This window comes from Ambystoma mexicanum, chromosome 7q (assembly GCF_040938575.1).
Source record: "Ambystoma mexicanum isolate Mex_15411 chromosome 7q, UKY_AmexF1_1, whole genome shotgun sequence".
Taxonomy (NCBI): Eukaryota; Metazoa; Chordata; class Amphibia; order Caudata; family Ambystomatidae; genus Ambystoma; species Ambystoma mexicanum.
Window position 1 is genome coordinate 67,663,967 of NC_090941.1, and position 1,153,433 is coordinate 68,817,399.

The window sequence follows — 1,153,433 nt, forward strand, 5'->3', positions numbered from 1 at the left end:
CACCATCATTCACGGGAAGCATGAAAATCTACACAAACTTGAAAGCACCATCATAGGAAACACAGATCCATTTTGTTATCGCTGTGGACATGAATATCCTCATGAAGGCACCTGCCCTGCCATGGGTCAAATTTGTTCTGCCTGCGGGGAAGAAAATCATTACAAGGCTGTGTGCTTCATCTATCGCAGCAAAGTGCGAGGAAGTGGAAGAAATAGACGCTCCACACCAGAAAGAGAATTGAGGCGTATGAGTCCCAATCGTGAGTCACACTACCATAATGACGCAACACGCCGCTGACAACGAGAAGAACCGTCAGATAGAAGACAATCAAAGACCACACATGAATGGCGTGACAACAAATCTTCATCCTCCGGACGGAGAAGACGTCCCCGGAGATATGTCAGGTGTCTGGTAGAACAATCACATTCTGACAGCATCTCTAGCACCTCCTCAGAGGACAAACCCAAGAAGGAACCAAATCCACGTAGAGGAGAACCACGGACAAAAGGCTATCTATATGCACTTGGAAACCCCACGGCAAAAGAAAATAGCCCTACTCTCATCATCAATGTCAACCAAGTGGCTGCCGAATTTCTGGTGGACACAGGAGCCACAGTAAACGTGGTGAGTGAGGAAGTGTACAACAACATGCCAAATGCCCCACGTTTGCAACCAGCTAGAGCACTCATTTTTCCATATGGCTCCAAGACACCACTACCATGTAAAGGTTTCTTCACGGCATCATGTCGATACAAAGATCACGTGAAGGAAATACCCATGCATGTTCTTGAAGCTGCCACTGACAGTGGATGCATTCTCAGCTACAAATCTGCGGTCGACATGGGTCTAATTCATGTTCTATATAGACTCATGATGCACAAGCACCTGGACCCCACCGCCAACATTGACAAGATTTTCCCTGCACTGTTCAGAGGACTCGGAAAATTGAAGGACAGACAAATTGAACTACATATAGACAACAACATTCCTCCGGTAGCGCAACACTACCGCGGCATTCTCATCAATATACAAAAACAAGTGGAAACCGAATTAATGAAACTCTTAGAAGCAGACATAATTGAACCTGCTGAAGGCCCCACTCCTTGGGTATCCCCCATTGTACCAGTCCCGAAAAGAGACTCCGCTGACATTCGCATTTGCGTGGACATGCGAAGACCTAATGAAGCAATTTTGAGAGAACGTCACCAATCTCCTAGGATAACGGACATGGTGCATCTACTCAATGGAGCCACAGTGTTTTCAAAACTGGACCTCAATAAGGGGTACCATCAACTAGAACTTCACAAAAGGTCCAGATACATCACCACTTTTGCTACTCACCTGGGCCTCTACAGATACAAGCGGCTCAGTTTTGGAGTTTCTTCAGCGGCAGAAATATTTCAGTCAGAAATTCATAACATAATAAAACACGTACCAAATTGCTTAAACTATAGTGATGATATCCTAGCATTTGGACAAAATCAAGAACAGCACGATGACACCCTTATGCGTGTGTGCATGGCACTGGAGGAAGCACACCTCACCTTGAACAAGGACAAATGTGAATTTAGAAAACCAACCCTGCGATTCTTCGGCCACATCTTCTCCAAAAATGGAATGACACCGGATCCTGAGAAGGTCAGAGCACTCACAAACACGACAACACCGACCTCCGCCACCGATCTGCGATCGTTTCTAGGTCTAGCAAGCTATTGCACGAGATACATTAAGGACTTTGCATCCGTCAGTGCACCCTTGAGAGCCCTCACCAAACTTAACGCCGATTTCCGATGGACGGATGAATGCCAACAGGCGTTCCAAATCATCAAGGATCGCATCGCTGATGCCAAAAATATGGCATACTTTGACCCACAGAAGCACACCGAATTAATAGTGGATGCTAGTCCAGTTGGCCTAGGAGCCATTCTGACTCAACTTGATCACAAAGACGGCCAGGCCATACACATAGTATCCTATGCCAGTCGCAGCCTCTCAAAAACTGAACAAGCATATTCACAAGCGGAGAGGGAAGGTTTGGCGGTCGTGTGGGCATGCGAGCACTTTCATCTTTTCCTGTATGGGAAACCTTTCACTATAGTCACCGACCACCAGGCACTATTATTCATCTATGGAAATGCTCAGGCCAAGATGCCTCCCAGAATAGCTCGATGGGCCTTAAGGCTACAAGACTATCAATTCAACATCATTCATCGACCAGGAAAAGAACAAAATCCTGCGGACTTCCTTTCGCGTCATCCCAGTCAAGATTGCAACTCCGATCCATCCATTGCAGATCAATACATCATGTATGTGGTCCAAGAAAGTACACCACAAGGTTTGGACATGGAACAAATAGCCAGAGAAACCAACTCGGACCCTGCAATGCAGGTCATTATGAGATGTCTTGAGACAGGGCACTGGAAACAGGCAAAGCAACTCAAAGAAGGTGCAGAAGAAGAAACCAAGCAAGACATCACCTGTCTGCTCACAGTAAAGGAAGAGCTTGCGGAAACAGAAGGACTCTTACTAAAAGGGACAAAACTAGTGATTCCTCGGTCATTAAGAAAAAGGGTCCTTGAGCTTGCACATGAAGGACACCGGGGAATAATGTCCACAAAAAGGATGTTGCGACAAAGGGTATGGTTCCCCCAAATGGACACACAAGTGGAAGAACTGCTCAAAAACTGTCCCACGTGTGTGGTTCTTAACCCTCAAACTAGACCTGAACCGCTCAGAATGACTGAATTGCCAAACGGAACCTGGGAAGAAATTGCCATCGATCACTATGGTCCTCTGGAAGGGGGTGAATATGTCTTTGTGGCCATCAATGAATATTCGAGATTCCCAGATGCACAAATTGTACCGTCAACAGCAGCATATCACACCATCCCTGCATTGGACAGAATGTTTGCCATATATGGAATTCCAAAAGTAGTGAAATCAGATAATGGAACCCCATTCACCGGACAAGATTTCAAAACCTTCGCAGAATACATGGGTTTCCACCACAGGAAAGTAACACCGTTGTGGCCTCAAGCGAACGGCACAGTTGAACGATTCATGGGAAGTATTAAACGCACCACGCAGATAGCTCGCCTGACTGGAGAACCACTGGAAAAATTACTGTGCAAGTTAATGAGAGACTACCGCAATACCCCACACAATACCACTGGCAAGTCACTGTCAGAAGTCATGTTTGGTAGAAATGTGCGAACTAGACTACCGCACATAGAACTGGAGGAAGAACGGTACAAAGGAGACGCTGAAATGAGACAACAAGACGCGTCCCAGAAAATGAATATGAAAACCACAGCGGATAAGAAAAGGAGGGCCGAGGAGAATAGTTTGGAGCCGGGAGACATCGTCGTTGCGAGACAGCCACAACATCACAAAAACATGGCATTGTTCAATGAAGAGCCCCTCACCATCACACAGAGGAAAGGCTCTCTCATCACGGCTGAGGGAACAACGCACACGGTGACAAGAAACAGCTCTCACTTCAAGAAAATGCCAGGGATCATACCCCTAATCGAACATTACATGCCAAGGGACACTCTGGTGCGGGATGCACCCTATGAAGGAGACCAAGAAGATTCCGACAGTGATGAGCCCCGTTGGCTACCTCAGGAATCGAGCGAAAGAAATAACTGGAGACCTCAGAGATCTCGACGTCGACCACCGCGTCTCATTGAGGAGATGCCCTGATAACGAACTTAATGTTTAGTATCGGGGGGGTGTGATGTCGTCACATGACTCCCTAGTCACGTGGGAAGGAACACGGGGCAGCATGAAGGGGAGGGACGGGATATGACGTGGGGTAAGCACTTCTGGGTATCGTGTGGAAAATAAAGGATGTGTTGAATGAAGGCTCCGCGTCTGTGTCTTATTTCAGAGTGTGACGCCTTGCACATCTCGACACTTATTATTTTAGCATATATTCTTGACCAGGAATTGCTCCCCTCTTGTGCTGGCCAAAGGCCAATGCCGAATGGCCAGAGCAATACCTCTCATCAACGTTTTGGCAGTGACGACGAGGGGACCTCAAGGAGGCACACAGATAACAGGGCCGTGTCCCGCCATCCCCTCCTGGGTAAGGGGCTGCGGGCGGAGCGTGCAAAATGGGCTCCAAGCCTGCAAAAAGAAAAGAGGCGTGATGCCCAGGAAGACGAGCAGCAAGCCTGGGAAAAAGTAAACAAAGCAAACGGGTGGGGGACGACAGGAAGCGACGGCAGTATAAGGAGCCGCGCCTGGCAAACAACAGCATCCGTTGCTTGCAGGGAAGATGCAACAAGAAGAGACCTGGATTGTTTTGGTTGCCTGGGTTTGCACCATTGCGCGCCAAAGGTAACGCTTTAGTGTGGCATATCCCTGTCCACAGTGGAGTAACTTTGCTGAAAATATTGGGGGGGGGACATTATATCGGATTAAAAGGTGCCCCATTCAAATTAATGGGGACAAAAAGGTGTGCCATGAAAGTTGGGGGGGACAAACACTCCTGTCCCCACCTAAAATTACGCCCATGCCTGTCCACATCAAGGAAAGGGTATTGCAGAAGGAGTTCATCTAAATGTTTACCTTGCTTGAGCTGGAACAGGCAGGCCTCGACATGCAAATATCGGAGAAAGAGAGGGAGAAAAAAAGAGAGACCGGTTTAAAAAGGAGGAGTCAATTCATAATTGGCTGGCTGGATTCAGGATGCTGGCATCAAATATGGTAGCGAAATATCTGGATGATGCAAGTGCTTTATGGGCACATGAACAGTACGCTTACGTGATATATGGGCGAGACCCCTGGTTATGATATGATAGGCTATTTATAACGCCCTTAATACCAAGAAGTTTCTAAGCGTGGACCCGGGGATCGAACCTATGTTGCTCAGTGAGGTCTTGCTTCCAAGGCGAGCATGTTGCCGCCGAGCTATCCTCCTGAGACGGCAGGTTGAAATATGACAGGGGTTTCAGGCTTAAAATAGAAATTTGGCGAGCAACGGCATGGGACAAAGTGGATGTCACAGGTTTCATTGAAAAGATGTTGGCGGCAAAGGAAGTGGGGAGCAGAGCACAAGGGGAGAAGCCTTACTACAGAAAGGAAAAGTGGTCTTATGGGGATAGGAAGAGGTTGTGCTTTCGCGGGCGCTCTTCCTGCAACAACAGGTCCAGCTATCAGCATGGAGAGCAAGCCACGTGCTTGAAGTTTGAGCAGGGCTTCTGTCCCTTTGGTAAATCGTGTAAATTTAGGCTGCATGCTCCAAATGTAGGGGAGGGCATAGCACAGGATCCTGTGACGGGGGGAGGGGGGGAGAACTCTAGCACAAAATAAAAGGAGACACCGAAGCAGAGTTGACCTGACTTCACCTTTACTTAACAGTGCACGGCCTTCACCAATAATACTGACCAAATTATTTCCACTATTAAATTCTTACCACAACAGTTCTGACACAAAAGTTATTTGGGAAGGGTGTCGAGGGGGATTTAAATTCCCTACTCAGGCCCAATGGGCGACAAGGCGCCGAGAACCTGAAATCTGCATTAAAACTGCCAGAAGTGGTCAAACAAAAACTTGCCAAAGTACTCAGTTTGTGGAGGGTAGCAGGCCATTTCCCCACCCCTCCATTTAAAAATGTCTAAGTTTCACCTTTGGGACTGGTGCCTAAAAAGAGAAGTGGCAATTTTGCATGGTCCATCACCTATCCTTCCCGGAGGGGAAATCAATAAATGATGGCATTGCAGAAGGGTGTCCGGTCAAAGTTTCGACTCAAAAGGGTCGAAAGACAAAATGGTCGAGTCAATTCGACCGAAAACAAAAGGATCGGCATTTTTTTTTTAAATGTATATATTTTTTTTTGCTTTAGTATAGGTAAAAAAAAGGTGTTTTTACACCAAAAACAGGGGTTTGGGGGGAGACCCCCAACAAAAAAAACGAAACAAAACAATTTGCCCTTTTTTTCGGTCGAATTGACTCAACCCTTTTGTCATTCGACCCTTTTGATTCAAAACTTTGACCTATAACCTTGCAGAAGAAAGTTGCAGAGTGTCCTACGCATCCTTTGATGATGCAGTGGAACCAGTGAGGGCCACTGGCAAAGGGGCATTGATGGTGAAGACCGACATAGAATCAGCCTTCATGCTCTTACCAATTGACATAGGAAGCTACAACGTATTGGGCTTCAAGTTCAAAGGACAGTTCTACCATGATAGATGCCTGCACCCATGGATTGATCAATTTCTTGGGCATACTTTGAAAAATTTTGCAATTTCATGGGACGCTAACTGAAATAGAGGACCAGGACAGGAAGGTGATGCACTACCTGTTCATCAGGAGCAAAGGTACACAGGAATGTAGTACATTAATGGGGCAGTATGGAACTAGCAAAGGAATTGGGGGTACTTTTGGCTGGAAGGGAAGACAGTTCGCCCCCTCTCTAGATTAACATTCTTAGGTAAAGAGATCAATTCTGAGGAGGGTAAGACTAGGCTACCAAAAGATAAGGTGGACAACCTCAAAGAAACAATCAAAGGATTGCTGGGCAGGAACAAAGCAACTCTAAGGGAGCAGCAGTCATTGGCTGGGAAGCTACATTTTGCTGGCTGGGTCATACCAACGGGCAGGTTATTCGCTAGAAGTATTTTACTCAAGACAGTGGGGTTGCAACATGTGTCTCAACACGTACGCCTGGGAGCAGAGGTAAAGGAGGACTTGAAGATGTGGCACATGTTTCTGGACAGATTTAACAGGGTACTTCTTTGGAGAGAGCAATGGGCAAGTAGCACGGACAGAAGGCTCCACACTGATGTATCAGGCTCAAACAGCTTTGGTTCAATACTGGGGAATGAATGGTGTGCACAGGCATGGCTGTCCCCATGGCACAAGGAGGGCATGACACGAGATATCACGCTCCTTGACCGGTTTCCAATCATAGTGGCTTCCGACTATGGGAGACCTCAATGGACAACAAGAGGGTGATTCTTTGGTCAGATAATCTGGCTTTTGTGCAGATATCAAACCAGGGTACATCAAGCAACAGGAGGGTACTACAGCTGCTCAGGGAACTGGCAACAAGCCAGCTCAGGGCAAACACAGATGTAGGGGCAAGACACATACTTGGGATAAGGAACATAGCCGCTGACTCTCTCTCGTTTACAGTTTGAGACATTTCAGGAAGAAAAACCAGACGCAAGCTACAAGATGACTCCTTTCAAGAGCCATTGGTGGGGCATGATTGGGAAAATAAATGTAAGCACACTCATCAGTGCTGCCCTTGAACCAGGCACGCAAAGGAGATCCAAAGCATGTTCAGAGAGATTTATGACATTCAAGGAAGGGTTTCTTACAGGGCACCAAGGAGGATCTCCAGTGCACGCCTTCATCGGGTGGGATTGGCAATCGCAGAAGACCAGAACATGGGTTGCATCCCATCTGACAGCAATATCGCATGATCATAAGCTCTGGGGGATGGCGGGCCCTACAAAGAAGCATTATGTCAGGATGGCAATGAAAGGCTGGGCCAAACACACAGAGAGGAAGGATGACCCTAGGCACCCGACATGTTGAAGCTTCACACTTTAATAGCAGGACTAGCAAGGACATGCACAGACCTTTTAGGCTGCCTTGTTCAGGGCAGCCTTCTCCTTGGTCTTTTTTGGGGCCTTCAGGATCAGGGAGCTGGTTTCCGGACAACAAGGAAGGTGGTGGGAGGGTTTTTTTTAAGGTGGGAGGATGTCACAGCGACGGAGGAGTGGGCCAGTTACATCTAAGAAGGTCCAAAACAGATCAGACCGGGCAAGGAAGAGTAATCACCCTCCACTGCATAAAGGGAAGCCCATGCTGTCCCGTGTCATGCCTAGTGACATATCTAAACATAAGACCCCCAGGAAGGGTAGGAGCACCACTCTTTCTACACAATGACGGGGCAGCCCTGAGCAGGTTCCAGTTCAAAAGCGTGATGAACCTGGCGCTTAAAAGGCATAGGAGCAACAGAAGGGGTCTTTGGAACACAATCCTTCAGAATTGGAGCAGCCACCGCAACTGCAGGGGTGGGAATGACGCCGGAGGTGATTAAAGGGATAGGGGCAATGGAGGTCTAACTGTTTTAAAAGATACATAAAGCTGGAAAAAATGTGACGCTAATTCATGCCCATATCCCTCTCCCCCCACCAAACAGCAGCCAAAAGGAGCAGAAGGACAGTTTGGGTGGTGGGTCTCTCATTTGTGACGAGGGCTAAGGCAAGGTGGACTCCCACAAGGAAACAAATGACAAGACATTTCAAGATCGAGTGGTATGGGATGCCAGGGATGAGATGGGGGTAGCTGGAGGAGCAAGTACAGAAGCTACTGGCAAGACACCCCAAACCCAACATATTACTGATTCACCTGGGGGGAAACGATCTCACAGGTTTGGGCAGAGGAGTGCTGATGAGGGAGATGATGGGCACCCTGCAAAAATTGGGGGCCTGTTTGGAGGAGACAGAAATCATGTGGTCGGAGATCATACCAAGAAACATGGACGGGAGCAGATTCCCAATCAACAGTAGAGAAGTCGAGGAGAAAGTTGAATGGAGCAGTGGCCAGGTTCTGCAGAGGTAGGAGGTTCACCCAGATCAGACACGGCCTGATCAACCTGAGGTCACCAGAGTACTACGAAGGAGACGTGTGCACCTATCGAAAGTTGGTATGGATGTTTTCTTTCTGAACTACTGCAACTATGAGGCCGCAGCATGGGGGAGCCACAGATGGGCGTGGACCTATCAGTGGCATGAAGGTGTATAAGCGACCAGTGGCACTGTAAGAATTAGTAATAAGCTTGGAAAATTGGGAGGCTTTTTCGCTCCTCCCTAGATCAGTGCCCCACTGAAGCCTAGCGGCATGGGCCCTGGAGGTATCTAAGAAGGCTCATCTTCCCCAGTCAGAAACTGCACTCCTGCAGCCCAGGATCACCTGCAGGGGCAGGTGGAGCACAGACACCGGTGGTTTGGGGAGGTTTGGCCTAGAATGGAGTTGGTTGGAAACTTGGGGGAAGCAAGACAGAGATGAGGCAGTCGGCTGGTCGCCGCACCAGGAGAACAATTCCGCAGTTAGTGTTTTTTGCTGTGAGGACAATCATGCAGTGTTTGAAATAGATGAGTGATGTGTTTTGTTATAATAAACCTGCTGCCTTTATACGTCAACAAAGAAACAACTGTCTACATCAGTTTTGCAATACATGGAGGAGTACAAGGGTACCAAATGGCAGTGACGAGGCAACCTCAAGAAGGCACACAAATAACATGGCCCTGTCCCGCCGTTCCCTTCTGGGTAGGGGGATGTGGGCAGAAGTCTGCGAAATCAGGTTCCAAGCCCACGAAAGGAAAAGGGTGTGATGCCTGGGAAAACAGGCAGCAAGTCTGGGAAAAAGAAAACAAAGGAAGCGGGTGGGGGACGACAGGAAGCGCTGGCGGTATAAGGAGTCTGTGCCTCGCAAACAGCATCAGTTGGTTGCAGGGAAGTTGCAACAAGGAGAGACCTGTATTGTTTTTACTCCCACCCACCCTACATAGGAAATACTACAGCGTGGAAAGTACAGATGGGGTGCATCACTGTTGCAGTCGCCGGACGGTGGGCGGTGTGTAAGCAACCAGTGGCACTGTGAGAACTACTAATGAGCTTCGAAAATTGGGAGGCTTTTTTGCTCCTCCTGGGACCAGGGCTCCTCTGAAGCCTAGCGGCGAGGGCGCTGGAGGTACCTAGGAGTGCTCAGCTTCCCCCGTCAGAAACAGCACTGCTACAGCCCAGAATCACCTGCAGGGGCAGGTGGAGCATGGACAAGGGTGGTTTGGGGGTCTTTGGCCTAGAGTGTAGTTGGTTGGAAACTTGGGGGAAGCAAGATAGAGATGAGGCAGTCGTCTAGTCACCGCACCAGGAGAACAATCATGCATTGTTTGAAATAGATGAGTGATGTGTTTTGTTGTAATAAACCTGTGGCCTTTTACGCCAACAAAGAAACTGTCTGCATTCGTTTTGAGATACATGCAGGAGTACGGGGGTACCAAATGGATATAGGAATTCTGTTTATAGTGTAATATGTGGAGAAGTGCCCAGGTTATCAGAATAAGACAAAGGATGTAATTTGTAATGAAGCATTTCAGCCTGATTTATGGTCCGGATCTGAAGACAAAGGCTATTTGTCTGCATGGACAATTGTGACAAGATAAAAGTATATAAATGCAGGGTGAAGAGAGACACTGTGCACCTGCACACAACCTCTTCTACCTCATCTCACTAATGCTTTATCGTAGGTATTCAAAGAGGAGAGAAAAGGCAGGTAAGGCGCAATAGGAATAGACTTACTACCTCGTATGAAAATAAGAGCGTGCAGGGAGTGTACAGACACCGTGATGTGTAGGTGTGATCTTTTATCGCCATTTGCTCTTTTCTCCCGCATGATACTGGTGCTGCTAGTTGCTCTCTTATCTCCCACATTCCACCTGCCCACAGCACAGACAGCTGAGAGTGTTGTAGGGTGAATGGCCATGAAAGCAACACGCACTGGCAGAGTGCTAACGTTGAGAAAGCTCCAACAGAGAGAGGAGAGTGCACACACACAGTGAGCCAGGCACTGGCTGACAGATGACAGTCTCTATGGTCCCCATGGGCAAACTGGCTAATAAGCTCTGCAGACCATCAAAGCTTCTAGAAGGACTCCCCCTCCATTCTTGAAGTCTGCAAGACTGAACATCTTCACCTGCCCTTATTCCTTCGCCCATCAAGCCAGAGACAGTCTCAAAAATGACAAAGCAATACATTCATGTGGTATTGGTATATAACTAAAGTACCTACTATGACACTTCAGCATCGTTTTAAGTGCAATTCTAAATCCATTCTAAAGTGCATGTACGCCATTGTCTATGGTCACGGGCAGTGTTTCCGGAAGACTTTGACAATTTTCTAACAGACCTTGCACATGGAGAGCTGCATCTGCATGCAAAGTCTGTGCCTTTTCATCCTTGCAGAGGTGAAGTAATAACGCTCCATTAGACTGTTGACAGGTTTTGCCGGTGGAATGGAGAATGTGAGGGGTAACACATTTCTGCCTCTTACCTCTCCGCCTGCAAAAACGTCTGTTTCACACCTGCATGAGATTTTCACGCTGCCACAAAACAAATGGCATCCCATGAAATCTGCCTGCAATTAGAAACGGCTAAAATCAGCCGGGTTCCATAGTGTTACATGTGTATCTGTAACCCTCCGATACACCGCCGTGAGCCCCCTCCCGGCAACACACTCACACAGAGAGATGTTTCCAGTTCGGGCTCCCTGGTTGCACTGACGCGGCCTGGATACCCCGTTTATTTACAGGCACACAGCGGAGTGCTATCATGCTGAGAACCTGGTGTCTGCAGAAGCTGCTGAACCCCCGACAATCCACCCAAAATGTGGCACTCTGAGCTGACATATATATAACTGCTCAGTTTACCTCACTTTCAGAGGAAAGGGGGAAGGGACAAAGAAACAAACACCAGGCTGGAAGCTATCAACTCGCTGGTTCTTCACCTGTAGTTAAAACATAAACATGCAATACACCTCATTACTCATGGGTTACTATACTAACCTTAAACTCTATATCCTTCACCAACATAGTTTAAAAACCATACCTGGTACTTCTCTTCAGAATGCCCAGAGAAGTGATAAGCAGACAAGACTTCCTTACTTGTGGACCAGAATCTTATAGATCATTCAGCCTTCTCAGTAGGTCCATGAATGTAATTTTTAACTTTGTAGTTAGTCTGCTCAACCCTAAGATTCTTGAACAAGGTCTTCAAATAAGTTTAAGGAAGTTCTTTTAAGTTCTTGTATTTGTTTTTAATATTTTCTTTGTAGAGTGTCTTTTACTCAGGAATTATTTTTTAACTTGCGATGGAATCTTCAGGTAGAAAGCCAGCACACGTGCTAAAATCCAAAACTGCGGATAAAACGCAAACGCGCTGACAATCCAAATCGCGGGAAAAAACACACGCGCTTTTCTCCAAGTCGCAGGAAATATGTACACGCGCTGACAATCCAATTCGTGGGTAAAACGCACTCGCGCTAAAGTCCAAGACGCGATAAAAAATTACACGCGCTTTTCTCCAAGTCGCGGGAAATACGCACACGCGCTGACAATCCAATTCGCGGGTAAAACGCACTCGTGCTAAAGTCCAAGACGCGATAAAAAATTACACGCGCTAAAGTCCAACCCACAAATAAATACGCATACGCGCAAAAAACCAAATCGCAGGAAAAAGCACACGCGCCTTATTTTATCACGCAGAAAAAAAAACCCTTGCGGAAATTAACAGTAAACGCGAGTCCAAAGTTCACGCTCGCGCTTCACTCTCAGGCACAGAAACACACGCGCGGGCTCAAAGTAACGGGAAAAAACTCACGCGCTAGTTTGAATTGACACGTAGCGATAAAAACAAACGTATGCGCTTCAATCTTTTTAGATACAGATTTGCGATTTCAATCCCTTAAATAAATATAACCTTTTTACAAAGTTCAACAAAACTGGAAAGTCACTTATCTTGTGATTGAGACTTGAAAACTTCTTTTCTCAGAAAATTGGAAGTTTCTGACTCCTGTCCTGTGTCTCCACCAAACTCCATACACGACTCCTGTTATACTTTCAGATTTTCCGCTCAACTGCTAGAAACTTGTCACCCTTGACCAAGTTAAGCAGGAGCTACAAGGCACACGACCTCTCAGCTGGGCAAGGACGATGAAAGGCAGTTTAGAATGTTCATTGTCCTCCCTATAAACAATCTCTAGCCAATTAGAATTTAGACTGAGAACCTCCATCTTGGCTTGGGGCAATTTCCATAGACTGCAATGAAGGTTAAGGGCAAAATTGGCTGTTTAAAAATATAACCCATAATAACTTCCTAAAACCTTTCTATACTAAATATGTGTCTCCCCTGACCCAATGTAAATGAGTATATGATACTGTATGTAAAGAATATGTCACTCCAACCTGACAGTACCTGACAAGTGCAACGTCACTCCGCTGTGTACTAAACCCTTAAAGGGGCAGCACCCCACTCCTCCTTTTTCATGAGGACAACAAACAAAATAACGTTGTTCTTAACTACCACATACCAACCACTGCAAAACCCACCCTCAAGAAAAGACCCCTTTAATGACAGCCACCCAGCCCCCAATGTTACTGGAGCCTCCTGGCCTTCTCCTCCAAGCACACAACTCCAACACATAGTCCTCGAGGTGGACAGGTTTCCTGCGCCCTGTCCTCAGGGGGTACCTCCTACTCACCTCCCGGATCAGGGATCCCTCGGCAGTGGTCTCCCTGGCTGGAGAGCAGGGGAAAGGGGCCACACCCCTGCCCTCATCTGGAACCTCCATCATGTCCCAACTCTGGGTCACCTCCACCTGAGGCTCCCCCAGTCTTTTAAAGAAACTGACATTCCGGGTGACAGATGCCTTGTCTTCCGAGGCCATTACCTTGGGCCCTTTTACTGCCACCACGTCCATCGGCTCCGGCTCATAAGTCAGTGACAACTTCCCTTGGGGGTGCCGGTTCCTTCCAAGCACCTCATCCCTGGGAATCAACTGCTGAGGCTGGAGTCCCCTCCGAAGGTTCTCCTGTTCCATCCTTAACCTCCGGTGTCGTTCCACCTGTTGGTCATCGATCACAGCCGGCTCCTTTTCCCCCACATCGGGCAGCAGCCCTCTCGGGCACCATCTGAACAGGGCTTCTGCCGGCACAACCCCTGTAGGTGTGTGAGGCTCTGTACACTCGCAGGAACTGATATAATTCCCTCTACGGATGCTGGCCTTGTCCTTGTGCGATGCGGAACACCTTATTCAGAGTCCTCATTATTGTCTCAGCCTCACCGTTCACCCTGGGCCACAGTGGGGTGACCTTCCTGTGGTGGATCCCATAGCCCTCCATCAGCCTGGCAAAGCTCTTGCCTTGAAATGGCACTCCGTTGTCCAAACATAGTACTCTGGGGAGCCCATGAGCGGCAAAGATCTTCTCCATCACCACCACCACGTTTTAAAACAGCGACAGAGTCAATGAACTCTATTTCTATTTCTATGTGTTTATAACGCGCCGGCAGCCCGCAGGCATCAGGGCGCGGAGAACATCCTGAAAGGAAAATAGCATATTAGGGAAGTAAGACAAGGTTAGTTCGTAACAGAAGCTAGACAGTCATGAGAAAGCCAAGTAGACCCTGGCAGGTCAGGGAACTATTGAAAAAGATGTGTTTTCAAACATTTCCTAAACTTGCTATAGTTTTCTTCTCTACACGTCAGGGTACCTGGACCACTCCTCCACCACAACCAGGAAGTGGGTGGCACGGGTTGTGGAGCCAAAGTCCGCATGGACCACCTCCCACGGTGTCGAGCCGCGAGGCAGGGTTTCAATTGCAGACTCTCTTTGGGCTGGGGTCGCTGCCTGACACCATACGAATGACGGGACAAATTCCTCCACGCGCCTCTCAAGCTCGGGAAACCAGACCTTCTGGTGCAACCGTGCCTTTGTTTTGGCCACGCCTTGATGTCCCTGGTGGGCCAGCTCGATGACCCGATGTATTTTCACCTGAGGGACCACAATCCTGTCTCCCCTCAGCAGAAGACCAGCCTCAGAGAACGTCAGCTCGTCTCACACATTCCACAACTGCTCGAGGGTAACTTTGGCCTCCTTTGTCCGTAGGACGAGAGTGTCTAGCACCGCCTTTCACGATCCTTGCTGGATCGCCAACTTCAGGATGAGGAAGCACTCATACTGGGCCGCCGCCAGTTCCAGGTCTTCCAGCTGCACTGCGTTGGGAGTCGCTGCCTCCACCACCAACTGCACCTGGGCATCCACCCCCTCAGCACAGGTGTCTTCTCGATCATTGGGGATCTCTCTGGGGTGACGAGATAAGTAATCAGCTGCATTGTTGCTCCCAGGCCGGTAGACAAGCAAGACCCCATACTCCAGAAGCGCTAACATCCATCGCTCAATCCTCAGAGGGGGCTTTGAGGATGAGCCCACCAAGATGGGCAGCAGGGGCTTGTGGCCAGTAACCACCGTCACAGGCCACCCCAGGATGTATAGCCTGAAGTGCCGACAGCTCCACAGGACCACGAGGGCCTCCCGCTCGATCTGGGAGTATCATTGTTCAGTCTCCGAGTTCGCGTCCACTTGGGTCAGGACCGCCCCCAGGCCAAACGGGCTGGCGTCCATCACAATCTCAGACTGTAATGGCGGGTCGAAGAAGGCCATGGTGTCCTCAGCAGTGAGGGCACTTTTGATTTCTTCAAATGCTGCCTGTTCCAGCGGCCCCCACTGCCACGTGGTGTCCTTCGTGAGGGCTCGCAATGGCTCCGACCGAGAGGCCAAGTTCTTGATAAAGCGGCCACAGTGTGTGACCATACCAAAAAGCTCTGCACCTCTGACACATTCTCTGGCAGTCGTGCTTCCATGATGTCCTTAACCTTTCGGGGGTCAGGTGACACGCCACCCTCTTTGAACACAAACCCAAAGAATTCAATAGTTATTTTGAGAAATTCACACTTGTCACGGTGCAGGGTCAGGCCCAGTGACTGGAGCCGCTTGAACGTCTTGGCCAGCTTATGTAGATGTTCTGTTTCAGACTTGGCAAAGACTAAAATGTCATCACTTATGTTAAGGACGCCATCCAGGTCCGCAAGGGCGTCCTGTATGATGTTTTTAAATACTTCTGCTGCCGAGGACACCCCAAAACTCAGTCTTTTATAACGTACAACCCCCGATGGGTGGTAAATGTAGTGATGTATCTTGAATCGGGGTGCAGCACCACTGGGTGGTGACCGGCTCTTAAGTCCCGTTTGGAGAAGAAGCGGGCACCTTGCAGCTCAGTGATGATGTCACCGATGGTAGGCGTCAAATGTCGCTCCCGCTTGATGGCCTTGTTGGGGAGCCGCATGTCAACGCAGATTCTCACGAGTCCCGCTGCTTTGGCTTCCTGGCAATGATGATGGGGACACCCATGGGGCTGGGCCTTCAACCTGCTGGATGATGTCAAGGCTGACCAGATTGTCCAGCTCCTTATCAACCAATTCCCACAAGTGGAAGGGCACACGTCGATGTTTCAAAGCAATGGGTTGCACCGTATCATCAATGTGCAGTCTCACAGGGTCCCCTGCCATGCGCCCAATCCCATCAAACAAGTGGGAATACCTGTCTAGTAACATTTGAATGTCCTCAACATACACAGACTATGCAAAGCTGACAATCCGCAGGGCCTCTGCGGCTACACAGCTCATCAGGGTATTGCTGCTCACAGTTGTAACGTAGAAACAAGCTCTTATGCATGAGTCCCCATACCCTACATCAGCCACAAAGGCTCCATCAAGCTGAATGGGTTGCAACCCTCCAAAAGTGAATATGAGCGCCTTGGGGGTGGCCATTGGCAGGGGGGATTCCATGGCATCATAATGTTCTCTCACCATTACGTTTACTGAGGCCCCAGTGTCAACCAGCACCGGGACAGATGACTCATTCACAGTGACTAGACACCTCGGTTGCCGCCTATTCTTCGAGCGCAGGACCCCCATGCTAGACACAAAGAAAATGTTCTCCTTCTCATCTTCTTCAAGTCATGCGCCCTCTACTTCCTGTTCCGTGTGGGCAACATTGGGCGGGCGTGACTGATGAAAATAGCCAGACCAAACTGGACTTCTCGGCACCACCACAGGCACAGGAGCCTGACACATGCGAGCATAGTGATTGGCCACAATACCGGGCACAAGCTTTCCCTGGAGACGGGCACTCCGCAGGGTGGGGCAGGTCGTACCTGCACTTTAGGTCTGAGTCTCCCGACCTTCCACCCCAATCACAGAAGTTTCCCCCTGGCTTTCTGGCACCTCTGCCACCCATGCCACAGCCAACAGCACACACCTCTTCTGCTCTGCTTGAACGCACCCCGGCCTCCATCCTGGATGCCCTCACTTCAGAGACTTCTTGGCATCGTCCCAGCTCAAGGATGCATGGTAAGGTGATGCCTGGCTCCCGCAGTACCCGTCGGCGCAGATTGCCAGATGCACACCCCTGGATTAGCTGCTCTCTGACCATTGTGTCAGGGTTGTCCCGGGCGCATGTCACTTACAGCTGGCACAGTCAGCCATAGAAGTTGTCCAGGGTCCTTCTGACGGGTAGACCTCATCACAAAGCGCTCATAGACCACATTTGCCAGCGGCAGGAAGTAATTGTGAAGAGCTGCCTTAGCTGCATCATATGAGGTGTCTGCCGGTTGAAGAGCTTCAAAAGCCTTGTGCACCACAGGCCCAGCAGAGTATAAAAGGGTTGCCAGCTTACTGTCATCATTTGATTCCATAGTGGCTCGAAAGTACATGTCCAGCCGATGTATCCACCTTTTCCATCGGGGCCCCAGGTTGGACGGGCACCCGAGATGTCAAACTCAGGAATTGGTTGCAGCGCCCCTGGTGGTCTCATCGGGGCCATCACCTGGGGCACAGGGGCCGGAGGTCCAAGCACAGGCTCTCCCTGGTCAGCCTGATCATTCATGGCTATGAGCGCACAGGCACCCCACCTAAATTACAGATGGTGCCGCAACTCACACTCGTCGAAACAGGACAAGGAACAAGTTACTTACCTGTAACTGTTGTTCTCCAGCATGGGTCTGGCATGGATTCACATGTTCATGAATATTTCCCCGTCGTCAGGCTGGGAATCCTCGGTAAAGAAAAAATCAGTTTCAGTTTCGCTTCTGAACTGTCTTTCTACTAATAACCAATCACTGGTCTCTGGGTCATACTGCCCCCAGCCAATGACTGCCCTCTACCTAAGCCCCTCCTCTGGCAGCCATCTTCAGATTTGGTAGCACGTAAAGTGGCAGTAGGACCATGAGAAGAGCCGCAGAGGGGATGGAGGGAGCGTTTGCATGTGAATCCATGCCAGACCCAGGCTGAGAACAACAGTTTCAGGTAAGTAACTTGTTCCTTCTCCAGCATGGGGTCTGGCATGGATTCACATGCTAATGAATACAAGAATACATAGCAGTACACACATGCACAACCACGGGAGGTGGCAAGGCTCAACATTAAGCATTTCAACAACTCAACATTAAGCATCTCTTACCTCCTCACCAGGCTCACCTTCAAGCGAACAGGTTGCGCAGCACTGCCCGGCCGACTCTGGACTCCTCCCTGGAATCCCGGTCGATGCAGTAGAATCTCGTGAAGGTGTGCGTCGACCTCCACATAGCAGCCCTGCAGATGTCCAGCAGGGGCACACCAGACAGGAACGCCATAGTAGCAGCGATCGCTCTGGTCGAATAGGCTCTCGGACAGTCGGGCAACGGTCGGTTTGCCAACCAGTGACAGTGCATGATGTAGCCGGAGAGCCATCTGGAAATGGAAGTCTTCAAGAGGGCCCTTCCCTTGGTTCACAGGGCCAAAGTTTACAAACAGCTGTGATGTCTTCCGAAAACTCTTTGTGTGGTCCACGTAGAACTTCAGCGCTCTAGCCACATCCAGCGAGTGCGAAGTCCTCCCAGCCGGCGACGAAGGCGAGGGGAAGAGAACAGGTAATACCAAGGGCTCATTGAGATGGAAGTCCAACGGCACCTTGGGCATGAAGGAGGGGTGCGTCCTCAGCACTACCCTCGTCTCGTGGAATGTCAGATATGGCGGTTTGCAGGAGAGGGCTTGGATCTCTCCCACTCGTTGTGCAGAGGGGATGGCCACAAGAAACGCTGTCTTCCACGACAGGACCTTCAATGGTGCCGAATCCAGAGGCTCGAATGGCGGCCCCATGAGCTTGGTCAGCACCACGTTGAGCTCCCACTCCAGGGCCGGAGCCTTCACTGGCGGAAACGAGCGGGACAGTCCTTTCATTAACTCATTCACCAGGCGATGAGACCACAGAGATGACCGGCCCGGAGTTCTGGTGTAGCGGGAGATAGCCGCCAGATGGATCTTGATGGAGGCATGCACCAGCCCCGCTTTGGCCAGCGATAGCAAGTACGGCAGCACTTGAGGGGTCATAATCCGCAGAGGGTTAATCTTCTGTGCACCGCACCAGACAGAGAACCTCTTCCATTTGTGTCCATAGCACTTGAGAGTCGCGGAGGCCCTGGCCTTTGCAAGCACCTCCTTGCAGTCCACCAGGATATCGTACCCTCCGAACTCTAGTGCTGCAGGAGCCACGCCTGCAGGTTCAGCATTCCTGGGTCGTGGTGGAGGATGGCATCTCCTTCCCTGGTGAGAAGATCTGCATCCGTCAGTAGTTTGACCAGGGGGGATGCTGACATGGCCAGAAGGTCCGGGAACCAGATCTTCCTCGGCCACACCGGTGCGACGAGGATCATCCTGCACCGGGACTGTCTGAGTTGACTGATGAGTCACAGCAGCAATGGCAACGGAGGGAAGGCATACAGGAACAGGCCGTCCCATGGGAATGAGAAGGCATCGCCCATGCTCCCGGCTGGGGAAACCTGCTGGCGAACCTCTGGCACTTTGAGTTTGCCGCAGTTGCGAACAGGTCTATCTGGGGATTGCCCCATCGTTGAAATAGCAAATCCACTTGTTCCTGCCAGAGTTCCCACTTGTGGCATGAGCGTAGCTCCCTGCTGAGCGAGTCTGCAACAGTGTTTTTTATTCCTGCCAGGTGGAAGGGTACCAGGAACATCCCCTGGGCAAGGGCCCAGTGCCACAGATCCTGCGCTTCCTTGGAATGGGCTGGTGTTCTGGTGCCACTTGCGTCCGGATGTAGAACATCATGGTGGTGTTGTCGGTGAAGACCCTCACCACCTTACCCTTGAGGGACGGGAGGAACGACCTCAGGGCCAAGAACACGGCTCGGAGCTCCAGGACGTTGATGTGTAGTGACCTCTCCTCCGGGAGCCAAAGGCCTCTTGCGTGGAGATCTCTGGTGTACGCTCCCCATCCTTCCAGGGAGGTGTCCGTCGTCACCGTCTCCTGGTGTGTCGGGGTCTGGAAGTCCATACCCACCGTTAGATGCGCGCGGTTGCCCCACCACCGGATTGCTTGACGGAACGTCTCGTTGAGGGAGATCTTGTCTTCGAAACTGCCTGCTGCTTGCATCCAACGGGCGTCGAGGAACTCCTGCAGTGGTCGCATCCGGAACCTGCAAAGGCGCACGAGGTAGATGCATAATGACATCATGCCGAGTAGGGACTTAATGGACCCCACCCTGGCTATGTCCATGGTCAACAGCCGTTGTACCTTGCCCAGGATGGCCTTCCTCCTTTCCTCCGACGGCGAAGCCAATCGCGCCACTGTGTCGAGTCTGGCTCCCAGGAACAGGGTGTCTTGCGACGGTACCAAGTGGGATTTCACGAAGTTGATCGAGAATCCTAGATCTGTGAGCAGTTGGACGGTCTTTGCTGTGTGATCGACAGCAAGTTCTCTTGACTTTGCTCGGATGAGCCAATCGACAGGTAGGGGTAAACGTGGATCCCCTGCAGGCGCAGCTGCGCCACCACCGGTGCCAGGCACTTGGTGAAGACCCTGGGCACCGACTTCAATCCGAAGGGAAGGGCCTTGAACTGATAGTGTCGTCCTTGGACCACGAATCGTAGGAACTTTTGATGTCCTTTGAGTATGGGGATGTGGAAGTAGGCATCCTCCAAGTCCAGCAACGACAGGAAGTTGCCATCTTCTAGCTGTCCCAGGACGTGTAGAAGGGTGACCATCTGGAATTTCTGGGACTTGATGTATTTGTTTAGACGACGAAGGTCCAGGATGGGCCGCCAACCGCCGGTCTTCTGTCAGACGAGGAAGTACCGCGAGTACACTCTGGAGTGTCATGACCACTGCGAGGGGGGCACAAGTTGTGCCACAAGCAGGCTCCCACCAGGACTCTGAGGGCCTTAAAACCACTGCAAAAGGGCTCCTGGAGGCAGTCCGGTCGCCTTTGGCACCAGGCTCATATGTAGGAAGGAAGGGCTGTTCAAACTAGGTCCCATTTAAGCACCCACACAGTCTAGTTCTAAGAACCAAGCCATGCGGTCTAGTGTTTTGGGTGTGGCAGGCCTGGAACTACTTTCCCTGGGCTATAAAAACCACACCCTAACTGTAGAACATGCTTCGTGTTATTCTGCAACCCGCAGCGTGACACTCACCGTGTCCAGCTCCTGGTCTTCAGCATCTTCCTGTAATCCTGCAAGAACAAGATTATTCTGTCTTACCTAAGAAAACACCATTCTGCACTCAGCATCTCAACTGGGCTGCAAACTGTGGAAACCGAGAGAAGAAGAAACATCACTCACCTGTGAGGACTAGCTTAAGGACTTCCGGCGAACCACTACCACAGCTGCTGTTCGAACATTGCGACCTGCAAAAACAAGAAAGGGAAAAACAATATTCATACGCGCGCTTCCAAAAAATCGAATTCCATCAGTCTTACCTGAATTCCATCGCGCTGCTCCACCCCTCCAATCCGGAGCACCACAGCAACATCTGCAAAGGAAAAGAGACATATTCTGGTTCGCTTTCAATATTAAAATAACCGCACAGCACTGTACTTGCCTTAACGGATTCGGGGGCCTGTTTTTCATCGTGCTTTCATCCACTCGCAGCAGCACAGCGGCCTGTGAGGAAAAGAGGAAGAAGAAAACACAGGTTAGCTTTAAAAGACAATAAAGGCACTGCGCTTCATGCTTTCTGTTACCTAAAAAACGTGCCTCTCCATCCGGCACGCCAGCATCAAGACCTTTGAACCTGAAAAGAAGGAGATAAAGACATTAACAAATTCCCACCATAAACAGAACAAAGACTTACAATTAACAAACCTACCTGCCTACCAGCAGATTTGGGGTCACAGCAGGCCTGGGCCCAAGGAAGGCGTACTGCACCAGTGAAGCAACTCGGGCAGCTCGTCAACAAACGTCAAGCCCCCCTGCACAAGAAACGCAGGCCGGATAGCTCACCCTACAAATAACTAAGGTGAGGAAAGAACCCAGTGTCAGACTTCGTCCTTGGAAGCTCTGGCAGAAGTGGAAACATTAGAACGCTTGTAGGAATCGTTTCAGCGTTCTAGTGTTCCCCTAACATGGCCGCCATGGCTTTATAGTGAGACCACACCCCTTGGAACAGCGCGTTGTATCGACAATTTGACATCCCGACGCTCCTGTGCCCTGCACTGTTAGTTTTCTTCCTCGTTTGAATTCCCCTGTTCCAGCCTCCGAATTCTATTTTCTATCTCTCTCTCCTTAGTTATGATGTTTGTTCCAGCTTCCTCTCTCTATCGGGGTAGGTACCTCCGTGCACTTGTGGACTCTGCGCCGGTGGTTTGGCTCGTTCGTCCCGCAGGTGAGCCAACTATCGTTTGTTTCCTTGTTCTCGGACGTTGTGATCTTTTCTGTTCTTCCGGTCCGGGGATTTGGACCAAGGACACTGCTGGTGAGTTCCTCCTTATTTTTCTTGCCCCTGTCGCTCTCCATGTGGTTTTGCCACACCCTCTTTGCTTAACCTCCTACTCTATTCTCTATTACTTCTGTACTATTTCTGATTATTTATTATAGGGTTGCTGTCTTCTTACCTGTCTCTCACTTACCTCCGTCCTGTGCTGCTGCCTTCCCTATTCAGTAGTGTTAGTTCTTCCTTCGACTTGGAACCTTCCCTTCTTTAAAACTGGGCACTCTCTCTTCTCCCCCGATTCTTCATTTTGCCCAAACTCCACGTAGTCTGCTGAGAGCCTTCACTGCGCTGTCTTCTTTTGAAGTCAATCGTGTTCCATTGCATGATTGTATCAGGACTGGATACTACATCTCCCAGAAGCCACTGCTCACCGATATACCAACCAGTGTGGCCTTATACTTCTCTACTTGTGATCTACCAACCAAGAACAACTCTTCTGCGAGCCTAGGCTTTTTTGTGCCATTGGCTTTTTCCCTGGTTTGGGGGTTTAGCTCTTCGGGGAACACCGAGGACAGGTTCTCAATCCTGCCAAGCTGGCCTCTGAGGGAGCCAGACCTTATTTGCACCACAAGAAGGAAAAGAAACCCAAAGAAAGAAAGCTCCAGGATCCTAAGAAGACCTACTCCAGGAGAACTCCCAAACACAGATATAGCTCCACGGAATCCTCAGGTGAGGAGAAGATTCGGGAGGGTAGGCATCACCTTGGCCAATCTGGCAGAATACAATGCCACAAGAACCCTATGGCATCCTTGGAGCAATATCAGGAACTTGTAGCTGCTATGCAGAACCTAACTGCGGAAGTACAGACCCTCCATAATGAAAACGCTGTACTTCACCAACAAGTAGCAGCCTGTGATGGGTACCGAGGAGATCTGCCTCCTATGACATTGTCCATTAACAAGTATGATGGTAATCCAGGAGGTTTGAAGGATTTCATACACGCTTGCCAGATACATTTCGCCTTTCGAAACTATACCTTTGAGACAGCAAGATCCAAGGTGGGGTTTCTGATCACCAACCTTACGGGAAATGCTCTAGCATGGGCAACGCCTATGGTAACAATGACCCAGTACTTGATGATTACGATCTATTTCGTGGGAAGCTCAGAGTGCCGTTCGAACGGCCTGAGGTGATTTACACCGCCTTTGAGGCAATGCTCGATGCACGTCAGGGAACTTCAGATGTACACTCCTACGTCTCCCGCTTTCAGCGATTGGCCGCCAAGGCTGCATGGCCAGATACAGCTCAACAGACGATATTCAGATGAGGATTACATGAGGAGAATTGCTCGTCCTACATCATTCCAAGAGCTGGTTACATTGTCTCTACAGATTGAATAGACTGGGAGAACGCCGACAAGAAAAGAGCAGAACCCGCTCCTACCCTCCTCCAAATCCTTTTCCGTATCCAGTCAAGGAGAATATCAGCACTGAAGAGCCAATGCAGATTGGGACCACTAGAGGACCTCTAACACCTGAAGAACGCAGGAGACGTAAGCAAGCAGGTCTCTGCATGTATTGCAGATCTTCCAAACATCTCCTCTGGAACTGTCCCGAGGTTCCTCCTAGGAGGAAGGGAAACGCCAGCCCCCTGATCTTATGCAAGGGAGATCTCGGGGGAGCAATCTGCAACCCTTGCAGCAACATCAGACTAATAGCCGATGTTGAAGATAATCGTTTGATGGTATTCCTTGTCCACTTTTGGATCTTGGAGACTGAGACCAAGGAAGTCCTGGCCATGTTGGACTGCGGAGCTGCAGGTAACTTTTTTGATGTGGACTAGGCCAGGACAAATAAGGTGCCCATACGGAAGAAACAGAGACCAATTCCGGTAGAAGGAGTAGACGGCACCCCATTGTCTTCAGCACCTATCGTCCAAGAGACTGAACCCTTGAGGTTGTGCATGGAGGGAAAAGAAGAATTCCTGTCCCTGGACATTATCAGAGCCGCGCTCTTTCCGCTGGTGTTAGGAATCCCTTGGTTGCATAAGCATTATCCCCAGATTGATTGGGCAGCCAACCGTTTGTGTTTCAACTCCTTGTATTGCGAAAGGAATTGTGTGGAATCCCTGAGTGTCAAGGCGGAAACTAAGATGGAAGAGTTAAGGTCTACCCGGACTCTGGCGTCAATTCCTTTACAGCAGGGGTGCACAACTGATTTTGACAGAGGGCCGAAAGTACCTTACATGAGGGCTATAGTGGGCCGAAAAGTAAATGTGGGCGGGGCGGTAGGCGGGGCGTGGCAGGAGGCTATTTAAACCCCCAATTTGTACTAAACACATGGAAAAATAATTTTTTTGAGGGGTAACTATTTTTATTTGCATTTCAAACTTACATTTTGTACTACACATTTTCCATTGTTGTAATTTATTTCTATTTAGTTATTGTATCTCGCCTGTTTAATTAACTTTTATATTTTTATTGACCCTAGATACACTATGCCCCATGGCCCCCTCACCCCCAACCAAACATTATGCCCCATGGCCCCCTCACCCCCAACCAAACACTATGCCCCATGGCCCCCTCACCCCCAACCAAACATTATGCCCCATGGCCCCCTCACCCCAACCAAACACTATGCCCCATGGCCCCCTCACCCCAACCAAACACTATGCCCCATCGCCCCCTCACCCCCAACCAAACACTATGCCCGATGGCCCCCCCAACCAACCACTATGCCCCATGGCCCTCACCCCCAACCAAACATTATGCCCCATGGCCCCCTCACCCCCAACCAAACACTATGCCCCATGGCCCCCTCACCCCCAACCAAACCCCCCAACTCAGCACACACACAAACATGCACCAATACAGACCCGAACCCCCACCGCCCAACTCAGCACACACACAAACATGCACCCATACAGACCCGAACCCCCCACCCCAGCACACAAACATGCACCCATACAGACCCGAACCCCCACCCCCCAACTCAGCACACACACAAACATGCACCCATACAGACCCGAACCCCCCACCCCCCAGATCAGCACACACACAAACATGCACCCATACAGACCCAAACCCCCACCCCCCAAATCAGCACACAAAAAACATTCAAATCAAAACATTCATACACAACCGACACACATCCGACACCCCCCACCCCCGCATCTCAACATACAGACAAAATACATTCAAATACAAATATTCACACACCCCCCACATCTCAACATACACACAAAATACATTCAAATACATTCATACACATCCGACACACCCCCCCGCCTCTAAACATACACACAAAATACATTCAAACACAAACATTCATACACATCCGAAACACACCCCCATCCCTGCATCTCAACATACACACAAAATACATTCAAACACAAACATTCATACACATCCGACACACCCTCCCACCCCCGCATCTCAACATACACACAAAATACATTCAAACACAAACATTCATACACATCCGACACACCCCCCCACCCCCGCATCTCAACATACACACAAAATACATTCAAACACAAACATTCATACACATCTGACACAACCCCCCACCCCTGCATCTCAACATACACACAAAATACATTCAAACACAAACATTCATACACATCCGACACACCCCTCCACCCCCGCATCTCAGCTTACACACAAAATACATTCAAATACAAACATTCATACACATCCGACACACCCCCCCACCCCCGCATCTCAACATACACACAGAAACATAAAGCAAAACAAACCCGACATACAAACACAAATAGACCACTTACCGGAGACGTGCTGGAAGGCAGGCAGGTAAGCGGCAGGTAAGCTGGAATCGCACTACGACTGGCGTGGTCCAAGGCTGAAATGCCTTCCGGCATCAAGCCTTATGGACCATGCCAGCCGTAGTGCTGGCCCTCCATTGGTGCAGCACACATGCATTACGTGGCTCGTAGGAGCAACGTGATGCGTGTGTGTGCTGAGCCAATGAGGGCCAGTGTTTTCACTGGGCCGGAAGACAACAAAGACTTTCCTAATGGAGGGTGGCCGCGGGCCGCCCTCCATTAGGAAAGTCTTTGTGCCTCGCGGGCCGGTCAAAAGGGCATGGCGGGCCGCAACTGGCCCGCGGGCCGTAAGTTGTGCACCCATGCTTTACACTATCATGAGTACGCTGAGGTATTTGAAGACACTTTACCTAGAGAACTCCTGCCACACCGGTTAGAAGACTGCGCCATAGACTTAGTTCCTGAATCTACAGTACTGTTTGGGCGCATTTTTGTCATGCTGAGAACCTGGTATCTGCAGAAGCTGCTGAACCCCCGACAATCCACCAAAAATGTGGCACTCTGAGCTAATATATATATAACTGCTCAGTTTACCTCACTTTCAGGGGAAAGGGGGAAGGGACAAAGAAACAAACACCAGGCTGGAAGCTATCAACTCGCTGGTTCTTCACCTGTAGTTAAAACATAAACATGCAATACACCTCATTACTCATGGGTACTATACTAACCTTAAACTCTATATCCTTTACCAAAATAGTCAAAAAAACCATACCTGGTACTTCTCTTCAGTATGCCCAGAGAAGTGATAAGCAGACAAGACTTCCTTACTTGTGGACCGGAATCTTATAGATCATTCATCCTTCTCAGTAGGTCCATGAATGTAATTTATAACTTTGTAGTTCGTCTGCTCCACCCTAAGATTCTTGAACAAGGTCTAAAGTTCTTCAAATAAGTTTAAGGAAGTTCTTTTAAGTTCTTGTATTGGTTTTTATATTTTCTTTGTAGAGTGTCTTTTACTCAGGAACGAATTTTAAACTTGCGATGAAATCTTCACATGGAAAGCCAGCACACGTGCTAAAATCCAAACCGCGGGTAAAACGCAAACGTGCTGAAAATCCAAGCCGCGGGAATAAACTCACGCGCTTTACTCCAAGTCGCGGGAAAGAGGCACACGCGCTGAAAATCCAAACCGCGGAAAAAACACACGCGCTTTTCTCCTAGTCACGAGAAATTCGCACACGCGCTGACAATCCAAATCGCGGAAAAAAAAAACACATGCGCTTTTCTCCTAGTCGCGGGAAATACGCACACGCGCTGACAATCCAATTCGCGGATAAAACGCACACGCGCTAAAGTCCAAGACGCAATAAAAAATTACACGCGCTAAAGTCCAACCCACGAATAAATACGCATACGCGCTAAAAACCAAATCGCGGGAAAAAGCACACACGCTTTTATTTTATCACGTAGAAAAAACCCTCGCGTATATGAACAGTTAACGCGAGTCCAAAGTTCACGCTCGCGCTTCACTCTCACGCGCAGAGACACACGCACAGGCTCAAAGAAACGGGAAAAAACTCACACGCTAGTTTGAATTGACACGTAGAGATAAAAAACAAACGTACGCGCTTCAATTTTTTAGATACAGATTTGAGATTTCAATCCCTTAAAATAAATATAACCTTTTTACAAAGTTCAACAAAAATGGAAAGTCACTTATCTTATCTCAAAAAATTGGAAGTTTCTAACTCCTGTCCTGTGTCTTCACCAAACTCCATACACGACTCCTGTTATACTTTCAGATTTTCCGCTCAACTGCTAGAAACTTGTCACCCTTGAACAAGTTAAGCAGTAGCTGCAAGGCACACGACCTCTCAGCTGGGCTAGGGCGATGAAAGGCAGTTTAGAATGTTCATTGTCCTCCCTATAAACAATCTCCAGCCAATTAGAATTTAGACTGAGAACCTCCATCTTGGCTTGGGGCATTTTCCATAGACTGCAATGAAGGTTAAGGGCAAAATTGGCTGTTTAAAAATATAACCCAGAATAACTTCCCAGAACCTTTCTATACTAAATATGTGTCTCCCCTGACCCAATGTAAATGAGTATATGATACTGTATGTAAAGAATATGTCACTCCAGCCTGACAGTACCTGACAATGTATCCTTTGTCATTTCCAGAGAAGAAGGTACTGAAGGAGTATTTGGAAGCAAATTTGCAGAACGGCCTTATTAGAGAGTCTAAATCTTCCTGCGGAGCTTCACTCTTTTTTATCCCCAAGAAGGACTCGTCGGATCTCAGACCATTCATCGACTATTGTGGGCTCAACAGAGTCACCATAAGGGATAGATATCCGATGCCGCTCATTCGGGATGTCCTCGAAGCAGTTCAAGGAGCAAGGTACTTCACTAAATTAGACCTTCGAGGTGCATATCATTTGTTACGTATAAGAGAAAGAGACGAATGGAAAACCGCCTTCAGAACACCCCTGGGCTTATTCGAATACAGAGTAATGCCATTCGGTCTGGTAAATGCACCTGTGGTTTTTCAGAGGTTTATAGATGAGATCTTTGCTGACATGTTATTCTTATCAGTGGTCGTTTATTTGGATGACATTCTTATTTTCACTCGCACTCTGAATGAACACTGCATACAAGTGAAGGAGGTGCTACGTTGGTTACTAGAGAACCATTTCCTGGTGAAGCCGGAGAAGTGCCAATTTGAAGCAACCTCTGTATCCTATTTGGGTTATATCCTAAACCAAGAAGGCATCCTAATGGATCCCATGAAGGTCAAGGCTGTGAAGGAGTGGAAAGAACCTCAGAATGTGAAGGAAGTGCAAAGATTCTTAGGTTTGGCAAACTTCTACAGTTGATTTATACCAATTTTTTCTCGACTAGTGTTGCCAATCACTGCCCTACTCAAGAAGGGTGTTAAGTTTGCCTTTAGTCAGGAGGCCAGAGACGCCATCCAACTGTTAAAGGACTTGTTCACCACAGCACCAGTTCTAATCCAACCAGACCAGAGCAAGCAATTCATCCTCGAGACAGATGCTTCGGAAGGGGCATTGGGGGCAGTACTTTTGCAAAAGGCTGAGGACAACCTGGAACACCTGGTGGCTTACTATTCAAGGACATTATCATCGAGTGAACGTAACTACTCAGTCATCGAGAAGGAGTTGCTCACAATCAAGCAAGCCTGTCAGGAATAGTGCCATTTACTTCAGGGAGCCAATCACCAGTTCATAATCAGAACTGACCACAGAAATTTGCGAGCCCTGCAGCAGATGGAATGCACTAACTCCCGTCATGCACAATGGGCCTATTTCTTTTCACAGTATGACTTCCTCATAACTTACATACCTGGCACCCAGAATCAGGTAGCGGATGCCTTGTCACGCAGTCTAGGGAATGATCCAGGATGAACTCAAGGTACGGAACATATCTTCCCTCCTGATAAGATCCTCTCGGCAATCACTCCATTAGAACAAGAAATCCAACAACAGTATCAAATGGCACCAAGTATGCAAGGCGATTAGTCATTATGCAGAAAGGAAGATGGTCTATATTACTACGGAGAGGCCTTGTCTTTACCGACAGAATCCCTCCGGAACCGAGCCATATCCTGGTGTCATGATACACCTTAGCAGGACATCCAGGAATGAAGAAGACACAAGAGTTGGTTACTCGTCGGTTTTGGTGGTCGTCCCTACCACAGGATGTCAAGAAGTAAGTCAGTTCTTGTCCAACCTGTGCCACCAGCAAGACATCTACTAGCAGGCCGTTGGGCCTCTTACAACAGCCTCCGCTACCCGTTCGCCCCTGGGAGCATATCTCCACAGACTTTATAGTGGACCTACCGGAATCCCAGGGTAGGACCACTTTAATGGTGACGATTGACTCATTTAGTAAGATGGCTCACTTCTCCGCCCTAGCTCGACTTCCTTCAGCTCCAGGAAGTGCGGAAGTGTTCTTATGTGACATAGTCCGATTACATGGGTTTCCCAGAACAATAATCTCGGACCGAGGCACTCAGTTTACCTCAAAATTCTGGTCATCTTTGTGCCAACAATTAGGCATCCACCGGGCTCTGTACTCTCGTTATCACCCTCAAAGTAACGGGCAGACAGAGAGACAATGTCTGGCGCAATATCTAAGATGTTTCTGCAGTTCGGAACAGGAGAAGTGGGCTTCCTTCCTTACTCAGGCGGAATTCGCCTATAACAACAGTATATATACACCTCTCTCCGCATGAGTCCTTTCTTCTGCACCTACGGGTACCACCCTCCGCATCTTCCCTGGACTGGGATTGCAGCCACCAGCTCTCCTACCATCGACGGAATCCTTACAGACATTCAGAGGGTGCATGCCACGGCCATCAAGTCATTGGAAGCCAGTCAACAAGAATATAAGAGATGGGCAGATCGCAAGAGAAGGCCTAACCCGGATTGGAAGCCGGGTACACTGGTTTGGTTATCTACCAGGTTTCTGCCCAAATGGGTGCATACGGCCAAGTTCACTCCTCGCTACATCGGACCCTTTCCAGTTCTCAAGCAGATCAACCCAGTGGCCTTTCAAATACGATTACCTAAGAGCTTACATCAGGTTCATCCAGTGTTTCACACCACATTGCTTAAGGAATATACAGAGGACCCTTTTCACAGAAGGATCCAGAAAATAAGGCCAACAGTCGCCGATAGCCCGATGTGTATGAGGTTTCACGCTTGGTAGACTCTCGATACCGAAGGGGGCGATTGCAGTACTTGGTGCATTGGAAGGGCTACTCAGCGGAGGAGAGAACCTGGGAACCCCGGAGTCATATCCATGCACCCAGACTCATAAGACGGTTTCATCAGCTTTATCCAGGCAAAGCTGGGGGTACCCCAAAGGGAAGGAAGCTCTGGCATTTTTCTGGGTAAAGAAGACGGACTCCCTCTTGTGAGAGCAGTTCCGCTCCTTGGGGAAGTCAAAGGGAGGGCGGATGGACATGTCCAGAAGATCCGGGTACCACATGCTCTTGGCCCAATCCGGAGCCATCAGGATAATTGATTTCCCAAACTTCCTCAACCTCCTGATGACATGAGGAATGGCGGGGACTGGTGGGAACAAGTCCCCCACAGCTTCTCTCCGAGGAATTCCCTTGAGCAGAACAGGTCGCTTTTCCTGTTGTCACTGGACACGAACAGATCCATTTGAGGGGTTCACCAAAGAGCGACCATCTCTAGAAGGACTTCCTGAGCTAACTCCCACTGGTGGGGGATTGTGTTCTGCCTACTCAGAGTGTATGCCACTGTGTTCTCTTCCCCTGCAAGGTGAACAGCTGATAGAGAAATTCTGTTCACCAGTGCCCAAACCCAGAGCTACATTGCCTCCCTGCACAGTGGTAGTGATGCTACACCACCTCTTTTGTTGAGGTAATACATAGCCACTGTGTTGTCTGTCATTATCGGAATGTTCTTCCACTGTTTGGAAGGCGAAAAGCCCATCAGTGCTTGTCTGATTGCCCTCCGCTTTAAATGGTTTGTGTGTAGTTGGATTGAGATGGGACCAAAGAGCGCTCATTGTAGGAAGAATCTGTACCAAGTGTCATCTCAGGCGAGGTTTGCCAAAAAGATTCCTCTATCATCGCATTCTCCAATCAGGCTCACTACAGGAGATTCTGTGCAACCTTGCTCGGGACCTGAATAAGTTCTGTCATCCTGCCTGATAATTGTGAACATTGTGATCTGAGGACCCACTGAAGGTACCTCATCTTTAGGCGGGCAGTTGGCACCAGAAAAATGCAGGATGCTATGAGACCACGCAACCTCAGAAAATCAAAAGCCGATAGCTGGTTCTGAAATTTCGTCACCATCTGCTAGATCTGTTGAGCCCTCAACTCGGATGGCAAAGCCTTTCCTCAGGAAGAATCCAGGACTGCTCCAATGAATTGCAGCTTTTGGGAAGGTTTAGGGTGAAGGCTAGTCAGTGTGTGGAGAGAGTGGAAGGTGCTGTTTAGATGTTCCAAAGCCTGTTTGTGAGAACAAGCTCTTATCAGCCATCGTCTAGGTAGGAAAAGATGTGAATCCCTCCCCTCCTTAGATTTAGTCCACCAATTCCATCAACTTTGTGAAAACCCTTGGGGCGGAGGTCAGCCCAAAAGTCAGTACATGAAACTGAAAGTGATTACTGCCAATGTTATGTTATGTTACTTTGCATTTATATAGCGCCTTATGTACCATTGGTATGGTCTCAAGGTACTGGTAGGTTGAACGCCCTCGGGAACCGAAGTTCAAGTCAGTAGAGAGAATAGAGAGAGTCAAAGGTGCGTGTGAGCACCGGATATGTGTGCAGCTGGTGTGGTATTTGTGTGATAGCTGCTTCTTAGCGCTAGGTGTGGTGGTTGAGATATCAAGAGTATGTGTTCGTTCTGGCAGGTTTAATCCAGACAGATTCTGGCTGCATTTGGCCTGAGGAGAATGCCTAGGCTGGAGGGTGCATAACTAGCAGTGTTTAGTTAGAGTGATGGGGAGTATGAGGCAGATGATGGTATGAGAAAAGCTATACCGAATGGTGTCATAGTATCGCTGTGTTCTAGTTCAGTGGTGGTGTAAAGAAGAGAGTAAGCATGGAGATGTGATATGGTGGTTTACCTTAGGTGTTTGAGATCGGGACCACTCCAATAGTTCCATGTACTCATCTGTTCCATGTACACCGACTGTTCCATGCATTACGACCAATTTAAGCACTCAAAACTGTTCTTTTCCGTGCTCTTTCAAAAGTTTGATGCACTCCAAACCATTCCATGTACGTCGTGCAATTTTATGCACTCCAGTCCGTTCCATGCACTCCAATCCGTCCATTCACTCCAGTCCTTCCACTTCACCCAGTCCATCTGTTCCACTCACATACTTCACCTGTTCCGACCCCATACTTACTCCGTTCCAACCACATTTTTCACTTGATCGGTCCACTTCACCGGTTCCATCCACATACTTCAGTCGTTCTATTCAATATATTTGACTCATTTTGTCCACATACTTCATCCGTTCCCTCCTCATACTTTACCCGTCTCATCTCTATACATCAACTGTTCTTCCAGATCCATCCTCCATTCCTACCATCCACTTCACCCGTTTCTTCCACTTATTATACCCATTCCTTCCAACCACTTCATCCGTTCCTTCCGACCACTTCACCCGTTTGCTCCACGCTCGACACCCGCTCCGCACTCTACATCCGCTGCTCACTCTACACCCGCTCCGCACCCGCACCATACTCTACATACGCTCAACACCCAACATTGGCTCAACACTACCGCACTCTACTTCCGCTCAACATCCTACATCTGCTCAACACTCTACATCTGCTCAACACCATCATGCCCTACATCCGCTCCACACTCTAATCTGCTCAGTACCCTGCACTCTATTATCCACTCACATAACCTACATCTGAACCTCACTCTTATCTGTTCCACGATCTCACCCGCTCCATGCCCTCAACCATTTTGCGCACTTATCCGCTTTATGCACTCATCGTCTCCGCACACTCATTCACTCCGCGCATTCGTCCGCTCCACGCACTCGCCCGCTCTACACACTCATCTGTTCTATGGTCTCCTCCGCTCTGCGCACCCATCCGCCCTGCGCATTCATCTAATTCATCCAGTCTACGCACTCATCCGCTCTACGCACTCATCTGCTCTGTGCACCCATCCATTCTGCGCACCCATCTGCTCAACGTGCTTCATCCACTCCACCGACTTCATCTGCTTCACTCCTTCGTTCATTCATCCTGCATTATCGGTTCATCCCATGTCACTTGTCGTACGCCCTCGATCCATTCCATGCTCTCCATCTGTCCCATGCACTGCACCCGTCTCATGTACTTGAATAGTCTATTCTGTCCTTTCGATTTATACCATGCACTTATAAAATCCATGCCATCTGTCTGTGTACTCATCAGTCTCGTATATTCATCTTTCCATCCTCGTCACTTTATTCATTTTGTTCCTTTCGACCATTGCAATCATTACATCCATTTCATTAATTTCAAGTGCATTACTGTATTTGTACAGTTTATTCATTTTATCCACTTCACTGCCTTGATCTACTTTACTTATTCTATTCTGTTTGTCTTTTAGTTTACATTAGAGGTTATTAGTTGTCAATTTCTCGCTTGGATCTTGATGATGTATTGTTATTTGTCTTATTGTTATTTAAGATCTAGTAGTTTGGGTTAGTTGAATTGTTGTTAACCACTTTATTCCTTACGGCCACATTGATCCTCTTGTCCATTGCATTTATTTGTCCATTTCCATAATTTCAGCCACTTTACTGCTCCCGTTCAATGCATTCTTTTTATCTACTTCGCAGGTTTGCTCCTTTTTACTAGTTCTATTTTGTTTGTCCTTTTTAGCTAATCAATATTAGTTTTCGATTTGTCGCTTGAATCATGATGTTGCATTTCTATTTATGATCCGGTATTTGGTAGAGTCATTGAGATGCTGTTATCCAGTTTGAGTTCGAGTTCGGTTTTAGCGGAAGAGCCAGGTTTTCAGTAACTTGCGGAAAGACATGACGTCTTCAGTGAGTCGGATGTGGGGTGGGAGTGCGTTCCACAGCGTGGGTGCCAAGGCTGAGAATGATGATCCGTCTAACCTGACTGAGTTTTTTTTAGGTATGACTAGGAGGCCAGCTGAGCTTGATCTTAGAGTATGTGGAGGGTGATGGGATTTTAGTTTGTCTTGCAGATATTGAGGTCCGGTTATATGCAGTGCTCGGTGAGAAATGCATAAGATTTTGAAGGTGACCCTTCGGCCAACTGGAAGCCAGTGCAGAGTTTTGAGGGCTCTGGAGATGTGGTCTCTCGGGCCGAGCGCTAGTAGCAGTTTGGCTGCAGAGTTTTGTGCTCTTTGTAGTTTAGTCATTTGGTAAGCGTGGACTCCGAGGTAGAGGGGGTTAGCGTAGTCCAGTCTTGATATAACAATTGATTGGACCGTGGAGAGTCTGTTGGGAAAGGAGAGGTATGGAAAGATGCACCTAAGAGTTTTAAGGTGGTAGTGGCAGGACTTTCAGACGTTGTTGACTTGGCGCGAGAGTGTTAGGTCAGAGTCTAGTGTGCATCCAAGGTTTTTTTTACTGAATTAGAGGGAGTCAGTGAGTTGCCCATGGCAGATGGCCTGGGTAGTGGGTGTGGAAGAAGTTCGGAGTTGCCACATATCATGATTTCGGTTTTGGAGGGGTTTAGCAAGAGCTGGTTTGTGGTCATCCAGAGCTCTATGTCGAGGAGGCAGGAAGCGAGGTCAGGTTGGCAGTTGTGTTTTGAGTTCAAGAGTTTTAGAATTAGTTGAGTGTCATCAGCGTAATTGTAATGCAGGATGTTGTGTGAACGAATTATTTGTGGGAGGGTGGCCATGTAGAGATTGAACAGGAGGGCTGATAGGCATGCTCCTTGTGGAACTCCCGTGTCGACTGCAAATCTTTCCCCACATTATGTAGTAAGTAAGCATGGCCCTTCGGTCAAGGTCTTCAGCTGTGTCCACTGGCCTCTCTGCATGAATTAGACTAAATGGCCAGTGTTTCCTTTAATAGTAAATAACCGTGTCCCACTGGTCATGTCCTTCAGCCTTGGCCACCATCCCTTTGCCCCCATTAGGGTAAACTTCTGTGGGGCCCACTGGCGTCCTGCGACATTCCACCAATAAGGTAAAAAACACAAAAAACAAAAAAAACATGACTGACCAGGGCAAAGAGGCTTTACTAGTTATTATTCATGGCCTAATGGCCAACCCGCAACAATTAGGGTTAAGGATCACCTGCTACTGGTCAGTGTTTTGCATGTTCTTTGTTTCCACCTTTTTTCATTCCCTTGAGGATTGGAATATTTAGCAAGTCCCATTGCTCGCTGGACCATTCTCAAGAATAGTTCTTGTGGCAGTGCTTTTGACTAAAACAGAAAGACAAAAATTTTCATCCAATTTAAATAACTGCCCAATCCCACATTCAACTGTACACATGAGCACCCTTCATTTTTGGTCTCCCTACATCTTCTTTAAAGTTACTGTCCCAGCCTCCCTCAATGCTATTTTACACTTGTTTCTTCCAGTGGCACACTTAAATAACGACGATAATGTTGCAAATTACGCAATTGGTAAAACAGTGAGATTTCTTCGGAAAGATAAAAACCATCAAATTGAAGAAAGGCTCTCTAGCCCTCCACAATGTGGAAAGCTCAGCATTAGTCCTTTGTCACCCTCCCCACACTTACTTTGATGTGAAACCACCAGTTTCCCTCTCTTCCAAATATAATTCAGAGGTTTTTTTTCCCCGTTCAACAGTTATAGTACAGAAACCGATCATATTGGGCAAAACATTATTGTGGAATGTGCCTGGGGCATAACTTTGAACGGTCCGACCGCTTTCGTGTGGCAGAAATGATATGTTACTCACCACAGTGACTAACGTACCCTTTAGTCCCCTTTCCTCCATACTGCATGGGCGTCCCTTCCAAGGGACGGGAGACGGAACCGTTCACCAGAAAAATCCTTCTTTTAGAGGCGCGCGGGGCTGCGGCTCTGGGAGCATGCGCTGCCTCTGGCACCACACCTCAGTCCCCATTGACGTGTCGACAATAGATTTAACATTGCCTAATGACACCAGTATTATTAGGGGGGAGGATGGTGGGACGTAGTGAGTAACTTCTAATTACTCTTACGTCCTGTCCCCTTTCCTCAATATTGCATGGGTGATTACAACTGAATGTAGCCCCAGGGTGGAGAAGAGACCCCCCCTTAAGCAAACAGGTTCCTAAGAACAGCCTGTTCGAAAGCAGCATCAGTTCTAGAGCCGGCATCCAAACAGTAATGATTGCAGAAAGCCGAGGCAGTGGCCGCCCTGCTTATGACATGCCAAGGGACATGGCGCTGGAATGCAATGGCCGTAACCTTGGCCCTGACTGCGCGGGCGTGCATGTTGGTCGGAAGCGGCTTGTGCCGGCCCTCGTATGCTTCCTTGATGGCTGAGACCATCCAGCGGATATGGAGGCCTTGGAGCCATTATAGCCTGGTCTTGAGCCTCCGAAAGTGACAAACGGGGCGTTCGATTTGTGGAAGCCCTTGGTCCTGTCCAAGTAACATTTCAGGGCACACCCGACATCCAGGCAGTGCAGCACCCTCTGTGCTACGTCCTTGGGATCGATAAAGAACGTAGGAAGGACTATTTCCTCGTTCAAGTGAAAAGCAGACAGCACCTTGGGCAGAAATGCCGGGTGTGTCCGCAGGACTACTTTGTCCCTGTGAAAGCTGGTATATGGTTCCGAGGTGACCAGCGCCTCTATTTCGCTGACTCTACGAGCCGAGGTGAGGCTGACTAGCAAGGCCGTCTTGATGGTGACTAGCCTGATGTCCGTGGACGCCACTGGCTCAAACGGTTTGTGCGCCAGGGCACCCAAGACTATATTGAGGTCCCACACTGGGTGTGGCCTCTTGACGGGCGGGTAGAGCCTTGCGAGCCCCGTCAAATGTTTGACAATACGATTGGAGGAGAAGATCCCCCTCCTCTGAGTTCCTGTGCAGCCCCTATGCCTGCGAGGGATGTACGGCAGGTGTCCACCTGCACACCAGAGTGGGTGAGGTGCGCCGAGAAGGAGATGCCTTGCTCCTTGCGCCCTGTATGATTTCCAGATTAGCCTGTGAGAGGCTGAGGTGCCGCAGCATTACCTGCTCAGGTACCACGCTGTGAGGGCTAGTTTCTGTTGTGCGGGGTGGATGATCCTGCCCCCCTGTTGCACCAGATGTGCTCCAAGAGGCTGAGCAACTCCGAAAACCATGGCCTGGCTCGCCACCCAGGAGCTATTAGAATGATGTTGGCAATGGCAAACCTCCGGTAATTTCTGCACTTAGGATGTACAGGCACATGAAAGTAGGCATCCTGAAGGTCGAGTGACACCAGCCAGTCCTGGAGCTGAAGGGCCTGGAGAATCTCCAAAAAAAGTGACCAACTTGAATCTGTCCGTCCTGAGGAACTTGTTCCAGCATCTCAGGTTCAAGATGGGTCACAGTCCTCAGTCTTTCTTGGCAACCAGAAATGAGGTGGAACACCAACCCTGGTATTGCTCCACTACAGGTACCCTTTCCACAGCACCTTTCTCCAGCATGGAGAGAATCGCCTGCAGAAGGAGCGGGTCTGATTCCCGAAGGTATTGCTTGCTCGGGGCACAAGCACACTTGAGCTGCCTGCAGCACCTAAGCATCCGAAGTAGCGCATTGCCATTCTTTGAGAAGAGGAGTTAATCTGCCTCCCACCTGCGTCTTGTGAGTGAAGCACTCAAAGTGGTCTTGGAGGAGTGATCGGGGGTAATGAGGAGGTGACTGCCTGATCTGTTCTTCCTCCACAGCCTCTAGTGCCATGTGAAAATCTCCTTTGCCCTCTCTGGGCAAACTGGCCTCTACTACTCCAACCAAAGGAGGAGTAGAAGCGAAAAGAACGCCTTCTGTTCCCCTGGTAAGGTGGATGATGTTTATTTTATTTATTTATTTTATTACATTTGTTACTCGCCCAGACCCTTGGGTATCACGGCGAGGTTGCAGACAGCTTGATATAAGGATAAATTACATAGCATTACAAAGTCAAATGATAGTTGACAAATCATATACAGACAAAGTCAAACATTGATACATTACAAATTAACACATTGGCCTATGATGGCAGGTAGGTCCTGTACTAGAGCAGATGAGGGTATGTGTTAATGGCAGTAGTATATATGCAGAATAGTGTATATTTGTATTTAGGAGAAAAAAAGCAAGACTAGTTCTGTTAATGGTCTTGATTGAACAGCCAGGTTTTCAATTTTTTTTATAAGCCTGCGAGTGTTACTACTTGCTTAATAAATATCGGCAGGGTATTTCACTGTTTGGGCGCTAGATATTGAAAGCTGGCGCCTCCTGCTCTGGTCTTTTTAATATGGGGGATGGCAAGTAATGAGAGATCGTAAGGATCTAGTGCTCACCTTTTTAGTTATTACATGGTTTAGGTATATGGGTACGTTTTCATGTAGGCATTTGAAGGTGGTACATAAAGTTTTTGATAAAATTCTATCTGAGTGAGAGCCAGTGGTGTTCTCTTCTAGTTTAGAAAATGTGAATGTGCTTGGATTTTTTTATTCCCAGTGCTGCCCTGAGGGCTTTAATTTGATTTAATTGCAATTTGTTAAGATTAGTAGCCGAGGTACCAAGAAATTGTATTTTACAGTAATCAAGTCTTGATAAAATGAGAGGCCTTGCTAGCGTGATGCAATTGGCCGGGGTCAGGAATTGGCGACTGAGTGAAATGAGCTTGGAAGTGTAAGATGTGGACGAGGAGAGAGGGTTGATGTGTTTGGTCAGGGATAGGTTGGAGTCCAAATACATCCCTAGTGTTTTTACATGCTTAAGAACTGGGATGATAGATCCATCTATGTTAATAGTGGCGTATTCTGGCTGGAGGGCGTTGATTTTGGCTTCCGATCCCACAATAAGGATTTGTCTTTTCATCATTAAGACAAAAACTATTTAGGGCCATCCAGTTTTGGATTATGGAATAGATTTGATTTATAGTGATGGTGTCTTGTGTGTAATTCCCTGAGAGTGTGATGAGGATCTAGGTGTCATCTGCAAAAGTTGTATAGATGACACCCAAATCATCCAGTGCTGAGAAGAGTAGTTTCATGTAGGCATTGTAGAGGGTGGGGGAATAGACAGGACCCTTGTGGTACACCAATGGGGAATGGTATTGGATCTGCAGCTTCTTTGCTGATGGAACTCTAGAAGTGCGTTCGGCCAGGAATGATTTGATCCAATTAGTGGCATCCTTGGAGAAGTTAAAGTCTTTGGCTAGGGTCGAGCACAGTTTATTATGGTTGACTAGGTTGAAGGCTGCAGCTAGGTCTAGTAGGAGTAAGATACAGAGTTTTCCTGAATCTCTGATGGAATCCATTTGGATCTTAAGGTCCAGAAGGGCTGTTTCGTTGCTGTGGTTAGGGCGGAAGCCAGATTGTCTGGTGCCCAAGAGATGGTTCTGTTCCAAATGTGTTTGCACTTGGTTGTATGCTATGTTATCTAGGATTTTTAATAAGAATAGGACCGTTGTTATAGGTCTGTAGTTAGTAGGCACAGCGGGGTCAATGTTGTTTTTTTAGTCGGGGGTAACCCAGGCTTCTTTGATACTTGCTGGCACTAGGTTTTTGTCAAAGAAAGAATTTACAAATTTTGTTATGATAGGTGTTAGTGCGTGGGCACAGGATTTTTATGTTGAGGTATGGGCTGCACCCACGCATATTGCAGCCACCTTAGAAGCTTCAGGCTTCTTTTAGCGTTCATCAGCCTTTGCCCCAAAAAGATCTGATCCATCAAAGACAGGTCCAAAAGTCTCAGCTGGACATTGGGAGCAAATTCAGATTTGCACAGCCATGCAAATCTTATGACTGCACTCACTACAATAGAGCGACCAACGCAGTCAAATGCATCCAGACCTGATTGGAGAGACTGACATGCAGCCTCCTTACCATCATTGATGTTGATGAAGTCATCTCTCATTTCCCCCTCAGGAATATTTTCAGCTGCTTGGGAAACTACATCCCAAAAAGTGAATGTGTATTTGGCTAATGCGCAAGGCACATTAATGGCTTTGAACGCAATACTGCAAAACAAAAGGAGGCGATGACTTAAGGTTTAGAATTGATCTTAAGCTCTGGCATTGCTCTGGGCAACCCTCAGGACCATCGTTCTTCACCTGCCAAGCGATTACAAAAGAGGAAAGACCATATGCAAAACTATGATTGGTCCCACCCCAAAAGGGGCAGCACAGCTCGAACTGTTTGGTCATATCACTTCTGCACAAGATCTCACACACCCCCAGACATGTTTTGGCCCAATCTCCTCCTCACTGATGATGCCGACGCCCAATGATCCCGAAAAAGGTCTGGCGATGCTGGTGGTCTCATGCAGAAGGGATGTGACCAAGCAGTTTGGGCAGGGCTGCCCCATTCGGGGTGGGACCAAGCCTGATTTACATATGGTTTTTCCACTTTCTGTAATGGCTTGGCAGGCAAAGAACAAGGTTACTTTCTGTAATGGCCTGGAGGGTACCCAGAGTAATTGCCACAGGTTTAAGATTAATACTAAACCTTCCAGCCATCACCTTTTGTTTTGCTTTGAACACCAAACTCCCAGCAGAAAACACAATTCTTCCTAGCTTGTCAAATTTTCGGTCATCCCTATCAGGTGGGATGGATGGGTAAGCAGCTGCTTAGATGTGGAAGTAGCTGCTTATACCACCAAGCTCTCAGGAGTAGGGTGTCTGAATAGAAAATTTGGAATAGCTGATGGTTTGTATTTTCTTACCAACTACATGTTTACAGCAGGAGAGGTATCAGACTTCTGCCAAATCTCAAAATAGTATTTCTTAGTGCTGAATGGAAAGGTAGTACAAGTTCCCTGGGAGGAGCCTTTCCCAGAACACCCGTTAGATGGTCCTGAGCAATATCCATTGCAGGACGCCCCCAATCCAAATATTCTGTTACCTTGTTCATTACTGTCCTGTACGCAGCACTTGGATATACAGCTGAGTCTGGTGAAGCAAATTCTTCTTCTGGAGAAGTGTCCAAACCACTTGGCAAGTAGCCAAGTCCTCTATTCGAGATTCCTCAGAAATGAGTTCCTCAGGGACATTATTGGGCGTGCCAAAATGTTGGCACCCAAAGGGTACGTCTTCATCCTCTTCCGCAAAAATCAATCGAAATGATTTAAAGAAATTGGTATTAAACCTGAAGATGGATCGGAGGATGCCGATGGCTACATCGAAGACATAGACGTTGAATTCCTTCGACAGTGAATATGTTGAAGCAAGTTTGGAGTGTTTTATAGGCCTTTGAAGCGACTTAGCCTTTAAACTTCTATCTTTGGTGGATTTCTTCCTCGAGTCAGTAGCGGATGGGGATTTTGACACACGACCAACCTAGGGCAAGTCTAAACTTAACTCTTCTTCAAGGCTTTGCTAGTCATGGACTGGCAGGAACCACAATCATTGACTATGTTCTTTACCAAGAGAGCACAGGCATATTCTGAGCCGATCTGTGATCAACATCTTCGAGTCACAGTCCGCACCCCTCTTAAAACCTGTCTTCAGAGTAGACATACTCGAAGAAAACATACTAGACAGTAAGAAAAAAATCACTGGGGCAAGTCTAACCATTCTGAAGTATGCTGTGCATGCGGAAAAACAAACAGAACTGAAGCAACATGCGCAGTCAGTGCTATTTATACCAATGTTGACATTGCATCGGAGTGTGGGGATGAAGTCACCGACGGACATCAACCCGACTATGCCCTCTGCAGTCAAAACGTTTCCGAACTGCAAGCAGGATATTGGTATGTTAAAGATGAGGAATCCGCAAGAGGACACAATCCATCAGAAGCATGCTTTTCAGGTAACATAAATGACTGACAGCCTATGAAAGCCAAGTGATCTCTGTGTTTTGCAGGCAAAGCCACTGGTCAGCCTCCATATTTCCAGTGTGTCATTTTGTTACTATTTTTTTTTGTGCTGTATTGACAGACTTAATTCAGTGCATATGCATTCTAAAGGTAAAACAGCCTGGATATACAGACTTAAAATAATTCCAGGATAATAAAGAGAAGTACCCCACTGTTGGAGGTGAAATGCATAGAATGATTAGCAGAATGATTTAAGATTGGATTGGCAGCCTTAACTGTATGCAGACAGGATCAGAAAAATAAAAGGTCAGTACAAATTGACCCAGTCAGGGACAAAAGGACAACTTTGTAAACTTTACATAAAGGACACAAATTGTGAAGGATTGTTGTGCTCAAAGAACAGAATGGGTGGGGGGGACTTGTGGAAGGTGAATCAATGTTTGTTGGAAGTGAAAAGCCGCAAAGACAAAAAGCCTTTGTGCAAGGCCCATAGTGCACTGCAGAGAGACATTGTATAGAGTGATCTATGGCACAAAACCGAAGAAAGTGAGGATGTACATATATGTGTGAGACAGTCCTACTCCAGAGAGAAATGTAAGAGGTAGTAAGAAAAGAAGAAACTTGTCAGATATAAAACTGTTCCATGTTTGTTAGGTTACTTCAACGGTCATAATGGTATAAACAGGCTTCCACATAAGGCTTGTACCAGGCCTTTTTATGCATTCAAATATTGTAAAATATTTGCTGCTTCATGCTGCAAATGAGAACCTAGCTACAAGCTGGATGGGGAAGCCCACCTGCCACCAAGACCTGCTGCTAAGACCATCACAACTCTCTGCCACAACCACCTACTGCCGCTACAGTGTGTTGGACTACCTGCCCAGGGTGTCATGATGCATGTCCCCAGTCTTCAGGGCCAAACCAGCCTTTCCAAGTTGCAGGCTTCCATTGGGGCCTTAAAGACCACAAAACGTTATCAGAGGCTCTCCTGGAGCCAGTCCTGGCACCTTTGGCACCAGGCACATACTATTTGACCACATTGAATGAGGTTCCAGTGAACATGGAGGCACACATAGCCCAGTCCTGAAGAACTGAGCTATGCAGTCTAGTTTCTAGGGTGTAGCTGGGTCTGGAACTACTTTACCTGGGCTATATAAACCACACCCAAAGAGCAGAACACGCTTCGCGTTATTCTGCACTCCTGCAGCATAACGCTCACCATGCCAGCTCTGCTCCTGCTTACCTGGACTTCAGCCACACCCTGTTACCTTCATCGGGAACCACGGACCATCAGCACCTGTCGAAAGAAGAACAACATTAGTTAAGTTCTTACCTGAGAGAAGTAGTCTTTCCAATTCCATCCGAACGGCTCCCTCTCCCGCCACGCCCGAGGACCACCGCACCTTAAGAAAGGAGACAAGAAGGGAGAAAGAAACCGTACACGGAGGCATCAGTCATCTCAGGATTCCATCGAAGCGGTCCACGCGGTCGCTGCTCCGGAGCATCACTGCACCTGCAGAGGAAGGAAAAAGACACCAGGTTAGCCGCGCAATAGAAAAATACCCATTTTAAACTACATCTCGACGCCGCGCTAACACCCACCTGCATAAATACTGCGCAGCGCCGCATTTAGGAGTCCATTGCTTAACCTGGCATCTCCAAGACCGCTCCTGCAAAAAAAGAAATAAGGACAATAGTGAAACTTTGGCAACAAGAAGAAACACATTAAGCAAAAAGAGTCATCAAGAACCAATTGGTACCAAGACTTACTTACAGAGTCACAGCTGGTCTGGATTCCACTTACAGGCTGTTGGATGAGTGAAGGAACTAGATCCAGTGAAAGTGCCTAAGAACATGAAAGCGTCCCTGCATTCAGATGCAGGACGGAGAGCCCATCGTTAAAATACCTAAGGTGAGACATAAGCACAGAGGGAAGCGGTTGGGGGGAGGTGGGAGTCTTGCCCACCCTACGCAGCAAGTTAACTTCTCCGTTCATCATTTTAGGATAAGCGCCCAAGCGTGAGTGAAGCAGTGGGACAGGAAGAGGCGCGCACAGACGTTCATCGCTCCAGCCCTGTGGAGACTAGGTGAGCGTAACACTGGGTTGCACCTCTTTGCAAGCTGCACCATGTGAAGATAAGCAAACCTCTGCCGCTGCTCATGCTAACTCGCTCTCGCTCATTCCTTGCTTCATCCGTTTGCCTCCAAATGCTATGCCCCTCAAAGGTTCCCAGATTATGCCACATTCGCTATATCACTCTTCCCCTCACCAAAACCCACATTGTCACAAGCTTTGATAACCCCACAGCCGCATAGCTCCGAGCCTCCCCACGCCCTGTTTGCAAACTCTGATCTGTGCCTCAGCTGGCCTTGGATGCCTGTTGCCCCAAATGTGGGACCTGCCCACCAACAGCCACAGCCCCGCCGATTAATCGCGCAGCCAAAACGCAACTACACTGACAGTTGTACCCCTCCCCTAACGTGCCCATTACCACAAGCGCTCTTCATGTCCTGCTGCCCTCATTACCCACTCGCTCCTCTTTGTTGCCGACCCCAACGGCGAAACATAATCAAGGAAAACACCAGCCACCCTCCATCTGAAACCCTGAGCATGCACAAAGACCAGACAACCCCTACCTCGGAGACACAAGGCCTGTCCCCTCCACTTTGAGACCCAAGCAATAAAGAATGCTAGCGCACACAACATCAGCAGCTTACTCCTTCACCTTCTATCCTTGAGTCAGTCCAGCTTCTCAACTCAAAAAACACCTGCACCTTTTACTTACCTTAATGAGTAAGCCCTTGCCCTACTAACACATGCTGCCAACCCCACCCACCATAGTGCACTCGACTCAGTGCACCCCCCAGGCAAACATAGCCCAACCACCCCACTGCCCCTAACCTAGGCCTGCAACACCATGCAACCCACAAGGCTCACTTACGTAACCAACGCTCCCAATACCAGACACACTACTAAGCCATGCTGGACTGGATAGCAGACCTTAACTGGCAAGTGGACATCACCGCCATTTCCCCATGCCCATGGTCTGACCACCATACTGGGACCTTCACCTTCTCCACCCCCTACACACTCTCTACTACTACACAAGCCCACTCATCCCTCCATGCTACCGTGGCACGTAGTTCCCGCAAACGCAATAAAGAGAACATTGCCCCGCAGCTCCTTCTGCTCACTCAGCTCACAGCCCCACTCCCTGAAACCTCCTCCACCTTTACAGTGATCCCCGTGCACTATCTGACCGATTTCTTAAGACAATGACAATGGCTGTGGACACAGTGGCCCGCTCACATTGTGAAAGCCAAAACTCGCCGGCCACATTAACTCTTGGTTCAACATTTACCTGCAAGAACTCAGAACAAAAATAAAAGCCTAGCTGCAGCCAATTGGAAAAAATCCCCTAGTAGCCGCAACACAGTTTTAAAACCATCTCTCAGCAATACAGTCGATCATTGTTGCAAAATCCACCACCTACAACCTTAGAATTGCAAACGCCAAATCTAACACTAAAGAACTTTTTAGCATGCTCAGGGAGATAGAATCACCAACTGGCCCGCTATCTAGTCTCATCAAAGAAAGAATGATATGCAAATATCCAAAAGGCCATGCGGAACAAAATTCAATTCCTACAAAAGAAAATCTCTGATAAACAAGCTCTGCTGAAAACCCCACCAATGAACACCAAGCTCCCTACTTCCACATCCATTCCTGACCGCTTCCAGACAGTGTCAGAATCTGAGGTTGCTGACATCATCAAGAGCTTAAAATCTTCAAGCTGCAAAGGTGATATCTGCCCAGCCAGCGTCATCAAGGATTGCGCTGAACCACTCATCCCGTTCCTCACTTGTTTCATCAATACCTCCTTTGCTGCCAACACAGTCGCACCCAGCTTGAAGTATGCCCGGGGCCTCCCACTCATGAAGAAACCCACACTAGACCCCTCCGCACTCAACTACCAGCTCATCACAACAGTCCCCCCCTAAATATCCTCGATAGGGCAGCATACATCCAAATGCAGCGCTTCCTCAAGGACAACCACATCCTAGGCATACGCCAATCAGGATTCCGACCAGGCCATGGAGCAGAATCGCGCTCCTAGATCTTAAAAATCAATTAAACGCATTTGGAGACCAGGGGAAGGCAGCGTTCCTCCTGCTACTTGATCTCTCAGCTGCATTTGACTTGGTCGACCAAATACGTTGCCAACACTTAATGTCAGCTGCCCACTTCTCTCAAAAGGCTGCTATGTGAGTTGCCTCCTTTCTTGCAGAGAGGACATGTAGAGTTTTCTCCAAAACAGCTTGTTCCCCCACCCACACCCATCCTATGTGGAGTGCCCCAAGGCTCCTGTGTCTCCCCTACCACCTACAATATATTCACTAAACCCCTCTTTGACCTCCTAGACTCCTTCCGCATCTCCTACACCAATTATGCTGATGACATCCATATTATCCTACCCCTATCCAGAAACCACGATGCAGACTATCGCCATCAATGCCATCTACTCCACAATCCAAGTCTGGATGGTTACCAATGGTCTCTGTCTAAATGTTGAGAATACAGAAATTCTGATGGTAGGGCCACCCCCTGTAATTAAGAAACAGAACCAATCTTACGCTACCTTGAGCATTGACATCCTCCAGATCCCAGTATCCACCACAGTAAAGGCATTGGGTGTCTATCTTGATGCTACACTCTTAATGACCCACCAGGTGAATGCCATAGTATCCTCCACAGCTTACCCCACCAAGCTATTCAAAGCTGCCAGGCCCTTCCTATCCCCGAAAAACGCCCTCACCATAGCCAGAGCTCCCTTTCGGGTCCAAGATTGACTATTGCAATGCTCCATTTGCAGGAACCTCAGCCCATCTGCAAATTGCTGGTGATCAAAAACAATGCCATTCGTGCCACACTCAATATCCCGAAACAGGATCACATCTCTAAAGCCAGACGTGATGCCCACTGGCTGCCAGTCCGTGAAAGAATCATCTTCAAAACACCCATCACTCACAAACTCCAACTCTGCCCCCTTACCTCTCAGAGAAATGTACTAAATCCCAGTGCTATAAGCCCGTAAGACAGGCCTACACTCACTCACTCTACCGAGGTTCCACCAAATACAAGGGGGCAGCCGGAGCTTCCCATCCCAACCGTGGCAACCAGACATTGGAACACTCTACCAGCTTCCTTAAAAGCTGTACCATCCTACATGGTATTCAGAAACGACTTAAAAATGTGGCTTTTCAGCCAAAATCGACCCTTACTCTTATGTGTACGTAACAGGTTTGTAACAGAACCTCGATTCCCGAGGGTTTTTGTGTGCTTTATGAATGTAAAAATAAAGTAAATATGGCACGATTAATTTTTCTGTGCATATCATTTATGCACTAGTTGAGAGCACAGGGGAGTGCAAAGGTCAGGTCACTTGACAGAAACCAATAATATCTTGATTTTTATCTGCCTGGATGAAAGTGCATGCAGTAGAGAAGCTTTCGAAAGGCAGGACATTTGCTCCTGAGACTTTCAGAAAGAAACCGCTCACAATGAGATAAGGAATAGTTTCTTTCTGATTAACGTCTGCTGTGTTTTGTGTCTGAAGATGCATGGAAAGGAACATTATGTATGCATATTTATTTTCCAAGCAGGTTAGGGTCCCATCAGTAATAAGATGGAAAACCTAGTACCATTAGGAAGGATCTTTTGTAACTGCCTGCCTTCCTTTTTTCATCTATGCATGGTTGCATTATACAAAGGTATTTTTTCAGAGATCCTGCGTTGTGTGCGTTTGTCATCAAAGTGCATTTATGTGGCGTGTTTGTTCATATTAATGTGTAGGAAAAGCTTTTTTAAACCTCTATTTAAAGAGTGTGTTTGACATTACAACAGCAACAGCCACAACAGCAGACTGTGTATTTTTGCTTAGAATTTCAGTGAACATTATACAGAAGAGAAAACACATTGATTATTGCATCCAATATGGGGGGAATACAAGAGTAACAATCAAGCATTGTGTGAACATCTTCAGAATCTTGTTACGGCAGGCGAATCGTCAGTGTCTTTTGTATTTGTCTGGACAGACCCGAGTAAGCTGTGATACTGCTATGTCCTTTGGTTGACAGTTCGTGTGACTGCTTTTAGCCACTGGAGGACCGTTGGACTGACAAGGCGAAGCCACAACAGTAAAATACAGCGGACTGCTATTAACATGCATAAACTTGTCAGCTTACAAAAACCCCCTTGTATATGTTCGAATTGGTGAAACAATAAGCTGGGGTAGGGTCTAGCTTAGCGTTTAATATAGCTGAAATAGTATCACAAACTCCGGCCCAATACTCTTCCAACTTCGGGCATCTCCAAAGCATATGTATATAATTTGCTTCACTCCTGTGACACCTTCCGAATGAGGAGGGATGAGCATGTGAGAAGCGGTGCAGGGTGTAATGGAACCGGTGTAATACTTTAAATTGTATTAGCTGAAATCTCGAGTTAAAAGCGACTTTAGTTTTGTTGGCATATGGACTCTCATCCTTCATCAGTGATGTGTTCCCCTAAATCCCTTGACCAGGACTCTTTAAACTTAATCAGGGGCTTACAACCTTGGTTTTGCAATACATCATACAATCTGACTACCGTCCCTCCTGTGGAGGTACCCCTCATGATGGTGTCTAATAGTGGTTCATCTGGAGGTTGTATCAGGAATGTGTTCCTTGGTTTCTACGTTATTTCGCCGTGGTATTTTTCATCGTGGGTTTTTTCATCGACGTTTTTTTTACGAAAAACTTTTGTTTTTTTGGGGGGGGTTACTCCCCCAAGCCCTCCCTTTTTTTTTAATCCCTTACACCCACAACCATATATTTAATTTTTTAACCCCCCCCAAAAATAAAAAAACAATGAGGTTTTTTTTTTAAATAAAAACGGCGATGAAAAAACACGCGATGAAAAATACAGCGGTGAACTGCGTGTATACCGTGTTCCATGTGCGTTTAGTTGCCCGGCAGAGCCCGGCGTATTGTAACCATCGTACAGACTGCCTGCACAAGGGCTTAATTAAGTCTCGACATTCCATGAAGGAATCCATGCTGTACACATCACTGATCACCTCGTACCCATCCCTAGCCCAATGGCATGCATCAACCTGGCTTACAGTAGGAAATTATGGGAAAAAATTTGAGAGGCAGGCCTCTATGATACAGTCTGGGGTTATTTAATATCTTCCATATTTTATCCCATGCTAGGGCTGTTACAGTTACTGGGTTAATATCCGGTCTTTCCTTGTTGTATGGTGGTAATACTAGCGAGCGCACACCACGGGTGCCTGCAGCGGGTCTTTCTATTTTTAAGTGAGGGTGGTGTATGTCCTCGTCAAACCAGTAGGCTATGTAGTGCGCTTGTGCCGCTACCCAGTAGCGCTCAATGTTTGGTGCGGCTAGGCCCCCTCTATCATATGGTGTGGCCAGTCTATCGCATTTGAGCGGTACCGCACCGGCGTGCCACGTGAAGCCGTTCATTGCCTTTTCTAGTATCTCAAAAAACACAGTTCCAGGCCATAACGGTATGTCGAGGAAGTAATACAGCAGCTTAGGGAGAACTAGCATTTTGAGAAACAAGACTAGACATGCAATGGTAATTGGGAGTTTCGCCCAGGTGTGTAGTTTAGTGTGCCACTGAGGTAGGTTTCACCAAAGTTTTGAGCATATAGGGTGGCCCTCTGCCGTGTAACAGTTATTCCCAAGTATTTTATCTCTAGCGGTGACCAAGTAAAACCCATTTGCATCAGTCTATGGGAATAATTCCGACTTTGTGCAGTTGACTCGTAATCTGGACATAGTTCCGAACCTATGGACAGTGTGCATTATTGGTGCCATGTGCCTGGCAGGGTCGCGTATGAATAACACATCATCGGTGTACAGTGAGAATTTCTGGCTCCCCTGTGAGTCTGATGCCCCTTTGCATGTGTTTACTATGGATAGCATCTGCCAAAGGCTCCATTACTATGGCAAACAGCAGCGGCAACAGCATGCAGCCCTGCCTAGTTCCGCCGCATATATTTATCGAGGGTGATAGGGTACCATTCACATTTACTTTGGCTATGGGTTGTGCATAGCCAAAGTTGTATTTTGTTAGTACCGCCCACATGAACTACCAAGACACAGAGTCAAAGGCCTTTTGGAAATCGAGGGCAGCGGCTACTGCGTGTGCCCCCGGTTCTATTTGCGCTAGGATATTGAAGAGGCGTCTTAGGTTTAGTGCCGTGGAGCGGCCGGGGACAAATCCTGATTGATCTGGATAGATGTGTTTCATGTAGGAGGCCAAGCGCAGGACCAACACCATGGTAAAGATTTTAATATCCGAATTAATGAGAGAGAGGGGCCGGTAGGAGCCGCATTGCTCAGGGGGTTTTCCGGGCTTAAGCAAGATTGTAATCACTGCCTCTCATAGCGAGGGGAGGGAGAGGGTACTCCGATTGAGCAGGCCTCCTACCATACCACCATTATCTCTGAAATAAGGCAGGACTTGAAATGTTTATAAAATTCCAACATCAGGCTGTCTGGACCAGGGGCTTTGCCAGTTGGAAGCGCTTCGACGGCACAAGAGCTCTCTTCCGGGGATCATGGGGCTATCTGCGGTTGCCTTGGTGTCTTCGGAGAGTGCTGTCAGCAGCGGGCCATCTAGGTATTCATTTATTTCTTGAGGGGTCACTGTATCGGAGATGGCATATAGCACTTAATAGAAGGTGTGAAATTCCTGGCTCACCCCGCAGTGGTGTGGACCATCGTTGCAATGTATTCTGTATGGTTGGGACATGCTGGCTGCCCCAGAGTCTGTCGGATAACCCTGGCGAAGCAGCCCGTCAGGCCATTCACTCTCACCATATTTCCTTGCCAGGTTAGGGCTGTCCAGGAATTTCAGTTCCCTGTCCGCATGCATCTGGAACTGATCTAGTTCCGCTTTTATATTCCCTAGGATTTGGCTACCATGGCTCGTCTCTTGTGTCTGCTCTAACCTGCGTAGGTGGGTCTCACTCAGTTGTAGATCTTTGTATACATTTAAGTTTCCCATTTTCGGTTGCGAGGGGCACCCCTCATATATATGCCTTAAAGGCCTCCCAGAGGGTTGCCCGTGTGTCCACTGTGCCCCTGTTTAGACTGAAGTACTCGTCAATACACCTTGTCATGATTGTGGCTTAAACGTCCACCCCCTCCTCACATTGGGAGCTTCTAATAGTGCTAGCTGTATTGTTACTGGGGAATGATCAGAATTTCTGGATAGTACATCAGCACCGTTCGAGTAATTGACCAGTGTGTCAGATATTTGCCACATGTATATTCGGGAGTGTGAGTCATGCACCGTTGATAAATATGAATATTGCCATGACCCTGGATTCAGTGTCCTCCAAGCATCTAGCAGGCCCATCTCTTAAAGGCCCTCCTGTAGCACCTGAGCAGCTTTGGTCGGTTGCTGGGGTCTGGTACTGGATCTATCCAGGTTGTGGTCCATTATTGTATTTTGTAGCACTTAGCTCTGGTGCCCAGGAGGAGTGCCTGGACCGGATCGTCAGGAGTATGTTCCTCTGGGATGATGTGGCCCTTGGAATAAGATGCAAGCCCAGTCCACTCCTTCCCCACTGTTTGCACTGAAAGGCTATTGCCCAGCATACAATGCGGTTGGGAGTGGATTGGTTGGAAACCCCCTGTGTCGTTGGGTAATTTGATGAACTCCCCGGGAGATCCTATGGACAACAAGGAGGGCATTTTAGTATCTATTCTCTATCTTCCTCCCCCACCTCCATCCTGCCCCCCTCTCCAAGAGTAGCTGGCTGAGCGGCAAGGACACGGCTCACCTTTGTTCTGAAGGCGAACACTTCCAGGTATCAAAACGGCATCCGGTCCAGTTCCGTCACTGGAGAGTGGCCCAGACCAGCTGCAGCGCACTGGATGAGTTCTGCAGGTACGCCCTTGTTACAATGTCTTATGGTTCAGGAATCAGGTAAGTCTTTGCATGCACTGGCACGGGCTCTTGTTCTGCTGCAATGTCTCTTGTTGTGCTGCAATTCCGCTAGTTGTTCTGCAGCAGGCAGGTCTACGAATAGAGGCCAGCAACACACACGTTGTGTTCCACTATGTTCTTTTCAGCCTTTTGTTACTTTTCCTTCAGGACCGCATGTTATGCCAGCTGTAGCTGCTAGAGGCTCTGCGGCGTGCTGATTTCAGGTAAGCGGAGGCTGGAGGGGTGGTTGTGAGTGCACGAGGGAACGAGCACACAAAATGTTTACTCTCTTTTCCTTTTTTTTCCCTTCCAAACACAGCGAATAGAAGCAGTCCGGTTTCTCGGGTGAGTGAGGCTGCGGAGAACGAGAACGCTACGCTGAACAAGGAGGTCCGGGTAAGTGGTATGATCGGCGAAGACTCCGGATAGCTGGGAAGCTGCATAGAGGCCGATTCAGGTATGCAGAACATGCAGAGGAGTTGGAAGGCTGGAGGCTCTTCACACGTGGAGTCTGAGACACAGCAATTCTTACACCACTGGATATGAGCAGCAAGAAAATGCTAAGCGCTGTGTGTTCCAGGGTGGGGCTTTTATAGCCCTGGGCTGCACCCTTCCACTATACCACCAATGATGCTGAAGTATGGGCAACTCAGGGGCCATCTTGATTTCATGTGGAGTCCTGGCGGGGGCATTCAGAGTTCGCAAACAGGTGCCACCGCTAGCCAGCAACCCTATTTGGCCATTGATTACTAAGGCTACCAGACCTATCCCTGTGTTTATGTGATGGTGTACTAGGGGGTCATGACAGCACCCCCCTCCAAAGCCCCACCCAAGGAAGGCTATCCCTGGTCCTGGTCGGGCTGGGTAGTTGCAGTGGTAACAAGGTAAGAGGCGTGGTGCATGGATATTCCCAGCTGGTTCCCAAGTCCTGTCCAGTATGATATACCCTTTCCAGACAACAATGAAATAAGAGTTTTCTCTGCACAATCTTGGAGTCTAAGATATCTCTAACCTCATACTCCGCTTCTCTATGCTTGTCTGCAAAGTGTTTGTGAGCTGCCTTTATGTCCTGAAGGGTTTTAGTGGCCATCACCAGGGTTTCTTTAATACTGGTGTGCAGAGAAGTTATTGCTGGCATTTCTAAAGGTGCGGGTGGATCAAAGGCGGTGATTTGTGGATCCCTTCCATATAAGAAAAAGAACGGTAAAAACCCAGTGAAACTGTGAACGGAATTGTTATAAGCATATTCTGCTGCCCACAGGAGGTCAAACCAATGTTTGTCTGCTTGAATGAATATGCAACGCAAGTATTGTTCAAGTGTTTGATTGGTCCTCCTGGTCTGGCTGTCGGTCTGTGGGTGATAACTGGTGGTTAATCGAATGTCAATTTGAGGGTTAGTGCAGCAACTCTTCCAGAATTCTGAAACAAGCTGGCCTCCTCGATCGGATACTACCGCCGATGGGAAACCGTGTAACTTGACTGTTCTTTATGAATACTTGTACCAACATTCCTGCATTTGGAAGCCCTTTCAGAGCTATGAAGTGCGCCATTTTGGTCAGAAGAGCAACTACCACGAGGATACTATTCTAACCAATGCAGGGGGGGAAAGTCGGATGAAGTCCAACAATATTTTATGCCAGGGAGCTGCTGGTATGGATAACGGGATCAATAAGCCTTGGGGCTTGCTTTTGGACGTCTTGTTTTTGCACAGGTGTCACAAGTCTTAATGTATTGTAAAGTGTCCTTTCGCTATGTGGGCCACCAGAAATGTTGTCGCATCTTGGCCAAGGTCTTTGTGATCCTGGGATGGCCTGCCATGAGTGTATCACGGAAAGCATGGAGTATCTTGTTTTGCTTGACGAGATCTGCTAGGTATAAGCGTGTCCGGTAATATGGAAGCCCATTATATTCTGTCAGTAAGGGGTCCTAAGACCCCTTGGTCAGGTTTCATGACTTTTCTGATTTCGTCCTGTAGCGACTCTTCAAAAGACAGGTTATTTGTCACAGTCCCTAACAACTTGTCTTTGGGTATTCTTGCAATCGGCGTGGGGACTGCATACACATCTTCACCTTCCGCATCCCAAACAATTCGACAGAGCATCAGCTTTCCCATTCTGCACTCCAGGACGGTATGTTACGGTGAAGTCATATTCAGTGAAAAACTGCACCCATCTTAGTTGGCAAGGTGATTGCGCTTTGGCTGTTCACAGATACTGCAAGTTACGATGGTCGTTAAGTATGGTAATAGTGTGACGCGCTCCAAGTAGGTGGTGGCGCCATTCCTTAAAGACGGCTTTGATGGCAAGTAATTCCTTCTCCGTCATGGCATAATTTAACTCAGCTGGTGTGAACTTCTTGGACCAGAATGCTAATGCTACAGGATGTAACTGATTGGTCTCACGGTTCCGTTGGGACAGTACCGCACCCATTGCAACACTAGATGCGTCGGGCTCCACCACGTACGAAAGATCAGGGTCCGGATGTCTGAGAATCGTTGCAGTTATAAACTGGTGCTTGAGCTGAGTGAAGGCTTGTTCAGCTTTGATGGTCAAGTACATTTCTTGGATTTGCAGAGCAATGAAGTGATGGGATGGGCTATGTATGAGAAATCAGAGAGGATTCGCCTGTAGAAGTTGGCGAACCCCAGAAACCTTTGGACTGCCTTTACAGAGGTGGGTGAAGGTCATTGGAGTATCGCTTCTACCTTGCGGTTGTCGATTTGGATCCCTTGAAGCGTCAGGATAAACCCTAGGAACTCCACTTCAATTACATGAAAGGCACATTTTTGTTGTAGCTTTTCCAAGACCACTCTGATATGTTGTATATGTTCTTCCGGTTTTGTGGAATAGATCAGGATGTCATCTATGTACACCATTGCACAAACATCTAACAGTTCTCTCAGAACTTTGTTCATAAAGAATTGGAAGGCTGTCGGCACGTTGCAGAAGGCAAAGGGCATAGCAGTGTATTCGAATAGTCCAAACTTTGGATGGAAGGCCGTCTTCGATTCATCGCCTCCTTTAACGCGTACCAAGTGGTATGCCCCCCTAAGATAGAGCTTGCTATAGATCTTGGATCCTTTTACTTGATCCAGTAGCACCGGAATCAGGGGTAAAGGGTACCAGTTCTTGATGTTTATCTTGTTGAGCCCTCAATCTATGCAGGGCTTAAGGTCCCCTACTTAGCGCCGAAGAAGAGAGCTGAGGCGGCGGGGGACTTAGAGGGTCGAATAAATCCGTTAGCCAAGTACTGATTGAGATAATTACGTAGGTGCTGGTTCTCTTTCTGTAAGCGCATATATGTGACTGCATGGTACCTGGGAACCCAGGATCAAATTGATTTTATAGTCATAGGGCCGATGTGGCGGTAGAGTATTGGGCTGTTCCTTCTGAAAAACATCTTGATAGATCTCGTATTCTGAGGGCAGCTGTCCTATGATACCAATCGTTCGTCTGCGGTCATTGCCCAGTGTTTGTGAGTGGAGCAGTACTGGATGTGGGTGAATAGAAGGTCCGCAGACAAAGGTCAATGTATGTGTTCTCCAGTCAATGGCTGGGTTGTGGCACTATAAACAAAGGCATGCCTAGTATAGCCATTGTGACGCAACAGCACCACTTAACCTGTACACTGGCCCCGATGATGGGTGTGTTCCGTCCACTGAGACCAGGTTGTCAACGTTTTCCCTATGTTGCATGGGAACACCTATACAAGGGGCTACTGTGAGGTCCATGTAACTTCCTACAGCCCCCCAGTCCCTATATGCCTCTAAAGTATGCATCCGATGCGGCTGTTCAGGGGTGAGGAGGATTACCGGTGTCGTGAGATGTGAGACCGTTGATGCCTTCTCCTTTCTCGACAAGCCGATCTTTACTCTTGCCGAGCTATGAAGTTTTCCGAAGGGCTACTTACATCCCCATTCCGGTGTCAATTGCTACTAAGGGTTTCCTAGGTAGTTTACTTGGGCAATCTTTCAAGAAATGTTCTGCCTTGCCAAAGTATAGACAGAGTTGTTGTTGTCTTCACCCCTCTCTTTCTTCCCTGTTCAGAGGTCCTCCGACACAACCCAGTTGCATAGGTTTCGGCAGAGCCTCGTAGGACGGGACGTGGCTTCTCGTGGACGTACATATAAGGGGCACCCTTCAGCACAAGACTGACCGGACCTTCTTTCCTGCAACTGATGGTCTAGCTCCACCACTAGGTCTGTGCATTCCAAGCAGCGCTCGGGCGGATTAACCACTTGCGCCAGCACATCTTTGAGTTCCCCATGGAGGCCTTGGTAAAACAAGGTAGTCTGTTTCTCTTCTGGCCAGTTTGTTTCAGCTACTAGCCCATTAAAGGTGGTGATGTATACTAATAGATCCCGAGATCCTTGTCGAAGGGTCAGTAGTTCCCCATCCAAGGCGTGGTCCTGCGTTCGGCGCCCAAAGAGCTTGCCTAGTTCCTGCTGAAAACCAGCGAAATTGTACAGAATGGGGTCATCCCGATTGATTAGCAGCACTGAACAGCCGGCCTGCGTGCACCCCAAGGTACGACAAAACAAAGGCAACCTTGGTCTGATCGGTCCGAAACACCCCTGGTCGGCCCAGGAAATGGAGAAAGCACTGGTTCATTAATAAAGCATGGTTATGGGTGAAAGGATCGAATAGAAAGGATAGAAATGCAATAGTTTCGAGTCTAAACGACAGAGGAAAAAACAAGGTAGATTTTTTTTAACATGTTTTTATTGATTTTCACATATCAACTCATAACAAACAGAAATCCCCCAACGCCTCCCTCCCTCCCCTTCGGGCAGGCATAGTTCTCTTTCATGGCTACATTATGCATGGAAGATGTCTGTACTTTAATATTGTGTGGGCACCATTGTTCAATAAAGTCTGATGGGAGATACTCTACAACACCTCCCCACTCGTCCTCAAACCTGTCTCTCGTTCCTTGGATTGTGTGTGTGACTTTTTCCATCGCCAATTGTGCCCATATTTTTTGTAGCCACGTAAATGTCAGAGGGGTGTCTTTCTTTTTCCAACTTTGTGCTATTGTAGACCATGCCGCTATAAGTAGTCCCATGAAGGATCTCCATTGCGCTTTTTTGTACTTCCTCGCCCTTTCATCCCTCATTCCGCACATCCACACCCCATCTCCCAGTTGACCCACATCCCGAAACATTTTCCCCATTTCTCCCTTCACCTCCTCCCAAAACGACACAATCTCTTTACAGGTCCACCAAATATGCTTCCACGTTCCCTCTTCTCCACATTGCCTCCAGCATCTGTTTGACGTGTTTGGGAACATTGAGTGTAGCCTCTCCCGGGTGTAATGCCATTGCGTAACAACTTTGATCCACATTTCTCTTGTCTGGGCTGATCTAGTCATCTTGGGGATCAGCGACCATAATCCACCCATTGATCTCTTGTAGGTTCCTCCCCCAAAGTTCTACTCCATTAAACCATGTAAGCCCACTTAACCTCGAGTGTTTATGAAGGAGTATAAAGTCGACACCCAGTTCTTTGCACCTGTGTTGGTTATAACGTAGTTCTCAAACGGAGTGAGGACTCTAGTGGCTGCCCTAGTAATTTCTGGTGTTTTTAGCCAATGCTTAAGTTTCTCAGATCTATATTTGTCTCGTTTGGAGAGTGCATCATGAGGGAGGCACAATTTGAGAGGTCTAATTTTGTCATCGATGAACATTTCTCCAATTTTTGTTATTCCTGCCTCCTCCCATTTTTCATATGCCCTCTGCTCCATACCCAGTGGGAATTGCGGGTTTCGCCATAAGGGGGTGAATGGGCCTAGGGTGGTTGTCATTATACCTCTCTGTGTCTGACTGTCGCACACTTCCATTGTTCTCAGTATTTCACTAATCCCTATGTTGGGATGTCTATTTTGTTTCTGCTTCCAGAGAAGCTCCACCAGTGGGGTTCTTGCAACCACCCTGTCTTGCTTAGCCCAAATATGTTGCGGGTTATCGCCCAACCATTCCCGGAGCACTTTTAGCTGCGCTGCTTGGAAGTATCTCTGAAAGTGGGGTAGTGCCAATCAGCCTTCCCAGGTCGGAGCGGTTAGGATCGCTCTGGCTATTCTAGGGGTTTTCCCTTTCCAGATATAGGAAGAGATCGCTTTCGCTAATGACTTGAAAAAGGTTCTGGAGACACCCACCGGAATAGCCTGAAAGAGGTAGAGAAGTTTAGGGAGAATGGTCATCTTAATCAATTGAATTCTGCCCCACCAGGAAATCCTCAACGGATTCCACCTTTCCAGATCTCTACGAATACTTGCAAGGATGTGCGGATAGTTCTTCCCATATAGTTGCCCCACCTTACTAGTTAGAGTAATTCCCAGATATTTGATGCCGTCCCCTGCAATTCTAATTCCCATTGTTTTTGCTTCCCTCTCTATTTGGTCCCGGTTCCCCGCCAGTATTAAGATATCTGACTTGCTCCTATTCATTTTTAGACCCGAGATGGCCCCAAATTTCTCCAGTGCGCCCACTACCCCTGCCAGAGATCTGTCCGGGTCTTCCAATGCAATTTACATATCATCTGCGTACGCCATCGCCTTGTGTTGCAGCCCTGCCATGTCAATCCCTTTAATGTGCGTGGATTCTCTAATCTTCATAAGTAGGGGTTCTAGAAAGATTGCATACAGGAGTGGGGAAAGCGGGCAGCCTTGTTTTGTCCCTCTTGTTATTATTACCTTTTCTGTTACTTCCCTGTTAACGGGCACTCTGCTACTCGGGGAGTTGTAGCCCGCTTTAATTCTCTCTATAAATTGCTCCCCGAGCCCCATGTATTCCAAAGTTCTAAACAGCATGGACCATTCAACCCGGTCAAAGGCTTTCTCAGCGTCTACTGCAGGCAAAATCGCCAGGGTATGCGTTATGCCCATTTTCTCCACCAAGTGGATGATCCTCCTAATGTTGTCATGGGTTTGTCTACCCGGGATAAATCCTGATTGATCTAAGTTCATTAATTTTGGAAGTAGCGGGGAAATTCTTGCCGCCAAGATCTTGGTATAAATTTTGGCGTCTATATTTATGAGGGAGATTGGTCTAAAAGATGCGAGGAGAGCCGGGTCTTTCCCTGGTTTGTGAAAAACTAGAACCTTCACTTCATTCATTGTGGGTGTAATGTTTCCGCTGTCTTTAAATGAATTTAGAAGCTTAGTTAGAGCCGGGGCCAGTATGTCCACATATTTTTTGTAAAAAGAGGCCGTGAAGCCATCTGGGCCCGGGCTTTATTTGTCGGGAGATGTTTTATTGCCTTTCTAAATTCCTCCTCTCTTGTTGGATCTTCCAGGGCAAGTTTGTCCTCTTCTGAAATTTGTGTGAAGTGAAGGGTTCTAAGATATCTGTCCTGAGCCTCCTCATCCGGGTGGTCTGTGGAGTATAAATGTTGGTAGTATTTCCTAAACTCCTCCCCTATATCCTGCGTACTAGTCAGCTGCCCCCCTGTCCCATCTCTGATATTCTTAATCGTATCTTTCTGTTTCGCTCAGAGTTGCCTCGCCAGTAGCCTGTCTGCCTTATTTGCTTTTAGGTAGTATCTTTGTCTTAGAAATATTAGGTTTTGTTCTGCTGCTTTCGTGCGAAGCATCTATAATTGGCCCTGTGTGTGTTTTAGCTGTTTCTTTAGTACTCCAGTGGGGGGGCCGATATTTTCTCCTGTAGGTCTGTTATAGTCTTTTCTAGTTCTTTTTCCCACATATGCCTCTGCTTATCCTTCGTAACCTTCAGCGCCATCATCTTCACCCAGATTACAGCCTTAAAAGCCTCCCATACTGTACTCATGGATACCTCCCCTGTGTCATTTTGTGTAAAATACTCAAAGATCATTTCCCTTACCGATTCTCCCAAGACCGGGTCCTGTATTATATCCCCTGGTAGCCTCCACCTCCAAAGCCCATTTGTTCCGCACAGGGATGTTTAGCTCTAGCCACAGGTGGGCATGGTTGGACAAGGCGATAGTCCCCAGTTCCAACCCTTATATCCTGCCCAGTAACCCCACCGATGCCCAGAAGTAATCTATCCTTGACAGGGAATTGTGGACATGTGAAAAATACGTGTAACCCCTCTGTTCTCCCATCCTCTCCCTCCACACATCATTCAGGGCCATTTGGTCCATCTGTTTTAGGCGTTTAGAGGGTGCCCCTTAACCATGTATACCCCCCTGTGCTTCTGTCAAGTTGCGGGTTCCATGCCATGTTAAGGTATCCCCCCAGGAGCACCTCCCCCTTTGCGAAGGCTTCCAGTTTTCCCAGAGCGTCTCTAAGAAAGCCATCTTGGCCCACATTTGGCGCATAAACTGATGCCAGAGTTGAGCGTTGGCCCTCTATCACCACATTTGCGAACACAAACCTTCCTTCTTTGTCTGTGGTTACTTCCTCCAGCGCGGCGTCCCGTCCTTCTCTTATCGCTACCAACACCCCCGCTCTTTTTTCTGTTGCATTTGCTTGGGCTCAGATTTTATATCCCCTTATGCATGTTTTGTGTCTGTCCTGCATTTTGATATGGGTTTCCTGAAGTAGGAGAAGATCCGCTCTATCCCTTTTAAGAAATGTCTCCAATTTCGTCCTCTTTGTGGGGTGATTCATGCCCCTGATGTTAAAAGTTACAATGCATATTTTCCCCATCTTAAAGAGTACATGGTGCCTGACATTGATTCCCTCCTCTTTGCCGCTGCAAATTTTTTCCTGCCCCCCACATCCCGACCCATCCCTTTGAACTCATCCCCCCAACTAATACCCATGAACAAAACAACTTGCTCCCGAGTTGGGCAAGGGTTCCTACTGATGCTAGAGCGTTGCGCCCTGAGCTCCCTGCCCTGCTTGTACTCGGGGATATTTTCGTAGGGAATCCTAAACCCCACATTACCTTCCAATCTTACCGGATTCCACGTCGGCTTGGCCCGCCCAGGCCGCCAGGTTTGCCGCATCTGTAGCAATTCTTACTCCTTCACCCACCCCCAGTGGGGGCCTTGCCCGTGTCGCCTCCAGTTTGTACTGCCCTCCTCTTTGCTTTATGTTTCAAGGCTGCTTCCTGTGGCCTTCCATTCCCACAGTTGGCCTTTTCTTTTTTATCGTTTCCCAGCCCATAGGTTTCCTCGACAGTTCTCCTCTAGGTTTTGCTTGGTCAAATTCCACTTCGTCCTCCTGGATTCCCAGAATATTGAGGCCTTCCTCCCATGTGGTCACTCTTCTCGGTTTCCCTTCCCACGTGAAGGTCAGCCCAAAAGGGAAGGTCCATTTGTATCGCCACCAGAGCCTTAACCAGTGGGGCCATCGCTCCTCTTTTTTGCAAAGTCACCAGGGATAGATCTTGGTATAACTGTGTCTTGTCCGTTCATTCTAATATGGCCCATTTCTCTGGCCCTTCTCAAGATCTCCTCTTTCTGTGGATACGATGAAAGAGCCACCAGTACATCCCGTGGTCTCTCTCCCGGTGCTCCTGATCTCTTCGGACCGACCCTATGGACCCGGTCAATCCCGGTCATGTCCGTCTCAGGTGCTTCTAAGATGTCCCTGAACACTTCCTTCACTGCGGTCTTAAGATCTTTATCCAGGACCGTCTCTGCCATGTTTTAGTGCCTATATTGGAGCGTCTGGAGCGGTTCTCCAAGTCCTCACATTGAATTTCCAGATTATGGGTAAGGGTCACCAATCGTTCCTGCATTTCACTGACCTGCTGCGTTTCTTCTTCGATGCCCTGTACCGCCCTCTCCAGGATATCTGCTCTCGCCTCTATTTTTGCCAGATCTGTTCTAAGATCTTGCACCGCCTATTTCATGTCATTTTTCATTGTTATACTGCTCCTGTACTGTAGTCATGAACCTCTCCTGCAGGTCCTGGAACCAAGCATGCATATCTTCTCTGGAGGGAGCTAGCTTTTGGTGTGTCTGTGTCATTCCCTCCTCCAGTTGGTCCTCATGGGGCTTCCCCTTTGGTTGAGTGTTGTGGTCGGATGACCACATCTGTAGGATGTTTGCGTCTTGCTTTTGTGCCTGTGGAGTCTGTTGGGAGGCGTTGCTTTTCCCTTTGGCCCTTGACATGGTCTCAATGAGTTCCTGGGCTCTTGAGTTATGCGGGTGGTCACTGCTCCTGGTCAATGCTATATGTAGATTTCCTTCCTCTGCTGGTGCCTTTTCAGATACTACTGATCTGCGTGTTCAGGAGGGCTTCCGCCTCCTGAGTCCTAGCTTGGGTCGTCTCCCGCTGGTGGTCTCCTTAAATGGCACACTTCCCTGAGTCTAATCGTGCTGGGGTCTCCCCCTCTCCACAACCCCCCACCTTCAATGTCCAGGGGGTGCCGATCCGGGAAACCAAACACCCGCTCAGCTCTCCTCTGTGCTCCTCAGCACTCCCCCCTCATATCTCCTCTCAAGTCGGCACCATCAACGGTCTCTTAAGAAGGCAGGGGTGCGGGGGCGTGCAGGGTCACGGGCACCCACGCACCGTTGCAATCCACCCCCGTGTCCCACCACCTCTATCCCCCTGTGTATGTTGCTGCGCTGGGAGTCTCCTCGTTGTGGGAGGTGGAGGGGGGACCCCTCCGATGCCTGCAGCTCACTTCCTCTCCGCGGCCCGATCCGCCGCAGCCGCTCCTGACGGTATCAGGGAGGATTGATTCTCCCCGTCCTCTGGCCCCGCTCCTCCTCTTCCTCGATGCCCCCGCCGCGGATCGCGCACCACCTTGGAAGGGAGGGGGCTGTCCGTCCCGGCACCTCCGAGCCAGCTCCAGGAGTTCCTTCGGCCTCGCTGCTCGGCTACGTGGGTGACGGCGGGCTTTCAAGCTTCTTCCCGTTGGGGGATGGGCCGTCCCGCACCTCGTGTCCGCTCGATATATGCAGCGTATTGTGAGCGCGATTGTCTCTCCGGGAGCCCAGGAAGATTGCGGGAAGCGACCAGATCACTTTCCTCGGCCAAATTGCTGCTTTACAAAGCTTTCTCTGGCGGCCCAGGAGGAGCGCGGTTTAAACGCGACCCACTTCGCCGGCGGCCATCTTGGAATCTCACAAGGTAGATTTTAAAAAATATATATTTTTTGGGGGGTTCCCTTTTTTCGGTCCTTTTGACTCGACTCTATTGTATTCGATCCTTTTGTTTTCGATTCTTTGACTGGACACCATACGTCATATTTCTGTAGGTCCCCCAAGAACCATTCGGGGGTGCTAAGGAAACAGTAACAGGGGTAGTGATTTGGATCTGGGCAGGTGCTGCTGCAGCGCCGTCTGGTGGGCCGGGTAAGGGAACCCCAACCTGCTTGTGCCCTATTCAGGCGTTTAGATAACTCCTCAGTTCTTTCCTGATTCACTACCAGCTCTTTCCTCATGGCATTAGTTTCGGAACAGGCTGCATTGTACCTCTGCCCACAATTCATCTAATAACGCGGCTAACTGATCAACTTCCGACTCTGTGGCACTCTGCCAAGGTGTATACATCGGTTTATCGTTTTGTAATGCTTACCTCTGATGTCCTGCAGGAGTGCATGGTCCGGATCGTCAGGAGTATGTTCCTCTGGGATGATGTAGCGCTTGGAATAAGATGCAAGCCCAGCCCACTCCTCCTCCACTGTTAGCAGTGAAAGGCTATAGCCCAGCAAACAATGCGGTTGGGAGTGGATTGGTTGGAAACTCCCTGTATCGTTAGGTAGTTTGATGAACTCCCCGGGAGATCCTATGGACAACAAAGAGGGCATGTTAGTACCTATTCTCTACCTTCCCCCCCACCTCTCTCCTCTTCCCCCCCCCCCCCCAAGGGTACCTGGCTGAGCGGCAAGGACCCGGCTCACCTTTGTTCTGAAGGCGAACACTTCAGGGGATCAAAACGGTATCTGGTCCAGTTCCGTCACTGGAGAGTGACCCAGACCAGCTGCAGCGCACTGGATGAGTCCTGCAGGTAAATCCTTGTTACAATGTCTTATGGTTCAGGAATCAGGCAAGTCTTTGCATGCACTGGCACGGTCTCTTGTTGTGCTGCAATGTCTCTTGTACTGCAGCATGCAGGTCTTAGAATAATGGTAGTGACACGCACGTTGTGTTCCACTACGTTCTTTTCAGCCTTTTGTTACTTTCCCTGCAGGACTGCGTGTAGCTGCTAGAGGTTCCCCAGCATTCTCGTTTCAGATAAGCAGAGGCTGGAGGAGGGTTGAGAGCGCAAGGAAACGAGCGCTCAAAATGCATACCGTCTTTTCCTTTGTTTTTTCCTTTCAGGCTCAGCGAATGGCAGTGGTCCGGTTTCTCGGGTGAGTGAGGCTGCAGAGAACGAGAATGCTACACTGAACAAGGAGGTCCGGGTAAGTGTTGCGATTGCTGGGAAACTGCGCAGGAGCCGGTTCAGGTATGCAGAGCACACGGAGGAGTTTGAATGCTGGAGGCTCCTCACACGTGGAGCTAGAGACACAGCAAACGTTACACCACTGGATATGATCAGAGAGAAAGCGCTAAGCGATGGGTGTGGCCCAGGGTGGGGCTTTTATAGCCTTGGGCTGCAACCGTCCACTAGACTACCAATGATGCTCTAGTATGGGCAACTCAGGGACCATCTTGGTTTTCATGTGGAGTCCCGACATGATAGCCATCTGGGCCGGGGCAATCAGAGCTCAAAAACAGGTGCCACCACCAGCCAGCAACCTTTTTTGTCCATTGATTACTAAGGATACCAAACCTATCCCTGTATTTATGTGATGGTGTACTAGGGGTCATGACAATTATGTATTAAAATGCCCCCCCCATCCCACAGAGGAGAGGGACCAAGGGATATTGTGCCAGCAGGTCAAGCATCTCTATACAGAAATAATCGGGGTCATCAATGTTGGGACTGTATGTGTTTAGCAATAACCTCTCTTGGTTTCGTATCTTCCCATGTATCCACACATACCGCACCGCTGGGTTCAGATGGGCTCTTATATCTGTATAGTGAGCGGATTTGTGAATAAGGGTCATTACCCCCCTCTGCATTGGGTCGAATACGTGGTGTAATAACGTTGCGGGCCCAGGTCTTGGCGAAGGCCTCGCAGCACTGTGCCAATGCACAAGTCTCCTGTAGGAACTGGATCTGTATTTTAAGCCGTTAGCTGCAGGCACCGCCGCTTAATCGGGTTTCCCAACCCCTGAACATTCCAGCACGCAAAGTGTACAGGGTCAGCTCCCATTGGAACAGATCATGCTGTGCCTACTAGATGCCATTGTGTTACTCATGAAGTACCTTTGTATGTCATTCATATGTTATCGCAGTTGCCATCGATACCTACGAACATGTCAAACACATTTTGTACAACTTTACCAACTCCCCTCCGCCCAGCCCCACCCCTCTCCCAATCAGAGGGATGAAACCCCCATTGTAAACACCCAAACTACATTTGCAACACTGCATGGGGTGGGGGGGATGTGTGCCGACTGCTTCCGCCCTGGTGCAGCTTGCTTGGATGTTTTACAATTTCAAATATTACTCTTCTTATACAGCAGCCTGGGTAGTAGATGAGCTTCAGTATGTATAGGGGAGACCGCGTATCTTCACCCAGGTCTCAGCCACTTGTTCCAGTGTTTCTATTTAGGGTTTGCTGGCAGAGACTTAGAGAGGTTGTAGCGGACCGTGTTGGTCACCCTGGTAAGTGTTCACCCACAAAGCGCATGGCCTCCCTAAGGCAAGGTAAAAAAAAAATACACCTTACTGTTGTGTTCAATGCGCAGCTTGGCGGAAAAGAGCATGGTGTATTTTACGTTGTGTTCTCGGAGCCTCTTTTTGGTCACCATGAAGGATTTGCGATCTTGCTTTGCTGACGCCAAACACTGGCTACAGGTGGATTCTGTTAGAGCCAAGTAGTAGCTTTCCTTTAGCCCTTACGGCACGAAGCAACATGTCTCTATCACAGTAATTTAGCCCACAGGCAATTATCGGGTGTGGAGGGCCCCCAGGTTTGGACTTCAGAACCAATGTGCGCTGGGCTCGTTCGATGGCGAAGTGCGTTGACATCTTCCGATTGTCTAGTTTTTTCAGTGTTCGTGTTACGCTTCTGACCATCGCGTGCTGCACCTTTACGGAATTCCACGCATGCTGCACCTTTACAGAATTCCACGGTAAGGCGGCAGAGTCCGTTATGGCACCGTTATAAATTGCCATGGAGACTAGGAAGCCCTTGCACGCGTGTTCATCAGCTGACGAGGTTCAGCCGTGCATCACGTCTCCTTATGTGGTAAGCCGTGCCTCCAACCTGTTTAAATCACAGCGGCAGCAGCGTTCTGGTTGCTGTTAATTGCATTGTTACAGCTCCCGGCTCGATTCACAGCCACTTCCTTCTTCGGATTACTCTCCGTACCTGATTGATTAGCCGGTTACCAGACCTCCTTTTTTCCTTACACGGATTGCCACAAACTCCTCCGAAAAACGACTACTCAAGTTTCTGGAGGGATTGTATGTTTTCCCTGCTATTGTTGTTGCGCAAGCCCTCTACTCAGCGCATACCTTCCTTTTTCCCTCTCCAAACGGGCGGAGTTCAGAAACCCGTTCCACACCGGCTCTCCCATCTGCTAGGCAGACCTGGGGACTGCGCTGTCCTGCCTGTAAGCGGGCGAAGGTCGAACTGTTCGAACGCATTGGAACAGCAGACGCTCATTTGTCAACACACCTGTCCCGCATTGAGTCTTCGTGCTTTCGCACGTTATGTTATTATTTGTGTCAGCTACTGCCTTGCATTTGTCAACGTCAGGTATTCGTTACCTCTGCTACATACTGCCAACGACTTTATTTGCACGCTGTATGATCACTTCATATCATCCTTGGACCCTGCACGCATAAGAACTTGGCTACAATCCTTCAATACAGGGCAGAACATTATTCGGATTGGTTCCTCTAAGTGCATGTGAACGCTCTGCAGTTTATGCACCAACCCGGATCTAGTTCGGCCCTCTTGCCGATCGGGTTTAGCCTCCTATACTAAAATTACTGTTTATTATTGTTTGTTCTGCCTTTCTGGATTGGATCCTCTACGCTGGTTTATCAGGTTAGTCTAGTTGATACTGAAAGCTGTGACGTTATAGCTTCTTATTGTGTCCACCCATGAGTATTAACAACTGACAGCCCCTGTTTATTTCCACGTACATTAGGCTTCTACATAGGTGGTTAAGTGCATAATTAACTTTTTGCAGCATTGGGTTAGCACTCCCCGCTCTTTTGTACGATAGACAGTTCTGACTATTCTTAATCAAATAACAGAACAGTACATCGTAAAGAAGAGCCCCTCACTAGAGGAAGCCTGATACCTAGAAATCAGGGGATCCGGGGTTCTGGAACCACTACTGCTTCTCGTCTCTCACTACCACTCCTGGACGGACCATACAGCCTGTCAGCGTGGTAACAGTTTGTTCCACGTATTCTTCCATTGGTCCTTGCACGTTATCTTCAGAATTAATGGAATACCCAAGGTAGTTGCGGCGAGACCTGAACACCAGGTCCTCGTTCTTCTTGCCAATGATCTGGACTTGTTTTGAGAGCGCTGTGATGTCTGCTCTGAGTGCAGTCACTTCATCTATAGTTGGCCCACCCTATTCTCAACTTCGGTAATGCGCGTCAGTTTTGTCCATCCAGGCTTTAATGGAGCAGATTGTGCTGCTCATGTCATCCAACTTAGAGTGCAGTGTGATGAATCCCTATTGCATATACTCCATCATGCGCTGGGGTTTGCTGGGTCCTTAGTGATCGGAACATTCACCGGGTGGTTCACTCATGCCCTCCACTCTTAGCGAAAATGTTGATGGAGCTTTGTTGTTTCCCAGCTCCCTTCGTTATTGCGTTGTATTGCTAGTGACTGTGACAAGTATTGGAAGAGGATCCATACAGCCAGTGTGCTGCGCCCAGCCCAGTGATGACCCGTAGCAGTATAGGGGGAGATTCCTATGCAGTGATGTTAAGTTGTTTGCTGAGCTATGTAGTCGCTTCTTTCTCCTCTTGCCAGTGCAGTGCTGACCGTACACAGGGGGAGTGCAATGTCTCTCCTTTGCTGTATAAACCTCTGCTCCCGTCAGTCGATGGGATGGGGTCACCTCAACCCACACAAGGCGCTGCAGGTCCAGTTGCTGCTACCGTGGCCAATTGGGATATGATCAATGCACCCAATATTACAGCTCCTTCCGACAGTGCACTCCTGAGTTGAGGGGACAGATGCCAGGATACTGGGTGGGGACCTTGTGTAGCGCTGGGGCTCTGCCCATAGGCTCCCCAAATGCTGTTTTTCCTCCACAAAAGTATGCAAAGGTGCCATTTTAATCCTCCTATCTTGCCGGGGGTCAGTCCCTCAGGGTTTCAGTCACATATGGGGTCTCCTTAGCAAGATTGTGTGTCTAGCAGGTGGAATCCACCGGCACTGCGTCACCACGATGATCAGTCCGGTGGCTCAGGGGAGCCCAAGTATAACGTCTGTATGCTGGTCAATGGGACTCTCCAGCTGTGTAACCCCGGTCTAATCAGGTGCCACCCCTAAGTCGTGGCACAGAGGCTATTCAGTTACAGTGACTGGGGGTATGGAGGCTCTCTCCAGTTCAGCCTCCTGGTATGTTTCTGGCCGATCAGCACCAGTGGAGACTCACAGGACCGTTATTTATAGGTGAGGAGGGTCAGGCAGCGCACAGCACAACAAATCAAGGGTATCGGGCGAGGCTCCCTGCGATATATAGTCTTGGGGATTACAGGAGCTGTTTTCCCCATCCGGGCCGGACCCTCGCAGCTCAGATCAAACGCTTCCACAATCGAGGGACACTGACCTTATTGTTCCGTGGCAGACGGTTCCCACTTGTTGGAGCGTCGAGGTGGGGGAGCCAGCAGGTCTCGCCACTGCTGAGTTGGTATTATCGCGGTGGCCCCCCCCCCCCCCCCCCCCCCCGAGAGCTGGGATTGTCGCCTTCATGTGATCGGGGGACCAGCCATCCCAGTGCCAGGCAAGGAGATCCGCCACCAAAGTGGGGGGCAGTGTCTGGGTAGAAGCAGGCTGCCCCAATGCTGCGCCACCTGGGACGAAGAATGCTGCAGCCCAGCCCACCGGCGTTGCGGTCCGGGCCGCCGCAGGCAGCCAAGTCACCAGTAGTAGGAATTCTGCAGGGAAAGCTTCTATCGGGAAAACTGTCGTGCCGCATCACTAGGCAGGATTTCTGGGCACACCGCAGGAATCCCTTGTTGAAGTTAGGGTACTTCGTCGATCTGGCCGTTGTAGGCATCAACTGTAAATTGGGCGCGGAGAGCCCTAAACACAGGCCCACGCCTTCCGAACGTCACCGTAGCTTCAGGAGAATGTTGTGCAGAGCGGCACTTCATACATGCCACAGTTGTTCCGCCAGCAATAGCTCACTTTATCGGTGTATCTGCAGCCTGGAAAGTGTGATCCGAAGCCTAGCTGTTACGCAGAGTATCAGAGCTTTTTTTTCAGGCCGCCATCTCTGTCGCACACAACAGCACACCCCAGGAAAAGGTTTCCTACAAATGTAATCCATTGTGGCCCATTACAATTATGGCTGTGCAGTAAAAAATGGTGGTTATTCCATTACCGTTGCATTACTGCACTGCTGTAGTATAAGTTTGGCGATGAGGTGGAGGATCTTCTCGCCACAAAAGGCTGGAGGAAAATCTGCTGCCTCACCGCCAAAAAACGCAAAAATATGCAGAATTACAGCTGGTGGTCATTCTGCTGAAATACTGATGGAGTCTTATGGACTCCAAAAAATGGAGACTAACCCTGCCTACACACTGTGGTAGGCAGGTGCGAGTACATGACCATCTAATAGTAGTATCTGGCAAATACCGAATACATAGCACATTATTATCACAGCAATACACTAACTCTCATTACACTGCTCTGCTTCACCGTCACACACTTCGACGTTTGATCGTGAGGCTTGAAAAAAGCTAGGTCAAATTTCACAACAGGATGTGTTCTGGGCGGGGAGGGACATGAAGTGGGTGGGAATGCCATGACACATCAATTGGTACAAGATGCACAGAGGGGAATGCTCACTTTAAGTATGTGATATTTTCAGCAAGTGCAATAACCCCTCTTGCGAAAGCCTGGGTACACATTTCAATTTGCAATTAAAGCAGCAAGTATGGACTTTCTGCCGCTCTCAAAGACTCCCGTTCGAGCCTGCCCTCTGCACTTTTCCTCCCCGGCCGTGAACATGTGGAAAGCAAATAAAAGGTAGAATGTGGTGGTGCCAAAGATCACGAAGAAGCCAGTCAGAGAACGCATAATGCCTGGGCTCGCTTAAACAACGTCAAGGTGAATCCTTTCTAGGGGCTACACTCTTAGAGGAAACAGCAAAGATGAACATTTACAAGGTTGCATGTCTCAGACCAAGATTTTCGGAGTACATTTAGAAAAAAGCCTCCTGTAAACCTCCCTCTTCCCCCCTATTTTCTTGTGAATCTATTGTTTTGCAAAGCTTTGAATTGTAATAAAGTTGCACTCTGAAAAGCGTACACTAGGTAAAGAGGGAACACACTTGGATGGTGGACAACAAGCTGCTGCAATCCTCTAAACAGGAGGACCAACTAAGACATTACCTAATTTTCTGGAGATTGAGCTAATAGCCCAAACGCGGACTATAGTGATATTTTAGAAAACGATGAAAACCAAGATGTGCCAATAAAACTAAAAAAAAAAAAAAAAAGACATGTGGACATGTTGATGAATTGCTGTAAGGTAAACACCATGTGGGCGGACACTTTCAATGTCATTAAGAATTTAAATAAGAAAAGAAATTCAGATTCACCAACCTTTTCTACAAGTGAATCTCAATAGTATCATGTTTCTGCTTTTTGAAGAAATTGAGCTATTGCTGTTCAAAGGGTTTTTATGCATCTGAATGTGAGAAAAGGTTTTCCACGTAAGCAAGCACAGAACCATGGATAGTTGCAGTTAACACGAAGAATGAGGACAAGCTCTTTAAATGAGTGGAAAATACCTGGAATTCTATGGCGTGTGTGAAAGTGTCAATATAGGCAATTCAGTAGTAAAATCATCTAGCAGTGGTATTAGCTACATTTGTATTTAGTTTTACTCTCTTCCCTTTCAATGTTAATGGAAACATTTTTAAACAAGATCATTTCGAGTTTCTGTGGGTTTTCTGTTTACTCTCTTCCCTTTCAATGTTAATTGAAACATTTTTAAACAAGATCATTTCGAGGTTCTGTGGGTTTTCTGTTTACTCTCTACCCTTTCAATGTTAATTGAAACATTTTTAAACAAGATCATTTCGAGTTTCTGTGGGTTTTTTGTTTACTCTCTTCCCTTTTAATGTTAATTGAAACATTTTAAACAAGATCATTTCGAGTTTGTGGGTTTTGTTAAATGTTCAAAAAAAAAGAAAAAAAAAACAAAAAAAAGAAAAGACATGCAGGGCCAAATATCCAGGTTGTATGAATCTAAATTACTTTGGCTTGGTTTTTCATTTGTCGTGCAGGGAATTACAAAGAAATATAGCATGAAATAAATTACCTCGACCAGACCCTCCCCTAACACACAAAAGTTTGTAATACTGTTAAGTGCTAAATCCGATTTTTGCTCACAAGTATATTTTAAATCTAAAAAAACACAGTAGCTGTAATTCTGGAAGGACGTTTAAGGGCCGTGGAACAAGCTATGTACTGTAAACAAATGTGAACAGACCCAGAAAATATTTAAGGATACAGACGTTCAATATATGCCAGTTCAATACTTTATATCTGCCCAATAGGAGACTAGCAGCATAGTGGGTGGTGATAACTAAGTCAGGGAGGAGAATGGGCAAGAGTCATACTAAGCTAGGAAAGAGGTTATGGCAACACCTATTTGATTAGTATACAGTGCTGGGGGCACCAACCGCACGACACAGGCATCATAGTTAACCCCCCATCCCCCTGCCTCCAGCCGCAGCTGGACTGCTGCAAATGGGATTGGATCACAGTGATCTCTGAATTTCTAAATTGAAGAGCTACAAGACAAGGTGTCAGGATGCTCCTGTTAGGGAACCATGTGGGTGTGATCTGATTAGGTAATCTAGAAGTCTAACACAACAGTCATTTGTTATATTTACTGTTGAAACTATTTCTAATCACCAGGTTAACTAGCTCACTCCGTGACACAATATTTTAGAATACCAACCACTCTTAAGATGCTAAGAATTCAAATAAAAAAGTGAACTCAGTAAAATGGTCAGTTTGGCATATAATTTGGAATTAACCAAGTATCATGTCACTTCTATGCAAATAAAAACAAAAACCTGCATCATGGAAAGGCAGCAAAGGGCTTCACGACAACCATCAAATGATTCCTTTGATTAGGGTGAGTGCTTAATGACTTAGACCAAGCCAAGATCACATTTTATACCAGCAAACGGATCAAAAACACCTGAAGACTGGTTGATGTTTCACCATGTAAAACAATGTTTATTTTTTAAATATGAAAATCAAATCTACACATTAAAAAATGTACATACAGATGCATTACAGGTGTTCAGGATCAAATCGGCATTGCATAAATAAAATCAGCAGTACATTTGGTAAGTGGGTAAAGCTTATCTACAGATCACAGTGGTTTTATTGTACACCGATTCAAGTCTTTGAACATAACTTGTACACAAGATGTAGGAACGTTGATCGACATTATAAGAAGTCAGTCATAAGTATACAAAAGGTATTGTAAGCAGTCACAGTAAAATGGTTATGTAGTACTGAATAATTTTGCAGCAGTAATTTACACAAACACACTGCTATTATAAAGCAGCCAGGGAAGCCTTAAAGTGCAAAACCTGGATTGTGCTGTACATAGTACAGTATAAAAAATGTATCATGCTACAGTCCTATCAAGCTAAACAATAGTCCTATAGCATTTGGAAGCACTTTATCCCATCTCTTGGCAGGCACAATAAAACAAACCCTCATACAACCACTGTTAGGGTGTACAAAATCCCCATGTTTCATATTTGAGCACACTTCTATACAGACAAACAATTTCAACCAGCGATAATAATTTTGTTCTATGACTCGACATAACATTTTGTTCAAGGCAACACAGATGGAACGAATATTTGCCATCATCTTGTCATTACAAACATACAGCATCTGATTGCAAAGATTTGATCACACGATACACATTTATAACTTGTTATATAGATCTTGCTATCAGAGTTCTTGCTGTTAACTGGTGCTGTAATTAACAAGTGTTACTGTTCTCCAATGTATAGATCCTCAATTTACCGGCTTCAGAAGACTTAAAAGCAACTTTGATCACAAATCTCAGCAGCAAGTGCTTGATTAACAAGGCAAGGGACATACTAATTACCGAAAAGAGCATGAATAATACCCAAAACGGCAAATAAAAGAACTCTGGAAAAGTGGTTATTACAATACAGATTTGCAGGCAGAGGCCATCATCTTAAATACTGGCTGCGTTTCAGGCAACTCGCAGGTTCTGTGTGCTTAAGGCCCTGCACATTTTCAGCGCTATTAGTTCTTGAAATACTGTTTTGTACTAATGCAAGTGAAAAACCTAGTAATGCCTCTATTTGTGGAAATTTAGTATATTTGTTTTAGTTGTTATTCTGAATGTCATGTACAATTACTGTAAAAATGAACAATTATGATACTACGCATACTGTTGACCTGCAGTTAATTTCCATTTAGTTAACTGAATTTAAATAAACAAGCTGTTTTATTGCCCTTGCCACAGGTATGAGAAATCCCCCTGTATAAATAAAGTGTTTGCACAGCATGGTCAAATCAAGCATGATGGGGCAGAGGTTCTGTGTACATTTGATAAAACAAAAAGAAAATAATCCTAAAACACATCTATATATCGACCATGAAGTTTAAGTTATCGTTCAAGAAACATAATATAAAAATAAAAATGCATACCGCCAGGGTATGTGTACAGGAAAACTTACTTAACTTACAGATCTAAATTCTACTGGTTATTTTAAAATAATTACATAAATTCAAAGCAAAAACATTAAAAAAAAAAATAGAATCGCAGAATGTTCTGTTCGACAGTCGTGCTGAAGCTGCCCGATAAGGGGGGGACACAGAATAATGTATGTATTCTATGTGAATACTTACAGTATTCATATGTTTCACATGTACACTGCATTCACAGTGTTAGTTAATTATCAATTTTGCAACTGCAGCCTTCATGCCCAGCACAAGTTGCTTGTTTAAATCGTACTAAAGATCAACTCCACAGAGGCCTAGGCAGCATGAGAACTGGCAAGGTCTATTCAAACTAATGAGGGTAACCTGGGCAGTGGGCACAGAATCACACGCTGGTGCAGCACTATGTTCAACAATCTATGGAGTTCCCCCACAGATTTCACTAAGAATAGTCGCTTTGTGTCAAAAAAATGCTTGTGCACAAAGCATTAAAAAGACTGAGCATGAAAGTAAATACTTTTGTGATCATTCAAACAAATGTAGTGGTTAGCATTACACGTTTTGTAAAACATGAAAATGGTTCTCTAGAGTGTGTATGTACATGAGTTTCTACTTTGTTCCCTGGTTTCAGGTAATTGATGGGTGCACACAATTTCATTTTTAGTGCTTGGATGTCTAGGTGAAACTAGCATGAGAAAAGTCCTGGACATCAAGGCCACAAAAAACTAGGCAGCACCAAGCATTTTGAAGAAGTAGGACAAAATTCAATTGCAGTCTTCTTTTCAAATAGAGGCTCCTGGGACTGTGGTGCAGGATTACTAATGGCGCCCAAACTGGAAACCATTGTTAGAAAATGTAACTTTTTTCACAAAACACAGGATAGTGTATAGTTGCCCTACTTTAATATTAATGTTTGGTCACTTTCTTAGTCCCTGCTCCGCTGGAGGATTTGGTACTATGATCAATTCAAAACATAGTTTTCTCAATCTACCCTCCAACTGACAGAGCTCGACACAGGTCCTTTGCATTTTGCCAAGAAGTGCATATTGATCTAGATGAATGTTAAGAAAAAAAAACTTGGCAACTGAAAACAGAATGAGAGGTATAAGGCCACAGCACACCCACCCTAAGAGCACCTACTTTAAGACAGGGGGCTAATTTCCATTAGACAATCACAGATTGGCTTTTCCTGAAAGCAGGCTCATGGCTACATAGTCACAGAGGGCTCAGGTCACATCCAAATTGTGCAGGGTTTGCACAATACAAGCAGAAGGGGCAGGAAAGAAACGAAAACCTAACAACTTCAACTCAAAGTGGCAAACTAATCAATTAGGAGTTACTCTGAAGAAAATTAACTTCCCGTTTCCAGGAAAAATAGCACCCACATGAGAGGTGAAGCACTAATTATAACATGTTTTCTTCGTTTCAAAGGGACCACTGGAAATTACCAACATGCATTTTATTTTCAGGCAGAATCGCACCAGTGCTCGTTTCTTTTAACATACCTTCTAAGAAGTCAAGATGCTAAGCCAAGAGTTTTACAAAATCTGATCAAGCCATCTGATGGTTAATTGACAATGAGGCACAGTGAAGTATGTCTTCTAGATTCCATGACAACGTTGAGACACTGAGTGTGACACAGTACACTGAAAAATGAAATTGCAGAGGTCAGACTGCAAGGGGTTGCAGTGCTCAGCTGAAGGATTTAGACTTTCGAACAGTATGCTTTTCAAAACTTGATGGGGGAGCCTTAATAGCAGGGGTCAACCTCACCATTTGCAATGTTTTCTGCAAGAGAAGCATCCGTAGACATTAGCGTCTAAACATACACCGCCACCTTTTTCCTTTTCTGATTTTCAAGCTCTTGTGTTAGGACAAACCACAATCACTGCACTTTGCATCGTGATTTAGTTGAGGACAAACTGCAGATTTCATACACAAATCCAAGTGAAACTCTTGCTACCGTTTCATGCTGAATGGAAACACAAAACTCTGAATTGGAACCGCTAATTGGCAAACCATGCAGCTTTAGATATTGAGGTGCCAATTGCAGTCTTCCACTGTTGCATGTCAACTGGACAACAATTTCTGCCAACGCATGAATGTGACAGGACCAGACAAACCAAAAAATCCATCTTAGCCATCTTAAATTGGCAACCACTCACTGGCAATTTTAGGCTTTTGTTGAATTCCCAGGGAGGGATTCTGCACGTCCTTCTGGTCAACCCCCAAGTTTACAACTTTAAGATGTCAATGTATAAAATATATGATGAAAAACTAAGGTTGCCCACGTAGGAGATGAGGATCAATGCTCCTTTGGACTCTGAATTACTGCACTGCGCTTATTCTCTCTGTTCACCCACTTGAGGGGGGACTTTGCAATGGAGGGCTCCCAGTACAAGTTATTTTTAGATAGTGCCGGTTTTAAGTTTTGAGGATTCAAATTAAAGTTTGATGGACAGGAGCTAAAAGTAGCACCTAGGGGAAGGAAGAGTGAGTAACACAGCTAGCGGAATCAGAGAGCAATCTTAAGACAACTAAGTTGAAGACTATGGTAAACATATTGGTCCTTAGCACAATTAAATTACTCTTACGATGCCAGGTCTAGATAAAGGTCTGAATTGTTGAGACAACCCCAGGGAACCTAGACCTAAATGGACCCTGTTGCATGCAAGCCTAGCTAAAGAGATGGCATTAGTTATATGCTTAAACCTCTACTGCTTTTACTGTACTTTGTAAAGAAAGGAGCCACAAGACACCATTGGAAATACTTTTTTCCAAGGTTAGTGCAAAGCCATGATCGGCAACTGGCATATGTATTTAAACTCATCAACGCTTTTGTGTAATCGTGTTTATTTGTGTAGCGTGGAACCAAATGCATACTTCTGATATGCAAACACCTCAGGTGTCCACAGACGTTTAAACCATGTGAATGCTTGGGAAAGAAATTAGCCACTCCAAATAGGCAAACCATGTGTCTGTGCTGGGAACATCGCACACCACCATTCTGAACTCACACATTTTAATGCAATGCTTCAAGTCCACTTCAATTGGAGGATCCTGCATATAGTGTTCTCGCGGCTGGCCTATTTAGAGTGGTTCATTTCTTTCTCAACCATTCAAGTAGTTTAAACGTTTGTGGACAACGGAGGTATCTAGGATATTCAGTGATGTTACCTTGGGAAGCCAAGCACAACAGTTTTTGCAAATCTGAAGTATGCATTAATTTCCACGCTACACAAATAAACAAGATTACACTAAAGCGTTAATGAGTTGAAATACATATGCCAGTTGACTATCATGGCAGGTCAATCGGTATTCAGCTCCGTCAGAGCTTGTTTTGAATCATTCTTTAATAGGTCCGATCTTTTAATTTACTGGAAAAAGAGAAATGCATGCCACCAGAAATCTCATCAAAGACTGGTTGACACAACAATGGTGCAGTACTTCACTCTTTGCTCTGAATAATGCCACTTTGCTCCACTTCCTGTGACTCGTTTGATGCCCCCATCTTTCATAAAGAGATTGCTTAACAAGAATAGCTTGACAACACAGCAGCACGCCTAAACATAAAGGTAAAGTAACATTATGTATTTTACAAACAATTATGCATGTATATAATAACTGGTATCACTACATTAACGAACCAGAGAGAACATGAAATGAGATGGGGGCTCCCTTTAGCTTAAATATTATGGCAGTGAATGTATTGAAAGCAGTAGTTACTATATGGTGTAACCAAGAAAGATAAGAGGAAATAAACAGATTGCCATAAGCAGATTTAACAGAAAACTGAAGGCACATATGCACAAAGGCAAACCGTGTTTGGAGGAGGCGATGGAAAGGAATTGCCACAAAACTGATGTTTGGAAGACCTAATGAATTCTGCTAGCAGATAGAAACGGGCCCACATGCACCCAAATATGGTTTTGAATTTTTTTTTTTTTTTTCGGGGTGCAATATATAGAAGACACCAAGTAATTCCAGTACACGTCACCAGGCTATTTTCATTACAAATGTTTGGGAACCGGTCTACCTTGCTTGTGGAGAAGTGCCAGAAAGAAACTTGGGAAGGGGCTGCAAGGAAGTTTTAAAAGGATGGCACACTTCCTAGTACGGAAGATATCGAGATCTGTACTTGGACAGTTTAAAGTAGCAAATGTCTGAAACTATAGCCTCAGAGAGTGAGAATACACAGCCTGTTTAAGTTGGATGTGAAGCATGACTTGTGTGCTTAAGAGATGCAGGACCATCCTTTATTTGAAAAGCTTTCCGATTCATCATATGCTACGATTTACACAGGACTTGCTTGTGTAGTAGCAGACAATGTGGTCTATTTCTATGAAACCTGTATTGCAAAAAGTAAACAAGGGAACATAAAACAGTGCTTTTGAGAGTGCCATACACAGAGGATCTAACAGCAGCCATCTGACAGTTCTATATGGAAAGCATTTACAATGCATCGAAAAATTATAGCTACAAGAAATAAACAGTGGAATGCAAAGCACTGTCACGGCTAGAGAGACACGTGCGTCCGACCTCTTGGAGAAATTAAAGTGTACCAAATATTTTGCTGGTTTGAGGCAGACGGCAGTAACCCATTTGTTTGACAATCCAATTGCCATGATCAGACAGGTAGGAGGAAGAGTTTTCAGAGTTAAGACAATTTCCATGCAAGCACAGATTTAGTAGAAAATGCATGTAACTATGTTCCTAATTAATCAATGTCAGGGCTCCATATGAGGTTTTCAGGTGGCAGTGTTGCATGCTACTTTAGGCATGGCAGAGGACATTTCAGGGAGTACCAAGGTTTTCATTATTAAATTGGATATTTGTAGACAAAAATACATTTTAATAACAGATATTTTTATTGCAATACTATTCAATAATTACACTAAATTGAGATTGTTTAATCTGCTGGACCCTCTTCAGATAAGACAACACAACAGTAGATCTCAGTCATGTGACATGCAGTAACTACTGACTTAAGCCCATTTTGTTTCATATACAGTTTCTCATCATAGTGGAAGGTCCAGCTTAGTCCCTTTAGCAGTCCATTTCCAAACACAAACTAATTCAAAATGAATGAACATCGGATTAAAAATGAAGTCCCGAGGTACGACAATTCCGTAAAACATTAGCTCATCTTTGTCTCAGATTATATTTTTAAGATCTTCAGAGCACTGAAGGAATTTTTTTGTCTCAAAATGTCCATGCGTGAATGGAAACCATAGTACATGCTTCGGCTTATAACAGGCTTTTAGGGTTTCTTCGTTTACTATTAGATTTTTTGATCAAATAGTTTTACACTGAAATGGAAATGTAACTGAGTGCAATTCGACCTTTACTAATATGCCTGCACTGCATAAGGAAATGTGATCACACACACACACACTTTTGATAGTACATTTGCTAAACCAAAAGGATGAAACAAAAATATGGTTGCTGGTGTATGTACTGTATTTTAAGGTGCCCAAAAGAACAAGCAGACCCTTTGCAAGAAACGTGCACTGTCTCACCTAAGCTAGATGTATACTAAAAGCTGCAATTTTGCTGCAGCCTCCCCGCCCCCCAACATGGAGGAGTAAACGGTGGCTAAATTCTTATCACTTGACAGTTCTAGATTTTAAATTTAACAGCTAGCTTTATTTCCGTTAACAACTCACACAAAGCTTTTATGATGGGCCAATGGAGTAAGATCCTTAAGTCTTAACATTCATGTGATTGGCCCAAATGCCTGCATTGAAATGCGGTTCATACAAATCTTTTAAAAACATTTGGTTACAAAATCCCTCCCCAACAGCGAGCTCTTCTATTAAAAGAGTGTGGCAAGTCCCCCGTTCTTACAATCCTATATATTCCATTTCCCATTCTCTCCTGAGCAAATGGATGGATGCATCTTAGACGGTTTTTTAAGCAATTTCATAATTGATTACAAAATGCATTTAGTAATGCAGTTTTGCTTAATTTCGTACATTTTATTTTGTAAGAAGCTTATCCCTGCTCAGAACACTATCTCAACTGACAGGAACCAATATCCTTGGGAAAACATTGTATAGACTGCCCCGCCATGGCAGAGAGATGCATTCAAATATTAGGCAATGTGCACACTGCAGACCTAGCGGTTTAAATGCCTAACCTGTCAATTTCATCTTTTCAAATTAACGTACATTCAATTTAAAAGGTTACTTTAGAGCCAGCCTTCAAAGTCTCGACTAAGCAAACGGACAAGTGTTGTAATTCTACAGGCCAGAGTAGGCAGAGATCAAACCTACCCACAACTCTGAAATGAGTGTTTACAGTATTTTCCACTGCAATAAAGTATTGGAACAGGCGCAGCTATGGAGCCGCATTCCATGCACATACAGTGCAGCCTCCACTCTGCACAATCACATTGGGCAAACACTTATTTGGGTTCAATCTGGTACATAGAGTATATCAGTATGAGTGGAGTCAAAGAATAGCCATTTATATTACGTTTCACCACAATATAAAAATCCAAACCTGCCCAACAAATTAAAGGTAAATAAGGCCTCCGATATTTCTCTATGTGCTCTTCCTTTCCTAAAGCCAATAATGGGCTTCCCAATAAGACCGGCCAGTGTGCTTTTGTGATCATTTGCCCAATAGACTTTGGTGTATTACTGCGGCAGTTTTGTGGGCGTTTTCATTCTAATGGCACAAATTGTAGCAAAGATATCGTAGAAGGTATTTAGTAGTGTAAGAGGAAAAAAAGGTTAACAAAAGCAGAAGTTGAGGTGCTGTGGTGAGCGATACAAGCAGAGATGTTTCAAGCACTCAAATAGAAGAGAGATCAGATTAATAAGGAGAACCTGTGCATCACAATCAGTGGGATGTACACAGTAATGAATACCAAAACTGTACAATGCAGACCTCTGGTCAAGGCAACTAACAATTGAGCTATAGAGAGGAAGCCAGTAGAGTTGTGTGTCAGCGTAAAGAATGCAGTTCCATTGCAAAGTCTTTTTCAAGTTGTCATTCAATCCGGTTGGTGAAAGTGGGAGGAGGCGGTTCTTCATATAACATCGTTAAGAGTTGGCCCACCCTACCCTTTGCCTCTTTTACTCTTGTTTTCAGATAAAACTCCAGTAAGACATCAACAAAAAATATGTGATGCGAATGCAAGAAATTAAAAATAAAGCTTTTTGCCTTTTTTTAATCAAGAAAAATGCACTGATTCAGGGAAACAAAGGCCATAATTATGACATTCCAATATTGCTTGTCATTTAGCTGTGTGTTAAGTACCACAGCTGCAAATCTAAAACTTGCATTTACTGTTTAACCTTTAACTTACACGTGAACATGATGAAAATCTACTTATTCTTTGAATGCTATTCCTCAAATAAACTACTTAAACCGTATTTAAAAAATAAAAACCATAAACTCTGCAAAATACAAACATTTACATCTCTGCACACATCTTGTGCATTAGTTTAATTATTTTCTTTATATACATATATACTAACTTGTGCTTAAAATGACACAACTTTAGCATAAACTTATACAGTTAGGTGTACCTGGAGGGAATTATAAAAAAAAAAGAACCTCAAAATGGCAGCAAACTAAAACCTCGTCTAGTCAGATTGTTGTTTGTATTGTGCTTGACGCAAAATTTGTAAAACAAAGTTTTTGCAAGGGTGTAACTGTCGTAATAGGCCAAATAGACCTTCATTATTGAATCAAACTCAGAAACATTAGTGGGGAAAAGCTGGCATTTTAGTTATAAAACACTTTTGTTCCAAAGGCAACCGGAAAGACAAACAGTTGTGGCTACAGCTAAGAAACCATTTCTCATACAACTTGATAACAGTACTGTAGAAGAGCAGTTGACAGCCGAGTACCACATTGCTCAGTGTTCAGACTTCGCTACAAATACCGAAGTGCAAAAGCACCTAGCTACCTGTCCATTTTAACATAAATAGGCAATTGAACATTTATGACTGGAGTTACACATTTCCACGCAATCCTGGAAACCGATGATTCTGGAAAATCTTCTGTTGTTGGCATGCGCATTAACACCATGCCAAACATCTCCTTTTCTGATGGAAAAAAATAAATGAAAATAGGTTACCTACAATGCTGATCATCAAGAGTTCAAAGAACAGATATTTAAACAGACTTGGACACATTACATGGCACAAGCAAACTGGTTACACTTCATGCAAGCGTTAGGTACTTCGGGGCAATCCCACAATTGAGGGATTTATTGACCTAGAAGACGAGTCTTTTGAACGGGTATGGCAACAGTAGCTGTGTGTTCCAATTGCACGTTTTCCCAAAGTGTTACACCACCAAGCACTCGCATTTCATCAGTATATTTATTGAAGAAACCAGTATTTTGATACTCCATTTGCCACAATTCCATCTGTTAAGAACATCTTTCTTGTACTAACTTGAATTGTACGTTCAAAAGAAATGGATTAGACACTATTAAACATTTAATTAGTAGATACCGTATTGAGCATTGTCAGGAATATGTCTAAGTGGATATTAGACTGTTTCCTAGCTGGTCACATTGGGTCTCGCAGGTGCTTTAAAGACATGACATGGACCCAGTAGGTACACTGGTTCTCCGATGTACCAAGCACTTTGTCAACTGAGCATCACCACAGATCAAGACCAGGGCAACAAAAAAAGATCCAAGGCTTTGCCCTGAAATCCAACAGACATGGCCTCAAGCCATGATGCCCAGTCAGCACTGAAGGTATGTTTGTGGATTTGAAAAAAAAAAAATGAACAAAAATTTAGCAAGGCAAGACATCTAAATTCTGTTAATAAGCCAACTTCTGCCTGAAAAACAGAAAGGAATAAGTTACTTACCTGTAACTCCTGTTCTCCATCATTGGTATCCTTCATTCACATGCTGTTTGAATATCCCCCATCATCAAGCTTGGTATAGTAAAGTAGTTTGTTTAAATTTCAAAAGCTGTCACTTCAGTGCTCTATTAGAGTCATTTTGGGTCATATTGCACCCAGCCAATTGACAGGTCTCCCTTAGCTCCACCCCCGAAAGACCATCTTTGGATTTTGACAAGTGCATGTGAAAGTGGCAATATGAGCCAAGAACCACCATAAGAGGAGTAGGTCAGGAGGGACGCACTGAATCTATGAAAGATACCAGTGCTGGATACAGGAGTTATAGTTAAGTAACTTTATGAAAGATCCAATGCTGGAGAAGGAATAGGTTGATTCCTGTAACTCCTGTTCTCCAGCATTGATATCTTTCATAGATTCACATGCTGTTTGAATAAAGCATTACATAAATAAATATAACAATGGGTGGAGGTAAGCTCACCTGAAGGAAACATTAACCTCAGAAAATACACTCATCTCAATGAAAAAAGTTGCATAGCACGGCCTGGCCAACACTGGACTCTCTCTGTGGAATCCCTGTCGACACAGTAAAACCTGGTGAAGGTATGTACAGATCTCCAAGTGGCAACCCTGCAAATATCCAGCAGGGAATAACATGAGAAAAAAGCTGTCGTAGCGGTCACAGCTCTGGTGGAATGGGCTCTAGGCCTGCCTGGAAGAGGCCTGCTAGCTAGCTGACAGAAGGAAATGCAGGAGAACAGCCAACGATCAATGAAGGCTTTGGAATGATCATTGCCCATGCCGGCCTGACAAAAAGCCACAAACAGTTGTGAAGACTTGCAAAGACATTTTGTATGGATTACGTAGAACTTTAGGGCTTGTACAACGTCTAGGAAGTGCAGGGAGCATTTTGCAGGCGAGCACGGAGAGCCAAAGAAAAGAGGTAGCACCACAGGCACGTTAAGGTGGAATGCCGATGGAAACATGGGTATAAAGATAGAGTTAGTGCGGAACACAGATTTGGATTTGTGGAAAGTCAAATAGGGTGACCTGCACGAGGGAGTCTGGATTTCCCCCCACATGTCTTGCAGAGGTAAAGGCAACCAACAGAGCAGCCTTCCAGGACAAAAACGTCAGAGAGGCCTTGTGTAAAGGCTCGAAAGGAGGTCCTATGTGCTTGGAGAGGATTACGCTCAACACCCACGCTGGAGCAGATGCTCAGACAGGAGGGAATGAGCGGAGAAGACATTGCAGGAATTTTTAGATTAGCCTGTGATACCATAGAGAAGGCGTCCCGAAGGAACTTGTGAACCTGGAGTTGGAAGCTAAGTGAACCTTGATGGAAGATTGAGCCAGACCGGCTTGCACCAAGGACAACAGGTAAGGCAGGACGTCTGGAGCCTGTACACAGAAGGGGGTCGAGCCCCCATCCAAAACATCAAGTGGAGAAACGCTTCCACTTGCTTTTATAGCAGGAAACTGTAGGAAGCACTGGCTTATGACAGAATGCCCAGAGAGAGGCAACAGTACAATGCTAAAGTAGGAGCCAGACCATCAGATTGAGGGAGGCCGGGTCATGGTACATCGCTGCTCCTTTGTCTCTGGACACAAGATTGACAAGCAGAGGATGGGAGGTGCCGCTGACCAGGTGAGAAGCTCAAAAGAAACAGTATTGCCTCGGCCAAGCTGGGCCCACCAATATCAGTTTGCACTGATGCTGTCTAAACAAGTCGATTACTCAGGGAACAAGAGGGATCAAAGGGAATGTGTACAGGAATATGCCTTCCCACAGGAATGTGAAGGTGTCTCGCTGGCTCCCTACGTGGTGGAATCTGCTGGTGAGGGCCACACACTTTGTATTTGCCCTGGATGCAAAGAGATAGACATCTGGTGTTCCCCACCTGCTGAAGGTGTGGCAGACTTGATCATCCAGAAGCTCCCACGCGCGGCAGGATTTCCTGGGTGATTCTGCCACCATGTTTGGGAACATCGGCAGATGTAATGGGATGAAGAGATTGTTGCCCAAAGCCCACGTCCATAGGGCCTGAGCTTCACCAGACAAGACTGAGGATTGCACGCCACCTTTGTTTCAAATGTAAAACATACGTGAATACACAGACCACATGGGCCCTGAAGCTGCAGTAGAAAAGACTTCAAAACCCAAAACACAGCATGTAGCTCTACGACGTTGTGCAAGGGTTTCTCCTCTTGTAACCAGAGACCCCTGGTATGGAGGTTGCATGTGTGGGCTCTACAGCCCTCCAGAGACGTGTGTAGTGACTGTGACCTGTTGATTGGGCAGATGAAAGGGTGCTTCCTGGGTGAGACTGGAGGGAAGCATCCACCAGTGAAGAGTATTGTGAAAAAAGTGGGTCCAGAAATAAAACGGTCCTCCCATGCGCTGTAGACCTTTTAACATCCAGCAATGAGTAACTTCTGGAGCAGTCGTATTCAAAGCCTACAGTGCTGTATGAAGGGGATGCAGGAGGACAATTTATAGCAGGGGCTTCAATATGCGGACAGGTGCTGTTTTCTTCCATGAGAGTAGAAGAGTTTTTGCTAGCATGGTTTTTACCTGGTCCTCCGAAGGGAAAGCAGTGCAGGACAGCATGAGCCCCTAAGAACAGAGCTTGTTGCGAGTGGGTCAAGCAGAACTTTGCGAAGTTGGAGTTCCCCAGTGACATCAAGTAATGGATTGTGTGTTCTGTATGCCAATGAAAGAGGCAGCCCAAACTAGCCAATCATCGTGGTTGGGTTAGGCGTGCAGCCCCAAACAACGTAGATGAGCAACTACCAGAGCAAGACACTTTGTGAATACTCTTGGGGCAGAGCGTAGGCTGAAGTGACTTCCGGTGCCAGAGATGGATTAGGACGTGGAAGTATCAGTCTTCCAGGTCTAAGGTCGATAGGAAATGATCTTACTGCAGCTGCGTGAGACTATGCTTGAGGGTGACACTCTTGAAGGTTTGAGCACAGAGGAACGTGAGAATGCGCAGATCTAGAATAGACCTCCAACCCCCCCTGATTTCTTCCATACGAGAAAGTATCTTGAGTACACTCCATGACCTTGTTGCTGGTGGGGTACATGCTTGATCACCCCATTGGAGGTAAGAGACTGAACTTCTTGCAGGAGTAACAGTAAGTGCTTCTCGACCTTGGTCAAGAGAAGAACGGAGGGGGGCAGCTAATGAATTCCAGCATGTGGCATGTTGACTCAGTAATAACACCCATCTTTCCGTGATGATGGAATGCCACTGGCCGACAAACCTGGAGAGTCGCCCTCCCACTACGGTGTGTATTGGAGGGGCGATGTCAGAGCCTGGTCAAGTCGGTTTTGAGGATTGGCCCCAGTCATGTGAGGAGCTGAAACTAGGCAGATTTCCTTTGCAGCCCTGCGATTTACCATTGTAGCCTTCCGAGGCAGGGTAGGTGCTAGACCGGCAGGACTGGCCTGTAATATAGAGATGCCCTTGAGAGACATGACTTTCCAGAATGATAGGACTAGCACCATTGTTGCAGTGTGCCCCGGGAGATTTGCAGTGTCTGTGTCCGCCTTGATGGCTTGAAGCGAGTCATCAACCTTCTTGCCAAAAAGATCTTCCCCGCAGAGGGTATGTTCACCACCTCCGGATGCCAGCCTTGACAGCGAAAGAACAACTCTATTTGCCGGAAGCCAGTGTCTACAATGGCCACTGAAACTGGCATGATCAGAGACAGCTTTCCCTTCCGCGAAGGAGGGCAAAGGCTTCATCCTTTTTGTCATCCAGAAGGAAATCCAAGATGGAGCCCATCGTGGACCATAGTTCCCTGTCGTATCTGGACAGGATAGCCATCACATTAGCCACCCTGATAGTAGTGGCAGCCGTGGTGACGATGCATTTCCCAAAGGAGTCTAGTTGTGTCCCCTACTTGTCAGGTGGCAATAAACACTGCAAAAAAGGATTTCCGCGTTTTCATGCTGCAGCCAACACCACACAGAACGTGTCCTTCGACATTTAGGTGCCGATTCCAGAGCGTTGTACTTTACTTGGCAGGGCAGAAGACTGATTCCTCATAATAAGCATGCCATCTTACCAGAGGCCATCAAGGACAAGTATGGCCACCACAGAATTCCTGATTTGTTTCCATTGCTGGTACAAGAAGAGAAGCGTTCCTTCTTTTGCTCCTCTGGAATGATATAAAAAAAAAACTTGACAGCTCTAGAAAGAAAGACAATTTCGATCCTCTGGCTAGTCGGCCTCTGGAACGACATTATCAAACTCAGAGGGGTTAGTGTGCGTAGACACATCACTGTGCAAGACGTCATCCTCAGATTCAGTATCCATGAGGATAGCAGGCAGAGGAAGAGTAGGGGTGTGTGTGTGCCTGTGAGGGGCACCCAGCTGGTGGTGGGGGAGAAGGCAACAGGCCATTTGGAAGCTCTTGAGGTGGAAGCACAGAAGGGGCCGAAGCCAGTGCTGTAATTCCGAATCAAGTTTGAAGTGTGAACATAATGCTCAAGGAGATGTTGAGGGCTCCAGTAAGCAGGAGCCAAACTTGGAGATGGTCCAGCAGAACAGAGAGCACCATAGGTGGGGGACATCAACGTGGGTATAGTCATCACCGGAGTAGACACTTCCCAGCTCAAGCTCTGCCACACTAGCAGGTTGCCGCTGTACTCTAGTCAAAGTATAGTATAGTAGGACCAGAAACATATGGAGCCAGCGTAAATGGAGGATGGGTACGCGTAGGCCTTGGTAATGCAAAAAATCCAAAGTAGAATCTACATTCAAGGCGACACATCCTGGAGCCGACGACATGGAAGCATGCACTTTTGCCGTAGACTAGGTCTAGTGGTGAAAGACACTGATGGAGTACGGTGCACCAAAGCAGTCATTGACAAGGTTATTGATGGTACAGATGGTTCGGACTGTGCGAGTCGTCGACAGGGGGCGTAGACTAAGACATCGTTGGCCGGCCAAACGTGGACAAGTGCATCTTAGTAGGTGAAGGAAGAGTCTCAGCAGAACACGCCAACAGGCATTTCGCAGGTGATGGGATAGTAGACGTCGATGGCATGGTCGAGGCGGCAGTATGAGGTAGGGTTGAATGACCTATGTTTGCCTTTTTGCTATGCAAAGTATCATTGTGGGAACTTTATCTCTTGGAAAAAGATGTGTTCAAGTGGCCTGCTCTGCCCGAGAGAAGAAAGGCTACGGACAGTGGCCGGATCAGAGGCTCCAGCACCATCGTCTAACCACGTCACTAACTTTAGGTGACTGTATTCGACAGTCCTGCTGGAAAACAACTAACAGATGGAACATTCTCTGAATTCCTGGTCAGGATAAAGGAGTCGACACAGAGATGCTCCACATATATGTTTTTGTTATGGCAGGTAGCCCAGGCCCTTAACTAGAGGACATCAAAACATTATCTCAGGAGGAGCTGGAATGCAGGAACAAAACCACCAGCGGGCAGAGAAGTTCCTGGCATTGTAAACAGTCAATACATTAATGGAAAAAATGAAGAAATAGTTGAAAAATCATCAAAAAAATAATTTGAGAGATTATTTGAGGACTCCCAACACTGAATGTGTGGTAAACCATCTGAAGTTGGCCTCTGCGGGTGGAGCTAAATGATTTGGCTGTGGGCAATAGGACACATTACTCTAATAGAGCACTAAAGTGACAGCAGTTTTTTAAACTGCTTTACTATGTAGAGGATTCCCAGCCTGACGACTGGGAATATTCTATGAAAGGTCCAATGCTGGAGGACGTCTGGAGCGGCACATTCAATTAGCTTGCTAAACACCTATCGGATGATTGCATGCGATCCAAAGGGACACTACAGGTAAAAATCAGTTTGTGATCATTTATTTAGGACATGAGACACTTGTCCAATCACTGGCTTTGCTGTTTTGTTAACCTTCTGTAACAAAAACCAATAGAAATTAACATTGGAGGTTTGGGGGGGAAACTGTATTCAAAGGGTTATTGCTGGTAGCAGTGTCAAAAAACTGTTTATGAACCCCTAAAAACTGACTTGCATAAAGAAGCCAAGTTTGTATTTGGGGACAGAACATGTGACCATGCAACACAGATTGTGGCCTATTTGCACTGGCTTGGTTTGTAAGCCCTTGTTATGTTTAAACTCATCAGCATGGCACTAAAGGCTATACATTTAAATCACCCTGCATATCTGGCCACACAACTATAGTTCTCCCAGTGTGGTAGAGTCTCTTGTAGTGAGAGAAATGTGCTCTGTGTGATTCTAAAAAACGGAGTCTTACAGACAAGCATTTTCTTGCTCAACACCCAATTTTGGAATAGATCCTTAGATTGGCTATTTGCTTGACTTTATTTTGAATATGAAAAACGTCAATATTTTTTGATCTTTTGTTTGCTAGCATGGGGAGGCTTTTAAGTTATTGTTCTTTCCAAACAGTAATTCATGGAGGCGTTTCTTGCCCCAGAACAATTGTAATTAGTTTTATTGTGATTTTTAAGTACTGCTTATGTCACCTGCAAATAAAGTACATGGCTCAAAATGTTATTTGAATAAAATAAATCAGGGTTGTCGAATCCACTAACTCAGATTTACATGTTGTACTAAAGACCTAAGAAACTAGTGAAAGATTGGCCTTCACAATGTACGAGATAAAAACTTGCCAAATATGTTTGAGGCTAATTATGCCCTATTTCTATGGGCAGCCGACGCTGCAAGTCTCATTGCAGGTTTTACCAGATGAACGATCAATATAAAAGCGGTCACCATGGACAAGAACCCTCTTGGTCAAGAAGGTCAAAGTAGTACTAGTAAATCAGCGGTTGAGAACATGGTCCAGGAGTGGCAATACTTTTTGGTAACTAGAACTTCTCTGATAAATTAGAGCTTTTCAGTTTAACAGAAATTCCAGAGAATGTAGGGGTCAAAATCATGTCTGGTGTGTAAAGAATATGCTCAGTAATAGGCCTTGATCAGCCAGTCATCTGAAAGTATGAAATGACATGCAAACCTGATGGTTGGGATGGAACAAGTTACTTACCTGTAACTGTTGTTCTCCAGCATGGGTCTGGCATGGATTCACATGCTCATGAATATTCCCCGTCGTCAGGCTGGGAATCCTCGGTAAAGAAAAAACCAGTATCAGTTTCGTTTCTGATCTGTCTTTCGTAGTAGTAACCAATCACAATGACTGCCCTCTACCTAAGCACCGCCTCTGGCAGCCATCTTCAGATTTGGAAGCACGTGAAGTGGCAGTATGACCAAGTGAAGAGCCGCAGAGGGGTAGGCGGGAGGGTTCGCATGTGAATCCATGCCAGACCCATGCTGGAGAACAACAGTTACAGGTAAGTAACTTGTTCCTTCTCCAGCATGGGGTCTGGCATGGATTCACATGCTCATGAATAAAGAATACATAGCAGTACACACATGCACAACCACAGGAGGTGGCAAAGGCTCAACATTAAGCATTACATCAAACTCAGCATTAAGCATCTTACCTCCTCACCAGGCTCACCTCAGGCGAACAGGTTGCGCAGCACTGCTTGGCCGACCCTGGACTCCTCCCTGGAATCCCGATCGACGCAGTAGAGTTTCGTGAAGGTGTGCGTCGACCTCCACATAGCAGCCCTACATATGTCCAGCAGGGGCACACCAGAAAGGAACGCCGTGGTAGCTGCGATCGCTCTTATGGAATGGGCTCTCGGACGGCCAGGCAGCGGTCGGTTTGCCAACAGATTACAGTACATGATACAGCCGGAGAGCCATCTGGAAATGGAAGCCTTCGAGAGAGCCTTCCCCTGATTGACAGTTCCAAAGTTCACAAAGAGTTGTGACGTCTTCCGAAAACACTTCGTGCGGTCCACGTAGAACTTCAGCGCTCTAGCCACATCCAGCGAGTGCAAAGTCCTCTCAGCCGGCGACGAAGGCGACGGGAAGAACACAGGCAACAGCAAGGGTTCGTTGAGATGGAAGTCCGACGGTACCTTGGGCATGAAGGAGGGGTGCGTCCTGAGCACTACCCTCGTGTCGTGAAAAGTCAAGTACGGGGCCTTGCAGGAAAGGGCCTGGATCTCTCCCACCCGTCGTGCGGAGGTGATGGCCACAAGAAACGCTGTTTTCCACGACAGAAACTTCAACGGGGCCGAGTGCAGAGGCTCGAACGGAGGTCCCATGAGCTTGGTCAGCACTACGTTGGGCTCCCACGCCGGGGCCGGAGCCTTCACCGGCGGGAACGATCTGAACAGTCCCTTCATGAACTCTTTCACCAGACGATGAGACCACAAGGACGTCCGCCCCGTGGTTCTGGTGTATTGGGAGATCGCAGCAAGATGAATCTTGATGGCCGCGTGTGCCAGTCCAGCTTTGGCCAGCGTCAGCAGGTACGGCAGTACCTGGGGAGCCGTAATCCGTAGAGGGTTAATCTTCTGTGCGTGGCACCAGACAGAGAACCTCTTCCATTTGTGTCCGTAGCATTTAAGAGTCGAGGACGCCCTGGCCTTTGCAAGAACCTCTCTGCAGTCGGCCGGTATGTCGTATCCTCCAAACTCTAGCGCTGCAGGAGCCAGGCCTGCAAGTTCAGCGATTTCGGGTCGTGGTGGAGGATGGCGCTTCCTTCCCTGGAGAGTAGATCCGCGTCCACCGGCAGCTTGATTGGCGGGGACGTTGACAAGTCCAGAAGGTCCGGGAACCATATCTGCCTCGGCCACGCAGGTGCGACGAGGATCATCCTGCACCGTGACCTCTTGAGCTGGTTGACGAGCCGGATTAGCAGTGGCAAAGGAGGGAACGCGTAGAGGAACAGGCCCTCCCAGGGGAACGAGAAAGCATCGCCCATGCTCCTCGCCTGGGGAAACCTGCTGGCGAACCTCCGGCACCTGGAGTTCGTCGCCGTCGCGAACAGGTCGATCTGGGGTGTGCCCCACCGTCGGAAGAGGCGATCCACTAGATCCTGCCATAGTTCCCACTCGTGGCACGAGCGCAGCTCCCTGCTGAGTGAGTCGGCGATGGTGTTTTTTATCCCTGCCAGATGAAACGGCACCAGAAACATCCTTTGGGCGACGGCCCAATGCCACAGGTCCTGCGCCTCCTTGGACAGTGCTGGGGACCTGGTTCCGCCCTGTTTCCTGATGTACAACATGGTGGTGGTGTTGTCGGTGAAGATCCTCAACACCTTGCCCTTGAGGGACGGAAGGAAGGACCTGAGGGCCCAGAACACTGCACAGAGCTCCAGGACGTTGATATGGAGGGACTTCTCCGTCGGGAGCCAAAGGCCTCTCGCGTGTAGATTTTCGGTGTGCGCTCCCCACCCTTCCAGGGAGGCATCCGTGGTCACTGTCTCCTGGTGGTCTGGGGTCTGGAAGTCCATGCCCGCCGTCAGATGCGCGCGGGTGCCCCACCACCGGACCGCGCGGCGGAAACTCTCGTCGAGTGTGATCCTCTCCTCGAAGCCGCCCGTCGTTTGGATCCAGCGCGCGTCCAGGAACTCCTGTAACGGGCGCATCCGGAGCCTGCACATGGGAATGAGGTAGATGCAAGAAGACATCATTCCGAGGAGGGACTTGATGGACCTCACCTTGGCCGCGTCGGAAGCCAACATCTGCTGTACCTTGCCCAGGATGGACCTGGTCCTTTCCTCCGACGGGGACGCCAGAAGGGACACTGTCGAGCTTCGCTCCCAGAAACAGTGCGTTTTGCGCGGGTACCAGGTGGGACTTGGCGTAGTTCACGGAGAATCCCAGGTCCGTGAGAAGTTGGACGGTCCTTGCCGTGTGCTCCACGGCGAGCTCCCGCGTCTTGGCCCGGATGAGACAGTCGTCCAGGTAGGGGTAGACGTGGATCCCCTCGCGGCGCAGCTGCGCCGCCACCGGTGCAAGGCACTTGGTGAATACCCTGGGTGCCGACCGTAGTCTGAAGGGGAGGGCTTTGAACTGGTAGTGACGCCCTTGGACCACAAACCTGAGGAATTTTCGGTGCCCCTTTAGGATGGGAATATGGAAGTAGGCATCCTCCAAATCCAACGACGACAGGAAGTCTCCTTCCTCCAGCTGACCCAGGACGTGCTGGAGGGTGACCATCCGGAACTTCTGCGCCTTGATGAATTTGTTCAGACGTCGCAGGTCTAGGATGGGGCGCCATCCTCCCGTCTTCTTCTTCACGAGGAAGTATCTCGAGTAAACTCGGGAGCCCCGAAGCCTCTTTGGGACGAGTTCGATGGCGCCCTTCCTGAGCATCGCCCTTACCTCCAGGAGAAGCTGAGGGACGTGAAGCTCTTTTCTGGCCACGGGGGGGACGCGCGGGCACCTTCTTTGAAACTCGAGCGCATGGCCCTGGGCTAAGGCGTCCAGCACCCAACGGTCGGTGGAGATGGACTCCCACACGCTGACGAAACTCGCCAGCCGGCCTCCCACCGGGGTGCATCGGCGGGGGCCCGACCCCACGGTCGGTTCAATCCTGTTTCGACGAGGCTTTGCCGCCTTGACCTCCTTGGCGACGACGGCGGGGTCCGCCAGACTTGCCTCGTCCTCTGTAGGCCTCCTGAGAAGACGAGCGGGCCGCTTGACGGTAGGTGGAGAAACCGCCGCCGGAACCTTTGGAGGCGCCCTTGCCTCTGCTGCTCCGAAAGGGCGTCCCTCGTTGCTGCAGAACCCCAAGGGCCCGGGCCGTCTCAGTGTCCGCTTTAATGGCCTGAAGGGAATCGTCCACTGTTTTCCCAAACAGGTTGTTCCCATCGAACGGCATGTCCAGGACTCTGGTCTGTACGTCTTGACGGAGGTCCGTAGCCTTGAGCCATCCACGCCGCCTGAGGCACACGCCGTTGCCCAACTGGCGAAACCCAGTGTCGGCGATATCCGTCGCAATAGTGATGGCATGGTCCGACGCCACCTCACCTTCCTGTAGGATCTCCAGGGCATCATGCCCTCTTGTCGTCCGGTAGGAAGTCCAGCAGGGGAGCCAGTTTGTACCATAGCTCCCTGTCGTAGCGGGCCACGATAGCCAAGGCGTTGGCCGCTTTAATTGTCGTCGCTGCAGACGAGATGACCCTGCGTCCCATAGTGTCCAATTTCTTTCCCTCGCCGTCCGGTGGGGAAGGCGATGTGGAGGCCGCACCCCCCCCGCTTTCTTCCTGGCCGCCGCGGAGACGACGGAGTCCGGGGTAGGCTGCGCCCGGAGGCACAGGGGGGCCGCGTCCGGGACCCGGTACTTCTTCTCGTACCGGTCTCTTCTAGCTGGCGTAGTGGAAGGGTTCTTGAGGAGGGCGAGGCCCTCATCCCAAATGTCGTCCAGTAGAGGCACCGCGAGGACCGTCTTCCTCTTGGCCTCGCGCCGTTGATAAAGGAATCCTTCCTTTTTCTTCTCCTCAGGGCAGAGTTGGAAAAGCTCGGATGCCCTGGCGATCATGGAGTGGAACGAACCAATCTCGTCGGGCGGAGAAGCCCTGGTGGGAGGTGACGACGGTAGATCCTCGTCGTATACCTCGTCGTCCGTACCCGTCGCTGCCGTGTCAGTCCCCGTATCATCCCCTCGGGTGGACGGGGAGGAGGGCTGGACGGTGCGCGACGGCTGAAAAGGAGGTGGAGGGTGAATCCTTCTTTTCTTGGGCGGGGGAACGCCAGAAGGTCCCGGTTCAGGATCCCCCGATGGGAGAGGTTCCTCTGTCGGCAACGGTAGTCTCGTCCTTATCTCTGAGCATAAGGACTGTATAGCCACCAAAATGGCCGCCGAGTTGTCTTGCGGCGCTGGCAGAGGGGAATCCGACGGGCGATCAGGGGCCCCGTCGGCACCCTCGACGATGTCGTCGTCACCCGCCTCGGGATCCATCCCGACGGGCCGGTCTTCTTCCACGCCAAGGCTGTGGCTTAAGACCTCGATCAGCTCTTCCTCCGAGGTTGAAGCCGAATCTACGACGACGCCCTGCCCCCGCTTTTTCTTCCCCGCCGGGGATTTCACAGGGGTCCTATCGATGGGCACAAAAGAGGACTCTTTCCGAGGTGGCAGGGAGACTATGAGCCCCGAGGTCGCCACCACTGGTGTAGCCTCCATAGGCTGAGCCAGGGTCGCCGCGACAGTATCGATAGAGGGCTTGGCCGGATGGATTAAGGCCTTCACCACCTTAGGTGCGCTCACCGCCTTATCCTTGAGGGGGGGGGGGGACACTGCCTCGCTCCCCCTCCGATGGGGCCTTCGAGCTCGACCGGGGCCTCTCCAGGAGCTTCGCCGGGTGTTCGCCCTTCCTCTTACCCGACCCAGAGCGTTGGCTCGTAGTTGAAGGTGCCGGGGAGGGTGCGCCCTGCCTGGCGCCCTTAGAGCCCGACCGTTCGGCGCTCCCGGTGCCAGCGGACTCGCGGTGCTTGGCCTTGTGTTGGACCCCCATCACCGGGCGTCCTCAAAGGTCTTAGAAGACCGCTCGGATTTCTTCCTCTTCTTCTCGCCTGACGGGCTCTTCCCTTCCAGCCAGTTGGCGAGACGTTGAAGGCGGTCCTTCATGGTCCGCTCCGACATATTGCCGCAAAACGCACAGTCCTTCTCCACGTGCGTCTTGTCCTCATGTAAGTAGTAGAGACAAAAGGAGTGTTCGTCCTCCTTAAAGACGTTCTGCAGCTGGCATCCAGGGCAGACCCTGAACAGCTTTCCGGGCGTCGAGCTTCCCTTCTCCTGGGCCATGTCCGGGCCTGAGAAGCTTCTGGAGTCCTCCAAAGCGTAGCTCAACGAAATCGTCAACCTTGAGGGGCGCAGACGAATCCGACACGGGTCGTTGATCGGATGGAGAGTCGGTGGAGCTTGAGGCTCTTTTGAGCAAAAAACGTGAAAAAATAGCACTAACGCTCGAGAGCAATAGCACGAGGATCCCAACACATGAACGTGCGGTAAAAATCTGAAGATGGCTGCCAGAGGCGGTGCTTAGGTAGAGGGCAGTCATTGGCTGTGGTCAGTATGACGCAGAGACCAGCGATTGGTTACTACTACGAAAGACAGATCAGAAACGAAACTGATACTGGTTTTTTCTTTACCGAGGATTCCCAGCCTGACGACGGGGAATATTCATGAGCATGTGAATCCATGCCAGACCCCATGCTGGAGAAGTGCTTCTACGCAAATAAGACTGAAAAAAAGAACTTGCATGGATAGTTAACAGTATGAAACGGGGACCTTCTTTATTTGAAAACATGCAACTTATTGGTCAGCATAACACAGACAATACCCTTCCTGGATAATAGATTAGACATGGCAATGTTAAATCAGGATTGGACTTTACAAGTCAGGACATTCAGTAAACACCTACACTCGAGTTAACTTTTCAATGGTGAAGATCCTACATTAGCTATTTTAAAGGATAGGGTCACTCACGTTTGAAATGTGACCAATCGTACATGTTGCATTGCTTACATTTCTAAAAAAGTATATCTGAGAACCGCATCGATCCACTTCCACCATCTGGCAAAACCCACTGTCGGTGATGTACGTGGTCACTGTGATGGTGTGGTCCGACGCCACCTCGCCTTTCTGTAGGATTTCAATGGCCTTCGCCCTCTTGTCATCTGGAAGGAAATCCATGAGGGGAGCGATCTTGAACCACAGTTCCCGGTCGTAGAGCGCCACGATTGCGAGGGCGTCGGCCGCTTTGATGGTCGTTGCCACCGACTAGATGACTCGTCATCCCATGATGTCCAGCTTCTTCCCCTCACCATCCGGTGGAGAAGGGAAGTTGATGTCGCCCCTGCCGATTCATTCTTGGCCACCACGGAGACCACTGAGCCCAGGGATGGCTGAGCTCTGAGGCACATTGGGCGGAATCTGGGACCCGGTACTTCTCATACCGGTCCCTCTTCGCAGGCGTCCCAGATGTCATCCAGTAACAGGACTGAGAGGACTGTCTTCCTCTTGGCCTCCCGTCGTTGGTAGAGGAACCACTCCTTCTGCTCTTTGGGACAAAGCTGGAAAAGCTCCAATGCCCTGGCGATCATGGCGTGAAAGGAGCCAATTTCGTCGGGAGGGGAGGCCCGGGCAGGGAGGTGATGGGAGATCCGTCCCGTCACCACCGTCGTCGTCCGTTCCCGTCGTCGCCGTTCCAGTCTCATCCCTCGGTGGAGGGAAAGGAGGTGAAGGCTGGAAAGGAGGGGGGATGGTGGGTTCGCCTCTGCTTGTTTGGTGGGCTCCCTGACGGTGCAGGTGCAGCTGGATCGTCGGCTGGGGGTAAGAGCAATCTTGTCCTTATCTCCGTGCACAGGGTCTGGATAGCCATCAAGAACACTCCTGAGTTGTCCTGTGGCATAGGCATTGGTTGCGACAGGAGCGACAGCTGGGGCGTGGGATCCTCCATCTCCTCCACGGCCCGCGGTTCCTCGTCGGCTCCACCGTTGCTCTCTACGTCCACCTCGTCGGGATCCCTCCCCTAGGACCAGACTTCCTCAAACTTCATGTCCAGGATCTTTTTGACGGAGGTGGTATCTGTGTCTGCAATGGCTACCGTGCCCCCCCTCTTTCTTGTCATGGGGTTTCACGGGGGGTCTTCGATAGGTTGGAAAGAGGATTCCCTCAGGGGTGGCAGGGAAACTCTAGGCCCAGAAGCTGATTCCACTGGGGTAGCCTCCACAGGCTTCGCCAGGGACGCCACAACTCCTTTGCTTGAAGGCTTCGCCGGGTGAATCAGGGCCTTCACGACCTTAGCTGCGTCTGAGGCCTTCACCTTAGGGGGGGGGTCACCGCCTCGCCCCCCCCCCCTTGGCTTTCTCTGTCGGGATGGACCACGGCTTCTCCCGAAGCATACCTGGGTTCTTCGACTTCCTTTTCCCTGAGTCAGAGCGTTGGCTCGCAGTTGATGGCATAGGGGACATCGCGCCCTGCCTGGCAGCCAAGGAGCCCGAACCATCGGCGCTCCCGGTGCCCGCGGACTTGCGGTGCTTTGCCTTTCGTTGACTAATTGACTTGTAGTGGATAGATACTTGGTCCCGTGCGCTATTCACCCGGCCTGAATTATTATAATTAGCAAATGTAAAGCATCCAGCTGCGGGAGTCACACAACCTGAGAATCCTCCACAAAAGATTCATCCTATAATGACAATGGTTTTTTGTATGTTGCAAAGCTATCACCGCGCTTGGAACTAATAGTCCACATCCATAGTATTCTGTTTGGTAATGATTAAAGTCCACACATTGGAATCAAAATGTTGTTTTCTTTATATTCTTGTCGTGCAGAACAACAATGGTATAGCCGACACGATGCTGATGTGAGGCTACTCTAGGGATTGAACCTTACTCAATGGGACACTGGGATTTAACCCTTAAAACACACCTGACTGTAACAGAAGAGATGTTGTGCCATGACTGAAATAATGAGCAGAAGTTGAGATATTGAAGATTAAGACACAGGATAAGGCCTTGAGAACGACCGCAGAGGTCGAAACACGTGTCGGCTATACCATTGTTGTTCTGCACGACAAGAATATAAAGAAAACAACATTTTGATTCCAATGTGTGGACTTTAATTGTTACCAAACAGAATACTATGGATGTGGACTATTAGTTCCAAGCGCGGTGATAGCTTTGCAACATACAAAAAACCATTGCCTTTTGTTGGGCCCCTGTCGCCGGAGCGCCCTCAAAGGTCTTAGAAGACCGCTCGGACTTCTTCTCACCTGCTGCTGGGCTCTTCCCCTCCAGCCAGTTGGTGAGTCGAACGCGACGATCCTTCATTGTCCGGTCGGACATGTTCTTACAAAACGCACAGTCCTTCTCCACGTGCAATTTGTCGTCATGAAGGCAGTAGAGGCACCGGGAGTGCTCATCCTCCTTGAAGACATTCTGTAATCCGCATCCAGGGCAGCTCCTGAACAGCTTGGATCCAACAGGCGTCGTCTTTCCTTTGTCCTGGGCCATGACCACGCAGGGTAGGCCTCAAAGATCGTCCAGAATTCTCCAAGAAGTGAAAACTGGACGAAAACTTGCCCTTGAGGGGCGTAGAAAAACTCCAAAATGGGTCTCCATTGATTGGAAGTAGAATCGGTGGAGCTTGAGGCTCGATTGACCGAAAATATAAGAGTAAACTCTTTTAAAAAACACAAAACGCAGTAAAGCTCGAGAGCTACAGCACAAGGACTCCCAACACTTGAATGTGTGGTAAAAATCTGAAGGAGGCTGCCAGAGGAGGGACTTAGGTAGAGGGCAGTATGACCCAGAGACCAGCGATTGGTTATTAGCAGAAAGACAGTTCAGAAACAAAACTGAAACTGATTTTCGTCTTTACCGAGGATTCCCAGGCTGACGACAGGGAATATTCATGTGCATGTGAATCCCTGCCAGACCCCATGCTGGAGAATAGAGGGTACTTTTTTTTTTTTTTAGAGTGGACGGCGGGCGGGCGTATGGAGGAAAGGGGACTACAGACTAGGAGTAAGATAGTCAATACGGTGAGTAACTTAGTTATACTCCTACATCACGTCCCCTTTCCTCCATACTTGTGGGAGATTCCCAAGCACACCCAGAGGTAGTACGAGTGGATGGAAAATCCCTTCACTGAAACAAGTTTTTGAGGACAGCCTGGCCAAATTGGGCATCAGCCCTGGAGCTCAGTTCCAAGCAGTAATGCTTGCAGAAAGCCGATGGTGCGGCCTATGTAGCCACCATGGCGATGGACGCCATGGATCATATAGGCCTCTCAAATACACGAGGCAATCCAGCGGGAAATGGATTCTTCAAAGCCGGTTTCCCTTTAGGGTCACCAAAACAAAGTTGTGAGGAGCTTCTGAGTTCACTCGTTCTATCGAGGTAAAACTTCAGGGCTCGCCTGACGTCCAAATTATGTAGAACTCTCTCGGCATCAGATGCCGGATTCGGGAAGAAGCCTGGTAAGGAGATAGATTGGTTCAAATGAAAGTCAGTAACCACCTTAGGAAGGAAGGAAGGAAGGAAGGAAGGAAGGAAGGAAGGAAGGAAGGAAGGAAGGAAGGAAGGAAGGAAGGAAGGAAGGAAGGAAGGAAGGAAGGAAGGAAGGAAGGAAGGAAGGAAGGAAGGAAGGAAGGAAGGAAGGAAGGATGGAAGGATGGATGGAAGGAAGGATGAGTGCAAAGCACAATTTTACCCTTATGGAAAGTAAGGAATGGATGTTCCAAAGAAAGCACTTGGAGTTTGCTTACTCGCCTTGCGGATGTTATTGCAATCAGAAAGGCAACCTTCCAAGAAAGGTTGCTAAGATCAGTAGTAGCCATGGGCTCAAACGGCTTATGGCATAAAGCAGTGAGGACCACATTTAAATCCCACTTGGAATGAGGAGTGCATACCAGGGGGAAGAGATGAAGGAGTCCCGCAAAATGCCTTTTGATGACTGGATTAGTCAATGAAAAGAACAGCTGTCTTTGGACAGGTAGGCCGCAATGGCGGATAAATAAGTCCTGCAAGACACAACATGAATGCCAGAAGCTGCCAGGTGAGACACAAAGGATAGCACAGTGTTGACCGTAGCATATCTGGGATCGAGCTGTTTAGCTAAGCACCAGTGGCAAAAACTGAGCCATTTGCTCCTATATTGGGCCCTCATAGAAGGCTTCCTGGCCGCTTGGATAATGCGCATATTGTCGTTGGACAGATTGAACTGCGCTAATGATCTGTACTCAGGCACCAGGCCACATAGCTGAATGATTGAGGGGCGTGATGCCACAGCTGATGATCGCTCTGGTGAAGAAGGTCGGGCCTCAGCGGCAATCTGATCGGGGGAAGAATCGACAGATGCTGTAGTACCAAAAACCAGAATGTGGCTCGCCATCAAGGAGCTATGAACAGGAGAGTGCAGTTCGATGCCGTCCGGAGAGCTAGCTGAGTGTGCCTAATTTTCAGACGTGCAAGAGGCAGCGCTAGCTAGGCCATGAGACCGAGAAGTCTTTGGAACCACCAGGCCGTCATGTGCGAGGACTGGAGGAAGAGGGGACACGTGGTCGATAGGTCTCCAATACTGTCCACCGTTAGGAACACCTTGGTACTGACTGCATTTCAACAGAAACCCAGGAAGATCAGGTCTTGAGAGACCGTCGTGGACGATTTCTTCCAATTCACTGACAAACCAACATGGAAGAGGAACTGAAGGAGAGACTGAAGAGTGGGCAAGGTCTGCGCAGGAGCCAATCGTCCAAGTATGGATATACATTAACCCCCTGCAGTCTGAGGAAAGCTGCGATGACCGACATCTTCGTAAAGACAGGAGGTGCCGAGCTGAGACCAAAAGGGAGTACACGAAACTGGAAGTGTTCTGCTCCCACAGAGAACCGCACATTTGCTATGCAGGCTCCAAATCAGAATGTGCATGTATGCATCCTGACGGTCTACCACGCTGAGACAGTCGCACTTCTGGAGAGAGGACTTTATCTGGCAAGGCGTGATCATCTTGAATTTCTCTTGGCAAAGAGAAAGATTGAACTGGGAAAGATAGAGGATAGTGCGCAGGCCAACCTGGTTGGGTTTGAGCAGTGTGACAGACAGTAGTAGCCCTCCCCTTGCTCCCTGAGGGGAACAAGCTCCACCACTCTGAGATCTAGAAGTTTCTGTACCTCGGCTCGGAGGGAGTGCAACCCAGTCTGCTGGAAGGGAGGTTGGAGCGTGGGGTAGGGGCAAGCGGCAGCCCGCTCGTACCATTGACAAAATCCATCAGTCTCCAGTGATGGTCCACTACACCTCCAGATGAGATGAAATTCGTCCTCCCACCGGAGTCTTGTGCGACCGGCAAAAAATATAATTTGCATGATTTGTCGGTAGGGAGAGTACCTGTCCCTGGAGTGGAGGCTGAAGGCCGAGAGAAAAACCGGCCACCTTGCCGCTGCTGCTTATGGCGGGGCCCGCCAGCCGGAGCCTCAGATCGGCTTGCAAAGCGATCCTGAAAACCCCTGAATCCAGAGAAGGACCAAGTTTGGGACCCTGATTTCTGTGTATAATGAGCCAGGACCGATAAAGACTTGGCTGTTTGTGTGCTCGCCTTAGTCTTCGTGAGTTCCTAATCTGTGGACGAATTGAATAATTCCTTAAGATCAAAAGGAAGATCCAGCACCTTGTCCTGCACTTCCTTTGAAAACTTCGTAGCATGGCGCCACGCTTGGTGGGAGATGTCAACCCTGACCATAAGGCCTCGAGCCATCTACGTGGTGTGCAGCAGCCTCCAGTAGATCCTGTGCCAACACTCTGGCGTACGACAAACCGGCTTTGAAGTCCTTGAGCCTATCCGCAGGAATTAATTCCTGGAAATCTGCTAACTCCCTCCACAGCTTGACATTGGCGGCCGCCAGGATAAACTTGGTGTTAGCCTGACGAAGTTGGAGCGCTGAATTGGAAAATATTTTCTTGCCAATGGCGTCAAGAAGTTTGTCCTCCTTGGAGAAGATTTAGGCCGCTGCAGTGGAGGATGTAGAGGCTGGCTTGGACTGGAGGGTGGCTGCTGCCACCACTGTCAACGAAGGGAGCGGACAAGCCGACAAAGATGTCTCCTCCGAGGTATGGCGCTTGTATAGAGCGTCAATCCTCTTGTTGAGATGCTGCCCGGAATGAGGTTTTCCCCAGACCTTGCGGGCATCAGCCAAGACATCCTTCTGGAGGAACAGGCTGGTGCGCTCCTGAGGCGATAGAGTAAAGGCTCCAGAAAGCACCTCCTCCTGCAGAGCGGGTGCCTCGGTACCGGAATGTCAAGAAGGGCCATCATGTCCAGCACCCGTTCATGAAATGTTCTAATAGAGCAGGGCTGCTCATCGCCTGGTCCTCATCAAGTGAAGCAGGAGCAGAGGACTGATCCGTTGCACGTGGCGCTTCAGGCCCTAAAGTGTTGTTTGGCAGAGCACCAGACATCTTTTCTATCGGGGAAAGCGGAGGCAGAGGAGGGCCTGCGTAGGATTTGCCGAAGCAGGAGGTGGTACAGGAGGTCTAGGATCGATTTCTCTAAATAGATCCTTAAAGTATGCCTTCATGGGATCAGAATGCAGGGGCATCTGAAATTTCCCAAAAAACGCATCCTCGGACGAAGGTCTAGGTGCTAGAGTGGGCAGATGCCCCATGAACGCAATGAGGATGGTTGCCAGGAAGGACCCCCACCAATTGGTCCACATAGATCAGGGGTGCAGAACCAGGAGGGAGCGAGACTGTATGAGGCAGCTGTGCCTGAACATGCCAATCAATTGAAGGGCGGAACGGGTTCTTGTTATCCACATGGCGTGGAAAAGCCTGCTCTGCCCCAAAAGAAGTCCCCCCCAGCACAAGCCGTAGTGAACGTTGGCAAGAGAGGTAGTCAAAATTGCTGCTGTGGTCCGCTGAGGTTGGTCTGCCATTTTGTCGACACCTGAGGTGAACTGTGTCACAGGAGAAAGTGAGGCAAAGGTCTCCCTCAGGGGAGTCAGGGGCCTTATGTGACATTTTAGCCTTGAAGCAAGGACTCTTGGCAGAGCCAGTACTGGCAGATCTAGGGGGGGTGGACACCTTAGGGACTGCCCCAGAATTAACCTGCAGTGGAGGAACCTCTGCAGAGCTGGTACTCGAAGGCCTGTGGTACGTGTCTGCCTTCTTTGCCCCCTCAACAGAACTGGTACCACTACGCCCCAGAGCATGGGAAGGTTGAGGGATATACCTCACCGCCAGGTTCCTCAAAGAGGATCCCTCAATTCTGACGGTATTGGATTTAGACCCAAGGAGGGGAACCTTGGGATGGAACCTTGTAGGTTTAGCTCCCTCAAGAGGGTTCCATGTAATAATGTCCCCGCAAAAATATCGCCATGCAAAAAAATGGCCGTTTTTTGTGGGGACATTATTACATGGAACATGCGGGGGACACCCCCGCAACCCCCACTGCCCCTGTCCCCATATATATGGCCACCCAAATAATATTGCCACAACTTTTTCCCGGCGATATTATTTACGGCGACCATATATATGGGGATAATATTACCCGATACCCTCAAGAGGGGCCTCGAGCTGAGACTCGGTGTGGAAAGTTCCAAAAACTGAGACCTCAGGGCGAACCCCGGTACCCAGAGTCACAGAAGAACTGGGCTCAACTTTAGCCCTCAAAAGGAGGAACCTCGGAAGAATGTTCAGTTTTGGGCCCCTCGGAGGAAACTCCAGTGCGCCCGTTAGGCCCCTTGCAGGCCACCTCAGGGATACCCCTGGTAGAAGAGCTACTTGAGCCCTTCCTGGTCTTCCCCAGGAAGAAGTACCCTGGCCGGGGCACCCTAAAAAGGAAAGAATTTCCCGGGCGTTTCTTTTCTCGCCTATGAAGAGCTGCAAATGTGGTGGAGGAATGCTTTGAAACACCTCCTACCCCCGGATAAGATGACGCAGGAGTTCCGGGACGGAGAGGGAGTCTCAATAAAAGCAGGAGTCCCAACGGTGTTCTGGGCCTAGACACTCCAGGCAAAGAGTGGGGATACGCCCTTGCGAAACGGCATTCACAGGATACGAATCCCAGATGCTCCGGCATGGACGGAGGACAAGATGACCATGGAACCGGAGCAGGAAGGAAGGAGAAAGGGAATAAAAAGAAACATTTCACGGAGATGCTATTGCGTCCAGCCCCGACCGTGCGGAGAAAAGGACTGAAAGGCGATGTCGCGAGGAGCTCAGGAGGGTGGGGTAAAAATAAAAGGACTAGAAATTAAATTTATGCTTTTTGACAAAAGTGCTCCGGTCCCGTCCCGGAGGACAGAATGTCCCACAAGTATGGAGGAAAGGGGACAGGGCATAGGCGTATTACTGACACTGTCTGGTATCAAGTTAGTAAGAAAAGCATGCAAAAGCTAGGAATGTTAATACATAAGTTAAGGGAGAGTTTCGGAGTCCACAGGCTCCTGGAGTAATATGTAGTGATCGTAGCACGATCAAAATTGTAGACTCACTCCCATTACTAACCAGTACCAAATACTGAAGGAACAAACCATTTAGAATTCCAAGTACCAACGGAAACCCAAGACACTGGATGGTGGTAATTTTGCTCACGGATCTGAGCATAGAAAGGGTTCTTTCTAGCATCAAAGCCACAGACTACCGTAGCATTGGACTGTTCTGATGCCGGACACAGAGGAATTGACTAATTTCTTATGGATATGTTCCTTTATATGATACAATTCAGAGGAAAATGTGACAAATTGAAAACTACAAAAAAACCTATAACCAGAGCAATTGTCACATGCTCCATAACATATGGGGACGGAGGATGGGCTGCAGCCAGGCCTGTTCTTTTAACACACATTTCTAGAATTATTGGAGCTATAGAGTCAAGACACTAAAGATATAAGACATGTACTTAGAAATCCTTAACAATACAAGGCAATACATACTGCAGCCTTACGGGGGAAAATGCAGGTTGACCGGTTTAATTGAAAAGATTTGCACTGGGGCAGCTGGACCTACATGAGAAAGACAGAGGAGCTAGGCACATGGCAGGCTTGCATTTGGCATGATCACAGAGCTTTTGCATCAGAGTCCGACTTCAAGGTTTAAAAATCTAGGGCATACCTCAAATAATGTGGCTGTTTAATTCTTAGAAATTTTTAAATGTTTCTAAATCTTTTGGAGGTACTGGAGGACCCTTGTTCCAGTCATCTTCAGGATAAGCTTCAAAGTTTGATGTATCACCTTCGTGGGATACCTTCGGCTTTATAGGAGGCTATTGAAAAGTAAACATAAAATAGATTATATCTCTGTGACATTTTATTATACTTTTCAATTGTTGCTTTTCAATAGTCAATGAAAAATATTACTAAGGCAGCAGCTGGTGTGAGTACTACAAGGAGATCCAAGTCCCTTTAGTAATTATAACTTAAATAAGAACCTTTAAAATTTAGGAGAAAGACAGACATGCAAGAAAAAAGGAACATTCATTGCATACAATATCAAATCTACTGTCAGTTAACACTGGGCATCAAAGGGCAGAGGCTGCTTTGTATTACTAATCGTGAACTGAAGCTACAGCATGGCTTAAACTGGAGAGCATCATTAGGACAAACATACAAGTCCAAATAAAGTAGTCCTGTTATTGTCCATATGCGTATATGTGCACATTCCATTCCTAATTCGCAGGGGCAGGTGACACTCAAAGGGTTACATTTAAAACAGACAACAAAATAAAACACATGCCAGGAGTCTACATGTTTTTCTCTTATGCACTACATATGCTGATGGAAACTTTACAGAAAAGAAATGAGTTTGTATCCTGATTAAAATATACCTCAGTCGCACAGTTCAATAGTCTTGGAAAGACAACCCCACCATTGGGCTCTGCCCCAATACCGTCATTACTGCGCAAGGGCATCCATCATATTTTTTCACATTTTAGTGGTAATAACAAGTACTCAATACTTTAATATTTAAAATGATATCTTGCTGCCTTCTTGCCTCTGCAATTGGTTAATCAATTTCAGGGGGTGAGCTCCTATAAAGGCTTTATTTCTATGGTGCTAGCGTCTGATAATTATGTGGTGTGTGCGCTATAAAAGCATATACATTCTCAGGTCATGTACTGGATCAGAGCTATATGCAAAATATTTTGTTCAGTTTCCAATGAAGTGGGATAGCTTAATGGAGGTTTAAGTGACAATTAAGTTGCCTTACCTCCAGGCTAATTTGGGCAGCCTTGCTGATAAGGAGCATCATACTCTGGGGGCCAGGAGATTGCAGTGAACGAGAGTCTGACTGAGGAAAACGAGTACACATTAAGGGTGCCCTCTTACGCCTTCACTTTCCGCACAGACAATGGGAACTGTGCTCAGCATCCTCTTGCACATCGGCCGTAACACTACAAGACATACATTACTCACTGTAATCACATTTCTGATGATTGTATCTGCTTAGATTCACATGCTGTGCATATAGTCCGACATCTAGTGGTAATAGCGGAGTATTGTATTTTTTTTGAAGATCGAAAAGTGAGGTCAACATGGGCTTGACTAACATTATCCCAAACGTGACGTGTAGTGTACCCAAAATTCTTCACGTGTCTAGGTCCCACTGCTTATTTTTCTTCTGCCGTGAAGCAGCCTTACAGAGTATGAGCGGGTACAGAAGAAAGAAGATGTAAGATGTCTATTTTCCATCTACTCCAAGAGGGGTGGAAGGATGGCTCATGTGAATCTAAGCAGATACAATCATCAGAAATACGATTACGGTGAGTAATGTCTGTTTCTGATGCTTGTGAATCTGCTTAGATTCACATGCTGGGCATAGACTAGCAAGCATTACCAGGAGATGGTGGTCGTAGGTGTGAAGGAACAGTAGCAAAGAGATGTCTTAGCACTGCTTGTCCCACCTGAGAATCTGACTTAGGAGTGTGTGTCTAAGTACTAGTGTTGTGTAAAGGTGTGTACAGGACTCCAGGTTGCTGCTTTGCAAATGGAATCTAGAGGAACATTTGCAATGAATGCTATGGTAGCCCCCTATCCCAGATTAGAGTGAGCTCTAGGCGTAAAGGGTAGGTCTCTCTTGGCAAGAGTAACAGTGTGATGCAATTAACAATCCATTTGGAAATAGCCGATTTAGAGACGGGGCCCCCTTCTCTACCAGCTGCCACAGAGACAAAGAATTGGTTTGTCTTTCTCAGTGGCTTCGTTTTGTCAAGGTAGTACATGACTGCCCTCCTCACATCTAGCTTATGTAAGAGTCTTTCTGCCAAGTTAGTGGAATTTTTTTAAAGAAAGTTGGATGTTCGATTGATTGGTTCACATGGAACTTCGAGATGAATTTAGGCGCAAAACGTGGGTGTGTGCGCAAAACCACCTTGTTTTTGTGAATAGTATAAATGGGTCCTGAACAGAAAGGTCCTTCAGTTCACTAACTCTTCTTAGGTGATGGCCACCAAAAAGGCAGTCTTATAGGTGAGGGCCTTAAGGCTGGCCTTGTAGATGGTTTGCAAAAGGAGGACCTATTTATCTTTTGAGTAAAACATTCAAGTCCCATCCAGGATGTGGGTGAAGTCTCTTTACCCCTTCCATGAATGCCTTAATGACAGGAATCTTCCACCACGAAACCTTGCTCTGGGATGTGGTGTACGCAGAGAGCGACCAGGTGGACCTTTAGGGAATTGAAAACAAGTCCTGAATCTAATAGGTGGGTTAGATAAAGGACAATATGTTTAGGGGAGCAGTCAATCGGGTTGACGTTGTTAGCATTGCACCAGACAACAAAGCGTTTCCACTTATTGGAGTAACAATATCCGGTGTCGAGTTTTCATGCTTCCCCGAGTATGTCCATACATCTCTGAGTGAGTTGGAGTTGTTCAAACTCTATGACTTCAGGCATCAGGCTACCAAGTTGAGTGTTTGGGGCAATGGATGTAGCGTTTCCCCCTGGTCCTGCAACAGCATGCTGTCCGGGCATGGCAGTTTCCTGGGGGGGCTGCAACTGACATTTCCATGAGATGAGAACCATGGCTGTTGAGGCCACATTGGTGCATCTTGTGCACTATCTTGTTGAGAAGGGCAATCGGGATGCGGGGGTGTGGGGGGAGCGAGGGGAGCGGCGTAGGAAAATCTCCTAGACCATGTTATCCAGAGACCTTGTTCTTTGGAGCATTTCTGTGGGTACCCGGGGGTACAATCTGGGCATTGAGATGTTCTCCAGAGTCGCGAACAAGTTGATGTCTGGAAAACCCCATTGCAAAGACATTGAGCAGAATGTGCTCTTGCAAGCGCCACTCATACTCTACGGGTAGATCGAAGTCTCTGCTGAGCACGTCTGCCAGCAGATTGTGTTCTCCTGGAACATGTGATAGGAGGAACATATCGTGTTTGAGTGCCCACTTCCAGATGTTCTGGGACAGTTTGGAAAGCCCTAGAGAGTGAGTGCCCCCCTGCTTGTTCAGGTTGCACATGGCTGTGGTACTGTCTGTAAAGACGAGAACTGTCTTCCCCTGTAGATGTGCTTGGAAGGCTTTCAGGGCTTTGAACAGTGAAAGTGGTTCCAACAGATTGAGTTATTGGAAGCTATTGATGGGGGGCAACATGCCATGCAATATTTGTTGAAGGAGGTGAGCTCCAGACCAGAGAGGCGTCCTTGGTGAGAGTGTCCTCTACTATGGGGGTTGTTAAAGGTTTTTCCCTACATAAGTTTTTCCTTTGACCACCACTGCAGAGACTGTATGAGGGCTCTCGAGACAACCAACAGATCGCCCCACTGGCCGCTGGCCTGACACAATTGGCTCGAAAGCCACTCCTGCATGGGGTGCATGCTCAGACGAGCATGTGGAACTAGGAAGAGCATGACACCATCATTCCTAGCAGTCGCATGGCTTTGTGTTCAGTTACCCGGTGACTGGCTACATGATGAGGGTCTGGAACAGCATGTTTTGAGCCCTCTCGTTGGAGGGGAAGACAAGCCTGTCCTTATGTCTGAATGAGGACCCCCAGACATGGTTCGACTTGACTGGGAACCAGACTTGACCTCTTCTTGTTGATAGAGAACTCTAGATTGAAAAGGAGATCCACTGTCTGAGTATTCGCCAGACAAGTTCCGTACGAGTCCCCGGTTATAAGCCAGTCGTCGAGGTAAGGATACATGGGGATGGACTGCCTGTGCAGGTGAGCCGCCGCTACTGCTAGTATCTTTGTAAACATCCTAGCGGCTGAGGCAATGCCGAACGGGAAAATCTTGAACTGATAGTGTGTGTCCTCCACCTTGAACCGGAGGTACTTTCTGTGCACTGGCAACATTGAAATATGAAAGTATGTACCTTTCATGTCCAAACAGTCCATGTAATCCCCCTGCCGCAGCAGTGGGATTACTTCCTGAAGAGTCATCATCCTAAACTTCTGAGCTTTGATATATTTATTTGCAGGACGCAGATCTAAAACAGGGCGTATGGCTAGATCCTTTTTGGGTACAAGTTCATATATTGAATAAATAGCCTTGTTTACCTGGAGATGAGGGACAACTTTGACGGTGTCCTTTTCCAGCAGGACCTGGACCTCGTCCCAAGGGATGCACAGATGGTCTGGTGACAGTCGATTGCTTCCGGGTGGATGGTAGCGGGGCAGCTGGAGGAACTCAATGCAGTACCCGTGGGCAACGGTCTTGAGTACCCACTGATCTGATGTGATCCCCTCCCACGCGTGGGTAAAAGATGTTAGACACTCCCCGCCAAGTCATTTGGAGGCTGGGGAGCCTCTAGAAGCAGAGTTCCTGCTCCTGCCTTACACACACTTACACACACACACACACACACACTCTTTGTAAAGCACCGGGGGAACCCTGTCCGGAAGCTCATTTGGATCACACCCAAGCCATATTGTCCTTGAGAAGAACGGGAGAAGGTCTGCCCATGAAAGGGCCGGCAGGTGTTGAAACTGCCTCGCTGGACAAAGGCCATGGTCGAGATCTGATTTACGTTTTTTTAAGGTCACATGCTCTTTCTTGGCGGTTTCCATAGTCTCATCAATCGCTTTGCCGAAAAGGTTAGATTCTTCCAATGGCAACTGATCATGGAAGCCTTGGTAACCAGTCTAAAACCTGAATTCTTCAGACAGGCATGGCATTTGAGAAGGGTCCCCTGGGGGAGGGTATGCCCTGTGGTCTCGGCAGAATCCAATGTATTCTTAAGCATATTCTGGGCGACTTGCCGGCCTTCCACGACCGCGCCCAAAAATGGTGGGTGCACACGGGTTCTGGGACATCTTGGAAGCCCTCCTGGACAAGGCCCCACTGAATGTCACTGTAGCTTGCCAGGAGTTTGGTATTATTGGCTATCCTTGTGGAAAATGTGGCAAAGGTGGAGACACACTTGCAGAGGACGTTCAATTTCTTGCAGTCCTCGTCATGAGGGGATTCTGACAAGGACAGTGGTACCCCCACCCTTTTCCGTTTAGTAGTGACGACCAAGGAGTACGGGACGGCATGGCCCTTGATGTACAGCAGGTCTGAAGGAGCTGGGCGGAACATTTTCTTCATATGGGGATTAACCACACAAGTGCGATGGTGTGAGGAATAAGGGGCCAGACTCTTCTTGACTGAGTTCAACAAAGGGATAGCTTGGCTGACCAGAGTCTTTTCCCTAAGGATACTTTCCAAGAAGTCCAAGTTGGGGACGTCTTCTTGTGTGGTAATCTTAAAGTGATCTGTAACAGAAACAGAATGTTAGATTTACTATTGTTGTTCCCCAGGTGTCTGCGAAGAAAGGGGAGTGCCCACACACAGTTTGGAATCTTAAAGTGATCCGCAGCTCTTTTAAGAAGGTTATTAAACAGCATCTGGTTGTCCATAGGCGAATCCCTGGTTTGGGAGGCAGGGGGAGCGTCCAGAAAAATGTTCACTGGGTCAGGGTAATGTGGCGGGGAGGAGGATGGATTTCTATGAAGGCCAGTTTCCCTGGTCATCAGAGGGGTTCCAGTTTGCGTCCTGATAAGTAGGGTCTTGGCCATCCGGCCTGGGGTCCGGGACATAGAAAACATACTGATTAGGGTCATCCGGGTCATCCAGAAAAACATCCACCTGGGATTCCTGATGAGATTCCACCAGGTAAGAGAATTGAGCACCTGGGGAGTGGAGCCTCTGCGACTTATTAGGGACAGGGGTCAACATCCTTATGTCTCTTTAAAATGGTCTCAAACTGGCCTGAGAAATTAATGAACTCTGCCATTTTAGTCATACACGCCTCAAACTTGCCCCAGGTCCATTCAGATGGGTCGGAGGGTTCTGGAGGGGGCAAAACGCTGTTCAGAGTGGCTGGGTGCTGGTGCAGGGGTGTAGAAAGAGAAGAGGCCACATAATAGCCCTCAGGCAATTTGGCGAACTAGCTTTTGAACATTTCTCACTAAAGCTTCGGGTGTATTTGACAAGTGGGCCTGTCTCTGAGCATCTTTAAACACTACTGCATTTTTCGGCGCAATGTCTTTTGCCGGTGCTGCATCTTTCGACGCCACCTTGACGAAGGACCTAGATTTAGTGGACCTGTCCACTACAGAGGAGTTAATGCCATGGAGGCAGGTGCTCAGAGGGTATCTAACTGCGAAGTTCTGAAGGCCCGCTGAAGACTTTGACGGGCCTGCAGGTACAGAAGCTTTCCTCGATGGCTCTGCCAAGGGAAGTGTAGAGGTTGTGTGCATTAGAGCAGGCGGTGGGTGCATGTGTGTCCCTGTTGCGTGGATGTGACTTACCCATCGCACTGCATGCTTGTCGGGGTCAGAGACAGACATGTGGGAGCGCAAGGGCTCCACACTGCCTCAGAATTCGAGCTGTGGCTGCCGACAGATTCCTCGTCTGAGGCGACGGTGGGGGAAGTGACTCTGCATAGCATAGGCCGCCCAACCTTTTGTACGCCTGGGGTCAGGGTCTTGGGTTGAAAGAGCTTACAGGTTTTATAGTTATGCTCGTCGTGATCTCAGGGGAGACACTGATTGCATCGGTGATCGGTGTCCTTCCAGGGGAATTTGCCGTTGCAAGACGGACAGAATTTAAAAAGGCGTCCTCTCCATAGCAGAGGGAAACGGCAGCCAGACCACAGGAAAGGAGAGAGAAAGGGTGAAGAAAAAGCTTTCTCTAGAGAAGTCAGTACAAACAGGGCTCCACTCGCCAAACTAAAGTCTGGGCCGGAGGGCTGTATGCACAGGATGCGATTCTAAGCAGATTCACTAGCATCAGAAATGGAGCATCCAATGCCAACTTTAGTTCCAGTTTTTTCCCCACCTACCTTGCTCGTCAGGAAGCATCTCTTTGCTCTTGACTCCCCGTTATGTCACCTATGAGGACTTCAGCACATTCTGGTGTTGCATTTACCTGCTTCAGGACTACCAATAAAAAAACTTCCTTTGGCCTTAAAAGGGTCAAACATTCTGAGCTGCCTGTGACTAGCTGAACTGCTCATCCACTTTGGTTGTTTTGTTAAACATGGATTAGGCTTAGTATGTTAATAGGACAAACGGTGGAAGGAATAATATAAGATTGAAAATGTTGATTTGAACGGCATGGACTGAGTAAGGATTTAAGGAAAACAGCATACAGGGTAAAGGTTTCCCCCGCAAAATAACTTGATTCAAGAAACGGGTCATTTAAATTACCTTAAGTTTTCGTACAGGAACATCATCCCAATCTATAGATCTGAACCACCGATGTCGCTTCACATCATCTGCACCATTCTAAAAAACAATAACAAAAATGCTGATTGATACACAGATTTATACCTCAAAATGTTTTAATGCATTTGATCAAATATAAATAATGTAAAACAAATCATAAATGAAAATGAACAATGCTACATATTTAGTCATACATTTATCTCATTCCATTGAATCTCAAAATGTTGCATACACCTTTGAAGTAGGCAGACTTGTCCACTGACTGGAAGGTCTAATGTAGATACAAAAAACCCCAAACCATTCAGCAAAAAAATGAAAGAAAAAAAAACAACCCCCCGCCCCCCCAACCCATAAATATATTTTTATGTATACAGGAATTCACTATTTTCATAGCAGAAAATGGTTGTTCGGTCTTTGGATCCACTGTGACCTATTGTGTGTGGATTTGCTTGATGTCCACATGGCTTACCCTTAAGAGAAGCTACACTTAAGCTCCCAACTGGAATAAAGCTACGCTCAAGCTCCCAATTGGGATAAACAATTAAACAGTCAGATGATCGTAGATCAGGTAGGGAGTTAATAGGCAGACCTCAAGCCTGAACTATGAACTAAGCACCAGGAAGGGCAGGGTTTGAAATTAAGGTTTGTTGATCAGGAGCTAAATGCAGCACATGGGTATCTGGCATCACCCAGCAAGCAGAAGCTAGCTCAGGGGATGGTGCGTTAGTACATAGCGTGGCACAAATTTAATTTTCACATGTGAGGCAAAGTATTGCCCTTTGTTTTTCATGACCTACAGTAATCTGTTGGCCCTGGGGAACTGTAGGGTCTGGTGACATTTTCCGGTCCAATCGGATCGGCCACATGCAGAGATAAATAGAGTAAGGAGCAGCGGTGCAGTTGGTAGCCATAACCGCAGCTTAGAGGGTAACCTCAGGGTGCACCTGGTACCAGTCTGAAGACACGGGATGAGAAATCCCTCTGACAGTCTTAGAGTTCTGAATCACTACCTCGGTCAACGCTCCGGGACAAGGCTATACTGAGCCCACAGCCTGGAGGCCAGTATTAGCCCCATGAGAGTGAACTTCAGTCACTGGTGTGGTACCTATTTATTTATTTATTTAATTTAAATATTTATATTGCGCCGGTAACTCGCGAGCCTCGGGGCGCAGAAACAAGGACACGAAAACAGACAGACTGTGATTAGACAGAGCGGACGGGACAATCACATAGATTTAAACTGACTGAGGTTTGGGCAGTGAGGCAGTTTATTTGAAGATGTGGGTTTTTACCCGTTTGCGAAAGCGCAGATAGTTGGTTTCACTTCTAAGGTGATCTGGTAGGTTGTTCCAAAGGTTGGCTGCAAGGGTCGGAAAGGCTGTGCCTAAGCCACTTTTGAGTTTGTGTGGTGCCGTTGCGATTTTACCAAGTTGGGATGATCTCAGTGTTCTATTAGGAACGTATGGTTTGATCCTTGTTTTTAAGTAGGTTGGTGCCTTTCCGTAGATACATCTGAACGATTGTTAAGGTCTTGAAATGCACCCGGTCTTCGATTTTCAGCCAATGAAGCTCCCTTCTGGAGTTGCTGATATGCTCTGTTCTAGTTTTGAGCTTGACAATTCTTACTGCGTTGTTCTGTACAATTTTGTAGCTTTGTAGGCATTGCTTGGAGGCACCCAGGACTAAGGCGTTGCCATAGTCGAGTCGCAACAAGATGGTGGCTCTTGCTATGGTCGCGCAGTTTTCCTCAGATATGAAGGGTCTGATGGCTTTTATTAGACGGAGGTGGTAAGCACAGTTTATTTTGATGAACTGTACTTGGGTGTCTGCCCCCAAGGATGCTTCCAGCAGCATACCAAGGGTTTTAACCTTGCTTAGGACCGGTATCGGGGTATCTTTAATGTGGAAGGATGTGTAGGATGAGGATAGCTCACCTAGCCTCTGCAGACCTTCGAGGAATCCTCCAGCATCTAGGGGCACGCAAAAACCTGTTCCAAAACCTAGAGATGGAAAACCTGTTGAAAAACGAACACCTAGAGATGGAAATTCATTCCACTGAAATTCAGCAGCAGATAAAGTTTAAAATCTAAGAACACTACACATTAAAAAAGAAAAAAAATATTCCTATAGGCACCAGATAACACTGTCAATGTTGCAATGTTATGTCATTTGGTTATGTTATGTTATTTGGAAATGTATATAGCGTTCTATACATCAATGGTATGACCTCAAAGCGCTGGTAGGTTGACTGCCCTCGGGGACCGTAGTCCACGTCAGTTGAGATGGTAGGGTGTTGTATGATGTAGGGTGCTTGGTGCACCAGTTGTGTGCAACTGATGTAATTGCCCGATGGTAGCTGAATCCCAGCATTAGGTGTGGTGGTATTGATATCAGTTGAGTGTGTGCAGTCTGGCGGGTGGACACCAAGACTGGGTTCTGGCTGTGTTAGGCCTGTAGGACGCTTATGTGTGCCACTAGGCTGGTTTGCCATGGGATATAGCTGCGTTTTATTAGAATGATGAGGTGTTCATGGGGTAATGTTTGTATGTGAGCAGCTAGGCCAAAATTGATTGAGGGGGTGTACCTGCACTCTAACTGTGTGATGATGTAGAGTAGAGAGTAAGAACAGTGATATGGGAGGTGAGTGTTTGGGTGGAGTTATGATCCAATGAGATCGATATTCCGTATTTCAGGCATGCAGTTGCTTAATAGCGAATTAATAAGCGTATTCAGTGAGGACATTGTTCGGGATCTCATTGAGCATTAGTCATCGGGTTGCTAGGGTTCAATCGCTTCAGATGGTTAGGATTGATATTACGGAAAGAGACGTTTTTAGAGCTTTGCAGAACGTCGAATATGAGGGGGAAGCGAGTTCCACGGAGTTGGGGCAAAGGATGAGAAGGCGGATCCTCCGATCCTGACAGAGTTGGAGGTTGGAATCACTAGAAGGAGGGCAGTGCTTGATCTTGCGGTGCGGGATAGGAGGTATGGTTTTATCTTTTCTTGTAGGTATAATGGGCTGGTCTTGTGCACTGCTCGGTGAGTGATGCATATGGTCTTGAAGGTGGCCCGTCGCCCGACTGGGAGCCAGTGGAGGGTTCGGAGAGCTGGTGAGATGTGGTCTCTTTGGTCCAGGGCAGGGAGGAGTTAAGCAGCAGCGTTTTGGGCTCTTTGGAGTTTGTTGAGTTGGCATGCTGGGGGGCTCCTAGGTATAGGGAGTTGGCATATTGCATGTGCCCGATTGTGCTTTGTTAGCCATATCTCACATTCAGCCGGATTGTGCTTAGTTAGCCATATCTCAAACTTAACCTGAATGTGCTTAATTAGCCATATCTCACATTTAGCCCGATATGTTTAGCCATACCTCAAACTTAGCCCGATTGTGTTTAATTAGTATATCCTGCATTCAGCCTGACTGTGTTTAGTTAGCCATATCTTGCACTTAGCCTGATTGTGCTTAGTTCTATCTCGCAGTTAGCCTGATTGTGTTTAGTTAGCCATATCTTGCACTACGCCCGATTGTGCTTAGTTAGCCATATCTCGCATTTAGGCCGATTGCTTTCCAAACCACAAGTTTAAGTGTTACGGCACTTACTGTTGTTTCCCCATTTTAGGCCACACCTTGCACTGGGGCCTGCATCTGTAACCATACAATCTCCATCCCTTTTCTTTCTGCACTTACCAGACTCACCCCGTTTGTCGCCTTAAACCAGAACTTGCCACCTGTTGGCTACACCTTCACTGTTTGTTGCTTGTTATTTATTATCTACTATTTATCAGTTTTCCTTTTCTCTGCACTTTCCACTGCTCCCCCCCTCCTTTGCATTTCTCCCCCTTTTTCCCCCTCTCCCATGCACTTGCACATTCTCAATGTCACTGGGCCACTAGTAAGATCGTTGTTTTGTTGCTCCCTTGTACCCCTCCCTTGCCTTGTCGTGCTCTGAATGTGTAAGAGCGCAATATAAATCAAAAAATGACTTCAATTCTGTCAGCTAGCCATATCTCACACTTGAGCAGATTGTGTGAGCTAATCATATCTTGCACATGGGCAAATTGCATTATTCAATCATATCCCACACTTAGGCAAATTGTGTTTTAGCCCTACTTGATTTTAGATCAGCTGTGTTAGCCATATTTTACTTCGAGGCAAAAGACAGGAAACCAACTTTCAACAATTATAGAAAGGTAGGAATCCCTACAGGGAACCTCAACAACTGCAAGTAGGACAGCACCCAGAATCAGACTAGTTGGATAAAACCACCCCACAGGGAGAAACCAGGACCCCAACTGAGTCCTACCCATCATCTACCAGTTCTCAGCGCAACTACCCAAACCCATCTCATCAAGTCCGCACCCAGCATCAGACCACCGCCAACCAAATCGGGAAACCACCACTGAAAGAAACCCAAAACTAACAAGGTGGACAACCACAAGGCAGACAGAAATACAGAATAAACATAGGAGGGACTACACCCCTATACCCCAAATGACGGGAAGCCCCTCAAAACTGCAAGACAGTAACCAAATAATCCTAGATGACGAGAAGCCACTCGCAACCGTGAGGCAGTAACCAAATAAACCCAGATCATGGGAAGCCACTCGCAACCATGAGGCAGTAAGCAAATAACCCCAGATCACAGGAAGCCACTCACAACCGTGAGGCAACCAGAAAAATACCAGAAGACCCGACCATGTCACGTCAGAAAATCAGCCGACATGAGAGAAAACAACAAGAAAGGATATCCAAACGAATCACAACAGACCCCTAACCTGACAAATTCCAGATCATCATCAGAACACACAGCCACGACCATCAGAGGAATAAGTCACCCGGAAAACCAGACTAAAATATCTCTACCTTACACCGTACCTCGCAACAACTGGATCAGCAGAACAGATGCTCGTACACGACAGCATGATGAAGGGACCCCATAGGAAAAAGGCAGAATCAACTGAAAGGATGAGAAGCTGCACCCTCATTCCATAAATCACCAAAGCCCAGGAGAACCGCCAATGCCAACCTGAATTGGAAGTGGAGCCTGAAATGGCCATGAACCCAATTAAAAAACTAACTGACCTAAAGGTGAAACCAGAATAACTGAACACTCAAAAACTCAAAGACAACAAGGAGAACCACCAACAAAACCACTCAAAGATGCAAACCAGAACAAATCAATTGACTACAAAGAGAAAACTACATTGCAATATAATCAACATCAGATCTATGTCCAAACACGGAACCGAGATCTACAACCTACTCTACGACGGGGGAGTTGACATCCTATTCATCACAGAAACTTATCTAGCTAAGAACTACAAAGTCATACTATACAGCTGCCCAACGGATAACTTCAAATGCAAACACGTGAACAGGAAAGGAAAAAAGGTGGAGGACTTGCTGTAGCATACAAAGAACACCTACAATTCAAAACAGCAGAGCCATTTAAACATCCAGAACTGTGGATCAATCATCCACCACCTTACTACGGGTCCACAGTCAATCCTTACATTCATACTCTTCTACAGGCCTCTAACATACGCTGCCGCCTTCACAGAAGCAGTCACCAATCTAGCCATCAAACATGATCATTTTCAGGGACTTCAACATATGGTTCGAAAAAGAACACCAACTCGCAGAAAACCTTAATCAAACAACTCAAGACCATGAACCTTTGACAGATAGTGAAAGGAGCGATACACCCGAGAAGCAATCTTCGCTAAAAAAAAAAAAAGCAAAACAGATCACAACAGCGGTGCCCAGCCAAATATGGAGTTACTACCTCTTCATCCCTTTTGTCATCCAAATACCATCAAACCCATCCAAAAATCTGGAAAAGAAACTGGAAAACGATCAAGAACAGAAACCTAGAAGAACTAGAAACGGCAAAGCCAACGGCCATATCATTGGATGTGACAGACAGAAAAGCAAACCTGTTCCAGAAATGGATTTCAGAAACAATAGATGCCATCTGCCCAGAAAAACGCCTCATCCCCTCAAGAAGGCATTGGCTAGATGGTTCATTCAACCCCCCACCTAAAAACAATGAAAATAACTGCAAACTAGAACATGATTGGAGCAAAAACTATGACTAGGGCAAAAGCGTAAAATACAGACTACAAATTCAATCATACAAATCCGAAATTAGAAAAAGCTAAAAAGAAGCACAATGACGAACGGAAAAGCCACCAACACCTAAAGAGTTATTCAACATCGCAAATGAGTTGAGAAACCCACACGGATGCAATTACTCACCAGTACCCTCCCCACTCCAAGAACAAAATCTCCAATATCCATGAGTCGTACAAAGCAGACCAATCGACCAAACAATGCACCAGCCACCACCATGACCACAAAACTGAATGGGCTGCTTCCAACAGATGTCAAGAGACAAACTACTTAGCCTGGTTAAAAAGAGTAACAAGGCAGGTTCCCAAATAGATCCCTGTCCTCCAGACATCTATAAATCTATACCTGCACAGGACATACCATTCGGAATATTACCTAAACCTCTTCAATCAATCACTTACAACAGGTAGAATTACCAAGAGAATTCAAAACGGCCTACATCAACCTCTGCTCAAAGACAAAACGGGCGATGTGGAAGACCTCTCAAACATCCCATACCCGGCAAAACGATTAGAAATCTACATCTATGAACAACTACTAGAGCAGCCTAGTTTCTTGGAATAGGGTAACCGTCTGGACAAACCAGACCAATCAAGGTAGCATTCGTGGCGGTCAAGACTAGGTGTCAGGAGGGGTGAGGGTGATCAACAGCCCACAATGCGCACATACACACACAGCAAGGACACTACACATTACTCTCAGTCAGGTGTATATCAAAAATACATATACATTTATTAAAGGCCTTTTAAATCAAACGCAAGCAGAGATCAGCAGCAATACTTAAACCCATACAACAACACTACTATAAAACATATATACAGTTTTTTTTATTGTTTATATAACAAAACCTTTACAAAAAAATGTTTCTTAATATAAAGCAAAATAAAAATACATATCTTAAATCAATCTATTTCAATTCATATAGTTCTAAAATCACATTATAAAACCAAAACATTTCAACAATTTAAAAAGAAAAGGAAAGGACATTTATATTCTTTTCCAAGCATCATCTCAACCTTGTCTCAGACCCAAGCTAATATTCTTACACTAGACAAAGAGATTACCATTACATAGAACACAACCATATTCTAGTCTGCAGTACTTAAACTTCTGTATTCTAATCACATCACATTACACCTTGGCCATGGCGATAACGCTTAGCTATTTAAGATTAAAATTCATTAGTGTTAGATTATAAGCATGAGATAACAAAAAGGATAGTTCATCATCGATTTCACTTGTGTTCTAAAATCCATAATTACTGAAGGTCAGGCCTTGTGATAGCAGTTCTCCTCCCCAATGTTACGGCGATTAAATCGCATCCATGTCCCCTTTCGTTTTACTGATCAAAGCTTCATCAATGATGACCAAGAGTTGGATTAACCTTAACAGAAGCCCTTGGCTAGTCCCCCACTTACATCACTGCCACAAGGACTGTTTCCGTGTGGTGGAATCTGTATACAAAAATGAGCCAAATATCACCACCCGCTGTAAAGCAAAAAATGGGCAGGTCATTGTCAGATGTTTAAGAGTTTCCAGCTCACTAGGTTGGGTACAGAAACGACATCTCCCAGTTACAATATCAGCCTCTTTGTCACCCCAATATTGGAGTCTTTCATTGGTCATCAGCTGGTTCAGTTTGAAACGTAGGTAGACCTTTCTGACTACACTGCACGGAAAAATCTGTAGATAACATGCGCGTACACCCAATTTTCTGCTAAATCTTGCATACTCGTAAAAGGGCTTGCTGTTACCCATTTTATTCAGCATGAAACACCAATAAAAGGTTTGGAATTACCTTTTACAGGCTGGTATACCAAGCACTAGTTTGTCTTTTGCAATCATAGTATCATCCAAAAAACCTTTCCATTTTGGATTTAAATCTCATGATGGAGGGCAAACGCCCCTCTTTTAGTAGCTCAGCCAAATCTACATATATATATATATATATATACTGTTTGGGTGGCATCAACATTTTAACATAGCCATTCATCAAACGCCAATGCCATTTAACCGACAACTGCAGGATACCTAATTTGTGACAGATCACAATATTGGGGATAGACATCTACCCCAAGGACCTTTTTCCACATTATGCCCTGTACAAAATCCAGAAACCCCTCCATATCAAATGTGCAGATGTCTAGAGCGTACACGATGATGAGTTCTACCTTTAATATGTAAACTGTATACAAGGCAGCAGTGAGAATTTACTATAGCGTTGGTGTATTTTCTTCATTTGAGATGTCAGGTGTTTCACGTTTGTGTTAATAAACTCCTTCCACATGGCCGCAGAGTAATTAGATGCAAGCTGGTATCCCAAGTATCTTACTGATTGCACCTTAGGTATTACAACCTCATTAAGTGACCATGTGAATCTAGATGTTTATCTCTTACCATCTGCGAATACGATAATGAAGGACTTCGCTGGATTGACCTGAAGATAAGGGCATAACGCTGGAATGATAAAAGTTTCGCCTGCAGGCCAAAGGGTGTGCGACCCATGAACAGCAGATCATCTGCAAAACCCAACCAATTTATTGCCAACCGGCCCATCTTAACCGGAAATATTACTGCATCGCACCAGGCTGTCTCCAGGTCCGCTAAGTAAAGATTAAAAAGAATAGTGGCCAGGTTACATCCCTGCTTGAGACCTATTTCAGTTGGTATCGAGTCGGTCATGGCCCCCTCCTTTGTCAACCTAATCCTATAATTTGTATTTTCATGGAGAAGAGCAATCATGGCCAATAAATAACTCAGAATGCCCAAAGCCATCATCTTCTCCCATAGGACCGAACGTGTGACCGTATCAAATGCGGATGTAAGACCCAATGCAGCCATTTAGGTTGGACCAGTGCGTGAAGTTTTGGTTTGTTCCTACACATGGGCCATAATGCTTCTATTTAACGGACATCCCATATATTTGCGAAAGCCCATTTTGATCGTGGTAGCACATCAAGTAGAACAATATAATGCTGAAGTGCCTCGAGTAGCAGATAGGTAAAGATTTTAGTAGATGCATCCATCAGGGCAATGGACCTGAAATTATTCGGGTCATCCCAACTCCCTTTTTTATAAATAGAGATGATGATGGCAGCACACCAAGACCAAGGGGGGGACGGGACTCCTGTTTGATAAATACTGTCATACTTAGTTTGTAATATCTTGCCCCACAGGACCGGGTCAGCTTTTATCAAACATGGTGTGATCCCATCCGGTCCAGGCGCTCGAGAGCTCTTAATAATCCGTATAGCCCTGATGATGTCATCTACCGACCACAGAGAGTTTCTCAGCATCAGAGTTCGGAAGTCACGAACAGGGGCACTAGCAAATCTAATTGAAAGCGCGTATTTCTTCTCTATAAAAGTGAACCAGGTAGTTGCCGCAACCACGGCTTCCTTCATGGGCTCACCTGGTCCAGCCATGGCTCTCAACATGGACCACACCTGTCTGATATCATTATTTAATAGATGGTGGAACATCCTCTGATTGTCACCCAACATCAGTTTGTATTTCAACATCTTTGTCCTATTACGATACCGTTGGTTAATTTTTTGTTTCAGTTGTTTATAGATATATCAATCAAGTTTCTCTGAGCCCAAAGCTCGTAATTCTTTCCTTTTTGCTTTGTGTAAATTCACCACTGAAAGGTTGTAGCATTGGCGATGACTAGGCACTACCTTTCAAACTTTCTGTAATTGGGAGAACTGCTTTACGTGTGCCTGGATCCTCGTGTTGTTTTGGCGTTCAGCCTATAAACAACCTACTCCTAATCGATCGGGGAAAGTGATCAGAGGGTCGTCCCTTAGACGGGACACCATCCTGTGACATAGTTTGAAATCCCAGCCTTATCTCTCGATCAGGTACAACTAAGTTTAGTGCAGGGTTACAAGTAAAACGCCTTATGCACTCATTCAGGGTTAGATTCAAAGCTAGATGGTCACCCAGAGCAAGATCACATGTAAGCATCCTATCGATGTTACACAGGAGTGCAGGAGAGACAAGGAAATAATCAATCTGTGAGCGATAAGGCCCACGTGACCAGGTATGAGCAAACAACCCCGTGTTCGAAGGAACTAATTGAATGTCCCATGCAGGAAGTAGTCTACCCATCTCTTCACACTAAATCTTGAGGTCGCACCTACATGGTAGGAGGACTCAATTCATCAACCACCTCTGTACAGGTTGCATTAAAATCTCCCCCCAAAATCACCTTGATGCCAGGGTCGTGAGAAAAGGCATCCTCAAGGATTTCATCTAGTTGGTTGGATACTTCAAGCTATGATGTGACCGCTTTATTCCAATAAAGACATAACCAGGATCTCCCTCATGGAGTTGCCAAAGAAACTTGTACGAACTGCTAAAACTGAATACTCTGCTAGAACTAATACTGAGGGGATTCTGCTGGCTTTGTCTATCAATACGGCTAGACGACCCGATGGGCGCCCCAGTTCTCCATTCATTGCAGGCTGAACATATGTTTGATAACCATCAACCTCAAATTGCCCCAGATGCATAGTTTCTTGAATTAAAATAATCTCCGGGTGAGACTCCTCGTCGCGGTGTGTGGTCCATAATCTAAAATTATTCCGACCATGTACGTTCCACGACAGAGTCACCCCCGGTCCCTTACTCTAATATTCTTCAGCAGGATTAGGTACCTGAGCCTGGGAACCCCTTGGACCAGCGAAAGCTGCGGCAAAGGTCATAAATTGCCTAAATAGCTCCTCACTGAGTGGAGCAGGATCATTACCCAGTGCCCGCCCTGTGGGTGTAAAAGTCCAAAGTGGAGGTTGCTCTACAAAAGTGTTTGCTTGTTCCTCTGTACAAAATATGAATGGGATCAATCCAATCAATTCAAAGTCCCATCTTTGGGACCAAATCAGTTTCATAATGATATGCGAGTGATACCCACATATCATCCTAGTATGGTTATTAGAGGATAGGCAGACCCAATCGATGTCATCGGATCTAATAGTTCTCAGGGGTGGTATGGCCTGAAAGGCCTTTAGTATGGCCGATCAATTTAAGCTTGTGTTCCCATTAGAAGGTGCCTTACATTCCCATCCCATAATCGATGGCATCTCTGAGGTCAAGATTGGACCTTACTCCGTGGTACCAATCGTACTATGAACCTCTGGCTCAACTGTACAGCCATCTACGCTCAGCACATTTGCCAGAATCTTTGGGGAGAGCGTTGGTGGAACATCTATGCTCTCTCCACCCACAGTTCCTGTAGGAATAGTGCAGTATTCTACATTCCCTGCACTGTGAGATGGTACTAGCTACGTTTTACCCCTCGTCAGATTAGCAGAATTGGCACCGCCCCCTCCTTTGATTGTGATAGAGGCTTTTTTTATATGCAAGGCGGGATAGAAGTTCAAAAGATCTGATTGTTTATGTTTACCTAGACCTGCAGACACAATCTTTTTGGGCCCCACAGATGCGGTGTCACAGACCCCTGAGAGTTTGACCATTCCTAAGATTTTTCTTTTTTGCATTCCCCTTGAAATCTATCGTGGTTGCCTTATGCAGTCCATCTAGGTTCAGTAACACCTTGGATTCTGGATCTAGTTGTTGTAGATCAATGTCCTCGTCCTAATTTGGTGAATATACCGGGGTTTTGATAGAAAGGGTGGGTTTGTCATTATGTTTTAAAAAATCATTCCTACCCTTTTTCGCAGCCGCACTAAGATTCTTCACTTGATGGTACTTTCTTTTTTGGGCCCTTGCAGCCAATTGTCTTTGTTTTCTACTAAGGACAACATTGGGGCATAACTCAGGTTCAATGACAGGCAACTCCGCAACAGGGTGCCCATTGTGGACCAGTAGGTCGACATCCAGGTCTATTAGATTTGTGAGGTCAGATGGGCTGTCAGTGGGGTCATTACATGGCTGTTGGCCCTCCTGGCCCAAGTCCAAGTGACAGCTAGTACCCAGTGCTACATACACATCATTTTCATCAGCAGGAACAGGTCTAAGTTATTTTATTATCTGCTGTACAGCCGCAGCATTGCCCTTCACTGCCTGCATGACTTCTGAGGGAGCACAGTCACACTTACTCTCCCCCCTTCGAATTATTCACTGCAGCCAGAGCAGCAAAAGACCTAATTTCCTCACCTACCATCCTTGGATCAGCTAGAGTTTGCATTGCCAGGTCTGCTTTGTTTACGGTTTGTTTCTTTTTGTCCGCCGTCAAAGTAGCCACGGCATTGCATGCAAACAGAAACCTTCCTTCTTACTTATTTCAGATAACACATCAAGAAGTGCACCCTTCAAGACAGCAAGTTCACAATGGGTCTGCTCATGGCCCTTATCCAGCACATTCAGGAGTCCAGTCATCACCGGCAACTCCAGAGATTCTAGATCCGAAATCTGGTGTTCAATCGGCTTACCCAGTTCAAATGGCCGTACCTCAGGGTTTTGGGAGGATGCAAACATCGCTAAAGCATGATCAGACAAAGATAGTGCTCCCATCTGAACCGGATTGGATATCACATCAGATGGTGAGCTAGATTTTATATTGCCATAAGTCATTATTAGAATAGTCCACCTTGTAATTTCCCATAACACCACACCTCTCCTCTCCTCTCCGGAAATGTTATCCTTCATTTTTACTAAACATGTGGACATTCTCCATTCCATACCTGCTTTGTGTCACCGGGGTAGAGGGACCCAGAGAAAACCTCATACGTTTCCCCAACTCTGCCTCTATCACCTGAGCAATCATGGACACATCAGTAAACTTAGGTCTCATTGGCACAATTCCCATATGACTTAATAGCCTCCCTAGGTCGACTGGTAGTTCAATTGCAGTCGGGAGACAAGGGCCTGTCATATCGTCACTCTTATTCATTTCAGTAAGCTTGTAGGTTTTAATTGGGACAGGGACTTCAATCGACCCCTCCATGTCTTGATCTTTCAATGAACTAGTCATGGACACTTTCTGGGGCCTCACAAACCGGCGGGACTTCCGAAAACATAAAATGAGGCCCATCCTCACACATAGGAGACCCGCTCTGAGGAGAGCCACCTGCGAGCGTGAGCATAATGATACACAACCAGAGGCATCAGAGTGAAGCGATGCTAGTCCTCTATGGCACTCCGTCCGTGACTCAAGGATTTTCCGGCCAAAGCGGAGGCCGTTCAGCATTGTGCAGTTAATCTCTCAGTATCAAAACCTGAACCAGTAGAATTCAAACTTACCTATTGGTGGCAAGAGCTCTTTTAGTTAGTAAGTTAGATTTCTATGAGCGGCAGCCCTGCCCCTGCCCAGTCAAACAGTCTAACAGTCGGTGCACTTACAAATGCACCCGGTTAATATCTGAGAGAGAGGCTTGACTGTGGATGTATTAGTTAGATCGTCCAATCACAGAGCCTAATAGAAAAAATAAAAAAGAAAGCCCTGTTCAAATGGACACCTTGACTGGGTAACAACCACAGCCCACCCAGCCCTTGATAACACCACAACTCACCACAAGCAAATCACAAACTCGGAACAAACCCACATATTTACTTTAAGTAAAGTCCTTGCAATGCGTTGGTTTCGGGAGTATGGGTTTCGCAAACCTCGCGCTTCCTCTTGCCGACAGGCTTGCGAGGGGCGAACAAGGTCCAACAAAGTCTCCAGCAAAGTCCTCAATGGAATCAGGCAAAGTCCTCAATAGGCGAAGGAAACAGTAGAAGCGGGGTGGCACAGTTGGTGCACTTACAAATGCACTGTTGATGCTTGTATCTGCTTAGATTCACATGCTGTGCATAGGCCGACATCTAGTGGAAGCTGCGGAGTATTACAGTTTGTTTTTCGAAACTCGAAAATGGGCATCGATACAGGGCGTGCCAGTAATACTATTCCTAGTGTGACGTCCACTGTACCCAAGATCCCTCACGCGTCTAGGATCCTCAGATTGTATTTTTTCTGACATGAGGTAGCATGAGTAGCGCGAGTACAGATAATCCAAGCAGATAGAAAGGTAAGACTACAAGCAACCATGCGCCTTCTCTCAGAGGGGTGGAAGGGTGGGTCGCATGTGAATCTAAGCAGATACAAGCATCAGAAATACGATTACGGTGAGTAATGTATCCCTTCTGAGGCTTGTGGAATCTGCTTAGATCACATGCTGTGCATAGATTAGCGAGCAGTACCTGAAGGCGGTGGGATGTGAGAAGGGTCATGAGCAAATAAGTGTCTTAGAACCGCTTGTCCCACTTGTGTATCTGCCTTGGAATGGGTGTCAATGCAGTAATGCTGAGTAAAAGTGTGAATAGAGCTCCAAGTAGCTGCTTTGCAAATGGTGTCAAGGGGTACATTTGCAATGAAAGCCAGAGTGGCCCCAATGCCTCTAGTAGAGTGGGCTCTTGGCGTGAAAGGAAGAGTTCTTTCAGAGAGTGAGTAACACAGCTGGATACAGTTAATAATCCACTTCGAGATGGCACCTTTATAGACGCGATCCCCCTCTCTGCCTGTAGCTACGGAGACAAACAGTTCGATCCGTTTTCTTTAGCGGTCTGGTTTTGTTTACATAGTAGAGGACCGCCCTACGCACATCTAGGGTGTGTAGTTTCACCTCACCCGAGCTTTGAGCGTCCTGGAAGAAAGCCAGAAGCTCGATGGACTGGTTTACGTGGAATTTAGATATAAACTTAGGTGAGAACCTAGGATGTGTGCGTAAAACGAGTTTATCTTTATGGACAGTAAAGAAGCGATCCTGCACTGAATTTCACTGACCCTTCTTATAGAAGTAATAGCTACTAAGAAGGCCGTTTTATAAGTCAGGTGTTTGAGACTGCTTTTATGCATGGGCTCGAAAGGGGGCCCCATGAGCTTAGATAGCACCACATTAAGGTCCCACCCTGGTGGTGGGTTCGAAATAGGAGGGTGACGACTCTTTACTCCTTCCATGAAGGCTTTAACTACTGGTACTTTCCACCACAAGACCTTGTTATGGGAAGTGGTGTATGCCGACAGGGCTGCCAGGTGTACTTTCAGTGAGTTAAAAACCAATCCTGCATCTAGCATGTGGAGCATGCATGTAACAATAGTGGAAGGAGTGCAATCAACTGGGTTGATTTGTCTACTCTGGCACCAGATAACAAATCTCTTCCACTTGTCAAAGTAACAGTGCCTTGTGTTTGGTTTCCTAGATTCCTTTAGGATGTCCATACACCTCTGTGGTAAATTGAGATGTCCAAACTATGACCTCAGGAGTCATGCTGCCAGGTTCATTGAGTTGGGTTGCTGATGCACTGTTTGACCTTGGTGCTGGGACAGTAGGTTGTACCAGGCTGGAAGTTTGATGGGCTCGCACACCGCCATCCTGCGTAGGTGTGGGAGCCACGGCTGTCTTGCCCACATGGGAGCAACTAGGACGAGCGTCATCGACTCTCTGTTCATCTTGTTTACCACCTTCCTGATGAGGAGTTGGTGGAAAAGCGTACGCAAACATCCCTGACCAGTTCATCCACAGGGCGTTCCCCTGGGAGTCTGGTTGGAGGAACCTGGATGCAAATCCTGGGCATTGTCTGTTTTCGCTTGTGGCGAATAAGTCTATAGTGGGGAAACCCCACTGACAGAAGATATCTTCTACGACCTCTCTGTGTAGAACCCATTCGTGTTCCTCTGGGAGGGAGTCTCTGCTCAGAGCATCCGCTAGGGAATTGAGCTCCCCTGAAACATGTGATGACAGGAAGATGTTCCGTCTGAGTGCCCATATCCAGATTTTCTGGGCAAGCTTGGACAGATTTGGCAAACGAGTCCCTCCTTGCTTGTTCAGGTAGAACATGGCTGTTGTGCTGTCCGTCCGGATTTGCACTGACAGGTTTAGTAGGTGGGGCTCGAACGTTTGAAGCGCTCTGAATACTGCCAGAAGCTCTAGCAGGTTGATGTGGTTCTTGGCCACTGAGGAAGACCAGAGACCCTGAGCTGTGTGGTGGAGATGGTGAGCTCCCCACCCCGTCAGACATGCATCGGTAGTGACTACTGCCTGTACTTCGGGATCGTAAAAGGGTTTTCCCTGTGCAAGATTCTCTCTTGTCCACCAGTGAAGGCTTTGTACTAGTGTTGGCGAAACGACCACTAGATCGTCCCACTGACCACTTGCCTGAGACCACTGTTTCGCCAACCATTCCTGCATGGGACGCATGCGCAGGCGCGCGTGGGGGACCACGTAAATACATGACACCATCATGCCCAGTAAACGCATTGCTTTGCGGAATTTGCAGTAGTATATTCCGAATTCTTTCCTCTGAAGGAAAGGTCAACCCCTCTTGAGTATCTAGGATTGCTCCTAGGAACTGTTTGGAGGTGCTTGGCACCAGGCTTGACTTTTTCTCGTTGATTGAGAAGCCTAATTCGTGGAGGAGGTTGATAGTCCTTTGAATGTTTGTCCTGCAAATTACTGGGGTTTCGCCCGTTATGAGCCAGTTGTCCAGATAAGGGTACACCGGGATTGCCTCCCTGCGTAGATGTGCAGCCGCCACCGCCAGTACCTTGGTGAATACCCTTGGTGCCGAAGCTATCCCGAAGGGCAGTACCTTGAATTGGTAGTGCCGACTGTCCACCTTGAAGCGTAAGTACCTTCTGTGTGCTGGGAACATGGAAATATGAAAATAGGCATCTTTCATATCCAAGGTTGCCATGTAATCCCCCTTTTTTAGGAGGGGGATTACCTCTTGTAGCGTAGTCATACAAAACTTTTGGGGCTTGACATACTTGTTGGCAGGCCGCAAGTCCAATACTGGGCGCATTGTCAAATCTTTTTTTGGCACAAGGAAGTAAGTTGAATAAATACCCTTGTTTATCTGGTGTCCCGGGACGAGTTCTATCGCGTCCTTTGCTAGCAGAATGGCGATCTCCTCGAGGAGAATCTTCTGATGTTCTAAAGAGTGTACTCTTTGTCGTGGAGGATGGTTCCGGGGACGCTGCAGTAGTTCTATACAGTACCCTGCGGATACTGATGACAGCACCCATCTGTCTGATGTGATCCCTTCCCAAGCCTGGGTGAAGTTGGAAATGCGTCCCCCTACTGGGGTTGCGTGAGAAGGGACCCTGAACTGAGCGTCACTGCTTTGGTGGAGGCGTGCCGCCTCCTTTGCTGGGGCTGCCTCTGCCTTTACCACGTCCTCTCCTATTACCCTTGCCGTAACCCTGGGTAGACTGTTGGCTGTTGTTCCACTGTGTACCCTGCCCCTGGGAATAGTTAGATCCTCTCTGGGAATTTTGGCTGTGTGGGCGACGAAAATTACTATTAGCTCTCTGGTTAGGGGGTTTATTGGTTAACTGGCCAAGGGACTTGAGTGTCTTGTATTCGTCCTTGGCATTCTTCAGTGCGTCCTCGACCGCCTTACCAAACAACAGATCGGCTTGCACCGGTTTGTCCAACAAGGAGCCTGGGTTTCTGCCTTAAAACCAGACTGCCGTAACCACGCATGTCTCTTGATAACAGTACCTTCTGCTATCAATCTGCCTGCGTTGTCCGCGGCGTCAAAGGTTGCTTTTAAAATGCAACCAGACACAGCTCTACCCTCTGCGGAAATCCGAGCTAACTGGCCCTTTAAGGGTTCTGGTGCAGAGACTATGAGTGCCGTGACTTCTTCCCACTGATGGCAGTTGTAGCTGGCCAACAGGGTGGTGGAGTTTGCAATCCTTGCCTGATAGGCGGACGTTGAGGCTACTTTCCTGCCGAAACCATATCGTTTTTTGCTCTCCTTGACTGGAGGAGCTTCGGACGATGACAAGGGTGTTCCAGCCCTCTTACGAGTGTTAGTGACAACTAGGGAGTCTGGCTTCAGATGTCCTCTTATATAGAGAGGGTCAGACTGGGCTGCCCTGAAAAGTTTTTCAACTCTGGGATTGACTGCACTGGTGCGGTTCGGGTTCACCAGGGACAGGTCTATTCTTCGCTGAATAGACTTGAGGATAGGGATGGTCTGGGCAACAGGCCTCCTTTCTCCTACTAACTCCTCGGCGAAGTCCCTCTCCTCCTGGACACCGTGGGTGTCAATATGGAAATGTTCTGCTGCACGTGCGAGAACCTCGTTCAGGAGGGGTTGGTTATCGACAGGGGAGTCGGTAACCGGGGCTTCCTTTTCTACCGGGGAATCTACTCTAAGTTTCAGGGTCTTCCTCTTCTTGGTCCTCATCGTTCCCATAGTAGCCTGTCCCGGTTTGCTCTTCTACCATGCCAAAATCTTGGTCCTCACCAAAGGAAGTCTCTCCTTGATATAGTGAGTATGGTCGTGAATATGGTTGTACCTCGAAGGGGTCTGTAGACCTCATCGGTGTCTCAAACCGGGGCTTCTTACTCGGGGGGATAGGATCATTAGAGCCTGAGGGTGTAGCCCCTTGTGGATCATATGAAAGGAAATGGTCTGGATTTTTATCGTAAAAGTCTGCCAAAGAAGACATCCTTGACATGACCCTATCTATGTCATCACTGGACCATTTTTTGGAACTGGGAATGACTCTCTCAGAAAGTTTTGGAGATTTATCTTGAGTAGATTTGCTCTTTGAAATATCAGCAGACCTGGTCTTGTCTGCCTGTTTGGGAGGAGTGGAGTGTTTCACAGGTGTGGAAGAGTGCAGAGGCTGCTTCTTCTGCTGTTTTCCCCCCATCCCCGTGAGTGGAAAAGTGTTTTCCCTGTCCCTTTGTGGCTCCGGAGGTTTTCGACACCTGGCGTCGAGGATCGGGGGTAGAGTCCCTGTCCTTCGAACGTGGGGCCGCGCTGATCTCGTCTGCGGGCTCCGACTCCTGGAGTGCGGCCTGGGGGTGGAAGTGGTCTTCGTCTTCCGACGATCGAACTTCCGTTAGCCTAGGGAGCGAGGCACTCTTGGTAAGAGTGGATGATTGTGATTGCCTTGAGTCATGCTGCGATCTCAAACGCCCAGAGGACACCGATTCGGACCGTTCTGTTTGTGCCTCTTTCCGAGCACTCGACGTCATCGAGTCTCGGTTGGACTTAGTGTGTTTAGTGTGGGTGGTGTGTGAAGCGCCTTTGTCGCCGGGGGTCTTCCCCATAGCCGCCCTGTCGGACGACCTTCCGAGGTCGGGGACCTGCGCTCTGCTGTCTTTCGACGCCGTAATGCCCTCGCTGTCCGAAAGCACGGCGTTGCTGCCATCGCTGAAGGCGTCCTCCGCTGCCATGGCCGCCTGCCTGGCATGGTGGGCCCAATGCTTCGTCAAACGGTCCTTAAGTGTCTTAGGTTTAAACCTACTACACGCTCTGCAGTTCGCTTCGGGGTGGTCCCTCGGCAAACAGAGATTGCACGTGGCATGCCTGTCGACCCAAGGGTATTTGCGATTGCACTTGGGGCAGAATTGAAAAGGGGTACCCTCCATACGCACCTTGAGGCAGCGGGCTGTTAAGTGTAGGAAATGTATAAGGTGTACCTATATACCAAGAGTGTAGAGTATGTCCAACCCCCCACTCTCCCTACTTGCAGGGCCGAGGCCAGAGGCCTTCCAAGGCCCGGGCCGAGGCCAGAGGCCTTCCAAGGCCCAAATCCGTCGTGCAGCAGCTGACGGTCGATTCCTTCTCCAGCCGGCGTCGAGTGTCGAAGTTCGACGTTGGGAAGGGGAATGATGTCAATTAATATTTTAGCAATAGTATGGCTAAGGCCAGGGGACTCCGCAAAATGCTTCCGACAAGTATGGCGGAAAAAAACAATCTGAGGATCCTAGACGCATGAGGGATCATGGGTACAGTGGACGTCACTAGGGATAGTATTACTGGCACGCCCTGTGTCGACGCCCATTTTCGAGTTTCGAAAAACAAACTGTAATACTCCGCAGCTTCCACTAGATGTCGGCCTATGCACAGCATGTGATCTAAGCAGATTCCACAAGTCTCAGAAATACAGTTACAATTGGCCTAAAGGAATGGCACAGAGTAAGGGTCCACAACCCTTACTGTCCACAAAGGAAAGGGGCATACAGTGCAAATATACTTTAGGCAGTCCTTCACTTATCAAATCCTAAGAGGCAGTCCAGTCCCTATGAAACGTGGAGCCTAACACTCAAAAATACTTTCAGTGAAGACACACGCGATCGTGCGGTAGACCTAAAAACAGGGTCTCTTGCAGGGGCTGTAGCTACTCAGGAAGGTGGGTGGGGCAGTGAGGAATAAGTCCCCACTATTCGAGCAGGGTCTCCCCAAGAGGGCAGAACAGGATCCAAGAGTTGGGAATAGGACGGTAGTACAGGCTACCTCGATAAAGGTGAGTGGCCCTGAGGTGACACTTGTGCATAACAATTGATGGATGTGCCAGATGCCACTTGTAAGGGTTGCAAGTACTCATCGACCCAAGGCGCACTCCGGACCAAACTTCTGCAGTCGAGTCCACTTCGGTTGCGGGTTCAAATGCTGCAATTGTGCGGCTCTGCGGCTTTCAGCGGCTGAGTTCCAGGGATGATTCAGTGGTGGGACAGTGACAATTTCTCCTCTCCTGATGAAGGGATCAACTCGACTTCACTGCAGCATGTCTCGGGGCAATGGGGGGGCACAGCAGCAGCGCACCCTCAAAGTTCGTCACCACAGCTAGGCGACACAGTGACCGTGTGCACTCTGGTTCAGGTGTACTCTTCTAATTCCAGACCTAGGGCACCAAGTGTATGAAACTTGGCAGCAGAGTGCGCCTTGGACCCAGCGCTTATGATCTCCAAAGTCTCAAGTGTCCACTTCAGATGGCAACCGTTCCAGAGCAACAGTCCTGCGCACGCTGATCAGTTCACTGATTGGTCCAGGAACACTTCTGAGAAGGCTCGCATGCAGGTTAAGGTGGAGGTGCCGTGAATAGTTGGTCCCACTATTGAAATTGGTCAAAGCGCCTTTGCAGACCTTTTAAGTTCGAGGCAGAGGGGTCCTGCAGGACAACAGCGGCCTCAGGGTGCCAAATCTTCCAGCCGGTCACCAGCGGTTCCTCGATTCTGCTTCTTGGTTTCAGGATGCTTGGATCCAAGCTTCCCAGGTTCAGTGAGAACTCAAGAGATCGACCTCGTATGCGTGTTTGGAGGATTCGATTATCCAGAATCTCCTTTGCACCAAAACAAAGAGGATCCAATGGGAGATCTGCTCACATACAGGAATACCAAACGTGGACCAATCATGGACCATGGTGGTCCCAGCCCTTCCTAGCACACCAGACTCTCTGGCACCCAGGATGTGCATTGGAATTAGACAGTCCAGCCCACATCCTGGAGGCGCACCACACAAGGCATGCAGAAGCCAAGAGAAAGCTTGGCGTTTCGCTGGAGAATGCATGACCAAATAAGGGCTGCCCCGGGTCTGCTCAAACTTAGTTGTGTTTTTCTCCCGTTTTTAAAATTACATTGTGTAAGCCGTTCGGTGGCTTGCCTCCTAGCAAAGCACTCATCTAGCGAACCCATCTACCACTTTCTAAGCGTCTGTTGTCTTGTTCAATTATCAACTTGTCTCGTCTCCCTGCACCCTGCCCATGGCTGGGTGCACCCTGACACAGCCCTTTCCATGCTCCACTCTGCTATATGTTCTTGCCCCTGTCACGAGAATCCGCTTGTAGCCCAAAGCCAAGTGCAAGTCTTGGTACAACTCAGACATCGTCAACTTTAAACGCAAGTGCAGGGTGGCTGAGAGGAAATGGCATTATTCCGGTACATCCTCTGACAAACTGGCCTGCCGCCTGCTCCAAGGGCAATACCGGCTCTCTGTCCGCACCAAGAAGAGAGCCCACATCCAAGCCTGCGTCTCCGCGGTATATAACAACTCGGCCAAACTCCATAAAATCTGCAAAGAGCTGGCCAATCCTGCCACACTCTCTACCTCTGTCCCCCTCCCAGGCCCTCTGCACGGCCCTGGCTTCTCACTTAATCTCTAAAACTCAGGACATCCTGTCCTCCCTCTCTCTCTTCCTCTCCCTCTACTCCCTGCTCTTCCCCTGGCCCTTCTTCGGCCACCTCTCCTCCCTCCTCCTCTGCATTTCCACTGTCACCAGACGCGGTTTCTAGACAAGTCCGATCTATGAAAGTAGTCTAAACAGTTTCACCCCTGTTCCTCCAAAACCATCAAGAACCACATTGACACCCTGGCTCCTGCTTTGGCCGATTTCTGCAACCACTCATTTGCCACTGGAGTCTTCCCCTCCCCCTGAAGCACTCCCTTGTGCACCCTCTTAAGAAACCCTCTGCCGACCGTTCCTGTCCGGCTAACAATCATCAATCTCCATCACTCCTTTCCTAGGCAAACTACTAGAAAAGCTTGCCATCTCCCAGCTTAATCTTCACTCTGAATCTGTTGGTTGTCTCCATGACCATCGGTCTGGCTTCAGAGCTGCCAGAAGCACTGAAACTGCTCGCCTGAACATCCATGAAGATCTGCTCTCCAACCTCGATTCCAACATCCCCTGTGTGCGTATCTTACTTGATCTTGACAAAGGCAGAAGAGAGGTCAACCAGGCCATCCTGCTCAACCGTCTCCTTGATAACCTGGGTATCACTAATCAAGCCCTGGCTTTGCGGACCTCCTTCCCCTCCGATCAACCCTCCCAGGTCCAACTTGGGTCCTTCTCTCTATCTCTACCTGTGGGGTTCCCTAGGGGTCTAACCTCTCTCCCTGGCTGTTCAACCAATACCTGGCACTTCTTGCCCACCCCATTGCCGTTCTCTGCCCCAACTTTCAGTGCTATGCGGATGAGGCTCAGCTCACTTTCAGGCTCCCTTCAGTCACCTCTTCTTCTCTCATCTCTGTCTGCCATCCAGGAGTGGTGTGCCACCTATGATCTCTGCCTTAATGCCAGTAAGACTGAGATTCTCCTCATTGGCACACTTGCTCCCTCCTTTCCTGTCACTCTCTGGCCGGCCTCTCTTGGCACTCTTCCTGCTCCCACCTGTGAGGCCAAAACCTCGGGGTCATCTTCGACTCCAAACTTTCCTTCTCTCCTCACATCCCTGACGTCTCTAAGTGGTGACACCACCAGCTGCACCTCCTCAGGAGGTATTCTCCTTTCCTCTCCTTCCCCCAGAAGCTCATAGTCTCCAGAGCTCTGGTTCTCTCTAGGCTGGACTACTGCAATAGTCTCTTTCTAAATCTGCCTGCTTCTACTCTCCGCTCTCTGCAACTCATCCAAAACAGGACTACAAGACTTGTCCTTGGCCTCAAGCCCAGGGATTCTCTCTCTTCAGGTCTGAAATCTCTGCACTGGCTGCAGTTGCGGCAAGGATTACGCTCAAAACCCTCTGCATTGTCTACAAGGCCTTCTGGAGCCTGGGACCTCAATATCTTCAACTCTGTTACGCTCACCTGACTCCCACGGAGGCACTGGCCTGGTTCGCGCTGCTGTGACCTCTTCTAAGGTGATGTGCAGGGTTCGGAAGACAGACTGGACCGGGCCCCCAAATCTGGCTTGTCTGGCTCGCAGAAGTATCCTTCTGTAGGCGAAAATAGGGGATTAACTGTCTGCGGGGTAATGCAATCGGCCTCCCACTTTCCCCTCTCACCCTCCTTGAAACCCTTCTGTGATTTCCCGTAGCGTCTCACCTTAGGGTCTGGAAGGACGAGCTCTCCATCCTGCTTCTGATGCAGGGGCGCGTTGGTATCCAGTTACTTCACTGGATTTTCAGATTGGTGAGGACCAAACTTGCTTGGCTTCCAGGTAAGTTTTTTGATAAGAGGTTCACCTTGTGTCCATGCATTAATGTACTAATGCTAGTGTCTTTTTCCCCATAGGGGCCGGGGTACGGAATGCCGGGGAACAGGCACCGACCCGAGATGAGAGGTGAAATACTTGTAGAAATCAGGTAAGTCTTTAATGAGCGTTTTTTTTGTAATGTCTTTTCATTCGCTCATTAACGCTGATGTCTCTTTTTCCCCTTAGGGGCCGGGGTCCGGAAATGCCAAGATGCGGCGCGGACCCGAAATGAAGAGGGAATGAATCAACAGGTAAGTCTTAACATGGAGATTTAGCTTTCCTTATTCCCTTCTCTCTCTCTCTCACCTTTTGTTCTGGTGTTTTTCTCCCTAGGCGCTGGGGCGTGACTGCGAATCCGGATGATCGCTGCTGAACATGGAGGCCCCCAGTAAAGGTGAGTGGAATGCGGCGCTGCAGCGATCGACGCGATGAGCTTTTAAATAAAAGTCTTCCTTTTCAGGATTGTCGGCGAGATGTCTCCGGGATGCGGATTTAGCAGGTAAGGACTTTTCCTTCTTCTGTTCTCTTCCTTTGCAGGTGATCCAAGATGCTGGCAGGTATGGCAGAAGTCAGGATGCAGGAGCAGACACGGTGAGCGTCCAGCTGCTAGATGCAGAACAACGCGAAGCACGTGTGGCTGTTCGGGTGGGGTTTAAATAGCCTTGGAAGAAGTTCCAGGTATGTATCCTTCCTCCAATCAGGTATGTATCCTTCCCCGACCACGCCCGGATGGTAAAGTAGTTCCTTTCAGGCCTCAAGGAGGCCGGGATCCTGCAGCATGGTCGATCAGGTAAGTTCACCCAAGCATTCCCATAATGAGCCTGGCGCCTATGGCGCCAGGACTGATGTCTTTTATGAGTCTGGCGCCATAGGCGCCAGGGCACTGTCCAAAGGGCCCCTATATGGGGTTGCTGGGTCCTTCCTTGGGGACTGGATGTCCGCTTTCGGGGATGCCGGGCTTGAACCGGCTCCCCGGGAGCAGGCATCATGACAAACTCTCTCTTCCTAAATATCTTCCATCTTAAGCTTTTCGCTCATCCGCCTCCAACTCCCTCAGGGTTAGTCGCTTCTCCAAGCAGCAAGTTGGTGGTAGATCTCCTCCTTCTGGTTGGGCCTCCCTCTGGAACAGCCTCCCTGCCTCTCTGAAACTTGAGAAGAGCCATCTCCGGTTCCGAAAGCACCTGAAGACCTTCCTCTTTGCTTCCGCTTTCTCTCCTCCTCTCCCCTGCTGATCTCCTGGCTGAATCTGAAACTGCACTGGTTACCTGGCAACCTTACGATCTCGGGCCGAGGTCCCCTCCCTGCCAGTTGCACAACCGCACTGTCCCCCCTGGCAACCCTTGCACTCGGGGACTGTCTATCCCTACAGCCCCTACTAGCACTTGCCACCTGATATCTGCAACTACCCTTGCACTTGCCATCCTTTCATTTAATGTCTTTATTTATTTTACTGTTATCCTATGTACTGCACAGCCCCCTCCCCTTTCCCCATGCACTCCCCCCCCCCTGCACTTGAGCGATCTCAATGTCACCTGGCGTAGTAGGATCGTTGTCTCCGTCTCCCTTCTGTTTCCACTCCCTTGCCTCGTCGCGCCTTGAAACACTTTTGTATAGGCGCGTTAATAAATCCCACATGGTATCATATCATAGATCTGCATTTTCTTGCCCACATTTTGTAGACCACAATGGCTTGTGAAAAGATAACTCACTTGGGAGCTGTTGCAGTTGGCGTGATTATTTTGTGACCAACGACGAGGGCCTCAAATATCTAGCTTTGATGTTATTCTGCACACATAATACACATGGGTAATATCGCATCATTGGAGTAAATTCAAAATGTGTCCAGGTTTCTTTTATAGTGTCTCCTGCCTGTAAACTGCTATGGCTGAAAAAAAATACTTTACACTTAGTCGGGGAGAAACAAAAGATGGAACATAATCTGATGTGCAAAGTCAGGGGTGAACAATGTTTAAATGCCCAGTGGCAGAAATTGCATTGTTCTGGTGTACTTCCCACTGTAAAACCTTCAAGTTAGCCTTCAACAGACCACGGTGACCAAGTCAGTTCCCCATGAATAATGCCTGTAAAGTTCAGGTTGAGGTTGAGGGGAGAAGACAAGCATGCACCCACACAAGGGACGAGATCGGTCCCGTTTGGCAGCCTTAACTATTCACACTTGAAACATTACAGTAGGTCTGATGGTCAAAACAACTGATCCATACCAGAGCAAGCAGAATCAGAGTACATTAGACTTACGATTTTGTGAAAGGATTTTGAAAACAAGCAGAGGAGGGAAACAGAATGTCTCAGTCAAATAATATCTACTAGCTACAATAGATGGTGGCAAATGCATCAGGTGAACGGATGACAATTGTCATTGTCTGCAAGAAGACATGGTCAAATCAGCAACATCATGTGCCCAAAATAGAGGGCTGAACTACATTGTGCAAAGACCATCATGCAACTGGAACAAAAAAGTATTTGTTTTTAGCAATCCGGAGTGTGGAGTTACAACTAGGACCATTTGATTGGAGAATGGCCATTCTCAAATCCCCACTTCGAGAAGGCATTACTGCAGAGATACACACCTGCTCACATTTGCTTAAAAAACATGACAATTGAGTTCCCTTTGAGAACAAACATCGGCCTGACCTTTGTCAGGAGCAGGTATGGTTCAGCACCAAGAAGATGACTTTCAGCTGTAGGATTTTGATGTGGAGCTGCAGCTGCCTTTCTGCTTGAGTCCACAGTTTATAAAATGTAAAGGTATGCAGTGGGGCAACTGGTATGTACCCAAGTGAATCAGCCCCCAAGATAATTCTGGATCAGAGGACAGAAAGGAACAAACCTTCATTAGAAGGTTAGTATCACCTACCCAAAACTTTAGATACTTGAGAATATCTTGGGCTCCCTAAATCCTAGTCGATCGGCGAGTTGGTGCTCTGCTGGGTGTGTTGAGGGAACCCTTTGCACTAAAGGGTGCAACTACATGTGGCACACTGGGTCTGTCCTTCAGAAGCAAATGTAGACACGGTGCCATCAATCCAAGCACACCCTGTACCCACCAGGTCAAGAACATTTGTTGGATGCCTAAACAGTGGACAGCCTGACAATGTGCATATAGTATCTACTGCGGATTGAATGCCTGAGTCACAGATGTATCTGAATAGCCCTATAAAGGAGCATTTCAGCAAGCAGAGACTAGTGGTTTGGAGGAAAATAGAAAGCACCAGCATGAAAGGGGAACTTTGGTCACCTGTGATAACTTCCTCAAAGTTCATTTGCTCAAGGAAGGGCATGAGGACCCCCCCCCCCCCGTTCTCCTGGTGACAGGTTCAAACTACTCCCATTATCTTTGTAAACACTTGAGAAGTCAAGCAGTAAGAGCAGGGCAGAACATTTAGACTGTAAGGGGGAGCTGTTGTCCATACACTCCAAAACCATTCTCCAGGGTGACACGCACCATTATGTGATGGCTTCCATTCTTGAGGTCCATTGCAGACTGCAAATCTCTCATAAGGCTAGATTTACATATGCCATCACAATGTTTACCTCTAAAATAATTTGTGGAAAGGGCAAAAAACCAAAGACTCATCTGGAACCTCGCACTTTCTTGTTCACAGCAACTGAGAGAAGTTACCCCAGTAAGACTACCAGAGGTGGAAAGGGTTTCACGGATCCCATCTCCTCCAGGAGACTACTGCATCAGTTAGATGGAAACCATCTGAGAGGAGGATGATCTAGAATGGAAAAAAGCATGTGGAAGTTCCTGGTTATCTTGGCCTGGTTCTCCTCTTTTCTGCAGGACCGTATGCAGACTGTCCCTCTCGGGTTTCCATACCCTGTTTATGCAAATCTTATGTGGGATGCCGCAGGGCTCCTCTTTATCACCTTTGCTTTTTAATTTAGACCTGCGCCCTATTGACAATTTAATTGAATCGTTTGGTGTAGTTCATTTTTTTGTTTGTTTTTTTTAATTCAATTTTTATTGGTTTTTAGAAACAGCAAAGAGCACTTGCAGGTAATAACAATGGGGCAAATGCCTGCATCAACCTCTGTGAAATGACCATAATTCTCTGCTGTATTCACCCTCCCTCCCCCCTAACCCCATTTTCTTGGGGCACAGGATTCGCATATCAGTAGTTAACCTCTTGGGGCAGCGTCAACCGGGCATATCAACAAACAAAATTATTAAACTCTCCCTGGAGAAGTACAATGAGTCTTTGTAAAACTGGTTTCGGGCCGGGTGGAGAGACTATATTACACTGCTGCATCATCTTCCGTGTTAGCGAACACCTCCATGAATTGTAGCCAGTCAGCCTCTAGCTGCGCGCTGGAGCCGTGTATTGCTGCTGTCAGCCTATCCATAAAGTAGATGTCTTTGGCCACTATTATCCATTCTCTCCTTGTGGGAAGAGCGGCTCTCTTCCAAGTCCTGGCCCGTACAGCTCTGGCTGCCAGCAGTAAGGAGTGTGTCAGATCCAGGAGTTTCTCCCAGTGCTCGTCCCTTTGCTGTAGTACAAATAATAGTGGGAGTGGTTCTAACGGGTAGACCCCCTCTCCCGCCTCCTTGAGCCAACTGAGCACCTCTGACCAATAGGCTTGAACCTCCGTACAAGACCACCACATGTGCCAATAGTTGGCACTTTCCCCGCAACCGTGCCAACATATTGGGGCGACATCTGGGAACATCCTGGAGAGGGTGATTGAGTCATACTGCCATCTATGAAGGAATTTGATGGCATGAGTCTTTTACTGGCACGAGATGGAGGTCTTGAATGCCCTGCTGCAAAGTTTCCCCCAGAGCCCATCCTCGATGGTACAGCCAAGGTCTCTTTCCCATTTCCCCCTAAGGCTTTTAACCGTTCCCTCGCGGGGGATTAGGAGTGCTCCATACAGGAGGGAGATGAGGCCTTTCATTTCCGTGTGGGAGTCTAGAATTTTCTCGACCGGGGTGCGTATTCTTTGTATGCAAAGCTTTAGCTTAGGCTTCATTAAGATTTCCTTAAGGCGAAGGTATAGGAGTGGGGAGAGCCTGCCTATTCCCAAGGCCTCCTCAAGCTCCTAGATGCTTATGAAGGTGTCTTCCCTTACCAGTTGGCCGACCCTGCAAAGGCCAGCATCGAACCAGGCCTGGTAGTGTTTGTGGCCTGGGATCTCCTCTAACACTGGTGTAGACCAGATGTGGCTCATGGGCGAGGGCCATGTCGTGACCTATTTCCCTTCCGCGCTAATGCTTTCCACATTGTCCCCAATATTGGGTGGTCCCTAATTCTTTTGGGGAGCTTATTCAATGGGACCCATAGCCATTCCCCTACGGTGACTGGCTGCAGGTAGGAGTTTTCAATATACACCCATTGCTTGTTACGGTCCTCTCTAAGATGCGGGACCAGGGCCCTGAGTTGGGCAGCTCTATGGTACACTCTCAGGTCCGGCAACGCTACCCCCCCCCCCTCTATCTTTGGGGAGGGTGAGGGTCTCGTATCCTATTCTGTGTCTCTGACCCTGCCATATGAACTTCATTATAAGCCTCTTGGCCTTTCTGAGATACATTTCTGGAGCCTCCAAGGGGAACATCTGGAAAACATACAGTACTCTGGGGAGCAGGTTCATTTTTATGGCATTTATTCTACCCATCCAGGAGATTAGCCCCTTCCCCCAGCCCTCCATATCCCTAAATAGTTTATCAAACAGCGGGGGGTAGTTGGCCAGGCTCAGGTCCTCCTCGGGGCACACTATATTGATCCCCAGGTATTTTATCCCCTCTGTACATATTTGGAGTCGCAATGGAGTGAATACGGCAACGTTTCTGTCTGCATCGGGTGCGAAGGGGGAGATCATCAACTTGCCAATATTCACCTTAAATCCTGAAAAACGACGAAACCGTTCAATCTCCTGGAGAGCGGCTGGGACTGACCTTGCTGGCTCCCGGAGATGAAGCAAGATATCCACGTAAAGGCCTAGTTTGAAGGTACGTTCACCCACCTCAATTCCCTGGACCCTTGGAGAGCCTCTGATGTATTCTGCTAATATTTCCATTGTCATGGCGAAGAGGAGCGGGGAAAGAGGACAGCCCTGCCTCGTCCCTCTTTGGAGGCGAAAAACCTGTGACAGGCGCGCCATTGACTATGATTCTAGCCGTTGGTGACGCATATAAGGCCTTGATAGCTTGTTTAATCCCGGTTCCAAACCCCAGCTTCTCGAGAACCCCCTGCAGGAACCCCCAGTCTACTCGATCGAACACGTTTTCGGCGTCGATTGACACCAGGACAGGGTTTCCACCCTTCGGTGCTGCCTCCCTCATCAGGTGCAGAGTCTTACGCAATGTGTCCGCCCATTGCCTTCCCTGTATAAAGCCCACCTGGTCGGAGTGAATTAGCCTCGGCATATGGCTGTCCAGCCTCGTGGCTATGATCCTGGTGAATAACTTTGCATCCACATTTAGGAGTGAGATTGGTCTATAGGAGCGGCAGTCCGCCGGGTCCTTCCTCTCCTTCGGGATTACTGCGATTAGAGCTTTGCCAAAGGATGCGGGTGCTTTACCTGTCTCCATTATGTTTGAGAACAGACCCGCTAGGAACCCTGCCAGGTGACCGGAGAAGGTCTTATAAAAACCTGCCGTGAATCCATCCTCCCCCGGGGCCCTGCCCCTCTTCAGGCCCGCTATAGCTCTTAGTACCTCCTCCTCTGTTATCGGAGCATCTAGGGTAGAAGCTTCCAAGGAACCCAGGGCCGGGAGGGTGACCCCAATGAGATATTCGTCACAAGCTTCCTTCTCTGTCTCCCCTTCTCTACTGTACAGGGTCTCGTAAAAAGACGCAAATTTTTCCGCTATCCCTTCCGGGTCGGATTCGTCCCCGTCTTCCCCGCTCTTTAATCTTGCCACCCATCTATCCACCCTCTGGCCTCAGAGTTTTGCTGCCAACATGGCATCCGCCTTGTCCCCTTTATCATAGTATTATTAGCATAAATGCTGGAGTCCCGGTACGATTTTGCCCATCTCCATTTCCCGTAGTTCTAGTCTCTTCTCCCTCGCGATGTCCAGGTCCCCTCTCTCTCCGTCTCCATCTTCCCCTCTGACCTTTCTTGAGTAATTATCTCGGATCTTAACCTGTGGGTCAGCAGAGTCCTGACTCTCTTTTTTGGCGGCCCCTTCACTAATCAGCCTACCCCTCCAGGTTGCCTTTGCCGCCTCCCACACAATTTCCTGGTTCACTTCCCCCGTGTCATTTATCTCAAAGAATTCTCTGATTGCCGTTGTCATTTCTTCCTTGAAGACCGCGTCTTTCAGCAAGAAATCATTGCATTTCCATAGGGATTCCCTGGGTTTTAGGCCTGCTATACTAACGTCCGACCAGACCATATCCTGGGCAGACCAGCTAATCGGCCGAATCTCACAGGCCTCTATTCTGCTCATGTGCTGGTTCCCCGTGAAGAGGTAATCTATTCTGGTCCTAATACCATGAACCGCGGAGTAAAAGGTGTATCCTCTTTGCCTCGGGTGCAGTTCCCTCCATATATCCACCAGCCCTTGCTCCCACATTAGTTCCCGCAGTTCCCCATGAGGTGTCCCCCCGCAGCTATTCGGTGGGGCTGTCTTCCCACTATGGTCTAACTCTCGGTCCGCCCACATATTAAAGTCCCCACCCAGGAGCAAAAGACCATCTGCTTTAGCCATCACCTCCCCCAGGGCCTCCCGGACAAATTCCCTTTGACCCACGTTGGGGCAATAAATCGCTGCTAGGGTTACTCTGGTGTTATGTAGGGTGCCGGACACTACCAAGGCCCTCCCCTCCTCCATCCCCCATGTGGATACTTCAGTTAGCTTCTGATTTCTATGAAGCAAGATCCCGACTCTTCCTCTCTTTGTGGCCGGATGCCCAGAAGGTCTGACCCATGTGCGATCCTGGGATGGCCCTCTCCTCCCCCCTCACCGCTCTGGTCTCTTGCACAAACAAAATATCCACTCTCCCATTCCTCATTTCCCTTCCCAGAAGGGAAGGCTTGTAGGGGAGTTGAGCCCCTTAACATTGAGGGAGCCCATCCTGAGCGACTCAACCCGGCCCCTTACTTCATTGTCTGCCATTGCCTATCCTTGTTGGGTGCTTTGTTTTCCTGGTCTTGTGGGAGCTGCCCTGTTTCCTTTCAAGGCTAGCTAGGTCCCATGCCCCAAGATCCTTACCCCCCCCCCCCCCAATTCCCTCTCCTCGTCCCCCCCCCCCGTTCAAGACGCCTGCCAACAGCAAAGCCACCAGAGTGAGAACATGTTCCTGCACCGCAGTTCTCTTGATGAAATTCGTGTCCCCGGCCGGGGTTACTGACGAGCTGATCTTGATCTTTGAGAAAATTCAGCCTTATTCACCTAGTTGCCTTCGGCTACGGAAGTCGGGGTGTTTGGTTTTCTGTATTTTCTCCTACCCTTTGTCTTCTTATTTGTGGACCAGGGGCCCACCGGTTCTCTCCTGACGTCACCTGATGCTTGGGTGACTGACCCATTTTCCTCCCCGGGGCGTCTCCCATGAGCACGTGCAGCACTTGCGAGGCCTCCTTGCCACTGGTCACTCTGTAATCCACCCCAGTCCTTTCGAAGGATAGGGCGAAAGGGAAGGACCATCTGTATCTTTTATCTTGGCTTGTAAGCCACTGGGTGAGCGGACGACATTCTCTTCTATGGGTGAGCGTAAGTGTAGAAAGGTCCTGGTAGATCCGAATAGTGTCTCCTTCAAAGATAAAGCTCCTCAGCCTCTTCGCCTTCTCCAGGACTTCCATTTTCTCTCTGTAGTGGAGGAACCGCACTATGATAGACCTGGGTCGTCCTCCTGCGCCTCCACCACCCCGATGCGCTCTTTCCAGTTGGACCTCCTTGCCTCCCTCCAGCGTGAAGAGCTGATTTATCAGGCCCTGGACCTTCCTCCCCACATCCGGCGCGGTCTCTCCTCTCTCCTGTGACACACCCATGATACGCAAGTTGTTTCGGCGCTCTCGGTTTTCTAAATCGTCCATCTTCAGGGTCATGTCCTCCTCTTATTTCTAGGTCTGTTAGCCTCGCCTCATATTTCATGTCAAGCAGGTCCGTCTGGAGGTGGTTGTTTTCCATCCCTTCCATCTTCTCCTCCAAGGTGTCCACCCTTCCCTTAAGATCCACTATTGAAGCTTGTATATCTGTTCTAATAGCCCTGATCTCGTTGAGGATGTCCTTGAGATCATCCTTTGTGAGTGCCGCTGGGGGGGGTTAGGGGGGGGCTCACTGCCCGTGGGCATGGTTTCCCCGGAGGCCTCGCTCGTGGCTGACTGGGGCCGGTGGTAGCGCTGGAGGGAGGAGATCGCCCCGGATACTGGTGTGGACCCCAGGGTCTGGGTCTTCTGGCACACCCGAGGGTGGTGCCCCTTTTAGGGTTTCCCATATGGAGGTCCTAGCGTGACGGACCGCGGTCCAAATCTTGTCCCGTTCCCGGTGTGCTGTGGTCTTGGGTAGTGTGCCTTGTATTGATTGGCAGCTCTATGTGGGGGGGGGGGCGTGCTGTGGGCCCAGGTCTGTTGTGTGTTCGAGTGGGGCCTCCGGGATGAGAACCGGAGGTGGGACAGCAGGACTCGGGAGGCTCCGGTCTCTCCATCTCCTTCTCCGGCCAGGCAGCGCGCCTGGCTGCGGCAAGGGGCAGGCTGCGTGGGGGGCGGCCAGTATGCCCCAGATCCAGTCTATTTCCCCCCCCCACACTCTCCTCACCCCGTCACTCACAGTTGCTGTGTTGGGCCCAGACCGACGGCCCTCATGGCCTTGGGTGCCTCCCTGGTGCTCGAGGGGCTGGAGCCTTGACTTGGGCGCTTCCTTCCGCGTCGGCAGCAGTGCATGGGTCTCTAGATGGGCCTCTGAGTTCTGGAGATGAATCGGGAGGAGCCCTGGAGCTCCCGGGAGAGAGGCTCTTCTTAGCGTGCTGCTGGGCATTCTCTTACTCGTCTCGATGTGTCAACTTAGGGCGGGGGCCCGGGCAGCGTTCTCCTGAGCTTGCGGTACCGGCACTGCTCTCCATCTCACCGGGGCCGCGTGTTAGGGGCCTTCAGTCTGTGCCTCCTTCGGTGCTGCATGGGGCAACTCCTTGAGCTGGGTGCTCCCTCTCATCGGAGCGGCAGTGTGCGGGTCTCTGTGGGCCTCTGTGCTCCGGGGGTAGGCCGGGAGGGGCCCAGGGCCCTCCAAGAGAAAGGCTCCCCTTGGCGTGCTGGGAAGTCCTCTTTACACCTCATCGACCCCCATGTGTCGGTGGGGGGCAGGGGGCCCAGGCAGCTTTCTTCCGACCCCGTGGTTCTCTGCCTTGGCGGGGGAAGCTTATGGGGGGCCGTCACTCCGTGCCCCCTATGGTGCCGCTCCTCTTCTGACACCCGTCCATCAAGCACCGGTCACCAGCACAGGAAGGGGTGGGGGGGGGGACGCGCAGCTCTATTGGTCCTCTCCGCAGTGCCGTCAGACCAGCTGCCTGCCGCGTCGGCTGCCTCCGGCGTCTCCGGCCCACAGCAGGCCCCCGTAGGTGGGGTGCGCTCTATGGACCTTCCCCGGGGTTACTACTCCGAGTCCTATCGCAGTAGGTCCCTGCCGCGGGACCCCCGACACCCACTTAAAATGGGGCCTGCCGTACAAAGTGTAGATCTCCTCTTTCTAGGCTCTGTACTCGAGGCCGGGGACTAGCCGAGTCCACTAGGCCCTGCGGTGCTATCAGGAGCGCGAGACTTACGCGTCCTGCATGTTCCGCGCCCCCTGGTGGTCCTTGGTGTAAGTTTTTATACCTATGCAGACAATACAAAATTCAATACTGCGGCATCAGACCCACCTAAGCTCAAATCCTGTTTTGCAGAGACCGAAGGTTGGATGTCTGAAAACTGATTAAAACTTAACAGCAATAAAACAGATTGTGGTAGCCAGCTCCGAACACAGTTGCACTCCCTTTGGCACCTTGATTTCAGGTCCGACTCACTGGGCAAGGGGTTAAACTACTCCCCTTAGGCTCTAGAGAGGGGCAGTTTTTAAGTCAGGCTTTCATAAATTGAGACTGCTCAGGAAAGTGCTCCCTTTTGTGCCCTTTCAGCTTCAGGCATCGGTAGTCACAGCTTCCACCATGGGCACCTTAGACTATTGTAATGTTATCTATTTGGGCCAACCCGATTTTCTGGTCCATCATCTTCAGGTTCTCCAAAATGCTGCTGTGCACTTGGCACTTAATGCCCCATTCCGGTCCTCAACCTCGCAATTGCTAGCCAAACTCCACTTTCTACCTGTCAAGAGTCAGATTAAGTTTAAGACACTATTACTCACTGTGCTTTTTTTCCATATAGGACCATCTTTCCTTCTAAACTGACCCCCTATCGCCCTGTGCGTTCCTTACTATCTGCCTCTGCTAATTTGCTGAAAGTCAGTTGTTTCTGTAAAGCCCAAGCAGGAGGACCCTCTTTTTCGCTCCTTTTTGATACAGTTCTATGGAACTCTTCCAGGTCCTTTAAGAGAGATTCCAGATCATCTTCGGTTTCGCAGAGTGCTCAAGACCATTTTGTTTTGAGCTCTGCTGGAGCAGTTTCTCGTTTTTTGCTTATTCTTTACTTGTTTGCCTAGCGCCCAGATGCCTTATGAACGTGGTTTTTGCCCTCTATAAATCTCATTACATTACAAGGTGGCATGGTCCAAACAATATAAAACACGAGCCTAAGGTTTTCTCGTTACGCACTCTAAAAATATTAGAGAAAGAGATGCTAGAGTCCTCTGACAGAAGTGGCAATTTCAAACCATCAACAGGAAGTGAAATATTTTTTGGAGTAGCCGCTTTAGCTGTGGCGCTTGCAGTTTTTGTTTTTAGTGCTGTTCCATTGGCAGTTACCTACAACTCACCTGTCCTGCAAGCGCAGAAATGGCGTGCTGACTGCCATTCCATGGGGCTGCTGCAGAGGCTGAATTGCCATAACTGGTACAGGGCGTGCAAGACAAGGGGCTGAGCTGGAGCCAAGGGCTGGACCGCAGCGGGAGCTTGGGACCGACACAGAGGAAGCATGATTACATCCCTGAGGATGGCACCCATCTGTGGTGATTTCAGGAGTGTGAGGGACCTCTCAAATAACCTATCCTCGCAAGCCGGAGGTGCGCCTATTGGAGTAGGGGCTGAGGGCATAGGGACCGGAGCTTGAGTGTGTGGTGTCATGGGCAGGCCCTGTCTCGCCAAACTGGGTGATGCGTACCTTCCCTGTGAGGTGGATTGATAGGACGTGGACCAGGTAACGGGCATTGTCCAATCTTATCTGGATGCGCGCTCCCATGCCTGATCTCCATGTTGGACGGGGGTGGGGTGAGCCGCCATTTTGTCTGGCCCGGTGGCCATTTTGTTTTGCTCCGCGCCACGTGCCCGAGGCATCTACACGCTCAAGAACGAAGGTTGGGACTTTCCCTTAACTGCAGGTCGAGACCTGGAAGGCGGAGTGCCCTCAGCCACGGTGCTGCTAGTGCTGCCTACAGGCACCCCCTCGGACATGGATCTGGTACTACGGCAAAGCCTTTTGGGACTGGGCCCGGTAACAGCTTTGCGGCCTCTCAGCGGTAGGAAAGCTAGGATCTTGCGACCCCGAGGCCCGCGGGCCAGTAGCTGGAGTAGCCTCAGTCTTCTTGCTGGTTATAGGACCTGGGTGGTCCTTCCCGCTTGGGTGCTTGCCGGTGGAGGAGTCGCCCTTACGGGGTGCAGAGGAAAACAGAGCACCTACACCTTGGGCCTGGTCTATATTTTCACATATGCTTTGGGGTCCTTTGGAGGTGACCTTTCGAAAGAGCTCTCTCTACTTGGCCAACCGATTCTTCAGAGCGTGCGGCGTCAGGGTGTCGCACATGGTACAGTCGTCCCAGCCGTGGTCTGGGCCAAGGCACCGGAGGCAGTGCGTGGGGGTCGGACATAGAGAGGGGACTCTCGAAGGCCGACACCTGCTGAAACCTGCCGTTGTCATGTGCTGGGGAGGAGCGTGGCACCAGAGGACAGAGCAGTAACTGCCAATTAGAAGAGAAAAAAGGAAAAAGAATAATTTCTTCCTGAGAAGATTGCTTGGAATTACGAGGCCGGAGGCCTAACCAAGGAGCGCTGTTGAAAGCGGTCCTTCTCGTTGATGCAGAAAAGAGGTTGTGCCCCCACGCGCATCTAAATTTAAAGGGAAAGAGGATTTTTTTCTGGTGAAAAAGGTTCCGTTTCCCTGAGGGACACCCATACAGTATGGAGGAAAGGGACGGGACGTAGGAGTATCGCTTTTCCAAAGATGTTCCCGGCACTATTGAGGAGCGATATGTGAAGATAATTCCATCTGCTCTATTTTTTTTAATAAACTGGAACTATTGTGGCATTTTTGCCACGATTTTGGGACAACCCCTGTTGGATTACAGCACTAACAACCTTAAACAAAATTGGTACCCAGATCATTTCATCCCTATAGGAGTCGGCTGGTTTGAAATCAGGACCTGCAGCTTTCCCAGCCTTTTGCAAACCAAGTGCCACTCCCACCTCTTCTAATGAGACAGACATTTCCCCATCGTAAACCGGCAGTTCAGAATAGCAGTTTTGAAGTTTCCCCCCCTGGGTCTTTCTGAACTCTCATACAGTTGAGAAAAGTGGGCCCACCAAACATCCTTGGGCATATAGCACAGTTGGAGCTGTTCCCACCTCCAGCTCTTTTGCTGTAACCAACTACCAAAAAAGAACGTTGTCCCCTCCTCCAGAGCTTTTTGCAGGGCGCCCCACTACCCAGTGGTATACTCTGTTTCCTAGTGATTAATTTCTTGTATTCAACTCTAAGGAACCGCAGCTTGAGCTTAACCAAAACTGCCACAGTTTTTGCGCATGCAGTCAGTGCTCTCTTTGCCTTGGTGCAATCCTCATACCAACCATTTGCCACCAGGGCCTCTTTATCTTTCCTATTGAATATGTTAAAAGAGGAATTAAATGCTTGCCCAACACCTAAAACTCTGAAATTATCTTAAGATCTGTCATGACATTGCTACAGAGGTTTTCTAAATTGGTCAAAATTGCTGAATAGACTTCTGGTAGAACATTCCGTTCAGCAATGTTGACCCATTTGATAGATTTATGAGCATGACCCTCTACAACAATTGCTTTATTCATACCAAGCGTTTTCCCTCGAAGTGTGGGCAACCTCTGCCTTAGAATGTCAACTATAAGGGGATAGTGATCACTCTCGTCTTTCTATAACCACAACATTTTGCATTTTGTCTCACCTATATCCTGAGATAAAAACATCATCAATGTGAGAGGACCAATTGCAACCTTTAAATGTAATTTTTGCAGGCCGATCTTTGGCGAGCCTGCCATAGCATACCCTCAAATTGAGATTAAATAAAATACAAGTCGATTCTACAGCCACTATGTGTGGTTTTTTTTGGGAAATTCAGCAGATAAACCAGGGACGTCCCAGGCGAGATCTTGATTGTCCCAGAGGTCTTCAGTTGGTTTTAGGAGTTCTATCTGGAGATTCAAATCTCCTGCCAGCAGGATTAATTGATTTCTCAGAATCTTTGGGTTTTTCAAATGTATTAACTCTTGCAGGTTTGACAAAGTAGTCGTTCCTGATGCCCCAGTTGGCCTGTTATAAAGATTGAACAATAAAACTTGGTTGGCCGTATTACTCGACACAGTTAACAAGTGTAGATCTGGAGACTGTGTCTCAAATCGTCCACACGCCAACCCGGGTTGACATCAATCCAGGTCTGAAGACCGCTCCTGGGTCTTCCCTATGTGCCTTTCATGGCTTGAATGGAATACATTCTATAGCCCTGGAACTTAGCAGGTTTCAATGCCCAAGTCTCTTGGAAGAGTATTACCTGGTGCATTGTAATGAAAGAGCACCACTCAGGACCAACTATTTATCATCTTCGACACGCTATGATCCATGAGTTGACTCTCCAGTCAACCTACCAAATCCAGATCAGGAGATGGAACATGGACACTGCTCTCTTTACATCTACTAACAAGTCCCACCCCTGCATCACCCTGGGTTCTTATTTGAGCCAATCCCTTCCTTGTTTGGTTGATCTGCCCAACACTGGTCTAAAACATTGCTTGGATCCAACAACAACCATTAAGTGGAAGTGCTTGAAAATCGATACTCAGAATTCCTTCAACCAGATTCCAAGATCTCAAAGAAACCAGTATAAAATTAACACCAGAGTTCGGTTGTGAGCCCCTGGTGTATTTAACAATGTCATCTCTGATTATCGATAAACATCCCTTAGTGGACCTAAAACTATATAAACATTTGTTTTTAAGGGACTCTTGATTTTCAGATGCTCCAGGGGATATGCGGGGGAGACACTGGTCATGAAAACAAAAGGGCCCCGATTGTAATCTACATCATTACCGTAGTTGAAATTCCTGACAGGGGGATTTCTTTTACCTAGCGCGAGCAGGTTTGAATCTGAAAGTGAAAACGAGTACTAGGGACTTGCTTTCTGCTTGGTCACCAAACACCTACGGGAACTATTATTTGGAAAGCTCTGGTGGCCAGTATCGTAATACCTCGGGCGGCTTTGCTCAATCCCACGCAGTGACTGGGTTTATTGGCCTTGGCTGGAAGGTTTGCCTGGGGGCCATTCCTCTCCACCAAGCCATTCATGGGGACGGGAACAACAGGCCCTCCCGCCCTGTCCTTGAATTCAGCCACTTTGGTTCCTTCCTTTTTTGATCCACTAGACCTACATACCATGCTTGTATCGTCACATGGCCACACAGGTTCTCTTGCACTCGTTCCATTAATCAAACCCAAGGATTCAACCTTTTCTTTAATATCATTCATCCCCTACACAATTATTGTCAACAGTCCTTCAATATTGTTATTTGCTACTGAATTCGGTATTGCAGATGTAATTAGCTCACCCACAGTACTCACTCTATACTCATCTGATGTTACAACCAAAGAGTATATAGTGGTTTCAGTTTGAACCTCAACATCACAGGTACATTTACTTGTGACCTTGGGCTCATTGTTAGACACAACGCCCCCCTCCGTTTCACTCTTTTGGCATGGAACTTCCTAGATTTCCCTTTTTTTGAGTCAGCTCTCCTATGTGGTTCCCTCGGACCCCATACCATAGGCAATTCGGTACTTAACAGCTTTGTTGCTAACACTGCGAAACTATTTGAAAGTGGGATCAGCACACCGTCAAATATACAATAGAAGTCTATCAGGCACTCCTTCTCTCCAGCCACCTCTACTGGCGATATCTAAATCAAAGCGGGGCAAATACTAGGCGGTGGGGAGATACCAACAGAAACCCCTTTGTGGTTGTCATAAATCTGCACTACATTCACAGTGACACAATTTGCTTTGTTGGCCCCTGCACCTTTAATTGGGAAGGCATCATTCTTTCCCCCCTTTTGTCCTGGTCTTAAACTAACTTCGAAAGGTGCCAAGGGGTCAACTTTCTTTTTTGGGCACATAGAGTTCCTTCCATTACCAGAAGTTTGAACCTGAGATTCACACAGACCTATGGTGTCCTCAACAACACTATTCTCAGCACAATTGGAACGTTTTGCTTTAAGCCTTGCAATTGGGCCTTGTGCACCAACTTTACCCTCTATTTCATGGCCTTTAGTTTTAGGATTGCAAGTGGACGAAGGCCAGTAGTATATTTACAGCTGCAATTAAGCCATTAACTCTCAGACTCCTTAGAACTAATACTGCCATCAAAAAGTATTAAGTTACTGCTTCACAAAGCTAGCTAAAAGATCACAGGAGGATCCCAGTGTGCTGGGAGGGGCCGGTAGTGGGTGGGAATTGCCATAGAGATTAACATGGCCATGAGAAGTCAATGGGTTGGATGAATAACCAAAACAACCACATGCTTCTAGTCCCTTCTCATATGTCATTTCCCTCCTACCTGTACTTCAATGCAATCGTTTCTGCTACAGACAAAACCAAATAAGGGAACGTGCATTTTCAACATGCACACATTTTGGATTATAGGGCACCCAAACTCCGAGTGTAAGCTCCTTCACACTGTTAATGTGAAAAACAAACATACATACATCTACACAAATCATGCTCACTTGCACAACAGCAAGTTCAGTGTGTTAGGAGATTGCAGCTAAGAACTGTGCTCCCAATGATTGAATGCAAAGTTAGTTTAAATTAACTATTACCTTGCGACAGTTAAAGGGTTAGCTGTGCATTTCTACAGTGTAACGTGAAATATGAACATGCAAATGTACATCCGCTAATGCATCTTAAATTAGAACAGTCTCATATTGAATGTATACCATTAAAAGAGTGATTTTTCCCCCCATATCATTTAAAGCCACGGGTACACGTTCACCAAATTTGGTGAGCAACTGATTGTAACCGTTCAGATATAGCAAGCTAGAGTTGGTAGGAATTTGTGTAATTGTTCGAAAGGTTTAAGTTACTTACCTGTAACATTGTTCTCCAGCATTGGTCTGGCATGGATTCACATGCTCATGAATATACCGTCATCAGGCTGGAAATCCTCGGTAAAAAAAATAAATTAAAAAAACAGTTTCACTTTAAAGCTGTATTTCTCCTCTAAACCAATCACCACCTCCTCCTCCTCCTCCTCAGTCATATTGCCCCCATCCAATGACAGTCCTCTCCCTAAACCCTGCTTCTGGCAGCCATCTTCAGATTTGGTAAGCACGTAAAGTGGCAGTATAATCAAGAAGAGCCGCATAGGGGCCTGAGGGAGGGTTCACGTGTGAATCCATGCCAGACCCATGCTAGAGAAATTACAAGTTACTCACTGTACTGACTAACGTAGTCCCCTTTCCTCCATAACATCAGGGATGTGGGCAAACTCTGCATACTACTGCTGTTGGATCTGTCCGCAGCCTTTGACCTGGTGGACCATGAAAAACTCTGCGTCACATTAGCTAAGGACTTCTGCTTTTCCAATGACGCCATCCTGTGGGTGAAGTCCTTTATAGCAGAATGTACATCCAGAGTAAGCATTGGCAAAGAAGCAGCCAACCCAATACCAGTCCCCATCAGTGTTTCCCAAGGGTCCTGCCTCTCCCCCACCCTATGTAACACCTACACCAAGCTCCTCTTCTCAGCACTGGATGCTATGGGTACCAACTTTGCAGATGACACCCAGATACTCATCCCCATCGCTGGGGATTATGACCAAGACACCAAAGCGATCAATAAAATGTACTCTTTAATCCAAAACTGAATGGCACTGAACAGTCTCTACCTTAATGAGAAAACTGAAATTCTCATTGTGGGGTCCCAAAACAATATCCACACACTCCACCCGGACTATTCAGCCATCAATATTGATGGCTCCATGATCCCTGTGTCAAAACATTAAAACTCTAGGAGTTTACCTGGACGCTAATCTCACCATGACTAGACAAATTAGCGCCCTATCTACCTCCACATCCTATACTTCTAAACTGATTTCCTTAAGTCGTCACTTCCTGTCACCCTCAAACTGTATCATACTTGCACGAGCCCTAATTCTTTCTAAATTGGGCTAGTGCAATGTAGCTGTAGTAGGCACCTCCAGTACCAATTTAGCGAAACTCCAGCTAATGCAAAATAAAGCATTACGAGCTGCCTTGGGAATCAAGAAATCAGATCTCATCACCAACATCAGGAAAGACACACTGGCTACCCATTAAAGCAAGAATTACATTCAAGGCACTGTGCATCACTCACAAATGCCTCTCCAGTAAGGCTCCCACTTACCTAAACAAGGTTATTGGCAAAAAGAAATCCACGCGTATTCTCAGATCCAACACCAAATCACTCCTTGCTGTCCCCCGATACAAATGCTCCAGAGCAGGAGGGAGTAGTTTCCCTGTCATGGCTACCAAACTTTGGAATGAGCTCCCCACCAATATGAAAAATGAAGCCTCCTTCCTCAGTTTGAAGAAAATCCTAAATACTAAACCCTAGCCCTCCCCACTCCACCCCTAGCTGTTTAGGTCCATAGGGAGCCCCGAGAGTGGATACAAAACCTTGAAAATGTCAATTTTTGTAAGTATACATGTACCGTTCTATACCTGTATAATTCATTGTACCAGTTTTTGCCTTATGTAATTTAACTCTATTGTAACAATAACAATATATCTGTAAAAACGCTGCGATACCCCAAGGTCTGGGCATTCAACAAATTAAATAAAAAATGATTAAAAAATACTGTATGGGCGTCCCTCCCGGGGAGACGGAACCGGACTCCGCCCACCAGCGCCGCCACTCAGTCGCCTTTGATGAGTCGACAATATTTATCATTGCCTAATGACAACAGTATTATTAGGGGGGAGGCTGGTGGGACGTATGGAGGAAAGGGTACAAGGACTAAGAGTATGGTAGTCACTACATTGAGTAACTTTTAATTACTCTTACGTCCAGGCCCCTTTCCTTCATACTGTATGGGCGATTACAACTGAATGTAGCCTCAGGGTGGAGAGGAGACCCTCCTTAAGCAAACAAGTTCCTTAGAACCGCCTGTCCGAAGGCCGCGCCTGACTTGGAGCCAGCGCCAAACAGTAATCCTTACAGAAAGCTGAAGGGGTGGCCCAGGTAGCTGCCCTGCTTATGACCTGCCATGGACTGCGATGGCAGTTGCCTTGGCCCTGACGGGATGGGTGTGCATGTTGTCTGGTAGCCCTTGGGTCCTACCCAGACAGAATCTCAGAGCGCGTCTGACATCCAGACAGTGCCAGACTCTCTGAGCCTCGTCCTTGGGGTCAGCAAAGAATGTAGGTAGGACTATTTCCTCGTTCAGATGGAACTCGGAGGGTAACTTAGGTAGGAACTCTGGGTGAGTCTGCAGCACCACCTTATCCCTGTGGGAAGTGGTATAGGGTTCTGAAGCCACCAGGGCCTGGATCTCGCTGACTCTGCAAGCGGAGGTGAGTCCTCCTAGCAGAGCTGTCTTGATGGTGACCAGCCTGATGTCCGCAGATGCCATTGGGTCTAAGGGTTTGTGCGCCAAGGCGCTCAACACCACACTGAGGTCCCAAACAGGGTGTGGCTTCTTGATGGGTGGGTAAAGCCTGGACAAACCCGCCAGATGTTTCTTGATTATCGGGTTGGAAGAGAAGAACTCCGACAAATTTCTGTAGGCCCCTATGGCTGCGAGATGGGTGCGTCATGTGTCCACCTGTACGCCCAAGTAGGCAAGGTGTGCAGAGAAAAAGAGCACATTTTCCAGTGTGCACGTCAGGGTGGCTGCTAGATGGGTGCGACATGTGTCCACCTGTATGCCCGAGTAGGCAAGGTGTGCAGAGAAAGAGCGCACATTGTCCAGTGTGCACGTCAGGGGGTTGATCTCCTTAGAATCTGCTGCATGTACTCCTGTATTGGCTCCTAGTGGCCTTGCTCCTAGCACTCTGGATGCTCTCCAGATTAGCCTGAGATGGGTTTAGGTGCTTGAGGGTGATCTGCCCAGGAACCACGCTGCGAGGGCGAGGAGCGGGGTGGAGAACCCTGCTCCCCTGCTGGGACAGGAGAGGTGCTGGGCTCAGCAGAAGGTGAATGGGTGGTTGGTCCAAGAGGCTGAGCAATTCGGAGAACCACGGTCTCACCGGCCACCAAGGCACTATCACTATGATGCTGAGGTGACAAGCCTCTTATCTTGCCTAGTACCCTGGTGATCAGGGGTGTGGGCGGAAAAGCATAGGCTGTCATGCCCTCCCATTGAATCAGCATGGTGTTGCTCAGGGAGCCGGGGCATAGTCCCTGCCAAGACGCGAACTGATGGCACTTCCTGTTCTTCCAGGAGCTAAATAGATCCACCTGAGGATAGCCCCATGTGTTGAAAACCACCTGCAGCACTTGGTCGTTCAATTGCCTCTCGTAATTGTCCGTTCCCAGCCTGCTGAGTCTGTCCGCTTCCAAGTTGGCCTCCCCGGGAGGTGGACGGCCCGAGGTAGATGCTTTCCAGGGCCCATTCCCACATGCAGACAGCTAGGTTGCACAGTGGAGGGGACCTGGTACCCCTCCTTCCCCCCTGCTTGTTGAGTGGTCAGTCTGGATCAGGACAGTCCTGCCCTCGATGAGCAGAAGGAAGGCCCTGTGGACTAGCCAAATGGCTCTGAGCTCCAGCCAGTTGATATGCGACTCTTGCCGGGTCCTGACTCCATGGACGCTGTGGCTGTCCAGAGTAGCTCCCCAGCCCTCTAGGGAGGAGTCCGTAGTAATGGTAACCTGTGGAGCCGGCTGCCAGAATGGCTTGCCCGTCTGCAGATTGCAATCCTTGGACCACCACGTGCGGTCTGAGTGGAAAGAAGGCGGTATGCTGAGCAGCTCCGCTTGAGAGCCCTTCTACGGATTCCATGAGTATGCGAAGTGCAGCTGCACTCTCCTCATCCAGAGCCTCATGTGTGGCACGACCAAGAGCATAGCTGCCATGATACCCAGTAGGTGCTGGTACCACCAAGCAGAAGTCACTGGTCTGGTAAGGAAGTGCGTAGAGCCCGTCTTGATGGCCGTAACCTTGTCCTCCGAGGGGAAAAACTTTCTCGGACCCGATATCCCAGATGAGGCCCAGGAAGGTGAGAGAATGCGTGGGCTGAAGCTGAGCGTTCTTGAGGTTGATGGTAAACCCCAGGTCGTGGAGTGTACTCAAACACGGAGGAAGTGTGGACAACCCCCTCTGGGGATCTTGCCCTGACGAGCCACTCGTCCACGTATGGGTAAACATGGTGGTCCTGGGCCCTGAGGAGGGCTGCCACAGCATTCATGAGTCTGGTAAACACCCTAGGGGCTGAGTTGAGGCCAAAGGGTAGCACCTTGTACTGGAAATGATAGCCCATGATCCTGAAGCGTAGGAAGGAGCAATGGGGTTGCAAATCGGGACGTGTAGGTAGGTGTCCTTCAGATCCAGGGAGCACATCCAATCTCCCTTGTCTAGTGTCTCTGCAATGAGTGCTGGCGTAACCATCTTGAATTTTTGAAGAGGGAGGGAGAGGTTGTGAGGTCCAATGCAACTCTCAGGCCAGCCTGGTTCTTCTTTTGTATGGCGAAAATACTGGAATAGAAGCCTAATCCTCTCTGGGAGGCTGGTACTTCCACTGCCTGGCTCACGACGAGCGACTCGATCTCCGCCAGCAGAGTAGCCATCCCAATCTGTGGGAGCGGAGGGGAGGAAGGAGGAGAGAGAGGTATAGGTAGGCAGAAACCCGTAGATACTACAGAGAGGATACAAAGGTCTGAAAAGTTCTGGATCCAGAAATGCACGTGAGAGGCTAGCCTGCCCCCACTGGAGACACGTGGACCCAGAAGAATGCAACATGCCTTTTTGCTCTCTGAGGCTGCTGCTGAGGGGGACTGGAAGAAGCCCTTGCCCCCACCCCCACTTTTTCTTGCTTGTGCCGGTGCTGACTCAGCAAGCAGTCAGGTTGTCTCGACATCTGTTCCTGGAATCCCCGGAACCTGCCAAACGCCCGCCCCTTATCGGAGTGTTGATGCGACTGGGCGTATGCCTTTGGCATGGCTTTCGTAAGAATAGATAAAGACTTTGCGGTTTGCAAGCTATTCTTCTTAGCCAATTCCTCGTCAGTGGTAGAGTGGAAGAGGTCACTACCCTCGAAAGGAAGGTCCAATATGCGATCCTGGACTTCGGGGCTGAACTTGTAGCCCGTAGCCAGGCCGTCCTTCTCATGTTCGTGGCAATGCAGATGGCCCGGCAAGAGGTGTCAATGTGGGCCACTGTGAACTCCATGATGTCTTGCGCTACCAACTTGGCTTCTCCTAGACCCGCCTTAAAGCGTGCCTGGCTCTGTGCCCAGAGTTCCGTAAGGAAACCCGATATTTCCCGCTACAACTTCTGGTTAGCCGCTGCAAGCATGGCATCCGCATTGGCTTGACACAGGTACAGAGGCGTTGGGAGTACAGCTTTTTCGCATACACCTCCAAGATCTTCTCCTCCTTGCCTAGCAGTGCAGAGATCGAGGTGGCCGAGGACGTAGAGGGACCCGGCAGCGATCATGGATGAGTGCGGCTGGGGGTGCGTTGATAGCAAGAGTGTATTCCCCTCCATCTGTCTATACTTGGCATTGAGGCGCCGATTGTCAGGCTGGGCCGAGTGTGGCTTGAGCCAACCCTTTTTGGCCAGAGTGATGACATCCTTCTGCATCGGGACACCCATCTTGGTAGGTGGTCTTAGGGAGAGGTCCTCTGCCAAGACCCCCCCCCTCCTCGGGCTGCTCTACCTTGGGATGAGGAAGGCCCAAATATTCTGCCAAACCTGTAAACCGGTCATGAAAGGTCTTTGCTGAAGACGGCATGTCAGAGTCATCCCCCTCGTCTCTATCCGCCTGGGTTTCCGGCTCGTCCGCCGCGGGAGGAGGGGTGCTGGGCACTGTGGGCTGCGGTGTGGAGATTGGAGCCGGAGGCTGGCTCGGAACCGGCTGCACTAGGGGCAGATTCGAAGAAGCCGACAGCAGGGGCTGCGATGGGGCCTGTGGTGCTGGAGCCATGGGAGGAATGACTATAGGCACCGGTGGAGTGACCGGAGGAAGCAAGTCCCTGACTGCATCCTTTAGGATGGCCCCCATTTGGGGGGGGGTTCGCATCAGCCCCAAAAACCTTTCAAAGAACCTACCCTCTGAGGCAGAAGAGGCGGTAGGGGATACTGACGGAGTGGCTGGGGACTGCAGTATACTCAGTCTGGGTTGCAGTGGGAACCTGCCCTGCGCTACTGGTGGGTACACTGTAGGCCACATACCTGGTTGACACCAGTCCCACCTTGAAACTCGTTCACCCGCCTGCTCTGTGTTCCTAGGAGTGGCATCGGATGAGCGGCCATGTTGTCTGGCGCGGCGGACATTTTGTCGAGATGCGTACCACATGCCAGAGTCGTAGTGCATAGCCCTCCGGACACAGCCTCGCCCAAGATTCTTGGTGTTGGAACCCGAGGCTTATCCTGCACCTCAGGTCTAGGCTTGGAAGACGTACCACCCTCAGCATTGTTGCCGGTAGTGCTGTGTCCAGGCGCCCCCTCGGACATGGCGCCGGTACTAGGGCGTAGCCCCTCTGGTGTAGACCCAGTAGAAGAACCTTGCGGTCCCTCAGCACTGACACCGGTAGGGTCTAAAGACCCCTCGACCGCAAGGCCGGTAGCTGGGTTAGCCTGCGTGTGCTGGTAACAGAACCGGAGAGGTCCTCCCGCTTGGGCATTTCCTCAGGAAGGAGTCGCCCTTACGAGGTGCACTGGAAAATAACGGCCCTCCCTTGGGACTCCATCTGTGCTGGATCTCTGCTGGACAAACTTCTTCAAGTCCTTTGGAGGCGACGCTTCGAAGAGCTCCCTCCACCTAGCTAGCCTGTTCTTCAGTGCGCATGGAGTCAGAGTTGCACGCGGTGCAACCTTCCCAGCCGTGGTCAGGGCCAAGGCAGCTGAGACAAAGAGCGTGGGGTCAGACGTGGGAAAGAGTCCCTTGCAGGCTGGACACCTGCTGAAACCCATTGAAGTCGACAAGCGCAGGGGGGGGTTGTTGGGGTGGTGTAAGTGTGACGCCGGAGGACCAAGAACCTAGATGACAAATCAAGACAAAAAGAGAAGAATCCGGGGAAGAGTGCGTGGAATTACATGGCAAGGTCAAACCCAGGTGGGCTGGTGAAATCGTCCCGTTCCCGTTGATGCAGAAAAGGGGACTGGGGAGTGGCGCTGGTGGGCAGGCTCAGGGTAGCGCATGCTCTCAGGGCCGTGCCCCCGCACACCTCTAAATTTGAAGGGGAAGAAGGTTTTTCTGGTGAAAAGGGTTCAGTCTTCCGTCCCTAGGAAGGGACACCCATACAGTATGGAGGAAAGGGGATGGGACTAAGAGTACAATAGTTACAGGTAAGTAACTTAAACCTTCTCCAGCAATCATTCTTGCATGAATTGACATGCTCATGAATAACAAATAGACAGCTGAACAACATTACACAACCACGGGAGTTGGCAAGGCTGAACAGAAGCAATTAACTCTTACCTCTGGAACACATTCGCCTCAAGCGGACAGGTTGTGTAGCACTGCTTGGCCGACTCTGGAATCCCTGTCGGCACAGTAGAACTTCATGAAGGTGTGCCTGGACCTCCACATAGTAGTCACGCAGTGGTCTAGGAGGGGCACACCAAACAGGAATGGTGTTGTCCCAATGACCGCATTGCATGATGCAGCCGGAGAGCCATCTTGAAATGCAAGCCTTGGACAAGGATTTCCCATGGTTCACAAGACCAAAGTTCAAACAATTGTGAAGTCGAAAACTCTTCATGAGTGTCACTTAGAACTTCAAGGCATAAGCAAAGTCCAGCGAATGCAAGGCCCTCTCCGCCAATGACAGAAGGTTTCGGGAAGAAAACAGGCAACACCAAAGGCTTGTATAGGTGGAATTCTGATGGAACCTTCGGCATGAAAGAGGCATGCGTACGCAGTACCACCCTCGAGTTGTGGAAAGTCAGGTACGGTTGCTTTCAGGATAGGGCCTGGGTCTCGCCTACACGTCTGGCAGAGGTGATGGCCACAAGGAAAGCGTTCTTCCATGAGAGAAAATTTAGTGGGGCCTGATGCATAGACTCGAAGGGGAGGTCCGAACCACATTGAGTTCCCACGCCAGAGCAGGAGCCTTCACAGGTGGGAAGGATCAGAAAAGGCCTTTGGGAAACTCCTTGACGAGTCTGTGGGAACACAGCGAAGAACTCCCCAGGGAGCTGGTGTAGTGGGAGATGGCTCCCAGATGTACCTTGATGGATGAGTGAGCCTGTATAGCTTTTGCCAAGGACAGCAAGTATTGAAGCATGGGTGGAGCCATGACCCTCAGAGGGGTAATCTTCTGCGACCGGCACCACGTAGAAAAATGCTTCCGCTTATGGCCGTAGCACTTGGCAAGGACATGCCTGCACTCCGCTGGCAACTCATAACCTCCTAACTCTAAGACCGCAGGAGCCAAGCCTTTGGATTCAACGATCCTGGGTCGTGATGAAGGATCGTCCTTCCCTCTCTGGTGAGCAGAGCCAGAACCACCAGCAACTTGAATGGAGGCGATGGTGATAGGCTTAGGTCTGGATACCAAATCTGCCGGGGCCACGCCAGGTCAATGATTATCATCTTGCATTGACACTCAGTGTGTTGATGACTCGAAGCAGGAGAGAGAGCGCGTGCAGAAACAGCCCTTTCCACATGAAGAACGTGTCCCCCAAGGTCTTTGGCTGGTGGAATCTGTTTGCAAACTTCTGCCATTTGGAGTTCGCCCCCGTGGTGAACAGATTGATCGGGGGGTCTGCCCCATTCGACGAACAGGCGGTCTACCTGATCCTGATGAAGCTCTCACTCATGGCAGGAGCGCAGTTCCCTGCTGTGGGAGTCTGCAATGGTGTTCTTGACACCTGCCAGATGGAGACGGACGAGGAACATCCCCTGTCCGACGGCCCAGTGCTACAAGTCCTGAGCTTCCCAGGAGAGCACTGGTAATAGAGTGCCCCCCTGCTTTCTAATTTAGAACATGGTGGTGGTGTCTGAAGATCACCACCACCTTGCCTTTCGGAGACAGCAGGAACAACAGTCATTGCACCTTTCCTTGAATGCCTGCTAGCCTCTCCTCCGAGGGTGACACCAGGCAAGACACACTGTTAAGTCTGGTGACAAGGAACAGCGCATTCTGCGATGGCGTTAAGCAGGACTTTGGATAGTTGACAGAGAATCCCAGATCTGTCAACAGTCGGATGGTCGCCTTCGCGTGTTCGTCGCCCAGCTCCCGCGAGCGGTACGTATCAGCCAATCATCCAGGCACAGGTATACACGTGTATGCCCTGCAGACGTAGATGGGCCGCCACTGGTGCCAGGCATTTTGTGAACACTCTTGGGGCCGACTTCATGCCGAAATGTGGGGCCGAAGTAGGGCCTTCAACTTGTAGTGCAGGCCCTGCACCACGAAATAGACATTTGTGATGTTTTTGGGAATGGGGACGTGGAAATAAGCGTCCTCCAGGTCCAATGATGTAAAGAAATCCTCTTTTTCCAGTTGGCCGAGCATGTGCTGCAACGCGACCCTCCTGAATTTCTGGGACTTTTATTTGTTCAGATGTTGTAGGTCCAGGAGGGGTCTCCAGCCACCCGTCTTCTTTCTGACTAGAAAGTTTCTGGAATAGACTGGAGACCCGGAGCTGTTGGGGAACTAGCTCTATCACTCCCTTTCGTAGCATGGCTCTTCCAGAAGTTGAGGGATGTGCTGCTCCTGACGGGGAACTGGTGGAATACAAGGACACCTGCGTGGAACTCCAAGGTGTGCCCCTGGGCAACAGCGTCCAGCACCCATCTGTCTGTGGTGACCTTCCTCCACTTGCTGACGAACCTCGTCAGCCGGCCTCGTACCGGGGTGCACGAGTGTGGGCCAGATGTCTTGGCCAGTTCAGGCGGTGATGCTGTCCTCTGCTACTGTAGGCCTAGGAGTGGCATCTGTAGGCTTCTTGCATTGTGGACCGGGAAGGCTGTCTAAGACGGGAAGAAACCTTTTGATGACCTGCTCGAATTTCCCCTGGAGGAGTGAAAAGAAGACTAGCAGTGCTGCTGGAGAGTGCCGAGGGAACGGGTCATCTCTGTATCCATCTTGATGGCCTGGAGGGACTCGTTGACGGCCTTCCCAAATAGATTTTCCCCATCGAAGGGCATCTCCAGTACCTTCGCTTGGACGTCCTGATGGATGTTAGTGGCCTTCATCCATCCCTGCCAACGAAGGCAGACACCGTTCCCCATCTGCCAGAACCATGTGTCGGTGACGTCCACTGCTACCAAGATTGCATGGTCCAATGACACTTCCCCCTCCTGGAGAGGGCGAGGGCTTCCATCTTCTCATCGTCGGGGAGAAACTCCAGGATCGGTCCTAGCTTGTACCACAATTCCCTGTCATACCTGGCTAGGATTGCCAGTGCGTTGGCTGCCGCCTTGTAAATAACCTTCTTGCCCATGATGTCCATCCTTTTCCCCCCTCTCGCTGTCCAGAGGGACAGACGACGATGAGGACGTGTTAGCCGACCATTTCCTTGCAGCTGCCGACACTACCGAGTACGGCGATAGTTGCGACCTCAGGCATTTGGGTGCAGAGTCCGGCACCCTATGCTTCTTCTCCAGCCTATCCCGCTTAGCTGGGGCCATACAAGGGTTTTTCATGAGGGCCAAGCCCTCCTCCCAAATATCATCTAGAAAAGGCAAGGCCATGATGGTCTTCCTTTTGGCCTCTTGCCTTTGGTACAAGAAGCCCTCCTCCTTCGTTTCCTCGGGTACCAGATGAAATAGCAGGGAGACTCTGAGCTGCGGGAGCCACCCTCGTAGGATCAATGTCGGTAGCTGTCTTTGCTAGTAGTAGCTGGCAACAAATTTGCAGCCAAGTACTGTCTGTGCCGGTTGAGCCTACTTGGGCTGTGCAGCCTTCTCTGTCCTTTGTTTATCGGATTTCTCGCGTAGCTTAGCCTGGGTGGACAACTTCCTTTTCGAAGGTTGATGCTCATCGCGACCTATCCAACTTGGAACCTGCATCAGCGGCGAACCCGGTGGACTCAGACTTGCAGATCTTGGTCTTATCTTGGACCTCTTGGATGGGGCACCATCAAAGGACTTATAAAGCCGCTCCTCTGACCGACTGGTCCTGGACGAGGCATGACCCTGCTCGGAGCATGGGTCCGAGACCTTGTTGGAGTTAAGTCATGCTGCCAGCCTACTATGACAGTTTTCGTTGTCGTTTTAGAGAAATCTAGGCATGGTGTCATTAGTCCTTCTGTTATGTATGTATGCAACTATGAAAATAACACTTTTTTACTGCCACCCTATGTTAGAACAGCGCCCAGATGCCTTCGGGTTAGGTGCGCTATATAAATTGCAAAACAAAATAAATATCTTGCACTCTTCCACCTTATGGTCCGGGTGTAGGCAGTAGAGGCATTGTAGGTGCTTTTCTTCAACAAACACATTTGGTAGCCCGCATTTGGTGCAGGGCCTGAAGAGGGACCTTCCCTCCTCCTCCTCCTCCTCCTCCTCCGTCATGGTTGGAGGGCGCGAAGTAGGCCCAAGATGGCCTTCTAGAATATTGAATGACTCTTTGCCCTTGAGGGGCGCAGATGAGGAAAAGAGCGCACAGGCTCTTTGGAACCAAAATTGAACTTTTCTCATCGAAGAAAACTTACCAATAGCTTGGAGAGCAACTCGAGGACTCCCAACATTGAAGCGTGCAGTAAAAATCTGAAGTTGGTTGCCAGAGGTGGCGCTCAGGGAGAGGACGGTCATTGCATGTGGGCAGTATTACCCAGAGATCAGTGACTGGTTTAGAGAAGAAATACAGTTTTAAAGTGAAACTATCTTTTACTGAGGATTCCCAGTCTGACGGGGAATATTCATGAGCATGTGAATCCATGCCAGACCCGATGCTGGAGAAGTTAGAACAAGTAAAAAATAAAATCCCCCTTTTCCACTTTCTTATAATGGCTAATTGGATGTACAGATCGAAAGGCTGAAAGATGGATTGATACGCCCAAGAAAGACCGGTTAAACAGGGTGGAAAATGTGCACTCATCAGTAGCCATTGGCTCAGAAAATCAGACTCTTGGCGATTAAGAAATGGTCGACTATGAATATAAAGAATTGAGGTGGCGAGTGACTTATGGCTGGCCACTTAATAGACGACTTAAGTACAAACATATGAAATAAGGCACGTGCATCCGACCCTAAGAAATGTAGGCTGCCCTAAAACTGTCAAAAGCTTAAGGTTCATAGGCTCACAGTAAGCACAGACTGCTTCAATTATAAAACAAATGGATTAATAATACAAGTAGACACCCGGGATATTCCAGTTAGCTTAATTACCTAATGAGTTGCACTGTTTTGTCGGTCCGGCAGTATGTATGTGTAAAGTGTAATGTGATACAAGACCAGCTTCCTAGCATTGTCTCTGCACAAAGAAATACATGTGCCTTCAAATGACTGAACATTAGAACTTCACTAGTGTTTTAGCAGGGGGCGAAAATTTAAGTTGGAGCTACTAGCCAGTCACAGAAAAGTCACTCACCACCTCAATTCTATACATAGACACAGCATAAAACATTTCTTACTAGCCAAGAGTCAAATATCAATAGCCAAGGGTTAGTTGCATAATGCACATTTTGCACCCTAGTATGTATATTTGTAAAGTAAAATGCGAGATACAAACATGACGGCACAAGTGATACATACATTACTCACCGTAATCATATTTCTGCTGCTTGTATCTGCTTAGATTCACATGATGTGCATCTAGTCAGACATCTAGTGGTAATCGCAGAATATTGCATCTCGTTTTCGAAGTTCGAAAAGGGACATCGACCTGGGCGTGTCTGTAAAACTATCCCTACTGTGACGTGTAGTGTACTAATGAGCACTCACGCATCTAGATCCCCTAGATTGTTTTTTGTTTTGTCATGAGGGAGCCTGAAGAGAATGCATGAATAAGTACAGAAGGAAAGGAAAGGTGTAAGAAGTCCATGTTCCTTCAACTCCAAATGGGGAGGAAGGATGGGCCCATGTGAATCTAAGCAGATACAAGCACCAGAAATAAGATTAGGGTGAATAATGTATGTCTGATGTTTGTGAATCTGCTTCGAATCACATGCTGTGCATAGATTAGCGAGCAGTAGCAGGGGCTGTTGGAAGGAAACAGTGTCAAAAAGCAGCAAAAAGATGTCTTAACACTGCCTGACCCACCTGAGAATGTGCATCTAAGCAGTAACGTTGTGTAAAGGTGTAAACAGAATTCCAGGTTATAGCATCTAGACTATATTTGCAATGAAGGCTATAGTAGCTCCTGTGCCTCGAGTAGAACAAGCTCTAGGCGTAAAAGATAAAAAAGATAGGTTACACACCGTAGTGATTAACGTACTCTTAGTCCATAATCCCTTTTCCTCCATACTGTATGGGCGTCCCACCGAGACGGAACCTTTACCACCAGAAAAAATCTTCCCCTTTAAATTTAGAGACGTGCTGGGGTTCGGCCCTGGGAGCATGCGCTCCCCTGACTCCGCCCACCGGCACCACTCCTCAGTCCCCATAGATGCGTCGACAATATTAACATTGCCTAATGACACTAGTTTTATTCGGGGGGAGGACGGTGGGACATATGGAGGAAAGGGGACTAAGAGTACCTTAGTCACTACGGTGAGTAACTTATAATTACTCTTACGTCCTGTCCCCTTTCCTCCATACTGTATGGGCAATTACAACTGAATGTAGCCCCAGGGTGGAGAGGTGACCCTCCTTAAGAACACTATACTGCCTGCCCGAATGCTGCGTCTGACATGGATCCGGCATTCAAACAGTAGTGCTTACAAAAGAAAGGCAGAGAGAGTGGCCCAAGTGGCCGCCCGGCTAATTTTATTTATTTATGGCATTTATTATATGCCCAAATCCAGAGGTATCACGGCATAGGTTACAGTAAGCTTAAATATCTGGTTACAGAGAAGAACAATACAATACATAATATGCAATATATACAGGGGAGAGCTAGTATCCTGATAATACTTTGGCTTTACAGAGTATTCCAGTTTATACATTTTTAGGACTCAGGTACAGCGAATCGGTGAGATTGTGTAATGGGAACATGACGGGATGCGAGATGAGTCTCTGGAATGTGACCGCTGTGGCCTTAGCTCTGATAGCAGGGGCATGTATGATTGACGGAAGCGGCTTGTGCTGTCCCTCATAGGCTTCCTTAATGGCTGCCACCATCCTTCTTGCTATGGAGGCCCTGGAAGACTGATATCTGGGCGTTATCCCTGCATATTATCCCCACCAAAAATATTGCCGTACATATGGTCGTTTGTCTCGCCACAGGCAATATTTTTGGGGGGATAATTTGTGGGAGCGGGGCTTGCGGGGGTGTCCCCCGCACATTTAAAAGTAATGCGGGGGTGTCCCCCGCAGGGTCCATGGCTCAATATCACCGCAAAAATATGGCGATATTTTTGTTTCGCAATATTTTTGCGGGGATAATAACACATGGAACCATCTGGGCCTTGACACACCGAATGTGATAAATAGAGGCTCAGATTTGGGGAAGCTCTTGGTCCTGTCCAGATAGAACTTTAGCGCTCTCCTAACATCTAAACTGTGCAGAACCCTCTGAGCATCGTCCTTGGGGTCTGCATTGAAAGTAGGGCGTACCATCTCTTTTAGGTGGAACGCCAAGACTTACGTTCTGAGGACCACCTTGTCCCTGTGAAAGGTACTGTATGGCTTTGAAGCCACTAGAGCTTGGATCTCGACACGACATGCAGACGTAAGACCCACCAAACGGGCTGTCTTCATGGTGACCAGCCTGATGTCTGCGGACACCATAGGCTCAAATGGTTTATGCGCCAAGGTGCCCAACACTATATTGAGGTCCCACACAGGGTGTGGCTTCTTGATGGGCGGGTAGAGCCTGTTGAGTCCCGTCAAATGTCTTAACCACTAGATTGGCAGACAAGAAAACCTCCTCCTGCGAATTCCGATAGGCTCCGATGGCCGCCAGATAGGTGCGGCATGTGTATCTGCACCCCAGAGTGTGCTGGGTGTTCAGAGAAAGATAACACATCAAGTGAGAGGATTTACTTCTTTGGACTCAGCCCAGTGGCAAAACCTAGTCCACTTGCTTTTGTACTAGCTCCTAATGGCATTGCTCCTGGCACCCTGAATGATGTCTAGATTCACCTGCGAGAGGCCATGATGCTTCAGTGTGACCTGCTCAGGAACCACGCTGCAAGGGCTAACTTCTGCAGGCCGGGGTGTTTGACTGTGCCCCCCCCTGCTGTGACAGTAGATGCGCTGGGCCTAGCGGGTGGTGCATCAGAGGTTGGTCCGACAGGGCGGAGTAGCTCAGAGAACCATGGCCTCGTCGGCCACCACAGAATTATCAGAATGATGCGGAGGGTCCAGGACTCTCTTTTCTTGCATATAACCCTGTGTACCAGTGGAGTGGGAGGGAAGGCATAGGAATTCATGCAGTTCCACTGAATCTGTAACGCATCGCCCAGTGAGCCTAGACCTTGTCCCTGCCAGCATGCAAACTGAGGGCACTTCCTGTTGAACCAGGTGGCAAAGAGGTCCACCTGAGAATGACCCCATCTGTTGAAAATCTGCTGAAGGATCTGGTCGTTCAACTGCCATTCGTAATTGTCCGCCCCCAGCCTGCTGAGCCTGTCCGCCTCCGGGGTCGACTCCGCCGCCAGGCCCATTCCCAGATGCTGACCGCAAAGGTCCATAGGGGGGGGGACCTGGTGCCACCTTGCTTGTTGAGGTAATACATGCTGGTGGAGTTGTCCGTCTGAATGAGTATCACCTTGCCGCTGATGAGCGGTAGGAATGCCTTGAGAGCCAGCCAGATGGCCTTCATCTCTAGCCTATTGATATGTGCTTCCTGTTCCTGCCGGGACCAAGCTCAGTGGATGCTGTGGTTGTCCAGGGTAGCTCCCCAGCTCTCCAGGGACAAATCTGTGGTGATGGTAACCTACGGTACTGGTTGACGAAAGGGCCTGCCTATCCTCAGACTGCAGTCCAAGTTCCACCAGACTAGGTCCTGGTGTACGAAGGGAGGAATACTGACTAGTTCCGAGTGCGAGCCCCGCTCCCCCATTCCATGAGGCTGCGAAGTGCAGCTGTAATTTCCTCATCTTGAGTCTTGTGTAAGGTACTGCCAAAAGACAATCCGCCATGATACCAAGAAGGTGCTAGCACCACCATGCTGAAGTCACCTCTCTGCTGAGAAAGTAACCTGTGGCCCTCTTGATGGCTGCAATTTTGTCTTCCAATGGAAAAGCTCTCTCGGATCTCGTATCCCAGACGAGGCCGAGGAACGTTAGACTCTACATCAGCTCCAGTTGAGACTTCTTGAGATTGATGGAGAATCCCAAGTGGTGTAACGTGTTCATGAGGGCGGAGGAGCTATGCTGGACCGCCTCCCGAGAACTTGCCCTGACGAGCCAGTCATCTAGGTATGGGTAGACCTGGTGACCTTTGGCCCCGAGCAGGGCTTCTACTGCATTCATACACCTGGTAAAGACCCTCTGAGCTGAATTGAGGACAAAGGGTAGCACCTTGTATTGGAAATGGAAGCCTATGATCCAGAACTGAAGGAAGGACTCTGATGGGGCTGCCAAATCAGGAGGTGTATGTAAGCGTCCTTCAGATCCAGGAAGCACATCCAGTCTCTGCAATAAGGGCTGGGGTAACCATCTTGAACTTTTGAAGTGGGAGGGAAGGTTCAGGGTGGAAAGGTCCAACGCAACTCTCAGACCCGCCTGGTTCTTCTTGTGTATGGCGAAAATCTTGGAATTGAAGCCAATACCCCTCTGAGAGGCTGGGACTTCTTCCACTGCCTGGCTCTCTACGAACGATCGCATTTCCGCTGTCCCAATCTGTGGGAGGGGAGGAGAAGGAGGCGGTACAGAGTGGACACTACTGATAGGCTCCAGGTGTCTGCGAACCTCACACGCCAATTGTGTGCGTGGAAAGCAAGCCTGCCCCTCTCTCCCCAACCCCCCCACTGTACACATGTGGACCTGGAGAGGAGTGTCATGCCTTCTTTCCCTCTGATGTGGAGGAGGGGGAGGGGCACTGAAAGATGCCCTTATTCCCAACCTTGTGCCGTTTGCAGCGGTTTTGGGGCTTGGAGATCGGTCAGGCTGCCTGGACCATCGTTCTTGGACGCCCGGAAACCCGCTGAAGGCCCGACCCCTGTTGGAGCGCTGGTGCGTTTGCCTGTAGGTTTTGGGGTGTAAATTTTGCAAGGATGGATAAAGACTTTGCAGTCCAGGAAGTGTTCCTATCCAATTTCTCATCGGTGGCGGAATGGAAGAGGGTGCTGCCCTCAAATGAAAGGTCCAATATGCTTTCCTGGATGTCTGGGTTGAACTTTGTGGCCCAGAGCCAGGCCTTTCTTCTCATGTCCTTGGCGATGCAGATGGCCCGGCCTGAGGTGTCAATATGTGCCACTGTGGGCTCCATGATATCTTGAGCCACCATCTTCACTTCTGCCAGCCCCGCCTTAAAACGTGCCTGACCGTGCACCGGAAGTTACGGAAGTAAGTCTATTTCCCGCCAAAACCTCTGGTCAATGGCTGCAAGCATGGCATCTGCATTAGACTGGCGAAGGTGCAGAAAGGCATTGGAGTAGACCTTCCCCATATGCCACCAAGATAGTCGCCTCCTTGCCTAGCAGAGTCGAGGACAAGGTGGCCGATGACAAGTGAGGCTTCGAGTATATGGAAGCCACTGCAATCACAAAGGAGTGTGGTAGAGGGTGTGCCGACAACAAGAGTGTATCCCCTCCAACTGCCTGTACTTGGCATCGAGGAACTTCTCAAAAAACCTGTCCTCGCAAGCTGGTGGGGTGGTAGGTGATATTGACGGAGTAGCGTCTGACAGCTGGGGACTCTGCATACTCTGCCTAGCCAGTTGTAGGTGGTATCTGCCCTGCAATGAAGAAGGATAAGCTGTAGGCCACGTACCTGGTTGACACCCGTCCCACCTGGACACTATCTCCTACCTGCTCCCCAAAAGGGGTCAGTGTCTGACTAGCAGCCATCTTGTTGAGCTGCATGCCATGTGCCTGCGTCGTGGTGCCTGGCTCGCTGGGACCGGCCTCCTCCTGGACTCTTGGCAGTGGAGCGTGAGACCTATCCTGCACCTCAGGACCAGACCTGGCAGGTGTAGAGCCCTCGGCTGATAAAACGGTAGTGCTGTGTACAGGTGCCCCCTCAGACATTTGTCCGGTACTAGGGTGTAGCCCCTCAAGTGGACACCCGATAAAAGAACCTTGCGGCCCCTCTGTGCCGTCTCGGAAAGGATCTAATGACCCCCTTGGCCTGGCGGTCGGTAGCTGGATAAGCCTCAGTTCCAGCGCTGGTGTGAGGACCACAACAGTCCCTTCCACTCAGATGTTTCCTAGGGAAGGAATCGCCTTTGCCGGGTGCGACGGAAAAGAGGCCCTGCCTTGGACCTTGATCTGTGTTTGATGAAGTCCTTCAAGTCCTCTGGAGGAGACTTCTCAAAGAGCTCCCTCCACCTTGCCAACCTGTTCTTCAGAGCTCGAGGTGTGAGCACGTCGCATGCGCTACAGCCTTCCCAGCTGTGGTCGGGTCAAGGCAGCGGTGACAGAGCATGGGGGGGGGGGGGGGTCAGATGTAGGGAAGAGCCCTTCGCAGGCTGGACACCTGCTGAAGCCCAAGGACTTCGACATGCGGAGGAGGGTGAAGCCAAAGGACCAAATACATGTTTAAAGATTTGAAGAAAAAGACAAAAAGACGTATCTGGGGAAGAGCGAGTGGAATTACAAGGCCGAAGCCAAACCCGGGAGCACTAGTGAAAGCGGTCTGTTCCCGTCGACAGGGAAAAGAGGACTGAGGAGTGGCGCCAGTGGGCAGAGTCAAGGGAGTCAATGCGCCCAGGGCCGCACCCCCACGCGCCTCTTAATTTAAAAGGCGAAGAAGATTTTTTTTTCTGGTGAAAAAGTTTCAGTTTCCCGTCCCTAGGAGGGATGCCCATACAGTATGGAGGAAAGAGGACGGGACGTAAGAGTTCTCTTTTTGAAGGAGAGTAGCACATCTGGATACATTTAACAATCCATTATGAGTTTGCAGACTTGGAGATAGGATCCCTTTCTCTACTAGTGGCAATGGAGACAAAGAATTGATATAGCTTCGGAAGTAGTTTTAATTTATTGAGGTAGTACATCACTGCTTTCCTAACCTCCAATGTATGGAGACTTCTTTCAACCGAATAAATTGGGGTTTGAAAGAAAGAAGATACATTTAGGTGCAAAGCATGGATGTGGGCGCAAAACCACTTTATCCTTATGAATAGTAACAAATGGATCTTGAACAGAGAGCTTGCAGTTCACTTTTGCCGCTAATGAAAGTAATAGCCACTAGAAAAGTAGTCGTATAGGTGAGAACCCTAAGACTAGCTTTGTGCATTGGTTTAAAAAGAGTCCATACATTTAGTAAGGGCAACATTTAAGTCGCAGCATGCGGGAGTTGGATTAGAAACAGGTGGGTGAAGTCTTTTTACCCCTTGCATAAAAGCTTTGATTACAGAGACTTTCCACCAGCAAACCTTGCTCTGAGAAGTGGTATAAGCAGAGGGCAGCAAGGTGGACCTTTAGTGAGTTAAAAACCGGTTTGCACAAATAGACCCAAAAAAAGCCTAATGCACCATTCATGTGCATTCGACCTGGTTGAAAAGACTGAATCCCAAAATTTGGAACAAGGGGAGCAGGGGTTGCAGGGGTGTCCTCCCCTCTCCTAGTTCGGGCTTATGGGCTTTGAGGGATGCAAGGGTATTCCCGCATAGATTACATGTGTGGCAGGGACACAAAAGAAAAAATATCTAGTTACAAAAGGCGGACAAGTGGTCTTCACAATTTTGTAATTCGATCTTTTGGTACTCGATTTTTTTAACGTACATCTTGAGTATAAGAGGTGTGTTAGGTAAAGAACTATGTTTGAGCGAACAGTCAATTGGGTTGATATTATGAGTACCACACCAAAGGACAAAGTGTTTCCATTTATTGAACTAAGTGTGTTTTTTTGGTTTACTTGCCTCTTTAAGAAAGCCCGTACATCTTTTAGGCAGTTGAAGATGTCAGAACTATGACCTTGGGAGCCATGCTGCTAAGTTGAGAGATTGCGGGCATGGGTGCAGTGTTGTCCCTTGATCTTGGGATAGCATGCTGTAGGGGCAAGTCGGTGTCACTAGAGGGAAAAGTGACATTTTCATGTGATCAGAGAACTATAGCCGACTAGCCCACATTGGTGCTATTAGGAAAAGTGCAACTGTTTCTGGTGCATCTTTCAAATTATCCTGTTGAGGAGAGGAGGGGGGTAAGGAGGCGGGGAAGCATAAGCAAATCTCCCTGATCATTTGATCCACAGATCATTCCCCTTTGAAATTTTTTGGGATACTTGTTTCTGCTGAGCACGTCTGCAACACGATTGTGTTCCCCTGGAACATGTTGTGACAGGAGGAATATGTGTTTGAGTGCCGACTTCCAAATGCTTTGTGCCAGTTTGGACAGCCCTGGAGAGTGTGTTCCTCCCTGGTTGTTTATGTAAAACATGCATTTGGTGCTGTTAGCACTAGAATGGTCTTCCCCTGCAATTGTTCGAAAATCTTTAGGGCTTTGAACACTGCTAGAAGCAGTAACAGGTTTATATGGTTACTTTCCACTGATTGCGTATACATGCTGTGCGCTGTATGGTGGAGAAGGTGAGCTCCCCACCCTGACAGGGATATGCCTGTGGTGAGAGTGGCCTCTTCTGCGGGGATGGTGAGCCACTTTCCTTTCACAAGGTTTGCCCTTGTCCATCACTGCAGTGATAGTATGAGGGGTTTCGAGACAACCACTAGATCGTCCCACTGACCGCTTGCTTGACACAATTGGCTGGAGAGTCACTCTTGCATAGGACGCATGCGCAGATGGGCATTTGGTACCAGAAAAATGGAGGAAGCAATCAGTCCCATGGCTTTCCGTTTGCTTATATGACGACCGGCTACATATTGATGGATTTGGAACAACATGTTTGGGACCTTCTCATTGGAAAGGAAGACGAGGCCGTCTTCTGTCCGAATTAGAGCTTGCAGAAATAGGTTTACTTGGATGGGGCCAAGGCTTTATTATTTTCTCGTTGATAGAGAACCCCAGTTGGAAGAGTAGGTCTACAGTCTTGAGTGTTCTCTAGACCCCACCTGATGTGTCTCCTGCTATTAGCCAGTCGTCTAGTTAAGGCTACACCGGAACAGACTGTCTGCGTAAGTGAGCGGCTGCCACTGTCAGAACCTTGGTAAAAACCCTTGACGCTGAGGCAATGCTGAAGGGGAGGACTTTGAATTGCTAGTGAGTGCCCCCTATTTTGTACCTGTGGAATTTTCTGTGAACTGGCAACATTGAAATATGAAAGTATGCATCTTTCATATCCATGGTTGCCATGTAATCCCTGTGCTTCAGCAGTGGAATTACTTCCTGCAGAGTTGCCATCCTGAACCTTAGAGGATTGACATACTTGTTTGCTGGATGTAGATCTGATACAGGGCGTATGGTCAGATCCTTTTGAGTACAAGGAAGTATATTGAATTGATAACCTTGTGTAACTTGACATCAGGAACAAATTCCATCTCTCCCTTTTGCAGCAGGGCTTCCACTTCTGCTCTAAGAAGAAGGAGATGGCCCGTCTTGTTTTTGGTGGGTGGTACCGCAGTCTCTGAAGAAACTCTATACAGTATCCCTTGTTCACTGTCTTAAGCACACACTTGCCTGAAGTAATCCTCTAGCATGCATGGGTGAAGCATGTGCCGACCTCCTACTAGCGATGCATGGGAGGGGTCCCAGACCGGAGAGTCCTTTGTTGGCAGAGGTAGTGGGAGCCTCAAACAGCTGCATTCCTACCCCATCCTTTGCCACAGTGAAAAGCTTGTTGAGAGGTTTGATCGGCGCTTGGCGACCCTTGAGTGTAGTACCAGGGTGAAACTCCTGTGGTGTAGGAGGCATGTGTGTGTCTGGAAAAGGACTCCCCTCGAAAGGACCAATGGGTGTTAAACCCACGTTGCAGGTACAGCTCGTTGGATATTTGTTTTGAAGGCGTTATTTTGTGCTCTTTTTTCACCGTCTCGAGGGCTTTGTCGACTGCTTTCCCAAACAATCAGACTCCTCTATTGGTTTGTGAAACAAAGTGACCTCCTTAGTCTTCATGGTAAGTTCCTTTAAGCTTTATTAGCATCTTCTTAAGTTACATTAGCTTGGCTTCTCAGGAACAGTTAAATAGGACAGATGGAACAGACACTGGCACTCATCACCAGGCAGGTGTTCACCAAATGCCTGGGCTTGGAACCCTCACCACAAACATTCTCTCGTCCACACCATAACATTCCAAATTACATCACCAGCTCATGCACATACTAACAAGCACATCACATCCTGGGTTTGAACCCGGAGTTCCGTAACCATGCGTGGCGCTTCGGAAGAGTTTCTTCAGCTAAGAACTGGCCAGCGGTCTCAGCGGAGTCCAACGTGTTCTTTAATATATTTTTATTGACCTGCTGGCCCTTGTGAACAACAGTGAGCAGCTTCAACCTGGCTGGCTGATCAACACTTTCCAGGCCTTCTTGTTCAAGACCATACTGAACGTCACTAAAGCCGGCAAGCAAAGTAGTGTTGTTTGCAATACGGGTAGTATATAGGCTGCTGAAGTTGTGATCTTTTTTCCTAAGGCATACCATTTCTTACATTCCTTGTCGGGAGGCGCTTCAGATTAAGACAAAGGAACTCCCATAAACTTCCTGGTTCTAATAACAGAGAATCAGGAACAGAGTGTCCACGAATGTACAGGGGATCCGAGGGAGCAGGCCTGAAATAGTTTTTAACCTGCTGGTTAACTGCTCGTGTTAGGGAAGGTTTGAGCAAAGAGGGTGCAATCAGAAGTTAAGCAGAGGAATGAATTGACACGCTGGAGTTCTCTTTAAGGATATCCTCCATAAAGTCCGGGTCAGGCACCGCCTCCTGAGTGTGCATTCTGCTGCTTTTTTCAGATTATTAAACAGCGGCTGGTTATAAATAGCGGAGGCGTCTCGAGGCTGCACACCAGGTGTAGCGTCTGCAGAAATGTTGTCTGGCTCTGCCTCATGAGTAGGGATTGTAGGCCAAATGTCTGGCACTGCCTGATGAGTGGGGGTTGTCAGACCAAGGCCCCTGGTCATCGGTGTCATCAAGCCAGTGTCTGGGTCCTGGGCAGTAGGATCCTGGGCGTTGTCTCCCCGGTCTGAGACATAATATAAATCCTCATCTTGATCATTGAAAAAAATATACCCTGAAGTATCAGTATGTTTAGGTACAGGAGAGGAAGTTTGAAAAACAGGGGACTGAAGTCTAGGTGACAAATGGCCTAGGGTCCTGATGTAAGGGAAGATATCTTTTAGGAAATCTGTATGAGAAAGAAACAATCCCGGACACCTTCTCCATGGTCTCCTCAAATCTTTCCATTTTCCAAGTTCCTGTATTTGGAGTTTCAGGAAGTGGAAAAACGACCTCCTCTTGAACAAGACTTTTGTGACCCTGCAAGGACTGAGTTAAAGTGGAAGAGGCTTGGACATACCCTCGAGATAAAACTGGAAGGGAAGCCTTGATGCCAGTATGAGGAGAATCAGGTTGCTTAAGGGTTTAGACAATTTCTCCCTTAATTTAGAGCGAGTTTTAGACATCGATGTAACTGAAACAGCGGCCTAAGATTTAGGAGGAGAAACATATTTAGCCTTGATGTGAATGTCTGTGCCACTGTTGCCAGTGGGCGGAACCCCTGTAGTAGTGCATTCGGCATGCCTAGTGGGGCTGGGGACAGGCATGCAGGATTCCGAAGACTCCACTACAATGTATTTGGCATCCGAACTGGAGCCATGGCTTCTGGACTCGTCCTCATCTGATGCGACAACGCCAGTGAACGAAAGGGATTCGGCCTGCATGACGTAGGCTGGCCATCGCTTAGTGCGCTGTTCATTAAGCTTTTTGGGCTTAAAGAGACAACAGGCTTTGCAACGCCATTCGTCATGGTCACAAGGCAAACCGTTGTTACACTCTTTAGGAGTGTCCTGCGAAGGGAACTTCCTGTTACACGAAGGGCAGAATTCAAAAGGCGTTCTCTCCATTATCAAATACAAAGAAAGGAGCAGCCAGACATGGGAAAGTATAGGGAAGGACAAGAAAAGGAATTCTCTAATGAAGGACCTCCCTCTTTCCCTACCGTCAAAGGCCAAAGCTTGATGATGAAGGCCACAGCCAGTCGGACAGAGCTGGTTTTCAGGCAGTTGAAGTAAACAGTTGAAAGGATGCCAAAAGTACATCAAAAGCTGGACAGAGTTGGAATAATACACTAGCAATATATCCATAGCAGGCTACGAGCTCTGCATTATGCGATCGGCCAGTATGGTGGAAAAACTCAATCTAGGGGGGAACTTGACGCGTGAGGGCTCATGGGTACACTACACAACCCAGTAGGGATAGTGTTACAGACACACTCAGGTCGAGGTCCCTTTTCGAACTTCGAAAACAAGATACATTACTTTGCAATTACCACTAAATGTCAGACTATATGCACAGCATGGGATTCTAAGAGATTCACAAGCATCAGAAACTATTTTACCCTTGTGTCTTTCTTTGCATGTGTTTACGCAATTTGTATCTTGGGCAAGAGCAAAGGTTTTCAGAGTGAACATTAATAGACCATTTTAGGCAAGGATGTGTATAGAGAAACACAAAGGCAGATAACCACAGACATCCAAAGACTGGGGGATACTCACCCACAGACACACATTTATGGAGCAATAGATGTAGAGGCACCCACAGATGGAAATGTAGACACCCAGAAACAGTCACCCAAAGATAGACTTGTGTATAAACTAAGAAATATGCAACATAAGATGGACAACATTTTCCCATCCATGTCAAGTTTACCTTCCAGCTGTGTGCGGTGCATACATTTAGGATATTTGTGAGGAAACGTTGTTTTCGCAGCTTTCCACTCCCCAACCTTTTGCTATTGTTTGATTCCTGTGCTGATTTTTGGATGGAAGTAAATCCCTTTTGCTTGCTTCCCTTGCTTAGCTCATCTATTTTGGCGGCACAGGTCAGTCAGTCCCTAAAGCTACCACTGCACGGAAATTGTCAGAGAGGTTCCTTGTTTTTTTTTTTTTTAAGCACACACATAACCTTACAGTAAAGGGCGCCAGGGGTACTTTCTATACCTTTTTATTAACATTTCTGTTACTTTCATAAAGTGACCAAGATGAGCTGGTGGCAGCATATGTTTTTTTATTTTGTTTTTCACTGTTTGTGCACATTTATATTTTACTACATAATGCCCAAAATAAAATAACTGTGCCATGCATTCTTCACCTTGTTCTTTGATCTTCCCGCTCTTTCAGATTAGGGGGAATGTCAAATGGAAAGCCTTTTCAAGGCAAAGCCTCTATCCTCCAGGCTACAGCAACAGTGAGCATGTGGTCGGAGGTGGGTGCGGGGACTGTCTGGTATCAATCCACACACTGGCTGTGCAGATGTGGGGCAAGAGGCAATCCATGACTTGGTAGCCTTTGCCAGTATGAATGGTGCAGACCCTTTCCATTGGTGGGCTGCGTTATACCCTGTCTCAACTTGCTTCTCTTACGTTTATCCTTTTCTTTAGATCATCATTTGGAGCCAAGACACTCAGAAGTGCTGAAGCCCGCTGAAGACCAGAGGACTAAAACTGAAGACTTCGAGCCTTGCCTTCAGCCAAGTCTCGGTAAACCCCTGTCTCACTGGATCAATCTCTTGAAGTCCCTTGTCAGTGCTTCGATATGTGGGCTGGTGGTACCACCAGCCCAGACTCATGCATGCCATTTGTGTCTCTGGAGCATTTGGGAGTGTGCCAGAACCAACCTGTGGGCAGACTAGCAACATGCAGTGCATCTGCTACGCATCAGTCGCCTACCGAGTTCTGGCTCAGAAATTTGAAGGACTACAGCTTGTGATGTAAGAACTGTCCTCTTGCAGCTGCTGCTCTCCATTACAAAATGGTGACTTCTTGGAGCAGTTTCTTTGTGTTCCCCTCTTGGGTCACTTGCTACTGTTTGAGCACTGTGTTCTTCTCTGTTGCACGCTTCCACTGTGTCCTGGGACTCTTCTGTCATGCGACTTCTAGTGGTCTCATTCTGTGTGGGCCTGGGATGTCCAGCTGTAAGACACCAGGGACTGTCTCGTAGGAGTTGAAACCGCTGCCAACTGGACTGAATTCCAACAGCGAAAAAGACAACTGCACCCATTGGTCCTGGACTCTTGCAACAGAACCTAAGATTGAAGTAAGTGGGCTCAGTGAATCTAGGAACTTTAGGGGTGGTTTCTAGAGGAAGCCGAGGAAGAGGAGTGACCCTGAATAGTTAACACCTCCGTCTCCCTCCAGCGGGTCATGGATTTGCACCTGTACAACCCTACCTCTCCCTTGCCTTGTCATTATCAGTGGAGTTCTGTCCAAAGCAACCTCAGAACCCTCCTTCCCAGGGCTTTCCCAATGGTGGTGGGATTGGGAGGAGACTCTAATCTTTTTCAACTTAACCTTGCCCTTAGATCACTGGAACAGTTTACTCACCTGTTGGCTTTGCCACTACTTGTTCTGTCACTTCAAAGGCTGCCAACTCCCTACAGAATTGACCTTCGCGGGGCTTGTGGCTTGTAAAGGCACTAAACCTACCTGCCTTTGCAGTAAACGACTTTATAAATGTAAAGGGCATCATTTTATTAAGGCAGGGTAATTTTGTTTCCATTGATCTTAGTGTTCATACATTTCTATTGTTTTTGAACTAATCACCTGTTTAACTTAGCTTTGCTACACACAGTTTTCCAAGTTTCATAACTGAAAAATGTCCAACTGCAAGTGAGGTCTAGTGAGATATCCCATTGTGAATGTAGATGGGTGTCTAGCAGTAATTCAGTAGTGCTACCTGCCTGTTATGTTCATTGCTTAAGAGTGTGTTCAGGCCTAATAATGTAGTTTTTATATTTACTGTCTAGTTTGATATATTTGAGTGCTCTGTATCTCATTGTACGATTACACCACCCCCATATCTCCTGATGTTTAAGCCTTATGGATTGAGTTTTGCTACACAAACATGCCTTTTCCCAATTTGCCTACAGAGAGGTGCTATAAGAGTGGGGTTGTCTTCAGCCTCTTCCAGATTTTCTGTAGACACTCAGTCAGAGGCCCCTTGACTTTGCTGGAGGAAGGCTGGGAAACCCCCTTTACTTCACAGAACTTAAATGTTGTGGATATGTCTTGGGCCTAAGGGAGATGGTAACTGAGTTGATTGAAAAGATCAATGACCAACTACAGGTTTGTTAACACTGGTATGATCAAAAAGCCTTGCATGTTCATTTTCCTTGGCCAGGAGGTTTTGATAATGGATCCTACAAAGCCTAGAGTCATACAGAATAAACTGTCAAGCCCTTACAGAGTTGTTAATCGATTTGGTCAGTCATAACTTTATTTTGCCGTTCAGCCACAAAAAAGAAATCATTTTTTGATGTTTTATATCTCTTGTAAAATACTATCAGACAAAAAACATTTCATTGTGATTACATTGGATTAAGTTATGTTAAGTACATTGACCCTATGGAGCAAATACATCTCAAGGGTGCTAGGTTCATTGCAAAGGCTTTGCAGCATAAGTCGGAAACAAAATGAGAGATGCATTGATACATTATTTGCTATGAGCAACTAGACCAAAGGTCATCAACCGGCCTAGTTTTCCCCACTGGGACAGAATTTGCTCCCAAGGGCACTCGCTGCTGTGCCATATTTTCTATGGGGTGAGGACTAAATTCTATTGCACTGTTTGCAAGGATTTGAAATCTGTCAAAACTCAGGATGCAATTGCCCATGTCTGGGTCCCCAAAATCAATTCTGACAGAGTCAAGGCCATTCCCCCTGATGGTGAATCCTGGTGCAACTTCTAATTTGTTCCCAGATTGTAAATAAACATCCCTCACTGTCCGAATCCAGGGTAGGCATTTATTTAAAAGTGCAACCCGGGATACATGATGGTTTGGGGACAGTTTGTCTACCAGGTGTAAAAATATGGACCCCCTTGTCCACACTTTAAAAGGCTGCTAGATTGGACGATGGGGATGACCGGTTCATGACCCAACCAGGGTGCTGCTTTTTCACATGTAGATTTAATCCTAGGTGCTCTACCTGCTATCAAGTTAAAGGCACGCTTTGGTTCAAATGGGGTGCATTGTTGTGTGCTCTTGCTGGGATCAAAACCGTTTCACTCCCTTATGGGCAGTGTCTCTTGGGCAGCTTGGGCACATGCGATGTTGGTCCATGCTGGTTTCACACGACTACGTTCTCCCCCTGTTATTGATTACTCTGAAGTTAGTGAAGCAGGTTTCAGATGAAGTCCATCCAGATGTCACCAAATTATTTGGGTCATTTTTTCAACTTTCTTGGCTGTGCAGTGGGTCCACCTTGGCCGCTCCTTTCCTAGCTGCCTCAATCAAGGATAATATGAAATTCTTTATTAACCGAAGTTCAGATACAAGAATGCTACATTGGAACTCAGACTCTGGGCTCCCCTCGCCAGACTGTGTGGAAGTTCTTTACCGTTTGCTCGCAGGGGGGAGGTGGGCTGGATAATCTTCTATCCGACCAGACATCCCTAGTTACCAGTGGGCATAACCTAGGTCCACTCTGCCACATTGGCCCTGTTTTTACGTCTGGCGGTATTCTCATGTGGGCCAGGGATTTGCCCAACATTTTGCCCAATGGGACAAAAAGGCTTAACAATGGTGTCCGCTTTGGATTGCGTTATACATTATGGCCCCCTCTCCCCACCACTTAGCATGAAAATGTCAAGGCTTGTCGAGAGAAAGTGATGCTCCAGCTGTCGCTGGGTGGGGGGGCAGAATTACAGTGGCTATAGGAGGAGTAATCTTGGGGGGATGGGAGCGGAAATTAGCAGAAATGTGAATTTTGTGGTTTTTAGCTTCCTACTGTGACCATATTTGAATGTAGACCAGACAAAATTGAGGGCGAGGTACTGTGAGACGCCCTCCCGCCCCACGGGTCGTGATTGATCAGGGCTAGTCAGTTTTTGTCCAGTCATCAAGGGGCTGATCCCCCAAAAACATACTCGTAGCTCTTCCCTTCATTGGTTGGCCTTGTGGGCTTATTTTCAGTGAGGGTATTGATGTTCATTACAGTGTCCCCCCCCCTCACCACCACCAGGGGTCCAGGATGATGTGGGTGTTGAATTGATTGAATGAGCACAAAATCTGGTGAATTTCACTAATTGGAGAATGGGCTTCCCTCAGGGGTCTTACATAGTTAGATGTACTGGTCTCAGCAGTGCTTAGTGTGGTCATTGAGGCAACAGTTGTGATTCTCATCTAAACACGCAGCATTTTTCTTTTAGACGTAGGTGCAGGCACAGGTGCAGTTATTGCTGACGTGGCGGAGGTTGTCATGGCGGGTTAAGCTGACAAGAGTAGGCAGCGGTTAGTTGGTTAGTGAAGTGAGCAAAATTTGTAGGATGCTCTTATGGGGATGGGTTTGAGATTATGAACCGCCGCGACAGACCATCTCCACTTGGGTGCCTCAGGCACGTCTACAGCTTTGATGATCTCTAATACTCTCACCTGGTCTGCTGCTGGCCTGGATAATCCCCCCACCCTCAGTCTCTAGGTTCCTCATGCGGGACCTCTGTGCCTCTTCCGGTGCTTTAATGTGTTGAGCAGGCAGTTAAATACCAGCGGTTTCCTACCTCTGCGATGCCGAGAAAATTCTTCAATGCTGTGTTTTTCTGGCCAGAGTCCCTTGCTAATGCGTGAACTCCCCGTGGGTGCATATTCCTGCACCTTTTCACCCCTCCAGGAGGTTACTGCTGCTTAGATTCATTTCTGGAGGGAGCGGGCCGCCAAAGGCAGCAGGAGCATCAGCAGGCAGACAGGGACTCCGTACGAACTCCCACGCCCTTCCCCCCCACGGGTTTCGATTTGGTTATGGGAATGATTTAGTGGCCCCGGGACGCGCACCAGAGAGGCTCAAAGTGATCCATGTAAACAGGTTGAATGCTTTCATCCCCAGGGTTGAAATGGGAGTCCTGCTCCTAGTCTCCGATCGGTGAGAAGAGTCTGAGCTGCTGCCCGGTATGTCCCAAAGCAGCCCTTCCAATGGCTCCGATATGGGTGTCATGTTGTACCCTCAACTGTGTCGGAAGAAATAAGAGGTTCAATCTTCGCTTGGACAGTTTGCCTCTTTGTTTTCACTTTCTCCACGGTTGACACCTTGGTATCAACATGACATTGAACTGGAGATGATGTTCCTTCCAAGACTAGGAGCAACCGCAGTAGGGCAGTCTCATTTTTTGTTCTTGGTTGTTAGAAAGAGCTAGTCGATTACTGTTTCAGATGGTGCTTAAGCGAAGGTATGCTAAATCGCCCTGCCCGTTTTCCATAACTCACTTTCCAGTTCCATAGCATAGAAAGCCGTAAGAATATCTTCAACGTTGATTTGAAAGTGGCTCAAAACAATGGATGTTGAGAGTTTACTGCTTGAACTTGGAACATTGTGCCCTGTGTTTCTCAATTTTTCAGATGGTACTTTGTCTGTTCGGTATCCCATTGTTTTGACGACAGTAGTTACTTTGTGGTACTTCACAAAGTAATTACATCGAAAAGATATAGGTATTTGTGGGTATGGGGTAAAAAGCAGGTGGGGAGTTTGCGGTAGATAGGTATGGGGGGGATCCCCTAATATATATATTTGATGAAAAGTAATTACTTTGTGGTAAATTACCAGAAAGTAATTACCGTCGGCGAAGTGAGATGGAACTGTCTGTTCTATGTGTGGGCAATTTCTTCTATGCTTTTTGTTGAGTCAATGTCGATTTCATTTGCATATTGCCTTGATTGAAAATGTATCCCTATCATTTTCACTCCTTCAGCAAGATGGGTTTCATTTTGTGCCAAATGTTTAATATATTAACACCTGCAGAGTCTAAATTCAATTCCCTCTATACGGTCACTTGGATTACCAGTTTCCCTTTCAAGTGACCACTGCTCATCTGAAAACATGTAGATTCTGCCTCTCTACTATTGTCTCCAATTGCCACATGCTTCATTTGCGATTGGACCACCTTTTTTGGTTGTAAATTCAGCTTGAAGCACTATTAAGCATACAACCTTAGAGATGCCTCAATTGATGCAGAAATTCCATGTTCATCCATTACAATACCAGTGTAAATGTTTTCTCCACATTTTCACAAGTGCCTGTAAAGCATAACATTTTTTGGTGGCTCTTTAGCATCTACCGTAGGCACCAGTTTTGTCTTCTGAAACAATGTTTGGCTCTTGCGATTGTCAAGAGGATGGTTTCCTCTGTCCAGGCATTATATGCATGTATGTTTTGAGACAGCTCTCTCACCAGTAGGTGCGCCCCAGAAAATATTACTTTTGGCTTGGCTCTCCATCAGACTCACAGAAAAGCCACTCCAACTCAGCAAAATTTGTTCGAGGATCTCCTTCACAGAATGAGTTCACATGGCAAAATATCCAAAGGCTCCCCTTCAAAGGAAACAAGTCCTCTGTAAAATTAAAATGGTACACCCTACAGAAAAAGCTGCGCTCTCCCAAATCGTAATAGTTGTTGAACACAGAAATCTTGCTCTCTTTCTTTTACACTTTGCTAGCCAGTGCCAATCTTTGGAGACAATGTTTTATTGGAACAACATATCAATTTCCAGGATGACGGGGGAATGGGGGGTGAAATAAAATAAATAAATGGGACAAGGAAATCAACTGCCAATAACACTGAGAAAACTGCAGAACATGGGTTTCCAGGAGAAGAAAACTGAATAAAATGTAAATCAAAATCTTCTTAAGTAGACAGTAGCAATCACAAAAATAGCTTGCACAAAATCTTTTTTTCAATAAAAAAGATAGACAAGGAAAACAAAATTAAATGATAAAAATGTATTTGTCAAAAACAATTAAAATAACAGTTTAAAGCAGAAGAAAACGGCATTTAGTTTTAAATGAGATGAAAAATAAATTAACCGAAAGCAGAAAAAATGCCAAAGACTAACAATGTTCTGAAATATGTACCAAGTCAAAAAAAAAGACATTAAGTCAGCAGCTTGCTGACTGGACACTGGCTCAAACCATGCCCGGATTATTATTTTTTTTTTGTGCAACTTTCTTTATTGGCATTTTGTATAGCAACAGGAACAATCAACCAAGCAACCATCCCAACCCTCCTTTGCCCCCCCGGCACACACATGAGGGCTATACACAAGAACCAGAAGCAATCTGGGCAACACGGTTGGCGCACACCCAGCAGTTCGCTCAGTCCAGCCTCCCAGCCGATGACGTCCCGCAGTGCAGAATGCCCAATCCCAGAATGCAGTCCTAAGGAGTCGGCTCGGATCGCCCCCCTGGGCTCGGCCAGGCAGAAGAACCCAACCCGTCCAAAGATCCATGACAATTCCACCCCGGTTGGCCAAGGAGGTATGTCGTATATGCATCCCACATCCGACTTTCACCCCCACACTTCCCCCTCAGCACCTCCCATCTTGTTTCCATGTCATTGCAGTATAATACGTCTTTTGACCAGTGGGCAACAGTCGGGCTTCGGTTACTTCTCCACCCCACGACCACACGGCGGTTTGCCAAAATCAAAATGAGTTACCAGTTTCCTAATTCCTTTGGGTATCTGTTCCGTGTATCCAAGTAATGCCATCACAGGATCCGGCCCTAGCTGTTGTCCAACAATATCCCCAATCACCTCAAACACCTGCCGCCAGAAATGCACCAATTCCCCACAATCCCAGGACACATGGAGAAACCCTGCGATCTCTTGACCAAAACGGAGACAAGCCCCTGACCTCTGGGGGAAATAATCTTTTAACTGGGCTGGAGAATAGTAGCACTGGTGCAAAAACTTAAAATGGATCAGTTTGAAGTTCGAATTAACAGCCCCCTCGCTGGTCACTTCACAGCAGTACCTCCATGTATTCGTCTGTATTTCCCTTCCCAGCAACCTGTCCCATAGCTCCCTGGAAGACCTCCTCATAACTGGCCTTGTCCTCAGTCAACCCGTACAAATCTGAGAGAACCTGCCGTCCAATATCTCCCGCCCTACCCCCCACCACCTTACTAAGCAGTTCAGCCACTGCGGGCGGCCTCGGAAAGGAAGGAATCAGTCGCTGCAGTGGCACCCTCAACCGGTAGTACAGAAATACATCTAACGCTGACAGATCTCCCCTGTCCCTCAACTGATCTATAGAGATGAATTCCCCATTCAGAAACAGGTCTCCCAACCGAGCGACACCCAACCGCTTCATAGTAGCCACATAACGCGTCTCGCTAGTCAGAGGAACACCTGGAATATATATCAGTGGAATATCCGGCGAGTAGAGTACATCCCCCCTCAGACGCACGCCCCAAGTAGGACCAGGCCCAATAGGTAAGCTCCACCAGATTACGTGGACACCTCGCACGGCTGGGGGCCCTCAGGATAACCGACCGTAACACCGCCAGTGATGCCATCGACCTCTCTATGTCTACATGCCTATGCTCCGCCGCCATCTCATACCAGTACCTAAGGTAGCTGGCCTGCGCCACAATGTAATATAACTTGAAATCAGGAAGTGCAAGACCCCCCCCTCCTGAACTGGCGCAGTGAGTTGCCCCCAAGAGACACGAGCCCTCTTACCCGCCAAAAAGAAATGTGATATCGCAGAGCGAAGATCCCGGAAGTATTTCTGAGAGATCTTTATAGGCACATTCAGAAACACACATAGAAATTTAGGAAGGATAGACATCTTAACTACCGAAATCCTGCCGTACAGGTTAAGAGGGAGTGAGGCCCAACCGGCCATTGACTTTTTGACCGATTCTAAATCCTCCACGTAGTTTGCCGTGTACACCACCTCCTCCCTGGCTACCGTAACCCCCAAATATCGAGTACTCTGTAAATCCCACCAGAATCCCCAAATATCTCGAAACTGAGAAGCCCCGTTCGTCAACGGGAAGTTAACAGATTTGCTAGCATTTATTTTAAGCCCTGATAGGTCACCAAACCGCTGGAGGTCGATCATAATCGGGTCCAGGTTGAGCTCAGGATGACGGAGGAACAGGACAATATCATCCGCATATAACAAAATTATGACTTTATGGGTGTGTAAATGGACTCCCCTGTGGAGATGAAACTCCCTAACCCACTCAGACCAAGGCTCTATCGCTAAGGCAAAGAGCAGGGGAGATAGCGGGCAGCCCTGACGAGTCCCCCTCGCAAGCGGTAGTGCCCTGCTAGTCTGCCGTTTACCCTCACCCTAGCCACTGGGTCAGTGTATAGAAGTGATACCAAGGAAACAAAGAAGTTGCCCAAGCCCATCCTGCGTAACACAGTGAATAAAAACTCCCATTCCACCGAATCAAATGCCTTGGTGGCATCCAATAGAACCACCACCGCTGGATCATCCTCCGGCAGCGCCGCCATCAAGCCAAACATCCTCCGCAACCCAAACGAGGTTGAACGACCCGGAATAAACCCTGCCTGGTCAGCCCTCACCATGGTTGACATTAATGGCGCTAAACGCGTCGCCACAACTTTCGCTAAGATCTTATTATCTAGATTAATAAGTGAGATCGGGCGATATGACGAACAATGACTTTCCGGCTTCAGCAGTATCACCACCACAGCTTCTCTAAGGGAGTCAGGTAATCGGCCACGGGACACCACCTCCTGATATACCCGCAACAGATAGGGCGCCAACTCAGCTGTAAAGCCGTCGGGACCCGGGACTTCCTCCCCCTGGAAAAGAGTTAATGGCATCCAGCACCTCCGCCTGCGAAACCAGCCTATTCAACCATTCCCTCTGCTCTTCCAAGCACCAGTACAGCCCCACGCTGTCAAGAAAGGCGTCCATCTCCGTCTGTGCCACCGTCAGCTGGGACGAGCACAACTGGCCATAATATTCCTGGAATTCATGAACAATCCCCCTGTCTTCGTAGTGGACACCTCCCCTCTCATCCGTGATCATCGTCACCCTAGTTTCCCGGCCCCCCCAGCCGAAGGGCTCTCGCAAGGGGCCGCCCGAGAGCTTGCCCCTCTCCATACTGCCGAGGAGCCACCCTGTCCCACATATACTTAACCTCCCGCTGAGCTAAGGCATGGAACTCCTGCAACTTCTGTTTGATTTTCCCCTGCTGTGCCGCCGATGGGACAGATGCCCCCTCCTGCAAAACTTGCAGCTCTTCCTCCGTGTCCGCCAGATCCCTACGCAACCTCTTCAGAATCCCCAGCTCTTTAGCTATACACTCCCCCCGGATCACACATTTAAATCCCCCCCACAAGGTACCAGCAGAGGCCACCGACCCATCATTAGTCTCAAAATATATATCAATAGCCTTTGCCAACTCCTCCCGAAATACCTCATCTGTAAGTGCCTCACTTTTAAACCTCCAGGGCGGCCTCGCTTCGTCCCTTCCATTCAGACGGATAGATAACAGAACAGGAGCGTGATCCGATAAGGTACGAGCCAGGATTCCCACCCCCACAGACCGACCAATAACTGCACGAGACACCAGGAAATAGTCCAGCCGAGCCGCTGAGCCATGCGGGGAGGAATATTGCGTAAATTGACACGACCCAGGATGTCTCACCCTCCAGACGTCTTCAATATCCCACACTGGGAACATGCCCCGGATTCTAGAGGAGGCTTTACTACAAGGACGCACCGCAGCACCCACCCTATCCAGTCTGGCATCCAAGTCCGAGTTAAAATCACCAGCCCAGATGATCTCCCCATCCGGGAGCGTCCCAAACTGTCTTTCTACCCAGTTAAGTGACTCCACCGTGTCCTGATTGGGGCCATAATAGCATATGAGCGTAGACAACTTCCCCTGAATGACCCCCTCCACCACCAAAACCCTGCCTTCTTGATCCTTCAAAGTCTTGACTAGGCGAAAGCCCACCGAACTGTGCACCAAGATGCACACTCCCCTAGAGTAGAAAGAGTAAGACGAAAAATACTTATGACATCCCCAGCTCTTACCAAACTTAGATTCCGTGGCCGCAGTTAAATGGGTTTCTTGAAGAAATGCCACCCCCACCTTATGACGTTCCAAATAGCGCAAAACTTTCCACTTAGGCCAGCTGTTAAGGCCCCTGACATTCCAGGTCAAATAATTTACTGTCGCCATTTAAGAGCCAATAAACGCCTAAGCGCCCACTCCTGCCCAGCTTCACAAGTATCCAAGCACTCCGTGTGTGCCTCTAGAATCCCCTCTAGCACCCTCCCCCCATCCTACCGACAACCCCACAACCCGTCGGTGAAATCCCCCCTCTAACCCCTCTACAACCCGCAACCCAAACCCCCCCTCCGTGCCGAAGACCCCAACATTCCAGCACCCCGCCCCCTTCAAATTGAACACACACAGCTTTTGCACAAGGAGCAACTAGGAGGCCAACCCTCCTCTCACCCCTCCAAGATAGTTGTCTCCATACACAGAAGTAGCCCCAATTACCACAAACAACTGCTGCCACAGGAGATCCTTCTCTGCCTGAACTGATTCAATCACCATCAACCCGTGGTCTAGGTGACCGCGGTAACATGTCGAGAAAAGAGGATGCCTCCTCCGGGGTTTGAAAGAACATAGACTTGCCCTCATATACCACACATAACTTGGCCGGGAACAGCATTGCATATTTCAAGCCCTTTTCCCTCAGCCTCTTCTTGACGTCCAAAAATGTTTTCCTGGCCGCCTGTACCCTGTCTAAAAAGTCCGGGAATAATTTGATGACATCCCCTTTATAGGACAAGGCACCCTTTTCCCTGGCCTTCCTGAGTGCTGTGTCTCTATCCTGGTAATTCAGTAACCGGACAATCAATGGGCAGGGCTCCTGGGACCGGCTTCCGTCCACTTGGTATTCTGTGCGCCCTCTCAACCACACAAATCGGGGAGAAGCCCTCAGAGCCCAATGTTTCTCGAAGTATGTCCTCCACCAGCAACTCCATATTCCCCTGGTTCTCCGACTCCGACAAGCCAACGATTTGAATATTGTTTCGGCGAGACCTCAACTCTAAATCCTCTTGCTTCTCTCTGAGTTCTTTTAAGGCTTTCCTAAACTCAGACATTTCTCCCGAGACTGATGCCGCTTTTCATTCATTGTTCCGCAGTCTGTGGGCCGAGCGGGCACCTCAAAGCTCAACTTAGACTGATGTTTGCACCCCTTTCCGGACTTAGACATGGCCAGCACAATGAGATGGTCCCCGGACAAGATGTCAGTTGTGAATACCAAGGATAACAGTGCCCCCTCGCCCGCGTCCCCCTATCCCCCAAGGAAGACAGGGTCGGGCCCCATGCTGGTCACCAGGGCGAAGGACACCCGGTGCAAGTATCAAAAGAAAATCCCCTCCCAAAGGCCGCTCTGCCCCCAAATCCAGGGGGTGCCGGATTTGTGTACACCAAGGGGCGGATACCTCACTGAGGAACAACCACCAAGAGTCTTTGAAAAATCAGGGGCAACCAAACCCCGAATGCCCAGGGTAGAACAGCGCCACCTAGCTGCAGCCCCCACCGTCCACGCCACCAATCACCATCTCAGGGGTTCAGCGCCAGGCGCACGAACAGCCAGGGGACCAAAGCGCCTCCCGGCCTGAGCCGCCAATGCCCCCTGCCAGGCAGCAGGGCCGGAAGCTCCTAGCAGGCAGCTACAGAGCAGGTCCCAAGGAGAGCATTGCAGGGCTTTCACTCCCTCCGCCCGCCCCAACGTCTACACAGGCGCCGGAGAGCCCACTGGTCCACTTCTCAGGCCACGAAGCACCGTGAGGCCCGAATCAGTCCCCACCCCCAGGGCCGGTACGCCACAGCATCCACCCCGGGAACACTCAAAACACCAAAGGTCTCTGCCGCTCAGTCCGCCGAGCAGGACGGACCGCCAGCTCCCACTGCGCCTTCCTGGCGTGCCGGCCCGCAGTCTTCAATTCCGGCTTCTCTCGCACCGACCCCCAACTAAGGGCAGGGGCCTTCACCGCTCCCAGCCCGTCTGCCTGCAAATCTCGCCAGCTTGTCACTCCCCAGCGGCAGCGGCACTCCTCTGCTGATCTCGGCGAGCCCAGCCGATCCACAGGGGAACACTGGGGGGACGCGGCTCCCCTGCACTCGGCACCTCCTCTCCAGTGCCTCGTTACTCCAGCAGTTCGATCGGCACTCCCGCCAGGGCTCCTCACCTCCACAGTACAGCCGCTCTCCTCCACCTCATCCAACGATTACGGGCCGCCGAACACCCCATTCTTCAGGCGGAGCGCCACACACCGCCGGGTCCCTGCAGCTTTACTGGCCTGGCGCCGGAGACGGGGTCGGAGTACCACCCCTCCCCCTCCTCGCCTCTGCAGTCCGCACTACCCCCGCCACCTTTTCCAACCAAGGGTGTTCTCCTCGACCCAAAGCACAATCAGGCAGAGAGCAGCACAAAGGGCTTCCTCCTTGCAGCACGGAGACCGCCGGATAAAAGACAGGATTTACGGGATGTGAGAGAGCTTCACGGGCTTGCGGCCATCTTGGTCGGGCTCACGAGACCCCCCCCGCCCCCCCGGATTTCTTTTTTTTATTCAAAGAATATTTAAACCAAAAGTAAAACAAACAAAATAAAGTATTTAACTACAAAAATGAAGTGAAGTTTTCCATCTAGATGAGAATGTTGGGTAAGGATGGTTTTGGAATGAGGCACACAGACTAGAGAGGTCTGCCTCTCAGCCATACAGGCAAGAGAATGGCCCAGGCAGGAAATGATGGTAATAGTGCATCGCTTGTCACCCCACGCGTGTGCCAGAAATTAAAGTTATTCACTGTAGTGATTAGAGTACTCATCGTCCTTAGTTCCCTTTCCTCGTCCTTGTGACTGAATCTCAGCATGGGGATGGTACCGGAACCTTTGGCAGTGAAAAATTGAGCCAACGCTTTAAATTTAGTCCAGCGCGTTGGGACACCCCTCAAGGCCCTTCCACCACCGCCTCACCTCAGTCCCCTTTTTAACACATCTGACGCTTTAATACCTGGCTATACTGAATACCTATGCCCCTAGCATACAAGCGGGGGAAGGTGGGTGGGACGTATGGAGGAAAGGGACTAAGGACTATGAGTAATCTAGTCACTACAACGAGTAACATTATTTACTCATATATCCTGTACCCCTTCCTCCATCCTTGTGGGTGATTCCACCGAAGACAATAGGGTGGAGCTGCGCAACCTGCCTCATATCTAGGACGAAGCAAAAAGTTTCTTCAGAACTGCCTGACTGAACTCTGCATCTCACCTGGAGCTGGTATCCAGGGAATAGTGCTTACAGAATGCTGACAGAATGGCCAAAGTAACCGCCCTATTGATGACATCCCAGGAAGCATGTCTCTGAAATGCGACGGCCGTGGCCTTAGCCCTGACATCATGGGCATGAATCCCCTCAAGAACCGACTTGCCCATGGTTGTATATGCTCTGAAATGGCCTGGACCATCCACCGGGCAATAGAAACTATGGAAGCCTGAGTGCCGTAATATGTGCCTCCAATCACGACGCAAAAAGCTTCAGACTTTCTGTAAGATTTTGTCAGAAAAAGCTAGAACTATAGCACTCTCTTGACGTCCAAGGTATGCAAAGCCCTTTCACAATCCGACTGCAGGTTCTGGAAGAACACCCGATTCAAATGGAATGGAGTGACCACCTTGGGCCAAAAAAATAAGGACGAGTGTGCAAGAGGATCTTGTCACTGAAACGTAGGGAAAGGCTGGCATGATGAGAGAGCCTGCAACTCGCTGAGCCTACGGCCATAAGTGAGCGCCACCAGCAACATCGTCTTCAGTGTCACCAGCCTAATGTCCACCAAGGCCATCAGCTGAAAGGGTTTGCGCTGCAAGGCCGCAAGTACCTTGATGTCCCAGACCGGGTGAGGCCTGTGCACCAGGGGAAATCGCCTGTAAAACCTCTTGAGGTGAGCCTTAACCACTGCCTTAGCAGCTGAAAAAACAGGCTCTGGGAATTTTTGTAGGCCCCAGTGGCCACCAGACAGGTGTAACATGTATCAACCTGGATGCTAGAATGAGCTAGAAGTGCGGGAAATGCCAGCATGTCATCCAGGGAACAGGTAAGAAGTCAAGCCCCTTGTGACAAGCCCAGTGGCAAAATCCTGTCCACTTGCTCTTGTACTGGGCCGGAGTAGACAGCCTCCTCTATCATGTCCATGGTGGGGTCTCAGCTGGTCAGGAACCGGCCGCTAGGGCCAGCCTGATCGTGTCCAGGGGCTCCACCGTCCCACCCTGCTGCATCAGGAAGTCCCTGCTAGGGGAACGGAAGGTGGACTGGTCCCTCAGAGCACAACTGCAGAAGATCCGAGAACCAAGCCCTCGAATGGCCAGTGCGGGCGATCAGGATGAGGTTCCCGCCCTCGGACATCCGCAACTTGCAGAGGGTCTTCTGGAGCAAAAAAGGAGGAGGAAACGCATAGCACCTGCGGCCGTGCCAGCAAAGCTGGAACGCATCCCCCCATTAACCCTCTGACCCCAGCTCGACCAAGGGGCAAACCGCGGGCACTTGGAATTCAGAGGAGATGCGAATAAGTCCAGATCCAGAAACCCCCATCTCTGGAACAGGGGCAACAAGGAGGTTATGTGTAACTCCCACTCATAGGTGTTGCACTCCAAGTGGCTGAGCTGGAAGGTGGACAGAGGAAATCAAATCCCTTCCCAGATCGACACCGACTCCATGCACAGGACAGGGTGAATGGGTGCAACCCTGCTTGTTCAGGTAAAACATTGTCGTGAAATTGCAGGTCCTGACCAGGACCGCTGTCTCTGTATCCCTGATGAGGGGCAGAAAAGCCTTGAGAGCCAGGCCCACGGCTTTGAGTTCGAGCAGATTGATATGCAGGATGGTCTCTGCCCTGGACCATGCCCTATGAATGGAGAAGCCCTCCAGAGTGGTCCTCTCAGCCCGAAAAAAAGGTGAGGAATCCGTTATCACGACCAGAGTTTTCTCCAGCCGGGTAAAGGGGGATCCCACTGCCACATTGCCATCCATCGGCCACCAGTGAAGGTCGTGGACGAGGAACAGGGGTATTGGGATCTTGTCTGACAGACGTCTCCAGGCCCCAGTTAGCTGCTAGGTTTAGCTGGAGGCATCTCATCTTGAGGCGGGCGTGCTGAACCATGAGCATGTAAGAAGCCATCAGCCCGAGGTGGTCGAGTTGGCCAGAAAGTGCCCTATTGCCTTGCAGAGGGAAAGGAAACTCTCAGGCGAGGGGAACACCGCTGCACCGCCGTGTCCCAGAGCACTCCAAGGAAAACCAGATCCTGGGCGGGAGTCAGCTGTGACTTCCGTCTGTACAGTGAAAAACCAAGCTGGTGAATAACGTCTGCCAGCTATTGACAGGAGTGCACCCCCCACCCCTCGGCCATCTGGCCCGACCAGCCAGTCGTCCACATACAGGTACAGCTATAGGCCCTTCAGGCGGTGGAGACCAGCCACCGCATTCATCTGCTTCGTGAAGACACAAGGGGCCAATCTGAGGCCGAAAGGCAACACCTTGTACTGGAAGTGGTACGACAATCGTGGACCGCAGAAATTTCCAATGCAGCTGGTAGATGGGGACATAAAGATACTCATCCTTGAGGTCTAGGGAACACATCCAGTCCCCTGCGCACAGACTCTGCTATTTGCACGGGAGTAATCATCTTGAAGTGTTCGAGTGGTAAAGACAGGTTGAGAAATGACAGGTCAAGGAATACCCTCAGGCCAGCCTGGTATTGCAAAAGTCCTGGAGTAGAAGCCGGGGCCTCTGTCTGCATCTCCAAAAGAGAAAGGATCTCCCCTAAAAGGGCCGGGGACCCTATCTGACAGAGGAGTAGAGGATGGTAGATAAAAAGGAAGAGGAAGACTGAAGCCAGTGGGGACTACAGATAGGATTGAGGGGCTCTTAAATTAACACTTCCAGCTGTCCTGGAAGAGAGCCGGCCGGCTCCCTCCAGGGGAGCTGTGTTCCCTGACCGTTACGTCACTGCTTCTTGGCGTCTGAGGCGGGAGCAGAGGAGGGGTAGCGGAGGACAAAATGGCACACAGTTCTCCGCTGCTTCCTTCTGTGGTCACTGGACATCCCTGTCATGCCTCTGTGCACTGCAGTCCCGAAACCCACCCGGTCCTGCCCAGACACTGAGGGAAAGGACATCTGCCCTAGTCAGGATGGCCAAAGACTTGGTGGTCTGTGCAGAGGTCTTCTTATTTGTCAACTCTGTCATCGGTGGACGAATGAAAAAGGTCTGAGCCATCAAAGGGAAGATCTAGGATCCGCTCTTGCACATCAGAGGAAAATCGAGTGGCATGCATCCATGCCATCCATCTCATCTCGATGCCCAAGAACAACCCTCTGCTGGCCGTGTCGATGTGGGATACCGGGTAATCTCCCGCCATCTGCCAGGCCGGCCTTAAAGGAGGCCTGCCTCCTCCTGGGGGGAGTTCAAGCAGAAACTCCCCAAACTCTCACCACAGCTTCTGGTTCGCTGCGGCCAGGATGGCATCATCTTGCTGCAAATGCAGCCCTGAGATGACGTAGCAACGTTTGCCAAAAGACCTTGGACAGAGAACTGGAGGAGGCTCCTGCAGAGGAGGACCAAGAAAACTATGGTTTAGAATGCAACAAGGCTGTATGCCACCACTGAAGAGAGGCTGGGGGCGGGTGGCCAGGAGAACAGACTCCCCACCCGCCAGCCTGAACCTGCTGTCCAGTTTCTTGTTCATCTGGGTGTTGGCCCTGGACTTCTCCCAGACCATTCTCGCCACCTACAGGACATCCTTCTGGAGCGGAAATGTCCGAGCAGCTTGTGGTGCGCTTGGCCAAAACCTCGGCCATCACTCCCGACCCCTGGGGGGGCCTCCTCTGGCTGAGGGAATACCACCCCCTACCCCCAGGACTCTGCAATGCCTGAAGGCAGTCTCGAAAGGCCATTACAGATGCCAAAAGGTTTGTCGTCCTAGGTGTTGGGGTCGTCATCATCGCCCCCCCCCCCTTTCCAGGTAGAGGGGATTCTGGGTCCTGGAACACAGTAAGTAGCTAGCAGGGTCGCCCTTGATCCAGAGATGGATGTGGATCCACTGGTTGCTGCGGGAGAGGCACTGGTGTTACAGGCGGAGGAGGAGGATTCTGAATAACAGGTAGGGCCTGGACCGGAGTGGTAACAGGCAATGGCAGAGGAACCGGCGGAGGGCCCAGAGGTGGAGGCCTAGGAGGTGTAACCTGTGGGATCACTTCCTTTACTATATCCTTGAGGAGCCCTGTCACTGCAGAGACCAACTGCCTGTACCATAAAGTCCACCGCCGCTTGGAATGGAACCTTCATGCGTGGCCCACTAGATAGACAAGGGACCGGGAAGGCCCTGATCCAAATCCAAGATGGCCGCCGGTCTAGCAGGCTCCGTCGTGTGCTTATCTGCCATCTTGGGGTCTTGCGCCACACCCTGGGCGGGAGGGTGCGAAGGCCCTGTGCACATTGGCCCTTGAACCTGAAACAGAAGCATCAACCTCAGGAGATAGCTCTGGTAGGCCTTGAGCTCTCGTCCTGGTGGTCAAATCACCCTGTTTTAGGACCTTAGAGGTGACTTCAGTAGGCTGTGCACCCGTAGCAACAGAGCTGGTAGCTGTGCTGGCTCGTGCCAAGGACTTACTCTTGGAGTAAGAACACAATGACCCTTTGCCCTCTGGGTCCGACAAGGACGGACTTGATCGTTCCTCCGTGGACCACCCGGTAGAGCTCCTCAACTTGGGAGCCAGTAGCCTTATCAGCCTCAGGTCTGCCAATGGATTGCCCAGAAAAGCCCCCTGGCCCATGGGCTTCGGAGCAGGTAGCCTTAGCAGCCTCAGGTCTGCCAGAACCAGAAACCAAAATACCCTTTGCTGTGGAAGACCGCAGGAAGCAGTCTCCACGTTGAGGAGCTGCATTAAACAAAGAGTCTACCTTGTCTTGACGTGGGGTCCTGGAGACAAACTCTTTCAGATGACCTGGAGGAGAAGCGTGGAAGATCTCCCTCCATCGTGACAACTGATTCTTCAATGTCCAGTCACTGAGAGCGCTGCAAGCCACGCCCGCATCTTAGTGATGGTCTGGCCCCAGGCACTCGAGGCGGAGCGCATGGGGGACCAAGGTCCGGAATGAGCTTTCACAGCACACACATCTCGCGAATCCTCCTGCAGCCAACAAGCGCTGTGGAAAGCGAGGCACCGAAGGGAGGTGAAGAAGATTGAAAAATAAAACAAAACAGGGAGCAAGCGGAAAGTTAAGAAGTCTCTGCGCCTAGCTGCCAGGTCTGACACCGTCCATGCAGAAAAAGGGACTGAGGTGAGGCGCTGGAGGGCAGGGCCTTGAGGGGCATTTCCATGCCCAGGGTCGTGCCCCTGCATGCTCGACTAAATTTAAAGGGGAAGCTCGATTTTTCACTGCCAAAGGTTGCAGTACTGTTCCCATGTTGGGGGACGCCCAGAATGATGGAGGAAAGGAGACTGACCGTATGAATACTCAGCGTTACCATTGAGTTTTATTCGAGCCGAGTCAAACCATTAAATACAGCCCTTGCTAATCTTCATCTCTCCATCACCATCACCCTGGACATCCTTGCCCCTGCCATTAGGATCCGCATTAAGCCTACCCACCAAGCGCAACACCTGGCATGACTCCGACCTAGCCTCTCTGAAACGCAAGTGCAGAGTTGCTGAGCGGAAGTGGCTGGCTTCAGGCACATCCTCTGACAGACTGGGCTGCCGCCTGCTCCAAAGGCAATACAGACTCTCCATCCGCTCGACGGAGAGGGCCCATATCCAAGGCCACATCTCTGAGGCCATTATGAAGACAAGCTAACTGTTTAAAATCTGCAAGGAACTCTCCAATTCTACTTCAGTCTCCACTTCTCCCCTGCCATCACTAACACTCTGCACTTCCCTGGCCTCCCACTTCTTAACCAAAACTCAGGACACCCCGTCTTCACTCTCCTCTACACCCCTCTACTGCCCCTACCCAACTCTCAGGCCTCCCTTGGCCCCTCTCCCCCTTCCCTCCTACTCACCACTTTCTTGCCCATGGCACCGGATGAGGTCTCTAGACAAGTCCTCTCTATGAAAGTCTCCTCTAAACAGTGCTGCCCTGCTACTCTAGAACCATCAAGGACAACATTGCCTCCCTTGTTCCAGCCTTGGCCGATTTCTGTAATCAGTCCTTTGCCACTGGCTCTTTTCCGCTACCCTTCAAGCACGCCCTTGTAAATCCTCTCCTCAAAAAGCCCCCTGCCGACTCCACCTGCCTGGCTAACTACCACCCTATCTCCATGCCCCCCTTCCTGGGCATACTCTTGGAGAGGTGGTCATCTCCCAACTGATCCAACACACTGAATCTGTTCGTTGTCTCCATGACCACCGGTCTGGCTTCAGATCAGCCAGAGGCATGGAAATTGCTCTCCTGAACACCCGTGAAGACTTGCTCTCAAATCTCAACTCTCAAATCTCAACTCCAACTATCTATCTGTTGGTATCCTTCTGGATATTTCCTCTGCCTTCGATACAGTCAATCATGCCACCCTTACAAATCTGCTCCGTGAAACCCTTGGCATCAGAGGCCTGGCACTGGACTGGTTGACCTCCTTCCTCTCCGACCGACCTTCCCAGGTTCAACTGGGCCCTTTTCTCTCCCCTATCACACACTCCACCTGCGGTACCCCTCAAGGCTCCATCCTCTTGCCATGGCTCTTCAACATCTACCTTCCCTCTATGGCCCACCTGATCTCCTTCTCTCCTTACTTCCAGTGTTCTGCAGACGACACACAGCTTTCCTTCAAGCTTCACTCTACTACCTCCTCTCTCATCCCAGACAGTTGGACTGGTGTGCTGCCAACAATCTCTGCCGTATTGCCAGTAAGACCGACATCCTTCTCATTGGGACACCAGCTCCCTCCTACACTCTGGGTGCCCTCTATGGGTCCCCTCCCCTCACTTTCTTGCGAGGCAAAAAAAACCTTGACATCATCTTTCACGCCTCTCTCTGGCCTTCTATCCTCACATTGCTGACCTTGCCAAGAAAGCCCACTATCAGCTGCACCTCCGCAGAGGCATTCTCCCTTTCCTCACCTTCCCCCAGAAACTCAATGTCTCCAGAGCTCTTTTCCTCTCTAGGCTGGACTACTGCAACAGCCTCTTCCTCAATCCTCCCTTCGCCCACTTCAACTAATCCAGAATACGACTGCAAGACTTATTCTTGGCCTCAAGCCCAGGGACCGTATCTCTCCAGCGCTAAAAATCTCTCCACTGGTTCCCGGTTGCTGCTAGGATCAAGTTCAAGACCCTCTGCATCATCCACAAGGCTATATGGGGCCTGGGACGCAGCTACATCCAACTCACTCTCCCTAAGTACCTCCCTGCTAGAGCCCTTCGGTCTTCTAGATCCAACTCTCCGCAGATCAGACGCTTCTCCAAGCAGAGAGTGGGGTGGTAGGCCTCTTTCCTCCACAGGAGCTTCCCTCTGGAATGGTCTCCCTGCCCCTCTCAAGCTTGATCCAGATCTCCTGCTCCGGAAGCTCCTCAAGACCCTCCTTTTCTCTTCTTCCTTCCCTCTTCCCCCTCCCACTCCCCTGCCAACGCCCCTGTCTGCCGCATGGACTGGCTGCCTGGTTTATTTAAATTTATATAGCACGCAAACAGCCCTTGGTCATTGAGACGCTGTTACATGTGATGAGCTTAGTTACATCGTAGCATCCTTTGGAGTCAATAGTCATTGGTTATGTTACATACATTAAACATTGTAGGTATCAATATATGTTACAGGCAGGTAATCAACAATATTGTGTGGATGAGGCACATGGAGCATTAGATGTAGAGTAGCATATTGACCGATTTGCAGAAGGTCAAGTGTGAGTTTTCAGCTCTTAGGGATGGTGGAAGGGCATTCCAATGCCGGGCTGCTAAGTAGGGGAAACTGGCTCTTCCTGCTCTGGCTCGCTTGATTTTCGGCACTGTGAGCCTGTTAGAGTAGGGAGTTCTGGTCGGTCTGGTTGACTTTTTGGTACAAGTATGAAAGGGCAGTTTGGTGGACACATTTGTGGGTTAAGGCGAGGGTCTTGAAGAGGACCCGTTCCTTAATGGGTAGCCAGTGAGCCTTTTTTCCAGCTGCAGATCTGTGTTCCCTTTTGGGAATGCCTAGGGCTGTACGCAGGGTGCCATTTTGTATAGTCTGTAGCTTCTCTAGGTTCTTTACTGATGTGCCCATGAAGAGGGCATTGCAGTAGTCGAGTCTTGATCCCGTTATTGCGTTAGCAATGGTCAGGCAATTGTCCTTGGATAGAAAAGGTCTGGCTGCATTTAGGAGATTGGCGTGGTATGCTGCAGCAGAAGCGATGGCATTGATTTTTCTTGTCATGGAGAGATTCGAGTCCAGGTAGACTCCTAGCGTTTTGACCAAATCGGGAGACTGGGATTTTGATATGATCAATGGTAAAGTGACTGAATTCAGTACTGAGGTTCTTTAGGGTTTCAGTGGACCCAATCATGAGAAGCTCGGTTTTGTCACTGTTGAGACATGGGCCGTTCAGGACCATCCAAGTTTGTATGGTGGTGTAAATGGCAATGCAGGCTCTAGCGTCAGATTCGTAGTCGCCCGTTAGTGGGAGGAGGACTGGAGTATCGTCTGCATAGTTTGTGTAGGAGATACCTAGTGCGTTCAGGATGTAGAAGAGGGGCATTGTAAAAATGTTGGAGAGTGGGTGATAAGCAGGACCCTTGCGGCACGCCGCATGTGATGATGGTAGGGGAAGCTGAGGCTAAGTCGTAGAGGACTTGCATGGTTCTACCTTCTAAGAGGGATGTGACCCAGGCAATGGCCTTGGGTGAGAAGTTAGCTGTAGAGGTAAGGTGGTGGCATAGTACATTGTGGTTGACATCAAATGCCGCTGAGAGGTCTAGGAGTAAGAGTAAGGCGTGTTTACCCGAGTCTCTTGCATCATCCATTTGATTTTTTAAATCAAGTAGGGCTGTTTTGGTGCCGTGGCCCGGGCGGAAGCCAGATAGGCGCAATCCGAGGAGTTTGTTCTCCTCTATGAATTGTTACAGTTGTATGCAGGCAGTTTTATCTAGTATTTTTAGCAAGCATGGGACGGTTGCAATGGGCCTGTAGTTGTTGGGTGACATGGGGTCTAGGTAGTTTTTTTTTTTTTTTTTAAGGAGAGGACGGACTCAGGCTTTAAGGCAGGAGGGTACCTTACCGGTGGAGAAAGAAGCATTAACAAAGGCTGTTAGTAAGGGGGCGAGGGTGCTGGCACATTCTTTGATAATGGTGGCTGGGCAGATGTCCCCCTTGCAGTTGGAGAGTTTGATGGATTTAATGATATTGATAATATCCTGCTCCTGAATTTCCTTGGAGAAAGTTGGTTGAATCTGGTTTGTGGGGGTATGGGGAGAGGGGAGTTAGGCAAGGTTTGTTGGGCTGTTTAATTTTGGTTTGTAGAGTTGGTTTAGGATGGCAGTTTGGCCCTCGTCGCACCAGGTCTTGTCTTTAGTTATATTCTGGGGGGTGGGGAGGGTTGGAGTCTCAAGGTCCCTAAAGATGGAGAACATTTCTTTAGTGTCCGATTTTGCAGCCGAGATCCTAAATTTGAATGAGGTGGCTTTGGCTCTTGCGATCGCTTTTTTGTATTCTCTAGAACGTTTTTGGAACTCTGACTTGGCGGAGTCTGATTGGTTTATTTTCCATACGGACAGGGCAGCACGCTTCTAGGATCAAAGTTCTAGGAGGTCTGAGGTGAACAAAGCGTTGGTATGACTGGTGGGTTTGGCTTTCTAGGGTTTGAGAGGGGCAATGGTATCAACTGCTAGTTTAATAGCGTTGTTGTATGAGAGTGCGAGAGTCTCAGGAGAAGAGGGGTCTGAAGGCAGGGACTAGTAGGTGATGTAGTATTCTTGACGCAAACTCCTGGAGATTGTTGGCGGAAGTGATGGTGTGGGCTGGTGTGTATTCCTCAAGCGAGTGATGTCGAATTGGATGATGTGGTGGTCAGACCAGGGGATCCATGAGTTTCCGATAATGGAGAGAGTGCAATTGTGCTGGGCTATCCAATCTAATGTGCGACCTTGTGTATGAGTGGGGTTAGAGATGGTGTTGCTGAATCCTAGAGTAGTTAGGGCAGTGTTGAGAGACTTGGCAGCAGGATCTTTGGGGTCGTTGAGGCCAAGGTTTAGGTCTCCTTTGAGAATGGCTTTGGTAGATTTGATTTTCTGAGGTTGTCCGATAGGAGGTGGGAAGTCACCTATGGGCCCTGAGGGGCCGTAAACGAGGTGTAGGGCAACGGTGCAATTGTAGGAGAGGTCGAGTATGATGTGGAGGCAGTCACTATTGTTTTCTATGGTTTTGTCAGTTTTCCTAATGGACAGTGTGTCTTTAGCTTTGAGGGCGACGCCCCCTCCTTTGGTGGGGTGGTCTTGTCGATGTGTACCCCGTAGGTCGAGCAAGGGAAAGGGCTGGACCGGAAGAGTCATGTAGCCAGGTTTCTGTTATCATAAGGTCTAAGCTGCGGGTGGGAACGAGGTCATGAATATACAGTGCATGTGCGTTGATCGAGCGGGCATTGATGAGGGTGCATCTGAGGGGAGTGTTTTGGGCTGGGCTAGACTGGATATTTCTGGCCGCTGTTACTGGCTTGGTTGTAGGCCTGTTACAGTCTGTGGGTATGACATGGGCGAAGGTGGGGGTTGAGGGGGGCTCTCGTGTAGTATTGCTAAGTTGGTGGGTAGTTGCCTTGTGTAGGGCCGTGGCCATGGTGGCAGTAGTGGTGCTGACATATGTATTAGGCAGGCTATTGCTAACAGTGGGGGTGGCATGGCACATCAGTAGCACTTGTATCAAGCAGGGCAACATCATTACTATCAGTGGGCATGGTTTGGTACATCAGTGGCACTAGTATCAAGCAGGGCAGCATCATTGCCATCAGTGGGCATGGTATGGTATGGTATGGTACATCAGTAGCCCTAGTATCAAGCAGGGCAGCATCATTGCCATCAGTGTGCAAGGCATGGTAAGGTACATCAGTGGCATTAGTATTAAGCAGGGCAACATCATTGCTATCAGGCAGAGCAGCATCATTGCCATCAGTGGGCAAGGCATGGTATGGTACATCAGTGGGCAAGGCATGGTATGGTACATCAGTGGCCCTAGTATCACACAGGGCATGGTATTGCACGGCACATCAGATATAGCAAGCATTATCATAGTATGACTTACGGTTGTAGGCATGAGCGTAGCATGGATAGGAGCAACTTTAGCCTTTAAATTTTTCAGGGTGGTCACCACCTGTACAGTTTTGCTAGCGTAGGTGTTTGGGGGTAGTGCTGACATTGGCAATGGGTGGGGTTGTGTCTCTGAGCTGTCTCCTTAGTGGTGCAGCAAGCACCCGACTTTGTTCGTGGGGATTTCCCCTTGCAGCACAGTGTTTGTTCAGATACACGTATACGAATGGTCTGTTATGCTGATTGCAGATGGGCTCAGTGTTGCGTGGGATAGTCAGGTATGTGTAGGGGGAGGCCTGTTGAGCTACTCCCGGCTTGCAGCAGTGCAACGTTTTGCTGCCTTGGTGTGGAGCGAGAAGTAGGCAGGTGCGGAAAATCTGCAGATCAGGTGGGTGTTTCGGTGGGAGAGGTTGGCTACGCAGGCGGGGTGAGGAAAAGTGAGGGTGCGTGCACAGAGGGGCGCATGGCTTACAGTTGGGGACGGGCGTTCTGGGGGTATGGTAACGGCAGTCAGAGGCAGGGATTGCAGGGCAGAGGCATGGTGCGGAGCATCTTGGTCGGATGGAGGTTGGGGGTAAAGCTTGTGTGGCTTACCTGCCTGAAGGGTGTTGGGCGACAACAGCGAGCAGCTAGAGCGTGCAGGGCCTTTTCTGCTAGCTTTCTCTGCGTGGCTTCGACTGCCGACAGTCTCCCACTCCATATAAAGCAGGAGGGGAGGAGCAGGCATGGTGTGGCTCCCTCAAAAAAATATGATCAGCTCAAATTCAGGTTTGAAAGTGTATAACCCTTTCAAGCATCAGATCCAAATGGTTTGAACCATTTAGATGGACTTGAGTCACATTCCAGAATAATACCAGCTATGTAATTTAAATACCAAATAGGAAGTTAATACTCACATGAACGTTCCCGATAAGACTCTACTCTGGGAAGGGTGGCCTATTAGGTGGCTGGAAATGCAAGCGAGAACACACAGTGTAGCACCCACATTTTCCAGCCACCCGAGGCCTTTCTCTGGGTGGCACCACCTTAATTGTGGGGAGTCAACATGGAGCCTCCCAACCCCTCTGAGACATTCTGCATCCTTTCCTACCTCCCTCCTTCCCCACTTACCTTCTGGATCAGAGCTTCGTGCTCCGGTGCTTGCTCCCGTCCTCGGCACACACCATGGACATAGGAAAGGGACTAGGTTGCTTTACCATTTAGATTGGTGGGGGCTATCTTGGATTTGGTTTTCCTTTTCTCTCTTCCACCTCACCCTCTACCCGTTGCATCCCTCAGGGCTCTGTATCCTATCACCATGGCTCTTCAACATCTACTTGGGCCCTCTGGCCCACTTGATCTCAATCTTCTCCTCTCATTTCCAGTGTTATGCTGACGACACACAGTTCTCATTCAAGCTGCCATCCTCTACCTCCTCGGCCTCTCTCATATTCAGGAATGGTGCTCTGCCAATGATCTCTGCCCTAATACCAGTAAGGCGGAGATCCTTCTCATTGGGACGCCTTCTCCTTGTCTCTCTCCCCACCCCCCCCTCTCTCTCCCTCCCCTCTCCCCCCCTTTCTCTCTTCACCATGGCTCTTCAACATCTACTTGGGCCCTCTGGCCCACTTGATCTCAATCTTCTCCTCTCATTTCCAGTGTTATGCTGACGACACACAGTTCTCATTCAAGCTGCCATCCTCTACCTCCTCGGCCTCTCTCATATTCAGGAATGGTGCTCTGCCAATGATCTCTGCCCTAATACCAGTAAGGCGGAGATCCTTCTCATTGGGACGCCTTCTCCTTGTCTCTCTCCCCACCCCCCCCTCTCTCTCCCTCCCCTCTCCCCCCCTTTCTCTCTTCCTCCCTCCCTCCCTCCTCCAGATCAAGGCCTCCACAGAGGGCAACACGCATAGTAATGCGATAGGATAAATAAACGTGCCATACATGATTTTGGGGACAAATTTACCTTTGTAATATTTTAAACTTGGTTTCAGTGTCTATCTACCATAACGACAGTCTACCCTCTACAGTTGATTTATCAGTGGCAGGGTTTGCACCTTCAACCACTCTTTTAGGCTTGTCTGGCCAGGTCTTGCGTTCATGAAAAACCCCAGATATATTAGAGATTCAACTCTATCCATTGGTTCTTGACCAACATACCACCTAAAGGGGATGCTTTTTTGAACCCTTGATCACTGCATCATTTTGGTTTTTGTAGGGTTCAACTGTACGGTATGTTTGTTCCTATAACCCAAAAAAGCAAGACTTTCCTTTTCTCCTCTACCTTCCCTCTCCCTTGCTTCGTTCCCTATGCTGCTGTGACTGGAGTCTGGTCCCTTCAGAGTCACACAGGAGCCAGACCACCCACCTGCCAGTCCACCAGCATCACATGCACTCGGGCTCCCTTCCACAGACTAGCCCTAACTTGGTCCACCCTCTCCCCTGCACTCATCCTTTCCTTACACCCCCCCATCCCCTGGCACTTGCCGTCTTGGCCCCCCCAGCCCTCGCCCAACCCCCCCTCCCTTTGGGCACCCCACTCTTGCACTCCTCGGCCACCCCCTCCCCCCACCCTGCACTTACCACCTTGTCTTGCACATGCATAGTAGGATTGTCACAAGGCCAACATAACCATTTTTGTTGTACTTTCTTTCCTATGTTTCCCCAACACCGCAACTTGTATTGTGGTGCTTGGAAACACTTGTGTATAGGCCCCATACAAATGTCCAGTAAATAAATGGAAGCTGGGCTTGCGCAATACGCACTGAGCTAGGTTGTTCCATGAGAACAAAAAACAATCTGCACTCCAGGGTGCGAATAGCAATCACCCCATTTTCGGGGGGTGTGGAGGGTACATGGCTGGTAACAACCCACATTCCTCTGCCTTGGCTAGGGCTGGCAGGCCATTACAGGCCATGTACCTGACGCCGGATGAAAGTCATATACTCAATATGCAAGAACTAGAATAAATGTAGGCATTCCATATAGATACAGCATATGCTGGTCTTTGCAGATGTGCAATAACATACTATATAACCTCAAATTTAAGATCTTTCAAATTCTCTGACGTGCCCGCAGGTACAATATTCAAAAGCCGTTAGTTTAGATCTTAAGTTCGATAGATCAGGTCCCAAATAAGCAGAAAAAAGAACAAACCTATACAATCATGGTAGACATTCACAATAGTTTCTTTTCCAGCAATTCCAGAAAGAAGGTAAAACATGATAATCTGTCTACTAGACGTGAAAAAAGTAAATTTGAATGCAAACTAATGCTCTATGCGGCAGCAAGGTGTTTTTCTTGATGCTAAGCTGACAAACCCAGTTAGCAGTTGGTTGAATGAAGTGACCCTTACCAAGAAGGCAGGTCAAAACAATGCAGTATTTACATTACCTATATGGAGAACAGTGAACCTTTCGGATACCTTTTCAACATCACGTTAAGAGGACTAAGGTTATTTTTAAGCATGTTAACAAAATATTTTTCATACAAACTGTAGAATGTATTTAAATTCTAGAACATCACACCAACCTTCATATTTCCTAATCGCCTTGTTCGGTCAACAACAAGAAGCTTCTTAATAAGGTCTCTGCAAAATAAAAACAAAAATGTGATTTTCGTCAATTGCTACCAACAACAATCAGAATAACTACAGAATAAGTAGATGATAGTACTTTAAGAGATGTGCACAATCCGTAATCACAACTTGATCTATGAAGTTGCACTTTAGCTTATGGGTGGCTGCTCATTGGGGCTGAGGAAGCAAGAGTTTAACATTTGTTTCCTTTAATGAAATTGAGAAGAGACTCGCAATACAGATCATTTTGCTGTGTACTGTCGGTACAAGTGACGGGTATGTACCAGGAGGGAGGACAGAACTATATGGCGGGTGCTCAATCGAGATAAAGAAACCAGATTTTTAAAAGAAATGCCTTTCAACTTTGGAGCATATAAGCAAATAACATTGCATACAACAAACGTAACCTACCTTATTCTCATGCCAGCTGTCGCAACACTGTTAAGCAGAATCCTGTGCAGTTCCCTCAGGGACCACTACCCAGGATTAGGACTACAGGTGAGAGCAATAAATACCCTTTGGTATCAGTCTGTACCACAGAGATTTAGTTGGTAGCTGTGGCTAAGCAGTCAGACTTATCTCAAGAGGGAGATGAGGAGTATTCAGGGTTTACACAATAGGTATTGTGATACCTATTGTGTAAACCCTGAATACTGAGTACTATGGAAAAAGGAAACACTGACCAAAGCTTTGTATCAAAAAGAGAATATATATTTATTTTATATACATCTAGTTCAACGCATGAATCACAGTTGATAAAGTAAGTTAAATTTAGTCAAGGAAAAGTATATACAACTCCCTATTCAATTGTAGACAAGTTTGCAGCAGAGTGAAAACTGAGCAAAACGGCACAGTGAAAACCAACTACAAATGGCACTCTATCAATTTAACGAAAGGGAGGGAAAGCACAAGTTAAACTGAAATATCTTCAGACACCCCCTAGCAACACTTACCTGAGGTTTTGTGAACAAGTAATGCACAGTAACACTTTAGCAGAAAGATAAGTGAATGAAAACTGAGCAAAATGGCACTACACAAGTTAAAACAGTAGGAAGGAAGAGGGCTTTAGAAGATTCAGGGGCATCGACACATTTCTCATTGAAAATCAATCTAGTGAGAGCAGATCTAACAAGTCAGCCAGAGTCAATAGGCCTGAGCCAGAGTCAGTGGTACAGGACCAAGATCTTCGGAGCAAAAATGTTCTTGTAGCTGCAGTCAAGTCTTTGGTAAACGAATATTGAAAAGGTTCATGCGAGGGGAAAGACAATGAGCGGCCAAGCCAAGAAGTAGATAAAGGATTTAAAACACCTCTAGGGCTACCACGGGGAAAGTGAGGCCTGGCGGAACAATGTACCTTAAACGTGAAGACGTGGCTCCTGCGGTGGCGGTTGTTCCTGGTAGTTCCTGCAGTTCGAGGGGTCCAGCAGAGGAAGAGAGGCTCTCGTCGTGGAGGAAGGTCCAAGTCACTGCACTACCCAGGGATGAAACCAGCCGTGGTGCTGCCAAACAAAGTTTAAAAGGTACGCTCCTTTTAATCGCGGTCCGGGTTGATAGCTGCCTGGCTATCCTGTCTCCAAGTGCTGGGCACTGTCGATTCGATCAAGGCAGGTCCGGGGAAGCGATGGGTGAACTGGTTGGTGCCACCAGCGCAAGGGAAGAAGGCTCTTTCGATGAAGATCTCCTCTCGTCGTGTGGAAGAAAAGTGGTGAGACGATCCTGCAGGGCTTCACCGGTGGTGTAGATGCGGAAGATGTCTGTGGCTTCTCTCCCCTTCGGTTCCGTAGTTCCAGTGGCAACGTCTTGCTCTTCCAGTCCTCGGGACCCTGCTTTTATGCAGAAAGAGACCCATTCATACAGCCTAGATGTCACTTACACAGTGGAGTGGTCTTCTTGTTGGGAGACCCTCCAGCCTATCAGGTTAGAGTGCAACCTGAGTTGCTGCGGCAATTCTGTCCAGGGGTTCTACTCCCCCTCCCAAACAGAACCACCCCAGACTCCGAGGCGCCGAAAGGAGGGCTTCTTGGCAGAAGCCAGCCAAAAGAGCGAACAAAGGATCCCCGACCTGGGTTCGGAGTTTAAAGTAAGACACGAGAAAGAAGTTACATTAAAGTTCTGGCAAATAAAACCTACTGGAGTAAAGTTAATAATAAAATAAACCGGCGGTATGTTAGAGGCTGTCAGTAAAAGGGTTAGCCTCGAACAATGGGAAGATCCCTTAGGAAAATATTTGCGGTTGAATATTTATGGTAGTAACCACTGCCACCAGCCAGAAACTTTAGAGAGTGGGACTTTAAGGTACCCCCTCGAAAATGAACCTAAGGGAAAAACTATTAACCCTTTCCAGTACCTCCATTGTAAGATGGGTTGTACTGGTTAAGTTCATAGGATTTGACTAGTAAAGTCAATGGGGACTTTACATGCCCTGGGAGACAGTAGTCAGTCCCAGGGTATGGAGTCTATGTTTGGGGGTCGCTACGACTCCCCTGTGTCACTGCACGGAGGGTGCTGTGTAACACGTGGATAAAGATGCTTCCTATGGGTGAGAGAAAACCCCATAGGCATTAAACACAAAAATAGCCTAGAACACACATAGCAAAAATGCCTAAGAGTGGGAAAAAGAGTCTCACTCTTAGCAGGTAAAAAGAAACAAACCCTTCAAATCCAGCAAAGCTGCTGGGGGACTCTATGTAAGGGAAATTACCCATAGAATGAGAATTCTCCCTAACAAACACCACACAAATAACCTTTTCTAATCTCGAAGATTATGTCCAAATACACAAATATTGGAACATGCAAATGGCACTTACTGACAAATATTTACATAAGCAAACAAGATTAAAATTGGCCCAAATCTGTGCTATAACTCATTTGCTCCCATTATCAAGTTTAAGATCCCTGAAAGATGTATGCGTCCAACTCTACCAATCATCACACAACTCCTCCCCAATTCTCAAGCATATGCACCATACCAAATCAGTACCACTCAGGCCCCACAACTCCATATACGCCCCAACCAGACAGCCTTTACATTAAACCTAACAGTATCCCATTTAACAAGAGCACGAGGATAACACCATAAACATACTAGCTAGAGAAGAGCAAGCTTGCAGTTAACCTATCTGCCAAAATCCTTCCTATAATATAGCCTTATAGAGTGAGTGAAGGGTTATCATGGGATAATGACCCGCCACCACGTTATTGCGGAGGGTCAAGTGTTGGGAGAAGGGTCATTATCCAAATCAATAATGCCCCCCCCCCCAAACCGCCCAATGTCTATGCGGCTATAGACACATGATGGAAATGACAATATATGTTTTTGGAGCTTTCGTGGTGAAGTTAAAAATGGTAAATGTGGCTTTATTTTGTAGTAGTTGTTAAGCATTTTGATTGAAACTTGGTTCAACTGGAAATGGTTAAACATAAGCAGGCAATTGCATGTAAAAAAAGTAAATGGTTTCCCTAAAAGAAAGCAAAAGCATTTGTCAATCCATCATAGGTCTATGATGTGTTAAATAGCATATTGCAGCCAAAAAAGGCCCTCCAAGAGATTGTTTTCTGTTGAACCAAAACCATGCCTGGAAATTGCATTGTCTTTTCATGTCTGCTTCTGAAGGCAGAGTAGTCAGAATTCAGTCAATACAAGTAGTTATTGACTGCGATGTAAACATTCTGATTGGCTGAGAGTAGGTCAATAACGATTTCAATGAGATGATGAAGATCATGAATACACACCTATTTCAAACAGACTGCACAAGGCACCGATCCAATGATACTGTTTATACAACCCAGCATCCATCATGCTGCAAAAGGCACACTGATCAGCATGTTGAAGATATACCATTCAAGCAGGAATTGGTGCAACTGTGCACAGCTTTCACTCAATTTCTCACACATTGTAACTAACCAGCTTGCAAGATGGACGATCAATATCCACTCGAAACTCTGGCAGCTCACACTTTACTCAAACCCGTTTTCCTAAAAATAAGCTCAAACCAGACCCTACCCACACCTACATTTTTCCGTACACAAAGCAACATTTTGCAGACCTGCAACAGGCTAAACTCACATGAGAAGACCCCTTTACCCATAAAAGCAGAAAACACCCAAATTACAAAACTTCACATCTTCGTAATCTCACATGCCCTGAAACACAGTTCATATAGTACCCCAAATGCCCTGAAAACCTCTGTGCATTTCGGGAGTAGTCCTGCACCCCCCCCACGCCCCCAAATGATCACCCTTTGAACATTCTGGGAACTGATGGAAGACCCCCGACTACCAGAACCCTCAATACACCACACCCCCAAAGTGCTTTCCCGAGCGGGATATAACCTTCCACACCAACTTCTACCAAGTAAAGCCATGACGCCAAAACTCAACAGGGATGTACTTCTGAACCCTAAACACTCGCCATACACACAACACTTTACACGCAATTGCAGAAAAAGGTGCCCGCACACAAAGCACACACACACAATGGAAGTAGTCAAACAACTATACACAAGGAATGATGCGAGTGTGAAAGCCACAAATCGGGGCACCCACACATGAGAAGACTACTCCTATAAGACTACTACCAAACCACATTCACTATTCTCTTTAATACTCAACGTACACTTGAGATCACCACTTAATAGAGCCAGCTGTAATACCATCTTGTCAGACACACAAACTTCGTCTTACAAATGGTGGAAAGGCTCTGATGCTCTAAATAGCCAAATGATTTGCCAAAACGCCATTGTCCCACTAGTATGCAAAGCATAGAGATGGGCGAAATTGTATTAGCCAATTTGATCATTTATAATCAAATCGAATGGTACATTTGACCGAATTAGGCCAGTAACATTCCATCGATTATAAAAAATACTGAACATGTGAAGCGATGGTCGGAGTGTCCTCCGCACCCCACGTTTGGTATTTTTGGGGGGAAAATGAAAAAAAGAAAAAAAAGGGACCAAGCGGCGTCGGATCTGACCCGAATTAGAGGGACAGATCTGCCTCTGCAGGGGTAGGGAAGCAGAGGTAAGCAAGCAAGTAGGGGAGGGAGGTGGGGTGGTGTAAGGGACGTTTGGGTTTGTTTGGCAGGCTTAACCAGAGAACAGAAACCCACCCAAACCCACATCGTAATTCACAACATGCAATCATATATCCACTGCTCCCAACCAATATGTCATTTGTTCATATCCCTCCAAATCTACAGCACAGCTGTGTTAACAGTGTAGGATGTATGCTCAGCATAGCAACTTGTACATACTCATGGCATATCCCCACATGTGTAAGGGACATGAGCCACCTTCACTGGCCAACTTCGTTTATGAAATAAAGCTAGAGCGCATGCAGAACATGGCTCTGCCCCTTCAGAATCTGCCCTCTGGCTTTATCCACCGGTCTGCTGTGATTAGTTTAGACACTCCTAGAACCCAAAAGGCTGTGCAGATGCTACATCAGGAAATGATCGGGGCTCAGGTATGCCCAGTTTCCCAGCCCACGGGGGAGCTGCACCGCCTGAGAACTAGGAAGAAGATCGTGCCAGGATCTAGCTGCACTACGTAGAATGGAAATATCTGTTGAACTGGTGGTATGTATCACATGAATAGGTAAGCGGAATAGTACAGTGCTCGAATAGTGTGGTAAAGCTATGGCTATCAAGGCCAGGGAATAACCAGGTTACTCACCGTAGTGACCACCTTACTCCTAGTTCATAGTCCCCTTTCCTCCATACTTATGGGACATTCCTCCGTCCTGTGGGACGGGACCGGAGCACTTTGTAAAAGCATTCAAAATGTTGCAAACATTTTGGTCCTTCCTCTCTTTCTACACGGGGCCCGGCATGCGGCCTTAGCCCCGCCCATCTCAGCTCCGTCCCACGCATCGCCCATCAGTCCTTTTCTATCGCCAGGTCAGAGACCTTTTAGCAATAACTGAGGAACCTTATTAGAGGGGACAGAGGGCGGGCATATGGAGGAAAGGGGACTATGGACTAGGAGTAAGGTGGTCACTACAGTGAGTAACCTGGTTATACTCCTACGTCCCATCTCCTTTCCTCCATACTTGTGGGAGATTCCCAAGCACTTCTTACAGGAACTATGGGTGGATGGAAAACCCCTTACTGTAACAGGTTCTTCAGCACAGCCTGACCAAACCGAGCATCAGATCTGGAGCTCAGGTCTAGACAATAATGCTTACAAAAAGCCGATTGGGAAGCCCAAGTAGCTGCCTTTGTGATGGTCTCCCAGGGGACATATTTTTGAAAGGCAACTGCGGTTGCCTTGCTCCGGACCAGGTGTGTATGAATACCTTTAGGAGGCAGCAGTCCTTGGACGGTGTAAGACTCCGTAATGCAGGCAGCGATCCATCTGGAGATAGGCGCCTTAGAGGCCTGCTTACATTGTGGATTACCAAAGGTCACCAACAGTTTTAGAAGAGCTCCTAAATTCGGATATTCTGTCCAGACAGAACTTAAGAGCCCTTCTAACATCCAGGCAACGCAGAACCCTTTGCGCCTCTGAAGCGGGGTTCGGAAAAAAGACCGGCAGGGAGATTGACTGGTTCAGATGGAAATCAGAGACCACCTTCGGCAGGAATGCAGGGTTTGTCCGTAGGACCACCTTATCCTTGTGAAAAACCAAGAAGGGTTGCTCCACCGACAAAGCCTGGAGCTCACACATGCGCCTTGCTGAAGTAACGGCAACCAAAAAGAACACCTTCCACGACACGTGCTTGAGGTCCACTGTGGCCATTGGTTCGAAAGGTTTATGGCACAACGCTGTCAGGAACAGATTTAGATCCCACGAAGGGTGCGGACTACGAATCGGAGGATAAAGGCGTGACAAGCCTGCAAAATGTCTCTTAACCACTGGATTAGACAGAGTAAGAGCATTGGTCCATAGATAGGTAGGCGGAAACCGCCAAAGGATAAGTTCTGCATGACAGAACGTGAATTCCCGACTCTGCTAGGTGGGATACAAAGGACAGTACCGTGTCAATTGTAGCCGCCCATGGGTCCAGCCATTTGCTTCTGTACTGGAACCTAGTCAAGGGTTTCCTGGCTGCCTGAATAATACGCATGTAATCCGCAGACAGGCTAAGATGTTCTAAGGACCTGAACTCAGGCACCATGCTGCCAAGCTGAGCCATTGTGGGGAGGGGTGCCACAGCTGTTGCTCCCCCTGGTGAAGAAGATCGGGGCTCACAGGTAACCTGATCGGCGGATACACCGACAGGTGTTGAAGTTCTGAGAACCAAAACCTGGCCGGCCACCACGGGGCTATGTGTAGAAGGGAACAGTTCACCGTGTTCTTCAGTTTGCAAATCGTCCAATGAACCAGAGGCGGGAAAGCATAAGCCTTCATGTCCCATGAAATCTCAAGAGCATCCCCAGCGAGGAGGCTCCCACACTGTTTTTGGAGGCATACAGAGGAAGTTTCTCATTTGCCACCGTAGCGAAGAGGTCCACTTCCAGAGTGCCCCAGCGCAGGAAAATCCATGAGAGTATCTCTGCCTTTAATTCTCACTCGTAGCTGACCATTGTTTGCCGCTGAGGGCATCTGCTGGGACATTCAGCTGGCCCGGAATGTGTACTGCAAGTAGCCAGACACCATGACGAACCACCCACTCACAAATCTGGATGGACAGGTCAACGAGAGGGGGAAGACTTGGTGCCCCCTTGCTTGTTGATGTAATACATCGACACCACATTGTCCGTGCGGATACAGACCACTTTGTTGGCAATGATCGGTCTGAACGCCTTGAGCGCTAGGAAAATCGCCTGAAGCTCCAGATTTATGTGGAGGAGCTTGTCCTGAGGCGACCAATGATACGAGACCTGAAGAAGATCCAACGTCGCAGAAGGGAGTAGTCCGTCGTGACCGTCACAATAGGGTCTGGGTCCTGAAAACCCGCCCCCACCGACAGATTGCTGAGAGAAGATCACCACTCCAGGTCCGCTCTCATTGAAGCCGGAATCGTTATCAACTCGGAGTCCGGATCCACAGCCTGATGCCAAGAACTGAAGAGCCTTCTGAGTCCGCCTCATCTTGAGATGAGCAAGAGGAAGAGCCAATACGCACGAGGCCATGAGGCCCAGAAGCCTCTGGAACCACCAGGCCGACATGCTCTCTGACTGTGCAAGCATCTGACACGTGACCAACAGATCCGCCATTCTGTCCTCGGTCAGGTACACTTCGCAGTCGATCGGGTTCCAGCGAAAACCCAGGAAAATCAAGTCCTGAGAGACTGTCATGGAAGATTTCCGTCAGTTCACCGACGGCCCGAGGTGGAACAGGAGCTGGAGGAGAGACTGACGATTGCAGGCGGCTTTCAACGGGCAAGTGCTGCGTAAAAGCCAGTCATCCAAATACGGATACACATGGACACCCTGCAGACGAAGATAGGCCGCGATCACCGACATCATCTTCGTGAAGACGCGCGGCGCTGAGCTGAGGCCAAAAGGAAGCACTCGAAACTGGAAGTGCTCCTCTCCCACAGAGAAACAGATCTCCTGTGTGGATTCCAGATCAGAATATGCATGTACGCATCCTGAAGGTCCACCACGCTGAGCCAATCGCCCATCTGCAAGGAGGACCGTATCTGGCCGGGCGTGATAATCTTGAATTTCTCTTGGGGTAGGAAAAGATTGAACTGGAAAGGTCTAGGATGGTGCGCAGGCCAGCATGGTTGGGTTTGGGCACCGTAAACAGCCAGGAGTAGAAGCCCTCCCCTCGTTCCCCGAGAGGAACGGGGTTCCACCGCTCTGAGGTCCAGAAGCTCCTGCACCTCGGCATTCAGGGAGGGCGATCCCGACAGCTGGAAAGGAGGATTGAAGGGTGGGGTAGGGGTAAGCGGAAGTCCACGCGAGCGACTGACGAGACCCATCTGCCTTCGGTGATGGTCTGCCACGCCTCCCAATGAGACGCAATGCGTCCTCCCACCGGGGTCTCGTGCGAGCACAGAGAACCCTCATTTTGTAGGTTTTTCAGTGGTATTGCCACCTGAACCCGTGGAGGAGGCTGAGGAGCGGGAGAAAAAACAAGACCGTTGTTGCCTCCGGTGGTTATTCCCCGGTCAAGGACACCCCTGAAACCAGAGGAGGGCTGACTTTGTGACAGCGGTCTCTGAGTTTTAAAGGTTTTTTACCAGGACTGACAAGGACTTTGCTGTCTGCGTGCTATCCTTTGTCTTAGTCAGCTCTACATTCGTGGTATAATGAAACAGCTCCTTACCGTCAAACGGAAGGTCTAACACCTTGTCCTGCACCTCCTTCAAAAACTTGGTGGCATGTAGCCACGCCTGTCATGAGGTATCAACCCCCAGCATAAGGCCCCGAGCCGAGGTGTCTACGTGGTGAGCTGCAGCCTCCAGGAGATCCTGGGCCAAGACCCTGGCGTCGTATAAGCCCGTCTTAAAATCCTCCAGCTTTTCGACCGGAATGAACTCCTCAAACTCAGACAGACCTTGCATATTAGCCACCGCTAACACTAGTTCGGCATTGGCCTGCCGGAGCTGCATGGCCGAGTTATTGAAAAACTTACTCCCAAGGGATTCGAGAAGCTTGTCCTCCTTTCCCAGAACCTGAGTAGCCGTCATAGAAGAGGATGCTGCAGGCCTGGACTGTAAGGTAGCCGCAGTCACCACCGGGAGGAGGGGGGCGGACAAGATGACAAAGCCACCTCTTCCAAAGAATGCAGCCTGTATCGCACGTCAATTTTCTTATTGACGAAAAGGCCAGAGTGTGGCTGTTCTCGAACCCTACGGACCTCGGCCAGAACGTCCTTCTGCAAGAAAAGGTTGGTACGCTCCAAAGGAGACAGGGTGGATGCCCCAGAAAGCATGCCCTCCTGCGGAGCGGGTGCCTCGGGCACCAGAACATCCAAGAAGCACATCATGTCCAGTACCCGGTCATGAAAAGCTAATAGAGCGGGGCAGATCCTCGTTGTCCCGGTCGCCCTGCGCGTCATCTGACAGTTCAGGATCCAGCTGAGCCGGGACAAAGAGGGCAAAGGTGGAAGAGTCTGGGAAGGCACCGTAGGCAAGGGAGGTGCTGGCGGGACCACCGGAGGAACGGGTGGAGCCGGAGGCGCGGGCGGACATATCTCCCTAAAAAGCCCTTTGAAATATTCCCTCATGGGATCGGTACGCATGAGCGTCTGAAATTTGCTGAAAAAGGCGTCCTCCGGAGACGGTTTTGGAGCTGCCGGAGGAGGCCTCTCATGAGGAGGATCATTGCAGGGACGCAGAGGGGATAATTGTCACACAGGCCCATCCCCCGAAGTGTCCACAAAAATCAAGGGTGCCAAACCCACAGGCAACGAGACATTGTGCGGAAGGGGCATCCGAGCGTTCCAGTCATAAACTGGACGAAACGGATGCGCACAAGGAATTTTATGTTCACCCGCAGAACCAACTCCTACACCTGAGGCCGATGGCATAATTGTAGGGGAAGCGCCCAAAATGGCCGCCGTGGTCTTGGCGGGAACGGCCACCATTTTGCCATCACCTGAGGGGAACTGCGGCATGTGTGGAAGTGAGGCAGGGGTCTCCGTCGGTGGGTCAGTGGTCTTAATTTTAGCTTTTACATAAGGAACCCTGGCCGAGCCGGTACTGTGAGGCCTGGAATGTTTGTGACATACCAATAGCCAAACTAGCCTTCACAGGTAGGACCTCGGCACTGCCGGTATAGGAGGAACTTTCACTCCTTGCCCCCTCAACAGTTCTGGCATCGGCACAAGAGCGGGAACGGTGAGAAACAACTTTCACCGATAAAGGCCTTGTCGGGCCTCTCAGAAATGTTGGTTTCTTTAGCCTCGAGGGACCTCGGACCCAGGTCCAGTAACAGCCTTACTAGCGCGGGCCTCGAACATATGTTCGGTAACATCAATCCCAACCAAGGCCTCGGGGCTCACCTCAGTACTTTTGAGGGAAGACGATAAAGAGGCAGCAGAGCAAGCTCCGGTACCCCACGACTCAGAACTGGGTCTACAAGCAGCCCCTACAGGAGGGGCCTCGGAGCGTACTCCTTTATCCACAGCCCCCTTACAGAGACCCTCGGAGAAAAAGCCAGTACAATTATTAGACCCAGAAGGCACCTTGGGGCAATCCCCGGTGATCGAGCTGTCGACACTCCTCCCGGCCCGGGAAGAGCCCGGAAAGGTGTCTCCCAGCCGGGGTGCTCTGAAAAGCAAAGAACTTACCGGGTGATTCTTCTTTTCGTCGATAAAAGATTGAAAATGTGAAGGAGGAGTTTGTCGAAACACCTCCCAAAGCTCCAAACGACGTTGAAGTGCCCGGACTGAAAGGGAATCGCAATAAAAACATGAGTCCCAACAGTGGTCCAGACTCAAACACTCTAAACAAAGAGGATGGGGATACGCCCTCGCGAAGCGTCAGTGACACGAACAATCTGGAAAGTCTAGTTTGAACGACAGACAGACTAGTACACGATCGCTAGCAAGAGCCAGAGAGGAGGAAAAAAAGGGAAGAAAATCTTCTGCGGATGCAAGTGCGTCAAGTCCCGAACGAGCAGAGAAAAGGACAGATGGGCGGGGCTACGGCCGCATGCCGGGCCCCACGTAGGAAGAGAGGAGGACTAAAATGTTTGCAAAATTTTGGATGCTTTTACAAAGTGCTCCGGTCCCATCCGACAGGATGGAGGAATGTCCCATAAGTATGGAGGAAAGGGGACGGGACGTAGGAGTATGAGACGTTAGGCAGTGTATTGCTAATATAATCAACTAAATATATCCTACCGTCATACCGACTTTTCCGTATGAGGCTCATTGAGTAAGATGCTATAAAAAAACATGAGGTTTCTGTGTTTGAGGACCACATTTTTGGGAATGGGATACTCTGCCAGTTTCCCTGCTCATTTCTGCAATTCTGTATGAACATAAACATCGCAGGTACGCTTGGTGCGAGGTTTTCTTTTTTGATTATTTGGTGATAGGCTTCAGGATTTGTCAATTTGTGCCGTGACAGTAACAGAAGTGGCAGAAGGATCCCTCTCAAACCCGTGTGTACACAAAGAAGAGGGAAGAAGCTCAATTGAAACCTGTAAAGGGGATTTGAATCGGAGCTGTCCGTGAATGGTTACCATTTCTCCTTGGGATTTGCAATAGCCAGAATCATACAAGTTAAAGAGGCACTGGTAGATACAGAGGGTAACAGAATTAAAGGGGGTCGGGGGAATTAATTAGGGAATGGGCTAAGAATAAAAAAGAAAATCCTGACAAAACATAGGGATAAACATTTTACAAAATAGGGAAAGTTGTAGGATGGGTGCTGAGGGCGGAGTCACTGGGGGAAAAGAAGAGGGCAGCAGCCAATAGTACAGCCCGGGAAAATTAAACATGGTCCTATCTTAGGAAGGCAGACCAAAATAAGAGTCTAGAATAAACAATAAAAACATACTTCAAAATGTGTACAAACAAATCTGACAAGCACACTGCAGACGATCAGGGCACAAATTAGTCTTTCCTATATATAAATTACTGAACTTAGCCCTGTAAAGTAGTGTGATGAATCCTTGGATGTTGTCACTTCTCCCCGAGGGGAGCCCCTTCACTTGAGGCCAGGGATGTGAGGCCGCTATCTGATAGTCTCCCTGGGGGTGGTACTAAGCATGAGGATCTCATTGAGTGAGACTTCCCCTCTGGGAATAGGGACAAACATATACAGGAGACGCGGTATAGCCATTCTCACCCAGCACCCTACACACCGCCCCATCTTCTAAACCCCGGTCATATTCTAATACAGCCCATGTATTTCTCTAGGACCAGTGACTTGACTTCCACTGAGACGAAGAAGAACACGTGTTACCCAAGGGAGAAGTACTGGAACAAGGAGGAAGCATATAGGAGTAGTGAGTGAAAGACCAAAAACATTGAAGGACTCAGGACATGACATGATAGTTTATTTATATAGTGCCTATACACAATGTTTTTCAAAGCGCTTCAAGGCAAGGGAGGGACCAAGGGAAAATACAATGACATTCTTAAAGGCCATGAACAGTAAGGATGTGAAATTAACTATCATACTCGGCCTGACGACATTTCAGATAGTGCAAGAGCTAAGATAAGGAAGGGAGGGAGTGGGAGAGTGGGAAGGAAATGGAAACAGACCGGCGACTACCATACTAGGCCTAACAACATTTCTGGTAGAGCCGGAGAAAACAAAGAGGGCGAGGGGTGCAGAAAGGGAGGATAGGAACAAAACAAGCGACTATCGTACTAAGCCTGACGACATGGAGGGGAAGGGTGGGGGGGGAGGAAAAACAATTAAGGGGAGGGGGGAGGAGACAGACGAGGTTGTTATCATACCAGGCCCAGGGACAATTCTGATAGATTAAGTGCACAGAAGAAAGTAAGGGGAGGAGATAGGAAAAGGGAGAGGAGGAGACAACAGAGTAAGCAGTCAAAAAGAGCGGAGAAGCAAGAGGGAAGAGCGAATAAAATTGCAGAAGTCAGTGGTAAAACACAATGTTGCAAGCCTGTATACAAGATGAAGATGGGAACAGCATGATTCAAGGCCACCATGAGAAAGGGTGACGCACCGTGAATCAATGAAGTCCATAACTGTCAAGTCTAGCATTGGCCACAAGACTGATGGTGAAATCAGAATGAATCAGGGCAGACTCCCGCAGAAGTAGGCTGGAGGGAGCAGGGTAGAAGAATGCCAATTGTCAATCAACAAATATAAAAACAAAGAAAGGACTCCATCAGCCAACTGGCAGGAGAGACGGCCCAGCCCGGGAAGTTCAAGATCTGAACAGCAAAGAAGCCCTGTGTAGACAGTTCCACAGGCCAGGAGGCTCGAGGGGAGGAACCCTTGTCCCAGAGGAGTGGGGCCACTCGGAGGAAGAGTTGTGACCAGAAAGGCAGCAGCATGACCTGGAGTGGGTGGACCAGTGATCCAAGGAAAAATGCAGTGGCCACCATTCAGACCCTGCCGCAGAGCTGTGCAGAACTGCTGTCAGCAGAGAAGAGCAGCACAAAAGAAGACCCACTGGTCAGCAGAGATCCAGTGAACAACTCCCAAGAAGCAGATACCGGGAGAAGTACGTAAGGATGGGGGCCAGGTGAGAGTGTCAAAGTTAAGAGTAGGGAAGAACGTTGTAGGCATAATCTTCCCCGGCACAGTACTCGGTCGCAGACCACACTTGAAGATAAGAGTAAGAATGAGTATCAAGAATTGTATTCTTTGACACAGTGGTTGGTCGTAAGCTACTTACAAAACAAGTAGTGAAACAAAGCACATGCAAGATTGTTTTCTTCATGGTAGTTCCTGGCAGGGAAGTGAACCAGATCTACCAACAGTAAGCCAACAAGAAGTACGGGCCTGAAACCCACAAGGAAAGGTTACAAACCCTTTTTCATGTCGTCGTACTTGGCAGGGGAGCCCACCAAGCACCACTAAAGGAAAAAAGGGAAACCAAGGTCAGGGACCCTACCGTTTGCTAAAGGAAGGCCAGGGGAAGGTCGTCATTCAGCCTGGTGACGTGCTCTGCAAAAGAGAGCCAAAGAAAGGTCAGGGGATTTCCTATGCTGTTGTGAACTGTGGCTTAGAGTTGAAAGGAGACATGGGCAAGGGAGGCAATCCCTCTGGTATTGTGAACAGGGAAATAAAAGGAGACTGGAGTAATTCTCTTGGCCAACCTTTCTGCAAGAAGGAGCAAACCAAGAACCCAGGGGAAGAAAGTCACCCCCCTTGTGTGTGAAGTGCTGAACTTTGTAACAGAGTGTTAAAGAATCTACATCCTTTTATTTGTGAAGTACTGTAACCAGGGGAAGGGAAACATTCCCCCTAGTGGAGAACTTTGTCAGTAGTGCATCGCCCCATCCAGGAGGAGGGAGCCATACTAAGAACTATGGTACCAGTGAGGGATAGCGGGAGGGACATTTTGACACAGGACGGTGGACTCCAAGTTAACAGCGATCCTGACAGTTTCACTAGCATTTTGGTTGAGGCAGGGAAACTCCTCATAGGTAGGGTTTCCTCTTATTTTCAATACAAATAAAAGTTTATAACAATCAATAAGCCACCTATGTATCAGTCTCCTAATCCTACACAATTACAGTAGCTGGAAAAATAGAACTAACTAAAGGGGTTGGGTGAAAATATCTCTGTTACACAAACATGTGATTAAATAAAGCTTTCATTTAAGAGACACCCTAGAAGACAAAAGGGAAAATGAAAAAACCACAGGAATGGGAATTGTTTCTTAAGTAGCTTGCAAAGGGATCACTGAGTTGGGGAAAATAGAGTACTAGTGGCTTTGGAGGACAAATGCAAGAATGTGAAAAAAATGTGAACTCACAAAAAGAAAGTGACAGGACAAATGTGCAAGGACTACTCCACTGGCTTCAATAACAGAATGATACACGCAGAGCCGGTTAAAGACTAATACAGGCATGATGGCGATCTCATTTATTCTAGGCCTCAAAATTCACACTAGCTACTGGCTAGGGATATTTGACTGTTTGCAAGTAAGATTTCAAGTTCTCTGTGCATGTGGAGGATTGAGGGGGGAAGTCACCTTTCAGGCTTCAGTAGTAGGCTGTAACCTGAAATGTTTATCCCCCTTGATACATAGGGAAGCATGAGGCTGCGTCACGCCGGTACAAGCGATAACACAAGCACAATCCCAAAGCTTCCAGCGAATGAAGCACCAGAATGCAGCAAGAGTGAGCACACAAGCCTCCAATTGGCAAGCACCACAGAGCAAGTACACCTAAGCCCTTTGTGGTAGGTCAGAAGGAGGAGGTGGACAAAGAGGTGGCATTTCTACCTGAAATTGTGTTCAAATAAAAAACAAAAAGGCCCATCTATCTCTACAAAACAGGGACTTTCCCTACCTAACAGAATCCAACTAGGGTGCTCGTCGTCGTTGAGGTCGTCCAAACCAAAATAGTTTGTCCTGTCCAAAAACTACCCTACTGCTAATTATAAACAAACAAAAAGGAGTCCCAGGAGGATAACTTCCTTCTCCTGGACAGGCATTCTCTGCCTATATAGTCTATCTTGAGATAGTTCCTTGTAAATAATCAGTTCCTTTAATTCCTCATTGAAAGTCTTCCACCTTCTCTCAGGTATCCCCTTGTCTTGATTTATTTACAGATCCCTCGTTTCCCTATTCGAAGGTCCTAGCCTCTATTCCTTTGGGTTTCTTTTGCCTCAACTGAGACCGGCGTCCCCCAATCCCTTGTAGTACTTTGCCTTCCAAACACTTAGTGGATCCACCATATAGGTTTGTTCTTCGTTGCTATTGTCTTGGTCATCCCAACCACTGAGACAATTACCAGTTTTTTTACTTTCTTTAGTGTGTGTCTTTACTAGTTTTGTAATCACTGGGACCAGTGTGAGGAGTCCCTCTGTATACTCTGCTGCTTTCACAACGATTGGGACGAGTAGGAGTCCCTTAATATTCAATATGTGTTCTGCGGCTTACACAGTTACTGGGACGACTATGATGGATTTCTCTGCATTTGTTGGTTACACTCTTCACAGCTTTTACTGTTACTGAGACAAGTATGATGAGTCTCTCGGTGTTCCCAACTATTGTTACAGTTACTGGGACGAGTATGATGAATTTCTCAGTATTCTTGATACTCTGCTGTTCAGCGCCTGTCCGTGGCCCCTCCTGGGTCTTCCATCATTCCAGTTACCTCTAGCTTGTTCAGGTTAGTGTCATTGGTTCTTCCAAGGGGAGTGGGGGGGGGGGGGGGGGGGAGTCGAGATCAGGCAGTCTCAATAAGGGCTTCCAGCGTCTTGCTCCTTCTCTGCTTCGGTCTCCGCAGAGTAGTTTGCTGGATGGTTTTGGCATCGTTGTTGGACCGCGCGGTCCACCTCCTTAGGGTCACGCAACCACCTGGCAATGAGACACTGAGACACACACAGAGACTGAGACACACAGAGAGACAGAGACAGAGACACACAGAGAGACAGAGACAGACACACACAGAGAGACAGAGACAGACACACAGAGAGACAGAGACACACAGAGAGACAGAGACACACAGAGAGACAGAGACACACAGAGACAGAGACAGAGACACACAGAGACAGAGACAGAGACACACACACACACACACACACACACACACACACCCACCCCGCTTAAGTTCATCTTCGTTCTCTATGTCCTCTCCACTGAGGACCTGCTGGAATGCCTGGCTCCCCTCTCCCCCCCCATAGATTCAAACTTCCCAGGTTTCACATGCTCGGTGTACACGACTCCCTAAAGCATGTCGTCCTTTGGCGTTTATGCATCTTAGAGGGGTCCTTCCCAGCAGAGGGTCCTTGTCCACTTTCTCTGGAGTCTCCTTTCTTACGCCATAGTTCCCACTCTTCACAGTATTCCCTATTTGCCAAAGAGGAGCGATCAGCACTACTACTCCACTCTTCTTCTAGTCAGTGGATTTGTATTGGCCTTGAATATCGGAAGTGGTATTACAATAGCACACAGTGGTCTGTTCAGGTTGTGTCTTCTGAAGCAGTGATGGTATGAGGGGGGGGTTCATAGAAAGGTGGGGCAGGGAGTTCCTTCACAGAACGGGAGTCCTTATCCCCAAGACGGGAGTCTCTCCCTGTGAGGTACAGTTGACTGCCAACCCTAGGGGGAATGTTGTGTAGCGGGCTCAGTTCCAAAGACTCACAGGGAAGGGCTCCCCTCTGGGGAGAAGTGACGAGATCCTGTGAACACCTTCCTACAACAAAGCAGGAGCGATTAACAGCATGGAAACTGTAAAATTACAAGGCCCACTGAAAAAGTTAGGAGTGGGTGCGGACTGTGCTGGTAGCTTGTCCACAATTCATGCTCATGGACACTTGTGAATTTGAGGAATGTTTGTATGCAATTGCCTAATGAGAGATGAACCAGAGAAATGTAATAAGGAACATGTGATTCATATCAGCCCATGAAGCGGTATAGCACTGAATCAGCAGAGTGATTCTCACAGAGGTACACCAGTGTTTAGTACAAGAGAGTGGCTGACCTAATGAGGATATGATGCAGAGTTCATTCAGTCTAGAGATGCCTTTATAAAGCAAATTGCCATAGTCTGTCCACAGATGTTTGTTTGGGGCAAGATGAAATTATAAACAAACACATGAGCACGTGCTTTTGAGCAGTGGTTGTTGCCCAATTGTGGAAGCTCAGTTCAAAAGCATTTGCGTGGGGTGGCATACAAAGCCCCTTACAGAACCTGCTTCGGTGGCAATTCATTGTGTTTGCCAGGAATGGAAGAAAAAAAAGAATTTAAATCAATGTCACTTTGATTACAGAATGACGAGCAGTAACAGCAATGGAGGGGGGGGGGCAGAGAGTGTTTGTTCACATAGGTGGCAGGGGCCAGTGGCTACAAGAGGAACTGAATGATCCAATGATCCAGAGGAAGGGGAAGGGGGGGGGAGGTTGTGGCGGGCCCCCAACCCACAGGGTGATGAAATGGTTTTGAAGAAACACAGCCTGTCTCTATTGTAGCAGGAGGGACATTGAAAGTTTGAGTGCTGGAACAGGCTTGAACTCCAAGCGAATGGAAAAGCAGTTTGTTTCTCCCTCAGCCCCTCCTTTTCCAAATATGAAGGCTAACCCCTTTCATGTACAGAACAAACTGAAAAACAATCAATTGGACCAATTTCAGATAATCATGGGTTTTCATTAAGTCCAATGTCACCAATAAATTGGTTAGGGCATGACGTTGTACAAAGTACGATGTACTATGTTCTGCACTGTGGACAGAATGTCCTCAGATATCGCAAATAAGCATGAGAGTGGAGTGATGGGCATGATGCCAACAGAGCAGAAAGAGAGAAGTTAATTAATTATCATTATTTTTATAACAGGCTTAATACCGGGGACCTGTTTCTAAGCGCAAGACCGTGATTCGAACTTGTGTTGCCATGAGTTGTCTTACTTCCAAGATAAAACACGTTGCCACCGAGATATCCTCCCGAGTTGTGATCGTTGCATGTAAATTAAGTAGGTTTAAATTGTGACATGGCCAGTGCAAATTCAGGTTAATACCACAAAACCATTGCCTAGAAAACGAATACAACTGAAAACCTGAAACAGATGAATGAATTTCAATAGTGGTGAATTAATTGTTCGAACAAGCAATGCCTGTGCAGACTACAAGCCTAAGCAATACACCCATCCTACCCATAACGAATCCTGGACGTGATATCTATAGCTCTGTCCAATATTTAAGAGCAGTAAATGTCCCTTTGCCACAATTTCCTGTATTCCCTAATCCGGCAACTATATGGCCATGTACACTGCCCACAGCCACCTATTTTACTGTTCTTGATTTGTGTTCACCTTTCTTTTCCAAACCATTATACCTAGACAATTCATAACTTTTGCTTTGGTTCTATGTCATATCATCAACGTTTTTTCCGACGGGTGTTTAAGAAAACATTTTGTTGAAAAAAAGTCATCAAAATTTCATTTGGGGGGAGGGGGGTTGGGGGAGAAATCCTCCCAACCACAACCCCACCTATGGTTTTCTGTCCCTGACCCACCCAGCCCTTTATCTGCCCTTTCCCATCCCACCCCAAACATTTCAATGAGTTTTCTCGGCAAAGTGTTTTCTTAAAAACATCCGTCGGAAAAACGACTGTCGATGAAACAACGTCGTACATTTGCTTTGATCTATTCCAGCACCAATTTACATGAATGTATGTACCACAGGGATACATATAAAGCTTAACCCTCTTTTCACAAGATCTGAAGAAGAATTTAGATAGTATTACATTCTTAAGAGGTTCGACATTGGTACAATACGTAGACTACATGTTGGTTGCATCATTTTACGAAGTGTGCAAACAATACACAAGTGTTATTAACTGCCTTAGCTAAGGAAGACCACAAAGCTTCCAAACAAAAGTCATAACGGTGTAAGAAAATGCATTGTCTAGGACATCATTTATCAGAACAAAGCTGAAATGTAACCGTCAAGAATCAAAGCAGTCCTAAAATTGCCGTAACCAGCAACGACTATTCAAATTTGTATTTTTTTTGTAGGTGTTACAAACCAGTGCAATCAGTGGATATTAGGCTATGAAGAGATGGACAAACCATTACAGGAAATTACACATTCAAACACTCCTTAACCCTTTGTCTGGATGAACGAAGAAGAAAATGCATTTTCAGAAAAAGCAGGCACTGGCAAGTTCACCTGTCCTTGTGTTGCTACATTACAAAAAGTCATTAATTATATTTTGAAATAAAAAAAAGTTTACACACACGCAACGTTACCACAAATATGGGAACAAGCATCACCTGATATCAAACTATAGCACATCTAGTTCCCTAAGCAGCAGGGCTGCCACCATGCCGCCGGTAAGTAGCCGCAACTGCTATTACAGTGCAGAGCTCTGAAAATATGTTCGCATCGGCCCTTGGAGCAGCACAGCACATCTTATCGTGTTGTTACTCAAAACCAAAACCCAACTTTCATCCACATCAAGACTCCCAAAACATGGATAGTGTGGAATTCGGGAAACATTACCATGACACAATAGCATGTGCTAATTCCAGCCCAGATTTTGCCTTACCCAGCAGACAGTGAAGAGCAAGATTATGATCTAACAAAAACAGAACTAACAAAACCAAAGCAAGAATTACAGGAAATCCCATTACAAAATCCACCTCCCGTTTCCGCTCCTTCCAGCTCCTAGCTCCCCTGCACTGGAACTCCCTACCTCTCAATCTGTCCTATTCCTACTTTCTCCTCCTTTCGCAGCTCCCTTAAATCTCCCCTTCTGCACCCCCGCCTTGAAACTCCCTCCCCTTCTTGCTCCCCCTCCCTTCTTTCTGCTTCCCTTGATTTCCTCCCTCCACTCCCTAACCACCCCACTCTCACCCTTTCCCCTCTCCTCCCCACCTCTCGTTCTCCCTCACATTCCCACTGCTCTACTCTCCTCCCCATTCCCTTCAGTTTAATAGCTCTTCTTACTGGTTTGTTGATTGATTCATAACTGTAATTTGCTTCTACCGTCATATTGTTTTATGTACCAAGTTGTTCAATTGTGCAGCGCTTTGGTGTAAAGCGATATATAAACAAATAAATACAAATACAAAACCCAGACGAGGAGCTTTATGTAGATGGTGATTGTGTGGTAAATGAGGGAATTGAAATATTCTCATGGAGCATGTACCACATTTGCAGTAACAGAATGTGGTCAGTTGCCAGAGATGCATAGTTACATTAACGTTGGCATGTTCCGTATCAAAGAACAAGTGAGGAAATAGGTTAAAAGATTCCCGTTTTGCATTTGAGACAGCACTTGGTTATGGAAGTCCATGGAAAGTAACGGGCTCCCATGTAGCAGCAGGGACGCAAAGAAGAATGCCCTTTCTAAGTGACCTTTTAGAAATCAATGTTACAGAAAGAAATCACAAATCATAAAATGAGCAGCACATCAAACCCCTAGAGAGATCAGCCGAGGGAATGCACTCGCAGATAAAACTACAAGCAAGACTGCCCTCTCCCTTGAGACTTTGTCAGACAAAATTATCCCACAAAGGCAAGTGTGGCCTGAAAACTGACCATATTATACATTTGAACAGTTAGCAGAAATACAGAAGCAATCCAAATATAGAAAACAATATGTGGAGCAGAACAGGATGTTCAATTCAAGTGAGGTTTGGCGGTCACTGGAAAGACATTTATTGGATCCCAGAGCACTCTAATATTTTGCACAAATGCTGCATGGCGTGGCACACTTAGTTGGAAGGGGGAAATGGCTACACAGAATAGGAAGGAATGGTATGCTCCAGGTTTTTCACCATCAGAACAATTAGTCCACCAGTGTTCGATTCGCCAACCACAAAACACAGGAAAATGAGCAAATGTCGAGCAGGGAGAACTCCCGGCACAATGGGAACCGTTTACACAAATCCATTGTGATTTTATCGGTAGGCAGGAAGTGGCAGGCCTGGAGTTTGTGTTAGTCATTGTTGACATACTTTTGAAATGGATTACAGCACATATGACCCATAAGGCAACTCAAGCTGTGCTGAAGGTGTTGATATGAGATCGCCAAGGAAGCAAGGCGACGCCGAGCAACAGATTTGATCCCAGGGTCCGTGCTTAGAAACCTCTGGGTATTAAGCACGTTATAAATAACCAATTATAAAAACGATAATGTACTTTCTTCAAGGGGGAAATTGATGCAGGAGCTGTGCAAAGTACCAAGTAAACAGCAGAACCTACATTGCCTTTATTCACCTACAATCAGTGGGGTTGGTGGAAAGACATACAAGAAGTGCTGCATCACTCCTTTCAGCCAGGCCAGTGGGGCTTCATAAAGAAGCGCCGGAAACGGTGGTCTAGAGGCAAGGTGGTCTGGACCACATGAAATCTTACCAACTACTGAGAACGCAATAAGCTACATGTAGGTCCCACTGTGGACCCATGTCAGTCAATCCAAATGAGTGATGACCCTGATCGATGCAACAGCCACTGATCTGATATTCGTGCTAGATAGTGGTTTACCTTCTTTTTAGTTATTTACTGTGCTAGGACTCAGGTGGAAGAACATTTATAGAAACTTTTTATGCCAGAGAAATTAGCAATGCAGACTGTAAACAAAACAAAAAAAAGCGTGCAAGAAATACCCAAAGTGGAAATTAAGAATTGGACATGGGGGAATAGACAATCCATTGTAGTTTGGCAGGGATGTAATTGCTGGACTACCCGTTACTTCAGATTTATTACCGGTGTGAGCGCAGCAAAAGATAGCTGCACTCCATGTGTAGAGCTTACCGGAGTGGGCACCACATGACTGGGCTATTTAAAGGGGAAGCGTCCATGAGGAGCAGTTAAAAGAGCTACAGAAGAACTCACAACGGGATCACAAGAGACTAATGTAGATGCAACCTTAGGGGAACTGCATTTTATAAAAACTTAAGCAGCATAATACAAAATGTGCTCAATCTCATTTCCAACATCACAGATGCAGGTCAGAAGACTGAGTGGGACATAGCATGCAGAGATGTGCAAGATTAGCTAATTGATCCGCGATGACATCAACCACCAGTCCTGGCCAAGAACTCTGAAATAAGGTTCAGGCGTATCAGCAATGTTTTGACAATAGAGGCACACGTGGAAGTTTACACATTTTCACTGTGACACTGAAGCAGCAGAATTTTCTTTCAGTGCTCTTTGGCCAGTGTGAGGAACAAGGGCCCCAACATGCTGGTTGACTCAATATCTTGGCAAGCTGTAAATTGGACTGTGTTGTCCACAAAGACAAGTGGCAGGCACACATTTTGGGAGATGTGCACCTTTACGTATCGAGCACACCCAAAATAAAACGCAACTAGTGGATTAGCATAAGTAAGGAATGGATTCTGTGAGCAAGAACTCAAAACATAAGTCCAAAGTATGGAAAAAGTAAAGACTGGCAAAATATTAACTTTTGGGGCAGTCTGCAGGGAGGGCACAGACAAGGGACTTATGCTGAATGGTAAAACGTTTTGTTTGAATCATGGCTGCATGTACCTCAGAAATAAACTCGAATTTGAAGTAACGATTTCGTTGATTACCAACTAAGTCATGAGGTGTACTAGCCTGCAGTGATGAACTTTGTAATTCATTTACAGTTTAAAGCGGCCTTTGGCTGGCCTGCCATGATGCCCCATCGATAAGAGAACTTATATTATTACAGGGTAAAAAAACAATCTGATGTGAAGAAGAATTTGAACATAACAGAAGCCGCATTTAATCCAGAGAAAGTTGTCTTCGTAACAACTCCCCTTACAATCACTCCAGGAGTTGAAATTGGAATTTCTGGAAGAGGATCCAGAGTGTCAGGATTTTCATCTGACCAGGAGTTACTTATGACCCAGGAGCTATTAAAGTCCAGTTTCATGAATGAAAGAGGCCGGGACTTGCTCCCCCCACCCCCAAACTCTGCCATGCGCCCAAAGATACACATGTTGAACACCTCTTTCTATTGCAGTCTGTTTCTGGTGAATCCTGTCTCTTGATAATTTGCTCTATGTGTCTTCACTTTTTATATTATTTAATTGCTTTCTATTTTATTTCTTTAACATTTCTTTTCGCATAGTTCTTCCATCTTGCTGCTTCTTCTCATTTAGTCTTTGCCTATCTTTACTGCTACATTAGTAGTCTGCCACTACATCTGTTACTGCATTACCCTGTTACTTAGGCTTTACTGCCACAACTTTTTTTTAATCTCTGGTGCTACCTCTTTTTCTGTGATGTGACCTTGCTTACTCCGACAACTGCGGTCATCAGAACAAGGCACCAGATTTTGTACAACTAACTTCAAATGTCTGCTGGAAGTTTACTCGTGCACCTTAATGCAAATTCGCAGCTACATAGTTAATATCAGATAGGCATATTTGTATTGCACCATTTGGCTTGGAGAGCCAAAAGTCGCTCCCGTACAGCTTGTTCACAAGCTAAGTCCCTTCTTCTAGGCCCATTCAGGAGCTAAACAGCTCTCTGCAATTTTGAATCCTGCCGATATGTGTTGGGATATGTTATGTAACCAAATAGCTTAAATTAGCCAACACTGGCTATTACTATTTTGGTTATTCTTTTCTCTTGGTCAATCTTCTTTGTTACTGCCATCTGAAATATTGCAAGGACTCTTCACATTCAGAATGAGCAAATGTTACCATTAATAGTGAACAGCATAAATAAAGTGATCCTAAATACTTCAATGAACAATCCGAAGCTGTGTAAGATGAAATTCAGAGTTATGTTCATTGATTATCTTTAAAGAAATTGCTCCTGTGATTGAATATGTGCATGTAACACACGTACACAGTCTCATTTGGATAGCTAGCAATAGGGGTACAATAAAACCCAGACGGGGGTAATAAACATGAGGTTTGGAGAAATAAAATGATTTGGTAGATTCTGTAAAACTGGTCTTCAGGAACGAGCAACTGACACAGGAGGTCTTGAGAAGCTCTGGCCAAAATGGTCAGGTCCCCAATAGTAGGACAGTTCATACCCCTACTTGGGCTTTGCGAGCCCCCCCATGGAACTGTCCCAAATAAAAATGTTCTATCTGGAGCGAATCTTATAGCCCTTGGGAAAAGATCTCATGGGAACTTATTTGACCTAAAGCATAAGTAAAAAGCAATGCAATCCTATACTCCTTTTTAACCCCAACCGCTTACTAAGGTGGAAATGATGCACAACTGTATCCATTATTGAATAATTATAAGTTACTCAGCGTAGCGACTAATGTACTCCTAGCCCATAGTCCCCTTTCCTCCATAATGTATGGGCGTCCCTCGCTAGGGATGGGAGACAGAACCTTTTTCACCAGAAAAACAAATCATCTTCCCCTTTAAATTTAGAGGCACGGACCTGGGAGCATGCGCTCCCCTGACTTCGCCTACCAGCGTCACTCCTCAGTCCCCATTGACGCATCAACAATATTACCATTGCCTAATAACACAAGTTGTATTTGGGGGGAGGATGGTGGGATGTATGGAGGAAACAGACTATTAACTAGGAGTATGTTAGTCACTATGGTGAGTAACTTCTAATTACTCCTACGTCGCAACCCCTTTCCTCCATACTGTATGGGCGATTACAACTGAATGTAGCCTGAGGGTGGGGAGGTGACCCTCCTTAAGAAAACAAGTTCCTTAATACTGCCTGTCGGAAAGTCGGCAGCCAGACAGTAGTGCTTGCCGAAGGAGTGGCCCAAGTGGCCGCCCTGCTGAGGACCTGCCAGGGAACGTGCCTCTGGAATGAGACTGCCGTGGCCTTGGCTCCGATAGCGTGGGCATGCATATTTGCCGGAAGTGGCTTGTGCTATCTCTCAAAGGCCTCCTTAATGGCCGAAACCATCTACCTTGCTATGGAAGCCTTAGAAGCCTGATATCCTGGCTTTGACCCCTCGAATAAAGAGAGCCTCAGATTTGGTAAAGCTCTTGGTTCTATTCAGGAAGAAATTTAGAGCGCCCCCAACATCCAGACAGTGCAAGACCCTCTAAGCATTGTCCTTCGGGTCAGTGAAAAAAGTGGGAAGCACCATCTCCTCATTTAGGTGGAACAAAGACTACTTTAGGCAAGAACGCGGGATGCGTTCTAAGGACCACCTTGTCCCTATGAAAGGTAGTGTAAGGCTTGGAAGCCACAAGAGCTTGGATCTCGCTGACCCGGCGTGCAGATATAAGACCCACCAAGAGGCCCGTCTTAATGGTGACCACCCTGATGTCCGCAACAGCATCGGCTCAAAGGGTTTATGCGCTAAGGCGCCCAACACCATATTGAGGTCCCACATGAGGTGTGGCTTCTTGATAGGTGCGTAGAGCCTGGTGAGGTCCACCAAATGTCTTAACCACCGGGTTGGAGAAACAGAGAATGTCCTCCTCTGAATTCTGGTAGGCTCCGATGCCCGCCAGATAGGTGCGGCAGGTGTCTATTTGCAGCCCTGAGTGGGCGAGGTGTGCCGAGAAGGATAGCACGTCGTCCAATGCGCAAGTAAGAGGATCGACATCCTGAGACTCAGCCCAGTGGCAAAACCTAGACCACTTGCTTTTGTACTGGCTCCTAGTAGCATCGCTCCTAGCACCCTGTATGATGTTTAGGTTAGCCTGTGAAAGACGCATATGCTTCAATGTGACCTGTTCAGGAACCACACTACGAGGGCTAACTTCTGCAGGGCAGGGTGGATGAAAGGGCCCCCTTGCTGCGATAGTAGATTAGCTGGGCCCAATGGAAGGTGAATCGGCGGCTAGTCCGACAGGCTGAGCAGCTCCGAGAACCATGGTCTCGCCGGCCACCAGAGAGCTATCAGAATGATACTGAGGTGCCGGGACTCTCTTATTTGCAGATTACACTGTGTACCAGGGGGAGTGGGAAGAAATGCATATGCGTTCATGCTGTTCCAATGTAACTGTAACGCATCACCCAGGGAGCCTATGCCCCGTCAGGACGCAAACTGAGGGCACTTTCTGTTGTACCAGGTGGAGAAGAGATCCACCTCGGGGTGGCCCCATCTGCTGAAGATCCCCTGAAGGACCAGATTGTGCAATTGCCATTCATAATTCTCTGCACCCAATCTGCTGAGCCTATCTGCCTCCACGTTGGACTCCCGCATTAAGTGGATTGCCCTCAAGTGAATGTTGTTCTCCAGAGCCACTCCCAAATGCGGACTGCCAGGCTGCATAGGGGAGGGGACCTGGTACCACCCTGCTTGTTGATGTAATACATGCTGGTGGAGTTGTCCGTTTGAATGAGAATCATCTTGCCACTGATAAGCGGCAGGAAGGCTTTGAGAGCGAGCCAGATCGCCTTCAGCTCCAGCCAATTGATATGGCCTTCCTGTTCCTGAAGAGACCAAACTGCATGGACTCAATGGTTGTCCAGGGTAGCATCCCAGCCCTCCAAGGAAGAATCTGTGCTGATGGTAAGCTGTGGTGCTGATTAACAGAAGGGTCTGTCTATCCTCAAGTTGCAGTCCGTGCTCCACCAGACAAGGTCCTGGTAGAGAAAAGGAGGAATGCAGACTAGTTCTTCCTGGGAACCCCCGCTCCCGACTCCATGAGGTTGCTAAGTGCAGCTGGAATCTTCTCATTTTGAGCCTTGTGTATGGCACTGCCAGTAGACATGCCGCCATGATACCCAAGAGGTGCTGGTACCACCATGCTGAGGTCACCGCTCTGTTGAGAAAATGATCTGTGGCCCTCTTGATGGCTGTGATCTTGTCATCCGAGGGAAAAACTCTCTCTGAGCTTGCATCCCAGATGAGGCCCAGAACGGTAGACTCTGCGTATGCTCCAGCTGTGACTTCTTGAGATTGATGGAGAATCCCAATTTGTGTAGCGTATTCATGAGGGCTGAGGAGGTGTGATGGACCGCATCCGGGGATCTCGCCCCGACGAGCCAGTCATCTAGGTATGGATAGGCACAGTGACCTTGGGACCCGAGAAGGGATGCCACTGCATTCATAAGCCTGGTAAAGACTGTGGGGGCTGAATTGAGGCCAAAGGGCAGAACCATGTATTGGAAATGGAAGCTCATGATACTGAACCTCAGGAAGGACAGATGAGGCTGCTAAATCGGGACGTGTAGGTATGTGTCCTTCAGATCGCAGGAGCACATCCAGTCTCCCTTGCACAGTGTCTCTGCAATAAGCGCTGGGTAACCATCTTGAACTTTTAAAGAGGGAGGAAAAGGTTCAGGGTGGAAAGGTCCAACAACTCTCAGGCCAGCCTGGTTCTTGTGTATGGTGAAAATCGTGGAGTAGAAGCTCATACCCTGCTGGGAGGCTGGGACTTCTTCCACTGCCTGGCTCTTTACGAGTGAGTTGTCGTCCCAATCTGTGGGAGTGGAGGGGAGGAGGGAGGAAAGTGAACTGGTAGGCGGTACCCCGTGGACACGGATAGGATCCAGGGGTCCATGAACCTTGCACGCCAAGATGGTGTGATGGGCAAGCCTGCCTGACTCTGGAAAACCCTATAAAAACTGAGTTGTGTGTTCAGGACACATTTTTGGGACAGAGATACACTACGCCAGTTTCTTTCCCCAATTATGTACAGCTCCATGGAAATAAATCCTGCAGCCCACCACCAAATAATCCAGTAGGGAAACCAGGTAGAAAAGGTAGAAGCAATACTTGTCACAGCAATAGCAAAAAGGGAGGATAGCTTTTACCCAAAAAGGTTATGCAACAGTACTTGCCCAAACTTTCCACCAACCCTAAAATTAAGTCCCATGGAGTTGTACCTAAAGAACTAGAATAGAATTCACCAATTCATCTGGCTGACATAGCTACCGCCAAAAATATGTTCTTCCATGTAAGGAAATGGATGACATAGGCTCAAATGTTTTATGAGCCAAGTCATTCAAAACCATGTTAAACTCCTGAAGGGATAACGCAGTCTAACCATAGTAATCATATGAAGCAACCCTTCACAGCATCTCTTGATAACAGATGGAGAAAACGTCTCTGAATTGCAATAAGATGCGAGGGTGGCGAAGTTCTACTGGACTCCATTTTCACCTTGCACTGTGCCAGATGAGCCATGAAAGGGTTATAGGCGATCTAAATAGATCTTCAAATGGTTTAAGATGGTTCGCAACACCATTTGGAGTGATATTGGGCGCTAGCGCAAGGTCATCTACCTGCCTGCAGAACAGTCATATTTGCTTCCGAAAGTACCAGGTAACCCATGGTTAAGCGCTCCGCTACCATTCGTTCAAGCCCCAAACATCTAACCTGCACTTGTGTAAGCCTCATGTGACTGCAATAGGAACTGCTATGACACAGGAAGCCAGCAGACCTAGAAGTGTCTGAAATCTCCAGGCCGTCATGTCTTTCCCCGCAACATAGAATTTTTGTGTCTTGTATTCTTAGCTGTGTAATGAAACCCTCGCAACCCTTATCAAAGATCCTCCAGTTATTGACAGATGCTATGGCCTCCTGAGGGGAGACCCCCCCCCACCCCACCCGCCCAAAAATAAGTATTTGTCAAGATAGAGATACATGGAAACATCTTTCAGACAAAGATGAAAGGGCACTGCCATCATCAATTTCATGAACACTGGATTTAGTCCAGAACCCTGTGGTAAAAATGCTGCTCCACTAGGGAGAAACTGAGGAACCTCCAATGTGGTTTGCAAATTGTGACAAGTATGTACATGTGCAGAAATGGGTTGGGAAACCAGCCTAGTAACCCCGTCCCAAGAAGATTACCCAAGAGCTCAATCTTCAGGGCATTTATTTTATTTGCACCCTTTAGTGGATATAATCCAATGCTTTGGCTTCTACAATTTCACAGGTAAGACCCATGTTCTAATAGATCTGATCAGTCCGGCAACTGACCACTAAAGTTAGAGAATGCCTGATTTAAATCAAAGACTCGCTGGACAGAAACTTTTTAACCCACATAAAACTGAGATTAGGATAGTATATTCACGCATCAAGTAACATTAATGAATTATTTTATTGTCTCACGTTTGGATTATAACAGTATTTAATTGTGCCTCATAACTCCTTAATCTCAAGATTTCAGAGGATTCAGAATGCAGCAGGTAGAACCTTATTCAAATTAAGGAAACAACCTTATCACCCCAGCCTAGAGTGCTCTAAATTGGACCCTAATAGACAGATTATCTTTAGGAGCATGTGCCTGTTTCCATAAGTATACTATACCCCAATATCTCGCCCTTTGTCAAATAAACGTGAACTCTATATCCGAAATCGACAGCAGAGATCTAACACGGAAATTGATAACCATCCCTTGATATTGGAAACGCGAGGTGGTTGGTCTTTTACGGTACAGGCAGCCAGACAATGGAAAACACTTCCATTAACTTTATGCAGGAACACTAATTTCTTGACATTTCGGAAACATCTGAGAATTTCCCTTTTCAACCTCGACTAAACTATCTGTTTCAGTACAGATTTTCAATCGCACCCACAGTGGTAAGATACCTTCGGATGACCGGATCGCTTTATTAAAACCCCTGTAAAAAAATAATAAAAGACTATTTGTATTAAGGTCTTCAGTACTGCGTGTGTCCCCACCTAATGAGTAGGATACACCTCTAAACATTTGGAGAATACATCGGGGGAAGAGGGTGGGGGGGAGGATTGGATAAGCATGCTCTACCTATCGGGAATCAGGACCTGTTCTATAGTGTGACACAAACGTAACTTCCATCTAAGATGCAAACTTAAACGTTTTGCCCTTATATGACACGTTATGATTTAAATATCTTCTAATGAGCATTTGTACACATTCACAAACATGCAAAGTTAATATCAGTTTGGCATGTTTGTATGGCACCTTTTTTGCCAGCTGAGCCAAATGTAGCTCTTGGGAGGTGCTGCCGTCAAGCCAACCAGGCTCTCCTAGCCTATAACCATAAGCTAAATCGCTTCCAGCTATTTCGAACCATGCATCGACTGTAACCAGCACACACTCAAGGTGAGCCACTTCGGCATCCGTATAAAAGAGCACGGAAGCAGTGCGAGTTCCATGGGGCACTATGTGCACCTTATGGAACGTTGGTTGTCACATCTACTGTGGCGCTGGCATATCAAGCAACTTCGAATTCATCCTGTACACAATTTCTCCTTACGAAAGTGTGGTACGCCAAGCAGCAATCGCGCAAAATACACTTTTCATATTTTGCCAACAACTAAACGTTCTTCAGAAGAAAGTCACTGTTCATAATGCAAGAGAACATCCTGCCTTTCTTTGCCCATGAATTATTGTCCGGTCAGTCCCTTGCTCTTGCAACACTGGCAGTTGCTGGAGTGTTACAGTCTGACTGACGCATCATTTTCTCTGCCAAGGTCTCAATGAAAAGGGAGGCACCAGTTCAGCTATCTGAAGAAATTACCTCATGTTTTTTTTTATTTTTTATTTTATTTTTTTATTTTACATTTTTAAAGCGCTCACACAGCTGTTTATTTAGTTGCGTAATTGTTTTTTTGTGTGTCTTAGTTGCGTATTTATAACGCGCTTAAACACCCAGAGGGTGAGCGCGGACCGGGGATCGAACCTGTGTTGCTTAGTGTCCTCTTGCTTCCAAGGCACGCACGTTGCCACTGAGCTATGCTCCTGGGATATGTTTGCTTTCATCACTTTATATCTAGTACAAACTGCACATGCAGATTTTAGTCCACCCTTTTAATTTCTCACGCAAATTCCATCCACGAAAAACTCAGTTGGGTTTTATAATAGGGCTTCCTGTAACCTGCTCTAAATCTAAGAAAACAAGTGGTTACAATACAGAGATGTTCTTCACCACCGGTGGTCCATGGCAAAAAGAAATGTGGGATTCAATAACGGGCAATGTGCAACAGTAATGCTCACAGAATTCAGAAGGACTAATAGTTCATATTTGGGTACTTGGGATGTAGTTACATGTTGCGTTTTCGCTTTTTTTTTTTTTATTTAAAGACAGGGCAGTCACGGCATGTGGCACTGCTAATTTAAAAGGCATCCCTAATACTATATTCCGCTACTCCAGTTACCGGGTTACATGAGATGGCAAATCCAAGGCATTGCTGCACCAAATGATGGAGCATGCCACACACATCACTAAATAATACAATAGGAAGACAGGCAGCAAAGGTAGAGGTGGGCGCAAATCACAGAAATCTCTGGATTCTTATGTACTTTGAGACTAAGAACATCATACAGAACAATCAAAGATACGTTTAGTGTGTTACATTAACCATAAACTTCCCAATGGTGCATCCTGGGGGCTTGGCTTTACAAGACCATCAGAGCTCACTGTAATGCTGCTCAGCCACCCACACAAGGAACACTTTTTTCATTACACCTGATAGTACATGTACCAAGCCGTGGCTGTGTCGCGGGCTGTAAATAACTCCTCTTAGAACAGCATTTAAGTGCTTGCCAAGCAATCATTTGTTGGTGCAACATTCCCGAAGATGGCTGCAGTTCCAATGGCACTGCCACATTGATTGCGGTTAAGCGCCGTCCAAGGCTCATGAAGTCCACAAACCAAAAGTAAAATGCCAGCAACTTTCACATTAGTGTCCATGTGTGTGAATGTGCAGACATATTCCCCGGCCCTCACACCATTGTGTTTTCCTTTGGGATCTGAAACTAAGGGTTGGGCCACAAGCCCAAAAGCCAGAATATTGAATGCTTTCTTTAAATATGACCAAGATGTCACGGTTTATTACAGGCCACACGCCAGCCAGGGAACTCCTTCCCTTACAATGGATGTGGCGCACAATAAAACGCTTTTTATTTTTAATACACTACGGATTCTTTTAAGTAGGCCTCCAACCCGTCTCGCACCCAACCTCCACAAACACCTCGTGCCACAATGGACTAGGAACCAGGCCAGTGTGTATCAATAAGATATTTATTAATTTATTATTCAATGTAAAGGAGTATAATCAAAATACAGCAGTCACCAAAGTTGTGGCAACACAAAATGCAATTATCTCTAAAAAACCACCAGATTAAGATATACTATTAGTTAATTCAGTTTTTTTTTTAAATGGCAGAAAAGAAAAAGAACAATTTACCAAAAAGTGATAGCACCAAAAGTTAAACACCCCCCCTGAAAAAATAGAAACATGTGTTTTCAATGGTCCAATACTACTGCTATGGGACAGGACAAAAGGTTACTTCGGGCTGCTTACACTAAAGGACAAATCAGGCTTCAAAACAGACTAGCTAGCACACTTGGGAAATTCGATTTGAACACACGCAGCACATGAGAAAGAAAATAAAAAAAATAAGAGAAAGCAATTCAGAATCCGTGATCAGGGTATAGTAGAGTAAGAGATATAAACTAGGAAAAAACAGTTTTCAAAGGTTAAAAGACATTTTTAGAAAACTGAAAAGACAAATTACACTAATTTTGCTGGGGCTGTGAAGTGACAGGCAAGCTCTGAGCAATGAAAAATGAAGGAAATGCAATTTGAAATCCGCGCTCAGAATAGGAGAGAGGAAGGGGAGTACTCTAGGAAAAACACTTTTTAAAAGGATGAAGATAAATTTTTAGAAAAACAAAAAGGCAAATCACCTTAATTTTACTGGTGCTTGAAACTGACACACGCTTCCAACAATGAAAAAGGCACATAGGAAAATCGTTTTTTAGTTAAAATGACAGGGGCAGCGAACAGGTAGGCTTTGGGCAAAGGGATTACTCACAATGGGAACAACGGTTTGGGTTTAATAGGACAGATGCAAATAGGAATGACACTGGCAAATTAAAATCGCTTAGCAGGGCATAATCTAGACACAGGGACAAAGTCGGTTTTCAGCTCACAATGGGAATAATTCTTTTGAGGCAACACTTTAATGACTACATACATTAAACAAAAACACTAGACAAGGATGGTTGGTTTCGAATTTCAACAATCCCAATCCGTGAAATTCAATGGGGTAATTAATTGATTTACTTACACATTACAGTCAAATGAGGGTTTTTTCAAAGGAGATTTGCTAACCTACAGAGGCAAACAAGAGATTCTTTTATGGAAGATAACTGAACGACACGGGCAATTGGGGTTTTCAATGGGAAATATTGGATGCACTGTTACAAAAATGAAGGGCCTATGCAATTTAGGGCTGGGTTTGTGCTACTTACATAGCAAGCCTTTGTTTAAGATTTAGTCTCTCTCTCTCTCTCTCCCCCCCCCCCCCCAGTCAGTCAGGATTGGATTGGATTAGCGATTTTGGAGCACCATATGTCCTTTTCCCCTTTATTACCATCCTTTGTTCTCATTACAACTTTTTGGCAAAATCGAGTTATGCATCCTAACTTCATAATTGTACTAGCCACTGCCATATGAAACCTATTCGGTTTGAGATGACCATGGGTCATTAGATGAGCCGATCGCCAAATTCGTACCAAGCAGCATAGCCATGTGCCACATTTTTGTCGTTTTTGATAAAATGTACAACAGTTATGAATATTTAAGTGATCAAGCATATTCCCAATTTCACTTTCCTTCTTTTCACCAACTATCACAATTGTCACATGTTTAGATCAGCCAGAAACCTAATCTAACTGGCCATTAGAGTTCCCAGAGTCCCAAGTAAATGCAATGTATATCCCCAAAACCGCCTGGAAATTACATGAACAATGGCATAAAATTGAAATCAATCCTCAGTCTGAAGGCGCCCAAAATACATAAAACGGAAACAGTCTTATCATAATGATGAGTGTTTCTGTCAGCAAATGGAATGGCTGCTTCCTCTCCCACAGCCATCTGTCTCCCTGGGCTCAGCCTGTGACTAGAGTTTTTTTTTTTATAAGTCTCTTTGAAGTGGTGTGGGCTCTTTTGAAGTGGGTGCAAGGAACAAGTTACTTACCTGTAACTGTTGTTCTCCAGCATGGGTCTGACATGGATTCACATGCTCCTGAATATTCCCCGTCGACAGGCTGGGAATCCTTGGTAAAGAGAAAATCAGTTTCAGTTTAGTTTCTGAACTGTCTTTCTTCTAATAACCAATCACTGTTCTCTGGGTCATACTGCCCCCAGCCAATGACTGCCCTCTACTTAAGCCCCTCCTCTGGCAGCCATCTTCAGATTTGGTAGCACGTAAAGTGGCAATAGGACCAAGTGAAGAGCCGCAGAGGGGTAGGAGGGAGGGTTTGCATGTGAATCCATGCCAGACCCATGCTGGAGAACAACAGTTACAGGTAAGTAACTTGTTCCTTCTCCAGCATGGTGTCTTGCATGGATTCACATGCTCATGAATACAAGAATACATAGCAGTACACACATGCACAACCACGGGAGGTGGCAAGGCTCAACATTAAGCATTTCATCACTCAACATTAAGCATCTCTTACCTCCTCACCAGGCCCACCTTCAGGCGAACAGGTCGCGCAGCACTGCTTGGCCAACTCTGGACTCCTCCCTGGAATCCCGGTTGATGCAGTAGAATCTCGTGAAGGTGTGCGTTGACCTCCACGTAGCAGCCCTGCAGATGTCCAGCAGGGGCACGCCAGATAGGAACGCTGCGGTAGCAGCGATCGCTCTGGTCGAATGGGCTCTCTGACAGCCGGGCAACGGTCGGGTTGCCAACCGGTTACAGTGCATGATGCAGCTGGAGAGCCATCTGGAAATGGAAGCCTTCGAGAGGCTTTCACAGGTCCAAAGATCACAACAGCTGTGATGTCTTCCGGAAACTCTTTGTGCGGTCCATGTAGAACTTCAGCGCTCTAGCTATAACCAGCGAGTGCAAAGTCCTCTCGGCCGGCGAAGAAGGTGACGGGAAGAAAACAGGCAACACCAAGGGCTCGTTGAGGTGGAAGTCCGACGGCACCTTGGGCATGAAGGAGGGGTGCGTCCTCAGCACCACCCTCGTCTCGTGGAAAGTCAGGTACGGGGGCTTACAAGAGGGCCTGGATCTCCCACTCGTCGTGCGGAGGTGATGGCCACAAGAACCAAGAGCTTTACCAAATAGGAACTTCAACGGAGCCGAATGCAGAGGCTCGAATGGCGGCCCCATGAGCCTGTTCAGCACCACGTTGAGCTCCCACGCCGGGGCCGCAGCCTTCACCGGCGGGAAGGATCGGAACTGTCCCTTCATGATCTCCTTCACAAACGATGGGACCACAGGGATGAGCGCCTGGAGTTCTGGTGTAGCGGGAGATAGCCGCCAGATGGATCTTGAAGGAGGCAAGGGCCAGTCCGCCTAGGCCAGCAATAACAAGTACGGCAGCACTTGAGGGGCTGTAATCCACAGAAGGTTAATCTTCTGTGCACGGCACCAGACAGAGAACCTCTTCCATTAATGTCCGTAGCACTTGAGAGTTGAAGACGCCCTTGCCTTTGCAAACACCTCCTTGCAGTCCGCCGGGATATCATACCCTCCAAGTTCTAGTGCTGCAGGAGCCAGGCCTGCAAGTTCAGCGACCCTGGGTCGTGGTGGAGGATGGCGCCTCCTTGTCTGGAGAGGAGATCCTCGTCCGTCGGCAGTTTGACTGGGGGGGACGCTGTCATGTCCAGAAGGTCCGGGAACCATATCTGTCTCGGCCACGCTGGTGCGACGAGGATCCTCCTGTACCGGGACCGTCTGAGTCGGTTGATCAGTCGCAGCAGCAACGGCGGGAACGCATAGAGGAACAGGCCGTCCCAGGGGAATGAGAAAGCATCGCCCATGCTCCCCGTCTGGGGAAATCTGCTGGCGAACCTCCGGCACTTGGCGTTCGTCGCCGTCGCAAATAAGTCGATCTGGGGATTGCCCCATCATTGGAATAGCAGATCCACTTGATCCTGCCGCAGTTCCCACTTGTGGCACGAGCGTAGCTCCCTACTGAGTGAGTCAGCGATGGTGTTCTTTATTCCTGCCAGGTGGAAGGGTACCAGAAACATCCCTTGGGCGACGGCCCAATGCCACAGATCCTGGGCCTCCTTGGATAGGGCTGGGGAACTGGTGACTCCCTGCTTCCGGATGCAGAACACTGTGGTGGTGTTGTCAGTGAAGATCCTCACCACCTTGCCCTTGAGGGATGAAGGAACGACCTGAGGGCCCAGAACGCGGCTCGGAGCTCCAGGACGTTGATGTGTAGTGACTTCTCCTGCAGGAGCCAAAGGCCTCTTGCGTGGAGATCTCCGGTGTGCGCTCCCCATCCCTCCAGGGAGGCATCTGTCGTCACCTTCTCTTGGTGTGCGGGGGTCTGGAAGTCCATCCCTGCCGCGAGATGCGCGTGGGTGCACAACCACCGGATTGCTTGGCGGAAGGTCTCGTTGAGCGAGATCCTGTCTTCGAAGCTGCCTGCCGCTTGCATCCAACGGGCGTCGAGAAACTCTTGCAGTGGACGCATCCGCAGCCTGCACATGCGCACTAGGTCGATGCACAAGGACATCATGCCGAGAAGGGACTTGATGGACCTCACCCTTGCCACGTCCATTGCCGACAGTCGTTGCACTTTGCCCAGGATGGACTTCGTCCTTTCCTCCGACAGAGGCCAATTGCACCACTGTGTCGAGCCTGGCTCCCAGAAACAGTGCGACGTGACAGGACCAAGTGGGATTTCGCGTAGTAGATTGAAAATCCCAGATCTGCGAGCAGCTGGACGGTCTTCGCTGTGTGTCCGACGGCGAGTTCTCTTGTCCTTGCTCAAATGAGCCAATCATCCAGGTAGGGGTAGACGTGGATCCCCTGCAGGCGCAGCCGTGCCGCTGCTGGTGCTAGGCACTTGAATACCCTGGGCTCCGACTTCAACCCAAAGGGGAGGGCCTTGAACTGGTAGTGCCGTCCTTGGACTACGAATCTGAGGAACTTTCGATGTCTTTTTAGAATGGGGATGTGGAAGTAAGCATCCTCCAAGTCGAGCGACGATAGGAAGTCACCCTCCTCCAGCTGTCCCAGCGTGTGCTGGAGAGTGACCATCTGGAACTTTTGGGACTTGATGTACTTGTTTAAGCGCCGAATGCCCAGGATAGGTCACCAGCCGCCGGTCTTCTTCCTTACGAAGAAGTATCGCGAGTACACTCCAGAGCCCCAGAGCCTCTTTGGGACAAGCTCGATGGCTCCTATTTTTTAGCATCACCCTTACTTCCAGCAGCAGTTGAGGGACGTTTTCCTCCCTGGCCACGGGAAGAATGTGAGGGCACTTGTGCCCGCGGGCCAGGGTATCCAGCACCCATCGGTCGGTGGAGATGGACTCCCACATGTTGACGAACTTCGCCAGCCGGCCTCCCACCGGGGTGCTCAATTGGGGGCCTGACGCCATGGCCGGTTCAGTCCTGCTTGGTAGTGGCCTTGCCACCTTGGCCTCCTTGATGAGGACAAGATCCTCCTGACTTGCCGGGTCCTCTGTAGGCCTCCTGCAAAGAGGAGCGGGCCGCCTGGCTGTACGTCGAGGAGCCGCCGCCGAATCCTTTGGAGGCACCTTGCTTGCCTCCGTAGTTCCGAAAGGGCGGCCATCGTTGTTGCTAAACTCCCAAGGCCCGCGCCCTTTCCGTGTCAGCCTTGATGGCCTGAAGTGACTCATCCACTGTCTTGCCAAACAGGTTGTTTCCATCGAAAGACATGTCCAAAACTCTGGTTTGCACGTCCTGGTGGAAATCGGTTGCCTTGAGCCAACCACGCCGGCGGAGGCAAACACCGTTGCCCATCTGGCGGAAGCCGGTGTCAGCAATGTCTGTGGCCAACGTTATGGCGTGGTCCGACACCACCTCACCTTCCTGCAGTATCTCCAGGGCCTAAGCCCTCTTGTCGTCCGGGAGGAAGTCCAGCGGAGCGATCTTAAACCACAGCTTCCTGTCGTAGCAGGCCACAATCGCAAGGGCGTTGGCCGTTTTAATCGTCGTCCCATGGCATCAAATTTCTTTCACTCGTCGTCCGGCGGGGAGGTCGAAGTTGAAGCCGTCGCCCCGCCGCTTTTTTCTTGGCTGCCGCCGAAACAACCGAATCTGGGTTCGGCTGCGCCCTAAGGCACATGGGGGTGGAATCCGGGACCCGGTACTTCTTCTCGTACCAGTCTCTCTTGGCAGGGGTCGTGGACGAGTTCTTCAGGAGCTCCAGCCCCTCGTCCCAGATGAAGTCAAGCAACGGGACTCAGAGGACCGTCTTCCTCTTGGCCTCACGCCGTTGATAGAGGAAACCTTCCTTCTTCTGTTCCACTGGGCAGAGTTGAAAGAGCTCGGATGCCCTGGCGATCATGGCGTGGAAGGAGCCAATTTCATCGGGCGGGGAAGCCCAGAGGGGGGTGGGGATGGAAGGCCCATCCAGTCGTCACCACCGTTGTCATCTGTCCCCGTCATAGCCGTCTCTGTTCCCGTGTCATTCCTTGGATCTGGGAAAGGGGATGAAGGCCTTGAGGGCTGCGTAGGCTGGAAGGGCGGTGGGGGAAGAGTTCTCCTCCGCTTGCTTGGAGGGCTTCCTGACAGTCCAGGCTCCGCTGGGTCGTCCGTTGGAGGTAAGGGCAACCTTGTCCTTATCTCTGTGCACAAGGCCTGGATAGCCATCAAGATTGCTCCTGAGCTGTCCTGTGGCCCAGGCACCCGCTGCGACGGTTGGGGAGTGGAGTCACTGTTGCTTTCTTCGTCTGCCTCGTCGGGATCCCTCCCGTGGGACCGGACTTCCTCGGACCTCTTGTACAGGATCTTCACGACCTCAGCCAGCTTCTCTTCAGAGGCTGTATCCGTGTCAGTGATGGCCACCGGCCCCCCCCTCTTTTTCCACAGGGGTCTTATCGATGGGCTGAAAAGAGGATTCCCAACGCGGTAGCAGGGAAACTCTGGGCCCCGAGGTCGCCTCCACGGGGGTAGCCTCCACAGGCTTTGCCAGGGCCACCACGACTCCCTCGATAGAGGCCTTAGCCGGGTGAATCAAAGCCTTGACGACTTTGGACACGCTTGAGGCCTTCACCTTGGGGGGAGGGTCGCCGCCTCGCTCCCCCTCGGCTGTCTATGTCGGGATCGAGCGGGGCTTCTCCCAAAGCTTACCCGGGTTCTCCGACTTCCCTCCCACCCACCCCCCCCCGAGCCAGAGCGTTGGCTCGTGGTTGATAGCATTGGTGAAAGTGTGCCCTGCCTGGCAGCCGAGGAGCCCGACCGTTCGGCGCTCCCGGTGCCTGTGGACTCGCGGTGCTTTGCCTTTTGTTGGGCCCCTGTCGCTGGGGCGCCCTCAAAAGGTCTTAGAAGACCGCTCGGACCTCTTCTCACCTGCTGCTGGGCTCTTCCCCTTCAGCCAGTTGGTGAGGCGGATCCGCGGATACTTCATGGTCCGTTCCGACATGTTCTTGCACATGTTCTCGTACTTTTGTCTTTGTGAAGGCAGTAGAGGCATCTAGAATGCTCGTCCTCCTTGAAGACATTCTGCAATCTGCATCAAGGGCAGTTCCTAAACAGCTTGGATCCGGGTGTTGTGCTCCCTTTTTCCTGGGACATGTCCACGCGGGGTAGGCCTCCAAGAATCTTCTGGAATCCTGAAAGAAGCGGGACTCGACAAAAACTTCGCCCTTGTGGGGCGTAGAAAATTCCGAAATGGGTCCCGTCCCTGTTGATCGGAAGTAGGAACGGTGGAGCTTGAGGCTCGATTGACTGAATAAATTAGGTTTAACTCTTAGAAAAATCGCAAAACGCAGTAAAAGCTCGAGAGCTATAGCACGAGGACTCCCAGCACTTGAACGGGTGGTAAAAATCTGAAGATGGCTGCCAGATGAGGGGCTTAGGTAGAGGGCAGTCATTGGCTGGGGGCAGTATGACCCGAGACCAGAGATTGGTTATTAGGAGAAAGACAGTTCAGAAACGAAACTGATTTTTTCTTTACCGAGGATTCCCAGCCTGACGACGGGGAATATTCATGAGCATGTGAATCCATGCCAGACCCCATGCTGGAGAACAAGGGTTCACACCTTTTTTGTCATGCTTCAGCTAGGGATGATTCTTCCTTTAAGTCCCTTGCTTTAACTGCCTTCAGGTACAGCCATTATGGGGAACAGTGGGTTTTCAACACCTGCAGAAGCAGATTCTATTGCAGGGCATCATTAGATGGGAGGTGAGCCATCCAGCTGGAGTGGGGCTTTACCATTGTGAAGTTTCTGCATCCAGCCAGAACAGGTTTTTCCTTAAGTAAGTGTCTCTCCAACGGTCACTGGTGTTCTGTGGGTGAAAGATAATCTACATTTGCTTTGGTCATCCCACACATCAGGCTTTGCTTTCCTGACATTTTCCTGTGAGCAGCGATATCTTTTTCCATTGTGGCTTTTTAAAGCTGTTTATTTGCAAACACCTGTGCAGGCCGTTTTTGCTTTTAATGTATAAAAATCCGGCTTTCCATGTCACAAGATTCTTTGATTGCTCCGTCTTGGGTGAATTACATTGCTCATGGCCCATTGATAAAGACAGGTAGGCCCCTTTCCCCATGGTCCTTTAATTTTACATGACAAAAACAAAAAAGCCAGGCCGTTTTTGTTGCAGTGTTTAAATGCTGCTGTTTAGGTGAAAGGGACTTCTGTTTGGGGCCTTAAATGCAACCCACAAACTGACCTATCCTGGGAGCCTGTGTTATCCGGTAACACCTAGGGGTTGAAGGGAAGTAACATTTCTATAAGCTGAGCGAAACAGCTGTATTGTTTTGCTCCATGTATTTACATGTGCATTTGTAATCTTACTCAAAAGGGCTTGAACGCTACCAACACTATTACAAGACCCTAATCTTTCAAAAAAAAAATGTATACAATCTATGAACATTTCATTAACACAATTAGTACAACATTTATATAAAAATCTCAATTTTAAGACCGAATAGTATAATCAGTGCACATTACACAATTAATCATGTGGATTTAATATGACAATTGGTAATATATACATTGCACATTGTCCAGTTATCCAATCATACCTTTCACAAATCTCACTTCCTCTCATCCTAGTCTCCAGCGGCCATTAATCATCATAATAAAGTGTCCTCTACTTAACAGTCTGGTGTCTTGTGAGATGAAGTATGAGACTTTTTTTATTCCTTTGATAATGAGTCCCTGAAGTGTTCTTGATACATAACTCGTCTATTTAACTTCTGGGTACAATACATTCAACATCAAAATGTTTCAATGGCCTTTCGAGTTGGTAGTAATCACTTCTCCCTTTTTTTGTCAGGACTTACCACTCGTACATCCATCACCCAGCAATGACTCTAGAATCATCTGCTTTTGTCCACCTTGAAACAGTAGATGCACAGGGCACCTACACATTAATTAAATGGTGGGTATTGAATGGCGGGTAACCTATCTCCTCACAACTGTCAGATCACTTCTCCGGGAAGCCAGGAATACAAGAAAAAGATGTAGGTTTGTTTCTATGGCGGCCATGCTGGGTGAGAATTTGCAATAAAAAAATAAAAAACAGATTGCACACTTTCATGACAGGTTATGTCATACAAATACATTGCTTTCAGGCCCCTCGGTGATAAACCCAGAGGGATAATGGCAATAGTCACACTTTGTCTTATAACTTGGGCCTCAGGAAATTACTGTCCAGTGAAGCCTGTGTGGGGCATGATTATTGCTATAGTAATGTCCCAGGCTCAGAGGACCATAAGAAATGCTGGACTATAAAAAGAGAGGGCAGATAAAAGACATTGGGAAACGCCATTTTGTGCTCTAGGGGAACAGTGGTACTAGAAATTCAAAAAATTACTAAAAACTCAGTCTTGGGGTAACTTTTATGCCATCAAAACATTAGACATGAGAAAATTGCTCTGAAAAGTCTGGTAAAAACTGTGTAGAACTGGTCTGAACTGGTCAGAAGGATGCATCGTGAAACCTAAAAAGGCTGCACTCATGACCTCGGCTGCATTCATTAAGTCGGTAAAACTTGGCGATTCGTTATGTTGCAGAAGTACACAAACCTCCTGGCCACATTTCACAGGTATATCTTGTGTGGTCGACACCAGAGCAAGGATGTAAAAAAGCTGCAAAAGTTGATTTTCCCGAATACTAGTCTACCCTCACTACAAGCACCAAGTATTGTTTTAAAGTGCTGATTACTGAAACTATACAAAGTGTGAGAAATAGTAACATGTAGCATAAGAAATTACAGTGTTATTAATATGGATGCCTGCACTAATTGAGCAATTCTCAAATGTACAGGTGGGTAAACTCCCTCACCTGTCAGATCCACGCCAAACAAATGTCCCAACCCACAATCAAAGGATATAATCTGTAATCTAAAGTGGTCTCACAAAATTGGTGTTGCGGAGCATCTGGTTAAAATTCATGAATGTTATGCTTAAATTAAACATTTTGCACACTTCTCATATCCATTAAAAACGTATGTTCAATGTCCAATGTATTACAATAATGTTTTTAAATGAAGAAATCCGCTTTATTTATTTATTTCTTCATTTATAATCCGCTGAATACCAGCAAGTGGTTTCTAAACGTGGGATCGGGATTCGAACTTGTATTGTGCTGCCTTGTCCTTCTTACAAGACAGACATGTTGCCCCCCAAAGTATCCTTCCTCCCCAAAACTTTGTGAATTGTGCCCTAGAGGGACCAAATGAAACAGCTCAAATAAATTATCTAGGAATGACAGCAGGTTTGAATGTCCACATTGTGGATTTGCCTTAACTTACTTCAATTTAAGGCAGAGACTTTGGAATAAAATAGAACAGCGTAGAACAGCGTAGAACAGCTAGTGTTCAGCAATTGATTGTAGTTTCTCTGTTACCAGATGTGTAGGAACTAACTTGCACATCAATGTTGCACAACTAAAGGCATGGCTACTGGAACCATGATTACAGGAAGCAAAGTCAATTGGGACACATTAGGCAAGGTAACCGAAAGAGTAGACTGGAGCCTTGTGGCATCATTCGGTGCTAAACCGGAAAACAAAAGCAGCTTCTGGTCCAAGCATAATCTGTTTATTTGTGTAGATAGAAATAAGTAAAACATGCTTGAGACGAATATCTATCACTAACCAGGTTATAGAACACATGTAAACAGGGAATTGCTACAGGCCTGCCTAACCTACACACGTACACTTTGATGCCTAGAAAATAAATGTATAATAGGAATACTGCTGTGATGTACGAAATGTAAGCACCAAGTAAGCTGGATGGGAGCTGTGGATGTTTGTACACATGTGGTATCAGGTTTGGGATTTGGAATTTTATGGTGGAGGAGCATTCAGTAGAATGACCGGTGCTGGCGAATGGATGTTTATGGATGGCCGCGGTTTAACTGTGGGGTGCATTATTAAGAAATAACTTAGACCCTCCTGCCCATGCCTCCTGCCATCTTAAATCAGCAACCAGCTCAAAAACTGCTCCACCAGGGACCCACTGCAAGGGCTGCTGATGACTGCAGTCAATGTGGTACAGCTAGAGGTATCTTCACATGGCCATGGTGTCTGTAAGAGCCATGCTGCGGGGGTTCTCTCCCTGTGTGAGCAGCTGTTTGGAAACATTTGCCAATCATCCTGATTGCCATGGTGAAGCAAGCGGTTTGAGTGTGGATGCGGAGTGGTGAATCTGGAAGACGAGCTTGTAGGAGTGCTGTTTTACCCACAGCCATCATTCACAGTGCCCAGCACATCTAGTGAGGCCAGGTGCCAACAATCTACTTTCCACTGGGATCTCCATACAGCAGGGCATCTGAAAGAGCGGAGTGCACGGAAAGTCCTTGACTGAATTGATTCTTGGAACACAGGGTACAATCTCTAAAGCCTTGCCCTGCAGCAACATTGGCTGAAGGAGGTGTTCCTTAAAATGTCATCCTACTGGAAACCATACCACAATTAAGTAGTTACCATGCTATGAAGTTCTTAATACATTAAAAAAAAACACTGTTTTCCTCTTCTCACTGATGAACAATTGAGACTGGGAGCTGTGTTTTTTACTGCGGGCTGGACTGCATGGTTAAGATAAATTAAATCTCGCACCGAGTAGTGATGTGGAATTTCCTGAAGATAAGTTATGCCAATCATGATCTGTTTGGCTGCTTAAAGTCTGCGTATATGTAAAAACATGTACTGGAGCCTAACGCGTCTGATTGCAGGATGATAAAGCTGGGGAAATGTTAAAACAAAACATGCTACTTGAGCATTACACATTCTTCGGGACCACAAGGATGTAATGAAACTTGCCAACGTCGTGGCTAACATGAGGACATTGTTAGCCAAGTGCAATTTCACATGAGTTGAAGGTGTGAATTAAACATAAGATAATGAAGAGTTGAACAAGAAAATCCAGGAAGAGACTATGGTTGACAAGAAATCCGATGTTGAAGGAGGCACCGAATATCGCTAGCGGTATGAGCTCACAACACAAGGTCTTAATTTATATCAACACTTAGGGCAAAGGTGTGCATCAATGTGGTAGAAAACTCTGGGACAGGAAAAATCCACTGGGGTGGGCGGGGGGGGGGGGGGGGGGGGGGGGATGAAGTGGTTCAGATTGAGCCCTGTAGTATGGCAGCTAAGGGCAAATTCGTATATTACCGTTAGGGGTATCCCGTCACATTGCAACATCACAAGAGTTTACAGCAATAAAAGGGGCATGCAGGCCATGGAATAAGAGGGGACATTTGTATGAGAGTCAAGTGCCAAGTTTGAGCAGGAGAGCAATAAACTGATTACTAATGTGGGGTAGGAGGGGGGTTAAAGCAGTGTAGTCAGGTAATTGTCAAATCTGGACTGGAAAAGGGAGGAGTGTAGTGCGCCCATGGTAGACATGATGGCTGTTGGAAAGACTAAGGGCATTAGTGGATTCTGGTTCACCCTATACTATGGGCTCTAATGAAATGTTCAAAGATTAGCACAGCTGCAAATTAGGTGACATCAAGCCACTGGACAACGAGCTCATGACCTATGTTGTGAACCCTAGTGAAATGAACTAAGTTACTCATCGTAGTGACTAACATTCTCCTAGTCCCCTTTCCTCCATACTGCATGGGACTGCATGGGGCGGGAGACGGAACCTTTTTCACCAGAAAAAACCTTCTTCCCCTTTAAATCTAGAGTCACGCGGGGGTGCGGCCCTGGGAGCATGCGCTGCCCTGACTCTGCTCTCCGGCGCCAGACCTCAGTCCCCATAGACACGTCAACAGATTAACATTGCCCGACACCAGTTTTATTAGGGGGGAGGATGGTGGGACGTATGGAGGAAAGAGGCCTAAGAGTACGTTAGTCACTATGGTGAGTAACTTATAATTACTCTTACGTCCCGTCCCCTTTCCTCCATACTGCATGGGAGATGACAACTGAGTGTAGCCCCAGGGTGGAGAGGAGACCATCCTTAAGCAAACAGGCTTCTAAGAACCACCTGTCCGAAGGCTGTGTCTGATCTAGAGTCGGCATCCAAACAGTAGTGCTTGCAGAAAGCCGAAGGGGTGGCCCATGTGGCCACCCTGCTTATGACCTGCCAGGGGATATGTTGCTGGAAAGCGATGGCCGTTGCCTTGACTGTGACCGCCTGGGTGTGCATGTTGGCCGGCAGTGGCTTATGCTGTCCCTCGTAAGCTTATTTGATGGGCAAGACCATCCAACTGGCTATGGAGGCCTTGTAGGCCTGATACCCGGTCTTGATCTGCCGAAGGTGACAAAAAGAGTTTGACATGCGGAAGCCCTGCAACTACGCAATCACGTTACTCTACATTTCATACTTGTATATATCAATTTCGACACTACGACGGACACATTTTCCGCCCTCTATCTTGCTGTCTCCCCTTTAGCATCTCTTTATTTATTTTTCTCCTTCTCCTTATAACACAGGGTCCTGCTACCCACTGCCCTTATGAAGGCGGTCATTTTCTTCTGTTTTGAAGAGAAATCTCTATCTGTCTACAACCGCCGAAACGCATTGCTGTTAAGAGGGGGAATGAAGGTCCTTCATAGACTACTTCATCTAATTTGGACCTCGGACCACTGAAAGCCCACCCCCGAAGGAACACCTTTTGAGGTTCCTCCTGATCTCCCCCGTTTGCATTGGCAGACCCAACCCCAGATTAGAACAATTCCAATTCTGGGTTTTCATCTCAACTTGAAACAAGGATGTATTTTCCGTTTATACAAAATGTTTTTTTTTCTTTTTCTGTCTCTTGCTTTGTTGTGAGGTAACAACCTAGTCAGAAATACTTAATTGGTTTAAAAAAATAAGCTTTGTTTCTGACCTATGGATAAACTGAGCATGCAAATAACATATACATTCTTTCCTGTTCAGCTTTGTTCCTCCTCCCCCATTTTTTCTTTGATTTCAGGCATTTCATATTTACTTTCAAGAATGTGTAATTGTTGATACCTTTGTTAATTTAACACGCCCCTCTATGTTGGGCTTCACTGTGTGTAAATTCCTTGTTCATTTCCACGTTTTTTTCAATTATAACTTGTTAAATGATATTTATTTATTCCTCTGTTTTTTTTTATAAGATGCTATTCTCAATATCTTTTTGTTTTTTTTGAAAACTTGGGGCTGACAAGGTGTCTTTGTTCTATATAACTGAATGTAGTAGTCATAACCCTTGTGGTTAAACAGGATTGAACCAGGTAATTGCTTTAAATAATTTAAACCTAATAGGGCCAATCCATTATGCACCAGTACCCCCCCTTTTTTGTTGATATTAGTTATTCTTGCCCCAGACTGTTGCGTCTATGTTGAGGTCCCACACAGGGTGCAGCCTCTTGATGGGCGGGTAGAGCCTGGCGAGACACGTCAACTGTTTGACAATTGGGTTGGAAGAGGAAAAGATCTCCTCAGAGTTTCTGTAAGCTCCAAAGGCTGCCAGGTAGGTGCAGCAAGTGTCTACCTGCCCGCCTGAATGGGCAAGATGCACCGAGAAGGAGAGCTTGTCGTCCAGAGTACATGCCAGGGGGTTGAATCCCTTAGAGTCTGCCCAGTGGCAGAACCTGGTCCACTTGCTCTTATACTGGGCCCTGGTAGATTTGCTCATGGTGCCCTGTATGATCTCTTGATTAGCCTGTGAGAGGCTGAGATGTCCTAACGTGACCTGTTTAGGAACCACGCTGAGAGGGCTAGTTTCTCTAGCGCGTGGTGGATGACTCTGCCCCCCCCTGTTGCACCAGAAGATGTGCTGGGCCCGTCAGAAGGCAAATGGGAGGCCTCTCAGAGAGGCTGAGCAGTTCCGAGAACCATGGCCTGGCTGACAATCATGGAACTATTAGAATGATGCTGAGGTGGGGAGACTCCTTGATCTTGCATATCACCCTGTTAATCAGCGATTTGGGTGTAAAGGCGTATGCTGTCATTCCGTCCCACCGGATCTGGAATGCATCGCCAAGGGAGCCCGGGCCCTGACCCTGCTAGGAGGCGAACAGTTGGCACTTCTTGTTGCTCAATGAGGCAAAGAGGTCCACCTGAGGTGTCCCCAATTTTAAAAGATCTCCTGCAGTACTAGGTCGTTCAACTGCCACTCGTAGTTGTCCGCTCCCAGTCTGCTGAGCCTGTCTGCCTCCAGGTTGGATTCCCCATGCAGGTGGATGGCCGTGAGGTAGATTTTATTCTCCAGGGCCCATTCCCACATGTTGACTGCCAGCCTGCACAGTGGGGGGGGGGGGGGGGGGGGAGATCTGGTACCTCCTTGCTTGTTGACATAGAACATGCTGGTTGAGTTAGTTGTCTGAATGAGGAAGACCTTGCCGTCGATAACCAGAAGGAAGCCTCCGAGCGCCAGCCAGATGGCCTTCAGTTCCAGCTAATTGATGTGGTACTCCTGCCGGGTCCAGGTGCCATGGACGCAGTGGTTGTCCAGGGTGCCCCCCTAACCCTCGAGAGAAGAGCCCATGGTGATGATGACCTGTGGGGTAGGTTGCTGGAAAGGCTTGCCCGTCCGCAGGTTGCAGTCCCTGGACCACTATGTGAGGTCCGGGTGAAGCGACAGAGGAACGTTGATCATCTCTGAATGAGAGCCCTGTTCCTGGTTCCAAGATGCTGCAACGTGCAGCTGTATTCTCCTTATCCCGAGGCCCATGTGGAGGACGGCCAAGAGGAGTGCTGCCATGAGACCCAGAAGGTGTTGGTACCACCAGGCCGAGGTCACTTCTATGCTGAGGAAGTGCACCGAGACCCTCTTGATGGCTGTGATCTTGTCCTTCGAAGGAAAGACTTTCTCGGAGCACGTGTCCCAAATGAGACCCAAGAAGGTCAGTCTCTGCGTAGGCTGCAGCTGCGACTTCTTGAGGTGGAGTGAAAAACCCAGCTTGTGAAGTGTGGTGTACAGCTTCAGGAGATGTCGCCCTGATGAGCCAGTTGTCGAGGTACGGGTAGATGTAGTTGCCCTGCGCCCTGAGGAGGGCCACCACTGTATTCATCAGCCTGGTAAAGACCCTAGGGGCCGAGTTAAGGTCGAAAGGAAGCACCTTGTATTGCAAATGGTAGCCCATTATCCTGAATCGTAGAAAAGAATGATGACGCTGCCATATCAGGACGTGTAGGTACGCGTCCTTCAGATCCAGGGAGCACATCCAGTCTCCTTTGCACAATGTCTCCGCTATCAAAGCTGGCATAACCATCTCGAATTTTTGTAGAGGAAGGGAGAGGTTGAGTGTGGAAAGGTGCCGCACAACTCTCAGGGCCGCCTGGTTCTTTTTCTGAATGGTGAAAATCCTGGAGTAAAAGCCCAAGCCTCAAGGGGAGGCTGGGATTTCCTCCATTGCCTGGCTCTCGCCAAGCGACTGGATCTCTGCCAAAAGAGTTGCTGTCTCAACCTGTGGGAGTGGAGGGGAAGAGGGAGGAGAGGCTGTGATAGGGAGGCGTTACCCCATGGATACTACCGAGAGGATCTAGGGGTCTGCGAAATTCTGGCGCCAGAATTGTGCATGGAGGGAAAGCTTGCCCCCTACTGGAGACACGTGGGCACGGAGGGGCGTGTCATGCCTTCTTTCCCTCTGAGGCTGTTGCGGAGGAGGGGGAACTGGAAAAAGCCCTTACTCCCACCTCCATTTTTGTTGTTTGTGCCGATGTTGGGTCAGCGAATGGTTAGGCTGCCTGGACCGCTACTCTTGGAAGCTGCGGAACCCTCCGTACGTACGCCCCTCCTCAGAGCACTGCTGTGACTGGGTGTACGGTTTGGGCTTGGTCTTTGTAAGGATGGATAAAGAGTTGGCCGTTTGTGAGCCGTTTCTTTTTATCAAGCTCCTCGTCCGTTGTGGAGTGGAAGAGGTCACCCCCTTCGAACGGAAGGTCTAAGATGCGTTCCTGGACATCCGGATTGAATTTCGTAGCACGGAGCCAGGCCGTTCTTCTCATGTCCTGAGCCACCATCTTGGCCTCTGCGAATCCCGCCTTGAATCGGGATTGGCTCTGCGCCGGAAGCTCTGGGAGGAAATCCACAATTTCCTGCCAGAGCCTCTGGTTAACGGCTGCCAGCATGGCAACCGCGTTGGCTTGACAAAGGTGCAAGGACGTGTTGGAATGCAGCTTCTTCCCGTACGCCTCCAAGACCTTCACCTCCTTGCCTAGCAGTGCCAAAGAGGAGGAGGCTGAGGATGACTGAAGCTCGGAGTATAGTGATGCTGCAGCGATCACAGAGGAGTGTGGCTGAGGATGGGCTGATAGCAAGAGTGTATCCCCCTCCATCTGTCTGTACTTGGTGTCCAGGCGTTTATTCACTGGCTGGACCGAGTGAGGCTTGAGCCAACCCTTCTTGGTCAAGGCAACAACGTCCTTCTCCATCAGGATCCCCGTTCTGGTAACGGGACGTAGCATGAGGACTTCTGGGAGGACACTCTGCTGGTTGCTCGACCTCGGGTTGAGGAAGGCCCAAGTACTCTGCCAGCCCTGCCAGACGTTTGTGGAAGGCCTTGGCTGAAAATGATGTGCCAGGGTTGTCCTCATCTGTGTCCACCTGTGGGTCTGGAGGGCCCAGCACTGAAAGGGGGGGTGGTGGTGGTGGTGCAAGGAGCTGCAGGGACCGGAGCCTGCAGCGGAGGCAGGTACGGAACCACCTGCACAATCGGTTGGGGGGGTGGAATGGGCTGCTGAGGCTGAACAGGGTCCTGCGGTGCCAGAGCCATTGGAGGGAGCAAGTCCCTGATGTCGTCCCTGAGGATGACCCCCATCTGTGGAGATTTCATGATCCTGAGGACCTTTTCAAAGAACCTGTGTCCACCCGAGGGTCCGGTTGGTCTGGTAACGGGGAGAGGGGTGGGGGGAGGGGTTTCTGGGAGCCGAGTGCTGAGGTGTGGATACCGGAGCCGAAGGCTGCAGCGGAGGATGGTACGAAAAGCCTGCACAATCAGTTGGGGGGCAGAGCGGGCTGCTGGGGCTGAACAGGGGCACTTGTACTGGGGCCTGCGGCACCGGGGGCATTGGCGGGAGCATGTCCCCGATGGCGTCCCCGAGGATGACCCATCCGAGGAGATTTCATGAGCCCGAGGAACCTTTCAAAGAACCTGTCCTCACAGGCCGGATTGGTGATAGGCGATAGGATATATTGGCACGCTCACCTGGTCTCTGCAGGGATGTTGGGGCACGGTTGCAGCCCTCCATGGAAGTGGATCACCCTTGTCTGGTTTCTTCCCCTGCACATATCCTGTGGGCTGCGACAATTGGTGACACTGCTCCTGCGTGGATATGAGAGATTGTGAGAATGCTACTATGTGACTGTGGTCTCTCTCGAACCCTTCTTCCCAAAGTGTGGTGAGCATGCGCCGACCCATATAGGCTCACCTGTTGATTAATGATGATGAGCTCTCCGTCCTGCTTCTCACTGCAGGGGCGCTTATTGATGGACCGAGTTCCTTCACTGGCCCATTGTACGTGGCAGCCTAGACCAGCTGTGGCTAAGCCACTCCTGATGGTAAGTGTCTTATGGCTTTAAAATATTGTGATGTTAGTGCCTGATTATTGTCTGTGTCTTTTAATGACGTCTCTCTTCTGCTTTCTTCCAACAGGTGAAATTGCGGCCCTGCGGTAGTTGCGGTGCATGAAGCGAGGCCAAAATGGAAGAGAAAGGAACCCACAATGCTCCAACAGCAGGTGAGTGTTGGTTTATGGTTGAGCGTAAAGATTTGTCAAAAGCGCGACCTTAAACGTAATGTCTTTGTAATTTTTAACCTGGTCTTTAGCTTTTTCTCTTGCAGGTGCCGTCTTCGGATGAACTGCTCGCCGTGCCGTGATGGGGTTGAAGTGCTGCTTTCCGGAGGTCTGGAGATGGATGATGAATGCCAGAGTCAGCGATGATGCGTTCCGACGAGAACAGGTCCCAAGGTAAGTGCCGAGGCTGGTAGCTGGAATGAAAAGGTAAGATGCGCTCAGGCGTTACGCTGCCATTGGTGCAGAATAATGCGAACCACTTGCATGAAGGCTGGGCGGCCTTATATAGTCTCGTTCTGGCCACACCCATTAGCCTTGGCTTACCAGCCCCACCCTGCCACTCCTAAAGGATGAGGCACGTGCAATCCAGCTCCCCAGAGCAGCCACGCCCGAATAAATGCATGTGGAAGTTCCTGCAGGTGAAATAAAGTACTTTTGCACCAAATAAAGTGTGTCAGCTTACATTTGTTCATGAGCCTGGTGCCAAAGGCGCCAGGACCGAGTCCAGCTGGGCCTTTTATGCATTATTGTCCCAAAGGGACAATTACAAGTTGTGTTACTCCTTACCCTCGTCCCCCGATGGTGCGGGGTCTGTGTTTTCTGTCCAGTGGCCATGACAGATATTGACGGGGTAGCAGGCGGCCACTGGAGCCGTTGCATGCCCTGCCCATACGGACGCAGCGGGAACCTGCCTTGCACGAAGCAAGGGTAAGCTGTAGGCCACATACCTGGTTGACACCAGTCCCACCTTGACACACGTTCCTGTGCCTTCATTGAAGCGGCATAGGCCAGATGTCTGGAATGTCTGGCACGGTGGCCATCTTGTCGAGCTGCCCTCCACGTGCCTGCGGCGTGTTGCTCGGCTCACTGGGCCCCGCCTCATCCAGGACTCCGAGTGTGGATCATGGGGCCTACCCTGTTCCTCAGGCCGAGGTCCGGTAGGCATTTTTCCCTCAGCGGATCTGCCGGTAGAACTGCGTATAAGTACCCCATCAGACATATTGCTGGTATTAGGGCGTAGCCCCTCTGATGAAGACCCAGTAAAAGAACCTTTCAGCCCCTCAGCACTGCCACCGGGAGGATCCTAGGCCTGCCGGCCGGTAGCTGATGTAGCCTCGGTATTTGTGCTGGTACCAGGACCTGAGCGGCCCCTCCTGCACACGCGAGTCCTTGGGAAGGAGTCTCCCCTGCGGGGTGTGCTGGAAAAGAGTGGCCCTACCTTGGGCTTGGATCAATGATAAACAAAGTCCTTTGGAGGCGTTCTGTGGAAGAGCTCCCTCCACCTGGCTAGTCTGTTCTTCAGAGACCTCGAGGAGAGTGCGTCTCACGCGGTACAAGTTTTCCAGCCGTGGTCTGGGCCAAGGCAATGTAGACAGAGGGTGTAGGGGTCTTTAGTCGGAAAGAGCCCGTCGCAGGATGGGCACCTGCTGAACCCTGTAGAAGGAGGAGAGCTCCGGGGAGGAGTCTGACGCCTGAGGACCGAGTACCTGAATGATAAAAAGACAAAAAAGACAGAAGAGAAGAAGTATCCAGCGTGGAATTACATGGGCGAAGCCAAACCCAGGAGCGCTGGTGAATTCGGCCCGTTCCCGTCGATGCAGAAAAGGGGACTGGGGTGTGGCGCCAGAGGGTGTCTCAGGGCAGCACATGCTCCCAGGGCCGCATCCCCACGCGCCTCTAAATTTAAAGGGTAAGAAGGTTTTTTTTCTGGTGAAAAAGGTTGTCTTCCGTCCCTTGGAAGAGACGCCCGTGCAGTATGGCGGAAAGGGGACGGGACTTAAGAGTATGAGGGGTAACATGCCTTGTCATCTTCCCGACGAATCCCAGTGAGTGATCCCTTTGGTACTACACATGACTGCATATGTTTTGGTTTTAGATATCTCTCGGATATGGAACGTCTAGACGCTAAGCACAGCAATGCCCAGTTCCATTCCCACATAGGATGACAACAATATTTTTCTTAATCTTGGTGAGTGGTTGTTTCATCTCCTTATATGTTCCAGTTGAGGGCTTGGCAATCCTTGAATTTTTTATTAAATGTGGTTTGTTATTTAAATGTTTATGTAGGTTTTGGTTTGCTTTTAGGGTATGATACACTTTGGTCCTGATGAAGGCGTTTATAGCCATCTGATCTGCCGAAACGTTTGTTATATGTTTATACGATTGTATAATTAAGTTTGCATTGCATACAATGTTTAGTTATTGCCTGAGCCATACGTTGACCCTGGGTAAAGTGGCCCTTCTAGATAAGGAGTAGCTGGCCTTTGTTATTTAGTATAGGGATGGCCTAAGGACCGCATATGTGATTGTTCCATCACAGATTTGTTCTCGATTTATGCATTCTTATGCAGACTAGGTGTAGATGGTCTCAGTTATTTTAGGAATATTCTTTTGTGGGTGCTATTGTTTTGGAGTTTTGTCTTTGTATTTGTCTGTTTGGTATTGTTGTCTGTGCTACAAGTGAATTAATCCTATTTGATACATTTTTTGAATTATTTTTGATTTCGTGAAATTTTTGAATAAATAATTTCAGTTCAGATTTATATGGTTTTCACTAATACATCAGAGACTGCATAAAAAGTCACATGTTATGTCAGTGATCTCTTAGGATTGCCATATCATAACCCCACGGGGTATGCAGTTATTAAACAATGCTCTAGATTTTTGGACATTACAAATCATTCCTGGTGGGATCAAGGGTTCTTGTTTTTGCAAGTTATCCCCAGTTCCCACTGGAGTCGGGTTATGCCCTTCGCTCTGACAAAACCCAACAGTGGTCACAAGTCATCTCTCCAGATTACACCACTCAGTGAAATTACCTTTCAGGGAATTAATTCTTATGTACAAGTCGTAAAGTAGAAAAGTAATGAACAGAAAGACTATGGCTAAATGCATATAGACTTGCTCAGTAATATACATTTTTTTATTTTAAACAGTCCGATAGCTTCTTGCCCTCAAAAATCCAAAGCAGTGGAATTTTTGTATTTTTGAAAAGGATATTTCAAACACAAATGGACTACAATGCAAGCTGGAATAAAAAGCTGGAATAAAAAAAAGTGGGAGTTGAATGTTTGAGAGTGAATGAAAAATAAATCGTTCACAAAGCCCATCATTCCCTGATATATCCTCATGACACTTTAAATGGATCAAGCGGCCATCAACTTTTCCAAAATGCAAAAATCCCACAAAAATAAAAATACAGAATGAATAAACTTACTTTACGTAAAGATCCAAGTGCCTGGGAAAATCTATTTTGCCAGCAAGTATTTTCTGATAAATTCCAAAGGGGTTGTCATCAAAAAAGGGAGGAAACCTGTAAATGCAAAAGGGAGCCATTATGATTGAGAAACCTTTTTCAGTAGAATAGAACTCCTGCATTTTTGTGAACTATGTACTCTAATTATCTTTAACTTTACAATAAACATCTCACAATAAAAACAATCATGTGACACGGTTCTTTAACAGACAACACAGTCGAAGAAAAGCAGATCTGAGAGTATGGTTCAAAGAATCTTGATTTAAAAAAATTAATCTTGCGATCATCTTGCCCAATTCCTTCAACCATCGATTAAATTTGACTAACCAGACAAAACTCTGGGCTAGTCTTTATAGAAACTGAAAATTGATGAGGGGAGCCCTATGGACTAAGGCTTCTGGAGTTATTGAATGCGAGTAATGTACCAGTAAACATTTGAAATAGATTTAAATCTTATAGGCGTATTTCGAGTAGAACCTACTGCTCTATAAACCGTGCTTGACTGCCAAGTGGCGAAGGATAATAAAGTGAAATGGACTACAACAGCTGAAGATTGTGCGACTATCAAAAGTACTGCGATTTCTCCTGTACATAAACCAAATCTATGCAGCTTGGTTGAGATCTCAGCCAAGCCATCTGGGTGATCGATTTAAAGTGAGAACTTCAGGATCATTACTCTTCTTCGTTCCCTTTATCTTTAACGGTCTTAAAATGAGACGATATTAGGAGTCAACATATACTGCTGCATGCACACGCATTTAAACTGATAATTTTCATTAGGTGTCTAAAAAGAAGAGCCCACTTTTTTATATTCATAGGTCATTGACACAATTATGTTCCCGCCACCACTGTTGAGTAGGTTTACATCTGAGCCTGGGTTCATCATTATTGCTTCCAATTGACCCAACAACGCTTAAAGTTTAAACAAAGGAAATCCTGCATGCCATGTTCATTGTGCCAATCATCAGACTGGTACCAAAGTCCTTCACCAGAAGCACAAATTGGGCATTGGGTAATAAAGAATGTATGCTCTGTCGTATCTCGCTTTTATGCACCATGGAATTTGAAAAACATGACCTGGAAATATCAATCCAGTGAGTGTCTGTCCATTTTGTCTGTGAATATGGCACAAGTGTAACTCCTAACACTTCTGTAAGAGAAAGGCAGGGGACTGCTGCCGACTGTCAATTTCCTTGCTGTGTGCCGGAAAGAAGACATTAATCTCAGACATGCACTGCAAGGATACAGCAGTCAAAGCACTTTGGTACATCTACCCACAACGCCATTGACAATTCCTAGGGTCTGGGCCTCCAACCACTAATTTTAGGAGGTCGGGAGAGGGAATTGTTCCACTGTTTTGGGTATAGCAGTCACCTTTGTTCGTGTTCAGGGGCAGGCAGGGGCGGTAACAGCCAGTCAACTGTAGCCTTTGCTCACGCATGGGGAGTTAAGACACCTTTTCACCATGAACGTGGGTGGCTATCAACACCCTGAACACCACCAGTGGTTTAGTGTGGGGGCCAACAGGTTTTATTAAAGGGAAATCGCAGACAGTTATCGCGCATGCCCAATTCATTACCCAAATAAAAAACATGTTGGGCGCCAAATGAAATAGTTAAGGTAGTAAGTCCCTTTACTATTTCTAAAGCTGGGGCCTGGAGCGACAATGAGGAAGAGACTGCACAAAGGGTGGCGAAGTAAGCAGAGGATAAGCAGGGTCAGGTGCATTCAGGGTTGGGGACTGTGAGGGCAGGGAAGTGCAGCTCTGGGGACAATGGCCGAGGGGGAAATAGGGGAGAGGCGCTGGTGGCCAGGAAAGACGCAGGAGGTTACTGCAGAATTGCACTCATATACTGGGCCACCAGATGCTTAGCACACAGGGGAAGAGTCCTGGCCAAGTGTCCATCACACATTGCTCACTTTTCCTTTCCAAATACCTTGATATTTAGAATGCAATAGAAAAATAAGATGGTAGGATTGCGTGAATGGAATGTGAAGATTAGTTTCAGTAATCAGTTCATAGATCGGTATTTTTCCATGCCACTCCATTAGATTTCAAATAAGGTATTGCAGAAACATATTTCATAGCCAAGGTGTATTGGCTGTAGGACTTCAGAATTGCAACTTTTTCACTACATGCTTCCACAATTAGTTGCTTTGTGTTTTGTTATTATTTTGTTATAAATGACTATTTGAAGTGCGGCAGTGTGATCATTGACAAGAATTTTAATTTTTCATCCCTTGAGATTTCACCCTGTCAGATATTGTAATTAGAGATAATGATGGCTCTTATTAGGACCTGAGATCTACAGACAGAACAGCTTGTTCTCAAACCAGATGGCCTTTTGAGGCAGCAAGCAAATGCAGAACCTATTACAACAGTTCCGGCCTAGTTTCTTTTTTTCCCAAAAACCACTGACTCAGCATGCCTTTCTATCATTAATCTGTGACAAAATACATGCCCTGCCGAACCCCAAGATAACACAGGAAAGCCTGTTGAAATTTGTTTGTAAAGGACAATGCTCTCGCACCTTTCCCCTGCTACATTTGTATGACAGCTTTTCATTTGAAAGGGGGAAACAAAAGGAAATTGTGGCCGAGGATTGTTTGCTCCATAAAGCCCATGTTCTTGACCAGTCATTTTAAAAAGCTACAAAGTTTGTTTGTTTATTTTATTCATATAGTGTACCTGACCCAGAGGTATCTGTGCGCTTAAGGTGAAGATAACGGTTACAAGATACAGTTATATATACAGAGTAGTAAATACAAACAATATACATTTTACGCATACATAATGCAGGAAATTGATTTATCACCACAAGGGATAGTGGTAATACGAGGTGTCAGGTGGAAGGACAGGTGTCTGGTGTGAGGTGGGTATAGGTACTCTTTATTCAGTAACCATATGACGACGTGACTTCTGAATTTTTCGAATTGTGGGTTAATTTTAATGTCCTGTGGAAGTGTATTCCATAGTTGGGCGGCTAGAACCGGGAAACTGGTTCCGCCAGCTCTTTTTAGATTGAACCTGGGCACCACTAGGCAAGAAGTGTTAGTGGATCTTGTGGTTCTAGTTGACTATTTCAGGGTAAATTTATCGTGATATATGGTGGGGCTTGGTGGTTCAGAGCTTTGTAGGTGAGGCAGATGGTTTTTAGGTCAATTGTTTCGTGAATGGAGAGCCATTTGCAGGACTTTCTAGTTGCCGATATGTGCTGTCTTCTCGGTATATTTAATGCAGCTCTGAGCGCATTATTTTGCATTACCAGTAGTTTGTGGATTATAGATTTGTTGGCTCCTATGTATAGGCCGTTGCAGTAGTCCAATTTGGACTGAATAAGTGTTCTTGCCAGTATGAGGCAGCTATTGGAGGACAGTAGGGGTCTGCAGGCTCTGATCAGCTTACCCGTGTAGGAGGTGGTAGAAGCAGTCATGTTGATTTGTTTGGTGAGACTGGTATTGGCATCAAGGTAGAACCCAAGAGTTTTTACATTTTTGGCTATGTGCATATTTTTACCATCGATGATGATGCTGCTGCTGTAGTTGGGACTCAATTTCACCAGGTTATTGGGTGATCCCACAAGGAGTAGCTCAGTCTTATCATTCAGGCAACAGCCATGGGTGGCCATTCATGCCTCAATGATGATGTAAACTTTGTTAATCCGACAAACGTCTTGGTCATATGAGCCTGATAATGTTAGGAGTATCTGGGTGTCATCTGCATAATTTGTGTAGGTGACACCCAGACAGTCCAGTTTATCAAATAGGGGCTTTGTAAAGCTATTGCACAAAGTGGGCGATACACAAGAGTCTTGTGGAACGCCGCAAGTGATGGGGATCGGATCGGCTGCATCGGTGGGTGAGAAGACACGCATGGTTCTATTTGTGAGGAATGTTTGAATCCATGTGACAGCAGAGTTGGAGAAATGTGCTGCCGATGAGGTGGTTGCATAAGATTATGGTCAACCAGATCAAAGGCTGCTGATAAGTCTAAGAGAAGTAGGATGGCAGTTCTATCTTTGTCTTTTATTTCGTCTATTTGGCTTTTAAGAACTAACAAGGGCAGTTTCCATTCCATGTTGGGGCCTTAAGCCAGATTGACGGGTTCCTAGTAGTTGGATTTCTCCAAGTAGTCTTGAATTTGTAGGTATGAAACTCTAAGATTTTCAGTAAAAAGGGGACTGTAGTCATGGGTCTATAATTAGTGGGGATAGACAGATCTAATGTTTGTTTTCTTGAGTAATGGGAGAACCCAGGATTGTTGCAGATTACTTGGGACTGAGATACTGGCGAATTATGAGTTTATTTGTTTGGTAATAAATGGGGATAAATCTCTGGATGCATCTTTTATGATTTGAGCAGGGCAGCTGTCACCTTGGTAGTTAAATGGTTTCAGTGATGCTATGATTTTTTTGTACCTCAGGATTGGTAACAGTTGAATTTGAAGCCTGAGTTGAAGTGTGCAGTCGATGGCAAGGTGGGGCTGGAGGGGTTGCATGAGGCGAGTTGGGTTTGTTTGTCAGCTATTTCAGTTTGGAGTCCTGTGATTTTGTTAGCGAGAGCATTTTGAATGCTAGTGCACCAAGGTTTGTCCTTGGTGCAGGTATCTGGAGGTGGATTAGGGTTTTCTAATTCCTTTAGTTTAGGATATTGAATAATTCTTTGGTGCTGGAACTTGCCCAGTTTATTCTGAGGTTGAACATTTCTTTTTTGGTGCAGATTATCTCGCTTTTGTAGGTGGCTGTGATAGTTAAGTTGACTTTACTTTCTGTAGAAGGGGTCGATTTCCACAGTGTCAAGTTTTCTTTTATCTGAGCGTAATGTTTTGAGTTCAGGAGTGAACCATGAGTTCAGATGTGCTTGGGGTTTGCCTTTACGCAGTTTGAGCGGGGCAATGGTGTCTATGGCTTTGGTCATGCAATCGTAGGTGTTGACCAATAGATTCAGGTCATGTGTGGCAGGTATAGCATTAAGCATATAAGCATTAAGCATACGTTCTTAACTTTTAATGTATTTGGGAGTTTAACAAAGTACTAAACAGGCTGTCTCACATCCAATTCAGAGTGCTAATGCTGGTAGTGTTAGCAGTCACTTGCAATGGCCACATGGCAACGGATAGTGAAGCAGGACCAGTGCAGCAGGCACAGCTCTACTTCTCCTTCAATGGGCTTGGAACCACTAAAGTTTGGCCAGCAGGTATCTGACCAAATAAGTACCTTTCGAGGGCGTTAAGAGTTCTGTTTTGTTGCAGGTTACATTATGCCTAGACAGCATAACTGCAGGCTAAGAAAAAACTCGTAACATAGCTCTCCAAGCAGGTTTTACCTTCTGTTATACATGGGGACAAATCTTCATATGGTGGACTAGGAGCTTTGGGGCAGCGCGGCTTCAACCACCGGTGGACGCGAGAGAACACATTTTGATCCAGACAGTGTCTGCTTTTGGAATACAGGCTCAGCCCGCACTTGCCGGTCAGCAAGAAGACATCTGCATAGTGCCTATCAGAGCAACTCTTACTCTGCATCTCTTTAGGGCACTGATGCAACATTGGTCCTATAACAGACAATTATTGACACTGGGGGTCATTACGACCCAGGCGCTAATTGCGCCAACATTACCACCATGGTGTAAACTATGTTTACACCATGGTGGATGGCGGATTTACCGCCCCATTCCAAGGTGAGTGGGGCGGTAAATCCCCATTTCCCATTTTCCCTTCCCCATTCCCATTTTTGACCCATAGGCCATAATGGGAGTGGGGAAAGCGCTAATTACGCCACAGTAAATTACGATGGCGTAATTAGCATCATGGCAGGTTAGCGCCATGGATTTTAACGGCTGCTAAAAGCAGCCGTTAAAATCAGAATCAGGCGTTAAGGGTTAACGACGGCGTTAACCCTTAACGCCTGGGTCGTAATGAGGCCCACTGAGCTAATCTTGGAACTAGAGAAGTAGGCCCAATGTGCAGAGGTTGCACTGACCATAAAATGACTAAACAGTGCTGTATTTCACACTGGTGCAATTTCAGATGTGTACCAAAGGAGGCTACAACACAATTCATGTTTTTCCACCAACCCCATGATAGCACAAATCTGGTTATTGCGCTGCTAATTGTTGCTGCAGCACCAAGATCAAATGTCACTGGTTTTAGCTGTGATGCAATGCCATTTGAATCAGTGTTAGCACTGGAACTCCAGCTCAAATAATGTCGTTGCTCCAGTCCTCATTCTTGCGTGATTTATCTCATGACAATTGTGACATGTGATAGATCGTCAACGTCCAAGATATTTCGTCATATGGCATGAAATGTCGGACTGTGTATGTTGATCATCACTTCTAGCTCACCCATCTCGTCACAGTACTTACTATTGAAGGGCCACTGCCTTCCAAACAGTTTACTAAAAATGCCACCGTATTCACACAGGGAATAAGAACCTGCATCCCATCCTTGTCCTCTGGCAGTATTTTGACTCTTCTGCATGACAAGCAGGCAGATTAACCCAGGAGGGAGACGAGCTAGCAAACTGTGGACTGATGAGCTGGCTGTCCACCATAGTGCTGTCACAGAGCGTTTCAATTGAAGATACAGAATGCACGCACCATACACTTATCTGCCAAAATGAATTACAATGTACTCAGGACCCGGAAATACTGCAAACACCACCATTAGTAGTTCAAGAACCACCCCCATTTAGGATGCCCAATCCGTAAATAGCGCTGAGGGTGCCCCCAAATGATCACCAATAATGTTGCAAGAATGTGTGTTGGCTGGACCACATGACTATGTTGCAAACAGCTCCAATTTACATGCTAAGAGCATCCGCGCCCTGTGTAGACCGGGGCAAATATCGGGACTGCTAGAGCAACCTCTGCTTTGCAACTTGACTTGGTTATGGCACACCAGATCAACCAGCGCAAAGTAGCTGTGACAGGTGCGTTTCATTTTGCCGTGCTGTGAGGAATCTGATGGCATCACTCCTTTCTCTGAGCTATCCTCTCCTCATGTGGCCAAGGGACAGCAGCCGCTACCTGATCCTGACCGTGGGGCTGGCTATTTGAAGAAGGATCACATGGGGAGGCGACCCTCGGGGGTATGTGGGGGCGGCGGCTTAGTGGACGGGGCGACATGACATCAGGAGAGGCACAATATACCCCCTTTCCCTTTTACGGATATTCCCTCCATCCCTCATACCCCAATGGCATACTGTTATCATCCCCTTAAACAACCTGACAAACTTACTGATATTTTTTCTTTATTGATTTTCTGATATTGACGAAATGCTAACTGAATGAGGAAGTGGCAAGGAGCAATGATTACTGGAAGAAGCCGATTGGCCAGACATGGTTTAAAACCATTCCGGGAAAAGAAGCATGGAGTTAGTCTTCTTACCAACCTGTGGTAAGACCAGCCGAGGAGAGAGTACGGCAGCTGGCGATGCAGGTCGGAGCAATCTGAAGGAGGCGCTCTTGCCAAGTCGTGGGAGACTGTAGAACACCACAAAGAGAAGCTCACAGGTCGAAGCACTGCAACCAAGATGTTGAGAAGAGAAGAAGCTGCTAAGGGGAGCCAGAGGCGTGGGGACGCCAGTGAGCGAGAATAGCACCCATCAGACCCGACGACAAGCTGCAGACTAATACGAGAGAGGCGAAAGACCCCTAGGTCACTGCTGAGAGCCGGTGAGCCCGCTGAGAGGGACGGGGCCGCTGGGGCACTTTTGAGGGTGTACCGCTTATAGAAAGAAACACAATATACAAGTGGGGGGACCTGAGCAAGAGTACAGGGCCCCTGGGACATTGGACTATAACCTAAAAAGTCCACAGAAAAGGATTTGGAACCCATAGTCGTGTCATAAAATACACGTGAGGAAAACAGTGTGGAAGTCATGGAAAGGGGTCTGGGAAATAGTGTGGTCTAAAAGACAAATGAAATACATTTTGAAAAAAAAATCCTGGCAGGAGAGTATACCAGGCAAAGCCAAGTGGGTGAAGTGAACTACAGTGAATGTGAAAAGGAACTTGGCAGGAGTGTATACCAAGTGGTGTTGTGTGAGACAGTGAATACCAAGGAAGATTCATGCCTTTAGGATTTTTGGATTACATTGAATGTGAGAAGGACTTTAGAGGTACTTTTAGAGTGTGAGGGCTGGGATAGGATTCCCGACACAGGACATTTTTGCTTTGGACATCTTGACACAACAGGCCCTTAGTCTTTGTTTGTGGTAGGGCAATACCTCTTAAATTAGGGACAGTGAGGCATTTTCGGTCCTCTGTGTCCGTGTCTCATTCCTGGTTCATCACAGTGCATACACAGGTTTCTAAGAAGGTACCTTGACTTGTGTAATGTTGCCGAACAGTTCTTGTAAATGCTCAAAGCATTTGTAATTTTAAGGGAGTGCAACCTTTTCTCTCTTCCTGATCTGAGGTTAGAGTAAAAGGTGGCAAGCTCCCGGTTGACATGAAACTTAGCACTGACTTTCAACAGGAAATATGGGTGGGTTACAGATAACCATATCTAGAAGGAAAATTATACAAATTGAAAAGGAGTGTGGTAGGCCCTCTGCTGAGAACGAACATGGGTCAAATACCCTGCTGTATGGAATTTCTTCCACTCAGGAGCATCTAGATATGCACAGCTTCACCTCTCTGGGGAGGCCCAACAAGGCCGAAAACAAGTGTATGGGGTTGCTGATGTTTGGATGTGAATTTCCTAGCATTTTAAAGCTGGTCTGCCCATGTGGGTAGGACAAAGAATGACATGTAAATTAGTATTTCTCCTCTGTGAAGGGTGCAGTGAGCTAAAACATGGAGGAAGTGTTTATGTAGGTGCTCTTCAAGTCATTTGCCCATCCCTGGTTGGATAGAGGCTACTGCCTGTTGGGTACCAATCGGAAGGGTTAGTATTCCACTCATTTGTTCAAGCATTGTAGGTACAAGACAGGACATAACTTCCCTGAATGTTTCTTCACAAGGAATAGTAGGGTATACCTCTTCTGACTCAAGAGTTGGTAAATTTTGTTGTAACATTCTTTTCGAGCATCACCTTTGTTCCTATTGTTGGGGCTTCATTTGTTTGCAAGACCGTGCCAAATATGGGTTGCAAAGTTAAATGTTTTTATTATAACAACAAAAATTGCCCTCCTTGATGACACGTGTTTCGGCTTTTCTTAAAGCCTTTTTTCAAATCAGGGCCTCTTAACTGATTATTCAATGCAATCTGTTGCCAAACATATGATGTTGGTGATAACCAACAAACAGTTCAATAGAACATATTTCAAACAAAACATCACAAAATCAAAAGGTCGCCATTGATGCATATGTAGTTGGGAATATCAGATTTGAATATTTGTATCAACAATGATTGTAAATTAAAAATAACAAAAAATGTAAACCAAAATAAAATTGAAAAGAAACCAATCCAGATACAAACTGGGTTGGTGATGGGGAGGATATATAGGAAAAGAGAGGGAGAGAAAAGGTAAATTTAGTCCAACTTGTTTTGTATTTATATTGCCAAAATGGCACAAGCGTCTTTATTTTTCAAAGAGGGAATCAAGGGGTTAGTTAAATTTTACCTTAAAGTATTGTATGCCCTTATATCTTAACTCGTTTCTGTTCAGCAGTGTCTGGGTTCAATCCCTTCAAAATATAATATTCATCACTTTAAATGGGCATTTTCATTAGAATCTGCTAAGGCACTGTGCACTACAACGGTAGGTCTTATTCCCTCAGCGTATTTAGTTGCCTTTAGTTTACTTAACAGCGAGCACAACTACCTGATGAAAATAAAGCCAACCTCAGCACCATCACAGCCTTATACAAAAAAGAAATCATCCTAGCTAAACACGAAACCTACAATGCTAGAATTGCCCAAGCCAACTCTAGCATGAAAGAACTCCTCAAAGAGCTAGAAGCCCCCATCCCTGTACAAACAGCTGCATCAAAGACAAACTCTGGTCCTCCAACATACAGCAAGCTCTAGCCAACAAAGTCACAACCCTACAAACAAAGATTGCCAGGAAAAAAGCCACACTCTCCGGCAACAAGCCCACTAGCATCAACCTAGAGCAGCCAAGTAACTACCAATCGCCCCAGATTTAAGTTCTCCAAAGGCACCATAAAAGAAACAGAAAATTCTATACTATCACTTAAACCCACCAATTGTCAAGGCGACCTATGCCCCGCTCAACTTCTAAAGGATGCAGCCAAGGACCTGGCCACCTTTATCACGAAACTTATCAACTCTTCTTTCTCCACCAATACCATCCCATCCAACCTCAAAGAATCATGGTTTTTTCCTCTATTAAAGAAACAGTCCCTAGACCGGCTAATACCCACAAACTACTGCCCGATTACTACAGTGCCTTTTCTCTTAAAGATCTCAGACAAAATGGCATACTCCCAGATTCAAAAATATCTGGAAACTAACTCTCTACTAGGAACTAGGCAATCAGGCTTTCGGCCCCAACGCGGGACAGAGACAGCCCTAATAGGCCTCAAGGCACAGATAGATGAACTCAGGGATAACGGAAAATCAGCCCTCCTTTTACTCCTGGATTTATCAGCTGCCTTCAACATGTTCGACCACATGGTCCTATGTAACCACCTGGACTCGGAAGCTCACTTCTCCACAGAAGCCATAGCATGGCTACAATCGTTCTTAAATAACAGGACTATGAGAGTTTTCTCACCTATGGCAGCAGCCATCCCCATCACATGTGGAGTGCCCCAGGGATCTTGCGTCTCACCCACCCTCTACAATATCTTTACCAAGCCCCTTTTCGATGATCTGGACCTTCTGGGTGTCACCTACACAACTATGCAGATGACACACAGATTCTCCTACCGCTTACCGGGGATTACGACAAGGATTTGGCCTTGGTGAACAGGATAGATCTCATCATCCAGGCATGGATGGCCACCCACCGTCTATGCCTGAATGATGACAAAACAGAGATCATCATCCTGGGCACTCCCTCGACCCTCGAAAAACTCAGCCCCGAATTCTCAGCCTTCAACATAGACAATAACATTATTACTGTCGCCAAGGAGGTTAAATCTCTGGGTTTCTATTTGGATTCCACGCTCTCCTTCAACAAGCAGGTCAGTGCCTTGGCCTCGTCCACGGCATATACATGCAAGTTAATTAGAGCAGGCAAAGCCTTCCTGTCACACGACAGTTGCATTACCCTAGCCAGAGCTCTCATCTTATCCAGGCTTGACTACTGCAACGCTCTATACATAGGAGCCAACAAACAAACTATCAAAAAAATCCAACTCCTACAAAATAACGTGCAGAGAGCAGCCCTAGGAATCCACAAGGTAGAACATAACTCTAATACTAGAAGAACCAACAACTGGCTCTCCACACACGATAAAATAAAACTAAAAGTTGCCTCCCTCAGCCACAAATGCTTGAATAATGCAGCACCCCGCTACCTATCTGACAGACTCACTCGGAAGCCTGTCACAAGAATCACCAAACTTGCCAATACCAGCTAACTCTGGGTCCCCAGATACAAACTTGCCAAAATCGGAGGCAGCAGCTTCCAGGTCAAGGCAGCCCTCCTCTGGAACTCGCTACCATCCCCTCTAAGAATCGATCAAACCTATCAAAAGTTCCGCCAGTTGGCTCAAAGATGCTGACATCTGGGCCTGTCCCTCTGAAGACCCAACGATCCCAAACGATCGCGAAACCAACTGACTTCTGCACACAGTCACCCACCAGACATCTTGCCGAATATGCACGGCACCTCTCCCCACAACACATGGACCAACCTACCCTGTGAAACTATGCATGCACACACCTCCTGCTTTCAATGCGCCTGCCTGTGTATATCTTAATTTCAACGTGCCTGCATGTAACCAATTGGCACCTGTACCTAAATGTATTTTACATGTTGTAACCAAGCTGTGAGTATCCTTATGCCTTGCACCTGAATACCCTTGGGTCTGGAGCGCAATACAAGTAATAAACAAACTTAAATGTGCGCTCGTATACAAGTTCGATTTGTTGCCCGAGAATTAGTTTGCGCATTCAGTATTTACTCATCAATGATGCCGCAATGTTGTGCAAAGACACTGTATAGCTTATTGGTTCAAAAGAGACACTTCATTTAAAGTTCACCGTTTCCTGCCGATTTACTTAATTACGTTGCGCAGGATCAGGCTGTAAAATAGGTCCTGAAATAGATGCTGTATAAAGTATTCAGATGCTACGTGACGATTGTTAAATCTAGTCTCCGCGGTAGAAAGAGCTATACTTTGCAGAGTCTCTTACCTGTCATCTAGGTCGTTCCGCGTTCAATCGCGCACTTCCATTCCTCGAGGGGGCGCCGAATGGCATCCTCCCGCACTATATTGTTGAGGTTTGGTTGTCATGACACTAGACTCACCAGAGTCCTTTTTCTGTAGCTATTAATCCTAGTAACACTCTCAGGTACGGCGGCCATGTTTTGGGACCAAGATCGCCCCACTATCAATGTATTGTTATTCATACAGCCCATTCTCAGTTGCGGCGGCCATGTTTTAGGACTGCGATCGCCACATTATCAAAGTATTGTTATTCATTCAGCCCATAGTTATAAAGAAGGATAGGAATTTCTTTCCGAAGTGGAACAAAAACCATTTTCCTTTTAGTCACACTTAGTAGGAATATTTTTCTAAATTTAACATCAATGTTATCCCAGGTTCATTTAAAAATTAAGTCGATCTTAAAGGATAATCAAACCAAAACAAATCATGTTTTAATTGTATAATGGAATGGCAAAATGATCAAACTAATTTTTTTATTTTAAAATTCACTTAAAAGGGTCACGCTGTTCACTTAGCGTTTATTTTTAAAGGCCAAATTTTGGTCAAGGCGTGTTTTAGACGTACTTGAAAAAAATAGTGCTTGCGAGTTCTAGCCCAAACAGGGCATTGTTGGTATTACATTAAGAAGGGAATTGCTAGTACCTTGCCCATTACAAAGTAGGTTAGCTGATTCTTCGTGCAGAGGCTAAATACAATTGTGTTGCTAATAAGAGCATTCTACACGTTCTAGCCCAATAAGGACAGAATTTGCATTAAAATTGGTGAAGGGAATGTTGATACCATGCATATTACAAAGTGGGTTAACTGAAGCTTAGTACAGAGACTCGGTAGCAAAGTGTTGCAAATATGAGCATTCTACACCAGACTCGGTGCACAGTACGTCATGACTTGGATTGAGTGGTGGAGCAAAACGATCAATTTGGCTATGTCAAAGATAACAACAATTATAGGAAGGACACCATCTCCTTATCCGTGTTCAGGCCCAGGACAGTTGTGTTCAATTTACAAATTATTCTGGCCTCAGCTTGGCGTAGTTTTTTCTCCTTGTTCCCCCCTCTTTTGCCTAACAAGATTCTTTTCAGGGCCATAAATATAATGTCCGCCAATGGCAGACAAGGGGTAGTCTTGGATCCTGGCTCCCAATCTTAGCCAGGTGTTCACGTACACGTGTCCTCAGTTCTCTTATGGTGCTGCCTATATACACCAAGTTGCAAACACAAATAATACCGTATACAACATACTTTGTTTTACAGTTAATTGGCTGTACAATTTTTAACTCCTTGTTATTAGTGTCTCTAAATACATTTGTTTTTTATGCGCATACTTGCGCATTGTGCACTCCCCACATTTTCTAAACCCATTGAAGGGAGATTGTAGCCAACGTGTTGGATGTTCTGTATCCAAGTCTGGTAGCATCGAAGGGCTCAGTTTGTTCTTTAATGATTCTGCCCGTCTGAAGATGATCCTTGGTTTGAGGTCTATATGATTTACGATATTCTCATCCAGTTTAAGAAGGTGCCAGTCCTTGGAAAGAATTCTATTCAAGGTTTTGTGGTCACTGCTAAATTTCGTAATGAACCCTACTTTTAACTGTTCAGTTGATTTGGCACTTGGTACTAGAGTCTGTTCCTGTGTGAGTGCTAGGCTTTTATTCAAGGCTCGTTTCACACAATTCTCCGAATATCCTCTAGCTAAGAATCTTGTTTTTAATAGTGAGCATTCTTTTTCAAACAAGTCCGTTGCTTGACAGTTCCTTCTTGCCTGAATTAACTCTCCAGAAGGTATGTTTAGAATAGTTGGTCTATGGTTCCAAGTTCGTTTTGTTCTACATTCATTGTTAAGTCTAAGAAATTGATTGTTTTCTCATCACAATTACCAGTGAATTGTATTCCTAGCTGGTTGTCATTAATCTGGTTCGTAAATTTACTGAATTCCAAGTTAGTACCTCTCCATATAATCAAAACGTCATCAATATATCTCATCCATTTAAAGAGTTCCTTTTGATATCCCCTGTCTTGATATATCATCATATCTTCAAAAAGACCCATGAAAATATTTGCTAAAGCTGGGCCGTATTTGGTGCCCATTGCTACGCCTTGTCTATAATAACAGTTGTTAAAGTTGAAGATATTACAATCAAGTTAATTCCAACATTTCCTTGACCATTTGTATCTGATGATACATCGATGCAGAGTCCTCTTTGAAAGTATGGTCTATAGTTTTGATTGCCCAAGTGTGTTCAATTGATGTATAGAGTGCCTTTACATCAAGGCTTACTAAAAGATAGTTGTTTTTCCAATCTATAGTTTTCAATTTAAGGATTACATGAGTAGTATCTTTTAGGTAAGCTTTCAGTTTAGCCCGCTGGTGTAAAGGGCGCTGCTGTTTTTGGCTGTTTGCGGCTGAACTAGGCGGGACTGGCTGGTAAGCGCTAGCAAAATCAACAAGTAGCCGTCCTTCCGTAGGAACCCAGACCTACACCTACCCTAATTGACGGCAGAGCAGGGAGCAGAGCTCGGGTGCAGTCTACAGCAGTCCACTGCAGACTCGGAGCAGGACCCACATGGAACCCGAGGTGCGCCCCATGAAGAAATCTGGAAGGACTCTAAGCACGCCAATGGCGCACTCAGTGAATTTCGCTATAGAACCTATTGCAGCTGCGGAGATAGGAGCAGAAGCAACAAGCCAGCACACACCACGGAATCCTATTGCTCAAAACCGCATCGAAACCAGCATGGGACGGGCGGAGGAACCCACAGCAACAGCTCAACCAGAGCTACCTGGAAAGGGGGTACGAGCACCCGATCATCCTGTCGAAACTTCTTCTGATGGAGGCGGACTAGACCCGAGCCACAAGGGGCTAGATCCCGCAAGAAAAGAGTCGCCGGGTTCCTGACCGGTACCCAGGAATGGAGTTCTCCACGCAGTTAAGGCAAGCGACCCGGGCGTAGGAGCGGTCGGAAGACAGGACCGTCCCGTGGTAAATCAGAACACCACAGGCGGGGCGGGGACAAACAGACCAACAACTGAAGAGGGAAGACCGTCTCTCCACAACGACGCCCCAATAGCCGCCGAGGAACAGGGGACACATCCTGAAAAGATCAGTGAAACAAACTTACAGTCACCGGTATCTCCCCACCGTGCAAACTCAGCAGGTGAAAACGAAGGGACAAAAAGAAATCGGTCTAGCCCACAGAGACCCGGAGAGGTACTGCCGGAAGGAGAAACGATGGAATTACCAAATCCAGTCTTGAAAGTACAGAGCATAGACCAGCCCCGAAGGGGACTAACAACATCTGCACAATGTCATGTCCCGGCCACAAACTTAGAGGCCTCCGGGACACCCGCACATCATGAGACGCGCGCACCCAAAACGCAGCCTCATACCATGATGACAAATAAAGATTTGAAACACAAAACACCAACCAACTGCGCAATTTTACTCGCGGAGACAGAAGAAATCTCCGTCGTAGAACCAGCCAGTAACGGAGGAAACCCTGCAAGAAATACTGAGAAAAATCAGCCCAAACCAGTCTGAATAGGTACAAAGATAACATCTAAGAAGACATATACAAAAAAAACCATCAAAGAAAGGATATAAAAAAAAAACAAATAGCAAAAAAAGGGCCGACTCTTGTGGTGCACGACTCTAAATCCAGCTCGAATGAATACGAGGTGGTCAAAGTCATCAAAAGAAGGAGAAAGCAAAAAGACGACCTACCAATCCCTCTGCTATCACGTCCTTTAAAGGCTTTCTTCACAAAACAATATAAAAGAAAACTAACCTCAGAACTGGAAGTCTCTGACGCCGAAATGTTGGAAATAGTGATCGAGCAATCCAAAGGTAGCAACCAGAAAATCACAGAGTCAATTTGGATGCAAAAACACCCTTTGGCCAGAAATCCCGATGGCTGTAACGTAAGTGAGGATAAAGCAAACAACAACCCTAAACCATCGAGCGCACATACGTTATCTCATCCAACGCAGGACAAATCACTGGTGGTAGCACAAGCCAACAACAACAGTTCTCCACCGAAAAGTCCCACAAACGACAAAGCCACAAACTCTGCTACAGGTCACAAAGAAAACAGATACGCATGGACCAAACCGCAGCTTTCTACAGTCTTACCAAAGACGCCGCCAGTATCGGCTATAGTAGCCGAGGACTTTCCACTTTGCCCGGATGTAACCAAGCAAAGACCTTCCAAGAGTACTAAACTTGTCGATCGAGATCACAATATCTCCATAGAACTTGTAAACCAGGACTCTCTGATCGCACAAAAAAGGTCTGACAACATTCCTCTCACGCCTAAGAACCGTCGCTTGAGCGACATTGCAGCAGGACTACAGAAGGCGTCCACGAATGATAAACCTGACAAGATCACAATCATGTCAGCAATGTCAGTGGTCCTAGTCCCCTTCTGCAAATTATACGAGGTGATAAAAGACATAAAAGATAAAACAGCAATCCTGACTAACATGATCTGAAAGATCTCTCATGTAGAGAGCTATATAACGGCAATCGAAGACCAGGAAAATCGTTCAAACCAACTAAGGAACAAAAGAATTGAAGACTTGGAAACAAAGTTGGCCAATATGGAAGGTCGCTCCGTCGCCAAACCAATGATTCAGGACGGGACAACAAGGACACAGCCGGTCTGTGAGCGACCGGCGACAAAAAACTCCACATCATGCCCAAACCCAAGGACGGAGAAACTTCAACTAAATGCACGCCTCAATACAATCGCGGAAGCGGGAAGATTAGGAGAGGAACAAACCCGGTCCAGCGATAATACCACAGAACAGCCAGCACTGTATAAGGAAACTCAGGCAGAAGACCAAATTATAATGACTTCTCCACGAACTATAGAAGACTTCATGCTAGACAAAGCATTAATGAACCTGTCCCAACACTCAAACACCTCAAGCTGCATAGAGGTGGACAGTCCCTCACGGAGCCAAATGGAAACGCCATTAAAGAGGGGAGAGCCCTCAAAAAAACCACAAGTAATCCATCAAGGCGAAAGTAATAGTAAAAAACGCAAAGAACAGTCAATAACGAAAACGCCTACAGAAACAAGGCTGGACCCAAGGAGAGCACAAGAAAAACAAAAAACGAAATGGAGAAGCAGGACGGATTGCCAAACCCATCACACAAAAAGAGAGACACACTTGTTTAAATTGGAGCAACAAGAAGAGGGAAGAAACGACCTGATCCTAAACCGCTCAATGATAATTCACCTCATGAAGAAAACAAAATCTCTAAGAAACATCAGAACAGAATACATACATCGAGTTGAACCCTACCATAAAGGAAAGTTAGCTAAAGCATACCTACCCGTGAAACCCAAAGCAGTGGACAAAATAGACGTCCTTGCTTTCAGAGAAATCGAGCAGATGGGCTTCAAATTAACGGAACGCACAGTACCAGACAAAGAGGAGGAGAGAAACAGACAGGCAACGAGCCGTGAGGAAGAAATAAAACCTATAAATGTGCCAAAGGAAAGACAAAACTTATTTGTGATCAGGAGTAGGGAAGACTCACCCTGGGGAGAGCCCAATAAAACAGCTAAAGAGGAGCACCTGGTACACAAACAAAGAGCCGCTCCCGGAAAGGCAGAAAAGGGATCAAGAAATAAGAAAGCGGCAGATCCAGAGGAGGACCACCACTCAAGATACACATGGTCTGGGCTATTCAAACTTGAACAATTGGATGCACAAAAGGATCGAGCACCGCTAAACCACCCAAAGATACTACAGATAATGAAAAGCTCTAAATGGTTAAGTCATTTAACAACGACCGAGCTCAAATTAGTTGAACCATATCACAGTAACGAAAGACCGAAAGCGTACATTCACATCGAAGCAGACTTTTGGAAAAAAGTAAACCAGAATGCCTACCAAGAACTGAAACAGATGGGCCTCCTGCTAACAGAACTAAAGAACCAAGAAAGGAAAACCGACGTAACTCACCCAGCCCCATCCATAAGAAAGAAATCTGACGTGAACCCCAATGACCAAACAAAAGAACACAGTCATAGACGGAATGACCTTTACTCCTGCTTTACAGAGGACTCACCGGCGAACCGTGATGAGAACAAAGGCACAGAACTAAACGCAGCAGCACGCAAACCACAAGGTCCGTGGAATTGGCTGCGCTCAACTTTAAACGCAAAAAACAACAAATAACGACTAGGGCTACCCCTCTCAAACCCCCACGGTGCAACGGACGAAGAGGAATGGCCCACAAATGAGGTCTATAGCCTGGGCTCATGGAACACCCGGGGGTATGCACATCTCACCCAACGGAGCGACGTAAACCTGGGCAGCTTTGATATACTGTGCCTCCAGGAGACATGGCTGATGACCAAACCTACCATAGACGGCTTCTCCGTACAAACTTCTCCAGCGGTGAAAGGTCTCCTGGGGAGACCATCAGCAGGCCCATTGACAGCGGTTAAAATAGGCCGAGGCTTCGAAGAACCGAAGAAATGGAAGGAAGCATACGAAATGCTGGTGTGTTTGCCCACCTGGTCCAGACAAAACAACAAAAAAGACGGAGAGAGCGCTAAAAAGTTAGCTATCATTAACTGCTACTGGAACCCCCAACGCACGTCAACGGAAATGTTTTGCTCAAACATGGGAAGCACGATCGACCACCTTTACGAGGCGTTCAATGACATTGACATCATCTGTGGCGATCTTAACGCCAGTTGTAGCGAGCATAATAACTGAACTTTCCTAATTTCAGATCATACTAGGAAACGAGGGAAAGCGTGGCAAGATTTAATAGATTAAAGAGGCATCCAAAACATCGCGACCCTGTTCCCAAACCAAACCAACATTCCGACATGGGAACGTGGAGAGTCAACCGCTACAATCGACCATATATGCATCTCGTCTGGTCTGATCGATTCCATAACGGGGTTCAGAGTAAAAAAAAAACAACAGTGACCATAACTTGATCACATGCCCGTGGAAGGGTTGGAAAAAATCAAAACCGACGTACCCTTGAACCAGAATCCAGTAACAAGAGCTCTCGACTACGGCTCACGGAAAACGATATCGGGAATTTCGGGCTCGCATGGGACAACAAATTGAGGTCTAACAAAAACGAAAACCGAAAAGAAAGACCGGATTACACCCCCTTCCTGGAGCTTTACAAAAAACCACGGGGCAAAGCCCATCAATCCGCCCAACCACGCCACGCTTTCAACAGAGAAGTGATTAAACAAAGAAAACTGAGTCGCTGCCTGCAAAGGAGAGCAAAAAAATCAAACTATCACAGATGGAGCTTTGGCATCGGGAGAAAAAAAGATACTCGAACTGGCTAAAACACAAAGCACTCCAATACCAGCTCGACGCCGAGGAGATGATGAAGTCTGGCATCAAAAAAGTCGAGTGCATTTTAGTCGTTGCTGAACAAGTCGACCCTCCCCCAAACCAAGCCTTTGTGTAACGCGGTTACGGAAGAGCAATGGATAACCTACATAACCGCGGAATTTGAAGAAGCCGAAAAACCTACATCGCTCAGGCCAGGAACCTCAAATACATAGTGGGTAAATGTAACAAACCGGGAAGACATAGAATCGAAAATCATGAAGTTGAAGTCTTCAAGAGCACCCGGCCCTGACGGTCTAACTAACGCAATACTCAAACAATTTCCTACTGAGTGGTCAAAGGTGTTAAGCAAAATCTTTGAAGAATGTGAATACACAAAGGAAATTCCGAAATCGTGGCTAAAAGATGTAATAGTTCCAGTCTATAAAAAGGGATGTCGCGAAGATCCGGCGAACTACAGGCCTATCGCCTTACTAGATATCATCGGAAATCAATACGCATCTCTCCTGTTGGACAACTTCAGAGCGTGGGGAAAAAAAGGCCATATTCAGAGACAAACTGCAAACAGGTTTCCAAAAAAATTGATCCACGGCGGTTAACATAATGATTATCAACATCCTAACTGCCAAGGTAAAGGAAGGATCTCCAAAGATCTATCTAGCCTTCATCGATTTATCGAAGGCCTTTGATAAAATAGACTGAAACCTACTGTAGGCCAAACTTCAAAGCTGGAATTGCCCCCCACCAGTTCTGGAGCCGATAAAAGCACTCCACGTGGACAACAAAGTAAGAGTCAAACTCAGTCAAGAAGGAACGTTGTCGGAAGAAATCAAGTTCACACGTGGGGTAAAGCAGGGCTGCCCCCTAGCACCAACTTTCTTCATCTCGTTCATAAGTGACTTTCAACACTCCGAATCTGAAATCAGGTGCTTTCTGCCAAAACTAGGCAGCACAACCATACCTAGACTGCTATACGCTGACGATATTATCTTGATTGACCAGACCAAAATTGGTCTCCAGCGGAAACTTAACAACCTGGCGCAATACATCACCAAAAATCACCTGGTCATCAACAAAAACAAAACAAAATTTTTGATTATTGAGAAAGCCCAAAACACAAAATCGAAGCACCTAGTCTGGTTCCTGGAGAACGAAAAATCGGAAACAGTGAAATCAATCAGATACCTGTGAGTCGACCTGGACAGCTCAAATACATCCGTAGCTATGCAGCGTACACTATGGGACAAAGCCAAAATGCTAACATCGCAAACGCGCCTGGTCGACAAAAAGTTTGGCAAATTCTCCCTGACTCCCGCAATAAACTTTTACAAGGGGAAAGTCATCCCCACACTAATTTACGGAATGGAAGTTTCACTCTCAATACCAACTAACATCTGGACAAAACTAGAAGGTCAAATTTGGAAGTCAGTTCTGGGAGTCCCGAAATCAACCGCAATGGCAGCAATCAGAAGGGAGCTGGGTTTGGTATCACTTGAATTTATGGTAGACCAAGCAGCTATGAACTTTTTCAGAAAATCTATCGAGGAGGAGCCCCTGCCAGCATTCTCTATTATCAAAGAGGAGATGGATAATCCAACTGTGTAGCCCTCGAAAAATGGAAGGCTAAAAGAAGAGCGAAATTGCAAGAAATAGAATGCTCATAAAAAGAGCTTCAAGAAAACCCTGACAGAATAAAGGAAAAAACTTATCAGGATGGACTGGATACGAACCCTAGAACTCGCAACAAGTAACAAACTCCTTAGTCATCTCCCGCCGACCTTTAACAAAGTAAAATCTCCAATCAAGTACTGCAAAGGTTTCCCGGACAATAGAAAAAGAAATCTGCTCCTGAAAGCGGGACTAAACCTATTACAACCCAAGAAATACTTACGATCAGATCCGCTTTAAACGTGAAAAACTGCCGTCTATGCAAAAAGCCAGCAACAAAAGAAACACTAAAGCACTTAATACTTAACTATGAAAACAAAACAGAACAACCTACCTACTACCACTGGCCGGAAATCCATGGATGTTTGAAGAAAATGAGCTATGGAATAGACTGATAGCAGGGGAATCCACCAGATGGTCAATAGCTATGGTAAATATAATTGAGGCAACCTTTAAACAGTTGGGAAACAGCTCCCCTATCCCATTGTGGAACCTAACGATGCACAGGCGACGGCGACAGCTGGGGAGCCGGGACGGACTTAGCCCTCATGGGTCTTCAAATCTTGACAGCTCCCTCCATATGGGAGGCAAGAAGTTTCAGCAGAACACAGAAGGAACGTCTGTAAGAAAGTGAAGAAGGCTGGAAACTTTCGATAACATTTTTTTTCAGGTCCATCTGAACAAAATAAATCGAAATAAAATAAAAAAAAAAGAAAAAAGGCTTTAGGAAAAGCCGAAACACGTGTCAACAAGGAGGGCAATTTTTGTTATAATAATAAAAACATTGTTAACTTTGCAACCCATATTTGGCGCAGTCTTTTTTCCTTACCATTATCAGTGGTTTTTTAGGCTTTTAATTTGAAGCACATCATAGAAAATTGCGACTCCTTGAGTAAAAATCTTTTCTAGAACAACAAAACAAAAGTTCATAAAAAAATATGTCGCCTTGTTAGACCTGACCTTTGAAGCCAACAACCCTTAAGCATTCATTTGTTTGTAATACCTTGGAGAGAGGAGTGATAATAAACTGTCCCCAGCAGGGTCAGTCTGAGACTGCATAACCACACATGACTTCCTTTACCAAACAGTCAGAGTTATCCAGCCAGGACACGCTGAAAGGTGTGGTCACTGCTGCCAAACTGACAAAGCAAACCAATGGCAAGCATGAAAAGATGATGTTGGATGTTCCAATACAATCCCACAAGTCGAGTACCATAGTAGTTACAATATTTCCCATGATTTTGCATTAATACTTGAAACTAATATTTTAGTATAAATGTGATGGTAACAATTCGATAAACGGCACTGGTGGGGGCCATGTTGCTGAGAGGCTCTGTGCAATGTCGACTTATTTTTGAAGATTGTGGTAAGTTAAGACATGATACGAGCACACCGTTAAATATCACTAAGTCACATTACTTCTGCAGTTCACCTAAAGGGGCACAGGAAATCGCTTACCCAATAAAGATGACTGCTGCCTTTGCTCCATGCCTGCTTGAGTAATTGAGACAAAGCGAACCACTGGCATCCATGAGAAAAGTAGGCAGGTTAATTGGAGTTTTTAATAACTGTCAGTAGTGCTCGAGATAATATTTGGAAATGAGTGCATTATACTCCCTAGTTTTTAAAGTTGAGTAAAATTATTTTGTTTATCTTAGCCACCCCGGGTGGAACAGGTATGCCCAGACATGGGTCCCGTGCCTGCTGGGCCTAGAGACCCTATCTACTCCTTACTGATGAGGCCCAACGAGTCAAAAACATGTCTGGGGATGCTTGTGGTCTCGTGCAGAAAGGATGCGACCAAGCAGTTCGGGCCAGACTGCCCCCTTTGGGGTAGGACCAAGCCTGATTTGCATATGGTCTTTCCCCTTTCTGTAATGGCTTTGCAGGCTTAGAACAATGGTCTGGAGGATTGCCCAGAGCAATGCCAGATGCTAAAATTAATTCTAAACCTTCCAGCCATCACCACTTGGTTTATTTGTGTAGAGACTTGACCATCTACAGTACAAGAGATGCTATTTAGGGGCTAAGTTCTGCTGTCTAAAGCTTAAGCCTGTAAATTACAGTATATGCAAATTGAGCGATGTTAATGCTTTCTTAGGAGTAACAAGGGGAGGGACATATGCAATTTAGGAGGGTATGCCCATTGTAAAGAGCAGTGTGGTCTCCAAAAACACTGTCATGAGGACTATTAGAAAATGGCAGAATAAGCACTGCATGGGTGCGTTGTTAGCTTTCAACTACGTGTTCGAATTCAAGCCAAGAAAGGACAATAAACATCAGTTTTAACATGCAGGGACTTTAAAGATTTTGTACAGAAATTAGCCCCAAGGACAGAGAAAAGGTAAAGCCATTTTCGTAATATATTTTTAGGACTCCTTGGTAGCGCAATGGATGACAAAAAGGGCATATAATGGCAGCATCACGGCATGATCGTCACAGCAACTGTGCCCAAGCTTTGTACTGAAGAGCATTGCGGTCATCTATTGGACACATATGGACATTATGCTGCAACATTCCACAACTTTCCCCCTTTGATGCCATAATGAAAGTGCTCTTTTTAGCAAATGAACATTTTCCAGATACATGCCCACTTTTTGTTTTAAGACAATAGAGCTATACATTTCAGTTTTGCGTAGTGGACTTCTACTTTTTATAAAAAATACATAAGCAAAATAATTTTGTATATCACATATAGAATATAAAATGCATACAATACACAACAGCCCATTCAACAAACATCCTATAAATTACTAAAACTATCATTGCTCAATTACCATATATCTAAACTTGTAAGAATATCTTCACCACTAATGATCACTTGCTGAATATAATAAAAAATCTTTCCCAGAAATGTTACTAACGCTAAAATAAGCTAAACTTGAGAGCATGTCAGTCTATTCCAAACATCTGAAGCAACAACTGCGGTAGGCAAATGCACAAAGGGCCCTGAAAAGGTTATATGATAAACCACAGTTGAAAAACTTTTCATAACCACATGTTGCAGCAAGGTCTGATTTACAGTCTGCCCTTCGTAATTCTTTGGGAATTCCTATGGGAACCAATTATTTCCAAAATCGGTAGGCAGCTTAATCTGAATCTAGATACAATGTACGAAGCTTCTGTGAAGGGAACTTTCTCGAATATAGTCTAATGTCCTTCATTGGAGTATAAAAAAGCTTGTTTTTGCAATGTATCTTGATTCCATTTAGATCTTCCATATCTTTCATCACGTCCCACACATTTAATTTTCTTTTTCATTATTGCTTGGGAACCCGTAACCACGATATCTGTCCCTTCCATGAAATGGCTACAATGCTTCCTATAATTCCCTTGAAATAAATTACCCCCACCATCCAACATTTCTCCCAAATAAGCCCCCATACAAGGTTTTTCCATATTATCCACCTTCCTATATGCAAACAGACCTCTCTACAGGTATTGGGCCCACCAAGACAGAAGACCCAGGTCAAAACGTATGACACTGATAGGTATGAGTCTAGGCAGCCCCAGTACCTCTTTCAATACCCTGCCCTCCAAAATGTCTAAATATTTCCTATTAGTAAAATGTATCCGCTCAACTCCTTGCAACACCATCACAGTTACTTTAAGATGGTAGAACTCCATCAGGGGGATCAGGGAAAACTCACAGTCTGGTTTTATAACCTTCATCCAAGTTATACAGGATCGACCCTTCGCGTCTCTATAGTTGCTTTTGGACTTTCAATAAATTAGTGACAGAAAACAAAAAAAAGAAATACTTGAAGGTCTTCACTCCAGCCACCCGAATATCATTCAGGACCACTTACAGTATTTCCTTTGTTTTTCTTACTGGTCGTTGCTACAAAGGACTTAGCAGGGTTTATCTCAAATAAGATGCCATTCTGTTCATCGAACGCTGCAGCCCTGCCAGAGTAAAGTCTAATATTATCACGTTATCTGAATAGGCAAAGCAATGTTTTCTTAAACCTGCACATCTAGGTGTAAACCACCCCAGCTATTACTAACTTCCCACAGATCCACCACAGAGATTAAACAATCTGTGAGCTATGACACACCCTTGCCTAACTCTTTTCCAAAGGAATGCGCTTGGAGAGATCCCCTTCGGTATTTAACCATACCATAGCCCCATTCTTGGAGTTTAACTCAAACATCTGCAGTAGCCCTGAATCAATCCTCCACAACCTCAATTTCTTCCATAACCTTCCCAAGTCCACGTTATCAAATGTGGAGGAAAGGTCCAGTTCCGCTACATAGTGTTCTCCCCGTACATACACCAGCTCGTGACATGCATGAGGTAAGCATCATACCAGCAAGTGTAGTCCCGATACCTTTCCTGAACCTAGTTTGTAAAGGTTTAAACAGATTTGTTGACTTGGCCCACCTCGTTAAATCCTTGATCATCAAGGTTTCCAGAACTTTAGAGGATGCACCTAATAATGAGATGGGCTGGTAACTGGCAGGGGGCCCCTTCATGTCCTTTTTAAAAACTAGAACCAGGATAGACAAATGTCAAGAATCCAGGCATTTGCTTGTTTCGATTATCTGATTGAACAATCTATAAAGCATGTCTGCGCATAGTTCCTTTCTATTTTATCTTAAGACAATTAGACATATCACCTGGACCACAGGGCCTCGAGTCATTAAGGCTGTCCATCATCTCAAATTTCATATCCGTCCAAGGTATGTCAGACAAGTTGTCAGTATGCGTTATTAACCTAGAACTACCAGCCTACCCCATAAATTTCGCTGTGAAGTTATCGACCCATACTGCCTCTAGAACACAGGAGGCCTGGCATTCTATTTGTAATTTGTTCTTCCGTTTCAAATGCCGTCATATCCGTCGGGCATCCTTTTTATTAGATTCCCAAACAAATGTTGGTTCTCCTTTACAAATGTCTGCAACTTGAAATCTTTTACCCATAATTTGTATTTATGTCTGCAAGATTGAATAGCTTGAGCCTGAGCCTTCCATTTGATCACCCTTGCCGTAATCAATTTTCCAATATCCGACCGCATAGTTGGATTCTTTTGGGAGATGGCCCTATTAAAATGGGTTTATTAACAAAGACCTGTTGCTCACAACAGTTAATTGATGAGCTATGTTTCTTCATCAATGTCAAAGTTTGACTAAACTCATCAGAAGCAGTACATCAAACCCTCTCATTTTCAAATGACCCCGCCAATTCTCAATATAATTATTGGCCTCCCCATATTTTTGCTAAATTGGAGTAATCTGTTTTTAGAGGAATTTACTACCAGGTATGTACACCTGGTTTTCTCTGTAACCCCACCCTTCGCAAAAATGGTTAAAGAACTCTCCAACATGTCATGGTCACAATCCCCCAGTAGCACCTCAAACGATTTAATAATTTCCAATTTGATATTTGCTACATAGTTCTCTTTTTTAATTTTTATTATTTGCATTTTGGTTTACAAAATATAAACCTTTACAAAAAAATAACAGACTTCATTTTTTTTTTTACAGAACAGTGAAATTCAAGAATCATTAACAGTTTTAAAAAGAAAAGGGAAACCCTATTCTTAACACAAAAATAAGTTTCCCATTTTACAATTTTTGCAATAAAATAAGAAAATTAATTCGCTGTAGTCAAGTTACAAATTTCGACCAGGAATTTCACGATGGCTAATTTCAATGTGTTAAGTTTACCATACAACATATTCCACCATAAATCTTCAATATCTACTCTAGAAGCATTGTGAACAAATTTACCAAATATTGTAAGTCTTTGAGTTGCCAATGCCTGACAATGTAATAGCAGATGCTTCAATGTTTCAGAAGACTCTTTGCTATGGCAAAAGCGACAGGTAATTGTTTGGTACCTGAACGATTTCTAAAATTTCCCCTGTTAACAGAACATTAAAGCGAAATCGCATGTATGCAGCTCTCCTTTTAGGATCAGGGAATTTAACTAAGTATGATTCCGGCATACCCATTTTTTTTCCGTCATAAATAATCTGCTTATAGATCCTGGAGGACTTGACCCGTTCCATTGATTGCATCCAATCCAGGGATTGAAGTTTTTCCTTAACTCTCAGAGGGTTAATAATCAAGGTCTCCAATGTTAAACACACTGAGTCAAGATAATTCAAAACAGTCTGTTTGTAGGTTCACCAACCACTTTGAAGTCGAAGAACCAGTTCTTAATCTACAGCCAATCCGTGCATATAAAGTATTTTCATTGGCAAGTAGTAAATTCCGATAAAGGTTTAGTCTCTTTAAGTTAATTTTATTGTCAAGTGATAAAATACCCAACTCGAAACGGATAGCTGACATTGGGACTCCCTTGGGTAGACAATACAAAATTTTCCACCAGATTTTGGCTTCCAATTTGGCAGCTAATGTATGTGTCGGAAATGGTAAGATCTCAAAACCATATATCAATTTGGGTAAGACTTTAAGATTATAAAACTTAATTACCGGGGCCACTGCATACTTACAATATTTAATGGCAACCTTTTGCATTTGATAAATAAGTTTATCCACTTTATCAAGGTAGTAATTCCAATACATATGGACAGAGGCGCCACAGAAAATAGGGAAACCCAGATAAAGTGAAAGAACCTTTAGTAATGGATATCCCTCTACCTTCCATTTAACCACGGGGAGCTTTTTCCGATTAGTCAGTGATACTACAACTGATTTTTTCTCGTTAATAGACAGGCCATTCTCATCCACATATGTTGAGAAAGCCAGCAATTTCCGCTGGAGACACACCGGAGTAGAATCAATCAGAAGTATGTCATCTGCATAAGCTGTCCAAGAAAGTTTCCCACCCTCGATCCTAGGAGCAACAAGCGAGGCAGCCGTTATGAGCCCATCCACATCTCTTATATATAAATTAAAGAGAGTGGGTCCAAACAAGCAGCCCTGTCGCAAATCATTGCTAGTTTGTATAGGCCCTGACAGATCCCCTGAGAGATTTAGTCGGATTTGGATTAAGGAGTCTTTGTGTAAATTAACGAGAATAGTTAAGAGTCCAGAAGGAATACCTATTAAAGCTAACTTGGACCACAATCTTGATCGATCCACCTTATCAAATGCAAGAGAAAGGTCAATTGATGCTAAATATATGGGGGTGGCGGCTTTCTTACATGCCTTTTCTAAGAAAAGAGTAAAAATTAGGCCCCCTATCTCCGTGACCATACCTTTTCTGAAGCCAAATTGTTGCATGCAGAGTATCCCATTTTCTAGCATCCATTCCTCGATTTTCTGGAGTACAATTCCTGCAAATACTTTTGAGTCCGCATCCATAATAGATATCGGTCGATAATTACTCTCTTGCACACACAGAGTTTGTTGCATAGCCTGTGTTTTTTCCAACGAGTTTATTAAGGTCTAAAAAGGTTGGGCAGATGGATCCCTTAATGCAATTATCATCGCTGTGTTGTCTTTCTCCACCATATAAATCTTGTGGCATTTCAGGCAGTTTTTTTTGCTCGTTTGATAGACCTAATTGCATTAAACTTTATATCCTGTTGTTGATTGGACTTTTGGATTGCTCTAATTTGTCTATTGGTTTCATTTTTTTTTGCCCTTACCATAGGATCATATATAAGTGCATGTTGCGGTCTTGTCATTCCGATTTTTTTTGGGTTTTATGGAGCTGTCAATTAGACATTTTACGTATTCATTGAAAAAAGAGAGACTAGTATTTGTCTTGTGGAAAGCGCCGTGCAGTCGTATTCATAGAGAAAGGTGGCATTAAGTTTTTCTATGTTACCATCGTGCCATCTAATCCTATTTCCACTGCCTGACACTATCATTGAAGTTGGAAAGGAATCCTGGATACGTTTAGTGAAGTTCCAAAGCAATTTGGCCACCAATGTTCTATGATCACTTGTGTAGGAATCACCCACACAGAAATCAACACAAGAGGCGGCGAGGCGCTCTGACAAAAACATATGATCTATTGCTGATTTTTGTCTGCCATTCGACCATGTATGCTCATTTACTGAGGTTTCAAAAACAGGGTTCATATGAATGAGTCCCCAGGAAAGAAAGAGTTTTGACCAAATGTGCCCCTGCATACTTTTACGTGTGGTGGAAAAAGGAGCACCGTCAATCGGTCCCGAAAGACCCATAGATCTAATTGAAATAGAGCCCATCCTCTTAAACATTCCCACGCCATGTTTAATCTCCGAATTAAGGTCACCCAATATTATAATTTCAAGGCCTCTATATTTGAGCAGCATGTTCAGAAAGCAAGTATTAATTGATGGCAAAAACTTTTCCATTGCGTTCTTAAGTGTATTGTAATAAATATTCATTACCAGGATAAGAGTCAAACAATTCAGATTCCTATATTCCAATATAGGCACCAAGATACCACTTACAAAATTTAGAGATTCCAGTGTACGCGTTCCACAGGCTATTTTCACTGCTGTTAGTAGGCCTCCAGAGGATCTACCTTGGAGCCCTGTTGTTGCATATTGATATCGACATTCAAAACCATCCAAATGAAGCGGAGCACTCAACCAAGTTTCTTGGATGCAGATTACATCCATAGATTTAAATTTAGTACATACTTCATTTGGGGTCATTAATGTTAAATAGCCCTTAGAGTTCCATGAAAGAATTTTCCAACTCTGCGTAAAATCAGAAACTCTAAAGTTTCTTTTGCAAGGTCTGGATTTGGGAAATTGATTCTCGCAGGGATAACGCTAGCCATCTCCAATCTTGGTCATCACCCCCTCTTGCCGAGATGTAAACATCCCTATTCATACGCTTCTCCTCCTGTCTTGGTGGCACAGTGGGTTTCTGATCCTTCAAGACCCTATCTTTATCCCAGCCATAACTGAAGACAAGGATATCATACCCCATTTTATTAAAATACTCCGTCTCCTGGGTTATAAAGTCAAAGACGTTTTGGGACCTTGGGACTATTCTCACGTAATCCATCCGTGAAGGGTGGATAAAGTCAATCAAGCTGATATCGGCAGATGAAATTAATCTCAATTTTGGGATTTCATTAAACAGTGAGAACACACAGGCCATATTTAGAGACGGCGGACCACCGATGTCACAGATTGTATAACAAGATGCTTGGATAGTCGGGAAGTGCCGGTTGACGCCAAGTCATATTACGCAGATCACTGTCTTTAATGTGAATTGGAGGGACTAGTTGTTGATTCAAGCCAGCCTCCCCGTCATGATAGGGAATTGTTTGACCATTTCTAGGGTTAGAAGGTTGTTCCAATGGGTTCTCCCAGTCCCTTTGTGAGTTTTTCCCCATACTTGATTGGGTTATCTGAGTATGGTATTTCAGAGACTGCTCGTCTTGTATGTTAATAATGGGGGGACCTCCTCATGGTCCAGATGGAAATTACTAGTTCCCTTATCTTGACTATCCATTTGTTCCTGAGTTCTAAGCTTGGATGCATCTGGTAACAGATCCAATAGAATGTTCTTAATGATTGTTGGTAAGTCACTATTATCTTTCTTCAGTGCTTCTACAGATTGTTGTGAAGCAGTTTTTAACCCCAATGAAACTAGCTCTGCGGCCTCCTCCTTTTTTATGTTAGCTGAGTTTGTTTCTGAATCTGGAGCCTTGACCGGCAGAAGCCAAGAGACCACATCCCTTGTCACTAGGGGTTCCAGATTACCAACCCTCGGTTGTGAGGTAAAGCCCAACCGGTTAGATTCCAAGGATGTCGTTGGGACTTCCTCTTCCTGACTTAAAATCTCCTGTGGTAGAATTTGGATTGAAGTACTTTTTTCGAGGACTGTATAGAAGTTAGATAGTTAAGCTGTTTTACTTCTTTATTGTCCTCCTCCTTCAAAATTGATATCCCAAATTTATTTTCAAGTCCAGAGATTATATTTCCACCAATTATACTCTCCCCCCCACCCTTGTTCGATCTTTATATTTTTTTCTTTTTTTAGTTTATTATTTTTTTTTTATTGACCAAGACGGGACTAGGAGATTTTAAGTCAGGGCTAACATTTTGCACCTGCAGGGCCATTCGACTCTTCATTAAGCTGTATCAGGTCGGACAATGCCACCTCACTTGTCACGACTGTACTTTTAGTTTTTATTTGAGCCTTGTCCAGGAATTGGTTCTTTTTTTGCTGCCTTTTCTTTGCCCTTATAGCCAACCGTTTTTGGCGTCTTGAAAGCGAGTAGCCCTCACAATCTTGGATTAATACGTCATCTGTATTTTGAGAGCCCACAAGCGAGCTGTTTCCGTCTTTTGATTTTTCCAGAAAATCTGTTAAGACCGATGGGCTATCTGGACAGTCAGACGGGGACTGTAGAGCCACCACACTTTTTTCACCCTCGCCACCAGTTATTTTTGGGGGAGAGGACTGGAGCAATCGGGAGACACCCTGTTCTACTTTATTCATTTTTTGATATAGTTCTTTCATTGCTCTAAGGATTTGTTTTTCCCCTTCGTTACATGTTTCCAAGCTGTTATTTACAGAAGCGAAGTCAGTCATTGTTGATTTAGTTGCTGTTACTGCTAGGCAGTAACTTGATCGATAATTTAAGGCAACACATGTTTGGGAACTTTGGGTTTTAGCCGTCCCATGGCAGGGTAACATAGAATGCCCCACTCCTGGTATATCATTACCAATTTTGCCCATTAAGAAACCTTCCACCCGATTAAGTTTTGCTTGTGAATCTAATACAACTCGTTTCAGATCTCTGATTTCCCAGTGAGTCAACTCATGTCCCTTATCCAGGAGATTCAGTATCCTAGAAATTACTGGCAAAGATTCCTCAAAGTGATCTTCGCCCCTCACAGTTGGAGAACTGGTTAGAGAACCCCTGGGAGGGGGAGAATGATTACTAGGCTCAGAGCTCAAATTTTCGTTTTGCCCCATTGAACCAATTCCACCCTCTTTTATAGGCAGAGCGATGTTTTCCTCCAAAGGCCATTTTGCCCCCCCTCCTCAGCAAAAATTGATGCTGAGGGAAGGGGGAATTTCACATTCGAGGAAAACATTCTATGAGGGCCCATTGTCTGAATTCACGGAAAGTTGTTATAGAGATGGACCTTGTCAACACCATTTCGTGCAGCATTTACAGGGGTGGAAGGTCCTCTCGATAGCATTACACATTTACTTAGTTCCAATTTCACAGTTTGTGACATCATTGACACATCCAGTTTTGTATCCTCTGACTCCCTAAAAAGGTCCACAGACTGGTGGTCGGGCAAAGTCTCTCGAATACTCAAGAAACGTGTCTGAGTAGGAGCTTGGGAGTCAAACGATAAACCCACTGGAGTAAATGTATCATACTCATCTTCTGAGTCGTTACCCCTGTCCCTTGCATGTACCTGTGCAATCAAGTGAGATAGTTCCACATCCTGTACAATGTTTGTTATTTTCTGATTATTTGCTGACACATTCCCCAAAAGGTCACTAACTGTATCCACCTCCCGTCCCACATCCAAAATACTCTTCCTTTGTTCATCTGTCTTACATCCTATCACACTGTCTGTCTTACTATCAACTATGTCATTTCCATTATTCAATACAGGAAGGTCATAGCCCTCGTTTGATGAATCAACATTAGGGGTTTTGTGACTGGGGTCGGGAGACAAATTTTCCCATTTCTTAGGATTGTAGCCATAGTGGAAGGGGGGAGAAAACAAGGACACCCTTCCCATAGACCAACACCTCACCTCCACAACAACCTCCCCGGACCCACAATTCAGGGTTAGGTAATCGCTATAGTGTAGAAAGGACTGGGAGAAGAACTCGGGAGGAGGATTTCTATTTTTCAAAGGGTGGAAAGTACCGACAGGGGTCAGTATTTACTATAATTACACAAGCTGTTTTGGCCTCACTCCGTACCTCGCCGTCCCTCAGTCACCAAACACAAAACAAGTCATGAGACCGGGCTTCAATCACCCCAAAAAAGTAAACCTCTGCCCTCAACACACATGGATAATTGCTGTCAGCCCTTTCACGATAGCATTAGAGCTCAAATCCCCAAAGAAGACACCATCCTGGTCAGTAACTTAATTGAGGAGGAGTTACTTACACTATACACTAAATTACCAGCGAGCTCCAGAAACAATGGACAATATCCACATATGTGAAGTAAAGTTGTAGACGCTTTTGTATGTCCCGCGCCCCGCGCACCGTGAACAGTAAACCGTACTTTTTGTACTTTCCACGGTGCCCGGGCACAAGTCTATTTATAGAAACAAAGCAGGGCGTCCTAGTTCAACACAGGGGCGGGACCCAGGAAGGAGACCTTAAAGAACAGAGGGAAAAGGAGAGAGAGAAAAAAAAAACGGCGTTCAGTTAATGCCGTTGATGCACCACGTTAAACACACTCTTGAGGTACGCTGTGCACCGCGTTCGCGCTACACGCTTACACTGTAATCAATCCAACTTTGGAAAAAGTCACCTTCTTTGTGTTGCACACAAGCAGGAAGTCAGGCAACACCAGGGTTGCATCTAAGGACGTCCTCCAGGCGTCATTTCTGCAGCAGCACGCCTTCAGGCAAGGAATAATCCGCAGCCACAGTTAGGAGCAGGGGCAGCACAGCAGGCCAGTAAACAGTACTTTTCGTACTTTCCACGGTGCGCATAGTTATCATCTATTGTTGAACGTGAGGAGTGGCCATGCCACACGGGTAGTGGGTGTGAACCGGGAGACAAGGCATTCAATTGAGAAAAGCCCCATCTCACCAAAAAGCATGCCCATATGAGCCCCTGCTTACTATTTTTGCACTGTAAGACATTTCCAGTGGGACATTGAGCTCCCCTCCGCTAATTCTTCAAACGAAGGTGCGAGATTAGGGCATATCCATTTACAGTCACCTCCTAAAATAATCAGACCCACATCATCCAAATTTGAGTGAAACTACGTCATTAAGACAGTCTCAATTTCGTTTAACACAATCTATTTCGGCCCTAACCGGGTTGAAGTAGATATTAATGGTAAGTATTGTCAAGTCTTTCCCCATGTACTACATCAGTGAAGGTGGCGATTAGTACGGCTTCTGCTGTTTCAAAACCATTGAAAGCGTGTCCCTGCTTACTTTTAATAGCCATCAGAATCTCTCCAAATGGGTGCCCTTTGCTGCCTTTCTTTGCCTTTTTTGTTATAGTACTAAACCCATCCATTATAGTAGTTAAGGCAGCCCTCATACCCGCTTTACGGAAGCAGCTATGCCCCAGAGAGTTCCAGCTTAAAACTTTACAGTCTTCATTTTATTTTAATCCAGTCTCTCCTCTTTGGACATGGTGGGTGTGGAAGCCAACCAAGCCATTTCCTGGATCCTTATCAAGGTGGTTCTCCTCCGTCCATCTTGAGTCACTAGGCATTTTACGTTCTGTTTATTCTGTTTTCCACCGTTCGCCCACTATATCCTACATCAAATCATTCTTCTGAGCATAGTAACATAACCTCTTATCAGTCATTCCTCCTGATTAGCATAAACCAATTTCTCAATCAACTTTTGAGTACAGATGGTCTGCGTACTTCCCCCACCATTCTTTTATCATATGAATGAACAAACAATGTCTGAAGAGGCCACAGCTCTCAGCTCTGTGATGGTAGAGAAAAGCTGCAGAACTCTAGCTCTATTTAAGGGGATATCCCTCTCCTCATCAAATAATGATTACAAAAATCTGTGGTGAAGATGATTCTGGGGTTTGTGCATTTATTCCATGTTTAGGCGGTACACGTTTAACCTGTTGCCTTTCCCACCATTGATTTTTCACATTTCTCAGTGGCGCCAGACTAACAAGTCCTTCGCTCTGTGGTATCATGTTAGCAGTGCTCTTATTATTTACCACCTCAGAAGCCTTACAGGCACAGTTAACAGGCATATTTGTATTCTCCACAATAGCCTCACACATGGCCACCAACTCAACCCTATCAGTATTCAAAGTCACCCCACCGATTTTCCTAGTGTCACTAGGCCCCTCCCTTTTCCCCTTCTTTGTTATCAGTTTTTTTTCTCCAGCTAGTGCATTCACTGGGTCCACTTGGGAAGAGATGCAGTTCAAATTGTGCCTGCTGCTGTCTGCTTCAATCCAGCCACCTGTCCCCGATTTTGACGGGTTCTGGGAATCATCGATTATAATTACATTCAGATTTGCCCCTTTAACTTACCTGGTCTTCAATTCAATTTCTCTTTTTGCAGATGCATTAAAAATGTTTCTCAGAAATGTATGAGATTCCCTGGTCTGCTTTTGCGCAAGGCCTTTGCAGTTTTTAGACTTTTTCATTGCATCCCCTTCCTTCAGACTTATGGCACAGACCAGCTTCTCTCCACCCTCCTACGCCAACACACGTGTGCTGCCCTCACTATTCACTGCATTCAAAGACTTCTCCATGTGTTGGATCGTGTGTGCCCTGCTTGACTGGCGTTCTGCCCTTGTCACTAGGGCCAGTATACTCCCCTCTCAATAAATGATCTTTTAGCTCCTTGAGAATAGTGGAGTTTGTTCTTACTTCTGCCACTAAAGTATATACAGTATCATACAAACGTATAAAAGACTGCAGTACCAGATTAAGAGCCAGCATTGGGCTCTCTCCACTTCTTAGGACCTCTTTGTTTCCTGTCGTCCAGCAATAAACTGGCGAGCGCAGGCAGTTACCATTACCACCAGTCTTCTCCCTCGTCACATTACTAGTCGAGGGGACGTTTGGCTCGTCTGGTACATAACTTACATCAGACTCTTCCCTATTCAAATAGTGAAACATTCTCGGGGAGGCACTGAACCTGGCATTCAAGGTGGGCGAGGCCTGTAGGGCCAATATTTCTTCTCCTAGGTTAATGCATATGTCTTTGAAAGATCACTCTTCTTTCTTCATCCTGAAGAACTGGGCCCAATATTTCAATCCCTTCTACATAATCTGCAGATGAGCCAGTCATAGATCAGTCAGCTATATGATGGCCTGACTTTACAGCCTCGCTATATATTCTCGTCTAGGCCGGGGGGAAATAGCGGTGATCTTACCTTGTTCAACCCGTTCTTGGATTAATAAATTACTTTCCATTTCTTCATCTAATTGGCGTCTGCTCTGCGCTGCTCAGATTTTAGCGCTTTATTTTCCTCTGTCTCATTTAGACTGCGCTGGGGCCCTATCTAAATAGGCAAGGAACGTAACTATTACACACTAGTGACTAGAGACGAGCCCACCACTAAGTCTACTAAATAGTTGTACAATGCCACACAAAGCGCCAGCTACCTCATCTCACCGCTGCTGAAAGAAAACCTCCTGCTCATTAACACTGTGCCTGATTTCTGAAGAGCAGCTCTTATGAGGCAGCTGGGCAACCCTGCCTCTCGGACTCACAGTCTCTTGGCAATCAGCATCCAGCGCATCTCTACTACAGCAGGGTATCAAAAGGAACTCAATGGATGCTCATCGGCTCCACTCTCCGGTCCCCATACTGTCGTTGGCACTGAAGCTGGAGAGGAAAGGATCTTTCAACATATCTCGTACTGTCAAGCCGCACCTCCTCATCCGACACTCAAAGCTAGTGGGGCCATCTCTGACACTTCGGTTTAATAGCTGGACACTTCAATAACATACATGAGAAAGGTCAAGTATAATTGATGGACAGTAAACAAGTTTAATTAGAACAGTAGTTCTGTGAAAACATTTTTTTTATGGATTTGTGTCAAACAGTTAACCAAAAATGCAGAAAGATAGGATTTGGAAGCTTGGGCTCCACACTCTGTGTGCAAATGGGAAGGGAACACTGGCAGGATCTTAAAGATAGTTGGGTGAACCAGGGGAGCGGGTGCATTGCTGCCCACATCCTTTGGCTGAGTACACATAAAAAGAGGTCCTTAGTCGTGTAATGTACAGTAACCACATTGATACAAGAATTAACTCTGATGTGAAGGGTATTCCTTCAGGAGGAACAATGGGTCAACTAGAACGATGTTCATCTGCAGGGCAGGTCTTTAGTCATAATATTCCTTTGGGGAGCATTGTGGGTTTTGGACATACTCTAGTGTAGGCGGATCAGAACAAATAGAACAACGAAAAAACTGGTGGAGAGGATGCATGAAACTACATAAAAACAAAGTTGCTTGGCAGCTATTTGCTGATATTTTCTTTTCTTTTCTTTTTTTATTTATTCAATTAGCAAACTGGCTGCTGACGGTCTACAGCGTATGTGTTTAATTGAAGTGCAGCACGCATGCTATATCACGGGGTGTCCCTATAAGAAACTTCTTGTCCAAAATTCAGTAATAAGTCAAGCAGCTATCCTCATTTCCTTTTGGAGGGTGAGGGACAGTCATGCAGACATATATGGTCATTGCTGCTGCCTGCCTTAGAGTAAGGGCTGCAGAGACCAAAGCCGGATACAGATGATTAAATCAATCAGCTATTTATGTAGCGCGCTTTCACCCAAGGCATCCTGGTGCTTAAAACAACTGGTAACAAGACAGATGTAAGAAATCGGGGGTAACCGTGTGAGGCAGAATTTATCCGAAAAGGAACGTTTTCAAATTTTGTTTGAAAGATATGAAATCATCGATTGTCCTCAACCTTTTCGGCAATTAATTCCAAAGCCTAGGCTCTGCAACTGAGAAAGCACAGCCTCTCAATCATTCTTTCTTATATTTAGGTATCTTTAGCAAAACTGCATTTGAGGATCTCACAGAGCGAGCCGGGAGATATCTGTTCAGTTTTTCTTGGATGGCTAAGCATCCCTTCTCGCTAAGCATCCCTTCCCACATAAGGCATGGTGCATAATACACAGTGCCTTAAATTTTACCCGAGCTTCAATCAGAAGCCAGTGAAGAGATTATCTGGCTTTAGCTACTCCTGTGCCAACAGGTATATGTGTAACCACACCCACTGCAGCATTTTGTAGCCCTTGGAGGAGCTGGGGGAAAGAAGGTTGCACCAAGTAGATGGCGTTACGGTAGTCCAGGCTCCCATTTACACAAGATGCCACAATTTGAGCATGAAATTTGTCAGGAATAAAGGGGAGAACTTTTTGTAGTTGTTTGAGCTTAACAAAGCCTGCATCATATACAGTGTTAACCTGCGCCTCCATGGACAGGGATTCAGATAGCTTAAATCCCCAAGTTACGCACCACTTTAGCCGGTTTAGGTTGTGGGCTGAGTGATTCTGGCCAGAGAGCATACTTCCATCTGTCAGCTGCCCCTGGAGGGCCTGAAATTAGGATCTCTGTCTTCCCACCAGTTAGTTTGAGCCAATTTGACTCCATCCAGACCCGGACAGCTTCCAAACAGTTTTTTAGCCTGTCCCTTACCTCATCCTGCTTTGTATCGCGTCTAAACAGGATCTGTGTATCGTCTGCATACGAAAAGACCCTGAAGCCAAACAAGTGAATGAGGATCAACAGAGGGCAACTATAAAGATTAAAATGTAAGGGGGAGAGAGCCGATCCCTGCGGAACTCTGCATGAGATCGCTATCGAATTAGAATAAGGGTAAAGGGACACTATTTGAGAATGTGAGGTCAGAAAGGCGCGAAAACAGTCCAGTGCCGCACCCGAAAACCCTTCCTCCTTTAGCCTTGCCAGTAATATACCATGTTCAATGGTGTTGAAGGCGGCCGACAGGTCCAACAAAATGAGGCCTGTCGTGCCGCCCTCGTCCCCGATCATGAGCATGATAAATGAAAGGGTATCTGGAACACTGCAGGAATCCACAACAGAGAGAAACCAAAGGATCAAGCTAGAGAAATGTGGCAGTCCACATGTGGTTGGGTGGACTGGAAATGTATGAAAAGAAGCACCCTTCAGCATGGAAACAGGCTATTCAATACACTTCCAAATTTCCCATTAAAACAGTCTACATATGTACTTCGTCGAACAATGGAAAGAGCTTTTGGATCAAGTATGACGAAAGGACAATGTAAATCAGAATTGGATCTCACCACAAATCTGCCTGTATCTTGCCAAGACAGAGTGTGACATGCTGCCATGTCAGTGTCTGCGGTCAACAAACTTTTCAAATAAGAGGTGAATGGTAATCAGTGAGCACAGTCTGATCACGAGCATTCACTTCATCACTGCAATGCAGGAGCAACATGGATTGGTATTCGACAAGGCCCAATGCGTGGTACGAAAGGTGACCAGCAAGTTGGGACACCATAGTGTTCCTGTCCTACATGAACTGCAACCACTGGACTACAAATGCACCTTCCATTAACAAGAACAGTGCTTTCAGCCACTACACAGTTCCACTGTTAAGAGCTGTGGCAGTTCTTCACTAGGACCATCACCACCTTATCCAATGGGTTCTCTCTCACACAGCACCTTGTCTGAACAACCGGGAAACACAAATTACCTCAAAACTTGCAAGGACCCGAAACATTGGTAGCATCGCCAGAAACATTGAAAAATGTCCAAACGTTAGTTTGGCCACCAGAAAACAATCCAAATACAGCCATATGCAGCCATAGCTTTAACTTTGGGTCAATTACCTAATAGTGTTGGCATCAACATCAGGAACAACATTCTGAACAGCCAATCCTAAGCCAGAGGAACTAACAGGCAGGTCTGGTACCCGTAGGACATGATCAATTTGGACATTGCCTGTGATTTTAACCAGTAAGGTTGCTATCCTGAACTCTGAAAATACTTCAAACAATTATACTTCCCTGTAACATGCACATCATTTTACTTACCTTAATAGACGATAACATAGTACTACAGGAAAATATATATGTCATAATTCTCTTACTTAATGCTATAAGAGAGACAGTATCTTGAAACTACCCTTCTCCATTCCCAAGGGCTGCCTTTCCTTGACTGCTCAACCACCACTACCACTAGCGGTGAGCCAGCTAAAGCTGAAGGGCAATCCTGCTATTTAAGCTGTGGGTCACAGCCTCTTAAACCCCTAAACACAGGGAAGAGAACCACCATAATCAGCACTACAGATAAGGGCTGTATTGGCCAATTTTACTCCCTAAAAATAGGCAATTACTCTCCAAAAAGAAAAATGGGGAGTAAAAATACCTCCAACAACAAATGGGAAATCCCCCCCACCCCCACTCTGAAGAGGTACAAATGTATCTTTGTGCATGAATAACTAGATGCAAAGAAATGTTTTACAAAAACATATCCGTTTTATAGTTAAAATATACTTTCTCGCTTAAAAATAGGGAGTAAAATACTCCCAGTTTAAATTCTTATCTGGAGCACTGATCATAATTGTGTTCCCCCACAAAAGCTAGCACAAGCAGATCGGTTCCATGTGATAATTCTGCATTTAAAAGCCGCACCCCAAAAAAATATTTTGGCCAATTTTGTGTAGGGTTTCACCCCCAACTCTGTGGGATGCTGACCCCGGGCCGCCCCCATTCCCTGCATCGCTGGTGGGATTACTTCTAATTTGGGGTGTCGGGGCCCCCCTCGTTCCCTGTTGCACCCCTGCGGCCGCCGTTCCCCACCTTAACAGTCCCCGTCAACCCCCTCTGCACTTAGCCGAACACAGCCAAAAATATTCACACAAACCTCCCCTGCCCACTTCCTTTCCCCATCACAAACTACCCAACACACACTACTTAACCTTTGTGGCCTGCTGCTTCCATCTGGGCTTGCAGCTCCTGTGTACAAACTCCTAACAATTCACTTTAGATAGACCACTCTGAGCGGCCTTTCTAAAGTGATTCATTATTTCACCCAATGCCGCTGAATCCTAGTAAACAGCACTTCTGTAGATATGCTAGATGTGAATGAAAACATGTTGACCACCATGAAAGTGACAGACCCAAGTTAGGTCGTTTTTCAGAGTGTAGAGTTTTGAACAGATAAATGAACGTCAATGCCATAGCACTTTGTACACTATGGCTAGCCTCTCTTCTGCAGGAATGATGAACAACAACGTGGGTCTTAATAGATTTGTTAAAGAGAATGAGGTCTTCATGTCCAACATTGGTATGAAACCATATTTGAAGGCTCCTAGGTTTTAGTTATGGGAAAGAAGTCAGCAAGGAGATTTGACTGGCTGCGGAATTGAAAATATCTAGTGACTCAGTCATTAGCCACAGAATGACAAAGTGTTCCTTCCCTTGATGACATTCTAGATATTTTTCTCTGTTACCAAGCAGATAAAATGAGCGTCAATATATGCTCAGCTTCATCAGATTGGCTACCAACGTAGACCAGGGAGAGTAGCGAGGTCGCCATATGGGCATAACATCTTGTAGAGTTTGCAATACGTTCAGTCACATGGAAACTGAAAAACACAGATTATGACAGCGAGCTCAAAACTGACTATCTTGGATGTTGGCATATTAGATGTGAAAGGTGTACAGTTTCTTAAGATGGTGCAGGATTAAGAAGGGGCACACAGGTCTCAATGATTTGAGCAGTTTGCGACTTCTGGAGATAACATCTTAATGCTTTTGAATACAGAAAACAAGTACACTAATGTGAAAGAAAGACCTGACACTGTCAGGAGGGGATGGGGACACCTCTCAGACTGGGGCAAGGAGGCCTGTCATGGGGTTGCCCAGAGCCAGGCCTGCCCCAGAGGAGGAGTTTAGGAGTTTGCAGGCCCCCATGCTCTGTTCCTTTTACCAGTGCCTGCATTACTGAACTAATAAATGATCACCTGTTCTTGTCCCATTCCTGAGTGAACATTGCTGGACAATGTTTTCATGTTTGCGGAGGACCTGGTGGTGGAGAATGGAGCAAGCAGCCCGACCGAAAGAGAACCGGCATAGAATTGCAAGACTCCAGAGCAATTCACACATCAGACCGGCAGAGCAAAATATGGGACAGAAACTGTAGTTGTACCTTCAGCCGGACCGCAAGGCGGCACATGTATGAAACTGACAATCCCAATGCTCTGGGTAACCCTGACACGAACCATGGAATAAACTACACTTAACATGCCACCATTATACAATGCCAGAGGAAATATGAACTGTTAAGATTAACTACATTTTGAGCTGACAGCATTTCCAAATGCTCGCAGACCCGCACACAAGAAAAGGGTGGGGCTTTAACCCAGTTATATGCGCTTGCCTACCTGTAACCAAACCCCGTGTAGAATGACGCTAGTGGTTGATCCAGAGAACCAGCTGAATGGGAGAACTTATGGAGGGGTAAGGAGGATAAAAAGAAACGGATAACAGGAAGGTGTGGATTGTTTGGGTGAGGCCAAGGGAGGAGAAGTGGGCAAAAGGGAGGACCATCAAAATACCAAGTGGAGGAAGCGGCGGTGCAGATGAGCATGGAGAAGGATTGCTAAAAGAGTGCAAGATGAGGTTTTGGTTGGTAGGAGAACTTGGTACTTGACTGAGTGAGTTTGAGGTGAGAGAGACTATCCAAAGGGGAGTAGGAGGTGAAAGAGTGAATGGGATGGTCGCTGGGAAAGTGAAACAAACGTGACTGCAGGAAACGTTGTCGGTGAAGTTTAGTGTAGTCATGTGGTGACGGAAAAGCAGTAGTGTGGCAAGGGGAGAGCTTTAGAAGAGTGCAGAGAGGAAAGTAGAAGTATGAGAGAACATTAGATGGACAGAGCGAAAGTGGAACAGAGACAAGGGAGGCGGGAGGAAAGAGTGTGAGGAAGGATAGAACTTCAGGGCACATAGTACAAGAATGTGCCAGGAAAAAACCAAATGAGAACTCGAAGGCATATCTTCTTGTACCAGTGTATTAAGGGCCCTAGTATAGAATTCACCTAGATTGTTCACTGAGGGAGACCGATAGAAATGGTGTTTTCCCTTAGGCCATCACTACCAGTCCGTCAGTAGCTAGGCATTGAGGCGTACAGTTTATTTTAAAGTGAAGCATATTTGAATTAAAATATTTGTGTCTGTGGAGGACCACCATGATACATTACAAAAGCTGCAGAGAAGAATCATTAACTAAAATGACACTTTTTTGCTTCCATATCGAAATCCAATCAGAATTGAAGGTAATATTTTACATACAATTTAAGTATAAATTATAATACTACAAATTAGCTTCTAAGAGTCACAACATAGAATAGATTGGCAGAGGAAGGCTAACTTCTGCCATACACTTTCTAATTTGGAAAACAAAAGCAGCATCAATTCCTAAAGACTAGTAAGTAACTAACTGAAACCTCGTACTGACAATTCAAGATTGCTTTTGAAGGTCCTTGCTCTAGAAGGCGTATGCCCTTAGTGGCAAGCTTTAAATGCCTCTCTAAGGTAGTTTTCCAAACATTAGTCAAAGTGGGCCTCATTTTTATACCAGTTTTAGCATTTGGCCACTTTAGTTGTTCCAAAGTAGGCTTGTCGAAAAAATGGTGGTGTTACAATTTCATGCAAACATTACTATTGGGACATTCTTCGGTAACAACAGACAGGGCTTTGCCCACTTCACACCTCTTGTTCAAAGATATTCACCAGGTAACTGAAGTGCAGATCTACTTGTGCTGTTGCATCAGCTGCATGAGAGAGGACCATGGCATCCGAGGAGTTAAGTGAAGTAGATTGTATCAACCAGTCCTCCTAGTTTTGCGCTGCAGAATCAAAGCGTTGTGCCCCAGGAGTCAATCAGGTCACTAATCATACGTTCAATACTGAACTTCTGGGATGTTTAGGGGCGGAATGTGGCATCCAAATCAATTAGTTTGTGGGCAACACCCAACTATATCTTAAGGTTTAGTTAGAGGAGGTCTATATGGAAAAGCCATCTGTGCAGGTGTGCAAGCACAAACTTTTTGATTTTTACTCCCAGTTCCATCTGAAAAACTTTAGTCAGCGTTCACCATTAATACACTAATATACACATTATTTACACGTTATTTAAGAAATAAACTAGTCTCCAAAGCCCTAAGAATAATATCAAACATTAAAAAAAGCATTCTTCATAAAATTCAAAGCATCAGAGTAATAGACATGCTCTCATTAACAGCCTCGTGGATAAAGTATGCAAAATCATAATTCAACAGAATATCACTGCAAATCAGAATCACATTTAATGCCTCAACTCTACTCCTGAATCCCAGGCTAATACATTTAGTTCGAAATGCCTATTCATTAGAAACATGTGTTTAGTACAGGACAACATAAAACGAGTTAGATCAACAATCTCCACCTTAACCCCTCTCCCCCCCAACTTCACAGTCGCATAGTCTATCTCCTTCAGACCACTTCTGGCACCAAGGACTGTTACGTGTCCCCAGAACAAGCAAACTTAAACCAGAGATTAGTTTCTTCAAACTCGCAGATCACATTATTGTTAAATGCACTTCTGTTGCTAGAGGGTCTTTTATTGAGACCCACATTCCTAGGGAATACGTTATCTGCTAGTGCAGTCCTCCAGTATGCTACTGTGTCTTTCAAAATATGATGTTTTCTCGCTCTCTCAGAAACCAAACTCTGTTAAATCAGGACTCACTTTATAAATGCCCGATGCAACACTGTTCTCTGCTGAACACGTCTACTGGCCTCCCAGCAGGTGCCATGTGGTTTGGAAACATGGCAGCAACAGAGTAACATGTACATTAATGAAACAACCTGCGGGAATCCAAATTATTCCAAGAGCCCTGGTTTGCCCTTAACAGTGGAAACCCATGAGTGAAATTATAGATTACTGTCTATTCCCAAGGCCTGGTCGCAGTTTGGTGAAATATGAATATAAAAGCTAAATCTGGCTTAACAGAACAGCCAATGAGGACAAACTATTATACCTTACCAAAACCATCTGCTGGCATCTTATTATCAACTGGTTTGCCGTGGCTCCTACAGTTGTCACAGCTTTTGTAGATCACTGTCTGGGGCGGAGGTTCACCCACAACAGGGTGTTTTTGTCCGAGTGCTTAGGGCTCACTTCGTTCACTGCCTGGAAATGCTTGACACCTTCCTAGAGGAGCAAGGCATACCCCGAACGCCTAAAGCGGTAGTTTGTGCTTCAAAGGAAGTGGTCTGGACGACAGAGAAGACACACCAAGGGGATCATATCTGGAGTTTCTTTGAACAGGAAGACATTAGAATTGGTGGATTATAAGAGTGCTAAGGAGAGAATCTGTCCTCAGAGGAAGGGATCTACCATCTCAGAAATGTCAACTCCTTTCTGTGCCCGCTCCCCTCTCCCTGCAGAAAAGGCATGCTTGTAGCTGATATTAGAAGGACAACACTCTTGTTAGCACAACTGAGACTAGCCCCTGACAGAAAACTTAAAATAAACCAATCCGTTGTGCCAAAATTACTCACAGCAGGCGAGACCCTCCTCATCTCCCCTCTTAGCTGACTCCCCTTTGGACTGAAGGATTTCACTGAACTCTTATTGGGGTATCAGTATTTCCAAAGACCCTGCCATTGGAGTGAAGACAGATTTCCAAGGAGCAAGACCTTTCCTTCCCAGTAGCCTCCGAGGGACATTTGGAATGACCCAATGCTGAACAGAACTCTTCACACTGGAAGTGGCAGTGTAATATTGCAACCCCCCTAGCTACGAAGGACAGGAGGAATTCCTAGCTTTCTTCTTCCTAGACCCTGCATAGGGTCCCAAGGCAACACAGATTCACAAGTAGGAGCCTCTTTAAACTGCTTTAGAGTAGATTTGCCTGCTCTAAAGTCTTATGAGCCACTACATGACCCAACATAGCTGCCTTTAACACTATGCTCACAAACTACTTAGGACCACCGACGCAACCATCAACTGCCTGTTATCCAGTTTGTTTGAAGCAATTTAATTGCATTGTTAAACCAAGCCAAGACAGCTGGCCACAATTGAATCACAGTGTCGAGACGCATTTGAGTCGTCAAACCGCAGTGATCAGTACACCTACTGTTTCCAAGCTTTGTTCAAGTTTCAAACTAATTGCTGCTTGTTGAAGTGCACTGTGTCTGCCTACTGATACCGACCCAACCAAAGGAAAAGCGCCCAGAAACCAGACCCGACCCTGTCGAGGCCCAAGATGATTTAAAAGGTGTACAGAGTGGTTCTGTCCTCTTGACCTGGTTTGAAAGCTCCGAACATTAGGACACCAATCCTTACCTTTTTAAAATACCTATGCTTAAAGCTGAACAGTGCTGCAAACACAATTACCTACACATCTTCATACCCATAGTGCCCCCTTCAATTAAAAGTCTGCATATTCTGTTTATTTTATTACAAGGGTGGTTAGAGTTTTTTTTTTTTTAGTTGATCTGTCCTTTTAGTGTGATTAAAGTCTTGTATTGTTAGAGAACCGTGATGGACATTTATTTTGGTACCATAGTACTATGGTTTGGCACGCTGTCTTGCTGGCTCACATCCTCTTGAAGCGGATAGCCTACCCTTAGCCTGTGCTACCTTAAGGAGGTGAATGAGTTGTACCATTTGTTGTGCCCGTTTCACCTTTATGACAAATGACTGCTGGTTTAGAAATATTGTGAGGAACTGAGAAGGAGTTTTGGAACCAATACTTATCCCTGTACTCCAGCAGAGCAGTAGTACATTTGCCACAAACTACTGCAAGGGTCTACAACATGTGGCTCTCCAGATGTTATCCGCTACAACACCCTTGACCCCTCACCATTGACTATGCGGGCTGTGTTTAATTGGAGTTGAAGTGCAAAATATCTGGAAAGTCAAATGGTTGCAGCCATTTGGGGAGATACCAATCATTGGTTGAATCTTGGGGTGTCAAATTCAAAGTACACAGCCTCTGGGGGAGCATATATTTATGTCTAATCTTAGATTTTCATGTAGCTTTCACACTGATGCGGACATGGGATTTAACGGCCTGCCAGCCCGAGCTTTCAGCTCAGGCTGTGGGACGATAAATACCATGTCCGCCCTACCCCCGGGACATGAAAGCTATTCACACCCCAGGATTTCCCAGGGTGCAAATAGTTTTTTTTTTCTTTCCTTCTGACGCGATATGTTCTCTGCCAAGCACATCTCCTGTCGGAAGAAAAACACATGTCAAAAATGGGTGCCAGCATTAACATAGAAAAGGAACAGGACCCTAGCAGTTTTTATATTTAAAATATTTTTATTTAAAAAAAATGTTATGCAATCGCGTGGAAAGCTATTTCCTGGGATGCAAATAGTTTCTTTTTTTCCTTCCGACGGGAGAGGAGCTCGACGCAAGCCCATCTCCCATCGGAATGGAGAAAAAAAAAATGACAAAAAATGTCCGCCCACCAAAAAAATTGATTCGTGATGACGGCAGCCATGGGAAAAGGGCTTCCAAAGTGCCACAGTCATCCGAAAAAAATGGAGGCGGCCATCTTTTTACATTTTTTGTTTCAATTGCAGCAGGCGTTGAAGGCACAATTGTGCCGAAGAAAGGCGGATTGTGAGTGGTCAATCTGCCTTTCCGAGGTGCGAATTCTAGATAAGTATGGTATTTGCCCTACCCTTATGTCCACTGTTTGAACCTTGAGGTTTCTTTGAGATAGAACATGATCTTTCTGGAAGCATATTGCTGTAAAGCACAACAAACTATTCGTCTGAGGTGTGCAAAACCTTCTTGCCAATAGATTGCTCATTTGTAAGTGTTTGCAGTCACTGTATAATGAGGGCAATGCTGTTCTCTTGAATGTGCCAACATTTACTTTTCACCACTGAAGTCTGCCATCCATTTGATGAACAATCTAGTCACACAGGAGAGAACATGGGTTCCACTGTCCCTATTTTGTCTAGCCTGCATTCGCTCCCCTTTGAAGTGAGTATTCAATTTAGGAAGGGTTGTTGAATGTACAATGACATCAAGCTAACTCATCTTGAGTACATGGCATCCAAGTTGTGGGGTTATTCGGGTTACAAAGTAAAACAATTGCACGCTAGCAGGGTCGTGCAAATTCAGTCTTATTTTCTCCTTTCCCATTGAAAATTCTAAGACCTTTTGTGTCCTTGTATCAACCCCTTCCCTCCCACTGCCCTACTTATGTGTTTTAAACAAAGAATTTCATTTATTTGCCACCAACTGTGATATTCTACGGTAAAGCAATGCAAGTGATGACTTAACAAGACAACTACACCAAAAAGTATCTAGGTTTCCTACAACCATTTTTACACTCTATGGGTGTGCAAGCTCTAAAATATGACCAGGACAAGACAAGAAAATAAGATTGTTTCACAAGAAGGCTTGGAACCGAAATCATTTTGTGAATAGAAACAAGCTGTTTACAAATCCTGACTGGCAACGTAAACCGGTATTGCGGTATGCCAAATGTTGTACCACATGGCACCCATCACCAAATCAAGATAAGAAGGTAGATAATGGGCAGCATTAGCTATCCATTAAACACTCACACGCAACGATGCAAACGCAATGTAAGCTTCTGTCACACACCAGTGAAACTGTATAGCCAGCAGCAAAGGAGGCTTACTAAAGGACAGCAGACAAAATACTAACAAACACTTAACATACCTAACCAATACAGGACTTTAATTTCCCCATGTCCCCAGGCAAGTAGATTTAAGTGTGATATTTTAACTGTCTGATCGATATTCCACATTTACCAGAACCATGAGTTAGTTTGTAATCTCTGAATGTCTTAAGTCTAGGTTCATTACAAGGGTATGCCCCAGGGACAGCAACGCAACATCTTCAGGTCTTTCAGAAAGATGGCCACATTTCAATAAACCATTAGCATGTCCTGGGCAGAGAATGTGTTGCTCATATCTTTTGCATTGTGCTTAATAGAGACAATAATGCACATCACTGAAGCTTGGAAAAATATTAAAATGTCCTTTAAAACCGGAGTGGAGGAAGAGCCAATACCTCATGAAATCCAAAATGAAATTCAACATCTTTATTGCAGAGTACCGTCAGTGGAGGATATACTTCCATCCAATACCTGGGGTGGAGATATGAGTATGCAGTGTACTTACCCGGACAGCATCTCGAAGATCAGGATGCCGAGAGCCCACCAGTCGACTGCTCTTCCATGGCCTTTGCTCTGTATTACCTCTGGTGCAAGGTACTCTGGTGTCCCACAGAGCGTCCACGTCCTGAGAGAAACAGAAACCAGGAGCAAGTCAATGCTGGACTCAAGCAGGGTGAAAAAAATCGAATGCACAACAGATCAAAGACTACTGCACAGCAGGAAGCTTGTGGCTGAAATATCAAGCATTTGATCCTCTCGTTTTCCACACTTAGACCTTTACCATCTTAGCCAAAGTACTATAGGCTTCGTCAGCAGAGAACTTTACATCAAGGATGTTATTATAAATAAATGGCTAGTGAGTGACCAAATTGTGTCAGCAGATCTGAATGAAAGAAGCACATTAAAGCAAGGATAGAAAGCGTTTGGTTTCTGAAGCCGGCCTGGAAAGAGCAGAACGCTGGTTAATGTATTAACAGCCATACCTCATCAAAGACGACTCACAAAAAGTTCATATGCACATAACAAATGTTGAAGCATGCCCAATCTCAGTGTTAAACGCAAAACATATTTAATGCTTTCCTAACAAAACATATGGTTTACTATAAAATTACAAATTAACATGATTTCTCTTATTTTAATTCCCTTTTGCTTTTCAAGTTTTCTATAGCAGTAGGTTGCAGTAAACACTACAAAGCACAATTGCCAATACCATCTACTAGCCTTGAGAAAAAACAGTGGGGAGACTTGCACGATTGAAAATTAATGAAATCAATGTAGGTTTATTTCAATTGCATAAAAGACCATTGCTCGAATAGCAAATGAAACCACAACAAACCCATCCGTTCGGACATAAAATCTTAATGTACTGTGCCAAATCCAGCGACGACGTAACCAATTTCCCGGAAATAGTCTCCCCTCATGTGGCCAGGGTAGGGCAGAAACTACTTGCCTCCAACCCTTGGGGTAGCTATCTGCGGGAGGATCACCTAGGGATTGGGGGACCACTCTCAGGCGAGTAAGGGATACTTGCTGGATAAGCCATGGTATTTCCCCCTTTCCCTAAAGAGTAATGATTACAATAAATAATAATCTGTCACCTTCCCACCTTTGTATGGTACATACAAATATGAATAATATTCACCTCCATGCCCATTTCCATAGAAACAATGGGACAAGGAAGAGGGATGGAATAAGGACGATCTACAAACCAACGCTGCGGTCTAGCCATTGGAAAATGTTAACCAATGCCGGTAAGATTAAAAACAACACATCTGAACTGAATACGAGAAAGAGAGGCAGAGTCAGAGGCCGTTTGCAACTGGTTCTGATGCTGGTTGAGACACCAAAAATAAGCACATTGTAAGAAGCAGCACAGAGGCTGATCCGAACAGTGTGCAGGGAGACCAAACCTAAAGAAGCTCCTCTTGATGACCGTGGGCAGCTGGAGCAGCCTGGAGCGAAGGAAGGGAAAGCAAAAATGGACTGGCTGACGGGACGCACGCCAAGTCAGCAGACCAAGAGAAGCAGAAGAAGAGATGCGAGGACCTCCAAAGCCGGCTGGTAAACCCAGGGAGAACGAATGGGTTACCGGGGCGCATGAAGGCAAATGTCGCATCGCATTAATAATGCAGAAGAGTCCAATTGAAAATATTAAAGAAACTGACATGGATGAGAGCATTGTTAAGAAAGGGGCAGCGAGTCACTGGTGGGGCGCTGTGGCGCAGCAATTGAGATGGCGGCTCGTTTCTAGAGCTCCAGCACAAGGTGCCTTCCTCGGCTACACAACGCCTTCTGCAGACCTGCAAGGCAACCACAACTGCCCACCGAAACCAGGCATCCTTGTTCATGCTCGGGCCGCACCGCAGCCCTAAACGGAGACTGACAGAGCGAATAGCAGGAGGCTGCATCCCCCGCAGTGAAGAGAGCTGTGAGCGGGCCACACACATTGCTACGCGATCTCGTGGCTTTAGTACCACAGCGGGCCAGAGTACACCACATAGAGAAGACAAGTCGGTGAGGGGAAAGAGGTGTGCTCCCCCGCAACCCCCTCCCAGTCCGCAAACAGAACACATACACACAGTGTGGGGGGGGGGCTTGGGCAAAGGTAAGTCCTGGCAAGACACCACAAGCGGCTAGGAGCTGGATGCTGTGTACGCGCCCCATCTCTCACAACTGGGACATCATGGGTGGAAACCTGGTGGGGCCCAGCCCCCGACACCCAAACTACCCTTGGCTGGACTGGTTGGTCCAGGCTTAAACTATTGCTGCGCTCCTCCCCACACCGCGCCAGTATCTGCCACCCACAATCCTGCCTGGGGGAGACCTCACAGCAATCCAAGGGACAGCGTTGACACCAACAGCAGACGCGGAGGAACTGGGTTGCCTATTATCAGACAGACCACGAGTGCCCTGGGAGGGTACCCCAGCCTACATACCGCAAACAGAGCGGATTATGATGCGGGCCAGTGTCCACAGAGGGGAGACTACATAGGAGGTAAACCCTCCCTATACGCACAGCGCGGGGGGGCTGGGAAGCAGCGAGTAGCGGCAGGTCGGCTCGCCTGGACGCCGTGTACCTGCCCCACACCTCACAACTGGGCCATCATCTGTGGAAACCTGGTGGGGCCCGGCTCTGGACACCTGATCCACCCTTATGTGGACAGGCTGGTCCAGGTACAAACCATTGCTGCGCTCCTCCCTACAGCACGCCAGAATCTGCCACCCACAATCCTGCCTGGGGGAACCCCCACAGCGTTGACACTAACTGTAGACGCCTACTACCAGACGGACCACGAGTGCCATGGGAGGGTACCCCAGCCTGCAAACTGACATTCGGGCACACTCCCATATGACTGTCTGTTCATGCGCACATGCTTCTACTCCTTTCAACTCCTGGTGGTACATCGGGAACCCTAAATACTAACGAAGTGTGCACTGCGCTGAGGGAACGCTCACCCACCAGCGGGGGTCCGCGGTTCACCTCCGGAGGATGAAAAAAGCGCTCCATGAATCATTATACTAGGACTACACCTAACAAACCAGCAAAACGTAGAGACAGCAGTCACCATGGAGCAAGAATCCTCTCCTGTCGAACCCACTGAAACTCAACGCATGATGGTATGCATGCAGGAAATGTTTGCTAAAGTACACAGTAAACTCAACAACATGACCAGCACCATCGATTCCATTAAGTCGCACATAGAAAAGACGGATCAATGCCTGGACGAAGCTGAAACAAGGGTGGGCACAGTGGAGGATGAGGTGTCCAGTCTCCAAGCTGAACTAACTACACTCCCCAACCGGGTACTACAGGTAGAGAAGTAAAACTACGACCTAGAGTCAAGATCCCGCCAAAATAATATCTGCGTTATAGGGATCCCATAGAGTACCTCCGAATTCTCCTTGGTGCAATGGATCACCGACACCATTCTGCCGTTCTTGGCCAATCCCGCACTGTCACCGCAATTCGTTATCGAACGAGCCCACAGAACCCTGGCGCCCAAGCCTAAACCAGGCGCACCCCCACACCCAATCATTGCTCGTATTCTCAACTACCGGGACCGCAATGTAATCCTACGGGTGGCCCACGAACAAGGTGTCCTCATGTTGGGATCAAACGGGATGCACATATATCCTGATTTTTCAGTGGCTGTGCAGCAGGAAAAATCCTTTTTGGTCCTTAAAAAAAAGGACACTGTGAGGCACACTTGAAATATGCCATGTTATACCCTGCTAAGCTCTGTGTCGAATGGAATGAGCAGACCTACTTTTTCACGTTACCCGGAGAGGCTATGAAGTTCCTGGACGGGATCCTACCGACACCCTGACCCTATGGGTGATGGCCAGAAAATGTACTTGTACTGTGCCCCAATACTGTGGACACCTACATACCTTATGGGAACTCCCCAAGTTGATCACCTAGAGTCCCGTGATCACTGTTTTGTTACCATCCAACTTCCTGAAGGCAGAGGCTTCTCTCTACCACAGCAATACAACCCACGGCAGAATGATACCTCTATGGATGAATGTTGACTTGAAAGAAGGTTGTGAACATATATACTTTTTTCTGTGTGTTGAAGTCCGGGAAGATCCGGGGTTCCTTAGCGCGCCAGTCCGCCATGCAAGGTTGCACTCAAAGTTTGGGATTTTGGTATTTTTTCTTTTTGTTGGGTTTGTTATTAGAAGGGTTTCATCTCCCAAGTTTGGTGGGAAACGTGGGCTGGACTGGAAGTTAAAGGGGTAAAACCACACATGGCAAGCATTGGGCCAATGTCTGGCGTTGTGGTGGGCTCTGCGGAAGGGTTGGGGATGTGGGCGGGTGGAGTTGCGGGTGGGGATGGGTCATTGTTGTTGGCTCTGGGATGGGGATGAGATTTGCCTTAGCTGGATCATACAGGGCGTCAGGAATCTAATCAAGAGACGAAAGATAGCTCTATATGCAGACAAACACAAGGCCAAAATGTTACATCTACAAGAGACGCATGCACTTTCCGCGATCTGTGAGGGATTTGCTAGACAGTGGGGGGTAACTGATTCTCCTTGTCATAGAGTTATGACCCTAATACATAAGTTCCTCCCATTCCAGCAGAGGCATGTGGATATTGATCCTTTGGGTAGGTACGTCAAGGTGTGTGGAGCTCTGGCAGGATGAGAGATTTTACTATTGAATATTTATGGTACCAACATTGACGACCCTCAATTTTATATGGAAGTCATTGATAAATTGGTTCAGTACCCTCTGGTCCCCATAATGTGGGAAGAAGACTTCAATACGATCCTCTATGTCCTGCTAGATAGGTCCCCATCCTCTCAGAAGACCCTAATGCGAGCAGCCATCATAATAAGTAGGGGAATGCGTTCCTGCAGCCTGGTCGACACTTATAAGGCAACTCATGGCAACGATCAATCCTACTCCTTTTAAACATCGGTCCATGACTCGTCCTCCCGCATCGATATGTGGCTAATCTCTAATGTGCTGATGGCAGGGGTCAAGGAGACCCAGATGCTTCCCAGAACAGACTACGATCATTCCCATATCTGCCTCTACCTGACACTAACCGTGCTCCCTAGACCCCAAAACAACTGGCGCTTTAAATCACTGGTGTTGCTGGATGTGGCGTTTGCATCTGCTATAGATGACCACGTAAAACTGTTCTTTGAGATCAATGTGCGCTGCGTGGCACAAGTCAGCTCACTGTGGGAAACCTTCAAAGTTTACATACGAGGGATTGCAGTGTCTACCAAGTTTAACGTCCTCAAAACAAGAAAGCGAGACATTGAGAAAAGCGAGAACAGACTAAAGGAACTTGAGAGAGGCCTGACAATAGCCCCCCTGCCTCCCTCCGCCAGATTCACACAAGTTAAAGAGACACTAGATACCTTCAGAGCGCAAGCTGAACGAGAAGTGAAGTTCTTCGATATCCCTATGGCAGCACGTAGGTACGGGAAGGGGGGTAGGCCAGGTAAACTGCTTGCTCGTATATCTTGCCAGGAAAGCGGTAATGGGTGTATCCCAGTGATTACGGACACTTCAGGTAACCGTGTACACACTGTGGCAGCTGTCAATAACGTGTTCGCGGAGTTCTACAAGGATCTTTATGCTAATGCCGATACACACACACGTCAGATGACATGGACAGGTTCTTAGACAGATTACCACTTAGTCAACTCTCCCATGACGCTAGAACCTTTCTAGATCAACCAATCACTCCCACTGATATCATTAAGCTATTGAACACTTACCATCTGGGAAAGCCCCTGACACTGATGGCCTCACGGCTGAATTTTACAAACGATACATGGCCCACCTAGGCCCACATTTACTTCTACTATGGCAGGAATCCCTTAAGTCACTGACGCTACCTGCCACTATGCGCAAAGCTGTCATCACAATTCTGCTTAAACCCAATAAGCCAGCTGAACAGTGCAGCTGCTATACACCCCTTTCTCTAATCAACACAGATTAAATTATTCGCAAAGATTATGGCCACACGCTGATGCCGTTCATGTCACACATCATTCACCCGGACCAGTCTGGGTTCATCCTGGGAGATCCACGGCATTGAATCTACGGCGCCTCTTTAATATATCAGCACAAATAGACCCGAAAATTCAGGCGGTAGCGGGCGCTTTAGACGTCCAAAAGGCATTTGATTCGGTATCCTGGAGGTTCATGTACGCCGTGTTAATGAAATGTGGGTTCGGTCCGGAGTTCCTTGCTTCTCTAAGTCTTCTGTACACGTCCCCCGTCGCCAGAGTCAACACTAACGGGACACTGTCTGCATCCTTTACAATAGAGAGGGGCACCCGACAGGGCTGCGCGCTATCACCACCCATATTTGCGATTATCATCTGACCTTTTCATAGATCTAATACGCCATAAGCAAACACTGGGGCATCAGGATGACAGAGGAACCTGAAATTATTTCTTTATATGCAGACGACACTTCTATATATAAAGGGACCCCTCCATTCATCTAGCACCCATTATGTCTGATGTCTCAGACTTCGGGGAGATATCAGGCCTTAGAGATAACTGTAGTAAATTGGAACTCTTCCTGCTCACAGACACCACCGTCCCACCTCCTGACCTACAGGGATTCACATGGGCTCCCTCGAGCATACGCTTCTTGGGGATCGCCATTACCAGACACTTCCCTGAACTATACAAGCGCAACTATGCTGTCTACACGATACAGCTGCGGGACAAACTCAGAAGATGGGCCAATCTCCCCATTACGATTGCAGGCAAAATGGCGCTCCTTAAAATGACTGTGCGCACTAAACTGCTATATTTATTCCTCAATATACTGATGTGGCCAGGGTGGACATTCTTCCATGAATTAGAAACAGATATATGTAAATATGTGTGGCACTCTGGGGCAGTGCCTCTGAAATTCAGTACACCAACACAACCGTACGACAAGGGAGGGTTTGCTGCTCCAGACTTTAGCTTGTACTGGATAGCTGCACAGGTGCAATTTGCTACCGTCTGGTACTCTGAGAAACCCCCTCCCACTCACACATGCAAAGAGAAACACTCAGCGGGTGACAAGGACCTGTGCTCACTTATTTTGCCTACTCAATTCGCGGATAGCTGTGGATTCGACCCCGCTAGCATCACTGCCCTTGCATGGCACAAAATATGGAAAATAGTTGGCATACCCGCCCCATACCATAGAAACCTCCTCTTGTGGGATTGTGTTCCCTGTTTGCCACAAATGGACTTGGGTTCACGCAAAGTCTGGCCGCGGCACTGATTCCATACACTAGGGACCCTATACTCAGAAGGCAATTTTATCCAGCCTAGCGACACTCCAATGCTCGCACACCACACATCACAATGGTTACAATTTGCAGGCTTACGCAAAGCATGTAAAAAGGAGGTGGGTGGAATTCCCAGTGGAGCCTGTAGACGATACACTACTACAACACACCCTGACGGCGAATGGCAATCGTGATCTGGTGTCATCTCTATATCGGACTATTCAAAACTGCACCATAGTATAATGCCCGCTCCAAATGGGCCGCTGACCTGCAGATTGACATTACGGACGATATCTGGTCAAACATGTGCGCACAGACACATAGTCTCGTATAATTCTAAATTTCACTTGATACAACTGAGAATGTTACACAGGTCGCACTACACACCAGCCAGACTATGCCTGTTCTCAAAGGAAGGGACTGGGGTGTGCTCTTGGTGCAATTTCCTTGATGCCAAATACTTTCACATGTTGTGGGATTGCCCAAAATTACAACCATTCTGGGGTGAAGTATGTACTGTTATGTCAGAAATGGTGGGCCAAGAGATTCACCCCATTACACTGTCACACTTGTTCTACATATTTGACACTCCCTTGGGCAGTATGAGTAGATTTAAAAAACTTTGCCTTCTTGCGAAACGATTTATATTACTAAAATGGACAAGTGTGAATGTCCCCAACAAGTACCACTGGTTGAGAGACGTAGTATGGGCTAACGACGGAGGAACACTGGGCGCAAATGCAGCCGACAGACATTTGTCCAAGAAACATTTGGGGGCCACTTGCGGTATTACTCCTACGAGTGTCACCTATTGACGATACAATCCCAGACCCCTGAATGAGTTACTTTATGTACCCAGCTGTTGATAAGGCTTGTTAAATGCCCAGCCTGGATCGTATGAGTCTTCTCCCCCGCCGCCACCCCTGTAATTGTCTCCCCAGATCAATGTTCTCTGAAGCATCCCACTTATGTCCCCACTGACTACAATGCCAAATACACTGTACTGTGGCATGAAAAAAGGCTCAGTGACCAAATATTGGAAAAACATTGTCAAATGGATGAAAGAAAGAGTAAATGGAGAAAGGAAAAGTCCTGGCAGGATAGTGCACCTGGCAAACAGTCTGGGAGTCACACCCAGGAAAAAAGTGAGACGAGAAGTGAAGAAATATCCTGACAGGAGGGTATACCAGGAGTGGGAATAGAAGTGAACAAACAAAAATTAAAAACGGAAGAATGAATCCCCTTTCTGGACCAATTAGAAAGCCGCAAATACCCAGGCAAAAGAGTACCAGGAACATAAAAAGGATCAATCAATGGAAAAGGGAAGACCTATACCCTCTTGAAGCTTATGGGTGTGTAAGAAGCTGAACATTTAAAGGAAATTGTGTGTTTAAAGGAAGTTCAAGGTAAGACTCATCCGCCTTGAAACAGTGAAGTGACATTCCGGGAGTACAAGTTGAACTGTAATGAAGTGACTTTTTAAACTACCAGAAGAAATCTAGGAAAAGGGAGACTCCTTTCCTGGTGGAACTTTATTCCCTTCTTTTCCGCACTTTAAAACATATTTTGGAACTCTGAAAGAGAAGCTACAAGTGTATAGCGGATGTAAATCCCTTTGTGTACATTATATTGAGTTTAGGGTTTTCGGTCACAGAAGACTCTTGTTTAACATCCTGAAACAGGTTCTTAGTGTTGTCAAGGCAGTGAAACCCCTCTCAGAATTAGGGATATAAGATTTCCCCCAACCCAAAGATTTTTGATGAATAAAAGTCTATAGCCAACACCTAATATGCCACAGTGTCAGGGTCTTACTCTTGATCCCTTACAGTACATTGCTCAAATCCTACAAATACACATGAAACAGTTGAATAAAATGATCAAAACGTAAAATATTGTGCACATAAATAGATAAAATCTCCTTTCCACATCCAAAATCTCCTATCCACGTACAGAACCCCACCTAATGTAAGTCAGCAAAAGAAACCTTTCCTGATACACAATGCCAATTTGATAAAGGAATCCAAAGCCCAAGGTATAACTGTTTTACCGCATTTATTTATTGGACATTTGTACGGCGCCCATACAAAAGTGTTCCCAGCATAAGGCAATAAAGCCGTGCAGGTTTGCATCAAAACCCCCTATGTTGAAGCAGGCCTTAATAGTCTATGCAATTCTTATATAGCACCATACACCCATGGGCCTCAAGGCGCTCTCTGACGAGGAGGAACATACGACTGGGAGAAGACAATGCCCCAAAAACCCCTGGAAATTAATACAAAAGGGGCACATATAAGACCCAATTTCCTTCTCTAACCACTTTCAGGGAAAAGAGAAAAAATTAAGCACACTCAATTAATAGGTTTGTTGGTGGAGAACACTATTCCACATATGACAGCAACGGTAACATGTGGGGATTAGCACCGGCCTCTGTATTGTAAACTTTGTTCAAGGTTACCATGGGCTGGATTCCTACACATTTTGAAAAGCAAAAGATACCTCCTATGGCCAAATTGATCCTAATGGCTTGCTTCTCAATGTGTGGTCTGCCATGGAAATGCGCAGAGAAGCGTACTCCCCAATAATCAAAACCTTTCACCAAACATTTTGGATAGCCTTTATGCCTTACCAATCGCCATGACCGATGAACTTTCTACTGGTCATAAAGCCAGTACAAGCTTCACAGAGTGTATTGTTAAGTCTTCGGTGTGTCTGCGTTTTACCCATCATCTGCGTAAGCCAATAGGGGCAATCTCATTCTGCCCATCGACAAACATCTGGGCGCGTTTACTCCAAACCAGACTGTAGGGCATGTACATATATGGGTGCTAGTATACCGTCATAAACCTCTATGTGTCTTAAAAGGATCTGTACAATACTCATCCATGTCATGTCTTTCAACACATTTGGTTATTGGTGTGTAATATCAACATTAGCTTTAACAGTCCTTCCGGAATGCTGTTCCCAGTCTACCATGTCAAAAGGCATGAGAAAATCCCTGAAGGCTAGATAAACAGTATCTTCCTTATTTGTGGTATAGTTCACAATATACAATTCAATGACTAATTTACCATATCCAGGGCTTCCGTGAACCAGAGTTGGGCAGTGGGGTAAGTCAGACATAGGCGTCGGACAAGAAGACATGGTTACACAAGTTTTATTAGAGAAAAGAAAAAAAGTCAACTAACCCTATAACTAGGATGATGGGTTCCCTAACTCTAAAGGAAATAACAAAATGGAGATCATCAGGAGGTCTCAGAAAAAAATTCTGTCCACTATCCAAACCTGTTCTAAAGTATGTGCTATCCCTACCGTTGTTAACCTAAATAACAACCCTCTGCCTATGTAAGTTGGTTCCCACTAAACTTGGCTTCAGGTGACTGACCCCTACCAACTTGTGTTTTTAGTTTTCCTGCTCTCAGGCCCCGGTGGAGGGATGGGGTGGGGGGGGAGGGCGTCGGAGGAGGATGCAGATGAGGGGGCGTGTGGGGGTTGTTGGGGGGGGGAATGAGTTCCAATATGGGTCCTTTAAGTCTCTCTTTTTGCTAAAGTATGCGGTTCGGGACCCATAAGTTTTTCTATCAAATCACAAAGTTGATATCTTATTTAGTTTTGCAAACTTCCCCACGGTTGTCTTTTAGATCCACCTTGGCTATCTGGACCTCCGAGCTATCTGCGTACCCTTGTGGCTACTGTGAGAAATCTGAGGGCGTTCTCACATTTTACACGCTTAAGACCCCCCCCCCCCCCACACCTTTTCATGTAACCAAGAGAAGGGTAAGACTTCTCGATTCTGACGCCGGGAGTGCAGTTGCAAAGGGGTACTTCTGGGTGGAGGGTCTTTGAAGAATGGAAGTGGGATGCCCGAAGATGAGATCTGGTATCCCCTTTTCCTAATCCCAATCTATCCTATTTCCCCTCTACGGTCATATGACATCATGCATGTCCATCCCTACCCCAAAGTTTTCTGTCAAACACTCACACTTGGCAGAAAGCAAGAGAAATTAAGACCCCTTTTTCTAACTATAACCCAGACTTATCCTCTCATCTGTCATATCAAACTACTGTGAGAACCAATGTTTCCTTCCTGGTTAAACTCATTTACTGAGGGTACTAGAGTGAAAGCACCAATGCCAATTTCCTATCCTAAAAACACCCCTATACCAGAGACATGGTATCACCCCCTTTCTAGACAGTGACCTACCCAACCCCCCAGCCTTCATAGAATGTATTAAGACACACACACACTCCCTCCCCACCCCCCAGTATCACTCAAGTACTGTGACAAAGAAGAGGAAATCAAGAGGAGTAAAGATTTTCTATGAGAAATATCACTATGGTACTGGGACGAAGAAGATGCAGATAGAGGCACATCAAAATCTTCATAGGCCATGTCCCACTAACAAGGCCAGACAAGGTCAGGCAATTGAAATCAACCATACCCACCTGCAGCGTATCAAGTCTTCAGGAGAGTATAAAAGGAACACTAGCAATCAGCAAACAATGCGAGTTGGGAGGAGAGCTGAGGAGCCATGGCTGCCCAGGACCAGCTGGAAGAACAGGGATGGCGAGGTTCCGTCAGGAAGCATCTTGGAGAAGCGTGGTGAAAGACCCCCGTTTCCAGCAAAGAAGAGAAGTCCAAAGAAGGGAGCCTAGAAGCGTGCTAATCCCTTGTTACTGAAATACAAAGACATTAACCCAAGAACAAAGAAAACACCACCGGTGAGTGAAGCGCAGCGAGAGGCCAGTGTGTATTGAAGTAAGCAGGCAAGGTACAACGCTGCTGTCCGAACGGTTATGACTCGAGACATGTCGGGTGAAATTGACAAATGGAATTACAATGATACATAGTTGCAGAGTGATTGCTTTTATGATTATGCGTTCTTGAATGACTGTGTAAAGAAAGGAAGTGTTTAAGAGAGCTGTGCATGGACATGAAAACTGAGCAAAATAGAGATCCTAAAAAGGGGGAGATGTGCGAGAAATGAATTGGGAGAAACATCTTCCAAACTGGTAGAAAAGTGATGACAACAAACAAAGGGCCCGATTCATGGAACATTTTCCTATGGGATTGCGCCATTATAAAACACTTCCATGAATCAGGCCAATAGTGTGTTTGAAAAGCATTGGGGTGGCCAACAAGTGGGAGATTGATCCAGGTTGGACGGAGAAACCCCAGTATAAGGAAAAGAGAACTTTATTAAGGATAAGGAATTTGGTTGCGCGACCTGTAATGGTTGGACTGTGTGGTCTGACAACTGCACCATGACTGGAGGAGCCCAATTCAAAGCAAGGATCTAAGTGGCTTCTGGGTTCACAGAAAGGAAACCCGGAGAAGCCTAAATAACTTACCAGGAAAAAGAGCATTGAACTTCTTTTGCCAAGTGAACATTGTGCAAAGTGAACTTTTCTTTGCCAAGTGGAACTTTATAGTCCTGAGTGCCTTTAACTTGGGGAAAGAAGCTGCAGAAAGGCTCCATTGTCACATTAACTTTACTTTGGACACTACTGAGTTGGCCAAATCCCATTCACCCTATTATTCTGTAGAAGTGAGGAAAAGCATAGGTTTTGACACAGACAGTATTTTGTTTTGGACTGACAGACTCAGACTTTAGTTTTCTTTCTGTTGGGGAACATTCCCATCTTAGAGTTGGGGCAAGTTTTAAGTGTTACATCACCCTGACCATTAAAAATAAAGGTTTTCAAACTGTCACTTGTTGGTGTCGTCTCTTGATACCATGTCCATTTCACAGTACTCTGTGTCTCAGACCCTGGAGGACTATTCAACCTTGAGTCGCTCACTTCTTCAGTTCCTTTCATCAATTCGTGGGGCATTGTCTTTGTCAGCCCATCGTGGCCTTTTCACTTTCTCTCCTAGACATCGAGTGTGGTGATGGTCCCCCGGGTCAGGCAGTTCCCAATATGCCAGTGGATTAATGCACAGCCTGCATGGAGCGGAACAGTACACTTATCTGTTTTGAGTTGTGCAAACAAACTGAAAAATGGTCCAAAGTTGCCTCAAGTCACCACTGCATCATTCAACAGAAACAAGGCGCCTCAACCAGGAATAGATCTGCTTTAAAAGGAGTTGATGGGTGGGAGAAGGCTAAATCCCCCCTCCCCCATCATTGTCTTTAAGGCTGATTGAAAGACTGCCTGTTCTGCCAAAGTCGATGTTGTGTTGTGCGAGTGCTGTAGGCCAGCAATCCAGGCAGCAGTACACGTAAGGTTGCCATCTGCAATGGTGCGACAGCCTCTGCTTTTTAATTTTATTAATACAATGATGCAGTGAGTTTGTTCATGAATGGGCGGTCTGGCAATCAGCGGCCCCTTTTTTATTTTTTTATTTTTTATTTTCTTGTTTTAATTGAAATTCAATGTTTACAAGAACACTCCTCCATAAAAGAAAAGAGTAAGGAGAGAGAAAAAGAAAGATGTTCCTCTTTAAAAGAAGGAAAGTTTCCCTTCATCCTCAGTCCTAGTTGTTTAGGGTAATCGGACACAAGGTCTTGAATTCTCCTTCTTTCCCTTTTCCTCTGTTTCTAAATCTTTTCAACCCTACATTTAGAAAAAATGTTGAAACTGCGATTACCCAGGAAGTCTTTTCTCCACTCATTAAGCGGCACCACCACTCATCTTCATCATAAATCCCCAGCCCAGACATGATGTGTCTGAGATAAGTTAAACGTAGCTCGTGCGTCCTTTGACAAGCTAGTAGCAAGTGTCTAATTGTTTCTATTACACCTGTGGACTTGCAAAACTGACACTGATTTGAAGTTTATTCGCCCCTTATTGCAAGGATCTGGTTTGTTTTTAATAGGTTTAATCGTATCCGTAGAAATACTTGTTTTAGCCCCATGTCCGGAAATTTCGCCAGGTACTTTGCTGTTTGGTTTAAGCTTGGTGCTTGTCGGCAAAGTTCTTGTCAGTTTGTTTTGGCTGCCGTTTCCAGTGTGTTAATGCAGTCAAGCTCAGACAGTTTTTCTTTTGTGCATCCAATAGTTTCCAGTAGCTGGTAATTCTCCAAGGCCCATTTGGTCATCATTTTAGTATTTTCTCCCTCCATTTCTTTCTTCAAGATTTTAAAAATTGAAGGGCTTGAGGGGTCAATAACTTTCCTGTATAACATGACGGCATTACAGGCTACCGTAGCAGTCAGTGATTGTAGACTTAGCTCTCTCCGGATTGACGCTATCAGAGTTCATTGTGGTAATGACAAGACTTTCTGCCAAAAAAGACCCTCCAATTTTGGACACAGGACGTCTGGCAAGTAAGGCATGGCTTCTGCTCAATAAGTTATGCTTGGCACAACTTTAGATTTATAGAAGTTCAGAACTGGAATAAGTGAAAATCAACCGTATTTTCTATTCACTGCTTTAGTCTGTGTAATCAAGGCTTTAGTTTTGTCATACAGAGCTTCTTGCATTGGGAGCTCCCTAGGATTAGTACTCAATATGACTCCCAAGTATTTGAAGCTCTTTACTCTTTCCAGGCCGACTCAGTCTGTGAACCACTTCAGACGCTCAGTATTTTTTGATGTTCTCTCGAAAGACATTGGGCCTCATTATAACTCAGGCGTGCGGAAATAACGATGGCGGTAAACCCGCCGCCACCGTTGTTTCCGGACCGCCTGATCCCGACTCCTGCAGGCGTGAGGTGATGTTCCCGCCAGGTCTGACGTAGCGGGTTTAACACCGCCCGCCTGCAGGCGGACGAGGAAACACCGGCAGAATTACGAGATGCTGCCGGTGTTTCCATGATCCCAATTCCCATCGAGTCCCATAGGGCTCAATGGGAATGGGGATTAACACCATTCCGCCTCCGTGATTCCCGGAAAACCGGGGTTGTAATGCCCCGGTAATTCCGGGAATCACGGAGGCGGAATGGTAAAACGAGTTTGGCGGTAACCAGGCGGTTTTACTGCCGCGGTTACCGCCGGACTCGTAATGAGGCCCATTATCTTTGTTTTCGTTTTGTTCAGCTCTAGATTGTTTCCCTTAATCAAGACTGATAAGTTGTTCAGTTTTCTCTGGAGCCCCAGAGGCGTCTGATCCATTATGATGATATCGTCTGCGTAGAGTAACCTTGATACTTTCTCATCGCCCAAGGTCGGGGGGATGGGGGAAGCTAACCTTTTGGTTGCTGATCTTAAATCTGCGATATAGGAATTATACAGGGTGGAGGACGAGGGGGCAACCTTGTTTTACACAACCCCTTGCCGTGTTAATCCGATTTGACAGAAGTCCCGCTCTGCTCAATCTGACCTGCACTGATGTTCCTGTGCACAGGGCCTTTTTATTGGTTCGAATACCAACCCTGTGCATTTCCAAGCAACCACTTTACGCCATAATGTTTCCCTGTTGACCTGATCAAAAGCTTGGACCAGGTCAACAAAGGCCATAAAGACTCACGGTTTTCCCTCGATGACCTTGGCCTTTAGGGCACTCAATAAGAGGATGTTTGCCGATGTGCCCGTGGCCTTAACAAAGCCAGTCTGGAAAGGGTCGTTAATTTCAGCCTCTTCCATTCATTCCTGGAATTTATCCAGAGCGAATGAGGCAAAGAGTTTCCTGATTGTGTTGAGGAGCGCGATAGGATGGTAGTGTTTCGGATTGTCCTTGGCACCCTTCTTAGAAATTGGCACTATATTTGCCCTTTTCCAAGATGTTGGAATGGATCTTGAGTGAACACAATTCTGGAAATCGTTGCTGATGAAAGAGGCCCACACGTAAGGGTGCTTTTTCAGGTCAAAGTTGGTGACCCCATCGGGGCCAGAAGCTCTGGAGCGATTCAGCTTCTTGATCTTTGTTAGGATTAAATCAGTATCGCATGGGATAACCCAGGCGTTGTCAGAATGCACTTCAGGGACATCGTCTTTTCCCTCCAGTTTTTTTATATAGGGTGAAGTGGTCAATCCACTTCCAATTCTCCCACGTTGTTTTGCAGGGTATCATTAGCACTCTTTACTGAAGATTTTATCAAGGACCAGAAGGCGCTTTGTTTTTCTGCCACATACTGCACGCAGCATGGCTTCTGAATCCTATTGTACATACCGATTCTGTGGTTTCTGGCCCAATTTTTGTATTCCTTTTCCGATTTCTTAGCTTTGGCCTTTATTTCAATTGAGTAGCTGTTCTTAGCAAGCCTCTTCATTTGTCATACGAGCCTCCTTTTGGACACAAGTTGTTGATTGTACTTGTGGGTTGTCGGCTTTGAGGTGAGTTTGTTCATTTATTTAGGCCTCTGAAAAGCCATCAGAAGTGGGTGGTAGTCTATCTCTTGGATACCCTCAGACCGGTCTTGCAGGCTGCAACTTTGGTATTGACTTGTTAGTTGGTTTATCGCCTCTTCTGTCCGCTTGAGGCGTGTATCACTGTTGCAGTTTTCAAGTAAGGGTTTAGGTGCTTTCCAAGTTGTTGTCAACATATTGTGGTCACTATTTTTCGTTCTTAGGACTTTGAAGTGACCTTGAAACGTAGATATGATCAATAGAGCAACTCTGTCCCTCCCTTTCACATCTAGGGTTTAGTTCTGTCTATGATCCAGTGCAAGTTTTAGCTCTCTCTCTCTCCCTCTCTCTCTCTCTCTCTCTCTCTCCCTCTCTCTCTCTCTCTCTCTCTCTCTCTCTCTCTCTCTCTCTTTCTCTCTTTCTCTCTGAAAAAAGATGAAGATCTTATTAAGTTGCTCTTCGGGTCTCCAATACCTGGACATGTCGAGTTTAAGTCTCCACTAATTAGGATGTGCTTCACTTGATGAAGGTCGTTAACATCATCTATAAGCTTTTCCATTGATCAGAAGAACTTGTTGCTTGTTGCACTGGGGTTCCAGTACGTATTTACAAACAACAATTTATCCTTTAGCTCTACCTTGCTCTTTGTTTGTTCGTTGCCAGATGACCAGTGAGGCGTGTATACATTTTGTAGATAATAAAGATGATATCAAGTGGAAGACACTACTGGAACGAAAGGCCGTTACCAGACCTGACATCGGGCGTCCTTTGGGGCCTTTATAAGCCACCGAAAAGGTTTTCTTTGTAGCCAAGTTTCTTGGAGTATTAGCACATCGGAAGCACCCCAGGTTCACATCACTTTGCCTAGTCAGTTGTCCAAACCCTCTGGTGTTCCAGGAGGCTAAAATCAGTTGGTCGTTTGGCGCTCCATTCTTTGCCCGAGTGGTCTTCTTGGTAGATTTTTTTGTAATGGCTAGTTAGCAGCGTTCACTGCCAAGACCGAAGAAATCAGGACCATTTTGTTCAGTCCTCTTTGTCGTTAACGGTACCTTCAATCTTAGTTCTTTGCCCGTTGTTGTCTTCCCGAATGTCATGATCAAAGGTTATTTTCAAAGTGGGTATCGGGCCTTTAGGAAAGCGCTCAGGATCTCTCGAGCCTATGGATTCTTCCCTGTCAGTAGAGGAGGAAGAGTGTCTTGTTTTGCTTCTACATGGGAGTGTAGTTCTATTCCTGGTTTTCAATGGACTCCTTTGCATTACTCGAAGAATGAGTATCCTTTATATTTTGGTTGCGACTAGTATATTTCTCTTCATATGATGTTTTTCGTGAGTGGTTCTCCTCTCGTTGCTTTATTATCGTCTTTTTCTCTACTGATCTCGATCTCTGCCTAGGACTTCTAGATGTCTCTTTCCTCCCTTTCTTACGTGGGTGGCTTCGGTACATCTGTTTGTATACATTTCTCATAGGTCGTACCCCAAAATTAATAGGTTCTCAGTTGTCTCCCTTAGCATGTGTTTTACTGCCGATGAATCGATATGAAGGTAGGAGCTGTCGTTACGCCAATTTTGACCAGGTTCTAAGATTTTTAAATCTTCCGATTTGAGGTGTCTCAAGCTTAGGATACGATTCACTAATTTCATGATTGTCCTCCTGTTTAAAATGAGGCTGTCACTCGAGTCTAGTACATGTTCTAGTTTGAAGGTTCTCTCGGAAGAGATTTTCTTGGGTTTCTGTGTAGGAGGTCGTCTCATCAGGCTAGGATCTCGACTGAGTTCTCCAGGGTGAGACCAGTCTATCTTTAGATCTGGTCCTCGCTCTTTTACACCTTTCCTCGTTTCTGGTTGTCCATTTATTTCTTTGTGATGATGTGTTGTATTTTTTTAATTCTTGCTTTCAGACCTTTGTTTATCTTTTGCTGGGGCCATCTCGCTCTTTGATCGTCGATTTTAATAAGGGATTTTTTGTCATTAGTCCTCCATTTGTTGATCATTGTCCTTTTTCATTTGTCTTCCATCGTTAAGAACACTGGGGCCAAAGATTCTAATGTGAATTTTTTCTTTGTTTGTTCGTATGGTAGATCATTGTCTTGATAAGTGCCGGCTTTCCTTTTCTGGCATCCCAAGTTGGCGAGTTCTGATTCAGAGTCTTCGACTGTGTAGAGGCTCATGTTAATCAAAATCGATGGAATGTTCGTGTTCTTCATCTGCTTGAATTGGTCGGTACACCCTTTCTTTGTCCATTTGTTTTGATGTTGATACTTGATCTTTGCTCAGGGTAGGACTTTTCACTGTCTTGTTTTGAATTTTAAGCAGCACCCCCCTTCTCTCTCTTTTTCCGTGGGATCTCCTCAGTGGATTTTTGGAGCTAGTATCTTTAGTAATTGCTTTTCTTGACTCGTCGTCAGTACTCATGGGAGCTTTCGGAGGGAAAATTGCGAACGTAGCCATTTGTACGTCGCCCCTTTCTGACGGTGTTCTTTTCCCCAACATCTTTAATTAAAAGTGGTTTGTTTCTGATGTTTGTCTGTGGATGCAAGCCTATACAGCCATTGCCTTTAGATCCCCTTGTGAAGGCCTTGTTTGTTAAGTTGTTTAAGTTAGTATTACTGGAGCTTTTGATCCTTAGGCCAGAGTCTGGGCTTTCATTCGTGGCTTGGTTGTTTCCTGCAGAATTTCCCAGTGTCAGGTCAACAGTTGGCCCATCCTGCAGGCTTACTACTATGGCCTTCTTTTGTTCCCGTTCACTTGTCTGTGTACCGACAGAAAGTGTCGGTTTAGACTTCTGGTCACGGTTTATTGGATTAGGATCTTTCTGATTGGGATCTTGAGCGTATGTGCACAGTAATAAGGTGTCCGTTGCTTGGTCCCTTTTGCTTACAGATTCTTTTGCTTTGGCCATTATGTGTCCCTCCAAGTATGAGAGCTTAGTGTACATTAAAGCTGTAATGCTGATATGATCTTTTAGGGTTCATTGAGAGCTTCATAAAGCTTACAGAAGGGAGCCAATGCTATTGTAACGGACAACAAGTCGGGTTTTTTCCTGGAGAGTCCTTAGGCTTTTGTTGTGAAATTTCACTCAGACGCCTATTGTGCGGTGGTGTAGTAAAGAGCGTTTCACGCTGCAGCGTTGATTCTGAATGCGTTGAATTCTGAGCAGCCACTGGTCTACTCTCCTGTGGCCTTTTTTCAGAGTCTGTCCCCTGGGCTTCGCAGTTTTGTTTTGCGTGGTAATTCCTTTTGGAGAATTCGAATGATGAGGCCGTCTGATGTAGTCATGTTCCCCCTCCGATTCTTGCATCCGGGGGTTCTCTTTGCTTGTTATTTCGCGACTGTCTGAAGAGACTGGAGAAGCCGTAGATGTTGCTTTTTCCCTACTCAAAATTAAGGTCAGATGGTTTAATGGGCTCCACCTGCTCGTTAGAAGACCCAAATAGAACTGGATTCACGCTCCAGCTGGTTAATGCTGGTTTGCCAAAATGGCATCTTACAGATGGGGAGCCGTTTGTCAGTGTTATTTGGCGCTCTTACCCTTGGCATCGGATTCTATCCCAACAGTTTTGATGGATTTGTTACAGATTCATTCATCGAATCATCCACTCCTTCCAAGATTTCGGCGTCCGATAATTCACTGGGGATCGTGCATTGAACACAACCTTTTTTCTTTAAAAAGTTCACCAGAGTATTGAGAGGTAAGAGCTGGGGCCGCGACGTTGATTGATCCGTTTGTTTATTCGGCTCAAATTATTTCTCACCACTTTTTTTTGGCTCGTGGTTTTGTGGATTTGGTCCTTACCCCTGGGCCGCCTTTACTCTCTTTGTAATGGTTATTTCCCACATTTTAAAGCTCGTTGTCTACAGGTGGATTTGTTGAATTAAGTGAAATTTTAGAATTAACGTCTTCCCAAACTAATGGATGATTGATTCAATAGAAGGGCTATTGTTGGCCTCTCTTGGGCGATCTTCGACCGGTTATCAAGCTCAGCTATGAAAGGTTGTATGCCTGTGATATCCATGTCCACCTCCCCTTCCTCCTCACCTGTCTCTTCTGATGAGATCTCGTGTTTGTGTACCTTCTTCCTTGGCTTCTTCTTTCTTGTGAAGATGTACGGTCTTCCGCGGTAAGAAGCCACACTGATACCCTGTTATACAGGGAAGCAGAGGACCTCTCTCCCGCAAGGACCAGATGGAGAGGAAAAAAGCAGCCGCTTAAAAAAACCTCTCAGAGATCAGATGCTGTAGCGGGTGTATGGTTGAACCGGATAGTCCTGGGGTTGGATGGAAAGGTGGCCCGGATCTTCGTAGACTGGAAGTTCGAACAGTGAGGATCCAGTGGCTCCGTAGCGAAAGGCAGTCCTCGGTTGAGCAGAACGCCGCAAATCCATAAAGGCAGGGATAACAGAAAAGCAGACTGTAAACAAAGACAGAAAGACAGAAATAATGGAGCAAGGTTGCGGGCAGAAAACAGGAGCGGAGAGGAGGAGAAAAAAAAACAACAAACTGGAAGGCGAGGAAGAAAAAACACTGAGGAAAAAACTGGAGGAAACGAGGGAAGGAACAAGTTACTTACCTGTAGCTGTTGTTCTCCAGCATGGGTCTGGCATGGATTCACATGCTCATGAATATTCCCCGTCGTCAGGCTGGGAATCCTCGGTAAAGAAAAAATCAGTATCAGTTTCGTTTCTGATCTGTCTTTCTTAGTAGTAACCAATCACTGATCTCTGGGTCATACTGCCCCCAGCCAATGACTGCCCTCTCCCTAAGCCCCGCCTCTGGCAGCCATCCTCAGATTTGGTAGCACGCCAAGTGGCAGTATGACCAAGTGAAGAGCCGCAGAGGGGTAGGTGGGAGGGTTCGCATGTGAATCCATGCCAGACCCATGCTGGAGAACAACAGCTACAGGTAAGTAACTTGTTCCTTCTCCAGCATGGGGTCTGGCATGGATTCACATGCTCATGAATAAAAGAATACATAGCAGTATACACATGCACAACCACGGGAGGTGGCAACAGGCTCAACATTAAGCAATATAACAACTCAACATTAAGCATCTCTTACCTCCTCACCAGGCTCACCATAAGCGAACATGTTGTGCAGCACTGCTTGGCCGACCCTGGACTCCCCCCTGGAGTCCCGATCAACGCAGTAGAATCTTGTGAAGGTGTGTGTCGACCTCCACGTAGTAGCCCTGCAGATGTCCAGCAGGGGCACACCAGACAGGAATGCCGTGGTAGTAGGGATCGCTCTGGTCGAATGGGCTCTCGGATGGCCGGGCAGCAGTCAGTTTGCCAACCGGTGACAATGCATGATGCAGCCGGAGAGCCATCTGGAAATGGAAGTCTTCGAGAGAGCCTTCCCTTGATTCACAGACCCAAAGTTCACAAATAGCTGTGACTTCTTCCGAAAACTCTTCGTGCGGTCCACGTAGAACTTCAGCGCTCTAGCTACATCCAGCAAGTGCAAAGTCCTCTCAGCCGGCGTCGAAGGCGACGGGAAGAAAACTGGCAACACCAAGGGCTCGTTGAGGTGGAAGTCAGACGGCACCTTGGGCATGAAGGAGGGGTGCGTCCTAAGCACTACCCTTGTGTCATGAAAAGTCAAGTATGGAGGCTTGCAAGATAGGGCCTGAATCTCTCCTACTCGTCGTGCAGAGGTGATGGCCACGAGGAACGCTGTCTTCCAGGACAGGAACTTCAAGGGCGCCGAATGCATAGGCTCGAATGGGGCTCCTATGAGCCTGTCAGCACCACATTAAGTTCCCACGCCGGGGCAGGAGCCTTCACCGGCGGGAATGAACGGAATAGTCCCTTCATAAATTCCTTTACTAGGCGATGAGACCACAAGGACGCCCGTCCCGTCGTCCTGGTATATCGGGAGATGGCAGCCAGATGTATTTTTATGGAGGCGTGGGCCAGTCCAGCTTTGGCCACCGACAGTAAGTACGGCAGCACTTGAGGGGCCGTAATCCGCAGAGGGTTAATCTTCTGTGCACGGCACCAGACAGAGAACCTCTTCCATTTATGACCACAACACTTGAGAGTTGAGGACGCCCTGGCCTTTGCAAGAACCTCTCTGCAATCAGCCGGGATATTGTACCCTCCAAACTCTAGCACTGCAGAAGCCAGGCCTGCAAGTTCAGCGACTGTGGGTCGTGGTGTAGAATGGCGCCTCCTTCTCTGGAGAGAAGATCCGCTTCTGCCGGCAGCCTGACTGGCGGGGACGTTGACAAGTCCAGAAGGTCTGGGAACCAGACCTGCCTCGGCCACGCCGGTGCGACGAGGATCATCCTGCACCTGGACTTCTTAAGCTGGCTGATGAGGCGGAGCATCAACGGCAATGGAGGGAACGCGTATAGAAACAGGCCATCCCAAGGGAACGAGAAAGCATCGCCCATGCTCCTCGGCTGTGGGAACCTGCTGGCGAACCTCTGGCACTTGGAGTTCGCCGCCGTCGCGAACAGGTCGATCTGGGGTTTGCCCCATCGTTGGAAGAGTCGATCCACTTGATCCTGGCGCAGTTCCCACTCGTGGCACGAGCGCAGCTCCCTGCTGAGTGAGTCGGCGATGGTGTTTTGTATTCCTGCCAGGTGGAAGGGAACCAGAAACATCCCCTGGGCGACAGCCCAGTGCCACAGATCCGGGGCCTCCTTGGATAGGGCTGGGGATCTGGTGCCTCCCTGCTTCCGTATGTAGAACATTGTGGTGGTGTTGTCGGTGAAGATCCTCACCACTTTGTCCTTGAGGGACGGGAGGAACGACTTGAGCGCCCAGAACACTGCACGAGCTCCAAGATGTTGATGTGAAGAGACCTCTCCTCCGGGAGCCAAAGGCCTCTTGCATGGAGATCTCCGGTGTGGGCCCCCCCAACCCTCCAGAGAGGCGTCCGTAGTCACCGTCTCCTGAAACGCCAGGGTTTGAAAGTCCGTGCCCGTCGTGAGGTGAGCCCGGGTGCCCCACCATAGGATCGTCCGACGGAACTCCTCGTCGAGGGGGATCCTGTCCTCGAAGCAGCCCCCTGCCTGAAACCAGCAGACATCGAGGTACTCCTGTAGCAGACGCATCCGAAGTCTGCAAAGGGGTACAAGGTAGATGCATGAGGACATCATCCCGAGAAGGGACTTGATGGACCTCACCCAGGCCACGTCCGTGGCCAACAGTCGCTGTACCTTGCCCAGGATGGTTTTGGTCCTCTCCTCTGAAGGGGAGGCCAATTGCTCCACTGTATTGAGCTTCGTCCCCAAAAACAGTGCTACTTGCGACGGAACCAGGTGGGATTTGGGGTAGTTGATGGAGAACCCCAGCTCTGTGAGCAACCGGACGGTCCTCGCCCTATGATCGACGGCGAGTTCCCTTGACCTTGCCCATATTAGCCAGTCGTCCAGGTAGGGGTAGACGTGGACCCCTGCAAGCGCAGCCGCGCCGCCACTGGTGCCAGGCACTTTGTGAAAACCCTGGGTGCCGACTTTAATCCGAACGGTAGGGCTCTGAATTGGTAGTGGCGTCCTTGAATCACGAACCCGAGGAACTTCCTGTGCCTTTTTAGAATGGGAATGTGGAAGTAAGCATCCTCCAGGTCCAGCGACGATAGGAAGTCCCCTTCCTCCAGCTGTCCCAGTACGTGCTGGAGGGTGACCATCCTGAATTTCTGCACCTTGATGTATTTGTTTAACCGACGCAGGTCTAGGATGGGGCGCCAACCGCCGGTCTTCTTCCTGACGAGGAAGTACCTTGAGTATACTCCAGAGCCCCGGAGCCTCCTGTGGACAAGCTCAATGGCACCTTTCTTGAGCATCGCCTTTACCTCCAACAGCAGTTGAGGGACGTGATTCTCCTTCCTGGCCACAGGAGGAATGCGAGGGCACTTCTTTAGGAATTCCAGCGAGTGCACGTTGGCCAGGGTGTCCAACACCCAACGATCGGTGGAGATGGACTCCCACACCCTGATGAACTTTGTCAGTCGGCCTCCCACTGGGGTGCTTCGGTGGGGGTCCGACCACCCGGCCGGGTCAGTCTTGCCTGGAAGCGGCCTTGCCTCCTTGGCGACGACGGCGGGAATCCTCTTGCTTGCTGCGACCTCTGTAGGCCTCCTGGGAAGAGGAGCGGGCCGCCTGGCGGTAGGTGGAGGAGCCGCCGCTGGATCCTTTGGAGGCACTGTGTCTGCCTCCAGAGCTCCGAAAGGGCCGTCGCTGCTGAAGCACCCCAAGGGCCCGGCCTGTCTCCGAGTCGGTCTTGATGGCCTGTAGAGACTCATCCACCGTCTTACCAAAGAGGTTGTTGCCGTCGAACGGCATGTCCAACACTCTGGCCTGGACGTCCTGGCGAAAGTGTCACCTTGAGCCATCCTCGTCGTCGGAGGCAAACGCCGTTGCCCAGTTGGCGAAATCCGGTATCAGCAATGTCCGTTGCCACCGTAATGGCGTGATCCGACGCCACCTCGCCCTTCTGCAGAATTTCTAGGGCCTCCGCCCTTTTGTCATCAGGCAGGAAATCTAGCAGGGGAGCTATCCTGAACCAGAGCTCCCTGTCGTAGCGGGCCATGATCGCTAAGGCTTTGGCCGCCTTAATCGTCGTCGCCGCCGAGATGACTCGTCGTCCATAGAGTCCAACTTCTTACCCTCGCTGTGTCATTGCTGCCGTCGTCGTCCTTCCCCGTATCCTCTCCAGGCAAGGGGGATGAGGGATCCACCGGCCTCGCGGGCACGAAGGGCGGAGAGGGGTGGACTCTCCTCCGCTTGTTTGGAGGGTTTCCCGGTTCTGTATCCTCCGTCGGGGTCCGTGGTAATCTCGTCCTCATCTCGGTACATAAGGATTGGATTGCCAACAAAATGGCCACCGAGCTATCCCGGGGCTCGGGCAATGGCTGCGACGGACGGGATGGCCGCTCCACTGGGCCCTGTTCATCGTCCTCGTCGCTATCTTCGATCACGTCAGCAGGGACCGTCCCCTGGGATCGAACCTTCTCGAACCTCTCGTTGAGGTTTATGAACCTCTCGTTGAGGCCTATGGACCTTTCTTTGAGGCCGCTCTCGGTCTCCACCAGTTCCTCCTCAGAGGCTGATTCTGAGTCTGTAACGGCCACCGCCCCCCCCCCCCTTTTTCAGCCGAGGGCTTCACGGGGGTCTTAGCGGTGGGCTGGAAAGAGGATTCCCTCCGCAGGGATACTCTGGGCCCAGAGGCCGTTTCCATTGGCGTAGTCTCAGCCGGCTCTGCCAGGGTCGCAGAGACCACTTAGGTAGAGGCCTTAGCCGCGTGGATCAAGGCCCTCACCACCTTAGGTGCGTCCTGGGCCTTGGGAGGGTCAACGCCTCGCTCCTCCTTCGAGATCGACTGGGTCTGCTCCAGCGGCCTACCTGGGTTCTCGGACTTCCTCTTCCCCGAACCAGAGCGCTGGCTCGTGGTCGAACGTGCCGGGGAAGTAGTGCCCTGCTTGGCAACCGAAGAGCCTGAACTTTCGGCGCTCCCGGAGCCCGCGGACTTGCGGTGCTTGGCCTTCTGTTGGGCCCCCGTCGCCAGGGCGCCCTCAAAGGACTTAGAAGCCCGCTCAGACTTCTTCGCCTTCTCACTTGCTGTGTCCTTCTCCAGCCAGGTGGCGAGGCGGGAATGATGATCTTGTTTGGTCCGTTCCGAAAGGTTCTTGCACAACGCACAGTCCTTCTCCACGTGCGTCTTGTCCCCATGGAGGCAGTAGAGACATCGCGAATGCTCGTCCTCCTTGAAAACGTTATATAATCCGAATCCAGGGCAGTTCCTGAACAGCGTGGATCCGGGCGTCGAGCTCCCTTTGTCCTGGGCCATGTCCGTTGAGGTAGGCCGCAGATCTTCCGGAATCCTCCAAGAAGTGTAAACTCGACGAAAACCTCACCTTTGAGGGGCGTAGAAGAATTCCGAAACGGGTCCCCGTTATCGGAAGTAGAAACGGTGGAGCTTGAGGCTCAATTAAACCAAAAAAATGAGAAAATATCCTGAAAAAACGTGAAAACGCAGTAAAAAAACTTGAGCTAAACACAAGGACTCCCAACACTTGAGCGTGCGGTAAAAATCTGAGGATGGCTGCCAGAGGCGGGGCTTAGGGAGAGGGCAGTCATTGGCTGGGGGCAGTATGACCCAGAGATCAGTGATTGGTTACTACTAAGAAAGACAGATCAGAAACGAAACTGATACTGATTTTTTCTTTACCGAGGATTCCCAGCCTGATGACGGGTAATATTCATGAGCATGTGAATCCATGCCAGACCCCATGCTGGAGAAGCAGGTAAACGGGAAACTCAGGAACCAGGGGGGAAAAAAGGAAGGAAGAGAGAGAAGGCAAACTATTGAGCGGGTCAATAACAGGACAAGCAAGAAAAAACACAGCAGCGGAGCAAAGGCAAAAGTTGCAACGCACCGAGTCAGAAAAGAGGGCGGGTTAAATATGGATACGGAGAAGGCAGAAAACAAAAAGACTAGAACGCTAACCAGGAAGTGAGAAGGGCAAAACGGAACTACTCAATGGCGCTGCCAGCACCAAGCGTTCCACAGCCGCCAGTGGCGTCTGCGAGTCGGCGGCATGACACCGGTGTTGCAGAAAAATCATTTTCCGATGGCTGGAGAGATGAAGCCGTTTGGTCTTTTTGAGGGCTGATCAAGTCGTCTCTCTCAATTGACGGGTGTATTTCAATTTGTATTGAAACCCGGGTGTTTGCATCACCCAAGAGGTCTCTTCTAGATTTGGGGATCGCAAGAGGCGTGTCAACCTTTTCCCCCATTGAATCATTGCAGTTTGTAGTCGCTTTGTTTTCTGTTGAGGTCATAGTCGTGCCTATTTGATGCAATTCAGAAGAAAGAGGTGGCATCTTCTGGTTGCAAGTTCCAATGTTCATTGCTGACACACTCGACTCCTCCGGGACTTTGTTTTGTCAAGCGGTCGCAATGGTATGATTTAAGTGTAAATTAAGGTGGGCGGCTGGCGGGGCCTGTGTCGCGGGGTTGATTTCACCCCCCGTTACAAGTGTCAAAGATGGTTTAATCAGCCCATTTGGCAGCGGTGGGGCTGGGAGCGATTTCTTGTGGTCCCAACTTGTGTTGCGCATAAGGGGAGGTAGGCGGACGTTTCCACCCAATTTTACTGTCCTCGCACTATACAATTGTACAGAGTTAGGTGAAGAGTGTGCTGGACAGGAATTTATGCAACCCCTCCTACCTGCTCCGAAATCGGCCTCTGCTTTTTTTCCTCCACCGCCGCCCCCGGACGACACGTAGAGTTTGTCCGTATCCAAGCGATGCAGTCCCTCACAAACTTCTCAAATAGTGTCCGTCGCCCTCGGCCATATTCCTTGCCTCCGCTGCCACAGGCTGCCTGAGACTGCAGTCTACTCAGCAGTCTAGTGTACTCCCTTTCATAAATCTAGTGCACTTATGTGCCTGGGCTGAAATTGTCTGACACCTCCAGTAGAAGCCGTGTAGTGGCAGCTGGGCAGGTTTTAAGGTCACATGTGCATTTACACAAAGTTCCAAAAGACAGGAGTGGTTTTTTACTAGTCTGCACCTCTGATTCAAAACAGAATTGTCGACTTTGTGACATGTTAAACTAAATGGTAGTGTGCAGGGTCACAAATAACCAGCCATTGGGTAAACATTTTAAGCTGCAAGCTACCAGCCAGACAAAGTCACTTGCCATCTCAATTCTACACATACATACAAAAACCTAGTGGAGAGTGCATATTTGGCACCCTGATATAGCTACTGTAATTTGATAATCTGATATCCTACTAGTGTCCGTTTGGTGAGCAGTGTTCAGCTACGACAGGGATGTGCATTTGCTGTTTGTCCTGTGTGTCTCCACAACAGCAATGTGGGACAATGGCCAGGAAGCTGCCTTTTGATCGTCCTGGAAGAAGGGAAACCACTACCTTGGAACACTCCCCACGAGATCTGTTCGGAATCAGTGATTCAAAGACTCACTGAAATACAAAAAACATTCCCACAACAGGGTACTGATGACTGGAGTTCTTTAAAGCCAGCTGACATTGGACGCGAGGGGAGCTGGAGTGGAGAGGTTGCCTGAGAGGGGTTCCGCCATCTTGGTTTGTGCTACGAATCTCTACAACTGTCTGTCCTCCCCATTTCCTGCAAACAAAGCACTTTGGGCTATGTCACAATGCAAAGGACACTTATTGCAACAGCTTGGACTGGACCCCTTTACAGCATCTCCTGTGACATTTAAACCATCTCCTTAGTTGATTCTGGAAAAATGATCCACTGGACCTCTGTTGGAAATACAGCCTATTCTTAGGTCCACTGACATAAAGGTGAAGACAGACGGCTCCTAGGCAGAGACAAGCACTGCTGTATACACATCCCGAGGGCACATGTGTAGTGACACTGCTATGGACAAGACCTCTGTGAATGATATGGTGCTACCCAAGAACCTGCAAGTGGGCTCTAAAATCCTTCCTGGATGGAAGACAGGAAAATGACTCCCATTGCCCCGGAGACCTTGGATGGTGTCTCTCAGAAACCACAGAGCCAATGAAGCAAGCCCTGGCTAACCCTGCATCTCTGAACCACCTTGACACCAGTTGGAGTACCTTCGATGTTGACTAGCTGCACAGGAACCGTAGTCCACCTCAACATTGAAGTTCAACCATCTCTGAATCTCTGCTTTCTCTGCATCTGAGACCTGCAGTCTTCTACGATACCCAACTAGACACCGCCATCTGGCTATTAGCTTCTTTGAGCCACAGGCCATTGCCATGACAGATGCCGTATTGAGCCAGCTGAACCCACCCCATCACTACAAGCCAGTCTCCACCTCTTCGCACCAGAGTCCTGTAAACCTTCCAGCATTTAAGACCAGACGTTGCCTGCCATCCCCAGCATCGATCCGCAAGCTGTAGCCCAACTACACTGCATTGTCTGACCCAGAGCCACTGCTCCCCGACTCAACTCTGGGCTTGGGTCGAAAGTGCCCCAACAGTTTGATGCCGAAAAGCCTGTCTCAACGCTGTTCAGCCCCAAAGACAAGAACATAAGGTATTTGAGGTATGCCTGTCCCCCGGGTCTGCCTTAAACAGTGTCTTTAAAGTCCGCCGATTTACCTTTTAACATTTCCTTGAACCGTCTCATTAGTGCTGAAATCTCTTGGTTGAAAAATGATGCCACAAACCCAGAGTGCCCTTTATTCCAAAGTCTCCATTCCGTGTGTTCCCTTTACAAGGGTGGGTCTTTAATGTTTTTAAGTAGTTATGTGCACAATTAATTTGAGTAAAAGTTGCCTTTTTTTATATAGCACCTTGGTTACACTTTTTATTTTGGTATCACTGCACTGTTGTGTTACAACTGTATCGCCTCACAACCCTCCAGAAGAGTTTGGCCTGCACTACCAAAAGAGGTGAAGGAGGTATACTCGTTCGGCTGTGCCCGTTTCACCTTTATGATTGGCGTCACTGTTCGGTTAGCAGTAGTGTGGGGCTGAGTAGGCAGTTTAGCCACTACACATTCCTGTAGTCCAGCGAAGCAGCCATTTCATCACAATGCTGGGCTTCGATCTGTGAACTCCAAACCATTGTTTGGTCTTTTGGCACAGAGTGCCCTCTTTGGATGCCAGGGTAGTACTCGGCACATTCTTTGCATGCCTTGTTGCTTTACCTTTTGGACCACTACGACCGGGATCTGTCCGGAACTGGGAGGTACGACTGAGAGTGTATGTAATCCAGAAGGGGCCAGTGACAAACTGTTTGTGGAGTGGCTTGTCCCCAAGTTAGAAGTCTTGTCTTGCTGCTCCTCTTCCCTTACTGAATCGATTTTCAGAAATGAGTTACCTCTGAACCTGCGCTGGATAAGTCTTTGCTTTCCCCGCCCCCTTGGCATATGATGCGCAGCATTGCTGTCAGCAAAGGGTTTGGGGTTTTAAGGACAGTGATTACACTCCTAATGGGCGTCAGTCCAGGAGAATGTGTAGGTGCACTTCGGGCAAAACGTTAGAAAGGGGGCCATCGACCTGGGGTTTGAAACCTCAAAACTAAGAATGCAATAAACTCTCATTTGACTTGTCCATATGTTGAATTAGACAATGCATCGGTTTCCGTGCCAAAGTCATACGCTGAATGGTGGGCGAGTTATCTGCGTGACCGAACCAATGGCAGGAAAAAAAGAAAAAAAAAACCCGAGGGAAATAGCGGGTGAACTAGAACACCAGACTTCTCTGTGGGTAAACCACTTAAACCTCAAGTCAAACCACCAGATGGCAGACTATGCATTGCATATGAACAAAAAATGTTCAAACTCCAGAAACGCGCCTGCCCATCAAAATACAAACGCACTTTGAATACCAGTTTTTTTTTTATCGCCACGACCTACATCAAGAGCCCGATTTTGAGGTGCCCGGGTCGCTCTACCTTTCCATGTTCTCTTCACAAAGCCTTATGACAGCAAAGCAATACAAACAAAATGCGCCCCCACCCACTTTGAACTCCTGGACGATCCAGAAGGCTCCACCACAGCATTATGCAGACAAACTCGAGTTCTAGACTAATAGTTTTAGAAGCCGATTAAAACTTGTAATACATTCAGCTCAGGATGTTTGCTAACAGATTAGCGCCTGCTAGGAGTCGCCAGCCAATCCGGTAGTGTGGAATGCGGGCTGTGTTCACCCGTGAAAGTCCACACTGCACCATACCTGCCTACATTTAAAAATCAAAAAATCCTGAGAGGTATGCCCCGCCCATAGCCACAAAAGACTCTGCCCAATTCCATAAGATTCCACCCACACGCATAAGACTGCCAACATGTCAAAAAAGAAAACTCAGTTGTATCTGCCATTAGAAACAAGTTTGCAGTTCGTACTTCACAGTGCACTGCAATACATGTGATGTTTAGTAGAACACCCATTTCGATAATAATCCACGCACCACACAGCTGCCTCCGATAAAGAAGTTTAATAATTATAATTTTGCATTTATATAGCGCCACAAACCCTCAGGTATCTGAGCGCTGCTTACACGGTGTGGTGCTCATTTATCGACCTCCGAAGGATGAAAGGCTGAGTTTGCCTCTGCCGGGATTGGAACCTGCGTCGGCAGGCTCTGCGGATCTCAAAGCAAGCCTCTACTCGCTGTGCTGTCTGAGCAGCTATTTACCTATTTTGCACTAAATTAATTCCTCCAGTCCCTTAAACTGAATTGATTGTTTGATCGGCTATGTGCACAAAACTGCACCAAACGAAACCAGGACTGTGATTTCAAAAATGCATTTACAATTTTTACAGTGCCACACACCATTGCATTCGGCGACGGTCTTCCAGCCTCTAAGTTGTATCTGGGACTGGGACTTGTACCACTACATTGCTTTGAGTAATTATGTTAGAACGCTTTGCAACAGGAAAAAATGCCTCTATATGCTCCAAAGTCATACCAATGACGCCTGTGCACTACACAAAACACCGAAATAGATAATGTCTGTTTCCTCTATGTTAGAAGAAAGGTTATTTAGTTTAGTTTATTCATTTATATATATTTCTTCGAAGTTTCTGTATATTTGATGTTCTATTATAGCCACAAGGTGGCGATATCTTCTTTCTTCTTACTTTACTTTAGAAAGCATGTTTGACGATCAGACCATCACAGACCTGAGTAAAGGATTGAAAACCAGGAGACTCCACTTTCTTCCCCGGAGACTCGGAGAAGAGCGCAAAACCCAGTCGCCCCAGACTTAACCCAGAGGTTAGGCAGGTATGCACTACAAGCTGGTGCCACCTCCCAGCCTCCCTCTCTCAACCCAAACGTCCCGCCAGGACCTCGGCCCAGCCAAACACCCTAAAGACATTAGCTATTGTGATCTACTCCTGGCATTACGTCTCCCTTGAAGCTCCTGAGCTAGGCCATAGAAATGGTTAAGGTACTGTGTGGCCTGCGCACCCACAATCATTCCTATGGATACCATGACACATTTCCACCAGCGAAGCAAAAAGTGCATAATTGGCACCGGAATCAGCTTCCACCTGTTCATTATGGTACCGCCGCCACTGACATTTTGCACTTTTTTGCTGTTTCGCGCAGACTGTGGCGTTTGGCTCCCTTGTTGGTTGTTCGTGCAGCACGATGAGAAACTTTGCACACGTCTTTTTTTTACACATGCTAGTTTCGTGCAGCAACACAAGAAACGTTGCACACTATTACAATTCGTTATAGGATCGTGCAGCGACACGAGAAACTTCATGCAGGTATTTTTTTGATCCGTGCTATTCTTATGCAGCAACACGAGAAACTTTGTGCGGTTCTTTTCTGATCGGAGGTAGTTTTGTGCAGTGGCACGTGAAGCTCAGTGTGGTTTTCCCTGATCACTACTCAACTTGCACAAACTTTGCACTGGCTCCTTTTTTGATGCATACTAGTTGTGCATGGCTGCACAAGAAACGTTGCACTTTTTTTTCGAACCGCAAACAAAACGCTGTGCCGCTCTTTTTGGTCCATGTTAGGTTCGCACAGCACGAGAAACTTTGTGCGGCTCGTTTCGATACGCAGGGGGGTTTCGGAACGGTGCTTTAGGGCAAACCGACAGAATTCGGTGGTGGAAAGGAATGTAACAATTTCGCCCATCCGTAGTTACTTTTACCCAAATTGGAAGTCCTTGCAGTTCTAGATGTCAAGCATAGGAAGTGCCAACGATAAAAAGCCATGGCGCAGCAGACCATAGTGGGTGTTCATGGTCCTTAACCCGTCCTAAAGACCCACCTTTTAATCAGTCCTGTTAACTTGGGCCGCAGGTTAACACCCAGTACTGGCCACCTGTGCCATATTTTATTGCCTAGTTAATTTCAATTCAGTTTATTACAAGCAAGGCTTGTGTTCCAAAAGGACACTTCTGTGTCTGTCTAGGACACCGCAAGCAGTGGGACTACAGAAGAGAAATCAATGTTCTACAAGAGATGGACCTTCCCATCAGAAGTCCTCTGAAGGGCTTGCTGGGAAGGCACCCCATGAAGGTATTGTTGCTGAAACATTTGTCATACGAGAGAAATATTTCCATGTTAAAAAAAAAAAAAATGGGAAAATAATTTAATTTGCTTTATTTAAAGTTTTGAATACATTTGTGAAAAGGGATATCAGTAGCAAACCTATTCACCCAAAACAAAAATGCCCTGTAATCAAAAATAGTGCAGAATTTAAAAAGACTTGTGGGGGCACATTTTGGTACAAAAAGTAGCCAATTGGTCTGCTTTGTAAGGGAGTGGGCACGAATAACATCACTTTGCTTGGGGCGGTATATATCCTTGCACTGGGCCTGGTTCCGTCTAGACTTCCGAACATGCCCTTTCCACAGTGTATAGGGTAATGTCCCTAAACATTACATGCCAGGTATTTCATACATACCAACGTTAGGGAACACAAGTGGGAGAGCTTGAGACAAATGGGGAGAACTGCATTCATTGAGTGATTTACGTTGACGTTTCAGTAGGCGAAAAGAAAAGAAGCATTTCTGGCCACAGAATGTCTCCTCAAATTTCTCCCCTAATTAGGGAGGATCGATGTGTATAGATTATCTAAAAAGGAGTTATGCAATTGTGTGCAGTGATGCCAGTGGAGGTTATGAATTAAAATACGAACCTGGGGAAGGGCATTGGCCAATCAGATGGCTGGAACAGCCAGCAAGAATATACATTCTCTGCCCGCTGTTCCAGACACGAGGACCTTCCCCATGTTTTTCTTTTTTATGTGGGGAAGTAACAAGAAGTCTCTCCCTGTTGCCTCACCCCTCAAGCCCCAAAACCAACTGTGCGGGACCAGCGCTTTGAGCCCCGGTCCCTGCGCTCCTACCAATCACAGCCACCATAGAAATGGAAAAGGGATTTGGTGGGGGGCATCTTTTTTTTCTCTCCATCCCTCAGGAGACCGGCTGCGCAAGCAGAGAATCTCCAGAGGGTAAAACACAATTGCACCCCATATGAACCGCGGGGTACAAGTGGCTTCCACAGTGCTTAAAGTGGGCCGGGGCTATGCCCCGGCAGTCTCCAAAAAGTGGGACTGAGCCAGGGCCCTGCAGGGGCCCCCCATCCCACACAACATTGGCGGGATGCATTATCCCGCCGCGGCCGCAGCCGCGACGGGAGATGCGCCCGCCAGTTTAATTTCAGGCGAGCTGACAGAAGTGCCAGCCAGGCACAGCGTCGCTGAGGCTGGCTGGCACTTCTGTCAGTCACTGTAACTTCCCTGATGACCCCTCATCTGGAAAAAATGAGCAGAAAAAAATTGAGCTTCCCCTTTAAATTTAGCATAGCGTGCAGGGGTGTGGCATCAGCCGTGGGAATGGCTGGCTGAGGCGCCGCCCCCTGTCACCTCACCTCAGTCCCCTTTAAACACATTGGACGCTTAGATACCTGGCTACACCCATTAGCCATTGGCATACTAGCGGGAGAAGGTGGGTGGGACGTATGGCGGAAAGTGAACCATGTATTACGAGTACTCTTGTCACGACAGTGAGTAACTTGAATTACTCATATGTCCCCTCCACTTTCCTCCAACCTTGTGGGTGATTACACCGAACAAGAACAGGGAGGAGATAACCTGCATCATATCTAGGATTAAGTAAAAAAGGTTCTTCAGAACTCATCTGAGGGTCATCAGGGAAATTACAGTTCCTTTGTTTGCCCTCGCCAGGTCACTGACCCTCAGTGAACCTGCGGGCTCCATGATCTAATATGCAGATTAGATCACAGAGCCCGCGGGTTTGCAGAGGGTGAAAGGCGCCTCGGGCTCAGTGATCTATCTGCTCTGAGCAGAGATCACGGAGCCCGAGGCGCCTTTCTCCATCGGCAAAGCTTTATAAAAGATGCCTTGAATTGTATACGTTTCAAGCCATCTTTTATAAACGTAGAAATATTTCTATGTTTATAAAAGACCGCTTGAAACGTGCACAATTCAAGGCATCTTTTATAAAGCTTTGTCGATGGACAAAGCCACCTCGGGTTTTGTCCGTCCTCAACGCTTTATAAAAGATGCCTTGAATTGTTTACGTTTCAAGTCGTCTTTTATAAACATAGAAATATGTTATAAATCTCTATGCTTCTAAAAGGTGGCTTGAAAAGTGCACAAACCATAGTAAGGTAAGCACACAAGTGTGCGTAAATTACTATGGTTTGTGCACTTTTCAAGCCACCTTTTTATAAACATAGAAATACGTGACATTGGTAGGTTTATAAAGCTTGAAAGGTACAAAAACCATAGTAGTACGCATACAAATATATAAATGCTCACATACCTTTATATATTTGTATGCGCACCTTACAATGACTTGTGCACGTTGTAGGCCACGCCCACAGTGGAAGCCACGCCCCCAAACGAGCCCCCCCCTCAATTTCTTACCCCACTTAAAGCACTGGGCTTCCACCCCCATGGCAGAGGTGCCGACATGGCCGGTAACACACCACAGTCCGAGCAGATTCCCGGCCATGTCCGCCCTCCCCCCGCCTAGAGGGTAAAAGACAAACTGCACTAAATTGGAAATGGAACTGCAGTCTAGGTTATCCCTCGAAAAAAAAACGTCCTAAAATGCACGTTGTGTATTACAAGTAAAATAAAAACGTACACCCAAGATATACAGCAGCGCTGAACAAATAAGTAAAAGCATGAGCTGAGAATAATTCAGATTACAGGCAGATGAAAGTTACATTTCTTAAACTACAACTTTCTTGCCTCGTCTGTGATTGATACACAACCCATCCAATTTCGTAGATGTCTTTTCTGGTAATGTTCAAAAGCTAAAATAAAAGCCTTTTGGCATTACACAGAAACGATGAAAAACTATAAAGACAAGAGCCAGGCTCAGCATCTCGCAGTTGTCTGCCAAAGGAAGGAATGATGCTGCCATCTACTGGCGATTGAGCAGATTCCTTTAAACTCGAGAAGTAATTTTCATCACTGCAAAACTGCAATGCACTCTATAAGTGTAAAACGATCTGCAATTTTTAAAGCTTCAATACCACAGGGCATATTCAAAACGACATTGCACACACAGCCAAGTAGAATGTGCCCTTATAACTCAAACGTCACACCGCAACCCTACACAATAGCATAAACTCATTGCAAAGTAAACAAAAGCTGTTTATATCAACTTTAATTAACTTAAAAGTTGTGTACACACCGCAAACTAAACATTAAAAAATCGAAATCACTTTAATTATAATGTTTAATTCAATTGCCTATAGCACATTCCGAGTGCACCACGTTTATTTTTCGTGACTCTTTCCCTGTGTGCTCCTGTGCGTTTTTACTCAATTTTTATTTTCATCATGCACTAAAAAATAATGTGTTCAATGTGTGTGGGTTAGGGGTTGAGGCGATGGGGTAAGGCTTAGAGGGAGAGACGCCTCCATTAAAAAAAAACAATTATTCGGTCAAAATCAAATTGAGGAAAAGAAGAAATCGTGCACAAAGAAAGTGCAAATGAAGAAACCAAAGTGGAGAAATAAATACAACCAAGAGTAACTAGAGCAAATAAAAATCCTATTCCCAGTCATTAAAATACTGAAAATTAACAAGTTACTTACCAACTGTAACATTCTTTCGACTGGATGTTCCTCCCACGTATTCCGCATCTTTAATATTCGCATCATCAGCTTTGTTGCTTCAGAAAACAATTTTCCACACCAGAGGGCGCTGTGCTCGATGTCGTGGCACTGATGTCCCTCGAGGGCTGCCATAGTGCGTCAACGTCCTCCATGGTATAAATAGCTGGAGCAGCGCCCGTTGGCTTCAGTTGATTTTTTCGATGTCCTCAAATGAGTAGTTGAGTTGGCGCACCCCAGACCACAAGCTCTCAAGGAACTGAGAGTGTAAATCACGTAAATTGTACAGCGGGGTAGGCTGGGAGGGTCGATGAGGAATATACGTGGGAGGAACATCCAGTCTAAAGAACGTTACAGTTGGTAAGTAACTTTTCTTCAAATGGATTGTGTCCTCCCACATATTCCTCCTCTTTGAGACTCCCAAAGAAGTAAACATTTGGAGGAGGGAAGTATCAATTAACCCTAATCAAGGACCGTATGAAGAACGGCCTTAGCAAACAGCCCTCCTAGGGATGACATGGAATCTAAATAGTGTTAGTATGCATAGATGACCGGTTGGCCGCTGCACAGATGTCTTGCACCGGGACACCCCTTCGAAGAGCTGTCAAAGTTGTCATACCCCTAGTGGAGTGAGCTCTTAGCCCCTCTGGGGGTTTTTTACCTGCCAGTTTGTAATATTCACCAATTACCAGAATTATCCATTGGGATAAGGTTTGTTTCGTTACTGCCATGCCCAATTTCTGGCCGGTATAACAAATGAAGTTGGTCACTTTTGTCGAAATTTTGCAAGTCTAGATATATAAAAGCTGAGAGCCCTTTTTGTGTCCAGCCTGTGAAGCCTTTCTTCCTCCTTACCTGCATGAGTGGGAGAATAGAAAGATGGCAATGAGATTTTTTAAGACAAATGAAAGTCAGACTATCCTTGAGTAGGAATGAAGGTTTGACTAAGTGTAACTTTATCTTTATGGAAAATAGTGTGAGGGGGCTTAAAAGAGAACCTGCAACTCACTCACCCTGTGGGCTGATGTAATAGACACTAGTAGGACTGTTTTAAATGTGAAAAGTCTTAGAGGATAAGAATGCAAAGGTTCGAAAGTAATGTATGCAAGGAATTTTAATACTAAATTTAAATCCCACAAAGGGACATGGAATGGGACTGCGGGGTACACAGGACTGTTAGACGCTGGGCATTTTGGAATTTTGTTACCATCTGCAGAATGTGTTGAGCTCTCACCTCGGAAAGCGAGGCTTTCCCCGAGGAAGTATCCAAGACCGCTGCGATGAACTGGAGTCTTTGGAATGGCATCATATGGGACTTCCTTCAGAAACTGGGCTTCTCTCTTAATTACAGGAAGTGGCAGGTGATCCTCAGATGTTCATGGGCCTGTTCGGGTGAACGAGGCCTGATTAACCAATAGTCCAGGTAGGGGTAGACGTGAAATCCCCTCTTCTGAGACTTGCTGCCACTACCGCCATCAGGTTGGTGAAAACCCTTGGGGCGGAGGTCAGCCCTGAATGGCAGAACTCAAAATTGAAAATGAGAATTGCCAATCGCGAACCTCAGGTACTTTATGTGCTTGAGATGGATTGGCACATGAAATTAAGCATCCTGAAGGTCCAATGATACCAACCAGTCTTGGAGTTGGAGAGCCTGAAGGATCTGAGAAAGGGTTACCATCCTGAACTTGTCCTTCCTGAGGAACTTGTTCAAATTTCTTAAGTCCAAGATGGGTCCCAATCCTCCGTCCTTTTTGAGAATTAGGAAATAAGGGGAATACCAACCTTTGTTCCTCTCTGCTACAGGTACATGTTTTATTACACCTTTCTCTAGCACGGTTAACATTTCCTGCACAAGGAACGGATCCTGAAATTTGACAGAGTTGGCTCCCGGTGGATGATCCAGAGGTTTTTTCTGAAAAAGAAGGCAGTAACCATGGGCTACCGTTTCCAGTGCCCAAACATCTGAAGTAATGCCCTGCCATTTCTTCACATGCTGAGAGATCCTTCCTCCCACCGGGGTCTTGTGGGTCAAGACCTCAGAGTGGCTTAGAGGCTGCTGCAGAAGCGGCTGAGGGTACAGTTGCCGCTGCTGGGGCTGATCAAGCGCCCTTTCCTCGGCCACCATGGGGGAATCTTTTTTGTCCTCTTTGATTAGCCTGTCCTCTTCCCCTTCCAAATGAGGAATACAAACGAAAAGGACGACCACCTCCAGGAAGAGGAGCCCGAGTTGGAGTGTTGCTGAAGTTGACGTATGGAGGCGCGAGGTCTGCAGCTTTTCTGCACTCTCATCTGCCTTGCTGCCAAATAACCTAAAGCCATCCAAGAGCATATTGAGTAGCTTGGCCTGCACAACCAGTGCAAATACAGACTTCCTCAGCCACGCAAACATGCCTAGCACTGCGCTAGACGCCATGGACCTGCTGATGCCGTCAGCAGCCTCCAGTCCTGACTGGAAACTCTCCCACATTGCCTCCTTTCCATCCTTCACAATAGCCAGGAAGCCGTCACATTCGTCGCCTTCCGGAATGTGCTGAGCCACCATGCTAAAAGTCCCACAGGCTGTAAATAAACCTCAAAAGACTACACGCAACATTGGTAGATTTTAAAGCCATACTGTTAGATGAATAAAATCTTGCAAGCCCAGGCATCAATTTTCTTGTCATCCCTATCCGGGGAATAGAGGGATATGCAGAGTGTCTGGTGGATGTAGCTACCTGGTCCACTAAGCTTTCAGGTGTAGGGTGCTTAGTTAAATAGTCCGGATCAGTGGATGAAGGTCTATACTTTGAAAAAAATGTAGATTTACTCTCGGTCCAGATTCTGTGGTTTCCCAGTTGGACATAACCTTCCTTTGAAGGGCTGTATGGAAAGGTAGCACTGGATCTCTCTAAGGGCCCTGGCTCAGAATATCAGCCATGTCATCTTGTTCGTAGGTAGGAGAGTTCCTGCTCAAGCCCATGAACTCCACAACCCTATTCATAACATTCCTGTATGCTGAATCAGCATGATCTGTTGGATCAGGTTGGTTAAACTCCAAATTCTGGTCAAGTGCCAATGCCACTAGCTGTCTGTAAACGGTCAAAAAGGTCAGACCTCTTCGATTCTGGGTCGACCAGCTCCTCCGGCACATCTTTTGTCCCATATGTCACCCCAAATGGGAAAGAATCTTCCTCAGAGGATAGCTCCTCCTCATAAATAGAAGTCATAGACTTGGAAAAAGTCTTTCCTTGGTAAATGGGTATAAACTTTATCCGTGGGTTGAGACACTGAATGTGGTTTTGGTAATGGCGTGGATGACGCAACAGGAATCGACGCCGTCTTCGACAGGGGTGTCACTGTTGTCGACGCTGGCTTCGACAAAGTCGAAGGAGCCTTAGGCAACAGAGTCGTCGATAAAGGTGTCGACGAAACCTTCAAGACTATTGTCGACGAGGGCCTCGACACTGGTGTCGAAGGAGGTTTGGAACCGGACGCCATTTTATCCGGCATAGCCCTCGATTTATGCACTGATAGGCTTGTCGACTTTATCTTTTTGTGAGGTACCGGAGAAGGTTGTCTGGCAGGTACCCTCGACGATTTTTCGCTGGATTTAGAGCGTTTAGTAGTCTCTGACCTTCCTCTGTCATCCAAAGGATGAGATGGGGTATGGTCTTCACACAGCGATTTCGAGGAGGTCATGGCCGCATTCTCGAAGATTTGCATCATTGAGGCTCTGAAATCCTCTCATTTTCTTGGGGAATCATGTTTAACTGGACAAGTCATCACCCTTGTAGAGTCACGAGAAGACGGAGGCCGGTTCCGTCTTTTCCTCCCCTTCTTTGAAGGCGAAGATTTCTGCGACCAACTCCTATCAGGACTTCTTCGACTTACACCCGGTCGAATCCCTAGACTCTCCGGAGTATTTATTCCTCTTCGAAGAATCCTTCAAAGTTTCCCTCTCCATTGCCAATTTACCTCGTCATTCCTGGAGAGCTTTTTCCTGTCATGGCCTGACAGGACCCGCAGTCATCCGTCCAATGGTCGGGACCCAGGCACAACAAGCAGACGCGATGGGGGATCAGTGATGGACACTTTCTTCCCGCAATCTTGGCATTTTTTAAAGCTAGTTTTTGGGGTCCACAGATTTGAAGATGACATCTTTAACAAAGACTGAAGCACCATTCACACACACAAAGCGAAAGCTATTGTAAAAACCGAACAGAAGCCAACGGGCGTGACTCGAGCTATTTATATTATGTATGATGTGGACGCACTACAGCAACCCTCGAGGGACATCGACGCCACAACATCGAGCACAGCGCCCTGTGGTGTGGAATTTTCTCTTCCCAAAGCGGCAAAGCTGATGATACGAATATCAAAGATGAGGAATACGTGGGAGGACACAATCCATTCGAAAATGTTTTTATCAGTTTTAATTTTATGAAAATTCTCTCAACAAACAGCAATGCTAGTCAATGCCCACAGGGCAAACCACACATTTGGAAACCAAACATTACTTTGGATGCTGACCACGTTGAAACAAAGAAAAACCGTCAACATCCTTAAGTCATAACTGTTGGTAACATTGATAAGTCACAACTTTTGGCTTTTCAATGGTACTATGTTATTTTATTTAAATATAAATATCATACACTGCAACGTAATCACTTCTTGGGACTCCCAATGTTATCGGATAACCTGTAGAATTAAACCAAAATTTTCAAATTGCATGCACATATGGCAGAAACCCACTGCTCCAAATTCACACTGGGAGAGGGGGACATTCACTTGGACGTGGTTACATAAATGTCAGCTTTCTGTGCAATCTTTCTCATAATACCAATACTTGTTTTTGAAAACAAAGTGCTTCAATAGGTCATCATAAAATATCAACAGAAATGCAACGCTTGGTTTGAAGAGAAAGCATTTATACACTGGCTGATAAACGGCAACGCCATCATTGAAGTATTCTGTAGGATGTAAATCTTATTTTGTAATACAGGACATTTAATATTTAAAAAATAACACTTCATCTAGAGGAACTGAATGTGAGTATTTCATGTATTGAGACTGTCGCATACAGGTCAACTCTACGTGCGTATACACGTTCTCAACATTCATGTACCCAGCCCTACAGATAAAGGGTGTGATCAGCCACTTTTACTTCCTAAAAATAGCCAAATACTTTCAAAAAATAAAAAATATGGAGTAAGAGTACACTGAACAAAAAAATTGCTTTCACCCACAAAGCTGCATAGATATGCATGGACCAGTAGTGCACATACTACCACAGGAAGAATCAATTATTATTACTGCCTGATGGAAAGAAGTAAACCTGTATCTTCTTACATGCACCGATAACTAGGCGCAAAGAAATTATGAAAACATTTCTGTTTTACAATTTAAACATTTTTACCCACCTATATTTTACCATTGGAAATTGGACTTCCATTATTACTCCCTAAAAAAGGTCTACTCCCAACTTTAAAAAATAAAAAATAGGGAGCGAAATATTCCCACTTCTAAATCATATCTAGAGCACTGCGTGTACCTGTTTGGGTTGACTTCCAATGCATAAAGTAAGGAGACCACCCTTGGTTTTCTTTTATTTAAATACATTTGAGCTTTAACAATACACACATCCCGTTTTGTGTTGCAGAATTATAGTGTAGGAGTATATAGCAAGGATTATTAAATTGGGGATTGCGACTTTGTGAAAAGTTCAACATGTTAAACCAATATCAAAACATAACACACTTGCAATTTGTATGTAACCAGTGTCTGCAAAAAATTTACATTTAGAACAGCAATGTACAAATCAGCTATACTAGCTCCTATGACTTCAATGTACGAAACCCAGCAACTGTGAAACAATTTGGCTCTTGAACAGTTAAAAAATATTGATTTGTAAATAAATTAAAGCTACTCAGCGTAGTGTCTAGAGTAATCAGTCAATAGTCCCCTTTCCTCCATCATTGTGGGGTTTGCCCAACATGGGGAAGGCACCAGAACCTTTGGCAGAAAAAAATTGAGCTTCCCCTTTAAATTTAGCATAGCGTGCAGGGGTGTGGCATCAGCCGTGGGAATGGCTGGCCGAGGCCCCGCCCCCTGTCACCTCACCTCAGTCCCCTTTAAACACATTGGACGCTTAGATACCTGGCTACACCCATTAGCCATTGGCATACTAGCGGGAGAAGGTGGGTGGGACGTATGGCAGAAAGTGAACTATGTACTACGAGTACCCTTGTCACGACAGTGAGTAACTTGAATTACTCATGTGTCCCGTCCACTTTCCTCCAACCTTGTGGGTGATTCCACCGAACAAGAAGACAGGGAGGAGATAACCTGCATCATATCTAGGATTAAGTAAAAAAGGTTCTTCAGAACCACCTGACCAAACTCGGCATCGCGCCTGGAGCTAGTGTCCAGTGAGTAGTGCTTACAGAAGGCCGACGGAGTGGACCAAGTAGCCGCCTTGCTGATGACATCCCAAGAAGCAGGTCTCTGAAACGTGCCGTGCGTGGCCGTGGCTTTGATCACATGGGCATGAATCCCCTCAGGAACAGGTCTGCCCATGGTCGTGTAGGCCTCCGAAATGGCCTGAATCATCCATCGGGCGATGGAAGCCTTACAGCTGGGGGGGACCCCCAAAAGTCACAAACAATGCCTCAGACTTTCTGAAGGATTCCGTCCAAGAGCTAAAACTTGAGGACCCTCTTGAGGTCCAAGAAACGCAGGGCCCTCTCTGCCTCCGACTGTGGGTTCGGGAAGAACACTGGAAGGCAGATCGCCTGATTCAGACGAAATGGAGAGACCACCTTGGGCAGGATGTTTTGGGTGAGTGCGCAAGATGACGTTGTTGTGAAACATGGTAAAGGGCTCCTACGAGGGCAATGCCTGCAGCTTACTAACCCTGCACGCAGAGAGAGCCACCAGTAAAACCGTCTTTAGTGTCACCAAGCGGATGTCCACAGAGGCATCAGCTTAAAAGACTTGCGCTGCAAAGCTGCAAGACCCACCTTTGGGGCACCAGAGCGGGTGTGCCTTATACACCTCCGACAACCCTTTCAGGTGGGCCTTAACCACTGGGTTGGCTGCAGAAAACACATTCTCAAGGGAATTCTTGTAAGCCGCAATGGCTGCCAAATGAGTGCGGTAAGCATCCACCTGATCTCCAGAACGAGCCAGGTGTGCTTAAAAAGCCAGTACGTCATACAGAGGACAGGTGGCAGGGTCCAGACCCTAAAAACAAGCCCAATGGCAGAACCTAGTCCATTTACTCTTATACTAGGCCCAAGTTGAGGGCCTCCTGAATGATTTTCAATTTGTCATCCGAAAATTGTGCATGTTGAAGCACTAGCTGGTCAGGAACCCGGCTGCCAGTGCCTGCTTGGCCGGGTCCAGATGTGCCACCACCCTGCTGCGTCAGGAATCCCCTGCTGGAGTTCGGAAGGTGGACAGGATTCTGGGAGCACAACTGCAGCAGAACCGAAAACCAGGCCAGTGGGGGCTAATCAGGATGAGGCTGCAACCACCGAAGCCTGAAACTTGCAGAGGGTCCGTTGCAGCAGAGGGGAGGGCAGGAACGCACAACACTTACGGCTGTGCCAACAGATCTGGAAGGCATCTCCCAGAGACTCCTGACCCCGTCCTTCCCCATGAAACAAACAGGGGGCACTTGGAATTCAGAGGGGATACAAACAAATCCAGCCCACGGTTGTTCGGTTAAAACATAGAATTGTCCATCCTGACCAGAACAGACCTGATGAGGGGCAAAACACCTTGAGGGCCAGAACAACTGCCCTGAGCTTGAGCAGAATGATATGCAGGGGGGCATCCTTCCTGGACCATGTGCCATAAATCTCGTAGCCCTCTAGAGTAGCCCCCTAGCCTGAAAGGGAGGAGTCAGTCACAACAAGGGTAGGCTCCGGTCGGGTGAAGAGGGCTCCCACTGAAAAATTGCCATCCAGCATCCACCAACGCAGATCGGGCAGTAGGAATGGTGGTATGGGGATCCTGTCCGACTGAGACCCCGTCTTCTGATCCCAATCGCCCACCAGGTGGAGCTTGAGGCACCTCATCTTCAGACAACCGTGCTGTACAATGAGCACACAGGAGGCCATCAGGCCCAGAATATGCTGGAATCACCATGCTGAGCTTGTCCAGCTGGCCAGAAAGTGCCCCACCACCTTGCAGAGGGACAGGAGCATTTTGGGCATAGGCAATACCCGCTGAACCGTAGTGTCCCAACGCACCCCTAGGAAGATCAGATCCTGAGATGGGCACAGTTGTGACTTCCTCCGGTTGAGGGAGAACCCCAGCTAATGAAGGATATCTGCCAATCTCTGGCAGGAGTGCAACACCCCCTTGGGTGACCCCGCCCTCACCAGCCAAAATACAGGTGATGGCCCTCCAAGTGGAGAGGGCCTGCCACTGCGTTCATCAACTTCGTGAAGACAAGAGCGGCTGAGTTCAGGCTGAAAGACAACCCCTTGTACTGAAAGTAGTACAACAATCGTGAACTGCAGAAACTTCTGATGTGGTTGGTAGATGGGTACATACAGTTATGCATCTTTGAGGTCCAGAGAACACATCCAGTCCCCTGCACGCAGATTCTGCTATGTGCACGCAAGTAATCATCTTGAAGCATTCCAGCGGTAAAGACAGATTTAGAAAAGGACAGGTCCAGGACAACCCTCAGGCCAGCCCGATTGTTCTTGGGTGCCGCAAAAATCCTGGAATAGTTCCCAGAGCCCCTGTCTGAAAGAGGAACCGGTTCTATTGCCTGCATTTCCAAAACCAAAAGGACCTCCTGTAAAAGAGCCAGGGTTCCGATCTGACGAAGCAGAGCAGAGGATGGTATAGGCAAATGAAGAGAAAGACTGAAGCCAGTGGAGACTACAGATAGGATCCAAGGGTTGTTGAAAAGACGCTTCCATGTGTCCTGGAAAAGAGCCAAATGGGCCGCCACAGGTGGGCTGTGTTCCCTGACCTGGACGTCACTGCTTCTTGGCATCAAAAGTGGGGGCAGAGGAGAGAAAAGTGGAAAAACCTGTGCAAAGTCCTCTGCTGCTTCCTCCTGTTGTCGCTGGGTGACCTGTAAGGCCTCTGTGTACTACAATCCCAAAACCCCTTGAAGCCGGAGAAAGCGCAGGGTCCTGCCCTGGCACTGAGGGAAGGATTTCTGTCCAGGTTTTGTCAGGATGGCCAGGGACTTGGTGGTTTGAGTGGAGGAGTTTCCCTTTTTCAACTCGTCGGTTGACGAATGAAAAGGTCTATGCCCTCGAGGGGCAGCTTCAGGTTCCGCTCTAGCATGTCAGATTAAAACTTAGTGGCATGCATCCACGCCGTACTGCTCATCTCGACACCAAGGAATGGCTGTGTCGAAGTGGGAGACCGAAGACTCCATGAGGTCCTGGACAATGGCCAGGGCATCTGCCAGACTGGCCTTGGGGGCTTTTGTCCGAATGGAGGTCGGGCAAAAATTCCCTGAGCTCCCGCCACAGAGGGCTTCTGCGTTGCCTTGCCACAGATGCAGTACTGATATGTAATAAGAGTGCTCTCCCACCCACCCCCTTCCCCCAAGGACTGTAGGACCTTGACCTCCTTGGAAATAAACTTGAGGTGGCTCCTGTGGAGGACAGCAACAAAGGTGATGGTTTAGAATATAATTAGGCCGCAGCAACCACTGAAGAATGTGGCTGTGGGTGGGTGGCCAGGAGGATTGGCTGCCGATCCATCAGCCTGCAGCTGCTGTCCAACTTCTTGCTGTTCATCTGGTCATTGGCGCTGGGCTTCTCCCAGACCTTAAGTGCCACCTGCAGGACATCCTTCTGGAGAGGAATGCCCCATCGGATCATGGTCCGCTTTGCCAAGACCTCTGCTAGCACTCCTGACTCCTGGGGTGCTTCCTTGGGCAGAGGGACCCCCAAGAACTGTGCCAAACCCTGAAGGCGATCATGAAAGGCCTTAACCGATGTCGAGGTTCATCATCCTTGGCGTTGTCGTCATCCCGATCCCCTTTTCCATAGACCATAAGGGAATCTGGGCCCTGGGACACAGGTGCCACCGCTCCCCACCCCAGTCGGGCGCCAAACACAAGTCCAACAGCTGTTGAGGGGGAGACGGTGGTACAGGAGGAGGTGAAGTGGTCTGAACAACCGGTAGGGCCGAGGAAGGGACCGGCACTGGAATGAGCAGTGCTGGAGGAATGGGAGAACTACCCAGAGGAGCGGGCCAGGGCAGCGTCACCTACAGGATGACCTCCTTCACGAGCCCCTTCATCAGAGGGGCACGCATCAGGAAGAGGAAGGGCTCGAGGAAGAGGAAGTGCTCGAAGAAGTGGTCCTCGCAAGCCGCCAGGTCCCTAGGGGCCCAGCCCTCCAAAGGTGCTGATCTCTGATTCTGGTCAAAACGCTGAGGCGCTGGGGCATGTGGCCTTAAGGCTGTGATGGTTAGATGTATCCCTGGGGTTGAAAAAGAGGACGAACTTGATAGCCTTTCCCTGTACAGCCCCATAGGGGATCTGGGGCAGCCAGTCGCCAGGGCGGGCTCAGTTCTGAAGAGCCCCCAGCTTGGAAGCCGGTAGCCTTCAAGGTCTCGGGCCTTCCAGAACCTGAATCCGAGGAACACCGATCTGTAGAAACCCCGGGGAAGGTGTCGCCGTGCTCAACAGAAGGCCTACCTTGTCTTGACGAGAGTTCCTAGAGACGAAGTCCTTAAGGTGGGGCGGAGAAGTCTGGAAGATCTCCCTCCACCGTGACAACAGATTCTTCAATGCCCTGTGACCGAGCGGTGGTCAGGCCCCAAACACTCAAGACAGAGTGCATGGGGGTCGAAGGCCGAGAACCAGCGGTCGTATGAGGCACATCTCGTGAATCCTCCAGCGGCCGACATGCGCCGGGAGACGCAAGGCACCGAAGGGAAGTTAAATAAGATTGAAAAAACAATAGGGGGAGCAAGCGGAAAGCCAAAAATAAGTCTCAGTGCTGGCTGCCAGGTCCAACACTATCTGTGTGGAAAAAGGGACTAGGGTGAGTTGCCAGAGGGCAGGGCCTCGGCAGGGCGTTCACATGCCGAAGACACATCCCCCTGCACGCTATACTAAATTTAAAGGGGAAGCTCAATTTTTCGTTGCCAAAGTTTCCGGTACCGCTCCCATGTTGGGGGAAGCCCACAAGAATGGAAGAAAGGGGACAGGACGTATGAGTAAAATAATGATCAATAGTGCAAAGGTTCCAGGATACTGCAAAAACCTCAAACCTACAATTGATTTGTGATCCTTATCAGTATCTCCCCACACGCAAACCTACCGTCCCAAATTACCACTTCCTGGAGTGACCCCATTGGTTCCTCTTCCCGGCTTTCCTCTCCATTTGCCAAGCATATATTAATTGATAATTTTGTGCAAAACTGATGCTTTTTAAAGTTCATCCTTGAGAGAAAGCAGCTAAACAACTGACCAAAGCAAACGATCTAGAAAATTAAGCTGCAAAACTAGTTTGAGGTTAATTGCCTCAACAAAATACTTTCCTCCTGGAGTTCTCAAAAGAACACTATAAGTGCTGCTACAGCATCCTGTTCCCATTTAATTTCCAATTTGACAACACATGGTTTTGGAGCACATTTTTAGGTTTGCCTAGCAAGTCTTTTCTCTCTTGCAGACCTAATACACAGCAATCCCACTACAATTCTAGGGTGAATCAGAAGCATATATTCCATTTGATTGTTCCGGTGCATGCCTCCAGTGAGGGCGGATCAAGGGCATTGGGTGAGAGTGGTTCCTTGAAATGTACTGATGGCTGGTAAGCAAAACCTACAACCTGGTGCCTGCAGAGCCTGAAAGGATTGGGCCTGAGGGAGTGGGCAGGAGATTCCACTTGTCGCTCAAAGCTAGATCGCACCACCAGCTAAAACCGCTTGGTCTGCTAGACTTATGAGAAGGATGTGTTCCCCCGTATGGGAGCACATGCAAACTCAGACATGCTTTTGACTCATTTGGCCACAAAGGTGTTGCTAGATTTGTATTTTTTTTATTTTTTTATTTTTTTTATTTTAATGATTTTTATTGTTTAAATATTGAGTTTGATACAGATATCAACACGTTACAGACTTGAATAAAACAGGAACCATAAAGAAATTAACATGGTAAATGATTCTGGTCACTTGTAATAGTATTTCTATATAGCTAAATCATTTGTTAAAATCACTTACAAATATAATATGAACTATAGTAGATATAAACCGCATTAATATAACAAGTAGTATAAAATTAATAGTAGCACTAGTCTGCAAAGAGTGACATATGTAGTGAATATAGAGATTATGGGGGGAGACGTACAGGGAGATAGACAAGAGACATAAGAATCAGGAGGGTAGAGGATAGGGGAGAATGGGTATATTGGATTATTTCATCAAAATAAACTAATCATTTCAAACATTGTTAAGTTCTAGCATTTCAATATGAGTATGGAAATATGGATAATGATGCAAATAAGAGGGTGTAGATTCATGTACCATGAGCAGTAGCATTAAAACAGTTAAGATACCTAGTGAAATAATACCATTTAGCATTATATTTAGGAATTGTGTTATGATTATTGGCCATGCACATTTCCAGTTTATGAGTGATACAGATAGTATTCCACCAGATCTTGGTAGAAAGCAAACTAGAGTCTTTCCAGTTAGCAGTGATGCATTTTAAAGCTATACAGATGAATAGATCATATATTTTAGCAGAGTCAGATGGGACATAAGTTGTAATGGCTATACTTCCTAAAAATATGTTAAAGGAAAAGGGCACATCAACACAGAAGATACACTTAAGAAGCTTCCAAATTTCCTGCCAAAACTTAACAATATATGAACATTCAAAAAACATATGCATATACGTGGCTGGAGATATGCCACATGACCAACATTTTGCATTATAATTCGGAGACTTAGCCAATTTGGACGGAGTAATGAAAGCTCTATGCATGAAGAAATAATAGTGTTGTGAAATATTTGCTGATACCGATATTTGTTTGATTTTAGAAAACAGACAAAGCCAAATTTCATCTTTAAACATGTAGCCCAAATCAAGTTCCAATTTCAGACGTATAGGGCAAATCTTAAAAGTTGAGGTGAGCATATTGTATATTTTGGAGGCTCAAACTTCACCAACTGTGGTAAGGTGCATTAGTCTAAGAGCATCTGGAGTAAGAATTTAATTGGAAAATTGGGCAAGTGCATCAAGGCAGGAATTAAGTCGTTATAAAATTGAAAGTCCTTCTTAGGAATGTTAAATGTGATAGAGAGTTGCTGGAAGGAGAGGATATACGGGTCATCTATAATGTGTTGGATGAATCTGATACCTTTTTGAATCCATGTTTTGCGGTTGAGGATCTTATTATTAATTACTATGTTCTTATTATGCCATAATAGTGGGGAAAGATGCTTATTGGGGGTTATAGTATGAGGAAAAAGAAAAGTTTGTAGAGCTGAGATTGAAGCTTTAATAGGGTCTAAAATCTTTTTAGACAAATGTTTAAATATGTATATATAGTCAGTGATGTCGTGTGGTAGTACTACTTGTTTTTCTAATGTACACCAGGTCGGGATATCAGCGGATATGTGATCCATGAACCATTGACGAGATTGTTTTATAAGAAATGCAGAGTGATATGACTTAAAGTCAGGGAATCTAACTCCCCCCATATCATAGGGGGCTTTCAGTTTCGTCAGAGCAATTCTTTTACTTTTTCCTTTTCCCCAAAGAAAAGGAAGTAGTATAGAGTAAATGGATTTGAAAAAGGAAAGGGCTAATGGGACGGAGAGAAGTTGCAAATAGTATAGAATTATGGGTGTATTTTTATTTATAACGCACCGAAAAACCCACAGGCATCAGGGCGCACAAAGACACGGAGGACAACAAAAAGGACAGGACAGGTAAGACACAAAATCAATCATTAGAGTTGGCAGCACTCAGAAACCAGCTAAATGTGTATTAAAGTGAAAGACGACGCTGGTGAAAGAAGACACTATTTCTTGGCTAGACCAAACGCACAACTATCAACAAACATAGGTCACATGTAACAAGTGTACCACTTTTCCTAGTAGACACACATGTATGTAAATAAAAAAAAAGGTCATAGCTATTGGCTTTGCTGCTGCTTGTTACAGACAGTGCTCTCTTCATCAAATGGAGCTAGAATGTCTGGCAGAGATCATTCAATTTTCTTTTCTGAAGCTGGACGAAATGGCCAGATGCTGCATCTGATCTCACCAATGCATCACTTGTGCTAATAAACAGGATTGCTGTTGATTGTATCCGCGGACAACTTGTTAATATATATCATGATAACAGGACTATGATGAAGTAGCCAATGAGAACAGTCCAATAAGTATTAGTATTTGTGTCTTGAAACTAACAAATCTCACATTATAATGGGATTTTAAAACGTTGCCCCTTAAATTTGAAAAATTTGGCAGTTGACTTTGGGGAAGTTAGTCAACGTGCTAGCCTGGCAAGAGTAGGTTAGTCATGATAAGAGCCAGAGATATTACATCAGTTTTAAACCAGAAGATTGCAAAAGCTTAGTGCAGAAAGATGGTCTCGTTTAAAGCAAAAAAAGATGTCCCTAAACTAGTTATAGACAGCCCTGAGAGGTGACACCAGAACTATTTTAAGCCCTTGGTGAAAGGAACGTGGCCGGGCAGGGAGGAACAATGTACTCTAAGGATGCAATTAAAATCAGCCTCGGAGGAGAGGAGTACATTTCACTGGAACATAAAATGCGAGTTGAGAGGGAGAAAAAACATCAACAAGGCTGCCTACAATCCTAACTGTCGGCCTTGGTGCATAGGGGTTCAATGCCTACAGTTTAAAATGAGTAGGGTCACCACACTGATTAGAAAGGGTACAGTAGGGGCGTTTTAGGATCTCAGGTTTCAGTTATATGAACTATTTATACGTTCAAAAGCACGCAAGTGGGTAAAGCACGAACATCTTAGTCGAAAGGCACATGTGCTGCAAGCTCAAAAATACAGTTTTGCAGCTTAACATGTCAACATTCAGTCAGCACCTTACTGCAGCACTATAGGCTGAGGTTCTGCCACACAGATTGTTAAAGCTGCAAGGCAAACGTCATTTGCCAAATCATACAAAGATTTTTTCTTTCGGTCGCCAAGATTAGAGTAGCAAGAGCACCACGTAATTGCAAACGAGACAAGAAGGTACAAACGCCCGAGGCATATCACAATGACTGCTGATTTGGCATGTTCTTTACAAAGTCAAAAATCCATAACAATAAAAACAAAAACACGAAGGCCACTCATTACAGCAGCTATATTTTTCTGCTTTATGGGATACTGGCAGCTAAAACCGTATTCACTTATTTCAATAGGAATTCCCAATACCTGTTAGTACACCAGTGCTCTAGTTCCATAAAAAAGACCACACAGGCGAGTATTAAGCGACCATCTTTAATCCTACTTGCATCAAAACAAAAAGTAACCCACTAAAAATGCTAGGAACACCTGGAGCTTACTTAGCATAGGACATCAGGTAACTAGTCTCTTAGTCTTACCCTATAATGCCACATCTTTTTCTTTCCGCCTACTCTTTCTTTATAGTGAATCCACAGAAAACCAATCACTAGTCTCAAGGCAACAGCAAAGTCACAGGAAACCACAAATCCATCTTTAGCCAACACTCTGCAACGGCATGAAACATCAAGACCAAACAAGGGGACCTGGATCCTCGCAAGCAAAGCAGAACATGAAGATGTGGGGCTCGAACTCCTCAGGGGAATGTCTTCTCCGAGCCTTCAAGCACACAATCTGCATGGGTGGGACATTTTCCAAATCATACTTATGCACAATAGGATATCCTTAAACGATAATGCACATCTGCTCAGCCAGGAAGGGATAATTTGTGCGATTTAGCTTCATCCAATAAAACTTAACACACAAGCGCAAAGGAACAACATTACACATCAATTCTTATATAAATACACGAAAAAATTCAGACAGACAAAAAGGAAGAGTTAAAACAGAATATCTTACAAAATTCACCATTACAATCACAACTAAAACCGGTATTTTACAAAATTAATTATTGTAATCGCAAGATGCTCTTTAGGATCTACAAGGAGAGTCCACCACAACTGTTCATAAGTTAAGACAGTGCTTTTTTTCAAAGTAAGATTCAAGCATCAAATTGCGAAGGTCAGAAAGTGTGGTGCATTCAAGGATTACGTGATTCAAAGTTTCGTTCGACTTCATACAGTACCTGCAAGATTGATCTGCATTAGTTAGTTTACTACACATCCCCAAGACATCTGTAGTCAAAAAGAGATTTAATTTCAAATTCTACCCAGAACATCCTTGATTTCTTTGCAGGATGTCGAATAAGACATTTCTGTATTGTGTTGAGTGGTTTAATATCAAATGCAAAATGTTCAAAAATTGTATACGTTTCTAACCGGGATCTATTCAGGATCCAATTGTTTTCATACATTTTCTTTTTGACCTTAAAAGGAGTATATTCGAGGTCAGACATAGATAAATCATTAGTCGCAAGTGTAGTCATGGACCCCTTAATCCATTGAGTAAAATGAATCCAATCACCTTGAGTAACAGATGCGTTTACTTGTTTAAACAGGGTACCAACGTGATAAATAAGATGCTTCATAACAGCTGTAATTTATGCCAAGAGATCATGGCCTCCAATGAAACCAGGCCCAAAATATATTGAATAGAGGCCAAAGGAACACCTGATGGAAGGGAAAGGACACGCTTCCAAACAGTTGCTTCCACTTTGGTCCATAGTAGGCCCTCTTCTCTTACCTCAGCTCCATAAATCAATCTTGAGACAAAAATGTGATTATACATCTTAATCACTAGAGCAAGAGAGAATCAACCATATTTATTATCAAATACTCCAAGTTGGGTAGCGGAGGAGACAGCTTTTAGCTTAATTGCCTAATTTGCCAGGACCAGTGATCTCTTGGATTTGAAAATGACACCAAGATATTTAAATTCAGATACTTACTCCATTTTTTGACCATCTATAAACCAGCCAAAGTTTCTTCTACCGGACAACGGCTTGCGCCAATTCATAATGAGGACCATGGATTTAAGAACATTAATATGCAAACCGAGATCTTCAAAGTATTGACCAAGCACTGTCAAAGAAGTTTGCAATCCCACTTCGGTATAATCCAGCAGAACAACATTGTCTGGTAAATATGGTACTCAATTTGATGGACCCCAGCTTCGTTGGATTTGTAACAATAGTAGCCAAGGTTGCTCCTATTCCTAGAATATACAAGTTAATTAGGAACAGCGCTAACACGCAGCCCTGCCCGAAAGACCACATGCTGCATAAATCCATTTCGTATAGTTGCCCCTTTGATCTAATTTGACCTTCAAACGAATATCTTTGTGTAGGTGTTCCAAAATACTGACCAGATATTCAGGGCAACCCTATTCCCAACATCTTCCATAAGCGTAAGCGATCTACGCAGTCAAATGTCTTTGTGATGTCTAAAAAGGCAATATACAGACTATGCTTTGATTGAAGCCCTTGTTTAGTTAGTAGGCAAATAAGACATAGCACCCACCACATTGCACAACACCACATGATGTCCACATACTGAATCTCGCACCCAAGCTCATCAAACGGTACATCTGAACTGAAGCTGCCAACAGCACATGACAGCTCCATTGCTTTTTTTCTCCCGCTCCTCCAGCTAACCCCCACCCACCTCCTATTTTCACAGAACCGCCAGAGCGGTGAGAGACTACGCATGTGGCACCTGTGCACGGTATACAAACCATTAACATATTGTGTATGTTGAGTCGGGTGTGCTTAAAGCTAATGTCTCTCTAATTACCCTGTGATTACATCCCTATAGTGTGGAGGAACAGTGACAGGACAGAACAACATTTAAGACTTGTACACATCTCGTAACCCACAAGGCAGGCCCAATTGCACAGGAATCATTAAACAAGAGGCAACACATGGTGGCTAGATGTTAGCACCGCAAAATAGGCTCAAGTTTACTAAGCTTCAGCCAATCTGCATCCATCTTCCATTGTGAGAGCAATCTATAGGTTCACTCCCCAAAAAGCAACAACTATCAAAATAATGTCCACGTTATTACAATGACTTTATTGCTTGATAATTATCATACAAAATATTTTTCTTACCTGTCGACCAATTTCTTAGCAAATCCGAAGTCTGTAAGCTTGATGTGTCCTTCGTTGTCCAGTAATATATTTTCTGGCTTTAAGTCCCTGTAAACAATTTCTTTGGAGTGTAGATATTCTATCGCACAAATAATCTCCACAGAGTAAAACAGTCCAGTGCTGTTATTAAAGCGTCCCATGTTACGCAAGTAACTAAAAAGTTCTCCTCCAGGTACATATTCCATTAACATGTATAAAAAACGTTCATCATGATGGGTCCAAAACCTATTAAAAAAGAAGAAATCAGAAGTTCAATTAGTTAAGCAAGTACTAGACTTTCAAAATGCAGTTTCTTGAGGTCAGTGGTGAAATGATTTTCTTGTAAAAACGAAAGCATAAACATACTAAACTGGTTGTGCACACTGAAAATATCAATGACTATTGTCCTGTGTTTATAAGGGGCTTTGGCCATGATGTTTTCAGAGGCCAAAAAGACAAACTTCACTCAAAGCAAACCCATCATGTTAGAACTTGCGAATTCCTGCTATGAATGGTCAGTACCGATTGGTATAGAATTCAGATGCATAAGCTTGGAATCAATTTGAGGGGTGTGCCGATTTCTCCAGACAGGCATTCCATCTATATGTAGCCCGTTTCCAGGCCCCAACCCAAATCAAGGAGCATCCTATCCTGGCCTAGGTCAGTGACAGTTTCCATGGAAACCACAACACCCCACCACACTGGGTAGGGGAGGGGCCATGCACCTGCTGAATAAAATTGCTGTTAACAGGATATGGGCCACACCCTGAGTTCTTTGATTACTAAGGGACACAGACACCAGATTGAATGTTATACGGTTCCCAATGGAGACCCCTCTTTATTTAATTAAAAAAACACTCAATACCTGTTCACACTTTTCCCTAGGAGTACCCTTACGTGAGACCCAAATGACTGGGGACCTGCTACATCAGGCCACCCTTTCTTGGAGCGGTCTCGGGACCCCAAGTCTGTAAGTCTGGCACAACAGACCACCTGCTTAAACTCAAGGATCTGTGAGTGGTCCCATCTAGGAGACCTCAGGCAGGCCGCCTCGCTATTCCACTACCTGGCGCTATATATATATATATATATATATATATATATATATATATATATATATATATACACATATACACAAATATATTAATTCCTACCGCTACTTAACCTTACTTAGGATTCTCTCTAAGACTTACCCCCATCTATACTTCCCCCTACTTAACACTTGCCCTACATAACAGTAATTGAATAGATACATATAACTACACATATATCTATAGATTGACTTACAACATAAAACACTCGCAATGGAGCAGTCTGCCACCCTCACAGTATCGCAATGTCCGTCTTTGGAGGCACTGGCTCTGAGCTGGTAGTGATGGTGGCTGCAGGCAATGTTGGATAGTGAGCTGGCTGCAGGCAATGCAGAAGGGTGATGATGTGCTGACTTGGGTCTTCTCCTGGATGATTGATAATGGGGTCGTGGGCCCTCTTTCTTTAGGGTGGACCCACCCACCACATGGGGCCACCCGTACTCGCCACACAGCCCGCGCTCGCCTCACAGTCCTGGGCGGTCCCCTGTGCGAGTGGGGTTCCGCCCATGCTCACCGTGCAGCCCTTTCTTATCTTCAGGGTGGCCCTGTTGGCTGGGGGCCCACCCGACATCACCACTGCACCATCAGCACTTAATAAATCTTCGGGTGGTCTAGTTTGCCTGGGGGTTGCCCCCATCACCACGTGGCCTGCACTACCATCTTGGTTTTGAGTGGTGGCCCTGTTGTCATGTGGACACTGCAACTCTCCCTGACACGCTCCGCATGCCCATTTTGGATTGGGTGGCATCCCCATGGCAGCAAGGTTGCCACCCCTTCGCTCGTGGCCTTCTTTGTTAGTTGGGCTGCCCCATATGCAATAAGCCACCTGATGCAGGTGGAGGACCACTGCCTTCACTTGGGCTACCTGGGGCTTCCTTCACCCGGGCCACTTAATGGAGCAACCCGGGACTTCTTCCTCCTTCTCCTCTTCACACGAGACATTGTTATTCACTGCTCCACCCTGCTGGGTTGAGCGGGCTTCTCTGCTCCCTCGCTTCACCTCCATGGCTGCGCCTGGTTACGCAGTCTGGGAGGACTTCAATGAGGGGCCCGCCTCGCTGGCCCGATGCAGGACATAAGAGGCAGACCAGGTAGTCTTGTCTGGGCCACCCCCTCACACGCGGCCTGGGCTGTTCTTAGTTGGCCCAGGAAGCACCCATCAGGTAAGTCTCCTCTCCTTTCCATCTCTCCAGCTGTCTTTAACTTTTTTTTTTTTTAATTTTTTTTTAATCCTTTGGGATTATTTTCTCGTCTGCCCAGCCCATTCCTCGGCAGCGCAATGCAATCCCTTTGTTTTCTCTTTTCACTCTGAACATTCCATCCAGCCCCATGATGGGCTGGATGGTTTCTTTCAAAACGCACACACATAAAACCCACACTAGACTTTAAATAAAAATACTGTATTACCCTGGTATCTGTCGTTATTTCTAAGTGTTCCCTCATGTAACAAGCATGTAGCCACACTAACCTGCGGGGCCACATGCTACATACAGCCCTGCCTTCCACCACTCGAGACATGACAATGAAAATCAAGGCTATACTAACGGCAATCCAGGAAGACCCAAGTCTAAAAAAAGAATTTGCATACAACTCCTTTTCAAGCACACATCACTTTGAATAGCCGCAGGTTGCCCGATACAACAAAGTAGATTGTTACTGGCGAATGCGGCTATGTGCGTAGACTGTAATTTGGTGTGACCGACAATGAACTGTTATGTCTATTGATGGTGAAAAATATGTATAGCTTTGAAGTAGAGTAAGTAACTGCTAAGCTATGGTCACAGCAAACGATGGTCCGGAATGCAGAATGGAATGAGGATCATCATTAGGCAATAGCCATGTTTTCACTTCTTGAAGGCATACAATTATAGTCTGTTCTGTCGCCCGTCACTTGGGGGCAAGTACAATCCTGGCAGAAATATTGTCCGGTGAAAAACAGACTGAACACGCATTGCCTTTTTCCACTTGTTACCAGCCATTCACAGACATTAAGACAAGCTGGAAAAGAACTGGACGTTTCGGATGACACTCAGAGCCTAACATATCAAATACAATTAATGCATGCCTTGCATTTTGTTCGACTACTTACTTACTCGCAAGACTGCAAAGATGGGTCACACTTTGCCAAAAGTTCATTATGAAGGAGGGCGATCACTCGCCAGAGATAAACAGGACTGATTAACACTTTAGGTAAGCCCCTCTGTCAGGCACTGCCTGGCCAAAAAAACTGCTGGGATGTTTTAAGAACATATAACCTCAAAACACTGGTGCCACCATGCGCTGCCACTTGCAGGACCTCAATGCTGTGTGGGATTTCCTCTACCCTTAGCTGAGGGTCCCAGCACTGGTCAAAGGGGACACCCCATTATACATTGCCTTGAGAAAGCGCACTGCAGAGTTAAACACGTGTTGGCATGTCCCACACCAAATACATGTTTTGCTGAATTATAAAGATAGAGGCATTTGAGATCTGCATCTTTCCACTTCAAATGCTATGAGAATAAACCTTGCCACTCTGAGTTTGACATATTTCAGCAATAGTGATATCACACACACACACGCCAACGCATTCAACTTTACAAAGGTTTGTTCAGTACACTACACAGACGAGAATCATCACAAGCTGCTATCGCAAAAGTCACGTTCGCTTGCCCCCCACCACTACTCTTGCAGCTTTGCAAAACATCATTGATAATAACACAAAAGGTGCTTTAGAGTTTTGCCATAGAGGCCAAAAGGACCTCTATTTGGGCGTCCTGTGGCCCTTCAGAATTGGATTTTCATTAGAAAAACTAAGAAAGCTGCCTTTCACATGCACTTATCAACTGTGTCTATTTTGTACTTTAAAATGTGTATTAATCAAAAATATAAAATCTTCTGAGAAAACGTGTTATCGAATATATATTTTTGAAAGTGTGTCTGTGTTTGTCCACTATCGAAATTAAGGGGCAATGATCTAGAGTGCTCCAAAGGGGGGTCTCACAGGGGCAACCTTTTATGGGGAATCTAATTGTGTGGTTGGCAGTTGCTAAAGTAGCACCCCTGGTGGATAAACCTACAACGGATGCCCGTTTGGCTAAACAAACGACCATAACAAAAGCCAAATATGTGTTTGAACTACCATAAGCCAAGCTAAACATGTGCCAACGATTAGTACACGAAATCAGGGGGGGGAAATAAGACAAGAAAATCTAGGCAATTAGTCTTAATTGCACTCAAGAAGTACACACCCCCAGTGAGAAAAACCTGCAATTCAATCATGCCACCCAAGAGACCAGTGCTCCGAATAACATTTTGAGGTAGGGGTATTTTAATCTCCATTTTTAAACTGTGAGTACATGTAATGTCAAAGGAGTATTAATGAGTTGTTCACCTTTGCAAGAGAGTAAAAAGTATGGGACATTCGGAAGATACAAAAACTATGAAAATCATTATAATGTGGCGGAGGACCACGTTGTGGCAGAAAAATGTTTCCCCCTCACAATTAACAAATGAAGCGTGGAGCACAAGCAGCCCTTGACGAATGAAACGCCGGAGCATTAACACACTGAGCTTACCCTGCACGCAAAGAATAGAAACTGTTTTAGTATTGTTTACCACATTGACTCAACGCTAAGGTTGAACGGATGTTTAAACTTGTCATAGCGCATATATATCTGCCACTGACAAGGTTTTGAGGTGTGAGTATTTACACACTGTTTTTATAATTAGAGTATACATTAAATTGTGAGAGTAAAATTGATTTGCCTCCGCAAGTGTGTAAAAAGTATGCAAAAGACAAACAAAACTCGACTAAAGTTGAAAATGATAAACCACATACAAAGCAGTTGTCTAGCACCCATATCTGGCTTCAAGCAATATTTGTGGAAAACGTTCTCCTGTATAATAAGGTGCATAAACTGTGATAGGTCCGAATAAGGAGACGGAGAAGCAGGCGTGATATTCAAAAGGTTTATTTCCTCTTCTGATAAAAAAATACCTAATCTTCGCCCAACTCTGTGATACTAAGCACTTAAGCACTTCTCCATACAAATGACAGCAACAGGGGGGGGGGGGGGGCTCGTCTGTTCAGAAATCCTATTCTAAACTATTTTCTATTCCTACCGTTTAAAATAGAATAAATTTAACACCACCAAGACATAATGTTGGCCCTTGCCCAAGGGAAGGGATGGCTGCTCGCTTCCACCCACCTTTGCGTCCCTTTAGCATAGCCCCTTGTCCATGTTCACGGTACAAAAACAGTTTGTGTACAGCTGGAGTGCCGCCCCAGAGTTCCAGCTGGGTTTCTCGGGTTCTCCATGAAAACTGTGCACCTCACAGTACTTTTCTCTTCAGGGAGACTTTTGTATTTCCCCTTCGAGCAGTCTGGGGTTTCAGTCTTTTCCTCTCCAACTCTGGGGCTCACTCTTGCTCATTTCCCACTTTGGGCTCCTTTTACCCCACACCAGGATTCTCTCCGCCCCACTCTGGGGTTTATCGGCTCACAAGCGGTACTCCCTGTGAGGAGTATGTAGGCCAAATGCCTCTCGTCTCTCCATTGAACGCTTACTCGACTCTGCAGCGGTGAGAGTCTCCTTCCGATACATGCTCACTCAGTGCAGGAGCTTGTGGGTGCTTCCTACTCCAGGTTCTGCCTTGGCCTGCTGAGACACTGTTCGAGCTTGAGCTTCCACAGCCCACGGCTCCAATATCACGCATGTCGGCTTGGTTTGTACTCTTAGTGCAGCCCTCTGGGAGAGACGCGTCTGGAATTTTACCCCTCTGAGCATCTCACATCTCAGTGTGCACTGCAGCATAAGTACATTCTGCGTATTGCATGGATACTCCTTCCCAATTGGTTCCTCACTTGACGTGACTTCAGGAGGCTGGCTTATCAGTCATTCTGCGGTTTTCCCCAAAGAGGATGAAATTAAGTTTGGGTCAGAAGCCGAGCCAGCCATTGTGAAGGGGTTTTCAAGCATCCTAATTGCTGCATACCCCATAGAGGGATCCTGCTTACCCATTCCCCTATGGACTGTTAAGCATAGCAGGCACCTACCTGCCCACTCCCAAAGAGGGTGGCGCACTCTTGGGGAGAGGTGATAAAGTCCTTGGATTTGTCACAGAACACACCACATAGATCTGTGTTGATGATAATCAAAGGAACTCCTAAAAATACTTTTGTACTCGGTACATATGCATTCACTGAAAAAAGCATAATTTGTTTGTCACAGAGGATAATTACCAATTGTAACTGGTTTCCATCTTAGAACTGATACGATCCTAAAGTGCTGGGAAAACACATGCATGTGTAACTGTTCTCTCCTTGAGCAACCAAAAGAATTTGAACAGAAACAAACCCTTCCTTATCTCGCTGAGTGCCATTTCTGAAAGGCTCGGTGCACACAGCTCAAAATAAATGTCTGTATACCTTAGCTTTAAGTTGCCCAACAATAATTTGGGGTCACTTCACTGAAGGTTCCACAAGTCTTGAGGTAAATAAATGGTTTGGTTGGGACATGTTCGAACTGTATGTATAGTTCTTTTTATAGAAGTTTTTTTATAGAAGTTTTTTTTGGTTTGCTTTCCAGCTCCTTCCTTTTTGAACTGTGCATTTGCTTGCCTTAAGGAAGAAGAGTTTGTTGTAGAATCTAGTACACCTTGAGTTACAAAATGATTAGCTGCATTTGTTTTTTTAGTTTAGGCAGCTTTATGGTATTGTGGAAAAACACTGGGAAACTAATTGTTTAGAAGTTGGCAGGTGTTGAGAAGATATTGGCTGATAAACTCAAGTTTCAGAGCTTATGTACACAGCAATAAGTGAAGAAGTCGTTCAAATAGGACTCGTTTTGTGAATAAGCTACTGGTTGAGAACTGCCTCATGACACGTGTATATATAAGGTATGCACATATAGCAATGGGAGAGGCAGTAGTTCAAATAAATAGCTTTAAACTTGCACTTCATTAATCTGTGGCAATTTAAACTGTGGTCATGGTTGGTTTGATGTATTAATCATGTTTTTGAACTTTAAAGCAATTGTTTGTTGTAGTCCTTTTGTCTTTGATAATGTATAGTGATTCTACGTGGCTGTATAAGAATCTTTTTTAAAAATATGCAGGGACTGATTTTAATATTTGTATGATGTGTATCGGTATTAAATACTTCAAATAAATATGCCATATGAACTGAAACACCAGTGATATTTTCAATACAGTAGAACTATACACGAGTTGGTTTAAACTAGAAGATTATGAAACAAGCGTTTATCAGTCAACTCATGAATATTTAAAATAATTCTCCCAAAGGTTTACTCATCTACAAAGAGATGGTGTCCGTAGATACTTCATTTATCCCTGCTCTTCATGACAATTTAGAGAACCATGGTGTTTTGAATAATTTTTAGGAACATCCAAGAAATAGACATTACAAGATGGCTGGAATTAAAAAAATTCCAGGACATGCGCATGATCAGGGCTAAAAAGGCAGAATGAACGCTTCTCCAACCGTTCAACATTTCACCTTTTTAATCCTGGCACTTAAGCACAAAAGAGAAGATACCTCTCTCTCTCTATGCACCATGATCTCGCCTGAAATAGGATTATTTCCTTGACCTCAATAGTTTGCTTTTCTTTTATTTAACCAGAAGCCAAATTTCATCTACCCCTCCTCCTTTTTTTAACCAGTCAACATGCTGGCTGCGTAGAATTGAAATAAGTCAACAGCAGGATTCGAATTCTACTCCTGCACATCCACGTGTCATTTCTTGTTTAAATGCAGCATCCAATCCACTAGAAATTCCTGCTGTGGTTTCCATTGATTACTTGAAATTGGCCTGTAATGTTTATATTAGTGCACACTTGGTTATACATTAATGTATTTATTCTATAGTTGGTCTAAAGATAACCAATCCATTTGCAAAAGAACAAAAAAAGAAGCAAGGGATTTGTTCCTATAATTCATATTTTTTAATGAACATTTACAACACAATAGCCTAGTAATTAAATTAGAGATTTATTCAACAAAATAATGCCTTTTTTAAATCAATCTTTCAGTTTTGAAAATCGGTTGTTCAATCAAATCAATATTGTTCTTAAGAGTCTCAGCTCCATCAATTTCATTTTTAGAATGTGATGAAATCCTATATTTCTTTTACATCCAGTTTTAAAAGTTTCATATTTAGATGATCACACATTTCTATTGCTATCAAATTAACCAAAGTTCTTGATTATTGTAATCAAATATCCAATTAGGTTAACAAGATGCTAAAATCTTGTAAATATTTCAAAGTACTTTTTGAGTTTAAAAACAAAATATCCTGTTAGATTAATGAAATGCTCAAATCTTGTAAAATATCCTTGGTTCTATTTTTAACTTTTGCCTTCCCCCATTGTCTCCAATAATTATATGGTATATTGAGTGGTTTGTTTCTTACATTTGCATACTGTTTTAAATCTTTATTTTCTCAATCATCTTAAGTATTAAATCCTCAACACATGTTCTGCCATTTCTAAGGCTCTTCAGGAGCAATAACGTTATTAAGGCATGTACGTTTCTTAAACAACACTTGATTCACCTGAATGTTAAATTCTTTTGTAGTGAATTGTCCCAATATCAACATTTTATTTTGGAGTTTCAATTCTGAAGTGGTTCAGTGTCAGTTTGCTCACATGAGAACACCAACTATGAACCATCCACAGTAAACCTGGGAAATGTCTTGCTGTACATACTGTGGACTATTTTGTATCTGAAGAGGCCATTTACAACAACCTTGCATGTACCAATGAGGAGTTTTCTGCAGGCCTCCAGATAAGGGTCGTAACAGGCCTTTTTACGGATGAGAATCTTGTAAATATGACAGCTCTCTTATTTTCCGGCGTACTTTTACGCAGATGTTTAGAGCAGAGGGCAGTGAAAATGTCAGGTTACTTGACAAACACCGGAATGCTTAGTTTTATTTTTATCAACATAAATGTCATTTAAAAGCCATGGAGAAAAGCCCCTGAAACAGAATTTATTTCTCTGAAGCATTTTAAAAAAAAGAAACTGCACACCATGATAAAAAGCAATTGTTTCTTTGCCTTCAGTTTCTGCTGTGTTGTGTGTAGATGGTCAAGGAGCAAACAGAAGCACTGTGCATATTTATTTTCATAGCAATTTAGGATTGTATAAATTAGATGGAACACTAATGTCCAATTGAGAATTAATCTTTTGTAACAAATTAAGCTTTTTTTGCCCAGTGAAAGAAAACCAGTATTGCACAATTGTATTTTTTAGAGTTCCCGGCCTGTGTGCATAATCATGCAGGGGCAGATCATTTTTACACTTACAATTTAATTTACACTCCAATTATTAAACAGTGTTACAATTATGAGCATGCACGGTCTAGTTTACATCCATTTAACCTTGCAGTAAATGGAGTATATTACTATTAATGGTCAGGGGGAGCAGAGTCTTTGCTCAAGGGTGAGTGATTGTCATTACACCAATCACAGGTGTTATAGCCTCTCAAATCTTCAAGACTACAATTAAAAACCCAAAACCTGACTCTCCAGGAAGTGCAATCGGTGTTCAAAAACAAACAAATGAATCTTGCATTTGTAATTGAAATGGAACCTCAGTAAAACATTTCCCTGTGATTATCCAGATAGGTGTTTAACTTTATATTGCGTTTCATACATGGTTCGACCAACATCTAGGCACTGTGATCATTATACCTCAGTCAATACTCAGTTTACCGACCTCTGAAGGACGTTAGCCATTAAGATAGCTCAGCTGGTTGAGCGCTTGTTGCTGTGATCTGTGCGTGATCTTTAGGTTGCAGGTTCGAATCCCGTCAAGGCCAACTCAGCCTTTCACCCTTTGGAGGTCAATCAAGGAGTACCAACTTCCGCTGGGTGATTGTGATAAATATGTTTTATGTACAGTGCTTTGCCAAAAGCACTATATAAATAACAATTTGATCATGAGATTAAGTATAGAATTTAGCATGGAGTCCTTTTCTCTCTGTACTGTTCCATCCTAACATTGGCACACCATTAGGTAGTAATAGCTCCAGGAAATTAGGACTTTCATTCAACACCAAAAGACAATTCTGCTATTGAACTTCAAAACACACAATACAATTCATGTTTGCTTTACTATGTAATTGGCTAGGTTTTTCTATTTTCAACCTTTAAATATATACAGGAAAGATCAAATGGCCAGACCTTCGAGAAATAATGAAAGGTGTAATCAGTCACAGTGCAGAAAGCTGCTGCATGGTAATGATTTCCAGACAGTTTCTGCACACGTCGGCTGGATGTTGCATGCATTTTTACTCTGTGCGCTAACTGTTACACTTTATTTGTCTTTAATGATCACATCCACATTTGCTTATATTTGATTCAGCTCTGGTTTATTCTGTATTTTCCAATTGTTTACATAGTCCATATTGTATTGATTTGTCATACAATTGGTAATTTCATTTGTCCGTGTTGTATTTTTGGTCATACCATTTTTGTTATTCAATTTTTGTTATTCAATTTTTTATTACTTTTAAACACTAGTAGTATCTTGGTATATCCTTATTGAGCAAGACTTCAATATGCATCTCTCAACATGCGTTTCCCCACAGGTGTTCCCATGGTTCATCAGGAGAGAGTCTGTTATATAAGGTAGTGGACATCAACAAACAAGATAGAAAAGAAAAAGATAACAAGAGAAAAGAAGGCTACATATATGTTGTGAAAAGCTCTCTTCTCTAAAGATGCTTAAATCATCGAATCACCAGTTGTTTAAAAGGTACTCACCCACAGTTATGGTTTCTTTAAAGATCGAAAGTAGGGGGAGGTTTTTCTTATTGAGTACAATTTGGTCTTCTGTAGTCAATCACCTATAGAGTGAATATGAGTTCATGTAAGTGTTCTGTTTAGTACAACTGCTAATTTCCCCATATAATTTGAAGGGGAACTTGTTGTGTCCTTCACAACCATATGCTGCTTTCTAGATGTGCTTCTGGATCAGGAAAACGTTCATATTAGTTGTGTTTACAACAGAAGAGGATCTCCCAAAGTTACATTTGGCTCCTTCTAGTTTAAATGCTAAAAAGCAAAAGAGGTGCTGCTTTACCTCAATTGGAAATGCCCTCTCTTAAAGAAAAGAAAAAAAAATGTTTACCTTGTATTTCTAGCAGAAATGGGAAGATACGATGGTCTTCTATCACATTGCCTAACATGCGTTGTGATCTCCTTGCTGTTTCACTTCTGCTTTTATGTGTCGGCGGAGTGACGTCACTGCATACGTCAACGTGGTGACGTTTTTGAAACATTTGGAAGCGTAATGCAGCCATTTTGTAATTGCTGCATTTGTTTGGGATTTTTTTTTACCCCCATTACTCCTGGAAGGTGTTATGATTTAAAGTATAGATATGTTTTGGCCGCATTTCAAGTTTAGTTTCATTCTGATATGGTGTTTCTTATTAATGAGCCTATATTGAATCGATTGAGGGCATAACTTGGCCTCATTCCATTTCCATAAAGAGACATGCTGCGTCCATTTTAAATTCCCTTAATAAATCTTACATTTAGCACTTTCGGTGTTATTGTGTGGGCCAATTTGAAAAAGGAAAGAAAGAAAAGAGGACCTTTAAGAAATTGAATAGACAATAGGTTTCTTAATCATGACCCAAAGTTGTGCTTTGAAAAAAAGCAGATCAACTAAGTAAAGAATTGGAAAACACAGACTAAACCAGAGCTGCATCAAATATAAGCAAATGTTTATGTGATCATTTAAGACAAATCAAGTGTAACAGTTAACGCACAGTCTAAATGCACAACTCCTAAGCAAACACAAGTATCAAATATTGTTACGGTCGCAATACAAGTGCTAGACGTGCTGATAACAGTGGAACTATAACACATGGACTCGCCTGAGGGAGGTAATAAGCTGAGCGTGACTGGAAATTACATATACAAATGCATTTTTACTCTCTTGCAAAGGAGAAAAGTCATGTTTACTCTCTTGAAATCACATTTACTCTCCAAGTTTAAAAAAAGGGAGTAAAATACTCCCACCTCAACGGCCTATCTGGAGCACTGGTTGCATGTGTTTTTATCTGTAGGCCACCTGACCCACAGACACCTGAGGTCAAGTATACAGAAAAAGGACAAAAATAACTTGTGTCCAGTTGGATGAATCTAAACTATATCCACCAATTTAATTTCTTTTAAGGGTCATTTAAGTACCTCACTACAAGTCTGGACACCTTAGCCCACACCAAATACACTGAATGAAATTGTAAACACATATAGGTCATCAATAATAATGATTTATCGAGGAATCTTAGAGTGAATCATGTCCATGAATACAAGTAAGCATAATATTGGTAAAAATGTGCTTTACTTTGGATTGTTTGTATATAAATAATAAATGTAAACAACAAACCTTGTGACAAATATTTTCTAATGCATGAAATGAAAAAAAGAACATATCTGAAACTAAAACATATCGGGCAACAATCCAACCACTGAGATGAAGTTTGGACGAAAAGGGCATTTCATTTTATGAATGGTGAAGTCTTTCCCAGCACTATCAACCAGTTTCGACAAAGTCCTAACATTGTGGAAGTGTGTATCCTTCAGGACCATGATTCATGCCTGATCCCTTCATATTTATTTATCCTTCGAGCTCTATTGCAAAGGAGCCATTCCAATTCTCCAGTGTAATACCACAATCACCAATCGCTGGAACATGGCTTTTATCATGCAGTTTTACAGGCTCCTTTTTTTCAGTGGCTCTTGAGGAGTGTCAATATTAATGCCGAATTTGGGGCTAAAAACACTTTTGTACAGGCGCGTTATAAAGGACATATATCACTATCCATCAATCCTAGGACGTTTTGCCAAAGAGGAGTTGCAACATTAACAATGGCAACCTTAACTACGCAATATGCTTTACCCTTACCTTGAGCCCAATGATAGATAATGCAATCATGTAGAAAATCACAGTTGTGTTATAAATATTCATGTTATCTAATCATGAATTGTTATCAGTCTCTGGCCATGGATGTCCCCAACACTGCAGTTGATATCCCACATGTTTTGCAATCCAATTTTAGATCTTACTACTGTTTACTCGTGTCAAACTTGGTGGCGCTTAACGTATGAAGATCTAAGTCAAAGTGTAGTCCCACATAACTCAGCCCAATCATTGGCCAAATCAATTTTACTTTGATTTTCAGGTAGCACATATAGAGGCATATTGAATATACATGTGTAAGGTTCCATGAGGTGAAAGGATGGCCAATGTCATAAAAGCACAAATGTGAACAATGCAGCAATTCACTGATACTTTCATTTTGAGAGATTACTTCTACAGCATCCAAACTTGCTGAAAGCACTAAAAGAGGAAGCCGATAAACCTTTCATAATGGGTATTAAGCAATTACACTAAAACATTCCGCCAATTTAGCTGTTATTTACTTTTGTCACTATCCAACCTTGCTTTCATGAACCTCAAACAGCGCCTTACAAATATCCAATAAATAAAATAAGGAGGAGCCTAAAAGGTGTCATTCATAACAGCCACAAAGCAATAACATGTAAAAGTTATGAATTTGGCACCTTTAAATTTGGGTCGTTCAAGTTTTGTGTACTAATCAGCTTGAACAATGCCTAACACAAGTTCTTCATAACCGTTAAGAATCAATTATTAGAAATGGGTTTTATTATTCTTTGATCTTTAGGTGAAAGCATGAGGGAAGGTTACGAGAGGAGTATGGGTATCTTCCCATTACTTTAAAGACAGTGCAGAGTCAAATGGAGATGGTTAAGTGTCACAGAGGGACGATGAAAAAGACAAACAAAGTTGAAGGGGGTGTGGTAAATAGCAATAAAATGCTGCCAATTGAGCGTGGAGCTTGGCATGGAGTGGGACAACCGATGTTCTCCAGGAAAAAGGAATTTAAGGGGGTGTTATCACATAGCACCAGTTACAGAATACCGCTTTAGGCCTACCAGTCAGATATTGACATGACTCCTACACCAGCCGCCATCGCCTACACATCCCAGCCTAGAATAATCTGCCTAAAAGTATCAATCAACAAGTTCAAAATCCATGCTTTTAAGGTTTTTAAAAGCTGAAAGTATCCAGGTACGGTTAAGGGAACGCTGCCCGTCACTTTAAATTGGAATGAGGAGAGAGCTGGTGCAGACCGCAAACTGTCTCTTATCTAGCATGCATGCCTTCAAGTATTAGGCTTTGCCCCAGGAATTAACATTCTCAGGGACCAGATGGAGAAGCTGGGCTCCATTTGCAGGGTGGAGTTCTTGTGAATGGTGCAGGAGATTGAGCAGGAGCCCTCATGCAGGAAAAGAGGCTCCAGCACAGCCTTCTGGGTTATGCTTCATAACAGCGTCACAAGGCTGCTCAGAAATAGTACAATTTCCTGTGCTAACCACCAAATGATTACAACACAAGGAGTCTGGATATACGTTTTGCCCAACCAAGATCACAATGCTGCACTTTAATGAACGCCTCCAACCGCATCACTGACCACATTCCCGATTACTTTCTTCCTTACGACTGTAAAAAAATATCTCGGAACTTACTGTGTTCCAAAGATCAGACAGCTGTACTGCATTGAATACCTTGCCCTGCATGCAGGGTTCCTTTTCTTTCCTTCCCATGTAAAAGACCACCTCTCAATATACTGCTTGACCACAATCATAAGGTTGTGCCATAATGAACCCATGCATCGCCCTCTGTTGATTGCCCCTCTTTCCTCCTGATGGAACATTGGAGCTCACAATACACGCTTTGCAAAGGATCACAATGATACGTTGAGATGAATATCTTCCTGAACAGTTTTCTTTCCTCCACATGCAACACAAGAGTTTAGCATCTGTGGCGTTGGCAAGTGTCACAATGCTGCACTGCAATGAATTCCTGCACCTCTAATTGCAGAAGGTTTCCCCTTCATCCCTAAGAATACAGGCTTTGTGAATATGATTTGCACAAGAGCAGAAGGCACTACTTGTTATAGTGATAAACAACCCACCCCTCCAATCTGATTGTAAAGCAGGTTATACTATTTTTTAAATGCAATAACACATGTCACTTTTAAAAGTCGGCTGTAAATCCAGTGAACTGTTCAGTCTAACTCAATATTGTTATATTTTAAGTTTTATAAAGCGTAGAGGTGGGAGTACAGTCCTGGTAGAGGAAAGGAAAAAAATAGGTTTTTAAGTGTTTGCAGAAGGCTGAGTATTAAGGATAGGGAGAAAGCTGAAGCAGGAGACGGACCCATAAGCATGTATCCAGAAGGGCAAAACAGCAACCCCTGGTACAACAAAGCCGGCAGAAATGGAAAAACAGAAAAGACAGGAATGAGATGACCTAAGATTATGAGGCAGAGAGTACTTAGTGGTGCAGCAAGCAGCAGATCAACAAGCCATGCTCAAGGTTGTGGTGGCAGCTGTGATCTAAGCAAAGAGTTTTAGACAGGACTCTAGAGCGCACAGGATATACAGTATAAGGAAAGAAGTATAAGGAAAGAAGTATAAGGAAAGAAGTATAAGGAAAGAAGTATAAGGAAAGAAGGGGAGTGACAGAACATGTTTGGGAGAGTTAATAATGCAGGCTGCTGCGTTCTCAATCACTTGTAGACTGTTGAGACATAGGACAGTAGTCCAAAATGAGGGCCATTGATTTGTCCCAACAGGATAGGATGAGGGCAGTAACAGCATAAATATTAGTGGAGGGAGTGCAAAAGGGAATAAAATGGCCAACAAAGTGGATTGACTCAAGAGGATTCAAGTTTAAAACAGATTTTATTTTACGGCATACACTCTTCGTGTATGAGCCATTGACCAGCAGGTCCAGAAGTATTGCTGCAGTTTTTGACCCCGATTTGTCATCTAATCAGTTGGTTATTAAGAACTTGAGTTCTCAAAAAAAAAACACTTTTTACAGTTAGATGTATTGTCCCGCAACATTGTTGGTTTGGGTAACAAACTGGAAAAGGGTGACATTACCTGCCGTTTAATAATGTTTAATGCATTAACTGATGTGTTTAGAAGAATTTAGGCAACTAGAAGACCTACATCTAGATGGTTATTTGGCTGCGTTCCAGCCAGACCGAACCATCGGGGTAGAAATTTAGGCAGTCTTAATTCTGGCATTTTTAGACCACCTGGCTTCCTGCACCCGCCTGGCAGAAACGCAAGATATTCTCTTGGTTAAACTAGAATGTAGCCCCGATATCAGTTTTTATTTCATTGATTGTTAAACTTCACCATCGTCCCAAAAATATGGTTCCTTTTATAACTCTTTGAACTAAACACTAAACCGGTAAATTTCCTTTGGAATGCTGCTACCACCACAGATATCCTGTGGAGATTTTAATGCAAAATAAGTGTGTGAAACCCTATTGGGAGACCTTGAAGCAGACGCTGCATGTGGCATTCCTGATCCCCTTCTTAAAGACTAGCACAATGACAATGATTCTATGAAATTCTCAGGTCTGTCACGTCAGATTCACTAATGGAAGATCAAAATCCAATTTGACAGGAAACCATACTTTTTTGGGTACATTTGGAAAATCTACAATTGGTTATTGATTTTTCGCTTGCTGAATGGAATAGTATTAAGATGCCAGGAGACATATTGAATACCCTTTATTCAAGGTAAAAGACATACAGCAGCAGCCCCAGCCATGGCACCCCTTCTCGGCTCCTTCCTGTTCCAGCGTTGTCCAGCTCTATACAACAAACATTGTCCCAAAACGTTCTGGCTTCCATTTGAACTCTAAGATTGTTCCAATATGTAGCTTTGGAATTCACTATACCAAGTCAACTATATGCAATATGTAGCTTCAATTTTCTGCAATGCGAAAAACTATATACAAACACCACTAACAAATAGCATACAAGGGTTGGCAGAGGCAAAAGAATGTATGGTGATGGTGACCATGAAATACTTCAATGTTGATCCCTCAAGCAAGAGGTGTGAGGAGTCGTCTTTCCATCTTTACACCATTTCATCCTGAAGACAGTGCCTGAAATGGGAATGTATGATCAGTAGGAACACATTGGCGGCTGTTGGATTAGAAAAAAAAACACCTGTCAAGAACGTTCCTCTAGAAGGAGTGTACTGTGGTAGCAGGCAGTCCCCAGACTAGTAAATAAATAATGAAAACACTATGAGAGGTGGAGGAGGATGGGGGCCTTTTCTCTCCAGGCACGTCCTTTGCAAGGAGGGTTTTAAAAAAAAAAAATGTTTATTATTTTTCGAACACAACACAAAACAACTCGTAACTTCACCCTTTCCTCCCCCCTCCCTGTTCACTTAAGGAGGCAAAATGGGAAGTTGGCATTCATGGCGTTTTAGAAATGATGATTCAGAGAATGTTGAAAATTCTAATCTTGTGTGGGCACCATTGGAGCATGTAGTCAGATTGAAGATACTGCAAAATGTCCCCCCACCTCTCGTGGAAATCATCTTGGGAGCCCTGTATTTTGCTCGTCATCCATTCTAATGCGATAAAGTTCCATACCTTCTGGAGCCATTGGAGCTGTGTGGGTGGCTCCCTCTTCTTCCAGCATTGAGCAATTGTCAACCATGCCGCAATAATGAGGTCCATCAGCCCCTTCCATTGGCGCTTGGTGTGCGATCGTCCCGTCTGGTCCCACAGTCCTGCCAACCACACGCTCTCCCCTAGTTCCTCCGCTCCCTGGACCATTCTCCCAGTTTGTGCTTTTATGTCCGTCCAGAAGACTAAAAGTGCTGGACACTGCCACCAGATATGCATCCAATCTCCCCGATGTTGACAACATCTCCAACATAACCCAGAGTTCGGGTAGATTGTCTGCAACTTTGCCGGGGTGAGATGCCACTGCAGGAGGACTTTTTGCCACATTTCCTGCAGCTGAATAGATCGTGTGAGTCTCGGCAGCTCTTGCCAAACTTCTTGCCACTAGGATCTTGGGATCGTTCTCCCAAGTGATTGTTCCCACCTTTTCATGTAGGCCCAGTAGACACCCTCCCCTTGTTCATTCAGGAGGGAGTATAGGTTCGAAATCAGCTTGGTGGTTCCTGAATCGGTTGTCAGAAACTTCTTGAATTTTGCCAGTGGCCTTGTCCCTGCTTCCTTGTACTGAGGTGTAGACAACCAATGCACCAGCTGTGCGTACTGGAAAGTTTCTTTTAAGGGAATGCCAAATTCGCGTGAACACTCCTCAAATGACCTTATTTCTTGGCCTTCAAACATGTCCTTGATCTTAGAGAAACCCGCCTGTTCCTAGGCGGCAAATGCATTGGGAGTTTGACCTGGGGGAAAGTCCGGGTTTCCCAACAGCGGAGTGAATGGAGATGGGATTGTGGTGATGTTTCCTCTCCTAACCGCTGAGTCCCAGGCCTCCAGGCCTGCCCGCATGACTGCACTGATTTTGGTGTTTGGATGCCCAAGGCTCTTTGTTCCACAAGAGTTTGGCAAGCGGGGCACCCGCGACCTCTTGCCTGGCCCAGATTTGTTGTGGGGAGCTAGCCACCCATTCCTTCATGACCCTCAACTGTGAAGCTTCATGATGTCTTAGAGAATGCGGAAGTGCCATCCCCCGCTCCCATGTGTGAGCTCTGTCATCGTAGTCATGGCAACTCTGGGTTTTTTCCGTTGCCAGACGTATGCAAACACCATCCTGTTAAGGGCTCTGAAAAAGGAGATCAGTAGCGTCAGCGGAAATGCTTGAAAGTAGTAGAGGACTTTCGGTCATATGGTCATCTTAACCACGGAGATCCTCCCCCACCGCGACGTGTTAAACGGGTTCCATTTTTCCAACAAACGTTGAAGAGTAAGCAGGGCCAGAAAATTTGCCGAATTTAGTTTGGATGTTGATGGGGTCAATTTGATACCCAAGTAGGGGATACAGGCCTGTGCTATCTACAGTCCCAAAGTCTGAGATAGTGTGGAGACTATCCCCGGATCCGCCGAGAGATTTAAAATTTCTGATTTGTTCTCGTTTATCTTGAGCCCCGAGACGTTCCCAAACTCCTCAAGTCCTGGATGGGATTGACCTGGTTCAGTGAGGGCTATCAGCATGTCATCCGCAAAGGCCATGGCCTTATGTTCTCTGTCGCCCATTGGGATCCCTCAGATGAGCTGGTGTGTCCGTAATTTTAACAAAAATGGCTCCAGGAAGAGGGCATAAAGAAGGGGCGACCGAAGACAGCCTTGCTTTGTGCCTCTGGAAAGTGCAACTCTAGATGTGAGGGATCCATTCAGGGAAATTCGTATCGTGGGGCTCCTGTAGTTAGCCATCACCATTTGCATATACCTCTTCCCAAACCCCATGCGTTCCATCGTGAGGAAGAGCTGCGACCACTCCACCCTATCGAACGCTTTTTCGGCGTCCAAAGCGATGAGTGTTGCATGTATTTTTGAGTTTGAGTGCTTGACCTTCTCCATAACGTGGCACACCAGTCTTGTATTGTCTGCCATCTGCCGTGAGGGGATGAAGCCCGCTTGGTCTGGGTCCACCGATCCCGTGAGGTGCTTGGAGAGCCTGTTTGCCAGAATCTTAGTGTAAATTTTAGCGTCCAGGTTGATCAGCGCTATCGGGCGGTAGGAGCCCGGCTGCGAAGGATCTTTACCCGGCTTTGGAAAGAGTATTAGTTTTGCTTCATTCATGGATGGAGTAAGATCACCTTGAACCCTGAATATATTGTAAAGGGCGGCGAGTCTTGGGATTAGGGCCGTTTGGAATTTCCTATAAAATGCCCCAGTGTAGCTGTCCGGTCCCGTAGCCTTATTTTTGGGGAGCTTCTTAATGGCCTCCGCAACTTCATCCGATTCAATATCTCTTTCCAGCAGGGCTCTGGACTCCTCCGAAAGTTTGGGCAGGGTTATCTGATCTAAATATGCTTCCTGGGTTTCTCTTATTGGATGAGCTGAGTTATATAGGGTCTGATAGTAGTCCATCATTACCTCCCCCATTTCTGCATTCGTTGTTACCATGTCTCCATGTGAGTTTTTTAACGCAAGAATTGTCCCCTTGCACATTTTTTCACTGAGCTGCAGCGCCAGGAGTTTGTCGGCCTTATTGGCATACATGGAATACTTTTGCTTCGTTTTAAGCAGGGCCATCTCAGCCTTTCTGGTTTGCAGGAGGTCGAGTTGGCCCTGGATTTGTTTCAGCGCTCTTTGAGGATCTACTTGGGTTATCCGACACCTCCCTCCTTGCTTCCTCTAGTTTCTGCTTCACCTCCTCTTCCCAATGAAGAAGTTGCTTATCTAGTATTCCTTTGAGCGCTATCAGCTCTCCCCTCAAGACCTCCTTGAAAGCGTCCCACAGCACTCCCTGTGAAATATACCCTGTGTCGTTTTCGCTGAAGTAGGTTTGAATCTTCGTTTATCCCCTCCACCACCAACTCGTCCCGCAGCAGCTCCTCGGAGACTCTCCAGGACCACAGGCGCATCTCCTGAGACCCCAGAGCCATTGTCGCTATCAGAGGGGCATGATCTGAGGAGATTTGGCCGTGCCGCATCTCTTTCGTCAACCCGACAAGCCCAGTTCAAGTTCAAACGTAGTCTATTCTAGATTGTGTATTATGAATATGGGAAAAGTATCTGTAGCCCCTTTCGTTTCCATTTTTGTCCCGCCAAAGGTCATGTAGGGACAGCGTCTCAAATGCTTTTCTCAGGGACTTTGACAGAGCCTTGGAATCGTAGCAATAAGTAGTAGCACTTCTATCTAAATTGGGAGACCAAGCCATGTTCAGATCACTACCAAGGATTGTATCTCCCGACGCAAACTCCTCAAGGGATACCAATGTTTCTTTAAGGAAACCTTCCTGTCCCGTGTTGGTGGCATACACTGCCACGAAGGTGATGCGCCTTCTTCCTAACTGAGCGTTCAGGAAGATATAGCTTCCCTCTCTATCTTCCCTATGATCTTGGATCTTCATGGCGAGGTTGTCCCGCACCGCTATTAGAACCCCCGCCCTTTTCACTGCAGCATTGGATTGATATATTTTAGCATATCCCCTTAGTTTGAGCTTTGTTCTGTCGCTCTGTTTTATCTGAGTCTCTTGATATAGTTTGATATCCGCCCTCCATCTCTTGGCCTGCCGGTCCAAATTTGCTCTTTTTGCTGGTGTATTCATCCCTCTGATATTTTGAGAAAGAATCGTCACTTGCTCCATGGTGATCCTATTATGATAAACTCAGCTGACCCTGGGCCCACAACACCATTCCTTTCTGTTCCTGAGAGTCCCTTAGCCAGTTCCCATCCAGTCCCCAAAACCTCCAAAAACTCCCCCACCATCCCATTCCATAACAAAACTGTTTGTCGAGGGGGAGTAGGGAGTGAAAGCTAAATGCCCACAGATGAATTGTCCTGAGCTCCCAAACCCTTTTCCAACTCAGGTAAGTCGTGGGGGATCCTAAACCCCACTGCCGAATCCAGATGTTGTATAGCGCCCTTCGTCCAGACCTGCCAATGACATATCGGTCAAGTCTCCTTGTATTGTGCTTACTGGATTGAGATACAGCTTAGCATTCTTGTCCTCCCTCCCGTCTGTGGGATCTTGGGGGTCATTGCTTTATTTGCGCTTCCGCCCCTTGCCTTTTCTCTGCACCGTTGAGCAGCCTTCTTGTACGTTTAGACCACACACTCTTCTTTGTGGGAGCAACTGTTCTAGTTGCTTCGCTTTGTATACCCAGGATCTTTTCTCCCTCTTCACACAGTGATTCTATGTTGTGCGTCGTCCCAATTGAAGAGGAGACCAAAAGAGAAGGTCCATCTATATTTTACTTTGTTGCTTATCAGGTGTTGGACCACCGGTCCCATCTGACGCCTCTTGAGCAGGGTAGATTGGGCGAGATCCTGGTAGAGATGTACTTCTTGCCCATTTATTCTTGCTGGCGCTGCGAGCCATTTAAAGTATCTGCTCTTTCTGAGTATAGGACGTTATGGCAGCGAGGACGTCCCGTGGTCTCGCCCCCTGCTCGGTTGTCCTCCTGCGGCCCATCTGTGAAGTCTGTCAATTTTCACTTGCTGGTCCGATTCATCTGCCAGAATCTCGGAGAAAAGTTGCATGACTGTCCCCACAAGGTCTTCGTCCGCCACCGATTCCGGCAGGTTCTTAATCCTAATGTTGGACCATCTCAATCTATTTTCTAGATCTTCGCATTGGATTTCAAAGAAGGTGGTGGCCTGGGCTATTTGGTCGAGGGTTTCATCAGTCTTGTGTGATCCTTCTTCCACCTGCTGTACTTGCCTCTCCAGAGTGTCCGTCCGTTCTTCTAGCTTAGCTAAGTCTTGTTTCATTTCATGGATGGACTGTTTCATTTCCTCCCAAAGCAGTTTGAATTGAGTTTGCACAGAGCTCGCTCAGCAGCTGCGCTTGGAGCTCCTTGAAGCACTCCTGCATTTCCATCTTATTTATCGTGTTCCCCGCCATACCTTCTTGATTTGGTTTGGATGCTGTGGACAGCATTTCCTTGGTTGCGGGTTTGGGGTGGCCCGCGTGGACCACAGTTGTCTAAGGTTTCTGTCTTGTTTCCGCTGGGGTAGAGAGTGCGCCGGCGTGATCTTCGATTTGGACATGAAGGTCAGCCACCAGAGCCTGTGCTCCAGTGCAGAGATGGACACCGGAGCCCGAGGGGGAGGGGAGGGGACGAGGTCCTCCCAGCTCTGAGGCTGTGAAAAGTCCCAGACAGATGTCTGCCCGAGATAGGCTGCACTTATATCCGACTAGCCTTGAGCACCCCCTGCTGGCCCTCTAAAGTTGCCCCTCTGGTCTTGAGATCAGGTGCTAGTCTCTTGTCTTGGAGGGGGGCGGTCCGGAGATGGCAGTGATCCTCCCTCCCTGGTCCCACAGCTCGTCTTGCAGATCTCCTCTCACCATGCGCCTCCGCACGGATCCGGGCCCCCACCCTGCTTCTGATGATGCTGCGCTGCAGGGGAGGGTTCGTACCCCAGAGGCCCCCTCCCAGCCCCCTACACTTATCTGCTGGTCATTCAGTCTCTGGAGGCTGTAGGTTTGGCTCCCAGAGTGGTGTGCTGCTGGAGGGGGGGTTAGGGGGGGGCGTGCACTCGCCCGATGATGGCCGTTGGGGGGGGCGTCCGCTCCAGCCCTTGACCGCCTGAAGACACCCCCACCTCTGATTGCTCTCCCAAGGGCATCCGGCCCTCTAATTCCACCCCTGGGGTCGGGCATCCGCTGTGGAGCTCTCCGACACCTAGGCCCCTGCTCCTGACGGGTCCCTCACACCGGAGCCTCGAGAGAGAGGGAGGCCAAAACCGCAGCCGCTGGTAGTCCCCCAGGCGTCGCTAATGCCGGGGAGCCCGTTGCTTGGTGGAGTCCGACGGGCACCCGCCCCGTTCGGACTGCTCTCCCCTAGGTGCCCACCCTCGCAGCTGCTCTCCTCACACCGGTGCTGGTTCCCAGCTCCGGTAGCCGCCCGCAGCACTGCTCGGGCCCAATGTATGCTTCCCCCAGCTTGCAGACTTCATGGTTGGACTGCTAGCTGTCGCTCGACCGAAGATCTTCAGTGTAGTGCTTCTGAAACGCGGTCCGGCTGGGAGAGACCCTCACGTACGTCCTCCTGTGCGGGCCACCATCTTGGAATCGCAAAGAGGGTTTTAACACGTCTTAACATGTCCTTACCGTAGCGTTATTGTTTTCTTTTCCTTCCTATTAGAGTTTCCTAGGCCACCCTTCCCTCATCCCCCGTTACCTGCACACAATGGTTGTTTACCTATGAACTTGACTGCGCATGTGCTCTAGAAACTGTTGTCTATGCGCCCTTTTACCATTCGAGGTAACTGGGACAAGGCAGTTGGACTAAAACAAGTGGATCATGCCAGATCAGACAATGAATGATTCATAGAAGCCAGGCGCCATCATAGCGCTGGGTGTCCTTCACCCCTTGATTAAGGGGGTAAGACCAGAAGTGTACCTACTAGGTTGCAGTGAAGCAAAAGTGCAAACTTCTGCTTTCTTATTTAAAGGACTGAGATTCAGCCATATCCAAAGAATGTAGAGTGTAAATTTTCATCAACAAACACCTGATTATAAAAATGTTGTAATGTCCCTCAAGTTTAAATGCTACATTTGTGAATGAAACCAGCAGTTGTGGGCTAGAAAACTAAATTGCTTTTTCTGTAACACCCCCCCCCTCCCCACCCCAACAGTAATAGACAGATGTTTTTCCAAGGAAATGAAACCCAGGCCTTTGAGGCTGGGCTATAAACTCCATGACGCTGCCTGGATTCACCAAAGGGCCAAATGCTTTCTGTTGTCAGAAGCAGACCTTGGTAGTATAACAAATGATGGCCCTTAACAGTTTCCATTTGTCACTAGGTGTATCCAACCATTCCCTAAAATACAAAGGCATATATCCTCAAACATGGGTTAAAGTTGATAGCCCCAAATTATCAGCAACTTTCGTCAGAGGCGTTCCATTAAGCAGGTCATTAATGCTTGCAGGGACCTGAAGTCTGACATTTGTGGCAGCAAGTTGTTGTAATCAGTCACAGGCCACAGGTTTGAGCAGCTTAATTTTAAAGAGCCACCTGACCACAGTTGCATGACAATGCCTCTAAGGGCAGAACACTCATAGTCTGTAGCAAATGTAGCCCTAGAAGTCTTTTATATTATCCAACAGTTGGTGTCAAATGTTTTACCACAAAAGAACGGTATCAGAGGAAAAATGGACTGCTTATGACAGCAACGCTTCTCTTACACAATCTTGCACTCATATACAGAATATCCCTACTGGAAGAACACTATGTCCCTATCCGAACACTCTGTCCCTATCCTTATATGGGATCTCTTCGTAGGCAGCGGATGGTGTACCGCCTATCTAACAGGGATAGGAAGAAGAATATCCCTGTCCAACCTTCATTCATACATCAATAGTACAAAAAATAAAAATCAGGTTTAGGTCAATGAAATAATTGATATAGGGAGAAACAGTATTGTATCCTTGTGTCTCCATCGTAGTGACAGGGTCCTATCCTGGTCTGGAATTTCCATCTGAATTTTATTTACCAGTTTATGAGGATGGCACTGATCACTAAGGACCTTATTCTGACACAGGCTTAAAAACTGTCTCTATAAAAAGCCTGACTTGTTAGAGGCTACCAGAGCTATCCAACACTAAAACATCTCTTTGTAAACGTGTCCAGATAACATATTGGTGAACATCGCCTTCAGCATGAGACCACTCATGCTGGGTGGGGTCAACTGGTTTCGATGATGGTGGCTGCTTAGATCATCTTCAGGACCATTCAGATTTGATGGAATCTAATTCTTGTCGAATTCTGTGAAGTAATTTGATGGATACCTCTGCTTCCTGCAGGAAACATAAAGTAGAGGGCATGGGGTAAGTATCCTCCCTGAGGTAATCTTGTAGCCAACTGGCTGCAGGTTACTGGTGTTTACATGCTTTAAATTAGGTCTGTTTAATAGTGGCGGTGCTATAATTGAAAAGAACTCAATGCAGTGTCCTTATACACACCAAACGCATGCAAGGGGAGGGGAGGGGTGGGGAGTGGGAAAAGTGGATGCTTTTTATTTCATTTAGGCCTGTGGTCGAAAGTCAATAGGTGCATCTATTACCTCGGCCACCTTATGTACATGAAGGCTAATTCATTCTACACCACCTGCATGCATATAGTGGTAAAGACTTGCTACACTTGTCCATCCACATATCCTCGACTCGTGTAGGACCTTCCTACCAAGATTCTGGTGGCAGTTGTGTCTAGTCTTTCCGGCTCTGTGGGTCTCTAGTTGTTCAATCTATACAAATGTATGGGATACATTACTCACCGTAAATGTATTTCTGATGTTTGTATCTGCTTACATCACATGCTGTGCATAGGCCGACATCTAGTGGAAGCTGCAGAGTATTACAGTTTGTTTTTTGAAACTCGAAAATGGGCGTCGACACAGGGTGTGCCAGTAATACTATCCCGAGTGTGAGTTTTTAACGGTAGCCATCGTTTACCTTGTGTTAATGAGATAATGCTTGCAGGTGCCAGATTAGTGTGTTTTACTTCATCTGGGCTAGAACTCGTCAGGATCCGCATAAGAAAACCGAGCGCCGTCTCGGTGCGCGTTCTACAAGAGAATGAGAAAACATGTCTTAGCGCCACAGACCATACGGGTGTCTGGCCATCAAAGCTCTAGCGTGGGTTACTACTATTTGCGCTTAGCAAGTAACGCTTACCTGTTGTGTTCAGAGCGCCGCATCTCACGTATCCGTGTATGGCATTCCTCATGATCGTCTTTATGGTGCCTCATGATCGTCTCTATGGTGCCGACGCCTATCTAAATAGATGCGTGTGTCGTCCGCATCTTGCACGATCGCCATTTTGGATTGGGCTACTCTGGGATGATGTGAATGTATACATAAGAACTTCTTTATAAACCTCTAGGCCCATTCTAGTGGATATGCATTAGTTTATATAATAACGAGCTACTGAATCTACATAACTGCATATTGCGATGTGTGGTTTCTTGATAGTAAAAGCATTTCTTATGTGTAGAAACTGAAAAGGGGCAAAATGCCTGATTTAGGAGCTGCAACGCTGATGTCTAATCGCATTTAAGTTTTTTAGACAAGAATATTCCATGTTTGTAAACACATACATGTGTGCTGTTTTGTACAACTATGATAAGTAAAAGATTGTGTGAATCACAGGTCTCCCAATTAAATGATTCTATTGGTAGACATGGAACAGCTGCAAATAATGAATCATATCTGACAAATTCCACTTACAAGTGGAAATATGGTACACAAAAATGTCATGAGGTACTAATTGAGAGTTAAACTGCTCCATGTTCATGTGTGGAGTACAGCTAAATCGTTACTGTATCTGTTCATTGAGTCCCCTAGTGTGGGTCCCAAGTCTGAAGATCCAATTTTGTTCTCTTTTAAGCAAGATTGTGAAAATTGCCTCCACGTCTGGATTGTTGTAGTTTCTCAATAACTGTCCAACTAAAATCGTTGGGTTTGTGTCCTGCTTGAACATAATGCATTACTAGAGGGGCTATCCATTTTTTAATACTCAGGCATGATTTGTGTTCTATCATTCTGGTCTTGACTTTTCTTACAGTCATACCCACATAACGTAGGTTGCATGGACATGTGATTAAATACATGACTCCACTTGTATTGCAATTGGTAAAGGATCGCTGTATCCAAGGGGTCTTGAGTCCAATATCTAGTTGCGTGCTTCGTCTAGTTTGTGAGCACATGGTAGAGCTCCCACATGGCGCATGTCTAATCGGCTGATTTGTTGTCCACAAAGTGTGTTGTGTGGGATCTGTGTCTTTGTTCTCGTAGGGTTTTTACAAGTCTGTCTCTCATGCTTTGTTCCTGTAGATGATGCTCTCCTGTATTCAGAATAGGCCAAAGTAACTTGATTTCTTTTTGATATAGTTCACCATAGGTGAATAACTTAGTACAGCTGTAATATTCTCTCGTGGTGGTGGTGTGCGCTGTTTCTGTAAAGTGATCTCTCTAGGAATGCTGCGTGCTTGTTTAAACGTGGATTTAGAGATCCCGTATAAGGATAGGGACAGAGTGTTCTTCCAGTAGGGATATTCTGTATGAGTGTGCAAGACTGTAAAAAACTTTGCTGTCATAAGCAGTCCATTTGTCCTCTGATACCGTTCTTTTGTGGTAAAAAGCCTCTATAAGGGGTCATAAACGGCCCAGCTCTGAGCCTTACAGGAACACCATATTGCTATGCCAGGCCAGTGAAGGGAATGCTTTTTTTTCATACCCATTACAAGGACAGGAAAATAAGCACATCTTTAAATCTTACATATGGGCTCATAATTTTCTGAATATCTTTTAATAGGAATGTCGTAGCAACTTAGTTTTTCACTGAGCAATAAAAAAAGTATCCGTTGAATGTATAACAATATTTCTATGGTATTATTTTAATTATGCAAATCATACTTGGGTAGATATTTTTGTACCGAAAAGCCACTCGTCAACGATACATATATCCTAGCATCCGTACCCTCTAGGATGCTATTCGGCGATGGGAATAGAATAATTGTGTGAAAGTATCAGAAAAAAATATCAGTAACATGTCGAAATGAGGATCACATTACTTGAGTCACCCGAGGGAGTTTAATCTGGAAAACTAATTAGCAACTTAATCACATGTGAGGAACATAAGGTTTTAGAAAATCACTATTGTTTAATGCAGAAATATCCAAGATGTTAAATGTTAAAGGTATTTGTACCGCGCACCGTCACCAACGGAATTGGTCCCCAGGCGCTCTGGCGGATCTGTAAGTGATAAGGGGGGGGATTGGTTAGTAGGGTGAAGAGGGAGTAGGATAGTGAGAGGAGTGGTGTTCTGTTGGCAGCTTGAACTCGGTGTACACCGGGTGCTGAGCTTTGGTGCGGGTATTGGATCGGTGTCAGTCCGCGTGTGCTGTTGCTCCGGCTTATGTGTTGTTGTAGTGTTGTGAAGTGCCTGCGGCTTGTTGTGGGAGAGATGGTTGTGTGAGATTTTTGAGTGAGATAAGTATGCAGAGTTTGAGCTTATATTGGTTAGTGGGTTACATGCTAACATACACAGTTTTGTCTAGGTGTGGCACTTGTTGGCCTTCACATGTGGGCATGCCAACATGCACAGACTTTTCTAGGTGCGGCGCAGGCTAGTGTTTAGAAATCTGTCTAGGTGTGGGCATGCTAACATCCATAACTTAATCTGGATGCTACTCAGGCTGGCGTTCACAATTCTAAGCGTGGGACCTGCTAGCATTCAAGTTTAATCTAGGCGCGGGCATGTTGTCCTTCAATCAATCCTATCTAGATGCGACACAGGCCAATTGTCCACAATTCTAAGTGTGGCCTGTGCTAGTCTTCACGTTTAGCGTAGGTGCGGGCATGCTAATATTCAGAGTCCTATCTAGATGAGACGCAGGCTAATATTCACAGATCTAAGAGTGGGCATGTTGACATTCAGGTTTCACCTAAGTGCGGGCATGGCAACATTCAAAGTCCCATCCAGATGCGACGCAGGCCAATATCCACAACTCCATCTAAGTGTGACCGTGCTAATATTCACACTTCTATCTAAATGCGTTTGCAGGTCTGGGTATGGTCCGTCCGGTACGTACAAGTGGGTGAGTCACTTGAGGGCTTTCGTCTGGGTCTAAGTATGTGATCAGTCTCTGGAGCCTTCCTTTAGTAGCTATTTTCCATGATATCTTATGCTCCGTCGAGTGGTTGGTTCTTTGGTTTGAGTGTTTGTCCAATTTGAGAGTGGCCGAGGTCGCAGTTATTTTCACTCTTGTTTTAATGTCTGCGCATTCTAGTGCTGTGAAGAGCCATGATTTGAGGAGTTTCCTGAATGCTAGGTGGTTTGTTCTGTTCCGTATATTCTTAGGTAGGTCATTCTAGGTTTTGGGTGCCTGGTGAGAAAAGGAGGATCCTCCGAGTTTTTTTCTGTTGTAGGGTTTTGGTTCCAGGCGTATGTCGGTGCTTGATCTTCGTGTTCTTGTCGGTTGATGTAGGCGTAGTTTGTCACTTAGGAATTGTGCGTCTTGTTTGTGTATTGCTCTGTGCGTGATGCACATGGACTTCTTTATTCGCCATTTTAGTGGTAGCCAGTGTAGTATTTTTAGCGCAGGTGTGATGTGTTCTCTTCTGGGTAACTTGAGGAGGAGTCTGGCTGCTGCATTTTGTATGCGTTGCAGTTTCTTTAGAAGTCGTTCGGGCATGCCCAGGTATAGACTATTCGCGTAGTCTACTCTGGACATGATCAGAGCGATGATGGTAAGTGTTTTGTTGGCGAACGACAGGAACGGTAGGATCCTTTTTGCTGCTCGCAGGAGGAAGAAACATTTTTTGATTACCGAGTTTACTTGTGGCTCTAGAGTGAGGTTGTTATCCATCAGGACCCCTAGGTTTTGTACAGTTGATGGTTCTGGTGTGGTGCCGAGCTCTCTTGGCCAGGGGATGTAGTTGATGTCTCCACCTTTTTTTGAGACAATCATTAGCTTTGTTTTGCCTGGGTTGATTTTGAGATGGTTGAGATTCATCCAGTTGAATATGTCGCAAAGGCAATTCTCTAGTGTGGTGTTTTCTTCTCGGGTATCTTGTATGTTGAAGATTATTTGAATATCGTCGGCGTAGTTGTAGCATGTGAGGCCTTGTTTTTTGATGAGTTTGATTAGTAGGTACATGTAAATGTTGAATAGAAGCAGTGAGAAGGATGATCCTTGTGTTACTCCGCACGTGGAGTCTCTGGTTTGGATTTAAAAGATTTCATTCATACTGTTTCTGTTCTGTTAGGAAGGATTTGATCCATAGTAGGGCAGTGTCTGTTATCCCTAGTCCTTCTAATCTTTTTATGAGGATGGCGTGGTTGACGGTGTCGAAGGCTGCAGACAGATCAAGGAGAATCAGGGCGGTACTGTTGTCTGAGTCTGCGTTTGTTTTTAGGTCATCCCATATTGAGAGGAGAGCTGGTTCTGTTCCTCTCATGGGTCTGAAACCAACTTGTGCCTGATCTAGTAGGCAGTGCTCTTCTATGAATTCTTGGGTTATTTGGTAGATGTACGTTTCTAGCAGTTTGGCTATGTAGGCTATGTTGGAGATGGGTCTGTAGTTGGATAAGTCCTCTACGTTTCCAGTTGTGTCTTTGAGAAGCGGCTTGATGTAGGCTGATTTGAAGGTCTGTGGTACTTTACCTTTTGAGATTGAGAGGTTGAGAAGGTTCCTGTGGTATTCCATGGGGGTTCCTTGTTTGAAAATTGTTTTGTATATGTCCGGGGGGCAACGGTCTTCAGGAGAGCCCGATTTGTTGCTTTGGTTTACCAGTTTGACGAAACCCTCAACTGATATTTCTGGGAAGTTTCGTAGCTTGTTTGCGTGTTCCTCGTCGGTGTCGGTGGGGTTTGAGCTGTGATCGCTTGGTCTGTTTTTGTATGGTGTGTTGGATGGAGGTTATTTTGTTTTTGAAGTGGTCTGCGAGGTCCTCGCAGAGTTTCATCGATGGAATTGGCGTGTTATTGCAGCCCGGTGGGTTTTTTATTTCGTTCATGATTTTGAATAGATCTTTTTGAGCGTTTGGTGCTCTGAAGATTCAGTTGTCGTAATGTTTCCTCTTCGCTTTTTGCATTTCCTTTTTATATGAGCGGATCTGTTGTAGGAATTTCAATTTGTTTGCAGTGGTGTTGTTGGTCCTCCATTCAGATTCTAGTTTTCGTTTTTTTCTTTTCATGGCGTGGAGTAGTGGGGTGAACCATTTTGCTGTAGTTTTCTTACGTGATGGGATGAAGGGCTTTTCTTTGGTGATGTTGTCTAGGGTTGTTGCGATTCAGGTATGAAGTAGGGCAACTTTTTTGTCTAGGTCTGCTTCTTCCATGGTTGATGCTTGTGGTTTGCTGAGTTCTAGGAGCTCGGTTAGGTTGGAGTTTTTTATGGTTCTCCAATTTCTTTTCATTATGATGGGTCGTTTTTCTTGTTTCTTTTTTGTTGCAGTGGCCGTTGTGATTATGAATGGAATGATGAGGTGGTCGCTCCAAAGTATTAGAATTGGGGGTGTCGTGGTGATGAATTCTTTGTTGGCGAAGATTGCGTCAAGTGTGTGCCCTGCTGAGTGGGTTGCTCCTTTGACTAGTTGTAGGTTCATGGCTGCTAGTTGGGCGGTTAAGGATTTTTGTGTAATTGTGGTTTCTTCGTCGAACCAAATGTTGAAATCTCAGAGGATGATCAGATGGTTGTATTTGATGGCTAGGATGGTGATTGCTTCTGTGAAAGCGTCTATGAAAGTCGCATCGTAGGTTGGTGGTCTGCATATCAGGATGAATTTCAGGATAATTTTGGGATTTACTGAAAGTCGTAGTATTCAGGATTCGCATTTCTCGATGTTTAGTGGATCTTCCATTTTAATGGCCAGTTGTTCCTTGTGGACGATCGCTAGCCCCTTCCCCCTCTTTTGGATTTTCTGTTTGTCTGGATGCATTTGAAGTTTTCAGGCAGGCAGTTGTTGAGGGTGATCTTGTAGTTGTCTAGCTATGTTTCGGTTACAAATAGGATGTCTATGCCTCCTTCTGACAGGAGGTCATATATTTCAGTTGAATGTTTGCACATTGACCTTGCGTTTATTGGGTTATAGTGGATTTTCTATGTGAGATTTTGTTTTGAGGTTATTTGTTGTTCAAGTTTGTAATTGTCTTTTCATGGTGTTTCCGCGTTGATGTCAGTAGGATGAACGGCGACGGCTGCTTCTTCATTGAAGCGGTCCAATAAATTGATAACCGGGCTGGTTAGTCTTGGTGTTTCTGCTGTGATGGTGCTCGGATGAGGATCAGCGGTGGTTTTGTCATTGAGACCGATTGCTGGGTGGGTGGTAGAATTGTTGGTGCTTCGCCGTATTGTGCAGGATGTAGTGGAAATCGATGTTGCCCCTCTGTTCTTGTGATGTAAGGGATAATGGGATCGGAGCAATCCCACTCTTGTTGAGTGCTCCCCTATTTTTTCTGCGTGTTTCAGGAGGTTTTTTGCATGTTTCGAGGTTTCCGTGTTGGGGTGTCGGTGTACGGTGGTTGTTGCGAGGTAGGGTGTGAGGTAGAAGGATTTTTCTCTTGTAGATTTTGTTCCGGTTATGGCTGTGTTAGGCGTGTTTCCTTCCAATGGGGCTGCTTCTTGTGGGTTCTGTCGGTGTTGTGTGTTTGCGTCTCTTGATGCACGATCTTGTTCTCTTTCTCGGCGTCCTTTTCTGGGTCAGGCCATATTCCAGTTTAAGTGCAGGCGTGGTATGGTAGCGGGTCCTCTATGCTGTGTTGTGCGGTGCTGTCGCAGTGACCTCGGTTTTTCCTTCTCTGGATACGCTGGGGTGTACTCTGGCTCAGTGTTGCTTTTCTGTCGGTGGGTAGGGTGTGTTTCCTAAGGGTGCACTGTCGAGAGGGGTAGAGGGAGGGGGGGTTATGGTGTTAACGGTCTGCTGGAATGGTACTTAATTGAGTTAGGTTGTGGTGGGTTTCCGGGTTTTATAGAGTACTGAACTAAGCGCAGTTAGGTTATTTGAGAGACCTGTATGGTGGGAGAGAGTCCTATCAGTGCAATCTAAACATCACACGATGCAGTTTGGAGACAGAACCCCCGCTAGATTTGTGAGACCTGTACAGTGGGAGAGTGGCCTAACCATGCAGTCTAAACATCATACAGCGCGGTTTCAAGACCGAGCCCCTGCTAGGTGTGAGACCTGTATAGTGGGAGAGAGGCCTATCAGTGCAATCTAAACATCACACAATGCAGTTTGGAGACAGAGCCCCTGCTAAAATTTGAGAGACCTGTATAGTGGGAGAGAGGCCTATCAGTGCAATCTAAGCATCATACAATGCAATTTGGAGAGAGAAACCCTGCTGAATTTTAGAGACATGTATAGTGGGAGAGAGGCCTATCTATGCAATCTAATAACACAGAGTGCAATTTGCGCACTGGGCCCTTCTAAATTTGAGAGATCTGCGTAGTGGGAGACCTGTATAGTGGGAGAGAGGCCTATCAATGCAATCCAAGCGTCATACAATGCAATTTGGTGGCAGAGCCCCTGCTCAGTTTAAGAGACCTGTATGGTGGGAGAGAGGCCTATCAGTGCAGTCTAAACAACATACAATGCAATTTGGGTACAGGGGCACTGCTAACTTTGAGAGACCTGTATAGTGGGAGAGAGGCCTATCAATGCAGTCTAAATATCGCACAATGCAATTTGGGCCCTGCTATATTTGTGAGTCCTGTATAGTGGGAGAGAGGCTTATCAATTCAATCCAAATGTCATCCAATGCAAGTGGTCAGGTTTCAGCTGTAAAGCTGATGCTCTCCCCCGACTCAAGTCACTCCTACCTTACTGACTGGTCCTTGTAGTTGCTGGTTGACGGCAGTTCAGTTGTTTCCCCTGCTGAGCACCTCCTGGAGCTGCCTCTGTTGGAGCCGCCCTTGGGGTCCCTACCCGCAAGGGGCTGCTGTGCAGAGCGCTGCCCTGTGGGACCAGTGATGAAGGCCGAGAGGACCAATGAGAGTGGGGATGGGCGGATTGGGAGGCGGGAGAGAGGCTTGGAAGAGGGTGCGGGGTTGCAGAGGGACGCTTCCGAGACCTGGGGGTCTAGTTTGGTCACAGAATAAATGCGAGTGGTGCATGCCTCGGGACTATTATGGAGGCGCAAAGTTAGGATGCTGACCGGGGGGGGGGGGGGTCACAGGCCACGGCTCTCACCTGCAGGCGCTCTAGATGTAGTGAGAACGCGCAGGGGGGCCGCTGGCGGAGAGCACCAGGAAGCTCAGGGGCACTGCCCAATCAGGCTCCGGGGGCGGGGAGGGAGGCGGGAGGGAGAGGGAGAGAAGGTGCCGGGGAATGCAAGCAGCGAGGGCCGCAGGAGTATGGAGGTCCAAAGTTAGGATGCTGGCCGGAGGGTGGGGGGTTGGGGTCACAGGCCACGGCTCTCACCTGCAGGCGCTCTGGATGTAGTGAGCGCGCAGGGGGCCGCTGGCGGGGAGGACCAGGAAGCTCAGGGGCATTGCCCATCAGCCTCCGGTGGCGGGGAAGGAGGTGGGAGGAGGGAGGGAGAGGGAGAGAAGGTGCCGGGGAATGCGAGCGGCGAGGGCCGTGGGAGTATGGAGGCCCAAAGTTAGGATGCTGGCCAGGTGGGGTCACAGGCCACAGCTCTCACCTACAGGCGCTCTGGATGTAGTGAGAGCGCGCAGGGGGCCGCTGGCGGGGAGGACCAGGAAGCTCAGGGGCACTGCCCAATTAGGCAGTGAAGAGAAAGCAGAGCCATCTTGCTGACTGTTCACCTGTTACTGGGGTGTGGTGGGGGGAAATTGAACCAGTCCTTGAGTAGGTATCCACCGGTCTGAGAAGGTAAACCAGTAGTGACCCAAACAGTATAACAGTCCAAAATAAAGGGATTGTCCAATCAAGGTTCTATTTAAATATATATACTTTAAACAAACACATCTGTATGTATAATGAATAGAGAATACTGTACAAAAACCCACCCCAAAACAAAGAACAGAAGATGCAACTGACTGGAGAAAGTAATGCTATGAGCCTGGTTACAGGGGCGGTAGGTAATTCACTACCCACAAAAAGAATATCTTGGCTGAAAGCAGGAGCGATTGTGACCTAACCAGTCACTACGGACCCAAGTGGACGAAGTGAACAGTATCTGGATTCATTTCTTGGTGGGCTGACCAAGTCAGACCAGATGTCGAACTTCGATGTGAGTGGATCAAGCTCATTTCGCACACATTGGCTGGTGTGGGCCGAAGCACAGCAAGCGGGCATTTAGTAGGGGAAAAGGTGGGTGCTGTAGAAGGGCACTCTCAAAGATGCAGGTCAGGAGGGTGTGGGGTGGGGTAGGAGGGTCCAGGAACGCTTTGCATTTGGTCAGGCAGAGTCAAACTTTAGACGCCGGGAGGGGTTGATGAGTGACGCTCCAGCGGTTGGAGTTGGTGGCCAACGGTAAACAAAGTGGTGATCGTGGGTGCACTGTCGTGCGATTAATTGAGCGACAGTTGAAGAGCTAGCTGGGTCAAGCCATAGTTGTAAGCCACGGCTAGAGTTGGCATGTGACTCTCCAGCGATTCGGTGCGGGACCAGGCATTGAGCAGTCCCTGCGTGCCTAGCAGGTGACTAGTTTTAGCTAGGACATGAAGTGTTATGCTGTTTCAAAGACCAAGAAGTTCAAAAGTGGTGAAAGAGTGCAGCCACTAGCGCCAGTGACTTCCTTCTTGTACCCGGTGCAGTGAACACAGAGCAACCGGTTCAGTGCGATAAAAGAGCGATTTGGCAAGTCGAGTACTCATGTTGATGTGAGGCATACTCAGGGGGACTCGAAGATAGGAAGGGCCCATCAGGGTCTGCTCTCTCAGCTCAGTAGATTCTGGTGCAGTGTGGTAGGTCCTGATCCACAGCAGAGGTCACTCCCGATGTGCCCAGGTAGTGGAAAGGGAACAGATCTTTCTTCTGTCTTGGATGATTCCTTCTTATCCTCAGGTTGAAGGCTTTGGTAAGGGCAACTTTCCCAAAGGAAGTCCAGCGAGATATTTAGAGCAAATCTGCAGCCTTAAAGAATCCAAGAGGGTCTGAGAGAATCTTTAGAAGGGTTTGGAGATCCTTTCTTTTAAAGGCCAAAGTCCTGAGGTGTTTGGACTAAAGCTATTCTTCTTTAGTGGGCACATCCTTGCTCTTGAAAGGAGTGGATTTTGACTTTCTGATGTCAGACCCAAAGTGCTTTGCTCCAGAGGAAGGGGAGGGGGCAGGAAAGAGCGGGGCACAGTGAGCATCAAGATAGTGGAAGTCTTCCTCCATGGACCAGGCCCTCCTGCCTATCAAGATACCAGCCCCATCACTTCTAACTAAGAACAAAGACCTTTAGACATCCTGCAGTTTCGAAAGTTGACAGTGAAAGTAAAGTAGATACAAGTTGCATGGAACTGTCTTGGTGAAGGGACCCCTACAAAGACAAAAGAGTGTTTGAGCCCGGCAGAGGGAGACCCACGTGAGAAGTAAAAGTCAAGTGTGAAAAGAAAGACAGGCTCAAGCCCGGCAAGGGGAAACCTGTGTTGAACTGTGATAAAGTACAAGTTTGAACTGTGCATTTGTGGCAGTCGAAGCCTAAAAAAATGTGTTGAACTGTCAAAAACTTGAAGCCCAAGCCTGAACTGTTGAATTGTACCAGTAAGCGTGCCAGAATGATTGAACTGTGCCAACCACCTAACCCTTAAGAAACTCTCGAGACCCTGTGCTATTCAACGTGGGCAAGAGAGTTGTTACCCAAGCCATTCTGACATTTCTTTTGGGACACTATTTTTCCTTCATATATTCCCTTTACACATATGTTATTCAAGAAGGAGGGCAAGGTTTTTTTTTTTTTTTTAGTATAGGCCTTTTTATTTTGACTAGACTGACTTGGACTATTTTGTTATTGGTTTAATGGCCACAACTACTTCCATTCTAGAGTTAGGGCCAGTTAGGAATTCTCCCAACCTTATTAAAATACAAAATAAAGGTTTTGACACTCACATCTATTCTATCTGTGTCTCCTGTTGATACCATGCCTTCCTTACGGAATGTTCTTCCACTTTGGATCTGCAGTCTACTGGACCACATTCCTCATGAAAACCTAGGTAACATGAGCATTCTTTTCAACAATCACTTAGGTATATCATTGCCCAAACAATGTTTCCTGCCACCAAGAAATTACCAGTCAATGCAGACAGTGGCATGCCACGACTAAAGGCAATTTATTACCAGATGGGATGCTATGGAATTCAAAAAAGCAGCATAATCGATCAGTCGCCTTAGAGTCTTTGCAGCTATATTAACACATCTATGCTGCTGTTCACTTGTTGCCGCCTCAGATTACAGCAAAATGTATAGTCTCCATGCACACTCGAAGGAAACTCTCCAACCAAACACTTCAACCTTTAGGATCCAGCCTACAATGATTGCTCCACACAATGCAGAGTGCTAGATGGCCACATTGGTGGTGGTTGTGCCACTATACAAGCAGCAACTACATAAAGCTTTGTCAGCAACAAATATTAGTAAAATGTAGTGTAGAAGATTTATAAGCCAAAGTGCAACTGGGGAGGACATTGTCATACCTAAAGGTATAGGATCAACTAGCACAAATTAACCCTGCTGACATGAAAAAAGCGAAACACTGCCCTGACCTATGGCAGGAGACCACTGAAACACCAAGGCATGCATGCTACTTGTCTGCTCTGTTGTCTTTAAGAAAGTCAATCGCCTCCACAGGCATTACAGAAAAGGCATTCGAGTTGTAGTGTAAATGTCCCCCCACACTCCCAGGTAGCAAACAATTCCCCTGTGCCTTCAGTTAAATAAGAGGTAAAGCTATGCCATTATTTTTTGTCAATACTCATTTGCTACCTTTGGCCGCACTAAAAAGACTGCTGGTGATACGCACTATCATCCTTTCTTGTTAATACCTCAGATTATTTCTTCACTGTTGGATTTCCAAAAGTTCCTGGATGTGCTCAGATTTGAACAATTCATCAGATCCAGGTTTTAATTCATCTTTGTGGAGCCGGTCTAATGAATCAAAAATAAGACCTCTGCCTCTATATTAAATCCTCCAATAAACAGTACCAGGTCGACCTTCCAAGATCAGACATGATGGATGGTATTGGGCAACAGAGGAAGCCAATAGTGCTTGATTAGTCTGAACATGTAGTGACACACATTCCCCCTATCACAGGGGCAACTTACCTGCATAACTCACATTCCGACTATGCAGGCAGCATTCAGAAATAACGGGTTACTTTAGAAACACATTTTCATCTTTTTGGGTTGCTAAATTATCAGCGGCCACCAGTAAGAGACTGCATAGTGCTACATCGAAACAGTGCACGGTACGGACTAATAGTAGCCTTTTAATGTCAAACCTCTATAAACGCATATTTGACATGAAAAAGAAGACTAAGATGCCCTTTAAGAAGATAGAAACAATAATAGGACAAAGTAAAACTTAAATTAGCAAAAGAAAAAGTTGAAGAGCCTGAAAGAGGTATGAAATCAGCTTGGGTGTATCGGCCACTCTTACTCCCTAAAAATATGCAAATACTCACAAAAATAAAAATGGGTACTAAAAATACTCCCAACCACAAATGGCTTTCACCCATAAAGCTCCATGGACCAGTAGTGCACGTAGTGCCACAGAAAGAAACCACTATTACTGCCTGATGAGAAGAAGTAAACCCGTCTCTTTGTATGTGCATGAATAACTAGGTGCCAAGAAATAATTATTACAAAAACATTTCCATTTTCCAGTTAAAACATTTTTACCCACATATAAAATACTCCCATTAGTTATTGGAATTACATTTTTACGTCCTTAAAAAAAAATAATTTTACTCCCAACTGAGGGAGTAAAATACTCTTGCATCCAAATCTTATCTGGAGCACTGTGTGCTATATATTGTGTTACTCACCAAAGTGACACAGGTACTCCAAATCCATAGTCCTCTTTCCTCCATCCTGTATGGTGTCCCTCGCGAGGGACAGGAACGGAACCCCTTTCCCACAAGAGAAAGACATTTCCCCTTTAAATTTACTGGCACCTAGTGGTGCAGCCTCGGGTGTGCTGGCTCCCTTAACCCTGCCCACTGGATCCACACCTCAGTCCCTTTTTGACGCGTTGGCTGTATTACACTTTAACAAAGTGACTAGTCTTATTATAGGGGGATGGGATGGTGGGACGTAAGGTGGAAAGGGGACTATGGACTAGGAGAAAATTAGTCACTCCGGTGAGTAAAACGTAATTACTTTTACGTGCCGTCACCTTTCCTCTGTCCTGTATGGGCGATTACAATGAACACAATGCACTTGGGAGGACAGCCTGGCATTCTAGGCAAATAGTTTATGAAGCACGGCTTGTCCGAAAGCTGCATCAGCCTTGGCACTAGAATCCCAGCAGTAGTGCTTGCAAAAATCCAAAGGAGTGGACCACATTGCTGCCCTGCTGATAACATGCCAAGGAATGTGGCGCTGAAACGCGACTGTTGTCCCCTTAGCTCTTACAGCATGCTCATGCATGCCCTATGGTGGGTCCTTGTGCTGCACCTTGTATAGCTCCTGGATCGCCGCCGTCATCCAATCCCCCTATGGGTGCCTTGAAGGCCTGCTACTGCCCAGGCCAAGAGCCTTCAAATGTTACAAACAGAGCATCTGTCCTACGCTCTTGGTTCTGGCCGGATAGAATTTGAAAGCCCCCCCTGACATCCAGGCAGTGGAGTGTCTTTTTCTGCATCCTCCTTGGGGTTCGATAAGAATGTGGGGATATGGAAGGATACGACCTTCGGGAAAAATGTGGGGTGCATGCAGATCACAACCATGTTTTTGTGAAATCTAGCATATGTCTCTGACGCGACTAAGGCCTGGAGCTCACTCACTCTGCGAGCATATGTAAGCCAAACCAGAAGGGCTGCCTTTAGAGTGAACAACAATGTCTGCCGTGGTCATGGGTCTCGAGGGCGATGTCATTGAAGGTAAATATAGCACACGCAGTGCCCAGCGCCTTCAGTTCTGTTTTTTTTCTTTTAGTAAATTAACTGCATAACCACAGGTTTGACCGTACTAAGCTTTGAAGGAGCGAAAGCTGCAATATCATGGGAAATTCAACTGTGGGGTAGGCTGAGAGGGCGAGGAGGAATACGTGGGAGGAACATCGTCGAAAGAACGTTACCAGGAACTTGTTCTTCAAATGGATCGTGTCCTCCACATATTCCTCATCTTTGATAGACCCAAAGCAGTATTTGTTTTGGTGGAGGGAGTAAGAATTTTCTCAATGGTTTCCATGAACCGAATGAAGGACAGCTTTTCCAAAGCTTTCATCCTGACTGAGGGAAGAATCAAAGCAGTAATGCTTTGTGAACGTGTGTATAGTAGACCACGTAGCTGCCTCACAACTGTTTTTGTTAGTTACACCTCTTTGCAGCCGAAGAGGTAGTACCGATGCCCCTGATGAAATGGGCCCTCAAGCCTTCTGGAGGATCTTTGCCCGCCAGCCTGTAGCATTCTGAAATTACTAGAATGATCCATCTGGATAAGGTATGCTTTGTCACACCCTGACCCTATAGATGTAGAAGCTTAGAGCTCTACGTGGATCTAACCTGTGTAACCGCTCTTCCTCCTTGCCAGGATGATCTGAAATGATCTTAGGCAAAAATTAAGGGTTAACCCTCAGGACAACCTTATCCTTGTGAAAAATTGAAAGGGTGGTTTAGATGATAGTGCCTGCATTTCACTCACTCTACGGACTGAAGTTAGTGCTACCAACAAAATGGTTTTAAACATTAGGAACTTTAATGGACATGATTGTTGAGGTTCAAATGGTGCACACAAGACATTTTAACACCAGATTAAATTCCCAAACTGGAACCTGGAAAGGAGATGGGAGGAACACATTGGTGCGTACCTTCAGAAATTGTGTTACCAGTGGGATCTTAAAATATGAAGATTCCTCAGATGAGCGCGTAAACATGGATAGCGCTACCAAATAGCCTTTAATTGTTCCAACCTGGAGCCCCAGATTGGCCAGGTATATCAGAAAAGGCAACACCTCATGTGTTTTGCATAGTAAAGGGTCTATATTCTTGTCCTGGCATAAGCTGCAGAATTTGTTCCAAGGGCAACGGTAGAAGGACTTGGTTGTTGGCCTTCTGGCTGAAAGCAAAATCTCCATTACGTCATCCGGGAGGTCCCAATTCTTGTGTCTCAGCCTCTCAAACCATGCGTGAAGGCTGAGAGGCTTGACCTCTGGATGGAGAACCTGACCCTCCTCTCGCGAGAGAAGGTCCTCTCTTTGTGCAAGATGTTTTGGAGGGCAGATGGACATATCCAGAAGGTCTGGGTACTACGTCCTCCTGGTCCAATCCGGGGCAATTAGGATCATGAGTTTCCTGAACTTTCTCAATCTCCTGATCACGTGTGGAATGACTGGGACTGGAGGAAAGGCGCACAGAAGTGGAAACTCCCACTCCACTATGGACACGTCCCCTACAGCTCCTCCTGGGGGAAATTCCCTGGGGCAGTACAGTCCGCACTTCCGGTTGAAATTGGTACCAAACAGATCCACTTGAGGGGTTCCCCAAAGGGTGAATATCCCTTGAAGGACTTCCTGAGCTAGTTCCCACTCGTGGCAGACTGTGCTCTGCCTGCTCAGAGTGTCCCTCTTGAATTGCCCAGTACCAGAGCTGCATTGCCTCTGCACAGCGGTAGGGACCATACACCTCCCCTTATTGAAGTAGTGCATGCCCACGGAGTCATCCATTATCAGGACATTATTTCCGAGTACAGAGGGCAGAAAGGCCTTCAGCGCAAGTCTGATTGCGCTCAGTGCCAAAAGATTGATGTGTAATTTGGACTCAGATAGAGACGAACAACCACTGATCGTCAGATTGTTGGCTTGGGCTGCCCACCCCATGAGTGAGGCGTCCGTCACTACAGTTATCTCCGGCCATGGTTGCCAAAAAGGTTCTGCCTTCAGAATGTTATACTCGCAGGACCACCAAAGGAGATACTGTGCTTATCCTGCTTGGAACCTGAAGTAGGTCCGACATGTTGCCCGAGAATTGAGACCATTGTGTTCTAAGAGACTATTAAAGGGATCTCATCCTCAGGCGAGTCTCTGGCACCAAAAAAATGCAGGATGCCATGAGGTGGATCAACCTCTAAATGTTGGGGGCCGGAAGATCCTGGGCACTCAAACCTAGAGACCATCTGCAGAATGTCCTGAGCGCTTAACTCGGGTGGCAAGCTCTTTCCCCCAAGGATGTATCCAGCACGGTCGGATCAATTGGAGCTTTTGAGAGGTCATATGGAGTTCTTGTGATTGAGGGAGAAGCCCAGTCTGTGAAGAGAGTGGCAGGTGACGTTGAGATGATTCAGTGCTTGTTTGGGAGAACGCGCCCTGATCAGCCAATAGTCCAGGTAGGGGTAGACATGCATCCCCTCCTCTCCTGAGACTCGCTACCACCGCCATCAGCTTGTTGAAAACCCTCGGGCAGAGGTCACCCCGAAAGGCAGAACTCGAAACTGAAACCGAGAACCTCCAATGGCGAACATCAGGGACTTTCTGTGCTTGAGGTGGATTGGCACATGAATATAAGCACACTAAAGGTCCACTGACACCATCCAATCATGGAGTTGGAGGGTTTGAAGGCTCTGACAAAGTGTGACCATCTTGAACTTGTCCTTCCTGAGGAACTTGTTCAAGTATCTCCAGTCCAAGATGGGTCTCAATCCCCAGTCCTTGGGTATTCGGAAATATGGAGAGTACAAACCTTGGTTCCTCTCCGCTACATGCACTGATTCGATAGCGCCTTTCTCTAGCAGGTCAAAATTTCCTGCACAAGGAGCGGATCTGGGAGCCTCAATGAAGGGATCCCCGGTGGATGGTTCTGAGGTCTCTGAGTGAAGGGAAGGCACTAACCACGGGCTATGGTTTACAATGCCCAAGCATCTGAAGTAATGTCTTGCCGTTCTTTCATATGCTGAGACAGTCTGCCTCCCACTGGGATTTTGTGATTGAACGGTTTTGAGGTGGCTGAAGCAGTGGCTGTTAGTAAGGGCTGTGCACCTCCCACTAGTCCCCTACAAGGGAATCCTCTATGGCCCTTTACCAGCCATTCTTCTCGCTCTTCCAATTGAGGAGTAGCAGCGAAAAGATCTGCCCCTCCAAGGCTCTCCACTGGGCGCGAAAGGGCTGAGGCTGCCTAATAGCGGCACCTAAAGATTTGGCTGCTGCCTTCGAGGTCTGCAACCTCAAGGCTTTCGTCGGTTTTGTTGTCAAAAAGGGGAGACCCATCAAAAGGCACGTTAAGGAGTCTAGATTGCACATCCAGCGCAAATCCAGACTTCCTCAACCACGCAAATCTGCGTATTACGGTGCTTGTTGCCATGGCTCTACTGATGCTGTCAGCAGAACAGACCCGACTGAAGAGACTCGCACATGGCTTCTTTACCGTCTCGAACAATAGTCTCCTTCCCCCCTCGGGAATATACTCAACCGCCATGGAAATACAGTCCCATAGAGTGAATGAAAAGTTTGCTAAGGCACATCTGGAGTTGGCTCTCTTAAGAGCATGTTCCCCACAGAAAATACTTTTCTTGCCCATGCATCTATTCTCTTGTCAACCCTATCTGGAGGGATGCTTGTGTAAGCTGCCAGTTTTGAAGTTGCCTTAGCTGCCTGCACCACCAGTATTTCTGGGGTTGGGGGTTTTGACAAGTAGTTGGGGTCACTACTAGATGGGCTGTATTTTCTTGTCAGGTTTTTGTTTACTTGACTCCAGAGTCTCCCAATTGGCCGTCACTCTTTTTTGAATAGCAATGTGGAATGGTAAAATGGGATCAATTTGCGGCCCCTTATCAAGGATGTCTGTTAGATCAGCCTACAACCTTAGACATTAACTTTCTATATAATGCATCTGCATGTTCATCAGCTTCAGGTTTACAAAATTCTAGCTCTGGTGAAGTGTACACTCCACTGGCTGTCTGCAAGTTGTCATAACAATCTTTTAGCCTTGTCCCCATCAGGCACATTTGTTGTACCATTTTGTATCCCAAATGGCACATCATTATCCGATGGCTGATTTTCCTCAAATCGAGGCTAGTGATTTGAAACAATCCTTTCTTGGTAAAGGAGTACAAGTCTTATCTGGGATGGGCATCGAAGGCTTCAGAAATCTCGTTGCTCGAGGAGTCGATATTTTTACTGCAGTCATTTTCGGCATCGAAGGCTTTGATGGTGTCGTAGGTGCCATTGGTGTTGATGGCGCAGCTGGTGTCGATGGCGCAGCTGGCGTCGACGACCACAAGCTCAATTTATGACTCGAAGGATCCTTCAATGATTTCTCATTATGTCGAGGCCTCAAGGGCTCTCGATGGGGATCTGGTTTTTGTCCCTGCTCGAGGGCATGCAGGATTTGGCTTAAGCCCTTTCCTTACCGGCTTTAGAAGGCACAGTAGGAGCATGGCTTGTCGAGGGTTTCTGTTTCTCAAATATTTGTAGCATTTCTCACCTAAATGCTTCCCATTCGGCAGGAGTGGACACCTTTGAGGACAAGATATAGCTCTCGAAGGAGAGGAGTCCAACAAAGTCGAAGTGGGCAACCTGTGGTGCCTCTTCTTCGACTTCCTTGACGACTATGAGGAATGGTGCGAGCCACTCCTCGACATGGACCTTTTTCACCTTCTTCCTTCGAGGAGAGTCGCCTCTCGCATCGTCCAAAGAAATTTTCTTCGACGGGTTAGTCGATGGGGATTTCTTGGGGTTTCTACCTATCACCAATTTCCCCTTTCGCTTCCTCAAGAGCTTTTTCCGGTCATCGTCTGGCATTTCGAGCAAGCCGAGGTCCTGTGCTCCACACCGAGACACCACAAGCATACTCTATGTGGGTCAGATATCGACATCTTGAAGCCGCAGTGCTGGCACTTCTTGAACACAGTTTTTGGGGTAGTGGGTGTCGAAAGATGAAGACATTTTCACAAATGGACAATAGAAGCTCGCTGTAGTTCTCGAAGTGTAAGCTTACTCGGAAAAACAGAACTGATGGGCGCTGCGCATGCTATATATACTTTCGATGACATCACCCTCAAGACGGAGGCTCTCGAGCGAGAACTAGTCGACTGCATCGACGCACAGCACCCTCTGCCGAATCTTTTTTCCGAAACAGTTGAAGCTGGATATCAAATATCAAAGAAGATGAATACGTGGGAGGACAGAATCAATTAAAAAAGCGTCCTTCAGGTCTAGGGAGCAGACCCAGTCTCCCCCACGCAGTGTCTCGGCAATGAGCGCTGTCGTCACCATCTTGAACTCCTGCAGGAGTAGGTAAAGATTCAGGGAAGATGGATCCAACACCACTCACAGGCCCGCCTGGTTCTTCTGGATAATAAAGATGCAGGAGTAAAAGCCCTGCACCTGCTGGGAGGGGGGAACCTGCTCGACCGCTTTGCTCTCTACAAGGGAGCGAATCTCTGCTAGCAGAGATTGTGTGCCGAACTGTGGGAGGGGAGGGCAGGGGAAGACGGAGGGGAGAAGAAGAGGTAGCTGGAAGCCCCAGGACACCACCGAGATGACCCAGGCGTCTGCAAACTTTGCATGCCAAGCCTGACTGAGCAGGGCCAGCCTGCCCCTGGTGTGCTGTGGACCCGAGACACATCGTTATTGTTTCTTTTGGTCAGAGGCTGATTAAAAGGGATTGGAAAAATCCCTTATGAGATAACTTGCAGTGTTTTCTCCGGTGCCGACGGCGAGATCTTTCTGGATTTACGATCCTGGAACCTGTGGAAGCCGCCAAATGAACACCCCCTGTGAGAACAGTTTAGATGCCGGTTTGGTAGGAATGGCCAGAGACTTTGCAGTTTCCAGAGCTGGTCTTATCAAGCTCATCGGTGGAGGAGTGGAAAAGATCAGCCCCCTCAAACGGAAGGTCCAAGATTCTATCCTGCACATCTGGGTTGAACCTCGTAGCTTTCAGCCAGGGCGTACGCCTCATATCTGTTGCTAGACAGATTGCCCTCTTGGCCAATTCGATGTGGCCTAAAGACACCGCTATGATGCCTGAGCCACAAGCTTAGTGTCATGACCCCTACAAAATGATTCCTGGGTGAGACTCCATGTGGTGTTAGTAAAGTTGGTTCCCCTAGTTTGGGGCTGAGCTGGTCATTAGACTGGCGTGCCTGGAGGAGGTGTTATGTTTTTTAAAAGAGTTCCAGTTCGCCACATTGAATTAGAGTGATTTCCTGAGCCCAAAGATGGCAGCCCCATTTGGCTACATTGTAGTTCACAGTAGCGCTCTAGATGTTGTGCGTGGCTGTCAATATAAGACTTGTCAACAACAAGTCCCGCGCTTCGCATTGTACTGCTGTTGCAGACGTTAACGCTTACCACGGTTCTCTGTGTTTCCTGTCACCAGGTTGCTTCAGTTTTTTCTTTCAAAGACTCTCACAGACATATTTGATACATTCCACAGTTTCATTCCAGAATAGAATTCTTTCAACGTTGTTTTTGAATTCCTCATTTGTATTTAGTTAAGACATCCATTAGGGGGTGGCCACTCGCAGCTTTGTTAGTCTTCCCTCAGAGAAAACTGTGATTGCCTCACTAATTCAATTTTTTGGAATTCCCACTGCAACCGCCGAAGTGTCAACTTGTTCGACGCCTCCTGCATCAGAACAGTAAGGTATTTGGTATTTACATTTGTATTTCTCGTAGTACAGTTTTATTGGTACTCTTTTGAGAGAGTTACCGCATAGACACGTAACTCTAAGCAATTATCCCATTCTAGTTTATTCCACATTACATAGCACGTTGCTGTTATTTTCTCTCGCAGTTGTAATAAGAAAAGTCAGTTCATAAGAAACTCAGCTGACAGGTTCTGAATTAATCGAGCTTTTAGCCAGTATTTTGATTTCAGCATTTTTTTTTTCACACATGTTTTAGTCAGAAATGCAATTCATATTTCAGAAACGTGTGATTACATACTCTCCCAGCTTCCTGATTTTTAGTCTAGATTTATACATATGAGTTAGCATTTTCCCAGTCAGCAGTTAGTAGTTTTAGGGAAGTCTAGGGCCGCCAATTACACCTGCACAACTTGGCATCCACACTATATATTTTTTTTATTTTTAGAATGTATTAGGTTTTTTTTTTCGGAGTGAATATCAGTACCCTTTCTAAGTGCGCTTCTGAACCAACCCATCATCATCACTTCAGCCTTTGTTTTTGCTTCAGGACATGTGCCTCTACTCGAATGTAGGATGGAGAGCTCATCATAACGAATGACCAGGTGAGCTCAAAGGGACATTCATTCACTAAAGAGTTAATCCCATTAGACTTGGGGTTGATTAGTTAGGTTGAAAGAGGAATTTTAGAGGCCACTTGTAATTAATAACATTCTCCTTCGTTTACAGTTCACTTATCAAGACCCTGGATAGAAGATATACATATTTAAAGGGACAGAAGGGGAGAGGATTGTTTCCCGTGAGACGCTCCCGCAGAGATCTTAAGGTAAGCTTTACACTTTGCCTCAGCTAGGCCCACTTTGAAAGAGGCTTGCTTGTCCTTGGAGAGGTTAGGCAGGAAAGGTTAGCATCCATGTTAGCCTGCCTGAGGTGCGGCCTGGCATTTGAATAGACCTTCAGTATGATTCAAGGGTCTTTTCTTCCTTGTTGAGGAGGGCTCTCGTGGCGGTACTGGAAGACGACGCCTGGGTCTTAGCATACATGGATGTTACAGCGATTACTGGTGAGGAGGCTGCGGGTGCGTAGAGAGTAGTATGCTGTCCCCCCTCGGTTTGCCTGAACCTAGCATCCAGCTTTTTTGATGGGTTGAGTGGCGTGGGGCTTGAAACAGCCCTTTTTTGGCCAAAGCTTTCACATCCTTTTGTAGGGGGATGCCAGACCTAACCTCTTCCCCGATGGTCAGGACCTCCGCCAGAACTCCTGGTTCGGGGTGGGAGCTCCTTCTGTGGCTGGGGGAATACCCAGGTATTCTGACAAGCCGGCAATCCTGTCATGAAAGGTTTCTGACGAGGAGGGCGTATCCTGATCTTTGTCGTCTGTGTCCTGCTGGTCCTCTGTCCCCGAAGGGGTGGCGTCAGTCACCTTTGGGAGTTCCTCCATTGTGGCCTGGCCGTCTGGGCACGCACTGCGGTTGCTGGAGCTGCAGTACCGGGCTGCCGCGGAGGTTGAGCTGAAGGAAGGCTGTGTCGTCGTGGGTTGCGGCAGAGCGGCCGGAGGCAACATGTCCTTAATAATGCTGCTGAGAATTGAGACCATTTGAGCGGACCGCATGAGTGACATGGATTTGTCAAAAAGCCTGTCCTCAAGGCTGGCTAAGAGCGGTCTTGCGTGGGAGCGAATATGCCAATTATCTCCCCCAGCCCCTGCCCATACATGGGTACATTGTACCTGCGCCCCGTGATGTTGGGATAAACCGTGGACCAGATGACGGGGGTCAGTGTTACCCAGTCGGTCCCAGGAGTAAAAAACTTCTCCTTTGTTGATAGCTGGCTGACTGGCATCCGCGCCCACCTGCGAGGCTTCGCTGCTCGGGAGTGGCAGCCATTTTGTCTCGAGCCGCTGCCATTTTGTCTGCACCTTCAGCACCTTTAGCCAGCTGTAAGCCCTCTGCCTCCAGGCCGGTAGTGGTGGCCCTGCGTGAAGGCGCCCCCTCGGGTAAGGACCCGGTATTAGGGCAATGCCCCTTGGGATGCGTCCCGGTGGTAGTAGAGCTCACAGGGGCCTCTGCTGCAGTACTGGTAGGGCCCATGGACCCCTTGGCCGCGAGGCAGGTAGCTGTGTGAGCCTCACTGCTCCCTGAGCTGGTGCGAGGGCCAGATTGACCCCTCCTGCCAGTGGGCTTCACTGTGAAGGAGTCGCCTCTGCAGGGTGCCTTGGAGAATAATGCACCTACCTTCTGTGTCTTCCTCTGGACGTAGTCCTTGATGTTCTGAGGAGGAGTCAGAGCTCCCTCCAATGCTCGGGCCGGTGCTTCAGCGACCTGGGCATGGCGGAAATCGCCCACGGAGCATCTGTCCCAACGTTGGTCCTCACCAATGCATCCGAGACAGAGTGCGTGGGGATCTGCTGTAGGGAAGGAACCGTAGCATGAGGGACACCTGCTAAAGCCTGTCGGGCCAAAGTGCACCCGAGACAGAGCTAGGGCTCTGGTGAAGGTCTTCCCAAGTCTGAAATAGAAAAGGAAAGTTAAAATAAGATACTGGGGAAAGTGCATCGAATTACGAGGCTAGGCCTCACCCAGCAGCGCTGGTGGAGCAGTCTGTTCCTGTCGATGTAGAAAAGGGGACCGAGGTGTGGCACTGGTGGGCGTGGATAAGGGAGCCTGCGCTCCAGGGGCCACACCCCCAAGGGAAATGTCTTTCTAGTGGAAAAGAGGTTCCATTCCCGTCCCTCACGAGGGACGCCCATACAGGATGGAGGCAAGGGGACAGGACGTAGGAGCAAGTAGTGTAAGGAGTGCAAGATAGATTGTATCACGTTAAATAACCAAATGAGAGGTGTGGGGTTTAACCATTAGGGATTGAGAATATTGCTAGGTCGCTTGCCTTCTGAAATACAAGCATTTAGTTTGCCAATGTTAACCGCTGAATGTTAGGTGGGCTCTTATTAACCCAGTTCTTGCTCATCACTATTCAGGAAAAGCAGATGAACGAGCACTTTCACATGATCGTGTAAGCTTAAATTGTTGTTGATGAGTTCCCCCTGTATAATCAATTATTGAAGTCCCTTTCACCTCCCTTATGAGCATTTCCCCCCAAAAAGTCTGAAGACACTCGTCCAGAAAAAAAGAAGACTTGAACACGAGACAAATACACACCCACTGCTTAAACAGGGCCTCCTTATTTAAGTGAAATCAAGTTAAGCTTAATTCTTAGTGACTATTACCAGTCTTTTACAGAAATCCCATCTTTCCTCTATTTTTCAAGCCTTTTAGTTAGGCTTTGGATGCAGGTTATAACAAAAAAAGAGGAAAGCATGTGAAATGAACTTTCCGAAGGATTTCGTCATGTCATTTACAAATGAGAACCTGTTTCTTGCAGTTTGCAAACAGTGTAATTGTATATAACCAAGCAGGGAATATCAACTCCACCCCTAGCCTGCACGTTTCATCCAACATATGCCCAATTATCGCTATAAAAAAATAAAGCGCCAAGAAACACCCTCTTAATACTGTATTTATTCTCAAATGCATTTGGAAATGGATTATTCCAATTCGTAGTCACACTTTGGAGCTATATAACTTCCATAGCTTAACTAGATTATGTAATGTCTTCAGAAAATTATTTGAGTAGTTGTCAGTGCCGTAGCTACACAGGTAGTGTAAGGTTTCATAGGCTAGCAATGCAGTTACTGTATAAAGTTCAGGGTTTTCACATTTCCCTGGTAACATCAGATATTGGTCTCGAAAGAGTGCGACTTGTCCAATAAGTCCCACTGGCGTAGAAACCCCCTTTATTCACTGGTCAAAAACTGTATGGAAATGCTACTCAGGGTTTAGTCAAAGTTGATACAAATTACGTTCTTTTTTAATTAAGTTGTTTAAAATATATATTGGGGATAGGCGTCATTGCATTTGAAAATTTGTGTAGAAATTTAAGTAGAATGGTCTCTTCCCACTATGGAAATTAGGTGATTTTCTTGACAAGTAGTTTCTCTATTTTTTCCCCACATAACAGAAATTCAGTGTATATACATTATATCTTAACCTTTACCTGCTTAGGCATTAAAATAAACATCCCACGTGAAACTCTGTATTGGATTAATTTTGAAGCCTATAAAAAGCCAGAAAATACGTAATCATTTGTTTATGCTTTCGTAGTATTACAACAATGTCATCAGCATAAAGTTACATTCCTTATTCAAGATTTTTGCCTGTCATTTAGGCTTTATTGCGAGAGGTTCGAGGGACAAAGCAAGGGGGACTCGGGCAGCTCAGCCGAGTTCAGCAGCAGATTCTAATCTCAAAGTATACTCCATTATTAATAAATATTCCAGCTCTCAAAGAGCCATAAATAGCAGGGGCAGTTCTGAAAAGCCCTTGCAGATCGATTTGTGCCAAAAATACCTCCACTCAACACAGCCAAAAGCCTTTTAATCAAAATGTGGTCAGGAACTGCATGGACACTGCTAATATTCATTCAAAGTACAAGACGGCTTCAATTTTAGTGAACGAAAGCTGGAGTCACTGGGGTGAGAATATCTGCATTCTCTACCTTTTATACCATTTGTATTAATGGTCTGCAACAAAAGTGGCTAAACATGCATTCAGAAGGACTGCCTATATACACACAAGATGGTTGCAAGCTATTCATGTTCTGCAATTAACCATTTGTCACCCTGAAAAAAGGGTCTGTATGAAACAAGTCTGCCTCCGTCATCGTTGCATGGATTTATGTATGCATGGGATTTTCAATGCGTAAAAATAGCTGGGAAGCATTGGATCACTGAACAAAGGGGGAAAACGTACGGGTTTCAAGAAAAGAGAAGGGGTAACGGAGGAAATTAGATGGGCCGGGGTAAAGACAGAACTCTAAAGGGGAAGAAAAGGATAGAGTGGAGCAATCAGCAAGATGTTCTTTGAAGAGTAGGGTTTTCAGGTTCTTCCTGAAGTGTAGGATGCCGGGAGCCAGTCTCATCTACATTGGTAACTTGTTCCAGAGGCAGGGTGAATAGCAGGAAAACGGCAGGTTTCCAACCTGGCAATGTTGCTATGGGTAGAGTATGGAGATGGCAAGTTTCTCAGCCAAGTAGAGCTGTGTTTTGGTTGTAGCTGCTTTGGAGCAGAGGTAGGCAATCTAACATGATGCGTGCTTGAATCGGTAGCCAGCCAAACTACATTAGTCCGGGGATGATGTGGTTGAATTTCCTTAGTCCTGCGATGAAGCATTCTGCAGCGTAATGGACGGCTTTCAAAGGAGCCAAATGTGGCATGTGGGACATCTGAGGGTAGGGCAATCCCATGGTCCAAGTGAGAAATGACAATGGTGTGGATAACCGTTCTGAAACTCAGGGCGGGGAGTAAAAGCTTGGCAGTGTGGAGGAGAGCAATCTGATACCATGCTGCCTGCGTCTTCTTGCTGATGTGTTTTGGATGCGAGTCAGTCGACCGTAAAGTCGAAATATTTTGCACTCCGTGAGAGTTGAGGCATAAAACCGTGGAGCTTCAGCTCAGTTAGCTAATTCTTGGCTTGGGCATTCTAGGCAGGGTTTCCTAGAAGAATGCATTTGGTCTTTGTACGGCTGAGCTTCAGGTAGGTGGTGGATATACAGGCTTGTACGAGGGACAGAAAGTGCTTGAGCTGATGATGTTGATGCAATTAACCCTTGGCTAGAGCTGTGTTGTGATATTTATGCTTTGGTCAAATGGCAACCTATACCTGAAAAACTGGCACGGGATCGCGCATTGTTAAATGGAGGAACACAAATCGAGCTTGATCAATTTGCTTCCATGCAGATGGCAACATCGGGTCACATGGCTCATCGGGAATTCCAGAGCCATCTTAGCAGTATTTTGATAAGCTAGACGGTGTGCATCATCAGAATATCGATGGTGCCATGTGGCATGCTGCAAGGTATCACCCAACAGCCTGCTACTTACACTGAGCAGTAACACAAGAGCCAAATTCGGTGGGACCCCAATAAATGAGTCCTCCAATAGGAAAACAGCATTCATACTTTTTCCTGCAAAAGGGCTGATAGCCACTCCAGGGCAGCAGCCTCCCGTACCCCTCCCCCTCACACCCTCTCCCGAATCCCAAAAGCAGCCCAACAACTTGCCTGGGTCAATGTTAAAGGCCTCCCTAACATAATAAGGGTTGAAATACAATCAGAAAACCATCAATCGATCCTTTTGTGAAAAGCTCCAAAGCGATAAAGAGCTATCAAAGAAGCTAGCCCCACCTATGCCGCCGCAAGAAAAGAAAAAACACACCTTTATCTTCCACAGCAGCAGATGGTTGGCAGTAGAAAAATAACTGGCAAAATATTCCAAGTCAAGTAATCAAAATCGGAAAACAATGCCAAAAAGGTTGCAATAACTGCATGAATTGGCATATTGATAAACTCTGGAAAGCCCATCTCCCCACATTTCGTGTTACAATTAGAAATTAGTAGCTGCTTCAGAAACTGCATGGCTAAACGAAAATAAACTCTGTAGACGAATATATAGGTTTGTATTATTACCGGTTTGAAATGCAGAGGGCTGGACGCAGCAATTTCCTTAAGTCTTGCCAAAGAATGATTCCCTTGGCTCTGCTCTCATGTTTCACCTCTCTCAGGTGACCAGGGTTCTGTACACGTTGCTATTTATAGCCCGACTGCATAATGCAGCATTTCAAAGTTGGGACAAACAGTAACACATATCACCTGTAGAGTTCATTATTTCAGGCTGCTCGCGAGCGCTATGCTTTCCACGTGGCTAAAGGGAAAGGCTGCCACACGTATAAGGGCAACGGGTCTGGGGTTATCAAAACAGAGTCGGTCATTGTAAACCGGTAAAAGTCATGAGCATTTGAAAGATGGAAAGAAAACAAAGTCAACAGAGCCAGCAGCGGAAGTGGCACAAATATTCTTGATTGCGTTTTAAATAATAAAATCTAGCTGCACATAAGTGGTTGACGGCAACCTTTTTTTCGGGCAGCTGCATGCCCAACTGAAGGTGCCATACACATCGTCAGTAAACCAGTTACCCATCATGCAATTGGCACAACCAGTTCGAATGACTATGAACTTTGTGAAACAATTGAACCAATTTCTAGTGCATGTACACAATATAAAACATAATTTATTCCCTTTTCCTGTTGCCAATTTCAACAATAGACTATTATTCACAGGAGGAACTGCATCAGTGATGGTGGTCCTTGGCCCCTCACCAGAGGATGGCTGGACCAGAAGTATATGGGAGTGAGGTGAACTGGAAGCATATGGACATGCGACGAGCCTAGGACATTAAAGAGCAATGGCTAAGCTATTTATGAAAGAAGTTAATTGTCCGCTGGGCGTGGAAATAACTGACCAAGGTTTTGTGAAGATAGATGGCGTTGAGCCCCAGGGGAGGCATAAGAGGAGGTCAGCAGGGTGGCGCAGTTTGGGTTGGGCAATAGGGTGGAAAGCAGTGTCGGTTTCTGCAAAATTTGGAATTAAAAGGCCGATCTGAGCATCCCTTGAGATTAATGCGTGATTATTTTCTGTTTGTTCTTAATAGCATATTGAAGATGTTCTCATTACCACAATCGGCTAATTTAACAGTTACTGCTGTCATTCTTTCCAAGCTAATATGTCAAATTCTGGCATGCGATGTAAAATCAAATTCATTAAACAATCATGTCATAGACAACCTCATTCGGTTCACATCATCTCCATCCATCACCCTCCTAATCCCACTGGACCATTCTCTGATGACCATGAGCAACTCCTTGATTCTCTAACCACTAAACATCTCATTCTCTTATGTGACTTTAGTCTTCCCTCTCAACCACTTCTCAAATATCTGAACTTCAGTCTTTTCTTAGTGACCAAGCTCTCTACTCTATCCATAACCTACCTACTCACACAGGTAGTAACTAGTCAGCTCTCTTATTCATCTCCACCTCCCTCTAAGCCTCTAATACTACTGTCACACCATTTTTCCCACCATCTCTTTTACATCCTCTGAAGTTTCCTCACCATTTGGTTCACCTATAACTAAAGGAAATTTAAACCTTCAGCCATTCCTCTCCTTTCTCTGACCCACAGTTCTCATGTTCCTCCTTCACACCCTATGTCTCTTCCGTCAACACTGCCTTCTCCAGCTTCCAATCCCTACTATAGGACTCCTCTCACTTCCCACTGCTTACTTTGACCCCCATGTCTCAGCAATCTCAACCACGGTTCACCCTATTCATACGCTCTCTCTGCACAGACATGAATCGGCTGCTGCGCAAATGGAGGCATACCCACTCATTTCAGGACCTGCAACTCTACGTCTCGGTCCTGAACTCCCTCACATTCACATTTCATAGATCGAAAAGGGAATTCTACTTAACCGTCAATGACTCACTCCAACCATCCTCACTGGCTAAAGGGCACCCTAAACTCGCTTCTCCCAAGTCCATGACCATCAACTCCACTCTCACAGCTAATGATCTAGATGAATACTTTACTGCAAGAAACGTCAAAATTAGGGACTCTGCTGATCTTCCTCACACTCCCTCCTGCTAAATTTTACACCATCCCATCATCTTCCTCTATCTCCCACTTTAGTCACACTAATACTGATGAAGTCTTATCTCTGCTGATGAAGGCTAACCCCTTGTGTGCCCCAGCAGACACTCTTGTTCCTCAGCTAGTCGAGCCTATTGCTCCCTTTAGTGACCTCTCACCTCGCTGAACTCTTCAACCCGTCTTTCGACTGTGCTCGTTTCCCCTCTGTTTTCAAAACAGCTACGGTCACCCCCCCCTCCTAAAAAAGCAAGAGGCTCACTCTAACTTACCGGCTAACTTTCGTCCTGTGTCTCTCCTTCCACACTACTCTGAAGTGCTTGAAAGGATCATGTTCAACCAGCATACCAATTTTAAAAAAAATTTTTATAGCCATCCACAACCTTCGAAACCCCCTACTAGCAGGTTTCCTCTCCTGTCACTCCACAAAAACTGCTCTCATGAATGTGTCCAACTTCATCGCCTCCTCTATCCTAATTTTCCTCGACTGGTCTGCTGCCTTTGACGCCGTCACTCGGATCACCTTAATACTCTTTGTGATTAAGCCCTTACCTCGATTGTATCCTACCTTACACTTTGCCAATAATTCTTTGCCTCATGGAGCAACACCTCAACTCACTCCCCTAACTGTTGGTGTTCCACAAGGATCTGTCTTGGATCCAATCCCCTTTACAATCGAAACCTCTGCTCTTGGGGCACTAATGTCCTCCTTTGGGTTCTCGTACCAACTCTTTGTGAACGACACCCAAATCATCTCTTTTCCTGAACTCTTCTCTGATATCTCGATCAGAATTTCCAACGGTCTCTCTGCCATTAAAAATTGGATGGTTTTGCATTCTCTGATGTTAAAACTCTACCAAAACAGAGGTGCTATTCTTCCCTGCCAAAAGCTCTCCCTTATCTATTCTGCCTATCCAGTTCCAACATGACACTCTGCCCTACTTTTCTTCAGCTAAAAACCTCTGTCATCTATGACCCTTCTCACACCTTCTCTACTTTCATCTCCAAAACTGCAACAGCAGCTCACCTCAACCTCAACCTCCTAAATATTATGAAAATCAGGCACCTCACTTTCCTTTAAACACTGCCAAGCATCGCTCTGAACATCTCTTGTCTTCTTGAAAGTGGACTACTGTGCCAGCATTCTCTTTGGTCTCCGCAACTATGCTTTCTGGCCCCTCGACAAGATCATTAACTTGGTTACGAAGAGTCTTTCAACTCCCCGACTTTACACCAACTTCCTAATACCGTCACCAGGCTGGATAGCTGACGATGCAAAACAGGGCCAGATTTAAATTTCTTCTCCAGGTTCACAAATCTATCCACAGTAAGGCACCACTGTATCCATCTTCCTCTACCCAACTTTACAAGTCTTCTCATAAACACTGCTCTGCCTCCTCGACTACCCTTGTGGCGCATCGCCTTGCCTTACCCTCTTAACTCACCTATCATCTGCCTGCTACTAAAATGTTTCCCCTCGCCCCCCCAACCTGCCTCTGTCCCTCACTTCCTGTGCCTCCACTCTAGCACTTCACCCATCATGGTCATATCCTGAGCACAGCTGGCCGTACCGCCTAGCTGCACTTAAAATTGTCCGATTTTGAATGTTCTTTATATATGTCCACTTATGTACTGATCCCGGTGACTGTTCTATTTACTCCCCTCCACAACCTGGTCAGAATTTCCCTCAAAATCATCCCATTGTAAGAAGCTCACTGCTTCCCATCAAATCTGATTTCTTATCTATTGTACATCCTTTAGTGATCAAAAGAGCATTGTTCCTCCGGTATATAAATAAAATAGTTCACCTTACGATATCAAGTCACAACTGATGGTTCAGCATAATACATGACAATGCTTTATTCCCCTTACAGGCATAACTAATGTGGCAACCCAAAGCATGCTAAAAAACAAGACGTTTCAGAGAATGTACTTCTAGGTTGTTGACTACATGATTTGTTAATTTTTATAATTGGAGAAAAGGGAGCACTGCGAAAAAATGTAATGACCAAGAGAGATCCATTATTCTTCCGACTATTCGGTTGTTCCAAAACAGAGGTCAAAATGTAAAATAAATGCTTGTGCAAGAGTTACAGGTCCTTTAAAGACCTCAAGTACAAACACGCTCACCGACACACCACCTAGGTGTGGGGATGGCAACAGCACCCAACCCATATGGGCTTAGTGAGCCAATGCCTGTTCCAGTGTAGAGTATGGTCAAAACATGAATAGGGAGGATGCAGTGGCCCTTGCACCCACAGCAAATCTCTTTCGACTTGCAATGACTTCAGTCTGGTGCTTATGAGTTAAAATACGTAGGCCCAGAGATGCAAGTGTCCCTGTACCTCTGCACCAACATAATGAGAATGTGCCCCTATCCTTTATTATAGGTCATTATACAAGATGTGGTGTTCCACAAACGTTTGGATTCCCATTCACTTAATCATGGTGAACAAAATATTCTTTAATAAAATTAAATCAGAGTTGTGTACTACTCTTGTCAAATGATTGCAGAGCAAGAGTTTATTCTGGCCCATTGCATTCACTCTTACAAGCTGTCCATAATGGCTTCCATGGAATAGCCCCTATTTTTAACCCCATATGTTTACATCTATTGTGTTCGAAATCACGATCACTCAATGTGCAGTTTAACCTTGCCATTAACTCCATAAATAGATGATATGATATTTATAACGCGCCCATACACAAGTGTTTCAAGGCGCGACGAGGCATGGGAGGGTGAACAAAGGGAATACAGACAACGATCCTACTAGGCCAGGTGTCATTCAGATCGCGCAAGTGCATGGGAAGGGTAAAAGGGAAAAGTGCGAGGGGGAAGGGAGAGGGGGAAGTGCAGTACAAGGGATAGTATAATAAATAAGATAAATAAAAACGGCCAGCAAGTGGCAAGTGTATGATAAGTGCAGAACATAAGTGCTGGTAGGGGAACTGGAAGGATACAGAAAAAACAGTCCCCAGGCGCAGGGGTTGCCAGGGAGGCAGTGCAGGTGGGCAACTGGCGGGCCTGGGCCCGAGATCAGAAGGGAGGCCAGGTATCCAGTGCAGTATCCGTCAGGAAAATTAACAGGGGAGAGGGGGAGTGAAAGCAGAAGCAAAGAGGAAGGTTTTGAGGTGCTTCCGGAACCGGAGATGGTTCTCCTCAAGTTTCAGGGAGGCAGGAAGGCTGTTCCAGAGGGAGGCCCCTGCCGAAGAGAGAGATCTACCGCCAACTTGTTGCTTAGAGGAGTGACTGACCCTGAGGGAGTTGTAGCCGGAAGAGCAAAGAGGTCGAGAAGGAAGATATTTAGGAAGAGAGAGTTGAAGGTATTTTGGCCCCAGGCCCCAGAAGACCTTCTGTACAATGCAGAGGGTTTTGAACTTAATCCTCGCAGCCACTGGGAGCCAGTGCAGAGATATCAGTCCTGGAGAGATACAATCCCTGGGCTTGAGGCCAAGGACAAGTCTCGCAGTCCTGTTCTGGATGAGTTGCAGAGGGCGGAGAGTAGAGGCAGGCAGATTTAGATAGAGGCTGTTACAATAGTCCAGCCTAGAGAGAACCAGGGCTCTGGAGACAGTGAGCTTCTGGGGGAAGGAGAGGAAAGGAAGAATACCTCTGAGGTATGTTAAGTAGAACCTTGTTATGGCTCTTAGCATGTACCACAGCATTATGTAAGGTCAATTAAAATAAAGAATTAATAGTGTTCACACCTTCCTGTATATAGCTATAGAAACGCGACAGTCAGACATCTAACAATGTCCCAAGAATGAGGGGTCTCTGCAGTTGAGAAAAGCCAACATAACAAGGCAACTTAGCCCGAACTGGGAGCTACCTGGAGGTGGCATACAGTGGGAGCTGCAGAGGTTCTCTCCATCTTTAGGGAACTACACTACTTTAGAATCTAATCTTCAACCCTAAAGAGTTATAACTCTCCAGTCTAGGCTCTACTCCACCCCTAGTGCTTGTATGCAATCTGCCACAAAGTTGCAGTCTTTGGAAATGCTGGTGAACCAGATCATCCTGAAATTCATCTGGTGTTAAAGCCAGTGAATGCTGAGAAACGATGGGCCTGTCCAGGGTGGCTCAACCACTTTCGTTAAAGAACCTTGTGATTAGAAGCCAATCCCAGCAGGGTAAGAGGAAACCACCACCTGGTGTATTGAAAACCCACAAAGACTACACAAGGCGAGGAGAGGATTCTATTCACAAACCAGGTGCTCCACGTACACAAGACATGACCAGAATGTGGGAGGGAGAGGAGAGCATACATGCATAGGCCAATCAAGAGTACTGTGAAAGAAGGAAGTGCCAGAACCTACTGGCTAACTGGAGAAGGGGGCAACCAAAACAGAAAGGACAACAGACTGTTGAGGAAGCAACAGCAACTGAGGGATTTTTAAGAGGCGCTGAAACTCAGGATGAACATTTTATAGCGTCTCAGAACCTGGACAGGCTGGCCTCTCAGTTGTTGCATTAAAGTCTCGGGAGCTGGGTCATATTGACCTTTTCATACCTCTTGAGCGGCTTCCCGGTGTGACGGGCGCCATATCCCTTACTTGTGAGAAAGGCATGTAATCCCTGATCGTGGGAAGGTAGTGAGACGGGCACTGCATTCCTTATGAAAAACAGGAGTTAGAGATTCCTTAGTAAGCAGGAAAGTGTCATACCCGTTCCGGTGAATTGAGGCACTAGAAAACAAGATCACAAATCTTTGAACCAGGCACGGTCTTAATAGGGTGGGTTACAATTATCCCTGTAAAAAAAGAATCTATGGCACAGAAGCAGATTGGTGGGATATCCACAGGACTTGTGTCTTGAGAATCTGGGGCATCCCAGTACCCTCATAATAGAGAGAACCTGGAAATCATTATTTGAACCATCATGACAGAGTTTAGTTTGATTATCCCCAAAGTCGTCATCCCTTGTATGTTGTACGTAAACCCCTACACCTGAAAGGTGTTCATCCCACACACCTCATGTCTGTAAGTAAAAAAAGTTTAATGCTTAGAGTCATGCCTTTTTTTGGATCCGCCACAATTCATCATTTCAGAAGGTGCGATTTTGGCATATTGAAGAGAAAGAGTTGGATTTAAATGCGCTTTGGCTTCTCCAGTTCATCAGAGAGCCCAAGTAAAAAGAAACATCAGAGATGCCATCCAAAAAGAAACAATGTATCACATTTAAAAATTCATATAGTGTTCATCCCTTTAGAGCTCATGAAACTGTGCTTTAGCTCCTGCTAAACAAATATTTCACCTATTGTGGCATCTCGTACTAGCAGTAAAAAAAAAAAATCTTCAGAAATCAGTCGACATGAAGGTCACCATTTCTATCAGTTGCACAGGAAATAAAACAGCTTGAGAGTATCGTTTATTCTATATCAATCCATATATGGAAATTCTTCCAAGAGGGAGCAACAGATACGCTTTCTATCACTGCATTTTTAGCAGCTTGGTTTTCAAATTTTCATTATAACAATGCTTCCAACGCGAGTAGCAAAGGGCAAAACAGTCATTTTATCTATTGGCCCGTCATAACACAACATAACAGGATTTCCTTCGAGGAATACCATCGCCCTTAGTCTACTTTTTCGTGAAAGGGATTGCATGCATTTGGATTTACCTTCAATAATGAGACTTATTTATTAGTTGTTCTAAGGAGGATTTAATTTTAAGAATAGAGAATTCTAATCCTAACGAAAGAGGTCATACAAATCTTCATTCAGATGTTTAAAATTCCTTATTCAGTAAAACTCTAAACTAGGCACAAATGGGCTACCTTCACAGTACCTCACTGCTACCTAACCGCTTTCTATGGACCTAAGGGGGCGTTGCTGAACATACTGCAAGTTGGCTGCAATTCGTTTGTGCTCTCTGCCATCTCATGCAGTCTACCCTAATGCCCTGTAGCCATGCAAATACTCTTGGTCCCAACCGGGCATCTGATACAGAGAACAGAAGTGGTGCACTGTGTCCCCACTAACTAAGGCCTGGCGCGGCTGCAATAGAATATAATTTGGGGTGGCAACATGAACACTATGCCAGACCTTTCCTTTGACCACACGGACACGGCTGGTAGGTACCTCTCTAAGGCTGCATTTACCATAAAGACTGTGGTGCACACGCTAGAGCTCACCAATGTGTGGAGAGCAGTACACCCTACAAATCGCACCTGTGCATACTATGCATCCTTACGGATAGGTCCTCCAGGATTGACATAAAATTGGAGTTGAGAGTAGGTATACAAGTCCTATCGATTAACATTCTCCCAAGCACATACTCAGACCATGGCCTAATAGTACTCAAGATGGCCTTTGCACCAGTGAATCTGCCATGCCTGTTGGACTGATTTCAAACTCAGGCACTGCAGCACTTCCTGTTTCACTCTACACTTTGAGATAACATCCAGCAGTAGTATACGCAGAACTTGGGGAGGGTGGACTCCCTGGGCACCACCCTTCAGACTTTCAAGGTGTACATCAGAGGCATTGCCTTGGCTACTGAAAAGGGCATGTTAAAGAGCATTTGCAAATATATACAGACCTACGCTGACTAGAGACACTGCATGCACATAAACCCTCCAAGAATACGTTAAACGGGCATTAGACTGCTTCCGCGATCACGCAGACCTGGAACCCAGATACATGGACATACCTGCAGCAGCATGATGCTATGGCCAAGGAGATCGCCCTGGCAAGCATTTAACCAGATTGCTTCGGGTACAGTGCAGGGGCACAAAACATACGCCTGATACCTGATCGCAAGGGTGAGGTGATGCATAAGTTTACAGAAATTAATGAAATATTTTGTCAACACTCCGCCACTCTATACGAGTCGCAGGATGGCAAAACAGAATCAGATATTGAAGCCCTTCTGGACAGTTTTACGATTACATTGATCTCAGGCACTACAAGAGACCTTTTTGATCGACCAGTGTGATGAATCCTGCAGAGTCCTCACAGAAACCCTGCCTAAAGTTTCCTTCCAGGTGACAAGGGGAAGGCACCGGAGAGGGGCTGGTACTAGCCAGGTGGATGGCCTGGGAGGAGAAAGCCATCACGGGAATGGGATGACTCAAAAGAGACGCAGTATTAATCCTCTTTAGAAGATGAGACTTACAGAATACCATAGTACCTAATGGCTTGTTATCAGAGTACATCACACAAATTGTCAGTTGTAAATACCTTTATGGTCAACCTGAAAATGGTACGTTCACGAATAACAGAATCAATACCATTACGTCTGATGGTTGTAATGCCACAGTAGGTTGGAATTATGAAACCAAAAATCAATCATTCATTCCTTTTTAAGCCTCTCCTAAAAGTACACTGAATAAAACATTAAACCAGAGTGAAATAAATAAGGATAAAATAAATAAGAACATTGGGTCCAATAACGCCCTAGATACTGGGACAAGGACGAGGGGCTCAGAGGTGCAAAACCATAACATACGGTCTTAGTGGTTCCGATGGCCCACACCTGAGAGGGACTTTTGAATATTTAAGCCCCCTTCAGGTGCAGGCCACAAGAAGACATAGCCTGAAGCAGTTGAAGCAGCAGAAGCAAGAGGGAGAAGACTCTGGTGCTGCCACTGTATCCAGCGAAAAACAGAGCCGAGATGGTCGTTAAAGCTGAAAATCCAAGTGGCAAAGGTTGGGAAGCAGCAAGCGATAGCCAGACCAGCTATCTCGTGGGAGAGGAAGGCTCGCCCGATTCTGTGGTTCACTCCGTTGATTGAATTTACTGGAGTACTTGAGAAGCGGTGAAGGTTTCTTTTGCAGAGAGCACAAGCAACGGGAATACAACCAGAGTTGTTGGATGGCCAGATACCAAAGAGAAAAGAAGTGGAAGCGTCATTGTGTCTAACCGAGGTGCAGAGGAAAACCAGTGAGTTGGCCTTCGCCCCTGGTGCGCTCTGTATTAAACCGTTTATACAAAGCAGCGGTTTTGAATATCGAGCTAATGAAGTAAAGCATAACGCATACAAAGAGATAGAGCAGAGACTCATTGTAACCCCATTGCTAAAGTGAAGACGGGACAAAAATGTTTTCAATGCCTAACTAATGAAGTAAAGCACTATTGGCATAACGATTGTATTGAGAAAGATTTAACAATAAAACATTGTAGCTTTCATTGTCCAAGTAAACAGGGCAAAATAACTAAAACGTGTGTAATCTGCATACAGGCAGATTACTTCAAAGGCGAAATGAAATCCAGCATTACCTAAGCCAAGAAGAGACAGTTAAAAATGAAACAGGATATAACTTTCCTAAAGAAGGACAATTGAAAAAGAAACCATACCATCAGTTAACTGATGGTGTAGAAGGAATCCAAAAGTGGCAGGTGAAAAGCCCTCCTTGTAGAAGTCCTCAAGGTGGAGAGGAACATTACCTGCATTGCCTATGGCAAAGAAACCAGTGGAACAAACAGCATCAATGTGTATTGTATCCTTATGGAACAAGTTGTGAATCCTAATGTGGTTGTTGAAAAGGAATACTTTGTTAAAGCTTGAAGTTAACCTCGCCACAACATACTTGTAGTAGGAAGAGTTTTGTCCTAGCAGGGAGTATACCAGGAAAGGGACTATTGGAGGTTAGTCATGGCAGGTTAATGGACCTTGAAGAAGATAATTGAAGTAATGCAGTGTGGTATACAGTTGTGTTGGAAGGAAAATATTAAAGTTGATGCGGTTTTATGATGGAACTGTGGAAAAGTCATCTAGACAAACCTTTCATGTGTATGAAGAAGTGTGAATGTAGTAGTCCTTAAACAAAGAAATTGCCTTGAATACTGACTGAAACTATGAAGAGAAATTATCGGTTATTAAGCAATAGCTTGTGGAACTTTGACAATCATTCTGAAGACTGACAGATTCAAGTGTTAAGTAGAAGACTTGTGGAATAAGAAGAACTTGTGCGTTTTATTGAAAGTGGAACTTACATCCTGGAAATAACTTTCTTGATAAGAACTTGTGTTGATTTATTCCCTGGGAAGGAGGTCTGACCCCAATTACAAGGATACATGTTTGCAAAGTTTACATTTGAATGCAACTATTGTGTTATTGAGTTGAAAGAGCCATATGATACCTATATGATTTATATTGTATTTATAAGTGTGAGGGACAAACTGTTTAGAGTGTTTTCCTTTAGTCTTAGTTTAAACAAGCAGGGGAATACTCATTAGGTTAGGGAAAGTGAGGCATTTATCACATCCTTATTTAATAAATGGCTACTTAACAATCTTCTTGTCCGTCTCGCGTTTCCGACCCCTCAAACCAGTTACCATAGAAGACATTAGAAGCCATTAATGACTTGCCCACGTGCAAAGCTCTTGGGGCTTGATGGCCTTAGTGCATTTCATGACCTGCTAGCGAGTCACCTATTGTCCATGTTGGAGGAGGCCATGTCAACTAAAGTGCTCCCACCAACAGTACATGAGGCTATCATTTTACTATTGCTAAAACCTGACAAGCCCCCTTTGGATTTCAGCTTGTATCGTACCCTCTCGCTAATAAATACGGATAGCAAAATGTACACGAAAGTACTGGCTCGCCAAGGAGTTACATGATGCATCGTGATCAAACTGGATTCATTCCCGGTCACTTCACAGCTTTGAACACTCACGGACTATTTAATATAATGACAGATTAATCACTATGCCCATGCGGTGGCACTGATATGGTCCTTGGCGCCTCCTTTTTGCAGTACTAAGCAAGTGTAGCTTTGGGCCCCTTTTCAGCCAATGTATTAAATTATTGTGCACTTAACCAAGCACTTGGTGCGCACAAATGGTCCTCTAGCTACATCCTTACTTCTACTTACCAGAGGCAAAAGGCAAGGCTGCCCCTTATACCCATTGCTTTTTGCACTAGTCATGGAACATTTGAAGATTTAATCAGGTTGTAGCATTCCTACAGGAGGTGTGCACATTTCAGGGGGAACCTGAGATCATCTCGCTATATGCAGACGATGACGAAAAGCTTTTCTACTTTTCACCTCTTCCATCTGTAATGGCTATACTTCACTTAAAAGGTTAGCTTGGGCTGAATGATGTTTTTAGAAGATACAACCTTACCCCAGGTCATTATGACCAAATCAGTACACTAAGTGGATTGTAGAGAACAGGAAAGTGATTAGATGATTGGAATGTAATCAGTAACCACCGGTATAGGCCCTCTGATGAAGATCTCTCAAGTCAACAGACAAGGGGAGGGATATCTGACCTGGAACATTCATGTTCTAAATTATATTGACCTTGGACCCGGAGGTCAAGGCCAACAATTTGGGTAAGAGTCAATAACTAAGTAAAAAAAAACTGGCCACTATAAACCAACTTGAAAAATGTACATACATTTTCCACTCCAGAGGTGTCGGTAATATTTCATTCTACTGGTCTGCCCTGTTCTGCCAGCTCTGCAAATGTCAATACATAAATAAGCAGTTGACATTACGTACTAGACTATGTATCCACAATTAAACAATACACATCTTTACATGCACTTGGTACAGTGGGAGGTTTCTAAATTAGCATATGTTTTGACAAGTATTTACTCAAAGTGTTACAAAGCGCCAGGTTGCAGTGAAAAAAGATAGCACAGGTCTGAATGGCAATGCTGATGTACTTACAAGGATATCAAAACATGGTATAGTGTAACTTTAAGCAACATTAAGATAATGCACAATATTTATAGTTAATTACAGTGGAGGAGTGTGGGGCTTACGTTGGCCCATGGTTGGTATTTACATGAAATAATATTGCAAAGAATTTTCAAAATGTACAGATGCATAGGTGGAGCAGGAGTTGGGAAGGATGGGTTACAGGAAGGTAGAATCCAACCAGACGTCTTTTAATTGATTGTGGCAACTGCGGTAGGTGGTTTCATTCTTGCTTTTCGCTGGGAGTCCGATACTTGGCGGTGCAGAGCAGATTTTAGGTTTCTATGCATAGGTTCCTGGTCAGGGTATATCTTGTAGCTGGATCCAAGGTTAACAGACCTTTATTAGCAAGACGTTTATGTTAAGATACAGAAAGATTTGAACTTACTTGCTTAACTTTCAGGAATTGCGGAGTCCCCTGCTCCAACGGTGGGTACTCGCATTCCTCAGTAGTTCTACTTAACTACATTACCCAGCAACAACTGGGCTTTAAATCCACGTCGGCGACACATTATCGCTGGCGCGTTTGGAAGACTTAACACCAGTTTGGGTAAGGTTTGAACAAGTCAGATTCTGAGAGCTGGCCCTCTTCTCCTGTAATTTAAATAACAGGTCCCTGACACTGATCTCCCAATTGCATTACAAGGTAAGCCCCCTCCCGCTTGCGCTGCACAGATTACTTGTGCGAGTGCCAATAGGTTTACGTTACTAAAAATTCACTATCAAACAAGACATGCAGACATTTTTGCCAGATATCAGTCCCTTGACTCTTACCCAATTAGGGAAAAATAGAGGACAGGGGTCTGGTCTCTGACTCCCCTATTATGCATTCTAAACAAGGAGAAAAAACATACCCAATTTAAAATAACTCCATATAACATTCCAACAAAGCATTAGCCAAACTAAGCACTCAGCCATTTTGGAACGTTAACAATCTCAGGAGCTATTGCCCATACTTAATTAATTAGATCACAGGAAACTAATCCCACAACCCCCCCAACAGCTACTCACACTCAGTATACCACCCACCCGATCCCCTTACCCAGAAACAAAAAGCTTGTGGTTGTCCCGATAGTGATCCACCCGAATCAGAGAACAAGAAATCAACGGATAAACACTGGTCTATATTCACAGAACTGCCTCAAAGGGCAAAGTACATAGATGACTTAGAACTTAAAATCAATATTAAGGACCTTATCATAACCAGCACTTGAATATCTTCCTACTTAATACACGTTCACTGGTCCAGCATGGGATCGAGGTTGCATTTTATACAATCTTGATATGCTTGCAGTCACTGAGACATGGCTCCATGAGACTGCACAGATATCAGCCTTCATCTCTCTGCCCCCTGGGTATAAAATGTTAAGAGCAGACCACATTGGGCAACGAGGAGGCGGTGTGGCACTTATTTTCAAAGAACACTTAAACTGTCACCCCATCAATACCTCGACCATTGAGGGATGTGAAAGTCTGCTTGTAAAGATGAATCTTAACTCCTCGTTGACAATCTTTATTCTCTATAAACCACCACAAAATTACCCACATTTGAAGAGCAACTGCTTTTTGCATTGAACAGTGTTACTAAATCTAAAACCCCCATGATTGGAGCAGGAAATTTCAATCTATGGGCAGAAGACCAGTCAGACATACAAGCAGCATCACTTCTATCAGCTCTGGATGTTGCTGGCTTTATCCAACAGGTTAAAGATTAAACCCACAAAGGAGGCCATACTATAGACTGGACACAACCTGCACAGCACATCCATCGCCACACAGGGTTGTCTTTGGTCAGCCCACTCTAAGCATAACACAACAATATTGCTACCTAGAGCACCTACTAGACTAGATAACTACCCAAGAATAGAAAGAAAATGCGGGAACTTCAAAAACGCTTCAGCTACCAATTTTTCTGGATACTTGCTCTCTAACTTGCACCCATTAGAATAATTTGTAACCGCTGCAGATCTAGTGTTGCACCTTTCCCATACCAATGCCTCCACTATTGACACACTGGCACCAGAGAAAGCAAATAAAATGAGAGCCTAAAAAAAACTCAGTTTAACAATAGCGTTATACAAGCAAGGAACGTGAAAAGAGCTCTAGAACGGGAGTGGGGCAAGAATCCTGGTCCTCTCACATTGAACAAATGCAAAGACTCAGTGCAAACATTTAAACAAACCATCATAGAAGCCAAGACTAAAAACGTGGCTTCTATTCCAATAGTAGCTCCATCCATCCCTAATGCTCATCTCCTGCCTGGTACCTTACTATTATTTGTCCTCATCCCTTTATGTGTCGTTGGTATTGCTAGTTTGTACTCTTTAGTTTATGTGCGCCCTGATGCCTGTGGGCTACGGTGGCATTATCAGGATAAACATAAACCTAAGAATTAACAATGCAACATCCAGCTCAAGTGAGCGCTTTAATAGTCTTAAGGAATTAGAAAGTAAAACGTCCCATTTCCTCTGATCACCAGAGATTACGTCTGGTGTCAGGGAAAACAAAATGAATTTGTTAACAAAACCACAGGCCACTGCCAACTGCCAATCCTCAAGAAATCCCCACGAGGATGCAAAGGTACGGCACACCTTGACCACGACCAACCACAACCTTACACCACCAAAGTTTGAATTGACTTGTACTGAAGCTGAAATTCTTGCTATAGTACAAAAACTCAAACCCACGCCATGTTTTGTCCTATTCGCCTCATCACAAAAAATACGTAAGCTTCAAATCATTCAGGATAACGCACTCCGAGCAGCTCTCAACATTCCTAAACGGGCTCTCATCTCTGCCACTAGGAAAGAAGTTCACTGGCTGCCAATCCACAAATGGATCCTCTTCAAGACCATGTCCATTACTCACAGATGCCTGTCCAACACTGCAACCACCTTGCCTCTAAGAAAATCGCAAAAGCTCAGTCGTCAAGGCCAACGAGGACCCCTGTATACAAATCGCCTCTGCCAGCCGAAAGTCAACAGGCAAAAGCGTGAGGCGCAAGCTTCCCATCCATTGCAGCCAAACAATGGAACTCTCTGCCTCCCAGCCTGAGAGCCGAACCCTCTTACTGGATATTATGGAGATCCCTCAAAACTTAGTTGTTCACCTAATCCAGTCATCACTCCCAACAATATTCTTCACATTTTTGTGCTTTGCACTGCCTCACATTATCACCTGTATGTTTGTTACCTCCTTTGCTAGTCACTGGTTCAATGTAACAGTGCCTCGATGCCCACAGGTTAATGTGCACTTCATAAATTAAATAAATAAGTTTAGGGGATATCGATCACACGAACATACTTAAGGATTGCATGTATGTACTCGCCCAATGGATTACTAAAATGGTCAACATGTCCTTTACGAATGGCACAGTCCTGCCGTTCATGAAGGAGGCATGGATTACTCCATTGCTTAAGAAGAATACGCTGGATCCAGCATCAGCTAAGAACTATCGACCCTTTACCAACGTCCTGCATCTTCTTAAGATTCTGGACAGTGGCTTATTTGCAACTGCGACCGCATTATTGGACCTCTGTGGAGAAAGGTCATCCAGCACTCTTGATGTTATTAGACCTCTCTGCAGCTTTCGATCTCATCAATCAAACACATTTGCAAGAGAGATTGGAAGGAATTGCCAACTGTTCTTAGGGGCCCACCCAATTGATCATTTCATTCCTCTGTCCTAGAACATCAAGAGTAGCTGTTGTGAATGACCAGGCCTCCACCATCACCACCACATGTGGAGTGCCACAGGATTCAGGTCGGTCTCCCAGTCTTTTCAATATCTATATCAGGCCTTTCCTTGACATCCTTGACAATCTGGGTGTCCAGTGGGCAACTACGCTGATGACACCCAGGTACTCCTGGAATGGTCAGGTATTCACGCACAAGACAGCAAGGCCCTGAACAGGGTGTACGTGGCAATTCAATCCTAGATGGCATTAAACTCACTGGCCCTTAAGAACAAAGAATCAGAGCTCCTCATCATTGCCACAGGGCCTCGCCTAAGGAAACTAGACCCAATATGCAAACTTCACGATCGTGGGTAGTCAGATTCCAGTCTCCAAATGTGTGAAAACTTTGGGTGTATTCCTGGATTTGGAACCATCAATGCAACAGCAGGTCTCTCGGATACGCTCGTTCTGTGGTTACGTGAACAAGTTATTACACCAGATCAGACCCTACCTGTCAAGAACAGATCTGTACTGGCAACCACCATGGTAAATTCCTGGTTAGATTATTGCAACAGCATCACAAACTAACCTGAACTGTCTGCAGACAACACAGATTTGAGCAGTCCATAGACTGTCTAAACGTGATCACGTACCTCCATACAGCAGGACCCTACATTGGTTGCCCATCAAACAGAGGATCACCCATAAAACATTGTCACTTACCTACAAATACTGGAAAACCTCTGCTCCTCAGTATTTGATCAACCGCCTGACCACCAAGCATTCGACGTGCACATAACGGGCCAACAAGGGCACATTGAGCAAGTTTTAAACTTGCTAAATTTGGTGGAGCAAGCTTTGAAGGACATGCACCTCAGGAATGAAATGACCTCCCCATCTGTAAAAAAAAAAAAGATCTCCAACCCTGGCAGACTAAGATGGCTAAAAAACCCACCTCTAACTCAGCCAATTGAAGTTTTCCACTCCGTGGCCCGACTTGCCCCTCATGAACCCGGTTCTTGTTTGTTTTCTATGTGCGCCCTAAAGCCCATGGGTGTGTGGTGCGTTATAAAAATGAATAAATAAATGATTCTGTGTTCAACAGGTAGCCAGTTCAATGCTTTCAGGGAGGAGGAGAAGGTGCGCCAAGTATTGAGCAAGAATATTCACCAATATGCTTTGTTGTGGAGCAGTTTAGCTTAAGTGGTTAGTGATGAGCCCTGTTCAGGGATTTTTCAGGTTACCTTGTGAACTGTGGAGTGATATTTGAGGTAAAGTCTTTATAAGTTCCTTACTGATGTCTTCATAAGTGCAAGGTCTATTTGTTTGATTTTTTTATTAGTTGTTGACGTTTTAGCTTTCTCAATGGCAAAAAGACCATTTAAGTGAAATAAATATTATGGCTTTTAAAACATTTCATTATGAGAAAATACATTTATAAAAAGCTTGGAAATATAACCAGTAATTGGGTGTAATGCAAATGTGTGAGAAACCTGAAGGTGTCTCTCTAGCTAGTCTCCGGTGATCTGTCATCCAGGTGGCCAGGACACGGCACTCGCTATTGGATCCAGTCCCTGGGTGTGGACCAGTGAGGGAGGATCACCTATATTGGGGGTCCTTGGGGAGTGGGAGGGGACACTGACGGGTGAGACACGCTATCCCCTTTCTTTCAACACCTTTTCCCCATCCTACCATGTAGGATATTCCAAAACACTGCCCCTCCCTTTGCCCACACAAACACTTTTGCACAACACGAAAGACAACGGACTAACACCAAAGCAGTTTACCCGACACGTCCCAATACAAGAGTTAGGCAAATTCAGGCAATCGACCAGAATCACACACTCCTGACGGCCCTTTCCCTTCTCCACAGGGATAAAAGGTGGAGCACGAGAGCACAGGATGAGCAAGCCAGACCGCACGACGTGAGAGCTAACTCAGCACAGCAGTTGAAGAGAAGGCGAAAGACGGCACAGACCGAGAGGGTGACAAGGGGAAACGACCTTGCCTTTTCCAACCAAGGCCCGTGAAACTTCTGCATAGGGAAATAGAAGTCTGAGAACAATAGCCAGCATGTGTTTCAGCCGATGCCTATGGTACACAAGACCCTCCTCGGCTGATATCCAAGCCGGGGAGAGACGCAGGTCTCTATGGTACCAACCTTGACTCGAAGGAGAAAAAAGCCAAGCAGTTCATCACAGCCGGTTAGTCGAGGGAAGAGCCTATAAGAAGCCAAACTTTGATGAAAGATAAGGGAGTAGTTCTTACCTCTAACTCCATTCCTCCAGCGGTGGTATCTTTCATGGATTCACATGCTTTGAATATTCCCCGTCGTCAGGCTGGGAACCTCAGTCCTTTTTAAAATAGGTTTCACTTGGAAAACCTCTGACACTTTAGTGTCCTATCGACGTCTTTTTGGGTGCTTAGATACCACCCAATAGGACATAGGGTATAAATAGACCCGCCCCCGTGGCTTACCTTCAGTTTTTAACCTCCAAAGTAGAGGAACCAACTAGGCTTGCATGCAGGAGAGGCCGGTGGGCGCATGTGAATCCATGAAAGATACCAACGTTGGAGAAATGGAGTTACAGGTAAGAAACTACTCCCTTCTCCAGCATTGGCTCTTTCATTGATTCACATGCTTTGAATAGATTACATAGCAATAGCCATCATGCCTGGAGGCGTGTAATGCAAACCAATACATAATGAAAGCAAAAACATAAGACCAGCAAAGAAGACATTAGCAGTGGTAACATTGAAACAGATCCCTCAAGGCTTTGGGGCTTACCTTATTGAAACAGGCGTTGCAGGACTGCATGTCGCACCTGCACATCTGTGCCATGCTGCTGTTCCAGGCAATAATGCAGAGTAAAGTATGCGGCACCGACTAGGAGGCCGCCTGGCAAATGTCAACCAGCGGAATCCCCGACCATAATGCCGCCGACGAAGCGGTGGTCCTCGTCGAGTGCGCTGTCGGATGCCTCTCCAAAGGCTTTCCCGCCTTAGAATGACAGAACAGATAGTCCTTGTTTGGAGATTGCCCTTCCCTTGACGGAGGCTCCATAAACCACAAACAGTTGTTTAGAAAGCCTGAACTCCTGAGTACGAGTCAGATAAAATTTCAATGCTCTTTTCACATCAAGCGCGTGCAGCGCCTTTTCTGCTGATGAGGAAGCAGAAGCAAAGAATGATGGTAGCACAATAGAAAAAAGTTTATGAAAAGTGGTTGGCACTTTTGGAATAAAGTGCGGGTTAGTGGCCAACACCACCTTGTCCTTGAAGAAACGTAAGTACGGAGGATCAATCACTAGAGCTTGCAATTCAGATATTCTTCTTGCCGAAGTAATGGCCACTAAAACGCCACTTTTCACGACAACTGCAGGGGCGTCGACGACATAGGTTCAAACAGGGCTTTCATCAGACCTGACAGCAACAGATTGAGGTTCCAACCAGGAGGGAATTTCTTGGCTGGAGGAAAAGTGTGAAACAATCCTTTTAGAAAATGTTTGACCAGGCGATCACTAAAAAGAGGAGTAGCATGCCTCTTCCGAGTTAATCTAGAAATGGCCGCCAGGTGTACTTTTATGGAGGAGAACGCCAAACCTTTCTTTGCCAAGTGCAACAAGTAGGGTAGAATTTGCTCCGGTGAAATGTTTAAGGGGTCCATCCCAGGCTGGCCCTTACACCACACACAAACTTTTCCATTTGCATGCATCGGAGACATTCGTGGACGGAGCTCTAGCCGCCTCCAAAATACGGGGACAGTCAAGTTCAGTAGGCCAAACTCCGAGAAATCAGGAGACATGCCATCAGGCTGAGAGCCTGGATCGTGGTGCCAGGCTGCGCCCTTGTCCTGAAACAGAAGGTCTGGCGTCACTTGCAACCAAACCGGTTCCGCTACGAATAGATGGAGTAGGTCTGAGAGCCACGGCTGCCTGGCTCAGTATGGGGCCACCAGAATCACATGGAATGGGTATTTCTGAATCCAATGGAGGGTCCGCCGAATGAGTGGAAATGGAGGGAATGCGTACACGAACCTGCCCGTCCATGGGAACTAGAACACATCCCCCAGAGACACGGGCTAAGGCCACCTGCTGGCAAACTCCTTGCACTTTCTGTTCCCTCGAGTGGCGAAAAGAGCCAATGAAGGACAACCCCATTTTCGGAAAATGCTCGACAGCTGCTGTTCCCTTCAGCTGCCATTCGTGGAGTTGGTTTATTTCTCTGTTGAGCGAGTTCGCCTGCATATTCATCACCCCCGGCAGATGAAACGCTACAATATTGATGTTTTGTACCAGGGCCCAATGCCAAAATTCCTGAGCCTCTCTCTCTCTCGAGCACCCTGGAATGAGTGCCCCCCTCCCCCGCTTCCTGAGGTAAAATTTTGTGGTGGTATTGTCCGTCAACACCCTCACCACAGAGCCTCGTCAGAAACGATTTTAGAGCCCAATGAACCGCTCTCAGTTCCAGCACATTGATGTGAAGACTCGATTCGACGGGAGACCACAGACCTTGAACGTGGAAGCTCCCCAGATGTGCTCCCCACCCTGTCTGAGAGGCATCCATCACAATTGTAGCTTGACACCCTGGCTCCAACAACGGCACTCATCGATCCAGATTGTCCGAGAGCTGCCACATCGAAGAGCGTCCTGTAAGTCGCTGTTGACCACCACCTTGTCAGACCACAATCCGCAACTCTGAGCCCACTGGTCCGCAAGAAACTCCTATACCGTCCTCATGAAGAGACGACATTTCTTTACCAACGGGATGCATGATGCCATGGCTCTCAACAGCGACATGTACTTTCTGAACGACACTCTTGTTCCGACTTTCCACTCTGCCGCTTTCTACTTGAGTTTTTGAATTCTCTCGACGGAGGGCTTCACCAGGCCTAGCTGAGTTTGAAATTCTGCAAGCTCCTGCAGGTAGATGGATATGAATTTTTGAAGTTGACGTCGAAGCCCAGTCGTTGCAACAGCCGCACGGTAACGTTGAGACTTGCCTGCATTGCCACCGGCGACAAGCTGCGTATCAGCCAGTCGTCCAGGTAAGGGTAGACGTGATGACCACCTTCTCGGAGCCACGCCGCCACCGGCGCTAAACATTTCGTAAATGTCCTGGGGGACGATTTCAGACCGAACGGGAGCACTCGGAACTGGTAATGATCTTGACCCACTACAAATCGCAGGAATTTTCTGTGTTGTCGACGCATGGGTATGTGGAAATATGCGTCTTGCAAATCCAACGACGTCAGAAATTCCCCAGGTTGTACAGACCGAATGACTTCTTGAAGCATGAGCATCTTGAACTTCAGGCGTTGCAGAGTCTAGTTCAGCGCCCGAAGGTCCAGAATGGGTCGCCACTTGCCGTTGGGTTTCTTCACCACAAAGTAACGGGAGTAAACCCCCTGACCTCTTTCAGCCACTGGAACCAATTCCATAGCTCCCTTCTGTAACATAAGTACAACCTCCTGCTGTAAAATGTGAAGATGAGTTTGCACAGAATACACGGGAGGAATGGGAACTGGTGAGCCCTTGAATTCCACAGAGTGGCCCACCCGTATCGTGTCCAATACCCAATGGTCTGATGTAATTTTGTTCCATTCGTCGACGTGTAGAGCTACTCTGCCCCCCAGCACATTTCTTCGAAGACCGTTATTGTAGTGATTTTGTTTGTTTACCTTTGGTGGAAGAGTGCTGTCCTCTCCTTCTGGATGCCTGAAAATCTCAGCTTCTTCGCGTAGACTATACTGCCCATCTATACCCTTGTGAGGAGTATCCAGACCGGCCGTAACTCCGGTCTCTGGAGGCAGCAAACCGGGTGTTTCCTCAAGCTCCACGGAAGGGGCGAGAGGGGGGGAAACGAACGCCTTCTTTGCAAAGCTCCCAATGATCTCGCCGTTTCAGAGTCCTCTTTCATGCCCTTTAGGGCTGGTCTATTTTTTCTCCAAACAATTGTTCCCCCTCACAGGGCATGTCCAGTACCTTGTAATTAACCTCCGGCCTAAAGTCCGTGCACTTCAGCCAAGCCTGCTGACGTAGTACCACCCCATTATTAATCTGTTTGAAACAAGATTATGCTAAATCTACAGCGATGTTAATGCTGTGATTTGAGGCTTCCTCACCTTCACGCACCAGCAAAATGGCAGCCTTTCAGTGTTCCTTGGGTAGATGTTCTAACAGAGGGGCCAGCCGATGCCACATCTCGTGGTAGTAGCGCGCCATAATCGCCAACGAGTTTGGCGGCTTTTACTGTCGTCACCCCCACCGTTAAAATCTTCTTTCCGAAGGCATCTCGTCTTCTAGCGTAGCCGTCGGGAGGTGTAGTGCATTTGTGCTGTGTTCTGGCTTTCCGGCTTGCCGCCACTGACACCACTGATTCCGGGGTGGGTTGTGAAATCAAACACTTTGGCGTAGAGTCCGGGGCATTACATGTATCTCTAATCTCCCTTTGACTGCAGGCTCTGAAAAGGGGTGGCCCATGGTGCGTAGGCCTTCTTGCCAGACATGGTCCAGGATTGGAACGGAGAAAACCGCCTTCCTTCTCTTTCCCATGGGGTCAAATAGGAAACATTCTTTTCGTTCTTCCTCTGGGGTCAGACCAAACTCAACACAGGCTTTTGCCATCATGGCATGAAATGCCCCAATGTCATCCGGGGGCGACGGTTGCGCTGGGCTCTTAGGAGCTTCCATTTCCACATCAGACACCCCTGTCGGATCTCTCGATGGCGACGAGGAGACAGAGAGAGTCCTGTGATGCTGGAAATGCATCGGAGGGGCAGGGCCTCCGTATCCTTGTCCTTTACTGCTTTTTATTGTATGTTCTGACGTGTTTTTCCGTGCAGGATTTCATGTGGGACTACTGGCGGTGCATCTCTCTCCTTTGGTTTTGGTGAACGGACCCATGGAATACCCTTATGGCACCCATGGGTAGGGATACAACACTGTTTCCCTAGTGTATGTTTTTAAGCCCCTGTGTGTGGACCACAGAGCAGGGTACAGGCTGGTGGCAGCTCCGTGCTGAATTGACTGGTACCCTGAAAGTCCTCCATTTTGGGATGCCCAGGCCTGGTCATTGGAATCGGTAGATTCCTGGTGGAGACAAGATGGCCCCCGTGGCCTCTTGCCTTCCATCGCCCGTTACCTTGATCTTCCCGAAGTCCCGGGAAGCACCGACTCTGTCCCTTCCTCCTGAATGGCTGTTGGGTGGAAGTTCCATATATGGTAGTGTGGGGAAGTGCTGACCAGACTGGCTGAATTCTTCCCAACGACCGTATGTTGTGGGTACGCCTGTGGGTGGGACCTGGGTGAATGGAGTGTGTGACGAATATGCATTCTGTGTTGGGGATGTCTAGTATCTGGTGTTTGACACATTGACTGAGACAGCCCTGCCCGAAACTGGTATGAATGCAATGTGGAGTGTTGAATGGCTGGGTACTTGTCCCAATACACATAACTTGTTGTGAGTGTCTGGAGAGAAGTGAATGGCCTGAATGCACTATGCACCTGATTGGATGCCTGCCTGCATGAATGCCCTTCTGACCGATTGGTTGCCCGAGTGTGACCCAGCAGAATGAATGGGAGACCAACTAGTATATCTGGGGGCCTCTCACTGCTAGAATTCGTGTTCAGAAGCTGAAGAGTAACTGAAGCTTGACCTTCAAGCCCTGCTGGAAGGGAAGAATTGCTGTTGCCCTTCATCAATCTGAAAGCTGCTGTGTCTCCAAGGACTGACCCAGAGAGGACCTGGTAAGGCTCCCTCTTCCCGAGCTACGAGGGACCATTGTGCACCAGCTGATCTTTGCCAAAGCTTCCTAGTAGACAGACCTACGACAGGCTGCCGACCAGAGACGGGGACTGCCGCGGAATCCCAAAGAATAGCACCCGGACTGTTGTCCATCACCGTAGATTACCGCCATGTCGACCGGAGCCGCCGTGCTCCCGTTTGCCTAAGAACTTCATTTGATCCAAGGACGTTCTCGTCCGCACCATCAACCACTTTTTCCCGCCGGAGAAAGTGGAGGCCGTTGACGCGCCAAGGAACATCCACCGGTGGGTTTCCTGCTACGCAAAGACCACAGAGACGCCGACAACTCAACACCCTTGCTGGGCCACAGTTCAACTCTTTGCGGTCCAAAACTATCGTCATCTAGGTCTCCCGCACGCCTCCGCCTTGCAGGATAGGAAGTCTAAGCTCCATCGCCGACGAGCACCGCTAGGAGCGAAGTTGCCACTTCACCCTGTTCTTCGCCGGACGTTCGACGACCCGTGACTCCTGCCTTAAAGGGAGGGCATTCAAGAAGGGCCGTCGATTCCCCGACGAGAAACTCTACAACACTTGGAGTTGCTGAACTATTGGAAAGACTGTTGTGACCAATATATGGACTGGGCTTGTTATATATCCTTATTCTACGGGTTGGCCAGGTGGGGGGTTGGGGAGGTGGAGATCTCCATACAGAACTGTCTAGGTAACGGGGCCAGTATTCTGCCAATTGCTCACCCACTGCTTTCCTCTTATATCTATTGTTGGTTTCCTTTACGAACTGATTTGTGTGACATTTAACCGTACAGTTGATGCACTTTAAAGAGATCTAATAGTAATTGTGGTATCACGTAGAACTGTATATTTGCCATTATAGATAACCGAGTACAAAGTGAGTTGTACAAAGTATTGTGATATTGTACATAACCTTGAATATTAATTATATAAAGACTGTTTTAACTAATACAGTGTGTGGACATTCCTTTGTGGGGACTTGGGGACAACACTGTACTTAAGAAACAGCCTGCATCACCTCCTGAGAAGCTAGGCCTTGATTGCTCATCCATTGCTATCGTAATAGAAAATCTTGGCTGGGGTCCTCTGTGCCTCTCCTCTGCCATATAGAAAGCAGAAGTACAGATCCCCCCCCCCTCCAGTCTTTACAAGTCCCTGTGCCCTTGGTCGGAATCGGAGTCCGGTAGCTCACCCTCCTCCGGATGGGAACGAGGAGGCTCTGTGCTCATTGGCCGGGATGCCGGCAACTCAGCCGTAGACACTGAACGCGGAGGGACACCTGCCGCGTCGACGATAGGTGTCACCGGGGGCATACCCACAGGAGGCAATCTTCAATCCAGTTGAATCAATAGGGACTGCAGCGTAGGTAAGACCTGGACAGCACTGACTGCAGGTTCAGTAGAGGAGACGCAGATGGACCAGTCTGTACTCCCACCGTCGTCAAAGGGCCAACACACTGTAAGAGGCTTGTTGGGTTCACCACAGGCTCTCGTTCCTCCTCCATCGACAACACTGAAAAGGACAGACAACTGCTGTAGCAAAGTGTCTGGTAGAAGGGCGTCATACGCCGAAGGCTGCCACGCCCCACCCGCTGGTAGCACATTGTCCATCGACAACGAAAACCTCATGCTCTTGTCGACTGCAGTCAATGGAGCCGACAACACCATCGTGGAGGCAGACACTGTAGCCGGCAATGAAACCGTCGTCGACGGGACTCCCATCGACGGCACCGACAGCTGTGGCGCAGATTTTTCAGGCGATCCCGCCCCTTTGGACTCCCTGGAGAGATGCTTCAAAGACTCTCTACTAGAGAATGACCTACGATGGTCTCCTGAAGAGGAGCGTTTCGAAGAAAACATTTTCTCAGGCCTTCCCTCAGGCCCACGGGACTGGTCAGACTGACCATGCTTAGACGACGGAGTCCCTTTCATCAGGTGTTTGCCCGAAGAGGGGCGGCCCCTCTTGTCTGCATCAGAAGGCTGAGACTTCTTAGCCGGCGGTTCAGCCGACACCGACTGGCGAGGAACTGTAAAAGCAGGTCTCCCAGATGCGAGGCTGCGCACCGATCCCACCTCAGATGGAGGGCAGGCACCATCGTTTTAGGCACGATATGAACCACTGATTGCGGTCCTTCAGTGTTTTCTGAGAGAAACCCTTATAGATGTCGCAGGAATCGGCGGAGTGATGAGGATAGAGGCAATAGAGGCAGTCCATGTGCCCGTCCCCTTCATATACCTTCTTCAGCCCGCAAGTCGCGCAGGGCCGAAACAAAGCTTTTCCCGAAGACATTGGGAAAAAACGACCACAATACACAAAATGTGTAGAATCAGCACGAGGTGATCCCGACACTTTGGAAACGGTTGAAATCTGAAGGGAAGCCACAGGGGTGGGTCTATTTATAGCCTACGTCCTATTGGGTGGTAGCTAAGCACCCAAAAAGACATAGATAGGACACTAAAGTGTCAAAGTTTTCCAAGTGAAAACGCTATTTTAAAAAGGCAGAGGTTCCCAGCCTGACGACGGGGAATATTCAAAGCATGTGAATCCATGAAAGATCCAATGCTGGAGAAATAGCCAATAGCTAATTTGAACTTTTGATAAGCTTAAAGATACAACTGACGAGAGAGAGGAGTCCGGCACCATGTGGATGCTCAAGCAGGAAACACTGGACGATTACCCGATGGTAAAACTAACATAACCAGAAGCCCATGGGAAGAGGCGAGATGAGGTCAAAGTGGTCATACAGGGGGGCTTGTAAAATCCTATGTACCGTTGAAAGTCTTTGACCGACAGACGATTAAGAAGCTAAGGGAAATGAGTCCTGTTTGCTGAAGTCCCTATGAACAGTGTGTTGTAAAGTTGGCAAGAGTGAACCCGGCAGAGGGAAGCCAAAAAAAAGGGGTAAAGCTAGAAGAACTGTTTAAAAAGACATTAAGATTCGTGAAAGTAAGAAAAGCCACAGTGAACCTCGAAGAGGGAGGCAAACATCTAAAAGGAGCCCGAAAGAGGGAGCTGCGCAGTGGAAAGTTGTCACCCAAAGTGCATTGAAAAGGAACTATTTAATCGATTTGTTGCATACCATTTTGTGAAGAGTCTACACCCGGAAGAGGGAGACCCAGAGGTGAAGCCATCACCCAAGGTATACCTGAAGCAGAACGTTGTGTTTGTTTGTTGGATACATCAGCCCTATAAGGCACGAGACTTTGTGAAAGGAGACTTGGCCATTGAAGGACCAGATAGCTGATACGGAAATGGCGGCTCGTGCTGGGAAAGCTCGAGCGTGTGTTGTGCTCAGGAGACCCACTTTGTCCCGTGCCCAAAACGTGGGGAAGGGAGACCCCTGGCTAAAAAGTAATCCTGACTTATGATTTGAGAACATTTTCTTTATTGAAACCCTATCCCACACACTCTGTAATTAGTTGTAAGGATTGGCAATATGTTTTTGTCTTAGCCCTTTTTATTTGAAGCCACTAGGACTGCCTTATTTTTCATTTGATGGTCAAAGCTTGCTCCCATCTTAGATTTAGGTTAGGCGTTTTTGCACTCTGCATTCATTGTTCCATAAACACCCTTGAACTGATCACTTGTGTCTGTCTTTACTGTTGCCACCATGAGTTTCTTACAAATGTCAGTGTTTTATTACTGCAATTGTACCTTGGTTTATGATCTAAATGGAATACATTGCTTAATATTAAATGCACACCACCTATATCTGAAGGAATGTGGAGTTACGGACCATAGCGACTACTGTAACTCCTAGTACCTAGTCCGCCTTCCTCCATACTTGTGGGAGTTGCCGCTCATCTGGAGGGAATTGGAACAATTTGATGCACAACACAAAGCGCCCTCAATTTGATTGGGCATGAATAAAATCATGTGCACGTTTGCAGCCATGCCCCTCAAGTCACCACCCCATCCTCACTCGGCAAGTCATTTTCCTTTCTTAGTGACAAAGATTAGCGTGAAAGGGCAGATGGAGGATGGGGAGCAGGGGCTTGCAGGACAGTATTCACTACAATGTGCAACTTGTCCTTACTCCCACGTCCTGTTCCTCCACACTGAAAAAAATGAAACAATCATGCTTCTCTGCGCCCACTTAACAGTCCCTTTCTGGAGTACATGTAATGTGGGTGACATACTGTTCCACTCCTGGCTCCTGGGAGGGGGGGGGGGGTAGTACACCCATCAAGTAAAGAGAAGAAGAAGAAGAAGAAGACAAAAATCCATGCCTGCCTCTGCTCTCCGGATCCTGCCAGGAAAAAAAGGGGCTAACAGATGCAAAGTTGCACTTTTCACGCCATCACACTCACAGAGGGGCTGTCTCAGTAAAGGCCATTCTGAAAGGAGAAAAGTGAAGAAGAGTGCACCCTTTAGGCCTGGCAGAAGCAAAGAGAAATAGGACCCAGCCTTGCTGTCCTTGACGAGGATCCAAATTGAGGCACAGCCAGACGGTACCATTATAAACTCTAGTGAAGCCTGCGGATGGGGATTACACAGCAACAAAGTCAGCTGCCATTTCTGTTCCCCTATATCCTTTGCCAGATGGGGTAGCACCAAAGCTGCATCAATGGAGGCCTTGACATAAGGGAGGGGTAGTGGGAAGTCTGAGCATAAGAGGAGTGCACACACAGTCTTGCTACTGAGCAGTAGATCAGATTGCTGATTAAAACAGGGGAAATCCAAGCCATCAGGGATAAGTCCTTCCCAGAAATGACCACTGTGGGCATTATAGGGAACCTGTTCCTCAATCCCTAAGGCACATATTGATAGATTGCAACAGCACTCTCAAGTCGAGATGCCATCTCCTGGGCAGATTTGTGCACTGTCTATCTTGGCTGAGCACGGACTCCTTTTGGGACAGGCTAACAGCGGGACATGAATAGGGATTGACCATTCAGGTAGTGGAGGTATTAAGAGTCTTGGGGTTTCCTTCAGTATGGCCCCTCTTTCTCCTTTCTCTTTTTTTTCCCAAAGGAACTATTTTTAAAGCATATTAATGATAGAAATATATTGTGTAGAGATTCTAAGTTTCCTTTTCTTTTTTTAATATTGTTTTGCAATATTTTATAAACTGACAATAAATAAAAACATAATTTTTTTAATGATTGCTATTGGTTAGATTTGCTGTGAAAGAGCTGGCCTTGTGAGAGGAGGGGGAGCGGTAATTTGGAATGGAAACATAAGAGGAAGGGTAGTTGAATGGTTGGGAGCCAGTAAGTAAATTACCATTGTTTTGTAGGAATTAAGCATCATATATCGGCGCACCATACAGTGACAGATGACAGAAACAGCTGGTTACCTATTCAAACATAAAGGTTGAAAAAGAGAAAGGCTGGGTTTCCTCTGTGAAGAGGTGGCAGATTAAGCCACAGGAGAAGATCGTTTTCCCATGAGAAGATATGGATAAGGAAGAGTAGTGGGCCTAGAACGGAGTCTTGAAGAGTCTTCAACTAGGAGGTGGTACTGTTGAAAGTACTCATGTGCAGGTGATGGAGAGAAAGAGCAATTTGACAGCTGGGAGGCCTTCCAGGTGAGGGCAAAAATCACATTTGACTATGTTGAAGAGCATGAGTAAACACATCAGGGTGGAAGACTGACAAAAGCTATAGAATGCCCACATGATGGGATTCAGGGATATTTTAGAGTTGTGGGTGATGGTTTGAGAATTAGTTCCCGCGTTTATCATTTGACCAATGCAGAAAACTGATTGGCAGGGTCACACAGTCTACTGTCATCTACGTAAGAAGTGAATCAATTGAACACAACCTGTTCCAAAGCAGAGGCATTTTTTATGATGGATAAGACAGAAGGTGTTTGTAACAGGCAAGAAAACGTCCAGAGAGAAGGGAGAGGTTGAACAGAGTGGAGTGGTAAGGACAGGTAGAGGAGGAATAGCTTTGATTAGTTGAGGGGGCCACAGGACAACATGAAAGGCTAGCTCTGAGCAGAATGAGTGAGAATTCAAAGGTGATTGTGGGGGACGGAAGAAAGAGCATGATATCGGGATAGTAGAAAGGTGAGGGCTAGGAGGAAGGAAACTAGTTGGGGTATCCGATCTTAGAAAATTTAGAAGGGCAAAATTGCTAGCCAAAAGAGTTCAATAATAAAAATAAAGGTTATCTTAATAATCATACATACTGTAAATTACAGAATTCAATAGGGGGATTTATCAGATGGCATTTATGAAAAGTAAAAAAAAGAGCAATTAGAAAGGTAATTCTGATGCAGATTCATAAGAATCACAAATGGCAAACATGGGTAATAAAGTGCTATGTGCATGTTTGTATGGTGGTAGTTGTCAAACAACTATCTCAAGGAAAGAATTATTGAGCTTATCCGACTCTTCCAAGTTACAAGCATGGGCCAAAGAGCTTTCAGCTATTTCGATTGCTGTTGACTAATGCAAGCGCAGCGGGCGTGAGGGCTTGGAGTATATTGAAAGGATCTATATGAAGGCTGGGACAAAGTGTAGTGGAATTATTGTCACAATTATAGAAAATACCTTCAACGCCATTTTACTTGGATTTTCTAACCTATAACAGTATTACCATACAAGCTAATATATCACTTTAGATGAAAAGCCAACGTACTCCTGTTGGCATTCCTTATTACTGTTCCGCAGCAGCAAGTTTGTTCATTGAAACGTTTTTTTCAAATTGCTCAGAATCTCAATTACAACTATTTGATAAAAATGCAATAGAACATTCGAAATTGTAGACGTGAATATGATTTTAAAAAAGTACCTGAAAAAGTAAACAGTCAGTGTAGAAATCAATTCTTAAGCTTACAAATTAAATCATAGAACCAGAAAGTTACTTACAGTCTGATTAAAAATGGATGAGTAACTTCTTTCAATACGGCCTTCTCGTTGTGCACGTGCTGTTCTTGTTTTAAGCGGATGACATCAGGAATGCTCATCACTTTCAACGCAAAGTAATGCTTTGCCTTTTTCTCTCGCACAAGATGAACACGCCCAAAGGTACCAGTGCCTTTAATGGAAAATGAACATTTTTTTTTAGGTTTATTGCAGTTGTAAGTACATTTGAACATTTTCAGCATATCAAAAGCATTTTTGAGATTAACTATTTTTCATTCTCTGGCTTTTGCAGACACTTCTAATTTGATTAACAGCAGAGCTAGTAGTCAGTGCCAGAAAAAATGTGAATCTCGTTCCGTTCACCATAGAAATAATGTATGCTACTAAAAAACTCCTCTAAGGCCTACATACACTGCAAGCCACATGAACATTCCCTTTTTTCTCCATGTACTTAAAAACAAGAAGAAATGACTTGCTTTTAAAGACTTGGCTCCAGTGTGAGTATGAAGTCCAAAGTGTATTGAGATTGCGCCGCACTACAATAACATTTGTTGGGATGCACGTTCAGATCCCAGCCCCTCCCAAATGATTCAGATTGTGGAGAGTGTATTAATTTGTATTTGTATTTTATTTATATGTAATGCGCACCTAACCCAGGGGTAGCCAGGCGCAAAGGCAGCAAGAGGGTTGCAAAGCTTAGTTACATACAGTAGGGTGAGGTCCAGCTAAGGTTACAGTGCCGGACGTATCACGCCAAATAATATGTAGGAAATACACATAAGAGGGTTACAGGTGGAGGGGAGGCATGTAGGTACACGTAAATAGAATAGGGTAAGTGCAAGATAGCATCTGATAAAACAAATGACCAACAAGCTTCTTAAAACATTAGGTGGATACATTGCAGGTGAAAGACGTACATATGAACGTGTGAAGGTAGGTGTGAAGGTGCTCCTGAAACACTGAGGCCTCGTGGTTGAATCTTTACCTCCCACCCCTGGCGGGGTAGGGAACACAAACACACACGGATACATTTTGGTACAGCTGCGGACATAGAAATGTGACCGACACCACGAGAAAGGGTTGCAGTCGGGTGTGAAGGACAAACCCATGGGAGCAAGAGCAGAGGTCTCGAGTTGCCAAAACACGAGCAGAGATTTTAGGACATCAGTGCCACCAAGGAGAATGGTCATCCTATTTGAACTACCAGATGCCCATGAGCAAAACTCTTAAATCCTTCACCATTTAGATTGATTAGTGAGAACCAGCAGGAAACCCAGGCCTCCCTTTGGGGAGGGGGTGGGAGATCAGGGTGAGTAGAGGACAACAAAGTATGTGATTTGTACCAGGCAGAACAGAGGATGATGCCAAGATTACGCCAGGGAAGCGCGATGGGGGTGCCTCCGTGTCTGGGATGAGAAAAGGGATGCTTTATTCATAAGTATCAGACTGACTTTGAAGTTTTCTGCTGAGCTCATGTTGCAGGCCAGGTGCACATCACGCAATAGGTCTCGGGCCAGGACAGTGTCTTCAAAAACCTAACTAATAATTTTATAGCAACCCAGATTGTCACCCACACATCAAGACAGAGAAGTTACAATAAATAACTTTGGTGCCTATATGTATATAGGCGGTAGCCAATGAGGGTGGAGGACGAACACTGTTTATAGTACACATCATCAATGACGATTTATGCAGTTATAGCACGCAGGTTGCTTTGAAGACGAGAAAGAGCTCTAGGGCAATGGATTCATACTACCCTGTTGTCCTTTTCCTTTTTGTATATAAAATATAGCTCTTATTCTTCTCACAAAAGAGTGCGCTGAGCCTTTTTCCCCAGAGGGTTGTTTTTTTTTTTGTCTGGTGGTCGAGCGGTTACTCCACAAATTTAAGAGCAGACTGAATCATCATTTTGTAGCCCATCCACATAATTACAACATTAGTGCAATTTTGTTTGGCTCAGAGACTACAGATTGAAATAGCGGAAGCACAAGAGAACCATCATTGTATGTGGCTGTCTACATCTCCAATGTAATGTCTTACTAAGGAGAGTGGGAAGCGTGTAGCAAGTAGTGTGTATTCAGAAGCAGTGGGGTAAATTATGCCAGAGATGTCTCTTAAGAAATTGAAGAATACACTTTGGAGGAAGCCTTTTGCCTCGCACACATGTCTAGCTAAGAGTCGAAGCAATCCAAACCCTCCTGTCCAAAAAAGAGCAGCAAAAAACACATGCAACAGGGGTAAACATATGAAGCTGTAAACCAAAAGTTAGGAATAAAATGTCATTTGCCACCTCAATCCTCCACATGAACAGCACCACACCATTTTTTGTGTGGAGACAGTTAACACTATCCATTGGCTACTGAAAAATGCAAATTTTAAGACCTGCATAAAAGAACACTGCCAAAAATAACAGTAATGTACAAATCAAAAGTCGAACTCAAAAGAGAGGGGATCACCCATCCAAGTATGCTGCTACCCAACTTGTTCAAATCTAGACCAACAGGAGAGACCAATTCTACAAAGGAGTTTTTGGTTAATTGCTATTTCAATCTCTTTGTTTGTATATTAGCAAAATGGTTGTGCATGTATGTGCACAAGGAGAAATGTCAAATTCAAATTAACATTTGTAGTAAATATCTTCAACAGAGATGTTCCTCCATAGTTGCAAGACTACATTCAAGAAGAATACTTGCTCCTATCCACTGACGGCTCAGAAAAGTCCCAACTCCAGTCAGAAAAGCAATACTTTAGTAGACATATCCAATTTAGATGCAACCTGTGGCGTGAATTCATCAAGCCATTATTAATCAATTAGGATGCAAGACAGGTATTTTTTATTGCCTATGTGTTGTTTAATCTGTACTTTGGAATTTGATATTGAATCAATCAAATATATCAAACGCAAAACAAAAAGTAGCCTGCTCCACCATGCCAAGGACTCCATAAAACTGTCCAAAATGGTGCCTGCCCCATTTATCAACTGAAAGCCATGCTAAACATGAGAAGCAAATGATAAGAAGAGTTACCAAGAGGATTTAGAAGTCATTACTTGGCTTAACGAGAAATAAAAGTGAATAGCAAAAAAAACCTTAATAACAAACACTTACCAATCCACATAACTTTCAAATTCAAACATGGGAACCACACCCTGAAACTGTTCACAAGCCTTATGTTTCGTTAAAGCCAAAAATATTCGAAGGAAAGAATAGCAATAATTTTGTCAAGCATCTTCGGACAATACTTTCAGCCAAAGTTAGTGAAATGGTCACCTATGCCAATGAGAACACAAATCAGTTCCCACTGATGCAACAATATTTTTAATTGCAGAAAATGTTTTGGAGAAGAGATTTAAATAGTCAAGAGTGTACCTGGCATTCACCAATAAAAGCAGGGCTAGTTCTTTAAGGCTTGACAAACAAAAATACTTATGGCATCAACATAAACTACTTAAAAAGAGTAAGATTGGCAAAGTAAGTACCTGCTCCTCAAGCAAAAAGACAAAGGTTACCAACAAGTATCTTTTGCAATAAAAGACATCAATCATTAGATTGAGGTTTTAGCCCATTACAAATGGCTTATTTTCGGCCTACAAACTGAATGAAAAAGAAATATGTTAATGCCCACTTGAATAGAAATCGTATCCCATTCTGGAAACCCAACCTATCAGAAGCAAAAACAAACAGACAAATAGGGACACCTAATCCCATTACTCCTCCAGACAAATGAATTCTTTTGGTTAGTTTCACAGTGAACAAGAGAGCACAGTAGGTCAATTGCAACAAAGTTTATTTGCAGTAATCAGAACTAGACATTTCAACTAATGTCTAATAACCAATCAAAATTCAGCAAATACACTGGCAATATCTCAGTTTCTCACACAATACTGAAAGATCCCAAGAAAAGTTACAAAAATCCTACGAATTCGGGAAAGGCTGGCTGAAACGACAAACTTAAGTTAGTTCTTTGGTTTAAATGCGTGTCAGCAGATAAGCAGAACATTTTGAACTAAATCTATCCGGTTGGCAACTAAAATATTTCCCAAAAATGGCAGTTTGACTGAAGAGAAAGATTTTTGGCGATTTTGAGCGTTTCGCCTGAATACCTTTATTTCTCATTAGGAGACCTAAACAATAGCGTCAGGAAATGTGCATGTGGAGTACAAAGCTTTCAGTTGGTCGTAGTGGGTGCAGAGCCAAGAAATGGACCCCTACAGGATGTACTGGAAAACATTCCCAAACGTTACTGCAAAACAAATATTGCGTGACATTTATGCGCATTTTGGAGCATTCCTGTGCAATTAAAATCATCATTAGGTGCCTACAAAACATACAGAAATCAATTTCTAATATCCGTATGTTGTATCCATGATGAGAATCAGAAATGTACGGATTTTATGATCAGTCTAATTAGAATAAGAAGCAAATGGGTAAAATACTATATTTAGCTCCCTTTTTTTGTGATTTTCAAACATTTTGCAGCACATTTCTAAATTATAATGGTGCCTTTTTTGTTTCAAGTGCAAAATCGAACTAAGCTGGATGGTCTGAAGAAATTAAAGATCAGATGAGGTGTGCTATTTTTGCAAAGCCAAATAGTTACTAGGGTCTGTGCAAGTGGGCTGCTGGATCAGGCGTAGATTGAAGGGAGTTCAAAAGGAATGGTGACCTGGTCAGATAATGACAAAGCTATAGGGGGTGTCAGATTATCTTTACAGAAAATTAACAGCAATTATGTGGCCTTTCACAAGGGTTGTGGGCGAGATACATTACTTAAACCGTATCAAAGTACATTTTCAGAAGTAGTTGTGCCAAGGTAGTGTAATCCTGTTCTACTCTAACAACTTTGCTTTTTCGAAGGAGTTGAAGGAACAGGAGATGGAAGCGGATGACTGCTTTGAGATGTAACCTCAGATTGGATATAGAACAGGTTACGCTATGAGGGCCATCAAACATTCACAATTGAACAAGCACACATGGCCCCAGTCATTAGACTAGCAAGAACACTGGAAGGGCCCCGTAGATCATGGACTTGCAGGCAGCAAGAGGGGGCAATGGGGGAGCTGGAGTGCTATAATGTGGAAGAAGGAGGGTTATAAGTTGGCTCAAGGGTAATATCAGTTATATGTGATCTTCCTGACCACAGTTACAGAGTGGTAAATTTCATTGCGGACAAAATACAGAAAAATAAAACACAGAATTGTCTTTCTTTTTAATTTGGGGGTTGGGTGGTGCCCCCCCAACGCCTCCTGTTTATTTACCCTTGTAACGCCACCCCAACTCCATCCTTTACCCCACTACCGTTTACTTAATTGTTTGCAGTGTTTTTCGGGGTTTTGGTCCACTCTGAAATTTACCACTCTGCAGAGGATAGCCATATTAGAAAAAGGCAGGTCAGGGAGGAGTTGGGGACAAACTGGACAGGTTAAAAGGCAGTTGCTGACAGTGTCAGGGTTCTGCAGGGGTTTGGATTAAGTGAACCTTAAATGAAGTTCATAAAGGTTTTTATTACTTGGTAGTAAACTCGGCAGGAAACTGAAGCGATTTTAAAGGTGAGTGAAGTTAAATGGGGCTTCAAATACATAACAATGGGAAGTGTGAGGTAGGTTTACATAGGTTTGGGAAATGCATCTGGATGCTGCAAGTCACACTTGGCAGGGCAGAATTAACGTTACCTACATTAAACAAAATGGAGTGCAAGCTCCGATATTTATTGTCCTGTCAAGTGGACAACATTGGGGATGAATACAAAAAATGAGCCGCATTCCAGCTCTTCAAGAATCACAACCATGACATTTCTTGGACCAAAGGGGTTCTTGCAAAAGCACGGAGCAGAGTTTCCTGTATAATTAAGCCTCCAGTTTACACAAGGTTTTAGTCCTCACCTTATTAAATACTGGAGAGATCAAAGGGGCCTATAGCGGATCGATACAGTTAGCAACTTTGACAGTTCTCAATCTATACAGCCTGCTCCTAACAAGGAAACTCAGACATCTGCTCTGAGAACCCCTCAAGGTTTGCAAATTCAAGGTGACTGTAAAAGGTGTATTGGATCAGAGTGTGCATGAGACCCACATAAGGAAGAAGCATATGATGGGAAGCGGAGCAGTACTATCCATAACTCACAGGTGCCCCATGATACATACATGGGTGTAGCGGGATAATCAGTGACCGGGTATGTAATTAGGGAACATGGTGGCCATGACTGTGGGAGGAGCAAATAGGTAACACTACTCTACTGTGAAGAGCAAGTGAAGCAGCTTCCTTCATTTTACAAAAGTAATCTTGTAGGAGGTCAATATAGTAAATATGAGACGTGATGGCACCAATGAGTCGCCTGTGGGAGCACACCACGCATCCCATCTTGCAAAACTACCATTACCTGGATAACGTTTAAGACCATCACCACAAAGACCTCGCTGCCATCATGGCAACCCTCAAGGTCACAGTACGAACACAACATCCTTCCTGTTTCCATACACAAGACCCTTCTGACTGAAGCACTACTTCCTTACCCAACAACATCTTCCTCACAAGACCCACTTTCCCCTTAACACACAAATCGTTCAAATTCTCCAGCTTCATAAGAACAATAAAAATACAAAATATAAACACTGGCAAACTCAGCAATTACCGCCCATCCTGAATATTTCTTCCCCTCCTAGGTAATATCCTGAGAAAGCAGTAGCCACACAGCACAATGATGTCAACAACCTCCATCAGTCCCGTCAATCTGGTCTCGGACCCAGATACACCACGGAAATAGCTTACATCAAGTTGTTAAATGAAGCCCATAACACCATCGATTACGTCTATGCTTGCTTCCTGGTCCTTCTCGATCTCTCAGCAGAGTTCGACAGTGCAGACCACCAGGCGCTCACCAACTTTTTACATCGCAGCATGGGGATCAGCGAGAAGTTTTGCAGCTGTTTCAAAATCTACCTTGCTAGCCCCCCCACCAATTCGTACAAATGGATTCCTCCAACTATACCCATCGCCTCTGGAGTCCTGCAAGGATCATTCCTCTCCCCCGTGGTTTTCACCTTTTACATGGAACTGCTTGGAGCTCTCCTTGCTCCACGCAACATCCACATCCACCCATAACCAGCTAACAAGCAGCTGTACATCAAGAGGCTATCCACTGGAGACCTGCACAGGCTTACTGCCTGCCTCACAGTGATATTGTCCTGGATTGACCTCCGTTTACCTGAAGACCCATTCCTACTGCTAACCAACAACACTTAACACCCACATCTGGCTTTCCAGTTTGAACCTGGAAGGCTTAACAACCCAGCTGTTTACCTGCACCAAGTACATTGGGGTTGACAACAACAGACACCTCTCACTCAAAGAGAACATAGCTAGGAAGACACAAACGGCTTGATACCAACGTTCCCTCCTGTGGGAAATTAAGTCCTTCATCACAAAAAACAACTTCAGATCTGCTATCCAAGCCTTCGTATTCCCACCTGGATGGTGGCAATGACCTTTTGGAATGCTTTCTGGTGACTGCCCTGGCACTCCTGGAGTTTGGCACTACATACTGCAGCACAACTCAAAGTACGAGTTCTTCCAACTACGATTGTAAAGTCTTCTGTTGCTCCACGCTCAATGAATACAATAATAAGACTGCACAAATTTGACATCACCCTAACCCTCAGCGATCTGTGCTGGCTCCTGCTGCAAGCATGTATTTGAAAATCCTGCTGCATCATCTACAAGGCTGTCGCCCTGAAGTCCCCAAGCTACCTTGCTGAGAAACTCAGCATCTCTGGAGGCCTATGATCCACCAGAAATAAGGACATGTGCAGAAAGAAATACAGAAGACTGTCCTTTTCCTGTGCCACCAGATTCTGGATCCTCCCCCACCCCCAACACCACAAAACTCGCCCCATTCCTATTACATTTCACAGGAAGGTACTCGAGACCCTCCTCTTCGAGGAATGGCTGCTCTCTAAGACAGAGGCTACACACCCTCCACTCCCCATCTAGCTTACGACTTGCTGATCTGCTTCCCAGCTTCCGTTCCATACTGCCAACTTGCCTGCCTACCCCCTCGCCCCCCCTCCCCGCGCACCGGCAGTTGGCTCCTTGCTCCCTTGAATATCTGCTTCCCTCATCGTGCACTTAAAGTGCTCCATTGGTTTCTGAAACTAGGTCTGGGCTCAAATACGAAAATAATAAGTTGTCTCAAATACTCCAATAATAATAAAGTTGTTTGGTGACCTAACTTTGTATTTGCTTACTACATATAAAGCCATTTGAGCAAAGATACAAAGTCCCACCCAGCACCCATGGCTGGAGGTTCACCTCCAGATTCGCAATGCATTTTGGGTATGCAAATTAGCTCAAACACGAAGCCTTTGCTCTAAGAAAAACTTGTCTATAGGGCAGTGCCATTTTAAATCTAGCATTTTTTTCAAACCAAGACAGACCGTCTTCATAGCTGCAGTAAACTACATAACGGTTTCACCCTTATTAGCACTCCAGTTCCCTGTACAATAAACCTTCTCAACCACTTGTGTTCTCCTCCTACTGGTTTCTGTGCTCTTCACATCGTCAGGGAGGCAGTCTTAACTTGCAGCTCACAGCAAGTGCAGGTGTTGACAATCAACAATGATTCTGCTGCAAGGACTTCTAGTAGCTGTAGTCATCAGGTTTGCAAGGAACAAGCTCACACCCAATCCCACAGTGGGGAAAGGGGGGGGTGTGGAAGTGCCCTAAGTGAGGCACTTCAAAGCAGGGCATATGTCACCCCGGTGCAGCACCCTATCAGATTCTGAAGATTCCACCCTTCAGAAATCCTGGAGATATGACAAGAAAGAAAGCAGAGAGGGGCGCACTAGAGTTCCCTGTACAGTAGGGTGCTCTTCACATCATCAGGGAGGCAGTCTTAACTTGCAGATCATAGTAACTTCTTTACGGCTGGCGAGTTGCATGCAACTTGAATGGTTACCCCCCCTGATAGATTATAGGGCGGCGCTCGCCACCCTATAGTTAGGGTGAATTTGCGTTACAATGGAAATCGAAAAAAAAAATTGCTAATAACCATGACTGGTGTGATGGATTTGGCTGAAATTTTACAGAATTTTGTACGTCTGGACCCCACAGACGGGAAAGATTCTTTAAAAATAAACAAGGTTAAGAAAACAATAAAAAGCACTTTCGAGCTAGTCCCCATTCATTTTGCCATAGACAAAAAGGGCCAATTTTTGCTCCACCGCACAGCCAAAACCGCGGGATGGATTTGGACCTGGTTTTAAACAACTTGGTCACAAGACGATCCTTTTGCAGTTTGGGGTTATTCCGTCCAGTACTTTTCAAAATATTTGACGGAGAACGGGGTGGCCCTTTCTCCAAAATAAATAGCTTTATCTACCAAGGTACATTGAGAATCTGGGCATTTATAAAAGAAACAGCCACCATATTTTTTTTCTTCTTCTCCATGCAAGAGATACCTGCGATTATACCTCAGCTTATACCCCAGGGTATTGGAAAATAAACAAAAAAAACATTTGTAGATCAAAAACATGCAAATGCCAAAAGGCTAGAGGTGAGGGGGGGAAGCAAGAGGACACCATGTGAAATTTTGGAGTTGGGAGGTTGGAGGGGGCTAGGGACCAATTTTGCAACATAAGGCACAACCATTTTTCTCATACCCTTGGGTATAACCTGGGGTATAACCGTGGCTACCCGACATTTCAACTGAAACTGCGTCGCAGAAACAAGTGTTGTGGGGGAATGGGAGAGGCGAGGAGGCCATGAGGCGTGTGGAGGGAGCAGGCACAGATGGGGTGGGTGGGGCGATTGGTGTGTGTGAGGGCAAAAAAGCTTTATTTCATCCTTTTTCATAAAGAAAATTAACTTCCATGCTTCAAATAACTCAGCTCTCCATGCAGGACTTCATTTGAACATAAAATGAGGCAACGGAAAGTAGATAGTTACAAATGCAACAATGCCCTCCCCATCTGTAGCATTCTACGCTACAATGGGGACGTTTAAGGTTAGCTTTGTAAAATACTTGTTCTATGAAACCAAATACTGGCTGTGCTCATTCGTACTGAATTTCAACATTGTTTGCCGGTCAGAGATGTAGCTGTGGGAGGATTGGATGGAGGAACATGAAAACATGGGATACACACCGGCTGTCACGGGGTTACTGGCAAATGCCTGCTTAACATCTGTCGCAAGTGAAAAGTTATACTATAAAAGAAGCCAGGTGGTGCCCATCTAGGGGAGCCGGTGGTCTTGAAGTAAAAGACCAGAATTACAGCCTGCACAAGAAGAGAGGTAAAAACTGCACAGGTGTACCCAGCCAGGAATCATGCGGCAACTAAAACGGTCTGACGTGGCTCCAAGATCCAAACAAGAGCAGATCCAACAGCAACAAAATATATACGTATCTATAGCATCTTTTCTCCTCACCCCTACGAAAAAACCAGAGCTTGTCTCCTGCCTAGTCATGTTGCTAACGAACGCTGCCAGGGAGTTGGCATGTGCAATAAACCTTCAAATAATAACCTTTATAGCTTGCCACCAACAACAAAAGGATATTTCAAAGACAAATATGTAAGAAAAATTAATTGGTTCATAATGTGTGTATAAATATGTAAGGTGATGAAGCAGCATAATGCTCCCACGTTATGAAGGTTATTGCAACATTTAAAATGCACTTTAGCAGTACTTTCCAAACGTGCCTTGTACAAGAATTCAAGTGGGATTTAAAATTAATTCAAACATTTGCAAGGCTCAATTCCTCAGGTCACATTGGCCACCTGCCATGCATTTGTTGGTGCAATCCCTCAGGCAGGGATGAAACTAGACCCAAACTGTGGGAGCCTGGGGATGCAGGCCATTCGTTTAAATGGCTGCAGAGGGGCGGGCCGCCTTTAAGGACTATGTGGTCCCAGGTAAACTTACTTGCATGGGACCTTCTTCCTGTTCCTCACCAAGGAATATTTGTGGGAACGAGTGTCCAATTGGCACCAGATGGTAAATTATACATTGGGCCAGTGACTTTACCCAAGGCCTAATTTTATTTTCAAATCTTATTTATTGGCATTTGTTATTTATTACAAACATAGGAAAATTACCATTACTGCCATCAAACAATAAATCACATAGCGTCTCATATTATTAACGTTTACAACTTAACATGAAACTTTAACTATCTCCAAACGTTTGTTTCTTGAGAGGCCGGTGCCGAGTGGGGGCACAGGGGGGGATAAGGACCCTCAGGGGGGTGGGGGGGGAGAACTTCCTTTGGCAGGGTTCACATGAGGTAGTGATTGGGCTGCCTCGAGGACTCCAGTTCTAGCCATGGGACTTCCTACTGTGGGTCTGCGGTGGTTCATGGGGGCTTATCGTCGGAGGGGTAGAACAAGGGGTCTGCGAGTCCCTTCCAGGCGTCTAAAGTCATACTCGTGGCATCTGTGGATCTAGCCACACTCTCCTCCCAGGCTCTCGTTTCTGCCTGCACCCATCGTTTCAGTTCTCGGTGCCAGATTTTCTGTTGTGGTCCCGACGGTTTCTTCCAGGACATTGCAATTGTCCTCTTAGCCAGAATACACATAATGTCCATTAGTCTAACTAGATGCCTTAGCTTTGCTGGTCTGGGGTATGTGCCGAGTAGGCACTCCGCAGGAGTCCATTCGTATCTGGTCAGCCCCAGATTTTCACTTGTCTGCTGTATTGAAGACCACAGGGATTGTGTCCTGGCACAGCGCCAGAATGCGTGAAGCAGGTCCGCATTGTCCATTTCGCACCAGGTGCATTTGGAGCTCTGAGTTTTATGGAGTCTGGCCAGCCTGGATGGGGTTAGGTATGTCCGATGCAGAAGGTTCAATTGTATTTGTCTAAACCTATGGTTTCTAGATACTGTTTTAGGAAATGTCAGAGCCCTTTCCCATTCCCCGTCTGCTAATTCTCGGCCTATGTCAGCTTCCCATCTGGATTTGAGTCCAGCACTGCGTGGGTTGGGAGTGTCATTTAGGAGGCTATAGATCTGAGACACTAGTCTCCCTCCCTCTCCCAGCTCGTACAGTAGCGTGATCAGGGGGTTTGTGTCTGGTTCCTCTGGCCATGTCGACCATCTGGCACGTGTCGTGGATCTTAATTTTTGATACCACAGAAACTGGCCTGTGTGGACCTCATTTTGTTCTTGAAACATTTCAAATTCTTTGAACTCCCCTTCCGTGTATAGGTCCCCCCATGAGTATATCCCTTTCTGTTCCCAGAGTCTGAGTTGTAGTAGGTCCGCGGGGGATTTGCATAAGTCCGAGATAAGCGGGATGTTCGGGGAGTATTGGTGTTTGACATGGGCGAGGGATTCGGTCCTGCGCCAGATTTTGCATCCAAGGGTGACCATAAGGGGGGCATTACTTATCAGGTGGGTGGGGGCCCAGGGAAGTTCTTTCATGTACAAGGGGGAGACCAGTGGCTGCAGAAGAGGTGTCTCCGATGTGGCGTCGTCCGCTAACCATTTGGTGACAAAGCTAAGCTGCGCGGCCAGATAGTATTTTTCAAAATTTGGGAGTTGGATTCCCCCCCGAGTATACGGTAACGACAACGTGGTAAGCGCTATCTTACGTCTTCCTTTCCCCCACAAGAAGTCTCTAAGCATACTTTCCAGTAGGCGAAAGAAGGGCGCTTTGATGTAAAAGTGTACGTTCTGAAATCCATACAAGAATCTAGGAAGGACAATCATTTTAGTTATGGAGGCCCTGCCCATCATGGATAGGGGGAGTTTCGCCCAGAAAGCCATAGATTTCCTCAAGGTCGGGAGAGCAGCCTTAGTGTTGCGCTCATGCATTTGTTCGGGGGAATGCATTATGTGTATGCCTAAGTATTTGAACGAGGTGTGTTCCCACCGCATTCCCACCGAAGGAAGCTCCGATGTTTCCTTTCCCTTAAGGTTTGCCAGTGGGAAGAGACAGGATTTGGCTCTGCTGAATTTTATTCCGGAAACCTTCGCGAAATTGTCTAGGACATCTAGCAACGTAGGCACATTGTAGTATGGGTCCTTGACAAATAATAGAACATCGTCCGCATAGAGAGAGATAATGTGGTCAGTGTCTCCCAGCCGGATCCCAGCATCAAAAAATTGCTTTCGAAAGTAGATAGCAATGGGTTCCAGGCCTAGTACGTAGAGCATGGGAGAGAGGGGACAACCCTGTCTGGTTCCTCTGCATATGTTCCAGACCTCCGATACGTGCCTCCCAGTATTTACTCTGGCTCTAGGTTTCGTGTATAATATCTTGATCCACCTAATGAACCTCGGGCCGAAGCCGAACCCCTCCAGAACCGCCAATAGCCACTCCCAAAAGATCGAATCGAACGCCTTAATGGCGTCCAGGGACAGTAGTGCATATGCTTCTGTGGAAGCTTCAGTTTGAGCAATGACATGCTGCACTCTGCGCAAGTTCATGGTTGTGTTTCGGGCTGGTATAAAGCCGCATTGGTCTTCGTGTACTACTTGCCCTATAACTCTAGCCAGTCTATTTGCTAACACCGTCGTCAGGATTTTCACCTCGTAGTTGAGCATTGCTATCGGACGGTACGAGTCACACCTGTCAGGGGGTTTATTGGGCTTAATTATCGGGATCAGGAGGGTCTCTCTCATGCTATCAGGTAATATCCCTGTCTCGTGTGCTTCTTGAAAAACCTTGTGTAGCAGGGGCGTTGGAGTTTTATAAGGCGTACGAGCCCACCCTGAGGGCAGACCATCGCTCCCAGGCGTCTTGCAAGTGGCTAGCGATCTAATGGCTTCTGTGATATCCTCAGTTGTGATGTCTGCATCTAGGGCCTCTGATTGCTCTGGGGGCATCTTGGGGAGTCCTATCTCTTCAAGGGTGTCCATGATTTTTTCTATGGGGATCTGGTCGCTATGAGAGTAAAGGCGTTCATAGAATCCCTTAAAGGTATCGTTTATGGCTTGCTGTGTCTGTGCTAGCCCCCCTTCCTCGGTTTGTACCCCGGTGATAGTGTGCCTGGGGTGCTCTTTCTTGCAGAGCAAGGCTAGCATTCTGCCTGGTTTGTCCGCCTCTGTGTGTGTTCTATTAGTTTTGGTGGCATAATCAAATTTGGCGAGCCTATTCCAAGCTAAGGTAAGTACTTTGAGGTTGTCTTCCCTTTGTTCTGTGGCAACCGGGGCTGCTTCCAATTGTTCTATTTGTTGCTCCCAATGGGTCAGCTCGCCCCTGAGTTGTCTTTTAATGCCCCCTGCCTTTGCTATTATTTCCCCCCTCGTCACTACTTTTAGGGCGTCCCACATTGTGCTTAAGCGGTCTACGCTTCCGGTGTTTCTTTCTATGAAGGATTCTATGACTTCGTGCAGGTCTTCTCTAAATGTTGGGTCTCCCAGAGCATCTATCGGCATTCTCCACATTGGAATAGGAGGTCTGGGGCCAGTGTGATTCCAGCCCACCAGGAGTGGCGAGTGGTCGGAAATGGTTCTGCCCAGATAATGGGCTTCTTCTATTTGTGGCATATGCTCATTGCTTATGAAAACATAGTCCAATCTGGTGTGTAGACCGTGCGGAGCGGAGAAATATGAGTACCCTCGAGCGTCAGGGTGACACTCTCTCCAGGTATCTGCCAAGTGTAACCTATCGACTAATAGGGAGAGGGCCGTTGTAGCCGCTGAGGGTCCTTTTGGGTGCGGGAGGGACCTATCGAGTATCGGGTCGTGGACACAGTTGAAGTCTCCCCCCAAAAAAGGATTTCATGCCGATATGGCGCAATCTTAGCGTACATGGAGTTTAGGTACTATGGGATGTTGGTATTGGGGAGGTAGGAGTTCACTATGCAAATATCTGTTTGTTCTAGTCTACCCCATAGTATTACAAACCTTCCCTCTGGGTCTGACTCGGTCTTAGTTATCTGGAAAGGGAGTTGTGGGTGAATCCAAGTGTATACCCCTCTTGCATAACTAGAGTACGAAGTTCCGACCCCCTGGCCTCCCCAGTGTTCACTTAGCCTCTCTAGGGATTCAGCCGTGCAGTGTGTCTCTTGCAATAACGCTATCTGTATTCTCTTTCTGTTCAAATAGGACTCGACTCTATTCCGGCCTAGGTATGAACCCAAACCCCTCACATTCCAGGTCAATATCAATGTTGGTTTTAGCCGCCATGATATGGTAATTGAGTAACACTCACAGTTGTCCAACCCCTGTTGGCCTCGTTTGTCCTTCCGTCCTGTCTTGGTCTTCTCGCCACCTGTCCTCTCGTTCCGGGCCCAGATCTTTCGTTGGTTGGAGATTTTCGAACTTGTGTAGATCCCATTGTGTTGAATGGGGAAAAACTAAACAAAACTTTCCAAACTGACCCTAGCAGCTGCTTATAACTTGCAGCGCTCAGGGGCTCCTGAGCCTTCCAGGCCACTCCTGGCCTTCCGGATCAGGTTCTGTGTGAGCAAACTGCTTACACCTTTTCTGGTGGGGTGGGTTGCTTGTCCGCCGCTTGTATGCTCCTCCGATCTCACGTCCGGTGTTGCGAGACTAGTAGTAGGACCTACATAATGGTTCGTTCATCTACGGTTCGTGTTCATTTCCTTTTGTTTTCTGTGGGGATTGTCCATTGCTTGCTTTCACCGGGGGTGGGTGGTCATCCCCGGTCTGAGTTCAATGATTCTTCCTTGTCGTCCGCCAGATTGTTATGCTCAAGCCACATGTTAGCTGCGGCTGGGGTCTCTAGGAACGTCGCTTTCCCTTTATATAGAATCTTGAGACGTGATGGGTATAAGAGCATATATTTCAAGTTGAGCTTCCTCAACCGGGCTTTTATTGGAATGTAAGAGTTTCTGGCTCGTTGTACTGCAGGGGCGTAGTCCGGGTATATAACTATTATGGAGCCGTTTCTTTTTATCTCCCCGCCTTCTCTAGAGAACCGCAGTATGGTTTTGCGGTCTCTAAAATTCAAAATCTTTGCTATGATTGGACGTGGGTGAGATCCAGGTGGGGGACGTTTCTGGAGAGACCTGTGGGCCCTTTCGACGGAGAATCCCTGGGAGAGGTTTGCCACCCCTATTTCTTGCTGTAGGAGCGTTTCAGTGAAGGTCGTCGGGTCTGGGCCTTCTAGATCTTCGGGAACCCCCAGTATGCGAATGTTATTGCGGCGCGCCCGACCTTCTGCGTCCTCAGAGCGGGCCTCTAGCCTGGCTACCTTTTGCTCCAGATCTCTGACCGTCGTCTGTAGATCTCGGGTGTTCTCAACATTTTCCTGCAGGGCAACCTCAGTCTCCATAACTCTTTCCGTTAGGTTGCGGGCGTCCTGCCGCATGAGCTGCATATCTGACTTCACCTCTTCAAGCCGTCCCTCGAGTGATGTGCGGAGGGCAGCTATTGCTTGGAGGACTTGCGTGTGTTTGAGGTCCTCCTCTTGTTGAGGCGGATCGTCAGGGAATTCTCAATCTTGTTGTGATGACTGCCTTTGGGGTCTGACTGTCGTAAAGGAGTCCATCGTGACTAGTTTCGGCTTGGTCCTGGGGGGGGAGACATCTCCTGGTTTGAGGTCTATAAGTGCAACCCCCTGCAGAGTGCAGATCTGTCGACGACCCCTGTATCAAGAGTTTTGTGTGGGCTACGAGGGAGCTATAGGCCCAGGGATCCCACCCTAGTTTTTCGGTTGTTACCGGCAGCTGGAGTCTGCACAATTAGGTTTCAAAATCTTGACCAGTGGCTGTGGGCTCAGGTTGTGTGGGGAGCCTTTTTCTGGGAGTCGCTGTGGTGCCAACAGGTCCCGGGCTCCGATGAGTTGCCGGCAGGCTGATGTCGTCCCACACCTATGGGTCAGGCTCCCAGGGGCTCCCAGTCACTGTAGTAGTCACCCTTCTCCCTCTCGGGCCTTAGTGCCGTGAGTGGGTTCGTTCCGCCAGGGACTGCCTCCCACGGGTCTTCTCGCGTATCAGGCAGCCTCTAGGGCGACTGCACCCCCACAGGTCCAGGCCAGTCCTCCTCGCAGGAGCCGGTGATGGGCCCCAGGGCCGACCGAGCTTTGCTCCCTCAGGCTGCTGGGGGGCCGTATGAGGCGTTTTCAGGTGGTCCCGTTAGGGAGCGTCGTGAGGGGGGACCTGGCCCCGCTTTTTGCATTAGTGAGGGGCCCGCCGCCTTCTGTACTGTTCCCCGTAACTCGCTCAAGTGCAGGCTGTGAGCGTGAACAGTCTCACCTTCATGCCGCCGGGACTGCTAAGTGCTCCCAGTTCCAGCGTCCTCCTCCTGACCGCGCCCATGCAGCGGTTCCTCCGACTTCCACGGCAGTCACCGGTGCCGGTCTCCCCCCGTCGAGTATCCACCGGCGGGGCAGGGAACAGGCTCTTCCGCAGCGGCCACCCCAGCTGCAGCGGTCCGCAAGATGGCCCAGGGGGCCGAGGCTGGCTTCGTCCTACTCCGCGGCGGGCGCCGCCATCTTGGAGTCCCAGGGGGCTCGGCTTCGAGCTTCCCGTTTTTCGTCGTCCGCACTCCGATTCAGCCCAATATTGTTGCCGGGTGTTGGCAATCGGTTCCCCCACGATATTCTGGCCTCAGGTCGAGTCATAGACCTTAATTCAGCGAAAGTAAAGCATTAGTTTCAGGATCACGGACGGAGCTCCGTGGAGGTCTGTCTTTACGGCATGCGTGCTGGCCACGCCCCCTTACCCAAGGCCTAATAGGGTTTAAAGACATTCACTTTTGTATTGTAACCATCAAATGGCAATGCTGTGGTTGCAATGTGGGTGGTAGGCCTGGTCAGTTGTTATTTCATTGTGCATGTCCAGGTGCGTGCGTTGTACTATAATCCAAAGTAAGCCTGAATGACCATATAGTTGAATTATCGTTCAGGTGCCGTAGGCACTCCGAAGAGAGGATCCACGCAAGGAGGTACCAATTGTGGCCCTGAACGTGTGACCTTTTAGCAATGCAATGCGTCATAACAATATAAAAACACTGTTTATGAATAAGGAAATAAAACGTGACCACTTCAGTTTACAAAGTCCAAATGGGTGTCCGACGTTATTGGGTGGACTGACAGGCAGGGTACGAGGACAGCATCATTAAACCATTCCATCTCCCAACCTAACCTGCAGTCAGGTCAGAAGAGGGTCATGGTTTTCTAGTGGTGTTGTCGTTAGTGAGCCAAGACAAAAATTATGCTTTGGGGAGTAATTAATGAATGGTCACCATTGGGTATGACACAACTATATCTGCACTAAAGGACGAGTGGGGCTCTTTTAGAGCAGCGTAGAGTGGGAACTCATTTTTTGCTAATACGGCACAGTGAAATTAAATGAGCTGCCCACGATCATGCACTATGGTGATGCAGGAGTTTTACCACTAACTTTTTATGCTCAAGTTGATACAAATGTTTAGGTTTTGGCTTTCAAGAGCTATAATGATACAGTCTTATAAAGATTACTTCAAAGGACACATAGTAAGGCAACCTGAAAATACATACATCCTTCTAAAAATAGATTATGTAAAAAGTAGGAAAAAGTACAGCTGTATTTTCTACATGTAGTGTGCAGTAGTTTTACAGCGCGAAATAAGGCCCAAAAGCATCTAGGCACTGAAGGGAAGCCTAACATAACTGAAAACAAAGTAATGGGACTTGGAAAACGTGCGTTTTGCATCACTAATTTTCGGATCTAAAGATGCACAATAAAAGAAATTATGTGGTCATTGATTTGTGCACATTTCCAGCTTGTTGTTTTGCATGATCATTTCCCCTTGGAAGGCGGCACCCATTTGACAGGTAACTGGAGCTGTGCGTGGGCTTTCATTTGGAAATGTACCAATCACAGACCGAATTGCATAAAAATTCACACATTACCAGGGGAGATACAGATAACAAAAGATGTGTTCAAGTAATTGCCAGGATTTCTTAAGGTGCTATCCTGGGAGTGCTGTCCTGAACACGGTTATTCAGGACAGGACGGTTAATCAGGACGGTTGCCAGCATCCCGTCTTCCCTGGTATCCTGATAGCCCAGGAGGCGAGCGAGATCCTGTTAGATCTGGCCTACAATTTCAGGAGTGTGGCGCAGAGAAGGACGAAGCCCAATTAACCGAACGGTGTTTCACAACTTTGGTAGAAAGGCAAACAAAACTATAAACAGGTAACCCCACCGAACAGCTCGGTGACTTAAGAAATCAATTTGAATCTCTCGTTTACTTGTTCAAGGCCTGTTGAGGAGTGAAGTGTAGACAAAAAAATTCTAACCAGGGCACGCACGATCTCTAAACCTGGGTCGAATACAAACCTCAGACACTAGGCCAGCCTGCATTTCACATATTCAAATCATGGCATGGCATGGCCAGCACAGCCGTTCATGCGTCAGAAGTCAATAAACTGAGTTCTGTTAAATTGGGAAACACTGGTTATTACAGCGCTTAAAAGCTGGAGGATTAAAGTGCTAAATAAGAATAGAAATGATTAATTCCCACAAGATAACCTCTGACTGAACGGTCGCCAGAGGCTCTGTGATGCTATAGTGCTTTGCATGCTCCACATTAAAGTACAACTGGAGTAGAAAAGGAAGATAGTGATAAAAAGAAGAACCAAGTGGGCAGGAGCAAACCATTTACAGTTCAACATTATTTATTTAATGTATTGTTTGCTTGTTAGGCACTTACACAGGAAGTAAATACAGTTTCAAAGCACCCACAAGGTGAGGGGAGGGAACAAGGGAGTGAAATAGAATACAAAACACAATATTTGATAAGAACAGCAGGGGAAATGGATGAAAGGACAAACCTACTATGCCTTGTGAATATTCAGAACGTGCAAGTGCAGCAAGAAAGAGGGTAGACGGGATGAGTGCTGCAGAGTCCGAGCTCATGGGTGAGCCCAGATGAAGTGCTAGGGTTGTCGAGTGCTACACGGCCAAGAGCCACGTTAGGAGTCAGTGCAAATCTCCAGGGCAGAGGGAGTGCCAAGGGAAGAGCCGAGGGTAGACAGGAGGTGGGCCGATTCGGTGTGGGAGGTCTAGGGCCCGAGGATGTATAAGGGCCCCAGACACCAATCACAGCAACTGTGGGATTAGTAGAGGACAGAAGAAGGGAAGGAGGAGGTAAAGAGTAAAGTCTTGAGGGGCTTCCTGGAATTTAAGAAAATCCTGCTCAAGGCGCAGATTTGGGGGAGCTGTTCCATAGGAGGGAGCCAACTGAGGAAAGCATTCGACCAAACCCTCTATTTAGCAAAACGCTTTACACACAAAGAGTTGGTTCCAGAGGAACGTAATGGTCTAGATGGAGTATTTAGTAAGATAAAGTTGAAGATAGTGTGGTCCCTGGTCCCAGACAGCCTTGTGGAAGATGCAGAGGGATTTGAATTTAATCTGTGCAACAACCGGGAGCCAGTGAAGACTTTTTAGGGCAGGAGAGATGTGGTCCTGGGCTTGAGGCCAAGGATAAGACTTGCTGCCCTATTCTGGATTAACTGGAGGGGTCACAGAGGGGAAGAACTTAGATTCAGGAGGAGGCTATTGCAATAGTCAAGCCTAGAGAGAACCAGGGCTCGGGTAACATTGAGCCTCTGATGGAAAGTGAGAAAGGTGAGAATACTTTTGAGAAGAAAGAGGATCTGTATCTTTCCTCTCTTGGAGGAGGGGAAAGATACAGTGAGAAAAGAGTGATTGCAGAAATCAGTGAATGCGGGGCAAGGGAGCCAATGTTATCCTTGAAAGTCCCGGATGAGCAAAGAGGAAACCTGTTTAGAAAAGACCTTCAGGGAGTAGACAACTCTGGTAACCTGTTCGGGTGTGACAGGGGAGAATGAGGAGAAAGAGGAGAGTGAGGGGGACAAGGGAGGCATGAGGTTGTGGGATGGGATGGGATTGGGTCGGTGGTTGCCTGGGTCGCAAGGGTGTTCAGGATGTCCTGGGTTTTGGTGGCAAAGTGTGTGGCCAGTGCGTTGCAAAGGGCCTGGTAAGGAGAAGGGGAGGAGATGGCGGAAGGGTTGGCTAGTTCCCTGCACACCTTGAAGAGTTTAGCCGTGTTGTTGGATACAGAGGAAACCCGAGCCTGTATGTGGGATCTTTTCTTGGCACGGATGGAGAGTCTGTATTTCCTTTGGAGCAGACAGCAGGCCAGTTTGTCAGAGGAGGCCCCCGAGGTATACAACTTCTACTCCACCGCCCTGCACTTTTGTTTCAGGGCCGCAAGTTTGGAGTCGAAGCAGGTTTCAGGCAGATCCTCATGACTGGTGCAAGAATGTCGAGTATTGGTGATGGACAGGTGGAGGTTGTTCAGAGTCAAAGGCAGAGCCAGAGGGTAGAGGGGGGGGGGGATGAAGGTGGAAGCAATGGCAGCAGCTGACACTCGTTTCATTGGGCGGATGTTAGTGAACAAGTGTGGCACGGCTTGTGGGGGGGTGGGGGCGGTCAGGGGGCCAAAAGGGAACCAGGTGGGAGGGGAGAATGGTCTGACCAGGAAAGAGGGGTTACTGGGGGGTCAGGAGTGGAAGGTCAAAGTGTTTGAGGGTGTTGAGTGTGTCCAGCTGAGTGGGTTGGCCCAGAAGGGAGGGGGGAAAGAGGTGCAGAGGTCAGTGAAGAGAGTGGATGCAGAGCCAGGAGAATACAGTTGGATGTTGAAATCTCCCAGGAGGTTGGAGGTGGATGAAAGTAATGAAGAACAGAAATCAGTCAATTCAGAGAGGAACAGGTTGGTGTAGCAATGGGCAGGGTGGAGATGGGAGGGATGAGCAACTTGCAAACCAGGCTCTTAAAGGAAGAGTAGCGCTGGGTGGTACAATGGAGGTAGGAACCCACTCGGGGGTAATTAAGGCAACTGGCCGCCAGTGCGGTGATGTTGAGGCTTCGAGATTATTTTGAAGCCGGCGGGGAGGAGGGAGTCAAAAGCAGTGACTGAGCTGGCATTGAACCATGTCTCGGAAAGAGCGAGAATGTCGAGGTCATTGTCTTCAATAAGTAGGCAGATGTCAGGGGATTGTTTGGTGGCTGAGCGGGCATTGAGTCGCCAGTTTGAGGAGGCTTCGGCCTTTGAAGGTTTCCTGAGGTGGGTACAGGGGCGCAGTACACCAGTCTGCCACGGAGAGAGCGAGTAGTAGGGGGAGATGCAGGAGAAGGAATGAATTGATGAGAGAAGGCAGGATCCGGTCAAAAGAGAAGGAGATTGGGTTATGGACCCTGAACGAGGATAGTGCCAATGTGATAGACATTAACAAAGCAATGTGAAGATGAGAAGCCGGCCACTAGGACTACCCACTTGGTACCACCGTTAATGGTAGAGGATGGAGAGAGACAGAGACTGGAGATGTGATGGGGCAAGGGGACCATAGATCTGGAGAGGGGACAGAGGAGAGGATATCAGTGAAAACCTCTCTGGAGGAAGCACTGAAATGGATGACTGCGATGGGTAGTTCAGGGTTTGCACGCAAGAGGTCTTTTGTGCTTTTTACTACCAGACTTCGTGAGAGTGGGGGGAAAGGTGCTAGTGTTCCAGTTAGAGAAGATGGGTGAGAGAGCCATAGGGGCGGCAGAGGTTAGTTGAGGAATTAAAGAAGAGCGGCTGCACAGCACGGATCTAGCTAGACTCACTAGCTGGGCTAGTAGAAGTAGTCACAAGGCATAAATGCAATCCGTAAAGGAATAGAGTTTCAAGAGACAAGAGGTGCACAGATGTACAAGTGCACACAACCAAAAACGATTTTTAAACTATGGAGAAATATCCCAAAATTGACTACGTCTATACAACGGAGGGAAATGTGGTACAAAATAATGACACAATGGTATTGCACACCTCAGAGGTTGCACAGAATGTATTCTGCTGTGTCGCAAAACTGCTGGAGGGGGATGTAGTGTGGAGGGAAACAGTGGGATTGTCCTAAAATTAAAAGGGATTTTGGGAGGAGGTTAAAGTGCACATGGAGCATATGTATCCAGGAATACGCACTATATCAATGGGAGGAAATGTATGTGGTTTGTTGGGACCAGAATCTCATCGGACTCCGAAGCCTTTGAAAAAAGCGTTTATGCCATTGATAGCAAAAAAGTGGAAAAGCTCAAATCCCTCGACGATTACGCAATGGTTACATACATTGGGGGAGTTCCTGTCAATGGAATGGATAACATACAGGATTCAAGGGGATGCAGAGAAATTTAGGGGCTCTTATGGGGGAAATGTTGTAACATTTAAAGAGTGATTTTATGCTACAAAGGTGACAGCAAAACATTTGAATTCTGGACATTATGTGAACTTTGAAAGTTTGAAATATGGACAATGATCAGGCTGGATTGGACGAGCACCCACACAATGTTGGGTTCATAGAGACTGTGGTCTGGGGGGACTAGGAAGGGTTGTGGGGGGTGTATCGTTTAATGAAAAGTCTAATAAAAACGATTTAAAAGAATGGAGGTACAGATGACAGATGAAAAGCAAGAGGGGTGCACAGATGTAGAAGTACACACCACCAAAAACGTTTATTTTAAAGAGCCGCAATGCAGTGAGGAGATGTAGATTAGTGGAGACAAGGAAGGCAGAGTACATATGGACAGTGAAAGGTTCAGAAAAGATTGGTGGCAGTGGCAATGGAAGAGCTCAGCCAACACTCACTTTAATGCAGGAAGCGTAGATGGTCAAAGGACACGTCTGGAGGCCGAGACATAGTTTGTGGCCTCCAGAATGTGGCTTTCTTGTAGTGATAGAGTTTGAGTAAATGGTCCCCTTGCCTAGCCCTGGGCTGTAAGGGAGGCAGCTGTCGCAAAATATTTGTGGGCAAAGCCTCAATCTTCGTTTGTTCGGCCCTGCCCACAGCTTTCCAGTCTGGCATAACGTATGTGCAATCACTGGCCTCAAATTAGCTACACTTTCCGGTGTCATCACAGTAGCTTCCGCCAGCAGTGCGTAGGTAAATTATAATGAATTAAGGCCTGTAGTGAGCCTCAGGGGTTTTAAACTCTCCTCACAGTGTTGCCGGGCCTGGTGTGCGCCATCAGTAATGGCAGGCAAGGGTGTTACTGCAACCACCTCTTACTCTGTTCAGGCGGTCACCACAGATCCTCAGATCCTACAACACCCACCGCCGCTTTTCAGTCCCTCTCTGTTGCCTTTCACACTACTCGGCCTCCCCATGCCCCAGGCCTCTCCCCGTACCTTTTTGGTACCATCATGCATGCAACAGGTCCTCCTCCGCTACTCGCCATCGTATTCCCTTGCGCTCCGTACCCGCCCAGAGTACAGCAGCCGCCAGCTTGTTACGTGGTTCCTCACCCCGACCGACCATTAAGCGGTCTGCAGCCTCGCTTCTCGGCTATGCTCATTCAATCCCTCCAGTCAGTCCACCATTTTGGCCCCAGTCACCGCACCTCCTGGACATCAGATCTAGGTGCGACCAAGTCATCATATCGGGAGTTTTTCCCCCCACATAGGGAGGGATCAGGCGATGGCATTAGGTGCATTTGCGCTAGTAGAAAATGGAACTGCTAAACACCTTGTTGTGTTCTCGCCGCTGCAAAGACCAGATGAGGCGGTGCCACATGAAGCAGGTTGCACACCCAAATAATTCCACTAAAAAGGGTAAAGTGAGGTGGGCATGAAGTGTGCACATCACAGAGGACCTGGTGTGGTTCCAGACCATGTAATGGCTGAGCATTGCGTATACCAGTTGTAAAGGAATTTGCAGGCAAAAAAAGGTAGCAAAATAATGCTGAGAGTTGTGAATAAATTCAAGTGGGCCTTGAAATGTGTACACGTCACTAGCCATTGGCGAGTGAAGGGATTATGAATTGGTTTGGTGTGTAGTGTGTGCATGTGGTGAATACAGGGGGTGAGCGACGTATGCCTGGCAGTCAGCTTGAAACTTTAAATGTGTACCCCTGCTGTTTGTATGCTATATTAATTTTATTCTGTAATCCAGCCCTCTCGCATTAGCTTTACCAAGAGTACACCACAAACGAATGGCTCAAGAAGTATTCCAGCCTTAAACAGAAGGGCAAACGATACAGAGGCAGTCGTTCTACTCGCTCCCACCACTTTTCTCCATGTAGTCCTCTCCTCCCTAATCCCACATACTAATTTTTGGCAGACCATGTTCTTATTCCACATCACCAGTTAAAAGCATGTTTGGCTGAGGGTTCTGAATTCCCAATGTTACGAACATCTCCACAGAAACCTTGACTGCCCTTCATACCATGCTGACTTCCTAGCTCTGCACAAGGAAAAGTAAATTGTTGTTGATTCTGGAAATAGTATTAAAAAGCATTTGTCACGCTTTTGCTGGCAGAGTTCAATGGGATTTTGGTTGCAGTGATTTTTTCAAGCACTAAATTGAGACATCAGCCAACAATCTGCCAAATACATTTCGTGAAAGCCTTCGGTGCCTCCAAAGCAATGCAGAAAAAGTTAGGAAAATGCTTTCGCTGCTTAAATCAAGCCAGTGTAGTATGGACAAGGTTCACAGTTGCAGGTCGGTGTGCCAGTTTAAATACTTTCTTACATGCTAATCCCTGAAAACAGCAACCGCTACAATGATCTGGCTTTTAAAACTGGGCCCTGGAGAAGTCCCAGTCTGTCCCAAAAAAGTAACCAAGTGATGACACCAGAAATGGAGGCATGGTGTGGGGACAAGTTAGGCTGCATAGAAGAACAGCAGGCACATATTTTCCCCTTATATTGCTCAGTTGTAGCTCACTTCTGTTGAATTAACCCTGTAGTTTGGGTCTAGAGCAATGGGCATGTTTCACGTTTGCAGCATTGAGAGTTCAGAGAACGAGCCAGAAATTAGGTTCTACTGCGGAAATTAGGAAGAGGATCCTAAAGATTCTGTAGATGTTGGTTACCCCAGTTGTTTCCTATTTTTAGGCCATCGCTCAAGACGTTGGTAGGACAGACGCCCTTAGAAGTCACATAAGCTTAGTCTTCAGAGACAGTCTCAAGAGCGTCTGCTTCCAAAGAAGGTGTCAATTCCTAACAGATTTGCATTAGTCTAGTAGCACACGTTAAGGTGCAGACAGATCAAGAAATCTTGATTCAGAGGGCACTGTTAAGCGACATGGAGTAGTCACATGTAACATTCGCTCCAACAGTGGGAGAATAAATCTTGATGAAATTGACATGATCGAGCCGACCAGCATCACAACCGGTGGGGGATACACGCCAGAGACTGCAGAGGAGTGACTAGGGGAGTAAGAGTGAGTCCTGGGTACATCGATATGGGTGTCTCGGTAGATGCAGCCCGTATAAAGAGCATTCCAACATAGTGATTCATTAACAGAGGAGAGGAGGAACGGGGCGAAGGATTGGAGGATCCCCCTCCCCCCCCCCCCCCCCAACTGTGGTGAGCTGGTGGAAGGACCAGGGAGGGGCCCTCACCCCTGCCCATCCTCCTGAGGGCCACTCTCTGATGCAAATCTCTGAGAGGGGACCCATACACCAGCCAAAGGTGAGAGGAGGACAGGGATGCTGGAGGAGGAGGATGACCTTGGAAAAGACTACAGCAAGGCACGGCCGGCCCCCAAACCTTCCTCACAGCAAGTAGAAATCTTGACCAAGCCCTCCCCCCCACAGCGCCCGTGAAACCAAACGCAACCAGGCAAGGAACACCCAGTCGCATGCAGAAAAGAAAAGAATGCAGCTGGAAATAAATAACCAGCCAGAGTTGAGCACTAGCCCTATAGCGCCAAAGCCAAAAACATAATGGCCGAAGAAAGACGACTAAGAAGTCAAGTCTTCAGGCCAAGATGGACTCTTATACGACTGCCACACCGGCAACCTGTGAGAGGAAGCCAAAGAAGCACACCCAAAATCAACAAAAGGAAATGTCACCCAATCAATTGACCCAAGAAATCCTGAAGGCCATACAATAACCCAAAACTACACTAGAACATAAGGTGGATGCTATAGGCACTGATGGGGGTTTCTGAGGCAAGATCTACAAAAGGTCTCTGCCAGAGTCTGGTTGACAGAAACCAGATTCTCTGGAGGAAGAAAATTCAATAGAGCCACGGAAGCAAGGCAGTGTAACATAAGAATAATATGCCTTCTGGAAATAACAGAAGAGCCATCAACTAAACTGTACATAGAGGAATGGATGAAAGAATGGAAGGGCCCCAGTCTTTTCGGTGGAAAGAGAAGAGTACCAAGTAGAGATTCCCACAGCCCCAGGTAGTTCAACAAGAACGATCATCCCCAAACTACTGAATTATAGTGATAGGGACACGATTGTACAGACTGCAAGAAAGAAGTGAATAGTGAACATAAACTGAGGGAGAGTTGCCATATATCCAGACTCCACTAAATCAGTTCAAAAGGCAGCCAGTCAGGAGATAAATTACAAGTTACTCACCGAAGTGACTAATGTACTCAAATCCCCTTTCCTCCATACTATATGGGCGTCCCTTCCTAGGGACGGGCAACAACCTTTTTCACCAGAAAAACCTTCTTCCCCTTTAAATCTAGAGGCACGCGGGGGTGCAGCCCTTGGAGCATGCGCTACCCCGACTCCGGCCACTACCGCCACTCCTCAGTCCCCATTGACGCATCGACAATATTTATCATTGCCTTACGACACCAGTATTAATGGGGGGCGGGGGGAGGATGGTGGGACGAATGGAGGAAAGGGGACTAAGTACGTTAGTCACTACGGTGAGTAACAATTACTCTTACGTCCCTTCTCCTTTCCTCCATACTGTATGGGCGATTACAACTGAATGTAGCCCCAGGGTGGAAAGGAGACCCTTCTTTAGCAAACAAGTTCCTTACAACCACCTGTCCAAAGGCCGCATCTGACTTAGAGCCGTTGTCCAAACAGTAGTGCTTGCAGAAAGCTAACGGGGTGGCCCAGGTAGCTGCCCTGCTAATGACCTGCCACGGAACCTGCCGCTGGAATACGATGGCCGTGGCCTTGGCCCTGACGGCATGGTCGTGCACGTTGGCTGGCAGCAGCATGCGCTGCCTCACATAGGCCTCTTTGATGGCCGCAACCATCCACCTTGCTATAGAGGTCTTGGATGCCTGATAAACGGGTGTGGAGCCCCAAAAGGGGACAAAAGGTGTGTCAGACTTGCGGAAGCCCTTGGTCCTGTCCAGCTAGAATTTCAGAGCGTGCCTGACATCCAGACAGTACAAGACTCTGAGGCTCGTCCTTGGGGGTCAGCGAAGAATGTAGGTAGGACTATGTGACAGACCACTCGGACTAGGCAGGTACATTGAACTAAGATCAGTCTTTATTGTCTTTTTAAGAAATATTAAATCAAGTATCAGTTCTCTTTCCAGCCGAGATGACTCTCATGGGGTTTTCTGTGAGCGTAAGGCAGAAATCTGTTTAATCTTCGTAAACCCACTGGTATGGACTTGTGGTCTCCTCGCTTCCAAACCGATTCTGAAAGAAGAAAGAGAAATCCCCCTCAGTCCTTCGTCTCTCTTTGCTTTATATAGGGGCTGACCACTCTTGACCCAATCAGGTCTCTCCTTATGACCGAGGATAGAAAAACCCTCACAAGCCCTGCCCCCTTCCTTCTGTGTTCCCAGTCGCCATGATGTCTGCCCGCCATGTGCCACTAAGTGAAGATTGGGGTTTATACAGTCAGAGGTCCCCAGCTTTGGTAAGGATAAAGTCCCTCTAATATCCTTCTTTTTGGTATCTTTTCTCTGTTTTACGAGTGTAAGGTTATACGGTTCTTTTGCATCTCTTTGCTCCGTTCCCCGTTTGTGGCGTCTTGGCCCAACAACCTCCCCCGTTGGTCGTTCGTGCTGCGGTACACACCGGCAGTCCCTTGCTCCGTCTGGTTGCCTGTGTCGTGGTTTCCGCGTTCCTCGCCCGCAGGACCCATGCCACTTCTCAACCCAGATACCGCTACCGGCCGTGAGTTAGGGATTCCACTATCTGCTCTCAGGCAACACAATTCGCGGATGGCACCCAGGTCTGCCCCCGACCACAAATGACTGCTTCCTTCAGTTTCCTTCTCCTCCTCCTCCTCCTCCTTCTCCTCCTCCTCCTCCTCCTCCTCCTTCTCCTCCTCCTCCTCCTTCTCCTCCTCCTCCTTCTCCTCCTCCTCCTCCTCCTCCTCCTCCTCCTCCTCCTCCTTCTCCTTCTCCTCCTCCTCCTTCTCCTCCTCCTCCTCCTCCTCCTCCTTCTTTCGGGCCGTACGTTCAGATTCGAGTTCTGCTTCTCCAGTGTCCACCTCCGTGCTTCCCGCGGGCCCCTCAGTTGTTTCCGGGTATTTGGTGTTCACATGGCATCCCATGGCCTCTGATGCAGTCTGGCAGTTACAGGCTATTTCCTCGTTTAGATGGAGCGTGGAGTGTACCTCAGGTAGGAACACTGGGTGAGTCTGCAGGACCACCTTATACCTATGGAAAGTGGTATAGGGTTCTGTTGCCACCAGAGCCTGGATCTCGCTGACTCTGAGTGGATGTGAGACCTACTAGCAGAACTGTCTTGATACTGACCAGCCTGATGTCCGCGGACACCATTGGTTCGAAGGGTTTGTGCGCCAGGGCGCCCAACACAACATTGAGGTCCCACACCAGGTGTGGCTTCTTGATGGACGGGTAAAGCCTGGACAGGCCCTGCAGATCTTTCCTATCGAGTTGGAAGAGAAGACCTCCTCCGAATTTCCATAGGCCACTAGAGATAGGTGCAACATGTGTCTACTTGTACGCCTGAGTGGGCAAGGTGAGATGAGAATGAAAGCACATCGTCCAGGTTGCACGTCAGGGGGTCGATTCCCTTATCTGCCCAGTGACAGAACCTGTTCTATTTGCTCCTGTATTGGCTCCCTAGTGGCCTTGCTTCTAGCGCCCTGGAAGACCGCCAGGTTAGCCTGAGAGGTTCAGGTGCTTGAGGGTGATCTTCTCCGGAACCACACTGCAAGGGCTAGCTTCCGAGGAGCAGGGTGGAGAACCCTGCCCCCCTGCTGGGACAGGAGAGGTGCTGGGCCCAGCCAAAGGTGATTGGGTGGTTGGTCCAAGAGGCTGAGCAATTCAGAGAACCACGGTCTCACCGGCCACCAAGGCACTATCACTATGATGCCGAGGTGACAAGCCTCCTTTATCAGGGGTGTGGGCAGAAAAGCATAAGTTGTCATGCCCTCCCATCAAAACTGCATGGCGTCGCCCAGGGAGCCGGGGCCTAGTCCCTGCCAAGACACGAACTGATGGCACTTCCTGTTCCTCCAGGAGCCAAATCGATCCACCTGAGGATGGCATCATGTGTTGAAAACCTCTTGCAGCACCTGGTCGTTCAATTGCCACTCGTAATTGTCTGTTCACAGCTTTCCAAGTGTCTGCCTCCAAGTTGGCCACCCCCGGGAGGTGGACAGCCCTAAAGGTAGATGTTTTCCGGGGCCCTTTCCCACATACTGACTGCTTGGTTGCAGAGCGGAGGGGACCTGGTGCCCCCCCTGCTTGTTGACATAGTACATGCTGGTGGAGTTGTCGTTCTGGATCAGGACGGTCCTGCCCCTGAGGAGCGGGAGGAAGACCCTGAGGGCTAGCCAAATGGCTCTGAGCTCCAGCAAGTTGATATGCAACTCCTGCCAGGTCCGGAATCTGGATGCTGTGGCTGTCCAGAGTGGCTCCCCAGCACTCTATGGAGGAGTCCGCAGTAATGGTGAGCTGTGGAGTCAGCTGCCGGAATGGCCTGCCAGTCCACAGATTGCTGTCCTTGGACCACCACGTGAGGTCCAAGTGGAGAGAAGGCCGAATGCTGATCAGCTCCGCCTGGGAGCCCCTCTCCTGATTCCATGAGGCTGCAAAGTGCAATTGCAGTCTCCATCCGGAGCCTCGTGTGCGGCATGGCCAAGAGGACCGCTGCCATGATACCCAGCAGGTGCTGGTACCACCAAGCCGAAGTAACTGGGTTGGTAAGGAAGTGCGTAGTGGCCCTCTTGATGGCAGTAATCTTCTCCTCCGAGAAATACCTTCTCAGAGCTTGCATCCCAGATGAGGCCCAGGAAGGTGAGGATCAGCATGGGCGGCAGCAGAGACTTCTTGAGGTTGATGATAGACCCCAGGTCGTGGAGCGTAAGCGCGGAGGTGTGGACAACCCCCTTTGGCAATCTCGCCCCGACGAGCCAGCCATCCAGGTATGGGCAGACATGGTGGCCCTAGGCCCTAAGGAGGGCTGCCACTGCGTTCATGAGTCTGGTGAATACCCTGGGGGCTGAGTTGAGGCCAAAGGGTAGCACCTTGTACTGGAAATGATAACCCATGATCCTGCAGCGTAGGAAGGACGATAGCGATAGGGCTCCCCAATCGGGACGTGTAAGCGTCCTTCAGATCCAGGGAGCACATCCAATCTCTCCTGTCTAGTGTCTCTGCAGTGTCTCGGAACCATCTTGAATTTTTTAAGAGGGAGGGAGAGGTTGAGGGTGGAGAGGTCCAACACAAGTCTCAGGCCAGCCAGGTTCTTCTTTTGTATGGCGAAAATCCTGGACTAGAAGCCTAATCCTCTCTGGGAGGCTGGTACTTCTTCCACTGCCTGGCTCTCGATGAGCGACCGGATCTCCGCCAACAGAGTTGCCATCCAATCTGTGGGAGGGGAGGGGAGGAAGGAGGAGAGGGAGGAAGGGAGGGGGGGGGGTAGGTATAGGTAGACGGTAACACGTGGATACTACTGAGAGGATCCACGGGTCTGAAGTTCTGGAACCAAAAATGCACGCGAGAGGCTAGCTGGAGACACGTGGACCTGGAGGGACAGGTCAGGCCTTTTTAATCTCCGAGGCTGCTGCTGAGCAGGGGAACTGGAAGAAGCCCTTGCTCCCCCCGCCCCCCTTTGTGTTGCTTGCACAGGTGCTGATTCAGTGAGCGGTCAGGTGAGTCTACCTCCGTTCCTGGAATCCCCAGAACCCACCAAATGCCGTCCCCTTATCAGAGCATTGATGCGACTGGGTGTACGCCTTGGACGTAGTCTTTGTTGGGATAAAGACTTGGCAGTTTGCGAGCTGTTCTTCTTATCTAATTCCTCGTCAGTGGTAGAGTGGAAGAGGTTTCTACACTCAAACGGAAAGGTCCAATATGCGATCCTGGCCGTCAGAGTTAAAGTTAGTAGCCCAAAGCCAGGCCGTCCTCATGTCCATGGCGATACAGATGGCCCGGCAAGAGGTATCGATGTGGGCCACTGTGGACTTCATGATGTCCTGCGCTACCGGCCTGGATTCTCCTAGACCCGCCTTGAAGTTGGCCGGGCTCTGCACTGGAAGATCCAGAAGTAAATATTCCATTTCCTGCCACAACCTCTGGTTAGCGTTGGCTTGACGCAGGTGCAGGAAAGCATTTGAGTACAGCTTTTTCCCGTATGCCTCCAAGATCTTCTCCTCCTAGCATAGCCTAGAAGCGCAGAGGACGACTCAGGCTTAGAGTAGAGTGATGCTGCAGTGATAACCAATGAGTGTGGCTTGGGGTGTGTCGATAACAAGAGTGTATTGCCCTCCATCTGTTTATACTTGGCATCGAGACGCCGATTGACAGGCTGGGCTGAGTGTGGCTTGAGCCAACACTTCTTGGCCAGAGAGACAACGTCCTTCTGCATTGGGATTCCCGTCTTGGTAGGGGGTCTTAGGGAGAGGACCTCTGCCAAGACCTCCTCCTTGGGCTGCTCTACCTCGGGATGAGGGAGGCCCAGATATTCTGCAAAACCTGCAAGCCTGTCGTAAAAGGACTTCGCTGATGACAGCGTGTCAGGGTCCTCCTCCTTGTCTGTGTCCGCCTGGGTGTCCGGACGGTCTGCCGCTGGAGGAGTGCTGGGCGCTGTGGGCTGCTGTGTGGAGACCGGAGCTGGAGGCTGCTGCAGAGATTGGCTCGGAACGGGTTGCACTGGGGGTGGATTCGAAGGAGCTGGCAGCAGGGGCTGCGCAGGGGCCTGTGGTGCCAGAGCCATGGGATGGATAACTATAGGTGTCGGTGGAGTGACCGGAGGGAGCAAGTACCGGACTGCATCCCTCAGGATGGCACCCATCGGTGGGTTCGCATCAGCCCCAAAAACCTTTTGAAGAACCGGTCCTCAGAGGCTGAAGAGGAGGCAGGAAATATTTATGGCCGAGTGAGTCGGTGTTCAGCGTTGCAATGTCTGTCTGCTTTAACGCTTTCCCGCTTCTAGACATTTTGATGGGACTCTGACTCACCCCCTTGGTGTTCTACGCGTGTTCTCACTCTGCTGTTGGGTAAGGGAGGCGGGGGGGGGAGTTTGTGAGCCAGATGAGCAGATTCTATGGCGTTTTTAGCTAGGGCTCACGGTGTGACTAAGCTCCAGTGTTGGCCCTCCGGGTAACGTGCTGTGCTCCGGTTTCCAACCCCAGTCTCCATCTGTCCCGTAAGTGTATGGTGAGGGTGGGCAGGGGAAGGGGCTGCCGTGTTTCCTGACCCCGCTCCGCGCCTCTCCTTCAGCGGGCCGCCTAGTCTGCTTTACGGCCGCTTGATCCGCTTTTCTTCGAGGCTGGGAGGAGCCCCGGCAGGCCTGATTCTTCAGCTGGTGAAAGGCTGCAGCGCCGTGGCTTCGCGCCGCAACCCACACCCCCACACGCAGAGCTGTGCTCGCTCGGGTGTTCTCAATGTAAGCGGGGATAGCCTTGTGCGTGTGCTGGTAACAGAACCTGAGAGGTTCCTCCTGCTTGGGTGTTTCCTCAGGAAGGAGTCTCCCTTACGAGGTGCCATAGAAAATAACGGCCCTCCCTTGGGCCTCGATCTCTGCTGGACAAACTTCCAAGTCCTCTGGAGGCGACGCTTGGAAGAGTTCACTCCACCTGGCTAGCCTGTTCTTCAGTGCGCGTGGCATCAGTCGCACGCGGTCCAGCCCTCCCAGCCATGGTCAGGGCAGAGGCTGCAGAGGCAAAGAGCATGGGATCAGACGTGGGAAAGAGTCCCTCGCAGGCTGGATACCTGCTGGAACCCACTTAAGCCGAGATGCGCCGGGGAGGAACAGGACGCTGGAGCACAAAGTACCTAGATGACAAATAAAGACAAAAAAGTAAGAGAAGAATCTGGGGAAGAGTGCGTGGAATTACACGGCAAGGCCAAACCCAGGAGCGCTGGTGAAATCGGCCGTTCCTGTCGACGCAGAAAAGGGGACTGGGGAGTGGAGCCGGTGGGAGAGTCACAGTAGCGCATGCTCCCAGGGCCGCACCACCCGTGCCACTAAATTTAAAGGGGGAGAAGGTTTTTCTGGTGAAAAAGGTTCCATCTCCCGTCCCTAGGAAAGGACGACCATATAGTATGGAGCAAAGGGGGCGTGACGCAAGAGTAAGAAAGGATGCATGCGCAAGAAATCAAATATACAATGTCATCCCCAATGATGCTCAGATTGATTGTTCCTCAGGGCGTCAGATTCTTTACAGGCCCTGCAGAGGCATGGGAGTGGACCGACTCACTCAGCCATAAAAAAGGGGAGGTGAGCAAAAAGACAAACCGCTCCACAAGAAAAGCAGCACAACTGTCACACGCTTTCACGTGGAGGCAGGAGGATGATCCTCCAAAATGGACGCTGATAGAGAAGACTTGGTGCGTGGGAAACCCCGCGGACCTCCCACATTTGCCAGAGATAAAGGGACAAGCTAACATAGGCCCTCTAACTGCAATGATCACAACAGCGCAATGCTGGAAAGCAGCAGCTCGAAAGTGGGGCTGCAGGGGCACTCTCGGCCCTCTATCACCCATCTAGAATAATCCGGAGTTCTCGCCAGGATGTAGCCCCAATAATTTCTAAGCTTGGAGGGAGGGTGGATTACTTAAAGCGAGCGATTTCCTGGAGGAAGGTCGGCCCATCCTGTTCGCCCATGGGATAGGCATCAGTGGGCGGAGGGTTTCTCTTTCCCGTTTAGGAACATTAATCGCTAAGGCTGACGATTTATTAGATTAATTTTAAATCCTGATAACAGTCCGAAGTCATTTCTTTCTTTCCATAGGGCGTCAAGCGACACTGCCAGATCCGATGCTGTTATCAGGAAATTGTCAGCGTATAACACAATTTTATATTCCTTGCCCCCAATTTGGACCCCCCCCCTAATCCTGATGTTTTGCCTAATTTTAGCTGCAAAGGGCTCCATAGATAGGGCAAAAATTAATGGAGATAGTGGGCCTACCTGCCTGGTTCCCCTTGATATCTGTATTGGCGTGGATCTCCCGCCGTTAACCCTTAGTTGTGTCGATGGAATTTTATAGTTAGCCATGACCCATTTGGTGAAGTTTGGGCAAAATCCAAAATGTTCCACGGTCGCCCATATATACCCCCAGTCTATCATATCAAATGCTTTATGAGCATCTAATGAAATCACTGCCGTTCCGCCCCCAGACCTATGGACATGTTCGACAATATCTATTGTTCTACGGATATTGTCATTAGCTCCTCTGCCAGGGATAAACCCATTCTGGTCACTGTCGATTAGGCCCCGGCAGGGCCGTGTTCAGCCTGCCCGCCAGTACTTTAGCAAAAATCTTACCGTCATTGTTCATCAGCGTGATCTGGCGGTAAGAGGTAGCTAGCTCAGGTGCCTTCCCGGGTTTGTGTAAGAGGATCGTCAATGATTCCGCCATTGAACTGGAGACGGTGCCGGAAGTCAGGAAAGAGTTGAATAGTCCTGCCAGCTGAGGAACCAGGAGCCTAGAGTATTTCCTATAAAATGAAGCAGTTAGTCCATCGGGTCCGGGAGCCGTTGGTTTCAATGCTTTGATGGCGCCGATTATTTCTTCCTCCGATATAGGCCTTTCGAGGTACTCCAGCTGCGTCCTATTCTGCTTGGGTATGGAGCATAGATACTCTGGTAAATTCTCCATCGTCGTCGGTGGCCCTCTCATGATTTCTGAGTGATACCTCAGTAATTCTGACATTTTCTCCGCATCAGTGTAGAGAGCCTTACCATTCGGTCCAGTTATCGTAAGTATGTTATTTCTGGTTCGGGCCTTTTTCAGTTTCTGCACCAGTACTCTGTTCGCCTTGTTCCCTTTCATGTAATCAAACTGTTTCCAGTCTCTTTGTGCTGGGAGCTTTTGCCCCGATATGGCTAGTTTCGCCGACACTGGAGCGTGATCCGAGACCATGCAGGTGTGTATTGTCGTCGCCTCAAGACATGGGTAAATGACCCCCGCGATCAGAATAAGGTCGATTCTAGAATAGCCTTTATGCACCCGAGAGTAATGGGAGTAGTCTCTTGAGGATCCGTTGAAGAGCCTCCAGGCGTCTACTGTTTCCGTTTCCCTTAGTAGCTTGGCTAGCGAGAGTGCTCGAGTGTAGTCTGATTTAGTGGGCGGAAGAGTCTTATCCATCTGGGGATTCGGCATTGCGTTAAATTCCCCACCATGATCAGGTGCCCTTCTTGGAAAGCTAGAATGGTAGGAATGAGATTTTCGACGAAGGCTGCTTGAGCTGAATTGGGGCCATAGATTGACACTATTGTGATTGGGAGCTCCTCAAACATTCCCTTGAGCAGAAGGAATTGCCCGTGTGGGTCTCTCTTTATGGTGACTTTTGTTGGAGGTACTCTGTTGCTTAAGAGTATTGCCACTCCCCTTTTCTTTTGGCCCAAGGAGGCAAAGTATGATTTTCAGTAGCTACACTGTACCGGACTCTCGGCTCGTCTTCCTGCAGTAAGTGCGTTTCTTGAAGCAACACAATGTCTCCCGCTAATTGACCCAGTCGGTGTTCTACAGATTTCCGCTTCCTCGGAGAATTGAGCCCTTGCACATTCCACGAGAGAATCGTTATTGTACTCGTGTCAGTCATGTTCTCTTGTTCCTTTATCTTCTTTGCTGGAGCTCATGTCCGCCTGTTGAGATCGCTCCTCCGTGCCTGAATCAGGTGCAGTATTTTGATGATGGTTCCTTATTATTGTTATAGACGTGTTGTGATGTAATCGTAGGTTTTGGTCTGGGTGGCTGGAACCGACCGACCCAGATTGTCCATTTAACTTTCGAAAGTCCCCTCCCCCCCACCTCCCTCCCAAAACAAACAAGTAGAATAGACAACATTCCACTGCAATTGGGAACTGGTGGCGCCGATGCGCCCAACTTGGCCAACTGGGCCGCCGAGAACACTGTAAACTGTCGAGGCGGAAGCCATGCATTCCCCTGCTCAGGGTGGTGCCTTCAGTGCCCTCGCAAACAAACGCTCCAGTTTAAGATTTCCGTCCTCACTTAGGCTTATGGAGCCGCTCATCCTGCAATCTTTCGGTATGCGTCTTCATGCTAAAGACTCCCTCCTCTAGAAGTATGATGGGATTGTGCCTCTATGTGTCAGCTCGGGGTGGAGTTTTTCCTGGGCGGCCCTCAGGGCCTGCGTCGCCTTGCAGGTTTCGACCACTCTCCCGCAGACGGTTTATTGTGTTGATGCTGGGATGGTTCCTCAGCGTCCGATCCTCCTCCTGTGCTACCGACTCCCATTTTTGTGAACGGATTTGTCTCCGAGTCCCCTCCCAGTTGAATCTGACCGATGTCGGGAATCCCCAATGGTAGGCAACTTTTTCCCCCCTCAGCCACTCTGAAGTTTCTCATGGCTCTGCGCTTCTGGAGTGTGGAGTTTGCTAAATCTTGATATAAGGATATGTTGGATCCCTGGAACGTTATTTGGCCCATATGCCTCGCTTCCTTCATGATTTCTTCTTTGATCTAGTAAAAATGGACCCGTGCCAGGACATCTGGTGGGAAGTTGGAGGCCGATCTTAGAGCCGTCCTGTGCACCCGGTCCAACTCCAGGGATGACTCGCCCGTTAGGGCTATGATAAAGCTAAGCAGTTGGGAGACGTAGCTTCTTAGCTCTGTGTCCGGAATGGAAGCTGGTATCCCCCTAATGCGTATGTTGTTTCTTCGTGATCGATTTTCGGCATCTTCTGGTTTCATTTCTAGGAGGTCACACCTTTCCTCCAGAGCTCTGATTTTGTCTCGGTCGGTCTCTCGTTCAAACCGCTGGTCGCAGACTTCCGACTCGAGCTCCGCCGTCCTTCTCTCCACATCAATCACTCTTGTCCAAGGAGATTATTTTTTGGGTCACTTCTGTGCTTTTGTGAATTTCCTTCGTCAGGGCCTCTAGCAGTTCCTGCAGATCCGTCTTAGTTACCATTTGAGATGCATTGGGCTCCGATGCTTCTTTGGCGGGATCCTTTTCGCCGGGGAGACACTCAGGTGTGTCCCCTTTTTTGGAGCGTTCAGTCTGGGCATTAGCCATCAGCGTTGCAATGTCTGTTTGGTTTAACGCTTTCCCGCTTCTAGACATTTTGATGGGACTCCGACTCACCCCCTTGGTGTCCTCCGCGTGTTCTCACTCTGCTGTTGGGTGGGGCGGGGGGGAGGGGAGTTCGTGAGCCAGATGAGCAGATTCTAGGGTGTTTTTAGCTAGGGCTCACTGTGTGACTAAGCTCCAGTGTTGGTCCTCCGGGTAACGTGCTGTGCTCCGGTTTCCAACCCCAGTCTCCATCTGTCCCGTAAGTGTGTGGTGGGGGTGGGGGGAGAAGGGGCCGCCGTGTTTGCAGACCTCGCTCCTCTCCTTCAGCGGGCCGCCTTGTCTGCTTTACGGCCGCTTGATCCGCTTTTCTTCAAGGCTGGGAGGAGCCCCGGCGGGCCTGATTCTTCAGCTGGTGAAAGGCTGCAGCGACGTGGCTTCGCGCCGCAACCCACACCCCCACACGCAGAGCTGTGCTCGCTCGGGTGTTCTCAATGTGAGCGGGGAAAACCAGGGGATCCAGGCCTCCACCTCCGCTCTGCTTCCACTCTCACCTCTCCCCGGGGCTCCTCACCGCTTTGTTTTCGGGTGCCTCCCGGAGCTCACTTCTAGCTGTGCATCAAAGGCTCAAGGTCAATGATCGGTCGGATGACTGATGGGTCGTGCAGCTTCTCAGCGTTACGGCACCACTCCGCCGCCTGGGGTGACAGTTCCTCGGCGGCTCTCAGCGCTTACGGGCGGCTGCCCCTCCCCCATTCCTCCCGGACTCGTATATTAGTGGAGCGGCCGCCATCTTGCCTCTGCGGGGTCCCCGGGCATAAAATGCCTCAGATTGTTGCGTGTAGGACTGTTCAAATAGCCGCCATCCTTGCCGCATCCAGAGATCTTCATCAGCGATGCGGTCTGTTTTGGGAGAGAGACGGAGACTGGGGGCAGCGGTATTGTGTTTCGCGCATCGGGCCAGCCAGGAGCTTCTACGGAGTCATGCCGATCGCGGCATCTCCAAGCCACGCCCCCCCGATCATGCAGTGTTTTACAGTAGCAATACTATAATTATGCATTATTTAACAGTTTTAGGAATAGAATTACAGGGCTGTTGTCTTGACAAAATAAAGATGACACATACTAGTCTTTGCCATACAAAATATAGTAAGTTTAAGAAAATTAGTTCTGGTTTGCAATTACTTGAAAAAGAAAAACGTTCTTGGCAAACCCTTTGGCAAATTTAACTTGAAGTGAACAGAGAAAAGTGGATGGAGAGGGCTATGAGAACCTCATGGTGACAACAAGTAAGACAGACACAAATGATCACAGTTCAAGGGTGTTTATTGAACAATTCAAAGGTGTATGCAGTAATCTAAACCTATATCTAAGATGGGAGAAAATGTTACCCATCAAATGAAAATAAGGCAGACCTGATGTTAAATAAAAAAAAAAAACCTATTGCCAATTCCTTACTCTAATAAAAAAGGGTTGTGGCATAAGTTTCAAGAAAGACGTGTTCTCAAATGATAAGTCAGGAGGCGGTAGCCTGGGTCTGCCTTCCCCACATTTTGAGCCCAGGATAAGGTGGAGTTGGTGAAGCACAGAACCGTCTCGGGCGTCTCTAGCATGAGACGACAGTTCCAATGGTAGTTCTCAGGACCGTTGATGGCCAAGTTTCCTTTCCTCTGAAAGTCTCTTACCTTCGGGCAAGTAACAAAAACAAAGTTCCTTTAACAAATGAAAATATAGTTCCCAATATTCGTTGGGTGATTGGCTCACCCTGGGTCACCCTCTTCTGGGCTGACCCTTTAATAGTATTTCTCTGCTACAGTTCAAATAGGGTGAGGGCTTCACCCATGGGTGCCCTTCTGGGCTGACCCTTTCTCAATCAACTTTGGGTGATGGCTTGGCTCAAACCTCTCACGACTGTCAGCGATGGGTGACTGCTTCACCCCCTGGATCTCCCTCGTCCGGGCCCAGACCCTTCTCCGTTCTTTGCCTCCCTCTGCCGGGTTTACCATGGCTTTCTAGCGGGATTCAATTCCATTACTTTCTTAATGTTTGTTCACACAGTTCGGTAGACACCCCTCTTCTGAGTTCCCCTTTTTCATAAATCTGTTTCTCTGAACATTTAGATTTGTCTCTTCTCTCAGGCATCTCTCCTTCAGACGCACTATTGCCTTTTTGTTGCTTTCAAATTGGTTCAAATGTTCACAGGATTCACGTCCCTTTCTTCCATTCACCATGCAGGATTCACTTCCCTTTTAGCCAAATTTCAGATCAGAGTCTTTCAAACGTACAGGGCTTTTACTCAACCCTCTTGTATGACCACTGCTTCCTTCGGCTGCCTTTTCTTTGGCTTTTTGGCTTCCGTAGTTCGCTCCTAGAGGGCAGCCAACAGTCTCTCGAGGTAGCACCCATGTGGTGCCGGTTTCCCTCTTTTGCTGGTCTTCCATCAAGCCTCTTTTTACAGTTCATTCACAGTTGTCATATGCCTCAAATATGCCACTTTGCGATCCTCACTCAACAAAGCCTGGTTCTCCTCTCCCTCTGACTCACCGGCTGTGCTGAACTGCTTGGCTTTTGGCATCTTCAGAGTCAAGGCTGATTCTCTCGCTCCTGCTTATCAACATAAGATTGCCCCGTGTACCACTCACATATGCTGCAGGACACTTGTGCTATTGTTTGCGGTCATCGAAGGTTCTGCAGGTCTTGGACGGAAGGGGCAAGGTTACTTTCGGCATCACCACCCTCTTGCTTCCCGATGCCTTTATCCTGCTTTTGAACTGCTGCTTGGTAGCCCTCTTGTTGTGATGTCCGATATGCTTGCCTTTCTTGCACTGCTCTCTCCTGCCTCACCTTTTATCCCTGTGGGGAAAGGGAAGGGCCGTCAGGTGTGTGTGATTTGAGTCAATTGCCAGACTTTGCCTGAACCTCGGATTGGGACATGTCAGGTACACCGGTTTAAGTCTGTCTTGTATGTGAAACAGTATTCATTTAACAGAAGTGGTGGGAGGGAGGTTTGGAGTACCAGAGTATCTTAAGGGACGGGAAAGGGAAGGGTGGTGCAGTGAGCGAGTGACTGGCATGTAAAAATAGAACAGAAGGGATTGTGAAACAAACAAGGGGAATTATGGGAACTGTAGTATGTTACCTGAGCAGGTTGGGAATACGGGAAATAATCAGACAAACGTGAAGAATGATTGTGAGTATTCTGATGGGAAACGGAAAGACAAGGATTCAAAGAAGTTCTGTATTTTTCTTCGGGGTGGTGCTTGTGAATTGTGCGCTCAAAGAAGGATGGTTTCTGAAGGCGGATGGGCGAGTTATGGATTTATCATAGGCGAAGGGGATGATTAATTCTTTAAAAGGAAGCTTATCGAATGGAAGGAAGGTCGAGTTGATGTATTCTACAAAGGCTTTGGGGGCCTAGTCTTCCTCATCCCTTCCTCCGATGTAATACCGCGTCTTCCCTGAGGCTATCTCCCGAGCATAACCTCGGGTTCCCCTACCCAGGTGATCCACCCCCACTGGTCCACCCGCAGGAACTGGATCTAACAGCGATGCCAGTGTCCTGGCCACCTGAGTAAGGTCTTACTGGAAGAAGACCCTCAGGTTTCTCACAGAGCCTTGAGGGCAAGAGGGGAATGCAAGGTGAACTCTGTATGTATTCATTGAACAGGGTAATTTAAATTGCCAGCTGTGTTACACTAGTGTCAATTTAATTAGCAAACCTGTAGAATTACATAGCAAATTGCTATGCAACGCTGCTTATTTCATGCCTTGATACATATACTTATATATGCCTAAGACATGCCATGAATCGAAGACAGACTGAATATCCTCAAACAAACTCCATAAGAAATAAACCTACTGACGCACGAACTGACAAAGAAGGCAATCACGGTACCATACCAAGCAATTATAAATGGTACATCACCTGATGGCAAAATGTAACGTGAAATGGGACGTAGAGGACTAGATAGATGCCCCAATTGTAACAAGAGAAGCTAACATTTTCAGCAGGCAGGTACAACAGCATTCTACATAAAATGTATTACACTAGAGTGTTCTTTGATGAATCTGGCAAATTCGTATGTTCTTCCCTAGGAGGGTCCCACTGCCTTTGAGGCTAATTAGGTGAGCCCACTTCGCAAAAACCCTCCATAGGGGTTTGGGTAAACAGGACCTCAATGGGAGTAACTCCCCTTTAGGGAACAAGGACTCCCATTCCCATGGGGAGTTCCCCCATGAAAATGTACTATCTGCCTATATGGGAGTAGGACAGGAGGACAGTACAGTTAAGTCTGTCTCAAGGTTATGCTGAACAAGGAGCAAGAATAAAGGGCCAATGATACTTGAGTGGAGGAGGAGGAGAAAGTCAACGACAAGGTGAGCCTCCGACGTGAGAACGGTGGCAAGGAGCTGAGCCACACAGAGCAGTAGATCTGGTTGTAGCGCGGAAGGAAGCAGACACGTAAAGGAGACGCAATCCCAGCACGGTAGCATGCAAGGTCTGAGAGGGAGAGACCACATACAGCAAACAGTACCTGGAGGCACGCCCATGAATCGGATGTTGTTGGCCGGGAGCCCAGAAACGGATGCATAGTCCAGGAACGAAGGAAGGACTGGGTCCTCCACACTATAAATGACCATCCTGGAGTTGTGGCTGGCCTGCGATCCAGCTTTTCCCTCTGAGAAAGGACAGGGACACTGCTGGGGCTCCCTGGAAATGTTGCTGGACTTGGGGACGGTCAACCCACATGGGAGACAGTTGCCCAAGTCCGGGGAGATAACACCCCTGACTATCCTGGAGATCTTGTGGGCCTGCGGTACAGTTTCTCCCTCTGGGAAAAGATGGGGACCCTTCCGGGGCTCCCTGGAACAACAGCTGTGATTAGAAACCATAGACCCACATGGGAGATGGATGCCCAAGGCCGGGGACATCAACTCCAACCGTCTTGGAGTTCTGACTGGGCTGCGTTACAGCCTTTCCCTTCAGGGAGGTATTGGCACACTGCCGGGACTCCCAGGTGGTGAAAAGCTGTAACAGGCCAGCAAGGACTCCAGCATGGTTGGAGGTGATGTCCCCGGCCGTGGGCATCCGTTTCCCATGTGAGTCTACCATCCCCAAGCACAGCGGCAGTGCCAGGGAGCCCCTGGCAGGGTCCCCTTCCCTCCACAGGGGGAAATTCTGTAACGCAGCCCAGTCAGCGCTCCAGGATGGGCGGGGGTGAGGTTCCTCGCCTTGGGTGGCTGTCTCCCATGTGGTTTGACCGTCCCCAAGCCCAGCAGCGATTCCAGGAAGCCCTGGCAGGGTCCCCGACCTTTCCCCTTTCCCAGAGGGAGAAGCTGTAATGCGTAGACCACAGCGCCGACGGCGCAGAGGGCTGGTACGAAGGCAAAGCTTCAACTTCCGTATGCAACACCGACCTAGAGCCCTTAGCAGGTTTCTGCAGTTTAAGTGGGGGCGAGGACAGAGACCTGGAAGCACGTCTCTTGAGACCATCCTGAACCTTGTCCGAACGGGACCTTGAAGGCTCCCAATGAGGATCGTGTCGAGGACCCGAGCCCGAAGGTGCACGAGCCACGGATTGAGACCGTTCCTTGCCAGCTTAATCAGAAGGCGCTGACGGAACTGTGCCCTGGGATTGGAAAATCACCAGGATCTGCTCCCTGAAGGCAGCCCATTCCTCCAGAGTCGAGGACTTTGTTGGACAAGCCACTATCCTCGCGGCTCCATCCTCTGAGGCGGACGGGGAAGGCGACCAGTGACGGCGCTTCCTAGAACGCAGAGACAAGGACGACGAATGGCAGGAACCACTCTGGGACCGAGATCCCAGGGACTCCTTCCAACGCGGAGTGTCGCCCCTCGAATAGTGGGTGGACATCCCCTTAGACTTAGATTTATGGGACTTACTGGGTTTAGAACCCCTACCTACCTGAAGCTTCCCCTTACGCTCCCACAAGGCCTTAGCAGTCAGCGACTGGCATTTGGAACAGCCATCGGTGTCGTGACTCTCGCCCAAGCACCACAAACAAATGCGGGTCGGTAACCAACATCTTAGACTTGCCGTCCTGGAAAGTCTTGAAGCCAGACCGCGGAGTCTGAGGGGTCTAAGAGGAAGACATATTCACGAGAAATACACGAGCCGCGCCGAGTCTCCGAAGGAAACACGTTTGCGGAAAAAACGGAACTGAGGCTACGGGCGCTGTGCGTCCCATTTATAACATCCAGTGACATCGCCTTCGATGGAGGGCTTCGAGGGACATCGACCCGATGCCATCGACGCAGGACGCCCTCGGTCGAAAAAGTTTCTGAAGTACACAGCTGTGGACATTACATGTCAAAGATGTGGAATACGTTGGAGGACACAATCCATTCGGAATATATATATATTGCTCAAAGACACTAGGCATTTTGACAGTCTACATTTTCTTGAGTATGAACACCAAATACTTCAATTATAGCAGTTCCAGATGAGGCAAGTTTTTCTCCAGTATCCAGCCATGTATGGTATTAGAGAAAGTTACTCGACAGTAAAATTTAAAATACATTTACAAACAACCAACTACCCTCCTCTGTGCAGGTGTGAGGTAATGAAAAAATGGGCTATGTGTAGGCCACTTGGACTCTAGACAATGGCCACCTTACATTTGTAGCCTGTAGGTTTGAATTTTAAATAACACTCTTGGGGGATCAGATTCAGCATTCATTCGATGTTCTCAAAAGACAAGCGTACAGTTTTCTCTAAACATACAAGTAGGGCTTCTACTGTTAATTGAATTCTGTATTTGTTTGCGTCACTTTGAATACAGATAAATATGCAGCTTTGCATTAAAAATTCAGGTGTGTGTGTGTGGTTTTCAGCCTGCATGTATTTTTGGGCTGAAGATCTACTATTCCCATGTAACATGGACAATGTTAACCTCCCCCCCCCCCCCATTACACTTGTGTCTGTGCATTGAAAGATGCAGGGATTTGCAGGTGGCACAATTCTTATTACATTGAAATGAATTCTCTCAGCATTCATTTTTGTTGCACAAACACTTAATATATGAATACGTCTCCCCCGGCTGCCTTAATGCAAGAGATCGCCCTGGGCAATGGTTTTTTGCAATGATTCCATAACCCAGACTCTGGACTGGCTCAAGCCACTAATTATACTTTAAATTGTACTTAATTTTACAAATGCAATTCTACTTCAAAGTGGCACCAAAATGCATTCAATTTTAAATTTGATTTCCCAATACAAAGTATATTGAGCAATCAGAGGCCATGGGTCTCCACCTCGGTAGCAACATTGTGATTAACGGTTCCTGGTAATAGGTCGTCATTCATACCTAAAGCAAACCAAGCACAATGCTAGCACTTTGCATCAGAGTGCCTGGCCACTGGGCCTTTCTTTAGCATGACTAAACACAAACAGCTAGGAAATGATAGAGTTTGAGCCCCCTTTTGTCTGAGATGACAGCTCTGACTTGTTGCATGAACTAAAATAACACTTTGTATGAGTATATAATGTAGGTAAATGCAACCAGTTAACTCCTAGCCGCATATTTGTCATTTGGGAAGCAGAAAAAACAGCAATTACAACACAACACGCCCTCAATCATATCAAATAAAATAGCATATAAGCTTTGAACATGGAAAACAACGAGAAAAAGTATTCTAGTTGTGAAATAACGAGAAAAGTATTCTAGTTGTGAATGCATACAAAGCACATATTTCTCCTGCACTCCGCGATCAGTCTAAATACAGCCTGAGGAAGCACCATTGTACTCACGTTGGACGAAAAAAACACTCCAACAATAATGTTCCTTTCCCTCTGTACTATCGTATCCACTTCTCCCCAGCCTTACGGACCTTAATGCAGCTCACACTGTCCGCAGGCAACTACTGACCTTGTGTGCGTGTTCAGTGGCTCTTGGCCTGCCCTATGTATTTGAACTAAGAAAAATAGCGGCTGCAAAGTGAAAAATCTCAATCTTGGTTTAGGGGTCAATCTGGCATGTATGATTTATGTACAGAGTGGGGATTTTCAAAGTTAAACATTTCTTAACTTACATTTGTAAACTCCAATGTCTGCGGTCTGTGAAAAGCCATTAAAGCAGAACATGCCGAATGTAACCTTCTGCTCGGAAAATCACTTTCATGTCACTTCCTCCATTTGTGTAGCAGGCAAACATAGAATTCTGGATATGGAGTAATAAAATCATGCCAAAAATGTCGCCTTTACAAAAAAATGGATGGTGGCAAAAATGCTGTGGTTTGACCTGGTAGAGGTGTACCCACTATACCATTTAAGGGGAGAGGGAGTTGCGGGGGTGTCCCCCGCATCCTTTACATGGATCACAATGGCAAAACCACAGCCTTTTTGACCCGATTGTGTGTAAACGCCCATTTTTGCTGCGATTTTAACACATGGAACCGAATTCTTAAAGGATGGAGACTGGTCCTTTAACCTTTTCAACTTAGTTCATGCAATAGTTAAGAATTTAGCATTTTTGCTCAACCCTCCAGGAAACCGCTTTCTTCGGTCTAAGGCGTTTGCTTTCCTGATCGATCACGTGGTCCTGAATTGCATCTTTTTTTACTTACAGAACTAGAATTACCTTAGAATGCGTTATGCTTACAATAGTCCATTACACGTTATAACAGCAGACACTTATTTGTAACATGCATATTTATGTGAAGTTTTTCCCCGCTATCTCACCATGTATTAAGCCAGCCTAATGGCGGCATTGTGTGAGGGCATAAGGAGAAGCATCATATCAGAACTCACTCACTTGGTGTCCCATACAACTGGGCTGAGAGAGGGCATATACAATATCTACACCTGTATTCCTACTCTGAAATTGAATTCCCCAGAATCTCCTAACCTTTACTGATTTACTCTGGTCAATCTGGATAGTTTGAGGTTGATTGGGCTTAATCTACCTTTTTAATATGGCTTCTGATTTTGGAGTACGCCGTGGACAGTCAACCCAGAATCATTCCATCAGCAAACCGTCTCTTCAGGTAGCCACCTGGAAATCAATCTCTGGTCATCCTCTCAACAGACTGATATCCAATCTGCCTGCGGTCAGTCCTTCAAGATCTGTTCAATCATCTCCAGTTTGTTCCAATTGTTAACATTCATCTCCCCATGTTCCATAATCATCCTATTGTCCTCTGTGCATGTAATTATATATCTTTCGGACTCCACCTTTGCCTTGTGACAGGGATAGGTCTTTCGAATCCCATGACACAGAAAACCACTCCTATGGAAGGTAAAACCACTCCAATTGAAGAAAATGCCAATTTCCGTTAAAACATATGCTAGCTTGATAAAACTAATATCTTCAGGATCTGAATATAGAGTTGCATATGTAGAGACTTGAATGCTCACACTACGATAAGATTTGGCGCAGTAACAATCATCAAACTGTCGGAATTCCATGTTCATCCAAACTTGCATTGCGACGCAGCAATCAATTTTGTGATTAAACATTCAAACTAAGATTTCCCTCATTTTAATATGAATCTGGTTTACTAGTGTGAAGTCAATTACGTTTTTCTGCAGAGGGCAGTGGTGATGGATCACCCACCTACTCCTTTTTCACGATATCAATGTATGTGAGAACATAGGTCTTGCTATGAATAGTTAAATAGCCTCTCAGTGACTTCTTGGGCTAATGCAGTTTTTATTGCAGGCATGGATTTTGAGAAATTATGACAAGCCCTCTGCTCATCAGCCCAAACATCTGCCAAGACTCAGACTGGACTCCATAACCAGTTTGGACAGACCGAAGCACTTTGTGTAGGCTCTTCATGTTTTGTTATTGTGCATTCCTTATCTGGGCAGGCGTGGAAATGAATCTGTGAAGGTTTTAAATTCTCCTTTCAATCACCGGAATCAGGCAGCTCCCTTTGAATTTCAAATGGAAGGACTCCATGGGAAATATACGTATGGTAAAATTAAATGGATCTTTAATATTAGTGCCTGTATTTCTCTATATCTCCTTATTTTAAGTAAAATGAAACATCTGAAAATAATGTCATTGACATTGTATCCACTTTTCTATCCCACACAACTTTTTTAGATTTCTTGTGGTTAATGCTACAATAGGCCTTATAGTTTTCAAAATTCTGGATAACCCGTAATAAAGTTGGTCCTTAAATACAAATTATTTAAATTCCAGACACATTTTCTGTGCACAGGACACAGTTGCAATACAAATTGCTTTTCTTTGTTTACTGAGAAACCAAGAACCAAGAACATTGAACTTGTGTCTATATCCTGGACTTTCCTGTATCATGTTCTTTCCATAATCATTCAGAGCCTTTTGGGAAATAAATGCATTTAAAGGTTTTGGGCCTATCTTTTCGATGGGGCATAGTTATTGACTGGTTCTCAGCCTTATGCTTTTGCTTTTGAATTGTCACACAAAGGCTGAAAGGAAATATGGAATCTATGCCATTGACTTCGCAGGCAAACTCAGGCCTTGAAAATGAATGTAATCCAAAAGTTACTTTCACTATATTTACAATGTAACTGGGCACATACGTTTGTGTTCGGCATTGTGTGTTAACGGAGCTGTGAGCAAAACACACAATCAACACAGAACAAAATCCCTCAGGCAATGCCTCTCCCTACACAAAGATGTTTTCTGTCATATTTCTTTAGGCCCTCATTTTGCATTCAAAGTTCCAGAGAACTATACGAGATGCCTGCTCTGAATTCCAATTCGGGAGAGCATGTTAAGACACAAGCTGGTCTAAGGCCACATATTAATAAATTCAAGGGAAAAGGAAGCCCCATTACATGCAACATTACTTATTAAGCTGTAATTTTCTCCAAGGGCACTACGCTTGGGAAGTGCAAGTTGCTTCCACTATCTTCCCTGTAAAATCAAACTTACAGTACATGTCACTGTTATTTGTATTAGCCAAATGATGATGCACTCCCTTCCCCGAAAAGGACGCCCTTTGTCTCTGCAAGTGACCACATTTACTTCTTCACCTAACCACAATCACCAACAGTCCTAAAGAGAAACTAACATCTCTCCGCTCTCATTGAGGTGCTAGATTTTGGGTGCGTCAGCCAATACAGATGCACCAGACTGTGCTAAAGCACGTGTATGCTTCTACAGCCTTCATACTTGCAGCGTTGGTTATGAAGTAGATTAGAGGCTTTTTTTTAAAAAAAAAAAAAAAAGGAAACATCCGTGTGGGCTGGCTTGGAATCTCAAGTCCTCCAATACCTTTTTCAATGGGCCTAAATCATACTTTTAGCCTATGTTAAGGGGTAAACAAGGCAACAGTTTGACATGGAGGAGTGGGCAGTTTGTGCTGTGCGCTCATTTGGTTGGAGGGGGCGCCAGATGACTTGATAGGATGAAATGTAACAATGGTTGCTTTGTTACCCTCTTCGTTTACAATTGTTTGGTGGGTGATACTGAGATGCATGGTTTAGGAGCATAAAAGAAATGGTGCATTTGTGATGTTCTAGACAGTCACCTGTGATCGTTGAAATGAAGCAGAAGCGGGTATTGCATGCAAGACAGTACATGAAAGATATAAGGGACTGTTTAAGGACAAGCCATGCTTTGTGCTGTAACGGTCTGGCATTCTGTTCTGGGTGAGGATGCTGTAACTGAGGAGTCTCGCGCTGCATTTACTTAAAAAAGAAAATAAAAAAAACAGCTTGATTTTTGTCAGCCGTACTGGGGCTACAGTTTGCCCTTTCTTCCATCTCCCTTGTTCCCTCCCAGCCCGCCCACAAATCCGATTGGGCGTTTTTGCCTTCTTATGCAAGTCCATAAGAGCAGCCCCAGTGCCCATTGCATCCCCCTGTGGCGAAGGACCCAGATGCAAAGGACAGCCCCTTCAGAAGCAGCTCCAGAGGGGGTCTGCCAGTGTCAGCCGGGGAAGCATGAAGCCTGCAACCGTCAACCAGCTGCGACAAACCAGGTAAGTGCGGTCAGGTCGGTCACATCACTGCAACGCACTATCTCACCCACCCCTCAAATGACTTCCCCCGTCACCTACTGCACCTCACATAAGCATCTCAGTTAGTTATATTGTTTAGCCATACCTCATATCTCCCTAGGAAAGTCGCATATTTTGAATTGCTGTTTATGTTGAAAAATGAGGCCTTTTTCCCTCTCTATAGAAAGTCGAATCTGGGCATTTTTTCTTTCTTGCATTCCCCAGTGGTTGCCTGCTCATGTGCCTCCTGTGTGAACCCTCCCCTTGTTGCCTCTCATGTGTTTGGCTTTAGGCAGGACTTCTTTCCTCCCTCACGCTCCCTACTTGCCTCCTTTGCACCCTCTTACGGTGCTCTCAATCTCTCCCATCTTCTCAAACTTCTACTCTATCTCCTATCCTATCCCTCTCACTAAACCTGGTAAGAAAACGTTCAACAGGGATATCCTGGTCTCCAACCCAGGCCTCCATATCGATATACCCACATCAGCACTTCTTCCAGACAGACCCTAACCAACACCCTCTTGGTCGTTCCCTTGCTAGACCTATGGACCCCTCATATGGTCAAGGCTCCCACTCCCATCTCATCTAATCCTCTGCCATGAATGGTGCCACTCAGTGTGAGGTCTTCTTGGCCTCCTTCTATTCCTCCAAGACCATAATTAATGTCTATCTGAATGGCACGGTCTTGGTCCAGGACCCGCAGCCTAACATCCTCCTTTTTTCAATAGGCGTCTCCTGCTTCTTATCAACTTACTTACTTCTCACGCTACTGCTACAAGCACATCTCTGGCTTGTCTGCCTCGTCCTTCCGCCACCTAACCAGCTCCTTCATCCTCTAGCTACACCCTCTGCCACTCTCGAACCTTTACTGCTTCCGCTGGGTGTCAACCTGCTCCACATCGCTACTCTTGCTCTAATGTCAAACATTGACATCTGCCACCTCATGGAAGAACTTGACCTGACTGTCCTCGCTCTAACCGAGACATGGTTAACGGCCAGCTCTGTCACAGGGTTTGACATTCTCATCCCTGATGGCTACAAGATCCTCTCTGAGCCCAGAACCAACCGACCCGGAGGTAGAGTAGCTCTCTTCTTTATGGAATGGGTCCCTGCTTCAGTCATTCCTACGCAGGCCTACACCTACTTTGAAGGCATGGTCTGCAGGCACTCTCTCCTGGCCTCTCTCTAACTGTAGCCACCATCTACAGGCCACCTGGCCATGTTGCCCTCTTCCTCTCAGAGTGGGCCGACTTCTCCTCTTCTCTCCTTGCCTCTCAACTTCTCCTCAGAGACCTCATCATCCACATGGATGCTTATAATCCCTCCTCTGGGCTCTTCTGCAACCTCTGTGCCACTCTTACTCTCTCAATTCTACCCTCTGGTCCGACACATTCTGCCGGACACACTTGGATGTTCTTATCTCCTCAGGCATCCCTCAGTATTACCCTCTCTCCACTCCGCTCTCTTGGACTGACCACTTTCTGCTTTCCTATCACCTGAAATTCTATGTTCCTCAGGCAAAGTGAACCCCAGCACTGCCACCTACCTTCTCGGTCATTCGCCCCATGAAGCATGTGTCAGTGTATGCCTTTGCTTATACTTTATCTGCGTCTCCTACTCCTGCAGCCGACTCGCACTCTGACACAACCTTCTCTAGCCTGCATCTTTCTATCTCCAACACTCAGGACATCCTTGCACCAGTCATGAGAATGCGTCTAAAGCATACCTCCAAGTGCAACTCTTGGTATTTATTTATTTACATTTGTAAAGCGCACTACAACCCACAGGCAACGAGGCGCTGCACTTCAACCTCACCGCCCAGAAACCCAAGTGCAGGGTGGCCGAGAGGAAGTAGAGGGCTTCGGTGAATCCTCCGACAAACTGGCCTGCCTCCTGCTCCATAGGCAATGCAGACTCTCTGTCCTGTCCAAGAAGAGAGTCCACATCAAAGGCCATGTCGCTGCAGCCCCTAACAAAACACAGTCGAACTCTTCAAAATCTGCAAGGAGCTGACCAACCCTTCTGCAGTCACCACCTCTCCTGTTCCCTCCCAGGCCCTCTGTATGGCTCTGGCTTTCACTTCTCCACTAAAACTCCAGACATCCTGTCCTCGCTCTCCTCTTCCTCTCCCGCCCTTGTACCTCCAAACCCCTTTGGCACCCGCTCCTCTTTCTCAGACAAAACCCGACGAGGTTTCTAGCCTTGGCCAATTTCTGCAATCACTCTTTTGCCACTCGTTTTCTCCCCTCTCCTCAGCAACTCCCTTGTGCACCCGCTCCTTAAAAAGCCTACATGTCCGGCAAACCATTGCCTCAATCACTCCTTTCCAGGTCAAACTCCTGGAAAAGCTGACCATCTCCCAGTTTACTCTCCACACTGAATCTATTGGTCGTCTCCATCACTATCTGTCTAGCTTCAGAGCAGCCAGAAGCACTGAAACTGATCTCCTGAACACCAGTGAAGATCTTCTCTCTAATCTTGACTCCCGCTTTCCTTCGGTCCTCATCCTCCTTGACCTTTCTGCTGCTTTGGACATGGTCAATCATACAAACCTGATCAATCGACTCAGTGAGAACCTGAGTATCACGAAAAAGACCCTGGAGTGGTTGACCTCCTTCCTCCTCAACCGACCCTCCCAGGACAACATAGGTCTCTTCTCTCCATCACCTCTCTCTCCACATGTCGTGTTCCCCAGGTCTCCATCCTCTCACCCTGGCTTTTCAATGTCTACTTGGGCCACCTTCTTCACTAACTTTCAGTGTTATGTGGATGACACTCGGCTCTCTTTCAGGCTCACCTCAGCCTCCTCTCCTCTCACTCCTCATTCCCGACAGTCAATCTGAGATTCAGGACTGGTGCGCCTCCAACGATCTCTGCCTTAATATCAGTAAGACGGAGATCCTCCTCATTGGGACTCCTGCTCTCGCTTTCCCCCCTCACACTGGCCGCCCTCCTTGGGCCCTCTTCCTTCACATTCCTGTGAGGCAAAAAACCTTGGGTGTCATCTTCGACTCCACTCTCTCCTCACATCACGGACCTTGCCAAGCAGGTCCACTACCAGCTGTACCTCCTCTGAGGTATTGTTCCTTTTCTCACTTTCCCCCAGAAGCTCACGGTCTCCAGAGACTTGGTTCTCTCTAGGCTGGACTACTGCAGCAACCTCTTTCTCAGCATGCCTTCCTCAACTCTCTGTTGCTAATCCAGAACACGACTGCAAGACTTATCCTGGACCACAAGCCCAGGCACTATCTCTCAAGCCCTGAAATCTCTCCACTGGCTCCTGGTGGTTGCAAGGATCATCGTCCACAAGGCATTCTGGGGCTGGTGCCTGCACTACATCCAACTTTCTTTAACAAAATACCTTTCTTCTGGAGCCCTTAGCTCACCCACCTCCAACTCTGAGGGTCAGATGCTTCTCCAGGCAGAGAGTGGGGGTATATCTCTCTCCTCTGCAGGTGCCTCCCTCTGGAATGGCTTCCCTGCCCCTTTCAAACTTTAGCCAGACCACCTGAAGTTCCAGAAGCAGCTCAGGACCTTTATTTTCTCCTTTGCTTTCTCGCTTTCTCCCTCCCCTGCCTGCGCCGACTGGTTCCTTGGCTACCCACAGAGCCTCACTGGGTACCAGGCTTCTCCATGATCAGTCCCCCTGCACCGTCTCGGGCCTACCGCGCACGTAGGGGATGTAACTGTAACCCCTCCTGACACCTGCCTCCTTGCACGTACCCAGAGCCGCGCTGCCCTGGGTGCACTTAGTCGGAGAATTCTGAGCTGATTGCACTTTCCCTTCCCTCTCCCTTGCACTTCCTCCCTCACCCTTCCCCCTGCACATTTGTCTTGGCACACTTGCACGATCTGAATGACACAAGGCCTAGTAAGATCATTGGTCTCGTCTTCCCCTCTGGCTTCCCTCCCTTGTCTTGTCGCGTCTAGAAACACTTTTGTACAAGCGTGTTATAAATGACAATGGTCCAACAGAGCACCATTTGGAAGCAGAGACACCTGCCTAGCAAGCCACAGCCAAAAAGTCCAGCAAAATGCCAGGTGTTCAGTTTACAAAAATAAAATGGGCAGAACTACTATATTCCCAAGCTACCACTCCAAAAAGGGGGCGCTATTTCTCTGAAAGACTGAAGAAAATGTATCACTTGGTTAGAGGAAGATGGATTTCCATCAGCGTCTACGTAGCCAAGAGGACTAGTGGTGTATGGCAAAAAGAACCTAAAATTCTGTCTAAGCAAAAAAGGCAAAAGTTGGTTCTTTTTATTTCTGAACAAGTTGTGAGAATAGAATTCTTCTCGGGGAGGATGTGCAACAGCACACATTGGTAAGAAAACAAACCTATAAATGGATGATCAAGTACAGAGTATATATACATCCTGCAAAAAAGATGGGCGAGGGTAATTGTACTTTGTCATTTACTAAATTCTGGTTAATTGGAGTACATTTGTACTTAATACCTGAACAACGTAAACGCGCGAGGAGGACGAGTGAATGCATAGCCATTTTCGAATGTTTTGCAGGAAATGTTTATGCATGCCTTTTCTCAGCAGCTGCTAAGAGCTGTGCTATGCTATTGCGGTGTCTGAATATTCATCTAAAATGGGAGTCCGTAACCTGTGGCTCCCCAGATATTTTGGGCTAAGACTCCCTTGATTTCTCACCTTTGATTATGGCGGCTTCAGCTGATGGTAGTGTTGTTACAAAACAGCTGGCGAGGCAAAGATGATTGACCTATGGAGATGTTTTAATCCTAACGTCGTTGCATGTACATAAAGCAAGCTCTGACGACGGCCGATCTGCTTTGCACTGTAAAAGAATTATCTTGGGAAAATCTGCATGTGACCGATTCCCTAAAGATTGCAGACTTAACTGTGGCAGTAAGTAAACAACCTTGTTTTTACCACAGGTACACACAAGATAAGTGCACGAGTGCTGTTGCCAAAAGCACTTGGCAGTGATGCTTACCTAGAAAACCAATGCACTACACAAAATTAGGGGTGCCAACTGTTACATTTACCTGGGGTGGAGTCCCAAAACGTAATTGCGTACAGTTTAAAGAAGGCGATTTCAAGAAGTGACCTGACAGGAAATGTCATAAAAGGCATGTGCTAGTGGCCTATACATTCACTTGGCCTCTTTCCTTAAATGACAGTCTGCTTTTCACCAAAACTAAAATATTCTGGATGGGTATTCATCATAACTACTAGCATTGATCTGGCCATTCTTACATATCAAACTGATGGCAGAAACAAGACTGCTTTGCAACTCACTGGCCCCTACTGTAAAAGGCGAGAAAAGAAAGGATGGCATGAAGGGCTGCCTAGAGTCAGGATAGCGGTCACGATTACTTCAGTGCATTAGATCCATCACTTTTGTAGTGCAGAGGATGTGAAAATCGAAGTTGTGATGTACAAAACCCAATTACATCGCATTTCCATTTGATTTTACATTTCTTTCCCCACCAGAATTATTATTTCATCTATCCTCAAGTAGGTAAGATACTCAGTATAAATACACTGCATGCAATCTGTAAGATATCTCAGCTGGCTGATGCACATGCTGCAGCAAACTGTGGGCAGGCTGCAGGTCACACACATTTGCATCCTAGTTGTGCAAGAATATCATTGACTCTTACTGAGACCGATACAATGAGTAACCTAGTTGACTCATGCCGTCCGACTTGGGAGGATTAGACAACGAGCAATTCGAGCCGCAAATGCACTAAATCCACGTGGAATCTTTTTCTAGTTCCCAGCAGGTAAAAGAGGGTATGGCAGGGAGCAACTTCATCTCCTTGTTGAGGGGAGAAAAACAAAAGTAATGTGTGAAAGGTAGCCATTCTCAGGATTATGCAAGTAGCCCCTCCCCATGCATAGCATTACTTCTCACTCACAAACAAAAGCAGATCGAGGCGTCATGGCTAATAAAAGTAACATTGGGCAGTCAGACTCCATACACAGTCAAGGTCCAAGCATTGCATCAGGATAACCAATCATTGTAGTGCCTAATTCATTTCACTTTTCATTTTAGGATGGTACACAATGGCTCACAAGTGATGGTGCCATGAGCAATGATCAAGCTAAAGGAGAATTAGTCATGTGATGTGCATTTTATAAATGCCAGAAAAACCTCCAGCCCACCTCCTCCCGCACTGCACCATGTAGTTGGTGCTACTGCACACAATACAGAGTATGAACGTTTTCACCTGGACTTCCTTCGGGTCAGTTGCACTGTCCAAAGCCCTCTGCTGGAGGTGAAGGAGCCATCCAAGACAGAAGGAAGATCAATCCCCAAACCACTCCCAGGGAACACAGAGCGACCAGTGCCGTGGACCAGGACCAACCACTCTCCAACATGGATCTTCTGTGCCAGAAGAGCAGACCCTGAACTGGAGAACCCGGTCCTAAAATCCTTTGTAGAGGCCTCACAGCAACACAGAGGGCCAGAACAGCCGAAGCCCCCTGTTGTACCGCACCAAACCGGTCGTTCCGTGTTTCCTGCATCCTGACAATAGGGTAGGCGCTGGTGCCTGTGTTCCTCCAACCAGCTGAACTAATGCACTGAATCCTAACCAGCTTGACACTGCATCGTGTCCTAGCGAAGCACGTCACAAGCTAGGCCCAAAGGGTCTGCTCAACGCCGGAACCCGAACCAAATCTCTGGATGGTCATTCACCGATACTCACCAGGATCAAAACCACAGCTCGACCCAGCTATCCAGCAAAATGTTGCCTTATTGATTGCACATCGACACACCGTTGATCACCGCTTGGTTGACCGTCGACTGCCGACTCAAACTGCTGAAACGCCACTCGCCGAGGGCTCCCAGCAGCTAAAGCCAGACTCTTCCTGGCTTACTGCGAAGCGTTCTTGGGACCGCCTCAACCTGCATCACTTGAATTGCTGCCGTTCAACCACACAGAGCTCCCGCATTCGCCCCTGGTAGACACCCGCTTGCTGCCAGGGCCTCCACAATCCTACGTGCCACGAAATGAGCCTCATCAGCTTGCATTATTGTTTTGTTATGTTAAAAAGTCTTGTATAGCGCACTACCACCCAAAGGTATCCTGGTGCTGAGATAGAAGAGAGTCCGAAGGAATAGAAGTGAGTAACCAAACCATCAGCGAGGGGAAAATAAAAGTTTTAAGCAATTTCCTAAATAGGTGGAAATCCTCAGTTAGCCTAAGGAAGAGAGGGAGAAAGTTCAACAGGTGGGGAGCAGCCACCAAAGAAGCTCAGGCACCCACTGGCTTTCCTAAACCGGGGGACCACCAGGAGACCCAAGTTAGCAGAGTGAAGAGCCCTAGTAGGAACATAGGGCAAAATATTTCCTCAAGAAAGGCAGCTCCCTGCCTGTGCAGAGTGTGATGTCCGAGGCAGAGGGACTTAAACTTGCTACAACACTCGACCGGTAGCCATTGCAGCTAGATCGAGAGGCGAAACATGGGAGAAACGGGGTAAGCCCATCGCCAGCCGAGACCTGCAAAATCTAGAACCTGCAGATTTGGTATTTGAGCTTTGCAGGAAGGACCGCATTGCAGTAATCGAGGACTCCTGCGACTGCCGTGGCAATCACAAGACCCCGATGATGCGGAGGTAGATAGGAAATCAACTTTCTAAGCATTTTAAGTTTAAAAGAACCCCGATTTACAGATCGTTCTAACCTGAAGCTCAGGAGATAAAGAGCTGATTTTAATGCCATGATTTTTTAAGGGGTCGACGGGCAATGGCATACTCCCTAAACTATGGGGGTGTTGATCATAACCTCAGCTTCTCGCCATTAAGTTTGAGCCAGTTACCGCTCATGCAGCTGCAATTGATGCAAGACACGATCTCAGGCGATTCTGATCAACTCTCAGCGTCCGTTGGGTGTCCACAGCATACGAGTAGAAACAACACCTTTGCGAGAGGATCAGCTCTGCCAGGTGTCTTACACAGAAGTTAAGCAACAGGGGCGAGTCTATGCCGCACTGCTGGACCCCACATGTCACAGAATTCAAAGAGGACCTGCAAGGCGCGGCAGGGAAAGAGCCTGGGAACGGTGGGAGAGGAAAGAAATTAACCACTGGAGGCCAGTTCTCATGATGCCAGCATCTTCGAGGTGACAACCCAAAATAGAGTGGGCAATCGTGTTGTACCCTGCCGATTCGTCAAGCATAATCAGGAGAGCTGTGCAACCATGATCCCTAATAAGTGTGATGCCATCAAGCACTGAAACTAGGGCTGCTCAAGTTCCAATAAAGGGCGGAACCCAGATGGGTGACTATCCAAAACTGAGTTTACTTCTAAAAAACAATCTGTCAGTTAAGGTGTAACAAAAGTCTCAAGAATCTTCATAAGAAACCTCAAATGGGGAAAAAAAGGCCACAAGTTGGCTTAAACGGAGGAATCCAAGCAAGGTCTGTTTAATAAAGGAAAAACCAGAGCCATTTTGAGGGCAGTTGGATCCACCCCACCTTGTGAAGAGTAGTTGGCCGCTTAGGCGATAATAGGTGCGAGTTCAGACTTAATCTCTAAGCATGTGCAGAGGAATGGGATAAAGAGGGGAACATGATCTAAGACCGGAAATGACTTCCAAGACATGCCGTTCCGAAACCTCCCTGAAAGATAAAAAGATCTGGGTGGGGGCGGCAGAAAAGAACCACCAAATTGTTGCTCAGAACTTGTAGAAGACAGAATATTAGCTCTGATCAGAGCAAATTTCTGAACAAAGACGTGCAAGAGGGAATCACAGAAATCTTGAGAAGGGACCCGAGGTGTGTTAGATCTTTCACTGCTGAAAAAAAAAAGCACTTTGGGCTGTTAGCTGCCAGAGAAATAAGATGTGTGTGGTACTTAGTTTTAGCAGACTTGATAACCTGATGGGCTGTTTTAAACAAAAGACAATCCGCCAATAGATGGGCTTATCGCCAGGCACGTTCTGCCGGTCTGTATACTAGTTTCTGCGCATGCAGGTCAGAGGTATACCAAGGGGCAGAACACCTGCCAGATTTGGCCTTTTTAATTAAAAGTGCAACCACATCAGCTGCCAAATGAAAGGCAGGTTCAATGGCTGACAGAGGATTGTAGACAATAAAATGTAAAGACTCATGAACCTGCGAGGAAAGTCTGATGGCATCCACTTGTCTTCAATTGTGATAGGCGGTTGCCGTAGAAGGGGACACTCATAGGAAGAGCACAGAAGACAGTAAATGGAATAAGGAAAGTGATCAGACCATATCAAAGGTAGCGAGGCATGCGCCTCAATCGGACCACTTGGTGCAAAGATGAAATCCAAAGTGTGACCCAGCAAATGTGTGGGACCATGATCATACTGTGTTAAGCTGAGGTCTCCCACGAAACTGCACCAAGTTGGCTGCAGAAGTATTCAAAGAGGCATCAGCCCAAACATTAAAATCACAGAGCAAATCATGTTTCAGTAGGAGATTGGCAATCAAGCCCAAAAAACCCCTCAGAAAAAGATGTGTTGTGCCCATAGGGTTTGGGGTGATACACAATAAGCATGTAGAGAGTGTTTGAAGAAGATGTGGAAAGGTGAACTAAGAAGTTCTACCTTAAGGCCGTGACGAACGGCAACAACTGAGCACTCAAGGGCTTTCTTAAAAATAAAATGTTCAACACCGGGTTTGATGCATCAGCCCAACAAGAACTAAAACCAGGTACTGTTGACACTGAACTGCCCCCACTGTCCACTGGGACCCTAGAGACTGGTTAGGTCATGATCGCTTCTGTTTTTAAGGGGTGGTAGTACCTGATCTACCACCCCTGTAACCGAGTTCTACTTCCTGCAGTCGGTTGCATCTTCTCTGTTCTTTCCTATGGGATGGGTTTTTGTATAGTAATCTCTTTTCAATGGTGTGTTTTATTAAAGTGTTTATATTTTAATAGAACCTCTATTGACATTACATTTATTTTGATATGCGATACGGTTTGTCACTGCTGGTTCACATTCACACCCCTCTTTAGAGTGTAGCCTTCCCTCTGCCCACGTTACCACAAAAGTTGAAGCAGGTATATCTTTTCATTGTCCACGTTTTACCTTTATGATCGTGTTGTGTTTTGGTTTGTAGAAGTGAGAGGGCCGAGTGAGTCATTTTACCCCTACTCATCCTTGTACTCCTGCGAGGAAGAATCCAATTAGTCACTTTGACTGCCTCGCAAAGATCCCATGTTCAAACACCATTGCAGTTCATATGTATCCAAGCAGCCAGTATTCTAAAAAATGTCATGTCTATGACCATGACACAACTGTGTCAGAAGCCATGTCAACCCAGAGTCTTGCTTTTTAGATTCTGAGGACTCTGACCTGCCCCTTTTATTTAGCTGGGATAAAAAAGAAAATAAAAGTCCCAGTGAACATTTTCTGATTCAACACACCATGCAAAATGTATGCCGGGTTCTGGGGAGAAGACCCTTAGTAAAAGGGTTATAGACATTGTGTTGGATATATGTAGGACATTAAAGACTGTTTGATATTGCAGACTACAGACAATCTAGTTCTATTGTACGCTTCGGACACCATGGTGGCATGGTAGCCATTATCAAACAGTTAAAGTTTCCTGAAGTGGTACACCAGCTTTACTCTCCACTTTTACCGCTACCCTCTGCCCCAGCACACTACGGGAGGAAGGATCAAGTTAAGCAGAGTGAATGGCTCTCAATTATTCATGGACTCCATTATTTCATACGTCGGGTTGAAAGCGCAAGGTGAAATCAAAGGCATTCTCTTTCACTACAAAGAGGAGTGAAATGAATAGCTGATCTCATGGCAAGGCTGACTGCCTGTGTGGCCAAATACCCACTCTGAGCTGAAAGACCACCTCCTGTCCACCTCAACCACTTAACAATTCTCCCTACATTACACTATTTAAGCATTTTTGTAAAAGGGTTTTTGCGTAAACTGCTATATAAATAAAAATACAAATGCCCCAATAACCCTTCTATTACCAGGTTTGGCATCAGTCCCATTGCTCCACTGTGCTCTGAAGCAGAACATTTGTGGTTCCCTAGTTACATATCAGTTTGTCGCACATTGAATGTCCCTTGCTGGGATATCTTGAACTACAATCACTTTTCACAATCTGTATAAATGTCCCCTAAAGAACTTAAGTCTAACTCCCCATTGCACTCCACCCATACACCCTACTCCCATCATGGAAAGTTTTGTTTGGGGGTGGGGCAATGGACACCCTCAAATCTTCCCTGCAACAGGCTGTTTAGGTCAGCGTTCTGCCTTACTGTGCCACACAGAGGGCAGAAAAATAGGGCAACCTCATTTGTGTTGTAACACACACAGCTGCATCGCCATTCAGCCCTGCATCTGCCATCGTCTGGCTAAAACAAACGACCATGTGGCAGCAGGTAGAGCTCGGCAATGACATTTACAGTGCTACAAAGTAGCAAGGCGGTCAGCCAACACAATTTAAGATAAAATATGAGTGAATAAGAAAGTAAGCTTTTGACTAAAATGAACTTGTGAAATTGGACAACATCCGGTCATTTCCTGCCAGGATAAGGAGTGGGCACATAATTGGAAGCTGCTTCACACCAGACTAAGTTATTTGCAGCTGAACAGCAAATGAAGAGAAATGTTGAATTTACTGCACGAGTCACAACCAAGTAGAAACCCCCAATGTGGCCCATGACATGCTTTAGTGCATTGTACTAGACTGAATTATGACTGGTTGGCTCGGATACCATAAATGTGAACACCTCGTCACAAATTGGAGGCCCAGTTTAAAGGTGCATCAAAATCAAAATAGACTAAAAAGGTGATGTACCAATGGGATCTACCGGATTTGGTCGAAATTAGCTGGCAGAAACGTACCTGTCAAGATATTAACCGATTGGATCACTTTTGAAAGGATAGGAGCCCCCACTAGAAATCTTTCCCTTGTTTTTCAATTGTTTTCTTTCAAATAGCATGTCCATTTTTTTGTAATGCTTCCAACCTCTTTTTCCTGGTATCCTGGCTTCAGAAACTCGTGCACATATATACCTGTTCTCAACTACTCCAATTTGCACTGTGGTAATAGGCATTTAGATATATTTAAGCAATTGTGCATTTAGAATTATAATTTCTAATGCATTTTATATTGTGTTTAACTTAAGTACATTCTAAAATAATTCTCAATAACTCTTGGTCATGCATGTACATGTCGCTAGTTTAAAAATGAGTAAACAGGAGGGAAGGCCCTATGTATTGGGAAGGTCAGGTAAAGGGCATTGAAAATGCTATTATACGAACAAGGAACTGACCTCATCCTGACAAAAATATTTTTACACACACTATTACTTTCCGTGTGGTTCTTTACAAACAGAAGGCTTAAGGCTAATTCGCCTGTATAACAATGAATGTAGAACCCAAATACTCTGGATATCTGATTAGTTTGATATCTCAGGCTACTCCGAAGCATCCAGTGTTACTGCCTTGGAGCAAAAAACAATACATAAAGAAAACTGCTGTAATAGCTTAGTGGCTATTTATTAATTTTGCAGTTATTGTCTAACAAGTAAAAATGACCTCCAAAAAGGAGTATTTACAGAAATGACACTGTCAAAAGAATTAGTGAACATTAGTGTGCATAATAAATTACATCAGATAGTGTAAGACATACACTCAAGTGTTGGCAAGGAATGAACATTTTCAAACAAAAACCATCCACAAAATATACAGCTGAATAAACAGTCTATCCAATAAAAAATGAGACAAAGGAAGAAAAAAGAAAAACAAAACCCCAGCACGTCCCGATTGTATGTGGTAGGGAAAAGCAACCAAATGCATCCCCCACCAGAGACTGGTGTATTTGTGGCCACGGCTAGTGAACCAGGTGTCAAGTCCTATGGTTCAGGGACCAAGGTGTTCGTGATTCCAAACCAGTGCCAAAGGTAAGGTTCTCCTGGTAGCTTGGAGGATCAACTGGTAGGAGCTGTATAGAGATCAATCCTAGGTCAACGTTGGTGGTTGTATTCCTGCTGATTTGAAAAATGGGCTGTATAACAATTACGTGTCCAATGAGGCGTTTCGGCGGGCAGTGAAGGTTACCTTCATCTGGACCTGCGGATGTCGCTCTGGAAAGAAGAGAGGGGGAGTGGAAAGGATGCTCCAATGATCAATGTAACCAAGGAGAGAGCCCGTGCAGGATGTGCACGGGTACAGTGTGGAACTGTGGTAGCGTAAAACAAGTTCCTCTGAAGCGGCCCGAGACCAGTAGAGCAGGGGGTGAAATGGAACCCGATGTTTCAAAACTGGAAGGCTTTGAACAAGCTATTAGTCATGTCAGAAGCTGGCGTGCGCGTCAATCAATCAAACACAGGGGCGGGTATGAAAGCGGTGTAGACCCTGTGGGCAAGTAGATCACTCCAGGGCCAGCACCAGAATGTAGCTGGAACTCCATAAAGAAAATTCAAGCACCAAATAATGAACTATACAAAATGTGCTTTGCAGCTCGTGCAGAGCCTTGACTTCCCGCGCATGCAAGAAAAATGGTCATCTATTTTCGCTTTGTAATCAACTAACTTTTCTTACAAATCAGGTTTTAAGCATTTTTCCCGTGCCCCCAAAAGCTATCAATTTCGTATTTATGTACGTGGTGAGGGGTGAAACCTATGGCCTCCCACACTAGCACTTCCCAGCATCACAAGGACACATCACTGTTCCAGGTCATTTCGTAATTTATTACAAAAAGGCATTTCCATTATTAAGGGATATTGATCTCAATGTAATTTCTTTTGGTTTTTTTACACTTACGCCACAAGTTATTTTCTTTGGAGTTCAGTGCATCACCCCAGCTCTCTCAAGCCTCCCAACGGCTCTGACAAATGCAGGATGAAATCCAAACGTTTCTAGTGCCCACTGTGTCTCCTATAGCATGAGAATGGATTGGAGAAAAAAGTTGTTGGTAAACTACAAGCCAACCAGAACACTTGCATCCATCAAGACAGCCTTAGTAACCGTGCCAGGCTTAAAACGGAAACAAAGGATCCTCGTCATTCCGGTCAACCACTCTTGAACTCAAACAGATGTCTCTGCACAGAGAAAGACCACCTAGTCATTTGACAATCCCTCAAAATATGGCTGTTCACAAGACCACAACAAACTACCATGTTACCCTGCAAAACCAGGCCAAATTAACCAAACTATACCCATATCAACCTATTGCATCTCAAAGTTGGAACTACAGACTCACCAGAAACCGACACATGTGGATACAACCTCCATAGGCTAATCTGACATTTACAACAGAAATAAGCATCAGAAACCTTGAACCCAAAGACCTACCAAAGCAAAGACCAATCTGAAGACCAACCTTTCAAACCAGCAAAAAAGCAGCGAGATAAACATTTTCACTCAGCTTCGCCAGCACATACTGTATTTGTGCGAAGAATGCTTCAATTAGTAAACAAAGATGATCAGACTCAATGAGGTAATTCTCCTCTGCTCTTGTTCATCGGTCAAAATTTGAACACCCACCTCCCAAGAATCATAAAATGGAATCCCAGAGTAGTAACAACCCTGCATACTGATGGACAACACAAATTCTCCACTCCCACCTCAGTAACAGGTTGGTACTCAACCAGTTCATTCTAGCACTGAACAATAACTGGACTCCTCATTAACCTAAGGTCTATCTTGCCGTAATTGACTCAAACTCTCGTTTACGACCTTCATACTGCACTCACGGCAGCCATTTTCTCAATACCACATTAATCTCGGCTGAGCAGTTCAGAGGTCAATGCTACATCTTCAACTCACTCACACCCCACACCTGCGGCTAGCGGTGGCCTAGCATTCATCTAACAGATCTTGGGATCTCCCTTCTTGAAAACACACGTACACAAATGTCTACACCAAAAAAAATAAAAAATAAATAAACACCAGCATTCAGGGCTCGGGTACTTCCGACCAGTACTCATCAACCCTTAAGGTTGCGCTTCTGCCTTCACCTTATACCCTACTAGGTCCCAAACTCACAGCTTCCTCTTTTCTTGCAAAGCCAGGCACAAGAAGGGCACCAAAATGTCAAAAGGTGCACTTTACAAGACAACTTTGCATTACATAATCCTGATGGGTGGGGGTTGATCCAAAGGAAGGTTGAACATGAAAGAAACCGCCATGTGAACATTTAGATAAATCAAATTCATTTTTAGGAAGTTATTTTTTGTAACAGTTATTGTCAAAGAAAAGACATTAGGCCTGCCAATTTCGGCCAGTTGATGTAACTCCAATAGTAGAAGCACTTGAGTAGCAAACCTGAAGATATGAAAAGAAAAAGCTAACAGATAACCCACAAAGCACCAATAATTAAAAACTCATCTATTTTCAAATTGAGCTTTTTGCAAGATATTGCTGTGTTGAGAATAATGCATATGCTTATCAAAACATCATCTATATGCACGTTTCTTTTCCATTGCAGCCGGGCAGGCATTTTATGCCCTTCTGCTGAAAGCGAGAGGGAAATGTTCCTGCTTTTCTGATGCCTACCCCATGTCTCTTCCCCACCAGTTTTCAACTGCATGATATGCCAAACTAAATCCAATCACCAATAGTACAGCTGTAAACCCTGCAGACGTAAGCACATTTCCCAATGGATAACCCAAGCGCATGAAACCACATAGTTCAATACACATGACTCATTAAGAACACAGAAGCCAGGCAACATTGTAGTGCCTGACCGAACTTGTAAAGGGACCCCAAATTCGAACAGAGACACATTCAATGAATCCGTTAATTTAACAAAATAGGTATCACAGAACAGATAAAATAGAAAACATACTAAAACAATCCATAGGCTGGGTTTGCATGACTCAGTCAGATACCCTCACATTTACAAAATACCCTCACATTTACAAAATACACTCAGAGCCCCAGGCCAATAAATATAAATAAAACTACACTATGGTTAGAATCGAGGGACGAGAATATACTTTCTCACAATCTCCCTTATACATACTATGCCAGGGTAGCCTTCACTATTTTACCAGGGCTGCCTTTACTTTCCAAGCTCTCACAGTGTCATTAGCAGTTGTAAATATTACTATTGCGGAGCCAGTACAGAGTGCCCACACCATCACTTCCCGCATACCCCTAATGCAGAGAGAACAATGAATTGTAGCCTTCTGACCTGGGCCGTTGAGCAAAGAAAAACAAAGTGGATACTCGTTTCACTCAATTTACTGTTACAATTACACAGGCACTTCCCTTCCCCACCCCAAGAAAGCCTTCGGAGGGAGAAACCACAGCCCAAACTGTATGGCTCAAGTTCACATTTCTGTCTTTGATTGACTTTAAAAAAAAACTGCTAAGAAATTCCCACCTCCCACATCCGATTTGCTTTAGGGAGACACCGAGACAACCTACACTATGTTCTTTCAACGGTCCCCGAGGCTGCGAAGTGCAGCTGTAACCTCCTCATTCTGAATCTCGTTTGTGGCACGGCCAGGACCACCGCTGCCATGATACACAGTAAGTGTTGGTACCACCAGGCCGAAGTCACTGCTCTGGTAAAGAAGTGCGTAATGGCCCTCTTGATGGCTGTAATCTTGTCCTCCGAGGGAAATACCTTCTCGGTGCTCTTATCCCATGTGAGACCCAGGAAGGTGAGGCTCTGCGTGGGCTGCAGCAGATACTTTTTGAGGTGGATAGCAAGCCCCAGGTCTTGGAGAGTGCTCATAATTGCAGAGGAGGTGTGGGTAACCCCCTCCGGAGAGCTCGCCCTGACGAGCCAGTGGTCCAGGTACAGGTACAAATGGTGGCCCTGAGGAGGGCTGCCACCGCATTCAAAGTATGGTAAATACCCTGGGGGCTGAGGTGAGGCCAAAGGGTAGCACTTTGTACTGGAAATGGCAGCCCATGATCCTGAAACATAGGAAGGAGCAATGTGGTTGCCAAAACTGGACGTGTAAATAGGCGTCCTTCATTTCCAGGGAGCACATCCAGTCTCCCTTGTCTAGTGTCTCCGCAAGGAGTGCTGGATTAACCATCTTGAGGGAGGGAGAGGTTGAGGGTGGATAGGTCCAGCACAACTCTAAGGCCAGCCTGGCACTTTTTTTGTATGGTGAAAATCTAGATGGGCCAGATAACAGTTCTTTAGCAAATTTGTCTCTGAGACAACACACTGGGCACATGATCAATTATGGGAAACATTGATTGATGGCCAATCTCAGCAGAAGTCAATAGCTGTGACACAAATGCTTGAGAACTGCAAGATAGGACTGTAAGCCCTTGGTAAGAAGGGTGAGCCTTCCTCTTGGTAAATGGTAAAATCTACGACTCAGAATATGGAAGACTTGGTTGGTCCACAGCGTGATTATTGTTTGGCCCTTGGTAGCTCCCCTACTCAGTTCTAATTAGTTACTTGTAAAAGTTCTTCTCTTCCTTTTATGATTTTTTTTAATGATTTGGAAACCACTTCACTGTTATCGAACTTAATTTGATGTCACTGTTATCGAACTTAATTTGATGTAACTGTTCGTGTTTTTATATGTGTTTTGTGGAAACCTGATTGTTGATTGTGAAAGGTTATTTTGTAACCATATACAATAAAAAATAAAATAAAAAATAAATATGGTGAAAATCCTGGAATAAAAGCCCAATCCTCTCTGGGACGCTGGGACTTCTTCCACAGCCTGGCCCCCGAAGAGCAACCATATCTCTGCCAACAGAGTTGCCATCCCAATCTTTAGGAGTGGAGGGGAGGAAGGAGGAGGAGGAGGAGAAGGACCGGTAGGCGGTACCCTGAGGACACTACAGAGAGGATACAGGGGTCCGCAAAGTTCTGGCACCAAAATTGCACGTGGAAGGCAAGCCGGCCCCCCCACTGGAGACACGTGGACCCGAAGTGACGCATCATGCTTTCTTGCCTTCTGAACTGTTGCTGAGGAGGGGGACTGGAATAAGCCCTTGCCCCCCTGCCCCCTTTTTGTTGCTTGCGCCGGTGCTGATTGGGCGAGCGGTCAGGTTGTCTCGACCTCTGTTCCTGGAAGACTCACAACCTGCCAAACGACCTCACCCCGTCGGAGCGTTGATGTGACTGGGTGTACGCCTTGGGTGTGGCCTTCATTAAGATAAAGAGTTTGCGAGCTGTTCTTTTTATCTAATTCCTTATCGGTGGTAGAGTGAAAGAGGCCGCTACCCTCGAAGGTCCAATATTCGTTCCTGGACATCAGGGTTAAATTTAGTAGCCCAAAGCCAGGCCATCCTTCTCATGTCCGTGGCGATGCAGATGGCCTGGCCATAGGTATCGATGTGGGCCACAGTGGACTCAATGATGTCCTGCACCGCCAGCTTGGCTTCTCCTAGAACCGCTTTGAAGCATGCCTGGCTCTGCAACGGAAGCTCTGGAAGGAAGTCCGCCATTTCCTGCCAAAGCCTCTGGTTAGCAGCTGCCAGCATGGCCTCGGCGTTGGATTGGCGCAGGTGCAGCAAGGAGTTGGAGTACAGCTTCTTCCCGTATGCCTCAAAGATCTTCTCCTCCTTTCCTAGCAGTGCCGAGGACGACTGAGGCTTAGAGTAGAGGGAGGCCGCAGCAATCACCGCAGAGTGAGGTTGAGGGTGCACCAACAGCAAGAGTGGATCCCCCTCCATCTATCTATACTTGGCCTTGAGGTGCTGATTGACAGGTTGGGAAACGCGTGGCTTGAGCCACCCCTTCTTGGTCAAGGCAATGACATCCTTCTGCATCGAGATACCTGTTTTGGTAGGGGGTCGTAGGGCGAGGACTTCAGCAACCCCCCCCCCATCCTCGGGCTGCTCGACCTCAGATCGAGGAAGGACCAGGTATTCAGTCAAACCTACATGCCAATAGTGGAAGGCCTATGCTGATGACGGCGTGTCAGAGTCCTTCGGCTGGCCCAGAGCAGGTGGAGGGGTGCTGGGCGCTATGGGCTGCGGTGTGGAGACCAGACCCGAAGGCTGCTACGGAGGATGGTGTGGAACCGCCTGTACTATGGGAGGCAGGGGAGCCGGAATCGAAGGTGCAAGCAGGGGCTGCGCTAGGGCCTGTGGCACCAGAGCCATGGGAGGAATGACTATGGGCGCGGTGGAGTACCGGAGGGAGTAAGTCCCTGACTACATCCCGCAGGATGGCCCCCATCTGGGGGGTTCGCATCACCACCAGGAACCTTTTGAAGAATCCGTCTGAGGCAGAAGAGGTGGCAGGTGATATTGACAGAGTGGCAGGGAGCTGCTGGGGCTGGAGCTTACTGTGTGTAGGTTGCAGGGGAAACCTGCTCTGCGCTGCTGATGGATAAACTGTAGGCCACTTACTCGGTTGAGACCAGTCCACCTTTTCCTAGGAGTGGCATCAGACGAGCGATCTGGCATGTCGGCTATTTTGTCGAGCTGCGTGCCATGTGCCAACGTCATGGTGCATGGCTCCCTGGGCCAGGCTTCCTCCAAGACTCTTGGTGGAGCATGAGGCCTACCCTGCACCTCAGGCCTAGGCTTGGAAGGCATATTGCCCTCGGCATCATCGACCATAGTGCTGCCTGCCGGCACCCACTCGGACATTGAGCTGGTACTAAGGCGTCGCCCCTAAGGTGTACACCCAGTAAAATAAGCTTGCGTTCCCTCAGCACCGATTCCAGAAGGATCTGATGACCCCCCCTCGGCTGTGAGGCCGGTAGCTGGACCAGCCTCGGAGTGTGTGCTGGTACAAGAACCCGAGAGGTTCTTCCCGCTACGGCGTTTCCTCAGGGAGGAGTCACCCTTAAAGGTGAGATAGAAAATAGCGGCCCAGCCGATCTCTGTTTGACGAATTTCTTCAAGTCCTCTGGAGGCGTTCTTTCGAAGAGCTCCCTCCACCTAGCTAGCCTGTTCTTCAGTGTGCTTGAAGTCAGTGAGTCGCACGCGCTACTACCTTCCCAGATGTGGTCAGGGCCAAGGCAAAGGAGGCAAAAAGGATGGGGGTCGGACGTAGGGAAGAGCCCCTCGCAGGCTGGACACCTGCTGAAGTCGATATGCGCCAGGGAGGAGCGTGACGCCGGAGGACTGAGTACCTGAATGACAAAAAGAAGACAAAAAGACAAGAATCCAGGGCAGAGCACGTGGTATTACATGGCCGCAGCCAAACCCAGGAGCGCTGGTGAAATTGGCCCGTTCCAGTTGATGGGGAAAAGGGGACTGAGGTGTGGCTCCAGTGGGTTTTCAGGATAGCGCATGTTTCCAGGGCTGTGCGTCTCTAAAGGGGAAGGGTTTTTATTCTGGTGAAAAACCATCTCCCTTGGAAGGGACGCCCATGCAGTATGGAGGAAAGGGGACGGGACGTAAGAGTAATGCATAAGGATGCAGGCGCCTTGCTGTATTTGCACAGAAGTCCGGTATGCACCATGCACAATCTTTATTATCCATAAGGGCCAAAGTAAGGTGTAAGGGCCGAAACTGAACAGTCAGGTCTTCTACCACCACAACCTACCACCAAGAGTACAGACTTTTTGATACACTGGTTTTATTACTGATTTTAAAGCAAATTTATCATTGAAGCCAATTCGATCCTCTTTTGCCACAAAATAGAGCCAATCTTGATCCACCTTTTTTAATGTAATCTCAGTAACATTCCAGGAAACTCTGAGGATATACATGTGTGTGCACTGGCTGCTCATGGCCAAGTGAGGGTAGAGAACAATGAGTAGCAGGAACATCAACCATAGACACATTAAGAATCCTACACAAATCAGACTGTCTTGGCACTACAACCACTTTACAGTCAATCTGGCTCAAGAGATGGCCACATCACCACCAATCTTTCCTTACCATCCACCCCAATGTACAAATATTGCAAGTTCTGAAATGTATCATCAGGAGTCCATCCACCAGAAAATGATTCACCAGGTGTATCTTAAGGATGTCATGGATAGGCGATGCTTAATTCGTATGTCTAGAGACTGTTGTGTTCACAGATTATAGGACAACATCTATGTCTTTTATATAACATAGCTAACGGATCATTATTGGTGAAATAACCTAGACGTTCCATCGTAGCATTTACCAATTTGGGGCCATTACCGTAACAAATGCTAAGTGGCGACTTTTGGCGCACATATTTCCCAGAGAGGCCGCCTTCACAAAATTGCAGCCTGTCGGAGAACACTGCAAATGCTTACTGCACATGCAGGGACTGATGAGGAAGCAGAGACGTAAAGAGGAGACTATGGGAGGGGGGAAATGTGTGTCTGTATGTGTGTGGGTGTATGTGCCTGTGTGTCTGCATGTTTTTAGAGTTGGGAAAGAGGGCAGAGCGGGTCAGGAGTCTGCAGGGTTTGGGGTTGTCCCCCACTGAACGCCAGGCCAAGACGGGGCTTAGGGGGGGACAGTATGAGGGTTGCAGGGGTGTCCCCAGCATTGGGAGAGGGCCTGTCAAAGGGGCGCTGAAAAGGACTATTTTGCTGCAGAATGGCAAACGGGTTCAGGCAACCGACTTTGGTTAAAACGGCCTGCAGGGAAAAATCACTGATCCAAAAAAAATGCAGGAGTGTATTTTGTAGGACATAATCACATCCAATACTGTTTGTCTAAGGTAGCCCAATTGCGATTAGTTTTGTTTTTGCAAACCGCAACTCTAAGGCCCTCATGAGAACAATTTGTTGCTTGGCTTATTGTCTTCTTAATATTTTAAAACTTTAGATAGCCAGTCATATAGATAGCTAGACCGTCAGATAGTCAGACCGATCGATAGTCAGATAGACCGATCGATAGACAGACAGAGCCAACCAGAATCCAACTAACCCCCCTCTTTTCAACACCTGCATAACCTTTCACGTACCAGTACACACGTCCAAAAGGGCCAGCAAAACTGCACAGAAAAACACACAAATAAACACTCCCACTGCTAACCATGCCACATGACCAAACAGTTGCATACAACAAACAACCCAGACACTGGACACTACCTCTCCAGATACCAGCAAAGTACGCACAACAAAGCACAACCACAAAGCTGGCATACACAAATGCCAGTTTCTCCTGGTTCTGCAAGCATCAATAGAAGAGCACAACTTCTATCCTATCCCTTTTCCCTCACTAACCAACCGCACCTACTTTTCTTACAGAGCCACGTGAGCGCCTGGAGACTATGCAAATGGCAGCAGTATGCAGCATAAATTAGTCACATAAATCACAACGATTGGCTCGGAAGGAAGCATGCTAGAGCTAGTTGAACATAAAAAAATATGGAACTATTTCACACTGAAGGTAATGTGGGCTTATTTCCACAGTCTCTGGGAAAAACGACGTAGGACTGGAAGCAGACTGGCCTGAGACTCACAAACACTACATATTAAAGAGTAAGGTAGAAAAAAGATTCATAGCAATGCAAGTCTACAACTGACCAGGCAAACCAGTGTAGTAATTGACATGTTCTACACAGACTCACTTTCTGCTCAAACCGGATATTGTCAATTGTGCATTCCAGTCATACCATAAGAGGGATTCCTAACATGCACTCATCTCCTTGCCAAACCCTTCAAATACAAAGATAAGCACGTGCCTCTCTGAGCACTCAGACGTGTGGCTTAATACTACTGCCAATAACAGGTGTCTACTGCCCAACTCAATGGTGCGTTTTACAGTCCCCAGAAGAATTAAGCGATAAACGTCCTGTACGCGCTCAAACTGATGACCTATAGAGTGTGCACATACCTCTGCAAATCGCACATTAACTCGGCGAGCTAGCATGTTTACTAGATGGTATGCTTGCCTAAGTGCCTTTCCTTCAAAACAATGTTGGGGGTCGTTGGAAGAAGCCATTTGCTCTTCTCCCTTAAGTGCTTGCCCAGGATCATCCCTTGTCCCATAATCCACATGCATTGTAGCTGGCTTTAGTGTGGTATTAACAGAAAGAAACAATGGTTTCCATCCAGTGGATTGTTGAGTAGCCCGTTTAACACATTAGCCGCCACATACATCTCTCTCGACAGATAGGAAGGTACGGGCACAATGCTGGGCAAGTACTGGTTTTCAGCATTTGCTGTTCTAGAGTGTGGTACAAAAGTACTTGAGAACAAGTAAAAACAAAGCAGAGTAAATTTAGTTCCTCAAATGCATCTTGCAAATAACGTACAGTAGACCTCATGTAGAGGGAGTAGCAAGGACACGAGTGTGCAGACATAGGTAGGCAAAAAACGGTTGTATACAAATTGTTCGTATTACAACTGTTCGAATGGCAATTGACCTTTTCACAATTGACCGAATTGTGAAGGTCAATTGTAACATATATGCGGGGGGAAACCCCCCGCAACCCCCACCCCCCAAAAATCTCCTTACCAACATGCCAGCACCAAGCACTTTAAAGAAAAAAATCCAGATTTATTCCTCCGACCAACAATATGGCACTCATAGACCTTTTTGAGGATCTAATCATAGACGATCTGAAGAAACTGGCCTCTGCTAAAAGGAAAATGTATCACAACATAACCTCAAAAGAACGGATAGCCATAAAGAATTTAAAACAAGATGGAACAATTGTTATACGTTCATCAGACAAGGGAGGAAATATGGTGATTTTGAAAACAGAAAATTATAAGCGAGAAGCTTTACGCCAACTGAGACTACTGGATAATTATGAAAAGTTACCAGCAAATCCATACAAGTCATTTAAGATGGAATATGATCAAAAGCTCAAAACATGGCACGAAATGGGCCTTTTGAATGCACGAGAAAAGGCTTTTTTAACAAAGGACTTTCCAATATTACCAATAATACACTTTTTACCAAAAATCCACAAATGCAAAAGAACACCACCGGGAAGGCCAATTGTGGCATCTATTGATTCTCTGTTGGAGAACACGTCAAAATACCTAGATCAATTCTTGTTTCCGTTTGTCCAGACACTGCCATCATACGTCAAGGATACATCTGATTTTCTCCAACAAGTCGATCTAATACCATGGAGATCGGGGTACTTATTAGTAACGTTGGATGTGATATCTCTATACACATGTATCAGACATCAAGAAGGTATGGAAGCCATCAATAAATTTCTATCCAGCAAATCACTAAGTTTTAGAGACCATTCACAAATGTTATTGGACATGCTTTTCTTTTGTCTCACACGTAATGCCTTTATGTTTGACGGCCAACATTACAAACAACTGTGTGGTACAGCAATGGGCACGACGGTAGCACCAACATATGCGAACCTATTTATGGGAGCTTGGGAAGCAAAACTGTTCTCCGAGGAAACATTATCAATACACACAAACAAGGTGATCCTTTGGCGCCGTTATATTGATGACTTATTTATATTATGGGATGGCAGTGAACAAGAATGGATGGTTTTCTTTAACATCTTGAACACACATGATACCAATTTGAAATTCACCGAACAGCACGATCTTTTGGAGGTGATATTTTTGGACATTAAGATCTTGGTAAAGAATGAAGTACTGACGACTGAAACTTATAGGAAACCAACAAGTACCAATTCACTGCTTCATGCCAAGAGCGCACATCCGAAATGCCTAAAAGACAGTATACCCTATGGCGAATTCTTAAGAATGAAAAGGAACTGTAGTGAAAACAAAACTTTTGAAAAAAATGCCAAAATTACAGCAATTAATTTTATGGCAAGAGGTTACAAGAAATCGACTATCAATAGTGCGTTTAACCAATGTACGAAACAGACACGAGCTGAGATTTTCAGAAGAAATAAGGAGAAAAATGAATTGAAGCTACTGGAAACAAAACCTGACAATATACGCTTCATTACAACTTACAACAATGGGGCTAAAGACATTCAAAAAATCCTGGCCAAACGATGGGCACTATTACAGAGAGATCCAAACATCGCAGGACACATTCAGAAGAATGCCAGTGTGACCTTCAGGAAAGCGAAATCGCTTCAATCAGAGCGATCACCAAGTCTTTTCTCGACCCCGATACAGATATCAAATCAATGGCTATTAAGCAATCAGAGGGGTTTCTACAAATGTACCAAATGCAAGGCCTGTAAATATGGGGTGTCTTTGAAGAACTATATACATCCCCGAACTAAGAAGGAAGTGACTATCAAGAAACATATTACCTGTGTAACAACTTATGTGGTTTATGTGATAACATGTGGATGTAACCTATGGTATATAGGTAGTACGAAATTAGAAGTAAAACTACGGATCTTGCAACATCTTCGTGCGATTAAAAACAAAGATCCAACCTACCCCCCCAAGCCAAGCATTTTGAGGAAAAACACAATGGAGATGTCTCATTGTTTAGATATTATGGTATAGACAAAATATTACCAAATCCAAGAGGGGGTAATCGAGAACTGAGGTTGAGACAAACTGAAAGTAAATATATTGTCGATTACCAAACAAAACACCCAGATGGCCACAACAAGGACAAGGAGCTCTATACATTTGTGGGAAACTAAAAGTGTTTTTTTGACTTTTCTGATGTTTTTTTATTTATCTGTCTTATGCTTATACATAAGAATATGAATGCTTTATCCCAGAACATGAGGCCACTATAGGTCTGCTTTTCTTTGTTATATACTTTCTTTTAACACACTGTTTTATAGAACAGTCCTTACATTTCTTAACATGTAGGAGGCTTTTTAAAATCATCACATACACATTTGTTGGAACATGGTTGCATTTTCTCAACCTGTTCCAGGCTTTTCTAAACACTTGGTAAATGCGCCATTCCCTTTGTTTCCTCTCTCCCCTGTCCCCTAGGCGTCTTTTTCTTCCCTCTGGTTAAGGAGTGACCATATATAGTGAAAGCATTAAGTACCTTATTTTGGGCAAAGAGGCTTTTATTAAACAGGGAAAACTGTGGCATGAATATTGTGTTTTATCACACATGGTACTTATAAACATCCTAGTCAAGTTATATACTGAATAGACTAAGCACTTTATTCTGATAAGACTTTTTTTATAATCAGTGAAAACCTGGGCAAGATTGTTGTGTTGCACTAAGCACTTTATTTGTAGCATTTGTCACTTATATGACACAGAATATCTGCTGCTATTACGCATAATGCACTTTACCCAGCATTTAAGCAACAGTGGAGGTGGTGAAATATTGACTATTATGATGCATACTGCATTCTATTTTTAAGGATGAAAAATGATTGTTTTTACCCTTTGTAATACTGAGAGACATTTTGTTGCCAAAAGTATTTTAATCGATGCTATCATGCACTAAGCACTGTATTCAAGGTAATAGAAACTTGGAAAAATTGGAAACATCGGCAGCTATAATGCACACTGCACTTTGGTAATGGCATTTAAGATTTTATGCTGTGGTAACTTAAATGGAAGTGACCTTCTCTCAAAAGAATGTTGGTCATATTTTTGATATCTTGTTAATACATGACCTATGACAGCACGAACTGTTTGAGAAGTGTGGAAACACATATTGTCATAATGCACAATGCACTTTACTGAAAGCGGGAGGCACTTCAGATATATGGAAATTGCAATAAGGGAAGAAGATAAGGCAGTATCTCTATAAATGAGTCATTATGGACAATTTGGGGATTGCAATGTTTGTTGTCAAAACAAAAAACACAGGAAAACGCTAAATATTGCAAAATAATGTATAATTAAAAATACGACTGATATGGGGATAATATATTAGCCTATGAGTATCTTGGTTGGTATTTTGTAACATCTTTAAAAGCAACACATTGGATGTAAAATATATATGTATATACCTTTTACCATTCCAAGATGTCACTCAGAGAAACACGCATTAGGCCCGAGAGGGGAAACTCAAGGCAAAGCAAAGAAGGACTCTTCTCTCGTATGCACAAGTGTTTAAATGAGAAGCCTGTCATTTATGTTTACAACCAGACGAACCCCGTTTGGGTGAAACGCGTAGTTGTTTTAGTTCTCTCCTGAGCAACTTGTCCACTGTACTTAACAAATAAAGGATGTTTGATGAAGATCCTTTTTTGACGTATCTGGGTGATTTTTATGATTGAGGAAGAGTGCCGTCCAGGAAGCGGTATTCCGCTTTCATTTTCTTTTTTTGTATATATATATATAATACATTACTCACCGTAATCGTATATATGATGCTTGTATCTGCTTAGATCACATGCTGTGCATAGGCCGATATTTAGTGGAAGCTGCGGAGTATTACAGTTTGTTTTTCGAAACTCGAAAATGGGCGTGCCAGTAATACTATCCCTAGTGTGACGTCACCTGTACCCATGATCCCTCACGCGTCTAGGACCATCAGAATGTTTTTTCCACCATACTGGTCGGAAGTATTTTGCGGAGTTCCCTGGCTAAGCCATAGATTTGAAAAATATTCATAATTTTACCCCTTTTCTCCACCCCAACGTCGAGATACCGAATTTAGACACTCGGCGCCGGATCGGAGAGGATTTCGACCGTCGACTACACAACGGATTTGGGCCTCGAGGCTTCCGGCCCGGCCCGGGCCTGGGCCGCTGGCCTCGGCCCTGCAAGTAGGGAGAGTGGGGGGTGGTCATACTCTACACTCTTGTAATATATAGATACACTTATATATTCCTACATTTACCAACCCGCTGCCACAAGGTGCGTATGGAGGGTACCCCTTTCCAATTCTGCCCCAAGTGCAATCACAAATACCCTTGGGTCGACAGGCACGCCACGTGCAACCTCTGCTTACCGAGGGACCATCCCGAGGCAAATTGCAGAGCCTGTAGTAGGTTTAAGCCTAAAACACTTAAGGACCGTTCAATCAAGCGTTGGGCCCACCACGCCAGGCGTCAAGAGGCCATGGCAGCGGAGGGCGCCTTCAGCGATGGCAGCGACGCCGTACTTTCGGACGGCGAGGGCTTTATGGCGTCGAAAGACAGCCGAGCGCAAGTCCCCGACCTCGGAAGGTCGACCGGCAGGCTGGCTATGGGGAACACCCCCGGCGACACGAGCGCTCCCCATGACACTTTCACAAAGCACATAAAGTCCAACCGAGACTCGACGCGCACGTCGAGTTTGCGGAAAGAGGCACGTAGAGAACGGTCCGAATCGGCGTCCTCTGGGCGCTCTCGATGTAGATTGCCACACGTCGTCAGGCAAACATCCACCATTGCCAAGAGTGCCTCGCTCCCTAAAGTCAGGAAAGCTCGATCGTCGGGAGACGAAGCCGACTTTCACCCTCAGGCCGCACTCCAAGATTCGGCGCCCGCAGACCGAATTACCACAGATCCCGAACCCCTACCTCCACTCTCGAAGGATAGGGTCAAGATCCCCGAACCTTGACGCCAGGCGTCGAAAAGCTCAGAGGGCCCTAACACACACGGGAGTCACGGGGAGGGAGGGAAACAGCAAAGGAAGCAGTCTCTACCCACTTCCAAGCCCGTAGAACACTCCACTCCTCAAAAACATAAAGACAAGTCCAGGTCTTCTGATAATACCAAAACCCCTGAACAGGCTACCAAGTCTAGTCAGGATAAAATTGGAAAACTCCCAGAAAGGGTCATTCCCAGTTCCAGAGAATGGACCAGTGTTGACATAGATAGGGTAATGTCAAGAATGTCATCTTTGGCAGATTTTTATGCAAAAAACCCAGAGCACTTTCTTGCTTATACTCCCGACTGGGTCCGTACCCTCTGGCTCTAAGGATCCTATACCTCCAAGTACAAGGTCCCACTTTGAGACACCAACAGGGTCTTCTGACCCTTTCTACGTCCAGCCCTACTCTCATTACCAGGGAGAGACATCCTTTGTCGACGATCCAGAGTTGGGCATGGTGGAGGAACAAACTGGGACAGGCTACTATGGGGATGATGAGGATCAGGATGAGGAAGAGGAAGTCCCCTACAGGGTAGACTCCCCAGTAGAAAGAGGCCCCGGTTACCGACTCCCCTGTCGACAACCAGCCGCTCCTGAATGAAGTGCTGTCTCGAACAGCCGAACATTTCCACATTGACACCCAGGGTGCCCAGGAGGAAAGAGACTTCGCAGAAGAGTTAGTGGGGGAAAAGGAGGCCTGTTGCTCAGGCTATCCCTATCCTAAAGTCTATTCAAAGTAGAATAGACCCGTCACTCCTCAATGCTAACCTCACCAGAGCAGTGAACCCTAGAATTGAAAAACCTTTCAAGGCGGCCCAATTAGACCCACCATATATATATATAAGGGGGCATCTGAAGCCAGACTCCCTGATTGTTACTAACACCCGTAAGAGGGCTGGAACACCCTTATCGTCCGAGGCTCCTCCCGACAAGAAGAGCAAAAAACTCTACGGGTTAGGCAGGAAAGTGGCCTCCACTTCCGCCTACCAGGCAAGGATTGCCAACACCACCCTGTTGGCCAGCTACAACTGCCATCAGTGGGAAGAGGTCGCAGCACTCAGACTCCGCACCAGAACCCTTAAAGAGTCAATTGGCACGAGTTTCAGCGGAGGGAAGAGCCGTGTCCGGTTGCATTTTAAAGGCAACCTTTGATGCCGCGGATAACGCCGGCAGATTAATAGCAGAAGGAACTGTTATTAAAAGACACGCTTGGCTACGCCAGTCTGGTTTCAAGGCTGAAACTCAAGCGTCATTATTGGACAAACCGGTGGAGCCGGATCTGTTTGGTAAGGCGGTCGAGGACGCACTAAAGTCAATTGCGACCCTTTAAATTCGGTCAATTGTTCATTCGAACAATTGTAAACGAACAATTTGGGTATTACCCAAAAAACGCTTCATGGTGGCTGAGGCTGTAGTGGGGCCGCGGTACGTTGCACAGAAAGGGCAGTATGTCCCGAGAAATAGCACCTTTCATTTCTCACAGGAGGGAAATCGGACATGTGAGGGAGAGTAACCTCTGAAGCAGGAATCTAGCACAGCCACCAAACAAGATCAAGGCAGCATTGATGTTCTAATTAAAATAACAAGTGTAACGCATGTACAAAGTCATGTTATTGGCCAGTGCTGCATGAGACCAGCATTCATTTCTTGCTGTGTGTATATTTTATTGCAAACTTTTTTTCTTTTTTAGAAACCCCATGCAGTATTGCACCGATGCAAACATCAATTACAATGGACTACAAAGGCCAATGTCTGAAAAGAGGCGATCATCTTGAATGCCTGTGAAGCAGCTAGAAACAGAATGACAATACGTTTGAAATAATAGCAATCAAAGGACGTACAAATTAGGTCATAAGAAGAGTAAACAAAATGCATAGAAATGGGATTTCATTTACAAGTGCAGTGCTCCCGGGACGAAACAGCGGTGCCCCCATTTTGCTATTACAAATGTTCAGCTTTACTTGCCCTGCAGCATCTTTTCACTCCACTTGCCCCATAGATCTAACCCATAAAACGAGCTATGTTTACATTTCCAAGTAGAAAGAAAGTGCTCCAGATGCATCGTGTGGGCTTAATCTCATCGGATTGCGCCAGGCGTAATGGAATTCAAAATAAAAATGTGAGACTCTATTAGCAGACAGGGGCATTTGCAGCCGGGGACAGCAGGCACCAGAGAGCATGGCCATCAGACTAGGGTCCTAGGGATACACTTCTGTGAAATCAAGAACAGCGAAGCGGTCTTTGCAGAGCACTTTGCAGAGGACTGGGAGGTTTCTAGTCCCAAGACTAGAAGGGCACGCAGCAAGAGAAAAGCAGCACTGCGACTTTACTGGTGACTGCCACGATCTCCAGAACAGTGAGGACAGCAAGCAGGCAGGTCCCAGCAGTCCAAGGGATGAAGGCACCAGTCCAAGTCTATCCAGAAGCAGGGCTTTGCCAATACTGTACTATGCAACGTTTCACTGGTGTTCCTTAAGCGTTGTATACTTGGATCTTGTTGCACCAGAGGATCACAGCCCTCCAACAGGTTGGAATGCGTAGTAAGTGGTGGACTGCTCCACTGAACATTCCCCAAGCATCCTCCCAAGAATTTTGTGAAGATGCACTCTTTATAACATTGTCTATGAACGGAGATGGGTGAGCGGAAGATAACAAAAAAGCTGCATCCAAGAACATGGCTTAAACACGGGTTCAGTGCAATAGGCCTGTTCCGTGCACATTTAAAAAGTAACAAGAAATTATTTTAGAGAAAATACAATGGGAGACTGCGTTCCTGCAGCACTTTCAAAAGTGAATGTCAAAAAGCAAATGGGAGAGTTCTCCCTACACTCATAACCAAAGGAGCTATCCAATACACACCAAGCAAAAGAGTGGAGGTGAGGGGCAAAAATAAAATTTAAGAAAGACAGCACACCCACCAAAAATCAGTTCAAATCCATAGCAGAACTGCTCTGGATCTCATTGAAGTCAATTCGGGGTGGAAGGAGAAAAAAGATCCTTCCTTAAAGGCCATAACACTAATGTTAAAATGTTATTTGTCAGCCTACTAGCCAGGCATAAAGTTACTCGCCCCCACAGATATTTATATACACAAAGCAAACAATTTCTTAGTCACCAAAAGACTCAATTACTACTTGCCAATGGCTAGTAGCAAGTGCAACATTTTGATGTCAATTTGAATTGTTGGCCGAGTTAAATTTGTTGGAGCTCCCATGGACTTGGCCAGGACTACACTCTGACTTACACCAGACGCCCTGTGTTGAATTTTAAAAATGCAGCCTCCTGATTCACTCAGCTACCCGCGTGAACCGGGAGGGTGCGTTTTCACCCTTCCCATGGCTAACCCTGAAAAACAACACAGAACCTCATCCATTAGAATGGTCCCGACAATAAGCAGCAGAGCTCAGTCAGTGTCTGAGGACACTGGCCCTCAAGACCAGAGGGAACCAGTGTTCCCTTACCTTAATCTGCAACCACAGCTAGATTCTAATCCTCAATGATCACCTGTTCACAGAACAGCCTCAGTGATAATCACAGCACGATCTTTAATTATAATTGGTGCTAAAAGAACAGTTTCCATGGCCATCCATTACTGAAGATGTAAGAAAGTGGTCCTCCGTGAACCTCGGAGGACAAAAAATAAAATGAATAAATAAATCAGGGCACACTTTAAACAAGGTCACTGTTTATCAGTTTTCATTCAAACATACATTATTCAAGTTCCAAATGTGGAAAAACATTAGACATTTATTTCACTGTTTTGTGAAAAGAAAAGACTTAAATCTGGTCTAAAGAATAGTCACAAAGTTAAATAAAGGATAACATATGCCTTGCTGTATAACATAATTGATCTTGGATGAAAAAGTCTGAGCTCCTGAACAAAGAATACATTTTACATTGTATAATTCAGGGTAACAGTTAAATCAATTTCATCTATTATTGGCAATTGAGTTTATTTTTAACATGAGGAAAATCAAATATTGCAATAGGCATATGTTCTTTCAGTTCTTGAGGAGAGAAGGTCTCTCTGGCAAACGTTGCCTATTGAGGTTACTACGAGTTTCAGATCAATGCACCCTTCCTCAGGTAAGGACATCTGATTTGGTGGTAGGGTTTCTAAAAATAAGGATAGTGTACATGAGTATCATATGTGGAGTTTATTTCGCACATTAACTTTTTTTTAAGTTGTAACTCATCAGTCCACAGTTTTCTCTAACCTCAGGTTGTGTCTAACCACACTTAGTGGTTTTCTGCATGCATGTTTGGCAATCCAATCGCTGTTTCTATTAGTAAAAAAAAGTTAAAATTACTGAAGGTCATAGCCAGTGGGCTCTCAGATATTACAGAGTTAAGATGAGATTTATTGCCAAAAACATGAAATTCATGGTAGGATGGGAAGCAACAACCATCGTAACCGAGCCCTCTCCCTGTTCAACCCACAAGCACGTGCATATCATGATGTGATATGATAGGTCATTTATAGCACGCTTAATACCCAGAGGTTTGTAAGCGCGGACCTGGGGATGGAACCGGTGTTGCTCCGTGTCATTTTGCTTCCAAGGCAAGCGCATTGGTCCTGAGCTATCCTCCCGAGCTGTCATCACAGTAGGGATGATTAAAAATGACATGAGGAGCATCTAGGAGGAGAGTGTGAGGTTCTGAGTTACAATTGCTGCATATAATATGTCTGTGTCCAGCAAAGAAGTTCAGAGTGTTGCTATCTTTGTATCTTTTTTATGCAGATTTAACACTTGTCACTAATACAAGGCTGTTTTACAGACTCCTTGAAAATTGACAAAGTTCGCCCCTTCCTTAAAAAAAAGCTCACTTAGATGCTAATATTTTAGCTAACTACAGGCATGTTATATCTCTTCCATTCTCTGGCAAGTTCTTAGAAAAATCGGCATCTGTTCAACTGGACGATTGGATTAAATCACAAGACCAATTAGCTGCCTGCCAATAAGGCTTCCGACCAGGGCACAGTAGAGAAACTGCTACACTGCAGATTCTAGATGACATTATGATGATTTTGGTTGAGGTGAACTATTGTGTATTGGTTTCATTGGACTGGACAGCGGCATTTGACACCATTGATCACAAGGTCCCCATGTATACTTTGAAAAAAAACCAAGGGGGATCAATGGCACATTAGTTACATTGAGTACTTTAAAAAAAATGTTTAAATCAGCAGCAACTAATTTTTATTGATTAGGATTGCTCATCCCCGGATCCCGTCACTTTGTAAGTACTGCAGGGGTAAATTTTATCAGCAACGCTTTTTAGCCTCTAGGAGTTATCATAGTTAATCATAATGTCTGCATCCATTAATAAGCGGAGGATGCCCAGCTTTCATTGAAATGAACCATTGGAGATCTAACTAGATTGGTCGCGTGCCTACTAGATATTGAGGAGTGGATGGCTTGTTTTTTTAAAACTGAATCCCCTAAAAACGGAATTTATTTTACTATCACAGGCAAATTTAGTCCCTCTTTTTTTTTTTTAAAGTTTCAGGAAGCAAAAATGTTAGGTGCCCCTTCTCAGTTTGCAATGTTAGTAAAATCCTTCAGGTTTTTATCTGGATACACATCTCGCTTTCTCTGCTGTGACTAATCGAAGGAATTCATCCCTTCTCCCCAAGGAGACCTCCTCCCCCCATTACCGTACGGCTAGGGAGGTGAGCCCACTGCACAATACCATCCCAAGGGGAAGAGGCAAGCGGGACCTCACCGGAAAACTCTCCCTGTGGGGACAAGGACACCAGTTCCTGTGAGGAACACCCTAAAAAGTCTTCTTACCTTTAACCATATCCCACAAAGACTTCTATAAAGAAGGCAGAAATATGTGTTACTGCGAAAGAGAAACCGACTTTCCTTTGAAAGAAAGAATTGTATTTAACTGAAATGAAGATCATGAATAACGAAGACAAAGAGCTTCAAGGAGGTCGAGAGAGAGAGTGAGCAACCCAACTCACCTCCCACACACACTCGGAAAAAAAAACGAATTTACAGGTAAAGAAATGTATTACAACTAATCATGCTTTGAATGAAGTAGGAATTAAAATTAATTAGTGACAATAAAGGGTGTCAGAAGCGAGTCTGACCATGTCAGGCTTTAGAAGGGATTATGGTGAATGGCTGACACAGTCCCACCAGAGCCAGTCTTTTAAACCTGAGCCCAACCTGTAACTGCCCTCCAGCCTTTTATATGATATGATATGATATATGATGTGGCATTTGTAACGCGCCTGTACGCAAGTGTTTACATTATAAATTACATTATACGTTTTAAAAAACCACAGGTCTGATATTTGAGTCACTCTGCCCAAGCTCTGCTAGAATTTCAGAGGAGGTTCAGCATGCAACAGGTATATATTTTTCAGAGCAACGTGTCCATAGGCTTAAAAAAATGCATCCAGCACCGATTCTACAGGGAAATACTGTTCGCTGTCAACTGGTTGAAAATGTAGGCTTCTTTACACGAGTAAAAAAAAAAAACTAAATAGGTTACATATACGTCACTGGGCAAGAACACTTTCAAATGCAGACGACACGTTGCTCAGCAGATTTCATACAAGTGAAATGCCAATTACAAATAAAATACCAGATCTTACAGCAGGCCCTTCTCAATGAAAAATAGAACAAAACACAGGAACACTTTGAAAAAAAGATGGTCACCACATCCAGCCAACATGTCAGGTAAAGACATGCAATTGCTTCTAACAAACCCACAGCACAGCTGTAAGGATTGGGACGGCAAAGCACTGTATTTATTCACCATTATTATTCTCTCTCCATAGGATTAGTTTTGGCTCCACCGAGGAGTCAAGACATAAAATAAGGGTGCTGGCTGTTAGCTCGGTCCTGGCCCATCCACAAACTACTGTAATCCCTGTTGGCAGTTCTAACGGCCGAAAATTTGAATACACTGTTCTTGAATGCCAACAGGGCATGGGATATTTGCTTATTTTTAAAGGGAGTATAAATACTCCAACATACATAACCGCTAGTAACACTTAAGTTTGAAGCCTACTTCCACTCCCAAAAGCCTATTGATTTGTTCGGACCGGTGGTACCAGCAGAGTTATGCCAAAAGGAAGGACCACTACCTATATTACCTGATCTAAAGTGGCACTTTTAGTGTAACAATGAATCTACTGATTTACTCGGTGCAATGCAGCAGGGATTACAAAAAAGACATGTTTTACAGTGGATCAATTTTTAATCCCCTAAAAAAATACCTTTATTGCAAATCGGAATTACTTTCTCCCCTCTCTAAAACAAAAAAAAACAATCATTTTACACCCAACTTTCCCAATTCAAATCCTTATCTGTTTGCCCTGCTTGTAGATAAGGGTTTATGGACTGCGTCGAGTGCTCTCAGGCAGCTCCAACAACCGTACTATGCATGTGCAGGCCAGCAAACGGGGCGGTAATTGAGATGGCACTTGCCAATGATTAATCACCAACAATTTCTTCTTTTGCGGGCCATGGTTTACAAAAGCAGCATTTTCCAATGGGTGACCTCCAAAGTAACATTGTCAGAACGTACTTTGTTTTACTACAATCCAATTGAAACATTCAAATACAGACTACTACTTCGGATAACAAACGTACGTATTTACATTCACAGATTTCCTGAAAAATGACTTCATTTAGCCCGACTGTGCTTTTACAAGGGGAGGATGTTTGACTATCTGCCCAATAACTCAAAAAGGTGCAACAGAGTGCAAAAAGCATGTTTATCTGGCAGGTGATGCCAGGTTAACGGAACTCACGCCAGCCTGCTAATTAACAGGTAATGTTTGATGTGGGCAGCCAAAAGAAAGGAAAGCGTTATAGTAGCCAGAAGAGAAGATCTAGTCCACAGAAAGATCCCACCCATCTTGGATTTTTCGAGGCCTCCCAAACTTCCTGTGTCCCCTCTAGCAGATGGATAAGTCTGGGTCTAACATCGCCAGACCAAAGTTTCTGAAACGGGAGCCAGGATTGGCCCCCTTACAAAAAGCTAGAAGGGAACCAATCCACTGTAGAAGAAAGCCTATCTAATGGAGTGAGACCACCCCTTGTGTGGAATCACCATTGGAGTACTAAAGGGTTGCTGGGCATTTACTCGGAGAATAAGCTGCTCTAAACCCCTTTGTCGCAGAGGTGAAATAAAAGCTCCACCAAGGGAGAATGACCCTTCCCTTAACCATCTTCAAGGAACATTTAGAGTGACACGCTGGCTTGATAAGGCCTACTGCAGCTGAGACCACTGGTACCTAGGAACAAGCTCACTGGAATTGACAGAATCCTGCAAGTGCTTTCTAAAAATCTTCCGGGCTGGGAACTGAAGTAAAAAGGGCAGGGCTTGCCTTGCTCCTGGAGACCCTGTGTGGGGTCCATACAGCTACCATGAGTCAAGAAACCGTCCTAGACCCCATTTTCCAGCTTCAATCAGTTCCAGTGGGCTCAAACGCTTTAAGCCACTTTTCGATACACTGACTCGACCAATCGCATGTCTACCCTCCAGCTGTCTGAGCCAATCAGCACTGAAGACCTTAATCCTATCATTGGACCTCTGAGCCGATGCAAACCGATTTGAGATGCTGTTTCAACCCATCCCCTGCCTAGTTCCTTTACCCAATTTGAGCTGATGACTGCATGACCATCTCAAGCAGACTCTTGATGCCTGCAATCGATTGGGAACAATCTATTTGAAACCTCCTGATGTCGACTCGACCCACTATAAAGCACCTAAAAGCCGAAGAACAAGCATTAAAAGTTATCTGAATTGCCTTAAATGGCCCTAGTGACTAGCAAGACCCGACTACCTTTTTAAAGACATCTGTGAACCAAACATTGTTACTGAAACTACTGCCTGTGCACCAGTCTTACGATCCAGAGGGCCCTTTACAAGTCTGAATATTCTGTGGCTTTCTTTATAGTGTTTTTTATTGGTTGTTATATTAGTAAAAATTAAAGTATTCTATTTTTGCACAAACTTGGTAGGACATTTTTTATTTTTGTACCCCTGAACTAATACTATTGGATCTCCTTCTGTGCTAGCGGACATCCCTCCTGAAGAATATAGTCTGCCTCAGTCCATGTTACCCTGAAGAGGGGAAGGAGGTATATAGATGTTATGCTGTGCCTTTTTTCACCTTTATAATTGGGATCCAGGCTTGTTTAGTAGGAGTTGTTTCCATTTCTCTTTCCTGTACTCCTGCAGATTAGTAGTGATTCAGGCAGACTGCTACACAGTCTGTATGTGGCTCTGGAGTGAAACAAAGACGGGACTCGCCGTAAGCACTGCTTGAATGCAAGGCATGAATTAGTTTTCAAAAATTGATTAGCAGAGTTTGCTAATTAAAATGTTCTTGATTAGCAAACAACCCCATTTGATTAGCAATTTTGTACTAATGTTTTTAATGCCACCAGAAGATACTTGTACCCAAGATATAAAAGGAGCAACAATACAGCAGTTTTGTATACCGCTGAAGTAAGATATTAGCGGGATAAGTCAGGCCTTGCAAATTCTCTCTGTAAAATGGTGCATGTCACCAGTAACCCACTTTAGTTTGGCATGCTGCTGCCACCCAGAGGACAGCCATGCCCAGTGAAAATTTTATTTGACATTTACCGCAAACAAAGAAAAGTTTAAATAAAAGTTTACAACATCCCCTGAAAATGGTACTGGCCCTTCTTAAAATCTACTCGACAATGTGAGTGGGTGAAAATACTTTGCGAGCCCTGGATGAGTGTCTGTAAAAAGGTTAGCTGCATGAATGGACACAAATAAATAGATATGATAAAAATGCTCTCAAAACAGTTTGGCCAGCTCCCTCTACTGCAGGTGCAAATATATAATACAATCATGATAATAGTGCAAAGTGAGCTCTGGAGGCCAACTATAGTGTACAGTTTTTCAGTAGGTCTGTAGATGTACAGACTATGAAACGATTGATTGCTAATTTAAGTGAATATCAAGTTAGCTTTGTGTATTCATTATGTAAAATACTAAACAGAGTGGGTGGCATAGGCAGAGAACTGGGGAAACTAGGCAGAATATTGCAGAATGTTGTAGTTTGCGGCCATCTCATTTTCAGGGTTGCGGATAAAAACCAAAATGTTAAGATAGAATGTCAAGGAGTATGGTATCAGCTCATTGGTGGAGCACCAGTTTCAAGCTGTATGTAACCACCAGGTCACAGGACTAGGTTTGCCATTAAATAATTTGGCCGCGTGGTCATGTACATTTTCAAAGGTGTTAACTCGTCAATATGATGCATCTTCCCCAACAAAATATAATCTAGTTGACACAGATTTAGATTCACTTCACTGTAAAACATGGAAACAATGCAGTGTTTTACAGTAACAATACTGTAATTATGTAACCTATTACATTTTTAGAAACAGAATTGAAACCCTTTTTTTAAAAAAATTACTAAAAAAATAACTAACACATACTGGTCTTTGGCAGACAGGATACAGTTAGCTGAATAACAGTATTATCCCGATTATTTCTGGTTTGCAATTATTTGAAAAATAAAACTAAAAATGTGCATAGCACTCCCACACAGGCTTTTTGGCACATAAGTGAAGGGGATGATTACTGTTGCACTCTCCCTCTCTCTCTCCATTAGCCCCTTTGAACTTGCAGTGAACAGGGAAAAGAGGGCGGAGAGAGCTCTGAAGGCAAGGCTCTGCTTTCATTGAACACGGTAACTTAAATAGCTAACTTTGCTACACAAGTGCCAATTTAATTAGCAAACGTACAGAATTGCGTAGCAAATTGCTCCACGACACTGCTTATTTTATGCCTTGTGAACGCTAGTACTTGGACAACCTCAATCCCTGCAACTGCATGCATAACAAACCAGTATTCACCAGGAGCAGGGAGCAGACGAGGTCTAGAAACTAACTTGTAGAAGTTGAAACAAGAACTGGTTTCTTATGCAGACTGTCAGCATGTGCCTCAAAATGTGAGCCCTAAACAGTATGTTGGGGCACCAGCACAGTGAGCCATCTATTGTTGTCCCAGTTGCGTATTCAAAGTGTATTTGACATTTGTAAGGCGCCTATACAATAAATGCTGTCACTGCATCATGGTTTATGTAATCCAGTATCAACTGGACCCCACACATCAAATCGTTCTTAGTTTAGCACCTCGGGTTTTAGATTATCTGGCTACTTCACTTTTTCTGTAAAACCCTGAATGCTCCTCAGAGTCTGGAATGCACAAAAGGAAATCTCTTGGGAGTGTCAAAACACGTGCCTGCAGTCTCAAGTTGTAAAAAATACACCTAAGGATTTTGCTTATATCACTGATTTTATGACAGGAAACTTAATTTTGAAATGTGAAATTATAAACTGCGTACGGAAATGACAAAGGGCATTTTCAGTAGAGAGGTTTACAATGCTTTTATTTTTCGGAGAAAAGCATACAGTTTTGCTTCAAGATACAAATTCAATCCATTTGTGTTTCAGCTCGGTAAAAACATACGCATCCAGTTGCAAAGTTAAATCACCAATGTCCTAGCATTTCTATACTACAGTGGATGTTTGTTTGGAGTAGTGTAGGCCGACCACTGCATTACATTCATGTAGGAAAAGCGGCGAGGGATATTAAAGGCTGGCTAGTATTTTACTATTGGCAATATTGCCCTCTATTTGGAATAATATAGAAACTAAACAATAAGATTAATATTGGTCGTCCCGGGTCCAACTGAACAGATGAGATGAAAAGTTTAAAGAGGAACGCACTATATGCAGCAATGATGTAGTAGAGTTTCTGCAACATGTGATGTTGCACTGTGATAGCCTGTTGGAACTGCGATTGAATATCACACATTCTTTGATCACATGTTCAATATTAACAATCTTTCAAACACATGGCAAACATTTTATGAATGACATGGTTCACAATTTGATTGCTTTTACGGTATTATTTTACTTAAGTATTGTGGATATTCTCAAATGCTTTTAGTATCTGCAATGTTCGTCTAATGGTGGTTATTGTAAACCCTTGACCTAACACGTGGAGGCGTTTTGTATTAGAGAATATCATGAAGCTATGGTTTTTTTAATACTGCCTTATAGGGATTCCATCTTATTCTTGGGAATCTATTTACTTTGTATCAATGTAGATGCTGACATGACACTATGTACCGCGCAAAAGTACTTTTTAGATTTATGTCATCATTGTAATGCATTTTTATTGTATATACAAAGCCGTACGGTTATAAGTATATTAATGAACTAAACTATTATCAATATTACACTGTATTTGGGATAATGTAGAAACTAACAATAAGACTAATATTGGTCATCCCGGATCCGAATGAAAGGATGAGACGAAAAGTTTAAAGAGGAACACCCAATATATACACACACCAGGTAGATATCAAAATTGTAGTTGCAGGCAAAAAAGACTGACATCTGCTGCAGCTACATAAACCACCAAGTTCAGTTTGGGGCAAGTTTATTTCACGTTGCCTAAAGGCATCTTTGATGTCCTGGGTGTTAGTGTTAGCAATGCACAGTGGTGGCGCGAGTTATGGTTGCTTAGCTTACCATAACTGGCGAATTTCAAGGGTTTGTTCGGTTTTACTTCGAACCATAACGTCCCGTTAAAGTTTTTTTTACTGAACTTCACAGGTTTTTAGTAGGGCAACTTAACCATAACGTCCCTTTAACAAAGTTTTTTTTAACTGTGTATATATATATATATATATATATATATATATATATATATATATATATATATATATATATATATATATATATATATATATATATTTTTTTTTTTTTTTTAAGTGCAATTTTTCAACTTACACAAAAAAAAAAAAGCTATCAGTACCCCAGTGCACTAATACGAATAGCAATAAACCCCTCTGGGTAGCGGTGGGCATTACTGTATCAGATAATGCCCGTAACTCGGCCCATGGCGATAATGCCCGCAACTCGGCCCATGGCTTTATCTGATCAAGTAATGCCACCAGCCATCTGGGTGTACTGCTTAAATGAATAAAAAATATAATTTCTAAAAACCATTACAATATTTGATACCTCAAATTAATTCAATCAATCCTCTGAATCGAGCTAAAAATAACATGCCAAACCCACTGAAGAAATCCAGTCCTTTTCAAGCCATTGCTTATCTAAATTGAGAAGAACAGGAATAGGTCAAGGGAGGTCTATATATAAAATAAACAGAGAACGCTGCAACCATCAGAAATTAAGAGAGGAGTTAAGCTGCACTTCAAGTCATACCGCTATGACCAGATAGCGGATCACCCTTGCTTTGTCTGCTCTGGTACAAACATGAATCCATACATTTAAGCAGTCATCTCAACAGTGAAACGATGCGATGAAGCATTTTGTTTTATTGCAAGTAAGTGGAGTCAAAAGCAACCTTGCAAGTAAGTGGAGTCAAAAGCAACCTGTACGTTGGGTGACGCAGAGAGGTTGCTACATTCATTTGTTTTGTAAGGGTGCAGATGTAAGTGACAGTAGTAAGATGCTTGTTGGCAAAGACTTTTATTATAAAAATAAAGAATAGAAAAAATCCTGCCATACCCTATTCCTATGAGTGATTGCCCTACCTCAACAAAAACTCTAAAAACGGCCAGGACATCCCGTCAAATAATGTATCCACCGTCCTGTGTCCAAACCGATTTCCATCCCTTACACTAAACTAACTAAGGAAACACTAGGCATCTTCTTGATCCAGAAGGAGGCTTCGCTCGTTCTGGATACAGACCTTTAAAGTTCTGTTTGTGATGTGAAAAGACAATGAGTGACTCACACATTTCCCAATTACCAACTTCCAAATGTAGTGTTAACTCTGGTTCACTAGCCTGCCAAAATTAACAGCAGACTTTTCCACCAAAATGTAACTTCCTTATATGGAAGGGGGGGGGGATCTCTTCCCCTGGTTTCTTCTTCCAACTCCAAACTGTTGAAGCCATGTCTGGTGCACTATCCTGGTAGACTTGACTTTGTGCCCCAGATCCCTCTCGGTTGTTTCGGGATCTCCCCGACTTTAATTGCAACTCCATTCTCTTCTGTGTGGGTTCAGACCCCTTTATATTCTGTCAGGTTCTCTCCAACTTGCTCTGGGCCACAAAACCTTGACTATAAAAGTCCTTGACCCTTGTGCTTTGCTTTTGTGGGCCTCAACCTACTTCATATGGGCTCCAGACCCTGGGTGTGTTGCTTTTGAGGGCTCTCTGCCCAGCTTCATTCAATGTCCAACTGAACAGATCTAGTATACTCTCCTGCCAGATACTGTCCCACACAGGATACTTCATACATTTTGTTTCAATCTCTCTTCTTGACTTTCTCGGGGTCCTCGACACATTTACTTGGGCCTCGTCTCTGTAATTCACTTGGGTCCCAGACCCCTTTGTATTGGATTTCCAGGACATTTGGTTTACTCCCCTGCCAACTGTCTACTGATGCAGCAGATATCCGTCGTTGTATTCCTCTTACGGTCATTGACCACAGATCCTCAACTTCTTCACTTGGGTCCCACACTGTTCCATATTGGCCTCCCGGACATAGTATACTCTCCTGCCAAGTGGCTATGGCATACATTTTGTCTTTATATTACTCTTAGGTTCATCAGCACATGCGTCATCATCAGCTTTAGTTAGTATCAGGTCCCAGGCCCTCCTTAGGCTCCCCTTGTTCGGTTCCCAGCCCCTCTCATGGACCCAGACAGCACCTGTACCTTGTTTTCGGACTCGTGTGGAGTCCTGCTCTGGCTTCTCCAACCCTCTCGGAGAGCGCCGAGTCCTTCTCTCTCTCTCTTTTCCCGCTGTTGTCCGCATACCTGCTTCCCTACAGGAGGTGTCGCAAGTTTTCTGCATACTTGCTTTCTCTTGGTCTTCCACTTGCTGGCAGCACCTGAGATGGCAGCTTCTCTCAGACTCCTTGCCCGGTCCACAACCTCTTCCTATGTCTCTGAAGCATTCAAACTTCACTCTGGCCTCATCGGGGACAGGCTTGACAAATGGGATAGTCCTCCCAATTTGTACTTCTGATAGCCAATAGGCAGTCTCCAGCAACTAGGCTGCGTATGCTGGTTCCTACAAGTATTCCTCACTGCTCTAGCCTTCCTCCCTGTCCTAGTAGTGAACGGATGATCACCATAGAGTTCAGTAGCACTCTTCTTAGTCTCACTATTTCCTGGGACTTGGCACTAGTCATTGGTTCCATGGAGGGAATCCCTCACAGAGATCCACCCACGGAGTACCACCCCACGGGGGACTAATGGATAGCGGCCTCACCTCTCTGGTCTCACGCAGTGCCTTGTAGACTATAGAGGCTATGCAGATGGAGCAAAGAACCAATTTCTCCCCAAAACGTTCTGCTTTATCTCACAAAGCTACCCAACTACAAAGAAATGTACAGGTAGCAGCCAGATGGTCTGATTATCTAGGAAAAATATGGAAGGGAGATTGGGGTTATTTTTATTTAGTGGTATTCTATTTAACACCAACCTTGCTTGACAGCACCCAGGGAACTGCACATATTTCAATGTGCAGAAGTGCAATAAAAGAATTCAGTAAAGGAAGAAAAAGGCAATACCACACAAAAGCATACTTTAAAAACAAGGGGTGAAATGAAATGTGCAAGGGAAGAAACAAAGCAATCCACGTATGCACCCATGTACGAAATGTCTTTCAAAATTAAGGCACATCAATTCTTTCTAAAGCTAAAGACACACTGTTCCAAACTGGTGGGGCGCCAAGTGAAATAGCATGCATTTTTGGCAAGGCTTTCTTCATCCAGGGAAGCTTGAAAAGTGCTGGCAACCTTTTGAGTGTAGCCTGCAAGCCTCTAAAGGAGACATTTCAAACCAAGCAAACAAGTTGAGACACATGTAAGGACTAAAAAAAACAAAAAATTGGCAAAACATTCTCTATTTAGATACCTACTTGCAGAGAGAGAAAGACAAAGTTCTACAAGAATAGATGAGATTATTATCAGATTTTGTAGCATGGAAAAATCAGTTGCACTGCAGAATGCAAACTGTTAACGTGGTAAAAGGGTAATTCTAGTTTGACCAAATAGCAAGACATTGCTTAGATCTAATCAGAACCTGTACAGCTGGATCACAGAGCAGCGGATGTTCATTTGGCTAAAAGAGTCCCTAAGAAAAAATTTAGAAACCAAACAAATCCCAAGGAGGACGGAGAACTCGCACTGTGGGAAACAATGCATACTTAGCCAGAATGCAGATCCATGAAAAGAAAATCTCGATTTGGTGAATCCAGCACGGTTCTCCTTGGGGAAGAGAAGAAAGTCCGCTTTTGAGTAGTTAAATTTAAGGTTGGTTTTTGGCCAAGTCAAAAGCAGGTGGTGGCCTCTAATGACAAACTAAGAAATAATGGCCATCGGTGTACCCCTGGATGGGCAACCGGAGCCAGCATTGAGATCCCTCAATTGCTCAATGTAAAGCCTGAGTAACATTGGTGACAGTGTGGATGCTAGAAGCACCCCCACAGTGCAGCGCCAGGGCAGTAACCAACAATGAACAATCTAGATGCACCAAAAGCATCCAGATGAGATGAAATTAAAAGTTCTCCAGCACCAAAAGGCCCAATTGCCATGCACTTTTGCCCAATGTCGCTGAGAAATCCTATAAAACTACCAGGCAGGTTAACACCACAATTGCGTGGAGATTCTTCACCACCTGGAGAGTAAGCCAGCTTTATTTCATCTAAGCAGAAATCCCGATTGATATGTTCAGAGAAGGCTGCACCTATCATCATAATCTTGGGGCTTGCAGGCATCAGACTGCTCAGCAATCTTCCCAATAAAGGCAAACTAGCAATTGGTTAAAGCAGGGGTCTGCAACTTTTGGTTCTCCAGATGTTCTGATCATAACTCTCCTCAGCCCTATCCAGTATAGGCAATCGTAAAGAATCATGGGAATGGTAGTTCAAAACATCTGACAAGCCGCGGGTTGCAGACACATTTAGTCCAAAGTGACTGAAATCCAAGCTCTGGAGCAATGGATTTGTCTGAGCTGTTAAATGTGTCCACGTTTCAGAGCAGAAGGGAAGATGCAGTGAATAAGGAATGAATTTACAATCCTGCATAAAGTCAAGTGGTCATCAGCAAAGAGATCTTTAACAATCCTCTCTGGAATGGCATTGTCAGCATAAAAAGAGGTTTAAAAGCTCAGCAGGGAACTACACATAAGCCAGTAAAGTTAAAGGTTCCTGATAGAAGAGGAGCGAGGAATGACCAAGCGAGCATTGCTGGCTAGGGGGTAAAATGTAAATTGTTCCTGGATAAGAGATTTCAGCAACAACAAAAAAGGTGGTTATTGTTGCAGAGGACCTGAAATGGTCCAGGTTTGGCAGACATTAGCAAATGATCTACATAGATTTCTAGTGGCTTCTCTGAGCTTGAAGGGGTGTAGCGGTACTGAGTAAAAGTGTCAACATGCTCCAGATTGTAGTTCAGTCTGTTTTGACATTTAAAGACCAAGTTCGACCTTGATACAAGTTTAAAAGAATCTGGTACCTTTAACGTTATTGAGGAGACCATCAATATTAATATAAAACCACCCGCACTCTTTTCCTGAAAACAGGATACGCAATGCAGAATGAACCAAAGCATCAATATTTTCCTGATTATGCAAAAGACCGTTCCTAAAAAAAGGAGCAATTGCAGACTGCTCGTGCTACAATCTTAACACCCGTAGAAGCTGTTCCAAATTCTATCCTTTTTTTAAAATCAGGAAAACGTTCAACGGTTTCCACCTCTGGCTCAAGGAGAACCATAATGGGAGAAGCATGGAGGTTGGTGACAGGGCCAGCGTTGTGGGGCAACCCAACAGGGCTGCCTCCCCACCCCTCCTTACCTGCATAGATGGCGCCACAGCTGAAGAAGACGCAACCAGCCGAGGGATGGCACAGCAGAAGACAGCCTAGCAAATAGAAACCCAAGGGGTACAACAAAGCAGCGCAACACCAGCCGCCTCATACCTGAGGACGCAGAGAAGGGTTTCAGAGAACCAAGACACTGGCCGTCAAAGGAGCAAGTCTCCACCTGAACGGGTCAACTGGAGCCCACACCGGGACAAACCTCGACTAAACCATCATGGAAATATTTTTTTCCAAAAATGCCCCCAGAAAGCCTTAAACCCACTATACCACCAGTGATTATATTATTTTAAAAGATCTGTGGGCCTAGAGCAAAAACAGAAGCCTGGACTCCAGCAGGGTCCATGTTAAAAAAGGGGCTTTCCCCTGACACCCCCATCCCCGCCCCAAAGAGCCAGGTAAACCATTTGTTAATGTAAGTGGCTTATCCTGGGAGGGAGTGAGGTATTTAAGGAGGTGTGTGAATGTGCAAGTGTGGGTTAGTTGGGTGAGGATAGGAGGTCGAGGACATCCAGGAGACCAGAGGATGCGAGAGCGAAAGGTGTGCAGAGGCTATTGTAAGGAGGGGATCTATGGAGTTTGTGTGAGAGAGAGGAGAGTGAGAGTAATAGAGGTGGAGTAAGAGTAGTAGTTTGGAGTAAAGATAGTATGCAGCGCGAGCACCATAGTAGCAGGTAAAGGCAATAAGTGGTAGTCCGTAGTAGAGTGGTGAGCAGGGCACCATATTTCTGAGTGTCCCAGAGGGTCTTAATAGGGACTAGCGAAGGGGATAGTTGTAGCAGAATAGGAACAGTACTAGAGGGAGATTGGAAAGAACGACAGTAAGTGGGAGAATAGGAGTAGCTATTGGCGTAGAGTGAAGTGGGGAAGAAGAGTGAGCGGATGGTGGGAAGTGAAGACAACAGAGGTGGAGGGGTAGTTGGAGGTATGAGCGATAGTAAACAGGAGCAGGAAAAGTAGTAAGATCGAAGGGTGCAGGGTGAACGTGAAAAGAAAGGAAACGATTGGAGAGACAGTGACATGTTGGGAAGAAAACAGCTTGAGTAATCAGTATAGCAAAGTGTCAGGAACGAGAGGGTAAGGAGTGAGCGTGACACTGAGTGAAAGAAGGCATCATTCATTACTCCCTGAGATTATTAAGTGGGGTAGGGAAGGAAAGTTAGATGACTAGGGAGCCAGCAAGCCAACTATTTAGGGAAAACATGAAAAGCCCAGGGAGCAAAAGACAGATAAGGGTTACCGATCCCAGTACTACTAAGATCCCTCAAAGGTACATCTGGGTTAGGGAGGCAGAGACAAGGCTGGGGTAGAACAGAGGGAGAGAGGGCCAGCCCTAGCGCCAAATATCCCAAGCCACGCTAGGCCTCAATTCCTTTGCCTCAAGAGATGCAGCTATCCGATCAAATCATGTTTAATGAACACCCTTCAACTTGCTATCAGAGTCAGAGACAATGTCCACTTTGAAGGTCTCATTTACAAAAGTGGATGCCTTGATGAAATCTATGCAGTGTGGTAGTCATACTCCTTGAAAAGGACTAATATTTAATGTTACTTTATCGACTACTGTAATCCTACTTCATAGACTCCTTCCTTCATACTCTTGGGGCTACCCATCCAAATTGGAGAGAGGGCGTGGGGGGACGGAGAAAGACAGGATCCGAGTAATTTTCCAGCAGAAAATCCTTGCATGAATGTTAACACATTGCGTGTATACACGCAAGAAGCCACAATCCACCAAGAGCCTTCCCTAGCTTCACCCAGGAGTCTTTTTCCATTCACCCACGCCGTACCCGACTGTTTAGCGGAGGAAGGTGGTAGGGAATTTGGAGTTGGTGGAGTGGACTATGGACTAGGAGACTAGGTGTACAGTAGCCACTATAGTGAGTAACTAACGTACTCCGACATCCCTCTCCCTTCCTCTTTGGAGACTGCCAAGCAGAAGATCCAGAAGAGAAGAATGACCTAACCATTTCTAGCCAACCAGGTTCTCAAGTGTTGGCCCAGGAGCTGGAATCCATGCAATAAAGCTTGCAGAACTCATAGGGTGAAGCCATCATAGTCGCCTTGACAAGAACTAGCCCCGGAACATACCTCCGAAAGACAAAGGAAGCCCTTGGCTCTTACGGCTAGCAAGACCCTCAGGGGAAGAGAGGTTCTGAAACTTGGTCCTCCAAAACGCAGGAGACTACCTTGCGGGCAATATCCGTTTTGGACTCAACTGCAGAGCTCAAAATTGAGGAGAGCTCGGAGCTATTTAGCTCCTGCTTGTAGCCTAGAAAAGCCTGGTTAGCTTGGCATCAATAGGTATCAGGAGCTACTTTTGGCTCCCCAGGCCAACAGATTCCAAAAAGACACACCTATGTGAACAGAACTCTATGCATTTGGAGTATTCTATAAATAATCATTAGGGCACATCTACATTACATTTAAAGCATAAGGGGTCCTAAATGATAAACAAAAATGTTACGTTTGCATCTTATGTTGAAGTTAGATTTGCGCAACAGCATGAACTCTCTCCTGGTCCCCAATGGTAAGTCCCGCTCGCAGGTAATGCCAGATACCCAGGAGCTGCTTTTAGCTTCCGTTTACCTAATCTTAATTTCGATCCCTGCAACTGTCCATGCAAAGTACCATCTTATTTCAAAAAAGGTAGCAGGCGCTCCACTCCAGAAAAAACATGGCATGATAACCTGTTCTGAGATGAGAGTTTGCAGCACACGCTTTTTGCTCACTGTACCTTTCACAGATGGGAAATATCCATTTGCATATCAGTCTTTGTCCCGCCCACATGGGTACCATCTTAATCACAAAAAGATGCTCCAAAGAACGTTAAGTCTGGTCCTAACCAAGAAAAATGAGATAAGTCCAGGAAGCAAACAGACTGTTCTGCTTTCGAAGTGAGGTTAGGAAAGAAAGACAGGTGTGAGATCCCTGAATTTAAAGCATGACCTTGGGAAGACAGGAAGGATGTGCCGTAAGGACCATTGTCTATACAAACGACTGTGTGCTTGAGATGCTAAAAGGGATTGTAGTGCCCCTCTCACACCAGTCGCTCACTACTCCATGATGGGCAGAGGAGACTGCCAGTAGGAATGTGGTTTTTCACAAGAAAATATTGATATCCTTTGATTTTATAGGCACCAAAGGCTCCCGACCCCAGGCTGCAAGGACCACATTTAAGTCCAATAGACTTAGCTGGGGGCTGAAGGAGGGGAGCACTAATCGCCAAAGAAGACCTTCACTTTGCCACTTAGGCAAACAGTTAACAATGAGAAAGAAACAAAGGTCTGAAAGACAATGCAGAGATGTGTGCAAAGTATCCAATAGCACGCTTGTTGCTGCCAACTCTAAAATAAAGGAGGACGGTATCCAACCCAAAGGACAAAGGGTTACGATACTTTGCCACACACCAGTGGCAGAAACAGGCCCATTTGCTCTTGTACCGGTCCTATGTACTCTACTTTCAAGCCAGCATGATGACATACATGTTCTCGTCCAACAACCCAGTGGGATGAACCTTAACCTCAGGCACCAAGCTGATCAATTTAGTGACTGGAGGAGGTAGGCAGGGGGGTGGGCTTTGAGGGAGGGAGGAGGGTGCATAATCTTTGCTCTCGCCCCTCCACCCCCAAATCTCTCCATCTGAGACTCAGACATTAAAGACATTCTCTGGAGGCAAGTGTGGTGACGGAGGTGAGGAGGGGAGAAGAAGTTCGAGATCCTAAAATCTCACGAGCCACTTCAGAACCACCACGCTCATCAAAGCCCAGCTGCAACCCTGCCACTTCCTGTTTATTAAGGAGGCATACAGGTAGAGAGGTAATCAACAGGATGTCTAAGGAGTCCAGACACTCCCTGCCGGCAAGCATACAGAGTAGCTTAAAGATACACAGAGGCTTCACCTTACTCCTGAAAAAACAACTACCACCACTTTAGGATGAAGCTTAAACTTGTGGTTGTCGCAAGTGTTCCTGCAATGGAAATCTGCCTCCTCGTTTCTCTTCCCTGGAAGGTCCAGGACCTGGAGAGTAATGCTATGTGACAACTCCCATTGTCCCATCTCTACCGCTAGCAAGTCCAACTAAGGAGAGTTTGTGCACCCTGCTTGTTTATAGAAAACATCACATTTGTGTGGTTTGTCAAGACTTGCTGCAGGGCGCTGTAGGTCATGTGATGTAACGATTTCAAGGCCTAGAAGAGAGTATATAGTTTCAAAAGAATGACACGCCAATGTCCTTGGGCGGGGACCCAAACTAAGGGAAGAATCTGTCTTGATCATCACTGAAGGAATGGGGTCCAAAAAGGGTACCCAAGCTGGAGGTTCGCTGGGTTGATCTAGCAACACAGATCCAACCGCAAGCTCCCTGGAATTTGATAATTACTTTAAGGTAGAGGCAAACTAGATCTGTGTATATCTCATTCCGGTGTATGGGACAGAGAGGAAACAAGAGGCTGTGAGGCCTCAGCAGTCTCTGGAACCCCCATGCTGTTGCCCAGTTGTGGCAGTGGAAGTAGGAGCAAGTCTGTATGAGTGCTTTGATTCTCTGTGTGGAAAATCCTGCTCTCTCTGTATTCCAGAGAAAGACTATGAAGGTCAAGCTGCACGCCGCTGTGAAGGACATATTCCTGTGTTTGACCTAGTCACCCAGGTCAAACAAAAGCCCCAACAGAAGCCTCGGCACTCCCCCTGCTTTCTCCTGACTGGAAGAGCGGACTAACCAGTCCACCAGGAGGACAAGATGTACACCCACTGGAAATGAAGGTGGAAAGCCACTGTTTCCATCGGTTTGGTGAATTTCCCCAGTGATGAATTCAACCCAAATGTCACACCTTGTACTGAAACGGTTTTTGTCTAATGGAGAATCGCATGAACTCACGATAGTGCTCCCATAATGGAATGTGGAGGTATGCACCCTGAATATCTGCTGCACAGAGCCAGTCACTCTAACAGGAGGCTGACTGGAGCCACGCAGGTGTGATTATCTTGAACATCATTAAGGGAAGCAAGAGTAGAGAAATCCAAGATTGTTCACAGGTCTGCCATGTTGATTTTGGCAATTATGAACAACCTGGAGAAGAAGCCAGTACTGCAAAAGTGAAAGCAATACTTACTCCATCTTGCCACGATCGCCCAATTTCTGTATCTCTTGCAGAGGAAGCAATAACCTAAACCACCGCGGGGGGCTACAGAGGGTGCAGGAGGGGGATTGTTTGTGAAGCAAATCTGAGGTAAAAGACCCATCTCACCATCAACAAGACCCCCGGGTCCTTGTAAATGCCCTCCCAAACTTCAGAATGCAACTCTGCCATCAGCTTGGGTGACAAATGGGAGAACTAGCCCGACATGGTTTGGATTTTGCTTTGGTAGATCACGAGAAAGAGCCTTGAAAGAACCAGTAAAGAGCTGTTTCTTTTGGCGATACAAGGGGGACCTATTGTGCATTGCTCTATGCTCCTAAAAACCTTTGAACCATTTAAAGGAACTGAATCTCGATTTTGCCTGGGAGGAGAGAAAGGGCTTCTACTACAGCTTTGTCAGAACATAGAGAAAATTGTCTGTTTGGGTGCTATCTTTCTTTAGCGCATCTCCTCTTTCAGTTGCTGCTATGTACAAATCCCTCTTCCCAACTCCACCCCCCCCCCCAATCAAAGGGGAGGTTAAGAATCTTCATCTGTACGTCCAGGTTAATTGATGTAAGCCTCATGAATGCCTGGTGCCTCACGTCCAACATCATCAGCATGCAGTGCACTGCAGTATCTATGGGATCCACTGCAGACTGCATGAGGTTGTGTGCTACCCGAATTTGCTCATTAGCCCAATTGTGAAGTAACCCTCCTGTCTCGGGGAAGGAACTGCTCAAATTCTAAGAGCTTTTTCCAGAGCCTTAAATTTTCTGCTGCTAAAAGCACATCAGCATTCGTCTATTGCAGGTGTAGAGCCGAGTTCTGGTAAGGTGTCTTGCTCACCATCTCGAATAACTGGTCCTCCTTCCCCAACATTGAAGATGTGAAGAGGACAATGCACCTAGTGACGCCAACGAATATAGCAAGGCTGCAGCCACCACTGAGGAGAGTGGCTGGGGGCAAAAAGCCAGACAAATCTCCCACAGCATTGACCTGTAACAGACACTCGCTCTCCTGCTGTGAACCAGAGTTGTACGAGGGTTATGCCAAATGTTTCCCTCAGCCAGTTTGTCCTTTTGCATAGGGGCAACCAGTCCACTACTGACCCTGGGATGCCTGAATTACTGACAGGACACCAGGCTCCACTTCTGACGTTTCAGGACACAGTAGGTCAATGAGCTCAATAAACCCAGACACCATCCTGTGAACGGTTCAAGCGGAGGTGGGAGTAGCTCTCCCACAGGGTTCTCTGCGTCATCATCTGTATCCACCAGATTGGCAGGATCAGCCAAAGGAGATTAGGGGGTGAGGAGGGTGTATGCCATGGCCCAACATATGGTAGTAGCATAGCTGCCGAAGTGGCCCAAAGAGGAGTCATGCCAGAAACTGCAATCAGGGAAGTCACATGCAAGGGTCTGCACCCAGCATGGGTAGCAGACCCCATTGGGAGGGGTTGAAGTAGCATCTCCCTGTTAACATGGCGGATGTAACCCACCATTGAGGGTGACTGCCTTATCACCAGTGGTTTGACTAAAAAACAGTCATCTGCAGTAAGCAGATTAGGGGGCCTAACCAGGGATTTGAAGATGCCAGGGTGGATGAAGTCTGTGGCAGATCTAACACGAGTGACAGCTACATCTATGTCAGATCCAACCACTGGACCTAGGGGAGGAAGATGAAGGGGTTGTTGACTGAGCAGAGCATTCATCTCCATCACAGAGCTCGCCCCAAAGACCACAAGGGTCTGGAATGATGCAGAGTGGACATGGGCAGCACCTTCCTGCTCTTTTGCGGGTCTATCGGCTAGTGTGTGTGCCTGGGGAACAGAGGCAATGACAGACCCAGCTTCCTGCTCCTTCGGCGACTAACATGTTTGTAACACCGAGACTTCAACGAGGAACTTGCCACAGTCCCGTGAGTGGGGTCTAGACTCTTTGGGGAGCCCCTGTTGCCCCATTTCGCCTTAACTTCTTAACAGAAAATCTCAAGCTTCTACATGGCTGTAACCCATACATGGGGGACCTCAGGGCTTGATCCGGAATTAGCCACCCGAAAGCTATCCTCAGCTCGCTGTCCAGAATTAAACTCTTGTCGAGGGAAAATAGGGCAGAGGCCTGGAAGCGCTGGCTTTAAACCCTTAAGTGGGGAAACTGTCCAGATGTAGTACCATAGCGGGGAGCCTCTGTGTTGTACAGTGATAATTATTAGGATCCCTCCTGGTCCAAGAAACTCCTGAAAAAGGGTGTGCAGGCCAGGGTGCCCTTTAAGCAGGAAATCCACTTACCTGTTGCCAGACCTGGTTGTGCAAGAAGAACTGGAGGGGCCGAGGAGAAGCCTATGAGAAGAAGAAGATCTCCTCCCAGTGTCTAAGGAGCTCAGTGAGGGACCTATTGAGAAGGCGCTGTAGGGCCAGCAGTAATCCCAACATGGTCCGCCCTGAGGCACTACAAACATATGGTGTCTAGGTCCACCGCAGAGATGTACCAGACACCGTAAACGCACCTGCTGTAAACAGTTCTACTCAGCATTAAGTGGATGAACCAGAACTAGAAAAAAACACTAGAAAAATTAAGATAAAAGCTGAGAAAGAATATAGGTGCGAAAGCTGCACCATGCAGGAGGCGCCAGCTCGTCTGCCGCTAACAAAGGAATATGCAGGGAGAGGCTGGGGGTAGTGCCTGGTGAGTCCATGTCCGCACTGCAAGTTCAAATTCATGCAAAGCTTTTCTGCTGGAAAATGGCCGGAGTCCAGTCCAGTCCCCTCCCCCTAACCCCCCCCTCCCGGGTAGGCATGTATTCTCACGAGTATAACGGTAGTGGAGGAGACTTCGGAGTACCAGCCACACATGGGTGAATCGAAGAAGCACATTACATTAAAAGCTCATTACCTTAACACCACAACAGAATGCAGCACTCATTTGATCCGATGCTCTAGAAGTGAGGTGAAGCCAGAATTGGGTGTCAGTGGTGGGTCCCAAGAGGCACACACATCTGCTAAAAGTGTCCACATCAACAACATATTTATATTATACAAACAATAAGTCTATATCACTGACCTACATAAATAAGCAAATATCTATGTTCGAACTGGGATACATTTTATATCTATATGGAATGGCGCAATACCCGCTTTGTCAAAGTATAATAGTTGTGTAATCACAGATTATACACATGCACACAATCCAAGAAAGATAGACTTTGACCGACTCCACATGCCACAGGCGTATTCTTTCTCATATCAGCGGTATTCGTGAAAGGCACCTTTAAAATCTGTATGCATGCATGAAGCTTATGGGGGCAGTTTACAGTGAATTCAGTAGCCTATAACGTTTAAAAAGAATATTCACTCCTTGATTATTCACGTCACATTTCCTCCCCAGACAATGGAAGTAAACTAGCTGCTGGCGGACTTCCAAACATAAAACGATTACAGTCCTTGGACTCAGAGCGGGACATCATTGGGAAAGCAAGAGTGCAAATGCAGCCCAGAGGTACCATGCACCGGAATGCCGGTATGGTTCCATGCGGTTTGTGGTGGTGAAACTTGGGTATGCGTTTTAGTCAAGATCGGTTGTAGGTGAATTGGTCGAATCTAAATGGTCGACAGGACAAATGGTCGACACCAAAAGGTCGACAGGTGAAATGATCAATTTTTTTTTTTTGTTTTTCCACATTATTTTCTTTTTTTGGGGGGGTACCCCCTAACCCCCTTTTTTTCGCTAAACGAAAACCTAAAAAAATATAACTAAAAAAAAAATTTGATCTTTTGTCCTGTCTCCCCAAATTGTGTCGACCATTTGACTAGACACCGTCAAGATCTACAAGAAATGTAAAGCTCAGAGGTGCTCTGTCGATTTTGTTTTGCAGAGGCCGAAGATGGTCATAAGCTGCCATGTGGGGAGGTTCGCGGTCGTGGGTCTGAGCATAGTCGAACAGTGCTAATAGACAATGGTGAGCCAGCTTGTTGGTGAAAGGAGAGGCGATGTGGCGTTTATTAACAGTCCTGTTAATGCAGTTTAGGCAACCATTTTTGAGTTTCAATTTGCTGTTTAACAAAGAACCGATAGTTGTCATTTAGTTATTCATCTGCATGAGGAATTCTTTCTGGGTTAGATTTCTGAGATGGTGTCAGTTTTATCACAGATGGGAAAGAGTTGGCGAGACCTCCGATTTCATTGATTTTGTGCCCAGCCTTGGAGAGTTTATACAGAGAATCCTTTATCACAGAGAATCTACCCCTAAACGATTTACCAACCATTAGACTGTTCTAGGATGAGGACCTTAAGTGTCTGGTCAACCATGACAACTCTGTGTTGCCCTCCGTGGCTGAGTGGACTTTGCCGATCTAAACCTCAAGGTCTTCGCTGCCAGGCCCGTCTCACCAGCCGTTATGGACACAGCCGGGTTGCCCAGTTCTAGCCACCCAGCTATGCAGCCTGGAATGGGCAGTAATGAGCACGCTGCTCGGGCCCATTACTGTGGATGGGACAGTATGGACCAGTCTGTCCTCTGGACGAGCCGACAGCCACCATGGTCCTGTTGGTGCCCATCTGGGAATGCAACCCAGCCACAGTGCCCCATCTCAAGGGAGCACTCTCCATCTTTCCCGTCTTTCTCTATTCAAGCAATACATCCCAAGCTGTGGCGAGGGGGAGAAGTGTGTGTGTGTATTGTATTAGAGAATATATATATATATATATATATATATATATATATATATATATATATATATATATATATATATATATATATATATATATATATATATATATATATATATATATATATATATATATATATATATATATCTATCATGGGCACACTTACCAGATTCCCGGCGATGAAGATGGCAGCCTCATCTTTCCGAGGTGGCCCGGATAGGTGGCTTAACCATGTGGTAAAGCCCCCATTCTGAGCCTCCGGATTGGCTTGGAGGCTTCAACCCCAACCCCCGCTCTTCTCTCACTCTTCCAATTGTTTTCTAATGGTTCTTTTTGCTCTTTTCTCACCAGCTATGCTTGGGCAGGAACTTTTTTTTATTACTTTCTTTGTCCCAACATTCCATCCAGCCCCATGGTGTGAAGGATGGATCAGTCCCAAACAGTTACACACATATAAACAGCTTGCATACGCTACGTTAAAATAACCCAGGTTTCTGTATCTTTATTCCTACATTTCCCTTAGGGGGCAATTATGTAGCCCTATCTAGCCAGGCTCTTTTTGGGCCACTGGTTATTATTAGTTAGAAGCTTACAGCTTGAATTTATTTCCCCCCTGCTAACATCCTTGAGTTTTCTTCATACTTTCACCTTTCAATCATGTATGTTCCATAAGGATTGGAGTACAAGCTTCTTTCTGTGTGGGCGAAAAAATAAAATCGGCAAGGGCTTAAAACCATGAATCCATACTTTCAAAGAAGCATTGAGAAATGTAAACAATAATCCAATACAATGGAACAGCACCCAGTGGATTGACATGATTGACGAGAGTCTCAATACTGAACGTTTAATGTAGGAATGCTTCAAGTGTAACTTCCCCTAATATTTTGCAAATGCAGTCGAACATAACAGTGTTAAGCCTCAATAGCCTACTGCACTCAAGAGGTGTGAGCAAGTCATCGTCGAGACAACATGTAGATGTAAATTCAGCAGCTATCATTTACCTCTGACATTTGTGACCCAGGGTGCAATGTTCATATGGGATGGTGATCCTGCTAAAAGCAGTCACAAACCCTTGCAGGGAGAACTGAAAATACAGGATACTCCCCAAAACATTAAACTGGATTAACAGATTAGACACATTATAATGATGCGCCTTCTTCCAAATCAGAACCACTTTGATACCAGCTATCCTCTTTACTATAAACGTCAGGGTTCGTGATTGAGGGGAGCTGGAAGCTATTTAGCTCCTACGTCCAGACTAGGAGAGCCTGGTTAGCTTAAAACCAACAGCTAGCAGGAGCAACCTTGGCTCCCCAGGCGTAACTTACAAACACGCTTATTTGACATTAACTTTAAGAATGCTTCTAAAGAAGAATTAGGGCACATCTAGAACGCATTTAAACATAATCATACAAATTGGACAAAACGTTAAGTGTGCATCTCTTGTGGAAGTGAGATTTGCGGTGCGATGTGTACTCGCTCCCGGTTCCCCAGCGGCAGCTCCTGCCTACTGGGTGATGCCCGACACCCAGCACTTGTTTTTAGCACCTACTCACTGAATCTTAATTTCGAAACCCTGTAACGTACTGCTGCTACTTCTGCCTGCTGCAGGTGGATCCAACCATTCCTACAACTTACCCACAAAGTCCTGCTTAAGCATGCAGTCAACTCCATTGTGACTACTGTAACAGGGTCTATGCATAACTTACAGTGAAACCCCTTCATACATTTCCCTACCATTTGACAGGTGTTGCCAGACAGGTATTACCATAGGAATCTCTATACAAAGACTAATTTGCCACTGTCAAAGGGTCGGGAGGCCAACCAATCTGGAATGAGCTTCAACAGCCTCAAATCAATGAGGGCAAAATGGAAATTCCAAAACACCCCTTTAATCGAATCAGCACGCAATGCCTAGCTAACCATAACGTGGGAAGCAGACACTCAGTCTGCCCGGCACAAAATCCTACTATTTAAAGCCTCATCCTCAACACCACCCAAGGAAAAACATACTTCTGGTTGTTGGCACCCTGTTTAATTAAGGACTATAAAACAGCAGCACATCCACGCAGGCCTACCACTATACCAAAAGGTAGCGACTGAAGAAAGTCCTCTATGTTTATGTTTAGGTTTATTGAGTTAATATAGCGCTTTACAGAATAACAACGAGGTACAATAATGAAAGAAGCATAATTTGCAAACATGAAACAAACCAGTATGCAATATGAGGTCATCGGGAGGAGGGGGGAGGGAGGGACAGGGGCTTGAGGGGGGAGAGAGGTAGGGAAGAAGAGTCAGGGGGGAGTGGAGAAGAAGGGCTTTCAGGGAGGAGCGGAAAGACGGGTAGGTGGGGTGGAACGGATAGAGAGAGGTAGGGAGTTCCAGTGGAGGGGGGCCAAGAGTTGGAAGGAGCGGAAGCGTGAGGAGGCACAAGGGGATGGGGGTACAGTGAGAAGGTAGAGATCAGCTGAGCGGAGGGAGAGTAAAAGGAGGAGGAGGGAGGAAAGATAGGAGGGCAAGGTCATGGAGAGATTTGTAGACAAGACAGAGGAATTGAAATTTCAATTGAGAGAGGAAGGGGAGCCAGTTGAGTTGAGAGAGTGAGGTACAAATAGAGTCTCGAGGGCCTAGAAAGAGTACGAATAGAGGAGTGATAGATGGATTTTAGGGGGGTCAGGGAGTCCAAAGAGAGGGTGCAGTAGCATGCCACCTCTATGCCACCAGAACCAAGGGACAACTATCAGTCTCCACCAAACTAAGAAACCAACACGTGTTACTAATGGAAGCCAGCATCCCATTTAATGTTCTTGACTGAGCTATAAAAAGAATGAAAGAGCTGGCCCTAAAATACTAGCAAAGCAAAATTCAACTAGGTCGCCAAACCATGGCCCTCCACTCCGCTGAAGTAAACCAAACCGTTGCCCTACCTTCCACCTGCAAAAAGAGGTTGGCAAATCAACATAGGCTCCAACCAAAGAGCTGTCCCCAGATCATGCCCTAAGTCAGGTGTGAATAGAGTGCCACATCTTGGCAGAGTAAAGCATAGAGGGCCCGGACCACACTTAACTTCAATAATGTTTTGGTGTCAAGTAACAAAACAACTCTTCTTCATCACTCCCACTCCAATGCCTATAGACAAACAGTCACCTGTCAAAGTATGGAAGAGGGTCCTCTGAACACAACCCCCATGTGATCTTCATCTGGACGGTCGATGAGCATTTTGCACTCATCCGTTAGCTAAAATAATGCAATTTTAACAATCCTAACTTGTATATGGAACTAATTATTAAGGCAATACTGGCCTCTAGCCAAGATGTTAAACTGTTCTTTTATAGTGTCTATTGCGACCATAAGTTATGGTTTGGAAACGAAAGCAGTACACGGTTACAGAGACTTTATAGATGGAATTAAACTGTGAGTGAAACATTTTCCAGGACCGTAAATAAAATGTCTAACGAAAAATCTCGCAAGACAAAAAAAATAAAAAAATAAAAAATAAATAACTCCCCCATTCCACTGCTGAATTTACAGGTCATTGGCCTGTGTTATTCTAAAACTATTGAATCCTGCTGGAAGACACTCATTGGTTGCTTGGTTACACAACCTAACCAAGCTAGCCTTTTATGAACGCAATCAACGTTGCGAAGGTGCAATAACCTACATGAATTTCAAGGCAGTTGCTAATGAATCTCTAAAAGGAAGTAATACAGCAATATTGCTTTTAAAAATTGCACAATGTTTTGCTCTGATGAAAGTGTCCCTCTCTCCTCCCCCAGGACTCTTCCTTTTGTATCGATCCTTAAGGGTAGTTGCCATATCAATTGTAAGTGAAATGTATTTGTTAAAAGCAGGTGAAACGTGGGATTTAAATAGATTCTAGTTGCACTTCTGTTTGAAGTAATATATATATATATATATATATATATAATATTTAAATGAAATAAAGCGATTTTGAAAAATAAAACCTTTTGTATAATTTTCCAGATGTGCCCCCTTAAAACATTCCTTCAGCCCATCGTCAGTGCCGTTTTGGGTGCGTTATTTCTCGGTTAGTGGGTGAATTGCAGAAATGTAAACAGTTCAGTCTGAGCAGAGGAAGTATGGTCATATCAATATTTTTGAACAGCAGCACATATGCATCTTATTAAAACGTGTATGATCTTTCAATACCTGTTCTTTATAAGGCGCCAGCCGCGAGCCCAATCACTGCAGTGCCACAACAGGATTGGGTTCACAAACAGGTTTACATAACTGCAAAGATGAACCAAAGACAAAAATCAATCAATGTTCTGGAGTTTTGGGGAGAACTGAAGCCATCCCGTATTAAGTGTACCACCAGTGCGAACTTGCATTTTGTCAAGTGGCATTAGCAGAGGGTTATTGTCATCTCCACACAAGACATTGCTAGCGATAATGGGCTCTTGGCGAGTAAAAAGTAAGTGTGCCGTGTGCATGTGGAGAACTGAGGGGGCAAGTGACTTTTTATGGCTGGCAAATAACTTGCAACTTAAGATGTGTAGCTCTGACCAATGCATTAAAATAAGCATTTTATTTGGCGAGTGAAGGCCTCAAACTCTGCACTTGCCACTAGCATGTGGTAAGCGACTCCTTGCGAGTAAGAAACGGTGTGCACAGTGCATGTAGTGAACTGAAGGGGAGGTGACCTTTTATGCCAGGCCAGTAGTTTGCAACTTCCATTATCCCCCCCCTCCACACCCCACACCCGGGCGATGAATGCTTTTAGTTCACGTAAAACTGTAGCCGATTCACTCAGCAACTGTTAGGGAGAATTCTCTGTTTAGGCTGAATTTCCCTACCTAGTGAGTCCCCCAGCAGCTTTGCTGGATTTCTGGGGTTTAATTTTTTTCTCCTGCCAAGAGTGAGACTCTTTTTCCCTCACTCTTGGACATGTTGAAGTGTGTTTTCTTGGTTAAACCTTGTGTTGAATGGGCTATGGGGTCTCTTACTCCATAGGGCCTCATGTATTTTTGTGATGTGGGTCACACAGCACCCTCTGTGCCGTGACCCAGGGGTGTCCTAGGGACTCCCCAACATAGACTCCATACCCTGGGACTGACTACTGTCTCCCAGGGCATGTAAAGTCACCAAAGACTTTGCTAGTCTTGAATCCTGAACAGAACCAGTACAAACCATCATATTGTGGACGTACTGGCTGGGGCAATTCGATTGCCCCAGGGTCTGTTAGTCGAGGGGGCACGTCTCCGTCCCCCCTGATCGAGTTTTGGCTGGTGGCAGTGGAAACTACTTTTTATATTCGACCGCGAATATTTCCCTATGGGATTTCCCATTGTTTTAGGCTAACACATTTAATTATTTATTTACGGTAGCCTTAAACATACCGCCGGTTTATATATTTATTTTTATAACTCCGGTTGGGACTTTTTGCCAAAACTTGATTCTAAAATGGCGTTGGTGTTCGCCTCTGTAACTCTGACCCAAAGTGGAGCCCTTTGTTCCACTTTTGGCGGGCTTCTCCACAGAAGCCCTCCAAAGTGGTGCCACTCTGTCTGGGGTACTTAGGAGGGGTGGAGGGGGATTTAGGCACCCTGGACTGAGTTACCTTGGTAACTCAAGTCGCACTCCGTCCTGATTGGCCCAAGTGGTGAGCCGCCCGGCTCACCACTTAGCATGGTTGAGTGACAGCTAGGCTGGGTGAATGGGGGTTTGCTGCATAAAAGCAGGGCTTTGGGGACTGGGACTTCAGAAGTCGCCACAGGACCAAGAATCCGACGAGGGAAGAGCTGAGCCGACCTGCTTCGACGACACCACCCGGTGGAGCCCTGCTGAACCGTCTCACCACTTTTTCCCGACGACCGAGGAGAACTCTTAACGGAGTGGCTCCTTCCCTTGACTGGTGGGGACAACCAGTTTTCGCCTTCTTTCCGTTCTTTGAGGTATCTCGTGGCCGCCTTGCCTGTGCCAAGCACCCCGGCAACCGGAATACCACACTTTACCCCCATACCGCGAAAGTCGGCACCAACCCTTTAACCGGAGGACTCCGCGGCTGGTTTCTTCCCGGGCAGTGCAACGACCCTCTTCTTCTGCTCTTCAGCGAGAACTTCTTCTCCCCTGACCGACGTCGAGCCCTGCTGCCACTGCCTGGAACAACTGCCACCGCTGGAGGATCCTTTCCGCTTAAGGTACTGTGTTCTGCCTGGCTTCCCTTGCTACCGACTGTACGGGGTAGATTTAGTCCCCGGCTTTCGAACCTGGGAGTGCCTGGGACACTTTGGCTAAACTTTCTGAGCCACTCTAACCTCTTTTTGACTCTTTGCAAGACTTTGAATCTCTAACTAACAGTGTGATCTTGGGCACATTTTCGCTCCGGCTACTCTAAGAGTGGGCCCTGCCTAGTGACTTTTGCTCACCTGTGACTTTATTCTTCTTTAAGCCTATTGCAAGTGCTCTGGACCTTAGAGTGGTGTGTCTAACCCATTTCTGCTTTTTCTCCCCCTTTCTTGGAAACTACTAGAGTGTCATCTAACGTTAAGCACTCACCTCTGTTTTAATTAAGTGGTGTTTACTTAGAGTTGTCTAGATAGGAGAAAGGATTGAATCTACTTTCATTATAACTGTGTTGAAGTGCTTTTACTATATTTTTGCTAGAGTGTTTTTAACTTATGTGGATTTTAAATAAATAACTATATACTTTTGAAACCAAGCTCTGGTCAGTGTTTGCTTGTGCTATTGTGTTTTGGTACATATTGTGTATACTTTACATACTGCCTAACTCTTCTTGAGAGAAGTCTGACTGCTCAGCCACAGCTACCAGGTAAATCTGGGTGGTACAGACTGCTACCAAAGGGGTTTACTGCTCTACCTGTAGTCTTAAATCTTTTGCAGTGTTCCCCAAGGGAACTGCACAGGTTTCTGCCTAACACTGGTGTACAGCGGTGGGATTTGTATTGAGTATACATTTTATTGTGCTTTAGATACCTTAGTGCAACTAACCACAAAGCTTAGCACTGAAAAAGTAAAACCTCTAACATGTCAGTTATAGAAAGCTATAGTCAAGAGTCCCTTGCAGCCAAAACTGCTGATTGTTTAAGAGTGCTCTGTAAACATAAGGATCTCCTGACTAAGGGCAAGAAAATGGAGCTGATTGAAAGATTGTTAGCTAACCAAAGTCTGGGTGATGGTTCAGAGGAACCTATCACTCCAGCAACTGTAGATGACAGTATTGAAGTTAACATGGAGCAAAATGTTGATGATTCTGAGGAAGAGTCAGAAGAGGAGGGTGAGGCTGTTGTGACTGTCCCCCCTAGGCCTCTGCCTGCTCTACCTGCTGTACCTACTGGACCTTTACCAGGTCCCACATTTAGTCCTCAGTACTTTGAACTAGAGAAAATGAAACTAGAATTGGAGTATAAGAAACTTAATGCTCAAACTGACAAGGAACTAAGGCTAAGGGAAATGGAGCTCAAGTATGACTTAGAAATGAAGAAATTATCTGTTGAGAATGTTTCTCTCTCTGGCTCCTCTAGAAGTTCCAGTCCTAAAAGACCCCGGATGCCTAAAGAATTGGTTGGTATGTATGAGCCTAAGTTGGATGTGTTGGATTGGTTGTCTCTGTTTGAATATAATCATGGGCTCCAGAACATCACAGGAAATGACTTACTCACCTGGTTGTTCTCTAGGCTTCCCCCTGTTGCAACTGATGTGGTAATGGAGATGGGGGAGGAGGATAGGAAGGACTATGAATGTGTGAAACTAGCTTTGATAGCTAGGTTTGGGAAGACCCCTTCCCAGTATCTTAAGAGGTTTAGGAACCTCAAAAAGCATGATGGTACCCCTTGGGCTACCTGGGTGAGTGAATGTTTGAAAAACTTAGAGGGATGGATTAAGGGTTACAAGGTGAACACTTATGAAGGTATGAAGAATTTGTTTATGTTGGAGACTATTTATGATGCCTGCTCTCCTGAGCTCAGACAACACTTGGCTGATTCCAGGGAATTAGATTCCCGGCAACTAGCTAAGGCTGCTGACTTGTGGGTTGCCAACAGGGCCACTCACAAGGATTCTGGGGTAACTCAGAAGAAGGATGGGGAGAAACAGCCTAAAAAAGACTCCAAAGAGAATTCTAATAATTCCTATCCCAAAGAGGGCCCCAAACCACAAAATAACCAGGGTAAGCCACATGGGAAACCTAGTCAGGCTACTGTACCTTCTGGCCACAAGCCAGAAGGAGGTCAGAACAAGCCACCCTTCCAGAGAGCATTTGGACAATGCTATGTCTGTCAGGGTACTGACCATATCAAAGGAGATCCCAAGTGCAAGGGTAAACCTGCAGGGATCAGCACAGTCTCCTTAGCCTTCACTCCTGAGGATGAAGTACAGATGGCCAGTGCCCACTTTGAACTCTTTGCTGAAGAACCCTTGGGTCTTCAAGCAACTGTAAACTTAGAGCCTATGGGTCTGGTTAGTCCCCAGAATAGGGTTGTGTATAACTCCCTACCTGTTAACTCTAAGGTGTATTATGTGGACAGTGTTCTTGTCAATGGCCAGGATACTCCTGCCAGGAGAGACACTGGGGCCAGCAGAACAGTAGTGGATGAAAGCTTCTTTCAACCTGAGGATGTGGCCAAAGCACCCAAAGGTCCCACTAAGATGTCTGGAGGCCCTGTCCAAATGGTTCCTATTCTACCAGCCCTCATTCAATGTAACAACATGACAGTAAGGATCCCTGTCAGTGTTCAGGCTGAGGTACCTGGGAAGGTCCTGTTAGGGAATGACCTAAGAACTCTAGGAGTAGTGTCACATACCCCCAGGCCTCCCAGTATGGAGAAGCAGAACTTAACCAAATTGGCTAGAAAGGCTACATTGAAGGACCCTTCTAAGCCTGTGGGACCCTCTACTGAGAACCCCACTACAAGCCCTGGTGTTAGTAAGTTGACCTCTAACCCAGGCACATTTCAGGATAGTATGCTAGGAACATGGGCGCCCCAACCAAGCTCCATCATTGTTCCCCTAGTCTCAGAGTCTCTGACTCCCCCTGCTTCTGAGGAAGAGGTGGATAGACCAACTAGGCCCCTATCTGGACCTGAGAGAACTGGTAATTCTCAGTGCTGGTGGAAAACCAGAAAAGAAAAGTCTAAGGCCAAAAACCTTCAGACTGTTGGACCTTCTACTGAAGACCCCAACTCAAATCCTAATATTAGGGGGGAAACTCCTAAAATAGGTAAGGGTAGATCTAAGAGGAAGGGGAAGCAGGTACATTGCCTAACCCCAACCCCTCCAACCAAGAGGCCTAAGACCCAACCTGCTCCCACAAGAGAGGTGGTGAGGAACCTTGGAGGCCCCTCTAGATCTAAGGGAATCCTTTATAAGGACCCCTTCAAAAAGCCTAACCTAGGTTCAGAAGTTGTACCAACTTCTGAGGGACTGGTCAACCAGATCCCCTATAACAAAAAGACTGATGTTCCTCAAAGGGTCTGTAGGTCCGTTAGCTTGCAGAAGAAAACCTTTGAGCTCTCCATTGAACCTAGGTCAGGGTGTCACCATCAAAATGCTGATGGACTCTCTAGGATGTATATCATCGACTAGAGGTATGAGGTTCATCCAGGAGTGGATTAAATCCTCCTGTCCCTTAGTCTGGGGGGGGCGAGTGTTAGGGAGAATTCTCTGTTTAGGCTGAATTTCCCTACCTAGTGAGTCCCCCAGCAGCTTTGCTGGATTTCTGGGGTTTAATTTTTTTCTCCTGCCAAGAGTGAGACTCTTTTTCCCTCACTCTTGGACATGTTGAAGTGTGTTTTCTTGGTTAAACCTTGTGTTGAATGGGCTATGGGGTCTCTTACTCCATAGGGCCTCATGTATTTTTGTGATGTGGGTCACACAGCACCCTCTGTGCCGTGACCCAGGGGTGTCCTAGGGACTCCCCAACATAGACTCCATACCCTGGGACTGACTACTGTCTCCCAGGGCATGTAAAGTCACCAAAGACTTTGCTAGTCTTGAATCCTGAACAGAACCAGTACAAACCATCATATTGTGGACGTACTGGCTGGGGCAATTCGATTGCCCCAGGGTCTGTTAGTCGAGGGGGCACGTCTCCGTCCCCCCTGATCGAGTTTTGGCTGGTGGCAGTGGAAACTACTTTTTATATTCGACCGCGAATATTTCCCTATGGGATTTCCCATTGTTTTAGGCTAACACATTTAATTATTTATTTACGGTAGCCTTAAACATACCGCCGGTTTATATATTTATTTTTATAACTCCGGTTGGGACTTTTTGCCAAAACTTGATTCTAAAATGGCGTTGGTGTTCGCCTCTGTAACTCTGACCCAAAGTGGAGCCCTTTGTTCCACTTTTGGCGGGCTTCTCCACAGAAGCCCTCCAAAGTGGTGCCACTCTGTCTGGGGTACTTAGGAGGGGTGGAGGGGGATTTAGGCACCCTGGACTGAGTTACCTTGGTAACTCAAGTCGCACTCCGTCCTGATTGGCCCAAGTGGTGAGCCGCCCGGCTCACCACTTAGCATGGTTGAGTGACAGCTAGGCTGGGTGAATGGGGGTTTGCTGCATAAAAGCAGGGCTTTGGGGACTGGGACTTCAGAAGTCGCCACAGGACCAAGAATCCGACGAGGGAAGAGCTGAGCCGACCTGCTTCGACGACACCACCCGGTGGAGCCCTGCTGAACCGTCTCACCACTTTTTCCCGACGACCGAGGAGAACTCTTAACGGAGTGGCTCCTTCCCTTGACTGGTGGGGACAACCAGTTTTCGCCTTCTTTCCGTTCTTTGAGGTATCTCGTGGCCGCCTTGCCTGTGCCAAGCACCCCGGCAACCGGAATACCACACTTTACCCCCATACCGCGAAAGTCGGCACCAACCCTTTAACCGGAGGACTCCGCGGCTGGTTTCTTCCCGGGCAGTGCAACGACCCTCTTCTTCTGCTCTTCAGCGAGAACTTCTTCTCCCCTGACCGACGTCGAGCCCTGCTGCCACTGCCTGGAACAACTGCCACCGCTGGAGGATCCTTTCCGCTTAAGGTACTGTGTTCTGCCTGGCTTCCCTTGCTACCGACTGTACGGGGTAGATTTAGTCCCCGGCTTTCGAACCTGGGAGTGCCTGGGACACTTTGGCTAAACTTTCTGAGCCACTCTAACCTCTTTTTGACTCTTTGCAAGACTTTGAATCTCTAACTAACAGTGTGATCTTGGGCACATTTTCGCTCCGGCTACTCTAAGAGTGGGCCCTGCCTAGTGACTTTTGCTCACCTGTGACTTTATTCTTCTTTAAGCCTATTGCAAGTGCTCTGGACCTTAGAGTGGTGTGTCTAACCCATTTCTGCTTTTTCTCCCCCTTTCTTGGAAACTACTAGAGTGTCATCTAACGTTAAGCACTCACCTCTGTTTTAATTAAGTGGTGTTTACTTAGAGTTGTCTAGATAGGAGAAAGGATTGAATCTACTTTCATTATAACTGTGTTGAAGTGCTTTTACTATATTTTTGCTAGAGTGTTTTTAACTTATGTGGATTTTAAATAAATAACTATATACTTTTGAAACCAAGCTCTGGTCAGTGTTTGCTTGTGCTATTGTGTTTTGGTACATATTGTGTATACTTTACATACTGCCTAACTCTTCTTGAGAGAAGTCTGACTGCTCAGCCACAGCTACCAGGTAAATCTGGGTGGTACAGACTGCTACCAAAGGGGTTTACTGCTCTACCTGTAGTCTTAAATCTTTTGCAGTGTTCCCCAAGGGAACTGCACAGGTTTCTGCCTAACAGCAACCGTGAAGAGCTGAAGGTAAATATTCTATAAAATTAGGAGTATTTTGAGGACAAATGTAGGTAACAATGAGCTATCCAAATTTACCTTTATGACTAAAATCTGGCCAAAAGCCCAGAGACTCCAACCTAAATCTGGGGAAGCCCAAAGACAGAAAGTTTACTAGAAAGTTCAAGTATCAGTAACCTCTCTGCCAGAGAGCTCTCAATACAACCATCAAAGGCTGAGAAGGACAATATTTCAAATGTAACTGCTTGCTCCATTAAACCCACCGGTTAAAAAATGAGTTAGATTTAAGACCACTGACGATTCACTAGATATCACTTTTCTCAGAGGGGGAGGCCTTTCCCATGAGGCCAGGGAGATGAGGCCACTACCCATAGTCCCCCGGGGTGGTATAATGCAGGAAGTTCTCATGAAGAGGGACCCCCGCCCCCCTCTGGGGAAAAATAAGGGCTGTACCCTAGGTGGTCGTCTGAGAGCATCACACCCCCACATACTCTAGCCTCTCCTAACTTCTTTGTAGAGAGTAGACCTATGTACTTTTCTGTTATGAGGCAGTGTACCTCAAGGTTCTTGAAAGTACTGAGATGAATAAGAACAGGAACCTAGGTAATCCAGTACTCCGACGAGTTGATCCCACAGAGAAATCCTGAAGAAACCTATGAAAGAGATGAAAGACTTGTACAATGTGCCCAAACACTGCACGACAATGGACCCGGGAACCCACAGAAGACTGCAGGTGTGCCGTGCACTGAACACGGGTTATTCAAACCTGCGTCACTGATCAGGAGGGAGAGGGCTCCAAGGACACTGGCTGTCCGCCGCGTCCGATGATCGGAAGGTCCGCAGGAGCAGAGCTGTGCACAGCAGTGTCAAGAAGAGGAACGAACGTAGACGGCAGCCGGAAATGCCGTCACACAGCCGCAGGGAAAGCAAGACACCCGAGAAGCTGAAACCGAACGCCTGCTATCCTAGGACGCCCCAACAAAACCCCAACAAAGTAAAGGGTGGCACAGAATATCCGAAGAGGACGCGAGCGGCTGACCAAGAGGGTGCATGCAGTTGTCCCAATGCCCCTTTACAATCATAACACTTGGGTGGCGCGGCAGGGGCAGAAAGCCTACAAACCTTCTCTCCATCGCAGTGGTGGAACGAAGCCTGTTGACCATGTCGGAGATAAGCTCACTGACAGCCAAAGAAGGGTCAGGGACCCTAAACAAAATAAAAGTCACCTTCCTCATGGCAGTACTTGGCAAGGAAGTGAACCAAGTGGGCCAGATCAAAGAAGGAGAAGCCAGGGTCATGTACCCCTCTAACACTTAGAATTGGGTGTTGTAGGTGTGAGGTCTAATGAAAAGAAGGCCAGGTTAAGGGAGTCATTCCCCCTGGTTGTACGGAACTAACAACATACAGGAAGAGGGAGTCATTCTCGTGGTAACCCAGCGCGGCAGTAACTTCCAAAAAGGCCTTGGAAAGGGAATCATTCCCCCAGGCTATCTGAGACCGGATATCAGTAGAAGAAATACATTCTCCTGGCCCACCAAGAAAGTATTTTTTGGAACTTTACCATCAGGGAAAGTGAGCCATTCTCCCAGACAACGCGAGAGACCCGAGACTGTTCTAAGATTTGTGAACAGTTTCAACAGACCAGGAACCATAACCCAGAAGAAGGGAGTAATTCTCCTGGGACTGCCTTATTCTTTAGTTTCTAGTGTAAGAGACAAAAGTAAGGTTTTCTTGACACAGGGCGGTGGACACTTGAGTTGACAGACATCCTGACAGTCATTGTATCTTTTTAGTTGAGGCAGGGAACCCCCCCCCCCTCTCTTAGGAATAGGGTTTCTTTCAATGAAAGTCTTTAGCCCCAAATATGCCACCTTTGTGTCAGCCTCCTTCTGCACCCTTACACCACCCAATAGAGAGCTATTTGTGTATTCTTCAGTCAGAGTGCATGCCTCTATGGCCTTTTCACAAACCAATGGGGGTCCTGGGGTCCTTGAAGGTACAGGCCTGAGAAACAAACTTGTAGCCACAATTTAGATTTGCAGCTTCAATATTCAGTGCAATACAATTTAGACCTCTATGATACAAGTGGTTGTCATCCTGTGCTTTCACTTGGTTTGCAGTGACCAGGGTGTGGGGGGCTCATGGCATGCCAAAGAGTGATCTATATTTTAAATATCCTTTTACACTGTAATGCAGGAAATCAATAGACCGAGAGGGATTCTTTATCTGGCTTCAAATTCTAGGTTCTTCATGAAGCTGGACAGCCCCTAAGTTAATGTTACTTTTGTAAGGCACCTGTTTTGTTATATAATTGTTGGTTTGTTTTGTCCCTGTTATGTTCCGCTTTTTTACACCCTCAAACTGGCTCACCACTTGTTCTCATCTTTGTGCTATTGTACAGGCTGTCCCTTCGTGGGAACGCCTCTGCCATCCATAAATGTGTTACTTTAAGTGATTTCTGTTTGTAATGGACATCCCCGTTTTTAAATAGAATTCAAATGCAAACAATAAATTAATTTCAATGAAAACAGAACAGGACAGGACTCTCACCCACTTAGCACCAAGAATCTGGAAGGATACAAGCAAGTCAAACCCGAGAGGAAAAGACAAAAGCAATTCATTTTGATTTTTTTGTAAAAATAATATGCATTTAACGCTCTGTGCCCAGCACCATGCAAAAGCATGCATAGTATCAGGGATCGAAACCGTTATCAACTGTTGGCAGCCACTAGCTCGTGCGTCCAGCATAGTCTTTAAGAAGTTCGGTGAGGCTACAACATTTACACTTGCACTAGCGATTGTCGGGTGATAAAGGACTCTTGGCGAGTACGACATTGGGGGCCATGTTCATGTCTATAAGAGATAGTGGGTAAAATGTTTATGCCTGGCTACTAGATTGCAACGTTCGCTTATTGTGTGCTAGCTAGTTGAACTGCAGTCAGGGACTACATTTGACAACCAAGGCCCACTCGTGCCATACAAATCTACTGAACTTTGCCCTACTGGGAATGTGTGCAAGGGAGCATCATGACAGTCGTACAGAATGTTTAAATCAGGGTGCAATTAGTAAAAAGTGGTGTGCTGTGTATACGTATAGAATAAAGGTGTTGAGTGATTTAGCTTGACACTTGAATTTTTGGCCCGGCTTAAGGAGAATAGTTTGCATTTAACATGCAAGTTAGATTTACTCATTCCAAAAAAGTAGTCCCTGCTTACTGGTTAATGGCAGATATACAGGAGTTGCTTTTAGTGCCCGCTCATTAAATCTTTATTTCGACCCCTGCATTACGAAATCAAATGAAATGACAATCGTATAACAATAAAGCATAATGGTCTTTGTTACATCACTTTACATGCATCCCCGGAAGGCTCTAAACTTGGGGATATAAGCAGCTCTCACCAAGGCGCAATTGAATTCTCAGAGGAACAATGCCGTAGAATACTCGACAGCAGCTGAATCTATTTTAATGGCGTGTATAAATATCTCAACAAAAACAAAACTGGTCCTGCCACTGCTGAGTAAGGCATTCCAGCAGCACAGTTGCAACACAACTGAATAGTGTACATTTTTACAGCCCGAAACTTCCTTTATTTTCCAAACAAAGTTGCTGACACTGCAAGAGGAGCAGGTGGTTACATATGGGTGAGGATTTTCCAAATTAGGCAGACAAACCCGCAAGCAAAACTATGACTGAAAAAAATGTCAGAAAAAGGACGACATGAGAAAGTCTCTCTACAACAAACTAGCAAACAATAAGTATATTTAAAATGGATGCAGAACTCAGCAAAGCGACCAAGGGTCGGCCTGTATGTAGACCGGGACTAACAAAGTTAAAAGCCCTCCCTTTGTCTTATTAGGCTTACGCATTACTAGGGTTTCCAAAGCCAGACAAATGTGTGCTCAGCCATCTGTATTGTGTGCACGAAGAGGTTGGTACGCAGAGAGGAAGGCAAACCGTGCCCCCAAAAAAAAAGCTAGGGTGGATTTGAGAGATAGTGTGGTCCCACACATGGCACTTTATGAAAGACCAGGCTGGGGCTAGGTTTTTGCAGTTAGTCTACTTCTGGAACGGTCTAATGGTAATGAAGCCTGGGTAAATCTGAACGAACCCTCCGGGCCCAATCACCAGATTAGAGTGGATTTGCGTAGCCCGCCGAAGAATTGCAAACTCAGTATCACTAACGCAAAATCAGGAATCCTACAAGGATTCAGGGATTAGATGAGGATTCGGCCCAGACCATGACAGTGACATCCGATTCGGTTATTCTCGCATAGATTTGGGAGAGTTCTTAGGGAGAAAGGGAGTTTGGGAGCCTAAATAAATAACCAGCCACGTACGGATTCCTTTGAGAATTTGTTTGGCTGTAGAAAGGTGAGGCAAGGCTGATGCACACCAAGAGGTGGATAAAGATTTGAAGGGTTAGGCAGGATTTTTTAATTTTTTTATTTGTTGACTGTTTTGTTTTTAGCTGGGAAACGTTTATGTTTCCTTACTTTTCGTGCCTGGCACTCAAGCAGTTTATTTTGTTTGTGACAGAAACCTTTCCTATTGCACTGCAATTTGAAATTGAAAACTGTTACCAAGCTGGGGAAACCCATTAATTTTCTTACTTTAGGGAGCCAATTTTGGTTGTTAGCGAAATATTTGTTATGTATAAACCTCATTTTTTCTTTTCTTAGCAAATTAAAAACGTGTTTGTTCAGAAGAACCTCGTTTTTTGGGGGAAAGAAATGGTGGGGATCCATGGTGAGCAGGGAGGAAGAGAACCTGATGTAGTGCTTTCTCTGCAGGAGGAATACAGCAACCTGGACAGAGTGGACACAGACCACTTTATCCTCCTACTTGGAATCAGAAAAGGGGGAGGCAAAGTGAGCATGCTTGAAGTGAAGTGCACAATCTACCTCATCCAGCAGATGTTGCTGCTACAGAAGTAGTTATGGGAAATAATTAATCTTTTTTTTACTACGCGCTTAACACCGCAGACCAGTCTCTAAGCATGGGACGGGGATTCCAACCTGTGTTGCTCAGCCATGTCTTGCTTCCAAGACAAACACGTTGCCCCTGAGCTAGCCTCACGGCCCACGATTGGTGGTGATTAGGGAACTACTGTCGTTGATGGGGTTACTGTAGAAACAGTGGTGGCACAGGCCGAGACATGAGAGAAGCCTAAACCGGTGACACAGACAGTACTCACTCCAGGCCAGTACTAGATGGGCAGGGAGGAAGCATGAGCGCAGTGAGGGCTGAAGGCTGGTCAAGGAGTTACTCAGAAATTACAAAACAAGGGGAGCAGGCAGACAACTTCCCCTTTGCCACCATCTTCTTGTGCCTGGGACTATTTTAAGATGCCTGATGAGGTTTCAGCAACCTTGTGCCCCGTGTCAAAGACCGTTAAGTGGGGGAGGGGTAGAGGGGGGAAGAGCTCTCTGCTACCCATTCACTGTGTACCACAGCCCTCATGTACCACCTAGAACACTGGTACCGGGAATAGGTCCACCCATGCCAACTTCATACCAGCAAGGAAGAGGAGACTGTGCAGGGTCCTCTCAGGACAGCACAGGGGAACGGCAACAGTGTCATCAGAAACGCAGACTTGTCCCACCAGTGAGCAGGTCCTGCTCACACGATGACAGATTTGCACATACCCACAGAAGGCCAGGCCAATCCCATGTGTCATTCCAGGGAATGTAGGAGACTGGGTCAATGTCCTGAGGGCAGTGCCATGCATAACATGGCCTTGCAGATTGGGCCATTGTGCCTAGTGTGTAGGCACATCTTCAACCAAGGAGAACTGGTGCACGAGGCGGAAATGGCCAGTGCGCAGATTGATTTTGTGAATCACCACTCCAAGCACACATTTTTAAAATGCAGATTTTTCCTGTAATGGTGTGGCATAGGTGAACTAAAGCACTTTTTGTTTGTTTCTGAATAGGGTTATTTCTCTTTTCCTTTAATTCTTGCATCCCTTAAAAATTACAAAAAAATTACAAAACATCAAATCTGCCAAGGGCAAAAAATACATTAATTGAAAAACCAAACAAATATGCCCCCGAAAAAATAACACTTAACTTTGGTCAATTAAGTTTGGTGTACTATTTTGCATGTTGAATTTGAAAATAGTGCCTGTCCTTCAAGCCTCTGCTCTACAAACAATTGATTTTAAAACACCTTGAATGCCATCATGCACATTCAAAGTATGCCTTCTGTATTCGTCATCCTACAGCCTACAGAGTCTTGGATGCACCCTTTAACTTTAAAATGAGGGTAAACGTATGATGCCAAACGATACTCCGTGCTTTCTTCCTTGTGTTGTTTTTACATGTGGATCATTCTGAAACATTGCAAGCAGTTCTCTCAACAACTTAGTAATGTTAAACTCTCCCATGTTCTGTTGCTCTTCTAGACAGGTGAATTTCAAGCAAGTATCTCAGTGACGGAGAGCTTAGGCTAACATGCTTCCTCAGAGGGCTGTATCAAACAGCAAGTCCCTGCACGTGAGCGGACACCGAGTGGCAGTGAAGACGGTCCCATCCAGTGCAACAATCTGTAGTCGTTCATAGCATTGCTTTGCTCATACAGCAGGTCAAGCTTATGCAATGCTGAATATCTGCGGTTTGGCACAGGAATTTTTAGCTGGTGAAGTGAGTTTGTGCTGCCCCTGCAATGTACTCAAAGCATTTCTGGTGCTGTATGACTGGCTGAAATGAGGGCAGATCTTTTGTGCCACTCAGTGGAATTCGTGAAGCAGAAGCTGAAGTAGCTCTTTGGTGTCACCGATTTTTCTCCGACCAGGAATTACTCATCGTGAACCAGAAACTAATAAAGTGAAGTCTTGTGAATGTATTTTCAGGACGGTGAGCATTTAAATGTGCAACACACACATTAAAATAAATGCAGAGATTGAAATAAATTTGACTTTTGTATAGTAAGATGTGCATATGCTAGATTGGCCACTCTGGAAAGCCTAATTTTCCATTTTCAAGCTGTGGCATGCACCGGAAAATGAACATGCGATAAAAACCTTTCTACTGCTACATTGCTCAGTCTTTTGCTTCCTTGTAGACGGTTTGTTGATTTCTCACAGTCTCTTGCCATGACGCTTCACATTTTTCCACATTTAATTCTCATTTACATTGCTTTTTTATTTCTTCTGTACGTTTCTTTCCTTTCAGTTCTTCTGTTTCCTGCCACCTCATTTAGTAATTAACTATTGTTGCTACCACATCTATGCAGTGACGGGATATGGATCTTCCATTTCATTAATCAATGCAGTCTTAATGCTGTCACCTTACTGCCACATTTAAATTGCTGCTACCAACACCCTCTCCCTGCGGTTCCGTGTCAATTACCCATGACCCATCATGCTTTAAATGTTGTCTAGTGGTATCCTAAATCACCTCAAAACATTTTCCAAGGCAAATATAGCAAAATTCATAGAGGTATATTTATGTGGCACCAGATGGCTTGGGGAGCCAAAAGTAGTTCCTGGTAGCTGTTGGTTTCAAGCCAACTAGCCTCTGCTAGGCGTTTTCAAGGAGTTAAATAGCTCCCAGCAATTATGAACACTGTATGGCTCCCATGTCCCCGATATGCTATGACTTACTGGATCACATTCAGGGAGACGATGAATTTTACTTCATAGTTTGACCCAAAGTGTTGTTTAAAGGAATGTTTTTAACACACATGAACACTTCTTGAGGTCCACTTTTTCAGCATGGAGACTGATTGTTGTTCTGGTACCATTTAATGGGTGACCTCAAAAAACACTTTTCACAAAAGACTCCTCATAATATATGTGAGCTTCTGTCCTTCGGCATGGGGCGTATGGATCTGCTAACCGAGGAGTACATCAATGAAAAAGAAGCCTCTTTCCTCACACCGGCACACCCAAGGTTACCAGCATTCTACGCATTACCCAAGGTACATAAAGGGGTAACACCTATACGTGGCAGGCCTATAGTATCGGGCATCAATTAAATTCTGGGACCCTGTCCCAATATGTAGACAGATTCCTACGTGATAGAATCCCCAAGATGACATCCTATGTGAAAGATTCAACTGCCATACTAAATCTGCTAAACACCCTAACTTTTGACAAAACCAACCAATGGATGGTAACGATGGACATTGAGGCTCTCTATACCAGTATCCCCCAGCGGGAGACAGTAGAAATGATAAGAAGAACCTTGATTAACGACCCAAGCATAACACCAGGACATGCAGGTTTCATCACTGAACTTGCTGAAATAGCTCTAACCAGAAACTTCTTCATTCTTGACAACACATTTCCAGCAGATCTCCGGAACAGCAATGGGCGTAACCTTTGCGCCTAGTCTAGCAAATCTCTATGTTGAACATTTAGAAAAGGAATTTGTATATGCAAACGCAAACCCCCATTGGGATAACAAAGGTGTGGAAAAGATATATCGACGACGTTCTCATGATATATCAAGGGACAAAAGAAGAACTAACATTATTCCATCAGCGGCTGAACAACTGCAATGGCCATCTTAAATTCACCATTGAGGCCAATAGGACAGAGATACACTTCCTAGACCTACAGATTACCAATCAAGGAAATCAACTACTGGTGCGGGTCTATAAAAAAAAACACAGACAGAAACTCACTACTGCAATACAATAGTTATCACCCAAAAGCCCTGAGGGACAACCTCCCTTTCGGCCAATTTCTCCGGTACCGCAGAACATGCACGAGATTAGAAGACTTTAAAGAACAATCCTGGGCACTCAAGAAACAACTGAAAAAAAGAGGTTACCAAAAAGGGTTCAACGATACATGTAAACGGGCAAGAAATATACCAAGGGAAATCACGCTCCAACAACACACAAAAGACCTAAAAAGAGAAGAAATAACTGCAGTAATGAGCTACTCCCCCATGTTCAACGCCATCAAAAGAGAAATAAATCAAAACTTTGGCCCATCCTGAACATAGGCTCCAGCTCCTTGGCCTTACCATACTTTGCCATCAAAAGACGGCAGAGAACACCATTTGGGCTCCATGTGTGCACAAACCTCCAGAAGTAAGACCATCTAGATAGGATGGCACACCCCGTGGCAACAAAGAAGCTTCACCAATTACAAATCCAAAGGGGTAGTCTACCTCATCACATGCCCATGTACCCTCCGGTATGTGGGCATGACAACGAGGGAGGTGAAAAAAAAAAAAGACTCATTGAACACAAGTCATGCATCCGAACTAGAAAATTGACGGCCCCTCTTGTGAATCATTTTGTCAAAAAAGGACATACACAGGACGACTTTACGTGGACTATTCTTGAAAAATTAATTCCACCAAGAAGAGGTGGGGATTTTGGACAAATGCTCCTCAAACTAGAACAACTGTGGATTTTTAGACTCAACACAGTAAAAAAATGGACTGACTAGGGCCAGGTTATTCCATTGAATTTCCTCAATGAAATGAACACATAACCATGAAGCTAAGAGACAGTGCATGAAGAACATCCAATACGCCACAACACTGTTCACCAGAGATGAAGCCTGTTGGACAATGTGTATGTCTTCCACATGTGGAACCTCCTCCCCGAAGTCAATTGGTGCAAGTGCTGTGAAACACGACCCCCACATAGACACAATCTGGCGCTTTCATCTCCATCAAAATTATTTGCAATTTAAACAAATTAGAATCTATGGAAATCAGCACAGCACCAATTACGACAGAAGACGGCGCATACAAGTGTATTATATATAATTAACTTGTTGATATCACTATGACATGGCAACAAGGCCTGTACACCGTGTTAAAAGAATACCAAACTGCACGTATGAACTTTCGCCATACTGAATAACTGGAACGAACAGAATGACTAAACCTGGACCCATGCATATTTATCTCTTCAGTAATTCTCGTGCATTGAATTCAGGAACCCCAAAATAACATCATACTATGTAGCGCCCATATCAATTGTATGGGACTCTAGACACTTCAAAATGGGTGCCAAAAACGAGGGCCACCAACAGCAACGACGGACCACTTAAAAGCGTCCTCGTTGCTGGGCAACCGTTGCTAAACACAAAAGCAACAGCCTTGGCGTCCCACGGCTAGATGCAAGCAGAGGCCGCTCAAGATACACAGTGAGTGGCGTCCCTGCATTTACAAACAATCATGCGCCCGTACAGATGCGCCTTACCTCCCCAACCCCACGCACGATCGTGAGCTGCGGCAAGCCACTCCGGCTGCCGCACACGCAATCGCGACTGCCACATGATTCTCCTCGGCACGCGCACGCCATATAGCAGAAATATTTCGAGCGGCATTTGAATACTATATAACAGAGCTCTAAGTGGGCATGTCCTGACACATTCCCCTTTGGTGTCTTACAGGTTCTTAGAGACGCACTACCACAGCCGCAATATCAAACTCGGCTGACACCATCCAAACGTCAGAGCTGTAATAAGGTAATAACAAGCAGTGAATGCCAAAATAGTCTCTAGTGGCCATAATTAGACTGTTCAGATATTCTTAACGTTAACCAACTTAGTCTGTTCTGTAAATAATCATAAACCACTCTTGAATTAGATAGAGAAAAAGACTTACAGTGACCTCCAGATTTAAAACCTATTTTGGTTTTCTTTCTCTTAGGTAGATGGGATGATGGCCTCCCCGATCCCCCTCAACCCTTGATCTCACTGAGAAAAGCACAAAAACCACGGTCCTGAAGAAGATAACTAGCAATCATCGAAACCGGTCAACCACCTTTTAACCGAGGATATCCCAAGAAACCAACCAGGGATACCCCGTGAACTAGACCATACAACATTGTGTTGTGGAAGAAGTTCCTTGTTTTTAAAAATTTCTGCTTTTTTAACAATCACCAAGTGACTTATGACTCAGGGACCACACATTTCTTACGAAGGTCAATGAAAGAAAAAAGGTCCAACGACCCATGCAAACAGTTCCCCTCTGAAATGTGGCCCCAAGCTCCTCTGAAACACAAAACCCCTAACCCCTAAACGGGTAGCAGATCCATACACTCCACACCTATGGACAGAAGCTCACATATATTATGAGGAGTCTTTTAGGTCACCCATTAAATGGTACCAGAACAACAATCAGTCTCCATGCTATGACTTACACCACTGCAACCTCAGGATCTCTAAGGTGTCGCAAAAGGAGGGAAGATAGGACAAGGGATTTAGGATGGCATTTCTACACTGAGCCTGTTAGAGAGGTCGTAGTGGCAGTAGGAGCTCGACAGGTTGCCTTTTCTACCCCAACCCTACCTCTAGGCCATTGCTGGGGTTGGACTCCATTTCAGTGCTTGTAGCCATAAAAACCTCTCTGATCCCTTACAAGAAGAGGGAATGTAGACAACCGTACTGGTCATCAAAATCCTCAGCTAAAAGAGGGGAAAGGGTGGGAGATGCAATGGGTGTGCTAGGCTGAGAAACATCCTGCTCCTCCAACATGGGCAATTGGGCATTACTCTGCAGCCCCTGACCTACTACTGAGAGCTGCAGAGCCACACCTTCCTCAAGAACATCTCCATGTGCCCCAGATTTGACAGTCTCTACAGCTGGCACCTCCACAGACCGCTGTAGAACTTTGACATGTACACTGGTCTGTTGCAGCAAGGGAAAAATTGGATACAACCCCACTCGTGCCACACTCTGATCTTAAAGGTTTGGCTGGCTGCACTGCAGTAGCAAAAACCTCTCAAATCAGAGCACATTAGTTTGAATACTTGCAGTACTTGTTGTAGCATTGCTGGATGTGCAGCATATGGTTATTGACTGACCTTGTACTACTCCACTACCCATAATGTGGGCATCCCCCAGCAATTGCAGCAGCTGTTTCAGCAATCAACCTTGTAACATTTCCTGCGCTTTCCTTTCCTTCTACCTTTGGTCTTTAGCTCGGAGGACATCTTTATTGGTGGTACGTTTAGTCTAAAACACCAGACATTGGCAGCAGCCCTGCATATAAGGGGTGGATTGGCAAATACCCTCAACAACAAATAGGAAACCGACACATTGACACGGAGAGAAACTACTATTGTTACTGCCTGATTCGAGTAGGTAAACATATTTTAATGTACATGAATAACTAGGTGCAAAAAAATATTTATTACAAAAGTGTAGTGTTGGGACCTCAAAGAACCCAGCACGTGATGGACAGCGAGCGTATACACGAGATGGGAGAGCGTGGCAGAGAAAGAAGGGTTCCAGTCTAGAATGCGAGGAGGAGACGGTTGGAGAGAAGGAAGATGCTCGACGTTCATGTCCCCCTATTATAACCCTTTATCTTTGTTAACTTACAAGCCTGTAATGATACAAGTCTGGTAGTAATAAATATACATAAATATATTCTCCCGTGTACCCCTTACTTCATTGGCGACGAGGATTCTTCAATCCATTAGGCCGTTGAGAGGGATCTCCGGCCGGCAGAGAGGTAGGAGCGACGCTGCTTTCCTCCCGCCCGATAACTCGCTCCGCCTCCACATCCCTGCGCTGCCCTGCTACGCCGTTGATTCTCCCGTCAGTGGCGCATCGTCCCTGCCTCCATTTCAGGCCTTCTAAGAGCCACACCGCACACACGTCGCTGCAGCCAGCTGCCCGAGTTGCCGGTGGCGTCCCCTCGCCCGGGATTCGCGCTGGTTCCGTGTGTTAGAGGACGTGAGAACGTGCCTCTGCTCAGCAAGGACTCCCATTGGTTTTCAAAAAGAAGAGCGATCCTGCGTGTCTGGGCGGGACCATCCGTAATACGCTGCAGCACGGCTCTAAAAGAGCTTTCCCATTCGTCGGCCACAAATACACGTATAACCAGGAAGTAAATAACAATCCTCACTGCAAAAAGAAAAAAGCCACCACTATTCAGTAGACACACACGTGTGGACCCCACCCATCTGGGCAAGCGTCCTTCAAATGAATATTAGTACACTCCTACAGCTCTTACCAGCACAATCCTCATTACTCCTCTCATTCTCCTCACAGTGGATTTAAAAGAAACAGGAATTAATAAAGGAAGCCAGTTCAAAGAGAATTCCAACATACTCACACTAGTGTCAACTTAAGCACTACAGCGATTTCCCACCCAGCACCACAGCAACTTGCAGCCAAAAATAAACTTACATTAGTATCAATCTCTCCACCAGCAGCATTGCAATGGCTGGACCCCAACGCGAATGATTCGGTGTATCAAATTGAGGGAACTGGAGGTGAGAATATTCAGAAGATTAAGGAAGACATATTCAAAGAGAATGTCATAGGTTGCTTGAAAGGCTTTTCACATCGTATCCTGCTCAAATCGGGCTCTAGACCCGTCGCTCAGAAACTTCGCAATGTGCTGTTGGCTCTCAGAGATGAAGTCAGGAAAGAATTGCAGAAACTGGAGAATCAGGGCATAATCGAAAGGATACATGCAGCAGAGTGGGTTTCACCAATGGTAGTGGTAAGGAAGAGCTTGGGGAAAGTGAGATTATGTGTGGACATGAAGGAGTTAAAGTGTATAATCCCTGGCAGGCACCCCTTGCCTAACATCCAAGAACTTATATCAACTCTGGAACCTGCCAAGATATTCTCGACTTTGGACCTCACAGCTGCCTAATGACTAAAAACACCCAACAGCCTTTATAACGGCCTTTACCAATATAAAAGGATGCCATTTGGCCTGTTCTCTGCAGCTTCCGCATTCCAGAAAGTTATGCATAGAGTCCTGGGAGAAGAAGAAGGGGTAGTATTTTTCCAAGATGACGTACTTATTTATGCTAACAATCAAGATGAACATGACATGAGACTGAATAAGGTACTCAGAAAATTACATCAAGCTGGAATGGTACTCAGTAAGGATAAGTCAAAAGTGGATAGAAGAGAAATGGAGTACCTGGGGCACGTAATTTCAGGTGACGGATTCACACCGAAGAAAGATCTGACCGACTCCATTAGACTTATGATCACGCCAAGGAACAAGGAACAAGGAACAACTCAGAACATTTTTAGGCATGGCAGAATACTATGCTAAATTCATTGAGAACTACTCCAGTCACACTGTAGAGTTGAGGAATCTGTTGAAAATGAATAAGATTTATTTGTAATGATGGGTGTGAAAAGGAATTTCATCAAGGAAGCTCTGGCTACAGCCCCCACCCTTCAAAGCTACGTGAGAGGAAGGAAAACCATAATTACAACAGATGAGAGTGAAGTTCGGCTTGGAGCATCTCTGTCTCAATATCATGATGGACGAGAATCGGTGATCGCTTTCGCCTCTAGACTACTCAATGGAGCGGAGAAGAATTATGCGAGCATTGAGAAGGAGGCCCTGGCTATAAAGTGGGCCACAGAGAAGTTTAGAAGTTTTGTATGGGGAGTGCAGTTTAGCATTCATACAGATCACAATCCATTGGTGGAAGTCTTTAACACAAAGGGTCTCGACAAAGTCTCCAGTAGGATCAGAAGATGGGCATCTAGACTTCAGGAATTCAATTTCAGAGTGGTGTATATTCCTGGATCAAAAAAAAAAAATAATCACTCAGCGGACTGCCTGTCACGCTTGACTGATCTCAATGATGTTGATGACGATTCGGAAGAACAGGAAGTGGTTTGTGAGATATCAGAGCAGTCCATATCTAGACAAGAATGGGATGAGGAGATGAGCAAAGATGCAATTCTGTTGGAAGTTGTGAAATGGATATAAGGAAAATGGTACAGAAGTAAGATTACTCAAAATGGAGCCAGTGCATTCTGGGAGGTCCGAGACGAACAATATTTACAGAGCGGCTACGATTTTAAAAATGAAAAGAAGGATCAGGAACACATATTGGTGGCCCGGGTGTGACCGTCAGGTGGAGGAACAGATCTTGAACAAATGATACATTTCCTGAAGTGATAAAATGTGTGTGGGTGTGAGTATTGAGAGATATTTCTGAGGCCCCATGGAGTAGGATTGCACTGGATGTAGTTGGTCCGATATGGAGTGGGGGGGGGGAGGGGTGTTCCACGTTTTGTTTGGTTGTCATCGACATGTTGACTAGATGCGTGGAAGTTGCTTTCATGCCTCAGTTTGCTACTCAGAGAATAATTGGGTTCATGGAGGAACTGTGCGAAAGAGAGGGTTACCCAGAAGAAGTACTAACGGATAATGGTTCACAGTTCAAGTCCGAAGTGATGGAGAAGTATTTGAGTGAGCGATCCATAACGCATAAGTGTTGTGCAATATAAAATCCACACTCCAACGGCCTTGTGGAACGATCCACAATCCAACGGCATTGTGGAATGATTCAATCGCGTCATTAAGGATGCCATCAAATTAGCCTGGGCTAATGGAAAGGATTGGAAAGTTGTGGTAAGAGAAACATTGATAGCCCACAGATTTACACCTCACACCACCACGGGGGTTTCTCCGTTTGAACTAAGTAGCGGCACGAAGGCGAATACCAAATTGTTCCCTGGTTGGATCAATGCGGTGGCTGGAAGGAGCGTGGATTTAGGAGGAGTGAGAGAAAGCACTGAACAGAAAGAAATGACCAACAAGAGCCTACATGATAATAGAAGCTTCAGAAAGAGCTTAGAACCACAAGTTGGCTATTTGTTAAGAATTAAACTGCCGGTACCGTTACGGGAGAATGGTTGTCACTGGTCCAAATCGGTCAGAGTGGTGGAGGTGTACTCATGCTGTGAAAACAAATGATGGCAGGGTATAGAATAAATGAGAGAGTGATGGTGTTAGGAGATGAAGGTTGGGAAAGGAGTAATGCTGAAATGACAAGTGTGAGGAAGAAGCCGAGTGATGGATGTATGGAAGGAAACAGAGACTGAAGTTGTGAGGAGAGATGATGGAAGAGGATCTGGTGTAGCCAGGTTGTGTCAAAGTCACAATGCTGTGAGCACTTTGTCCTTGCCAAATCATCCGGGTAACCGTTCGGGAGGATTCAGGAGGATTTCCAGATCTGGAAGACCTTATAAACAGCCAAAACATCTTTTGGATTATGTGAAGTAGTGAAGCTCATTTAAAGTGCCACAAGGAAGGGGGGATGTCTAGTGTTGGGACTTCAAAGAACCCAGCACGTGATAGACAGCGAGCGTATACACGAGATGGGAGAGGGTGGCAAAGGAAGAAGGGTTCCAGTCTAGAATGCGAGGAGGAGACGGTTGGAGAGAAGGAGAGAAGGAAGATGCTCGACGTTCATGTCCCCTTACCATAACCCTTTATCTTTGTTAACTTACAAACCTGTAATGATACAAGTCTAGTAGTAATAAATATATTCTCCCGTGTACCCCTTACTTCATTAAGTCAAATTTACAGTTAAAATACTTGTACTTGCTTATGAAATACTCCCACTGGGAATGTGATTTACGTTTTTAATCCCCAAAATATCATTTTACTCCCAACTTTAAAAAATAGGCAGTCTCTTTTTTAAAAAAGGAGGTTGCGCTGCATGCTCAGCAACTGATCACCCACCATCAACAACCATTTTTTCCAGCACCCTCAAAATGTTCTCTTCCCCCAAAACAATTCACTTTTTGTTTTGTGTGGGAGTGTGCACATTCATATAATCACCGCGCAAATTCCTCCTCTCACAGTGTGCTCAAGCAGGTGATGCATTGCGTCACACAGCCAATCAACCTGCCAATAATAGTCCACCATCAATTTGACACTCAAATGTATTGCTGTTCCCCCAAGGTTGTGGCAATTCAATTCACCTTTGTGTATGTGAGCTCATGTTCCCCAGTGCATACATGCCAAGGAAATGGTTGATTTGCCTGGCAGAGAATGAGAAATATCAAAAGAAAATCCAAACGGCTAGCCTGCTTTTCTGTAACAGGCAAAATGTTTTAAGAGCCATTTGCAAAAATAAAATGGTATTCGATTGAGCGCTGCCTCAAGCTACACTACACAAGTTTGCGCCTTGAAACACTTGTGTATAGGAGCGTTATAAATGCCTTATCGTATCTGCTATAGCATTAAATGCACAAAATGCAACATGTTGTTCCGAAGTTCAAAAAGCCCTACCTAAAAATGAAAGTAAAATGCACCAGCTCTCAAACCGCGAGAGACACCTAAGGGGCCCTTTCCTTTCCATTTAAAATGTTCCTTCCGTCTGTCCAGGTGAAAACTTTAAATGCACAAGCCCAGAAAGCCCTACCAAGAGCATATTAAATGTGCCAGCTTTCAATCATCAACAGACACCCATTCACACCGCTCTCATTCATCTCTGAAAGATTCTCAATGATTGCTGAAGAGTATCAGCAGCTTCCCAATATACATGCCTGCCCAAACTCATTTACCCCAAGCTCTTCAAAGTTCAAATGATAACCTAGACATTTTCTGTACTGGAGTGTACTGGATCTCTTTTTGGTCACGGTATGTCCAACAAGTGGGGCTGGGAGTAGGCGAGAGCAGGCGTCGCAGGTCTCCAAGCCTGCAGAAATTGCCCATGCTGGAACAAGAGGATTGGGGTGCAATGAGGAGGTTTGCGAAGATTGGGCACAGCAGACAGGGGTAGAGGAGTGCTAGAGGCGGCAAAGTAGAAAGGAGGGGGATTAGAGGCCACTGGAAAAGACAGGAGAGGGTGGCGCGGTTGCAGGGGTCACAACAGGGGCAGACGTCTTTCTCACAGAAGACCAATGGTGGGGATGCACAGCAAGGTATAATCCCTTCCAAAAGGTTTTAAACCTATTCAAGCTAATCTTCAAAATACTCAAGTCTTGGGGTGCAACAGGGCAAGATCCTCAGCTCAGAGGATCCAAACTAAATCTACGCACAAAAAGAACTCATTAAAACAATGAGAAACCTGGTTGCACACCATTCGGGGTAAGGTCCCGTGGTCACTAAACGAATATTTCAATAATGTCCATAGATAACTTTTCATGAATAATTCATGAGTAGGCATCCAACAAAAAAAAAAAAAAAATCATTATTTCACTTTCAATGAACAAAATAAAACTCAATCCCACTGTGCATTGACATCAATCAATACATTGTTCAGAGTTCATGTACTATTCCTACATATATAAAAATGTCCTCAGCATTACACAACTTAGACCCTATGTTATACATTTTAAAACTCACAGTATAAAATACACAATAGATCAGAAGACATCCAGTATCTTCTTAATCTTCCCAACGCATTTCGGATGTATATTTAAACTATCCTTCTTCAGGGGCAGTCATACGGTCTTCCTATGAACAATGTTAAAAACATCAGTTAGTCTGCCTATTCGGATCCTTAAGTGTGATCACAATGTAGGTCATCTCATTACTACTAACTTCTGTGCTTTACTCCAAATTCACCACTGATACCTAGAACCTCAGTCAATAAAACCTATTCTAACTCGCCAACACAAATCACATATTGAAAATATAGCAACTTGAATTACTTGCTTACCAAGCCACTATTTTAAGAACTTGAGCGAGTCAGTACAATGATCCAAAGTCCAGAAACTCCATAGGTTCCTATACACTTGTGGATAAGAAGCTAGGTAAACCGTTTGCTCATATATCCAAGAGGTTCTATGTTATTTTGCTGCGGGACTTTTCATTGCTGTTTATTTATCGAAAAAAACTCATCGCTTTTTTTTGGGGGGTTAGCCCCCCAACCCCACTTTTTTTTTTAATTATTCCCCTTCACCCACAAATAATTTATTAAATTATTTAATTTTTAACCCCCCCTCCCAAAAAAAAAAATAAATAAAAATAAAAAAACGGTGATGAAGTCCCGCCACGAAAAATCCCACGGCAAAAAAATAAATAAAACAGAAATATTAAAAGAAAAAAATAAAATAAAAAAAATAAAGGGTATACCATCCAGGATGGGATGCTATAAAAAACATTCTGCACTATGTTAACTAAAATATACCTATATGTAACACAAGTGTCATGAACAACGGGGCTCCGGACTGGAAATGAAACTAGTCAGGTGCCCAGTGCTCGATATTCATAGGTATCCTGGAAGCCGATGTTAACATAAACCAGAGCTTGAGGATGCCCGAGAACGTCCAGTAAAGCCGTCACTCATTTTAACAGTGTTGCATCCTATTCGAGAGCATGCAAGCTCGTTCTCACTACCTGTCTGGTGCTGGTGCAGATAGCACCCCCTCTATACTTTATCATCCATACATGGATGAAGTACTGAAGCATAATTAAACATTTGTCAACTTTGAGGAAGGAACTATAAACATTCAAAACCAAATACAGAACATCATTGAACGTTTAGTCAACTAAAATGTAACATACAATTGTAGGCATTATAATTATTGAACATGTAGTCCGCTAAAATGTAACATGCAAGTGTAGGCTATTAACATTCTGGTTCAGATCTGCAACAGGATATTTATATATGAATGAAATGATCACGGTGTAAACTAATCACATTCAGGCATGAAAAATGCTCCCAGATTAGTATAAGCAGTCTGGCATACTTGTCAAATCCTTCAAACATAATTCTAAGAATGATCCAACCACATTTCACACTTTAACTGAACCCATAATCAAAGTGTCCTTACAAACTCATGTGTCTATTTCACTATGGATGACCATTCTTGTGTTCCCTCATCCAGGGCACACTCACGGTATCTAAAGAGTCAATCAAGTATTCAAAAATACGTAAATATAAATTCCAAAACCACATCTACCAGTGAACATTACTTCAAGGTATCCATGTTAAAACACCCCCTAGGACAGTCTTGCAAAATTGTGCAATACTAGTTTATACACGTGAATACGTTATCATGCTCTTAACAATTGTTCAAGGAAACGACTGAGGCTAGCAATCCTTGCTGCTGAACCCTAGCTACAAAGCATATGGGCCCAACTCACAGTTTATAATGAAGAATGATATTTACCTCCATGGATTCCTTAAATGACAGTCAAGACTTATGAAAAAAAATAAAACTCTGAAAAGCTTCAAAGGTCCCATTCGACAATCATTCATTCCTCTAGGGTACCTGGAGTTAAATGCTCAAACCAGAACACCTCTCTCTGTAATCATTTTGTGTTAAAATCACCCACTCTTCTAGCGACAGTGGCCTGCTCAAGAATAAACTGCATTTGTGTAGCCGCATTATGTCTCCATGAAATGTAAAGCCACTGGAGATTCCAAAATCCTCAACCTTGTATTCAACTTCTGTTCAGTCGAGCGTACTTAAGCTTTCCATATCGTGATACCCACATGGAAAATTCCACACAGGCATGTCAGCCCGTATACTACGCTAGTCGAATCACAAATACAGAAGTGATTCAACAGAATTTTCTTCCTTGAATATGGGTGCGAATTTACATTGCCTTTGATATCACTGCAAGGTTGGCATTTGTTGCATGGGCGAATACTGATTCTAGCTCAGTTGTCTGTGCCCCTGGATACTCAACTCTTTCTATGCCCACAAACCGGTGGCCCTGTGAATAGTTTGCTCAAAGTTAGATCCAATTTAAACATGCCCCTATTTGTGTTCACTATTTGTTTAATTCTCCTGCTCTGCAATTAATACATTGTTACATACCAATATGGGATAGTTTTTCGTCTTCTTCCGGATAAAAACAGGTCACTGGGATGTCTGTGCCACACGTGCAGCAACGGATTCACTATGATCCAATTCATATTGCCTGGCTAAAAAGTTCTCTCCGGGCCTATCTGCTTGTATCTCATACACTTCCTGGCCTGTAATGATACATCTGTACCTCAGAAATTGACTCAGAGGAACACTCTGAAGGGTCCTTGATGGATGAAAACTGGTCTCAAGTAACAAACTGTTCCATTCAACGGACAAAGTGAAAACCTTTGGTTTTCAACTCTCCATTTTCACAGTACAATTGTACGTGTAGCTATAACCAATAGTAAATTTAAGACGAGGTTGTAGATGGTTCATGAATTCAGTAACTCCTGTATAGGTCCCTTCCAAATACCAAAGGTATTGTCTATGTAGCAGACATAACATTTTAAATACTGCATCCATCTAACCGATTTTAACACATTCTCCATTTCTAAATACAATATACAAAGGAGTGTGGAAGCCACTCTGCTGAGAACGAACAGTCCAAATACCCTGTTCTATGGAGTTTCTTCCACTTGGGAGGATCTACAACCACGTTTTAACTCGCTGCACCCTTCACAGAGGAGAAATAGCTCTTTGCATATCAGTCTTTGATACACAAGGGGAGACCAGCACCGAACTGCTAGGCAATTCTCCACTGAACAAGAGTACACGTGCATATGTGACATGAACTTTTGAGTATTTGAGAGTACTAATAAAGAAGAATTAGAACACAGCTATTCCACATTTAAACATAATGAATCAAACATAACGGACAAAAAGCGGTAGTGCGCATCTCATGCAGTAGTTATTTTCTCTGTGCGCTGGTTACTCGCTGGGGTTTCCCCGAGTGGTAGCTCCTGCCTACTGGGTGATGCTGGACACACAGGGTCTAGTTTTCACTTATGCTTTCGCACCCTGCCCACATTTAAAGTCTGATGTAGAAACCTCGGATCTAATTTTTTTCTTTGTATGCAACACTGCAAACAAATTACAGCACTAAAGAAGGAATACAAACTTACGGTTTTCTTTCTTTAAATTGGGTCCTGCTCCAATTGTGAAACCACATTTTGATCTTGCATGAAAACATTTCACCTCTATCCTTTTCATTAATTTAAATACCAATACATTTGTTTTTGTATGAAATAAGTATCTGAAATTGCTTTTATGACTATCATTGCCCTCAGGTTTGGTATCATCTACCATACATTCAATGATGATTTGTTGAATGAATATTGTAAATGGCCATTTGGGAACTAAGAAAAAGCAGTCAGGGAGTCAAAAGAGTCCATGCGGGTGAGGGGAAGTTAAGCAAGCTAGCCTGGACGAGGGGAGAGTTGACAATTATAAGACATTTTCAGGCAATTAAAGCAGGGGCAGCAGAAGACCCATTGGAGAGGAATAGATTGAAGCAGTAGTGATTCGGCATCTCGCTTCAGAAGGGTTCTTCACAGCTTGGCATAGGTTATTGGGAGAGGTGCAGATTGCTGAACAGTACCCGGAAAAAATGAACTGAATAGGAAGGAAGGACAAAATATAAGGGAGAAAAGATGAACAGTTTGGTTTGAAGAAAAAAGATCAACGAGGAGAGAAAAGAAACAAGAAGTTGTGGGAGAAGAAGGGACAAAAAAAAAAAAAACAAGGGCCAGGCTGAGTTACAGGAAAGGATTGCATACAGTGACCTACTTCATGGGTAAAACAAAGCCACCGAGTGCACACTTGAGGTCATCAACAGATGAGATTTGAAAAACGCAATTTTATTGAACTGTAACTTTTACAACGATAAACGAGATCAGAAGGAACTGGTAAAGATCACAGTGAGAACTGCGCGCCTCAAATTTCCATTTACACTAATGTGAACTGCAAGAGTCCCAGGAAGAAGAAGAGTTCTTTTGAAACAAATTGATGTGCTCATATATTTGAATGGGTGGGGGATAGTGCGCCAAGGTGAGAAATTCAGGGATAGGATAAGTCGAGATGAATGTGGTGGGACGAAATGATGGAGGCTTAGGATTGCAATGGATGGCATAATCATCCGGCGCAGCTGTGCAGGACGGCACCCCATAAGTGAAGGCCTCAAAGCAGCGAAAAGGGGTGGCAAAAGCAACTACAAAAAGGAAAGGGTGTCCATACCATCTGCCTTAAAAAGGTGGGCTGAAATTGTATCGGTCTAGAGACACAGCAGAGGTTGAGTAGGAGGGCAGAGATGATGCGTTGTCTGCGTGAAACACAAACAATGGAAAGTTTGGTGCATATATCATTTATGGATGAGTGGGGGAGGGGGATAATCGTTCCAGCATTAGAAAAAAGGTCCAGCTGAAAGGCTAGCCTTTTGGGAATTGAACTGGACTAAAAGGAAATGTGAAGTTGGAGGGGGTGGTAAGATATTTTCTTTACTCGAATTCGACACACTAACAAGGGGCATACATTCTTGAAAGATATTCAAGAACTCACATTGCCCCAACCCCTGGCCCATGTAAAGAACAGAGGAACTATGCAAAAAGCTGCTTTTTAATTTTTGCTGAAAGCAGAGATTACCAACTTTTCCAACTGCAGCCGATATAGGTGTGCGGGGGTGGCAGAGAGCCCTTAATCACTGCCCAAACTCTCCCCTGTTCTGACTCACTCCAGTCAATTAAATTATTAATTTCTTACCTGGTACAAGAGGACGTAATGCAGCTCCTCCACTCCACCAAGCTTACCAATTGCATTACTTCCCCTCTTTTACACATGCTAAATTTCGTCCTACTTATGAAGCTCCTCTCTGTTGACCCCCTCCAATGCTGCAAACTGTAGGCCAATTGGCATACCCCCTCCGTTATCTTAAGTCTTGGAGAGCATTGGCACTCTCAGCTTTAATGCTTCATTAAAATAATGGCATTTAATCCTCCCAAGACATGGAACGGAGACACTCTCCTAACTGGACGCCATGTTTACAGTTGAGAAAAGGAACAAAAGCAAAGCCGCCTTCTACTGCGTGATGGCCAATCGGATGTTACTCTCTCATATGACTAAGGAAGCCCAGCTCACTATGGTCTCCGTTCACTGTGTTGCTTCCTTTCTTTCCGTGCGGTCCCAACAGATATCACTGGCTTCCCTCCATTAGGAAATCAGCACCGTCCCTTGGGAGGGGGGGGTATCTCAGGATCCCAGCTGACTGCACTTCTTTTCCATCATTACATCCATCCTCTTTTTAAAGTCACCTGGCATCTTAAACTTTGGAACGCTCTCCCCATCACCGTCAGGAATGAGACTTCCTTCACGGCCTTCCGGAAAGCCCTCAAAACCACTCTCTTCAATTAGCCCCGTTCACCCCTTCTGCATTAACTGCCCCTCATCTTATATCCTCAGTGCGCCATCACATGGCAAGGTGCTGCGTCGACCGGTGTCTGCTGTTCTCTCCCCTCTGTCACTGTTGTAAAGATTCAATGTAACCATGAACCACCACCGTTTCCTTGGTTTTCTGTATCCACAAACCACCTGTCCTATGGCTTTTCACACTACTTTCATGTTTGCTTTGTAACTAAGCTTAGTTTTCTTTTGTACCTGCAACAGCGCCACGAGAGCTGCTTTGTGCGCTTTACAAATGTAAAAAATAAAACAAAATCAGTTAACATTCTTATGCAGATGGCCCAACTCTGCATTCACATTCCCATTCCACAAGGACAGTTCACCACGTTGCTTTGCCATGATGTCATACAAACTTGGATGGCTTCTAATTAGCTCAATTTGAGCAAAGGCATACCGGAATACATTTTCCGAAGTACTAAGGGAAGCACTCCGAACTGACGTTTTTCAAACCTTTTCTCAGTACTCTACAGGTGCAGAATCATGGTGCTTTAATGGGCATCACATGCCCCTTGTTGCCCAGAAATCCAACACTAAGAAGAGCAGCTTCTTTAAACTTAAGCAGCTAAATTCGCCCTGCTCTTATTGCCCCCAGAATGAGATGAATTGCTTGACTGGCTCTCAAATTATTGTTTGGACTACTGCACATAACTTTGCAGGTGTTACAGGATGCGCTATTGCGCTACTCCAGGCAGAATTGGCACTTTCCCCTGGCCTAATGACAACCGACTCTTGGAAAAGTAAGAAATTGTGTGCTGTATATGTGTAGAATTGAGGTGGCGAGGGACTTTTTATGGCTGGCTAGTAACTTGGAACTTTAAATGTTTACCCCTGCAGCCCAAGATGGGTCTCATCAGGACTAGTTTAAAGCGTTCATAAACATGAACGCATTTCGCGCCATTCTTTCCTTAACTGGCCTGGCATCAGGCAGAACATACATTTTTAAATACATATTCACGAGCAGAACTCTTAGACCTACAGACACTCCCATCTACTCGTTGCTCCTTGATTCAGATGCTCCACCTGGAAAAGGGAGAGGTGAGGATCTGGGGGGACCCCAGACACTGAAATTTGCTTCATGTGAATATCAGGTTATAATCCAATTACTTCTGGTTCAGAGCCCTTTTAAAAAATAATTTTTCAGTATTTTATCAGGTCTTATCTAGCTCCTTAGCAGCGATGACTAGAGCAGATTGTACTATGAAAATAATCACACTATCGTGCTCCAAGTTGCAACAAAGAAAGGTAGATGGTTTAATGTAAATGTTACAAGTGGCGGTGTAAAAAATGATGAAGTAGAGGGGATTTGAAAGGCAGAGTCGACTTAATTACACATGAAAGGTGGTACTGTCGGTCGAGACATGCTGGAGTGTAGCATATACCAGAGGCCATGTCAGGAGTAGGATTAAGAAATCATCCAATTCACATGTCGATGTTGTCAAAGAAGATTCGAGGGAGGGGTTGACATTTCTGCTTACGTGCAAAAGGGGTGGCTATGCGTCTTCACTTTCACGCAGCAGAATAGTGCAGTTATTTTTTGTATGCATCAAATTCAGGTGGTGTGCCGAGGTTACTGGGGTCATGGAAGGAAAAGGATTTCCTTTCCAGAGTGTTGCCCCCCCCTCATCCCAATTGGTGTGACGGGGCCACTGCATGTAAAAGAATTTATCAAACACTAGCATTAACTTTATTGTCTAAATGTGGCAAGAGTGAAGAGGCAATCCAAGAGGCAAGAAGGGCTCAACAAGTGCCCTGTCTAGGCAATGGTATAGCAAACACATTTCACTCTTTAGTGGCGATGGAGGCACTCGGAGGTGGCCTCTACTACAGATCCCTTGTGATCTCAGAAGACGTGCGAGAAGCCTGAGGTCATAGAAACTGGTGCGAGGGTGGTACTGGCATAATCATCAGTGATCAATTACAATAAAACCTGTTTGGAATTTGAAAAGGTGCACAGTAGTGGAAGGGGTTCTGGGATGTGGACTTAGGAGGTATGGATAACAGAGCTGGTTGGGGGTGCTTGTGAGAATGGGAAACGTTGTGTTTTGCATGAGGTTTTAAAAAATAGTTGGTGGGCAAAAAAAAAGGGGGGCAGATATTTATAAGGAATTCAAAAGCAGAACAAAGGGGCATGCTTTTTGTTGTGTTTGCGGATCAAAAATGCACACTGAGTGTTAAGTGTAGGTATTGGATTAGGGGCAAGGCACATGTGGGTGCCAATCATGAAGGTGGCTCTAAGGTTTCAGCATTTTAAGTGTTATAACTGTGGAGGAAGGGTTCTTTGCGAATTCAGCTACCAGTACAAGAATCATTTATACATCACCCCCTCCCACCATCCTTTCCCCTCTACCATTACCTCCTCTCAACACACTTTCCTCTCCTCTTCTGCCATCACCAATTCCACTGCTATTACTCCACTCCCCTACATCTTCCTCCATCCACACAAACGGCTTGCCTTCACGGACAGCCAAATCCCTCCTACCACCATGCCACTTCCTCAGCCTAAACATATTCCATACAGTACCATCTTCAATCCCAACAGACTTGCCAAATACTAATAATTCTCCAATCTTTACCAGGAGACACGCCCTTCTTTATCCTCACAGTCTCCAGGCTTAAACATCCTCTTGCTAAGAATTGACATGGTTAAATTACTTTGAACTCTGCATTCTTCATCTACACTCTCTCTCAGGTTGATCCATGCAGTATTAAACATGGTATTAGGCTGTCTACCTCTTGTGATTACAAACGGAGACTACTCCACACACACACCCTCAATCGCCGACTATACATCCGCATCGTTTCTCATTGCTTGCTCAACTGCCTCCATCATGACCCTGTTACACATTTCCACCCTACCATTTGTTTGTGGGTGGTAAAGCACTGAAAACGTCCACTCAATCACAACCTTGCGCCCATAGCTCTTCATTTCCACACTCCTGCACTGCACTCCATTGTCACTCACCTATCCTCTTGGGGTAACTTTCTCTTCTAGAAATGTGTTCCAAGAACTTCATGACCACACTTGTGCTAACCCTTCTGCCCACTTAGCCTCAACCCATTCGGGACAGTGCTCTACCATCACCATCAGAAATCTATCGCTGCCCAATCTAGTGTACGGTCCTACAATGTCAATCTCCAACTATTCCCATGCTTCATCAGGTTTAGGCAATTCACTGCACCCAAAATTCTGAACGTTACAACTCTTGGCCACGTTCTGGCAAGGCCAACAATTTCTCACAAATCTCTCTGCCATAAGATCCATGCCTGGCCACCAATATTTTGCTCTCAAATTACGTTTAGTAATCGTGGATCATGGGTCACTTTGATGGGCCTCCTCCAACAAATCCATCCTCAACTTCTCCGGTGGCAGCAATTTGTCACCTCTCACTACTATACCACTATCCATGGAATACTCCTCTCTAACATCCCAATACGGCTTAACCTTCTCATCAAGGTCTCCTTTAGCTGGCCACCCATCACTTGTAAATTCCCTCATCTTACTAAGCACTTGGTCTACTTTAAACTCCTCCAACCATTCGTTTTTTGGAAATCACATCACTGATCACCGCTACCACTTCCTCTTCCAACTTCACCTCAACAACAACTTTATCACCAATCGGTCACCGAGAAAGAAAAATTAGCCATATTATTCCTCACACCTGGAACATACTTCACCACCAAATGATACCCCTTAATCTTACACTCAGTCTCGCTAACCTTGGAGCAGCTTTGCATGAACCTTTCACTGAAGGGTTCCCCTGAAGGTTTGTGGTCAGTACACACTGTAAACCTGTTTCCCCAAATATATTTGCGGAAATAATGTATACTCAACACACAAGCAAACAACTCCCTTTCTATGACAGAATATCTACTTTCCATCTCAGTAACAGCTCTTGAGACATAAAGCACATTCCCATTTTTTTCCTACAACTTTGGACAAAACTGCCCCCAGTCCTACCCCACTGGCATCCATCGAGAGTTTAGTTTCTCTACCTACAACGAAACAACCTAGCTCGACAGCACCACATATGTTGTCTTTCATGACATTGAATGCTTCCAGACATTTTTCATCCCACACAAAGCTACTGCCTTTCTTTAATACATTTCTGAATCGGCTCTGTGATGCACACACAAATTAGCTATAGTACTCACAAAGACCTAAAAATGATCTTGCACCTTTATTCATTGGCAATGGTACACTCCTAATAGCCTCTGTGGTATCCATCTTCGGCATGTACCCTTTTCTAATCAATGTCTCCCAAATATTCCACCTCACACTCTAAATTTAAATTTGCTTTTCTCTACTTTTAGGCCATTCGCAGCTTACTCTTGAAACACCATCTGCAATCTCTCATGTTCTCTTTTACCCTTTCCTATGTCAGCTTGATATACTAATGTTCCTTTGTGATACTTTAGCACTTATGCCATTGCTTTTTGGAACACGGCAACTGCCGAAGCCAGTCCAAGAGGCATTCTCTTATAACTAAACTTTTCCGAACAGTGTGATGAACGCCATAAAATCCCTACAACCTGCCTTTACTTTATTTGGTGGGAAGCAGTCATTAAATCTAGTGTTGTAAAAACATTTGCCCCTTTGATAGAGTTCAACATCTCCAAAATAATCTATCAGGTAATTGTCCACCTGGATGTTTTTAAGTTTCTTAAATCCACACATAATTCCCATTCTTCTTCACTACTACAACAATGGCACTCACCCATAGTGACAACTCAAACTTCTCGATAAGATTCTCCCTTTCCAACCTGTCCAATTCCACTTCCAGCTTATCCATCAACACAAACGGAGCAGGTCAAGCTTTCTTAGGTAAAACTGGAATCGCTTTAGGTTGTAGTAGAATTCTGTGTGCATACCCTTTGAGCAAACCCAATTTAGACCGAAAGACCTCTTCTTTCTGTGTTTTGCCATCATTGGCTTCACTCCCCTCTCCAGTCACGTAAAGTGCAGGATCACTCTTACATGGATCAAGCCGAATTTTTTGTTTGGCTTGATCCCTCCAACCTAAGACATGTACTGCTTTTTTTCGCCACCAGCTGTGAAGCCTTTAATTGCACCTTCCTTATGAAGTAACCAATCAAATGTATTTAAAATCCTCATGGGTTACGCACGTCTGATTGGTTTATCCTTTGTTTCAACCCTTTACACGTCAATTTCTGCCATTTGTTTTCTATGATTATGGTATGTGGTGAACTATCCACCATTAACTTCAGTGACCAATTTTCAATAATTACTTCACACTTAATATTTTTTAGGTTATCCTTCTCGTTTAATTCACGCACTACTACCACCACTCTCTTCCTCAGAGTCAGAATCTTCCTGGACAACTAACACTTTTCATTCTTACATACTACAGCAAAATGGCATTTGCCCTTGCAAGCCGCACACATTTTGTCGATGGCAGGACAATTTCTGGATGAGCCATAATGTCCTACTCTTCGGCACCCAAAACATCTGTCTCTATCTCTTGTTTCTCCAGGCGGTATGTGTTTTTCTTCGCAAGTCTTTTCTTTAAAAATGCTGCCATCTCCATCGTTATTCTTAGAACCAGCATTGTTGCAAGATTCTTCTTTTTCGTTGCTTGTTTTTCTTTTTACCCCCGACCACTTCCACACGTGTATGCTCCCCCAATTCCTCTTCTTTGCCACCTTCTTCCTTTTTGTTCTCGATTTTGGTTGAACATCTCCGAATAAGTTCTATTCTTTTTGCGATCGCCAATGCTTGCTGTAACAATGGGTCTCCTACCACCCACAACCTTTTGAGTATTTCAGAATGTTTAGTATGTATTATGATCTGATCGCAACTCTTCAGCTGTATTCCTGCAACAAACTTGCAAGTGAGTGCCAATTTCTTTAAAAGAAGATACATACTCTTACACCAACTTCTCTTTTTGTGCCCTTGTATAGATGTTAAATCTATTTATAGCAACGTTGGTTTCTGGCACTGAATTATCTAATTGCCTTATTGCATATTCATATTCATGTGCATCCATGTAACCAGCATCTAATTCTGTTAATACTGGCAACTCCCGATGCTGGAGTTGTCCTTCTGGGCCAAGGGCATGTAGCAATAGGATTTTTTTTGCGGCAGTGAGATTCTCCTGTTCAACTGTTTTGATGTAATTGCACCAATATTCTCTTCATTCTGGCCAAGGGACCGCTGGTTGGTCTGCATTAAGACAACTTTCAGGTAGATGCACCGTTATGCCCTGCATGGCCAAGTTGGTTCAAATGTCACCAATTTCACTTTCGAACAAATATGGTCTTATTCCTGTGTTATAGTGACCTCTGCCATGGAGTTGAATCCCTTTTAATCCATTAATAATTTGTGGTTCAAAGTACTGTGATGAGTAGCATTACTGTTTGTTTCCTGTTACACAATTGAAATTTCCTGGTCCAAAATGGCTGCACGTCTTTTCACGCTACAACTGCCTTTCCTCTAATGTTCATGGGGGAGTGGTGTGTGTGCACAAAAGGCCATGGAGATGTGTCGGCTCCTCACACTCCTTGCAATGTCAGCACTGCTGTGCGGCTCTGCGCCGGATCAGTTCCTCGTACCTGGCGATCCACAGCGTTGTCAGATCAGTTCCTCGTACCTGGCGATCCACAGCGTTGTCGTGCTTTTGCATCTCTTCTATGGAGCCTGTATCTCTCACCACCAAGCCGATGCTACACGGATGGCTCGTTGGCGCTAGTCTCCCAAATGATATGACTGACCATACACGGAGACGGTAAGGAGTGCAGCCAGATTATCTTTATATGCCATCGGGCCAGCACAGCTGTCTCCACTCAAATCTTTCCCGCAGCCTCTGGCAACAGTATTCCCTCTTATGTTTCATGGGCAATATTCCAAATCCACTCACGAGCAACGCATGTAACTACTATAATAAATACTGAAATACTAGTTGTGCAGCCTTTACGCAGCTGGTGGCAGGTTTTACTTAATAGCTGTTTGTTAGTTTTATTTGGGCTGCATATATTGGGTACTCATATACTGAGGCTGCCCAGGATCAGTCAAGAAGCTAGAAGAACCTTAAGTACCCTTGTAATTTGTGCCCCACGAAGATTGCTTGGATTTATTAAAAAAATAGAACCATTTTTAATACTTCATTGCCTCTTGAATTAAAGTTTTGAATGTTAATTTACATTTCATAATTCTTAATGTTTCACTTAAATTTCAATTTGTGGTTGGATATTTCATCACATGTCCCTTGGTTTAATAGTGATGCGCAACTCTCTCGACACATATTTCTCCATTAATCTATAATGGTTCATCAGGAGGGTTAACAATTAGCATATCTGAGTACATAAACAAAAAACATTGAATTCATTTTAGGTTGACCTTTCTTGTTAACAAAAAAACAATTGCATGCTGGTTTGTATATGCTACTTGGATAACAATCTTTCTATGAGTTTACTCACTTTTATTCTCTCTCGGTGGATAGAAGTGCTTTAGTAACCGGCATTGTAAGACTGTTTGCTGCTTCGATGACAAGATGGTACCTGTTAATACAACAGTCGCATGCTTATTATGTTTAATCACAGTACGTAGTACTGCATGTGGTCTGTTGCTGGCAAAGAAAGTTCTTGTGCTTGTTTTCTTAAGTAAATGATTCAAGCTCCTTTCGATTTCCTAGCCGATTCACCCAGTGTGCTAACCACTGTAAATATTGCATTCAAGATGGCCACTTTTTAAAGTTGACGTAACGACATGGACACATTTAAAATCACGTGACCGCCCCATTGCACCATTTTGGATTGGTTTCATTTTTACATTGGAAACAATATATTCTCTTGTGACGTGTGGTACAATTCTTCTGTGCTAATTTAGGTGCGATGCACAAAATAGATGTAGGTGTCTCAAATATAGCATAGAAGATACAAGCCAGTCCTGTAAAATCGTCATATTGATTCAGAGTATGGGGCTTAACTGCTACAACTTTTACCTGTTTGTATGCTTGCAAACATAGTTTACCTGAACACACTTAATGCAATGCTATTAAAATGTCTAAGAATCGTTAAGCTTCTTATCGTTAAATTTTATAGAAAATGGTTCATTTAGGTGTCCGAATTTAGCCCAGTATGACGACAGTCCATCCAACAGATCCAAGTTGCTTCACGTTGCCTTTGGATTCGCTCACGTTTCCTCCTCTTGGCAGCATACTCAGCGTTTCCAAGCCAAAATATTTTAGATTGTCAATCCTGTCCTGTGTGTGTTCTTGGTGGATGGTATGCCAATGGGTACTTAGTGTCTTTATTTTTAATTGACCTTGTGTGTTCTACTGTCCTATTTTTCAACGGGCGAATTGTGCTGCCAATATACAATTTTGAGCATGTGCATTTTAGGCCGTATATCACAAACTTTGTATTGCAGTTGATAAATTCTTTCATTTGATATTGCTGTCCATTAGACAATTACATTGTTGTTTTACCATTCTCTGAAAATTAACATAGTGTACATTTGCCACATTTAAACTTCACTCTCGGATTGGTTGGATTCCATAATTGCGGTATTCCTCTTTTGGGTGTTGTGACCTGAAAACGAGATGGGCAAAATGGTCTTTTCAAACTTTTGCCTTTCCGATAGGGGGGTTTCATCCAACTATTTCGCAAGGTCTTCATCTAGTTTTAGAATCGACCAATGTTTTGTCAATATTTCTCTGAGTAAATTGGATTCAGAGCTGTAGGTTGTGATGAACCTGATCTTTTGAATTTCAACATTAGGTTTAGGTTGAACTTTATTTTGAAGTAATTTCGTTCTGCTCCGGAGCAAGGTTTTAGCATACGCTTGATGAAGTTTCCTGGTATCAATAGCCTCTTGCTCGGAATTTCTTCGTATGTATCGCTGCATGTTTCTCCAACTCATTATTACTAGTGCAATTACGTTTGATCCTGAGGAATTACCCATAAGGTATATTGTGTATTATGTGACTGGGGTGATTGCTCATGGCATGTAAGGTACCATTTCCAGCTGTGGGTTTTACATACAAAGTCGACTGAATTGTGTCATTATCTATGTAGAGCTCTAGATCCAAGAAGTTAATTTGTGCTTTCTTTTTTTAAAATATGTTTATTTTAAACCAAGGCAGGACAATTTTCATATTACATTGCATGAGGATTTCACACAGATAACCATTCCCTTTCGCTCGAGTTGTCCCTCCCTCTTCCTCTCCCCCCCACCCCCACCCCCGGACCCCACTGCCCCCCCGGCTCCCCCCACGCGCTCTCACTCCGCGGGGCCGACCGCCACCCCCGTCCCTCAGGTGGGCTTTTGGTCACCCAGAGTCCATCGAGTGCTGAGAGGTTTAAATGTTAAGGCGGGGAAGGCATGGGCAGTTTCAAGTTGTAGTTATTGTTGTTCAGGTACGTGTGATAATTTGTCACTGATGTTTTGGTTCCATTCCAGATTAGCAGAATGTCAATAAATCTTCCCTAATAGATAATGTGGTTGTCTTCTGTGAACGATGGATGTCTTCAAGCATACTCCAACTCATAATGTCCCATGTACAAATTGGCATAGGCGGGGCGAATTTGATGCCCATTGCGGTCCCTTGCTTCTGTCCGAAAATCTGATTATCGAACATGAATATATTGTGTAATGCAAAGTTCAGCATTTCCAATATCATGAGATTCTGTTGATAGTATGAAATGGATCTTGTCTTGAGGAAATAATTTGTTGCGTCTATTCCTTTGTTATGTATGATGCTTGTATAGAGTAATGTGACAAGTCTAAAGTTTGTCTCCCAGTTAATTGATTCGAGCTGCTGTATCCGATGCTTTGTATCTTGAATGAAAGAAGACAATCCATAGGTAATAAATAATAACAATTTTACCACTTAAAGCCCTTTTACCTTCACCTTTTCTTTGTACTTCTTTAGAAATGGTGCAACTGATTCAAGGGGAAGTGTGGGATTCTCATGTGAAGTAGGCACGGATATAACCAGAATTTAGGGTGTTTGAAGGCAGCTTGGGACAGTTATGCTGTGCGGATATGATAGTTTGCAAAGGTGAGTGGATGTTGTTGGGGTCAGTGTTTGCCTAGGTTAGTTCAGATGAAGATGAGGCATCTGGCAAAGGGAATGGATGTTGTGCATTTAGCTAAAAACAATCCCGTGAGGGGTCCATATGCAGATCTGTTGGAGGGCATGAAAACAGACCTAATGCACTTGAGAAAGGACTGGAAACTTAAGCTGTCTGGACTGCATTGTTCCCGCATAGCACGTGCCCTGGTTTGTGTGACCCAGAGGAAAGGCAGGTGCAGAGGAGGAGGAGGAGGTAGGCCTGGGTTCGATTTGGACAGAGTTCTTTTTACCATGTTTATCAGAATTGTATTGCGTATGGATTGAAACATGTTTGGACTTTTAAATTAAAGTGCTTATGGTGTCTTGACAGAATGTTTTAAGGCTAATACTGCTGTCTCATACATTTGCACACCTCTATAATTACTTGCCCCTACATACATAATTACTTTTAAAAGTCCAAAAGCATGCTTAAGTTAGGGTTTGCACACACTGTGTTACTAACAAAACATGGGAAAAAGACTCCCTTTCATTGAAGTCTGATTATTCAGATAATATGGCGGACGCATGCATACTACCTTGCATGTTGGTGCTGGCTGCTCGGGAGACACAAAACCTTGCTCATTGCCAGACCTTAAAAATCATATGGCAATATAAATTACAACAAATGCATGACCTCATAATGGCTTCTCAGAAAAAGACATGGCAGTACCAACAAACCCAGCCCAGGATCTAGATGTGCCTCAGACATTCTACCCCCATTTATAGTAGAGCCTTTGACGCACACATAGGTAGCACTATAGTAAGTATACATCAGCCAAAACGAATCATCATGAACTTGCATCTAACAAACAGCAGGATTTTATAGGCTGTCTACGTAAGTAAGAAAAGACTGCAACAACATCAACAGAGGGCCTCAATACATTTGAGGGTACATAGTGGAACTGAGTTTATAAGTAAGTATGCATGCTCAAAAGAAGTCTTGAAGCCATAGATGCTCCACCGACCATCTTTCAATTTCCCCTCATGTGCCCACACACTTTCTGGGTGACATTGCCATTAATGTTGGCATTTGTTGGGGAGGACCGATGGCATGGAACTAGATACATGCCAAGAATGAGATCTAAAAACGATGACATTTCTAGCGTGATACTCGAAAAATGGCTACAATCACGATATTGTTAGCATCTTGTTATTAATTTGTCAAAAGTATTAAATAAAACATTTTTTAAAAACTCTAAAGCAGTTCTAGACCAATTTGTTGAACTTGACCTCAAGGTTCAAAGACGTTTCTGGAATTGAACGTCTGGCTAGTTATATCTCCTAACCCCATGTGGATAACCATGCAAAGTCACTTGCCATATCAATTCCAGGAGTAGACAGTGCACCAGTCGCGAATTCTATACTAAATTGAAAAAATGGATTGCTAAAAAAATTTGAACCGTGCAACAGATTCAGCTGAAATTGTACAGACAATTTTGTACCCCTTTTCTCAAAAAAGTGATATCCCCATGATGCATTGTGGGAGAGGCATTTCAGAAATGAAAAAGCAGCCATTTACTCCCAAAATTCTATTGCTAATAACTTTTGCAGAGATCAAAATAAGGATTTGTTGACAAGGGGCTAAAAGCAGCTCCTGGGTATCGGACATCAACCATTAGGCAGGAGCTACCTCTTGGAACCAGGGGCAAGTACACCATGAGCAGCAAATATAGCATGTGTAAGATGCAAACTACCTTTTTAGTGATAGTATCCAATATGCTTTAAATGCCCCTAAAGTCGGTCCTTTATTTTTTTGTATACATTCACAAGCCTACACTGTTTATAACTGTATGACGCAAATTGCCTGGGGTCAGGGGGGTGGTCAAAGGTAGCTCCCGGTAGTTGTTGATATCAAGCCAACCATGCTGCCCCCTGGCTATAACCAGGAGCTAAATAGCTCCCAGGTCCTGCCAATTTCGAACCCTGCTTTTGACTTGCTGGATAAGGTTTGTCAAGGGCCTCCTCCCACCCGCAAACTACAAATTTCGGCAGCAAAACGTTATAAAATGAAAAGGTTAAGAAAACAAACCACCACAGCGTCACTTCAGCCCAATCATTTTCCAATAGAGAAAGGGTGCAGTTTCTGAACAGCCGTAGCGCGAAAACTGCTTGTCCAAATAAGAATCAACTTGGGAACAAAGCGTGGACTTGCATGTCTTGACCGATTTGGGGTAAATCCGTACAGTCGTTTTTAAAATATTCGACAGAGAAGGGGGTTGGTCCTTAAAAACTTTGTAGCTGAATTGGTGCTTTTTACAGCAGAGATGCTAAGCAGGGGCTAATACCTTTCAAATTGCTGGATGGATTTAGATGACATTTTCCAACAAAGTTTTCAAGAGCCGCACTAAACTGGAAATTTTGGGAACAATGTTAGAAAATGAACAAGTTCATAAGAAAACATCAAAATGCAGTTTTCGGCCTGTACCATAGAGAAAAGTACTGTTTTTGAACAGCAGTAGCGCAATAACCGTTGGCTAGATTTGAACCAAATAAACAATTTGGGCACACAGAAATTACATTTCTTGAATGGTTTGGGGTAAAGCCATCCAATAGTTTTTGAAATATTCGACAAAGACATGCGAGTGCCCCCATGTTCCTTAAAACATATATCAGCCGCGGTGCTTTGCAACAGAGAGGCTGAGAGGCTTTCCAGAAATTAAAAACTGCCTCTTTATTTTGCTCGATGCAAGTGATTCCTACGATAATACCGGGAGAAGCTGCAAACAAAAGAATTCAAAATGCTATTTGGAGGAGGAGGAAAGGGGATGCCATCAAACTTCGGAATTAACTATCCCATGACTTTACAGAGTCTAATATTATTGTTCTCGACTTCAGAAAAATACTCAAACTCTTCTATTTATGTAGTCACTCCTATAGGAAGGAATAAGGATTGTTTTGAATGACAGCGCTTAGATGGCCTGGCCGTAGGCACTATATAAATATTAATAGCAATAATATCAGGCTAGAGGTTAGGAGTGGGAAAGAAGACACCATATGAATTCGGGACTCTGAGGGTGGGCTGGGAGGTAGTTACGCGTAGAACATTTTTGGTTTACAAGGGGGAAGACAACAGAAATCTCATGAGATTACAGCACCAACACTGCAAGACGAGCTCAGATTATTTTTTTTAAAAGGCTGTCACGCGAAATGAGAGCGGGGTAGGCAGGGGAAAAAGCGAATTGAGTGGAGGGACCTAGAGAAATAAAGGGGGGGACACCTGTTGAGTGCCTGCGAGGACGTGGAAGCCTTTTTAATTCAGAGCAATTGTTCCCGTTATTGCAGGAATCTGCAAACCGCTACTCTACTGCAGGAATTTCTGTTATTAGAAAGGATTACTGTGACATTAACGCAGGAATAAGGAGTTAGAAAAATACATTTTCACATTTGCAGTGTCTACATCTACTGACCAAGGGGCAATGGGTGTATGGTAAAGTAATGTTTTGACATTTCCAGTGGCCATGGCTAGTGGGCCCAAAAGAAAGTTTACTGCAACTCGCCCATGGACAAGGGTGGAAGCCCACAGCTAGTGAGACCTCAAGAAACTATGCAACATGTTCGGCTGTGGCCACTGGCCATGGATGAAGGCCATTCCGAGCAATTCCACCACTATCTGCCACCTCTTGGTGAAGCTTATGACCACAAAGAAGACATCACCAGTGACATAACTAATTACATCATACATGACATTACAAAGGAGATCAATAATGACATCAAATGTGACATTACTGAATAACTATTTCTGTTGGCCTTTTGAAAATTATTAACAAGGGGGGTCCTGGGAGTCCCTCTGCCAGACATTAGTCCTGGTTACGAGAGACTTACCCAGAGTCTTTAGCTCACTATCTTTCACAGACCCCCCCTTGTTATCTGCATAGTTCAAGTAACTTTGAGTCTCACCCCAAGTTACTAGGGGAATCCAGACGTGGACCCCTTGCTCACTACTCTTATAGAGGCACAGCTACACCCTACTGATGAGGTTCAACCAGACCGAAACACGTGTCTGGGGGTGCTGTTGGTACTCTTGTTCAGAGGAGAATTGCCTAGCATTTCGGTGCTGGGCTGCCCCAGGGCTGGACAAAGGCTGATATGTTTGGGATATTTCTTCTCTGTTAAAGATAGTGAGCTAAAGACTCTGGGTAAGACTCTTGTAACCAGGACTCATGTCTGGCAGAGAGTCTCCCAGGACCCCCCCTTGTTATCTGTTGGCCTTTTGATACATATTTTATTACACTTAAAATAATAACATGGCATTGAACAATACACTGCTAGAGAATTATACGATTACCTGTGGAGCATTCATGTGTGGTTCTTATCAAATTATAAAGGTTCATGTATTAGTAAACAATTACAACACTTTATCACAGGGAAAGTACCCATTTCAATTATTTCAAACATAATATATGTCGTAGTAAACAAATTCAAATGGGGGTGGAAAGTTAAGTTGGCTTTGCCTGAAATGTCTGCTGAATTTTTGTTGCGTCTGTTTTCAACATAATGGCCCTCATTACAAGTCAGGCGTTAAGGGTTTAACGGCGCCGTCAGCGCCGTTAACCCTTAACGCCTGATTCACACTTTAACGCCTGCTTTTTGCAGGCTTTAAAGTCCAAGGCGCTAAGCGACCTTGGTGCTAATTACAGCACCGTAATTTACGGTGCCGTAATTAGCGCCTTCCCCATCCCCATTATACCCTATGGGGCAAAAATGGGAATGGGGAAGGGCAAATGGTGAATGGGGAATTACCGCCCCACTCAGCTTGGAATGGGGCGGTAATTCCGCCATCCACCATGGCGGAATCCGGCATGGACCATGGTGCTCATAGCACCATGGTCCATCACCTGACTTGTAATGAGGGCCAATGTCCCTCCAACGACACACAGACTGCAAACTTTGCACTCACCTCTAGCCATTTGACTGTTAACAAGTAGGTAATGGTGTGCTGTGTCTATGTATTGAACTCTGGTGGTTATATGCTCTTTATGGCTGGCTAGGTAGTAGCTTTGCAACCCGTCGGTAAGCGTGCGTGCACTATGCGGCAACGCTTTCTTTGTTGTTCCTTGAAATAGCAAAGCATATGTGATATCTAAGGAAAAGAGAAATAACACCAATAAAGATTTTCAAAAGGCATATTCTTACAACTGCCCAAAAAAGTAGTCCGAGCACAGCTCCCCCTCATGTGAACCCATTAACGCTACGTTGCGTGTGGGTGCAAGGACGGGTCGTAAGAAACAAACGTATACTGCTACCAGCATTGTGCGTGGAGGCCACAAACAACTGGAAATAGCACCTGTTTTATGGGACAGTGTTAGCCGAAGAGCACACGCCACATCAGCAGTCTTATTTGCGAAAATGAAATTCCTCTCAGATAACAGAGTTAAGTGCCAGCCCAGAAAACACAGTGCAACAGCTGTGACTTCAGTGGTGCAGCACAAATGAGGCCATCGTCAGCTGGTATTTTACGGAGCTGTGGATAATACAAAGAGCGTTTCACAAGCAGGCCATGAACGAGAAGGGTGGCAGTAGCCTTAACATGAACAACATATTTTCAAAGGACAATCCAACCAGCACGCGAACAACTCTGCCATGAATAAAGACAAATACCAAATCACTCCACCCAAAAAAGTCCATCCTTGCGCTTCTACAAACCGGAGCACAGTAATCTCACGATGCGAGTTACTCTGCTATGGATGTAGTACATTCCCACTGGACACGCCGCAGATTATGAAACAGAGCAAACGAAAGGGGAGGAAAGCTTACACCCACATGACCTAGATTTGACGGTCGTCTTGTCAAAACAAGCTACACCCAGAGCAAGAAATTAAAATACATATATATTTGAATTCCGAATATTTAGGAAATCTGTTTAATCTGCAAACAGCTGCTGGCAGCCCATACAAAAGCCAACGATTTCAGCTTTTGGATAGGCATTTGTCAGACTATGCCATCAAATAGTAATTACATCAGGCCTGTAAAACAAATTGTGCATGCGGCTCTAGCCATTCTGAAAACCGCACTCTTTCAAGTTAAAGAGCCCAGGTGGGTTTGTGGCCTAACGTTCTACGTTGTAGTTGAATGGTGACACTGTTACAGTCATAAATGGCGTTCCACGTGTGAACGAAGAGATGGATTATGACGAAATCCACTCGATCTGATGACATAAGTCAAGTTCCATGATAATGAAACGATGCAAAAATAACAGTTTGGGTCTATTTGACCCAATTACATTTCATCAAATTTATTTGACCTCTTTTTCTGTCTAAAATGTAATCATAATCGGGAACCAGTCGAGAGCCAGGTCGGGGTCTCTCTCTCTCAGGGTCGGTCTCTCTCTCTCTCTAAGCACGGTATAATATCTCGGTGCCTGAAGAACACCCAGACCAGCAGGTTAGTTATTTGTAGGTAGTCGCTCCTGGCAACTACATCAGCATTCCCTCCTTGCCAGCTAGATCTCAACTGTAAATCTTATAACCCAGGCTTCAGAGCATAACATCCCCAACACTCCACTCACTCTGACATCACAACATTCCATGTAACAGAGATGTCACCACCTCATCTCAGATACTCATTACAACCCCTCTCCCTCCTTTAATTTGTTGAACAAGGAGAAATTCCACTAAATCCACCACTGACACACCCCTACATACACATGTGGCCAGCACGTAATGCACCAGCTCACCAGACTCCACTGACGACAAGAAAACCACCCCGGAGCTCACCTATGACCCTCGACACTCCAAATTTATGACACTAGGGAAATGTGCTTAACCAAGAAACTATGGGCCAATAATACCTACATGGCACCCCAAGGATACTAACTGTGCCACCAACAAATTGGACAACAAAAACCAACCCGTGTTTGCCGAGACACCGCAACTCCAACTTCAGAACACACCAAAATCCAATTCCAACTCCACTCCTCCCTCTAAAAACACAACAATGAGGAACCCAACGCAGTCTAGTAAGGGCTAACTCCTCCCCTAAAACAGAACTGGAAAAACCCTCCAGAAACAAAAATAATAAACTAAGCACTGCCACCTGTTCCTAGCTGCCCCTTGGAACCTAGGACCTGCCACGGCCCAGCGTTCCCAAATACAGAACACTACCTAACACGCCAAACCATCCGTGCACAAACAACCTTCCGCCCTAGCCTACATCCCAGGGCACCAGGGCTGCCACCCCCGGGCACGAACCCAGCTCAAAAGCAACAAGCACACCATCCCAAGATCAGTCCACAACAGCACCCCCACAGGGCACCCCAACACAACACGATGAGAACACCTAAGAAAACTCAATCCTACAGGATTGCGCAAAAACACCCACCTTAAACCAACACAATACAAGTAGATCATAAACCTAGGGCCCCTGGTCCAGCCTTCCCACACATCACCACAGGACGCCAAGTCCAGCCAACTGCATAAATGCAGTACTCCCACACACACACCTTGGACCCCTAGTCCTTGCCAAACTGCACCATGCAACACACCACCACCGAGGACCCCTAGTCCTAGCCAAACTGCTACACCGCAGCCTTCCCACACTACACCGCAGGATCCCTGGTCCAGCCAAACTGCGAATTGCAGCATCACATACGCTACCACTACGGACACCTGGTCCAGTCCGGCTGCCTTTGCAGCAACACCTACTCTCACCACGTGCATAGACGCAGTACTCCACACCCTTGCGCCATACTCGCACACTACACCCACACTCACAGCCATCACATTGAAAACAGGCACATTGACGACAAAAGCCAATATCATCGCTAGAGTTAAAAGTCTCTGTTTAGATTTCTCAGAGTGACGGAAATTACACTACTCAACCACCCCCCACCCCAAGTCACACACTCGCAAGACTTATGGGAACCAACCCCTTAGTTCACCCCACCCGCGAGTCCAGGTCAAAGACCAATAGGCCTCACCTGTAAGGAAAAGTACATGTTAGTTCTAATGTACTAATCAAAAACATAGGTACAATTTCAAATGCACCCGCAAACCACGAGTCCAAAATCCCCACTAAACACACCTGCAAAAAGAAACAGGTTAAGCAAGGAAGAAAAAAAATGCATTTAACAATGGAAAACATCATGGCCACTACATAAACATACACACCCATACTGGCACTACAGAAAACAAACATAAAACAGGCCACTACGTCAACACAAGACCGCTTACAAACCGGCCTGACATGACTGCTGCTTCTTAATGTTCTTCGCAGCAACAAGTAGTCCAACTCGCGCGGCGCTGCTACCAGACGAAACTCGCTTCTTCCACAGATCAGCTTCCGGCAGCGGATACAGATGAGAGACTTCAATGCCCATCTGACACCTGCCAATCCGCTGCCATAAGGTAACTTAACTCCCCCCACTGCTCCGCTTCCAACGCAGCAGCAGACAAGATTGAGGGGCTTCAACGTCCGCCCGACACCTTCATATGTCCTCTTCACACGCTCGGACGCAGCATACTCCGCAACGTCATCAACAGAATCATGGAATGCCCTCCAAGTCCTGGTCCTAGACGCAATGTTACGTCTCCCCCAGAACTGCACTTCCGCGTACGACCCATAGGTGCCGGTTGAAAACTCCTCTCCTCCGAAATCTTATTCTGCGTTCCAGCTTCTGACGCTGGAACGCACAGTCATGACTCCCCGACGTCATCACTCCGCAGACGGGGAGCATGGAGGAAACATTGTTGCCTTTAATGCAGGCACAACACGCTGGCTGACGTGGCGCCGCGCCGCGACAGGACTGGCACCCTCCATGGTCCCAGGCCCCTGTCACCAGCTCCACAGGGCACCCGTCACCCGCCTCACAGTGCCAGCACACAGGGCACCAGAATGAGTCAGCAGTCAGCCTCTTCAACGCTCCCTATGTCCAGGAGCCCACGAACGAACGAAATCGCCGCAGCCAGCGCCACCAGCCTGCTGGCACTCCTACACATGCCACCTCTCTTCAATATGCACTCCTCCACCAGGCAAGACAGGAGGGGCTATTGCGCGTTCCGGCCAGGCTCATCGCTGTCTGCTCCTCAATTCAACGCGGCCTGGTAGACGCTTCCTTGAGCCTAGTTCAAGCCAGATGCGCTCTGTGCAGGGGACAAACCGTCAGCCCGCTGAGGGCCCCTCCGCTGGGACACACGACCAGGTGTCCCCTCCTCATCTCTGCACACCGACTTGTGTGCCGACCCAATTCCTCATATCAGCACCACCCGGCCTGCTGAAGGGTTATCTGGAGCGAGCCCAGTCAAGACCCGACCAAATCTGCTGACACTTTCCAGGTGGGACATGAACTCATAGGAGAGCGAGGTTTCCTGGCTCTGCACTGTCCCCTCCTCGACAGGATCCCATCCTCGTCGCCAGTGTAATATCTTGGTACCTGAAGAACACCCGGACCAGCCGGTAAGTTATTTGTAGGTTTATTATAAGTTATTTGCCAGGAACAACATCGGCATGTCCCTCCTTGCCAGCTAGATCTCAACTGTAAATCTTAGAACCCAGGCTTCAGAGCATAACATCCCCAATACTCCACTCACTCTGACATCACAACATTTCATGTAAAAGTGATGTCACCACCTCCCTTCAGATGCACATTACAACACACTGCTACACTCACACACTCAGCTCATTCAGACTAGGGCTTAGGTCACAACACTTACTGCAATATACTGGAGTAACAGAGCTTTGAGAAAGCCTTTCATGAGCATGTGGTGGCTCTACTGTACAGAATAACTGAACGCAGCAACAGATTTCAAATGTTGTAAACAATATTAATAGGATTCTATATAGAAAGACTCAGGTATACAATTCTTGAAGAAATAGTTTTTTTTCTCTGTGCAAGACCAGCCATGTGGAATATGCTGTCGTATATATTTGGGTATTAGGCGAATAACCTCCACACATGGCAGTTGCAACGAGTTGAAATACATAAATCACACACTAATTTTAGCATAAACAACCGAATTGAGTTTATAAATACTGTAGAATGGATTGGCGCAATAGTTGTGGTTTCACCACGTTCCCCTTTTGTGCAAAAAAGTAACTTGTGCACGGACGTGAATGCCAATTTTCCACGTGCACACAGCACACAATTTCTTAGTGACAAGTCTGAAATAACACTTTCAAGTATCTAGTAGCAAGTGAACATTATGTGGCCCAACAATGACCATTGTATATAGGGCTGGCTCCCTAGTGTTACCCCTCCATAAGCCACATTTTGCACACAGGTTGGACAAAAGTGCTGACCAGAGCAATGGCAGAGGTTAAGATTAATTCTAAACCATCCAGACATCAGCCCTTTTGTTAAGTTGGAATGGGAGGCAGGGCTTTCTTGGTCATTACAACAAGAATCTCCACAACGTGACGCCAGAGACTGCCATTTTAACTTGTGCTGATACCTTATGACAAGGGTGTTCGACAGTAAATAACTTGAGGAATAGCCAAGTGTCCAATGTGTTGGTATTCGAGCACCAAATATCCAGAGATTCAAATTTCAAGTTGCAAGCTACTAGCCAGCACAAACAAAGTTACTGGACCCCTCCAATCTACACTTAGACAGCAGACCATTTCTTACTTGCTAGAAGTCAATTATCACTAGCCAATGTCTACTGCTGCGTGCACATTTTCAGCCCTTGTATAAAACATACATACAATATGCTTTTCCTAATCCCTTACAGCCACTGTCTGGCTAGTATTACTGCAAAGTCCATTCTGACACCCCCCCCCTCGAAAACTCTGACTGCCAGAAAACTGCTTATTAGCATCTGCTGCTGCACCCCTCTTTTAGGTTTAGGTGCTGCACTTTTGAGGAATCCACACTCTGCCTTTTATCTTTTGTGCTCCTAAATTCATCGCCAAAACCCCCCCGACCCCCGTGCAGGATTACAGCATCACTCTCCATAGCGAAGTCCTGTGCGCAGCAAAATCTGGTGAGCTTTGGCCATTGAGGATGTGTGTACACGATGTGAGGGAAGGGATTTCATTTGATTTTAGATGTGTGAGAAGAGTTTAGGGCTTGAGGGAGATGCAGGCTAGACCTCAGAGAATCATGGATTCTGGCTACTGGACAAAAGCCTCCATTACCTCCCCTCTGCCCCCCCAAAATCCCCTGCCCCCACAAGATCTGCTCTCAGCTGGAAAAAGTTCCAAGCAAGCCACTGAGCACAGCACCTGGCTAAGTTAAGAGTGGTTGTAGACAGACCCTGCCAAGTGGAAGAAATTCCACAGAACAGGTTATTTGAACAATGTTCGCTCTCAGTAGAGGTGCTTCCCACACGTGTAAAATACGTAAAAATTCAGCCTTCATACTAAGTAACGCAGGATAATCCAGATATGGGGCCCTTGCTCACTGTGCCTTAGAGACTCAGCTTCACCTCATTGAGGCGGCCCAATAAGACTGAAACACGTGTCTGGAGTTGCTGGTGGCACTCTTTTTCAGAAGAAAATTGCCTAGCATTTTGGTGCTGGACTACCCGTGGGTGGGACCAGACTGATATGCACATGGGCATTTCTGCTTTGTGACAGGTCAGTGAGCAAAATGGGGTTGTAGACCCTTCTGAGTGGAAGAAATTTCATAGAACAGGTTACTTGGACCATATTCATTCTCAGTAGCAGGGCTTCCACACACTTGTTACACATGTTAGAGTGAGGTTTGAAGAATGTCAGCCTTCCAACCAACATACCAAGAAGAGTAAAATGGGCTATCTTGATTTTTAAACTTCAGGCATCCCTTTTTTGAACCAAAAGTGCTTATAATCCTAAGCATCCCAGACTGCGACTTTCTCTCATCTCCTAACTCCCAGATGCTTGTTTTGTTATACATAGGATACTGTGCGTGCGCGCAGGGATCGAAATTTAGATTTCCTGAGCAGGAGCTAAAACTAGCTGCTGTGTATCAGCCATCACCTAGTAGGCAGTAGCTAACCCCAAGGAACCAGGAGTTAGCAGATAGCGTGCTGCAAATCTAACTTACTCGAGATGAACTTACATTTTGTCCATTTGTTGCAAATCCATTATGCTTTATACGTTTTCTAAATGTCTCCAATGGTTCTTTATACACAAAGTTAATGCCATATAGGCTTGTTTGTATGGGAACAGTTTACGACATGACGCAAAAGAAGCTCCTGGTAGCTGTTGCTATCAAGTTAACCAGGCTCTCCTGAGCTAGTAGCAGGAGCTAAATAGCTCCCAGCTATTTCGAACCCTATGTGTGTGTAACGTGAGCTAATGAAACGGGACTGGTCAGGAAAAGGCCAGTATTAGGAGTGGCGAAAATACTGAATTTATATGTGGGGCGTGGGTTAGGGTGATCATAAATGCGGTGGAATATGGAGATGGGGAGCTTGCGGGGGTCTCTCTCTGTTATATTGTATATACAGAGACACACCGCAAATGAGTGTAAAGAAATACATTTTTTTTTATCTGAATTTTGGGCTTCAGAAAATAATAAACCCTGAAGTGATGACAGATCCTTTCACTCTTCGCCTGACTAACCAATTTCCCTCTAAGCTCTCCTACCACGTTATACTACACAGACAAACCCTGTCCCCCACAGACAGCTGTCATAGACCTAGCCCTTTACACATCAACCCTAAATGAAACACGACAGAGCTCTCATCTTTGGCCCCATTACACTCTCTCACATCAGCTGCTTAACAGATCCAAAATGCTGTAGTCAATCAGATCTTGGGCTCTTCCCTATGGATAACATACTGCCAAGATTCTCTGCCAAACCCACAGAAAGACAATTGGTACAAAGGAACTGGGTACTCCTGGTCGACACCCATTCACAACACAGGTTTCGAATCTGCCGGGCCCACTAATTAACTTCCCCCTTTTTCTTACAAAGCCACACCCAGCGTGGATGCTATACAAGACCATTTGCATCAAATCAAAATAACATTAGTTACAAGTAATTACAAGTTCATTAATACAACAATGATCCTGCAGAAGTGAAGGTACTTTTAAGGGAACCAGTCCAAATTAAAAAAGCCTACACATGTTACCCTTCATGTCTATTCCTTCGGATAGAAGCACTAAGCAACTTGTTATGATGAGTTCAAAGTGTATCTCATCACTGGTCTCTGCCTGTGCAATAGAAACTGTGGGCATCAACAGCACGTTTTAATATCTAGCCACTGATCTATAGGATACACAACAGTCTAGACACCTGCTGCACCAATCATATCGCCTGATATCATCTCCATTTGACTTCCTATAGTGAGATTAAGCACAATTTACCACGAGAGAGCTTTGGGACCATGCACTGTCAGGCAGATACTCGGCTATCAAAAAAGATAGTTTCAAAGAAACGGGTTGAATTTGCGTAGCAAACATATTACACTGTCATGAAGAGAGCTCCCCGACAACCCCTCTCCAGGTGGGACAAAATCCAGTTCCAGCGCAGTCCTTGCAAATCCCCCAAAAAATCCCACTAGACCTGCTGGGCGAGTTCCTTAGTTTACATACCCGACCCAAGAGATTCACCCTTGCTGCAAGACTTTCTGTAAAATGGTACGCGTCACCATAAGCACACTTCATATATGGTTAAATGCTGCCACCCAAAGGCAGTCATGCACAGCAAAATATTGATTTACCATTTACTGCAAACAAAGGTTGCAGGAATGTCAAATAAAAGTTTCAAACATCCTCATACTCACCAGCAAGGTCAGGTTGCATGCAAATGGTACTCATCCGTCATATATTTTCCTCGCCAATTCAAGAGGGCCAGTAGATTTTGCAAGCCATGTTGCCAGCCACCTCAATTCAAAACATACACAGTGCACACCATTTCTTACTCTCCAATATCACTAGCCGATGGCTTGTGGGCAAGTGTACATGGTGTGCTCTGCCCCATCTCAGAACTAGACGTCACAGGATGCTACGTTACTCTTTGCAACCAAGAGACCAGGAAAATAAAAGTGCTATGTCATATTCCGGGAAAGCTTTGGCACCAGAGTAACATGGTACAACATGTTGGTTGCCTTCATTATAGCTCTCTATGCCGAGCACCTGCTGCAGAAATGTGTGTTTGTCATGCACATCAGACGTTTGAATTCTGATGCATGTGACTCAGCCCTTCATCAATCTGAGCTAAATTCTTGAGACTATTACAGTTGGTAGTACTTAAAATTTAGTACATGGCTTAGACATGGGAGAAGAGCTCAGTACACACAGATGGGGAAGAATATCCACTCTTATGATATGATATTTTATTTGTATCGTGTTTGTACACAAGTGCTTCAGAGCGCGATGAGGCAAGGGAGGGGAACAAGGGAGAACAATACAATGATCTTACAAGGCCCGCTGACATTGAGACCATGCAGGTGAATGGGAGAGGGGGAAAAGGAAAAGTCCAAGGGAAGGGGGAAGAGGTGGAAAGTGCTGGACAAAAGGAAATAAAAATAAAAGAAATGAAACATGCATAAATAATAAAAAGCAGCAAACAGGGGTAGTGCAGCCAGCAAGCGGCAAGTGCTAGGTTGAAAGCAGAGTGTGTCTGGTAAGTGCAGAAAAACAATAACGGGTGAGGTGGGCTGTAGGATAACAGAAATGATACAGACCCCAGTGCAAGGGGTAGCCAGGAAGGAGGCAGTGTAGGTAGGTGGCAGGGTGAGCAGGTACCTGGGCCTGAGAGTCAGGTAGGCTGTTCCAGAGGGAGGCCCCAGCTGAAGACAGATCTACCCCCAGCTCATTTCTTTGAAAAATGACTGAACCTCAGGGAGTTAGAGGTGGAGGAGAGAAGAGCTCGGGGAGGGGGGGTATTTACGGAGGGACAGCTGAAGGCATTTTGGACCCAGGCCCCAGAAAGCCTCGTGGACAATGCAAATGGTTTTGAATTTAATCCTTGCAGCCACTGGGAGCCAATGGAGAGATTTCAGGGGTGGAGAGATACGATCCCAGGGCTTGAGGCCAAGGACAAGTCTAGCAGCCCTGTTATGGATAAGTTGCAATGGGTGGTGTGTAGCAGCAGGAAGATTTAGAAAAAGACTGTTGCAATAATCCAACCTAGAGAGAACCAGGGCTCGAGAGACAGTGGGCTTCTGGGGGAAGGAGAGGCAAGGCAGAATACCTCTGAGGAGATGCAGTAGAAGTTTTGACTTTTTAGAGACATCAGAGATGTGGGCACAGAAGGAGAGCGTGGAGTCAAAGATGACCCTGAGTTTCTTAGCCTCGCAGGTGGGGGTAGGAGGAGGCCCAAGGGAGGCCGACCAGAAAGTGATGGGAAAGGAGGGAGAAGGTGTGCGATGAGGAGGATCTCTGTCTTGCTGGTATTCAGGCAGAGATTGTTGGCAGCACACCAATCCTGAATGGCAGATAGGCAGTCCGAGATGAGAGAAGGAGAAGAGGTGGCAGAGGGAAGCCTGAAAATGACTTGAGTGTCATCAGCATTGCACTGAAAGTTGGAGCATAAAATTGCAGTGCAGTGAGCGAGAGTTGCCAGGTATTGGTTGAAAAGCCAGGGTGAGAGGTTAGGCCCCTGGGGAACACCACAAGTAGAAAGGGAGTTAGATGAAAGGAAGGACCCGAGGAGGACCTGGGAGGGTCGATCAGAGAGGAAAGAGGTCAGCCAGGCCACAGTGTTTCCAATTTTATACTAGTAATATAAATTACCCACAGTGTTTTCTTACCTTGAAGCACTTTGCATTGCATTTCTTATTACCTCAATCTCAAAGTGTACACAATGCACATTTTTATATACAGAAAAGTATTTTTCTAGGTTGCAACAAAGGTATTCAACTTTTTGTATACAGACACGACTATAAATTTTGTTTTAAAACCAAATCACTAAATCATTTGCAAAATTCGCCATTGCCTATTATTCACAAAAACACACCTGCATGGTCATTTCCCACTTCCAAAGAACATATTCAGAAGTTGCAAGTTTAGGATAAAAGGTGGCCTTCGCCAAGCTCCATTGTTTTTTGGGGGGGCGGGGGTGAGTTTATTCTTCTGCCTTTACTCCATCAGCCATTCCCAAGTAAGGCCAATTAACAAACAGCATATTTTGTATACTGGTATGTAAACACGAATGACCGAGCTCTGTGGAAGATCTCTAAAACAAACAGGTTGAATTAAAACAGGTGGTTAGCATATGATGATAAAATAATAGCACGCCACTGCAAACACTTACAGGATCAGGACTGTATCAGCACCTAGAGGCAGTCTTATTTGACGATTATCTCAGAGAGGGACATGCATGTATATTCTCACAATGACAGTATTGGTTAGGGCCTTTTCTATAGTGTACCCGCAGGCTCTGGAACCTGGCCATGCATTTGCCAAAATGTTAACACAGAAAAGAGTGAACAATATCCTGGTTGCACACACCAGCTTTCCAAGTATGTGTGCTATGATGGAATGGTCCTACCATGCAGTCAAGCATACAGAAGTGTAGCTTGCCATAACCTGATAAGTAGTTATTTGTACAATCCCCAATCTCCATATTAGCTGGATGAGTGCCACGTCAAATGTGGCCCATTGCAGCCCTCACATGATCACTGGCATAATAGATCACTGCACCCTACCTACCAACACTCAAAACTGCCAAATATAATGTTACAGAACTAGTGATGTCGAGTTGTCAATCCCATGCAATATTAAATGCACGGTATCACGTAATCTCATTTTCCTGCACTGCCATGTTCTGTCCAACATGTACATTCATCGCACCATGGCAATAAACATGTACAACGTATCAAATATGCATGTAATGTTAAGCATTATATTGCAGAGTCCTCAACTGCAAACAGTTGATCTAGGGTTAGTTGAGTCTATACACGTTGCTCGCATCACTTAGCACAGCATTCCCATTAATAGTTGAATACATCCAATGCCAAATTTGGTTCATGCCAACAATCACATATCATCCAACACACAACTCATAAAACTGCCAAATACAATAAGTCTTCACTGACAAAAAGAAACATTTGCAAGCAATAACGAACCAATCAAGTAACAACCTTGTAATTAAATGTACCGTGGAACTCGCTGACAAGTTAAAGCGCCAACAAAGGCAGATAGACGGCGCTATATAAATATCTCCTTCACAGGATGCCATACAGGAAGCTGCTACAGTTTCTTGGTAAAGAAGAACATATTCCAGAGCAAGGCATTGATTAAGGGCACATGCTACCAAATACACAAACCTAACATGGCAATATTACCTGGTGTTGCATCCTTTCAGCCCACATGCAGCTAAGAGCAAAAGACTTTCCAATAGCCATTCAAATCAGCATTTCGTTAAAATTCACTATGCAGATGGGTTACGTTTTTCCGAGACAGATATCCGCATTGTCGCACCAAACTACGAGTGACGACTGCAGTTATTCAATACGGGGCCGGGCTCATAGAAATTAAGAAATTGAAAACATGCCAGAGTGCTAGGGCTGAACAACTGTTTGACTCAGCATAAAACAGAGCCCTGCTGCATTACGGCACAGTGAGGCAGATACAACACAGCACGAAAGGGTAAAGGCGATGGCAAATTAGGGCCTGCTTGTTTAAAAGCAGTCTCATAACCGAACGGACGCGATATAGATTATTGGTCACACCCCACGTTTATGCTTTTGTTTAGTTGAGCTGTATGCATCATTTCGGGGAACTAAGTTTCTGACACAGAATTACTGAAGCCGTCGAATATGATTAACCTCCGATTGAAAATATTTCTGCAGAGAACACAACTCCTCCTTGTCAATTCGTATTTAAATCAGAGCTTGAATCGTAAGCACTTCACACAGTGCCAGTGATGTAAGGGGAGGAACTCTGGACAGTCTGTACCTAGTCAGCCGATACGTTTTTGAGTGCTGCTTGATGCTGATGCTTGGCTTGTTTACATTGGAAATGGGGCTTTGGGATGGTGTTTACCCCAGAGCACTCGAGCCTCCTCCACGGGGAGCGGTCTCTGAGAAGAGCAAGTAAGAAAATCAGAAAGCAACCGCACCTGCTCCCTTTCCAGAAAGCCCCAACGACAGGGAAGAAAAAAAAAAAAAAAACAGAGCAACAGGTCAACACGGAAGGCGTCACCCAGAGCATGTAAAACCAGCAAAGGCTGCCAATCAAGCAAGCAAACTGTGCATTACTTTTAATCACTACCCCGCGTTACTTTGCCTAGAAAACTTCCCCTACCTTCACTTCGCTAGAAATGTACTTTGTTATACATACACTTCTTTGTGCCTTTACTTCTTCTGCATCTTCACATTGTGAAGGGGACAATGCATGGGATTAAGGTTAAGTAAAGGTTGGAGCCAAGAGGTGACAGAATACAGAGGGGGTGGTGGGTGAGTAGGGCATGTCTCCCGCTGTAATGACAAAGGGAATTCTAGGGGGGGGGGGTAAAAGACAGGAAAATTAAAAGGTAGGGAGAAGTAAAAGTGACTAAGACTGTATGGTAAAGTGAATATAGGGAATTAAAGACATCCATCTTGCTCTGCTCATCTTTTAAGTTATCCATTAATCAAACCGTTTGGAGAGCGCGTTTATGAGAATGAACTTAAATAGCTCCTAGGTTGCGATGATTAACTCCAGGAAAACCCTGGCACTCAGGGGCTACTTCCAGCTTCCATGTAATTTTACATTTCGACCCTTCAGCTTTTATTCAACACTGTAACACATTGATCCTTCTGAGTCCCACATGCTGAAACAAGCACCAATAGACTTTCCTCCACAGGTTCCCCAACCCATTTTGCAGTTTTCCAAGGACACCCCATTTTTAACATGCCTTCATAGCCAGGTTTAGCGGCTCATAACTCAGAAAGGTATTTTAAGATGCACAAAGTCCTATTACTCAACAACTACTCCTTACACTGGGCCACGCAAGTTATACTGACAGCTTGAAAAGATAAAATGTCCTACTCTACTCCAGCTTGAGCCACTCATCTTGGGAGGTAGTTTGTTGGTGTTGGGAGGTAGTTTGTTGGTGCGGATACTTATGGAGGCAATATTTGGATGCACAGAAATTTCGAGCAGGCAACCACATTTTTTAGTGGAGCAGGGCCCATGAATTCGTTGGTCCGTTCAGTTGTCTGCATACCCATAATAAGAAATATGTACTGATTACTGGTACATTCTCCTCTTTGCAGAGTTAGAGCGAATTCTATACAAAAAAATCTAAACAGACCAGCAACCTTGGTAGACAAATCCTAGCACCCCACGGCTGCAAACAAAGCCACAACCAACACAATTGAAAAAGTCCATCCAGCAATTCACCTTCTGGCAAAGCTCTTTCAGCTTCCTTGCATTGCACCAATCCAACCAACACCTCGTGGGTCGCATTCTAACTGAGCCTGGCCAGCCCTGCAAATCCTTATCGTGGCCAAATGCACACACGCATTCTAATCCTACTCCATGATCTCCAACACTCTGGACTTCTGTCACTGAAGGCGTTCCCACCACAAGGGCATTGAGACTATAATAAATGGTAAAAGGCGCTACTACAATACACAGAACAGAGCCAGACGCAGGCACACACACACCTCTATTCGGTGCCAAACAAGTCAGATTCCTAGAGCTTTTAGAAATGGATTACATGGCAATACCTAAATCTTGTGTACAGAAGGATGCTGGGGGCTAGTACTTTTGAGAGGAAGGCAGCAAAGCGAGCGACAATTAATACTTCAGTGTAGGTTTTAGTACTCAACCTCTCCCACCCCTTAAGCATGCTTACACCGACTCTCAATCACCTTTCATATGAATAATTGCATATGCTTACTCCGACTCGCAATCACCTTTAATATGAATCGTTTTATATGCAGATGAGTATTTTATACTATACAGACTCCTGCACTGGTGAATCATTCACATGGGTTTCTTACTGAAGGGAGTGACAGCGAATTGAAATGTGCTTTGAGGTCACAACGGGTCCTTTAATTATGATATGATATGGTATTTGTAACGCGCCTATACACATGTGTTTCAAGGCGCGACGAGGCAGGGAGGGGAGGGACAAGGGGAGACGGACAACGATCCTACTAGGCCAGGTGTCATTCAGATCGCGCAAGTGCAGGCGTGGGGGAGGGGGAAAAGTGCAAGGGGAGGGGGGGGAAGTGCAGTACAAGTTAAGTGGCGTAAAGTAATAAATAAATAAATAGGGCCAGCTGGTGGCAAGTGCGAGGTAAGTGCAGAGCAAGTGCTGGGGAAGGGGGGGGGGCTGTAGGGATACAGAGACAGTCCCGCAGTGCAAAGGGGTTCCAGGGCATCAGTGCAAGTGGAGTGTGGCTGGGCCCAGGACCGAGGCCGTTTAGAGTGGTCCAGTTGCAGGATCAGTGCAGTTTCAGTGAAGAATTTATTAGCTGTTCAGCAGGGGAGAGGGAGAGAGAAAGCAGAAGCAAAGAGGAAGGTTTTGAGGTGCTTCCGGAACCGGAGATGGTTCTCCTCAAGTTTCAGGGAGGCAGGAAGGCTGTTCCAGAGGGAGGCCCCTGCCGCGGAGAGAGATCTACCCCCGGCTCGATGCTTCGAGAAGCGGCTAACCCTGAGGGAATTGGAGGCGGATGAGCGAAGGGCTCGGGAAGGAAGATATTTGGGAAGAGAGAGTTGAAGGTATTTAGGACCCAGGCCCCAGAAGGCCTTGTGGACAATGCAGAGGGTTTTGAACTTTATCCTCGCAGCCACTGGGAGCCAGTGTAGAGATTTCAGTCCTGGAGAGATATGGTCCCTGGGCTTGAGGCCAAGGACAAGTCTCGCAGTTCTGTTCTGGATGAGTTGCAGAGGGCGGAGAGTGGAGGCAGGCAGGTTAAGATAGAGGCTGTTACAGTAGTCCAGCTTCGAGAGAACCAGGGCTCGGGAGACAGTGAGCTTCTGGGGGAAGGAGAGGAAGGGAAGAATACCTCTGAGGAGATGCAGCTGGTAGTGTGACCTCTTGGCGACGTCAGAAATATGAGGAGAGAAGGAGAGTGTGGAGTCGAAGATGACCCCAAGGTTTTTTGCCTTGCCGGTAGGAGCAGGGAGGGGGCCAAGGGAGGCAGGCCAGAGAGCTGCAGGGAAGGAGGGAGTGGGAGTACCGATGAGTAGAATCTCAGTCTTACTGGCATTAAGGCAGAGGTCATTGGCGGCACACCATTCTTGGATAGCAGACAGACAGTCAGAGATGAGGGAAGGAGAGGGGGAGGCTGAGGGTAGCCTGAAAATGAGCTGGGTATCGTCCGCATAGCACTGGAAATTAGGGCAGAGAGCGGCGATGCGGTGGGCAAGGAGTGCCAGATACTGGTTGAACAGCCAGGGAGAGAGATTAGATCCCTGGGGGACACCACAGGTGGAGAAAAAGATGTCGGAGAGGAAGGACCCCAGTTGGACCTGGGAGGGTCGATTTGAAAGGAAAGAGGTCAGCCACGCCAGAGCCTGACCAGTGATACCCAGGTTTTCCCGGAGACGGTTGAGCAGGATGGCATGGTTGACAGTGTCAAAGGCAGAGGAGAGATCGAGCAGAATGAGAACACACGGAGAGTTGGAATCGAGGTTCAAGAGCAGGTCTTCACGGATGTTCAGGAGAGCAGTTTCCGTGCTTCTGGCAGCTCTGAAGCCAGATTGATGGTCATGAAGACTACCAACAGATTCAGAATGGAGGTTAAGCTGGGAGATGGCCAGTTTCTCCAGGAGCTTGCCCAGGAAGGGAGTGATGGAGATAGGGCGATAGTTAGCCGGGCAGGAGGGGTCGGAGGAGGGTTTCTTGAGAAGAGGGTGCACAAGGGAGTGCTTGAGGGGGGAAGGGAAGACTCCAAAGGCGAAGGAGTGATTGCAGAAGTCAGCCAGGGCAGGAGCCAGGGAGTCCATGTGGTCCTTGATAGTTTTGGAGGAACAGGGGTGAACCTGTTTAGACGAGACTTTCATTGATCGGACTTGTCTGGAAACCTCGTCAGCAGAGAAAGTGGAAAGGCAGAGAAAGAGGGAGGAGGGGTGACCGCAGAAGGGCCAGAGGAAGGGCCGGGTAGGGAGGGAGGGAGGTGAAAGGAGGAGAGCGAGGACAGGATGTCCTGCGTTTTAGAGATGAAGTGAGAGGCCAGTGCAGTGCAGAGGGCCTGGGAGGGGACAGGAGAGGTAGAGACTGCAACATGAAGACCTGGGATGCCCTGCTGTCAAATGACAAACTGATAGTTGGCGAACTCAAACATGCCACCAGCCGGGCCTTAACAAGGGTTGCACTTCCAGTGGTCACATCCCAAGGCCATGACTCAGGGGTCCGATGATGTTACTCTACTCCCCAGCCCGAAAGAGGTGGCACGGATGCTGGACACACTCGCCAGCACCCAAGCCAACGTGCAAAACGAACCGCATCGTGCAATCAAAAAAACAGCCAGATTACACAGACGCGGTGACTGACAATGACTATTGTTCTAAGGAACGTATTCAAGATATCAGGCGACCAGAGTGACACTATGCCACACGGATGGCACTTGTCCAGGCCTTTGCTTGTCCAAATCATTGGGATCATGTGTTTTATTCCAATTTAGTCATTTCAAATAATAAAGCCCCAGTGTGTGGTCTCACTTATACGAATTCGCCTAACACGGCAGTTCTGTTCACACTTTGTAGGTGAAACTACAATGGGAGCGCAGTACCTCCCACTCGTGATGTTATGACAGGCATGACGGACACTTTAGGTGCTTGCACAAACCGCAGGACAGTGCCTGGGAATTCGCCCCACCGGGGCTGCTCTACTTTGGGACGGCGGGTGTCTGAGGCATTGCACGTGGGAGTAGACAGTTTGCGACTTGGGGTCTGTAAGCTGCGGACTCACCCACGGTAGCTAGCGTGTCCAAGTCTTCCAGTCTGTACAGCTGTGGCTCCTCGGCGGGCGGCGGCGGCTCCAGTCTGGAGGCAGGACCGCACCAGCCGGCCTCCTCGCCTGGCTCTCTCCCGGTGCTACTCCCCTGGCCGCTGGCCGCTTTGGCCGCCCCCGCCTCCATCTCAGATGATCACCACTCTGCGCTGCTGCCCGGGTCGCGGAGTCTTCTGTCGGACACCTTCCTGAGCGCTGCGCACAGCACGAACAGCCCGGGGCAAGCGCACGGCATCGCCTCGGTTCGGTTCAGGGGAAAGGCATGCAGGAGTCGACCGGGGACAGAAGCTCTCAGCGCGGATACAGCAGAGAGGCACCGGGCTACACACAGGGCGGCGCTCGATCCACGGGCACGCCCACCAGCAGCCAATCGCTGGCCGCCCCGGGCACCAAGCTTAGAGTCTATTGGTGGCTATGGATTCGAAGAAGTGACGCGGAAGTCAGGGCAACTCCAGTCGTTGTTGGTGCCTGATGTGGGACGGTGCGTTAAGATGCTTTCCGGCTATATTTCATATTCCCTGAAAATCATTTCCAGTACACGCTTAAAGCTCCCAGGGACAAACTGCAATTAAAAGTATGATTTTTGTATTTGCGTTGCATTTTTAAACAGTACCACAAGAAAAGTAGACCACGCCTCGAGCCCTGTAGTGGATTGGAGAAGGTTTACGTCACTCAATGACACCCCACCCCTTTAGAGCTGACTGATGTACACCTCCTCCAATTGAAGCCGAAGATTTCATGTACGTTTCTTTGTTGGGGGTACGGCGAACTCCACCCTTCTCTGCCTGACTGTACGCACCCTTCACGTTCCTCCTTCGCCTCTTGGGTTGGCTATTGCAAAGAATAGGACTGATTAATAGCCAGTCAACGTTTGAAGAACCGGTCTGGGGCCCGCCCCTTCTCTTCACCTGTGTCGCGGCGACGCTTTGTGTCTGTGTCTGAGGGAGTGTCTGACCTGTCATTTACCCCAAACCAGTCCCCTCCTCCCCGCAACACGGTGACGATAGTCATACCAATGTACAGCAACCGCACACTTAGTCTCCAGGGCATAACATGCTACGGATTTTACTGTAATACACGCTGAGTCCTGTTTTGCGGCTTTGCAGCATGTTGTTAACATGCCTGCACGCGTTTGGGCACACCTACATGGTAGATGTCGTGATTTATTGAATAGGAATGCTTTTATTAACCTATTGGCATAGCTCTCAACTCACACGCTTTTGGCGGGTGTCACCCGCCTTGTAAAGGGCTGACTCACCCGCCAAGCCTCCTGCACTCCCATTCATTCCAATGGGCGTCTCACCCGCCAAAAACAAAATCGGGTGATTTCACCCGCCTTTGCAACACAAATGGTTGAGAGCTATGCTATTGGTTGACAACGTACAGTTCTCAAAGCATCACCATCCTCAGGATCCTAATAGGTTGAAGGGCGCACAGCACCCCCAACTGAATAAAGTAGCTAACACAATACACCGAATTCAGGTTCACAAAGATCTACCAATTATCCCGCCCCTAAAGTTCAGGGCCTGAACACTTCCTATATGTTCCCATCTTGGGTAAGGCATGTCACTGGGAGATGATTGGGAGGCATATTGATTGTCTACTGCGATGAGTCAGGACTGGAGAACAGAGATGGAAGTGTAATATAAATCATTGGTAGGCTGTGCTTTTTACAGAGCTACCTTTAGTTCAAAGACTCAAGAAACGTGTCCTTGGCGCGTTTTCTTTCTCTTCGTTCAAATATAGAATCGCCTGAGGCTGGACATGCAAGCAGTACCAGTTTCCCAAGTCACACTGTGAGGGAGACACACCCAGTGTCCTTGGTTCTCCAGGCGTTTCAGTGCTCAGGTTGCAAACACATTTCTTTTTATCAGTGGCAGACCCTTTCATATGCATGATGGTCATTTCCAACTCAAAGAGCTAGCAAAGCACTAGTTAACTTGCATTTCTGTGATAGTTAAAGTGAGCAACAAAAGCGCCCATTTAAAGATGTGTTTATATCCATGATGTCTATGTTGAAGTGCACCATGTATTCAAATCACAGCATACCAATGGAGTCGGAAGCAATGAAACACAGAGCCCAATTGTGGCGATGTCAACACTTTACTAATTAGGCGTGAACTGGCACACAGGCGGAGTCCCTGCCTAGTCAGCAGATGGGCTACTGCCCACAACTAATAACAATAGAAAGGAGACGCGTCTCCTTATTAATAGACAATAGAAATGGGGCTTTACAGTCTACTAGCTTGACATGCAAAAAGATAAAGTTGCTTTAAGTCACTAATCAAATGTTTTCAACATCATGAATAGCAATGAGCTGGAAGTTTGTGACAAAGAATCTGCATATCTATCATTGTTTATTGCACAACTTGTATTACATGTCGTATATCACTGAAAGTATATCAAAGAATGGGAAGACCCTGTTTTTTACATGGGGGAGAACCTTCGAGGGTCAGAAAACATGTATCTAGAGCAGACAGAAGGTAATTATCCCGTTTCTCAAACTCAGATTCTTTAAGGATAGAGCACCATCAAAGACTTGCGAGATGTCCCAATTTTAGATTTATTAAATAACTTGCCCAAAACCAAAAAGGGGAAATATCTAAAAATGTTTTCAATTTATTTCAAACTCATTAAAGACATAGGGCCTCATAACGACCCTGGCGCTGACGGAATGAAGGTGGCCGGTACGGGACCGGCGCCCTTCATTCCGCCAGGGCTGATTACGAGGTTCCCTTTATGGGACCCGGATCAGACGTCTGGTAAAACCAGACGTCTTTTCCGGGTCCCGTGAGGGGAAGAGGGAGGTAACAACGGGACACTTGTAATGTGCCCGTTGTTACCTCCCTCCACATTCCCTGTTTTTTACATTGTTATTGTTATTTTGCACTTATATAGCGCCTTATATACCATTGGTATGGTCTGAAGGCGCTGGTAGGTTGAACGCCCTTGGGAACCGAAGTTCAGATCAGTAGAGAGAGTAGGGAGAGTCAAAAGGTGCGTGTGTGCACCGGATATGTGTGCAGATCGTGCGGTACACGTGTAATAGCTAATTCTTATCGGTAGGTGTGGTGGTTGAGAGATCAGGAGAATGTGTTCGTTCTGGCAGGATTTATCCGGAACGGATGTGGCTGCGTTAGGCCTGAGGAAAACGCCTGGCTGGGGGTGTGAGACCAGCAGTGTTTACATAGAATGATGTGGAGTAAGCGGCGGATGTTCGTATGAGAACAGTTATACCGAATGGTGTCATAGTATCTCTGTGTTCTAGTTGAGTGGTGATGTAAAGGAGAGAGTAAGCGTGGGGTGTGGTAAGAATGGTTATATGCTCTTTCAATGTGCAAACTTCTAAAAGCAACTTTCCCAGATAGGGTACTGGGCAAACCTCTAAGTTCTATTCTCCACAGAGAGGCTACCGGGCGAACTTCTAAGTACAATTTTCCATACAGAGGCTATTGGGAACATTTCTAAATTCAATTCATCAGCGAGGCTACTGGGCACACTTCTAAGTGTAACTCTCGCAGAGGCTATTGGGTACACTTCTAAATGCAATTTGCACAGAGCGTCTACTGGGCACATTTCTAAATTCAATTTTCCAGAGAGGCTATTGGGCAAACTTCTATAATCAACTTTCACAGATGCTATTGGTAACACTTCTAAATGCAGCTTTCACAGCGTGGCTAATGGGCAGACTTCTAAATGCAGCTTTCACAGAGGATATTGGGCCCATATCTAAATTCAATTTTCCACAGAGAGGCTACTGGGCGCACTATTAAAATCCATTTTCCAGCGAGGCTATTGGGAATACTTCTAAATTCAATTTTCCAGCGAGGCTATTGGGAACATTTCTAAATTCAATTTACCAGAGAGGCTATTGGGCACACTTCTAAATGCAACTTTCACAGAGTGGTTATTGGGAACACTACTAAATTCACAGCGAGGTTATTGGGCACACTTCTAAAAATGTTTTCAATTTATTTCAAACTCATTAAAGACATAGGGCCTCATTACGACCCTGGCGCTAACGGAATGGGACCGGCCCCCTTCATTCCGTCAGGGCTGATTACGAGGTTCCCTTTGCGGGACCCGGATCAGACATCTGGTAAAACCAGACATCTTTTCTGGGTCCCGTGAGGGGAAGAGGGAGGTAACAACGGGACTCTTGTAATGTGCCCGTTGTTACCTCCGTCCCCATTCCCATTGAGCCCTATGGGGGCTCAATGGGAATGGGGAATGGTTCCTGCAAGGAGGATTTACCGGGTCCTCCCATGTTGGAATGACCCAGTAAGTCCCCATTGCAGGAATCCGGTAATGGATCCTGATTTGGAGGCAGCCATGGTTCTAATAGTACCATGGCTACCTCCAAACTCGTAATGAGGCCCATAGTCTAAAAAGAACCGGTTAGGGTATCTGAGTAACACACAGTATGCAAAAAATAAGAAAAACAAGAGAAATAAATGAAATACAATTCATCAAAAACAGGTGGGGTTAGTAAGTGTTTGTTTAGTGCACTACTAATTGCACAATCACATTAAGGGTAGTAGCAGAGATATATGGTTCATCAAAATTCTGTCAGTCAGGATTTTAGATGTTTGAAGCCAGTATGATGGTCGACATATGAGACACTATCTCTAATGTCTATCTTTGCAGCCGTCTTCAGGACAAAGAATGCTGATATAGTGATGTTATATTATCATTACCCTTTTCTTTCGTAAATGTTTTATTTTGTTTTTCAGACCCACTCTTAATAGCATGGGAAACGAGTTGGAAAAGCAAACTCCCTTTGTAGTAATCGTGTCCTTATTTCTTAATTTTGGTTTATCCAAGAAAGTTAAATTTCAATGGGGAAAAACAAGCTACATACATAATTCTAAAAGAATAGCATTTTACATTGACACAATGGGCCTCATTACGAGTCGGCCGGAAAATCCGGCACAATTACCGGCATGGCGGGAAGTGCGTGTCCGTGCCCTCGAGAACCTGCTACCAGTGGCCGATCACGAGTGCACAAGCATGCGCTTCCCCCCATGCCGGTAGTGGAAAAACCACCATCCCGGTAACATCCCACCAACCCCCCTATACCGGCATTGTGGCTTGCGTCCACCCCGTAACCGCCTTCAATGAACCCCTAAACACCGGCACGGTAACTCCGGCACAGAATAACTGTGTTCGCAAAACCGGACCTGGAAATTACATCATCGCGCTGGAACGGGAAATGGGACGGCGGTCATCTTTAAACACACAATCCATTGCAATCCTCCACAACCAACACTCCTCCCGTGTCGTAGTGTGTCAGAGGAGCATCATCATGTCCAAGGCCAGCAGGAAATCCACACAGAGGAAGAGGAAGCAGCGTTTCTCGGACGCTGAGCTCACCATGCTCGCCAACACCCTGGAAGAGCATGCGGATGTAATACGCAGCACAGACCTAAAGCATGCGGCCCAAACCCGCAAAAAAGAGGTCTGGCTTGAGTTTGCTCAGAGGGTGACAGCAGTGGGGTGCGCCCCAAGGAGTGTGCGCGACTGCCGGAAGCGGTGGGACTACCTCCGCCTCCGTGTCCGGAGGATCATGTCTGAGAACCGGAGAGCCGCAATGGCGACAGGCGGTGGCCTACACTCCCCAGTCCAATTGATGCCATGGGAGGAGACGGCAAGTGGCTTCATTGACCCCGGAACCATTGAGGGGATCGGAGATCAGGAGGTCAGCGCAACAATCACCACAGAGGAAGGTGAGTGTACCATCACAACCACGTATCACGACTGGGGAAGTTAGAGTGGGCAAGGTGATGCATCAAAATATCCATAGAATAATCATTGTCACTCCCTGCACCACATGGACGCTGAGTGATGACCCCAATCCCAACAGAGGTTCCACATGACCCAACCATGCCGATGCACCCACCACACAGAGACCAAGCTAATGCTACCCCACCAGCCATGCATTGATTCCCCACATACCCCCTTAGTACACCTAAAGCAACAAACCAGAAATGAAATGATGGCTGAATGCATGAACATATCCCACCGCAATTCAACATAGATGCCATTTGACAACATCACTGATGACCTGCATCTCTTCTATCCCCCAGGCACCGATGATGAAGGTGGACCACTGGACAGGGGTGCAAGCACGTCCAGTGCACACAAGGGGACCAGGGACACCCCAACACAACCGGCCAAGGAAAAGACACCTGCCAAAGCCAGTGTGCCACCCAAGGCACCAACCCTGCAGGGGACACCTGCACCCACTGCCCAACAACAAAGAACCACAACAGTGGTAGCCCTGCCGCCAGCCAACAGGGACGTTGTGTCCACAGAGGTGGAAGAAGAATCAGACATGATGCCTAGCACACCCACCCCAAGCCACATTGCCAGCCCCCAACCTCTAGCGGAGTCTGAGTGCCTCGATGATCCGTGTCTACATGATTCCGACCTTGGGGAATCAGACATTGCGCTGTTTGAGGACAGTGCCCCGGAGGATGGCTCCGCACAGGCCCCTTCCTCCACTCTGCCTTCCTCCACTCTGCCTTCCTCCACTCTGCCTTCCTCCACCCTGCCAGCAACCTGCAGACCTGCGGACGACACCTCATTTGATGCCCGCCTGACAAGGGTCGAGGCCCGGCAGGAGTACATGCTCCAGATCATGCGCCAGCAGGTGGAAGCAGGCAATGAGGCCATGAGTGCCATCGAAAGGGCAATAGCAGCCAATACTGCAGCAGTGGAGGCATCCACGCGTGCCTTCCGGGAGTGCATGGGGACACTCACGGAGGCCATCCTTGCAGGTAACGCTCCGATGCAGCGGCCACACCTTTACACAGACAGTCGATTGACAATAGACTCCTCCGCAACTACTAGCCCTACCACCTCGGCGCAATCCAGTCCGGTGCGTCACATAAGGAGGAGCGCACGATAGTCGGCCATGGCACCACCCGACACTAAAGTCCGAAAGAAGTGAATGCACGGACAATGACATTGTGGCAAAACACATTGTGGAAGGGAGCACTGTCCGTTGCACACATGGGACACTTTGCATCCGTGGGTTGGGAGAGGGAGTTAACAGGGGTGTTTTGAGGGTTTGTGGGGTGGGAGAGGGAGTTAACAGGGGTGTTTTGAGGGTTTGTGGGGCGGGAGAGGGAGTTTGTTGGGGGATTGTGGGAGGGGGGAGTGGGCACAGTTTTGCACTTTCATATAATACACAAGTTTTATGGAGAACAATCCATGGCTGGACATTGTTATTTTTGGTGTGCATCCATTTAATGTGTTACGGTGTTCAATGTCCAAATTACAACATTCCCTTTGTGCATGTTGACATTGGCCCAGTGTCTGACTGACAAAAGTCATTCATGGTCCCTGTATCTTAAAAGTATTCGTCAATTAGTGCTTGGCGTACAGCATGGCCGTCCCGTGCATCACGTACTGGCAGGGGGGCTCCTTCACCTCCGTCTCCATCCCCTTCATCCTCACCCGGGCCATGCATGTCAATGTCAGGTGGCAGTGGTACATTCCTTCGGACGCACATGTTGTGCAGCATGACACAGGCCATGGTGATCTTTGCCACCTTCTCAGGCCTATATAGGAGTGCCCCACCGGACCTGCTTAGGCAGCGGAACCGCTGGAACACTGGAGGGGGTTGAATAGATGATGCAGGGTGTAATCATGCATGCTGAGGCAGATGTGCTGTGGCAGTGCGACAATGTTTAGCCTCCAATTCATGCTGTATACTCTTGACTATGCATGGTCACACAGGCCGCATTGGCACAGTTGCCATCCTATTCAGTCATGCATTGCTTGCCATCACCATGGTGACCCGGTTGTGCCTCTTACTTGTTGTCTCCCATTTGCATTATTTGTGATATGTGGCCCAGTGATGTGTCATTTTCCGTTTGGCTGTGTCAGGTGAGGAGTGTTTAGCTCTGCATTCATTCTCCACTCACTGGCTATTGCCACCCAGGTAAACTATCCCCCCTTTCCCACCCAGGTGTACTATCCCCCCCTTCTGCATCCGCACACATGAGTACCCCACAGCATGACCATGGGCCTGTTGTGCAACTCACCAAGCAGCCAGGCACGTGGTCCAGCATGTCGCTCCATGTGACGGGGTAGCGTGGAGTTGCGCAGTACCATGGCATCATGTGTGGATCCAGGAAATCGGGCGCAGTAATGGGTGATGATCTTGCTGGAGTCACATACCATTTGCACATTGATGGAGTGGTACTGCTTGCGATTGCGGTACACTGCCTCTATGGCATGGGGAACTACCAATTCCACATGGGTGCAGTCGATGGCACCAACACAATTGGGCATGCCTGCCAGGGCATTGAAGCCTACTTTGGTTTCGGCTATCTCCTGGGCAGTCCGTGGTAGGGATATGTGGGTGCTTGTGTGCTTCAGGAGGGCATCCAGCACTTGGTTCAGCATGCGTGAGAATAGTGGTTGTGAAATGCCATGCAGCTGGCCCACTGTGTGTTGGTAGGTGCCTGTGGCCAGGAAGTGTAGCACAGACACCACCTTCAGTAGTGGGGGGATTGCAGTGCGTATTTGTATGTGGCTGGCAATGTCGTTGTGTATCATGTCCACTATGGTGGTGATGGTGTCACGGTCCAACCGGTACAGGGTGTGGATCTGCTCAGGGGTTAGGTTGAATGGGCTGGGTCTGGTGCGAGGGATTGGTGGCTGCCTACGAGGCGCTGGTGGCTGGGCTGGTGGTAATTGCTGGGCCTGTCTCACCCTCCTTCTCCTCCTGCGTCTCCTCTGTGCTGCCTGTTCTTGCAGCTGTAGTTGTTGTTGTTGTTGCTGTTGTTGCTGTAGTTGTGGCAGTATAGGCATGTCCTCCAGTGCCATGATTGCAAATGCTAGTGGTAGCATTTTGGTGTAGGAAGGGGTGTGGTGTGTGGGTGTGCTCCTTTTGTACTGGGCCACTCTGCATTGCCTACACCCGTGGGGGGGGGGGTGTGGTGTGTGGGTGTGCTCCTTTTGTACTGGCACAGCCTCCTTTGACTCCACCTGTGGGGATTGTGTGCACCTGTGGCAGCTGCCTTGTATCTTGGCTGCTGTTTGCGGGTGGTCCGCGATGCCTGTTTTTCTGGCATCATGCAGCCCGTTATTTCCGTGTTCGCGATGCCGGTATTTGCATGTTTGCGTGGGTTGTGATTGCCCCCTAATACCGGCATGCCAGTATTTACTACCCGAAGAGGCGCGTTTACGCGCCTATGCCGCTATTAACGGCACCGTAGATAACGGTGCCGTTAATGCAGGGTTTGCGGGTCAGAATGCTACGGGACGTTAAATGATGCCAGTATTTACATACCGGCATCATTTTTCCCTTACCGGCATGACTCGTAATGAGGGCCAATGTGTTTAACATGTAACACTTTGTATTACACCTAGGCCTGCTGTTCATGAATACAATCTTTCTTTCCTACTATATAAAAACAGAGGTAGATTCATTATTAATCTTATGCACACAGATAGGCCATAGTTATTTTTTTTTTAACTCTTTATTTTAAAATTTATATACAAAACCATAAAATCACATACAACAGGACACTCCAGAAGATAATAATTCCAAATTCATGAAAACAGTATACTAAACAGCTATATACATTACAAGGAAAACCCCCAAGCAAATCCCAACAACTCATATCCACCCCCATACTCCCCTATATACACATGTACAACATCAAGTCTAATAAAGCTGAAGAAATTTATAAAGATAGGCCATAGTTAACATCAGAAACAGGTGTTCACTTTTACAAAAACAAATTAGGCCTTTCTCTTTAGATGCTGTGATTTTATATGATGAAAACTAAGGGCCTCATTACACGGTAGGCGGTGGACCAAGGTGCTATTAGCACCTTGGTCCATGCCGGTAAAATACCGGCACCGCCTTGGAGGAAAGGGGAATGACCGCCCTATTCCAAGGTTGGCGGGGTGGTAATTCCCCCTTCCCCCATTGCCCTTCCACATTCCCATTTTTGCCCCATAGGGCATAATGGGAATGGGGAAGGTGCTAATTACGGTACCGCAAATTGCGGTACCGTAATTAGCACCCTGGTCCCTTTGCGGGTTGGCTTTTAACGCCTGCTAAAAAAGCAGGCGTTAAAGTACCAACCCGCAAAGGGACCTCGTAATCAGGCGGTAAGGGTTAACGGTCACCGGTACCATTACCGGTGACCGTTAACCCTTACTGCCTTCCGTGTAATGAGGCCCTAAGTCTCTATTCCAAATTATGCAATCTGTCACTTGACTTTCTTTCTTGAATGCCAGCCATCTTTCCTCCTTTTTATCTGGCTAATGTGCCGTATTTCAAATGTATCTTTTCTTTCCACATGCACTGCTGTGGTTTTTAATCTGTCAAATGTGCCTTTTCCCAATTCACACAAAGTCAACATCTAGAGCACCACCTGTTTCTTTTTGTTTGATTGCATTGGACACAGTTGGCAATATTACAGTTCTCAGGCACACTCTACTTTAACTCTGTCTTTGTATTTTACTAAAGTTGAAATAGGCCAATTTTTGTTAATTCAGTAGGCCTTATGTCGAAAATCACTGTTTTGTACTGGCTTTTATATTTCAATGGAGCTCCACATTAGCAAGCTTCACTTTCACACTGGGGGCCTAGCCTGGCCTCTCCATCTCTGTCACACTGGAGCTGTATTTTCACCCCACATAATGTAACAAAACCCTTGAAATCCAGCAGATGTGGAAAGTCATGACCAGCTTAACTCAGTGCCTTCCTGTTGCAAAGCCTATAAGCACATACACATAATAAGAGAACGGATTCATTATGACATACAAAATAGCCTTACGTCGAATGGCACTATGGGGGAAATCAACAGGAGTGTGCCGAGGGCAGTAGTAGTTGTCAGTTTTCATGGATAACAATGAGTTGAAAGATAACAACGCTGGGTGCTGATGCAGACCATTCCCACACACTGCTCCAGTCGGCCTGCATGACATTGGTGCAGCTACGCTATTGCAACCACCAGCAGCACGTGTGAGATGATAACATGACAGTCACCATGCAGCAACACCAACACAGAAAGGCCAGTGACCAGCCTAAGGCCACTTCCAAAGATAAGTGCCTATCATGAGTACCAAAATATACAAGAGAAGTGTAGAGAAGCAGCTATATACATCTTCAGGATATCCCACCACCCTACATCCCCTGTATAGGAGACATGACACCAGATGTTGTGCCAATACCGCAGCAAGTTTTTGGAAGAAGATACCCATTAAGAGAACCTTATCAAATGTACCCCCAAAATGACAACAACCTACAGGAGGAGGTCCCTGAAGGAATATGAAAAAGAGCAAAGAAGAGGAGCTAGTGACCTCATAAAGTGTGTATGACGTCCCGAGGTACTGGCTGAAGATGATGTATGGATTCTAGAGGGCCAATGACGAAATAAGGATTGAGTGAACTCTCAAGTGTAAAAGAAGAAGATTACACGTGCACGAAGTTCTGCTGAAAACAACCATTCAATAAATGTACAGACGCTGAAACGCAAGGTAGATTAAGTCATCATAGATGCTAGCTATGAGTAGTGAATAGAATTCAGGCAAAGCCGCCATTGTATTGAAACTGGACATTAGTATCATGAATTAAGTAAGCCAGGAACCATGAAGCGGGAAAGTGGAAAACTGTGTTGCAGCAAGAATAGCAGGCTCATGGAGCTGCGTGGCAAGGCTGCCTGGCCTGAAGTCAAGATTCTAGAAATTGAGGTCAGCTATCTTCTCGGAAGAAGAACGAGTGTGCGGAGGATGAACCTTCTCACGTTAAGGTACAAGGAAGAACACAAAGGATGCCAAGCTTTAATTCATTCATTCATTTAGAGCCTTGAAAAGCTACAAAATGGACCAAATCGTGGTCTCCTTTCACGTGAGCCAAGGAAGGAAATGGAGTTTGAACTTGAGTTCCACGCACGATAGTGAGTGCCCTCACTCCTGTGCATTCTCAAAGACAAGTATACTCTGTAAGGCAAAGTACAAAAACAATTTTATGGCGGAAAGCATGGGCGATATGAGAGATGCTGGGCTAATTGGGTGATGAGGTATTTCCATGTCCTTTCTCCTGCACCTGGTTCTGGGCTTATGTGCTGCTAAATGAACCGAATGTTACAGACATGGCACAAGCGTGCCAACCAATTATATTAGTCTGTATAACAAAGGACCTTATAGTTTGTAAACCAATGAGAAACTGTGTATTTAATGTTTCTGAAATTACATGTTTTGAGAGGTAGGCATAAGTTGTCCACTTGATAACGGACAGGCAATATCAATTTTAGCTCTTATAGAAGTGTATACTTAGATGTTTCCCTTAACCATAGGTTTTTTACTATTGCCACGCAGTATGAATTCACTCTGACACATTATTAAGTATAAGAACTATATTTTGTGTGGAGATCATTGAGAGACTGAGCGTCCGTCTGTTGGTGTTCGTTGTAACCTCTCTGTTTTAGATAATTGTTAATAAAACAGTACTTTGCCATCTCCCTGAGTTGGTTCAGTTATTTGGATTCAGAATTACTCTGGTGTAATCCCATCCATTCCATATGCATGCTCAAGGGCAATATGCACACGTGGTAGCAGTGCAGATAGTTTCAGATCCAAATGATTTTGACTCCAGAGTTTTGAACGATCCGGCATCCTCTGCCATTACTTGGAATATCATTGAGTTTCCTGTGTAGAACGGCCGATAGAAATAAACTTGCAAGAAGAACCGAGATGGTGGGCAGGTCCCCCTTTGAAGAAATCCCTGCTCGGTTTCCACGGACGCTCTGCGGACGGAAGGCGAAGTGGTCGGATTGAAGGAGGAGTCAATACCGAAGGCCTCGAGTTGATTGACGAATGTAAGTTGACTAAGGGAAATGGCAATATAAAGGGGCGGTGATTGCAATATTTTGAGTAACAGGACATTTTGTGTAGATAAAGGAACGCCCAAGTAATCCTTTTCCAAGGGAGATGGAAGAAGACATCTCAAACTCCAACTGGTGTATTAATGAAGGGAATACGCACAGTCAGGACTGTGAAAGGTGGCGTCTTAAATCCTGTATAGGGTAAAATAAGTAGAGGCGTGGGAAGTATACCCCTTATTATAAAACGTTAGAAATAAAGGGAAGGTGATCACTGGGGTTATTAAAGGAATATTTCGGTCAAAATGTTTTATTGCCCCTACGGGTCGGCCATGTGTTTTTAAGCCTAAGTCGCTCGATTTTAGAAAAATTTCCTATGGACCTTACCCGAGGTTTCGTCCATTAAACGCACGCGAAAACAGGTATCAGGGAGCTGCCATTTTGTGATAATCCTATCATTTCCCCCATCGCCCTGGCTGACTTGCATTTGCGGCACTAAATCATGTCCCCCACCCCTGAGCATGTCATCAGCAGACGCGTACCGCCCATTTCACAACGCCAAAGCATGTCTCGTGTCAACATTCGCTGCGCTTCAGCTAATGACGTGTTGCCATGGAAATGGCAGGACGCCTCTTTCCTCAATAAGTATAAACAGACCGTTTCACAACACACAGCAGCAGATTTTCGATTCCATTCCTCTCTCTGTGTTACTTTGAGTATTCTGTGACTCGTCTCTGTGCTCTGGTCAGCTACCTTCGTTGCTTGTAGCCCGTGTGAACAGATACTAGTACCACCGCTATAAATTATTTTAGTTTGTTTAACACACAATGGCTACAATAATGCCCTACATGTACGAGCCCGAGTATACCGAGGAGGAACTACTGGAAAGGGAAACACGCGAAAATGATGGGTCTTCGGACAGCAGTTGGGGGGACGATTCAACAGCTGAAGAGCTTGGACCTAGTCGCATGGACGGTGTTTCCACCTGGTGCACATGCAATCGGTACGAGCTAATGCCAACCGAGGACGAGAACTGCTGCTGCTGTGAAAACTCGGGATGCGTGGCCTACATTTCGGAAGGCGAGCCATGACCGCAATGCATCACCGAGCTGCCAGACTTCAGGGCAGCCTGCCTCACACGGTCCGTGTTGAGGATAATGATGGTGCTTATGAATGAACTTCGCGCAACTGTTCGTCCTCGTAATCCGAGTAACGAGTAAGTATACTCTGCTTGTCATGCCACTCCTATTTCATGGTCTTCTACTATATCCAAAATTACATATACATATCATTGTAACACATGAAAGTCGTTCAATAGTGTGCAGTTTCTAGATAGCATTTGTCCGAGCAGAATGCCATTAGTTACAAGAATTGTCATTGACAACAAACGTTTATTAAACTTATCTTGGTCATTTAAAAACAGTTTGTTTCATTCCTTTTCACAGGTGCTACAGGCTGGTGGTCTACCGTTCCTTTACATGGTGGCTTCACGGGAGGCTTGGACACCGCGTTCGAAGAGTGATACCCGCCTGTGCCATTCGTGCCATAAGAGAAATGTTCCCGAGTGACAGCGGTCAGTACAGGGGATTTTCTCTCGCTGTGCTGCAACCTGACCTGTACAATGTTTAAAGTCTTGTATTTTTGTGTCATCAAAATAAGATACAAAATAAAACACCACATATGTTTTAACAACGGTTGTTTCGATTTTTTAAATGAATCAAGTGTGTCTCCATTCAAGGATGGACGCCAGACATCTGGGCTCCGAATGGGTGAAGGTCAGGTTGCTGTGAAGCAGGGTGGTCACTATCTAAGCTAACATAATATATTCTCAATAATGCATGCACTAAATAACACTTGTTCAAAGTCTTTCAGTTGGTTATGTCTCTATAAAAGTCACACATATATCTATACTATCAATTAACATTGGATTATACAGGCCTTAGGTTAAGGGTCTTGACCACTATAATACACTGTTTGAAGTGTGGGTCTGTGCTCACAAGAATCTCCGGTATGTGGCATTTGTTATTGATGGGCAACGATATACTGCAGTAGGGGTCTAATGTTAGTTGGGGATCTGCTAGGTGGGCATCATGGCGTGGTCAGTGGTCTGGCACATGAAGAGAATACCTTGCAGGGACACAGGGTCAGAATGGCAGTAAATTTCCACTGGCGAGGGTGCGTGGGCAAGGACACGTTTGTGGAGATGAACGAGCTATGTGCTTAGTTCAGGCTGGTTCACATGCAGGACAGTGATCTCAGAGGAAGAGTGATGTGTTACATTTATTAGCTGTTGCAAATACCTCTGGAGTTTTCCAGTGAGAGTGGGAACGAGGGTGGGGGCCATGTGCTCTGCGCAGTGAGGCCTGGTCACCAAGATGGAATGGAAAGGTGGTACAAAAATGGATGCCCCGTGTCCTGCTCAGTGGTCCCATCTACGCGAATGTCAACCAAAGTTAACAACACATAAGGGCAAGGGGCGAACCCACTACTGGAGGCACTTGGTCCGAGTTTCTACTGAGAAGTAAAGGATGAGAGGGGCCTGATGGCCCCTCGCTCCCACTCACTTGCCTGCACGCCCCAGGCCCATCCATCCCACCCCCCTCTATCAAAGGCGGTTCGCACCCGGGGATGAGCGCTGGCATGGGGGGCTGTCACGGGCACAAACGGCCAAGGTGCCAAACAGCATGTACACTTCAAAAGGTATCCCACACCCAGGGGCCATCGCTCACATGGCCTCCTCAGACCCCGTGTCTCCAGGCAGGCCTCCCCTGAGACAGGCCGCCCCCCTGCAATCCACATAAGTGTGTCTCCATTCAGCAGTCTTCCTGTGCCTTATCTGCCCGCCCCGGGCCCATCCATCCCACCCCCCTCTATCAAAGGCGGTTCACACCCGGGGATGAGCGCTGGGATGGGGGGCTGTCACGGGCGCAAACGGCCAAGGTGCCAAACAGCATGTACACTTCAAAAGGTACCCCACGCACAGGGGCCATCGCTCACATGGCCTCCTCAGACCCCGTGTCTCCAGGCAGCCTCCCCTGAGGCAGGCTGCCCCCCTGCAATCCACATAAGTGTGTCTCCATTCAGCAGTCTTCCTGTGCCTTATCTGCATGCCCCAGGCCCATCCATCCCACCCCCTCTATGAAAGGCGGTTCGCACCCGGGGATGAGCGCTGGCATGGGGGGCTGTCACTGGCGCAAACGGCCAAGGTGCCAAACAGCATGTACACTTCAAAAGGTATCCCACGCCCAGGGGCCATCGCTCACATGGCCTCCTCAGACCCCGTGTCTCCAGGCAGGCCTCCCCAGAGGCAGGCCGCCCCCCTGCAATCCACATAAGTGTGTCTCCATTCAGCAGTCTTCCTGTGCCTTATCTGCACGCCCCAGGCCTATCCATACCACCCCCCTCTATCAAAGGCGGTTCGCACCCGGGGATGAGCGCTGGCATGGGGGGCTGTCATGGGCGCAAACGGCCAAGGTGCCAAACAGCATGTACACTTCAAAAGGTATCCCACGCCCAGGGGCCATCGCTCACATGGCCTCCTCAGACCCCGTGTCTCCAGGCAGGCCTCACCTGAGGCAGGCCGCCCCCCTGCAATCCACAGAATACCACGACATACACACGTCATTCATTCACAAACACACCCCTGTTTCTAATACTTTATAAACCACTTGATATGTCTCATGAGAACATCTTTGTGCTTTGCAAGTCAACTCCTGAACCTTCTACCTGAGAAGCACTGAGATCTATGCTAATCTGCTCGTCGGCGTGCTATCTGTGACTGCTTCGAGCGAACACGTCAGTGCGCTACCTGTGGCCATCTACCTGTTCTCCTGCAACATACTGCTCGGCCTGCTGAATCCAACTGTTTGTTGGTCAAGGTAAGGCCATGTATCCTAGTCAAATTTCGGTAATTTTTACATTTCTATCTATTTGCGATTACAGTACCCAATAGAGCCATGGTCATTGGTCTCATTGCTATTGACTTGAGTTTCAATTGTTATGCTATCAATAGATCTATATATTTTCATCTGTGTCAATTGTCATCGAATTGCATCCTTCGGGGGGTCCAGTCTATAATGTAAGCATGTTTCCTTTTCGTGCAAGACAGAACATCCAAGGGACTAGTCACATGTTTAGAGTTTAGTCACATAATTTAAAACATTTCTGTAACTTATGCAAATACTAAGCCGCACATGATGAACTGGTATAGTTCCGGCGACCAAAACAAACCTTGCATTGAGCATGGTATGGTTCATTTACTTTTTTATGACATTTTTATTCATCAAGGTTTTATAATAATCTTGATATTTACTTTTCAGAATTTTCAACAATGCCTGTCTGTTCGATTAGCGGTTGCCCTTTGAAGACCCATGCTAAATCTGAAGGCACTACAATGCATGTCTTCCCGAAAACTGTTGATCGAATAAGAGAATGGGTCAGACATTGCGGATATCGACTGGATGAGCTGGAAAGCAGAGTCCAACAAGTCTTAGAGGACAAGAGGGGTGATCGATACCGCATCTGCAGCCGGCACTTTTCCTCGAACATGTACGCAACATCTTGGGTAACAAAGAAGAATAAACGGCGAACGACACGAAAATTGGTCGCAAACGCTATTCCAACTCTATTCGTCCACATTCCGCCACTGGTGAGTTAAGTGTCCGGATTTAGCTTTAGGCCTTGCGGTAGTGTGTAGGTAGCTGAATGGATTAATTGATATTTTAGGTGTTGTGTCCCTTGTAATACTCCCTTGTAATACTTTCGATATTGATATGAGTGTATAGCTTTTTGAATAATGACATTAATCAATACATTATTTTTCGATTTTATAACCCCCAAAGGAAATCTATATATGGTCACAGGTAACTGTGCTATATTGCACATTTTCAATAGCATTACTCTCAAGTATTCTGTCTCCTTACATGGCAATTTTAAATATTGGCATTTCATTATCAAACAATAATTTACCTTTACAACTTCTTGACTATCCCTTGAATCTGAAGCAAGAACATTCTACTTCTGTGACGTGCTCGCAGTTATCAACCACTTCTAGCACGTATCAGGTAATCATACTTGGCTATTCCGCTACAGACTTGTTTTATGCATGTCAAGTAATAGTTTTTATATATCGTGTGATTATTTTACCAATTGTTTGGTTAGTGCTTTCCAATTGATATACACCTTAGTTGTCGTCCCCTGGTGTTTGTTTTCAGTTATAATTAGTGTTATCCATACTAATGCAAGTACTGTCTTTCAGGGAGATGCTGAAGCGTCCACCACATTGACAACAGCCCTAGATGTTCTTCAGCAGTACGAGGTATGGATACTGACAGCTCCATCGACCGTGATCATCAGGACTGGAACACTTGTCGTTTGATTGTTCTACACCATGTTTCATTTGTGGTTAGCCATTGATATGTACCTGTGCGGTCGACCCCAAGTGTGTGTTGTGTTTTCAATATTGTAATCCTTACTAATGCAAATACTATGTTTCAGGCAGTTGTTGAAGCGTCAACCCATGCACTTGATGCAGAGCCTGACATTCAAGTAATTCCAGGGGAAGCGGGACCATGCAGATACAAATCGGCGCAACAGCTTTCGGAAGTGCGCACCACATTGACAACAACCCTAGATATTCTTCAGCAGCACGAGGTATGGATACTGACAGCTCCATCGAGCGTGATCATATAACGTGATTCCATTTGCTATACTTTCTTCCCTAGTAACGGAAGTACTGTGTTTCAGGGAGACAATGGAGCTTCCACTACAATCACAAGATCCTATTTAGATGATGCAGATGTAAAGAAATCGGAGAAATAAGTCGATTAAATCTGATCATATTTAAATATTCCTTGATTCTTTTAGACAATGCAACATTTGTGGTTATCTCTTTATATGTACCTGTACCGTCGACCCCAAGTGTGTGTTATGTTTACAATATTGAAAACCATACTAACACAAGTACTGTGTTTCAGGGAGTTGCTGATGCCTCCTCTTCAATACAATCATTTGTGGCAGTCCATGCAGAGCCAGAGGTATGGATACTGACAGCTCCATCGAACTAGGTCATCAGAGCTCGAATACTTTTCGTTTGATTGTTCCACACAATCTTTAAATTGTGTTTGGCTATTGAGATGTACATGTGTGTTCGTCCTCACGTGTGTTTTATGCTAACAATATTTTGATACACTAATGAAAATACTATGTTTCAGGGAGTCGATGGAGCCTCATTCCGTGCTGTCTATGCGGATACAGAAAATATAGTTGTTGCAGCGCAAGAGGAAGGGGAGACATGCGGATACGAATCGGAGCAACAGCGTGCAGATGTTGAAGGTTGAGTCAAAAAAGTTGCAAAGAAAAGAAACAAAAATAAGGTTAGTTACAAACAGTTCATAACTTTAGAATTTTTTTTTCCAGTCAATTGTACTATACTTTATCTTGTGTTTAAACTGAACATCCCTTTTCCATTCTGTCCTCTACTTACCCGTGGGTCTACGAACTATACATACACAGACAGTGAAGCGAATGAGAGATGTTGCTTGCCAGACCATTTACACTATGGAGGCTATGGAGGAACTATTAATTCAGACGCGGCGTGCTGAGACTCGGGATGCTCATGTCCAATGGCCAGAACATGAAATTAATGTGTCCGGAGAATCCAGCAAAGTTGTATTGGACCATTGCTACAGTACGACCGCACCACCGCAACAACATGATACTGGATGTATTGAAGATAGCTCTAAAGTAGTCGCAGATCAAATCACACAATCTACACCCGCCAAATAATTGCCACCAAAAAAGCTGTCGACATTGTTGTGTTCTCCCATCAATGTTGAGGTAGCAGATGTTGAAATGACAGAGAATGAACCAGCAGCAGCATTCACCGACGCATCAGAACTTGATAGCAGCGATATTTCTTTCAAATGTGGTGATATGTCCTCAACGTCACAGGCCAAAACAACTTTGATGCAGGATGACAGTCTAATGAAAGAGGGTAAATACATAGTATTCAACAGTTGTTTGATGGATATTATAAGTATGCTGAAATGTGGGCATTCCGTCAGAGGGAAAGTATGTGGGAAGCCATTGATTCATGTGACTCGTCAAAAACAAGGCAGTAACGTCACAATACATGCCGCCTGTAGATTACATCATACTTTCTCATGGTCTGCACAACCGATGCTGGGGAAACTGCCAGCAGGCAATCTACTGCGTGCAGCTGCATCACTTTTTAGTGGCTCCAGTTATAGAAAGTTAGAGTCTTTCTTTCAGTTTGTGGGACTCCATTTCATTTAAAAAACGCAGTACTACAAATACCAACATGATTATCTGTTTCCGGCCATTAGTGATGCTTGGAAAATTGAACAATTGTCTCTAGCAAGTACATTCAAAGGCAAACTATTCAGGCTGGCCGGCGATGGACAGTGCGACAGCCCTGGATTTTCTGCCAAGTACTGCACCTACCACTTTCAGGACATGGATAGTAAGAAAATTGTGAGTTTGGTGGTCGTGCAGGTAACACAATGTACATCCTCAGTGGCCATGGAGAAACTAGGATTTATAAAATCAGTGGAACATCTACAATCTAGGGGAATGCACATCGACCTCATAGCCACGGACAGACACGTTTCAATTGCCAAGACAATGAGAGAGCAGTTCCCACATATTAGACATCACTTTGACGTATGGCATCTTGCTAAATCAATCAATAAGAAAATCTCGGCTGCAGGGAAAAAAAAGGTTTGGAAAGTATTTCAGAGTGGTCCCAGTCTATCAGCAACCATCTTTGGTGGAGCTCCAAAACTTGTAAAGGGTCAGTGGAAATACTACTTGAAAAATGTCGGTCACTGATACACCACTGTACCAACGTGCACCGCTGGTCAGAAAACCTACATTTCCACCAATGTGAACATGGCCCTTTGTTCCCAGTGGAGGCACGGAAAAAGAAGTGGTTGAATCCATCTTCACCGACACACAAAGCCATTGATAAGATTGTTTTCGATAAAACTCTATCAAGATATTTGAGGGGACTGACAGAATTCTGTCACACAGGAGGTTTGGAGGTGTTCCACAATATGTGCCTAAAGTTCCTGCCAAAGCGCTTGCATTTCAGCATACAGGGCATGAGACATAGGACTCTACTTGCCGTCTTGGCCCATAACGAGAATCTCGGCCGTGAACAATCTAGGACTATGTGTAATGTAAGGATGCCTCGCTACACTAAGGCCTTTTCAAAAAGAAGTAAGCAATGGGTGATCAAACCAGTCTATGAGGAAATGGAGTTCGACTTTGTCAAAAGCCTTATTGTTGCTGTATTAGAGAAGCACCAATATGGAATTTTGAACGTTTCTGTGCAGAGCACTGATCCATTGCCACCCAATATTGCCACTGTGCCATGTCCACCCAAAGGAGAGCTGGTTGTGAAGTACAAATCCCGGTTTAAATAATTGTAATACGATTGTCTTTTTGTAAATAAATGTTATTGTACAGTGTGCATACAAAGTACGCTAACCCTAACCCCTACCTTTACCATCTTGGGTGGCGAACAACCTGGGTGTCATCTTTGATTTCTCTCTCTATTCACCTCATATTGCTGACCTTCTCTATATGTGTATGTATATATTTTTGTTGATGTAACTAATTTTCGCAATCTCATGTAAATGCTTCGCACTGTTAACCGAGGGGAGGCTTGCGTATTGCAAATAATAAAACAAACAAACAATAAATCTCACTTTCAACTCAACTCCTCGGGTACTTTATACTTTCCCTGACCTTCCCCAAAAAATTAAAAGTCTCAATAGTTATGGTTCTTTGGGGCTTCAAAGCTCGCAGACAACGAGGACAAAATTGGGGGCCTTAGAACGCGCCAAGCGAGCCATTGCTTATGGGAGAGAAGCCAGTTCGCATTTGCACATTGAGGCGCAGTACATAGATGGATTCGAAACTTCAAGTTCTCACAGATGGCTTTACTACGGGATGTTGCAAAGAAAGAATGTATGCTCATTTCTAGTGAAGGTCAGCGGCTTTGATTTTCAGCTCGCGCCCTGACGAGGCACACAACTCGCACTGGCAGTATAAGGTTCTATTGTTTTTTTACCTTGAGAGACAGGGACCATGCCGAAAGAACTTCATTTGAATGGGGAGGAGGGGTGCAATAACGTAAGAGACGATAAGGCAGAAAATTCTGAAACTAGACCGAGTTTCATGTTAGTTCAGTATACAAAAAATCGTTGTCAAGAGCACAGTGAGATTTACGGACTGCATTACGCAGAGACACAATGGAAATTGCAAATATAATGTAAGTAACTCTTTAGACGCTTTAATACCAGAATGAAGAATTAATGAATGGATACATGAATAAATGAATGAATGAAGAGCTAGGAAAATGTTTGTGGGATCGTCCTTGTAGCGGGCACATGGGCATGCAGGTCCACATTCCACACGCATTTAGAAAAAAAGTCGTTTCTCATTGTGTACTAACCTCGATTTATTTAGTTACTTTTCGCATTGATTTTAGAGCCGAACATACTCCATTGCACTATCCTTGAAAGCAAATAGTTTCAGCTCGGCCGTAATAAATAAAATGAATAATATTAATAAAGATCGGCTGGCGAGACTGATTATAAATTTTATGTTTTCAAAACAGGTATATCCTTCCCTATTGCTACTGCCACCAGTTTCAGACACCGGCAGATGGTTTTTTCAACCGCCAGCTGCAGCTTAATGTAAACAACTGCACCGTTTTGATGATTTTATGGGACGATCGCCAAGGGCCCATATGTCCTTACGCGGTACTTGTGGCTAGAAGCAACATATCAACCTTTATGCTGGCCTAGTGCCTACTTGATGGAACAACCTTGCGGTTCATCCTGCGACCAAAGTGTTTCTTTTAACGAAAACCAACACCCTGTGTACCATAAAGGAACAGCGCGTGGCTCACGATAAACTTTTACGGATTTGCGGATAGAGATAAAAGAAAATAAATGGCATTCAGAGTTCATATGGCAATTTCTGAATTTTCTATAAACATTTAATGTCAAATAAATGTACTTTACCAAATGTACTGTGTTGCTGTTTGATTTTAAAGTACAGTTTCATATTCCGAATTGTGGCGCGCTGTGTTGTGAGTTGATCAGTGTTGGTTTCCGGGTTCTGTGTGAAGTCGCGTAGAAGACGACTGGGCGCGTTTGCCTACGCAGCACAGAAACGTCACAGAGAGAGGCGAGGAATATGAATGTTTTGATAATGTCAGGCTCAGGGGTGGGGGACATGATTTAGTGCCGCAAAAGCAGGTCAGCCAGGGTAATGGGGGAAATGATAGGATTATCACAAAATGGCAGCTCCCTGATGCCTGTTTTCGCGTGCGTTTAATGGACGAAAACTCGGGTAAGGTCCATAGGAAATTTTTCTAAAATTGAGCGACTTAGGCTTAAAAACACATGGCTGACCCGTAGGGGCAATACAAATTTTTGACCAAACCATTCCTTTAATGTGTAGTGTGTTAGTATTTTTAAGTATTATTGTGACGTTTTAACAAAAACAAGCTGTGAAGGTTAAAAGTGACATTGTTTGAAGTAAGGTGTAGTAAAGGATTGGCGCCAATAAAAAGACAGATAGGTTGTTGAAACAAAAGAGGATTGAGTGGCAATTGATGGTCTATGCTCATATTTGTTGTTTTTAAAGATTAAAGGTGGTGGCTGGTTAAGCCTTGAGATACAGAGTTTTTTAATGATCTGGTAAGTATCGATAGTCAATTGCGACTCGTCATTATGGAGGACACTTCTCTCATGCATCTTTGTAAAACATTATCAAAACATCCACCCAAGCTCAAACAGTACAGTTCAGAATGGGTAAAGGCCACATGCCATGGCCACAAGGGTGATAATTGTCAAAAGTGGTATTGCAACACATGACCACATACATGCACGCTGCGTACACGATAAAGAAATTAGAGAAAAAGCTGGCAATTTTAGAACTTTGGAAAATGTAACAAGAGGAGAAGGAGGACCCGCCACTGGAGGAGTGGATGCTTAGTCATCATAAGGTGGAGAGCTTTGAGCCCTCAGCTCCTCTTACCTTGTCAGGGATTAAGAGTGTAAATACAGAAGAGACAGGAGTTTATCCTTTAAAGGAACTGAAGGCAGTGGCGGGGTATAGTAACCCAATATATGAACGCCCCGTTTAAAGTAGTGACAACAGGCCAGAAGAGAGCAAAAGAAAGGAAGATGCCTGTAAACCTATATGAGATAAGGATGAAAGAGGCAAGAGATCGATATATATATATATATAAATATATATATATATATACACAGATATAGACCGAGAAATTAAGTGATGGAAAGGAGAAAAGGATAGGGCTGACGAGGTAACGCTCGCACACAATGGCTGAATGGGAAGACGGATACTACTCAAGTTAGACGGGAAAAGCATTGAGGAGGTTGGGCAAAGAGAAGATAAGGACGAGCAAGAAAAGGATAGGGAACGAGAAAAGAGATTGAAGGAGGATGAGCAAGGAAGAACAAGCAGGGATAGATGGGAACAGACATATATAGAGAAGAATAAGAAAAGGATGAAAAACGGGCAGAGGAACAAAGGAAGTGTGACAATAGACAAAGAGCGATAGAAGAAAGGGATAGGAAAGAAAGAAAGAGAGCAGGAAGGCGCACAAAGAGTGAACAACAGAAGGTTGCAGAGGAGGAGAGAAGAAAAAGAGCAAAGACAGGAAGTGAGAAGATAGAAATGAAGGCAAGAGGAAGAGAAGGTAAGAAGGGATACAAGAAAGCGAAGGGAAGCAGATGAAACAGAGTAGGAGGCAATGAGGTTTGGATGCCAGTCTCATCCTTAAGGAACGAATTAGGCCGAGCGAAGAAATACAATGGGATAGAGTAAGAGAGTTTCTGCTGATAAAGGAAATAATGCCAGAAACACCTAGAGTGGCACTAGGAGAAGAAAGCTATGATGCAGAAAGTATTGCAGAAAGAATTAATAGGGTCTATCAGCAATTAAGGCAGAATAGTGAGTATGGAACTCATGGGAGCAGTAACCAATCCCTGGTACCTCTACTATGAAGTGAGGAGGAAAACATGTTCAGTGATGAACGCTGAGCGCTGTCTTTGAGCAGATTAGATTTAGATAGAGACGAAGGGGATGATAGTCACACTAGTTGGGGTCTAGCAATGTGAGATGAGGAAAGAGAGTCAGGCTGTGAGACAGGAGGACAGGGTGCGTGCGCCCCCCCAAAACCCCGGGAAGCCAACAGATGGATAAAGAAGTGAGATAGTAAGATCTGGAACACCCTAAAGAAAGAACACCAGGTCCCATATCATATCCTGAGCTTCCCGTAGACGATCATGTAGTGAGAAAGGAGAGTCTCCACTGTATGTGAGTAGGTTAAGATTATTACCAGCAAGAAGACGAATAGGGACAATTACCCCTGCCATGTCGCGCTTGAGAAACATGTATGGCAGGAAATGACGCTGTACAGTGACTCCACCTATGTGACATCAACAGTAAACGCAGGGCTGTCATGTTGGCAAAAGAGGGGCTATCTCAGCGCAGATGGCACTCCAGTGCAACATGCATCCTTATTGGACAGGCTTATTAAGGCACTAGAACTCCCAGTAGCCATAGTGGTCATAAAATGTGCAGCACATACTAAATGAACAGACTTCATCTCTCACGGAAATGAAGCCACAAACATAGAAGCCAAAAGAGTTGCATATTCTCCAGACATTTCAAGTTTTGATACTGAAAATACTAAAGAGCTTTTGACTAGAAGCATGCTAGTACGAGAGGGGTTTAATATGCTGTCAATTATGCAACTAATAGAGATTCAGGGTACAGCCCCACAAGAGGAGCAAGAGCTATGGAAACATAGGGGGTGTTCCTTAGCCCCACGGAAGCATTATGGCGACAGTAAAGCACTGGAAAGCCAGTGATGCCAGCGGCATTATTGAAAGTTGTACTTGAGGAACTGCATTACCCAGTGCATATAACTAGAGATAGTCATGCTGTCACAATTGTGGAAGGCTGGTTAGTTCCCAATCTCCTGGAACATGTTGCACAGTTCATGATGAATTGTATCGTGTGTCAAAAGTGTACTGCTGGGCATACCCTGAGAACAATCAGAGGAGTAATATCTCGACCAAATGGCCCGTTCCATCATCTACATATTGATTGCATCGATATGCTACAAATGTGTAATTGATACAGGTATCTATTAGTGGTGGTGTGTCCCTTCTCTAGGTGGATCGAAGCTAATCCGTGTATACACCCTGATACCACTTGCGCAGCTAAGTTTTATGTGTGCAAAGTCTCCCCAAGGTGGGGTGTGTGCGAAGTACTAAGATCCGATAATTGGCCACATTTTGTCAATGAGGTACTCAAACAAATAGGGCTTCTATTGAGAATAAAGCACATGTTTTCTTCTGCTTATCACCCACAAGCCAACGGGAAATGTGAGCGACTCAATGACCTCCTCAAAGAGAGGATCGCCAAGATCAAATTGACTTTAAAGAAGGGATGGCTATATTGCCTACCCCTAGCCTTATATGCCTTTCGGAATCAGCCAGACCACCACCTCACCCCTCATGAGTTAGGGACAGGTTGTTGCATGAGAAAACCTCTTACACCTAAATCTAGAGTAAGGAGTGATGCCCAGAGTATAATGAAGATTCAAGGTTGCGAGATGCATGATTATTTGACATGTATGGCACTAGTGTTTCTTTAATTTCAGATCAGGGCAAGCATCAGAGGAAGGGGCCAAGGAACATGGAAGAGGAAAATTCAGCGACCAATCCAAGTGAACTATTGCCACCGACAAAGTTATATGTTGGTGACTAAAGTTCTCATTAACATTTTTACTAGAAAGGGGCACAAACTTAGGTTCAATGGCCCCTTTAGTGTTCCAGAAGTCTCCCCTTCTGCAGTTAAGGTTACGGGAAGACGAGATTGGCTGCATTTAGGTGATGTACAAATCTACAAAGCGAGACCCTCCCTCCAGTGGTTGCTGACCAAGAAGCAAGACAAGAAGAATAATTACTGCATGTGCAGACTCAATCAATGGCCAAGAAGAAGGACGATAAAACAGCGAGTGATTGCCACATATTTCTTTTGGACTGGAATTCAGTGGATTCTCCTTATATATTTTAGCAGGAAGTGAATATACTTGCAGAGAAATTCCAGAGGCTGAATCAAACTTTAGAAATTCTTAGAAGGAATACATATTTCGTTAGTATTGTGCCTAAACCTCAGTTCCTGATTAGAAATTGGAAGAGATCAGTATCCTGATTCATTTTGTGGAGAATATCTGTTTTAATTGATAAAATGCATGATACCTGTCGACAGTGAAACACATTGGCTTGTGGTTGCTATCTTTGTGTTTAGGCTTCAGTCTTACCCTGCTCTTGTCAGATGAGACGTTAATATTCATACTTTTTTACAGGATCCTGTGATAATTCTACTTTGGAAACCCAGTCTGACAAAAGGGAGATCAAGTATTAGTGTTACTACCAAGATCAGAGAATAAAATGTTTGCAGCTTGAAAGGGGCCGTATGTGATAGAAGAGGTAGTGGGACCATTGACCTATAAGGTGAGACAATCAGATAAAAGAATACCGTTACAAACCTATCATGTGAACCTACTTAAGAAATGGGTAGATCCTACTACAAATATAGCGATGATCAATACTAGTGAAATACAGACAGAACAGTTTCCGCAGCTGCAAGGAAAACTTGGAAAAGAAGCTTTGAATATAAATCAGGACTTATCTATTGTTCAAAAGTTAGAGCTATCAAAAGTCATAGATAAATATGCTGAGACATTTTCCTCTCTACCTGAGCGGATGAGTCTAGCAAATCATCACATAAAAACACAACCTGGAAATATTGTTAGACTAAGACCTTATAGAATACCTGAAGCAAAATTACAGACAATTAATCAAGAGATCCAGGAGATGTTAGAGCTCGGAGTAATAGAGCCTTCACGTGGTGAATGGTCATGCCCAGTAGTTCTAGTTCCCAAACCGGACGGGACTTCTTGCTTTTGCATGGATTTCAGAAAGCTAAACGAAATCCCAAAGTTCGATGCTTATCCTATGCCCAGGATAGAAGATTTTCTAGATAAACTAGGTAAAGCGAAGTTTTTAACAACTATTGATCTTACAAAAGGATATTGGCAGATACCGTTACACCTACCGGATAAGGAAAAAACAGCTTTCGCTACACCTTCGGGCTTGTTTCAATTTACTGTATTGCCCTTTGGATTCCATGGGGCCCCTGCAACGTTTCAGAGACGAATTAATTCAATCATTAAAGGACATGAAAATTATGTTGGTGCTTACCTAGACGATATTATCGTCTTTAGTAAGTCTTGGGAAGAACATTTGGTTCATTTGGGCGCCATTCTCCAGGCGTTATAACAAACTGGTCTTCATGTAAATCCTAAAAAACCTTAATCGCCAACTTCCACACAAAATATTTGGGGTGTTTTGTAGGACAGGGCGTGATTAGGCCCCAAGAAGAAAAGCTAACTGCCATTCAAAGATTACAATTTCCTATGAATGCCAGACAAGTTCGAGTCTTCCTTGGTTTCGTAGGTTATTATAGAAGATTCATTCCTCATTTTCCAACAATGGCAACGCCTTTAACTAATCTATTGAAGACATCAGCTTCACCAGAAAAAGCATGCTACTGAGACAGAGAAAACTTTTAATGATCTAAAAAATGCCCTCACCGAAAAAGCAGTTCTTCACTGTCCAGATTTCTCTGCCCCATTTTTTTTGCATACGGATGCATCTGGAACTGGCCTCGGAGCAGTCTTATATCAGAATCAAGGAGAGTCTGAAAGACCGATTCTCTTCATCAGCAGAAAACTGCTCAGTCATGAGATGCATTGTGCAATGATTGAAAAAGAATGCCTGGCAGTCAAGTGGGCCATAGAGGCATTAAGATATTACTTATTAGGAAGGGAATTTACCCTAATGACGGATCATGCTCCTCTAGTATGGATGGCCAGAAATAAAGACACAAATCCTAGAGTTCTACAATGGTTTCTTTCTCTCCAACCTTTCTCCTTCAAAACAGTGCATCATCCAGGTAGATTGATGACACAGGCTGATTTTGTGTCGCGCAACCCTTCCCTTCCTAAACGTAAGGGTCCAGAAGGGAGGGTATGTGATAATACTACTTTGGAACCCCAGTCAGACAATGTACAATCAGTCCCTGTCAATACCAGGTTAGAGGCTCTACAAAGGGTTAAGACTGTGAAGCCAGTGTGGGGGAGGATGATTGACAGTCTTCTGTACCAATCAGGGAAGCAATGCAGCAAGCTAGAATCCTTTCTTCTAATAGAAACTGTTTTTGTCTCTGTCATGCGTTCCCATGAGACTGAGGCGGACAAAGAGGAAAGTGGCCGTTATGTGTGGGCCTATTGAAGACGTATAAAGAAATATTTATTTCACTTTATTAGAGAAAAGACGTTGCGTCGTTGCCTTTGTAACCCGTTTGATGTGTTATTGAGGAGAATCGCTTGACACGATCCGAAGTTAACAAAATATAAACAGAAGACACTTGAATCCTGTACGCACTCTTCTACGAGGCGTAGCTAAGAGGGGGGTGGGTCTCCTACCCGGCATCAAGGAAGTCTCTCCTCGTCAGCTGGGAAACAGCTGAAGTACTGAGCCAACCAGGGTGCGCTCGTCCGACGAAGAGGGGGAGGTGGAGTGGAAGCTCTTTCAATCAGCAAAGAGAGCAGCTGATACCGAACATACCTTCTGAAAAGGAATCATTCGTCCGAAGAGGTTTGAGATGCAGCCCTAAACAAGAGTATAACAAAGGCATGTGCATGAGCCGGCAAACTGATAAAACAAACAGCAAAAAAAGCGAACGAACGTGTAAAAAAGTTCAGTTACGATATAAGGAAGTCTTTAAATGTTACGTTACACAGAATTAACTGTTAATGACAGAATGACAAGAGATGAACACTAATGTTTGGTTCCTATATTACGCTCAAGCCCAGGAGCGACTATGTGATGGGGCCGAGCATGAGGCTATGAGTCAAGGTGGCTTGGCAGAGAAAAACAGTGGGAATCAGGTCACTCATGAAGCTATAGACACTGACCTAGCTATTACAGTGATAAGTGAAGAAGCCTAATGAGACTGCTTTATCGAGGGAAAGACAAAGACAAGAATTAAAAGGCAGAATGTAGAGAACAGAAGATCTCTACATTTCCAACTGTAAGTTTGAGAATTCAAAGAGACTGGATGAGATAGAATATCGAGAGTTAAAGAGTATAGAACAAAGGAAAGAACAAGAAAAATAATCTGAAGATTATAAACTTACCTGAATACTTACTGGAAAAGAAGTGCCTTCAACACATGAGCCTGGAGAAAATACAGCTACACGTATCCTTTTTCCTAAAAGAAAAGAAAGAAAGAATTCAAATTAATAAAAGTTGTTTGTTGAAAGAAAACATGCTAACTGTCTCAGTATCTTATTCTTAAACTCACGAGTGAAACAGTTACAGGTCCCAAAAATGGTCCATTGATAAGAAGACTCCTCATCTATATAACCGAACAAATTGTGCAGTTACAAATGTAAAGGAATTGAATATTTGTATTAAAAATGATTCGTGAGGGGGATAATGTGATTATAGAGAGAGCTCGAGTTCAACAAGTATTGGGATGGCACACCAAATGCTTCTCCAGACCTTTATGCATAATTTATATATATATGCATGTGTATTCTTTATCTTTTTGTATCTTACATTTCAAAGTCTCTATTATCCTAATGGTGCTATTGAAGAAAGCGCTCCTATGATTTTTCCTACTATGAGTACAAACAATGACACTTTCTTTGATCTCTATGGGTATGTTAGATGACATAAAAGGGATGCAGAGGAAGATAACCAGGGGATAAATACCAATCTAGATATATCCGCTCATCTGGGGAATAACATGTGGTATCAACACATGAAAAAGGTAGGGGAGAGAGCATCTGATGAGAATTGCTATGTATGCTCTGTCTTCCCCTATGCCATGAATACAGTAAAGACTTTCATTTCAAAGTAGGTGTGATCATCCGATGCAAAGTGCCTCAGTCATCTTGCAGCATGTACTACTCCGGGACTATTCCAAGGGAGTTGAGCAACCTTCTGATGGAGAACAAGACAGTCATTCCCGTACCAGAATGACTTTATTAAGACTACTCAGATGGAGAAGGATCCTGGATGGACAAACAAGATCCTTGTGTATCCTGCTGCAGGACAAGACACTGCGATTATTGAGAAAATGAAGAGAATTAACTGTTCTGATATGACAAAAAAGCTTAGAGGCCTGGATGCTGGGAACGTTCAGAGCTGCTAATCTATGGACGAGTGAGCACAAGTAAAGGATGGGAAGATGGAATGATGTCCTGTGCAGCCCACCTGCTGAGGAAGGAAGTGTCAGGTTTCCCTGCCGCCCTGGTACGGTAGTAGGGAAAGTGCGGGCAGTAGCGAAATACAAGTGTAGGCACGCCCGTAATCGCATGCTTTTTCACAAGGATGCGGGCCGCATGAATAAAACTTTCTGCTTACCTGGAACGCAGCCTGGCGCCTGGAAGGTCGCTTGGCAACGCTGGCGTCCTTTATACCGCAGGTTGGCTAGCCCTGCGCTGACGGCAGCACGCAATGCAGTCACATGATTCATCCTTCTTAAGCCCTTCCCACTGAAGTTGCCGGCGCTCTGAACAACCTTCGGTGGCGTTACGGACCTTGCTTTTTGTGTTTTTGTAAACTTTCCTTCTTGCCTTCCTCGCTATGACCACGGACCGCTAATAGTTTTGCATATCTGGATTCTGATTCTGCTTTTGTCGCCTGCACCCTGCCTGACCACGGACCGCTGCTGTTTTGCCTTTGGATTTCGACTCAACTCTTCGTTGCCTGCCAATGCCTGATCACGGACCGACTTTGGGTTTATCTTTGGACACGTTTGAGTACCTTGCCGCCTGCACGTTGCCTGACCTGGAAAACTCATAGGATTGTCTTTGGATTTCGTCTTCTTTACCTTGCTCACCTTGCTTCACGGAACTTTGCACAGTGCCTGGAAATAACTTTGTATTTGGGGACTAAGTACACGGACTAGAGACTTCTGGGTGTATGTTTTTGCCATCAAAGGAACTTGCCACGCATGTCAGTTGCTCTTGAACTTCGATTTTTCCGTCGGACAGGAGTCCAATACGGTAAGACTGTTATTCTGCTAATTTGACTCTTTCATGTTTCTGCCTTAGCCAATTCCTAATTCCTGGTTCCCCTCTCTGTGAATTCACTTGGCTGCCTATCATTTTATTGGGTACATTGTGTAGTGTTTTCCTGGTTACACGATATTGACTATTGCCTTGTCTTCAGCTGGGGGTGTGTACTTCAGCCTACCTTGTGTCCAGTTCTACGACGCCAGTGGTGTGTACTTCAGCCTACCTTGTGTCCAGTTCTACGACGCCAGTGGTGTGTACTCCTGCCTACCTTGTGTCCAGTTCTACGACGCCAGTGTCATCGGTCTCCTGTCTTTCCATTAATAGACCATTCTGGTTGTGAATTCTAACAATCAGACAGGTACATTATTTGGAAGACTTCTTCGTCTACACTACGAGGCAACACGCTCCATCTCAAGTATTCAGTTGCTCTGACAGATTCAGAAGCCTTATACATTATGGAAGCGAACGAGACCTTAGCTGCTATATTTCAATTAGTGGCCGATCTACGTAATGACATGACAGCTGCTCATTCCACCACACAACGACGGATTGATGAGCTACAAGTGGGCCTTCAACCTCCTGACGCACAGTTACCACCCTCTGACATGGCATCTGGGTTGGGCTTAGGACCGGCAGTATCCGGTACAGGACAGGTATACATGACTGCCCAGTTTCCCTTGGCCCCCCCCAGAATGATTCAAAGGGGTTCCTAAGACATATCGGACCTTTTTGAATCAATGAAGGCTACATTTTCTTTGTAAGCCTGCTTCCTTCCCGGACTCTACAACTAAGGCCGCCTTTTTACTGTCCCATTTAGGAGGTACTGCGGCCACTTGGGCCAACCCCTTGTTAGAGGATGGCAGCCATTTGCTCTATAATTGCGACGCCTTAATAGAGGCGGTGAGCCGGGTGTTTGATACACGTTATGCTACCCAGGCAACTGATTTGGAGTTGCTCGGACTCAAACAAGGGGACCTATCCCTTCTTGCATACTTGGCCAAATTTAACCAGCTTGTGGCAGAGACCGGATGGCCTGAGGATAAAAAGGCTTCATTATTTTACAAAGGTCTATCTGAATCCTTGAAAGACACCTTGGCTACTGTTCCGATTCTACCGAATACCTTTCCTGAACTCCTTGATATAGTCTTACAGATTGATTCCAGACGTGCGGAAAGGAAAGGGGAAAGACGAACAATGCCTTCTACTGCCGTCACTTCTCCCATTCTAGCCTCAGGATCTTCTGAACCTATACAGATAGGTGTTGTACGAGGTCCCCTGTCCGCTGAGACAAGAGAACACAGAAGAAAGAATGGGTTGTGTTTCTATTGCGGGGCCTCAGACCATCTTTTGCGTGCTTGTACAAAGAAACCGGCTAAGAAACAGGGAAACGCCAAAGCTCGGCAGTAGAAGGGGTCCAGCTGCCGGGCGTTTCCACTATGGGATCCAAGATGTCCGTTCCATATTGTTTGTCTGTTACCCTAGCCTCGGAAAAAAAGATTGGTTTAAGAGAAGTGTCGGTCGTCCTAGACTCAGGAGCCACTGGGAACTACGTGGATGGAACCTATGCTCGAGAGTTAGGATTACCTATTGTACCCAAGTCCTGTCCAGAAACTGTTAATGCGGTTGATGGGTCCTCGCTGGTTTCAGGTCCTGTAACAGAGTGCACTGCCACTTTGGTTATGACCACAGGTTGTGGACATAAGGAGGAGATTACCTTTGATCTCATTGCCGCTCCGCAGTTCAGGTGCATCCTGGGACTACCCTGGTTGCAGTTACACAACCCTGTCGTTGATTGGCAAACAGGGGAGGTGATGTTCCTTTCTGATCATTGTGAAACAAATTGCTTGGAGGCCAGCCTGGATTCATTGAATCCCAGTTATGCCGTGCTTGACTCAGCTCCCATTGTGGGGGCAGTTATCAACATGGTTTTGCCACACGAATATCAAGGGTACAAGGATGTGTTGGATGAAGGGGGAGCCGATATACTGCCACCTCATGGAAGCTACGATTGCCCTATAGAATTAGTACCTGGGGCAAAAATACCATTGCGGCGTATCTACTCTTTAACCCCTAAAGAAGATTTAATACTAAAAGAGTAAATTGATAAGTCATTAAAAACTGGCTTCATCCGCCCATCAAAGTCCCCCGCAGCATCCCCATTGTTCTTTGTTCCCAAGAGGGAGGGGGACCTACGCCCTTGCATTGACTATCGGGCATTGAACGCTGTTACCATCAGGAACCAATATCCACTGCCTCTGATCTCAGTCCTATTGGACCAACTTGGCGCCTCTGTCGTATTCACCAAGTTAGATTTCCGGGGGGTGTACAATTTGGTAAGAATACGCAAAGGAGACTAATGGAAGACCGCATTTAAAACAAAATATGGTCTCTTCGAATACTGTGTGATGCCTTTTGGGCTGTGCAATGCACCAGCAACTTTCCAGTACTTCATCAATGAGGTGTTCCACGACATATTGGACCAGTTCCTAGTGGTCTATCTAGATGACATTCTTATCTACTCTCCTGATCTTGAAACCCATGTTACCCATGTAACGAGTGTATTACAACGCTTGAGGGAAAACCATTTGTTTGCCAAACTGGAAAAATGTACGTTTCATGTTCATGAGGTTGAATTCCTGGGCTACAAGATCACCGATCATGGGGTGCAAATGAGTCCTTCCAAAGTATCTGCAGTATTGCAATGGCCGATCCCTCTGAATTTGAAAGAACTACAATCCTTTTTAGGGTTCTCTAATTTCTACCGGCGTTTTATCAAGGACTTCTCAGCCATAGCCTCCCCCCTTACTGCTTTGACCAGTTCTAAGAGGGAATTTCGGTGGAATGAGGACGCTCAGAATGCTTTTGAGACCCTTAAAATCGCTTTCACCTCGGCCCCGATACTCCAACACCATGATCCGACGCGGCCATACATTGTGGAGGCGGATGCATCTAATATTGCCCTTGGGGCTATATTATCCCAACAATGCCTGGAGACTAGCAACCTCCACCCTGTTGCTTATCATTTCAGAAAGCTCACATCAAACGAAAGAAATTATACGATCACAGAACGTGAGTTGTTGGCAGTGAGAGATGCCTTCATGGTATGGAGACATCACCTGCTGGGTACCCCGGAGCCTGTCCAAGTATTCACTGACCACAGGAACCTTCTTGCACTTCAATCCGTCAAATGTACCACAGCACGTCATGCCCGATGGCATGAGTTCTTCCCTATGTTCAACTTTGCGATCACCTATCGCCCCGGGGCTCTCCATTCTAAAGCTGATGCACTCTCTCGTAACCATGGAAATCCCGAACCCAATAGCATGGATGGGGTTCTGCTTTTGCCTAATCAAGTGGTTTGTGGGTGTACTCTCCAACCTTCTCTCAAGGAGACGATACGTGATTAGGTCAGAACGTCTCCCACTGAGATCACCACTCTTGGTTTAGAGGTAGTGCAATCTCTACCTTATAACCAAGGGAAAATCTACCTGCCCGATACTTCTACGAGACTTCAAGCAATGCAATGGTGCCACGACTCTTCTGTTGCCACCCACCCAGGTATCCGGAAGACTCTGGATCTCTTGAAACGTTGGTGTTGGTGGCCCTGTATGGAGAAGGATGTCAAAGATCATTTGGCAACCTGCGCGGTTTGCGCCCAGTGTAAGAATCCGCATGGCAAACCCGTGGGATTACTAAGACTCATGCCCGTACCCGAGTTACCCTGGACAATGATTTCCATGGACTTTGTTGTGGAATTACCCCTGGTGGAAGGATATGACACTATCTGGGTTGTCATAGATTATTTTACGAAAATGGCATTGTTTATTCCTTGTCCGGGTATTCCCACTGCTCCTGTCTTGGCTGGCTTGTTTTTGGAAAAGGTGTTCAGATGTTTTGGTCTTCCTCAGATCATTATTACGGACCGTGGTTCGCAGTTTACCTCCCTTTTCTGGCAAGCACTCACTTCTGCCCTAGGTATAGACGCTAGATATTCCAGCGCCTATCACCCACAGACGGATGGGCAGACCGAACATCTGAACGCCACTATGGAACAATATCTACGTTGTCTCATCAATCAGTGGCAGAGCACTTGGGTTTCTCTCTTGGCCTTTGCAGAGTATGCATATAACGATTTGTTGCATACTGCAACGGGTGTTTCCCCGTTCTATGCCATGTATGGCATGAATCCACGTTCCCTTCCAATTCACTTCGACCCACCGCTGAATACTCCTGCTGCGCTTGCTTGTGTGGGAGACTTATCTGGAACACGCAGGATGGTTAAGCAACACCTGCTTCAAGTACAAGCGAAGGTGAAGGAGTCTGCGGACGTACATAGATCTCCGGCACCTCTATATGAGAAGGGAATGAAGGTTTGGCTGTCCACATGCAATCTGCGAATACCAGGTCGCAGGGCATTGCTGCCATGATTTGTGGGGCCATATCGAATTATGGAGGTGATTAATCCAGTGGCTGTACGATTGGAACTTCCGTCAGCCTGGAGGATCCATCCAGTCTTTCATGTTTCGCTAGTGAAACCCTGCCATCCTTCTGCTAGACTTCCATCTCGCCCGCCTCCGATTAGAGTTCACGGTTCTGATGAATTTGAAGTGAGCGCTATTCTGGGGACACAGATACGTAAGGGCAGACGGTTTTATTTGGTGGACTGGAGGGGATATGGTCCGGAAGATCGTACTTGGGAACCTGCAAGTAACATACATGCCCCTGATCTCCTGTCCCGGTTCTGGTCTGCCCGCAGGGTGAAGGCCTCTTTGAGGGAGGATACTGTCAGGTTTCCCTGCTGTCCTGGTACGGTAGTAGGGAAAGTGAGGGCAGTAGCGAAATACAAGTGTAGGCATGCCCGTAATCGCATGCTTTTTCACAAGGATGCGGGCCGCATGAAGAAAACTTTCTGCTTACCTGGAACGCAGCCTGGCGCCTGGAAGGTCGCTTGGCAACGCTGGCGTCCTCTACACCACAGGTTGGCCCGCCCTGTGCTGACGGCAGCTCGCAATGCAGTCACATGATTCATCCTTCTTAAGCCCTTCCCACTGAAGTTGCCGGCGCTTCTGAACAACCTTCGGTGGCGTTACGGACCTTGCTTTTTGTGTTTTTGTAAACTTTCCTTCTTGCCTTCCTCGCTATGACCACGGACCGCTAATAGTTTTGCATATCTGGATTCTGATTCTGCTTTTGTCACCTGCACCCTGCCTGACCACGGACCGCTGCTGTTTTGCCTTTGGATTTCGACTCAACTCTTCGTTGCCTGCCTCCTGCCTGATCACGGACCGACTTTGGGTTTATCTTTGGACACGTTTGAGTACCTTGCCGCCTGCACGTTGCCTGACCTGGAAAACTCATAGGATTGTCTTTGGATTTCATCTTCTTTACCTTGCTCACCTTGCTTCACGGAACTTTGCACAGTGCCTGGAAATAACTTTGTATTTGGGGACTAAGTACACGGACTAGAGACTTCTGGGTGTACGTTTTTGCCATCAAAGGAACTTGCCACGCATGTCAGTTGCTCTTGAACTTCGTTTTTTCCGTCGGACAGGAGTCCAATACGGTAAGACTGTTATTCTGCCAATTTGACTCTTTCATGTTTCTGCCTTAGCCAATTCCTAATTCCTGGTTCCCCTCTCCGTGAATTCACTTGGCTGCTTATCATTTTATTGGGTACATTGTGTAGTGTTTTCCTGGTTACACGATATTGACTATTGCCTTGTCTTCAGCTGGGGGTGTGTAAGTCAGCCTACCTTTTGTCCAGTTCTACGACACCAGTGGTGTGTACTCCGGCCTACCTTCTGTCCACTTCTACGACGCCAGTGTCATCGGTCTCCTGTCTTTCCATTAATAGACCATTCTGGTTGTGAATTCTAACAATCAGACAGGTACATTATTTGGAAGACTTCTTCGTCTACACTACGAGGCAACTCGCTCCATCTCAAGTATTCAGTTGCTCTAACAGGAAGCAATACGAGGAATACAGAAGGTGAATGTTGAGTGTCTGAAGTCTTGGGCCAAGTACTCCAAATTACTGACATGGGTGGAAGACGAGACAGGCCCAGTGGCTGTAGTCCCACTGGTTAATGCGAAAATGTGTTTCCGGAGTCATGGCAAGAATCACGTTGGACATAATAAAGGGTGTAAAACCACAATTGATGTTCCAGGAATGAGAAAAGGGACAACTGTCCTAATGGATCGATATTGGGCCTGCGGATCTGGAGCATATATGAAGTTAAACAAAAAGATGTGGATTATCGCATTCGAGGTCTGTGCGCTAGTATTCACTGTTGGTGTTGATACTGGAGAAATTGAAGTGTGAGCTGCACTACCACCTACGCCAGCCAGTCCACCCTGGCTGGTACCAGAAAATATGGACAAGAGGGGAGTTGAGGTGGAGATGCGCTAAACACCATATAAATAAGGAGCACTCATTATAAAATTGATGCTTTAATTGTTGTAGAAACAGCCGACACGTGTTTCGACACGCAGGTCGTTTTCAAGGCTGAGTAGTCACATGCAACATTTGATTTATCATATTATTCATGACAGAAAAGAGGATACAAAAGATTGTAACAATCACATTGAATTTGAAAAAAGTAAATACAGACCATATCACATAAAGTTAAAAAATAGTAGTGACATACAGCAAAAAAGATAGTGACATATAGCAAATATCATAATATTATATGAATAAGAATCATTGGCATACCGTAAACCATGGTTGGAGGGTGGAGTAAACAGAAGCAAACGGTAGTTGAAAATAATGAAACAAAAACAGAAAATATACAGTAAGAAACATGCTTAAACATTTGAGGAATACATCCTTCCTTAAATGGAAGAACAAAAGAAACACATAAAAAGGGGATTTCCTTGACCTACGCGCTACAATACCGGAGCCCCCAATCAAGCATGGTGTGCACACTTCACCCATGCAAATAATGAAATTGTGAACTAATCGGCACCAAAAGTTAAAGGACACACGTTGAGTAGAAACCAATAGCTAATGCAAAAGATACAAGATCAAAGTAATAAATTGAGCTTACCACAAGAACACAGAATATATCGGAGAAATCCATAAATGGGAAATCCCTGTGTAGAACAAGCATGAATGTCAGTTGGACAACTCAAAACAAAGGATTGCTGATAATTGTGAGAAAATACAAGATATAACCCAAAATATTCGAGTCTACATACCACAAGAAGCAGAGCGTTATAAGTATTACGCTGGTGTCAAGTCCAAGCCGTGATGGCCGTAACCAATATATAACCTGAAAACCAATCAATAGAATATCTAAGTACTTCAGCCAGATAGTATGGAATCAAATCACTGACTATTCAGCAGCAAAAGATCAAACTCACTCGTTGGATCGAGCAGTCACAGTTACAGAGGAATTCCCCAGAGCAGTCATCTGTACCAAACATTGGAAAAAGATAAAGAAAAGGCAACCGACGTCACAGCGGTGACGTAGGTTGCGTCGCATGCATCTGGCGTCGCGTGAGTGACGTCAGATGTAAACAAACAGTTAAAGTGAAAATAAAAATAGGACTAAGCCGTCAAGTAGGGATAGTATAGAGAAAACTACTGATATGTGGCCGGTAACCAAATACTAATTAAAAAAGAGAAGGAAATAGTAGAAAAGAAGCAGCAGACGTCACAGCGGTGACGTCCGTTGCGTAGAACGCAGTTAACGTCGCCCTGATGACGTAAGTATATTCAAACAAAATAATAGTTATCTTGGACTCAAAGAGATAATTAGGATCAAATCCCTACCTATTCCAATGGTAGGGCATATCAAATATTTAAATTGAAATGGAAAAACATTTTTTATTAAAACTAAGGGTGCCAGTGCACACGAGCATGATGTAGCGGCTCCGGCAAAGTGCGTCTCCATGTCCTGTTCAAAAAACATACAATCCATTTTGATTCATTAATCAGAATTATTATAGAAATACAGACATCTCGTGGTCTGTGTTGAGACCCCGTGTGGTACAACGTAATAAGCAAATAATTTTCGCCTCCATTTGGCGCAATTTCAGCTCAAGGTTGCCACCCCTTTTCCCCTTATGAGCCTTCATCAGACCAATAAAGCGCAAGTCAGCAATGTCATCTAGCTGATGTTCCAATTGCCAATGAACGGCCAAGGGTGACTTTGGTTCAAGCATTTTAAGGCTAGACAAGTGTTCCCGGATTCGGATACGGAGTTGACGAATGGTGCTACCCACATACAATTTCTCACAGGTACAAATGATAGCATAGACCACATGAGTAGTCTTGCAATTAATAAAATCACGTATTTGAATTTGAGTTCCAAAATGGTCACAAAAGGTTTTGCATTTAGCAACAGCCCAAGGGCATTGGTTACAATTACCACATTTATGAAAACCCCCCGGTTGTTTTAACCACATAGAAGAACTTGGTTGGTTATCAAAAAATGAAGGACTCACAATACTTTTGATCGTAGGTGATCTTGTAAAGGTAAATTTGGGCTTTGGAGTCAAGAATGGTTGTAAATCTTTGTCAAGTCTTAGAATATGCCAATGCTTTGCAACCATTTTATATAGCAATGAAGAATCATTCGTGAATGGAGTGATTAGTGAGATATGTGAGGGATGCTCTTTTGACCTAGTCACATTAGTCAGGAGGTCACGTTGATGAGTTTGGGTGAATTTGGAGTAAGCCTTGTAAATAACTGAACTCTTATACCCTCGATTGAGGAAGCGTTGATTAAGGATATTGCATTCTCTTTTGTAGTCACTGGATAGAGTACAATTACGTCTGGCTCTATGAAATTCTCCCGTTGGGATGTTATCAATAATAGCACGTTGGTGATTGCTCTGTGCAGCCAAAATTGAATTTACTTCAGTAGGTTTTCTAAAAATATTGGTAAGTACAGTGTTTCCTACAACAAAGATATGTAAATCCAAGAAGTCAATTTCACATGAGTTCAAAAGACCAATAAGGCGAATTCCAAACCTATTGGTGTTGGCATGACCTAGAAAAGTAGTGAAAGAGTCTTCAGACCCTTTCCAAATTAGAAAAATATCGTCAATGTAACGACGCCACATCACAATATTTGACACAAATTGCACTTGATTGAGGATATGCGTTTCTTCATAGAAAGACATAAAAAGGTTAGCCAAGGAGGGTGCAAACTTGGCCCCCATGGCAACCCCCCTCACCTGCAGATAGAATTGGTCATTGAAAATAAACATATTGTTCCCGAGTACAAATTGTAAGAATTGCTTCAACATAGATACATGGTCAGAATAGGATGCTGAGGTGTTCCTAAACACATAGTCAATTGTCTGTAGTGCTAAATCATGATTAATATTAGTATAGAGTGCAACTACATCAATTGTTGCCAACAGATAATCTGGTTCCCAAATAATATCTTGCAAGGACTGTAAAATGTGGGTACTATCACGTATGTAGGATGGCATTTGTATAACAAAAGGTTTAAGTGCCTCATCCAGATATTTCGAGAGGCCTTCAGTGGCCCAATTGATACCACTCATGATGGGCCGGACCTCAGGTAAGGTCTCAAAAGGTTTATGTATCTTCGGCAGAAAATACATGGTCGGTATGGTAGGATTAGTGTTGGACAAAAAATGTTTCTCATCATCAGTAAGAAAACCTCTTTGATACCAGATGTCAATTAATTCTAGGAGACCAGTTATCACACGTTTGACAGGGTTGGAGTCAAGAGTTTCATAGCAACCAGGGGTATGCAAATGTTTGCAACCCATAGTTATGTAGTCAAAAGTATTAAGTATAACAATATTGCCCCCTTTATCGGCCTCCTTGATAACAATTGAAGGGTCTTTGGCCAAGTTTTGCAGTGCTTTCCTTTGCTTAGTAGTAAGATTACTTATTTTGTTTTTATGTGAGACAACTAGTTTGTCCAAATATGAATGGATGTCTTGTGTGAGTGCTTGGTTGAAGGTTTCAATGACATTGTCTGCAGGCAGTTGAGGTGTAAATTTAGACTTCGATTTCAATTCTTTGAGATTCAAATGCAGTGGGTTGATATTTAAATCTTGAGCAACATCACATGACTGTGAACAGACCTCGCGATCTAGGGTGACTAGGGTCTCAATTACATTTAAATCCCCAATACTGAAGGAACTCGGGGGATCAGGTATAGTTTTCGGTTGATACATTTTGACTTGAGTAGCAAAAAACTTTTTTAATTTGAGTTTCCTCAAAAATTTGAATAGATCGACCTGAAAATTCACAAAATTAGTACCACTGCTGGGAGAAAAAGACAGACCTTTATTGAGTGCAGAATTCTCGTCATGAGACAAAGAACGATCAGAAAGGTTGATCACCAAATCTGAATCAACTATAGTCCCAAACGTTTCTTTGAGCGCGTCAAGATCCCTGAACGAGTCATGTCCTCGTCCGAACTTCCGCTTCCGCTGCCGCTTACCCCCCCTCCTGCCCCTGGTGTGCTTGGCATGGTTGGAGTAAACACGGTTGGATGTTTGGTAAATCTGACTTGTTTGGTGTTGGCAAATCTGATATTGCCCTTTTTGTAGCGTCTGATTTCGCCCAAAAAAAGTTGTCCTTTTAAATTGGGAGTTACACCAGGCTGTGCCTCATTGGCATCTGATTCAATTGGTTCTGTTTCTGAGTCTGGATCAGAACTAGCAGGGGTAGTAGTTATTGAAGGTGGTTTAGAATGGGTGTTGATATCATCATACTTGGGTTGAAAAGTATAGACTCTATCCTGACGATAATCTTTATCGTCACGAAAATATTTACGAAATTTACGCAGCTTAATTTCGTCTTGATACTCAACTAAGATTTCATTCATTTTTTCAAAATTCTTATGTTTAGTTTCTTCTGCATTAGGCATTTGACTGATTTCCTCTTTAATTACTTGAATCTTAGTTAGAACACGTTTATGCTCTCTAGTCGCATGTAGAATTAGTAGCTCCAACATATGTTTGGAGCTTTGGTTTAAATTATCTAGCCATTGTTCTGCTAGATCCGCATCCTCTTCGTGATCAAAATTAGGGAATGTGAGAATCCGTAAGCCTCTAGGGATAAGATTGTTCTCAAGATAATTGGTGAGCGAAGCTTGCTCCCAATACTTGTTAATTTCTTTTTTCGAAAGACGTTTGAGTTTAATAAATTTTTGTTTAAGAGTCTCAGGTGCTGAAGAATTACGTTTGAATGGATTTTCTGTGCTACCCCTAGGGGCAAATAATGCTGCCCTATCCTTGTCTCTATTAGACATATAATCAGCCATTATTGTGCAGTGAAGGTCAGCAGGCGCAGACTAACGACAATAAATGTAAAACAAAAAGATGTGGATTATCGCATTCGAGGTCTGTGCGCTAGTATTCACTGTTGGTGTTGATACTGGAGAAATTGAAGTGTGAGCTGCACTACCACCTACGCCAGCCAGTCCACCCTGGCTGGTACCAGAAAATATGGACAAGAGGGGAGTTGAGGTGGAGATGCGCTAAACACCATATAAATAAGGAGCACTCATTATAAAATTGATGCTTTAATTGTTGTAGAAACAGCCTACACGTGTTTCGACACGCAGGTCGTTTTCAAGGCTGAGTAGTCACATGCAACATTTGATTTATCATATTATTCATGACAGAAAAGAGGATACAAAAGATTGTAACAATCACATTGAATTTGAAAAAAGTAAATACAGACCATATCACATAAAGTTAAAAAATAGTAGTGACATACAGCAAAAAAGATAGTGACATATAGCAAATATCATAATATTATATGAATAAGAATCATTGGCATACCGTAAACCATGGTTGGAGGGTGGAGTAAACAGAAGCAAACGGTAGTTGAAAATAATGAAACAAAAACAGAAAATATACAGTAAGAAACATGCTTAAACATTTGAGGAATACATCCTTCCTTAAATGGAAGAACAAAAGAAACACATAAAAAGGGGATTTCCTTGACCTACGCGCTACAATACCGGAGCCCCCAATCAAGCATGGTGTGCACACTTCACCCATGCAAATAATGAAATTGTGAACTAATCGGCACCAAAAGTTAAAGGACACACGTTGAGTAGAAACCAATAGCTAATGCAAAAGATACAAGATCAAAGTAATAAATTGAGCTTACCACAAGAACACAGAATATATCGGAGAAATCCATAAATGGGAAATCCCTGTGTAGAACAAGCATGAATGTCAGTTGGACAACTCAAAACAAAGGATTGCTGATAATTGTGAGAAAATACAAGATATAACCCAAAATATTCGAGTCTACATACCACAAGAAGCAGAGCGTTATAAGTATTACGCTGGTGTCAAGTCCAAGCCGTGATGGCCGTAACCAATATATAACCTGAAAACCAATCAATAGAATATCTAAGTACTTCAGCCAGATAGTATGGAATCAAATCACTGACTATTCAGCAGCAAAAGATCAAACTCACTCGTTGGATCGAGCAGTCACAGTTACAGAGGAATTCCCCAGAGCAGTCATCTGTACCAAACATTGGAAAAAGATAAAGAAAAGGCAACCGACGTCACAGCGGTGACGTAGGTTGCGTCGCATGCATCTGGCGTCGCGTGAGTGACGTCAGATGTAAACAAACAGTTAAAGTGAAAATAAAAATAGGACTAAGCCGTCAAGTAGGGATAGTATAGAGAAAACTACTGATATGTGGCCGGTAACCAAATACTAATTAAAAAAGAGAAGGAAATAGTAGAAAAGAAGCAGCAGACGTCACAGCGGTGACGTCCGTTGCGTAGAACGCAGTTAACGTCGCCCTGATGACGTAAGTATATTCAAACAAAATAATAGTTATCTTGGACTCAAAGAGATAATTAGGATCAAATCCCTACCTATTCCAATGGTAGGGCATATCAAATATTTAAATTGAAATGGAAAAACATTTTTTATTAAAACTAAGGGTGCCAGTGCACACGAGCATGATGTAGCGGCTCCGGCAAAGTGCGTCTCCATGTCCTGTTCAAAAAACATACAATCCATTTTGATTCATTAATCAGAATTATTATAGAAATACAGACATCTCGTGGTCTGTGTTGAGACCCCGTGTGGTACAACGTAATAAGCAAATAATTTTCGCCTCCATTTGGCGCAATTTCAGCTCAAGGTTGCCACCCCTTTTCCCCTTATGAGCCTTCATCAGACCAATAAAGCGCAAGTCAGCAATGTCATCTAGCTGATGTTCCAATTGCCAATGAACGGCCAAGGGTGACTTTGGTTCAAGCATTTTAAGGCTAGACAAGTGTTCCCGGATTCGGATACGGAGTTGACGAATGGTGCTACCCACATACAATTTCTCACAGGTACAAATGATAGCATAGACCACATGAGTAGTCTTGCAATTAATAAAATCACGTATTTGAATTTGAGTTCCAAAATGGTCACAAAAGGTTTTGCATTTAGCAACAGCCCAAGGGCATTGGTTACAATTACCACATTTATGAAAACCCCCCGGTTGTTTTAACCACATAGAAGAACTTGGTTGGTTATCAAAAAATGAAGGACTCACAATACTTTTGATCGTAGGTGATCTTGTAAAGGTAAATTTGGGCTTTGGAGTCAAGAATGGTTGTAAATCTTTGTCAAGTCTTAGAATATGCCAATGCTTTGCAACCATTTTATATAGCAATGAAGAATCATTCGTGAATGGAGTGATTAGTGAGATATGTGAGGGATGCTCTTTTGACCTAGTCACATTAGTCAGGAGGTCACGTTGATGAGTTTGGGTGAATTTGGAGTAAGCCTTGTAAATAACTGAACTCTTATACCCTCGATTGAGGAAGCGTTGATTAAGGATATTGCATTCTCTTTTGTAGTCACTGGATAGAGTACAATTACGTCTGGCGGAAGTTCGGACGAGGACATGACTCGTTCAGGGATCTTGACGCGCTCAAAGAAACGTTTGGGACTATAGTTGATTCAGATTTGGTGATCAACCTTTCTGATCGTTCTTTGTCTCATGACGAGAATTCTGCACTCAATAAAGGTCTGTCTTTTTCTCCCAGCAGTGGTACTAATTTTGTGAATTTTCAGGTCGATCTATTCAAATTTTTGAGGAAACTCAAATTAAAAAAGTTTTTTGCTACTCAAGTCAAAATGTATCAACCGAAAACTATACCTGATCCCCCGAGTTCCTTCAGTATTGGGGATTTAAATGTAATTGAGACCCTAGTCACCCTAGATCGCGAGGTCTGTTCACAGTCATGTGATGTTGCTCAAGATTTAAATATCAACCCACTGCATTTGAATCTCAAAGAATTGAAATCGAAGTCTAAATTTACACCTCAACTGCCTGCAGACAATGTCATTGAAACCTTCAACCAAGCACTCACACAAGACATCCATTCATATTTGGACAAACTAGTTGTCTCACATAAAAACAAAATAAGTAATCTTACTACTAAGCAAAGGAAAGCACTGCAAAACTTGGCCAAAGACCCTTCAATTGTTATCAAGGAGGCCGATAAAGGGGGCAATATTGTTATACTTAATACTTTTGACTACATAACTATGGGTTGCAAACATTTGCATACCCCTGGTTGCTATGAAACTCTTGACTCCAACCCTGTCAAACGTGTGATAACTGGTCTCCTAGAATTAATTGACATCTGGTATCAAAGAGGTTTTCTTACTGATGATGAGAAACATTTTTTGTCCAACACTAATCCTACCATACCGACCATGTACTTTCTGCCGAAGATACATAAACCTTTTGAGACCTTACCTGAGGTCCGGCCCATCATGAGTGGTATCAATTGGGCCACTGAAGGCCTCTCGAAATATCTGGATGAGGCACTTAAACCTTTTGTTATACAAATGCCATCCTACATACGTGATAGTACCCACATTTTACAGTCCTTGCAAGATATTATTTGGGAACCAGATTATCTGTTGGCAACAATTGATGTAGTTGCACTCTATACTAATATTAATCATGATTTAGCACTACAGACAATTGACTATGTGTTTAGGAACACCTCAGCATCCTATTCTGACCATGTATCTATGTTGAAGCAATTCTTACAATTTGTACTCGGGAACAATATGTTTATTTTCAATGACCAATTCTATCTGCAGGTGAGGGGGGTTGCCATGGGGGCCAAGTTTGCACCCTCCTTGGCTAACCTTTTTATGTCTTTCTATGAAGAAACGCATATCCTCAATCAAGTGCAATTTGTGTCAAATATTGTGATGTGGCGTCGTTACATTGACGATATTTTTCTAATTTGGAAAGGGTCTGAAGACTCTTTCACTACTTTTCTAGGTCATGCCAACACCAATAGGTTTGGAATTCGCCTTATTGGTCTTTTGAACTCATGTGAAATTGACTTCTTGGATTTACATATCTTTGTTGTAGGAAACACTGTACTTACCAATATTTTTAGAAAACCTACTGAAGTAAATTCAATTTTGGCTGCACAGAGCAATCACCAACGTGCTATTATTGATAACATCCCAACGGGAGAATTTCATAGAGCCAGACGTAATTGTACTCTATCCAGTGACTACAAAAGAGAATGCAATATCCTTAATCAACGCTTCCTCAATCGAGGGTATAAGAGTTCAGTTATTTACAAGGCTTACTCCAAATTCACCCAAACTCATCAACGTGACCTCCTGACTAATGTGACTAGGTCAAAAGAGCATCCCTCACATATCTCACTAATCACTCCATTCACGAATGATTCTTCATTGCTATATAAAATGGTTGCAAAGCATTGGCATATTCTAAGACTTGACAAAGATTTACAACCATTCTTGACTCCAAAGCCCAAATTTACCTTTACAAGATCACCTACGATCAAAAGTATTGTGAGTCCTTCATTTTTTGATAACCAACCAAGTTCTTCTATGTGGTTAAAACAACCGGGGGGTTTTCATAAATGTGGTAATTGTAACCAATGCCCTTGGGCTGTTGCTAAATGCAAAACCTTTTGTGACCATTTTGGAACTCAAATTCAAATACGTGATTTTATTAATTGCAAGACTACTCATGTGGTCTATGCTATCATTTGTACCTGTGAGAAATTGTATGTGGGTAGCACCATTCGTCAACTCCGTATCCGAATCCGGGAACACTTGTCTAGCCTTAAAATGCTTGAACCAAAGTCACCCTTGGCCGTTCATTGGCAATTGGAACATCAGCTAGATGACATTGCTGACTTGCGCTTTATTGGTCTGATGAAGGCTCATAAGGGGAAAAGGGGTGGCAACCTTGAGCTGAAATTGCGCCAAATGGAGGCGAAAATTATTTGCTTATTACGTTGTACCACACGGGGTCTCAACACAGACCACGAGATGTCTGTATTTCTATAATAATTCTGATTAATGAATCAAAATGGATTGTATGTTTTTTGAACAGGACATGGAGACGCACTTTGCCGGAGCCGCTACATCATGCTCGTGTGCACTGGCACCCTTAGTTTTAATAAAAAATGTTTTTCCATTTCAATTTAAATATTTGATATGCCCTACCATTGGAATAGGTAGGGATTTGATCCTAATTATCTCTTTGAGTCCAAGATAACTATTATTTTGTTTGAATATACTTACGTCATCAGGGCGACGTTAACTGCGTTCTACGCAACGGACGTCACCGCTGTGACGTCTGCTGCTTCTTTTCTACTATTTCCTTCTCTTTTTTAATTAGTATTTGGTTACCGGCCACATATCAGTAGTTTTCTCTATACTATCCCTACTTGACGGCTTAGTCCTATTTTTATTTTCACTTTAACTGTTTGTTTACATCTGACGTCACTCACGCGACGCCAGATGCATGCGACGCAACCTACGTCACCGCTGTGACGTCGGTTGCCTTTTCTTTATCTTTTTCCAATGTTTGGTACAGATGACTGCTCTGGGGAATTCCTCTGTAACTGTGACTGCTCGATCCAACGAGTGAGTTTGATCTTTTGCTGCTGAATAGTCAGTGATTTGATTCCATACTATCTGGCTGAAGTACTTAGATATTCTATTGATTGGTTTTCAGGTTATATATTGGTTACGGCCATCACGGCTTGGACTTGACACCAGCGTAATACTTATAACGCTCTGCTTCTTGTGGTATGTAGACTCGAATATTTTGGGTTATATCTTGTATTTTCTCACAATTATCAGCAATCCTTTGTTTTGAGTTGTCCAACTGACATTCATGCTTGTTCTACACAGGGATTTCCCATTTATGGATTTCTCCGATATATTCTGTGTTCTTGTGGTAAGCTCAATTTATTACTTTGATCTTGTATCTTTTGCATTAGCTATTGGTTTCTACTCAACGTGTGTCCTTTAACTTTTGGTGCCGATTAGTTCACAATTTCATTATTTGCATGGGTGAAGTGTGCACACCATGCTTGATTGGGGGCTCCGGTATTGTAGCGCGTAGGTCAAGGAAATCCCCTTTTTATGTGTTTCTTTTGTTCTTCCATTTAAGGAAGGATGTATTCCTCAAATGTTTAAGCATGTTTCTTACTGTATATTTTCTGTTTTTGTTTCATTATTTTCAACTACCGTTTGCTTCTGTTTACTCCACCCTCCAACCATGGTTTACGGTATGCCAATGATTCTTATTCATATAATATTATGATATTTGCTATATGTCACTATCTTTTTTGCTGGTCTGTATTTACTTTTTTCAAATTCAATGTGATTGTTACAATCTTTTGTATCCTCTTTTCTGTCATGAATAATATGATAAATCAAATGTTGCATGTGACTACTCAGCCTTGAAAACGACCTGCGTGTCGAAACACGTGTCGGCTGTTTCTACAACAATTAAAGCATCAATTTTATAATGAGTGCTCCTTATTTATATGGTGTTTAGCGCATCTCCACCTCAACTCCCCTCTTGTCCATATATGAAGTTACCCACAAATTGGGGTGGAGGGTGTTCAATGGTGTTTGTCCATGTTCCAGCATTGGTGATTCCTCAAAATGATCTAAACATTGATGAATTCCCAAAGGTGGATGACCATTTGAGAAAAAGATCACTTGAACTCCAAAGGATGAAAAGAGAGAATTATTTCTCATCCAAATCAATAAAGGCTTATGAAGCCATTCCTGATGAACACAAGTGGTTCGGCAAGACTGCTATGATAATGACATCTCTATTTATGCCTGCACTTCAAACAGCAGTGAATGTGAAATGGCTACATTTCACCAGGTTGGAGCTTCTGCAGACACTCATTGCTACTATAAAAGGATTCAACACCATAAAAGAAAAACTGAGCGCCATTGACTGATGACCATCCAGAACAGGTATGTCCTTGACATGATCACAGCAATGGAAGGAGGAGTTTTCGCCAAGAGCAGGCCATCATGTTGAACATTCATACCTTCTCACGACGGTCAGAATGGGACCTTGACTGAGACCATATCGATGTACAGACCTTCATACTTAGATGGAGGAAGAGACAGATGGCATTGAAGATGACAGTTGGTTTGCATTCTTGTTCTCATGTATTCCTCATTGGATGGCAAATGTATTTAAGTTTCTTAGAGCAATACTTGTGCTGATCATGTTTGGATTCTGTATAATCAGGATAATAATTGCACAATGTAAGACGGCAAAGAGCGCAGTAGTAATGAAGATCATGATTGATGCCAAAGAGCTAACCGGCGATGCCGTCATAGATTACATAAAGGCAAGCATTGTAGCACCTGAAGGAATGAAGTTTTGGTATCCAAAGGATCATAAAAAGTACATGGGATGTTGGGTCTACTGTACCCCGAATGGACAATGTAATTAGATGACCTGAGGTGAGGATGAACACATTAAAACAGCCGGCACCCTGAGGGGATTGTAAAAATATGGACACCCAAGAAAATCTTCTTCAAAAGAAGATACAAAGACGCAGAAAGCCTTGAGGTGGTAGAGGACTTGTATGGATCTGCAGGAGATCTCGCCCCCCACCTACCCTGTATTGGAGACATGAGACTGTGTCGTGTTTGACACCAGCCGTTGTGCCAATACTGCTGCAAGTGTTAGGAAGAAGATACCCATTAAGAGAACCTTATTGAATGTACCCCCAAAATGACAACAACCTACAGGATGAGCTCCCTGAAGGAATATGAGACAGAGCAAAGAAGAGGAGCTAGTGGCGTCATAAAAAGTGTGTACGACGCCCCGCGATACTGGCAGAAGATGATGTATGGATTCTAGAGGACCAATGATGAAGTAAGGATCGAGTGAACTCTGAAGTGTAAAAGAACATTACAAGTGCACAAAGTGCTGCAGAAAAGGCCAAGTAAAAAGACAATTTTAAGGCAGAAGGCATGAGCGATGAGAGATACTGGGCTAATGTCATGGCCACTGGCCCAAAAACTCAGACCCCGCACCATCAGGGGACGAGGGTAAAGGGTAACACAACCTTTAATTGTCCCTTTGGGACAATAAAGCATAGAGGGCCCAGCTGGACTTGCAAAAGTACTTTATTTCATCTGCAGGAACTTCCACGTGCCGCAACATTCGGGTATGGCTGCTGGGGAAAACTGGATTGCGCGTGCAGCATCCTTTAGGATTGGCAGGGTGGGGCTAATAAGCCAAGGCTAATGGGCGTGGCCAGAGGAAGACTATATAAGTCCGCCCAGCCCTCATGCAAGGACGTCGCGTTATTCTGCACTGATGGCAGCGTAACGCTCACTACTGCCTAAGCGCATCTTACCTTTGATTCCAGCTATCAGCCTCAGCACTTACCTTGGGACCTGTTCTCGTCGGCGCGCATCACTGTGGCCTCTGGCATTCATCATCCATCTCCAGACCTCAGGAAAGCAGCTCTTCCCCCCGACATCGCGGCAAGACGAGCAGTTCATCCAAAGACGGCACCTGCAAGAGAAAAAGATAAAGACAAGGTTAGAAATTACAAAGACATTACGTTTAAGGTTGCGCTTTTGACAAATCTTCACACCCAACCTTAAACCAACACTCACTTGCTGTCGGACCATCGCGGGCTCCTTTTCTTCCATTTTGGCCTCACTTCATGCACCGCAACTACCGCAGGACCGCAATTTTACCTGTTGGAAGAAAGCAGAAGAGAGACATCATTAAAAGACACAGACAATAATCAGGAACTAACATCACAATATTTTAAAGCCATAAGATACTGACCATCAGAAGTGGCTAAGCCACAGCTTGTCTGGGCTTCCACCTCAATGGGCCAGTGAAGGAACTCGGTCCATCAAGAAGCGCCCCTGCAGTGAGAAGCAGGAAGGAGAGCTCATCATCATTAATCAACAGGTGAGCCTATATGGGTCGGCGCATGCTCACCACACTTTGGGAAGAAGGGTTTGAGAGAGACAACCGTCACATAGCAGCATTCTCACAATCTCTCATATCCAAGCAGGAGCAGTGTCACCAATTGTCGCAGCCCACAGCATATGCGCAGGGGAAGAAGCCTGACAGGGGTGATCCACTTACAGGGAGAGCTGCAACCGTGCCCCAACATCCCCGCAGAGACCAGGTGAGCGTAACTGAATGCAGAGCCACTGCGAATCTCTGCCTTGGTGTTATGGATACTTCGGGAACAGACCAGTTGACCCAACTATTGGGGGAATTACGGGCTAAAGTCCATGCCTCCAGACAGGAAACCAATGCTTTAAGGAGGGATCTTATTTTAACTCAAGAATGAACTGATGACTTGGCAAGACAAATGCTTCAGGCCCACGCGGGTCAGGTTCCACTACCTGGATTTGCCCATCCTCCCACACCGCAGCCATCAACACCAGTTCAGGTGGTTCTTCCAGGTGCAGTGCCACTGGCCCCGGCCAAACGCTTTACTGGCGACTCTAATAAGTACGCTATATTCATGAACCAATGCCGCCTTCATTTTTTGTGCCGGCCTGGGGCTTTTCCTAACGATCAAGCCAGAGTCGCATTTGTACTCTCATATTTAGGAGGCAGCGTAAACCATGATGATCCTCTGCTTCTAGACTTTGGGGAATTTCAGCGTGAGATGGAGAAATTGTTTGCAAGGCATACTCAGGGACAAGGACTGGACAATGAATTGTTGTCAATTAGGCAGATAAACCAAGACCTATTGACCTACATCACAACCTTCAATCGTCTCGTAGCACAGACAAACTGGCCAGAAGAAAAGAGAACTATGCTATTTTATCAAGGGTTGCGTGGGGAACTTAAGGATGTTCTAGCTCAAGCTGTAAATCCCCCCGTGGGATGTGCGGAATGCATCAACTTGACTGTGTAGCTCGATCACAGATTGCAGAATCGAGAAATTGACTGAACAGGAGCTGAAGGGAGGTCGGTCTATGTGCGACCCCGTTACAATCAAGCCAAATCACACGAACAGACTGAACCAATGCAGATCGGGGTATTACAGAGTCCTATAACCAAGGCAGAAAGGGAGAAAAGAAGGCAACAACACTATGCTTATACTGCGGGAAAGCAGGGCACTTCCTCCGAGAATGCCCAGTGAAAATACCCAAGAAATTAGTCGGAGCAACGGACAAAGACGCAGAGGAAGAAGAACAAGATACAGGAAACTCCAACGCCTGGCAAGCGTAGGGTTCCACTTGTTGAGCGAAAAGAAGGAATCCATATAGACCTCACATCTAGTCATCCCAGTACTTTTGGTTAACCACAAACAACCGTCAAATATACATGACTTGGAGGCATACATTGATAGCAGAGCCATGGGAAATTATATTGACCAAGATCTGGCTTCACGAATAGGCCTTCCTCTCCGACAAAGGCAGAAATCGGAAAATGTCACAGCAGTGGATGGTTCGCAGCTATCGTTCGGGCCAGTGATGCAGTATACCGAAAAAGTCATGCTTATGTGTCAGGACGGTCATCAAGAAGACATTACCTTTGATCTCATCTTTGCCCTTCAGTTCCAGATGATATTAGGAATGCATTGGCTGGAAACCCACAACCCTAGGATCGACTGGCGAAAACGAGTTCTGACCTTTCCTCAAGAGTGTGCTAATACCTGTTACAATAAAGATGTTTGCAACCCGAAACCAAAGAAAGGAACCATTCTGGGACTCACTGGTTCCTTACCACCTGAATATCTGGATTACCAGGATGTTTTTCAAAAAGAGCAAGTGAACATTCTGCCTCCAAACAGGCCTTACAATTGCCAAATTGATCTAGTGCCCGGAGCCCAAATCCCCTGCAGTCGGATTTACGCCTTAACGGAGCAGGAAAACTAGCATCTAAAATCTTACCTGGATCAGTATCTAGCTAAGGGCTTCATCCGCCCACCAAAGTCCCCTGCCTCCTCAGCTCTCTTTTTCGTACCTAAAAAGGAGAGTGATTTATGAACTTGTATTTACTATAGAGCGCTTAACCAGATCACGATAAAAAACAGGTATCTACTGCCACTTATTCCAGAGCTTTTGGATCAGGTAAAGAATGCTCAAATTTACACAAAACTAGATCTACGAGGAGCCTATCATCTTGTAAGAGTTAAAAAGGGGGACGAGTGGAAGATGGCTTTTCGCACAAAGTATGGTCTTTTCGAATACCAGGTTATGCCCTTTGGGTTATGTAATGCCCCTGCAGCATTCCAATTTTTTATGAATGACGTGCTTCGTGAATTATTGGAAGTTTGCACACTTGTCTACGTTGATGACATTCTCATTTACTCGGCTTCCAAGGACGGCCATGTCGGCCATGTGCGAGCAGTATTGGAAAAGCTTCGACAACATCGGCTGTTTGCCAAGTTGGAAAAGTGTTTCTTCCATGTAACAGAAGTTGAATTTCTGGGCTTTATGCTTACACCACGAGGAGTACACATGGACACACGCAAGGTGGATGCTGTCCTCCAATGGCCATCACCGACATCCAGAAAAGGAGTACAAAATGTGCTCGGATTCGCCAATTTTTATCGTCGGTTTATTCCCAGCTGTTTGTAGATAGTACATCCAATTACCTCCCTGCTGAGAAAAAACAAGAAATTCCTTTGGTCTCCAGAAGCAGAGAAGCAGGAGCAGAGAAAGCCTTTCAGGAGCTGAAACTAGCCTTCACCAGAGCACCAGTTCTTCGACACCCTCGACCGGACCTGCCATTCGTGGTCAAACCAGAGGCCTCCAATGTACCCATGGGGGAAGTATTGTCGCAGAGGGACCCCGAAACAAGACAATTACATCCTGTAGCATTCTGGTCCTGTAAGTTTTCTGCATCCAAGTTGAACTATGCGATCATAGACAAAGACAAAGAAATGCTAGCGATTAAAGCAGCCTTCAAAGCATGGAGACACTACCTTCTTGGAGCGAGACAGACAGTCACTGTCATCACAGATCACCACAATCTGCAATACTTGAAGACCACCAAAGCCCAATCCTCACGCCAACTTCGTTGGGCTCTTTTCTTTGTGGAAAACGATTTTATCATCACCTACAGACCCGGAGTAGGCAATGGGAAAGCAGACGCTCTGTTGCGCATGAGTGAGAGAAAAGAAGCTTTTACCACGTCTGAGCCCGTGGCCATCATTCCTGAAGAACAAATCCAGAACAAAATTGCTGCAACCACCTGTTTGGACGACTCTGATCTCAGATGAATCAATCAACACAACAGAAATGGCTATCTAAAGGAGACCAATACACCATTGAACATTATCTACCATACTTTCTAGGGAGACTGTACATTCAGGATAAAAAACTACAAGATCAAATAATATCAAACTATTATGATTTATTAGTGGAAGGACATCCAGGAATTGCCAAGACTCAAGCTAAAATAAAAAAAAACTATTGGTGGTCAACTTGGAGAAAAGACATTGCCCAATTTATCGTGACCTGTGGTGTCTGCGCACAACACAAATCTCAAAAACAAAACCCAGCCGGTTTACTGCGTCCTTTGATGGTGCCGCCAGCACCGTGGCATACGTTGTCAATGGACTTTATCACAGATCTTCCTCCCTGCAATGGATATAACACCATCTTAGTTATTGTGGATTTGTTCTCCAAAATGCCCCATTTCATCCCATTAAAGACTCCCGACTGCTTCCGCCCTCAGCGCTGTGTTTTTGGAACCGATTGTCAGATTATATGGGTTCCCATCAATATTAATATCAGATAGTGGAAATCAGTTTATCTCAGAACTCTGGAGAAGGTTCTGCAAAATAGCCAAAATTGACCTCCACTTATCCACTTGTCATCATCCTCAAACCGATGGCCAAACTGAACGGACCAACCAAACCCTGGAGCAATATCTAAGGTGTATGTTGCAACAAACTGATGAATCCTGGAAAGACATACTTTTTTTGACAGAATATGCCTACAACAATTCCATCCACACTAGCACCGGACAGACTCCATTCTACACGGTGCATGGTCAACATCCTCGAACGTCCTTTTTTGATTCACTTGACGAATTGGAAATGCCAGCAGTGACAACCTTATATAAAACCATCACTCGGATTCTTAAAAAGGCTGCAGAACTTATGACCAGAGCTAAAGAGAAGCAGAAACAGTTTGCAGACCGACACCGAAGAGAGGCCCCATATTATCAGGTTGGAGACAAGGTTTGGTTAGCATCCAAAAACAATCCCCATGAAAGGACCACAAGCCTTCCCTCCCAGGTACCTGGGGCCTTATCCCATCAAAGCCGTGATAAACCCTGCTCCCATGAAATTGGAACTACCACCTAATATGCAAATCCATCCGGTATTCCATGTTTCACTCCTGAAACCAATGAAACCAGGTACTCGGATTGAAGCACCACCCGAGCCCGACATCATAGAAGGAGAACCAGAATATGAGGTCATAACTATTCTGGATTCCAAGATAGTGCAATCTAAATTGTACTACCTTATAGACTGGAAGTGTTATGGACCTCAAGACCGTACCTGGGAACCCAGCAAATTCGTCCATGCTCCACGACACATCATACAATTCCATCGCAACAATCCCACCAAGCCAGGACCAGGAGAAAGAACACCGTGAGAGGGGCCTTGAGGAGAAGTGCTGTCATGGCCACTGGCCCAAAAACACAGACCCTGCACCATCAGGGGACGAGGGTAAAGGGTAACACAACCTTTAATTGTCCCTTTGGGACTATAAAGCATAGAGGGCCCAGCTGGACTCAGTTCTGGTGCCTTTGGTGCCAGGCCATGAACAAATGTAAGCGGACACACTTTATTTGGTGCAAAAGTACTTTATTTCATCTGCAGGAACTTCCACATGCTTTTATTCGGGTGTGGCTGCTGGGGAAAACTGGATTGCACATGCAGCATCCTTTAGGGGTGGCAGGGTGGAGCCGGTAAGCTAAGGCTAACAAATTGGCTTGTGGTTGCTATCTTTGTGTTTAGGCTTCAGTCTTACCCTGCTCTTGTCAGATGAGACGTTAATATTCATACTTTTGTACAGGATTCTGTGATAATTCTACTTTGGAACCCCAGTCTGACAAAAGGGAGATCAAGTATTAGTGTTACTACCAACATCAGAGAATAAAATGTTTGCAGCTTGAAAGGGGCCGTATGTGATAGAAGAGGTACTGGGACCATTGACCTATAAGGTGAGACAATCAGATAAAAGAATAGCGTTACAAACCTATCATGTGAACCTACTTAAGAAATGGGTAGATCCTACTACAAATATAGCGATGATCAATACTAGTGAAATACAGACAGAACAGTTTCCGCAGCTACAAGGAAAACTTGGAAAAGAAGCTTTGAATATAAATCAGGACTTATCTATTGTTCAAAAGGTAGAGCCATCAAAAGTCATAGATAGATATGCTGAGACATTTTCCTCTCTACCTGGGAGGATGAGTCTAGCAAATCATCACATAAAAACACAACCTGGAAATATTGTTAGACTAAGACCTTATAGAATACCTGAAGCAAAATTACAGACAATTAATCAAGAGATCCAGGAGATGTTAGAGCTCGGAGTAATAGAGCCTTCACGTAGTGAATGGTCATGCCCAGTAGTTCTAGTTCCCAAACCGGACGGGACTTCTTGCTTTTGGCTGGATTTCAGAAAGCTAAACAAAATCTCAAAGTTCGATGCTTATCCTATGCCCAGGATAGAAGATGTGCTAGATAAACTAGGTAAAGCGAAGTTTTTAACAACTATTGATCTTACAAAAGGATATTGGCAGATACCGTTACACCTACCGGATAAGGAAAAAACAGCTTTCGCTACACCTTCGGGCTTGTTTCAATTTACTGTATTGCCCTTTGGGTTCCATGGGGCCCCTGCAACGTTTCAGAGACAAATGAATTCAATCATTAAAGGACATGAAAATTATGTTGGTGCTTACCTAGACGATATTATCGTCTTTAGTCAGTCTTGGGAAGAACATTTGGTTCATTTGGGCGCCATTCTCCAGGCGTTAGAACAAACTGGTCTTCATGTAAATCCTAAAAAACCTTAATCGCCAACTTCCACACAAAATATTTGGGGTGTTTTGTAGGACAGGGCGTGATTAGGCCCCAAGAAGAAAAGCTAACTGCCATTCAAAGATTGCAATTTCCTATGAATGCCAGACAAGTTCGAGTCTTCCTTGGTTTCGTAGGTTATTATAGAAGATTCATTCCTCATTTTCCAACAATGGCAACGCCTTTAACTAATCTATTGAAGACATCAGCTTCACCAGTAAAAGCATGCTACCGAGACAGAGAAAGCTTTTAATGATCTAAAAAATGCCCTCACCGAAAAAGCAGTTCTTCACTGTCCAGATTTCTGTGCCCCATTTTTTTTGCATACGGATGCATCCGGGACTGGCCTCGGAGCAGTCTTATATCAGAATCAAGGAGAGTCTGAAAGACCGATTCTCTTCATCAGCAGAAAACTGCTCAGTCATGAGATGCATTGTGCAATGATTGAAAAAGAATGCCTGGCAGTCAAGTGGGCCATAGAGGCATTAAGATATTACTTATTAGGAAGGGAACTTACCCTAATGACGGATCATGCTCCTCTAGTATGGATGGCCAGAAATAAAGACACAAATCCTAGAGTTCTACAATGGTTTCTTTCTCTCCAACCTTTCTCCTTCAAAACAGTGCATCATCCAGGTAGATTGATGACACAGGCTGATTTTGTGTCGCGCAACCCTTCCCTTCCTGAACGTAAGGGTCCAGAAGGGAGGGTATGTGATAATTCTACTTTGGAACCCCAGTCAGACAATGTACAATCAGTCCCTGTCAATACCAGGTTAGAGGCTCTACAAAGGGTTAAGACTGTGAAGCCAGTGTGGGGGAGGATGATTGACAGTCTTCTGTGCCAATCAGGGAAGCAATGCAGCAAGCTAGAATCCTTTCTTCTAATAGAAACTGTTTTTGTCTCTGTCATGCGTTGCCATGAGATTGAGGCGGACGAAGAGGAAAGTGGCCGTTATGTGTGGGCCTATTGAAGACGTATAAAGAAATATTTATTTCACTTTATTAGAGAAAAGACGTTGCGTCGTTGCCTTTGTAACCCGTTTGATGTGTTATTGAGGAGAATCGCTTAACACGATCCGAAGTTAACAAAATATAAACAGAAGACACTTGAATCCTGTACGCACTCTTCTGCGAGGCGTAGCTAAGAAGGGGGTGGGTCTCCTACCCGGCATCAAGGAAGTCTCTCCTCGTCAGCTGGGAAACAGCTGAAGTACTGAGCCAACCAGGGTGCGCTCGTCCGACGAAGAGGGGGAGGTGGAGTCAAAGCTCTTTCAATCAGCAAAGAGAGCAGCTGATACCGAACATACCTTCTGAAAAGGAATCATTCGTCCGAAGAGGTTTGAGATGCAGCCCTAAACAAGAGTATAACAAAGGCATGTGCATGAGCCGGCAAACTGATAAAACAAACAGCAAAAAAAGCGAACAAACGTGTAAAAAAGTTCAGTTACGATATAAGGAAGTTTTTAAATGTTACGTTACACAGAATTAACTGTTAATGACAGAATGACAAGAGATGAACACTAATGTTTAGTTCCTACATTACGCTCAAGCCAAGGAGCGACTATGTGATGGGGCCGAGCATGAGGCTATGAGTCAAGGTGGCTTGGCAGAGAAAAACAGTCGGAATCAGGTCACTCATGAAGCTATAGACACTGACCTAGCTATTACAGTGATAAGTGAAGAAGCCTAATGAGGCTGCTTTATCGAGGGAAAGACAAAGAAAAGAATTAAAAGGCAGAATGTAGAGAACAGAAGATCTCTACATTTCCAACTGTAAGTTTGAGAATTCAAAGAGACTAGATGAGATAGAATATCGAGAGTTAAAGAGTATAGAACAAAGGAAAGAACAAGAAAAATAATCTGAAGATTATAAACTTACCTGAATACTTACTGGAAAAGAAGTGCCTTCAACACATGAGCCTGGAGAAAATACAGCTACACGTATCCTTTTTCCTAAAAGAAAAGAAAGAAAGAATTCAAGTTAATAAAAGTTGTTTGTTGAAAGAAAACATGCTAACTGTCTCAGTATCTTATTCTTAAACTCACGAGTGAAACAGTTACAGGTCCCAAAAATGGTCCATTGATAAGAAGACTCCTCATCTATATAACCGAACAAATTGTGCAGTTACAAATGTAAAGGAATTGAATATTTGTATTAAAAATGATTTGTGAGGGGGATAATGTGATTATAGAGAGAGCTCGAGTTCAACAAGTAGTGGGATGGCACACCAAATGCTTCTCCAGACCTTTATGCATAATTTATATATATATGCATGTGTATTCTTTATCTTTTTGTATCTTACATTTCAAAGTCTCTATTATCCTAATGGTGCTATTGAAGAAAGCGCTCCTATGATTTTTCCTACTATGAGTACAAACAATGACACTTTCTTTGATCTCTATGGGTATGTTAGATGACATAAAAGGGATGCAGAGGAAGATAACCAGGGGATAAATACCAATCTAGATATATCCGCTCATCTGGGGAATAACATGTGGTATCAACACATGAAAAAGGTAGGGGAGAGAGCATCTGATGAGAATTGCTATGTATGCTCTGTCTTCCCCTATGCCATGAATACAGTAAAGACTTTCATTTCAAAGTAGGTGTGATCATCCGATGCAAAGTGCCTCAGTCATCTTGCAGCATGTACTACTCCGGGACTATTCCAAGGGAGTTGAGCAACCTTCTGATGGAGAACAAGACAGTCATTCCCGTACCAGAATGACTTTATTAAGACTACTCAGATGGAGAAGGAGCCTGGATGGACAAACAAGATCCTTGTGTATCCTGCTGCAGGACAAGACACTGCGATTATTGAGAAAATGAAGAGAATTAACTGTTCTGATATGACAAAAAAGCTTAGAGGCCTGGATGCTGGGAACGTTCAGAGCTGCTAATCTATGGACGAGTGAGCACAAGTAAAGGATGAGAAGATGGAATGATGTCCTGTGCAGCCCACCTGCTGAGGAAGGAAGTGTCAGGTTTCCCTGCCGCCCTGGTACGGTAGTAGGGAAAGTGCGGGCAGTAGCGAAATACAAGTGTAGGCACGCCCGTAATCGCATGCTTTTTCACAAGGATGCGGGCCGCATGAATAAAACTTTCTGCTTACCTGGAACGCAGCCTGGCGCCTGGAAGGTCGCTTGGCAACGCTGGCGTCCTTTATACCGCAGGTTGGCTAGCCCTGCGCTGACGGCAGCACGCAATGCAGTCACATGATTCATCCTTCTTAAGCCCTTCCCACTGAAGTTGCCGGCGCTCTGAACAACCTTCGGTGGCGTTACGGACCTTGCTTTTTGTGTTTTTGTAAACTTCCCTTCTTGCCTTCCTCGCTATGACCACGGACCGCTAATAGTTTTGCATATCTGGATTCTGATTCTGCTTTTGTCACCTGCACCCTGCCTGACCACGGACCGCTGCTGTTTTGCCACTGGATTTCGACGCAACTCTTCGTTGCCTGCCTCCTGCCTGATCACGGACCGACTTTGGGTTTATCTTTGGACACGTTTGAGTACCTTGCCGCCTTCACGTTGCCTGACCTGGAAAACTCATAGGATTGTCTTTGGATTTCGTCTTCTTTACCTTGCTCACCTTGCTTCACGGAACTTTGCACCGTGCCTGGAAATAACTTTGTATTTGGGGACTAAGTACACGGACTAGAGACTTCTGGGTGTACGTTTTTGCCATCAAAGGAACTTGCCACGCATGTCAGTTGCTCTTGAACTTCGATTTTTCCGTCGGACAGGAGTCCAATACGGTAAGACTGTTATTCTGCTAATTTGACTCTTTCATGTTTCTGCCATAGCCAATTCCTAATTCCTGGTTCCCCTCTCTGTGAATTCACTTGGCTGCTTATCATTTTATTGGGTACATTGTGTAGTGTTTTCCTGGTTACACGATATTGACTATTGCCTTGTCTTCAGCTGGGGGTGTGTACTTCAGCCTACCTTGTGTCCAGTTCTACGACGCCAGTGGTGTGTACTCCTGCCTACCTTGTGTCCAGTTCTACGACACCAGTGTCATCGGTCTCCTGTCTTTCCATTAATAGACCATTCTGGTTGTGAATTCTAACAATCAGACAGGTACATTATTTGGAAGACTTCTTCGTCTACACTACGAGGCAACACGCTCCATCTCAAGTATTCAGTTGCTCTGACAGATTCAGAAGCCTTATACATTATGGAAGCGAACGAGACCTTAGCTGCTATATTTCAATTAGTGGCCGATCTACGTAATGACATGACGGCTGCTCATTCCACCACACAATGGCGGATTGATGAGCTACAAGTGGGCCTTCAACCTCCTGGCGCACAGTTACCACCCTCTGACATGGCATCTGGGTTGGGCTTAGGACTGGCAGTATCCGGTACAGGACCGGTATACATGACTGCCCAGTTTCCCTTGGCCCCCCCAGAACGATTCAACAGGGATCCTAAGACATATCGGACCTTTTTGAATCAATGTAGGCTACATTTTCTTTGTAGGCCTGCTTCCTTCCCGGACTCTACAACTAAGGCCGCCTTTTTACTGTCCCATTTAGGAGGTACTGCGGCCGCTTGGGCCAACCCCTTGTTAGAGGATGGCAGCCATTTGCTCTATAATTGCGACGCCTTAATAGAGGCGATGAGCCGGGTGTTTGATACACGTTATGCTACCCAGGCAACTGATTTGGAGTTGCTCGGACTCAAACAAGGGGACCTACCCCTTCTTGCATACTTGGCCAAATTCAACCAGCTTGTGGCAGAGACCGGATGGCCTGAGGATAAAAAGGCTTCATTATTTTACAAAGGTCTATCTGAATCCTTGAAAGACACCTTGGCTACTGTTCCGATTCTACCGAATACCTTTGCTGAACTCCTTGATATAGTCTTACAGATTGATTCCAGACGTGCGGAAAGGAAAGGGGAAAGATGAACAATCCCTTATACTGCCGTCACTTCTCCCATTCTAGCCTCATGATCTTCTGAACCTATACAGATAGGTGTTGTACGAGGTCCCCTGTCCGCTGGGACAAGAGAACACAGAAGAAAGAATGGGTTGTGTTTCTATTGCGGGGCCTCAGACCATCTTTTGCGTGCTTGTACAAAGAAACCGGCTAAGAAACAGGGAAACGCCAAAGCTCGGCAGTAGAAGGGGTCCAGCTGCCGGGCGTTTCCACTATGGGATCCAAGATGTCCGTTCCATATCGTTTGTCTGTTACCCTAGCCTCGGAAAAGATTGGTTTAAGAGAAGTGTCGGTCGTCCTAGACTCAGGAGCCACTGGGAACTACGTGGATGGAACCTATGCTCGAGAGTTAGGATTACCTATTGTACCCAAGTCCTGTCCAGAAACTGTTAATGCGGTTGATGGGTCCTCGCTGGTTTCAGGTCCTGTAACAGAGCGCAATGCCACCTTGGTTATGACCACAGGTTGTGGACATAAGGAGGAGATTACCTTTGATCTCATTGCCGCTCTGCAGTTCAGGTGCATCCTGGGACTACCCTGGTTGCAGTTACACAACCCTGTCGTTGATTGGCAAACAGGGAAGGTGATGTTCCTTTCTGATCATTGTGAAACAAATTGCTTGGAGGCCCGCCTGGATTCATCGAATCCCAGTTATGCCTTGCTTGACTCAGCTCCCATTGTGGGGGCAGTTATCAACATGGTTTTGCCACACGAATATCAAGGGTACAAGGATGTGTTGGATGAAGGGGGAGCCGATATACTGCCACCTCATAGAAGCTATGATTGCCCTATAGAATTAGTACCTGGGGCAAAAATACCATTGCGGCGTATCTACTCTTTAACCCCTAAAGAAGATTTAATACTAAAAGAGTACATTGATAAGTCATTAAAAACTGGCTTCATCCGCCCATCAAAGTCCCCCGCAGCATCCCCATTTTTCTTTGTTCCCAAGAGGGAGGGGGACCTACGCCCTTGCATTGACTATCGGGCATTGAACGCTGTTACCATCAGGAACCAATATCCACTGCCTCTGATCTCAGTCCTATTGGACCAACTTGGCGCCTCTGTCGTATTCACCAAGTTAGATTTCCGGGGGGCGTACAATTTGGTAAGAATACGCAAGGCAGACAAATGGAAGACCGCATTTAAAACAAAATATGGTCTCTTCGAATACTGTGTGATGTCTTTTGGGCTGTGCAATGCACCAGCAACTTTCCAGTACTTCATCAATGAGGTGTTCCACGACATGTTGGACCAGTTCCTAGTGGTCTATCTAGATGACATTCTTATCTACTCTCCTGATCTTGAAACCCATGTTACCCATGTAAAGAGTGTATTACAACGCTTGAGGGAAAAACATGTGTTTGCCAAACTGGAAAAATGTACGTTTCATGCTCATGAGGTTGAATTCCTGGGCTACAAGATCACCGATCATGGGGTGCAAATGAGTCCTTCCAAAGTATCTGCAGTATTGCAATGGCCGATCCCTCTGAATTTGAAAGAACTACAATCCTTTTTAGGGTTCTCTAATTTCTACCGGCGTTTTATCAAGGACTTCTCAGCCATAGCCTCCCCCCTTACTGCTTTGACCAGTTCTAAGAGGGCATTTCGGTGGAATGAGGACGCTCAGAATGCTTTTGAGACCCTTAAAATCGCTTTCACCTCGGCCCCGATACTCCAACACCCTGATCTGACGCGGCCATACATTGTGGAGGCGGATGCATCTAATATTTCCCTTGGGGCTATATTATCCCAACAATGCCTGGAGACTAGCAACTTCCACCCTGTTGCTTATCATTCCAGAAAGCTCACATCATACGAAAGAAATTATACGATTACAGAACGTGAGTTGTTGGAAGTGAGAGATGCCCTCATGGTATGGAGACATCACCTGCTGGGTACCCCGGAGCCTGTCCAAGTATTCACTGACCACAGGACCCTTCTTGCACTTCAATCCGTCAAATGTATCACAGCACGTCATGCCCGATGGCATGAGTTCTTCCCTATGTTCAACTTTGCGATCACCTATCGCCCCGGGGCTCTCCATTCTAAAGCTGATGCACTCTCTCGTAACCATGGAAATCCCGAACCCAATAGCATGGATGGGGTTCTGCTTTTGCCTAAACAAGTGGTTTGTGGGTGTACTCTCCAACCTTCTCTCAAGGAGACGATACGTGATTGGGTCAGAACGTCTCCCACTGACATCACCACTCTTGGTTTAGAGGTAGTGCAATCTCTACCTTATAAACAAGGGAAAATCTACCTGCCCGATACTTCTACGAGACTTCAAGCAATGCAATGGTGCCACGACTCTTCTGTTGCCACCCACCCAGGTATCCGGAAGACTCTGGATCTCTTGAAACGTTGGTGTTGGTGGCCCTGTATGGAGAAGGATGTCAAAGACCATTTTGCAACCTGCGCGGTTTGCGCCCAGTGTAAGAATCCGCATGGCAAACCCGTGGGATTGCTAAGACTCATGCCCGTACCCGAGGTACCCTGGACAATGATTTCCATGGACTTTGTTGTGGAATTACCCCTGGTGGAAGGATATGACACTATCTGGGTTGTCATAGATTATTTTACGAAAATGGCATTGTTTATTCCTTGTCCGGATATTCCCACTGCTCCTGTCTTGGCTGGCTTGTTTTTGGAAAAGGTGTTCAGATGTTTTGGTCTTCCTCAGATCATTATTACGGACCGTGGTTCGCAGTTTACCTCCCTTTTCTGGCAAGCACTCACTTCTGCCCTAGGTATAGACGCTAGATATTCCAGCGCCTATCACCCACAGACGGATGGGCAGACTGAACCTCTGAACGCCACTATGGAACAATATCTACGTTGTCTCATCAATCAGTGGCAGAGCACTTGGGTTTCTCTCTTGGCCTTCGCAGAGTATGCATATAACGATTTGTTGCATACTGCAACGGGTGTTTCCCCGTTCTATGCCATGTATGGCATGAATCCACGTTCCCTTCCAATTCACTTCGACCCACCGCTGAATACTCCTGCGGCGCTTGCTTGTGTGAGAGACTTATCTGGAACACGCAGGATGGTTAAGCAACACCTGCTTCAAGTACAAGCGAAGGTGAAGGAGTCTGCGGACGTACATACATCTCCGGCACCTCTATATGAGAAGGGAATGAAGGTTTGGCTGTCCACATGTAATCTGCGAATACCAGGTCGCAGGGCATTGCTGCCATGATTTGTGGTGCCATATCGAATTATGGAGGTGATTAATCCAGTGGCTGTACGATTGGAACTTCCGTCAGCCTGGAGGATCCATCCAGTCTTTCATGTTTCGCTAGTGAAACCCTGCCATCCTTCTGCTAGACTTCCATCTCGCCCGCCTCCGATTAGAGTTCACGGTTCTGATGAATATGAAGTGAGCGCTATTCTGGGGACACAGATACGTAAGGGCAGACGGTTTTATTTGGTGGACTGGAGGGGATATGGTCCGGAAGATCGTACCTGGGAACCTGCAAGTAACATACATACCCCTGATCTCCTGTCCCGGTTCTGGTCTGCCCGCAGGGTCAAGGCCTCTTTGAGGGAGGATACTGTCAGGTTTCCCTGCTGTCCTGGTACGGTAGTAGGGAAAGTGAGGGCAGTAGCGAAATACAAGTGTAGGCACGCCCGTAATCGCATGCTTTTTCCAAGGATGCTGGCCGCATGAATAAAACTTTCTGCTTACCTGGAACGCAGCCTGGCGCCTGGAAGGTCGCTTGGCAACGCTGGCGTCCTCTACACCGCAGGTTGGCCCGCCCTGTGCTGACGGCAGCACGCAATGCAGTCACATGATTCATCCTTCTTAAACCCTTCCCACTGAAGTTGCCGGCGCTTCTGAACAACCTTCGGTGGCGTTACGGACCTTGCTTTTTGTGTTTTTGTAAACTTTCCTTCTTGCCTTCCTCGCTATGACCACGGACCGCTAATAGTTTTGCATATCTGGATTCTGATTCTGCTTTTGTCACCTGCACCTTGCCTGACCACGGACTGCTGCTGTTTTGCCTTTGGATTTCGACTCAACTCTTCGTTGCCTGCCTCCTGCCTGATCACGGACCGACTTTGGGTTTATCTTTGGACACGTTTGAGTACCTTGCCGCCTGCACGTTGCCTGACCTGGAAAACTCATAGGATTGTCTTTGGATTTCATCTTCTTTACCTTGCTCACCTTGCTTCACGGAACTTTGCACAGTGCCTGGAAATAACTTTGTATTTGGGGACTAAGTACACGGACTAGAGACTTCTGGGTGTACGTTTTTGCCATCAAAGGAACTTGCCACGCATGTCAGTTGCTCTTGAACTTTGTTTTTTCCGTCGGACAGGAGTCCAATACCGTAAGACTGTTATTCTGCTAATTTGACTCTTTCATGTTTCTGCCTTAGCCAATTCCTAATTCCTGGTTCCCCTCTCCGTGAATTCACTTGGCTGCTTATCATTTTATTGGGTACATTGTGTAGTGTTTTCCTGGTTACACGATATTGACTATTGCCTTGTCTTCAGCTGGGGGTGTGTACTTCAGCCTACCTTTTGTCCAGTTCTACGACACCAGTGGTGTGGACTCCGGCCTACCTTCTGTCCACTTCTACGACGTCTTTCCATTAATAGACCATTCTGGTTGTGAATGCTAACAATCAGACAGGTACATTATTTGGAAGACTTCTTCGTCTACACTACGAGGCAACTCGCTCCATCTCAAGTATTCAGTTGCTCTGACAGGAAGCAATACGAGGAATACAGAAGGTGAATGTTGAGTGTCTGAAGTCTTGGGCCAAGTACTCCAAATTACTGACATGGGTGGAAGACGAGACAGGCCCAGTGGCTGTAGTCCCACTGGTTAATGCGAAAATGTGTTTCCGGAGTCATGGCAAGAATCACGTTGGACATAATAAAGGGTGTAAAACCACAATTGATGTTCCAGGAATGAGAAAAGGGACAACTGTCCTAATGGATCGATATTGGGCCTGCGGATCTGGAGCATATATGAAGTTACCCACAAATTGGGGTGGAGGGTGTTCAATGGTGTTTGTCCATGTTCCAGCATTGGTGATTCCTCAAAATGATCTAAACATTGATGAATTCCCAAAGGTGGATGACCATTTGAGAAAAAGATCACTTGAACTCCAAAGGATGAAAAGAGAGAATTATTTCTCATCCAAATCAATAAAGGCTTATGAAGCCATTCCTGATGAACACAAGTGGTTCGGCAAGACTGCTATGATAATGACATCTCTATTTATGCCTGCACTTCAAACAGCAGTGAATGTGAAATGGCTACATTTCACCAGGTTGGAGCTTCTGCAGACACTCAATGCTACTATAAAAGGATTCAACACCATAAAAGAAAAACTGAGCGCCATTGACTGATGACCATCCAGAACAGGTATGTCCTTGACATGATCACAGCAATGGAAGGAGGAGTTTTCGCCAAGAGCAGGCCATCATGTTGAACATTCATAACTTCTCACAACGGTCAGAATGGGACCTTGACGGAGGCCATATCGATGTACAGACCTTCATACTTAGATGGAGGAAGAGACAGATGGCATTGAAGATGACAGTTGGTTTGCATTCTTGTTCTCATGTATTCCTCATTGGATGGCAAATGTATTTAAGTTTCTTAGAGCAATACTTGTGCTGATAATGTTTGGATTCTGTATAATCAGGATAATAATTGCACAATGTAAGACGGCAAAGAGCGCAGTAGTAATGAAGATCATGATAGATGCCAAAGAGCTAACCGGCGATGCCGTCATAGATTACATAAAGGCAAGCATTGTAGCACCTGAAGGAATTAAGTTTTGGTATCCAAAGGATCATAAAAAGTACATGGGATGTTGGGTCTACTGTACCCCGAATGGACAATGTATTTAGATGACCTGGAGTGAGGATGAACACATTAAAACAGCCGGCACCCTGAGGGGGTTGTAAAAATATGGACACCCAAGAAAATCTTCTTCAAAAGAAGATACAAAGACGCAGAAAGCTTGAGGTGGTAGAGGACTTGTATGGATCTGCAGGAGATCTCGCCCCCCACCTACCCTGTACTGGAGACATGAGACTGTGTCGTGTTTGACACCAGCTGTTGTGCCAATACTGCTGCAAGTGTTAGGAAGAAGATACCCATTAAGAGAACCTTATTGAATGTACCCCCAAAATGACAACAACCTACAGGATCAGCTCCCTGAAGGAATATGAGACAGAGCAAAGAAGAGGAGCTAGTGGTGTCATAAAAAGTGTGTACGACGCCCCGAGATACTGGCAGAAGATGATGTATGGATTCTAGAGGACCAATGATGAAGTAAGTATCGAGTGAACTCTGAAGTGTAAAAGAACATTACAAGTGCACAAAGTGCTGCAGAAAAGGCCAAGTAAAACGACAATTTTAAGGCAGAAGGCATGAGCGATGAGAGATACTGGGCTAATGTCATGGCCACTGGCCCAAAAACTCAGACCCCGCACCATCAGGGGACGAGGGTAAAGGGTAACACAACCTTTAATTGTCCCTTTGGGACAATAAAGCATAGAGGGCCCAGCTGGACTTGCAAAAGTACTTTATTTCATCTGCAGGAACTTCCACGTGCCGCAACATTCGGGTATGGCTGCTGGGGAAAACTGGATTGCGCGTGCAGCATCCTTTAGGATTGGCAGGGTGGGGCTAATAAGCCAAGGCTAATGGGCGTGGCCAGAGGAAGGCTATATAAGTCCGCCCAGCCCTCATGCAAGCACGTCGCGTTATTCTGCACTGATGGCAGCGTAACGCTCACTGCTGCCTAAGCGCATCTTACCTTTGATTCCAGCTATAAGCCTCAGCACTTACCTTGGGACCTGTTCTCGTCGGCGCGCATCACTGTGGACTCTGGCATTCATCATCCATCTCCAGACCTCAGGAAAGCAGCTCTTCCACCCCGACCTCGCGGCACGGCGAGCAGTTCATCCAAAGACGGCACCTGCAAGAGAAAAAGATAAAGACAATGTTAGAAATTACAAAGACATTACGTTTAAGGTTGCGCTTTTGACAAATCTTCACGCCCAACCTTAAACCAACACTCACTTGCTGTCGGACCATCGTGGGCTCCTTTTCTTCCATTTTGGCCTCACTTCATGCACCGCAACTACCGCAGGACCGCAATTTTACCTGTTGGAAGAAAGCAGAAGAGAGACATCATTAAAAGACACAGACAATAATCAGGAACTAACATCACAATATTTTAAAGCCATAAGATACTGACCATCAGAAGTGGCTAAGCCACAGCTGGTCTGGGCTTCCACCTCAATGGGCCAGTGAAGGAACTCGGTCCATCAAGAAGCGCCCCTGCAGTGAGAAGCAGGACGGAGAGCTCATCATCATTAATCAACAGGTGAGCCTATATGGGTTGGCGCATGCTCACCACACTTTGGGAAGAAGGGTTTGAGAGAGACAACCGTCACATAGCAGCATTCTCACAATCTCTCATATCCAAGCAGGAGCAGTGTCACCAATTGTCGCAGCCCACAGCATATGCGCAGGGGAAGAAGCCTGACAGGGGTGATCCACTTACAGGGAGAGCTGCAACCGTGCCCCAACATCCCCGCAGAGACCAGGTGAGCGTAACTGAATGCGGAGCCACTGCAAATCTCTGCCTTGGTGTTATGGATACTTCGGGAACATACCAGTTAACCCAACTATTGGGGGAATTACGGGCTAAAGTCCATGCCTCCAGACAGGAAACCAATGCTTTAAGGAGGGATCTTATTTTAACTCAAGAATGAACTGATGACTTGGCAAGACAAATGCTTCAGGCCCACGCGGGTCAGGTTCCACTACCTGGATTTGCCCATCCTCCCACACCGCAGCCATCAACACCAGTTCAGGTGGTTCTTCCAGGTGCAGTGCCACTGGCCCCGGCCAAACGCTTTACTGGCGACCCTAATATATTCATGAACCAATGCCGCCTTCATTTTTTGTGCCGGCCTGGGGCTTTTCCTAACGATCAAGCCAGAGTCGCATTTGTACTCTCATATTTAGGAGGCAGCGTAAACCATGATGATCCTCTGCTTCTAGACTTTGGGGAATTTCAGCGTGAGATGGAGAAATTGTTTGCAAGGCATAATCAAGGACAAGGACTGGACAATGAATTGTTGTCAATTAGGCAGATAAACCAAGACCTATTGACCCACATCACAACCTTCAATCGTCTCGTAGCACAGACAAACTGGCCAGAAGAAAAGAGAACTATGCTATTTTATCGAGGGTTGCGTGGGGAACTTAAGGATGTTCTAGCTCAAGCTGTAAATCCCCCCGTGGGATGTGCGGAATGCATCAACTTGACTGTGTAGCTCGATCACAGATTGCAGAATCGAGAAATTGACTGAACAAGAGCTGAAGGGAGGTCGGTCTCTGTGCGACCCCGTGACAATCAAGCCAAATCACACGAACAGACTGAACCAATGCAGATCGGGGTATTACGGAGTCCTATAACCGAGGCAGAAAGGGAGAAAAGAAGGCAACAACACTATGCTTATACTGCGGGAAAGCAGGGCACTTCCTCCGAGAATGCCCAGTGAAATTACCCAAGAAATTAGTCGGAGCAACGGACAAAGACGCAGAGGAAGAAGAACAAGATACAGGAAACTCCAACGCCTGGCAAGCGTAGGGTTCCACTTGTTGAGCGAAAAGAAGGAATCCATACAGACCTCACATCTAGTCATCCCAGTACTTTTGGTTAACCACAAACAACCGTCAAATATACATGACTTGGAGGCATACATTGATAGCAGAGCCATGGGAAATTATATTGACCAAGATCTGGCTTCACGAATAGGCCTTTCTCTCCGACAAAGGCAGAAATCGGAAAATGTCACAGCAGTGGATGGTTCTCAGCTATCGTTCGGGCCTGTGATGCAGTATACCGAAAAAGTCATGCTTATGTGTCAGGACGGTCATCAAGAAGACATTACCTTTGATCTCATCTTTGCCCTTCAGTTCCAGATGATATTAGGAATGCATTGGCTGGAAACCCACAACCCTAGGATCGACTGGCGAAAACGAGTTCTGATCTTTCCTCAAGAGTGTGCTAATACCTGTTACAATAAAGATGTTTGCAACCCGAAACCAAAGAAAGGAACCATTCTGGGACTCACTGGTTCGTTACCACCTGAATATCTGGATTACCAGGATGTTTTTCAAAAAGAGCAAGTGAACATTCTGCCTCCAAACAGGCCTTACAATTGCCAAATTGATCTAGTGCCCGGAGCCCAAATCCCCTGCAGTCGGATTTACGCCTTAACGGAGCAGGAAAACTAGCATCTAAAACCTTACCTGGATCAGTATCTAGCTAAGGGCTTCATCCGCCCACCAAAGTCCCCTGCCTCCTCAGCTCTCTTTTTCGTACCTAAAAAGGAGGGCGATTTATGAACTTGTATTTACTATAGAGCGCTTAACCAGATCACGATAAAAAACAGGTATCTACTGCCACTTATTCCAGAGCTTTTGGATCAGGTAAAGAATGCTCAAATGTACACAAAACTAGATCTACGAGGAGCCTATCATCTTGTAAGAGTTAAAAAGGGGGACGAGTGGAAGATGGCTTCTCGCACAAAGTATGGTCTTTTCGAATACCAGGTTATGCCCTTTGGGTTATGTAATGCCCCTGCGGCATTCCAATTTTTTATGAATGACGTGCTTCGTGAATTATTGGAAGTTTGCACACTTGTCTACGTTGATGACATTCTCATTTACTCGGCTTCCAAGGACGGCCATGTCGGCCATGTGCGAGCAGTATTGGAAAAGCTTCGACAACATCGGCTGTTTGCCAAGTTGGAAAAGTGTTTCTTCCATGTAACAGAAGTTGAATTTCTGGGCTTTATGCTTACACCACGAGGAGTACACATGGACACACACAAGGTGGATGCTGTCCTCCAATTGCCATCACCGACATCCAGAAAGGGAGTACAAAATGTGCTCGGATTCGCCAATTTTTATCGTCGGTTTATTCCCAGCTGTTTGTAGATAGTACATCCAATTACCTCCCTGCTGAGAAAAAACAAGAAATTCCTTTGGTCTCCAGAAGCAGAGAAGCAGAAGCAGAGAAAGCCTTCCAGGAGCTGAAACTAGCCTTCACCACAGCACCAGTTCTTCGACACCCTCGACCGGACCTGCCATACGTGGTCAAACCAGAGGCCTCCAATGTACCCATGGGGGAAGTATTGTCGCAGAGGGACCCCGAAACAAGACAATTACATCCTGTAGCATTCTGGTCCTGTAAGTTTTCTGCATCCAAGTTGAACTATGCGATCATAGACAAAGACAAAGAAATGCTAGCGATTAAAGCAGCCTTCAAAGCATGGAGACACTACCTTCTTGGAGCGAGACATACAGTCACTGTCATCACAGATCACCACAATCTGCAATACTTGAAGACCACCAAAGCCCAATCCTCACGCCAACTTCGTTGGGCTCTTTTCTTTGTGGAAAACGATTTTATCATCACCTACAGACCCGGAGTATGCAATGGGAAAGCAGACGCTCTGTTGCGCATGAGTGAGAGAAAAGAAGCTTTTACCACGTCTGAGCCCCTGGCCATCATTCCTGAAGAACGAATCCAGAACAAAATTGCTGCAACCACTTGTTTGGACGACTCTGATCTCAGATGAATCAATCAACACAACAGGAATGGCTATCTAAAGGAGACCAATACACCATAGAAAATTATCTACCATACTTTCTAGGGAGACTGTACATTCAGGATAAAAAACTACAAGATCAAATAATATCAAACTATTATGATTTATTAGTGGAAGGACATCCAGGAATTGCCAAGACTCAAGCTAAAATACAAAAAAACTATTGGTGGTCAACTTGGAGAAAAGACATTGCCCAATTTATCGTGACCTGTGGTGTCTGCGCACAACACAAATCTCAAAAGCAAAACCCAGCCGGTTTACTGCGTCCTTTGATGGTGCCGCCAGCACCGTGGCATACGTTGTCAATGGACTTTATCACAGATCTTCCTCCCTGCAATGGATATAACACCATCTTAGTTATTGTGGATTTGTTCTCCAAAATGGCCCATTTCATCCCATTAAAGACTCCCCACTGCTTCCGCCCTCAGCGCTGTGTTTTTGGAACAGATTGTCAGATTATATGGGTTCCCATCAATATTAATATCAGATAGTGGAAATCAGTTTATCTCAGAACTCTGGAGGAGGTTCTGCAAAATAGCCAAAATTGACCTCCACTTATCCACTTGTCATCATCCTGAAACCGATGGCCAAACTGAACGGACCAACCAAACCCTGGAGCAATATCTAAGGTGTATGTTGCAACAAACTAATGAATCCTGGAAAGACATACTTTGTTTGACAGAATATGCCTACAACAATTCCATCCACACTAGCACCGGACAGACTCCATTCTACACGGTGTATGGTCGACATCCTCGAACGTCCTTTTTTGATTCACTTGATGAATTGGAAATGCCAGCAGTGACAACCTTATATAAAACCATCACACAGATTCTTAAAAAGGCTGCAGAACTTATGACCAGAGCTAAAGAGAAGCAGAAACAGTTTGCAGACCGACACCGAAGAGAGGCCCCATATTATCAGGTTGGAGACAAGGTTTGGTTAGCATCCAAAAACAATCCCCATGAAAGTACCACAAGCCTTCCGTCCCAGGTACCTGGGGCCTTATCCCATCAAAGCCGTGATAAACCCTGCTCCCATGAAATTGGAACTACCACCTAATATGCAAATCCATCAGGTATTCCATGTTTCACTCCTGAAACCAATGAAACCAGGTACTCGGATTGAAGCACCACCCGAGCCCGACATCATAGAAGGAGAACCAGAATATGAGGTCATAACTATTCTGGATTCCAAGATAGTGCAATCTAAATTGTACTACCTTATAGACTGGAAGTGTTATGGACCTCAAGACCGTACCTGGGAACCCAGCAAATTCGTCCATGCTCCTCGACACATCATACAATTCCATCGCAACAATCCCACCAAGCCAGGACCAGGAGAAAGAACACCTTGAGAGGGGCCTTGAGGAGGAGTGCTGTCATGGCCACTGGCCCAAAAAACACAGACCCTGCACCATCAGGGGACGAGGGTAAAGGGTAACACAACCTTTAATTGTCCCTTTGGGACTATAAAGAATAGAGGGCCCAGCTGGACTCAGTTCTGGTGCCTTTGGTGCCAGGCCATGAACAAATGTAAGCTGACACACTTTATTTGGTGCAAAAGTACTTTATTTCATCTGCAGGAACTTCCACATGCTTTTATTCCGGTGTGGCTGCTGGGGAAAACTGGATTGCACATGCAGCATCCTTTAGGAGTGGCTGGGTGGAGCCGGTAAACTAAGGCTAATGGGCGTGGCCAGTGCTAGACTATATAAGTCCGCCCAGCCCTCATGAAAGTGCTTCGCGTTATTCTGCACTGATTGCAGCGTAACGCTCTATCCCGCCTGAGCGCATCTTACCTTTGATTCCAGCTATCAGCCTCAGCACTTACCTTGGGACCTGTTCTCGTCGGCACGCATCACTGCTAACTCTGGCATTCATCATCCATCTCCAGACCTCTGGAAAGCAGCACTTCAACCCCGACATTGTGGCATGGTGAGCAGTTAATCCGAAGATGGCACCTGCAAGAGAAAAAGATAAAGACAAGGTTAGAAATTACAAAGACATTACGTTTAAGGTTGCGCTTATGACAAATCTTTGTGTCCAACGTTAAACCAACACTCACCTGCTGTCGGAGCATCGTGGGCTCCTTTTCTTCCATTGTGGCCACGCTTCATGCATCGCAACTACCGCAGAGCCTCAATTTCACCTGTTGGAAGAAAGCAGAAGAGAGACATCATTAAAAGACACAGACAATATTCAGGAACTAACATCACAATATTTTAAAGCCATAAGACACTTACCATCAGGAGTGGCTAAGCCGCAGCTGGTCTGGGCTGCCACGTACAATGGGCCAGTGAAGGAACTCGGTCCATCAAGAAGCGCCCCTGCAGTGAGAAGCAGGACGGAGAGCTCATCATCATTAATCAACAGGTGAGCCTACATGGGTCAGCGCATACTCACCCCACTTTGGGAAGAAGGGTTTGAGAGAGACAACAGTCACATAGCAGCATTCTCAAAAACTCTCATATTCATGCAGGAGCAGTGTCACCAATTGTTGCAGCCCACAGAATATGTGCAGGGGAAGAAGCCTGACAGGGGTGATCCACTTCCAGGGAGGGCTGCAACCGTGCCCCAACATCCCCACAGAGACCAGGTGAGCGTAACAGCTAATTGGGTGGTGAGGTAGTTTCATGTCCTATCTCCTTGCACCTGGGTCTGGGCTTACGTGCTGCTAAATGAACCGAATGTTCCAGACATGGCACAAGCGTGCCAACCAATTATATTAGTCTGTATAATGAAGGACCTTATCGTTTGAAAACCTATGAGAAACTGTGTATCTGAAATGACATTTTGAGAGGTGGGCATATGTTGTCCACCTGATAACAGACAGACAATAACAAGTCTAGCTCTTATAGAAATGTATACTTAGATGTTTCACTTAACCAACCCCAACCCTTGATAGTTTTTCTTTTACTATTGCCATGTAGTACGTTGACACTCTGACACATTATTAAGTATAAGAACTATATTTTGTGTGGAGATCATTGCGAGACTCAGCATACGTCTGTTGATGTTCGTTGTAACCTCCTTGTTTTAGATAATTGTTAATAAAACGCTACTTTGACATCTTCCTGACTTGCTTTGGTTATTTGGGCTCGGAATTACTCTGGTGTAATCCCATCCATTCCATATGCAAGTTCCCGAGGGCCATAAACTCAAGATCTTGCGGCTGCGTTTGATAGGAAAATTCATCACATCAGTAGTGGGTCTTCCTGCATTTATTGCTCAGTTTGCCAAAGCAGGATACAATGTTGCTCTTTTTTCTGTGGATACAAGGCCAACATGTTCCACTTGCCAACTATAGTATCAGAGCAAAATCTTGATGATGATGTGTTTAAAGAAGTGCCTAAACTTGTATCAAGATACAACTAGTAAGTTGTGTTATTTTATGTTAGTTGGTATCTATAAATTGCACATCTGCCATGGGTAATGCATCCAAAACCCCCAATGAGCTGCTGGAAGTTACAGTTTTAACTCCAAATATGCTGACACTGTGGGGAGAAGCTTTGGGCGTTGGCAACAGTGAGCAGGGAGCTGCCTGCCATGATGTGTCAGAGCTGCACTAGAAAATATCTAGGTCCTGGGACTTATTTTTTACAAATTAAGCACTGCACATCCCTGGACAATTACATTCTTGCAGTGGATAGACGAGTGAACGAAATGGAAGATGTCTCCTGTGAGTACTGTCATGATCTGGCCGAACTAACTAGCATGCTTGAAACCTTGGAATTCCAAAATTAGACACTACTCTTAAAGCAGGAAGGAGCTGAAAAATCGGGTGCGCAGAAATAACAGCTGTATTAGAGGGATACCTTTCAGCTTTTCAGACCAAGAACTTGAAATATACATTAGCACGTTAAGTTAATCATCAGCTTACCCGAGGAGGAGCCAAACATCTTGGATCATACACACAGGATAAACTCAACACAATAAAGATCTGGCCCCGGACACACTCACTAGAGTACACTTCTACAAGATGAAGGAGAACATCTTGCAAGAAGCAAAAGGTGCCATCATCCACGAAGGGGCTAAAATGATGTTACTGCAAGATCTCGCTCACAGCAGATTGGCTCACCGATGCTCTCTTTGGGATGTCACGGCCTGGCTCAGAAACAATGGGATAACATCCCCACAAGAAGCTGAGGCAGTGATGCATCCAAACAATAACACCCCTCGGGAGGACACGAATACCACGTGACCACACTAGCGCAGACCCAGGAAGTCCCCTGCAAGCTGGAAACTGGCCTGGAAGACTAAAAGATCCAGTCAATCAAGAACAGAACCAAGCAGGATAGGGTGATTTTGGGGTGAGTAATAATGGTCGAAACATTCCTTCTGTGGGGTAGTCAAGGTGGGGGAGGGTGTCTGTGGAGGAGTTATATGGAAAGAGTTTTCTTCAAGGGCATTATGATTTTGGCATGTTGCCTCAGGGGTGATTGAAGGTGTTTCAGAGGTGTGCGTGGAGCTACTCTGCAGCCCTTTCACCCAACGGGGAGGCAGAGGAGTGGGGGTGCTGAATATGATGGGGAACGAGGGGCCTGCGAGTTGACTCTTGTTGTATCACCCTGCAGAGAGGGAAATCTCGGCTGGGTTTCCCTGCACCTCCTATAATTTGGTGTGTGAGGAAGAAGAGAAGGCTTCAGCGGAATAGATGTGGCCGAATCTTGTTTGGGAAGGCGATGGCAGAGGCAAGGACAGTGAGTGGGGCCGTTCCGGCGCTGGACTCGGACTTGTGAAGGAAGTGCACCCAGAGAGTTTGGATGTGAATGCAGGACAACTGTTGATAGTTCCCTGCCATGTTCTCATTTTGTGTATTTCTCAGGCGTGCCAGTTGCCTGGGGGCATCTCAGGGCTGTCACTGTGGAGGAATTTGTGGGGTGGCCTGCTGGCTATTTGTGCTGTGAGTGACCATGTATGAGACTTTCACATTGGGAAGCACGAGGCCTCTCTCGGCATTGAATCGGACACATATTTCAATGGAAAAGGCACTTGTGTTCAGCTTTACTAAAAGTCTGTACTTTATGCACAATTAGAACTTTACATTGGAAACTCACATCACAATAGGGGCCACTCTGTGCCAGCTTTGACCTTTGGACAAGCAGGATTTGTACCGCTTCAGCTGGTGTCTAAGCACATTTGGCACTAGGAGCTATATATTCCCCCTCCCTCTTTCCCCCTCTCCTGTTTGGGTTCTCCGCTTTCACCTGGACATACACTGCCAGCTCTTGGCACTGGCACTTGTTGTCAGCTGGCTTGCCACCCGCTGACTACTCTCTGCTTTTAGTATGAGAGAAGTTTAACAGCCTTACTTGGCGAAATGCCTCCCCACTTCACGGACACACTTGAGCGCATCTCAAGACTATCACACAAGTATGCTCTGACTGACTCTAGTACTACATCTCCATTGTACTAGAACCTTCTTCATGAAAAACTGCTTGCTGTCATAGGGGTCTCTTTTTTACTCTCCTCGCAATCCGTTTTCGTGGGATCCACATACCACTGACAACACAGGCACATGTGCGACCACTGTCATACATTACCTCCCGCTATTCCTTTTGTACCAGCCTGTTATTCATCTATTTGCCTCTTCCTCGTCTGCCCATCTGTCCCTCTTAGCATCTCCTTGTCACTCCACAGAAAGTGGTGTGCTTCACCTCTGGAATCGGCACCATATGCCATTACCTGGGCAACGTTTGTTGATATCAGGCGACTGCAGTGGAGATGTGCATGGTATAGTAGACTCAAAACATAGCAAAACATAACATAACATATAACCTATGCTGGGAGAGCCTTTTCAAATCACAATCTTCGAGTGGAGGGGTGGAAACATGTATGACGACTTCGGTTGTAATTGCTATCTGGCGTTTTAGCAGCCTTTCGGTGTTGTGGTTAGCATGTTTTATGATGCTAACAACTCTCTGGAATCCGTGAATTTGGTAACCAATTAAGATGACCTGGTTCCTTTTTCCATTGATGTTGTAATTCTTTTGAGACAAAAAACTCTGTTACATGGGATTCACTCTACAATCCTGAGTCGATGTCACAGAGGCCAGCCTTTGATTAAAACAAACACCTGGCATCAGGTTCTAATTTTTCTCTCCCTGATGAAGACGTCAGAAATGTACAGGACGTCGAAACCAGCCGGTGGTGTTCTACAGGGGCGGAAGATGAGAATGTGACAATTAAAGCCATTTCCATTGCACAGCCACATAAAATGTTGGTGTGTTTCACTGTTACAACTCAGGACATGAATTATGTACTTCTTTCTGTTGTATAAGAGATCATCTATTTAACCATCACAATTCTAGATGTATGTTGTATGATTGGAGTGTGTGTATGGGCTGTGGATATTTGTTGTCCTGGTTTGTGGGTGCTTTTCAAATTTTTTTTTTTTTTTTACATTTTTCTGTGTTCTTGTCATTTGCTCATTGCAATTCGTACAAACTGTCACATTGATGCATTAAGTGATTTGTTTCTAAGTCTATATTAAAGGGTGTTTTTTGAACTAATACGCCCAGTCTTCTCTTTCCGTATGCAAAGGCCTAGTTTTGAGGCCTGTCACTTGGGAGCTGTTCGTATGTTAAGACCAGATTCGCATGTTAAGTCTAGATTAATTTGAAACCTGTGTTGCTTTGCATCGTTGTGGCTATGAACACAGTGGAATTAAAAAAAAAGTAGCGACTGTAATTATAACTAATCCTACAACAATACCCCAACAGCTTGCCCATTCCATTCAATGTTGTGTCAAGACACCTTAATGCAACAGCCAGGCATCGCTTACAAAAGCTGCATAAGCCAGCACTTCTTTCTGTTTAGATAACACTGAACCTAGCGACCACAAAAGACGCAAATCGTTGCAAACATATGACAACTCCCGGTGACAGAGAACACGATTCTCCGAACCGTAGTCAATGTTTAAACGTAGAAATGCAATGCTAGTAATGTACAAAAAAGGGGCATTATGCGTTTGGTGGTAATAGTAATTCCCGCGATATTTGCAAAATGCTGACAGAATGAACACCTGCTAGATACAGGGGGGTGGGGTATTCCCTCCCGCGGTATTCCCCTGGGATATTGCCTAAGGCAAGGTGTAGGGTGGGAAGGGGAGCAAGAGGGAAATTGTCACTCCAGGCTGCCTGGGCCGTTTCTCCCTGGGCCAGAGCAGAAATATGTACAAATAAAATTGAAAAAAGAGAAAATCCTTCAGAATCCAAACTGCCTGGCAGGAACATGGCGCTCTGGGGCTTGCTTGGCATCTGTGTAGCTAGAGGCGAGGCTCCTGTACTTATTTCAGAAACGTCGCAAATGTTCCTCGGTGGCCTCCACACGTGGGTCAGGTCACAACACATGTGGGGTGACCACAGTGATTGAGTGAGTGGCAGAACAGCCTAGATGCATGTTCATTCCAACCAGAAGCAATGTACAATTTGAATGGCAGATTCTATGAACCTGAATGGTAATGTTCGCACCACTGCGGCCCATACACCAATGGTCTGTTACGATCCACAGTGCTATATCACAATTCCTTGTTGCCGAGGAAGTACAGGTCTAGATCTTATTAGCGAGTGTCCTCTGATACATCTTGAACACACACATGTGCACACGTGCGCACACGTGAACTTACACAGACACTCACATTCCTTGTAAACAGCAATAAATATAATACCACAATTACTCCTTCTCCATTACCACATCTCAGCCAGACTCCCCTCGCAGTTTCCGCTGTCTCCATGAATTGAAGTACGCGGCTGAATTTCCCAAAAAGTGCATCTTGGGCGCACAATGGAAGCTAAGTGCCTTTAGAACTTGGCATTGTCCAAGTGCTGGCCAAATGCCACAATTAAGAGCATGTAACCCACCACAGTGCCTTGTCGTGTCTGGCAGAGGTTGACTGGCCAATCAATGTGGTCTACCATCTACATGTAAGCGAGGGCAACAGAAGGTGGTGAGGGGCAAGGAATGGGCTTGATGTGATGGGCAATTGAATTGGTTGAGTGGCAAGGAATAGATGACTGAGCAATATAGGCAAGGAAAGAAGCTGAGTGCGGGGTATGGAAAGGGGATTGGGTTAAGATTTAAGGGATGGAGCTAAAGGGGAACAGAGGTTCAAAAGTCAATTGTAAGAGGGTGAATGGCATTGAGGATGAGGTGCAAGAGAATGACAACAGAGGATGATGGGCAAAGAAAATAGGGTAAATGAGAGAGGTACACATCTGGAAAGGTAGGCCAGCAGATTGGCTGCCTGTTGCTGAGATCTGTTCCTACTCTGTATGGCACTGTGCCCAATTGTGGTTCTGGCTCGGCCCATTTCTATTTTGTGACAAGGTGATGCATGCTTGCTTTTTGAACATGTGTACCTATTCAGGTTTCTCTTAAACGTTGTCATGTTGCTTTATCATGTAACTTGGTGCTTTGAAAGCCAGATTTATTGAACAGTGTGAGTCATATTTACTGAATTATGTGCTAGTTTTGCCCTTGAATAACAACTTTGCAGAAAGCCTTTTGTTGTTTGTAAAAGTGAATATGGAATAGAAGAAATGTAGTCTGCTTTGCTGTTCTTACTAGGGCTTGAGTGTGACGATACCAAGAGAAGGGAGAAGGGGAAGTGTCAGGGAGAGGGAGGAGGAAGTGCAATCAGGGCAGCATTGCTCTGAGTAAGTGCAGCCAGGGCAGCGCAGTAATGAGTAAGTGCAGGGAGGCAGGGGACTGTAGAGGATACAGTTACAACCCCTAAGTGCGTGGTAGGCTCAGAGGCAGTGCAAGGGAGACTGATCAAGGAGGAACCTGGTATCCTGTGAGAGTCTGAGGGTAACCAAGCAACCAGTCGGCGCTGTAGATAGGTGTTCAGCAGGGGTGGGAGAAAGAGAAAGCAAAGGAGAAAAGGAAGGTCTTGAGCTGCTTCCAGAACTTCAGGTTGAGAAAGAGGCTGTTGCAGTATTCCAGCCTAGGGAGAACCAGGGCTCCAGGGCTCTAGAGATAGTGAATTCCTGAGGAAATGTGAGAAAAGGAAGAATACCCCTGAGGAGGTGCAGCTGGTAGTGGGCCTTCTTGGCAAGGACCGTGATGTGAGGAGAGAAGGAGATGGTGGAGTTGAAGATGACACCAAGGTTCTTTGCCTCACAGGAAGGTGAAGGAAGAGGGCTTAAGGAGGGTGGTCGGAGTGAAAGAGGGAAAGCAGGAGCAGTGGTCCCAATGAGCAGGATCTCCATCTTACTGGCATTAAGGCAGAGATCTTTGGAGGCGCACCAATCCTGAATTGCAGATAGACAGTCATGAATGATCGAAAGAGGAGGCGAGGCTGAGAGGAGCTGGAAGGCGAGCTGAGTGTGATCCGCATAACATTGAATGTTAGAGGGGAAGGTAGAGATCAGGCGGGCCAAGGGGGCCAAGTAGACATTGAAGAGCCAGTGTGAGAGGTTGGAGCCCTGGGGAACAACACATGTGGAGAGAGGGGTGGTGGAGAGAAAGGACCCAGGTTGGACCTTGTGGTGTGTGTCCCGGAGGAAGTAGGTCAGTTTCTCCAGAGCCTGATTCGTGATGCTCAGGTTCTCACAGTGTCGCTTGATTAGGATGGAGTGGTTGATGGTGTCAAAAGCAGAGGAAAGGTAAAGGAGGATGAGGACAGAAGGAAGGCTGGACTCCAGATTGGAGAGCAGATCTTCACGGGTGTTCAGGAGAGCAGTTTCTGTGTCTCTGGCTGCTCTTGTCTAGAAGCCTCATCAGGTGCTGTCAGAGAGCAAGAGGAGAAAGGTGAGGAGAGGGAGAGGCAGCCACAGGGGGGCCGGGAGGGGTAGAGGGAGAGGAAGAGGAGAGCAAGGACATGATGTCCTGAGTTTTAGTGGTAAAGTCAGAAGTCAGTGCCATACAGAGGGATTGGGAGGGAACAGGAGAAGTGGAGACTGCAGAAGGATTGGCCAGCTCCTTGCAGATTTTAAAGAGTTTGGCCGTGTTGCTAGAGGCCGCATACATGCAAGCTTGAATGTGGGCTCTCTTGATGTACAGGACAAAGAGTCTGTATTGCCTTTGGGGCAGGCGGCAGGCCAGTTTATCAGAGGATGTGTCTGATACATTCCACTTCCTCTCAGCCATCCTGCACTTGCGTTTCAGGGCGGTGAGGTCAAAGGTAGTCTTTAAATAGATTCTCATGGCAGTGGCAAAGATGTACAGATTGTTAGAGATACAAAGATGCAGGTTAGAGGGGGCTGTGTTAGGGTGTGAGTCAGCTGCAGGAGTAGGAGGAGCAGAGAAAGTAAAGGCAAAGGCATCCACTGACACACGCTTTATGGGCCGAATGACCGAGAAGGTAGTTGGAAGTGCTGCAGTGGCCTTTGCCCGGGGGACAGAGAGTTTCAGGTGAGAGAAAAGCAGAAAGTGGTCAGTCCAAGAGAGAGGAGTGGTGAGAGGGTTAGAGTGGGGGATGTCTGAGGAAATGGGAACATCCAAGGTGTGTCCCGCAGAGTGTGTCGGATCAGAGGGTATAATGGGGAGAGAGAGAGAGAGAGAGAGAGAGAGAGTGTTGCAGAGGTTGTGGAAGAGCAGGCATTAGAAGCTTCCACGTGGATGTTAAGGACTCCACAGTGGAGAAGTTGAGAGGTAGAGGCAAGGAGAGAAGGGATAGGTCAGCCCACTCTGAGAGGAAGAGGGTAACCTGGCCAGGTGGCCTGTAGATGGTGGCCACATTCAGAGAGAGGCCAGGAGAGATAGAGAGCCTGCAGACCAGGCATTCAAAGGAGGTGTGGGCCTGTGTAGGAATGACAGAATCAGGGACCCACTCCTGAAAGATCAGAGCTACTCCACCTCCTGGTTGAGTGGTTCTTGGCTCAGAGAGGATCCTGTAGCCATCAGGGAGGAGAGTGTCAAAACTCGTGACAGAGCTGGCCATGAACCACATCTCAGTGAGAGCGAGGACATCATGGTCAAATTATTCTAGGAGGTGGCAGATGTCAGAGGAGTGTTTGATAGCAGAGCAAGAGTTGAGAGCAGTGATGTGGCGCAGGTTGCCACACTTGAAAGACTTCTGCGGTGGGGTACAGGCTTGAGGCACACCCAGCGGAAATGGTAGAGGGGCCTGAGAGTAGGCTGAGGTGGTAGCAGTGGATGGCATAGGAGCCAGTGAGGAGGAGGAAGGTGCCAGAGAGGAGCAGAAGAAGGAGGTGTCTTAGGAGCCAGAGAGGTTCCACAAGGAGTAGCGGGAGAAGAAAGGAAATTGAAAAGGCACTGGAGATGCCTATCGAAAAGGAGGAGATTGGGCTGAGGGCCTTCGATCAAGATGTTGCCATTCAAATAGACATTAATGCCGACCTTGGATCAGTGGAAGGAGGACAAGAGGACCTCTGACGAGGCCACCATTAATGGGAGAGGAAGAGATGGGAGAAAGAGCAGAGACCATATGAGGGGCCCATAGGTCAGGTGAGGGAACGACAAAGAGGATGTTAATGAGTCTGCCTGGAGGAAACACTGATGTAGGTATCCGCGCTAGGGAGGCCTGGGCTGGGGACTAGGATGTCCCTCTTGAACCTCTTCCTTCCAGATTTAGTGAGAGGGATAGGATAGGAGATATAGTAGCAGTTAGAGAATATGGGAGAACCTGAAAGCACCATAGAGTTTGCAAGGAGAAGCATCAGAGGAGGAGGGAGCAAAAGAGAGAGAGAGAGACAGACAGCCCCGCGCCACACAACGCAAGATGTGCAGAGGGGGCGGGGCAAGGGTCAGTGGGAAACGCAAGGAGGCAAAGAGGAGCAGACAGTGACACACAGCAGTACAACAGTAACCATAATGGATGGGACCTAGAGAGTGTCTATTGGGTAACTGATTACAGTGCAACAGTAACCACAGTCGGTGGGACCTAGAGAGTGGGGAGAGCCTAGAGAGGCACAGTTCACAGTAAACAGTGACCACAATAGAGGGGACCTAGAGAGGGACCCCAAAATACAAAGTACGGCTTGCCGCTAGAGTGGAGAGTCTAAGATTGCACAGTGTTATTGAATAAGTAACAAAAATAATAATAATTCATATAATGTGTATTGATGGGGTGGCATGATGCCAAGTGAGGGTCTTAAATTGTGAGGATGGGTAGATAGGGTGACAGTTATGTGTTTTGTGGTATGGGGTAGGAAGGCTTGGGTTTGGCTCCTAGAGTGAAGTCAGACCCCCGGGCTCAACTCTGGCTTTGTTTTAGCACAATATTCTCTTCAACCATACAGAAGAAAAGTGCAGGTACTTCCTTTCAATGACATGAAAAAGGTATGTACATTGGGACATTGTAAGGCGGTGAAAGGGTGGGTGTCTCCAATGCTCGTCCCACATTGCCTGACCCATGTAGTGCATAAAAGGATCAGTATTGATCAGAATCAGTAAGAAATTATTATCATACTGTGATTAGTTCAAGATTTAAATTGCTTAGGTAGTGTAGTGGGTCCATAAGCCTCCAAAACCCTTACTGACATATCCAATGTAAACAGCCAGTTAAGCTAAAACCAATCTGTTTCCATGCATCACAATAATTAAATCGTATTTGTTTCTCGGGAATGGATGTTGATAATGCAAGTTAGCTGAAATGGTTCTCAATTAAAATATTTCCCTGCTAGCCTACTTGAGTGTTTTATCAACTACTGCCAGAGCTCTTGATTGTTTGTTTCTTATATATGAGCGGATGGAGATGACCCTTGGGTGGAAGCGGTGCATGGTATAAATCAACATAACATAACATTTAGAGCCCAACAATCTGGCAAAACAGAATGGCGAGCGAATCCTATACCAAGTAGTGTGTCAGAAAAGGATTCATCATAAATAATGGGCTTATTATTTCTTACTCTAGCTATCTATTGCTTAGCATATCTAGTGATCCCTCCCTATCTCTTTCTCTTTGTCCATGTATCTGGTCTATCTTTTAAATTTGATTTGATTAATTTGGATGTATGTGATTTATTCAAAAATATTTTACCTAATGGAGATTTGACTGAATTTATTTCACTGAAAAACGAAATTTACTTTTTACAGTTTCTACTTTTTAAAATTGTTCTAATGCGGGAGGAGACCCCTGCACCCTGCCACCTCACCCCTCCCTAACATAAAATATACCCCCACCCCACCTATTATGCAGTGTACAATGTACACTGGAAAATTGAAGGCACTCTTAATCAACCTCATGAATTATTTTCCGTGGTACGTTCGCTTTCCTTCTCCCCGGACTCTGCCCCGCAGGCATGACCTGGCTGCTTTCTTTATTGACAAAATTAAAGTGATACGAGATAAGATTCGGCCATTGGTCTTTCCAGCTCCTGAGCAACAAACTTTGCCTGGGGTTTCGGACCATATTCGGTCGACTTTTCCTACCTTCTCAGTTCAGGAGCTAGAGCATGCAGTCAGCAAACTTAAATCTGTTTCCCCTTCGGATGCCATTCCCCTGAGGATTTTGAAAGTTATCTCCCCTCAGATATCTATATAGCTGACTGAAGTGGTTAACAACTCCTGCCAATCTGGCTCTATTGCGCCGGAGCTTAAGCAGGCGGTTGTTATTCCACTCCTGAAAAAGCCCAAATTAGATTCGACATCTCCGGCAAATTTCAGACCTATTTCTTTGTTCCCATTCTGCATAAAATTAATGGAATCTCTTGTGTCCCCTTTGCTTACCTCCTTCCTTGAGTCTTCTTCTTTCCTCGATCCGTTTCAGTCGATGTTTCACCCAGGTCGTGGGAAAGAGAGCGTTTTGATCTCTGTGTACGATGATCTTTGTTGACTGGCCAATGAGGGCAGCACAGGCGTCCTTATTTTATTAGATTTATCAGCCGCGTTCGATATCGTAGACCACCAGGTGTTACTGGATCGCTTGGGTGTGGCCGGCCTGGCCGGCCAGGTCCTGGTGTGGTTTGCCTTCTTCTTGGCCGATCGTAGTCAAATACTGACTCTTGCCTCTTTTTGTTCCTCTGCTGCACTGCTGCTGTGTGGGGTCCCCCAGGGATCGGCCTTGTCCCTGGCCTTGTTTAATATCTATATTCAGTTTCTTGTTTTGCTCATCTGCTCCTTCGCTTCAGGTGCTACTCCTATGCTGATGATACCCAGATCATCGTCCAGCTGGATTCTTCCAGGCAGACCTCGTGTCCCAGCTTAAGAGTTGCCTTGTGGCCGTGAGTGGATGGGCAGCAATTGGCTGAAATTTAACGGGGATAAGACCGAGGTCCTGGTGGTGCACCCCCCGGGCAGCCTTTGGCAGGCTGTTATTGAGCCTGTCCTATTTTGGTCACCGGCCTTTTGGCTCATCGAACTGGGGACGTGTCCTCTTCCGGTTCTGGAAGTAGAAAATCTAGGAGTCATCCTCTCTGCATCACTGTTGATGAACGCTCAAATTGGGGCTATATGTAAGGCAGGATTCTTCCAAAATTGAGTTCTCCGTGGGGTGTTGCAGCTTTTGCCGGCTCGACTTAGGCCCTTAGTTATGGCCTCATTAGTATTAAGCCGACTAGAGTGCTGCAACTCGCTACTGCTGGCACAACCTTTGTATTTGCTGCATCGGTTACAGCTTCTTCAAAACTATGCGGCATGTGTCGGTACAGGATTTCCTTACGGTGCCCATATTTCTCCCTTTCTCAGATCACTGCATTGGTTGCCAGTACGTCAGCGTGTGCAGTTCAAATCACTGGTGATAGTACACCGGGCCTTTTATGGGTTAGGCGCAGAGTATCTCCAGGAAAAGTTCTGTCCCTATGTGCCTTCCCGTGATTTACGTTTGAATATTCCTGTATTCTGACTGTTCCTCGCTATCGGTTTCAGCAAGTTAGAGGACGTTCATTCTCGGTGGCTGCAGACAAATTGTGGAACTCCCTGCCCACTCCACTAAGATCTATTCATAACCATCTGAGTTTTCGTCAGCGATTGAAAACGCATCTGTTTTAAGCTTACTTTCTCCCTTTCCTGCTGATGGTTCCTCCTTCTGGTTTTCTTCAATAGCGCCAAGATGCTTCGGCGAGTGTGTGCTTTATAAAACAAATTAACATAACATAATGTATACATACCACTTTACCTACTATTTTTGGTGAAATAAATTTGGTCAAATCTCCTTAGGTAAAATTGTATTTGGTATATCCTATTTGTAATGCACAAGCATCCCATACCTATGAATGAGCTGACCTTCAAATAATATCGCTGGGGGATGCAAAATACAGTGTAGTTAAGAATTAGAGAAGCAAAAATGTCATTTTATCTGAAGGTTAACAGGTCTGATATTTGACAAACTTTCTCAGGGAGTTCATTCCATAATGCAGCTCCCAGTATACGGAAGGAGCTTCTAGATGCACAGGATCTCCTAAAAAGAGGAACGTCTATTGTTTTGCGGGATTTATGTGTCTATCTGTCTATCTGTGTATCTGTCCTATCTATGTATCTGGTCTATCTAGCCGGTTTATCTATCTCTAATTGAATTTCTCTAACTAGCTATCTGGTCAGTCTATCTATCTATCTATTTCCATCCATCTGGATATTCAATCAGCCACCCCAGGAGTATTCACATATAGAGGAAAAATGGCCAGTACCGGTTGAACTCTTTTCCGCCCACTCCATGCCTTGTCTGGACCACTCATACTTTACAATAACAGTTTGCAAGGTTAAATATAAACTCACGTGTTATTTTGGGAGGATTGGGCTAGTTGACAGAAGTGCAGATTGTCCCTGGATATACCACACGTGTATATGATGATTCTAAAGTTATTATTATTGTCAAATACTTGTATGGAGTTTCATTGGTCGGCTGTAGGAGCACCTGGTGTGGACCCTCCGCAGCTAAGACAATAGGCTGACAAAGTGGAAAGTGGAACACCTGGCAAAGCAGGTTCTGTCTTTTCCCCACTTATATCTGCAATGGTGTGAAAGTAGGGTGATCAGAGTTTGAAAACAAAAAACCGGGACAGTCGAAAAGCATACAACTAGGACTAGCGCCCCCAGCCCATTCAAACCAACCTAATTCTGGGACAGACCCAGCAAAACTGGGATTTCTGGTCACCCTACCAGGGACAATCTGAATCTGGCATGTATACAACTGCAAGATCAAAGAGTATAACCCTAATTAAGTGTTTGACGGTATCCCATCGGTATTACTGGTGGCATACCAGCAAACTGCCCTTACTGTATCTGCTACTCAATATCACGGTATACCAGGATATTTCAGGTGGCGGAGTGCCAGTAAGTTGCCATTCCCATGGAGCCCCATGGGATTCCATGGGATTGGATTGTCTGAATCACCTGTATTACCGGTGCCGGTAATTCATGCATTTCTTTGCCGGGAGGGGCCTGATCTACCGGCAGGTCAGGCCTGCTGGGAGATGTGCCGGTCTGAAAAAAATAAATAATTTTTTTCCGGACAGACACACTTGTAATGAGGCCCTTGTGTTGTGTTCCCCAATCCCTTGTGTTGTGTTCCCCAATCTACCTGTCTGGGGTCTGTTAGTGAGAAATGATGCTAGAGTTTCATCTACTAATATCCCTTTAACTGTGGCATGGCTGTTAGTCAGACACAACTATGCAAAAAAAAGGTAGAGAAATCATTAGTAAAATGCAATGTTAATCTTAGAATATCACAGCCAGTCTCATCCCCCTAAGGTAGTCCAAGCGCACAAGTAACCTGGCCCATCTCTTGCTACATCATTTGTAAGAGAAGGACGTCCAACCTCCTCTATCTTCAATGGTTGGAAGGACAAAGTCGGCTTTGTTTACTACTGTGATGGTAACTATGATGAGGGAATGTTTTTTGATTGCGGAGTGATTGCTGACTTAGATAGGAAATAAAATAGAGATTAACCCAGTTGCCACTATTAGTGTGTATCATCAACTATCAGATAGTGATGAGTGACTTTGCAGAAAACCGCCTGCTCCCAACCAATGTGCTCCACGCATAGAAATAGCAGTCTATATGGTCCTGTTGGTGGCTCCTGGCTTAGACACGGCTGGCACATTGTTTATCCTCAGCACCTCATAAAATGCAAGTTAAACATGTAAAAGCCATGAAGTGAGATTCCTACAGAACCGAGCATATCCCATCACCCTTTCTATGACACTTAGGGCCTCATTTAGAGTGTGTTGGTGTGGTAAAAAAGTGGTGGTGATGGGATTACAGACACGTTTACTGCACCACCAAATTCAGAGTTTGAGAAATTAAACTCTCTAAAAACTTTCCTCCATACAAAACGATTACCCATATGGTAATTTCTGATCCCATGGCGTGCTAGGGTACTCCAAAATAGGGAATAACAGAAGGGGTTGCATGACTCATCCGTTCCTGTTACCACAAAAATACTGCATGCAGTAACAGTAGTTATGTTTGGTGGTATCATGGGAAGTAATACTGCTAGACTTTAAATGAGGCCCGTAGAAAAAGCTTGATTTTAATTACTACATTTGATCCAGTGGCCAGAATTTCTGCATTCCCAGTAATATTACTTTCAGAATGAAAGATTGTGTGTGGCTGATGGCCATGATATCTTAGCAATAGGATGCAGTATCAACCAACAAATGTAAGTTAAAGTAATGTCCTTCTCCTTCAAATTAGCCCCTAGCGCTGTCATCCTAGCAAAAACGAGGCACTTTGTAAGGGAGCACAAGGTACCTGTACCTTATCCAATTGTAACCTATGCCTGCCTTGTCTGTAACCACTACCCTTGTAATCATATACTGTAACTTCTGTATCCGTCCACCACTGTAACCATTATCCTTGTAAGCATATAATGTAACCTCTGTATCTGTCTACCACTGCAAGCAACTACTGTAACCAAATTCCGAAGAAAAAGCGTCTAGATGCCTTTGGGCTTTGTGCGCTACACACATGCCAAATAAATAAGTAAATAAATAAGGTGTCAACATTCTCAGGGAGGGATAACAAAGTTGATACCAGGAATGTAAACTATGTGGGATTACTAAAATAATGAGCTCAGTGAGGGATGGTCGAAAAATGAACTCTGAGCGAGATGACCGAAATCCGAACTCTAAGGAAGACGACCACAAGGCTGCATTGGGAGACACTTAAAAGAGGAGCCTTGGAAGGGACAGCAGGTTAATGATGTCTGGAAGGGTGAGGCAGTGCTTTTGAGAGTAGGAGATTGGTTGGCTCTGCAAGGGACAGCTGAAATAAGAAGATATGTCGAGGGCAACACCAGAATTCCAAAGTGGTCTGCATGTCAAGCATACGTCCGGACGACCAACTCTGCACAGAATGGCACCATGACAATGACCTCTGTGACTGATCAGTGGATAAAGACACTCAGCTGAGGATGGTCCCATGACAATGGCTAAATCCAGGCACAGCGTTGATGTGGAGCGAGCAAGTGAAAAGTGACCTACCTTCTGTGTGAATGGTCAAGTGCTATGGACTATGGCACAGTAAACTGATATGTGGTGAGAATGAAACATGTTACTGAAAGCACACTGAAGTGCTAGTCGTGGGCAGACAGAGGGCTGCACTCCCAGAAAAGAAGTGGGGATTAGAAACAGGCCAGACAGAGGACCCATGATTCAGGAACAGCAGAGAATGCCTTTGCCTGCCAGGAGTGTGGGGGCAAAGGCTGTTTTGGAGTGCCCTGGAATGTTGTATATTATTAATAGACAGCATAAGACAGCTATGCTATGTAGCAAGGGAATCAGAAATGAGCCCACGTGGCCTCCAAATCTGGTGAAATCATCAAACACAGGCTCAGGAAAGCACGTGAATTGATGTGGGGATTAGAGGTTGGGCTTCATACACATGTAATATGGAGGGGTGAGGTGGAGGCCCGAGTTGATATGGAATGTGTTGGCTGAGGATCAGAGATGGGCCCAGGCGGTCCTGAGTATTGAGGATATGAGACTGGTAGCCCTGCAAAGTGCCTGGAAATGAGTCTCTGTGTTCTTAGCAACACTTATTTTATCATGCAGAAAAGAGCAGCCTTCAGAGACAAAAGGAAGCTGACCTTGAGCCCAAGATGCTGTGATCACCCTATTTATTAAACAGACAGATATGTGGCAGAGGGGAGCCTTACGCATAGCTAATTCAGGCTTGTGTGGTGGATACTGTACTTCATTCACCCTGAGTGTCTGCCAGGAGACTATACCACAGATAATTGTGTATTCATGTTCTGTCTTTGCATCCTAATGCGCTTGGATAGCCCATCTCCATCCTTTAAGCACGCCTCCATTATTCCAATTTTAAAGAAACCTACTGCTGACCCTTTGATTCTTTCAAATTTTCGTCCTATCTTCTTATTGCCTTATCTTTCTAAATTACTTGAACAGTTGGTGTGTTGTCAAGTTTCTACTTTTGTCTCTAATTCTTCTATTCTCGCGCTTTTCCATTCAGGCTTTTATTCTTGTCATTCTACCGAAACTGCCCTTCTTTCTGTTCTGGACTTGTTACTCACTGAATGCTATTCTAAACACTCTTCTGTTCTTATTGATCACTCCCTTCTATTGGCTTCTCGCTTCCACGCTCATCTTTTGGTTTTTCTGGCTCTGTTGTTTCCTGGTTCCAGTCATAGCAGTCCCAAAGAACTTGTTCTGTTTCCCTGGGCCAGTAAAAACATCTGACACTTTTTTTCTTGCTCATGGTTACCCCCAAGGGTCCGTTCTGGGTCCTTTTCTGTTTTCACTTTATACTTCCCCTCTTGCTACAGTTAATTCTTTGTTTGACTTATCACATCATTTTAATGCTGATGATACTCAGCTCTTACTGTCATCTTCTTCTTTTTCTTCTGATATTCAGCATAAACTCTCTACTTGTTTAGTTGCTATCAAATCCTGGATGTCGACTCACTATCTTACACCTAACGCTGCCCTAACTGAGGTTCTTTTCTTTCCTGCTAATACTCTTCCTTTTCCTATTTCTCCTTCCTTTGCTTTGTTTCCCCCATCCCAGCTTCCTATTTCTCTTACTGCCCATAATTTGGGGCTTCATCTTCATTCTGCTTTATCTTTTACTTGTCATATTTCTCTGTCGTTGCTCGTCTGTCGCTTTCATTTATATAATATTTGTAAAGCTCAACCATTTTTGACTTTTCAAGCTACAACATTGTTGATATCTTGTCTGATTTTCTCTCGACTTTTTTACTTTTCTACTGCTCTCTTTGGTCTTCCGCTTACTCGTCTTGCTCCTCTGAGGTCTGTTGTTAATACTTGCATCTGTCTTCTTTGTCGCCTTTCATTTCGTGACTACATTTCCTCTTCTCTTTCTACTCTTGGTTGGCTCTCTTTTCACTCACAGCTTAAAGGTAACTTTCTATGGGCCTCATTACAAGTTCGGCAGTAACCCTGCCGGTGCTTCCGGCGGGTTGCCGCTGGACTAGTGACACTTTACCGGCGCCTAGCTTCCCGGTGCCACTGGGACATTACAAGTCCATAGGACTCCGTAGCAATGGGTTCACGGAAGCTTCGGCACCATTACTAGCGGTGCCAGTGCTTCTGGGATGAGTCTGCCGACTGGGGCTGCTGCGCCCGGCATGGTCAGACCTGTAAGGCACGGCGGCCCCGGCAGGCAGACTCGGAGTGTGGCTGTACGGAAACAAGGGTGCCAGTAAAATTAGCGGGACCATTGTATCTGGACCGCCATACTCATAATGAGGCCCTATGTCTTGTTCTCAAGTCTCTTCATTGCCTTGCACCTGACTATCTCTCCTCTATGGTCTCTTTCTATATTCCTTTTCAATCTCTTTGCTCCACTCCTCAATTTCTTCTCGTGGCTCCACATCCTTCCTGTGCTCAGTCTTGCTTTTGGTCTTTTACCCTCTTAGCTCCCTTACATTGGAATGCTCTCCCCTATACTCTACATTTTGTTTCTCTCTGCTCTCTATTTCGTAAGTCACTGAAGTCCTATCTTCTCCATCTTGGTTCATGTGTTATCTGGTATAGAATCAAAGACTTACATTTTCACTAAACTGGGCAGAGATTGAGGAATCCCCCGTGGGAGTCCTGCTGTCTCTCACTCCCCGGATTGAATATCAGAGAGGAGGGAGGCAGAATCCCCAGGGAAACCCTCCTGGGGATTAAAACCATGAATCGCGGTGGCTCTTCGGAACGGAGGGTGGCAGCTTGGACGGTCCCTCTAGGCGAGCTGGAGTGCGAAGAGGATTGGAAACCTTTTTGGGGAACAAGATAGAACAGGTAAATGCCAGGTAGGAAGGAGTGAGGGAAAAAGAAAGGAGGGAGGCAGAATCCCCAGGGAAAACCTCCTGGGGATTAAAACCATGAATCGCGGTGGCTCTTCGGAACAGAGGGTAGCAGCTTGGACGGTCCCTCTAGGTGAGCTGGAGTGCGAATAGGATTGGAAACCTTTCCGGGGAACAAGATAGAACAGGTAAATGCCAGGTAGGAAGGAGTGAGTACTACGGTTTTGGAAGGGAAACGTATGTGGTATTCATAATGTGATCCTCAATGGGATGAGGACGTTCTTGGGAGTCTCCGGATGGCTGGAAGCCTTAGAACTGTGGTGCTGAGTGAACGGATAAGTAAGAAAATGAATGTTAGCAATGGGAGGATTGAATGTGCTAAAGAGGACACTAAGTTTAAGGGAATTTACAGACACGGGCGAAACTCCTAACTTGAAACCTATGGTGGAGACGGGATACGGCCTGAGAATAAGCCTGTGGGTATGGAAGGCGGAAAGAAAAGAGGGAAGTTTAGATATCAGAGGAGAATGCAAGTTAGCAATATCAGAAGGAGGAATCCTAGCGGCGAACTTACAGAGTGTGGGTATGAACAGTAGCGACGCGTATGCTAGTAACACTTCCTTCCTTATCAGGAGTCACGTGAGTAGACGCAGGAACGTAAGATGTGCGTGGAACAACTAGACCGCAGTCTTCCTCACAAGGGACTGTCGCTTTGGGCGCCTGCATGTCAGTATGCACACAATAATGGAGGAGAGGAATCGACACTCTCCCCCGAGCCACAGAAGCCGAATGAATTCGACCCTCCACCCGTGGTTGGCACAGGCGCCTGATTATAGACACAGGACACCACGTGGCAGCCAATGGGGGGAAGAGGAGTTAGGAAGAGGTTGTGGATAGGGTAGGGATGTAGGAACACCGGATAGAGGGTTAGGGAACTCCTAAGGTGGATAGGAAAGGGGAAGCACAGGGAAAAAACCTCCTTATCTAGTTCTTTTACTAAACTAAACACATAGGGTATGCGCTATTAATCTTGCCTCCAGCCTACCTCTAAATCGTATAAACACATCTTAATACGTGTGAACATGTAACAAGATAAACATATAGCAAGCATAGATGAAGACCAACAATGGAATTAGATTCCATACATGAAATACATGACACATGGCCCGTTGGGCAAGCTGAAGCAACACTGAACATATATAGCCATAATGTACATGCCCAGACAGGGACACAGATCATGGTTGTGCCTAAACAGCCCCTAACCCTGAATGTCCTGTACTGTATGTTGCTGATTTAGCAACGCTAAACATGGTCCGCACTCTGCCGTGTGCCTTTAAACACACGAGTATTAAGCATCAAAGTCCTTAACAAGGATTTACTGAAAACACACACTTTGCTGTAAACTCGTAATGTGCCCAGTACTTATCTGAGCTCCGAGCGGCCCCACGGGACCACTCGGAGTCTGAAGAAAATGCCGTAACCAATGTCAGCCAGCCCGCCCGCATTCCTCCTGCTCCCAGTATTTACCAGCGTAATGTACCCATTACTTATCTGAGCTCCGAGCGGCCCCACGGGACCACTCGGAGTCTGAAGAAAACGCTGTAACAACTGCCAGCCAGTTCGCCAGCTTCGTCTTGCTCCAAAGTCTTACGGGCTGTAAGGAAAGCTCCGCTCACGTCTCGCTCCGACCGCACCCATCCAGGAACACAAAATAAGCCACACCTGCGGCTGCGAGCGTGTTGGCTTTATGCTGCCCTTCATTACTTGCAGCTGGCAACGCGCGGCAACTTGCGCTGAACTACAGGTCCTCCCCGGAATGCTGGGAAATGTAGTTCTCTTTACCAATGCTTTAACAAGCAAACTTAGTTACTCCCCGGCGGCACCAGCCCTTATTCCTGACATTACCTCCTCTCCCAGGCCTCTTTCCAGGACCGGGTTTTTCTGGATGTCTCAAATGAAATAATTTCACCAATCTGGGGGCATGTACGGCCTCTGCTGGTTCCCATGAACAGTCTTCTGGTCAGTAACCTACCCATTGAATGAGGTACCATAGATGCTTCTTCTTCCTTTTCACGTCCAAAATCCTTTTAACCTCGTATTCCTCTTGTCCATCTTGTACAATGGGTGGAGGCCGTTTGGTCTTCATTCCGGGAGCTGCAGGTTTAAGTAAAGATACATGAAATACCGGATGTACCGGCACAGTCTTTGGCAAACGCAATTTCATAGCAGTATTTGATACACACTTACATATTTCAAAAGGACCAATAAACCGAGGCATAAATTTACATGATCCTACCAATGAAAGATTGCGTGTTGATAACCAAACTCGATCCCCCACTTGATACTGCGGACTCTTTTGTCGATGTTTATCCGCCTGTCTTTTATATGCTTCTTTGGCTCTCTCAAAATTTGTGCGTGCCCTCTGTCTGACTTGAAGAAGCAACAGTTTTCGCTCTTGCAACGCTGGCATATTTTCCATGTTTGGTATTTGTTCTGGTATCATGTTTTGTTCATGCCCATACAAACATTCATTAGGTGCCATTCCCAAAGAACTGTGAAAAGTGTTTTATATGTAAACTCCGCCAAGCACAGTGCCTGCACCCACGATTCTCTGCCATCCCCCAGGTAATCTCTCAGGTATTGCTCCAATGTCTGGTTCACTCTTTCGGTCTGCCCATCGGTTTGGGGATGATAGCTAGTAAACAGAGCACAATTGATTCCCAACATCCGACAGAAGGCACGCCAAAACCTGGATGTAAACTGCGAGCCCCTGTCCGACACAATGCTCTTTGGCAGACCATGCAATCTGACTACATGTTGCAAAAACAACTCTGCCAACTTGATTGCTCCCGGAATTCCCACACATGGAACAAAATGGGCTTGTTTGGACAGAAAATCTACCACCACCCAAATGGTATTGAACTGATTATCGGGTGGTAGGTCAGTAATGAAATCCATTGACAGGTGAGTCCATGCTCTTTCAGGAGTGGCCAATGGTTGTAAGAGCCCTCTCTTTTTTACATGCTCAGACTTATTACGCGCACAATTTTCTCAATGTAATAAATATTTCTCCACATCCTTTCTTAATGTAGGCCACCAAAAGTACTTCTCTAACATAATTTGCATTTTCCTTTGCCCAGCATGTCCTGCTAAAGGTGAATTATGGCACCAATACAACGCCTTTTCTTGTAATTCTTTGGTGGGTAAGTACAAATGCCCATTATGGTAAGGCAACCCCTCCCGCACCATTCGTGTTGCATCCATATTTTTCCACTTCTGCATTTGGCTTGGTGACAACACCTTCTTTATTTGGTCAGTTATGTGTTTAGTGACTGCTCCAATAACTTTTTCTGGGGCAATAATTGTTTTGACTTCTTCTACTAGATTGTCTGTATTTTGTTGTCGAGATAAGGTATCCGCCTTCCCATTTTTACTGCCTGGTCTAAATGTTACCACAAAATCAAACTCATTAAAATACTGGGACCATCTCAGTTGTCTCTGGCTCAGGGTTTGTGCAGTTTTAAAATATTGCAAGTGCTTGTGATCTGTTACCACCACCACCTGATGCCGTGCCCCTAGTAAATAATGTCTCCATTCTAGAAAGGCTGCCCGAATGGCCAACAATTCCTTATCAGTAATGGAGTAGTTCTGCTCACAACCGGTCAATTTTCTAGAGAAAAATGCCACTGGATGCCATATTCCATCCTCCTCTTTCTGTGACAATATAGCTCCTATGGCCACATTGCTAGCATCTGTCTCCACCTGAAAAGCTTTCTCAGTGTTTGGATGTCTTAACACGGGTGCTGTAGTAAAGGCTTTCTTTAATTCCTTAAAAGCATTTTCTGCCTCAGAATTCCAAACAAATCTTACTGCCTTCCGAAGTAATTGTGTGATAGTAGAAACTATCTTGGAGAAATTACTAATGAAACGCCGATAAAAATTGGCGAACCCTAAGAATGATTGGATATCTTTAATGCACTGCGGGGAAGGCCACTCAGTTACTGCCTGCACTTTCTTGGGATCCATAACCACTCCTGCTGGAGTCCGAATAAATCCTAAAAATTCAACCTGTTTTACATGGAATACACATTTCTCCAATTTTACACTCAGTTGGTATTCCTGCAGACGCTTCAACACGGCCTGTACATGTCCAACATGTTGTTCTGGGGAATCTGAGTATATCAAAATGTCGTCGATGTAAACAATAACAAAAATGTCAATGAAATCTCGCAATACTTCTTGCATAAAAAACTGAAAGGCCGCCGGAGCGTTACATAAGCCAAATGGCATTACAAGGTACTCAAACAACCCAAACTTAGTTCTAAAGGCCGTCTTCCACTCATCACCCTCGTTAACTCTTATCAAGTGATAGGCACTTCTCAAATCAAAATTAGTGTAAATCTTTGCGGACCGTACTTGATCCAACAAGACAGAAATCAAAGGTAAAGGAAACCTATTCTTAATTGTGACCTTATTTAGTGCACGATAATCATTGCATGTTCGTAATGTGCCTTCCTTTTTGGGAACAAAAAATAGGGGGGAAGAAACAGGGAAAGTTGAATGTCGGATAAACCCTTTAGCCAACATCTCATCAAGATATTCTCTGAGATGTTTGTTTTCAGTTTCAGTGAGAGCATATATCCGACTGCAAGGCAACTTGGCCCCCTCCTCTAATTCGATAACACAATCATATGGTCGATGCGGTGGTAGTTGTTCCGCTCCTCTTTTGTCAAAAACTTTAGCAAATTCCATATACTGGGCAGGGATCTCTGTTTCCACCGCTCCTACTACTGGCATATCCAGTTTCCTTTCCACCAACAATGCTGCCGGTCCCAATTCTGATAACATATGTTCCTTACACTCCTGTTCCTCGAACCACAACCTCTGCTTTACCCAGTCAATTCTTGGATTATGTTCTTTCAACCAAGGCATTCCCAGGATCACACCAAACTGAGGTGCTGCTATCAAATCAAATGTGATTTCCTCTCTATGACCTGCCGCACATATCATTTCCAATTTCTCAGTCTGCTTCCGAATTGGTCCGGATATCAACGGGGACCCATCCACTGACTGCACACCTTCCACCCTCTCCTTGTCTTGTACAGGTAATCCTAAATGTTCAGCCAAAGTAATGTCTACAAAATTTCCCGTAGCCCCCGAATTCACCATTGCCCATACCTCTTTTTTGGACAACGCAAAACATAATGTCACCAAGATATAAAAATGAGAGGTTTTGCTTCCAACCGTGTTTGCTACCCATCTGGGGAACCTTACTTCACTCGGGCCAGACACCTGTGTTCCCCCTAAGGCCGGCCCATCTCTTTTACCGTTTCCTTCTTGCTCTTGTCTCCCCCGCCCCCTTTCTGAGGAGTATTAGGGCAATTGCGGATAAAATGCCCTGCTTGTCCACAATAGAGACATAGATTGTTACTTTTACGCTGCTCTTTTTCCGTTGTTGATAAAGGTCCTCTGATGCTACCAATCTGCATGGGTTCCACCTCACTCAACTTTCCTCCTCTACTTCTATCTAGTCTCGCAAACGAAACGGCCTCCGGTCTTTTTCTTTCACCTCTTCTCTCGTTGAATCTGTGATCTAGTCTCAATGCCAAATCTATCATAGCTGTACATGTTCTAGGTTGCGGCTCCACTTGAGCAATGGCATCCTTTAGTTCATCCTTCAATCCTTGATAAAATAACACTGTTTGTTTAGCCTCTGGCCATTCTGTTTCAATCACCAATCTATTAAATCGGGTCACATACGTTACCAAATCTTTAGTACCCTGCTTCAACCCTAATAATTCTTTATCTTGGGCCAAAGACACTTCCCGCCGATCAAACAACCTTCCAAATTCTGCCAAAAACCCATCCCAACTATACAGCAAAGGATCATCCTTTTGAACCAAGGGCATTGCCCAGGCCGCCGCATCCCCTGTCAAGTATGATATTACAAATGCCGTTCTGGCCTGAATGGTCTCAAACGCCATGGGTTTACACAGAAAATGCAATCTACATTGTGTAAGAAACATCATATACGTCTGAGGATAACCAGAAAACCGTTCAGGTGCTGCTAACGGTACATTACTAGGAGATTGAACAATAACGGTAGGATTTGGACTAGTAGATGGTTCTCTAACATTAGACCCACTAGCCCCCTCCAAGGGGGTTCGCTGAGCCATCAAACCTTGTACTTGTACTTTTAAGTTGTCTGACTCTTGGCGTGCCTGTGCTAATTCTAACTGAATATCTTGAAGAGCCTTTAGCACATCGGCTAAAGGCGGAGGAGTCGTATCCATTTGGCTTGGGTGGTTTTAGTATCCCAATATGAGGGTGGCTTATTATGTCAGTATGCACACAATAATGGAGGAGAGGAATCGACACTCTCCCCCGAACCACAGAAGCCGAATGAATTCGACCCTCCATCCGTGGTTGGCACAGGCGCCTGATTATAGACACAGGACACCACGTGGCAGCCAATGGGGGGAAGAGGAGTTAGGAAGAGGTTGTGGATAGGGTAGGGATGTAGGAACACCGGATAGAGGGTTAGGGAACTCCTAAGGTGGATAGGAAAGGGGAAGCACAGGGAAAAAACCTCCTTATCTAGTTCTTTTACTAAACCAAACACATAGGGTATGCGCTATTAATCTTGCCTCCAGCCTACCTCTAAATCGTATAAACACATCTTAATACGTGTGAACATGTAACAAGATAAACAGATAGCAAGCATAGATGAACACCAACAATGGAATTAGATTCCATACATGAAATACATGACACATGGCCCGTTGGGCAAGCTGAAGCAACACTGAACATATATAGCCATAATGTACATGCCCAGACAGGGACACAGATCATTGTTGTGCCTAAACAGCCCCTAACCCTGAATGTCCTGTACTGTATGTTGCTGATTTAGCAACCCTAAACATGGTCCGCACTCTGCCGTGTGCCTTTAAACACACGAGTATTAAGCATCGAAGTCCTTAACAAGGATTTACTGAAAACGCACACTTTGCTGTAAACTCGTAATGTGCCCAGTACTTATCTGAGCTCCGAGCGGCCCCACGGGACCACTCGGAGTCTGAAGAAAATGCTGTAACCAATGTCAGCCAGCCCGCCCGCATTCCTCCTGCTCCCAGTATTTACCAGCGTAATGTACCCATTACTTATCTGAGCTCCGAGCGGCCCCACAGGACCACTCGGAGTCTGAAGAAAACGCTGTAACAACTGCCAGCCAGTTCGCCAGCTTCGTCTTGCTCCAAAGTCTTACGGGCTGTAAGGAAAGCTTCGCTCACGTCTCGCTCCGACCGCACCCATCCAGGAACACAAAATAAGCCATACCTGCGGCTGCGAGCGTGTTGGCTTTATGCTGCCCTTCATTACTTGCAGCTGGCAACGCGCGGCAACTTGCGCTGAACTACAGGTCCTCCCCGGAATGCTGGGAAATGTAGTTCTCTTTACCAATGCTTTAACAAGCAAACTTAGTTACTCCCTGGCGGCACCAGCCCTTATTCCTGACACTGCATTATAACGTTATGTGCCGTTCTTCCTAATCTCCTTCTTTGCCACCATGACCAACGCTGATAATGTGTAACAGTATGCCCCTTTCTCAGGGGAGGTGAATCCGGCTTTCCGGGGTGGAAGCGATAGAATTTTCTCACCAATTTGGGGGCATGGACCCCTGAAGCATCTTCCCACGTTCTTTCTGAAGGTGAGTATCCTTTCCAATCAATCAAAAACTGAAGGTGACCTCGTCTGTATCTTGAATCACAGATATTGGCCACTTCGTATTCCAGACCTGTCTCAGTATTCACTGGCGGGATGTGTGTCAGATGAGTTCTAGCAAAGCGGTCCGGGATGGATAACTTAATCTGTGAGACATGAAAAACCGGGTGAATTCGAGACCAGGAATGAGGTAGCTCTAATCGCGCTGCTGATGCTCCTACTAGGGAGAGGATCTTAAAAGGTCCAAAAAATCGAGGAGACAATTTGGAAGGAACCAGATGTTTGGGGAGAAAACGAGAAGCTAACCAAACCAAGTCTCCCTTCTGAAGTGGAGGTATCTTTCTGCGATGACGATCAGAATATCGCTTAGCCCGATCCTGGGTTGCTTTCAAGGATTGGCGAGCCAGACGGTGACCTTTCTGAATGTCGCAAATCATGCGGTCGATTCGCGGGCATTGTGAAGAAGGAGGCGAGATGGAGGGTAAAAAGGATGGGTGATAACCATAGGAGCAGTAGAACGGGGTTGAGTTCAGTACAGAATGATATGCATTGCTGTAAGAAAATTCTGCTAGTGGAAGTAACTCCATCCAATTATCCTGGGCTGTGGATACAAAACACTGATGATACCCTTCCAACGTTTGGTTTAAACGCTCAGTTTGACCGTTGGTCTGCGGGTGATATCCAGAACTGAGAGACCTCTTTATTCCCAGTTCTCGACCCATATATTTCCAGAAATTAGAAGTGTATTGGGACCCACGATCTGAAACGATAGTATCTGGAAGTCCATGCTTGGAGAAGATTTCTGTCAAGAACACTTTTGCCATCTGCTCTGCACCAGGAATCTTGATGAGAGGCGTAAAGTGGGCCAATTTAGTAAGGTAGTCGATGGTTACCATAATAGTGGTGTGTTGAGACGACAGAGGGAGATCAACAATAAAATCCATAGAAATAAATTTCCATGGTTGATCCAGGATAGGCATACAGGATAGTAAGCCGTAAGATGGAACACGAGGAGTCTTCGACTGTTGACACACCACACAGGCGGAAACATAATCACGGACGTCAGATCTTACTGTAGGCCACCAGAAATGTCTAGAGATGAGTTCCAAGGTGTTTCGATAGCCACAATGTCCAGCTGCTCTGGAGTCATGGCACATCTTTAGTACCTCCTTTTGTAAAGAGGCTGAGGGAATCAGGACTTGAGCTTTATGGAAGTAACAGCCTTGAGTCAATTTAAGCGGATGTTGGCTTGCTATTTCTTCACATGTCTGTCGGTTCTGTGACGTTGCCAGTTTCAGCTCCTGAAGAAAGTTGGTTGTCATTGCTACGAATCTAGCTTTAGCGAATAAAGGTTCTGGAGTGAATCGATGAGGAGAGAAATATTTACGTGAAAGGGCATCTGCACGGAGGTTTCTGTTTCCCGGGAGGTATGTAAACTCAATTCTGAATGGCAAGAAAAAATGGGCCCATCTCGCTTGTCTGCTGTTGGTAGTATGTGCTTGCTGCAGTACTTTGAGATTCTGGTGATCCGTGCGTACTTTGACTGGGTATCTTGTTCCCAATAGCAAATGCCTCCACTCTTCAAAGGCTCTTTTAATAGCCAATAACTCCTTTTCAATGACAGAATAATTCTCTTCTGAATGATTGAACGTCTTGGATAGATATGCTACTGGTTTCTCGTCTCCCTGTTCGTTCCTTTGCAGTAAAACCGCTCCCAATGCATGATGTGAAGCATCTGTCTCCACAATACAAGGTCGAACTTGATCCGGGGTAGACAGTACCTCAGCAGAAGTAAAAAGGCGTTTTAGCTTTTCAAAGGCTTTCTGTGCCTCTTCATGCCAATTGAAGATAACCCCTTTCTTTAGGAGCCTCGTGATGGGTCGAACAGTTTCAGAGAAACAAGGGATACATTTGCGATAGACGTTTGGGAAACCCAGAAATCTCTGGATTTCTTTGATGGACGATGGAGAAGGCCAATCCAAAACTGATGATACTTTTCTAGGATCCATAGAAATCCCTTGTGGAGACAGGACAAACCCTAAATATGTTACTTGACTTTGATGGAATTCGCATTTTTCTGGCTTGCAGTATAGCTGGTTCTCTTGAAGGCGAGCTAACACAAGATTGACGTGATGGATGTGTTCTTCTTTGTCCTTAGAAAAGATCAAAATATCATCGAGATATATGATGACAAAGTGAAGAAGGATATCTGCGAATAGATGGTCCATGAATCTTTGGAAGATTGCCGGTGCGTTCACCAGTCCAAAGGGCATAACATGATACTGGTAGTGTCCAAAAGGGGTTCGAAAAGCTGTTTTCCACTCATCCCCGGGGGTAATTCTAATAAGATGATAGGCTCCTCTGAGGTCCAGCTTAGTATAGAATGAGGCTCCTCGAACAGCCTCCAGGATATCAGGAATCAACAGCATGGGATACTTGTCTGGAATAGTAATCCTGTTTAAACCGCGATAATCTATGCAGGGTCGTAATTCCTCTGAATCTTTTTTCGGGATAAAGAATAATGAAGCTCCAGCAGGAGAAGTGGATTCTGAAATGAGACCATTTTGGATATTTTGCTGAAGGTACTCCTTCAGAGCTGCCTTTTCTTTCTGGGAAAGCACATACATGCGCCTGAAAAGAATTGGCTGATCGGGCATTAGATCGATGTGCCAGTCATCTCTGTGATGTGGTGGAAGAGTGGGGAATTTGGGAGTAGAGAAAACTGAATGATAGTGCTGATGGCATTCAGGAATCCTACTGATGTGGCTAATAGACGGAACTTTCTGGCAACTTTCCATCTCCGACGGGATATGTACTCCTACTGAAGAACCGGAAAAACAATGAGAGGTGCAGTATTCGGATCCCAAAAAGAGAGTACTGGCTGATCAATTGATGAAGGGATTATGTAATCTCAACCACGGTAGTCCCAAGATTATGGGAAAATGGGCCGTTCTGATAAGGTCAAATTCTATGGTTTCCTGGTAAGTCCTAACCAGAACATCTAAAGGTACTGTGTGTTCTCGAACGGGGACCCGAACTCAAAGGAGACCCATCAACCCCTTGAATAGGAGTTACCAGTGGTTTGGCTACTCTAGGGATCCCTTTACTGGATGCCCATTCGCCATCCAAGAAGTTCCCCGCCGCCCCACAATCGATGAGTGCAGGTACATTCTTCAGGATATAATTTGGGAGGGTTATTGTCAAAATAATCACGACCATGGGTTGGTCAACCAACCAAAGGTCTGGGGAAGATTCGTTGCTAGTATGGGAACCTTGTCTAAACACTCCTACCGTGGTTCCCCCTACGGTAGGGGTTTGGCGTTTCCCGAAACCTGGGATTGCTTTCTACGAGGTGGTACTAAGGGGCAGGCTCTTAGAATGTGTACAGATGATCCACAATACACACACAGTCCTAAATTCTTTCTCATCTCCCTTTCTGTGCTAGATAAAGGACCTTTCATAGTCCCAATCTGCATGGGCTCTTCCGTAGAAATAGGTTTAATATTCCTGGGAAGAAACTCCAAATGAGCTTGAGGACTCTTACTCTTCTTCCTTTCATGATGGCGTTCTTGCACCCGGTAATCTATCTGCATGGTAATCGAGATCATTTCTGCCAAATTTGTTGGTCTAGGAATCTTTGAGACCTCATCCTTGAGCTCTTCAGACAGTCCCCTCCTAAATAAAGTGATAAGACCATCGTCCGGCCATCCCGTCTCAGAGGACAATTGTTTAAAGAGCGTGATATAGGAGATAAGATTCTTAGATCCCTGTCTCAAATCTAGTAGTCTTTCTTGTAAAGATACCGAAATTTCTTTTCGGCCAAACATGGTTTTCAGACTGTTTATGAAAGCAGGATAGGAATCAAGAATAACATTTCCTGACGTAACCAAAGGGGTAGCCCATGCTAATGCTGCACCCGATAAATGGGAGATCACAAATCCCACCTTATCTTTCTCTGTGGGAAAGAATCTGGGCTTAAACGTAAACTGAATAGTACAGCTTTCCAGAAACTCTTTCAGCTTAAGTGGGTTCCCATCAAACTTTTCTATGTGAAAAGTTGACGGTGGAGTTTCAGAAAAGGCACGACCTATCTGCTGTTTTAATTGTGCATTGTCTTGTCCTAAGGTCTGCATCTCTAGCGACATGGACTGCATTGCAGCCATGAGTTGTTGCATCTGTTGTTCCATAGCTAATCGCCGTCTGCCCCGGTATAATGATACCAATGGCGTTGCTATCTGTTATCTGGTATAGAATCAAAGACTTACATTTTCACTAACCTGGGCAGACAGAGACTTGCACCAGAGGAAACAGGCAGAGATTGAGGAATCCCCGTGGGAGTCCTGCTATCTCTCACTCCCCGGATTGAATATCAGAGAGGAGGGAGAAAGAATCCCCAGGGAAACCCTCGTGGGGAATAAAACCCTGAACCGGGTTGGCTCTTCGGAACGGAGGGTAGTAGCTTGGACGGTCCCTCTAGGTGAGCTGGAGTGCGAAGAGGATTGGAAACCTTTCCGGGGAACAAGATAGAACAGGTAAATGCCAGGTAGGAAGGAGTGAGGGAAAAAGAGAGTAATACGGTTTTGGAAGGGAACGTACGTGGTATTCAGAATGTGATCCTCAATGGGATGAGGACGTTCTTGGGAGTCTACGGATGGCTGGAAGTCTTAGAACTGTGGTGCTGAGTGAACGGATAAGTAAGGAAATGAATGTTAGCAATGGGAGGATTGAATGTGCTAAAGAGGACACTGAGTTTAAGGGAACTTACAGACACGGGCGAAACTCCTAACTTGAAACCTATGGTGGAGACGGGATACGGCCTGAGAATAAGCCTGTGGGTATGGAAGGCGGAAAGAAAAGAGGGAAGTTTAGATATCAGAGGAGAATGCAAGTTAGCAATATCAGAAGGAGGAATCCTAGTGGCAAACTTACAGAGCGTCGGTATGAACAGTAGCGACGCGTATGCTAGTAACACTTTCTTCCTTATCAGGAGTCACGTGAGTAGACGCAGGAACGTAAGATGTGCTTGGAACAACTAGGCTGCGGTCTTCCTCACAAGGGACCGTCGCTTTGGGAGCCTGCATTATAACGTTATGTGCCGTTCTTCCTAATCTCCTTCTTTGCCACCATGACCAATGCTGATTATGTGTAACATAATGTGACAGATTGCTTTTATTTTGTTATTCATTTTAATGGTACCGTTTCTGATTCTCTGTACAGCGTCTTGGCTAAAGGCGCTATATAACATACAAATACAAAATACAAATACAAGACAGAATGAGAAAGTGTGAGAGATAAAGAAATAGGGAGAGGGAGCAGGCAGAATGAGATTGAGAGAAAGGGAGAGAGAAGCAAAACACTTTGAGGTATAGAGTAAAGATACAGAACCTAAGAGAGCAACATAATCTAAGGGAAAGAGAGTGAGAGAGGAGACAGCAATGTGAATATGTTTGTGAGAAAGAGAAAGAAAGAGAGAACAGAATGGAGCGAGAGGAGATAAAGAAGTGACTGGTGAGAAGAAAGATAAAATTCGAGGTAGAGATGAGAATGGAAAGAAAGCAGAGACAGAGTGGTAGAGATAAAGGAGCGACATGATACAAAGGACAGTGTAGAGACATAATGGCGAGATACAGAGTAGAGAACAAATGAGGCCGACAGGAATGATAAAGGGGTAAAGAGTCATTAAGACAGCCAGACATGGAAAGGAGAGATTAAGAGAAAGGTGTGAGAAAAGGGGAAGGAGAGGTAATAAAGAGAGACAAGACTGCAGAGGAGAACAACAGAAATAAATATATAAACAGTGAAGCAAAAAAGAAAGGTAAAATGTAAAGATACCAGTTTGTGAAATTAAATGAGAGAGGGAGGAGAGAGCGAGAGCGAGCATGGGAGAGAGAACAAGTAACGGAGAATAAGTAAGTTGCAGATAGTGTGGAGACAGCACAATGGAACAAGATTGAAGAAAGCAGAGAGATAGGAAGAGAGGGGGCGTGGGGGACAGAGAGAGAGAGAAAGAGAGAGAGAGAGAGAGGGAGAGAGAGAGAGAGAGAGAGAGAGAGAGAGAGAGAGAGAGAGAAGCATTTTCTATTGGGGGTTAAGGGCATGGCTAAATTGGCAGTGACAATAATGAATCCAAAAAGGTTCTCAAATTCCCAACACAGTAGCATACCTACATCTCATCCTCACATGGAGGATGCCACCCTTCACAAATGATTGCCTATTTGTGTTCCTCTCCCAACAAACCAAAGGCCACCAAGAGACCTCAATGGGATCATCTCCGAAAAACGTCTGATTTAAGACTCAACAGTTTGGAGGGTAAGCCCGAAGGTGGAGTTAGGTGTTTTCTAGGCATGCGTGTCACACCTCCCGCAAACCCCTACAGTCACCCCAGCCATGTTCATTAACCAACTAAAAAATAATTTGCTCTAGGACCTCACCATTTAAGAGATTGTAACACTACTGATCTTAACATAGCTGGCCCAGAATGTGTGTGCTGTACAGCATCTGGAAAAAGTGCTGTCGGTCTGAGCTTTCATTTGGGAGCAGTCACTGAAATTGTTGTTTGCATTTTCATTTGAAAGCTTTTTAAAACGTCTTCCAAAAAGTCACAATATTTGCCCTTTTGGTAGTATAATTTTCTTGGGAATGTCCACTGAACAATCATTTTGGAACTCTGCCTATTTGAGACCCAAGTATCATTTTTTTAAGACGGCTTACTGTCTCTTTGTGCTAGTGAATCAAAGTGCATTGTTAGAGCAGTGACACTCTCAGAATGAATTTAACATACAACTAAAAATGCTTAGCTCATAAGAATGTGGTTTGAATTAGTAATGTATCCTGAGGGGAACACATTGTGTTTTATATGTTTGAATAACAAGAAAACATAGAACTGTTTATTGTTGTCGCTAGGATTGCTTCTGAAACATCTGTTAGCTGAATTTAATATGTTTGTTTGTGCGGTTACATTGAGTAAACAAGGCCACGATATCACAGACAAATACGGTATTTATTAGGATGAACAGAATGCGCAAGTGCTAAAACAAATTATGATTTAACTTTGTAAGCACACAGAAGTAAAGGGAGAGTGCCCCTGGTCCTCATTATAAGTTTGGTGGAATCCCACCGTTAAATCTGGCGAGATATCACCAAACGGTAATACCGACCTGCCAGTTGGTCTGCCGGAATTACCAGCAGATTGCAAGTATTGGAAAGGGTCGGAATTCCCCATTCCATGGAGTCGCATTGAATTCCATGGGGGGATTCTGATAATACCAGCTGTTTTTTGCCAGTGGGGTGCCTGACTTAATTACTGGCACATTATTTCTGCACTGGCAAACTAGCTAATCTGAATTGTGAAGTGAGTGAGAAAACTTTAGGTGTGAAATTGTGTTTGAGTAATGGTTAGGAAATCAAATAATTTAGAAGTGGGCAGGGTTAGAATAGCGCAAATAATAGTCTAAGATACCATAAAATGTCTCCTGCATTTGCAAAATTAAGTTTGAGACTTTTTCCAATGAACTGAGTCTTTTGATCACTTTGATTATGCTGCTCACTCCTGGTTCTCCAAGAAATAAGATATTACTAATCATGCCTTAACCCGTCTCTAAGATTTCCTCTGCAGACGTGGGACATTCTTCTCTGTTTATAGACTGTGTTCTTCCACGAATTAGAACTTAAAGGTGGGGGAGAAGTCAATCAGCTTGCTTGTAGTGAAGGATGATTTCCCCTGTAAAGGCCTGCACTGTGATAAAACTGTTGCCTATACATCTCTACCCCCAGCTCCCACTCACTGCTTCTCTTCACTTTGTCTGCTTTCTATGGAAGTCTTCATCCCCTGCCTCACGTCAATATTTTCACTTACCTGACACCTGTCCCAAAGCCGCACCTCTGCTGTTGCTGCGGACTGGCCCCTAGAAATGGGAAATAAACTTCTATGAGAGCTCATTTCCATTTCCATGGTGGCCATATTGTCTGTAATGTTCTCTGCACAATTTCTTTTTCTGTAAAATTAAAATTAAACCATTAGTTACTACCTTGAGTTGATACTGCCAACACTGCCCACATGCTGGTCCATATCGGAAATGGCAATGGACCACCACCCTTGTTAACAGCTCCTTGCTATGCTTGCAAGCTCTGCACACCCTACACAATAATTTCTGTCCACTAATTGTTGAGATGGAACACACTGTTTAATTTGTTCTGTGCGGTGCTTAATTATAGAACAAGTTTCAATGCCGAGATGTGCCAAGATGGTATTCTAATAAGCATTTGAAGAAATGCAATGTATTCAATTATACAATATGCATTGTGAATGACTTTGTATTTAAATATCATGTAACATAATGTCAAAAACTATAGGAATAACTGAGGTCTTTAAAAAAGAGAAATTAATCAGTGAAAAGGAATTTCTGTGTTTTATGCAGTCATGTTGCATGAAGAACTTGCAAGCATATTCAAATTATATTTTAACATTGTTCAAGGAGGTGATTGACAGAGAGTGCTTTGTAAATTGTGTAGATTGAGTTTTATGTATTGATAGGCCTAAACATATTAAATTGCCATTACCAATAAGAATTACACAAAGATAATTATTCCTTCTTAGGTGTGAACTCGAAATGGTCAATTTAGTTGAACTCTAGATAAACCTGAGATGTGTGTTTATTTAGAGCCTAGCTCTCTTCAGGCAAGGAATGTAATTGTCAGCTTTATGTAAAGCAGACCTTGCCATTAATCAATGGGTAAGCCATTAACAGCGATGAATAGGCACAGCTGTGTTTACTGAGAACAAAAGGTCTTGTTTTAAAATAATCAAGAAAATACAGCTAAATTTGTGAGACACGCTGGATTCAGGTCAAATCGGTGGACTTGTATATTTTAAGAGAAATGCAAAGTCAACATTCAGGTGTTTGGTAAGCCAGTAAGGCCACTTCAGAGGAACAGCTATTCACACAAACCCTGAATCTTGGTCTAGCAGAGCAGTAAGTCCTCACCCATTAAGTGTCTGTTTCATGAAACACATCCTATTAAAATGATTCCTTGGCTTCCCAGGATATCTGTTTCAACAGATGTTTTCTGTTGATAGCAAAACCCCACATAATTCAAGCAATTGAATTGTACAGTAATGTGCACCTAAGAAATTAAGTTAATGTGTCAGAAAATGAAATACAGATGTGTTAACATTTATGAATTGATAATATATTCACAAATTGTAATAACTCTTTGTTATAAAGGACGCTCCATGACACTCCATGTAAGTTGATCTTAAGTCCCTTTATTGTAGTTACATCCTGTTTCCTTAAAGTAGCTTTATAGGAACCCACTGGCTCCAATAACCCAGCTTACATTCTCCAGCTCCCTGGGCTGATACCTCACTCATAGCCAAACATTCTAATCTCTTTCACAGCATTCTCATCGACTTCACTCACTCCATACATTGTTGCTAGCACTACACAACACACCCCCCCTCTTTCAACACAACCACCATGCTGTATCCTGGACTGGAAATCACTCATACACATACAGGTGAAGCGGACCAAGACAAGATCACCACCTCATCCTCCTAAAGTAGAAGGTGAAACCTCACAACCAGTCCAAACTGCTGGCTAGCCATATTAGGACTCAGTCAATCTCAGATGAGCAAGACAAATCAACGCCTCATTCTTTGCAATCATCTGTGGGGATACTGTATGTTAAGGTTGGCTAAACTAACACCTTCAAGAATGGTACCTCAGCAGGAGCTATTCATGTATCCCACCGTTCCTATATGGAAGAGGGACCAAATGCCATCCAACAGTTAGGATGAAAAAAACCCTACCATAAATGTTTCCTGTCGTACCAGGGCTAGCTTGCTCTGCAACCCTGCTCAGTGGAGTATTAATTTTAATGATAAAAAAAGAAATATTTTATTGGGCAGGGCTCTCACCACGCTCTCAATAGCAATTTCTGACAGAGGCTTTGTCAATTGCCGCCCTTACAAGACTCGATTTACATTAACAACTGCAGTGCATCCCTTTAAACAACTAACCAAACAAGTACTCCAAGCAGAGCCCTGTCACCAAGCCAAACAAAACTCCCTACCAGCGTGTATGCTATTCCAGCTAATATTCCTTCACTATTTTCCATATAGATGTACCTTAGATCAAAACTCCACCACCCACACAATGGCGGATCATTCAACACTCATGCAGAGAATTTTTTAATTTCCAGAGTTTGCTCACTGACAAACTACACAATCCTCAAACATAAATGTTGAAAGGTACCACCATCCACACATGGTGAATTACTCAACAATCAACCAGAGGTGTTGAAAAAACCAAATCCCATAATCCACTCACAGGCAGATTACTCAACATTCACACTGAAATGCTGAAAGTCGACAATCCACTCACAAGTAGATTACTCAACATGCACACTGAAATGCTGGAAGTCCAACAATCCACTCACAGGCAGATTATTCAGCATTGACACAGAAATGCTGAAAGCTCCACAATCCGCTAAAAGGCAGATTACTCAACATTCACACTGAAATGCTGAAAGCCCCACAATCCACTCACAGCCAGATTATTCAACATTCACACTGAAATGCTGAAAGTCCCACAATCCACTCACAGCCAGATTATTCAACATTCACACTGAAATGCTGAAAGTCCGACAATCCACTCACAAGCAGATTATTCAGTATTGACACAGAAATGCTGAAAGCTCCACAATCCACTAAAAGGCAGATTAATCAACATTCATGCTGAAATGCTGAAAGCCCCACAATCCACTCACAGCCAGATTATTTAACATTCACACTGAAATACCACAATCCATTACTTGTCGCAAAACTCAACACTCCCCAAACTTTTTTGAAATCCCCACAATCTGCTCACTACAGATTACTCAACACTCATGGGAGAGTGTTGAAAGGTCCTAAACAAAGGAATCGTGACATGTCCATTCCCAAAATCCTCAAACCCTTGTGACAGCACAGGCATTTTACAGCACATGAAAGTGCACAATAAATATTGATGGCACCATCAATTCCCTAAATGTCCATGCTGCATGCAGCAGCTCTAATCCTGCAAATCCTCAAAAGTGTTAAGATAAAACTACAACACATTCTGCTACCCCTCACGCAAATCCTTTTGACACCACGTACCAGGAAAGTATGCAGTAATCGGATATCACCTTTCTAACCATGCAGTAAATCCTATAAATCCACACTGCAGGCAGCCGCTCTAATCCTATAATCTCCCATAGCTCCTTCAGCTATAAACACATACAGTCACGTACCTTAAAACAACCAGAGCAATACTTATCTAGTATGTGTTTTCTCTCATGCTTCTCAATAGGGCACTTCACAAAATTCTTCCTCTTCATCCAACATCCTGGCCATTAGAGCGTTTTCTCTCTGTTCTGCAGTGACATGAATGTGACATGATCCCATCACACACTGGGAATGATGGTGTGCCCTTTTTTTGAAACTTTCTGACGTCATAAGATGTTGGTGGCACAGAGCTCTTGGCATACTCGCTGGATGCATTTCAGCCCTCGCTGTTCTCGCCACAACACTAGTGACGTCACTAGTAGCCACAGGACAGTGGAGAAAGGCACTAACGGCCCAAATGGACTTCCTTCCTTCAGGCTGACAGGCAAGTTTTCCTAATTAATGTTTGAGAGACCACACATTATATGCAGGGAACAATAAGATTTATTCTGACAAGAAGACCCCTCACTGTGGAAAAAGTAACGGCTTCCAACTGACAAAAGCACTGCACTCAATGGCATTCTAAATTGAAACATTGAGAACATTTGGATGCCATTGTGCATCCATTACATTATTAGATAGATATCACATATGATTCCTCTTACACTTTAGCAGGTGGTGTATATGAACCAGAAGAACAACCACTGCAAGTACTGAAGACATAAATTATGACATTTCATAATCACTAAGCTTCACAGGAGGTCTTCTTGTTCTTCCAAATGATGATTATCCAAATGATAAATGTCTATCATCCTCACTGTTAGCATTCCCTTCAATTATATCATTTCCACCCACTGCTCCCTCCAGAATCTCCTCTTGCGTACTGACACACTCGACAGGAGATGTTTGCCTACTTTCCTCCCCACCAATGTTGTGACCACTGTACCATTCGTTCCTATCCCTCTCCCCAACATGATCACATCCCACATTCTCATCATTAGCTGCAACAGTGTGCCGTACTATGGCAACGCGGTCCATACTCCAACATCTACTATGTGTTTCTTTCCCACTTAGACCACTTTGACAGGATTAAAATAACGTGAACATCCTTTTTATCCTGACAACATCCACAACGTGCAACAAATTCCCACATGAAGGCATCACCTCGCAGTCATGTCTCTTGTCAACATCTAAACATTGAGAAAACAGTTGTGAACACATTTTTCTACCCCTCATTTTCTGAAATGGTGAAATGCCTGTGAGTACATGAGGTGTGTCTCTGTATGTTTTTACAATTTCTTGGATTGCATACCTCCAATCCAGTCCATTGGCGAACGCCAACTGTAATTTCTCCTTAATCATTCCATTTATACGGTCAACCAATCCATTAGCCCTGGGGTTGTAGAGTGCTGTTATATGACTTTCTATAAAGTGAGCTTGGATATACTCACACATTTCTGTGGACACTAGCTGCACACCATTGTCCGAGATGATCACCTTGGCATAATCCTCTCTAGAAACCCATTTTTCCATAAAGTCTATGGGCCTCATCACAAGTCCGGCGGTAACCGTGCCGGTAAAACCAGCAGGTTGCCGCCGGATTTGCACATTTTACCGGTGCCTGGCTTGCCAGAAACACCAGGGATTACAACCCTGTCATTCTGTTAAGTCAGGTGCCGTTAGTTGTAAATCCCCATTCCCATTTGAGTCCGAACTCAATGGGAATTGGACCACAGAAGCACGGCCTTGTTAATAATGGTTCTTGTGCTTCCATGAAACTCTGCGGGCACTCGCCCCACTGTCGTACTGTGCCAGTCCAGTAACTGCGATGCCAGTAGGCTTACCGGCACTGTTGTTACCAGACTGGCATAGTTAGAATGAAGCCCAATGACTGACTTAGTAGATATGGATGCTATAGACTCCACCTTGAACCATCTTGAAACGTAATCTACCAGTACAATGCCAAATCTGTGATCAGGACCCGGGATGCTCATGGGCCCTATAAAGTCAATTGCTACTTTATCCCATGCCTTCTCGGGAATTTCGACACTGCCAATCTCACATGGATTTTCAAACTCTTGTCACTGACATTGCATGGTGCACAAAATCCCACCTCTTCATCAACCATACTATCCATGACAGGCCACCAGAACTTCAACCTTAATCTCTGTTTTGTTAGACTCTTCCCCAGGTGACCCTCATGTGCACGCTTGATGAGCTCTCTGTGAAGGGACATAGGAGGTACTAACCTTTTGCCTCTAGTTAAACCCCATATGGAACTACATAATTCGTCTTTAACTCTGTAAAATGGCAAGCTCAAATCTTCTCCCGAGCGCCATCCCTTTTCTGCTCTGGTGATAGCTTCCTTCCAGTCCATATCCTCCTCAATACTTGCCAACCAAGCATCTTTGGAAAATGCAGCATTTACAGTATTTCCAATTTGGGCAATCCACTCATCACGTATGCCTTCCCCCTTAACTACCTCTTTCCTGGGGGATCTGGATAAGCAGTCAGCCACAGGGTTACAACATTCCGACAAGAATTCCACCACAAAATTGAAACCGTGTAATGCATCTTACCATCTTGCAATTCTGGGAGTAGCCAAACCCGAGCTTCAGGTGGTAAATAAGTGCGCCAAGGGTTTGTGATCACTTCTAATAATGAAAGAAATCACAAGTCTTAAAATAGTTTGAAGCCCAGTAAAAGGCCAAACTCTCCGGCTCAAAAAAACGAATCTGAGAGGTTTAGTGAGGAAGTAGGCAAAGGTTTTTGTAAAGTGTTTCGTAAAGGAATTGGTAGGCTATAGGACTACACTCATGAAATTCATGCAAACCCTAAAAAGTGCATAAGGTGAGGAATTTACCATTGAATATTAGTGAAAAGATTAGAGCTCCATTCCCCCAGCAATCTCCAATGAGTCTTGTAAAGGAGGGTTTTTTTGCTTGGCATAACCTCTCCTTTATTTTATGTTTAGATGTATGCATCATTAGTTGGTCCCTTATGTATTCATCCCCCCTTCCCGTGAATTCACATGATGCCAATAAACCTCTTAAGTCAGCAACAAACAAGTCCACCTTCTCTCCAATACCTTGCTTCCTTGAAAAGAATGTGTATCTTTCTAATATGACATTAACCTGTCTACCATATTGAGCTGCTAACGTCCTCGTGGCTTTGCCATATAGCCCAAAGCCGTACCTGCCACCCCCCACTTCACCATCAACACCTTGAACATCAGGCAATTTTTTGATTACTCTGATAGCCTCAGCCCCAACACAACACATCAGAGTTGAGAACTTCTGTTCATTGGAAAATCTCTCAAAGCCTGATGCAACAAAGTAAAATTTAAACAGATCTTTTCAGTCCTCCCATGAAATGGGTGTATCTCCAAGTGTTGTCAAAAATGTGGGTGGAGGGTCCATAGTCTGCATTCTCCCAAATGCACACAATTGTGCCAACCCCAAAAAATAGAATGCAAAATAAGTGTGCAGATGGAAAATAAAAATGAAATAATGCAGTCACTGATGAAGATAGGAGTAACCTCTCACTCCCTTCGATCCCTCACTATCAAAAAACACAGTGCAGTACTAGAATGGGAGTAGGAGAGCAGGGGCAACCTCCCACTACCCCCACATTTTGACACCCAGTGCTGATTAGGGTCCAGAACAAAAAATAAACCTGTCAATACTATCCCGGGATGTGGGTGCAGGAAAGTCCTCCCACTGCCCCCACTGTACAACAGTACCAAAACTGAAATCCTTGAAACCCCAAAATATGAAGCATTACTTAAGGTGAAAGCAATACTGCCACAGTCCAGGATATGTCACTGCCACTCCGTATGTATCTCAGAACAGTTTCCAAAATTAAGATGATCCTCCTTCCGCAAAGATCACTTCCCACAACGTGACGATATCCGCTGGCAGTATTGCAAGTTCCTCCCTCACAGACCAGCCCATGGCATTGGATAAGTGAGGCAACGGAGAGCGCTACTACCAACTGCAGAAATTAGATGGTGGCCAGAATCCAGCATAAAACCGTGTCTCCAGCAATAAGGGATGCCTCTTTAATATTCACGGCAGGACTGCCGCAACATCACAACGCTTCCAGCGCCTCCAGGCATGCAAATGGATAGCGTGTGCCCAAACACTTCCCGAACCCCCGACACAGGCCCTGATGGGGAGAAGTGATGGCACAACCCACCAGGCCCCGGAACTCATGGACTCTGTCCCGGACAGACAGTTACACTTGTGCCGCCGTCGCTGGGTAGACAAATGCCACATACACCTCTAGCCGCATATAACCTCTTCCCTCTGGGCAACTTGAAGAGCGCCTCCAAACACCACCTGATCTCCTCAACGTCCTGCTTGGACACTTCAGTCAGAGATGACTGACGGGTGTTGGGGTTTTCTTTCTCCTTTCCCTCACTTGCTGCCACTAATATGTCGTAATTAATGTATGAGAGACCACACATTATATGCAGGGAACAATAAGATTCATTCCGACAAGACATAAAGTCATTTTGTTCAATTAAATTTTATTAAAGGTAACTTTTTGTATTATTTTTGGTTTATTTGAAAAGAGTAAACTTTCCAAATGCACGCAACAACAAAACACTGACAATGTTTTCTCTTGTTGTGGTTGCTTGTGCACACCTCCAGATTATAACCAAAACTGTGAGAAAAGATTGGCATTTTGGCAAAGGGTTTCTGTAAAGACACTGCACTAGGGTGGCTACAGGTCAGGTATGAGGTTATGGAACGCCATTGTGGAAAAATTAACTATAGAACCAATGCGGAAAAACAAACGTGGCACTCAATCTGGGATGAGGCTGGTTCGTCAAATATTTAACACCAGCACTGTAGAACAAATCGAAGGCTGTGCTTCTCTGCCCCCAAATTTCACTATCCTTTATGCGCTCTCTAGTATATGAGGCTCAAAGCAACAAATTAAAAGATTTCAAGATCTTGCCAGGGTGAATTTCAGTCTTCTCCATTTAACATTATAGCTGACTCTATTGAACCAAACAACTTAAACACTCAAAGTTAGTTTTGCAGATACATGTGATAACCCACACAGATGTGCATCTTGAATACAATTCAGCCTTAAAACTCCACTAGTAGCCTTCATTTAAAGTACTTTTATCTGCATGCTCTAATATATTTTTGTCAGTACAAGCATGTCTCTAAATCATTTCTTGATGGTGCAGCTACTAACGGGTGACTAAATACATTGTTAGTTACCAAGCTACCTTTCTCCATCCTCCCTAGAGACACAGACTTTCAAAATGGATTCTTTCTTCAGCTGCACTGGGTCAAATGCTAATTCTAAGGTCTAGTCTTTCTCAAATCAAAATACTCTTTACAGTTACATTAGGTTTACTTGCAATTACATATTTTCCCTGACAGATTCCCCCCTGTGAGGGTGAGCGACAACAAACCTCATACTGCTAAATAATCTGAATAATCAGCTACCAGTAACAACTGGAACCTCTTCAATTGCCTTCATGAGCATGACCTTCTCCTGAACCTTCAAACGCATCACAGCGTGCTTTCCCAGACAACTAAATACACACCTGATTAGGAGATGCAAAATATAAATTCTAAAAAGATGGCAAAAACCAATAAGATTTCATTGAATATGGAAGCTTTTAATGACCTGGATGCGGGTGTGAGCAATGACCAAAGGGACCACCCTTAGTATTTTGAAAGAAATATAGCTGCAGATTTTCTAATCTGAGTAATATTATCTATAAGATTGTCTGAATAATTTGGGGTGAATGTAGAACACTTGGACCCACCTAGTATGCAAACGCTTTCTTTTGGGGCAAGTATGGTGTTGAGGGTCTTGTGATTCTACAACAACATTGTGCGTAAAACAACCTTATATGAGTTATTAAAAAAAAGGATTCTGAAGCGTCATTTGCCACTTTTTCTAACAATAGTGACAATATAAGAATCTTGTCACGAGTAAGTTTTATACCTACTCCTGGAATCATACAGCCCGTGCCTTCTGCAAAGGTCCCTAAACCTGATTCTTCTTTTAAATCTGGGCGGGGGAAGCTAGTAAAATGATCAAGGGTAAATAGCACATACGCCTTATAACTACCATCCCAAATCATTGGAAGCCAGCTGTGGGCTCAAAGAAAACATATGCAATAGGTTCAGTGGTAAGTTGCATAACCAAAGTGGGCTAACCAAATTCAGTGAAAGAAAGATCCTTAAAGAGAGCGATCCACCATTGATAGGAAGTTTTATTTTTGTAGACAGAAATTATTTGCAAGCGCTTATTCCTATTAATAGGGGGCCATTATTAGTGCACATAACAATTCTTGCAGTAAATGATGATAGAATAGCAGCAGGTTTCTAATGAAGCTGATCAAGAGAGGGAACATTTGGCAGACCTTAAACACACAATTGCAAATGATGACCAAAGCATGGCTCTGGACCATAGGATCTAGAGACGAATCCCAAGACACTGCAAATGTCACTCCTTTTAAAAGGGCCTTCATGTCACTCCATTTAAAGGGCCTGAATGTTATTCCATTTAAAAGGGGTTGATGCCATGGGAAATCCAGAATCAATGTCATGTGGAAGAGGTGTGCAGACCCAACAGTCTGATACATTTTTGAGGCATGCTTATTACCAGGAAGCTGTTTTTACTTTCGATTCAAGGATGTACATCTGGACCCTTTGTTAGAGGACACAACGCAAACGGTGAAATCAGGAAACATGAAAGGCTGGTTTTGAAACAGTTTGTAGTGCATTTAAGTCTGAAATCTGTTAAATGCAGGATGCATGTACTATTAAAATGCTTACTCTTGTCTCACAGACTTGAAATGAAGATTAAGAATCTTGGAGAGCAGGAGATGGCTGTTGCTCTTCTTCGTCTTTTATGTCAACATTGACTGATGATGAGACTGCACTGTCAACTGAAGATGAAGATGAAGCCTACACTTAAGTAACATCACCACTCTGATCATCTGCTAAAGTTGTGGCACTCGTTGCAGCAGGATCTCTTAACGGGGATGATTTGGATCCTGATTACGCACTCTTTGCAGTAGCAAGTGACTTTGGAAATGCTGTCACCAACGGTGATGTTTGTCACAGATGGCTTAAAGAATGGACCAACTCTCAAAGACAGTTCCAGCATTTTTATTAGGAATTTAAATAGGGTCCAACTAAGTGCCATCCCTCTCTCTCTTGTCTTCCCCAGGCCTCCTCCTACCCTAGTGCGGACTTCCATCACTAGAGATCAGTAACCGCTACTATCTAGAATCTGGCTGGCTAGTGTTGAGGACGTAAAAGCAATAACCTTATCTGTCTAATTTCCTCTGGGGTCTTCCAGGTGTATCCTAAATAGGAGTCTGACAAGAAGAATGATTACAGGAATTGGTGCCTTCCAACTGCCCAAGCCTCACTAGACCTTTTCCTCTCACACCATCATACCACTCACTGTGATGTTCGTATTATTTTCCTGTCCTTCTAATCTCCTCTCTTCTCTTCCTCACACCCTCTTCGTTCACCCCCTCTCCCTTTGTTCCTCTGGCGTTATTCCACTTCATGTCTACTACTGCTATCTGCTCCACTCTCCACTATGCTCCACTTCTCTGTTCACTGCCTCCACTCCTTCTCCCCTCCACTACTCTCCACTCCCACCCCTCTCTACCTACTCTACATTAATCTCCACTCACACTACTCTCCACTACTGTAAACTCCACCTGCTCTTCACTCCCAATACCCTCCACTCTCCACTACCCTCCACCTCTCCTTCTCTCACAGTCATCCATATTGAATGTAAATATGTTCTATGTAAAGTGCTTTGGTGAAAGCGCTATATGAACAACATATCATTATCATCAATACTTTAACTTTCCCAATCACCGTTCTCACTCAGCATCACTTACTCCCCAATACTCCCACATAGTCGCACTCACTAACTTTACTCACCATACTTGCACGATCACACCCACGTGCCTCTTTCTCTCAGCAAACCATTAACTCACCTTGCTCATGCTCTCTGTAATTCTCTTCCAAGCTCCATTCCACCATCCTTCCTGTGTCTTTTCTCTCACTCTGCCTTTTCCTTCCTCAACCTCACCTGAACAACCCACACTCTGTCTCTCTACTATCCTCCCTTTTGTCTACTACTGTAGCACTTTCCTCCTCCATTGGCTGCCTCTCTCATCTGGCCTTGTGAGCCGACTATTGACTGCATTTTCCCCATGGGCCCTGTTGTGCTGCAAACATTGCATAAAATGTTTTCCTAGCCCTACCCCTTTTCCCAGCCCAGCACCAGAGAGAACATTGGTCGGCTTATTGTTGACTGGTATTGGGTGATAAAATGTGGTACTTTCTTCTTGCAAACAGGCAGATATCGGTGGGGCAGGGACTGGGATACTACCAACTCCCTCACCCCACTTCTGGTGCAGCAGGGTCTCTGGCATACATCGCGGCAGGCTTCCTGATCCATGTTAAGAGAAGACCCCCATTCCTCCTTGTCAAGGTCCCGTCCCTTGCCCTGTTACATGTTACAGTGGAGGCTACACCTTTCGGCAGTTGGGTGAATGGGCCTACGTCGAATGCCCAGTGTGCCTGATGGCAGTCTGAGTTTTAGCAGGATCAAAACAGGTCCCGACCCATAAGGCTACAGTGGTGATTTTCTTTGGTACCCTCGCAGCTAGACCCTGTGTTTGGGTTTTGAGGGTGGCAGGGACTGTAACAACTTCAGATCCAGAGTATAATCGCCTCATACAAACGGCCATTCACAAAATTATGCCTCCTGCTGGACTGCGCATCTTGTTCGCTGCCATGATGAAAATGGTTCCCTTGTAAAATGAAAAACTGCAAGTATTTTTGAACACACCAAAGAACATTTTTCAACAAAATAATGTGGACAAATGCATATGGAAGTTGGAACCTCTGCTACATGTAGAAAAATATGAAGGCAGGTGATTATCAGCAGAAGAACTCTGCCAGGGTCCCAGAACACTTTGTTTTGCAGCCCTGAAGCTTAAAAAGAACTCAAATTTCAGCATAGTAAAGAAATTCAGAAGAGTGTGTTGAGAACATATATATGTAATTGTAAAATGTGTTCTCTTCAGTTCAATAAAAAAGTAATTAATGTATCTATTAAACTGGAGGATTTGGATGGTGTGGAGGGTTGTCTAGAGCAATGCCTGAGGTTAGGATTCATTCCAAACCTTCCAGCCATCACCTCTTTTGTTTTGCGTAAATCACCCCGAGTGGGGAGGGTATGCCCAGACGTGGGCCCTGTGCCTGCTGGGCCTAGAGGCCCAAGCTACCTCTCACAGATGAGGCCCAACAAAGCCGAAACATGTTCGGGGATGCTTGTGGTCTCATGCAGAAGGGATGTGACCAAGCAGTTCGGGCTGGACTGTCCCTTTTGGGGTGGGACCAAGCCTTATTTGCATATGGTATTTCCCCTTTTGTAATGGCTTGGCAGGCGAAGAACGATGATCTGGAGGGTGTGCCAGAGCAATGCCAGAGGTTAGGATTCATTACAAAACTTCCAGACATCACCTCTTTTGTTTTGTGTTTTATTAAACTAACACATGTTAATCAAATGTTGTTGTAATTAAAAGAAATGGCTCTCCACAACATTACTGAAATTCCCTCCCACCTTTGCAGTCATTGGACGCAGATAGAAGAACTCCTCCTTCCGAAGCCACATAATGTGGGGATGAGTTGAGGATATGAGATAGCATGTGCACAGAATTGGATTATTAATGAGGGGTAATATTGAAGAATATTTTGGGATACAACTGGAGATGGATATGGCTGGGGAACAGAGCTGAAAACATTTGAATGGCTATCCTAGAAAAGCTGAAGACAGAGAGAGGTCCAGGTGACCAGCTGAAAGAGACCCTGCTGAGGCAGCAACTCCAGGTTAAGGATCTATTCTGTGTTCCCAGAATGAGAATCTACATTTAAAATGTAAGTAGAAACCCCAATATTACTCCAAATTGCTCCTATGGATAGTCCATGGTAAATCTGGCGAAGAGAGGGTTGAGAATCAAGAGCACTGCTAGTGGGACAAAGATACAAGTGCTGTGTTAAATAGGATGCCCTGTGTCTCCCATTTACATTGAGTACTAAGTGGGATGTCATTTCTTTGAAACTCATGCATTGAGAAGCGCAATTTAAAAACTGACAGCATTTTTTTAGTTTTTTTCTTGTTTGGGTGTTATGCCCTGCAACAACAGTGGGCTAGAAAGGATAGTAATCAGAGCTGATCCACTGCAATACTGGGAATTACATTGTTAGGAGCCAGGGAGCTTTCTAGGAACGCAGTTCAAACTGATTTATCAGAAAAATAATTTTCTATGACAACTCTGATTCAGATATTTCATGATCCTTGAACTTAACTCTAGCCAGTGCAGAAGGCACTAGCAGTGCTTCCAGTAAAGCGGCAACATGAGAACCATACATATGGTTGTACCAACTAATGTGAGGTATCCACGTTGTTTCCACAATATACCAAAAGCATGAGTAAAGCCGTAGCGATAAAGAGAACGAGCATAATTTATAACAGATTTACCCTTCGTGAAAATGCATGTTCGACTATGAGCATCTAGTTCAGCAACCTTTACAGAGTGAACATTTTGTCATAGATATGCTTCTAAAATGTCATACCGAGTACAACCTGTGTAACCCACACTGATTCTCTCATAAGAATTCCTCAAGCAAGATATGTCAACAAACAGAACCATTCCAAGATTCTGCAGCAGTACATCTTTTAAATCACCTCTGGGAGTCAAAGGATTTTCATTAACTTACAAACAGTCTTGGTGTTCCGAATCAGAAGAGGCTGGGAGTAGAGAAGCAGGACTTAAAATAGAGCATTGCATCAGTTACGTATGCAGCAGACAACAGCAATTTCTCACAATAAATTATCTGCTCTTTATAGTAACAGAGCAGTAGCAGCTACTGGATGTAAACCAGACATCAAGACAGCCATAACAGGATCAAGTGCTGCATTGAAATAATTAATAGAGCAATGTTTGCCACCACACATTTGAGTCAGGACTCGCAGAGCAACCCAATCGCGTTCATTGCCGTAAAGGGTAAACGATGTTGGATAATTTGGTAAACCTATGGCTGAAGCCTTGGACAGTTCTTGCCTGATTTGAATAAATGCATCAACTGCCTCAGTAGAGCAAAATAACAGTTTTGGAGGTAAATGAATGGTAGGGTTCTGTGAGGTTTCACAATTGAGGCAGAGCCCATTGTCCACTATGGCAGTAATTAGTTGTACCAACAAGTCCTCTCATTTTGTATTTGGGTCTGGGGTAAGGGTACCTGGATATACACATTAAAGCTGACATTGGGCAAGTGTCTCTCCATAACGGAGATATCGTGACCAAGATAGTAGACTCGGTCTAGGACAAATTAAGCTTTTGTTTTGACTTCTTTTGTCCCTTTAAAGCAAGAGCTATTAACGCATCAAGAGAATCTTGTTTAGAAGCTTCTAATGAGGGGATGCCGGTAAAAGATGTCCAATGATATAATCAGCCCCCCCCTTTAAACACCAACAAATTAAGATCTCATTACAAAATCTGAGAAAAGAGATTAAATTTGTATAGCTTATTTTTATGAGTAAAGGTGGATATATTATGACTGGCAGAGGTAAAGGTATGGAGAAGACGGACCAACACAATAATACTACCACTGTAAATGTGTTGTAGCAGCAGGATTACAAGATACAATGGTTGTATGATTAGGAACAGTAGGAAAAGTGGGTAGAACGACTGAGTTAACAGCTCTGAGGTAGTGGACAATTTGATATGGCTCTTTACCAGGCTTCTTCACAGGTATAATATCTGTATTGCAAGGGCTATGATCAGGGACAATAATCCCTGCTTGAGTAATGATTCAATGACCGGCTTTATACCTTCTTCCACTTTTTTGAAAGGGTGTATAATGAGATACATAGAAGAGGTGTGTCTGGGTTCGGAGTAATGTGTATAGGTTCCACATTCAATATGCGTCCACCTTCATTTGTGTTCAAATTTGTAGAAGAACTTAGCCTTACAGTCCCTTTTGCAGCAAGGCAGTTTCATTCTGCTACGCCTCTATCAAATTTGAACATTCTTGTAATACAGCTGAAGTTCTAATTCTCTGTGTTTAGGAAAATCCAAATAAATACCATCAGGAAAACAATAAATGGTGCAAACCATTTTGCACAGTAAACCCTAACCTAATACATTCACTAGCATGATAATGCTAAGTAAAAAAAATATGATGTTCAGAAATAGGACTCCCAAGTCAGTCATAGGCCATGTGAATGGGTGGGGTATTGGTTGGCTTCCGTAACTTACTGCATTTACCACCATATAGATCTCACTTATCTTGGCCGAAGCTCACTCGCATGCTAAGCCTTAAGACAGCCTTCCCTTACCTTGAACCGGTATTAGGATAGCCTGCTCTACACACTTACTTCTGTCATTACACCTAGAAGACCAATGACTTTAGCTCACCAAATGTGCTCATATGTACGAGGATTGACAGTGAATTGCAATTAAAGATAAGCAGGTAGCCTCAATATCGCAACTAGAAGACAGACGGGCAATCAGTCTATCACAGTTAGAAGATGCATTATGATAGTTTGTGATGCTTAGAAGATCTTTTATGGCAACCTGGTTAGTGCGCCCAAAGGACTCTCTCACATGGACAACCTGACCAAGCAGTGACATCAATAACAAAGCTCCATCCGAGCCTCAAGGTATGTATAAATGCATCACTTCGGTGGACATCTGCCACTGGCATGGCTCCCCACAAGCACTCATCAGAATAAAGTGACGACCTATGACAAATTCGGTCTAACTGGGAACATAACGCTTTTGCCTCCTTACACCAGATTAAGCCTCAACACCTCTGCCATCAGAATACAGCAATGACCTATGACACTAATTCGGTCCAGCTGGACACAAAAAGAGTCTTACACTCATGCACTCTCCTGATCTCCCTCAGCACCCGTCCACATGCCTGATCTCTTGGGTTGCTTACTGGAGCACAGCAAGCCCACTTAATTCCTGATCTTGGCCAAATGCACACACACATTCTAAGCCTTTTCTGAGAATGTTGCCATACTCTGGGCTGCGGTCCCAAGGGTGTTCCCACCACAAGCGCATTGAGACCATATTAATCGAAAAAGGCACTATATAAATTACTACTACTACTTTTACGTCTGAACAAGGAGCATGCAGAAATTCAGAAGCTCTCAAAGTTGAGGGTAATGATCCAGTATCTACCAAGCATTACTGATTTTTTCAACTAAAAGGAAATTTTACATTAGGAGAAGGGTCAAGCGGAATAAGTGGTGCAACAATATTACTGGCCCCCTGGTTGCCCTACTATGTAACAAGCTAGGCAGGTGGTGGAAATCATTGTGAAAACGATTGAGGAAGAGGCAGCAACTAATATGTCTGTTGAACGGGATGATTCAGGCATTTAGACTTCCAGTTCCCAACGCCCTTCCAATATTTACACTGGTCATTGAACAAGTTTGACTATTATCTATCTTGAACTCTCCTTTGTCCCACACTAATGGGAATTCCTCTCCCTCTATTCCTCCCTTTTCCACAGAGATTGGGTCCTGCCCTCTGCCCTTCCTTTTGAAGTCTACTGTGAATTTACAGCTCCATCCCTCTAGTCTTGGTAGTCCATTTCTGTCTATCTGCATTTTCACGAAAATACTCAGTCAAACTTTGCCTTCACAACCAATTTGTGTTTTGCTATTTTGGGTTGCAGACCCATTATGAACATTAAGACTACAGTTTGCCGTGCAGTTTCTTCCACATCATGGACCCCTGAGTACTGATCAAAACATTGTTTAAGTCCCTTGTGATAGTCGGCTGGATTCTGACCCTTGACTTGCTTACACAAATACATTTTGTCCAATCTGCCTTTTTGTACAATTATACGGAGAAGTCTATCAGTAAACCCTCTTAGATTAGCTCTTGTGGGTTCCTGCAATGGCCAATTACTGCTCTGTCGTAATAAAGTGAGTGGGCCTCATTACGAGCATGGCGGTAACTGTGCCTGTATGGCAGGCACGGCTACCGCCATGCTCGTAACCGGCATTGCCTCCAGAGATTGGGCAATAAGCAGCCCATTACGAGATGAGTGGCCCGGTAATTGCCCATTTGCGGGAGGCAGTAATGCCGGGCTCCTGATCCCCATTCTGCCCCATAGGCCCACCAGGTACTAATACCTGGCAGGCTGTCAGGAACCCACGAACAGAACTCATAATGTGGCAGCCCGGTATGAACGGTGCCAGTGCCTTACTGGCACCGTTCATACCGTGGCGGCCACTGTTATAATGAGGCCCAATGTGTCTGGAGCAAAAGCAGCTTGTAACAAATGGTGACAATCAGCACAAGTAGGGTTGTTGCAGTCTATTATTTTTTGCAACTGTTCTTGGAATTTAAGAGGATCCTCACGTATTTTAGGAAACCGCTAATATCAAACAAATCATTTGAGCGCCATGGTGCAGACACAATCCATATCACGTTACCTGTATTGGGTAACTGTTTTAAGGGGAATCCTGCAGCATCAGCTTGTGTAGGTGTGTCAGGAAGCCCTTCAAAAGATGAAGGCGCACCCACTGTATGTGAGGCACTAGGACGATTAGAGTACAGCCATCTGTCACATATCGCATCAATAGCTGAAAGCAATTGCTAAGTAGAGCCTGCCAGTAACCGTATAGGGGTGGACTGGCTATATACAAGCGTTTTATTGGAAGATTAATCTGCGCTCTGAAATTTGGATCTGTCCACCTAATAAATATGGTGGAGCAGATACCGCTGCTTGGGGTCGATCGGGTGACTGATCAGGTATAAGGTTCAATATGGCAGGACTATGAAAATCAAGGATACTTTCTGGAGAGTCTTTTGGTTGGTGGTAACCCTAGGCGTGCCAGCTAATGTTGACTATAGCCTTTTATGTTTTTAGTGACTGCCAAATTAGCTTTTAACACTTGCCCTGTTCTTGGAGTTTTCCTTGGAAATCTATCAGGGCTCTGATCTGTGATTCAGAACGACCTTTGGTAGCCTCTGCCTACCAATGAAAGAATGCATCCCACTGTCTTTCATGGACTTTTGATCCCACGGATTCTAGAGCTCCTCTTAGGCAGAAAATCTTATCAAGATCAAATGTACAATCTGTTGGAAAATGTATTTGTAATGTCACCTCATGAAAAATAATGCCATTGATCTAAAAACGTACAAGCCTTGGCCAAATAATTTGCGTGGATAACATAAACTAGACTACCTTCAAGCGGGAGTGGTACTTGTTTTACTGATGTTTTCTCATTCTCACAGAGGTAAGACAAGGATTGGTGTATGAGGACGCCTGTGTTTCTCTTTATAATGACCAAAACACACACGCACACGCACACACGCACGCGTGGGCGCAAGGACAAAATAGACAAGCCTGATCAGATTCCATTTCTGGAATTGGAAGAACAGAAATATGGAAGTAGAAAAAAGACTAAACAAACGTTTCTGTCTCCTTTCCATAGGCTACTGGAATTAGGGCTACTCAAATGAGTGTCCCTGTCACTGGCACCTTCACCAGAGAACCCAAGAATTGAGTTGTCTTGGGAGTAATAGAAATAAAGTGTACACCAAAGTTACATATGCCGAAGCATCAAGAGTATGGTTGTACAAAAGAATCGGGCTTGGTAAGAGATAAACGGACAGACCACGCATTCTTTGACATGGTTACTTGCTCTGGTACTGGCCCTGTATGACAACCTATTCCTGGTTATAACGTCCGCTTTGACTCATAGGCTAGGTGTGAGGCTGTCTATTGTGAATAGTGCATGGATCCAACATGTGTTTTCTTAATTAAACCAATAGGTATTTAAACACGAATACTGACTTCATTCACTCTGGAAACCCCTCTTAACATATAGTGTATCCATCAAAGCATTAGATTCTACTGAAAGTCAATTGCACCTGGCCAAATGAGGTTTTAAGAGCACCCTTCCTTGGATACCCAGAATAACTGTTATCATAGACAGGCACAATAAAACAAATAAAGACAAACAAATCACAAACTTAGATATTTAGTGAACCAACCTATGAATAAAACAGGCTCCCTTACCCATGGACGCTCTCTTCAGCGAGCTTTGCATTAAGACACAGCATCATACCTTCTCTAGAGCCTCCTCCCCCCCAACTTATTTGCTGTGCCAATCGACAATGAGATCCGAGGCTAGAGGCACGGTAATTATCATGGAAAACAGACTTGTGTCTCAATCTGTGTCAAGGTTGGATCATCAACTATTTAATAAAATAGCAGCACTGCAGGATGTACACAGACAAGAAAAACATAAGATCCCCCTACAATCCCAGAATATGGTTCCCCAAGCCCAAATGTTGCAGCCCTTTAGACACTCTCCAGTAATTGGTCTCAAAGAAACAAATGGAAAATGTCATGACTTCACCAGGGCGTATTTCTTTCTTCCTCAATTGACACCATAGCTGACTCCATAGAGCCAGACAAACTTAGACACTCTTTTCCACCCTGCCTGCAGGCACACACTTTCAAAATGGATTCCTTCTGCAGCCATTCTGGGTGTAATGCTAATATTAAGGCCCAGTCATTCTAAATAAAACAAATGCTCTCTACAGTTGCATTCAATTCACTTGTACTTACATTTGCCATCAACATTCCATGCGCATGCATTTGCATTTTTCACTGACAGAAGGTTATAGATAATAACTGACTCTGAAGCAGCTCATCTGGATGGCAGCCAGTTAATCGGGTATTTAAGGTATATAAAATGCTGTAGTAAACCTTACAAATAAGAATACAAAATAGAATGCATGAATCAAAAAAACACTAACAATTGTGTGTTGCCCCTTAAATCACTAGGCTTATTATCACCCAACATAAAGGGAACACATTTAGTGACCTTACAATTACAAAGGGCTGAGGCAAGACCTGCTGGTTATATTGTGATCCATGCAGCAGGCACAATGACCCACTGAGTTATCTTATACACGTACAAAAGTGAACTCGATTTCAAACGGGAAGAGAAGGGCTGGGAGTGACAAACATTTAAAGACAGCATGGAAACACAGCTTAGCCTGTGCTTGAAGCAAGTAAAGTCATGCTTCTTTTGCTTGGGTTTGGACAAGCCAGCTGAAACGTACAAGTAAATGCATAGATGTCATAGTTCTTCCACCCTGTTTTTTTTTCAGTGCTCCATGATCCTCTCCATATCTCTTAGCAGTATGGAATGCTGCTTCACAGGTAATGTCCTCAACAGAGATGTGGGTGAACAGTTTAGCAACTAAGGTGCATGCTCCCTGCTGCCTTAGTTACTTTCCCTTGGCTGGGGCCTGTCAAGGAGAGGAAATAATGTGCAAGCATATACTAATGCTACGATGGACCCCGAAAAATACTGGCACAGATAAAGCATGGCCTCCACCCTCCTTCATTCATAAATGGCTTTGCTTTCTGGCATGTCTGTTAAGTATAATGGATTTTGTAATGATCAATTACAATGTATTTTGTTCTGTACCTGCAAAACACATATTCTGCTCTCAACACAAGCAGTTCACCTGAACCTTATGTCCACCTGGTTTAGCCCAACGTCTTCTCTCGCCTAGACTACGCTAACTCCCTATACCTGGGCTCTGTGCTTCTCAACTCAGAAAAAGGCAAAGGGTCGAAAACATTGCAGCTAGACTCCTCTTATCCCTCTGCCCCAGAGAGCTCATCACGCACGCCCTCTGTGTCCTCTGCTGGCACCTGGTCGTGTGGTGGCCCACTTTCAAAGCTATGTGCATCACCCTTCTTGCTCTGCACAAGACAGGCCGAGAATATCTACAACACAATATCTACAACACAAGCTCACCCCGTACATACCCAATCGAAACCTGAGATCAGGCAGTGCACTCCTCCTTGTTATCCCCTTCAAATCGAGCAGAATAGGGGGTTCCTCCTTTTGTGTCCAGGCACTCACAATATGGAACGTGATTCCCTCAGCATCCGCTTCTTAGAGGATCACCTTGCCGTTAGGAAGGCCATACCCACCAGAAACCTGACAAACCCTCGTGCCTCCTCGTGCCTCCTGTACTAATTTGACCCCCTGTCATGGAATGGGGCAGCAATGAGACCCTCAAATAAAGTACTGGGCAACGCAGATAAAGGGCTCCAGCAGACAACATGACAGGAACAAACTAAACGAAAATCCTTCCAGGCCACTTGGGTACGTTTCACATTCAATGTCAATAGAACATAGTCGCAGGCATGCCCACCAACATGCACTCATCAGCAATCATACGCTACCTGAAGACACGTTACACAATATCTCTGCCAATGGAATGTAGCTAAGAGACATGACAAAAATTTGGTCTAGCTGAACACATAATCAGTCCTCTGAACTTGCATACTCTCCCTTTAACCCCACAGCACCCATCCACAAGCCAGCTCGATATGGGTTGCTGGCAGGGACTTGGCCACCCCTATCTACCTTCGTATTGGCTAAAATGCATACACACCTTGAAAACTCCTCTCCCATTCCAAGGACGTTGGTCCCCCGAGGGCGTTCACCTACAGCGATTTGAGGCCATACCAATGGGATAAATGCCACATTACATTACATTGCAACAGACCTACACCGCTGGTGAGGATACTGGTAACCTTTGACTGACTCCCATAAAGTAATGCCAGTGAGTAATTTAGATCTAGCCACTGGACCCAGAGGGATTGGTGGGAAAGGGGTGCTTACTGTGATATCCTGGAGGCTGCTGGACAAGGACAAACATGGGGAGATTTTCTCTGGTTTACACGAGGCCAGCAAATAAGTGCATTTGAGTGAAGTCGATTAGTGGCTGTTCCCAATTCCCTACCATGATATTCCAGGGATTCAGATATCGAAGGGGCAAGCAACCAATGTATTTTGCATACATTACTAAACTGTTTAACCCCCCCCCCCAAACAGACAACGTCAATCTCGGGTTTTTTGTGAAATTGTATTTATTTTTGGATGATTTTTCCTCTTCTGACATGGCTATATTGGAATCCTTTGTGCTGCTGGGGGGCAACTTAAATGTCCTTATCAAAGGGTCCTTTGAAACAAGAAGTGAGCAATGTGAGTCCGGCAGAAATATTGCAGTGCCAGGCCTGGTGAGATTGACTAGGCGCTCACATGAGGAGGCATGGAAAATCAAAGGGGATAAGAAAGGCCACTGGCCTAAGGCGGTTAAATGGAAACACCACAGGGTACACTCCTCCTATACCGCCTTTGATTCTAGAGGGACCCGTAGTATTATTGACTACCTTTTGTATGGGTAGTTTGGTGGAGATTAGTGAGAGACTTTGTAGTGGTATACCAAGTTGAGTCGGGTCATAATCCCCTAATATTAACAATGGACTTTTCCTGGTTGTCCCCAAGTGATGAAGTCTCAGGCTTCAAAGCACCCCTGAGTTTGCCTGCCTCTAAGAGAGCCATTAAATGGTTGAATTTGGAACCTATTGACCACTGGGGATCAATCCCAGCCAACTCACCTCCTTCAGCGGAGGCCAATAAATTCTCATTCTCACCACTCTCGATCTCTGATACTATTGATATTATCAACAGCTTAAAACCATCCAGATGCAAAGGTGACATCTGCCCGGCAACCTTGGTAAAAGAATGTGCATCAGAATTTTCACCCTTTGTCACCAGCCTCATAAACAGCTCATTTGCTTCTAAGACAGTACAGAGCGACTTAAAAACAGCCTGGTTTCTACCCCTACTTAAAAATCCAACACTAGACCCCAACATACCCATTAACTTCCATCCCATCACGACTGTACCGTTCTTATTAAAAATACTTGACCGTGCAGCCTATCTGCAGATACAAAAACATTCAGAAGATAATAACCTCCTGGGACTAAGACAATCAGGCTTCAGACCAGGTCATGGCACAGAAACCACCCTATTAGATCTGAAAACACAAATGGATCAATTCAAAGACAAAGGGGTACTGTGCTTGCTCCTTCTCTTAGATCTTTCCGCTGCCTTCAATCTGGTCAATCACGACATGCTGTGCCAACACCTCGAGACCGCCTCCCAATTCTCATCAGATTCCATCAAATGGAATAAATCATTTCTTACCAATCGGACCATGAGGGTCTTCTCTGACAACTCGGCAGCCCCCTAGTCCCTGTGACCTGTGGAGTACCTTAAGGCTCCTGCTTGTCACCCACACTATACAATGCCTTCACTAAGCTTCTATTTGACAAATTAGACAACATGGGTATCACGTATACAAATTACGCGGATGATATACAAATACTCATACCCATTACTGGATGTCATGACACCGACTCCAAAAACTTAAACAAGATATACCTGGTCATGCAGGCTTGGATGGCGCTTAACGAACTGTGTGTTAACAACAATAAGACTGAGTTAATCCTCATCGGTAACAAAACTAAACTCAGCTCAGCAACCTCCCCCAGACATACAAATCATTTAATATCGATGGTAATACCATCCTCGTCGCTAACAAAATAAAAACATTGGGGGTGAATATCGACTACTCTCTTACCCTAAATAGACAGGTCAATGCTGTCGTCTCCTCAGCAGCCTACACTGCCAATCTGATAAGAGCCAGCAGACCGTTCCTTTCCACTGAGAACTCCATCACTCTGAGCCTTGATATTATCTAGGATACTGCATCTCAATACTTACAGGAACCAGCTCAAGAAATATCCAAAAATTACAGCTGGTTCAAAACAACGCCATCAGAGCTGATTTAAACATTCCTAGCAACAAACACATTTTCATCATCAGGAGGAAGATCCACTGGCTCCCTGTCCAGGACAGAATCAATTTCAAAATCCTCACTCTCACTCACAAATGTATTGCAAACAAGGCACCCTTATACCTCAGTAACCTTATCCGCAAAGTCCAATCTAACAGACCAACCCGCTCCCCGTACACCAATCTGTTCATCACCCCCAAGTACAGAAGGCAGAAAGCAGGAGGATCAAGCTTCCCTACAATAGCTCCTAAACTGTGGAATGCCCTCCCCACTCACCTCAGAAACGACACCTCCTTTTGGTCATTTAGAAAAAACCTAGAAACCCTACTCTTCAGGACAGATCTAGCTCAGTAGATGCATTGGCCTTGGTTCAATATCTGTACTATGTGTGTACATAAATGTATATTGTGTACTGTGTATTCCTGTAACTCGGTAACTATGATACTTCGTTGTTCCAAAAAAATAACCTGTAACCTTCTTTCTTTATAAGTTTGTAACAGCGCCTAGTTGCCTTTGGGCTTTGAGCGCTCTATAAATGAACAAATAAATAAATAAATCAGAATTCTGAAGTGGCTACAGTTAGAATACTTTTATCACGACTGCTGGTGAGCACTTATTCTTTACAAAAGGGGGGAATATTCCTTTAAAAACTGTAGGGAAGGTAGCTTCCCTACAATATGATTGGGGAGGAAGGATAGCTCTGGGGCAACCCATTTGTCTTGGAAACAAGAGAATGCAGCACCATACAGGTTCGAATCCCGATCACCTTTATAAAAAAAAAAAACAATTGTTATATTAAAAATTATAACTTGAAAGGGCTACAAGCCACACAAACATCTGCCAGCATGCACAGTTTTGGGGCAAACTAAAACTTGCAGTACAAGAGAATGATAGCATAAAATGTTGGTAAATAGTGAATGCAGGTGATGATTGCCATGCCGCAAATGAAGGCCCCAGAGTATGTAGAGATGGGTGGAAGACATACTTTATTTATTTCATTTGTAAAGCACACACAAACCCTCAGGCATCAGAGCGCTAAAAACCAGTTACAACAATCCAATTACATGGAGCCCGAAGGCCTGTTGTTCATAGAAGGGATAGAGAGATGACAGAGTAGAAGCTCCATTTGTGTCTTGAGGCTTGGATCCCTTTGCTGTGAAGAAGCTTGATCTGGTCATTACTGCTTACGGTTAGGATAATGCTTAAGGCCCTGTCATTATGCCCACTGATCTCTTCATGAGTGAGATGGAATTACAGGGCAATAAATGCACTGAACAATAACATACTTGCCCATTCCAATCTGTAGGTGCTTATCCAGTCCTGTTTTTTCTTTGCATTTTGGGACTTGTAGTCCTAGTATTATAATGAGAAAAGTGGAACTACAAATCCCAGAATGCAAAGACAAAACCAGGACTGTATAAGCCCCTACAGCTTGGAATGGGTCATGTTGGTAAGCATGCAATAATGCAAGGATTCCAGTCTCTTGGGCGGGACCATTCATAGTGCCGAGTTTCAAGAGTGGAGCGTGAGATTCTGACCTGTTGCAGGCTCATCTCTGTGCTTAATTCATCATTCAAAATATTGGGAAATTGTCTCTTACTGCATGTGAGATTTTGGGTGGAAGACAATAAACTTATATCTCCGATCCAAGTGCAATTTAGGAATGTAATTGGGAAATTCGAAGCCTGCTTTTTATTATGGCTGATTGTTCTATAATATGTGAAGTTTAAATAGGGTCTTGCATCTGTCGTGGACCTTAAGCAGGTGTTTGGTTTAGTGGATAGATCGATGATGTGAGAAGTTCTTCAACAAAAGGTTTGGATCAGGCACTCTTGCTCTGATTACTTACTGGTAATCTTCATCACTCCTAGACCAACTCTTCCTCGTCACAGTACCTGCCTTATGAGGCCCCTGCCTCAGACACAGGACCTTCTTTTATTTCTATTATTCCCTATAACTCCTCCCCTCAATCCACGTCACCCAGTTTACATAACCAAGTCGGATCATGGGACCTTCCCCGCAGGGAGGGAGAGGAGGTCATTGTTATGTCACACTCTTCAGGCACTGCCTGAGCCAGCTGAGCTTGCCACTTGGTACTGTGATGTCATGCAAGTACCGAGTGGAATGTTGATGTATGAGTGAGAGAAGGCTGTACTGAGTGTTCTGTTTCTGGGTCAGTTGGTCCCTCCCTCCCTGGGTGATGGGTGCTGGTGATCCATCTTAGTATCTATCTTATGTCTTATATCTTATGTCTTTATGTCCTGTAACATGAAACTGAAGAACTGGAAGCAAACTTACTTATAAGCAACCTAACTCAAGTATGGACATTGCTTTACTACAATGGCAACGAGGATCTCTGGAAGAAGAACCCTGGTGAAAGGAAAGCTGGAAAGGAAGGTGACTGCAGAGACCTGCTGCGGGGGGTGCAGGAACTATCAGGACCCAGGAAAGAAGAAGACATCACCGCCCCCAAGTAAGCTTACCCATCACCCAGGGTGGATAAGGGAGGAGGAGGACCATAGCAGATTGGACCAGCAGCCCATAGCCTTGGAAGTGAAGGGTCCCGGGGCATGAGAAGTCTAAGCGGTCCATGCAACAAGGGTGGCCCTAGAATGGTCGATTGTGGGACAAAAGAAGAGGTGGTCCGTTTAAGAAACGTGCCTCTGGACTTATATGAACAGACAGCAGCCTGTTTTCTACAGGAGTGAAGTGTCTGTAGCCATAAGGAACATAATGGGACTGCAGGAGTGGTGAAAGGCTCCTCAATATGATGGATGGGTTTCTTTAAATTATTGAAGTAAGCAAAGGATAAACGTTTCTTTATACCCTTCATATTGGACTTAAATGGACGTGATATATATGCATGAAGTATGGTTCCTGGGGTTGTTTAGTGCACACATGATCAGTGCTTGGGGAGTTAGAATAAGAAGATTTGTTGATCCGCTTTAGTAAAAGTTCTCCTGGACTAATTTGGACGGACCAGCAGCCTGCGATCTAAGGGAGTGCTGTGTCTGGAGCCATAAGGAACTTAAAGGGACTGCCAAAGTGATGAAAGGCTCGCCAATAAGATGGAAAGCTCCCTTTTAATCTGAAGTGAAGCCTTTCTTTTGTGTGCATGCATTGAAGGGTCCCATAAACAGAAATGAAGTAAAGGAAGGATAATTGCTTCTTTATGTGCTTCATAACGGAAGGACAATGGACGTAATATATATGTGCCAAGTATGTTTCCTGAGACTGTTCAGTGCACGGGTGATCAGTGCTTGGGGAGTTTGAGCGGATCTCTTTTCAGTGGTGCGTGAAGAAACAGCGCGTAGAGCAGAAAGCACAGGAGCTCAACGGACCGTGGTCTACTAGAGAGCACAGGAGGAGCACAGGAGTTTAAATTGGATTTGGATGGAATGGAGACTAGGAAGGGAGAAGCGATCCCGCGTTTCGGGAACGCGCTCTAATTTTACTGTGTGGGGAGGAACGCTGTACTGCTCGGCATGCAGCAAACATCCTCTGCCCGTGAGGGGTACGATGTAGCGGGCGACGTGGCGAAGTACTGTGGAAGGCATCCTTCACTCATGAGGTCGGGTGCAGGTAACGCCGCTCCGCCTCACTACTGAGGCGGCCAACATGTTGGTAAAATTGTTGTACCATGATACTTGTATGAGACTGTATAATGCTTAAATGCATGTTGAGATGGAGTTAATTTTGTTTTGCATTTAGGATTTAAGTTGAGAACTTAATTAATGCAATGTTGGTTGTTGATGTACTGAGTATTAGTGTGGACTTTGGTGAAAACTGTTGTATGAGAAATGCTGGTCTGGTGAGAGTGTGTATGGAATGTGTTAAGTCACTGCAGTTAGAATTTAACAATTTCTTTAATATTTGCAGGTTTATGGACTTTTTACACAGTTTACTGAAAGGTGCATAATTAAATGCAATGTGATACGGCGTGGAGCTCTTTGTGTGTAAATGAGCTAGTGTAACTTATTGAGGATTTTTAGGTTCAAAGAGTTTTATAGACTTTTGAACTTTTAGGCATTTAGAATTAATGCAGCACATGGACGAGCAAAAGAACTATATAGGTAATATTTTGCATTTAGGATTAATGCAAAACATGGACAAGCAAAAGAACTGTGTAGGAAATGTTTATGTTAAATCATCAATTCTAAAGAAATGTCATTTGTGGTACATACGTTGTACATAAGGTTGACTGTGAATATGTAAACCTCATGGATATGTGTCTGATTATGAATGATGTGAGCCTAGTTCATGTTCAAATGACTTTGAGTCATTATTCTGATGGGTAGGTTAGGAGTTAGGACAGTTAGGATTACTGTCCAGCTGCATTGAGATGGGGGTAGCGCTTTTGTTTAAATATGTGTATTGAGGTAGCGCCTCATTAAGGTGTCAATTGGTTGGCAAGGGACACTTGTTTTAAGATGACTAAGTGTTGCTGGGAGGTAGGATCCATAGTAGTTGTGGATTTTGGTACATTGTATACGGAGGTAGCGCCTTTGTGTGTGAAGGAGGTAGGATCCATAGTAGTTGTGGATTTTGGTACATTGTATACGGAAGTAGCGCCTTTGTTTACTTAAGCATGATGAGTAAAGTCCTCTTTTGGTTATGGGGACATGTGAGGTAAATCCTGGGGGTAGCGCCCTTTCAGGTGCAGGAGTGAGTAAGTGGAGAAGTGCACTAAGGTGAGTGGGAGTTGTGGTCGGGTGATTTTAGGAAGAACTTAGGAACGGTAGTAGTGCACTGTTAGAAGAAGTCAACTCTCATCTGAAATGGACAGGTGGTTTTGTTGGAAGAAGATGTGGTAGTGGTTATCTTAGAATTAGCTGTTGTACTGGTTGGGGACGCCCTCTGGTGGAAACATTGACTAAACGGAAAGATGTTGTCCAAGATGAAGAGTTGTCTTGTAGTTGTTTTCTTTTTGTGTTATATGTAAATCCAGGCCAAGGTACCCCAAGGTCAGGATTATGGGACTCGTTAGTGCTGCCATTGAGTTGAGCGTTTAGTCCAACCCCATTGTTTTGTTGGTGGTCTTGGAGATGCCTGGCCAGTATCTTTGAGTTGTTGCAGGATCTGTTTACCTTGGTGTGGTTGAGTTGGGCTCTTCTGGCCTAGTCCTTTTGTTGTATTTGTTTGTATTTTCGTGATGTAGGCATAGTGGTGATATTTCAGCAGTGGTTAGAGGTTTTATGAATTCTCTCAATAGGTATGGTGATTCTGTTGTTTTCCTGGATGTCTAGTATTGCGCCAGGATCACAAGCCATGTGTTGTAGTTGCTCGCGCTTCCGCAAGCCTTTGTCTTGTGTCCCAGGTGCGTGGAATCTCTCTGAGTTCCACGCTCGTGGCGGCAGTTGATCTTTGAAGGGCAGGGAGCTGGGAGGGGATTGATGGTCACGGTGTACGGGTTGAAGAATAAAGTATAACTCAACTTACCTGATCCGTGCATTATTACACTGGCGACGAGGATTTCTTCAACCTCAACCCACGCGCCTTACGAAGCCGTGGACCATCATTTTCTGGTGTCCTCAGCTGGTCTCCCGAGCTGCGCTCCCGGATGAGGTCGAGCGGGGCCCACGGCGAAGTATACAGCCGCTGACTCCGGCTGAGCGACCGCTGTCCTTCGCTCTCAAGGATCCGGCCCGAGCCGCGCTCCCGGACGAGGTCGAGCGTGGCTCAAGGAGGTGTGTGCAGCTGCTCGAGCACGGCCCACGGCGGAGTATACAGCCGCTGACTCCGGCTGAGCGACCGCTGTCCTTAGCTCTCAAGGATCCGGCCCTAGCCGCGCTCCCGGACGAGGTCGAGCGTGGCTCAAGGAGGTGTGTGCAGCTGTTGCCCTGCGGCTCCTCGCACGTCGCAGACGACGAACCTCGGCAGGTGAGAGGTGGACCCTGGGTGGGGGCACAGCCCTGCGGACCTTCATAGCCCGTAAGGGCGCCTGCAGAGACCACGGTTGTTGCGTTGTTCGGCTCCGCCCCTTCCTCTGAGGAAGCTAGCCCGAGGGTTTCCTACTCATCGGTGGGCGTGGTTACACTTCCTCGGCTTCAAGGAGAGGAATGTTAACCCCTTGAGTGCGGAGGTCGCAGGAACTGCAATTCCCTGTTGGCCACTTCTGTTTCAGTTAGGAGGAAGTGACTTGTGCCTGGGGACCTGCCTGTGCAACTATTTGTAACATTCAGGTTCAGCGAATTCCCCTCCATGTAGAGGTGTCTTGGATGAAGTAACTCCTTCATAGGGTCTGCTGTTTTAGGACAGGGTGTACAGGATAACACCTTGTGTTCCAAGGAAGTCGTCGCAACTAACCTGTCCTGGTCGCGTGCAGACATCTCCATCTGTTCCATTTGCGGTTGAGCTCTATCAGTGGCTATCTTTGTTCCATTGACCATGCAGCACAGCAATGCTCGCCCCCCTCCAGCTTTTCTTCCCAATCCAGGAGAGCCCCCCATTGCGTGGGAGCTTTGGGTGGACACTTTCAAGGTATACCTGAGAGCGTCAGGTGGTTCCAGGATGTCTGGTGACGACAAGGAAGCGACCCTGCTCAATTGCCTTGGTACGGAGGGCTTGAGGGTCTTCAGGCATCTTCCAGGCCAGGATGTTTTGGCCTTGCCTTCTGACGATGGGGATGGAGAGGGGGGCAGGCAGTGGTTTTGGCATTTGAAACTGCTCTTAAGAAGCTGGAGACACGCTTTGGCAAGAAAGCTAACATTGTGCTGGAAAGGTATCATTTCTTCTCGAGGGCACAGGGTCTTGGCGAGAACATCGATTCATATGTGACGGCTCTGCGCACCCTCATTTCTACCTGTAAGTTCACGGGGCTGGCGGATGAATACATTCGTGACCAGATCATGATGAGGACTAGTGACTCAAAGGTAAGGGAGAGGTTATGGATGGAGAAGGACCCTCTGTTGGAGAAAGTGATAGAAATAGCCCGTGCCCTGGAGGAGTCAAGGAAGAGCGTCAAGGAAGTGACGGAGAAGGCGGACATTGTACACATGGTTCAGCCACGCAAGACTGAGGATAATCGTGCCAGGGACAGGGATCAAAGAGCAACGCCGAATAGCAGAGATCTCTGCAAGAAATGTGGTTGGAGGGGTCATGTTGCAGGAGCTAAGGAGTGTCCTGCTTCCGCTGTTGTGTGCAGAAAATGCAAGGGAAGGGGACATTTTGCCCGCATGTGCAAGGCTGCTCCACAGAGGGAAGTTGTACGGATGGTGGACCCTGAAGAGGATGATAGTAATGTAACGGTTGTAGGATATGTCAGTCCCTCCCCTATGGCGGGTGTGCTTCCCAAGGAAGGTGCGCTGTTGAGCGTGGGACCATCAAAAAAGAGTGCGTGGGCTACCCTTAGTGTGAATGGTGTTCCCCTCAGTGTGTTGGTCGACACGGGTTCTCCTTACACCATGGTTTCTCCCGAGCTGTACAAGTCCAAGTTCCATAAGGAGGTATCTAGTTTGAGTCCGTCTGACATCAATCCATGTGCGTATGGGCGTGTTCCAATTAAAGTATTGGGATACGAGTGGGTTGATATAGAATTTCATGGCCGGAAAACCAGAGGAAAACTCTATGTAGCTCATAAGGGTGACCCAGTTATTGGGTGGGATGAGCAGGCTGCCCTAGATATGGAGGTTCGCCTTGGTAAAGCTGTCCCTGTTTTGTGTGTGAGCAAAGGAAGAGAAGGTGGTTTGGGTCAGGGAAGTGCGTTGACAGCCAATGCTCTTCAAGAGAGGTTTCCGTCAGTTTTCTCCCCTGTCCTGGGCAGGTTGCGGGGTTTTTCACACAAGATTGTGCTCAAGAGGAGTGCCGTTCCCGTTGTGCACAGAGTTAGGCGGGTACCTATCATGGCACGTGAGGGTCTCAGGACAGAACTTAACAAACTCATGGAAGCTGGTGTAATAGAGGAGGTAGAGTCCTCAGAGTGGTTAGCCCCTGTTGTATTGGCACGCAAATCCGATGGTGGCATGAGGATGTGCGTCGATCTTAGAGATTTAAATTCCAGCATCTGGATCGACAGGCATCCCTTGCCGAATATAAACGAAATGCTTTCGCTTGTGGGAGGGGGTTCTTGTTTCTCCACCTTAGATTTGTCTTCTGCCTATCACCAGGTGGATCTGCACGTCGAATCACGCCCTCTCACTTCGTTCATTACCCCGTTTGGGGCCTTCCGTTTCCGGCGGATGCCTTTTGGTTTGGCCTCTGCCTCCGCTGTTTTCCAGCGAGTTATGCAAAAGTTGTTTTGTGGAGTGGATGGTGTGGAGTATTTCCAAGACGATATCTTGGTGTGGGGCAGGTCACGTGAGGAACACGATGAGAGGATTCTACAAGTGTTAGGCATTTTGGAGAAGAGTGGTCTGACGGTCAAATTGAGTAAGTGTAAAATAGGCGTGGAGAGTGTAACTTATCTGGGACACACTCTGGATGCCAAAGGGACACATCCCAAGGCTGAATTGGTGAGGGCATTATGTGAGGTGTCTCCACCCACCAGTAAAGACCAATTAAGGTCGTTTTTGGGATTGGCTGAATATTACAGCAGGTTCATTCCCACGTACTCCGACAAGACAGTTGCCATGAGAGCTTTGCTCAAAAAGGGTGTACGTTTTGAGTGGTCAGAGTCGTGTCAGCTTGAGTTTGAAGGCTTGAAGGCTCAGGTGGACCAGGCTCCATCTTTAGCTTCCTTTTCTCCCTCAAGGAAGACAGTTTTGACAGTGGATGCCAGTGAGTATGGGGTAGGGGCTGTTCTTGAGCAGTGTTTTGATGGATCGTACCGTCCCATTGCTTTCGCATCCAGGGTTCTTAGTGAGGCTGAACACAGATATGCCGTCATAGAGAGGGAGGCCTTGGCCGCTGTCTGGGCATCCAAACATTTTAGAACATTCTTGTGGGGGGTGGAATACACTATACGCACTGATCATAAGCCCGTGGTGCATGTATTGACAACTAAGGGCTTATCCCAGGCATCCTCTAGGGTGATGCGTTGGATGGCCGACATGAGTGAGTATAATTTTAAAGTGGAGTATTTACCTGGTACTAAAAATATGGTTGCGGATTGTCTCTCTCGTTTTCCCCGCCACGATATAGGCGTGGAAGACTCAACACAGGCCGTGGCGGGTGACGAATATGTGTTGGTGGCCAAGGTGTTTCCGGCCGTCAGTGAGCAGGAGTGGGGTAGAGAGTGTGCACTGGATCCTGTGTTAAACAGCATCAAGGCAGCTCTCGCTACCAGTGCGGGCATGGACGATTTGGATAAATCGTTCGGTCAGGTATGGTCTGAATTGTCTGTTGGTCCTTGGGGCATTGCCAGGGGTACCAGGTTAATACCACCTGAATGTCTCAAGGCCAAGTTGGTGGAGTTGGCTCATGAGGGGCACATCGGTAGATCTATGACGAAAAGAAGGCTTAGAGAAGGGTATTGGTGGCCCAAGATGGATGAGGAGGTTGAGAAGGTAGTTAAGGATTGTGTGGCTTGTTCCATCAGCGATAAGAGCAAGACAACGTCGCCCCAACCCGTTCAACCCGTGGAAGTGCCCCAAGACTTGTGGTCAAAGGTGGCCGTAGACATTATGGGTCCCTTGGACGCTTTGGGTGGAGGTTTCAAATATTTTGTAGTGTTGGTTGACTACACCTCTAGGTGGGTGGAGGTCACGGCCTTGTCCTCAGTCACCACTGAGAAGGTGATTGACTTCTTGTCGTCGGTGTTTGACAGGGAGGGAGTTCCTGCAGGAGTCGTCACCGATAATGGTCCCCAATTTGTGTCGGGTGCCATGCAAGAGTTCTTCTCTAAACTAGGGATTCGTCACCATAGGGTGGCTTCGTATAACCCAGAGGCCAACGGGTTAGTGGAGCGGATGAACCGGTTCGTGAAAGGGGCGGTTCAGTTGGCCATCGCCAATGGTTTGCCGTGGTGCAGAGTAGTGTCTGAGGCGCTTAAGGCTTATAGGGTTACCCCTTCATCGTTTACTGGTGTGTCTCCGTTTGAATTAATGAGGGGTAGGAAACCAGGGTCCAAACTCAGGGTAGCCGCCCTTGGGGGTGGTGTGCAGAGATGCATCAACATGCAGGAGGTTCTTGACAGGGTACACATTAAACAATCCCGTTTTTGGGAATCTCAGCTTTCCAAAAGGAAACCCCTGCGTGTGCAAGTTGGTGATCTTGTTGTGGTGCAAAATCCGAGATTCGTAGCTAAAGGCTGTTCCAAGTTTATGCAGCCGTGTGTCGTGACCAAAGTCGGTCGTGGTTACGTTAAACTACAAGATGGTACCAGATGGAGTTTGAGGCGGGTGGTCCCTGTTAAGGGAAAGTTGGCGGATACTCAGGACCAGTGTTGTGAGGGGGGCGGGGCCACAGTTGGAGATGGTCTCGAGTGTGCGGCTGAGTGTGTGGTTCCCATACCGAGCCCTTTGGGTGCCAGTAGTGGTATGGTAGTTCCTGGGCAGGCCAATGTGGTGGGGCGTGGAAGTGTGGAGGTGCCTTCCCCGGGGAGTGAAGGCGTTGCGCCATTTGGTGGGGCGCCTTTTGCAAGGGAGGCGGATGAGTCTTCAGAGTGTGATTCCGATAATTTTGCTCTTGGCCCGGCTGAGGTGGGGACAAAGGTTGCTGAGGAGTCTTCAGTGTTTGTGTCGGACAATTCGGTTTTAGTTCCAGCTGGGGGGGAACTATGTGAGGACTCTGCTCTTGCGGAGGCTTCCAATAAGGTGAATAACTGCCCGAACAGAATGAAGAAGATTCCAGCAAAGTACAAGGATTTTATTTTAGAGTCTGCAGATAATTAATTCTTGGACTGCAGATATTTAAATTATCTTCTTTCTTATGTCTCCTTCTTCATGTTCCCCTTGTTCCTTCCCATTTTCCCCGTTCTTTCCTTCATTGATGTTCCTGTGTGAAATTGTCCTCACTTGTTTTGTGGTTTACAGGGGGAGAAGTGTTGTAGTTGCTCGCGCTTCCGCGAGCCTTTGTCTTGTGTCCTAGGTGCGTGGAATCTCTCTGAGTTCCACGCTCGTGGCGGCAGTTGATCTTTGAAGGGCAGGGAGCTGGGAAGGGATTGATGGTCACGGTGTACGGGTTGAAGAATAAAGTATAACTCAACTTACCTGATCCGTGCATTATTACACCATGCTTCAGGGTGGCAGCCTGGAGGCTCGCCTGTGGCAGGGGCGGGCGGATGGATGTATGCTATGTTAGCGAGTGTTGGGTTTGTAGGGTAGCTTTAGCCTGGTGTATAGGCTGGCATGTGTCTAGAGTGAGAGTCTAGAGTTTATCCGTGGCAGGGATAGACAGAAGGTGATTTGTGTTGGTATTGAGGGTGACCTGGATATGTAGGTGAAGTTTGGAATTGCATAGCTGTGGGATTTCTTGTGAAGCTGTATGGTGGATGGTGATGTGACTTGCCTATATGTAAAGTGCTTATTGTTTGTGTAGACATTTCGGTAAGGAGGGAGGTGTGTTATGTCACACTCTTCAGGCACTGCCTGAGCCAGCTGAGCTAGCCACTTGGTACTGTGATGTCATGCAAGTACCAAGTGGAATGTTGATGTATGAGTGAGAGAAGGCTGTGCTGAGTGTTCTGTTTCTGGGTCAGTTGGTCCTTCCCTCCCTGGGTGATGGGTGCCGGTGATCTTTCTTAGATCCATCTTAGTATCTATCTTATGTCTTATATCTTATGTCTTTATGTCCTGTAACATGTAACTGAAGAACTGGAAGCAAACTTACTTATAAGCAACCTAACTCAAGTATGGACATTGCTTTACTGCAGTCATTAGTACTGTGACGTTGAAGAGTAGGACTATGAGTAATGAAGAGTACCAGTAAGTAATCAGAGCATTAACTCCACGTCCACTCTTCCTCGTCTGAGTACTTACCTCATGAGGCACACCATAACAGCAACGGGGAAAATGTCCCAATGAGACACAGAGCCAATAACAGTTCAGAAAAACACACACCTTTAATAACTGTAAATTCACATCCCCACTGACAATACCCCAATCCCAAAGGAACCAACCACCGAGTGGGAGATATTCAACCAATAGTGGTTGATGAAAGTGCTTTGATCTGCCCAGGTGGCAGCACTACAAATCTCCTGTAGAGAAACCCCCCTTGCATTGGCCCAGCAAGCCGCCAAACCCCTGGTGGACCGCCCCTGAATGTGCACAGGTACAGGCAGCCCAGAAGCCTCATAGTCCATTCAGACAACAACAAGGATCAATCGGCTAAATGAAACCACTGAGGCCTTGCGACGAGCACCAGCAGGGCCAAAAGTAATCAGTAGACTATCAGATTGTCGGAAAGGGGCAGCACTAGCCAAATGCTCAAACACCGCCCGCCGCACATCAATAGCATGCCAAGCCACCTCCTCTGGCGTTTGCGGATCCTGAAAAAATGCAGGGAGAACCAGATCCTGAGAGGTGTGAAACCGAGACACAACTTTAGGGAGGAACTTCGTATCACACCTCAACATCTCCGAGTCCTGAAGCACCCTCAGAAAAGTGGGGCGGTGACACAATAGAACCCCAATCTCCCACAGCCGACGGGCAGAAGTAATATCGATAAGGAAAGCAGTCTTCAGTGTAAGATGTTTGATGTCAGTCTCAGAAATGGGCTCAGAAGGAGGCCCTTGAAGGAACCGTAAGACAAGAGGGAGATCCCAAGGGGGAAGCCCTTTATAAGTACAAGGACGGGAAGAAGAAAGACCCTGGAGCGAATTCCACAACAACACCTCCCCATCCAGGTGACCATCAGAGTCCACCAAGAGGAATTTTATGGAAGCCCACTGAGAGCGAAGCGTGGAGACCGCCAGGCCTTTGTCAATCCCCTTCTGGAGCAATTGGAGAATAGCGGGCAGACCAGAACTCAGGGGAAGGATCCCAGACTGCTCACACCAGTCCCAGAAATGGCCCAATGCATGCCATATGCCTTCAAGCCTTCAGAGTAGAGCGTCTGCGAGCATTCATGATAGACTCGATCACAGTACCTGAAACCCCCTGAGACATCAACCTAGACTGTGCAATAGCCATACTGCCCATTGAATCTGTCAGACTCCAGACCCCAGACCCCCTGCAGGGAACATGGCCACTTGAGAAACCAGCCAAGGCTTCTGGGACCGAAGTTGTAACAAAGAGGAGAACCAACTCCAAAGGGGCCAGAGCGGAGCAACCAACAACACAGTCGACCCGGACTCTGATGCGTTGAACCACCCAGGAAGAATGGGGAGAGGAGGGAGAGGAGGGAATGTATAAAGGGGGGAGATAAAGAGTGGAGACTGCAAGGCCACTGCACCCAGAGGGCATACACCCCCCGAATCCCCTTGGCCTGAAACCAGGAGCAGAAAAGGGGAACCCTTGCCGAGGCTGGAGAGACAAAGAGATCTAGAACAGGGGTCCCCAATCCGACACAGATCTCCGCAAAGACCCGGCCCAATAGAAAAAAGTTCTGCAGAGGAGGGAAACCGGCAGCTGAGACGATCGGCTCAAACATTGTCCACACCCCTGACATGAGAGTCCATCAGGGACACCTGATGCAACTCCTCCCAAGAACCTATCTGAGCCGCCTGAGCATTGAAGGAGCGGCCGGAATCCCCCTGGCGGTTGACATATGCCAAGACCGTTGTATTGTCCGTCTGGACCAAAACCGCCCGGCATTCCAGAAACACCTTGAAGTATACCAGAGCCCAAAGAATGGCACACAGCTCCCTCCAATTGGATGATCGACGGCTCTCCTCCAGAGCCCACAGCCCCTGGGCTGAGAGGACCCCCAATGTTGCCCCCCAACCACTTCCACTGGCGTCTGTAGTAAGAGAGGTCACAGGAGGAAGGACCAGGGACACTCCTGCCCGGAGATTCGGAACCCTCAACCACCACAGCAGGGAGACCCTCAGAGCTGGGGACACCGGGATCAAAGCCAGATGTCGGGAGCCAGTGGGAGAGAAGATAAGACACCAGAGACACAAATTAAGACGCGCCCAAGGAACGAGAAACACGCAAGATGCCATGTGCCCCTTCAGTTTGATTAATCGGCGAGCCGAGACAAAATGCCTCCTGAGAATCCTGCCCAGAACAGTCAGCAAGTGACATACCCTCTCGTGGGACAGAAAAACCCTCCACCTTCCTGGTGCAAATCTGAGCCCTGATGAAAACTAGATCCTGAGAGGGCTCCAGCTGAGACTTCTGCCAGTTCACCAGAAACCTCGAGTCCTGCAATGCCTGGCTGACCAGTCCGCCCGAGGGCCGTCTTGACCAACCAATCGTCCAGTTAGGGAAAAATCTGAATGCCCCTCAGGTGCAAATGCGCCACCAGGGGAGCCACCAGCTTACTCAACACTATGGGGTCGGAGCGCAACCCGAACAGGAGCACTCAGAACTGGAAATGCTGGGATCCTACAGAAAAACGGAAGAACTTTAAGTGACAGGGGTGGAGAGCCACGTGGTATTATGCATCCTGGAGAACCAGAGATGCCATCCAGACCCACCTGCACAACATTGGGAGAATGTTCTGCAAAGTCTCCATTTTGAAGCGTTCCTTCTGGACGAAGCAGTTCAGGGCCCCGAGGTCCAAAATTAGGCGATACTTCCATGAAGGTTTGGGGACCAGGAACACCCTGACCCCAAAACGGGAAAGGAACAGGCATGATGGCCCTCTTCCGCAACAACTCGGAGAGAGCAGTTTCCATAGCCAACCTCTTGGTCCGAGACTTGGGTACAACAGTCAGAACCATGCAAACCTGGACAGGTGGAGACAGGAAGTTCGCTTGATAACCCCTCCGAATGGTGTCCTGAACCCAGGAATCCGAGCACCATCTGTCCCATACCAGAAAAAAAACAGCCGAGGCGCCCGCACAGCTGCCTGTCCAAACAGTCAGGATTTCTGCACTGGACCAGGACGGGATGCCAAGCATGTTTGTCAGCCCGAAATACTTCATGCACTTAATCCTAAAGTGAATCACCAAAAAGTTTGGACCCATCAAAAGGAAGTTTTAGGTCATCCGCCTTCTGAGAACCTACTGTTTTCCAATCCCGCAGATGCACATGTCTCCGGGCCGACACACCAGCCCCCATGGCCATGGCCGAGTCACGCACCCCATCAAATGCAAGATCGGACAAAGGTTCAACCTGTCTCTGCATGCAAAAGGGCACAGTCAGAACCCCCATTCACAGCATTTTTCAATTTCCTGAAACCATTTAGCACAGTTTCTGCTGTGTAGGAACTGTAGATATTCGCCCTGAGAGCCAGATGTGTCCCAGCATGAACCTTCGTCAGGCTGGAATTAACCCTATGGTCCACTGGGTCCCAGACAGCTCCCTCCTCGACAACATAGAGGAGCGACCCACCAGGCTGGCGAGGATATCATCAACCTCAACTGGATCCGAGAGCAAAGTCTTGCCCCCTTTCAATGGGTAGAGCTTGGCCATAAAGCGGGGCATTGCAATCTTCTCTGGGTCACGCCATTACCGAAGGATTTTATCCCGGATATCAGATACCAACGTCAATCCCATCCTTGGGGTATGCCTATACTGGCGAATAGTAGGGTCAGCCCCCTCCACTGGTACCAGAGGCTCTGAGAACCCCATGCAGTCCCAAACTTGAGCATGCACCTCCTCCACCCATTCCCAGTCCAGATATTTCCCTTCTGTATCAGCCGATGAGGAACAGGAAGAGGCAGAGGACTCAGTGCCAGAAGATGAGGATTGAAGAGAAAGACAGACGCCGGCGCTTGTGCCCATGCGCATGGCTGTGACTCCCTCCGGCATGATGCTTTAGCAACTCCTTCAATTCTTTCCTGGTTAAGGAAAAATGCTTTTACATCTTCTTTTTCCTCTTGCGCAATTCAAGGGAAGAGGAAGACGAGGAAAAAGACAGGGCAAGGTGCCTAAATTTTGCAGATTGTTTACACATGGCATGCACAGACAACAAACCAAACACGAACTTGCTGAGTTACACTTTTAAAACGGAAAGCCAGGAGAACCCCCAACAATGGGGAAGACCAAACAATCTATCACCATGGGAACGGGGCGTGTCTCCACAATTCACCTCCCTCCAGAGGCAGAGCCCAGCCGCCTCCGGAAAGCAAGATCGGGATAATGCATTAAAGGAGTCGGTATGCCGCGTTTGAAAACGCTCGGCCCCACCGGCAGGAAAGAAAGGCAAACAGAAACATATGAAGCCCCCCACCTCCTTACCGCAACCCGGGCCCTTCCGGACCCGGGCTGTGATGCCGTCACGCCGGCTTAGAGCCCAGCAAAAAAACGGGCGAGGCATTCCCGCTCAACCGGGACCCCAAGCCCCCAAGGGGGCCCGAGAGCAACGCTGCACCTGAAGGAGCCGAAGGCCCCGCCACACAGCACCACCAGGGGGCCAGCAATCGTCGTTCCCCAGAGCCCCGCACCGGGAATAGTCCAACCTGCCAGAGGCAGTAAAAATTCAACAGGGTGACGTGGGTTGAGGGAAGGAGTTATAGGGAATAAAAGAAATAAAAGAAGGTCCTGTGTCGGAGCCAGGGGCCTCATGAGGTAAGTACTGAGATGTGGAAGAGTGGACATGGAGGTTATGCAAGCCACTCTATACACATATGACCATAGCTGTGAGATATGGTTAAAAGGGGGAACGTGTGGCTCCATTCCCTGTGAACATGACAGGAATGCGTGCCTGCTCCCTTGTTGTTGTTCAGTGTTCATATTGAGGCATCAGTGGAAGCGACCATGATTGTACAAACGTCAGGGCCTTGTTCCACTCTATGTAGATTGCACGTTGATCTCAAGACTGGCCACAGTTCTGAAACAGCAACTCTAGAGATCAGAGCGTGGAATTGAATGACAATCAACGGAATGTAAAGTCCTGAAACTGGGGAAAGAGACAGATGCATGATAAGCAGACTCAGGCCGTATGTTCTTGAGCAGAATACTAAGGCTTCCGATTATGTAAGTTGGATAGCCAATTCACCGTATTTATATTGTAACTGTGTATTCTTTCTTGGACATATATATTATCAATGTTTTTTATAACGCGCTTATACCAACGAAGTTATCTAAGCGTGACCTGGGATTCTACCCTGTGTTACTTTGCATCGTTTTGCTTTCCAGAAGAGCGGGTGGCCACTGAGCTACACTACACTCATTGAGCTGTGCTTTCCTCAGGAAGTTGCTCCCTGTGTGCTAAAAGGGAGTGCTTCTGTCACTGAGAGTAGAGTTAGAAGTGAGGCGCAAACACCCCTTCAGTCAATTAGAATTTGGTCTGACCCTGATGGGCATTTGGAAAGGGCTGCTGTGGCGAATGTTTTTTCCTTGGCTGGAGCAGGGAACATTTAATGAACTGGTGTCCGAAGGATTTTTTTCGCAAGCAACATTTTACAACAGCAATGATAAGATTAGAGTTAAGGATGCCTACTGGGGTGCAGGTGATCATGTGATTGTGTGATGAGGCAGCTTTAACCTTTGCCCAGATTCCTTTGATGCAAAGAAGGGATGGGGGGTTTTGAGAGGTATATAACTTGGCTTTACAGCCTACGGGCAAGATCAATTTAATTTTGATTACTTATGACACTCTGTCCCTTGAGATCTTTCATTGGTGCCTTGGAAGTCAGTGGGAAAGAGGAGTTTGTGTGTTTGTGTGTGTCTCAAATGAGGTTGGGGCACCTGGAAACCGGTGTGCCCGCTTCTGGCACAAGCGTTTGCACACCGGACGTTTAGTCGCAGCTATTTAAGCGCACTTACAGAAACACGTGAATTGCACATAGAAAAATGATAGTCAGTGACAAATTAATAGAACGAGAAACATACAGGAGTACAGCTAACCTGACAGGAACCGTAAAAATAGAGGTGCACAACTTTCGACAGTGGTGTGAAATGTGGGGTGAGAGTTGTCTTCCTACCTAGCCTAGCTACCGGCCTCACATTCTAGGCCCTTCCATGGTCAACGCCCTGCTTTCAAAGAAGCATTCCACTGCGTGACTTCATGCATCACAGACACCATGCACGCTTTCAGTAATCCCACTGAACCCCAGAAATAGAGTGACATTGCCATTAGTATTCATTGAGCCTTCGGAGGTGAACGTGGGTCGTAAGAAACCGCAAAGGTAGTCCAATTGACGAAGGACTGACAGGTCATTTTTTGAAAGATAGACCCAAAAGCAGTGGTCGAAGTGTACGAAAAGAAGTAGTGGAACTATGTTTCCTGCTGATTTGTCCGTGTGTTGTATAATAGTTGTAAGGATGACAGGAGGCGTCTTAGTTGTAGTGATGTCCTTTATTCAGCATACGACATCAATTGTCACATATGGATGTACATGTGGAAAATCCACTTGGGCAGCTTGCCTCTTAAGTAAAGGGCTGCAGCTGGGAGGCTGTCTGGTCTCTTGTTAGGCCTAGGGCCTAATTCTCAGAGGAGCTGGGAGGACACGTCCTCACGCGTCCTCTGCTGCTCCCGTAATGCGCGCCGAGCGCGTGGGGGCGGCCCTAGTGGCCGCGGCCGAGATCTCGCGAGAGTTGCAGCTCTCGCGATATCTCTACACCGTGCTCACCACAAATCCTATTGCCACGCCCCCTCCCACGTGTCATACAAGCCCCTAAACAAATGCACCTGCTCTTTAAGGGAATGTTCAGTGCATTGCACTCAAGTGCAAGTTTCAACTTCTTCCTACACCTTTATTTTTAAACAAAACCATTCCAGAACGGTTTCTTTTTAAAATAAAAGTATAGGAACAGTAAACATAATAAAAAAAAGTAGAGTAGCACCATTCCCACCCACTTCGACCTCTGCCCAAAAGCCGGGTTGGGGTAACATTTAGCTAATGGCGACAGAGGGTTTGGGGGAGAATTCCTGTTGTCGACTCTAAACCGTGTTTCATAGCAATATGGGCCTCATTACGAGCAGCGCAGTAAAAACGAGGTCATTACCGGCATGAAAGAACTAGCGGGACCGTACTCGTATGACGCCGCTAATAGCGGGTGATTACGAGTGCCCAAGCACACGCGAACCCCCATGCCGGTAATGGCCATAACGGCATGCCGCTAAAGGCCTTCCAACCCCCCCCAATAGCACCATCACAGGACCTGCCGATACTGCGTGCGCCTAGGAGGAACCCCTTAATACCGACCCACTAATAACAGCATGCAAATACCGGGATCGTAATACCGGACCTGGAAGTAATGTCATTGCGTTGGAACGGGAAATGCGGTGGCGGCCATCTTTAAAAACACAATCCATTGCAATCCTCCCAAACCACCAGTTGTGTTCAGGAGAGACCAGTGCCAATCCCTTCACCATGTCAAAGGCTACCCGGAAAACAACCCTCCGTCTGCGCAAAAAGCGTTTTTCAGATGAAGAACTGACCATGCTGGCAGACACCGTTGCCACACATGCAGACGAGATCAACCTGCAGAACCTGAAGAGGGAGTTGCAGCAGCGCAAAAAGGAGATCTGGGAGGAGGTAGCCCGCAAGGTCTCGGCAGTCGGCACCACCCCACAGACAGTGAAGGACTGCAAAAAGAGGTGGGATGACCTCCGCCTCAGGGTTCGGAATATCCTGGCCAGCAACAGGAGGGAGGCCATGGCTACAGGCGGGGTCCCCACTCACCTGACAAACTGTCACGCTGGGAGGAGACAGCAAGCACGTTTAATCAGATGGAGTGCATTGAGGGATTTGGGCAGATGGAGACGGGTGCGGCAACATCTGCAAATGGAGGTGAGTGACCCTGCAGATCCCTGTAGTGGAAACCATGACTTAGCACAAGTGATGTGGAAGAGAGTCTAGGCAAGGCAATGCATGTCCCAACACACACATCAACATATCCTTGTCCAGATGGAGGGCCAAACCCTGCCACACTGAAATGCATGCTGAGTGCCAATCCCATTACCAACATACAGCCAACATACATGGACCGTGCCCATGTAGTACATCACACAAACCCAAATACAACGGCATGCCACCTGCCTTGCAGCAAACGTCAAAATGCCCCCTTCATACTAACCTGTGTGACACACCTGTAAGATATGAATGCATGATAAATGAAATACTCCACAGCACCATATAATGCATCTAGCATGTAACATCATCACTGATGCCCTGCATCTCTTCTACCCCCCCTAGGCACCGATGGAGAGGATGCCAGCGAGGATCCAACCACAAAGGCATCCACGTCCCGGCCAAAGACAACAGCCACCGACAACACCACCTCCGGAGCAGCCTCGCAGCCCACACCAACACCCAGAGCGCCTTACGCCATGGAGACTGAGCTGGCTACACCAGTGGAAGGTGAGGCCGTTGACCTACTGAGCAACACTGATACTGCTGTGGAGGAGTATGTGGACCAGGATGAACTGACCCATGTGGCATGCCGACACTCCCCAAGCCCTGTGTCCACCCCCCAACCCCACACTCAGCCCTCACCCACCTGCAGCAGTGCGGATCCCTTGCTGCACGATTCTGACATCAGCAGCCTCCCCGAGGACAGCACTGCCAATGCAGGCCCATTCACAGCACCCTCGACCACTGCTGCTCCCACCAACAACCTTGAGGCACGGCTAGCGAGGGTGGAGGCCAGACAGGACTCTATGTTGGACCTGCTCTGACAATATGTTGCAGATGCGGAGGACACAAGGTGTGGAATTGACCAGGCCATCGCGGCGACCACAGCCGCCATAGCGGCAAACACAGCCTCCGTCAATGCCTCTGTATTGATGTTGCGAGACGGTCTGGGTGCCGTTATGCAGGTACTCACCTCCATCATGCTGCACATGCAGCAGCCACAACCCGCACCAGCCGTGGAAATCACCACGGCCTCCACCCCATCCACCACACCCACTTCCTCTGCACCCACTTCCTCTGCACCCTCCAGCCCTGTGCGTCTAACAAGACGGAGTGCCAGGCACTTAGAAACGCAGCCCTTGGACATCAAGAAGTCAATAGTGTTGGACAACTATGGGAGTGGGTCAGATTGTGTCGGTGGCATATGGGTGTTTTAGGAGGAGTTCACTAAGGGGTTTTGGGAGTTCACAGGGTTCTTTTTGGAGTTTCACTGGAGGGTTGGGGGGGTTGCACTTTCTTAAATTGATATCAATATACCCGTTGTGTTACAAAACATGCATTGGCTGGACATTGTTCATTTCATGTGTATCCATTTAATTAATGACGGTGTACGGTGCCCAACTCCCCACATTCCCTATGTGCATGCCCACATGGACACAGTGTGCAATGTGTCACTGACACATATCTATCAATGTCCCTGTGGGTCAGAAGTATTCGTCAATCAGTGATTGGCGTACTGCACGGCCATCCTGTGCATCACGTACTGGCAGGGGTGCTGCTTCTCCTCCGTCTTCATCCTCATCATCCTCACCCGGTGCATGCATGTCAATGTCAGGTGGCAGTGGTACATTTCTCCGGACGCACATGTTGTGCAGCATGACACAGGCCATGGTGATCTTTGCCACCTTCTCAGGTGCATAAAGGAGTGCTCCACCAGACCTGCTTAGGCAGCGGAACCACGCCTTCAACAGGCCAAAGGTCTGCTCAATCACAACATGGGTACGGGTATGTACACAATTGTACTCCTCTTCCTGGGTGTTCTGCGGTATCGCACAGGGGTAAGTAGCCACGGCTTCAAGGGATATCCTCCATCACCTGCAAGCGAATACAGATGAGTCTATGTGAGTCACTCTGAGCTGCCACCTTCAGGATTCACAGACATGACCGCAGCTATTTGTTGTCGACCTGCACATGTCCCTGTACATATGCACGAATATTGTTTAGATGCATTCTATACTGCAATATGGTTTGGTAGTCTGGATGGCGTTGTACAGATGAAGCAGGGTGAATTCATGAATGCTGATGCCGATGTACTGTGGTTGTAGGACGATGTTTTGTCTCACATTTTTGCTGTGTATACTACACTGTGCATGGTCACACTAGCCACATTGGCCGGTTGCAATCATGTTTAGTAATGCATTGCTTGACATACCTATGGTGGCCAGGTTGTGCATCTTACATTGTCATTGCTATACGTAATTGGTCAAATGTGTGCCAGTGGTGTGTTATGTTTGGGTTGAGAGGTTCAGGTCAGGAGTGTTTAGCTCTGCGTGCATTCTCCTCTCACCGTCCATTTCCACTCAGGTGGAGTATGCATCCCCCCCAATCCCACCCAGGTGGAGTATGCATCCCCCCCATTCCCACCCAGGGGGAGTATGCATCCCCCCATTCCAACCCAGGTGTAGCATGCACCCCCCCCCCATTCCCACACAGGTGGAGTATGCATCTCAACACATCACTGCCCCGATGCACTGAAATGGGCCAGTCAGTCAACTCACCAAGCAGCCAGGCACGTGGTCCAGCATGTCGCTCCATGTGATGGGGTAGCGTGGAGTTATGTAGCACCATGGCATCATGTGTTGATCCAGGAAATCGGGCGCAGCAACGTGTGATGATCTTGCTGGAGTCACATACCATCTGCACATTGATGGAGTGGTATTGCTTGCGATTGCGGTACACTGCCTCTACGGCATGGGGGACTACCAATTCTACATGGGTGCAGACACTGGGCACCAACACAATTGGGCATGCCTGCCAGTGCATGGAAGCCTACTTTGGTGTCGGCTATCTCCTGGGCTGTCCGTGGTAGGGATATGTGGGTGCTAGCGTGCTTCAGGAGGGCATCCAGCACTTGGTGCAGCATGCGCGAAAATAGTGGTTGTGAAATGCCATGCAGCTGCCCCACTGTCTGCTGGTAGGAAGTGGAGCATATACACCACCTTTAGTAGCGGTGGGATGGCAGTGCGTATTTCTATGATGCTGGCGATGTCGTTGCCTGTCATGTCCACTATGGTGGTGATGGTGTCCCGGTCCAACCGGTACAGGGTGTGGATCTGGAGAGGGGAGGGGCTTGAGGATCCCTGAGGCGGATGCATCACGTTGGATCGACATGGAAGTCAGTTCCCAGGAAGATGGCGAAACCAGCACCCCTACCGTTACAAGGAGGGAGCAACACCCTCAAAAGAAAACACACCGAACTCCGCAAAGCACCCCAGCGATGCCGTGCCCTGTGCGGTTTCTGGCTACGCCAACTCAAGGCAAGAAAAAGGCCTTGCTTCCAGCCAGAAAACCTACAAAGGACTTGGTAATTACTGGAAAAAAACATACCAGAGCGCCCCAACGAAAAGGCCAGTCAAATTTACCCACCTTCCAGCGTTTTACAAAACCGGATAAAGACCGTAGCAATAATACACTCAGTCCCAGGACTACATGGCACTATATCTCCACTGCGTGACACACTGTCCTGTTCGGACGAGCAAATTCAACAAACCTCAAATGGGGAACCTCCCCTGCAACCTCGTGATCAAGAGGACGCTCAAACTAACAAAAACCTGCTAAGCAAAAAGCAACCCTGGCGCCCTGGGGCTTCACCCATCAAAGAAAAAAAGCGTCAACACAAGCGGAAAGGAATTCAAAACAATTGAAAAAAAAAGAGTGACTGTGGCACTAACACGAACCACAACCACTGATCCCCCGACTAAACTGTCCAAAAAGATCAGGAAGCTGGATTCTGGCAAACCATCAGCTCTCAGCCTTGTGACTGACTTTTTCAACTCCTTTACCCCTAAGTCTCCTGGCAGACAAAACAAACTTACAGATGCCGAAATACTGGAAGCGATCATGGTAGCCAACTCGTGCAAAAAGCAAGAAAAATTGACATTGCCCGCAGGTCAACATCTGAAGCCATCGCAGTGCTTATGGAACCTCAGGAGTCCCAAGAAATCCAAGCTATTATGCCTCTGGCACAGGAAACTGAAGCAGTAGAAAATGAGTCAGCACTACCGCAGCCCCTTGAGAGGACCCCGTCCGTGATTACAATAGAACCAACACCACCTGTAACATCTCCTACTGAACCTCGATGGGACCAAGAGGGGGACCTACAGAACATAACACAGCTACCTCAGTGGGCCCTACAAAGCAGCCAGAAAGCTATAGTTGTGGCCCCTCTGGTGCAGGAAAATCTATCTGTCTTATCCTCGGAACCTGGACAAACAGCGCTCTCAACGCATCCTGAAATTCCACTAGTGATCCTAGACGAGGAAACCACACCCTCCCAGACATCTTTCACAAAAAGCCAGGACTCAAGGACTAGTCTAAAAAACCATCAGTCCGCAAGAGCCACACATCTGGGAGTAGACCCGAGAGAAACATTGAACAAAAAACAAACCACAGACCGCGATCAGCGAATTTCAATAGACTCCCTAAATGGATCATCAACCTGAAAATCACTGACCTATGCAAATCAGACTAAGACTCCATCTTCCAAAAAAGACACTTATCCTCCAGGAACACCAAATGAGTCACCTACAAAAAAAAAGTTAGACATCTTCTCAGCGGTAACAATCGCCTTGGCTCCGTTCTCAAAGTTATTTGAATCAATAAATAAAAATCTGAAAGATCACACAAACATTCAAGCAATGATGCATACAAAACTAATCTTCCTGGAAGGGTACATCACTGCACTAGACGAACGTCTAAAAAAACCAATTACAAATCTGCTCCCACAACCTGGATTCACATCACAAGAAGAACAGGGGACTGTTACAGATCTCGACAAGCTCAATAACCCGATTACAACACTGGTGAGAGCATTATCCTCAGGTATAGATCCAACATCTGAGTCCATTGGCGAAACCTGCAGGGCTGAGTCGAGTGACGTCATTCTCATCGACGACTGCCTTCCTGAAATTATGCAAAATCGACAAAAAACAGATGCCAAAGACCGAGCATATTCAATATTTTCATCAACAAAAGAAAGCCAGGCGGAAAACACAGATTCAGCTCCCAACGGGGTACCAACTTCACGTCCTAAAATAAACACACCCAAGACAAAGGACAGACCAACTCCACAATTAGGCACAAGCCTCGTATTACAGATCCCCAAACCAATCTGAATTCCAAACTCACCAAAATCAACAGAGGATTTCCTAGCTGACGAACAGTCAATGAACATAAGTCAGCACATCGAAGATGAGCCGGTAAACTCCTCATCAAGGCGGAACCAGGAGGGACCCAAAGTCCAAAACACAATCACGACTGTAGAAACTCAACGTCACTCCCATAAAAAAGGAGACCGAGAGGAACAATCTCCCCACTTTTGTACCTTGGAAGAGCGAAGGACCAAATTACACACTGATCTCAACAAGAAACCATGTAACCACCTTTGGACAAGAAAGGTTTCCTTTTCATCTAGGACAAACTCGACCTCGCCAATCCGCAGGACTCCCCAGCCCAGCAACTTAAACAACCACACACAGAGGAGCAGGAAACACAACAAAATCACTTCACCGACCGATACAAACCGGTCAATACAAAATGGGAAAAAAGCCTTCACCAGATTGCTCTATTGCTCTAAAGTCCAACCTACTTGTTACAAATCTAAAACTGAGACCTACCACAAGCAGAAAAGGCCCACAGAAAAGCTATCATGGACTTTTAAACTGGAACAGTGCGCCGAAAACTATGATGAGGTTTTTCTAAACCGAAGAGGAGTCCTAACCCTATTTGGCCTGATTACAGGCCTCAAAAACATTAAATCGGAAGACCTGAAGATCGTCGACCCAAGTAACACCCACAGAATAACCAAGACATACCTGCACATTTCATCTGGGAGGGTGAAACTTTAATAAGGCAAGAGCCTGACAAATTCCTGAAATTGGGCTCTATATTGACGGAACAAACAACCATGGCCGACTCACCGCAATTGATGGTCCACCAGAAAAACCGTCAGACACGCACAAACGCTCAACAAAATGACTGAGGGAGAAATCTCTGCCGGGAGGAAACATCAACCATCAAGCGAAGCAAGGACATCCCTCGACCAAAAGAGAAAAAAGAACACGCAACTCATCAAACACCCAATAGGGAAGCAAAGTTTAATCAAAAACCACATCCAACTTCTAGTGAAAGACGAACAAAACACGAAGTACGTGCTGAATTAAAACCAGAACCGGATGTCCGCTACTTAAGAAAAACAGAATCCGCCCAAAATTCAGAAGCACAGAGTACCAGCAGCCAGAAAACAGAGACCAAAAGAGCACTAGAAAATTCGAGATCAAAAGACCAGCTTCAACAGGGCAGATGGGCCTGGCTGCCAAAGGCTCTAACCATAACCCACAAGAAATAGATATTCGAAGGTCGGCAACTAGACGACAGCAACAACACGTCAGCCGACCAAAGCACAAGCAACTTAAAACTTTGCTTGTGGAACACGCAAGGCCATCTTCACCTTACAGTTCCACGCGATGCAGATTTGGCCTCCTGCGACGTCATTTGCCTACAAGAAACTTGGCTATTAGACAAACCAATTCTGGACGGTTACAATATTGTTTTGGCACCCCCAAAAAAAGGCCCACTTGGCAGACCATCATCAGGCATTCTTACGGCATGTAGTAACGGAAAAGGCATCAGGATAAAAGGAGTTCTCCAGTCAAACCTATCATTGCTGACAGTCCTCTTAGACTGGCAAAGGACGCCTACGACTGCCAGTACACTTATAGCAATCCTTAACACCTCATGGAACCTGGCGGCCATAGAGGCCAAAACCTACATTGACATGATGGAAAAAGTGATTAATGACATCCAGACTACTTATCAGTTGTCCTTCCTCATAATCTGCGACGACTTGAACGCAACATGTCAAAAGCTCCTTGACAAAAACAGAAAGATCAACAAACCTACAGTGGCCGTACAGAGAGGCCAATACTGGTCTAAGCTAATGACCTCAAGACACATGTTAAACCTTGATTCCGTCTATCCCAAAAAAGATTGTCTGCCAACCTGGGTGCAGGGAGACCTGCGAGGCACAATAGACTACATTTATGTATCTCGTCCATTCTTGGAGATGATTATGTCCTTCGAGGTTCGAAAACATGGCAGAAAGCGATCATAACCAGTTAATAACAACCTGGTCAAATCATTTTGAAGAACCAAAAAATGTGTGCCTTGGGGTGAAATCAAATAAACAGGGAAACTGCCTAAAACTAACTGCAGCATCAGTCAGAGAACTGACTAGAAGATACACCACCAGTGGAACCCTCAAACAAAAATTCAAACCTGACTACTTGACGCTTCTAGTCCCTTACATCATCAAAGGAAAGGCAAACGCTACAACTCGCACTTTGCACAATCATGCATACGACAAGCAGTTAGCAGGAAAAAGGCGAGAACTTCGAAACATTAAAAGACTGGCACTGTCCATGCCACGAGAACAGGGAGAACCCAAGATTTTCATAGCTACAAAAAGCTACAGAAACTGGGTGAAAAACCATTGCTTCCAAGTATACCAGAGAGATTCAGAAAACATCTTAAAAGCCATTTGTGGCAACAAAGCCAGAGACTTTTGGTCACTCTTAAGATCAACAACACCTATGAGAAAAAACTCAATCTTGAACTGCATTGGTGAATCATAATGGATTGATCACTTCATGTGACTCTTTAAACCTCCCTCGCCGCAGAAAATTCAACACAAGGCTACCACCACCTCGACATGCCTATCCATCGACGACCAAGAAGAAATCTCTGACCAACTGAAAAAACTCAAAAATTCCCGAGCGGAAGGGCCCGATGGAATAACCAACATGGACCTGAACAACAACCCAGTGGAATGGGCAGCCCTCCTAAGAAAAACCTTTATGAGATGCGCACAACAGAAATCAATTCCACCAACTTGGACAAGGCAATAATCGTTCCAATTTACAAGAAAGGGAATACCAGCGACCCAACAAACTTCCGTCCTATAGCGCTTCTCGACTGCATTGGGAAAGTTTTCGGAGGTCTATTGTTAAAAAGATTTCATGTATGGGCAAAAACTGCACCATGCCACAACACTTTCTAAACAGGTTTTTAAAAAAAACACTGGCACAACAGCTAACATCTTGACAATCAGCACGTTAAAAAGTGAAGTACTAGAGGGAAAACCAAGAATATTCGTGGCCTTCATAGACTTATCACAAGCATTCGATCTAGTGGATAGATCTCGACTCTGGTTGAAACTTGAGCGGTGGAACTGCCCCGATGAGATTTTCTCCCCCATAAAGGCTTTGCACACAGAAACAACACTTCGAGTGAGACTAACCCAACAAGGGAACCTCTCTGCAGAAATTGCTCCAGATAGAGGGGTCAAACAAGGATACCCACTCGCCCCAGCCCTGTTTCTAGCAAAAATCTGTCGACTACTCTCTGCGGACAATCTTATACTTTTTGATCAGACACCAAATCGGTCTCCAGAGACAGTTAAACAATCTGCTGCGTTACACCACGGAAAACAACCTGAAAATGAACAAAGAAAAAACTGAAAAACTAAGATGGAATCTAGAAGAATGTGAAATCAAAAAAATAAAAGACTTCAAATACCTTGGTGTAACCATCGACAGCTCCAAACAAGACACCTCAATGCAGGAATCCTTAAAATGTAAGGGGCAGAGGCCATGCCTCTAATACTAAAACAAATTTGGACAAGGCTAGAAGCACACTTCTGGAGGACAGCCTTGTCCCTGCCAAAATCAACATCGATGCCCGCACTCAGGCGAGAACTCAGTCTTCTGTCCCCTCCAGGGTACAATAAACATCAACTCACTACTTCTCTACCACAAATGCCTTATTCAAAGAAATCAAGAAATCTACGCACTGATAGGCAAAGAAATGCAAGAAGAAATGGTCAAAATCTTAGCTACCTGGAAAAATGACAAGAAGTTCCTACTGAAATCTGTCGCCTGTTCTGAAGATCTCACCACAAATCCGTTTACAGTGATCCAAAAGTTGATCCAAATCTTGAAAAATGTAGACTGGTCGACAACTCAAGACGCTGCAGCCGCAAACAAAATCATTTCTCACCTACCACAAATGCTGTGCAAGCTCAACGAACTACAAGGGTACATAACAACATTCCCAAGTAGAACAGCCTGAAACTACATGCTCAGGGCCAGATTGAGCCGTCAGGCTTTAGTCCACATGAATATCCAGCTGGCTGATCTAACCATCAAGCTTTACATTTATTAGTAAGCTTGGCGAAATATAAAAACAAAAATTGTTTTGTTTTCGATTACCTACCTGTTCACTTTAATTAGATACCCTCATCACTTGAACATAGGGATTTGCGCACAGGAATTTGCGCTAAGAGGGACTAATATACGCGGTTCCTACAACCATTCCAAAATGGTGTCCGAAACGTGATCACGCAAATCACGTGACTTGACGGATGACATCATGACGTCATCCTACGCATTTAAATAGCGGTCATCTTAGATGGCCCAAACGAGCATTTCCAAGCATCGATCAGAATCCGGTGGAATCACGTCTCAGGAGAAATCCAAGGAAGTAAATCAAGGTAATGATTGACCTTAAATGTTGAATTTCCTAATCTTAGTATGCCTATTTTTTGAACCCATTGATGGATAATCTTCAGCCATTTACAAATTTAGTCTTTTTTCTATAACTCAATAGTGACTGCCCCAGATTACACTAGAAGTAACTACTTCAGCAAGAAAGATCCGCCCAGTAAGAAATACAGGAAACCAACCACCTTACCAGCAACTGAGTCACAAGAACCATTGCTGATAAGTAAGGCTTTTTTTGATAGTTTTACTGTTTAAATTGCAGAGCTTACATTACGCATTCAAATTGGTTATGAATCAATATAAACAAACTTTAATAACAGGATATAGTTATGGCAAACAAAGAGGCATCACATGTCAGGCGCTTTGTCTGTCCAAACTGTTTTATGACCATCCAGTGATTATATTTATGTAACCAGAATTTTCAAGTGTGTCTATATCTTTAGTGGCATTAATTTCATAATTTCATAATTTCATAAACAATGAGAACGGTTTTCTTTCCTCAAAACATTGAATTTTCTCTTTTTTTCTTTCTTTTCATTTCTCTTGTTCACAATAGCTAAATATATATGCTTACCTCCTGAAGAACCACTGAATTTAAGGGGGGAAACACGTGTAAGTACAAATTTTCTTCAACAACAAGACAAATAAAACACCTATTGTGGAGCGCCTGTCAAACAGTGTTTGGAGTTTTTCTTTGTAGTTATGTTTCCAGCTCTCTACAGTATTGGGAGCTACCAAACACGCATGTAGGCAGCACCAACAAGATATAGAACCTTACTAACTTCTAAAAATGTCCTATTACTCGCCTGGTCCACTCCATATCAAGGCTGGCTTTGCACAATGCACCTGTACACACCTTCCTGGGCCACAAATGTATCCAATACCTCTAACTGAAATGCACCTGCCTACACCCACCATCCGTGGTCAAAACGGCTTCCCATGTCCTTGCAATGCCGTACTATGTTGATTCTGCTAAAATGGCATGTATTGTTTCGCATGTTGTTAGGAATGATGGCCTCCGCCAGTCCCCCTTAGTGACCTAACACTCTTATACTTGCCCTGTGTCACAAGCTCTGCCCCCCTGCCATGTGCTGTCTCCAAGGAGACTGTGGACAGACGCCTCCAGCCCCACTACCCCTTCATGCGTATATGCTCAGTCTAGCACTGCTGCGCACTGTATTGTTCCCCTTGAAAATCCAGAAGCACAGCGCTGCCAACCCCCACTACTATTCCTACGCAGTATGTTTTTCAACGTGCCTGTACTCCAAACTATGTTTCCCTACCAAGTGCACTGCCCTGTGAGTTATCACACGGGTCCGCCAGCCCACACTACTCTCTCTACTCACAAATGCTCCCACTAGGACTACAGTGTTTGGCAATGCTAAACTGCTATGTAGGTGGTCATATTATCCTATAGGCAGCATCAGTCATCTGTCCTCTATACCAACATGGTGTGATCTTGTCTACCAACTCACTACAGTTCATTGTAATGAAGGCTCACCGAATGCCCCTCTTACTCCCACACACCAACCTCACACTCCACCCTGGGATCAAATTATGGACCCTAACAAGAGGACTCCCCTTATTACAGGCTCAACCTATGCTTCACCCCGCCCAGCCTCCGTTAGCACCCCTTCTCCATTCCTACCCATACTACACTCATTCGGCTCCCGAATATGCCTCCCAGCACCACTCGCAACCTCCAGCAGCCACGCATCTCCTCACACCTGGAGGAGTGGACACCCCAATGCCTGTCATAAGCTGCAACACACCAAGGGATGACTAATCACCCCCACCGCCTAGAGCAACCTCCAGGCACCATCTACCCACACCCTGGTCAGTGACTTCCACCCCTGCAGGTCTCTCGTGTCCACGCCAGGGCTCATACCGCCTATCTAGACTTAGATCCAGAATACTCACCACCAATACCAGCTCAAGCATACCGAATCGTAGATCCACACGTCCATGCACAGACAATCCTTGAACTAGAACACTCACCACCACCACAGACTCACAACTGCCACTCCTAGGAAGTCCCAGATCCACACCATTTACCAGCCCTTCCCCAATGTCCCCCCAGGACATTGCAAACCCTACAAACCACTAATAATTTGACAACTCCTCAACAATCTAACTCCCTTAACTGTGCTCTGATCAATGTCAGAACTCTAGGTGCTCACGCAGTTGAAATCCACAACCTGATACTTGAACAACACCTAGATATCCTAGCCACCACGGAATGCTGGCTCCGTGACGCCTCAGGCCCCTGGCTCTCTTTAGCCATCACATCTAACTACTCCATCTACAGAACAGACAGACTCAACGTAGTCGGACGAGGTTGCCCTCATCGCTGTCTACCCTTCTGATCAGAACTTGCCCTCTACTGCCTACCCTAGGGTATTAAATGTCACTCACGAAGCTGACTACTAACCCTCAAACCACATATAACCTTCCCCTTATTTACAGACAACCAAATGTTCCCAGTTTTCCTGAGACCGACATCCCGCTCCTCATAACACCTCTCATGAAACCATCCACCAAAGGCATCATCCTGCTAGACCTCCACCTAGTCTACAACAACCCCACTGGTACCAAAGCAGCCACATTTTCCACTGCCCTTAGTGACATGAGCTTCACCCAGCTTATCACAGTCCCCACCCACTCTAAAGCATGCACCTTGGACTTCCTACTCTCGACGAATGCTTATATCAACATATCCTCCATTGAGCCTGTCCCATGGACCAATCACTTCCTTATCCTCTTTAATCTTTCTCTGTTGAAGCCTCACAAATCCCTGGATCTCCTACTGAAGCTTATCCAAATCCGCAACACCGGCAATCTGAAGCATGAGGACCTCAAGGCTTCACTCCTTGCAGCATTCACTGCCAACGCACTCCCACGACCACACACTGCACATGACCGTGCCATTCATTACCAAGGGTGTCTGCTCCAAACCCTCTGCCTACATGTGGCAATAAAAACCACATAAACCCAACAACAGCTGGTTCTCGGAAGAACCCGTCCACCTGTGCTAGGAAACATTATCAATAAAACGCCTCTGAAAAAAACTCCATACCCCTGAGAACTGCCAGTCGCTTGCCTCACTATTCTGTTCCTACAAGAAAGCAGTCCTTGCCTGGAAATCTAATAGCTACAAGGACAGGAAAGTTAACGCTAGCCCCAATAGCAGAGACTTATTAGCAATCCTCAGAGAATTGGAAGCCCCTATACCCGCAGTCGCCAATGCACGCACCGACAAAGACTGCTCCACCGCAATCCTCTATGCCCTCCCCCACAAAATTGATTCGCTACTCACCAAGATTAATGCTAAGATGGCCCTGCTCTCCAGCAAATCGCCCTTGTTTATGCCTAAAGTCCCCCTCACGGAAATCCCTATGGCTATATATCCCACTCTTCACCTTCAACTATTTCACAGAAAAGCAAGACTTAAATCATCTAACTGTATACCAATGGTATCCACTATGCTGGAGCTAAATAAAAACGAAGTCTATTTAATTTAGAATTTGTGTGTATCCAAAAACAGATATCACAGTTATTTTGTGCCACTCTAGATACTGAAAACCAAATTTAATGAAGCATATTTAATAAAACATATTTCATTACAATACAAATATTATAGACATATTAAGTTAGAGAAGACATTACTAAATAAGAAGGGACATAACTAATTAGAAAAACAAGCAGAAAAATCAAGCAAAAAAGCACAAATATAGAGGCACACAGTTGTTGAATCCAATTTACAACAATGGACCGAAAAACTTGGTTGCAGAAGTGCAATGGTCAAATTTTAAAGTAAACGCAAAAGGTCAAACAACATTGAAGAAAACATTTAAAAAAGATTTTTTTGTTGCAAAAAACTAATAGGCAATAAATGCATCCAACTTTGGTCATAATTAATCCAACCAAAAGAGAGAAAGAAACACAAACTGTGCTGCGGCCTTTAATAATGTCCTGGGTTCCACAGTCCCAGGAATGCAGGTCTGCCAACGTGTTTGTGTTATGTGGAGATCCAAGAAACAAACATGGACTAAAACAAAGTTCTGTTCTTATAGGATCCTTCCTATCCGATGTGAAGTTCAAATTGCAAAAGGTCCAAGTGAAAGGTCAAAAGGTTTTAAACGTTTTTGGTTTCAGTTTAATTAACATCCATATCATGTTTCGGCGAAAGGGCCCCCTGCTGGGCAAACGTGTTTGGATCGAAGCCTTCCTCAGGGTGAAAACAGGGAAAGTGCAAATGTTACACTGTTTGGAGGCAGACAAAGAATAGTATTAAGGAGTGTTTTCAGATACTAATGGGCTGTAATGAATCATAAGTTTGGATTGCAGTAAAAAAAAGGGGGGGGAAAGGAAAAAGCTGGTGAGAATGTCCTTGCTTGGTTGTTGGTAACGCTGAACAAGTGCTCACTCGGCTAGGGCTGTAGTCCCCCTCAGGTTCAGGATGCACACCACAGGTCTGCAGGTAGACAGGTTCAAATCTCACAGCAGAAGTATGAATTCTGAAATATTTAATGATTCAGGTCTTAACAAAGTTCTAAAGTAAAGTGTGTAAAAGTGGAACACATTCACACAGAATACCCTAACTGTAAATTCCCCAAAAAAGGTTGCAAAATTTCACATTTTTAGCTTTGGGCCGTATCTGGTATTAAACATCAAAAATTAGCATATTACAAAAGCTTTTTTTGTAACTGGTAGTTGAATAAAGTCAGAAGGTTGAAGAGAGAGCACCTTCAGAAATACTGTTATTGCAGGCCTAGAGGGTGATAATACTCATTAGCCACACCATTATTGCAAGGTGCCTTTGCTTAACGAAAGGTTACCTTGTTATTGAAGAGAGTTAACATCTGGAATCATGGTTGAGAGGCATATGAAAAAGCCACGGTGTGCAGTTTGTAATGGCTGGGCTGGTTGCGGTAGAAAGCTCGTATTACACATGTCTCATTAGGTGGAACCCTTTGTTAGCTTCCAATTTTCCTGAAAAAAAAGGTCTGCATGAGCCCAGTGATTGCACAGATCAGTATTGTGCTAACTATTAAAGTGAAGTAGAAAAAACAACGTGTCATGGTGGGCAGGCATATACCTGATGTGGTTAGAATTTCCGTGAAATCCAGTTCGCAGTGTCCTCGTAGTGCATCACATTTCGGTAGTAGTGCGAGGACCTCATTACTGCTGAGTTGAGTCACGGTTTGGCAGCGATACTAACGCTGCTGCAGAAGGTGTGTCATTCGAGCGCGCATCTGACTGGACGAGTGGATTGCTTTGGCCATCAGGGACTGTCGCGCACGGATTCGTGTGTAACCCTGTCAATCACTTCAGAGAGAGGCAGAATTGTGTTTGAAAGAGTTTGGTTACGTCAGTAGGAGGTTTGTTCATCTCGTTATTGGTATTACCTCACTGATTATAAGCAGCTGTAATGCTCGCATTCAGGATTCCTCACTAATAGGAATGCAAGGGTATGTGTACTGAGCGTAATATGAACATAATGATAGTGCGGCGGAATATATAACAAAGCGATGTTTTTGCTTCATCTACGAGGCAAAGCATGTGTATGTTATATACCTGTGTGTGCTTGTAAGGGGAGAGCCAAAAATAGGGTATAGAAATGCCCTGCAGGATAGTTGTGCATGGCTGCTTTATATGTGTGCTGTTTTGAAGCAATCCCAGTTTGTATAGGGAAAAAGCGAAAAGTTAGATTTAAATTGTCTTGTTTAGTGGAGGTGTCTAATGATGATATAGGCTAAGTGGCCAGTTAGCGTGCAGTGGTGTGTGTTCAGGGTTAAAAGGGGGATCCATTTAGGAGGTCTCAGTACATCAGTGTGAACTGCATATCTTCTCACACGGAGCAGAGACAGAATGTACAGAAAATGTAAATATCATGGTTTGAGGATGAGCATGTCTTCTGATAGCAACCATAATTAAAGGGCAGTTTAAGAACAAAGGTGAACCTCTAAGTTTGAGGGTGCGCAGTGGCGCCTCGTGTTTATATTAGAGGTAGGATTTCTTCATTCAGACCATGGGTGTGAGTAGAGAGTCTGTGGATCCATCTTGCTTCTTTTAACTGTAAGCAACGTGGTATGTTAGCAGATTCTTTGACCACGTCTAGGATCCACCATTTGATGTCATTGGGAGTGTGATGTTTTTCCAAAAAGTGATTCACTAGGGGTGCCGTTGTATTTTTGCACCTAATCCGAGATCGATGCTTGGATATTCTGATGTTCACGGACCGGCTCGTCTGGCCTACATATCGTAACCCACAGGGGCATTCGATACAATAGATTGCTTGTTTAGTTTTGCAATTTGTCATAGAATTCAGACTCCAGATCTTTCTTCCGATATTAAATTTTTTCATTTTGGAGGTGAACTGGCACACTGAGCAAGATCCGCAGGGAAAATGTCCCACAGTTTTCCTGAGATCCTAGAGACCTGTTCTGGGTGCTGGTTTCTTGAATTTAGAATGCACCAGAGTATCCCGTATATTCTTAGCTCTTTTGAAGGCAAATCATGGTATGGGTGAGTCTGGCAGGCTCAATTTTACAATTGGCCAGTGTTTACATATTAGTTTTTTGATTTGAAAAGTATGGGGCCCATGTGTGATGACACAGGTCATTTTGTTATGTTCGGAATTGTGTTTCAGAGCAGTATTAGGGGTCAGAAGAATTTCTCTATCAGTAAATCTGGCTCTTTTCTTGGCTCCAGAAATGAGTTTCTTCGGATAGCCCCTTTCCATGAGACGGTTGGCAAGATCTTCAGATTGGTGGTAGAAGTCTCAAGTTTAGTGCAGTTCCTCCTGATTCGGAGAAATTGACCATATGGCACATTTTCTCTCAAGTGTAGTGGATGATTACTAGAGAAATGTAGTAAAGTGTTACGAGCAGTAGATTTGCGAGGCAGCATTTCAAATTGCCATTTTCATGTCTGATTTTAAGGTCTAGAAAGGCAATTTCTTCATTGCTATGTTCCATGGTGAACTGGATATTGCTGTTGATGTTATTGAGCCAGATCAAAAATAGATGAAGGTCAGTTTCTGAACCACTCCAAATGAAAATGATATCAACAATGTAACGTCTCCAATGTGAGATACTGTTTTTGTATGGGTTATTGTCACACAGAATGTTATTGGACTCGAAATTGGACATGTACAGAATTGCAATGCTCGGGGCAAATGCTGCACCCATCGCGGTTCCCTTGGTCTGTAAATAAAACTGTCAATTAAACTTAAAAACATTTTTACACAGAGCTAATGTCATAAATTTTAGAATAAATTTGTGAGGTACCCGATCTTGTTGGTCCTGGTGGGTGAGTATTTGATGTATGCAAATCATCTAACTGCAAAGGCGATCCCGGCCCTGCTCGAATAGTAAAGTTCTACACCCCAAACCTTGCCCCCTTTATCTCTGAGTTTGCCAATACCTCCTTCTCCACATGCAAAGTGTCGGCCAACATAAAATTTGCCTCAGTCATACCTCTACGGAAAAAGCCCTCCCTGGACTCATCACTCCCCACCAACTACCACCCAATTACCACAGTCCCATTCCTACTTAAATTCTTGGATCGCCTGATTTACGTCCAAGTCCAGCAGTTCCTAGAACAATACCATCTGCTTGGGAAAAGGCAATCTGGCTTTCTCCTGAAACAGTACATAAACTGCCCTATTTTACCTGAAAATACAAATGGATTCCATCCGCGATGTGGGCAAAATAGCTATCCTTCTACTGCTAGACCACTGTATTGATCGCCCAGAGTGCACGGACAGTCATTAATCACCAGCGTAATTGCAGAGCGAATACTTTGAACGCAGGTAGACGACGCAATGACTTACAACCACACGCACGCTTAGAAAATAATGAGCACTTATACAGCTATTTATTCAAAGCTTGGAAGCAACAAGTGATAACACAGAAATAAATCACAGAAAAGACAGAGAATTCAAAAGAAAATACATCACCGTGGGTGTAACTGAATCCCTCATCTCGCCAGAAGCGGCTAGAAGACCCCGGTAACAGCCAGGCTGAGAGCACAACAGCCCACAGGTATGCCGGACAAAGGCGTCCCCCTTTCGACTGAGGTCTTTGTACTTGTCCCGTCTGACCGTTGAGGGGTTCCGCATATATGCACTCCTCAAAAAGGGGTGGTAATTTCTCGAACCTTCTGACAATGCACTTGCGCATTGATGGGCAACCGTTGGTTGTCAGCTGGGTCAACCGACAGTAACCTCAAGGAGAAAAGCGCTTCCCTCCTCTCCTAAGAACAAAAGCCACAGACTCATAACTCATAACAAGACATCACAAAACCAGCTTTCCCAGCAGAATGTCCTTGACTGCATACCAGGTTTGGAAAGCATGTTTTCTTCAGCAAAGTAAATTCAGCTCTCAGCAAAGTAAGTACAGCTTTTCACTGAGGCATGGAGTAAATATCCATTATGGCTCTGAGTGCCCCCAGAATGCACTGTGCACCAGCGCCATGTTTTAGCTCAAGCATAACAACCACTCAGCGACTTTTGACCTTGTACATCATAATATACTTTGTCACCACCTCAGCCATCACTTCCACTTCCCCCCAGAGATAATTGCGATTTCTATTTGCATTTTATATCTCCAGTTATTTTGTGTGCATTTGTCATAAATTCTGTATTACTTGGGCACCTTTAAATTATCTGTATGGGGTAAAGCTTTGATTCAATAATCAGTTTTCATTGCATTTGTCTCTTATTGCACGTATCAGTTTACCACAGAGGGCCATATAGTAACTCTTTCATCTACTCAATGACTAACATTGACTAACAATGATTCTGCATTTTGTAAATTAATCCTGACAGCTCTCTAGATAGAGATGCAATCAGCTTAAGGAATGTTCTTATATTTAAGCCTCTGGGTGACCAAATGTAGTTTGTGTCTTCTTGCCATTGTACCCAGTGTGTGGTCTTGAAATAGCGTTAACCTCACACCCTGAAATGCCACATCCTTCTAGTACAGATGTGTTTTCATAATTTCTTCTTTGACCGTAAACATGTGGACATGGACCAGGACATCAAGAATGAAATATTTATTCAATTCTTACCCAGAGTAGACAGGATGGGCAGTCTAAGATGAGATATGCATTTGTGAGGGGTGGGATCTCTTTGAAGACATCCTCTATGTCAATCTCAAGACCTTCATCAATGCCCACTAGAGGGATTGACCAGATGTGGTTGTTATCTTGTCATGATCAGTTTTGCTTTTCAAGGAATATTTTGGAATGTGATTCTAGAATGAGTACCATCACATTAATATCAGCAAGATAGTTTCCTTGTTCACAAGGATTGCTCTGAAGCTCCACCACTCTCTGCTCAACTGCCAGTATGTTATCAGTGAGGCCAGTAATGCATTTGACTAGCCCTGTTTTGCACAATGGTAATTATTTCCTAATTGTCAGCAGCATCCCCTTAAGCCTTAAAGTCATCCTTAGCCGCAAAGCTTGATCTTCATGTGACAGCTGTTGTCCCACAATCGCGATCCTCTAAGTCTTAGAGGTTTCCTGTACGTTTAGCACATCTGTGATGTTGGAGATCTTGCTTTTTCGTGATTGAATGGAGACTCCACAGAGGAGCGTGCACTGCTTACCTTATGATGCTTTTTTGTTACTGGAATTAGAAAGATGGGTTTGTCAGTGCTGTTACCAATAACATATAGTGACTGTGGTTTTGCTCACCGAGCTCCACGTTGCCTCTTCAGCTTGACCGGTAGTTCTGACTGAATGAGTGTTTATATTGGCAGAGTTGGTCTTCATTGCACACCATGGGTAGATCCTAGGCTAGAATATAAAGCCAGTGTCTGCATTCACCTTTCATCTTGCTTGTATTCTGTAGGTATTTCCAATCAACAACACCACTGGACCCACTAGGCTTCACTGACCCACATTCTGGGTCTGTGAGCAAGATCCACAGTTGTGCTGTTTGTTGAGGACTCTTCCAGTAATTTGAGGTCTCAGGTTCATTTGTAGTTGGAGGCTGTAATAGTTCTCCCTGGCAGATTTGGGGCTCAAGAGCACATCTACCTGCTATAGTGCACCCCCTGCTCTAGATTAGAAAGTTCGCTTCAGTCTAATGATACACATGGTGCGCATAATGTTCCTCTTTGTTAATCACTGCACCCATGATTGTTCCTCACAATGTGGCAAAAGTACTTTGTTTTTCCCTTACCTCACCCTGTTCCCTCAGCTGTGTTCCTTCTCTGACACCTTGGTACAGAAAGTGTTTTTAGTCTGTTATCCTAGTAGCAGCATTACATTTAGGTCCACACATGGCATGCATGGTGCCTGTGAGAAACCCCTGTGAAACCTGATCAAGTATATCACTCTAAAGTGAGTTCCATGCATGGCGTAGCTCGTGATAGGGCTGCAGATGGAGACACTTCATGCCCTTTTACCATGTGGGGCAATCAAGATTATCCAAGGTAGTTCCTGTGGGGCAATACTCTTTAGGTCAAGGAGGGTGACCCAGATCAGGCTCTGCTGGGTGATGGCCCCGCTATTGCCATACTAAGGAGACACCACCCTACAATACAGAGTGGGAGCATGTCTGCCTCTGCTCACCTTTTCGGATCAGGAGAAGCTCCCGTCAGCACCACTGAGACATTAAACCCATGTCCTCTACTTCATGGCTTCCATACATTTTCTCAGTAATGGTCAGCATGGAAATGCACCGAGTGCCCTCTTAGGAAGGGGATTCAGGCGCTGCTTCAACCTCCCAGGGAATTCAAGAGAAGCTCAGTCCTTCATCAAGGGTACCAGAAGGTCCTGTTTGTGGGCTGGTGGTTGGAGTCAATAGGGGAGGGAAATTAATTGTATTATTGAAGATGTGTATTTACATAATGTAGCTGGTAGTCAGATGTGCTATTTATTCTTCTTATTACAGTAATTACATGTTGTTTGGTTCTTAGGCTTAGCTGACACTCAGCAAAACAACAATCTGGTGCATGTTTAAACATTATACACCGTGGGTTTTCATGCAGATGTTTAAAAAGACTTGTGGATAGTTTATTCTATTTATTGTTAATTGTTTGTATTTATTAGTAGAGAAATGAGAGATTTGGCTGGAAGCTTTGTGCATGAGAACATGTGGTGTGGTGGAGCAATCACAGGTCTGGGTGCTTTCCGATAGAATATAAGATGTATTCATGGGTATAGCTACCTGGTGATGGATATAGAGATGTGTGAGTTTTTCATTACAGAATGAACTGTACTTACATATATGTACAGGTAGAACACAGCACGGAAAACTGATGTTGTCAGATGATTCAAGTATTCCTTCATAAGTGTTTTCTCAGGGAAGCCTTGAATCCCCATTAAGAACTGATGAACTTGATGATCTAAGGAAGGCAAATCCAATGGAGGGAATTTAGGAGGGTGAAAGAATGAAAATGCAGGCGGCACAGGCAACAGAGGAGTTAGGGAGAACATAGCTTGAGATCTCAGGTTACATGGGTGGTGGGCATTTGGCCAGGGAGAGAGCTAGCCCATTGAATGATTTGAAGAACATCACAAGGTATTGAAAGTGGGGTATTGAGTATTGAGCAGAGACAGCCATCCCATATGAAGGCAGTGCACAGAGTTGTTTGAGGAACAAGGGAGGTTGAAGAGGGTGGGTTAGAATGTTCAGTACCTTGTCAAGAGGACTAACGTAAAACATGGGGGAGTCCCATTAGCAGATGAGCAGTAGTGCAGAGTGGCAACCATGAGGGTGGAGATGAGTCTTGGAAGACTGAAACGAGTAGTGGGGGAATCTGACATCTTTTCTGGAGGTTAAGAAGGCTGTCATTGAGGTGGAGGTGAGGGAGGTGAGGAAGTGTTTTAATCTTCGATCACTGTCATAAAGAACCTCCGATTGTGAGCCTTGGGTGATGGTGTGATCTATGAATGAGAAAGATTACAGGATAGCGGTGGATGGAGGAAGCATTGGAAGTTTGGAGCTAGATCACATCAGTTTTGGAGGAGTTTAGCATCAGGCAGCACAGTTTGATCCAGTGGTGTACAGCAGAAAGGCAGCTAGCATAAGAAATATGAAGCTATGTGCATCATTGGAAAGTATATGAAACGGGAAGTCAAATGAGGAGATGAGTTTGCAGAGTATGAGGGGTGGACAGCGAATAAGAGCTGCCCAAAACAGGTCCTCAAGAGACCCAGACTGGAAGGAGACAAAGAGGATGTTTCCCGAGCAGATGCAGAAGGAGCGTCCATCCCTGTGAGAGGTAATCTAGGCACGGGTAAAGTTCTGACAGTTGTGATGAGTGAGATTAATTAGGGGAGACGAGTTGTTGATGGTTTTGAATATAGAAGGATAGGGGATAGGTGAAATTGAAGAGCAGTAGTAAGGATGTTATATTTATAGGTGTGCATTGTTTCTGTGGAATGATGGCTGAAGAACCCAGATTGAAGGGTGTGACAGATTCCCTGTTTTTCCAAGAGGGTGGTGATGTGGTTGAACACCACTCACTCTAAAACTTCGTAAAAGTAAGAAAGAAGAGAGAAAGGGCAATAGTTTGAAGGATGCTGTGGTCAGCCATAGGTTTTTATGATATGTATTATGGTGGTCGTCTTAAAGCAGCCAGGAAAACCCTGAAACACAATTAATGGTTTAGAAAAGTGGGGTGAGGTAGGTGCAGGTAAGGGGTGGGTGCAGTTCTCTGATTATCAGGTGTGCAAAGGAGTCAATGGGAACATATGATGGGTAAGCAGATTGGAGGCTGAAAGCCAGTTCTGCTGAAAGGTAGCTGAAAGTCAGAGAGGGAGGAAGGGGTGAGACTGGATGGAAAGAAAGAGTTGGGTGGATAAAGAGAAAGAAAAACAGGCAGGTGTCAAGAGTAAAATGAGAATGGAATTCAAGGTTCTGGAAAGTATGCTTGGGTGTGAAAAAAGAGAAGAGATAAGGTGAGTGTAGTAGCATTATTTGGTCGGTTCCAGGGCACAGGAGAGTGAGTTAAGGGATTTCTTACAGAAGATAAGGTGAAGGCAAAATATGGATGTGTATATGTGTTGATGAAGGTGATGAAAAAAAGAGTATGACAATTGTACGTTATTTAAAACTAAATGAGAATAATATAAAATAAAGTAATATATTTTTGAAATTGATAAATGCATGTTTATACAAGTCATAACATTACAGTGATTTTGATAAAATATTAATATTAGTTGAGTTGTGAGAAGCAGAGAATACCTTAACATCCACAGCATAATGTGTTGTGATGGTATAGAGATGCACCAGCAAATGCTATAGATGTAGTTGTCATGTTTCCCTTACCTGTTGGGAGGTAGAGGTTGTGGCTGCATAAGCTCCTAGGTAAGAAGAGATGCACAGAAGGAGCACACAACTCACTCTGTTCACCAAAGCATTCTCCTACAAGATGGCGGCTGCCATCCTACCATGTGACCGTACCAAGATGGCAGACTTCTGGTTTCGGGTCACCGGTAGCGTGACACCGGGGCCTTCATTAGCAGCTTCACCGCAGGACTCAGTGCGTCTCAACGCTTAGGTTGGTGTAATTGACGCTGCCCATATTACTTGTCCCAACGCAAAAAGAAGGAGACCCTCTTTCGATCTTCAATTATTTAATAGGTTGTATAAGCTGACATTTGGCTTCTAAAGCACAACTTGGTACAAATGTTGCTGTTTATTTCACATAATGTGATATAAAATAAAGATCAAAATCAAATAGAGGTAACTTATGTGAAAGTTAACTGCATAAATTCATTTGTACAACATCCAACCAACAGTTACCCATCTATACTCACATTCATACACATAAACTAAACATGGAAAAAACAGTAACACTTGATATAACCAACACAATATCAGAAGGAATTCGTTTTATTTGATAGGAAACTGTGCAAATCAAGTCAGCTCCTATTCATCTGGTTTACAGTTCCAGCCACTGCTGTTGATCAAGTACATTCTGCGCCATTACTCTGTAGCACATGGCTTACAAATTAATACAAAGCCCATGTCTCAAATTAGTTGGAACAATGCTTGTGCACTCAAGGAAACCCTAATCATGTATTAGTACCCGGCGAGGGCACAATCAGAATGAAAGAGCCATTCTGATTGGCCCCGCCGAGTCGTTACCAGGCCGGGAATCCCTCCGTCAGGATTCCACGGCCTTTGTCCCCAGCGGGGGGCATGGCAGCCCCTCAGCCAATGAGGAGGCTCGAAGCAGGGCCATCCCGCTCCGAGCCTCCCCAAGGCTGAGAGGCTACCTTTGCCCCCCGCCGGGGACAGAGGTAAGGATTTTTTTTTCCTTCCCTCCCTCCTCCCACTTCCCTGCCCCCCCACCCCACTTACCTTCTATTTTTCCCTTTCCCCTCCCTTCTGCCCTCCCAACCCCACTTACCTTCTTTTTTTTCGGGAGCAGACGTGCTGGAAACGCTTCTGTTTCCAGCGCGTCCGCTGCCGATGGCCGCCATGGAAAGGGAAAATGGACTCCGTTTTCCCTTTCCATGGCAGCCATTTTCTTTGACGTCTTTTGCGTTTTGGGGAAAAAAATAAAGTTTTTGCAGGCCAGGGTACTAATAGCTATATTCCCCTCGCAGTGGGGGCATTACTGACTCAGGTAATACCCCGGGGCCTTCGTTAAGGACCTCGCTTCACTCGGGGCCTATAACTATGGGACCCGAGGCATTACCTGAGTTGGTAATGCCCCCGCCGCTCGGGGCATATTGCTTAAGTAACAAGACTAGTTGTTGCCTAATTGCATTTCGGTCTTTGGAAAGATGGTGCCTGTGTGGGTCACAAATGGCCTTCTTCAGGGAAAAAAGACAGCATGGATGTTAGAAATGAGGATGAACAGAGTTGTCTGTCAAAAAAACAACAGAAGGTAAGTGTAGATTTGGAAGTTTAAAAAGCTGTAAGGCAATTCTAATGAATTGGACAGGATAGCCAAAAGCCCAGGTGTCAGTGAACTGCACTCTTAAGTCCCTGCAACCATAAGTCATCCAGTACCGGGTGTCCACGGACCAGCCAAGCAGGACCAAGCCCTGTCCACTGGGATGGAAAGCATGTGCATCATGCATGTGTGCCGGTGGCCTTAGCTACTGGTAGCAAAGGTGTATGTGTGTGTGCCTAAAAGAGCATCGGGAGTCTCAAACCCCAAGCCCAGCCAGGTGAATGGGGGGTGTTGTTACTTGAACCTGCTCTCCATGTTTTTTCCCTGCTTATATCTCCCTGTCTGTCCTCTTGCACCTTACACTGTTTGCTCCTTGCCCTCTCAGTCCTGCCTTGCATGCTGAGCTACAGCCTATCTCCTGCCAATTGCACTCCCTGGGTTTCTACTGTCACCAAACCACCTCTGATCCATCCAGGGTTTCTTTCCCGTCTTAGGAGTTATTTTGCTCCTCTCCTTTTGGCTTTACTCCCTGGTGCCTCCCTGTCAGAAGGTGTTCCCTGTCTGCTGGCATGGTGGCCTCAGGAGAGGGAGACCAATTTTCTCCAAATTCAGATGGGATCGCAACCAGGTAAGACCTGCACTTGTCAATAGTGCTGTTTGCCTCAGCTGCTGCATGGGTTGGGCGATACAAGGTTGCAGGCAAATACAAGAGGAAGTGAACGTGAGCGTGGGATAGAGGTGCTGGAAAGGAGTAGCGAGTGCTAAGGCGAATTCGGAAAAGGCTTTGTTGATCGATTCAGTACTGGTAGAGTTTACGGAGAAAGAACCTGATTTGATTTCAATGGGGAAGAATGGAACGGGGTCTAATTTTGCCTTTAATGATAGGAGAAGGACGAGGGAGCAGAGAAGATGGAGGGATGGATATAGTGAATTATAGCAGAGATAAATCGGGGGAAGAAGGATCAATAACAGGGACAATACGTTTTGGAAGGTGGGAAGAAATTGGGGTCTAGTGATTTGTGTTAGTGACAGGTTGTGAAAAGTGTCCAGTGGGTGGTGTCATGAAGCCAAGCAGTTTCAACACACACGAAGCATATAGGAACGTTCTTTGAATAAGGTTTATTATGAAATGTATAAGAATAGGGTCCAATTGAAGTGGTTCAAGCAAACATAAATCAACCAGGATGTCTTTGGGTTTGGCAGAACATAAAATGTCTCAGTTCAGTGGCCTGGGAAGCTCACATCGCTTCCTGGGCCACTCACAGTCTGCTATGGTGTTTCCTCTGGTATAAAACGCTGGTATCCTTTTGTGATCTTCTTGTCAGTTGAGTATGAACTGCTCCTCTCACTCTGATACGACAGTGGTGCAACCCCACCTAACTGGTTTTGACCAGCCAGGGCCAGCGTTTCCAGCTGATCAGGCCCACTGCATATCTTGCAGTGGTGGTTGGCTTAAGGACGAGCCACCTCCCTGGTTTAGGGTACTTGCACTGTAACCCACCTAAGCCACCTGTAACTAACATGTTCATTCCGAAGAGGCTCTGCACTAGTCCATTACTTCTCTCCCCATTCCAATTCACTGTCTGCACCTCCTGGATGCCTTACCACGTGCTTGTTCCGCCACCCCACTTAGGTGTTACCCTTTTGGACACAAGGATCACCACCTCCTCTCTCTCTCTAGAGTGTTGTGTTCTGATCCACTCTCCAACCTCCTTCTTGATGTTTTTCTACACCTCTTCAGCCCTCTCGCCAACCTCCTGTGCTAGCCTTCTCTTTACCCCATTGATGTTTCTACAATTGGCCCCCACACTTTTCTCTACCACTTCCTGCTTCTCTCCTCATCTCCACGCTCCATCCTCTTCTTCTTTCTCTACATCTGCTCCCCAACACACACATCTTGCTCTCCTCCACAATCTCATGAACACCCATGCCAATAGTATCCCCTGAGTTTTATTAGTTCTGAGCTCTCTCCCCTGGTCTGGGCTATGCTAAAGGACTAGCACAGGTGCATGTTTCAAACTTTTTGTATATTATTGGTTGGTGAATATTAATGCTGTTAATATTAATAATATTAATATTATTAATAAGATAATACAAGATGCTGTTAATAATATTTCTGATGTTTGCAATTGGGATGCTTATCCCACCCATTTTCTGGCCACTGAGGCTACATACAGCCGGTCCGCCATCTTGGAGCCTATTCAAGTACCACACATGCATGGAGTCTTCAGAACTGCATGCTGGGAAGACAGAGCAAGCAACAGTCCGAGTATGGCATTGCGCATGAGCAGTCACTACTTTTACACGCGGGTAAGTGGTTTGTTCTACCTTTAGGAAATGCTATTTTCTGGCACAGAGCAAGCAGATGTTCCACCTGCAGAGCTTGACTTACAGAAGCCGTGCAGCGTGTGATATTGGCCATATTCTTAAAACATTCCTTGGAGCAAGGGATGGAATGCGCAAACGCCTCTGCTTCACTTGCACCGAAAAAACTTCTGTGGAATGTACAAAGGGCATCTGAGTGTGCGCACGATAGATAGATGCGCACATTCCGTTGCCATTTGCTACCCGCTTTAAGCACATGTGCAAACATATGGGTGCTTTTCTGTGCTTTTTAAAGTGCATCCCGAAATCACAAATGTGATGCGCTTTTTGAAGCGTGCAGAAAAAACGTTCCCCTGTAAAATGCACGACAGAAGCCTTATATCCCTGTCACTCATTTGGTTTTGATATGAAGAACTGCTGTCCAGCTTGCATTTCTTCTACTCCAACGGGGATGGAAATGCTTGTTTCTTATTTTATTTTTACATTACACAATGATGGGTGCTTTAAGGGCCCATCAATGTGCGTTCCCAGCAACCACGGTGGTGCAGGGAGAATGTAAACATTACTGCCAGAAACGCGCAAGGGGGTTAGACAGAGCTTCATTTCAGCTGCAGCTCCGCCCACTGGAAATGCGCAGGACACCTTTGTGGTGACGCGACTTTCGCATTGTTATCTCATAGCAGTTGGCAGCACATGGCACCCTTCATTTACCCACCCCACACCCTAAGGAATAGGCTTGAGATTTTGACACACAGAGAGGGGGAGTCAAGCTGATGACTGTGAGCCTCATGTAGGTTGAAGCTTCCTATGAATATGTGTATGACATAAGAGAGCAGAGATTTGAGTAAGGAGGTCGAGGATCTTATTAAAATAAAGTTTGAGACTACAGTACCAGGAGGCCAGTAAATGAGAATTATAGAGAGAGAGAGAGAGAGAGAGAGAGAAGGTGGAGCAAGGAACTGGATACCAATGTATTCAAAGGAAAATGGGACAACATCTAGGGGTAGGGGGGGAATCTTTACTGATTATAAAACACACACTGCCCCCTGCTAATGTGGCCATGTTGTGGAGTGAGATCATTGTTTAGGTGATGCCAATCACTGCCATTTAGGGGAGCGAGCATCTACGTGTTCAGTTAAAATGGAAGTGATCTGGCATTCCAAAGCCCAAAAGTAAGTTCATTGAGTGGCATGGAGGGCTGAGGGGGGAGGGGTGATTCCAGCAGGGGTACATGAGGAGTTAATAACGTCATAACGAAAGTGAAAATACTTAAAAATAGCCGCATCCCAGCCCATGGGATGGGTGCTAAAGGCGTTAACCACCCGTTCCGGGTGGTAATTTCCTGGGGTCATCGTTTAATGCCCTTGCTTCGCTTGGGCCTTTAACTCGGGCCGAGCCATTACCAACTGTTCCAGCCCTTGAAAGGGTGGTTAACACAATATAATGTGATGCCATTGGGTTCATATCCCATTGTAAGAGTGTTGTTGTTTGGTTGTAATCCCATAATTTCCTAATGTGACCTCATGAGGTGCACATCCCATATGAAGTACTATATTTCTATGAGCACATTACATTTCTTAGTTAATGGTGTCAGTGAGTTTATATCCCATTGTGAGCAAGTGTGGCGTTGTTTGGCTGTAGTTCCAATGTTTCCTACTGTGACGTCATGAGGTGTGAGGTGTATGTCTAATTTGAAGTAATTTTGTTCAATGAGCACGTTGCATTGGTAGTTAATGGTGTCAGTGAGTTTATGTTCCAATGAGGTGTAATTAAGTAGGCTGATGCCCCGTGGATTGCTATGTTAAATAATTAATATGCATTCTTCCTCATAGGACGTGACGCTCTGATTCATGGGTGGAATGTGGAATTGTTTGGTCACGTTTCATAGGAGGGAGGCCTGTGGTATCTGAATGGCTTGATTGTGTGTGGAATGTTGCCTGAGTGATGTCAGCCTAGAACAACAGAGCAGCTGAGAGTTGCAGGAGTGGCAGTTGGAGATAATCCAGTCGAAGCTGATCTGATGGATGTTAGCTAAGATAAGAAATGTATTACGTAGACGTATTTAAAGAAGAATTAAGACGGCGCTTTGTTTTATATACAACTGATTTCATCTACATCTGATTTCCGTCTACATCATTCTAATTTAAATGTTGTTACAACATTAACGCTTTGGGGCCCGGTTTGGAATGCAGCCTCAGGACCCTAAGACACTGTCACATGGACGCTAGGCAGGCCAAGCCTCTCCACTGTGAGTATTTTAACATATGAGATCATACACACTCTCGACCTGATTTACATACAAAGCGTTTTCCAGTGGGATTGCACCATTATAAAACCCGTTTTAAAATCAGGCCCTCTGGATCCCTTCGGAATATAAAGGTCTTTATATTTGCCAAAGCAAGTCACTAAAAAAATGAATATTGATAGGTAACACCATGGAAAAGTGATGGTATATAAAGAACTTGTAGGAACTCTCTGTGTTCCAGTTTCATGAGCTACATGACTTGCTTTGCGTGGCCCGTGGAACTGGAATGCGGGGTTTGAAGATGTGACTGTTGGCAGAGCCTTGCGGAGTTGGGCCGCTTTGATTAAAGCTAATTACTCTCATTACCGGAGTCCGTGAAGCATTTCAGTGGAAGCGAGGATTTCAGCGGGCCCACCGCACGCTGTCTGCCACTAGAGGTCCGGGGTGAGCTGTGACAGTGAGCAGCATACAACTGCGTGAGGAGGCGCTCCTGCGTAATTGCCTGGGGCTCGTCGGAGAGCCGGACCGGGAACAGCCGTGACTGCTGTCACCGCGTAAGCCGCTCCGCCCTTCCCCTGGGCATTGAAGAGGCCAACGAGGATTACCATGGACCCGGATCTGGAACAGTGTATTACTGTTCCTACACAAGCCGCTCAGCTGCTCCCCAAGCATTGATGTGGCCAACGTAACACAGCAACGTTGCTCGTCTGGCACCGCCCATTTGTTTAAGAGTTGGTTCCCCAATTACAGTAATAACTGTAATAGGACAGCCACTGTTGGAACGGGCACTGTGGTAACGTGACTAAGCAATAAGTACGATTGGACGCACCAAATGCTGTATACACTGTAAGAGAGTGTCAAGCACAATTGGTGGATAAGCCACCGTAGTAAATGTCACTGTGCAACAGGCACAATTGGGCTACCCAAGTGCTTTATATACTGTAAGAGAGTGGCAAGCACATTTGGTGAATAAGCCTACCAACAGTTTGTGGCAGTGAACTCCTCTGGGGTGCACTTGGAGTACCTGAAATTACTCAATTGTCTTCCCTTGTATTGAACAATTGCCTACAGTGTGTATACCATCTAGATAAGCATTGTGCATGTGCAGAGCTGCAACCTGAATTGGCACAAAAGAATAGACATTTTTAGCTTATATTTGTGTCCTGACAGCGAACATGGCAGCTGCCAGTATGTCTTCTCCCCCACGTTGCCTGGCTGAACCAGGCACTCCACCAATCAGATGGGACAGATGGAAGAAGTTCTTCGATACTTACCTGATTGCCATTGGGGGAGATAAGTTTGCTCTGGCCAGGAAAGAGGCTGTACTTTGCTGCACAATTTGGGGACGGAAGGACGCAGTGTCTTTGACGGTCTTGCAGAGCCCACGGAGATAGGTCAAGGAGAGGAGGACAAGTTCTCTGTGGCAATCAGGAAACTACAACTACATTTTGAACCTAGGAAAAATGTTACTTTCGAGAGACACAAGTTTTTTTCACAGAGCCAAGAACTTCATGAGCCTGTAGAAACCTTTATTGCTGCACTCTGAACTCTCAGTCTTTTGTGTAAATTTGGACATTTGGCAGAGTCTCTCATTCGTGACCAGCTGGTGCACTGCCCTAACAATAGCAGAGTGCAAGAAAAGCTGCTGTCAAAGGACCTACCCCTTGAGCAAGCTGTGGAAGTAGCAAGCGGTATGGAGGAGACGTCCAAATACATGACTAGCATGAGGACAGACAAACAGACTAGTGAGGTGGCGGCGATTAGAAACAACAAGAAGCCCAACAATGCAAGAAATATAAAATGTTTTAAGTGCGGCAGTAATAGACACGTTTCATCAAATCCATTCTGTCCAGTACAGAACGCAAGTTGCCTCAAGTGTAAAAAGAAAGTTCATTTTGCCAGAGTTTGCAGAGACAATTCTTCTGTGGAGAATATAGAGGCGAATGCCAATACTAGGTGTCCGGAATAGGAAGAACATGTTGGAGGGTTTCAACAGGTTAAACATGTGTTGGAAATTGGAGAAGTGTCCAATGAGGATAAGGGGCCGATTAATGTCTTCATGGTCAATGGCAGGATAGTCACCAGGAAAGTGGACAGCTGTTCTCCATGGACAATAATGTTCAGACAAACCTTTGAGAAGTGCGCGAATGGTGACGTTGAACAATTGAAGCATCCGGGTATAGAACCTTACGTGTATGGCAATGTTAACATAGATGTGCTAGGGAAGTTCCAGCCACCATCAAATTCAAAGGGAGGAGCTGTGAGGGTGATGTATTTGTCACCAAAGAAGGATCCTCATTATTAGGCTGGAGTGAACAGAAGAAACTCGGGATAAGGATTCAAGCCAATGCTGAGAGTCCAGTCACGGTTGCAGAGGTGAGAGACCAGTGGGAGAAGGAGTACCCGAATGTGTTCACTGAAGATCTGGGAAGATTGGAAGGTTACGAACATCAAATTAGACTAAAGAAAGGAGCTGTTCCTAAAATACACAAAGTTAGGCTGGTCCCACCAAATCTCAAACATAACGTGAAGGAGGAGATTGAAGTATCACTTCAAAGGGGCATTATAGAGAGAATAGAAGGATCGGAGTGGTTGTCGCCAGTCGTTATAGCTACTAAAACCAATGGAGACATAAGGCTCTGTGTTGACTTGAGAGATCTTAATAAGAATATTTTGGTCGATCGTCACCCACTGCCCATCATCAGTGAGGAATTGGCCACGTTGAGCAAGACAAAATGTTTCTCAGTAATTGACTTATCCCAAGCATATCATCAAATTCCACTCTCAGAGTCCTGTCAACACTTAACTTCTTTTATTACCACTGAAGGAACATTCAAGTACTGCAGGATGCCGTTTGGGTTGGCTTCAGCAGCCGCTGTTTATCAGAGGGTCATGGAGATGGTGATGAAGGGTGTTCAGAATGTGATCATTTTTCAGGATGACATATTAGTTTATGCAGAATCGAGTGAAGAGCATGACAGGCTGTTGAGAGTTGTGTTGACAAGTTGGGGGAAGCTGGTCTCACGGTGAAAAGGAGTGAATGTAGACTATCTGTGGATAGTGTTGAATATTTAGGTCATGTGGTGTCAAAACAAGGCATTAAACCCAAGTTAAGTCTAGTGGATGCCATTCGGAATGCACCATGCCCCAGTGATAAAGATCAAGTCAGGTCCTTCTTGGGGATAGCAGAATATTACCACAAGTTTGTGAGAGATGTTGCCTGTATTTCCACACCATTAAGGGCCTTATTGAAGAAAGGAGTAGATTCCAGTGGTCCACACAATGTGAGGAGGCTTTTAGATTGATCAAACAAGGATTCGTACAGGCTCCCTCCATAGGAAAATGTGATGCTAATGACAATACAGTGCTTGTGGTTGATGCCAGTACATTCGATTTGGGGGCTAAGCTACTACAGTATGATGTTAACAAAGTGGAGAGGGTGATAGCGTTTGCCTCCAGGCCTCTCGGAGGGGCTTAGGGGAGGTATTCTGTAATAGAGCGGGAGGCGTTGGCCATGTTCTGGGCAGTCAACCATTTAAAAACATTTCTGTGTGGAAGGAGGTTTACAGTATGGTCAGATCACAAATCTTTAGTGCAGCTATTTAATAGTGGAAGGTGGGCTACAGGATCACCAAGAATAAGCAGATGGGGTCTCGGCCTTCAACTGTACAATTTTGAAGTTTGCTATTTGCCTGGGAAAAATAATTTGGTTGCAGACTGTCTATCGAGATTGCCAGTGGATCAAGGTCAAACGGTCCAGGTACAGGATGAGGAGGAAGAGTATGTTGTAGCTGAATTGGTGAGTGTAGACCGAGAGGAGTGGCAACAAGCAGAGCTGGCGGATCAAGATTTCACTCTCATAAAGCAGTGGACAATTGAAGGGTGGCCTGACAAGGAGTTGTTTGAAAATACATTTGAGATATGGTGGGAAATACGAGATGAGCTGAGTCTAGTGGGTGACAGGTTAAGGAGGAGGAGTTGCATAGTACCTCCTGAAGGAGTGAGAAGAAGCTTGTTGGAGTTAGCACACCAAGGTCATCTGGGTGAAGGGGCCACTAAAAGGAGAGTGAGACATTGTTACTGGTGGCCCAGAATAGACAGAAAGGCGGAGGATCTAGGGAAACAGTGCAATTCTTGTCAACTGAGTGACAAAAACAAGGTAGTGCGGGAAGTATCTTTGATACCCAATTGTGTGCCAAGTCAACCGTGGCAGAAGCTAGCAGTAGATATATTGGGACCTGTGGCAGGTTTAGGGGATGAGCTTAAATACATTTTTGTTCTGGTGGATTTCCATTCTAAATGGGTGGAGTGGGAAGCGGTAAGAGAAGTGTCGGCAATGGAATTAGTTTACTTCTTGGAAAGAGTGTTATTCAGGGAAGGTTGCCCTGCAGAATTATGTCTAGACAACAGTGTACAATTTGTCTCTCATTTCATGAGGAAATTGTTGGAGGACTACTGCATCAAACATATCAGGACAGCTCTTTATCACCCGAGAGCGAATGGTTTGGTCGAAAGGGTAAATAGATACATCAAAGAGGGGATTCAACTTGTGATGCGCAATAGGCAACCTTGGAAGGAGGTAATGAATCATATGATGTGGAGTTATCTAACCACCCCTCACTCCACTACTAATATATCTCCTTTTGTTTCACTTAAGTGAATAGAGCCTGGAACTAAGTTATGTCCTGGTTGGTTAGGCTTGTCAGGGACAAGGGCTGTGGATAGGGATGCCATTATAAGGTTGATTGCCAGAAGCCAAACCAAGAACAAAGAGTCATTTGACAGGAGGGAGTGTGCCAAGAGAACAGAGTGGAAGGTTGGAGATTGGGGATTGGGTGTGGGTAAAGAATCCCAGGTCTACACAAAAGTGTGTGGACAGCAAATTTTTGGTTTTGGGCCCTAAAAGAATTGCCTCAGTGCGTGGTAGTGTTGTCATCAACGATGGGGGAGCGGTCTGGTCGCAGGGCAGATTGGCTGAGGTTGAAAAGCTTGGAGATGGAATTGGCGAGAAAATGCAGAATGAGAGTGAGGAGCAATTGAAAAGAGAGCAAAGAGAGAGTGATGATCCTGCAACAATGCGTGTCCAATCAGGCAATGATTGTGATGGTAATAAGAGACTCACACGTAAACCTAGTTGGATGAAGGACTTTTGTTCAGTGAAAGTACTCTGCTTTCCCTACAATACAGTTTTCTTTTATTGTATCCTTGTTATATATCTAAGTTTCTCTTAGTTTTTCTTTTCTAGTTAATTTCACTTATGGTTTTTCTTCATTGCTGTTAGCTATTGGGTTCTCATTGCATTGTTGTGTTTTACAAATGTTTTGTTTTATTGTAAGGGGGAAGATATGCAAAGAACTTGTAGGAACTCCCCACGTTCCAGTTTCACGAGCTACGTGACTTGCTTTGCGTGGCTCGTGGAACTGGAATGCGGGGTTCGAAGATGTGACTGTTGGAGGAGCCTTGCGGAGGTGGGCCCGCTTTGATTAAAGCTAATTACTCTAATTACCGGAGTCCGTGAATCATTTCAGTATACATTCAACTGTTTAAAATAAGACTACAAATATGTGCTATTTGTCTCCCAGTATATTTACTGCAACATATTTGTACAGTATATATTGATTAGGTTTTTTTTGTTAGTAAGCTCCTTTTTGGTACCCCTCTCCCTCTCCACCCCTGGCCGCTCTTTCTCCATTATTGACTGTTGAGGCTTCCAAAACTATGTGTAATAGTTGTTTAATGTCTTACATATATATTTTTCCTGTATTTATCTCCCTGGTCCCGAATTTCTGGATTCATTCTGTTTAGTTGTCTGGATTTCTTGATTGAGTCTGTAGAGTTACCACAACCCCTACTGTCACGGTTTCTCCCAGGTGCACTCTGGCCAAGCCTCACAGACAGCTTCCCAGACACGCTCCTACCCTCCCCGCAGGTCCATATGTCAGACAACATCCCCGTAATCCTCGGTACACTCAGTGGCAGCCCATACACAGACAAGGGTACCTATGGCCTTTCCTGCACTGGAATATACCGTGGCGCTTATCTCCAAAGCAGCGCCTATTCGCGGGCGCACAAAGACATTCCTCAGACACACGGCATCGCTTTCCCACAGGTATACAAGGAGCCTCTGATCACGCGATCAAACGCCGGCAGCACGTGATCAAATGCCAGCAACCGGCCCATTCAACATCAAGGGTCACGTGACGCGGTCCCACATTTCCCTTGTTGTGTCAAATGACCTTTTTTCCTCGCAGTTAAAAGGACAGGGGAAACGTGAAGGAAACGCTTCACAGCTGCTTCATTGGAGTGCTGCATGGCGTTTTGGACTTTGTTGGACTTTGTTGGATTATTGGATTTCTTGACCACAGAACGTTCTTAGGACTGCCACTTGTTTTTTCCTTGCATTTAAGTCAAACTATTGTCTTCAGGTATCACGACCCTTGGCTTTGCTAAAACCTGGATTTGGAACTTGGACTTTGGTGTTTTCTTTGGCTACCGACCCTGGACTGTTTACTGGATTGCTCACGGATCATACACTGAAATACTGCTTGGCTCAGGTGTTTCCACCAAGAGTGCTACCACTGACCCCTCCTACTCTCCCAACCCTTTGAGGTTTCTAGCCAACACATCTGGGTAAGCCATTTGGTACTTCTCTACCATTGTATTGCATTGTTATACATTGCGTCTGGTTTATTTAATCATTCATTGCTTTACAGTGGTCAGGGGGTCCTTCCGGTGTTCCTGGTTCCAGATTGACGGCACTCTACACCTGTTGCCTCAAAGATTGCATTGATAGTGAATTACTTTCTATCAGTGTGGTACTTGGGGACGGAGGTATTATAATCTGCACAACCATCATAATACCTATTTTCAGAGTGTAACATGCCATTTTGTCAATACACTGGGTTGTCTTTCAGCTCCCTAAGAAGTGTATTCTCCTCAATGTTGGGTTGTCTCTTCTCTTTCCCATGTGCACCTTGTATTTGGCATACCCTGTCCTTGTCGTTCTGTTGCTGCTGGGTTAAGGGTGCCACTGTGTTGATAGTAAACTCAAATGCGGTTCAGATCAATTACGCTCAACCTACTGTCTTTACAACACTATACATATGTGCACAGTGACCCGATGTCCTTCAATCAATCAATAAATAGGAATAGTTTCTTTTTGATTATGCCATTTCCTCAAATCAGTATTTAATTCTTGGATACAGACAAAACGTGTTTCAACCTTACACAAGGTCCTCCTCGGGGCGAATGGAAATTATATCTTGAGAATTCGAACCGTGGCACCTCATCAAGAAATACTGTGGTAAATAAATGCATTGACTAGGCACTCAAAAAAAATGCAGAGGCTTCATTTTCTTCTATGGGTAACTCTTGTTAAACTTTGCTTAGGACCCATTTGGGAGTTTTGGTGTAATTCACCAAATTTAGAGTAAGTCTTGAAGTGTTCTAAAGATATTTCCATCAGGCCAGTGTGCACGCATGCACAGTGTTGTAAAGACAGTAGGTTGAACGTAATTGATCTGTACCATGTTTGAGTTTAATATTACTTGTGATTTTGGGCTAAGGTCACACAATGGTCCAGATTAGTGCAGTCAAACTATGCTCTTCTTCTGCAATTAAGAGTAAACAAAAAATTTTGAGATTAGCTCAAACTAAGGACTAGCCCCTCATTTTGAATGTACCACTGCATTGATAGATATAGTTTACGTGTGAGATCTCAGCTTGATGATTGGTTCTAAAACACTTAGCGGGAGACACTGAGCCACCAACAAGTGGGGGGATCAGTCCCAGAACAGCAAAAGGTTATAATTTACGATAAGGATCCCGCCACTACTGTACTGTCTAGAAAAATTACCCCTAAATAAAGGTAAATAGGGTTAGGCAGGTATAAAATTAATAGCATTCCTGACTCTACTACAATGTTATGATACTAATAAACAAGATCCAAAGAGAAGCATTACATATATTATCACATTTGATTAACAATTTAATTATACATAATGTCACATTTTAATAATTCATTTAAAAATCAATAAACAACATTTCATATTCCAAAAAAGTGATAAGTTCAATTATTAAATTGATTCATAGAAATGACTTCACAACGTGTAAACAACTAAAACCTAACAAACTAACACCAAATAACTTTTTAGGCAGAAGAATAATAATGCCTTTTTATCGCCAAATCTCATTTGAGAGCATATATTAATTGGCAGTTGTGCTCAACCATGTGAGAATTACAAATACCAGGGATACTAATATGTAGCTCTTGTATACATCAATGTTTAGTTGATTAAACTGCTATCCAATGCAGTCAAGAAAAGACCCAACATGTTTCATTCTATTAAAAACATTGGTAAAGATGGTAGAACTTCTTCAAGTGTGTAACACAACTCAGCAAAGGCAGAATTCTCGATAGATAATGCGCTTCCTTTGATCAAATGTGTTCAAGTAATAGAAGTGAATTCTTAAACTCTTGTAGTGAAGAACTACCTATAGACATAATGCAGGAACAGCTAAAATTAATGCCATTATCAATTAAATTGGTGCTGCTCTTGAAATTAATTCAAACAAGCAGCACTTACCACAGAAATAACTTTAATTCATTCTCGTGTACCAATCGTCTTAACAATAGGCAACGCCCTATTAATACAAGTTGACAACACCCAAAAGTGTTCTTAGTCAAATCAATCCCTTTCCAAGAGTTATCCACCAATACTCAACTAGTTAAAAAACCAAACCCAAAAGTTGTAGATATTTCTTAAAAGATTGTGTAAAATCAAAACTGTTTAAAATCAAAAAGTTGTTACATATAGAATATTGTCCATTTGAAAAATACAACCGTATCTTCAATTTAACGGTATTACATATGTATTTACAAGTAGCTTAAAGAAAGGTTCACTATTCATTTTCCACTTTATTCGATTCAGCATTTTTTTTTAAAACAGGATTTTAGAACAGTCGACTTACTCTAACTGTAGCCGGAAGGTGGTCACATCGGTGAATATAGGAAGTACATTGATCAGATTTCTAAATGCAGCCGTCATTGGTACGTTGCATCTGTGAATAAGGGGTTACATGATATATGTTAGCATATTTCACAACTTATTCGCCTGACTCTTCCCAGCAACAATTAACTACGTTTGTCTGTACACTCTGCATAAACAGAATTTTTAAGAACAGTCAACTTACTTTAAATGTAGCCAGAAGATGGTCACATCAGTGAAAATCAGTAGTGCAACAGTCAGGTTTCTAAATGCAGCCGTCGTTGGTACGTTGCATCTGTGAGTGAGGGGTGACATAATATGTATTACCATATTGCACAACTTCTTCGTCCAATACTTTCTAGCATCAATTTAGTACGTTTGCATGTACACCCTGTATAGTTTTCCTATACAGCTATTGCTTGGCAGTCTATCTGTGTATACTTCTTCCATATTTCTCAATCCTAGGAAGACACTCGATCTCGCTAACGCTCATTCTTAGAGATGCCATAAAAGGTCATGTGATATTATAGGGCAGGACAAGTTGAAGACTCTCTTATCTAAAAGTGTTAAGCTGCCAGCCATTTTAACAGGGAATTTGTATACTTATGTTTATTTGAAACTCCACATATAAAGTTATTTATAACGTAAACCAATCCAGCATTTCATTAAGGCAGAATACTACACTTTTGCACAAATATATGAGCCGTTATTCTTCCTCATAAAGCTTCTTTTTGTCATTCCCTATATTCCCACTTGATGGGATTTGCATAAGGACGCTCCATTTCAACATGTTGCATGTGTGCCCCATTGCTAGAAAATGTCCAACTAAAGGGGCATTTAGTACATTTTTACGAATACAACTTTTATGTTAAGTAAACCGTGTTTTGGCTTTTCTCTCAGTTTTTCCTATATATTACTTCTCACAGGGACACCAAATGGCATAGGCTACCATACATGTATCACGATTTGTGAATTGTCTTTGTGTCCACGGTCTAGCTAGACCTATATCCACCTCTTTTGTTCTATTTGTTTGGGCACAAAAACTACAAGTTCCACATGGAGAGTGACCTGTAGATTTGGATAAACCCCAGGTTTCAGTAATGGTAAATTGATTATTGTTAGAAACACTCACATCATTCTTGGTCAATATATCTTTTAGATTTTTACCACATTTAAAAGCACAGAGTGTTCAAATGATTGGGAAACTTTTTCCTTCTAAAATGTGCCAATTTGTCTTTACAATGCTGTTTATTTTGTTAGATAGATGATTTAATGTACTTATGAATACAATATCATCATTTGTGGTGTTCTTGGCTTTGTATTCTAGCAATGCTTCACAGTTGTTATTAGTTGGTCTTTTCCATGCTTTTATAACTAAAGTCTTAGGGTAGCCTCTTGACCATAGTTTAGCACTCAATACTGTGGCTTCACTGTCAAAACCTCCTTTATAAGAGCTATTTTGTTTAAATCTAAGGAACTGACCCATGGGTAAGTTCTCTCGCATATGGCGTGGATGGCAACTGGAAAACATCAATAGGGAATTCCTGTCTGTTGCTTTGTGAAATGGCTTAACTTTCAATACGTTAGTTGTTTTATCAACCCAAAAGGTGATATCCCAAAAATTGATTTCAGAGGAGCTAGAGTTTGCAGTAAAATTCAAGAATCCATCTTTTTGATTCAGCCACCTTAGAAAATCTGCAAATGAGGGAGTATCTCCAGTCCAGATGATAAGGATATCATCTATATACCTTTTCCACAATTTTATTTTCTGAAAAAAAATGATTAGACTCTGGTGGAACATTTTGTTGTTAAAAGAAAAATAATTCTATGTTAACGCCATTTCAGTACACCATAATATGAAGCTATTTGGGGCAGTAGCCCTTCTACATTTAGCCAATAGCAGCTGTTCAATCATATCTTAAGTTTCCATTTGTGGAATACATGTATGTAAGGAAACAATATCTAGCCTAACTAGCAATTGAATATTAGCATCAAATGGAAAGTCTTCTACTACATTAATGATATCGGTAGTATCTTGTATAAATGTAGTCATATCATGGCCAAGACAAAAGGCTTGAGATGTTTATCAGCACATTTTTAAAGGGGCTCTAGGATGGAACCAGTACCTGCAACTATTGGACGACCGGGTGGGTTGTCAAGTGTTTTGTGTATCTTGGGTGTTCTTGGGTAATATGTAAAATGTGGGAAAAGAGGGTAATTCTGCTTTCAAATAGTCATGTTCCTGTTTGCAAATCTAGCCTCGAGAAAACGCCTTATCTACTTTCACATCTATGAGGAGTTGTAAACGAGATGCAGGGTCTGCTACAATTTCTTCGTAAAAGGATGTGTCGTTTAGCTAATGATCACATTCACTAATGTATGATTGATGATCTAACATAGCTATTGCTCCTCCTTTATCTGCTCTACACAGAATGATGTCCTTGTTGTTTGCTAGAGTATTAATAGCGTTATGCTCGCCTCGTGAGATGTTCCAATACACTTTATTTTTGTTTTTTAATTCTAGGGTTTCCAAATCATGTAATATCCTTTTCTCAAATACAATGGATTCAGTTGTATGACTGGTAACTGGTGGACAGAAAGATGAAGGGTTACACGGACCACTAGGGTTATCTTGCATCTCACTGATATTCTCTTTAAAATATTTTTTTTAAGTACTTTCCTGAATAGTTGATATATCTCAGTCCTTAGTTTACATTTGTCATAGCTAGTGGTAGGTACAAATCCAAAGTCTTTATTCAACAATGACCTTTCATCTGCACTAGGAGCATAGGAGGAAAGGTTGACTAATAAGTCTGGTAACTCCTTTTCTGTCGGGGAGTATAATCCCAATCATCTCGTCAAGTCCTGTGCTAATAAATGCAGTTGAACATGTTGTGAAGGGCCGCAACGTCCTCTATTGTTCAGATTAGGAATATGCTGGTTGGAAAAATTACCCCACCTCTATTTTGTGCATGACCCTGATTACTATTGCTCCTGTGTCCTCTTGTATTAGGGGAGTTGTCATTGTTGTATGACATATTGCCAAAACAAACTTTTTTCTGCTGATGTTGAGGTATACTTTGATTTTGAAATGGATCATAACCATCTTGAGTCTATTTGAAAGCTTTCTCATGAGAGAAATTGGTAAAATCTTTCTTCATTCATCTTATACATTCTCGTGTAGAAAATTCTTTGAACTCTTGTTATTTCTTTAAGAATCTCTCTAATCTTTTCTTTAAAATGTCTAATGGTACTCGTTTTTTGATCTTTTCTTTTGTCTGACATCCCTTTCGCTGTGTCAATAATAAGAATTACCCAATCTCGGCCCCATTTGTTGGCTATCTTCCTCCTTCGGATTATAAAATCCTTATTGTCGAGAAACAATCTCAGTTCACTGCGCACTATTAAACCCTGTAGTAATGAACCACTGCAGAGATAATCAATCATAATTGAACCATGTAGTTCGGAACGAATAAGACATAACTTTGTTACCACTGCATTGCCACCGCATTACCGCACCACAATACTAGAACTTTGATGGTAAGGTGGAGGATTTTCCTCCAGCAAAATGCTAGGCGTAAATACTCCACCTTACCACCAAAAATACGGCAAAAAAGACTGAATTACTGGCCCTTATTACGAGCATAGCGGTCTGGGAAGTATGGTACTGTAAGCATGCTGGTACTGTACTTCCCGGACCACCATACTACGTGCTCTGCTCGTGGGAACTGTTTCACCTGTCAGTAGAAACCTGGCGGGTGAAACGGTTCCCGCGAGCAGAGCACCTCGGATGCACCGGGACATGCAGAGTTGTGCTGGTGCATCCGACGTCCCCATCCCCATTCAGCCCTATGGGGCAGAATGTCGATGAGGAGGCCCTTGATTCCGGCACCCGAAAATGGAGAAGTACCGGGTCCACCTAACTCGGCATGACCCAGTTCTTGCCCATTCACGGGTGCCAGAAAAAATGCAACTCCGGCGGCAGCCGTGCCATTTTAAATGGCAAGGCTACCGCCAGAGTTGTAATGAGGGCCACTGTCTTCGGTAATTGCACTACAATCATCATGAAGTCCTATGGACCCCAAAAAATGGGGACTTATACAGCCTAATACTTGTAATTCCTCAGAAAATCTGCAGGCCCAAGTGGTGGTAACAGTAATTCTGTTTGGTGGTATTCAGGTGGATTTACCTTTTGAAATACTGCCAAACTTGTAATGTGGTCCTTTAAAGTTTCTTTATTGCCATGTTATCAATGTTCACCATTTTTAACCATACCCGAGGATCAATGCAAATGCACTTTTACATCAGAACAACTTGCTGAACTCTCAAACTCCATCCTCCCTCACCCCTTTCATCACTCTTCCCCCTCCCATAACCAAGCCAGGACATTTCACAGCCATGACTCTCGGTTATGGGTGTAGTTGGTAACACTAGTAATTGCTTGTTTTAAGGGTGGATTTATCCCCTCCCCCTCAATCCTTAAAACCCTCCTTACTAATGATAACATCGATTGCATGGTCTCCAGATCTTCCCTATATCTATGTAAATCACTTAATCCAGGAGTCTTTATCTTTTCATTCCATACCCTCCTTCCAGACACAGAGCTTCTGGCTGGTGTCCGCTACTCTGTGAATCACAACATACCTTTTTGTCTATGATGAAACTTGCAGAAATAAGACAAGCATGGTGTAACATGTTGCATCCTGGTCCAAACAACTCCCGAATGGAACTAACCTGTGGTTTGCTACTGCTGACCACCTCACAATCTTTAATATTTCATACACTACATCTACCAGAACCGCAACCGCTCTATCCCATCGCATCCCCAACCTGTGTGGAAATGCTTTCCATGGTGTTCTTACACCCAACTCAGAGATTATCCCTACTCCCCATGTTGTGCAACTTCTCCCTAGAACATTACACTCTATGCAGATACTTAAATTGCATAAGCCTAAGGTTGCTGCTCATCCCAATCTCCATGTGATGCTGCAGCGCTATCTTAAAATCTTCCTCTGACAATTCTGTTTTTGTTTCCCTTCTCACTTTTAATTAGAACAGGGGCTTTGTACAGCTTTATACAGAATAGTGATCTGTTAGTCATGACTCTCTCGTTTAGCATGTTCACCTCTATCTATGTTCTTGTGGCCAACAAAGGTCTTGGCCAACTCTGTACCATGAGGGCATGTCTATGTGAGGTCAATTTCTTATTGACTCTCCTGGAAAAGCTTCAGCACTCATTCTTTCAGGATATCCCCCAAAGATATTGTTTCTTCTCCCACTGCCTAATCCTTTTAGTTTTGCAAACCCTTTCAGGGCACTGCCTCTCCACAGGGAAGTCTGTACGTTTATCCTTCCTCTCCAGGCTGCCTTCTCTGCTTTTCCTAATGCTCCAGCAGAGAGCAGATCTGTATCATTCATTTCACATCCACACAAAACGTCTTCTCTCCCAACCTTTCCCATACCGTTTTGTCCAAGTTGCATTAGAGGGTCTGTGTCTACCAGGAACCATCAGTCATTGAACATTTCCAGTAGCAAAGCTTAATAGTATACCTGAAAATTCAGGTGGCCTAGGTTCCCATCCCACAACAAGTTGCACAGTTGTCAGTGCCACCTTAGGCATATTATCGGCCAAAGAAGCCTCCTTACCCTGTTTTCCACACTCTTAAAAACCTCCCCAATCAGTGCACACAGAACACTTTGGAGTAGCCAGAGGAACTTCAGAAAGACAATTTGATGAAGTGCCACACTCCCAGCAGGCGTTTGTGGGAGTTTCTGCCAGTGGTTTCTAACCCTCTAGATATCGAGATAGAGGTTAGCTTTCAGGAAGCTATCTCCCGCCCACATGTATTCCCAGAAGTTTGAAAGCATCTCCTGCTAACTGGAGAGGGCACTGTCTCAGCATCACCTTGAATCCCCCAACTAGCCAAGATAAGTTGAACTTCTGCCAGTATACTTTCCGTATCTAATGTTTCCCAAACTCTTACATTATTTCCATTATTCCCAGACATGAAAAGTGTAGATTCCCCACATGCGTCAGGAGGTCATCAGCATAAAGTGACACATGATCCTTTGTTTTCCATTTACAGCCCAGGAAAGTCAGTCGGTGTCGTAAGTGGCTGCTGATTGTTGCTGTTCAAACACAGAGTGCAGTCCGGCTTGATACGTGTGACAGTTATTTTGAGGGTTCTTTCCTCTCATTTATTCAACGTTAGTTTTGCCTGGCTTTGCCTCGCATTCCACTGCTGGCTGTCGGCTTCAGGTGCCGAGTAAATCAGATGGAAAGGCAGACGGAGAGCGGCGGAACGAAGGGGGTGCCCTGTATCCCAAAACTGCTTTTGTGGTCAGCTGGATCTATTGTGTGATCAAAGGTGAGACGAGTACAAGATGGTAGAGCATGATGGTTTGATGGCGAGTGCAAGGCTGTAAAGCAGTGAGTGCAAACTGCTCCCCACACCCCTGGTGTCGGTAGACCCAGCTCGGTGCAACGTGAGTTACTCAATCTGTATCTGACCCAAGGCCCATAGTATACTCATATAGTCTCAGGTCCTCGGCCGCTGGTTATTTGATTTCGCTGTGTCTGGTTTTCCATCCTTTTACCTCTGTCTGGGATAGGCCTGTTGGGCTGTGGACCATTGACTCTGCTGCTCAGAGTGCTCTTCACTTTTCCAATATAGTTAGAGGAGTGGTGAATGACCTGAGTGGTCACCTGGGAGAAGCCAGTGAGAGTCCGGTACTGATTAAAGCTCCTGTAACTTCTGAGTAGCAGAACTGAGAAATTGTTAAACACACAAACTCACACACTGGGAATGTGCATGAGAGGTAGCATTCTTGAAAACACTGACAAATAGTTCTGTTGTTTTGATCCATTGGAGTTCCTGGCCTGCTATTTACTCCATTTTTGGTTTGATCTACTAGCGTGTAGCCTCAGGGTGTATCCCAAATTACGGTCATGAAATCTACAATATTGTGAAAGCCCTGCAGATATGGTTTGTGCGGTTTATGGTAATTTCATCTAAAACCATTGCATCTAATGCCATTCCATAGAACTTCTTCCAACTAAAATTTTTCCATCTAATGCATTTTTTTTTCTTTTTTTGGGCGTGGGGGCACCCCCCAAAACCCCTGTTTTTTACCTTTTAAAATGCATCGAAAAAAGAAATTAACCCTTTACCACCCCAAAACATGCATTAGATGGACATTTTTTAGATGGAAACATTTCGATGGAATGGTATTAGATGGAATGGGTTTAGATGAATTGACTAGATACCGGTTTGTTCACTAATAAAAATAATCCATATAGTTTAAGAAGCCCGTCTAAATCATCAGTGTCCGCCAAAAGTCTTACAAAAATGAGAAAAGGGCAAAAAAATACCTTGAGCAGAGCTAGCACTCTAAATAACTAAAAAGCGCTGCAACCTTCAATTATGGACCTATTACGGAATACAACTACCAGTACGGCAGGCATAAGAAATGTACCAAGCTCACCACAATTACAGGAAGTCGCATCTTCCATTGATATATCCCCAGTACAACTGCCCCACAACACTCCTTTACAATTGACAATGGGGCATCACTGTTGAACATGTGCCTAGACTTTAGAAGAAAGTCTCTGGGCTGTATTCCGAGGCTTTCAGTAATATAATTGGGACCCATTTGTCTGCCAGCCCCAATCTCGAAGCACTCAATTCTACCTCAGAGATCTCCAGAGATTCGGTCTCCTTTGGAGATGACCTTTCAGACATAAACAGTGTAGTGCAGAGCTCTGCATTAGTGTCATGGCCTTAGGGCAAGGGCCGGGGCCTTTATCACCCCCAGGGTCCACATGGACCCAGTCCTGGCGCCTTTGGCACCAGGCTTATGGAAATGTGTGCTTTGCACACTCTGTGCCTAAGGCACGTGCATCAGGGCAGGGCGTGGCCATAGAACAGCATTGGGAGGCACGCGCTGGAGCCCTTGTGCGGAGCAAGGTGGAGCCACAAAGCGTGGCTAAAGGGAGGGGCAAGAGCCAGCCTATATAAGGCCAGCCCAACCACATGCCCTCGCTTCGTGTTACTCTGCTTAGCAGCGTGACGTTTACCGCTGTTCCTCACCTTGATTCCGGTACTCCATCCTTTGAAGATCATCTCACCTCCCTGATCCCAGCCGCTCCATCGCTGAAGGCTCACCTACCTGATTCCAGCCGCTCCATCGCTGAAGACGCGCTTACCTGATTCCAGCCGCTCCATCACTGAAGGCGCGCTTACCTGATTCCAGCAGCTCCATCGCTGAAGGTGCACCTACCTGATTCCAGCCGCTCATTCCCTGAAGGCACGCTTACCTGATTTCAGCCGCTCCATCGCTGAAGACGCGTTTACGAGATTCCAGCTGCCCCATCGCTGAAGGTGCGCTTACCTGATCCCAGCCACTCCATCACTGTGCGCGCACCCTAGCTGCATTCCATCGCAGTCGGGGCCTTGTCTCACCCGATTCGGGCTTCCAGCGACGCAGGAGTCTTCGCTTCTTCTCCGCTTCATCGCGGTATCTTCCTCCGGAGCCGCTGAACTGTCTTCAAGCATCCGTACTCTGCTCCACGCCGTCAGACCGCTCCTACAAGGGGAAAAGAACACAACAGGTTAGAACCTCATAATAACAAACTCTTGGCCGCATTATACCTGGGCCTTGACTTCCATCATCACGGCCACTTACCTGTTGATCTTGAGAGTCCATCATCCTTAGGGGAATCCCAGGTTCCGCTCCACGCTTCCAATATATCATCTTCACATCTAGAGAAGAGCAGAGACATTACAAGACATTGTTATTACTTACCATCAAGTCAAGACTCATGTTTTTTTTAATTTTTTTATTTTAATAATTTTTATTGTTCAAGATAACGATATAATTACATGTGTTAGCACATTACAGACTTTGAGTAGAACTGGTAACCATACAGAATGAAACAGAGGTAACAGTTTTTAACATGGGAGGATATTAGCTGTACCCAAGATATATAAACATTGAATTTGTTTGATGTGTAAAGTTGAACAAGAATGAAGTAGAAGTTGGAGATAGTGCTAATTAAACCTGAATTAATATAATGCATATCTGTAATGAGTAACTAGTATGGAGATATGAGTAGAGAAATGGGGAGACAAAACAGGGAAACAGACAGCAAACATACTGGAAACAGAAGGGAGCAGGGTGAAAGGGGGAAGATGGGTATAACAGGTTATTTCACAAAACTGATTTTTCAATTGCTGTAATAATTAAAAACAAGCATTTGTATATACATATCGTCATTCGGTTAGTAACGTAAGTATAGGAATGCATAATCAGGAGCCATGAGCAGTTGCATTGAAACAGTTGAGATAACATGTGAAATAGTACCATTTAGCATTATATTTAGGAATTGAATTAAGATTTTTAGCCATGCACATTTCCAATTTATGAGTTTGACATATAGCTTTCCACCATGCTCTGGTAGAGAGCGATTGAAAGTCTTTCCAGTTTGCTGTTATACATTTTAAGGCTATGCAGATGAGTAGGTCATATAATCTAGCAGAGTTTGGTGGAATATATGTTGTAATGGCCACACTTCCTAAAAAAATACATACAGGAGAAAAAGGTACATCTACGGAGAAGATTCCCTGAATGCATTTCCAAGTTTCATACCAAAATTTGACAATATATGAACATTCAAAGAACATATGCATATAAGTAGCAGGAGATAGGCCACATGACCAACATTGTTTAAAGACATTATTGAAAAACGAACAATAACTACAACCCAGGACTCACCCTCTGAGTGGGTTGGTCACAGCTGGTCTGGATCATCACTTCACGGGCCAGTGAAGCAACTAGGCCCAGTCAACGCACCCCTGCTGAAGGAAGCAGGACGGAGAGCCCAGCATTACAAAATATCAGGGGCGATACCAGCATCCGGAGCAACATACTCTGCAGCAGCCGGGGAAGACAGCCGATACAGGGGAGCCAAGTCAAGGGAGGGCTCCAACCGTGCCCAACGCCCCCGCAGAGACCAGCTGAGTGTAACAGAACGCGAAGCCTCTCCGAATCTCTGCCTGGGCGTAATGGAAACCTCTGAAACAGACCAGTTAGCCAAACTGCTGGGGGAGCTGTGGGCAGAAGTGCATGCCTCAATGCAAGAGACTAAGTCCTTGAGGAGAGACCTCGTAGTAGCCCGAGAGCTAATTGATGATCTGACAAGGCAAATGCTCCAAGCACACGCAAGACAAACTACGTTACCTGGGATCACACCAACCCCGTTGCCCCAGCCATCGCCTCCAGTGCTAGTGGTACTCCCGGGGACGATTCCCCTGGCTCCTCCAGAACGTTTCTTCGGCGACCCAAACAAATACGCTGTATTTATGAACCAATGTCGCCTCCACTTTTTGTGTCGACCAGGAGCCTTCCCCAATGTCAGCACAAGGGTGGCTTTTGTACTTTCCTATTTGGGAGGTTGTGCAGCCGACTGGTCCATCCCATTAGTAACCCAGGATGATCCAATACTTTGAAACTTTTGGGAGTTCCAACGAGAGTTGGAAAAACTGTTTGCCAGGCACACCCAAGGACAAGCATTAGAAAACAAATTACTTTCTCTTAGACAAAGGAATCATGACTTATTGACTTATATTACCACCTTCAACCGCCTCATTGCACAGACTAATTGGCCGGAAGAGACAAGAACCACACTATTTCACCGAGGACTACGGGGTGAGTTAAAAGATGTGCTAGCTCACGTAGTCAATCCGCCTGAGGGTTGTGCCGAGTATATTAACCTAACTGTACAACTGGACCATCGTCTACAAGACCGAAAAGTGGATCGCCCAAGGACAGAAGGGAGGTCAGTTTACCTGAGACCACGGGACAGTCAAACCAAGGCTCATGAAGCTACCGAACCTATGCAAATTGGGGGATTACAAGCTCCCATTTCCAAAGCTGAGAGAGAAAAGAGGAGACAACAGCAACTTTGTTTATATTGCGGAAAGGCTGGACACTTCTTGCGTGATTGCCCTGTTAAACCCCCCCAAGAAAGTGGCAGGGGCTGTGGACAATGAAACCTGTCATGATGCCTACCCCCGGGGAACCAGACCAGGTCCAGCAACCCCGGAAGCAGGCATCAAGTTGTTTTGAGCAAGCCCAAAAGCCCCTGCTAGGGATTGTTTGGGTGCGGTGCTGGCGCCTATGGCGCCAGGCTCATATGGAGAGTCAGTCCTGGCGCCACAGGCGCCAGGCTCATAGAGTAGAACTTACCTGATGCAGACCATGCTGCAAGCTTATCTGGTGCTGACCATGCTGCAGAGCTCCAAGCCAAATGAGGCTAGTAAGGGACTATTTTACCTAGGGACTATTTTTTTACTCGGGTGGGGCTGGGGAAGAATACCAATCTGGGACTACTTTGGAGGCTATTTAAAACACGCCCGGAGAGCAGCACACCCTTCGCATTATTCTGCATCCAGCAGCGTAACGCTCACCGTGTCTGCAAGCCTGCATCCAGTCTTCTGCCACGCCCGCCTCAAGTCTGCAGCTCCTAAAAAAAGGGAGGAACAGAAGGAGAAAGGTTAGAATAAGAGCAAACCTTCGATCCTTACCTCAATTCCAGATCCACCGCACCTTCGAGCTGGAAGGAAGAAGCATTTACGCGCGCCGCCTTGCTTGCTGCAACGCCGCACTGAACTCACCGGCCTTCGCAGCATCCTCACGATCCACCGCATCCTTCTGCACGTTCCCGCCGCATTCTGGCACCTAAGGGGAACACAAGAACAGCAAAGGTGAGCCAAGGAAATAAACAGAGGCAATGGTAACTATCCCCATAGACTTACCTGATTACCGCCGGGGGTACTATTCCTCTTCACGGGTCGTCGCAGTCTCCATTGCATCCTCGCCGCACCCCGGCCCCTAAGAGGAACAAAAGGACAACAAGATGAGACAACGGGACGAATAAGGGGAACTCTTCTCACTGCAAAAGACTTACCTAATTTTACCACCGGAGGCATAATTCCCAGAACATCATATTTTCTCGCCATACCTGAATAAGGGAACAAGCAGCTTACATTCTGGCCTTATTTTATTGAACTGTGTAGGATGAGCTAAATCCTTGCCTGAACTTCGTCAGCTACCACGAGGAACTCTTTGCTGGGGTCAAGCTGCAAAATGCAAGGAATCGGACAAGAGTGAAAGTCAGACATGTGAACTCTTACAAACTACATATTTTTCTGAGTCAATATTGTTCTAGAACTCACCAATTCCTTTGAGCCAGTGAAGCAACTGGTTATCAACGCGCCCCTGCGCTCAATGCAGGATGGAGAACTCATCTTTTCAAACCATCAGGTGAGACTATAAGAGGGGACATCAAAGGTGATCTGTAGGGAGAACAGCGAGGGTGGGGGGAATTTACACTCAACTCCACGGGTAGTTAATTCCCTTTCTCCATTTGCAGAATAATATTCCTACGGGCCAAGCAAACGAAGCTAGGTGGGCCAATCCAGTCCGTCATCTCAGCCCTACGTGTCACATTGGTAGAGACCGCAGCTGTCCAGTTCAGATCGACGCCTCTGTGGGAGCCAGGTGAGCGTAACAAAACCGAAGCAAAGGAACAGAATTCGAAAAACTCAGACGCCCGGCAAGTGTAGGGGTCCACTTGTCGAGCGGAATCAAGAAAGTTGAACAGACCTGCCACCTAGTCATTCCGGTGCTTCTAACCCACCACAAACAACCATCAAGAGTCCATGCCCTGGAAGCCTACATTGATAGTAGTGTGGTGAGGAATTATATTGATCAGGATTTGGCCACTCAGATAGGCCTTCCACTTCAGCAAAAACTACGCTCGGAAAATGTCACTGCTGTGGATGGCTCACAGCTGTCTTCGGGGCCAGTAACTCAACACACCGATAAGGTCATTCTGACATGTCGGGATGGTCACCAGGAAAGCATTTCGTTTGACCTTATAGGGGCCCCCCAGTTCCAAATGATCCTCGGAATGCCGTGGCTTGAAACCTATAACCCAATGATCGACTGGCGCACCAGGAAGTTGACCTTCCCTCAAGAATGTGCAAAACACTGTTACCACAGGGATGGGAGGAAACTACAGCTGGAAGGAAAGTCCATCCTAGGAATTGTTGGTTCATTACCTTCCGAATAACAAGATTTTCTGGACGTGTTCCAAAAGGAACAAGCTAATACCCTACCACCCCACAGAACCTATGACTGCCAAATCGATCTGGTCCTCGGAGCACAAATTCCCTGCAGCAGAATCTACGCTCTGACTGAGCAAGAAAATCAGCACCTAAGAAAGTACCTAGACCAGTATTTAGCTAATGGGTTCATTCGTCCGTCCAAATCCCCCGCCGCTTCAGTGCTCTTCTTTGTGCCAAAGAAGGAAGTGGACCTCAGAACTTGTATAGATTATAGGGCATTAAACCAGATCACAGTGAAAAATAGGTACCCCCTGCCGCTTATTCCCGAACTACTTGATCAAGTAAAGAATGCATGAATCTATACAAAATTGGATCTACGGGGAGCTTACCATTTGGTAAGAGTGAAAAAAGGTGACAAATGGAAAACCGCATTCAGAACCAAGCACAGACATTTTGAGTACCAGGTTATGCCCTTTGGGCTATGCAACGCACCAGCAGCATTTCAGTTCTTTATGAATGATGTACTCCACAAGTTATTGGATATTTGTGTCCTAGTTTACATCGATGACATCCTCATTTATTCAACATCCAAAGAAGACCATATGAGACATGCACGAGCCGTTCTAGAAAAGCTCTGCCTACATCGACTATTTGCCAAGCTGGAAAAATGCTCCTTCCACGTCACGGAAGTCGAGTTCCAGGGTTTCATGCTTACCCCATGTGGAGTGCACATGGACACTGGTAAGGTAGAGGATATTCTTCAGTGGCCGTCCCCGACATCGGTCAAGGGAGAGCAAAGTGTACTCGGATTTGCTCATTTCTACCGGCGATTCATTACAGGAATTTCCCAAATCGTTCACACTATCACTTCTTTGTTAAAAAAGAATAAGAAGTTTTCTTGGTCCCCCGATGCAGAAAAGGCCTTCCTGGAATTAAAATCATTCTCATTCTCAGCCTCATTCCGTACATCCCTTAAATCTCTCCTCCTCCATTCCCCGCCATGAAACCCCTCCCCCTTCTTGCCCCCTCCCTCCTTTCCTTTTCACCATGATCATCTCCCTCCCCTCACCCCCTCCTCCCCATTCTCACCTTTTTCCCCATCAGTTTCCCTCCTCCTCCTCCTCCCCACCCTTCCCTCTCCCTCTCAGTCCTCTCCACTACTCTCCCTCTTCCTTCAGTTTAATTGCTCTACTTACTGTTTTGTTGGTCTGATTCACAAGTGTAAACTGCTTCTACTGTTACTGTTATAATGTTACTTGTTATATGTATCCTGTTTTTAAAATGTGCAGCGTTTTGGAGTAAAACGCTATATAAACTAAATAAATACAAATACAAATACAAAATCGGCTTTCACTTCAGCACCCATCCTTTGACATCCTCGACCCAATTTGCCCTACATCATTGAGATCGATGCCTCCATTGTGGCCATGGGGGCAGTATTGTCGCAAAAGGATCCAGACACGGGACAGCTACACCCCATAGCCTTTTGGTCTAGCATGTTTACAGTGCCAGAAAAGGACTATGCCATAACTGACAAAGAATTGCTGGTGATCAAAGGAGCCCTTAAAACCTGGAGACACTATCTTCTAGGAGCTAGACATATGTCACCATTATTACAGATCATCGTAATCTGCAATATTTGAAAACTGCTAAGGCCCTATCTTCTCGTCAGCTCTGCTGGGCTCTCTTTTTCGTGGAGTATGATTTTGTGATCACGTATCGGCCGGGAGTGCGTAACGAAAAAGGCAGATGCTCTGTCACGAATGGGAGAGGAGAAAGACGCGTTTATGCCTTCGGAACCAGTATCTATCATCCCAGAAGACCGAATTCAAAATCAGATCGCAGTAACCACCTGCTGGGAAGATCTGAAGATTGACCTCCAGACTCAGATGGGCCAAACCACCCAACAAGAATGGTTACACAAGGGGAACCAGTACTCCATTAAGGACAACTTACCCTATTTCCAAGAGACACTATACATCAAAGACAAAGAAACTCAAAACAAGATCATTGCAAACTACCACAAATCATTTATGGAGGGACACCTTGGAATTACTAAGACCCAAGCCAAGATCAGGAAAAGTTACTGGTGGTCAACCTGGAGAAAACATGTGACCCAATTTGTTACTACCTGTGGAGTTTGTGCGCAACAGAAATCCCAAAAGTCAAGTCCTGCAGGGTTGTTGCATCCACTAGCTATACCACCGGTCCCTTGGCACACATTATCCATGAACTTTATTACTGAGTTACCTCCATGCATTGGCTCCAACCCCATCTTAGTGGTGGTAGATTTATTCTCCAAGATGGCACACTTTATTCCCCTTAAGGGGCTTCCGACCACTGGAGCTCTGGCAACTGTATTCCTAGAACAGATGGACAAGCTACATGGTTTTCCTTCGGTATGGGTTTCTGACCGAGGAACGCAATTTGTCTCAGCATTTTGGAGGAGTTGTTGCAAGATAGTGCAAATTGACCTGCGCCTCTCCACCAGTCACCATCCCCAGACCGATGGTCAAACGGAACGAACCAACCAGACGCTGGAACAATACCTGAGATGCATGCTGCAGCAAACCGAAAAACCCTGGAAGGACATTCTCTGGTTAACTGAATTTACGTGCAATAACTCCATCCACACCAGCACTGGACAAACCCCATTCTATATTATGAATGGTCGACATCCTCGGACATCCTCCTTTGATCCTCTTTACGAGCTAGAAATGCCAGCAATCACCTCCCTACATAAGACAATTACTCAAACTCTGAAGGAAGCAACCAGGAATTTAACAAAAACCAAGGAGCAACAAAAGAAGTTTGCTGACAGGCATAGAAGGGAAGCCCCGCATTACCGTATTGGGGATAAAGTATGGTTGGCTGCCAAAAATATACCACTGAAGGGGCCTCGAGTCTTCCGTCCCAGATATCTTGGACCTTATCCCATCAAGGCCATTATCAACCCGGCCGCGGTAAAACTTGATCTACCCGCCAACATGTGAATTCACCCAGTGTTTCACATTTCCCTCCTGAAGCCTGTGAAACCCGAAACTAGGATAAAAAACCTCCACAGCCAGAAATTAGTCGAAATGGCACAAGGAAAACTATACTATTTAATTGATTGGGAAGGCTATGGACCTCAAGATCGCACTTGGGAACCAGTGGAATTTGTCCATGCACCTCGACTAATCAGGCTGTATCACTGTGACAATCCCGCCAAACCAGGACCAGGTAGAAGAGCACCCATGAGAAGGGCCTTGCGGGGGAGTGCTGTCATGGCCTTAGGGCAAGGGCCCGGGCCTTCATCAACCCCAGGGTCCACATGGACCCAGTCCTGGCACCTTTGGCGCCAGGCTCATGAAAATGTGTGCTTTGCACACTCTGTGCCTAAGGCACATGCATCAGGGCAGGCCGTGGCCATAGAACAACATTGGGAGGCACGTGCTGGAGCCCTTGGGTGGGGCAAGGTGGAGCCACAAGGCGTGGCTAAAGGGAGGGGCAGGAGCCAGCCTATATAAGGCCAGCCCAACCACATGCCCTTGCATCGCGTTACTCTGCATAGCAGCGTGACGCTTACCGCTGTTCCTCACCTTGATTCCGGTACCCCATCCTTTGAAGATCATCTCACCTACCTGATCCCAGCCGCTTCATCGCTGAAGGCGCAACTTCCTGATTCCAGCCGCTCCATCGCTGAAGGCGCGCTTACCTGATTCCAGCCGCTCCATCACTGAAGGCGTGCTTACCTGATTCCAGCGCTCCATTGCTGAAGGTGCACCTACCTGATTCCAGCCGCTCCTTCGCTGAAGGGACGCTTACCTGGTTCCAGCACTCTATCGCTGATGACGCGCTTACCAGATTCCAGCCGCCCCATCGCTGAAGGTGCGCTTACCTGATCCCAGCCACTCCATTGCTGTGCGCACACCCTACCTGCATTCCATCGGAGTCAGGGCCTTGTCTCACCCGATTCGGGATTCCAGCGATGTGGGAGTCTTCGCTTCTTCTCCGCTTCAACGCGGTATCTTCCTCCGGAAGCGCTGAACTGTCTTCAAGCATCCGGACTCTGCTCCACGCCATCGGATCGCTCCTACAAGGGGAAAAGAACACAACAGGTTAGAACCTCATAACAACAAACTCTTGGCCGCATTAGACCTGGGTCTTGACTTCCATCATCACGGCCACTTACCTGTTGACCTTGAGAGTCCATCATCTTTAGGGGAATCCCAGGTTCTGCTCCACGCTTCCAATATATCATCTTCACACATATGAAGAGCAGAGACATTAAAAGACATTGTTATTACTTACCATCAAGTCAAGACTCATTGTTAAAGACATTATTGAAAAACGAACAATAATTCCAACCCAAGACTCTCCCTCCGAGTGGGTTGGTCACAGCTGGTCTGGATCACCACTTCACGGGCCAGTGAAGTAACTAGGCCAGGTCAACACTCCCCTGCTGAAGGAAGCAGGACGGAGAGCCTAGCATTACAAAATATCAGGGGCGATACCAGCATCCAGAGAAACATACTCCGCAGCAGCTGGGGAAGACAGCCGATACAGGGGAGCCAAGTCGAGAAGGGCTCCAACCGTGCCCCAGCGCCCCCGCAGAGACCAGGTGAGCGTAACAATTAGCCCCCGTAAGTGCCTCGATAGAAATGATTCTAGTGAAACTGGTGACATTATTTGCAGGGTGCTCAAATCTCGCTGCTGAACAACAAGAGGTGAAAGGCATAATTGCTAGAGTGGTAGATGTCATTCTAGAAAATAGTACCAAAGTAGGTGTCGGCCCAGAACCTACTATGGGTGACCAGATTACATCGGCTATATCCATCGATGATGAGGAGGAAGAGAGATATTCAGGTGACATTACATTTAGCAGAACTATGCCGGCTGAATTGGCTGCTGTCTCCCATCAAGATGCTGCCATGAGTTGTTTATTACCTCCTCAAAGTGACTCACTGTCGATTGAAGCAGCCATCTCAATGATGAGAAGCCTGAGAAGAATATCAAAACCGGCTAAGACCAAGACGATTAAGCCTCGCTCTCGATGCCTTAAGCGAGTAGCACTTCCTACAAAGTCCCCCTGGCAATAAGATCATTCGGACAAGAAACTAGAAGGAGTCTGCTTCTCTAGTTCACTAAGTTGTAACTAAAGATGGAGGAGATGGAACCACCAAACAAGTGGAATTGAGAGACCCCCTGAATAAATGGCTTGGCACAAAATTGAAATATGGATTTGGAGATTAACGAGGCCCCTAGTTGAGCGAGACTGGTACATTGTAGTGCGGATAATAGTAATTGTCAGAAGAGCCAAATGGATATCATAGCAATACATCAGTCACAGCCTTGTTCTATTGATGATGTAATGAAAGCAGAGCCCAATAATATCTATCCCCGCACTTATTTTGATCCCAATTCTTATGCTCTTCTGAATAATATAGTAAAAATAGAGGCAGTATTTCCAAGGAATGATAGTCCATTCCTCAATCACTGTAATATATTGGACAGTGGAAGAGAGTCCCTTGGCTCTCGGCAATTGGGAATTCTGATTTAGTGCGAGTGGAACTGCCGAAATGGCAGAGCACCACAAATTGTGCTTGAATTAACTGTCCTTCCCTGCAATTACATCACTACTATGTACTCATGCTGAAGCACTATTTGACCTAGGGTTCAAACTAACTGTGTGTAATACCAACCCCTCAGTTGTGAGAAGTGGTCAGAAGCAGGAGGGCACAGTGTTCCCTTCACGATTTACACTAGGAAGTAGGGCCACGATTTTGAGAGGATTCGAAACAAGACTCTAACATCACCTATCCAAATAGAGAAGATACAGCTACTGAGCTGGAACACTCGTGGCTTTAACAGTTTTATGAGTTTGGAGGATAGAAGAGCAATCTTTAAAAGTCACAACATTCTTTTCTTTCAAGAGACTTGGCTGTGTGACCCGCTAATTGTGGATGGTTTCAGAGTGTTCCAGCAAATAGCTACGAAAGGCCCTATGGGACGTCCCTCCGGTGGTTTAGCATTATTGATAAGAAATACTTAGTTGCTGGATTTTTAACTCCTTAGCGATCAATGTTATGGGGTTTTAGCTGTGAGGGTCGAAGTTAAAGGACTCTGCCAACAGCATCCCATTCTATTAGTAAATGTGTATTGTAATCCGCTACAAGTAGAGGGGGACTCCTTCTGTGAAAAATGTGGGTCAATTTGTGAGACCTTTTTGTGTGTACAAGAAGGTTTCATTATTGTAATAGCTGATGACTTTAATGTTGACTGCATGACTGATATGGGCATTGTGGCAGATTATGGTTGCGCTAAGGGTAAATCCCCCGAGGCAGGAAATGTATGAAATCTCAGACTATTAAACGGAGCGATAGTGGGCGATATCCCACCCAGGTCAACCTGGAGTTATGAGTACTCCTCTGCATACTTAGATTACATAGCTATGTCACCCACCTTATTTAACCTATGTGAAGAAATGAAGGTGTTAGAAAATGATGAGAATGATCATAGGAAACCCGTAGTGGTATTTAAGGGGTATACTCAGAGGGCATGTAATCAGTACATGAGTGGATTCACAGAAAACTCTGCCGGATATAGAATTTCCAAATATGTAGGCAACCTGCACGCTTTTAATGATCAAGTGTATCAGTCCCTTGACAAGCTATCAGAATGTGAAAGAGCAGCCTACTCGTCCCCATGTACTTTTCAGTCCTTCCTGGATAGGTGCATGAGGGTGAGTAATAGCACCAAGTTTGGTGTTTATAGAAGTATGCAGCCCTTTGACAAGGTAATATAGGTAAAAAAGAAATTGCTGAGGAAAGAACTCTGATTTACGAAGAAGAGGTGAGACTGCTAATCTTTATTTGGCCAGTAAGAAACACCCTCAAGCAATGCTTTAAAAACTGGATAAGATGCTATAAAGCACACATAGCTCAGAACAAGGGCTGGCTGATGCTTGAAATATTAACCAAAAAAGATTCTAGACATTTTTGGGATCTGATAAACTCGATGCAAAAGATGCAGAGCTGCCTGCCGTCTAACCCGATTGCTGAATGTGAAGGGATTAATCACTTCAAAGAAGTATATAAGCAACCAGAGACTGAAATAAAGAGTGTTAGGAATGATTATGAGTGGTTTCTCACTATGACAGTGTGTGCTTTGAGAGCCTGATTAGGAAAGCCTCTGATTCCAGAGCAGCAGGTCCAAATAGCCTATCAAATGCGCTTTTCAAACTGGCCCCAGAGATGTGGGCTATTATCCTATTTAATTATATTAAATCCATCTTATTGACTAGGAAGTTACCACCTTCATGGCTTTCTGCAACTATCATACCGATCTATAAGAGGGGCGATATATCAAGTCCTCTTAATTATCGTCCAATTTCTCTCATTGATAGTGATTGCAAGATATTTGCGGGGCTGGTCCTAAAAGATCTGAAACAATCGGCAGCCAACTCTGGACGTCTGCAGAAATATCAAACAGGCTTCTGCTGCGGGATGGGCACTGATTTGAATGGCCTAGTCGTCGGCTGGTTGAGAGAAGAGGTTCTCACACTGGGAAATCTGCCCTTGTATTTTGCTGCAATTGATTTTACTCAAGCATTCGATTGTGTTAATCACAATTTATTGTGGCTGAAGTTAAAGGAATGGAAAATCCTGAACCACTTAGTAATGATTTTGATACATCTGCATGACCATACTACCTTACGAGTGAGGCTGAATGGGTTAGGTGAAACGTCAAAGGGTTTTTTGACCTATAGGGGTCTTCGGCAGGGCTGTGTGCTAGCAGCCTTTTTATTTAATTTGTATTTATCTGACCTGGATACCTTCTTGGCAAGCTTCCTATTTGCTCCTCCAAAAATCTTAAACCTGACAATACCGTATTTAGCATATGCGTATGATGTGGTCTTAATGGATAGGACTCAAATACGCCCACAGAAACAACTAGATGCTATTATGGAGTATGCTCAGGCAAATGATGTACGTATTAATAAACAAAAAACAAAGATTGTGAGATTTACCCATAACAAGAATCAGAAAATGGGTTTTAAATGGCATATCTATATCCATGATATTCTTGGTATTCACTCTAAGCTCAGAAGAAATTTCACAGAAGTTGAAAGTGTGTCGTTCCCTTGTATGACTCTCTGTATGCTTATCTGGTACACATATTTAAATCAGGGAGACATCAAGCAGCTGTTAACCTAAGGCTAAGAGTATAAGCGATCCGATCTGTTGTGGATTTAACAACGGAGGACATTATAAAATACCCTCATGATGTCAAGAAGGCTATGCTAAGATCAGATTGGATAGCCATGTTGACAACAATGAGGCAATAGACTCTATATTACAGTCTGTCACCACTGGATAAGATGCTGGGGAGATTACCAAACTACTTGATGAAGTTCCCAAACTCGAACTGGGCAGCCCAATTTTTATGATATAGAGTTAAGCTTCTCCTGACTGGAGAGATTTGTCAGGTTAGAGGGCAAGAAAATGATACAGATCCTAGCAGCACTCTTTGTAATGATATAACAGCAATCCAAAATAGGAAACACATTATACTATACCATACAGCGCTGACAGGAGTGAGAACACAATACTTGAGTCGTTTTATACATAATTATGCAGTTTTAGATGTCAACATATTTTTTTTACAGAATTTCTAGTGGGGAAGAAACCCTAGCCACAATCGCTGTGCTAAAAATGTACAAGAAACAAATCTGATAAATTTAAGATATCGCTAGCTTGATTGTGATGATGTTATATGTGTTTTAGATAATGTTCAGTTTTTTTGTTGTTGATAATCTGGAATGCTTTTGTGATGTTTTGTAATGTTTTTATTCTCTTAATGAAAGTATATTCAATGTTGTGTAAGGTTGTCTGAGTGCAACTAAGATCACAAATAAAAAAATAAAAATAAATGTACAGCCCACACCCAAGGGATCCCTTGTTATTAATTCTCCAAATGTCTCTATGGCCTAGATAAATAGCAATGGGGCGGGGGGCATCCATGCCTCATGCCTCTTTATAAACTTAATCTCTGTGAAAGCCAAACATGAACATTTAGTTTGGCCTCCAGGCCACTGTTCAGTAGAGGGGCGCCACACAAAACACAAATTCCAGTCCGAATCTCATGCACACATGTCACTTTACTCCACTGAGTGAAAGGCTTTGTCAAAATTCATGGGCATTATTCTCCATTTTTTATAATTTTTTTCTTAAGCTTCTATAAACACTTGTAAATGTTTTTTTTAAACCAACACAGTTATTCGAGCATGTGCGTATGCTACTGAATGTGAACTTATCACAATTAAACATACTTAATTATATTCCAAACATAATTTATTTTTGTTATAGAAAAATTAATTTAGTAAGGAAAAAGCAACTCATGAGTTAATTCATAAATACAATATTACAAAACACTCAGCATTCTAATATATATTAAAAACGTTTAGCTGGATCAGACCGAGACACATTAAATTACCAACCCGCTAAAAGTGAAGAAAGGTCTTGAAACAGGGGATTGGATTGATAGAATCGGTAGAATGAGATTGGTAACCCCAGAAAACATCTTTCTGAAACTTGATAAAAAAAACTAGGGTCCCTCCCAAAATATCTAGTAAAGTTTCCATGTTGGAAAGCGAGAAGTAACTTTCTGAGAATACGTCTTAACATCGTACATACGGGTGAAATACTTGAAAAAAGAGGACAGGGGAATGCAGCTATTATTCTATGCAGTACCTGCACCCCACCGAGTAGACAGAATCTGAAACATCTCCTGATGGAATGTGAAGGGACCAGGCAAATCAGGTTATCTCTCTTCACCAGGTTTATGATGAGAGAAGAAGGCATACTCTCGGAAATGCTCTGGGACTGGATGATCTCAGGTCACAATACAGCATTAACTATAGCGGTGGTCCAGGTATTGGAGAAAAGCAATCTCCTATTTAGATAATTTGATAAGGAAAGGCTCTGCAATATCAAGTTCATTCTACTTAAATTTCTCATATCTGGTCCTGTCTGCTATTATTTATATATTAAATTGTCATTGGGATCTGGCAAGTAATAGACGTTTTTAGAATGCACCCATGAAACCTAGCTAGGCAACAATATACCCTTGGATACACTGGGCAGACGGCCAAGGTGACGGGTGGTCAACTGTGTGAAACAACGTGAGTTTCCCATTGTTCTAGTTAAGGAAGATTAGTGGGCTTATTTTATTATGATTATTACTTTTTTTTCACTAGCCCTTTCTCCTTCTCTTTTATTCTTCAGGATGATGTTTGTTTTTAATTTTATCTAATGAAAAACTGTGTTGGAAAATAAATGTTTGATTCGTGATATAGATTGTAAAAGGTTTTGATTAACCAAACACAATAAAAAATAAAAAATAAATATTAAAACCGTTTTGCTCCAAAGACATGTAATGGGACACAAATGTCCGACAGTAAAAATACAGTACACATAACATACCGTAATATGATATTCAATGAAAACTGCAAAAAATACAATAGCTCTGAGCAAAAAATGTAAGTTGGTTTACAAGACCTGATGCAAACCAGACACTAATAATTTCAACATGTGTCGCTATTAATTTAAATCAATCAGGTATATGAAACAAATACACCCTGTTTATCAGAGCATTGATAGACATTCATATTTTCCATTGTATGTCAACTTAAATTTCGCTTTATGGGCCCCATACTTCTATGGCCCAGCCTTATTCAGGTCGTTCTTAATGTGATCAAAGGAGCCACTTTTGTTAGATCTAAAACATTTGTAGAACGTTTTGAATAACTTTTTCTCTTAAAGCCCTGAGGTGGCTGGGTGAATCCCCTGCTGTTTGCATCCTGAATGGTGTGGCGTATATTTTATCGATTCATTGCATGCTTTACATGGCCAGTTCGAGCCTCATGTGCTCCGTGCGAGCATACTCTGAACAAAGCCATCTCGTCACATTGCAAAAGACAATAATTGCTAACGAACATTTCACCAGCACTTTAGCCAAAACTTTGGTTTCACCATTTATGAGAGATATTGGTTGGTACGACACACAAACTTGAAACACTTTCTCGCATTCAGAATCGCCACTATTGTGGTTTCTTTTGAATCCTCAGAGAGAACTGATTTCCGTTTGCTTTCTGAAAACATGGCCCTCATTAGATCTGACATCTCATTTGATAGGCAAAACTCCAGTTCTCCTGGGATCCCATTATGCCCCAGCGTCTTGCCATTGTTTATCTTGTCCTATGTGCTTCAGAGAGTCTTTTAATTGCATGTATTACATGAAAACCTCAAATTCTCCATTCCCACAAATTCCTTGGGAGGCATACAACTCCTCATAATATCAAGCAAAGGCCTCAACAACCCCCACATAATTCTACAGTTTCCTTACATTGTCTCTACTCATGTCAACATTTCTTGCCTCTTCATCTTGCCTCGTGAGCCAGCGGCTTGCCAGCCTTGTCTCTCTGCTTGTAACTATTGCATTGCACACTGCTTTGTTGATTCCTTTCCATCAGCTCATTCTTCGAGTCACTTTCCACATGCTCCCTCTCCAACATAGATTTTCCCACTCCAGTTTTTCCCTTATAGCCATCTGTGATGAATTGGGTGATATGCTAAATGCAAAAGTACTTGGACAAGGAAATGTGCCAAGTAATGAAGATCAATGGTGAACAAGAGCACAAGCTGCACTCTAGTTGTTGCAAGGAAAGGCAAGATGCTGGGAGATTTAAACCGGCAGACCAGCTGATAGAGAGATGCTGGCTGGAGAACGCTTGTCCTCTCAGTGTCGACTGAGGGATTGCGAGGCTGCTGCAAGGTCCATTGAGCCAACTGGCTCACCAAAGGAACTGAGAGGAGCGGACTTTAAGGGATGACATGCTACAAGGATGCCAGAAGCAGACAGGAAGCTTCAGAGCATTCACAGGTGCCTGGGAGCAGCCCCCTCACCGCCTGAGCCCAGAAAGACGCTCAACGGAAGAGCAGGAGCTGCGAGAGGTACAAAAGCTGCAAGGCAGAGGCAGCGAGAAGGAACAGAATGCCAAAGAGCTGCAGGCTTGCAGCAGGATGTCCTATACATGCTGTCAAGTGTCAGTGAGTACACCAAAGGGACGCACGGACACCCGGGAGTGTTGGCAATGCTCTCAAAAGCAAATGACATTGAATGAAGTGTATGACAGGGAACGGTCAGCTGAATATTATTTAAAAAGACAGAAAGAAGGACATTTAAGAGACTATCACTGTTACAGATCACGACGAGCCGAGGGTGTCTCAGGAGCATGAAGAAGTACACTGTCCACTAGTAGGAACACAATCCATTGGTAGGTTTTCTACTACACAATGGAGTGGCTTCCCCCTGGCGGAAGTGCTATGTGACACACCGCCAGAGCCGTTGCGAGAACACGAGTACTGCGTATCGCAATGCTTTAAATAGTAATGCTGAATTGCACACTGAATCATGTGACTAGCGCTGTGTTCGAGGAATGGACCCTGTGGCGTCATTTGCACGTGAGCTCATAAGGAGGAAGTGATTATGATGCGTTCCAAGCTCGTACATGTTCATCGCAGGGATTGCAATTAGACAAGGGAGTGGGGACAAGGGCGCAGAATTGGTTGCCGCTGTGATCGCACTTTCCAAAGAAGGCATTGCGCATTGGAATAGTAAGTAGGGAAACAATATTTAAAGGATTTCCTAAAAGTATTCCACCTTCTAAGGTTATTACCCACACCACAGTAACAGATCCTGGTTTACCAGGATATTTGCTATGGAATCTCCTAAGACGAATAGTAGCATTCATGTCTTTGGAAGCTACCCATGATCTATTTTTTTTAGCATAACCTTTCCAATGGACCAAATATTGCACTCCATTTCTGTAGTTCCGTGAATCTAGTATGGTTTATATCTCATACACTTCCTGAGGGCCAACTGCAGGTGGGCCCTTTTCCATGTCACAGGGATCTATCTGGGAACCGGTGACTGCTTTCTGTACGAGACATGGAAAACAGGATGTAATTTGTACTGAGAGGGGAGGCTCAATTCTCTGGCTACCGGACTGATGATCCTACGGATGGAAAAGGGGCCTATGAATCTGGGTTTCAGCTTTATATACTGGCTGGTATGCAGATGTGTTCAGTGGACAACCGGATTTCATCCCCTATAGCATAATTCGGAGAAGGCCTCCTTTGTTTGTCAGTATATAATTGTACTTTCTTTTTAGCATTAAGCAAATGCATCTTGGCAGTGGTAAACCCTGATAAGAGTTGAGTGACATAGTGTTGGGCAGCTGGAACTTTACTACTGGGTAGATCGCGGAGACAATATGTAGGATGTGGCCCATATGACAAATGGAAATGGGTGGTTTGTATAGCAGTATGAAAGGAATCGTTATAACAAATTCCACCAAAGGTAGAATGTCTACCCATCCGATTTCTATGTCAGTTAAATAACATCTCAGATATTCGCCTATGGCCTGGTTGGCTCATTCACTTTGACCATCACTTTGAGGATGATGAGCCGAGGAGTAGTCAAGATGTACACCTAGTAATCTACTAACCTCTCTCCAAAATGAGGATAGGAATTGGGAATCACGATCTGTAACAATGTTCTTTGGAAGGCCATGTAACCTGTATATATTGTGAATGAAGCATAAGGCTAGAACAGGGTCAAATGGTACTCCTTTCATGGCTATGAAATGTCCCAGTCTGGAGAATGAGTGAATGGCCGTGAGGATTACGGTATTACCTTTATCCTGTGGTAAGTTAGTTATAAAATCCATGGAACAAGATTGCCAAGGTTTATTGGGAACAGGTAAGAAATGTAGAAACCCCATGGGTTTTTGCCGGGGTGTCTTGGCACTTGCACATATAGCACAAGTGGTGACATAATCAATAGCATCCTTTCTCATGGAACTCTAGCAAGCATATTTAGCGATTTTATTTTAAAGGTCTTTTGTATGCCGAAATGCCCAGCAGCTGAAATATCATGACACCAATGGAGCAGGGTTTGTTGGCTAGGGGGAGTGGGTAACCATAATCTGTTTCTTCGAAAGAGAAACCCTTGATGTTCATGATTGTGTTTGGTGTCTTGTAGGAATACTTTTTTCTGCAAAGGGGTGTACGATTTCCTAAGGTCTCTTCATAAGGAAGAAGTAGTACATGTAGAGCCATGATGACCTTGTCAGGTGAGAAGAAAGGTATTGTCAGGTAAGGACAAAGGCAGTGAATATGGCAAGGGAAATGTGCACAAAATCACACAGTGAATAGCTTTGAGTCAAACAACATACACACAGGAACCAAGACTCAGGTATACTAAAACCCAGGAGAGCAAACAGAGTGTGACAACAATACAAATATATGAAAAGGGATGTGAGGTAAGCACTTAGATGCTCCTTATGACTGCAAGGAAAGTCGTCAAGCTCCTTACCCACAATTGCTATTACAGGTACTGACAGTGCTAAGCCCACGCAGAGGGTAAACTACGTCAGGATCTGTGATCTAACACTCTTGATGGTATTGAATAAGGAAACTTAAAAACAGTACTCACGAGGACGAGAAATACCTCTTGAATGTCAACAAGCCCTCAAACCCTGTTGATCAAACCGGGACCCAGAAAGGCTGTAACAGCAATGGAAGGATAACTAAATACATAAGACTCAAGACAAGGGGCAAGTAGGAATAGTGATTACAGAATAGTGAGGACAACATAGGCATTCACACAGGAGCTAGCTACAACCGCACATCACACCTAATAATCAATGGGAAATATATGCAGAAATGCAAGGGAAAACATGGAATGGATTCCAAGAGAAAGTTAAGGAACAGGAGCAGGGAAAACGAAATTACAAGGGCAAACTTCCCCCACCCATCCAAGGAAAAAGACAGGAAGCTAATCTATAAAGAGGAAAGATTAAAGCATCATGGTTTACAACAGCAAAGGACAAAGTCAAAGAAATATAGAACACAGGCAAACTGGCCTGCACCAAAAGGGAAGGCACTGAGAAATGCTGCCTGCAAACAGAGGAAGACAGAAAGGGAATCTGGGAAGCAGAAATCAATTAAGCACATAAATTCGAAATCCAAGGATAAGGAACAAGGAATGGAAACTTGGAACTAGGCACAAGGCTAAGAACCAGGACCAAGGGACCAGTCACAAACAGGAACACTGCATCAATGACCAGCGCTGGACTGAAGCAAACTGAGGCTTTTAAACCTGATTAACGAGCACACACCGCAGGTGTGCTGCTTGCTGCACCGGCAGCCACAGGTGTTGCCTATCCTCCACCCAGCCTTGTCCTGCAAGGGTGGAGATGAAGCTGTGGGCCAGGCATTCTGGGAAGCATAGTCATTTGATTAAAGCAGCGTACTGGCTGCCAAAAACATGGAATGGGTCCGGAAGGGAAGTAGTTTGGAAAATAAGGATTTAGCGCTCCAAATTCATCACAGCACTGTAGCATAAGGTTCGGAAGGAAAGTCCAGTAGGGAATAAACCCCAAATTATGCCCCCAAGTGGTGGGAATGGGAGCGAAGGGAGCGAATCATGACAGGTATATCGTGGACAGCATCGTCATCGTATTCGTAGGCCCGAGATAAAGCATCTGCCTTGGTGTTAAGGGATCCTGGCCTAAAAGTAATTGTAGAGTCAAGCCTGGAAAAGAAATTAATACATCTGCTCTGTCTCTGGTTTACTGCTTTGGTGGTTTTAGGAAAACCTAAGTTTTTGTGGTCCGTCATGATGGTAATAGGATGTTGAGCTCCTTCTAGCAAATGTCTCCAGATAACAAAAGCCTCTTTAATGGCTAGTAGTTCTTTCTCAAATATCGCACAATTTCTTTCAGCTGCATTGAATGTACGTGAAAAGTAGGCTCCGCCAAAGCATAATTGCAACTCTTTGACCAAGCAGGGTGCTGGCCAATCAACAATGGCGGAGATTGTGCGAGGAGCCATTTCCATCCTGCGAGGTGTCAGTATGTAGCCAAGATAAGCAATACAAGTCTGATGAAAAGCACAATTTGATAACTTAGCGTATAATCAATGGAATCACAGACGTTTCAATATTTCACGTACATGTAGAATGTGCTCTGACTTAGAGGATGAGAAAACGAGAATATTGCCCAGATAAATAATAATATAAGTATCCAATATATCGCTAGAGATATCGTTGAGAAAATATTGGAAGACGGTAGAGTCCAAAGGACATCACAAGGTATTCGTAATGTCCATACCGTGTCCTGAAAGCTGTTTTCCACTCATCTCATGGTGCCATCCTTAAGGGAATTAAATGTTCCTTGTAAATCTAGTTTAGTATACCAACTACTAGATTGGGCTTGGTCAAATTGCACCTGTATAAGTGGCAGGTGATACCTGTTTTTTTATGGTAATGGAATTAAGTTGATGATAGTCTATGCAGGGACGGAGTTCGGTTTCATCTTCCTTGGTGATAAAGAAGATCGGTGCTCCTGCAGGAGAGGTTGAGCATCGTGTGAAGCTTTATTTGAGATTGTCTTCTGTATATAGCTTTAGAATCATGTTTTCTTTATCAGATAAAGCATACGCTCGACCATAAGGGATCCTCACTTGGTATCAATTCTATATGAACGTCATATTCCCGGTGGGGTGGTAAGTTCTTGGATTCCTTTGGGTCAAAAACGTCGACAAAGTCCAGATATTCATTGGGGAGGGTATCAAGTAGCAGCAATACTCTTTGTGTTTTTAAGGGAGTAAGTGTCAGTTGATCCGATGGCGATTCCTTATGTTTTGAAATGCAAGAGGGAGGACATGGTTTTCCTTGGAAGACCAATTTGTTTTTCTTCCAATCAATGAGGGCGTTACGATAATGTAGCCAGGTTAGTCCTAAAATAATCCGATGGCAAATTACATTGAAAGGGGCTTGGTTCCTAAGGTCAAGGGGCCTGATATCAATGGAGAACCATCTACTGAAAGAATGGGTGCCACACTCTTCTTGTTAATTAAAGAAAGTCTGTGGATGTGAGCAAAGGCGATATCAATGAAGTTACCTGTCTCTCCAGAATCTATTAGAGCAACAACTTCTTTCCATTGCTGACCTTGTTCCAATAGTACTACAAGTATGTAAAAATGTACAGAAGAGATAGGTGATAAAGGACTGATGACAAAACAGAAATCGATCTTATAAAGACTCGCTGTACTATTCCCTATTGAGGGTGAGTCTGCTGGTTTCCCGGAGATGCAGTGGTTCTCTTGGGACAAGAATGTACTGAATGGTGGAATCCCCACAATAGAAACAGAGGTTTAGACCCTGTCTCCTCTCTCTTTCTTCTGAGGATACAGGACCCATGATACTACCTAATTGCATATGTTCGGGGTCATTAGATGGAGGAAGGACAGTCTTTTTCCATCAGTGCATGTATCGTTGGAAATCAGGTCTTTTCCTTTCCCCTTTTCGGTCTTGGTGTCTTTGGTCTACTTTGATAACTAGGGCAGTATAGTCTGCCAATTGATTGGGAAGGTCTACCACATGGCATAGTGCATCTTTGAGTTCTTCTCTTAGCCCTCTGTGGAATGTTGTGATCTGAGCATTCTCTGGCCAGATTGTTTGGGTTACAAGCCTTTGAATTGGGTAACATAGTGGAGAAGGTCTCTATTACCTTGGTGAATATCAATGAGTTTATTTCTGACTGACTGATATAAACCTTGGCGCTCAAACATAGTTTGTAAGGCTTCTAAAAACCCAGCATAGTCATTCAATAAGGGACTATTACAATCAATGTAAGGGGTAGCCCAAGAAAGAGCATTGTTTTCAAGATTAAATAACATAAAGGCCACTTTGGCTTGATCAGAAGCATAAACCTGCAGTCTATTCAGGAAGTGGATCTTGCATTGTGTGAGGAAGGATTTAATGTCTTTTGGATCACCCCCATACTTGGGAGGCATTGGAGGAGAAGGAACACTATGGGATGCGGTCGTCGCTGGTAGGGTAGCAGGGGAGATAACGGGGAATTTTTGCAGTGTTACTTGTGGAACCTGAAGCACCGCCTGTTCCTATCACTAATCCCCAAGGGGTTCTGGTTGAAGGTGATTTTTTAAATAATTGATCTACTGTCCCTTGCAACATGGAAATAAACTGGAATAAGGACTGCATTTTCCTGCCTTGAAGTTGTAACTTCTACCGGAAGCTTTTGAATAGTTATCAACAATTCTTTTAATAAGGATTCCATGCTCAGGAGAGATAGCTAGGTTCTCGCAATCTGTTATGGATCACACCAAGTCGACTCTCAGGAGTATGAAAAAGTACACTGTGCACTAGTAGGAACACAATCCACAGGTAGGCTTTCTACTACACAATGGAGTGGCTTCCCCCTGGCGGAAGTGCTACGTGACACACCTCCTATTGGTATCTTGGTGGGGAATCTGGGAGACAGGAGCTGTAGAGGAGGACAAGGCAAAGGGATAATTACAATGATAGCAGTAATAGTAGTAGTGGAGTAGGTAATGCAAAAGAAATGAAGGAAAGAACAATACCTGGCAATTTATAATGAAGAGCACTGAAGAAAAGGTAATAAATCCGATGGCAGTTTGTCAACATAGAAATCCATATAACAATGTCTTGAAATAAGGAAACTAACTAAATACCTAAGTAACTGAAAAGTAATAAAGAAAGATACTTTACGATCCAAAGTTCCGGGTCCGGGGTCCATAGGGGTTCTGGAACCGTTGCGAGAACGCGAGTACTGCATTTCGCAATGCTTTAAATAGTCCTGCCAAATTGCACACAGAATCATGTGACCGGCGCTGTTTTCAAAGGACTCTGTGGCGTCATGTGCACATGTGTCCAGAAGGAGGAATTGATTATGATGCAGTCCAAACTCCTCTATGCTCGTCGCAGGAATTGTAAGTAGACAAGGCAGTGCGCACAAGGATGGGGAATTGGTTGCCGCTGTGATCGCACCTGCCAAGAAAAGCCCTGGCAGAAGAATATACCAGGCAGATTCAGGTTATAAGAGCAAAGCCCTGGCAGAGTAATATAACACTCAGATTCAAGTTATAAGAGAAAAGCCCTGCCACAAGAATATACCCAGCAGATTCAGGTTACAAGAGGAAAGCCTTGGCAGAAGAGTATACCAGGAAGATTCAAGCCACAAGAATATATATTACAAGGCCTGGAAGAATCCATACAAAACTTTTAAAAAAAGGTATATGGCGGGGCGTGGCTTGGAGCCATGGCAGTCGGTGCGGTCTCTGAGAGCTCCCGGCTGGTGCCACGCTACCATCCACAATGCCCGGTGAATCCTGAGTCTCAGAGGCAAGAAAATGTCCGAAGGGTGGTGCAAATTAAGGGGCATGCTTTGAGAGGTCTCCGGTCGAGCTGCAACACCATGAACAGCTGATTTTCCTGGTCTGAGGCCGCGGGGAGTCGGCCGCCGAAAATGAGACAAAATGGCGGACAGTGCCTTGTCCGAATCCTGCCGCTGATGGCGCTGAGGGGAGAGGCTCGACGGAAGCTTACGGCGGGCACAGTATAACGAGATAGACCTGCGTTCTCTGCCCTCCTGAAGTCGAACCAGCAGCCCTACCGATCTGCTTTGGGGGACCTCTGGGGGCAATGCTCTGCAACTTCCCACGCATCGCATTCCCGCCAGAGCGCTCAGTGGGGAAACGTTAACTAAGCAACAGAAGGCACCATTCAGCACTGGGACGGCCACAACGACTGCTTGCCTGGAACTTGGAGCACAGCCTTAATCAGCCTGTCCCCCGCTGGTGCGGGTCTGGGTTCCCTGCTGAGGGAGCCTCCGCTAAGCAGCGATCCTCGGTCGGCCATCCGCGGAGAGGACCTGCGCCTCCAACTGAGCCAGCATGGAGGCCACTCTGAAATCATACAAGGAGCACCCGACCCGCGGCCCCGGGGCCTGTGGCCGAGCATTCCTTGGGGCCAGCACCGGGTCTGTGACGGAGGATAGAGATCCTTGGCCTCTGTGTCCCTCCACCTCGAGGTTCAAAGCGGAGTGAAGTACTTTGGGAGGAACCGCAAGAATCGGACCGGCACGGGCTTCCCCCCTACTATCCTATCTGCATGAAGGCGCACGGCATCAAGATGTCCAGATCCAATAAAACCACTAAGCAAATGGACATTTCAATGCTACTAAATACACTGATAGGGGAAAAAAACAAAAAGAGTGAACGCAACGAGGGTGGGGTGGGAATCGCTCAGCCGGAGTGCCAGGCAGCCATGGCATCCCAATCTGTCACAAAAGCTGACTTGCATGACCTCCTATCAGCTCTCACCAAGGAATTCCAGAAGGGCACGGAAGAAGTAAAGAGTCAAATTGCACGACTAGATAAGAGAGTAGGGTAGATTGAATCAAGAACGGAGGAAATTGAAACTACACTTTGTGAACAGAACTATGAGATCGGAGAAAGAGCGGACAGAATTAGGGCCCTGAAATGCAGATGCGAGGCAGTCGAAGCCAAGCAAGAAGACGCTGAAAACCGCTCGAGGCGGAATAGTATCAGGATACGGGGAATTCCAATGGCGATCTCAGAGAAAGACCTCCCACCCTACGTATCCGACCTCTTACGCTTTATTATCACCCTTCCAGATGACGCCCCCCTAGAGCTCGACAGAGTGCACAGAGCGAGGCCCAGACAAAGTCCCAATGGTGCAGCTGACATACTGGTGAGTGTCCACTTCTACAAGCTCAAGGGGGAGATAATGCAATAAGCCAGGGCCATGGGACACATTCACTTCCGTGACTCGGAGATATCCCTTTTCCAAGATTTAGCAGCATCGACACTAGCAAAATGAAGAGCTCTTAAACCCATGGCCGACTGGCTGCGCGAACGTAAGATAACCTACCGTTGGAGCTTTCCTACAGGCCTCGCCTTCACTTGGGAGGGGAAAACACGGCAAATTCCTTCGCCTAGGGAGGCTGATCTATTCATGAACCCGGACAGAGAGGAGGCGGTCCCCGGGAGCTCGAACCAATCTCCCGAGGGGACCAGCAGGGAGTCCCTCCACTCTTGGTCCGGGTGGCGGGTCGACACAGGGTACGCGGCCCGTCCTCCAGAGGGAAGATCACCAACAACCGCAGAAGGCCCCCCCTCTCTCACATCCTGAAACTCCCCCTCGGTGGGGTGCACTCATCGAACTAAGCTGCCCAGGTCTCCCTGGGTGGGAGTTCTCGGATGGGCGACCCATTTCCTTTTGGATCACCGACCTGAAGCCCAGAACTGCACAAACAAACTGGCCTCCCGGGGCCCAACCAGGATAATCCCAAGGCAACAATATCACTAGCCAGAGTAACCATCTATACTATGTACTGCACAGCAAGATTTTCACCGACACAGCACGAGACCCTCGGGTCTCCCATCGAGATGGTAGCTACGGCCCAGCCAACAGCCCCGTTGGTAGAAGGCTGGTCTGGATACCGATGTAAATTTTTTGTTTCAAGTTCGGTTCTAATTCCTTTTGTTTGTTTACCATGGTCAGAGAGAGGGGGAGAACTGGAGCCAGGGAGGTGGCTGAATGAGGGGGGGGACCGGATATCAGGGTGCAGGCCACCAAGGGGCACGTCCCCCTACATGGAACCGCCACAACAATGAAAGCTCAGCCCGCGCCGGGGAAGGGAAGACTACAGAATTGCAATTGATTAACAGCAGGATAAAGCCGCCAACCAACCTAACTACAAATGGCCCTCCCGGATAGAGAGCTATCAATGCTGACCTGGAACGTCCAGGGTCTTAACGCCCCTCGGAAAAGGAAGTCCGTAGAGCACAGGCTCTCCCAACTGGCACCCGATATCATTTGCTTGCAGGAGACACACCTCCTCGGGATAGATGAGCACCGCATCTCCTTCCAACGCTACGCAGAACGCTACTTTGCCTCGGCGGGCCTCAAGAAAAGAGGGGTTGCTATTTTGGTAAGCCGAGACTCACCACTAACGAACATCACTATCAAAAGAGATCCAGAGGTGCGGTACATACTGCTGAAAGGCCTACTAGTGGAGCACCCCATTACCGTAGCAGCCATATATTGCCCGAACACAGCGCAAAGTCTATTCCTTCGTAACCTCCTTCCCATACTAATAACCTTCGCTGAAGTTCAGCTGGTCATAGGGGGCGATTTCAACCTGACTCCAGATCCGAACTTGGATAAAACGCTCCCTCCATCTAAGGAGGACTTTCGCAAGGCTCTCGCAATGGCAGAATTCCTGCGGGAAACTGACACCCTGGATGTATGGAGATGGGCCAACATGGGGATAAGGGATTACACATTTTTCTCCCACGCCCACCTGGGGCATTCGAGGATCGACCTGCTGCTTCTCTCCAGTGCTCTCATCCCCTTTGTGGAATCCATCCAAATAGGACACAGAGCCCTGTCGGACCACGCACCAGTCATAATGAAATTGAGGGTACAAAGCTTTCCTGAACTGATTCAGAGACAATGGAAACTACAAGACCAGATCCTGACAGACATAGCTATCAGAACGGAAATGGCCGAAGCCCTCAAGAACTACTTCAGGGAGAACACCACCAAGGACACATCAATATTCATTATCTGGGACGCCATGAAACCTGTCATCAGGAGTACGGCAAACGACTGCACGGCCCGGTTCCGTCGTCTACACAAGCTGCAACAGGATAAACTCGAGGCTGAGGTGGCAGCAGCGGAATGCATCCACAAACAAGGCCAGAACAGGAAAGCGAGCCGTGAACTGCAAAAAGCGAAAAGATCTCTAGAAATGCACTTAGCAGACAAGGCAGCCAGAGCACTCACATACACCAAACAGTTCTACTACGTGCACAGTAACAAAGCAAACCGGCTATTGGTCCATAAACTTAAAAAGCTGCACTCGAGAAACACTATCCAATGTCTCCAGGACGCACAAGGGACTCCGCGCTACTCCAACATAGAGAAAATAGAGATCATGACGGCACACCACAAGGGAATCATGTCGGGTTCCCCCACGGCCGCACAAGCACACTCTAAATACCTAGCAGGAGTACAGCCGGACAACCCACACCCGCAACTGACAGCCCTTGAAGACCCCATCTCGGCAGAAGAAGTGAGCGAGGTCATAGCAAAACTGAAAAACTCAACTCCAGGTCCGGACGGGCTCACAGCCCAATTTTATAAGAAGTTCTCATACATCCTAGTGCCCCAACTGGCTGCCCTCTTCAACTCTTTCCTGTCATCAGGAACTACCACCCCCTCGATGGAAGAGTCACTAACTGTGTTGCTGCTGAAACCTGGAAGGGACCGGAGCCACTGTGCCTCTTACAGACATATCACCCTCCTGAACAATGACGCCAAAATCTTTGCCAAAATCCTAGCGAACAGGTTGGCCCCCTTACTACCAGACATCATACATCCGGACCAAACCGGATTCATTCCTGGCCGTAGCACTCACGACAATATAAGGAGAACCATAAACATCATCGAATCTGCCAGCAGGAAGGGTTTGGAGTTGATGGTGCTGTCGCTCGACGCTCATAAAGCTTTTGATATGCTAGACTGGGGCTATATCCAAAAAACACTAAGGCACTATGGATTCGGTCCTAATTTTATAAAATGGACACTAGCGAACTACCAGCACCCATCCACCAGACTTAGAATGAATGGGATTAGGTCTGACATAGTTAACATCTCAAGAGGCACATGGCAAGGATGTCCCCTCTCCCCCCTTATCTTTGCTCTCTCTATGGAGCCGTTTGCGAATAGGGTACGTCAAAACGCAGCGATCCAAGGCCTGGTAATCAAAGACCAAACATATAAAGCCGCCCTGTACGCCGATGATGCCCTCTTAACATTGACCAAGCCCAGGGAATCCATGGAAGCTCTGTGGATGGAACTGAATTTGGGGAGTCATCGGGATTCAAGGTCAACCTTTCCAAGTCGACGGCGCTGAGCATCAACCTGCCTCGATCTTTAACTACTAATTTGGAAAACGATTATCTTATACCCTGGGCGAAAAGGCAATTACCATACTTAGGGGTCCAGCTCCCAAGCACAGCCAATAGACTATACAAAGCCAACTTTCCGCCGATTCTCAAAGAACTCAAGATTGATCTGCTTTGCTGGCAGAAACAGGAAATCTCCTGGTTCGGGAGAATTACGGCCTTGAAAATGAACCTAATTCCTAGACTGCTTTATCTCTGCTCAGCCTTACCAACTACCATCCCGAAGCAAGCGGTACAGAAACTGCAAAGAAGCATTATGAGACATTTGGGAAGGAAAACAGCCACGAATCCCAAGGAAACTCATGCTCCGAGGACGGGCGTTGGGAGGACTGGGAGTGCTTGATGCGTCCAGGTACATCCTAGCGGCGCAGCTCTCACATGCGTTCGCCTGGCCACCCACTACGCTGAAACCCTGCTGGCTGGAGCTGGAGGAAGCCTGCAGTCCAGTTCCGATAAGCTCACTACCATACATGAAATGCCCCAGCGACTGTGCGGGCATGGGGCCTTTGACGGCAACCGAAAACACGGTGGCGAGCTGGAAGAAAGTGGCGCGACTGTGGAAAGTCCGCAGTATAACAGGCCCTCTCACCCCGATCTGGATGAATCCGGAATTCTCGCCGGGCATCAACCCCAAGAACTTTATGAGGTGGAAAGAAGGAGGACTGGAGAGGGTGCAAGACTTCTTTGAGGAGGGAAATCCCCTGGACTTCGAGGCCTGCAAAGTGAAATTCAACATTCCGGAAGATGAGAGATTCAGATACACGCAACTACGGCACTGGCTCTCAAACAGGGTTATGAAAAACCTAGGAAGCAGAGACCTTACAGCCCTGGAACATACCCACACAGCGACTCCCCTTAAGGGCAAAATATCTACCCTCTACAAGATCCTTGACAGAACTGACCCCACCCGCAAGGAGCCATACATGCTCAAATGGGAGAAAGACATTGGGAGGCCCATTGAATCGGAGGAATGGGACCACATCTGGACGAGGACCCATAGAAGCTATAAATGCATATCCAACAAAGAGGGCGCATTCAAGGTATGCTACAGGTGATACCGAACCCCAGAAAAGCTCAATAAATGCAACCCAGCAATTCCATTATCGTGTTGCAGAGGATGCCCAGACAAAGGCACTCTACACCATTTGTTATGGACATGTCCCAAAAGCTACCCAATTTTGGAAAGCCTTTTTAGATCAAGTCAACACGATAACGGGCGTGACAATCCCTTGGGATCTGGGTATTGTCCTTCTAGGAGCAAGCGGAGAGGTCCAATTCCCCCTATCAGGACACAGAGCAGAGCTATGCGGCCACCTGTTGACGGCTGCCAAAATTTAGATGGCTAGACTTTGGAAAAACCCAGAGGGCCCGGCAGTCCAAATGTGGTGGACTAAATGTTGGGACATAATAGCGGCTGAAAAAATAACTGCCCTCCGGTTTGGAAACAGGGACAAATTCTTCCAAACTTGGGCCCCTTTCCTGGACTACACACAGAAAACCCAGGCCTGGCCCGACAACCTCCCTCTCTACGATGGATGGACAAATATGACTGAAAAGGAGAATGGAAGGGCAAAACAGAGGTTCCAACCTGGGGAACTCTTCTCCCGCTCGTAGGACCAGAGACGAAACAATCCAGGCCTAGGTCCAGGTGTATCCTCCCCCCCACCCCCCAATACAAACCTGAAGCATGAACTGCCTCCCTGAGCTCTGGCCCCAACTATGGGTTTCTATCTGCTCACTCCTCCCCCGCCCTGCCTTCCCCATGGACATTTCTCTGAGCTGTTGTTTATGTTTTTTGTTTTTTTTCTTGTTTTGTTTATTACCTACATCATCAAGCATTGTAATGCTCCTCGCAGTGCTTGCAACTTATAAGCCACAATGTACAATTTGCTTGTATAAAATCAATAAAAAGATGTTTGGAAAAAAAAAAAGGTATATGGCTCTGTCAGATGGATCCTACGAAGATTGGTGAGGTTTTGTCAAGGGGGCAAAGTTATAGGAGGGGTCCCATAATGAGTGGTTTTTCCCATAGACGCAATGGAAAAAATATGCCACCACTTTTGCGGCAGGAGTGGCGGCTTGGTCCCGAAAGTGTGCTTTTGTAAATTTGGTGTAAATCCGTCCAGTATTTTTTTTTAAAACGACCAAAAAAAGAAGGCCCAAAAAAATGTGTGATATCTGGGTTCGGTCTGCAAACTGACTTTCCTCTTCGGCCCGATTGGCCGGGGGGTGGGCATGATGTTCACGGACATCAGACGCATTTGCTGATTGGATGGTGAAGAGTGTGAGGTGCATCAGATATTTGGAAAACGCTTGCCATGTTGGATCCGCAGACAGTCGCACCAGACCGCAGGCAGCTTGGTGGGGAAAACGTCTGAAAAACACATTTTGGGTCATTTGGTGGTGGAAAGACAGGCTGGGAAGGGTTGGGGAGTGGAAAAAAGATGATATGGGGCTATTTTTGTAGGTTGAAAAAGGCTGGCCAGGTGTCGTAGCTGCCCACGGGGTAGTTTGCGGGCAGCGTTCTGAACGGACAGCTTGGGAAAGACATTTGTGGTTATTTGATGGCTAAAAGAGGGCATAGAAAGGGTAGGCACATGGAATGAAGGTGATGTAGAGCTGTTTTTATGGGTGAAAAAAGGGTTTGGAAATGCTGCAGAGTACGCAGTAGATTTTGTGGTCCGCGAACATCATTTTGATTGCAGCGGGGGTAGGGTTGAGTTTCATTAACCGTGGATAATACATACTTGTTATACAGTTAATTGTGTTGTGGTCAGTGGCTCCATTCTGGAGGGCATGTGTTTCCAGAAACAAAACTGAACGCTATATGAAGGGTGGCATTGTTATGTGTCCTTCCAAACATCAAACTAAGAATATGTGGGAGTAAATGTGATTACAATCCAGAAAGAAATGATAAGATTCACTGTATTAAAATCAGACATCATAAAGTAAAGTTTCTATTTTAGAAAGATGTGTTGTGAAGAGGGTGGTCCTCTGCAAAATAGGAAAAATGGATTCACGAAAATGCAATGTAAGCAACATTTTAAGTAAAAGCTATTGAAGTGTGGAAAGTGTCCTGTATACCATGTGATGAACGCTGTCACGGATGAATATTAAATTTGCCGCAAAAAGTAGAGGTCGCACATGTTACTTGAAACTTTAATTAATAGCCAAAATAAGAATGTATTTGTATATTTAATTGTAAGGTGATTACTGAAATATGTTTTTCTGTAATCGATTTTACATAGGTATATACTCCTGCTCTGTGCGTGTCATGGGTTCAGTCTACCAGACGACAGCTTCTTTAACAGTGTTTGGACAATAACGATCAACAACGGATATGTTATAACAATTGTTTGGGACGATCGCCAGACAGCAAGATTACACTTGACAGTTTCAGTAAAAATGTGAACACTTCGAAGTTTGGTAGGTATGAACTGTGTTTGAAAAAGTTAAAGGTTTCGTGGAGTTCACTTAAGTGAATGTTTTCGTTGTGTCAAAATGAAAAGTATTTGTTACGGTACCCACTATTGCTATTTTATTCAAAATAAAATGTTTATATCATTTCTGTAAAAAAAGACTAAAGTTGTGCGTTTGATGTGGATGTTTGTGTTTATGTTCCTTGTTCTGCGTAACATAACTTTATGACGTTGGTGATGACCGTGTAGTGGCTATCCTGCCCACTAACGACATTGAAATAGGTGGAGCTCATTCTGAGCGTATAGTGATGTTAGCTTTAGGGGCAAGCAAATGTAATCAGTGCAGCACAGCCCTTTGAAGTTCAGCCGATAGAATCTTACTGAGTTTAACTACTTTAATGAAAATGGAAAGTAGATGGATGCTATAAATTACATTTTTAGTTCTATTTTTTTACTGTGAGAGGTGGTTCCTAAACAAACATTTTTTTTTGTTTTTGTTTTTGTTTCGATTTTTTTTGCAGGAAAGGTCACAATGTAAGGTGGGGCGGGAAATGAGGGAATAGGCACCAAGCAGTAATATGGAGGGGCAGCTGGACAGGGGAAGATGTTGCATGTGTGTTACATCTAAGGTAGGGAGCAGTGTATTTCATGCTCTTTGATTATAGCTTCAAAAGCGCTACAAAATTGCTCCCCCCTGCAGAGTGGTGTGTTGCAGTATATACAGAGGACTTTTTCTTCGAAAGATATGGTTCAATAGGTTCTTTTATTGCTTGCAAGGTAGGTGATGCGGTTACGGTACTGTTTGTGCAATTTGAGATGGAGGAAGATAGCCTAGTATTTGCTAAGAAAGGGACAGTCTTTCTGAGAGCATTGCAGTGGTTGGATTGGGTGTGGAGGCCCATGGATGCGGTCCTGTAGGAGTACTGTCCAGGTAGTCTGTGACTAATTATAACGTTGCACTCAGTGCATTTCACTTTAGTAGCTTTAGCCTTTGGTACATTCCCAACAGTGGTAAAGAACTGCCACACCCAAGATTCCCTATTGGTGCTAGAGGTAGGCACTTCCTCTACCTCCTTTTCTTGGTCCTATTCATTGTCTTTTGAAGTCGTGTGCTTTTTTGTTGTGTTCGTCCGGCAGCTGGTAGTGGTGATGGTGACTCTTGGGGAGGAGGGATGGCAGTAGATGATACCGTTTTTAAGATAAATATCGGTTTTGCTAATATTCCTCCAAGTACGGACCCGACTGAAAAGTGCAGATGCGCACGCAAACACGTTTTCATGCCACACACCCACAGGGGGTCACATGACACGGTCCAGAAGGACCATGATGACCTCAGACATTCGCAAACGTTGACGGACACAAAAACCAATGGAAAAAGTGTATAGAAGTGTTACAAATTATGCTAGAAGGTGGGAAATGGCAGAGTTTTAAGGTGAAACTTTCTAAATTGGACAAAAATGTTGCTATATTGGGGTAAGTATGACATTAGTAAGTTGTAGGAAATTAGCATGCGCTGGTGAAGACCCATGAAATTCACTGAAAAAATGTTGTTAAAGGGACGTTATGGTTAAGTTGCACTAATAAAAACCTATAAATTCACTGAAAACATGTTTTTAAGGGACGTTATGGTTAAATTAACATTTTGTGGTGATGATGTTTCTTTCTTCCTTCCTTTAGTTTCCCTGTATATGCCTCTGATTTGTATGCATTGTGGGTCTTCATATCTATTGTTTGAACTAGCACAAATGTGTAGTAAGTCCTGAATTGTTAGCTAGTTATTACATGTTTAACATCACTCAACACTCTGATATGGTAGCATTCATTATTTTACTATCCAAAATTACAAGATTATAAATATTGTACTTTTATGGTGCATGCCGCAGCCATTGCCCATGTTTATGCATGATTATGTTCCTGTATTAGCAACAACACTCCAATATAATGTTTTGTTTAAATGTGTACATTCTTTAATAGATTAAATAGTTCATGATAGCTCTCCCGATCACCCCTGACATCTTGTTACCAACATTACAAACACAACCCTTTCTAGGGACTTTTCATCAAAATGTATTTCAAATGTGTGATCATCAGTGATGTCATCAATTTCATTTGTGATGTCATCTTTGATATTCTGTGTGTTAGTCTTAGCATTGCACGGTGGTGGCACGAGTTATGGTTGCTTACCTTACCATTACTGACAAATTGCTGAGGTTTTTCGGTTTTACATTTAAGCATAACGTCCCTTTAACAAAGTTTTGTCATTGACTGTCATAGGTTTATATTAGTGCAACTTAACCATAACGTCCCTTTCACAACATTTTATCAGTGAATATATATATATTGACTAACAAAAACATTGTTAACGGGACATTATGGTTACGTTTCACTAGCAAAAACCTATGCAATTCGATGGAAAAACGTTGTGTCAGGGATGTTATGGTTACAGGTAAAAACGAAAAACCCACGAAATCCGACAGTTATGGTAAGCTAAGCAACCATATCTCGTGCCACCAGTGTGCACTGCAAGGACTAATACCTATGACATCAAAGACGGCATCACAAATCTCATTCATGACATCACTTATGACATCACGTGTGCATTTACTTTTCATAGGAAACCTCCTCAAGGGATTGTTATTGTAGTAGTGGCAGGAAACTATAAAAGAATATTGGAAGAACTATCATGAGAGAAGTATGTCATGGAGGAATGCATTGCTATACACACCATAGTATTACACACCTTTTCAGTGTATATGAAGGAACTCATGTGCAAACGTAGCCATTGTCTGCACCATGGCTCATGGAAGTATAAACTTCAAAATTTTATATAGTGACAATATGAATGCATTCGTTTTAGAGTGTCAGGTACTGTGAAACATTTAAGAAGTATCTATCATTGCCTTTTAAACTACATATTTGCCCTACTGCACAGAAACCCCAAAGACAGCATAATGCATACAAACATGACCATATGCAAGGGACTTAAAGTAAGCTAAAAGGCAGCAGTTTTACCAGAAACTGGTAATAACATAACTGATTATCTTCATGCACAGAAACCAGTGCTGTGTTTTATGCTTTCCTCTTCGCCTATATGTATATGTATCATATAATGTGAGTGAACCGTTAAGAAAGGTGTGCAAGAACATATGAGAAGGTTGCCATACACAAATATAGAACCTTTTCAATTGTTTGTTCATGACTGTTAGTGAAGAAAAGCACCTGCCCTACTTAGGGTAGTGAACAAAACAGAGGGAGCCACACATGTGATGACATCACAACCTAATGGGTCAAATCGCCAAAACAGAAGGGTAAGATTTCGAGCAACGTCATTTAGCACTAGTAATGACAGTAGCGACCCTGATAACCCAGGAGAAGGGACATCAACTAACAACCCCAATCGAGGACGAGGTAACCCTAACTACAAGAAAGGCAGAGGAAATCAGACTCAGGGAACTAAGCCTTTTTTTATACAAAGGCCCCAACGGGCAACTGGAATGTGGACCAGAGATACACCACAAGCAGGAATGGCTTTTAGTGAACCTGTCTGATTCTGAACCAACCATGATGGAAGAGAATGTTCTGAATAAAGGGCTAGGCTACGTGATCTCAAAAAAGCACGATCTGTTTCTTTTTCGCACAGATTACAGGAATACATCTGAAGGAATTTTTTGCCAGCAAGATGGAAGAACAAAGCGAACCTCATATGGTCAATCAGACAGGTTTAAAATGCCCCTCGACTTTCTGCCCACCGACATATACGTTTTCCCCTCAGTCACTAATCTTTGAAAACAGAGTCCTGGCTGATGTGGCAAAACTCAAAGAATTAAACATTTCAATGTTTCAGGATCTAAACAGACTAGAGAAGGAAGCATTAAAGTCACTCTCTCGTAACAACAGCATTATCATAAAAAGAGCTGACAAGGGTGGGGCTTTAGTGATGCTAAGCAAAATAGATTACATCAAAGAATGCCAAAAAAAACTTGACGACAGTCGATACTACACCAAAGTGCTCAAAGACCCCGATCAGGAATTGGAAACCTTGATCAAACTAAAAACCACCAAAGCATGTGAGCAAGGCAGGATTAGTAAACAGGAATGGTCATTTTTGAATAATCCTGACCCTGCTATTCCAACTTTTTACTATCTACCCAAAATTCATAAAACTCTGGTGAATCCCCCAGGTAGACCCATATTTTCAGCTATCAACTCTATCTTAGAGCCACTTTCTAATTTACTGACCATTATCTCATAGGACATGTGGTCAACATGAAATCGTACCTTAAAGATACGAAAGATGTAATTAATAAGTTTGAACACCTAGCATATGATCCTAATAACACCTATCTAGTAGGGTTGGATATTGTATCCCTATACACCAATATTCCCCAACGTGAAGAAGAGATATTGTTAACAAGAATGGATAATGATCCTGTTCCAACTTCATTCATATTGTGGTGAAGTAGCGTTAACACAGAACAATTTTGAATTTCACAGTGCATTTTTTCAACCGCTATGGCCCCCAGTTTAGCAAACTTATATGTTGAATTTTTGAGAAAAAACACATATACACAGCCCATCCCTATGAAAACCATCTACAATCGTGGGCCCACTATATCGATGATACTATCATGATATGGACAGGCACACTAGAAAAAGTAGAAGAATTCCTAATATGGCCGAACCAGCTCAACAACCATCTGAAGTTCACTATAAATATACAGAAATACTCTATTGACTTCCTAGATTTGACCATCTTTCATGAAGCAGGTCAACTACTGCTTAAAACTTTCCACAAAGCCACCGAAAAAAATGAACTCCTACACTATCAGAGCCATCATGTGAAACACCTCATAGATAATTTGCCATATGGCCAATTTCTGAGGTTAAAGAGGAATAGTAGCCAACAGACAGCCTTTGAAGAAACCAAGAATCTTACAAAAAAACTTAAACAAAGAGGGTATCCTAAGAAACTAATCCGGAACTCTGCCAAAAGAGCATATAATAACAATCGGGATTCACTTTTGGAAGGCAAAATCAAACAACCACTACACGAAAGATTTGTTTGTGTGAACACTTTCACAAACATGAGCTTGAAGATAAGTAGCATTATTCTGGAAAACACTGGAAGGTGTTTAAAGACTCAAATACAAAAGTCCCTTTTCCCCTTTTTACATATAAAAAATTGACCACCATCGGGAATAAGGTCAGCTGCAGCAAATTGAAAGTAACAATACCAAGGACCATGAGTATAACTGAAACCTGGGAATTGGAGCCCCCAATTGGACATTACCCGTGTGGTAATTGCACTATATGCAAATTAACATTGAAATCTAAAGAAATAGACATTGGACTCTCCAGACCATGGCAACAGAAACAACTATCAAACTGTAACTCAGAATACGTGGTATACATGATTACATGCCCTTGTAAACTTCAATACATATGTAAGACCAATAGAACGTCAAAACATGTATAATTGAACATAGGAGTTGTATAAAAAATAAGACGCTACTAGCCCCAATGGTGCAACATTTTCTAGACAAAAAGCATGGCCATGAAGGTTTTAAATGGACGGTGCTCATGACCATACAGGGTAATAATCACAATCTGAAGAATAAAATTCTACTTGAAAAAGAACAAAGGCTCATTTTTCTAACCAAAACTAACGTGAAAGGTCTGAACGAAGCCATCGAATGGCATAAGATCTGAGGTCTATTGTATCACCACAAAAGACTGGCTTACTTCTCCAAACATGATGGCATTAACTGATCTGTCTATTTAACTATGTAATTGAATAAGGAATATAAGAATAATCACCTTTCAGTAAGTAATATTACATAAACATCACAGAGTAACCATTACGAGTCCCTTGATTAAAAGCACTGATTTAAGATTTTTTGTAATTTCTTTTCTTAAACCCTATCAAAGATTTTCTATCTAACGATGTAACAAAATTAAAAAACAAATTAAGGAGCGTATCCTGACATGTAACTTAAACACAACAGGAATACACCATAATAATGAGAAATATAAGCGAACAGAAACAAAAAAATGTCACACTCCCAATATGGAGTTTTTCTGGCTTTTCCTGTTTCAACCCACCTATTTCCGGAGTGGCCGGATCTGAAACCACTGTTAAACACCAAAAGGGATCCCGACCGCGATACTCCCTACCCATTTCGAATTGCGAGTGCAAGTGGAACTACACACTGTATGCCAACCAGACTGACAATACAGGTAAGAACTGAAGCGGCATTAAAATCAACGACTTTTGGTAGCTATAATTTACTGCACCACACTTGTAGTTTTACACCGTTCTGAGCCGAGCAGCTAGAGATAACAAACAGCCAAGTAACCACGTACGTCTGTGATTACTTTGACAGGCCCCTATCAAGCAACAATTTACTTCTGCCTTCTTACAAGTCCTTGATGAGTGATCCTGATTCAGGATATTCAAGGATAAAATGTCAAGGTATGACGCATTCACTATTTAACATCCAATTATTACAAGCGGATGTAAACGTTCTGACAAAATGAAGCTAGATGAATATAATGTTCATTTTTCTAACACTGTAGATTACCATCTGATGATATAATCATAAATTCAATGCTGCATTTGTGAACGCCACGTGGCCAATCTTATGAAACAATTGACGCTGCAAAACTCCTAGCTCCACCCATGAAAGGTCAAGAGTCTGTTTACTACCAACACTAGACTATGAATAGGTAAGAAATATGGAACCCCTAATAATCCTGCGAATAATTAACAGTGGCGCATTAAGGATTGAGACATTTTCCATTACTAGAAATGTATTCCAAATAAGATGACAATAAATACAGGTCATATATACTAAAGGGCACCAGTTGCCCATTTTTAAGAAGTAAAAACTATTGAGCAATATTAAAATGTTTTTAATAGGAGAGAACCCCCTCTGATGGAAATTATAGATGGCCAAATCTGATAGCTCCTTCTTGTAATTAATTTACAGGTTCCATATTGAAGGATTTTTTTCCTTTCAAACTTGCGACACTGTTCCCACAATAGGACACCGAACCACAAAGGACCAGTTTCACTAGCACAACAAGATAATTTCAATGCCCCGTTGAGCTTCGACAAATGAACCATGTAACAAGTAATTAAGCAATAATTGCTTACTCTTGTTTCATTATATTTTATCAACGTTACGTTGTTATGTTGTTTTTTTTAAGTTTATTCGGAAATAAATTATCCATAAACCCTAGACAGAGTAAAAATAAAGCAGTACAAGATCCATCTCAACATTTTTGTAAAAAAGAAAATCCACGGTATAAACGCACAAACATCACATAGCAAAGAACGCTAAAATGGGCATGTGTGTGGATCGAGATAAATCCAGGGAAGACGTCCAAACAGCTCAATAAAATTTCAGAGTTCGATCATGTGTTGGGCAGTAAATTCCGTCCTCCAATACCAAGCCCTTCTCAAGTAGTCCAACAGTTATACCCACAAACTTGTGAGCAATATTTAAACAAAAGAAGAAAACGATTTTTCAGAAATGATATCTGTATTTTTATACATCTGTGTTTAAAGTGTGTTTCAGACCACTCCTGAAGAAAGTCCCACATTCATCAAGAGGACTGAAGCATATTGAGTTTTTCTCTCCAAATGTTAGCTAAATATAGTAGTTGATTCGCAAAATCAATTCAAGGTTCAAACACTAATAAGTAATTGACTAATATTTCTATTGCTGACCTATTGAATATGTGATGCATTAAACATCCATTCATCTTTTGAGAAGAATTTATCGTCACTCACAATAGAAATGCATGTCTTTTAGAATTGAGTTATGAAGTGTTTTGTACTGTGATCTCAGATTAAGAGATTTTTTAAAGATTTTTGTAATAAAATACATTTCGAAATGAATAATAAAAGTGTTTGATGAGGTAACAATTGATGATATTCTAGTTTCTACCTTTCTCTTTATGAATATTCATGAGTGATGTCATGAATGAGATTTGAGATGCCATCTATGATGTCATGGGTGTTAGTCCTTGCATTGCAAACTGGTGGCACGAGTTATGGTTGCTTAGCTTACCATAACTGTCGAATTTTGTGGGTTTTTCGGTTTTACCTGTAACTAAACGTCCCTGTCACAATGTTTTTCCATCAAATTGTATAGGTTTTGGTAGTGCAACTTAACCATAACGTCCCTTTAATAATGTTTTACTAGTGAATTTCATAGGTTTTTAGTAGGATACTGTAAGCAGAACGTTACTTTAGCATACCGTTTTCTGTAAAGAGGATAGGTATTTGGTACGGCAACATAACCATAACGTCCCGTTAACAACGGTGTTACTGATTCCTTGCCTGCCCTCATGATAAACATGTGGAAAGGGCAAATTGATTGGTATATGTATCAATTTGTGCTACCCCTTAGTTTTCCTAATGGAGTTGGTGTATCGTACCAATTACAGATGTACATAGTAAATGTTGTTTAGTGTTTCAGGAGGCTCTCTTTTTCTGTTAACAGTGCATGATAAATCTGTACCGCACACTATTGGCCGAGATAACTGCAGATGAGCAATATGGATGTTTCCTAGGGACACTGCACCTAGTTATCGTATGTGCAATCACACTGCAGCTATCCGTAGGACTCCATTAGTGGTTGCATGTCTGCATCTTCGAATGTACTTGTAAGTAGTTGGGGAAGGGCACGTGTTTCCGTTCCACACCTAGACCCATGCATGGGTCATCCACTGTATGCTGGTAACATCGTCCCTGTCGCTAGCCCTACGGATTCATGCAGTAGGCTACAGCATTTAAAGTACTGCTGCCGACTTCCTGGGTGGCTCTGCAAACCTACCAATGTGTGGCTAATGTACTCCTAACTGTATAACGGCCAGTGGTAAACAAGGAACAGCAACCTGCAATGTCACGTGGGCGTGGTAAATGTCACATTACTTTGATTTATCTGCTGCTTGCCTTTCCATGACCCGTTAAACAGATACATTGTGTGTGCATTCAGCAGTGTTACTGAAAGTATCAAGAGGTTGCCTGCCGGTCGTGCAGTTGAAGAAAACATGTAACTGCAGGTGGGACAGAGTGTACTATGTCTGCAAAATGGCAAAGCTTGTGCACCTTCCTCATGCACATACTAGTGCATGTAAAGGGAAATAAAAAAAAAACAGCAGAATACGCAAACAACCTTAGTGGGAATTAGAAAAGCATGTTAGCTGCTTGGGTCGCACACAATAAATGGCTTCCTGCTGCACATAATGAAGCTGTGTTTCCCGTTGTTGAAACATTCTTGTATTCCACAATGTATGCTTATCCGTGAATGCTACCCCTAACACTAATGGCGTAGCATAAAGTGGTTATACTGGATGTGACAACTGAAATGAAAGCACAGGGTACCAGAGGGCAGGCTACCGCCCTTCCAACAATTAAGTATCCTAGCTTCATGTACAGCATTGCCCACAAATGCTACGGTCAACAAGAGGGGCACTCCTGTCGGGCAGCGGAGCTTTCAAACAACTTTAGCAAACCATTTGCCACGCTACAGACCCTTACCCGGAAAAGGGCATTGGATTGTGCATGTACTGGAACACGCCACTGTTCAGAGGGAAGGTACTTTGAAGTGCGTAGGAATGGCCCTTACGGAGCATTACAATGACTGGTGCCTATGTACGTTCGGCTCACCCAATAATTCTGTCTCCTGGCACGTCCCCTATAGTATCCAGGTGGGTGCTGCACTTTCTGTACCTGACCTTTGCTGTCGTTCCTTCTTTGGCGTGTGTGAGAGCAGCATGATAAATGAAAATGAACTGGGAAAGGACAACAGAATTGCCAATAGACACATGCACGGCTAGACGTGTGGAAGTGTGGGAAACACTGTAGTGGAATCAGTTAGAAAGGGGGTCGCTGTACAAATAGGTTTATTTGCATGTTGCAGAGCGTTTTTAAGAGATTCGCAGTGCAACACTAACTACAAATAAGTATGACAACTTTCAAGAAGGGCACCAAACCAATGTAGAGGCGGTGTGCAAGAATCAGGATGGCTGGCATACTAAGATGAACGTTATAGCTGATGAAAAGTATTCATGCTGTGAAACGTCATTTTCCCAGGGGCAAAGTATGTGATTGGCACATGTCAAAGAAAGGCAGAATACACTTCTTTGCAATGAACTGTGCTGTCTGCATTCACGGATCATACACAAAATGACGCTCCCACATCGGTGACTGCATAATGCGGTAAAAACTTATGCAAAAGATCGGAAACAAACGCATGAACTGGGCAAGTGCCTCTTTCATCGCAAACGGCACTGAAACTCGTGTAACACCCTGTGCAATTTTCCCTGCATAATCAACAACAATAATATTGGCATGATTGCTTGCCACCAAAGTGTCACACAGAGAAACCAAAATCTGGCATTTCATTGTACCTACTCCATGGCACTACAGATTCAAATCATAGATTGCAAAATGAGAAGCCACTGCACAGTGTTTTCCATTCACTTTCAGTCAATGTTTGTCAGAATCACCTAAAATCCGCACGCTGTGCCTCGTGAATCACACAGCCATAGCCGCACTCTCTCAATTTCTGTCCACAAATACACAGTGTAGCACAGTCTGTCCGTAAACACCACACCCACAAACTTTGTTACCCAATCCCGTAGTGTCTGCAGGCCCATTTTTATGAGCGTCATCTACAAAAGGGGCGTATGTAACACCTGCGACCCTGTAACTTTCGCGATATTCGTGTACTTTTTTTGCTGGGCACGCACGGGAGTGGGGGAATAACTTTGAACCAAGGGAGCGGACGTCGTTAGGTTTGCTGGCCCTGAAAAGAACCTTTGGGGTCTTTCTTTGTGTTTTTTTTAAAGGTGCTTCACTAGAAACACTGTTTTTGCTGTTTTTATATGTAAATGTGTATTTTCAACGTTAGCTCACATTCTTACAATAGGCTCTTCAGTGCTGTGTGTAGATTGCAAAACAACACTTCATTGCCACTCTACAACAAAGACATGCCATTTGATGTGAAAAGGTGTATGTATCGCAAACCAATGTTCTCATTCTCACAGTAGAAAATCCCAGCAGCACTTAAGAAGTCCCACATGCTTCTGTTGATGAGAACACTTCCAACCTCTGGCTGGCGACAGGAATCATTGGAATACTTCTACTATTATCGGGGGTATACATGAGAAAAGCACCTTGGCAGTTGGAAAAAAGCACTGCACCGCTTTCATCATAATCTTCAGTTGACGTAACACACAGGAACAAGGCATGTAACCCATAAAGAAGGCTCCAAAGTGCACGATCACTACATGTACAGTTGACGAAGAGGCCAGGCGTCGACATTCTAGAAGCAGTCCGCCAAAACAGCACGATTCGACCCTACTCCACAAAGCATCCACTCCCTCCAAACCGAAATTGGCAGCCATGTCTTCTTGGAGGGCATACACGCAGAGATCTTCCACAAAGCCATCACCCACGATGAAAAACTGTACATCTTGCCATGTTTGCCAACCGCAGTACACAAAGTAATGGGGAAAGTGAATGCCTCCCCAAAGGCCATAGTCCCATTTCTATTGGCCAGCATGCTCAAAAACGCAGAATGTGGAACGTGCCTTTCTCCAAGTACCGCCAAAGGAGTCCTTCTTCCTGTTGGCGTGCTTTCCTCTGACGCACACCCTGAGCAGCACATGATAGGACAATCGCTGCAGTCCCTTTTCCATAGGCCAGCATGGTGAGGAGCGTCAAATGTGGCACGTGCGGGTCTCCAAGTACATCGAGGGCTGGTACCCAGTGAAGCAGGAGTCCCTCTTCCTAATGCAGCACATCCTAAGCAACTCATTGGACAATGCCCACAGTTCCATTTTCGTGGCCGCCACCCGCAAAATCCCCGCATGTGACCTTCGTGCTGCGTGCTGGCGTGGGGGAATAACGGTGCAACTCTTAAAAGAGTCTGTTTCTTTGTGTGTATATCCTCCTACAAAAACACCTTTTTTGTCTGTTTTTAGTAGATTCTGTGTTTTCTTCTACGCACATTAGTTCAGTAAACTCTTCACAGCATCCTGTAGACAAGCAAACAAAACTGCATTGCCAGTGGATGACAACAAAATACCATTTTCTTGGAAAAACTCTGCAATTCTCAATAAGTAATAAGGTAATTGTTGCAGAAGAACATTCAACGAGCGGACAAAAATGTGTACATGCTTCAGTTGATGAGACACCTTCCTTCGTCTGGCTCGGAACAACATCCATGAGCAGTAGGCCATACTCTGCAGTATTATAGATGAGAAAAGCACCTTGGCAGTGGGTAAAAGCATCCTCACGACATCCAGCAACCTCCTCAGTCTACGGTACAAATGTAAGCAAGGCAGGTAACTCATGTGCATGCCACCGTAATGAATTACAATAACATCTATTACTGGAAACGTGGCGAGGTCTTTGCAAAGTGCATGCATATCAACGAAATGGCACTCATGTACAGTGTTCCACAATTCGTTCACTCCTTCCAAACCAAAATTGATATCAAACTTTCTTTGCGGGGCATAGTTGTGCAGATCTATTACAAAGGGATCACCTACAGTCAACATAATACGTTTCACCATGTCACCCACCCTCAGTACGCAGAGTATAATGCGCAACCGTTTCACCTCCCCTTCCTGTTAACCACACCCAGACTACCTGAATGGCTAATCCCCACACTGCCATGGCAATTGGGCAAGGTGGTGTAAAGAGCACATTTTGGCACATGCGCCTCCTAAAGTAGCGCGTGGTCCAAACCCCTGTAAAACTGGAACAGTACTTCTTCCCTTTGCACTATCTTCTCTGCAGCTCTACTTCATTAGGTTATTGCTAAATAGACACACACGCATCCACCAATCGCATTAAAGCCGCCATCATCGAACACTGTCACTGCAATACAACACTTGAAATGTACCGTTACACATTTACAGTACAAATGCTGTGCCATTCCAAAGCACGTCCACTACAAAGTTCAATGAAAGTATGCATGATTTCTCTATCCGCATGCATCCACCTAACCACCCAGGATGTGGCACGTGCCACCTTGAAAGTACAGCATAATCCACTACCTTTTCATGATAAAGAAGGTGGGGGAGGCGGTAAATAATATGAAACTGGGCAGGGGATTCAGTTTTCTAGCGTATATGTATAAAGTGTTTTTTTAAAGTGCGCGCATGAAATCTTTTTTGTATTTTCTCTTTATATGCGTTTCTGTTTGCCTATCCCCCCATTTTTGCAACATTCTGGTCAATGCTTCTTGCACAGTGTGAAAGAAAACGACATTGCCAATTGCGCTCAAATAAATGCCATTTCTACGGAACCACTGCATATATTGCGACCACATGGTCTCATAGTGGGTGGAGAACATGCCAGCAGTCTGCATAAACTGACATATAATTCTGTTTATAACACACCTTCCGACCGCTGGCTGGAGAAAAATTATACTGTCATGGACCCACACTGCTCTTGGTGTTATGCAAAAGAAAACCACCTTGGCAGTAGGAAAAATACGCATTACTGCGGTCAGCAACCTCATTAGTAGACAGATTAATCGTCCACACGACATGTAACCCAAATGAACACTTCCATATTTCACCACAACACAGTCCACGTTCGTGACGGACGCCACATATCTGCAAAGGCGAACCACCCCACTGAAACTACAGTCACCCTGACAGGCCCAGAAAGCGTGCCCTCCTTCCAACCTGAAATTACCAGCAAACGCCTCTTTGCACGCAACACCTGTGCAGATGGTGCACAAAGGTATCACCAACGATAAGCACTGTGCGTCTCTCCATGTCGACCACCCTCACGACACAGTGTTGTGACAAAATGATACTGCCCCTTCCTATGAACCATGCCCTAAACTCCTAACAGCCTATTTCCCACAATTCCATTTCCATTTCCACCCTGCTCATAATGGGAGGATGTCCAAGTGCGCTTTCCCATCTACAGTGAGGGCCACGGTCCAGTAAAGCTCTTACAATAATTCTTCCCTTTGCACGGTCACATTTTGCAGCACTCCCCAAATTGGGTGCTGTCACATTTCAAAACACGCATGCACCAATCACATACAAAACCTCTGCATTGCACACTGCCATTTCTATACACCACTCCTTATTACCGTTAAACACTCTCAGTACGCATTCCGTTTGATTGCAAGCCCCTCCACCAGAAATTTCTGCTAAAGAAGGCACTGTTGCAGCATCCACAAACATCCTAACACACCCCTAGCACACCTTTAGCTAGGCACACAACATTGCAACCCTTTCCACACCCACCACAACACTACACATCCAAGCAAGCAACCATGTGAGCACCTAACATTATGCACAAATGCCACATGCGTAGCAGCAATTCCACCCATCTCCCCCAAACCATAAAACACCCATTCATGAAAACGTGTCACACTTAGCAGAAGCCACAAACCTAGCACAGCCTGCATCAACCCTACGCACTACCATTCACACGCTATTGTGTCACTGCCAACCTATGCACACCACCTTCACAACATTGGGCATACTTCAATAAATCTGCACACAGCAGAGTAACCAACCACATAAAAGCTGCCCTTCAACCATACCCACTTCCACACTCAAATTACGTGCACACTGCACAACTTCTCACTGCACCTTCTCCTGCTGCACACCAAATACTGTAGCATGATCTAACTATCACCACAACCATAGAATCCACAATACACACATTGCAGCTCACTTGTGCTGCTGTAGCACGTCGACAATGTGCTCCACACGCATTCTCCAAAGATAACCACCCATGGCCTCATACACTGCCAAACCTGCGTTGCTCCAGTGGGTCTGCTCCTTGCACACATTCCTCCTACCGTAATTCAACAATACATGTTAGCATATCACCAACTACCACTATGCACATACGCACCACTGGCACCAGCACACCTAACCAACCTCGACACTGCAATGGACATACACATCATTACATACAGCTGTTACCATAATGTTTAAACATTACTCTGTCTCTCGCACCCCTACGCCCTTTCATTTACATACTATTGTCTTACCCACTTCCACTCAGAAAGGATTGTTTCACTGGCAACGTAAACACAACATGTTTACAACATTGCCCATACTGCAAGTATTGTGCATACAGCACACTATCCAAGCACATATAAGCTGCCCTCAACCATACCCTGTAACATACTGACAGTATACAAGCATTACACCCAGTGCCCACATAGCGTTACTTTTCACTGCAGCATCTCCAACCGCAGGGCACTGCCTTGGAGCTATGCAGTAACAAATTGCAACCGTTACCGTAATGTACAAACAAGACACTCCCTCCTGCATCCCTTTGCACTTTCAATCGCATACTATGGGCTAACACACTACCTTCACAAGGTAGTGTGCCACTGCCAACCTACCCACAATCTGTTTGCAACAGTGGCCTATAATGGCTTACATTTGCTCCACAACCATTCCTTACATGTCACCACCCTCTAACTCATGCACATTCAAAATTACATTACTGCTGTGCGTGTCCTGAAGGCCTAGGCTCTTGAATGCATGGCCTGCGGCCTTCGGCCATGCATCCAATAGTCCAGCCCTTGAACACACTCACGGCACCGTAATGCCGCCATGCATGCCTCCATACCAGCGACTGCGACAATCCACATAGACACCACTGCCACCAACACTCCTACCCAACCTGTCCACCGCCATGGCGCTATGCAGCAACAAATGGCAACAGTTAACATAATGGCCATGTGGGCAGCTACCATTTTGCACAAACGTGGCACTCGTAGGTAGCAGCACTTCACCCCAACTCCCCCACACCATAAAGCACCCAATCATGAACACAGGTGGCACTTACCAGAATGCACAAACATACCACATCCTCCACCACCTCTACCCACAGCCATTCACAAAGTATTGTGTCACTAACCACAACATTTTCACAACATTCGGCCTTTTTCAACAATTCTGCACACAGCAAAGGCCTTGAACACATCTACAGCAATGTAATGCCACCATGCATTTCACCATTTCACCAACTACGACCATCGACATACACACCACTGCCACCAGCAGTCCTACCCAACCTGCGCACCACCATGTAGCTATGCAGCAACAAATTGCAACAGTAAACAACATGTGGAAAGAAAACACTCTCTCCTGCACCCCTATACACTTTCATTCACATACTATAGGCATACTCACTCCCATTCACAAGGTACTGTGACCCACTGCACCTTCATTCAACCATGCATGCCTCAATGTGCCCAACTACTGCATTTGATCCGCAACACACCGCCACCCGTGCTCCCACCCAACCTGTGTCATGTGCAATTCGCCCCCCAATTGCAAATGACCTGTCACCACCCACGATGAAAAGAGTTTGCCGCAAACAGGTCGCGGTAGAAGCTAAGGGACCGTTGCGACAGCTGCCTCCAACCACCATAGAAAATACTATCCTACATATGTCACATATAAACCACTTCTCACTCCCCCAGCCATTCTCTCCCGTATTGCCACCAACACAATGCGTATGGTACATTTTCAAGACCTTCCGCCGCTGCGCTGTCCTCCGATACACCATGGTGGCTTTCCCAAAAAATGTTGACGCACAGCATGCTTCCCTCCAGCCAAACACCGTCCGCGTCCAAACTTTTCCAACACCACGCTGTACCGTGATCCAATGACACTTCCGTCCGCGGTGCAAACAGAGAAATAAGTCCGCAGAGCGGACCCAGATATCACAAATTTTTTGGGATGTACATTTCAGTGTTTTGCAAAAAACTTACAGGTCCGATTTCCACCGGACACACAAAAGCACGCTTTCTGGCACAAATTTGGTGACAATCCGTCTAGCGGTTCGCCCGGTATCCATGTGCAAAGTTTTCCCCATTCAGTCTATGGGGAGAAAAAAAATTGGGACCCCCCTATAAATTTCCCCCACCCCACGCACGAAACCTCGTCCAACTTGGTGAAATAATTCAGAGCCGCCCATATACTTTTTTGGCAAAGATTGGTGAGGATTCGTCCAGGGGGAGCGAAGTTATAAACCGCCGAAAAAAGTGCTCTTCCTATGAGTTTAGCAACTTAACCATAACTTATATATATATATATATATATATATATATATATATATATATATATATATATATATATATATACATACATATATATGATCCTCTCATCTCCCAAACAATACCCTGCAGCCTTCCCACTCAATTTACACTACCGGTAATTCCAACATCATCATTTCTTACTTGCTTGCTTCCAAGACACAGCACTTGGGTCAGTGAGCAGCCACATTCCCTTCTTTTGACAACTTGCCAGATTTATCCTTATTGGTCTTTTGCTCCACATGATACTGCCTTCTGGTTCTGTGCAGCTGATTGGCCACCTCGAGAGTGCCATTATGATCCTCATCTCTTCCATTTGCGGGTCTGTCAATGTGGCCAGATCAGCCCTTTTACAACCTGTCATCACTAGTCAATACCTTGTTGTGCTTATTCTCACTGACGATGATCCATTCCCTCTCTCCAGTTAATCCCATAATTCCCAAGAGCACTCAGAAAAAACGATCCAACCTTCTTAGAGTATCTTTAATATAACCAGGAGTCTTTTAAATACTTTAAAAGATTTCCTTTGTTGCTATTCACTCAGGCTATTATACAGGAAGAGGGATATGGAGGGATTTCCTTGATTAATCAGGACCCTGGTCCTTGCCACGTGCAAAATGATATTTTGATCTCTGTAAATGAATATTTCGGCTATTATCACCCTCGGAGGAGGGAATGTACCCCTCACCCTTTGGGCATTTTTCTACAGATAAATGTCTAACCCTTACGTCAGAAAACATCAAGAACCAATTTTTCTAGAAACAGGTTGGCACACTCTCCCTCCTCTGCCTCAGCAGGGCACGCTATGTCGACATTACATCTCCTTGACCTGTCTTCAGCAGACTCTGCTCTGTCTGCCAGCATCCTGGTAGCCGACAGCAACTTGTTCAACTGCCCTTGAGTGTCGTTACGATTCCTTCTAATTAATCAACTCTGCTCTCTACCATGATTACCCTACCTGTGTCCTTACAGAGTTCATCTCTGATCAGGATTACATTCACTACTACATCATTGATCTTGCATGTATAGGTAACTCTTGTGTTCTGGGTTCCCTGTAGAATTTTGGTAAGGATTGGTTCCTGTCATCACATTTTAGTCACATAGCTGGTTGACAGTGTCGCCATCCCATGTACCTCTCTTCTTTTCGTACAAGACTATGCAGTGGTGAAATTATCCATTTCATAGATCTGTCTTTGCCCAAATTTGACTTTTAGGAATCCTCACCTCTGCTCATTGAAGTAAAATTACATGAGGAGTGCAGCCATGCCCATAAACCATGTTCTTTCTTTCATCGCCCTTTCCCAGTTCTCCCACATCTTGTCTTGCACTCCCCACCAGCTTTCAGGGTGGAGTAGGGGGGTAGCCGCAGGTGCCCTTGTCCTCCATCATTTACCTCTGAGCCTCCCCATGCCACTGTCGTGGATCTCCCCCTAGCCACTAGAGCAGTAGATCCCAGGGGCGATTGTCAGACTTTATTGCTAGTGAATCACATGCTGGTTTTCCCATGAGATCTTTATCACAAGTTTGTCCTAGCTGCTGCTTTTTTCAGTGACGCTTACACCACCTAAACTCGATTGTCTGCCCTGTTGTGGGCCTTTTTCCCACTTGTCACACTCATCTTCTACTTTTTGAGTGGCACGCATTGTTTCTGCTTCTATTCTCAGTACTTATCACATGTCCTTGGAGTCTATCTTAATCCTTATCCAGGAGCCCTACACTGGTCATTAATTATAAAATACAAGTGAATGGTCAAAAAACAATCGAAAGCATACCCCCTTACTGTTCATTCCACCATTCACACTGGAGTGCAAAAACCACACCTAAATTTCAAAAAACTTATTTTTATAGTTTTTAAATATTTACTTTCTTCGTGGTTTAGGTATAGTACTGAACATTATTGGTTACAAAAGACAAGCAACCACAGTTTGCACAATTAAACAAAAAGCCAGTTGAGTTTCTTGCACATAGCTCTATACAATAAACATGATACAGTTTCTACTGTCGATACTTCAACGGAACGACAGGGGTCAAATCAGATGAACAAGTGAAAAACAAGTATACAGTACATATATTAGTACAAGACAGTAAACATTGGTTCCACTGTGTTTGGAGGGAACATTCATCTACACCAGGTGTTTTAACCCTATATCGGGGCTATGTGAGCCAATTTCTTCCTGGGGCCTTCGTCAGGACAGAGGAGGACTATGTAGTCCGGATGTTCAGATGATGCTCTGAAACGTGAGGAAAACCACAAGCGAAGAGATAGAGGATGGTCCCGGGGGTAGTGGTCACAGTGGACACCTACTCTGAGGCAGCCGCGGAGTGAACTTAATCGTATGCTTCAGCAGGATTTCATAGACGTGCCCTGATTGTGGCGATCGTATGTGTGCCCCTATGGCAGAGCGGACCTGTGGGAAATCGGCAGTCCACATTGCTGGGTTGCCATGCTAGTCACTTCTATATGACTCCACACCCACTAGAACTTCACACAAGGACAAGCCTATCACACTGACTGCTATGTGCCACAATTTCAGGACATTGCTCATCATAAGAGGGTGGTCACACTCCTCTCTATTGTCCCATGTCAAAGTTATTTGGTAGTGGGCATCAGCCCGCCCCCTTCAGCCCCTCCTACTCCAATCATCGCTAGGTCCTGTACTCTGTTTTCCTGCCCTCAAATCAGAAACTGTGGATTATGACTATCTTCATTTTGCTTGCCCGCACTCCCATTCTCTTTGGGGGTGGTGATTGTTGCTTGAGAAAATGTGCTTGTCATTTGGCACTTTGTACAAATTAAATTCCTCACTGGGGTGCAACAGGGGTTGCCACATTAATAAACAACACTTCCGGACTCTGCTGCTTATGTGGCATGGATGAAATTACAGCGTTCAAGGGATTTGGTGGAGTACGTGGATCTCATGTTTCCATTCTTCTGCTACTGCCCACTCCCTATCCGGATATTATGCTGTCTTGATGGGACATGCCTTAGGGCTATGCCTTCCAGTTGTTTGCCAAATATTACACCCCTCTTTCATTGAAGTGTACTTTATTATGCAAATGAGCAATCTGATTGATTTCATGGTGTTGTGCAATGTGTACCTTCGTGCCCCGAGCATGATTTTCCCATACCCAAGTTCATCTTCTGCATGTAGGATGGGTTCTAGTCAATTGACATTAGTAATGTCATTGATTTCATATCCCACTGTCACTTCTATAGGTCATTAGTTGCTGTGTAGGGCAGAAGGTAATGCTGAAATACGATTTTTCTATTATGTGTCTTGCTAAGTCAATCACTGAGCATGTAAGTCTCATGGCACTGAGCCCCAGCAATAGCTGCTTCATGTCCGGATAGTTTCTGTTTATGGCCAATCACAGACCCACGCCAATATAAGCCGCTTGTAACATTCTATGAGTTGTTTCCTCACCAGAAGAGCACTATTTTACTCTCCAAAATCGGGCCCTGTCCTCCTCTCCAAAGTCTTTCGTCCTCTGCTAGACCCGGTGCTAAACCACTCTCCAGAGGCGGAATGGGTTCTCCCCTGGGTGGTGCTGAGGTTTCTCTGTGTTGATATATAGGATCCTCCCTTGCATCAGTGAAGATGTTGCTTAATTTTTGAAGTCGCGGTGGTGCCAGGATCCCCATTCTGTCGTTTGGCAAGCTTAACAACATCCTATCTTCTTACTGTTTTTTGGGGCCTATTGAGCACTCATTGAACTTAGGGAGCACCTCAAAAACATGTTTATTCCAAGACAGTATCCCTAAATTCTATATCCAATATATTTTTATCCACTTGTAATGTTATTGCTTTATTGCTGTAGTTATGTTATGTTATAGGTTTTTACACCGCACACTGTCACCGCCTTCTTGGTTCCTTGGCGCTCTCGTCAATATCTAGTATCAAATTCTCATTATTCTGAGAAGCCATTTTGTCTGGCAAATATGCTGTTCGTTGCTTAAGATGATTTAAATTATGCCATTCTGTGTCTTGCATCCAAGACAGCCCCTTCATTGTTTAAACCTTTATCTCTGCCGAGCAACCACACAGAGAGGCAGAGGTACTCTTGGGGGACCTTGGTTTGTCTATGTCCATGAATGACTGTGTCAAAAGGTGCTTTGAGATATTCATTCTTCCTCCCACCTATACAAGCTAGGAAATGAATCTTCAGGATTTGCTCCACGTTTAACCCCTTTATATCTGAAGAATTATCTTCAATGTTCACCTGTTTGCCACTGTTGAATAAGAAGGAGCTGATCAAAGGTGAGACAGAGCTAATAGTGAAGTGTCTTACAAGATTAGCACGTATGTTCGTCTTTTTTCATGGATTCATAACTTATCAGTTAATGCATGCACCTCATCTTCCCACCTCTGGCTTGGAGCCTTATCACTAAATTAAACCTATTGCAATGTAGAAGGGAAAAGGGTGGAGTAGGGACATCATTAAGAGGATGCTATTTTGATTGCTCTGTAACCTGTGCAGCAATTTGTGTAGTTATCGTGTGAAATGTGCTCAATAAAGCAGTCAAGGTGGTTATAGCACCTATTAGAGGATGTGATTTGGAGCCAGCTGCACACTTAAATATGCAAAACAATGTCTTCTAAGGTAAGCAGGTGCATTGATAGAATGAACAGGATCCCTCTGACAGTTGGTGGTAATGGATAAGATGATGGCATTGCTGCTTGGCAGTGCAGAGGTATCTGGTCTTTCCATCAATTTAATTTCCAATTAATACATGTCCATCGAAATGTATCCATTGAAAAGCATATTCATTGGGCCTCATTATAAGTTTTCCAGTCCGGGAACTACGGTACCGGTAAGCTTGCCAGTGCCGTAGTTCCTGGACCGGCAAACTACGAGTCGGACCTGGTAGGCAGAAAGGCACCCGCGAGCAGAGCATGTCGGATGCACCGGCACCGTTATAAACGGTGCCGGTGCATCAAACCTCCCCATTCCCATTGAGCCCTATAGGGCCGAATGGGAATGGGGTGCATCTTTTTTCCATCACCCGCGAATGGGCAAATACTGGGTCTGGCGGGGACGGCATGCCCTGGTAATTGCCCATTCGCGGGTGCCAGAAACTTTTGGAAGTTTGGCGGCAGCCTGCCGGTTTTACCGGCAAGGCTACGCCAAACTTATAATTAGGCCCAGTGAATGAATTTCGATTAATTTCGATGGGTTAGGGTTAGGGCTAGAGCAAGGGTTAGGGTTAGGGTGAGGGGTAGGGCAAGGGGTTAGAATTAGGATTAGGGTTAGGGCAAGGGTTAGAATTAGGGTTAGGGCAAGGGTTAGAATTAGGGTTAGGGTTAGAGTTAGGGCAAGTGTTAGGGTTAGGGTTAGAGTTAGGGCAAGTGTTAGGGTTAGGGTTAGGGTTAGGGTAAGGGTTAGGGCAAGGGTTAGGGGGTGTCATTGGGGTTAGGGGGCTTGGGGGGCCCCCCTCACCAATAAACAATAAATACAACAATTTACAGGGAGCTGTCAAGTGCTGAAATACATTAAAGATTTCAGCACTGGACAAGGGTTACTTTTTGAAAATGGGGGTTGGTGTGGGGGGTATGAGGGGGAGGACCCCTGGGGGTTGAGGGGAGTTTGGGGGGCAGTTATAAATAAATACTGTAAGTTATAGGGAACTGTCCACTGTTAAAAATATAGATTTTTGAATTGGACAGCTCCCTCTAACGTCATGTTCCATCGAATTTCCATGCAAAGAAATGTAAAGTGTTTATGTAACGAAACCCTATTCGATGAAAGGGTTTCGATGCATTTACACTTTGCACTTTATTTATAGGAATTCGATGGAACAGTTTTCTATGGAAAAAATTAGATGGTACTTCCCTTCGATGGAAAATCTTTGTTGGAAAGACCATAAACCAGTGCGGAGGCTTTGAATAGGTTGTCACAGCGGATTTGGCACAGATGAAGATGCTGACTGTTTAGGGAGCCAAGAACCTCTGCTTTATGGTGTGGTGGTGACGGGCTGCTTAGATTGGGGTCTACTCCAGCTCCCTAAATTCCCCTTGCAGTTGACCAACAATATACAAGGTGGCAGCCATGGAGCCTGCTGTTCATTATGGGCTTAGTCGAGATCTAAGAACAGGCAGATCTGGTGGATTTGGGGCAGTAAAGGTAGTCAGATGAATGTGTTTTATGATATGGTGTTCTTGAGGGGCTACAGAGCTGATTGTGTAATCTGGATCATCCTCTGCACTGACAAGATGGTGGACAGCTGACTGGCATACTAGAGAGAATTAAGTGGTTGGTAGCTGTGCTAAATTGTTGGTTGCTCTGGTACCTTGTGGATCACGTTTGGAAGGCCAGCTGCAGGTATGTGATGGGGACCTGTTGCATGAGGCAAATACTTAATTTTAGCGGGGACAATGGTCTTAAGTGTGTGCAGTTGGGCTATGCAGTCCTGCATTGCAGATGTGTTTTGGTTTAGGTGAGGCAGCAATGATAGCTGGTCTCGTCTGTATGCCCAGGAGCTTTGACGGTTAGAAGATACCTCAAACTATATCACCTGACATAAAGAGCTCATGGGAGCTTACTGGCTACTTACATATGCAGATGAATGCTCTACTAAGTTGTACTCAATTCATTGAACGTTTTCCTCCTGTAGTTCAGCAGCAGGGGGCAAAATGGAAACAGCATCTCTGCTCTATTGAAGTTTGCACAGAGTTATGAATTGGTGCTGGCAGACTCAGGGGGTTGAGAGAAGTGGACTGCTGGGGTACTGTGGCTAGGTGTTGGTGTCTGGCTTCGTGGCAGTGAGTATCACAATAGAGTTCAAGGTGATACTGGTCTCCCTGGCAGCATTTAAGGAAATGGTGGTGATGGTGAACAGGTGGCTGGTAGAGTACTGAGAATCAAGCTGCACTGTCATTGCCTATTGTCATCGCTGGCCTCCTGTGAGCTTCGTGTAAGTGGTTTTCTGTGGGCTTATGCTTGGAGCATTTTGGCTCGTGGCGTATTCCACTATGTCCAGGTGCCAGAGCTGGCTTTCGGTGGGGAAAAGGGCTTGGGCACCTGCAGCATAGGTGCCAAATTGCTTTGGTGGAGACTGGCTAGTGACTAGACCCAGCTGTTTGTCCGTAGGCTACGCTCAGGCCAGCTGTTATTGGCTGATACATGTGGAGGGGAACAGCACGCCTGGCACACCATGGCATCTCAAATGCTCAGACCAGGGCTCAAGCACTTTTACCAATATTGGATTGAGTATGGTTGTCAGCTCTTCATGGCAACACAGCCTGTTACAAAGTACCAAGGATTAATGGTGGACGTGTCAAATGGCCATGTAAAGTGCTTCAATGCACGCTGGAGATAAAGGGCTCCAATTTGTTTGAGGCTCCGTGATCTAGTAGTTTTGCATTAGGCAACCAAGGTAGATACATTTGCATAGGTGTCAGGTTTGTGTTTTATTTGACTCTGACACCACGAGTTGGCCCTCCAAACTTCCTAAGATCGCCCATCTGTTTAGACATCAGTAATCTAGTCAAAAAGCATTTGTGAAGCCCACAGTGTTGGGGCATTGTGAGAAATGGAAGGAAAGAAAGACACTTGATAACCACCTGGTCGGGGCACCCTGAGGTGTATGCACTTGACACATAGAGACCACAATTACAAAATAATACGAAAGAGGTAACAAAAATGGATGGGCTCACCTGGGCACCTGTGGTATGTTGCTCCTTGCCAGCAATCCAGCACCTGTGCGAAAAGATAAACCTGAGAGACACTCATATACAGGGAAAAGGAACACGTTTGCCAGCAAGCAGATATCCAAGGAAGGAATGGGGATCAACGTTATGCAGGAACAAGAAGACAAGAGTTGTGAGTTACTGTTAGCTCAGGGGTTTTTTGTGCCTTCAGGCTTTTTCCCCTTTTTTGGCGTTCCCGGACGGGGGTCCCGGGCACCCTTTTCGGGTAGCACGGCGGCTTCCTTCCGTGGCCATCCTTATCTACACAAAAAAAGGAGCGACCAAGAAGAAAATGAGAGAAGGGTACGGAAAGGAAAGAAGAAGGTGAGGAGCTAGGGGAGGATGGAGAATCGGAAACAACGTTCTCTGATGAGTATATCTCTGATCCCAGTGACAGTTTGCAACGCCAAAAGAGTGAGATCATGATGGCTACGCCGCAGCAAGTACAAGAACTTATAGCAGCAGTTCAGAGTCTAAACGTGGAGATGCAGAATCTAAAGGCCGCTAATGCCGCCCTACAGCAAAGGATGACTGAGAGAGAACGACCCTCAACTGACTTACCACCGCTTCCCCTTGTGTCGGGCAAGTTTGATGGCTCACCAAAAAGAGTCAAAGAGTTCTTGGATGCCTGCAATTTACACTTCTCATTTCGCCCCCAAACCTTTACCTTGAACCACGCCAAGGTGGGGTTTATGATCACTCATATGACAGGTAATGCCCTTGCATGGGCCAACCCGCTTGTGAACCAGCCTGACCCAGTACTGCAGGACTATGACGCGTTCAAAGCTTTGATGCAACGGACCTTTCTGCATACCGAAAGCACTTTCTTGGCATCAGAAGATCTTATTGATATCCGGCAAGGAAATTCAGATCTGCTGACGTACATTACCGCCTTTAAACAGGTGGCAGCCGAAGCCGGTTGGCAGGAGCAGGATCAGTATGCCATTTTCCGGCGAGGTCTGAGAGAAGACTTAAAGGATGAGCTAGCCAGGATTGAAAGACCTGTATCCTTTGCTGAACTCCTGACGGCTACCCTCCGAATTGACTTCCGCATGACGGAACGACGCATGGAAAAGAAAAGAACCAAGATAAATGTACCCCCTCTTTCAGAAACTCACCCGGCTACGTCCGTACCCTTCTCACGAACCACCAAGGAAGAGCCAATGCAGATTGGGACAACCCGAGCCCCACTCACACCAGAGGAACGCAAACGGCGCAGGGATGGCGGCCTGTGCATGTATTGCGGGGCTTCTACACATATGTTACGAGACTGTCCGGATGTTCCACCCACGAGGTCGGGAAACGCTCGCCCTCAGTAAGTGTTGGGACTCACTACTGAGGGGCTGGTCCAAGTCCTTATGCCCCTCTATCTGTCTCCTCGTCGGAAGTCTCTGAGGACTCCCGTTTGATGGTTCTCACGGTTACTCTTAGACTAGAGTCAACTGAAGTGACTACCTTGGCTCTACTGGATTGTGGGGCAGCCGACAATTTCATAGATACCCAATGGGCTGAACAAAAGGGTGTTAAAAGAATTGCCAAACAAGAAGACCAGAAAGTAGAAGGGGTGGACGGTGAACCATTGAGCTCTGGCTTGATCACCCACACTACAGAAGAACTTACCTTGTCGATACAACAACACTCTGAAAGGATCGTTTTTGACATCATCAGAGCCGCGCACTGGGAATATGCTGGCTACGCAAGCACAACCCCAATATTGACTGGTCAAGAAACTTACAGAATTTTCAGTCCACCTATTGCAAATCTGAGTGTTTACCCGAACCAAAATTTTAAACTGTCAAGACTACTAACAGCTGTGAGACCAAGACCGTCCATTGCTTGCCTCATTACCTTAAGGAGTTTACAGAGGTAGTTACAGAGAAGAAACTCATCGAGCTACCTCCACATCGTCCTGAGGATTGTAGCATTGAATTAACTCCGGGAGCTCTGGTACCATTCTGCAGAATGTTTCCATTGTCATTAGAGGAGAAACAATATATCAGAGAATAGTTGGACAGCAACATGGCCAATGGCCTCATAAGACCTTCAAAGTCTCCCGCAGGGGCCTCCATGTTTTTTATTTCCAAGAAGGAATCCAAGGAATTGAGGCCATGCATTGACTATAGAGGCCTTAATAAGGTCACAGTGAAGGATCGATATCCTATGCCTTTGATAACAGAAATCTTACAAGTTGTCCACGGAGCCAAAATTTTTACCAAACTTGATTTGAGAAACGCCCTACCACCTTCTCCGCATACAGCAAGGAGACGAATGGAAAACTGCCTTCCGGACTCCGTTCGGACTCTTTGAATATCAAGTGATGCCGTTCGGGTTGGTGAATGCACCTTCAGTTTTTCAACGTTTTATGGACAGACTGTTTTCTGATTTGTTATGTCAAACCACTCTAGTATATCTCGACGATATCCTAGTATACTCCAACAGTCCTGAAGAACACGAAGGCCATGTGAAGGAGGTTTTCCGAAGACTTAGAGATAACCATCTATCGGTCAAACTCACTAAATGTGTGTTTTCAGCTTCGTCTATCCCCTATCTGGTGTTTATCCTGTCTAACCAGGGTATTTCAATGGATCCCAACAAAGTGTCTTCCATACTAGAATGGCCTTCCCCCTCTTCGGTAAAAGAAATCCAAAGATTCTTGGGTTTGGCTAACTTTTATCGGAGGTTCATTTCTAATTTCTCTCAGAAGATCCTACCCATTACTTCACTTCTCAAGAAGTCCTCAAACCCATTCAGATGGTCTGCTGAGGCCGAAGACAGCTTTAAAGACCTTAAGAATGCATTTTGTACTGCACCCATCTTACTACAGCCTGATCAAGATCTGCCCTTCGTCCTTGAAACCGATGCCTCATCAGCAGCCATAGGAGCTGTCCTACTCCAAGAAATTCAGGGAGGAGAGCATCCAGTGGCATACTTCTCGAAGACTCCTAACGACAGTCAAAGAAACTACTCTGTAATCGAACGTGAATTACTAGCCATGAAATCTGCCTGTGTGGAATGGCGTCATCTCCTTCAGGGAGGCAGACATCCATTTACCATCCGGACTGACCATAAGAACCTGCAGGTCCTGAAGCAATTTGAGTGTTATAACACTCGATAGGCCCGTTGGGCTCATTTCTTCGCCCAATTTGGTTTCCACATCACTTACATCCCTGGGAGATTGAATGTGCTGGCAGATTCTCTTTCACGTCGTTGTGATTATTCACCAGAATTAGACTCTCCTCCTGAATGTATGTTCCCTCAACCCAAGTGTATCGGAGTGGTTTCCATGTTTCTCAGACAGGTAAAGGAAGAGTCGGGAGGGCGTTTTGAGGTTCAGAGACATCCTAAGGATCTGGCGTATGAAATAAGAGATGGTCTCTACTTGGTAAAGGGCAGACTCTACTTACCCACGCCCACCTTTCGCAAGAAGGCCTTGAGCTGGTGTCATGACTCTAAACTTGCAGGCCATCGAGGCGGAACAGGCACCCTTGAGTTTCTACAACGACACTTCTACTGGCCGAGAATGAAGGAGGATGTGGACCGTTATGTCCAGTCTTGTATCATCTGTCTTCGAAGCAAGTCTTCCCGCCAACGACCGATCAGATTGCTTGAACCTTGTGCAGTACCTGAAGGCCCTTGGAGCTCTGTTTCAACCGATTTCATAGTGGATCTGCCCATTTCTCAGGGATGCACGTGTATTATGGTGGTAGTAGATTCATATTCCAAGATGGCTCACTTTTCCCCTTTGCCCGGAGTCCCTACAGCCGCCAGAATGGCTGAAGTGTTCCTCCAAGATATCTTCAGATTGCACGGAATGCCCTCTAAAATCATCTCTGACAGGGGCAGTCAATACACCTCCCGCTTTTGGAAAGCCCTATGTGAGCGGCTGGGTATTGAAAGAGCTCTCACTTCGGGTTTTCACCCACAGTCCAATGGACAAACTGAGCGGCTAAATGGAACTCTTGAACAATACCTGAGGTGCTTTGCCAACTCCCAGCAGGACAATTGGTGCTCGTTATTGGCTTTGGCTGAATTATCCTACAATAACTCTCTACATTCTGCTCTAGGGTTCAGTCCATTTTTCTGTACCTATGGCTACCATCCTTGGTCTATTCTTTCTATCTCCTGTCTCTCCTGTCTCTCTACCAACGTGCCATCTGTTGATTCCTCTCTCACTCTCCTTAGAGAAATACATAAGAAGGCAGGGGAAAGCCTTAGGGCAGCGCAAGATCGATACCGATCTCAAGCCAATAAACACCTTCAACCTGTCCTTGGCTGGGGAGTGGGATCTCAAGTTATGCTTTCCACAAGATACCTCCCACGATGGGCCCATTCATCCAAGCTTTCTCCTAAGTTCTTAGGGCCCTTCAAGATTATACAAAAAATCAACCCTGTGGCCTTTCATCTCAAACTTCCAACCAGCCTTAACCGGGTCCATCCGGTCTTCCATTCATCACAGCTAAAAGACTTTCATGTCGACACCTGGACTCATCAAACTGAGAGAGTCACTATGCCTTTGGCTTCCACTCAGGAGGAATATGAGGTAGCTCAGATGTGCGACTCCAGGTACCGCAGAGGCAAATTGGAATATTTGGTACAATGGAAGGGCTTCCCATCCTCAGAGAACTCCTGGGAACCCATTTCCCATATTACAGCCCCTTCCCTGCTGCGCAAATTTTGTTTATTTCATCCAGGTAAACCAGGGGGAGGAGCTATAAGGAGGGGGCATACTGTAATGCCGCAAGGCGGGTAGAGCCTGTGGAGCCACTGGCGGCGCAGATACTAGCCCGTCACACGCTCTGCTCACCCGTCACGTTCTCCTTTAGCACCGTTCTAGTGTTGCGCGCTGACGCGACTCGGAAGCGTAAAGCCTCCCGCTTCCGGATCGCGGACGCATTGCAACGCTTCCGGTTTCCTTTTCCGAGAGTGCTCTACGCTCTGTGCTTTTCGTGGCTTTCACGCCCGTGTATTTTCTCTGTCGGTCCCCGATCCCTATCGGGTTCCATTCCTCCTCTCTTACTTGCCTGCTTCTCATTGCTCTGAGCTTTTTTTCCACCCTGTTTGTTTCCGCTCCTCTCATTCCCCCTTGCTCTCCTTCCGGTCTTCTAGCCCAACCCCCGTCGCATCTTTCCTTCACTCTGTGTTCCTTACCTTTTCTCCATTCTGTCTTCCTGTACCAGTCTCCTCCCTTGCTTCCTCTCATCTTCCTGCTGGATTCCCTGTGTACCGGACCCCGGCCTGTTGATTTCGGATTGTCTACTCTACCGCTTGGTCACCTTCTTCTGTTGCTTCCCAGTGTACCGGATCTTGGCCTGCTATTGGACTGCCGACTTCTCCTGGTTCTCTTTTCTTGAACTGGGTTTTTTCCCTGTGATCACCCATTACCTCTTGGACTGCCTTCCTCCGGAGCTCCTCCAGTATATCTCCGCTGACCATCTCTTCAGCCAGGCCCCGTCTCAAGACTACATCTCAGGGGTCGCTCAAGGGTTTTTTGTGCCTTCAGGCTTTTTCCCCTTTTTTGGCGTTCCCGGAGGGGGGCCCCCAGCACCCTTTTCTGGTAGCAGGGTGGCTTCCTTCCGTGGCCGTCCTTATCTACACAAAAAAAAAGGAACGACCAAGAAGAAAAGGAGAGAAGGGTACGGAAAGGAAAGAAGAAGGTGAGGAGCTAGGGGAGGGTGGAGAATCGGAAACAACGTTCTCTGATCCCAGTGACAGTTTTCCCATCAGTTTAACACCGCCGTTCTTAGCCTATGGAGTTGTATTATTTCTATAGGTGTCGCCCTGTGTTCTTCTCTCCATGTGTGTAATGTCAGAAGTTGGCCTTTCAGGAAAATGTCCCCCAGTGTAATATAGCCCAACCTTTCCCAGTGTACCCTAAGTGTGGGGTCCCATGTGAGTTGAATGTGTGGGAATTTCCATAACAGCAACCTTTCATATTATGGGTGTGGTGTATCTAGTCTCTTGAATATGGAGTGCCATGCAAATAAGGTGGCCTGTACTGGCTCATATACGTAGGTCGATTGCAGTATAAGAGTCTTCATTTCGGCTCATTCAGCAGCTGCACACTCTATCTTAACATGGGGTGGGGTATCTACGTCTCCGTACTAGTAGGTAGCAAATTGTGCTTGGGCCGCCCTCCAGTACACTTCAAAGGGTGGACACGGAAGTCCCCCTTTGTTATACGGTAGGGCCATGTCTTCACACTTCTTTCTGACTGCTCCTGCAAGCCATAGAAAGATTGACAGCTGCTTGTGTAGGTTACTGAAGTACATTTTACCTGGCCAAAGAGGGATGTTACCAAATAGATATTTAAGCAGGAGTAATATCTTGATTAACGGTATTCTGCCTGTTAGGGACAGTGGGATACTGGACCATCTGTCTAGCTTTGATTTGATCTGTATTGCATGCTTTTAAAGGTTGTCAAACAGCAGTGATTCCTTACTTCTGGAGACTATTACACCCAGGAATTGAAATCCCTGGGGTGACCACTGAAGCAAATATTTACCGACTTGTTAGGCAGTTTGTCAGTGGAAACATTTCGGATTTTTTATAGTTTACAGTAAATCCAGCGAGCTTTCCAATTTGCGTAATGTCATCCATTATTGGGTCCAGATTTATAATGTGATCTCTAATGTAGGTTGTCCACGTATAGTGAGACTATTTCTGGGTGGCCAGCAATTTGAATGCCACATTTTTTATGGTCGTTCCCTGATTAGATCAGCCATGGGTTCAATTGCTAGTGCAAAAAGGATAGGGAACAGGGGGCATCCTTATCGTGTTTCTCTGTGCAATGTCAGCGAGCCCGAGATGATCAAATGTACGCGGGCACGTGCCAGCAGGCCTGTGTACAGGAGGTGTAGTAAATGTATCATCACTGCCCCAATCGCATTTCTTCAGCACTACGAACAGGTACCTCCAGCACACCATGGCTAAGGTCTTTTGCGCATCAAGAGTTACCATCGCTGCAGAGCCCGACAGGGATATTCGTGCCATAACATTAAACAGTCTACGTATATTTAGCGCTGTACATCTACCCAGAATAAATTCTGCCTGATCTTGATGTATTAGGTGTGGAATTAGGGGAAGTAGACGATTGGCCATTACTTTGGCATAGATTTTCATTTCCACATTCATTAAGGACATCGGGCTGTATGACCTACATTCATCGTCCAGTTTCCCTGGCTTCAGCAGTACAATAATTATTGCCTCTCTCAGAGATTCTGTGAACAACCCCTTTTGTAGGGATTCCTCCCAGACCACCAGCAAAGAAAGGGCCAACAGTGCTCCGAATTCTACATAGAACTCCGTTGTCAGCCCATCTGGTCCGCTTTGTGTCTGGCATGATTCTGGCACTGGTAAATGGAACATTAATTTGTGATCTGGTGCTCTCCGACAGCCTAGACAGTGGGATGTCTTCCAGTATACAATGGATATCCGCCTTGTCAATCGGTGCCCGTCTTTATACAGGGCCAAATAGAATTCACAGAAAATCTTGCTAATCTTTTGGTCAGTATATTTGGTAGCCCCCCAGGCTGTCCACCATGAAGGCCGCTTGCAAGGGCCCCTTCTCAGTTTTTATCAACTTTGCTAGCATTTTGCTGGGGTGCTCCCCTTCCCCATATCTCCTTGCAGCCGCGGGTTTGGTGAAGTATTTCACCCCTTTGCTGGCTTGTAACTTAAATTGCTCCAGAGCGCATTGTATTTCCGCTAACGTGCTGTTGCTAGGGTTAGTGGTGTATCTTCTCCATTTCGCATAGCTTACTTTCACACTGTTGTATTTCTCGCTTAATCGTCTTTAATACCTCACACTCCCTGTGCACGGACATCTCTCTGATTTAAACTTTGGCGGCCTGCCATAGCATACTCTGTGAGACTGCATTTTTATCATTGCAGGCAAAGAAATTACAGATGTCGTTTTCTATATCTGCCCTAAACACCAGATCTCGCAATGTCGACATATCGTGCACTGTGGAATAATAGGTATATTCCCTCCTCTACAGGTGCAACTGTCTACAGGCATCGCATAGTCCCGACCTAGCCATTAAATGAATAATACATTGGGCCGTTTTGGACAGTTGTTTGGGTGCCGTCCCTGTCCTGTCCAGGTGTTGGGCCAGTATTGTGTCCAGGTCGCCCCCCCAGATTACGGGGACATCGGGTACCTGTTTAGTAGGGTTGCTATGTTTTTTAAATACTCGGGTTTGTCCAAATTTGGGCCGTATGTGTTCACCAGTAGTATTTCAACATTTACCAAGAGCCCATGCAATATCACGTACTGGCCCATTGGATCTAAGTGAGAGCGTAACAACTAGAATTTAAGAGCTTTTTGTACGGCTGTAAATACACTCCTAGATTGTGTGGAGTAGTTTGTGTAGAATCTGTTCAGGCCCCATGATCTAGCAAAGTTTAAGTTTGTCCCATTCATTGCGTGAGTCTCCTGGAGAAAGAGGATTCTAGGGGTATGCCTATATGCTGCTAAATTTCTGTCCTTTTAGTGATTGCCAGCCTGCGTGCATTCCAACTCATTATTTTAATTTGTGACAATTTCCCAGTGCGTATGCATTGCTGACACGGAAAGCTGCTCCATCACTCGTACCACTAATAATACTGTATGACCGGTAATGTAGTGTTGTGGCCAACCAAGCAGGATTTTCCCCTGTTGACTTAAGATCCCCATACAATACCACCCTCCTCCCCCAACTGCAGCCCCCTCCTAACTTGGGGGATGTACACCCACCCCAGCAAAAAACACTATATCCCTCCCAAAACTCAATACATAATTCAACCATTAACGGGCAACCCTGCGTAGGGGGCAGCTGCCTCCCGTTATCTGCGTCTCCGTTTCCAGCACCAGCCACCCACATATAGGATCACAGACTCAAAATGAGGTTCCTGCTGTACTACCGTCACCCCTGAAGAAACCACCAATGCTTGTTGCTGTAGAATACAGGGGGTTAACTATGTGCTCCCTTCCTACACAGATACAGGATACTTTGCGAGTCTGAGTTCCTCAAGATTACAAACCCTGCATTTCTTAAATCACCCGTGCCACAGAGTCTGCTCCCTGAGGGCCACAAGGCAGAGTACGGGGGTGGAATATGCACCTCTATACATGCTGTCGCTTCGTTGGGTATCGTAAAGAAAATGGGGTTTACCTCTGTGTTGAATCCTCAGTCTCGTAGGGAACAACATCGTGTATTTAACTTCTCTCTCCCTCAGTAATTTTTGAACCCCCAAAAAGGAGCGACACTGCTGTTGTACTGCGATAGAGAGGTCCGGGAACATATGTTACGTTGCAGATTCAAAGTGCAGGGGACCCTTCTCCCTAGCCAAATGCAGGATGGCGTCTCTGTCTCTCTAATCAAGTAATCTAGCAATAACCGGTCTGGGAGGGTCCTGGCTTCGGCCTGGACGTGGGCGACCTATGGGCATGCTCAACCAAAAATACCCTGGATAATTGCGAGCCTCCCAGCATATCCTTGAGCAGGGTCTTCATTCGCAGTCTCCATTGGGCCACTCCCGAAGTTCTCTGGCAGGCCCTCAATGCAAATGATATTATGCCTGGACCAGGCTTCTAAATCGTCCCATTTTTGTAGGGCTCTCTTGAAGTCTTTGGATACCATGGAAATCTGTGCCTTGAGTACATGTATATCATCTTCAGTACTACCAATGCGAGTATCAGCTTCCGTTACCCTTGTATTTACCCGATCCATCTATGCATTCAGGGTGGTGATATTGAAGTTATGCTTTCCAATTTGTCATTTACAGCTATAAAGCCAGTTTGCATGCTATATATGATTTTTTGGAGGCTGCGCGTGTCTTCTTCATCTACCCTGGGTGCAGTTCCCTGCTCCGCGTCTGGCTCTGTCTGGGTTTACTGGTTTGGCACGTGAATGCCTCCATGTTGCTCTGTTTTTTTGGCACACTTGCTCCTTTGGCCATGATGACTCTGTTCTGCGCATGTGTAGCGGCTCTTCACGTTTTGTTGCAGGCGAGCAGTCCGCTCATCGGCGCACCCGGTCCGTGGCTTGCACGTATTATGGCGATAGGGTGCATGAGTGGAGCAAATAGTGCACAGTCCCATCTTGCACTGGCACTCGTCCTGCTGCGCGTGTTTAGCAGCTGAGGGCCAACGGTGTTCTTTACAATCAGCGTCATTTTCCATGAGCTTTTTCCTCCCCTCCCACGTAGCTTGCAACAGCCTCGCCAATGCGGCACGCTGCATGCCCTCATCATACCGGTATTTGTGCTCCTATGCTTTGCATTATGCTGCAGGGCTGTGCATCCCCGTATTAGGTTGCCTCCCCAGTTCCCCCTCACAGGGGCTGGGACATTTCTGTTAGAGAGATCTAGAAAGTTATATTGGGGTGTACACCATACGATCCTCGGCAGACTGACAGTGTCCAAAGGATTTGGTGTCTCAGTGGCTCCCATTCACGGCTCTGAGGCTCACCTAGTCCATACTCTACTAACATGCACGATAATGTTTATTGAAACTAAGCTACAACATCTACTTGCGCAATTTGATTTCAGCCTATCTTTGCAATTTGATTTCAGCCTACCTTTGCAATTTGATTTCAGCCTACCTGTGCAATTTGATTTCAGCCTACCTGTGCAATTTGATTTTAGCCTACCTGCGCAATCTGATTTTTGCCTACCTGTACATTTGATTTTCGCCTACCTTTGCAATTTGATTTTAGCCTACCAGTGCAATTTGATTTTAGCCTACCTGCGCAATCTGATTTTTGCCTACTTGTGCAATTTGATTTTAGCCTACCTGCGCAGTCTCATTTTCACCTACCTGTGCATTTGATTTTAGCCTACCTGTGCAGTTTGATTTTAGCCTACCTGTGCAATTTGATTTTCACCTACCTGTGCATTTGATTTTAGCCTACCTGTGCAATTTGATTTTAGCCTACTTGCACAATTAAATTTTAGCCTACCTGTGCAATTTGATTTTAGCCTACTTTTGTTAACTATTCTTAGCACTACTGTGCCAATCCAAACTAGCCTATTCTGTGTCAAACTGAGCACCTGACCCCTGCACCCTCCCGACCTCATTAATTTCTGAATATGACTGAAAACCAAAGGACCAAGTCTATAGTACTTATATCTGGTCTCCTCGTCATAATGGCCTTTGCCACTATTTTAAAATGCCCAACTCAGGATAGAAACATGAGGCTTAGATCCAGACTCTCGTCTCTATGAACCAAAAGAAACTAATATAAACAGCCACCCTAGACACTCTGTCCGCCATACTAACGAATGCCCTCCCAGGCGAGCATTGGGGCCCAGATCTCCTAACAACCAGAACTCCACTCATGATCCCACCACTCCGGAAAACTGTGCTAGCCTTAGTACTAAAATAATTAAACTCCCCTCCATCCCGGCATCCAATAGCGTACTGACTCTATCTGGATCACTCATTAATGCCAGATCTCTGGTAGCCCATGCTACTGAAATCCTAATCAATGAGAATTTTGTCCTATTTTCCTTAACTGAAATCTGGCTACATGAGCCAGCAGGACCAACCCTTATGGTGGCGATACCTGATAGCTAGCAGATACTTAGAGCAGACAGACCCAATGCTAGAGGTGGCAGCCTAGCCATTATATCCAAAACCAATCTACCTATCAGACTCACCTCCTCACCACTTTGCTCATCATGCAAGGTACTAGCAGCTAAACCTCCTCTATCTAATAGCCACATTTTAACAATCTACCTGGTATACAGACCCCCAGGCCCATTGGGCACCTTCAAAGAGGACCTAACTAACCTTATAGCTAATAATACAAAATACCACACACAAACTCTGCTGTTGGGAGACTTTAATCTTGGATACAACGACACTGACAATAAACATACCCAATCAATAGCAGCTCTTCTAAAAGACCATGGACTTACACAAACAGTCCTATCCCCCACCCACATTAAAGGCAGGACCCTTGACTGGGTGGCCAATATGAACTGTAACATTGCCATTACCGATACCGTCTTGCAATCATGGACAGACCACCATCTAATTACTTTCTCTGCCACGTTAGATCTCCTCAGCCCCAAAATTATTGATATGGAACCTCCACTACCAACTAGAAGAAAAAAGGATATTACAGCAGAACAACTACTCCCTTATCTCCTACCATCTATCAACAACCTCGACAATAATTCAGACCCCACACTACTAGTGGAGGTCTTCAACAATGCCATCACTAAGGCCTTGGACAATGTTGCACGTATCAAACTGAGCAAAGCTAGACAGAAATCCCACCTCAATGCCTGGTTCACGCCTCAATTTAAAGAATTAAGATTACAAAAAAGAAGGCTACAGTCCATCTGGCTTCACTCCCCTATTAACGATAACAAGGTCAAACTAATGGACCTCTGCATATCATACAAAAAAGAAATAATCAACACCAAAAAGAAAACATTCAACAAGAGAATTGCAAAGGCTAAATCCAACACCAAGGAACTCTTCACTATCCTGCAGGAAATGGAATCCCCTATCCCACCGACAGACTATGTCCCAAAGGACAAGCTATGGTGCACGGCAATACAAAATGCACCCTAGAATAAAATTACATCGCTCCAACTTAAAATAGCCAAAAAAAAGGCCTCATTGCTCCCACCAGAGCAGCTAACGTCCCAATATATGGGAAACAATATGACACCACCATTCCGTTTAAAAAAGATCTCTATCCTCAAGACAGAGAAAATCATACTTTTTATTTTTTATTTTTATTTTTTAAACAATTTTATTAATTTATTCAAACAAACAATACAAACAAAACTTTGCAGTGCATAAGTCAACATTTCAATTTATACATCACATAAATGTGTTCACTGCTTCCCTTATCCCACCCCCCATTTCGAGCCTATCCCTTCTAACTTTCTGTTCCTGCATCCTGTGATAGGGTATCCCTTTCTGTGGATTCCGTTGGGTCTCTTATTGACCCAAATAACTCTGCTACTAACAATTTCCAGGCCATCAGGGTCTCTGTCTCCTCCTCGCCCCCCCAGCGCTGCTCGCTTCTTGCCACACCATGGTTTCTGCCTCTGCCCATTTCTGTAAATTCTTCCACCATACCACTAGTCGTGGTTTGTGGCACACCTTCCATCCCATGGCAATCCTCCTCTTTGCAAGCGCATATGCCAGGTCTTTTAGTTTGCTCACATGCTTGAGCTTGCGTGGTCTAGGGAACCCCCCCAACAGAGAAAATCATGCTTTCCTTAAAACCATTGAACTGTAAGGGTGACAGCTGCCCTGCTCAAATCATAAAGGAGGCAACCTGGCCCTGTTCATCTCTAAGCCTCATTCAAAACTAATACAGTGCCTAACAATGTAAAAGAATCCTGGATCCTCCCCCTGCTCAAAAAACAAACACTAGACCCAAATATTCCTACTAACTATAGACCCATTACCACTGTCCCCTTTCTACTTAAAGTTATTGACAGAGTAGCATACATTCAAATTCAGAAATACTTAGAAGATAATCAATTACTAGGATCGCGACAATCTGGCTTCCGCCCTCTTCATGGCACTGAAACAGCCTTGCTAAACCTTAACACCCTAATTGAGGAGTTGAAGGACAATGGGTAAACAGCTATGCTACTTCTCCTGGACCTCACTGCATTTTTCGACCTAGTGGACCATGCAGTCTTATGCAACCACCTTAAGTCGGCGGCCCATTTCTCAGGGGAGGCCATAGCCTGGGTCCAATCCTTCCTGGCCAACTGCACAACGACAGTCTTATCCCCGTCAGCCTTTGCTGACCCAATTCAAATATCATGCGGAGTACCACAAGGATCCTGTGTCTCACCTACTATGTATAACATTTTTACTAAGCCGTTGTTTGATAAGTTGTACAGACTGGGTGTTACCTACACTAATTTTGCAGATGACACCCAGATCCTTATTCCTCTTTCGGGTAACTTTACTGATGACACTGCCTTGGTAAACAGGATATACCTCTCATTCAGCCATGGATGGCATCCCTCGGCCTCTGCCTGGATGACGACAAAACCGAGATACTGATCCTAGGTGCTGAAACTAACATTAAAAAACGTAGTCCTAGCTACACCTCCTTTAATATTGACAACAATCTCATTAAGGTGATGTATTGTTTCCCCAAAGTGCACGGAACAAACATAAATCACCAATGCAATTACAGAGCAAATACTTTGAACGTAGACAGACGCAATAACTCACAGCCACGCATTCTTAGAAGATAATCAGCTCTTATACAGCTATTTATTCAAAGCTTAGAAGTACATAGAAATAACTCACAAAAATAATATGGACATAAATCACAGAAGAAGTAAAGAATTCAAAAGGAAATACATCACCGTGAGCGTAACAGAATTCCTCATCTCCCCCAGAAGCGGCTGGAAGATCCCGGGAACAGCCAGGCCGAGAGCACCACAGCTCACAGGAGGGCCGGACGTAAGCGTCCTTCTCCGGCTGAAGTCTCACCTGACCACCTCCGGGCTTCCGCATATATACACACTCCGCAAAGGGGAGTCAATTTTCGAACCTTCTGGAAATTGCACTTGCGCAGTTGAGGAACAGCCGTCGGTTGCCAGCTGGGTCAATCGAGAGCTCCCCCCAAGAAGCGCAGTGCCTCCCTTCTCTAAAAACACGCTCCACGGAGAACAGTAGAAAACCATAACAAAGTTAGCTTTCCCAGCAGAAATGTCCTTGACTGCATACCAGGTTTGGAAAGCATGTTTTTCTCAGCATTGTGAATCTAATACTCAGCAAAACATGTGCAGCTTTTAACTGCGGCATGAAGTAAATATCCATCATGGCTCCGAGCACTCCCAGAATGCATTGCGCATCAGCACCATTTTAGTTCAAGCATAACAGGTGATGCCTGCTGTCAAGACTCTAGGCTTCTATCTTGACTCGACACTCACACTCAAGAAACAAGTGAATTCACTTGCATCTACCACAGCCTATACCTGAAAGCTCATCCGAGCCTGCAGACCATTCCTCCCTACCACAAGCTGCATCACCTTAGCCAATGCCCTTGTAATGTCTAGAGTAGATTATTGCAATGCCATGTACTTAGGTGCCAACAAATATGTTACGGACAAAATTCAAAGACTACAAAATAATTCCCTAAGAGCAGCATTGAATATCCCCCTCAGAGAACACATTTCTAACTCCTGAAGAGAGGTCCACTGGTTCAAAATAGCTGACAGGATCCTCTTGAAAACAGTCTCACTTACCTCCAAATGCCTGAACAATCTAGCACCGACATACCTTGCCGAAGGGATTAATAGGAGAACCACCACCCACCCGATGAGAGCCGCAAACGCCCTTACCTTAGTGATCCCTAGATTTAAACCAGCAGCAGCTGGTGGCACCAGTTTCCCAGTCAAAGCTGCTCAATCTTGGAACGCACTCCCAGCTGACCTAAGAATGGAACAACCGTACCCTAAATTTAGATGCAGTGTACTTAAATGGTTGCGAACAAATTACCTATAACTTGCTACGCCTGTACTATGTACCACTACTATCACTGTATCTGCCTTAACTGTACCTTTTGATTGCAGCATGCAATATACTATATACCAGTCAGTATTTCACCACTCCACTGTAACCAGAAGTGGCAGTAATTTTATACTATCTGTATGTATATGCTCTTATGTGACACACTCTGTAACCAAGCTTTAAGTTATCTTGCCCTACTGCGCCCAGCTACCTAAGGGTTTGGCACGCTATACTAAATAAACAAACAAACAAACATACAAACAAACAAACAAACAAACAAACAAAACGGTCACTGACTCCTTTCTCTAATGTCTGGCAGTGCAGTCGCCGCTGTGCGTGGCTCCCACCTTGCATGTACATGGCAGGTGGCCGTGGATCGGGTCTGAGGTCGCCTGCTCTTAGTTCGCTGCCAGCGGGCCTAAGCACTTCCCGCTGGTGGCTCTCAGCCCTGCATCACAGCAGAGCAGCCTGACACAGCACAGATTTTTTTCCGGAGCAAGGACACCCAGGATCTTCAATTTTGGACGGGTGTCGCCCGGCTCTCAGTCACTCACATCCGAGCTCTATCTTCTCACGAAGTGACGCAGGAGCTGGGCAGTGCCAGTTGATATAGGTGATTGGTGTGTAGACTCATCAGACAGCAGCCATTTTCAGACCGCTCAACAGCGTCCCCCTAACGGAGCTATTCAACAACAAAACAAGAATAACTGAACACTCTCAGAAACCCAAAGACGATGAGGAGAACAAGCAGCATAACCACCCAAAGATGCAAACCAAAAAAAATCAATTCACTACAAAGAGAAAACTGCCCTGCAACCTAATCAATGGCAGATCTATGTCCAAACACGCAACCGAGATCTACGACCTACTCTGCAACAGGGGAATTGACATCAGATTCATCACAGAAACCTGGCTAGCTGAAAACTACAAAGTCATACTACACAGCTGCCTACCTGATAACTTCAAATGCAAACAGGCGAACAGAAAAGGAAAAATAGGAGGAGGACGCAAAAATAGTCTGCCAAGAACACCTAAAAATTAATACATCCGAGCCTTTAAACATCCAGAACTGCAAATCCCTAATTCTCCACCTTACCATTGGACCACAAATAAATCCTTACATTCATACTAGTCTACAGGCCTCCAACCTACAACACCACCTTCACAGACACCTTCATAGAAGCAGTCACTAATCCAGCAATCAAACATAATCATATGATCATTCTCTGGGACTTCAACATATGGTTCTAAGAAGAGAACCCCAACATGCAGAAAACCTTAATCAAGCAACTGAAGACCATGAACCTTCGACAGATGGTGAAAGGAGAAACACACACAGCAGTAAACACCCCACATGCAATCTTTGCCAAAAAAACCTGATCACACCAGCACCACCCATCAAAATACTATGGAGCGACGGCCTCATCATCCCTTTTGTGATCCAAATACCATCAAAACCATCCAGAAATCATCTGCAAAAATAGCCACCAATTTGGAAAAGAAACAGGAAAACCATCAGGAACAGTAATTTAGAAGAACAACTAGAAACCGCAAAGCCAACAGCCATATCATTGGATGCGACAGACAGAGACGGAAAAGCAAACTTCATCTAGAAATGGATTGCGGAAAAAATAGATGCCATCTGCATCAAAAGCGCCTCATCCCATCAAGAAAGAAAGCAGTGGCTAGATGGTTCACCCCCCACCTAAAAGAAATGAAAGGAACTAACTGTAAACTAGAACATGATTGGAGAAAAAAATTACTTTCAAGACAAAAGGGTAAAATACGGACTACAAATTTGTCATACAAACCAAAATTCTCAAAGCAAAAAAGAAGCAGTATGATGACTGGATCAGAATAGCTACCTATACCCAAAGAGAGTTATTCAACAACATAAACGAGATGAGATACCCACCCGGATGTAACAACTCACCAGTATCCTCCAAAAAGCTATGCAACGATCTTGCAGATCACTTCAAGAACAAAATCACCAACATACATAGAGTCATAAAAAGCAAACCAATCGACCAAACAATGCACCAGCTACCACCAGCCACAGGCCCACAAAACAGCATGTTCTGCTTCCAACAGATGTCAAGAGAAAAACTCCTGAGCCTGGTTAAAAAGAATAACAAAAACAAGGTGGGTCCTGGGAGTCGCTGTGCCAGCCAATGCGTTCCGGTTTCGAGTCTTGCCCAGATTCTTCAGGTCACTATCTCTTTCACAGAGGAGGAATATCCATACCATATCAGTCTTTGTCCTGCCCTCGGGCAGTCCAGCACCGAAATGCCAGGCAATTCCCCTCTGAGCAAGAGTACTGACAGCAACGCCAGACACATATTTCAGCCTTGTTCGGCCTCATCAATAGGGTGGAGCTGTGCCTCTCTAATAGCAGTGAGCAAGGGGTCCATGTCTGGATTACCGTAGTAACTGAGGGTGAGACCCAAAGTTACTTTAATTATGCAAAAAAAGGGGGGGTCCTGGCAATCCCTCTTCCGGCAAACAAGTCCCGGTTTCCAGAGTCTTACCAGGATCCTTTTGCTCACTATCTCTTTCAAAGAGGAGAAATATCCATAACATATAAGTCTTTGTCCTTGCCTCAGGCAATTCTCCTCTGAACAAGAGTACCGACAGCAACCCCAGACACTTGTTTCGGCCCCTTGCTCACTTTTCTTATAGAGGCACAGGTCCACCTCACCGATGAGGGCCAGCCAGGCGGAAACACGTGTCTGGGGTTGCTGTTGGTACTCTTGTTCAGAAGAGAATTGCCTGGCATTTCCGCGCTAGACTGCCCTTGGGCAGGATAAAGACTGATAAATTGTGGATATTTCTCTTCTCTGAAAGGGATAGTGAGCTAAAATATCTGGTTGAGCCACCCCAGTGACTGAAGCCAGTAGAGAGACTCCCAGAATGCCCCTGTTTTGCATATTAAAAAGTAGCTTTCGGTCTCACCCTAAGTTACTAGGGTAATCCAGACGTGGACCCCTTGCTCACTGTTCTTCGGAAGGTACAGCTCCACCTCTCTGATGAGGCCCAGCCAGGCCATAACATGTGTCTAGGGTTGGTGTTGGTACTCTTGTTCAGAAGAGAATTGCCTGGCATTTTGGTGCTGGACTGCCCTTGTGTAGGACAAAGCCTGATATGTTGTGGATATTTCTCTTCTGTGAAATGGATAGTGAGTTAAAAAATCTGGTTGAGACTCCCCGGCGACTGAGGCATGTAGAGATCCCAGAACCTCCCTGTTTTGCCAGAACCTCCCAGTTTTGCATAGGCTAACAAGGCAGGTTTCCCAATGGAAACCTGCCCCCCAGACATCTATAAATCCATCCTCGCACAGGACACACCAACGGAATGCTACCTAAATCTCTTCAATCAATCACTTACAAAAGGGAGAGTACCAAGAGCATTCAAACCGGTCTACATCAAACCTCTTCTCAAAGACACAACAGGCGATGTGATAGACCGATCTCAAACATCCCATACCCGGCAAAACTACTAAACACCTACGTCTATTAATGATTACTGGAGCACGTTGAAAATAACCATCTACGGGACCAGGCACAAGTAGGCTTCAGACCTTTTAGAGGAACGGAGACATCACTAGTCTCAATATGGGACGATCTAAAGATGAACACAGAGTCCAACACAAAATCCGCACTGACATTACTGGATCTCCCAGCTGCCTTTGACACAGTCAACCAGACAATACTAATATAAAGACTGGAAGAAATAGGGCTCACTGACATAGTGCTGCTCTGGATCAAATCTTTACTCTCAGAAAGAACAGAAACTGTTTGGTTAAAACCTTTCAAATCCGCACCACGGAACACCACCTGCGGAGTACCCAAAGGCTCATTGCTCTCACCGCTACTCTTCAACATCTACATGACTCTGCTAATCAACCTCATCAAAAAACAGAGATTAACATACTACAACTCCGTAGACGATACACAAATTATCTTAAAATACAGTGATATACAAGAAGAGAACGCACCCTTAATAGAGTGTTTCTAGGAGCTCTACCAATGGATGAACATCAACTAACTAAACATTTACCTAGACAAAACTGAATTCATGATTACACCTGAAGATAGAGGAAACAATCATCATACCCCACCATTGTATCCCATGGCCCATAGAACTAGGAAACCCACTGAAACCATCTGCAGCTGTAAAAGATCTTGGAATCGTCATGGACAAAGAGTTAACACTAGAACCCCAAGTTAATACGATAATCCAGAAGTGCGTCTTCCACCTACAAACAATCAAAAACATTCTACCATTCCTCTCATTCACGCACAAAACACTGACCATCATGTCCCTCATCATGTACAGGATAGATTATGCTAGTAGTTTATACCTTGGAATGCTAAACTACCTATTAAGGAAACTGCACCGAATACAAAATGTGTGAGCCCGACTTCTCCTTAAACTCAACAGAAGAGATCACATCACATCAGCTATTAGGATGTTACATTGGCTCCCGGTCAAAAAAAGAACCCCTTCAAAACAATGTGCATAATGCACAGAGCAATACATGGTCAGGGAGCGGAATGTATTCAAAAGAAGCTTTCCATCTACAAACCAACCAGAAACCTGAGATTGTGCAACGACATCCGCCTAGAACCCAAATAATAAATAAAAACCTTAGTGGATCAGCATTCTCCTGCCCAGCCGGTAAAATATGGAACTCCCTTCCCAGGGAAATAAGAAAAATAGAGGAACATACAAAATTCAGAAAACTTCTTAAAACCTGGCTCTTCAGCTCTGAACACAATGAAACCAACTAAACAGCACCCACACATCTTGTAACTGCCCAAGTACTGAAAAACGAACACAATAGAGGAAGAAGTGATAGGACTGGGAATCGAGACCTTAAACAGAAATGCCACCCCGCCCTGCCTGGCAAAAAAGGGACCACTAAGAAACAGGAGAAGCTGGTAGGCCCGATACGATTAGGCCAGGGAAGGAGCCTCAAGGGAAACCGGGGGGAGGCAAAATCAGGGAAGGGATACTCTCAGCCTAGGCGTACCCCCACTGAGGACCAACAAGGAAACAGGAGGCATGTGCCAGACCCTCCCTAATAGATAAAAAACAATGCCCGTAGGGTATCGAGGAAGAGGACTAACCATTCCCTGCGGATTCCCCTTAGGCCAGTGAACACATCACCTTGATAGAAATAGCACCTATACTTAGAAATTGGACAACTTAACAAATCCTGGAGAAGCTTAGGAATCATGACACCTGAGGTGACAATCAAGGTAAAAACCTGGAAAAGGCAACTGGGGGTGGGGGGTAGACAAAGATCACAACAGCCATAGTTGATGCAGTAGGATGAATTTCGTGGGTAGGAAGTGTGACACAATTAGACAGATTTCCGGGCTGGGAGATGTGATGTACTTGGATCGATGTCAGGGTCAGGGAATCAGATGCACTTAGGTAGTTTTCAGGGGTAGGAAATGTGATGTACTTAGATGAATTTTCGCGGTGGAAGTGTCACACTCAGAGGGATCCCTGGGGTGGGAGGTGTGACACACTTGGACAAATTTCTGGGATGGGAGTTGTAGCGCAGTTGGGTGAATTTTAGGGGTTGGAGATGTGATGCACTTCGGTGGATTTTCAGGAGGGGGAGATGTGACGGACTGGGATTGATTGCTGGGATGCGGGAGTGGCACTTTTGGAAGAATTTCTGGGGGTGTGAGGTATGGCGCACTTGGATGGATTCATAGCGTGGGAGATGTGGTACACTTGGGTGGATTTTGGGGGGGGGGAACTTGGATGGATTTCCAGGACTTTGAACAACAATCTGCACTGTCGCGCTTTGAAACACTTGTGTATAGGCGCGTTATAAATGCCATATCATATCATGTCATATCACTAACAAACCCACTCCTCTGCACACACCTCTCAAACTCTGAACTTAACACAACCAGACCTCTACAGCACCACAGTCCGCACGTACTTCAGAACACCACAACCCCAACAACAAATCAAACTACACATAATCTCACACACAAGCACATGGTGGCCAACTTCCGAAATTCACATTTATGCTCAGTGAACAGTCTTTCTGGACTGAAGCTGCTAACAGCACTTCACAGCTCTCTTGCTCTTTTCCCAGCTCAACTCTACTAACCATCCAACCCTCCCTCCTTGCATTACAGATCCGCCTGAGTGCCTGGAGACCATACAAGTGGCATCAGTGCAGGCTATAAAAACCTTTAACATTAACGTAAATATTCCCCTTTTACTGTTGTTCTGCCTATACCTGTACCTAGGCTGCTAAGCAGTAGCTGCAGGTAGCTTTGGCTTGTGATCAAGAAAATCAGTCTTGGTCCGTGGGTCAAGACACCATCAACCAAGAAGCATCAATAGCTGATGTATTAAAATACATTTTTAACAAACGAACTGGTCATCACTGTAGAACATGATAGGTCTTGTGGGAATCAACATAACATTTGCATGGGTAGATCTACAAAAGGGTTCTGAAAGAGCCATGCAAGTAGAGGAGCTTGTCTCCGAGCTCAAATGAGTGACTGATGATTCTGCAGGTCATTCTCATCGATATAATATACAGTTGGTTGGCCTACTGGTGGTTGGAGGGATCCAGTTTGTCCTTTTCATGGAAAAATGCATTATGTATACCCTTTAGCAAGCTGCCCATTCAAAAGTCTTCATAGTAGAGGAAAAGAGAGAGAGAGAGAGAGGGGGGGGGGGAAGAGAGAGAGAGAGAGAGAGAGACAGAGAGAGAGAGAGAGAGGAATAGAGTTCCGTATCTGCTACCATATCTCTCTGGCCGTTTCTCTGAGGCCCATCAATGCCAAATTGTTGAATGTTAGGATTCGAAATGCTGTTTTGCAAGCCTGTGGTTTCTCCCCTCTGTCTTTTCAATGTCTTAATCTGTACCTCAAATCTATTAATTTCCTTCACCAGTTTTTCTCACGTCATGCACTATCAGAATAAACTATCCCCTTATGGTTACTTTAAGCACTTCCCAAATGGTTGGTAATCTACTTACTCAAACGTTGGAAGCCTGGAACACGCATTTCACTTCATTGCTGAGCATGTTCAAACAATCTGAATCTATAACTCATCTGTGATTGCTGTCTCCAAGGGACAGCGTACCCTGGAAAATGGCCATAGCCATCAACCATCTATGGCCAGAAGCAGACCGGTCCAGATAAGCTGAGTCAGCAAATCTATATATATTCTATCCACCCGTTTTTTTTAAAACCTCTAGATTTTGAAAACCCCATAATGCCCCTGAATTGGACCTGCTTATCTCTGTTTCTACTCATTCTTCTTCTCAACCCTAGGGCGAGTGTGTAGGAGATTTATAAACAAATAGGTGATGTGTGAGAGACTGGACAAGATTAATTAGAGTGAGGTGGGTAGAAGATAGGAGTGGACGCTCATCTGAGTTTCGTGCCACATACCTGGAACTACTTATGCAAAAGCTCTTCCAAGTATACAATAAAGTACTACAGCAGGGGATGTCAGCTAATGCTGTGAGGCAGACAGCATTAGGCATGATGCTCAAACTTGAGATGGACAAATGTGAGTGCGGTGCTGACAGACCATTCTCGCCGATTACTGGTAATCTTAGCCATCGGAATGGGGCAGTGGCTCTTCAAAGTGTGTAGTTGTATGATTAGTGCCACAACCTCTAATGGCTCAGGTATAAACACCTCATGGGACCAATCTGGAGATTACCAATAGATGTCCAGAGCAGGTGCAACTTCATGTGTCCTCTCTATATCTGTGAGTAAGCGCTTGCTAATTATCAAGCTCCCAAAGGGCCCAAAGTCCCTAAGTACAAAAGTCTGTGGAATCGCTGACAAGGGCAGACCTGGTGCTACTATCTCAGCAAAAGGTAAGTTTATGGTAGTAAATGTGGCAGAATCTATTGACCAGAGCTGAACTCAAAAGTGAACCAGCATTACAGGGAATGGATTTGTGACTCCTTAAAGTCTGCGGTGGCGTGATTACTAAAAATAGTGCCACACCGCCTCATAGCTCAGGTATGAACGCCTCTATGGGCCAATCCACCAATGGATGTTGAGAGCAGATGCGTCTTCATGCATACCTATCCATATCTGTGGTCAAAAGCCTGATAAATATAAAAATACTAAAGGGCACAATGAGCGTAAGTACCAAAGTCTGTGGGATTGCTGACAAGGGCGGCACTCAGATTTCCCTTTCCTAACAGATTCTTACATGTTTTGTATCAGACGTTTAGAAGAATTTATGGGAGGACAGACTTGTTTATTCAATATTCTGATTGGAATTTTAGACGCATGAGGTGATTTGTCAAGCCTATGCTGTATTTATATCTTTGAAATTAAATGTACCTAATATGATTGCTTTGATAACTAATTGATGAATTTCTGATCTCATTCTACTAGGAACCCATGTATTATGTTGCAAATTCGTCTTTGTTCTTGTAAATGGTCACACCTTACATTGGGGGTTTTTCCCTGAAAGTGGAAATTGATTCAAAATTGCAAAATACATTGGTAATGATCAATTGATGTTGGGATGCATAATTTTACGAGGAACACATGGATTATGTCACAAATTCATCTTTGTCATTTAGATCGTTCCTAACGGAATCTGTGAGTAACATCCAATATTTATATATATTTTTCTGGTTCTCAATTTTCAAACAATATCACCTTTCCTGCCTGATGGTATCAGTTTCTCAATTAGGATCTACTTAACAACTGTGTCTTGGTGAGAATACTCTACACAATGTGTGACAATTTTGTTCGAAGCCAGTCCTGACCTGTGTTTATTCATGCGCACTGCTTGTTTGCAAGTGGTATATACTACGTAGAGTAGGTCACAAGAGCATTTAATTCAATATGTCACATTACTAGAATTACAGTTAGAAAGAAACCTCCACTCCCATGTAGGACCTTTGTGCTCAAATATTTTTTTGCCGGTTCCCGATCACGGAAGTGAAAGGGAACTGGTGTCGCAGGGACTTAGCGTGAAGAAAAAGGTAAGTAGGGTATGTTTATGTTGGGGGTGTGGGTGGGGGTGTGTTGAGGGTGTGGGTGGGGGGTGTGTCTTGGGTGTGGGTCCGGGGTATGGGTATGTAGGGGTTGTGTACGTATGTTTGCATGGGAAATGCGCAAACCTTTGGTGGTTTGCACACTTCTCATGCGAACAGTCAGGCCGCTGGAAAATCAGCCGCGGTCAGATCACGTAGATCCATCAGTAGCGCTGTGATAACTCCGGGTTTTGGCACTATCAACAAATGAAATAAATAAACTGTTGGGATCGAATGAGGTTACGCATGAAATACAATTGGTACTTGGTATTCTATCCCTGGGATGTAACTGGTGCTCTCTGTATTTATACTTGGCTCGTTTGTATGCATCAGAAATGACTTTTTGCGGATGCCCCCTCTCCTATAATTTGCTTTAGAGGTTGAATACTTCCAGGACAAAATCAGACTGGGCAATTGGTTCAACGATTGTGTACCCACTTTGCTCATTCCCCCTATGTTTGATTCACTCAGGGTAGCTTCAATCGCTAGTCACACTTTGGTTAAGAGTTTGCCCACTGAACACATAATTACCGTTTTCTATTACTTTGCACACAGTATTTGAACACAGATCATTAAGCAAAGGATTTCACATTAATTTGGACTTCCCAATGTATGTATATTTGATCAATTACATTAGTTATACTCATGTTTTAATTCTGACAGATCATGTTTGCCCGAATCTCGATCAGGTTTTGCTTTGTTGCTTTGATGATGACATCAGCACCTAGGAATTGACATCTAAGCCCTGACGAATATGTGGGAGGGTGTGACCCATCAATTATTTACGTGAGCCACATTGTGGCATGATGATTATAGTCAACTAGTGCGGGTTCACTCACCCCTGTGCACATTGAAACACGTGTCGGGAGTTAAGGTATCAAATACCATTGCTGGCGTTTCCATTGCAGACTCCAGAATCGGTTTTCAGGGTCTACATGATAATCATACATAACGATTTGATAAGTACATGGCGCTTCACTGGGAGCCAATGAAGGGTCTACATGGTAGTCATTCATGATTTTTACACTTAGATATTTAGGTGTCAAATGCCAATATCAGGCATTTAGGGTTCTAAACTCAAGTGACCATTGTTTAGTCACAGTGCAAAACTGGCGTTAGATGCGCCGATTTCCGAATGCAATGTATTTTCTTAATGGCATGTTGCAGGAGTGTGAGATACGTCGACTTGCATTAGTGTAGAGCTTATACCAGCGTTCATCAGCAGTATCTGATGATAAAAGGAGAAGTAAGACATTCATATTTTCAATGGTGATGTTGAAGGATGTAAGTTTGGGTAACTTTCTTTCTTTAGGGATTGAGGGTCATCAGTTGATCCATAATGAATCCTAAATTGGAAACCTTTAGACTGAAAGTGGAAACGGGCCGCAGATAGGTAGCCAGAAGTTAAGCGATGTAATGTTGTTTGGGTACCACAGATCATTATCTCAATTTTGCTTCCACTGAACTTTAGTCTGTTTAGCTTCATCCAACTGGACACAGTGGAAACACAAACAACCCAAGTCAGGTAAATGGAAGCAAGGTCTTAGCCAGGGTGCTGCAGCATTGGCAAATCATCTGCTTATGCAAAGAAAACCTGTATGCAGGTGTTACCCTATTAATGCTCCACTTCAACGAAAATCCAACTTTTGATACCTTTTTTGAATTAACAAAAATATTATGCATAGATGCTCAGCTGCGTATGCTTTCAAAGCCCCCTAGACTCTTCCTCAGATGATGGTCACAGAATAAAATGAGCAATAGAGAAAAGCACAGGGCTGGACATATCTTTTACATAGAAAAAAAGATCAAGAGTTTCACACTATGCTCCATTGAATGCTGGAAAATATATGAATTCAGTCCCTCGATGACTGCTTTATTTGCAAAGCAACCATGTTTTATGTGCAACTGTACCTTGCAATGCTTTAGTTTTCCTGGGCCTTTGAATAGGTTGGGGAATGTTTGCTTGATGGCATCCGGTCTGGCAAAGTATTTATGGGCCATTAACTGATATAGGATATGCACTAAACCCATCTCAACGGCAGTCTTGAAACTGAGAATGCACCCGCTATGGGCTTCCGTCTTCAAGATGTGTAGCGTGATTTTTGCGGCGTGCGATTTGTGCACGCACCATGCTGATATGGTTCCTTTGCATGGCAGCGGGGTCGTGGCACCGTAGGGGTATATGTCCACTGTCGCCTTTTGGATTTTTGGGGGGCTGGGGAGCGAGTTGTACGCCTGTTCACTTATGATATTAACAGTTGCCCCCGTGTCTATGAGGAATTCTAACGGTGTGTTGTTTACTTGAAGCTGGAGCGTTGGGCTGTGCTGGGTGGCTGTGGCGTTGTTGAGAGCCCACACATATCCTTTTTTCCGTTGATCATCCTCTGATGATTGGGATTCACTGCCTGATGGGGATCTCATCTCGATGTACCGGACGAACCGTCTTCTTTGCGATCGCCTCAATCCGTCCGGGGGCCTTCTGTCGTCTCTGGTGTATGCGCTCCTTCGTGGTTTTTCTTCTCTCCTGGGTCCTGGCTGGTCTTCCTCACCTCTGCCTGCTGGTGGGCTGTGTCGCGAGCTTCTCCTTCTCTCTAGGTGTCTCGTTTTGCTGGGTCCCTGCCCCGGTGGATTTTTGCATACGGCTCTGTAGTGGTCCATTCCGCCACATGCGGCGCACTTTTGTCCAAGTGCAGGGCAGTCTCCCGCGTGCGGATACTCGAATCCGCATCTGTAGCACGTGGCGTCAGTTCCTTTCCCACTCTGTGGGCGGGCCGTGTATAGTTTATTGATGGACTCAGCGGTCGGTGGCGGGTGTTGAATAGTGACCTTGCCTAGACTGTCGAGTTGCGACTCCACTGCTGCTTCCATCCTGGCAAGTGCAAGGATTTCCTCCAGGGACCTTTGTTTCTGGAGAAGCTGTTTCCTGAATGGCTGTGAGATGCAGCCTGCTATAACTTGAGATCTTAACGCCTCATCATTAGAGTACTTGTGGAACTCACAGTACTTTAGCTTGATGCGTAGGCGCATCACGAAATTGTCGAGGGATTCCCCTTTCTCCTGTCGCGTGGTGTGAAAGACGTGGCGCTCGTAGTCAATGTTTGTATGGGGCGTGAAGTATTCCGATAATTTTCCATGTAGTTCCGCATAGGTGACGGTGTCTACGTTCATCAGTTCGCCTGCGATGTCCCTGACAGCGGGGCCTACTGTCATGAAGAGGGTGTTTTTCAGCATTGCGTTGTCTGTCAGCCCTATTGCCCCCGTGTAGAATTTGAAATCCCTGAGCCATATGACCCATCTGGGTCCTAGGTTAGAAGTGTCTCGCACATCAAATGGGCCCGGTAGTGGTAGGTTATGGGCAGCCGTACCTGAAGTCGGTGCCTGTTGATTTCCATCGTTCGCTGCTCCCGAACCATCTGACGAGGAGGCTACGGGGCTTGCTGGGCCTGACATGGTCGCTGTGACGGTCGCGCCGTGTGGCAATGTGCCGCCTCTTTTCTGGCTGTAGCTTGCCCTTGTGATCCTCACGGGCTGGTGCGTGCCGGCGGTGCCTTGTGGTGATGGGCAGCCTCTTTGCCGGCTCTGGCGTGGCTGGTGCGTATGCCTGCCTTGTTGGTGTCGAGTTCAAAAAAAAAATAATTTTTTTCTAGAGGCCCCCCTCTGGGCCTCCCACCGATCGCGTGTGGAAGTGGGGGAGGGGGGCGGGACCCTGGCGACTTGCCTCCGGGCCTGCGCGTGCTTTTGCAGGCGCCTCCGCACCCGCTCCCTCGCGGCTCCTAATGCTACGGCCGCCCGTGCCTGCGGCCTCGCAGCTGGCAATGGGAGGTGCGCCGACGCGCCACGCCGCTCGACTGCGGACCTCCGCGGAGCTTCTATGGCGTTGCGCCGATGCGCCTCACCCGCTCTCCTGCGGGTTCGTGAGATCCTTGTCGCCAGTTGTGGGGTTTTACGCGGGTCCCCGAACCGCGTAATAAGGCACGCGGGAGCCGGGGATTCGTGCAACCTTTTTATTTCCTACTTCAACAACAACTGCCCTTTCCTGTCCCGCCCCCTCCCTAGACCAACGTCACTTCCCTATCCGGGAACTGAGACCGCAACGGCGGTCTGCCCACACAACGATGTGGGCGGGCTGCATAGCCCTGCTTAACGATCCGACACTGATTGAGAAGGATAAGTGCAACAAAAATGACAATCTTGGATATCTAAAGTCAAATGGTTGGAACCCAACATCGAGCAGAAAGCATGCACAGCTAACTATGGATCATGCTGTTGAATATAAGTGAACAACCTGAGACTGTGTGGGGAAGCTATGGAATAAAACATGATTTTTTTCCTTCAAATTGATTGTCTTTGAATCACCCATTTTGGAATTTCTCTACAACACCATCTATGGACCTCATTACGACCCTGGCGGAATGGGTTAACGGCTGCCGCTAATGGTAGCGGACCCGTTAAACCCATTCCGCCTCATTATGAGGTTCCCTCGCGGGACCCAATGTGGACGTCTGGTTTTACCAGACGTCCTTAACGGGTCCCGCGAGGGGACCAGGGAGCTAACAACGGGCCGGTAATCGGCCCGTTGTTAGCTCCCTGCACCCATTCCCATTCAGCCCTATGGGGGCTCAAATGGGAATGTGGAAGGTCTTGGCCCGGGTTCCCTGTAGGGGGAATTACCAGGCCCTCCAAACTCGGAATGGCCCGTTAATTCCCCATTCAGGGAACCCGGACCCGGTTTTGGTGGCAGCCATGCCCTTATTAAGGGCCTGGCTACCACCAAAGCCGTAATGAGGCCCTATGTCTTTTTCATCCTGGATCCCACTTCTTAGACTAGTTGTATTTAGGTGTATGGACACAATTCATTGAAGGCATTAGGTGAATAATGTAGCCCTACTTAAAATGTACATTCCTAGCACTGAGGCTGAGAACTGTTTTCCAGTGGGTTGGAATGTGTGTCTGCTTCTTATCCCCAATTGTATTGTTATGCAGATCAAAGGGCTATCAGAGGACAGAATTCCTTGTATACCTTTTCCTGCAGCCAATGAATTTAAGTCTGCCAGTATGGATTCAAATGCACCTTACCTGGGGCAGTACCATCTGGCCAATGAAAAAGAATTGGATAACAAATAAAGAGTGCTAGAAACCTATACAATTACAAGCCTAAAAATGTGGAAAACAAAGTACATGAGTGTGTTGTAAAGTTGATCAGTGCTAATGAATCCTGACACTGATATGCAGGAATTATCATTTATTCAGGAACATACATTACAGGCTGTGGCAAGACTCACCAGAGTCTATCAACTGATAGAATGTAAACCAACCATAAACCAACCATAAACAATTCCACAAAGAACCTTACAAGGGAAACATTCCATCATGACTTAACTATGTACAGGTATATATATATATATATATATATATATATATATATATATATATATATATATATATATATACAGGAGAAAAAATATGAAAGTCATAACAACTAGCTCTGAAACCCCAATAAACTTTAGTAAGATCACAACACACCTCCCCTTCTAACTAATGCTCCAACTGAGACTCAACACCTTTAGAAACTCAACCATAATTAGCAACTCTCTCCTTGCCCCACACCTCACTACCCATCATTCTCACAGCATTAACAAGATCCTTCTCCAAAATTTTGACCACTGAACACCTCTCATCATATTTTTTCCCCTTCTCTGGCAAAATTATTTTCACTTTGTCCTCACATGCAAATGCAGTGACTCTACAACTCCGAACCCTGCCATACGTGCATTTCGCAACCTCTCCATTTCTCAGAATCGTATCTCTAACCATATTCCCATCCACACTCACTAACTTGGATTGACCAAGCCACCCTGGAGTGATAAAGGTATTTGGCTTCCTCCCTCTAAAAAGTTAAAAAGGTGTTGGGGTGTCACTGTGTACTGAAATACTCTCTGCAACAAGTCACTCTTCCAATCCCCACCATTGGCCACCGTCATTCTCAAACCTTCGATGATCAACCTGTGAACCTCTCTACACACCCGTTGGTCTGAGAATGATATAGAGAGATTTTCTTGTGCCGAATCCCTAAGTATCTTAGCCGATCGTCAAATTCAACTGACACAAATTGAGGAGTATTGCCACTCAAAACATAAGGAGGAAATCCTTCCCTTAAAAACACACTTTCCAAGAATTAAATGACATGTCTTGATCTTATCTCCTTCAATACTCTCACCTCCGGCCATTTGGACATGACATCTTCTGCTACAATTACATTACATAGCACCCTCTAGCTCCCAAAAAATGGAGTGGTCTCAACAAGTCCACAGCCAGGGTGTCCCAGGGGACTGTACCAACCTCAGGTATCATCATGGGCACCACCGCTGGCTTCTAAACCATGTCACTTTCTTTGCACATACTACACCCAACCACTGATTGTTCAATGTTTTTGTCCATCTGAGGCCACAAAAAATTCACCTTAATAACGGACTTGGTCCTCGATATCCCCATATGTGATTTGTGACCCAGCATGCTCACAATCTCTCTCATCCTTCAGGAACTAACAATCTCTCTCCTCTACAAACCAATCCGTCACACACACTCAATTAATTCTCAACTCTCTTGAAACTACAAACCCCAGGACACTCCTCTTCCCATTTCTCAAAGTCCACATTACGCCATATCTCTTCTGCTTCACTAACTGATACAACTCATCATGGTTGCATTCCTCTGACCAACGCATCTGATCCAAACTTTTATCTACAGTGAAAATATCCGAAACATCCTTGTCAAAGTCTTCAACCTAATCATTACCTTCTTTATCCTTGACAGCATTGCGTGACAACCAATTGGCTACCTCATTCCTTTTCCCGTCTATACGTTCCACCATGAAATCCAGTCTTTGAACTTTAGTTACCCACTTGACAATCCGTCTAAACACTCCATCCAAACAGCCTCTGTTAAAAATGTTGACTAAAGGTTTATGATCAGTCCTGACAACAAATGACCTCCCGAACAAGTACACTTTGAATTTCATTATGAACCATACCACGATCAGAGCTTCTTGCTCAATGACAGAATAACGCCTTTTGGCATCTTTTAGTGTCCTGTGCGAGAATGCCATCGCCCTCTGCCTCCCTTCATCGTCTACCTGCATCAAAACTCCTCCCAAACCCAAATCACTGGCATCAGTGTAAACAACAGTTTTCAAATCACTCCTAAAACCACTCAGCACTGGGGCACTCACCAGATACTCTTTAATGGATTGAAACTTTTTCACACACTCTGAATCCCACATACAGTTTACTCTTCTCGTGAGCTTTCTGAGAGCATGAGTACAATTCGCCAACCCCTTCATGAACTTTGCATAATACTCTACCAACCCTAGGAAAGATGTCACTTCCATCTTTTTCCTGGGCTCATGCATCTCCACAATAGCCTAGATGGTACTGACTTTTGGTTTAACTCCCTCACTTGACAAATTATGCCCTAGATACTCAACTTCATTTTGTCTGAAACTACACTTTTCAACTTTTAGCGTTAGCTCTGAATCACCTAACCTTTCTAGTACTACTCAAATTCTCTTATCATCTACTTCTGCCTTCCCTCCCCACATTAAAATATCATCTTGATAGCATTTGACACCTTGGAGATCTCCTAGGATGATGTGCATAACTCTTCAAAAAATGCTAGCTTCAGATACAAGACAAAAGGGTATTCTTACACATCTGAACAACCCTACATGCATTTTAATTGCTGTAAAGTCTTGTGAGTTGGGGTGCAATGGTATCTGATGGTACACTGATTTAAATTCCAAAAGTGAAAACATCTTCACCCCTGAAAGATCAGAGATTAGCTCATCAATTTTCGGCAATGGAAATTTCTCTGATATTACATTACTATTAAGATTACGCAAGCCAATAAACAACCTCACCGATCCGTTTGCTTTTCTCGCCACCACAATGGGGCTGACCCATTCTGACGCATCCACAGGCTCTATCAAACCATCCTTTGTCAATCTTTCAGTTCCAGCTCTACATCATTTCCGCTCCAGAACAATCCACCAGTGATGTGTAAACAGGTCAATCTGCATTGGGATATAATTTCATTCCCAAAGCTACCTGACTGCCCCAAGAAAGCAAATCACACCCTATATTTGTCACATACACCTTACCTCTTGCACACTTCTCTTGAAATTTGAGAGCAACATCTAATTCTCCAATAATGTGTATTGGATTTTCTCCATAAACATTTGCCTTGATCTTGTCTTCCTTCAGTACACATCGTTTGAACTTTGTTATCCAAGTTTCATTCCCAATGAGATTATAGTCTGCTCCACTGTCTTTTAACATTAATATTTCAATCCCATTGACTGTGACAAGTTCCTTAGGTTTCTTTAACCTCTTTCCTGACACAGCATTCACAACTTGTATCACTCTCACATCACCAATGGCTCCTTGTTCTGAATCACTCTCACCACACTCCTAAATGCTTCCAGATATGTCAGACATTCTGCGACATCTGGCAAGGTGTCCTCTAACTCCACACAAACCGCACTCTACATAAACAGCAGTGTATTCTCTTGAATTCGTCAGGTGCTGTGTGCTCCCGCATCTGAAACATCTCCTTTGTTGCTGTCCTCCAAGACGCTCAAACCTCTCTGTTTGTTTTCTTCTGCTGTTCTTTCCTTTCCTGCCTTTGTGGTTTTTGAATTTGTAAGTGATCAGTGCTAATGAATCCTGACACTGATAAGCAGGAATGATCATTTATTATTCAGGAACATACATTACAGGCTCTGGCAAGACTCAAGAGTCTAGCAAGAGTCTATCAGCTGACACAATGTAAACCAACCACAAACAATTCCACAAAGAACCTTGCAAGGAAAACAATCCATCATGTCCTAACTATGTTCAGAATATATATATATATATCTGTATATATATATCTATATATATCTATCTATATATATATATATATATATATAGAGAGAGAGAGAGAGATATATATATATAGATAGATATATATAGATAGATATATATATACAGATATATATATATATATATATGAGAAAACGTATGAAAGACATAACAACTAGCTCTGAAACCCCAATACACTTTAGTACGATCACAGCAGAATGCTTAACATTTTGGGTTTAAATGACTTCCCTGAAAAAATAAAATCGAAGTCAAGTAGTTTGTTAAGAAAACTGCTCCTGCTTTTGAAGTCTGATAAGAAAAAAGTGTACATCGTAGGAAATGGACTTGTAAAAGTACCCATTTCCCTACAGAAATAGGAGGAGGTAGCTGTAAAATGCATGGGGAAAATAAAAACACCATCAGGCAATATTTTAAATACAGTGAAATCTATGGATACTCTTCACTTCCTAGCTCCCATTTATTGTGGAATTTTATTTGGCTTTTTCTGAATTTAAAAATATCGAAATGGCTTGACTGAAGCATTTGGTACACTCAGGGGTTAGAGGTTTCTATAAAATTCACAGATCAGATCAGCTATATTCTGTTCCCGCTGGGTAAGACACCAGAAGCTTCCCTGCCCTGTTGTCTCCCCCACAGTATCTGCACGTAACCCCTAACAACAAACCATAAGCTGCTTGTAGTAAAGCCACTTTATAAACAAACATCAACCATCGTAATGAGTGATACCTGATCTCACTAGGATATCTGGCATACCACACTTCAACTGCCCTCACATCATCAAATAAATCCCCCAACACTCACTGCCTCTCTTTCTTAATTCTGAGAATCTGGTGAATGATGGGCATCCTACTTAAGACCTTAGGTGGGCCCATGTTTTTGTGGATTGAGGTGTGAAAGGCCAGATTAATAGAGTAGTACTCTTTAATGAAGGATATAACCCTCATCTTAAATCTTGCACTGAACAGAACATCACAATTGAATCAGCATCTGACAGGTTTATATGTTACTACCCCAAACTCCATTTAGGTAACAACTCATGAGTGGTCATTGATTATCAATGGGCCAATGAATGATTCTGCCACTGAAGGCGCAAGGTTTACTGAATAATACATGGTTAATTCTTGAGGGGGACTTCTGTACAGAATGTCAAGTAATCCATTGCCTGGCTACAATATTCAAACAAGATTAGCTGTCATGAGCAGTAGAACTGCATTTTGGCGTTGAGCTCTGCCCAAATAATATGATTGCATTAGGTTAGGACCATACACATTAATTATCGTGAGTGGTCTGTTGTCTACTGACAGTTCCATAAGGATCCATCTACCATTCTTGTCTGCACACTGTGCTCTGAGCAAGGTCTCCCAGTTTTTGTCTTCTAGAATTGTAACTCCACTTCTTTTCTCATCTGCTAGGGAGAAGAAGCCATTTCCCATTCAGTGAAACTTCAATTTTAATGACACAAGGGGCCTCATTACGAGTGTGTCGGTCTGGTAACAACGGTGCCGGTAAGCCTACCGGCACCTTTGCCTACAGCACCTTTGTTACCGGAATGGCACACTCCGAGTCTGTGGGCCACTGCAGTCCCGCTTGCCAGGTCTGACCTGGTGGGCGGGACGGCACCCGCCCACAGACCTTCACGGAAGTACCGGCACCATTATAAACAGTAGTGTGTGCTTCCGTCATCCCCATTCCCATTGAGTCCTAAGGGAATGGGGATGACGGAAGCCTAAGGGACTCAATGGGAATGGGGATTAACGATTTTCCAGCGCCTGACTTCCAGTAACATCAGGGTCGTAATCCCCCGGTGTTTCCATGAAGCAAGGGACTGTAAAAATTCACAAGTCCGGCGGCAGCCTGCCAGATTTACCGGCACAGCTACTGCTGGACTTGTAATGTGGCCCAAGGTCTAATTCTGGTGCCCATGAAAAATTTGAAAAATGTTGTTCAGGGTGGAACAACACTTTTCCTATTTGCACATCATTCTGATCGAAGACAAATATGGCGGCTGTTGGTGTCTCTGCCACTTTCAAGATGTGCGTGATAGCCTCAGTTGAGGATATAGTTATGGCCTTAATGACCGCTACATGTGTGCTATATTTAAAGTATTTATTTCAGTCACAAAAGTCCAGCACCTGTGCAGAGAAGATGTGAAGAAGCACAAAGGCAAATCAGATGAAAAGCACTGATTGAAGGACGCCAAAGATGAACTTGTATGGGAACCAGGGCCAGGATCTAAAAGTGGTGCCGTAGCCCAACACCACATGGTGCTTTCCCTCTACTGCTTTTGTGTGTTCAGCAGCCACTCCAGGCCATTCCTTCTGTTTGGCCAAAATTGGTTTAACAAGAATGTGGCGCTGGCCTTCTCGTAGTGAGAAGCTATTTTTGTCTACCACCGCCCCTCAGAATCATCTGACATGGGAGGTACGTGGATTTATTTAGCTGAGGGCAATAGTCACCTTGAAACGATGCAAAAGAGTAATGATATTCTGCTTCTTTATCTGGTGTGAGATCCCTTTCACATTATAGAATACCACATTAAGATTTGTGGGTTACACATGGCAGGGATATGTAAGGGTTTGCATGATGTCACAAAGCTGCATAGGATCAATATACAAAAGGAAAACATGTATTGAAGTTTACTTTTTTGAAAGATATAGATGTATTAGTGATGGTTACACAAGTGGGACAACTAAGGACATTATAATTTAACAAGAGGATGTCTTCACCTTTAGGTTCCAAAGACAAAGTCTCTGGGTTCTGTTATCCTTCATCTGGGACTCCCTTCACATGATATGTCACAGCTCTTTGAGAAGATTGTGCTTTGTAAAGCAATCCCACCCTCCTGGAAACAGTCGATCATGGTCCGAATTTTCAAAAAAGGCAATAAATTAGACCCAGTAAACTATCCCCCCGATTGCCTTCATGGATTGTGATAGCAATATCTTTTTCCATCTGGTTTTACAAGACTTACAAAAATAGGTCTCCAGTCACAAAATCCTATTTAATTCCAAGTGGGATTTCGTAAAGGCCTGTCAACAATCTTAAATGGCCATACACTTAACACCTTGCAAGCTCAAAGCCAGATAAAACAATCATTGGCAACATATATCGCTCTCATTGACTTATAAAAGGCCTTTGACCTAGAATAAATATCAACAGACAATGGTGTCAGGCAAGGTTTCATGCTGCCCGCTTTACTTTTGAACTTATATGTTGCAGACTTCGACCAATTTTTAAAAAATGTCACTTTTGCATCTCCGTCAATCGGAAAAACTAAGATACATTTATTGGCCTATGCAGATGATATTGCCCTTATTGATAACTCTCCAGTGGGGCTAAAACATTTTATAACTGCAATGGAGTCACATGCAAAAGAAAATGATTTAGTAAATAACCCTTTAAAATCAAAAATAATTATTTATGGGAAACCTACCAATAAACTCGGTAAACACCAATGGAGCATACATATATATATATATAATTCAATATACAAAATACAGGCAATTACTGTAAAAAGATATTTAAAAAAAGGGTTTCAAGCACCAGTAAAAACGGGCTTCAGCACTGCATTCTCCCTCCCAGAGGCTACTCATGGATGCTACCAGAGCTGGGTCCTTTCGTAGATGACTAAACTGCTAAGCAGTGTCCTGATACTGCTCCTTCTGTCTGGGGACCTGCAGTGGCTTGTCCTGCTGATCTTTGTTCAGATTGTGACTTGGGACCTTGACTAGGGTCATCATTGTGTTTCTTCAAACATGACTCTGGCACAATGTAATTTCTTCTTCGAATACTCACCGGTGGATCCCCTTGACTTGCTGAGGAGTCTTTGTTGGCTTACTCCAGTGCCACAGCACTCTGGTGCTGTCCTTACCCATCAGGTGGCCAACCATGATCTCTCTGACTGTGAAGTTAGAACACCACTCTGCATTCTTTCTTCATACAAGACTCCAGTGATTTTCCTGCATTATGTCATCCTTTTTGGGGGTCTTAGGACTCTAAGTGTGATGTGTGTGTTGTCCTTCACCACTAAATCCTTCGCTGCTGACCATGATCATCCGACAAACAACTGCGATAGTGGCTGTTGATCCAGAGGCTACCTCTGCAAGCTTGAGGCCTGTGCTGCCCAAGCTGTTTTATACATCTAAATCTCCCCTTCACTTAGTTCTGTACTGTTCCATTGATCTAGCATAGTAGGGATCCTGTGCAGAAACGTGCCCACCTGGATTACAACCAAAGCATCGCTGAATATGACATCCGAGCTTCTCTCTTCAATCACCTGTCTGGTTAAGTATTGATCCACATGGGTTTCTCTCCTCCGTCTTGGGGCTTCTTTGAGCTCCTCTATTGACCAGACTCTGTATATAAACCTAGATATATTCTGACAGATAACAATACTTTTTCAGAAGAAACTAAGAGGGCATTTAAATCCAAAATTGAGAATTTGATCCTGGAAACCGTGCTGCTTGACTCTGTCACTTTATCAAGTTTTCCAGGATATTTGATATTTAAATTTGATTTGGAGCCCAAACATTATCGTAACTGTGGCCCTAATTACAAGGTTGCGGGCTACTAGCAACCTCAGTTTACGGTGTAATATTTATTTCTTTACACTTAGTTATTCATGCATATTAAAAGATACATATTTACTTCTTCCAATCGGGCAGTTAAAATTGTAGTTTCTTCCTGTGGTACTACGTGCACTACTGATCCCAAACATATCCATTGAGCTGTGAGGGTGAATTCAGGGGCGCAAGATTCTACATGTCTGTTTCCTATTTTTATTGGGAGTACTTTTACTCCCCATTTTTATTTTTTGGGAGTATTTGCCAATTTATAGGGAGTAAAAGTGCCCGATACACCCTTTATCTGTAGGGCTGTTCCCTGCAAGGGAGTGAGGGGCATAAGGGGCCCAGTGCCCAAATTGCATGAAACCCGAGGGCTGAGGATAAGGATAGAGACCCTGGGACTGGGAATCTCTTCTCTGCCCCCCACACCTGACGTCCACTGCCATAACCAGGCCGGGACACCGCGTGAGGGGCAGCCCTCTTGGCCTGTGGCAGCACTGCTCTTCTGGGCGCTGGGAACCCGCCCTCTCACCCCAGCCTTCACCTGCCTTCACTAATTGGCTCTGTCGGTGTGTGGGCCTGGTAGGTTTCCCAGGAGTGAGAAGGAACCAGGGACCCGCTGAAGGGGAATCGTTGACAGGACTGACACTGCTGTTGAGGGCCTACTGTAGACTCTCGGCTACTGTCATTTCTGAAGGCACGGGAGCCGACTGTACTTAAGGTCTGCAGCTTGCTGCCTCCCAAGGACAGCATCAGTTCCGCAGGCTCCTGGATGGGGCATTGAGTCTCTTGCGATTGCTGCCTTTGCCGGCTCCTCTTCTGGACTGGCCTCCCCTGGCCTGTTGCGGACTCTGCTGGTCTGCCCAGAGGAGTGGTGCTGCCGGCAAGATCTTCTCAAGCCCATGACACGCAACTCTCTGACTCATCTATATATACTCTATGGGCCTCTCCCACCTAGTCTGGCCTCACCTGAATTTCTATATCTCTGGTATCAGAATTGATCTCTTCTCGTCATGGCTGAACAGGGGAAAAACAGCAAACCAACGGACATTCTCGCCCTGATGAATGCCACCCGAGCAAGGGAAAGAAACAGGAACTACTCACCAAGGCACAGTTCCATGCGCATGATGCCCAACCTCCCAAGACGGGGTCCACCACCACCAATAAAGACTTGCAACATCTCCACCGAGAGATTAAAAGTGAAATAGACTCCAGTACAGAAGAGCTGTGCCAGAGGATTAAGGCCCTAGACAATTAGGTTCTGGGCACTGAACACCGGATTAGCGACCTCGAAGATACTACTTGTGAGCAGTCATGTGAGTTAATTGAACTGTGCAAGAGACGACAGAGCAGCTCCAAGCGAAACAGATTGATCTTGAACATAGAGCCAGGAGGAACAACATGCGTGTCAGGGGAATCCCCACTCGCATCCCTGTCTCTAGAGGAGTTAACATTAAGCATCTTCAGGTGGTTGATCCTTTTCCTACTGGATGACGGGTGAATCATTCTGGACCACACCCACAGGGTGTTCTCAGCCTTCCAAAAATCAAAAAATATGTTTCCAGACGTCCTCACGATGGTGCATTACTTCAGAGTTAAGGAGGACATACTGCGGCTTTCCCGCCTCAAAGGCGAGCTATTCCACAAGGACGCTAAGATCTAATTATTTCAGAATCTGGACTCCTACACACTGGCAAGGCATCGAGCATTCCGAACCTTAACTTCTGGGTCTTCCCCTGCTCCCTTCTGTTTACCTGGAACAATAGAACCTGGGGCCTGACAGACCAGAGAGAGGCGGAATTCATGCTGGAGCCCATAGCTGTCATTTAGGGGTTGTCAGGGGTCACAACTGTGACCCCTGAGGTCTCCCTTGCTACCCCTGAGGTCTCCTTTTCTAACCCTGTTGCTACCCCATAATATGTCTCTTTGTTTCTGGAGTGGTTGGTTTTCTGATAGCTATAGTGGTAAGATAGCTCAGTGGGTTGAGCGCTCGCTGTTGCGATGTGTGTGTGAGCTGCAGGTTGCAGGTTCGACTCCCGGCAAGGTCAATTGACCCTTTCATCCTGTTGAGGTTGATAAATGAGTACTAACACAGGTTAGGTGATATTGTATGTATATTTGTTCTATATGAAGCGCTTAAGCATAAATGCAATCTAATAATACATCATCATCGTTTGGCCTTTGACGTCTGCTTGCATTCACAGTAATTTTGTAATATGGGCCTATGCGCACTGATATTAACGATACATATGGTGATCCATTCTTGTATGAAATGTTTATCACTTTACAGTGATATCATAACCATATTTTTCGTAGTGTATTAGAAACAATGCTATGTGATGCCACTTCCTGTTTTGTCAAGGAGTGAAAGGTCGTGTTCCATAGCTTGCTGTGATGCCACTTTGGAGTGGGGTCAAATTACATCCCTTCGTGTTGTTGTCATCTGAGGTCAAGGGTCATGTGATGTCACTTCCGCTACCCCAGGCATTTTGGTGAAATGACGTCCCTGCTGGAGCCGGGTTGCCCTGGACCATCACCCCCTCCCACCCCCCACTCCGACATGTACTTGGATGTTCCTTACCAGAGCCAGAGGCCCAGGAGGGCTTGTGGGCCTGGGGCGGTCTCCAAGGCACAAAAGAAGAATCAACCTATTCAAGAAGGCGAGGCGAGTCCTGATCCCAGGGAGCTCCAGCCATCTTCACATTTGCTTCAGGCAATCCCTCCACTGATATTTGGTTCCCCAATTGGGCCTCGAAATGCCCCTTGTGCCTTTATACTGACATAAGTTCACTCTAATTGCTCCATGCTTCTGTTTCTACTTGTATGATGAGCTTGCCTCAACAAATGCCCCTTACCCCAACACCGTCATTCCCGAAACAGCTGTTGTTGTAGCCCTCTACCCAGAGATGTACCCAACGGCCTGCTCAGACTGAGTGGCTTATGCCACTATGGCTGTTGCCCCAGGTTGTTTTACGCATTCCCTCCTCTTTGCCCCGCATCTCTCTCCATTAGGTCCACGCTATCAGGTACTATCCCAGTCAACATAAGAGGCATGCATCTCCCTGTCCACATCACCTGATCCTAATGTCCCAGGGTTTTCTCCCTCCGCACCATTGATTACCCTCAAGTTCCAGGGCCTCAATTTGCCCAGTAACAGGAAAGGGAACCTTCAACGACTACCCCGCCCAGCATGCGGCTTAGCCTTCATTCAAGAGACTCACCTACTAGTGAAAGGCGAATCTCCCTTCCGCTGCAGTTTTTTGCATATAGCTCCAAAAAAATGGGTTGCTTTTCTTATATTCAACGCGCTCCCTGTTACCAAACAGGCAGTACAAAGGGATCGTGAGGGCCATTTTCTTTTCCTTAAGGGTAGTTTAGGGGAGCACCAAGTCACCCTTGCATCTATGTATGCCCCAAATGAAGCCTATGATTCCTTCTACACTCAGTCAAGCTCTCTCTGAGTTTGCAGAGGGTCAACTAATTATCGGTAGCAACTTCAACGCTACACCAAACCCTCCCCGGGACAAAACTCTGCCACCCTCTTAGCCAGACTGAGACAACGCCCTTGCTCTCCTCCATTTATTCTGAGATCTGAATGTCATGGACCCCTGGCGGGTGAACCACCAGGAGGAATGAGATTTCTCCTTCTTATTCCATGTCCATAGGGCCCACTCCCGCCTTTATCTACTTCTCATGTCCCAGCTCTGATCCCTTGCCTGGCAGGGATAGAGATCGGGATTAGAAGCCTGACAAATCACTCCCCTGCAATAGCAGACCTTCTTGTACACAGGCTCTTGCCCACTCCAATACCCCCCAGGCAATTTAAGGATGCACTCCTCCGAGACCCATCTGTCCGCACAGAGGTGATTGGTCTGATGTAAGAATACTTTGCCATCACCCCAGGCCTATACTGGAACACTATATGGAATGCATTCAATGTGGTCCTTAGAGGTAAGCTCATCGTCTGCTCCTCAGCCTTTGTTAGAGCCAGGGAGTTCACTAGAATCAACCTAGAAGAAAGAACCCACAAATCTACAAATTCCCTGAAGGCCATGAGAAACGTACAGATTCCATGGGCAAAACTGGAAGCTCATTTAGCGGAACGTGCTGCTGATGCAATCTCAACCACGATGCAGAAGTATTATAGCTAAGGCAATAAAGCCAATAGGTGCTTAGCCTTCCAGCTTAAAGGCCTCCAAACTAAAAATAGAATCACAAGGCGTATGGATGCCTCCAACACACTGTTATATGGTGAGGAAGAGAAATGTGAGGTTGCACACCACTTTTTCTCCGAACTTATGGCCGATTCCTCGCAAGATGAACCCACGCAGAATGCCTATATAGGAAGAGCCATGCTTCCCTCATTCTCTTACGTGGACCGGGGCTCCCTGAATTGCAATCTCTAAGGGGGATGCTGAGGGAGCCATCTTCTCCCTCTGCCTCAACAATCTCCAGGCCCTGACGGCTTCACAGCTGATTAAACAGAACTTTCAAATCTCTGCTCTCCCCCCATATCTAACCCATCTTTTAAACTCTTTCTTGTCATCAGGGCTGTCACCCAAATGATTACACAATACCTGATGTTCTTGCTCCGTAAACCTTGCAAGCCCAATTCCAGCTGCGATTCCTAACGACCGATAGCCCTGCTAAATATCGATGCCAACGTTTTTGGGAAAATCTTAACCACCAGGCTCTTGCGGGTATTCTCTTCCCTAATCCACCCTTACCAATCGGGATTCGTCGCCACCAGGTCCACACATGGCAATATGCGCAGTGCGCTAGATGTGGTTGAGATGGGGAAAATGACCAAACAAAATATTTTGCTAATGTGCTTGACGCAAACATGGCATTCGACTGGCTAGACTGGGGCTTCCGGGAAAATATCCTGCTGGCCTATGAGTTTGGACCCAACTTCAGAGCCTGGAACTGCGCAACTGTCAGGCTTCTGCCCGCCTTCCCAAACCCCCTCCTCACCTGATTCTTCGGATGAATCGTCCTTGGTGACCGATGAAGTCTTCTTGCGGGACTTCCGCTTGTTTGGTGATTGTTTCTCCTTAGGCCTTCGATCCTTCCGATCGTGTAAATAGGGTCTGGCTCCCTCGGAGGCCACCTTGGCAGGGAGTGGTACCTGCCCTTGGGGGACCCCAAGGAGCCACACCCCAAATTCAGGGAAAAGGCTGATTGGCTTGAAAAAACCCTGATGTCCAATGTCTGGACTGATATGAAAGTCTGTGGCTATGGTAAGATGGCAGATGATTGAAGGGATGAGAAGCCTCAAACTGGAACCCAGCCACTGGATCATGCCAGTGTCAGCTTGACCAAAAAATAGGATAATTACAAGACAGAGGATGTAAAATAGATAGAGAATCCGAAGCCAAGAATTAGAAAGAGAAACTAAGGAAAAGATAAAGCGAAGGCAGGAGCATTTAATAACAGAATCTCGGCTCTCCCAAGACCGAAACGCGAAAACTACAGGAGGAGTACCGGACCAAAAAGGGAAGACTGGGTAAGAGAGGACAGCTATGGAAGCCTAAAGTTGGTGTAAACTGGGATATAATAGAAACGGTCAGAGCCGGGAGCAAAAGAGCAGTACAGAACTACCACCCTTCCAACTGATGGCATCGCGGAAGCACCGGGAAGGAAACCTGAGTCGGAGAGGTGAATCAGGTAAGAGGGGAATGGCTGTAGAATGCCGAGTGAAAGATAAACGGGATATCTTAAAGTACAGACGAACCGTTAGAAGAAAAGAAAGCAGAATAACAGGAGAAAAATACAAGAGTAGAAATGAAGAGGAATCTCACTGGATGGCAAGATAGATAGCACAAGGTAGATACTCAATGGAGTACACAGTGGAGCACTGTAGAGAGAAAGACAGATACAACGCACAGAGAAGGGGGCGAGGTTTGCTTAAATTCCTGAATCGGCCATGTTGGATGAGGACTAGAGCGGGGAGAGTTCTACTATGAACTAATGTTTCCAATAATGCCATAGTTTTCACCTGCGATTCCTAACAGCAACCCAGGCCGCCCCGTTACCAGAATCAGAACAAATGGCCACAGGATCCCACCAATATACTTAAAGAGGGGAACACTGGCCTCACCAATCTACCCTATTGTTTGCGCTGGCAATGGAAACCCTGGCTGCAATATCAGGGCAAACACACACATACAAGGTCCCCTCAGAAATTAGCATTATTTGCAGACGATGTCCTCCTGTTCCTCAGTGATACCATGAAATACCTACCCTCCGCAATACAGTAACTCGTGGCTTTTGGCCAGGCCTCAGGTTACACCATAAACTTCAGCAAGTCCTTTTTACTCAATGATTCTGAAGAACCCAACACAATCCACCGCTGCTTTCCCCTGAGTTGGTCACACAAATCTCTCGAGTACCTAGGCATGGTTATCGCCCCAAGACCAAGAGACCTTTACAAGCTAAATGTTCCCCCTCTCCTGAAAACTATTGCCACAGATCTTGACTGCTGTCTACCCTGGAAGTATCCCAGCTGAGCTGTATATACTCGATTAAGTTGAACATCCTTCCCAGATTGTTATTTCTCTTTTCAAGCCTCCCTATACAGATAAGTAAAACCTCACTCTTAGACACTCAAACAAACAGCTTCAATTACATTTGGGGTGTGACGCATCCCACGGTGTCCCGAAAGATCTTATTCCACCCTGTAGCCCTGGGTTGCCTGGGGGTTCCCAATTTATGGCGTTACCTCCTAGCTGCCCAACTGGCTCACCTAGAGAAATGGAGTAAGGCACATAAACATTTGGGCCTGCCTTCGCCTTGAACAGTCTTGCACCCACTACCCTTTGAGACCCCTTCCATTTATGTGCAAGCACAACCACGTGATGGCTGGGCCCCTATTGAATACGACTCTCGTGACCCTATCCTATTGGGATCTGGAACATAGATTATGGGGATGAAACCGGGCTTGGGCACTTTCTCCCCTGTTTTGGGGAACCCCGACTTCTCTCCCACTCTACATACCTCTGCCTTCAGACGCTGGTTCAACAGGGGTCTGGACCTTCTTTGGGGATTGCTTTAAATGGGATTGCCCACTTCTCTTCAAAAAATATAAGGTGACATTCTCCTTGCCCGAAACAGAAAGCATTCGGTGCTGCTAACTAAGACAACGGATCACTTGTATGGCGGTATGGCAAGCTGAAACTAGAGAACCCACAACTCTCCAGTTACTCCTCAGTGATATGCCCAGCAAACGCAAGATCACCAGTATTTATCAGTTTTTAGACAAATCCGATCTGGCAGAAAAGCTACCGTACATGCCAGCCCGGGAGAGAGGCCGCAAAATGGCCATCCCTCCGGAGTCCTGGACCCGTATTTGGGCAAAGGCCCAAAAAAGCTTGAGGTGCACCCTTATTAAAGAAAACTCTTATAAGATTATCCTCTGATGGTACCTCCCCCTCCACAGGCTCCATAACATATCTTTGGGGTACTCTCCCTTGTGTTGGGGGGACTGTGGGCAGACCGGCATCCTGAAACATATGTGGTGGTATTACAGGACGAATGCTCCAACTCAACCAGCTACCACTGATACTAGGGGATACAGACCAGGAAGGGGAATACTGCCTAAACGGGGACATCTGGTTTCTTATAACTCAGATCTTAACTGCAGCCAGCCTATCCCTTGCTCAGTCTTGGAAATCTCCTGATGGTCCCGTTCTCAATATGTGGGGTCGTAAGATTTGGGAAACCTGGGCAATGGAAAAAAATCACTGCCACCATTAACAATTCCCTTCCCAAATTCTCCAGGACCTGGCTCCCATGGGTATACTGTAGGTACGCACTAGATGCTATTCCCAAACCCAACTACCTGCACCACCTGTCCTCAACCCAGCCGCGCTCCTCGAGCTCAAGGGAGCCGTAGCACCCCGACTCAACCCGATCAACAGGTCAATGCCTGGTAGACACAAGCACATTCTCATGACTTAATGAGACTAGACTAGTCCATTCCCCCCACCCCACTAAACCCTTACATGTAAGTTTCCCCAGCATGTTGTATACTTGAAATGTTTCCGTTGTTCTTTTGATTCTTCATGACTTGTAACCCAACATCGAAAAATCATAAATAAAGTTAAAATAAAAATAAAATGCCATCCCACAATATGAAAACATGTTCAACCTTACGGCTCCAATATGCGCCAGTCTGAACATGTAATAACACTTATCATGCTAGCTTTATCATAATGTCCAGTAAAAAACGTTATGCCACAATGAGAAATGGCTAGACTAGCTACATCAAAATGCCAGTCCAGCCGCGTAATAACATTTATCATGCTTGCTTTCTCAATGAGGCAGCAAGCATGATAAGTGTTATTAAGGGCATAGACTGGCATTGGGATGCAGGAAGTGTAACCATTTCTTCTCTGGCATGACATTTTGTACTGGACATCAGTGATACAGTGTCCCTTTGACAGTTTAAGCCGCGGCTCCTCCATAATGGGAGAGGGTACTGGCAGTTGGTGCACCCTTACCCATTATGCATACTGGATTCCTCATCAGGACTGCCATTGCAGTACTTAGTGAGTTTTTTTTATGTCCAGTCCGCCAGGGATTTTAGGCCTCCTTGCAACCTTGGCGCCAAACTGAATTAACTTTACCACCAGTGGTAGTGGCCATTCGCTACCTGCTTATGGCTTTTGGCTACACCCCATTCTGATGTGCCTTGAGATTTCATTGCAGTGGCAGTATTACTGCCTGCAAATTATCCCTATTGTGAGTAAGGTAATACCTGCGCTCACAGGGAGTTGTTTGTTTTCTTTGCCTATGAGTTTCACCCACACCCGGTCGCTAGCAGATCCGGTTCCTTGGTGGGGGGTTTCTACTCGCCCAAGGTAAAACAAAATTTCCCAATCACAAGTCTGATGATGAAGAGATTTATTTTCATGAAGGATTAGTAAGCAATTTCTCCGGTTATTTTGCACACAAAAACACAATGGATGGCCCTTACTGTGTTTTGTGGAAGAGGTGCTTTTGTAAAATCTTGTTTTTATACTTGCATGAGATATAGTGGCAGGGAGTGGAAACATTAGGTAAACACACTCACAATAATGAGCTGTTAACTAACAGATAATTGCACGCACAATTCCCAAAAGAATAGAAACTGCCATGAAAGATTTGAAATGTCAATACATATTTAATGATGTCATTTTTTCCGTTCTTATTAGTGAGTATTTACTGTTGGACTCGTGCCATTGGAACATTGGTATTGTCATTAATTAATTATATTTACTATGTCGTTATATGTGTGAATACTGAAACATACATAGTATGGGAAAGGGCTTGTTGCCACAGTTCAACAGCTTCATAACGCTACACACATGTAACATTTATGAAGGAGTAGCATGTTTATGGGGAAACGGAAACAAACCCAAAAAGGGAATTAAAACAATCTGCTGCAGATATGTTGGATCAAGAGTGCATTCTTTGTTCGAGTAATTAAATGAGAAAAGCCATTATGTACATCATTGAAAAAAACCTGGGTGTTCATTGCTGATCGGAAGCACATGTCATTTACAGGGTAATTCATGGAATAAATGTGCGCCGAAAACATGCGCTTGCGTGTGAAAACATGTGCAAGCTCCCCTTTTCGCATGCATATCTATTCATGGAACAAACACATTGCGCATGGCTTACCTGAGACCTGCGCTGAATCCGTGCGGGTCCAACATGTCACTGCGACACCATGAACGATTTGCGCGATACAGCCAGCGAAGGTGCATACCAACCAGCGCACACACCTAAAAAGGGGGCACAACACGTGAAATGGTGAACAACATGCAAAAATGTGGACGTTACGGGGAAGCACCGCAGTAAAATCCTCGCAAACGCCCACACGTGCTCTAACAACACATATTCATGGAACCGAACAGGGCTCACTGGCACGCGGCAAAAGACGCGCAAACCCGGAAACACGTACGCCAGGGGAAAGCAGGCGGAAGCATCCCCGCGCACCAATGCCAATGCATAAAAGTACGTGCAAACAACAAACGCGCGTATACAGCTACGATTAGTTTACCATTCCTTGCAGCAGTGATCGTGGGACACCGCAGGAGGAGGAGGTGGATAGCCAGGCCCTGCATTTTTTTATCCAGGACCAGCCTTTTTGGGATGCCTGATGACCAGGTCTATGGCAGGTATGGGTTTCCACCTCATATCATCCTAGACCGTGTCACTGAGTGGGAGGATGACCTCACATCACCCACCCTGTGCTCTCAAGCACTGAGCCCCTTGGAAAAGGTGCTCAATGTCCTGCATTTTTTGGCCACTGGGTCATTTCAGCAGAAAACTGCCATAGTTGGGGTAGTCTCAGCCCACGCATTCACTCTGCCTACACCAGGTGTTGGCAATCATGACTGTACGCCCCTCAGTCCGCAGGCACATAAACATGCCCAGAACACCTGCAGAAAGGCAGCTCGTGGTCCAGGACTTTTATGGGGTGGCACACTTCCCCAAATTGCTTGGTGCCATTGATTGCACCCATGTGGCCCTACACCCACCTGCAGCCACTGAGCACATCTATCGCAACCGCAAGCACTGGCATTCCATCAACGTGCAGGCTGTATGCGATACCAAGGGAATCATCATCTCTGTATATGCAAACTATCCAGGGTCCACCCATGATAGTTTCACATTCAGAATGTCACGCCTAAACCGGGACCTGGAAGCTGGCAGGCATGGCAACACATTGCTCATTGGTGAGTACAAATGCCTGTGCACATGCATGCATGTCACACACAAATAGACAAACCCAACTAATGACAACCATTATCACCTTCCCAGGGGACAGTGCCTACCCTCTGAGCACCTACATGATGACGCCAATACGGAACCCCTCCACACCACCCCAGGTAAGATACAACGCAGCCCATATTGCAACCAGGACCATAGTGGAGCGCACATTCGGAGTGCTCAAGTCACGTTTCCGTTCCCTTGACCGCTCTGGTGGACAGCTAATATATGCACCACCAGTAGTGTGCAGGAACATTGTGGCAGCATGTGTCCTGCACAATGTTGCAACGCGGCGGCCATACTGGTGGACATGGTGGTGCCTCCACATACCCAACCACATGCACACCCGCTGCACATGGGAGGGGAAAGGGCACGTGACGAGGCAGCCCGTACCCAGCTTGTGGCTCAATTTTTCACCTAAAATCCCACCCATGCGGAGTGCACACAGGCCTGGCACATTCCAGATGACAAAGGGTCAGTCAACTGTCACAACCTTACCACCCTGAGAATGTGTCCTTGGAAGTGCTACATTGTGTACATCCCTAGCTACATAAACAAACCCAATCCCGTGTGACCAAAAGGCACAAATTCAAGGTGCATAATCCACTACCCCCTTGCAAAACAGCACATCAAAATACTGGTATGTCACCTAAACCCTCACAAACCCCATGCCACCCGCCCGACACACCATGGCATGGCATGCAATGTGAAAACAACAAAATAAATGCACAACACATGACACAACTGTCACAAAGTGCACTGTGACAAATGGAAACAGGTCAGAGACAATTCCCTCTGACACATCAAAATCAAACTGTAAACATGAACATATATTTACCAGCATAGCATATCATGAACACAGGACCCAACAGTGACAACGTCAGACAGTGACCAATCACAATAGCACAAGTGTCTCAATGTGACAAAGCCACCACATGGACCCCTCCCATCCCGAGTGTGTCGCTGCTAGCTAAATGTGGCAGGGTACCGCATACAGCATGAAGTGCATCAACAATGGAGACAGGCAAGTTAATACATGGAGATGTAACTTGTAAATATGCACAATTAGCAATATACAAACGAAAATGCATGTCAACCATGCACTGGAGAAAACATCATGAATCCCCACTAGGGGTGTATACACAGTTTGGACTTCAGACTGGCCACAGAAATGATGGAAGCCCAATGACTCTGTGTAAGTTACTGTCACACGGTGCTCTCCTTGCAAGCCCATGGGAAGGGGCAGCAGGAGTGGCATATGTGTCTGGACCCCAAGCCTCAAACACAAACACGAGACAAGCCTGTATGGGCCCAACCGGAACACACAGTGGATGCCTTCGGATGCCACACAAAGCAACACAACGTTACATGAACGCACAATAAACATGCATGGATGTTGAGAATAAAAAGAAAAAACCTCCATGGGCTCACGGCCTGCATGCCTAGCCTATAGTAGGAGTACTGTCGTTGCTTTGTCACCCTCTGTGCAATATGAGAAGGTGTGCGTGGTACGGGAGGCTGACCACGCATATCCCTGGCATGCTCCTCCATGGCAGCAAGCATGCAGGTCTGAAAGGTCTGGTCCAGCAGGATGATGGTCCGGAGGTCCTCATGCAGCACCTCACATTTAGCATGGAGTTCAGTCTGCAAGGCCTCACATGACAAACTGCTCTCCTCATGGGTTTCCTGGTGCTCAGCCGAGTGTGTCAGCTGCTCCATCTGCTCTTCCGCCCGTCTACTGTGGGCCACCTCAAGTGCACCCAGAGTAGCTCTGAGGGAGGTGTTCTCTTCCCTCAGGGAATCCCTGTGGGCCTGTGCCTCTGCAGCCATGATTGTGCGCAGAGCCCCCAGTTCAGCCCGTCAGTCCCTGTTGGGGGCTAACATGTCCTGCCTGTGTGAGCGACACATGGACCGCGTTGCCTGCTGCTGGAGCTCCGCCTGCCTTTCAGGGGGGAGAATGGAATTGGCCACCCTTTCCATGCCCTGAGCCATCATCTCACATGATGCCCTCTGCTGATGTGCAATGGCAAACATGGAATTCTTCCACACAGTATTACCCGGTGGCGCACGGCCACTGCGTTGCCGGACACCACACCTGTTGGGCCCAAGGAGACCTGGTCCTTGCTGTGCTGGCACTGCCTGTGGCCTGTGTGCAGGACTGCATTCCTCATTTGATCTGCTGCCACAGGAACAGGAGCACGAGCAAATAGTGTGGAGTTTGACCCTGCATCTGTAACCACCACAGGCGGACATACCAACACTGAATGGCCTCTTGGGGGGTCTACCCCCCTGCAGGTGTGTCGGACAGAACAGCATACATGCCAGAATCGCTCACCTGTGACAGCACATATGGTTCAATATCCGATTCCGCACCAGAGGCATAGAGATCCTCAGAGCTGTACTCAGAGACACCCCTGGCCAGGATAGTCAGTAGCACCAATGGATGTTCATGGGCTATCACCTCCACTGGTGCCTGGTTGGGCCTCTGAACACTCCACCCCCTCCGCCATCTCCTCCTCCTCTGCTTCCAGTGCCTCATCACCTGCACAAAACAAAAAGAAGACATGAACATACATGTCGACAGCATATACCACACACATAGGTATTACAATGTTGACATCCAACACATGATTCAGACATGTCATGCATGACACAGACTCAGGCATTCACACAGTGCCAATGAAGTGGAAGGGGACCCTAAAAGCGGACATGAATGAGTGTAAAATGGCAAAACAACACATGTGCAGCATGGTGCATAGCACCTGCATCACACACAAGCCTGTGACTGGCATGGACCTTCAACAAACATGACAGATGCCAACACACAGATGGCAAGTAGCATAGCCATGGCATAACTGTCAACCAGCCCCAGATGGAAGTTAAATACTACTGTCCTTGATCCATGTAAAATGCATGTCATCAGACAGTACATGAAAATCACTACGACAAAACACCCATGTGTCACAGGATGCAACAACGCTAGGGTGTTCAAATACAGTGAAGGGAGGCATATGGATCCATTAATGCTAGGTCACTTTGACATCACACAAGAGAATAGGCATGTTGAAGGGTGAAACAGGGCTCAAAAGTGTGTGGGTGCAATGCAGTACATATACGGACTCAACTATCAATAAAAAGACAAAACCAGTAATTTCCATTGGATGGCTTGGAGGCAGTACATGGGTCAAAATGGTTACTCAGAATACCCTGTTATAGCAGACAGTGTGGGCAGGTGTCAATTGCATTCTCACAGTCATCTTGGACTACAGCAGGGGAGAGGAGGACAGAAAGCACAACACATGAGGAAGAATCAGAAGTGCCCTCAGACCCAGAGAAGCCACAACAGCAGTTGCATAGAGGCCAGGAGGTTGTACGAGAGGGAGGCATCCGCTCGACACAGACGAGAACCACAAACTAATGGCATTGTGGAGCAACTGACCCTGAGGGAGCAGGAAAGGGTGATCAAATACCATGAAGAGGAGGAAATACCGGAGATGTAGTCAGATGAGAGGCTTGCCCCGGACCCATAGGGGCTTGCTTGGAATGCACATGGTCCATGAATGAACACTCATGGCCACTGTGAGCCTGTGCCATCAGCACAGTCCGAGTGAGAGACCCTGCATCAAGGCCAGAGGATGTTCCACACAGTACAGGTCTGGCAGAGTTGCAGAGGGAAGAGTGTATAGTCACAGAAAATCGGGAGCAGGCCATTACAGTAGTCCGCCCTGGGAATCACCCGTCCCATGGAGACAGTGAGCCTCTGGGGGATAGATAGGCAAATAAGGATGCCCCTGAGGAGGATCAGCTTGTAGGGTGACCTCACAGAGACGTCAGTCATGTGACGACAGAGGGTGAGTGTTGAGTGGTAGATCATCACAGGCTATCCGCAAACATGTTTTGGAGCAAGAATATGGACAAGAGAGGCTAGCCAGTGATTGACATGGAAGGAGGGTGCAGGTGTGGTGATGAGGATTGCCTCCATGTGCAGCACATGGTCTGTATGCAGACTGTATCACAACAAGCATGTATCAGTCAAGCATCGCATGGGTCACACATGGCAGTCATGAACACTCACCGGACATCATCTCATAATCCGGGAGATCTCCCAAGCCTTGGATCCGACCCTCTGCGATGAACCCTTCAGCGATCGCCTAATGTTCAGTGAGTTCATCGTCCTCTGGTGGTGACCCACTGCCACTCACCAGAGTAGATGCTCAATTAGAAGCCTGCTTGTTTTTTGCTCGGTGTTAGAGGTCATTCCAACACTTCGAGCAATCATCAGCTGTGCACTTCTCACATCCCAAGGCACTACTAGGGTCCCCGATGCACTGCCAGTGGTCCCTATGCTAAGCAGGTATAGTTTTGCACCCTACCGTTACCAGCATGTCGCGGCCGTGTACTGACACGTAGCCCACAAGTGCGTCCAGTTCCACATCACTGAAACTCTGCTTCTTTGACATGTGGGAGGCTTGAGCCGTGATTGAGGTCCCAGCCTGTTCCACTCAGGCACGCTTCTTCATCTTGGGAGGTGATGCGGACCCTGTGTGGCTTCTGCTGCTCTAGTCAATAGGGGCTGAAGTGCGGGTGGACTGGCCACTGGAAGCAGGCAATGGCATGACGACCGAAGGTCTGACTGCAGGCATTGGCTGGTGGGTGCTGTCACCAGGACCCACCGCCACAACTACCTCTGTGCCAAGGTCCGGGACCAACACAGTCCTGGCTAGGTGACTCAGAGCCAGGGTGGTGTCAGGTGCAGCTACCCCTGCATCTTGCACACCCTGGCTGGCCGCAGCAGCAGATGACACTGCTGCCACAGAACCACGTGACCTGGTGAGAGCAACCTTCACCACACGTGCCTTGGACTTTGTGATAAGGAAATCAGCCTGCGAGTCATCCCGTGCCTGTTCCGTGAACAATCCGGGCAGGGCTAGCTGACCCTGAGCTGGGGTGGTGTCATCTGCAGCTGCAACTGCAGCTTCCACACCCTGCCTGCTCGTGACAGCATATGGCACTGCTTGTCGGGTCTGATGGGCGCTGGGGATGGCAGCATCAGCTGCATCTCCCTGACCCGCTTGGGGGCGGCATAGCTGTCCCTGCATGGGCCTGGACACACTGCCTTCGTGGACCACCCTGGCCACGTCCCCCACCTTGGCCACCCCGGCCACCCTGGCCACGTCCCCCACCACGGCCACCTATTGGAGGTTGCCCAGCTTTGCCCCGCTTACCACTTGGTGCCCTCCCTGACATGGCACTGATTTACCGGTGCAAAGGGAGGTGCAGACAACAATTGTCCTGGGCAATTGGGGTGAAGGGGGCAGGGTACGTGATGGAAAACGTACCCCTGGGCTCCTGCAAGGCTGTCTGTGACCCCTGGGGAAAAATAACATGTCACGCAATGCTCAGGCACCCCAAAAACAAACAATAACGTGCACACGACCCCTTGGTAGCCCACGTGCGTGGAATTAACGGCCCACAGTATACTGTGGCACCCAGAAAAACAAAAAATGCATAAGCATGGAACATGCAGGCTACTATGACCTCAAAAAATGGGGTACGCGATACACAGGGGCAACCACAGTGGAAAAAATGCATGCGTGACTCACCATCTGCCTTGAAAAAGTAAGAAAAAAACAAGCGCGTGTGGCCATCGGCAACTCCCCCGCCAAAACAAGAAGTACGCACTGCCACAGTAGTGAGAAAATCGTGTGTGAACCCACAAGAAGAAGAATGTCACAAGTCAGTCCCCATGAAAAGCATGTAGAGTGCACTTGCGTACTATGTGCACCTTTAACCCGTACTGAACGGCAATGCCCCACATCCCGTGCGCATCACATAACTTATGCGCTTAGGGCCTTTGCTCTGATTACACGCTAACGCAGTGTTTCTGCACGTGCGGTGTCACTCTGCATCGGCAGGCCACGCTAAAGCACACAGAAGACCCACAACGCCATTTACCTGCCTCAAACGCCCCGAGCTGCCTCATACAGGCCATCTGCTGCTGCCAGCCCACTCTGTGTGCCTGCTGCCAACGTGCCCTGCAATTTGGTGCCTGCTCATCATCCATTGCCAGTGATCCTATTGCTGAGAACACCTCTGCCCACCCAGAAGACTCCCGACTGCCATTCCATCGCTCCACAGCCCAGCCCCAGGACCAGGTTGCCCACCCACACCTGCCTCTGGGGTTGCCATGTCGGGCCAAGCACCATCTGAGGCAAGTGGCAAACCCCCCCCCCCCCGTATAGGGGCAGAGGGCTGTCAGCTGCTCCTCCAGAGAAGTTGGCATCCTGGTGGAGCAATTCCTGGGGCATTATGATGCCCTCTTCCCTGGACCATCCCGCATCGACAAGGAAGGACGGAGTAAGATCTGGGCGGACATCGTGGATGCCATCAACACAGAGGGGGTGGCACCCCATCACTACAAACATGTCCGTCAGTGCTAGGAAGACTTCAGGTCCAGGACCCTCAACAAGGCCCAGCGCTTCCTCAAGGCTGCTGATGGTGGAGCGAGGCACCGGGGCCAGTTGCCACCAATGAGATGCGGGTCCTGGAGCGCATCAACCTAGCGCTGCATGCCCAGGTCTTAGAGTTGGTGCTCCGTCTGGAGTCGAATGGTAAGTGTTCATGTGTTCTTGTCCGCCATAGTGCATGCGTATGTTGACGTGTGGCTGGTGTGTGCGCCATGGCCTCAAGTCTGGTATGCCTCCTGCACAGATGTCTGTGTGCATGTCCCTGACAGTGCTGCATGTGAGTCCAATCAAGTGAGTTCCTCATCAATGGTGTCTGTGTTGCAATGCATGATGTGCACCAGCATGTGATGTCACACACATGTTTGCATACCTGTGTCTGGACTTGGGCATGCGAGAGGTGTGAGACATGGATGCTTATGTCACCATCATAGACATGCATGGTGTACATGTGCGTGTGTCTGAGTAGTGAGTGTGTGACTGACCAACCCCATGGATGCATGACATATGAACATCTCAATGTGTGATTGACTCATGCAGGGCAGTTGTCCACAAGTGCACTGTGACGGGAGGCCTGCATGGCCTGATGCATGACTGTCAGGTGATGTGTGTGCATGTGATGTGCCTGTACCATGATGCAAGTGAGGTTCAGCCCCTCTTCTGATGTGCCTGCAGTGCCTTGTACATGGATGTGAATGTTTGTCGCACATGGCATGCATGTTTGTGCATGTGTGTTGCTTGCACTGACCTGTCTGTTCTGGAGGGTGATGATGGTTGTGAAGTTTGACAGTGCCACTCATGTGCATTTGCTTTGTGTCAAGCAGACATTTGTTCGGTACACTGATGCTTGTGTTCAATGTCTCCCTATCCACAGCGGCGATGGAGGAGAGGACAGAGACAGCGCCGTGGAGCACCGCGACAGGGATGCCTCCACCAGGCGGAGACGCAGGTCCCAGTCATCCTCCCAGGTTACAACATCTTCCGGGAGTGAGGGGATTGGTGCCGCTTCCCCAACAATGGCCGCAGCTGCTGAGGGGAAGCCCAAGAAGGTGAAGTTGGTTGTGGGCTCCTCGGCAGTGGGAGGGGCAGGTAAGCCCCCACAGGGGCAATCCGATGCGGAAGAATGTGGGGTGTCATCCAGGTTGGTGGTAGACGAGAGGGAGGAGGAGGCCACATCAGCCCAGCACATGGGGCCTCGCAGGGGGCGATGAGGTAGGTGCAACTGGTGCAGTCCAGGTTCAGGGTCAGGAGGCAGTTCAGGTCACTGTGGAGAGGCCTGTGCCTAATCCTGTCCCTGAAGCTGCATCTGCATCAGTATGCACCTACGGGCATACCTCAGGCCAGGCCCGTCCGCAGGTAGCGGATGAGTCCACGTCAACTGACCTTCCACTACCTGCGGACAAGGCCATTCATGACAGGGTGGAGCCCATGCTAGCCGGTATCGTGAGGCACACAGGCGCCATTCGTGATGATGTGGAGGCTTCCAGTAGGGTGCTTGAACGTCATCACAAAGAGGTCTGGGCCCTCATGAACTGGCTAGCTCAGCTCATTGTTGCGAGTTTGCTACGTGTGTTGGCCACTGCTGTGACCTCCTCCTCCTCTTCCTCCACTGTGCGCCAGTTGTCCTCCCTGCTGTCTTCTGGCCCAGATGACACCAGGGCCCCCTGTGGACCTGTCCCAACCATGGCAGCCAGTCTGGTGGAGACCACATCCCTGCCACAGTTGGGAGTCAAAGGATCAGCAGAGGTGGTCAATCCAGCAACAGGACCATTGGCAATGGAGGTTGTGCAGGCACCTTGCAGCAGGGAACGTGCCCAACTGCCTCTGGGGTTGTCATCATCCCGGAGGCAGTCCTGGAGGCGCAGGCACAGGGTTTATTGGCAGCAGCAGACTCTACGTAGGAGGCGACAGGACTCGGGCCCTCAACATAAAAGGGGCAGGTATCGGCCATCGGGCAGGAGGGAAACGTGAACCTTGGAACAAGGATGTCTTCCATGTTGCAGCAAATGTCCCAGCACATCAGTGCAGAGAGGCAGTGGGCAAGGGGGGGCACGACTCACCATGGCCAGGGCGGAGAACACCCTGCGTCAGGCAGAGAGACGAGCAGAGTTCCTCGAGGAGACTCGCAGGGAGTTTGAAAGGAGCATGATGGAGTCCCTGCAAGCCCTCAAGGGTAGGGCAGAGGCCGCCTCTGGCAAATTGACGCAGCGTTCGATGATGCCCTGCCCAGAACTCTTGGAGGAAATGGTGAGTCGTAGGACTAGCCTGCTGCTTTTGTAAATAGTTATCTGGTAGTAGGTTTAATTTCTTTATGATATGGAGTTCATGGACTTTGCTCTACATTTTGTAAATAGTTCATATTTTTTGTGGTTTTTTAGGGAGTATATGTCTTTTTGGGATCATGAACCCTCGAACACTGTACATAGTTTGACACATTTTCTCTCTTTTTTGGATTTTATTCACCATGGATTAAATGGTATTTTTTCATTTATGGTTGCAATTGTAGGACTTTCATTGGACATGGACCACTTTTTGGAGTTTCCCCTTCTTTATCGTCACATTTATTTTGGGGGGGGAATTTCATTTTCATTTGCATTACATTCTTTTTTCTTTTTCATGGTTATCTTTCAATTGGTGTGGATTTTAGTATTTAATACATTTTTATTACTTATGATCAAAGTGGTGTCTGCTCTCAATGGTTGGGTGCATGTATCACTCTTCATTGGCTCTGTTACGTGTCCCTGCGCTGTTGAGCAATGTTGGTCATGTGTTTGCAAACATGCATGTGTGCATTTGGGATTCACATGCCCTGGGGCATGTACTGGGGAGTAGGACCAATGGATGGGTGTTGAGTTGCACTGTGGGGAGGGGGGCAGCGTGTGGTGGCATTTTGGTGGACATTTGCTACATGGTGTGCAAATGTGGGAGGTTATGAGTCGGGGCCTGCCTGCAGGTTGCTGTCACTGGTGGGGGTGGGGAGTCATGAGTCAGGGCCTGCCTGCAGGTTGTCGTCACTGGTGGGGGTGGGTGGTCCTGAGTCAGGGCCTGCTTGAGGGGTATGGTCAGGGGTGATGGGGGGACCCTTGTGGTGTGGGCTGCCTGCGGGTATGGCTACAGGTGATGGGGGGCCCTTGTGGTGTAGTCCGACTGCGGGTATGGCCACGGCTGATGGGGGGTCCCATGTGGTGTGGGCTGCTTGTGGGGTAAGGTCAGGGGTGATGGGGGACCCTTTTGGTGTGGGCTGCCCGCTGGTATGGTCACAGGTAAGGGGGGTCCCTTGTGGTGTGGGATGCCTGCGAGTATAGCCATGGGTGATGCGGGTGTCCCATGTGGTGTGGGCTGCCTGTGGGGTAAAGTTAGGGGTGATGCGGTGACCCTTGTGATGTGGGCTGCCTGCGGGTATGGCCACAGGTGATGGGGGATCCCATGTGGTGTGGGCTGCCTGCGGGGTATGGTCAGGGGTGATGGGGGTGCCCTTGTGGTGTGAGCTGCCTGCAGGTATGGCCATGGGTGATGGGGGATCCCATGTGGTGTGGGCTGCCTATGGGTATGGGCATGGGTGATAAGGGTTCCTTGTGGTGTGGGCTGCCTGTGGGTATGGTCACGGGTGATGGGGGCTACCTTGTGACGTGGGCTGCCTGCGGGGTATGGTCAGGGTGTTGGGGGGTCCCTTGTGGTGTGGGCTGTCTACATTTGTATTACTCATGATTAAAGTGGTGTCTGCATCACTCTTCATTGGCTCTGTTACCTGTCCCTGTTGTTGAGCAATGTTGGTCATGTGTTTACAAACATGCATGTGTGCATTTAGAGTTCACATGCCATGGGGCATGTAATGGGGAGTAGGATGAATGGATGGGTGTTGAGTTGCACTGTGTGGGGGGCAGCGTGTGTGGCATTTTGGTGGACATTTGCTACATGGTTGCATGGTGTGCAAATGTGGGGGCTGCGGGGTCATGAGTTGGGGCCAGCCCACATGTTGCTGTCAATGGTGTTGGTGGGGGTCAGGAGTCGGGGCCAACCTGCAGGTTGTCGTCACTGGGTGGGAGGTCAGGAGCTGGGGCCTGCCTGCAGGTTGCCATCACTGGTGGGGGTGTGGGGTCATGAGTCGGGGCCTGTCTGCAGGTTGCCGTCACTGGTGGGGGTGGGGAGTCATGAGTCGGGGCCTGCCTGCAGGTTGCCATCACTGGTGGGAGTGGGGGATCATGAGTCGGTGCCTGCCTGTGGGGTATGTTCAGAGATGATTCGGGGGGTCCATGTGGTGTGGGCTGCCTTCAGGTATGGCCACTGTGATGGGGGGTCCTTTGTGGTGTGCGCTGCCTGCGGTTATGGTCACGGGTGATGGGGGGGACCTTTGTGGTGTGGGCTGCCTGCGGGTATGGCCACGGGTGATGGGGGGATCCATTGTGGTGTGGGCTGCCTGCAGGTATGGTCAGGGGTGATGAGGGGACCCTTGTGGTGTAGGCAGTCAGGAATGTGAGGAAGAAGAGGAGGCAGTGGAGGGAAGCTTGAAGGAGAGCTGCATGTCGTCCACATAACACTGGAAGTTAGGAGAGAAGGTCAGAGATCAAATGGGCTAGAGGGCTAAGGTAGATGTTGTAGAGCCACAGCGAGAGGATAGAGCCCTGAGGGACACCACAGGTGGAGAGTGTGATGGAGGAGAGAAAAGGGCAGAGTGGAACCTGGGAAGGTCGGGCAGAGAGGAAAGAGGTCAACCAGTCCAGAGCCAGGGCCATGAAGTCAAGGGTATCACAGAGCAGGTTTATAATTGCGGCTTGATTGACCGTATCAAAGGCAGAGCAAAGGTCAAGAAGTATGAGAATTTAAGCAGAGCTAGAATCGAGATTAGAGAGCAAGTCTTCACGGGTGTTCAGGAGTATAGTTTACATGCCTCTGGCTGCTGTGAAGCCAAACTGGTGGTTGTGGAGAAAATCAACACATTCAGTGTGATGAATAAGTTGGGAGATGGCCAGCTTCTCCAAGAGTTTGCCCAGGAAGGGAGCAATGGATATAGAGCAGTAGTGAGCCAGACAGGAGAAGTGGCAGAAGGTTTTCTGAGGAGAGGGTGCACAAGGGAGTGCTTGAGGAGTAGCGGGAAGGAGCCAGTGGCAAAGGAGTGATTGCAGAAATCAACCAAGTCTGAAGCAAGGGAGGCAATGTTGTCCTTTATAGTTCTGAAGGAGCAGGGAAGCACCTGTTTGGATAAGACTTTCATAGAGCATACTTAACTAAAGACCTGCTCAGGTGAAATGGGAGCGAAAGAGAAAGTAGGAAGGAATGGGGGAGCAATGGAGGCCTGAGAGTGGGTGAGGGAGAAGGGAGTGGTGTGGAGAAGAAGGTCAGGGAAGGCAGAGGAGAAATGGAGACTGCAGTAGGATTGGTGAGTTCTTTGCAGATTTTGAAATGATCAGCCATTTTGTTAGTGGCCCCAGAAATGCGGACTTGGATATAAGCCTTCTTCTTCAGGCAGATGGATAGTCTGTATTGCATTTGGAGCAGGCGGCAAGCCAGTCTGTCTGAGGATGTGCTTGAAGCCTCCTGTTTCCGCTCAGCAGCACTGCACTTGGATTTTGGAGAGGCTGGTTCGGAGTCACAGTGGGCATCCAAGGTGTGTCCGGCTGACTGCGTCGGACCGGAGGGAACAATGGAGAGGGAAAGTGAGTCACTGGGGTTACGAAAGAGCCCAGAGTCCGCATCAGGGGAGGTATGGTGAATATTGAAGTCTCTCAGGAGGAGAAGCTTGGAGGTGAAGGTCAGGAGGAAAGAGGTGAGGTAAAACCACTCTGAGAGGAAGAGGTAGACTGGCCCAGGGGCCTGTAGATGGTGGCAAGAGTCAGCGAGAGGATAGGAGAGACACCAAGCCTGCAGATGAGGGATTCGAAGAAGGAGTATATTGAGTGGGTATGATAGTAGCAGGGACCCGTTAAGGGAAGATCAGGACCACTCTGCCATGCATGTGTCAGGCAGTGGGGCAAAGCATTTATGTGAAGACCACAAGTACGTGCATGTTGTTATTTCTGGGTATGATGAAGGGATCTTAATTGCCACATTGTATAAGGATAGTTGAGCGCTCTGCCACATATGGTGAAATGTGTCATGGTGTGCCAAAGGATGCATACAAGATGTGTCCATACGGCTGAGGTAGGAATATTTGAAATCACCAAAAGTAAACTTTGCTTTAGACCCGAAGTGCTGCCAAATAGTGCTAATGCATGTGCAAAAGTCTCTTTGTGTGACAAAATGGTGAGTGTCCTGTATCATGATGGTTGCTTGATCAACTGCCTCGCCAGTACGGGAGCCTGTAAACATGGAATTGTGTTGAAGTTGTTGATTGCGAAATTCCTTCCTCTCAGTGCGGCTTGACACATTTCTTGTACGTTGTTAGGGACATTCCTTTGACCTGCTCGCAGGGACACAGCGAGCGGGTGTCTCTGCTGTATTTGCGCCGGTTGGTATCTGCTGGTTCTTTGGGAGCTTGCTGGAGCTGCTGAGGACTCGGGTGTCATTGACTGTTGCAACGAGCTACCCAGAGTGAGTAAGAACTGGAGAGTGAACCTAGTGAGTTTACCTATAGCTCGGGGGCAACAGAAACAGAGAAATAGAGACAAGCTCAGGAGATTGGAAATCCCTGGCGCTAGGTCCTTTCTAGTGAGTGTTGAGGGTGCTGTGGCTGTGCCCTGTGGGTTAGCCTGCAGTTGGTGCTTCCCCACTGTGAGACAGGCATGACATCAAGAGAGATGACACAGACCACAGATGTACAGTTCCAAACAAAACTTTATTAATGATCAGGATGGTTTAACGCCTAACTTGCCATATGCTATGGTGGGATGTTCCCTACCTAAAGAAACTAACGAAAGTCTGTGTTTGTCCAAAAAAAAGAATCTGTCTGTGTCAAAAGCTAGGCTTGTCCAAACAAAGATTACTAAACATGATGGGGGAATCTTCTCAGCAAAATGTAAGTGTTCAAAGGTAAAGGTTAAACTACTTTCAGCTTCAGTTCTTCTTGAGTTCCCTATCTCAAGTTCAATACAGTTCCAATATAGGTTTACTTCAATATAGTTGGGTCATGTTCTGAAGTTACCTTCTTCAAGTTCGAGTTATCACAATTCACACCAAACGAAGGTCCTGGGATTCCCTTCCCCAAGTTCAAATGTAGCACAGTTAACACAAAGCAGAGGTCCTGGAACTCCCTTCGCAAGGATAATGTTCACTGGTTGTTTGTCTCTCAGGGTTCCCTTCCCTAAGACTTTAACTGAGCATTCACATTGTTTCACCTATTCAAAGTTCACAAGAAAATATGGGGTCCACTTGACCCACCTTTAGGTTTGCTTCACCAATTGTTAAACACTTCTTTGCAGCTTGTTCACCATTCAGGGTTTCCTGGTTTAGGCGCAGTTATTAGACCACATGGTCCACCCATCACAGGTCATGCAACCAGTAACCCTATATGTTGTCTTTGGCTTGATTTTTGATGATGGTAACTTTCACATTAGGAGACATTCCGGTCTAGGTGTAATTGTCAGATCGCATGGTCCATCCATAACAGGTCACACAACCATAGATCTCCCCAAAGTTGCTGGGCCCTTTAACGGGCTCTTCTGCCACGAGTTTTCACTTTCCACTCTTGTATTCCTTGTAACACTCTTTTATACCAGTTCTTGGCTTGTCATATACTTATGACTCTTTCTCATGTTTGCAATTATAACCAATTTTCTTTATTCTTCTTCTTTGCACTTGTTATGCTCAAAACAACTCTTCAGTTTCATCACATGACTTTAATTCTGTTCATATGGCATTTTACTGGTAGTGTGCCACTTTATATGTCTATTTGACTTAAAGTGTTCATTCACCATTCAGCACATCGTGGTTTAGTCAAATAGCAGCGTTATTTCAGTTTGGTAATCAATATATGCAGCATTGACTTGTGCTCACTCAAATAACAACTTTCTTTAAGTTCGGCATTCAATAAGTGTAGCGTTTACTTGCGTTCGTGGACCATGACTTATTTTCCGTCCATTCGGAGCGCTCCGGTCTCCCCAGTGTCTTCTGACACTTACCGACTCTTCACAGCTCATACCGGCAGCACTCACGAATGAGAAACCAAACCGTCAGTTCTCCGGGCACATAGCCACGCACACACACCGGCTTCTGTGCTCTGCTCCACCTCTGCTATACGGCAGCGCCTGTTGCCCGCCTTCCCATACTAGGGTTCCTGGTCCTGCCCAGTCCTTCTAACAAGTCTCCCGGAATCTTTGCTGGCGTCTCAGCTTCCTGGTCCTCCAGCACGGTGGATTCTCTCCTCTCTCTCCCTTTTGCTGATCTCTCCTTCTACTACTCCTGCCGTACCATCTTGAGCTCCACTTGTTATACTCTTTGCCATTCTTAACATTCTGCAGGGGAAGTATGTTAGGCTCAATTGCCTGACCTTGTATACGCGTGTTAGTGTGACATGCCTGATCTTCATTACTGGATGCCTCCAGGCCCCTCTTCTTTGTCCCAGTACTAGAGTGGTGTTTGCAATAGGAAGTGTGCACTGCTCTTAGCTGCCAGTTCCTCTTCTCAGTACTTGGTAGGAAACTACAGGGAAAAATGGGATGAGATTGACAATATCCCATGAAGACTGAGGGAATTTCAGGTAGGTCAGTTTTAGTGAAGGGGGGATACCATGTCTTGCCTTTAGGTACCCTCTCTCCAATCTCCAAGGACCCACCACCCAGGTGATCCTCCCTCGCTCCTCGACCCACATGTTCGGGATCCAGAAGTGATGGCCCTTCCGTGGCCACCTGAACAGAAGATCCCTGGAGAGTAGATGTGAGAGTACCTTCCGGTTTCTCACATACCCTTCCCCAATGCAGGTTGGACTGAGGTGTTTCACAAGGAAACCGAGAGGGGAAACTTTTTTTTTTAAAATATTTATTTTTAACTTTTTACTGCATCACATAAACAGTGCTCCAACAGGGAGCCGCATAATACAATTCCCAACAACAGTTCCCCCGCCCTTCCGCCCCCCACCCCTCATGTCCACTGTAGCTTTGGTTGCCTCCATCCTTTGTCTGAGTTGGAAGGAAAGCTTTCCGCGTTGCCCTTGTGTTCCTTTATCCCACGGCCTCTCACTCTAGGGGCTCGGATTGTCCGAGTCTGAAGCTCCAGCGTTGTTCATCAGGTAAGTGATGTATGGCCCCCATATGTCGGGAGGGCGCGCATGCAAAGGCAGCGTTCGAATAAATTCGGTGTCCATATCTTGGCAGTATGTTATATCCCTTTCCCAGTCTACAATCTTGGGGAGTGGGCCGCGACCCCACGACATAGCAATTCTTCTTCGTGCTAGCACCATGAGGAGTGCCTCCAACTTGCGTGACGCTGGCTGTAGATATTTGGTGAGGCCGAGGAGCGGTCCCAGCGGTAAGGGGGTCATCTGTTCACCTATAATGTCGGATGTTATTTGTATAACGGAAGTCCAGAAGCGCTGGATGCCAGGACAGCCCCATGCCAAATGAAGAAAATCAGCGTTGGCAAATGCGCATCTCTCGCAATGGGCTGACACTTCCGGGTGGTGTCTATGTTTCCTGACTGGGGTGTAGTATGTTTGGTGCACAAAGTTAAAGTGTATTAGCTTATATCGAGAATTTAGTGCTACCTTTCGAGTCTGTCGAAGAATATAGGCCCAGTCTTCCTCATTAATCGGTTCTTGTATAGCCGATTCCCACTTTCGTTGCACTTTAGGTTGAAGTTTCCGGGCGTCCCGTAACAAAGTTTTGTACAGAGTCGACACCAATCTACCTTCACCTTGTGCTAATATTGTGCTATGTAACAGATCCCACGTAGGGGGTTATTTAGGGAATGTGGGGAATAACCCCTGAAGGGTGTGGCAGAGTCTAAAATAGAGGAAGACATCCAAGGATGTGTTCCCTCCCCTGTCTTTAGCCATTTGAGGGGTTAGAAAGGTGCCCTCTGGGAAGAGGTCTCCCAGCGATTTTATCCCTATTTTATCTATCCATATCAGGAATACTCTTTCATTCGTGAGGGGGATGCCGGGGATGAATTTTATCGGTAGCAGGGGGGAAAATCGTATAGCCACTCCGTATTCGCTAGCGATCTTCTTCCATATCGCATATGTGGATAGGACTGTGTTCAGCGTTTTATGCGGCACGGGAATGTGTCTTATTATGACTGCAGCTAACAGGTCGGGGGAAGCTAGGGCCCGTTCCACTTGCACATGTGGTCTAATGTAATGGGTTGAGTACCAGTGGCTTAGGAATTGGGCTTGGGCCGCACAGTAGTATTTCTCTATATCGGGGAGAGCCAAGCCTCCGCTTGATATTGGTAATGTAAGTGTGTTGTATGCTACCCGTGCTGGTTTCCCCTCCCAGAGTAACTCTAGGATCAAGCTCTTGATTTTTGATAAGAAGGATTTGGAGAGGAGTAGCGGGATATTCGTAAAGAGATACAGAAGTTTAGGGAGAATAACCATTTTTGTCAGTGAGGTCCTGCCCCACAGCATTAGTGGTAGAGATTTCCATCTCTGGATACGTTCTTGTAAAAGCTGCAGTGTAGTTACATAGTTGTCTCTAAATATCTTGTGATGCTTGGCTTTGTGACATATTGATCCCCAAATAGCGCACCTTCGAGTTTTCACATTTAAACCCATGTTCATCTGCAAACTCTGAAGTGCAAGGGGTCAGGGGGAACACTATCGATTTGGAGTGGTTGGTTTTGAGGCCTGACATTAACCTGAATTTTATCACCTCTCGCATTACAGGGTTGAGATTGGTTTGGGGGTCACTGACGAACAGCATGACGTCGTCAGCATATAAAGAGACTATTAGTCTGTGAGGACCCAGCTTTAACCCTCGACATAGCTGCTCGGCTCTCAGCCTTGAGGCCAGGGGTTCCATCACCAGGGCAAAGATAAGGGCCGAGAGTGGGCAACCCTGTCTTGTTCCGCGCTCCAGTGTGATCCCTGTGGATCTGGTGTCCCCTAGTGTGATGTATGAGCGTGGTTCGTTATATAACAGAGCTACTAGTTTCAGGAAGAAGTTACCCAGACCCATCTGCCTTAGTGTTGCGAACATGAAGAGCCACTCTACTGAATCAAACGCCTTCTCGGCATCTAATAGAACTGCGATTGCCTGTTGCGTCGGGTCCAGGGCCTCAAGGACGCCAAATAGTCTCCTGATGCCGTAAGTTGTACTACGCCCTGGGATGAACCTGGCTTGGTCGCCCAGCACCAGTGCTGGCATCAAGGGAAGTAATCTGGTCGCCAGAATTTTAGCTAGGATTTTATTGTCTAAGTTAATTAGTGAGATCGGCCTGTACGAAGCGCAATTTTCTGTAGGTTTGCCAGCTTTGTGCAACATCATTACGTTAGCCTCACGCATCATGGGAGGGAGTTTCCCTCGCTCCACCGCCTCTTCATAGACTTGAAGAAGAAGGGGGGCCACCATTTCCACGTGTGCTTTATAGAACTCACCATTGAGTCCATCAGGTCCGGGGGCTTTGGTGTTAGGCAGAGATTTGATTGCTGCTTGAATTTCTTCGAGTGTTATGGGCGCGTTCAGGGGTTCGCACAGGTCTTGGCTCACCCAATATAGTTCTGTGTCATTGAGATACTCTTGTATCGCGTTGGGATCTGAAGCTCCTTTTGAGCTATACAGGTTTTGATAGAATTCTCGGAATACGTTGGAGATCTCTTCTTCTGTGTAAACCTTCTGACCTTGCGCATCCGCGATATATTCAATGCGGGATGGGGCTTTATCTATTTTTAGTAGCCGGGCCAGCAGTGCACCTGGTTTTTGCCCCTCTCTGTACTGTCTGATCTGTTGCCTGCGACCCAGGAATTTCAGTTCCCGGTCCGCTGTCTCCCTGAACCCCAAAAGTTCTTCTTTGAGCTCGGCTTGAGTGCGTGGATCTGGGGCATTGGAGAGTTTGTGCTCTAGTTCCTTCAAACGAAGCTCTTTACTGAATAATTCCCTCCGGATCAATTTCAATAAGCTATTTTCTTTAGCCAGGCAAATTCCTCGTACATAGCACTTGAGCGTTTCCCAGATGGTACACGCCGAGTCGACTGAGTCTTGGTTGATGTCCAGGAAGGAGGCTATCTCTTGTCGCAGTTCTGCTGCAAATATGGCGTCTGTGAGTGAACCGGGTTTGAACCGCCAATTGAGGCCAGGTACTGCGACGCCCTCCAGGTCGGAGTAAGACCTTGGTAGGATATGGCACGCTCCCCATTTGAATGGGCTATGGGAGGATGCCAGGATATAATCGATTCTGGAACTGGTGTTGTGCACAGCTGATCGGAAGGTGTAGTTCCTGCTGTCTCGGTTGTCTCTTCTCCACATATCAGATAGATTGAAGGTCTGACAAATCCCTCGAACCTGAGTACTGGCCTTGGATGGGTTTCCCGATGTATTATGGGATTTGTCGAGCCTGGGATCGAGTGTAGTATTGAGCTCCGCACCCCACGTTGGTCGCGTCTAGATGGGACATTATCCAGTTGAAATTGCCGGGTCCATCTGTGTTCGGTGCGTATGAGTTCACAATCGCCACCTCTTTCCCGGCGATTATTCCTTTCACCATTAGGGCCCTCCCCTCAGTGTCTTTCTTTGACTCAATAAAGCTGAAATTGGTTCTCTTGTCGATCAGGATCGCGACACCTCTGGCGAATGAGGAGTAGGATGAGAAGTACCGATGGAACGGGGGTATGCGGGTTGTGGCGGTTGTGCTGAACTAACTTTCCTCCCCTGCACGGGCAACCCCCAACAGGCCCGTGATGAACAATCCCTTGTTAACAGTACAACTAGCATTGCTGTGCTCGGGGCACAGGTGGCCTTCCAAGAGGAGGCTGGCTCCCTTCTTCGGATGCACTATTGATCTGTGGTGGTTGTTTCTGGTCAACCATAAAGTCTCGTGCCGCCGCTTTGGGTATCCTATGGGTAAATTCTACGGCGGGTTTCTTCTTGGTCTGTCGCCCCTTTGTGGTCTTCCGTTGAGAGTGGCGGGTCACCAGCCGGAGCGATCTAGGTAGTCGCTTGTCTCCTCTGGGGTGTTAAAAAATGGAGTCCTGCCCTCGTGTTGAATGCGGAGTTTGGCCGGGAAGAGCATGGAATATTGAATCTGGTTCTCTTGTAACCTGCGCTTCACTGCTGTAAACGATCTTCTTTGCACTTGCACAGCTTGGGAGAAGTCCGGGAAAAACTGGATCTTGTCGCCATCGTATTGGAGATCCCCTTTTTCCCTCGCCGCCCGTAGAATAGCATTGCGATCCTTATAGTTGAGCAATCTCGCTATGATCGGGTGGGGATTTGCCCCCGGGATCGGTCTGGCGTTGGGAACTCGATGAGCTCTCTCCACGACAAACAGTTTGGACAGGATCCCTGTACCAAAGAGGGCCATACATAACTTTTCAACGTAGTCTTCCATTTTCGCTGTGAGTTGTTGTTCCCTAACTCCCACGATCCTGATGTTGTTGCGCCGAGAGCGGCCTTCCAAGTCCTCGTTCTTCGCGTTTACTGCTTTCATTTGCACTTCTAGGGAGGCCACTCTGGATGTTAGGGCCCCTGCACCATCGTCAAGGTCAGATACTCTCTGCTCGACTGTGTCCAGTCTGTCGGCGTGCTTGTCCAGCCGGTGCTGGAGTAGGTCGACTTCGGAGGAGAATGCGTCGAGTTTGCTTCCTAAACCCCCAATCCCGGCCTTAAGTTCAAGGAGGATTTCCCTGATGTCGAACCCGTGGGCCTCCTTTTCATCCTGGGCTGCAACCTGGGTGGGAGACTGCGCTCTGCTGTTCGAGGAGGTTGCTTTGGTCGTGAAGCTACCCTCGAAGTTCAGCTTTTTTTGAGATCTGTCCGTTTTCCTCGAGGTCGCCATTGGTGCCCGCGTTGCGGGAGCTAGGGGGCAGAAGGAGGCAGGTCAGGGGTCCGGGGCGCCCAGCTTGTCATTTTTCCAGCGGTGTGACTTTCTGTAGGTCTTGCCGTTGGGCCGGTTCGGGCCGTTTGGCCACAGTCTGCACTGTATATTATGCTTCCTCGAGTTCTGGTGGTGTTTCACGGGGGTGTCGGGGATTCGCATGGGGTTTCTTTTGCGAATGAGTGCCTGTGAAGGCGGGGGGCGCCGGATTTGCCCGCCGATCCACTGTGGGCGTTATATGCAGCTTGCTATCGGCTGAGCAGCGCGTCCGTAGGAGGCCCCGGGTCGCGTCACCCCGAATATATCTTTCTGTTATGTTGTTTACTGTTCATGTGGGCCCAGACTCGTGGACCCCGGCGCTCTTGCGCTTTCTCGTAAACTGAATGTCACTCGGGAGAGCCGGGGATCTACCTGTGACCTTTCACGCGTGCGAGGGTGCACGGGGCGCTCGTACCTGTTTCTCGGCGGTGTTCGGAGAATGCTCCGGCGCAGCCCGCTCGTCCGTGCTGGTTCTTCCAGGACTCTGCGGGATTTTCCTTCGTCTCGGCAGCTCCACGCCCGCTGACTCCTCGGGGGCCAGTGCGCCGACGGGGCTCAGCCGGCGCCGCCCGATCGACACCCTCGAGTCCCAGGCCCGCTCCGCTGCCAGCAGTCCTCCTCACGCGGGCTCCTCTGCACCTGGCCTGTGACTGTGCCTCGCTCGCACGGGGATGAGGGGGGGAGAGCTCTTCACCGTCGAGGAATCGGGACTCGGCGTCCGAGGGTCGATGGATGAAATACCTCGTTCTGCTCGGATTCCCCTTGGCTACAAACCGGAGGCGACTGCGGACAATTTGCACACCACAGATGCTTCGATTAGTCACGATTTTAGGGGTGCTCTGCGGAGCTCACAGGGAGGCCGCCATCTTGGACGGCTCTTTAGGGCCCTATTCCCCAAGAGGGGAAACTTACCTTATCTTGCTTTCATTCCTCTCGAGGTGCTCTTGTGGAATCACCAGGTTGATGGTCTAAGAAGTCCTGAATTCTGTTAAGGTTATGTTCTTTCTATGGGACTCTCAACTTTGTTTCCAATTCTGGAGATTTAGTCTCCAGAGGAACATGAGACCCAACTACAAGATTTTTAGAATGTATTTGGGTTAGTCGTGAAACCCATTCATAAACGTGAGTGACATCGCTTCATAAGATTAATTGAGTTGGCAAGATGGAAACCACTATTAATGTTAAAGCTATTTTCCTTCCTAGAATAGATATAGGTATTTGAGTCAATGGGTATTTTTTGAGAAAGGCCATGTAAACAAATTGCCTTTTCTCTGCTTTCCACCCCCCTGGAAGTACTTCTGTTTGTGTGGCACTTTCTTTACTTGCAGTGTCCAATTCTGCCCAAGTCTATTTTCCCTCTAAAACAACAGGAATTGTATATGTGAGTTTCCCTTTCGTATACTAAAAGGCATTAGACTTTCTTTGAGATTGATGGGGTTGGATGGATGACATTGATTTGGCAGATTCAAATACGGGACAATTTTTCCCTAGATGTCCAAACTCTTTGCATGAATAACATTTCCGATATGGATCAAGAAATGTATTAATTACTGCAGGGTATTTTTCTTTTCCTATTGGTTCCCTCTGGGGTTCAACTTTTCCAATCCCTGCTTCAAAATAAGGTTTTATCTGGGGAAGATGAATGTCCAGTAATTTTCTTGTTGAACAACTAGAATACTCTGATATTTCCTCAAAATGTTTTGACAAAGCTACATTTTCCCTTCTCTTCTTCCTTGACATTTTATATGCCCCCTCCTTCTGGGGTACTAGCTGAACTTTATAATACTGTACCCCGGCTGTAATATTGCAAGTCTGTTTCGAAAGGGTTAAGACCCAGAGCTTTATTTTTTTCCTTTACTGAGATGTTTTTCTGATCATTTTCTTATGATTTGGAATAGGAGAAGGGGTCCCATAAAATGTCATACCTTATCATTCCTAGCAGCTGGCCCCTTGTAATCCCAATGTGGTCATCAGAAAAATTTAAAAAAAAACACATTTTAATTCTTCCTCCTTTTAAAGTATAGTTTGTATTTTTAATCTTGTGCCCTTTAGTGGTAATATATATATACCTGACTCATGCGGAAAATCAATTGGTAGGGGCGAAGAGATCATTATTTTATCTCTCCCTGGTATTTGACAGTCATAAGGGAAAAAAAAAAGATGATAATCATTTCCTTCTACAGATTTTCTAATGGGGAGTATGGCCTGTGGGGTTAATGCCTGAAGGGTTAACCCCACTTGAAGATCTCTCTGGTTGGAAGAATGGCCCTTTTGTTCATCATTCTGGTTTTTGTACGATTTTTTCATTGAAAGAATTTTGATTTGTATCTATCCCTTCATTATAGGAACGTACAGGTAGGATGTGTGTATCAGCTTTCTGACAAGTCATACAGGTCTGCATCAGGGTTTTAATTCCTGGCTGAAACTGAAACTGCACTAGTCACCTGGCTACCCTCTGTTCTCAGGCCCAGGTCCGTTCCCCACCAGTTTCATACCTGCACTGCCCCCCTGGCAACCATTGCACTCTGGGGCTGTTTCTGTATACCTACAGCCCCCTACCAGCTCTTGCACCTGCACCAGCTGGCTGCACTTCTTATTTATTGTTCTTATCTATTGTTTAATTTATTTACTATTTATCCTATGGACTGTACTTCCCCTCCTCCTTTCCTCTTGTACTTTTCCCCTTCCCCCACTCCCCTGCACTTGCACAATTTCAATGTCACCTGGCCTAGTAAGATCATTGTCTCTGTCTTCCCTCTGTTCCCATCCCTTGCCGCCTCGCGCCTTGAAACACTTGTGTATAGGCGCGTTATAAATGCTATATCAAATCATATCAATATTGGTCTCCATCCCAAACCCAAAAAACCTTTCTATTAATTAATTTTTAAGTTTCCTATGGTTTGTATGATCTTTTGTTAGATGGGACTGAACTTTTTCCAAGGCCATCTTTTTATGACTTTCTGGAATCGCCAATTGTATCTTTATTTTGTCTTCTGGGTTAGGTTTTCCCCTATATAGAAATCCTTCTTTCAAAAGGAAAAACGCTTCCCTTCTTCCACATCCTTCCTTTTCTGAAACCACTACTGAAAATGTTTTAACTAGAAGGGGATCTTTTCTTTGGGCCAAGGCTAAGTATGGAGGAACAGTCGATTCCCCATCTCTTTCAGACTCAGACATGGGGAAGTCATGTGTAGCTTTCTCTTCTTCCCTGGATCGATGGGAATAATATTTCCGACGAAGGGACTGCAGATCTGGAGATCAAAATTGAGCAACATAGGGTGAAACACCCAGTAATAGTCATCACTCCAGAGTGCACACCTTGTCTATTATGCAGTGACCTCCTTCAGAGGTTATCACCTCTGATGGACTGCGTGAACAAGGTCCTCTGGACTCAGACTAACCGGCCAATCAAATTAAAACAAAGTACAAATTAAATGAGTTTGAATGGCAGATGCCACATGATTGAACAGTGTTCCGACAAAATAGAATTCCATTTTAGGAACAATCAAGTCCCATACAGCACCATAATATCTGCATGAGAACAAACTGGTGATGGGAGCCCTTCTCCATTTTTGAAAATTCAACCTCCCTCCCAGTTTTAAGTGGCAGTCCAGACGGGAGGGAAATACTCTGAGATTTTCTACAAATCCATAATCAGAGGAAAACCCACACCCCATGACAAAAGATGATGAAAAAACCAACTCAAAATTTGACTGACATTCAGATAAAGAGTGAACAGTTGTTTTCGACCAATTCAGGTAAATGAGGTGGAGGTGCCTGTTCTCGCCAGAGAATGCCTGAATAACGGAAGAAGATTCATCAGTGAAGCATTATTCAGGAAACTCCCAAAAGATCAGACCATTCCCACATTTAAATTGAGTGGGAAATAGGCTTGGAAACTCCAAAGTCCAAACATCTCCTTCCTAGCAGGTGTATACTAAAAATGTCCATTTGGCGACAAAAGCAAAGAGCATAATTGTTGGGTTGTGAGAGATGTCCCCTCTCCCTTTTACTTAGGCAGTGACATTCTCAATCGGTTTGCAGTTAATTTGGACCTAATTAATAACAGAGCCTGGCCCTGACTGGGGGTAACCCCATGGTCTTTGACAACCTTGAGAAAGCATTTTGGTCAACTCTTTTTTGCAGTATGCGATTGAAGTTCAAATGAGGGATGAGGTTACCATCCCAGGACAGGTGCGACAATTCACAATTCCCCTAAAAAGTAAGACAGGACAGAACCTTAAAAACAAGGACGCCTATATACATCTGAATTATCAGCAAGGTTTGTATTTACATCCCACACCCCTAGTTCACCTAGAACCCCTTTGGAATATTGGTGGATAACAGTGACCCTCAAAATATCACTTTGGGCACAGACACCTTTATTGGAATGGCGGTTGATGCCCAACACTACTCTATCGATTTAGGCAATAAGATCATTGGACCAATTCCAAATGACTGCTTCGACATCGACAACGATATCCTTCTGGAAAAGATTTTCACCAGGCAAGGGGGGAATTTCTTGGTGTACTTTTCCTGCCCTTATGGTGGGGGAGAGGTCACCTGTGATATCAGGAAGGATGAGGTGGTATTCCGAGTCAACAGTGACTACCTCCCATTCTTTTAACATCACATCCAGGCCAACACAATAAAAAAGAGATCTCTCCACCCAACGGGAGGACACCGCTAAAATTGCCAAGCCCAAAGTCTTTCCAGGCTTTAAGCAGATTGTCAAAGAACGATTCAATCTCACTGATGCCTGTGAGACTGAGGAGTAAAAGCAGAAGCTGAAACAGGTGTTTTTGGATTTTCAGGATATCTCTTCAGTGGATTCATATGATTGTGGACGCACAGAGATATATTCAGCCACCATACCTATGGACCCGGAGATGGCCCCAGTATTTGTGAAGCAATACCGGTTACCTCTCGAGTCCATGGAGTCACTCACAGAGATTATTAAAAACGTAGAATCCCATGGGATAATTCATCCAATCCCCAGTACCTTTAACAACCGGGTACTGGGGATACTTAAACACAATGGCCAATGGAGACTTTGCGCAGAACTAAGGGAGTTAAATAAACAGGTCCACATGTCAAGATGGCCCCTTCCCTACATCGATCAGGGACTGGCCCAGATCCAAGGATCAAAGGTGTATACCGCCATTGACCTGACCAACTGTCACTGGACAGTACCCGTGAGTATGGAAGACCAGTACTAGCTTGCCAATACCTTCGGGGGGCAGCAACACACCTGGACCCAAAACCCCTTTGGATACATAGACTTCAGCAATCAATTTAATATCTTCCTACATAAGGCCATGCCCAATTTGGGTGAAAGGGGAAACCTGGCACATGTAGATGATGCCTTAATCAAGAGCGCAACTGTGGACGAACAAATAGCTGAAATACGCTATGTTATGACCCAGATGCTGAAAGCCGGAGCAAACTGGCCTTTCAGAAGGCACAGTGGTGTAAGACCCCTGTGAACTTCTTAGGGCACAAAATCATCCCTAAGGGTCTCAGTCCCCAGGCAAAAAAGGTGGAAGCATTATTGAAATTGAAAGACCCTACTACTCAGCGAGAACTAAGAAGTCTTCTTGGACTCACTCATTATAGTAGAACGCTCATTGAAGACTATGCAGAGATCCCTGATCCCTGGTCCATCTATTAAAGGCTGGGGTCAAGTGGGGTCCAGAACAAACTGAGGCAATAAAACAATTAAAGAGAAGCCTTTCCCAATCCCCTTGTTTGGCTTACCCATAAAGAACAAGGAGTTTACAGCCACTCCATCCAGGGGGAGCACATCATAGTGGAGACTCCTCACCAACCCTTGCAATACTTACAAAGTGACTGAATCCGAAAAGGGAATGTTAGTAATTCTAGAATTACTTCCTGGATTCTGTCCATGCAAGGCTTTCCTGTGGAGGTCAAGGATTGGCTGACTTGCAAGACTGTGCTCAAGAAAGGATGAACGTCTAAGGACCAACGGCAATATGGAGGTGTACCTTACTTCCCTGCACAAAGTCTATGAGGAAGACATGTGTCAGGGGATACCCACAGTTTATGTGGATGGGTGCTCCTACCATGTTGACAATCACAGGAAAAGGAACAAGTATATGGCATTGGGAATGCCTGGGTGAATGAACCCCAGAACCCTCTGCTGGGTACAAAATAGGTCCCCGAAGAAGTCAGGTGGCAGAGTTGATGGTGGTACATTAAGCCATTCTCACTGCCGAGCAACACCAACTCAAAGAACTGGTAATGATCACTGATTCAGATTATGTCAGGAATGGGTTCGTGGAACACCCGATTAATTGGAAAAATCAAGGCATGCTGTGTGCGAATAAAAAACCGTTGAAGCACGTGAAATTACTCCAGTCAATTGATGATCTAGTGACCTCTAATTAGATGACTATCTATTGGAAAAATATCAGAGGTCGCTCCAAAATAGAGGGACCAGACAAAACTGGAAATGACCTGGCTGATCAGTTTGACAAAACCAAAGTCATTCATGGGGCTGTCCTACAAACCGAATCCCTGTTGAGGGAAATCCAGGTTGCTGCTGTCACCTGGTCCCAAACCCATGCCAAAAATGAACTCTCAACTGCTCAGTTGAGTAAAGAAACCCCAGATGCAGATTTGATTATTGCACAAAAAAAGGACCCAATTATTGGGAAATGTTATCAACATATTGAAGACTCTGTGAATTTTCCGCTGACAGAATCTGATTATATTGGGAAGGAAGATCTCTGCACGGTGATGAAATTTTCCAATATGTTCCGAATCCAAGATGGTTTGTTGGTATGGAGATCCATATCTAGATGTGACCAGTGGGTGGTACCTACCTCATTCTGATGTTAAGTCACGCCCATGACGCGGCCACTGCCGGTCATAGAGGGTTTCACATCACATTAGAAATCTTGCGCAAGGTCCCATATTGGCCACACATGGGCCAGTCCACGCCCACTTAAAGGAGTGTCTTGTGTGTGCTCAGTTTCAGCCAAGTTCTCTCACACACAGACCTCCCCTACAGAAAAGGGGAATGACACTGCCTTGGTCAGATTTGCAAGTCAATTTCATCGGGTCATTGATTCACTGCTCTAGGGGAATCAAGTACATGTTGACCGTAACGTGCTTGTTTACCAAGTGGTTAGAATGTCTTCCAGTCTGAATTGTAAGGCAGAGACAGCTGCCACACTAACGATCAATAACCTCTTCTCTCGTTTTGGTCTTCCCCAAAGGATTGAGTCGGTCTGAGGAAGTCATTTTACCAGCAAGGTTCTGACCAAAATGTGGGAGATACTAGGGGTAAAGAGAAATATCCACATTGCCTACCAACCAGCCTTGAGCGGGGGTGATAAAAGGTACAATAAAACAACTGTGGGCATTTTGAACAAGTTTGTGGTGGACTCTGGTCCCAGTTGGTACATTTGATTACCGTTTGTTCTGATGGCCATAAGGTCTACACCATCATCTGCAACAAAAATGTCTCCCTTTTAGCTCATGACGGGATGTAAAATGGTGCTACCTCAGCATCTGCTCTACAGAACTTAAGAGCAGACCCTGATCAACGTGTCCACTACCCTTGAGTACATTGAGAATTCACAGAAACATCTTCAGCACTCTTTTGCTTATGCTTAGCGCCATTTAGAAAAGTCGGCAGAAGGAATGAAAGCCTACTACGACTTAAAAACTACCGAGAAGGAGTACAAAGTAGGAGACAGGGTGTACCTGTACAATTTCCAAAGGAACCAAATCAAGGAGCGGAAGTTCCTCCCCTCTTTGCACAGTGCCTTTGAAATTATCGGTAAAATCTCACCTGTCGCCTGTAAGATCTGCATCCCTAAAGGAGAACATACAGAAGATAAATGGGTCTATATCAATCAGTTGAATAGCTGTCACCCCAGACAGACTTTACAACTGATCTAAGAACCCAGTGAGGGTAGAGCCCAGGAACCATCTGAAGAATGAAAGGAACAAAGGGAAACCCTGATGGAGAATATCACACATTTACCAGGAGTAAAACAATTCATACTTATAAGGAATGTACCAAAATTAGTAAAAGATAATGTTGTTGAATTGTGTATGTCAAGTGAAATCAATGTTAACATTTGCTTGCAATGTATAAACTGTTGTTTTGTTATTCAAGTTGTATCCCTATTTACCGGGGAAAGAAGTACTGTATAAAATACTTAACCTCTCTTTTTACTCTCGACAGATTCAATAACTCCCTACCTTCACAGGGGAGCGGTTGGAGTTTCCAAAAAGGGAGGGGTCCAGGTCCAAAACCCCAAAATCCAAAAAGAGTGGAGTGCAAACCAGAGCGCCACTTCCTCAGGACAGGAAAAGAGCGGGTGCGGTCCGAAGAGGAAATTCATGGAGTGGGCCAAAGCAAAAAGATCAAACAAAAACCCCATTCTCCCCTTGCTCTTTTCTCTGAGTCACCTGAATCAAAGATCAAGGGGGGGGATGTATGGGGTAAAAAGACAGCCCCATAGTTACAGAGATGGAAATGCCATGCTAGGCCCCATTGTAAGAGTGGGGCTGGCTAAGTGTGGAGTTCCATTGAAATATAAAAGTCAGAACAAAATAGTCATTTTAACATAAGGCCTGGTGAATGAGTGAGAATGGGCCTCCCTCCGAATGTACAGGCCCTCAGTCAAAAAAAAGTGAGACTTAGAATTTGAATTTTGTTTATTGTGTCCAATGGATTCCAAGGACATGTGGCACTGCAGATGCTGGCTTGTGTAAAGGCACAGGTGACGGATTAAAGGATGCAGAAGTGCACATGGAAGGAAATAAATACATTTGAAATACTGTGCATTTGGAAGCTCAAAAAGAGGATTGATGCCTTACATTTGAAAAATGAAGTTGAATGACAAATTGCCTTGATGAGGAATAAAGAGACTTCATTTCAACACATAACATGTTAACATTTATATGGAAAGGCTTATTTCGCTTTTTGCATAAATGAACACTGGTACTTATGTAACTGTGGCATATCTGTATGCGCTAGATTAAAAGTGAATCTACCTCTATTCTAATGTTGTAGAAAAGAACGATTGTATTTATGAACAGCAGGCCTAGATATTCTGCTAAAATGTTACATGTAAGCAAATCTTGTCGATTTAAAGATGTATTTTCTGAAGGATGGGTGCATCTGGTGTTTTTCCCACTAAACTGAAAGGTCTGTGCCTTTGACAATTTTAACTCAAGACCTTTGGCTGAGGACTCCTAGGAGAAGAAGGTCTGGTTGTCAATTTAAATGCTAAAATATACAAAGAAGTAGATTGAAATTATGGGATTTACAGATTACACAACCAACATAAATGACCTATAAGGCCAGGTCCCCCATTAATGTTGTATTAACCCTGAGCAAAGCCCTTTGAAGCTCAGGACAAGAGGGTAGAATAAACATTGGCCCGAGCAGGCGACTGGACACATGTTTAAGGAGAAATAGAAACCGAAGAATTGCTGGGCGGCATTGTAAGAGTGAAACTGGGAGTACCTATGATGCAGTGCCATTGATTAAACATTGAATACATGTTTTCTAATAGAAAGTGCATCGGGTGTCCTATTGAGCCCACCACAATTCTAGCATTTTCATAAATCTGAGGAATTGGAAACATTGATAGAGTAATAGATGGTGAAATGAATGTTGGAAGTATGTAGTGTCAGAGTTGTAACTATTTAGGCGCCGCAGCAAACGGTGGAAAACAGTGGCTCTGACCAGGAAGGGTGTGGCAAAATAAAATTAGTATTTTCCGACTCTCAATAAAATGTAGAATCCAAAAAACTATAGATTGATGTAGTTATCAGACAAATTAACATAGCAGCCATGTTGTTAGAGTTTCAGAACCCAAAAAGGTAAATCCCACATGTCATTTTGGGATGACAAATCTTTCTCCTACCTCAGCCTACATCATACACACCCTCCAACTCCTGGTCCTATCAGCAGCCAGTGGGCGCCTTGGTGGGAGGTGAAGGGAGAGTGCTAGCCAATCCTTACTGTGGGAATTATGATAATGTAGGAGTGCCATCAGCCCTACAAGAGGTCAATTTTGCATCAGAACAGGGCTTTTCCACTTGTTTCCGAGAGGTAGCCTGCTGTCAGACTCTTGCAAGGAACAACTAGCAGAGAGGCCTCAATCCCGTCATTGGAGACAGTGACAGGGAAATCTAGAAGCTAGCTGTGACTCAATCAGAGCAGCCAGAGGGAGTCTGGGTGCAGGAGAAAATCCTTGACTGAAAATTCTTGACCAGATCTGTATCCTTGACTGAAAATCCTTGACCAGATCTGTGCTATCCTCAGAGGAGCCCTGTTGTTTTTCCCTGACCAAAGCCTCCCATGTAAGTACAGATATCCTAAATGTCATCAAAAGTGTGAGGGAGGAAACAGCCAGCCTTAATCTCCATCTGGCATAGCGGGTAGAGAGGTGGCACTGGGAAGGCCCTTGGCACATTGTAATAAATCCAATTCAAATTATTTTCCACTATAGAAAAAATCCCCATATCCATTTAAATTGAATTGTGTTGGGCACAGCTTGCCTTAATCATTTCCATTAAATTGTGGGGAGGAGCAGCTGTGTAGATCCTTAGATCATTGAATTGAAGTTAAATCATTGAATTCCCATATAGAAAATTATGGGATTAGTGTTGTTAGAATTAATAAATAACAAAGTTAATGCCCAGTGTGTTAGAGCCAGTATAGACAATAATAATTTAAGTTACTATTCTTTTGAAACCCCTGATTTATGTCCCAAAGGGGGGTGTCTATAATCCCAAAATAAGTAACCCCAAAATGCTGCTATTCAAGTGAATGTAGAGGTTGCAAAATGAAATTCTCCATTTATTCCCTTGCATCCCAAACCAGAATTACCAAGCATTGCTTCTCCTTTGAATGTGTGTTGAAAAACAATTTCCCTTTGAGTTCCTTTTCCCAACCTTGTCTTTTGAATCAAAGTTTAAAAAAACGATTTCCCCATTTGAGTTCCTTTTACCAGCAATTTGGAGTTGTGATATTGGGTGTTGCCACAGCATTGGTGGTTGATAATGGTTGATATTCTGTTTTGTCAAACCTTAAATAAATAAATATATATTCTTACTGTACACCGGCCTGGTTCCTAGCACATTTGGGCTATAGGGTGTGTTTGTTTGGGTTGTGCATGACGGGCTGGAGGCCTCACTAAAGGTGAATCTGTATAAGTGCTTTGTGTGTGCGCCATCTTGCTTGGGGGAAAGGAACTCCCTGAGTTCAGTGGGACCGCCTAATTAATTGTGACAGGGAAGTGCCAGGGAGATGGAAGGAGGGAAGTTAAATCAGGACAGCATTGCTCTGAGTAAGTGCAGCCAGGGCAGCACAGCTCTGGGTAAGTGCAAGGAGGCAGGGGACTGTGGGGTTACAGTTACAGCCCTAAACGGTATGCCCGGAGGCAGTGCAGGGGAGACTGATCATGGAGGAGCCTGGAACCCAGTAAGACTTTGGAGGTGGCTAAACAACCAGTCGGTGCACCAGACAGGTAGGTCAGTAGGGGAGAGAGAGAGAAAGCAGAGGAGAAAATTAAGGTATTGAGTTGCTTCCAGTACATCAGGTGGACTGGCTCTAGTTTGAGTGGGCCGGGAGGCCATTCCAGATGGAGGCACATGCAGAGGAGAGAGATCTACCCCTGACCCTCTGTCTGGAAAAGCGTCTGACCCTCAGAGAGTTTGAAGTAGTTGAGCAAAGGGCTTGAGAAGGAAGGTATTTTAGAAGATAGGAGTGATATGTGTCAGGATCATGAGTATTACCCTGTCAGGGGGTCCAATGACTGCTGTCCACCTGGGGTAGGCAGCCAACCAGAGCAACATCAGTGCCAGGCGTACCCTAGAGGTAGCATAATGGGGCAGAAGGGGACCACCGTCTCTGGCTGCCAAACATAATAATAATAATTTATTTTGCATATAGCGCTACACACCAATAGGTCTCAGAGCGCTGAAAAAATGAATACATTACTATCCCATGCACTGGTACTCAATGTATCAACCTCGCAAGGTTGAAAGGCTGAGTTGACCTTGCCAGGAGTCGAACCTGCCACAAAAGGCTGTGCACAGATATCAGGGGTGAGCGCTTAGCTCACTGTGCTATCTGACTTGCTTGTATGGAGTCATGTGTGGGTATTGGTGTCTCTTTCTCTTTCCCAATGCCTATCAGCCTCAGTCTTGGCCAGGTCACGTTCTCTTCTCTGGAAGAGGATGTTAAGCCTGTTTGCCCTAATGGAAATGGGCTATTCTTTCCCATTCCGGAGCCGAATGAGAGACCCCGCACCTACCCACAAACCTCAAAACCCCTAAACCTCAACCTGGGTACAGGGAAGCAGTGGGGGCAGCAGCAGTGAAACTGGAATGGGCAATGGTCTGCATAGGAATATGGGGGACAGAGGAACGCTCCGCAAACCCTATTTGAACAGTGACTCACCAAGGACGAGAGAGCACCAGAGAACAAATAACCACACTGACTGCAAGAGAGGATGGATGAAAATGGATACTAAAAATGGGGTGGGGCTAAAGGGCCTTAGGGCTAAAGGGGAAGCCACGGCCCAGAAGGGGAGAAGATGGAGGAGTGAGATTGCCGAGGGAAGCAGCTGGCTTAGGTAGTGAATCGGAGCAGAGACAAGCTTCCAGGAAGGGGAGGTATTTAGAAGGCTAGCACAGTCATTTGGACATGAAAGGTATTTGGGTGAGGTCAGAGGTGGTGAAAGTGACCAAGAGATCGGGGAGGAGTGTGCAGCAGGTCGGGAAGGACTTGGAAGAGCCTATTGGTGTGTTTGGAGAGAGTGAAGTTGAGGTACTAGGATTAAGACAATGGTGCCAATTTTTATTGTATGCTTGGTGTGAGTAAGAGAGTGATTGAGAATACTTCAGAAAGGAGACTATGAGAGAGAACGGGGAGCCGAGAGTGATTGTGTGAGAGAAAGGGACGAGAGAGAGAGCAAGAATTAAAAGCAGGAAAGTTAAGTAAGTGGGAGTTAGGGATAGGATGGTGGACAGAACCGATGTAGGAGTAGTGTAGGGAGGGGCAAGATCAGGAGGGAGGTGGAGGAAGATGAATTTAGAGAAGCAATTAAACCAGTACAAGGCGGATAGAAAGGCACAGTGAAAGGCAGAGAGAGGGAGAAAAATAGAAAGAAAGAAAGAGAGAGAGAGAGAGAGAGAGAGAAAGAGAGAGAGATAGAGAGTACTCAGGAGATCCCCGGCTGGCCCATAGAGCCGAGGTTTGCTCCGAGAGTACTTTAAGACGAGATAGCTGCACCTTGAGATGGATGGGGGTGCAGATTAATTACTCCAACACTAATCAATGAGGACAACTCAATGGTTTGGCAAAGGGAGCCCGTTTAATGACAAATACAAAAAACGTGGAGTCATCGCAATCAGCAGTGATGAGATAGTCCATCTCGCTTCAACTCTAATGAACTTCATAAAGAACACATGATTTATACTGAAAATTCGTCATAAGTGATATGAAGTTAAAAAGCATATCTATTGGATCGGAAAAGGTAACTTTAATATAGGTGCTATATCTGTATATGGTAATGAGTGAGGGGTTTGGGTAAATACTGTCAGGTGAGCGTCTAAGCTCTTCCTTCAAAATGAATACTGTAGACGTCACTAAAAGTATGACGTCCCATTGGTTCTACTAACTATAGGACCCTAGATTATTTGGTCCATTGTGATTGGGTTGGCACCAACCCCATGCATACATTTCTACTTTACTTAGCAGCACGCAGAATAGTCAGCCAGGAGCAGGGTGCCACCTCAGCTACCCGCCCTTCCTCCAATTAAGGTTACAATCAATCATCACTTCAACAACAATGTCTCAAATATGTTACTGTGGTTGGCTTCGAAACTGCATCTTCTGTCTGGGAAAGTCCCGATAGCTCCTCCTGGGCGGATGCCAAGCGTAGGTGTGAACTCATGCTTCTCCTAGCTCAGATGGTCACGTGATATAGACACCGTGAATTTTCCTAGGTTCTCTAAATTCATGCATTTAATTCTTATTAGGCTTGCCACCTGCCTACGCTTCCTTATCCTGACCTTTCAGAGACAGGATATTCTGTTCTTAAGCTTCAATTAGATGTAGCTACTGTTCGTTCCTTCTATTGGTATGACCTTGGCTCTCATGGCATGATATGCACCTGCTGAGTTTCGATTCAGCCGTCTCTTCTCATTTTGTTAGAATATGAATCTTGTCTTGTATGGCCTCTAGTAACCTGAGTTGATTCTGCTTTTCCTGTAAAGTGGAATCGCACTTATAATAATGTGCTTCATTTTGAGGTAGATCATTTACAATGGCGCTTGCCGTGCTATTCTTCTACTTAGCATAGCAAGCCACACTGTTTTGTTAGCTTCCTTGCGGTTTCAAGCATATGTACAGGCGTTAGCTGTTTGAATATCTTCATCCTGCTTACAGCTTGACTCTCCTATGCTTTGATAGCTTGCTATCACTTTAAGCTCACAATCTCTTTCTCCTGGCGTTTCGTCTCCTTGTGTCATTCTTGGTTTGTCATTTGTTCTATCTGGCAGTCCGTCCGGGCTCTCGTGATGTCACCATTCATCTTCCATTAAGACCTTTTTGGTTTCTTCCTGGATGGTACTTAGGCAATCTTCATTTTGTCTCATTTGTTGGGAGGGTTTTCTCAATGGATACCTTACTGTCCATGGTTGTCTGGGTATTGGTACTTCAATAGGTGTTGCTCTTCTGATGGGTACTGGGCAAAGCCCTACTGCGGCTCTCTGCTGGTTTATTTGCTCATCATATGTCACATATTTTGTTGTGAATGTTCCTGGTACTTCAAAATGGGCGATGGGAGTGCAGGCTTTATTTGGTACCTCCTCTACACTCCCCTTCTGGGTGATTCATCAACCACTTTCACCTTCTTCTTTGGATGCACTTCACTTGATTCTTCTATGTTTATCTTCACTCCATCGCCTGGGTTCATTCCTTCTTCATCTTCTGGATCTATACATGATGGTTTGAAGAAGTGTCTCTTTGGAGTCCATATTTGTATTACTCCTTTCAGGCTTCCTGCTGTTCCCACATGTTCGTCTTTATTCCATGTCATTAGTTGACATTGTCCATTTGGGATACAGTAAACCCACCTTCCCACATAGTTTCTGTGCTTCCTGGGATAGAGAAACTTTGTACCTTCTGGCGCGTGAATGCTAGATTTCACAAAGTCTCTTATTTCTTCATCAGTCAGGTCTTTGGGCTTCCATTCTGGCTTGATATCAATCATGATCTTCATCCCTATGGCTTTCTTTGCAGTTTTCTGGCATTGCAAGATTATTATCCTGATAACACAAAATCCTAGTAATATCATCACTAGTAGGGCTCCTAGAAACTTGAATATGTCTGCCATCCATTGTGGGACCCAAGAGAATAGTGATCCAAACCAGCTGTCATCATCAACTTCGTCAGTTTCGTCAATCATCTGGTTCTGTAGCTTCGTCAGCATACCTGTGGCTTCTGTTAAAGTTCCATTTTCCTCGTTGTTAGACGGTATAAATGTGCAACATGATTCTCCTATTTTTGCACAAACTCCTCCATCCATGGCTGTGATCATGTCAAGCACATATCTGTTCTGGAGAGACATAAGTCGGATGGCTCTTAACTCTTCCTTTATTGCATTGAATCCTTTTATTGTCGTGTTGATGGTCTGCAGTACCTCCCATCTGGTTATCTGTAACCATTTAGTATTTGCTCCAACTTGGAATCTTGGCATGAAAATTGTTGCGAACACTGATGGGGTGAGGCTGAACAGCATGTGTTCATATGGGATTGCATGAAAAGCTTCTTCTGATTTAGCAGAGAAGTAATTCTCTCTCTTCATCCGAGTTATCAGTTCCACAGATCTCCTCTTCCTCAGGTGAGCATCTGCTTTTGGGAAACTGTCAATATTCAGGTAATTTTTCGGGATCACCAATGGTGGAATGTGGACATTCACTATTGTGCATGTACCTCCCCAGTCTCTTGGCAGTCTGATGTATGCTTTTGATCCACATGCCCAATAATGATCCATAATCACTGCAGTTCCATGTACCATTCCTGGAGTGTCAAACATCCACAGTTCTGATTCACTCCCATCTTTCTTGTGCCATTGTTCCTGCAGCAGAATTTTGGGCTTTCTAGTGGCACTATTTGTAAGGGCCCTCCTCTGTCTTCAACCCATGCAAGGAGTTTTGAAAGTTTTGGCCATAATGGCTTGCATCCGTTTCGCACTATGTTGATGGTGGGCTTGTAGAGACCGAAGACCATCCATGCTCAGCATATCACTACTCCTTTCTCCCATCCGTCTGGTGAAAGCACTGTTCCCCAAATTTGCATTTGGCCTTGATTCTTCCATCTCTGAGCTTCTTGTGGAGTTTTTCCTTTGACATTTAGCTTCTGATTTGCTTCTCTTCCGATCTCTGCTCCGTTAACTCCAGGATTCTCATATCTGATCACAATGTGTTTCGTCTTTCCATTGTTTCTTGTCTTTATGTCCTAGACATAATCGTCTTCATTTGGATCAGTTGCTTCAGTTGCCCATTTCAGAGAGCCATCACTCCCCATGAACTGGCCTCTGGTCTTGCACATTGCTATGTGTGACATACAGTGTCTGTCTGGACATCGATTTCTATAGCTGCAAAGATCCTGGACTTCTGCATGCTTTATGGTAGGAATGAGCAAACAAAGCATTCCCCTTCTGAACTTCGTCTTCCAACTTCTTTCATGTGCTGGTACTAAATGTTGTTGCCCAGGTGTGCTGTGCTGTTCAGGTAGTCATTCAGTTCATTGTCATCTCCATGCATGCTTCGGTCAATATGAAGAGTAAGGACAGAAAAATATCCCTTGATCTGTCCCTGGGCGAAAGCATTTTTAGAATCTCCTCAGATAGTGCTCTTGATGGTTCTAAAGCTCTATTTGCAGTACAATTCCATGCAAAAGCATGCCCATCTGTGCAACATTAACTGGGCTTCTGATGAATGTGAGGACGCCAACATCGATTGGTCTCCTCACTAGCTCTGGAAAGTCAGTGACTAGATGAAAAAGGACATTATGAGCCAACCTTCTGTCTTCCAGTGACGGACATTCGTCCTGTCTTGCTGAGGTTCGGAATTATATGTTTTCTCCTAAATGTGAACAATGTCTGCACTGTCCGGTTGCATGGAGTGCAACTAGAATTATGATATTATTTAAAAGATGGCTTAAATGTTCTGTATTTGCTGGGTCTTGAAGGAATGTGAGTGTATCTGTTGTTCTCCCGATAAGAGTTGGACAGTCTTCGATTATGCGAAAGAACAGTGTGTTGATGAGCTCATCTATTTCCGTCTGAGTTGGGAACTTTTGATTCTTCCTCACTGTAATCAGGGAGTAGGATAAATTGTTCAACAATGACAGCAAGGAGTTGTCGTATCGTCTTTTCATTTTCAGGATCTTGTAGAAAGTTAGTGGCACTGGTGAGCCTCCCTACCAATGACGGGTATGATCTTAGCACTAGATCAAAATAGGTGACCACATCCTTGGTGATGTCGCTACTGCGGGACACCATAAGTGCCTCTGAATAGGGTCTTGATGTGGAACGAGTCGGGATACTGTGTTTTCTTCCAATGTAAGTGTCCTCGGTCAAAATTTGGCATATTCTTTTCTCAAAGCTTGAGTGTGCCTCAGTCCAATGTTCAATAGTCAATAGCCTGTGTTGCGGCTTACACGTTCAATTTTCTTCTTCACCCTGCAACTAGGATGTACAGAGTGTCTGTTTTTTATGTCCTTATCCCCTTTTTTGTTTAGAGGAAGTGTTCAATTTAAGCCCCAATTTGCAAAAAGTTCTTTGTCTTTCTCTGGCTGGTCATGCGTCTGAAATCAAAGTAAGGCAAGATGTCATGCAGTTCATATAGTTTTGCATTTCAGACCCTAAAACCTCTCCTGTTGACTGGGCATCACATCTAGCTCTATCTTGTGGTGTCAGAGGAGTTCTCATTCTTCTTCCTGTGGCTATCTCGTGTGGCGTAAGATGACGGTCGGACCCGGGTTGGTTCCGAAGTGCATAAAGTGCCAGTGGAAGGCAGTGCAACCATCCCTTCTTTAGAGTAAGCTTCAACTTGGCTATCCTTTCCTTTCACAAGCCATTGAGCTTCTCACAGATCCCATTACCTTGTGGATGATACGCCGACGATAACTTGTGCTTTATAACAAGCAGCAAGCTAATCTGCTCGAACACTGCATTGACAAAATGAGGACCATTATCTGACCTCATGACCTTGCACACCCCCACCTGGGGCACACTTCTCTCACAAAAAATGTTGCCGCACAGGTAGAGTCTGGGTGTGAACATGGACCTGCCTCAATCCATCTAGAGAATGGACACACCACAACAATTAAGTATCTGTACCCGTTACATACTTGAATCATGTCAACGTAATCAACATGCAAGTGTTGAAAAGGCCCATTTGGCTTTGGGATGACTCCTCTCATTACTTTTAATTTGTGCCCAGCCGTGAATTGCTGACAAATTATACAGTTTACCATAAAGAACGCAACGTGCTCCGCTAAATTCGGTATGAACCATTCTTCTGTGAGTGTTGCTGCTAGGTTCTCTTTAGTCATGTGCGCCAGGTAATGTAACTGCTCCAGCGCTATTTTTAATAGAGCTACAGGCATTACTGGTTTACCAGTGCTGTCCTGTCGCCACAAGCTGTCCGAGGGATTTAAAGAACACCCTCGACATTTTGTTACACTCACCTGGTATCAACAGGGGCGCCACACGATACTGGATGGAGGTCTAACTGCTATCCCAGACCCCTCTCTGCTTGGTTATGTGCCAGACGTTGGGTAGCGCCTATAACAGGAGAATGGAGGGTTAAGGTTCTGGTTCTGTGATGGGTGGACTCCCACCTCCCCCTGGTCCAAATCCCCTCCCTTGGGGTTATTGCTCACGTTAGGTTTTTGTGTGTTGAACTCTCCATCCTGCGTCTCTGTGCAGGGGCGCGTGGTTGGTACAGGCATTCCGTGGACCTAGTTGCTTCACTGGTCCATGTGCCCTTATGCTTGCTGTCTTCCAGGTGAATTACAATGTCTTTTCCGTCTTTATTCTGTCTCTTTCTTTCCCTCCATTTTCTCTGTCTTCTCTGCGTCTTGCTCCACTACGCTGTTCCCTAACAATGTCTCTTTTTGTTTTCACAGGGATGGTTGCGATCTCGGAGTTGCCGCAACGATGGCGAAGACCACAGTGAGTTATTGATGCACGGAGCACTGCACTGTTTATTGGTGTTAATTGCTGACCTGTGTTCTCTTCTCTTTGTACAGGTTGCGGTGATGTTCCGGAGTGGTGAGTGATAGAAGCGCTGCTTGCCCAGGTAAGTGCTTTGTTAATGCTGACCTTGTTCCTTCTCCCTTGCAGGTTGCGGTGAAACCCGGAGATGGGCGAGGTAAGCGAAGCGCAGGATGGATTCAAGACCAGTTACTTCACAGGTAGCTGTTCTTGTTCTTCCAGGTTATTGATGGAATCCGGATCTAGGGCTTCAGGATCAGGCCGCCGGAGAAGCAGATGAGCAGGAGCTGGATATGGTGAGCATTACGCTGCAGGAGTGCACAATAACACGAAGCGTGTTCTGCTGTTTGGGTGTGGTTTAAATAGCCCAGGTAAAATAGTTCCAGGCCCAGCCACACCCAAAACACTAGACCGCATGGCTTGGTTCTAAACAACTGAGCTGTGTAATAGGCCTCCATGTTGGATTAAGGTCCAAAACTGGTATTGCTTTATTCCTGATAATGAGCCTGGCGCCAAAGTCACCAGGACTGACTCCATGTGTGTTTCTGATGGAGTTTTAAGGCCCTTGGGGCCAGTGTGAAGGGCTTTAGCCCCACTGCTGCCAGGGGGCTGTTATACCTGAAGAGGTCAGAGGCATGGATCGTGACACATTTCCACAGGTTCTTCTCTTCCTGTGGTGCCTCCCTTGGAGTTCCATTAGCTGTGCTTGCCCCAAATTACTGTAACTTTCAGGTGCAGTTCGTGTAACCATCATTTGTTCGTTGGCATGGATAACTTCCACTTCCAGAATTGTTTCACTTTTGGATGCCATGTGCTTGGCTCCATGTCTGCTGCTTGATTTCCGCGTGAGATAAAATCTGACCCTTTCGTGTGGGCGGCGGATTTCACGACCGCTATGCCCACTGGGAGCTGTAGTGCCTTGATCAGCCTGTCCAATAAGGCTGCGTGCTGCACTGGCGTGCCGTCTGCTCAGAGGTAGCCCCTCCTTTTCCAGCGCGCTAAGCCTGCGTGCACTGTTGACGTCACACAGGCAGAGTCACCGTATACCGTTACTTCCTGGTCTGCATAATTCTCAATGGCGAGTATCAACGCCAATAATTCTGCAGCCTGTGCTGAATAATAAGATGGTATTCGTGCACTAAGAAGCACTCGAAACTCTCCATTCGTTGTATATTTCATCACAGCAACGCCTGTGCATCTTTGCCCATCATTTTGGCCAATCCTCGAAGAACCGTCAATAAAGACGATCTCTCCTTCTGCCAAGGCATTTTCTTTCACCCTGGGGATTTCATCATAGAATTCTTCATAATTTGCATAGTCATATATGGGCTCTCGTTCATAGATTGGCTCTGCTATGAACATAGATGGGTTTACTATCTTACATTGGACTATTTTAACCGATGGATTTGATATCCACTCTTCATAAGCAGAAGCTCTCTGAGATGTTTATGTGTCGTTTAGTTTCTCTAGAATGGCAAATAGCGAGTGCTCGACGTACAACGTCATTGAGCACCCCATTACAATGGTTGTAGCCTTCTCTATGGCAAATGCTGCGGCAGCTAAACTTTGTTCGCACGGGAAATGACCCCTCATAACTGGGTCCAAATTCCCACTGTAGTATGCCAGGGGCTTGTACCCCAATGTGGTTCTCTGTGTGAGTACTGCCGTCATAACGCTGCTATTTGTGTGTGAAAACAGGTAAAATTCCTCTGCATAATTGGGGATCCCTAGAAATGGTGCTGTGCAGATAGCTCTTTTGAGTTCAGCAAATCCTTTCTCCATGGTCTCAGACCATTCAATCTTTTCTTTCGTCACTTGGGCCTTCTTTAGGGCCTGAAGTAAAGGCTTGGTCTAAGAGCTGTAGTCGAAGACCCATGCCCTGACATAATTGCATAGGCCTAAGAAGCTCTGCATCTGCTTTATCGTGTGTGGCTTTGCTGTGTAAAATATGGCTTCAGCCCTTTCTTGGGTTACTTTCTTTCCCTCATGTGAGATCAGCTGGACTATGTACAGCACTTCTTGTTGATAACATTGTAACTTTTCTTTGTCAACCTTATATCCTTTCTCAGCCAGTATAGTCAATAGCTGAACAGAATCGTGCCTGCATTGTTCTACTGTTGTGCTACAAATTAAGATGTCATCCACGTATTGCAGGACAACGCTTTCTAGTGCGATATTGCTCAAATCCATCTGCAGGACTCTGTTAAAAACAGAAGGAGACTCACAGTACCCCTGTGGCAGCCTCGTGCTTTTCAGACGCATTTGTCTGAACATGCATGACGTCAGATCTTGTGAGTCATGGTGCAGTGGGATTGAGAAAAATGCATTTTTCAGGTCAATCACCGTGAAATATTTTGCCTCAACAGTTATATTACATAGAATTGTAGACGGGTTCGGGACTAGAGGGAACTCGGCCTCAACAATTTCATTTATTGGCCTCGGATCTTGAATTAGCCTCCATGACCCCCCTTTACTTTTTTTCACAGGGCACACTGAGGTATTACATGACGACTCTGTCATCACTAAGATGCCTTGCTCTATCATAGCATAAATTGTCCTAAAAATTCCCTGATCTGCCTCTCTGGACATGGGATATTGTCGGGCTCTTGGTAGAATTGCTCCTGGATTCAGTTTAATCTTCACTTCTCCAAACCCCTTCAAAAGGCTTACGTCATAGGGGCCTGTAGTGCATACTGAGACAGGCACCTTGGCTATGTCGTCATCAAAATATTCAGGACGATTTAGTGCCAACATCATTCTCTGAGTTACTTCTCTTTTAATCATCTTTACCCAAAAGGTGAGACTCACTTCCACCATTGTCTCCCCTATATCTGTTTGCACTTCAAACAGATCGTCATCAGTGACGTCAATCGATATCCTTCTTCAATGGTGATTACTGCGCACCATCGTCGTCCCTCATCATCATAACCATCAATCAAGGCCACTCTCCCTTGCACTGTAGCCATGTGTATCATCAAGGGAAATACTTGTCCCTTCTCCTCATGCATCGGTATTCTGGGTCTGAATAAGAACTCATCAGGGGTTCTAATGACTTTGTATGCAAGGCCTGGCAATCCCGCCATAAGCACACACATACCCTATGCTAGAATTTCTGGCTCTAATGGTATGGCCTTCATGGCTATGTGTCCTGAGTATGCTCTAATCATTTCGCATACATTTGAGTAGTGCATTCCTGGAGTGGAACATACTATGCCCTTCTCCCTGAACGAGATTGTCATGTTTAACTTTGTCATTTAATCTCGACCCAAAATATTTACTGGGGTCTGCCGAGAATATAATAAAGGTACATTCATTTCACATTCTCCTAACGAGACTGGAAGTGCATTTGTGAAGGGAACACGATGGACAAGGAAAACTTGCCTTCACGTATGCACAAGCGTGTTGCACCCGTGTCAACTAAGAAGAAATATTCTTTATCCCCTATAACGACATCCACCCTAGGTTCCCTGTGAGGGTCTGGTGTCACTGATAGGATAGAACACATCAGGGTTCCCAGTGAGCTGTCCTACTTTATATACAAATTTGGCCCACTGTGTGCTGGTGAATTTCCCCATTCCCATTGTTACTTCCCATTCCAGGGTTCATGGTCTGTGATAGTTGCAGGATTGTCCTTGTGGAAAATTCCCCATGCTGTGCGGTTGTACCCCTTGTTGTGCTCCTGGCACTTGTTGCTGCACCGTGTGATTCTGTACACCACCCTGCTGTAAAACTGCAGGTGGATTTGCCATGCCTGCTCCTGTTCCTTGGCCATTCTGCATCATGCCTTGATTTCTGCATGTGCGCACCAAATGCCCTGTCATTCCACACAGCCAACACACTGGCGGTGGTCAGATCATTTGTCCGTTTGACATATCTTGATTACCATTTTGCATATTTTGAAAACCTCCTTGGTTATTTTGGAAACCTCCCTGATTGCTCTGCCATCCTCTTCCCCTAAATCCTCTTCCCCTGTGGTAAAACCCTGTATTGCTCCGACTGCTCTGCTGTTTATTAGTCACCTGCGGCATGCTCAATTCAGCTGCACTAGCTATCATGGCTCCCTCAAGAGCGTACTTTGACAATTTCTTTTGCACCAATTTTGCTTCCTCGCCTTTTCATGTTGCTTTCTTTTTGTGATTCTTTTCCTGCAGCAGTCTACAATACTGTGCAATGGTCAACTGTATTTCAGCCCAAGACTTGTCTTCAATTCCCACCAATTTCTTGAGTTGTTTCTGTCCTGGCTCGGGCAGTCCTTGGCACAATATATGATAAACACAGGTATAGATTTCGTCAAAGATTCACGAGTCTCGAGCACCCACGCGTCTTCAAAATTCTGTAAGTAAATTAACGGATCCTCAGACTCCTTAAATTTTCGTGTCATTATAGCTCCCATATCGGAAGTACCTGGGTAAAGCACTGCAGTTATACAGTTGTTAAATGGAGCTCCATCATCCGCGGTATTAATTGTGGTTATGCCATGGTAGCCTGCTCGTGCCCACACATCGTCTGCTCTCTCACCAAGTATGGCGATTAGGAGACCCTTAATGTCCCCTATGGCTAACGTGTTTCCTCCTGTCACTTTTGTCTAACTCATGTATCCATTTTCCAGCTCCCAATGTCAGCATTGGCAGCTTGTTTTTCAAATGTTCTCGATCCATGTGTGGCCATGGAATATATTGCGGTCTTACTCCCCCCTTCTCGAGCAACGAAAATTCGAATGTGTAGCCCTCGCTCTCTTCTCTCATTGTTCTCCTGTTTATTAGAGGGGTAATATTCCTGCATCACCATCTACCTGGCAATGCCCTTAGTTTGTCCACATAGGGCGGCAAAGACACCCCCCTTTGTCCGTGAGATACTTCTTCATATTGGTCAGGCTGCGTGGCTGACTCTGATGCTCTTGGTGCAGATTCGCTATTGTCTGACCACCTTATTCCTTTTTCCCTTGGGAGTCGTCTTTCGCTTCATCCCTCTTCCTAATTTTCCTCGCGCTCCTCCCTTTCGGATTCAGACATTGTTTGTCCCCAACTAGTGCGACTTCTCGTATCCTCTTTGTTCCTACTTATTTCTAATTTATCCAGGGATAGCTCTCTATTCCCACTACTTCGGGTGACAACCTCAGTGTCATACAGCTGAGTGCTCTCCAGGTGCTCGTCTTCCCCCTCCCCTTCGGGTTTTGTTCTTGCCCCATCTCATCATATATTCTATCAATCGTTTCTCTGATGCTTCTGATGTGAAAGTTATCATCAATATTTGCCCTAGACGTGCCTGGTACTGAATCGTGCTCAGGAAAGAATTCTTCGAAGTCTTCCCAGTCTACAACTGGAGCAGGTTTTTTTTACCTATCTCCCCAGATATTCAAGATCGCGTGCTCTCTGTCTCCGTTTACATTCTACATCGTCATCAAATTCTTTGCGTTTCCTCGCCTCTTCTTTGACCCTATCTTCTTCCTTTCTCTTTTCATTTCTGCGTTCATCTGCCCTTCGAATTTCCTCATCTCTTTGTCTTTTTATTCTTTTCTCACGTATCCTTTGCTCTTCCTCTAACCTTTGCTGTTTCTGTCTGTCTTGGTCAATGTCTGCTCTTGGTCTGCGATCAAGCTGTTTTTCTTACTCCTCACGATATAGCTGTTCTCGCCTTAGTGTGTCTTTCTTTCTTATCCATTCGTCGCTCAACTTCTTCTCTTTCCCCTTTCTCTGCGTCTCATCTAACCTCTCCTTTTGTTTCGTGTCATCAATGCCTTTGCCATCGAGTTTCAATAAAATGTGCCCCCCCATCCATTCGTCTTTTACGAATGCGCTCTAATCAGTTCTATCTTCGTTTCCCTTCCATCTCTTCCCTTCTCTCTGCTTGTCGAGAGATGTGCTTGTCTGTGCCTGATCTCTTCTTTCGTCATCACGTCTCCCTTTGTCCAGTGGGATTGTGGAGGCATTATTCTTATCCTTATCTTCCCCTTGATTTTCATCACTACTATGTGTAGGTGACTCATACGAGGGGTTGCTGTACCCTGTGGCTGCTTTGAGTTCTCTCAGTGGGTATAATCCCTCATCCTTACTTTCTTCAACTTTCGTTGCGGGTGGGGCAGGTGGCACGGTAGGCGTCTCACCCCCCTCTGTACATACATTAAGTATCCAATCTGTCGGTGGCTCTTCCTCTTTTCCCTGCTCATACATTTTCCACAACTCGAGAACAGCAAGGCGTTTTTCTAACTTCTTGCCTGTATATGTGGCATGCAAATATGTCGTCATATGTTGCAAGACGGCTTTGGATAAAGACCCATTTTGTGGCCATGGCATAAACATCTTGTGGGCGGTACCTTTAACCCACTCTGTACTGTATTCCTTTAGCTTGGGTGTGTGTTTTGGCAACTGCTTGCATAAGTGTGGCAATGGAGTCATATCTTCCATGCTTAAATCTGTTCCCTTTCCTCTTATATAACACATGTCAACACTTTCGTGTGGCTTAAACAACTTCTAACAATACGAACGAGCACCAAACACTGCAAGCTCCAATCCAAATTCTTTTCCACAAAATGTTATACCTTTACTCAAAAACATCAATTCATATGCAATTCTATCTCAGCTCTTCAATCACATACCATTGAAATCAGTTTTCTCAAGAATTTTTATTTTTTATTTTTTATTTTTTCTCATATGACGTCACAACAAAAAACATGTAAGACAGACGCCTAACAGACTAGACGAACACCAGCTGGATACAGATATCTCTGCCTCTAATCATAACCCCTTCTTGGAGTGTGAACGTACCCCTTTCACAATGTCTTTAAACATTGTGGTAGTCTATTTGTTCCCCATTATGTGGGACTCTGGGTACACATTTCTTCTAGCTGCTATATTAAAGCGTAGGAATAAGGCTAATCCTCTCAGTTCTCGGGTGTCTGCCCCGGTAACCTCTCTCTTCTCAGGTGTCCTCCCCGGTAACCTTTATTTAATTATTCCCCAGTCATTATCCCCTTATATATACAGTCTTTTCTACTTCTAACTATATTTCATTTTTTCCCGCCTCCGTCTGTTACCTTTTCCTGTTACTTGTTCTAGAGCATGCACTTTTGCCAGAACATTAGTCTTTTGCACGCACCGTTCACATGGTTCTTCTCTGCACCCTCGGGATCACCACCTTTGTTACCACCTTCTTCGGTTTTTTGCCCGTTCAGCTGCCCGTAGGAATGGGAAGGGATGCGTGGGGAGCACGGGTCCCTTCAGGCCCTGTCTGCAGTCTCTTTATGCTACCATTTTCTTTGGGGAGCTTCACGGTCTACTCAGCCGAATGGCAAAGGACTTGTAATATTGCCGAGACCTAGAGTTACTTTATGTTGATGGTCAATAGGTGTCTTATTCAAATCAATAATCGATAACCAACCATCCTCTGCTACCAAGTGTACTCAGGAGACCCCCGGTGGGCCCATAGAGCCGAGGTTTGCTCGGAGAGTACTTTAAGACGAGATAGCTGCAGCTTGAGATGGATGGGGGTGCAGATTAATTACTCCAACACCAATCAATAAGGACAACTCAATGGTTTGGCAAAGGGAGTCCGTTTAATGACAAGTACAAAAAACGGGGAGTCATGGCAATCAGCAGTGATGCGATAGTCTGTCTCACTTCAACTCCAATGAACTTCATAACAAACACATCATTTATTCTGAAAATTCGTCATAGGTGACGTGTAACACTCAAAAGTTAATAAGCATTTCTATTGGTTCAGATAAGGTAACTTTTATATAGGTGCTATATCTGTATATAGTAACGGAGTGAGAGGATTGGGTAAATACTGTCAGGTGGGCGTCTAAGCCCTTCCTTCAAAATGACTACTGTAGACGTCACTAAAAGTATGACGTCCCATTGGTTCTAATAACTATAGGACCCTAGATTATTTGGTCCATTGTGATTGGGTTGGCACCAACCGCATGCATACATTTCCACTTTACTTAGCAGCACTCAAAATGGTCAACCAGGTGCAGAGTGCCACCTCAGCTACCAGGCCTTCCTCCAATTAAGGTTACAATTAATCATCACTTCAACAACAATGTGCCAATTATGTTACTGTGGTTGGCCTTGAAACTGCATCTTCTGTCTGGGAAAGTTCCGTTATCTCCTCCTGGGCGGATGCCAAGCGTAGGTGTGAACTCGTGCTTCTCCTCGCTCGGATGGTCACGTGATGTAGACACCGTGAATTTTCCTAGATTCTTTCAATTCGTGCATTTAATTTTTATTCGGCTTGCCACCTGCCTACGCTTCCTTATCTTGACCTTTCAGAGACAGGATATTCTGTTCTTAATATTTCAATTATATGTAGCTACTGTTCGTTCCTTCTATTGGTATGACCTTGGCTCTCTTGGCATGAGTTGCATCTGCTGTGTTTCGATTCAGCCGTCTCTTCTCATTTTGTTAGAATATGAATCTTGTCTGAGTTGATTCTGCTTTTCGTGTAAATTGAAATCTCACTTACAATAATGTGCTTTATTTTGAGGTAGATTATGTACAATGGCGCTTGCCGCGCTATTCTTCTACTTAGCATAGCAAGCCGCACTGTTTTCTTAGCTTTCTTGTGGTTTCAAGCATATGTACAGGCGTTAGCTGGTTCAATATCTTCATCCTGCTTACAGCTTGATTCTTTTACGCTTTGATAGCTTTCTATCACTTTAAGCTCACAATCCCTTTTTCTCATGGCATTTTGTCTCCTTGTGTCATTCTTGTTTTGTCATTTGTTCTATCTTTGAGTCGTCCGGCTCTCGTGACGTCACCATTCGTCTTCCATTAAGACCTTTTTGGTTTCTTCCGGGACGGTACTTAGGCAATCTTCATTTCGTCTTATTTGTTGGTAGAGTTTTCTCAATGGATACCTTACTGTCCCATGGTTGTCTGGGTATTGGTACTTCCATAGGAGTTGCTCTTCTGGTGAGTACTGGGCAGAGCCCTACTGAGGCTCTCTGCTGGTTTATTTGCTCATCATATGTCACATATTTTGGTGTTAATGTTCCTGGTACTTCAAAATGGGCGATGGGAGTGCAGGCTTTATTTGGGACCCCCTCTACAAGAGAAAGAGAGAGACAAAGAGAGAGAGCAGAGTGGTACATTGAAAGAGGAGAAGCATTAAGAAACTGGATGGGATTGGGTAATCAGACTTCCTATGACAGTTCAGGTACACTAGCTTTAGTGTAGCAATATTTATAAGGGACAGTTCTGCCCCATCCTCGGATAAATACCAGAATTAGTGAGAACAGAAACATAGGCCTATTCATGTCACAAAGATAAAGTATAAAGCATAAAACATATGCAAAATAGACTGTTAGAAAATAGGGAGACAAAAATGATCACTGCCTGAGAAAATGTAACAATATACATACTCTGTTTACTTTTGCAATATTTGTCTAACTTTGAGTGTCAGTAAAATATCTTGTATTGTATTGACAGCCCTGGCAGGCCAGTGATTGTGGTAGGCAATTACCTAATACGCAGTCTAGAAACCTAAATGTCTGAATTATGCAAATCAATTTGGAATTAGTTTCCATTTTAACTAATGAAAAATACATTGCAGAACCATTTCCTCGAGAGTTTTTACGTTCTTCAAGAACTGATGTACAATATAATTAAATTACACTCTGATTGTCCTTCGATATTGATTAAAGTTCAAATTTTTTATTAATTGTAGGGAAATGTATTTATTTATTTATGTATTTATTTACTGTTCATTTATATGGCACCCAATGAGAGACATTGTCTTCCTGGTGCTGCGAACTGAGCTGAGTGACACACGTGTATTTGAATGGTGTAATTCATAGATGCCAACATGCCCTATTGCATCCGGGAGATGAAAGTCCAGTCCTATTTTAACTTTGCATTCTGGGACTTGTAGTCCCGGACTTCCCCATTATCAACTCAGGACGACAAGTGTCAGAAGGCAGTTAAAACCAGGACTGGACCGTCATCACCCTCATGGAATGGGGCAAGTTGGCATGTATGTAATCTCATTGAGATCGAAGTGTACGAAAAGAAGTAGTGGAGCTATGTTCCCTACTGGCCTGCACCCACTCACCACAAACCCCATCACTGCGCCACCTCCCAAACACAATACAAACACAATACAAACCCCCAAACAAAGGTGCCTGCTGTATAAAGGAACGTTCAGTGCAGTGCACGAAAAGTGCGCGTTTCAACTGCTTCCTATACTTTTATTTTACAACGAAACCATTCCGGAACGGTTTCTGTTTAAAATAAAAGCATAGGAACTGTGAAGCTAAATTTAAAAAAGTAGAGGAGCACCGCTCCCGACCGCTCCCGCTCACTTCGACCACATACACACTTAAGATGCTAGCTGCTTTGTATGTGTTTTATCTATTTGTTGTGGATTCATAAGGCTTCTACTGCAAGACAATGGCCCTCATTATATGTTTGCTGGCATCCCGCAGGTAATTCCGGCAGGATACCGGCAAACGGACCTACTGTTACTGATATGCTGGTATTACCGGCATAATACAGGTGCCGGAAGTGGTAGGTAAATCCCCATTCCAGTCCATAGGACTCCATGTGGGGATTTCTGGTATACCAGAACCGGTAATAATGGTGCTGTAATGCTGGCGGTTTATTGCCAGTGCGGTACCTGATTTACCTCCAGGTCTTGGCTTGAGGTAAATCAGAGCACCCCACCGGTAAACTTGTACTCTGACACATGCCAGTAAACGGAATTACCGGCACGTTATTTCCAGACAGGCAGATTCATAATGAGGCCCAATCTCTTTGTGGCACCCAAATGAGTGGAATGTGTGACTCTAGTACATTTGAATAGTCTAACATCAGGGTAATATGTGTAGGATATACGCTAGCTCCTTTGAATTTAAGTAAACGGTGGAGCTGCTGTTACTCAGCAGTCATGCATTCGTAATCATTTCATTTCTGGCAGCATTACAGCCCATATATTTCCCCATAAATATTTTTAGAAGTTCTGTGTTGGCACAAGGCAGAGTATTTACTTACTGCAATGGAGTGTACATCATGCAAGGAAATGCCTTCCTGGAATGCCAACTTCTTTCCGAGTAAAGTGCATTGACTAGAAATCATTAAGCTGATGCAGCAACTACCGCAGTTGTTCCTCAAGGCAATAAAATAAGCGATTTCTCCGACTGCACACCTTAGCATATTAAGGTGGTACCGTCCTTGCAACGATAAATGGACGCGTCCAGCCATTGTGCAGATTTAGCCCTGCAACAGCAGCATTAAGATACCATAAAACCAATCACACATCATGAACCTAGACATGTCTGCAGGATCAATGTATGGGACCTTAAAAAAACCTAAGGGCTTCATTAAGAGTACCGGTTTAACGTAAAACATGCAGTACTTCTTAATACTGCACTGCTCTGTCACATTGCACGTTGGCTTCAGAAACGCTTTAATTTCACCTGCTTTTATGTGAAGAAAATTATTTCCACCAAAAAGCATTAATGGATGTGATATTACCACATGCAGTCACCCCATATGCAGTGAGATGCCATAGGACTCCAAAATGGGGAATACATATGACTCAGAATCAGGCAGACCCTCCAAGTTGGCGGAACGGGCCTGAAACAAGGCAGAGTGCAACATGAGTCTTGCCGGAAACGCTGCAAAACTGCCGGAAACGCTGCAAAACTAGTTACCCGGCCCAATGTGTTTAACAGGATTTAGGAGCACAATGAAAAAGCAGCCTTTGTGAAGGTCAAAACTGTGGCTGAATGCAGTTGGGACTCCACTTAGAGAACTGCTGATTTAGGATGTAGTAATATTTCCATAATTCCAACTACCCTAGAAGGCAACATTTTTTACTGGGAAATGTTGCTTGAGGGAAATGATGCCAACATATTTTCGTCAAAGGAAAGTTCTTTTCGAAATAACATTTTCCTAAATAAATACATTGCACAAAAAAATGTTCAGAACACTTACGAGATAGACATGTAGGACCTGGTTAGAGGGGAAAGGCAATTAGTGGCCACAAATGACAATGTCGTTGGGATTACACACCACTACACAAAACACGTTATCAATCAAACGTTGAGGAAAGGGAGGTGGATGGAAGGGATTAAGCAGGAGATCCAGATAAAGAAGGGGGGGGGGAGAAGGGTGATGATGGAGGCCAGGGACATGGAAGGGGAGGGTAAATGAAAGGTGATGCCACAGTAGCTTGATGAAGTAGACCGGAGACAAGAGAAAGTGGGCAGAATGCATTGGCAGAGACTGGGGACTGGGAGAGAGAGCATAGAGGGCTATGGGGAGTTTGGCCAAGTGGTATAAATAAAACAAGGACATCATTACTTTTTGTTGAAATGTGTTTTAATATATGCTTTTCTTGTGTAGTAGGTTTTTCCTGGCCCCTTGCTCCTCCCACCATTAGAACTGAACCCTCCTTGAATGCCTTCAAAACCAGGGCAAACACCTGGTTCACTGCCAGAAGAAGCCGCAGTGGATGGTGGCAGCAGTGGGAGTCAAGATGTCATAACTATATGGCACACGCAAGGTAGAAAGTATCATGCCTCTGGCACTTATTTGTTTGCAATTTAAGCACTGCATTGATCTCTCATCAACTCCTGTTCCAATGCTCCCTAGCTCTAGTGGATTCAAATTGAGGGAGGTCACAGAACACAAAGTTATTGAGATAATGAATAAGATTAAACCATCCAATTGTAAAGGAGATCCATGCCCTGCCAGTCTGATTAAAGACTGCACTGAAACACTCACCCCCTTCCTCAAATCTTTCATTAATACCTCCTTCAACGCCACTACAGTTCCAGACAGCCTAAAAGAAGCCTGGGTGCGTCCACTTCTAAAAAAAACTACTCTCGACCCAGAAGTGGCTACCAACTATAGGCCCATCACCACCGTGCCTTTCCTGCTCAAGATCCTGGATAAAGTTGCCTACACGCAAATCCAGGAATATCTTGAAACCAACCATATCTTAGGCAAAAGACAGTCAGGCTTCCGACCAGGTCACAGGACAGAGTCAGCCCTACTCGATTTAAAAATACAGCTTGCAGACATTATGGATAAAGGCAAACCGGCACTGCTTTTCCTACTGGATCTATCTGTCGCCTTTGACCTTGTCAACCACGATATTTTAGGCATGCACCTAAAAAATGAAGCACACTTCTCCCCAGAAGCCATCTCATGGGTGGCCTCATTTCTAAATGATAGACTCATGAAAGTCTTCTCAGACACTGCCTCAGCAGCCCCTACCATCATCCACTGCGCCGTCCCCCAATGCTCCTGTACCGTCCCCACTCTCTACAATATATTTACCCTCCCTCTCTTCAATGACCTCGATTGTCGTAACATAGCATACACCAACTACGCAGACGATATGCAGGTACTACTCCTGCTAACAGGGACATATGAAGAAGATGTGACAGCACTAACCAAAATGTACGCAGCCATCCAAACCTGGATGGTGGCCAACGGCCTCTGCCTAAACGGGTACAAAACGGAAATCCTCATAGTAGGGACCAGTGAAATTCTCAATAAACTCCCCCCTCAATACAAATCCTTCAACATTGACAACTCCACCATCATAGTCTCCAAGACTGTTAAAACCCTAGGTGTTCACCTAGATACCTCACTATCCATGTCTCGCTAGGTCAACGCCATAGCTTCCTCCTCAGTGCTCACCACCAAGGTAATAAACGCTGTCAAGCCTTTTCCCTCCACTAAAAACTGCTTGTCCATTGCCAGAGCCACATTAGGTACCAAACTGGACTACTGTAATGCCCTTTTCCTAGGCACCTCTGTCCACAACATAAAAAACTCCAAATCACGCAAAACAATGCGCTTCGGGCAGCGCTGACCATTCCCAAAATGGAACACATCTCTCAAGCAAGGAAAGATGTTCACTGGCTACTGGTAAAGGAATGCATACTCTTTAAAGCCATGGCCATTACACATAGATGCCTCTCACTGGACGGCCCACCCTATCTCATAGAAAAAATCACACCTAAAGCCTCCATCAGACCCACCAGAGCCCACCGCACCAACATGATCCATGTTCCCACGTTCCAAAGGTCCAGGGCGGGAGGATCCAGCTTCCAACACCTCGCACCTAAAAACTGGAACTCCTTACCTACTTCACTAAGGAATGAAAAATCATACCCCACCTTCCGCAGAAACCTAAAAACCCCTCTATTCCGCTAAAGTCTATCCACATGCACAGTTATGCCTGCACTGTAACCACAGCATAGCATAACCCCTAAGTTCAATGACTCAAGGTCAATGTAATGTTCCCAAACACAGCTATGCTATCATTGTAACCACAGCAAAGCATAACTCTCTAATTTCAATGTCCTACTGCCGATAACTGTTCTACTCTGTTACTCTATACCTATGTTATGTTTAAGATCAAGCCTGCTGTAACAGCGCCACGATGACCCAGGGCAGTTCTGTGTGCTTTATAAATGCAAATAAATAAAACAAATTAAAAAAAATTCATGTCTATCTGCTGGGTTGGCCCTGTGTTGATTTCTTCTTCTTCCAATTGTTAGTGATAATCACTGATGGATGAACATGTTTCAAGGGTGTGAAACTGGTTGTATTGAGGCGTAGCATGTACCCTTTTCCTAAGCCCCTTGATTTGGTGGATCCTCATAGTCTCTGCAGCACTGTTATATTCACTTTGGATCCAGTTCGCATTGTGTACGGGGCGGGGCATTTTGACTAATATTCCACTTTCCCCCTTTGCCCTCTTGGACAGTATTGTGGGACACTTCTAATACTTACCATGGTGGGTTGAACTTTGATGCCATACCCTTTGTAGGTGGTTAGCATGCAGAAGCACCCTTGCATCTTTGCGTGTCCTCCACTCTCGTCTGTATGGGGATGAGAAAAAGGACAGTGGAGTGGGATTTTTCAACAGTGCAAGCTGTAATGAGTCTGGAATTCGGAGAATGACCTCCCATGAGTTTTAAAGGGCCCAATCTTGTGGTGGTAGAAACTCTGCGTGCTGCCAGTGCTTCTGGAACTGTCTCCACTGCATTTGTCCTGATTCAAAAGTGCTTTTCAAAGGCATTCCTTGATAAATCTATAATTTCTGTTGACTTGTGAACTGCCCTTGGGGTAGTGTAGCGATGATTTGTGGCGTATGACCACACATCGTATGCGAGCAAAGGCCATTACTTTTGGCATGAATCTAACACCATTGTCTGAAAGAATAAACTTGAGATAACCTCATGTCAGAATAGATCTTAGAAAAGTGCATATCATGGTTATGTTCATATACGAAGGACACTATTTTGAGGTGTAGTCAATCACTCACTTCATAGTTGTGGAAGGCTGTCTAGGGGATCAAAAACGTTTACTCTTAGCATGTCCCCCATTCTTCCTACCGACTCAAGGCGGCCCATTTGTGCCTTCCTACCTGCAGCCTCTTGTCACTTACAGCATCTATTTCAACTTTCCTGTTCATGGACATCTTTTGCCTTAAACGTCGTGTGATAAGAGTCATGACTGACTGGTTCTCATGAGCCAATGTTATGCAGAAGTTTATCAGTTTTGCCAGTGGTACAAAGATGTGTTGTGTCATGACCAGAGTATATTTTATTGGCAATTCTGCCAGCACTTTAAAAAATGGCAGTAACATAAGTCTGAAGTGTTTCTCTTGTGGGCCGCCCTTCTTTCGTGAATCTTTTTACTTTCTGCAAGCCAGAGTCAGCCTTTATCTGTTGTTGCCGTTGTCCCTCCCGGTTTCTCCTTGTTCAATTTTGGTTACATCTGTTGTACATCCCATAACAAATACACCTTGACCCCAATCACTGGCACAGGTGTTCACTGTAGGAAGATGAGAAAGGATGTCTGCTCTAACATTCTTGAGGGCTGGATGTTTTGTCAACATCAAATTGAAATTCTTGAAGTTTTGCCACTATGAGTGCTGAATGAGCTGTTGCCTTTTTTGTGCCAACTCAGGTGACTGTATGAGCTAGCATGCTGGTGTCCCATGCATAAGGTGAAATGATTCCCCCAAAGGTACGTGAAGAAGAACTCAGTAGCTCAGAGACAGACCCATACTTCATGTTTAGGGCTGAACAGCTGAATACTGAGTGGTTCAGAAATTCTGACGCAAATGCCTACACTGATTCCAATCTGCATGACCTTCGCATGAGGACAGCCCCCAGGTCATAAACACTGGCATCGACAGTCAGTACAGTGCACTTCTGGGGGTTGAATGTTTATAGACATGGAAAAGCCACTACTCTAGTCTTGCTTGGTTTAAATCATGGTTAGTCACCATTTCACTCAAAACCGATGCCATTTTTGAGAAAGGAACTGTTTCTGTTTTTTGTTTTAGAGTTATGTCACACATTTTGTACAGCAGTCCACCGTCTTTGGCTTGGGAAGATCTTTGGTGGTCGTCACTAGACTTACTATTAGGGCAATAATCTTTTGCAATATGCTGTAATTTAAATAATCTTATCAACATGGTTGGAAAACAAATGTATCCCTTTATAGCGGGAACCACTTTTGCTGATCCTTCATAAGACACTTTCCAACATCAGGTCATGTTCCTCTTGGGCGTCTGTGTGAACAATCCTTTTGTCCTCCAGAACTAGACCAGCATTTAGATGTTTCAGAGCAGATGGGCCTTCACCTTCTGAGAAATGTACAGAATGGGTGTGGTGTCCCCCTAGGATTAGAATGTTGCCAATATCACCAACTGCATCAATCGCAAATGAGGAAGCAAGGAAGCAAAAGTGCTAGGTGAAAGTGCTTTTATTCAACTCATTTATAAACCTCAGGGGTAGTATGAGAAGCTGGGAGCTGGGATCATTGCTGGTGCCTTCTCGCACAGTTCCCAATTCCTGTCATGGAAATGTGCCCCAAAATGCCTATTGACCACTCTATGTGTCTCCATACAGCCAGTCCATTGTGCTGCTTCAGAGACGCACATGAAATATTTTGCCCTGCAACAGATACAGTGCCTTCTCAGGCTCTTGTCGCGTTCTAAAGCTTCTTTTCAAACCTCTTAGATGCTTATAAGGATCTAGGTGCTTTTTAAAACACCTTTTTCCTCCTCAAATTGGGAATACTCTGGGCCTCATAACAAGGATGCCGGCCCGGAAATAGCGATACCGGTTGCGCCGTACAGCCAACTTATTCCGGACCAGCATACTCCGAGGCACGATGCCACAAACTCCATCACTGCAAGTGACCTACCGTATCTGGCAGCACCGTGAACGGTATCTGTGGAATGATGCGTCGGCCGTGCCTGAAACACCGGCACAGTGGTAGGATGGGCGCATTCCGAATACAGACTTAACGGAAACAGCGGCATAAAAGTGGCAGTGGCTCCATGATGAGCGCACCGGAAACACCGGCATTGCCGACCAGGTGTTAAACATTGTCGAGTGTGCAGGAACAGGCCACAGATGGCCAAAATCAGCCCAGGTGCACACCATGAGCACTGTAAAAGCACAAAAGGACCCCTCCCACACCCACACCCCTTCCAACACAACCATGCTTGCAGCAGCAGTAGCAGTAATGGAGCTGGAGGCCCTGCATGCAGGCATACAAATGGAAGAGACAGAGAGGCAGAGGAGGCGGCAGAGGGGCAGGAGGATAAGGGGGATCATCATGGCCATGCAAAATAACAATGGCCAGCAGGTAGCACCACGCAGGCAGCCAACCATACCCTGTAAAGGGCCACACCCATCAACCTCAGCCAAACACAGATCCACACTCTGTACCTTCTAGACAGGGACACCATCACCTCCATAGGAGGCCTGATCCACAATGACTTTGTCAGTCTCATCCAGATCCGTACTGTCATCGCCCCCTTGCTCAAGATAGTGTCTGTGCTACATTTCCTTGCAGCCGGCACCTACCAACACACTGTGGGTGAACTGCATGAGCTGTCCCAATCCTGTTTTTTGAGGGTGCTTTTCAGGTTCTGGATGCTCTCCTGCGGCATGGATCTGATCACATAACCCTATCCCGAACACCTGACCAGGTTAATGCCACCAAAGTTGCATTCCATGCTCTGGCCGACATGCCCAATGTGATTGTTGCACTGGACTGTACACTTGTGGAGGTTGTGGCTAGGCATGCCATTGAAGCAATCTATAGGAACCGTAAACTGTACCATTCCCTCAATATGCAGATGGTGTGTGATGCACACCACCTCATCACCCATTGCTGTGCACGATTTCCAGGATCAATACACAAATCTATGGTGCTGAGGAAATCCACACTGCCAGGGTACATGGCACGTCACAGTGGAGAGCGGAAATGGCTGCTGGGTTAGTGTAATTACCAATGCATGTGCACTGTGGAATTCGGGGGGGAGCGATAACTGTCACTATTGCATGTGTGTAATGCAATATCAAACACACAAATTGCATGCATGAGTTGAAAGGCATGACTTGCGTGTGTTAAATGGCCAGAGGGCGCATGCACTAACATAATAACAGCAATTCAGGACTGGCAGATAACATGCACTACAGGTAACAGAATGTATCACACCAATGGCAAATACCCCAGCAAAAACACACAGAGCACAACCCCCACCACCTACAGTAGAGGCACGTCATACCAATGCAGGCCACAAACCCACCTCCCACCACTAATGTACCCCGCATCATGTAGCCAGTTCACCTGTCTGTTATAAGTGCACATACCCATATGCATGTGGCATGAATGGAAACAAAATAGTAGGACACATGAATGGATGGGTGATATGAACAATGAACATGGTACGACATACAAATGGAACCCAAATTGACACACACACATTTGTCAAAGTTGAAGGTGGCATAGGCATAGGGTTATAGGGCAAGGTGGGTGTGAATGGCAGATGGGAAAGTGACAGCAAACCACCCATCCACCTTGCATAGGGACCAAGGCTATTGGCTGCATGGCAATCATTATCCTGCCATCTCCTTCTCAATGGAACCAAATCCATTTATGATACCTTTCTGTGTATAGATCCACATTGATCAGTTTGCAACTCCCATGCAGCATATCATGAAATGTAAAATGCAAGTATGACTGCACACATGTACTCATTCCCTAAATAAAGGCAAATGAAAATGTGTGCATGATAATAAAAAAATAGCTTCTGTGACAAGTCTGGCTACCAGGTCTGCGGCACCCAGCAGGGTCAGATCTGTCATGCACACTGGCTGTGGCACCCTGGTTGTTGGTTCTTGTGGGGGTTTAGAGGGGTGTGAAATCAGGGTTTTTTGGGGGTGTGGATGGTGCAATTGCCAATTCATATGTTGGTACAGTGATGCGAGCAGGGTGGCCAGGGATGTTGAGCATTACGTTGGGGTTACGTGTACTGACCGCCTCTTCTGGTGTCCCGGCTCCGGCCTCCGCGGTGCCGACCCCTTCTATTGACTCCAGGTGCAGCACACTGCTGCACCTCACCTCCAAGGGCATCAGGTGTATTGGTGAGGAGCGCCTGCCACCGGTGGCCATGCCCTGTCTCCACTGTGCAGAGACGAGGTTACGGACCCTCAGGCAGAGGTCGTCCCAGCGCTTGTGGCAGTCTCGCACTGTGCATGGTGTTGTCCCCACTGCTGACATCTTCTGTGGCACCTCCTCCCAAATGCTCTTCTTGCACAGCTGTGTTTGACACCGGAGATCATTCCTGAATAGCTCACCTTCTTGCTGAACAATGGTGTCCGCAAGCATGTTGAGCTCTGTCTCTGAGAAGTGTGGCTTACGCTTATGGGTCTCACAAACTCAAGATGATATGCTCCTAGTGATATTTGTTTGGTCTGGATGGGTGGATGTCACCTGTGAGTTGCAGATTGCAATGGATTGTGTTTTTGTTATGGCGGGCATCCAGTTTCCTGTTACAGCAATCACTTTGTTTCCGGTCACGGTAATAGCAGCACTGCTGTTTCGGGGTGCCGCTGGCTTCGGCATCGCAATGCCGGATTTGGGGGCACCAGCACCAAGGACACTAGTGTTGTCACTTTTTGCGAGTTTTCACTGAGTTTCTGTGATGCCGGTGCCGCCGTTTCTGGCATGCTGGAATGTACGTGCCCAACAACCCATAATCATCCGTTGATTCCAGAGCCACGGGTTGCCAGAAACGGTGGCACCAGCATGCCAGAAACTAGGAAAACTCACCGCCAATCTCGCTATTTATTTATTTATTTATTTATTGTTTTCTTGTTAGGCGTTTATACAATAAGAAAATACTGTTTCAAAGCGCACATAGGGCAGGGAGGGAGCAAAGGTGGGAAATACATTTCAACAGAAATATTTAAGAGCAGGGGGGAAGTGATGAACCAACTGTGCCTTGTGAGTCTTCAGAACATGCAAGTGCAGAAAGGAAGAGGGCCTCTGTCTTTTAGGATGCTAGAGGTCATGTTTATCCTCATGTCCTACCACATTGTACCTGCCTACGCTTCTACAGGGTAGGGTCAATCTTCTAAACTAGGATTTTTTTGTATTTGGAAGAGTGAGAAATAAATGGAATCGTAAGATCAAATTATATTATTTTGTGAGCGGAAATCAATTGGGAAGAATTCTGATTTATTTAGCCTATTTCAGTTTTTCATTTTCAATCAACCAATAAATACATATATATTGTAGCTGTGGTTCCCTTCTCTCCCGCTTCAAGTGAGCTCTAAAACACTTCTTGATTCTTAGCACCTCTTTTGTATGCTACAACAATTCAATTATCACCAGATTGTTTTCTCCAGTACATTAATTAATTATTTGCTTACTTGAAATAATAATGCGGTTGTACGTGAGCTTTTCTTCATGGTCAGTTTGTTGGTCACTATCTTCCACTATGCTTAAGCATATCATTTGTTTGTTAAACTTAATCCTTGTAAGAATGTTTTGTTTGTGTTTGTGCCTCTACCCAAAGTGTTTTTAAATGTCTACTTGGCGCTATTGGGTGAGTTAAGTTTCACACCCTCTGTCTGCATCAATAGCAGTCATCAGCCTCTTTGATAGTAAAACTTGGTGCTCTTTCTGCATTGTGATGTATTCTATTCTGCCTAAAGTATTGATGTGTTTGCATGGCTGTTGATCTCGCGCTGTCCTGAAACTACTTTCAAACCATTTTCTCCATTCTTTTTGCTTTCATTATAGGCCGAGTTCTTGTGACCATCTCTCTCTGTAATTTGTTCTCCTTTAATCTCACTTTAAAACATGTTATTGCACCTTGATAAAAAATGACATCTGACTAGAAGATTATTACTTCTCCTATGTGGTCGGTCGTTCCCCTAGCTCTTTCTTAAAGCCTAAGCATCATTTCTGGTACCGGTACACAGTAATGTAATGTCTTATGTCTTTTGAACACATTGTTTAACTTTACTAAGTGTCCGTGTTGAATTGTATTTTCACATATTGATATGATATGATAGTTTATAGATAAATTATTATTATTATTATTATTATTATTATTATTATTATTATTATTATTATTAAATTATTATTTATTTATATAGCGCCTATACACAATGTGTTTTAAAGTGCTTGATTGCCATACTCGGCCACTACAATAACATCCACTTATTACTTTATTTTCATTCTGTACCTACATTTTTTCCAGACTTTGTCATAAATATTCCATATTTTTAGTTTGTCAAAATTAAAGAATTTTGGCTTTCCAAATGTATATCTGATTTATGTTGCCCCATTGTTATTTATGCGTATGTCTTTTGTCATTCCATCACCAGTGAGAAAATTATAAATCTTCTGAATTATGGTTGCTAAATAATTGCTCCACAAATACAACATGTCCAAGCCTCGATCTTTTTTTGATACATTAGGCTCTGCTAGTTTGATGTATGAGTGTTTACCATTCCAAATTACCTGCTTTATAATGATTCGAAGTTCATAGCACATTTCTTAGGAACTTTCAGCTTTATAAGTTGGAAAAGAAAAGGTATTTTTGGACGGATCATCATCTCCACATGGTATATTCATCTACTAACTAGCAACCTTAATTTGCCTACCCTGCATAAATATTTATTTACCTCGCTTAATCAATTGTTCAAATTGAGCTTCAAACTCCCCTTCTGTCTAGTAGATGGCCAAATACCAAGTAATTTTTTTCCAATATGTTTTTATTGATAACTGAAAATTTTTTTCATCCAGAAAAAACAGAGCAAAGTAATATACAGACACACAAGAGCAGTATCCCATTCAGGTTGAACACAACAAAAACAGGGAAGGGGCCCCACACATTTCTTATACAGCTGAAATATTGCAAAGATGCGTCTTTCCCCTCTAGATACTCCAGACCCACCTCCTGAGGTAATCCGAGCTCTGTGCCAAGGTCTCTTGCACTGCTCCCGACGTACATGAACAAAAAAACCTTTAGGGGACAACACCCCCTCCTCACCAAGTAAAGCACTAGATTTTCTTCCCGCTGAGAGAAGATACTGTATCATGAGCACTCCGAAGTCCCCATCCTTCTGGCACATCCCAAAGAGCAGCAGCACTGGGTCCATTTCCAACTCCTGCCTACCCATATCCCGGATCCATTTGAGCACTTTGCGCCGGTATGCTTGCACATGGCTACACGAACACATCATGTGCCAGTACGTGCCCAGGACCTGACATCCCCTGCAGCAACACAGGTCATTCCCTGCGTACATTTGGTCAGGCCTCTACGGGTGGCACCGCCATCTATGAAGGAGCTTTAGGGCATCAAGCCTGTATTGCGCTGCTATGGAAGTGCGGTTAACTGATTTGCATAACAAGGTCAAAGGTCCTCATCTTTTTCCATTTCCAAATCCATTTCCCACTGTGATCTAATCCTAAATATTTCATAATGTTCAGCACCCAGAATCGCCCTGTATAATCTTGAGATCCGTCCTCTGTCCTTAACTCCGCTCCTCCAATCAGTTGTTTTTGAAGAAACCAAGCTTCCCCCCCCCATCTTTTGTCTGTAAATTACCCCTTTTACCTGCAGTTAGGAGAACACTGATAGCGGGTGTTTGTTTAGAGCCCCTTCTAGAGATTCCACTGACATGAATCTCCCTTTGCCCACAGTAGTCCAGAGCTCTCCAAGCCTCCCTCATAACAGGATTGAAAGCTCCCTGGTTCTAGAATTAAGTCCCTCATGGGCAGAGCCCATATGCAGCTCAGGGGAGAAGGACAGGTTGGCAACCATGTGTTTTCTGCCTCCTTCTGCAAAAGGTTCCACTGCACATTCCGCACCCCATGATGCAGCACCCTATTCGGTATTGTACTTCTAGGGACCTACCGCCATTAACCTAGAGAGACCAGAGCCAGTACCACCATATCCATTGCCACCCACTGTTTGGTAGTCATAGGGTCGAGGTGGTTGATCATCGCCCTTAACTGCGCTGCTTTGTAATAAGATTCCATGTCCAAAAAGCCCACTCCACCCAGCTCAGTGGTGAGGACAAGGTTTTTATTTGCAATTCTGGGTTTGGTTTTGTTCCACGGGAAGCATGACAGTCGCATTCAAACCCGTGCAAAGAAGGTTTTAGGAAACTTGCAGTCCAGGAAAGAGTCACCATCAACCATCTATTAAAGTCCTTCTGGATGGCTTACAATATTGCCAGGTGGTTTTCCTGAAACATGGAATCCTCTGATCACGATTACTAAATATTTAACTTCATTATCTACAACCTGGGAAGGGAGAGAGCCCACAATGGCCCTGACCAATCTTGTTCATCGAGAAAATGATCGATTCTGCTAGATTAAGAATACAACCATAAACCAGACCCTATAATTCAATCCTGCAAAGAATTGCTGGGATAGAACAGACCAGTTCTCTGACGTACAGTACCACATGGTTGTGAAAAGCATTGCCTTGTGTAGGCCACCCTCTGGCCGCAAGCTTGAAGCCCTTTATTTTACCATTCCCTCTCAGGGAGCTAGCCACCCAAGGGTTCTAGAGCCAGGGCATAGAAGAGTGGGGACAAAGGACAAGCCTTCTTCATTCCCCTAGATAACACGAAGGATACGAATGGCACATTGTTAACCAATACCTTTGTTGTGGGGAAATAGTACAGATTGTGCACCCATTCCTACCAGTTTGGACCAAATCTGAAGGCCCTCAGGGTATCATTCAGCAACAACCAACTGACCCTATCAAAGGCCTTTTCCACATCCAAGGCCTTCAGGACTGATTGTTCTTTTTCCATGTTAGTGAGGGCCATCAAAGTCTTTCTCATGTTGTCTCCTCCCTGTCTGCCAATTACAAACACTGCCTGGTTTGGGTGCACCAGGGCCAGAAGGTAGATGGCCACCATTATAGGAAAGAGGCTAACATTGAGGTGGAGCAATGATATTGGTCTGTATGATGCACGCAGAGATGTGTCCTTCAACTCCTTTGGAACTATTACTATCAGGTCCTTGAGGAATGAGGGGGGATGGCATGGCCTTATAGAAGGCCATTGTATACCCTGGGCCAGACAGGATCGAGCAGTCTTGCATAAGCCTTATAGAAGACCACAGAAAAACCATCCTCACCCACGTCTTTACCCACTTTCAGTTTTTTTTTATAGCCAATCGCACTTCCTCCTCTGTTATTCAGTCATCTAATCTTTCGGTCCCTTCAGAACTTAATTGCAAAATGTACAACCACCCACCCCCACCCCCAAGTATTGTCCAATCTCTAGTCCACCCTCCCCTGCCAATGTTATATATAGCTCATGGAAAAACTGAGCAACGCATTGGGCTATTCATTCAGGTTGAGCCCCACTCTTCCTTCCTCTGCTCTACCCACTGTTTCTGTGTGCAATCTATGTTCCAGGAGAGTGCCCACCTTATCAGCCTTTTCATAAATGTATGCTTGACTAGCTTAATCTTTTTATAGATTTTGGACAGCTCCAGGTCGCAGAGCTCCCCTCTCTAAGCCTGGATTTCTTCTAAAAACGCAGACCTTTCCCCATTCCCATCGTTCAAGCGTCTTTCCCTCTCTCGTATTTCCCGTTTCAAATTCTCCTCAAGTTAAAGCCTCTCTTTCCCCCTGCAATCAGCATCCCCCTAAAAGTAAACTTTGCCATCTCCCACATCACATCCATGGATACATCAACATCGTCATTTGTTTGTAAGAAGTGCCCCATTTCCATTTTTAGAAAGTTGGGGAATACTTTATCTTTGAACAGCATAGCATTGCACTGCCACCGCGACCCAGGCACTGACTGACGACCCACATTAATACCCATGGAAATCAGGCCATGATCAGACAAGGCTACAGTGTCAATATTGGAATCACATAGCATGTATTCCTTCCTTTTTTCGCTAAGCAAGTAGTCAGTTATAGAAAAGGTCTTATGAAGATTTGATTAAAAGGTGTATCAGTTGGCCAGTGGATTGATTTCCCTCCAAGCATCACACCATCCAAACCGGTCTAGGCAAGCTTCCAGACCACCATCCTCCCATTCGCCCCAACCTCTCTGCACCTCTCCCCCAGAATATCTGTCTAGCTCAGGGTCGCTAATCACATTCAAATCCCCTCCTATTATCTTAATTCCCTCAACCCACTCATCAATACCCTCAAATGCCTTCTGGATGAATTGTACCTGCTCTGCATTTGGAGCTTAGACAGCCATCAATGTGAGCCACCTCCCCCTCCTACTTCCCTTTGATCATCAACAGCCTTACCTCGCCATCTTATTTAACCTGAATGGCCTCAAGGCCCATGTCTGATCCCAGGAGAATCCCCATCCCCCAAGACATGGAGGTGGTCAGAGGACCAGTAACGCTTTCCCACCTTCCTTCCAAAGATTCTGTACTCCTCCGCTTTCCTGAAGTGGGGTTCCTACACAAACAATATGGATAGGTTTTGCCTACTGAACTCTCTCCCCAACAGGAACCACTTAGTGGGTGAGTTTGACCCCTTAATATTAAGGGTTGCTATTGTGATGGGCCTAACCATCACCAGGGTTTTCTGCATTGCTAAAGCCAGCTATGGCGGCATCCTGGTTTGACCCCTACTCACCCGTCACCCCAACCCCCCCAAACAACTGAACCATAAACACAACCAAAGTGGACATAAGTTGGACAAATTAACTGTAGAGATTTCTGGGCCCCTTATCCAAGGAACCAGGGTAGACCCCCCACCCTGCTCCTGTTCATGCACCTGCTGCACACTTTCACCCCCCTGTGGTTCCATCATAAAGAAGCATGCAGCATCATCAAACTAACTAACAGTCTTTCCAGACCCCCCTGGCAAAACCATTTGGGTCTCTTGCCTTGAGAGGAAGACCCTTTCCCGTACTTTCGTATTCCAGGGAGTTTTTGCTGGCACTACTCCCTGAAAACACACCCAGAAAACATTCCTGTTTCACCTTTTCTGTGGATGGGAATGCTTATCTGGTTTGGAGTGGATCTCTTCCGTCATCAGGGGATTTTCATCCAAATCAACCAACTTGTAGTAAGACCCCCATGCTCAACAGAAATAGTGAATGGAAACCCCTATTTGTACTGTATTCCCCTCTCATTCAACCATGTCTTTAGGGCCTTACAGACTTTCCTTCTGGCAGTGGTCAAAGTGAACAAAAAGTAGTAGTGGAATTATGTTCCCTGCTGGCCTGTCCCCTCTCCCCACAAACACCATCACCACAACCCCTGCCATGCGCAATCCAAACAAACACTGTTGCTGTTTAAGGGGGGTTTCAACTTCTTACTACACTTTTATTTGAAAACGAAACCATTCCGGAATGGTTTCTTTTTAAAATAATAGTTTAAGAACAGTAAAACTTGGAGAGAAAAAGTAGAGGAGCACTGCTCCCAACCGCTCCCGCCCACTTTGACCACTGCCTTCAGGCAAGAGTGTTCGCTGACAGGTCCTGAAATAAAGTCATCTTTGACCCTTCTAGCACAATGTCCCATTTCAATTGGGCCAGTGCAAGGATTTGCATCTTGTCTGTGTGGTAGTGGCACTTGACTATCAGTGACCTGTGTCTTCCAAGGGGTGGGGAGCCCACATCTGCGGAAGTGATCGAAATCCACTTAGCCTCCTTCATTGCCATTGAACAAACTCCTCAGAATATTCCTGGCCTTCCTTTCCAACACTTTCACTGACTCTCCATCACATTCTGACACGCCCCAAATGCAAAGGTTGTTTCAACGCTCTAGGTCTTCCAGGTCAGCCATTTTGGAGCAGAGCTCTATATCCTTGTGTTCTAGGGCTATAACTTTCAACTCTAGTTTTATTTCCACAACATTTGCTGACAGCTGGTTATATCCACGGGCTTCAACCCAGTCCTCCATCTTTTCTATTCTTCCTTTCAATTCTGTCATGGAGGCATGCAGATCTGTGTGCATTGCTTTGATCTCCTGGAGAATGTCCATTATGTCAGCTTTGGTGGCGATTGACAGGTTCAGCGGTTCAGCCGGGCCAGGCTGTGTGGGATGTTGGACGATTTTGGCTCTCGTGCGGTTCAAGTTTTGCCTCCGGGGATGCCTCAAGGGCACCTAGCCCCTGACCTCAGATCCACATGCTCCTCCTGCTGGCCTCTCGCAGGATCTTGCAAGTAGTGTGGTTAAACTCTGGTGCCCCACCAGGTCTACACCAGTTTTCTAGTGGCTGAAAGTTGGAGTCCAGCAGACTCACTAGGGGATTGCCCCCTCTCACAGGGGCCTTGCCGGCAGCATCCACAAGGAGGAGGAGCGCTCACACCTACTTCCCCAGCCCACTCTCACCCTGAGTGGGTTTAAAGAGCAGCCTGCAACCCTCCTTTGCTCTGATGGTCCTCCGGTCCTGCTTCTCACCGGACAGTGCTCTCAGGTGCTGGCACCCTCATGGGCCCAAGCACTGATCCACCGCCCCTTCTGGGCCTCTCTCCTTCACCCAGACAGATGCTGGGATCACTGCACACAACGTGCAATACGTGGCTGCCGCGTCATCTCTGGTCACCACGTGGCTCCCAGAACGGAACACTACAGCTCCCCTACGGGATTTGTGGGACCTTTCTGGGACACTCTTCTGGGATGAACCCTTGAATCACCCTCCTTGGTGGGGCATGCTCCTGGCCCAAAGCCTCACAGTGGGCCATAACCCAGCCACTTCACCATCTTGCATGCCTCTCGAGGTGGCCTCCTCCAGCTCCAGACATTCTGGGCTCCTGTAACCTCATGGGACCTGGATCACTCCGAGTGAGGGCTACAGGGGATCTTCAGTGCCCCAGCACAGCGATCCACTTCAAGGCCATCACTAGAGCTAGTTTAGGGGCCAAGCACTCAGTCTAGGGGTTGCCAATGTGGCTTTATTTTTAATATTCTCCCCAAGGGATCTATGTACGAAGCAAACATACATGGACTCACAAGGCAACCCAGTCTACTCTCCTCTATTAATGCATCTTCCGTTGACTGCACTTATTCTGAGTCTCGCTATGCTTTTATGACTGCCATTGACCAACCATACATAGCCTCAAAACAACCTTGGCTGTGACCTATAAAGCTGGCGCAAGTCACACACCCCAACTCTACTCCTAACCTACAAAAATTCCCTTTCGGCCCCCACCGCTGCAATGGACTCTGACAAATTCACCTACTTCACAAACCTAATTTCCTCCCTTCACAATCGCCCCCACAAACTTTCATCTACCCTCCAAGATTTGCTCGCAGCCAATACCCAGGGCTTCATTAGGAGTTTGCCCGTGCGGTAATAATGTGCAGGTAATTCCGTTTACTGGCATGTTTCCATACCGGCAAACTCCAAGTTTGCCGGTGGGATACCTAATTTACCTCCAACTAAGAGCTGTAGGTAAGTCAGGTGCCTTAACGGCAAAAATCGCTGGCATTACCAGCACTGGTAATACTGGCAAATCCCCTATGAGGTCCATTGAAACTTCATGGAATGGGGATTAACAACCGTTACCGGCACATAATCCGGCGATAATACCACCAGGCTGAGTACCAGTAATACAGTGTGGTGGTATCCTGCCGGATTTACCGGTGGGATAGCACCAAACTTGTAATGAGGCCCATAGTCTAAATCCCCTGTCCTTATCTAACTGAGGTCTTTAACTTCTCACTCTCCACTAGACGCTTCCCTGCCTCCTTCATATCTGCAAGTGTCCTACCCCGTTTGAAGAAGCCCTTTACTGACACTAGCATCTTGGTGAACTGTTGCTCAGTTTCCCATCTTCCCCATTATTGAAAGGTCCTTGAAAGCGTGGTCTTCAAACAGATCACTAACTACCTTGCGGATACTACATCAATCTAGCTTCCATAGTAAATAGTCCACTAAGTGTGCAATTGCGCATGTCTCCAACTTTCTCTCTGATCCTCACCACCAAAATCCTCTTCTATGTGCATCCTTTTGGACCTCTCTGCCACTGCTGAGCATCCCCCTTTTCTCCTCACTCCCCTGAACTTTGGGTTTTGCAAATATGCTCTTGTCTGGAAGGTCATTCCTTTAAATCACCTGGAACTCACAAACAACTGACCCCACTGCTTCCCATTTCGGCGTCTCCCAAAGATTAGTCCTTGCACCTCTGCAATTCTCCTTCTATACATATGTCATATAAAGATTTTATAATTAATGTATCTGTGCTTTTGAGTATATGAATTGTAAGATTTTAAGTTTCATTGTATGTATTGATTGAATGGTATTTGTTACCGAAATAAAGCTGTTATGATGATGATGATGATGACAAATTATGTCTGGATCCCTCGGCTTCTGGTTAGAGTAGAAACATTCTGTGAAATGTCAATAAAAAAGCCAAAATAGAAAATGACCAGCTTGCCATTCTCCAAAAGATGGACCCTCACAATCCAGGAGGTCTGCTTCGAACAGTTTGGCAGGATTTGGTGATCTTACATATGGATGGTGGAAATGCTATTCTTATGGGAGTTTCCAAAAGCACTTTGACCTCTCAGATCATTCTTAAATTCTGCCACCCATTTGGAAAACGAAAATTCTACCATATCTCCCCAGTTTTAGTCGAGTTACCCTGGCTTCCTTTGGAAGCTTGTATTATATTCAAAATTGCTGTATTGCTTACAAGGCTGTGATTCTTCACCGCCCTCTTCAGTCTGGTAATTTCATTAATTATTTTTGGGGGGTCTTAAGTCACTCGAAGTAAAGACGTTCTTTGTCTCATGATACCGAATGTACATAAATGCCAGACTTCATGACAGGCATTTTCTGTTGCCCTGCCGCAAACTCACTACCCACTACCATCATCATCAATTAGCTTGTATTCGACTGTATAGTCATTCGCCAAATAACATTTGATTACAACAGTACACAAACAGTAAAAAATTCCTAAAATCTTACTACAGCTTTCACTTCACTCTAAATATGAATATATAAAGTCATGGATAAGGCCTAAGACAAGTTATGTGTACATAATCTCAGCAGTTAGCCACATTGCTACCAATTGATCCAAGTTAAATCTCATACCATATTGCCTTGTGATTTGGTTCGGGCATCACAACATCATGTGTCCTTCCTTTATAATGTTCACCCTTACACACCATGTTTGAGTCAGGTAACTTGCTACACAATACACAACCTTTGTATTATTACTTTTTTTAAGTTTCATTGCTGCTGATATTTGGCATATGATACTTGCATCGTCCAACTCGATATTCCTGACAAAAAAGAGAAAATGGACCAGGGATTCCTTAGACCTGTCACAAACTGGACAGATTTCATTCCCATTGGGAGACCGTTTCATCGTACGTTATGCTAGATTCAATTGCAAAGGTCTACATTTTATATACAAATTACGTGCCAGGGGTCGATCAACCCAATCTGAGTAAGGTTTGAACCCCAGTATTTGTTTATTGCACAAACAAGTGGTACCCACTGGAGCACCTAAACAACTGTTAATCAGGGCCTCCTCGGTCAACCTCTGTGCCTTACTTTTGCTTTAACAATGTCTACCTGTGAGATTTTGTATGGGTGCAGCCAGAGGTCACCTAGGTCCATCTGGATCAAGAGCCTTTTTACATACTGGAACCATGGTAGTGATCTCCCACCCTCCATTTCCATAATGGGTGTCATTCCCTCCCGAAATGTTTGCAGTTCTTGCACTAACCATAGTCTCAACCAGAAGAATACTGGGCGAAACAAATTCTCTTCCAGGATAGGCGTTACCCCTAATTCCAGGTAGATTGGGCACTTGGGCACGATTTAGCTAGTCCTAACAATCTTTTCAGGAAGGATCTCTCCGCCAGGCCCAGCTTTTTTCCATCCACGTGGTCCCATATTTCAGTGCCATTTATCGCTGCTGTCTTAGCTTGGGCTGAGAACATCTTGATAGCGTGTGAGATTTGGGCTTCACCATGTGAATAATAAAATCTCAGGATACCTCCCCATATTTCACCAAGGCTAATCTACATTAGCCTAGCTGGGGCGACCAGGTACCTAGGTCATTTAATCTTACACCAAGGTAATCATATTGCTGAACTTGTTCAAGGGGGATGTTATTCATAGCAAACCTAACTTCAATATATTTGCTGTATATGGGGCGGAAAACCCACTACTCTTCAGTCAGCTCCTATTCTTTTATATTTCAGTAAGGAGTGCAAAAACACTGTGTTTTCTGCCTAATATTTAAAAGCTGCGGTTTATCTATGTATTGTTTTGTGTTACTGATGAAGTGTTCTACGCTCTGCGGTCTACCCCTTAGGTTTGTGCATTGCAAAAGTTTAAAATAATAAACAATAGTAATGACTGAACTGACGAAAGAGGAGAGTAAGTGGAAATAAAGCAAGAGAAATAGGAATGCACAAGGCTATGGACACATTTAAAGATAACAAAACTCCTAATGAAGTTGGGGTAGGAGTGAATTGGAACCAAGATATAGAGGTTGTTGGAATTCAGAATAGAAAATGTATTAGAGACATTTTGAATGGCAAGGAAGAAAAGAGGTAGCACGGTAATTTGAAAGAAAGGATGGATTGAAGTAGGGGTTTTCGAAAATCATCCGAATACTAGAACATTTTAAAGGAAGGGGAAAGAGGCCAGAGTAGGAAGGTTTTAGAGAAAATTTAAATAAGGAAGAATTGTATATTCTCTGGGAAGATGAGGGCAGGTGGAAGCGGTCCAGCGTAGAGGACTGAATGAAGTTTCAGAAAAAGGAGTACAACAAGAAGAAAATGAGGGCGTGAGAAGGGACAGTGAAGGAGAGGGGCAACAGATAGAAAGAGGGAAAAGGAGAAATATAGATGATCAATTTTAGTGGTAAAGTATGAGTCAAACTCAGAGGCTGAGAGTTGGGAATTCAGAATAGGATTATGGATGCTGTGAAGAACCAAAAGAGGATTAAGGAGGGTGAATAAATGTCAAGAAAAAGGGAAGTAATGAGAGATTGGTGGTGAGGTTTTAGCATGAAGTAGATAAAGGATGACTGAATAGAAGGAAGTTAAGAAATATCAGTGGGAGATTGAGATTCCCAATGTCATTCCAGTTGTTTGTGAAGGGATTTGTGAGTAAACTTTAAGTCAGCAAGTGGGTGAAGAAATTGGTGAACATCTGAAATTAACAAGAGAAAACATCAAAGAGTTAAACGCTGCAGTACCAGACAGAAGAAGAAGAAGAACTGGAAGAAGGGGAGTTGGGAAGGCTAAAGGAAAAAGACAAAAACATATCAACAGCAGTTAGGAAATTGAAAGCAGAAATTGTGGATTCAGAAGGATTATTGGAGAAAATTAGATCAATAGAAGAACGAGAAATCTGGGAAGCAGTTAATGGATATTTGAGTCCAATGAAAGGAAACAAAGACAGGAAGAAAATGGCAAGTCCTATGAGTGGTGTGGTGCTGCAGATTAAAATCTCCTAAAAGACCGACGGGAAACTCAGAAGAGAAAATGTCAACAGAAACTCAATATAGATGCAAAAGAATGGAAGAGGACTCAAGGGGTGTCAGATTATCAAGAAGACAATGAGATTTGGAAATGGAGATGTAGTGGTATTCAAAAGAGAATTCAGGAAGGGATTGAGTGAGATTGAGTGAGTGAAAGCAATCCAAGATGGGTGGTATAGAATAGCTGTGCCGACACCGATACCCGATATCCACCAGGTAGCAACTTCCATCCTGAATCACTTCCAAGCGTCACTCCCGGAATCTAGATAGCACCAGATTTCAGATTCCATGTTCTATTAGGCATTCTACTAATACATTCCAACTCATGCACCCAAGGCAGAATAGCTCAAGCACACACAAGATAAAGGTTCAGAGAAAGCTACTTGATGTTTCAGGGCCAAAGTCGCCCATTTTGACAGGGTGGGATGTACTGTTGCTAACCTTCCAAACCACACTCAGGTTTAAGGCGCATTTCTCCTCTTATTTCTCCTCTTATAAAACACACTTGAAATGGGTAAAATATGAACTTTCCATCTTCGAATGCACTATAACATGGAAAAACTATATATGTTTTCCATGAACCTACAATAACAAGGAAGAGTGATATGTACTGCATGAAACCACTACAAACGAGCATTGATAAAGCCAACAGATTTGGCTTTTGTGTAGTCATGGGATAGGCATTTGGCGTGCATTGCGTGAATGGTGATACTTGACCATGATACAACAACGGCTGCAAAATGGTGTGAACACCTGGGCTGCTGGGAAAATTATACCAGTGCTTGGCAAACACCTATGATACCTATACACAATCCAAAACTGTTGCCTTTGAGAATGCTTGTTTTTCATATGACTTCAGTGCAAGGAAGCGATGCAAGGACACACACACTACTTATAAATCAAGTGGTTGAAGGCACACTTGTTAAGACACATTCTATTACACCATTAGCGCAATTACAGCTGCAATTATTATTTGTATTTGTATTAATATTATTAGGGTATTTATTGAGCACATACCGTGCTTCAGCAAGCAACAAAGTGCTGCTGTCATGATGCCTACCCCCGGGCATCCGGATGAAACCCATCAGCCCCGGGAGCAGGCATCCAGATATTTATTAAAACCCCAGCAGCCCCGGCTGGGGGCTGTCTGGGTTCAGTCCTGGCGCCTTAGGCACCAGGCTCATAATAGAATTCAGTCCTGGCGCCATAGGCGCCAGGCTCATAGACATTACTTACCTCATGCAGACCATGCTGCAAATGAATCCAAGCCAACGTGAGGCCTGGATGGGACTATTTTACTACAGGGACTATTTTTTACTCGGGTGTGGTTCTGGGGTACTTCTTACCTGGAACTACTTTGGAGGCTATTTAAACCACGCCCGAACAGCAGCACACGCTTTGCGTTATTCTGCACTCAGCAGCGTAACGCTCACCGTGCCTGCAGGTCAGCATCCAGCCACGTCTTGAATCCGGAGCTTCTAGAAGAAGAGGAAAGAAGAGGCAAGGTTAGAAAACGAACAATATTCAGTTCCTCACCTGATTCCGGATCCATCACGTCTCTGAACCTGGAAAGAAAGTTATTTCTGCACGCGTCGCATCGCCAGCTGCAGCGCCGCGCCATACTCACCAGTCCTCACAGCATCTTTCGATTCGGCGCTGCCTCCAACATTTCTTCGCCGAACTCCGACACCTAGGGGACAAAAGAAACAACAAGGTGAGCCGAGAGAGCCAACAAATACAATCTCTTTTGCCATCATAGACTTACCTGATTAACCACCGGAGGCATTATTCTTTAACTCTCCACATCCTCATACGCCGCACCTGTAAACAGAGAGAAAACAACACGCCGAATACATGCATCATTTTACCGGACAGCGTCGTGTAATACAGACTCTTACCTGCACGCCATCAGCTGCCATGAGACCAACTTCTCTCGGACTCAGCTGCAAGATAAGATAGGAATGGGACAAGAGTGAACATCGGACATATTGAACTCTATGAACTGTATACTTACTGGTCCTCGCCAGGAACCTCAGAGTCAATACTCATCCGGAACTCTCCCAACGCCTTCGAACCAGTGAAGTAACTGGTATCTACGCGCCCCTGCAATCCACGCAGGATGGAGAGCTCATCTTTCAAGAATATAAGGTGAGATTACTGAAAGGGAATTTCGGAGGTGATTGGTGGGGAGAACAGCAGGGTGCCATCGCTAGAATCTATGGGTGGCTAAGCTCCTCTCTCCACTTGCAGGAGAATACTTCTACGGATCAAGCAGACGAGATTAGGAGGGCCAGTCCAGTCTGTCATCTCTGCACTACGCATCACGTTGGTGGAGACCGCAGCTGTCTGGGTCCGACCGACGCCCCCGTGGGAGCCAGGTGAGCATAATAGAACGCAAAGCCTTTCTACAAATCCCCACCCGGGCGTTATGGAAACCTCAGAAACCGATCAACTGGCCCAATTATTGGGGGAACTTAGAGCAGAAGTACACTCCGCTCGCCAAGAGACTAATGCCCTCAGGAGAGAACTGATTGTCTCAAAGGAGCGCACTGATGATCTTGCTAGGCAACTGCTGCAAAACCAAGCTGGGCAAACACCCCTACCTGGACTCGGGGGAATCCAACTCCTGTTTCATCGAGCAATCCTGTGCAAGTGGTTTTACCAGGGGCTATTCCTTTAGCTCCACCTGAACGCTTCGCTGGGGACCCAAAAAGGTTCGCCGTGTTTATGAACCAATGCCGCTTACACTTTTTATGCCGACCTGGAGCTTTTCCAAATGACCAAGCCAAAGTAGCCTTTGTATTATCATATCTGAGTGGCAGTGCAGCTGATTGGTCAATTCCACTAGTCAACCAGGATGACCCTCTTCTTCAGGATTTTCAGGGCTTTCAATTGAGCATGGAAAGACTATTCGCCAGACATTCACAAGGACAGGCCCTGGATAACGAACTTTTATTCCTACGACAAGGTAACCAGGATCTGCTAACCTATATCGCAACCTTCAAAAGGTTGGTGGTGGAAACCGGATGGTCAGAGGTAAAACGAATTACATTATTTCATCGTGGACTTCGGGGAGAACTCAAAGATGTTTTGGCCCAAATTGTGAACCCACCTCAGGATTGCGCAGAATATATAGACTTAGTGGTCCAGTTAGACCACCAACTTCAGAATGGAAAGGCTGATCGAGCTAAGTTCGAGAATCGGGTATTGGTTAAACCCAACGTTACCCCCAAAGGAACAGATGCATCAGAACCTATGCAGATCGGGGGGGTTAAAGGACCCTTAACTCAAAAGGAAAGAGAAAGGAGAAGACAGATGCAATTGTGTCTGTACTGTGGAACCTCAGGACATTTTCTACGGGATTGCCCTATAAAACCACCCAAGAAAGTGGTCGGAGTTGCTGACAAAAGCCAAATAGAGCCTGATTCGGGAAACGACCACGCCCGACAAGCGTAGAGGTCCGTTTGCTGAGCTTAAAGAAGGACACTCAGACCTCGCACCTAATCATACCAATGGTCCTTATTGATCCAAGGCAGCCATCACGTATGCACGCAGTAAGGGCATACATTGATAGCGGGGCCGTAGGAAACTATACAGACCACGAATTGGCTTCAAGGATGAATTTACCTCTTTGCAAAAAGACCACTTCGGATGTCATCACCACAGTCAATGGAACTGAAATTGCCTCTGGGCCTCTAACTCATTCCACTACAGAGATGACACTGTTGGGTCAAGATGGGCATCGAGAGACTATTGTGTTTGATTTAATCAAAGCCCCGCAGTTCCAAATAATACTGGGGATCCCATGGTTGGAAACACATAATCCTTGTATTGAATGGCGAGCGAAGAGAATAACGTTCCCAGATTGTGCACACACCTGTTACCCGGAAAAAACCCTTGAACAAAGGCCTGGCCACAGTCACTAATCCAATCAAGCAGTTACCTCCGGAATATCAAGAATTTCAGGATGTTTTTCAAAAAGAACAGGCAAACACATTACCACCTCACAGATCATACGATTGTCAAATCGACCTCTTACCCGGTGCACAACCCCCATGCAGTAGAATCTAAGCCCTTACGGAACCCGAAAATCTTCACCTACGACAATACTTGGACCAATACCTTGCTAATGGCTTTATTCGTCCCTCCAAGTCTCCTGCATCCTCAGCTTTATTCTTCGTGCCTAAAAAGGAAGGTGACATTAGAACATGCATAGATTACCGCGCATTAAATCAGATTACAGTAAAAAACCGATAACCATTGCCCCTGATCCCCGAATTACTAGACCAAGTAAAGGATGCTTGCATTTACACTAAATTAGATCTCTGAGGGGCATATCATCTGGTACGTGTAAAGAAAGGCGACGAATGGAAGACTGCCTTTCGCACCAAGTACGGATTATTCGAATATCAGGTGATCCCTTCGGGTTGCGCAATGCACCAGCAGCCTTCCAGTATTTTATGAACGATGTCCTTCGAGAGCTCATTGATGTCTGTGTTGTCGTATATATAGACGATATTCTAGTGTACTCCTCAGAATCAGACCATGTTAAGCACGTTCGTGCAGTCCTTGAGAAATTACGCCAGCACAAGTTATATGCAAAATTGGAAAAATGTGTTTTTCATGCTACACAAGTTGAATTCCTTGGATTTATCCTGGACTCTCGAAAGGTGGACGCAATTCTCAAGTGGCCATCACCTAGTTCAGTTAGAGGGGTACAAAGCATGCTTGGATTTGCTAAGTTCTACCGCAGATTTATTCCTGACTTCTCACATGTTGTACACCCCATCACAGCACTTTTGCGAAAAAACAAAACGTTTCTTGTGGACCGAAGAGGCTGAAAAAGCCTTCCAAGAGCTGAAATTGAAATTCACGTCGGCACCTGTCTTAAAGCATCCACGCCCGAGCTTCCATACATAGTTGAAACTGATGCATCCAGTTTAGCAATGGGGGCTGTCCAGTCCCAGAAGGATCCTGAAACCGGTCAACTTCATCCAGAAGCATTTTGGTCCAGAAAGTTCTCGGCACCCGAGTTAAACTATGCGGTTACCGATAAAGAGTTGTTAGCCATCAAATCTGCCTTCAAGGCTTGGCGACATTATCTTCTCGGTGCCAGGCATACCATTACTGTAATCACAGGAATTTGCAGTATTTAAAAACAGCCAAGGCTCAATCATCGCGTCAACTTCAATGGGCATTATTCTTTGCCGAATTCGATTTCGTGATCACTTATCGACCAGGTTGTAAAAATGGCAAGGCAGATGCCTTATCCCGAATAGGGATGGGAGAAGCATATTCAAACCTGGAACCGGTGCCTATAATTCCAGAACAAAGAATTCTTGGCATAACTACTCTACAGACTCTAGAAGATATTCATTTAAAAATCCAACAACTTTTCGATCCAGCAGCCCTGCAGGACTGGGTAAAGAAAGGCCAAGATTATTCAGTCATCAATGACCTACCTTACTATCAAGGACGTCTATTTCTACCACACAAGGAACTACAAGAATTAGTCATCTCCAATTATCATGATGCCCTTATGGAAGGAAACCCAGGTATAGCAAAAACTGAAGCTAAAATTAAAAGACAATTCTGGTGGCCCACCTGGCGAAAAGACGTAAAGTCATTTGTGATGTCTTGTGGTATCTGCACCCAAAACAAAAGTCAGAAGAAAAAACCAGCTGGCCTTTTACAACCTTTGGATATTCCACCTACACCATGGCACACCTTGTCTTTAGACTTTATTACAGATCTACCTCCATGTTGTGGATTTAACACCATTCTAGTTATTGTGGATCTTTTTTCCAAGATGGCCCACTTTATTCCTTTAAAAGGATTACCTTCCGCTTTAATTTTGGCCAAGGAATTTCTCAAAAACATTGTTCGAATACATGGATTTCCTTCCGTATTGGTCTCTGATCGAGGAAGTCAATTCATTTCACAATTTTGGAAGAAATGCTGTCAATTGGCGCAAATCGACGTAAGGTTATCAACCAGTCACCATCCCCAAACCGATGGTCAGACGGAGAGGACCAACCAGACTCTTGAACAATACCTACGTTGTATGCTACACCAAACCGAAAGCAATTGGAAGGATATTTTATGGATTTCTGAATACGCATACAATAACTGTGTACATTCAGGAACGGGACAAAGCCCCTTTTATACCATATATGGACATCATCCTCGAACCTCAGAACTCGATTCGCCTCAACACTTAGAAATGCCGGCAGTGACTCATCTGCACTCTACTATTACACAAGCCTTTAAGGAAGCAACAGAACATTTGAAACAAGCAAAAGAGAAATACAAGAAAAATGCTGATCAACATAGAAGTCAAACTCCACAATACCAGATTGGAGATCAAGTTTGGCTGGCTACAAAACACATACCTCTAAAGGGAACTCGGACTTTCAATCCTAGATATTGGGGACCTTACACCATTAAAGGCATGGTCTAGTAACATTTTTTATTGTCCCAACGGGTCCGCCATGTTTTTTTAAGCCTAAGTGGCTCGATTTTAGAAAACTTTCCTATGGACCTTACCCGAGTTTTCGTCCATTAGACGCACGTGAAAACAAGCACCAGGGAGCCGCCATTTTCTGATAATCCTATCTTTTCCCCGATCGCCCTGGCTGACCTGCTTTTGCGGTACTAAATCAATTCCCCCGCCCCTGAGCCTGACATTATCAAAACATTCATATTCCCCGCCTCTCCCCGTGACGTTACTGTGCTGCGTAGGCACACGCGCCCAGTCGTCTTCTACGCGACTTCACACAGAACCCGGAAACCAACACAGATCAACTCACAACACAGCGCGCCACAATTCGGAATATGAAACTGTACTTTAAAATGAAACAGCAACACGGTACATTTGGTAAAGTACATTTATTTGACATTAAATGTTTAGAGAATATTCTGCAATTGACATATGAACTCCGGAAGCCATTTATTTTCTTTTATCTGTATCCGCAATAACTGTTCCGTTTCATCTTGAGTCATGCGCTGTTCCTTTATGGTACACAGGGTGTTCATTTTCGTAAAAAGAATCACTTTGGAAGCACGGTGAACCGCAAGGCTGTTCCATCAACTAGGCACTAGTCCATCCTAAAGGTTGATATGTTGCTTCTAGCCACTAGTACAGTGTAAGGGCATGTGGGCCCTTGGCGATCGTCCCATAATATGGTGATTGTGCTCCAGTTGTTGACACGAAGCTGCAGGTGTCTGCTGAAGAATCCATCCGCCGGTGTCTCAAACAGATGGCAGTGGCAGTAAGGGATCAAATACCTGTTATGAAAACAAAAAAATGATAATTAGTCTCGCTAGCCGAACTTCATTAATATTACTCATTTTATTTATTACGGCCGATCAGAAACTATTTGCTTGCAAGGGTAGTTCAATGGAGTATGTTCGTCTCTAAAATCAATGTGAAAAGTAACGAGATAAAACGAGGCCAACACACAATGATAAACGACAGTCTACATGCGTGAGGAACGATATGATATATGATATGGCATTTGTAACGCGCCTATACTCAAGTGTTACTAGGCGTGACGAGGCAGGTGGGGAACAAGGGCAGACAGACAACGATCCTACTAGGCCAGGTGTCTTTCTGATCGCGCATGGGGATGAGCTGTACAAGGTTAGTTGAATACAAATTAAATAATAGGGCCAGCTGGTGGCAAGTGCAAGGTAAATGCCGGGAGAAGGGGCTGAAGGATACATAGACAGTCCCGTAGTGCAGTGAAAAGTGGCTGGGCCAAGGAGCGAGATCGGTGAGACCAGTGGACCTGCATGCCCATGTGCCCACTACGAACAGTTTTACTTGCTTTTCCTAGCTCTTCATTCATTCATTTATTCATGCATCCATTCATTAAATCTTCATTTCGGTATAAAAGCGTGTAAAGATTTACTTACATTATATTTGAAATTTCCATTGAGTCTCTTCGTAATGCAGTCTGTAAAATGGACCGTGCTCTTAACAATGATTTTTCGTATACTGACCTAAAACTGAAACTCGTTCTAGTTTCTGAATTTTCTGCCTTATCGTCTCTTACGTTATTGCGCACTCCCTTCAAATGTAGTTCTTTCGCCATGGTCCCTGTCGCAAGGTCAAAAAACAATAGACCCTTATACTTCCAGTGCGACTTGTGGGCCTCATCTGGCCGCTGTCCTTCGCATTCTTTATTTGCAACATCACGTAGTATAGGCATCTATGAGAACTTGAAGTTTAGAATCCGTCTATGTAGTTGCGCCTCAATGTGCAAATGCGAACTGGCTTCTCTCCCAAATGCCACGGCCCGCTTGGCTGGCGTGTTCTAAGTGCCCCAATTTTGTCCCCGTTGTCTGCGAGCTTTGCAGCCCAAATTGAGACATTTAATTTTTGGCGGAAGGTCAGGCAAAGTATAAAGTACCACAGGAGTTGAGTTAAAAGTGAGATTTATTGTTTGTTTGTTTGTTTTATTATTTGCAATACGCAAGCCTCCCCTCCGTTAACAGTGCGCAGCATTTACATTTACATGAGATGAGATATGAGAAAAATATATACATACACATATCTGAGGTGAATAGAGAGAATTCAAAGATGACACCCAGCTTGTTCGCCACCCATGATGGTGAAGTTAGGGGTTAGGTTTACAGGTACACTATACAATAACATTTATTTACAAAAAGACAATCGTATTGCAATTATTTAAACCGGGATTTGTACTTCACAATCAGCTGTGCATCGGGTGGGCATGGCACAGTCGCAATGTTCGGTGGCAATGGGTCACTGCTCTGCACAGAAACGTCCAAAATTCCATATCTGTGCTTCTCTAACACAGCAACAATAAGGCCTTTCACAAAGTCGAACTGCATTTCATCATAGACCGGTTTGATCACCCATTGCTTACTTCGTTTTGAAAACACCTTAGTGTATCGAGGCATCCTTACTTTACCCCTAGTCCTAGATTGTTCACGTCCGACATTGCTGTTATGGGCCAAGACCGCTAGTAGAGTGCGATGTTTCATGCCCCGAAAGCTAAAATGCAAGCGCTTTGGCCTGTACTTTAGGCACATATTGTGGAACACCTCCAAATCTCCTGTGTGACAGAATTCTGTAAGTCCTCTCAAATCTCTTGATAGAGTTTTGTCGAAAACAATCTTCTCAATGGCTTTGTGTGTCGGTGAAGATGGAATCAACCACTTCTTCTTCCGTGCCTCCTCTGGGGACAAAGGGCCATGTTCACATTGGTGGAAATGTTCATTTGCTGTCCAGCGGTGAACGTTGGTACAGTGGTGCATCAGTGACCGCCATTTTTCAAGTAATATTTCCACTGACCCCTCACAAGTTTTTGAGCTCCACCAAAGATGGTTGGTGATAGAATGTGACCACTGCAAAATACTTTTAAAACCTTTTTTTTTTTCCTGCAGCCGAGATTTTCTTACTGATTGATTTAGCAAGATGCCATACGTCAAATTGATGTTTAATATGTGGGAACTGCTCTCTCATTGTCTTGGCAATTGAAACGTGTCTATCTGTGGCTATGAGGTCGATGTGCATTCCCCTCGATTGTAGATATTCCACTGATTTTATAAAACCTAGTTTCTCCATGGCCACTGACGATGTACATTGTGTTACCTGCACGACCACCGAACTCACAATTTTCTTACTATCCATGTCCTGAAAGTGGTAGGTGCAGTACTTGGCAGAAAATCCAGGGCTGTCGCACTGTCCATCGCTGGCTAGCCTGAATCGTTTGCCTTCGAATGTACTTGCTAGAGACAATTTTTCAATTTTCCAAGCATCACTAATGGCCGGAAACAGATAATCACGTTGGTATGTGTAGTACAGCGCTTTAGAAATGAAATGGAGTCCCACAAACTGAAAGAAAGCCTCTAACTTTCTAAAACTGGAGCCACTAAAAAGTGATGCAGCTGCACACAGTAGATTGCCTGCTGGCATTTTCCCCAGCATTGGTTGTGCAGACCATGAGAACCTATGATTTAATCTACAGGCGGCATTTATTTTGACGTTACTGCCTTTTATATGACGAGTCACATTAATCAATGGCTTCCCACATACTTTCCCTCTAATGGAACGCACACATTTCAGCATACTTATAATTTCCATCAAACAACTGTCGAATACAATGTATTTGCTCTCTTTCATTAGACTGTCATCCTGCGTCAACGTTGTTTCGGCCTTCGACGTTGTGGAGATTTCAACACATTTGAAAGTAATATCGCTGATATCAAGTTGTGATGCGTCTATGGATGCTGTGGCTGGTTCATTCACTGTCATTTCAACATCTATTACTTCAACATTGATGGGAGAACACAACAATGTCGACAGGTTTTTTGGTGGCAATTTTTTGGCGGGTGTAGATTGTGTAAATTGATCTGCAACTACTTCAGAGCTATCTTCAATACATTCAATAACATCTTCTTGTGGTGGTGCGGTCGCACTGTAGCTATGGTCCAATGCAACTTTGCTGTAGTCTCCAAACACAGTTAATTCATGTTCTGGCCATTGGACATGAGCATCTCGAGCATCTCGAGCCTGAACACGCCTCGCCTGAATTAATAGTTTCTCCATAGTGTACACGGTCTGGCAAGCCACATCTCTCATTCGCTTCCCTGTCTGTGTGTGTATAGTTCTGACACCCACGGTTAACTGGAGGAGAGATTGGAAAAGGGATGTTCAGTTTAAACACAAGATGGAGTGTAGTAGAATTGACTGGAAAAAAACATAAAATAGTCCCCAGCACAAACATTTTTTTAAAGTTATGAACTGTTTGTAACTAACCTTTTTTGTTTTTTTTTTCTTTGCAACTTTTTTGACTCGACCTTCAACATCTGCACGCTGTAGCTCCGATTCGTTTCCGCATGTCCTCCCTTCCTCTGCAAGGACTATATTTTCTGTATCCGCATAGACAGCACGGAATGAGGCTCCATCGTCTCCCTGAAACATAGTACTTTCATTACTATGTATCAAAATATTGTTAGCATAAAACACACGTGAGGACGAACACATAGGTACATCTCAATAGCCATCACAATTTAAAGATTGTGTGGAACAATCAAAGGACAAGTATTCGACCAGTGATGATCTATTTCGATGGAACTGTCAGTATCCATACCTCTGGCTATGCATGGATTTCCTTGAATGGTTGTATTGGAGAGGAGGCATCCGCATCTCCCTGAAACACAGTACTTGCATTAGTATGCTTTTCAATATTGGAAACACAACACACACTTGGGGTCGACGGCACAGGTACATATAAAGAGATAACCGCAAATGATGCATTGTCCAAAAGAATCAAGGAAAATCCAAATATGATCACATTTCATCGACTTATTTCAACGATTCCTTTACATCTGCATCATCTAAATGAGATGTTGTGATTGTGGTGGAAGCTCCGTCGTCTCCCTGAAACACAGCACTTGCGTTAATAGGGAAGAAAGTATAGTAAATGGAATCACGTTATATGATCACGCATGATGGAGCTGTCATTATCCATACCTCGTGCTGCTGAAGAATATCTATGGATGTTGCAAATGTAGTGCGCACTTCCGAAAGCTGTCCGATTCGTATACTTGAATGTCAGGCTCTGCATCAAGTGCAGGGGTTGACGCTCCATCAACTGCCTGAAACATAGTACTTGCATTAGTGAGGATTACAATTGTGAAAACATAACATACACCTGGGGTCGACAGCACAGGTACATATCAACGGCTAACCACGAATGAAACATTGTGTAGAACAATCAAACGACAAGAATTCCAGCTCTGATGATGACGCTCGATGGATCTGTCAGTATCCATACCTCCTGCTGGTAAGGAACATCTAGAAACGTTGTAGATGTGGCGGACGCTTCAGCATCTCCCTGAAAGACAGTACTTGCATTAGTATGGATAACACTAATTATAACTGAAAACAAACACCAGTGGACGATAACTAAGGTGTATATTAATTGGAAAGCAGTAACCAAACATTCAGTAAAATAATTACACGATAGAATAAAACTATTACTTGACATGCATAAAACAAGTATGTAGCGGATTAGCCTAGTAAGATTACCTGATACGCGCTAGAAGTGGTTGATAACTGCGACCACGTCAAGGATGTAGAATGTTCTTGCTTCAGATTCAAGGGATAGTCAAGAAGTTGTAAAGGTCAATTAATGATTGATAATGAAATGCCAATATTAAAAATAGCCATGTAAGCCGACAGAATACTTGAAAAATGCTCAATACAGCACAGTTCCCTGTCCCCATATATATATATACATTGCGTTTGTGGGTTATGAAATCAAAAAAGAATATATTGATAAATGCCATTATTCAAAAAACGATACACTCATATCAATATCGAAATTATTACAAGGGATAGAACACCTACAATATCTATTAATCCATTCGGCTACACACTACCGCAAGGCCTAAAGCTAAATCCGGACACTTGACTCACCGGTGGCGGAATGTGGACGAATAGAGTGGGAATAGCGTATTCGTGCAATTTCCGTGTCGTTCGCCGTTTATTCTTCTTTGTTACCCAAGAAGTTGTGTACATGTCCAAGGAAAAGTGCCGGCTGCAGATGCGGTATCAATCACCCCTCTTGTCCTCTAAGACTTGTTGGACTCTACTTTCCAGCTCATCCAGTGGATATCCGCAATGTCTGACCCATCCTCTTATTCGATCAACAGTTTTCGTGAATACATGCATTGTAGTTCCTTCAGATTTCGCATGGGTCTTCGAAGGGCAACCGCTAATCGAACAGGCAGGCATTGTTGATAAATCTGAAAAGTAAATATCGACATTATTATACAATCTTCAAGAGTAAAGATTTGATACAAAAGTAAATGAATCATACAATGATCAATGCAAGGTTTGTTTTGGTCGCAGGAACTATACCAGTTCATTATGTGCTGCTTAGTATTTGCATAAGTTGCAGAAATGTATAATTGATGTGACTGAAATCTGAACATGTGACTCGTCCCTTGGATGTTCTGTCTTGCACGAGAAGGAAACATGCTAACATTATTGACTGGACCCCCGAAGGATGCAATTCAATCACAATAGTCACAGATGAAAATAAATAGATCTATTGATAGCATAGCAATGGAAACTCAAGTCAATACCAATGAGACCAATGAACATAGCACTATTGTGTACTCTACTCGAAAATAGATAGAAATTTAAAAATCTGCGAAATATAACCAGGATACATGGCCTTACCTTGACCAACAAACAGTTGGGTTCAGCAAGCAGAGCAGTATGTTGCGGGAGAATAGGTGGATGGCCACAGGTATCGCACTGATGGGTATGCTCGAAGCGGTCACAGAAGTTCACGGATAGCACGACGACGAGCAGATTAGCATAGATCTCAGTGGTTCCCAGGTAGCACATTCAAGAGTTGACTTGCAAAGCACAAAGATGTTCTCATGAGACATATCGAGTGGTTTTTAAAGTATTAGAAACTGGGGTGTGTTTGTGAATGAATGACGTATGTATGTCGTGGTATTAGGGGGGTGGCCTGCCTCAGGGGAGGCCTGCCTGGAGACACGGGGTCTGAGGAGGCCATGTGACCGATGGCCGCTTGGCGTGGGACACCTTTTGAAGTGTAAATGCAGTTTGGCACCTTGGCCTTTCGCGCCCCGGACAGCCCCCCATGCCAGCGCGCATCCACGGGTGTGAACCGCCTTTGATGGAGGGGGGTGGGATGGATGGCCCTGGGGCGTGCAGATAAGGCACAGGAAGACTGCTGAATGGAGACACACTTATGTGGATTGCAGGGGGGCGGCCTGCCTCAGGGGAGGCCTGCCTGGAGACACGGGGTCTGAGGAGGCCATGTGACCGATGGCCCCTTGGCGTGGGACACCTTTTGAAGTGTACATGTAGTTTGGCACCTTGGCCGTTTGCGCCCGTCACAGCCCCCCATGCCAGCGCGCATCCACCGGCGCGAACCGCCTTTATATCAATATACAGTATATCGCCTTTATATCAATGATAGTATATCATTGCTTATCAATAACAAATGCCACATACCGGAGATTCTTGTGAGCACAGACCCACACTTCAACCAGTGTATTATAGTGGCCAAGACCCTAAGGCCTGTATAATCCAATGGTAATTGTTAGTATAGATATACGTGTGACTTTTATAGAGACATAACCTACTGAAAGACTTTGAACAAGTGTTATTTAGTGCATGCATTATCGAGAATATGTTATGTTAGCTTAGATAGTGACCACCCTGCTTCACAGCAACCAGACCTTCACCCATTCGGAGCACAGATGTCTGACGTCCATCCTTGAATGGAGACACACTTGATTCATTTAAAAAATCGAGACAATTGTTGTTAAAATATATGTGGTGTTTTATTTTGTATCTTATTTTCATGAAACAAAAATACAAGACTTTAAAGATTATACAGGTCAGGTTGCAGCACAGCGAGAGAAAATCCCCTGTACTGACCGCTGTCACTCGGGAACGTTTCTCTAATGGCACGAACGGCACAGGCGGGGATCACTCTTCGAACGCGGTGTCCAAGCCTCCCGTGAAGCCACCATGTAAAGGAACGATAGGCCACCAGCCTGTACCACCTGTGAAAAGGAATGAAACAAACTGTTTTTAAATGACCCAGATAAGTTTAATAAACGTTTGTTGTCAATGACAATTCTTGTAACTAATGGCATTTTACACGGACAAATGCTATCTAGACAATGCACACTATTGAATGACTTACATGCGTTACAATGATATGTAGATGTAATTTTGGATATAGTAGAAGAACATGAAATAGGAGTGGCATGACAAGCAGAGTATACTAACTCGTTACTCGGATTACGAGGACGAACAGTTGCTCGAAGTTCGTGCATAAGCACCATCATTATTCTCAACACGGCCCGTGTGAGGAAGGCTGCCCTGAAGTCTGGCAGCTCGGTGATGCATTGCGGTCGTGGCTCGCCTTCCGAAATGTAGGCCAGGCATCCCGAGTTTTCTCGGCAGCAGCAGTTCTCGTCCTCAGTTGGCATTAGCTCGCACCGATTGCATGTGCACCAGGTGGAGACGCCATCCATTCGACTAGGCCCAGGCTCTTCATCTGTTGATTCGTCTTGCCAACTGCCGTCCGAATCCCCATCGTTTTCGCGTGCTTCCCTTTCCAGTAGTTCCTCCTCGGTATACTCGGGCTCGTACATGTAAGGCATTATTGTAGCCATTGTGTGTTAAACAAACTAAAATAATTGATAGCGGTGGTACTGGTATCTGTTCACACGGGCTACAAGCGGCGAAGGTAGCTGACCAGAGCACTGAAACGAGTCATAGAATACTCTAAGTAACACGGAGAGAGGAATGGAATCGAAAATCGGCTGCTGTGTGTTGTGAAACGGTTTGTTTATACTTATTGAGGAGAGAGGCGTCCTGCCATTTCCATGGCGACACGTCATTAGCTGAAGCGCAGCGAATGTTGACACGAGACGTGCTTTGGCGTTGGGAAATGGGCGGTACGAGTGTGCTGATGACAGGCTCAGGGGCGGGGGAATTGATTTAGTGCCGCAAAAGCAGGTCAGCCAGGGCGATCGGGGAAAAGATAGGATTATCAGAAAATGGCGGCTCCCTGGTGCTTGTTTTCGCGTGCGTTTAATGGACGAAAACTCGGGTAAGGTCCATAGGAAAGTTTTCTAAAATCGAGCCACTTAGGCTTAAAAAAACATGGCCGACCCGTTGGGACAATAAAAAATTTTACTAGACCATGCCTTTAAGGCCATTATCAACCCGGTGGCCGTCAAATTGGAATTACCCTCTAATATGCGGATTCATCCTGTCTTTCATGTTTCACTTCTAAAACCAGTTCAACCCGGGACAAGATTAACCAAACCACCTGACCCCATCCTAATAGATGGAGAACCTGAATTCGAGGTAAAAAATATCCTGGACTCTAAGATGGTTAAATCAAAACTTTTTATTTAATCGACTGGAAGGGTTACGGACCACAAGAAAGGTCATGGGAACCTAGTGACCACGTTCATGCACCTCGGTTGGTGAAGAAATTCCATCGGAACTTCCCAGACAAACCAGGACCAAGGGGAAGAACAACTTTAGGAGGGGCCTTGGGGGGGAGTGCTGTCATGATGCCTACCCCCGGGCATCCGGATCAAACCCATCAGCCCCGGGAGCAGGCATCCAGATATTTATTAAAACCCCAGCAGCTCCGGCTGGGGGCTGTCTGGGTTCAGTCCTGGCACCTTAGGCACCAGGCTCATAATAGAGTTCAGTCCTGGCGCCATAGGTGCCAGGCTCATAGACATTGCTTACCTTATGCAGACCATGCTGCAAATGAATCCAAGCCAACGTGAGGCCTGGATGGGACTATTTTACTACAGGGACTATTTTTTACTCGGGTGTGGTTCTGGGGAACTTCTTACCTGGAACTACTTTGGAGGCTATTTAAACCACGCCCGAACAGCAGCACACGCTTCGCGTTATTCTGCACTCAGCAGCGTAACGCTCACCGTGCCTGCAAGTCAGCATCCAGCTATGCCCGTCTTGAATCTGGCGCTTCTAGAAGAAGAGGAAAGAAGAGGCAAGGTTAGAAAACGAACATTATTCAGTTCCTCACCTGATTCCGGATCCATCACATCTCTGAACCTGGAAAGAAAGTTATTTCTGCACGCGTCGCATCGCCAGCTGCAGCACCGCGCCATACTCACCAGTCCTCACAGCATCTTTCAATTCGGCGGTGCCTCCAACATTTCTTCGCCGAACTCTGGCACCTAAGGGACAAAAGAAACAACAAGGTGAGCCGAGAGAGCCAACAAATACAATCTCTTTTGCCATCATAGACTTACCTGATTTACCACTGAGGCATTATTCTTTAACTCTCCACATCCTCATACGCCGCACCTGTAAACGGAGAGAAAACAACACGTCAAATACTTGCATCATTTTACCGGACAGCGGCGTGTAATACAGACTCTTACCTGCATGCCATCAGCTGCCATGAGACCAACTTCTCTTGGACTCAGCTGCAAGATAAGATAGGAATGGGACAAGAGTGATCATCGGACATATTGAACTCTATGAACTGTATACTTACTGGTCCTCGCCATAAACCTCAGAGTCAATCCTCATCCGGAACTCTCCCAACGCCTTTGAACCAGTGAAGTAACTGGTATCTACGCGCCCCTGCAATCCATCCAGGATGGAGAGCTCATCTTTCAAGAATGTAAGGTGAGATTACTGAAAGGGAATTTTGGAGGTGATTGGTGGGGAGAACAGCGGGGTGCCATCGCTTGAATCTACGGGTGGCTAAACTCCTCTCTCCACTTGCAGGAGAATACTTCTACGGATCAAGCAGACGAGATTAGGAGGGCCAGTCCAGTCTGTCATCTCTGCACTACGCATCACATTGGTGGAGACCGTAGCTGTTCGGGTCCGATCGACGCCCCTGTGGGAGCCAGGTGAGCGTAACAGCTTCACAAGTCTTAGGAGAAAGCACACACTGAGGAATGCAGCGATTCAACGGATTGGGGAGCAAAGAATGGGGGTGGGGAAGGTTAGGCAGTTTGGCAGCAATGGATATGCAGGCAAACAGGGGAGGAAAGAGGAAGGATCAGATCCTCGAGTCTCAGGATAGGTAGGGAGTTGAGACAATTACTCTCAGAAGACTGCTTAGAAATAACAATGTAAGGCCCTCTACTGCACAAAGTTTGGTGTTACTGTTTGATAGAGATTGCTCAAAGAGTTCACATGAGGATATGTTTTGGTTGGGGGGATACAGATAGTGGGTTGGTATGGCGATAGGGATTATTAGCATGGGGTAGTCAATGGGTGAGTCAATAACCAAACAACACCCACACGCTGTGTGCCTCTCCTGATATCCAATATCTCTCCTATATGTAATCCAGTGTAATAGTTTTGGCTTGTAGGTGGCACTTAGGCACCACCTAATAACAACAACTAATAAGGGGTGCCTCCTACCACTCTAAAACAGAGAGAAGAATCCACATATTGCATTAAGAACACTGATATTGAAATTAGTTATAGCCTTCCACCTTTGCAACAAATCTGAAAATGTAAAATGTTCCTACTTAAAACCTCCCAGGCATCTCACCCTGTGATCCACTCTAAGAACAATCAAACATGTACTGGGCTAAGACTAAATATATTGACAGGCCAATACCTCTGAAAGACTTATGGGGCTTTGCAGAGTCTGTCAGTGGTTATTCAGAGCCGGATGTGAGACTGGCAGAGTCTATCCCAACACTGCTGACCTCCCAGAGGCACAGACCCATTGAGAAATGCCCTAATGTGTCCAGCGGTGGAGGAGCCAGCTTGCCCCCACACTGGGCTCCACAGTGCGGAAAACTTCCCATGGCCATGCTAATTCCTATGGCAATTGCCACTCAGGTCCTGCCTACACCCACCCAAAACACCTCCTCACTGGAACTCTTTGAGCTAACTTCAATCAAGTCTTACCACCAAACTTTGCCCTCAAAGTGTCTGTGAGTGGTTTCTCAAACGAGTCTTCTGAGAGTTAATGACTAATTGAAGTTGTACACACGCTACTGCTGTAATAAAAATGTCTTGACCAGGTCTGCATTCAGCCACTTGATTTTAAAGCACTACATGTCTTTCACTGAAGTCCTGTTAAAAACAAGCAATGGCAAAGCCAACAGTTTTGGCTTGTGCATAAGTATTAGGCATTTGCCAGGCACTGCTATTAGATGCTCAGGTACTCAAACCATTTTGCACCTGCTACCATCAATGTCTAGTTAATACCAATACAGCAGTGCCTTTCCCATGCCTACACAAACACCCAAACTGTTAGCATTGCCAATGCTTGTTTTGCTTTGCCTTTGCTTTATAGGACCATGCACCAAGGGTAAAGCAAATATACTACTTGTCTGAACTGAACTACATTGAATATAGGCCGGTCTAGTCAGTAATAACATTTATGGTGCATAGTCAGCCTGAACATACTTTCTTTTACTGTCTGGGAGTCCTTATATGGTAATAATGGCTTATATTGGTGCAGCCTGAATGGACATACATGGGAACAACCAGCACGAATATATTTTTATATTAGCATATGTTGTGTGCAAAAATGGCATGACACGTATTGGAAAATGTTCCTTGCATGGTTGGTGACTTGCAACTATTGGGTTTTTTCATGTGCTTCCGTACAAACCCATTTGCAAACTGTATGGATTTCTACCCAATTTTGGAAAGAAAGTGCCTTAAAATGCATAATTTTATCCCAATGTTTCAAACATTTTCTTGTGAGTGAGACACCCCTCAAACTCCTCTTGTTTGGTTTCGTCTCCCACTCTGTGCTTTGTCGATCCCACTAATTGATGCAAACATTTAAGCTTCTTCAGTTCGGAAATTCACCAGGTGCCACCTTACATCATCTATCTGTCACTGTTTATGATGTGTGTTTTAATGTGCACACAGGGCAGGATGCTCCTTAATGCTGGTATGACACACCACACGCCGTCATACCATCCTATATATCTTTATGCATATGATACATAAGTTAGTCTGGCATAAACCTTTCTTCAGTACAGAAATCTAACTTTGATGTAGTTGATTTGCAGTTGTAATAATTACCCATATTTGGGTTGCTCCACATAAACTTGAGGAGAGATTTCTTGCGTCTCCTGGCCCAGTGCAAAAATGGTAAGGGGGCATCACCCAATTTTTTACCCCGGGCCTCACCACACCTTGTGACAGCCCTGGCCGGGCAGTTGCTTGCAACTTCACTTGCATGCAACGAAGGAAGTTCTGCTCGTGGCGTGCCACGGCCCGAGCCACATGCCTTTGCCCATGACTCCAGGCACTGCCCGGGCGAGAAACAAACTGCACATGCCCCTGCGCAGTGCACTGCTGCGCAGCCTCCGGAGTCCAGTCACAGTGCTGCTGACTACTGTCGTCGAAGCGAGCACGGAGCATGAGCGAGCAGGCTGACTGAGGAAGTGATGCTTCATGCTGAGTCTCAGGCTGGGCAGGGATGGTCACATCCTATTTGCTTTTTTTCAGCACCGACCAATGAAATTCAAGTGGTTGCAGTCTCAATGCTGCTTGCTGGTTTGTCTGCCAGCCTGCCTGTGCCTTATAAATCCAATCGTGTGTTTGAGAATCGATTACTCTGACTATCTGAGATCACAAGTTTGCTGCTAACCTTAAGGAAGTGTGTCCGTGTGTCAGTGTGTGTGTGTGGCCCACCAATTTAGCAACCAACATTCTGCGCCATCGTCATGCCTTGAATTAAATGGTTCCGTTATTTTCAGAACTTGCCTGTTTTCACTTGAGTGGGGTTCCGTCGCGTGTCAGGAATATTTTCGTTGCGCCTTAAATTAATGACCTCCTTAATTTATTTACAGGATTGATTGCTGGCTGCTGCCTGCTGGTGGCATGGTTTGATGTTTGATAGCCTAGATATAATGAAGATATTTGTTTAAGGAACAGAGGGTGAGTATGCATGCTGGTTTCAACTGGGACCATGAAAGCATTGAATAGGCATCCAGACACACATGCACCCATCCCCAACATGCACATCTGTACACTCATCCTCCCATCATCTAACAGTGCATCGTTAGATTTAAAGCCAAAGTGCCTCGGCTCATGGCTGCTTGGAAGGGTGTGGTCGGATGCCAGATGGTGTTGTGTAAGAATCAAGTCTTGGCTGATATCATTTTTGTTTGTACAGCGAGACAGCCCTTTCTATGTGGGGTCTCTTGCTGCATTTATCAAACGTTTCCTCTTCATTGTGGAGTTTTCAAATCCATGTTCCTTCCAACATGCTCAGCTGTATTTAAAAACAAATGCTTACAAAGCCAAGAGCAAGGAGAGAAGAATACATGCAAAGGGCACAAGGGTACTATTAAGGGTGGACTGGTCATACATGACCAGGCTGGTGGCTTTGATTCACTGCAATAGCTGGCAGTGTAAGATGATAGATACACGGTGTGTCTGGACATACAACTTTCATTCTGTGAGATTTCAGAGGTCTTCATGAGAGCTCTATGATAAGGGCTCTACGATAAGGGCTGTCAATCTGTGTAATGTGCCCTGAGAACCCCCAGGCGTAGACTTGCACAGAACTAGCAGTACTAGAAGGAGAGAGCAATTCCTGGGGAGTCTCAGGTTTGGGCGGGGTAGCATGTAAGATGATCCTGAAATGTGCCAGGTGTGTTGAGGTAGTTCCTTGTATTGGCCGATAAATGTTTTAGGTGAGAGGGGGTATGGACGGGTCCCAGGTATGGACTCGTAGTGTGTGAATTAACTGCGGGGGGTGGGGTGCTCGCAGATGTTGGCCAGAATGTTTCCCAGGTGAGCTTGAATTGTTGTCAGGAATGTATGGGCCCATGCAGACAGGAGCATGGAGGTTGCCATGGGTTTCTTTCAGGAATGGGCAGGTAGTATGCGAAATGAGACAGGAGGGAAGGGCCCTCAGGCATGGGATGGCAAGTATTATGCAAGGTGGACAAAAGGTGCACTATGGATATTCAGAAATGGGCAGATGGGGAGTAAGGTGCTCTGGATGGACCGGAAATTTGCCATTCAGTTGAAGCTAGGCTGCGTAGGTTGTAGGCTGAACAGATATGGGAAGAGTTAGGCCTGGTGGTTCTGGGCTGGTCAATATGGGTAGAAGTAGCCCTGTAGCAGAGATTCTGGTGTGGGCAGAGGAGGGCCTTCAGCAGAGATTCTGATGTGGGCAGCAGGGCAGGCCTGCATTAGAGATTCTGATTAGGGGAGATGTAGGCCTGCAGCAGGGATTCTTATGTGGGCAGAGGTAGGCCTCCAGCAGGGTTCCTGATGTTGACAGAGGTAAACCCTGCAGCAGGTATTCTGGTGTGGACAGAGGTATGCCTGCAGCAGGGAATCTGGTGTTGCCAGGGGTAGGCCTGCAGCATGGAATCTGGTGTGGGCAAAGGTAGCCCTGCAGCAGGGATTCTGGTGTGGACAGAGGTATCCCTGCAGCAGGTGTTTCTGGTGTGGACATGGGTAGGCCTGCAGCAGGAAATCTGGTATGGAGAGAGGTATGCCTTCAGCAGGGAATCTGGTGTGGACAGAGGTACACCTGCAGCAGGAAATCTGGTGTGGGCAGAGGTAGCCCTGCAGCCTGCAGCAGGGAATCTGGTGTGGGCAGAGGTATCCCTGCAGCAGGGGGTCTGGTGTAGGCAGAGGTATCCCTGCAGCAGGGGTTCTGGTATAGACAGGGGTATGCCTGTAGCATGGATTCAGGTGTGGGCAGAGGTCAGTGGTTGTTCATTTGATAGGTGGACAAGTGTTTAATTTGGATCCACCTTTAAAAATATAGAAACTGCTTTTTTTTATTTTTTCCATATTTGCCTATGTGTCTCCCAGCCTTCTCTGTCCCAGTTTTCTTCTATCCTGCCTCTTGTTCTCACGCCCCTCCAATTATGAGTGGGGTGATAGGTCGGGTTGGCTGCCTGAAAGGAGAACAGTCGTACTCGTACCGTAACCCACTCTGGCCCCATGCCACATCAGGGAGAGGGTCGCGCTGACCCGTCACCCTGCAGCTACCCTGAAATGCAATAGGGGAACTGCAGCACAGTGTGGGCATTAGGGGAGGTGTGGTATTCGGATGATTACTGAAAAATCTAGCACTGACCATTGGCTTAAGAGGTGCTCTGTGTGTCTTTTCAACACCTGTGAAACTGCCAAGGCAAAGAGGCCAGCCGGTAATCTCACAGCAGCCCACTGGCTTGCACCCCTTAAAATCTTTGGTGTGCACGTGCACCACCTGTCGAAAGGCTGCCACCAGCCCCTAATTGATGTGCATGCATAAAGAGGCCTAGAAAAATTCCAGGCTTCGAAGGCTCAGAGCCGCCCATGTCTCTTGTTTTAACCATTAATGGTCAACAATGGGAATCGCCAATGGTGGAAATTTGGGAGGGAATTGGAGGTTACCCACCTTTGTAATCAAGGCACATTGGTGGAAGGGAACTTCTAGCTGGAGGGATGTTGAAAAGAATACATTTTAGGACTAGAAACTCTTTTTAAGTATCTTAAAAGGGGAAAGTGAACAGAGGCACATGTGTTCTGCAACCTGGCAGAACTGCCACCCTTAATCCGAAGTTTACTGCGCTATGCAGGACAATGTTTCACTGTAGCATGTAAAGCTTTCCCAGGATATGCCACACTTTCTCGACAGTAGTAAGGAATTGCTCCATGGAATAATCCCTGACAGTGGCACTAAACCATTCCTTGCCTGAATGGAAGATTCTAGGAGTGCTCTCGCAATGCTACCCACATCCAGCCCAGACTGAGCCAATCCTTAGTACGCTGACATTCCTCTGCTTTTGGGGTTCAGCATGTGCTGGGTTTGTCACCTCTGCTGAAAGAATATGTGTTTGCTTGAAAGCAATAGTTCATTAATTACATGCTCCTATTTCCAGTAATGACATGAAGCAGCTTCGGGTGCTCTCATTCTAGCCTCTTTCACAAGCACATTTTTCACCTTAGTGCCTTGATGTGGGGAAGTCGCCTCTGGGGGCTACATAGGTAGGTTCTCAAGTTGTGTAACATTCACTCTCTGTGGATTATCCTGCATTCCTGTTGAGGCTCTCCATTTGTCTTCCTATATTACCTCTCACTTGTTTAGTCCAGTCTGCATGAAAACTCTTTTGGGTGTTCATGCAGACTGGACTAAACAAGGCAGGACAGATCTACACCCCTGTTCCCCCCCACACCTCCCACCAATGTGCTCTGGCTCTCTCTGCCAGATTCTCTGCCACCATTCGAATTCACTTGCAAATATTAAAGTAGATAGTGGGGTGACCATGCATTTTAAGCAGTCGTTACTCTGCTACGACACACAAAAGTATAGTATAGTGTATGCTTCTTGACCTTGATTCGTTCTTCAGCTTCGTTCCTGTATGTGGTCATGGCTCTCCTCGGTTGGTGAATGTAAAATACTTTATCCCATGTGCAATTTGCATGTGCTCTGATTAAAAACACACAGTTGTTGCAAACGTGATTAACCTTTGGCATTGGAAACACCTGTGTTTCTGCTGTGGGTATTATCATGTGAAAACTCTCATTGGTCTGCCTTTTGTATCGCTTGCATCCGAATTGCACAGATGAGCTGGGTGTCTGTCTTGAGCTACCTCGCTAATATTCACATTTCAAATTAGACTCAATCATGTTTGTGTGTGCAATATGCACAAAGTTATAATGGATCTGGGTGACATACAAACAATAGCAACAGAATTTATCATCCGTACAGAGCGCACAAAAGAAATGTGGTTTTTTGAACAAATGTGCGTGGTCATCACTCACTAGAAATAAATTGACTGATCATTTTACTCTGTGGTTTGTGTCTGTAGCTAAGTCCCCAGGGTGTCCCCTGTCTCCCTCAGATTTTATGTGTCTCCTACGCCCCTGGGTGGCACCAGAGTCTCGTTATCAGAGTGATATTGCAACTCTTCAGAGGTTCTTCGTGGTGAAACAGTGAGCAGAACATGCGGTGCGGCGGTTGCACGAAGATAAAGAGCAGCATGCGGTCAGTGACAGAAATGGGGCGTCGAGGGTTAAGGGGGTTGATAGGATGGGCATTTCCATAACACTGCAATCTTGAGTTTGAAATCTCGCTGGCACTTTGCTAGGTAAGGGTCTCTGACCGATGTCCCTGCAAGGCTTTGTGCCACACATAAATGATGGAACCAGGTTAAAAAAAAGCCATGCATTATTCGTCCAGACTTTATGGTCCGCCCTACCCAGAGTAGGGAGGAGCTGTCCGGGATTAGCATTTGCATAAGGTGTAAGCAGTTCCCCTGAGGGGGTCTCCTGCAGGTAGGACGGTCCCACCGTACCCATTAACTGCTATTTTTGCCACAAAAGAGAAGACAGGGCAGAGAGGATGTCTTTCTACAGAAATGCAGGGGCCTGACTGATTTGTGCTCTTGTATTTATAGCTTTTAAAAATCTTGGTATGATGTCTGAGAATTGCGTTTGGATAATTTGTAGGTGGTTCCAAAAACGGTTGAAAGGAAGGTCATGTGTTTTGGCCATGCAGGCTCGCTTTGGCTGCCAGGTAATTGCCTACCTTCCTTGGGGCACCTGGGCTCTTCATTTAGTGGGATAGCTTTGCTGTCTAAAGTGTGGGCATGTGCGATACAGTATATGCAGTATAGGGAGAGAGTTCTGTTGCCTAACGCCTAACCATGCATGATGCAGGATGTGCAACTTAACAGGTATCAGTATTACTGCTGTCTAAATGTTGAGCATGTGCGATATGAGCAATCTGTGGGGGATAGCTCTGCTGTCTAGAGTGTTACCATATACGGTGCAGGAGATGTGATTTAGAGGCAACGGTCTACTGGCTAAACCTTGAGCGTGTAAGTTACAGTACATGCAATCTGGGGGATAGTTATGCTGGCTAAGGGCTGAGTATAGACAATGCAGGGAATGTGATGTAGGGGCTTATCCCTGCAGTCTACACCCTGACCATGAACGGTGCAGGGCACGTGATTTAGGGGAATAGGTAGGTCCCCATTGGTAATCTGTTCTATTGCCTCTTTTTTGGAGGCAGGGTGAGGTTAGCTGGAATCCTAGAACAAGTGATTAAGGTGTAAATGTGCGATACAAGGCTCAACATAGAAAAGGAATGAATCACGATGCAAAGAAAGAATGTAAAAAATGTTGACAGCATGAGATGCACAAATGAAAACTGTAAATAGAGGAACGCAACAAGGACCAAAACAGGGATAAGGATCAGCATGATATTGAGCATCAACTGACAGATGAAAGTTATCTAGGCGCACAGAGAACCCCTTCTGAACAGCGCACACGCAGAGATCAAAGGTGGGGAGAGCTCTGTTGCAAAGTCCTGCAGATGGCAGCTTCTGGAAGCACTGGGCTGCATGATGGTAGATACAAGATGGCAGATGGTAGATTACCATAACCCATGGAAAGGACAGCCCTCTCAAGTCAAGTGCTAGAATCCAGACAGGGAAGAGATTTCTCAGCAGGGTCCCAGCAGATTCCCAGAGCTGATGGCAAAAGGCTTGAGGTAGCCGCTAGGACAGGCACAGAGCAGCTGGTGAGAACACATGGGCATGTGTGTATATCTAGCAATCAGGAGGAGGACAACCGCAATTGATGAATAGTGCAGATAACTGGAGACTGATGGAAAGTGGCATAGACACATTGGGAGCCCCTGCAACCGTAATGTGTATCATCAGGTAGAAAGAAGTAGGGGGTGGGGTCTGTGGCAGAGTTCCAAAAGTGTTAATGCCTGCAACCAGAGGGCTCTGGTCAGGATGGCAGTGCTCATGTACTGAAATATGGGGAAGGGCTTAGTCTATAAGGTGTGCAGAGATGTTCTCGCCCTCTGTAAAGGTAGAATCCTTCATTGCAGGTATAAATCTGCATAGTAGTATAGGACTTGTATGACGTTACCAGAAGCGGTGGCAAAGGGGGTATGTTCCATAAACCTCTCCTGAGTAAACTACTGTAACCGGCTTTCCCTGGACACCTCACTCATGATTTAGAACAAGACTGCCAGAATAGTACTGGGTGTAACCAAGCAGCCAGATCACCCAACCCCTCATTGCCTGTCCCTATCGTGGCGTGCAATCAAATTCATATCTCTCTGCATCTTGAATAGGGCCTTCTGAAATCTGGCGCAACCTCATCTTGAAGATCAAAGGCTATTGTCCCTGAAGATGTCTTAGATCTTCTTTATTACAATCCCTTATTCTGGTACCCCTCAGAAAAGATAAACACAAAGATAAAGACTGCACACTCCTAGAGCGTTGGCCTGTAATGCACTACCTGAAGAATTTGGAGCTGAAGAAAATCATCTCTGCATCAGAAAAAAAGTAAGACCTTTCTTTGTCAAACATTGTCTTATTCTGTTGATCATCTGCTCTGTATTATCTTCCTATGCATACCATAGCTTTCTTGCACTTTCTTGCAACATTTTCCCTGATTCCTTCATTTGCTAATGGGGTACAAATGGACAGTCCAGCCCTGCCCTTGTGGGAGGGACAAAAGGGGCTCGCACACTCTTTTGTAACTTTATAAAACTTGAGGTTTCACCCTAAGTAACCCAAGGTAATCCAGACATGGACCCCTTGCTCACTGTGTCTTAGAGGCCCAGCTTCATCTCACTGATGAGGCCCGACCAGGCCGAAACACGTATCTGGAGTTGCTCATGGTACTCTTATTCAGAGGAAATTTGCCTGCCATTTCGGTGCGGAACTGCACTTGTGGGTGGGACAAAGACTGATATGCAAATTGATATTTCTCCTCTGTGAAGGGTGCAGTGAGTTAAACGTGGTTGTAGTCCCTCTTGAGTGGACGAGATTCCATAGAACAGGGTATTTGACCTATGCTCGTTCTCAGTAGTGGGGCTCCCACACTCCTTTGTAACTTTGTAAAACTTGGGGTTTCACCCTAAGTAACCCAGGGTAATCCAGAAGTAGACCCCTTGCTCACCGTGTCTTAGAGAGGCCCAGCTTCACCTCACTGATGAAACCCGACTAGGCCGAAACACGTATCTGGAGTTGCTCATGGTACTCTTATTCAGAGGAAATTTGCCTGCCATTTCGGTGCAGAACTGCACTTGTGGGTGGGACAAAGACTGATATGCAAATTGATATTTCTCCTCTGTGAAGGGTGCAGTGAGTTAAACGTGGTTGTAGTCCCTCTTGAGTGGACGAGATTCCATAGAACAGGGTATTTGACCTATGCTCGTTCTCAGTAGTGGGGCTCCCACACTCCTTTGTAACTTTGTAAAACTTGGGGTTTCACCCTAAGTAACCCAGGGTAATCCAGAAGTAGACCCCTTGCTCACCGTGTCTTAGAGAGGCCCAGCTTCACCTCACTGATGAAACCCGACTAGGCCGAAACACGTATCTGGAGTTGCTCATGGTACTCGTATTCAGAGGAAATTTGCCTGCCATTTCGGTGCAGAACTGCACTTGTGGCTGAGACAAAGACTGATATGAAAATGGATATTTCTCCTCTGTAAAGGTTCAATGAGCTAAAACGTGGTTGTAGTTCCTCCTTTGTGTAAAATATTCCATGGAACAGGGTATTTGACCCATGTTCATTCTCAGTAGAGGGGCTCACATACGCCTTTGTAACTACGTAACAGTGAGGTATGATATTTTGCATCACATTTTCACACCTTCACCTAACCACCTTATAGTGGTACCTAATGACTGTCTCACATGCTAATGGCTTCACTTGAATGTCACATTCTAAATCTGAAAGCACATTGTCAATGGGCTCATTTAACACAAACCAGAGCTTGTGATTCTGTATCAGGGTTCCCAGTGGTAGTGCTGTTTGTCTTCTCGTGGTCTCCCAGGCTTGTAGGTATTTGATGCTGTACACCAGTTATTGGTGGACCCTCTTCTCCAGTTGAAAGGCAACTCTGCCTGGTACCTTTGATGCAGGTTTCTTTTTACGATGACTCTGTAATGAATAGACAATGGGACTCATTACGACCCTGGCGGAACAGGGTTAAACGGCGCCGGTAGAGCTGCCAGCCCGTTAACCCTCTACCTCCTCATTACAAGGTCTGCTCGTGGGACCCGCTAAGAACGCCTGGAAAAACCAGGCATCCTTAGAGGCACCCGCGAGCATACCAGTTAATTGAGTCACTCAAAGTCTGGCTGGGGGGTTAAGTGAACCTGCATTTCTTTCTTGTTTCTTGTTTTTTTAGTAGCTGTCAGCTTATTTTCAACCTATTTGTTTGCATTTCTGATGGTCCTTCAAGCTTTTGGGTTTAAGAGCGTGGTCAGGTTTGGCTTGTGCAGCAAAAGGACAGAGGCTGGGTTGATGCCAGGTTAATCACGAAAGTCCCCACAAAGGGTCTGGCCACTTGCTGTTGTCTTTTCCCTGACTGAAGAGCCTGTCTGCCCTCCCCACCACTCAACCTTCTTCAAGATCCTCGACAAGTTGGATGATCTATTCCTAAGGTGAGTCAATACAGCCTTTGTGCTGTCTGTTCGAGTCTCCTCTACCACCTCCTTAATGTTTTTCTTTGTGCTTGTTCAATCTCCCCTCTTCCCTTCTCCTCTCTCTTCTTCTGTTACCAATCCTGGCTTGTTTCCTTCCTTTTGTTATTTTAATCCTCCAGCTCTTTCCACTCCCCCTCACCTGGTTGCTTTTTTTCTCCTTTCTCCAATACCTCCTTCTCCCTGGTTTCCTTTCTCTACTGCCCTTTTATCCTTCATACCCCCTTTTTGACATCCACTCCCCAGCTTTCCGCCCACCCCTCCAACTTCACCCCTCCACTCTGTGCTTTCCCCTCCAGTCTCCTGCTTCACTTTGCATCTCCACCTCATCTTCCTCAGTGTCCTGACTCCAGTCTCCTTCACCATGTTTCCAATCTGATCAACTGCCAACCATCTTCTGCCAGACTACAGTGCTTATATAAGGCCCTAGCCCCACCTTCAGAGACCTCCTATGACTAGCAAGGCTCAGGTGTATATGTGTTGAATTTCCCCGATACAATAGTTTAAGAGCTATTGTTTCAGGGCCTTTCCACTGTACTCTTGCCCCTATCTCACCTCAGCAGGCCAATAAATCAAATGGGCTTACCACCATATTGAATCTGTAACTTGCATATGCATGGATTGAAATGAGCACGTTCAGGTGGGAGGCCGGTCTTTCAAGGGCAAACCTTTATATCCTTCCAGGTTAAATACATTCTATGTAAAAAACGTATGGTATTGGTAGAGACTGCTTTGACATGAAGAGAATCAGCCTCATTGCGAGTTAGGCGGTAAGTGGTAAACTTGGTGGTAACTGAGTTATCACCAATTTTACCACTGTTCCAAATTATGGGTTTTGGTTTTGAGAGGAGAATTTACCTCCAACAAAACCCAGGAGGTACATCTTCCCACTCAATGCTGAAAAATCGGCAGAATTGGCGGAATTACTGGATCAATTCTGCTGTGGTAATTTCGCAACAAAAATAAAGCTCCATGTGGTCCAATAGACCCAAATAAATGGGGAATCAAACCACCACAACCACTTGTAATCAGGTGGAAATGCCACCTGACCAAGTGGTGGTAACAGTAATTCCTCAGGGCTATTTTTTGGAGGATTTACACCCGAATCTCTGCCTAACTTGTAATGGGGCCCTAACTTTTCCAACTAGTGTCATCAATTGCAATATCAAAATTTCTTTCCCAAATGAGCCTGCTTTTCAATGTTGATAGTGTAATATTTGAAATGATTGCCTTATATAACACTGTGATCTTCCTCCGACCTTTTTGCAAAGTTTTAATTGATAACACTATTGTATGTTCAGGAGGTTTCTTAGGGAAGCCTGGCCAAATTTCACAGATTGTTGCAGTTTTGGTGACATAGATTAAAAATGGAATCTTAGGAATGTTACATTTCAGGCAAATGTCTTGGAAGGACAGTACCACCCCTTCTTCATATAAATCACCAAGCATTGTATATCCTCTATTGCAACATATCTTACAACGGACATCACAATTTGGTCCTTTATAGATAGCATTGCTCCACTATGGGATGTTGTATGAAGTCACAGGCAGTCTTTCCTATGTGCTACTATTCAGGACCATATATGTTAAGTGTGCGGGTGGATGTGCGAAATTTCAAGGTTGTGTTCATGTCGGTCCATAACATGTTAAACTACTTTAATCTCTAAGCTCCCGTAATGTCTTAATAGGAAAGTCTATTATACCCTCGTCCCACCATGAAACAATGTGCTGCATTTGCGCTGCTTTGTAGTATAATTGAAACACTGGTAGCCATAACCCCCCAGCACCAATAGGTAACTTCAGAGTCGATAACACACTCTAAGCAGTACCACTTCCCTTATTTAAGAAGTATTAAATTCAACGCTTTAAAGAAGGAGACTGGTATTGTCATGGGCATAACCTGAATATAATATAAGAATTTGGGGAGTGTGACCATTTTGGCAATGGTAATCTTTCCCAGCAGTGATAATGAATTAATGAATATACAGTATTCAATGAATTTACTTGACTGCTTAGATTAGCTAACATACCTTCTAAATTATTTTGCTACATGACATCAAAGTCAGCGTTTATTAACACACCCAAGTATTTCAATGAATCTGTGGTGATTTTCAAAGGCAAATATGCCATCAATGACCTATTTGAGCCTGGTCAGGGATATATTCAGACCAATTAATCAAGAGAAGCGATACTTCCCCGTAATATTCAATCGCAAGCAAGATGGGTGGCGGTTTCATATATGGTTCTCTAACAGATAAAAGAATGTCGTCTGCATACAATGACATTGACGCACCTAAGTTTAATGGCAGGTGCTCTTTCATAAATGCAAACAACAAAGGTGGTAAAGGGCAGCCCTGTCTGATACCTCTTGAAATAAGGTATTTGTCTGAAATAACATCATTGGTTCTAACTCTGGCTCAAGGTTCACTGTTTAACAATTTCATCTAACGTACCGTTGGGGTTCCAAACCAAAATTGATGGAGAATCGCATGCATACAACTACTGTCAACAGAGTCGAAAGCTCTCTCTGCATCTAGACTGGCCAAAATACAATCGCTAGTATGTACATTTTCTATGTCCAGTGCTAGAAAAAAGCCTGTGTTAATGAAAAGAGGTGCTTCTTCCAGAGATAAATCCAGCTTGATGTTCTGCAATCAAAAAAAGGAGCGATTTTCACCAGCCTAGTTGCAAGAATTTTACTTAGGATTTTCATATCAGTGATTATAAGTACCCGTGGTCTATATGACTTACATTTAGCCTTCGGTTTATCTGATTTTAATAAAAGTATAATCATTGCTTTGGTAATATACCTTTATCAGACGTTTCCATATGCATATTATGTACCCGTGGGACTAAAAAATGATATTTATTTATTTATTGTGCATTTGTAAGGTGCTTATACATCAAGTAAATTGTGTTTCAGGGCAACAGAGAGGAGACATGGGGATGAAAAACAAACACAACAGTGAAAGATAGAAGTGGACCTACTAGTCCTTGTGAGCATTCAGAACGTGCAAGTGCAGGGAGAGAGAGGGCTGAGGGATTGGGTGGTAAATGCTCAGTGTATCAAGAGCTAGGGAGTGAGCAGCTGTAAGTGCCTAGGTCAGCCGTAAATAAATAAGTGGAGGCCTGTGGTGTCATAGGCCAGTGGGTGCCAAGGCAAAGTGCTGGGGGGTAAGGGGAGGCTGTAGTCGTTGGGTGTGGGATGCTAGGACCCAGGAGGATACATAAGGGCCCTGGTCACCAGTTTCAGCAACTGTGGTATTTAATAGAGGAGGGAGGAAGGGAACGAGGAGGTGAAGAGGAGAGTCTTGAGCAGCTTATGGAATTTGAGGCAATCCAGCTCAGGACGAAAACGAAGGGGGAGGCTATTCCCTAGGAGGGTGCCTGCTGAGGAGAGAGACCGCCCACCAGCTCGCTGTTTAGCAAAGCGCCTAACACATAGAGTTGGTGCTGGAGGAGTATGAAGGTCTGGGGGGAGAGTATTTAGTGATAGCAAGTTGTAGATAGCATGGTCCCTGGCCCCGGACGTCCTTGTGGATGATGCAGAGGGATTTGAATTTTATCCTTGCAGCAACCGGTAGCCAGTGGAGAGTTTTTAAGGCTGGAGAGATGCGGTCGCTGGGCTTGAGGCCAAGGATAAGTCTTGCAGCCCTATTCTGGATTACCTGGAGTGGTTGTAGAGAAGAAGAGGGTAGATTAAGGAAAAGGCTATTGCAGTATTCTAGCCTAGAGAGAACCAGAGCTCTAGAGACATTGAGCTTGTGGGGGAAAGTGAAGAAAGGAAGAATTCCTTTGAGGAGGTGGAGTTGAAAGTGGGACTTCTTGGTAAGGTCCTGAATGTGAGGGAAGAAGGAAAGAGAGGAGTCGAAGATGGCTACAAGGTTTCTGGCTTCAGATGAGGGAGAAGGGGAGAGCCCATAGAAGATGGCCAGAGTGAGGGACAGAAAGAGGGAGCAGGAGTCCCAACAGACAGGATCTCAGTCTTGCTTGCATTGAGGCAGAGATCATTGGAAGTACACCATGACTCGATGGCAGATAGGAGGTCAGGAATGATGGAGGAAGTAAGAAAAGGATCAGAGGGAATTTTGAAGAAGAGTTGTGTGCCATCTGCATAACACTGGAAGTTTGGGGAGAAGGTGGAAATGAGGTGTGCAAGTGGAGCAAGGTAGTTGTTAAAGAGCCAGGGAGAGAGGTTGGAGCCCTGAGGGACGCTGCAGGTGGAGATAGATGTGGGGGAGGCAAAGGAGCCCAGAATAACCTGGGACGGATGGTCACTGAGGAAGGAGGTCAGCAGGTCCAGTACCCGCTCCGAGATACCAGGGGTATTGTGGAGTCATTTTATGAGGATGGAGTGGTTGACCATTTCAAATGCAGAGGAGAGATCAAGTAGAATGAGGACAGCTGGAGAGTTGGAATCAAGAGATTCGAGCAGTTCCTCACTGGTGTTCAGAAGAGCAGTTTCCCTGCCTCTGGATGCTTGGAATCCAGATTGATGGTCGTGGAGGCAACCAACAGGTCCAGTGTGTTGAGTCCGTTTGGGAAATCCAGTTTCTGCAAGAGTTTCCCAAGGAAGGGGGTGATAGATATGGGGCAGTAGTTGGCTGGACAGGACGGTTCTGCAGAAGGTTTTGTCAGGAGGGAGCATGCAAGGGAGTGCTTGAGGGAGGAGGGGAAAGTTCCAGAAGCAAAAGAGTGGTCGCAGAAATCAGCAAGTGCAAGGGCAAGGGAGCCAATATTGTCCTTAATGGTTTTGGAGGAGACCTTCATGGAGTGGACATCCTTGGTGACCTCATCAGTGGTGAAAGGAGAGAAGGAGGAAAGAAAGGCAAAGGGAGGGTGGGTGGACATAAGAGGCAAGGGTGCTCAGGATGTCCTGAGTTTTTGCAGTGAAGTGTGTGGCCAGTGCATTGCAGAGGGCCTACGAGGGAAGAGGCGAGGAGGAGACTGCTGAGGGGTTGGCTAGTTGCCTGCAGATTTTAAAGAGTTCAGCTATGTTGTTGGATGCACTAGAAATGCAGGACTGGATGTGGGCCCTTTTCCTGTTGCAGATGGAGAGTCTGTTTTACCTTTGGAGCAGGTGACAGACCAATTTGTCAGAAGGTGATCCTGAGGTCTGCCACTTCCGTTCCGCAGCTCTGCACTTGCGTTTCAGTGCTACCAAGTGTTATGCTTAGAGGCATGTTTCAGGTGGGTCCTCATGACTGGGGAAAGAATGTCAAGGGTATTGGTAATGGCAAGAGGGAGGTTGCTGAGAGCGGAGTCAGAGGTGGAGTCTGTAGTGGGTAGAGGGGGGGTAAAGGTAGATGCGAAGGCAGCAACTGACACTCATTTCATCAGACAGATGTTCGTGAATAAGGCTGGCATTCCTTAGGGAGGCGTGGTCAGAGGACCGAGAGGAGCCAGGTGAGAGGAGAGAGTGGTCTGACCAGGAGAGTGTGGTGGTCTGTTCGGAGGAGATTGAAAGATCAGTGTGGATGAAAGCACCCAGAGTGTGTCTAGTCCAGTGGGTAGGATCAGAAGGGAGAATAGAGATGGAGGTACAGAAGTCATGGAAGAGAGTGGAGGCCGTGATTGAGGAGCCCACGTGGATGTTAAAATCACCCATGAGAAGGAGTTTAATGGTGGTATTCAGGACAGAGGAGGAGAAACCAGCCCATTCAGAGAGGAACAGGGTGGTAGAGCCAGGTGGCCTGGAGATGGTTGTAATGGTCAGTGAGGAGATTGGAGAGATGACCATCTTGCAAACCAGGCTCTCGAAGGAGGAGTAAGGTGGGTATGAGGGAAGAAGGGACCCACGCATGGAAGATAAGAGCAATGAGCCGGTCAGATAGCACAGCGAGTAGAGCGCTTTGACATCCGTGCAGAGCCGCTGACGCAGGTTCGAATCCCGGCAGGGCTAAACTCAGCCTTTCATCCTTCTGAGGTCGATAAATGAGCACCACAAACTGTGGGAAATAAGCAGCGCTCAGATACCTTAGGGTTTGTAGCGCTATATAAATGCACAAACAAACAAACAAACAAACAAACCCCACCGCCTGCATAGATAGGGCGAGGCTTGGAGATGATCTTATAGCCACCAAGGAGAAGGGATTTAAAAGCAGTGACTGAGCTGGCCTTGAACCATGTCTCGGTAAGAGCAAGGATATCGAGGTCAAGGTCTTGAAGAAGGAGGCAGATGTCGGCAGAGTGTTTGATGGCAGAACGATCATTAAGCCTGGCAAAATGCAGGAGATCTCCACCTTTGAAGGTTTTCCAAGGAGGGGTACAGGGGCATGATACTGCAGTCAGTAGGGGAAAGACATAGAGTGAGGACGAAGGAGTAGCAGGAGTGGGCAGGACGTTAATGAGGGACGGCAGGCACCAGTCAAAGAGGAGGAGGTTGGGTTAAGGACCTTTTGCCAAGATAGTGCCAGTGTGATAGCCATTAATGATACACCTGGAGGATGCGACGCCCGCCAAGAGGACTTCCCATTTAGTGCCACCATTAATGGGTGAGGATGTAAGAGGAGAGAGAGTAGGGATAAGATGAGGAGTCCATAGATCTGGAGAGGGGACAGAGAAGAGGATGTCAGTAAAGATCTGTCTGGAAGTTGTACTGACATAGGTGTCTGCGATAGGTAAGCCAGGGTTGGTGGTCAAGATATCTTTTTTAAGCTTTTTTCTTCCAGACTTTGTGAGAGGGAGGATAGGGGATAGTATAGAAGTTAGAAAAGATAGGGAGATGGTGAGTGCCATAGTGTTGGAGGAAGGAGGAGGAAAGAGGAAGGGCTGAACAACACAGTACGAGCACAAACTCACCTGGTAGCCTAGTAGCCAAGGAAAGCAAGAGGTAGATGCACTGGAATAGCAATCAAAGCACACAAACATATGTAGGGCACCTAAATTCGATTTTTGGTGCAAGGGACTCTAAACACACAAAATGAAATTAGCAGTACAGATGTATGGTCACCTAAATTTCGTTTTTCAATGCAAGGCACTCTTAACATACAAAACTAAATCGTCAGTACAGATGCACCGTCACCTTAATTCGTTTTGATGGAGGGTGCATGAAGCAACACACCAGTGTCAGAGATGTGGCTGAAATGTTATAAACACACATCAGACTTTGAACTTTCAGAAGGAATAAATGTGATGTAGTAAGGAATGAGTTAGATTAAGTACGGCAGGGAAGACAGAGTGGTGTAGGCACACTTTGGTTCAGCAGTTGTTAGGGATTAGTGGACGGGCAGTTCCAATGATTCAGTCATCATTCACTGGTATTTTGCAGGGTTCTTTGAGTTGCAGCAGCACGGGTACGTGTGGTGAGGGGTTGTCCACCTGGGGGCTGCTCCATGCTTCGTGAGGGAAAAAATTAGGGTCCCACCAGCCCTCTCCAGACTGGGCCAGACGGGGGAGTCACTGGGGCCTTATGAAAGGGCCTTGAGAAAGGGACCTGCTTCACCTCTCCCGGCTCCCTGGATAGGACAGAAGAAGGCTGCTTCAGCCAATTAGGAGATGATAGTCGGGTCACTGGGAATATGGGAATGCAGTTTACAATTCTGAGGAAAACCCATCAGGTCAAGGGATCTTAGCCTATGGTAGATTAGAGATTTCCCATTGGATATCTTATGTATTTGTATTTGTATTTATATTTATTTTATTTGTATAGCGCAGACCAGGCCCGGAGGCTACCGGGCGCATTTCTTAAGGCAATGGTTACATACGTTGCATACAATGATGATATATCAACAATAAGTAAGGCATAGAAATAGACATGTGTAGGTGGTACATGGAAAGTCAAGTAATGCATCCTTACTGATGTTATTGCAGCACGTTTTAGTAAGAATCTTAGGCATTGGAGGAGGCGAGCCAACATTTGGCTTTGTGTTTGAAAAGGTTGAAGGAGGGGAGGTTTCTGATAGTCAAGGGGACAGTATTCCACAGTTTGGCTGCCAGGACTGGGAAGCTAGACCCACCGGCTGTTTGGAGCTTGTATCTGGGTATCGTTAGGCTCTGATTCAGGGTAGATCTAAGTGATCGGACTGGAGTGTACATCGTGAATCGTGAGGAGAGATACGTGGGGGCCAGATTGTTCAGGCATTTGTAGGTAAGGGCAAGCGATTTTAGTGAGATCCTTTGGGTGACTGACAACCAGTGAAGGTTCTTCCTAGTATCCGAGATGTGTGCAGATCTGGGGATATTGAGGGCTGCCCTGATGGCGTTATTTTGTATAATTTGGAGCTTGTCTAGGTTACACTGGTTAGTGCCCTGGTACAATGCATTGCAATAGTCAAGTTTAGACATGACCAGGGTCCTAGCCAGGGTAGTGCAGTTATGCGAGGAGAGGAGAGGACGACAGGCTGTGATCAACTTGCAGGTATAGGCGGCGGCGGCCGCAACTGCATTGGTTTGTCTGTGAAGGGAGAGGGTGGAATCAAGGTAGATTCCAAGTGTTTTTGTGTCTTTAGAAACTTTAGTTATGTTTCCATCAAAGTTAAAGGAACTAAACATAGGGTTCAGTTTGTTTAGTCTTTGCTGAGTACCTAGGATGAGGAGCTCTGTCTTGTCATCATTGAGACAGAGCTCATGTTGGGCCATCCAAGTTTGAATGACATGGTAGACATCGTTCAAGGCTTTTGAGTCTAAAGTGTAATCACCCGTGATGGGGATGAGTATCTGGGTGTCATCCGCATAATTTGTGTAGGTAACACCCAGGTAATCAAGCACATCGAATAAGGGTTTAGTGAATACATTATAAAGGGTGGGGGAAACACACGATCCTTGGGGGACTCCGCACGGGACTGGTGCAGGGTCAGCCGCAGAGGTGGGCGAGAATACCCTCATCTGTCTGTTTGCCAGGAAGGATTGAATCCAGTTTGTGGCCATGTCAGAGAAGTGAGCTGCAGTTTTCAGGTGGTGACAGAGGATTTGGTGATTAACCAGATCAAAGGCAGCAGATAAGTCTAGTAGTAGTAGCAAGGCTAGTTTACCTTTGTCTTTGATATCCTCGATTTGGGTCTTGAGATCAAGGAGGGCTGTCTCCGTACCATGCTTCGGTCTGAAGCCGGATTGTCTCATGCCTAGTAGGTTGTTTGATTCCAGATAGTTCTGTATCTGAAGATAGGCTGCTCTATCTAAGATCTTTAGCAGAAAAGGGACCGTTGTGATGGGTCTATAATTGGTTGGAACCTCCGGGTCTAAGGTGGGTTTTTTTAGGAGAGGGATAACCCAAGCATCCTTTAGGTTATTGGGGACCACTCCCGATTGAAAGGAGGCATTGATGAAAGAGGTTATAAAAGGAGCGAGGTCATGAGCCGACTCCTTAATGATTGGGGCTGGACAGGTGTCCCCTTGGCAATTTGAGGGTTTTAGATTGCGGATGATTTTTTCAACCTCCAGAACGGTGAGTGGTGTGAAGCTAAACAGCACCGGGGAGTCGAGGGTTGTTATTTTGGGTGGCCTGGTATTGCTAAATAAAGGGGTGTGGAGGGTGTTTTGTTTGGCGTTGATTTTGGCTTGTAAGGTGGATATTTTGTTGAGAAGGGCATTTTGTATGTTGTTGCACCAGGTGCTGTCCTTAGTGCACGTGTCTAGCTCTTTAAGGATTTTGAATAATTCCCTTGATGTTCGGTTCTGCCTGGCATATTCGTGTGTTGTATGTCTCCTTTTTGGCTTGTAATATGGCCTCCTTGTAATTAAGAGAGGTGATTAGAAGGGAGGCTTTGTTAGCAGCACTGGGATGGCTTTTCCAAAGGGCTTCAGCTTTGCGCTTTTCTTTACGCATCGCGTTGAGCTGCGGGGTGAACCAAGTGTTCAGGTGGGACTGTTGTTTAGCTTTACGGATTTTTAAAGGAGCTAAGCTCTCAATGGCATAGGTCATTAGGCTGTTATAAATGTCTACTAGGACAGTGGGGTCCTTATCCTTCTGCTGTGCAGCAAAGGTGTTCAAGCAAGGGAGGATAAGAGGAAGCAGTTTCTCCCTGGTGATATCTTTTTTTTTCTGGTAGGTATAGCGGGGGCTATGGTAGGTATGGGTTGGGGGTTGGTGGCTGGAAGGAGGAAGGTAATAACATGATGGTCCGACCAGGCGCATGCATCATTAGAAGTGACATTGGTGTTACAGTTAAGGTCGGCTAGCCAGTCGAGCGTTCTTCCTTTGATGTGTGTGGGATCACGAATACGCTGCTGGAAGCCTAGGTTGGAGAGGGTGGTGTCTACTTCAGTAGCCATGTGGTCCTTGGGATCTGAGAGACCTAGGTTAAGGTCTCCTAGTAGCAGTATCTGAGAGTTGGGCTTGGTGTTAGTCGACAGGGTGGATGCAACCTCATCTGTGAATGAACCTAATGGGCCTGGAGGTCTGTATATAAGGTGGAGTGTTGCTGTATTGGTAGGTGAGAGTGATAGTTTCACTGAGAGAGATTCTGCAGAACTAAATTGTATGAGGGGAGCAGCTCTCATAACGATTTTGTTGCTGTGAATAAAGGTGACTCCACCACCTTTCGACAAGTTGGAGTGGCGGTCGTTTCTGATGATGGTATAACCCTTGGGTAGGGATAGAGCGAGGAGAGGACCAGAGGCGTCATGTAACCAGGTTTCGGTAATAGCTAGGAAGTCAAGGTTCTGGACCGTGATGAGGTCAGCAATGTCAAGGGCGTGTGCTGTGAGGGATCTAGCATTGATAAGGGCTCCCTTGAGTGCTGCGATAGGTAGGGTGGATGGTGGAGGGCTAGGCGTTGCTGTATGGATGGGTAGTGGAAGGGCAGTGCGATTGTGCACAATACAAGGTGGTCTAGGCAGTCTAGTTCTAAGTCTGCTATTCCTTTGTTGTACAGTACATGGGATGTTTGGGGTGGGTTTGGTAGCAAAGTGCTTGAGCCAGAGGGCTGGGTCATTGAGGTAAGGGTTCGATATAGGCACAGGATGGTAGAGCATGATTGATGGGCGAATAAGTAAGATCTTAGTTATACTTGTGCGGTGGCTATCGGCAGTGCAGGCTGATAGTCCTAGGAGGACTATACATATAAGGATAATGCTGGCAAAGGTTCTTGGCTGCATGTCGCAACTTGTATTTCTCAATGTGCCGAGGATATGGCTATAAGGGTTCAGTGCAGAGTAGTGTACCTCAGGACAATAGGCACAGTCCAGGGGCATCTATATGCGAAATGGCACAATTAGGCAGCTAGCAACAGTGCAAGTCAGGTAAGTAGGCACAGTACCGGGACATCTGGATTCGAAAATGGCTCAGTTAGGCGGCTAGCATCAGTGCAAAACGGTCAGTAAGCACAGTACAAGAATAACTAGATGCGAAATGGCACAATTGGACAGCTAACAGCAGTGCAAATCAAGTGAGTAGGCACAGTACAGGGACATCTAGATTCAAAAGTGGCGCAGTTAGGCGGCTAGCATCAGTGCAAAACAGGTCAGTAAGCACAGTACAAGAATAACTAGATGCGAAATGGCACAATTGGACAGCTAACAGCAGTGCAAATCAAGTGAGTAGGCACAGTACAGGGACATCTAGATTCAAAAGTGGCGCAGTTAGGCGGCTAGCATCAGTGCAAAACAGGTCAGTAAGCACAGTACAAGAATAACTAGATGCGAAATGGCACAATTGGACAGCTAACAGCAGTGCAAATCAAGTGAGTAGGCACAGTACAGGGACATCTAGATTCAAAAGTGGCGCAGTTAGGCGGCTAGCATCAGTGCAAAACAGGTCAGTAAGCACAGTACAAGAATAACTAGATGCGTAATGGCACAATTGGACAGCTAGCAGCAGTGCAAATCAAGTGAGTAGGCACAGTACAGGACATCTAGATTCGAAAATGGTGCAGTTAGGCGGCTAAGCAACAGTGCACCACGGTTTACTCGGCAAAGTAGAGGCATCTAGAAACAGGGTGGCATTGGATAGGCCATACAGGATATACTTGTAAATAATGGGGATGTAAATAAAGGTCTAAGGAGAGGTGCACGTAAGGGATGCACGAGGTTCAGTCTTGGGAGTACAGGACGTGGTCCATAGTAGTTGTAGCTGTGGGCGAGTGACAAAGGTGACAACGAGGTGATTTGGGGGGTGAGGTGCTGGGCATGGACAGCACATACATGTGCAACCGTGCGGGGTGGCAGCGTTGGCTTACCTGGAGTGGAAAGGGCAAAGTTCCTGGCCCCGGGCTCCTATGGCTCCAAACAGGCACCCAATAGGCCTTAGTATGGCCTTCGTCGTGGCCGGCGTTTCCGCCTGCCGGCGGATGCAGGCCAAAGAAAAGTGAAGATGCGGCCTCGTTGTGGCACTGCGATGCGGCGGGGGAGCCAGCCAATCAGGTGGCTAGGAACGTGAGCTGACACTACCAGTAAAAGTCTGTGTTCTATGCCACTTGACGGCCAGCTCCCCTGCCCGCCTTCTTCCCCCCACCAAACCTGTTTTTTAAAAATCCCCCCCCACCAATTTCACTTACCTGTTAGCTGTGACAGCTAGACCCGCTGGCGCAGCTTCTGCTACTCCCGTCTGGCTCTGGCTGCCATGGAAATGGAAGAAGGACTCCATAAGGAGCCCTGCCTTCCTATTCCAGGGCAACCATGTTGGTACAGTATTTTCTCTCCGTGAACGGGTTGCCTCGTGGCATCCCGTACACAGGTAGAAAATACTTTAAATGTTTTTTAAAAAGCCATTAGCACCCGCGTAGCATGCTACATGGATGCTAATGGCGATACATTCCTTGGTGGCTGGGCATACCCTGTGGGTAATGGCCCACCACGCCTGGGTGGCGGGCAGTTACCCACAGGTTGGGCCTGCCACCCCGGGGCATATCGCCACAGTAACTCTAAAACGGCATGATCATTGTGTGTGTGAGATGAGGCAGGGCAATACCATCTAAAAACCTCCCTACTGTGTCTTCAGTTTTGGTGGGTGTCCCAGTATAAATATCTGTAATAACATTTCCTAAATGTGTCATTAATCAAGCGTGGATTATAAGTGTTGCCCATCTGCCCTCTCTAGGTGAATGATTAGTTTCCTATCTTGTGTTTCCAAACCATCCAAGCGAGAGGTTGGCCAGCTTTGCCACCAAATTCATGCTGGAACTTCATCAATTCACTGTATTCGATCTTGCTTAGTCTTCCTGGGCCAAATTTAGATTGACACATGTTTTCATCCATTGTTTGGTGCTCATACTGCCTGTGTGGTGGAGTCTGTCAAGGATTTTAACTTGATATTCTAATTTATGAATCTCCTGTTTGTGATTCTGACCTACTCTCCATGTTTTGGACATTAAGCCTCACACAACACCCCACTGGAATCAACTATGCCCTTATTCAGAGAAAGAAATGCACTCATTAACTCCAGTACCATATACTTATAGGCCGTGTCCCTCAGTGCAGAGGACTGAAAGTCTCCAGTGCAATATTGCATTAATGACCTTACCAAGCTTGAATTGTTCTTCAAGTGGAGAGTGGTAGTTATTGATCTGTCCAAATTGTCTGTGCATTGCACCATATGGCCGTGCAAGGTAGTAACGAAAACCATATCTATCTGCGAAAGCGCATTATGCACTTGAGCCAATATGAAAATCTCCTTTCTCCTGGGTGATCCTCTCTCGATATATCGCAACATTGAAATCTTTTCAGAATCCGCAGGAGCGTTTTAGCCACATTGCCTAAAGGTCTACTCGTGTGTATAAAATCCATTTGAAATTTCCTCCCCAATGATCGTATCATCTATTTGATCTAATAGGATTAGGGATATTTTAATGAAGAAAACAGCGTCATTCATATTGGGAAGTGTACTTGAGGAAAAAGAATGTAATCCCATTGAGCGTGCCCAATAAGCATACAAATCTACCTGAGCCATCGCACTTTGCTTATCAATTTCAAAGGGAACATCTGGGGCCAGCAAAATCACCACCCCGCTTGCAGCAAATGAAAAGGATGAAAAATCAAATTGGCCATTCATCTTGTTACAAGGTTTATTGTGCTCTTTGCTTGTTCACTGTGTTTTCTGTAGCATAGCTAGCTTTACTGTATGTCTTTTCAAATGGGAGATCGCTCTATGTTCTTTGACTACCCCATTAATGCTCCTAAGATTACATGTCAATACAATAAAGTTATGAGTCACTCTTGGTTATTTACACATGTAATCAGCAGGCCAAGTACTAATAAAGCATACCTTCTCATTGTGTGGGTGTAGGAAAATACTGGTCTACTAAACCAAGCAAAAAACAGTACAAATGTGCCCTTTCATTCCAGTACTTCCATGTCCCAATTTAGGAAGCAACAAGAGCTTGTTAGTGACTCTGGGAGCCCCATGTCCAGGCCTTCCCCAAAATGTAGAACAGCAACCAAAACAAGGGGCTCTGTATCTTGATTACCCATTCAGATCAAGTAAAGAGTGGAGTCATAGTCTGGTGCCTGAAGAGGTGAGCAGGCTTAACAGGTGAAATTAGCAGTTCCGTTGTTATAATACCACTATGCTCCCCACCACGTGTATCTTCAATGAAGTGTGAGCATCACCAACAGATATTATTCGGATATTTTCATAATTGTAGCCAGAAGTGAATCAATTAATTCTGCAGCGAAGCATGGATCTGCATAAAACATGTCTTTGTCCATCGACATCAATTCTTAGCTCTACTGGTGGTAAAAGTATTTATTTCAGGTTCCTTTCTCGTAGCATCTTCTTCATGCTGTTGCAAGTCTGACTTTACTTCTCTGTTGCAACACTATAATCCGGGCAGAGTGATAATCCGGAGCCAATTTACATGATGTCTCCAGATTCTTTTACTACAGCCAAAATGTTTACTTGACCTGGATGGTGGAGAAATGTTATAATGATGACGCTTTGATGTGCTCCGGGAACGGGCACTGTGTAGTGATATGGTGAGCTCCTCGGTTCAGCTAAAAAATCTGGGAGTAAGTCTTCAAGACATTTTCCATTCCACCTTTCTTGGTGCCCTCTGCCAAGCCAAGGAGGCATCCGTTATTTCCTCATGAACGGTCTTCAGATCTGTAACATTATGCCGCAGCACAGCATAGTGTTTTTGCAGCACTGTGGCATCATACAAGTAATGAAATGTGTGATAACACCCATTGTTCCACTTTGGTGGCTCTTTCTCGCACTGTTTCTGTGGCTTGCCAGATAAGCGCCACACTCTGTAATAGAGTGTCAATTTGATTGCAGATATGCTTATTGCCTTCTATAATCAATTGTTTGAATTTGCTGTTTATGGGGTTTGTACTTTCAAGCAACCCAGACCCAGAGGTATTATCCTGTGCAGCCTTTTCAGCCACCATATCAGTATGAACTGTGGCACCCTTGGCTGGATCATTGTGTTGTATAGTGTATCTGTTTTCATTGGCAGCAGATTGCTTCTTTGAATTACGTTCTGGCATCTTGTTACATTTATGAAGTTTAGGGTGTACAGATGCTCAGGAGTCTCAGTTGTGATAGGTGGTCTTTACTTGGTTCTTTTAGTTACAGGTAAGTACGCAGGGGTAAGTAAGGCAAACATAAACCAAGTTCATGGGAGAGAAACATCCACCCGTCCCCCTGTGCCAAGCATAAGTTCTTGAACAGACTTTTCTGGAACACAGCACTCACATCATAACATTCCAACAAGCCAACACTCCAACTCCAACACTCAGCCCAGACGTACACACACACAGGAAATAGCCTGGTAGCCAGAATAGGTAAAACCCGGTGGAGCATATAGTTGCTCAATTCTGGTGCCAATGTTGTATAGTGTATGTGTTTTCATTGTACAGATGGCACAGATGGCTTCATGAACACACCAACATCTGGAGACAGTTCAAGGGTTTTAATTAAACCTAGACACCAAGACGGTCACTATAGACCAGTAACCCATACTCTTTAGCTGCTGACTGGCCAGTTGTAATGGCTTAAAGGCAAAGGCCTTATCTCTCTTACTTCCTCTGGGACCAGGCTAGGTGGATAGTAACCACCGTAAGAATGTTATTTAGAACAGATGCCATCCATGCAGCCAGGTCTCACTTGGTCATTTCCTTGCACTCTCTTGTACTCCACGCCCTGATGTTCTATCCTTCATCTTTTCTCTATCTGTACTGTATCCCCTCTCTTCCTCCCACTCTTCTTTTATTCTCCCCCTCTCTTGCTGTCCCCCTGATGTTATACTTTGTACTCCTACACTCCTTCGCTATCTGCTACTCCTCTCTCCTGTGTTTACTGCTCTTCCCTCCCCACTCTACTACTCCCCCTTCCCACTCTACTTCTCCCCTCTCCAATCTACTGTTCCCTCTTCCACTCTACGGCTGTCCCTTCACTCTACTGCTCTCAATCCACCCCACCCCTCCTTTTTCCACAAACACTTTCATTCTCGTGTTCACCTTTCACACTACCTTACCTGCTCCCCTACACTTCTCCTTAACCTCACTCACGCAGCCACTCTACCATCGATGCACTTTCACACTCAAGTATCACTTTCTTTCACCAACCAATACCCCACTTTGCGCACACACTTTACACTCTTCCTCCACACTCTGCTGCACTGTCCTTCCTCCTCCTGGTCTCTTAGTCTGCCTCCTCCTCTTTTGAGGAACAACTGACACAGATTGGTTCCTTTTGCCTTCTTCATCCTTCAACTTCCCCCCGGAATGGCCCTCCACGTCTGCTTGTTCCTAGGCCAACCGCTGCCTTCTTTTTCCCCATTGGCCGGGTTACAAGTGCCAGAAAGCAAAAACAGGCTTCAAGCCTGTCCCCTTTTTGAATGTGTAACCTCTGGCCAATGGCGCCACGCTGTGAGTAAAGTGCAGGTTAAAGTTTGTATCGGCTTACAAGGGGGGGGTTTGCATTGCCAGTTTGACTTGTGCGACTTTTCTCACTTCTTTCGCCTCTCTCCTTGGTGAGCACCGAACTCGGGTAACTGCCGTACAAACGGGAAGAAGAGAAAAACACTGGCCATCATTGTGCACAACAGTAGCATTTGACAGCCGCATCCTGGCACAGATAGAAGAGAGAGATATTGCCCCATCCCACTCCCATACCCTGCCTCTGGGACAGCATTGCCTCTCACAAACACCGGGAAAGGCCTCCTGCCCCAGGTTCAGAGGGATCACTATCCCCTCTTGACAGAGTCAGGTTCCTGACCCTGTCACTCATGGTTATGACAGGTGGGGGCTTACACTGGAGCACAGATACAAGATTGGTCATTGTATGACTTGCTTTCACATTGATTTTCCTCCACAAAGCATTCCTGTTACTGTACTAACAGGATTGGTGTGCCTGTGGATTTGTGCTAGGGGGTATAGGTGTGTGTGTGTGTCTGTGTGTGTGTGTGTGTATAGGGAGCTGTGGGTGTATGTTTTGGGTGATGAAACAAGATAGGCTCCCTAGATATTCTGTCAAACAAGCCAACCATGTTAGGTGAAATGTATACCATCTATAGTTAACTTAAACAGATACAACGTAAAACAAACAAACCGACTAGAATCTATTTCTAAAAATATATTATTAATCTTCTAATTCATGTCTTGCGAGCTGACACACGTTTTACATCCAGACAGTGCAACTTAAAAGGATTCAAAAAAGATTGTTGCCTTGTACCTGAGACCATAAACTATTGTAAATCAAGTGAATAATTTCGTTCCTCTAGTGTTCAGTGACTCTTGTGTTGTGTCTTATTCCATCACTTTAGGGGTTGCTGTAAACTGTTGTTATCCAAATCATGAATTCTAGGCTCATTCTATGTCTTTTGACGCATTTTATTATTATTCACATTTTTAAGGGGTTTCCTGAATGCATCTTGCTGCACTGACTTTTTCGAGCTTACCTCAGGATTATCTCACCCATAAACATCCTGGCTGTTTCCTGGCAAAGGCGGTTTCTACGATTTACCACCTACCTTCCGATAAAGTCATATGACTTGCATCTATCAGATGAAAACATATAAGGCTGGATCAATTCATGTTTGTGTCTCTGGAACACGATTACGGTCATGAACAGGTCAGGAAGGAACAAGGATCCCTGCCAGAATGAGGGAGAGGGGTTGGGGGGCAGTCTCTGTTATCCTCTCACGTGCCACGCATGCAACCAATGGTACCGCTCTCTGTCACAGGATACCTCCCAAAACTGTTTCGGGCCATTGTTCCCTCTTTTCTGTTTCTGGAAAATAAATCACAGAAAGCACCTGGAAACTACCAAGAACACCTGAACCAGAGCCAGTATGGTATCAAGAACAGAGAGAAAATGGACTGGGAATGTTCTTGCCAGACAGAAATGGGATACCTAAACATCTTACACACGATCTTCCAATCCCAGATGGACCCAGTCAAATGGTGCAGCAGCAGAAAACAAACTGGTGTTGGGAAGAACTCCAGGAGGGTAGGTGAGACACATACATCCTCCACAAAACGAATTGTCAGCAAAACTTACCAGCACAGGAAGTAAATCATCAGGAAATGAGCATCCTGAGCACCTGGCTGCTACATTGGCATCAGAGACTGCAAGCAAAACTGTGCTGGAAAAGAGGGGGCGAGCTTAGAGGGCAAGATTTGTGATAGGAGTCGAGTGAGTGCTGCAACCAATGGAAGAGGGGGGAGACAGAACCAGCTGCAATGCAGCACAAACAAGGAGTGAATAAGAGACAAAGTGTGGGTTGCAGGAGTTGAAGTCAGGAGGTGTAGACGACAGCCGATGATAGATGGCTGAATACTGAAGAGTTGGTGGCAGAGTGTAGGTGAGGTTTGTGTGAGAGGGAGTGGCACCTGTTAAGTATGTGTGTATGTGTGTGTAGTGCAGTTTATGGAGGGGTGTGTGTAAAAGGTGACTGTGAAAAGAGAGTGAAGTGAGAGAAAGTGTAGAGGGAATTAGAGAGCGTTGGAGTGACAGAGTGTACAGTAGGAGGTGGCAGAGAGAGTGCAAGACAGTAGTAGGATTAGAGGTGTGAGCAGATTGAAGCAGAAAGGGGAGATGAAGGTCGCTGTAAGAGATAGGCAGATAGAGTCTGGTAAGGGTAGGGCACAGAGGTGTGGCTAGGGAATTGGGAGTAGAAGACAGTGAATAGAGAGTGAGTTTTGTAGAGAGCAAGGCACCATATCCCTGTGAATATGAGCAAATCACCATAGTCCTGTGCAGAGAAGGAGGGATGAATGATGACGGTAGCAGAGTGAGGAGGGATGTGAGTGGCAGAATGAGGAGTGGTTTCGAGTAGCTGAGAGGAGGAAGGAGAGAGAAGTGATAGCATCAGGGAGAGTCGTGAAAAGGAGTGCATGAGTGAGAGAATGAACGGACTAGGGTGTCTGCTACTGGCATCAACATGAACACATTATTGGGAACCTGTGGGGAAGGGCTAGGGATCCCTTATGATGATCCGGCAGAAGCAAGATAGATAATCCTTCAACCATTAGGCCTTCACCACTAGCCAAAGAAGACATTAAACAGAAGGGGTTACCGCTCTCTAGTGACCAAAATCTTGGGGGTTTAGAGAAGCCTAGGATACAGTGGAGATAGGCCATGGGATGACGAGAGAGAGGGGGATGCCCATTAGTTGGACCCCCTTAAAGATTCTAATAAAATCCTTTCTTCTGTCTTTGAGACTTTGTGTGCTCCCGAGACCATCTGTGACAGTCTCTTATGGTGTAGCGATAATGTTTTGTACCGTAGTCTATCCAGGCAAAGCCAAGCCACGCACAGTCCTCAATTTAGGTGTCCAGTGCACCATTTAACGGTTCCAAACCACGCTCACACATTGATGTGCTATATATTGGGTAATGTGTTTGTGTAATGGTTGGTACAAGGCCCTGGATATTTAATCAGCATTGTATGAGGGGACCAGTTTCTGCTGGATTGTGAATGTGTGATTGGTCATTGCATGACTTGTTTACACATTGACAGAGGTAGTAGATTGTTGTTCAGAAATCGGTCCTCTTCTTGCGCAAGATGGGTGTGTGTGGATTTGTGTTGTTGTTTGTTGTCTATTTTTTCTGTGTGTGTTGGGTGATGAGGATGATAACATGCATTGTGTAGTTTGGCCCTGAGCTTCTTTCATTCCTCTCAGCGTACTGCACGCTTTTCACATGTTGGGTGTGCTGTCTGCAGATGTTTGTGTTGACCAGCATAAGCATTCTTTTTGTTTGGTCTGCTGACTTACTGCTCATGTGTTCAATGTTGGGAGTGTGTGGGTGTGGATGTTTCTGTGTGTTGGGAGGTATACGCTTTTCTTCACTAGTCTCTCCTTTGGCACTACATGGCTACTGTTCATGTCTGGAAATACCAACACTTAAAAAGTGAATATCTCGAATGACTAATGCGATTTTAGAAATGTTTGCCGTATGCACTTCTTTAGCCTAAGATCCATGTATATGCGAAAAAATTTCAAAAATAAAAACTGCCACGTTTGATTTATTGCGAATATTTCATCCTCTATGACAAACCCATAAAAAAATGTTTTTGCCAGCATGAAATTGTTGAAGAGTTTCTAGATTTGGCCGGATCACAGCAAAGAGTACAGAAGAAAGCATGTTTTGTACTTCCCTCTGTACATTTCTATTTAACCTTAATATAATATCATATAATATCATATAATATCATATAATTAATATAGTATAATATCATTATAAAACTCAAGTTGAATTTTTAGCTCATGTTGTTCTGAAACATTCTTTTGCATGTGCACACAGGATTGGTGTGTGTAAGTGTGTGCGTGTCTGTGTGTGTGTTTGTGGATGTATGTGTCTATTTTCTTCCATGTGTGTGCTGGGTGGTGTCGATGATTGCATGCGTCATGCAGTTTAGCCCTAAACTGCCTCCCACCTTATTGAGATGTAACCATAACACACCTCCTGCTGACGTTTTCTTTTGTGAATTGCAAGCGTTGTTTTTTTATAACAGAAGCTTAACAATAACTGTCAAATGTTCATCTATCTATATTGTGATAAGAATTTCCTTAGGTTTGAGGTTGGTATTGTCTGTCCTTTGATGATCATGAGATTGCAGTTTTACTCTGGTATTGTGCTCCTATGTTCAGCTCAGTAATAATGTACATTGTGGCTTATTGTCTAAAAATCTTAAATTACATGCAGATGAGCGGAGAGTAAAAACTGAAGAGTAAAACCTGGCAAAATCGTCTTTACACTTAATTTTAGTCTCCGCTTTAATAGATGTAAAAAAACCACCTGCAACGCCTCGCAGGTAGCAATTTAATTGGATTCTAACAGAATCCATCTGCTGTACACCAGAGGGTCTCGTTTTAGTGGAGCCGTAATGTGACGTGTGTGAGACATGTAGACATTTCGTTTACGTTATGGGTCATTTTGAACCATTTGCATAGTGGAGAGTAGGGGCGGATCGTAAGTTATGATTCCTCCTCGCCCTTTCTTTCTGCCATGCAAATATTTCAGCATTTGTTCCAGCATGTAGTTTCATGCTGTCGCAGATGCTCCTATGGAATCCACCTGTTTTTTGCACCAGCGAAAAGCAGGTGGATTCCATTGTAAGCGCTGCCTGTCATGTTTACATGGCTGGCAGTATTTACTCATTTTGAACCATGGAGCGCAAAAGGGTGGCGGACAAGCGAGTATGCAACCTTTTAACACTCCACCAGGGACGTAGTTTCACCAAAATACCAGGGGTAGCGGAAGTGACATCACATGACCCTTGACCTCTGATGACATCATAGGAAGTGATACCATTTCATCCCACCACAAAGTGACATCACAGGAAGCGATGGAACACAGCCTTTCACCCTTTGACAAAACAGGAAGTGGCATCACATAGCATAGTTTCTAAGTACACTACAAAAAATAAGGTTATGATATCATTGCAAAGTGATATACATTTCATACAAGAATAGATCACCATATGTATCGTTAATATCAGTGCGTATAGGCCCATATTACCAAATTACTGTGAATGCAAGCAGATGTCCAAGGCCATATAGCACTTATGCTTAAGCGCTACATATAGAACAAATATACATACAATATCACCTAACCTGTGTTAGTACTCATTTATCAACCTTAGCAGGATGAAAAGGCTGAGTTGACCTTGCCAGGAGTCGAACCTGCAACCTGCAGCTCACACACACATTGCAGCAGTGGACGCTCAACCCACTGAGCCATCTCACCGCTATAGCTATCAGAAAACCAGCCACTTCAGAAAAAAAGAACCACATGCTGCTGGCCACAGCCCTTGATCCTCAATTTTCCGTTTTTTTTTTTTAGGGATAGCAAGGGAGACCTAAGGGGTCGCACGAGTGACCCCCTACGACCCCTAAATGATTTCCATGCACTCCACTTTTGCACTCCACCATGCAAAAGTGGAAACTTACGAGGATGGGTCCGGTGTACGCCAAAGTGCAAATATAGCCGTTCCTCTCAGTGTAATGACCAGAGAACTCGAATATGAGCTCCCAGGTGTAAAAGGAAGGTGTATTCCATGAGAATTCTTGGTTTTTACGCCTGCATGAAAATCTCATGCAGGTGAAAAACAAATGCTTTCTCCTCCTATACCTCAGGACAGCTATAAAATGAGCTGGAGGGTAAAGGACACGTGTAAAAGCATTTAGTACCCAGCGAGGGTCAATCAGAATGTAACAAACATTCTGATTGGCCCTCGCCGGGGATTCACCCGACCGGGAATCGCTCGGCCGTGATTCCTTTCCTTTGTTTTGGGCCATGGGTGTGGCAGCTCCTCAGCCAATGAGGAGGCTCGAAATGGGACAATCCCCGCTCCGAGCTTCCACGCGGCTACAGGCTGCATTCGCCCCCTGCCAGAGATTCAGGTACGTATTTTCTTTCTTCCACCCCGCTCTCCTGCAAACTATCCCCTCCCGCCCTTCCAACCTCACTTACCTTCTTTTTTCTCCTTTTTCGGGAGCGAACATGCTGGGAACACGTCTGTCCACAGCGCGTCCGCACCCAATGTCCACCATGGAAAGGGGAGAGGGATTCTGTTTTCCCTTTCCCGGCGGCCATATTTTTGACATTTATTTTTTTGTTTGAAACGCTTTCAGACCAGAAAAAATGCTATTAGTACCCCACTCTTGCAGGCCGGGGTACTTTAGCAATATGCCCCTTGCCGCAGGGGCATTACCGAGTGTGGTAATGCCCCAGGGCATTACCTTACTCGGTAATGCCCCAGTGGCTCAGTGCTTATTGCTTAATTAATGCTACAGTTAATATATTTTGTTTTGTTTTGATTGATGTATATTTAACGAAAACTCTACTGAAAAGTAAAAAGGGCCTTTCATATTGTGTTCAATTATAATCCCCTCGACCACTCACTCTACAGTGCAACGATGCTCCTTCTTACCTTCATTTGATCCCCACATCTGGCTTACCGATTCAATAGTTCTTTAGTGGATAGTGGATTGATTTTATATTTGTAAATGGTTTATTTTTTATCATATTGTCATATTGTTATATTGTTTCTATCTTGTTTGTTTGAAGTTTATTATATATGTGTCTAGCTATCAATATGTGTAAAGTTTATTAAATAGACTGTATCACATTAATTAAATAAATAAATAAATAAATAAATTAGTGGATACCTGCACACGGTTGGTGATATTTATGTGTGACATACCATACATTGTTTTCCAGATAAAGTATTTCTGTCTTTAATAGAACCGATTCTTCTAAGAAATGGTAATTGTCTAAGCAGTGCTATCACTGACGGTTGGACTAATATACCAACTGCCTCCCAACCACACCTCCGCTCTACTCTTAATTGTTGCCCTGGAGTAGCGTTAGCTATAATTTTAATATTGTGTTTGCTTTTTAGTTAATTCATTTATTTCCAAAGTTAACATAATTTTGAATTTTAGTGAGAGCAAGTTACACATTGCTGTACATTTTAAAGAAAATATATATATTGTTTGCATTAACCCAGAATGCAATACTTGGTGGAATTTTCCATGAATGTATCGTTGACTTCATTAACTATTATCACTCAAATGCTGGGTTTGAACTTTTTTGGCGGTAAAACGTACTGTATTTTTTGCTGGACATTTTGATTGGCTACCTACTACCAGTCATTACCTGTGCCCAATGCCTTTTTGTTACTTAGGCTGAAGTAGACATCTGCTATTAAGGTGACAATGAAGAAAGGACATACTTCTCAGGCCAAAGTTAGAAAAGGTCAAACTTAAGATTGGTTGATACAAGAGCTCTATGCTGATGAAATTAGTGAATTGGCAGACGCAGGGCTGTGGGCAAAAGCAAAGCGGGGTCAGGGGTTTGATGATGGCAGTTGGTAGTGGTGAACATACTGTGAGATCCCGGCACACCTTTGCATTGGTTACATTTATATGGGGCCGTAGCCCAACAAGTGGGGCATTTTGAAATAGCACAGGATGAAACTCACAGGAGGTGATTTTACAATGTGCTGGAGTGTAAAAGTAAAGCGTAAAAAGCTTTTCACACTTTACTTTTACACTACAGCACATTTTCTGAGTTGTATACAAATTGTTCGTTTTACAACTGTTCGAATTACAATTGACCTTTTCACAATTGACCGAATTGTGAAGGTCAATTGTAACATATACGCGGGAGAAACCCCCCATATCCCCCCACCCAATGCAAAACCCCCTAAAACCATATATTCACTAAAACAAACTTTGTTAGAGGGACGTTATGGTTAAGTTGCACTAATATAAACCTGTGAAATTCATTAAAAAAACGTTATAAATGTGACATTATGGTTGAAAGTAAAATCGAATAATCCCTGAAATTCGACAGTTATGGTAGGCTAAGCAACCATAACTGCCCGCACCACTGTGCACTGCTAACACTACCACCCAGGAAATGAAAGATGGCATCACAAATGTCATTGGGAAAGGGAAAGTGGTTGTTACATACATACCCCCTCTTCACTTTCCATGACAGCCTCCAAAAAGCAACAGTACGTGCCGTGATGCAGAACCTGCAAATAAACATACAGCAACATACAACGTGGTACCTCACATTTCAAAATGATACACGGATTTTAAAAGAAAAGGTTAACATTTTAGAATTTGTAAAGTACTTTTATTTAACAAACTGTCAGAGACCAACTGACTAATTCCATTTCCAATTAAATTGTTGCAATGTTTCTAATGGCGACATTGAAATGAGACACACTCAGTTATTTTTGCATACACAAAGTATGCGTTGCTGTTAAAGCACCCGCTTTGTTTTCAAAGGTATTTCCAAGACGGCGCCATTACCGTTGCCTTACAACACCATAAATGATGTTATGTCACTCCTACTCGCTAGTTCCGCGTAGGGACAGAGGGGGCCTGTCCGGTCATCCCATAAGATTATAATGGACAGTCATGAGCAGTTGCATCTGGCGTTGAAAGAAGCCATCACTCGGTATCTGGAAACCAGGGCAAGCACAGTACAGCAAGATGTAGCTAGGCGGAAAACGTAAGAGAAAATCTGTGCCAATACCCAACCTGTAGGAAAAAATTCCAAAACAGACACAAAGATTGTGGAAAGTAGTACACAAATGGAAGTCGACAAACAGGACATTTTAAAGAAATATTAGCGTTGACCATGGATACATATAGTGACACCCTACAAACCCCCGAAAAACAGCAGTCGCCGTAAGGGTTAAAAAAAAGGGCAACTACACAGTAAGATGGTAATTCAGTTATGAAGGCAGCATGAATGGACAAGCAAGAAAAAATTACATGTCTTCATGTTACACAAGACGAAAAGAACGTGCAAAGTAATACACACAGCTATGTTGGGCAAGCATAACATTTAAAAGAAAAATAAATAACGGTGAACAAGGGTGACTATAGTCATAGCCTGCAAACGCGAACAATGTGCACTCTCTGTTATTGGAGGAAAATTACAACTGCGCAAAAAGATAATACATCAGTTACATTGTCACAATTAGTATTGGAAATATAAAATTCAAACGCTGGTCGGTGTAGAGTCGTCAAAATTAAACTTACAACATCTTGACAGCCTTCATTGTTTTTGGCAAAGTTAGACAGCAAAGTGTTCTCATCAAAGAATCTTCGTGAACTGATATTTCATGTTCCTTACAAACGTTTTTAAAACAGAACCTTATCAAATGGTACTTCTTTTCCAAGCTTTCATTCCTTGCACAGCTTTTGAAGTTTCCCTTTTGCTCAAGGTCAAAAAACAATAGCCCCTTATGGATTGACTTGGATGCGTGGGCCTACTCAGCTCGCAACCAAAAAAGCAAATCAACTGACCTTCACTCAGAAGACAAATACATTCTCACTTTGCAACAACATATGAGCATCCAATGATGAGAACTGCTACTCCCATACGCCTCCAAAACCACCATCAAACACTCCAGGTGGCCACCTCAGATTTGAAAACATAGGACGCCAGTCGGACTTCAATATTAATCTGAAAACATTACAACACAGACGCAGGCATTGGTCGCCATACATTGAGCACCCACTTCCACTTTACCGTATGAATTTGGTGGCAAGAAAACAGCACTTTTTCAGTTTGCGCTGCCACATTGTATCCCAACCTAATTAAAGTTCACCTTCGGAAACAGTATTTCGTAAGTATAACAAGTGCATTGGTGTCTTGTTTTGTATGTGTTACCGGCGATGTCCGTGTACACCAAAACATGAACAAAAGATGGCGGAGGCCACGAAGAAATCTGATGCACTTCACGCTGCAAAAAATCAGAGTCACTTTCATTTGCACACGCCGCGACGCTACAGCTAGACACTTCTGGTCCAGTAACCAATTGCTGGCGCCATTGATTGATGCTACCGTCATCTGTAGACCCTGGTTCCAGATACAGTTCTTTGGACTAATTCCAACAGCAACAGTGGCCAATGGGCCACCGCCTTCACCTGACTTCCCGCATGGTTGAAGACTCTCAGAAGCCTTTACCGCTGCACCGCTTGCCAGTTCACGATAAAACACGGACAGTGTTTAATCCCTTCACCTCCATCCTGAAGAAGGCCATCCCAGTCACCTACGTACAGTCTTCATACCCTGTGGCCTAAACACTACAGTGTCGACCCATGACACAACTCCACCCCTTGCATACTTGTACACACCTGTTGTTGTGTTTATTTCCCTATTACAATACCCATGGACCAACTGAGGTCATGGGCTGCATTCACTCTTGTGTTGTAAACCCTTATTAACTGTGTATCGAAGAGATCTTGCACCATCAGAAGGCTTGCACCCTCCACACTCTTGAGGTTGGTACCTAGTGGTACACCTACATATCAAATGTACAACTGTCCGTTATTATGCTAACAATTGATATATTATATGTATCATCACCAAAATTCAGAGATTAAACTAAAATGATCCTGAATCTTAAAAGTGTGTGTCTCCCATCCTGATTTTATGTTTGAATATACGTTCACCCACCTGGGCATATCAGGACCTAGCCAGGCACCCTGTATTATTACCTGCACTTCACGCTGCTCCACAACCAATGAGTGAAAGCGCCATATGTCCACGGACATGACGCTACGGATTAGCCAATCGATTTCTTGTCGCGGAGCGAACAGGGAAGTGTGACCGCGGAGCAGACATAGAAATCACTCATTTTTGCAGAACTACTTTTTGATCGTTTTAAAAAAAAACTACTGGATGGATTTTCACAAAATTTACAAAAGCACTCTTTTGGGACCAAGCTGCTGCTCATGCCGCAAATTTGGTGAAAATCCGTCCAGCGGTTCCGGCTGTAGGCGTGCGCAAAGTTTTTCCCCCATTCAGTCTATGGAAAAAAAGACGTTTGGACCCCCCCCTATAACTCCCCCCCTGGACCAAACATCACCAAACTTTGCAAACAAATTCAGAGTGGCCCATATACTTTTTTAGCAATGTTTGGTTGAAGATTCGTCCAGGGGGAGCGAAGTTATAAGCCACCCAAAAAGAGCTCTTCCTATGGAAACAGCAACTTAACCATAACTACACAGCCACTTGTAAAGAAACAATTTGGGTAATACCCATTTTCTGCCGTTATAAAGTGTAGGAGGGCTGCAAAGCGAAGATAGCATCTCCACTTTGCGTTCCCACTTAGTCCCAGAAGAGCATTTGGTTTTTACGACTGCATGAGCTCTGAAAAGTGGTAGTACAACACGCAGTACACGTTTGCCGCCCCTTTTTCCGATTGGCCAGAGTTTCTTTCATTTGTCACTTGAAGTTGGGGAGAAGAGCAGAATAAACACATTCTGCTTCTTTTCCTGGTCCACCTGAGAAATCAGCCCGCATTATTTTACCAGTATGTGATTTCCATGCTGGCAGTAAAGCTAAGGACTTCTATGGAACACTCTGCACCTGCAAAAAGCTGGCAAATTCCATAGGAATGCATTAATAATTACTCCTGCAATCTTCATTTAGGGTGGCATTTACACTTTTTCTGACACATAGGGGCCAATTTTCATTAGGGACGTAACAAACATGCATAAAAGCCTTGCATAAGGCTTTTACTCATGTTTCTTAGGCCACACCCCATTTTCATTAATTTGTATAGCAGAGATGAGGGGCAGAACGCAACTTGCAGGCTAATTCATAGAATCCAGCGCACAAGTAGCGCACGCGGCTGGCGCACAGCGTGCGCCTGCGATAGTCTGCGCCAGGCATGTGCGCTAAAACAGATTTCCGCGCACAGCGTATTCATGGATTTCAAGCTCCCAAAACAGCCGTGGCGCAGAGAATCGCAGCGAGCCTGCAGCAGCGCCAGTAACGCCCCCAAGAACGCCCTCGCGCACGGAAAAGCCATCAAAAGCGCTAAATCATTGCTAAGGGCTGCGCTAACCCCGGACCACTTCACAGGGCAGGCAAACAAGGAAAGCAAAGCGGGCAATCTCCAAATCAGGAGTACGCGGGAAGTACTACACGCGACTAGGCAGGGAACGTGAATCACAGGGGTACGCGGGAATCATCACACGCGAACAGCCAGGGTGCGTGTATTACAGGGGTAGCGGGAAGTCCAACACGCGATGGGCCAGGGAACGTGTATTACAGGGGGACGCGTGAAGTAGAACACGCGATAGGCCAGGGAACGTGCATCACAGGGGTACGCGGGAATCATCACACGCGAACAGCCAGGGTGCGTGTATTACAGGGGTAGCGGGAAGTTCAACACGCGATGGGCCAGGGAACGTGTATTACAGGGGGACGCGTGAAGTAGAACACGCATAGGCCAGGGAACGTGTATTACAGGGGTACGCGGGAATCATCACACGCGAACAGCCAGGGTGCGTGTATTACAGGGGTAGCGGGAAGTTCAACACGCGAAGGGCCAGGGAACGTGTATTACAGGGGGACGCGTGAAGTAGAACAAGCGATAGGCCAGGGAACGTGCATCACAGGGGTACGCGGGAATCATCACACGCGAACAGCCAGGGTGCGTGTATTACAGGGGTAGCGGGAAGTTCAACACGCGATGGGCCAGGGAACGTGTATTACAGGGGGACGCGTGAAGTAGAACACGCGATAGGCCAGGGAACGTGTATTACAGGGGTACGCGGGAATCATCACACGCGAACAGGCAGGGTGCGTGTATTACAGGGGTAGCGGGAAGTCCAACACGCGATTGGCCAGGGAACGTGTATTACAGGGGTACGCGGGAATCATCACACGCGAACAGGCAGGGTACGTGTATCACAGGGGTGCGTGGGAATTATCACATGCGAATAGGCTGGGTGGGCCCCCACAGGTGTACCCTGTACACCCTCCCCGGCCCCTGTAGGCAGCCCACAAAACAGTGGACTACCCTGCACACCTGATCATGTCCCCCTGCACCCCCATCCACCAGGGGCACCCTCCACCAGGCCCCCCACCGTTGGGGTGTACTCCTGGCCTCCTTCCAATCCTCAGATACCACTAATGATGTGCATGGTAATGGGAGCGTCTCAGTCCAAGGCCCTTAGGCCAACCTCAATCTCCTTGAGAAATGCTACCCACATCTCATCAACTTCCTTACCTCTCCTGCTGTCCCCCCTCCTCTCTCCTCATCAATCCTGCACTGCCTCCCTGCACCCTCCCATGAACCTTCTCCGCCTCCCACTCCAACTCCTACACATGCGGCACCTCTGATCTCTAGCACTCCCCGTAAGTCCTACAAGGCTGTCAACCTCCTCCACAATTACACTCCTTTCACTGCGGCTGCATCAGGCATTCCTCCGATAACTGTCACTTACATGAGGTAATGCACCTTGACATCCTTGGTCTCATGGAAACATGTCTGACGGCCAGCTCTGTCTGCATCCTTGACCCTCTCCTTGGCCCGCCACCACTGTGCAGGGGGGGTGTGCCCTTGGCTTCCCTGAGGGTATTCCTGCCACTGTCACACCTACTTAGACCTACTCCACTCTGGAATGGCTTGTGTGAGGTTTCTGTCCACCACACCTTGACATTCCAAACAGTGCGTACTGTGTCTGGGAAAACTGGTCAAATGTACTACTTCCTTTCTGAGTGTCCTCACCTCTCCTCCTCACTCATGTCCCCAGACACAGAATTCCTCATCCTTGGTGCGGTACGCATCCACCTGCATGCCTGTTGACGCCCCCACCTGACCTTTCTGTGACCTCAGCAACTCCCTCTCACCCTCTAGACTCCCGTCTGTCCCTACTCATTCTGCAGGGCACACTCTTGATGCTCTGATCTCATCTGACTTTCCCCTCTCCGTCCATCTCTGCACTCCTCTCTCCTGGAGTGATCACATTCTCCTCTCCTCCCAGCTCACCCTCAACACCCCACAGGCAAAGCCACCCTCACCACTGTCACACACCTTCTTGGTATTCCGACCCATGAAGTGTGTGTCAGTCGAGGCTCATGCTGCCAAAATGTCCCCCCCATCCAGCTCCCCCTTAGGCTCACTCCCATCCTGACAGGGCCCACTCCATGCTCCACTCCATGTCAGGTACACTGGATGTCTTAGCCACGGTCATGACCACCTGTCTGAAGCCCCATGCCAATGCAGAGTCCTGGCATGACTCGGATCTTGGGAACCCAAACCACAGGTGCCGGGTGGCAGAGAGGGAATGTCCTGCATCATGGCCATCCTCTGGCAAACTGGCCTGCCACATGCTCCAAAGGCAATAGCGCCTCACCCTTCTCACCAAGATGAGATCCCCAATCCAAGGGCACATATCTGCGGCATGTGACAACTCTGCAGGACACATAGAAATCTGAAAGGACCTTGCCGAGCCAGAAGCAGTGTGTACCTCCCCTGTCCCCTCCGAGCCCACAGCACAGCATGATTGTCTCTGTACCCCTATAGGCCACCCCCCCAGCACTTGTCTGCGCCTAACACCATCTGCCCTTGACGTCAAGTCCTACTTACCTTGTACAGCACTTCCAGCCGCCACTCCCCCTTGCACTTCATTGTGCCACCCACCCCTGCACTTGCGTGACATGAATGACACCAGCACCAGTAGGATTGTTGACTGGCATCCCCTTCTGCCCCACCACCCCTCAGTGCTCCGCTGCACCTACAAACATTACTTGACCGGTGCTTCACGAATGCAAAATTATTCCGTTACAGGTGTTGGGGAGGTGGAATCACAATGTTTACTGCATTATGTTGATCTAGACAAGGCACTGTGCATCGTTGCCAATTTGGACTAGCAGATCCATGTACAACATGTATACTAATTGATGTGACGATGCAATGTCAGGACCAGAGTGGTAGAAATCCAAAAAAGTAGCCCTCCTCTCCCTCTTCACTTGGTGGCTATGTCACATGCCATGTGTGTGATGGCATGTGCCTTTGACATGGCAATCACCGCCCAATGTGTGATGGCAGTGCTAGGCATCAAGGTGAGCAGGCGTTGCTCTCCAATCAGTACATAGTATGCCCTGAGCCTCCCCTACAGACCCAGTGATGGTGAATGCATAGGAGGACTCCCAGTCATGTAGGACATGTGTCGTAGGACTACTGCCTATGTTGTTCATCAGCCCTTGTTGCATGCCATGGTGCTAATGCCTGTTTCCATTTTTCTCTTTCATGTCTTTGCAGGGGACGAAGCACTTGTTGATGCTGGGGATGTGGTGGTGGAGCCGTCCCAGGAGGGCAACCCGGGCCGACCTACCACAAGTGAGGGACGTGGTGTGTTTGTGGGTGAAAACCCACAAGTGCTGCAGGCCGTGCTGTCGAGGGGTGTCTCTGGGGGTTCCTCCCCCGAGCAGTATTCAGGTGTAGACTCGGAGGATGACACCTATGTGCAGTCGCAGGTGAGTGTTCTTGGGAGAGAATCTCCTCTGTCCGACCCACCTGCAGCCAGGCCATTGGCCTCAATGGGGATGTCAGTGTCGGCAGATCAGCCTCCGGTGGTTACGGATGCAGGGCCACACCACCCAATCTCTGATCCTGTTCCTGGGGCTGCAGATCAGAGAGGGAATGCAGTCCTGCAGCCTGAGGCCTTGCCGGCACAGCAAGGCGCAGTCCGCCTTGCCCCAGGCAGGTGTGGTGCCCGTCAACGTGGTGGCCGTATGCCACCTGGCAATACCGTATGGGAGCAATCCATCTACGGTATGGCCACCCAACAGGCAGCATCATCCGAGATGATTGCACAGGCCATGGATAGGGTGGCCACTTCCATTGTCCCCCCAGAAAGGCTGATGGAGCGACTGGAGCAGGCTACAGAGTCCATCTGCCAGGCACACAGGGAGGATATGTTGGCGTCAAACATGGACAGGCGGGCGGCACTGGCGACTCTGGGGGAATCACTTTCCATGGAGTCCCAGCGCCACAGGGAAGCCCTGAGGGAAGAACTCCGTCACCTCAGGTCGACCCTGTTAGAGCTTGAGGCTTCATCCCATAGAAGGACAGAGGAGCAGCTGGAGCGTCTGACACGGACGCTCTCGGCCGAGATGCAGGCAACTCGTGCGGAGGTCAGGTCATCCCGGGAGTTACTGCATGGGGACCTCCGCATGATTATAACCCAGAACCAGAACTACCAGACCCGCCTGCTTGCAGCCATGGAGGAGCAAACTCGTGCTTTGCGTGGGCTGCCTCCCATTGTCACACCATCTTCTGAGGCAGCTCCCCCACCTCCAGAGTCAGCTGCAGGGTCTGGGCAGAGCCATAGCGACTCATCTCCCACAACAGAGTAGCCGTGTGGGCCACGAGCCTATGGGGTGTTTTCCTTTCCCATGATCCACACAGGTGGATTGTGGCGTGCATCCTGTCCTCGGACCTCATAGGTGGCCCCCCAACCCCCGCCGGCCCTTTCATGGCCATTTTTTCTCTTTTTCATTTTTATTTTGCAAGAGTGTTGCCTTGTGTGGGTACCTGGGCATACACTGTATTGTGGCTGGGCACATGCAGGCTTGTCCTGAGTTTGGTTTCGATGCTTGGGTAGCAGACATCCACACCCCTCCTGCTTCCCTTTCCATGGGCTTGCAAAGGGTGTGCCCAAGTGACAGCAAATTACACGGTGACATTGGACTCCCATGAGCTGTTGGCCAGTCCATAGTCAATACTGTGTAGACATTCATAGTGTTCATTGTTGTTGCACCTAACTATGCATGATGGTATGATATGTGCCTCTACTTACATATGTTGCTCATGTTTTGCAGGTATTTCACACAGATCTTCACAAGGGCATACTCTCTGGAGTCACACTACATGTCGGTAGATGTGCACTGACACTTTTGCATGGCGCCATCACTGTACATCTGGACGGTGAGGACATACCAGCTGAATCAGGTAATGAGACTACCATTGATTACATGCAATGTGTCTTGTTTGGGTGGGCTTCAGGGTGGGTTGGTGTGTAATTTGATAGAAATTACTCTTACACAGGTGTGTAGTAGTGGCTCCAGGGCGGTTAGCTGCTCAAGTGCGGCTATGTTCCATTTGGGGCACTGCTATTTGTGACACTGGTGTCATGTTGTGATGGTCAGTTTGTTTGCTGTCACATACCATGACATGGTGTCCTCAGTGGCGGGACTGTGAAGGGAGTGGGTGACATGGCAATGTTGTCATGTAGTGAATCGCCTGTGGCAATGCATTTTAGATTGATGGAGTTGTGTCTTTGCGTTGTGATGCATAGCTGGTGTATGTGTAGCTAGGGGTGCACACATATTGACACTTCCATGTTAACAATCTCAGGCTGATGTGTATCTGACAGTTCATTGTCAAGTAATTTTCAGACATTGTCAGGTAGAGTCATCATTGATTGTCAGATGGTATGTGCCAGAGCAGTGTGCACTAGCCAGCACTGTGATTCCTAGGTGAAGAAGTTGGCCACCAGTTGCGTACGGGCTGCCTCCCCCCGTGCCCTTTCCCCTCCCATGCGCAGCGGGCGTGCATGTGGTTGTGGATGTGGGGGCACCACCATGTCCACGGGCAGGCCCCGGCGTGTTGCAACGTTGTGCAGGACACATGCTGCCACTATGATCCTGCACACTATTCGGGGAGCATATAACAGCTGCCCGCCAGAACGGTCAAGGGAGCGAAAGCGTGACTTGAGCACTCCGAATGTGCGCTCCACTATGCCCCGTGTAGCAATGTGGGCTGTGTTGTACCTTACCTGGGGTGGCGTGGTGGGGTTCCGGATTGGGGTCATCATGTGGGGGCTGATAGGGTAGGCACTGTCCCCTGCGGAGGTGGTGATGGGTATCATTAGTGGTGTTGTGTCATGACCCAGTATCTGACATGCATGCATGTGGAGTGGCATTCATGCTCACCAAGCAGCCATGTATCTCCATGCTGGCCAGCCTCTAGGTCCCGGCATAGGGTAGACATTCTGTAGATGAAGCTGTCGTGGGTGGACCCTGGATAGTTGGCATATACTGATGTGATGATTCCCTTGGCATTGCATACAACTTGGACGTTGATGGAATGCCAGTGCTTGCGGTTTCTATAGATGTGCTCTGTTGCCCTGGGTGGACGTAGAGCCACATGTGTGCAGTCAATTGCACCAAGCACTTTGGGGAATTGAGCCACACCATAGAATTCCTGGATGCACGTCCGCCTTTCTGCATGAGTCCTGGGGAGATATATGTGCCTGCGGACTGAAGGCCGTGCAGTGATGATGTTCAAGACCTGGTGTAGGCAGCGTGACTGCGTGGCCTGTGACACACCACCCACTATGGCACTTGTCCGCTGAAAGGATCCAGTGGCCAAGAAGTGCAGTACATTCAGGACCTTCTGCAGGGGGCTGAGTGCTTGGGAGCACAGGGTGGGTGATGTGAGGTCATCCTCCCACTCACTGACCAGGTCCAGTATGATGTGTGCTGGAAACCTGTACCTCCCATACACCTGGTCATCAGGCATCCCGAATAGGCTGGTTCTGGGTGTGAATATTCTGGCCCTGACTCTCCTCCTCATCCTCCTTTGGTAGCCCACTGCCACTGCTGCTAGGAACGGTATGTTCATCCTGGCATCTGGCTTGTTTATTGAAAAGTGCGCAAATTAATGCCTTGCGCGTGTAGTAGGCAGCGTGTGAGCCTCGCACCCCTGGAATCGGGTTCCCACTCCAATCGCGTGTGGAAATTCCCACGCTGCAGGCATACAGGTGCGCTGACGTACTTGCCTGTGTAAGTGGCCGCGCGCCCCTGAAATACACGTACATAGGCCAATGGCGTGTAAGCGCACTTTTGGGCAATTACACGCGATGAAATACACGTACATAGGCCAATGGCGTGTACGCGCACTTTTGGCCAATTACACGCGATGAAATACACGTACATAGGCCAATGGCGTGTACGCGCACTTTTGGCCAATTACACGCGATGACACTCTGACGTGCAGGATTTCCACGTGTGCTCCGTCTTCACGTGCTGAGTGGGGAACGCCCGTGCGGATCACGTCAGACGCGCTTACGCGATGAGGGACTCTGGTCCAATAGAATCGCGTATGCGTGCTGACGCACTTACGCGCTAAGGGCCTTTCCTCGGATTTCACGCTGACGTGCAGGAATTTCACGTGCCAAATCACTCCGTATCAAGCTGGCCACCCGAAAACACACGGAACACCACGCTCCTGCCCCGAAGGCCGAGTTACTGCCCCCCAAGTGCCCTGAGCAGCCTCCCACGTGCTATCTGCTGCTGCCTGCCTGCCTGCCTGCCTGCTGCCACCGTGCCCTGCCATTTGGTGCCTGCACATCAGCCATCTGCAGGGGTCCAGTTGCTGTGTCCACCCCTGCTGGAACTGAAGACTCCCAACTGGGATTACATCGCTCCACAGCCCAGCCCCAGGACCCAGTTGCCCACCCACACCTGCCTCTGGGGTTGCCATGTCGGGCACTTCTACATCTGGCACCAGTGGCAACCCCAGGCCAGAGGGGCAGAGGGGCACCAGCTTCACTGCCACCGAAGTTGGTGTCCTGGTGGAGCATGTCCTGGGGCAGTATGATGCCCTCTTTGGATCGTCCCGCGCCAGCAAGGAAGGACGGGAGAGGATCTGGGCCGACTGTGTGGTTGCCATCAACGCGGAGGGGGTGGCAACCCGCAACGTCTTGAAGATCAAGAAGCGCTGGGAGGACTTGAGGTCCAGGACCCTTGTGAAGGCCCGGCGCCTCGTGGAGGGGGGCCGGGGCCACATGAGTTCCATCCAGAAGAGGGTCCTGGAACGCGTACGCCCAGCGCTCCACGCCCAGATCCTTGAGAGGGAGACCCGTCTGGAGTTGAGCGGTAAGTGTCCAAGCATCACTGTGTGAGACAGGGCATGTTGCGGTGTGCTGGTTCTATGATACTTGCCTGTATGTGTGCCATGTGCCATGTATGCATGTATGTGTGCTGGGACATCATGGTAATGCATGTGCGACCAGTGATGTGTGACCCACATGGTTGTTGCATGTGTAGAAATGCGGCATGGGGAGCACTATGCAGATTTGGGACATGAGAGCATGCCAGTCTCTGTACCTGGACATGGATGGGGGTGAGGATGGGTGCTGATGCCAGGTACATATATGGTAGCCATGTCTGTGTGCCTGACCTGCATGTCTGTGACTTGTGCATGCCATGGATGCATGACTCATGTGTGTGACAATGCACAGATTCAGTGACGCACCCACCTTACCCTTGTTTTGCCTGTGTTTGGTGTGATTGTGGCCAGATGGATGTGACTGAGGTGTAGTGTGTGCATGTGATATGCATGAGCCATGATGCATGTGAGTTACATTTCATTGAATGTTTCAAGAGTCAATTGGACATGCATGGAAATGTGCATGGCATGCACCATGCCTGTTACTGTGTGTGTTTTGCCTGGACTGACCCATGTGTTGTGGAGGGACATGATGGAAGTGTACTTTGACAGGGGTGCTCATCTGCTATTGCTTCCTGTCTAGGGGACCATTGTACAGTAGCCTGATGCTTGTGTTCTTTGTCTCCCTCTACGCAGCGGCTAGTGAAGAAGAGGGCGGAGACGGCGCTGTGGAGCAAGGCGGCGGGGATGCCCCCACGGCTGCAGCGGAAGGGGTGGGTGAGCCCCCACAGGGGCCTGCTACGGCGGGAGACGGTGAGGAGCCATCCAGGTTGGTGGTTTGCACAGAGGAGGAGGAGGCCGACACTGGTGCACACATGGGCCCTGGTGGGAGCATCCCTGCTGGTGCAAGTGGTGCAGTCCAGGGCCAGGGGCAGGAGGCAGCACAGGTCACCGTGGAGGGGCCTGTGCATGTCGCTGTCCCTGACCCTGTGAGTGCACCACCATGCACCAGCAGGGATGCCCCGTCCCAGGCCCGTCCGCAGGTAGAGGGGATGTCCATGTCAACTGACTCCCCTCCACCTGCGGCCGTGGGAACCCCTGGCCGCGTGGAGCAGGTCCTGATTGGGGTCGCGATGCGCACGGCTGTGATTCGTGATGCCGTGCGTGCTTCCCGGGAGGAGCACGCACGTCATCACGAAGTGCACCGTGCCGACGTGGCCCAATTGGGATCGGCCATGTTCGGGGGGTTCCTGCATGTGTTGGCCAATCTGACGGCCCTCTCCTCCTCTGTGCAGGCTATCCACCAGTCGTTCTCCTTGCCGTCTTCCGGCCCAGATGCCACCATGGCCCCCTGTGGACCTGCCCCGACCAATGCAGCCAGCTCGGTGGGGATCCCATCCCTGCCACAGTTGGGAGTCGGAGGTCCAGCAGGGGTGGACGACACAGCAAGTGGACCCCAGCAGATGGAAGATGTGCCGGCATCATCGGGCAGGGCACGTGCACGACGGCGTCGGTGGTTACCATCAGCCTGGATGCCGTCGTGCTGGCAGAGGCAGTGGCGTCGCAGGCAGCAGCGGGCTCGACGTGGGAGGCATCATGGCTCAGGGCCATCAAGATCGGAGGGGCAGGCATCGGCCGGAGGGCAGGGCAACCCTGGCATGGCGGTGTGTTCCGTGTGGGAGGAGTTTGGCCAGCGGATAGGTGCGGAGCGGCAGCGGGCGGAAGAGGAGCGGCTCGCCATGGCCAGGGCGGAGATCTCCATGCATCAGGCATTGAGGCGGGCTGAGTGCCTCGAGGAGGCTCGCAGGGAATTTGGAGAGCACATGGGGTTGTCCCTGCGAGACCTCGGGGCCAGGACTGAGTCCCGCCTCCAGGACATTGACGTGGAGTTCGAGGATGCCCTGGCCAGCATCACCAAGTGAGCCGCAGGACTAGCCCGCTGCCTTTGTATATAGTTTTTTAGTTAGTTAGTGCTAGGTTTCCTTTATTTAATTTTTTTTTTTTTGGACCGCTTGGACAATGGCCACTTCTTTGTACATATTTTTTTAGATAGTTAGTATTAGGTTTAATTTGTGGTGTTGGGCTCATGGACCCTTGAACAATCCTGTAAATATAGTTATTTTTTGTGAGATTAATTTTTTAACTTTCATATTGGTCACACCATGTCGTAATGGTTTATCTTTCATTTCATTCTACATGTGTTTACTTTGGACAAAATCTATTCTTTTTTCTATCCTTTGTTTTTTGGTTTCTCATTTTTGTTCCCGGACATGGACCTTTTATTTGCTTTACCAGATAGTTGTCAGAGTTTACTTTATTTTTATTTTTAATACATTTTGATATTATCTTACACTTGTGTCATTTTTTCTTTGGTTTCTTACATGCCATGATATGGGTTTTGACATTGACTTGCACCCATTGTGTATGTGTGTGTGGCGGCCATGTGTTCTTTTGCTTACTTGCCTTTGGGGTTGTGTCATGTGATTGCATTCACTATGTGGGTGCATGCAATCCTTGCCTGGGTGTTTGTGCTGGGTATGCTGGTCATTACTGCCATTATTGTGTATCGTCAGGGCCAGGGGGACATGGGTGGGGGCCTGGTGGAGGGTGCCCCAGGTGGATGGGGGGTTGGGGGTGGTGGGAGACATGGGTTGGCCATGGGTGGGGGCCTGCTGGCAGGTTGCCCACAGTGCTGGGGGTGGTGGGAGACATGGGTTGGCCATGGGTGGGGGCCTGCTGGCAGGTTGCCCACAGTGCTGGGGGTGGTGGGAGACATGGGTTGGCCATGGGTGGGGGCCTGCTGGCAGGTTGCCCACAGTGCTGGGGGTGGTGGGAGACATGGGTTGGCCATGGGTGGGGGCCTGCTGGCAGGTTGCCCACAGTGCTGGGGGTGGGGGTGGTGGGAGACATGGGTTGGCCATGGGTGGGGGCCTGCTGGCAGGTTGCCCACAGTGCTGGGGGTGGGGGTGGTGGGAGACATGGGTTGGCCATGGGTGGGGGCCTGCTGGCAGGTTGCCCACAGTGCTGGGGGTGGGGGTGGTGGGAGACATGGGTTGGCCATGGGTGGGGGCCTGCTGGCAGGTTCCCCACAGTGCTGGGGGTGGGGGTGGTGGGAGACATGGGTTGGCCATGGGTGGGGGCCTGCTGGCAGGTTCCCCACAGTGCTGGGGGTGGGGGTGGTGGGAGACATGGGTTGGCCATGGGTGGGGGCCTGCTGGCAGGTTGCCCACAGTGCTGGGGGTGGGGGTGGTGGGAGACATGAGCAGGTGTGCAGGGTAGTTCCCTGTGGTGTGTGCTGCCTGCAGGGGCCGTGGAGGGTGTACAGGTAATGCCTGGGAGCTCACAGCCAAATCGCGTGTGCAACTTCCCGCGCACCCCTCAAATCCACGTTCCCTGCCATATCGCGTGTGGAACTTCCCGCGCGCCCCAGTAATCCACGTACCCGGCCATTTCGCGTGTGCAACTTCCAGCGCACTCCTGCAATCCACGTACCCGGCCATATCGCGTGTGGAACTTCCCGCGCGCCCCTGAAAACCACGTACCCGGCCATTTCGCGTGTGCAACTTCCCGCGCACCCCTCGAATCCACGTTCCCTGCCATATCGCGTGTGGAACTTCCCGCGCGCCCCAGAAATCCACGTACCCGGCCATATCGCGTGTGGAACTTCCCGCGCGCCCCTGAAAACCACGTACCCGGCCATTTCGCGTGTGCAACTTCCCGCGCACCCCTCGAATCCACGTTCCCTGCCATATAGCGTGTGCAACTTCCCGCGCACCCCTCGAATCCACGTTCCCTGCCATATCGCGTGTGGAACTTCCCGCGCGCCCCTGATAACCACGTACCCGGCCATTTCGCGTGTGCAACTTCCCGCGCACCCCTCGAATCCACGTTCCCTGCCATATCGCGTGTGGAACTTCCCGCGCGCCCCAGAAATCCACGTACCCGGCCATATCGCGTGTGGAACTTCCCGCGCGCCCCTGAAAACCACGTACCCGGCCATTTCGCGTGTGCAACTTCCCGCGCACCCCTCGAATCCACGTTCCCTGCCATATAGCGTGTGCAACTTCCCGCGCACCCCTCGAATCCACGTTCCCTGCCATATCGCGTGTGGAACTTCCCGCGCGCCCCTGATAACCACGTACCCGGCCATTTCGCGTGTGCAACTTCCCGCGCACCCCTCGAATCCACGTTCCCTGCCATATCGCGTGTGGAACTTCCCGCGCGCCCCAGAAATCCACGTACACGGCCATATCGCGTGTGGAACTTCCCGCGCGCCCCAGAAATCCACGTACCCGGCCATGTCGCGTGTGGAACTTCCCGCGCGCCCCTGAAAACCACGTACCCGGCCATATCGCGTGTGCAACTTCCCGCGCACCCCTCGAATCCACGTTCCCTGCCATATCGCGTGTGGGACTTCCCGCGCGCCCCTGAAAGCCACGTACCCGGCCATTTCGCGTGTGCAACTTCCCGCGCACCCCTCGAATCCACGTTCCCTGCCATATCGCGTGTGGGACTTCCCGCGCGCCCCTGAAAGCCACGTACCCGGCCATGTCGCGTGTGGAACTTCCCGCGCACCCCTGCAATCCACGTACCCGCCCAGCCCATATCGCGTGTGGAACTTACCGCGCACCCCGGTATGCACGCACACGTTTATTTTTTCTCTCTGCGCGTGTCTGTGTTTGTGGGTACCCCTTTGTACGTCATTTGTCCAGGAGGGCAACAGTATTGTACATTGGTTATGTCTGTATATAGGTGCTATTTGTTGGCGCGCCTTTTAGCGCACATTTCTTGCAGGCGCAGACACGCTACCGCCTGCTTTCTTGTGGCGGTCGTGTTTGTGCCTGTTTGTGCCTGTGCGCTGCTTTGAGCGTGCGCTTTTTTGCCCTATTCTATTCCATGAATATGTGTTGTATGCGAGCGTGTGGGCGTTCCGCGCACTTGCCTCCTGAACTTTCCCCGTGCCGCCCACATTCTTCCCCATTCCGAGTGTTGTGCCCCATTTTATTCCCCATTCCGAGTGTCCCGCCCTGTGTTCCGCCTACTTTAGAGCTGTGCGCTGCGCTCGGAGTGATGGCGCAGTGGCCGTGGCGCACGACGTTGGTTGACCTGTGCGCCGGCCTGCGCCGCGCGCTTTTTCGGCGCACGTCCTCTGCTTTTCTTGCGCACGGACTTCCATGAATCGACGTGCGCTGGTTTCCCTGCGCTTTGCGCTGATTTTCGGCGCAGCGCACGTATTGGCCCCTCTGCGCCGGGATTTTCGGCGCACATTTATTCCATGAATCGGCCTGTTGTGTTTCAGCCGCCTGCCTTCCTCTCAGCCATACAAATGCTCGAGCATTTGTACTGGCATGCGAGTTCATGCCAGAGCATATTCTAGGGATCCCTATGGGGAAAACTAAAGGAAAAGCAAATCAAGCTGGACCTCAAACCTGAGATCAAGCCTGTTGTGCAGCACTATCAGGGAATTCCCCTGAATATTCAAAACAGGTGGAAGATAAAAACCAGTCATTACTAGGCCAGGACATTATTGAGCATGCAAAGGGGCCCACTCCATGGGTTTCCCCAATTGTCCCAGTGCCAAAGAAAGAAAACTGGGACAGAATGTGCATATGTGTAGACATTTGTGCGCCAAATCTTGAGATCGAAAGTGAACGGTATCTATCTCCAAGAATGACGGATATGATGCATCTGTTACATGGGCAAAGGTGTTCTCAAAACTGGACTTGAACAAAGGGTATCGCCAGTGGCCTCTCACTGAATCTCGCTATATTATCACCTTTAGATCACACTTGTGTCTGTTTAGATATAAAAGACTCTGCTTCAGTGTCTTGTCTGCAGCTGAGAGCTTTCAAAATGAAATTCATTAAGTCATCCAACATATCCCTCAATGCATCAACTACAGTGATGACATCCTCATCTTTGGAGCCACGCAGGAGGCTCATGATGACACACTAAGTAAGGCGTGTATGCATGCCCCTTGAGGATGCTCATTTGACACTGAATGCTACCAAATGTGAGTTCAGCAAATCAACGTTGAAATTCTTTGGACATATATTTTGGAGTGAAGATATGCAGCCTTATCCCACAAAGATGCAAGCTCTAGTTGACACACCCACTCCCACCTCTACCTCAGCAGTGCAGCCATTTCTGGGGATGGCTAGTTGTTGTACTAGATACATTCAGGATTTTGCCTCAGTTATTACGCCATTGCCATTACTCACAAGCAAGGGTAAGGAGTTTGTGTGGTCTATGGTGGTGCTGCTTTAAGAGAGATGCAACAGAGTAACGTAACTCTGCCGCATCAATAAATGGGGGTATCACTGTGTCTGCACCCCAGTGCATGCGTGGAGCCCGCACCAGCTACATGCGTCCCTGTGTCTTCTGTTGGGGGGTTTGGGGAAACTCTATCAGCAGACCCTGAGGCCTATAACAATGGCGACCAGGAGGTCGCTGTCAAGGACCCAAATGCTCAGGCTTGCAGCAGTGTTTTCCAATGCGTGCTGGTGTCCATAGCAACAACTGGAGATAATCATCAGCTGCAGTGCCATCGCATGTACGGAGGTGATGCATATCCTGGACTGCCACCATCTAGAGGTTGTGGCTCCCCCTGTGGAGTGCATGTGTGCCTCTAAGATCTATTTTTGAAGCACCTGAACTGTGCATCGCAAACTTACAACAACAAAAAAGAACACAATTTTCTTTTCAAGAGAATCTTATTTTTCTCTTCATCAGTCACCCATCTTTTGGGGGAACTTCTTTGGCCCTCTTGAAGTCTACCAGTGGGAGGTGGCTTCATTTTTGATAGTGGATCCCCCGCTGTGTGCCTGTAAAAGGGAGGCACGTGCTGCTGAGCTGCGGCCCTCGATTTGAGAGGGTGCTTGTGCGTTCAACAGCAGCTGCTCTGCTGGCAACAGCAGAATCATGAATGAAGCCAAGGAAAGTGGCCTGCGGTGGCTGTGACAGCCCCTGCAGGTGTGCAGATGCTCCGACAGCACAGTTTTCTGGAGCTTATGCCTGAGTTTGATGTGTCTGGTGTGCCATCCAGTCCAAGGTGGAACCTGTGGGTAGAGCGCCACGAGATGTACTTTAAAGCTATGGGTGAGGTGAACGATCAGGTGAAAACGTTGACACTGGTCTATGCTGCAGTTCCAGCAGTGCATAAAATATTTAAAACACTACGGCCAGTCGATGAGTCCTACGTGGCAGCGAAAGACACTTTCATGAATATTTCATGCCACTTGTCAATTTGGACTATGAAAGATTTGTTATGTGCACAGTTAAACAGAAGGATGATGAAGCACTTGATACTTTCCATGGCAGTCTTAGGTAGCTGGCATCCATATCTGCATGGCACGATGAAGATGGCATGGTATACAAGCAGGAGATTCAAGGGTGTGTGTCAGGAAAGATGCGACTCCAGGTGCTGAGAGAACCTGGTTTGATCCTAGCATGCATTCTGGAGATGGGCCGCTCCCATGAGTTGGCAGACACGAGAGCATCTAAGATGAATACGGCCATATGGACTCTGAAGATCGACAATTTGTGTGTAGTAGGGCGTCAATACGGGGTCAGGATGGCACAGAGGACTGTGGGTCCTCGCAAGGAAAAAGGGACAGAAACATCTATGCCGTGCCTACAGTGTTGGTACAATCTTCCACACGTGGCTAAATGTCCAGCGAAGGGACAGACGTGCAGAAGGTGTGGCAATTCCAACCATTTTGCGTGGAGGTGCCGAGCTCCAGTTCCTGTGGTAGTGCCCAGGAGCTCTGTCTGGATGGGTCTATTTGTGCAGAGGGGTCCCCAAAATGTGGCATAGATGGATCAAGAGGAGGGTCAAATTGGTTAAGGGATAGAGGAGGATGAGGAGGAGGAAGACGTCTACTTCATCTCCACTGTGTGCAAACTGAAGACAAATAAGAGGGGGCAGTTGAGATGCGTGGTCAGTGTCAATGGGTCTGAGGTGCCTGTGCTGGTCAACTAAGCTGACCGAAAGTTCGAATAATCATGTTTGGAGTGGAGACCCATTCCGCTCAAGAGGATATTCATCTTGAAAGTTGACCATGGAATTAACACCATTCAATGTATGCAGGGGACACCCCCGCAACTCCTGCAGCCCATAATACCAAACTATGGAAGCAGGGACACTCTGCAACCCCGCTCCCCTTGTTAGGTATTATGGGATTCCATTTTTTTATACCAGGTTCAATGCACAGTAAACGTGCATTCAACCTTTGTTTTTCTCAAAATGTTGGGGTAAACCCCAGTGATGACATTCTGGTCTTTGTGAAATCAGAAATGGAACACATGGAGAGACTAAAGAAGACCCTGGAAAGAATCAAATCGCTCAGTCTCACGCTACTTAAGGACAAGTGTGAGTTCTTCCAGAAAATAATTGACTTCTTTGGGTTTGTATTCCAGGAAGGGGTGTGTCGCTAGACCCGGGAAAAGTGAAGTACATCAAGGAAGCAAAACCTCCCAAGACGGTGTCAGAAGCCCATAGCTTCCTTGGAATGGTGACATACGGTGGGAGATTTATTAAGAACCTGGACACGCTGTCTGAGCCCTTAAGGAACTTAATCAAGAAGGACCCAGTGTGGCAATGGAGCCCGCTGGAACAGGCAGCATTTGATGATATCAAGGAAGCTCTCACAGCAAATGGCACAATGGCGTTTTTTAATCCGACCCTGGCATCTGAGATTTTGGTGGATGCAAGCCTGTTTGGATTGGGTGCAGTACTGGCTTAGAAAGATTCAAGTGGAAACGTAAGAACGGTGGCATTTGCAATCACAGCTCTATCTGAGACAGAACACTGATACTCCCAAATAGAAAGAGAGGCTCTAGCAGTACTCTGGGGTGCCGGTATTTCCATGTGTACATTTTGGGGTAACCAGTAACTGTGGTTACCAACCACAAACCCCTTATACCGATTATGGCTTGATAGACGTCAAAACAACCTGCCCGTATTGAGCGTTGGATGCTTGCCCTGTTTGAGTATGGGGTGTGTCTGGTCTATCGCCATGGGTCAAATAATGCTGCAGACTATCTCTTGAGGCATCTTTTGGGGAAAGACAGTCGACCAGAGACTGGGGAAGCCGAAGCGGTGGAGTTTGTCCAGTTGGTAATTGAATCAGCTACTCCAAATTCCATGTCAGTGCAGGAATTGACTGACACATTGGGAGAGGACGATTGTTTCCGCCTCCTCCATGAAGAATTGCACAAGGGAGAATGGAAAGGGATCCTCATGGGGCTGAGTAAATGGACCCAAGATGCCTGTGTGATACTTGAACAGTTGTGCGGGGTCAGGGACAAACTATCCTTCAACAATTCGGGAATACTACTAAGAAGGCAGAGAATGGTGGTTCCCTCGGTCAAGATTCTGCAGGTAATTGCATTGACACAACAGGGCCCCCAGGGTGCTGCCAGAACCAAAGCACGCCTGAGGCTTATGTTGTGGTCCCCGAACCTGGGGAGGTGTGTTGATGAATTTGTGAAGAGCTGTGTGTGGTGCCAAGCGGCAGCTCCGGTGCAACAGGAACTGCAGATTGAGTCCATGCCCGGAAGCTGTCGCCCATGGGAGACGGTACATGTGGACTTTGGGTCCACAGGATGGGACATGCATTTTCTGGTGTTCATTGATCAGGGGATATGGTATCCGGAAGTGGAACTAGTAGAGTCCATGTCGGTTGCTCACATAGTGCTAATAATGGTAAAGGTATTTGCTTCACATGGTTTCCCAAAGGAATTTTGGTCAGGTAATGGACCATTATTCCAAGGAGACAGTTTTGCACAGTTCATGTTGGAGTGTGGGATAAGCCACAGGAAGATGTCTCCGGTGTGACCAAGAGCGAATGGTGAGGCAGAATGATTTATGCAAACTCTAAAAAAGGTGTTTCAGATTACCCATGGCCAGGGCCAATGCATGAGAAGATCCCTATACCAGTTTTTGAGGGAATACAGAGTGACTCCCCGCTGCTGAACTGGAGTTACCCCTGCAGAGGCTCTGTTCAAGAGATGCACTTGTGATTTGTTACCAGACCTAGAAAGGTGGAAACCTGCTGAGATTGATGACGTGAGAGTGTCAGAGAAGAGGAGGGCCAGGAATGAAAGTGAGAACATCAGTCGAAGTTTGCAGCCACTTCATCTGTCACCTGGAGATGAGTTGTTGGTGAGGAATAGAAACCCTGAAGGTAAACTTTTGTTGACCTATGAACTCCAGCCCATGGCAAAGGGGGAGGTGAAGGGGTTCATGGTGACTGCATCCGATGGTAAGGAGACAGTGGGCCTCATTACACGGATGGCGGAGAACCATGCCACTATTAGCGCCATGGTTCATGCCGGTAAAATACCGGCATTGCCTTGGCGGAAAGGGGAATTACCGCCCCATTCCAAGGTTGGCGGGGCGGTAATTCCCCCTTCCACCATTGCCCTTCCCCATTCCCATTTTTAGCCCATAGGGCTCAAGGGGAATGGGGAAGGCGCGAATTACGGTACCGCAAATTGCGGTACCGTAATTAGCTCCCTGGGTCCCTTTGCGAGTTGGTTTTTAACGCCTGCAAAAAGCAGGCGTTAAATCCCCCAACCCTCAAAGGGACCTCGTAGTAAGGCGGTAAGGATTTACCAGTACCGGTAAATCCTTACCGCCATCCGTGTAATGAGGCCCAGTAACCAGGAACTTGAGTTTCTTCAGAAATGTAGGTGAGAGTGTTCAAGTAGGACCCACCCTGATGGATTGGAATGAAGAAGAAGCTGGGGGAGCTAAAGATGAATGGATCCCTAAAGAGCCTGTTGATCCAGGGCCAGCAGAGGATGGAAGATCAAGAGTCGGGGGTCCAGGAGGTACCCTCATCGAGAGTTAAGAAGCAGGCACTCCCGTTTGAAGGATTATGTGCTGGACGCATAACGCAGGTGCCAAGTTGAACAATTCACTTGTTATGGCATGTGTGTTGAAATGTTTAAATGGGAGGGGGAGAACTGTTTTGTTTACTCATATTATTCTTTGTTGGCTATGAAAAAGGACGAGTATGGTGGTGCCACTTTAAGAGAGAAGTGATGGAGTGAAGTAACTCTGCTGCATCAATAAATGGGGCGTCGCTGCGTCCGCACGCCAGTGCACGTGCGGAGCCTGGACCAGCTACATGTGTCCCTCTGTCTTCTGTTGGCGTGTCCAGGGCTACAGCATGGTCCACAGAGTGCGAAGATGCTTTCCAGGAGATGACATCACGCATTTCCATAGCCTTTTGCAAGGCTTACTATAATCCCAACCTTGAAATAGAGTTAACTGTGGATTCAAGTCCCATAGGCCTAGGAGCCATATTAGCACAGTTTAATTCAGGATCATCATCACCCAGATGCATTGTTTTGTATGCTAGTCAAAGCTTGTCCACTGCTAAGTGTGCCTACTCACAGTCAGAAAAAGAGAGTCTGGCTGCAGTGTTGGCTTGTGAACATGATCATCTTTTCTTGTATGGGAAGAGATTTACCATTGTCACGGATCATCAGGCCCTCAAGATGATTTAATGCACAGCAAATTGAAAAAAAGCCTCTGCGGATTGCAGGTTGGGGCCTCAGATTGCAGGAATATTGTTTTGACCTTATACAGGGAAGGACAAACATCTGGCTGATTTTCTTTCTAGATACCTACTTCTGGTGAAGGTAGAGGCTCAGTCCTCAAAAGTGAATCAGTTATATCAATTACATTGTGGACAATGCACTTCCAAAGTCGTTGCCAATTCAGAACATTGTCAGGGCATCAACCCAGGATGCATGTTAACACGAATTAAGGAGAAGGTATTCTCAAGGAGACGGAATGTGTCTTGCAAGGGTGACAAAGCGCTCACTGAGAACGAAAGGACGATGGTTAAGACATTTCATCTCATCAACTATCAGTTGGCTATATCTCCACAGGGATTATTATTGAAGGAAAACAGAATCATTATTCTTCTGTCTCTGCAGGATAGAGTGATTGAGCTTGCACATCTGGGACACAACGAGGTATAGTCTACACTAAAAGACAACTCAGAACAAAAGTCTGGTTTCACAAAATGGATGACAAGATACAGAAGACTCTTGAAACCTGTGTCACCTGCAAATCACTGGCCCAGAGCCCCTTCGCGGAGCCTCTAAAGCTGACAAAATTGCTATTAAAGGTGTGGGATGAGGTGGCTGTCAACATGTTTAGTCCACTGCCTAATGGCAAATATGTGTCACTGGCCATCTATGAAATACACATGGTCTCATCTACGTCAGCTCAGGCAGTGATCCCGGGTTTAGACAAGATGTTTGCAGACTATGGCAGTCCCTCCATTGTTAAATCGGATAATGGTCTCCCTTTTAGCGGTCAAGATTTTGACATGTTTGCAGAAACACTTGGGATTTCGACATCGAAGAATTACTCCTTTGCGGCCGCAGGCAAATTTCACTGTAAAACGTTTCATGGGCAACATTAAAAGAACCCTTCAAGTATGTGCCATCCCTTCAGGGTCTTTCATGCCGGCCATATGCACGCTGTTGTATGATTACAGGAACACTCCACACAGCTCCACAGGAGTCTGTCCCTCCAAACTGATGTTTGGTCGGGGATTGCGCATTTGGCTACCGCAGGTGGTTAATCAGGATGTTTGCTCAGACCTTGATCGTCGTGCTCGAAGGAAGGATGAGACCAGCAAAAGGAAAGCAAAGAGCTATACAAATAGGTGACTCCATGTTAGGACATCAGCCCCAGTCGCAGAAAAATGTACCTGCGTTTGATCCAATCTCATTGATTGTAACTGCAGTTCAAGGGTCCATGGTGTCAGCTGAAGAGTCTGGTTATTCCATCACCAGGAACTCATCGTTCTTCAGGAAGCTGATAGAGTACACCCCTGTCTGTGAAGTATCAGCTGATGTATCCAGTTCACAAGAGAGCTGCTCAGAGTTTATGGACGCTGATGTTAACATTGACGATACTTGTATCAGTGGGAGTACAGAGGTGATGACGTCCTGAAGCCCCTATAGGAGAGTGGTCAGGAAGCCATCAAGGTGGATTGAGGAAATGGAGTAGTGTGACATGTATTATTTTTAAGTAAGGGGGAGATGTAGTGTCCTGTCCCATCTTTATGTCGAGGATTCCACAGTCACATGAAGGATACCCGTGACAGGAAGGGGATAGAAAGAGTGGAGAAAGCTTTGGAATAAAGAGGTTGTTATTGCAGGCGGCTCCGTGTCCAGTCTTCATTATGTGGTGAAGTGGCACATGATTTTTGATGACAACATCCAACATCTTCACATATCCTATCTGAAGATACAACAGTACTGTTTGCCTGATCCCAGTTCTGGGAAAATCCAGCACTGCTCTGAGTGGAGCATGGCGGGTGGATCTATTTGGCCGTATAGTCATAGGTTAAGATGGATGATAAGAACCAAAGGCTAACAGATCTCACAAGGAAACAGCGGCATGCGTAAATTGGATGTTTGGCCTGCATGATCTTATCTTTCTGTGAAATTACCATCCACACCCCACTTCCCTGTCTAGGTAGTTCGCTGCTTAGAACAGAAACCCCAGAACCAGTTCCACCGAATCCCGCTTCTCCACCCTGATATCTTCCTGACGTCTTTCAGCAATTCAAGCCTCGCCTTAAGTGGCGTATATAAATACGGATAGTCCTAGATGACTCGGCTTTCCAGTTCTTTGGCAGATGTCTTTATTGGATTTTCTGCCAAGCATAACTTAGGCGTTTTCAGAACCTTAAAATAGATGAAAGAAATGCTGCTTATGTGAGTCATTTTCTGATTAACATTGTCAGGCCAGCAATTACAACACATAACATTGTGGTCTCACACCTTCGTTTCCCAAAGAGTTCAAATCTATCCCCCTGGAACTTTGATCACTGTTTATCCTTAGCTGGCATAGCCACACCTATTGTTGCACGTCTGACAGTTTCTTTGAGGCAATGGAAGGTGAATATCCTCTGTTGACTAAACTGTCGCTGCATGACCCAGTTACACCCAAATTCGAATCTAATTTTAGACACAGGCATTGAATTCACAGGTTCTTGGCACATGTACACGTGTTCATCTTTCATTCACGAAGAAGAATGGCTGGATTCTATGCCTCCCTCACCTGGTCAAGTGTGGCTCCGGTGAGACATCTTTAATGTTGAAAATAGACTGGTTCCTATTGGGTAAGTAAGCATGTCAGCTGAAAGGCACCGGAGGGACACAACGGTTCATCACTTTCAACTCTAGGGTCTGAGAACATGGAGCCTATTTCTTCTTAAAGAAGGGTTCCTTTATAGCTGGGGTGACCAGACGTCCCGGTTTTTCCTGCTCTGTCCCCCTTTCTCAAGATGATTGTTTCCATTGGACACTGCAGTGGTCCCAGTTTTTGTTAGTCGGTCTTCATAGCTGACAGGCAGGAATGGACAATCTCACACAGAACAAATGCTGCATTTTACAATTTAAGATAGTATTAGTTTGTAATAAATGAATTATAATATGGGTTTATTTGAACAGTAACACTTAAACCCCCTTCTCCTCCAACCACCGCTACTGAAGTGTAGTGCCTTGACAACCACATTCAAGAGTTAGTTCTACTTTTATGTTAGTTGCCCTGTCCCGGTTTTTTACTTTTTAATTCTGGTCACCCTATGTATTGCCCTCAGCTCAATGATAACTACCTTGCCTACAAGCATAGGAGCCAGATGTTGGTTAGGGACACGCCTCTGGACCCATGGAACCCAAAGGAACCACTTCATTGCACTAGCTGCCTGGGCCCCTCCAGTTAAGCCACTCAACATGCACTGCACGTGCCCCAGTTCAGGTGAACCAGTGCTGCCGCATTATGACAAATGGTCTTTCTGAGTTTGGAAGTTCAGCGCAGAGCCGTTTACTGGGACACTTTGCATTGGTGGCACATTTCAGGGCAAAATAAAATATTCATATGGCTACCTGCTGCAGCTGGGAAGGAAGTACAGAGGTGCAGCTGAAGCCCCATCCTCCCGTGTGGGGGAGGGGTTTACCTCAGGCTTTGCACCGCGGCAGTGTTCATTGGATGCAATCTCACTGGGAATGGTGTTCTTTCCTTTTGTGGCCATGCAGGGCCGCTTGGTGACCCACTTCAAGCATTGTAGCAGGTAGGAGCACAACCGTCAAAGTGATGACATTTCAATAACGTCACACCCCAGCTCCCCTCCACAAACCTCTGAAGAATGCTTGCATTACTCATTCCCTGCCACAGGGAATAGCAGATGGAATGTCTCTGTCGTTGGCAAGCTTGGGTTCCTCGGGGAAGAAGGACAACTGTTGTTTTTGCTGCTGCTCGGTACCAGCTGCTGCATTTTAGGACTTTGCTGCGATGGGTTCCCTCATCAAGGGTCAGGGTGAATACCAGGCCCTCTGGGTCTTCATACATGGTACTGTTTTGATGCATTGGAAATGTGGAATCTGATGAGAACTCCAGGGGAGTAGCAGAGACTGGAGGAATACTGCTACTACCAGCAGTTGCTTTATTTAGTGGACCTTTTTCATCATCCTCAAAATAGACACGTGTTTGTTATCTTGGTTAGGTTTAGGCATGCAGCAGAGATATGCTTGTGTGTGATGGATGCACCATGTTTAAGGATGGCTGGTTAGGGGTTATGCACAATGGAATTATCAGAACGATTGTGATTTTTGAGTCACTCTCCTGCCTCACTTAGTTTGCGTTTGGGTTTTAGGTTTATTCTTTGGTCTTAGGCGCAGCGTGTCGGTTAGTGTGCGGTTTTCCCCATCTTAGATACTTGTTTCAAAGTCATGACTCTTTGGTCTGAAGGAACTTTATGTAGAATGTTCTTGCCTTTATGGAACAGGTCTGTAAGAGGATGTGTTTTGATTTCTTGCAAATAGGTGTAAGGATATCATGGGTACACTCACTGGTAGAGGACTTGGGTATAGGCCACAGGGACTATGTAAGCTTACACATAGTATCAGGTATATGTTGGTAAGTTAGGACTTTAAAATATAGCTATTCATTTACTAATGGATACATACATTTTTTGGGTTCCAAGTTTGACATTTTAAATGATGTACCGGACCAGGAGGTACCCTACGCAGTTGGCGTGTCTTCAGTGGTTGAGTGACATAGTGCCTGTTGGCACATATGCATAGGTAAATGCATGTAGGGGATATCAGAATGTCTGAATGCCTGACGGGCATTTGAGCATCTTGTGATGCTGCGTGCCTGTTGTTAGTTGGAGGTATATCTGGAGCTGTTGGGTGCATGTATGTGCTGTAGTAATCTTAGTTAGGGTACCAGGTTATCAGATCATGTCTCTCTATATTTTGGTGAGTTGTACTCGTTGGCTGCGCCCAGAATGAACCACTGCAATCCACCAATCACTGCACACCTGAAAATAGATAACAAATCCCCTCCCCAAAAGTGTTTTATTTTTTTGCGGCCTCCATTTGAAAGGGATGGGTGCTGCTGTGTCTTTATCTTGCAGACCAGTTACTCCAAGGCTAGTGGTGCTTTGCCACATATGAATGACTCCAGTTCACAGAGCAGACCATTTGGGTCTCTGTCGGGATAGAAGGCAGCAAAAAGAGTAATGTGTTTTAGTTCCAGAAGGGCCCCCAGTTGACTTTGAAATAGAGTATTCCCTTGTTATCTCAAGAAGAGAATATGGTACTGTTGATGAAGAAATATTTTCGAGAGATTATCAGCATCTCCAAGAAATTATTCCACCTGGCCCTTCCCAAATTCAGGAAAATATTGGGAACCCGGTGTTTATCCTTGAGTACCTGATACACCCACAATTTTCAGAGTGATATCCCTTGTCACATGTGAGTGATTACACCCAGGATAGGCTCCGGTCAAAGTTCAGGAATTCATCGCATTTGAGGATGGAGTCTGAATGACAGCATTCTACCTTTCCAGGAAAGTTGGCTGTTATGAACCTAGCTCATCATTTTTGATTTATCCTTGTATGTTAGGGGTCCTGGTAGAGGAATGATAAAACCCTTTATTTCTGCCTGGACTGATAATCAAATGTTTATAAAAAAGTTTGACCTGTCTGAGACGGCATGATTCCAAAGGGACTCCGTGAATTCTGATAGTCTGAGTGAGCTCACACTACTCTCTGTTTCTTTTTTTGTAATAAGATTTATTGTTAACTTACTAAAGACATTTACATTGCTATTCGTAAGAGTATCAGCAGTGCCTTAAGTGGCACCCCAAAATGAGCCGGGGCTCATCAATGGTGCGTGGACTAATGGCGGGGGTCCTGCTGGGCCGTTAGGTCACGCCGCTGACGAGCCCCGGCTCAATGGGCCACTGGCACCCATGCCAGGCAGCCTTTTGTAGAGAACAGCAACCTCTACCCCTTGGGAGAGAGGGTGCTGATCTCTGGCTTTATTTTCTATAGGCTTGCCTGGCAGGGGACAGCGCCTCGCCTATTTAGCCTTAATGGTGGTGCTGCCCCTCGCCAGCTGGTTAGGGGGCGGCGTCACCATTAAGGCTGAAAGGGTGAGGCTGCTGGAAGCAAAGGCCGTTTTCCTGAAGACTGAAACTCCTGCAAATCCGCGGGAGCTTCAGGATTTAGAAAACAAGGCCTCTGCTTCCAGCGGCCTCACGTTTTCTCCATAATGGTGGTGCCCGCCCACGGTCAGCTCCTGCTTAAAGGTATGCCTCGCAGGTGCGGTGCCACCATTATGGCTGAAGATGCATTTTTTCTGAAGCCTGAAGCTTTCGCACATGAGCGAGAGCTTCAGGCTTCAGAAAAAAAATACTTTTCGTGTAGTGGCCAGGGCTGACAGGGGAGATTGTAGGGCCCCGGCAGGGCCTCGCCTCAAAACGAAATTTCGGAGCATGCGGGGGCTGAGCCACGGCAGGCCCCGGCCCACTTAAAGCCTTGAGTATCAGACCCATTACTTTAATTACACTAAGGGCCTGATTCACAGAGCGTTTTACAATGGGATTGCACTATTGTAAAACGTCTCTGTGAATCAGGCCCTTGGTGTCCATGAGTCTCATTTCGAGTTGGGCGGTGCGTACAAAATGAAGTTGAATTACCGTATAGCACGATATTTCCACACTGCCTAACTATGAGTTTGGCCTAAAGTTAGTGGATTCACCTTCAGCTATGAGATTTCTGCCAAATTTCGGTAGAATTAAGACTGTGGTAATTCTGCCCAGGAGACCTGCACAACCCGCAACACCCATAACGCTGGACAAAATGGCCCAAAAGGGAATCAAAAGCAAAGCGAAGCAGCCGACCATGGACATATTTGCTAAGACACAACAGCCCACAACGCCCCCAGCACAGTCCGGAACAAAGGTGCAAGAGGCTGAGAGCGCGCCGAGAGATGACCAACGCATACTTCAGGCTATCACGGAATTGAAATCCTCCTGGGGCACAGCAATGGCCGAACTCAAGGAAGCGCTGGAAAGGAAGATAGACACAGTTGGGATAGATGTTAATTTGCTGCGGCAAGATGTGAGGGCGCTGGCGGACCGAACTAGTAGCTTGGAAAGTGCCGTGAAGAAGAATGAGGGACTAAGCACCACTAATGCAAAAGAGGTGCACGTAATGAAACAGCAAGTGGCTAATTTTGGAAAACAGGCAGAAGAAGCTGAAGGACAAGCTAGACAAGACACCATACGCGTGGTGGGGCTTCCGGAAGGTGAAGAAGGCACGGACCCCACAGACTATGTCGAGAATATGCTACTCCAGGCAGTAGGAGCTGGCAAACTCTCCCAAGGATTTGCAGTGGAGTGGGCGCATCCGGCCCAAACGAGAAGACATCAACCAAGAGCGCCACCCAGAGCTATAATTGCAAAAACTTTTAACTACAGAGATTGGGAAAAGATCCTGGAATTCTTCCGGAAAGGTGGTACTATAACCCGAGCGTCAGCAATGATCACGGCCTACCCGGATTACACTATGCTGGTGCAGAGGCAACGATACAGCTCTGTGGCAGTCAAGAGGAGATTACGCACGGCGGGGATGAAATACATGCTACTTTACCCGGCAAAACTAAAAGTTCTGCACAAGGGTAAAGACCACTTCTTTGAGACTCCGGAGGAAGCAACATGCTGGCTGGACACTCACGGATGCCCAGAGTCGGAGGGGGACCAGGAACATGATGGAGAGGCTAAGTGATCCGACGACACGGGGGCCAAAGGGGGGGGGTGGCATTGCACAGGAGTAAAGGGGCATGGACAGTTAGAGTTGAATGGTAGCCGGGCATAGGCCACCTGCCATATATATGTTTGATAGGTGAACACTGTGGACTGGACTATAGTGATAAGCAATCTGGATATGTGAAGCATAGCGCTGCGCCTTATAGATATATCGGAGCTACAGGATATATGCGCTTCATCCCCATTAGTGGAAGTAGTAGATGCGCCGATAGGGCGACATCGCCCCACTGAGCCCTGAGTATAGGCAGTGCCAAGAAAGGGGCTAGATGTGGGGGAGCCTGAGATCCAGGGATGGAGCTGGGCAACAGTTGGGGGAAAGAGGAGGGCGTGTTGAGTGTGGAGATGGGTACGGGAAGGGTGGGGGAGGGATGGAAGTAGGGGTAAGGGGACTTGGGAAATGTTGGGGATGTTGGGGTAGGAAGGGGAGCGGTTTACATACACGAGCAATGGCTTCCGAGTAGCCCTCGGAGATAGACAAAGGGAGGGAAGGGACGGGAAGAGGCGATGGAGGACCTTAAGGTGATTACCTGGAATGTCAGGGGGCTCAATAGCTATTTAAAAAGAAACAAGGTTCTGATGTACTTGCGAAGACAGAAGATAGATATAGCTCTGATACAGGAGACACATCTCACGAAAGACAGACTAGAGGTGGCTCCGGAAGAAATGGAGAGGGACCATGGTAGGAGCTACATATTCTGCCTATGCCAGAGGGGTGATCACCTGGGTGGCATCGCATGTGCCATTCCAGGTACTACAGTCCACTGCTGACGTGGATGGGAGGATGGTGGCAATAAAGGGGCTGGTGGAAAACAGAGAGATATGTATCATAAATACATACGCCCCGAACCAGGACACGGTGGCATACTTCAAGACACTATATGGTAAAATAGGCACGTACCTGGGGGGGCAATGATTTGGGGAGGCGATTTCAACTGCATGCTGAACCCAAAAATTGATAGATCAGACACAAAAATAGATCGACCCACTCCTGCCGCTACGGCGCTGCAGTCAATACTGACAGATTTCGGGCTGGCCGACGTATGGAGAGAGCACCACCCATGGGACAGACAGTACTCGCACTACTCTGCCCCGCAAAATCTACACACTAGGCTCGATTATATGTTCAGTACACAGGAGCTGTTGGCAGAAATTACAATGACTGAATATAAGGCGAGGGTTTTGTCAGACCACTCGCCATTGATCCTGAGGTGGCAACACCGACCCCCAAGGGCCAGGATTCCAATTTGACGACTCAGGGCCGAGGTCCTGAAAGACATGGCATTTAGGGAGGACATGTGAGAAGAAATCACAAACTATTTTGAAACTAACACTGGGAGTGTGAGTCGGCCCGGACACTCTGGGAAGCCTTTAAGGTAGTAGTAAGAGGGATAGCTATATCCAAATCCAAAGGATTACATGAAGGGATCTTAAAAGAACTGCAGGAAATGGAGGTGGAGCTAGAGGGGGCCCTAAGTAGAGAGGGGGGCACTAAAGAAGATGTGGAAACCATACTTAAGCTACAACAGAAATGCATGAGGTGCTGGGAGAGACTATGTAACCTCAACTATAAAAAAAATGTAGAAAGGCAGCACACGGGAGGGGACAAATTGGGGAGGCTATTAGCATGGTTATATAAAAGCAACACCACCAGGACCACAATTCGAGCAATAGTGAGAGAAGATGGGCAAATAGAGGACACCCAAGAGGGTATGAACCGAGAGTTCCTGAGATATTACCAACAGTTATATGGAGATGCAGAAGGGAGTGACTGAGGGATGATACAGGAGGTATTAGAAGACATAAACATGCCGAAATCAATGCAGAGAGCGAGACACATTGGATGCCCCCGTAACTCTAGAGGAGCTGGAACCGGTGATATGGCAGCTGCCCACTAGCAAGACCCCAGGGACCGACAGACTCCCTAGTGAATTTTACAAAGCGTATAGTGAGGAGATTCTCCCCCCACTCTTGGAGATGCTGAACGAATCATATGACATAGGAAGATTGCCAGAATCCCTAAGAGAACCGATTATTGTCCCTCTCCCCAAACCCAATAAGTTGAGCAAAGATTGTGACTCATATAGGCCCCTGTCGATGCTCAACCAAGACAGTAAAATACTCACGGTGGTACTGGCAAACAGAATGAAGGGGATGATTGATAAACTCATACACCCAGACCAGACCGGATATGTCCCTCATAGGAACATATCTGAAAACCTTTGGCGGCTGCATCGAGTCATAGAACACACCAAAGGGGACACGAGCGAAAAAGCGATAGTATCGCTAGATGCAATAAAAGCATTTGAATTGGTTAAATGGCCTTGTCTGATGGCCGCTCTGGCCAACTACGGGATAGGTCCAGGTTACCTTAGGTGGGTCAAATTACTATATAGTGCACCGTTGGCCAGAGTTAAGACAGGAGCGATAATATCAGAAAGGTGGCAACTCGGCAGGGGCACTAGACAGGGATGTCCGTGGTCCCCTATGTTATATATATTGGCATTAGAACCATTGGCGATATACCTGAGGCAGCAATATGACATAATAGGAATCAACATTAACGAAGAGCCGCACCTCATCTCATTGTACGCAGATGACATGCTGATCTATTTACGATTTCCCAAAGAGAACCTCCAGTATATCCTGGAGGTGATGGAGCGATTTGCGTTGCTATCTGGTATAGCGGTGAACCCAAAAAAGTCATGTATGTTCCCGCTGGGCAGGTATGTGGGGATGCCACAGGATCAGCTACCAATCCTACAAATACCATGGGAGACAAATACGTTTAGATACCTGGGGATAGACATCTACCACACGGTGGAGGCAGAACATCAAAACAATACGGAGAGGGCATTAAGGGGCATAGAAAACTGCATGAGGTTCTGGGAGAAACTCCCCCTGGCAATGATGGGGAGGGGGGCGATGCTGAAAATGGTGGTTCTGCTGAGATTATTACACTACTTCGGGAATATACCATATTTGATACCAAGACGATTTTTTGTCAAACTACATAGCATCTGCAGGGACTTCCTCTGGCATGGGACGAGGAATAGAATAGCCCTCTGGAAGCTACAAAACATGCATGACAGAGGGGGCATCAAACTGCCAAACTATGAGCTATATTACTTGGCCAGTCAGCTACAATATGTGGCTAAATGGCTATCAGAAGACTCAACTGCAGAATCCAGATTACTGAGATTGGAATGTGCCCCGTTCTTCCTGAAAGAGATAATATGGCTGCCCGGAAAGGAGATGAGAGAACGCTCAGAGATGCTAACGTTGGGATGGAAGGTGTGGCGTAGGGCCTGTCAGGTTATGTAGAACCCAACCCCGTGCTCCCTACAAGCACCACTAGTAGCACTAACAGGGGCGTATGGACAGTTAATGAAGATGATTAGAAAACACTGGGAGTCGGCGGGGATAGCAACAATAGGGGATGTAATACAAGAAGGGGAGATCAAGGAGTTTGGGATGCTGGTGGAAGAAACGGGGTTGCATAGCGGGCAACATATCACATATGCTAGAATGAGGAAGCGGATCAAAGAGACAGAAATGGTACTACAGGAGCTACCGAATGCCACCATAGAAACAATGTATGACATAGCAGAAGGAGGGCACAAAATATCTAGAATATATGAGCTATTGATGTCCAAAGCGGGGAAGCAAGTGATACAACTTAGGCAGGACTGGGAAGAGGATGTGGGCGCTCCTATGAGTGATGGGATGGGGGAACGGGCCCAAAGATATCATAAGAAAGTGTCGAGGAATGCGAGGTTACAGCAAATACAGTTATACATAACCCACAGGTCATAGATGACCCCCCAAAGGATAGCCACATTTAAAAACATGGATAGGCAAATGTGCCCTCAATGTGGGGAAGAAAATGCTGGGATGGTGCACATGTTCTGGACGTGCCCAGAGATTGGTAAATTCTGGGAAGAAGTGGCCCAGAGGCTCGACGGGAGAGGGGTCAAGATAAATATTGAGTCGGCATGGGCATGTATGGTGGGAGGGTTCCCCAGATCAAGCAAATTAAAAAATTTAAGTGAGTTGAAGGACCTAGCGTATATACTTGCAAAGCGCAGGATTGCCAAAGGGTGGAAGGCATGCCACAGACCAAGAATAGAGGTCTGGTGGAAGGACCTCCAGAAATGGACTGAGGCGGAAACAGCGGTATGGCAAGATGCTGGCACTACTGGTAGGGAGGAGGAAATGGGAACCCCTGGCGGCCTGGAAACAGTTAGTGGCTAAACTGCATGGGCCCACCCAGGACTGGTGAAGCGACCAGGACTCAGTTGTAGACATAGAGGAGGAACCCCTTCCGGGTGAAGCAGTTGCAGAGCGTGCGGTAGAGTAAGCCCGTGAGGGGGGAGGGAATGGGGTTGCAATTGACATTCAGTGATCAATGTCAAACTCAGAGCATTATTTTAAGCACTGTAAGTCGATTGTTTGTTTTGAAAATTAATAAAAATTGTTTAAAAAAAGAAAAAAGTAGAATCTGCGGATGCGTGGGAATGCTTGGATGTTGCGTTCCATTTCGGTTTCGCAATGGACGAGGGACTGTATTCGAGTGTCTTGCGTGGTGTGTTTGGTAATCGTGGCCTGGGTGGAGCGGTATGCGAGCCAGTCTCCCGGCCCAAGACCCAAGGTTCTGCTCGCTTCTTGGAATCCCAGTAGGTCCCCCTCCTCCACGATGTCCGTTATCCGTACTTTGGTCCACATGTCTGATTGGTTCCGATGGATTATCTGCTTAGTCTGGTACTGTAAAACCGAGCAGATGCTGGCCCAAGCCGGTGCCATCTTGATTTGGACCCCTTGTGCGGCCCTTAGTTTGTGCCATTGGTTTAAGGTGGGGCCGATGATCGGGTGCCTCTTGATATCTGGCGGTATGTGCTGTGGCGGGGTTCCCATGAGTTTTATGGGTAAAAGTGGGGCCATTCCAGCTGTTTCCATGCGCCGCCAGCTGGTATTATCCTCGGCCATGAGCCACCGTTTTACCCAGTTCACTTGAGCGGCTTGATGATATGCCCTGAGGGAGGGGACTGCCAGACCCCCGTTTGGCTTGTCGGCTTGAAGTACAGACAGGCAAATCCGTGCTTTCTTCCCCCGCCAGACGAATCTGCTTATAGCTTTGTCAAGTGTTTTTAGCATGTGGGGGGTCGGGCCGGTCGGGATCATCATTGCTGCGTAAATCAGCTTGTGGAAAGAGATCATTTTTAGGGCATTGATTCTGCCTGACGTAGATAGGGTCAGCGTGTCCCATCTCTCCAAGTCAGTTTGAATATTGCGAAGGATCCGGGGGTAGTTGAGGTTTCTGAGATCTTCCATTGATGCGCTTAAGTGAACTGGGTAAAACGGTGGCTCATGGCCGAGGATAATACCAGCTGGCGGCGCATGCCTAAATACTTAATTGAAGTTGTTTGGAGTGAGAATGGACGGACCCCACCCGGATCCCAGGGAACGTCTCTACATAGGGGCATCACCTTGGTTTTGCGCCAATTGATTTTGTAGCCTACCATGGGACCAATGGTTTGCAGAGTGGTTTTGATGTATGGGAGAGATGTGGGGCTGTTGCTGATGTATATGAGTAGGTCGTCTGCATATAGTGATACACTATGCTCTTCTGTTCCTTGATGTATGCCCGTCAAATTCGGATCGGTGGGCATTTTGATTGCTAGGGGCTCGATAGAGAGGGCGTAGAGTAGAGGTGAAAGTGGGCATCCTTGTCTAGTGCCAAGTTGCAATGTGAATTCTGCGGATGCCACCCCATTTGTGACCACTGAGGCTGTCTGGTTTGTGTAGACGAGTTTGATTAGCTGAATTAGGCGTGGGGGAAACCCATACTTAGGCAGAACGTGGAACATGAAATCACATTGTACTTTGTCAAATGCCTTCTTCGCGTCTACCACCACAATGGCGTCTTGAGGGTCCCTGTCCCCAGCGATTATGTGTAGGAGCCTGTGAATGTTGTCACTGGAGTGTCGACCTTTTATGAAGTCTTTTTGGTCTTTGTGCACCAGGTGCGGCAGGGTGTTCTCGATCCTTTGGGCCAGGCATTTGGCAAGAATCTTGGCATCTGCGTTGATTAGATATATTGGTCTATATGAGCCGCAGGCTTCCAGGTCCATGCCACTTTTGTGAAATACATTGATGTTGGCCCCCAACATGGATTTGGGAAGGTGTTTGTGTCTCAGGGCTTCTTCAAAGACCATTGTGAGTTTCGGCGCAATTCCTTCTGCTAGTTTCTCATACAAATCTATAGGATCCCATCCGGCCCTGCTGCTTTCCCTTTGGATAGAGATAGGATTGCGCGAGTGACTTCGGTTGTAGTGATAGGGGCGTCTAGCCCGTCCGCTTGTTCCGCTGGGATACGGGGGATAGGGACTGTGGCGAGGAAATCGTCAATAGCCTGTGGCGAGCAAGTGTCCATTGCTGTGTGTAGTTCGCGAAAAAATTCAGCAAACCACTCATTGATCTGTACATCCCCTGTTACCGGGTTGTTGGCGTTGTCCCTGATGGAGGGAATTGTCTGTGCGGATTGGCGTTGTTTGAGAGCGAGCACCATCCCTCGGAGGGGTCTGTCTCCTTCAAGATAGTACTTCTGCGTCCAGCTGGTGTATGATTTTTGCACCCTGTTCGTCGTGATTTGCTAGATTTTGTTTCTCAGAGTGGGGAGTTGGAGTCTAATTTGTCGGTCTCTGGTCTTTTTGTGTTACTGTTCTAGTCATTTCAGGTCCCCCAGAAGTCAGGTCTCTTCTTCCCCACATTCCTTCTGTTTGTGTGCCCAGCGGCTTATGCATTGGCATCTGAGGAATGCTTTGAAGGCGTCCCAGCATCGATATGGGGAGAATTCCGGATTTTCGTTCATCTCCTAGAATCCTTCCATGTCTTTTGTTAGGTGCTCCACTAAGTCTGGGTATTGGAGGGCGCTGAGGTTGAGGCGCCAGGCTGAGAGTTTACTGGGCATGTCGGGGATCGCCAGGTTGAGGCTGACCGGGCCATGATCTGATAGGGTGATTGGCTCAATTGTACAGCTGGATACCATATGCATTGCATTCTCTGGCAGTAGCCAGTAGTCTAAGCGGGAGTAGCTGTCTTGGCTGTGGGAGAAGAAAGTGAAGTCCTGATGATTTGGGTGAGTGTACCGCCAGGTGTCGACCAGGTGTAGGTCTTTCATTAGGGTTAGGAGGGTGAGTCTCTTATTGATCCTGAGTGTGCTGGTGGGTTTCGGACCTTTGCGGTCCAAGTCTGGATTGAGAGTAATATTCAGGTCTCCTCCTATTATGGTGAGATTGTTCATGTATTGGGCGCATTCTCAGAAAGTGTTGGTGAAGAATGCCGGCGAGTCCTTTGTGGGGGCTTAGATGTTCAATAGGGTGATTGGTCGTTGTGCCAGTTGATCTTGTATTAGTATAACGCGGCCATCTTTATCTCTGTGCATTCGTAGGATCTGTAGTGGGACTCGCTTGTGGATTAAGATGGAGACCCCCCTCTTCCCTTGGTGAGGTGAGTGAGCTGCTTTTCCAACCCAACTACGAGCCACTTTTTCAGCCTCCATTTTGGTGAGACGAGTCTCCTGGAGGAATGCAATGTCAGTATGGGTGTCCCGTAGGAAGTTCAGTGTCCGTCTGCATTTGATGGGGTGGCCCAAGCCCTGTATGTTCAGTGTCACTAGGCTGAGCTTAGCCATTGGGAGATGTAGGTTTTCAGGCACATGCGTAGATCTGTATGAGGTTGAATATATGTGCCTTCCAATATATTGGTCTGAACTGCATATGCACCCTGTCTCATGCTAGCTCTTTTCAACCAGTCCTTAAGCATATCTTGTATGCTGTTTCTTCAATAGGGGAGCATTTTGATGCTCTGTGTGCCCTTTCCCATATCTGGCCCCACATTTCTTCTGATATTACAACACCCAATTCCCGCTCCATCCATATATGGGATTCTATCTTCAGAAGCGGCAGTATCCAAGAGCTATAAATCCTAGAGACACTTTTTCTACCCCTCCCTCTGCCATGTTCACAATTTCTCCAAGTATTCTATTATCAGCCGTTCGTACCTCTCCATTTGTGTTCCAATGTCTAACTTCTACATAACAGAGGCGTTCCTTTTTGCCTATGTTACATTTCTACTCATAGTCTTCAAAGGAGAGGGGAACCCCTTTCTTATATAGGTCACCTAGTGTGATAGAATTGTTTCCTTCTCACCCGTCAAAGTACCCACTATTCATTGCAGTCCCACACTCAGAATTTTGACTAACAGGAGACAAGGGAACCAAACCCAGGGTAATTTTCTTCAAACTCAATGCCCTCTTCCAGTAGATCAGAGAGCTTTTTGTTGACTCTAGTAGTGTACCCCCATTACGTCCTGCCGTACCACCCAGAAAAGGAAGGATAAATGTCACCCCTTGTTCCACATCACACCATATTTTACTTACTGGTTGTAACTTCCATTTCAGCATATGTGTGATCTGAGCTGCCAAAAAGTTTCTCCTAATATCAGGGACACCCAGCCCACCCAATAATGGCCACCCATTAAGGACTTGTATTGGAATCTGAGGCCTTCTCCTATTCCAAATAAAGGAGAATATGTCCTTCTGCAATCGTATGACTATAGCCACTGGGCTACTAATAGGCAACGCTCGAAACACATAAAGAATTCTTGGGAGTAAGGTAATTTTAACCACTGCAATTCTGTAACCTAGAGCTTGAGGTCTTTGATTGTCTTCCTCCGAAGAGGAGAGATGTTAGCTTTGTATAAATCCTGATAAGAATACCTCAATCTCGCACCAAGATATTCCAACCCCTCCTATTCCCAAACTATAGGATATTCCCAACCCCATATTTCAACCTGTTCTGGATTTTCGTTAATGTTGAGCACTTTAGATTTTGTGTAATTAATGAGGAAACCTGAGAATGCCCGACAAGCATCTAATGCCAAAACCAACATTTTCTGTCCCATTCGCTTCCTCCATTCAGTCAGGTTAACTGCCCTCCTAATATTATCCTGTGTATTATGAGCCTACTATAAAACCTGTTTGATCCAGGTGGATTATTTTAGGCAAATTCAGCATCCATCTAGAAGATACAATTATGGCAGATATTTTAGCATTCCTATTAAGGAGGGAAATTGGGCGATAACTTACACATTCCACTGGGTCTTTACCAGGTTTAAGCAATAATGTCATTTTAAAGAGACCCATATCTTGGGAAACCACCCCTTTTGCTCAAATTTAATTGAATAGTTTTGTCATGGGTTGTACTAACCACAGTTTAAACATTTTGTGAAACCCATTCCCAAAGCCATCCAGTCCTGGAGTTTTATTCCAAGGTAAGGCACCAATAGCCCGACCATCTTCGGCAGGGGCTATGGGGCTATCTAAAGTCTTCCAGTGTCACCCTGGGTAGGCCCGCCCTTTGTATACATTCTTATTGAATTCCATTTGATCCCTTCAATAATTGTGTGTAATATGCCTCGATAATTTCCAATTTGTTTGCCTCCTGTTGATGCTTTATACCCATCTTACCCTTCAACTTGGGTATAAAATTCCTAATCTTTTGTTTACACAATTTTACGGCTAAACATCAATTTGCTTTATTGCCTTTTATATAGTAGGAATGTTTCGCTTGCAATGTCAGTTTCATTTTGGGCCAACCTGTCTGCCACATAAGCCTCCAACTGAGTGCTAACTTTCATCACTGCTCTTAATGACTTCTGGGAGCATGCGCTCACTCTACCTCCTCCACTACCTGTTCCAATACAACCCATGTAAACTCATGTGCTTTCACAAAAGCCACTGTCTTCCCAATAAATGTTGCCCTACACACAGCCTTAATCGCATCCCAAATGGTCCTCCAATCCATATCCCCCAATTAATGTTCTCAAAAGAAATTCCGGATCACCTCCTTCATATGGGCTCTTATTGGCAAATCACGCAGGACTGGATAATTTAAATGCCACCCCTTTCTCTTATTCTCCAAAGGCCTTTCAACCTGTATCCGTACGCTAACCGGTGCATGATCGGAAAGATAGTGAAGGCCCATGTCTACCGACATCACCATTGGCAACATATTAGACAAAACCATGATCAGTGCTATATTGGAATAACCCCTATGGACCACTGAGAAATGAGTGTAATCTGCGTCATCCTGTCAGAAGAAATACCATGTTTCCATTAATCCTAGCTCCCGGAGGAGCCTAGCAAGCACTTGCATTCACCAATTGCCATTTATCGATGAGGGGAGTGTTTTATGCATTTGTGGGTCCATCACTCATTTGAAGTCTCTTCCAATAATAACATCCCTCACAGAGCCCCCCAGCTTTTCCAGGAGCCTGTGTAGGTATAGTTCGTGATTATTGAGAGCATAAGATTATATCCACGTGAAAAGGTGCCCCCCCATCCAAGCTACCCTTAAGAATTAAAAATCTACCCTCTGGATCTCTCTCTATTTCTCTCTCTCTCTCTTTCTCTCTCTCTCTCTCTCTCTCTCTATATATATATATTGCTACGTGAATCTTATCCCTGTCCCAAACAGGGTCGCAACACCTCTCTTTTCAGGCCCACTAGAGGCAGAATATTGAGTAGGAAATTATATGTGTCTCATCCTCTTTTCATTGTGTAGTAAAAGATGCTTTTCTTGTAAAAACCCATAGAAGCGTTTAGTTCCGTCAACCTCCATAATATGGAACTTCTCTTTGGAGGAGAATTAAGACCCCGCACATTGAGTGTCACAAATTCTAAATCAGCCATCATCTCTCTTGTTCTCATCCATGAATGTTCTACTGACTTAATTAGCATGAATATCCTCTTTTCCTCGCACCTCCACCCATGTCACGGTACATCAAAACCCATAATAAAAAATACAACAGTAAACCTTAGAACTGCCAGAACAACTGACAAGACAAACATCCTCACACTGCCCTCCCCTCGCCCTTATGGTCTTCCAAAGGATCTAGGGGACAGTTTCCCGAGCCCAAACCCCTCCTTGCCGCCTCGCAACAGTCAACTCCCATCCCTTCCATCCCTCTCCCAAATCCCAACTAATGAACCTTGACTCACCACCCTGCTTAACAGTATAGAATCCTGGACCTTCAATGACCATGGTATACAGCTTCCAATCAATTCTCTTTATACAAGACAACCCCTTTGACCTCAAGTAATATTCTGCAAATGATCACCTTTCCCTCTCTGCTTGGGGTACAGATGACCCCTCCTCCATCCCTGATTCGCTTTCCCTTCTTATGTCATTCTCTATCCGGGGATAAGTCAGGCGAGGGAGTCCCTCCATCCTTCTACAAAAGTTCTACCACTTCCTCTTCTTTAGAAATATTATATGACTTCCCCTTGAATTCAAAAATCAATTTACAAGGGAAGTCCCATCTGTATCTGACATTCTTTTTCCTAAGCCAGTTCATAACCATCCTCAGGCTTTTCGTATTTTGTAGAGTTGCCTGATCCAGATCTTGAAACACTGAAATGGAGGCACCCCTAAAGCAAATCTCGCTCAATTTCCTAGCCACCAGTGTGATCTTGCCCTTAAGTTGAAATAGATGCACCCTCATCAAGACATCTGGAATTGCACCCGGTCCGAAGGCACGATCCACCCCAAGCTGCCTCTCAGTGTCCTGACAATCTGCATACCCTTACCATTTTTCCCGCTGATTACAGACGCCTAGATGAGCCATCGACACAGACACCGGGCGTTCTGATCCATCAACCCACAGGTGCCATTTTGTGCTTCATCATCCGTAAGTTCCCTTTCAGCTCGGTGGCTTCAGCCGCGTTCCTAATACGCACAAAAGAAGTTTGTTTGAATGGGAGGTTCACGCACACATCAATTAGGGATAGTCCTTTTCTTCACACCATTATCAGAGTTAGGTGCACCCGAGGGGCTCAGGCTCACAGAGTGCACATGAAAAGCAGATCCATGCTTCCCTGGTTGGCCACACCCCCTTCACTCTCTGTTTATTAAGGGATGTTAATATATATTTAGGTCATGAACACAGAACGGGTATTCTCCTTAAAGTAAGCCCCACATCAGGGACTGGGATTTAGCTGAAAATCAGTCTATTCTAACTAAACAAGTGTTACATTTTAGCGACCAGTTATTCAAAGACATAGGCATACATCTTTCCATTTTCACCTCTGTGGAAAGAGCCCAGGTATCATTCAAGAGGAAAGTGAGGTTTATTCAGGGTAGGGCGTAGAATGGGCAGTGGATCGGGCCAATCCTCCAGCGACAGTGGCTCTTCAGGAGGTCGCAACGATGTTTAGTATGCATCAAAGGTTAATTGCCCTTACTCTTTTCTCCAGAGAGGAAGAGAAGAATGTTCTGGCAGTCCCAAGGGAAATATACCTGGATATTAACAAGGTAGGCCCCTGTTTTCCTCTTTCAGAATGTGTTCTAGAAGAAGTATTCACCACTTTCTGGCAAACCGTCCAGTGTTCCAAATGATGCCTGGATTCTGGAGTAAGTAGCAGGGTTTCAGATCAAGTTAATTTGCATTCACGTGCAATCAATGGAAGTGTAGTCACTTTTTCAGATTACATGAGTGGCAATCTAGTATCTTTTATGGAAAGAGGTAGTGGAAGGTTTGACTTTATGTTATTTTATTTCTTTGTTATTTGATATTTGTATACCGCCTTCTGCCATTGTTATGGCTTTGAAGTGCTACACTGAAGGATTTTGAGATATGTATTCTTGAACAAGAGAAAAGAGAATGGTTACTGTCTTGTGATTAATTAAAGAAAATTGAACAGGTTTGTAGTGTACTTCAACATGTAAACAATAGCATTATGACAAGATTGTTTGAAGCCAGAGGGCTGGCTAGTGAACCCAACCTCAAAGATGCTTACCTGACTTTTCCAATGTATTCTACTCAGAAGATGTCTTACAATTTATTTGGGAGTCCTCCATTTTTCAACTTTTTGTCTGCCCTTTGGTTCTCATCTGTTTCCTGGTGTTTTACTATGCTGGTAAATCCAAGGCAAGGCAACGGGTGTATGTCTGTTGATTTATCTGAATTATATCATGAGTGTTGGTATTGTGGTCAGTCTGTTTAACATGTTGAGACTTGGGATAAATTGAGAGAAGTCTGACTCTGCCCCATCTCAAATAATTGTTTTTGTATATACTAAAAAAATACTTCTCTCAGTGGGCTCTTGAGGAAAGAGTTGAGGAGGGCACTGGGAGCTTGGTGATATCTCTAAAGGGATTAGCCAGGATAATTAGTGTCATTGTTAATTTTTTCAGTCCCCCTCTTTTACACTGGCATTTTAACATCTGAAGATTAGATCTTTGCAGAGGAGCCTGTCTTACGCATGCCTATGGCTTTCTGCAGGGAGGCAACTAAAGTAATTCAGTGGGGGACCTTTATATGGAGTCCTGGAATGTCCAAGCCCATTTCAGTTCATCCCCAGACTTGCTGTTGGAATTAGATGCCTAGTATGAGGTGCTCACTGTGATTCATCCTGGACTGGTGAGCCACAGTACACAAAAGAAACTTCAGACCATCTCAGTTGTTTAGTGATGCTGCCACATTCCTTTGTGGTCCAGTATTTTACTAAACACAGATTAAAATGCGCTGTTGTTTATGCACAGACAGTCTGACCATTATTCAGCACATCAATCACCGGGGGAACCAGGTGCAAGTTCCCATCAGATCTGATACATTTATTTTGGTGGTTGTGCCTGGCCCATCCATAAAGGTCTGGGAGCTATTCCCTCAAGGTTCTTACAATTTGGTGGCAGATTGGTGCTTCCACTATCTCAATAATGCCAGCAATTGGAAGCAGCACATGCAGGTGCTTCAGTTTCTGGGAGACCTATATGGTCCATTTGAAATATACCTGTTTGGCTCCCATCAAAGTATTCATCTCCCCTGATTCTTCACTTGGCACCTTTACCCAGAGGCAGAATCAACTAATGCATTTTTCATTTTTCAGGGTGCCAGTTTTTATTTACGCTTTTCTGCCATTTAATATCAGGTGTCTTTTACAAATCCGGAGTAAAAAGTCAGATCTACCCTAGTGCCTCTCTTTTTACCATCCCAAGTGGGCTATGCCCTAGCACTAGAGTTCAGTGGCTTGCTCAATCCTTCTTTCTCTAGTTCTTAGGCATTTCCAAGGGGTATCCATCAACTAATGAGTTTTGGGAACCTGCAGCTGATGGCCTGCTACTTATCAAGGAAAGATAGCCTCCTCCAGGAGTTTTGGCATCAGTTGCAGGTTTCGTTTGAAATTCTTCAGCACTGGTAACTCTCAGGGCCTACAATTCCTCATGGGCTTCATCCGGTTCCTAGTGTGTCAGTAGAGTCGTCACTCAGGAAGTGAAGATTTTGGTTGAGGTTATTGTAAATCGACTATTTCAGACTTTGAACACAGCTCAACAAGAGGATAACCCTTTCATTAGATGTTTTTAGAAAGGGATTTAAAATGGCCAGACAACCAGGCTCTTTCAGTGCAACCAGTCATGCTAATGTGTCTGATGCAAGAGCTCTGGATTTAATAGGAAACTTCTTCACTAATTCTGGCGTGCCATTTTGCTTGTCACAAAAGATAAAAACTCCTCATAAATCAAATGGTTATCGAGATTTTCTGGATATTCATAAACGTTGTGTGGTGAGATGCTTGCAATGTTATGCATCACATAGCTAAGATTTAAGGATATCTGATTCCCAACTTTTTATCTCTTGGAAGAAAGCTGTTTGTCTTTCTTCTGCACCTACTTTGGCTTGATGGGTTAGATGGGATATGTCCCAAGCAGGGATGAATAATTCCCTTTTGAGGCTTATTTAGGTGGAGGTCAGATGGGAGACAAATGGGGTCATTACGACCCATGCGTTAACCAACGGCGCCATTAGCGCCATGGTTGACGCCGGAATCCGCCATGGTGAATGGCGGAATTACCGCCCCATTCCAAGGTTGGAGGGGCAGTAATTCCCCATTCACCATTGGCCCTTCCCCATTCCCATTTTTGCCCCATAGGGCTCAATGGGAATGGGGAACGCGGTAATTACGGTACCGCAAATTGCGGTACTGTAATTACTTCCAAGGTCCCTTTGGGGGTCCCTTCCTCAACGGGACCCGCAAAGGGACCTCGTTTTGGGCGGTAAGGGATTACCGGCACCAGTGCCCTTACCGGTACCGGTAATCCCTTACCGCCTGGGTCGTAATGAGGCCCAAAGTGTATTAGTTGAGGGATCACGTGAAAGGCTTCTTTAGGTCAGACGGTTAGTCCAACGATAGAGCATTTTGTAATATTTACTGCAAATCTATTGAGCCTGCTTCAACTGCTGTCCTTATGCATCTTTCAACATGAATAACAGGATCCTCTGTGGTGTGCTATACAATACGGATTGCTCCTAATTATGATGATGAAAAGATCCAATTTTAAGACATAGCCAAGTATTAACCCATCACTCTTCCTTCCCCCTCCCGATTAATATTTGCTTGGATTATCTATATGCCTAGATGATTTCGACAGGCCTGCCTTCTTCTGAGGAGGTAGAAGATTGGACAGAAGGCTTCCCCTTTGCATGCTGTTCATTGATGGTCAAAACAACATTTATTTTTGGACTTTCAACCTCATAGAACAGAGGAGATTTTGGGGAGGGCTTTCTTTACATATTATCAGGTGCACAGTGATTGGTGGATTAAGTGGTCTATTACAGGGACTGTAGTTTTTTTTTCCTGCTGCTACACAGTTATTAAACAAGAAGAGATGTAGAATAATACTTGGCTCCATGTCTGTTTATAAACTATTGGCGCTGTCATCATAGTTGGGAGCCATCAGGATTTTGCAACATTGCACATTTCTCAATTGTGAAAGGAGTCCAAGAAGTCTAAAACTCACACTGCCACAATAATCCTACACATGCCCAAAACATATGAATGAGGTTAAGAAACGTTGTAAAGTACTCTGATTTTGCATATAGAAAATACCTCTTTAAAAATATTGCCTTCTTTAATCAAAGAAATGGCCAGTCATTCAATAACTTTATTTCGTCATTAAGCCATAAATGTTTTTGCAACAGACTAAAAATGCACAGATTTAACATAAACATTTCATTCAGAGTTGAAACGAACAAAGATATCTTGAACAACCCAGTTAGAAATGACACTTAAATTGATTCATGAAAACAGATTCTCGCTTTAGGTCAGAGTCAATCCATTGGAACATTGATACACCCCAGGCTGCGTGGGTGTGGATCAAGTTGTGAATGCTGGCAGCCTTTTCCTCAAAGGGACAGTATTTGCTCCCAATAGTACTGGCCGCTGGGACATTCTTTCCAAAAGAAGGGCACTCAGTTCTGTCACACTGTTTGCCGGTGAGAGGCATCTCCGGTTAAAATTCAGGAGGCCCTCTGCTGGCCAATTCTGATGCAGTTAACATTTTTCTCCCGGGTCACAAATACGCATCCCCTCACTACCCTAAGCCAGTGTAGACATTAATTTAGCAGTGCATACCAGGGGTCATGACAATTTGGGGCTAATTTCGAGACCCTAGTTAGATATATTGACTCCACTTCCTTAGATTGATTTTACCTACTAGTTTTGGCAATAGGGTAAAATGGGTCATGACCAAGTCTACTCGGCGTCCTATCAGGTTGGTTATTTACCCCAGTATTTACCCAAGAGAAAATGGTTTCCTTCGAGCCAGGAATATGCACTGATGGAAAAAAAGCAGAATGTTGGATTCCCCGGCTGGTATCGCTCCCACTTTGATCTTTTTCCAGCTGTTTTCCATTGGCCTTTGTGGGAGATTCGGAATTAATAGTTGTTTTGGTCCCTTTAGGGGGTCCCCTCTCACCATCAGTGGAAGTTCTACTGTTGAATCTGACTTCAGACAGTGACACTCCAGCTTCCACCAACTTGTCGAGTGCTGTTTTTTTCCTATTCTTGGCTGATCATTGGCTCCCCCTTGCTTATTCCTTGCATAACTATTTCAAACAAAGACAAGACTCGTTTTTTTTATTATCAGCAGTTCAACTAGCAGTGTTTTATTGACACTCTTTCGGCTCTATGCTGCCCTCAACAGTCTGTGCTAGGAACCGCTTTGCTTCTGGCTCCTGTGGTTTGGGTCAGTCCGTTACAGGTCTGTAAATGTTTGAAGCAGTACCTAGGAACTTGTCAGTCGCCAAGTGATGCGCAGGGCCAGCGCTTATTTCCGGTGGATGTGCAGGTCTTTCAGGGTTAAAAGTGTTAGCGGGGGTCTCATCACTGAATATGGTGTTGATATTAGCAGGGGCCTCGATGTTGAGTGAGGTGTTTCCCCCCCCTACCCTCCGTATCTAGGCTAACTGGGGCACTAAATGCACACAGAAACTGATGTATTTCGCTAATGCGGGAGTAGACTTCTCCCGGGGGCTTTACAGGCTGAATTATACCGTTCTCTCTGACAAGCCATGGGGGGAGTGGAACTGCACATTGAATTATCCTTTTTACAATCAATTCTTTCCATGCAGGCGACGGCATGGATGCAGGCACAAGTGCGGATATTACCAACAAGTCAGAGAATAACATGGCAAATGACAGATGGGCTGTCCGGGAAGTAGGAACACTTTTAAACTTAAAATCACTTTGTTGTCCACCAACATTTGGGACCGTAGGAGTGTCAGTGGTCCATGTTCATCAAAGTTAGTTATTAGTTAGAGCATTATGGGACCCCCTGCCACGGACCGCACCTTAGAACACACCTGAGCCACAACCTTGTTTAACTTGCCTGCCTTTTTTTTGCTGCTCCCCCACGTTTTTGGCTCCCATGTGGTGGTGGAGCCTCCGTAGAACTCTTTCAGGTGTCGGCAAACGCTCCTCCTGTGTTGCGCAACCCCTCTCTCCTGTGGACTGGATAAATATCCAATGGTCTCCAGGTGTCGCTAACACCCAGCAGGCGCAAACACCCATTCCCTTAACCTCCGTGGGCCTCACCTCTGTGGGGGTCGACCATGATGATAAACGTTCAGAGGGGGCGGGCCACCACCAAACAGCAGCCGGCAATCAGGAAAGCAGGGACAGGGTCCTCCAAGCTGGTGCAAATACCTGCCCCCTTTACCCCTGCATGCTTCACCCTTGTGGGGTCTACCTAGATCTATCTATTTTACACAAAAACGTTTTTAATTGTATATATGCATACACACACAACAACATACATTCTTAGTGCAAGGAATCTAAGTAAATGCAAAACTAGTTTTTAAATTAATATCATCAAAATAATTAATATGTTGAAAGAAATGTGGACATATAATCAGATCTCAGATCAAAAGTTAAAACTCTTATAGACAAGAGAAGAACTAATTTCATTCACACCAATATTATACATTGTAATGTACATAAAATAAAAAACATTCAGTGGTACATTGAAACAATAAACTATCAAGAAAATACCAAATAAATGTTTAGCTTGGGTATGAAAATACTGCACTCTCTGATTCCCATGTGCAATTATAAAAAAAGATAATTACATAATTGACCAGTAAGTTTCGATGATATGTGCCTTAGCTATGTACACAGGTCCGCAAATATATAATAAAAACATCTGTATTCATATGTCCCAAATGGCGTTTTTGACAGCATTCCAAGGGTTACACTCTGGGATGACCTTCTGGAGAAAGAAATACCACCTTTGCTGCTGGAAGCCAATATGGAACTGTACACAGATTCTATGGCTATGGTTAGGTGAAGAACTTAAAAATACCTTTATGGTGGAAAAAGTGGTAAGAAAGAGATACATCCTGGCCCCAACAATTTTCTCTTTGTTTTTTGATGGAGTGGTTAATATGTTGCCATCCTCGACTTGTGATGCCTCGACTCTGGGAGGTGAAAAACTAGGAATTCTAATGTTTGCAGATGATGTGACTCTACTTTGCAGAACACCAGTGGGGCATGAGAAGTTGAAAAATGCTTTTGTAAAATGTTGTGAGAAGAAAGGTTTGGTGATAATTACCAATAAATCAAAAATATTGCATTATGGGAAAAAGATAATCCATAGGCTGGTGATGAAGACCATGATAGGTGATTCCGTAACAGAGGAGGCCAATGCCTTTGATTATCTAGGGATCAGAATTATCCACCAGATCAATTGTGGACAGCATATACACAAAGCTAAGATCATATTAGAGAAAAGGAGCATACAATAATAAAATTCTCAATAAGCATGTAAATAGAAATCTAATGGCCATTTTCGAGATGTATCAAGCACAGGCAGTTGCTGGTGCTGTTTATGGTGCAGAGATATGGGTCTGTACTGAAATTGAAGAATTTGCCATTGCTTTTATTGCCTTCAATACCAAGCTCCATCTGGAACTGAGATGGCAATCAATCAAGGATATAATCGCCCGGGGGTGGCTGAATTATTAGAAATGCCTTTGGTCAAACCCCTCCTCTCAAAATAGAAAAATGCCATCCCTGGCATTTTATCCAATCAGGGAGGTAGGTGCTTCCCCTGGTTTGAACTGGGTGGCTGAGTAGGTTGAACCTAGAGAACCTATGGTTAAACCCAACTCTTATATGTAAGGCTAGAAAAGATCAAGTGACCCAGGCATTCAAGGACCATGTCGTAAAGTAGAAACTAGACGATTCACTCATGCTGAGAACAGGCCCAACGTATTTGGCAATCAAAAACAAGATATATATGGAAAATGATCTAATGATTGTTGAGAGGCTCTATGCTAGACTCCTGTTCTTGAAGTTAAGATTGGGTATACTACCTCTTGCAAGCATAGTACAGTGGAATGTAACAACTGATACATGCTACTTTTGTACTGATTTGAAAGAGGATGTCCAATACTTTTTGTGTCTATGTCTGACATAATCGAACGTTAGGCAGAGACATTTAAAACCCTGTATCATAAACCATGACATAAGAGATTTGGAAAGTGAAGAGGTATTATGTAAGAGTAACATATTGCCTTGTGTCACTTTTGCAGTTATCTACTTTTCACACTATGCATGGAGCAGGAGGAAAATATTAATAAAATTAGTCAGATAACAGATTCTAGAGATAGTCTTAAGATATATGTATCAATGCTATCAAGAAGTTACTATACCTCTTTTCAAAATGTTTTGAATGCCACTGCATAAGAAATTGATTGATATTTTGAGACAATGGCTATTAGTTACCTATTATTTTATTGATATATTGATTTTAAAATGAGATCAACTTATTTTAAGGGAAAATAGTTTCAGCTCTGCACTCACTGATTATAGTTTATATCATGAATTGAATCTGTTTGTATACAAAATGGAATTTTAATAGTGATGTACGTTAAGGAAGTGGAATTTTATTGTAAAAGTGTTTTAATGATTTTATGGCTAACAAGTCAAAGTTAAGTTAGTTGACGATGATGATGATGATGTCCCAGATCTTTTTTTAAGCCACTTTCTGCCATGAAATCATTGATTTGAAAATGAAAACACTGTTCTTTGTTCTGTATTTATTCCATAAATCCTCCATTGAAAAACGATTTAATTGATCCGCTGTTGAAAGCTGCACTTTCCAACTTCAAATTTCACTATTTGTGGACTAAGTGCCAAAACTAAGTGACTATAATAGTCTGTGCATTTTATGTGGACTGACAATGAAGACTTCATTAACATTGTGGCTTTTTTTAGGACTAATATAACTAGCTACACAGAATATTTTTTAAAAGCCTAAAGAAATTAATATGTTACATATTTTTTAGGATCTGTGCGTGTGAAGTTGCTACTTTCATGTTTTGAAAGGACAACCCTCATATTTCACACATTAATGATTTCTATTCCATGCTCCTCCTAAAGAGAGCTTGGCATGGCCCACATTAGTTGTGGCAATAATATTCTACTGGGAATTTTGAAAAAAAGCACTGGTCTTCAATTAATAAAGTTGCAGTTAATACATTTGTAAACTAGAATGGACTAAAGGTACATTTGCTAATTAATATGCTTACCACACTTAAAAACACTATGGCCCTCATTACAAGTATGCAGGTCTGGGAATAATGCTGGTAAAATGGCTGCTAAAACCGGATCTGGCATTTTTCCTGGACCGGCATACTCTGAGTTTGCTGGAAGGGGCAGTGAATTACTGGCACGTCTGATCTGCTGGGAGTTGAAGCCCCTACCAGCAAAGAATTGCCCCTATCACCGGCATTACTACTGGTGCCAGGTATAGGGGCAAACCCAGTCCATGGATTCCTATAGGACTCCATGAAATGGCAAATGAACACCGGGATATCGGGCGTCAGCACACTCGTCTTGTTCATGAGTGGCCCTACATTTCTCAGCAATTCTACACTCTCGTGGTGGCTGCCATTATGTTCTTACATACTTAGCCACTCACTTCATAAACACTATACCAAAAATGGGGAAAAAACTAGTAATCAATTTGGGCACCTTATGTAAAGCTACAAGTTCTCTACCAACATTCTACATGTTGTTTGGCAAAAAAATAAGTGCCACCCTGAAATGGAATTAATTCCATATGAGTAAATGACAAACCCATGTTATAGGATTCTCATGTGACGACTGATATTGAATATTTGAAAAGAAGATCACAAATATTTGCATGGCTGTCAGAACAATAGCACACATCATTGCTGAAATAATGCGGACCATTCAAAACAATTGTTTAATCCTGTCAGGTGGGTCTTAATTTTAAGTATCCACATAAGTACTTTTTTGCTAGAATTTTCTCCAAGGTGTGGCCTATCCCCTTTTTCTTAAAAAATGACCCACTGTATGTCATTTGTTCTGTTCTCGATGGTCATGCAGATTAAAGGTACCTCCGTCCCCAAGTACCGCACCGGTAGAAATACCAATCACTACCTGTGCAATCTTTGAGGCCACAGGTGTAGTGAGCCGTCAATCTGGAACCAGGAACACCGGAAGGACCCCCTGACCACTGTAAGGCAATGAGTGATTAGCCAAATGATGCAATTGGACAACAATGCAGTACATGGACAAGTCGTAGCAAGGCTTACCTAAGTGTAATGATGACAAGGCCTTAATGGGAAAGATCAACATCAGGGGTCAACAGCAGAGTCAGTGGAGCAGGATACCAGTGAGGTTTTGGGTAGTGGGAAAACACCTGGGCCAAGATGAGATGAACTCGAGGTAATCCTTTAGCAGTCCAGTTAACAGAAACGAGATCAAAAACCAGTAGAATCTAAGAGCCGAAAAGTTCACTAGTGAGGATAATCCAAGTGCAGTCCAGTTAACAAGTATGAGGTCGGAATCCAGTAGAAACAACGAAGTTCAAAGCAATGTTCCGGCAGTTGACAGATGCAAGGAGACAAGAGAAAAACAATCCGTGTAACGTTACGTGGTCGTAGTACGTAGTAATCCAAGAATATCCAAGACACCAAACAGTTCTTACGAGAAGCAGCTGTGAAGCACTGTGTCCGTGTTTCTCGATGCTTTTAACTGTGCGATGCAGTCACATGATGCGGGTCAAGGGGAGAGTGCGGAAGCATGTCACATGATTCGTGATGTTGAACGAGGCTGTTGTGGATGCCTCATCACGTGACGCAGAACTCTCCGTGCACCCGGGCGGCAGCGCCAACCATGCGGGAGTTTCCATGGTAGCTGCCAGCGGAGGGAGGGTCGGAAAACTCTCGGAATGCCAACAATGTATCTCCCCTGTCTGACGGAACGTCACTGCTGCTTGTGTACATGAGCTCGTGAATCACAAGTGCCCTGGTGGGTGGTGGTCGCTGTATCAGGTAGGTGCGGCTGATTGGTGTATCCGTAGTATGTGTCCCAGAGTGTGTGCTGGGAGACGTGACACATTTGCAGTATGATTTTGCAACAAATAATGTTTCACTAACAGTGCTTGAGCATTATTTGAGCATTTCCTAGAGCTGTGCTGGCTAATTCTTTTATTCATGAGAGCAAATTGTTTTACCAATGTACAGATTTGTGCAGACACATTTAATGTAGTAAATAACATTTGTGATTTTCCAATGTATATGTCCATATCAAAAAGTGTACCTTTTCTTTTTAAATTGGCAAGTTGTTTAATTGCCACATGGGTGGAGGCATGTAATGTCTGGTAATTCCCACAATGATGTAATAGAAGAGTTGTCTTTCATAAATCACGATGAATGTGGAACATATATTTTAGGCTTTTACACTTTTTAAATGCAAACAGTGTTATTTCCTTCAAATTGTCGAGAGACTCCTGCATGTGCCAGTTCTTAAGAATTCATTTCCTAATTGCTGAGCTATGCTGATTAAAAGTGGTGGCACGGACCATTCTTTAATTATTTATTATTCTGACTGTTTATGTAAACCTCAATTTGTCTGTCCATTCTTTGTACCAAGATTGTTTCATTGATCTTGAAATTAGTTTTTGTGGGTATACTCTCTCCAATAGTTTCTCTTTTAGTGATTCATCTTCTCTGAAATAATTTGATCTTTTTTGCAATTTCTGCAAAGTCTTAAACATTTACCAAATGGAAGGTTCTCTTTTAGGGCATGAGGATGTTGACTTGAGAACTCTAGTAACATGTTCCTGTCTGTCTCCCTGCAATATAAATGACTTGATAACGTACCTTTGTAATTTTTAGTCCAAATTTCCACGAATATTATTTTTTCCTGATCAGAAATCATAGCCAATTTGAGATGTTCATTTTGATATTTAACCAGTCATGAAATTGTATCTGCGGTGGGGATTAAATGCAGAAAGATCAAGGCATTTTGACATAGAAAAGGGCATATGTCAAGTATGTGTTTCGACTGCCCGGCTGTTTAAATTTAGTTTGATGGTATAGCCAAGCAAATGTCTTCCTTACATGCCGATGCCCTTACTTTAGCAAATGAAAAGACTGGAAGATTTTAATACTTCTTTTTACAGGTGATGCAGCCATCATCTCAAAAACATCAACCAGCTCCCGATCCCAAAATTTAAAATGTAAAGAATTGTGCATTTCACATGGATGGAAATCTCCAAAAGAAAAGCTATGATGTTTGTAGAAAGATTGAGGAAGAACTCTTATACCAAAAATGTGCCGTGGCTGAAAGATGAAAACATCAAACTTTTTTATCTCGGTATTACATTTAATGAACGAGGCTCTGGGCCTATGTCATCATTGTTACTTCCCACCCCCATCACAGCTCTCCTATTCCACTCGACTGGTCGGGCAACTGGCAATCCCCTTTGAAGTCAGTCACACCGCACATCTCAAGCAAATCCATTGCAAACCATGCAATCAAGCTGTCACATCCTTCAAGAACGTCCAAGTGGAGGCTCTCCCAAAAGACCTCACCAAACTCCACCCCACATGGGCTGATGTACCTCTGATGAACTAGCACTGCAACACACTTCTCCAGGAACTGAACACCACCCTCAAGAACAACATCAACCACCATGCCATAGTGAAATGGCGCTCTCTCAAGCCTAAACCTTCAGCACCGTGGTACACGAAAGAACACAACCTGAACAAGTGAACTATCATAAAGCAAGAAACAATTTGCAAAAATAATGCAGCGCATCTGACCTCACGCTGCTCAAGGAGCTATGTATTGAACGCAGACGATTGATCAACACTGTCAAGACCAACTACTACCAAAACACAACAGCCAAGGCCAACAATGAAAGCATATCCCTCTTCAAAGCTATCAAGCACTGTATCAGCCCTCTGCCCCAACACACACGTAGCACACTCCATCGAAAAATCCACCACCATCAACTTTTTCTTTGTCACCAAGATCAAAATGATCTGCCAACACATAGACATCAACGAACAATTGACAGCACACTACACATATCATCTCACATAACCACAACTACCTGGACCACTTTGAAGACACTAACTATGGAAGTCCATCCTGCCACCTTAGCATCCCTCAAGGCCGCATCGTATGCAGTCAACATCCTCCCAGCCTTTGTACTCAAGACACTTCTGACTGAAGTGCCCCTCCCTTATCTGACAATCATCAACAGCTCCCTAACTCAAGACACCTTCCGCTCGACCCTCAACACCAGACAAATCGTCCCGCTTCTCAAGAAACCCACACTGGACCCTGACGATCTCAGAAACTCTCGTCCCATCACCCATCTTCCCTTCCTAAGTAAGATCCCTCAGAAAGCAGTAGCCACGTAACTCCTCCAAAACATTGAAGCCAATAACCTCCTCCAGTCCTACCAATCTTGCTTCAGACCCAGATGCAGCACAAAATCGGCTACCATCAAGGTGATCAACTATGCCCTTAAAATTCCCTCCTAGATCTCCTTGACCTCTCATTTGACATAGTAGACCACCAGATACTCACTGACAATCTACATTGCTGTATGGGGATCAGGGAGATCAGCCTCAGCTGGATCAAATCATACCTTCTGAATCACCAACAGTTTGTACAAATGCATTCTTCCAGAAAAACAACTCTACCCATCACCTGTGGGGTCCCACAAGGATTCATCCTGTCCTCCAGGATCTTCAATCTTTACATGGCACCACTCGGAAACCTCCTCGCACCACGCAACATCCACTTTCACACATATGCAGATGACACACAGATCTACCTCAAGATATCCTCCATCGAAGACTTCCGCAGGCTCAAGGCCTGTCTCAAATTGATCAAGTCCTGGAGGTCAAGTGTTTACCTGAAACTCAACCCCTCCAAGACTGAATTCCTACTGCTGACCAACAACACAGAACGCCCTGACATCCATACCTGGATCTCTGCTATGAACCTCAAGCAAGTTACACAGTAGCTGGCGACCTGTGCCAAATCTCTTGGGTTCAACATCGACAGACAACTCCTGTTCAAACAGCGCGTAGCAAGGAAGACCCACATGGCCTGGTACCAACTTTCTCTTTTGCAGAAAATCAATCCCTTCACCCCAGAAAACAACTTCAGAGGTGCTGTCCAAACTTTGGTCCTTTCTCCCCTGGATGGTGGCAATGCCCTTTTGGAAGGTCTTTCAGCGACTACCCTGACACCCCTGAAATGTGTCCTGCATGCTGGAGCAAGATTCATTAAAGGACTCAGCAAATTCCACCACATCCGTATGACCCTCATTGAATTGCATTGGCTCCCACTACAAGCCTGTATCATCTTCAAATCCTGTTGCATCACCTACTAGGCTGTCACCCGGAAGTCCCCAATCTACCTCACTGAGAAGTTCTGTATCGCTGGAGGCCTGTGATCCACCAGAAGTAAGGACATGACTTGAATTACAACGGTGCAGGAAGGAAAGAACCAGCCGACAGGCCTTTTCTGTCTATGCCCCAAAACTGTGGAACCACTCCCCAACTGCATCAGACTCGACCAACACTACTACAGTTCAAGAAAGACATCAAGACCTTCCTCTTCAAGGAATGGCTCCTCCTTAATACTTAGGTCCACACATCCATCCTGCACTCCCCACCTTACCTGAGACTCAGTGATGTGCTCCCCATTGTCTGCCCCCACTGGTTGCTTGTAAATCCCTTGCTGTCAGTTCCCACCCTCGCCCTTCCCTGTTAGCCCCTGCTCCTTTTTACTCTGCTTCCCTCACTGTGCTCTCCCCCCTATGTTTGTGAAGTGTTCCGTTGTTTCCCGAAGCTAGGTCTGTGCTCAATAAATACCCCCATAAAACTAATAATAAGAATAATATGCAGGCCCGTCTAAATTACCAAGGATTAGACCAGCATTAGAAATCTAGAAATCAAAAGTGAGACAAGTGGCATTATACAGGGCTGAAATTTGAGGGCATACTGACCCAAGGCAAGCAGGAGTAGGGGAACACCACTTTTTGAATAACATACTCAATTCTCTGAGTAACACTCCCACTGCACCTATGCATTTAGAACTAGGCTGTTTTGTTATGGAGCAAGAAGCTAATTTCAAACCATTGTTCTATTGGACCAGATTGTGGTCTACTCCATCTTTAGAAATTGGCTGTCAATCTTTGGCTGATGTATTAAAATGCCAATGGGCTATTGCCCTGGACTGGGTTACTCATATAAGGAAAATGACTAGCACTAGCAAAGAACATTACGACAGAAAAACTACTCCCCCTTATCCTTCCCACACTAAATAACGCTCCTGATACTTGCTCAGACCCCACCAACCTAGCTGACATGTATAACCAGTCACTGCTTGCAGCCATCAACTCTATCGCCCGCTCAAACTGAGGAAACCCAAACAATGGGCACACCTTAACTCGTGGTTTACTCCCCAGCTTAGAGTGTTACGCAAAGAGAAACGCACAGCAGAGTCACGCTGGAGAAGTCACCACTCCGACGCCCACAAGGACAGTCTTCTGATAGCCACCCTTAACTATAAAGAAGCTGTACTCCAGGCAAAAAAAGATTCTTATAATAACCGCATTATGTCAGCCCAGTCCAATACTAAGGAACTCTTTAATATCCTTAAGGAACTCGAGACACCTGCAGCCCCCCCTGACTCTTGCTCCAAAGACAACACTTGGTGCACCAATATTCAGTCAGCACTCCTGGGTAAAATTGCTACCCTCCAATCTAAAATCAGGGACAAACAGAAATCCCTACAGCTTGACCAACCACCGACCACACCTACACTTAATACACATTTAACCTATCCGCATAAACCTTTCTCCTTCTCCCCACTCACTACTCTCGAAGTAGAAAACATCATAAACAATTTAAAACCTTCCAATTGCCAAGGCGACCCCTGCCCAGCACCTATTATCAAGGAAGCATCTCATGAGCTAGCCCCGTTCATTACAGCATTCATAAATGCTTCTTTCAAGATGGGTATTGTCCCCAACAACCTAAAGGATGCATGGGTTATCCCACTCCTCAAAAAACCCTCCCTTGACCCTAATATCCCAACTAACTTCAGACCTATCACTACAGTCCCATTCCTGCTCAAGATCCCGGACCGCGCAGCCTACCTGCAGATTCTGGATTACCTCAAACTAAACAATCTCCTGGTCTTAAGACAATCAGGGTTCCGCCCTAAACATGGCACAGAGGCAGCTCTGATCGACTTGAAAACTCAGATGGAGTAACTGAAGGACAATGGGAAGCTAGCTCTTCTCCTTCTCCTCGATCTCTCTGCGACTTTTGATCTGGTCAACCACCAAATACTCTGCCAGCATCTCAAATCCGCAGCCCACTTCTCCGACTCTGCCAATGCCTGGATCCACTCATTCCTGAGCAATAGATCCATGAGGGTCTTCTCACCGCTGGCATCAGCGGATCCCTCCCCTATTCACTGTGGCGTTCCTCAAGGCTCATGTGTATCCCCTACATTGTATAACGTATTCACCAAGCCCCTCTTCGATGTGCTTGACTATCTGGGTGTCTCCTACACTAAGTACGCGGACGACACCCAGATACTCATCCCTGTCACAGGAGACTACACAGCTGACAACAAAGCCCTTAACAATGTTTACTCGGTCATCCTGGCCTGGATGGCACAGCACAAACTTTGCCTTAACGATGATAAGACTGAGCTCTTACTTTTAGGATCAAATCATCGGCTCAACAAGCTAGACCAAACCTACAAGTCCTTCATGACATTAAAGTCTCCAAAAATACTAAGACGCTAGGGGTCTATCTTGACTCCTCGCTTTCTCTGAACAGACAAATAAATGCAGTTAGGTCAGCTTCGGCCTATACCTGCAAACTTATCACTGCCTGTAGACCCTTCCTAAATTCCACCAACTGTATCACACTCGCCAGAACTCTTGTTATGGCCAAGATCGACTACTGTAGTGCTCTCTACCTAGGGACCAGTCAGTCTAACCTTAATAAATTGCAAACTGTACAAAATAATGCCTTAAGGGCAGCCTTAAACATCCTGAGACGCTCTCATATCTCCTCCGTCAGATCGGACTTACACTGGCTCCCGGTAAAACAGAGAATTGCCCTGAAAACCCTAGCTTTGACTCACAAATGTCTGAGCAACAACGCCCCACCTTACCTGTCCGCTCGCTTCTCACGCCACACCTCCACTCGACCTACCAGAGCAGCCCAAACTCACAGCCTCATCGTGCCTAGATGCAAACTCCAAAAAGCTGGTGGGGTGAGCTTCCCTGTCCTGGCCTCCAAACTCTGGAACACCTTGCCCACACCTATCAGAATTGAACCATCATTCCACTCCTTCAAGAACATTGCTAAAACATGGCTGCTCTCCCAAGACTCATGAGACCTTGACACAGTCCAGACTCCATGTGGGGTACAGGACTGAATATACATTTTCTCTCTGCTCTGTCCCTGTATTATACGCTGTTAATGGTACCCCTCGGTACATGTATATATGCTGTATATTTTTGTAACTCACTGTAACTACTGCTCTTTGTAATATGTTTAAGAGTATGTACATGTATATATGCTGTATATTTTTGTAACTTCTGTAACTACTGCTTTTTGTAACATGTTTAAGAGTATGCGCCCGGTTGCCCCTGGGCCTGGTTTTTTGCGCTTTATAAATAAAATAAAATCAAAAAATCAAAATCATAATCACCCTTGATCTGGACACACTGCGATCTGCCCCAGAATCTATTCATAGCCAAGCACAGCTTCAATTACAAGAAAAGCTTAGGATTTCAAAATTAACCTGAATCTGCCATTGTGTTCGAACACTATTGAAGGCAGAGAATATAGTAACATTTCAGGCCCTAAGATTATTTCTGAAATCGGTTGAGCATTCTTCGATTCTTCGATTTTTCTTTTTCATGTACTTGGTATGGCTCAGAAGACAATACCTGCCCTTTTTGTTAGAATGCAAATAAACAATAACCCAAGCCCGCGGGAGAAAGGGCGCGGGTGTTTGCGGCCCGCAGGGTGTTTCGCTTGGCCCAGGAGGGCCTCCATACTGAAGCCACGCCCCCTCCACTACTTCCGCTCGCCTCCCGCACCCGCCAGGGTGAAGCCCGCGGGAGAAAGGGCGCGGGTGTTTGCGGCCCGCAGGGTGTTTCGCTTGGCCCAGGAGGGCCTCCATACTGAAGCCACGCCCCCTCCACTACTTCCGCTCGCCTCCCGCACCCGCCAGGGTGAAGCCCGCGGGAGAAAGGGCGCGGGTGTTTGCGGCCCGCAGGGTGTTTCGCTTGGCCCAGGAGGGCCTCCATACTGAAGCCACGCCCCCTCCACTACTTCCGCTCGCCTCCCGCACCCGCCAGGGTGAAGCCCGCGGGAGAAAGGGCGCGGGTGTTTGCGGCCCGCAGGGTGTTCGCGGATCCGTGGGGGACCAGACTGACCGGCCTTTAACGTCCTGGACTGCTCCGGGGGTCTTCAAGGTGAGCAAAAGCCAGCCATCATCATTCCTGCCAACCTTCTTTTAGAGTACCCGAGGTCCTCTGTAACAGCTAAGCCCACAAGCCCTCAACAAGCCCCCAACAAGATTCTTACGCGGGTCAAGGGCACGGGGTGTTGGTGGTCCGCGGAGAATGTTGTCTGTCCCTGGAGGGACCTTTTAAGAGTCATCTAAGAGACAGCCATCAAGCAACCCCAAATCTAACTGCTGCCAAGGGGGGACAGAGATCGTCGACCATGACTCTCCTAAAGTCTCTAAGGTCCATGAAGTCACATGCTGAGCCAAGGAAAGTTCCCTCTGTTTTGCCCTTCCTCCCCCCCCCTCTTGCCTCACGTCCGCCCCCCATGTCAACGGTCCTAAATCGGCTCGCAAGATACTGGTTGTCAGGAGACAGCGCCAACAGGGTCATACAGCCAAACCCCCCAACTCGGCCCCCCTGAATTCCGATGAGGTCGAGCTCTCTACACCCCAGTTCCCCACGATACCCAGTGCCTTAATTGGGATTCCTGCATCCGACCAACCCTATTTCGAGCAAGAGCTAGAGGGGGAACAAGAGTGGGAAGTGGCCGGGCCTGTAATATTGGAAAGCAGCTGTCCTCTACCAAATTCTACCCCCGGAACCCTCAGCATGGTCCCTATCCCAGTCCCTTGCTCTAACCCTGGCTCTTGCACAGAGGTGGGCCTGTCCAGCTCCACCCCTGACTGCTCACTCAACGAGGGCAGCTTGCATCCCTGCAGTTCGCCTATGGTCACACCCCCGCTGAATCTATCTTCTGATCATAGCAGTCTCTGGAGCGACTATATGTCATCGTTAAGCCCTTCAGTCAGCTCGCTTTCTCATCCATCCTTACTCGGGGCTCCAAAGCAACAACCTGATGACCCCAATTCCGCTGTAAAACAAGCCACTGACCCCCCAAATGGGGGGGATTTTACAGCCAGGGTGTGCAATTGTGTATGCATCCAAGTGTTGGCTGAGTTGGCAGTTATTAAAAATCTGCTCTCAGTCCTCACAGGAATGCAGGGGGAAAAGCAGTGCGAGGGGGAGCCCTGTACCATTCCAATAGCTCGCAAAGGGCCCATCGTTTCACCCACGGCCCACCCCCTGGCACACCATCAGGAACAGGCCCCTATGTCACCCACGTTCACTGAACCTTGCCCTAGCTTGGTGCATGAGAATCTACAAGCAGCCAAGGGTATTAACCCCAGTACTTGTGTTAAGCCTAGAGTGTCCATGGGGGTGCCACAACCCAAGGTAAAACCTATATCTCGGGAGGACACTGCATCAAGCAAATCGGGCCCTAAACGCCTCATTCCTGGAGAGGGGAGAGCCTATGGCCCGTGGCGTAGAGAGAGGTTACCTCCACCCTCTGGCCTAGGCCGGACCGGACAAGCTACCATGTACCTGCATGGCGTACCCAGGCTGGCAAGGGACAGGAAGGAGTCTAGGGATGCCCTCCTCAATAAAAGTCTACATTGGCTGCGGTCCGTAAGAGGCTGCTATTTTGTGTCTAGGGAATCCTTGGCAGGGTGTCGCAGAACGCCAAGAGTGGACAACCAGCAGGGTGACACTGTGGAACTTGCATTTTGGGACGTGGGAGTGGCAAGGGCGGTCCTAGGTCACCGTGGGGGGTCTAGTTGGTCACCCAGGAGTGGTATTCTAATTAGTATTCATCCGCAAATAGTCCCTGAGTGCCCCCCGAGGTTAACTTTGAGACCCTCCCCCCTGTCCGGTGCTAATCTCACCCCTTTGGGACATTATGGGTCAGGTTCCTTGGGGGACAGGCCCTTGTAATGGGGGACGTCTTGATGATAATGGGGCTCTTAGTTTTATTTATCTCCCTCCTCAATGATTTTGATGGGGTGCATTTTGCTATCTTTTGGAATATTGAATGTAATTGATTTTGTATGATGTTTTTTGTGTTTGATGGATTTCCTTCGGAATCCGAATAAACTTATTGACTGACAATAACCCATTTCTTATTCTTCTGTCTTCTCTACTTTACAGAAAGATAAGAAATAAAAATCTGAGAAACTGTTTAAGGAACAATAACAATCAGAACGGTTTCTGATGCACTGTTCCTTTACATAGGAACAGATTCTAAAGACGTTATCTATGCTGTTTGCGATTTCATTCGGAGATCATGGTCCCAAAGAGAAAAAAAAAAACAATTAATTAGTATGTACTTTCAGTGCAACTTATGATATAAATGTTATTAACTCCCTGATACGGTTTCACAATTGTACCATTTCCATGTAATTTTTTCAGCCTTTTTTTTATTCTTGAGTAATTCATTATATGATCAGATATTTTTATGCATGTATTTATTTTTGTGATTTTGCATGCTATTCCTTTTATTATTATTATTATTATTATTATTATTATTATTATTATTGAGCCAAATCTGAAATAAAGCTGGAAATTAATGAATGACATTGTATCAACTCATCTTCAGTGCCCGACCAAATCATAATGATATTGTCAATCTTTTCCACGGCCTAATGTTCTGAAAATAGGTATTTTTGCATCAAAAATTAGATTTTCTTCGAATATGGACATATATAGATTGATCAGGTAACACACACATGCTGCCCCCATATTAATTTCCTTGATTTGTAGAAAAAGTTGGTTCTTATAAGTAAAAAAGTTATTCTGCAAGGCTACTCTGAGACAATCAATTATACATTCAGTAGGGGCCTCATGTGGGCATTCTCTTCTATTAAGCAACGTTCCACTGCTTCGATAGCATCTAACTGAGGGACTCAAGTGCGTAATGACTCAACATCAAATTATACTATTAGGTCACCGGTATGATTGAAGTCTAAATCTTCAATGAGATTAATCACAAACCTTGTGTTTTGTAAGAAAGATCTTGTCTGGTTAGCCAATGCTTTTAAAAAAACCTGAAAACTGTATTGATGAATTCAGAATGGTAACGCAATATAATAACCCCCTGCCTTGGGTGATATGAATCAGCTCATGAGGGTGAACATTTCTGCAGAATTGAGCTAACGCTTCACTTAAGATAGGGGTTGGGGGGGGGCGTGACCAGCTTCGGTGCAATGCGGACGTAAGTCCCTGAAGCTCCCGTAAACCGCTGCACACATCCTGACAAAAAAGCCTGCTATCCGCCCCGATTCCGTGCAAAAATAACCCTGCTGAAAGCCGTACATTTGGAGAGTGGATGGGCCGAAAACAAACACAGGAATTGCTCTCCTGTGTGAGTTAGACCACCGAGAAGGGTCGGCGTGGTGAAGGTGGGTGAGAGTCAAAATGGGCGCGGCCACGCTTTAAGCCTGCGAAGCGGCGAGTGTGGGGGAGGCACCGGAGGAAACATCACACTATGGTTTTAAAAAAAAAATAAAACAAAAAAGCAACTTTTGCAGCAGAAATACAAAAATAAGAGAATCTAGTTTTTGTCATGTACACTTTTTTGCTTAACCAAATCTTCTTTAGATTGGTACACTAGATCATCTAAAATACGTTTACCTCTAGACTATTGGCAAGGAATAATTCTTATTTTTTTTAATTGTGCTATGGTTTAGAAAGATAAAACCTTATACAAAAGTCTCAAGATATTTTACAACCATTGTACAAAATAATCTCATAATTCTTATTTTATTTATGCAGTTGATATAACGCAGACCATGCTCGAGTGACCAGCAGGGCAATTTCAAGAAAACAGTTATTGCAACAGACATATCTTGAGCATAAAGTGTTCAACAAGAGAGCTGAACCCTGGCTGAATGGGGGGTATGGGCTGGGAACATACATTTAAAAAAACCGAATTGAACATAATTAAATAATAATTTAGACACACAAATATTAGATTACTTTCCAAAATCACACAATTATTGATAATGGGCAGGAATTGCTTAGTGTGGGACTCTTTTTGGGTCAAAGTGGCCCACTTTTTGGGTCCATGTGGGCCAGTTTCATAAGTTACTTCACCATGCGGTGAGTAGTTTTGACTAGTGTTACTGAATAAATATTCTTTGAAATGCACAATTTACATCACATTGTTATCAAAAACCTCCCATTGGGTGTTACTCAAACAGTCTGTCACAAAAAAGAATGAATGGCCATTTGCAACTGTGGGCCACTTTTTCATTGGTGCCCGAGACAATTGTGTGCCCCAGTCCGACCCTGTTTGTGTCCATATTATGCAAAAGCAATGTTGCCACCAAGCGCTGCTGTCATAATGATAGAAGATTTTCTAACAGGGTCGCACTGGGAGCAAGAGCAACCCAGACATAATGAATAGAAAGAGGAGGACTCAAAAGCAGTAGCCAAACTGCAGGCGGTCTATGAAAGGGCGCATAGATTCAGAAATCCCTTTGGTTCTCTGACGTATATCTTTGCACACCCACACACCCTTATGGAGATGGCCGCCAGGCACCCATAGGCTGGCCACTCAAAGGACCATGTGAATAAACGGGCCGAGACCCGGAAGTGACGGCTCCGCCCTCCCCCACTGCAAGCCTGTGAAAGGGGCCAAGTTTGCCGGGAAGGGATGGCAGCTCCCAGGTTATTCGCCTCCCATTGGCAGGCAGCTTTTGAATTCTGGTTAGCAACCAATAAGGATGCACCAAAGGGAAGCATAGATAGGCCCTCTTCGGCCAAGGTGAGCAGGCACTGATGTCGTGAAGAAGAGGAGCAGATACTCCCAATCACCACCCGATCACCCCACGGGAATAGCCAGTATCGAGGATCCCAGCGCGTGCCCGGTGCGACTGGTATGCATCTATGCTGCCCTCAAGCCCCCTGCTACCTCTGGCACCTTCTTGCCCCACAGTGATAGGACTCCTTTAAGTCGCTTCCAGTTTCAGGCAGTCCTGCGCAGGGCATTTGGGGATGCCGGCCTCAATGCAAACGAATTTGGCACCCAATCATTCACAATAGGGGTGGCTACTTTGGCAGCCTGGGTGATTCAAAGATGATGAAGATGGAATATTTTAAGAGATATGTGAGGATCTAAAAAATATATTTAAATAAAATGTTTAAAATAAAATGGTTTACCTTGTGTGTAATGTAGATTAGTGAGTGTGTCCAGCTTGTCCTTTTGAACCCCTTGCCCCAGCATCCACCGCAGTATCAACAAAGGTTTGGGTGATCGGACACTCTTCTTAAGGAGGGCTGGAGAGTGGGTTAACTTGAGATAACAAGCGGCACGGAAAACCTGTCTCAGGACCAACATCGAATGGTTGGCAAGACTTGGCATGTGGTGGGACCAGCTCGAAGAATGGGTCTCCTCCCTTGTAGACAAAAAGAGAAAGCCGGACATATTAGCAATGCACCTCAGAGGAAATGATCTCACAAACCTGGGGAGAGGTGACTTGTCGGACTCCATGATGGGGTCTCTACGCAGGCTCGCAGTGGAGCTTGCGTCTACCGAACTGGTGTGGTCAGAGCTGGTGCGCAGGGCTTCATGTTTGGGTGGGCAGTGTCCCACCGAGCGTTGAGAAATTGAGAAGTGAACAAGGTCGTGGCCCGTTTTTGTGAAGGGTCCGGTTTTACACGTATAAGGCACGGGCTGATAAACCTGGACAAACCATGCTATTATGAATCTGATAGGGTCCACCTATAAAGCCCTGGTTTGGATTTGTTTCTGCATAACATTTGTTGCGTTTTGGAGTAGCCAAATTGCTAGTAAGGAAAAGGGGAGTACATGAGGTGGTGAAACCCCTCTTGTCGTGGTGGTTCACACAAGCAACCAGTAGGGATGATATCATTTTTTATGCAATATAAGAGAGCTGTGAGTTGACGCCCACCCACAATAATGTTGATGAAACACCCCCTTGTTATGTTGTATGGCAGGGGGGCTTGTAAGAAGAAGAAAGGATGCATCCCCTTCCCATCTTTCAGTACTTGTGAACAATGTACGGCACTCCAGTACCACAGCAGCGTTGGTTCAACCCGGGCAAGCCAGAACATTGGCTAAGGTGTTGTGGCCAAAAACAGGGAAAGGAGCGAAGTGTGCTGTGCCGTAGGTTGGAGGGAACCACCGCCGGGTGTTAATCCTTTTGGCGCACTGGTCGCTTGCGTCACTCCCCCTTTATCCGCAGCATATGTTGGTTTTCTGATGTGCTGATCAGTTTTATCCTATGATGTTAATACATTCTGTGGCCTAATTATATCCCATACATTGTCTCAGGCTCTGTCCTTTCAAGGTAGTGCTTTGGACGAACAAGCAATGGGGTATCAATGTGTTATGGGATCGAGTTACATAGAAGAAACAGGTCACAGAGTTGGCGAGTGCCCGGGTTATTGATATGGCCGGTATCAGATTATGCTTTTTGCCCAACATAACAAGGAGCAAACGAGACAAGCTACAAAATGAACAAGGATTTCAAACACCCATTGAAGGTCACTCAGTGTCAGTTTGTCGACTAAGGCACACTTTTCTTTGTTTAGATGAGAGGGATGAAAGTGTAGCAGGAGTGCTTCTGATCTCGAGAAAATTGGCTAGTATTACAAGGGATAAAGTTGTGCAGAAGCAACAACAAGCCATGCAGAAATGAAGCCAAGGAAAATGCAACAAAACAAGAGTTTAGCAGTCACTGGCAGTCACTGAGAGGGAATGGAGCCATCGTGTTTGACTTGGGTGCAGGTAAAAGAGAGATGGGTCTACCTTTGCTTGCCTGCAACTTTCAGGTTGCCTTAGTCCATGGGCAGACGTGAGACAAAGGGAGGGATAGCAAAGCAGACACAACACTGCACATAACTATGACCACAAAAGCATATGAAGTTTGAGGTCCTGTTAGCAGACTAGTGCAGGGAAATGGAGGGCAGCGTTAGAGTATACACAAAACATCCCCCTCACCCCCTTATAGGTTTTGACTGCGGCAACATAGAGATGTTTGCCTGTCAATAAATATAGACAAAGAGAATTGTGAAAAGCAGAAGACAAGTCTTTGGACTGAAGGGCAGGTTGCTTGTTGCACATTATATCACTAGCATTGTAGAAAAGTAGCATTTTGTAATAGTATATTTTATCATTATATTTTTATTCATGCGAGATATTTTTTAGTAATTTGACTTAGGAAGGTGTTTTTATTACATTGTTGCACAGGGAACCCTTGTGGTGTCAGTGGTTACTGGCATTAGTAATTTCGGTGTCCACCCGAACTCGGACGCTTATCGCCTGCATTGCCGACATGGTGGGGGACTTCATTTCACAGCCGTGATCGGGCGGGCGAACAGCCAGCAGTGTCCGTTACCCACGCTGCAGGCATTACAGGTCCGTGTCAGCACAAAGCGCTGGCGCCAAGCCTGTTTTGCCCTGTTTGTGACATGGATCAGCCGTCAGCCAGACACGCTGTCGGTTTGGAGCCGGAGCCCTGCTCTGACTGTTTCCTGGGTATTTAACTTTTCTAGAACTGTGCTTCCTTGTTATGTTCTACCATTATAAGAGCCCAGCTCTACAAGCGCTGAATAATGAAAAGGTTTTTTTCTCTCTCTGTGCGATCAATAAAATGTGTGTGCTTGGGGATTTTGAGACCGCTTGAAGGACTGTTATTGATACCTGCCGCGAATGGAGCTATCAAGGCTGTCTTGATTAATGCCAGGTCGGCCAACGCTCGCGGCACAGAACTTCATGAGTTTATTGAGGAACATGCTCTTGAGATTCTGTTTGTAGCAGAGACCAGGTTTACAGAAAGCTCCCAGGCATTCTTCCACAATATGATTCCAGGCGGTTTTCTAAAACAGACTATAAATCGTGAGGGTATAAGACGGGGTGGTATACCAGCAGTTTATAAGTCCTCACTGAGGATCTCTCATCTAGACCTTCCTGGATTGGGATTGGGTGTCACAGGTGGGCCAGATGGTCATATGGAGCAAACCCTCCTCCTCCTTGAAAATTATGTCTGGTTACAGACTCCCTGGTCCACCCAAAGCTTTTCTAGATCAGCTGGATCTGTTCCTTACTATACCTGGAAGTAAATATAAAGACATTGGGGTCATTACGAGTATGGTGGTAGCCATGGAGCAATTAGCTCCATGGATGCCTCCCATACCGTGACCGTGTCCGGTGTGGTGCAATGGGGACTTACCGGTCTAGTCCGCCCCTGGCGGGACCGGTAAGTCCCCATTGCACTAACCATTCCCCATTCCCATTTTTAGCCCCCATAGGGCTCAATGGGGAAGGCACTATTTACGGGCCAGCTAATGGCAGGCCCGTAATTAGCGGCCTGGTCCCCTAACAGGCAGTGTAAGGGACGTGTGGTCCGACCACACGTCCCTTACGGGTCCCGGCAGGGGACCTCGGAATCGGTCGGTAGGGGATTACCGGCACCGGTCTCCTTACCCGTGCCCGGTATCCCCTACCGCCTGACTCGGAATGCCCCCATAATGTTTCTGGGAGATTTAAATATTTGGCTGAACGATCAAACTAATCTGGACGCCAAAGAACTCTGGGAGATCATTGATGATCATAGCCTTTATCCACTTCGCCCTCCCATATTAAGGGCCATTGCCTAAACGTGCTATTATTACGTGGGAATATAGTAACTTTGAAGGATACGTTGCTAGTACATTAGTCAGATCACTATGCCCGGCTGTTTGTGCTGAAGTATGTTGTAGAGAAGCAACGGCCACCTATCGACATACCCACAGTGTTAGCTCGCAGAGCAAAGGATTTAGCAAATATTGTGGGAGTACAGCGAGTTTTAGCAACCGTCGCTTCAATGCTGCAATGTGATGATTTATTTTCCTGTGGGGCCACCTTTTTGGGCGATATTTGCTCTTTGGTGACCACTTAAAATCCTAAAACCAAGGAAATCTAAATTATGGTTTACCCAATATCTACTACCTTTACGGAGACAATGTAGAGCTGCAGAGTGGAAATGGAGAGAGGCTAATACGCAAGATAGCTATCGTAGAGCAAAAATTGCATTGAAGTTGTACAAGCAGGCAATCTTTTTAGCTACATCTGCCCATATTCATGCTAAAATTGATGCTGCAAAGATCCATTCCAGAGAGCTCTTTTCAACTATCTCAAATTTCTGTCACCCTAAGTGCACCTCCTCCTCCATGGAACCATTGCAGAGGCAGAGTAATATATTTAATGTATTCTTTAAGGAGAAGATAGAAAAGATCCAAAGTAACATTCTTGCTAATCTCCAACCCTCTGATAAGTGCCCGGATCTGGTGGGAAAGGATTATTTGGGATGCCTAATGACATCAGAGTGCTCAGTTCCTTTCGATTTTAAACTAGTAGCAGAGGATGAAGTATCGGCACTGATCGCTAAGCTTTAACCCACCAATGATCTTCTATTTCCTTTGCCAGCCTGTTCAGCAAAGTGTTTAGCTTCGGAGATTGCCCTCTTTATGACAAATTCTATTAATAAATCACTAAAGCAAGGTTGTGGGCCCGTGGACTTGAAGAAAACTATTATCACGCCACTTTTGAAAAAAACAAATCTTGCTATATCTGCACTGCAGAAGTAGCGCCCGATTGCTAGTATCCCATGGCCAGGCAAGCTACTGGTGAAGGATGTTGTCAACCAACTTCAGGGCTTAGTTGAAAGGGAGTTCCTGCTAGACCATTTGCAGTTGGGTTTCATACCTGGGTATGGGACGGAGACAGCGCTCTTGGCAGTGCAGGATGACTTGTTCGAGGTCTTGGATAAAGGAGACCTCTCATTATTGATAATGTTGGATCTCTCTGCAGCCTTCGACACTGTTGATTATTCCATACTTCTTAGTCACTTGAAAGAAATTGGCAAAGTCTCAGACCATGCACTGAAATGGTTTGTCTCTTTCTTGTCAGATTGGCATCAGCAGGTGAAAATGGGGGTTTCCTCTCAGACTCCACTTACATTGGTTGTGGCGTTCTTCAGGCCTCTCCCTCTCCCTGTTACTTTTGAACCTTTATTTGAAGCCTTTGATGGATATCCTGAGGAGTCATCGGATTAACTTCCATTATTACGCCTATGACACCCAGGTTTTCATCAAAGTAGGAGATGTCGAACACACTTTTCCCATCGTCAATCAATGTCTATAGCAAATCAGTCACTGGATGACAGCATAACCAGCTGCAACTAAACCCAGCCAAGATGGAGGTTGCCCTGTTTGGGCCAAAACATCTTCTTACGGCAGGAAAATGCCCCCAGGATTCCCATTTTTTGAAGGGCTGATCTTAAATCTGCCTCCAAGATAAAAAATCTTGGATGCATTTGGCAAAATAATCTCGCCAGTGAAAGTTAAGATAGTGCCAAGGTGCATGCAGTTTCATTTTATCTACGTATGCTGCGTGAAGTCTTGCCTTATGTTCCAAGCAGGGACCATGCTGTGTTAGCGGAGTCACTGGTAAATTCCCACTTAGACTAATGCAATAGTCTTCTTGTTGGAATTCCCGCAAAACAATGACAGAGACTGCAAAGAGCCCAGAATGCAATGGTCAGATTAACCTGCAGCCTGAATAGATATGACCATGTCTCAAATGCACACCATACACTATATTGATTGGCAGTCGATTATAGGATCAAATTGAAGACTGCCGGTTTGATATATAAGAGCTTCAGAGGGCTTGCTCCAGCCTACATATTGGATAAGCTTAGTCGATACCAACCAATTAGGCTTTTACACTCAGGGGACCTTCTGCTATTGAATATCCCCTGATCCTGTTGTGTCACCAGGGGGGATAGAAGATTTGCTGTTTATGGTCACAAGCTCTTGAATAGCATTGGTCCCCTGGAATCACCTGATCAGTTCTGTAGAGCCCTGAAAACTCTCCTCTTTAAATAATAGGAATACCAGAACCTGTTCTCTTAAAGTAGGCTTCCCACGACGAGTTGATCCTTTTGTCTAATGCTATGTAGTTCTTTTTCACCTTTTATGTTACCATATGTGCCTCCATATGTGATGCTGGAAATGCATTGGAGGGACAGGGCCATTTGTGTTCTGTATTGTTTTCTGCCCAGGAGTCCATGTGGGACTCCTGGCAGTGCAGCTTTTCCTGTTTTTGGTTTGGTGTACAGACCCATGGGATACCATGGGTGGGGGTACAACACTGTGCCCCTAGTGTATGTTTTTGGGCACCTCTGGGTGGCCCACAGAGCAGGGTACGGGCTGGTGGCAGCTCCATGCTGAATTTGACAGGTGCTCGAGTATCCTACATTATGGGATACCCAGGCCCAGCCATTGGAATCAGTTGATTCCTGATAGAAAACAAGATGGCCTCTGTGGCCTCTTGCTTTCTATTGCCTGTTACCTTGTTTTCCCAAAGTCCTGGGAAGCCCTGACTCTGTCCCTTCCCCCTGACTGGCTGTTGGGTGGAAGTTCCATATATGGTGTTGTTGGGAAGTCCAGTCCAGACTGGCTGGAGCCTTCCCAGTGACTGTATGTTGTGGGTACACCCTGTGGGTGGGACCTGGGTGAATGGAGTGTGTGCCCAATATGCACTTCTTGTTGTGGCTGTCTGGTTTCTGGTATGAGAGACAAAGACTGAGACAGCCCTGCCTGAAACTGGCCTGAATGCAGTGTGTAGTGTTGAATGGCTGGGTACTTGTCCCAATCCACATTCCTTGTTGTGAGTGTCTGAGAGGGAGGAGGATGGCCTGAATGCACTGTGTGCCTGATTGGCTGACTGACTGCATGAATGCCCTTCTGTATGATTGGCTGCTGAGTGTGACCCAGCAGTGTGGATGAGAGACAGAATAGTATATCTGGGGACCTCTCACTACTGGAAATTGTTCAGAAGCTGTGTCTACACTTGAAGAGTAACTGGAACTGCTGATCCTCGACGCCCAGCTGGAAGAAAACTTGCTGTTGCATTTGCTTCGACCGGATCTGAAAGCTGCCAAATTCATTGAAGACTGATCTGAGAGAGGACCTGGTAAGGCGCCCTCTTCCCGTGCTCCGAGGGACTATCGAGCACCGCTAACCTTCACCGAAGCTCCCTGGAAGTCAGACCCTTGAAAGGCTGCCGACCGGAGACAGGGACCGCTGAGGAGAACGAAGTGAAGCACCAGGACTTCGCTGCTGTCGAAGTCCATTGCCGTCGACCAGGGTTCGCAGGTTTGGGTAACCTCTGGAGGCCCGTCGAAGTCATGTTGCCCCAGAAGAGAGGACCGCTTGACGCCGTGCCGCCGACGACCGGAGCCGCCCGCTCCTTTGCCTAAGAACTTTTGTATCAAAGGACTCCTTTGTCCGCAACGTCGACCGCTTTTTCCTGCCGGAGAAAGTCAAGGCCGCCAATGCGCCGAGGAGAATCCGCCGGTGGGTTTCCGGCTACCTGAAGGCCACAAAGACTTTGACGACTCGACGCCCTTGCTGGGCCACAGTTCTTCAGAAACTCTTTGCGGTCCTGAACAACCAATCGCCGAGGTGCCCCACACACCTCATCCTCGCAGGACGTCGCCGATGAGCACTGCCTGGATCGACGCCATGGTCTCAGCATCCTCGAACTTCTCTTCGACGTCGTCGATGCCAAGTTCACCTTCTTCGATGCCTCTCGACGATCCGTGGCTCCTGCTTTAAAGGGAGTCACTCAAGAAGGATCCCTCGACGCGTCTTCGAAGAACTCTACTCCACCAGGTACATTTGAAGGGGCCCCTGAGGGACCCTCGGATGTGGAAACAAGGCACAATCACCACACACGAATGGATAAGCCAGACACGAGGTTCTGTTCCCAAAATCTAGGGTTTATTGCAATACAAAATGAGTGCCAGTTGGCCAAATGGTCCCACGCCCCGCGACGTGTGTCTAACAGACCTCGGGGGACGCAAGAGAGTGAGAGACGTACATCAGTTACATATATACAAACGGAGCACCTTACAATCAGCAATGACACAGTATGACACATTCAATGCCGCCCACAATTCATTTCCCTTTGAATTAGAGGCGATGATTGACCATTGTGACAAATATGACACCTTAGACCACCATATTTAGTAACGGTTTGCAATCTCCATTTTACAGACACCATTCTTTATTTGCGAGAACACAGCATTTCTGTTTTCATGGGCGAGCTGTGCGTAGGAGCCTGGCACATACCAGGCCTCACTATCTCTTAGTTTCGATTCTCGCTCTAGAGATCAGCCCGGTCTCCGGGGCCTCACTGTGCTCAGAAAGGGGGGCCGTAAAGAAGAACATAATTCAACTCTTTAAATGCTTGTTTCATACATTGCTATTCTTTCAGGTGACTCGCTGGCATTCGTGTACTGATTAAAATGCCTTGCTCCCTGCCTTCAAGGATATGTGAGGGAGGGAATCGGGCATTTCTGTCTGGCTTTCCAGTGTGATGTTTCAACATGTTTCTTAGCCTTGGATCATTGAAGCGAAATAATATCTACAGCAAAGCAGTTTTACATGAGGCAAAGGGGCAACGTTAGAGAGAGCAGAGAGAAAACAAAATGGCGATTCTGGTCATCTTAAAATGGCCTCACTCTAGTTGAACTAATAGCTACGTAATAACTAATGAGTATATATTCCTAACACTGTAAATGAGGTGATTGGTCTTCGGCCAACCAATTAATCATGCATTTCCTTCCGCCCAAGGGGTGTTTAGTATTTCTGGACTGACACATTGGGGGGGGGTAAAAACATTATAGGAGAAAATAAGACTATTGATCAATATATGGACTGGGCTTGTGCTATATCTTTATTTTACAGGTTGCCCAGGTGGGGGGATCTCCACACAGAACTGTGTCTAGTGGCACGGGGCCAGTATTCTGCCAATTGTGTCAACCATCTTGCTTTCCTTCCTATCTCTATTGCTGGTTTCCTTGTTATTGTTCTGTGTGACATTCTAACAGTATAGTTGATGCACTTTAATGAGATCTGATAATGTTGGTGTTACCACTTTAGAATTGTATATATTTACCATTGTTGATTTCTGAGTACAAAGTGAGTTATTGTGATAGTGAAAGTACCTTTGAATATTAATTATATAAATACTGTAATACAGTGTGTGGACATTCCTTTGTGGGGGCTTGGGGACTACACTGTACTTAAGAACCAGCCTGCATCACCTCCTGAGAAGCTAGGCCTTGATTGCTCGTCCATTGCTACCTTATAGAGAATCTTGGCTGGGGTCCTCTGTGCCTCTCCTCTACCATATAAAGAGCAGAAGTACAGACCCCCCCTCCAGTCTTTACACCATACGATTTGGTTCATCTTTGTGCACGGTATAAATCATACATCATCATCATCATAGTTGGAAAGCCGGTTCAGTATGAGGTGAAACATGGAGATAATCTGTAGGTTTAGTAGGCCTATAGTTAGCATGACAGATAACAAAGGGATATGACACAGATATAGGAAATCGGGTACACTTTATTTGTATTTATTTATTTATTTATTTATTTATTTATTTATTTATGGCATTTGTTATACGCTCAGACCCTGGGTTATCACGGCATAGGTTCAAGGTTACAATCGAGGAGATGGTTAGTTACATGCAGGATACAGTACCTCTTGGTTAGTACATTTGAGTCGCCGAGTACAGAGGGAATACATAGACAAAATTTCAATTTGACACCTAGTGCCATGATGTAAGTCGTAGGTACAGTGTCTGGGAATAGAAGTGTGTATGGATAATACTGGGTTGTCAATGAGAAAGCTACTGATTAGTATCTGTTGAAAAGTCAGGTTTTTAGGGATTTCTTAAATTGCTGGTAGGAAGGCTCATTTCTGGTAAGGAGTGGAAGGGAGTTCCAGGTTTTGGGCGCCATCACTGGAAAGCTGCTCCCTCCTGCTATGGTAGATTTGAATCGTGGTACAAAGAGCTGGGAACTGTTATTGGATCTCAATGTTCTGGTGGACTTATAGTAGGTGATGGCATTGCTGAGGTAGGAGGGCGCCGTCTTGGTCAGGCACTTATGAGTGATACTGAGAGTTTTGACGATGATTCTAGCTTTCACCGGAAGCCAGTGTACTTCCCGCCTAGTGGTGGAGGTATGGTTGGATTTATTTATGTCAAGGGCAGCCCGCAGCACTTTATTTTGCAGTAGTTGAGGTTTCGCTAGATTGGTATGCATTCATTCAGACATTGAACACACAAGGACTAACAGACATGTCATTGTATACAACAAACAAGTGCTGTGTTATTTAGAAATGTGTATTCACAAGCACTGTTTCCGTAATGCATTTTTCAAGATGCTGTCAGATCAAAAAGTGGTCAGTTTTATTTATGTTTGATCTCCAAAGTATATCAAACAGAACTATTCGTTCCTGCATCACTGAGTGCCACATTTTATTGGGGCCACCTTTTGTGCAAGTGTGTCTCTAATAATGCGCAAGCCAAAAACCAAATGCTAGCAAATATAAATGGTGCTATTCTTCCAATGCACATGTGGTTTGTGTGGCAAGTTGCACGACTGTGAATGTGTGCATTAAATCCATGAGGTAATTGTAAAGTCTCCTTGTAAACTGCAAAAGTCAACTGCATAGTCCATAACTACTACCAATCAGGTTGCTAGGAACACAACCTGAAACGGCTAATCTCAAACTGCGTTCTGAGCAGCCTGTTGGCTGCTTCCCCCGCACTGCCATCTTTACCCCCCCACCCTCCTTTGTCTTAAGTTTTTTTTTACTTACCCCTGGCCCCACTTACATTTTGTTTCGGCGGGGGCAGGAAGCTACCGCTCCTGCTGCTGCCGCTGCACTCCCTCCAGGCCGCCATGGAAATGGAAGAAGGCTCTGTAAGGAGCCCTGAATTCCAACTCTGTGGCAGATATCTTAGTACAGTATTTTGTTTGAATGAACGGGACACCCGCGCACCGGATTGGTGCTAATAAACCCAGGATGTTAATCGCATTGACACACTCTACGGCATGCCAGATTGTGTGTTATCGGCTCGGGGATTGTTGTCACAAGCCCTCACTTCGCTCTGGCCTTTAACTCGGGCTCCAGGCCGATAACACACAATTCGACCCACTGGAACGTGTGTTAATGCTCAAACGTGGCATATGAGCTAAAGGTGTCATTAGATGTGACTTAAAATCATGGTGACTTACACCGGCCCCAGCTCCTTGAATAATTATCTCAGACGGAATCAGTGAAATATAATTCACAGAGCAGCAATGCAATCCATTAAAAGTTGTCTTTTAGAACCAGCAGTAGAATTCTGGTCTTCACATCCGTAGGGCGGAGCACTAGGAAGTATCTCTGAAAGGGATTTGAAGGATCAGAAAAGGCTTCCGTGTCACAAGCACAATAATGACTTCTGAAGAGTGACATACCTTGCACCAGAGGTAATTGCACCACTTGATCATGAAGAAAATATATGGCTATGGATGATGTCAGAAAGTCGCAATTTGATGAGATAGTGACCGTCAGTATGTAATGCACCTTTTCATTAATGCAAATTAATCAACAAGTAGAAATACTACTCTGCAGTTCAATGGTTGCCATTAATAAATATAGACATATTATGTTGACAAACTATTTTCATTCCAGCTTATATTATACACTAAATAAGTAACAAGTAAAACAGCCACGTTCACTTTTGCTTTTCAGCTACAACCGGTAGCTTAAAAAATATAATTGATATTTGGCTGACACGCAATGCACTCTTTGATATAATACGAGACTCTATGGGGTCGTAATATATTTCCCGGTATCCCGCTGTTAATTCCGATGGGATACTTGGAAATTGACATACCGTTACCAGCACCTGATATCCAGGTAATTCCGGGATATTCCAGGTGCCGGGAACGGCAATCATTCCCCATTCCATGGAGTTCCATAAAACTTTGTGAGGGGAATTGCATGTATTTCCGGTGCCAGAAATACCTTCTATTTTTTGCCAGTGGGGGCCTGATTTACCTCCAGATATTGGCTGAAGGTAAATCAGGTTACCCCCACTGACAAACTTGTGCTCTGCCGGTATGAAAAAGTGCTGATGTACAGAAATTATGGCACTATTTTTCCAGACTGGCAGAGATGTAATGACCTCCTATGTCTTTGCAAGCAGCCTTCAACACACTGGGCCTCATTACGACCCAGGCGGTAAGTTACCGCCTGGGTCGTACCTTTACCACCATGGCGTAAACGGCAGAAGATGGCGTCTACGTTTACGCCATGGTGGTTGGCGGACTTACCGCCCCACTCCGAGGTTGGCGGGGCGGTAAGTCCCCAATCCCCATTTACCCTTCCCCATTTTTGCCCCATAGGGCATAATGGGAGTGGGGAAGGCGTTAATTACGCCACCGTAAATTACGGTGGCGTAATTAACAACAAGGTCCCTTAGCGCCATGGATTTTAACACCTGCTAAAAGCAGGTGTTAAATCCTCCATGGCGCTAAGGGACCTCGGAATCAGGCGGTAAGGGTCGGCGCTGTTTACGCTGCCGTAAACCCCTTACCGCCTGGGTCGTAATGAGGCCCACTTAGTTGTTGTTCCTCAATGGTGAATAGCCCTGAAGCCAAACAAACTATTTAAGAACTCAGGGTGCCGACCTGCCACCCTTTATGGATGAGACAAGCCGGCACTGCGAAAACACTGAGGGCCTCATAACAAGTTTGGTGAATTTACTGCCAAAATCACAGACAAACTCGAATGTACAGTGTGGTAATTCCACCAGCGGTAAATCCACCAAACATCCTCATTTTTGGAGTCCACAGGAGTCCATGGGGATTTTTGGCGGATTTACCACTTGTGGAATCATCACACAGTAAAGTTGCTGAATTTTGGAGGAAAAGTTACAGATCCACCTCCAAAAATCAGCATGGTTAATTCCACCAGTGCTAAATTCGCCAAAATCTATAATTTGGTGGTGTGGAGAAAACAGTGGAAATTACGTTATTGCCCCCAAACAATTGAATCACTGCCACTTTCTTGCACCTCCAAACTTGTAATGAGGTCCTAAGGGCTGCAACTGAGGCAGTGCCCCTGGGATGGCTTTAAATTTACGGGGAAACGGGGTTTCCTTCTGACAATTCAGGAACCCATTCTGCATGCCCAATGGGCTATGCAAGGCAAGGGGCAATTTCCTTCACAAGCCTTGCATGATCCAATGACAATGCAAGCTTGGGTGCTGCATGGCCTAATGTGCTAGGGTTCACTCCTTGACCTCCCGCTTGTTTGAAGGGAGTGGAGCTGCGAGATGTTGGCTGCCCTCTTCCACCATGCATGCAGAGAAACCCGGAAGCTCTATATACGTCCTGGTTCCAGTGTGTGCTCTGTGCCGAAACAAGAGTTCCATTGTGGCAGGTGGCAGAAGATGGCGTCTGGAGTCCTGACCGGGGCTGCATGTGAAAAATAAATATGTATGTGTGTGTATGCTGGTGTTTGTGTATGTGAGTGTACTTGTGACGGACAGAGTGTGTGTGTTGTTTGGGTGCATGTCTGAGAGAGTGTATGTTGTATGGGTGCAAGTGTGCATGAGCGAATGTATTTTATATGGGTGGGTGCGTGAATGAATGTATGTGCTGAATGAATGTATGTGCTGAATGAATGTGTGTGTTTGCATGTGTGTTAGACTAGGAAGCGGGCCTCTGATTAGGGGGGATGCATTGGTGCATAGCTATCAGCATGGACCGGCTTTTCTTACATTGTGCATACGATTTTGTTCCTAAATTATGCACAAATCGACCATGATCAGTGTCCTTATATGGGGGTTGAGGCTACAGTGATGCAGGCAACATGAACATGTTTACTTACAATGGGCATAATAGCATTTTAACTGGCATTCTGGAGCATAATTCCAGTAAAAATGCTTTTATGCCTATGGGAAAAGTCAACATGATTTGTGTTTTCTTATGTGCCAATACTGGCCAACATTGATACAGCCAATCGGGACCCACGTCTTTTCACTTCCGGCTGATTCCACATTTGCCTTTCAAAGTGGCATTTTCGCCGCCACCGACTTTGCTGATTTTAATTAAATGGGGGTTCACCCTTGAACTCTAAACCCTCGGATCATCGTTCTTCACCAGTCAAGCCATTATAAAAGGGGAAAGACCCTATGGAAATCAGGCTTGGTCCCACCCCAAAAGTGGCAGTCCAGCGCGAACTGCTTGGTCACATCTCTTCTGCACAAGACCACAAGCATACCCAGGCATCAATGAGGAGTAGCTTGGCTATCTAGGCCCTGCAGGCGTGGGACCCACGTCTGGGCACACCTGTCCCGCTCAGGCCGACTATAGCAAAACAAAAGAGATGACAGCTGGAAGGTTTTGAATTAATCCTAACCTCTGGCATTTCTCTGGGCAACCCCCCACACCATGCCTCTTCACCTGTTTCAACCTTGTTGGGCCTCAGCAGTGGGGAGTAGCTTGGGTTTCTGGGCCCAGCAGGCTTGGGACCCACGTCTGGGCATGCCCATCCCACTTGGTGTGACTTTAGCAAAACAAAAGAGGTGACGGCTGGAAGGTTTAGAATCGTGACCTCTGGCATTGCTCTGGGCAACCCCCCAGACCATTGTTCTGCACCTGCCAAGCCATTACAAAAGAGGAAAGACATATGCAAATCAGGCTTGGTCCCACCCCCAAAGGGGCAGTCCAGCCCAAACTGCTTGGTCCCATCCCTTATGCACAAGACCACAAGCATCCCCAGTGTATCCGTATGTGTAAAGCAAAAGGAATAGATAGAGTCAAAAGCTACCCCTATTCATAGACGCCCTGCATGTATGTACGAACTGCAGCATTGGCTAGTTATAGCAAATATTAGACACAAAAAGATCACAAAAATGAGAGGGATCGTGAATCCACAGGGATACATTTGAATTTGTCATTGGACGAACATCTAAAAAGACCAGGGAAAAGAAAGGCCTAAGTGAAGAATTAAGTAACAAAATTAATTACACAAGTAATTACACATTTCAGAAATAGTAGCAGAAATAGCAGCACATATTTATTGTCGACACAAAACAATAGGTGTTTCTGGTCTGGAAAACACAGTTAGCCAATAGATGTGCGTGGTGATTGATTGATTGATTGATTTTTTATTTCTATTGCGCTCCTACACAAGTGTTTCAGAGCGCGACAAGGCAAGGGAGGGGAACAGGAGAGAACAAAAGAGCGATCTTACTAGGCCCAGTGACATTGAGAATGCGCAAGTGCATGGGAGGGGGGCAGGGGCAAAGTGCATGGAATGGGGAGTGGTGGAAAGTTGTGAAGCAGAGGAGAAACAGATAAATAACAATAAATAAATAATAAAGGCAACAAACAGTGGTAATGCAGCCAGCAATTTGCAAGTGCTAATTTTAAGGCAGCAGACAGGGTAGGTCTGATAAGTGCAGGAAGAAAAAGGGGGGGCTGTATGGGTATAGAAACAGACCCCAGTGCAAGGGTTGGCCCGGAGGCAGTGCGGGAGGGTGGTAGGATGAGCAGGTACCTGGGCCAAAAGGACAGAGGGTGGCCAGGTGCATGGTGCCAAGAGAGAACAGATCCGCAAGGGAGAGGCGGAGCAAAGGCAGAAGAAAAGAGGAAGGTCTTGAGGTGCTTCCGGAACCGGAGATGGTTCTCCTCAAGTGGGTACAGATACAGACCCCAGTGCAAGGGGTGGCCCGGAGGCAGTGCGGGAGGTGGAGGCAGGTTATCTGAAGGGACCAAACTGTCGTCATGATGCTGTTAATGGAAAGGTGTCGGAGTATACCTTTATTTCGTAAGGTGTCGTCTTGGAATAGAAATTATCGTGTCAACCGCTTTCCATAGTACTGGTGGGATTTTTTGAGATATACGATCCTGCAGTAGCTTGGATCTTAGAATTTACAATTTAAGGTCCAATCTGGTAAAATTGTTTCTTCAGCGTATGTGATTTTGATTTGCTGTGCTTAGGATAATGGAATATTCTGGGCAGCAAAGGAAGCAGCTTGGTTCCTGTAAATTGGAGCTGTGTCACGCAGTAAAGGAGAAAGCCCTCTTACTGGAGCTGCGTCACGCTCGGATTGAGCGTCTCTTCCTCGCGCATGCGTGTGGCCTCCCTTCAACAAAAGAGAGGGTCCCCCTTTTGTCCCACTATATTTCTGTCAGTATGTGTAAAGCAATCATGTGTGTGCTCTTATACTGGAATACACCGGCACATTTTCTTTTATACTGGCATATATTGCGGGCAAAGGCATAATGAAAATGCGTTGGAGAATCCTCCTTTGCACTGTTGGGGACTTGGCACCTCTAGGATTTTTTCATGTGTTACCCTACAAAACATATTGCAAACTGTGTGGCTTTTGACACTTTTTTTCACAGAAAGTGTACTGTAAAATGCACTATTTTAATGTATTATTATTTTAAGTATTTTCTCCCCAAATGCCTCTGGGTATGTTCAGGCTACCATCCTACGCTTAGTGGCACCAACGTACTGATGGGAAACATTTAACGGTGTACAATGCGAGATGGCTGTGCAGCCCATTGACACTGGGAACTGTGAATGTAATAGGATGCATTTAAGACATTGCACACTGCATAAGTATCATGGTAGGATATTATTACTTATGTGTAATTGTGCTGCCAAGGGTTGTTACATCTTATCACTGTAAACGGGTCATAAATACATAATGAAAATCGTAGTGTGTCGTCCTACTGGAATGAGAGTAAGTAGCCAGCCCGACTGTCGTTGTGCATATCGTGTACATGCACTTTGATGTTGCATTTTGGCAGATGCCAGCTGCATAGGGCTTATGTGTATAAGCCCTGGAGACTACAGTAGTCAGAGGACATCATTCTGCTCAGGAACACTCTATTCTGCCATGGGCCTGCCACAAAGAAACCATGGTACAATCAGCAACCAGACATGTGCTTGAGTGTTTAAGGTTAATTCAAGATTAATTCAAAAAGGAATAATAGATTCAACCTACATGAAGAGGTTTTTGGAGTTATACATATGGTTCTGTTCATTGGGTTGTATAGGGGGGGGGGTCTAATTTATACTGCATTGTATTGCAATGTCTTTTAAAAAAAGAGAGATCAAAATAATACTCAAGGTGAATTATGTAAAGTGAAAGCAATCAGGACACCTCCTCCACTGATACAGTATATATAGGTCCAAGTTGTCTTCTTATGTTTTATGCATAAACAAAGGCAAGGAAAAGTTCTTCTCGTTAGTGTTCAAGTGCCATGCCCAAATAAAATAAAAAAGAACTTTGCAAAGCCTGGGTCCCCTTCCCAGCAATCTATGGGACATTGGAACAACTCACAGTACCTCCTGCACTTCCTCTCCCACTTTTGCTGCAGGATCCATCTACCATTCTCATCTCGGTGGGACTTCGTTTTAGGGGTCGTACAATGCCGCTGCCCAAATCTGGATAAACAGTGCAATGAGTATGTAGACGGCTGAGCTTAGGCCCAACAGCCTCCAGCTGTTCTATGGCTGCTAGGCTGGATTGGACTTGGGGACTCCTGGCCTACTGGCTTCCTGAGTGACGCTTGGCTCACCTTCTGGTTATTCTCCTCCTCTGCCATGCTCTCATTCCTTGGGACACCTATTTGATTCCTCGCCCTCCTTTGCTATAGTACTGCTCCACACACTTTACTCCTGTTTCCTCCTCATCTACTCAATACGTGCACTTAACACCATGGAAGCTGGTGATTTTTGTAATTCTGCCCTCACTCTACGTTTTCCACCGTAGTTGCGTCCTTAGGTGTTCATATCAAATAGTTCTGGTATGGGGCCAAGATGTTTAGTGACTGGATCTTTGTCAGTATCAATCGAATATATGCTGTTTCCATGTCATAACAATGGGCCACGTCAGCTAACCTATCCCTTATACTCGGGCCTGGGTCCTTCAACAAGTCATTGAAACTCTTCTATGGGCTAAGACCAGTAGGAGACCAACACATGTTTGTGCAAAACTTGGAGTGTTTCTGGTAAACCCCAATAGTGCTGCTGCCTCCCGTGTGGGATCTAGGTTCTCCTTAGTCATATTGCTCACAGCTAAAAATACCTCCTCCCAGAAACTCAACAGCTCTGGACATGTCCATGCCAAGTGCAGAAAGTCTGCATGTGCGTGCTTGGAGCGAATGCATTCATCCGTGAACTGCGGATAATACCTGTATTTTCTTCCAGGCGTGTAAAAGGTCTAGTGTAGATAGTTCAAATGTATTCATGTATACATTGTGCTTAATGAGATACTTTACGCCTGTTTGACAATCAATGAGCACTCCTCATCTGGTGTGATGTTGCGCAAATCACTCTCCCATCTGCTCCTTGAACTCTGTCTGCTATCCAATGTACCCTGCAGGGTCCTCTTATGTAAGTCCGTAAACAGATGCCACCCCCTGCACCATGGTAATGTCCTGTAGCATCTGGAATGTAGGAGGTTTTGGGGGAATGTAGGGAACACAGCTTTGAAGGCGTTCCAGATCCTAAAATACATCACCTTATCAACTGATGTTATTCCCCCTTCTCTTTGAATGCATTTAGGGATATAAAGGAGTCATCAGGAAAGAAGTCCCCAAATGAGCTGAATCCCAATTTCGCTATCATCTTCACATCCAATCTATGGGTAACAACAGGGGATGTAGGTGGGATATCCCAAGCTTTTAGCTAACCAACTCCAGGCCCTCACTATGCATGATACAACATTTACCTCTTTGACTTGGTTATTCCCGGTGGTCACAATTACTGAGCGTATTAGAGAGGGGCTGCTATAGCTCTCTCGATATGTACATGGGACCTGTCTGGTTTATTAGAATACCAAAAGAACAGGTATTGGGCCTGAGTAAATAGGTGGTATTTCTCAAAATCGGGCAACGCAAGACTACCTTTATCAAATGGTGCTGTCAATTCATCCTAGTCCACTCTTGTCTGTTTTCCCGCCCAAAATAAGTTGGTCAATAAGCCCCTGAGGTGCGACAGAAAACCATTGATAGTAGCAGATTTCATTTGAAACATATCAGTAAACAGCATGCACCATACTTACTTTTTACAATGCGCATCTCGAAATGAAGCTACAATGTGGTTTTCGAGTCTTACCAATGTTAGTGGTATAAAGTGAACAGGTTATCGTCACGTTTGTGACTCGTTGATGTTTATTCATAGCATTTGGATCATCCCTCATTAGGACACTTTGTACTGGAACTAATCCAATTTAGTACGTCACTTCTGATAAAACGTTTGCGTTACATCCCGTTAATGCGGGTTCAATTTACACAAATGGAATTCTATTTACTACTGGATACTACATGATCACGTGATCCGTTTGCGATCAAGTGATACACCACGTAAGCAAATGAATACGCTAAGGGGGACTGGAGGCTGTATCAACAGCCGTTTTCCCGTTCCCGCATCGCGTTCAATGAAACTGACAAAAAGGTAGGCATTTCCTTATTTAAACTCTGAACATTGAGGGTACATTGCACTGCATTGTCAATGCAGGGAATTGACACCTTCCTTAAACATTAGACTCATGTCAGGGCATGTTCCTGTTTGTTTCAGATTTGGCCTAGCACTTTCACAGCCTTTGGGGAATGAAAGTAACGGTTGCCCTTCAAGTCATATATTATTGACAACAGAATAGAAGGAAATTATCCCGACAATACATCGTGTGCCATCCTAGAGCTTCAAAATTGAAGACTGACCTTGTGTTCACAAAGGTTAGTCCAATAAGCCTGTTTGCCAATTTCAGTACATGGGTGTTCACATTGAAAATGAGACAGTGCAGTGATTTTGGGCCTCATTCCGAGTTTCGTGCAAAGGGATACCGGGCACCGGTAAGGACACCAGTGCTGGTAATCCCTTTGCACCCTATACCGAGGTCCCGCAACGGGACCCGTAACATACGTTTGGTTGGCCCAGACATACCTTACGGTTCCCGTTAGGAAACCAGGGCGCAAATAACGGCCTTGGCATGCGCCGGGTCGTTATTTGCACCCTCCCCTTTCCCATTGAGCCCTATGGGGGGGTCAAATGGGAATGGGGATTGCCATTTTCAATGGGGACTTACCGGTCCCACAAAGGACGGAATAGACCGGTAAGTCCCCATTGAACCAGGGCGGACTCAGTACCGTTATTGGAGGCAGTCATGGCGCTATTAGCACCATTACTACCTCCAATCTCGGAATGAGGCCCTTTGTCTCTTTACAATATTTTCTTTAGAAATTGAAGATATACAATCAACATCCACACCTGAGGAAGGAGTCAGAGATACCCCAAAACGCGTAGTGTACAACAAACATGTGATTGTATTAACATATTGTGATGAACCTTTAAACAGATGAAAAATATAGAAATTTGCTCTGATGCACTTTTGACTTATTTTTGAAGACGATTTCTTTGTATGAATTAATTTTGGGAAATGCAATGTATGCATTAAAGAATGATGTATTTGTTTACATTTTTATGGAGAATTTAATAACTATATAATACAGTTTACATATAGTATACATTTCGAGTATTTTCCTTGCGTTCATATTTAATTATGTAAATACTAGCAATTATAACCAAGTGATTAGGAAGAGGCTTTGTTCTCGATCAGTGACCAGGCTTTCACCTTAGAGGTTTCTGGGGTAACAAATGTGCGACAGAAAAGGCCCTGATAGAATCAGGGGAATGTTCGTGAATAAATACAGAAACTTTGGGAGCACCACCATTTCGATTAGGGCCACCCTTCTCATCAATGACATTGGTATCCTCGCCATCTCCGTATCTGCATTTGCACATTATACACAGCTCTGCCGTAGTTTTCTCTATATATTATCTAAGGATCCCTCGCTATCACAATCCATTGGTACCTATTATTGTCAGTTTCCCATTTAAATCCAAATTCAGCTTGGAGCACTTGGCTGCTCTAGTTGAAGGAAATATACCAGACTTTCCTAGGTTTATTTGTAGCACAGAGTATCTTTTTCTATTGCATTATTGGAGTCAGAATTTCTCACGGTTCATAGATTAACAGCATCATATCATCTGCATACAGAGGGCCTCATTACACGGACGGCGGTAAGGGTTAACGGTCACCTTTAATGGCAACGGTGACCGTTAACCCTTACCGCCGTACTACGAGGTCCCTTTGCGGGCTGGTGCTCTAATGCCTGCTTTTTGCAGGCGTTAAAAACCAACCCGCTAAGGGACCTCAGAGCTAATTACGGCACCGCAAAATTGCGGTGCCGTAATTAGCGCCTTCCCCATTCCCATAGAGCCCTATGGGGCAGAAATGGGAATGGGGAAGGGCAATGGCGGAAGGGGGATTTACCGCCCCACCGACCTTGGAATGGGGCGGTAAATCCCCTTTCCGCCAAGGCGGTGCCGGTAATTTACCGGCATGGTCCAGGGTGCTAATAGCACCCTGGATCACCGCCTTCCGTGTAATGAGGCCCAGAGTGTCTATACATTTTTAGACCCTGATGCAAGTGTTGCTCTCTTAGTAGGGCTACCAGTGGTTCTATCGCTAGGGCTAATAGTATTGGCGACAGAGGACAACCCTGTCTCGTGCCCCTTCCCAAGGTAAACACTTGTGACAACTGGACACTGACATTTATTAGTGCACTGGCTTGGTTGTATAGACCTGTTACCATAGCAATAAACAGGGCCCAAGTCCTAGTTTCCGCAGTACTACAAATAAGAATGCCCCCCCCCCAATACAGTCAAATGCCTTTTTGCCTTTTCTACATCAAGGAGAACAGCTACTGCTGGGATCATCCGCTCTATGTATTTATTTATTTATTTGTTTATTTATTTATATTTTATATTTGTAAAGTGCCTAGACCTGAAGGCATCAGGACGCTGTTAATGAAACCAGTAACACTTATAAATATAAGAATGGAGGTGTGAAACAGTATACACTCCCTGCAAGTCCAGACTTTTCAGAAGATATATTCCATTATACAGCAGTGTCGTTTAGGCAAAAACCCAGGTTTTTAAGGCCTTATGGAAGAGCCAGGGGGAATACCATTCCAGTGGTGCACTGCCACTGCGGGGAAGCTGGAGCCTACTCCTCTGAATTTTTTGAAGGTAGGAGGAACAAGGCGGTGGGCATGGATAGCCCTCAGCGGTCTGGTGGTATCACATTCAGCAACCCAAAGAATCTTCTGAGCCCAAACGAGGCTTTCTTCCAGTGATGAACCCAGATTGGTCTGACACAACATAGCCATGCATAAATGTCAGCAGCCTGTTCACCAGTATCTAGGCATAAATCTTATTATCCACAGTAATAAGAGGAATGGTGCGAGATGAAGGTTTTCCGTTCTGACTCTTTCCTCTTTTACACAACAGAGTGAGTGTGGCCTTCCTCATTCTTTCTGGCAGGACACCTGACTGAATGGCCTCCTGGTACACTTGCCACAAGTGTGGGCCCAACATATCTCTGTATGTTTTGTAGAACTCCATGACTATCCGATCGGGGCCTAGCGCCTTTGTCCCCGGCAGGCTTTTATGACCTTGATTATCTCCCCCACCTTGATATCTCTACCAAAAACCTCTATAACATCTTGGACACACTAAGATTTTCAATGTTGCATAATGGCAAAATGCTTTTCACCATTTTCTCCTAGGATTTGAAGGTTTCTGTATGCTTTTTACCAGTTTCTGATTGCAAATGGGATTATAAAAAATATTACAAGAGGAACAAAGTAATATGCAGCACTACCAGGTATGCTTCGATTGACACAGCAAAATGGTGCAACACCTGTAATCCACTTTAACTGATAATTGCCCTAGGACATTGCCAGACCATCAACCTATCTGACTCTATGCAAATAACTGTGTTGCACCTTTCATAGTTACAAATGCTAAACCGCAAACCCCTAGTTTTTCAATTCAGAGTTTTCAACCTCTAACAGCCAGGGAACACTTGCCAAAGCATTTACTGTGCATACGCCTTCAAGCAACATTTCAAAAGTCTCACCTCTCGTGGTGATTCCTGGGGCATTGCAATGCAGCTTAACATATTTGCATTGGGCTATTTGGTGCATTGAGCAACAAAACAACATTCCATCAATAGTTTCTAAATTCTTTGTTCCCCGGGGGAATTGTGCAAACCCTGGTAGCTGCATGCCTTCAGTTTCAACAAGCAGGTTTTTCCGCCTGTTCTCTGCTACAACTGCAGTGCTTTGAACGCAAAATAAGGTCTTCAACCTGCGATAATCAATAACGGGGCATTGTTTGTCAGTGAGTAACTAGAATGAGATTATGGCGGATCTGTGTCGCTTGCGCCGCTTACAAGGGTTTCCTTTATGACCTCGCCATCAACCAAGTGATTCCGGGTCAAAACAGCAAACCTCTTCATTCACAAACATTCTAGATTGGATCCAAAGACAGACCCGATGGCTTTCGTTTGAGTTGATCAAAGGAGCTTTGTTAGAAAAAGCTTTCTAGGAATTGCAGGGAGTCGAGCTCTTTACTCTTTTCACAAATGGAAGGCAGAACTAGCGCGGGGCTCGGGTAATGCTCAGGAGCCAGAGTTGCGCCTAAGAGGCTGATGGCTTTTCGCAAGCAATAGCGTTCCAATGTATCCAGTGCATTCCTCAGATAGTTCTCGTTCAATGGTGCAATGGGGTTTTCACTTTATTTGTAGCCCTTCGAGGCGGACATCCCAGGGCAAATCAGGGATGGGAAAATGCATTTGAGCTTATAGTCCTTTACTTGTTCAAGCTTCCTTCCATAAAAAAAAATGGAATGGTAAATAGTCCTATTACTGCAGTGCTTTGATGTGGGAGTAATTCAGCATGAAGAACTATATAATAATGTATTCTTGTAAGTGTTATAAGACAACCTTCGCGCTTGGTAACAATAATTATCTGTGTGCAAATAATCTAGACATATCAATTCTCTTTGAAAAATATATGCATATCTTGCTTGAGCACAGAGTATACAATCTTAAGAATAATTCGAGTCTTGGCTTTAAAGTGATATTTCTGTATTTGAGTTTTGCAGTCCGTGCCACATTGGGCGTCCTCTCGACCCGAAGGACGCCCGATGTGGCACGGACTGCTCACACTTGGGATTGAATCCTATATATTGCTTTGATGACAACCACTCTATGAACGCATTAATGCACTAAAAAATGGATAACTGTTTCAAGTTAACTTTTAGAGGGACACCCCAATTCTTTTTGAAGCGGGACCAACGTGTCCTTGAGATGCAACTATATCATTAGCTTCCTGACGCCTTGATAACGACCAAGCTGGTCGAAACACGTGTCTGCTGTTCTACTAAGTACTGCAAAACTCAAATACAGAAATATCACTTTAAAGCCAAGACGGATCCCCTCGAAACACATTGTAAATACCTCCTGTAAAGTGTAATTTGCAGGCAGCATTTATATTTTTTACAAAATATGAAGTAAATGAAAGAGGAAAGGCGATTTCACCTGACTTTACTTTTTCATTTTCCTCTCCCATATAAATGTGGAAAATTGCATAAAGGGGAGCGATCGCATATACATACTCATGCTGGTGCTCCCCCGCAAGCAATTAGAACTTTTTACAAAATTACCTTTTCTGACTTATTTAGAAAAAGATCCCAGCTCTGTATTCCACCTAAATTCCCGTTTTCTTTCTTAAACTCAACATATAGTTACTTCTGGTTCTTATATTTTGATTGCTTCATGCGATACGTTTGCCCGTGGTGCTAGTTGTAGATACCCCAATGGTTTTGATTGCTTCCCATTTTTATAAAATTACACGCACCCCTAAACTAAGTGCTGCATGGGTACGACACCCATTACACTGTTTATTGAGAGACGGTCACCTCTCAAATTCAGTTGCTTCAATGAACAATCTAGAGTAGATCCACTTACACTTGAGATCTTTGTGCATTCTCTAGGAACCCATTGATCATTATCACAGCGCAGGCTCATTTATGGCTCATTTGTTTCATGATTGTGCTCTGTACATTATCCTCGTCTCCCTCAATAGTTTGTTTGTTTATTTATTTGTAAAGCGCTCCCGACCCAGGGGTATATGGGCGCTCAAGAATATGGTTACAGTACAAAGGTATGTACATTGGAAGTTGTTACAGATAGCAGTCAGAAGTTGTGATATGTTGCAATACAATTTATATAATAAGTACACAGATATACGGTATATGCAGAAATGATACTAGTCATGATATAGACTAGTATCAAGAGGCGCAGGGTGATGGAAGGTGAGTGCTGGTATGAATATGAGGTATCCCGAAGGATCCGATGAGGTGATAGTTATTCATTCAGGAGCAAAATGATAATTCGGGTTCTAAATGGTTGAAAGGTAGGGATGGATTTGATGTCTAGTGGGAGTGTGTTCCAGAGTTGGGCGGCTACAACTGGGAAACTGGTACCACCAGCTCTTTTAGGGAAAATTTCGGCACCACTAGGCATAATGTGTTGGTGGATCTGGTGATTCTGGTAGCAGGTTTCAGGGTGAAATATATTGAGTATATTGAGGGGGCCATTTGGCTTTAAAATTACCAGTCATGATCAATGGGCCAGAGGGTTTGTTAACTCTCTTTTTTCCAGTAATTTCATGACAAGGATGCGACTAACTCTGTATCCACGTAACATGGAGGATTGTATATATTTTAAAAACAACATTTCCTCTAAACTTCCTTCCACACTCTGCATTTCATCACCTGCAGCTAAACATAATTCAGATGAAACACTGTTCACCTTTCCAATCATGAACCTCTTCTTGACACCTGTTGGGAGTCCACAGTTAGACCATGATAAACTGCTATTTTGAAACCATCGATCAATGGACTATCACATAACCAAGTTTCCTGGAGCAATATTATTGCATGTTAGCATATTATGTAAAGATTGGCCCTTAGTCAGAAAATGCCTATGTCCTTGGGTATTCACAAGAAGGAATTATTATTGAGTACGAGTCTCAGCTAGGGCCTTCACCCCACTTCCAATTCAAGAACGGAAGGCAGCGAAAGCAAAAGTTCACACCGGTGTTAAGTTTTATGGGTGACTTTCCAGATTGCTCGCAGTTCGACTCCCAGAGTCAGAGTGGGTGCAACTGATTTTCATATTCGCTGTCTGCCCAATTTTGGTCTTGAATCATCCCCCAAAACAAAAGTGTTACTCTTGAGTTGGGATGAATGCCATGTTAATGTGTCAAAACTCTGTGAAAGATCATATTCCATTACCTAAAATGACTTGTTCTGTGCTAGTACACGCTTCACTGATTTCAGGAATTTTAAATCCCGTGTAATCCTTTCACAGTTATTGAAAATAATAAAATTCCACTTGCTCTGTAGCTTTGCTGGCGAGGACTCCCCAAGCAAGTAACTCATATAAGAGACACTGCATTTTAGTTCTGTGGGAAGACAACATTTTGAATCATTAAATACATCGTCCACAATCAAAACCCTTAAAACAGTGGGTTGCCTTGATTGTCTTCCCATTCTCTAAGTTATTTGGAGTCCCCAATTCGACCTGCCTGTCTTCATGGGTTAGCTCCTCAGAGGACTCTTTTGGTTGTGCATTTTTCAAGTGAAGGAATCAAACAAGTAAATCTAGACCTGCAAATATAATTAACTCATATTTATGCTACTCTTGATGGATGCCTGAGAAAAAGTCTATTATAGCCCTCCAAGATGGGAAGGAGTTTCCCTTGCTGATGACTTGTAGATAGCAGTTCTCTAATTTGCAAACACTGGCCAACTGCTTTTGTAGGTGATGAGAGCAGGGGTGGACTGCGAGCCAAAAGAGGCCCTGGAAATAATTTTGAAAGTAGATCCTTATTACACATTTTCAGCAAGCCCAATACTTTTCCTACGAGAACATTTGGAAATAAAATAGATTACCAAACAAAAGAGACCCTGGGTGCAGAGGCCTACTGGGAAATCACCATAGTTCCCTATAGTCCAGTGCCCTGCTGGATGAGATAATACATGGATGCCCTTTGACTATGCAGTATCCCTCCTCCAAAGGACATTTGCTCTCAGCTCAAACTCTGAGCAACTTTAATGTAAAAAAACATGCAACCAGAGCTTGGGAGACCATGAGCTTCTGGGGGAAGGAGAGGAAGGGCAGGGCACCTCTGAGGAGTTGCAGTAGGAAGTTTGACTTTTAGAGACATCAGAGATGTGGGCAGAGAAGGAAAGTGTGGAGTCAAAGATGACCCTGAGGTTCTTAGCCTCACAGGTGGGGTAGGAGGAGGGCCCAGGGAGGCTGGCCAGAGAGTTAGGGGAAAGGATGGTGAAGGTGTGCCGATGAGGAGGATCTCCGCCTTGCTGGCATTCAGACAAAGATCATTGGCAGCCCACCAATCTTGAATGGCAGTAAGGCAATCAGAGATGAGAGAGGGAGAGGAGGTGGCCGAGGGCAGCATGAAAATGAGTTCAGTGTCATCAGCATAGCATTGGGAATTTGAGCAGAAAATGGCAATACAGTGCGTGAGAGTTGGCAGGTATTGGTTGAAAAGCCAGGGCGAGAGGTTAGACCCCTGGGGAACACCACAGGTAGAGTGGAAGATAGATGATAGGAAGAACCAAAGTTGGATCTGGGAGGGTCGATCAGAGAGGAAAGAGGTCAGCCAAGCCAGATCCTTGTCAGTGATACCCGGTAATCACAGAGACGGTTGAGCAGGATGGTATGGTTGACCGTGTCGAAGGCAGAAGAGAGATCGAGGAGGATGAGGACAGAGGGAATGTTAGAGTCAAGGTTGGAGAGCAGATCTTCACGGATGTTCAGGAGAGCAGTTTCCATGCTTCTGGCAGCTCTGAAGCCAGACTGGTGGTTATGGAGACAGCCAACAGAAGTGGGACAATAGTAGTATAAGCACAGCTCCAGATAAGAGTTTGAAGTGGGAGTACTTTACTCCCTATTTTTATACTTTGAGATTAAATGTGATTTCAAGGGAGTAAAAATGTGTTTTCTCCTTCATAAGAGAGAACAGAGTATGCAGCATCCAGCCGACACATGCAACAATTTAACTGGAATTAGTGATCATTTGGCAGTGGTGCACATCATGACAGAAAAGCAATATTGAAAGGGTCAG

At 46.0% G+C, this 1,153,433-nt stretch overlaps 1 protein-coding gene across 1 annotated transcript; it reads right to left on the reverse strand.

The window, feature by feature from the left end:
• Positions 1–81,607: 81,607 nt before the first annotated feature.
• PRKX (protein kinase cAMP-dependent X-linked catalytic subunit) lies at positions 81,608–626,952 on the reverse strand. Its single transcript, XM_069640599.1, has 9 exons — positions 626,567–626,952; positions 452,243–452,411; positions 367,957–368,220; positions 312,760–312,879; positions 263,652–263,747; positions 208,435–208,492; positions 113,274–113,351; positions 105,748–105,898; positions 81,608–82,517 (listed from the first exon to the last, which is right to left on the reverse strand). Exons 1-8 carry the CDS (start codon positions 626,733–626,735, stop codon positions 105,773–105,775), a joined length of 1,080 nt encoding a protein of 359 aa, XP_069496700.1. The 5' UTR covers positions 626,736–626,952; the 3' UTR covers positions 81,608–82,517; positions 105,748–105,772.
• Positions 626,953–1,153,433: the final 526,481 nt, after the last annotated feature.

Excerpts from the sequence above, each read along its gene's own strand:
- PRKX (XM_069640599.1), bottom strand. The coding sequence starts at position 626,735 with ATGGAGGCGGGGGCGGCCAAAGCGGCCAGCGGCCAGGGGAGTAGCACC. Across the intron at positions 312,880-367,956 it reads GCTAAGAAATTGGTCGACAG|GACGTGGACGCTCTGTGGGA; the intron begins GTAAGAAAAATA and ends TGTTTCTCTCAG. Across the intron at positions 113,352-208,434 it reads GGCGATTAGGAAATATGAAG|AATGGTGCAGATGATGTGAA; the intron begins GTTGGTGTGATG and ends ATTGTTTTTTAG.